General features: G+C 33.1%; 1 protein-coding gene and 1 non-coding gene across 2 annotated transcripts; both read left to right on the top strand.

Moving 5' to 3' along the window:
• Nucleotides 1-407,610: 407,610 nt before the first annotated feature.
• On the top strand, nucleotides 407,611-1,121,789 carry PCDH15 (protocadherin related 15). The gene is made up of 37 exons (XM_033131356.1): nucleotides 407,611-407,843; nucleotides 530,004-530,122; nucleotides 629,212-629,226; nucleotides 629,748-629,813; nucleotides 718,605-718,765; nucleotides 728,061-728,216; nucleotides 745,556-745,675; nucleotides 755,954-756,064; nucleotides 765,913-766,083; nucleotides 817,693-817,801; nucleotides 829,704-829,816; nucleotides 846,580-846,786; nucleotides 849,518-849,538; nucleotides 853,208-853,342; nucleotides 854,506-854,655; nucleotides 870,391-870,584; nucleotides 882,288-882,420; nucleotides 914,180-914,259; nucleotides 923,937-924,030; nucleotides 935,020-935,148; nucleotides 963,645-963,950; nucleotides 966,496-966,720; nucleotides 977,579-977,695; nucleotides 996,751-996,891; nucleotides 998,603-998,715; nucleotides 1,017,245-1,017,354; nucleotides 1,019,334-1,019,474; nucleotides 1,044,364-1,044,491; nucleotides 1,071,914-1,072,129; nucleotides 1,078,901-1,078,989; nucleotides 1,095,342-1,095,518; nucleotides 1,099,136-1,099,354; nucleotides 1,101,527-1,101,535; nucleotides 1,102,410-1,102,580; nucleotides 1,104,947-1,104,952; nucleotides 1,119,852-1,119,954; nucleotides 1,120,980-1,121,789. Exons 2-37 carry the CDS (start codon nucleotides 530,032-530,034, stop codon nucleotides 1,121,787-1,121,789), a joined length of 5,337 nt encoding a protein of 1,778 aa, XP_032987247.1. The 5' UTR covers nucleotides 407,611-407,843; nucleotides 530,004-530,031.
• LOC117036498 (U6 spliceosomal RNA) lies at nucleotides 1,103,053-1,103,159 on the top strand. Its single transcript, XR_004425393.1, has one exon. It is a non-coding gene; the product is annotated as a U6 spliceosomal RNA (small nuclear RNA).
• Nucleotides 1,121,790-1,153,433: the final 31,644 nt, after the last annotated feature.

The raw sequence follows: 1,153,433 nt of genomic DNA, 5'->3' as shown, positions 1-1,153,433 counted from the left end.
TTATTCAATGAATAAAATACATAGAAGAATGGAATTCCACTAAACAGAAAAAGTACTCTGAGGAATTTTTTAGGCCTACAGAGATTTACATTTTTGAAAACAAATCATTTTAAAAAGAAGTGCTAAATTTTATGGGTTAGAATCTTAGGCAATTTAGTTTCTTCTCTTTTATTAAGATAAGATCCTATTTTCCTGTAATAAAAGGAATTGTGCCCAATTGGAAAAAATGGTGAGGTGTACATATTTCTTACATTGTTTTATGTTCTCTTGCCTTTGAGGTTAAATTCATAAAATCTTCTCTAAACCCAAGGTCTATAAGTTTAGTACCTATGCTTTCTTCTATGCAATTTAGTGTTTTCAGGTCTTACGTTTAGGTGGGGTTTTGTTTTGTTTTGTTCTGTTTCTTTTTCTAGCACTTGAATGAACCTGAGCTCATTTTTACTATCAGATGTATTGGAATAATATGTTTAGATTTGCTATCGTTGATTAAGATTGCTTTAGAAGAAACACACCATTTTGTTAAGACTTTTGGTTGGAAACATGTATTTAGTTTGTATATGTGTGTGTCTATTCGCAATCTGAAGCTAGAGTAGCTGCATTTGCCTTTTAACATCATTGATTTTCTTACAGTGTCATTGTTTCTTTAATAGTTGAAGAAACATTACGTAAGTTTAGTATTTATGCTTTCTTCTATACAATTTATCATTTCAGGTCTTATGTTTAAGTGTTTGATCAATTTTGACTTAATGTCCGTATATGGTGACAGACAGCAGTCTAGTTTCATTCTTTTACATGTGCCTTTCCAGTTTTCCCAGCACCATTTATCAAAGAGGCTTTCTTTTCTCCATTGTATGTTTTGGCTGTTTTGTTGAAAATTATCTGCCCATGTATATGTGGGTTTATTTCTGGTTTCTCAATTTTGTTCCATTGGTCTGTGTGTCTGTTTTTCTGCCAATACCATGTTGTTTTGATTATTGTCACTTTGCAGTATAAGTTGAACTCAGGAAGTGTGATACATCTGGCCTTGTTCTTTTTTCTCAGGATTGCTTTGCTATGTCTGTTTTGATTCTATATATATCTGATAATTTTTATTCTATTGCTTTTAAAAATGCTGTTGGGCTTTTGATGGGGATTGCATTATATTTGTATACTGCTTTGGGTAATATGGGCATTTTAGCTATGTTGATTTTTCCAATCCATTAACGTGGAATACCTTTCCATTTCTTTGCATCTTCAATTTCTTTTAAAAATGTTTTGTAGTGTTCTATGTATATAGCCTTTCAAATCCTTTGTTAAGGTTATTCCTAGATATTTTGTTCTTTTTGTTCCAATTGCAAAGGGAATTTTTAAAAAATTTCTTATTCTAAAACTTTATTGTTAGTATGTATATAGGAATGCAATGGTTTTTGGTAACTTGTTTTTGTATCCTGCAATTTTACTGAATTTGTGTGTGTGTGTGTGTGTGTTTTTTGCTTCCAATAGTTGTTTGATAGAGTCTTTAGGGTTTTCTATATAAAGGATCATGTCCTCTGCAAAAATTGACAGTTTGACTTCTTTATTCCCAATTTGGATGCTTTTTCTTTCTTTCTTACCTGATTGCACTGGCCAGGACTTCCAACACTGTTGAATAATAGTGGTGACAGGGGGAATCCTTGTCTTGTTCCTTATCTCAGAGGAAATGTTTTCAGTTTTTCACATTAAGTATGATATTAGCTAAGGGATTATCATATATGCCTTTGTTATGTTGACATACTTTCCTTCTATACTCATTTTATTAAGTGTTTAAATCATAAAATGATGTTTCATCTTGTCAAATGCTTTTTCTGCATCTATTGATATGATCATATGCCTTTTATCCTTTATTTTGTTTAATTGGTATACAACATTGATCAGTTTGTTTATGTTAAGCCATCCTTATGCTCCTGGAATGAGCACCACTTGATTGTTATGTGTAATCTTTTTGATATATTGTTCTATTTGATTTGCTAGTACTTTGTTTAGGATTTCGCATTTATGTTTACCAGAGATGTTCATCTATAGTTTACTTTTATTGTGTTATCCTTACCAGGCTTTGGTATCAGGGTAATGTTGTCCTCATAAAATGTTTGAGAAATTATTGCCTCTTCTTCAGTTTTTGGAAGAGTATGAAGCAGACAAGTATGTAGTCATCTTTGAATGTTTGGTAGAATTCACTAAAGAAGCCATCTAGTCCTGGAATTTTGCTTTTAGGGAGGTTTTGGATGATTGTCTCAATTTCCTTGCTGTCGATTGGTCTATTTAGATGTTTCAGTTCTTTGTGATTCAGTCTTGGAAGATTATGTGTTTCCAAGAATTTGTCCATTTCTTCCAGGTTATTGAATTTGGTGGCATATAGTCTTTTTTTGTATTCTTCTAAGATCTTTTGTATTTCTGTGCTATCCGTTGTAACTTCGCATTTTTAATTTCTGATTTTGTTCATTTTTACCATTCCTTTCTTTTCCTTAGTGAGTATAGACAGGGGGGTTGTCAATTTTATTAATCTTTTCACAGAATAAGCTCTTTGTTGCATTATTTTTTTCTATTACATTTTTGTTCTGTATTTTTTTCAATTCAGCTCTAATTTTTATTATTTCCTTCTTTTTGCTAAATTTGGGCATTTGCTTCATTTGTTCTTTTTCTAGTTCTTTAAGATGTAATCTAAAGTTGTTTATTTGGGACATTTCTTGTTTCTTGAGATAGCCCTATAATGATATAAACTTCCTTTTTATTATTGTTTTGGCTGGATGGCAAAAGTTTTGATATGTTGTATTTATATTTTCATTCTCATTAGTTTCTATGTATCTTTTGATCTTTTTTATTTCGTCTCTGATCCAAACTTTCTTTAGTAGTATGTTGTTTAATCTCCACATATTTGTTGGTTTTCCTTCTTTCTGTTTGCAGTTGATCTCTAACTCCAAAGTATTGTGTTTCGAGAATATGCTTGGTATGATTTCAAACTTTTTTCAATTTGTTGAGGCCATTTTTGTGTCCCACTATAAGGTCTATCCGTGAGAATCTTCCATTTGCACTATTGAAGAATGTATAATAGTCTGTTCTGGGCAGAAATGTTCTGTAAATGTCTATGATGTCAATGTGGTGTAATGTGTCATTTAAATCTGATATTTCTTTATTGATTTTTCTATGTAGATCATCTATCCATAGCTGCCAATGTAGTATTTAGATCCCCTATGATAATTAAAATTTTTAATCAGCTTCTCCCTTTAGTTCTGTTAGTAGTTGCTTTATACATTTTGGTGCTTTCTAATTGAGAGCTTATACCAGGGGTGCGAAAACAATGTATATAAGTGGAACTTTGGTCAACGTTGGTCAAGTAGTAGTTTGCCATAATCAGAAGTTTCTGGACAATGATGGTAACCACTTTCAGCACCTCTTGTAATTGCAGAAGTCAAAGGTGACTTGTATTCATCTTTTGTAAAAAAATGTTTCACATATACAGTAGTCCTTTTTCCTCAGCACACATCTTTTTGCATCCCCCTTTGCAAATTCAGATCTTCGTTTCCACCCCCTTTATGTTTTTGTCGTTACAAGTTATCCTTATTTATGCTGTGAGCTCATTTCTGAGTTGTAGTAGCTATTGTCTTCATATATATCTTTTAACCTTTATGTTAATTTTTAGTGTATAGTGCCCTATTCTGATTAAGTGTTGCAATTTACTGCTTCTGTCTGTCTGTTAGTAATCTTACTCATAGTTTTATATACTTTTGTCTCTTTGTTTCAGGTAGAATAAACCCCTTCTCTATTTCTCGTTATGCAGGCCATGTGGCAAAAAATTCTCTCAGGTTCTGTACGTCTCAAAATGTCTTTATTTCTTCTTGTATCTAAGGGTTAAATTTGGTGGATATATTATTCTTGGCTGGTAATTTCTCTCTTTTGATAGTCTGCTTGATTCCAATTTCTCCTAGCTTACAGTGTTTCTGCTGAAAATCTCATGATAATCTACTGGGCGTTCCTTTGTAGGTTACTATCCTCTTTTCCCTGGCTGCCTTGAGAATTCTTTCTTTGTTATTAATTTTTAATATATTCTGCTTTGGATAAGGCCTTTAAGGATTGAGATAATTAGGTGTTCTCTTTGTCTCTTGGATTTGAGGATTCAGTGCTTTCCAAAGATTTGGGAAGTTCTCAATGATTATTTGTTTGAATAGGCTCTCTGTTGCATTCTCAATCTCTTATTCTTCTGCTATACCATTTATTCTTACATTAATCTTTCTGATGGAGTCAGATAGTTCATTCATTTCTTTTTATTCTGAAGTCTGTCTCTTCTTCAATTTGTGTCATTTCCAGAAATTTTGTGGGCCATTAAATAATGATACAGGATCTTTATAAAAATACATGTAATTACATTCCATTTATGTAAAAGAAATCTCATGTTAACATATTGTTTGAAATTGTTAAAGAGGATGTTTTTATGTGTCATTTGGACTCTAAAACAAGATTTAAAAAAGGTAGATAAGCAGAGGTTTAATTTTGAAAGTATCAAACTGAAGTCAGTTGCTTATCAAGTGTAGAATATACAAACCTAATTATCATTTTACTATATACTATATAATTTGTAGTGTATATAAACCTAATTATCATTTTACTATATACTGGAACTTCTATGGATTTCAGAATTGTGGTAATATGAATTCAAGAAAGCTCTAAGGAAGGTAATAATATCTATAGTATTAGCTATACAAAGAAAAATGCAATTCCTTGAAAAAATACACATTTCAAATCAAGGGTTACCAATACATATTTCAGAGTGCGAGAGTGCTTTTCAGAACAAAGGAGAACTAGATTTATTTAATGATTTTTTTATATAGACTAATAGTATTTTAAAGTTATTACATTGAAAACCCTTCAACATTTTAATGGAACTGCTGTTACCACTACTACAAAGATAAACATTCGATTTAATTAAAAAAAAATATTTCATAAGTGGAATGACTTTAAAATAATGCAAGTAGTATGAAAAAAGAAAATAAAACAACAACAGCAAAAACCCTGAAAGTTCAGAATCCAAAGAAATAATATTTTATTCTGAGGAGGTTGGAATTTTTTTCTTTTTTGTCTTTCTTTTTAGTAATTTTAGGCATATGATTCTCTACCCAAATTTCTTTTCTCTCAATATCTGTATACTTGAAGGACAATATTTAGTTTATAGGGATGTATAGTTGATAGTGACACAACAGAGGATTTTTTGCTTTTTATATAAATTTCCCAAAGTTGTGACACATAATTATGGGGATATTTTGTTGATTTGTTTGTTTTTGTTGAGTATAATATTATATTAAATTGAGTGCACTGTGTTTTTATGTTTGTTTGAGTTGTGAGACTGTGCATTGGAGAAGTAATTTTCTAATACTTATCTTTTGATTAAGAGACAAAAATATTGAAGAGATAAGTAATGAAAATCTGAATTACTAGCTTTGGAAATACACTTTATTCACATCTTGGTTTGCATAATTCTATATGATTTATGGCTAAATAACAAGAAACAAAAATATCTGTATACATAGATTTCTCCTGACCCAAACATGGTACTGTCTTTGCATCAACTATCATAGAAACAGAGGTAGATTTGAAAAGCTTTCTAAACAGTTATTTGATTTACAGTATATAGACTGAGAAGCTGCAATCTGTTTAGTTGAAAATAGATATTGGGCCATGTAATTATCTTGAGACAAATATACAAATGAAGAATAAAATGATATTCAGATTATTGAATCATTCCATCATAATGTGTACTTTGCATTTAAAAATAAGAAATACAAAAATTCAAAATTCCTTCTACTTCTGACAATAGTATCCACTTAAAACATCACTATAATTGAAATATGCAAAATTAAGTAGGTATTGGTGAAGAAAACTGAAATTTGAATTGATTTCATTATTTTAAATATTAATTTATGTTAGAATTTTACTAATGTTTATAGGAATTATTTAAATAATTTAAGAAAGAATTAAACCAAGACAGTTTGTCATAATGTTGAAACATTATACTTTCTATGTGTTTGCATATTATTTTTTTAATTCTAAAAAAATATTAAAAAATGCAATTGAATGTATTGGTTATATTTACATCTGATGAAAAGTCACATATAAAGATAGAAAGATTGGAAAGTTGCTCATAGATTATCACAAGCTTAAATTTATCTTTATAGCACCATTTACTGTCAAGATTTTATTCAAATTTGTTATTCAATTTTTATTCAATAAACCTTGTGCATGAAGGATCTTTTGAAAAGATGCTTTTATCTCATTAGCATGGAGATTTGGATGAAATGCTCATTTTTAATAAATGCATTTACTTTGATCTAGCACAAATTAACAACCAATGCTCCAAAAATGAATTGATGGCAAGATGTTCTTTGGAATTGTAAACTGGGTTCCTGAAACGTTTTGGAAGTTGAATTATCATCTAGTAAATAAGCAAAGATAAACAAACAAACAGAAACCCACAAATTAACAGTATTAGAGAAATATGCCATAAAAATGCTAATATTAAAGAACATATTGGATTCCGCCTTCTTTTTTCAACTTGAAGTACTTTCAACTTTGATTTTGGAAACTTTTTTTAATAATCTTTTTATTTTTCAATTACAGTTTGACAGCGTAAGTAATATGGTTAATAATATTGTAGTTAGGAAACATGTTCTTTTATAATTTGTGTTCAGTAATATAATGCTTATTTATCCTAATTATTAGAGTTATGTCCTAACTAGAATAATTTAGTTATTTCTAAAACCAATCCTAACTAGTAGAGAGGTCAATTGCATTTTAAGTGAATAAAATCGTTTTGTAATATTTTTATTAGGCAAAATTCAAATAGTAAAAAATGACCAATTTTAAAATGTACCATTAATAAGTTTACATAAATTTATGTGCCCATGTTGCCCATGTTACCATAACAGCAATAAGACAGAATATTTTCATCATCTCTTTATCTTCGTCTCTCCTCTTAGCAGTCAGAATCTCTGTTCTGATCTCTCGCACTATAGATTGGCTTTTTTATTGAAATTCATATAAATGGAGCATTAAAATTTGTATTCTTTGTATCTGAATTCTTTCCTTCAACATGGAGTTTTTGAAATTCATCCATGCTTTTGAATATGTCAATAATTCACTATTGCTGAATAATATTTTATGTTATGAACATACGATGATTTGTTTTCTTGTTCACCAGTCAGTAGCCATTTACATTATTTTTATTGTTTGGTTATTATAAATAAAGTTTCTTTATATTTGGAAAGATATTTGGTGCAGATATGTTTTCCTTTCATTTTTATGTTTTATACCTAGGCGTAGAATTGCTTTGTCTTAGAGCACATTTAATTTTATAAGAAACTGAATAACACTTTTCCAAAGTGGTGATAGCATTTTAATTTCCACCAGGAATTCTGAGACTACTTGTTAGTTCACATCCTCCCCCCAGATTTGATATTATTAATATTATAAATTTCAGTCATTTTAATGGTGTGCGGTTGGTGTCTCATTCTGGATTTAATTTTTATTTCCCTTATGATTAATGCCATTGAGCATCTGAGGACTATATATATGTATCTATATCTGAAATGTCTTTCCAAGTATACTGCCCAATTTTAATTGAGTTGTTTGGATTCTTATTATTGACTTATGGAATTTGTTTACATATTCTGGATACAAATTTTCTTTCTGACTTAATTTTCAATTTTTAATGCTGTCTGCTGGGTAGACGAGGTAACTTTCTGGGTTTCCACAGGAAAAAGGTTTCCTGGAACACAGGAATTTCAGTGTTAAACCAGGACAATACTAGGGCAATTGGAATGATTGTTCACCCTAAAAGTCAAATTTGTCATTTTTTTCCTCTATGTTTAGTACTTTGTGTGTTACCTTTCAAAATTCTCTGCCTAATCATAGGTCATGAAGAAATTCTTCTGTTTTCTTTTAGGATCTCAAAACATTTCGTTGTTATGTTTACCTCTGCAAGACATGTTTTTGTCCTGCAGCCTAACCCATATATTTGCACCACCATTAAAAAGACTCCTCTCAGTCCTATTATCACAAAAATATTTAGCCATATATGTCCTCTTTTATTTCATTTAAAATACAGTTTTGTCTTTTTTTATTTCCATTTAAGTTTTACAATTAACATGACATTTTTTAAAAAAAGAAAACCATTTGAAGTATCATTGAGATTACATTGAATATTTAGATCAATTTGGGTAGAATTCCCTAAATATTAAGTTTTTTGATCTATGTACTTGATATATTTCTCTGTTTAAAAAAATTTTTTAAACAGCATTTAGTGTTTTTTAGTGTAGAAGTCTTACATTTGTTTTTACATTTATTCCTAAATATTTTGTGTTTTATTCTTTCCCTAAATGGATTTTTCATTTAATACCGATACTTCATAGATAAATATAACTTCTTTTTTTAAAATTTATTTTACTATGTACTCTATGAGTATTTTAATCTGTAAAAGAAACATTTTGTTTCCTAATTTGGCAGTAAGGCAAACGCTTACAAAATGTAAATGACTTGTCCATTGACACAGGATATGGGTATTATTCATAAATCTATTGACCAATGAGGTTCTCATTATACATTTAAAAATTTTATTTATGCTTATTTGAAGATTCTTGCTCTAGTGCTTTTGTTTATTATTGACTTGGGGTTTTTTGTTTGTTTGTTTGTTTTTGGCCTAAGGACATTAGAAACTATCAAAATGGTGAAACTAATGTGTACAAGTGGAAATAAAATAGTTGCAATGTTTAGTTATAGAGGCATTGTCATTTATCTCTCAAAGAACAATATGTTTTAGCAATTCGTACTGATATAAAATTGTTGATATGAGCATTTCTTGATTCACAAGTTTTACTGAGGTTAGCAGAAAGGATCTGCGTTTTAGAACTCACCTATGAGTGGGAATAAAACTTATTAAAACAGATCTCTTATCGGGGTAGCTCTTCAGAATGCTGTCCATGAGTTCTCTTCTCTCAAAATTGTATCGGTTAGCGTGACCTATAAATGCACTGATATTATGCAGTGTAGATATCATTTAGTTATTTTTGTCCTGAACAGCAAATCAATTTTAAATCCAGAATCATGGGAACTCACTTCTACTGGACTTCAACTTCTGTGAGCTACAATTTTCTCTACTGAAAAATGGAAATATTTTAAACTTTACTAAAATTAGTCAAGATAATGTTTGGAACATGATAAATAGGTTCCTTTCAACGTAGGTTTTAGCTGTTGTTATTATCAAAACTACTCTCTGTGGAAGATCTACATATGCTCTCAAAATTCAGTATAGTAGGACATGATTCCCTACTTTATTTTGAATATTGTACTATCTGATACCAAAGAAAAATGAGAAACACAATCCACAGGTATAAAATGGAATGGTCTGGCAGATAATTTTCAGAAAGGAAAATGTCTGAAGATCATTTATGTTCTTGGCTGAATTGACTTCTATTTCTTCTTTGATTATCCTTGCGTACCCAGCATTTCTCACATCACTGCTAATAGCAAATCAGCAGACTTCCTGACAAGCAAATTTTTTCTTATTAATTGCACTCTCCCAATTGCACTCTCCCAACTCTTCACAGAGCCTTTTGAGGAGTGAATGAAGCATTCAGACTTTAGATATACTGTTTGCTTGCTTGCTTACTTTACAATCTGCTGGACCAATAACAATGATTGTTTATAAAATAAATAATGGATTCCAGAGGCCTTTGCCCCCCCACCTCAAAGGATTAAAATACCTTTTACTCTTGTGTTGGTCTGCTACACACTAATGTTCTGCTCAGTCTCCAGAAATGGAAATCCACCCAACAAGGGCAATTGTCTTGGCGTTAAATGCTTTCCGTCTCCCTTAGCCTATAAACAATGATTTCCGAATGGTTATCATAAAATTTATTATGTTTATTGTTGGGGAAACACTGAGATGTGTGGGGCAGAGAGGCATAGAAACTGGAGTTTTGGTCAGTTTGAACACATTTTACTTAGCGTTAATGAGGCTAATATAAATACCATCAAAAATTTGTTTGTTCACAATCCTGATAGCCCATCATGATGTGTATATCAATGTATGATTGCTCTATCTGAAGTATTATTAGTATGTAAGTATGTATATATGTATAATAAATGAATAATTTGATATAATAGATTATTCTTTAATAATAGAATAGTGAATAATTTATTAAAACTCTATGCCACATGCTTTCACAAAAATTTAAAGATACTATAATATTAAATCCTCCCCCAAAAGGTAGGGACTATTGCTCCTGACACTTGTTTGTTTTCTTTTTTACTTGAGTAAAATGAGACCGTTAGGTAACCAGTGTGCATAGCTAACAGATGGTAGAGTCAGAATTGTTCCTCAAAGTCCACTTTTACCTGCATTCTATTAGAAATTTCTACCTGAGAGACTTGATTCTTATGCATTTGGTGTTGGAACTCTGCATCTGGCATATTGCTTGTCTATATTTTATTTAGTTCTTTCTCTGGAGCTTTGTTGCATTCTTTTATTTGGGAATGTTTCTTTATCTCCGCATTTTGGCTGCCTCCCTATGTTTGTTTCTATGTAGGACTGGTATGCCTCCCAGTCTTATATAGTAGGTGTTCTGTGGGACCCAGTGGCACAGTCTCCCTGGTCACCAGAGCTGGGTACTCCAGGTGTGTCTATTGTTTGTGTTGTGTGTGCCCTCCTGTTGTAGTTGATACATGTTTGCTGTTTGCATGTCAATGGGAGGGATTGACCCGCCCCATGATTGGTTGTTAGGACTGGCTATGACTACAGTGCAGGAGCTGTTGTGCAGGGGTTGACCCTATTGAGCAGGGTTCTCTCTAGAAGGGCTTTGGTGCCTGCCTAGTCTGCCCTTTGTTGTTCTTGGAGATGGCGGGTAGTACTTGATCGCAGTCTGAAGCTGGCCACTGGGCCTCGCCCAGTGCAGACCAAGTTCAGCTGCAATCTGTGTTCTGCTCGGGGCCACCTGACAGAAGCCACAGAGCATCCAGAGTTGGCTGCTGCCCACACTATGTTTGGAGGTACCTCGAGAGGCCAAGCCATCACCAAAGCTGGCTATTTCTAGTGCTGGTCTTAGGACTACTCAGACAGAGGTACAGGACACACAGAAGCCAGATGGTGCTTGTTTGGGTTTTTGTGAACCTTTGAGATATTTTAGGAAAGTCCTCAGCTTGAGCCGCGGCAGACCATTTATATGGAAAAGCTCCTGGAATCAGATTGGGTGTGCCCGACATTTGGGAGGCTTGTGATCTCAGGGAATCTCCAGGGTGGGAAAGACAAAAGGTGATAGCCAGTTTGATGGAGTCTCAGATATGGTGGCCACCTGTGTCTTCATGCAAGGAGGGAAGAGCTGAACAAAGAAACAAGGCTTCTGTCTGCTACTCTATCTATCTGGGAGAAAGCTGCCCCTCCGGTCCCTTAACCTGAAGGTAGACAATACAGGACATCAAGTGTAATATGGCCCTGGAAACTTTTGAGGTGCTGCCCCCTCCCTATGACCCTGGCACCTTTTGAGCTGCTATCCCAGGGCTGGAGATGACAGTGAATGAGTCTATCAGCAAGTAAGTCCATGCATGGGCTGTTCAAGAGGAGTCCCTAGGAGTTCAGTGTACCTCTGTCTCACTCAGCCACAATCTCTGCTAGTTTTCACAACCAGAAGTTATGGTGACTTCTCTCCCCAGCACTGGAACACTGGCTGTGGAGGGGTTGGGAACCCTTGCTCCTCGGGTGGACCTCCATAGCTGAGATATTTCTCCTGATTTTTAATGGTCACTTGTGGGTGCGGGACCAGCTCGTCCCTCGTCTCTGACCCTCCTACCAGCCTTGACGTGGCTTCTTCTGTATGTCGATAGTTGTGGGGCTTAGGTTCAGCTAGACTTCAGGTAATTCTCAATGATGGTTGTTCTATAGATTAGTTGTAATTGATGTGGTCCTGAGAGAAGGTGAGCACAGCATTCACCTACTGTGCCATTTTGACTGGAAATCCAAAGTATTATACTTTTTTACTTATTTTCATCCATTTCTGATAAAATCACCCAGGCATATTTTTGTTCTTGTACACCTGTGCACCTAGTCATATTGTTCCTATTTTTAGATCAAGTGTTTAAATGGCTCTTAGATGAAACTATTATTATTATTATTCATATTATTTTATTTTTTTACTCTATAACACACAAGGAATAAATTATATAACTAATTCTTGCCTTATTTCATTGCCTGTAGCTACACAGACTAATTTTTCATCACTTCATTATCTCCAAATATGTATTTTTATTTCTACAAAAGACTTTAATAAATAATTTAGAATAATTATTGATTGGATTTGTGATCCACTTTTGGATGAACAAGCTTAACCAATACAGTTATTTTCTCACTTCTTTATTCAGCTTCCTCCTTACAAATCTCAGCCCTTACAATAAATAAATAAATAAATAAATAAATAAATAAATAAATACTAATATATTTCTTCTTCATTTGTTGAATAAGTCTTATTCAATTCAGTAAGAGAAATTCAAGCATTTGTGGGGTACAGTGCATTGTTGTGAAAATTGTCAACGCCAAATTTTTTTTAATGTGAAAGTTCACATTTCAAGACATGTTTCATGGTGTTTATATACTTTTTTTTCAGAATTTATATTACAAAATTTATTTTATAAATTTATAACGTAAAATATAATTAAAATATTTCCATTTTATAACATTAAATAGTGATAATGTAGACATTTAGCCAGATTGTTGACTGCTACAGTGCCAAACATTGCAATTATTTATTAGTGCCTTTGTTGCAGATTAAGCTTTTACAATTGTTCTGTAACCTAGTCAATGTTACTGTATTTATTTTAAAAATAAAATAGTTTTCCTCAGAACAGAGCAATCTATTTTGAAAATAACCATATATATCTAGGTACTCTTTAGTTTACAGTTATGACATTTTCCTCTGAATTTTCCCTCTTTTATTTAGTTTGTGTTTGTTAGCCATTCCATGTGATTGTAGGACAATTTTAAAAGATGCTCTTTTTTTTCTATTCTTCCATGATTGTCCAGATACATTTCTAATCAACATAATTTTAAATTTATTTGTATCCCTGCATTTAGTCTGTTTTCTGTTCTCTCCTGCTGAAATAGCAAAATTTCCATGTGTTTTATTTTCACTTTACAGCTTTTCTATGACCTTTTACATAATATTAGAGAATACTCTGTAATTCCTTATTTTCATATTACTTCCTTGAAGTTCCAGAGTATTAAAAACAGATGGATGAGGTCTGACAATTAAGTTCACAAGCACATCCTAGAGAAAGTGCTACATACCTCTTGCTGAATATCATTGTGGTCACCATCGAAGTACTTTCCTTGGGAAGCTATGTACTGACACCTGCTCCTAGTCCACCCTTCAAAGCAATTTTGGAACTCTTTTTCTTGAATGACCATCAGACCTGTTGTCATATTACACTTGATGTCCTGAATGTCATCAAAATGTCTTCCTTTCAATATATTCCTTTATCTCTGGGTAAAGAAAGATGTCATTGGGGGCTGGATCAGGTGACTAGGGAGGGTGTTCCCGTACAGTTATTTGTTTACTGGCTAAAAACTCCTTTACAGACAGTGCCCTGTGAGCTGGTGCATTCTCGTGATGCAAGAGCCATGAATTGGTGAAAATTTCAGGTCATTTTTGTTTAACTTTTTCACACAGCCTTTTCAGTACTTTGAAGTAGTAAACTTGGTTAAGTGTTTGTCCAGTGGGTACAAATTCATAATGAATAATGAATATTCCCTCTCTTATTGAAAAAGTTTACCAACATCGTTGCAACATGTCCGTTAACCTAATTTTCGGACCCCATAATTTACCATAATGACAAAACAAACACATAACAAAGGAAAAAAGTATATCGTTAAATGTACTGCCTTTGAAATAAATAGAATACCGACTTCAATTCTCAGTCTTTTAAGACTAAAGATGTGATCTTGGGAAGTTACTTATTTGTACCCATCCAAAAAAATAAATACAGTAACAATGACTAGGTTACAGAGCAATTGTAAAAGCTAAATAATGTTTAAAAAATATTTAGTGCAATGCCAGATATATAGTAAATATTCATAGGTATTATTATAAAATGCAGTTTGATGGAACTATTTTTTTTTTTGCATGAACGAGTGAATGAATACATGAATAAATGAAATCTAGGTTCCCTTGGCACATCATACCCTTCTTGTAAATAGAATGCTTAATTCTTTATTATCCTTCTGTTTCAGGCTAATTAAATCAGCAAAAACCTGACCAGGGGAATATTTATTAATACAGGCAGACCATTAGGGGGAAACTCCCTAAGAAAAGCCACTATCTAGAAAGACTTACATTTGCCTGATATATTGTAGAAAAGTAGGAAAAAAATAAATAGCATATAGATCACACAGTTTAAAAACAGAGATTAAATCAGACCTATTTTTAAACAGTTGATAAACACCCAATTGGTGGATTTCAACTACTTGTCTTAATTCAACTTCTAGTATTACATACCAACAATTAATTAAGATTATTTGAGCATTTGGATATGTATATATACTAAAATGTTCTGTTAATTAAATATTTCATAGTATTTTCCTTTATTGTTTGATTTCTCATTCTTATCAAACAATATTTAAAGCAGTATGAAAAGAGGAAATTAGAAAACTGAAGAGGAGAACACACAGTATCTGTTGATGCCTCCTAGGTAATCATTATCTGTGAAAAACAAGGCACCTGGAAGGAGTATTATGTAACTGGCAAAAGAAAAACATTCATTAAGTTAAAGGATATGAAGAGATGTATATCAATGTGGCTAGAAAAAATATTTTCATGAGAAAAGACATGAAAACCATTCTCTTTTCTTGAAAGTATTAATGATCTTTAAGCTATGGGCACAGCTTTTGAAATGACTTTCAAATAACCCAGTACCATGAGAGTTAGCAAAGGTTTCTAGTACCAGCCATTAGTCAGCCTAGAGAACGCTGGTACTTTATGGTTCAACAGATAATAATCTAGCACAATGTAAGTTTCTGGACACTGTTTTGATGTTTCAAAACTAGAGTAGACACATTGGAGACGTAATCAATACAGGAAAAAAAAAAAAGCCTTTCTCTTAACAAAGGCAATATATCTTTGAGTTTCATTGTTGCTGTATTGATCCAGGTAGCCACGATCTCTCACCTAGACTCCTGCCCAGTCATCTCTCTAGCATCCCTGTCCATTCCCACTGGTACCCATCATGTTCTGTTCTCCATACAATAGTCAGAGTGATATTGTTTCAAAAAGTAAATCATATCATGTCAGTTACCCTACGCTCAGAGCGCTCCAATGACTTTCTATTACATTTCAATTTATAATCCAATATCCTGACCAGCACTTCAAAGACATGACGTTGACATAATCTGGCCCCTGATATCACTTTCCTTTAAGCCAAATTGGGTTTAATGCTTTTTTGTGAATGACAATAAGGCATATCCTGCCTCGGCAGCTTTGTAGTTGTTGTTTTCTCTAAATAGAATTTTCATTTTCTAGTTATTCTCAAAGTTCCGTTCAGACCTCCACCAAAGATAATCATCTCATATTCACTACCGAGCCTATCTAATATATCTTTCTAAGTCACTTACTATCACCTTATTGTTTTAATTTCTTTAAAGCACCTACCACTATAAAACATTATATGTGTGCTTATTTTCTCATCCATTAGATGCAAGCTGTATGAGGATGGGGATTTGTTTTGGTCCTTACCAAATCCTAGTGTACTGAAAACACTAAGGCCTTGAATGAATGGGAAAAGAAAAAAAAAGGAGAGCTAAGTGTTTTTCAGGCGTGACCAACTGTATCAGCACTCTCCAATATATCTTTCAGTAATGGTGGAAACATTCTATATTTGTGCAGTCTAATACAGTAGCCACGAGAAAAATTAGTCTATTAAGCACTTGGAAGCTGGCTAGTAAAACTGAAGAATGTATTTTTTATTTTCTTTCATTAAATTTGAAAAACTGCATTTCTATGATATTGGACAGCATAGCAAAGGACAACAGCAGAGACAGGGAAATAACTAAGCCTACTAGCATAGCATATTGACCCAAATAGTGTGCAATGAAATATTTTTAAAACACCCATTGACCTTTTTGTACTATTTGAAATAGTGCCCTGGTGTTACTACATTATCAGAAATTTTAATTTCGACTCCAAAGGTCTCATTTTGACTTAGGCTTAAGGTTCAATTTTGTGATATTGGAACTTATGTGCCTATAAGGAATTTTTTTTTAAATTATTGAGAATAAAATGAAAATAAAAAGACATGGAGATAACATTTTTATTTTCAAATTTTCAAAACATTTATTAACAATTAGTTCTGGTGTTGGCCAAGGTTTGGATGGATGGATTTACTTAGACAGTTTAAAATGAAAGACTTTGTCTATTCGATTTCATGTGTACGAATTTACCAATGAAATAATCAGATATAGGTTAAATGTGTTTGGTGTACAAGTATTTCAATGACACTATTACTTATAACAATGCAGAGTGAGGAGATTCTTAACACCTCAGGATAATGGATGTACTAGAAATGTACTACATCTTATTATTGAAGTACATAGGTGGGACTAAACCACTAATTTTGTCCTAAATATAGTATTACATATAATATGATATATTGTATGTATGTATTAATGTGTGTATACGTCATGATTGCTTAAGCCATCAGTAATTACTTTTTATTAATTTATGTTTCAGGAGATTATAATGTCAATAACTGCAATGGCTAAAGTTAATTTTCTCTGTTTTAAGTAAAAACTAACAGTTCATTAGTCCTTGACTAAGTAAGGATCACCTCCTTCATATTGTATAGGTTTTCATTTTCTTAGGTAAATCTCCTTCAGCTTATCTAAAAAATCTTCTACTATATTCTTTTTCATTCTCCTCCTGTGTTCTAATAATTTGTTTACTCTGTCTCTCTAATTTACCAACTTCTCCTTGAGTCTCTGTTCTCTATCACCTGCAACTTCAGCTTAGAGGAAAAATAAACAGCCAAGATGAACCTGTAGCAGTTAAGATGCTCTTGTTTGCAACAAAAAGAACATACTACTAAAACAGACTTATAAAAAAATGCCAATTTACTGATTTCAGAGCTAAAAAATGAAAGCCCAAAGATGGGGATAACTGGGTTTGGTTTAAAGTATACCATGTGGTTCACAAATATATGTTTCTTTTCTTTCTTTTCTTTCTTTTTGTTTTTGTTTTTGTGTTGTTGTTGTTGTTTTGCATTCACGGAAAAGGTTCCAAGATTCAGTCCTTTGAGTTTGATTATGTGCCAAACACTGATCATTCAGGGGGATATTAAGTGTTTACTGACTATGGAACCTACTTAAACTTTGGAGGGAAATGTTGCGATACAGTTCACAGACACCTCAAATTAAAATTGGAGTCAGTTAGAAAGGAGGACAGGAAGGTAGATCCTAGGAAGAAAATCAAAACGGTCAAATACAGATCTGGATTGCTACTCCTATGTTCCTGACCGCTACAGACTCCCCTGCTATAAACGAATCATTCAGACCCAACCAGCTGGCAAAATGAGTGTTTATTTTTCATCTTAATGCTTAGAAACTTAGCATTTCTCGGTCTCAAACCACCAGGTTTGCTCATTTGTCTTTGATACTTTTTCATGTCCATAGCAGTTTAGCTCTTTGTTCCAGGCTATTATTTACCTCTTTCACATAAGTATTTACATGTTTCATTTGTATGGTTTAGAAATGACAAATGAGCTTTGGGTAGCAGTAAGTGTCAGACGACAGCAGGTTATTTGTTATTGTAGTCAAGAGTTGTTAATCTGACATCATAGTTCTTTTCTGCAGGGATTTTTTCTAAAAGGTCTCATTTTATAGTACTCTGCTTACTTATCAGCATTTATTCAGTTTAATCATGGTATACATTCTAATGTCCATTAATATCATCTACAATAGACAGAACAAGCACCCTCATAAACTATTTTTCTATTAATATAACAAAAACAATGTACTAAACTACAATTATTTTGACTTGGATTTATACATAATTTGGAGGAAAAAAAATCTCTAAATTTTGGATGTTTCTCCACCAGACTACTCACCACCAGACTATATAAGAAAATGAGTAAGAAAATAAAATATCTTATAAAGACAACCTAAGCTGTTGTAGAAAACTTTAGTGTCTTCAATATAAGAAAAAAAACCATCGTGTAACAAGTAAAAAGGAGTGTCATTCACACACAATTTACCATTGCAAATAAAATAAGAATTGGAAAAAAATATGATTTTCCACCTGTGAGTTTTGAAGGTAGTGTAAATTATAGGTTGATGTTTTCTACAACGGTATGTCTGATTTATAGAGTGCAGGACTGACAAGGGGGTGTAGAAATTGCCATAGTTCAACTCTGGCTTAGGGCTTTGAAGTGATGTTATATAGTTATTCTAACAGTAAAATGGTTCACCTTTCATTTTATAGAGCATGATGATGGATGGTGCTTTGGGAGCCTTGAAATTATATGTAGCAGCCCCTAGCACTGAGATATACTTCTAGTGTTTAAATAGCAATTCACCATTGGGCACCACAGATGAATATGCTGGGTTTCAGTATGTTTTAATTATTCCACGAGCAGCAAATGGAATTTTCCTGAAAAGATTAACTGACTTCCTTTATCAAAAGTAAACTGAGCTATCAATATATTATCATATTTGTAATATTATAGCATAGAATAGTGGAGAGGTTATTTAAAAACAAGAAATAGGGAGAAATTATATTGCTAGAATTGTGACAAATAATTATATTACATTTAAGTCCTTAGCTGTGTTATCTTCAACACATAACTTTAAATAATTTAATCTCTCTGAAGCTTATTTTCTCTATAATGTGGGTAAAATTACCTGCTTTGTTTCTCATCATGTGTTTGTTGTTAAATACAAATGAGATAATGTGTGCAAAACCTATATATTGATTCTATTCCAATAAACTTTTTGTTGATCCCTTATTAAATTATCTAACTCTTAAATGCTATTTTTTCTATAGGTTTCTATCATTGACCTTCTTCTCTACACTTGTTATTCACCTCTGTGGGTGATTTCATTCACTTCCATTAATATAGATTTCAATACACACTCATGATTTTCCAGCACCAATTTCAATTCAAGCTCCAACACCCATATAGGGAACTATTACCAATGATCTATAGCTGAATTTGATTATGTCCCTTTCAGTTATGCCCCAGTCCTACCTCAGTTCCAAGAGTCAAGTCTACCATCTAAGTAAAAACCACCATCAACATGAGTAAACTGGAAACCTGGGATCTTGTTTAAGATTGTTTAAGAATCTCTCATTTTTATAACCTCCTGAATCCAAGCAACAACTAAATCTTGTCTGTTTTAACTCATCATTCTATCTCATTTGAATCTACATACACAGCCATAATTCAAACCCCTACAGTGTTAACTTCTAACTTGTCTTCCTACTTTTTGATCATCACACAAAAAGTAGATTGCTAGATTTTAAACTTGATCCTACATACCCACAACCCACTTATGTCCTTTAATTTGTCCTCTCACACCTACAACATAGTAAGGTCCTTAAAATAACGCATATACCTTCACAATTTGGCACCACCGTCACCCATCCCCAAATATCAATTTAGTCCCTGAAAATGAGGCAGATATGAGCACACCCCTCAGATCAGCAATATAATTGCCTCAATGACTTTGCACATACTATTTCCTATGTGTAAAACATTTTTCCTTATTCACCTAATTAATTCATTCTTATCTGTAATATCATTTATCATGTATTTTTCTCCTGTGGGAGATCATACATTTATTCTTATATATCTGAAATTCTATGAAAATCTAGTTATATATCTGACCCCCCACTCCCAATTTGTATATATAAGTCTCTTAAGGGCATGGATGGAACATCCTGATGTATGTACAGAAGGACTTTAATTTTAAAATTATATAATTATGGTTTTTTAAAAACATACTAAAGAAATTGGCAATTAAAATGTGGCTCCTTTGTATATTAATGCATTCCAGCATTTAGTGAAAAACAGTTAAATCTGAATGTCTACATACAAAGTTAAACTTTCAAATAATGAATATGATGTAATATACATTTATGCTGTTCATTTGTTTGTTAAAAATAATTGGTTAGTTAATAGCATATATCCTGTTATTTTTATAAATAAAATATATATTAGTGAAAATATTAGTTTTGTATATAAAAATTAAAATCAGAACTGAGGCATTTTATCCTTTAGGTGATTTTCTAATTTTATAGATTTAAAATTTGTTTTATACAGATGCATTATGTTGTTGATTTTGATGATAATGTTTTATTACAATTTATCCTACAAGGCATTAGTGACATGCAGATACATGAAGTTTTATATGACCATTTCATATACCCTGACCATTTCAGGTACATGACCATTTCATATACTTTGAAACATAATAAATGTCTAGTATGAATGAAGAGACTAGTATGAATGATTGACTTTTCATCATAGGTGACCATTTACTTTGTCAACTAAACCAGAATAAATTTTGACTGTGTAGGAAATGTGACATCAATTACACGAGTGCTACAGGTGTAAACCAATATTGTCCCATGTGACTCAGGTTGTACGGTCTTGTGGTCACTCTACCAAAAAAAAGTAATAATATTATATAAAATATAATCTGTATATTATGCATATATCTGTATATGCATATATATGTATATATATATATATAGCATACTGGTAAATACATATTATATATTATACATATTATATAGAATATAATACATATTATATAGAATTAATAATTATACATATTAATATTATACATATTATATAGAATATATATGTGATGATATATAATATGTACATGTATATATAGCTTGGTCTCAGAATCAACTGGTGCCAGTACATTAATGATACACAAAATCTTTACCTCTCTAAATCCCTTACTGGTTTCTTTTATGTTTGTATGGGCTTTATTCTCTTTCACTGGAAAATGGCTTTTTCCACACAGAAAGAAATGTGAAGTCCTACCACTTCCACTTGTTAATATTATATCTATAGAAGAGGGATTTTTCTTTTCCAACAATGGGGTGGAGGAGGGGGGAAGGGGGGGAAAGAATATAAAAAGTCGGTTGATTGGTCTCCTATGGGTGGGGTGACTAGCCTAGTTTAATCAAACTGGACTTGGGGAGAAGGGACAAGGGAAAACACAGAAGACATAAAGTTTGAGACCACCAAAGCAGTTATTTATTTATTTTTAATACTTTTATTATTATTATTATTATTATTATTATTATTATTATTGAGGGCACAGCTCACAGTGGCCCATGCAGGAATTGAACCAGCAATCTTCGTGTTATTAGCACCATGTTCTAACCAATTGAGCTAACTGGCCACCCTAGTTTTTTATTCTTGACCCTGGGTTTGCTTCCTCTGAGCTCATTGCTGCTCTGTGGGGTTACAGGCAACTTTTCATGTCTAAATAATTTTCTGTGTGAAAAGTTAAAGTTTTGTGTTTATCATTTGGCTGTAGTGAAGACATAATTTTCTTCCCAGACGCACTCTGCTCTTCTGACTATTGCATTTTTCACTTTATCCTCTGAGAATTTAATTGTTTTTTTTTTTAATTTTATTTGAGACTCTATATGTTCTTTATTTGCTTAATCTATAATAACACATTTTTTCTTACAGCTTCTGATATTTACTGAGATTCAAACTAGAATCAATTCCAGCCCCAGGGGATATTTGGCAACTTGTGGAGAGATTTTTAGCTGTCACAACTGGTATGAGGGGTGTGGGGGTCGGGTTGTGCTACCCGCAGCTACCAGCATCTAGTTGACAGAGGCCTGTTCCCCACAACCAAAGTTATCTGTGCCCAAATGTCAATAATGCTGAGGTTGAGAAACCCTGTTCTAGATAATATAAAAATCTTTCTAAAATTTTGTTGCACAGATCAACAAAAATGAGCCCCACCCCATAGTTTTTGACTTATACAGTTAAGGTATGTATGGAGGCTCATCTTCATACTATTCTGCTTTTTTAACAAGCTTCTCAGATAATTTGTAATCATACCAAAGTTTTAAAACTATAACTAATATGAGGTACTATCAACTACCCCCTTTCTTAGTATGAGAAATGTTGCATTTGGAGCATAAGACATCTCCTAAAATTGTTTTTTTTTTTTTTTTTAGTTTTTTTTTTTGTTTGTTTTAGAGAAAAAATACTCATTATCTCCTTTGGTAACTGGCCCTGATAACTATAATAACACACTATTTATTTCCTGTTTGATTCTGATCTCTCCAGTCTTTCAGAACTATTATTAATGCTTTGCTCTTGATTTATCTAGAAATGTCTCTTTTAAATTGCTTCATTATTACAAGCAAATTACTATTAATTATCACTTTTCAATGCCAACCTCTGTTCACCATCAGTGTGTGAATTACCCAGGAAAGAGAAAATTGTTCAAAGATTTCAGATACCACATAGTTTTTTTTCTTTTCCGTTGTCATCCCCAGCTAATCTTCTAATCAGTGAACACTTAAGTTTAACAGTAATTTTCTGTTTACTTTAAAGTCACATTTGCCATTTCATTCTCTGGCACTCTTACACACACATACATCACACAGTTTCTCTCTCTCTCTCTCTCTCTCTCTCTCTCTCTCTCTCTCTCTCTCTCTCTCTCTCTTTCTGTCTCTCTCTCTCCAATTTTTAGTAAGACAATAGTACCAGACCCCATACCTCATAAGGAGCAGATCTAATGGGAGATCATTGACTGTAATATCTATCAAGTTGAAAGGAAGACGAAATGGAGTGAGCAGTACTTTGTTTTGGGCCTCTTCTTTGGAATCAGAACAAATATGAAGAGAGCTGCAGATTCTTAGCAGGAAGAGCAACTAATTGTCAGACCTCATAACATTAAAATCCACTATTTGAAGGCTTAGATTGCCTAAATAAAAATTAACTGTATCTCAGTCAGCTATTTAAGGTTTTTATTCATGATAATATTCTTGACAAATGTTGATAATATTATGGCAACATGACTACATATGATTATGTGTATATTGGACCTTAAAGTGTTCAACTACCTGTATATAAATTAGCCTTTACATTTTTAGCACCAAGGATATTATCTTCTCCTTCGAACTCTGTTTAAAATATTTATTTTATACCAAATTAAAATTTTTACAAAATAGTTTAGATTATTTCTAGCATTCAAGTGGAAGATTTTTCAAATACTTTGGGGAAACTAGACATTCAGAACCCCAGGATGAAAATCACTACTCCTTGCAGAAAGGGAAACAGTGAAATATCATGCAGATAGAATAATCATAAAGTTAGAGAACCCTAATTTTGCACATCAGGAAATGGAAAACTGAATACATTTCTCAAAGAGACACATTGACAATTCAACTACTAATAAATGTGCACAGAATGTACCTATTTCCTGGGCCTTGAGCATGCTGTATAATGATCCATAAATATAAATGACAATTTTGGTGAATAAAATTATTATTATTTTTAAATGATGAAAAATTGAAGGAACGCAAAAGTAAAATTATTACAGAATAAATAGGATATGGTACATTTCCTAGTTCACATCGTCTGTTTATTGTCTTCCCCCAACCCTGGAACAGGATTCCAATGGTTTACATTCCTTTATAGTTAAGAATGATTCAGTAAAAAAGCTAGAGGAAAAAAAATGACATTTTCTTTTATGGTTGCCTGTAGTTTCGATTCTTGAAATTTTTTATTATAAAAAATGATTTAACATGTAAAGAAGTAGGGGGGATAGTATAAAGAATCCCAATGAACCTATCCCCAACCTCAGTTTAACAATTATCAGCTCATGGAGAAATTTGTTTTATCTTTATCTACCCCACTATATTATTTCCAAGCATATTCCAGACATCATGTACTATCTTCTGTAATTATTTAAAATACAAGAATTCTTTAAAGAATAAGCATGATTACGTCTTATTAAAAATATTAGCAGTTATTTCTTAATAGCGTTAAATGTCAACTGAACTAACCGGTGTTCAATTTCCCTATTTGCCTCCTGATTTCCATTGATTGGCTTTTTTTTTTTAAAGTCCACACATTTTACTTGGTTTTCTTTCTTTGCCATTTAATGTATACCCTCCTTTTTTCTTGAAAATTTATTTGTAAAACAAACAACTGAATCATTTGTCCTGTAGATTTTTCTGTATTTTGTGTTTTGCTAATTGTACACACACTCCTCTAAATTTCCTTTAAATTAGTGAATTATTCTTCTGATTAAGAGTTCTTGGACTTTGCATGAATCTTTCTTCAGTAGTATTGGTTACTTGAATTGGTTACATACATTCTGAGTTGTCTCTTTAATTTTGATATTAAAATTAACTGTTCAGGTGCTATCCACATGATCTATCCATTATGAAGTTCCTTGTGTTTACATTGTGTTTTTGGCTTTTTTTTCTTTATACATTAAAATTGGTGATATTCTTTTTATTTTTTTCCCTTTTTCTTAATTTATTAGAAAACATTTTTTCGAGATATTATTTCCCCTTAACTATTATGTCAATACATTTTGTACAGGCAAACAGGATATGCCTTATTCTTTGTTATTTTTTTTGTGATCGGTTTCCTGGTATTCTTCATGTGTGAAAATTAAGATATGTTTTTAATATCAGTTAGAAGTCATGGTCTTTATCTGCTTTAACCTATTGCAATTATAGTTGTTAGTGAAGCACAAATTGCCCTATATTTAGTTAACCAGGACTCTTTCAGTTCCCACTTGAATCAAGTAGTTTTCTTTGATTCAGGTAGTTGGCTTTTGATTTGAATATTAAATAGTATCAATTGTCCATTATCTGCCTTACTATGTGAATCTAGAAAATATTAATGAACAGCAAAAGTGTCATATTTTATTTTGAGATAAAGACATATACCTTTACCACTGTTTGCTATCCTTATTGTCAAAACGTTGCTGAGAATAAAACACTCAAGTCTCCCAAATAATCAATAAATATTGTTCTTCACAAATAATTGACAACCTTGTGTAGAAATAGCTTGTCACTTGATGCTATTTATTCTTCCATGTCAAACTTAATAAATTTAACTTCCCTTTATAGTGATTGCGAATGACAGCCAGCTTTGATGTAAAACCTCTTATGACATGAGTGCTCATGATTGTTTATTTTGCAGGTCACCATCACTTTCTTCTTGCATTTCCCTTTCATTATCATGGAATGCTGTGGTAGTCAGGGTATAAATTGCAGTGTTAAGTGTTATTGGATATAGTATTGAGCATGTGTTTTTACCGTCTCTTAAATTCCATTGCCTATCGGTATTGCTTTTCAAACTTTCCAATCAAGAGTTCCAACAGGCTCATTAAAAGGTTACTTTGTTCTTGACAGGGGCCACTCTTTCAGACCTTATGTGAGTAGCAGAAGAGTGGTAGTCCTACTGTCCCTGTCTCTTTCTAGACGGCTACTCTGCTTGTTTCCACAATGAAACCTGCATGACTATGATTTTATATCAAAGGGCATCCTTGTGCACAGAGCTAACCTTTGTGGACTCTCCTCTCCAACCACTTTATGCAAACTCTCAGAAGGGTTCTGAAAGCTCTTTCTTTGCTTTAGGTTTTCAAGAGATGCTCAATGAAAAGGATTTAAGTTCTTGGAATAGATATATATCACTTTCCTTCCTTTAAAAAACTCTAACACTCCCAAACTAAATATTATAGTAAACTCTGAAATGTTAAATATATTAATAATGATTCTGAGAGAATAAAAGTTTTTCTAAAGCACATTTTAAGGTTATGGTTGATGAAATAGTCTCACATATGACACATGCCACCTATTGTACTACTAATTAAAATATTTTAGAAGTATCAACAAAATTACAATTCTGAGTTGCATAACTTTTGGGGGCAAAATATGCACTGTTCAAATGGTGACAACAATTATGTATTGTTTCTGGGAAGGGAAGTTCTAAAAATATCTATGGGGAAAATTAATAGTTGAAAGAGAAATGACTTGTTGGCATCCTTTTCCTCTAGAGAAGAGAGTCTCTTAAGAAATACTAAGTATGATGGAAAAAATGTTAGGAATAATTACACTAAATGACATTGGATGGGGCAATGGAGACGTCATCCTTGAAATTTCCTGAGTCCACATAGCTTTTTGAGAGTCCAAAAATTAACATTTATGGTAGACTAAAGCTGAGAGTATTCACTAAGATGTTATAAAGAGAAAAATAAATTTGTCTCACTTATTTAATTCATAATATGGAATCCTTTGGCATCAGGCATAAAAAGTGAAGCTTGTCTGGTGTTCTTTGACATGAACACTATAATAGTATGATGAGTCACACATGGATAATTTTTATAAAGAGCCTATGTGATTATTCTCAGTGAACAATTGTAAATCTGTCATGTAAAATACATGGAACTGCTTAATTTGTGTTTAAAATAACAGCTATAATTTGCAAATAATGTATTAGGACGTGACAACCCTCTGTATTTATACTCTTTAGTGGAACTGCATGTGAAAAATATAGAAGATGATTAAAAATAATATTTAATGCTTTAGGAAAAGAAAAAAAAATAATCACCACTGTCCCTGAATCTGAAATACCTTATAAAATGTCTCATAATGGTAGTTTCTTTTATTTGTTAAATTGGCTTTATATGTATTTTATGTTTCATCAGTGCCACCTTTTTATAATAATGTCCAATGTGCATCAGACAAATATTGTTTCTCAGGCAAAGAAAGATTATTTTTAGCCCTTTGGTGATCTAAAGAATCTAGAATCTTGTATAAAAGCTTCAAATAACTGAATACTGAAAATATGAAATTATTTATTTTGGACTCAACTATTAAAAAGAAGTCTAATCCCTGAAATAGTTAACATATGAACTTGTAAGGCAACTTAATGTTGTTTTATCAAGAGTTTTAAATTATATTTTAGGATATTTGAGGTATCTCAATTATAATGAAAGAGCAATGTAAATCAGCAAAACAACAGTTTATAATATGGCAATTACATTATAAGGTGTCCACATTGGAGTCTGCATTGTCATAATGAAACAGTTCAATATTTGCTGCAATAATAGGTCTTGGGAAGGTATTAATAAGGTAACCGTGTCTCTGTATGCCTTCTGTATAGAAAAAAAGTGCAACTAATTCTTAGGTGGCCTTGTTGTAGCTAAAATGCTGTATGATTAGTCCATATAAATATGGACAAATTTTTAATTCTGTGTTCCTAAAAACTATATTATGATGTTATTCCAGAGTCTTTATGAATCCTTCCCCTTTTTGAGACCTTTGCTTTCTCTATAGGTTCCATGTCGTTGGGAGATAATAAGGTTGGATAAGCCAGAGAAACATTTCAGGGATAAATCCCAGTCTAATTTAGAAGTCCCTCATCATGATCGATTAACACCTTGAATCGTTCTCAGTATTTTTTCTCAGTATTTTTCTCAGTATTTTTCCAAATAGCTTGTCATTTCTTCACAGAGTTAATGCTCTATGTATAGAAGTGGTTATCATTGCATGACCCCTTTATCCTCTAAAATTATTGAGGACCTGAAAGAGCCTTTGCTTATGTGTCTTATATCTATTGATAATACCCAATTAGAAACAAAAACTGAAAAAAAAAAAAAAGAAAAAACTTTACAAGAATTCACAAATACACGTTTCATTAGATACAATATTAACAATGTTATTATAATATATGGAGCTTCTGGAAAATTCCATGTTACTGTTGTGTCCTGCACGACAAAAGTTGTGGGAAGTGAGAAGGAAGGTGCAGGGTTAAGAAATACAGTAGCCAAGAATAGAGTGCAAGTGGGGCCAAGGGACTCGAGCCCCAGAGAACTGAGCCCCAAATCGGGCCAACACATAGCTTTTATTAACACATGAGGAAGTGTAATGCTTGTTAATCTCAAGATCTGTGAATCTCACACATTATAGTAGGAAACTGATTCAAAACAATCACCCTTGCCTGCGAACAGCTGGAACCGTAAGTCTCAAGATGTATGTACCTCCTCAAGGGACAAAACCTTTATGCATATGAATAGATGGAGGGCTGATATTATCACATCATTGAATCTCTTCCCAAGCAGGATGTGGGAAGGAATGTAGCCACAGAGGCAGAAGCTCTCCTTAGCCCGGGGAAGACAGGGGTCTGTGCGCACCTCTGTGAACCCTGTGAGTTCTCCAGATGGCCTCCATGTTACTGTGCCTGGCTTAGGTAGTTCCTTCCTTGAGGAATCTTACCTGTCATTGACTAATCAGCCATCCTTTGGGGCCAAGCAGGGAGACATAAGGTGTAAGTATAAAGGTGAAGCAAAGTCCATGAAAGGATCCATCTCACAGACTCTCCTTTATTTATGGGCAGGTAAGAGGGGACAGACGGGTAGGCTGCTGCATGGAAACATGATATCAATGAGAAAATGAGAGTGAAAATGGTAAATAGTGTACTAGCATTATATGAAACAAAATTGAACTCTCAGATCTCATGAAAGAGACTTGGGACCCCAGGATCCCAATGCCACATTTTAAGAACTATTCTTTGCCATACTTGTTTTATGTGTCTCTCTTCTGCTCAATGATTTCTCTTTCCATGGAGTGTGTTTTATTTAACTTTATGTTTCTAGAACCCACTAAAATGACATTCGTAGCAAATGCTTGGTCAATAGTTGTTGGATGAATAAGTGTATTATCCATAAATGTATCACAAAATCATTCCACAAATTATGCTTTGGAATCATTATGCATATAGCTACATTGTCTTAATATTTTCCATATATATAAAATATATGTAGTTTTATACTTTGTACACATGGATCTTATAGTTGTACTTAAGTTCAGGTAATTATGGTGATTCCTGATTACCATTGTCTCAACAGGCCCAGCTCCTTGGGGAACACAATTTTCTCAGTAAGCTTCTTACTGGCCTGATTCCACCAGCTTATCACACAGCCATGTTTCCTAAACACTAGTATTTTACCAATACCATGAAGAAAAGAAAAACTCTCCAATAATTTCACCTGTTTCCTCTTCTTCTTTAACCCATGCATATATTGCCTCTTCTCTCTCTGATTTTCTTTAATAAATTCTTAAATGTAACTATTCTCAGACATTATCTTGAAGAACTCAAAAGGAAAACAGTCAATGAGATTTAGACATGCTCTATGCAATCCCATATCACTGATCTCTGATGACAAAATAAATTTGACAGAAATTTAATAAAGGTGGTAAAGTTTCTTCTTAGGAAATATTTACCAGTCATTACTTTGTTTCAAACTTGAGACTGATTGTCAAATAAAACTACAATTGCCATGTGATTTAGTTGATTTTCTTTTTTTAGCAATCTCTAAAATTTATGGAGTAAAATTCTCGAGTTGAGAAAAATTGACACACAAAAACCTGCTTTCGTTCAGTGGATAGAATTAAGTCGAACTTAAAATTAAGATAACACTGCTTGCTACACTAGATAATAGTAAAATTAGTAAATTAATAGTAACATTTTATTTTTTATCTTTTTTCTATTTTAATATGTAGCACATAGATGTAAAAAGTGTGCAAATTCAATATTTGTAATTCAGTGATTTATCACAGAGAGAGCATCTCTCTAACACAATGTTCAGCACACCAGGGACCGCCACAATGGCTGCCTCCCAACGCTCTTTTTTCCATATAAGAAAACACTTTCCTGAATTCTACGGAAATCAATTATCTATTTGTTTTTCCATTTACAAACTAAACATGAATTTCTCAGCTGTACACTTTAGTTATGCCTTTTTGTTTTTTAATTTTCCATATATATAACCATATAGAATATATTCTTTTGTGTCTGCTTTTTCTTTCATAGCCAATTATTTGTAATATTTGTCCTTGTGATTAATTCAATTAAAGAAAATATTTGTATTGCTATATGTCTTTCAATTATATGAATACATCACAATTAATTTATATCCATTCTATATTTGATGAACAGTTGGGTTATTTCAGTTTGCAGTTATTATGAATTATACTCTCATTCCCATTCTTACATACTTTTCTTGTTGTACATGAATACCAAGAACACATTTCTATAGGATATACATACTTCGGAGTAAAATTACTGGGTCATGGACAATGTATACATCCACCTTTCCTGGAAATGATTGACTATTTCTTGAAGCAGTTTAATAATTTAATATATACATAGGCAGCATTTGAGACTTTCAGTGGCTTCATATAATTGTCTTTCTTGGTATTAACAAACCAATTTTAGATCTGTTGTATATGTAGTGTTGTTTAATTATGATTTTAATTTTATTTTGCTAGTTATGCATAAGAGCATTTTTTATATATTTATTGAACATTAAGATATTATAGCTCTGATGTGGTTTTTCAATTAGCTTGCCTGTTTTCTATTATGTATTTCTTATTGATTTTAAGAATCTTAAGTATATTATGGAAACAAGATATTTGCCAGTAGGTGTATTACGGATCTTCATTTTGAACTTTGTTGCTTGGTTTTTAATTTGATTGCGTTTTTTGAAAAATAGGATTCTTCTTCTTATAATGTACTACTTTATGGTTAGTACTTTTTCTTGGACTGTTTAAAATTACTGTCCAGACCTAAAGTCAAATATATATTATCTTAGTGTAATTTCTAAAAGCTGTGTTGCTTTGCACTTCACAATTAGATCTATAATCTATTTGGAATTGATTTATGTGCCTAGTTTTAGATTGGGGTCATTTTACTTTTTACCATATGAATACACAATTGATCTAGCATGCATTAAAAAAAATAAATGAATAAGTTGTTTTCTTCTTTAGTTTCCTTCCATAAGGATTATTAGTTTCCTAAATAGAAAACTGGGTGATGGACAAAGGTCATCTTCTGTTAGAATTGTTCCTATATATTTGATATTTATTATTCTATAGTAATACGTATCTTTTATTTATTTGTTTTAACTATTGTATTTAGTATACAGAACTGCAATTCATGTTTGTACATTGTGACAAAAAATTTGCAAAATTCACTTACTTTTCAGTGGATTATTTTCGAATTTTCATGAGCACCAACAGACCACATAAAACTAGTAATTATCACTTAAAAAAATTTTTTTTTACATTATTTTCCTTTCTTTCTACACAGAGTAGGAGTCCCAATAAATGATGAATAAAAGTAATGAAAACCACGGTTTCCTCATTGCCAGTCTCAAAGGGAAAATATTCACTGTTTCCCTATGATATATAATCAATTGCTATTGGTAATTTTGCAAAAATTAACCTGTGTAAGATTAAGATGTTTTCTTCCATATCTAGTGTGTAAGATTAAAAAAAAATAGTAATAGCTGATGAAATGTATCAAATCTTTTTTTCTAAATCTGTTCACATGATCATATTTTCCATTATTGTTATTATGGTGAAATATCAATTGACATTAAAATACCAGATCAAACTTGCCCTCCTGAGTACATGCAGCATGATTGAGAAATATTATGTATCTATGACTATTTCAGTGGAGCTGATTTGCGACATTTTGTTTATAATTTTTGTATCTGTATTTATGAAAACGATTGGCTTGCAAAAAAACTGATTCTTCATTAGCTTCTCATATCAAGATTACACTGGTCTAAAAAAACTGAAAGTGTTCCCTTTTCGAGTACAGTGAAAACATTGTGTAAGATCCATGTCAGTTTTTCTTTAAGTGTTTGCTATAATTCAACCATGTTAATACATGGGCTTCAAACTATTTTGGGGCAGAAGATTTCTAATTATACATAATATTTATTCAATATTTCTACGGTTATAGGACTACTCAAAAATTCTTATTTTCTCAATTTCAGTATGAAGTTCTAGAAATTTATCTTTTTAATTTAAGATTTCAAATCCATTGGCAAAATTTCCTCATAAATATTTACCTGTAATGTCTATTATGTCTGTAGTGATAGTCTCACTTTCAAACATGATATACATTTTTTTTTCTTTTTTCTTTTCCTTAATTCGTCTGGCCAAAAGCTTATCTTATTTGTCACTTCTACCTTTGATTTTGTTAATTTTCTTTATTTTATGCTTTTATTTTATTTAAAGATGCTCACCTCAAATTTTTTGGAATTTATATATACTATAATTTATAAAATATTTATTTAAATATATGGGGCAATTTTTTGCATCTATTGATATTACATAAATTTCTCGATTTGTTATTGATTAAATTTGTTGGATTTATACTATTTTTTATGAATTTCTGTTTTTACTTGACATATTATATGTTTTTGAATTCATTTAATTTTACTGTTTTAATCTTTCATTTCTCCGCTTTACTAATTGAGAATTGTTGTATTTTAAGACTTTTTTTCATGTTTACCCTATTTATTTTAACAGGTATAGTACCCTTAAATATTCTTAACGTGCAAACATCATAAATTTTAATATACAGAAAAATGTTAGAATGCTAGACATATTATAACTCTCTTTGGTCTTATCTCCTATCATTAACTAGCTAAGTTCTGGCACGTAAATTTAACATTGATAATCTTCAATATATTCAGACTATATTTAACTCAATATATTTAGCAATATCTTTATTATTATTTCTTGCATGTATTCTTTTATGCAGAATCCTATTCCTTTGGTCTAAAATACTTCCTTTAAACTTTCCTTTAGTGTAATTCTGCTAGTAATAAAGTTCTCAGAATATTTTTCTTCTTTGCTTTTCCCTTCCTTCCTTCCTTTCTTCCTTCCTTCCTTCCTTCCTTCCTTCCTTCCTTCCTTCCTTCCTTCCTTCCTTCCTTCCTTCCTTCCTGTTTTGCATTCTGCATTTACTGCTATGAACCATTTTGAGTTAATGTTTATGAATCGTGTAAGGTCTGAGTCTAGATATGATTTTTTTTTACATGTGAATATATAGCTGCTGAAATTAACAAAATAAAAAAAATATTTCAGTAGCTGTTGGAAAAAAAAAATTAGTTTACCATGATTGAATTTTATTGGGCTGTCTAGATCTGTGTAACTGTGTCTTTCAATACTTATGGAATTTATTTTCCATTACCTCTTCATAATTCCTCTTTCTCAATTTATATAGTATATCTTTCTGGATCTCTCTAGGACCATGTTAGATTTTCTCATTTTACTGGCAATGCCTTGAAATTTGTCATATTTTGTATCTTTTGTTCCTTTGTGTTGCATTCTGAATGACATCTAGTATTTAAAATATATATGGAATTAAAATTTGTTACATTTTTATTTCTGTAAGTTTTATTTGTTTAATTGTCAAATGGAATTCCTTTGTAATCTCTTGATTTCTGTTCATGGTAAATAGTATATGCATATATGTTTTAAATATCAACTATTGTTTTAAAATTATATGGTTTATAATTCCCAATATCTGAAATTTCTTAAGGTCTATTTTTTAAATTCTCTCTCTCTCTCTCTCTCTCTCTCTCTCTCTCTCTCTCTCTCACTCTCTCTCTCTCATTCTGGATCTCACTATAATAGCACCTTTGGTCCTTGCATCCTTTGAGACTGTTTACCCTGAACTACTTATTTTTCTTAGAATTTTACTTGTGGAAATACTTTGATGCCAGAATTGAAACTGTACCACTACAGAGAGGGATTGTGCAAGGTGCATGTGCACATAATGACTCATAAGTACTACAAATTAGATTCTCTACTTAAAAATTTTCAGACCACACTGAAAATGAGAAATCCATCTTGAAACCTATGACTGTCAGATACAGTTATAGTTTTCAAAGGCTCTGCATTTTTTCCTCCTTTTAAATGTACCCAACTGGCAGAAGACAGCTTTTTAAAGTTTTTGTTATTCTGTAGTTGCACTAAAATTTATCTAGTTTCAGATTTTGCTTATATTTCTCTTCACCAGAACTCCATGTCTGGAGTCTGAATACTAAAGGATTTACTTCAGCAACTTTGACAGAGACTGGAATTTCAAATATTTCCACTTCTCATTCTCTGTTTTCTATTTTTGGATTTTTATTAACAATCTAGATCTTCTACTTATGCCCTTTCTTTTTCATACCTCTTTTTCATATTTTTCTGCATTGAATTCTGGGTAATTATTTTTCCCAGTTCAATTTCCTTTCTCTTCATTGTTTCTAATCTGCTCTTTGACTTACACATTGAGATTTCAATTTTTATTACTGTTTGCAGATTTCTAAGCATTCTTTTTTGTATCTGATTTTTTGTTTTCACAGTGAGCTATATTTTTATAGTCTTTTATGCATTCTTTTATTTCTTTACTTATTTCAATATATGTAATGTATTATCTCTTTTAGATTATTTTATTATTTCCAGTTACTAGGTTGCTATTTCTTCTGCAGTTTGAACTTATTGATACTACCCCACAGAACACCCCCTCATATGTGTATAAACTGTGAACTTACCTTTCTTCAAGGAGCAAATTTTTTCCTGTCTTAAATGAATGTCTACAATATAAAAATGTTCCAGCAGAGTGGTTTTTATTTTGGTTCATTAGTGCCAATGAAATTCAACTGTCTTTATCCAATTGTTATTTTATGTTCTCAATTTGAAACTCCTATAACTACTCTGTATCTATAAATGCTAAGGTCAGTGCTTCTGATTCTTCACTCATGATGTTATATAGATGACAATTATTTCTTACCATTGTCTAAAGCTAGCGAGTCAGATCCCCACCCTTTTCTTATTTATGAATGATAATCATAATAACCACTAAATTATTATATATTACCTATACCATAGGCACTATGACAGGAAATTTGATGTATATATTTTCACATTTTAAATTAAAAAAATAACATTACGAACAACATACGTTGTCCCTATATAAGAGGAAAGAAAATTGAGACTTAGAATTTGCTCAAAAAATTGCCAAAAATTAGAAAAGGGGATTAATATCCTTTATATCTCACTTCAAAGCATACTCTTAGTCCCTTTATATAATCTGCCTCCATTCCTATAGATCCTACAACAAATATAATACTCAAACTACTAGGGGACTCAAGAAAGGTGGTAGAAAGTTCATGATCAAGTTTTTCAAAGGGTTGTAGTAGGAAGTAATAAGAATTTTGATGAATGTTTTTAACATTTTGCAATTGATATTGATATAAAATGCTCTCTCAGAAAATGTTAGGAATTGTAATCTGGCAATCGAGAAGTTTAATTTGTAAATGTTAAGATTTGTGCCACTTATAGTGTTCTGAAATCATTTCTATGTAATATTACATTTAAAATATTTTATTAAAATTATCAGTCTCTTTCTTAATCATGTCATGCCAAGATGTAAATTTACTCAACAAGTCATCCCAATGGGTTTGACGGTAGATGCTCTAGTTGTATTTAGTTTTGAGGTTTTATTAGTCACTTATTCAGTGATTTAATTTATAGTTGCATATTCATTTCTGTATGTGCTCCACTTTTTAAGTAATTTCAAATATATAGAAAAGGAAAAAGTCTTTGGAGCATATACTATTTACAGAGAACATTTGTAGTTATAACATCTGTGTGTCTTCTGTTGATTAGAATCGTTTGGTATTTCTGTAGAAATATTGCAGAGTTCATTAATACTGAGAAGCATTGAACATGCAAATATAGCCCTTGTACCTTTGCACAAATCAATATAATCACAAGCAACGTTACTGAACAGATATGTAAATATGGGGGCTGTGATTGGGACAGAATGGAAAATAATACCAAGACACAGGAACAACCTATTACAGTTCTGGCTAGGAGATAGAAGGACTAACCTGAGAGAAAGGAGACTGGAGATATAGCACAGATTACACTTCTAATTAGGGATGTAACCTTGACCTATCACTCACCTCTTTGAAATATATTTTTCAATAAGACTTCCTTTTCTATAGAATTTGAATTAATGTCTAATAGCTTTTTAAATAATATCTAATAAGTCTTACCTTTTTTCCTGATTATTTCATTTTATACATTTGTATTTGTAAACATTTTACAAAATCTTGAAATTCTCCAAAAATAGAATAGTTTTATAATATAGACAAAGAAAAGTAACAATCCCTAGTTGTGGCTAGGCTATCTTTAGAAATTCAAGAATAAGTGTTATATTATCAGACATTATTACCTACTATTATTGGAAGAAGTTAAAACATGTATTTGACAAATAACTATTAACATATACATGTTAACAAGATGAATTATGAGTCTAAAAGTTAGACTATTTAGGGTTTATTTCTGTTCTTCTAACAGATGGCATATTATATCTGCTATGGTTATAAATAACCAAAATTATAAGTGTATCAGTTTTATAAATACATATGTCATGAATCACCAGGTATTTCTAATGGAAGTTTCCATGATCCAATTATTTTAATTCAATAATCAACAGTACAGTGATTTTACTCTGAATATCATCATGGAGCAAAATATTTAAATATATATCATATACAACTTCTTTGTTTTCTGTAAATATTTTTAAAGAGACTCCTTGTGGAAACTCAATAAATTTTAGTGTGGATAAATATAACTGAATTACTTAAGATAAAAAAATCTATGAGACTATGACTTTTGCTGTGCTTTGTTTAGTGTTTCAGAAATGTAACTGAGTTTTTAATCTGTTGGTAGTGACTGTCTATACTGAAGTGAAATTTAAATAATTACAGGTATTTGCCATTTTGTCCTTCCTTAGAGAACTTTGGGATATAAACAATGGTTAGTCATCCTGGCAAAGCCAGGAAATGTGGGAAAAGAATAGTTACAAACTCTCTTAACCCAAGAATTAGTGGCCGGGAATTTTCCCTCATTATGATGAGGGCCACAGTTGCAAGAGAACTCTGCCTCCATCTTAATTATCTCCTGTTGCTAATTCCGTGTTTCCCCCAAAATAAGACCTACCCCGAAAATAAGCCCCAGTTGAGATCTCAGCTGGATGAATGCATTTAGTACATTATGACTATATTCCAGAAGAAGATGACATGGCTGTACTTGAATAAATGTAGATTGTTGTACATGAAAAAAAATAAGACACCCCCTGAAAATAAGCCCTAATGGAGCAAAAATTAATACAAGACCCGGTCTTATTTTTGGGGAAACACGGTTGTTATTTTCTTCTTTCCCAAATGATTGATGTTCTGTGTCACACAGTGATCACTGAATTAGGTCTATAGTGAGAAAAATGTATAAAAGGAAAAGTAGCTGTAATATATAACACTCTAGGAAGAGGGGTTTCTCAGGGTGAGTATGGACAATAACTCGCTGTCTATTATAATGTCAAAATATTGATTCCTACATACAACCTGGTGGTTAAGAACAGAGACTTTGAAGACAGAATAAAACTGGGTTCAAATATGTATCTGTCATGAGCTGGTTATACATCACAAAGTTAATAATTCAAATTCAACAGGCCTCGATTTTCTCTACTCTTAACAGAAAGATGATGTTTCTAATTTGTGAAAATGTTGTAAGGATAACAGATGACTATGCGTTACATACTTAGCACAATTCTTGACACAGAGTGTTTAATTACCTGTGTGCAAACCAGATATTTAGGCAAAGGTGAAGGTGGTTTACCAACAGTACAGTTATATTGTGAAAAAATTCCCACAAGCGATTCTCATCTCCTCTCTCCCTGCTCCCCAACACGGTCTGCCTTCCACATCGAAAGTCATTTATCACTACTTAGAACACAAATGGTGTTTTTATGGGCATGTGAATTTTGTTTCAACCAAATCCAATTACATGATATATTTTCAACATAATTGATCCAGCAATTTTATACAGATCCCTTAAGTTTAATTAGCCATTGTAAGTAAATGATTCCACTTCACTTTCCTATATAAACACAACAGTCTCACATATAATGTTTTATAACAAAATGTACAATGTAATAAATCAATATAACCTAAGGAAATATATGAAGAGAAATCCATTTACAACTTAGTCAAAACCATTTGGAAGTTTCTATCTATCTATTAATTCAAAGATAAATTGCTGCACATGCTAGAGAATAATGGGGTCAAATTCAAGACTTAAAAAAAAACAGAACCTTGTATTTTCACTGTTCTGTTTTAAACATCTGTTCCGCCACCCTAAGGGGAAACGTTTTGACAAAATCATCTATTAAGATATCAGTTCTCCACAGTTTTATTTTTAAATAGTTTTCTAAGTAGAGACGGAATTGCACTTTTGGATTGCTAATAAAAAGACCAAGAAGAACCTCATTTTTTGTTAATCCCTCACTTATCAAGCCTGCCAACCCAGAAGTGCAGTAAGAAGGGAAGCTCTGTAGTAGAAGAGGGGCTGTTTCCATGGTATTCATAATTGATGTTATGGTTTGAGGTTAAGTTCTGTGAAGGCAGGAATTTTATCTCTTTTGTTCACTGATATAGCCCCTGCCATTAGTCAGTATTCAATACATATCTGTTGAATTATTTTATGATTTATATGAATAATTTTTAATTGGCCTTGATTTATTGTGGACCCAGATGTACTTCCATCTTTCTAATATTCCACTATTATTTTTATGGCAAAAATAGTGATAATTAATAGTGATAATCTAGTTCCTAGATTTTTGTATAATTTTGTATTAAATACAGCATAGGGGGCCCATGATAAAATTAAAAAAAAATGTCCACTTTATATTCATTAGAACAGTCAGAATCCATTATAAAGAATCGCAATAAAAGCACCGTGGGAAACTCACATTTTGCTTTTTGTTAAAAAATCAATACACATAGTAGGCTCCATCTGTTATACAGTGTATACCATCATGTGGATTGCCATCTATGCAATGAGAAATTGTCTCATTATATATAGACATGTGTCTATATATATGTGTGTCTGCCTGCTCACATTTCTTAAGGTTTTGTGGTCTCTTAGGCAATGCCAACTTTTCCCCCTTTTTTTTAAATAAAACGATTTTGCTTATTTTTATGACTGGTACCCTTTTACATTGGATTTATATGACATTTCTTACCTTTAACTACAACAGGAAAAAAAACTCGGATGCATGAGTTCAATAGCTAGCCAGCCAAGCAAAGTCAATATCTTCCTTTGATTTTATTTTTGATATGGTGAGAATGGGTTTTTATACTAATTGGTTATTTACAATAATCTCCTTTCAGCAGCTTGCCCTGGAGCAACATGAAAATACGGTTAATGCGAAAGTTTACCATAACAGGGATTCCCAGGAAATGACATTTATAATCTTCATGTTGCAACCTCTTTTAGTAGCGTGCTGCCCCCTTGATTCACAGAGTATAAAAATCAGAAACCTTTGCAGCTCTGCAGAGACCTACTTTAGTAGAGCAGAATGATTCATTGATTGTCATCAAATGTGTCCAAGTATATTGAGTATATAAATATTAAAAATAACCCATTCTCAGACATAGGAATGAACATTGTAGAATCATAACTTTTTTGATGTTGGAACAATATTGGCTGACATTTAGTCCACATTTTTCATTTCACAGCTCACAGTGATTTAGCTATTATTTGGTCTAGAGCCTCGATTTTGATATGTGCTGTCAAGCATCCATATGTTAAGGAGAAAGGAGGATCTTAAGTGTAATTGAGAACATACTTCTACTGAGCCTTTCTTTGTGACCCCATAATTTACAAAGCTGACTAATAATTAACCTTCAAAAATCTACTCAGTCTCCCAAATTTTCCAGGAATGTCTATTTCACAAACATTCTAGTAAAGAGATTGTTATCCTTTTCATAAATTTTCAAGAATGATAAACAGACTCATACATTTGGTTAAATGCCTTCAGTAAACATTTGTGGAACACTAATATGTGTCAAGCACTGTGATAGACAGGAAGAATAGAGAAATAAATAAGGTACAATTACTATGCTGAAAGATACTCAACGTTTAGTAGTTACTGCTATGTAGGTAGGAATTTGGCTCTGAACACAGAGCTATAGAACTCCCTTCTTTAAGGACTTCCCTTATTTCCAAGCTGATGGATTCAGACTGAGGAACTCACATTGACAATCTTCTAAGGATTGAAAAATCAATAGAGCTGTCCCATTAGAAAATTTTAGAAGCCAGATAGACTTCAGCATGGACCACTGAATTTTATATTTCTAAGGAACATATATTGTGAAACCTAAAAACTGATTTTTATTCTTTTATTCAACAGTGTCCTAATGGTCTCTTAAAGCCACCTTCTCTGGAAGCCAACTTTTATAACACACCTTAAAATAATACCTTTCAATCCTAATATTGTATTTGAATTTCACAAATCAATAACCCCTAGCTTTATTTATTTTAAATTGTGTAAACTATTGGTCTACCCATTTCAGATTCACTGATTCATTTACAATTTTTCAATATATACTGTGAAAGACAGGTATAATAACGTGTGTGTATATGACTGTACATGTATGTTTTTAATTCCTTTATGTGAAAATAAAAACTAACACATTTTCTTTATTAATAATGTAACTAGTTCAGACTCAAAATTCCTAAATATGAAGTTAACCTGAAAATAGGTTAAAATTAACAATGATTTACAAGAGGAAAATGGTTACAATAGTTTTATTTATTTATTTATTTATTTATTTATTTATTTATTTATTTATTTTAGGTGATCAAATTTATTCCATTTCACTTTCACTATGTGTAATCTGCATTCAAAAATACTAAATGAATGTAACAATTAACAAAAATTTGTTAGGAACCTATTGTGTGCCAGGCAAATGCTGGGAACATAACAATGAATAAGGTACATATTTATGTTTCCTGCTTTTGAGGTAGTAATATGCCGGAGGCGGGGGTTGATTTATAAGAAATAAATAAATGGAATAATTACAGATTGTTAATGTGATAATAAAAACAACAAATAGAGGTTTTTAAAATAAATAATAAGACTGTTAGGTTCTCTTAGACGGTGTGTAAGCTAAACTCTGAAAAGGAAAATAGATGTACCCATGGGAAATAAGAAAATACATTTGAAGGATGGGAAAATATGTTTGAAGCATGGGAAAAAAATGTGAGCAAAAACTTGAGGTAGGAGAGGAACAACGAAAATGAAGTTAATGATAGGAATGGAGAAAGAGCAAGAGTTGAGAATGGGTTGAAGAGGTAGACAATTCAAAGATAAACGAGGACTTTTCTAGCCAAGGTAATAGGTTAAGGCTATCTCGTGTAAGGGAAGCTGTTAGAGGATTTGAAGCCGAAGTGAAACATGGCCCAATGAACCTCTTTGTAACATCACTTTACTATGAAGAGAATAAACTGGAGGAGAAAAAAAAAAAGGAGCAGAGTGATTTGTTGGAACGCTATGTCTATAGTGTGAGTTTTTTACTCTATAGATTTTCTACTACATGCTGAATAATAAACTTTGATTTTTTTTTACTATTGTAATGGTCCCTTGAGCCATATGTTATATCTTTATGTTAGTTTTGTGATTTTTCTGGCTCCTAAAAAATCTGGGGATTAGTACAAGCACTATATCAAGTGAAGTGTCTTTTAACTTTATCGTCATGGATAGACAATATTACATAACCTGAATAAATGAAAATTGAGATTTGCAAGTAAATAGCTGAAAGAGCAACCATTTTAAGTAATGTTTAAATTATGACTACTGGATTTTACCTAGAAAGTTGAAATATGTCTGAGTTGCAGTATTCTTACAATGTTAAAATATATCGGCTATTTTAGTTTCTTTCTTCAAGCTAAGCAGTTTTTGTATTAGATTGTTGTTTATGGTCCCATCTGTATTGCTTGTGACTTACATGCAAGTTGCTGATATAAAAGAGAGTAAATATATTGCTTTCATGTAAACTGACTTCCAAATAAAGCACGGCCACCAGTTCAAAATAAGTTTAACTGATATTTTCATATTTTGCTTTCCTTTGTAACTGTATTATAATCTATATAAATATCTGTAGATGTCTTTAGCAATGTAGCTTTGCTTCATTAAAACTCTCTGAAATGGAGGATTGCTGTTTAATAGAAAATTAGATATAATTATAGCTTAGTCATCTGGAAATAGCTGTTTCCTGCTATCACCAAAGTAAGTAGGAGTAGGTGAATTTTAGTTATGCAAAGGCAGAGAATGCAACAGCTAAGATTAAAGTAGATTTGAAGTATCTAATTTTCCATTTATTTTATATTTTTAACAGATTCTTTTCCTTGCCTCACAGTTTAATGTTCTCATCTCCAAACTGGAGAAAGTTCCCAGATAGCCCATGATTATAGATAAAGCACTTTCCTATTCAGAAAAATGGGTTAACACCAGAGACAGTGCACAATAGCTCTTCTTGGACCACCTTCCCTGCCTAACAGCAGTTAGTCTCCTGCCAATCTTCAATCCAAAAGGCAGAGGTGTGGAAATGGTTTCAGAGTATCATCTGAAGAGAATGGAGTTTAATGTTTAGCACAGTATACCCATCTTTCACACTATTTAATGTGTTCTTTCTATGCCTGAGTCCTATGCTATACAACAGGGCCTGGTAATCGGTCATTTATTATAGGAACACAAATAATAGAACCAAGGGCCCATGAGAGTATCTCACTACTTATTTCTTTATAAATTCAATCACATTAATTAGGTCTCATTATACTCTGCTCAACCTTTTATCTTATTTAGTGAAACTTGTTTGATATATCAAAACATTTTCTATATAGTTCACACTAACACATTAAAATAATCTTAGTGTTTAAATTGTTTCCAATGATTATGTGTTTGTCAAATAGGAATAGATGGCAGTGTGACTCTCAGTATTAATCTCTCTCTCCCTGAGGATGGTACAGTTATTGAATTAAAACATAAAACTTTTATTAAAAAAATCAGTGTTTTGTCCAAGAAAAGCCAATTACAAGGATAATTTGCATTATTTCTATTAGTTTCAAATATTGAATTTGCAATTTTAGTGATTGATTGGGTGGATCTATAAATCACCATTTTAAATTATATAGCATTGCAATTTTAATTTTAACTTTTTTTTGTTTTGTTTTACAAATTCAGCTATTATCAGTAAAATCAATTGCAGGATAAAATTGTTTCCAAATTTAAAAATAAATATTATTTTATTATATCTTATATGGCATTATCGAAACTTAAATTATTAAGTAGAATAATGGATGTGATGTTTTTTGTCCTGGTAATGTGTACATCTGGTATGTTATAGAAGGAGAATAGGGACATAGTTGATAAATTTTATTTCCCTTAAGTTGTCAAGCATTTTAAAATGCACAAAGTATACTTATAAGCAGTATAAAATTGGATTCTTGTAACAATTTCATAGGTATTGTTTCCACCCCTATTTGACAAAATTGATAATTGATGTTTCTGTTGATGCAGTACCTTCCCCTGTGTTGAACAGCAAGAGAAAGAATTTGAAATCAGGTTAACTCATTCCCAGTGAATAGTTTTGGCTGTTTGTACTAGACATGATGATAGGTCCCGAAGAAACAGAAATAAATAACACATGGTCCTTTAACTTCCCCTTCATTGTGTCTCTTTCTCCCACAATGTCAATGGCAACTCTTGCTGTAAGAACCTAGTAACAGGAGGCCTAGCTGACTGCAGGTCTACACAGTGGCATCAGGATAATGCCACACTGACCCTCCCAGCCTCTGCCCCAACAGATGTTCCTGCCTGGAAGGAAGATATTAGTTGGTGGCAAGGGATTCTAAACATTTCTTCTTCTCTGCCTCTGGATGAAATCCCCCTCAAATTCATATGCTTTCTTTTATTAAATTAAATTATGAAGTCAGCTACACCTAATTCAACTGGTTGATCCTGAGCTAGTCATCTAGCCAAAACTTTCAGCACATTCTTTTATTTCCTAGTTGTGATATCGCTCTGCGATTTTCCAAGATGTTACCATTGGTAGAAGCTGAGTAAAAGGGACATGGGATCTCAATTATTTCTTAAAACAGCATGTAAAGTTACAATTATCTCAGAATTAAATGTTTCATTAAAAAATGCCTTAACACCTTAAAAAATCAGTTTGGCTGTAATCACTACTGTTATGTGATATGAAAATGTCTCATAAAATTCCTATAAACAACATTTTTCTAAAGGTGAATTAAATTTAAATGCAATACTGAAGTTCAAATTTTAAAGGATGCCTAGGGAACTCTCTATTTATAATAGTTATTTTGTGTTTTTGTTTAAAGACATTCCGATTTAAATATTAGATACCTTTCCTGTTTTTATTGTTGATTTTTTTTTATTGTTTATTTATGGGAGTGTAGCACTGTCAATGTGACAAGCAGAGAGTTATGTTGCCAGACAGAAAAGATGACACAGGATATTCAGAAATTTTTCTCCTGTGTCTTGGAGTTTTCACTATCCCTACAGGCAGTATTTCTTTGGTGAGCGTATATTGCATAATGTATCTTGCTTGTTATGCATGTCAACATGTCACTCTCTGGTGAAGTCTAAAATTATCTAGACGGCAGTTTAGATGGTGTTTGTATCTGCTGAAAAGAAACACCTCCTCTTGAGCGATGACCTCAAACAAAAATAATAATAATTTAGAGTTGAAAATAGCTTGACTTGGTTGCAGTTTCAGTGGACAACAATAAAATATTTCAGAGGCTAATGAAGATTAAGCTCTGGCTTCCGAGTAGAAGCTTTCTATGGAATAGTGATTATAAAACAGATTTTTTTAAAAGCAGTAGAAAACTTGTATAGTTGTCTAATCAAATTTGCTAGCAATATATGCTTTTGTTTTTATTAGTCTGAAATTGATAGGCCAGGAATGCATTTAGGTATTTCTTCCATAAACAACAAAAAAGTCTAGATTAATAATGTATTTCTGTATCCTTCAAATGACATGCTGTATTCATCTCATTCAGTGTGAACCCAACTTCATATGTAATATACTCAACATAACAAGTGGGTTTCTGGAAGACAATTCTGCTTTGTAAAAAATTTAAAACTCCCTCACCAGGTGCTATCTGGTTCAATTATAATTAAAGACTTGCACTGGCATCAATTAGTCTAGGCACTTAATTGTCATGCCCTGATTGAATTCAGTCCAATTCTGGGTATTAGCATCTGGACAAAGGTTGACCACATGGCTAGAAACTATTTCTCTGAGAATAGTAAAGGAATCTCAAAGAAATTAAAGTGTAAATAGTTTACATTTACTAATTAACAACCAATTATAATCAGATAGAGTATCTGTGAATGCTTGACAACAAGATTCCTCTGATTTCAGGTCCTTCTCTAATTAGTGTTTTTTTATTGATTGCTAACCAGAGGTTCAACTCTTTACTGTATATGAAGAAGGACATCATTTTCTGATGCATCTAATTTACAGAAATAAGGTCATAAAGTGGGGACTGAGTTTTCTCTTACTGGGCAAGAAGAGTAATGTCACAGCATCACTTATCTACGGATGATAAGTAACATCTTTAATTACAAGAGCCATAACACATTGAATTGGCTGTGCTTTAATTTGTCATTTTAATTATCACCGTGGGGGTTGATGGTTTCCATTTTCATTTTGTTTCTATTGCTCCAGAAGGTGAGAAAGTTACCATAGTTCTCAGCTCATCAGGAAGGAGGAGCTATCTTCAGTTGTCAGGAATAAATTATTAAAAGGGGCCCAAACCAGGAGTTACTTAATACTTATTGAAAATAAATGGATTATTTTTATAATCCTCTTTTTAAAAAGTAAAATGCATCACACCAAAAACATATAAAATGAAAACAATGACGTTGACTTGAAAAAGTTCGGTTTATAATTCAAAGAGTTTTAAAGGAACCCATGAGGTGATTTTTTAGGGTGATGAAGTTATTTCAATGTTGATTGTGATTATAGTTCCATGACTGTTTTATCACACTTTTGGAACTGTATGTGAATTTTATAGTACATAAATTAAAAAAAAATAATTGAATAGCATGTCCATATTCACAAAATTCAGCCTATAAATCAATATGTATATGCTTCAAATAATATTCTATCAAGATAGAAAAAGGTCAACTTAAGAAACATTCAAACCTGTAGAGAATTTTAATGAGTTTATTTGAGCCAAACTGTCAATTGCCAGGAAGCAAAATCTCAATGGATTAAGAAAATGCTCTGGAGAATGGCAGTTTTGCAGCTTATTTTATGCATTAGAGTCAAAGGAAGTGACATATGGAGAGTTACATGCAAACCATTGGTGGTAGATTAAGGGGGTGGGAGAAAGCAAAGTGGGGAAACCTCTATGATTGGATAAAAAGTAAAATGGAGAGACACATGCTTCTTTTACTTTGGTGAATACATGATAGTGAATAATTAACATTTACAGCACATAAAAATAGCAGTTGGGGGAAAAGATGCCAGTGAGGGGTTCTGTGCTCTCCTTCTCTGGTGCAGTGAGTTATGCACCAGTTATGCACGCTTCTCTGGTGCAGTGAAGTGTGTGGAAGAAAAAAGGGGTTACTCTAACATTCAAAGGGTATGTTATCTTAGATGTAAAAGACAATAAAATAGACAGGCTTATTTAAGGTAAAGACTCACATTTTTCAAGAAATCTACAGGTTCATGATGTGATGACCCACCTTTAGTTAGGAATTTTTATGTTCAGACCATCCTGTGAGGTCTGAGTAGATAGGAGCTGCCATGCTGGCCTCTTTTGAGCTTGTCAGGTTTAGTATATGGCCTCTTCTTCATCCACGAAAATAAAAGAAAGAATTGAAACATATATTTTACTAATAGTCCTGCAATGTGAGAGAATGTGAACATCTAAAACATGTTTAAGTAAAGTAATTTTCATTACCAGATCCTTTCTTTGTCCCTTTTCTATGAAGAAGGTGAATACATTGGATGTTTTGTAATACAACATTTTTGAGCACATGACCTTGCTATATATTGTAAATAATTCTTATTAATCGCATTGCTGGATCTTCCCAGCAAATTGAAAAAAATTCCTTGGCCCGACTCTGACTTTCATGTGCATGAGTTTCTGAAAACATAAAGGAGGAATCCGTGGTGCTATGTGAAGGTTAATGCTGAAACTGCAGTTTCAACCCAGCTTTCCTTTTGGTGTACTTTTACACTTGAAATAGTTTCAGTGATTGAACACAAGTCAGAAGTAGAATACAAGAAGGAACAGTATAATTGAGACTGGATTTTTGTATATGCATAAAGGACTGGTACATTGGAAATTAGATATGATTTTTTTTCTTGTATTACATATTGACATTAAGCCATTCTCATGTTATCTAATTGAATGTTACTAAAGAAAAGGGTCTAATCTAGTCTTCAGCCTTTTAAGTAGTAGATGATATTAAAAAAAATCATCTTTTAGGCAAAACATTATTTGGAAAGACGTGAAACTTTTAATACTAATCTTTTAATAAAAATAGTTCAGGAAAAGTACCATTTTACCTTTTAACAAAACCAGAAAATCATTCTATATAATACAGAAGAAAAATAATCTTGATGTGTTCTGTCTGCCACTGAAAGCTCTAAGCTATTTTTATTTCAGGAAGTATTCAAACATAGCTTTAACTGGTATAAGATTCATCAACCATGGTCCAGAATACACATCATAGCTGAAAGTTAGCGATTCCTGAGTTCAAGTACTTACATAACTGACTTCAGTATTAAGTCCATAGGCTTATTTGAACTAAAACACATTGCAAAGCAACATCTCAGAGATTTAGTAACAGAGTAATATGAATAGGACGTAATGAACAGAATATAGAGTAATAAAATATCACAATTATATATAAGGCAGATATTACTGACTTCTGAACAATATTGATGAATTATTTTAACTGATTAATCTTTACTTCTCACCAAGAATGTTCACTTTCTGTTCTTTCTTCCTTCGATATTTACTTGGTATAAATAATAAAATTTGTACATATATAAGGGGTACTACATGATGTGAAATGCTTACCAGAATTAAGCTAATCAAAATATCCATTTTCTCTCAGAAATTTTTGCGTGCTGTGTGAACACTTAATATGTATTTTCCTAGCAAATTTCAAGTATACATTACAGTATTATTAACTGTAGTCACCATGTTGTACATTAAATCATCAGAACTTATTCATTTTATAACTGGTAGTTGGTACCCTTTGACCAACCTCTCCCTATTTCCCCCATCCTCTAGCCTCTGGCACCACCATTTCACTTTCTGCTTTTGTGAATTTTGACTTTTTTCGATTCCAGACATCAGTGATATCATACAGTATTTTATTTCTCTGTCTGGCTTATTTCTCTTAGCATAATGTCATCCGGTTCCATCCACGTTATTGAAAATGGCAAGATTTCCTTCTTTTCTATGGCTGAATAATATTTCAATGTGTGTGTATGTGTATTTATACACACACAAGCACCAGATTTTCTTTATTTATTCATCCATCAACAGACACTTGGGTTATGTATGTGTGCATAAGATTTATGCATATCATTTATATAGGTATATAGAGAGATACTTAGATGGATAGAGAGATTTATTAATTGATACAGTCTGTATAGAATTTTAAGAAATCTACAAACTCATATACCATGAATAGATTATTAGGGGTCCATAAGATTCAAAATAAGAAGACGTGGAGTAATGATCGCCTATTTTTGGTAATCTGTCTCCTCCAGATTACTGCCTTTATGCCTTTTCTTTTATTTAATTTTATTTAGTTTTATTCTGGTGGTGATAGATTGATTTACCTTGCTTAGTTGAGATTGTTGTATTGTCAAAACCAAATGACATATTTTCTATGTATAATCCACTTTAACGTGAATATTTTTTTCTTGATTTTAGGTATATTTATGCTTTCAAGCATTATTTTTTCCCCAAACTCTTTTTTTCTTTTTTCTTTCCTTTTGCACATCAGCCTATATGTGCCAGATACTTTGTAATCTGGAATTTAAAAGTGGAAGATATGTATCTGACACACTTTATATTGCGACAAACAGAAGAATATTTCTAAATAGATGAAATATTTTTTGTATTATATTTATTTATTCATCCATCAAATTATAAATTTAAATGCATATTTAATATCTATGATATGCCAGGCACAAATCTAAGAACGTCACCAAGGTAAATTCCTTTAGCTTTAGTAAAACTCTTGAGAGGTATGTACCATTTTCATCTCTATTTTACAGATGGAAATATATGGCACTAAATTTTCTTGCTTCAATACCTCTAACAGTAACTGAAATAGCTGAGTGAAATCAGACAGTCTTATCCTCGTGTCCATGCTCCTAAATAAGATGTTAGACTGTTTTATGAGCATCATTTAAAGACTGATGATAATTTGGTGTAGCTGAAACATGAGAGGACTGGAAAGCAAGACATGTAGTCTCAGAGAAGTTCACATTTCAGTAGTTTTCTTGCATATATAAGAGTTTATCACTTTTTACAATGAATCTTCCCTCTTACATTGTTTTCTTCTGACCTACTCCCCCACCCCCCAAAAAATAGAAGAAGAATCAAGAACAAAATACACACACACACACACACACACACACACGCACAAAATAACTAAGCTAGTTCAAGTAGTTAGGCCATACTGGCATTTGACAGAGTCACAGAGCACCTTCTAGCACAGTGCCCATGTTCACTACCAGCAGCTTCCAGCTCAGGCTCTACCAGTGCCTTTGTTCACTACCAGTGCCTTTGTTATCTGGAGCCAAGTGAGGGAGTGTCTATAGTCCACCTATTTGCCAAAATAACCTCTTTTTTTTTTTTTTTAAAGTAATGGTTAAACAGGAAAGTGTAGCTTTACTGAGAGTAGTTTTCCAAGGACAACATTTTTCAAATCAGTGATTTAGAGTCATTACATCATAGTATTGGTTAGATTACCAATCACTATGGGTTTATTTCAATCTGTTATTAATTTATTCATTCCTTAAGAAAAGTTTAATGTTTAGTGTATATTAGGCATAATACTAGAAGGAGGGTCTATGCAGGTAGATATAACAATCCCATTATAAAATTTTCATATGCATTTTAAATTGGTGGCTTTTTAGCAAAATGATCACAGCCTCATTGAACATTAAACTTGGAACCGACTTTTGAGTATAACCTCCTTCATAGCACAGGATTCTCTTTTATTTCATGCTTTGACAACTCCAAATTGCTGTTCTTTTTTTCTTTTTGCGAATGTTGACATACTCTAATCAAGAGCTTTTATGTATTACTACCATGCATCTGTATTAATGAAGGGCACTTTTGAGATTGAAATATAAAATAAAATAATGCACTATTTTAGGCAAAAAGAATAATGATATGCTAGTTTTAAATCATGGAACTGATTTGAGACTAGAACAGAAAATTGAAGATTTAACAAATGGATCCGAAAATAGCAAGTCTATTAAATCAGCACTTGGTTCATAAAATGCATGGAAAGAACTATGTGATAAAAGTTAAGAAAAGTGTAAGGATGCAGAGAGAACTGTCCTTTATCACGAGCGTTGGAAATGGGATGTCTGACTTCTCAATTTAAAAAAATGATTATGCAAAATATAGGCTGACTGTGAGTGATTGGATGAATTCAATTCAGTGGGAACAAATAAGAAGCTCATTTTGGTCTTAGTCTAGGCCCAGTTTTAAAATAGAACTTTGTAAAGGAGTTTGCTATTTTATCTGCTTTATTCATTGTTGCATTCCTTATGCATAGAGCAGTGCCCACAGAGGCACTATTCAATTAATATTTGTTGAATGAACAAAAACATTATATAAACAAAGAAACTCATAGACCACTGCTACAGATTTAATCTGATGGAGTTTCCCATTATAAAGTTGTATTCTGCATTACAAAGAAATTTTACACACACACACACACACACACACACACACGTGTGTGCGTGTGCACACGCACTAAGGTGTGACAATTAAGTTCGGAAACTTTTTTTATATCAGAAGGATTATTCATTATGAATTTATACCAATTGGACAAACAGTTAACCAAGTTTACTATTTGGAAGTGCTGAAAATGCTGTGTGAAAAAGTTACACGACCTGAACTTTTCACCAATTCATGGCTCTTGCATCACGACAATGCACCAGCTCACATGGCACTCACTGTCTGTGAGGGAGTTTTTAGACAGTAAACAAATAAATGTATTTGGAGACCCTCCCTACTCACCTGCTCTGGCCCCCAATGACTTCTTTCTTTACCCAAAGAAAAAGCAAATATTGAAAGAAAGATATTTTGATGACATTCAGGACATCAAGGGTAATAAAAACAGAGCTCTGATGACCATTCCAGAATAAGAGTTGCAAAATTGCTTTGAAGGGTAGACTAAATGCTGATGTCAGTGTGTAGCTTCCCAAGGAGAGTACTTCGGAGGTGACTATAGTGATATTCAGCAATGAGAAATGTAGCACTTTTTCTAGGATGAGTTCTCAAACTTAATTGTCCAGCCTCGTATATATGGGGGGGGGGTGCCACCAAATATTTTATACAAGTGAACACTTTGGTCAACATTGCTCAAGCAGTAGTTCGACATAATCAGAAGAGTCTGGACACTGATGGTAACCACTTTGAGCACCTCTTATAACTGAAGAAGTCAAACATGACTTGTATTCATCTTTCGTTTTTGGTATATATTGAGTATTACAATTTTAGTACTGTTTTCCTTTCTTAAAATGTGTATGCTTTTTTTGGCTACAAATAAATATATATATATATATATATATATATATATATATATATATACACACACACACACACACACCACACACACAAACACACACACACACATATATATGTAACAGATAATTTAAAATGGTTCTCATATTCAAATATTTACTAAGAAGGCTGAAAATAACGTTTGTATGTCTTTAGTGATTATCTGAAGCAAACTAGAGAGTGTGCTGTTTTGCAAACTGTAATTATTCTGAGTATTGAGTGCAGCAATTTTCTATGGAGAAAGTAACTAGAGCAAAATATTAGCCCACGAATGAACTTTCAAAGAAGCTAATTTTCTTTTATAGTTTAGATATTTTTAATGGGGAAAAAAAGCATCAGTAAATGTTATATGAGAGTTTATTTGGTTATTGTCATGTGAACCTTAAACATTTCATTTTTATAACATTTCAGAATTTATCCTCACAGCTGTTTTGTTTAAGTCTTTGAATAGTGTGTGGAAAAAGAAAATAAATGAAAGAACATCTTTCTTCCCAAGTGTATCTGTACTTAGCTATGAGTTAAATACCAGTGTATAACTTCATATGAAATACCTAGATGGACCAAGCAGCTTTTTTTCAAAACTACTTTAGTCATATATATGATTGATATTTAGTCATATATGATTGATAGCTTGACATTCCAACCTGCCATTCTGGAATGATCACACTGTCTGCTTCTTATTATCCTTTAATTCTGTAGAGAGGGAGTGCTATCCAAAGAGTTGCCAGTTCTCACAATCATTTACTTGTTCATTTAAAATTATTCATTCAACCAATATTTATTGAGTGCTTAAATATCCTACATTCCACTTTAGTGAAGCATGTCAGTGAGAGGAATTTATTCTGAGGAATCAATATTGAATTGAAACAAAAATTTAATCCATGATGTCTATGTAATAGGAAAGAAAAGGAAAAAAACAAACAAACAAACAATAAATGAAAGGACCTGAACATTCTACAGTTCTAACAAAGGGGAATTAACTTAAAAGGTACATTTTAAGTTAAATGTTATCATGCCTTGAAAATGATGTTGTGCCATAATATTCTTTAATATAAAATATGTGTACGATGTCTTCTTAAATTAAAATGCATGCTAAAAATAATTTACAGAGCATAATCATAATAACATTTACATGACATATATGACATACATACATATTTATACCACACACACACACACACACACACACACACCAAAGAATTAACTATTTTATTTCTGGTTGGTGATGTTATGAGAGAATTTATTTCTTAACCTATGTCTGCAGAGAACATATAGCCTGCTATAAAACTGTTCTTAGAATACAAGAAAATTATAGAAAATATCTATTGGAAGCTCAATATATTTAGAGAGATTAAGAAAACTATTGAACTCTAGTTAACATTTAATTTACTCTGTATCACAATTTGAGGGAATCACATTTTCCTTATTTCTTTTTCCAAATCTAGGATCCTCCCGCTGTTTATACCATCTGTTGACCATTTCTTCTTTTTATCTAAAGTCTGATTTCCAATGAATATTTAGAAGAAGCCAAACATTAGCACTGCACAAACCACATAGTATCCATAAAGAATGACACTGAGTCTTTTGATATTCATTTTGAGGATGTTGTAACTGCCTCATGGTAATTGCCTGTCTGGCTTTCCTGGCCAAGTAGCAGTCAAGTTACATTGGACATGAAAAGTAAACTAGAAGTACTGAAGTCCAAAAACTAAAGACAGCTAGGGGATTAAAATGCTGGTCTAGAACAGGAGAGATATCTTAAAATTTTTGCTATGATAAAAGCAGATGGGGTGACAGGTTGGAGTCAATTATTGGTATATACCAGTGGGAAATACAAAATAAATAAATAAATAAATAAAAATAAGTGGGAGACAAGTACAGGGGTCAGTTGTAGAAGCATTTTACGTTAGTGTTTCTGCACAAACTCTACCTATATGACCATAAATCACTCTTTTGAGGAAAACTACAGATTCTGAGTGATGAACTCCCTCATTGAAAAAAAAAATCCCTTTGAGAAAACCGGGGAATGACTTCTTCTCATCATGAACTTCATCTTTATTTCCTGTTGAGAATTTACTCTCTGTGTAGTTGAGAACAAAGCATAAATGAGTACACTCTCAGTCTACAGTTTATAGTGATTTACTGGGGTAGCTGGTTTTTTTAACTGTCCCCTAGGAAGGGTTGAAAGCAATCTCTAAAGACCTTTAACCTCAATAGCATTGCCCTGAGCAGCTCTCTACAGCATACGTGACTCATAAAAGAACCACGTTTTGATTAGAAGACTATAGAGAACATTCTGAATTGTATGAGATCTGTGCAGACTTTTCTGATGACCAGAGCCTTCACTGCAATCTCTCTGGGTTTCAGAAGAGAACTCCATGGAAATGACATAAAAGTAAAAATTTTGGTCAATTCTAAAACATTATGGAATTCAAAATCATTTCTTACCTAAGTCTTAATTTGATTTGCACATTTTGCAGAACAAATATAGTGATAGATATTAAAAATGATTATAATGATATTTTTGTCACATATTAAGTTTACAAGGTATACTTCTATGAGTTTTGTTTTTATTTTTTATTTTTCCCCACTTAGTTTCCATAACAGCTCCTTTAGTAGATGTCCTTTTTCTTATTCTGTTTGACAGGCCATTAGCTGAAAACTGTAGAAGATGAAAAACCCTGTCAAATTATATAACTGAAAAGTGTTAAAAGCAGGATGAGAATTGATTATTTTGATTCATAAATTTATTCAAGAAAGTTTATTGAGCATCTAAGATGAACAAATTTCTGTGCTAAGTATTCAATTGTGACTAGGAAAAATAAAGCAAACATGCAGACAAGGGTGAAGTCGTTGTATCAGTGATGTTTGGAGTATGAGCATGGATGAGATTTCCTGTGAAAAGTCAGAGTAACAAAAGACCAGGAACACGCTTTCATGTAGTACAAAGAATAGGATGAACTTGCCAAGGGAAATGAATATTAATAGCTAACAACACAGGAAGGGAAAAAGGGATTGTATGTCTGAGAAGGTAAGAAGTTTCTTCCAAAAGTGTGTTGTCAGAAGTGCAGCACCAAGGAGTTGGTAAGTGGAAAACAAACAAAAACAAAACGAACAACAACAAAAAAAAACTGTTAAATTTAGTTGCATGGAGGTCATTAGAGAGTGTGGGAAACATGTTTTTATGGAATTATGGGGGAGTGAATACAATGGAACAAGTGAAAGACAAGAAAGGAGAGACAGGTGATATATATTAAATTCTTCCCTTCTGATGCTATTATTCCACACTCCCATGACTCTCACTAAACATGGCCTCTGAATTTATGAATCACTTCTTAGGATAAAAATGGAAAGTATGTTGGAGATATTTGAGAAAATAAAGATGTTAGAGAAAATAATATCTGCTGTGTGTTTTGTAGTCCCATAACATTATACCGGCTCAGATATTTCTATATTACATTGTTAATATGCTACAGTATTAGGGTCTTTTGCCCACCTCAGTATCTCATTTAACATCTGGCTGCAGCCTATTATGGATATGTTAACTTTTAAAAATCCATTATGCACTTCAAAATTAGTTCCGTAATTGTATTATCACTATGGAAGAACTGGCTACATTTCAGCATAAAATATAAATGCATCTGACTTTTCTCATTAATATTTGATGGTACATGGTTTAATATTGAATTGAAGCAGAACCCTGAGGTGATCATGAAAAGGGCAATTTATAAATGTGAATTTAACCAGGGAATGACAAAATAAATCTTTGTTTTAGTTTTAGGTGAATGTGGCTTATTAGACTCTATCTTCTTATACGGCATACTGAATTAAAAGTAGAATATCTTCATTACTGTGATGAAGAAATAATTGACATCTCCTTGTGATATTCAACAGATGTGGCTCATGATGAATCAACAATATCTTATCTTTTTGGCAGGCTCACCAGCCTCTGCTTATTATCAATACAGTTGAGGGATGCTGACATTTTGTTTGAGTCCTCATTTCTCTGAAAAGGGATTGATTAGCTTTATCCACATCATGAAATCTCAACATTGTCTAATAGTCTACTTCTGTTAGTTCAGTTCACTTTGCTTGACATTCATAGCAAACAATGTAATATCTGAGGTCTTTGCTCTGGAAAAATAAATTCTTAGCAATAAAATACCTTGTTTATTTCATGTGAAACCATAACATGCTGCTGTATATTTATTGTGGTTGACTTTTAGAAACAGAACTTCAAAAGCACCCAACATCTAATAATGCCTTCTCTCCCTAACTAAACTGTGAGTTTATTATAGAAATCCAAAGCTATGGTTTTAAATAGAAAGAACAGTATCTGCATGCCATTTTGTTTTGATAAACTTAAAAGGCCTTGAGAATTATGGCCTTGTTACTCATGGGTTCTGTCCTGATTCCCTTCCCATGTCTGTCAATCCTCAAATTAGTAGAAATGAGCCTCATCTAATTGATACTTTACAAATTGATTGTTTTTTTTTTTCTTTTAAATCCACTTTGTATTATGGAAAAAACAAGACTTGTTACATAATTTCTTGGACCCAGTACAAAATGACAATTGGGGAGCTCTATATCAACAATTCTGAAAACTTTCAAGGTGGCAATAGCACAGCATTAAACCCAGCATGGAGCCATTGTAAGTGGGGGTCCTGTGTAACTGCACAGGTTGCCAAAGAAGTCAGCCTGATAATAAGACATTTAAACAGTCCTGAGAAAACTAAGCCATGATCTCAAAGTCTATTCCAAAGGAAATCTAATGCAAAATGTCTCAGGACCCATAGTCCTCTCCAAAAGAAGTCAACTGTCCTTATCCTTGCTATAACTGCTATACTTTTCTGAACTTAAATATCTATATAATTTCCTGCAAATTTACTATGTACATTTTTTTCCAACAGCTCACTTTGGCATTGCATATCAAATGATCCATGGGCCATCTGCTAATGAAACTGCCCTTATTTTCAGAGAATTATTTTGTAGGTCTTTTTGAAGTAAAACTCCCTTTGTATTGTTTCATGCTCCTTAGTTTTAAAAATCAAGTAAAGTTTTCACAGTTATGAACTGAAGGGCCCTCACTCCTTTTAGTCATTGAAACCTAGATTTGCCCAAACTATCTTCCATGAGTATTTCACCCAGACCCATGGCCCAAATCAAGTAGATGTTGGAAATTTAACACTGAAAACTAAAATGAAGTTAGAGCATAAAATTGAAGTGTTAAATGGAGTATAAAATTGAAGCAGCCTGTTTTCGAGCGTGGGCTTGCCTCAGGCTCTATATGCTATCAGGAGAGCTCAGACTCTGGATACTTCTCAGGTTGACAGGAATTGCAGAGTCCCGTCTGAGATATTTTAAGGTGAAAAATAGAGAAGGCAAGAATTAGAAACCCTCAAAACATCCAAGCCCTCTGATTCAATAGTATTTTTAATTTGCCTTGTCAATTTGTTAATAAACATTCTTTAAAAGTTTACAAATATATGTCAAATGAGAAATAGTCAAATTAGAAAATGTCTTTGATTCAAATTATCTTAATTGATATTTAACTCTTTACTGAAGGTAATCCTGTGGTTGATATGGGTGGAAATGATCATTGTCTGAACACATCAGTGTCATTCAAAATATAGATATAAAAATCAGATCTGAAAGACGGTAAAATAAATAGAGTAATTATTGATTAGCACTGCAAAAACATGTAATTTATATATATGTATGCACACACACACATATACACACACACACACACATAAACTTTCTAACTACCTTTTAAGATTCTTTCTGTTTTTATTTTTATTTTTTAGTTTGCATGTTTTTAATTTTCATGAAGTGATATCTGTCCATCCCTAATTACAACAACAAAAGAATATAGTCTGTTCCATTCCAGTGAAGTTGCAAAGCTATATGTAGAAATAGATAAATATGCTTGTTAAGTACAATCTCAACAACATATTAACTGATCTGTTTATATCCATTGACGACATTGGTATATATTTTATGGTGTATCCTTTTCTGTTTACTGAAAAAAATAAATAAAGATATTTTCTAAATGTTCAGTTAATGCTCTAAAAATCATATTCAGAACACAATCACTTCCAAGCTTAACTAGTCGTAATAGCTGTAATAATGAATAGCAGTCACAAACAATCCTGAGATATTGGCAAAAAAAGATCAGAAGAGACATATTTTGAAATGATGTTTTCTCTATTTAAAAAATGATAATTTGTCCTCTAATGAACATTTCATGAGGTGGAGTCTCATCACCGAGTAAACTTTGAGACCATGACATTCTTCCTAATTACTCTGTTAATGGTAGTGGCATAATGGAGATGGTGCTTATAAGGCACAAGCAAAGTCAGGAGATAGTCTGGTTTTTTTTTTTTGAGTGAAAATAGGGTGAAAAAAGAAGTCATCTTTGAAATACCTTCTGGCAAGCTCCACATTACAACACATCTTGAAAAATTATAAAAAACTAATCATTAGCTGTTTTTAACAGTCTGTCATTGTACTAGCTTTTTATTCATCCAACAAAGCTGGCTGAATTATCACAGTAGTGTACAGGTTCTTTCTTTCATTTCTGTACAGGTGATTTCACAGGATCCCCTCTGTGAGGTATTTCATAATGAATAGATATCCAGAAAGAAAGAAATATGTATAAGTTTTTACTATATATAGGTGTGCCTAGTACCTAAGATGCCTAACTTCCTGAAATGAAGAGTGCAGAGATCTACATTTCAGACGAGTCCCTCTGTTTTCAAAAAATAACATTACAAGGCTATTTCTAAAAGGAGTATTTCTAAAGCTTTTAGTATGTTATACCAACTTATCATAACCTACTTGAATAAAAACCGACTGGGCTGCAAAGAAATATATATTGGGATTTTGGGATTTCTTGCTTACTTTTTTGCTGAAATCAAGACAATATATGTGATAAAAACTGGGAAAAAAATCAAGTAAATATATGTGGAAAAAATGTAGATAAGGGAGGGTATGGCAGATTAGATACTTGAATGACTCCAAACGGGGGGCGGGGCAAAGAAATCTGGATAAGATACTTTAAAAAATATATTATCTTTTAAACAAACCTATGGGCTAACATACAATGAAGGAACATGCGGATCATCCAGATAAGGTGTAATCAGGAGTACTTCAGCAGGGGAGCTCTAAAGTCAACTTCTTAGTGAAGGATTATTCCAAACCCTCAGATCTTGAACGTCTGTTTTGAGGGCACTGGGGGTATGGTAAGTAAGAATTTCACCGAGGGCCTTCTCAATCTGGGTAGTTAATAAGGGTCACATGAATAAAATTGGGGAACCAAAGAGCTATAAGATTTGAAGGGTAAAAAAAAAAAAAGCACCATTTTCTATAGAATTCGGGAAATGCAATGCTCATCTTGACAATGGCGTTTAATGGAAAAAAATAAAACAAAAATGTACCCTGAAAATTCAGAATCACAAGGCATTCCAGAAGCAGACTCGCAGTCATAATACTCTGTGATCTTAAAAAATTCCAAGTATGCATATAATTTCACACATATGCTAGTTGATGATGCCCTCATTTGTCTGATAGAAACAAATTAAAATTATCTCCGGATAAATTCAATTTTAAACCAAAATTAAAATTTCCACAGATAATGGAAACTCAGCAATTTATAGTGAAACTACAAAATTAACAAGAAAATAAATCACTGAGTGAAATAGTAGATACATAACAAAAGATCCACAGGTTTAATACATTATAAAATGTAGGCACAAAACATAATAAAACAAAATAACAATAACATCTTTCTAAATATGAATCAGAAGCTAGTAAAAATTAGAACAAGATAGTATAGTGATAAAGCAGATTAAAAAACAGCTTCTTAAAATTACAAAAATAACTAAAACAGAAAATTTAGGGGACACATTAAACAGCAAAGTAAGCATATTTAAAGAATAGCACATAGAGCCAGAGACTGGTAAAAATGTGTTTTCTTTAATATTTATCATTATGCTTCATCATTTATGGAAAATATAAAATATCTTTATATAAAAATTATGGAAGAGATACCAAAAACGTCATTATGTCCAAAGAGAGTTTCTGTAGAATCAGTGAAAATGGGGAAGAGATAATGTAAAAATATCAAATAATTTTCCCTGAATAGTTGAAAAGTTGAAAGATGTATTTAGATATGCTGAACAAATCATGCAGATTTATAAAATTTATATAACAATTCTGAATTTGTTTTGAATATAATAAATTGATAATGTAGCTTCAAAAATATAAAGCAAAAATTTACAAATCAAGAATTTGTATGAGATTTTATTACACATGTCTTTCCAAAAGCTGTCAAGTGATCTTGAGACATTTAAGGCATCTGCCCATTTGCTTTCCTCTAACGCTGGACTCAACTGATTTCCAAAGATTGACCTCATACTAACTTCACATTCTGACTACATCAGGTTACATTAAATTTTTTTAAAAGTACATTAAAAATTTAGTTAAGAATATTCCTCCAAATAATGCATGGTTAGAAACTCATAAGGCAAAATAGGATATATTTAAACCAAAAGTAACAAAATACCCAATATAAAATGTTATTACTTTGAGGTAGAACCAAAAGCTATTTCGTAATCTTAAAAGCTCTGACCAGGAATGAAAACAAAATCTGAAAATTAATAAGCTAAACATCTAATTTTAAAATGTAAAAAATAGAATAACTCCAAAAATATGAATGTATAAATAATAACTATAACATAAATTAATGAAATAGAAACTAAAGTTACAATAACAATGATTATTAAAGACATCAAAGGTGCTCGTGGCAAGTGATTAAAAATCAGAAACATCCAGAAATGTGAATAGTACCAAAGAGAGAATGCACAAATAAATTATAATGGAAATGAAAATGAGAATATAACCAAAGATCCAAAAAATTTAAACAGATGAGTGATGTGATTATTATTAAAATTATTATATCATTATATTAGAAAACATAGATTCCTAGAAAAATCCTAACTAGAAAAGTAAAAAAACACTCATATTCTTCTGTAACAACTAAGGGCAGTAGTAAAATCAAGTCCTCCTAAAGAACTATAACAGTACTAGAAAACTTTTCAGACACACACACACACACACACACACACACACACACACACGAAGTTGGGCAATTAAGTTTGCAAACTCATGCTAGAAAGAGTGTTATATACCTCATTGCTGCATATCACTACAGTCACCTTCCAAGTATTCCCCTTGGGAAATGATGTACTGATACTGGTGCCTAGTCCACCCTTCAGAGCAATTTTGGAACTCTTTTTCTGGAATGGCCATCAGAGCTGTCCTCATATTACCCTTGGTGTACTTACTGAATGTCATCATAATGTCTTCCTTTCAATATTTCCTTTACCTTCGGGTAAAGAAAGAAGTCACTGGGGGCCATATCAGGTGGGTAGGGAGGGAGGGTGTTCCAATACTGTTATTTGTTTACTGGCTAAAAACTCCCTCACAGACAGTGCCATGTGAGCTGGTGCGTTGGCATTATGCATGAGCCATGAATTGTTGGTGAAAAGTTCAGGTCGTCTAACTTTTTCACGCAGCCTTTTCAGCACTTCCAAATAGTAAACTTGGTTAACTGTTTGTCCAGTTGGTATAAGACCATAATAAAGAATTTCTCTGATATTAAAAAAAAGGATAGCACCATCATTGCCACAAGTTCGTGAAGTTAATTGTCAGTCCTCGTGTATACTTAGATTATTTCAGGGGTCTTTTAAATCACCATTTACAAGGAAACCTATTTCAGATGTGTTAGAGAAGTTGAAATTTCAACCCCTGTCATGGGTAGTCACAAATGCAAGTTGTGGATCAATAGACACACCAAATGGAATAAGTGTTCTTAGAAGTTGTCAGGCAAAAAGAGGAAGCTCTTAGATAATTCGTTCCAAATAACTCAGAAGATACTGTCTGAATACACACATGTACACATACACACAGACATACACTTATACATTGTGTATTAACTTTATTTACATGGATATCTGTGTTTGTATGTGTGGGTGTGTTAACTTTATAGATAATTAATTCATTATTAAGCCTAGATTCCTATACTTTCCAAATCCATGCATCAAGTGAAATGTGAATTGTGTAAAATATATATAGTAGGTGATTATGCTTATTTAGTAATATTTCATTTTTATTCTTTCTTTTCTCTATACACGAGAACACACTTTTCAGAATAGTAAATTAACTTCTCTACATCTCTCCATAAATGAAAATTGGGTGACTGAAATACAAGGAACGTGTTAATAGGGAGCCTACTTTTGCATAGTGAATCCATTTTAAAATAATTAAAAAATAATTTGTCTTGTTACACACACACACACACACACACACACACACACACACACACACACACACCCCCTCCTATTGGTTTGTGGATTTCATTGTAATTCTACCATTCATCCAGACTCACACCTTTACAGCTGGATTGACAATAGATTCTTAATTACTTTCTATATTAAGACACTTGTGAAATCAAATAGAACCAATATTAATAATAAATGTCCACTGCCAGACCACGGTCTAGGTCAGGGGCTTGTTATTTATTCATTTTTCTTTTTAGCAGTATCGCACGATTTTGTAATAAAAATGGAAACTTTTTTTTCGAATGATGTTTTTCTGGATTTGAATCTTTGATCAACTACTTATTAGCTATGTAAACATAAATACAATTATTGATTAATTTTAGCATACTTTCCTAATTGGAAAATTAGAGTCATAGAAACTACCTAACTCTATATTGAAATGAACTTATATAACATAGGCCGTATGCAAAATACCTGGAACTTCACATTTTTCATTCAATATTGAAAAGTAGTATCACCAATCACAGTGCAATATTCTGTGTAGGCCTTCAAAGATGAATAAACAAGGTTTTTGCATTCATTGTTCTCAGTTTCATAGTCTAGCAAGGTAGACAGATCATTTTAATAGAGTTTCATTAAGTACCATAGTAAAGATATGTTTGGAGCATTTTAGATGTTGGAAAAATAATAACTGAACTCAACCTTACACAATACAGTGTGTTAGCCAGAATGTGGTTAGCAGGAATTGTGAGTAGGAAAGTCCATCTAAGTAAAGAGGTGGGAGAATTATAAAACTTCCTTTTTCTCTTAATGTACGTGTCCACAAAAACTCAACCTGCCTTTCGATTCATATTTTGAATTATTGTTTGACAATAATGCATGAATAAAAACCTTCTACGTATGATTTATACAATGAGTGAACATAAAAGGCAGATAAAAAATTTAATGTGTCCATTTCAACGTAACCATACTCATCAAAAATTATCCCCGAGTGGTTTTGTTTTCACTCCATTCTTCTTTTCACTGACAGATTGAGAGATTTTAATAAATATTTAATTAGTCTTCTAACTGGCATGGGCTTCAGGATAATTATTAATTTCTCTACTATTGTATGCTACTGTTATAGTTGGAATGATTCAGAAGAAGCACATAGGCTTATTCACTTCCCCAATCTCATGACTTTTTGTTCTCTGCTTACAGATAGTGGATATCATTACCCCATAATAGGGCTAGGTGCAATCCTGTTAATGGTACCTTGTATAAGATTTCATGAATTATGTAGAGTAGAATCAATTCCATATGCCATCCTTTTCAAAACAGCTCTTGTGCAAATAATAGGTTTTTATTGGTTTCCTCTTAGAATTTTTTTTTTTTTTAATTACAAGGTAGTTTGTATTTTCAAAATTAGTGAATGAAAAGTTGCATCTCTTGTGGAAGAGATGTTTCATCAGATTCAGAGAGATTAGTTTTGGGAATCTGCATGGAGGCAATATGGTTTGAGTTTTAGATAAACCCTGACAACTGAAGAAGTTAGAGACCAGGAGCCAAAATACAGACATATTTCTATAGTGTGTGGGAACGGAAGAAAAGTGCTTATGTTGGTGACTACAGAGGATAATCACTGCTACAACCTGTATGATCCTGAGACTACAAATGACCCATTTTCTTCCAGTTGTCCCCATTTTGCTTGAAAGTGCCTGGAGCTATAAAATGCAAATTGTGTTGTTCATTAGTCTTCCTTTGAATTAAATGTGATAGTACCTGACAGTAAAATGGCAAAAATATTCTAAAACACCTTAGTAGTGTTTATGCTTGTCCATTATTCATAGTCCTAGCCTCTTTACAGCACAAGAACACATTCCTCTCCTTATAAAGGAAAAGCAACCTTCTAAATGCCTGTACCCTATTTCAATCATCAGAGAATAATCTTTGTTTATGTATGTATGTGTATATATATATATATATATATATATATATATATATATATATATGACACCTAAAAATTTTATCGGGTAAATTATTTTAAAATATGTTATTTAGTATGTATTTTTACTACCTACATTTTTTCTTCCCACACTGGAACAAAAAATACGAGATCCTGCTGACTAGTCACTATGAAAAATGCTTGCTGCAGTAATGAGTCTTGGTCTATTTCCAGACCAAGTTAGAATCTGCGAATCCTAAGTCAAATGTATATTAGATTCCATGTCAGTGACTTATAAATTGGGAATCTTAAGGTCATCGCTAAAAAAACTTACAGTTACCTTTTTAATTTATGTACTTTATGTATTTTACAAAAGCAGTACACAAATTCATTTTCACTGTAAAATGTTCAAGAAATATGGAAAAAGATATACAGTAAAAGTTGAACATCCTTTTTCTCACCAGTCCCTTGCATACTCATTTCTTTGGAAGTAACCATTATTAACAACCTGAGCTTAACGGTTTTCCTCTCCATTTTTCAAAATTAAATGGCGTGTTTATGTAAGGGTTTTCTGTGAGGATACATGTTTTTAAATTAACAATAAGTCATGATGATTTTCTAAGTAACAACTGGAAGGTCAACTCATTTTTTTAAATCACTGTAATATGATTCTGTGGTATTGATATGCTGTAGTTGATTTATTGAAAAATATATTCCCTTGATTATGAAATAATGTTTCGATAAATATCCTTATATATGCTCCAAAATTGTTGCTGCAACATGGAAATGTTTGCTATATTTTTTATCTTGATACATAGTCCAAATTCTTTTAAGAAAAAATACAAGAAAGGCCTTATAGAAGGTGTATTCCCGTGTCCTAGGGTATCAGGGGAGGCTCTATTTCACTGCCCCTCCTCAGTAAATGAGATTTCATGTACCCAAGAATTCTTACCATCATTACACGAAGCAATATAATAATGTGATTGTAAGTATATGTTATTAAGTAAATAAAATCATAATATTACCTCTTGTTACAATATCAATTTATTGAAAACTCTTTGGAGATGATGAATATGAATCCATATTATATGAAGCTGTGTTATTAATTTTTAAAAATTATTTTGGAAATTGACTGTACATGTCTGAGTATGTATACATATGGGGTTGGTCAGAGTGAGGAATCAAACATTATGGGGTTTGAATTAAGGTTTACCACCTGTTAGAACTTGAGCAAATATTTCATTCTCTTTAAACTTATGAATAAAATAATAGTAAGAAGACTGACAACACCAAATCTGTTGAGAATGTGCAGCTACAGGAACTCCCATTTGTTGCTGGTGGAAACACACAGTGGTACAGTCTCTTTGGAAGATAGTTTGAGGGTTCCTTACAAAACTAAATATACTTTTACCATGCAATGCAATAGTCACAATTGCGCTTATTATTTACTCAAAAGAGTTGAAAACTATGATCATACAAGGACCTGCACATGGATGTTTATGACAACTTTATTCATACTTGCCAAAACTTGGAAGCAACCAAGATGGATTTCAGTAGATAAATAAATTAATAAACCATCGTAAATCCAGACAATGGCCTATTTTTCATCCTTAAAATGATATGAGCTATCAAGCCATGAAAAGACATGGAGGTAAATGCATATTAATAACTGAAAGAAGATAATCTGAAAAGGCTACATATTATATGACTTCAAATATATGGCATTCTGTAAAAGGCAAAAGTATGGAGACAATAAAAACATCAGTGGTTGCCAGAGATTAGGGAGGAGAGAAGAATGAATAGACATAGCACAGAGGATTTTTAGGGCTGTGAAAATAGTCTGTATGATACTGTAATGGTAAATACATATCATTATACATTTGTCCAAACCTATAGAGTGTACAACACCGACAGTGAACTGTTGTAAACTATGGACTTTGAGTAATAACTATATTATTGTTACTAATTGTTGTTGTAGGTTTAGTTATAATAAATGTACCAGGCTGTTGGAAGGATGTTGATAATGGGGGAAGCTATGCATCTATGGAAGCAGGGGATGAGCGGGCAATCTCTGTACCTTCTACTCACTTTTGCTGTGCACTTAACACTGCTTTAAAAGGTAGTGTATTCGGAAAAAAAGCCAACCAACCACTAACAACAAAAAACTTACAATAGTACATACTTCAAAGGGTATCTGTGAGAATACAAGGAATTAAATTAGTACTAATAAATTAATGCAAATAGCACAACTTCTGTTTTTCTATTATTACTTTTGTGATATTTAATTTACACTTTTAGGTGAAAGTATAAAGTGCTTTTAATGCATGACAATATACTGGCTAATCATATAGTTATTCAGTTCATCCATAAACAATTTTAAATAAATGTGAAGGATCAAAATTTACATCTGCTTAAAACAATTTTTTAAAAAGAAGAGTAGCATGCGGCTATGGATGGCTATATTTCAACTGCATCTTGAAGTCCAACCTATTTGTAATTATCTACCCATGTAGTCACATGTCTCAAACTCTGTCTCCTATACTTTAAAAATAAACAAAAAATTATGTTCACCTTTTAACTTGCCTTAAATATTGCAATTCTAGTCCCTGGATTTACGTAATATTGCTTTAGTTGTATTTACCTAAATAAGGCAGGAAATCATAAGCAATTTGCAAATTACGTTGTTTGACTTACCTGGAATAGGAAAACATCTATATGAATAAACACTCACAGTGACCTTATTAGAAATTATTTTAACCCCAGACAACACCCCTTTCTACCTTATTTGCAAAACATCTCCACGTTTCCTAATATAAATTTTGCATAATGTGAAAAGAGAGGATTGATTAAAAAGATAAGTTTATTTCTATGATATCATAGCTGAGAAAAAAAGATGACTATTATTATTTTGACAAGTATACACGTCTGTTAAATACCAGAACTAATTAAAATCTTAATTCAATTGAGACACCAATTAACACAATACGATTAACTGAAATTACAGTGTTATTCATTAAGTTAAATACTTCTACTAGGTACAAGGGGAAATAATAAATTCACATAATGTATGCTGTTGATTTCATTTGATATCATCTGTAAAGGAGCCTATTACTGTGATGAATTTAATTATATTGACTGATAGATAATTGTCTTAAATCTGTCCAAATAAAAAACAAAACAAAACAAAAACCCTTTCATTCTAGAACGTATTTCTCTTATCCTTAATCCATCCATCTATTCATTTGCTCTTCAAACAATTGGGTACCAGACCATCGCTTTGAGAATGTTACTTGCATTATGTCATTTGATTCTCATTTTCCCTTGTCTTATAAGTACTGTTTGCTCCAGTTCACAGAGAGGAAACCTGTCTAAGTCCACATACATGACTGGGAAGTGAGAGAGGCTTCATTTCAATCCCAGTCTCTGATTCCAAATCCTAGGGAATGTCATTTGCTTCCTATGTATCTGTCTTCACTTTGCAGCTGTCTGGCAAATGCCTTCTGAAATTGGATGGAAGATTTAGGAGTAATAGATTAATTCATTCAAAAACCTTTGAGTGTTCACAGCAAACAAAATACAGATATAGTTGCTAGTGTTAGGGTAGTGTATACAACTAAAATCCTGCCTTTAATGCAAATAACTTTCTAGATTAATAAAAATATACCTTTTAAATGCTTTGTTGTCCTTCACCTGCTTGGCCAAGCCAAAGAGAGCTCCACAGTTAGATTTTTGAGAATAGATGTAGTGTTTTTCCACTGTCTGACACAATGATTATTTGCTTAATGAATCTGTATATGTACTAGATGTGTAGCTATATAATATAGTTCTTAAAAGGGCAATAATAGATGTCATATTTCGTAGGCTTAGATCCTGGAAAAACTATTACTAGCTTTTTTTCCCCAAGTTATGTATGAGTCAGTCTGACATTTGAAAATAGTGTAGACTATTGTCAACATACAGGTTTGAATAATACGTAAATGAAGCAGCACATTGAAAGTATTTAGAGGAGTTCGTGGGGCAGACTAAGTTCTTAGATGATGTAAGAATTTAGGAACCTGGTCACCTGGGAGTCACAGGCAGCTATAGTACGATACAGAGAACATTAGACTTTGAATCAGAAATGAGCCTCTGTCAATTACGTATTGTATGACTTTGGTCATGGCTTTCAACTTTTCCAAACCTAGATTTTTTTATAGTGATAAAATTATGAAAATCGTTGTTGTATTCTTCAGGAAATTTTTATTGTGAGGAATAAGTGCAAAGTGAATCATTAAGTCATGTATTCATTCGAGAACTATTTATTATATAGCAAATATGATAAGTGATGGTTACTATCTGGCATGCTGGGAATATAATAATGAATAAAAAAGACAGTCATGTGCTTACGGTATTTATAGTGGAAAGTTATTTAGTTTTTATGAATGTTTCATTGAGTTTGGTTTTGATGCATCAGGTCTGGGTAAGATGAAATACTTAAGGAGTGACTTGTGCAGCCAGAGAGTAGCATAAGGTAATTCATATTTAGCTGTATCAGAGTGGGAATTAATTTCTTTCCTAGTATCTTAACCAAAGTATGGAGATTTCTCCTTTCTATATTGGGAACCTAAGGAATTGTTTACTTTTAAAATTTGAATTTTTACATAAACCTTGTTTGTCATCGTCATATTGCTGTCATTAAATGTCAGACCACTTTAAATTGTTTCAATGACACATCTAATGATTCATCTTCAAAGGATATATAATTTCCCAACAGTGAAATTAAATTTTTAAAGGAGGCTATGCAGAAACCAGAGCAGTCTGTATTCTGTATTTGGTTTTGACTTTCTGTCGATCAAATATTCTTTTGTTGCTAATGCAACAAAAAGTGACCTTTAATCAGTAACTTCAAGCAAACTACAGAGAAATCTAGCAAGTGGTGAGATAAGACATGCATGCTTTTTGGATACCAGTCTAGAATTTATTTTTTTTACACAAATTTATAATCCATCTCAGATTTGATCTTTTAAGAACAGAGGTTTCTAAACTTGTTAAATTTTTGAAATTATAAATAGCCATTCAGGAAACATCTAGGAATAATCCCCATCATCCCATCTTCTCCAAATTTAGCTAAGTATCTGTCGATGTGTTTGTACAATCTGATGAAAATGCTACCACTTTAATAGTGGCTTCCTGCAGATGCAATGAACAAATGTATACTAAAGCATAGATGTAACATGGTAGTTCTAGGAGTAGCAGCTATCTAGCTGGGACATCAAATATTTTCAGGCCTTTTAAAACCCCACAAACTGTGCAAGGATGGTCACACATGCCAAATGTGCTCAGACTTCTTATGCCCATGCATCCTTATTTCCACAACTTCACTCTTTAGTAGAATGTGCTTATGGGGAAAGGTTACCTTAGAAGAGGAGAATTACTATAAAAGATTGAATGAAGACATTCTGAGGCATACCAATTGCATTTCATGTGTCATAACCATGAGTTTGGCAAGTGCTTATTGAGGAGTATGTTGATTTATGTCACGGGCTGCCTCATTGGTGTTTAATTAAAGACTGAAGAATATTGATGAGTTGCTTAGAAGGAAAAGCATAGCCAGGTATACAATTTTACTGTTCTTTTTCTTGTTTCTGAAACATCTAAAGATTTCATCTTTAGTCATAGTGTTCGTGAACCGTCAAGTTATCTGAGAGGCATCCCTATTCAAAAGGAGAGAAGCTAACAAGCCCAAAGGATTTTAACACACATCTGTTCATTAGACAAGACAGTACACAGATAAGTTTCCAATGTGGATTTCAGCCCCAAATTCCTAGAGAGATCAAAGCAGAGGCATTTGTCTTTCCATATTTCACATTACATTTTGAGACTAGAAACCCAAAAATACTTAAAAAGATTGTGCTTATCTGTCCTTTCTGTTAATATTTTAGAAGTCCTACAGGTAGGATAGACCTGAGTTAACTTGTTAAATGTAAATATGGCACATGTCATTTGTATTTAAACAACTTTAACACACTGCAATATTACGTAGAGATTTGCCTTCCAAATGGGTACGGAAAATATTTTAATGAGGTCAGCTACAAGTAAAAAGTAATCTTTTTCTAAGAGATGGTATAAATTGGCTTAATGCATTAAACTCCATGGAAACATTGATTTTCAAAAAAGGAAAAGTGAAATTTTATGTGTCTGACCAATTTACTAATGTGTTAAAGTTCTGTTTTGTTTTACTCAAGAATTTTTTCAATTTTATTTCTCCTCCAAACTAATAAGAAAATAATTTCTATGTTCCATAATCAATCTCTGCTTATGAGAGTCACTATCTGTCTCCCCTTTCTAGGCCTTCTCTTCTTCCCTATTTGTTCCATTCTCTATGGCCTTTGCATAGTTAATGAGAAAATTGAAATACTCAGATTGGAACTACTTTATTTTACCACCATGGAAACCAGGAATCCCCTAATACTATATTATCAGTATCCTCTGGCTTCTCTTCAGATGAAGTAGAGGAACAATCCTCGTTCTTACCTCTAAAGGTAGCCACTAATCCATTTGTTTACTGAATCCCATCGTATCCCATTGAAATATTTTCACCTGCCAAGATTTCTTAGTTTTCTAGCACCTCCAATATTCACTCTCTACTGATTTATTTGCATTGACCTAAAAATAAGTTATACTATTAATCATCTTTTAAAATTTATTACACCCCTCTCTAGCTCTAATGCTTTCCCTTTCCTCTTCCTATCAAGTTTAAAAAAAATGTGTGCTTGCTTTCTCCATGTTCTGGGACTTCTTCCTTAATTTACTCCAACCAGTCTTCCACCATCTGACTGATATTTGGGTTGCATAAGTCCCTGATCTTGAAAGATCAATTGATTGCTTCTCACTCATCATCTTACACAACTGGCTGGCCATATTTAAACATAGGTGATCACTTCTTGTTCCTTGAAATACATTCTTTACTTAGCTTCTGATACACCTATGCAATTTCCTTTTTTTTCTTTCTCTTTCTTCTTTTCTTTCTTTCTTTCTTTCTTTCTTTCTTTCTTTCTTTCTTTCTTTCTTTCTTTCTTTCTTTCTTTCTTTCTTTCCTTCTCTCTCTCTCTCTCTCTCTCTCTCTCTCTCTCTCTCTCTCTCTCTCTCTCTCTCTCTGTTCTATAAATGGCTGCTGTATTTCTGCTAAAGTGACAGTGACACAGATAAGGAAAAGAGCTGAGGGGCTGGGCACTGGTGGGAAAGGGGTAGACCATGCAAATTGGCAATGTGACCTAAAAAGATCCATGTACCAGTAGCCGCTTCCCTTCTTAGCAGGTGAACCCTTGGGCCAGTGTGTGGGCAGAGAACAGATTTTGTCCTTCAGAAAGGCGATTAAAACAGGTACAAGCTCTAGGTGAAGGGCAGTGATAAGGGGCAGAAGTGCCCAGGGATGTCTTGGTTAAAATCTGGGTGTGAGGGCATGTGTGAGAAGGTAGAGTGGAAATGCAGGGCTGGAGATGTGTGGACACAGGTCTGAGGGATCCTTCCAGCTTACACCAAGCTGCCCCCTCCCCAAAGCCCTTTTGGGGTGGGAGCACCTTCCCCCCCAAGACCCTTAGTCTGGCCTCATTTGGGGAATCCTGCTCTGGGGTATATGGTACAAGTAAGAGGGAGGATTTCAAGTGATGGAGGAGATAATTGGCTCTAGGACACTCATGGGAGAACAGCTCTGGGTGAAACAGGGACACTGAACTCTCTGCTCAAGTCCCCAGTCCCCAAGGGGGAACAACAGGATGAGGTGCTGGGGTTGGGGTTGAGAGGTCTCTACTAGAGACCCCTTACCTGACCTGACGTCCCTATGTTCCCACCCTCACCTGAGGGACAGTTCCTTGGTCAGCAAGGACGGAACCCCCAGCTCTCTGCCCCCTATCCTCCTGCCTCCTGCCTTCAGGCATAGGTCAACGCCTCACTGCCCCTTGACCGTTGCCCTGGCCCTGCTTACAAAGATTCCTCACTGGGTACTAAGAAAGTAGATCCATTTGAAAAGCTACCCACCAGCCAAGCTAATAAGGATCAACATGGCAAAACCCCTTTCCACTGCACCCAGGTCTCCCCAAAAGGGATGGGACAACTTCCCGGGAGATCGAGGTTGTCCTGTTATGTATTTTCTGCCATAGTTGTGGGGTCCCCAGGAAGTGGGGCAGGCCCACCCGATGTCTCAGAAGCTGAAACCATGTCCTGAGGACCCCAGTTATCTTTTCTTTTCCCCTTCTGAGACCCAGGATTCAGCACTTAAACTTTCTCTTTTCTATTCATAATGTCTTGCTATGATTGATAGATAGATAGATAGATAGATAGATAGATAGATAGATAGATAGATAGATGTAGATATATACCTATATCTCTCTATATATATTATTGTCCTATTCATTAAGCAGCTTCTACATGTTCATTACCTCTGTGTTCACATTTCTGATGTGACACGCCTCCTGGGCGTCCGATCATATGCTGAACTTCTTGACTGATATATGCTGTTTGATATTCAATAGTTGTATCAAACTTAGTTTGGATCATTCTGCTAGCTTGCCCCTTCCTACCCAGCCCGAGCCTCACACTCCAAGTCATTCCAACTGAAGCTGATAGCAACATCATTTACCCGATTGTTTATATCACAAACCAAGGACTTAGAAATAATCTGTAATTCTTTCATTTATATCAATGTCCACATTCTGTTTTTCTACGAGTTCCATATTGGTTTGTCTTCCTGAAGATATCCTGAATATAGCCAGTGTTCTTTTTTTCTCTTATAAACCATAGAAGTTTAATCAAGAGGCATTGTATGCTGTTGTGCTGATTGTATAGCAGTCTTTTTTTGTGTGTGAGAAAAAAATCACAGCATGGCATATATATGTGTGTGTGTGTGTGTGTGTGTGTGTGTGTATATATATATATAAAACATCTTCTTTATGTGTTCATCTACCAAGGACACCTAGGTAGCTTCCATATCTTGACTATTGTAAATAATGCAAAAATGACATAAGCATTCATATATATTTTTGAATTAGTGTTTTTGTTTTCTTCTGGTAAATACCCAGAAGAAATTGCTGGGTTGTATGGTAGATCTAGTTTTAGTTTCCTGAGGAAACTCCACACTGTTTTCCATAGTGGCTGCGGCAATTCGCAGTCCCACCAACAGTGCACAGTCCTGCATTTCTTTGCCTGCACACATCTCAAAAATCAAATATTCCAAAATTGAATATTGAGAATCATATAAGAATCTCTATACTCTTCCATCCTTTATTTGCCATCAGGTTTTTGCAGTAGTTCCTTTACATGAAAACTCAGCTATTTTCTTTATATTAATGTTCATCTAGTTCTAGTTCTCCATAAGCTCATTCCTAGATCATTTAAGAACAAGTTAATCTCCTGTCAATAATCTGTTTCTTCCTCAACCATGTTTAGAAATAAATCTAATTTTCTAAAATACTGTAATTATCATATCCCTATTTTTCTTAATGACCTGTAACAATTCCAACTGCAAACAGATTAAATCCAAGCCAGTCTATCCTCAAGTTATTCCAAAATCCAATGTATTTTACCTATCCAAACTTAACACTTAATTTTCTGCAATATATTGCTGGCAACATGATGATTTGGGATGCTTCAGGTTATCTACTGGAACTTTTCTAGTCGTTTTTCATGACATGACATGTGGAGTAGGCTAAACTGTTTGTAAACAGCCTTGAATTTGAAATTTTAATTATTCACAGTTTTCTTGATTTAGCAAGGTTAAGATTTAGAAATATCATGTTCATTTTTTTAAAAAAAATATTATTTGTTTAATAATTGTTTTATTTTTCAATTACAGTTGAATCCAGTATTCTATTTGTTTCAGGTGTACAACATAGTGATTAAACATTTATGTATAACTTATGAAGTAGTCACCCCAATAAATCTAGTACCCATCTGACACCATGCGTAGTTATTACAATATTATTGAATATATTCCTTATGCTATGCTATACTCAGCATCCCCATGACTATTCTATAAGGATCAGTTTGTACTTCTTAATCCCTCCCCCTTTTTCACGCCCCCACAACCCACCTTCCAGCTGGCAGCCATCAAAATGTTCTCTGTATCTACCAGTTTGTTTCTGTTTTGTTTGTTTATTTTGTTCCACATATACTCATAAGTGAAATCATATGGCATTTACCTTTCTCTGCACCAGTGCTAGAGCTCAAAGTGAGTGAGTCCATCAGAGAGTAAGTCCCTGTGTGTGGGCCTTTTAAGAGGAACCCCTGGGACTCTAGCAACCTTCTATCTCCCTCAGCCACAATCTCCACTGGTTTTCACAGTCAAAAGTTATGAGGACTTCTCTTCCTGGCACTGGAACTCTAGGTTGGGGAGCCTGGTGTGGGCCTGCGATCCCTCGCTCACCCTGGTGGCTACCGGAGCTGAGACATCCCTCCCAATTTTTAAATGCCACATCATGTTCATTTTTGAGGCTCAGTCTGACTAATATTCAATTTCCACAGACTTCCAAAAGCTTTTCCCATTTATGAAAAGTGACAAAACTCGGTTGTTTTTATCATATATTATGGCATTATAATTATTTCTTCATATTGCTTCATTTTCTGTAGGTAAGATTAAGTTTCTCAAAAGAATTGTAAGTCCCTTGAGAAAAGAGATCTTGTTTTATACTTCGCTTTTATGCTTAGTGTTAACCAACTAGCAGAGGATTATAAACCTCTGTTTAATTGAACTGAATCTTCCTTGCTTTAAATGTGTTATTCACCATTCTACTGACAAATAGCTTGCTACTAGACCAGACACCGTGTCCTTATTATAAATGTTTTCAAATGGAGCGGTGGATCCAGGCTTCCAGATGCTGCTTTAATTGGAGCCCTGAACTCTCTGAACCATAGTCCCTAGAAAATAGCATCTTCCAAAATCCTCACTTAAAAGAGACTTTCATTTATAAATGTTACCACATATAAAATCAACTGAAAAAGTTGAACCATCTTTGAAAAACCCAGCCTATAATACACTACATTTTCATCCATTAGTATGAGAAATTACTACTGGTCTTAGACCTACCTATAAATAAGTAGATTTTTAAAGCTTGCTTTCAGTTAACAAAAGATTATTATGTATTGAATTTATGCATTTATATATGTCATAATTTTTTAAATGGAATAATAGCATTTTCTTGCATGCTACCAGTAACAAGCCTGTTGTTTTCCAAGGAGAGCCACGTAGTAATAAATGCTTAGATATTAAAAGTTTTTAAAAGATAAAGACAGGTAAAATAAATTCAGTTACTAATTAGCATTTTGTATAATTTTCTGTCCAAAGCTGCTAATTTTGTTTCAAACTTAATTTTCTTAGTTGATCACTGCCATAGCATGTTTTTATGTTTGACTACATTGAAATGTGCAGTTTGCTTGACTTCAAATACATAGTATACTGTTTGAACAATTATGTACTTAATTCACTGAACCAAATGGTTACATTTTTGCACATTTGACTAATGGAGCCACACACTTTATTGATCAATCAGCACATTTTAGTGGTTCAGTTTTATGTGCATTGCTGAATGAACCATATACTTTATAAGAATAGCTTTATATGTTTCTGTAATTTAGCTGCAAACTCTCGTAGCCAAAAGAAATACCTTATTCTCGTCCACTTAAAATGCACAACGCCTTGTTTTTATCTCATACTTTACTGGTAGTTACATTCTCAATAAATTTTAATAATTCCTGTATTTGCTTAAAAGATGTTAAGCTATAGTAACAATTAGTAATTCAATGAAAATGAAATTATAGGTATAAAATTTCAAGACTTAGGCAGTGAAATTTTACAAGCTATAAAGTTCAAAATATATAGCTAAGAGATGTGATGAGATGAGATAGGTGTTATCCAGTTTAACTGCCTATAAACATATATATATATATATATATATATATATATATATATATATATATATATAATATTAATACTAAATAGTTAATTTGTTTGAATCAGAATTAAATTCATATTCTCTCTCTCTGTCCTCTATACCTTGTCATTTCTTCACCCCCTCTTTTTCTGTCTCTGTTTCTCCCCTCAATTTAATTGGTTACAATCCATTTAGACATTTTCTTGAGCCTGTGAGCTTACAAATAATTGAAACTTCATGATAGTTGAAAATTAAACAGCTATCATGGTCTCTAATATTTGTACTTCAATCTTACCTTATTAAATGAAATATCGTTATAACTCTTCCACCCTTTCTATTTTAAATAATCATGATTTCAGAAAAATCTGTTTGTGTTTTAGTAAGTTTCTTTCTGATTTCGCTGAATGTTGAGACTTTATACTTATTGAAAATTATGATTGTAGTAGTAGGTCTCCTGACTTTATTGTATAGAAAATTTTGATTTCTCACTAGATTCATTTTAACCAGTTTTAACAACACACTTTATATATTTATTTAATGACTGAATTGTGATAGTCTACTAATTCATATAGTTTTATATGTGTATATCAGAATTATATATACATACATATATATACAGTTAATTTGGTTGAATCACAGATATATATATATATATATATATATTTCTTTGACTTTAAATTATTTTTCTTTTTTGGTGACTTTTACTTTTTCTAAGGATATACTGAAAAATTTCTTTCAGACTTAATGCTAATTTATCACATATTCTTACTACTTTATTTTCTTTGACCCTTTGTTGTCCTATCTTTCCAGTGGTATTTTAGATCTCTTCATGCTACTTTTGATAACAAATTCATATCACTTTTCTGAACTATTTTATTATATTTAAATTGCTTTTATCTATAAGAAAATTAATTTATTTATTGGATTACTAATGAAAGATAAAAGGTTATAGAAGTATGTAAGTCCTACTATTAGTTCAAATATTTTGTAAGTTTGGAAAATTAATGTAAATAATAATAAATATATTAAAAGAAAGAAAGAAGTAGGTGAATATTACTCTCTTTTACCAACCTAGTTTTATTTCAAATGTAGGAATACATCTAGGCCAAAGAGGTGCTGCAGGTGTTGATTTATTGAACTGAAGCACGTTTGGATATGCTAATGTTTTTTACTTGCACTTCTTTGTGTGTAGGGGTATAATATGCTTGCCCAACACAGTATATACCTATCAGGATCTAAATGTGTTGGGAATTTAACTGGTAACTCTCAATAACAGTTGCAGGGATCACAGGAGAGGAAATGCTACAAAGGATTTACACTTTCTTTGTGGAACAAATATCGTTTGGACAAGTTCAGTAACATATAGTGAAAAAAAAATATGACCAAAGTATGACCAAAAAATATGAATAATTATTTTAAAATCTAGTGACCTATGAATGATACTTGTTATTACTATTCAAAAATGTTGTTTTAAGAACTTCCCCATCCACTTTTTGTTGTTCTTCTCAATGTATATAAGCAGAACTGTATTAGGTTTTATTCTGAATGAAAGCTGTAAGAACCAGTAGCAGATTTTCTTCTGCTTTGGCCAATAAATATTGGAAGATAGACCCTGCATTCAACTGTAATTAATTCTTAGTTACCTTAATTTTCCAAGTAAAACAGGATTTGTAAATCTTCTTTAGAGTTATCTTAATTAATTTATCTTTGTATTTTCCATAACTGTTCCAAATTTATATTAGTACCTCCTATTAAATTATTTTGAGGATCTTAAGTTCCAAAACGTTACATGTATGTTTCTAGAAGGAGACAATTGAAGAAAGTTTATGTTAAATGCCTGTTTTCTTCTCCTAGAGAACAAAACTAAAGCAATGATAACTTCTACTTTTATGTTTTGCACATCATGTTACACTCTAAAGAGTGATAGATTTTTATTTATTTTTTTTGATGGCCTGCTTTGTGCATTAAACTCATGCAAAACTACTTGGATTTTCATCTCTTGCATGAGTGACTTATCAAAACTGGTTAAATTTGAAAGAGTGCAGCATTTCAAAGAAGGAGGAACCTGCGGAGTAGAAGACACAAAGAAAATTCGTATCACTTATTTAAGAAAACAATAATAGGGCCAAAAATAACGTCAACATTAGGAAGGACTTTGTTCCAAAACAGAGGTTTAGTTTACTTTAATAACTTCCAAAGTAATTGTATTTCTTTTAGACTTTTTCATTGAAATGGAGGTCTGTGGTCACATTTCTGCACATCCTAGATTATTTAAAATCATTTTCTCATTAGAAATTAATGGATTCCTTGGTTCCCTTATTCTGATATATTATAATACATTTCTTAGGGCAGTTAATTGCAAGGGATGATCAAGATTGTTATTTTAAAACATTGATCTCAGTAGTTGGCAAGAATATCAGGAGGCTAAAAGACAGAAAAATCAGGTGGATAATAGTGAACTTCATTTTTCTTCTCACTGTTGCGCAAAGAATAATCCAGAGAACTTGAAAAACTGCTTATTTTTTGTTTTTCTCCTAGAGATGCAGATTCCATAAGCCTGAGGTGGGATTTAGAAACCTACAGTTTTAGTCAGTGTCTCAATAGTGTGTAGAACACATTTTGAGAAACATCGGTCTAGTGAGGAATGAGAATCTTCTTTTTACTATTTTTAGAGGTCCATGCAATTTAATATGCGAGCTTATTTTTCTTAATGCTGAAGAAACTCTACAAAAAAAAAGGAGAAATCAATCAAAGAATGAGCTTAAATGAAAGGGATCATGGCAAGCAAGAAAGAGAAAAATTTGTGGGAGGTAAAGATGGCAGTTTGACTAGGGAGTGGAAGGGAACATTCTACTTCATATTATTCTGTGTCTATGATATTCTGCATGACATCACATTGTGGTCCCCAACAATGTGGTTCCAAAATCTCTAAGGAGAACTAAGGAGATGTTATCAGAATATTCACATTTTGTAGACATTTAATTGAAATTTATGATATTTTTCAAATAAAATGTAATAGGAAATGTATTTTAAGGTCCACACAAACATCCAAGATTATACAGGTTTTAAAGCAACATGTCTAACCTAAATGGAAATTATTTTAGTGAGTAAAATGACAGGCTTAGTGAGAAGGAACATTAACATGTAGCATTCAGGGAGACAGTAAAATATGGGTGATTTCTTTTGAATAAAAGAATAATTCTAGAAAGGTACTTCAAGCTCAATGTTCAGTGGTTTGAGTGAGAGCTGTTTTGAATTTAGAAATAAATGACATACTCAGAACTCACTTTAGATAGAACCGGTGTTTGAGGGAGCCTCTTAAAGCCAGAATGTTGATTATTATTGTCAGTTAATTATCCGTTGTAACATTCATTGAATCCTGGCACTGTGCCAGTCACAGAACAAAATATGGCTTTAAAAGCACCGGTTCTTACTGAGTGGATGTGTAGTTTTCATTTTGGAATAGAGTAAGGGCTTATGTCAGAAGCTGCATCTGCAAGAAACATCCTAGGAAAAGTGAAAAAAAAAATAAAAATAAAAATAAATTGAACAATATAACCTCTTTAACATCAAATACGGTGGATAATCATTAAATGCAGCTTTTCGAAAAGTCTGGTATTGTTATTCACGTATTTTTTTTTCCTAAGTAGCAAATCAGGACCACAATTTCCCCATGGTATTTTCCTCATAATTTGAATTCAACAGAGTCTCCTTTTGCCATTTACATATCCCCGCCTGCATTCAATATTTATGCAATATTGAATTAAATAAAGTCCTGAAGTTCTGCTCTTGTTCATTTGTTGTGTGTTTGGGGGAAGCGGTGCAGAGTTCAATAGAATATGAAAATACACTATATTATACTCATGATGAACATAGCTGCTAACTGATCGACTATCCTGGGAAATAAACTTCCCTTTCAGGCAGTGTTTCCTTGTTTTCTTTTACCAACTTTTAGTTGTTTTATTTTCTACCGTGAATGCAAATTGTTTTGAAAAAAGATCTGTAAGCATTCTTTTGTAAGCACTCTATTCCGTTTCCCCAGAAAATATTTTGTCGAAGTTGTTCATACTTCTCCAACCTAGTTCCAAATTAACTTGTCCCTGATCTCCTCATTATTAGTTTTTAACTCCTTTAATCTATCAAAAGTTTAGAATACACCATTACATCACTTACCATGTATAATTTTACCTCCTTTATGTCATTTTACCAGTCCTTAAACACTCAGAATGTGGATACTTCCCTGTTTCATATATGACCATAGTTCTGATCTTGTTTCTTTCCAAAAGACTGACCAGTACCTTTGCCTAATTATTTCTTTTCAAAGGATCTTTTCAATGTCTGGAGCTACTATATATGAATTCTGGACTCTTCCACTCAAAAATGCTTCTTCAATTCTCCACGACCAAGAATTTTTGCCTTCTAGAATAATTTCCTCTAAACTTTTCAATTAAAAAATAATAATCTCAGAATTGTCATGACCTTGATATGAAATAATACTGCTTAGAGTTTAAAAGCTTGGACCAGAAGTTAGAGAGACCTGGGTCCTAAGCTCAGCCATTTATGGCTATGTGACCTGGCAAAACTACCTAATTTCTCTGAGCTCCAGTTATATAATAACTGTGCCGACCTAATAGGATTACATTCAATATTTTTATAGAACATATAGCACAATACCTGACAAATCCTCTCGATCCATTGCCTCAATAAATTGTAAAAGTTCACATAAGTAACATGTGTCATTGGAGGAACTATCTCCTGTCATTGTGTAACTAAGAAGATCTATATCCCTGAGAAAAAAATGAAAGCAATGTTCAATCTCTTTGCTCATCTTATTACTCCTTAACAATACCAGTTAAGGTTTATTTTTTACTATGCATTTTATATATGTTGTCTACTATGTAAATGTATTTCATATTTATTTTCTACATTGCATAGTATATACATAAATATATTTTAACTGACTATTTTAATGTACAAGACACCCTTACTGTTCTTAAATTTGGCATTTGCGCTTTCCACTATTCATAAGCAACCCAGGAAAACCATTCTATTTCATATATATATAATTTTTAAGAAAAGTATTCTGAGAAACTCAAAACATATTTTAAAAAGATAAACAGATGGTATTATTAAAAACATTTTAGTTTTATATTTTCATTTGTTTATTATTTTATCAATTTGTGTCTCTGTTTATTTTCATAGTAATTAGGCTTATGTTGAAAGATGATGTTAGAATTCCTGTTTCTCACTTGTGACTCCCTGATTCTAATGCATTATGTGTAAGATTTTGTGCAGACATGATCATTTAGTGAGACATTGAGCCTGGCCAACTGCCCAGCAAAACCGTCTTCGTCACACATCTGTACTTGAGGTAGTATGCATGTTTATGAGGCAATGATGTGCTGCTGTGATATAATTTAATTAGGAATTCATAAAGGGCAAAGGGACTTATGTCTTATCAATGTCAGATGGATACTTCTAATTTAGAGAGATGTAGGAAACATTTGGCATTGCTTCACATGGAAGTGCAAATGAATCTTTCACAGTCTGCTAAGTCAGTTTTATATTTGTTCTTGCAGAGACCTCATTTTATTTTTGTTTATGTAGAGATGATTTAAATAGGAATAAGCCACAACAGAATAACTGACCTCTGTATTTATACTAACCAATTTTATTTGATTTTTTTTAGAAGTGTTAAGTATGTTTAAATATTTTCTATTCTGTCATACCTATACACTACAGTATGTCCCATTAAGCTTTGGATTAACTCCATTGAAATGTTAAGAAAGAATCATTTATTATGTGTTTCAGTTTGAGTGTAAGGAAGCCTTACTGAAAAAACACACGGAATTCATTGCTGGGTTTCTAAGCAAGAGTAGTAGATGTAAATCACTTGCATAAACATCTAAGAATTGAGAGTATACTTTTTATTCTCTCAGACACCTATAGATGTAACTGCTGTGGATATATTAAAAACTGAAAGACACTTGTCATATGTGTCCTATGACATTATGCATGCCATGTATGTGTTCCAAGGTCTGAGTTTTTACAACTAGAAAATGGTGATATTTATGTTATAGCTAGAACCCTTTTTCTGGAAACTATGACTTTTTGAGGATGTCAGAAGACCTGAAATAAACAAAGGGAATGCAAGTCACTTTGAAACTTTTAGTATTCCTAGAATTCCTAGAGTTGAAATTCTATAGCAAAGAGCCAACTTGGGTATGTATCAGTGCAGTTCCTGTGACTACTGTCTTGGTTCGGATTGCTATAACAAATAACCATAGACTGAGTGGCATAAACCACAGACATTTGCTTTTTGTAGTTCTTTCTGGAGGCTGAAAGTCTGCGATCAGGGTGCCAGCATACTTGGGTTCTTGGTGAAGGTCCCTTTTCTGGTTTGCAGATGACTATCTTATTGCATCCTCTCATGGTGGGGGGAGAGAAAGTGGAGAGAGACAGCACAAGATCACATGTCTGTCTTATAAGGTCACTAATCTTATTCATGAGGGCTCCACCCTCATGACTTACTTACCTCCATATCAAATGCCTCTTAATACCATCACATATGGATTTCAACATATAAATACTGGGAGGACACACACATTTAGTGCATAATATCTGTTGATCTCAAAAACAAAATTTCCCCCATGCCCAGCAGAAGGAGATGGACATCTTTTTTAGATATCTACATTCTCTAATTAATGACTATTATTCCAGATGTTTTCTCACCATGGGGGACTTTCTGCAGCTAACATTGTCTCACTTTGGGTGGCCTCATGGCACTTAAGTTTTACACATAAGCGGACTCTGTGATTTCCTGCAATGACTACAAAAATCTATGTGCAGGTAGAATTGAGGGATTCACTGAGGTTTCTTAAACAACTAGTTAAACTAACAGAAGAATCAAAAGAAAAAGTATACTGCATACTTGGTGTTGACAACTATCTACCTTAAAAAAATCTAGCAGAAATGGGGGATGAAATAGAATTTTAAAGCAGTCTTTAAAAACCTTTTACTATAATTTTTTAAATTAAGCCTCTTAAACTTTAGTACATCCTAACAGATAGTATTTGATATGTGCCTACCCAACTAATAAATACAAAGTGAGCGTTTCTCAAATTATTTAAATGAGAGGAAAAACAAACATACACTATGTACTTACATACTGTACTAATTTTGGAAAATGTCTTTTCTCTTTTGGAAATCAAAATTCTGATTTAATAAACTCAATAATAACTAACAATAACTAATATAATAATAATAACTAATCTAAGTTGGAAAGCAAAGCAGTAGCAACTTATAGTCACATAAGGTGTTTGTATCCAATTTAAATAGTAGATATAAACTGATGGCTGGAATTGATTCATTCTCAAAAGTCTTTGCAACTACATGGTGGGAAGTGAAATGTGCAGAAAGAAACATGATCGTTTTGAGCTGAGCTCTGCTTGGGCTACCCACAAAAATTGGCGCATTAAAGTTAAGTAATGCCAAACATTGAACAATGCAAAGAAATAATACGCTCCCCAAATCAGGTTGATTAAAGTTCCATATACTCACTTTGCCACCTCACTATTTATTTGTACTCACAGATTATATTTTATTGTTATAAACTTTCATATACACCATTTTGCTACCTTTAGATGATTGGCAAAACAATACCCTTTTGTTTGCTCCATAAACTTAGATGGAGAATATGGAATGGAAGGGGTCACTGTGGATGCAGCATCGTACCCTGAGATTGGCCAGATAACCTGGATGGAGCTCCGGCCTGCTCTTCACTTGCCCAGGAAATGTCAACAAATGCACTCACCAGTTCCTTGGTTGTTCCCTTAGCAACCAGGGAGCTCTAGAAGTTCCCAAACCTTCTCTATGCTGTCTCTCTCATTTCTTGTTGTGTAAACTATTCAGTTGGCCCTCATTTGTCTCTCAGGAGGAACTGCTGTTAAGATAGGTACATAGTCGATGTGTTCTTGGGAGAGGGCGAGCTCATCATCCACGTGTGTCATTATCTTGGACTTGCCTTTGAGATGCACTATTTCTTTTTAAGTTAAATTTATCAGGATAATAGTAAATCATAAAATTACATAGGCTTCAAGTGTACAATTCTAATGCATCTTCTGTATATTGCATTGTGTGTTCACCACCCAAAATCAAAAAAGGGGTTCAAATATATGGTGATGGAAGGAGATTTGAATTTCAGTGCACTATGATTTTGAATTAACAACTATTAGGGGAAGCTGGGTAATAGATTTTGTTGGAGCAATCTGCACTAATTTTTATAATTTTTTGTGGGTCAATAATTATTTTAAAACAAAGAAGTAAAAATACACTAATAAAAGTAAAAAGTGTTAAAAAATCTAGAGCACTTTAACATTCTCAAAAAGATCTATAGAAAATAATGTAAAAATATTTTGCAGAACAGTAAAAGTCTGCATGCCATCATATGTCTTTCAAAATTACTTATTTTAGATCTATTGTACTGACTAATATGTCACTTTGAATTATTTAAGCTTGAGGATGGATCAGTGGTATCAAAAATGTCACATTTTTAGGTATTTCATAATGTCAAGATGTTGCAAGATGGCCAAATGCTGCAAAATAGTCATTTGAATTTATCTACTAACACATATATATGGTCTAACTTAACTGTTTTTGTTTTGTTTTGTTTTTAAATGGGTAATGATTTTGGTGTTTGTGGTGGAGGGTGCACAGTTGTTGAATACATAAAAATAAGGTGATGAAATTCCAAAAATTATTTGAAAGCAGAAATAAGTGTATATAAATGTCACACTACATCATATACTAAGTAGAAATTGGTAATAGTGATTGAGTTAAGAAACACTGAAGAAGTTAAATATAAATGGAAATAAAAATGAATTCTTCCCTACTCAAAGTAATCTAAAAGTGTAATTTTCACTTAATAAATGAGACTTTATGTTCCTGTTAAAGAGTGTCATGGGCTGATTCAAGATCAGTAGTTTCAATATTAAATTATACTTTTTATTTCAGAAAATTACTTAATTTTCTGAACTAATCTAACATTTAATTTTCTCAATATTGGATATGGTACTTTAGTAAATATCAATGCATCATGACTTGTAACGTGGATGACATACAACTTATTTGTGAGTGAAATCTTATTTCAGTACAAAAATCAAGTTTATCATATTTTATTATTTATCAATTTTACATAATGAGGGTTACATATTTAATTTTTAATCATAGAAAAACTTGAATTTTTATGATCTCTTATGTATTCAAAGTGGCGTCATACCATATAGCTAGGTTATTAAGCATTTTAATTGAAAAAAGGAATTCACATTTCTAATTTAATGCTGTGTCTCTTGATTATCAATGGGATGTTAAATAGTTTAGCGTTTTATTATGTTTCATTATTGTTAAAGTTCCAATGTATTAATAATATCTCTTAAATATATACCGAGTACAGTCTGCAAAGGTCTTTGTACTTTTATTGTTTGAAATAAGTATTTTACTTAAAATGTTAAGGCATAATTGGTCTCCTTATCCAATCTAGTCCCCCTTAGGATTTTCTAACAGTGATAGTTCATGTTTGATGTTTAGGTAGGCAGTCATATTTCTGAATACAGATAATTATACACTATCAAATTTTTGAATGATATGTTTGAGTTGAGGGGGTAATCATAGTACTGAACAAAGATGATAATCTATTGATATCTCTCCAGGTAGGATGAACGATCTTGGCCGAGTTGGTTAACCTCTCTAAAACAGATTTCACACTTGTGAAATGAAAAACTCTAAGGTCTCAAATTCTAGAACTTCCTGTGTTCTTTGCAAATAAGATTAATTAGAAAACGAGATGTATAAAGAGCTGTACCAATGCATTTTACAGCTGCTCTCATCATTAAGTTTATTTAGAGATTTTACTACCTAGTAGTCAATGTTTTCAACTTTCCTAATATAAAAAAAAAAGTTATCTGAGGAAAATATTTTAATTGCTATATTCTGCATATGTGCAAGTAATACACATTATAAGTTTGTACTTTCTGAAAACAATTTAGTTTTGTATGTTACTAGTATACCATTTGTATAAAACACTACTAGCATATTCAGAACATTACATTTAAGCTCCAATTCTTCAAAATACTACTAAAAATGTAGTCCAGATACATGTTTATATGACTTTGGAATATAATTATTATATTAGTTTTACTATTACTGACTTCTGCAAAAATTTATTAAATCATTCAAGTAATTTTCCTAATAGCTAATACTATTATTTATCACAATCACAATATATATTTTAAAACCAGTAATAATGTGTTATGGCTTACCAATTCTATAAACAGAATGTTCTTAATGTTGTACAATTGTAGATAACATTTTCAGTCAAAACTGTTTTCTCATCAAAGTTAAGTATATATAATAGGAAAATGTCACTTTTTGAATGTTCAGTATTATTTCAAAATATGAAATTAATGTTGCATTTACATGTAAAATGGCACATCAATTGTGGAAGAATTTGATTTCTTTTTATGGTATTTCTTTCGCTTAAGAATATGGATATTTCTATTAATGTTTAATAAGGCGCAAATTGCTCAGTACTTGAAAATTGGTTTTTCCCATTAAAAACCCACTTTCTGTTGCTCACTTCATTAACTGAGCAATTAGAAATTAAGCTACTTGCATTATAATGGTGAAGAGTGTAAGCAGATGAATTGTCAGAAAGGTGCCTTGTTCTACTTAGTTTACCCTGAACCATACTCCAAGGAGTACTTTGATAACCATTCTAAGGTTCCTTCCATTTGTCTGAATAATTTTTAAAAGACATTTTCCAGAAAAATCAATCCTAGAAAGTGCTTATTTAATTAGAATAGTACTAATGGCTACGATATATTGAGCACCTAATATGTAGCAGGGCATCTGCTAGAAAATTCATTTTAAATTCTCATAGTTAAACTTACAGCAATAATGCATGACATTGAATATGATAACACTCTTCCAAATTGAGAGAGAGAGAGAGAGGGGGAGAGAGAGAGAGAAAGAGAGAGAGAGAAGACCGGAGAAAAGGAAAACACAGGAAAGGAAGGGAAGGGAAGGGAAAAGAAGGGAAGGGAAGGGGAAGGGGAAGGCGAAGGGGAAGGGAAGGGAAAGGAACTAAAAGCCAAGCCAAAAAAACAGAGGAAAACATAGAAGGTGGGAATGAAGTCCACTGACCTCCCAAGCAAGCCTCTTTTCTCTTTATTACCCTTGGTTGCCAGCAGGTTTAGAATAAAAATAATCTATACTTTAGATTTTAAACTTACCTCTAGTCAGAAGGCAGAATGACCTTCTTTTCATTACATAGTTAAAATATTTAATAACAAAATATGTTTTTACTGTGATAGTAAATCGTAGAGCAGGTATTACTTGTGTCTTAACAGAAAGAGATTCTTGCTGTTCAGTATGGTCCCTAAGTGAACTTGAAGACTGGCCAATGTGATCAAAGCCTTGGACCTATTAGGAAGGAAGAGAACACTTCTTACAGTGCAATAAAATATTATTAATTTTGGGTTTTTGTATTAGATCTTACAGGTAAAACATGTATGGGCTTTTTGGGTCGTAACCTACTTTGGGTGCTTCCCAACCGTAATCTGAAACCGGGATCCATACGTGGAGGGTAAAGAGAGACAGAAGAAAAACACAGACCATTCCAGATTGTTAGGTGGCAGGTTTAATGAGGAAGGGAGCTTCCTCATAAGGCTTGTCTTGGGCAGTCGCAAGATGAATAGTTTTCTGCACACAGCCTCCAGAATCTTAAAAGTTTATACAGAGGCTGTAACTGGGTTCAGTCACATATACAGGAAGCCTTAACTGGGTTTAATCATGTACCCAGTCCAGACAGTCTCATCACTACATTCTTATCTCAAGGATGTGTCCTTGGGCAGCTTCTTGCACGGGAAATCAGGTGGAGTGCACATCCTACTAAGCACAGGGGAAGGAGTAGGGAACCTACAATTGCCAGGGTCCAGCTTAAGGATCAAACCTGTAGTCACTTCTTCTTGATGACCTTTCCCAACAGGGCATTAGGAAAATTAACCAAATAAAAGACTAATTAAGAGACAAACCATCGCTTGGTAAAGTGCAAAGGTAGCTTGTGCGATAATTCTGTTTTGCCTAAAGTTGGCAAATCAAAGATGAATTTATCACTGGTAACTATTACGAAGTTGGAAAAAATGTGAGGCAAAGAGAAACTAAAAGGAAGGCCTTAGACATGTTTGAGTCCAGCTGGTACCATATATTTCTGGGCTTTATAATGATCTTAATGTCCTTTCTGAAAGCATGAAGTGGCAAGAGAAGCATGGATCTTGTGATTGTACTAACCAGGGATGCCATTACAGGATTTAAATTTTTTTGTGTAAATTTTGGCAAAATTATGGAATCTTACTAGACTTCCATTTCTCTGCTGTTTTACAAACAAAAACATATGCCTTAAACACTTATTGTGATAATAAAAATTATATATGCAATTGTATATATATATATCACATTATATATAATATTTATTTTATATGTATATGAAACTTTTGACACATAATATATATGAAGTATATGCTAATTATTATTGTTTTCTTATTATTACCAACGCTATAATAACAAAGTTAAACAATATGGACTCACAATTAACATGAAAACATGATCTTAACAAATATTTTAATAGAATTTTTTTCTTAAAATATATATTTTATCAGAAATGTCAATAATCAGCAAATCTGTATTCAATATTTGTTGTATTTATTTATTAAAATATTTTAATTGTCATTGTAAACTTAAATCTGAAATATGGAAACATTTGCTTATATGAAAATTGCTTTTAAGTAAAGTATTGGAAGCAATGAACAATACAGTGTTGCTATAATTTCTGTTTTATGTAAAAAATAGTTTGAAAATCTCAGCTGGTAGTAAGTTCTAGACTGTATTATCCTGTGGCCTTTAGTTTATTTAATATGTATCTGACTCTCAGTAGAGCTCCTTCATTCAACTTGTAACAGATTTGAGGTGTGTGTGTGTGTGTGTGTGCGTGTGTGTGTGTGTGTGTGTAGATTGTGGGGACGTGTATTAAGGACTGCATATAAATAATCATTAATAAAGCCATCTCCACCTGCCCATCCCTTCCCTAATAGAGCCATTAACCCAACCTACAAGAAATATACAATGATTGAGACTGAGTTTTTGTATTTACTAGTTAAATTTTAGTGTTGGCTTCTACTGTACTCTTTCATCCTTTTGCTTCACATTTTGGGTGAGGTCTCATTGTGGATAGCAAGATACATTGTCTTATTTATTATGTTAGGGCAGCAAAGCACTATCATTCTGACATAATGTTGTTTTCTTTGAGAAAACAAGGGAAATAATCCTGATAACTTTTTCATTTCCACCCTAATTCCATACATCCGGTTAATTGTAGGATATAAGCATGAAGTATAGTAGCTTGTTAAGACCCATGCACTCTCTCTCCTGACTTTGATTTCATTATTTGTATATCTGGGGGGCAAGGTAGGGGGTAAGAAGAATACCCAGGAGGTAGAAAATAATTGAAATTTCTCTTAGAGGCTGCCAAACGCAGTCTATTTGTAATTTTTTTTAAATTACATATTACATTATTCTGTATAAAATATAAAATAATCTACAAGAATAAAATTTTATTTTACAAATTGTTTTTCTTTCATACATGCACCCTAATATATTTTCACTTTTCAAGTATGGTAATCAACACAATATTTTTTCTAGTTTTAAAAATTTGTTTAAATAGTAAGTGATACAATTACTCCCAATAATATCTGAGGCCTTACACTGAAAAAAAAATAAGATCTGCCTCATTAAATTTCACATACCTCAGGTTCATTAAAACACAGACTATAATGTAGATATAGTTTATTAAAATATGAATAGCATTACATACCTTAGTCTAAATTGTTTCAAATTGTATGATTATATTTATGACAAATAAAGTTGACAATATGTTCCTCAGCCAACCTAGCAAAAACTTGACAGAATTACCTTTATATTATCCAAGCACTTGAAATATAGTCATTCTTTCTGTTAACTATTTTAGGAATTATATTCTTCCTATATGTGTTCTCTAAGGGGAAAAAAAATGCAAAGTAAGCAACTCGAGAATTTAATAATAAATTAATTTTATTATGTAATTTAAGATTAATTTTCCTTTTAAATACATCACACATATAATTGTATCTTTTTCACTATCTTCCTCAAAATCTTCATTTTCCCCTGCACTATTTCAATAGTCTCAAATTTTATACCCTACCACTTTATTATTAATTCATCCAAGAGAATTATCCATGTGAAATCAAACATGGTCATGCATTTTATTGTTTAAACATTTACAATAATTTACATTTCTTAATGGACATTAATTCCGAGCAACCGCCACTGTTTCCTCGTTCCATTGGAACAAAATCCCAGTTTTGTTTTAGAGAATCATATACGTTTTGTACAGACTTGCAGGAAAAATAAGCAAAAGTGTCTCCTCAAAGGATTAGCTTAGTGAGCTTAGCTAATTAATTAGTTCATTCAAAACAACTTTTAGGTCTTTGAATAATGAACTGAATAGAACAAAGATTTAAGAAAATTAAAGTTCTTTTATTTTTCAGTGTCAGAAATAATAAGTCTTGTTGAAGGTATGTGGGACCTAGATCCTGAAAACTATATTGTTTTTCTTTCCTTTGATCAAGTTCTTTAGGTTTCTTATCAATTTTAGGAAATTCGCAATATCTTTGCAAAAAATTAGTCTTCTGGTTGAAATCTCCAGATTCATATTTATTGCTTGTCATCAATGAAGCCTATTTAAGACACTATCACATATGGACTAAAAATCCAAGTTTCTTAGAAGAACAATGCTATTATCTGAATGTGTGTGTGTGTGTGTGTGTGTGTGTGTGTGTATTAAATTTATTGATTTCACTAAAAATACACACACACACACACACACACATTCATTCCTACTCCCAGTCTATATATCACCAATATTGAACTATCTGTAATTCTTTAAGTAAATTACATTGTTTATCTTTGCATATACTTCTTTTTGAGGTTGTTACAAATCCACCAGTACTAAAAAAAGGCAATGATCTTTTCAGTCTCTAAAATTTCTACTAGGACATGTAAGGCTTTTCAATGTGTGACCGTAATCAATCATTCCAGTCTCAGATTCTGCCCCTTCATAATATATGTTGAATTATTCTCCAAATGTACTGTTTACTTTTTTAAGTTTTCATAATATTTCCAATTTCAGTCCCTCTTCCTACCACATATACCAGAAGCCAACAAATCTTACACAAGCATTTCCATTTATCTGTAAAGATTTAGCTGAGACATAACATCAGGCTGAGACACTCTCCTATTCTTCCAGATGGAAGTCATTCCATTCTCTCTCTGTAGGATCTACACATATCTGCCTGTTGTTTATTTTTATAATTCTCTTTTTTTATACCCTGCAGTCCATGAAAGCACTTCTATCCTTGTATTTTCCTTACACTCAATGAATTGTCTAGCATAGTATGAGTGTTCATACATTTTTGATATATTTCAATCATGGATGAATATGTGATATATGAGTTAATATGTAATCATACATATTCCAATAGTAATGTGTTTATTGGCTTTCTTCAAGTCAGAAATGTTGCTTCACGTGTTCACAAAGTATCTTTTTACAGTTTGCATTTACTAAATATATATTATTATTGATTTTATTAAATTCACAAAATATATATTACTTAATTATGTTCAAATCTTTTTATAAATCACTAACAGTTCTTTGACTAAGAGTATCATAAACCATCCTGAGTGCTGAGGTGTTGGTGTTTAAAATAGTGTGTGTTTGTGTGTGCATGTGTATGTAGATGCTAAATATAATTTGCATAGAATATGCAATCACAGATGATATTAAAGTTAGTAGTTAATTAGAAATTAATATAAATTTGCTACTTTATTCCAAATTCATCACAATTTTAATCTGTATTCCTTTTGAAGGAGAAACAGTTTAGAACAAATCTAAAAGGTTATTCATATTACTTTGTCATTTATATATAACAATGTTAAATAAACATGAGATTTTATTTAGATCTACTGTGCTGTGGGCATAGGCACTATATTATAGGTACTTTTCATAAAATACTTCTTTTGCCCCTGCTGTACTTTATGAAATAGCCCTCCATAGAATACTTCTCTGACAGAGTGAAGTTCAGCAGGTTACGAATATATACCACATTTTAAAAATTATAGCACTGAATTCTGAGGAATAACAAGTGCTCCCAAATGTATACAGTTAGAAATTTGTCAAGCTGGGACCCAAACTCAGTCAGATCTGCTAAAATTCTTAATTACTATTTTATTCATCTGGCTATTACTCCAAAGGAAATTGCTCATTTATATGTAAGAGTATCATTTTCTAATAATTCAACAACATTTTTGTTTTTGATATTATGTAGCTGGTTTATATAATATTTGAAAGAAAAATTGAAACCAAATGAAATCAAATTTTGGCATATTGCCTTATTTTTTCCATATTTGCCTCATCACTTACTTAGCACTTTGGATACAAGTGTACATACTATTGATAATAAAATAATAAAAAACATAATTTTTCCAAATGCCTATGTTAATTTTCTATTGCAAAGAAACATCAATAGCTAAAAGAAAATACTTTCAATACAGTGTGTGACTTAAGTTATCTTCAAATAAAGTTTTAAAAATAAAAGATGTACACACTGAGTAAATACATAATTTATTTCATATTTTGCTTTTAGTATATTTAATTTTAAATATGTCTCCTCCTTAACATGTTAAGTAGTAGACATTACTTTGTGAAGCCTATTTTAGGCTTTTCCACAACAGATTATAAGCCTCTATTTTAGTGAAGTTTTGAATACTATATTATATTTTCTTTTAGAAGATACATATCATTCATAATTTGATGTTTGGGAAAATTTTGTTAGGTATGTTTTTTTCAGGTAATACTTTACATTTGATTATCTTTTGCTCTGTAGTCACATGCCTACCACATACTATATATGTATTTTTAAATATGTTGGAGGTAATTCTATATCATATGGATTTTGTAGAAAAATTTAAGGGACTTTTAATTTTATATACTTTACCTCATCATTTCAACTCTAAAGAGAATAAAAAAGATGATAAACTTACCACTGGAGGGAAAATATATTTTTCAACTGCCCTTTAGTATTTTCCTTTCGTTATGAATTATTTTTATCCACTTTTAGAACATTATAATGTAATTCATATTTAATGTTTCCAAGATTTGCTAATCATTAAAACTTACAAGAAATATTACATTAAGATGCTGTGGTGGAAGTAAATGATAAGTACTATTATTTTGCAAAATTTTAAATAGTGACAGAATAGCAGAAATGAAGCCATGAGATCATAGGGCATTAAATGCTAGTAGTAATGAAATTCACTAATTATAAGATTTGATTTACCATAATTTTTAAAATAACAAATATGAGCTGTGCTTAGTATAGCACCTGATTTCTCAAAAGTACAATGACTAGGATAAATTGCCTTATCAGCCTCCCTCAATATCACCGGTATGAAAAAACATGAAATTGAAAAATCAGATCGAAAAACACATAGACGTTTGCTTACTTCTAGGTAGATAAACAGCAAAAAAGACAATCACATTTAACACTCAATTGCAAAACAATTGCTGTATTGTAAAGAGAGAGGAACATTTTAGATTAGCTTTCCTTTTTTTTTTAATCAAAGTAATACACTTACATAGTTTTCAAAGTTGAATAGTCCTTGTAAAGCTTATAATGGGAAAACAAAACAAAGCAAAACAAAAAACAGTATGCCACACAGTTTGATTCTCAATGCAAAATATTCCTTTTATTTATATTGTCATCCTTCTAAATGATATCCTTCTACAACTATTTCTAATTTTAAAGAATAACATATGAGTAAAAATCTTACTCCGGGTAATGTCTGAGAAGTTTCTTCCTATGTTTTCTTCTAGGTATTTTATGGTTTCAGACCTTACATTTAAGTCTTTAAGCCATTTTGAATTTATTTTTGTATATGGTGTAAGGAGGTGGTCCAACTTCATTTTTTTGCATGTGTCTGTCCAGGTTTCCCAGCACCATTTATTGAATAGACTGTCATTACTCCATCGTACATTCTTGCTTCCATTGTCGTAGATTAAATGGCCATATAGGCGTGGATTTATTTCTGGACTCTCTATTCTGTTCCATTGATCTATGTGTCTGTTTTTATGCCAGTACCATGCTGTTTTGATTACTGTAGCCTTGTAGTATAATCTGAAGTCAGGTATTGTTATACCTCCCACTTTGTTCTTATTTCTCAAGATTGCCTTTGCTATTCGGGGTCTTTTATGGTCCCATATAAATTTTAGGATTATATGTTCTATTTCTGTGAAAAACGACGTTGGCAGTTTGATAGGAATTGCATTGAATATGTATATTGCCTTAGGCAGTATGGACATTTTAACTATATTAATTCTTCCTATCCATGAACATGATATGTGTTTCCATCTATTTATATCTTCCTTCATTCCTTTCATCAGTGTCTTATAATTTTCTGAGTATAGATCTTTTACTTCTTTGGTTAAATTTATTCCCAGGTATTTTATAGTCTTTGGAGCGATTGTAAATGGGATTGTTTTTTTAATTTCTCCTTCTGATGTTTTATTATTGGTATATACAAATGCAACTGATTTCTCAATATTAATTTTGTATCCTGCCACTTTACTAAATTCATCTATCAGCTCTAATAGCTTCTTGGTGGAGTCTTTAGGGTTCTCTATATATAGTATCATATCATCTGCATACAATGATAACTTTACTTCCTCCTTACCAATCTGGATGCCTTTTATTTCTTTTTCTTGTCTGATTGCTGTGGCAAGAACTTCCAGAACTATGTTGAATAGAAGCGGAGATAATGGGCATCCTTGCCTTGTTCCTGATCTTAGGGGGAATGGTTTTAGCTTTTCCCCATTGAGTATGATGTTAGCTGTGGGTTTGTCATATATGGCCTTTATTATGTTGAGATAAGATCCCTCTATTCCCACTTTCTTAAGGGTTTTTATCATAAATGGCTGTTGGATTTTATCAAATGCTTTTTCTGCATCTATTGATATGATCATGTGATTTTTATTTTTCATTTTGTTAATGTGGTGTATCACATTAATAGATTTGCGGATGTTGAACCACCCCTGCATACCAGGAATGAATCCCACTTGATCGTGGTGAATGATCTTTTTAATGTATTGCTGAATTCTGTTTGCTAATATTTTGTTGAGGATTTTTGCATCTATGTTCATTAAAGATATCGGCCTGTAGTTTTCTTTTTTTGTGGTGTCTTTGTCTAATTTTGGGATCAGGGTGATAGTGGCTTCGTAAAAAGTGTTTGGGAGTCTTCCCTCCTTCTGGATTTTTTGGAAGAGCTTGAGGAGAATTGGTGATAATTCTTTTTTGAACGCTTTGTAAAATTCACCTGTAAAGCCATCTGGTCCAGGGCTTTTGTTTGTTGGGAGACTGTTGATTACTGATTCAATTTCCGTGGTGGTAATCAGTCTATTCAGGTTTTCTGTTTCTTCTTGAGTTAGCCTTGGAAGGTTGTACGCCTCTAGAAAATTGTCCATTTCTTCCAAATTGTCAAATTTGTTGGCATATAGTTGCTCATAGTAACTTCTTAAAACTCTTTGTATTTCTGCAGTGTCCGTTGTCACTTCTCCTCTTTCGTTTCTGATTTTATTAATTTGGGTCCTCTCTCTCTTTTTTTTAATGAGTCTGGCTAATGGTTTGTCGATTTTGTTTATCTTCTCTAAGAACCAACTCTTGGATTCATTGATCTTTTGTATTGTTTTTCTGGTTTCTATTTCATTTAATTCTGCTCTGATCTTTATTATCTCCTACACCCTCGCGCGAGGGAACTAAGAGAAAGAATAAACATGTGGGATTATATCAAACTAAAAAGTTTTTTCACAGCAAAGGAAACCATCAATAAAACAAGAAGGGATCCTACTGAATGGGAAAAGATATTTGCCAGTGATATATCTGATAAGGGATTAATATCACAAATCTATGGAAAACTTACTCAACCCAACTCCAAAAAAACAAACGATCCAATTAAAAAATGGGCAGAGGACTTGAAGAGACATTTTTCTGAAAAGGACATACAGATGGCAAACAGACATATGAAGAAATGCTCAACCTCGCTAACCATCAGAGAAATGCAAATAAAAACCACAATGAGATACCACCTCACCCCAGTCAGAATGGCTATCATCAATAAATCAACAAACAACAAGTGCTGGCGCGGATGTGGAGAAAAGGGAACGCTTGTGCACTGTTGGTGGGATTGCAGACTGGTGCAGCCGCTATGGAAAACAGTATGGAGGTATCTCAAAATTCTGAAAATGGAACTACCTTATGATCCAGTAATTCCACTCCTAGGTATCTATCCGGAGAAATCCAGAACTTCAATTCAAAAATCTCTATGCACTCCTATGTTTATTGCAGCACTATACACAATAGCTAAGACATGGAAACAACCAAAATGCCCATCGGTAGATGACTGGATTAAGAAACTGTGGTACATTTATACAATGGAGTATTATGCAGCCATAAGGAAGAAAGAAATCTTACCATTTGCAACAACATGGATGGATCTAGAGAACATTATGTTAAGTGAAATAAGTCAGACAGAGAAAGATAAGTTCCATATGATCTCACTTATTTGCGGATTCTAAAGAAAAGAATAAGTGAATGAACTAATCAGAAACTGTTTGGGAGACAATGAGGAAAAACTGAGGGTTGCTAGATGGGCGGGGGGAGTGGGGGGTGGGGGGGAAGGTGAGGGGATTGGAGGGCAGTCGGTGACCACAGGATGGCCACGGGGTTTGAAAATTAATCTGGGGAACGTAATTTGGTGGTTACCAGAGCGTAAGGGGGTTGGGGGGTGGGGGATGAGGGTGAGGGGGATCAAATGTACGGTGATGGAAGGGGAGCTGACTCTGGGTGGTGAACACACAGTGTGATTTATGGATGATGTGATTCAGAATTGCACAACTGAAATCTATGTAATTCTAACAATTGTCACCCCAATAAATAAAAAAGAATAAAAAAAAAAAAAAAAAAAAGAATAACATATGAAGTATGCACTTTTAGAATAGGGTGCTTATAAAGCTTGAAAAGTGGGCAGATACACATAACAAATTATAGTATTGATTTTACATTATATCCCATGATGTGTACAGTACTACACATGATATGTTTAATGTGTTGCCCCCACACTCAGTATTTTCAGTTTTTGTCTTCCATTAGTCACACATATTTCAATGGGTTGTGAAAAATTGGAATGAATAGAGTGCATGAAGCAGCATTTTCATCAATCCCTGCATGTATTGCCTCAGATGAATTGTGACTGTGATTGATTTTACTAAAGAAATCTGCACATTTAGCAAGCCTAAGGATAAGTAATTGGTGGGAGAAGGGACTGACAAAATGTAAAATAAAAAATATCTATATTTTATGTCTACAGATAAAAGTGGAAGGTGGCGTTTTTTACACCACCTGTCTTCCTTAGAGACACATTCCTTTCTTTTTCCCATCCTTTGAATATAGCAATATCAGGTCTTATTAGTGGTCAGTATTTACATGATTACAGTTCTATTAATATTGTTGATAGCTGAGCAAAGAAGTGTCTCATGAATCCATTTCCTGTCTTATCCAGATTCTTATTTTTTTCTGCCAATAAAAACTACATTTGTTTATGATTTTTCTTACCTTTTAAGAGTCCTTTCATGATTTAAGCCTCATATGTTTATTAAAATTCTGTAACATTTCTCAAAATAGTAACCCATATTAGAAAGCGTTCTTTCTGGCACCATCCATCCTTCTGGCTGACTGCCCTCTAAGCCTGAGGCCAAGCAGTTATCCTGGGAATTCTTTCATTATTATCTTAGAATCCTTATGCCTCTTTACAGTATTGGATTAGCTCTTTCTTATATCTTATGTCTTGCTCTTAATTGATTTATGTCCTCTTTTTGGTGTAGTAGATCTTCAAATAGTTTCCTGAAAAAGAACACTTGATAATGTATTTCCTGAATCTTAAGAGTATATATAAATGGACGTTTTTTATAGTTGGCTAAGCATGTAAATCTAGACACGAACACTCACCAGCTGGCACCAGTTCAGCATCCACACTCTGAAAAGCACTGTGCTAAAGGCCCTGTTTTGTAATTATGAATGGCTAATAAACTTTAATAGCTATAATAATAATTGGGCATTGCCCTCCACCCACAAAAAATTAGTGGTCCCAGAATTTAAAACATGCATATATTTATGCATTTGCTTCTGCTTTACAGTGGTTTTATTGAGAAGTCTGACAACATTTTTGACTCCTGACCTTTTTTAACTTTTCTGGAATTTTTACGTTCTTTTCTATGTTGTTTTGAAATTGTTGTTTGAAATCACAGTTTGATTTTCTTTGTTTTGTTTACTTGTTATTTTCATTTATTCAGGTCAGATTTTTAATGTGAAAACTCAGGTCTTTGGACATTTAGAAATGTTTGTAATATTTTTCATTAATTTCCTCCCCTCTATTTCCCAATTCTATTTACTACTCATGTAATTTATAGTAGCTGGTTGGTGGGTTTTCCTGGTCAGTTCCTCCACTGTCTCATTTTTTTCCCCTTTGCTTTGCATATTTCTGTCTTTTGGTCTACTTTATGGGAAACTTCCCATCTCTATATTGCAAAATTTCAAATTGTTTTTAATATTTGTTGTCAATTATTATCAATTACTTATTATTAATGCTATTTTATTATAACGTGCTCTCCCTTATTCTCTGAACATACTTTTTTTCTCAATGTGTCTTGTTCTGGTTAATTATCCTATTATTATCCCTTTGAAGAAAATTATTATAGAATTTTAAAAGTTTGGTTTCCTTGCTTCATCACTGTTTTCTTTGAGATCAAGCTTCTGTTCATTTGATTGGCCTTATATGTTAGCTGTTTTTCTCAAGTATCTAATATTTATTGGTTACCAGTTCATATTTAAGTGCCAGCTAATAAAAAACTGGTTAGAAACTGCATGAGTTTGTTCAAACCTTATTAACTAGGCATCATCATAGGCTGGTTTGATGAGGAATCCCATCTTGCATTGAGGGAACTTGCAAGTCTCCATACTTATAGTTTTATTTTCTTTAATATCTGGTCTTAAAGATAAAATTTTTTAATATCTGGTATTAAAGATAAAATTCAAAATCAGCTTTCTGGATGTCAGTGAGGAAGGGAACCTGAGAGTTCTCACCTTTTAATTTGTGCTTTTAATAAATAAATAGGACACCTCACTCACTCTTATTCTCCATTAGGGTCAGAGAATCGCTGATTCGACATTGCAGAGAGTAAACTCTCTGCCTTTTCCTGGTTAGTTGGGTGGTGAGGAGAATTTCCTAAGCGGGAGATCAGAGAGAACATCAGGGAACCAACTGCTTTTTACTCATACTTCACAAGTCAATTAATCCTTATGCTTTCATCCCTCCCTCACTTGTGACACACACACACACACACACACACACACACACACACACACACACACCCCTCTTCAAAGGCATCTGGTATCTAAATTTATGAAGACGTTTTTAAGGGATATTGCTGTGCAAATTGGTTTTCTCTTATTTTGGCTTCCCCTACAACAGCCAGATTTTTTTTTTTTTTTTCCTTTTCTTTTCTGCTAAACTGTTAACCACTTAGCCATCCATTTCTGATCACACAAAACGAAGTTGACATCCCTCATCTGTTCTAATTTGACTTTCCTCTAAAGGGGGTTTTGATTTCATCCCTTTACTACAATGTTAAGAAAGAACTGGGGGAGGGAGTACATTTAAAAACTAAATTTACATAAATATTCTTTGATGGTATAAGTTATCGCAGTGATTAATCTAGGAAATAATTAAGGAAACTGTTGTTTTTGTTTATTTGTTTTGTTTGTTTTTTATCCATTTATCAGTTAGGGACATTAGATGTTGTTCATTCCTTTCACTGATATATATTTATTTCACCATGTGCCCTTCCCTGGTTCAATGTTAACTGCATATTGTAAAACAGTGAACATTACAAAGAAAAGTCTCTTCTTCTGAATTTACGTTCCAATAGGGGATACAAACACTAAGTAAAGAAAATAAGAAACAAGATGGTTTCAATTAAGGATAAGTGTTAAGAAGAACTCTAAATAAGATAATGTGGTAGTGACCAAGGGATGGCTGTAGTGGGTGTATCACTGGAAAGACATCTTGTTCCTGATGAGGATAAGATTACGGTAAGGTCCCAGTCACAGGAAGGTGCTGGGTAAATGCACAGCAAAAGAGTCCAGAAGTGAGAATGGGCGTGGAGTTTTGGAGAGAGAAAATGAAGTAGTGTAGTGGTTCAAAGTAGTATGAGATGTGGTGTGAGTTGGAGGAAAGGAGCCAAATCATATAAACCTTATAAACCACCACATGGAGTTTGGATTATTATTCTACATTCAGTTGGAAGACTGGGCAAGAAAATGACATATTCACCCAGCCCATATTGGGTGAGCTCCTGCTGTGGGTGAGGTGGTGCTCTAAATACTTGTAAGGGAGCCTATACCTCAAGAAGCATTCCATGCCTCTGCTGTGCTCATCGTGCTTCTGCTATTGACTGTCAGGTCAGCAAGGGGTAATTGGTCTAGAGCAGCCTCAGCTGAAATGGCTGGTATCTGCACCTTACAAAGAGCAAGATGGCCTGTGTTTTCTCACGTGGTGACTGACTGAACAAGATTCTAAGAGAGCAAGCAGAAGCACATGAGGAGTGTAAGGGCATAGGTTCAGAACTGGTACAACCTCCATTTTGCCACTGTCTGCTCGCCCTGATTCAAGCAGAGAGGGGAATAGATGTTACCTCTTTGTGCAAAGCCTCATTGCAAAATTATGGATACAGGAAGGAGTAAAAGATTCAGACCACATCCATTCATCTGTATTTATTACTTTATTTTGTTTATTTGCTTTTTTTCCCCTTTATTGTATAGGATGTGTGCTCCAAGGATACATGAGGCAACTGATGGGTGTTAAATTTTCAATTTTCAGAGAAACTCTAACCAAGGTTAATGAATTCTGATTGTAAGAAATCAGCCCACCTGTATTTGGCAAGGTTTCCTGTTTTTTAAAGACCAAAGTTTAAAGTTTAGTGGATCTATTTCCACAATAAATTATACTTCTCATAATGGCTTCGTAGTAATGTTTTATGTAGCAGACCTTGTTGGTGATAACTTAGTTGCGTAAATGATGGAACAGAGTTCACCTTTTGCTAGTTCAAAGATGTTTCTAAATCTTTAGTCATAAAATTAAGAAGAGGTCCTCTATATGTCAAGTTGCCAAGTGAATTGATGTCAACCTTTTAGCCCAGTTTCCAGGAAAAAAGCAAAAAAAGGTTATGTTTCTGACAACTCTTTCTATGGAGTCATAACCATGGGCCATTCTAAATAAGATAGATATTTGAATGTTTGCAATGTTAGGCAAGTAGAAAAACAGGAGAAAATTCACCAAAGGAAAATCTTGACAGTATCCGTGTTATCAACAGGCATAAAAAAGCTGCTGTGATGATAAAACTAAGTTTATTGCAGTTAAATAAAGTTTTAGATGAATGTGTTGTAACTTCTTTTTTTTATTTTTTAAAGATTTTATTGGAGAAGGGGACTTTATTGGGGAACAGTGTGTACTTCCAGAACTTTTTTCCAAGTCAAGTTGTTGTCCTTTCAATCTTAGTTGTGGAGGGTGCTGTTCAACTTCAAGTTGTTGTCCTTTCAGTCTTAGTTGTGGAGGGTGCAGCTCAGCTCCAGGTCCAATTGCCGTTGCTAGTTGCAGGGGGCGCAGCCCATCATCCTTTGCGGGAGTCAAACTGGCAACCTTGTGGTTGAGACGTTTCACTCCAACCAACTGAGCCATTCGGGAGCTCAGTGGCAGCTCAGCTCAAGGTGCTGTGTTCAATTTTAGTTGCAGGGGGCGCTGCCCACCATCCCTTGCGGGGCTCGAGAAATCGAGCTGGCAACCTTGTGCTTGAGAGCCCACTGGTCCATGTGGGAATAGAACCAGCAGCCTTCGGAGTTAGGAGCGTGGAGCTCTAACCACCTGAGCCACCGGGCCAGCCCCTGTTGTAACTCTTTGTACAGAGTATTTGTGACCTTTTAATAATAGCTTCTTGTCATAGAAATGTGAATCTACATTGTCCAAAATAGTAACCATTAGCCAATGCAGCTATTTTAATAAATGAATTAAATTAAAATAATATTAATACCTTAGTCACGTTGAGCACAGTTTAAGTGTTATTGATTCTCCTACATTCCTTCAGTAAATATATGTTCAGTTCAATTCCAATACAAATATCAATGTGTATTTTTGTATATGTTTACTTGAATGTATTTTGATTATGGGATACACCGTGTAACCAATGCCCAAAACTACATATCACACATGTGCATTACTGCATAAAGTTCCTTCATACCAGTGGTGTGCTGTAGTCAGCTGGTACTGGCTTATCAGAATCAATTGTTAACATTTCAAGAATTTGGCAAGCATGTTGTTAAACAGGGCTATGGTTAAAATTAAATTACATAAACTTATTAAAAAGCTATATATTTTTAAGGGGAATAGTCTAAACATTGATTCCTAATTATTTTCCTACAGTTTATCATTATCTATGTTATTTAGGTAATTTACATCTGTTGCATTTTGATGGAGGCAGGACATACAATGTTCCACCGTGAATCTCTTTTCAGTTGATTATCATCCCATTGATTGCTTCATATTAGTGTTGAAGCTGATGAGGTTTCAGCCTAATGAATATATTTTACACAAAGGTGGAGTAGTATACAGTAGATCACATACCAGATATAATGACAATAAACGACTGGGAAGAGTTAGCATCTCTATTTGTCTAATTATGGTTGGATTGCAATCATAAGTTACTAACAGATAGGAGAGTTCAGCCAAAGCAATCGGTTGTCTCTATAAAACTTACCATAAAGATTATTGTAGATTTCATCACATCAAACTATCACTATTCATTTTTATATCAGTAAACTTTATAATAAACTTACATACATACACATGTATGCATATTTTGAAAGTTAAGTATTTACCAGCACACCACTCCTATGTCTCTTCCTGTATTCCCAACCCTAGAGAAAACCACATTCTGAACATTCTGAATTCTGTCATTATAGGTGAATTTGTCTGTTCTCGGACATAACAACATGTGGTGTGTGTATGTTTGTGTGTGTCTGGCTATTTGCCTGTCAATGCCTGTGTCTAGTGTCTCACTCAACATTTTAAAAATCCATTCATGTTGTTGTATTTGCCATTTCTTTCTTACCATGGTTGAGAAATATTGTATCATGAATGTACGTGTATCTTCTGTTGATGGCATTTGGATGGTTTCCAGTTTTCACCTATTACAAATGAGGTTGCTGCTATGAACATTTTGTACATACAAGATGAGATTTCTTTATAATTGATAAATAATTCTAAATTTTACCTAGAAAAGTAAAAGCCAGTAATGAATGTATTAAAAAGAAAACAAACTGAAGGGAAAATGTTCTCCTATTAAGATATAAAAGTGTATGCCTAACTGAAGACCAATGGCAAACTGTCAAATATATATATATATATATATATATATATATATATATATATATATATGAGCTTTTTTTATCCACAGGGAAAATTATCTAATTCATTAGATAATGTTAGGACTACTGGCTGTTTTTTTTTAAAATTAGAGGATGAAGTAAGATGCCTATCTCATGTATTAAAATAAATTCAATAAATCAAAAATGTTTGTTTTGTTTTTTTTTTAAAACAGAGAGAGATAGAGGCTTACACATTGGAATTAACAGAAGAAAATGTTTAATGATATTGTTATTACCTCTTTTGGTCCAGATCAGGGGGTGTTTCTTGGTACGGCTCTGTAGGAAACTGTAAAATGGGCACACATATCTTGTTTGGCATAATTGCTATAAGTCACCAGTAGGGTGATCAATAATCTTGAGAGATAAATTTCACAAGGCACAGGACTTTCAGTGTTAAACAGCTAAGGAAAGAGACAGAAAAAATCATCTGGGATTTTATTTCTGACACATAATGTGGCAGAGGAATGAACTGGCTGTATTCATGTGGTCTATAGTAGTAGCATTTAATCTTCTAAAGATATTGGGGAGTTTAAAAATAGAACATTGATTGCGGAATCAGAATAGGTGCCTTGTAAACATAGATCTAGAATTATAGGATAACGTGTGTGTGTGTGTGTGTGTGTGTGTGTGTGTGTGTGATAGAGAGACAGAGAGAGAGAGAGACAGAGAGAGAGAGAGAGACAGAGAGAGAGACATCAGGATTGCTAGGGCCAAAATTCTTAGAGATCTTTGGAATGTCATTCTAAAGATTAGCTCTTCAGCTCCTTGTTTTTTCTCACTATGTATTCATGAAAGACTGATATTCTTTTAACTGGAGGCATTTGCTTACTAATGTTAGTCTTTTAAAAGAAATACAGTTTTCTCAAAATTGTGTTGTATATTTTTCTTAAAATTTTTGTAATACACCTACTAACTTACCCCAATTTGAAAATAAATATACGTACTCGTGTGTGTGTGATTTAAATTTAAATATGTATGAAATTTTACCTTATTATGTGAGTTTCTGACATTTTAAAATAATATATTAACCGAAAGTTTTGAAAAAGGAAATACCCTGAGGCTATCAATATGTAATACACATAAGAAAATGCAGTATCATGAACTTTAGATACATATACCCAGCGTTAAATTAAAAAAAGTAGCTATCATTAATGTTGTACTGATTTAATGCTGCAGCAAATTATTAGCAATAGTGTGATTATATAAGTTCTCTTGCAACCAACCTACAACTATTTTGAGCAGCAAAGAAAGAACTATAAGTAATTTTGATAGAAAAATAAGTGTATGTTAAAACTTCCCCTAGCAAACCAGGATATATAGTCACATTAGAAATAGAGAGGAAGATATTCTTTACGGTCTGTTAATCATGAGAAAACTTTGTTTGAGAATATTGGGTATATCTAGTGCGTAAAACATATACGGGTTAATCTGTATATGGGGTTAAACATATACGGGGTTAATCTGAGGTGACTTCTCCTGAACTGGGTTTTGGTCCAAGCTCTTTCAATATTTTTATCAGAATGAGGGAGCAATCATAAGGATTATGAAAACAAAGTCACATGATGGATTATAAAGGGATATACTGGCTGGAATCTGTATTGAATGATATTAAATTTCTGAGATATAAATGGAGGTAATAAAAACATATAGATTCAGCTGTCATTTACATAGGAAAAATACAAAATGACTTACACAAAAAATGGAGGTGTCCCATCATTGAAAATTCCAAGGATAGATCAGGATATCCATGAATGTCACAAAGATTCATCTCTTGGTTCTCTCTCTTTTGAGTTTGTTCTGCAAGGCTCAGCAAGGTGCTCAAAATTTTCCAAACCTTGCACCTCTCAAGAAAAAAAAAATGCATTTCAACAAAGGCTTGATTTTGCCAGATATATTTTAAGTTGCTTTGATTGGATTGCCTATTATGACCTCTGAGTGAATGAGGTATCTGACTGAAATAAATCTAGGTTGGGTGTTCCACACAGCTATTGCTTGCAAATGAGCTTATGTACAATATTTAGACCTAAATTTGGAGAGAATCGAGTCAATGGCCAAAAATATTCATATGCACTGCCCTTAGCTTCTCTCCTCTCCTCTCGATTTCTACTCCTTTTTCTCATTCATATCACCAATCTCTATATTATTTTTCACTTTCTTCCCATTATTCTGTTAACTCTCTAGTATGGTATTTCATAAAATTTACTCCATAAGAAACGTGGTATAGACAATAGGAGTGTCCTCTGGAGTTCATCAAGATTGTATTGGAAATACAAATATTTTACTAGCTATGTGACCAGGAATAATAAGTTTCATCTCTCTTTGCCTCCATTTCTTTTTCTGCCTCCATTCTGCAGAATGGAAACACTCATAACTATTTTGCAAAGTTATTGTGAAGACAATAAATAAATATAAGGATGGAAGCTTGTTGTTCTAAATGAACAAATGACTAAGCTGGCAGGAGGGCTATTCCAAAAGAGGGAGCAATGCTCTTTTTTACAGGGTTTTAAAAAACCATGGATCCATCAATCATGGAAGAAAGCATTTTTTAAAAATCTGTACATTTTGCACTTGTGACGTACTTCCAAATAAGACCCAGATGTTAAAAAAAAAATCCCAAAACATAAATCTTCTTTTTAATTTAATCAGAAATCTTGATTAAAATGTAAACACCTCATTTGATTAGTTAAGTATTTGTATACAATAAAGGAAATAGTGTTTGAAGTAGTTACTAGTACTCTTTTCTGTTAATTTACAAAATTCTCAAGTAATCTACTTTGGAAAATAATATTTTATTTCTATTGCTTATTAGCTAATGAAACTTTATAAAATTTTCCAATTACGATTCAGCATTATCCAAAAAACAATGTACCTCCATCAATCCTAGCTTTTTTGGAATTTATTTAAAAAGTGCATGAATAGGGAGCAGGTCGGATAATTGGGCTGACCTCTACTTCAAATGCATTGCTTGTTAAAAAAAATAATTAAAGCTTTCATTTTAAAGCATTTAACTGTGACCATTAAAACAACGCATAAACTCTGACCATGATAATGTGAACATTTTTAGAGGATTGTGAATTGAAAGGAACAAACAATATGCATACAGCAACAGTAGTTTTTGCAATAACACTTAACAACTTTTTTTGCAATTTTTCATTAAAATTGAAATGTATTTTGTAAAGATGTTTTCTTTATATGGTGACATGATATCAGTGGGTAAGAGAAAAAGTAATCATTAGAAAATTGCCTTGCAAATTCCTCAAATTGGCCAAATGTGTTGCTTTAGCAGCAATTGAGTGTCAGATTTGTCACCCTGATTTGTCTCTGTTACCAATTTGGGTCCAGCTGAATATTAATCTTCTCTATTGATCAACCCAATCTGCCCCCTTAAATGAGAGGAATGTATCAAGAAAAAAGAGAATTTGGATCTGAAAAATCTACGTGTCTTGATTGCTTAGGGAAAATCTCTTGTCTTTCATGTTCTACTGGTACTTTTAATTTCGATTCTAAATCTTTAATTCATAGAATAATTTGTAACTTTACGTGCATTTCTATGTGGAAGACAATTTTCCAAATAAAACTTTATAAGTATAGCATGTTCTCAAATAATGTCATTTTGTTCAACATTGTCTTGTTATAACATTGATGCCAAAAAAATATGTATTGATTTCTAGCTGGGGCCACTGTCTGTGTGGAGTTTGTACATTCTCCCCATGTCTGTGTGGGTTTTCTCCAGGTTCTCAGGTTTCTTCTCACATTCCAAAGATGTGCATGTGAGGTGACCTGGTGTGTCCACATTCTGAGTCCCAGTCTGAATGGGTGTGGTTGTGTATGTGTGCGCGCCCTGAGATGGAAGACGTCCTGTTCAGGGTGACCTGTGGCCCACCTGCCACCTAGAACTGGAATAAATGTGTTGGAAAATAATCATCTTACTTGTTTTTAGTCATATTTATTACATGTATGATTAGCTCACATTTATCCAATGTTTTATATTAGAAGTGTGTTGGGTCTTTATTAGAAGTTTGGTGATGTTTTTGTGTCCAGAAATAATGCCTTTGGAACTTAACTCGTGTTTATATCAATTAGCCTATGATAAAATTCGTTTCGTTATTTCACACAAAGTCATAGTTTCTAAAAATCTACTGACAATGTTAAGTAAGAACTCATTGTATACCCAAATTTATAGCATTGGCATGGCAAAGTGCAAAGATTTATCTAAGTCCTCTGTTTTTCCTATGTTCCTGAACGTTTCATAATGATGTCTGAGAAATATATGACTACTAGGTCATTTTGCCTCCAACTTGTACTATGATGGAGAATAAGGGCATATATGCAAAATATAAAGGAAGATAGCACAGAGTTATGTGACATACCCCTAGAGCCTTTAGACTTAAAGGGCATTTGATGTTTTTTCATGTAAGCAAAGTTTAGCGACAACTACCATTGCTAAATTCATCCTGCCGAAACAGTCTCTTTCTGTAAATTCTAGAAAGCACAGAAACGGTAAAATGAGCATCTTTTGTCTGCATCCAGTTTGGTGTTATGACATGTGACTTTTAAGACATAGAAAGAATTATGTAAGGCCAGAGTAGAAACTCGATGTATAATGTAAACTAACATTTGAGTACCTCTTATATGCCAAAAATTTTTAGATGTGCCGACTTATTATTAGGTTGGTACAAACCCAATTGCTGTTTAAAAGGTTAAAAATAAGGGCAAAAACAGCAATTACATTTGCACCAACCTAATACTTAGTATTTTATAATCCAGATAATAGACATTATTCTTTTTTTACATATAAGAAAAAGAAGCACAGGGTAATTCAGTCATTTGCCCTAGACAATACAGGTAATAAGTAGCAATACAGGTAATTTGTAACTGGACCTAAGGCTAGTTAATGCCAGTCTGTGCTCTTAACAGCTCTATTTAACACCTTCCCTGTTTCCAAAAAACCGATGTCAAGCACCACCTGATACTGCTTCATGTTGAATTATATGACATCAGAAAGTTATTTCACAATCCTGACTGACTCTGAGACAAAGAAAAACAACCAGAACTATAACACAAAAAGGGAGTACTGCCAGTCACAGGTAGCTGAAAGGAATTTGAGAGAGAAAATGAGAACACATGCTCACATATAACCTAATGTTTAAAAAAAATGCTACCTGGATTAGGTACTAATGACAATTATCTTACCATGGAACTCTTAGCTAAGAGGTGTTCTGTAGCAGTTGATTAATAGACATATAACATCTATCAGTTTGCATAATGAGGCAAAACGTATGTGACACTTAATTTCATTTTCTCCTCTACTTATTATAGTCTTAAATTTTGTCCATGTAATCTGTGCCATGTCTATTAAGTACAAATTGCTTAGTACAAAACTAAATTAACAAGGAAGAAGGTGAACAATGTGCTCAAAATAAGTAATTTAAGACTTCTGTCTCGCTTTGTTAATGTTAAGGTTACCACATTTGTATGTGTGTTCACGTGCAGAGAACTGCCCAATGTACATCGTGTGCATGATCACCCACTAGTGGTAATTACAACCAGCCTAAGTAAACATGAAATTATCATTTGAATTCAGTTAAGGATAAACAATTGGGTACCAACAAGGTATTTGTAGTTCTGCCTTTCTTCAACTTTCAAAGTAAACACATTAAAATTTTCAAATTCTTAACATTATTTTCCCGTTTCATAATATATTGTTGTATTTATCTGGCTTAGGTACTCTGAACTAATGAGCCTAAGATCGTGTATTTGAGCCCTTTGAGGGATAATTATCTTTAATATATTTTATAATTTCAGACGGAATTTACACAGGAATACACAGCATATATGTTGGTTACCCAGAAAAACAAGAATAAAACTTGTAAAATAAACTAAGTAAATTTGTGATACCTCCTAAAAAAACTGTCTCAAGTACAAGCTTTCTTAAGGGTAGCCAGAAGCAACACCATTGCACAGCAAAACAGTGACACACTATAAATTCAGGAATAAAAATGTCTTGCTTAGAATAAAGACAAAATTTAAAGACTCTGCATCATGTCATGTAAGACTACCTCTCCAGGTGTCACAAACCTCTCAGCATCCTCTTTCCACATTCCCCGAGCCTTACCTACATGTTTGGTTCCTGGAATACCACAAGGCCTTTTCCTATGTAATTTAATCATTATTGAACACTTTTCTCACTAGATCCCTTTCTTTTTATTCTTTTTGATTTATGTTACTTGTTTATATCTCAGTTCAAATGTTACCTCTTTAAGGAAGCCTAATCGGAGCCCCATGTTAGAACAAATCCTGGTCTTATACATTTGTTTATTACTATTTTTTATCTCTATATCACTTGTCACTAGTTGTAATTTCAAATTTAGTTCATTATTTGACTTTGCTTTCTCAACTGGATTTGCTTTCCCAACTCCCTGACATAAGAGAGTGTGTCTGTTTTTTCCTTCTTTGTATCCACAATACCTAATAGAGTGCATGATACATAGGAGGTAGTTGATAAATATTGTTAAATAACTAAATAATAGACTCTCACAAATTCATTTTGCCAGATTTCATTTAGCACCTACTACATAATCATGGAAGGCATCCTACAGGAATATAAGAATAGGGGATCTGAATAAGAGTAAACATGTAAAAAGCAGGGGAAAAAAGTGAGTACATGATTTATTAAAGGAATATTAGAGGTTATAATGACTAACGTATTCTATATATATGGGAGAATATTGGGAAAAGACATTCTGAGACTCTGGAATCGGGAATCATCTAGAAAAATCTTAAATAAATATGAACAAGTAGAAAGTTGAGACAGAGCGTAATTGAAATTACTGAGTTTCAAGTTGTGGGAGAGGGAGAGTAATGAGAGATGGGAAGCAGGTTGTGCTATGAGAAGAAAAAGAACTGAGTGAGAAACCTTTAAATGTGAAGATGACACTTTATAAGACCATACCTGTGAAGATAACATAGTGGTAGTCAAAGGGTAACAAAGGATGAGGACGGGATTTTTTTTAAGCAGAAGAGATTTGTGCACATATATTCCATGTACATTTATTTAATGCTTAGCAAATGTTCTTCCATTTATATTTATGAACATAAATTGAAATATTTATCCATACACAATTTTGTCAAAATAATCTACTTCATATAATTAATATATATTTCTTTTTTTAAATATATATTTCTTCATCTCTGCCGAAAGTATAAAGCGAAGGTATACAATAAAAACTATGAAATCTTCTAGCATCATTCTGCCCTGCATTACAATATATCTCATGATTTAACATTCATATATCTGTATATATTAGTTTTGACACTTTTCCTTCAAAGAAACAGGAAAGCATCTTCCTTCTAATTACAATTTTCTGTGTAGGAAAATTGCGCATCTATATTTTAAAGTGGTGCCCTTAGGGACCTACCTATTGGAAAGAGAAATTGCCAGTCAATCACTCGATCAACCAATCAATCAAAAATCACTCTTTAGTCAATTCTCAGAACTACTTGAGCCATAGCTTTGTAGGTTTGGCTGATTGAATAATGAAGCCAAGTCTTAGCTTGCAACTCTGTAGTGGTTACTCAGACCTGAGCTAATTGTTGACACAAATATGCTTCAGGCTTCTGAGATGAAGGGGAGACTTAGGGAACAACCAAAAATAAATAAATAAATAAATAAATAAATAAATAAATAAATAAATAAATAAATAAATAAAACAAAACACGTAACTAAATTGTATGCTTCTCAATATGGGGTATAAACTCCATAATGATAGTGTCTATATATGTCTTGTTTACTGCTGTATCAACAGTGACTAAACTGTTTCAGCAGTAGTAGGTGCTAAATAATTATTTGATGAATAATAACGATTTCCACAGATGTGTTTAATCTGAACTCCTGATGGCAAAGAGGCTCTGGGGGCTGACATGATGACTGTTATTTGTTCCTTGGGTTAGGGGAGTGTGAGAGGAAACTTTAGACATATTTGGATATATAGAGAGATCAGATATACAGAGGGTGCCAAAAAATTGTATACACATTTTAAGAAAGGAAAATTCTGTATTAAAATTGTACTATTCAATATATACCAACAATGAAAGATGAATGTAAGTCACATTTCATTTTTGCAAATTCAAGAGGTGCTCAAAGTGTTTGCCATCAGTGTGCAGACACTTCTGATTATGGCAAACTACTGCTTGAGCAACATTGACCAAAGTGTCAACTTGTATAGATTTTTTTGGCATCCCTGGTGTGGAGAGCTGAACCTGAGTAACTCTGTCATGAAAGTCAATCATGTAATATATACATTCTATATTCATGACTTTTGTTTTGTTTTGTTTTTAGAAGTCCAAGAATAGTAGATCTAACTCTATTTTAGCTTACTCTTCTATTTTCCAAAGTTTCAATAGTGTTCACTTAGGAAGTATATTAGTCAGGGTTTTCTGGCGAATCAGAATGAGAAAGAGAGGGGTGGGGGGAAAGAGAGAGAGAGAGAGAGAGAGAGAGAGAGGAGGGGAGGGCAGAGTAGGGGAGGGGAGGGGAGGGGAGAAGAGAGGAGAGGAGAGGAGAGGAGAGAAGAGAAGAGAAAGAAAGGAAAGGAAGAGAGACAGTTCGTGCTCTATTATAGGGACTGGTTCATGTGAGTACAGAGGCTAAGAAGTCCCATGATTTGTAATGTGTAAACTGGAGAACCAGGAAAAGCCAGTATTATAATTTAGTCTGAGTCTGACAGACTGAAAACTGGGTGAGCCAATGGTGTTAAGTTCCAGAGTCCAAAGGCCCAAGAACCAGGAGCTCTAATGTCCTAGGGCAGAAGAAGATCGGTCCGAGAGTGAATAGAATGAGGGCAAATTCACCCTTTGTCTGCCTTTTTGTTCTGTTGAATCCTTCAATGGATTGGATGATACAGACAGATACTGGGGAGGGCAGTTTGCTTTACTTAGTTCAATTCAAATGTTAATATCTTCCAGGAACATTTTCAGACATACTCAAAAAGAATGTTTACCAGCTATCTGGGAATCCTTAATTCAGCTAAATAACTATCACAGGCAGTTCTTGGTTATAAATCTAATGACTCAGAAGATTAAAGACATCAATTTTTAAAATAATTTATTATGTGAATAATAGTGGATTAGTTAATATGAGATATTATAAGAATTATTTAGAAGTAGGTATTACCAATTTTAATAGCAAGAGATTCTTTTTCAAAATTTGTCTAAGGTTGTGGTCTTGGCTTAAATGCACTTATATTAATTACAGTATCATTTGATATTAAATAGCAAGAAAAAAAATAAAGAGTGCACATAGAAGCTGACTATGGACCAAAAACCCTTTGCATTTTAGTGCAGAGTCTGCAGCAAAAGTGAAGTGAAGTAACTAACCGAAAGAAGGTAAGAGAGACCTACTGGCCCAGGCCTCTCTGATTAAAATTCAGCCTTCCAGATGATGGGATTTGACCTCAGAATCTGTCAAGTGCACCACACAAGACTTCAGGGAAAGAGACTTGAAAAAATAAAAACAGGTATCATTTATCACTCTATTAAGGCAAAGCTGGTTCACAACATATGAAGTGAACATACAATTTTTTAAGTTATCTAAATCTGGGTGGATTTTTTTTTTAACTTGTGGGAGGTTAAAATCTGAAGGGAAAAAAAACAGTCTAGCCACTTTAATCTGTGACATCAATATTTAGTTTTTTGTTTTGTTTTTTGGTTATGAGGTTTTCTTCAAGTGTAAGAGAGTCATATCATGTGCCATGCCAAAATTAGGAAGGTAAATCACTAATATATATACAATATTCTTACCCTATGTGTGCGTGTGTGTGTTTGTGTATATGTGTGTAAGAAATAAAAGAAAGAATGCTGTACATTATTGGTGATTATAGGAACTAACTGAACTTTGAAAGCAAGAGTATACCTTATTGACCTGGAAAAGAAGTTTACAATTTTACTTAAACTTTTGTTCTGCATTCATTATTAGATTGCGATATACACACACACACACACACACACACACACACACACACACACACACACATATATATATATGCATATATATGTATGTATAAATATGTCAATAGAAAATTCACTAATTTTATATTTTAAAACATGTATGTAAGTATGTATGTGTACGCGTTTGTGTGTTTGTGTGTGTGCGTGTGTGTAAAACCTGTTAGTTTCTCAATGAGAATGCGTAATCAATCATATATCTACATATGTGGCTATAATTGCCTCTAAGAACCCTAACTCCTTGTAGACCTCTGCTTTCTAGAGACCAGAAGATCTCGACTTACAAAGGAGTGTCTTATAATTGTTTTTACTGGAGTTCCAAGTACTCTAGGTTTATATTCTTTCAGAAATTTGTTATACTTTATTAATTAAGCTTTGAAAAATAGCATTTCACATAATAAAAATTTATTATATGACTTTTTTACAATAAGCAAAGTTTTTAAGGTAATTAAAAAATATTTTCAGTATCTCAGCTATTCGTTATAATTTACTAAATAAGTTTGAAAAATAGTTCACAATGTTATAATAAGATTTTTTATTGTAAATAAAGTTTTTGAGCTAATTTTTTTTCTTTTTAATATCTCTTCATACCCTGTATTGATTTTTGAAATTTTACTCTTTTACATTGATTTTGAATGGTTTTCTTTCTTGGAAATAATATCTCAGATTGTTGGACTTGTCTGTTCTTTCAACAAACTTCTCTATCCAGAGAGAGGGCAAACAATGATTTACAAAACAATAAAAACTATTTTGTAAAGGCCATCTGTTGGTGGTGTAATTACAAAAAATATTGAAAGGATTTAATCCAAAAATAGTTACTTGCAAAGAGGAATAGAATAATGCGAGTGGACAATTTTAAGTTTGAGTTCGCTAATTTGTTTACTGTTCAGCTCTCGGACATTTAACAATTGCTTAATTTTTCTAAACCTCAGTTTTCTTATGTGTAAAGTTTGTATTATTTATATCATAGTACCTACCTCAGAGAGATATATTGTAAAAGTTAAAGAAGATGATTCATGCTTAACATAATGACCACAGTCTGAGGTATCAATAAACATTTTCTATTACCGTGCTATTAAAAGATATACAGTGATCCTATATGGTAAATTTGGGGTTCTATAAAAGATGTATACTTCTGAGTCAGTTTAACCTCTGAAGTTAGGATCTCTTCAGTTTTTGTACATCTGTACTTTCTAAGCCAGTGACTGGGACTTGTAGAACTTGAACGGGTTCCCTCTTCATGGTAATCCTAACTTAATAGGACTTTATACTGACAAAGTGTAAATAGAATGAATATCATTGGTAGTCTTGTTCAAAAATAACAATTTGAAGATATCAACAATACATTTATAAGTGTTAAAAGGATAAAGCATTTCTAAACTATCAAACATTTTTCTGAGGTTTAAGGAAGAACTTTCACATTTAAATATATTGCATTTTATCACAGAACTCACTTTTAGAGAGACACAGCAAAAAACAGAGGACTTTAAACATGAGAAACATTCAGTAGAACCCAATTTGCCACAATTGAGAACATTTTTTGCTTTGTTTTAAATTACATGTAGATCTTATCTGTATCTCAAGCTATATTCTACAATGAACATTGGGTTTCTTTCCAAATTTTTTGAAATATCCAAACTACTTAGTCTTTTTGAGGAAATATTTATTTCTATTTGATTAGGAAGCTATTGAAAAATAACTACTTTTGCACCATCATTGTCCCTAACTGTCTTATCCATAGTTGTTTTTACCAGAGAGTGATTCTGGGATGACAGAAAAGTCTACAGATATCTGAGCAGAGAACACTTGATTTTTAACTTTTCTAACTGCAATTCCTTAGGTTGGTTCCTTATAACTTAGATTTCACCATTGGTAAGTCAAATATCTTCTTTTTGCTTTATTTTCCTCATCTTTAAAATATGGATAATAATAGGTCTTACCATATAGCATTTTTGTAAGAATTGTAACTAAAAATATATGTATATATTAATCATATATTCATGTGATTAATACCTTTACTCTTGGCACATCAGAAGAGCTCAGTAAATTATAGTGCTGTTTAATAATAACAACACTAAATGATATCCAGGAATTAGCTACCACCCTAAGGTTGAGGAAACAAATGGAAGTGGTAGGAATTGTAATTTGGAAGCTTAGAAAAGAAGCTCTGCAGAGCTGATATTCATCCCTTTGAAGGAGGGAGCCACTGAGTTTTCTCAGTTTCCAGAAGGCACCCTGAAGACCTAGAACCCAGATGGAGGCAATAAGTGAGCCTAAATGTGGTTGTGGCATTCCACTTCCAGCATATTACACACACACACACACACACACACACACACACTCACACACAAAGTATTATTATAAAAAGTGTTAGAAACATAAAGACGATAGTTTGGTTACTGGCACACTCTATATTAGCCTTAGGCCTGTAATAGAAAATAATGCTCATCTTTGATGTTATTCCCATGCGATATTTAGTGATTCTTGTTGAGATAAATAGTGAAATTGTATCTGTACTTGACAAGAAAAAGGTTTTAAAATTTAGCAGTATCTGCCATGGGTGATGGAAAGGAGTGAAGCATGTCCTTTATTTGCTGCCCCTGCTCTTACATCCAAAATTCCTAGCAAAAGCATGTCCCTGTGGCTGATATTTTGCTTACTCTATCCTGGGGTTGTTAATGATGGATCTGAGTGACAGTAGATATTGGTAGTTTCCAATGGCTACTTATATTCTCATCGTATGGGGTTGTTGGGAGGATTCAGTGAGTTAATGTATGTAGAGGAATTGATCTAGGCTGTACACAATCATTTTTCAAAAATTGTAAGTGTTAAAAAAAAAAAAAGTGACAGCATTCCTTGGCAATAGGGGCTTCCAGCAAGTGTGTCTACTGAGAGCTTTCATCCCTTCCAATATTCCCTATCCTCAAGAGAGCAGATGGCTCAGTTATATTCAGCATTACCTTTATGAATGAATTCACTTCACACTGATGGTTGAAATTTCTGATGACACCTGTAATACCATAAAACCGTTCAAGGAAATTACTAAATGCAGTTGATCTCAGAATTTTCTGTCAGGATGGTGGGATGGGGCACAAAACTTTTAACACATTGAAGGGGCAACACAAAAAATCTGTCATGTGGTTTAGGGATGCTGAAAAACACACAAACCTATTATCATTGCATAAAAAAGATAAAGCATTTCTCCCACCACAAAAGTTGAAAAGTCACAACTAAGAAATAAGGAGAGATCTTTTAAGTCAGTATGTTTAGCTTTGTGAGTAACGCATTTCATAATCATCATTTTCCCTATGTTTCCACCTGTCACTAGTATCTCATCAATGAGCATCAATAGTGTGTGGACCAGCAATAGGCCAACAGCTATGTCAGAGCCAATGTTCTTGTTATTTTTCTGCCAAAACGCAGACAACATATTTGAATCTTCCATGAATGTTCCTGGAACACCTTGAATTCCACATTTTTCTCTAGTCTACAAGAAAGTCTGGGGAAGCAGTGAATGAGAATAATGATGTACCTTAAGGCTGCGACATTTTTAAAATAATAAAGCATTAGCAAATATTTTTTGCTACATTACTCGAGGTATTTGGTTTTGTTAATTAAATTAATTAATCAATTAATTAGTTAATTTCATGTGCCAGTAACAGAAACACAACTCAAGCTGGGTCCCATGACTAAAACAGTTAGCAGTAAGGTTGGCATCATTCTGGTGTGTGATGGTTAGTTTTATGTGCCCATTTGACTAGGACACAGGGTGCCCAGATGTTTGGTCAAACATTATTCTGGTTGTTTCTGTGAGGATGTTTTTGGATGAGTTTAATATTGAAATCAATAGGCCGAATAAAGCAGATTGCATTCCGTAATGTGGTAGGCTTCATTCAGTCAGCTAAAGGCCTGAATAGAATAAAAAGGCTGAGCCGGAGGGAATTTCTCCCAACTGACTGCTCTAGAGCTGGCATTTTGTTTTGTTTTATTCTGTTTAATTATGTTCTTTCCTTGCCTTTAGACTCACTGAAATGTGGTCTCCTTCTGGGTCTTAAGCCTGCTGGCCTTTGGACTGGGGCAACACTCTTGACTGTCCTGGTTCTCAGGCCTCCGACTCAGATGGAACTACACAGTTAGTTTTCCTGGGTTACCAGTTACAGATCTTGGGACTTGTCAGCCTCCCATCCCTTATAATCCCTCTATCTCCTTCTCCTTCTCCCTCTCCCTCTCCCTTTATATCGTTCTGATTATCTGGAAAACATTGATGAATTAATAAATAAATGCTAACTTCATTTTTAGGGATTAGGGCAATCATTATCATGTTATGTGGTAAAAATGGCTTTTTATAGTTCTAGGGTTACTTTCTACCAGTACAGCAATCTTGCAGGAAGACTAGCACTTTCCTGAAATCTTGTATTCTAACATGATCTCTGAGAAGTAGTTATTTCTTTTACTTAACTAATTGGATTACTTGGTAAAAGAGCAGATGGGCATTCTAGAGTAAGGACTGAAAACATCTGGTGACAAAAGGATTGCAGTTACAAAAAGAAATATAAACAATTGGATTAGAGATTTACTTGAGTAGGGATGATATTTTTTTTTTTTCATTTTCTTCTCGAAGGTCACCATGACACATTATTGTTACTACACTTGATCTTAGCCAAAAGGCTGAAAAGTGAATGCACTATTGTTTATTAATATTTTTTAAAGTTATGGTAGTTATTCCTGTCCATGCTTTACCATTGTCAGCACAAAAACATATTCATAATTTAATAAATCCATAATCAATTAGACTGATAAGGGTGTTTTATTGGTAAGACCTGGCTAATTCAAATCAAAAGCTTTTTAAAATATATATAAACACTATTATTCTTAGCCTGTAAATGTATAATGGCCTATGGACTCACTAAGGGATTGCCTTTAATTAAGTATTTTTTACCTCAATACTTTTAACAGTAGGTAATTCAATTGCATTTAACCTTGAATTTTATAACTCGAGGTTGAGTATACACTGACTTTGTGTCATTATGATTGTTACATGCTGTATCTGTGGTTATATACAGGAGGCTGTTACAATGCAAAGAGAATTTATGAGGATATAAATTAACTTGAAAGCATCAAACATAAAGAAGGCAGAAATGATCTGAAAGCTATTTGAAAGAAAAAAATGAATGATTTTAAAAACAAAATACAGAGGGGCAAGTTCTGTATGGACCTTTTAAAAGATAGGAGAATGATTCAAACCTCATGAAAAAGCCAAATTAAAAAACACAATTAATTACATTTTAGCATGTTAACAGTGAGGTAAACAAATGTATGTTACCTACTCAGATAACAAGCTATATCACTGGGATGAAGGAAAATGGGATAGACCTTATAAGAGGTCTGTAAGTATGAAATATCAAAATCAAATACCAACCAAATCAGAGGTGAGGAAAATAAAGAGCATAGAAAAGTCACCATCAAACTTCAGAATGAGATTTAAAAGGTACTGTCATCAAAACCAGGAAAGGAGATTCACTGATGATTGGGCACAACGTCAAGTCTACAGGTAATTTAAGGACCTAAATACAATTTGTTTAAATTTTTTTATATCAATGACATGCTGTAACTCTTAATTGAGGAAGAGCTAATGTCTATGCAGTTGAGCTAGCATGCACACTGCATATTTTCAAAGACCATGACTGATGAAGAAAGTGAGATCGAAAATGCAATTTCAAATATTATTTCAAAATGTAAGCTCAGACCTATTATTCTATAATAAAATAATGAAAAAGCAAATATCATCGCCTGTGAAAGCAATGAGTATTTCTAGATTGCATGTTCTGATACAGAAATCTATTGGGTAATTTTTATTTGTGATAACTTATTTACTATTACTAAGTTTTGCTTAAATCCACTATGGATGTTATTTCTACATTAATAATGTAAACTAAAAAAAAAAAATGTTTTTTTCTCTTCCTCTATGTCTTGTACTTGTGATTTCATTACTGCTAGACAAAGCAGAGTGAGTTACTGAAACCCAGTTAGTTCAGAGGTAGCATGAGTTGCTAGAACTTTTTTAACATATGTTGAATTGGATGCAGGTGTGTGAGGAAGGTTAGTCAAATGCTTTGAGGAAGCAAAAATGTAGAAACAGTTGAGTTTTTCCATTTCTAAATTCCAGCAGCACTCCTCATCCATATGATATATTATTTTGTTACTCATCATGTTTGGATTATATTGTTAGTTATTTTCCATGTGTATGTGTTTTATTTCTCCATCACAGTACTAGCCTACTTGAGAACAAGGACTGTCATTTACATCTCGCTTTGAAAGTAAGCATAGTGATTATTGAGAGCCTGGATTTTGAAGCAAGATGTCCTGGGTTCTTATATCATGACTCCATCACTTTCTAAATTTGCAATTTGAGGGATGTTTTATTCTGCCAATCCCTCAGTTTCTTTATCTGTATAAAATGATAATAATAGGTCATCTTCCATAGCTTTATTTTCAATAGTTTATTACATGAATATTATTTACTACCATACGTAGCATATTGTTGGTTTAAGAGAAAAGAATAATGAAGGGAAAAAGACCAATTATTGAAACCAATGGGCTATTGTAATGTAATTATTTATTAAAGAACAAAGAAGAAAGGCAATGAATCATTACAGGGGCAATAAAATATCATAGCTAAGATCACGTCTCTGCAAACATAAGAACTTGGCCAAGATGCCAACATTTTAACTCCTCTAAACTTTATGTTCTTCATCTGTAAAATGGTTAGAATAATACACTGGGTTAATAAATTTGTTATGGTGTATAAATGTGTGTGTGTGTGTGTGTGTGTGTGTGTTGCTTAGCACAATGCCTGGAACATTGTAAACATATCATGCTGTAACATATTAGCTAAGGTTAAAATTATTTAGTTAATGATTTTTCACCACTGGGATTATTGATTTATGGTTTTGTCATCATTTAGAGGATGCAGTCGTTGACCTAGGTGTGTGTCAAGTGCAACGCTACTTTCAATGTGTTCATGTTAGCCTCAAAGATTACACAATAGATTAAAAGGTAAAATTATGAAAATAAGCTGTGTAAATTTCCTTGTATACAGCTAGTTAATGGTGATTTCATGAGCATGTAAGACAGATCTCTCAAGTACTGAGTGCATAAGTAAGTTATAAAACTCATATAAGTGGATAAACATCATTCTTCATAGATAAAACACATACTTTACCCTATGGGAATTTAATATTTTTCAAACATGAATTTAAATTTAAATCACACTATTTCCATTTATTTTTTCCTTCTGTGAAAAACAAATAAATAAGAATGCTGACATTGTTAACCTGAATATAGGGGATAAAGTAAGTCTCATTATATGCATGCATTATGCAATACAGTTAGTTCAAGTAAATGTAAAACTTATTTTTATTCATAAAAACCATATCTATTAACGTTCTTCTTTAATTTTCACTCAATTGTGTATACGTTTTGTAAATAAGTATAACTAGACATATTAATTTTGGCAGAGATTCTAAAAAGTATTTATGATACAGAAACTGGCTTTAAATCTAAATACAATGAAAGTAAATGAGCATAATGTATTATAGTTTCATGAGAAACTATGTAATAAACTACTTTTCTAGAGAAAAGTAGTTTCTCTAGATTCTGTATTCTGCTTTTTTCTATTGGTGCTTACTGTAAGGGAATATTGATTATCTCCAACATCGATACAAGGCACTCCAGAATTTCTGACCTAGCTCTGTGAGGGAAAGAGGTTTCTGCATGACATGTTAAAATTGCACACTATGTTATACAAAGTGCAGAATGCTCAGGTTGAGGGCAATTTTCCTCCCACAAAGTAGCAATTTATTTTTTAAATATATCCAAATATACCAAGGCAAAATTTACCTTTTTGAAAGTATATTGGAGTTATAAAACGAATGTAGTTGTTGAGAGGATGGATAATGAAATCAATCTATGCAAGCTTATTTTACACTCATTTTCTTGTCTGTATTATAATTCACATAATACAATTATATATATGTATACATATATATGTATATGTATATATATATGTATATGTATATAATACATTTCATATGCATATATGTGCATATACGTATATAACATATGTGTGTATACATATGCGAGGGGTGCCAAAAAATGTACACATTTTAAGAGATGTTATCTGTATATTATTAATACTCTTCAAAATTAAATTGAATTACAGTAGCAATGTGTAGTGTGACATTTGCTCAAAAGATTGAGTTAATCAAACAAATGCTAGTGTCATTCATTGTATTGAAATTTTAATATTTTTTTGTTCCTTTCTTAAAATATGTATACATTTTTTGGCACCATCTATATATAGAGAGAGAAAGAGAGGTTCTCTCATTTATGAAATACAGAATTGATTTTCTTTACTTTTTTATCAAGAAAAATGGCTAGTGAGAAAAAGCAGGCTATACCTTTATATGCAGATCAGGAAATTGCCAATATCAAGATTAATTACGTGCTATAGTGTGATTCCTTTGGGTTCATCTTTGAAACTACCTCATTTCAATATTAGAAACATTTGAAAGAAAACTTTATCAAAGTTGGGAAAGATATAAAGAAAGAAGTGACCCCTGAAATAGCACATGCTACTTGTGAAACATTCTGAGTTGGCTTTCTAGGCATTTAATATCCATTGAAAGAAAAGAAACACCCTTTTGTACCTAAGTGAGTATATATACGATGTATTTTTTTTTTCTTCTAGCCCACTGTAAGTCCATTTTTTCCCCCTGCTTAACATCAAAATCTCTTTCCCTTATAAATAGTAACATAACATAGGCTAGCTAATAAAATGCACTATATGTAACTCCCCAGTGGTTTTGGTTATCAGAGAGACAAAAGAAGGAGAGTTCAAAAATCTGGTACTATTTGAAGGAATTGGTCTTTAAACCTATGTATGCTAAATGGGGTGAGCTAGCCAATGAAGTAAAATGTTTGCTCCGTTTGAAGTAAAATGTAAGCATTTCTTTCTTATCACTCAGATATTGAAATGAATGTCCATATGCCATGACAATTAAGAAAAGTCCCTTTATCTTATTAAGATATTATTTCTTTACACATGACAATTGAGTAAACATTTCTTTGAAAGAAGAACATAATTTAAAATGAAGTCTATTCTATTCTTCTTAACTGTTTTTCTCAGTATCCCAAAATATTTGGGATGTGCAGTGGATTACTGTCTTGTACAAACACAGTATCATGCTGTGAGGGCCAGGAACAGAAAAAAAAAAGAAAAAAGGCTATATGTGTCCCATGAAAATTCTTGAGGAAAGTTGTGTTGAGAGGTGTGGATGTTTACCTGTGGCTTGAGAGCACTTTTCTTACACTTGGTGGGATTTCAAGACAGTATAAGAAATGAGCCTTCATAAAAGTACCATATTAAGGGATTATGTGACAATAATTAGCCACTTGATTTCATCTTTACTGTTGCAAACATTCTGTAATGGTATGATCATTCCCATTTTTGAAGGGATTAAACTAAGCCTAAAAGAGATCAAATTACCTGGGTAAACCATACCTCTAGTAAATGGGAGAGCAGAGCTTTGCATCTAGATCTAATGCCAAATTAGATGCTCCATTAGTCACATCATTTAGTTTCCTAATACTACATTCTTGTGATAATAGAGTATATATGTCATGTAAAATGATTGGGGAATGTTGGACAAAGTAAAAGAAAAAAAACATGTTTTAAGATACTTGGAACCTTACATTCATTAGAAATAGCAAAAAAAAAAAAAATCAGGGAGATGAGTGATATCAAAGAGAGTAATATACGTATCTATGTATGTATGTGTAATATATGCATCTATACCTGTACCAGGAAAAGTGCTGATAGAAAGTAGGTAAAAAGTGAGACAGCATGCAAAATTGCTTTTACCTAGAACTAATAGGATATGTCACACACAAAAAAAATTTAGTCTTAAGCTATAATGAAATGTAATGTTCAGTAGTGAATGAAAAATCATTGTCGCTAATCTCTGAGATGTTCAATAAGATTAGATCACAACAACAAAAATATATCAATATCTCTGTTAGGTTCACCTGTTCATTACTATATATCTGACTCAAAATGTGCAATTATATTATTCAATTAGGGAAAAGAAAACACTCTGTTTTTTTTTTTTTTCCTGTAGGAAGAATATAATCCAAGACATCTGTCAAAACAGGTTTATCAAATGATATATCAAATGCAACAGATTGCATGTGATTTGCATTTCTATTAGTGTCAAAAATAATGAGAGCATTTAGTTTGATTTTGTAAATTGATTAACTGTCAAGAGCAATGCCTATTATCTACTATATCAAATTTTATACATTAGGCATTAAAAATGTTTCAATCGTCTTATCAATCTAATCCATATATGATAAATTATTTTTCCCTGAAATTTTCTGATCTTTGCCCCATTGGCCCTCTCCAGACTAGGAAGGACACCGTCTCTTAGTCACTCGGTTTTCTGCGGGAGCAGAGGATACACTGGGCCCCTGTGGTCAGTGGAACCTTCAGTGTTTTACCTTCAGCAGAAAATGAACATAGCTCAGGGAGCCGTGTCATTCCAAGATGTGACTGTGGAGTTCACCCAAAAGGAGTGGCGGAACCTGGGCCCTGCTCAGAGGGCCCTCTAAAGAGATGTGATGCTGGAGAACTACAGCCCCCTGGTCTCCGTGGGGCAGTGCATTAACAAATCCCAGTGATCTTCAAGTTGGAGCAAGAGGAGCAGCCCTGGTCCTTAGTGGAAGAATTCCTAAAACAGAAGTACCCAGGACATTACAAAGTTGGTGTCCACATTGCGGGGAACCAGGAAAAACAAGAGAAACCTCCGTAGCAGGTAATATTTAGTAACAACAAAACATGGAGTAAAGAAGGGCAAAAAGTTATAGGAAAAGCACTTCATTATGGAAATAACTCCAGAATTTTCAGGAAAAAAATGCCCTGTAAATGTGACTCATGTAGAATGAATTTGCTACTTATTTCTGAATTGTTAGTGGTAGAAACTGTTCGAGAAAGAAGGCTGATTACGTGAATGTATATGAAAAGTGTAGCTTGATATTAAACATGAGACAACTCATAGTGGAGAGCGATCTTGCAAATATAATAAAAATATGAACGCGGTCAGTCATAAGGAATATCATCAGAAATGTCAAACTGCAGAGCAGCTTTTGAATGTAATGAACTTGGAAAACTTTTACGTAATGAGACTGTTGTCCGTGTACCAGCTCAGAGTTGTGTAACAGGCGAAGAATCCTGTCACGATGATGAAATTAGGAAAACTGATACAGCAACTGTATTTAACCCAATGAGAGCTGGCACAAAAGAGAAATGTTTTGATGTTAATGAATGTGGGAGATCCTGTGACAAAACCACCATTGTGGAATTCAATAAAGTTTGCAGAGCTATGATAAACTATGAATGTAATGAAAGTGGAAATACCTTCAACAAGAATGCACCCTGCACTCCACCTCAGCAAATTGTCACAAGGCAGGGTGATTTGGAAAGGAGTAAATATGAAGAAAACTTGAGCCAGAGCTCAGCCCATCTAGTACATCATAAGATACAAACTGGAGATAAGTTCTGTATTTATAATGGATGTGCAAATGCCTTCTACCAGGAATTTGACCTTACAACACATCAGAGAACTCAAACAGAAGAGAAATTCTACCATTGTGGTAAATATGAGGAATACTTGTATTGAAACTCACTTCTCAGTGTACATTAAGGATAGTGACACAGGAGAGAAGTCATTTGAAAGTAATGAGCGCAGCACATCCTTTTATGAGGAAGCACACTGATTTCAGCATCAGAGGACCTCCTCAGGGGAGCAAATGCACGAAGGTGAGGAAAGCAGGAACTCCATTTGTTCAAATTCACACACTATTCATCATCCTGCTACTCATATTGGGATCAGTCTCTGTGAATGTAATGAGTGTAGAAAAACTTCCTGTTGGACGTTAAACCTCAGTGAACATCTGATAGTTCACACAAAGAAGAAATCTTATGATAACAATGGATGTGGGAAATCTTGCAAGAAACCTGTCCTTTTGGTACACCGGAGAACACACACAGAGATGAAACACTCTCACAGTAATAAATATGGGAAATCATTCTCCAAGATGGCACAGTTCAAAGAGCATCAGAGAAACCCTATTTATGTAATGAATGTGGGAAAACTTTCTCCCAAAGGATACACCTGTGTGTACTTCAGAGAATTCACATAGCGGGGAAACCTATGGATTTCATGAATGTGGTAAAACATTTGCTCAAAATGCAGGCCTTAAAATACATCAGAGAATTCACACAGGGAAAAACCCCTATGAATGTAATGAATGTGGGAAAACTTTTGCCCCAAATTCAGGCCTTAGAATATATCAGAAAATTCACACAAGGGAGAAACCTTACAGATGTCATGAATATGGGAAAACTGTTGCTTTTGATTCAACCTTCAGGGTACACCAGAGAATTCACAGAGGGGAGAAACCCTATGAATGAATGAATGTAGGAAAACTTTTGTCCAAAAGGTAGCTCTTATTAGAGTACACCACATCAGAATGCACAGCAGAGAGAAAATCTTTGCATGGAACAAATGTGGGATGTCCCAAAGGAACTCATACGACACAATGGAGAAGTTCACGGCACACAGACTGGCAAATTTTTTCCTTTAACTATTTTTTTTTTTTGTGCTAAGCACATAGCTTGTCTAAATTTCCCAGTCCAGGTGTGTCTGTTCATGGAATATGATGCCATTGCATTTAAGTTTGGCCTTAAAAAGTCACCTTATTTTGTTCCTGTCTGTGTTATACTGGAATGGAAAAATTTCCACGGTCGACTTGTGTGCAGTGTATTGAACATAGAACACAAGGTTAAAGAAGCTAGAGTCTGAATAATGGAGTGAAAGAGAATTCCCCAATAACAGATCTTTACCAGTTTTTTGTTTGTTTGTTTGTTTAAGCAAGAATTCAGTTTGTACTCTGTTGAACTCTTACAGATTTGTGCCTTTTGGTTAAATGAAAATGGTTTAGGCAACTCTCTCTTAGAGGAGGATGAAATGCTACAAATGTAATAAAATGTCAGAAGACCTATCAGAATTCAATTCATTGTACATCAGAGACTGCACATGAAGAAGAGGACTTCTGTCAAACGTCCTGAATAATCAGACGACTTCATTAAAAATCAGAAATCTCTGGGAAAAACACAAAAGCCTTTGCCACCAAGTGAACTTTATTAATCATGAAATAAGATTAGCCTAAAATCTTGTATTTTGATAATTGTAATTTTTGAACATGTACTGAGTTTGCATCAGATTGGTTTTTCTCCTGAGAAAATGTATCATTTTCAAAATTGACAATAAATTCTTCACCTAGAACTGATGTACCGAAACTTGTGATTTATATGTAATATTAAATTTATAGAAAATACAGAGGAAAATATTTACCTATGCACAAACACTGTGGAATGTGAAGTTTTAAAGATGGACGAATAACATGAACTCTGTGGAGAACACCAATGAATGTTTGTGACTAGTGTCTGGAAAAAAAAAATTCTGATCTTTATATAGTCAGGTATTTCCTACCATCAAACTAAATTGTATCATCTTTTATTGGTGTACAGATGATATCCTAAGCATCTATACATGACACATAGTTAACATAACAATAGGTCAGTTACAAAATTATTAAAATTATTCTTACTCTTACTAGGTCAAGTTCATTTTTGCCTAAATATAACTGGAAATTAATTGCTAACGGTTTTAGGTGACACTTAGGTTTGATCTATATCTTTTGTCTCTTGTACTTACCATATGACAGGTACTGTAAAACTGCTTTACATAATGTTTATTGAACCCTAACTTACATACAATAAAATTATTACCTTTTCTCAACAATTTGTTTCATTGTACACGTGCATACCCTAGATAAATTCTATTGTATGCATAAATCCCTATAAACACTATGCAGATCAAGATATTAAAGCTTCTATGACCCCAGAAGTTTTCTTTGTAACTTCAATGCTAAGGTCCCACCACGAAGTTTAACACTATTCTGACTACTATCAACATAGATTAGTCTTGTCTGGTCTTAAATTTCATACAAATGGAATCACGCACTGCATGCTATCTTGTAACTGGCTTCTTTTGCACAACATAAAGGCTATGAGACCCATTCATATTTTTTATATTAGAAGTTTCTTCACTTCATTAATGTTTGGATAGACACAGTTTGTTTCCCATGTTCCTATTGATAAATATTTGAATAGTTTCCAGTTTTTCATATGACGAATTAAGCTGCAATGAATATTATTCTGATGGTCATATGCACTGTTTTCTCTCATGTACCTATACACTGTTGATTGAGATTGTTGGATCATGGGATATGCACATATTTAGCTTTAGTAGATACTGACTGCCAAACTTTTCAAAATGGTTGAACCAAGTGCTAATTACAGCCATCAGTGAATGCATAGGAATTTAATTGATCCACATGCTTATCAACAGTAATTAGTTCCAGTTTACAAACATTATTTTGATTGTTTCAGTAAAAAAGTTTCAATCCTTAAAATTAAGGATTGAAGTAGTCAATCCTCAATTTTCAAATAAACTGAAGCTCTGAGATATGAAGAGAACTAATAAGATGTAGAGCTAGATTTGACTGTGGGTTTATGTAAAACAAAGCTTTTAAACACTAATCTATAGAGCTTCTACTTACCTCAAAGCAAAATCAAGTTCTGGAGAGTAGAAATAGAATCACTACAGTCCCATGGAATACACTATAAAATAGTTGTACTAATTGACCTCTCTTTAGTCACAAACACACAAAGCTATTTCTTTATAGCAAAAAAGAAAAATAAAACAAAAAATGCTTATGCTTGTGGTATTTATTTAGTAAGTATGTAAGAAAGGGCGGAGATTTTGTTGGCTAAATTGCTAAGCAGTGCATTTAAAAAAATTGCATGCATGCAATTTTTAAATAATAAAATTTCCAACTTTAAATTCCAAGAGTCCAAGAATAGATTAAAAATTCCTCTTATCATGTCTTAAATTGAAAAAAAAAATAAATTCAAGGACTACATTACTCAATCTTGACAAAGAAGTAGTAAATTTGGAAAAATGCATACAATTTCTTTTTACAATTACGTGTTTCTTTTACAATTAACTGGCTGATTTGGCCAAAATCTGTAATCTCTCATGAGATGTACAGAATTAGTGTGTCCTGTGGCCCTTCCGTGCTCATTATGTATTCGTTCACTTCCAGCAGTAGAGATTTTCATAAAAACAAAATTATTTTTGTAGATAATTCTTTGATGATCAATTTACTATTGGTAAATAATAAAATGTGGTCAGTCATAAAGTGCATACTCAAATTTAAGCTATAACCAGGAAAAGCAGATGAAGGGATAATGGAATTCTGACCATGCTCATAAAGCTACCCACCTACTGACATGGTATGACCAATCATGTCGAAAGCAATAGTCCCTCCAACTGCTTGTTCTGTTTGTGGTATCAGATCAAGAGCTACACCATTATAATCTCTTGATAGGAGAGACATAGCTTCTATGCAGCAATACTGTAACAGTTTTCGTTGATATAAATAATCATTTCTCTCTTTAAGATTTTTCTTCTTTTTAAATTGTTGATTATGATGAAAGGTCCATTGTATATTCCATTACTGTTTCTAAGATATTGGCCAACTTAAAAGTCTTTCTGGAAGCAAATGGTTGACTGTGTTTTGATGCAATAATACAAGAGCAATAGAGATACTGAAATAATGACAAATTAAGATGATTTTAATATAAAAAAGGGAGCATAGAGCAAAGTCTTCTGAATCTTTTAAGAAAGGGGAAATATCAGTATTAAAGGACTTTAACTTTGTTAAAAACAGATACAACAAAGTTTTGGAAATTGTCTCAGGTTAACTAATATAACTGGGGAAAGGATTATTTTAGATTAACTGCAAAATGGAAAAATGTTTATAGCACATTAACAAAAATAGTTCTTTAACTCCAGTAGAGATGCAGTAAAGGTCTTTTAAATGACAAAATGTGTTTAAAATGAATATACTTATGTTATTTTCTATGTCTTTACTAAAATACATTTGACACTCTTAAACTGTTACTTTGGTATTTGATGCCATAGATAGAAAATGATGATTAAAATCAAATACATTAAATACAGTATTTAAGATATGATAACTTTATAACTGTTAATGTTTTCTGCATTAATTTGCTACAGTGATTTTCAATTTTCTTTTTCACAAAAGGGAGTAATAGAATCTGTGAGGAAAGTTTAATTCTAAGGGGAGGAAACATCATCTCTAACCTGAACACGTGTACCAAAAAGTACACGCTATGGGTTTTCCCTTTTCAGAAAAATTACCATATAGTAGTTCAGTCTACAATTTAGGACTTATCCTTGACTGTTTTCTTTCCCTCATACACCAAGCCATCAGCATACGTGGCCGGCTTTACCTTCAAATCATGTTCCCAATGTCATCAATTTCCGGCTCCTCCAAGGCTACCTACCACCCTAGGCTTAGCCACTAACTCCTATTGGACTATTGCCATAGATTTTCCTTCTTCCTCTCTCACCCACCAGCACGAAATGTTCACCATATCTCTCACAGTAATCCTTATAAGATGTAAATCATATTATGTGTCTCTTCAGATCCGAAATCCTAATGGCTTTCATTCTAGAGTTTCCATTGTTTTCTCTGGAAATGGCCAGAAAGTAAATATTTCAGGATTTGTGGTCTACAAACGGTCTCTGCTGCATATTCTTTTTGTTTGTTTCTCATGTTTTATTAACAAACATTTAAAATGTAAAAAAAAAAAAAAAAAAAAAAAGAAAATTAGTAGCTAATAAGCCATGCAAAGCAGTCTGTGGGTGCGCTTTGGCCTAAACCTGTAGTTTGCACACCCCAAAATCTAAGTCTGAAAATTGATCCAATGTCCCTACGCAATCTAGTAACTGCTCTGTCATCATCATCTTTGCGGTTTCCCGTCATCCTTGTCCCCAAGCTACATCACCCTCTCACTTTTTCTTGATCAAACAAAACTTACACTTCAGTAAAGCTTTTGCACTTGATGCTGGCTGTACTATTTTACTTCCAGATATTCACATGACTGACACTTTCACTTCTTTCAAGTTTGTACAGATATAACTCCTAAGAATGGTCTACCTTATGTACTCTCTCTTAAACAACACCTTGAGTTCTTATCTAATAACTTGCCCTGATCTATTTTTCTTTAAACCTCTTATTTGAAGTAAACTTTTTAATATAAATTATTTAGTGAAATTTAACACATATACAGAAAATTATGCACATTAGAAGTATGTATATAGATAGATAAAATGTAACAAAATTAGCAAAGCTCTGTAACCAACACCTGGATCAGGAAACAAAATTTCATAAGCACCCCATAATCTCCATGCCTCTTCTAGTCACTACTTTCTACAAAGCAATCATATTCCTGACCTCTAACCTCCAAATTAATTTGACTTGTTTTTGAACATTATATGCATGGAATTATACAGTATGCATTCTTTTGCTTCTAGCTTTTTTCAATCCGTATTTTAAAACTTATTCGCATTTCTGTGTATAGTTAAAGGTTGTTTATTCATTGTTTTATGCTACTTCATTGTATGAATGAATAGATTGCATGTATATTATACTTTATCCATTTCATAGATGAATATTTAGGTCATTTCAGTTTTCAGTTATTTCAAATAGGGCTTCAATGAACTTTTGTATATTTCTTAGTGAACTTATAGGGGCATTTCTTATATTCCCATTCTTATATAGGAACACACCAAGGAATACAAGAACGGGGTCTAGGGCACACAAATATTCAGCTTTATTGGATACTGCCAGATCGCCTCCAAAGCTGCTATAACAACTTATTCTCACCAGCAGTGTGTGGGTTACTCCACATCTTTAACAATACTTGGAGTTAATCTATTGTTTTCATTTTAGCCAGACTGGTGGGTGTTTAGAAGTACTACATTTTGGTTTGCCTTTGTAATGTCCTGATGACTAATGAAGTGAAATACGAGTATCTTTTCACATAATTATTAGCCATTTGTGTATCCTCTTTGTTAAGCATTTATTCTTATTATTTATCTGCTTGATCTGTCAGCTTCTGAGAGAAGTATATTAAAATCTCACACTAAATTTGTGAGTCTGTCCATTTATTGCGGTGATTCTGTCAGTTTGGCTTTATATATTTTGAGGTTTTGTTTTAGATTCATATTTGTTTTGAGTTGTATCTTTTTGCTAAATTATTCCTTTGTGACTGTCCTCATTAACATTTTCAAAACTTTAAATTCTATTTTGCTTGATAGTAGTATTGCTTTTCCAGCTTTTTAAATTTTTATTTTGTTTTGCTTGTTTTTAATGGTGGTAATAAATACGTAACATAAAATTTATCATCTTCACCAATTATACGTTCAGCAGTGTAAAGTATATTTACATTGTTGTGCAACAAAATCTCCCGAAATTTTTCATCTTGCAAAACTTAAACTCCACATCCATTGAACAACTACGCCCCATTTCCCCTGCCCCCCGTTTTTGTTTTGTTAGTATTTGCTTTGTATTAATTTTTAAATTAAATGTATTGGGGTAACATTGATTAATAACATTATGTAAGGTTCAGGTATACAGTTTCATAGTACATCATCTGCATATTCCATTGCATGCTCACCACCCAGAGTCTAGTCTTCTTCCATCACCATGTATTTGATCACTTTCAGACTTTTCATTTTCCCTGCACTCGCCTTCCTCTCTGGTAATCTGTGTCTATGGCTTTGTTTTGCTTGTTCATTTATTGCTATCTGTTTTATATCCCACATATGAGTGAAATCATATGGCTCTTTTTCATTTCCCTCTGACTTAATATCTTAGTATGATACTCTCAAGATCCATCCACGTTGTTGAAAATGACAATATTCCACATTTCTAATGGCTGAATAGTATCCCATTATGTATATATACCACATCTTCTTTATCCAATCATCCATCGAAGGACACGTTGGTTGTTTCCATATCTTGACTATTGTGAATGATGTTGCAATGAACACAGGGGTACATATATCTTTACAAATAATGTTTTCAAAATTTGGGTGTGGATAACCAGAAGAAGGATTGCTGGGACATATGGTAATTCTATTCTGTTTTTTTGAGAAACCTCCATATTGTTTTCCATAGTGGCTCTACCAATTTACATTCTTATCAGCAGTGTGTGAGGGATCCTTTTTGTCCACAACTTCTCCAACATTTGCTATTTCTTGTTTTCTTGATAATAGATGTTCTAATAGGTGTGAGGTGGTATTTTACTGTGGTTTTGAATTGCAACCCTGTTACAACTAGTGAAGTTGAACATTTTTTCATATATTTGTTGACCATTTGTCCATCTTCTTTGGAAAAGTATCTGTTCAGGTCCTCTGCTCATTCTTTAATCGGATTGTTTGTCTTTTTTGTTGTTGGGTTGTATGAGTTCTTTATATATTTTGGATATCAGCCCCTTATCAGAGATATTGTTTGCAAATATCTTCTCCCATTCTGTTGGTTGACTTTTTGCCTTATTGATGGTATCTTTCACTGTGCAGACACTTCTTAGTTTACTATAATCCCATTCATTTATTTTTGTTTTTGATTCCCTTGTCTTTGGGGTCATGTTAAGAAAAGAAAAAAACACTCTAAAATCAAGGTCCGTAAGTTTACTATCTATGTTTTCTTTTATGTATTTTATTGTTTCTGGTCTTATATTTAAGTGTTTAACCCATTTTCAGTTAACTTTTGTTTATGGTGTCAGATTCATTCTAGTTTCATTCTGCATGTGGCTTTCCAATTTTCCCAACACCATTTATTGAAGAGGCTTTCCTTTCTCCATTGAATGTTTCCAGCTCCATTGTCAAAAATTAGTTGCTCATATATGTGTGTGTTTATTTCTGGACGCTCAATTATATTGCATTGCTCTGTGTGTCTGTTTTTCTGCCAATACCATACATATTGTTTTGATTATTGTAGCTTTAATACAATCCCCATCAAAATCCCAATCACATTTTTTACAGAAATAGAACAAAAAAGTCCTCAAATTTGTATAGAACCACAAAAAAAAACCCAAATAGTAAAAACAATCCTGAGGGAAGAAAAAAGCTGGAAGTATCACATTTCCTGTCTTCAAAGCTCTTAGTGACATATTATATACTTATTAATTTATCTCCTATTTGTCTGTCTCAGCTCACTACATTATAAATCTTTTGTGTGTAGTCTATGATTATCATGTGCATTATGTTCAAAAAGAGAAAGTGACATAATATGTTCTCAATAAATATTTGTCAAATATAGGAAAGCATTAATTTATTAATCTATTAATTAGTTTGATGCTAAAGGTGATATTATAATTTTAATGCTGAGATGATTTAATGACTCTATACCAAAATGTAGGCTTGCTTAATTTAAATATGACAAACTAAGTTCTAATGGTGAAGTACTATGATGCCAGCAATTTAATTATCAATTATTCAGGAAAAAAATGGTATATATCTGTATATACACATAGAGAGAGAATATTTAATGAAGTTTGAAGTACTGGTAATTCTTGGTAAAAATTTATGGGGATTCATGGTATGAGTCTTCTGTGGCTTTAATTTTTTTTCAAAATGATAAGTTCAGGAAAGTGTGAACTGACCTCTGTGGAGACAGAGTAAATTTTTGGTGGTGTTTAATCAGGTAGCTGCCTATTTTGCTGTTCAACAAATTGAGTAAGTTAAAGTGAACCCATAATATTTTGTCTACACTAAGGTACTTCTGAGAGTGAAATATAGAAAAATGATTATTTATCAGTATTTATCTTATTTATTTTATTATAATGTTAAATTTATGAAATATACTTTAAGAATTTTTGAACAATAAAACTCTATCTAAAAAATAAACATTTATCCACATTTGTGAAGCAAACGAAATAAAAAATAATCTATCTTTATATTACTTATCTAAATTTAAAAAATAACAAGAAATATTCTTGGTGCATTTTCACATACTTTAATTTATCCTTCAGCTCCATATCTCTATAAAATCATGTTTATGGTATTTTTCTAAAGAACATTTTTTTCAACATTGTTGCCTAATTTTAATTACCAAAATAGCCTTCAATATTCTCTTATCTTGTATTTCATAATTAACAAATATAAAATTGTTGATGTCTTTGATGACTCTTCTCTGTAGACTATTAATTTGTAATTGAGAAAACCCTTTCTCTACAAGTCTATGGTAGCCTCAAATTTCACTAACTGGAAAATGATCTCAACACTATTTTTTATCTTGAAATGTGTCAATATTTACATCCAAATAATTTAACAGACACTGTTAAATTTTCCATTATGTAGAGGATTCCCTATGAAAATATTTTTATGTAACAAAATTCAATGACTGTTACTTCGATGTGTGAGTTTGAATGATTTGCTAAACTTAGATATTGGAGAAATCATAATTTTCTATTCAGGTGCAGAAAATATTTTATCCAATTCAAAATTGGAGCTCTATCACAAAATTCTTTCCATAAGATATTTTAAATAGCATTTCTAGAATTTCAAAATAAAATGTTACTCATTGTTTCATCTTCCATTTTTTAACTTTTTTAATCCCCCCATACTTTCGTAAGTCCCGATTTATATATCTTTTCCTCCTTGCAGTCTTAATCTTAGAAAATACTATTCATTAGAAGCTCCAAAAGTTGATTTATTTGGTCTCGTACTCATTGAATTGTTTTAATAAAGAATGTAAGGGTTTTTTTTAAACAAAATATAACCAAATTTTAGAAAACTAATTTATAGAAAGATACAATATTATTTTAAGACACCTAAGCTGTTTTACATAGTAATTTGTCAAAGGCTTATATATTTCTAACATCTGATTAACAAAGAACACGAAAAGGCAATATGCATACTGCCAAGACATTTGTCTCAAAAATACGTAGTTCAATATCTCTGTGTATATACACAAATATTTTAGGTTTAGACAATAGTTTCTAGGTGCATTTCTATTTTATTGATTTTAATTTAGTTAATCATTGTTTTTACCATGACATAAAAAAAATCATATTATCACCATCATAACAAATTATTTTACTTTACATACTGAATTATTTAACTGACTTTCTATTTAAATTAATAGTAATGTTAGATTTTTTTTGAAATTCAACTGAAGAAACTTGTAAAATGTTTACTTAGATTTATGAATTTCATGAAAATAATTCATTATTGAAATTAATTTGACTCATTTTCTGTTTGATAAATGTTATAAAAGTGGCAATATTTGACAATTTTGAAATTATTATCTATTAATGGAATCGATAAGTATGGTTTAATTTTTTGTGTGCATGTGCCAGAAACCTTGGAATCAAAAAGGTCAAACTTAATTTTGAAGAGCCATTTGATATGAATACAATATCATTCTTTATGAATATTTAGTAAATATATCTTATGAAGCTGCATGTGTTAAATCTTTGTTTTAGGGAGCAGTCTTATTGATATAACTACTCACTTCTGTAATTGGTATTATTGCTTCTTTAGCAATTTTACCTCTTTCTTCATCTTTCCATGTGGCCAGTGTTAAATAAGTAAGTGCCGACAAACATTGTAACATCAACTTTCTTGAGAAATTCAAATTCATTTCTTACTTTTTCATTATACTTGCACTTTTGGGGGTTTGGGCTGTGCATTGCTGCACGTTTATGGCTAAAATTTAAATAAGCACTGAAATACTAAATCAATAAATGAACAGTCTTTGCGGATTTACACAAAACAATAAATGACAAGTCCTGTGTAGTAGAAGCCTCAGACTATGTTCTCTGCTCTATGGAAGGACTGCTGAGCCTGTATTTCCTATATTTATTTCACATCCACCCAAACTATAATTCTCTCATTTTCCCACAAACCCTAGCAATTGTGCCTTGTGGTTTCATGTATCTCACAGACCATGGCAAAGCCCATTCCCCAACTAGCTCCCCAAGTGGGGAGATGTGGATAACAGATTGGAGTACTTCCACTACTTCCCTTTTACCACTGGAGGTCTGTATGTGCTATCTGTGAAATACTGGTTTGAGTTACCTTGCTCTGGAAAAAATGAGGAAAAAAAGAGATGTGTCTTTCAGTTTACTTAACCATCTGTGAAAGTGAGAATACCATTCTTCATCCATTTGTGTTTTCACAGTTGGAATTAAGAGTGGGGATCTACCAATATAATCCTGACTTTTGATTATTAATATGTAACTACTAATTGTAATAGTGTTGAAAATGAGAAACCTCGGACAATAGTGAAACAAAAGTTATGCAAGGAAAATAGGGGCGAACTAAGACTGTCCAGGACAAACCAAATGCATGGTCTAAAGCCATATCTTAAGATCTATCTGAAAGGAGCATGAAGACATTGCAGCCCTTCCCAAACACCAGCTGGCCTGCTGAAGGGTCAGCTCTGAAAGGGCCACACTTGCAGGCAAGTAGAGATGCATTTTCTTTAAAAAGGATGAATTGCTTCTTTTGTTGGGCTTCATCTGGGAGCTGGAAGCCCAGGAGAGCTGACCCAGTTTGCTCCAGATCTCCTTTGCTTCTAGCAGTTCTATTTCAGCTGAGGAGACCTACAAGGTTAAGAAGAAGGAACAAGCCCAAAATCTCAGCCAGTAAAGGGCAGAACCTGGCCTTGCTCACCCACCGTGCCCCAGCTGCCCACATTTCTGGGCAGCAGGTGAACTATGGATTCTACACTGCTCTCCAACCCCTGTTAAGGGGGCCATATCAAATGCTGCCTTGTCCTATCTACAGGGAAATGTGCTGGAGAGTGAGGATGGACCCACTCCCCCAAACTGTTTCCACTACCCCAGAGTCTGCCCTTGGCTCCTGGCATCAGGGCCAAAGGAAAATGCACCACAAGTGTACTTAGTTTCTCAAATCTGATGAAAACCCAGTGGTTATATATTTGGAAAGACAACCTCAAACTTGGCTTCAAAGGCTTCTCCGAGGGGAGGCCAGCTGTCAGCTGCCTGCTCCTTCTTGGGTCCAAGAGGTCCTGGAACCCTGAACTTGGGCTGTGGAGTCATCACCTTCATGCCAGCTGGGTTGCAGGAAGAGTCAAGCTGAGACAGAACAGGTCCTTGCAACCTAGGTTGGGGCATGGCCTAGTTCTGGGGACTCAACTGTCCACTCTTCTGGGCTTTACTTGTCAGCTGGCAGCGCTGGGTCTTGCTGGTACGAGTTGCTCTCAGGAACTTCTGGATGGAATTCTGGAGGTTTCCTCTTGATTTTTTTTTTTTTTTTTTTTTTTTTTTTTTTTGCGACTGTGCGAGTGTATCTATATCGTGTGAGAAGATAATACTCTGGGATAGCCGGGGTCTCTGGACTTCCTGGGTAAGGCTTTGGGTGACTTCCTCAGGGATAACGCCTCTTCCTTGGACCTGTTCCCGGCCCCTTACTCAGGCTGGGTAGTCGGAGCAGCCAGACCCCTGAGAGGTCCAGGTCGTGCTGATGGCAGTCACGGTGATTGTGTGGTTAGGGTGGTCTTATTGCACCCACTTTGTCTTGGCCGTCGCTAGCCTGTGCAGTTCTCCGGCCTCCTTCTGTACTTCCTCTCTCAGCCAGCGGCTTCCGTTGTTCTTAGTGGCGCTATTCCTAGAGCATATGATGCTCTTGAGCTTCTGGGGATTGATCTTCTCCAGGGCTCTCATCTTCCGCTCCCCGCTCAGCTTGTGGAAGCCAGCCAGGTACTCGCACTGCTTCTCCTTGTCCTAGCTGAGTATGAGCTGCGCCATCGGTTTTGCCATCTCGCTTCTTCTTGCGGTCTCCTGCAGGTGGCGTGGCTCTGGTGGCCTCATACACTTAATTCCCCACTAGCCTTTTCAACCTTCTAGCGTGCCTTGAAGCTGTGCTCCAGCTCACTTTGCTTTTAAAGTAACAAAAGGTTAAATGCTCTTTAGCCTCTTTCTTGCTATCTTGTCTGCTTTGTCAGTCTTGCTGAATGATTTCCTAACTGGAGGGAACCCAGATCATTGCTACAAATAAACGTTAAATCATGTCTTTCCTCCTAATGGAACCCCAGTTTTTCTCCTGCCTTGTCTCTACAGACTTTCTAATGCTGTGTATTAAAATAGTAGATGTAGTATTAGTAATGATATAATTTAACATTTGCTTAGAGATGATTATTTATTAAGCACTGCTGTAGGTGATTTATATACACCCATTTGTTTAATTCTACAACAGCATGAGGTAGGAAGTGCTTGATGATCCGTTTGTGGATGAGGAAAGTGAAAACAGAGAGGTTATATAACCAGTCCAAGTTTACAGCTATTCAGTGACAGAGCCAAGATTTATTCCATGTTGTCTGACTATAGAATTTGTATTATTAGCTACTATGAGATGCTGTGTGCATGTGCCAGCATATGTGTTTATGAATGTGTGTGTGTGTGTGTGTGTATTACGGTGTGTGTCTTAATGGTAGATACAGAGGGGTAGGACATAAGGGTAAATTTAAACACTGAAATAAGATTTAATTTCTTGTATTTATTTGTATTTGCTTGTTAATGATATAATTTGTTTTGCTTTGTTTCCACATATCTAAAAATAAAACATCTCATATGGCAGGGTTACAAACTTTGCAATATACCTCCTACATATGAAATGAGTATCCTCATGCTAGAAAAGCATTTTAACTTCATAATGCCAAAGATCTCTATCTTTTGCCAGATTTTGCTATACATTACATAAGACCCACTTCATCATTTCAAAACTTTGGCCCTTCCCTCAACCACCAAAGAACTCTGAAGGAACGACTGTCCTTCCAAAGAAAGTGAGATCATCGTTGATTTAAATCTAGTGAGGGGTGGAAGTGGGGTAGTATATTTTTAATAATCTTGCATTGTAAAAAATTATTATGATGTCTAATTTTGTGAATGTGATAGACTACTACTTAAATACCTGTTTAATAAAATATTTTCTTTTATAAGAAAATAGAGACTTAAAAACAATATTCAGCTTTAAAAATTATAAATTTATTTTGAACTACATTTTATATGACCTCTCCTTATATAGTTCAACATGAAATATAATGTGGAAATAATTATAATGTGTTGTATGCAATTATATACAAAATAACACAAGTTTGGATTGGTATTGGGGTCCTCAAATTTTAGTCTTCCAGAAATAGTTCTTATTTTTTTTTAGTGTTTGTACACGCAGATAGTTATTGTCAAAAAAAAAAAAAAAGTCTTTAAAAGCTAATTGTTGAAAATAGATTAATTTTCAAGTTCCTGTAAAGAAAGACTCGTATGTAGACAGATGCAGTCTGTTATAATTGTGGTTCAAGATGCCAATTTTATCTTACTATAACTTAGACCCACAATGCAGTATCACCAAAAATAGAAGAGGCTCCATCAGTTAGTATGTTTTAATAAGAGAGTACAAATTAAATACACAAGTTTAAGTGGAACTTAGAAAATTGCTTTGGAAAACTCACTTGTTTAATAATCACAAGCTAAAGAATCTGGTAAACCCAATAAGTATTAGTATGTTAAATACTACAAAATTAATATAAAATACCCTTTAGAAACTAAAGATATTAGAATAGAAAATTGTCTTTTTAATATAATATCTATTACTATTTTTGTTTTCTCTCCTTTTATTGTAAATACATTTCACAAACTTTGTTTTATCAGGTTTCTCTATTTCAAAAACTACAGCTGCAATGAAACTATGATGTCAAAAATCTCAAATGCTTCTTGAAGTCATTCTTTCAATCCGATTTTAAACATTCAGAATTAAAAGCAAAGCAAATGATTATTTAAATGTGCTCACCAAAACAATGAATCATAGAATTTCAGACTTCTTATTTTTTTGAATACTAGGGCTTTAACTTTTCTTATTCTTGCTGCCTGAAATGATCTTTCCCTCAAACTTTTATCCTCTTCACATATGTTAGGCCTCAACTTAAATATCACCTTGCCATACCACTTTGCCTTGCTATACTATCTGAAATAAGTCCCAATTCCCAACCTGAATCTCTATTTTAGACCCTGGCAGAATCTCTTAAATGCCAATTTCCTGCAAAATACTTGTTTTCCATCTCTTTTTTTTTCTCTTTGAGTGTGTTTCTCCCCCACTAGAATGTAAGTACTCTAGATTAGTTACAGAATAATATGTCATTAACAACCAAGCAACTAAAAGTTCCCAATTAACTAACATAAACCTGGAACAGAATCATTGCCATACTAAGTTTCAACTGAAAATAATTATTTTTTTTAAATGTACCTGGAAAGGGTAGAGAGGGACATCTATGAATACTATAAGACAGAGGAAGAAAAACTTGCATAATTTGTCCATTAGTTTATGATGTAATTAGCCTTATGTATCTACAGGAATGTTTTTCTGTTTTAGGGAAATTGACCCTGGGAGTGAAATGTGAGTTGTAAATATTTTATGCAGTTATTTTCATGATATTTTGCCAGGAAGACATTTTACAAACATTCACACAAGTTTACAATCTATTATTTTATGCTTTCTGTCTTTATTTTTGTCATATTAGAAAGCATCTTCACATCTAATTTATGACAGATTAGTCTTCAATGAGATATTGTATTATTAATTTCTGTGGTTGCAGAACTGAAAACAATGCCTGGTTCAAAGCCAGGACTTAGTAGGTCGGCCGGCTGTCTCAGGTGGTCAGAGCACAAGCTCTTAATAACAGGGTTGCTGGTTCGATTCCCACATGAGCCAGTGAGGTGCACCCTCCACAACTAGGTTGAAGGACAATGACTTGACTTGGAGTTGATGGGTCCTGGAAAAAACACAGTTACAATAAAAATAATAATAAAAAAAATGCCAGTACTTGATATATTACTGTTAGATGGATGAAAAAGTGAATAAATGAGTAAATGAATGCAATGGCCTCTCAACTATTCTCCCCTTTTATAATGAATCTATCTTTTTTACTAATAACTTAATTTTCCTGATGTATATACTGATTAATCTTTTATGAGAAGCAATCAACCTAAAACCTTAGATCTCAAAGGTATAGAATCCAGGCTCTGTGTGCATTGTAGATAGGCCTTTTATGATCTGTCCTCTAATCTTTCCATAACCTATACAATTGTTGCTGAACCACATTATTTAAAAAATTATCCAGTAGGTCTCATATTTTCCTAGCTTTGGTATTTATTAATTCTGATTTTTCTCTTTCTTTAATTGTATTTCTTTTGTGAATCTTACCATTTGCCAAAGTCCTATGAAACCTATTGAGTCTGTTGAGTCCATCTCATTACTTCTTCCTAACTACTTCCCACTCTGAATCTCTTGAGAGAGACACAGTGTTACGGTGATTTATCACGTTCTGCCTTAAATTATACTTATTTGCAGGCAAGAGCCTATTGATCTCCTAGATTGGTAAACTCTCCCAAAATAGGGATTTGTGTATATTATTCTTTGTATTTTTCACACACTTTAGCTCAGTTTTAGATTTTGGAAGGATTTGTGACTGGCAGTATGTCATTAATATCGGTAGCACTTTTCACATCTAAATCCCAAACTAAAATGTACCTTCTAATAATAAAAATAAGTGACTGTCAATTTTAAAGTAGATTTTTGTTATGATATACTCAAGAATAGTTACACGATAATATTCCATTAGCAAAGTTTGAGAATACAATTCTACTTTTGTAACAAAGATCAAACTATTTGTCTATAAAATTGGATGTTGTGGTTTGTCTGATGGGTTTGCAAACTGTATTGCAATGTGTGAAGTAAAACTTTGAATATAATAATTCATATTTGGACCCATCAGCATTTAGATCAAAATAATTGCACATGGATTAAACAATTAGGTGTGAATTTTCTAGTATAAAAAGATAAGTAGAAATGAACATCCAATTTCTGTACTAAAGAGTAAGTTTTCAGTTTAAAAGAAGAGAAATAAACGCAAAGGAAAAAGAAGAGGTTTTTAGTGATAATCATTTAGCATCTATGTTAAATGTTGTAAAATGAAGGTATAGGGGAGGCGGATTTTTGCCTCTACCCTTTTAGGTTTTTTCAGCTGGGACTGAGAACTAAACTGGAAAAAACAGATTAACAGGAGAAAAGCAAGCACATTTATATAAATTTTACATAACACAGTAGCACTCATAAAGGAAATGAAGGCCCAAAGAAATGGAAAAACCTACATGCTCTTATTATAGGTTGAACAAAGATAGGCAAGTATAGAAAAATAATGAAACTATGTGGGGAGGGCAAAGGGAGATACCGATTATTGTGACAGGGTCACTTGTATAAAATTCTCTTGGTCTCTTCTTGCTCTTCATGTTTTTTTCCTTCTGGTACATCCTTTACATGGGAATTTCATCTCCTGCTTTTAAGAAAAAGAAGAAAGTTTAGAGTGTTTTCCATATATTTGCCATTTTTATAAATGCCTTTAGCTCAAAATAATCCTTATTACAAAGTGGCATTTTCTGAGGTGGCATATCCTGCCACCCTTCAAAGGTGTACAACAAACTTAGAAAGTAAATTTACAAAAATAGAAGCAATATAATAAAGGTGATATATTAAAAAGTTATAAAATACAGTAGGTCCACAATTACTGTCATTTTGGTCAAGTTTGTTTCGTTATAACATTGATGAGGAACAAAAATAATCAAGTGGGACCAGAACCACCGTCTATGTGGAGTTTGCACATTCTCCCCATGTCTGTGTGGGTTTCCTCTGGGGACTCCAGGTTCCCCGCAACATCCCAAAGTTGTTCAAGTTAGGTGAACTGGGGTGACTGTATTGTTCTAGTCTGAGAGAGAGAGAGAGAGAGAGAGAGAGAGAGAGAGAGAGAGAGAGAGAGAGAGAGAGAGAGAGAGAGAGAGTGCACGCCCTGTGATGGAAGGGTGTCCTGTCCAGGGTGGGTTCACGGCCTTGTGAGCTGAGCTATGAGGAGAGGCTCTGGTCTCTGGTGATCCTGAACTGGAATAAGCTGGTTGGAAAATCATAATCTTACTTGTCTGTGTCCATCTTTCTTAAATGTATGTATAGCTCACATTTATTTCAATGTTTAATATTAGAAGTGATTGGGGTCTTTATTTAGAAGTTTGGTGGTGTTTTTGTGACAAAGATGCCATAGGAAATTAAGCCTTGTTTACATCGATTAGACTGTGGTAAAATTGGTTTTGTTATGCATTTTACGTAAGGTAAGAGTTTCCAAGAACCTATCCAAGAACATTTAGTGAGCACTTTTCTATAAATAGAAGCAATGAATAGATTAACAAAATTGACAATTTTTAGAACAAGCTCATTAAAACCTTCAACTGCATATGTATTTAAAAAATCCAAATTAAAAAAACACAAAAAAACCCATATGCGCTTTGCTGAAGATAAACTGAGGCATATTAGTCATTTTGAGAATTTATTCTAGCATTTATTGATTTAAACTTGGCAGTGCCAAAAAAAGGAATGGTTAGGAGAGTTCCAACATGAGGAGCTCAGGGAGGGACTTAGAAAAAGCATACAACAAAGTAAGGGCATTATTGATTGGCTATAGCTGAAAGCCTAGTTGGCTGTGATTGGTTGTCCTTAGCATTTGATTTTGTAAACTTGAGGTATTTAAGGCTTAGATTTGGGATGGTTTACATAGACCATTGTTAGGACATTAGAGCCACAACAGTCAAATGGCTTTTTGGTATAATTCACTTAATGATTTTCACCAGTGAATTTAACTCTGATTTTTTAAGACTAGCTAAATCGGGAAAAGTTGAAGAATAATAGATGGCATGTAATTTTTTACAATTTTTTAAGAAAGGTATTTATTTACACAGTCTCCTTCACCCATATCCCTTTCATACACGTAGACACACACACTCAAGCATAGCAATCTTTCTAACACAGAAGCAAACTCAATTCCTAGTTTGTCACTTTCCCCTTACAACTTTAAATAGTTGACTAAGGTCTTACTGGGGTTTAAATGCAGAGATTTAATGGGCCGTTGGAGGTACAGAGAAACATTAAAAAAAATGTAGCCAGGAATTCTGCATTGTATTTTATTGCCAGTTACAAAGCATAATTGGTTATCTACAGAATTCATACATTTCCCCAGCATTCATCAAATACAGTTATATAGCTATTTGTATGAGATCCTATGACCTGGAATCTGAATAATAGTAAGCAGCCACTGGTCTTTGCAATATGATTAGGCTGACTGTTGCTTACATTTGCATAAGACAAATCTTTTTTGTAGATCTCTATATTTAAAAGGCTTTTAGAACTTGTGAAGCTGTTTCCAGCTGACCCGAAAACAATACCTTTTTCTGATAAAAGCTTTCTCAAGCAAAGACTATCTAAAAGAAGTGTATCTTTTAACAGTAACTATATTTAAATCTTTCCTTTGGTTTAATATACATAGGCTCCATGTCTCCTTTTTTCACCTTTGGATTTTATTTTTTGTTACATTTTGATCATACCGTAAATATTCTATAAAACAATTTTTAAAATGATGTGTTCTATGTGCACTCTCTCAGCAGGAAAAATTAATGAGGATATGCACACTCTTGAGCAATGCTGAAAATAATTTCATGGAGTTACTGTAGCATGGTGAGAATTAGAAGGCCTTTTAGATTTCAAACTGGTGTTATAATGGTTTATAAATCCAAATGCTCTGAAGTGGCCATTCATTGAACATCTTGTTATGCAAAATAGTCACTAAGCTTTCTCCAAAGTCACATATTTATCACTTTGGTCACAAACAACATCCTGATCATGTAACAGCCTTTTTTAGGGTTTTATGCCTATCTTTTAAATGTCATTTTTTTCCCCCCAAAAATCAAGATCATTCCTTCATTTTAACATTTTCATGCTCTCATCTTGAAAGAAAAAATTGCCATATTTTGATTACCTGAGTACTTAGGTTCAAGAAATGACACTGATAAATAATTATAGTGACTTAGAATTCATTTTCGTAAAAAAGGATTATTTTTTGTCAAAGTTCACTGTTATTGTTATATACTGGTATTTTTTCAGAAATGTAAATTTATTCTTCAGGTTGACAGTATTTTATATTTCTATGGCACTGAGATAAATCTATTTCCTAAGAGCTTATGTGAAACAAGAATGCAATATAATTCATATTTTGAAAATCTCTAGATTTTTAAGAAAGTAAGTAGTCACACAGTCTATTCTAAGGCACCAGGGAAGTATTTATGTTTTTATCTCTAAAAGATTGAAGTGTAATATTCAAAGTAGTTCTAAATTTAAATGGCTTTTATCTCATGGATTCAAGAAGGCCTGTTCTATTACTGAGAATTTGTTATTTTATCTTTCTTTTTTTTTTCCTTTTTGGTTAAATCTACTGAAAATGTGACAATCATGACACATAGATCACTGCTATTCAGCCATTTCACCTCCTGATCCCAACATTTTTCCCAGATGAGTAATCAAATTCCTTATACACATGAAAATCCACTACCAAATGACAGCTATTCATTCTTTAGTGGAAACCAGTGTCTACTTCAGATTTAAAATTGCCTGGTCTGCAAGACATTTGAGAAATCATCAAGTTCAAGGCATCAACTTTATTAATTAGTGAATTAGAGTGTTGTTAGGCACAGAATTTTGTGAAATGCCAAATAGCAAAATGGCTGACACCCTTCCTTGTTTTTTTTCGTTTTTGGTCTTTTCTTTTATCTTTCTCCCTCCCTCTCCTCTCCTGTCCTCCCCTTCCTTTTTTTTTTTTTTTTTTTTTTTTTTTGTTTGTTTGTTTGTTTGTTTTAACTCTAGGCTCCTCCATTGTATCCCTCTGCCTTCTATCATGGCTTAAAGTGAATATTTTATGAAGTTAAAGGACGGTAGGAAAAAATGAAACAAATGAACAAAAAGCAGCATCAGTTAATAGGAATTTGAGAATACATCCTGAACATAGAAAGGTTGGAAGGAAAATATTGGATGGAGAAACAGGAAATTTTAAATATGAGGTCTCATAGTGTATGCAAAGCATCGTTGTCTTGGCCTAAGCTAGTGATAGAATGGAATTGTCATTTACAGAGAATAGGAGAAGCTGTTAAGAAGGGATTTGGAGGAAGCTTGACATTGGCCATGTTAATTTTTAAATGAGCATAGGCATTCAAGTGAAAAAAAAACAAAAAACAGAGTCTAGAGTTATTTAAGCTGACGATGATAATTTTGGTGACATTTAATTCCATAAGACTAGATGTAAAACACCTAAAAAAAAAAAAAATCAATGTATGTAGGAAGGGTAAGAGATTTAAGGTCAGCTCCCTGAGGTTACCAACATTTCGAGTTAGAGAAAAAAGGAACCAGTAAAGAAGCAGACAGAATTATAGGAGGGAAATTCAAAAGCTCAGTGTCTTGGAATCCAAACAATAAAATATACAAAGAAAGAAAAATCAACTATGCTTTTCACTAGTGTACCTTGTACAGATGTCTGTCACTGGAAATTTCATGCTTTTATTTCTTAGGGTGCACTGCATTTTTTCTTTTGTATCTTCAGTAACGAAGGGTGGTAGGTGGTGGTGTTGGTAGTATTATCTTCCCTCTAGCTCTTACCTCACTCCTCCTTCTAAAAATCATTCACACTAGACATAAATTAAAGTTCTCCTGTCACATTGTAAAACATCAAATCATCTTCTACTTCTTCCCTCAGTGCCTTTTGATATGTGTCAATCCTGTCTTCTTTCTTTCTTCCCTCCCTCCCCTCCTTTCTTTCTTTCATTCCATTCATCAGTAAACTTGAATTAAACAGCTATATGATCTGACTTTTGTACAATTTCATGTCAACCAATGGTTGATAACATTAGTTAAGAAGAGAAGTACATGTGTTACTTAAATCATTATCTTTTCCTTAAAAACTTTTAGTATTCAGTTAATTAATCTTTTCTATTATTCACAGATAGTTGAGGTTTTTTTTTTTTTTTAATAAAGACTTACCTCTGTCAATTGGCAGTCAGTTATACACATGCATACACACACTCTTATTCAACAAGACTGCATAATTTCATATTTTTACCTATTTACAGCTCTCTTGCGTTTACATTAGCTTCAAAATTCAAAGAATTGCAGATGACATTTTCAGAGACTAAAATGCCTTTTTTTTGAAACCTGCCAATTTTTGATGTAATAAATCTCAAACATCTTCATTATTCAGGTATTATTAGTGGTGTGGTTTCTCAATTAGATTACACTGCAAATCTGGCTATGGTTGTACATTTAGTGACACAGTTAAAGGGCTGAAATGCAGTTAAACAATATGAGTATATCTTATTAATTAAATAGTATTTTACTATGCAGAAGTCAATCATGTTTAAGATTTTATAAAGGAAACACTCGTTTTCTTAGTGATTGGCACTAGTTTGAGTTCCTCTCATAACACATCTCCATAGTGCTATGTGGAGTTGTGTGCTATAATTAAGTAGAACCTTTGCTTATATATTCGGTCTAGGTAATGTTGGGGCAGTCCAGAGCAGTTAGAAAATCTTGGGATTATTCTTGATGCTGCACAGAACTCTTAAGGGGGTACTGTTGAAGTATCAATGTAGAAAAATAGTTTTTAAACATTTTAATATTCAAAATAAATAAAACACCTCAGGAGTTGTTACTCACTCCTGATGTCACATTTATCCTACCTCTCAATTTTTGATAATGTATTGACTATTTATGGAAATCTTACACTGAAGACATAAGCTCTATTTTTATAACTCCCCAAATCCGGGACTGGTGATATGTGTTTAAAACGTAAAATTTTAAGTAATTATTTGGTCTTTGGAACTAGAATGATAAAGTGTATGCACAATCACATGACATTAAGTTCTTTGTCCATAATTATAATTTACATATACTGAAATTATACAAACTTCTGGTCCATTCATCTTCGGGCTCCTCATTCTGAAAGCATTAAAAACTTTAAGTGTTACTTTGCAAATCTTCTAAAATGTGTGCTATATTGTATACCATATCTAATTACTGTAGAAATCATTGTGAGTACCCCAGTGTATTATTACCAAATAGACTGGAAGTACCATACAAAATGGTTTTTGTAGGATGGGGGCTAATTGCGGGTTGTGCACTATTCAGAAATATAGAGAACTCCCAGGGAAAATCTAGCTCTTTCTGTCTGTGGAGCTATACTCTGGACCCATGTATAGTTAAGAAGTCCCTGGAATAATTGTCTTCTTATTACAGTCATTTGAGTAAATCAATGAGAAACTCAATTTTGTTTGGCTTATGTAATATCCTTTTTTTGTAGTGTTATTATGATAGTGTGCTAAGAAATATTTTCAAAATGTGTTCTATGGAGCCTTAGAGTGAGGCAAAAATGTCCCTGATGCTACCAAGGGGCCAGAGTGGGCTTGGCAGCAGGTGGTATAAATTTTGAAGATTTTATCAAACCCCGTTGATAATTTGACTCAAAAGTTTCCACTGATATGTTTCATATAATAATCTTAAACTTACATTTTATTGTGAAAAAAATAGATGAATATGTGGCTTGTTATTTTTAAATTTTGAAAACTGTCCTATTCCTTGTTTTTCTTAAAGTTACATATTTTCTTACCCCAAAGGGATATACAAATTCATTTTTACGCATTTCTTAATTTTTATTTTGTTTAAAAATATGTATACATTCATGTAAGCACACTATTTTAAAATTTACAATTATGTTCTAGATTTTTATAATTATCTCTTTTATCATGATGTTACTTACTTGCTATTTAATATAGATCATTTTAGAAGTTCTATTTTAATGTACCATTTTTGCATTTTATCTCCATTTATTCAGTAGTTTACAAGCAAGTTAGATTGTGAGAAACAAGTTATTTATACTTTTTTATAAATTAAGTACTTCTTTCATATATTCATATACTCTTCAGAGCCTCAAGTGAAGACGTTAAGGTTTTTGAAAAAAATTATAACTATTTCCACCTATTTCTGTACCTATTTCCTGATATGTATATACTCTGTGCTGTACTAACTATACAACTAAGAGCTATGAATAATTAAATTCTTCAACTTTGAGGAGGCTTAACCTAGTAGGAATAATATCAGTGCCTAAAATGCGTTAAGATTTTACATTACATTATCATAATATTATCCATTTCTCCTTTGAAAAAGCATAGGTGCAAAATTTGTGATTCTAACGAAATAAGGGTATGGTATAATATTCTGAGCACTAAAATTGCAGTAGACTCCAAAGTAACCTTCAAGCTATATAGCTGTTCTTAATAGTCTTGGGTCTATTGACCATATTATAAAACACCATATTTTTAAAGTGTCATTGATGGAAAATTAATAGTGCACTTCCTTGTTAGGGCTGTGGTCCAATGGTATAAAAAATTGTAGGTGGAAGCAATATTTTGTTTCCTAAGTAAAGTATGTAAGCTGGAGCTATGATAATATACATTCTGAGAGTTAAGTTTTAAATCAGAAATAGGCTGCTTCCACAAATTAAATTTATGATTGCAAGATTTACTTTTCAGAATTTATCTCAAGTGTAAGTATAATTTGTGAGATAATGAATTGTTCTTATATTCTGTACTTTAATAGTCTTCTTTTGATGTGGCATTGATCAATAACTCTATCCTACAGGAAAATGGAAACATCTTTCACTAGAAGCAGTTGAAGTTGCCAGCCCTGGTGATTGACAAGGGACAAGACACAAGGGTGAGTAGTGGTTACATTTTTCTTAGAATCATATACGTTATATAATAATTTTCCTTCTCCTTTGAGGAAGAACAATACATTGCGTCTGTATTTCATCTGTATTTTACATTCAGTTTATTAACTACATATGAAGTTTAACTTCCAGGCATTACTCAAACTTCTTTAAGCAGATATCTATCTATCTATCTATCTATCTATCTATCTATCTATCTATCTATCTATCTATCTATCTATCTATCTATATGGTTCATCTAAGCCAGAAATAAAATAAATAGTTAATCACAGAGTTTATAAAAGTTTCTTCCCAGAGAAGTGAAATGCCAGTATTTTCTCCTTCAATACATTTAAAACAAGGAAACCTTCTACCCAATTTAGATTTATTATTCTTCATTGATTATCTCATTCTCTTGGAGAACATTCTGGCAGTAAAGTAGTGGACACATTGCATCCATCACTGTGTGTCAAAGGGCCATCAGGTCGATGGCTCTTTTTGAACTTTGCTGTTTCAGAAAACGATGGCTGAGTATTATAGGCAGAAGTTTGACATTTTCAGGATGAAAATCAATTTTCTTTTATGTGTTTCTGAAGTGTGGCTTGTGCTTTGATTGTAGAAGGAATGGTTTTGTAGTAAGAAAAGAGGAATTAAAATTTGGCTAACAATAGCTTCAATGAAAGCAAAGAGAAATATATTTTAGTGCTCTAATAATATTTTAAAGCCATGGAAAAATCAGATACAGAAACTTATGGAAATGGGCATAGAAATAATTTCTTCCACATCGAGATAGCAATTAGTGAATTTTTTATGTAAAGAGCTGTTAAAAGTGGAACATGATATCTAAGGAAAAAAATGCTTTTACATAAATATGTAGTTGCAATTTGCAATTTATGAAAATAATATAGTGTGCATACATATGCTTGCTTCCTTTTGAAATTCCTCTCACTTCCAGCTGAATGTAGGCTCTAAAAAGAAAAAGAAACTGTCTTTTGTCAACCATCATATTTATAACATTTATCATAATGCTATGGCATACTAGCCACTCCATAAATATTTGCTGCCTCAATATTTTAAAATATTAAAAATCACAATATTTTCATAACGTTATATTTTTATAATGTAGCTATAAATGTGATATTAAAAAGTCTTGTAGGCAATTTGTAGAATTTTGAAAATAAGGAGTTGAGATAGTTTTCTCTTGTAGTAATTACGAATTAAATTTTAAAAAATCTATTCACGTTTTAGAAGTGCTATAGGTGTTATTTTATATACATAAAATGTGTCTGTGTTAAGAATATTTAAATACATATAAATTCTTATATTTCCAACATGGCTTTATTCTGCATATATGCATATTTAAATTCCTATGGAACAGTATATTTCAGATAATACATTTTTCAAGCAAAGGGCCATGTAGATATTTTTTAAAATCATAATTTCATTATGTTGATGTTTGTATAGAAGCATCAAAATTTTAATAGAAAAAGATTAATTTTTATGCCCAAAAGTTTCTTTCTATTTATAGTTCAAAATAAATTTCAGTGAGTTTTATCTCTCAGATCATTCAAAGAAAATGGAGTGTAAATATCTTAGTGAAGAATTATTAACATGTTATTATGTTGATTCACAAGTTTGCATATGTGCATATGTATGTATGGGTGGGTAGGTAGATAGATGATAGATAGATAGAGAGAGAGAGAGAGAGATATCGTGTTTCCCCGAAAATAAGACCTAGCCGGACATTCAATTGTACTATATCTTTTGGAGCATAGATTAATATAAGACCCGGTCTTATTTTACTATAAGACTGGGTCTATAATATAATATAATATAATATACTGGGTCTAATATTAATTTTTGCTCCAAAAGACACATTAGAGCTGATTGTCTGGCTAGGTCTTATTTTCAGGGAAACACGGTGCTTACTAATAAAAATGAGGATATTATAACTCTATTCCACTAGATGTAAAAGAATATCCTCAAACAAATATAAGACATATTTTAGTTTCCCCTTTTTGAGATTTTAGGAAAATTATTTTTTTGTATGTGTATCCTGACCTTAGTTTAAAGAAAATCTGTTTTTTCCCTTGGGCAATTGGTGCACTGTTAACATTGTTATGTAATGAATCAGTGAGAACACATCAAATTGAAAAGTTGAAAAGGACATTAGTTTTTGCAGAAAGTTTTCAATATATGTTTCAACTATCTAAGTTTTCTGAGTATTACCTTCCCTGTGCTTAGATATCATTACTTAAGTTTTTTTATCCTAAAGCATTTGGTATATCTTATTTAACTACTGCAAATCATTTTGCATAATTATACTCTAAAATAAATACATCTGCCAGGTAAATTATTCAAAGCAACATTTATATTTTCAGGTATTATTAATAGTTTTCTCATTTGCACTAACAAGACAAGGAAACAAAACACTGACAAAAAGAATAGTTTAGAAACCATCAATGAAGGAACTCTACGTAGAGGTCAAGTAATACCACTGCCAAACTGTAGGGTAAAGTTCCCAGAGTATCCTAATGTATTCAGACTGTACTTGTCAGAAGATTTTTGCTCACTTAAAAGCTTAAGTAGGGTAGTATCAAACAGAGAGACTGATATTCAAACTCGGGTTTGACTCCAAAAACAGAATAGGTTTTACTACACTGTGATGTCTCTCCTTTGATAAAAGAAATGTGTCTGATCTCAGATAAGAGTAAATGAGTTTCATAATTTATAAATCTGAGGTTGTAGTTCTTTATATATTGAATTTACCTTTGTGAAATAAACTTGGTCTGTTCGGGGTATACATATGTCAACTTAACTAAAATTGTTTTTGTATCTAGTGATGTATTAAATGAATAGAATATCTAAATAATTTTTGCACACTTCTAAGACTCTGGAAAAATAATACATTTTGATTTAGCATCTTTTTACATCACCAATATGTTTACTCTATTTGAAGAAACATAATCTGTTTAAAAGGGTGTAAATGAGGCCAACTGTATTTTCTATGGGAAGTATTGAGTTTGAAGAAAGCAACTTAAAAAAATATAGAAAATAGTTTCTGCATCTAACAGCATTTATAATTGTGTAATCAATCACATTAATGTAGCTAAAGCCCTGTATACCCGCTTCTATTTAGATTAGATAAAATACTTTTAAATCCAGATCATAGATTCGCTCCTCAGTACCTTTGTGGCTGTTTAGCTGTTAATTATCCACTTCAGTTGGTTAATTACCACCTAACTCATTTATGTTACAAGGTAAACTAACTTTTACCTCAAGGAAGCTTAAGTGGTTCTTTTATCATGGGCCAGGGAAGTTTGCTAAGTGGCTTAATTGTATCAGAGAAAAATCACTAGACTGGTAAGTGTATTCACAGAATTAAACATTATCTGATGAGGGCGATACTTTAAAGGAAAAATTGCAATTCAGTTTAACATAGTTTTTTTCTTGCACTTTTCTAAAACACTATTTGCCAAACTGGTAATTCTCAGATTACTGAGACTGAGATATAATCCATTAAAAAATAATAAAAAAAAATATTGTACTCAAAAACATTTCGGGAATTCAGGGAAATTACGTGACAATTAGTAATACATAATAGGAGTACATGTAAAATACAATAGAAATCTCAGGCTCAGAGAAGTTCTGCCTTAAAGAAAACTGTTACATTTTGTTTCTCTAATTTATTTAGCTATTGAATTATCACTGCATTTTATGTTTCTGACAACTAGATTTTGTAAAATTTTTCTATAAGGGGCCGAATAATAAATATTTCAGGACTTATGAGCTATATGGTCTTTGAGATAACTACTCAAATCTGGCCTTTGTAGTGTAAAAGTTATCTTATATAAACAAACGAGTGTGGCTATGTTCCAATAAAACTTTGCCAAAACGTCCAATGGCCTGGATTTGGCCTGGGTGCAGTAGTGTGTCAGTCCCCACTAATAATATGCAGAAATGCTTTGGAAATCTTTACTCTTGAGATCCCTCTTTATTCATAAAGCCCAATTTCTCTAAAAGTTAAGTTTCAAGGAAATAAGTCATCCCCTTCCCTGCCCATCGTTTGTAATAAGTATGTAGCAGTAAGGAAGGGCAGGATGAAGGGAATCACCTTTTACAGAGAAGTCAACTCTGTTGACCTTGGTACTTGTGGCTGTCACGCCAATATCAGAAGTATCTGTGCTAGGTACTGTATGGCTAAGGAAATGAATCACCATCCTCTTCCTTGCCCTCAGTGAGCCTTATGGTGTATGGGAACTGATGGTGATCATTTTGCAGAGGGCAGGGAATGGAATTAGTGCACAAAAGAATACCATAAAACGTGTGACATTAATATCACATGAACAGTAAAATCGTTCCCAAGGAGGTTAAAAGGAAAAAAAAAAAAGACTTTCAATAAAGGTATCAGGCAAGACTTCATATAAGAGATATTGCTGATAAGCTTGAAAATGTTATACCTAGGCTTCAACAGGCAGTGTTACAGAAGAGAAGATAATGAGATAGCATTGTTGCTAGATGGAAAAGCATGAATAAGTGGAAGGCAGTGGCAATAGGGAAAACATGTTCCTTTTGCAGCAAATAGCCAAAGTGGCAGGAACATACAGGGTAAGACTGAAAAGTAAGCCTATATCAATAAGGTACTTAATCCAATAGAAATTCCCCATCTCTGAGTATCCTTAGTCTTTAGCATGGTAGAGACAAATTTATTCTTTGATTAAGGGGCACTCTTTTGCCCTCTAGAAAGAGTGATGCATACTTATATTGTCTGATGATCTATTTATAGTGTCTGTTCTAAGTTGTGACATTAAGTATACTTAACATGCAGTAAGTAGTTTTGAGAGTTTCAGGGACCATAAAAAGTATTATCTGGATAATTCAAGGTTGAATGAATAAAAGTAATAGTGAAAACTACAAAAGACTCTCCACCCTTTTACCCAAAACAAATCCAGTTTGGTAGTCGCTAGCATGTTTTCAACAGTGCAGACATGTCAGAGATGCCATCTCTGATTGTCTTTAAAAAAAAAAAAAGAAAAACAAGTTTATCAGGGTGACATTGGTTAGTAAAATTATATAGGTTTCAAGTGTGCAATTCTATAATACATCATCTGTATATTGCATTGTGTGCTCACCACTCAAAGTCAAATCTTCGTCTGTCCCCTTTTAGCATTTATTTGACCCCTTTTAGCATTTCAACTTCCCCTTCGCCTTCCTTATCCTCTGGTAACCACTAAACTATTGTCTGTGTCTATGAGTTTTGTTGTTTGTTATTTTCAGTTTTATATCCCACATATACCTGTTAGAATGGCTATTATCAATGAGTAAGAGACAAGTAATAGCAAGAGTTAGAAAGGTTGTGGAGAAAAAAGCAACCCTCATACACTGTTGGTGGGAATGCAAATTGATACAGCCACTATGGAAAATAATATGGAGGTTCCTCGAAAAATTAACAATAGAATTACCATACGACCTGTCAATCCCTTTTCTGGGTATCTACCCAAAAATTCTGAAAATATTTAGCCCTTTGTTCACTCAAGCATTATTCACGGTGGCCAAGACATGGAAATTACTCAAGTGTCCTTCAATAGATGATTAGATAAAGAAGATGTGGTACATATATATACAGTGGAATATTACTCAGCCGTAAGAAAAAATGAGATACTGCCATTTGTGACAACATGGATGGATCTTGAGATTTTCATGCTAAGTGAAATAAGTCAGACAGAAAAACCCAAGAATCATCTCTGATGGTCTAAGCCCTTCATTTGCGGTGGTAGGTTTGGTGCTGCTTTTGCAGCCAGTGTCCCCAGATTTAAAGCAAGAAGGGAAAGGCTGCATTGAATGTGGTAACTCTTTAATGGAGAGAAGCCACATTTTCCAGATGTACCAACCAGATTTTTCCACTTATATTTTGTGGCCAAGAAATGGATTAAATGACCACGGCTTGCTGCAAGGGAAAGGGGAAAACAGATATTTGACTTTCTTCCCTTTCATGTAGGAAATTAAAGGATGTAAGGGGATTCAGAGTAGCTTTAAAGATGTGCACAGATAGCTATAAAAATTTTTAAGTGCTTTATAAGAATTTTCAAAAGATGATTTTAGCCAACTTGCATCTTATATTTACTTCTAAGATTAATAACTACAATAAGATACATTTATTGAGAGGGAAAAGAAAAACAAACATCTTTTGAAATAGGTTAAATAAAGTTATATCAGATCCAAGCGATGCAACTAAAACAAACTGAGATGTGCATAATCAAAGTTCATTTGAAATTATATTAACATCTTTTTAGATGTAATACTTATTGTTGGTTTATGAGTGCCGCATTATACTATGGAACTGGTATAAAACTTTTGGGGATTTTCAGTGAACACATCTGAAATATAACCCCGAGTCTACCAATTACTAGCTATTTGGCTGTACTAAAGTCATTTAGCCACACAGGACATCAGCCTCCCTTTCATCATTTCTAAAATGAGGATAGTGATAATTGCCCTTCACACTGTGTAGGTTTGTTGTAAGACCGAAATGAGGTGATGCTTTTAAAATGGCTCTGACAGCAAAACCCTCTAAGTCCTCTCTCACTGTCTCTCTCACTCTCTCTCTCTCTACCTCCCGCCCACCCTCCCTCCCCTTTTTTCTTCCTTCCCTTGCATATATTTTCACACATAAACCTGCAACCCCCCAAATCTTCGGATTATAAATGCCATCATAGAGACATATTCAGTGTCTTTCTGATAGTTTCTGTCACACCATTTGTTTGTTTTTTCTGCTTAGACCAAATGGAATCACACTATTAGGTGCTGCTTCTTTAATGATTACATCTGTTTTTCACTTCAAAAGCTTTTCTGTCTGACCCCAGACATTGAAAGCCTGTCACATGTAATCAGCTGTTATTCTGTTTGTTTGAACATTGAGTTTATATATAAAAATTAAAGAAACTGGTTTTAGGGGTTTTTCTGTCTTGGGATATATTTAATGGCTTGAATGACTTTTAAGTCACTAAGAAGGAGGAAGGTTTCCCCTTACAAGGGAAATGAGGAATTGTGAATCTTTGAAATGTGTAAAGTCAATAATATTTATTTCCTTTCCCAACTAACCCTACCTGTCTTACATCTGCTTACACATATAACATCAGTGAATTCCCAAAGAATTAGTATTTACATATCAAATTAGAAATCCAAACCTAGCATTCATCACCACTAATTGTATAAAATGATTTGAAAATTATTGAGTGTCCACTCTACAAAAAAAGAAAATAAAAAAATACATACATACATATTTATACATAATTTAAAACGTAAGTACTTTGGAAGAAGTAGAGAATAACAAATTTATCAAAATTTGCATATTTATTTGTAATGTTATTAATGATTTTATATATATATATACACACACACACACACACACACACCCCTGTTTATAAGCGCTTTCACATATGTGTTTAGACTTTTTCTAGTGAAAGTAACAGAATACAACTCAAATTAGCATAAACAAAAAGTAACTTTATTGACTTATGAATCTGAAAGTCTAGAATTACTCTTTAGGCTTCAAAAAGGGACTGATGAAAGAGCTTAGTGACAGTTACACCTATCAATTTTGATTTCATTGTTGATGACTTCAGGTTGAGACAGGCTTCCCTCATGATCTCAGTCTAACCTATCCACTTTTGATGTCGTATATGCTTCCAAATTCATATCCATAGCATTCCCAATGAAGTCACTAATGCCCCTCTGTTAGGCCAGCTTTGTCACATGCTTACCTCTAATCCTACCCATCACTGTGGCAGTGCTTATCAATTTAGATTGGGCTATAAACTCCACCTCTAGAATAAGGTCAGCATACTCAGATCATGGAGATTGAAACTCTTGAAAACTGAAGGATGCCAGAGTGACAACAAGTAAAGTGTACTCTATTTCCATAAGAAGAGAATCAATTTTAAGTGTGCAAATAGGTATATTTAATATCTGGATTCTAAGTCCTGATATAAAGAATAATGACAGGTATTATCCCATGAGCGTAGGAAACAATTTTGTTGTCAGGAACTACAGGTTGAACTACATACAATTGCCACTTGAAGGAGTAAAAATGGTAAAAACAAACAAACAACGAAGGAACAAAAAACACAAACCAGTGACTTTATGTGGTTTAGCCACATGGAAAGCAGCTTTAATGGAAAACTGACCACGATTGTTTCAGCAATTACAAAGATCATAATCATCAGTACATATGTCTTCCAATGTTTAGTTAATTTAATATATCTTTGCAGCAATAAATCTCATAAATTTTTCTAGAAGTCTGTATTTTCTTAATGTATTCCCAAGATTGTAGCAGTAGTGGAACTTCTTAAAGTTAGATATTCATTGGATATTTTATCGGAATATTTGAGGCTCAAGGCGGACCTTAACTTTAATTATCTTTAGATATAATTCCAAGATAAAAATGATTTGCTTGTGTTCATAGCCTGGAGTTGGATCCCTGATTATCTATTTGTATACGCATGAAATGGACCCCTTTATTTCTGGGGAAGCTTTTGCTCTCTTCATGGGTTTTCTGGGTTGGTTTGTTTTGGGTATTTATGCACGAGTTGTCCCTGGTCCCTGCACTCCTCCACGTGAATCATTGTGGATGGGACCTTAGTGAAAATACCTCTATTTCGATTTTTGTTAGAAATCAATACTATCTGATCTTAACTGAAAAATACATATCAAAACTTGGTTTTAAAAAACATTACTTAAAGCATTTTGCTTCTTCATTTCTATAGACATACTAAGCGCACTGTGGTATCAGCCTTCAGGGAATTGGTGGGAATTAATGCCATCTGTGAAATAGCTCTATGTTGAGTTCTTTAAGGAAAAAGCTCTATTAGTAATCCATGTCTCTGTTTCTTCCAAAGGGAGGTTTGTGAAAGTATTCATTACAACACAACCTCTGAGAACTTTGTTGAGAAATATTTCCTCTGTCCCCTGCATGAGGCTTAAAATAGGTTTTGTTTGTTTTGATCAATTTTTCTTTTTATTATTAAATATATATACCTGAAAATGATTGCCTTTTGTTTCTTTGTTTGTTTTTGTTTGTTTTTTTTTTGTTTGTTTTTTTCATTGGTTATCACTAAGCTCAGAGACAAATCTGTGGTCACTCTCTTAGAACGACACATGAGAACTTTAGTGCTCATTTAATTTCACCCATCCTTCTCCCCCTTTCCTAAATCTTTGGTCAAAATAATACTTTTCTTAATAATTTAAAGAGAGTTAATATAAACATGAAAAGTAATAATCGGAAAGAAAGCAAAAATATATAGAAAAGTAAATGGGGACAACACGTATCGTTATAAACCACTAAAATAATCACTATTAAATTTTAGCCACATATGCTATAATGTCTCATTTATTTTATCATTTATATATTAAATCATGTCTATGTAAGCCTCCTAAAGTCCTCTTTGGAAAAACATGGCACCTATACTTCTATATCTATCTACATCTCTATGTTGACATAGCACATAGTATCTCTCTACACTTAACTGCCTGGAACGTTCTTGTCCCCCATGGTGGTTCTAAGGAATTAGAATGGTTGGGTTACAACAAGCTCCATTTGACCCCTAAGCATGTCAAAAAGTGAAGTCCCTCACTGTGCAATCTGAGAACCACTCCTTGAAGGATACTAGTGGGTCCAGAGAGTAAAGCAGCTGTCACAAGTAGCTCACACCGATTTACTTACATTGACTGGAGAAGACTTGGTCAGAGTAGAAAGAACATGCCAGTGATAAACAGAAGTCCTTAAACGTGAATGCTGCAATTTCTATAATTATATGGATGAAAGATCTCTCCTTTCTATAGTTCCTCTTATGATTCTATTCAATTATCCATTAAGTACCTTCCTCAGAGTGGTCTGCAGTAATTTCTAAGGAATTCCTGAATGCTCTTTACTTCCTGAAGGAGGGAGATAATGTGATATTCTAGACATCATCTTTGTAGCCGGTGGCTGGACCTTTGCCTAAGTGACGACCTTAATACTAGTTTTGTTACTTTGAATCAGGCACTAATTCAAATTTTACAAAAAATGATATATTCTTTTTTTTATTATTTTAAATTAAAACTTCATTTTTTGGTGTGATCTTGTTTTTATTAGTTTTTTTTAAAAAGCGTATACCCAAAGTACCATTGATCTTCTTACACATTTTATTTTGTATTCACCTCATGATACTTCATTCATATGCATGTATACATATTTATGTAAATGTAGACCTTTTATACGTACATACAAACACACCTGTAATTTCACAAATACAAATTTTAAAAATTGATTTCTTTTGACTAATACTATAATTGTTTATACTCTAATATGAACTGCTCCTCTATCTTATCTATCTATCTATCTATCTATCTATCTATCTATCTATCTATCTATCTATCTATCTATCATCTATATCAAAAATGCTTCTGGATAACTTGAAACATTGAAGTTTGAAAAGTTATCATAGTTATTACAAATAACTAGTACATGCTAAATCAAAGAAAAATGATCAGGTCTTTGTTTCTCATAGGTGGGGTGTATTTTTTTTAAGTGACTTCTAACACCCTGAAAAATAAAATTCATACATTTTACATACTTAAGTGCTATAACATTTTTCTTTCTGTAACACGTCATTTTAACTCCTAGTGGTCTCAAAATTTTCTGAACATATATAAAAATAATATACTTCAAACTTAGGCCAGATATTAGGCTATATTAGAGGAAAATTAATATAGCAGTGACCCATATAATGAGCTTTTTTACATCGTAATTTCTCACTATATATGTACAAACTGAGTTATAGATTTAGTCATTTTTAGAACGTAAATCAATTTAAGAATGTTTAAATGTGTTTCTCTCCATAATGATTTGACAAATTCTGGTTTAAGTCCATAGTTACAGTTTTTTGGATGACTTTGAGCAGAAACTGACTCCTTATTTTCAATATGGGTACATCTTGTCTGAAGCAACACTTAAGCTATAAAATGGTAAAGCCAGAGATGTTGAACTTGGATGTTCATGTTCTTGAACCTCAAGAACCTCAAAAACCAATGTCCATGTTGTTTTTACTACTTGAAAGTGATCATGAGAAAGACAAATAAGAAAGAAGTATTCTTGATGTAATTAAACCTATTAAGATAATAAGCAGGTAAAGGGTGAGATAGCACAAGGCTATCATTCGTTACTAACACAGAGGTGCCTTTGAGAATTCAAAAAAGACCCTCTTCTGAGAAGACAAAGTAGTCTCCTGCATTCAAATAATGATTACAAAAATTCAGTAACTGTGCATAAAGCAATTTAGAGAGGCAAGCCCTTACTCCAGACTGATGCAGTCCATGCCAAGATGTACAGATTTATGAAGGAAAGAGCAGACTGGATTTTATCCTCCCCCTTGGGTAATCTTACTGGGCATTGGTGGTCAGGGTACAATCTGTATAGCCTTAGGTGCTCAATCTTGATCTCTTTATTGGGACTACTTTTGTTTTCATTGATAGAGACATTTCAGCTATGTGAGCCATGTATGTGGGTAATTAGATAAAGCAGATCAGGCAGATGACATAACTTAAATATATTTGTCTTGTCAAAGTAAAGAATTAAAAATTGTAATTTATTATTTTGGATTTTAACCCTCATTTTTATTTTTTAAATATCACTTGTATGCGTTTTGATTATCTTTATGTGCTTCTCTAGGCATAAGATTAAATATTCCATGGAAATAAAGAAATCGTGGTGGGAGAGAACTGACTGCATAACCCCAACCCTAAACAATTGATGGAATTTATATAAGTGTTGCATGCGTAGATGTGTATGTGTATACAGAAAAATGCACGTACACGCTGCACACAAACACACATATATAATCAAAAAGGCCCTGCACACTTTTTTATTTTATGATAGAGTCCTTGAATTTAAGTTAAAATTTTGTGGTTATTTTTCTCCATTCAAGTGCTAACTGCTTTCTTTGGGAAAATGTGAATTGTTCGTTAAAATAATATAATTAAGACATTTAACTCTTCTTATTTCTTTGAACTTTCTCTGGCATAGTTCAAATTCTCACTACTCTCATTGGAATTGTTTTTAATAGTCCCCTAAAGATATTTTAGCTTTTAGGTTGTCCTCTGTATACGACCAGTGAGTGTTAGGAAACAGGGAAGGTGGCCTTGGGTGTTAATATCACTCATTTTCAAATCTTGGTTCTAACTTTCATGAGCTTTATGAGCTCTAGCCTTTGCTATACTCTCCAATTTATCTGTTGTCATTCCCTCTTTTCATTGTTGTAAATTACACACCCTATGAAATTAATTGAAGGGTTGTAGATTTATAGTCCTTTATTTACAGTTTTAAAATTAAAACTGTAATTCATAGGGTGGTAAAACCTATTCTGACTTGTTGTGAGGCTCATTTTGACTCTTTTTACCCACTTAACCTAGATATTCGTTTCCCTATAGAAATATTAATGTATTTTATTATGAGATGCAGGTTCAGACCCCAATGAGATGTTGTGCAATCTTCTGTATATGGAATAAATTACTTTTTTAAAACATCTGCATTTTGGCATCCACCTGTTAGCAAGGTTTTCAGAAAAGGGATGTGCATTTATAATTGCAACAATATCTGATACAACCAAACCTGTGTAGACTTGTCCGTTGTTGGAATGGTTCTATCAGTACCACACCCTCTATGTTCTCCTTTCTTCCCTATCCAACTAGCAAAATCTCATATAGCCCTCAAAATCCATCTCAGTCGTTACTTTTTCCCTCTACATCTCTCATACTTGTTGGTATGGAAACACATCCTTTAACCTTGCCATCAGGTATTTTGCTTGTCTATTTACATGTGTCATTCCTACTAACTCCTAAAATCTTTGAAAATTAGAATTGTGGCTTTTTCATATTTATATCATCAGTTCTTATCATTTTCTCAATAAACAATAAGAACTTACTAAATATTAGTTAACATCTGTTGAATAATACATTGTGGGAAATAATGTTAGTCGGCAAGAATAAGTGTTTTATCTTTTCCCCAAAATATATGAAACAAGGCTCTGTAGGGTCAATATTAAATTTTTACTTCTGGTTAACCAGAAAAAAATTAAAAGCAGAAGTTATTATCTTGTTGAACACCTGACAATATATTTTTCCTGTTTATTAACTGCTATCTTACCCATCCAAGTGGAAAAAGTTAATGATTATTATTCACAACTGAGTATATTTTTATATCACCAAAATTTATTATAATAATAATATGAACAAGAGGCTAAATTTTTATTACTTTCTTATTTAAAGGTCTCTAACAGGATACTTTAATCTTACCTCTCTACCTCCACACGTTTGTAATTTTGAGAATACTTATGCACTCAAAGTTTTTGAAGAAAATTTTGCATTTTACAAATTGCATTTTCTGTCACTCGAAGGGAAAAAAATCTATCTTCCTTAACTATTTAAATGTAAATTTTTAATATAATCAAAGTGGACGTTTTCTAGATTTGATATATAATAGAAATTACTCTCTATCATATAAGGCACTGAGAGTAAAAAAGCTCTGGCAAACTTGACATTTGTTTCTTTTCCTGAGTTTTCCATTTAAAAAATGATATGGTAGAATGTTATGGAAGGCACGGTGTCATATGTAGGTTTGCTTAAAAGACAGATGTTTGGCTTTATTCATGAGCACTATCCTACTATTAACCGTTAGATGTTCAATTTATCTACTTCAGAAGCATGAAGAGGTAGATTGACTGCAAATGTGAAATTGGGATTCTGAAGAATCTCAGTTACCATTCAAACATGCATTGCATTTGATTTTCTTATTTTAATATTTAACAGCTTCAAAATATAACTAAGAGCTCTTGGCTTTTCATTCCTGCTGTGTAAAGCATTAACGATAGTGCATTCACCGCTTGTATTTTCTTTCTGAGCAACTTAGTAAAACTTGAATACCAGTGATAGTTAACATTTTAAAAAGATATTTTCATTTATATTTCTATTTGTCTGCCATCAAGGAGTCACCCTATTTAAGTGAAATATCATTTTTACATTTTATACTATCTTTTCAATATTGTGTTATGTAAGGTTCTGGTTAACAGCCTATATAATTTACTCCCTCCAGTTGTGATAATATGTCCAATATATATAGCTTTATTATTTGCATTTATTTGAATCAATTGCTTGTGGCATATTTTTGTACAAATACATTGTAGCTATAAAATAAAGAGAATGTATCTCTTTGGGAGCACATCTATATCTATTAATACTAGAATTTAAATTACTAAATTTTCAGGTACTGTTTATCTTGACTTTCAAATGATCATTGATATTTTTGTCATTTAAATTATTATAACTAGTTAAATGCACTGAAATATGTATGAGCAATATTACCTATTTTTAATCGCCCCATTTTATATTCGTACCTATTATTTCTTAAGTCTGAGATAATTAAGATCAATAGCTAAAATGAAACCTGCATTCCTACCAGGAGATAACAAAACTCATATAGAGGCAGTGGTAACAGACAAGTTTCCCTAAGTTTTATTCTTATTTAGTTTCTAAAATGTAATCAGTATTTATCGTAAAATTCGGTCATTAGTTGCAGTTGATCTTTTTCAAGAATTCTTGCTGAGAACCCATTGTATATATCTTAGTAAAGATTTATTGAAATAGGCTGTTTTCTAAAGATTATTTCATGGTTTGTATATATGATATGAGCTTTGAAGACGTATTTAAAGAAAATAATGGCTGAAGAGAAATTTTAAAAGGGGTTACTGTTTTTCTACCCTTCAGACAATTGACTGATATGGATTTTCCAGTCAAATGCATTTTCCATAAGAAACTTTATATGCTACACAATTTAAGGGCTGTGATTTACTTTTAATTGTAGATCTGAGAGGTTCAATTTTAATACTAATCTTAACCAGCTGCTTTGAAATTACGGTGTTGATCCTACCAAGAAAGTCAACTATTCCCTGGATTTGTAAATTGAAATGTTCTCCATTAATTTAAATGAGTTAATATGTTGATGTATATCTCCTGAGTAGTGGATGTATCCTGTGAGATTTCATTCACCATGTCTGAAAAAATGTTAATACTTTTGTCAATGTGCTTTAATCTTTATTTGATTTATATATCTTGTTATTTGGGTTCACTTGTGACTTACTATCTTCTGGGTCAGTTCATAAAAATATTCTTCTTACATTTTGACATAATCTCAATTTGTTCTTGGATAGATATTAACGCCTCACCTCGAATGAAGTATTTTGTCATTCTTTTCCTAAAATGTAGTAAATTATTTTGTTTGGAAGAAGGTTGAAGCAGAATAAACTGGGATAATAGGTAGCATTTTAGGTAATATTTGAAGAGTAGGAGTGGGAAAGCCCATCATTATCTGTAAGAAACAGAATCTTTTTTTTCTGTAAACAACTCTAATTGTTTATCATTTTAGCTATTGACTCATTTGTGCTTAGTGTTTACAAATGTGTGTTTTTTTTAAAGGCATTGTTATAATCCTGATGGTTCAAAAATATATCTAGTATGTAAATAAGAAGTAACATGTTTATGACCTAGTGTTTTATTCATTCATAATTACCTGTTGGAACTAGGGAAATGTTGAAAATAATTTTATTGATGTAACTCACACTTATATTTATAGATGATATTTAATTATACGTAAAATACTACCTGTTCAAAACTTTATCATGTGAAAAACAATTCGAACACCATTTTTAGATTTACGATATAGCAATATGTTGTTTACTCACTTGGGGAAACGTTCAAGGTAAAAATTGAAAGAAAAGTGTAAATAGATTAAAAAGCCAACCATTAACAAGAGCATCATGTAATTTCTAGTCCTATATTTTTCTTTTTAAATTTAATGTATATTTTGCATACAGTGAAATGCTTAGGTCATGCATATACAGTTCGATCAATTTTGATAATTGCATCACTCATATGACTCTTCCCAGTGCAAGATATAGACATTACCATGTAAGTACTCTCTTCTTGCCAAGTAACAACTGTTGTGATTTTTTTTTCATATTATATAAGTTTTGTCTGTACTAGGATGGCATATAAATGGAAACATACAGTCTCTATTCATTTGGGTCTGAATTATTTCTCTTAATGTATTTTTGATGTTCATTCACCTTGCTGAATGTATCCATTACCCCTTCCTTTCTATGTTATTTCCAGTGTATCAATATAGTACCACAATTTGTATATGCATGCTCATGTTGATGGACATTCTGGTTTTTCCAGCTTGAGACTATTACAAATATTGATGATGAACATTCATGAACATAAATGTGATGAACATAAATCTTTAGATGGTCAATTTTTTTTTCCATTTCTTTTGAGTTGTTATGTCATAACGACTCATAAGGTACGAGTATGTTTAAATTTATGAAAATCGTCATACAGATTTCCAAAGTGGTTGTACCATTTTACATTCCTCTCAGGAGTGTATGAGAATTCAGACTGCTACTTATTTTTGCCAGCAAATTGATTATGTCAGTCTTTTTAATTGTAGCCATTCTAATGGCTATGTAATATAATCACATTGTGGTTTTAATTTTCATTTCCCTGAAGACTAAAAATGTTGACCACTTTTTTATGTGATTATTGATCGTTAACGTATTTTCCTTTGTGAAGTACTTGTTAATGACAAGCCCATTTTAAATTATTTTCTTTTTTATTATTGTTTGGAATGAGTTGGGTATATAGTCCAAATACAAATCTTTTGTCAGGTATATGTGCTATGAATATTTTCTCCCAGTATGTCTTAAACCTGCACATTTTAAAATTTGCTTCTTGCATAACTGCCTTCTCTCTTGTACCTGCAAATTTTAGCACCCTCAAAAGTACCCTGGAACCCCAATTTCTGCCTCCTCTACTTACCTAGCCCCTCCCTCATGCTTTATTTTAAAACCCTTTCCTCATGCTCCAGTTTGGAAAGTATCCCAGGCAGAAAGTTATGGTTATTATGTGGCTCATCTCATTTTCTCTCTCTCTCTCTCTCTCTCTCTCTCTCTCTCTCTCTCTCTCTCTCTCTCTCTCTTTTTGAGTGTTCACAATATGTGCTATTGATGTTTCTTGTCTAACAGTGGAAGGTAGTCATTTGATTTTTTTCATGTATTATAGTTATTTATGGCAGACAGGTTAGTCTGCATGAATTTCCCCCTAATGACTAAAAGCAGAAATTCCCTTTTGTTTTTATACTGGTTTATTCAAGATTGATTTCAAAAGTAATTGCATGAAGTAATGAATTGAGTCAATATTTTTAGAGTTGTATTTGCTTAAAAATAAGCCAGTTATTCAAGTACAGATTCATTAAATATTGATGTTTCAGAACGACTTTATATATTAATACTTGAGAGTTTATTAGAGTTATCGTGAAAATTATTTTAGGCATCAACAGATCACAGTAAAAAAATTAACATGGTGTAGAATTTAGAAACTTGTACTGTGAATAAAAATAGGAGCATTTCAACTCGTCTTTTATCTTGTTCAATTTGTATGACAGAAATGTGCTAATAATCCTATAAGAGAAATTCAGTCTATTTATGGATTATCGGGTAGAATGATTTACAGATATATTTTAAACATATACTTTATGAGTCTGAGAAAAATGTCATGATTTTAAACCATTCCATCTTTTACTGGAGTTAACTGATATCATAATTGGAATGCTTGATATTTAAAGAGTTACTTTATTCAGATATATCATAGAATAGAACATGAATTCTATGTTGTACAGTTAGAGCTGGTATTTGAATTATCTGTACAGAATAAATTTTATTAGTATAAATTATTTTAAGTAATGTGTTCTATAGATAATAAAGTGAACACAGGAGTTAAATATAAGTATGTGATTCTTTAATACTAATTTATGGTATAATTATATTTAAACAGGCTGCCTTCTTGTCTTGAAAACATGGAATACAAATAATTTTTATGATAACAAAGTCGATGTTTTTTTAAGAGATTAGATTTTTGTTTTTCTTTCTGGACTTGTTTTTCTCCAAGTAGCTTAGAAGAGTGAGTTTGAATCCCTACTTAAAATGATGCCCGTATCATCTTGTAATTATAAGAAGTAACAATACATATGTACACTTGCTCCTTTGGGATACTTTTTTATTTGTAGTTTTTTGAGACAGTGATACATTGCTTAGAATATTTATGCATCTTATGTTATAATCACAATATAAAATTAAGCAAAAATATGGCTTTATTTTAATAATAGCTGGTACTGATTCTTTTGTTTAATATTAACTATACAAAAATCATAGTAAACGTTTGAGTATAATGTAACCTTTTTTGATACTTTTTGTGGTTTTAATTTACATTTCTCTATCCTCTCTGTGTCTGTTAGCCTTCATGTATCTTCTTTAGTGACATACCTATTAAAATATTTCGATAGTTGATAAACTCTGAAGATGTTAATGGGTTACTTAACACAAGTCTTCTTGTACTTTAAGTCTTATTACAGATTGCCATTGTGTTACAGAATGTTGCAACAGAAATAAGAACAGGTGCTAAATGTAGAAGTTTTATGTTCTTTTTTTTCCCTCAAGTAATAAGACACCTAAGTGCAGGCGGCCACTACACCCCGGACTCCTTCTTCCTTTTCACTCTGCCGTTATTAGTGTGTAGCTTTCTTCCTCAGACTCTCAGGGTTGCTTCTGCACCACAGAGTATCACATGCGAATTCTCGATAGGAAGAAATCAGAAAGCAAAAGGCAGAATCTTGTTGCCAGCTGAGCCCATGTCTTTTAGTCAAAACAGTGATGTTCAAGGGGACTTCTGCTTAGAATCATTGACCAGATGAGTCTTTTGACTAAAGTAGTTGCAAGTAAGCCTAGGTTGGCTGTGCTGTTAACCAAGTGAATGGATGCCATGAAAAGAAGCAGGCTTACCTTATAAGTACAAATAGTGTAATGGCTAATGGTTAGAATATAGTGATGTCTGGCACAGAGAGCCAGGAAAGAAGTGAACTTTGATGTGAATCCTTGCTATGTCAGTTGATTACACAGAGAAAAGATGAGATCTTTTATTTAGCTTGCTAAGGGCAGTGGAAAAGGTATTCCTGTTTACAGTTTTATGAGTTGTAACTCTATATTTCTATTTCATCTTTGGACGGTGTGTTTTTGTTTAGTCTATATCTTTCCATTTTGCTGTCTGATGATAGGGTGACTTATAGTCAGATAATTTGTAAGAATGTGTACTTAACTGGGTTTTTATTTAAAACCAATAGATTTCTTATAAAACTCAGGTATAAACATCAGTGATTAAGGTCATAAAAAAGGAAAACTATATTTTCTGTCCCCATTTAGAAAATTGTTAGTATCTTGTTTAAGACAAATTTATAATATTCTAGATTTATATGTATATTGACAATTTTATTTAATCAGATTACTAATATAATTGTCTAACTGCTGTAAACAACTCTAAGAAACAGGATACCATGTGTTTCCAAGACACAAAACAGTTTGATTTCCCCCTCAGCAAAGATATAATTTTTTTATATTTATAAATTTGAGAGACTGTAATCCCAATTATTAGGTCCTCAAATAGGTCTATCACAGTTATAGAATACACTATGAGAACTAGCATACGATTTCATAATGATCATGCTCCTGGAACACCATGAAATGGATACACAATTTTATCTGTAATATATTTTTTAATCCCATTTTCTCATAGAAATGTGTGAACTGCTTTATTAATGAATCTCCAACAAACAGCTTTATTCAAAATCCCTGAGTAAAGTTCTTTGTGAAATTACCCTCATACCTCAGGGATAGCTCTCCCTTTCCTCCTGTGTCTATATTTGCTCATTTAAATATTCAGCGAGACCTGGTTCTCCTCTGAGCAATTGGCAGCCCTCATTGAGGGCTCTGAGGATTGGAGAAAGAGGGACTGAATTGTTCAAATCTCAATATGTTTTACTCTGCCAGGAGAGGAAAGAGCTAGGAGGGGCCATGTGTTAACATGTCTTAACCTGTTATAATTTGTCAAGGTCAATTTTCATAGATTTCCCCTATGAGATACCCATTCTTCTTATATGCCATTTTAAAATAGGATCTCTCTACTTATAATCCAAGTACACTTCTTTCTTTTTTTCTTCTTTTATTAACAATAATTCAATTTTTCTCATGTGCCTCTAGATATACTTCCAGAGAAGAAATATTGAGTCTTGTTTTGTTCTCTTGTAAAATGTGAAGTAGTATAATGAATTCCTGAATTAAAAATCACTTCAGCAGTATATTTAATATGAATTGTGGCAGATGAAAGTGTGAGACAAGTAACTACTTATATATCCCTCTTTGTCAAAATTAAAGCATATGGGAATGTCAACAATCTTCCAAAATTTGGATCTTGTTATATTTATAGTGGGGCCTGCAAAACGGCAATGACTGATTAATCATTGATTATAGCAATTATTCTTATGGTATTTACTACACAATCTTAACCTAAAAACCTAGTGTGACTCTGGCCCTGTTTTCCAAGTATACTGAGTCAAGGAGAGGAGTGATATCTGCATCTCTTCATCAATCTTGTCTTTTTCCCACCACCACTCCCCCAAGTTCTTTCCCTTTATCTGTTAAGAATCTCATTAGGTAGCCCTACAGATTAATATATTTATCTTTACCTTAAAATTTGCCCTAATTAGGCTTCCTACCAGTGAGATTTAAGAGTAGCAAAAATTGTCAATAACATTTTCCAATTTTTGACTTCATACCACTCCCTTTCAAATAAGGTTGTGATGCTTTTAACACTCAAGAATTTGTTATATGATTTCCCTTAATAGAATGTAGACCATAGTAGATTTGTTTTCTTTTTTTCTCAGCCACAATTCAAAAGTAGAATTTGCCACATAAAATTTCGGTCATTACCCAAGTTTTAATATATCCATTCTTAGGTGTGAGTCAGTCCAACACAGAAAAAAGAAAAAAAAAAAATCCAATGTCTTGGCTTTGACAATCTTTCTTATATGTAGCAACATTTCCAGGTGTGTGTGTGTGTGTGTGTGTGTGTGTGTGTGTGTGTATTCCTACTTCTAAGATAGAACTCTGTGCAATTTCTCTAGCTTCTAGTGAAAATTTGTGTCAGCAAAACAAAAATATGTTTGACTTTAAGTCATCAAGAAGGGCTAAGTTCCCAGGGGCACTGGTTTCAATTTGTGGAATTTGACAAAATTTTGAATTAATTCCAATATATCTGAGCCAGGGTGTCCTCACCTACCCACCAGATAGGATTTTAAATTCATAACAGATAGGGTTTGACTCACAGGTGAAAACAAATATCTAGCTGAAAATTTTAGTGGTCTATTGAGCAGGCTAAATCAAGTTTCTGAACTCAGAAAAAAGCCAACTGATTACTATTATCTATTTGAAACATACAGACCTCACAAATGCAGTCTCTTCAGAAACAAAATGTTAATATCAACATGATCCTTTGCCAACTCATTTTTACTCCAAAATACCATAATCAATTATCAGTCATTTTGAAAATGAACTTTCAATAACAAGTAAGATGATAATGGTGTTTGAAAACATAGATGCATGAGTCATAGTACAGTTGAGTGTATCAAAAAATTTAGTAACCGCAAACTAAATCATGTTATTCAGCAGCCCAAGATAATTCAAGTTCTTTTTAAAATATTTGTCAAATACTATGTAAGTAGAACTTCATCCTTAAGAATGTCTTTAAATCATTATTTTTCTCTTCTACCAAATATATGTATATCCTGCATTTTCTCCTTTACTCTGCATTTCTTCTTTCTCAATTACACTTTCTTCAGTCTCACACTCATATCTCTTGTCCTTCTCCCACACTCACTAAAGATTTGGCATAACAATGAAGCAAAAGAAGACAAGGTTCTGCTCAGAGGGTTGACAGAGTAAGAGACTTGACCATGCCAAGCCTAAGTGTTTTTGGTGGGCCAGCTAAGAAAAATGTCTAGAAACACTCACATGTTAATAATATAAAATTATCTTTTTCTTTTCAGGATATAATTATGTATTGACCCATAATTATGAAACTACCTTTAACTCTACAAATACATAAGTATCACTATATGCACACAATCTATGTATCTATAAAAGTATAAATCTTTACAGTTACATTATTGATACTTAAAATAGCTGTAAAAGATAATATATGTGCATATATTTAACTTATATGTGCATATATATTCATCTGTACTGCTGTGTGTGTGTGTGTGTGTGTGTGTGTGTGTTTCTGTGTGTGTGAGAGAGAGAGAGAGAGAGATTGAGAGAGAGACGTGCCATTGAGTAGGCTCTGACTTTTGGAGAACCCATGAATGAGTGATGTCCACAATGTCCTGTCCTGAACAGCCCTGCTCAGCTCCTGTAGGCTCATGCTTATGGCTTCTTCCATGGAGTCAGTCCATCCCATACTCAGTCTTCCTCTTTCACTCCTACCTTCTATTTTTACCAGCATTATTGTCTTTTCCAAAGAACCCTGCCGTCTCATGACATGCCTGTAGCATGACAGTTTCAGTTTTGTCATTTTGCCTCCAGTGATCTTTCAGGCTTAATTTGTTCTAGGACACACTTGCTCGTTTTTCTGGTGGTCCAAAGTATCTGTAGCGCTCTCCTCTAACACTATATTTCAAATGAATCCACTTTTAAACTATAAGCCTTCTTCACTGTCTAGTTTTCACATCCATACACAGTAATGGAGAAAACGAGGGTGTGTATGATCTTAGCCTTCTTGGTCTCTAATGCTATGTTTTTGCTGTTGGTGATTATTCCTAATTATTCTATTGCTTCCCTTTTGACTCTCAGCCTTCTCTTGATTTCTTGGCTGCCATCTCCATTTGAATTGATGACTGAATAAAGGTAAGCAAAATCTTTAACAATTTTAGTATCTTCATTGTCTGTGTTAAAGTTGTGCATGCCTTTTATACTTTTTGTCTTCTTGATTTTTGACTTCCTGATTTTCAAATACAGTCCTGCTTTGCACTTCCCTGTTTCACTTTCATCAGAAATTGTTTCAAATCATTGCTACTTTCTGTTAGTGAGATGGTGTCATCTGCCTATCTTAAGTTATTGATACTTCTTCCATCAGTTTTCACTCCTTCTTCTGAGTCTAACCCAGGTTTTGTATATGTTCTGCAACAGATTAAACAAATGGGGGAGGGGGGGTAAATGCACCCTTTTATGACACCTTTGCCTTTTGCATAACATTCTGTCTCTCTGTCTGCAATACAGGTTGCACATCGGGACAGTCAAGTGCTGACATACACCCATTTTTGTTGTGTTTTTTTTTTTTTTTTTTTTTGAGAGCAAACTGTTGTTTTTCACAATTCCTTCAGTCAAAGGCTTTACTATAATCTATAAACCATAGACTAACCTTCTTCTGAAATTCTTTGGAGCACTCCAGTATCCAACAAGTGTTTGCAGTTAGATCTCAAGTACCTTTTCCTTTTCTGAATCTTGCTTGCACATCTGTCATTCCTTGCTCCACGTAAGGTAAAAGCTTTTGTTACATCACCCTGAGTATCACTTTACTTGGGCGGAAAATTAGAACAAAGGCCCTATAATTATCGCACTCCTTGACTTCTCCATTCTTGAAAATTGTTATGCATATTGAACATTTCCCATCTGTAGGCCATTGTCTTGTTTTCCATATTTGTTGACATCTTCTTGTTAGGATTTTGACAGATTCAGTCTCCGTGGCTTGAAATAATTCTATCGGTATCCCACCTATCTCTGTGGTTTATTTCTTCCCAGTACTTTCTGGACAACTTTTACTTCATTTTTTAAAAGACACAGGTTCTTCCTCATGGGACTCTTCTTCAAAGTTATCTGTCATTCCCTTGTCTCTTCTGTAGAGATTTTTAGTATACAGTTTCCACATTCCCTTTATTTTGATCAGATAATGTGCTTCCTTGTTGGTCGCTCACCATTCCTCGACTAGGTTTGAATTTCTCTTTCATTTCTTGAATCTTTTGGTAAAGATCTTTTTTGTTGTTCTTTTCTATCTCTTTACATTGACTATTGCAACATTGTAATAGTTCTCCTTATCTCTGTGGGATACTCATTGAAAAACTGCTTTCAGGATTCTAACCCTGCTTTTTTCATCTTTGGTTTTTACCTGTCACCTGTCTTTAACAAGTTTTAGTGTTTCTTTTGTCATCCATCTCAATTTTACTTTCCTTTTGACTTCCAGCATTATCTTTTCACATCCTTCCATAATAATATTTTTAATTTCAGCCAACAGATGTTCTGGTTTTCAATCAATTAAGTTTAACAGTCCACATCTATTTTATATGTGGAATGTAAATCCATCAGGATTGATATTTATGTTATATTTTGGCACTATGGTTCTTTTTGCACTCTTTTTCAGCCTTGCACTAATGTTTGATATCACCAGTCCAAGGACAGTAATCAGATCTAGTCCTAGTCTTGTTTTAGCAGAGACAATATAGCTTCTCTGTCTCCTGCTTCCAATGACATAGTCTATTTGATTTCCATATTGACCATCTGTTGATACCCATATATACAGTCATCCGTTCGGTTGTTTTAAACATGTAGTTGTTAGGCACAAATTGTTGGCTTCACAGAAATCTGTAAACTGAGCTCTTGTTTCATTAATTACCATAGTCCAAATTTTCTGATTACATTCAATTCTGCTTTATTTTCTACTTTTGTGTTTCAATCACCTATAATTATCAGCGTGTTTGTTTTGGTGTCTGATCAGTTTCTTCTTGGATACTGCACAAAAGCTTTCACTTTCATCTTCTTCAGCCTCTGTAGTTGTAGCATAGACTTGAATGATAGTTATGCTAATAGCTTTTCCTAGAAATCTGATTGATACTATTCAGTCTGACCTTTCATTATACCCCCTAACTGTCTGTGCTATTTATTAACTCAGTATTATGCCCACTCCATTTCTTCTCTCTTTTCCAGAGTAGAACACTTTGTAGTTACCTCACTGGAAATGGCTGCTTCCAGTCCATTTTTCTCGCTCACACCAACCACTGAAATGTTTAGATGTTTCATTGCTTGCTTTCCAATTTCCAGTACCTGGGTTCATGCTTCTTTCATTCCATGTTCTGACTGTAGATATTGTGTGCATCATACTTATATTTCACCATTGTGCACATCAGCCACTAGACACCCTTCCTTCTTTGGTCTGTTTGTGTCATTAACAACAATGGTGTTCATCCTTATTCCCGACCTGGAAGTCTCATCTATCTCATATTCTATTTTGGACTAACTCATCATAGGGTTTTCAAGGTAAAATGAAAGTGAAAAAAGAAGGAGAAGGAGAATAAAGAACAAAAGAGAAAGGAGCAGTGGTTTATACATTACCTTCAGCTGCTCAGTGTGCGGGTCTAAACCACGTTTGTTTTACTCTGGTGTCACAACCACAAAACCACACAAAGTGTGATCACCCCTGCAGGAGTTATCCATGTACTTATCTATTTATAGCTGCATAAGGATCTTATCAGTAATAATTATGGTGGCAGAAAATAGTCTCTGTAGTTTATAAAGTCTACAACAAAATGTTAGTTTTATTTATTTTGAAGCTTATCTAAATTATTAACGTTATCCATTCCTATTGAAGATTCTGGGTCATTTGTAGATTCAATAGTTTTTGTTCCCCACATTTCTATAATAAGATAGTACCACAGTTAGAAGAATGGAAAGTAGGTGGGATGGGGGATGAATCAGTCAGGAGGCTCCGCACAAAGATAAAGAGACAAAGATAAAAATCGATTTACTGGTGGTTTCTTTTCACATGCATTACTTTGGGCTACAGTCACAAGGAGTGTTTCCAAACAGTGATCTCATTCTCATAACTCTATCAAGTACATTCTGCCATTTCTCATGTATCGCATGGAGTTTTAGGTTTATGGGCAAAGAATAAGGCCTCTGAATAAAATAAAAGTTCTAATGTGGTCTTCTTGAATAAGTGCTTCCTTCTGTGATGCTATTACGACTGAATTTGTTATACACAAAAGACATATCCTTAAAAAGTATTAGGGATGTAAAGAAACCATAGACCTTTTGCTGTGAAGAGCAGATTCCTCTTCTAAATTAAATACAACTCTTTTAATGAGGTTAGCTTTGCTCACAGGCATTCCCTTTCTTTCAATTTACATAACCATTTATGTTTTCCTTTTAATGTTGAATGATTTACAAAAAAAATAATCTAGTGGATTAACAGTTAAAATTCAATTATATCAATGGTTATTTTATTAATCTATATTAAAATATAGAAATCTCCATTAAAATATAGAAAGCATTTTACTGTCTCCTACTGGAACAACTTTTTATTATTTTCTGGTAAATGGCAGTGACATTCAGCATTGTTACTTGAAATTATTTTAATGGATATTAGAAAACTCTCAAAATGAAATACATTTTCTGCTTAAGCCAAAACTGGGTTCAGCATAAATCACTATGTAAGACAGAAACCTCCTAAGTTACTTAAGATTCTTTAGGAAACAAAACAAAAAAACATAAACAGGCTACTTCTTAAGGTAGAAAATGTCTACAATTATTGCTTTTTATAACAGTTTAATCCTGGTTTGTTTCTTTTTGTTTATGTGTTTTATTTCTCGTTTTTTGGGTTTTGTTTTACTTTGTGGTTTTTCGTTTTGCTTCGTTTTCATTTGGCATCTTTCTTCAAGGAGTTCTAATGGCACTCAGCTGTTCATAAACATCATATCTTTAGCATTAGATAAATAGTTATAAACATGAGAACACTAAAAAATTCCTTAGTAGTGTAGCCCCTATGTTTTGACAACATTATTTACTTAGTGTAAACCCTGTTTTTTGGATTTGACTTGTTTCTCAGAATAGGAAAAATTAAGAGTACTTTTGTATATGTGTTTCAATAAATATTCCAATTAGAGTATATTATAAAGAAATTCAGAATCCAGAATATGAAGCAAAATCTTTACATAGTAGTTCTGTAAGGCTGTCTTTCGTGCTATTAAAGTCTTCAACCTTAAAAAAGAAGGGAATCCTGCCATTTGCAACAATACTGATGGGCCGTGAGGGCATTGTGCTTAGGGAAATAAGTCAGACAGAGAAAGGCAAATATTGTATCTTTTAATTTATATGTGGCATCTAAAAAAATACAAACTCATAGAAACAGAAACCAGATTTGTGGTTGCCAGAGGTGAGGGATGAGGGACAGGCAAAATGGGTGAAGGTGTTCAAAAGGCACAACTTCCAGTTATAAAATAAATGAGTTTTGGGACTGTAATGCACAACATGATAACTATAGTAAATGATGCTATATTGTATACATGAAATTTGCTGAGAAAGTAGACCTTAAATGTTCTCATAATAAGGAAAAAAAAGAATGTCACTATGTGAGGTTATGGATGTTGACTAATATTATGTAATACATACATATATTATGTAATACATACATATATTATGTAATACATACATATATTAAATCAGTATATGGTACACCTTAAACCTATACAATGTAATATGTTAATGATATATCAGTAAAACTAGGAAAATAAGACTTCTTCTGAGAAAGATATGCAAGTCTCTTGGCCATCTTTCGTAAATCATATCTTCCCTTCTTTATTCTTCTAGGATCTTGTATTTATATATCCCTTTATTGTTGTGGCCTTTGAACCTACTTACCCCTTTATTCTGAAACTGCCGTGACCATATTCTCATTGAGATCAAGGCTTGCAAAATCCTCCATAATTTGGAATCTTGAATTATTGAGAGTGGAGGAGAAAAATCTTTGTCTTGTTAATATTGATTGTTTTTGTGGAGCAATTCCTTTGTATGTTTGTATTAGGAGATCCCATTATCCCCATCAGTGAAATGAGGAAGGGCATGAATGGATGACTGGTCCCTAAAACCTATCTATTGGAGAATCATAAAGAGAAATGGAAGGCGGGAATGAGAGAATGAGGGAAGGTGGAAAATCAGAGGGAGGGGGACGAGGGTAGAAGGAGAGTAAGGGAATAGACAGATAGATTGATACGATGTCGGACAATTAAGTTCGTGAACTCGTCCTAGAAAAAGTGCTACATACTTCATCGCTGAATATCACTATGGTCACCTTTGACATACTCCCTTTGGGAAGCTGTGCACCGACACCAGCCCCTAGTCCAGCTTCAAAGCAATTTTGGAACTTTTTTTCTGGAATGGTCATCAGAGCTGTCATCATATTACACTTGATGTCCTGAATGTCATCGAAATGTCTTCCTTTCAATATTTCCTGTATCTTAAGGTAAAGAAAGAAGTGATTGGAGACCAGATGAGGTGAATAGGGAGGGTGTTCCAATACAGTCATTTGTTTACTGGCTAAAAACTCCCTCATAGACAGTGTTGTATGAGCTGGTGCTTTGTGACGTAAGAGCCATGAATTGTTGAAGAAAAGTTCAGGTCATCTAACTTTTTCATGCAGCTTTTTCAGCATTTCCAGATAGTAAACCAGGTTAACTGTTTGTCCAGTTGGTACAAATGCAGAATGAATAATCCCTCTGATATCAAAAAAGGTTAGCAACACTGTTGCAACAAGTTTGTGAACTTAATTGTCAGCTGTATGTTAGGCAGTAAATACTATGAAAAGAAAGATGTAAAGCAGGATATATGGGATCTGGAGTGGGTAGAGCATAGTGATGGATGTGAATCATTTCTTTGAGTGATAAAGTAATTCTTAGGCAAAGACTTGAAGGAATGGAAAGAGTATGCTGCATGGGTATCTGGAGGAAAAGTTTCCAGGAAGGGTGAACAGCCAATTCAAAGTCAATGAGTTTGGAACGTGAATTGTGTTTTAGAGGAGTATCAAGAAGGCCCTGCAGCTGGAGCAGTGTAAGTGCCTGGGATAGCAGTAGCCAAAAAAAGGAAAGGAATGGAAGAAAGCATCATGTAGGGACTTATAGGCCATTGCACGGAATTTATCTTTTGGCTTAATGAAATGTGGATGTATTTATTACAGAGTATATAGCAGAGGGGTGATATAATCTTATGTTAGTTTGAGAGAAATATTTTAATTGCTATGTTGTTAATATACTGAAGGGGAACAAGGGCAGAAGAAGGGAAATCTGATGAGTGGTTATGATAAAATCCAGCTGAGCCGTGATGGTGGTTGGATAGGAGGTCAGCATTTGAGGAGCTAAGACTTGGTAAGATTCCAGAAATTTTGAAGATAGAGCCAACATGCTGTATCAGGATTTCTTGATGTATGAGATATGGTATATAGGCAGGGAAAGTGTCAAGAAAAGCTTTAAGGTTTTGCCTTGAATAACTGGTGGATTAAAGTTGCCAAAAACCTAAGATGGCTGAGGCAGAAGGTGGAACATGTTTGGGGGAAGAATATCTATATTTCAGTTTTTTTACAGTATTAAGTTTTAGTTACCTACTGAATATCTATTAGACATTAAAGTGGATATGGCTAAAAGGTAGTTGAATATATAGGTCTAGAGTTTGGGAAAGAGGTTAAGGCTGGGGATATAAATTTGCAGAGATACAGTTTTTAAAGGTGTAAGATGGGTGAGCTGTGAATTCAGATACCAGTACAGAATAGAAGAGAAACTCTTCAATAGGGAGATAAAACACCAGAAAAGAAGGCTGGGAAGGAGTGGTTAGATAAGTAGGGGAAAACAAAGAAAACATAGTGATTTGAAGTCCTAATAAAAAAGAGGTTTCATAGAGGAAGGAGTGGTCAACTGTGTCAGAAATCACTGATTCTTTAAGTACTCTGAGGACTGAAAATTTACCATTGAATTTGGCAACATGAAAGTAATTGAAGACATTGACAAGAACAGTGACCTTGATGATGACATTACAACCTTTCTAACTGTTATTGATAATTAAAATTGAACTCAGGGTCTTAGGGTACTTTTCAAAGGCCATAGTACTAGTAAGTGATTGAGCATCAATCTAATCCAGATATATGTTTTTTCAAAGCCCATGCTTTTCTCATATACCAAATTATCTCCTAAAAGTGGCAGAGTATTTTACGTTTTCTTTTTCCCCAAAATGTTTTTTATGATATATTATATTACTTGTCAACATTTGGCTTAAAGCCAAACAACTAATAAAACAATGAAATCAGCAAGGACTTATTAAGAAGTCTAAAAGAGTCTTTTATTCTCTCCCTGGACAGCAGTGACTCTCCTGGCCTTACTCTGTAAAGAAAATGCTTACAGTCTTAATCTAATTAAATTATGTAAATTGAATATAACTAGAGGATTTCAGACCATTATTTATCAGTAGAATTCAACATACCTACCTCCTTCAGTGTAACTAGGAAATTATTTGCATGGGTATATTTTCATATATATCGGTTTGCTATCAATCTTCTCATAAAATATTTTAAAAATCAATATTTCCATTTTTCCTTCTGTTTAATTTTGTGATCCCTTTGTAATTTCAGTAACAATTTTTTAAAAATATTGACTTTTCTTTATTTTTTTCAAACTGGGTAGAAATTTATAAGGATGAAATTATGGATACTAATGCTTTAGATTTCCAAGTACTTGTAAGAGGGTGGTTTGTAGGATACTGCCTGAGTGTTCTGTTAACATTGATCCATACGCGGCATGTGATTTGTTTTTCTTTTAAAGTTTGAAATGCTACTACTCACTTATATAACACAATGATAAAAATTTCTTTTTTACAGAAATTAGAATGAGATTTTCTTCTGATGGTACTTTACCTTCTCACTTATAGTCAACAAGTGATATAGTGTTCATTTCTCCCAATTTTTCTAAACTTGTACAGCAACAAATCAGTTTTCTGCTTATGCAATATAATAGCGCCCCCTTCAGAAGTTTTGGAAAAAATAAGGGTAAAAATTCAGTCAGACATATGATCAAGCAATTTTGCTCCTTGGAATTTTTCCGAATGAGTTGAAAACGATATCCATATAAAAACTTGCAATTAGATGTTTATAGCTGCTTTATTCGTAGTTCTCTAAATTTAGAATCAACCAAGATATCCTTCAATCGGTGAATGGACAAATAAACTGTGGTACATCCATAAAATGTAATATCTGTTAGTGCTAAAAACAAATGTTATCAAACCATGAGAAGACATGCAGAAACCTTATATGCATGTTATTAAGTACAGAAAGCCAATGTGAAAAGGCTGTAGTATGAATCCAACTATATAACATTCTGGAAAAGGCAAAACTATAGCGACAGTAAAAAGATCAGTGGTTACAAGGGGTTAGGGAGGAGGGGGGCCTAAAAAGGAAGAGCACTGAGTGTATTCAGGGCAGTGAGACTATCCCGTGTGATACTATAAGAGTGGCTACATGCCGTTATGCATTTGTCCAAACCATACGATGTACTATGTCAAGAGTGAATCCTAATGTAAACTAGAGACTTTGGGTAATTAAAAAAAAAAAAGTTAACAAAGAAGGTTATTGTGTTGTAAATTAACTTTCTCAAAATTGTCTTTAAAAATCAAAATATGAAATTTCTTTGCAGAATTGATATCACTCAGGCTGGCCATTTCAAACCTTTATAAAGCGTCACTGGCCACAATCTCGGCTCAACCACCTGAATACCCGCCTCAAAAATTGTTTCTGATGTTGAATTTTTTTCTTTCATGTATAAGCGTCTTTGAACCCAAAAAGATTTAGAATTAAGGGTAGAAAATTTAGATAATGAATGTATATGATTAACATATTTATTTTTAGAAGTCTCCGTATTTTGTGTATTTATGTTGTCATGTTTCAGAGAATTTGGTTTATTAGAATTACAGATCAACCTTGTAACTACAATTTAGAATAAGTAAGGGAATAATTAATGTAGACATGAGTTTAGGTTGGAATCTTAGTTTTTATTGTGTTCAAATAATAAAGAAAACTTAAGAGGAACTATTTTTAAGAGGCTAATTTATCAGATTTATAAGAATCATTTAAGAAGCTGACAAAATTCATCAAAATTCTTTTAAGTAAAATTAAATATATTAAATTTATCAATGCAGTGCAGAATGTATTCTGTTATAAATTTGAAACTGGGACCAAACATTAACCAAAAGTCCCTTAGAGATAAATTCACTAGGTCCATAATCAGAATTATAAGATTTACAGGTTGAAAGTAGCAGATTAAATAAGTAGTTTTTTGAATGTAGAACCTTAAATAATAGAATATTTATTTAAAATTAATTTTAAAGTGACCTCTGGATGTTTGCTGCTCATAAATTCACCTGGAAAACATAAAAAAAAAAAATACATGCTGAAAATTCTTTTGATCATGATAATTATTAGTATACTGGCTTTCTAATGCTCTGTAAAAAATTAGCTTTATTTGAGCAGCTTAAGGTAATACCCATTATTTATTATCTCACAGTTTTCATGGGTTACTTAGTAGCTAGGTCCTTTGCTCAGGATTTTACAAGGCAGCAGTCAAGGTTCAGGGCAGGGCTGGGGTCTCATCTGCGGCTCTGGTCCTCTTCCAAATTCACATGGGAGTTGATAGAATTCATTTCCTTGAAGCTGTAGAACCACAGTGGCTTGTTTCTTCAAGACCATCAGGAGAAAGCATCTCTAACATTTAGACCCTTTTTAACAGGGTTCATCTGATTCCGTTAAACCCATCCAGGATAATCTCCCTCTTAATTAATTCAAAGTCACTTGATTAAGGGCATTAGTTATAATTGTGAAAAGCCTTTCACTTTTGTCATATACTGTAACCTAATCACAGAAGTGACACCCCACCATATTCTCAGGTCACACACACACTTCAGTGAAGGGGACTATGCAGAGTATGTGTACAGGGTACAGGGGGGCGAGAATGTTGGGGACCATCTTAGAATTCTGCCTGCCGCAGTTAATAACAGTATCTTCTTTCTTTTTTAAATGTAGACCCCACAGGGCATCACTTCTGCCACTCTCATTTCTTCCTCACCCTCACCTGTCTTCCTCATATCACATCCATTATACTCACAAAGTATGATTGATACTGTGTCCCCACCATTTCTTGATTACATTCCTTCTTCTCTAGTACCACTGCTTCCACTTTGATTCATTTACGGTCTTATCTCTTGCTGGCCTGTCATAGCTGTCAACAACCTGATTCACTTGCCTCTTGTCTTATGCCCTCAATCCCTTCTTCATCCTGTGGTCAGAGGAATTTTTCTTAAGTGCACATCTGATCACCTTGTTTCTTGACTTACAATCCATGGCCCGATAGATACCTTTCAGCCTTTCTACTTGCATGTCCTTCTCAATCTAGCTCCTGCCTTGTCTTTAACTTCACTCGTCTTCAATCTCTCCTGTGTTCCCTACTCCCCATACATTTATTGTGTCCCTATCATTCCAAACTGTTGTAACTCCCCAAATGGGTCAAACAACTTCTCACCTCACTATTTATTTCCACGACTCTCTTTACCTTGTATTTCTGTTCCCATATGTCCATTTGGTAGACGCTAAAGTTCTTGGCATAAGATTCAACTTCTCTCTGAAGACTTCACTACTTTCTACTGATAAGATTCACCAATCTCCTTTCGTGCTTCATTCCCTCATACCTTGTATAGATATTACAATCTTGTAACTCTTTACTGCACACATACAAATCTGCCTTTCCATCTTTCTCTTAGAGCTCAAGACATTTGAAAATATAAACAGTGTCTTATTTATTGTGATGGCCACAGTAACTGGTACAGTGTTATGCAGATGATAGATAATTTATGTTTTTAGATAAAGGAAGGAAGCAAGAAGTCAATGAATGCTTCAAGTTTCAGAATTTTAGTTTTCTTAATGGAGATGACATCTATTATTCAGGTCTAAGGTAAGGACTAGGGTTGTCATAAAGTCTGTTTTGTTGCCGCTAGCGCTCAGGGAAAATAAGAGTGGCAAGAAAACTGACTCCAACAGTATGTAGTGAATCTTTAGAATTATATGGCATGGTTTGGCTGGTAAAGTGGCAGACCTGTAATAGTGCAAACAATAGCCTTCTTTATGATAACAAAATGCAGCTGTGGGAGCCATGAACCTGTCTCACAGATCTCCTAATGTGGGGAACTTAATTGTCTGAGGGCCTCAGATGCTACTCTAAAATCCATCATTGTGTGTGCTCCAATGCCACACCTCTCACAGGTTTGTCCCCACTAATTGTTGAGTGCACCATTTCTAGGAGTCACAGGATTGCTTTGTCAGCTCATTTTGGTTCAGTGATTCCCAGATGGTTTTACCAAACCTTCCTTAGATTTCAGGGCAGTCTAGGACACTTCAACCCAACCTTCCTCCCCGTCTCCTTCACTCAGGATTAGATTTGCTTTATGGTCTGACGGCTCTCCCAGCCGTTTCCGGATGCTTTCTGATTTCCTTTCATGGAGGCATTTCTCCTCATAAAATCCCTACTTGGCATATTTAATCCCAACTTGGCATCTCCTTAGAGGAGCCAGCCAGACCAACAAAGTAGTATATTATAAGGACATTTTCGTTGTCTATGAGTTAATGCTTAGCAATGACAGATAATGCCATTCTGGCTTAACTAAGGTAAAAAGAAAGGAAAGAAGCTTTTGTTCTTACTTTGCACAGAGCTTTAAAAAGAGGGAGTACTGGAGAAGAACATGATAGTGATCATGCAACATTGAGAAAGTTTTAGGCAGGAGAAATGCAGGACAATGTAGGTACTGGCTGCTTTTGCCCACTCAGAGAATTCTCTTAGGGAGCTCATATCTACTCCTATTTAAGTAAGCTTGTGTTACCCAACCATCACCATCACCAATACGCGCGCGCACGCGCATACACACACACACACACACACACACACACAAAGTCAGTTAAGCTTTCTTTGTAATGTTCCTCTCCCTCCAAGAATCAGTCTATTTTTTTTTTTTTACTTTTTTTGACTAGTGTGAACCATACAGAAGGGCCTGTTGATGAGTACAATGATATCTATGAAAAGATTAATGTATTAAAATGTGTTTTTCATTACTCCTTTGAATGCTTAGGTATGGTTTATTGTGTGTGTGTGTGTGTGTGAGACTTCACACATATATAGTTTTACATACATATGCGCAATATTATGTATTATATATTTAGTAATATATAAGTTTTATTTGACTTTTTTGGATGTTGACTATTACAAGAATGATCCATTTGAGGACTTTTACTTCTAAAATATCTGTAACCACATACTAATTATAAAGTTAATCAATTAAATGAAATCTATTTGAAAATTGTTTTTCAATTTTTTGTTTTAATATACTGTTACTAACTGTTACCTAACTTTAAGGTTTTTAAAGCTCAATGCTATAACAAACATAGGGGACTCATCGCATTATCAGATTTTCATTGACCTGTAAAGGTGTATCTGTCAAAATTATCTTACCAAGTTCTAGAAGCCCTTCAGGATCTGACTCTTGGATATCAATTATGGTAATTTTAATTGTGAGCATACATACAATGTTACATGTAACAATGTTGTTTGAAGTATAAGGTGTGAATTAACTACTTTAATCCTCACAATAACCCGAAGATTTAGGTACTTTTATTATGTCTGCCTTGGATATACAGATGTGAAGTCACAGAGAGGTGAAGTTGTCTTCCCAGCACTATGCTGCTGCAAGCTGACAAAGCTGGGCTTTCACGCCAGGCCAACTATCTTCAGAAGTTATGTTCTTAATACTAAGAAATACTGTTTCACATGACTTATTCTCTTACCTTCTACCACTCTCAACAACTGTACCCACAATGGCTTCCTTGCTCTTTCTTAAATATTTCTAACAATGTTTGTGTTGGGGACTTTGACTTAGCTATTCCTTAGGTCTTGACTGCTGCTCCCCATATGAGAACATAACAGACTTATTAGTATCCTTCCAGCATTCTCCTTAAATTGTATGTGTCTTTGCCTACCTAAAATAACACACATCCCTGTGCACTTCAGCCATGTTCATGCTTTACCTTCGCCATACTACTTGTTTTTTCTGTATAACACTGGCTGCAGTGGTGCTCAACCTTTAGTTGTATCAGACTCCCCTGAGCAACTCATGAAAAGGACAAAATTATCTAGGTTCAACCTCAAAGATGCCAAATTAATTAATTTAAGAAGGGGACTGAGCAAATGGAATATTTTAAATAGTCACCAGTGAGTCCAATGTACAACCAGGAATGCCCCTCACATTTATTGTACATCATATGACATTGTATATTTATTTGTATATTGTCTATCCCCCCAACCAGTATATAAACCTTTTAGGTATACAGAATCATTGTTTTACTCACTTTTATATTACCATTTCCATGGATCCAAGCGGGGTACAAGAATTTCTGTTTAATGAATGAATAAATATTTATTGGATAAATGAACTTGGTATGCAAGAAAATCAACCAGAGCACTATTAACATAAGTTTTTCTCAAAAATGTTAGATGTGACAATATTTCAAATGAACATCCTAACTTGGGGAAGGAGATGAAATACTTTATGGTGATTTAGCAGCAGGGGGACATTTAAATAAGCTCATATAGGAAAAATAAAATAGGCAACGATTAGTCTCAGAAGAGGAAAGAATTGACTGTGTAGATTTGTGGTCTTTTGTTGGTCAATTTAGATTTTTTCAGGACAGCTGAAAGGACAATTTATAAGCTCAAGTCATGTGCAGGAGGGGTTGGGGAAGAGCTGAAGTGTGGAGGTCACCATGAAAAATTCTCAGTCCTTCATTATCTCTCACAGTCCCTTTTCTTGATCTTTGGGGAAACTGAGTCTCATTATGTGACCCCCCATCTTGATTTGTTCAGTTCTCTAGATCACTACCTCTCAGGTTTGTTAAGAGACAATTTTTTATGGGTCTCTCTTGCTTCTGTACATCTTACAAGTGAGGCATTGAATGCATTTGTTCTAGACCATCTTTTCAGGGATGTTTGTATAGCAGATAGCAAAGCAAGATATAGTGTTTCCTTTTAGAGCAAAGAGCAAGTATGCTAACTGTCCATTTATAAAAGATTAGGTTTCCCTGACTCAGGTTTCCTGTCTTGCAATGACACTATTGATTGTGCAAGCATCCATCGGATCCCACCTGCCTTGATCCCATGGGACTTGGAGCAAGAGGAACTGACTCAAATGGGCTGATTGACAGACTACCGCTACTGATTTGAATAATAAACGGTCCTTTCTTCTTTACCCAGGAGTTGTCTCCTCTGCCATCATTTCTGACACCGTGAATGGTAAACTTGTAGCTTGTCAAGTAGGGTAACGTCTCATATCCTTCAACGTTCTGGAAAGTATTGCTTGCAGTCTCAGACTCTTTAGTGATGACTCCCATCACAGCTTCCCATGAATTTTGCCTTTGTAACAGAATTTAAATCATTTATCAGACCAGTGACTGCACATATATATTTAAAATTCTATAGAAAGCACAGAATTTAAAGATCAGAGTGAGGCAAGGAAAATTCTTGAAAAGGTGTATGATAATCATGAGGTTTCCCTCTTTGGGCAGAGGAAGAAAAACAGCAGCTTAAGATGTTGTAGTGATAGGTAGAAATGCATGTAAGTGAAAAGAAGTATGTCATAGGAGGCCTTTCTCAATGCATAAAAATGGTAAATGTTTTCAGTCAACAGTAAGATTTAACCCACATGAGGGACCTTGAGGTTAAGTAGAGGGACTAAGAAGTAAATACAGTCTCAGTTAGCTCTAGTTGCTGCTATGGCTGCTGTCACTGCTAGCAAACAAATCGGGTGGACTGTTATTTCAGGATCAAGTGAAAGACTTAGACCCATAAGCACTGAGTTGGTGATGTTCACTGTACCACTGACCTAGAATCCGCCAAGCTTGTTCCAATCTTCAATATACAAATAGAAAGAAAGGTGTATGGTAGCTCAGGAGTTCAAGTATATGGAGTGGGGTGAGGGTTGAAGGGGAGATATTTAAGTTTTAAAAGACAATCTTAGTGCATCTGACAATGGCAAGATATGAGTACGGCAGCTGTAGTGAGATCATAAAAGGTGGCACCCAGTTCGGAAAAGTTAGGAATCCAGTGTCTACAATGTCCTATGGGACAAAGAATTCAGTGAAGTCGTTCGATGGCCATTGGCTTCGAAAATTCATGAATAGTCTCCAATCTTTGAGGAGAAAGGGACTTTCCATTTCATGTGTTATCATGGTCTGGAAAATGCACTTGGACCTGATGAAATCGACATTTACCTTTAAAGATTCTGTATCCCTTGTATCTTAATGGTGTCATCAAATAGAATTAAGTCTGCAAACTTCTAAATCTGGGAAGTATAATGGAGAGTGCTGTAGTGTAAGCCCTGAAAGTTGGATTGCTTTCTTTCTTTCTTTCTTTCTTTCTTTCTTTCTTTCTTTCTTTCTTTCTTTCTTTCTTTCTTTCTTTCTTTCTTTCTTTCTTTCTTTCTTTCTTTCTTTCTTTCTTTCTTTCTTTCCTTCTTTCTTTCTTTCTTTCTTCCTTTCCTTCCTTCCTTCCTTCCTTCCTTCCTTCCTTCCTTCCTTCCTTCCTTCCTTCCTTCCTTCCTTCTCTCTCTCTCTCTCTCTCTCTCTCTCTCTCTCTCTCTCTTTCTTTTCTTTCTTTCTCTTTTAAATGCAAGCGCCTCATTTAAGCTTTGATTGCCAATGCATACACTTCAAAGATGGCTATCTCTTATATACATTTTGCCAGTCATTATACTAAATTAGGAGCCAGACTATGCCAGCCCACCACTTCTCCCCCCACCCCCAATTATCCTTTGTTTTAAAGATCTTCATTGATTTTGAAAACTGATCATTTGGGCTGCTTGGTTTTCCTCTTCCCATGCTTTAAATTTTCACTCTTTTGTTTTAAATTCACCAGTGAAGACTGAACCCACGAAACCCTAAGGTCCCATCCTTGACCCCAATAAAACATAATCCCAGGCCCAAGCTTGCTCTAACCGACCCCCTTCACCTGTACAGCCTCACTGTGTAATTTTCAGACTCTGTAAGTAATAAACCTTTTTTTTCTTTTTTTTCAAAGTTACCTGATGGTTATTGCTGAGGGCATCTTGTAATCATAATAACATCCACGAGGGCTGATCCAGCCACAACATTGTTTCTTGAAAGGCTGAGACCAGCACAAAACAATCATCCACACAGTATATAAGATTGGATTCTTAAACAAATTGAATATTTCTAAGGTTATGGGTAAATAACTGCAAGAACTAAGGGGACATTTCTGTAATATCTTAGGAACATAACTGTCCAATTGATTTTCTGAACTGAATACAAATAAGTACTGTAGTTTATATGCAAGGAGATATAGAGCATACAGATCTGCCACTGAAGAAGGCAGCTGTCTCTGGTACTGAAGATAGGGTGACATTAGGGTAGGAGAAATGAGTAACAACGGTCTTTTCAATGTCTTTAATCTGGTAGAAATGCCTACAATATGGCAGCACTGAGTTTATCTTTTTGATGAGTAGAACGGGTGTTTCAGTCAACAGGGGATAATAAATCCATTTTGAAAACATGCAGATGTGGTGGCCATGATCCTTTAAGAGACTTATTTTTTTCTAGTATTTTGTGATAGTTATAGTAAGGACGTACCCGGAGCAATTGGTTTAGTCTCCAGTATGTATCCATATCTCAAATATATTTGGCCCAGAGTCAATAAGGAACACATTTAAGGTCTAAAATGTTAATAGGGGAAGCATCAGGTAGTGGTTAATTCCTCTGTGCCATCAGAATCTAATAGACCAGAGAGTCTCTTCTTAGAGTTCTAGCAAAAGGACGTTTTGGCTACATTTAATGGTAGCATCCCATTTATAAGGTAGATCTTGCCTCAGTTTATTCCCTGGAGTAGAATAACCAAACTGAAGAGCAAGTGATTAGTAGAGCATCAAAGAAACAGAAAATAGCAAAGACAAAGCATAGTCAGAGTGGTATTTTAAATGTCTACCGCTTATTGTAGTTTCTTTCTTTTTTTTTTTTTTTTTTTTTTTTTTTTTTTTTTTTTTTTTTTTTTTTTTTTGCTATTAATACTAGAAAGGAGGAAGGAATGGTGGTAGAAATGTATTAGGGTTTATGGTAGAAAGTGTAACCTGTTTTCAACTAGAAATGAACCATTTGTTTTTGCAATTGCATGACAATGTCTCCCTTTTGTGCTTAGGGCAATTATAGGAAAACTACAGTGGATAGGTTTACTCAGAGGGGTGCCATGATTTATATAAAGTTTGTCTTTTGTGTTTTAGATTATATTTTTTCTAACTGAAGCAAGACAATTGTTCTTTAAAAGTTCCTCTTATTTCCAGTATCAATAGTTATTTTTGTCTAGACATGTTGTTATTCTTTGTCTGGGACTTATCTATTTGCTTAAACAAAAGGACTGCTAATTTGGTCTACAATTTTTCTTATTTCTAAGTCAAAGTATCTTCCATGTTCTCAGCAAGGTCTTGTAATTCAGAGTTAACAGTCTGCTATCCTATCTTCTATTTTCCAAGTAAATCTGTCGCTTTTAATATTTAAGACAATTAATAAAAAAGGAAAATAGAATAATTGTAGTACATTTGCCCATGTCGAGACCTGAGTGTATTTGGAAGATGCTGGTTAAGCAGTCTCTGAAACTGGGGACAGAGCATTTTTTTCCTGTTTTTAGGATTGGATTCTTGGCCAATCAGTCTTGAAGTAAAGTCTTCAGGGATAGCTGCTAAAACATTTTGTCCTACTTTGTATTCTTCCATTATGCTTATCTGTTCTTTGCCAAAGTTTTAAGTTAATAAGACCATCAGGTTGTTCACCATCTACTTATGTTACAAAACTTTAGGAGGGGATTTAGTCTAGTAAGAAGGATGTGTTTAGGAAGGGATGGAAGGAGAAAAGGAAAAAGGGTCCTATGAAGGTGCAAGAGGAGAGTAGAGTAGGAAAAAAGAGGAAATCATAGTAGAGAATAGGAGGAAAATAAATCCAGAGTTTTATCAGGCAAATAAAGAGAAAAATTAGTTTTGTTGTTTTTTTTGTTTTTGTTTTTTGTTATTTTCCCCATATTGAGGCAAAAGTGATGATGTTTAGAATACAAGGGCTTCACGAGGGCACCTTGTTTTTTCCTAAAAAGTATTCGTCAGTGGAAAAAAAAAAGTGCAACTCAATTAAGAAAGAACCCCCAAACATATCATGTGAATTGAGATTTGGGTCATCCTTCCAGGTAAAGAAAACTTAGCCCAGATACGGGTCCAGTTTAAGAGGAACAGGAAATATGTGGTAGAGTAGGGAAATTATGATTGCCAATTTTAGCCCTGTAAGAAAGAAGCTGGAGAAGCAGAAATTTAGCAATTATTTATCATTAATTATGGTGACAATTTTTCCATTTCCTTCCTCTATTCTATTAAAAAATATGTATGATGTTTTAGCTTTAGTTTTTAGGGGTGGAAATGAGGTATGACCAAATCAACAACTATGATGACATGGTAGCTGATGGATTTTGTTTATCTACTTTGTTGGGGGACACAGGCTTTTCATGCAAATGACAAGAACAATGGTTAACAATAATGACTTTTGTTTGCTCCTCCAGATTAACTCTTGAAACCTTTCCACCCTGCTCAGGAGGCTAATATGGAATGGTTAAAACAACAGGTTCCTTCGTGCTCTGACTTTTACTTGTTTTGGAAAATGGGAAGACATTGCAGGTGATTCGAGGAAGGAAGTAGATCAGGCTGGATATTTTTTAATTGAGTAACTAACTCCCTGGGGAAATGTGTGTCACCATAGGCTGGTCTGTGTCCCTCAAGCTAATGTACTAACTCTTCCATATATTCCATTTGTTTTGGGATTCCAGTTACTATTACTTTTAACAACTTCAGGTACTGTAATGGCGATTGGGATACTCTATTAATTCTTATATATTTGTATGCCTTACCTAATATATATTTTAAAAAAATCATCCCATTTAAAAACACATTTTAAAAATTATACTAATCTGAGTTTTCCATCTGTTTGCTGTGGAGAAATTGCCATTGCAGATAACTGGTCTAGCTATACCTAGAGTTAGTTCCATTAGTCTCACTTCTAGAGTCTGCAGGTTATTTGATCCAATAATTCCCTTACTTATGTAATGCATTTTAAATAGGCTTTTGTGTTACATGCAACTCTGGAGGTACTTCTAATGCAGAAATCTTTTTGGAGTTCAGTCTCTATTGTGCTGTATTACCTTTGACCTGTGAAATCTCCGTTAGCCTTAGTTTATTCATCTGTAGATTGATGCAATTAAAATAAATCCTATTCAAGGATATGTAGTGTTTTATCAATGATTTACCGTGGTAGGCATTTCAGAGAAGATATTGTGGACTGAAAATTTATCTTAAGTTTTTCGCCTGTTATCTCCAATGCTACTTGAGGTCTAGCTACTTAGTTGTTATATTTAATACATTTTCACCCTAAATGTTAGAAGGCGTTTGGCTGCTGTCAGAAAAAAAGGTAATGTTTTGATAAAAATGACCTATGCCTATTGCAAGTTCAGGCAAATTAGGGACAGGTCAATGTTGAAAGTAAAAATGATCTGTCAAAAACCCTACTATAGGTCAAAATACTAGTAAGTGGCATGAGTTTAGCTCTACTGTATTAAAACAAAAACAAAAACAAACAAAAAACAACAAAAAACATTAACAAGAATGCCGCGGATGTTTTTTACATAATGCAAAATAATAAATTAGTTCACTTTATAAATCTTTATAGAGTCTTCACTTTGTATATCATTAGTCTATCCTTCTATAACCTGTGAATAGCTGACATATCCACCCTTCCTTAGTAGGCTCCAGAATATCAAGTAATCTATGACCAGCAGAGATGCCATAAACTTGTGCCTTTATTGAAATTACTCTTTTGAGAAAAGGACAGATTATAAAGTAGAAAATATATGTGCACGTGCACGCGCACGCGCGCACACACACACACACATACGCACACACACACACACACACATACAGGAGATCTGCAATTAAGTTCGCGAACTCATCCTAGAAAAAATGCTACATACTACATTGCTGAATACCACTATAGTCACCTTCAAAGTACTCCCCTTGGGAAGCTAATCACCAATACCAGTACCTAGTCCACACTTCAAAGCAATTTTGGAACTCTTTTTCTGGAATGGCCATCAGAGCTGTCACTGTATTACCCTTGATATCTTGAATGTCATCAAAATGTCTTCCTTTCAATATTTCCTTTATGTTCAGGTAAAAAAAGAAGTGTTTGGGTGCCAGATGTGGTGAGTAGGGAGGGTGTTCCAGTACAGTTATTTGTTTGCTGGCTAAAAACTCCCTCATAGACAGTGTTGTGTGAGCTGGTACACTGTCGTGATGCAAGAGCCATGAATTGTTGGCAAAAAATTCAGGTGTTTTCGTCTTTTTCATGTAGCCTTTTCAGCACTGCCAAATATTAAACTTGATTAACTGTTTGTCCAGTTGGTACAAATTCATAATGAATAATCCTTTTGATATCAAAAAAGGTTAGTAACATTGTTGCAACACGTTCTCCAACTTAATTGTCAGATGTCGTGTGTATGTGTGCGTGTGTGTGTATTTGCCATTTCAAAATATAAAACATTTTAATGATATAACTATTTTAATAGCTGTGTATCATTTGCACATTGGATTCATCTTTGGAAATGGCAGCTAACAATAATCCCCAGTTATGATTATATTAGTATCATCTGTGATTAAAGAAAAACCACCAGGATCATTTATTTAGGAAGTATACCCCTCACCTCTCTTAATCTAGATACTGTTATGGTTATCTAGATACAAATTAGATTACAGTTTGTATGGTATGGTTATCTAGATTACAAATTAACTGCATGTTCTACACTCTGCAGTCTGCTTCAGGCTCCATGGCTTCTTCTTCTTCCCCAGGTCTTCTCTGTTGTTGCCAAAGGGAAATCTACATTTAGGGATGTCAACTATATATAACTAGAAGTTCAGAAGTGTTAATCTGTTGAATGAAATTATGACCAATGGGGATCAGGAGCTGATGGATAACGGTACCTCCCTTAATTTCCCCAGAAAGAAGGTTCTGAGAAATTTCATATGAATTTCATCCCAGAATCAGCCATGTAGCTAATCTTAGTCTAGTTCCTCTGTGCTCTGGTCTTGCCTATTTTACAGTGTTCCCCAACTTCTAATCTCAGGAAATGGGAGCTAGGGTATTCGCTTTTTTACTTTTCAGAGGTTATACTCTGCCTTAATTCTTTTCCTAATAATCTTCTCCATTTTGGGAAAAAAGCTACTTTAACATCAGAATTTCTTGTTACAGCCTTATTCAGGAAAATGGACTTCATAAAGCCTATATTTGCATACCTGAAGGAGACTCCATAAGGCTTTTTTGTTGTTGTTGTTTTTTTTCCAGAGTTAGGAAACACCGGGGAAATCTAATGCAAGGTGATTTTTGTCTTCCTACTTAGAGCTGCATTCAGCTGAACACTTACCCTATCAGATGAGACAAAAAAATCAAAATTGACCTCTACAGAACAACCTTATGGCACCCTGCTTTGGTGTTGTATGACTTCTTCATCTGTTGATGCTCAAACTGTTTTAGTTTGTTTTTCTCTATTTGTTAGGTTCTACTGCCTAACAGAGCCTTTACAAATTACCTCCTTTATCTCCCTTAAGGCCTTTTCTGGTGTCAGATACTGATGTTGGTTCCAGACTGATTCTTAAATCTGAATGTTGGGAGAGACTGTTATGTTTCCCTCAGGACATACAAAGTTCAAATGAGGACACCGCCAGAATGCAATTGGATGAACCATTCATTCATCCCAGGAAATGATAGGACTTTGCTGTTTTGGAGCTAAAATGGTACCTCTAGGCCACAGTAATTGGTCTATGACCTGTAGGACCCTTCTTTTTCTTTGGCCTATAGGGCATAACATTGGGGATTTCTGTTGACAAATAGAGGCTAATAGCTCATTGCCTGTCAAAAAAATACCCACACTATAGTTAAAGGTTTGTAGAACTTAGCTCCAGGTTCTAGTGTATATAATATAAGGCTGGATTCTCTGCAGATTCACCAGAATAGCAATAATAATTCTATATTAAATGCAGGAACCCTGCATTTCCTTTTTCCCATGATTCTATTTTGACAGGTAGTCTGAGCTTTTATACTATATGATATTCTAACAACAGAATTACTACAGCATGTGTTTGGCCTGTGACATCTCTCTTTGTCCAACAGACAATTCTTTTTCATTATCAACCTGACTGTTTCATTCATCTCCATCCTTTCCCTGAACTGTGGATTCTGTATGGTGTACTGATAGAATAGTACAAGCATAAGGATAAATTTTGGGATTAGAAAAGACAGGTAATTTGGGATTTAAAAATAGCATTTAAATGTGGTTGAACCAAATAAGCAAACAATTAAATAAGTAAATAACATGCCATATTTATCATAAAGACCTTAATATATTTTAGCTACTCAATCCAGGATGATTACAGAGTTATTTTATTTTTTTGTTAAATATAATAATAATTGATAAGCCACTTATTTATTCACAGTTATATTTTTATTCACCTCATTATATCTTGGCTCATTAACAATCCTTTGGCTAATTTATTCACCTAGCTCACTGTCTAGTAAATATATGCCTTACATAAAATTGAATTATTTTAATAGGAAATATAGACACTATAAATTCCTTACATTGATTGGCATATTAATTTTTAAAATACTGAAATTTAAATTTTAGACATACTTTATATAGTTTGATTTTCCTTTTTTTGTTAAAAAATACAATGTACAGTGCTAAAATATATTTTTAGAAGAAAAAAATATCACACCTAACTGCGTGCTCAGTATAGCAAAGGTCCTACTCCATGTCCCTATTGATATGCATATTGTACTTAGTTAGCTGCAACTATACCATATTTACCCACTTGTCTTCTGCTTTTTTATTCCCTATTTTATATTGTATTTTGTATTTGCTACATAGTCTTCATAATTGCCCATTTAAGCAGAATATTATGATAGTTCTTAGAAAGTTTATAAATCCATATCACTAACTATATTTAAATATCATCTTTTGAATGTGAGAAATGCTATAATGAGAGTTTACATGCTTATTGCCTTTCAATACCTTAGATAATTTACCTAGAAGTGTATTCCATTTACTGAACAAGTTGACTAGGAAGAGCATAATCAGAAAGCAAATTTAATTTTTTCACATCACTATGAAACATTTGCTTTTCTCTACCCCTATGGATTTAAAAATCCATAGTTTTTCTGTGCTTACACTAATATAAAAATTTATCATGCATAATCTAATAAAGTGTCTTGATAAGCCTATTATTAATGTTTCAATCCCTCTTTCAACTCAGGTCTTTTACTGTCATCTAATCTACTATCATCAGAAGTGTGACACTTGTACTCTTACAGCAAACAACATTGGAACTTAGGCCTGTATTTAATCAGCAATCAAGATCATCTCCAGGCCTTTAAATTCATACTAACACAAAGGATACGATTAATGGCCAGTGGCCTGTAAAAACGTAGTACTTTTTGGATCCACTATTCAGAGGTCACCATGAAATATATCTGATAAGGGATATCTCTCTAGGGAGCCGGTGTGATTGACTCGAAATCTACTGTAAAGGCTGAGAGTTGTGCTCTCTAAGTTTTAAAGGAATCAGTCTATTTTAAGGATTTGGGATTACTCTATGTGCTTTTACCTCCTGCTCTTTAGCAAGTGTAATAACATTTTCTGTTTTCCCTTCATCATTTCATATTGAATTTGTTAGGGTCAGTTAAATTGATTAGTTAATTATGATGAGCTAAATCCACACTCATATGACCAAAATAAATTGACAAAGAAATCCTAGTCCCCGGGATAGATTTGATGGCAAGATAAGATTCTGGAATATTTTCTTTCTGTGGAGATCATTAGTATATTTCTGTTGTATTTTGGACAGTTGTATTATAGTTGAACAGTCTTTTTAAAAATTACATGGGATGTGTGTTCTTGTGTGTCTCATTTCCCCTTTTTGTATAATTTCTTGTGTCTGTGGTTTCCCTGTAGTTTAGTTTTGTCTGACAACAAAAGCCCTTACTCTGTCCTAGTTTTTATGTGTGGACATATTAATCAAGGCTAGCTCTGACTTGTATTATTTACCGATATATGTGGTGTAATACTCCCACCCTGGCTGATTTCAAGTTACTATGATAAAATTTTAATAACCAGTTTTCAAAATTCCTAAAAAATTTACCAGTTAGTTTTGTGAATCAGCACTCACCCAGGGCTCCTAGGATTTCCTCTGTATATCCTTCTGGGACTGTTCATTTAATACAAATCACCCTCTTATAGATTGATTTTATTTCAAGGAGAAAATGATAAACTGCTTTACATTATCCAATATTACATTTCCTATTACATATGTATGAGGTTGGTGCAAAAGTAATTGTGGTTTAAAAGGTTAAAAATAATTGCAAAAACCACAATTAATTTTGCACCAACTTAATAGATAAACACACAACAGAAGGAACTCCTTATTCTTTTTAGTAAAGCCATATTAGATAAACAATTAGTAGTCAATGGGCATTTTGTCATGACCTTTGAAAAATAAAAATGTCTGCTGTTTAAAACTTAAGTTTTCCCAAACAGCCAGGTGGACTGAAGAGAATCCATCTACCCTGTGTATGGAAAACAGCAGATTGATACTAATGCTAAACACTAAATAGCAGGGCCTTTAAAAATATCCTGAATCAAAAGCAAATGTGGATATTGTACCCATGATACAAAACATTTTAATTATCGTTACTGTTTACAATAAGAGAAAATATATGCCTGGCTTGTGAAATAAAAAGTCTAGAAATAAGTGAACAAAAAAAAAAAAAAGAGAAGTCAATAGCTAATATATTCATACTTGAGACAGAGATAACTAAAGTAAATATCCAATGAAATTTTCTTTTAACTTTTAAAAGTAAAAAATTAAAAATAATAAAAAACCTCAATGTTAGCATAAAAACAACATTGAAAACTATTATTGACTTGATAATGCAAACTAAGAAAAATATGTCGATTTAAGTATGCTTTTAAAATACTATGTAGTTATAAAAATTCAATCTACAATGAAGATGAACATCATATGATTTCATGCTCTACAAAATTACATTAAAACTATTAAAGAAGTAAAAAATAAAATAAAAAAACACAAAAGGATTTTAAGAGACTCTTCATAATAGTAAATTGAATATATGAAAATAAATAGATATATGCCATTTTATATTATATACTAAAAGTAAATATTATTTGATATTGATAAGTCTAGCAATATAAATAACTACATAAATCGTTCAAAGAAAAATACAGATCTTCCCTGAAGATGGTGAAAATGCATTCATTAAACATTGAAAATCATTCTGTATGTCCTGATCAGTGGAATATAGTGTAAAAACTAATGGAAAAACTCTAAAAAGTATATTGCTCTTTATAGTTACAGTACATTGTATTTTTTAACAAAATGAAAGCTAGGAATCAAATCTTATCTTTATAAATAAGAGCTAAAGTTTAATTTCCAGAATTTAAAAGATTTCTAAGGTAGTGGTAAATATAACAATTCATAATTACATAGTCTTATATTAGTTTTGGGGGCTAAGACTGAGAATAACTGTGACCTGTTGCCTTTTTTCTGTGGCTGTAGTAAAGTGAAATTCACTGAATATGGATGATGAATTTCAATGGATGAAAGAGGTGAAGCACATTTTTAATCCCAATATTTCAGTCATAAATAAATAAAGAAAATAAACTATGTGGAAGTGATGATTAGAAAAAGTTTCAAAGATCTCAGGCTGAAGAAACTTTCAATTTTTAGGAGAAAGATAAATAATTCACAGAAGGGAAGGAGGTAGCTTCTTTTTTATGAGTTGACATTGAATTACGATTTCCTTGTTTCACCTCCCTTATTCCAGATCTTGATTTCCTAGGTACTACTTTTACAGTAGGGGTGATCCTTTAAAGTTGTGGATCCAAGAGTATGGTAATAATTTAATAAAAAAGCAATAGGAAGGAATCATTTCTGAATAAATACATATAACTTGATGTTTAAATGTTCCTAAAATGTGTATTTAACATGTTAAGGAAACTTCCATTTATTTACATTAACTTTTTTGGAAAGTTACATCTAAATGTAACATGAAAAGTAACATCTAAAAATGTTAAAGTACTCTAAAACTCATGATTAGCAAGTGGCCTAAATCCTTTGCATGAAACTTTATCATTTGAAAATATGTTGAAAAACGAATATAATAGATGCTAGTAAGATGAAAGTTTTTAAAGTACAGTGTCAGTTCATCATTTTCTAAATACTCTTAATAAGTAAATGCTCTTAGTAAGTACATATTAGTATACTTGTATGCTGAATTACTTTCAGCAAATGGTACTGAATCTGTGAACCTTGCCTGTTGTAATTCATTAGGACAGTAAACATTGCTCAAGGTCTTGTAAATTGAAGAATGTGAATTTTAGCTGGTAAATCATTGCAGAATATGTGAAGAAAATGATTAATTGTTTTTGCTATTTGGTTTATATTTCACTTAGGATATGCTCCTGAAGGGATTTGTGTATATTTACTGCTATGAGTAACTGAGGAAAGTTGATAGTGAGAAACATAATAATAATCATCTGTTTCTTTCAGCAGTTAAGTTTATTTGCCTTGTTTTTCTCTGGCTTCCCGCTTTATTTTATGGCTTAGAAAAGCAACTTTGCTCATGGACAAAAAGTTTCACAATAAGCAACCAAATTTATATATGTTGTGGACATGGTTCTCTTATAAAATAATGTTACGAGGGACTATAACTAAAAAGTATTCTAATTTTTACCTATTGTCATGTAATGAAGAGAGTGCCCTAATATATCCTTCAAAAATTGATTCCTATTGTGATTAAAACATTTTGCATCTGATGACTAATACTTTGTAGTAATAATTCATGAGGCATATGTTAGGGTCAAAATTATTCATTGCTTTCCTATAACCCCATCTGTTTAGTTCATATTTTTTAAGTAATTGTATTTTAGTAGCAGCTGCTTGTGATATACAAGCCCGATTTCTCCAGTCTACATTGTGTTTACGCAAATTCCTACAGTTGTCCAGAATAAACATTTCCCATTTGTGTGTGTTTTGGACAACCATGTATTTGGAATATGAGGAATCCATATGCAGATTTACTTAAGAGTTAGTCAATGCCCATGAATTGCAAGATTTTTGCACAAGGGAAGACAGTCTAAAATAGCTGTTAAGAATTTTGAGGTTGAACCCTGGTTCTGCCACTTAACATCAGCATATGGCCTTCAGCAAATTACTTAAACTCTAATTGTTTCAATTTCTTCATCTGAAAATGAGGATTATACCATGTTTCCCTGAAAATAAGACCTAGCCGGACCATCCGCTCTAATGCGTATTTTGGAGCAAAAATTAATATAAGACCCGGTATTATATTATATTATATCATAATATTACATTATGCTGGGTCTTATATTAAGATAAGACCAGGTCATATTAATTTTTGCTCCAAAAGACACATTAGAGCTAGGTCCGGTTAGGTCTTATTTTCTGGGAAACACGGTAAGACTATATTCCTCAGAAGGTTTTTGTGAGATTTCAAGTAGTTATTTAAGCCATTCTTAGTACGCTATGAATGTGCTATGCATATTTGTTAAAAATTATACATAGTATCAGTATAACCCATATATAAAAATCATGTAATGACTTTTTTCCCTTCTAGTTCTTCCTCTGTAAAATCTTCTGTCATGAATGACCAGACAATACTTCCATTCTTTTCTGGGCATTTCCTTTTCTTCTTTCATCATTTTATTCTGCTTCTATGAGTGATATTGAATATTCTAATCATATCTAGGGTGCTGCAAGTGCACTTATTACTGAGAACTTCATTTCCCTGTAAATAACCAATGTCAGTTTCAGAAGTACAGAGCATCCTTATCTCAACTACAAAGTGTTCAACAACAGCTATTTTCTATTCAGGATAATAATCAGCAGAAAGATTTCACATGTCACTCTTCAGCATCCTGCTATATCTCATTTCTGCTTTTGTGACTCCATTTTTTTCTAAAAAGTGGAATCTTAAATGTTCTCTGGGTTTCACATTATAGGAAAGCAACTTTCTGACAGCGTGCTATAAGAAATATGTCTTTTGTTAGTTATCTATCCTTTAATATATGGGATATTATCTTCTCTCACTATAATGCTTCCACTGGAAGGGACTGACCGCTCAGAGGCTGCAACATCACTTGATCTTAGCATAAGCTTTGATTTATAGTTTACTGGTTCAGTGTTGAATATTGTGCCCGGAGTTGAAGGACCCAATTTTATATTGTAGCTCCCCTGAATGCCAGTTATATAATTTTGGGCAGATTGTTCACCTTTTAGTCTTGAGTTTCTCATCAGGCATAATGATTTAAAAACCACTCAACTTATAGTGTTTTTATTTTAATTAAATTGTATGTAATACTTAGTGTAATGGTAGTATACAGAAAAAATAAATAATTTATCCTATTATGTTAGAATTAAAATATATATGGTTTAGTAATATGCACATCTTATTTCTAGACTGTGCATATAGACTAATTTAGTGGTTCATTTTATTATTTAGAATAGTGAGCACATTATAAAACTTTACATACTGGTTGACTTGTTTTTCTAAGAAACAATTATAATGAAAAGTTTACTCTTCCTTTATATCAGATCAACTAATGGCTCAGTTTTTAGGACAACATTGTTGAAATGTGTGTTATTTTGTGACTGAATACTAGCAGTTTCACCATTCTGTATTCGCTTGGGCAATATGGGCTGTAGTTTGAAGCATTCATTGTATTTCCATGCATAAAAAAAACAGATATTGAAAGTTTACTAATTTCTATCATATATATTTTTAAAAAGTGCCAGACAGAAAAAGGCTAAAGACTAAAAATAAATAAATTTTAAAGCTATACTTGTTGAATATAACAACTATACAGCCAAACAGCTAAACTACGTAAAATCAATGAGTGGAATTCAGAAAGATTGATTTTAGTTAAGAAAATAACATTGGACTCTAAGGGATGTTCGGAATCCACTGTTTTTTTTTTCCCCTTCGGATGGAGGTTTCCTGTGACTAGCAGTATTCAGGCAGGAGAAAAATTTTTTATCAGGTTAATATGAATTGAACCTAGTTGTTTTATAAAATCAAATCCAAGATTTATTTTTTTTTAATCAAAGAGTTGCATGACTTTAGTACTGGGGAGATTCCGAGTGGTAAAAGATTTCCATTGAAACTATAAACATTGAGGTACATTATATATACATAGAGGATGCCAAAAAAATGTATACACATTTTTAGAAAGGAAAACTGTATGAAAATTGTAATACTCAATATATACCGATAACAAAAGATGAATACAAGTCACACTTGACTTCTGCAATTATAAGAGGTGCTCAAAGTAGTTGCCATCATCATCCAGACACTTTTGATTTCAGCAAACTACTGTTTGAGCAATGTTGACCAAAGTGTCCACTTGTATTCATTTTTTTGGCACCCCCGGTATATGTCAATATATATATATATATATATATATATATATGCATATATATATATATATATACACACACACACACACACACACACATATATATATATGCCATTGTTATAAAACGTTAGTGTTAACTGTAATAGAAAACACTGTTTTCCTCTTGCCAATACTAATTTTATTTTTTCGTGTTTTCTGGTATCTTCACACATGCTTTTCACTTGATTATTAAGCAAAATTTAAAACAAAATAAATGTATTCATGATTGTAATTTGCCATGCATTATACTGTTGCTAGAATTACCAGAATAAATACTGGATGCCCATATTTTTTTAGAATAATGTCTCCAGTATCGATAAAGATTTGTATTTGCTAAATCTGGCAGTCTTGACTGTAATGTATACCATACACTAATTCCTTTGTATTTGATGATGGTTGAATATTTTATATTATATATTTGCATAATGAATAAAATACATTTTTATTCAGCAAGATTTTCTTTGGTACCAGTTTATTCTCATTGTGTTATCTACCTGTAAGTTTGCATTTACTAATAGCATCTCTTAAGCAAAGAATGCTTTTATTATAAAAATAATTTATTATTTTAAATTTGTATTTATCTATATGAAGACATGCATATTATCAGTGAGTAACATCTGCATTGGAGAAGAGAATGCTTTTTCCAGTACTTATCTAAGTGTGTGTGAGTGTGTATGTGTGTGTGTGTTTTGTTGTTTAATATGTGACTTGACTTAATTATGTTTATTTATTTATTCATTCACTTTATTATAACATATTTTCTAAACTTAAATAGACTGTGGACTCTGAGTTTACAGCCAAATGAGCATATTTCCTAAAATCAATACTTGGTTTAGATTTTTTTACTGGTGCATTCGAATGTGTGTTCTATATTTGATTTCTTTTGTTTTCTTCTCAAGTCATTTAAGCTTGTCTTGAATCACCATTTTCTTCCATGGAAAAGGCATTTATTTCAAAATGTTGATACTGCCTTCTTAATGTTTATTTTCTTACTACTACTACTACTACTGCTAATACTAGTACTCATAAGCCTCTCTAAACATGGCATAGGTATTTTTCATTTACTATTAGGTTACAATTCAGATTTGCTCTTTAAGATATACCCGATATTAATATATTATAATGCCTTAAAGAATAGCAGGTTTCCTTCCAGTCCCTGTAAAAGCTAAATGAGTTCTCACTTATTCTAAAAAAAAAAAAAAAAAAAAAAAAGTTAATCTATAGGGTTTCTATAGAACCCTGAGGAGACAAAAGTTTACTATCCCTAGTTATAGAGATGTGCTCTTTTTGATTGTCAGAGGCACTGGTGTTATGTGTGAGGGGCATATTTATATTGAGGGAAGACTGGTTTGATTTTTTTTTTGGTCTGCGTAATGTCTTTTGGAGCTAATATCAGTGCATGGAATTAAGACAAAATTATTCTATACTGGTGATATACATTCAAATTTTAGTATCTGTGATTTTCCAGAGGTAATATACAAAATAAATGTTTTTTTACCTATACTCTGATGAGTCGTATTAAATATAATCCTCTGAAAAATGATGGGTGGTAGAATGACACAAAAGTGTTTTCACATTTTAATATAAAATTACAACCTAACAAACTAAAATCTTGTCACTGACTTGTGGGCTCTGGCATGCACTGACAGCGACCCCTAGTGGTGATATAGTCTCTCCAATGTGTATTTATCTTGTTCCTGAGCTTTTTTTTTTTTTTTTTTTTGGATGGGGTTAAGGATTTGAATCACAATAGAGTAATAACAGAATTACGTGATTAAATTAGAAGACAAAACAATAATTTTAAGAATTAGATTTTATTTTTCTAAGCATCCCTAGTAATCATGTTGTGAAGTAATTGTCAAAAGTCCTGAATGAGTGAATTAGTCTGCATAGTAAATTCAACTATAGCATAATTGTTCTTTATATTTAAATTATAGTTACCTTTCATAGAAATAGGGGAATAAAAAAAATCAGTATTTGAAGCTGTAATTTTAAATGAAGTTATATTTGTTTTAGTAATTATATCCTCTGTAGTTTAACTCAAAAGATATGCACCACTAACTGCCTAACCTACTTAAGTCATTACCCATGGGGATGAATTCACTTTAGTTTTCTACTCTAGCATTAGCATTTTAAAGGATGCATTACAAAACTTTTGGTATGGTAGGAAATGGTGTCAAATATTATTTACAAAACAGAGGATGAAAAACTAGGCATAGTTTTCTTTTTCCCCATTCTGCTTTTCACTTTAATAAAACTCAGATTGTTTCTTTAGAATTATATATAACAAATGAGGTTTTTCAATATTCAGTGCAACTAACAATCATATAAATAAAACATAGGATTAATAGCTGTTTTTTTTCCTCCTTAAGTATTTTGAGGGTCATTATGTTTTGAATAATGTTATTACAAAATCTTGACCTGCTATGACTAATTTTGAAGGAGTATTGTCATAGTATTTTATTTTTTAAGACTATCGATTGCATTTACGAGTTATGAGACCATAGTGGAAAGAATTAATACCATACATTATAATGAAATATTATGTCTGAAAATCTCAGAGATTGCTCCATGGAGAGCACGTCCAGGGGATGGTAATAGGCATTTCCACTATAAAATAGTACTGTCATAAAAATAAGGGGAATATTAGATTTGAAATGGATAAAAGGGCTTTTTCTACTATAGGTGCCTTAGCACCTTTAATATTCTAATGTCTGACTCTCTGAGAAAGTGATATACGTAGGATCAGTGTTTTCCAAATTCATCCAATACAGAATTTTTGCATGCAGTATATGTGGAAAATGCTGACCTCTGTGTTTCTTCAAATTCTCTGAATGTTTTCTTCTCTATGATTTCCACATGGTGCTTTTGTTGATATACATGTACTGAAGTGTGTGAGGTCAAATAGCTGAATGTGGTAATGGAATAGGGCAGTCTTTTTTCTTCCCCCAAGCCCATGAAATGGGAGGATCAATGTGAATAGTTCTCATCTCCTGCAGCTTATTGGAAGGACATCTGTATTACTTTAATGTGCCCCTTAAAGCTGCTCCCTATAGTCACAACAATTTTACTCTGGTGTTAAATACAGATTTAGCTCCAGGGCAAAATCTATGGGAGTGTGTGATCCTAGCCCTTTTCTCTGCTAGATCCTGAACATGCTTGAGAATAAGACATCATCTTTTTTGTTAAATGGCACCCAAAATATATGACTTTATTATTGGAAAACTTCTCCCTAAACCTCTACCCTCTACTGAAATGAATATTGCCGTTTTGGTTTTATTTATTTTTAAGATGTATATCCCATAATCCAGTAACTGGTATACAGTTTAAAAGTTTGATGTTTTTCTATGGCAACTATTGAAAGTTTCATCTTCCTGTAACATTTGTTTTTCATATTTAAAATATTTTACAAATTAACCCAAAATAATGATTCAGAATATTGAAGATCTCAGCATAATTTCCTTCACAAATTATTTTTTTAAATATTCAAAGATTGTTCATGCTGCTAACAGCAGTTAAATATATCCATATGATTTTACCCTGTAATAAATTATTGAATGTGGGATTTATTCCCCTTCCCTCATTGATGTAAGTTTATTAAAAGCTAGAACAGTTATTTCCTAAGTTGTATTGTGAAAAACGTAATGTTTCTTATTTTTGGATAACCATCAACACTAACATTAACTTTCTGAATATATACTATATTTTCAAGGAACTCATCCCTTGAAAAGGCCGGGGCATTCCTCCTTGATGAGCTAAAGGCATTGCCATGGAAGTATATAGCAGAGCTGAGCTTGTAGTTCTGCAGATTCTGCGGTAAAATAACTGTGTTTTCCAAATGTTTTCTAAAAATATTCAATGAGGAAAGTTGAGTGTTAATTGTTTTCAATTGGAATGATATAAATTATTTGGATTATATGTAAGGAGTAGGGTTTGTTTATTTACACGAAAATCCTCCATCCAGAGGAAAAAAAAACACAGACACAATTCTAGAATTACAGGGTTAGTTTCAGACTTCAAATTGTAGGTGTGCTTGCTTTTTTTTTTAATTGGAACTTTTGCTAGATACTCGGAAACATCACTAGGGTAACATTATTTCAGGCAGATATGAAAAAATATATATATTTCTCCCTTTTCATTTTATTTTTTATGGTAATTAGTGTCATTTAACTTATTGTTAATAATATAAAGTGACAGAAGAGTTGACTTTAAGTCTTTTAGGACTTCATCTGTTCCTCTTTTATCAGTTATTCTTTAAACTAGGTCCAGGTTTTTACTTAATTGATTCTAGTTGCAAAATAATATGCTTTAATCCTTGAACCTTAAAATCTTACGAAATAAAGAGATTCTTTGCCTTTGTGAAGAACTCAACTAGTGGGCATCATAAAAAGACTTGTCGAAAATGGAAATTTCAGTCAAATAGCCTTATGCAAGGTTTTAACTTTTTCTCTCATACTTCCCCAGGAGAAACATCTAATCAGGATTCAATCTTTTTTTTTTTTTTTTTAACTGAAGCTTTCTTAATTCCCCTAAAATATATATTTCTCCAAAACACAAACTAAACAAATGCTTTAAGATTTGCATACACATTAAAAAATACTTGTTTTAGGGTTCTGATAACATAAGATTCAAACTGATATACATATTAATGAGTTGACATCTAAATGGAAAGTGATTCCCTTTGGGGACTTGGACATAAAAATTATTAGAGTTATTTTGTTCAATATACTATTCATTTATGCATGTTTCTTTGAGTTATGTGGGTTGTCATTATATATTTAACACTCTAAATAGACTCATATCACTTTAAACATACAATGGATATGTAAATATACATAGTTATAGATGTATGTATGTATACTTATACATATGTGTATATAAATTCCGATTTTATATTAATCTTTTGTATCTGTCTTCATGAATATCTCAGTATCTATACAAAAATATTGCAAATGTATGATTCTTTAGCAATTTTATCAATTACTGCCAAATCATTTAATATATTTGTGCAACAATAATGAAATGTGTCATTACAGTGAGCTGAAATAGCTCATATACATATATGTTTATATGTATATAGCTACATATAAATCTTTCATTTCCTAAATTTAACCTAATTCACTCATGTACTTTATTAGATTTTCAGAATTAGACATGGCATGTGGAATTACTCCTTGAGTTTATGTATTTTTTTGTGCGACTATAAAGTATTTCTGGACTGATAGACTCTGTGTTTTGATTTCTAGGGCTTCACTTATCCTATTGTGATCTACTTACATTTCCAGCTCAATCATCAATATCTTCCAGTCCTGCCATTGCAGAACTGAAAATTCATTCTGTCTTTTCCCTTTGAGAGGCATTACCACCTGCTTTCATCTCCCCAATAACTGCTTATCGTTACAGATTCTAACTGCTCTCTGCTTTAGTCGTGTCAACAATAATTTAAACAAGCCTACACCCTGCAGGATAAAATGTCATTCCCTTGCTTACACAACTTCCTGCTAGTGATCTCCAAACTCTGCATAAACAATTCCTTTCTATCTCTCTCTTCTGTTGCATCTCACTAAAAATAGACCCTGACAACTTGGTATATCTCATATTAATTTATCTGACTCATCAGTAAAACATTGGACATTGTCTACTTCTCTTCCTTTATTTGTGCATATATTCATTCATTCTTTCAAGTTATCCTTAAAGCTATAGATCAGCAATTCCTTTCCAAAGACCTGATTAATTGTCATCTATGGATTCAGGACGTCAAAACAGGATGTGATATCACATGTGAACAAATTCCTGACTAAATATTCTACTATTTTATGAATGAGAATATTAAAACTCAGAGAAGAGAAATAATGGCAGTCATCTATCATCTCATACGTATCATCTGAAACACTTTGCATTATTTAAATAAGTAATCTTGATGGGCTTAGCACTTACGTAATTTACTCATGTATATTATGTGGGACCCCAAGCAATATTTTGAGCACTTGAAAAATTAACTTCCTTTTTGGTTGGCAAACTCTTTAATTTTATAAATGATCTATAACTAGCTAGAACAGTACCAAGAACACTTTTATTTCTGAACCACTTGAGAAGCTGCCACACAATGTTACTTTACTCTAGGATATTTTGTAAGGTATTTCCTCTAAAAAAGTACATTTTTATACATAACCACCCAAAAAACACTAACATCAGACAAAGAATATTGATACATTACAACCATCTCAACATCAAACTTTTGTTTATATTTATTTATCTTAATTAAATTAAATATGACCTATTCCTTTCACAGAGTCCTATTTAAGTCCAGGACCTTTCAGTTGGCTCTAAATAGTTCTTGTTTTTTGAATTCTCATAGTATTTTTTCTCTTGGCTTCAGCCTTTGAGAGCTGACTGCCTCAACCCAGTGGATTTAATGCTGGTGTAGTTTCACTCAGTGGCAACTATGTCCATAGAAAGCGATATAATAGTGAATCTTATGTCAAAATGTGCAGAATTAGAGGTAAGAAGGGGAAGGGAACCTAAATTAATGAATGGTGCTACCTTTAGATTATGGAGAATTATCTTATTTACCTATAACTTTTTTATTCCTGATCATAGTCCTATGCAAGCAACAAAACCTAATATATTCTCATATATGCTTGTTAGTTCGTATATATTTTACAGATATTTAGAGAACAAATTTTTACAGTCATCTTAATCCAAAATGGGTTAAAATTACACTTCAAAATATGATTACAATGAACTAAGCAGAGAGGAATAATTATTCATTAGAGAGTTTTAGCCCTGAATTTGTCCTACACAAGTTAATTAATTCAGAACTTTTATGATCTTTAGTAATGCTTGGGGAAAATATCTTCCGGCTTCAATAAGAAAATAAAGAGAAAGATAACCTATTAAATATATCACCCCAAACTATAAATTTGATGGATTATATAGTTATATAATTTAAGAATATTTGAGTATTAATAGACAAGGCTAACAAATAGATTTCTTGAAAGATAATATAATAATATTTATTAATATGTATTCATATATATGCAATCATTGATATCTATATATATATGCCATTGTATAGAATATCTTTAGTCATATAAATAATTATACATATAAAGATTGAAGTAATCTGATTTTAATTAATATGTTTAATGTAATTTTAATCAGATTATCAACTAACTGAATTTGAGGTATGTATACATAGGAAAATGATAGACTTTTCACCTAAAACTGCTTCCAAATTCGCTGTGACTGATTTTCCTTCCACATAATTTGATGCTATCTATGGGAGATCTCATTGATTTCCGATAATTTTCAACTGTAAGAACAGTTTCACTTTTGGAAACTAAAACTGTCTTTCAGGTATTCAAAAAATCTATTCCAGTCTAATTGGACAATTCAATCTTCCTTTCATTTATTAATTTTCTTTTTCGTCCACTTCAGCTCTCATGGCCCATAGAGAATTCCAGAAATTTGATCCTGATCTCTTCTTTGTGTGTGTGTGTGTGTGTGTGTGTGTGTGTGTGTGTGTGTGTGTAATCATTACTATTTTGTTTTTGAACCTATATGGTTATGGCCAGGGGGATGGGATGCAGGGTAGAGGGATGCAGTGCTGCTATAATCTGGTTGTTGGTGCCATTTTTATGGTACGTATCCATATGCTGACAATTTCATGAAACACAATTAAGTGTTATTTGAATATTCCCCAAGAACACTGACTCTTCATTTTTTTCTAGATTTTTCACTGGCCAACTGATTTTTGTGATAGCTTCCTCCTCTTCAACTCTTGCATGATTTTCCACTTAAAAACAGTCCCTTGACTCCTACGAATTACACTTAGGGAGAGACCCCTAACAAAATTTTTCATATCTGCCTACATTTTGTGGTGTCCAAAATACCAAAGGAAACATCCTCAAACCTTCACAGGCTGAAATGCATCATTTTCCTGGCTGTTTCTACCCTTTCAAGACAGGGTAGGCTACTTCAGACACCTTCCCTACCTTTAGCTTTCTCCACATGAGAAGCATCAACAGATGTCCATGTCTATGTTAGTCACAAACTTATACGACGATAGTTTTGATTGTCCTAAGATTGTATCCTTAGCTTTGCAGTCCACTGATAATACTAAATGAACATTGTGGGTCAATGAGTTACCTTGGAATGTGAAGACCATTTCCTTCTCTTATAGACACAACCAGTGTTGAAGGTAGAATAATAACTCCCAAAGATATCTATGTCCTAATTCCCGGAAATGTTGAAAAAGTTACATCATATGGTCAATGGAACTCTGCAGGTGTGACTAAGGATGAAGATAATGAGATGAGAATTTATCCTGGATTATCTGGTCTGCCCTCTTGAGTTCTTAAAAGTAGAGAACCTATCCTGGCTGCCATCACAGATAAGATGACAAAAGAAGAGGGGCAGTAAATGTCAAGTATAGAATGGACTTGATCTGTCCTTGCTGACTTTAAAGATAGAGGAAAGGGGCCATGAGCCAAGGAATGTGGATGGCCTATAGAACATGGAAACAGTAAGCAAAGTCTTCCCCACAGCCTGCAAAAAGAAAGACAGCCTTTTGAACACTTTGATTGTAGCCCAGTGAGAACTATGCCAGACTTCTAATCTACAGAATTGTAATATAAAAAAGTTGTTGTTTGTTTGTTTTAAGCTGATTGGTTAATAGTAATTTATTATGGCAACAATAGAAAACTAATAGACCCAGTTTCTCTGAGGGGTTTTATTGGATGGAACTGTCTTTTCACTTGATCAGAATGACATGGTTGTTTCTGGAGTGGTTTCTTATTTTTTAATATGTCATATATACATATATATATATATATGTTATATATACATATATATATATATTAGAACCTCTCTGGACAGTTGACTCTTGAACAACTTGGGTTTGAACTGAGCAGGTCCACTTATAGGATTGTATTTTCAGTCAACAGTTCAGAAACTGCATATGTGGAGGGCCAACTTAACTTAAACCTGGATTTTTGACTGTGTGGCCACCTGTACCGCAACCCCATGTTATTTGAGGGTTAACTGTACTTATTATCAATTTTCCTCAGATTTGCGGCTTTATTTCAAATGCTAATACAACAGGAAATATTCCATTTAATAGCTTGATTAGATTTGTGCGCGCACACACACACACACACAAACACACACACACCCCTCTCTAGTTTTTATAGATTATACATTCTTATCCACCAATGTTTAAAATATTTATCACAAAGAAAGTGTTAAAAAACTAAATATAAATTTATAAAATGTTAGCAAACAAGAACATATAATCTATAGATATTAAATGAAAGTTACTTTTGAGAATAAAGGAAAATCAAGAAAATAGCAGAATGTTTATAAAATGTAATACAGAAAACACTGCATATCTAATTTATATACAGTGCAACTCTAATTAGAAACACATCTCTAATTTTATAAGAATAATTCAATAAAATATATTACCTTGTATTCACATAAAGAACTTAGAAAATAAAACAATCTCATGAGAACTGAGAAAAATAGTAAAAAATAATTTTTTAAAAAAGAAATCAATTAGTTAAAGGGGTAAACACAGAACTGATTAATCCAAGAATTGATTGTTTGATTAAAAATTAAAATGGCACACCTCTAATCTGATCAAAGAAGGGATATTAAAGGACAGATAAGAGAGAAAAACTCTTAAGGAGAAATTTTCTAAAAAAAAAAAAAAAAATTAAAAAAATACTGTGTCCTGTATGTTATTTCATTTAAAACATAATAAATAATGAAATGGTAATTTTCTGATAAGTAAATTGCCTATAAATAAAACTAAAAAGCTTTTTTGACACATACAAATGAAAACTGATAGATCACGAAAGATACTGTTTTTGGATAAGATTAATATGTATGAAGTGATCTCTCTCCCTGCCAAGTCAATAATAACAGGAATGAAACAACAATCACAATAGGATTGTTTTTAACCTCAATTTGATCAAATTATTTTTAGTTAACCTCAAATAATGTATGCTTGAGAGTAGCCCAGAGAATTTTAAAGATTGAGAATGAGAAGAAAGAACTGAAGAATTAACAGAGAACAAAATATAGACTGTACAGAAACTGTTCTAAATGTCTTGACTGAGTTTTAATTTTTATTAGCAGCAGTCTAAGAATTTACTATTTTTGTTATTTCACTTATGAGTATATAACACATACGTGTATAAGTAGTAGAACTCTTCAAAGTGCTGAGCACAGAGGTATGGGTAAGAAAAGAAGGCCTCTGCTCTGTTGGGTTTTCAAGCACAGTAGTGAAACAAAAATAATTTAAAATGTGAACATAGAAACAACAATGCATCAACAAAATAACCTGAAGTGGTCTTTTGAAGACGGTAAAAACACGGCGAGAGATATGATAGAGAGTGACTGGAAAGCACTAGATTCACCTTAGCATTGAGTCATACAAGATGAATGTTCTGAGGAGGTAACATTTGAGCTGAAACCCAAATAATATGTTGTCAGCCTTACCACGATTGGGGAGAGGAGTGGATGTTTAAGCTCTCTGGTCAGAAGAAAAGAAAAAAAAATGAGCTTGACAATTTCAGGAGAAATTCAGGCCAGTGTTGCTGGAAGTTAATGAATGGGAAGTGGAGTGGGATGGTAAGAGATAAGGCCAGAGTGATAGGCAGGGAATTTTAGGGCTTTGAATTTAGTTAAATGCAGTAAGAAACCAGGGGAATGATATGATCTGACTTACATTTAAAAATTATGATTCTTGTTTGCTTGCTATCTCACATTTATATCTATAGATATATCCAGTTGACAAGCTTCCTATGGATAGCCCTTCCAATTAGCTTGCTGAATGTTTTCACTTTTCATCCAGATGTTTTGCCCTTGGCATGCAGGAAGAGGGCTGATGATAAAGGAAAACACATATCCTTGAGATATAGTTAAAATTTTCTGTCTATTGTAAGAACAATTTGGAAGCATGTTAAAAATGTATCCAAAAATAAGCACAGTGCTTGAGAAGGCTCAAATTAGAATAATTTATCACCTTTGTTATTTTCACTGACAGTAAAATGTGTTTGTTTACATTTGTTTCACAGATATAAATTGGTGCTTTTTAAATTATCATAAAGCTTTGTTGATGAAGGAAATCAAAAGTAAATGAAAACTTATTACTACGTTTTACGTGATTTGCCTTTGACACCCCAGGTCTTTTAGATCATAGTACCTTTGGAGAAAAACATGCTCCTAACAGCTTTTGTTTTATTTTAATATTACTAGGATTTCACTCAGTGGTAAAGGCTATATTTTTAGTAAACACACTCAGTGCTTAAGAAACTAAGCACTTATTAAAGAAATAACACTGAACTTAATTTTTTCCCCTCAAATGTGTGATAGAGATTACAGTCTCCAGCTTTGTGTTTGTATGAGCACATGGATGATTTTCAGTGTGCATGTGAGTACTTGCAACTATGTTATTTATGTGTCACTATCATGGCTGAAAAGTGGAGGAAGACTATACACTTGCCTGCAGGATGTTAGTAATCTGTTAATTCTGTAAAAAGAAAGAAAAATCAGCCCATCAAGTCCTTTTGAAGAGTAAACACAATCACCTAAACAAGTTTTATTTTAAATAACTCCTAGATGATTATTGTGTGTGTGTCATGTCCTAGACAGAGTCAAAAAGAATCTGAGATGGAATCCTTGCTTTCAGGACTCTTTCTATAATAATATTCCTACAGTATATATTTATGGTGCCTAATGATTTCTGAAAGTGCTTCTCCACTTGAATCTCACTTTAAAAACATGATAAAATAGGAACGATTACCTGTACATGGCACGACACCATATTGTATCACTCGATTCTGTATTACATCATTTAAAAATGCATGACATTTATAATATTTAATATCTTGACTTGATCCCAGCAAAACATGAAATATTCAAGCTAGCATCCTTTTGTGAAAAATAATCATATTTTTTATCAGTTGTTTATCTTCTAATATCTTTGTAGCCCCAGAAACATGATTCTTTCTATTTGAGTGTCAGATTATGAAGTATGTGTAAATGTGGAAATAATTTGGACAGTTTTATAGGAAGCTTGACTTGTAATGCTATAAAATGAAATAAACAGGTTGATTTGAACACTTTTAATATGATTTATAATGTTTACACACATCTGTTCATTCTCCTTTTCAGTAAATCTTCCAATTAAATTTAGTACTGCAAGAAATATGCCCTCTTCAAAAGAAACACACAAACACACACACACATATATTCAAAAAACAAAAAAAAAGTAATTCTCCTCATTTCCGTTCTTTGATGCCTTGTAGCTAGTCGCAGGAAACAATGGCACAATAAGATTCTATTGTGCAGTGGTCTCAGTGTTGTTATGAAATTCTATTCTCACTGTTAACATGACATATATTGTTCCATAATTCAATATATTCTGAAACAATACATATTGTTTCAGAATTGGAATATGAGAGAAAAGTACAGAAGAATTAGGGATGACCATATACACTATGGCACCACTTAGAATAATGTGTTCATCTGGCTAGGAGAAAAAAATCTATTGATAAACACACCTAGATCTCCTGAGTGACAGAAAGTATTATTCAGAAAATTATTAGGGCTGCCTAATGATATACTTTTTCACTTAATACAAATATATAACTACATGGTAAATCATAATAACTAAATATATAATTAATACTAATTAAAATAAATAATATTAAAATATATAATAAATAATAATTAAAATAATGACTTTGTAATCACACAGCCAAGATTTAAATTAGCAATTTACCAAGTGTGCCCTTGGCATTTGAAATTAACACTCTGAACCTCACCTATTAGAAACTTGATATGGGGCTCATAATTATGGGGTTCAGGATATTTTGTAGTTCATTGAGTTGTTTTGAGGATAAATGAGATGGTGCTCGTAAATCTCATTACAGTGTCCACACATATCTATTGTTATTTTTATTTAAGAAGCAAAATAAGCTATTAAATATTCTAGTCCATTAGAAAGCTCTTTGTCTGCAAAATCTTGTTTTTGAAAGCAATTGTTGGCCCATAATTTTCTTATTTTTCACTTCCCTTTCATTTTTCTTATCAGATTTATTTAGACTCATTTTATTGCTATTTACGTCCAAATATATGTGAAATTCAGTGTGTGAACTATCCATAGATATTTTCTAGATTTTCATACTTTACATTGTATATTTTTTATTATGAAATAACTAATACGTAAATAGCAGTTGGCTGTTTTACAGTTTCAGCTTATTTGACTTTGAAAAAAGCATGAATTGTGTTTTGTTTTGCATTTCAATTTACAAAGATATAAAAACTAGATATAAAACTTAGGTATAAAAACTTAGATATAAAAACTAAGGCATTGCCCTTGGTTCTGCAAATAATATTGGGCAATAATAAGGGTAGGCCTTCGGATTTCAAATCCATGGCCTTTGTAATGTTATAAACGCAGTCAGTATTGGAAAAATGCTATTTGAGTAATGATGTCAATAAATATTTGCATGAACCTTGAATAGAGTAATGATTCATACATGCTGACACTCATGTTACCTATCCCTGCACAGATCAATTAACTGAGACTGTGTAATTCAGTAATAGTTGAGGAAATTGAAAAGGACATTTCTAAAAAGTTTGACATCTCTAGTAACCAGAAGAAACTATTAGTGCTTCACTTTATGGATATTCTATTATTTTTTGTCATTACATTAAACTCTGTGGTGATATAATATGCAGTAGAGCTGAAGAATGGAAATATGGAAGAAAGAAAGAAATTGTTCTAATTTCCTCAATTATCTTTAATTTTATTACATGCAACTGGATTCAAAAACATTTGCTTTACAGAATAAAATTTGAGCAATAGTTACATGATGAATATTATTTTTCTATTCTTTTATCTTCCTTTGTTAGAGACCTAATTTCAAAACACAGCTGCTTTAAATTTGCATGCAATACTATTAATATAATGGTGTCAACAAAAAACATTAAATACTAGGTGCTTACTGCATGTCCAGCCACATTTAGTATGTGTTAATGTGCAAATAGCTAAGCATTTTACATGCATTATCCTCTTAATCATCATTATAATCTTCTTAGATATAGATTAGTATCAGTATTAGTATAATTATAAGCACAGAAAATTTGAGACCTATAAACAGGTTTTCCAGCATTCTCAAAGCCCTCCCAGAGACATACCCTAAGACGAGGCCTTCTATGTAATTTTGAATATTTAGATTTTAACGGATTAATCTCTTGTACTTGTGACCCCTTCCTTCCTCATATCAGATATCTCATTTATCACAAAATTGGTGCTAAGTAGGCAAATATAGTGGATTAAAATTCAAATAATAACACACTATGATTCATTCTTTTGTCATGTAGTAATTTAGCACCTATTATAGTCTATGCATAAAATTAGTTCAGTGGCAGATACAAAAATGAAATGTATAAATATAGTCTTTGAGAAACTTTTAGTATTTAGTACTTTAATATAGTATTAAAGGAGAAAAATATGTACATTAAAATGACAACACAAAATTTATAATAGTAAGTTTATTCACAATTATGTAAGTAGAACCAAGATTTTTAAAGTACTGTGGCCTCTTATCATTGGTCACCTGCCTCCAGCCACACCTCTTAGAATTCCCCACACCATTAACTCTTAAAATCCTTTTAACTTTGAGTAAATCCCTTGTTGACTTTATTCCTATAATCCAGTGACCACTTTGCAGCTGTTGCCATTAGAAGCAATAATTGAGTCCAGCTCTAGGACATGGTGATTTCATTGGGCAAGATTTAAATTCCCGCTGGAAACTCTCCTATCTGTAGGTGTATGGGGATGAGGACCAGATTTAGTACCTGATTCATATCCCCTAACTCAAATGTTCTCATAGACTGGCTATTCTAGGAGTTAAACATTTATCACACAATTAATCTTATATATAACTAGAAGGAAAATCATAAAATTGTTGTGAGACTAAGGATGTTGTGCAGTTAAATCCATCCACTATGGGGCAAAAAAGACCATTATTCTCATATTTCCCAAACTGAATGCGAGCTTCCCACAGGAGACCTTTCTGGAAAACACATGTAAAATAATATATAGAAGACAATCTCTCCATTTTGGCTTTCCAAAGTGACATAATTAGTAAGAATATGATTGAAATACATACACATACACACACACACTAAGAGGCTAAACAAATGTGTATTACATGTGTATGTGTACTAATTTGAGTTTGGAATATGTTTATATAGGATACATTGGAAAAAAACGGTGGGAGTGATAAGAGAATGGTTAAAGTTTAAAATTGACTAAAAAGAATAAAATAGGATAAAAGAAAATTATTGTTAAAGAAACAAATTGCAACCACATACATTTGAATAGACATATAGCTATTTCTATATACCAATGCAGTTATCTGTGTGTAGATATACAGATATCTGGCATCATTCCTAATGATTTTTATAAATATTAGCACATTTGAATTAATAAAATGTTATTAAACACTATAGAACACAAAAGACATAAATTAAAGATATAGTTAATATAAAGGTCATGTGAGACCCAAGTCAATAAAAACATAACATTTAAAACTTGATAATGTGATAATTCAAAGTTAAAGGACAAGAATCTGTAGACAATGAGTTACAATCATGTATAATTTTTTTTTTTTTTTTTTAAGATTTTATTGGGGAAGGGCAACAGGGCTTTATTGGGTAATGGTGTGTACTTCCAGGACTTTTTCCAGGTCAAGTTGCTGTCCTTTCAATCTTGGTTGTGGAAGGCACAGCCCAGCTCCAGGCCCAGTTGCCATTGTTAGTTGCAGGGGGTGCAGCCCACTGTCCCTTGCAGGAGTCGAACCAGCAACCTTGTGGTTGAGAGGACTTGCTCCAACCCAGTGAGCTATCTAGGAGCTCAGTGACCCACCATCCCTTGCAGGAGTCGAGGAATCGAATTATGCATAAATGTTAAAAAAAAAAAAACGAAAGATCATTTAAAAGTAAAATAATAAAATTAAAATAACTGCATAATATTTGAATTAAAATAAGATAAGGGAAGGTAAATATAATCAAGGCAATACAATTTTAGTTCTTTTGGCTTGAGTCTCTCCAGTGAAAGGATTGGAAACCAAAGGGATAAGTGGAATAAATTAGGCTAGTGAGGTAGGACAAAGCTTTATTTTAAATTATGCCCTGGAGCCAAGAGGAAAGAAGAAAGGGAATCTAGCTCTTGAAGGACAGGGAGTGCTCTAGAAGAGAAAGAGCTGGCCTTCAGGCCTGAGAACCTCTTTACCTTCCTCTCCATATTTTAGTCTTCAATTTTCCCACAGCTCCCTTTAAGGAGCTCAGATTATCTCTTGGGTGAAAATCAATTCCTGACAAAACATAAGAAAATTTTCTCAGTTCATTAGTAACTTAAAGTTCATTAGTAACTTAAGTTCATTAGTAACTTAAAACATGTGAATAAAAATAATGATAAAATTCATTTGCTCCCAAGTAGCATTATAAGAATAAAAATACCACTATTTTGGTTCTTAACAATTTTATGAAATACCAGAATATAGAAATAATTGCAATCATTAAAGAAAAGAGACAGCTCAAAGATTTAAGATTGAAAGCTAAAGCTCAAAGATTAAAGACCAAATGGCAAATAATAAGAATTGAAGAAAAATGATCTGGGACCTTGGTTGCCACCAGAATGTCTACAATGTAGATCTGTCTGATGATAACACAGGGCAAAGAACAATGTGAAATCTATTATTCTTTTGCTAATTTCCTTCATACCCATTGTTATTCATCCATTCAAAACTATATTAACTGAGCCTTACTTAACTGAACAAGTGCAGGTGTATTTATGTGTTGAACAATATAAGGAAACAGATGATAAACATGTTCTTGTATAAAGCTGATCATTTCACATAGTGTTAAAAGAAACGATAAAGAAAATAAAACAGAATCTTGTCGGGTGGGCACAGAAGGTAAATTTAGATTGTGTTGTCAGGAAAAGTTTCTACGAAGAACACTTATTTAAACTATTATGTGATGATTAAGAGTAAGTAATGGGAATTTGGGGAGGTGGTTCATGGGAAGATGTTAGAAGAAGTGCAAAGGCTTAGAATCTGGTCTGAGGAATGGAAAGGCCTGTCCGGCTGGATTATAATGATTACACTGGATTTTAATAAACTAAGAGGAGTTTATAAACTCATAGTTTAATAAATTATGAGTTGAGATCAGCTAAGTGAAAAGGAATTAGTACTCATAAGGTTTTGAAAACTTTATGAAAACATATACCAGCCTATATTTTATTTCTGACCATGAAAGAAATAGACTACCACAGTGTATTCTATCAATTTGCATACTTGGTATTTGCCAGTGCCAAGCTGATGACTATGTAGAAAGTGCAGTGCAGTTTTCTTTCCAAACAGCAAGGGTCTGTTTTTGGTAAGCCTGCTTTATGGTCCAGAACATAATAACCAGTGATTGGTCCTTCTCCAAGTACACATTAACAGGGCACCTGACTTCCTGCCTTTACACACATCTTCAATTAACTGAGCACTAGAGTGTTCATCACCCACTAGAATCTTCATTTTCCCCCTCACTGCTCATAGTGTTTTTCTCCCCTCTTCTCCAAAGACCAGAAAGATAAAAATATGACTCTAGGTAAATCAACACACAAAGAACTTCTGAATAGGAACAGTGGTTCTCCTTTTACTTGAAATTGTTGAACACCTTTATCATAATACATAGTTAACTTGTGCTGGTTACCAGCTCTGGGTGCTGAGCAATATGCATATGTTTTCTCATTTAGCCCTCATCAACTCTGCGAGGTGCTTGTACTAGTAGCACCTGGACTTTGCACAGTAAGAAACTCAGGCTAAGAGTGATTAAAATCCTGTCAGTTCATCAAACAGCTAACAAAAGTCGGACCCAAAATTCAAATGCAAATAATAGAAAGCCAGTGGAATAGAGTCTATTGCTTGTTGTGTGAGAACTCAGCATGATTTTCAATATTTGTAATGTAGTTTCTGTTAATACACCTGCATACAATTGTAGCAGTTCTCTTTTTTAACAAAAACATATTTGTCCCTCATCTTATGTTAATGTTGAAGTCAAATGCTTTTCATAAATACTTTGAACAAGACAGTGATTTCTCCTGTCAGAGGGTTTATTTGAATCCTACTCATGCCCTGTCTTGATCTCGCTCTACTTCTGTCAGTGCTGGGTTAGCGTGTTTTTATACAAGAGGAATTGAAAATGAAATGCAATGAAATTGAGACTTGCAAACCTTGTAGACCTTCCGAGCAGTGCTTTGTACTAAGATTTCTATCAGATGAGTTTCAATAGTAGTGTCTAATTAGGCTGGCAGTGAAGTGTAAGCTCTTGAATAAAAAATCATGTTCAAGATATATATATATATATATATATATATATATATATATATATATACACACATATATATACATATATATACACATATATATGTGTATATATATATATATATATATATATATATATATATATATATATTATTTTGTCCTGTAGATTATGTAGCTCAGAAGCCTTTGGTATTTGTCAGCCATTTATAATAGGGTGATAATGCCCTTTGATGAGTTTTGTTTTAATGCTAGGTTCTCATCTTGTATCATTACAGATGAGGTTCCTTGTATCTCTCACCAGCTTGGTAGTTTACATTTAAAGAATGTCAAAATTTATATAGAGACCCCTCCTAAAGTATTCAACTTATATCTTTGCTACTGCATATCAAATTTCATCATTTATCAGCTGAGGCTAGTCTGTGAATACTATGTTCTTTCTATTAAGGCAAATGCTCCTATAGTCACTCGTGATTTTTGACATTAGAAAAGTTGTACTGTTTTTCTGCAACTCGTGAAATTACTGTAATTAAACAGGCTAAATATTATTTGTGTGAACTGCTAAGGACTTACTTCATCTTGGATATGTTGTTTGAAGTTTTATCACTATATTTCTTAAGCCCAATTTATTATTTTGATAAAATCACTGTTCATTTTGACAGTAACTTTTTTCTCGAGTGTTTTTTTTCCGTATACTGCAGAGTATGATCACATTTATTTTTCCATGTGATCTCCCCTATCCATATAAATCTCTGAAGCAGCCTGACTATTTCCCGAAGTCCATAAAGATAACAGGAAATCAAATGAGCACTAGAGCCTAAAGATGCTGGGTGTATGTTCATATGCATAAAACTCTCATTGTTAACAAATGGGCACAGCCAAGTATAAGAAATAACCAAATAGATTTCAGGACAAGCCTGAGTGAGCTTTGTCAGTAGCTGACTTTGGGCAAATCATTTAACATTTCCATGACACACATTTCCTTCTGTTAGAACAAGGAGTTGGGGTCAGTAATTGTTACAGCTTCTGTGTGCTCTGAAATTCTATGATTTTATTTCTAGTCGAAGTCAGACAATAACCCTAAACTTTTGAAAATGGAAGTAGTAGAAACTAGTTAGATCTGGAGAGGGAAACTCAGTACCTAGAACTCAGGATTAGGAGAGATTAACTTTTAATTAAATAGTCTTTTAATGGGCCATGTGTTTACGTATTTATCTTTATGCTTTTATAGTTTTAGAGGCTCTCTTTTGGAACAATGATTTATGATTTTCATTATTCTCACGTTTTTTCTTAAATATGAAAGAAGTGTCCGGACATTCAAAGGGCTAGTGATAATGACCGCCTGTTGAATTTATGGTACCTTTCTTCAATTAATGTGTGAAATATTTGTATTTCTACAATTACCCTGTATATAAAATACTGATTAATCATGACTTGTAAAATTAAGATTTAGCCATTGGTTTGTTACCACTTTTCAACATGGTAACATAATAAATATATTGTTTACTAATTAAAAGCTTGTTCACACTCATGTTTCTGATATCAGGGAAAATAAGCTTCATATTATATTTCTCTGATAATTGAAATTATGCTGGACTTTCAATGTGATTGTAAACTCAAAAAGTGAAGAAAAAAGTAGGTTTAGAATAGATTCCATTAAGAAATTAGAAGGGGAAGTTTTTTTTGAAGTAAAGGGAAATTATATGGAAAAAATTGTGACCTAAAGTTCTAAAGTTTATTTTTTTCCATCTAATTCTCCATTAACATTTCCTTAATCATTTCTCCCAGTGAATCCCTGCATCTCTCAAAACTTTGATGCTAATCACTCTTCCCCATTTATTCCCAAAGGATAGTGTATATGTGACCAATATTACATTTTCTAAGTGCATTTTATTTAGTTGTTTAATTGCCCTATTTCCCACCTGAATGTGAGTTTTCTAAAAGTAGGAATGATTCTCATTTGCATAAAAACATCTGAAATACAATAAATAATACGTGGATTTAAGATGTACTCTGATATAGTTAAGATTGTAATCTAATGTGGTTAATTTAGACTGATCAAACTGTTTACGTTTAAGTAACAGTTGTAAAACATTCACAAAATTTTATTAAGAATCAATGCAATGGATTTTTTTTTGCTATACTTGTGATACGACAACCCATAGATAACTTGAATAATGCTAAATAATCCAATTCATTTGGACTTAATGTCAATTTTATTTTTACTGTACATTAATGAATGTTTGATGCACTTGTAAGAAAGCAACATTTTTAAAGTATTTCAAATTTACTAACAACGGAGTAGCTTTTTAAAGTTCAAAGACAATGGAGCTTGACTCTTTTGATAAATATTTGTCACATAACATTTTGTTCCTTCATGTAATTTACTAAACCATTACTAATTAATCATGAATATTCAACTGAAGCACGAGACTCTCTGGAAGGTAAAGGAGGGAGAAAACAATGCTGCAAGCTGTCGTGTTTTTACTAACAGAGTAACATTGAATATAGATGGGATTATAATCTTAAAAGAGCCAGTTCTCTTTGCTTTCAAGCTCGTTACTGTAAATTAATAATGTATTGAGATGTAATCTATATTACCCTAGTCATATAAGACATCAGGAAATCATAGTGATGTGGTGATTTCGGACGGTGATGAGGCCGTGTGATAAAACTGTAAGAACGAGACGACTTTCTGCACCGCTTCCTCATATTATCCTCACTTCTATCACTTTTTCAATTAAATTTCAACAAAAATGTCAAATCCAAAGTGGTTTCAAATTTCTCATCTGCCTTTTGTAAAATGATTCAGTTTGTGTGCTGTGGGAGCCACTTATTACAATATGTTGCTGAGTCTGCAACTCCAGTGCAGTCAGCAGTCTGGAAATTTTCTCAGATCTAGACCATTTAATGTAAATTATTTTCTGTCTTTTCATAACTTTATTTTTTAAGTGCTTGCCAAAATTACCATTGACTTCCTTCTTTAGATTAGGCCTTACGTGAGTTCTTACAAAATATATAATAAAGTTGAAATTTCTATTACCCGGAGTTTTAGAGGCTGGTTAAAGTGGATTTTTATTACTCTTTTGTTCTCTATTTAAACCAATAGTACATACCACTCCGATAACTCCAAAAGGTTTTGTGAATTTTTGGAGAGATTTCTTTTATTATTCATATGTCTGAGCAGCTTTGAAGGTTCTGTTTTTGGGCCGCTAGACACAGAATTCCTCACAAGCAGCTGACTCCTTCAAAGGAGAGAAGACTGCTTCATTTAAACCCTTTTACGGCAAAAATGAAAATGATCACCTATATGAGCACCATAAAAGTCTATCATTTAATTTGCAGTAGCTACAATGAGCAAATCCTACTCTGTGCTTTGTAATATGAAACAGAAGCTGGTAGAATTTGTGGACAAAGGTTCCACACAAGTAGTACTTTACAGATATTAAATATAACATTTAATGAAACAACATAAAAGTCCCCTGTCTGGGAAAGTTGCTTGCATATTTTGATGACTCTTTCTGGAGTGCAATATTACACAATAATCTTCTATATCTCTATCTTTATTTCAAGAACACGGAGAAAGATTTAATTTTATGGTAAATGACAGGGTGCTTTAGGCTGATAGAAAGGAATTGAAGCCAGTGTTTCCCTGAATATTTCCTCACTTTCAACTGAAGTTAATGGAGGTTACTTTTCTGCAGACTGAAAGCGCTTTATCATCAGCTGTTCTTTATACTGATGTGCATTAATTTTGTCATTCATTCATTTATATGTGCCATGTTAGCACAGTTTTCTCCTCCCAAGGAGTTTATTTGAATAAAATAAAAGGATATGTCATAATTGACTACCCACAAGGAGATTGTGAATCTGATAGACTTCTTCTTAAAGAATTATAGGCTATCCTCCTTACATTTATATGGCCTTGTTATAGTACTTAGGACACGAAATTACTTATTTGATTTATTTTTTTGGATGAGATGAACATTGGCAGAAAGGAAGCATAGATTTCTCAACAACATGACACTTATTTCTTAGAAAATATTTATTCACTGGAATAAATAAATCAAGGACAAAATAAATGGTAAAATATACATTGAGTTACTGAAGTTCTATAAGACACGATGCTGTAAAGCAAATGTAAAGATTAGTGGAGCATCAGCCATGCCATTGAAATACAGCCAAAAAGGGGAAGGGACTAAACTAACTATGCAAATGATCATTTTATCACAGAGTTTTATTAGGTGGCTTTAGAGTTGAGTGGCATTGTAAAAATTTCCAAAAATATTTTATAAAAATTAGTCACTAAGATGTGTTTACAGTATGAGTATTATTTGTAAGTGAAAATGGTACAGGTGACCCTGTTAAGATAATAAAATACATATTGTTTTGTGAATTTTTCTAAAACAGTTCAGCAGACTGACACTGATAAGAGGGAAGGAGGAGCAATAGCTACTCAATGTTACCATTGGAGGATGAGTCCAATGAAGGCAGGCACTATGATTGTCTTGCTCACTATATTTCTAGACCACTGAATTTCTAGACCACAGGTCTTGCTCACTATATTTCTAGACCTGGCACATGATGGGCCCTTAAGGGATATTTGTTTAATGATGAAATGGATAAAATGTTGGCAAATTTATAATAGCAATTCATATAATTGGAAGGATCTAAGTATACAATAATGTATATTAAAAACAGTGAGCGTTGAAGAGTGTATAATTATGTTCCAAATTATATAATGCAGTTATAGGGAAAGAGATCTTTGAATGCAGGTCTTATGGGAATCAAACCATTTAGAATGGCTTAGAGTTTAGAAAGAATGGAGGTATGCATTTCTGTGAATTGACATTATATGAAAAAAATAATTTTGATGTAGTAGGTTTTTGATGTAAATTGCTAGACTAAAACAAGCTAATGCATTTTGTGAAATACTGGAAAATAAGTGGAGTTACACTTTGGAAGACCTTGGATGTGTGTGTGTGTGTGTGTGTGTGTGTGTGTGTGTGTAACAAAGGAGATATTCAACTAAAGAAAAGAAAAATAACAAGTTAAAATATGAACTTATTTCAGACTAGAAAAGTTAAAGAGTATTTAGGTAAAACTTAAAGACATCGAAAAGGAACAAGTTAAAGACATCAGAAAGGAACAATACAGTGTTTCTAGAAACTCTGTGCAACAGTCATGGTATTCCCACAGTTACTCTGAGGAGATTATCAAATGCTTCTGGACATTATCACCTTCTTTTGGGGACAAGATAGTCTTTCATGTCTCCATCCCTACACAACGTATTGCAGTCCCACACTGTTCAGGGAGACTGATAAGTATTATAGCTAATGCATACGTAGTATGTTGTCTACAGGAATTAGTTATTGGAGGGTCTATACTTGAAGTCTCTTTCACTCTTATCTCTGGTCTTCACATAATGAATTCATTCTTACCCTTCATTATTTGATCTACCTTATCTCAGTATTTTTGTAACTTATTATAATGCCACCTTTTACTACCTGTCTATAAAATGATAAAATATGGTTTCCTGAAAGTTTTCTTTTTCTGAATTTGAACATAAACAAAAGTGCAAAATTGCATTACAAAATTAATGCAATTTGGTTATATTCTCAGACAAAAAGATAAGTCTTTAGACAAAGACTTGTTTAATGGAAACAGCAAGATCAAATGAACAACAATAAAAATACATATTGGTATTATGTTTCGAATAGATTTGTCTGCTGCCATTCTAAACATGTATGATTTGGAACATTAAGAAAACATTAAAAAAAATTCAGGACATTTCACAAAATTGGATTAATATCAGAAAGTATGATATTTCTATTTTTTCCTTTTGATTTTAGAAGTAGGGAGTTCAGCAATTTTAGTTCCATTGAGAGTCAGAACCATTTAGATTAACTATTGTATTTTTCTAAGTGATTCACATGTTTGTTCTGGATACAAAACTACATGGAAACATTATTTAAAGAAAAAGTAGATGTTTTATTTTTGTTACTAAAAATTTTGGCACTGTTCTTGATAGGTATTTAGTAATATTACAAAATAGATTGACAGTGACTGCTTACATTACTTACCTTTCTGTTAGGTTCAAGATGGTGAGCACATACAAATAAGATATGTTAAAAAGAAATACCTTTAATCATATTGGTTTCCATAGAATGATAGACTTGGGGTTAGAGTTAAATAGTAGTATAACAAAACATTCTCAAATATATTATACAATTTTTAATGTCCAATACAAATATTTAAATATAGGTTTAATACAATTAAAATGATATTTATCCAGTAATTAATACAATCAGGTTATCTGCTACCATTTTTTCCATATATGTTAGTTTGAATTCCTTATTTCAAATTCATTATAAAAAGAACATGGTCATTACTTCACAACGTCGATCTAGACATTTCTCTATGAAGATACAAATAGAGTAGAAGTAGAAATGGGGAGAAAACTTTTCATATAAAACGGATGATATAGACAATTATATTTATTTTTCCTTTAGTTTACAAAACATGAAATTAAAATGAAACTATATGCTTAACTTTTGAAATATTTTGCTTTACTTACGGTATTGTCTAAATGAGTTCTTTTAATCCTTAGGAACAATGCTGGTCTTAAAGATTATGTTTATGTGAGTGCACATGTATGTTTAAACCATAATTTTCAAATGTATGTAGTATGGTTGACTCCTTTTGTATGGACAAAAAGAAAACTAAGAAAAATGCCATTCTAATTTATCTTATCATTCTTTCTTTCCTCCTAATCTTTTTTTTTTTTTTTAATTTATTTCGTCCAGCTGCCTCCTAAGTCACTGCACTATAAAGTCTCACTCCCCCTTATACATTTAAACATGAAAGAAGGAAGGACCTTGGGCTTGCATTTCCAATTCAACCTCATTAGAACCACCAAGAAAGTGTAGCAACCGCTTTCATTCTTGTGGATTCCCACATGTTTTCTTTATGTATGGACACAACTTGGCTTTTTATAATATTCTTCAGTGATGTGCTAGTTTTATATTGCTGCCATGACAAATCTACCAATTTTAGTGGCTTTAAAGGGCACACATTTATTTATAGTGCCTGTAAATCAGGCACTTAGTGTGGGTCTTACCGGGATAAAAAAGCAAGGGAAGACTGTGTTTCTTTCCATATTCTTGTTCATTCTGCTATTGGCAGTACCATGAGTTGCTAGGACTAAGGTCTTCTGTTTCCTTGATGGCTGTCAGCTTGGGGTCAGTCTTTGCTCACAGAGACCTCTCCTGCTCCTTGCACACTGACCCCCTACCTCTCACAACCCACAGTGAAGCAATAAATCATTCCCCTGCTGGCATCTGTGACTCATTCTTCTTGCTTTCTTTCACTTTTAAGGATTCACAATTAGATCTGGCCCAACTTGGATAATCCACAATAATCTCCCCATCTCAAAATTCTTAATTTAATCCCATCTACAAAATACTTTACCATGTAGTATATTCACAGCTTCTGGGGATTAGGGCATGGATGTTATTGAGGTGCCATTATTTTGGCTACCATAGGTTATATGTTCTATTCTTCAAAACTGTGAAGAGATTGTTCCCATGTTTCATATTATTGAATATTGCTGTAGAGATATTTGAGAACAGCCTGATTTTTTTGTACCCTTGGAAGATTTGTTCTTTCACTCAGAATTCTTGTAGAATTCTATCTTTATATTTGAATTTACAAATCTGCTCATATCTTAGCTGTATTATATAAAGTTCTGTCTATCCATTGACCTAACTTTTGGACATTACACAAAATTTTCCAATATTTAAGAAAAAATGTTTTGTATTTTATATTTGAATATGTTTTGCATTTCATTTGTTGTATTTTCTAATTTCAGAACACCATTATTTTTATTTTGTCTTGTCCTCATATTTTACCTTCTAACTCTTTCTATCTCTGCATATTGCTTATACATTTAATTCAATTACAAATATGCTTTCTTTAGTTGCATAGTTTATATTTCTATCATGACCATTTTATTCCTAATTTATTATTTCTTTATGGTGCTGTTTTGATCAAAGTAAACCCTTTTCTCTGTATGCAGTTCTGTTGCTCTGTCTTCTCTTCTTTAAGCTTTAATTTTGGTGAATTCATTTTTTTGTTAAAATCTATAGTACAAAGTATTTAAAGTAATTCTTTTAATTTTTGAATTATGTCTTCTTCAAGTTTTAAATGAGTATCCATTTTTATGAGTACTACTTCTTTGCATTTTTTAAGTTTTAACTATATTTGCATGATACCTTTTATTTTGTTGTTGTGTATGTTAAATTTGGTTAATTCTGTCTACTTTCTACTAAAATAGCACAAGTGGATTCCCCATTACTTCTTTTTTACCATGAGATATTCATAATTTAATGGTTGGGTTTTATGTAAATGGGACACTTGCTGGGATGAGTATGACCTATACACAGAGCCCTTTTCTTTCTTTCTTTCTTTTTTTTCTTCAGTAATTCAGTTTCAAAGTCACTTTGTTATAGTTCAAGATTTGGTTTAGTTTACCAAACCATTGAAAAGCATACTCACTCATTGAAACTTGTTCTGTGTTGTACAGTTTCTCCTTGTTTTTTACTAGTTTCTCCACAGTCGCCACCATTACTTTCTCTTCAATCTCTCTCAGACTCTCTTAATCAGAAAAAGGAAAAGCCTATGGTATTTCATTACTATGTCGTCTCTTTAAATTTGGGAGTCTTAACAAGTGTTTCTCAGAGTTTGGCTAAAACGCAGATTCTGAGAGGTGGGCAAAGGCAAAACCATTGCTAAAAAATATCAGCATCTTCTGATCTTTTCTATTTGCATAAGTTTTAAAAAGGAAATTCTTAGGACCTGTTTCACTCTTTCATCTTTACCTGCAGATCAGTAATCCTTAGAGAGTCATCTAAAGATCCTGGTCTTTTCCTACCTTTTGAAACTATTTTGTGCTCACGTGTATTCATGTCTCCTTTGCTGTAACCTCTTCTTCAGGAGCACAGATTATCATCAAATAAGCTAAGTTTTTCTCCATCAATATCTCTCATCCTTTCCCTCATCCTTTATTATCTCTACTCCCCACCCCTATTCTGGGAGAGCTTTTACAAGTTTGTTCCAATTTAATTTAATCTAATTCAATTTTCTATTCTGTAATTATTTTTGGACAAGGAGCTGATGATGTAAGTTATGATTTTGCCTTTTTTGTTCCCTTATTTCATTTGTTCATCCATTTCTCTCTTCACTTTTTTTTTACTCTCAGCCAGCTCCCTTTTTCCCTTTGTCTGTTTTCTTATTTTAAATATTCATTTGTTTATAAGCGTTATGGCACTTTTTTTTCAAATGGGAGAAAATATAAAGCAAATTAGGTTTAAAATGCATTTTAATAAATATGTATTACAGTATATAATATATAAAATAATATTAATAAATAAATAATTTAAAATAATCTATAATATTTATGTAATTGTAATATTTATTCCCAGATTCTCTTCTTTTTTAGAATTATTTATATGTGAGTTTCTTGTTTACACATCTTGTCTTGAAAAAAAGAGCTGTCTATCCATTTAAATATTTTCCTAAAGGTAGTGTTAGAAATTTCTTTTTAAGTAACCTCACTATCATCTCTGCTGGTCCCTCTTCAGCTTCAGATTCTGCTTCAGTTGCCAGATGGGATTGTTCCTAGACTTTAATTGGTGACAATCTGCTTCTTAAGAGAGAAACTCTGTTTTGCTCAGGGGGAAACCCTGCTCCCTTGCTGGGTTTGGAATAGCCACATAATTTAAGGCTCCTACTACCAGTTACTTTCAATGCTGGTAATTCAAAGTAGAGAAGGACGTTTTAAATGACGTGCTCTAAATATGTCTCATCACTTGTACTTTCTAAAAGCCCTAGTTCAACATCAATCACAGAATCTTAGCAGGGTGCCTTTTCAGAAAAGTTTATATTTATTCTGAGACATTGCAATGCTATCTCAGTTGGGAAAGGTGTCTTTACACAGAAAATACTCTGCCTTCATTTAATTCCATTCCAGCTGTATGACATTTTACATGACATAGTTATAAGTTTTGGGATGTGGATGATGTCCTTTTCTTTGTTTCCGTGATTATGTAGATATGCCCTTATTTTCATATCCCCGTGGTGATTTCAACTGGCCTCTGAAAAAGCACCTCTCCTCAAATTATTTTAGCTGAAAGTCACAACTATTTATTTTTGTTGGATCTAATTTTAAGAAAGTTAAATAGGAGGTCAATTTTTATTTGACAAAAGAAAATGCACAAACCTAGAATTATTTTTTTAATCAAATATATAGTTTTATATTTTTTTAATTTTTATTAAGTTTATTGAGGTGACATTGGTTAGTAAAATTATATAGGTTTCAAGAGTACATTTCTATAATGCATCATCTATATATTGCATTGTGTGTTCACCACCCAGAGTCAGTTCTCCCGTCACCATACATTTAATCCTTGAAAGAGAGGCTTCTCTCTGGAAATTCATCTGTAATTAACAAGTATAAAAAAGAAAACAAAAGAAAAGATTATTATTATAAATTAGTAGGTTTATAATGTCAAATTTAATTTTATGCCCATTGAAAATAATTTTTTAACCTCTAGCCTATTAGAGACTAAAAATGACTTTTTAGTCTCTAGTGACTTTTTAAAAATCTGTTCAATAGATAATTTTAAGCTTTTTCTTTGGGTCAGGTAAATTTCCACAAAATGGTCAAGACTACAAGTTCCCGTATATCAATGTATGTTCTAATTGAGGAGGCTAGCTAATAATCAAATAGTGGTAAGTGCTATTATACATGAAGCATAATGGAGCCTTGTAGTAACATTTGGTCCATACCATAAGGTTTTGGAAGTGTGAAAAGCTGAAGAACTGAGCCATGAACAGGTGATCACCCAGGTTCTTGGTGGTCTCACACAAATATGAGCACCGACCTCATGACGATATTGACAGAATCAAATCTGCATCATTGAAACTGTTCACAGATAGAATAAATAGAAAGCCAATAATTGGGTCGATATATACTTGACAGTAATTCTGTATTGAATTCAAAGTGACCCTGCATCACTTCATGATGAAAAAGACTAAGAATCGATGGGAAATCCAAGATTACTCATTAAATTCAAGAAAAGTCAAGTCTGTACAATTTGAATGAGTTTCAGTGTTTGTATTCTGTAACAAATCATGAATCAAATGTCTCTGTGGATATTTGGAGGCAGGACCCAATATTAAGGACTTTTGGTGTGGACCAAATGTCTCCATGGATGTTTTGGACAGGACCTATTGTCCACTAATTAAATGCAATAGTGGATAAGAAGAAGGCAATACTTTACATATGAACCAAGAAGCCCTGTGTAAGAAAATTATATTTAAACTAATATCTTAATTATAAGAGACATAGAAGAGAGAGATGAGATAGACATAGAGATAGAGACAGAGATAGATAGAGATAGAGAGAGAGACATGAAAAAGCCTAATATGGATGGGAGGGAAGGGTTGTAGGGAATTCTGAATTTGAGGAGTTAGAGAAAGAGTCACATATACTACCTAATTTTAGCACTGAGCCTTTAAAATAAAGAAGAAATAGAAATAAAAATAATAAACAAGCCTATATACTGGTTAAGGTGTATCAAGAGGACCTGGCACAAATTGCCTTTTCTCCTCATTTCTTCCCATTCTTGATTTAAGATCAGAGGATTTTCACATTTGTAGAATTCTTTTCTTTAGGTAGATGTGATTTTCTGCAGATGAGATTTCAGTAATCCCCACTCCTAGCATGGACATACAGGGATTGTGTTGATTCCCTTCTAAAATTTCTACCTTGGAAAATTACAGATTTCACCACCAAAAGCAGACAGATGTGCCACTCATGAATGGGGTTCATGTTTTAGAGTCTTCCTCCTACAGCTGTTCCTTAGAATAGGAATTCTTTGACAATCCATATACTACCAGTGTCTTATGTCAGAAAAGGAAAATTCTGGCTTATTGAGTGTTTTTCACTCAAGTTTCACTTACCGAGAGTGGCACAACACCATTTGGTTAGCATGAACAAGTTAGTAATTCTTGACTCTTCTTTACAGTACAAAGTATTCTCTGATCGACCTATATTCAAAACATTAGATTCTAAATCAAAACAGTAACTATGATTTTATTTCTCTTATGAAGATTATATAATTCCAACAAATCTACTGAATCATATAAAAAATATCTACAGAAAAAATCAGCTTTGGAAAACCAGGAATCTTTTTTATGTAATTATTGATCAAACTCAAAAAATGGCCTATAGGTATGTAGGTAATAAGCATATAGGTATGTATTTGTAGTTTGGGTTTTTTTTTTGTTTTTTGTTTTTTTGCTATTTCGAAAAAAGTAAATACGTTTGTGTACATATGTGGTGTGTGTGTGTGTGTGTGTGTGTGTGTGTGTGTGTGTGTATGTGTAATAACTAGCTCAGGGGCCATAGATAATCAGCTAGTAAATTCAAATTAAATATTAGTTTATGTGACAAGTGAAATGCTAAATATATTTTATTTGGATTATTTTTGCGTTGTTGTGTAGTCCCATTATAATTAGTTTATAATTTATTTCTGTGTTTTATTTATTTTTAATTTAGGCAAATTAAATAATAGGGGAACAAACTTCTGAAAATTATGTTTTTGGAAAATCAAAATTATGATATATTTGGTTTCAAGATACTCACTAAGATAAGTATAAGGTTCTTAAGTTTAAGATAACAGAAAAGTAGCTTTTCTGTTTATTTTCTGTTTATCTGTTCTATTTAGATTGTCATGCTAAATAACAATCAGGTATTGAGCTAAAAAGTTTAACTGTAAAAGACATGGTCGGGGCAAACATTATAATTCATAAGAGTTAGGAATAAAGGTGGAAACCCCGGAAGTCTTCCAGACATTTCACATGAGTCAAAACTTTAGTAGCTGTCTTTTAATTTCAGATTCATAGTCTCAAAAACCCATTTATAAAGACATTTTTCTATGGTTTTCAAGGACATTTGAGATTAATTTAAAAAATTAAGACATAATTAACAATTCACCAACTTACATGAAGTGACAAAAATCAGGTCTCTGTTTTTCTTCTTGCTACTTGGAAGGGACAATTATTTTTAATCAGTTTGAATTTCACCTTCCAATTCCATGGGGATAACATTGTTTTCTGGTTCTATGAAGGTTTCTCTAGCAGTGAAAGGTGAATGTCAATTCTTCACGTTTCTGACAATGAGACATCTGATCCATAAGATACAGAATTAGGTTGGTGCATATTTAATTAAAAGACAACTTGCTCCTACTTTATTTCCTGTGTAGACTAACACAGATAAACACAGACAATTAAGCTCCTTTTAAATCTTACATGCAATATAATTTTTTTACAATGCACTTAAAATAATAGACAATAAAGTTTCATTTAAAGTCATAAACAATGCTTTCGTTGTTTGATTTTATTGTTTGCAGTTTACAGCTCTAAACATATTAATGGAGAAGCATTTGGAAAGTTAGAATTAACCATTAACACAGAATCATCAGATTTGTATAGAACCACAAAAGACCCTGAATAGCCAAAGCAATCCTAAGATAAAAGAACAATGCTGGAGGTATCACACTCCCTGACTTCAGCTTGTACTACAGGGCAACAATAATCAAAACAGTATGATATTGGCAGAAAAGTATCCATACAGACCAATGGAATAGAATCGAGAACCCAGAAATAAACCCACATAAATATGGACAGATAATTTTTGACAAAAAATCCAAAAACATACAATGGAGAAAATGCAGCCTCTTAAATTAAGGGTGCTGGGAGAATTGGAAAGCCACATGCAAAAGAACGAAACTAGACTGCTATCTGTCACCATGTACCAAAATTAATTCAAAATGGATCAAAAACCTAAACATAAGACCTGAAACAATAAACTGCATAGAAGAAAATATAAGTACTATACTTATAGACCTTGGGTTCGAAGAAGATTTTTATGAATTTGACTGCAAAGGCAAGGGAAGTAAAAGCTAAAATAAATGAATGGGACTATATCAAACTAAAATCTTCTGCACAGCAAAAGAAACCATCAACAAAACAAAAAGGCAACCAACCAAATGGGAGAAGTTTTTGCAAACAACGCCTCTGATAAGGGATTAATATCCAAAATATATAAGGAACGCATACAACTCAACAACAAAAAAACAAACAGTCCAAGTAAAAAATGGGCAGAGGACCCGAATAGACATTTCTCCAAAGAGGACATACAAATGGCCAATAGATATATGAAACTATGCTCAACATCGCTAATCATCAGAGAATTGCAAATAAAAATCGCACAATGAGCTATCACCTCACACCAGTTAGAATGGCTATCATCAACAAGACAAATAGTAACAAGTATTGGAGAGGCTGTGGAGAAAAAGGAACCCTCATACACTGTTGGTGGGAATGCAGATTGGTGCATCCTCTATGGAAGGCAGTGTGGAGGTTTCTCAAAAAATAAAATAAAATAAAAATAGAATTACCATATGACCCAGAAATCCCTCTGTTGGATATCTACCCAAAAAATCTGAAAATATTTATCCATAAAGATATATGTGCTTCAATGTTCATTGCAGCTTTATTTACAGTGGACAAGACATGGAAACAACCAAAGTGTCCTTTGATAGATGATTGGATAAAGAAGTTGTTGTTTATATACACAATGGAATGCTATTCTGCCATAAGAACAGATGAAATAGTGCCATTTGCGACAACAGGGATGGTTCTGAGATTATAATGCTAAGAGAAATTAGAAAAAGTCGAGAACCATATGATTTCACTGATATGTGGTATATAAAACTGAAAACAACAAAAGAAAAAGAAAAAACAAATGAAACAAAATTCATAGACACAGACAATAGTTTAGTGATTATCAGAGGGTAAGGGGGTGGGGGGCTGTAGGTGAGGGTAAAGGGGATCAAATATATGGTGATGGAAAGAGAACTGACTGAGTAATGAACACACAATGTGATACATAGATGATTACAGAATTGTATATCTAAATTTATGTAACTTTGCTAGCAATTGTCACCCCTATAAACTTTAGTTAAATGAACAAACAAACAAACAAAAGCAAGAATTAACCATTGATTAATAGATCTTCTGAGGACAAATCTTCTTTATGGCTGCACCCAGAACAGATCAAGGGGTTTTTAGTTCTTTTCAGAGTACAAGGCTTGAAAGAAATGGTAGCAGATATAGACTGCCACAAATCTTCCATAGTCTGGTACAGGATGAAAGGAAGACTGGACCACAAACTCAGAGCTCAGGTATTCTATCTAGTACCTGGAAGTGGGTGTATATATATATATATATATATATATATATATATATATATATATATATATAAATAATAGTTGACATTTAATATTATTTTATAGTAGTTTCAGGTGTACAGTGCAGTGGTTAGGCATTTATATAATTTATGAAGTGATCCCCCCGATATTACACCATACATAATTTTTACAACATTTTGAATATATTCTGCATACTGTATTTCACATGCCTGTGATTATTTTGTGACTATCAATCTGTGCTTCCTAATCCCTTCACCTTTCTCACCCATCCCTCCAACCACCCTCCCATCTAGAAACCATCAATTTGCTCTCTGTATCTATGAGTTTATTTCTGTTTTGTTTGTTCTGTACTTTATATTCCACATGTAAGTGAGATCATCAGTCTTTCTCAGTCTAACTTATTTATTTTAACATAATATTCTCCAGCCTGTTTCCCCAAAAATTAGACCTAGCTGGACAATGAGCTCTAATCTGTTTTTTTGAACATCAATTAATATAAGACCTGGTATTATATTATATTATATTATATTATGTTATGTTATATTATATTGTATTATATTATATTATTATATTATATTAAAGACCCATTCTTATAGTATAAAAGACTAGGTCTTATATTATTTTTTGCTCCAAAAGATGCAAGGTCTTATTTTTGGGGAAGCATGGTAGTTCCATCCATGTTGTTGCAAATGTTAAGATTTCATTCTTTTTTTACTGCTGAGTAATACTCCATTGTATAAATGTACCACAATTTCTTTATCCAATCACCTATAGGGTCATTTAATCTATGACAAAGGAAGCACAAATTTACACTGGGGTAAAGACAGTCTGTTCAATAAATGGTACTGGGAAAACTAGACAGTTAAATGCAAAAAAATGAAACTGGACCACTTTCTTATGCCACATATAAGAATAAACTCAAAATGGATTAAAGACTTAAATGTAAGACTCAAAACCATAAAGCTCCTGAAAGAAATTATAGGCAGTAATCTCTCAGATATTACTCTTAGTAATGTTTTTATTGATATAGCTCCTTGCTCAATGGAAATGATAGAAAAAACAAATGGGACTACAACAACAACAACAACAACAAAATTCACAGCAAATGATACTATCAGCAAAATAATAAGACATCCTACTGAATGGGAGAAGATGTCATCTAATAAGGGGTTAATATCCAAAATTTATATACTTAGAAACAAAACAAAACTCATACAACTCAATGGTAAAAAAACAAACAATTCAATTAAAAAAAATAGGCAGAAGACCTGAATAGACTTATCTCCAAAAAGGACATACAGAAGCCAACAGATATATGAAAAGATGCTCAAGGTCACTAATCATCAGAGAAATGCAAATAAAACCCACAATGAGATACCACCCACTCCTGTCAGAATGGCTATCATCCTTAGAACTTATTTTCATTGTGTTTCGTTCTAGAAATACAATGTAAATATGCCATTTTATTGACTCACGTTGATTTTACAGTCTCCTCAACTTGTAAACATTGACACAGGAATTGATATATTCAGTCTGTTTCTCCAGTGTCTACATGAGTTTATGCCTAAAGATAAATGTCTTCATAGTGGTTGGTATATAATGGGTAGTCAATAAACATTTGCTGGATAAACAGTAGATTAAGGACAAAAGAAAAATATATCCCAAAGTAATCTAAGGAGATGACTATATATTTCTCAAATTCTTAAATGGGCTACGGTATCTTCAGTTGATCATTTTAACACTGTCTGTGGCAGGAGATGTACTGCCTCCCTATTTTATGAAAAAGTGTTCACAATTTTCTGTTAGAAATGCTTTCTCACTCAGGAAAACTAATCTATCTTCTCCCCCCACCCCAACACACACAGCAAAACAAAAATATCATTTTAATGCATTACAGTCCTTCTTTGTTGGTCACTGGTAGATCTCTTCCTTCCAAGAAACGTAGTTTAAGAAAAAATTGTCTATTTTTTTTCTCTGGACACCACCTTTCCTAGATTAGACCCGAACTCCTATGGCCACCATTTTAATGCCAGTGTAAGGCTCATACGTAACAAATTTGAAAGATTTAGACTATTGATGAGGTCTTTGAAACGACCAATTTCTGTACCAAACAATTCAGAAGCCCTCCCTGCTTCCATTTATATGAGATAATGTATTCTCTATATTTTGCACTAATTTTGTCAGTGATTCTCTTACATTTCACCTGGAGTATTCTAGCTAATGTAATGTGTATTAAGTCCAGTTTATTTAGATCTTGAGTTTATATATGGGGTTGTAAAATGTATATTATGTATTTTTGGAAAAGTCCTTAAACATTTTTTTCTTAGTAATGAAGATTATGATACTTGTTCCTATTCAGAATTCAGAGTTTAAGTAAAATACAAATTAAAATAGTAATAATAATAATAGTAATAATAATAATAATAATAATAATACACAAGTATAAACAATTCTTAAATCTTCATTAATTTGTTTAAGGTACAGGACCTCCACTGAGTAAGGTCTTAGGTGCCAACTTTGAGTCATTTTTGCAGTTGAAAAAGAATCTGCCTTTCTTTAAAGGTATGATGCAAGTTAGCATTTCCTCTAATTCTCACTGACCTTATTGTAAATTGTATTTGATTAGTGCATTTTTGCATTATTTTTGAAGTTTAAATTTATGATGTACCTCATGTTTTAATATTCATTTTCCATACAAATGTATGTAATTTTGTGTTTTCCAACTTCTGCGCACTACAATTCTAATCCATCCATATGATTTTATCCCATTACTTCTAATGGAGTTACTCCATTCTTTTGAAAAAAAGAGTGGAACTTTTTTTTTTTTTAATTGTCATCTTTGGCAATTTGTGACTTATTTCAAGTATTTATGTAAAAATAAATTCCTAATATGATGGTTTATTTCAAAATATAATTTTGAGAACAGTGGTATGTTTCTTTCTTAGTTGATGGATCTTTTCTTAAGATTTCCTTTTATTCAGATATATATATATATATATATATATATATATATATATATATATATATATATATATATAAATGTCTTTTCTCATTTCATTCTGAGCTCAAAGTTCAGCTTGTTACTCTTAAGTCATGTCATAACTCAATTTGCTATGCACTATATTATTCGGGTGTCCTTTCTGGGTCGTTTTAATCTTTGAAAAGTTTTGAATTCTAGGGTTATTCCTTAAGATATCCTTCAACACAGTGGTTTAATAATAGAAATATCTCAAGAGAGAAACTGAAACAGGTGACTTGAGGAACGCAAAGTCCTGCCCTCTGTATCATCCCTCAGATCTCTGCTACCTGCTCTGTGGTTCTTCGCATTAAGTACAGCGTCGCAAAATAAAAAGAGACACGTGTTGGCACCCTTCCGCCAATTTGCACCAGCTGCTTACATATTTGGTTTATGTTTTTGGAAGGAGATTTAATTCCTATGTGGCCAGAACATTGCAAAATCTTAACCAGCTTGTCAGTCTAACTTCTGTAGAACAAAATATTTTAAACTTACAGTCTCAATCATCTTAAAAGAATAATTTAACAAAAGAGAATAAAATTATACTTTGGATGTGGACTTTTATTCACATGTGAAATCCTGTGTGTAGCTAGTTCCTCATTTTCCTGTTCTAGCATTAACAAAAATCAGTTTTCTTTAGTGTTAATCATTATGGGTTATCTGTTCTTTCTCAGAGCTATGTTCCTTTAGACCTCTCAGGGGCTATCGTTGCTACAGCTGTTGTTCTTTGGCTAGTACCTGGTCTTTCCTCAACACATAACCTTAACCATCATTGTCCCCAAATAGGTAGCTCACACAAAGAGAGGGAAAAGCTGGCACAACACTTAACTGAATTATAAATACACAAAAAGAATGGGCAATAAGAGGAAAAGGCAATTACCATTTATGATTAAATAATGCTATATTAGGTTACTTTCTAGGTCATTAGATTTTGTTCCCTTAATATGTTTTGACTAAGTTTTCCCCATATCTCTAGTTTTTTTCTTTATTGTTTTATATGTATTCACTCCAGTTCAGCAGCTCAGCACAGAAATATTCTATTTGAGTCTAGTATACATATGAAAGAGTTATTCAAATATGCTTGCCTTCAGAATACTGTGCACCACTTATTAAAACCTGGTTCCCAGCACCACCCTAGATTTGCTGAAGCAAAACTTCCAGTGGCTAGGACAGTACATACATATATGTATGAAATTATGCTATATATATGTAAACATGTAGACACATGTAGAGACATATATATATATATTATATATATATGAAACATGTAGACACACACATATATATATATGAAATTATGCTATATATATGTAAACATGTAGACACTATTGTAATAATTGAAATACATACAGCAATACCTCAATATCCTAATCCTGTGGCTCTTTGTTCTAGGGACAGGGATAAGGACGTGAATCTATTAATAGTTGGAATTTTTATTGGGAGAACACTAGTGGAGAATAAGAATGTTGAACCCAAAACATTTATTCTTAATTTCACTTTCAATTACAGAAAATACAGGGTGGTTTAGAGGAAGTTACTCAAACCCTCCATCTCAGTCCCTTATCATTACAATTCAGTTTTTATAATACCATCCTAATTACTTTTCAAGTTCTTGTGAAGCTTAAAAAATACTTGATTAAAACTTTAAAACTGGTAAGTGCTACATTTCACTATCACCACATGGAAAAGTACAAGTGTTTCAAAAGAGAATTTAAACTTATATTTTATAATCTAGTCAAATGTGTTATATGAAAGTTGTGGTGGAAATAGAGTCAGCTATAACTAGAAGGAGAGTAGCATAGGATGTTCTTTGAAAGTTTTATGTAGTACATGATACTAGATAAAAAGGCAAAGGTGATATTCCAGAAGATCTTAAACATGAATATGGTTGTACTCCATATATCCTCAGTTCCTCTTATGTTCAGATGAGCAACACTGTAAGATGAACAGCAGGGAGTGATCTTTACTGATTACAATTTTAAGAAATCAAATGGGAGTCACGACCTTGGTTAGCCTATATGTTTCATACTTTTTTGCTTTTATATTTTAAAACATAGCAGTTTTTATGAAGTCACAATAGGTAGTTAAACTTCCAAATGCTCAATATTTGTCTTTGCTATGAGTATAAATGCTTTATTTTTCAGGCAGCATGTTTGTGTATTCGAGTGCACTTTGTTCATTTGTTTTTAGTTTCAGAAATGTAGTTGAATTCAGATATTACCTGTCTGAGGCATTCATTTTTTTCTCTCTCTTTAGTTTTCTGCATCTTTTACTATCTTGAGTATCTATCTAGTGAAATATACTACGTTTGGAATCACAAAATCTTGTGATACAATTTGGTTCCACTATTTTTAGGATAATATCTTGAGCAATTAAACTCTTTAAGTTGGCTTCCTCATCTATAAAATGAGGAAAATAATAGTACTACCTCCTAAGATTAGCCTGGGTATTAAATGAGAGAATAAATGGGAACAATTAGCTAAAGACATGTCACCAAGTAAGTGATCAATAAATGAGATCAATTACTTTTGTAAATATTGGCATTTGTGTGTAGATTTAAAGTAAAATCTGGTACAGACTAAGTTTGTAACAGAGGGGGAGTGTGTAGCTGATATTTATCATTGGGAGATGTCAGACTTCGTGCTTTTTTTTATCCCTAATACTTAAAAAAATGTTGAACACAAATACATATATTGAATAATTATTTGTTGAAAGAATCAATAAATTGAAAATATAGGCAAAATATTACCCTACCTCAGCTTCTTGGATGAAAAAGGTATTATGGTAAAGGACAAATTAAATTTATTTATGCAAGAATTATTAAAAAAACAACAAGTGTACATCCTAGTGATAGTTTAAAAATACTTTCAGAAAATAGAGTCCTATCACTTTATATAACCATGACCTATGAGTGTCGAATACCTATAATATCCTGGAAGAGAAATCATGAGACTCTACTATGTAACCTTCCTTAACACATCTCTTTTCCACATACCTTAACTCATCTCATCTCCTTTCCATATTTCAATTATGCACATTACATATGTTTCCTACCTCTAATAAGCCATTAATAACAATCCAACCCCATCTTCTCTGCATATTTCAAGAATTTCTATCTGTCTAAGTTGGTGACGACATGACAAATTTCTCCGCATTCCACCCTTGTCCTGATACATATTTACTTATGCTCTCTGTCTCTGAAAATGAAGTAGTTCCTTTCTTTAAATCAAGACACAGTGACTCTGTTCTTAATCTCATTTGCTGTCTTCTGGAATCCTGTTCTATCAATTCTCTCATATTTCTGTCTTTGAATTTTAATATTCTCATTACCAATTTATTCTTTCTGTAACCATAAAAAAGTGCATACTCCTATCTTATACTGAAAAAATAGAGAAAAATAATATCCCTCACACTTTTTATCTCCAAAGTTATTGTATTACCTCTATTTTTTCCATGATTCAAAAACTATTAAATATTTTCTTGCTATGTTTGTTTCACTACTACACTTAATCTTTAACCCATTGTATTTATTATAACTTACTATTCAGGATCCTCAATCTCTCCCTCTCACACTCTCCAAATGCAGGTGGTTCTCAGTAAATGTCTTTGATCTACACCTGTTTTGTAATATGCTCCCTCTTATAGACTACAATAACTTTAATTATCATTCTGATATCCATACTTTCTAAAACAAAATGCACAATAGTAAGCTGACATTCCTTTCCTTTCAATCCTATCTTCTTCCACTTCCTTAAGTTCAAGTTTCATATTGTGAAATCTACTGCCTGGGTATTCTTTTAGCACCTGAAATGGAAAATTGGTAGGCTCTCTGTCTTTTCACAAAAAATATGTCCCAGATGTTAACTCCCTTTCCTTAAAGCTTTCAGGAATCAAATATTCCCTCTTTCTCTCTTTAAAGCCACCAATAACCAAGTTTTAAAATTGTCATCACCTACTATTTGTCACCAATTTCTAAGGCTGTTTTTCTAGGTTTATATTGTGTGGGCTATTATTTTACCCAGTTTTCCTACTATATTTCTATATTCATATTTTTGTAGTTGGGTCCCAAACGAGTTGAAAAGTTGCTGTGTGAAGTTGTAGTTAACCTAGCTAAGTCAGTTTCCCTATCTGAAAACCAGTGATAAAGCACTAATTCTTAAGGAATTTTAAGTAATATATAACAATATGTAATACTAAACTGTGTATATCTATCTCAGCTAATGTGTGAGTGTGTCTGTACACACACATGTATCTGTAGTACATTTAAGCATTTCATAAATACTGTTACCTGATGTTATTATCATAGAATAATTATCAATCAATTTCATAATCCTGCAGTCTTATTTGTAATTCTGTGGGCTTCATCTTCCGACAGTAAAAAGTTAATTTTCTCCTCTACTTGTTGAAAACTTTGAAATAGAATACATTGTGCCATAGAACAATTTGGAAGCTTGTTAGTCTACAATTTCAAGTCCTCTATAATTTTATTTTCATCAATTGCAAGCTTATCCTCTACTTTTATTTTTTTCCCTCAAACTAAATTAATGATTACCCTCTAAATTGTGCTATGGTATTTGACATCCAAGGAAATTTGTTGCCCCAAATATGTCTTAGATGTAGAAATTGACTCAAAGTCTAAAAAAACTACCTGTTGAAATGCAAAAGAACACCGGGCTCTGAATTGGGTACAGGAAGAGCTTTGGAATTTGAGAAGCTCTCCACATTCCCCCACAGAGGTGGCAACCTGTGACACAGGCAAACTGTTCACAGAGGAGAAGCCCACATTTCAGGAAATCTCCCCATTATGTGAGAAGCCAGAATAGTGCAGAGAAAATATAACACTACAGTGTGAGAGAGATTAAAAGGTTGCAGTTGGAGAGAAAATAAAACATTCTTCCAACACATACTGGAAAACAAAAGAAAGACTGCTTTGTATCAACCTGTTGCAGAACCCCCTCCTATAGATGTATAGGAAGAGAAATAATAAATCATTAATTGCTATTAATAACCAAGGTAACAAGACAGCTCAGGAAGAAAATGAAAAGTCTCCATAAAATGAACTTAAAAACATGGAAATATGTGACTTAAATGACAGAGAATTCAAGATTGCAGTTCTTAGAAAAACTCAACGAGATACAAGAAAACACAGCCAGACAGTTTAATGAGCTCGAAAACACATCAAAGAACAAAACGAACATTTTCCCAAAGAGATTGAAATTCTAAAAAGAACCAAAGAGAATTTCTGGAGATTAAGACTCAATAAAACAAATAAATAATGAAATAGCCAGCTTAGGTAATACAATTGACCAGATGGAGGAAAGAATAAATGACATTGAAGATAGAAATCTGGAAATGACACGGATGGAAGAAGAAAAATACTTTAGACTTAAAAGAAATGAAAGAATTCTATAAGAACTTTCTGACTCCCTCAGAAAGAGCAATATAAGAATAATGGGCATACCAGAAGGAGGAAAAGAGAGAAGGGAACAGAGAGTATATTCGATTAAATAGTTGAGAAGAACTTCCCAAACTTGTGGAAAGAACGGATCCTCAAATTCAAGAAGCAAATAGAACACTTAATCACCTCAACCCCAACAGGCCTTCTCCAAGGCACATTGTATTGAAGTCGTTAAAAATTAACAACAATGAAAGAATCCTCAAAGCAGCCAGGGAAAAGAAGACGGTGACCTACAAAGGAAAGCCCATTAGATTATCTTCAGATTTTTAAGCAGAAACTATAAAAATAAGGAGGGAGTAGAAGCAAATATTCAAACTATTGAAAGAGATAAATTATGAGCCAAGAATAATATATCAAGCAAAGATATCCTTTAGATATGAAGGGGTAATAAAGACCTTTCCAGACATACAGAAGCTAAGGGAATTTTCTAACATGCAATGAACATTGCAAGAAATACTGAAGGAGATTATTCAACCAGCATAAATAGAGATAATTTGTTTCAACCAAAACATGAAAGGGGGGAGAGCAAAGGCCTGAACTGGAATTATGGAAATGGAGAAAGTAAGCATGCTGAAGAAAATGGAATACTCTAAATATGAAACTTTCTTTTACATAAAGTTAATGATAACCACTCAAAAAAAATTCAGAACTGAAATATATAATAGAATAAAAGAAGAAACAGAAGGAAAAAATCATAGAATACCACCACACAGAAATAATAAACAACAACAAAAAGGAAAAGAAACAATGGAAACACAGTCTTACCAGAAAACCAAAGATAGAATGATAGGAAATCTTTCCATATCAATAATCACCCTAAATGTAAATGAACTGAACTCTCCAATAAAAAGGCACAGAGTAGCAGATTGATCAAAAAACTAAACCCAACCATATGCTGCCTCCAACACACACATCTCCACTACAAGGACAAACATAGACTCAAAGTGAAAGGGTGGAAATTGACACTCCAAGTAAATGGTATTCAGGAAAAATCAGGTGTAGCCTTTCTGATATCAGATGAAACAGACTTCAGGATCAGAAAGGTAACAAGAGACAAAGATGGACATTTCATAATGATAAAGGGGGCTATACAACAAGAAGACATAACAGTCATCGATATTTATGCCCCCAATTAGGGAGCACCGAAATATACCAAGCAACTACTAACAGAACTAAAGGGAGAAATTGACCAAAACGCAATTATAATATGAGACCTAAATACATCTTTGACAGTTATGAATAGATCATCCAAACAGAAAATAAATAATGAACTAGCAGCCCTAAATGACACATTAGATGACATGGACATAATTGACATTTATAGAACAATTCATCCTAGAACATCAGACTATACATTCTTTTCTAGTGTACATGGAACATTCTCAAGGATAGACCATATATTGGGACATAAAACTAGCCTCAGCAAATTTAAGAAGATTGAAATAATACCAAGCACATTGTCTGATTACAAGGCTTTGAAATTGGATGTCAAGTGCAAAAAGAAAGCAGAAAAAAAAAACCACGAAGATATGGAGATTAAACAACATACATTTAGAGAATCACTAGGTCAAAGAAGAGATAAGAGGAGAGATCGAAAGATACATAGAACCAAATGAGAAAGAAAATACATCCTACCAAAACTTTTGGGATGCAGCAAAAGCAGTTTTAAGAGGGAAAGTTATATCATTACATGCCTATCTCAAAGACAAGAAAAATCCCAGATAAATAACCTCACATTACACTTTAAAGAACTAGAAAAAGAAGAAGTGAAACCCAAAGTAAGCAAAAGAAAGGAAATAATAAAAATCTCAGCAGAACTAAATGAAATAGAGAACAAAAAATACAATAGAAAAAATGTGACAAAGAGCTGGTTCTTTGAAAAGATTAATAAAATTGACAAACCTTTGGCTAGATTCAGTAAGATAGAAAGAGAAAAGACTAATAAACAGAATCAAAAATGAAAGAGGGGAAGTTATCATGGATTCCACATAAATACAAACGACCATCACAGAATATTATGAACGACTACATGCCACAAAACTAGAAGAAATGGACAAGTTCTTAGAAACATAGAGCCTTCCTAGGCTGAATCACAAAGAACTGGAAAATCTAAATAGACCAATCACCAGTAAGGAAATTGAATCAGTCATCCAAAACCTTCCCCAAAGCAAAAGTCCGGGACCAGATGGCTTCACTAGTGAATTCTACCAAACCTTCAAAGAGGATCTAATACCTGTCCTACTCAAACTCTTCCAAAAAATTGAAAAAGAGACAATACTCCCTAGCTCATTTTATGAGGCCAACATTACCCTGATACCAAATCCTGGTAAGGATACCACAAAAAAGAAAACTACAGACCAATATTTCTGATGCAAAAATCCTAAACAAAATTCTAGCAAATCGAATACAACAATGCATTTAAAAGATTATTCATCACGACCAAGTGGGGTTCATCCCAGGGGCACAAGGATGGTTCAACATACACAAATCCATAAATGATACATCCCATAAACAAAATAAAGGACAAAAATCATAATATTATATCAATTGATGCAGAAAAAGCGTTTGACAAGATAAAACATCCATTTATGATTAAAACACTTAATAAAATAGGTATAGAAGGAAAATACTTAACATAGTAATGGCCATATATGGTAAACCCTTAGCTAATATTATAATTGACAGTGAAAAACTAAAGCCCTTTGCTCTACATTCAGGAAAAAGACAGGTCTGTGCCCTATCACCTCTGCTTTTCAACATAGTGTTGGAAGTCCTTGCCAGAGCAATCAGGCAAGAGAAAAATAAAAGTCATCCAAATAGGGAATGAAGAAGTTGAATTGCCACTCTTTGTAGATGACATGCTGCTATATATAGAAAACCCTAAAGACTCTACCAAAAAGCTATTAGAAACAATAAATGAATACAGGAAAGCTGCCGACTACAAAATCAACATACAAAAGTCCATTGCATTCCTATGTACTAACAATGAAATCTTAGAAAAAGAAATTAAAAAACAAATAATAATTCCTTTTGCAGTTGCAACAAAAAGAATACAAAAAAAATAAATGCAAAAGAAAGGAAGGAAGGAAAGAAAGAAAGAAAGAAAAAGAAAGAGAGAGAGAGAGAGAAAGAGAGAGAGAGAGAGAGAGGAAAAGAAAGAAAGAAAGAAAGGAAGGAAGCAAGGAAGGAAGGAAGGAAGGAAGGAAGGAAGGAAGGAAGGAAGGAAGGAAGGAAGAAAGGAAAGAGAGAAAGAAGCTAGGTGTAATTCTTATTGATCCTGAATTCCCATTACACTTGATTTATACCTTTATTGTGTGAATCATTCTGTGTTACATTGTAAAACATTTATTTAGGATATATTAAACATTAAAAACATGAATTTTAAATTCTAATCACATTCTATTGGATAAACTATTATATTCATGAAACCCTTTAATAAAAACATGTCACAATAGGATGCTATTAAATTTTAATATGACATTTGATAAAATATATGTCCTGTAATTCTTCTAAAAATGTGTAAATAAGTTAGACTAAGCTATAATTAACTTACACATTTTGTTTCATAGTCAATATTTATTCCCTTAGGAATTATGTTTGATACTGAAATAAGAACCTTAAAGTTCTACGAGTAGCTTAATACAATAATTTCAAGAATAATACAAGTTGATTTTCTAATATAAATTTGAAGGAGGGTTCTAAATATACGAGTTGAAATTTATAATGAAAAAAGAAGGTAGTTTTAAATGGTCCTTGAGCTGTTTAAAGAACTAAATTATATACATATATATGTTTTTCAGATTTTAAAAGTAGCATGGTCTGTGTAGAAATTTTGGAAAATAGGAGGGAACACAAAGATATAGTAAAAATCACCAGAAATCATAAGAGCCATATAAAACTACAGTGTCATTTGGGTTTATGTCACTGTCCATATCTTTTATCTTTGTCTCTCCATCTTCCCATCTCTCTGTCTTTCTCTGTTGCTGGCACTTATCGAAATACACAGACACAGACATGGAACAATGGAACTACTGAAATTGGGGTATCACTATGGCATATAATATAAAAAGTGGCATGTCAAGAGAATTTGGAGATACATGGAAGGAGGCTTGTATGCCTTCTAAGGAGTTTAGTTTTATTCCATGGACACTGGAGATTTTAAATGATACATTTTGATTCTGCTGTCAAATAAGTGTATTAAAAGTCCCATTTTGATTTTTGGAAAGGAAAAAAAAAAGATTTTGCCACAGCCTGGAGAATGAATTAAAGAGGAACAGCTGGACTACTGGCAGGCAGCCAACTCAAAAGATTTTTTTCACTACAATCTTGAATAGAAATAATGAAAGTCCAGAGCAAAGTAGAGTCAGTAGCAGTGGGGATAGCAGGAGAGATACACATTTGTGAATTTATGAAGTTAGACCTGACGGGATTAGGTACTAATCAGATGTGATCTTTAAGGAATATTAGGGAGTGAGGATAATTACCAAATTACTAGATCAGTTCATCAAATAGATAGTAATGACATTTCTTGTATTAGGGTAGAGAAAGGAAGTAAGAGGAAGATGGGTTCATTTCTAAGCCTATGAGATATACTATAAGTGAAAATATCCAATGCACTTTTGAATAGATGGGCCTACAGCTTATGCCTGAATTATACAAAAAGATCACACACACACATACACACAAACACACCCACACACACAATATGTGGGACTACGTTCATGAATACAACTAACCAGAGAATATTTCATTCCTTGATTCCTTGTAAAAGTTACTAAATAATTCGCTTTCTAAAAGACAGGAAACAAATAGATCTTTCATTTCAAATAATGATATCTAAATAGTACAAGTACTTTTGATTTTAGCACTTGATTGTGAGTATATCCAAGGGGAGGGGAGTACATAATAGTTTACTTAGTTTTTTTTTTTTTTTTTAATCCTAGATGTTTACTTTACAGGTTTCTTTTAAGAATGTATTTCAAGAATATATGTTTATTTTGTTGTCATTATGAAATTTATTTACCCTTTTTATGTAAAAATGTGGTACTTATCACACAAGTGTTTTGTGTTTAAAATAATATTAAAATGACTTTAAAATGGCCTTAAATTCCAATTGGAATTTTATGCATGATGTTTTCGTTAGATTTGAATACTAGTTTCCTTTCACAAAATTAGTGTTATATACTTAATCTGTTTGAAGTTGGTTAAAATTATAACCGTTATTCACAATCAGTGTTCACTTTAAGTCACAAAATCTATTGTTAAAAGTGTGGATAATTTTTTCTAAGTTTTGAAAAATACTAAAGTTCACATTTTAGTAGCTTAACAAATAAATTAATAAATCTTAAGAAGACCCTTTTTCTTGGGTTAATGATTTAAAAATATGCCCTAAATTGACTTGATTTAGACTAATTTATTGTACTATAAGAACAATTAAACATTCATTTAATATTTCTAAATGTACTTCTCTTCACAAGGGATAGTAAGTTTTTAAAAGTGTCATTGATGTTCACTATACTTAGGAAAATATGCAGATTTACATAGCTTATTGCATTTTCACAAATTGAACATGCTCACAGACCCAACACACATCAGTAAATAAAACATTTATATTATTACTTTTTAAAAAATTGCATACTTAAATTCTATATGTATTTTTTTAAATTGTATCGTATTTTACCAGTATTTTTAAAGACAAGAACACTTCTTTCCGGAGTAATTAAAGAAAGTTCTACTGAGAAAACCTTGGAAAAAGATCAAATTCTGAAAGATGGTGTTGGAGAGAAGTATACCAAATGCATCTTGTATTTAATCATGGTTTGCTTCTCTTAATCTCTTCTTATCTTCACTTTACATTTTGAACTTATCAATCTTATTCAGTGACTTCATGATGGAAAATAATGAAGAATAATGTTAGAAAGATAGGGAGGCAAGCAATTTTGTGAGGTTGTAAGTGTCCCTAAAGAGATTGTAAAATGTCTGGCATTCATTTGAGAAGCACCACTTTAAGGTTCCGAGGAGAAAAACAATCTATAAAGATAATTCAGGAAGATGAATTTTGTGGAATAGTATAAGATAGATTAAGCAGAATAAAGGAGATTCACTATAAAGAATGGCCAATTAAAAAGCTTTTGCAATTTTCTAAGTATAAAATTTAAAAATGTAAGCAGCAGAGGATCAAAAAAACTCTTCTGGTCTTAAATCTGTTCTTCCCTTTCTCTTCCTGCTTTTCTCTCCTATAACACCAATCTTCTTTGAAATCTAACCAGTGTTTCAAAGCTCACCTCAAAAATCACAACCTATCTTCCAGTTGAAATCAAGTCTTCTTTCTTTTGTATTCTCACTACTTAATATGTTCGTTTCATTTTAGCACTTACTGTACTATTTATTTCAACTAATCTTTATTACAACCCGAGATCCCCTCATCAGCTGTTTGAAGACAGGATTTATTTGTTATCTTTGTTCTCCTAGGCCATTTGCATGGAGTATTTTGCGTGATAACAGTTCAACAAAAGTGCTTGAATTAAAAGTTTATTCAAATTATTTAATTAAATACTGTAATATAAGGTAGAATGGGATAAGATTATGGAAGAAAGAAAGAAGGAAGGAAGGAAGGAAGGAAGGAAGGAAGGAAGGAAGGAAGGAAGGAAGGAAGGAAGGAAGGAAGGAAGGAAGGAAGGAAAGAATTAAGTGCCTGACTGGATTAAGGTACAAATGAAAGTTGGATATTCTTGGTGCCATGTGGTCATGTAAGGTAGTATATACTAATGAACAAGACTGTGACATATTAAACTACCATTTTATTTTACTTTCAATTCTTTAAAATTTGTTCATTAGAATATGACATTTAATATGCTTAAATTACACTGACAGACTCATTATTTTTCTTGAAGTCATCAAGTAATAACTTTCTTGTGTTCTTTTTAGTCATGAACATGATTTCATTTGAAAATAAGAATGTCCAGTACTGTCATATCTTTAAATTAACAAATATAATTTAACAGTAAATCTCCGTCCTTCTGCCTCCCCCACTACCAAATTATAATCTATCTCATCCAGGGATTTGGAGAGGTTTAGTCCTCATTCTTGTCTTTCTTTCTTGCTTCCCTCTAAAATGATCGAAAATTCATCTCTTTTGGGAATGGATGAAGGGAGAGAGAAGGGAAAAATAGATCAAGAACGTTTCCTTGCTGAAAGCTTTAAGCTCTCTAGGTCTCAAGAAGGTTTGTATTAATTATTTCTCTTGTGGGCATTTTTGTGAATTATTTAGAGATTCTCATCACGAAGACTTGAATGGCTGTAACTCTCATGATGCGAGTGTTGCATTCCTATCCCATGGCTGGATTTTCACGCTCATGTTTTTGTTTATTAGTGATTTGTCTCACACAGACACTCATTGTTGCAATCTTTTATCTACTCTGAAGGTTTCGTTTGGAAATATTTATTTAAAATATACTGAATCTGGCTTTCTATTTTGAAAGGTCCAATTGTGATTCATGGGGTGTAGGCAATTGTCTCTTCACCTCCCAAAGTATAACACTTACCTGCCTCTGCCAAAAAAGCAATTAGTTAGCCAGTTTCTCAACTGATTTCAGACTTCCACACAGGAATCAAATGCCTTCTGAAAATATTCCCAACAAAGTCCAAGACTCATATTTATATTAGGCTTGAATTAGAAGGCAGTAACACACTACCCTCTTTTTGAGGCGAAGCATGACTTTCTCTAAGGAAATCGTCCAAAAATCTACATCACTTTCTTGTGACCCTTTTATATATCTTGATTTGGCTGAGGGTCCAAGAATAGTAGATGAGGTTCTCTGACTTCTCTTCTAGTCATGCATTTGATATTCATCTTACAGTTGTTTTTGTTCTTAATGTCTATTTTATTAACATTGCATTACTCTTTATTAACACAAGAATTACTCTACTTCAACTTTGTATTACAGATAATTTCAGTTTAAGAGTATAAGACTGGATTAATTTATTGAAGTGAGGAGATGTGCTAAGAATTATGAAGAGTCTGAGGTGTCCCTACTTTCAGTCTAACAACTTGGTCAACCACAGTTCCAGTCACTCGATTCCTGGATCAGAGACTAAGGGCAGTTTATCACTCTCTGTAGTAATAGTAACAACTTCAGAACTTTTGTATCAGTCCCCCAAAATCCAATTTGCAAAGAGTGAGTGAACTGAAGAGGGCTAAATGACACTTGCTCGCATAGTAGGTCATATTAGAGGGAAAGGACACCGAGTTAAAGGGAACGAAATCTTTTATAACTGGCAGTAGGCAAGCCTGTCCTTTGCTCCAGGGGGAGATGCTATCATGACTTCCCTAGAAAGTAAGCACGTGCCTGTTGTCACAGAGCTATTTGTTGTGCAAACCAACCTGAAAAAATCATGAGGGGAAAAGGGAAGTCAGTGCCTTATTTATAAGTCATAAAAACTGCAAGAGAGCCATGGAGAATTATCTTCTAAAAGGTAAAGATGGTTTGTAACAAAAATATGACTATCATGTTTGTGTTATATTTGAAGTGGTAGTTAAATATCTAGATGTAAATTCTGTGTAAACAATTTGACATTTTGGGATTAGAGTTTATTGCATTAACTTATTCATATAATTTAACTTCAGTGGAAATAATTTATTAGTCTATAATAAGAGGGACTTGGACTTAGGTCATATATAACTTTAAAATGATATGAGTCTGTGTTACTGACGGGTAATATCATTTTATAATAAAAGGAAAGTTTGGAGCATTTCTTTGAAGATGATAAAGACTTACGGAATATATATAATTTTTAATTAAGAGAATAAAATTGCTCTGGGGATTTTTGAATTGATAACATTGTAGGTTTTGTTATGATACTTGATAACTGGTGTTTTCTGTTGAGTAAGAAAACTATATTAAATTATGTCATCTTTTGTTGTTCTAAAATACACTTAGTGTATTTTGTATATCTAAGTGTTTCCAATGTTAAGTCTATATTTTTTCACTGAGATAAAATAAGTTGGGAATTCCACAATGTCTAGCATCACTGTCTAAAAAAAATATCCTGAGTTTTCTTTAAAACAAACAAACAAAAAAAATTAAAATAAATATATATATATATATATATATATATATATATATATTTTAAATATATATATTTACATCTAAATATATATATATATTTTAAATATATATATATGTATATATATGTATATATATATACATATATATATATATACTTATAATTTCTAATTGCTATTTTGAAAAAAGTACTTAACTTCCAAGTCTAAACTCTTTAGAGATAACAATTGTTTTATTTCTTTAACTATTGCCTTGGAATCATACTACCTTGCTTTCCCCCCATCTCATCCTTATCCAGGCACATTTATTTCCTTGTCTGTGAACTATTGCAATAGTTCCCTAACTGTTCATCACGGATAAGCTTTTTCACATAGATTTTTTTCAGCTTGCAGTACACTGCCAAAGCAATCATAAAATACCCCTGGCCCTCAAATTTTAATGGCTTAATGGATCAATGAAAACTTTTAATTTTTCCATTTCTCTATGAAGTGCTCTATGTCATCAACTTCCCTTCACATCTGTCATTCCTGGGGTGTTTCGGAAACTCGCCACTTACTATTTTATCCCTTGCTATTCAAAATGAATTTTGTTTTGCCTCAGGTTTACTTCATGATAAGTTACCAGTTTCCCAGTTTCTACTCTGTACTGCTATTTTGGGAGTGCAGACATAAATACTACACTGACATTTCCTTTGATGTTCGTATTTTTATTTTGTATACCTTATTTTGGCTATTGAGAGTTATATTTGAATACTGAATGTCAAAATAAATAAATAAAGTGTAAAAAAAAAAGAGTTATGTTAGAGATAACAATAAATACCAGCTAGTTCAAAGTGAAGAGTGTCAGCTGACCACTGATGTAAAATTAAAGGTTGCTGGTTGCTATACCATTTTCTTCATCCTCTATCAAACCATTGAACTACTGGCCAATAGACCACTGAGTTGTTATTCACCTCAGATAGGCCTTCAGGGTACACTATTCTGCTATAACTTCATTCTTAATGATTTCTGTATATTTTTAGACTCTTGCCTAGTTCCAAGTTACTGAATAATTACTTATTGATTATTGAAACATATTATTAGACAACTTCTCTTCGCCACAATAGAGAATGATCTACTATTGGACATGCCTATTCAATAATGCATATGATTTCCATATACATTTAAATATCCATATATTACGCTGTCAGCAACAATATGTGTTTTTTATAGCAGAAAAGTTCCAATTATTATGCTAATTCTCTTCTCTTCTGCAGTCTCAAGAGAATATTGAATTTTAGTACATCCATAACACGTAGGGAAAAAATGTTAAATGTACATAGATGCGAGGATTCTTGTATTTTTTTTTCCAAATTGCATTTTATACACATACTACAGTCCAATTAGTGTCATCATCTAAGTTAAACTGTGTTAGGAGGGTTAGAGGGAAAATGGAGCTATGGGAAGGACTAGAATGAGGCATAATTGATTTAGGATGAGAATATAGGTTCCCCTTTGTGTGGAAGGTGTTCTGTTTACCCTTTGCTCTGTGGCTGACTTATAGGAACTACATGAGTTCTCTTGCCTTATGGAATTCAATTGAGTCAGCCAGTAGTGAACACCGGAAGTCTTGAGGGAAGGAAGAAAGTGAAGTTGAGATGTCTATTTCCCTTTGTCCCCTTGGTCGTGGACACAGGCACATGCCTATGCCTCCTTTGCTTAAATGTACCTAATAACTTTTTACAACTAGTTTTCTCTCTGTGAGTCCTTTTAGCTATTCGATCTTCTTATCCTTTAGTGTCTAGGGCCATGTCTTAATTTGGTTTCTCCCACAAAAATCTGAGTTAAGAACTTGGGTATAAATTGTTTAATCAGGAGTTATCCTCAAATCATCAGGACAAGACAGGAGGAAAAGCCAGTAAAATGTTATGTTATTGAGCTTGCTAAAACCTTGAGCAATTGGGGCTTAAGCCCTCTGGAGACCCCATGAAGGACTGTGTAGAATGTTCCTCAGGATTCTGAAGGATGGAGAGCTTGGATACTTATACTTGAATTCCTACCCCACGTCCATTTCTCCTGCAGTGTTAACTCCTTCCCGGCGTTTTCTACCCATGTAGGCTCCCTGTGGCTTCACAAAAAAAGCTTGAAGCACAAAATAATAATGGCTGGCAATGTGTACAAAGCTGTCTACTATACCGGGTTGAAATCAGAGGTGGGCTTAGGAGATGTAAAATAAGGCATCAAGTGTTTCTGCTGCAGGGTGATAAGAACCGGGCCACTGGTACTAGCTTCATGGCACAGTGCCTTCACCTGCGGTTTCCTTATTCTCTGCCTGCAGCTTTTTAAATTATCCTTCTGAAACTTTTCTCAAATTACCCAGTTTGAGTACACCACCTGTTTCCTGCCAGAACCTGAAAAATACTTCCTTTGTAAGTAATGGTTGGTTGGCCATATGACATAATGTTGACAAATATGGACATTTGGTTCTATCTTTCCTCGCCTTTGCCCAGAGTTCCTAAGTATATAAAAAAACACTCAGTACTCAAGCCCACCTCCTCAATACACTACTTAGAGAAGGGGGTTGATTATATTTAATTAAAGTGTGTCTGTGTTTGCCAGGTTTTGCGTCTGTAAAATGGATAAATAATATAAATGTGTCTATTGGAGCACTGAGTAGAGTAAGCCCTGTTGTAGGAGAAAGACAGAAGGTATATTCTCCACGAAGGCCACTGGCCAAGAAAGAATAGATTGTCAATATCAAGTTGAGAAAATTTATCTCTGACAATGTACAACTGAGGACACGGAGACATAATAGTTTTAAGTATTTCTTACCATATAAAATTTTATATAGTATGGTCAATTATAAAAATATTTCTAAAGTTATATAGTTATTAAATATAATAAAGTATCTTACTTCTTTGGTAAGATATCTGGTAAGAATGTTGTGAAGAAACATTTTTTCATTATAATGGGCATGAGGATTCCTTTTGTTATTGAATGAAGTACAAGGACAGGGCTACAAATTTTGTAGTATAGTTTGTGGCAAAGAAAATATAACATATCAATGATGAATTCTTTATTGTTCTGATAGTTTCATTATTGTCATTACAGAAAAGTGTTGCTGACTAACAGTAATTGATTAAAGAACATATATTTATTTGGTTTAGTTTATAAGCATACTTTATGTATTTTGCAAATAAGAACAAAACTTATCATTTATAATATGATGATTTTTCCCCATAGAGTTGGAGTGAGAAGCCCATAGCCAATAACTGTGAATATTGTAAGGATGGGGATATAATTTCCAAAGTTATGTCTGTGTTTGCCATACAAAATAAGTTTAAGTGTTTCACCTTACTTATTGTTTTCTGTATTATAGACAAGTGTTTGTTTTTTGTTTAAGCAAGTTGTAGCACAAGTGCTTGCTAAAGTTATATTTCATAATAGGATCAAATATTACCTCAAGCTGCTTTACCCCCTTTGGAAAGACTAGAATTATTCAATCCACTTAAAAAAATAAATTTGACGTGTTGCATTTTGTAAATTTAAAATGTGCAGTGTTTCATTGACACATTTGTATATTGTAATATGGTTGCCATTGAAGCAATATGTATCACATTGCATCATTATACGTTTATGTCCATTATTCTGTGGTTACATCTCTATGGCTTATTTAATACCCATTACAAGTTTTTCAATCAACTTTTAACACACAGACTTTCTCATTTATGCAAAAATGGTAGATACATTTTAATGGGTGAGATCCAATTCCTTTCTACTTTTGTATTTTTTTCTACTTTTGTATTTTTGCCTTAAGCAATTTTGCGTTATAAACTGTTCGGTTTATTTCCATATCATAATATCTTAATGAGTACTACACTCTGAAAGAAAATTAAGAGGTGAGATCAAATTCATGGAGGATAGAAAATCAATGATATTAACGTGGTCAAAATTTTAGTAGTATGGTGGATAAGTCTAACACTTTTCTGTGTTGAAATATTGTATTCTTTCATTCAACCTTTCATTTCTTCACATATTTATTGATTCAAAATGGTTGAGCACCTACTTTGAGCCAATCACTCTGATATTTGCTATTTGCCACAGATACAGAATTCAGCAAACATCATGAATCTCACCTCATGGATCTTTCAACTGAGTGAGGAATACTAATGTTACTCAAGTAATCACTATTTACATATTAATAATTCCTTTAAATTTAAAATGTGAGTATATACGGAAGCATACCACAAGGAGAGTTGACATGGGATCAGTTATCTATGGGATCATTGAGCTGAGGTCAGGTGAGCACTATTGTGGTTGACTGAAAAAGGGAGTAGGGACAAAATTCTGAAAATATTCTGAGTTAAGGGAAACATTTATGCAAATGCCCTGATAAGAGAAGAACAATGGTACCAGTGGTGGGAACACAGAGTTTGATAGAAAAAGAGGTCCAAAACATCTGGCGTGATAACCAGGTACTGATTTTTGTAGAAATTTAAGATTCTGATAAGAATCATGTTCTTTATCTTATGAAATATAGGCATGGCAAATCCAAATTTGCATTTAAAAAATTTGGTACTATGTGCAGAACTGCTTGGAGGGGCCGATAGATTAGGAACATTTTGTCTATTAGGGTGCAGTTTTATTGTCTGTGTGAAAAGTCACATTCTGAAGGATAGAGAATACATGGATGGATTTGTAACATATAGTTTGGAAGTCAAATCAAAGGAACCCAGTGATTAATTGGAAAGAGAAGAGGAAGTCGTCAAATGTGACTCCTAGAATTTCATCTTGGGGAAAATAAATCCATAGTGGGCCTATATATCAAGTTAGGGAACACTTGAAGATGATTAAATTTTGGGATGAGGATAAATTATGTGTTTAATTTAGGATATATTTAGTTTGATGAAATTTTGACATATGCAAAAGATGTTTAGTAGGAAGTTAATTACATTGGTCCTTAATTTAAATGTCTGGACTAGATCCATATATTGAAAAGATAACCGTGTAAATATTACCATTGTGTATGCATTTTTCTGTGGAGGAGGTCTTGCACTGTTTCTTGTGATAAGTCATCATTTAATGGATGATAGCATGTCTTAGTCTTCAAAAGAGTCATAAATTTGAATGATGAAAAAAACAAACATGATATAATGGATGCAAAGACAAGTGTTTTAGAGAAGAATAGGTGTTTGTCTTTGACAAACATTGAATAAAGCTCAAGATGATAATATTTTAAAATGTCATTGAGTTTAGAAATACTGAGATCATTCATGACATTGGCGAGAAATGTCTCTATTGAGTGTAATAGTCTACCAACTACATTGGAACTGAGAAAATGAAATCACTAAATAGAAACACATTTTTAAAAAAATATTTGGTCTACAGAGAAAAGAGTTATGTTAATAGATACTTGGGTAGCTAAACTAATTTTAACAATACCTAATAAAACAAGTCTTTATCATTTAAAAATGGAAGTATAGTTTTTAAAATTCGGTTACAACCAATTTCCCTAATTTTGATTGTTTTTATCAAAAATTATGTATATTGCGATCTCATATTTTCAAAATATGTGTGACTGAGTTATTAAAACATGCTCCGTAAGTTGTTTTAACTCACAGCTTTTTCAGCCATATGCATGACTTACAGATATGAGTAATGTTTAAGGGCTAGCTAGGCTAGTTCACAAAGAACAAAAATCAAGATGAACATTTTTTTAGTTAAAAGAGTGACTGGTGCAATACAAAGTAACTTTCATAAAAATTAAGATTATACAAGGACGATGGGGGCCTGCTTAAAAACCAGTCTCTAAAATATATTTTTTGCCACGGGAGACATGGTTCTTCAAGAGGCAATTTGTCAACTGGCTGTTTCTGTCGTCAGTAATGGACCAAAAGGTTTAGTATTGTTTGGATGTTCTGGAAGAGTCCAACATTGACTTCTCACCTTAGTTTTGAGTGCCACATCGGGTTTTTTTGTGTTTTTCATACGTGATGGCTAATACTTTAATCATGACATTCCTTTGCGTTAATCTGTAATATGATTCTCCATTCTACACTAAGTATTATTTTCTTGATCTCTATCACGTTTCATTCTATTTCAAATTATATTCTAACCTCCCTATCTTCCCTTCTTGAAGTCACGGTCAGTCTCTACTAATATAACTCTAATTCTTTTCCATTACTTTCCAAGTATTATGTTTGTTTTGTTTAATTTAAACTTTGCAAGAATAGGGAGGATACCCTGTAATTAATTCTTGTTTTAAGGAATTCTTCAGTGTGAAAGCATGCTTTATTTAAAGTATTTAGAAACTTAAGGCAAACAACTTTGAATTCTCTTTACGTAAATCGGTATCAGGGATTGAGGGTTCCAACATGATCACAGTTAGAAGAACTCTCAGTTTTTTATATGTCAAGAAACATAATTCATAGCTATAATTATTAACTGATCTCCATGTTGAAGTATATTCAGCATTAGAAAATTCTTCCATATTTGAATTTCATCATTTCTTAAACAGTTTGGTTTTAAGATTGTAAACTATCTCAAGTTCAGAATTAGAACCATTGGTCACTTATACAATGCCTTTTCATGTCTTATCTCTAAGTTCCATTATTTCTAGCAATTTCTCCTCTATTTTTCGTATTCCTAATAAATTCAACATTTTTTTTCAGTATGTTTGGTCTTGCGTCTTTTTCTGTCTCCTAAATCCTCTTATAGTTCCCTAAATTAATGTGTATGCATGTTGTGTGTGTGTTCATTTGTAAAAAACAAAACCAAAATAACAAAAAAACAAAACTGGGGTGGCCGGTTAGCTCAGTTGGTTAGAGCGCAGTACTCTTAACAACAAGTTTGCTGGTTCGATCCCCACATGGGCCACTGTGAGGTGCATCCTCCACAACTAGATTGAAACAACTGCTTGACTTGGAGCTGATGGGTCCTGGAAAAACACACTAAAAATAAAATAAAAGTTAAAAAAAAAACACAAAAATAACAAAACAAAACAAAAAAAAAACTATTGAGGTATTTATTTGTGTTTCCTATCTTGTTGTATTTTCCTCCTTTGTTGCTTCAAGGGAAGAATATCTTTAGGATTGACAGCATTAATTTCACATTCCTTGCTTTGGTTTCTTTTGAAGGCTGAGTATTTTGTAGGGGTTTGCTATGAAAGAGGAAGACATCAAGGCAAGCCCTGTAGGGAACATCCTGAAAAATAGGAAGAGTCCCAAAGTCTATAGAGGAGAGGAAGGTCTGATGTTTTGAGATGGATGGTGACATTGGCATCTTTTGTGAGCTCCACAAAGTTGAAGGCACCTAGGGCTGCGGTCAACAGAAATAGCTGCAAAATATCTGGGGAGCTAATAACCTAGACACTGGGTTTCCACACTTGACAAATACACATACAGTGTATATAACAAAGAACCTAGTATAGACCCCAAAGGGTCATGTGCAACTTGGACTGTGGGTAAACCAGTGGGAACCACTGAGAATCTAGCTTTAGGAAACTCTATGAATCTATTACACTGCTCAATAATGACAGGTTGAATTTTCCACCAGGCAAGTAAAACAGAGGAGAGGGAGTCACATTTAATTTCATTAAACAAAAAACAAAATGTGAAGTTTTAGCTCCTGGACTTAAAATTTTCAAAGTTTTGATAATGTATTATTGGCGAGATAATTGAGTCCTCTTCCCCTCCCTGGCTTGCCATGCATTAGCAAGATTATCCTGTTTCTATTCTGTGTTAGGTCTTCACACATGCTGTCTCCTCAGTCTAAGTGATGTAGCAGATTCCTTGTTATTCAAGTCTGACTCAGTTAACACACTGCCTCCTCAGGGAGACTGTGACTGAAAGCCAAATTTCTATTATGCCTCCCACCCAGAGTCACTCTTTTATCTGTATAACATTTACTCTAAATGAAATTATCTTGGTAATTTATTGATGTGCTTCTATATTGTTTAAATCACCAACTAAAAAGTAATTCCCATGAGTCCAGGGGCTTTGCTGGTCTTTCCTATTCATGTAAGCCAGTCACATAATTAGGCCTCTTGATGACTATTTCTTAAATGAATGAAAAGTAGCCTTCTACTCTATTTGCATACTGGCAGATTTCATGGGTGTATTAATTTATAATTTCACTCTTTATATATATATATATATATATATATATATATATATATATATATATTTATATTTATTTATTTAAATAAAAAAAATTAAATTTTGTGTAAGATTTTTAGCTCCGTAGTACATCATGGGTTTCCGTAATCACTGAGTGGTTCATTCCCTCACGTTATCACTATTGTAAGGTTTAGAATAAGCACAGTCTTTTTATTTTTTTCTCATATTGTTTATATAAAATATGTCAGGATACTTACACTCTATATTTTCATCGCTGTTAATGCAGACTTAGTGAAGGACTGAGTAACACAAAATAGTAGAAGATTTATCAGGATTTTAAAAGAGACATGGAGAAGTTTGGTATAATTGTCCAAGGCAGGGTGTTATTTAAGAGTTAATGAACTAGAGGTATGTATTTATGAGAAAAAGATGCAATTAGGCAAATTATTGATTTACCCATTAGAAGACAATTAATCACTTTTGTTGTAAACAAAATAAGAAACACTGCATTGTTAATGAAGAATTTTGTTTCTTCTTTAATTTTAGACTGCAAGGTTAAACTAGATATTTTTTTCCTCCTGTTTAGTGATACTATAGATATTTTTCTTAGTCTCGAAACCAGTGATACATACATACAAGGATCCTATAAATACTGTGAAGAATGGTGCAATATAAAATAACTATTATTACAAAATACAGATTATACACCAGATAATAATGATTATTAATTTTGTTTATCACCCCCATAAATGAAAGATAACATGGCTACTGTGAAATTTCTCTAATTTCACAATTGTTGAGAGTTAAACATTTCATAAACCTCAACTTTTACTGGTGGATAGGTTTTACTACGTTCCCCACTCTTCTAGGGTAGAAAAAAAGCAGAAAAAGGATCTCGTCTTGTAAAGTATTACAACTGTTAACTTTTTTGCCTACACCCTAATGTAGCAATAATTTTTTTCATTGCCAACCAGTATACACATAGGGGTGTGTACACACACACACACACACACACACACACACACACAGAGAGAGAGAGAGAGAGAGAGAGAGAGAGAGAGAGAGAGGTTTGTGAAACTTAAAATTTCAAAAAACAGTATTTGTCTTTACCACATGAGAGATATATTTTGTTAAAGTCTATTTCATATTTAAAAGTGCTAGGGGATGACTTCAAATTTATAAAATCCTGTCCTAGATTTTAGGGGTGTTTGTTGCACATGTGACCCTGTGTGGTTTATATGGTACTGAGTTGTATTAAGTTCTCTTGACGTTGGAAGGCCGTTGTCATTTTTCTTTAAGAGGGAGAGACTTGCATGAAGGAACTTGCATTCTTCACGGATGCTTTTTCTGTTGTTAGTATGAATCATGAGATAATTTTTACCAAGATCAAGGAAAGGGTTTCAGTAAACATTATAACTGATGACATTTAATAATTTCAGTATTCATTAATTCCAACTAACTACACTTTTTCAGAAATTACTTGACTCATCACAAGCACAATGACAAAATGAAAGGTAATTCCTCAGTTTTAATAGTTGGGGAGGGTTAATTGAAGGCCTGCAGGCCTTTGTTGCCACTGGCTTACTTGTTATTACGGGTATCATGCTATAAGTCATGTATCACATGGCACTGTACAGTGACTTGGGTTTGGAATAGTTACTCTTCCACAATACAGTTACTGCAGCTAGCAGGGCTGACTCATAATAATTAAATCATGTCATCTTATCAAGACCAAGATAGATCTTTCTATAGACCATAATTGGAGAACAGAGGAGTACATTGGATTAAGCAAAAGTCCATTCTATCCAGAATTATTTCATCAGTAATATACAGTTGAAGAGAAGAGAGAACCAATATATCACTGTGACAGGAAATAATCTAATTGATCTGAAGATCCTGCCCTCAAGTCCGACCTCTGTGGTAGTTCTGTTACCCATCCTCTTTCTGACTTGTGTCCATAGAGTTAAACAACAAAAGGAGACTGCAGGTATTGTTTTTAAGACATGTATGCACATGGTGATTCTGAATATATCAGTGGAATGCCCATGCCTCAATTATCTGGTTCCTCAGGTAGAATACTGTCCGACATAGTCTTATTTGCAACCTTAGTCTTTTAGAAGTTTATAATTATTTAAAACCAGCAGGCTTTTAGACTTTTGAATTTATGGCACATATTCCGTCAGGTAATTAGTGTTTTGCTAATATTAAGAAATCTTGAAAAGTCGTCACAACTTTAAATACCAGCACTTATGGAAATGGGGTACTATTATTTTAGAGTCTGTAAAAGTGTTCTAAAATGTCTTTTGTATTTTTTTTTTAAAATATATTTTTGAAACATGATCCAATCTCATATATATAATCCAGATTTATATATGATATATAATTTTATCTACTTAGTTCCATTTATGTTTAAACAGCCCCCACATTTATATTTTTATGCCATTTACCTTTTAAGAGAAAATCCAATTCATATTTAGGCCATCCAACTTTTCAGATATGTGTGATTTCTTTCCTGCAGTATTTTTCAACTTGTTCCTTTAGACTCAGTGTCAGTAAACTATGACTTGTGTGCTAGATTAGACCTGTGACTTGTTTTTGTATAGCATTTTAACAAAGAATGAGTTTTATATTTTCAAGGTTATTTTAAAAATAAGCGAACAAACAAATAAATAAGACAAGATTTACAATATAAATTGTTTGTGACCCAAAAGCCTAAAATATTTATTATCTGCCCTTTAAGTCAGAACTTTGCGGGCCCCTGTTTATACTATTAAATTCATATATAACATTTTGATAAGATTAATCTATCAGGTTAATGGGTATTGCATATTACATTACCTCAGAAATAAAAAATGTCCCAATATAAAATATGCCTTTTTTGAGAATTTGATTGAAATGATAACAGCCAGGTAACTCCTTTCTAAAAATATGTTTCCCCTTTACAATTAGTATATAATGCAGGGGTTACCTTGCATAGGAACTTAGGAGGTATCTTATTTCCTTTCTATTTTTCACAAATTAAGTATCCACTGATTACGCTTGCCTAAATCAAGTATTCCATTAGGGGATTCCAAATGTGATTTTCCAATTCTGTTATTTGGCCGGCTTTTGCTATATGGCACACTTCTGTAGTAAGAAATGTTCCTTGTTTTCTCCTAAAGAGGAATGGTGGTAAATGGTTTCATTTTGGACTTAACATTACTTTTCAGAAGAAGGAGTTGATGTCATAGTTTCCACTGATGGTTAATGATGCCTTTCACCCCCAGTACTAACACTCACTTTGACTCGTAATCCAGTGAGCGCTCACTCGACCTTTTTATCTGTGAGTACACCTTGCTTTTCCTAAATATGTCCAAAATAAAACATGTCTAAGCATTAAACAATTAAAGACTTATCTTCTTTGAATTAAGCAGCCTTTCGATGGTTGATTTGGTTGGTTTAAAATTATGTCTAGGGAAGTTAAAATTCATATGTTTTTCTCCAATAAATCACCTACAGTAAAAATGGAGATTAATAATCCTTCTTTGATTCTTCTTTTCAAAATAGTCTTTGCAGAATCTTTTTACCAAAGTGAAAATTGGAATTTGATCTCAATTTGAGGTACTATAAACAATTTTATAAAATTGAAGAGGTCACTTAATGTCTATAAATTTAGTGGGTAAAGCATTAAGTTAAAATAGAGGTTGGTAAACAATTCTGGTTGAGGAAGATAATGAAATATGAAAAGAGTGAAGTAGTTCTACTTTAGTTACCAATATTTCTTTCTTGAATGATTAATCCAACCATATTTTAAAGTTGTGGTAAAAGCTGTACCTTTCACTTCTGATTGAATTGTAATCTCTTGACTTATCACATATGATATGACTTTTAAAATGCTATTATGATTATTCTGTAGAAAAAATTGAGAATTAAACTGGCATTAGTGACACTGTGTGTTAATAATGTATGAATCAAGAGAAGAATTGAGGATAGAGAGAAAAAGAAAACAGAAAAAAATTGGAAGCCAGAGTAGCGAATTAAAATGCATTTGGAATAACTGGGTAAGTGACAAAGAGTAAATCCATGAACTAATTACAGAGAAGTCCCTCAGAAATCTAATTGAGTTTAGTGATCAATCAACAAGGGAGGTGTATCTTAGTTGATGCTAAATGTATCTCAGAACGGATACCTTAACAAACACAAATTTGAGGATTCAGAGACTAGAACTTTTATCTTCTGCTAAAATAATTCAAATTTATCTTATGCTGGATTAAAATAATTGACTAATTTTGGAATAGGTGATAATCTACTTGGAAGAAAATGCCTAAAAATATGATTCCTCTTGAATAAGAGAATGGTGGTCAGATAATAATGGATAATTTGGAGTGTCAGATAGAAATACGGTGCTATCAAGAAACTCCATTATTATTGATAAAGCCAAAAAGTGGTTTCAACATTATCTTCCTCATTGTCCTGTTATGAAATATAGTATTCCAATATTTCTGTGATTCTAAATGGATTTATAATGTGGAAACACTGATATGTTCATTGAATGGGACAACAGATATAAACACCCTCCTGATATAAAAATATTGCCTCATTTTGTTATAAAAAGCTGGACTTTTCCTCATACTCCAACTTCAAAGCTTTTGTCCCAAGTGTATAGGGATAATACAAATTATGACTGACACGATTTAGCTAGCAATGTGTCAGACCTTTGTGGGCCAAATGATCCCTCCTAAACCATGGGATTTGTGTTATATAGTAGATAAAAAAAACACTAAAATCTTTACAAAGAGTTTACCTTATCCACAATTTAAAATACTCCTAAACCCCTTTTCCAGTATACCATACCATAAAACCCACTATAACTACCTACACCCTGTATCTTCAGATGTATGATATAAAGAAAGCCCCAACCTTGAGTTTTTCTTAGTTCTCAGAAAAAAGAATGGAGCTAGAATACAATTGACAGAATTACTATTTCATTTCTAAATGATTAGTTTATACTGCAATCTATTGAAATGCCTGCCATCCCCTATAGTCTATGGAAATTTAATCCAAAAAGAGAGGTGAGAAAGGCATTAGAAAAGGTATACAAATAGCAAAAACTTGTATAATGGTTATAGCTTAGATTTTTTTTTCTCCTTAAAAAAATGCATACCAAGTAAATGGCTACTATACACATACTTGTAGTGATAATGGCTACCTCCTTCAAGAAAACTACATGTGTGCTTGTAAGTTTGTGTGAAATATGTATAGATATTGGTTTATATGTATATTTTACACACGTAACTGTACACATGCACATGCATTTCATACATACTCTTAGTTTATTTTAGGACTGTCTGATAAATAAACTAATACTTAAATGCCAGTTTTAATAATCCTTGGGTTCATATAAATTATATTTCTGATTTTTCACAATCTTAAAATAGGGAAATGAATAAATTTGTAAGAACTCATTGAGATATCCACTAATTTTAATGTATTTATAAACTATGAAAGATATTTACTTTATATTCTACATATAATTTTCTCTAATATTTTTATATTATGGGAAAAAATCAGTATTTCCTTTGAAGGATTGTTTATATTTGGCAACTGCTCTGTAGATGCTAGGATGTTATTTTTGACATTTGAAGTTAATGCCCCATATTCACAGTTTAAAAACCTGTACCTGCGTTAATGGATTTGCCTTTGTAAAAATGAAATGAGTTGTGCATATTTTCCCATTAATTACGAATGACAGTGGGTCAGGTGGAGCCAAGTTGAGGTAATAAAACATCTTACGAATAAAAAAGATATATATATATTTTAAAGCTACATGTTCTTAAATTTGAAAAGACTCAATGTCTGAAGATTCTCTTTGGGATTTGGCATCATATGTCTGAAATTTTGCTTTATAAATTTGCCTCTTTCAAGTGAACATGAATTTAAATAACAGCGAAATTATGTACAAGAGGCCAGTTAGATTTCAGACACAAACTTGTTGGGGAAAATGTTATTTTCAGAATAACTATAGATAAGAGACTTTTCTTACATGTATAAGTTCTGAATTTTTAATTTTGTTGGATGGTTGATATTTTTGTAACATTAAAGTAAAATTTATTTTATACAATAATGAAACTCATTATTTATTTTAACGTAGATTCTCTCAGTTTTGTAACTAATTTCTCTCTTTACTGGACCTTTCCCAGCTACATTCAGACAGCATCTCATATCTGGCATTTTAAGAAGCTCCAGCTTTTCTTTTTTCCTTCACAGCAAAACTCTTCAAATGTGTTGTATGCATTGCCTATAACCATGTTCTTACCTTTAGTTAATCCTTCAGCCACTCAGATCTGGTGTCAGTGCCACTATTCCAGTTGTGTCCATATTGTTAAATACAAGAGACACTTCTCTGACTTCATAATGGAACTCACAGCAGAATTTGACAGAATTGATCACATTTTTTTTCTTTAAACACGGTCCTATAATGACTCCCACAACACCATGTATTCCTGGGTTTTGTTCTCTGCTGCTGATAAAAATGAATCTTCTGCACTACCTTAAATACTGGAATTTATCAAGGTTCTATCCTAGACTGTGTTATCTTTTCCTTTGTATTGCCTTATTATTCTAGTGTTCCCTTGTTCTTTTTCAGACATAGACATTCACGCACATATAGCTAACTATCTCTATCAATTTATTAATCAACTGTTTAATTTCCAATTCTTAGAAGATAAATGCTTCCCATCATACATTTATTTTTTTTATGTAGTTTTCATACTTTCTATACAGTGGAGGCCATTTTCCATGATACTCTTCTGGTTCTTAGATTGTGGACAGAATCTTTTCGTAGTAGTTTTGCATTTGCCTCAGCAAGGCACAGCGGGAATTCCAGGGCAGGTTTTGTATATTTTTCTCAGTTGGGGGTTCTTAGATTTATACTTTTTTCCCTTGAGTGAAACAGGCGTGGGATTTCTCTCTAGAGATGCACTCCTTTACATAATTCCCTCATACTTTCCTGAGCTAGTAGGCAAAGTGTTTCAAGACTCTACTTTACAATGGACATAGACAGGTAGCCATTCATGACTTCTGTCTTACTAGAGAACATTCAGTTCCAGCTCGCATGTAAGGCTGTTAAAAGGCATCAGTTTTACTTTCAGCTCTACCGATAAACAAGTCCTGGAATTTTAGGCAAGCCTCCTCTATTGTATCTAACACCTCTGAGCTATCCTTAATAGATATGTTGGGAAGGTCAACGTATATTTTTTCCAGCTACTCTTTTTTTTAAATGAAAAATGCCTGAGACATGTATCGTTGTGATGAAAAACACACAACAGGAAACAGAAAACCCATCTTTGGATCTACTATCTTTTAATTATGTCTATGACCTTGTGTGTATGAAAATAATAATTGTTTGCAAAGTCTTCAATTTCAATTTTTATATTGGTTTACTTTTTATGATCCATTAAACTAAAATATTGGGTGACATATATTAATCAATATGCCTGGCTTTTTTCTTTTTGCAATGACCTCCAATTCTAAGGTGGAGAGAAGAACCTCTCCTCATACTATTACATCTATCTATTTGATGGGTGGAGTTATATATTTATATGAATCCAGTTATCATTGTTACATTAAATTAATGTTGTTGAAAACAAATTACACCCATTTGTTGATACTGTTTTATTTTGCAATAAATTAGCACTTTTAGAAAGAGAACTAATAATAGTATTGATTATACACCACATTTACAAATAATCATCCATGCTAAGCATCCATTTAATACAGTGTCTTTTCAAAGATAAATGAAAGTAAATGGGGGCTTCAAAGCAGGAAATAGAAACTTATGAAGAATGTTGTAAAGTTTTATTTCACAATTGATTATTGCTAGGAATTGGAAGTTGTTTTTTGTTTGTTTGTTTGTTTTTTTCTTTTTAAAATTTTTTTCAGAAAGCTTTGGATCGCCATAATAGTTTAGAACAGGCAACTGGTACTACCTAATGTTCTTTCTTAAATTACCGCAAATGAAATGAAACAATATCACTATCTCTAAGGGATTTTTCTTTGTTTGCATTTAACATTTTGATTTAATCATTTGCCATTCACCTGACTGGAGAACAATCCAGTATAACAGTAAAAGGATGAAGAGAGATTTGTATTTTGCCAGGAACCTTGAAAAACCGACTAAAATACTATCAGATTGGAACATTACCATCTTGTTTATCATCTCAAAATGTCTAATTAGCAATGTTGGTTTATATAAATATATATGATATATTACCTAATTTTTAAAACATCTTTGCACAAATAACACTGGGTGGATATTATAATACAAGGAAGTGGAAAAATCAGTAACTAATTTTGATTATATTAATTTATTTCCCTTTTATATTTTCAAAGTTGAAATGTTAAATATACAGATAAATAAACTTAATTCCTACTTTGTGGTCTATATGTCAAGTATCTTACTAATTAGTAGGTGAACTATAAAATAATTTAGGGGACATTTTCTAAATCCAGATATATATTTTAACACCCCATACACACTATTCTTTGAAATGTGATGTCATTTAAAAAGTATTTCCAACTGGAATCTGTTTAGGAAATGCTGATATAAATTAAGTTACATAGACATATATGTTGCATAATTTATTAGAGACTTTAATAAGCTAATTTTATAATAAATCTCCAATAAAAATGGATAGGTTAAATATTTTTCTTTCTCTTATTTTAAATTAAACTAATACATGGTTCTCCTAAAAACTTTCTATTGGTCTTTGTTGTTTTTAATTCATATAGGCCAGTTTATGTAAAAGGACCAAACATTTTATAACCTTTTATTCATAGTCTATTAAGACTCTCAGAAACTCTATATGATCATGTATAGATCTCCAATGAAGTGTGTGTGAATCACATCTTCTTAATTATATCTTGTGGAAAGCTTAGTTAACTTCTTTAACTCGCCTACTTTGTATTGACAACAGACATAAATATATTTGTCTATTGGGATATTAGTGAGTATTCAGTTATATCATTTATGTAATATAAATAGAACAAAACTTGGCTCATAGTAAGTTATTTTCATGGAATCTTGAATTTTAATAGCACAAATGATCCCTTTGCCACATCAACCCTTTACTATGTGATTTTTACATTGTCAAACTTGGATTTTTATTTAATCCCATCTCTTTGAATATCTGCATTTCCAAAGGACTTCTTGATACCTACCAATTTATGTTGCCAGCGTTCATCTTGGAAAATATGCATAGGTTCTTCTCTTACTTGATCTCTTTCTCATTTTTCTCCAAATCTACCATGCACCTGGTTCTATCCTGATTCCAAACACCACTACAAGTTGATATACAGGGATTATTTTGAATAACTACCTTCTCCATACTTAAATAGTATTTATTCACATAGAGATCAAATGTTTATGTGTATGTGCACCCATGCATGTTATTTTCAAATAAGCAAATTTCCACATACAACACTAACTGCTTCTTAAACTTCTTTTTGAATTGGAAAAATAAAAAGTAAAATCACAGAAACATGCAATCATGGATTATATTCTCAAAGATGGAAGGTAGGATAGTCATAAATAATTTAGTAAGATGAAGGAAGTCACAACCTAATGCGTAATGTGTAAGCAGTCTGATTTAACATACAAAAATTGAGAGGCTGAGAATTTGGAGGCAATAGGCACTGCAGAATAGAAAGACAGATAAAGGATAGAAAACAAGGCACTGACTTAATATTTGGAATAGTCAGTTTGAACTCTGCTACACCCTATACACATGCAAACAGTGAGAAAAAACCAAACATCTCAAGTGACAGATTTTCTTCCTGAAGTCATCAAACCTAATATCTCAGTCAGAACTATTGTCACATGGTTTGGGGTTTCAAATGATATAATCTGCCTGACTCTGGAGACTCAAAGATGAGAAATGGATTTAAAGTGGCTTCAGTCTGCAATCAGGGTTCTAGAAGTACAAAACAAACAGAACTGGGAAGAGACAAAATGTGAAGAAAATAATGATGAGGCTTTGTAAATTTGTAAAGAAATATTAATATTCAAGAGGCATAAAATAACCTTGGACGTAAGCATAAATATTCCTTACGTAGAAAACTTAGTAATCTAGAAAAACAAATAAAATAACTCAAAGTAACAAAACAGATTTTTTTTCTACTATTGGATGATAGACTGACAGTAAACATCTCAATAGTCTTGGTAGAAGTCAAAAGACAATGGTTAACAAAAATGCGAAAAATGGTAAAATTAACAAAAATGACAATTAACTTAGAGATTTATACATAAATATTCAAGTAATGATGAAGCAAACTCAATGCTATTTTGATTTAAAAAACAAAAAACATTCAAAGGAAGGAAGAAGACAGAAGCTTTAAAAATAGATCTTGGATGTAGACAAACAGCAATGTTAGTTTCAGGAATAACATCTGTACACCAAGTTTCCAAGCACAGAATCATATATACCCACCTTTGCAGCAAAAACACAAAATACACTCTAGTGGGACTGACTGAATTTGCTTGCTTACTGTGGACAATCACTCTGACAGGAGAACTGCATGGACTGATTAGCTGAATGTCATCTATCATTTTATCCCATAACTAGAGGTAGTCCTGCCTTTCCCTACACTCATAGATAGTAAACAGAAATCAGCATTCTGCGGAAAAAGCCAAATGGGAAGTGATACGGAGGACACAAAAAGTGTAAACCTCACGCTCACAACTTGTTTCCTCTCAAGTATTAAATATTTCCATACTTTAAATCCTTTCATATATATTTTTTAATTAAATTTTATTGGGGTGACAATTCTTACTGTGTTTCTCTGAAAATAAGACTGGGTCTTATATTAATTTTTGCTCCAGAAGACACATTAGGGCTTATGTTAAGGGATGTTATCCTGAAAAATTATGCTAAGGCTTATTTTCTGGTTGGGTCTTATTTTCTGGGAAACATGGTAGTAAAGTTACATCAGTTTCAAGTGTACAAGTCTATAATACATCATCTATATATCACATTGTGTGTTCACCACCCAGTCAGTTCTCCTTCTATCACCATATATTTGATCTGTTTTCCCTCATCTTTCCATATTTTAATGCTTCCATAACTTGATTTTTATATGTCATAAAAACTTCCAAATTACACATAAGTGGGAGAAGTGAAATAATGAAAAAATAGTCTGTCAAAAATAATTTAACAGTAAGAATTACTACATAGGCAATATAAAGTTAGCAATATTATGAAGTCCAGGTCATTCTTATACAGATTCTGAGAACTGAAAAGTGATCTCTGAAACACACAAACAAACATACAACCCCCCCCACACACACACTATTTTCACTAATTTTCTATCAGATTCTACATTTCTGGGAGGGTGGTGAAATTTTTGAGAATATTCAAATTAGTTACTGTCTTTACATGTATACATATATGTATATATATATTGAATTGAATATATATATAAATATATATATATGTAAGAGGTGTGAAATATTTCTAGGAAATTATAGTTTGTTGCTTCTCGGGATGATAAATGTTAATTTTAATCTAACATCTATATATGTGATGAAAATTACTTTATGTATTATGCAGGTACATCCAAGTGATCCAAGAAGATGTTATAAAGTAGTGGTTCTAAGCAAAACTCTGGAGTTCAACTGCTTAAGATAGAAACCCTATTTCACCAGTTCTTATCTACGTGACTTTATCAATTTTCTTCCCTCCCTTTATGCATGGTATGAGAGTCTAGGGAGGTGAAGAGATGTGTACTCGTAATTTTTCACAATTTATAGCCAAACTGGTCCTTGAAGATGATTTGATCTCACCAAAATAAGTATCACCTACCTATCTGGAATCACTCAAGATTGTCAACAACAACCAACATTTACAGCACACTCCCCGCCCCATTAAACTGCAGATATTTAATAGAATTTAATGAGATTAACAATAAATTCAGACTTTTACTGATATGGGTTCAGGTATCTAGACTGAATTTATCAAGAGTGACTCCAGATTACTGTTGATACTCAATGCCTGGTTATTCTAAAAACACTTGATTTGTATTCAAGACAAATGCTTTGCTAAATTCTATTCCTTCTTGGCCTTATTTATTATAAAATTACGAGATTCAATATGTACAGTGCTCATTCTTTAATAGCTATTTAATATTAAGATCTTTTCAAATTTTCTTCTTTGTAACAAAATTATTTTTTAATCTTTGCATTATTTCAACCTCGACATAGCACTGAACCATCATATTGTTCAGAAAATGTTCAGAAATAATAAGATCAATTTAAGAACTGCCTGCTTATACTTTTATCCTTGATTAAGTATGCTAAGGTGAAAAGTACCTAAAGCAACAGTTGAAATAACAGTAGCCCAAAATTTTAAGATTTGATGTATAAATCAAGCATTAATATTTATAACACTTAAATTAGTTTTAGCACTATTTAAATGGGTTCTTTATTGGTCACTTTTTTTTTTTAATGTATGCCTAGTCAGGAGGGCTTAATTCATAGCTCAGTAGTTGAGAACATGAGTTATGAAATCAGACTGGCTGTTCTAACTTGGCTGTACAACATAGTACCTGTGTGATTTGGGGCCAAATTACTCAAGCTGTTGGAGGCTTTGTTTCTGTATCTGTAAATGGGGATAATAAAATCTAGCTTTAGGGATTTGTAAAGATTGAGCTAGTGCCAATGTTCAGCACAGAATTATTAATACATGTTAGGCATTATCATTATTTTGCTTAAATTTTGGGAGGAAAAATAAACAGTAAAATTGAGTTGACCAGCTAAATCCACTAGATGAGCAAAGAAACTATTCCTGATTATTAAATGACTGCTGCATGCAAAATTCATGCATATAATCAAAGGTATTACTGAATAATTTTAAGAAAATAGTTTTTAAAGGAATTTTATTAGAGCCCTAATTCTTCATTCTTACTTCTGTATTTTTAGACTTTCCTTCTCACATGTGTTGATCATTATTTTTTTAGGATCTTACCAAATCACTAGGAAATTTCATATATATGTTTTCTTAAGTGGCAGCCTGAATCCAATAATCATCAGAATATAATTCGTAAATTGTGTTTCTCACTTCCGGTACATATTTTCTTTGGTTCCTACCTATGCACATAATATTCATTCTTCAAAGTTTGTCTCAAATGATAAACTGTTTCAATGCTTTACGTGATCCACAGACTTGATATAGATAGCCTTTGTCTCTTTCTGAAGTTGTCCGGCTTTGGAGTTATGTTACTTATAAGCTCAGCTTAATTATAATTATATATATATATATATATATATAATTATAAATATATATATACAGTTTATATAATTATATATATACAGTTTATATAATTATATATATATAATTTATACAATTATATATATATAGTTTATATAATTATAAACTATATATATATATAGTTTATTCATTCCACACTGTTTCCTAAGTGCCCTAACCCTATGATTGTATCTATAATCCCTCTGGTGTTTGAATCATGATGTTGAACATATGAGAAGCACAATATTGTTCAAGATTATTATGATTTTGCAGCTCTTTGTTGAAACGTACTCTCCTCTTTGTTTTTGGAACAGCATTGAGGTAAGGAGAACATCATCTGTGAATCAGAAAGGCTAGGCAAAACAAATAAATATGTAAACAAGCAAGCAAACAAATTCCAGAACATGGTGGCTAATTACAACGTTATTTCTCACAAGTCTCTGGGAAAATGGAGAGTTATAATATTATTGATATAAATATTTCTTGCAGTTAAACTATGTTTCCAAAAGAGAGCCTCTTTTCATGGTTCAATATCTTACTGATTAATTCCCTTGGTATTCTGGCTTGCTATAGAATAAGCCTTACCTCTTAGAAACATTAGCCAGTACTGGTTTAGCAGTTACTGACTAGTGTGTCACAAATAATATCAGCAGTTTTCAGGATATAAAAATAGCCAAATTCCTAGAGGTAACTTGGAAATATCTCTTTATAGAGGTTAACTAGGTAAAGGACTTTATTCATCAGAATTTGCCAGAGTGTGGTAGTGGGCAAGGCGAGTGAGGGTAGAGGGATATATTCACTATAGTGTAGGTGAGTTTAGTGGCAAGGAGAAAAGAATTTTATCTCACGAACATCATGTCCAGAAAGAGACAACATTGATGGTAGTGGGTGGGAGGAGGAAATTGGAGATTTTTGCTCATATTATGAGTGAAAAGAATTGGTAAGAGGAAATGTATCTAAGGAGGATTTCAAGGTTTTGTTTGGTACCATTGTGTAAATCTCCTTTATGTTTTCCAATGAGGAGACCTATACTATAGACACATTTTTCTTCAAGTCTTCTGGAGTCCAATTCAAATTGTATTAAATATTTATTTTTGAAAATCCTTTTAAAAAAAAACAACATTAAATTTATTGGGGTGACATTCATTAACAAGTTTATATAAGTTTCAAGTGCACAAGTGTATAATATGTCATCTGTATATTGCATTGTATCTTCACCACCCAAAGTCAAGTCTCTTTTCGTCACCAGACAGCATATGTTTGAACTCTTTAAACCTCTTCTATCTCCCTCCATACCCCCTTTACCCTCTGGTAACCACTATATTGTTGTCTGTGCCTATGAGTTGTTTGTTTGTTTTTTTGTTTGTTTGTTCCTTTTTTGCTTTCTGTTTTATATCCCATATGAGTGAAATCATATAGTTCTTGTTTTTATTTTTCCACCTGACTTATTTAGCTTATTATAATACTCTCAGGATCCATCTATGTTGTTGCAAAAGGCCGTATATCATCCTTTCTTATGGCTGAATAGTATTCTATTATAATGGAATACTATTCAGCTGAAAAGATGAAATACGGCCTTTTGCAAATATATACATACATACATATATATATATATATATATATGTATGTATGTATGTATGTATGTATGTATATGTGTGTGTGTGTGTGTGTGTATTTTTTTTTAATTTTCATGGATAAAAATATGTTTTAAGATGAACCAACTAGATTTCGGTGATAATAAGAGATACATGTTTCAGTTCATATTTGAAGAGAGCTTCCTTTATTTCTATGAGCAACTGGGTAGATTTTCATTTATCTGAATATACTACTTCCCTACTCTGAAAAAGCAAACTCAAGGACTTTATGCCATTCCATAGAAGAAGTTTAATATGCATACATTATATAAATTAGAATAATGCTGCTAAAATAAAAAAAAATAATTTAAGATGTATTTAAATAAATTCTGTAGAAATGGCTATCAGAAACAAAAAGAGAGAATTGCACATAAGTCTTCAGACTGTAAAAAATGTATTGAGACTAACTTGTGAGTTTATTTATATATACATATGTATATATATATATATTATATATACATATGTGTATATATATATATATTATATACATATGTATATATATATATATATGTATTATATATATATATATAATGTGAAAATCATAGTAAAAATGGTAGGTGGATAGTTAACTTTACATATATTTAGAGCAAAATGTACCACCAAATATGTTACTAAACAGAGCAGACTGAAGGAGAGAGGAAAATACAGAGAAAAAAATAAGGTTTTTGTTTGTTTGTTTAGGGGAAATTACTTGATGTAAACTCAATAGTGTGAGACATGGAGCAGAATAAGGAATGTTCTGACTGGTCTTTTTTTTTTTTTTTCTTTTAAAGAAAAAAGAGCATAGATTCTTTATCTTCATTTGCTGAATTGCAAGTACATCAAATGAAATTAGATGTAAATATATGCAGATGTTACACTTAGAGCATGCTAATTGGCTTTTGAGCACATAAATGTCCTTTTGAAATGGAGTGCCTGTTGGTATTAAGGTTTTAGATCTATAATGGGTGGTCACCAGATAACTGCCCATTTAGAGGCTAAGGAGGTCAATTGCAGATGTTCACAAACATTAAATAGAGTACAAAATATTGTCGCTATTATTGAAGATGTATTCATTTAACTACACTTCATCCCTTGAACTTTGTATTTCTGCAACTTTGTATATCATTAACCAAAACTCATTTTATGCAGCAATTACATTATAAAGTCCTTTTTTAAAAATCTGTGTTATAACATATAGCTCTTTTTTGTCCTAGTCTTTCTCTGGAGCCATAAAAACAAGCCCAGCCACTTTCCCAAGAGAGCTATTCAAAGTTTGAAGTCAGTTATATACGTCAATAATTTCTTCCACAAGACTTGGTCTCCATTTCAAGTATCAATTTCTCATGTAGTGTTGTTCTCACAGTAAAATGTCATTCCTGGATGTTCCTTTTATCTTTTAAACATGTAGTGTCCTGCTTAAGAGTAGTAACTTTGCAGTTAAATTGCTGTGCTGCTTATTAGTGTGTGACTTTGGGCTGTCATTTTATCTCTATGTACCTGCTTCTTCATTTGTAAAATGGGGATAATAATAATATCTCTTAAAGTTGTTGTGAAGATTAAATAGGTTAATTTTCCTATAGCTCTCATGCAAGTGTTAGTCATTATTGTTATTAGTATAAAATTATTATAATAGTCATCCTCATTCTACATACTCATTTAACATGCAAGATTTTTATCTGTTATCATACATAGTCAACTCATTGACTATTATTAAAATCTCATCTTTAATTTTCATTTCCACTTCACAGGCACAATTGCTAATCTCTTATTCCTTTATGCACTTTATTTAGCTGAATGTGGAGTCTTATATTGGTCTATTTTATATTTACTTTTATTAATTTCACCCTACTGTATCACCCTAGAAAATTTGGTTGGATCTTGACTTTATCGTGTAATGCATTTATGTTTTTTTTTAATATTTTATCATGATACTTATACATATATGTTTAATATGCTTTCTAAGCTTTAATTCAGGTCACAGGTAACAAAATTCGAGAAGAACTAGGGTAAGAAGATATATTGAGTACATGCTGTGACAGGCTTCTCTGAGGTTTGAAATTGTATGTATTATAAATACTTTTAGATATTGTCCTTTGGAAAATTATTGATCTAAATGACTTTACATTAGCCAACATGTGCTGTGTAGTTATCATGATTCTGCAATAATTTATCAGATAGCATTATGATCAATACACCATTATGAATATCATATACATAAGGGAACATTTTACTCTTATTATCTTACTATCTCTTAACCCTATTTAAGAAATAAATGTGTTCAGTTTATAGTAATTTATTCTTAGTACAGCTGTGCAAGTTCTGCGTGAATATTATTCTAGACAGTCACTTAATATCCCTTAAACAAGCAGTTCCAGAATCAATATTGGAATTGATTTTAAGACTAGATCTGATCTTTTGGCTTCTTTCTTTGAAAGTAATAATATTTGCCATTTCCAGCCTTCTAGCACTTTTATCAAATATCAATATTAGTGATTTAGTGAAACCCAGAGAAACTTATCTCAGAATTTTGATAAGCTGAATACTGGGCGAGGAGACTGCTCAACTCAGAGTAACCAGGTATTTTCATACACTTTAGGACTCCCATGGTGAGTTAGGGATGGAAAGAATGGTTCTGGAGATACACAATTCTCATGTCTCACTTTAACTTAAGGACAATGTGATTAGGGAAAAAAAAAAAAGAAAACTTTGATTCTAAATCCTGTAACTGGCAATGTAACCAATTTTAGTGATTCATGAAACACCACTATACTGATTTCCAAGTTATACAAATCCAATGTAATCCATGATGTAGTCTTATTCTTTTTTCTATACACTTTACTTTTATCTACTCTGCACAGTGGTATCCCAGCCACAGTAAAATTTAAATTCACTTCTCCTACATATACCATATACCATGTCTCACATAGAGACTTTTCCACCCTGTTCCTTGCTCCTCTTTTTTTTAAGAAAAATTTTCTTCCTCTTCCTCTCCTGCATTTACCTGACTAACTTCCAGTTATCTTTAATGTGTACCCCTTAAGTCATTTCCTCTAGGAAGCCATCTCTTACACCCGCACTTCCCATCCTTCAATCCACCTCGTTTCTATTAGGTGGCATTGCTATGTGCTCCCACGGGTCTCTGTATGACTTATTTGAAAAACTTATTACAAACTATTTCAACAGCTAGTTCACATATCTATAACTATACTGGATCCTAACTACAGTAAGAAAAAAAATGATTATGATGTATTTAAGTGCTTTTTATGTACACAGATACATATATTTACTTATATGTAACATATTTATATGTTTATACATATATATATATATATATTTCTATCTGTGTATGTATATGTGTGTACTTTTCTTAACATCTCTATGAAGAAAATAATACAAACAGCAGATGTAAGTAACTTGTACAAGATCATACAGGTATGAATGAATGGACTGAAAATTTCATGCAAGAGGTACCTAATAAATAAATTAATATCTTTAAAGATCTAAAATGAAGAGCAGTTTCAAAATGATCAAGATATGAAATAACATTGCTCCTTTTGCATCAGTTTTTCTGAACAAGAAGCAAATAGATCCAATGATAACCTACTAGAGACTTTCCTCACGTTCACACTAAACACTCATTGTTATATACCCACAGGAAAACCATCAGCATGTTCTGGGTGTTCAAAATATCTGTTGATGGCATTAGTCATTTTCAGGAGGTATGCCGAAGAAGAGCTTGTACTTATGGAGATGTGGGCTTTGCTTGCCTTGTGAGGTTGACCTGAGGTTTCACTTAGCCATTCTATGCTATGGCACTGTGTACTTCTATTTGTTTTATGTAATTTTATCAACTATAAAACCTATAAAAGCAAGAATTAGGATTCACCTAAAAACCAAAAAATATGCTGAAATGATCTCTTAAACTTATATTTACTTTCCATATCATTAAGAGTTCAACATTAACTGTAGTATTTCTAGGACACTATTGCATGATAAGGGTAAAAGTATATTAGAGGGTATGTCCTTGATGGCTGCTCGGAATTCTGAAATTACTCAACATTTTACAATTCTTAAAGACTTTGACATAAATATATGCTTATATCACTGAGTGAGTTCAAAAGAAGCATTTCATTATGAATAGAAGGCCAGGGAATTTCAACCTTGTAAAAGAAACAAGGTGCATACGAAAATTATTTATGTCTTGTTTGACTGTAAAACCTTTTTTCAAGTTACACACACACACACACACACGCACACAATCTGACAATAAGGTTCGGAAACTCATCCTAGAAAAAGTGCTACATACCTCATTGCTGAATATCACTCAGTCACCTTCAAAGTACTCCCCTTGGGAAGCTGTGCACTGATGCCAGTGCCTAGTCCACCCTTCAAAGCAGTTCTGGAATGGCCATCACAGCTGTCATCATATTACTCTTGATGTCCGGAGTGCTATTGAAATGTCTTCCTTTTAATATTCCCTTTATCTTCAGGTAAAGAAAGAAGTCATTAGAGGGCAGATCAGGTGAGTAAGGGAAGGTGTTCCAGTACAGTGATTTGTTTACTGGCCAAAAACTCCCTCACAGACAGTGCCATATGAGCTTGTGCATTGTCATGATGCAAGAGCCACAAATTGTTGGTGGAAAGTTCAGGTCGTTTTCATCTAACTTTTTGATGCAGTCTTTTCAGCACTTCCAAATAGTAAATTTGGTTAACTGTTTGTCCAGTTCATACAAATTCATAATGAATGATACCTCTGATATCAAAAAAGGTTAGCAAACACATTGTTGTAACCAGTTCAGGAATTTAATTGTCAGACCTTTCGTGTGTGTGTGTGTGTGTGTGTGTGTGTTTGTGTGTACCTGTTTGGGCTATTGATTCCTCAAAAAAGTGTTTTTTTCTCTCTTCAAGATCTAACTTGATGATCTAAAGCTAGTCACTCCCTTAGATAATGTGACTATCATGGTGTCAGTATGGTTTACACTTCCTTCACATGAAACAAGGCACATGTTTTATTTAAATTAGCCCTAATTCTGTCACTTCAGCAGTCCACTTGTGTAAGCAATGGTGAAGCTTGGTTATTTTCCCTTTTTTCTACACTTACACTGAGCAATTCTGAAACTACTGTCAGTAGACATGATTAGAGCATGCTGAAATAGGAGCATAAACTAAGGCTTTCAAAGCCTTCAAAAGCTAACCATACAAAATAGTAGCAATTTATTAGAGTGTAACTTATACCACAAGCATAGATGCAAATTAAAACACCTTTGGGTTACAAATGTGAATAGTTTCATATAACCTAGAAAAAATAATATTCAATTTCTTACATCAGTAAAGGATTGGAGAGAAATTTTAAGGAGTGAAAACTAATTTTCCATATCAGGAAATATGACCCAGATTAAACCTAGCTATAAATAAATATATACATATATACATGTGTGTGTGTGTGTATATATATATATATATATATATATATATACTGTGTGTGTATATATATATATACATGTGTGTATATATATATATATATACACACACATACATACATATATACATATACATATGTACAGAATATGCAACAGCCTTTTTTATAGCAACTCAGTCTCTAAATGTGTATTTCTGTATAAAGAATTGCTCACCATCTATACACCTTGACAAATCTGCTGTTTTCCTTTTTCTGCATTCCTTTCTAATTCTTATTCATGTGCAGACTTATTTTGATATAGCATCATAAATTAATTTTCATGTTCTGTATATTTTTTTCCTTAATTTATTTATCATAATCTTTTCCCATGCAGCTAGCTACAAAGCATTCCCAATTATAATGTTGATACTGGAATACTTGTATCATAATTTATATCATTTTGAATTTATCACTGTTATTAAATATTAAATATTAAAGGTGGTACTATCTCATCTTTTTCTCTTAAAATAATCCTAATGTCTGTATATAGGTGGAAAAGTGTGAGTATATTATAATCTATATCAAACAATTTTAAAAGGGCTTCATAAATAGCAATATGGTGATTTAGGATGTCACAGGTCATGAAAGTTTGTAATTGGGTGTAGTTTGAATTACCGTCCATGTATAACTTAAAATAACTTCATTAGATTTTCCCACAACTGAAGCCCAATGGGCAGCAGATTTCAGAGTTTTTCTAACAGTTTGAAACTAAGGAAGTTGCACAGAAGACCTATAAATTTCTCCCTCTTGATTATGTTTGTACCTGGCATTAGCGCCATCAATAAATTAGCAATGCCTGAAGTGGGGGTCAGAGTATAATAGATGATTGATAGTTTCACAACAGAAGCAAATGTAGGCATGAAGAGCTTTAATATTTTCTAATTACTCTAAATTAGAGAACTTAATGACAAGTTATATTTAGAAATGTATATTAAGCTAAAAAGTTAAGTTTGTCTATGTGCATGGGCATATTTTGTTCTTAGCTATAACCATTTTTACATTGTCCAGCAGTTATTTATTTAGTGCTATTAATGGGTAAGCACAGTTGTAGATTATGGGATATACAGGTAAACTAAGCAAAGTTCTTGCCCATCTAAAGTTAGTATAGACATCCTAATGTATGAAGTAAGACTAAGAGTTTCTGTACATTGTCAAAATACCTTTACTGTCCACAAGTTGTTATTAGCTCATTATTTCACTGAAGTTTCATAGGAAGAAATGAAATATTTTTACATTGTACTCTCTCCAGAAAAACAATAACAATCTGTTTGAAAAATTAAAACATCTCTGGGGGGGTTTCTTCTTCAAGCCAGTGGAGTATAATAGATATAAGAAACAACTAATGAATGGAATGAAATATGTAATACAACACTTTTTATAAATCAGGTATCAGGAGGACAGTGATTTCTGTGAGAGGGGAAACAGATTAGGTAAGCACTGTGATTGCCTTGAGTTACAGTCTGGAGAAATTTTCCTGTCTATTCTGTTCAGGGATAACCCAGGAGATGCCTGGCCATCTCACTGCACTTAAGGAAACAGAAGTAGGTGACTATAAAAGCTAAGGAAGCTAGAGCATTCATAGGACAGAGTACTGGAGAAAAAAGAACTTCCCAAGAAACAGCTCCTGAGATTTTAAGAGTCCTCTCCAAGTCTTCAGTTGAATATTGATTGGCACAAACACTTAAGGAAATGACCTGAGGCTGTGTAGAGAATCTGAAAAGAATAGAAAGAAGAATATTCCTCAGAGCTTACAGGGGGCCAAAAATAATTCATGTTCTAACTAACCAAAGTGGAAAACTGTTAATTTCCAGAGTGGGGGGAAAAAAAAAAACACAAAACTTACAAACAAAGAAAAACTCTACATTGGTTAGAGTCCTCATAAGAATACTATCTTAATAGTAGGGGACTTTCAGGCCTAGGCTGAACACTGCCCTGGACAAAGCTAACCAATCAAAAAAGCCACGTCAGAAAAAAATCACACAAGTTCCAAGTGATGTGCCTGCTTCCTAGAAAAATGATCAAGATTATTGAGGAGAATACAAAACCATCCATGATGCAGTGAGGTAAAATTCATAATGTCTGTCATTCAGTGAGGTGTTACTGTGTATTCAAAGAAACAAGGAATTGTGAGTCATAACAAAAAAATAAATGAAACAGACCTGGATTATAAATACAATAAAAGTAGTAGGCAAGGGCACTAAAGTCTTATTATAACTTTGGAGCTGATGAATGTATTCATTATCTTGATTGTGGTGATAGTTTCATGGCTTCATTCATATGTCAACTCTATTCGATGGTACACTTAAAGTATGTGCAATCTGATGTATGTCAATTGTTTCAGTGAAGCTACAAAAAGTAAAAAGTAAACAAACAACAAAAGTTCTGCTCTATGTATTTTTTCTAGCCTGCTATATTATGTCTTTACCCAACAGAGCCTAGAACAAATTTTCTTTAATTTTCATGGTAATCCAGCTGTACTCAGCCTGTAATCCCAATTCAACAAAGCAAAAGTCCAGTTACTTGATCACTGCTGACCACATTCCTTTAGAACATCATTTAATGATTAGTGATTTCAATATCTATTATACATATGTATGTTGTAAATAAAATAATTATATGTTCTAGAATACGTTGTAGAATATATTATATGCGGTCAGACAATTAAGTCAGCAAACTCATCCTAGAAAAAGTGCTACATAGCTCATTGCTGAATATTGCTATGGTCACCTTCAAAGGACTCCCGTTGGGAAGCTATACACCAACGCCAGGACCTAGTTCACCCTTCAAAGCAATTTTGGAACTCTTTCTGGAATGGCTATCAGAGCTGTCATCATATTACCCTACATGTACTGAATGTCATCAAAATGTCTTTCTTTCGATATTTCCTTTATATTCGGGTAAAGGAAGAAGTCATTGGGGGCCAGAAGGGAAGATGTTCCAATACAGTTTTTTGTTTACTGGCTAAAAGCTCACTCACAGACAGTACCCCATGAGCTGGTGCATGCAAGAGCCATGAATTATTGGTGATAAGTTCAGGTCATCTAACTCCTTCATGCAGCCTTTTGAGCACTTCCAAATAGTAAACTTGGTTAACGGTTTGTCTAGTTGGTAGAAATTCATAATGAATAATCCCTATAATATCAAAAAAGGTTAGCAACTCCGTTGCAACAATTCGTGAACTTAATTGTCGGACCTCATATACATGCAATGTATATATAGCATATACACATACTATAATATCTGAATGTATATGTGTGTGTGTGTGTGCATGCGTTGTGTTTATATCCACTCAAAGTCACAGACCTAATATGTTGTGATGGTACAATTTTGACATTGTTTTTCATGAGTAAGTTACTTGAAGAGTTAAGCTATATGAAATCATGTTCGTTAGGAAACTGTAGATTCCTAGGAAAAGCTGTTTTTAATTAGGATTAGCCCACTGAGGAAAATTTGTGAATTGAAATGTGGTTTTGTTATCGAGAAACATTCATGTGGCCTTTGAAAAGACAAAGCAAACCAATGCACAAGCATGTGTAAATGAAGCAAATTTTCACAAAACTGTATTGTGTGAGATGCATACTGATAATTTCTATCTTGCTGTATAATACTTTGGTCAAAAATACAGCATATATATATATATATATATATATAATTAAAGTTTATTGGTTTGACAATTGTTAGTAAAGTTACATAGATTTCAGGTGTATCAAAAATACAGTATATTGATCCTTGTCCGCCAATGAGTCATGACCTACAGTGAATACAATTAGATTTATTTATGCATATTTCATATGTATACTTTAGCTAATATTCTCTTGTGCCAGGCCTCTAGCACAAATTGATCTTATCAAATATAGTTGAAATGTTACTTCAAATATTCGTAATCTGCAAATTAATAACACCTTTCGTATGTGTTTGCAAAAACTACAGATGTTATAACACATTGTCTCAGAGTTGGGTGTTTTTTCTAACTACTGGGAATAAATTGTCATTCATTAGTGCCTTCTTGTGGCCTCAGAGGTTGTTAAAACTTTTCTCACCTCCTGATTAAGGGGAATGGATTTAAAGGCTTTATTGCATTCCAGAACTTGACCTCACCAGAAAAATAACGTAATTGTAAGCCCCTGAGGAAATGGCCTCTTACTTTCCAGAGTTCTCTTGCAAACCCTATCAATAATATGATTAGCATGATCTTGTCTTCCAAACGCTTCAAAGCATTTCAATGGACTGCATATTTGCAGTATGATAGATTGGAGAGGGAGCAGGCCCTTTTCATTTTGGGATCTTCATGAGTAAGCAATGAGGCCACATCCTTTTTAAAATGTTTGGAACATGTAGTTTAATAATAAAAACATGTAATCAGCGGGACCACTGAAAAACTTGTTATATTTTTTTTGACCAACATCATTCCATTCTGCAAAATTTGCATGAACTGTTCTTATAGCAGCAAATTGGAAAACATATAAAAGTGATTTAAAGTCGTTAATACTTTCTAAGCATTTGGGAGGCTTGGGGTCAAAGATATACCGGCATTTTAAAATCTTTGCCTGTTTTTCTGTGCTTCTATCATTTACAGCTAGCATTGCTGGCACTATATTTTACAAAGATATTAATGAAGGATTAGATCCAAAAATGTGCAGTGCAGAAAGATAAACTCATCTGTATAGAAATGTTTCAAGGGTATTAAATTGAAGAGGGACATTCTAGCATCACAATTATGTTAATACCCTTCAGAGAGGTGGCTTTAATTGATAGCCAATGGCTTTTTCAATAGAGTGATGCTTAATATTTACTTTTACTTTGTTTATTCTGCTGCATGTTAAACAGAGCATAAAGTCTTCAGTCAAATGCCTTGCATGAAATTTTTGGAAAAAAACAATGAATATTGGTGAATTTCCACAAAGAGTTGGAATAGAAGAAAAGGAAGAAAATATTGTAGGAATTAAAATGTTAGTGAGATCTAGAAACTCAGAGCCAAGTGGCCAATAAAATGTAATATTGGAATCATATGTGGGACTTTTTTGGGGATGTGGACTAACTGGGTCAACCCTATCTATTTCAGTTGAAAGGGCCCAGGAAAGACTATTTTATATCTGGATTAGTATATATGAATTTCACTAATGACTTATACATTGGTACCCATATATGGCTTGCCAAAATAGCAAATCCCAAATGAGAAAATGAATATCAATCAAAATCTATCATCACTTTTCATGAGGCAGAGTAACATCCTACTTCTCTAGATAGTACAAACATTTTGGATGAAAAACAGTCCTTACTCCTTTCCTGCTCAGTGTCAGGATGGTTATGCTAATATCCCATCCCTTTTTGTCCCTGGAACTTTCCAGGAAGAATTGCCTCTAAAACCTAGAGCCATTGTAAATGACACGGGAATTATGGTGGCAGCTCAGTAAAGAAGAATCCCAAAAATTTCATGGATGAAAAAAATGTTCTTAAAACACCTATTTTAAAATTATAGAGTCTTCAGACATTGTTTTGATTCCAAACAAGCCAAGACCTCCACTGAAAATCACTAGTTAGATTTGTGGGTTTCTGGAAGCCATAGTTTGGCATACAGTTCAGAGAATCTATTTCATAAATCAGATTTATGCAAGGTAGTATTTAACAGTCTCCCATTCCTAGATTCGTGACATAAAATTAGAGTTGTCATCTTGGAGTAAAAACCTATATTCAGAAGTATTTGATCTGGAATTTAATATTCAAAGGCTTGATCCCCCTCAGATGTTCAAGTGTGTATTTTTCATGGACAAAGATCAATTTGTCTTTTTTCCCTGTAACTTGGCAAAAATTATTACGTTCTTTGTTATTGTTTTTTCATTGTTGGTTTGTTTTAAGCACAAGCATAAAATCAGAATCAGGCTTTTTAAAATTCTAGGTGACTAGCCTGAAATGTGTGTGCTTGCAAGATGCTCTGTGAACTGTTATTCTAGAATGCACCAGCCCGCAGATATATAACTTTGTAGATATATTACTACCTTGGAAAATAGGCTTCATATACCTATTTTAATGTTTATGATAAGTGAATTTACTATAAATCAGCAAAGTTTCAAAAACATTCAGTCATGTATTTTGACTGTAGGTACATGGTTTAATTGTATACTTATTTTTCGGAAGCCATTCTCCCATTGCCAATAACAACTTCCTAATAGTGTGTTGCCAAAAGACATTTCTTTGTATTATTTAATTTACTTACGGAAAAATAAAGGGCTGGGTATTACTTAGCTTCCTTGAGTATATACATATCGACTCAAACCAGAACCACAAATTACAACGTAACTCAAGAAAATAGCATGGGTTGCAAGTTAAACACTATCAATTTTGCTTGTTTGCCTTCTGAGGAGATTATTGGCACCATTATGAAATAGTGTTTACCTCAGTGTCATGCAGGGGACTCTGCTCGCTGCACCATTTGTCGTGCAGGGCGGCCTGCAGGGTCTCTGCTCCCACTTCCCACATAACAATGCAGGATATGGTGAGGCCAAAAAGGAACACCCACGGAGCCATAGGTAGGGGAGTCACACCACTATACTCTCACTGGCAGCATCCGCCTCTCTGCAATCCGCTCTTGCTAGCTCAGCCACCATCTCCTTGCTAGCCCCCATTTTTCTGCTAGCGTAGTCACGGCAGTTATATTAGTGCCCGATGGCTCACTGGTTACAGCTGACGGCCAACTAGCCACAGCTGATGGCCATTTGATCACAGTCGATGGCCATTCACTACCTGAGCCAGCACCTTTCTATGTGAGGCCGAGAGCCTGGAAACTGCTTTTTGGGGCTCTGTCGCCACACTCAGTGAGGGAAATTTATATATCCATATGCCTAAAGAACCACTGAGTAAATTATCTTAAGTGCATTATTTCACAGATGTCAGAATTCTTCATATATTTCCTTATTAGTTTGTTAGAATATACCAGCGAGTTACATTTGCCTGGTATCTTTATTCCTACATCATAGATAATTGGACTAAGGCACAGATTAAATTATTGAGCAACATTGGCCTAGCTAGTCACTGACAGAAATGATATTAGAGTTTAATGATGTTCAAGTGACTGGTCAAATATATAAAAACAGAATGTTGAGTCATTGATATTTATGTAATTAACTGCATATAAGAATAGAGTGCTTTCCAGAGGAAGTGGAATTAAAGAAGAGCAAAGGACATAAATGAGGCACAAGTGAAATTTGGGTCAAAAGAAGTAAACAGCCAATTTTCAAAGACAAGACTGTTACCCATGACAACACCAGGATTTTTGTATGCAGTCTCCAAGTATATCATGGCCTCGCGTCTTGGTCTGACCGAATACGTAGGAGCATGAAAATCAACAAATTGGTATATAAGGATGAGAATAAACAAATCTTTTTTTTTTCTTTAGTCTCTTTCATTCTAAAGTAGTTTCTTCAGTTTGTTTTTCCATGACACTTTCACAAGATAACCAGATGGTTTCTCTTGTAGGATATTTTTGATTTGTCTAATTATTTCCTCATGGTACCTTTTTTTAATATATATTTTTTTATTGGGGAAGGGGAACAGGACTTTATTGGGGAACAGTGTGTACTTCCAGGACTTGTTTCCAAGTCAAGTTGTTGTCCTTTCAGTCTTAGTTGTGGAGGGTGCAGCTCAGCTCCAGGTCCAGTTGCCGTTGCTAGTTGCAGGGGGTGCAGCCCACTATCCCTTGCGGGAGTCGAACCGGCAACCTTGTGGTTGAGAGCCCACTGGCCCATGTGGGAATCGAACCGGCAGCCTTCGGAGTTAGGAGCCTGGAGCTCTAACCGCCTGAGCCGCGGGGCCGGCCCCTCCTCATGGTACCTTTTACCCTGTTCCTTTATTCCTTGTATTTCCTATACATTGGAAGTTAGGTGTACAGATTCATATTAAATATTTTTGACAAGTCAACTTCACAGATCATAGTATTAATTCATAGTTCATTTCACTAATGGACACCTAATATCATGTTGTCCCACAGTCAGTAATGACAAATTTCATTACTTGCATAAGAGAGTATTATGAAATGTGCCCATTTTAAATTTGTTTTTCTCTAGATATTAGCAAGTAGCCTGTGCTGTTTTACCCTGTCATCTTCTAATTGTCTGGTTAGAAAACTTAATAAATGTAATATCCATTAGTGATTTTTGTTTGTTTGAATTGATTACTTGATTAGTGGTTACAAAATACTGATTATTTTTCTATCATTCTAAGTGTATTAGTTGGCATTCTGTTGAGACATATCTTCTATCATTAACTAGGGCTAAAGCACAGTTTTTCCTAAAAACGGATAGTAAATTATTATTTATTTTCCATTAATTATCCATTTTTCTGTTAAATGGTTAGAATAATAGTCATCCCCAGTGATGGAAAATCTCTTGAGCATTCTTCTCCTCGTCCTCCTCTACCTTTTTTCTCCCCCTCCCCTCATGTTTTTATGTTATCACTATGAACTCCAGGGTATGCATTTATTGAGTGCTTTATACTTATTTACAGTAGGTTTTTTTTTTTTTCCATTCAATTCTTCATTGATTAAAATGTGTTTTTTAGTGGACTCCTTAGGAGGACTTATATGTCTCATATTACTCTTTATTTATAACATGTTTTATTTATTTTCTATATCCCGGAGGAGATATGTCAAGTATGAACTACTCTGGGTCAGTTTTACCCAGAACACAGCGCACCATTTTAATGTGCACATTCAGAACATCTCTTATGTCATGAAAATTTCCTGAAATTTCAATTTTAGTTTTGGTTCCCTTTGAGGGATTTTTTTTTTTTTTTTTTTTTTTTTTTTTGGTCTTTTTCTCTGAATCATTTTATCTCATTCTTTGCTTCATTTTCACGGTCTTGCTGCATTTCTTTCTTTCTTTCTTTTTTTTTTTTGTACACCCAGTTGTATTATTTTTTGTAACTTTATAGTTTTGTCATAATTTCTGAGTTGATTTCTTTCCTTCATTGTCCTCAAAGTTTGTTTAGTTCCCACTTGTAATTTTTCTATTATTTATTTATTTCTGTTTTTAATATTCAAATGTTTGATTCATAAATGTAAATTCCTTTTTAATTATATTAGTTCATGAAGGTGAATTGTGTGACAACAGTTTTCTTCTGTTTGGTTTCTTTGTTCTTAGCTGCTTTTTGTCTGATAAAAGTTTAATTTTTGTATCCTAATTTGTTCTTAAGGTAACTATGTATGTTTTTATTTTACCAGGTTATGTTTCTGTTTGATTTTTCCTAGAATTCCACGAGACACCCTCATATATTTATTATGCATTTCTCCTTTTTTTGCTTATAAAAGTGGCTCCTTTTGCTTATTAAGGTGGCTCCTGATAGTTGGATACACAGGAGACTTGATTAATTCAAATACATTCTCTCATTTTGATGCTTGTGTTTTTTGGCCTTTCGCTTCTTGCTATGGAGAGAATCTCTCTGCCACTAGTATTCCACTTGACCTCTTTGAGATAGCTGCAATATTCCTTTCCTACTCCTGTGTTTTGATGATGTCCTCCTTGAGACTTCAGTATTGCAACTGCTAATCCTTTTTGAGGTTTTCTTCCCTGTTTATTTCCCCCTGAAATGCTACTTAGCCACTTCTTCACTGCTCTAAAACTGCTCTGTTGTAGCAGAGGAAAAACCCTTTTATCCTACTAAACGCATTTCTTTAAATTAGTCTCTTTCATATTGAACTCAAGGAAGAGTTCAAGCTTTGTGCTCTCCAAATCTCAGATACATTGACTGTTGTATGAATACCACTCTTTCCATTTCTGCTTGCAGTTTTCTCAGAGGAATTCCACTAACCTTCAGTGCCACCCTCTTTTAATTACTGATTCTCTTTCTGCCCAATCCTTCTTCTCCCTCTCAGTTCATCTACTCTGTGTATACAAGGCATATGCTTTACTTTGAAGTTTCCATTGAATTTTTGTATGTCTGTGAAATGGAGAACACAGGTGTCATTATGTCCATTTGATAGTTGAAGGAACTGAACGTTATAAAGGTAAATGACTTATTAATGATCACTTGTTCTGGGTTCAGAGTGTAACCAAATTTGCATCTTATGATTCTCACTGTGGGACTTTTTCTACTCTACTAACCTGTTTCATCTAATTAGTGACAGTATAGTGCAGGGGTTCAGCATTGGATCAGGTTCAGACCTAGGCGCACTTCTTGGCTCTACCATTCTCTAGTTGACCTTGAGCATATTTACATACATATTGATGTCTCAGTTTTCTCATCTGTGATAGTATTATAATATTTCCTAATGTACATTTTTAATTGAAATAATTATTAGTGGAACCATGAAAAATTCCTGAAATTCAACTGTTTTTATCCTAAGTAATACGATGCATGTGTTGTGTAATAAATATTCAATATGTATTAGATATTATTATCATCAAATGGTCTCAGGTCATTGCTGAATAAGAATATGCTAATGCTAACAACTTTTCAGAAGATATCTGTCTCTTAGATAAAGAAACAGGGCAAAGTGTTATGAAATAACGATAGTCTTTACGTACTTCATTAGTACTTCAATAGTCTTTACTACTTCAATAGTCTTAAACGTACTTCATTTGTTGCTCTTTATCTAAGATACTATCTATTTGGGGAAGTTGAATTCTCTAGCTTTTATCTTTACAATGTAAAATGACCTTGTGATAATTATGAATACCCCTAGTGCTTTTAAAGTTATTTCATTTTATGTCTTTAAATGCATTTTGAGTTGTTATGAGTTTGTAAATTTGAAAGTCAATGCTATCTGTTGGATTATTTATTAATGTAGAAGAATCTCCCACTTGTAGAGACAAATCCTTAGTATATAAAACCCATTGCTTGCCATATAATATTATCCCATGATTGTGAGTTGATTTCAACGAACAGGTATGAAATAGACAAGCACTGGTCCAAGACACCATTTCTAATAAGTATTAAACAATTTTTAATATAATTTACATTTAATATGAGGCATAACAACCTATATCGGAGACCAGGTCAGCAAACCTTTCCTTTAAAAGGTTGAATAGTTAATGTTTTAGGTTTTATGGGGCATACTGTCTCTGTCATGACATTTTTAGAGCAAAAACAAACATTGGCTATATTTCAAAGAATGATTATGACTGGTTTTTCAAAAACAGACAGCCAGCTAAATTTGTCCTGTAGGCCATTATATGTAGACCCATGAGAGAGAAGAAAGGTTACATCTCTTTAGACGAGAGCTGATAAAGATGTCAGCAATAAACCTGTGTGTACTGTGACACTAAGGAGGGGCAAAAGTGTGGAGTAGGCAGATACTTGCTGATGCATTAGGTCGGAAGAGCACTAAATACATAGCAGGTATTTGTAAAGGGCTTCCGATGTCAGTGGAAACACCTACATAGTTTGGGTGATGAAGTGGGGTGAAGATAAAAGAGCATATGCATGGCTGGAGCTTTTTAGAAATCAGAATGAACTTGGCTATTTAAGACATTTGATTTTTTATTTAACTAGAGTATGTTACTAACATTCTCAAGGTAATAAATTAATGTGCTGCTGGAAGCATCCTATATACATAACTTTTGTAATGCTGCAGGATTAGTTTCAAGATTCGTGTGTAAGAACGATTTAAGATTGTAAGTGACCTATGAAATTATAGGTGTAAAAATCACTTTAATTTGTAAGTGACCTATACAATTATATTTTGGTTGTTTACCTACAAAGTTACATGCTACATAAAAAGGAGAAACTTAAGTTGATTTTATGGATATAAATGTATGTTCTATAAACAGTTTGAGATACTTTTTTTCTCTTTTCCACATAACAGCTACATTTGGAATGAAGTACTATGTAAGTGAATATGGGACTAGCCCACCTTGTTTATTGATATTGTTTTACCTATTTTTCTTTACTAGAATGATGTGAACATCAATTTAAAGGTTTTAAAATTGTACGTAAACATACAGTTTCTCTACTGTTTGGAGAAATGATTGCTAAAACTAAATTTTTTTTGATATCTGAGATAATAATTGTTTGAAAATTACAGTGCAGCAATTTGCTGCACTGCATGCTGGAAAAGGAAAACACAAAAGAAGAAAATAGCTTTTCTCTTTTTATTTAAATTGTGGAACAATAGCATTCTTTGATATTTTACTTATACCTCTGTCTTTCAGCCTTCAAGCTTCTCAGTAATTTGTTAAGTATTATTATAGTTGATTCGAACAGCTATAGCTGCAGAGTTTGATTTGGTTCCTGTTGCCAGGAAAGTTTCTGAAACTAAATGCAGATAATTCTTCATTGAACAATAAAGGGAGGACTGAATGACATTAATAGTTTATAAAAAATAAAACTGAAGGAATGATATTAATAGTTTATAACATTTAAAAATGATCTCAAACCGCAGCATCAATCATGCATCACAAAGTATGAAGCTCCATGAGTATGTATATGTATACGAAACGTAGTCATAAGACACATATATACCTTGTTTAATGTATGATCTCCTAAATTAGTATTCTTTGTTTTGTTCTAAAGATTATATCAAGACACAAAATTATTTTAGGACTCACCAACCTTACCAACTTTCTCCTTTATAAGCCAAAATAATTTAAATGAAATGAGATTATCTTTGAAACAAATAACCAAATGTCTTCACTAAATTATAAGGTTATAACATCCCAAAAGGACTAGAAGTGATATACTTATTTTTATGTTAGAAAATAGAAATAGAAGAGGAAATTTATTTAGAATAACCTGGAGAACTCCACAGGTACAGCATGGGTCTGGAAACTGTATTTTAAGAAATGCTGCTTTATTGAGTTTCCACTCAGCGCTCGCTGTAAAGGTAGGGTGTGAGGATACAGAGGGAAAGATAAGGTCCTACCATAAAAAGGTTAACAGGGTAACTAACTATAGTAGGACTGTGAAGAAGACAAACTGTTTAAGAACAGTATAACAAAGACTAAGAGAAAGTGACATGTAGAATAATGCTGATGGGCATTCAGTCGAGATAAGGTGGAGTGGAATGACCTATAAGAAGGCATATAATTTTATTAACCAATGTCACCCCACTAAACTTAATAAAAATAGAACTATAAAATTACAGAAGAAAAACAAATGAAAAAGAGAAATAAACATGAAGATGGCAATAATAAACCCCAGAGAAGGTTATATGAAAAGGGAAATCAATATCCATATTTGTTACAATATATTTTCTAAAATCTCAAGTTTTTAACCAAAAAAACTTATAAAATATGCAAAGAAATAATAAAGTTTGATGAAACACAGGTTAAAAGAAAAAAAAAAAAAACGTAAGCACAGAAACTGCTTTGAGAAGGCCCAGGTATTAGATTTAGCAGATAAAAATCTTCAAAGTGTTTATTATAAATATGTTCTAAGGATGAAAAATACTCAGGAAAAGGATAGAAAAATATCAACACAATTAAGATCCTTTTTTTGGTTTTTCGTTTTTTTTTTTTTTTTTTTTTTTAAATAATGAAAATTGACTAGACTTTAGCTAGACTTACCAAGAAAAAAAGAGGAAAGATTAAAAAATATAAAAGTACAAATAAAAAAGTAACATTACAGCTGATACCACAGAAATACAGAGGATTGTAAGAGATAGCTATGAGCAATTATCTGACAAGAAATTGGGTAACCTAGAATGAATAAATAACCTCCTTGAAACATACAACCTATCATGGATGAGTCATGAAGAAATAAAAACTTAATCTCCCAAAACAGATTATTTCACTGATTAATTTTAGTAAACATTTAAAAATAATTAATTCCAATCCTTTCAAACTTTTCCAAAATATTAAGAGGAAAGAATACTACCAAAACTGTGTTAGGCAACAAGTATTACACTGATACCAAGGCTGGATAAACACACTACAAGAAAAAATAAAAAAAATACAAGCCAGTATCCCTGACGAATATAGATGCAAAATTTCTCAACAAAATGCAACCAAACCAAATCAAATTATACATTAAAAGATCAAATGGAAGTTTTGTCTGGGATGTAAGGATGGTTTAACCTACACAAATCAATAAATGTAATAACCCACATTAATAAAATGAAAGATAAAAATCAAGAGACCAGTCAATAGAGAAAGAAAAATCAGTTAATAAAATTCAACACATTTCAATATGAAACTTAACAAATTGTATATAAAAGGAACATGCCTCAACATAATAAAGGCCATATATGTCAAGTCCACAAATAACACTATGCTCAAAGGTGAAAGGTTGAAAGATTTTTCTCTAAGATCACAAGACCAGATGCTCAATCTCACCACTCTCTTTCAGTATGTTACTGGAAGTCCTAGCTAAAGCAGTCGGGGAATAAAAAAATAAATAAATAAATCAAAATTGGAGGCAAAGAGGTAAAATTGTCTCTACAGATAAAAGGATTTTATATGCAGAAAATCCTAAATCATTCACCAAAAAAATGATAGAACTAATAAACAGACTCAGTACTAAGTGGAAGGATACAAATTCAACATGGATATATCAGTTGTGTTTCTATACACTAACATTTATTATCCATTTATATCTTTAAGTAATATAATTGCTAGTTTTGCCTGTTTCAACTTTTTATAAACTTATATATAACATCTGACAATTAAGTTCACAAACTTGTCACAACAATGTTGGTAAACTTTTTTGGTATCAGAGGGATTATTCATTATGAATTTTACCAACTGGACAAAGAATTAACCAAGTTTACTATTTGGAAGTGCTCAAAAGGCTGCGTGGAAAAGTTAGACGAAAATGACCTGAACTTTTTGCCAACAATTCATTGTTCTTTTTTTTTAAATTAATTTTATTGGGGACTATTGGGGAACAGTGTGTTTCTCCAGGGCCCATCAGCTCCAAGTCATTGTCCTTCAATCTAGTTGTGTAGGGCGCAGCTCAGCTCCAAGTCCAGCTGCCCTTTTCAATCTTTAGTTGCAGGGGGCGCAGCCCACCATCCTGTGTGGGAATTGAACTGGCAATCTCGTTGTTGAGAGCTCACGCTCTAAACAACTGAGCCATCTGGCCGCCCCAACAATTCATGGCTCTTGCATCACTACAATACACCAGCTCACAGGGCAGTGTCTGTGAGGGAGTTTTTAGCCAGCAAACAAATAACTGTTTTGGGACACTCTCCCTACTCACCTCATCTGTCCCCCAATCGCTTCTTTCTTTACCCAGAGATAAAGGAAATATTGAAAGGAAGACATTTTGATGACATTTAGGACATCAAGGGTAATACAATATCAGCTCTGATGGCCATTTCAGAAAATCTAGTTCCAAAATTGCTTTGAAGTGTGGACTAAGCACTGGTGTGTGTGCATTACTTCTCAAGGGGAGTAGTTCGAAGGTGACCACAGTGATATTCAGTGATGAGGTATGTAGCACTTTTTCTAGGATGAGTTCATGAACTTAATTGGCAGACCTCGTATAATATAGTGATAAAATGAATGGATATGCAAGATACAAAATGAATAAATATTGAAAACATGCTAGGTGAAAAAAGCTAATCATACAAGACCACAAATTGTATGAGTCCATTTATTGAAAGGCATATGTATAGAACAAAAAGTAGATTTGTGATTGCTAGAACTTGAGGAGCTGAGGGGGAGTAAGGAGTGACTGCTAAAGGTTACAGAATGTCTTTTTGGAATGAAGAATATGTTTAAAAATTGATTGCAGAAATGGATACAAACATCTTTGAATATACTAAAAAACATTGAATTGTGCACTGTTAATTGGGGAATTGGATGGTATGTGAGTTTTATGTCAATAAACCTGTTAAAATGTATTGGGAACATAAAAAGGATGTTTTCATCTCTTTGGGGATATGTTTCACAGCTGTGGAATTTAAGGATAACTTAATTTAACTTAATAACTTCAATTCTAATTAATAGTGTGAGCAAAATGCAGAGGTGATAATGAACAAGAATTATGTGATAAATAAGTGTGTAGTCCTGAAGGTGGAATGCAGGGGTCATGAAGGGAAATAGTGAAATATAATGGATGTCAATATGTGTGTAGAATTTGGATTGTAAAATTGCCACGGTAAAAGACTTCATGTTTTATTTTTTTGTGTGTGTAATTTGGAGCAAACAAAAAGTTCCTGAGGGGAGATAAATAGTAGTAGTAGAGGTGGGCTCTGTAGTGATTTTTAGGCTCCAACTCAATTTTAATAATGCTAATGCATTGGAAGGGTGTATTTTAAGCAACACAAATCCATTATACAATGTGGCCTTAATGTCGAGCAACATGGGTAAATATATCTAGTGAATGTTTTGTAACAGATTTGGTTGCTGTGTTGTCCCTTGACACCAGCACATAGTTTAGTGTATTCTCAAAAGTTTCATTGAACATAATGTATTAATGCAGAATTTTTGTCTATGCGTAAACATCTGCGATGCGTTGCTTAAGATGATTTTTGTCTCTGATTTTACTGAATGTACTCTGATGTTATCATATCCCAGAAAAATTAATGAGGAGCGTTCAAACATAATATTTTCTACATTTCTAGACTTTATAACCACCCTGTTGATACCTTGTTTCCCTGAAAGTAAGACCTAGCCGGACAATCAGCTCTAATGCATCTTTTGGAGCAAAAGTTAATATAAACCGGGTATTATATTATATTATATTAAATGATATTATATTATATTACATAAATTATATTATATATATTATATTGTATTGTATTGTATTGTGTTGTATTATATTATTATATTATAAGACCCAGTCTTATGTTATAATAAAATAAGACCAGGTCACATATTAATTTTTGCTCCAAAAGACACATTCAATCTGATTGTCCGGTTAGGTATTATTTTCAGGGAAACACCGTAACATATTACTATTATTATATGTCTTCATATATCCACACCACTATTTTATGATTCTCTCTCATGCCATGTATTTTTAAAATTATTTTTAAATTTGGAGATATGTTTAGGTGATTATGGATATTAAATCAGTGTCCTTATAACAGACATACAAGGAAATAATAAGGAACAGATAATGGAATAGAAAATATCTCACACATTGTTAAATACTGTCAATACCAAACAACATTTATTTACCAATGACAAATTGATTACCTAAAAATCTGATTTGCAGTTTACATATAAAATGTTATTTTAGGATGTCAATTATCATTATGTCCTGCTACAATTATATTTTGATTGTCTTTCTTGATCTTAACTGTGTTCATGGTGCATTGGAATAAGAATGCAAATAAATGGAGCTTTTAATTTATATTTATAAGGAGTGATATCGACCTAACCTTGGTACTTTGTGAACACAGGAACAAGGGCTAAAGCAATCGTCTATCGATAAGGATTTAATTTTACTTTACCCAGCTTTCAGAGTTATCACAGAGACAATTTAAAAAGTAAGAGTGAAACGATATAATAGTAGTTGTTCACCAGTGAAGCTTACACATAGAATCCATAATTAAAATATCCAATTAATATTGCTCACCTACAGTACATGACTTTAAAAGAGACCAGCTTTGTAAGGGATTTTATCAAGATTTTCTTAGCGGGAAGAGGAAGAGGGTACTAATTAAGGGAAGCAAACAGATTTGCTCAGCCTTAAACTCGCAATTGGCTTGATGAAGATTTCCTGTATCAGAAGCATGTTCAAGGATAGAACAGCAGGGTACCTTTTCTTCCCTTTTACTTCTCTGCCCCTGTGTGCATGTGTCAGGTGGTGGGAGGTGAATCTGAATCTTTCTAATCTACACCTCATGAACAATCAAGTTTTTCTATTTTATACCCACATACCTGCTGCTTTTAGCAGTTGGTGGAGAAAAGAAGAAGAGGTCAGTGTTTAAGCAACTTAAAACACTTCTTTACGTAAAAATTGCCACTGCCATCATATGCATCAAAACTTCAATCCACAACTACGTGTAATTACACATGTTTTTGTGGGTAATTAATTATATACAGTTTAAGTTGAATGTGAAGGCAGAGTGGTCTTTAAGATGGTGGTGTGTTCCTTGTCCCCAAACTCGGACTGATTCCTGATTTGTTCTTCACTGAATGATTGCAGACAATGTCCTAAGCTTCTTTCAACTACGGAAAGCAAATGGGACGTGATACATGATATACATTTTAAATTACAAAGCACTATACATATTTATTGGTTATTATACTTGCAAAAATGCAAAAAGCTGTATAATCATAGAAAATGGGGATTATCTTGACAGGTTTATCTTTAGTTCTGTCTTTCTCAATGTCAATGCTCTAAAAATTTATGGCGGATAACAGTGATTCCCACCCACTTACAAACTGTGGGCACATAGGAATGATACTATTTGTAAAGCCTGTTAAAGTAAATTGGCAAGGTTGTTTACAGTCACCTTGACCATCAGCACTGGGGAATTGAATGGATCAATAATTTACCACAACCAGAATCTATCTCTGGCCCACTAGTGTGGGGTAGAAAGTTCTCCCTGTGTATAAGAATATCCTAGGTATTTTGATTTCAAAGGTTTGGTGTAGGTCCCCGAAATCTGCACTTCTAAGTGTTACTCCATGGGTTTTATCACCACACTCAAAGGGATGCATGTGCTGACTTAATTATTGCTACTCAGTTAACTAACAATAGAGTTCTTTTTAGAGCCTGATTGAGAAAATAGTTCCAGACTACTCAAAGTTGAGAAAAGTAATTTGCCAATATCAAGTTAAGAGTAGCATGGCAAAATGAATAGCAATTTAAGATCAGAAGACCTGATGTACTTCCCAATTGTAAAAATTACTATGACCCTAGCAAAATCAATTCACCAATCACCTGTTTTTGCAGTAGTTTTTTTGGGAATAATTAAAATCCCTCAAAGGGTCTTGGTGAAGATCAAGAGAGAGAGGATATTTGGGCAAGTGCATTATAAGCCACTCAATGTTTTACAATTGTCAGAACTTTTATTGTTATTGTTATTATTATTATTATTATTATTATTATTATTATTAACAATGCTATTCCATTTGCTTTGGCACGTAGAGGTTGATTTCTTACTTGAATTTTGATGATTATCTTAAAAGTAACTGCAAAGTCACAAAATGGTTCATTTAAAATAAATGACTTGTGTCTTTTCAAAAGAATATCTTTCAGAAAACATTTACAAAATGACAAACAGAAATCTATCAAAAAGTTTGAAGTCAGAGGGTAATGTAGCTCATCGTCACTTCATAGTACTTTTCAAAGGCTCATAAATGTGATTTTGAAATAATTTTATGTATCTAAAATTAACATTTAATTGTGACTTAGTAAAATAGGCCTATAGCTTGAAAATAAAATACTACAGAAAAACGGAATGCAATCCTGAAGGAAGTTGAGTAAAAGTATAATCTCTCAATTTTGCCAGTAGTAATAGAATTCATAATTTGGGAAGGAATACATAATGCAAGTTATTCATAAGGGACATAAATTGTCCAAACCTTCCATTACTCAATTAAGAAATCCATATACAATTAATTACATCTCTCTTATTAAAAGCTGTGTCTTATTAGAAAGTTTGTTCATTCAATCAAACAACAAATATTAATTGAATTTCTACTCTTTATCAGGTATTTGTCAGAACTTAGAATGTAAAGAGAAACTCAGGCTAGGACATCAGAAAGCCTGCTGTATTGATAGAAGATTAATGTAAGAATATTGAAATGTAAATATAATGTAATATAAATCATATGAGAATTGCAAGGCTTAATTTAAAGTCTCTATAAGAATGAGAGAATACTAGATACAGAGTCCATAAGAAAACTTCTGAACCGAATAAGGGAGTTCAAGTAGGCTTACCAAATTTTGGACTCAGAAATTCCAGTAAAAGGAAGACCAAGAGTGGACAAAGGGTGGAGCAAGCCAGATATTAGAAACAAATGAGTGAAGTAGGCTAGAGATTAGAAAATAGAGGTGTTGGAAACTGTAGTGAACTGAAGAGTGGATTCCCCACACAATTCCAAGTGATCATTGCCATGTGAGCTTGTGAACTCACTAACATCATGCAGTCTAATATTTTCACAAAAAGCCAGATATTCAGTCTTTTGTGTGAAATTTTAATGTAAAATTTCACACCAAATCAAATTATTTTGTCAACAAATTTTAAAAGACCACACAACACATTAATAACGACTAAATTTGCCCCAATGAGCCACGATACTCATTCTCTACTATTGTCAGGAACTGTGAAAAATCAAAAAAGGTATAACATAGTTTGGAATATAAGATCCATCAGGATTTCTAAAATGATTATGTAGCTATGAAGACTCATGTCTACACTAAAATATGCCTCCAACTTCAGGAAATCCCAACTATGTATATAAGAAAAAATACATTACGGTATATATTTGGGATACAGAACTGAGAGACAAGAATCAAAGTTAAGTGAAAGAATATGACATTTGGATAATTTTCTACATGAATTAGGGATATAGAAAGAGGCATTCCTTGTAACATGAGTCTCAACACAGGGTTTAAATTACACATAGACCTATTAAATAAGGGGCACAGTAGAAGAGGAAAAGTCACAGATTGATTCATGAGAAGAATGAGACTTCAGTGGCAGGCAGTATATTTTAAGGCCTTTATATTGTTGTTTCTGGTGATATGATAGCCATTAGTCAATTGACTGTGGGCTACATTATGTATACTTGGGAGTGGGGAAACACCAGAGAGAAATGTGAATATGTCTTCAATCTCAAGTTATGTCCAAGCTGTTCTGCAAGTATGCATTGAGTACTTTTTGTGTATCAAAACAATAAAAACACAGAAAGAGAGAATATGAAATAGAAACTTGAGCTGTAGTTTGACCAAAGCAAAAACAGAGGTACATGTGAATTACTCTGTAAGACTTAGGGAGATTTTATATTTGGGCGTTCATAGAAAGTGCCTTCAAGTGTGGCTTAAAGTTGTTCTTAAAGACGAGCTAAAGGTAAATCAGGCACAAAAGGTGGGTAGAATCATTCCAGACTCCCAGAGTTTACTCCAAAATGGAGCAAACTTTTTATTTATAGAGAAATAATCAGGGAAAATGGATTTATAGAAGGGAAGATTCACAATTGAAATATGTTTGAAAAGGTTGCTGTTAAGGAGAAAATATATCACTCTGTATACGTACACATAAAATGAAAGTATATTTATTTATTTTGCCTTTCACAAAAAGGAGAGAATATTGGGCTATAAGAGAATAGTGTATCATATCATTAGAAACAAATGCTTAATGCTAGGATTAGTACAATGACCACATTAATAACAGAATGCAACACTCTCTACAAAACAAACAAACAAAAAATAGATAGTGAAGTTTAAACATCTCATTTGTTAAAGAAAGAATTGGTCCTGCTACTCTAACTTATTTGACAAATTTAACCTTCTATAATTTTATAGAGCCCGCCCTCCCCCAAGGAGAATAACTCTCCATCGTAAGATATCCTTAAATGGAACCTTAAGAAACCTGTGATTTGGACTATCCTCCTTTGTTCCATAACTGTTCCTGTTTCTCTTACCGGACATCCCCTGAAGGGTTATGACATATCTGATTTGCCGTTTCATTTCAGATGATGGAATGCCACTATTCTCCACTCATAGCTGGGTCAGAGGATTGAAGAGTTGAAGCATGATCAGTAGAAGTATATTGTGATACTTCCTCTAAATAAAGGCCTTAATAAGCTACAAAAGCTATAAAACAAACAAACAAAACACACACACACACACACACACACACACACACACACACACACACACACTTGAATTTGTGGCCTTTAGCATAAATAATGAACGGACCAGAAACTTAAAATTGTGGTATTTATTATTGATATCTTCTACCAACACATAGGAGTAAAACTGTATCACATTAAAAAAAAAAATTTTTGAAACCACTTGAACATGTCTCAGCTCACCAATCTGTCAATAAAACAAAGGTTTAGTCACATTTAAAGAGAGCCCTCCCCTTCCATGATATCCTACAGGAACCCTGCATTTAGATCATGCAAAATTTTGGGAAACCACCTCTAGTGTTAAGTTCTTCATCATATCAGGTTCTGGTACTTCTTGTGCTTTAAAATCAAGCTTGGACACATTGAGAATTCAAGTTACCGAGTATAGTGCTAGCCTTCTTGCAAGCTATCTTACTTTAGTTACGTTCTCTATGTGTGCTTCACTTAATAGTGCAAACTATAGGGAGAGTACATACAGTCCCCAGTTTAGGATGGCTAACTTTATGATGGAGCTAAAGCAAAACTGTACTTCAAATTTTGAACATTTAAATTTTCCTGGGCTAGGGAAATGTGGTATGATACTCTTGGCTGTGGCAGCGAGTTGATTTTGCCCAACTCTAGGCCAATATAAATGTTCCGAGCACATTTAAGGAAGGCTAGCCTAAGCTCTGGGTAGGTTAGGTATAACATAAATTTTCAACTTACAATATTTTCAACTTACGATGGGTATATATCAAGATGTTATTCTACCTTAAATCGAGGATCGTCTGTAATCCTGGCACTGTAAAAAAGTGTATTTGGTTTTAAATTATGATATACTCTATTTGCATGGAGTTTGTTTTACTCTTCATTTGGTTGTTGGTAGGAGGAAGGAGTCCCTTAATGAAGTCATCTAGGAATAAGAAGATGCCTTTGCCATTTTGTTCTTAGTAGAAATGTTTGTCTACTTGTTCAGACTTCAGCTATGTGTTTTTTTTTGTTTGTTTGTTTGATTGATTTTTTTAGAGTTCAGCTGTTTCTTTCCTTTCTATTTGTAAATTTTATTGGGGAATATTAGGGAACAGTGTGTTTCTCCAGGGCCGATCAACTTCACATTGCTGTCCTTCTATCCAGTTATGGGGCTCAGCTCCAAGTGCAATCGCTGTTTTGAATCTTTGATTGCGGGGGGCACAGCCCACCATCCCATGTGGGACTTGAACCAGCGACCTTGTTGTTGAGAGCTCGTACTCTAACCACCCGGCCGCCCCAGACTTCAGCTATGTTTTTTGCACAACAAATTCTTGCACTTTCAGGAATGCAGACGCTCCTCTGTATCTCATCTTCATAACTTTCTGACAAAAATATTATCAATACTTGCTAAATCCTCTAAATTGATATATTCTATTTCTACTAAACAATGAAGCTATTTCCTGCCATGCATATACAACTTCTTGGTTAGACCTTACATAGGTCCTAGCCAAATGCATGTTATATACTTATTTGTTAACCTAAGCATTAACTTTGCCCAGTATAATAGGCTTCGTTTTGGATAAGTTGTATTTGTCACTCTTCCATCTGCCATGTGAATCTTCTAAATTGTCTCCTGATGAAAAGAAGCTCACTCTATACTTATCCTTTCTCTACTTTTCTGGTTATTCCTGTCACACACAGTCATCTTCCTATTGGGGCTCCCTTATGTGGTCACAACCTTTTTTTTTGCCAGAATGCTAGCCATCTACCAGTCCCATCACTTGAGAAAAATCCCAAGAATCACCCCCTTCCCAGTTTCTTGAAATAGCATAAATCAGGGGTCATGGCACTCGCTATTCAACTCAAATGACAAGTGTTCATTTTCTTTGCCCTGGCAAAAACCAGTTTGATCCCTGTCAATGGACTTAAAAAATCAATAACATATTTGGAGGAGCTATGACATATAAATGACATGTAAGATGATCTCAGATGTTAAGATACATAACAATGGCTTCTGTTCCTCAGAAGGAAGATGATGGGAAAATGTACGATTTGTTCTTCCCTCATAAATCAGTGCCACAGCTTCAAAAAATGACATATTCATTTTCAGCTTTCTTTTTTTTAATAAATCACCCTATTAAACTTGTTATTCACTTAAGGCAAATGATAGATTTTGTAAGTATGAATGTTTATATAGATATCAGCTGTAGAAAGTTATTACACTCTATCCATATTTGAACTAGAAGTCGACTTTTGTTATGGTCACCGAATATGTATTAAAGAGGAAACTCATAGAGGCACAATTGTTTAGTGATTGTACAAGTTCACTTTTGAGTAGAGAATATATATTTTTAGATAAACTTACCGAAAATTTGGAAATCTCAAAGTATTGAATAAATACAAATTCTAGCACCTTGAATAATGATTTAGTGTTTCAGGATGGGCTAGAAATATTGATAATGTAGATAATTTCAGCTTAAAGAGGAAATTTTCCTGTTGGTTTTTGAAGAAACTTGTCTTTGATATATACATGATTTTTAAAACTTGTTCAAATTACACATTTTCTTTATAAAATTTTCTACCAGTGCTTATACTTTACGTAGACGCTAGAATATAACAAGATTGTTAGACTTCACTGGATCACTATTTCACACAGGCCTGCATTTTTGAAAATGAAATCTCAGATGAACTGCAGCAATATCACCTACCAACATCCCAGTAAAGATGCATTTTTTCCAGAGTCCTCTACTTCACACTATGAAACCTCATTTTATGTATAATCTATGATTTAGTTAATGAATGCGTGATTTTTGCACTTTCCTCAGAAGGAAAGCTTTAAAGTTTGCCTAAGATCCACATCTGTGGAAGCTCTGTTCAATCTCATGGACTCTTTGATACCATACAATTCTAAACGTTTTTTTCTTACATGTGTTTACCTCATTAATATCTGAAATAGAGGTTGTATAAGTACCCTACAGCTTCGGAAGGCAGACAATTCTATTGTAGAGCATGTCTTATTTTTTTTTCTTCCTTACAGCTCTAATATACTGTATAATATCTAATTTTCTCCTGTAGTGTGACACAAAGTAGATCTTTTTGATGATATCCTCGATATTTGGAAAGACCTGTCATGGATTTTCACATTATTCTCTCTACCAACCTATGTATTCATAATGCTTTAATCATCAGTCATATTAGCAAATCAAAAAAAACTAAAAACTATCTAGTCTTATATGTAACTAGTCTCAGAGAACATAAATGGTGATTCACAAATATTTATAAACCTAGGTAGTAAAATAGTTGAGTTTGGAAAACAGGTCATAATCTTCAAGAACAGTTTTAACATCAAAAATATTAACTACAGTGTTGTAGTTTAATTTTTTGTAATTGCTTATATTGTTGGATGTCTCAAAGGTGCCTTTGAATTGGCCTATCACTGTGGAACGGATTCAAATTTGAACATGTTTTTTATGTAAATCAAATATTATACTCAATATTTTAGAGGGCTTCTTATATAGATGGAATGTTCCAGATCTTTTGAATATGCTCTTCACTGTGCTTAGTGGAAGAGAGATGATAAAAGTGCTTTAGAGAGTTGACATTGACCATGTGCTGTTTAATAAATTTTATTTTCACTGCCTAATTTATGGCTGTTGTGAACAGCATGAGGCTCCCACCTCCTCAATTTTCTCCATTAATTTCTGGTAATTGAATATAAAGCTATTACAAACAATGGGGATACACATCTTCTGTTTCCCATAACTTGCAATTCTACCCCAGAGCGATGTGATTATAGAGTTGTCTTATTGAGACAGTCTGTTTAAGGATGATGAAATGCATAGGATAATTATAAGAAGGATTCATTAGACAAAATTAAGGCAGGGTCTATAATAAATCTCATCCCTTGTACAGCATTTGCCTTTCTAGACTAATTATATGGATCTTTAACTGCCATAACTTTTTTTCCAAATGCTTAATTAGATAATAGGATTTTCTAGTGATGGTTACAACTAAGATCATTCTTAATCGTAAACTGATAAACCCTCTGTAGATTAGGGAGAAAATAAAAAATAGGATGGATGTGTTTTGTCAACATTTCTACTCAGCTGGTCTACATTCTTTATTGAGGTCCTTCCTTCCTTCCTTCCTTCCTTCCTTCCTTCCTTCCTTCCTTCCTTCCTTCCTTCCTTCCTTCCTTCCTTCTTCCCTCTCGTCCTCTCTCTCACACATGCACATAGACACATCACAGGGCCCAACCAAAGTGAAACTCACCAAAATAAAACTCACAACACATAGCAGAGTTCAATTTCAAATGTTGCCTAATGTCAGGAAGTTAAGAGCTCAATTTATTCAAATAATGGGAAGGGGATAGTGTGCAGACAGGTAGGATAGATGCTAGATAGAATTAGATTTTTAAGTTTACACACATAGAAATTCAGCCCAACTCCATTCTTTATGTATTAGAAAACCATCTAAAAGCTTTAATTTCCTCAAAGGGGACACATTTTGTTTTTACGATAACTGTGAGTAAGCATTTTTCTGTATCTTGAAACTTATTGAATTGAGTATGTTGGCTTTGGTAAGCAGCAATTATCTTTTTATTGATAACATGTGTACAGAAAAGTCCCTGTATAAAACTATATAACTCAACTTTAAAAAAAATAACACATTAATGCAATAGTTTAAAAATCAAAATTAACATAAAATGTAGACAATGAGCAAAATATAGAAACTTCAAAGAAAGACAGAACCATATTACTTATTTGTTTTTTTTTTTTTTTGTGTCAGGCTCCAATCTTGACATGACATATTTTGTTCTTTTCTTTTTATAAGCCTACTAGATTTTAATTCTTATCTTTCCTCGTTAGTTATTGGGATATAAGTGACATACAACATTGTGTAAATTTAAGATGTACATCATAATAACTCAACTTTTATATCATTGATAGTATTTTTAAATAACACAACATTTCTGCTACAGTGTTTAAACACATTAGGATAGAACCCCTTAAAATTTTGGTACTGTGCAATGGCACTCACTATATTGTGAAAAAAAACAGGAAATAAAACGGTCCTGGATAAAAATAGAAAGAAATTTGCAAATCTCTCATTCAATTGATTGTCTGTTTGTCTGTTTGTTTTGCTGACAGTTTCTTCTGCTGTGTAGAAGCTTTTTAGGATGATACAGTCCCATTCATGCATTTTTGCTTTTACTTCCCTTGCCTTTGAGGTCAAATTCATAAAATGTTCTCTGAACCAAGGTCTATAAGTTTAGTACCTATGCTTTCTTCTATGTAATACATTGTTTCAAGTCTTATATTTAGGTTTTTGATCCATTATAAGTTAATTTTGGTATATGGTGACAAGTAACAGCCTAGTTTCATTCTTTTGCACACAGCTTTCCAATTTTCCCTGCATATTTATTGAAGAGGCTTTCTTTTCTCCATTATTTGCTTTTGGCCCCTTTGTTGAAAATGATCTGCCCACATATATGTTGGTTTATTTCTTGGTTCTCAATTCTATTCCATTGGTCTGTGTGTCTATTTTGCAAACAACACCTCCAATAAAGAGCTAATATCCAAAATATATAAACAAATCATACAACTTAAAAACAAAATAACAAACAATCACATTTAAAAATGGGTAAAGGACCTGAACAGACACTTCTCTCAAGAAGACATACAATGGGGTGGCTGGTTATCTCAGCTGGTTAGAGCATGTTGCTACTAACACCAAGGTTGCCAGTTTGATCCCCGCATGGGCCACTTTGAACTGCTACCTCCTTAAAAATAAAAAAAAATAAATAAAAATAATATTTTCTTGGAGAGCGCCAACTCCACAGAAGCAAGTATTCTCAGGGGCAATTAACAATAATAATAGTAACAACCAAAATGACATTGAGGGATTATGTGAACCAAAAGACAGAGACCAATAGATAGGTAATAAAAACCCAGGTGAAATTTGAAAAAAAGATTGAATTCAATGTCGGAAGTCTTTATTTTATTTTTATTTTTATTAATTTCAGGTGTACCAAAAAACGTAATGATTAGACATTTACACCTCTCACAAAGTGATAACCCCACCAAGTCTACTACTCCTCTGACATCGTATATAACTGTTACAATACCATTGACTATATTCCCTATGCTGTACTTTATATCTGTGATTATACAGTGGTACCTCGGTTTTCAAACGTAATCCACGAGTTTGGAAACGTTTGAAAACAGCCGACAGTTAGGCCTCAGGATTTTTCACTCAGTGGAAGCTGTGTGACATGTTCGACTTCTGAGTCGTGTTCGAAAACCAAAGCATTTACTTCCGGGTTTACTGCGTTCATAAACCAAAATGTTCGTCAACAGAGACTTTCGAAAATGGAGGTACTACTATTTACATATATACATATATATATATATATATATATATATATATATATATTTAATTATACTTGACATTCAATGTTATTTTATATTAGTGTATAACACAGTAGTTAGGCATTTATATAGTCCGTGAATTGATCCACCCCCCCGTAAGTCCAGTACCCATCTGGCAACCTACATAATCTTTAGAACATCATTGACTATATTTCTCATACTGTATTTCACAACCCTGTGACTTATTATGATTACCAATTTGTACTTCCTAATCTCTTCACCTTTCTCACCCATCCCTCAACTCTCTTCCCATCTAGCAACTATCAGTTTGTTCTCTGTATCTCTGAGTCTTTTTCGGTTTTGTTTGCTTCTTTATTCTGTTCTTTAGATTCCACATATAAGTGAAATCATATGGTATTTGTCTTTCTCAGTCTGACTTAATTCACTTTAATTTCTTTCTTTTTTTTTTTTTTTGCCAATAATACTCCACTGTAAAATTTACCACAATTTTTTTATTACGTGGTCTATTGATGGGCATTTTGGTTGTTTCCACGAATTCTTTATCACATGGCAATATATTGTAGAAGTAACTGTCAAAAGTGGAAATGCTGAAAAGTGTTTGGAGGGGGAGATTAGTGTGTGGGGAGGAAGGGTTGCTTTCTTATTCATGTTCTTCTCAGTATATTTTGGAATAAAAGCAAAGGAAGAAAGACATGTATAACTATATATAGTGAAAATCTGAGATTTTCAGAATTATTCTTTTGGAAACATACTTAGAATATGTTTGGAATATATTTAGCATCTTATATAATAATTATTCTAATCAAATTTGGCTTTTTGCTTGTTAATTATACCCTATTTTCCATAGAGAAAAATATGAGTTGAGTTGTAAGTAAGTAGCCATTGATATACCAATGCACACTCACGGAAAGGACACATTGCTTCTCTTTTCTCTATGACTTTGCCAGGAAGAAAGAATGCTGAGTGGTGGTGTACCTACAAAAAACAGAACATGAAAGTCCCCATGCATGGTCCTCCTTGGATTCATTAGTTTTGTGGCCTGTATAGTACAAGTGTACTCACATTTATTGGATACTTGCTATTTTCCAGATGATGTGCCAGGTTCTGGGGAGACAGTGATCATTAGGGCATGTTCTCTGTACCTTAAGATCTAAGAATCTTATGATCTAAGAATCTTAAGTATTTCTGTAACGTACTACCTGCTTTCCTGGCAGTGTAAGCTACAGTCTATGCTGCTTCAGAGATAGAGAGATTAATGGTGTCATTTTAAACATTTTTCAGGAAAAAAATGAATTATTTCTAATCATACGATGTAGGGGAATGTTCTTATGACTGAAGAAAAACACGTCTGATAATATTCTATGTAAAATCATCAATTATTATATACTTACAGTCTCGTAATATATCAGAGTATACCTTTATACATCAATGCCCCCTTTCTACTGTATTTCTGAAAAAAAATATTTAGACTTTAATTCTCCTTCAGGTTATTTTCCAAGCATATTGACAATGGGATAATGGAGGAAGACTATCTTTAAGAATTAGGTAAGGGCCTAGTACTGTGCTAAGTATTTTACATACATTATTGTTTGAAATTTTCACATAAATCTAGGTCTTAGTTCTGAAATTGAAAAAGGAAAAAACACACACAAAATAACGCTTGAAATCGTTTACCTCTGTCTTGCATACATGTATGCATTTCTATAAGTATGCATTTACTTATTTAACTAAAGCTTGATAAAATTACTAGCTATTTTGGAATGGAAGTGAAGTTTAATTGTTGCAATTGAAATTAAAGTGGAAAGGAAACTAAAATGATAAAATCAATGTCTACCCCCTCTAGTCAGGGTTGTGTTTTAAATAGCACTTCCAGAGCTTAGACACGTAGGTCCTCCACTTTTGATAATCTTGGTGCAGACTTTCAAGGATGTGGGTCATATTCTAGCACTATTTAATTACAAATAGTCCATTAGATTATCTTTGCTACGTGGGAAATTCCTGAACCACCAGCTTTTGAGTTCACTCCCCTTTGGGAATATCAGATTTAGTCCTTTGGCAGTTTAAGGGTGGTAGGAAATTTACTTTGACCTTGGGGTGAATGAAAGGATTTTGCCTCTTATTCTTTTGTCTTTGTTTGAGACTTCCCTCTGTGTAAACCTTCCAATTGTGCGCTGTTACCACATGTAAGACTGAATAGGATTAACCAAATCAGCTTAATCTGAGCATATTTAGAAAGTAAATCTGTTAATCTGTTGCATTAAACATGGCTTATTATATTCAAAATTAAATATTTACCAGGAACAAATTCTGTATTCATGATACACATGCAACATAGTTTTGACAGAACATCTTTGAATGAGCCGGAGATCTTTACTCCTGTTCTTTCCCATGAGGGAGAATTAAGCCTCATATTCATGTTAGAGAGACAACTCTATCCAGCTTTCTAAGGATTATAGCAATACTCTTTCATGACCTAGTTTCCTTGAAAAGCCTAGCCTTCTCAGACTTACTGTAACAGCCTTAAGACCTGGCGTTTCTTATGTTTGCAAGTAATGTGACATTGAACCATTGCAAAGCTTCAGAAAAGATCCAAAAATCCAATAATAAACATGTTGCATTAGAAATGAAGGATGATTTGGAAGAATTTATAAATGTATAATTTTTTTGCTTTGACAGCTTCGGAAAAATGCACTGGCTGTATTCCTGTCATAATTTCTCAACTGAATTAATTTGATAAGCTAGGATTCCATTCATTTTGGTGAAAGAATTACAACATTACTTGCATGTGTTTATGATGGTAAAATAATGGCCAAAATAATTTAAGGGATTAAAGGGTCCAACTTTTGACAGTAACTTTTTGTTTAATCCTTGTTTGAGGGAAAGAAAAGAGAGATGCTTTTAATATTGTTTTTCTATTTTACTGTGTCAAAAACTTTATAACATGACACTGTACAATAGAGAAAAAGAAAAGAAACCTGGATTTTGAGGCCAAATCTTGATTCTGCTCTTTGTTTAACTGTGGGAACTTGAACAACTTCTCTGACCATTTATTTACTTAAATGATTTTGAAAGGGTGATAACAATTTCTGTTTCTTAGTGTAGTTGTGGGGCAAAAACTAAAATAGGTAATGACTAAGTGTCTAGTATGCAACAGATGGTCAATAAGCAAAAGCTATTTTAGAAAAATAAATTTACTTCTCCCATATTTTGTCAAATCCTTTTAGTATAGTTTTCTTTATACCTACCCTCCTGCCTTGTCTCCTTACTTTTTCTCTTGCCCTTCTCATGAGCCACAATACTCAAAATACCACTTAGAAATTTATCAGAGCTAACAAAGTGAGATGTGGCTATAGTGATGTAATGAAATTGGAGGACTGCCAGAAAATAATTTAATTGTTCTTTATTCATTTGCCTAATTGGTAGTTTATTTTTACGTTTTCCTTATTTTAAGGGATCTAAGTGGCATGGTCCACTTTGATGGGAGGTTAACACAAAGAACCCATATTTTTATGACTTATCCATTATGTTGTTATATAGATATATTATTGTAAATACTGCTTAATAGAGGCTATAGTTAGAATAGTTATGAAACTGTTTTACCACCTTATTATGTAGATTTTATTCCAACCCAAGATTTAAATATGTATATATATATATATATATATTTAAATAAATACATATAGATTTAATTTAATCTTTCTCTCTATCTCTCTCTCTCTATATATATATATATATAAATAAATATATGTATGTTTAAACCTGAACCAAGTTAAGAGGGGACATATTTAGAATATACATAAAAATAATTTATTTTTGTATTTTTTTTTTTTTTTTTACAAAATCATTTTTTTGATGGTCTGCTACAATCAAAGATACAAGTTTTAATTAACTATCCCTTCTCTGGTTATATTTAGATAGAACATAAATTCTATTGGATTCATTATCTAAAGTACAGACTAATATAAATAAACCAGAATCAATTACTTAAGAGTTTCTTTCCAATTTAAGATTTGAACGTGGGATTTAAAATTTAAACATAACACTAAGAAAATAACATTAAATAAACTTCCACTGCAGATAATCTAATAAGTTTGCAAAGCTCAAGTTAAAAAGAAGGAAAAAAGCCTCAAAGGGCAATTGTTTCTAGTTTTGCTTTGCTTCTGTGTTTCTTAATTTCAAAGTATAAAAGTACATCTTTAATATATATCACGCACAATAAAAAATGATAAACTGAGGCATCGATATCTTCTTGAAAGAAATAGAATGGCAATATAATTAACAAGCAGAACATATGTTTCAAAAAAGCAATTATTATTTTTGACATAATAGTAGTATTGCAAGGGCTTAATAGTTGCTTCAAAGTAGCTGCCAGATAACTTGTGATGACTAGATATTGAAAAATCTGACATTTAATGGTGGAATGAAACCTCTACGATTATGTTCTCACAAAATAGTAAAACATATTTATGTGTGTATGTGTGTGTGTGTGTGTGTTAATTGCTAAAACATGAGTAATACTGTTATAATCCATAGTGTTGAATAAAGCATATTATTGGCATGTACAAAGTCTGACAATTAACTCTACGAACTTGTTGCAACGATGTTGCTAACCCTTTTTGATATCACAGGGATTATTTATTATGAATTTGTATCAACTGAACAAATAGTTAACCAAGTTTACTATTTGGAAGTGCTGAAAAGGCTGCGTGAAAAAGTTAGACGACCTGAATTTTTGCCAGCAATTCATGGTTCTTATATCACGACAAAGCATCAGCTCACACAACACCATCTGTGAGGGAGTTTTTAGCCAGTAAACAAATAACAGTATTGGAACACCCTCCCTCCCTACCCACCTGATATGGCCCCCAGTGACTTCTTTCTTTACCCAAAGATAAAGGAAATATTGAAAGGAAGACATTTTGATGACATTCAGGACATCAAGGGTAATACGACAACAGCTCTGATGGCCACTCTAGAAAGAGTTCCAAAATTGCTTTGAATGGTGGACTAGGCACAGGTGTGAGTGCATAGCTTCCCAAGGGGAGTACTTCAAAGGTGACCATAGTGATATTCAGCAATGAGGTATGTACCACTTTTTCTAGGATGAGTTTGTGAACATAATTGTCAGATCTCAGTGTGTTATCATTATATGATGAAATTTCCTGTCTAACAAACACCAAAATCTAGATTTGAAAGCTTTGCTAGAGATATTTCATAGAGTTGATGCTGGTTGATCAGGCTCTACAATAAAAAAGTTGCCAAATGATTCAAGAAAACTTCAACCTTGATGTACTCTCTTTCTTCTCTTTTAATATCTACTTGATGGTTGTAATTACAAGGCCGAGAACACAAATGATATCTTAGTGGATGCCAAAATCTAGCCCTGCATCTTTTAACAATTAATTCCTAAAGGAACCAGAATGTTACATGGTGACTGATGCCATTCTAATTGTCATTACAAGTTAAAGGGAATTGCCTTTAAGGCATTTAGCTTGGTTATTTTTGAAGCTAAATGTTTTGTGAGAGGAATTTCCTACATTAAGACTGAGACATGAACTGAGCCAATTTAAGTTAACTTCTATTTCATGTTCCTATAGCCATTAACCTGACACCTAGAGCAACTTAGTGTTGCCATTCTATCCTTTTCCATATGTGTCTTTTTTATTAAATTGAATGGGGATGTAAGTTGGTGATGTGTTTGTGTTTTTTTTTTTTTTAAATGAAGTGACATAAATGCTTTTAATGGCATAGGCAATCCTGAGGAAGTCTACGGAATAAGAAATACCAAGATGTTTTTCTGTGCAAAAAAAATAAAGCAAAGTTAATTTTGTCCTTTTGAAATTCAAGCATGTTTATTTACTTTTTTACTTATTTAAATAGTACCTTAACTAAAAGCTAACAGACTTTATCATTGACTTTAGATAATATAGACAAAAGTTCTCTTAAGAGTGTGCGCAAACCTCCCCCGGTCTACCCTATTCAATATCCTAAACTGTTGCTACCCTACTGACTCACAACTCCCTTTCCCTACCCTGACCATTTTTCACCCTTAAAACTTATCAACTCCTACATTAAATATATTTTATTTGTTTTATGCTTCTTGTGTATTATTTATTTTCTGTCTATTGCTATATTGTAGTTGCAAGAGTACTATATTAAAAAAAAAAGTCGACTGATATATTCCAGGTGCCTAGAAAAATGCCAGTTACACAAGCTACAGAGTGATTGATAACAAGGCAAAGAGGGTCAAGTATATTGTGATGGAAGGAGAACTGATTCTGGTGGTGAACAAACCATGCAGTATATAGATGATGTATTATGGAACCATACACTTGAAACCTATTTAATTTTACTAACCAGTGTCACCCCAATAAATTTAAAAAAATTCAAAACAATGAACAAGTAAAATATTTAAACAATTAGCAGCAACAACACAGCAAATCTTTAAAAAAACTGAAATTTGTCTATTTTCTAATAGAATACATATTTGAAAAAATATGTTACTCATTTAATAAAAAGTTACAAAAAGAATATAAATAGATACTAATCTGTCTTCAGTCATGAACTAAAACAATTCCCATGATAGGTGTTAAAACTTTTAAACCTGTTTTGCTTACTCTTAGTTGTAGAAGAATAACAAAGATAGCTCCCTTGAATCACAGATGCACTTTTTTGTATCCTTGTGATAAATAATAAAATTAGAAAATATTAAGCTAAAAAATTAAAGATTTTTAAAACATCTTAAGGGGAAACAATTTTATTGTCAGATCTTTGTATCGTCTTAACATTACGACATGACTTAGATTCACTTTATATTCATCTGATTTCCACAGGTAAATATTCTAAGTCCAGCAAGTGAATTATTTATAGGAACTTCAAACAGTTCAAATTCTTTTTATGTATATATATATTTTTAATGTATTTCATTTATGTTGGATTCTAATTCTAGTCTTGTTACAAATGTACTACATGACCTTAAAGAGACAACTGCCTTTCAAGGCATCATTTTATACCCCCAAAAATGTGAGGTTCAATTTCCATGGTCTCTGAGTTTCCTTCTGCTTCTAAGATTGTGTGCCTGTGTCTTCCACTTCTGTAATTATGTCTCTTCTTATTTCACTATATGTGATTTTGTTTCTCTGTTAAAACAATTAATATTAAGATTAATCCAAGTATATCTGTATCCAGTTTTAATGTACCATTTCTACATTTTAGAAAAGTAAAGTTGTTATATTAAAGGAATGATTAGTTTTAGATGTAGAATCTTACACTAAATATTATCTATGTATGAAATATATAGTATATACTGTGTGTTTTACTATACTGTATTCTAAGGATATTTTTATAAAATCTATATTTGCAAATACATATTTTTATATATTAAAGATATAACATGTTTCCCTTGAAACTATAATTTAAAAAGGAAAATGCTCTCATATTTATCAGGAGCTTGTCATGTTTTAAATACTGAATTAGGTATTTACTTCCACCACCTCATTTACTGAAAAAGGTAGGAGTTGCCAAAACAAACAAAAAACAACAACAAAAAAAAAACCTGACAAATTTAAAGGCAATATGTTGTTTATATGATCTTGTATTAAGTAACATATGTTTTCTCAAAGCTAACACAATGAATTTTACTTTTTACAAAATGTGGAATATAATGCTAAAGAAATTACTGTTTTAATTATTTTGCCCAAAACTTTATTTCAATCTACTCCAAAAGACGCAAATTATTTCAATGTGAAAAAGTACTATTGCAGTTTTAATAAATAAACATTGAGTTTTCATATAGAAAGAACATTTATATGTGAAGTGTTTTATTCCTCAGGTGTAACCATTGTATATGTATTTAGCATATATATTTAAGTATATTTAATTGCTCAGTTTAGTTCAAACATCTTGTTTATCAAACCTAAACCACAATGTTCCTTATCTGTTACCTCCATATTTCTTGTGAAATTTGAATAAGCGACTTCCAAAATTATTCAATATCTGGACCTAAAAACACCTGAAAGTTTTGTTACTACAAAATTTAATCAGAAATAACACTTTTTAATGGTATAGATACACGTTATATTTGTTCTTTGTAATAGCATGTAAATCAATTAAAAAGTATATCAGTAACAGATGTTATAAGGACATATTTGGAAGTTAACAATAGTTTTCCCTAATTAATAGTTGTTGCTCAGATTCAAATTTGAAAATGCATTTACTCATCTGTTGTTTCTATTTATAGGCATTTGCATTGTCATGTTTCTGAATACTATACTTAAGACCTACAAATAAGGTATAGTATGTTTTATTTATATTGAAGTTTATATTAAAGGCCTCATGTCGATAGTTTAGTAAGTAGGAGTTGTATCTCATAAATAAAATCATAAGCAAATTGTTGGTTTTGGGATCCAAGTTACAAGTATCATCTATATGTTGGCAATCCCTTTGTGACTATTCTTTTGTTTTATTGAAAATCCACTCATATGGACATAGTTTTTCTGCCATCCAACAAAGACTTTCTTGTTAAATATCAAAAGGCAACTGAGATGTAGCAACTGATTCATTGAAAGGAACTCATGTAGAAACAGTTGTTCAAATCCAACAGCCACAAAGACAAAACCATGGGGAAACTTGAATTTATCAATGTCAGGAAAAACATAAAATCTAAAATCTGAGTGTGGAGTGCTGTTAAAAGACTGAAAGATTTCATTAAAACAACAACAACACATAGCACTTTATTCTTAATATATAATGATTTATTTGAGTCACTAAAAAGTGACTGATGCTAAATTGAATTTATGTATTTTCTAAGACTATGAGTTAATGGTGGAAATATTGTTTATCCCTTGATATATTCTGGGGGAAATTTTTTTATTGAACAACAAAAGCATTTTGATATGCAAATACATTCATTGCAGCTCTGTTTCTCTCTGAAGAGACTCTTGTGAGTGTACTTTTGCCTGAGTGCTTCTTAAAAGGGAGGATGGAGGAAGGAAGGGCAGAGATGTTGAAATTTCAAAAGTAAATGCCAATCCTCTAGGCCCTGTCTTTTAGGAATGTTGAATGAGAGGACACAATATTTTTTGAAAGGTCCAATTGCAGTGACATGGAGTTCAAATTACAAATAAAACTTGAATATAAAACTTCAAAGTGGTGAGGTACATTTTGCTAGGAAAACTAATTACTCCTTAGTGTAAAAAATAAATCAAGGAACAACTATTGAGGTTCATTACTTTAGTCATATTTTCATTCTTAGATTTCACTAGAATGTTCATAAAATTCAACAGCTGAGTACAAGAATTTGGAATCTTTGAACCTTGTATTTCTCAGCTGTTTTTCCTCTAGTTTTGGGAAGAGGCAGAATTACATGTGAATGTGTTATGAATATAGCTCTATATACATATTTCTAATTGAATACAGAACAGTAAACTTCAAAGCTAAATGACAAATAACTGATTTGCATTTATATTTAACTGTTTTTGTTTCTTTAAAATACCCTTTGATATCCTTAGATAGTTTTAATTAATTTATTACTGTGGGTAATATAAATTTTAAAATTACAGTAGAGTAATTGTGGCTAAAAAATACCTAGACATATTCAGCTTGTCTTTCCCAGTGAAATTATACCTAAAAACAGTAAGAATTAATTATCCATTCAATCCTTGATGTAATTAATGATGTAAGTAGAAAAGCACCTTGCAGTAAAACAATCCCAAATTAACCAAAAGATTTTCCACAAGAAATGTCTTGCCTTCTTTAGGAATTCTATTAGTTGGTATAATATAGTTAAACTGTTTAAGGGATTGTATTAGTCTATAACAATGAAGTGCACCAGGAATGAAAAGTGTCAAAACCCTCTTCTCTGAGATGTTCAGAGAACAGTACTTGCAAAAGTACAGTAGTGGTAAAAGAAGCTACTCACATAGAGAACTCATCTCCTGTCTTTGAGGTACTTGAGTGTGCAATGAAGGCTCATGCAGATGGCTCAAGAACTGCTGTGACTTTAAAAGTCTATCTGTGTGTTTAAACCAATGTTCCCACTGCCATATCCCACTGGCAGTGGGGCAGAAATAATCTGTAGGAGTATAATCACCTAGTCAGTAAATCTAGGATTTCTTATAGGTGGGCTGTTTTGTTATTGAATTTTAGGAGAAGTAAGGGGAATTAAGAATATCCACAACCCAAATAATCAGCGTGTATGATTGCTCTATGCTTATCAGGATAAAAATAAAGATACAGTGTGTGTGCTTGTTTTTACTGTGCATTCTATGAAGCTGTCTTTGTATGTCTATTTTTGTGTATGTCCCATATTTAAAAAGATAAAGGCAATGCACATCATGTTTTCTTATCTGAATTTTTATTCTAGATTCTGCTGTTAAAATGAATATGTATGGATAGGCACATAGCAAGAGAACTTCTGAAAGTGATGGAGATAAGAAAATACTTAGTATTCTGAGAAGCAGATAAATGAAAAGGAAATCTATGGTTACATTGAGTATTCAGTTCTTTAATCAGTGCTCGTACTTACAGCAGGCTTACAGAGCTTTTTAGAATATTTGACATTCACTACTTCTTACATTCAAGCCCAAAGGACACAAACCAAGCAGGAGATGACTGCTTTGACTAATTGCATCTATCTCATTTTTATAATGCTTCATTATAAACAGCCTACCTTCATTTAGTTGTCACATGTTTTATTTCTTTATGGACCTTTGTTTTTAGTTGGCCATTGGAATAGTGAATTTTTAATACTTAAATAAAACATATCATTGTCTCATGCTAATTATAACTTGCAAGATGTACTAGATATTTGAACTTTAGAATGTTAGGACTTTGAAGCCTGATTTTCTGGTCAGTCTGAATTACCTTCTAATTCTGTGTCTCCTTTTTCCTTTGTTATATCTTCCGCCTCTAGCCCACATTACGTTTGCTTGTTTTGGCTTATCTTGTGTGTAAAGTGACTTCTATATTCCACTATACCCACATTGCCCATCATTTAAGGTCTTGTTAATTATGACTCCTACTAATTCTTTCCTAAACATTATAGCCTTGCTAACCCAAAGTAATTTTACCCTTATCATGAATACTCTATAAATAACCGCACATTAGAAATATTGTTTCATCTAATAGCACTGAGTAATACATAGCTTTATTAATGTACATTATTATATGTTGACTTTGTATTGCATTAATGTTGTCTCTTTAGTTAGATGGCAAGTTTCTGGTGGGATTGGTCGTGTTTCATAAGATGAGATAGACGATACAAAAATGCTATGGAATTAAAAAAAAATGCTTTGGAATCCAAATAATAAAAATGGCCATATCATATACATATGCTTTATGAAAGTAGTTGTTAAGAAATTAATTGATAATTTATTAAAAGGATTTGTTATGAGAGGCAAAGAGGTTCTTAAAACTGTTGATTTTGCAATGATCAGGCATGCAACACTACAGTGATGAAGAGACGTGTTTGACATATCCCAACCAAATAAGGTATCTAGAATTTTTAAACTGGTTTTCTTCTACACATAGTTACATTTTAAGCATCTGTCAAGAACCAGGTTAAATCTGAGTGCTTGTTTAAAGTTGTATCCATATTCAGAAATATCCATATTTTGACTGGTATAAATGTTATGGGTTTTCTCATACTACAAAAGATCTACAGATTAATTCTTTGTTAGAGCTTAACAAAATGTCTGGCAATTAGTAAATGCTTATTAAATGGTCTATCTAATTAATAGCAATCACAGAAACACTAACTGTTAAAATTCTCATTTTAATACATTCCAGTACACATATTCTAATTATTTTTATTTTTTTATTATTATATTTTTTCGTCTTCATGTGCATTATTTAGAAAGGATACCTTGTTCTTTTATTGTCTGCATCTTTGTATCTCTCAAAATGTTAGTCTTCTATGAGCGTCTCACACATATGCTAGAATAGAATACATAAACAACATATTTGATGGAATAATTTTAAGCTGTGACAGTTTCCATTCTGGGTTTTGTAGATGTTTGTATAATACTTATATTTTCCAGTATTTAATGATGTAGACAGTTTAGTAGCCAATCTCATTCCTATGTCTTTGACTGTTTTTTCCTTTCAAGTTTCTGTCATTCTTTGTCACTAACATTTGAAAATTCCAGGAGGATGTGTCTCATATAATATGCATTAAGTTGTCTGGAAACTCACTTTTTAAAATGTGATCTTCAAATAAGGAAACATTTCTTTCACAATGTATTTTTTCCATGATCTTTCTCTCCTGCTCCCTTTTACTTTCTTCAATTTGTAGATTGAAATCTTTCCCTGATCAATTTTCCATCTCACTATTTTTTTCTTTATTTCTTTATTTGTTTTTAACCTTTTCTGTGAATTTTGGGGGGAAATTTAGTGTACTGTCTTCCACTTATACAGATGATTCTATCCCTTCTTCCAACTACTCTTCTTTGCTTTTGTTGCAATTTTTAATTAGACAACCTTGTTTTCCTTGTCATAGTATTCTTTATGAGTTCACATTATCCTTGTAACTAGAACAGGTGATTTTATTGACAAAATCAAACCTTGGCTCTTCCACGAAAATGGAATTTCTCTGTAGACTGTAACTAATCTGACCTATATCTCAAGCCTCCATATTTATCTTAGGTAGAGTGGATAAATAAATAAACTGATCAAAATTTAATCAAACCAACTATGCAGTCTCTCTTAGATAAAAAATCACTCTGTTTAGAAAAAGTATCTGTGTATGTGTGTGTGTGGTGGTATGTGGGACAAGAAGTATGAAGTATAGTGTAACTGAGAAGATCTCATGATATTAAAACACAACTGTGGCTTTACACATTTTGTTTTCTAGCCTTTGATATGACATTTCTATCTCCATGGGTCTTTGCATCTGAAGTTTGAGACTCTGCATGATTTGTGGTCTTCATTAGTGCTCAGTAGGGATCTATACCTTGTTCTGTGATGATGTCTTACTCTGAGTTGCATTGGTTGTGATGAGTGATGAATGAGGCACACTCTACATCTGCAAGGCCACCTTTTCTTGCTGCAAATATCCATCCTTCTAGATTCTCGGGTAAGGTAATGTTTATGACACTGATAGAATCTAAAATTTAGAGCTTCCCTGTCCTTGACAACAGTAAACTTTAACGGAGCTTCCAGAGTCCACAAGGGTATGTGAGGGCAAGTGGATATACTCTACCCTTGATGTTACCCTTTCTTATATAACAGATCTTCCATCTCTGAGTTTGTTTTTGTCGTTCGTCTGTCATCTTAATTTTTCCTCTCACAAATACCATAGAATAGAAAGAGGTAGCCCAAACTTTCATGTTCCATCTCATTGCTATCAGTCAGATGGGAGATCAGTAGATCTGAATTCTATAGATTCGGTTGTTTTTATGCTAATTTGAGTGTGAAGACCATTATTCTCTCCCAGTACAATGACTGACATAACTAGGAAGGCTACTGACTTACTCTATCAAACTAATTTGTATGTTGGAAGATAAAATTTTCCTTGTTCCTCTTCTCAGCATTCCCTCTAAAATATATCTCAAATTTTCTCAGATATAATGATATTCTGGGTAGATAAGAGGTGATGGTCTAGTACCTAGAAGACATGTGAGAAGCTCATAAGGAATTTTCAACTGACTTTTGAATTTTGTCAAGTGTTAATAGCTTATTTTTCAATTACCTCCTCTATGTTCTGGAGTGAATTTGGACATAGGTCAAAAAGACACATTTCCAATGTGAGATGTACCTTCTGATAGTATTTTTCCTAATACACTCCCTTTTTTGTTTGTTGACTTGTTTATTCTTTTATCATGAGGACATATTTTCATGTATTTTATTTATAATTAATAAGAGTAGAAGTATATTTCAATTAAGATTGGATTTGTTGCAGCTGTAATCTTCCAGAGAGAGAGAGAGAGAGAGGAAGATAATTTTAGATTAGGTAAGTTTTAAGAAAGTCTATCTGGAGTTGTTGGAAGCAATGAAGGTAAAACTACAATTAGTTTAGATGATCACCTGTTATAGGCCAACCACTGTGCATTCTGTAAAGTTCTGGGCAATTATGAATATTTTTGTTGGATAAAGACAAATGGTATCTGAAGTAGTTTGCCACTTCCCATTCACTTCATGGTCTCTTGAGGTATTCTAGTCTTCTATCTTTAACTTCATAATGATCTGTGATTGGCAGCCATGTAACATGAGAGAAATGTTCTTTCAATAAGCCATATAGTACATAGGGCCTCAGAACCTTCCTTTAATAGTTCCCCATCCTTGTAATAACCAGCAGAAATTCCATGTGATGTCTGTTAAGTGAATATTGCCATCAGTGAATTTAAGCACTCATGTATAGTTTTAGTCTTCATTGAAATTTATATATTATTTGCATGTTTTTGTTTTGTGTTACTTGCCAAATTAGATATTAATCTCAGTAAGGGAGCTCACAGTTTTAAAATATTTTTGGAATCCTATGGCCTTAATCATGCTTCTTAAATAAGTATATTTAAAGACATATCAGCTTTCCTCTTTTGAGCTCTATTTATGTAAAGCCATTATATCTTTTACCAGATACGCTTCATGATGGGCAACGTTATTTTTATTTTGAAATTCTTTACTAAGGATTCATAATCACATTGAGTGTATGTCATCTGAGTTTATCAAACTGACCTTTCCATTTCAATGACTAGAGACTGCCTTGAGCTGTGTTTGTGCAGTATCTGAGTATAAGGCACATTTTTCTGAGTATGTGCATCCCCGCAGCCCAAGCAGTATAACCAAGGGCAATCTTTCTAAACTGGGTTTTTATTTTTGTAGTTTAATCAGTTGTTAAATAAATGAGGGGTTAAAATCGATGTGACCTTGGCTCAATAGTTATTATTATCATTTTAATCCTATGGATGCTGTGAAGCTTGGCTATGAAATGCTTTGTCTTCCCAAATATAAATGGTATTTTGACACTTTAGGGGTTTTCCCCTCACAATAAATAAAGTTGATTTTTTTATACATTTTCTCTTTTAAAATTTGTAAGAATTATTGATTGAATATATTTAATACATTAAAACCTTACCTATACATTCTCTTTTATCTGCCCCTGAAGCTTATCGGGATTATTGCCTGTGACCTACATCATTACAGATAATGTACCACAGAAATTTGAGACTCCTTGAGGATCCCAAGTTGTTCTATTATAGGACAAGGTGAATCTCCTGTGTATGAATTTATCAGGCTCCTCCCTCATTTATAGGAAAAGAGTTAGAGTGTCTCTGTTTTGTCCTAATTTGGTACACCCAGAGCATGGCTGATATCTGTAAATAGCTATTCAAGACACTTTGCAATTCAGATATGTCTTACCTTTATTTTTATGTGAATTATATCTTTATGTGTGCATATTTTAGGCAATGTTGGATTTTCAATGTCCAACATGTTAGTTGATATTGAAACATCTAATATGTAAGCACTTTCATATAGATTATATTATTCAATTCTACTAACAATCCATAAAAGAGACATTATTCCCTTTTTCCCCACTTCTCTACATGTGAGGAAAGTAGACAGAATTATGCATGATTAGCAGAACTGACATTGAACAAAGCTCTGTCTTACATCAAGGACTGTTTCTCACCTATTGTACTTTGCTGATGATTATTACTAATAGTAAAAATATGCTAGTTCTTAGATTTTGAATCATCAGTTTTTCAATGAGCTGGATCACTGATACATATTACACTTAACTTGGTTTGTCTTTGTGATGTAGATATATCGATATGTATTGCTTATTGGAGACATCATTTATATGACATTGTGTCAAGTGTACCACATTGGACATTTAATAAAATAGGACATATTCTAATGATATTCTCACAATACAATTAGAAGCGTTCAAGTCAAGCCAGAATCTGGAAGAAGTTATTTATACTTCTTAAATCTAATAAATACATCTGACATGCATTCAGAATATACAAAGAACTCTCGAAACTCAATAAGAAAACAACCCAATAAAATAAAAGCAAAATCTTTGAACAAACACTGCACCCAAGTGATATATAACCCAAAAGATATATGAATGAATAAGAATATGAAGTGATACTCAACATCATTAATGAAATGTAAATTAAAACCACAGTGCGGTTCAATTACTTATTAGAAATTCTAAAATTTATAAAATGGCAAACTGTTTTTGGTAATCAGCTTGTCAGTTTTTAAAAAATGTTAACCATACACTCAACATACGACTCTGCTTTTCCATTCTTGATTGTTTACTGGAAAGGAATAAAACCACATGTTCATGCAAAAATTATATGAATGTTCACCGGAGTTTTATTTGCAGTAGCACTGAACTAGAAACAACCCAAATGCCCATCGATAGATGATCATATAAACAAATTCTATATTGATGCAATGGATATTCAACAAGAAAAGGGAATGAAATATTGATATATCCAAATAATATGTGTAAATCTTGAAATAATTATGCAGAGTGAATGAAGCCAGACAAAAATAGTCCATGCTGTATGTTCTCATTGATAGAAATACTAGAAATCACAAACTAATCTGCAGTGACAGAAAAAGAGATCAGTGATTGGGAATGGAGAATGCATAGAGGAGCAGGAGGACGGAGTGGTTACCCAGGGGCATGAGGAAATTTCTGGAGGTGATGGATGTGTTCCTTATCTTGGTTGTGATATAGTTTCATGGTGTTTACATATGTTAAATTTGTTAAACTATACACTCTATCTGTGAAATTCATTTGCATGTCATGTCAATTAAAACTCCACAAAGCTATTTAAGAAGTATTCATCGAGGACAGTGTTTAAACAATCAGAGACTTGAACAAACATTTAAAAATGGAATCCTAGAATACCAAATATTGATTGTAGGGTAACAGAATATTATTTTTACTTGAAGATTTTTTTTTAAATATACAAGTTGAAGCAAAAGTTATTTATTTTCCATTGTTGAGTGGAAATAAGTTATAATTTGTCTGGAGTATGACAGTTTCATTTTATTTTCCTATGTTTCACTGAAGAAAAAAAACAAGACTGAAATCAAAAGAGGAAAAGGTCAACTCTTTAATCTTATATATGGCATCCATCACTTTTAAATAGTGTTGCATGATAAGAACTCTAAATATTCAAATGAAACTTCTATTAATTTCCCTAAAATAAATGTCTTTTTAGTCATGCTTAGTATTTAGATTGCATTGCATAATTTATTCCCATTTTATTTAAAATTATACTGCATTACTCTTTGGTCTATAATTTTTTCTCCCCAAAATGTTATCATTTTATAAAATTTAGGATGTTGTACATGAATAATTATATGATTTCAGTACATTTTTGAATCTTTGAAAATTCCTACAGCAAGCACTTTATTTTTATTTTATTTTATTAATTTTTATTAAATTTACTTGAATGACACTGTTTAGACAAATGATAGAGGTTTCAAGGACACAATTCTATAATATATCACTTATTTATGGCCTTGTATATTCATCCCACAGAGTCAGTTTCTCTTCCATCAGCATATATTTGGCTCCCTTTCCCCTCTTCTACCACTCTTTTCTGCCCCTTAGCATCTAGTAACCGCTAAACTATTGCCTGTGTCTATGAGTTTTTATTTGTTTGTTTGTCTTGTTTGTTTGTTGCTTTCAGTTTTATATCCTGCGTATGAGAGAAGTCATGTGGTTCTTAACTTTTTCTGTCTGACTTATTTTGCCTAGGATTATAATCTCAAGATCCATCCATGTTGTCACAAATGGCAGTATTTCATCTTTTCTTATGGCTGAGTAATATATATATATATATATATATATATATATATATATATATATATATGTCATGTCTTCTTCTCCAATAAACTATTGAAGGACACTTTGGTTATCTTCAAGTCTTGGCCATCAGGACTAATGCAGCAATGAACATAGTGGTACATATATCTTTATGGATAAACATTTTAAGATTTTGGGGTAGATACCCAGAAAAGGGATTGCTGGGTCATATGGTAATTCCACTGTGAATTTTTTGAGGGATCTCCACACTGTTTTTCACAGTGGCTGTACCAATTTACCTACCCACTAGCAGTGTATGAGGATTTCTTTTACTACAAAACCTCTCCAACGCTTGTTATTACTTGTCTTGTTGATAATAGTCATTCTAATAAGTGTGAGGTAGTATCTCATTGTGGTTTTGAATTGCATTTCCCTAATAGCTATTGGAGTTGAGCATTTTAAAAATATATTAGTTGACTGTTTGTTTGCCTTCTTGGAAAATGTTTGTTCAGGTCCTTTGCCCATTTTTTAAATGGATTGTTTTGTTGTTGTTGTTGTTGTTGTTGGGTTGTATGATTTCTTTATATATTTTGAATATTAGCCCCTTATTAAAGGTGTTGTTTGCAAAGATCTTCTCCCATTCGGTTGGTTGCCCCTTTGTTTTGTTTCTTTTGTTGGTTTCTTTTGTTGGGCAGATGCTTTGTACTTTGATTTAGTCCTATTCATCTATTTTTGCTTTTACTTCCTTTGCCTTTGAGGTCAAATCCATAAAATGTGCTCTGAAACCAAGGTGCATAAGTTTAGTACCTATGCTTCCTTCTATGTGTTTTATTGTCTCAGATCTTATGTTTTGTCTTTGATCCACTTTGAGTTAATTTTGGTGTATCTTGATGGATAGTTGTCTAGTTCCATTTTTTTGCACATGGCTCTCCAATTTTCCTAACACCATTTATTAAACAGACTTTCTTTTATCCATTGTATGTTTTGGGCTTTTTTGTCAAAAAATATTTGCCCATATATCTGTGAGTTCATTTCTGGGTTATCAATTCTGTTCTATTGGTCTGCGTGTCTGTCTTTTTGCCAACACCAAACTGTTTCGAGTATTGTCTCAATAAACGATACAGTTAAGTTGCAGGATGCAAAATTAATGTACAAAAGTCCATTGAGTTCCTCTATACTAAGAATGAAATTTCAGAAAACCATATTAAAAAAAGAAAAAAAATATATATATATATGTTTGCTATTAAACACAAAGAATAAAATACCTAGTAATAAACTTAACACAATATGTGAAGGGCTCATACAATGAAAACTATAAGACATTATTAAAATAAATTGAAGGGGATACACAGAAATGGAAAGATATCACATGATCATGGATTGGAAGAATCAATATAGTTAAAATATCCATATTACCCAAAGCAACATAAAGATTCAATGTGATCCCCATCAAAATCCCAACATCATTAAAAAAAAAAATAGAACAACAACAAAAAAAATCATCAGATTTGTATGCAATCACAAAAGTTCTTGGATAGCTAAAACAATCCTAAGAAAACAGAATAAGACTGGAGGTATCACACTCCTTGGCTTCTGTTTTCTTTATATTCTGTTAAAATAGTTTTGACAGAAGAATGATCAGACTACATTGTAAATGGACTTGCATATAAATCAATTAATTAGGGTGACAGAGAGATATAGTTAGTTAGAATTTCAACTTATAAATTTAAACACTGACTCTGGGTGGTGAAAACACAATGTGATATATAGATGATGTATTACAGAATTTTACACCTGAAAACCTACATAACAGTTGTTACCCCAATCAACTTTTAATTAAAAAAATTAAACACTATATCAAGTTTATTTATGTAAATCTACCGCGTTTCACTCAAAATAAGACCTAGCCGGACAATCAGCTCTAAAGCACCTTTTGGAGCAACAATTAATATAAGACCCAGTCTTATTTTACTATAAGACCAGAATAATATAATATAATATAATATAATATAATATAATATAATATAATATAATATAATATAATATAATATAATATATATCGGGTCTTAAATAAATTTTTGCTCCAATAGATGTATTAGAGCTGATTGTCTAGCTAGGTCTTATTTTCTGGGAAACGCTATATACAATAAGATCGGTAGACCTATAGTTTTTAAAAATTGTATCTCTTCACCATAGAAATGTTCATATGGCTTCATTAATAATTGCAAATACCTGTTGACGTGTTGTGTTCCCCAAAGATCCCAAGCGGAGTAGAACAGATACAGAGATTTCTGGATTCATCAGTTTTAAATATTTTGGCAGAACTGGATTCAGTCCAAAACTACAAATGTAGTGGTGTTCTAATTGGCTGTCTGGCTATTTCTAGTTGTGGGATACCTCTCAGTCCGATAGAAATACGTAGACGGTGCATTTGCCTGAGTTCTGCCCACCCTACTTCTTTGTGTAGGCCCTCTTGGGATTTTGTTAGCAGTTTGACATTTCATACTAATAAGTTCAATACAGAGCAAACTTTTAAAATATTCTCACTAAAGAGATTTATAAATGAATTAGCATTTTATAATTTCAAATGCATAAATTAAATTTATATGTTTGTATACATACTAACTTATAATTTAAGATAGATATACAATTATTCATTGCTTTAGGAATGTGGACAGAAATAGCAAAATCCCATTTATTTTCCTGAAAGATGTGTTTCTCCACCGTAAGTAGAATATAGAGGAAGGAAAATTGAGAAATATAATAGTTCGATCATTCATGAGGTAAGATACTGAAAGCAATGACTGTAAAATATCTAATAATTATTAGATATATTTCCTGGTGCAGAACTCTAAAAAAAGGATAGTGATCTTTCTCTTAAGTCAGGTATTAGGCAGTTAATAAGAAAAGCCAAATATTTTCATTTTAAAAGCTTAGAAATCAATAAGGAAATGTTTTCCTGGATGATGGAAAACTATCCTCATTATAAAAGTAAAAAAATAAAGAAGGAATATTCCCCATTATTAACTATAAATGGATTGTCATATTTATGTAGATCTTTTAATATACTAGCATTGATGTTTCACTTAACTTACAGAGTAATGACCTGTCTGTATATTTGAGGTATATAAAACCAATGCTAAAGAATATATCTAATTGAACTGTTTATTCTGAAAATAACTTCTTATTAAATCAAACAACCAGTGACAAGACAGAGAGCCAGAGAGACAGAAAGAGATATTGGCTGATTATAGGGGTGTGTGTGTTCTTTGTTTGAGTATGTTTAGGTGAAGTTAGTCAACTCTCCCAAATACTATACTGTAGAAAATTTATGAGTGTGACATTTCTTATTTACTATTTATAAGGTAAGCATAACCAGATGCTCTAGACTCACCAGTCAGGGGTGTAAAACATCCTCATTTATCTTTAACTCTTGAACTATCATGTTCTTAAGATATTGTTCTTTTTTTAATGTAGTCTCCACGGGGGTGCTTTCCAGGGATTTTCTTACAGGATCATACTGTCATGATTCAGAATACATGAAAAGTAAGAAGCAAAACCTATTACCAAAAAAACAAACAACAGAACAAAAACACAAAACGAACAAATACAACCTCTATCCGTCTTACAATTAGCCAAATATGAGCATATTTATTGTCTAAAAGAGTATGTAATTATTTTAAATTATATTACTTTTATACTAATTATTATTTTACTGTATTGTTTATACCTTTATAAAGTACCTAGGAAGGTCTTTTTTATTACTACCCAACTTCTTTTACTTGTACCCCCTCACTACTGGGTTCTATTTTTATCCCTCTAATCTCTTTGTGATCAAGCTAGCAAAAATTCATGTATTCTAAATCATCACTTTATTCCCAATGGAGTAGTTACAAAATAAGCAAGTCTTTTTTTGTGCTGCATCCATAGCTCTTTATAGCATGATTTTGATGTGGCAGTATTACACTGTGGTAAAAATTAAAAGTTTTCCAAATAGCCTCTATTATCCCTATCAAAACTCCAGTGATCTCAGTGCTTCCTGAGAGTCAAGCACTCAAATTCAGGTATGTTTTCCCTCCCCTTTCTTGAGGCGACTGCAAGTATGATATTCTGTTTACTATGTTTCCCCAAAAATAAGACCGGGTCTTATATTTAGGTTTGCTCCAAAAGACACATTAGGGCTTCTGTTCAGGGGATGTCATCCTGAAAAATCACGCTATGGCTTATTTTCCAGTTAGGTCTTATTTTTAGGGAAACACAGTAGCAACTAACAGAAATAGAACCGTTCCTGGTCTAGTGCTGTTATTCTGCTGTTAGCCTAGGAATCAATGTTTTTTTCTTCATCGAATCTATTTAAGTATTTAATTTTCTAGTTCCTTCATTCATTTATTGTGTCAGCTGCTAGCAATACAGCTGTGGGTAAAGTAAAATCTATGCTCTTAAGGTGCTGACATTTTGGGAGCCAAGAGAATAAATCAAGCAATAAATCTCAATAAATGTCAGTGTGTGTGTGTTTTGTGTGTGTGTGTGTGTGTGTGTGTGTGTGTGTATGAATGTTTGAAATTATCAGGGCTATTAAGGCAGATAAACAGAGTAAATAGAGACCTGGTGTGGCATATTGTATAAAATTGGATACAATTAATGCTTTATTTTAAAATAAATATGTAATTGAATCAAGACTTTAAAATAAACATGTAATAACTTTGAAATGGAAAATGGTAACAAAAAACAAAACAGAAAAAATACTATTTATTGATGTGTAAATAATTAGATTTACCTTGAGTTATAAGTGCACCAGGATCATATTTATTTTAAATTCATATTGCACTGATAAATTATTACTTTTAAGACATTTCAAATAATAAATAATTTGGCTAATCACTTCACTGCATCTCTTTGTGGTACCACACACTTGCTTTAAAGCCTGTTTCTGTCTTCAAACTCTTTGAAACATGGAACTTTTAAAATTTGCCCCATCACTGATTCGATGCAATGGAAAGAATTTATTCTCTTGAGATTCTGGTATTGAGGGATTGGATATGTCTAAGAACTATTTGATAAGAGACATAAATTTGCACACACACAGACATCCATATTTTTATCTTTTTTAAATTAAATTGATTGGGGTGACATTGGTTAATAAAATTATATAGGTTTCAAGTGTACAATTCTATAATACATCATCTATATATTGCATTGTGTGTTCACCATCCATTTCATTATCCAGCTCATCATGGCTTTCGTTTTTCATTCTTTTTGTTATAAATAAAGTTGTAAAAATCAATGATAATTCATTGGTTTTGCTTTTCCTCCTCAAACCTTTACTCTAAGCTAGAATATGGATGAGGGTGTTTATTTGACTGAATGTGTCCCTTTACATTCAGTGTCAGTAGCCCAGCCCCTTTTTTAAAAATTTAATTTGTCACTTACTCCCTGATGCCAGGCACCTGGATTTATCTCCCAGATAAATACCTTAATATTCTAACATAGGAGATATCATAGGTAGAAGAATGCTACTCATTAAAAAATAACAGAAATTCTGTAAGAATATAATTACCATAAGACCCAGCAATCCCATTTCTGGGTATCTACCCCCCAAATCAGAAAACATTTATTTGTAAAGATATATGTACTCCTATGTTTACTTCGACATTATTCATGATGGCCAAGACATGGAAACAAGTGTCCTTCTATAGATGATTGGATAAAGATGTGTATGGTATATGCAATAGAATATTACTTAGTCATAAGAAAAGATGAAATACTGGTATTTGTGACAACGTGGATGAATCTTGAGATTAGTATGCTAAGCAAAATAAATGGAACAGAAAAAGTCGAGAACTATATTAATTCATTCATATGCGGGATATAAATCTGAAAACAACAAATGAATAAGACAAACAAACTAGCAAAAACTCATAGACAAAGACAAGAGTTTAGTGGTTACCAGAGGATAAGGGGGAGAGGGAGATTGTAAAAGATGATACAGGGGGTCAAATATATGGTGCTGGAAGGAGAACTGACTCTGGGTGGTGAACACTGCAACATATAGATGATGTGTTATATAATTGTACACTTAAAACCTATATAATTTTATTAACCCATGTGACCCTAATGCATTTAATGAAAACTTAAACAAAATAGGTTAAATGGACACACATCATGCCATCCAGTGTTTCTACAGTTGGGTAAATAGACGTGTGTGTCTTACAAAGACCTGTATGAGGGTTCATGGCAGTCTTCCTTGGAATAGTCCTGTCTTAGTACATCCGGGCTGCTATAACAAAATGCCATAAACTGGGGGTTTACACACAACAGATAGTTACTTCTCACACTCTGGAGGTGGAAAGTCCATCCGAGTTCAAGGAATTGGCAGATTTGGAAGCCCCACTTCTGGTTCAGAACCAACATCTTCTCTCTGTGTCCTAACATGGTGGAAGCTGCTAGGGAGTCCTATAGCGTCCCTTTTATAAGGACACTAATCCCATTCACAAGGGGTTAGGTTTTAATATGTAAATTTGGAGGGGACACATTCAGACCACAGCAAGCCCCAAACTGAAAAATACCCCAGTGACCTCACCAGTGAATAGACAACCAATGGACACCCATACCATGGAGTATAAGAGTGTACACTGTGTAAATCCACTTATGTATAATTCTGTTGATGTAAATCAACATGTAGTGGCAGAGGGCAGATCAGTGATTACCTGGGGTAGGGGGAGTGGCGAGGGAGGGATGACTCCTTTTGAGCAGTTATTATTTTCGCTATCTTTACTGTGGTGATGGCTTCACAGGCATGTACACATGATGAACTTGCAATGGGTACTGTTTATTGCATGTTGATCATACCTCACTAAAGCTGTTGGAGAATGTAAATGCTCAGAAATAATAACCCCACAAAATTGAAACAATTGTATACTTAAAAAAAAAAGAACAGAAAAGAGGTTTTCAGGACATCTTTCTACTGTTTTTTTAATCATTCTTAGAACCCCAAATTTCACACTGTGATCATAGTAAAAAATCTTATTTGAGTGTGTAATCATATCCTTTTGAGACGCACAAGATAATAAATCTCATAATACTGCCTCATTTTTAATCCAAATAATGTTTAACTAGATTATCCATTGTAATTTTTTAAATTATTAATAAAATAATTTATTTCCAGATAGCAAATTAAGCTGAAGCATAAAATAATTTTCCACTGATTAGGGCCCCTTCTTACATATTTTCAACTCACAGAGTCATTGTGCTTAAAGTAAAACCATACTGATAATTTACTTGTTCTGTGTTCCTTTTAGAATCCACAAATATGAAAAATTGGCAATAACTTTATTGACTCATTACTGAAGAAAGTCATGGCTATGAAAAATAATTTGAAAATTATAAATTTCTAATTATATGTAACATTGTATTTCAAAACCATTTATTTACCAGATTGAGAATTTGTATGGCATAATGATATTCGATAACATATAAAAATCTATATTTTATACATTATTCTTTTCCTTTACCTGAAGGTAATTTTATATAGGTATATATCTGGTGAGATGTATAAATATATAGGTGAATGCTACTTATGTAGCTATATTTTCATCAAGATACATCGTGTCATCCAAGTATAAAAATCTGATGGGGGACATTCTTCATCGCTTCCATATTGCCTAGATAAAAACCTCCAAATTTAACTAAATTAGAATCCAGGATACTTACACTAAAATCTACAATATATCTCATCTATCTATCTATCTATCTATCTATCTATCTATCTATCTATCATCTATCTATCTATCTAATCCATTTATATAATTCACACACACATATATATATATATTTCATATATATATGGTGTCAAAAAGGTATATGCATTTTAAGAAAAGAAAATAACTGTTAATATTATAATAGTATATACTGATAACAAAAGATGGATACAAGTCACATTTGACATCTGCAATTACAAGAGGTGCTCAAAGTAGTTACCATCAGCATCCAGACACATCTGATTACGGAGAACTACTGCTTGAGCAACATTGACCGAAGTGTCTGCTTGTGTACATTTTTTCGGCACCTTCGAGAGAGATATATATATATATAAATATATATAATATATAAATATATATAAAATATATTTATATATATAAAATAATATATATAATTTATATATATATTATATATATTTTTCATCCTATTAATGGATCTACTGGAGATTTATTCTAACATTCATTTTCCTTAGAGTAGCAGTGAAATGGAAGTTCTGACTGATTTTTTTATTTATAAATAATTTTTTGAAACACATTTATTCTTTTTATTCCAAAGCTTTTCATCAAATGAAACTTAAGTACTCTTTAAGCATTAGAGTTCAGTTTTGGAATACAAGGCAGAATAAATTCAAGAGGGTAACTATTAGCTTCAGTCACCCTGAATGATTGTTTAACAGAAAAAATAATATTGGGTTCAGATAGAAAAAAAACACTCCCTCTGTGGCTTTAAACTCCAACTTGGAAAGTCAGAATATATCAGAGGAAGTTCTCCTGGCAGCATAATTTGCAGCTGGTTTTCTATGGGTTCCCTTGCATCTCATTGAACTGGATTACAAATAAAATCAATTTGACATGAACTTTATTCACTCTGAGGACAGCAGTGCTCCCGAGTGCATATTTCAATTAAATACTTTAATTGACCACTCATGGTTATGGTGACAATACATCCTACTACTTCATTTTCAGTTCTGTTGTCTTCTTATGGAACTAACTGCCAAGACTGCTACAAGAGATCTTTGAGTTGCTATAGTTTAATTAGCTATATTAATGATCATATAATCAAATAATGATTATATCATTATTCTGACTAGAATTGTCTTTTGTGGACTTTGCTTTACATTTTGACTTTAAAACAATAAAATAGAAAACAGTATAGTCACTGAACAACAGATTCTTTAGCCCATGTTACATTCACTTTTTTCATAAAAGAAAATATTACTAAAATAAAGGTATTTGAGATATAATTACAGATACTATATAATTGAAAAGGATATGATTCTTAATACTAGATTGCTTATATGAAAGTCTAGTCATTTGGTGGGTAGGTGGTGATGAAATGTTCTTTTATTCACTGCCCTCTTGAGGAATTAAAAAAAATTTAATTAAGTTTTGCAACTTTTTTTTCTTAATATATATACATAAGGATATTTTTTGATTTTTTGCCAGCTCTTTAAAAGATCTGTATGAATGTAACTTTGGGGAATTAGATATTTTCTTAGTTTATGAGAGTATGGGGAAAATTCAACATTTAAAACATGGTTCCTATGATATTACTTTTCAAGATAAAAATGAGAAAGTATAACAAGTTATATGAAGCAAATTTTAATTATTTTAGCTGAAAAGATAAAAATAATTGTACAACATATCTAATATCTATTTATAACAGTAAGAAAAGCGTTATTTTTAAAAGTCCATTCCTTATATCTGTTGTTAATTGTGTCCCAGGCAACGACAGTTGTGGGAAGCAGGATGGGCGGAGCAGGGTTAAGAAATGCAGTAGCCAAGAACAGAGTGAAGCGGGGCCAAGGGACTCCAGCCTCAAGGGCTGAGTCCCAGTGGGGTCAACGCATAGCTTTTATTAGTTAGGTGAGGAAGTAAAGGAGATAAAGCTTGTCAATCTCAAGATCTGTGTGTCCCACACATTATAATAGAAAACTGATTCAAGCCAATCACCCTTGCCTGCAGGCAGTGGAACCATAAGTCTCAGGAGGTATGTACTTCCCCAAGAGACCAAACCTTTATGCATATGAATAGATGGAGAGCACATCACTGAGACACTTCCCCTCAGGTTTTGGGAAGGAATGCAGCCACAGAGGCAGAGGCTCTCCTTAGCTGGGGAAAGGTGGGGGAGGGGCTGTGCCCACCTCTATTGACCCCACGAGTTCCCCAGATGGTCCCCATGTGGCTGTGTCTGGCTTGCGTTGCCTCCTGCCATGGGGAATCTTACCTGTCATTGACTAGCCAACCATCTCTTTGGGGCCAAACAGGGAGACATAAGGTGTAAGCACATAAGTGAAGCAATGTCCCTGAAAGGATCCATCTCACAGACTCTCCTTTCTTTAGGGCAGGTATGAGGAGACAGATGGGTAGGCTGCTGTGTGGCAACAGCTAATAATGACTTTTCAATTCTTTTTAATGCTAAAATAAAACTGTCTTACAGATTTGGTATCAAATAATGCAGATTCAGTCATTCAACAAGTGACCACTGCTAGAGGCCAGGCTCTGTTCTAACCTCTGAGGATATATTCATAAAGAAAACACAAAAAAAACACTTGCCCTCATGGCACTTAAATTTAAGCAATACTGATATTTTCAAATTTGCATTACTAATATATTACATCTGATTTAAAAAATTTACCTGGGAATATTCCTTTCTGTTACTTCAACACAGATTTGAGAAAACATGCAACAGTAAAAATGATACATTATTTAAAAACAACAAAACAACAACAACAACAAACTTTGGCTTTAAGACAGGTATGTGAAAAAGCACCACCAATCGATGGACTTAGATTTTACATTGTTCTGATAACTCAAGCTAATCTTTAAAAATAGAGGTTCACCCTAATTCGTTTCTGTTATTGGTTACTAGTCTAGTTATACTGGCTTTTGAGGTGGAAATTCTCATCTCTAAATATCCTGGTATAAATTTTGGTGCCTCATTCAGTGAACTAACAGTGAAATCTTTGTATCAGGAATCAAATTTGGAATTTAAGAGATAAGAAGAATTAAAAAAAAAAAAAGATTTTTTTTGCTACACTGTGGTTGAAGGGGCTAAATGCTATCTCTATACCTTAATATGTGTGAAGCTGTCAAATTATTGTATTAATAAAAAAAGCTCTTTAAACTATTAACTCAGTAACTCAATACCCATATCTGTGAACTCAAATAGGAAGTGAATTAAATATTGCTTCTGAAAAACTATAGAGACACCATATTTATAAACCTTTAGGCACAGAATAGGCCAAACCACTTTCTTACATCCATTCTTCCAGAGAGCAGTACAGGTCTGTTTGTCTCTCCTCTTTAATTCCTAGTGACCCTGCTGAGTTATTCCTCAAAGGGCCCCTGTTAGGAAGCTGCTGAGCCCACATAGCAACCAAATTGTGTTCTCTTTACCCTGGAGAAAACCAAAAAGTATAAAGACATTTAAAATCATCAAGATCACAGAGATCTTCCTTTCTCATTTTTAAAATGTTTCCTTAAAAGTCGGAAAACTTGCAAGAGGAAGTCAATGCTGTATTTAAGTTCAATTCTGCCTATGTATTTTCCTCTAAACTCTCAGTGGAACTTTTATTGCACATTTGAAATATTCTTGGTGAGAACCTAGAGGGTTATTCTTCTTTTCATTTAGGTATTATGCCTTTAAATTATATACAGAAAAATGTAATTTGTACAGCATCAACAGCAAGTCAGCCATGTGTTACATAGATGTGTTTTTTTAATGCCTGTATTTTTCCCCATTAAAGACTAAGTTTTCTTTCACATGTCATTTACATTTAACAAAAGTATACCTAAATCGAATATGCATCTCTCTAATTCTTATATGGAAATGTATAATTTAACATTTTTTCTCCCTGATTTAGGGCCATCATTACAAAATTGTATTACTGTATCCCATTTTAATCTGTGAAATACGAGATGATAAGCCAGTCTATTTAAGGTAGCCATGTAAATAGTACTTTGAGTTTCTTCACAACGCAAATTCTATTTTAGCTGTTGTTGGTTGATGTAATGAGAGGTGTGGTATGTGAGATATTTAATATGGAATCCCGGTGTAAAAATACTGAATCAGTATTTGGGACTTATCCTAAACAGACATAGATCTTCATATGTAGAAGTTTAAGAAAGGGTAAACCACTTGATATATGGGGAGGAAGTAGAACTTTAGCTGAATCTCTAATTTTTGTTGTTGTTGTTGTTTGGTTGTTTCTTTTATTTCTAATGAGATCTGGAGCCAATTTTGAAAATGTTAACTATTAAGAAATCAAGGTGGTTATAAGAAATCATGGTAGTTATATTAATCTGAACACTTGCCTCAAAGAGCTACTTAACTCTATATTTGAAATAAATGTATCAATATAAATTAATGGTTTTGTACAAATATAGGTTCGTTATGTTGGTCATATATAATACATTAGACTTCATTTATTCATAAATTATATTTTATAAGTTAAATATTAATATAATTAATTTAATTAAATATTTTACATTAAAAAAGAAACCAATGCTCAGCTGGATTTCTTTTCCAACATCAACTTATATAAATCATGTCTTCCTTTGTACTCCAATAGAACTTTTTTATTATACTTTACTTCACTAAATATTGTACAATGATTTTTTTATCTTTGTGTTTTATTGAACAACATGTTTTTAAGAACCAGGTAACTCTTTGTTTGAATGCAGTCTTTAGCATGTTCTAAGTATGTGTCATTGAATAAGCCAGTTAAATTTGGTGAACTTCAGTTCTTTCAGGTATTAGATAGAGTGTAGTAATATCTACCAGGATTTTTTGTTGAAAAGTTTTTGATACAGTTTCAGTAAAAAACAAAGAACATACACGTATCTTGAAAAATGAGGAGTTATTACTAATATATCTGATGAATATTCCCATTATATCTGAATATAAACTAAACATACAAACACGCTTGTGGTCTACCCTTTAATTTGCACCCAAATATACATGAATTTCTTTAAAGTAAGTCCATTTGAATCCAAAGTTCTTAATCAGAGACCCATTTATTGTCATTGTCAAATATTAACATGATGTTATAAACTGTTTGCTCTTCTTCATCATCACCTGTCATTTTTATCCTAGGATGTAGTTTTATAATAAAACTATTGATTCAGAGTAAAATAATAGAAACACATCTTGAGCACTGACTATGTGAGAGGTTCAATAACTATAAATATATTTTCTATCTGTAGCTAACATCTTTATGATATAGGTGTTATTAATATTTTCATACACATTTTAGAAAAGAGAAATCTAACAATCAGAGTTTGAGTAATTTGCACAAAGTCGTAACTGTGATTTTAAAGACTTGAGAGTTTTTTCATCCCCCGCAAAGTGGAAGCAATGGATGGAGCTTTTCTCAGACAAATGTCAAGTCATGCAGGTTCTGACTCCCTCATTGTTGAATGTTTTATACTTGTAAATAGCAACGGGCTCCAATATTATGTATAAGTGATAGGGAACTATGTGTAGATGGTAACACTTTGTAAACCATTTTGCCCCTATAACTGCTTGATTATAAACTCTTTGAGGTAAAGATTCAACATTTTGTTTTATTGTTTTAGCTCTCACAGAACAATACTTCTCAATATATTTTGGTTCCTGTATTTTTTCCATTTTAATTATTTTCATTTTTCAGTTACAGTTGTTCTACACTATTATAATTTCAGGTATACAACATAGTGATTAAACTTTTATGTAACTTACAAAGTGATCACCCTAGTAAGTCTAGCACCTGTCTGAACCATACATAGTTATATAATTCTTAAAAAAAGTTAGTATAATTCATAGGACTCTATTAACAAAGGTTGCCTTTGAGAAGGAAATGATGATGGAACAAAGGATATGAATAAATTTGTCTTTTGACAAAACTATTGATGTCCTCTCCAATACATCCCTGCCAATGTCTGTGTTTGAATTAAAATGCATATATTTCATGCACATTGGTTTATATATGCATATACGCTCTTATCTTTATTAAGAAGTAATACATTAGTTGTCTCTCTGAAATTTTCAATGTTTAATAGTGCAGGAAAATGTGTTATTAAAAATTTCAATCATACATTGACCTCCGGGATATAATTCATCAGGCAGAAGTTTTTTAGCAGCAGCTAAATTGGTTAAAAATAACATGCATCATAACTATGGGCCAGTATCATAGAGCTTATATTTTTAATTTGTTTTATGGAAGTTAGATAATTGTAATATTAACCTGTAGGTAACTATTTTCATTAGGTGCTGAATTTGAAAATATGTAGACTGTAAATCAGCTTTATCAATTAGCTATTTGCAAATCTGACTTCAATATCAAATTGAGAAAATAACCAGAAATTTCTGAGTGTCTTTTAATAAACAATGAGTTTTCTTATAGGTGTAGTTTTATTAGGAGACTAAAACATAAATCATATGATAAATTATTTCAAACTTTAAGCCTCAATTGATAAATGACTGAGATTGTAAATAAGTAAATCAATACTTTGGAAATCTAGTGTGGTCATTATTTCTACTGCACAATAATTTTGTCTTCTAGGGTACTTTGATTTACATTCTAAATCTTAAACAAAATTTTAGGTAACATTTTTCCCCCCATAATATTTGTTCATCTAGTCATTGTAGTTAAAGAGTAATGAGCATAGAGCAGTTATAATTCAGTCATTAGCCCAAGTTTCCAAACATGTTTATTGTCTGATTATTTGGCTCATATGTACAGTTTCACTCGATTAACAATTGTTTTGTTACTGAACTAGCTTATATAGGGAAATGATAAGAAGGCTTTCTTTACATTTTTATTACAAAACTATCACCTTAAGGTAATTTGTAGGGAATATATAAGATTATGTTTTTTTAGAAGCTACTTAATCTAAATACGTTTTGTCCTTTAATTTATCAAAATGCATTTCACAAGTTAATCTTAGTTTAGGTGGATTTCATCAATTGGTTATCACCATTAAAAGTTTATAAACTCTCATGACCTTGTTAGATGATAATATATAAATATACAATGCTGTTAGATGTTGCTAAATATCAAAATATTAAAAATAAGCAGATTTATATTTTTAAAAGTAGAACTTTAAAAATTTTGTTTCAATTTATATCAGAATTTGCAGAATTTATAATACCTAAAAGGTCAAATTTATGATTTTTTGAGACATAGTGGTCCAGAAAATTGGTTTAACGTCTGGAATCCCTCATTTCCAGAAATTGCTTTAATTTTTCTTTAATGCTATGTTTCCCCGAAAATAAGACCTAGCCGGATAATCAGCTCTAATGCGTCTTTTGGAGCAAAAATTAATATAACACCTGGTATTATATTATATTATATTATATTATATTATATTATATTATATTATATTATATTATAAGATCCGGTCTTATAGTAAAATACGACCGGGTCTTTTACTAATTTTTGCTCCAAAAGACGCAGTAGAGCTGATTGTCCGACTAGGTCTTATTTTTGGGGAAACACGGTGTTTGGTAGCTTTTAGAATTTGTAGAGTGCCCCTAAAACATTTCCAACATGAAAGGTTTATCCTTAGAGACCTTGGTTTGGTGCCTCAACACCAGCAGCTTCACTTGGATATGAAAGGATACCAAAGTGCTTCAAAATGAAATGTCAAAGGTTCAATTTTATAGACTGTACATTTTGGTATATCTGGCCTATCAGAGACTGATGACTTGCTCGTGTGATTGTTTTCTAATTTCAATAGTTACAAGCTACCTCATGACTCCAAGAAATAGCCTACGGGTAACACAATCTCATAATCTAATTATACGTACCATGATGCAAAGCTATTGATTGATGAGGGAATCACAGTTTTGACCACTTTCATCATAAGGTTAAGATGGGGACTGTTTAATACACTTCAGGAGGCTCTTTTTTTAGTACTGCTTGAAATATCAGATGTTGAGTCAAAGTATCACTATCACTTAATCAAAGGAAATAAGCTAGAGCAAATGAATAGTTATATTAAAATTTAAACTTTCATTATCCCAAAATACTCCGTATAAATATCTATAAACATCCCCCCATATTACTTATTCACTAATGTGTTTATGACTCATATATCAATTAGATATAGATTGACTTAAAGTACATAGAGTAGATATAAATTTTCTTTGAAAATTTTACTTGTAACCTCTGCTTTCAGAATGTTTCTAAGTCTCCATGAAGATCGAGTTTTTCTAAGATAAAGTGAGTCTCTTTTTCTTCTAACTAGAAGAAACTAATGAAAACATCAGGCAATTGCTTTCTCACCATATATGACAAACATTTATAATTTCTCCCCCTTCTTCTTATTTATTAAAACGTGTAAATATATGCTTGTTCTGGGTGAAAGGTAGAATTATGTGATGATAACAACTTCTAAAATAAATAAAAGAGTGAAAATTTATGTTATCCCTTCTTAAACATCACCACTTATTTTGATTATATTTCATTAGATTGAATAGATTGGGGGGACTCTAATAGTTCTTTCTGATACACAGCCATGCACACAATTTGATTACTCCAATTTGTTGGAGCAAAATCAATTATTTTCTTACCCAGTACAGCTTTAAATTGTTACTCTCAGAGTAGTTTATTTATCACTAGCTTATTTTCTATTCAGATCCCCTCTTGGAAAGATAAATGTGTATTTCAAGGATGTACATCAAGATGTGTACATAAAGGATGTATGTGTATTTGAGTAGAGGACTCTGGGGTAGCTTTTTAGTCATGATAGACTTAATGGTTTACTCTTTCTGGGGATGAAAATATGTAGTTAAAATTAGGAACCTAAAATAACTTATAAATCTGGGTCTCCGTTATTAATAGAAAGTAATATTTATTCATTTTAATAAGAATAGCTTATCCTAAGCAGAAGCATATTCAGTTTCTAAACCTAAACATAGAAAGGGACTTTAAAAATATATCTTCCCATTTGTTAACTTTATTCTGTGAGGACTATGTCTCAGGTAGACTAGATTTCTGTTGAAGTTTTTGTTTTTGTTTTATTTCAAATGCTGTTGTTCTTCTTGATATGTTAAGCTAATTATATGTGGGTTATAATGTTTTATTTCTCTTAGAATTCTTCTGAAGTAGACAGGTTTTTTTTCTAATCTTTTGTTTCTGAAATTTGTATTAATAATGCACAAGAATTACTAATCTCATTGTCTTCAGTCTCATGCTTATACACATATTCTGTGAAGAATCCTGAGGTTATATGATTTCTAGAGACCACGTGTTCAGAATCAGAGGAGATTTGTTCTTTCTTTTTTTATTTTTTTATATTGTTAATTACTCTGCTGTGCCAGGCACCATTTCCTGGGAAATATTAATAATGATACAGAAAATTAATCCCACAACATGCCTTTAAAATTGTTAAGATCCTGGGCTTGTGGGATGCTCTTTATTTTTTTATTTATATTTTTACTTTCAGGTGTACAAAACAATGTAATGTATAGACATTTATAACCCTCACAAAGAGATGACACCCCTCCCCCAATCTACTACCCCTCTGATATCATCTATAGCTGTTACAATTCCATTGACTCAATTCCCTATGTTGTACTCCACATCCTGTGACCACATATATATACATATATATATAATTATAGATGACATTCAATATTATTCAGCTTCAACTTCAGGTGTGGAGCGCAGCGGTCAGGCATTTACACCGTCTGTGAAATGGTCTTCCTAATAATACAAGTGCCCAGCTGACACCCTACAAAATCTTTACAACATTATTGATTATATTCCTCAAACTGTCTTTTATATCCCTGTGGCAATATTGTGACTACTAATTTATACTTTCTAATCCCTTTACCTTCTTCCCCATCCCTACCCCCCTACCATCTAGCAGCCATCCGTTTTTTTCTCTACAGAGATAGAGAGAAGTTTTGTTATTGTCAGAGACCTTGGTCATATAGCCTATGATAAATATATTCAGTTAAAGCAGTAGTTCTGGATCCTGACTGCACATTACAATTAATTTAGGAATCCCTATGCCCTGGGACTGAACCAGAAATTCTGACTTAATAGGCCTGAGGTGTGGGTATTTTAAAGCTCCACACACAATTCTAATGTGCAGCAATGGTAAAGAGCTACCCTTCACATAAGGTTGCCGTAGTTATTGCGGATCCTGACTGCCATGGAGCTACAAGTAAAACTCAGAGCTCAGAGGTTTATTTAAAATATACATATATATATATATATATATATATATATATATATATATATATATATATATATATGCTTTTTAGCAATGTAATCATGTAGATAGCAGCCTGAGGACTTTTTTTTTTTTTTTTTTTTGTACATCTAGTGAAGCTGAATAGGGGGATAAGAACGAAAGATAGCTATGTGAGATATTTTTATGTGGAATATTTATCTACGAACTTAAAACTTAAATAGGCGATTTTAGATGGTAATACCTTCAGATATATTTCAAAAATATGTCTAAAGCAAAATTGGTATGCTCTAGTATAACCGATCTATAATAAATCACTGTTTTATACAGGCAAGTCTTTCTCAAATTGTAACTTTTAGAACTCTTCCAACAATACCACACAGGGGACCTGCTGAAATCTCAAATTTCTGGGTCTTGACTCTGACCTGATCAATCATGATCTCTTGGGGAAGGTAGCTGGGCGTTCCAGGTGATTACCTGACACACATAGCTTAAGAAGCACTGATGTCAGCTCAAGCTCTGATGGCCACTGAAGGGCTCTTCCTGCTCCTTATAACATCTGTGGGTAATGCTGGCCTGTAGAATCTAATTTTATGTAGCTTTTCTTTTCTGTTCAACAAAGTATTGATTCTCAACCACCTGCCAGTTTATGGGCAGATGTGCAGTCATGAGAATACTCAAGTGTTGTGAATTCAATGGTGGTGCTAGCTGTTCTGTGAGAGAGAACAAAGACATTTATGGGTTATCTCTTACATCCTAAGTGCCATGTCACTGAGTGTGCTTCTAATGTTTAGACTCACTTTTCTGATGTCATTGGATTTGGATAAATATATATAGGTAGCAGTTCCAGACCTCTTCGAGTATGCCAGGGAATGTCGCATATGCTTTATGTGCATTATCATATTTTCATGCTACAGATTAAGGCATGAAGTTTATTTCCATTTTACACATAAGGAAAGGGAGATTTGAAGAAGATTAATAACTTGTCCAAAGCCACAGTACTTAGTGGTAGACCTGAGAGAAGCCCATCTGTTTGATTCGGACGATGAACCCCTATTATTTAGGTAAACTGTATACTCTTCAGTATACAATCACTCATGAACTTGTATGAATGTCCTAAGTCTGCTGCAAGAAATTAGGTAGCTTTAAACTACAGACATCTATTCTGTCAGAGATCTGAAGGCTAGATATTTGAAATTAAGGTGTTGATGAGGACGTGTTCTTTCTGAAGCCTCTAGGAGAAGATCATTCTTTGCTTCTACTAGACTTTGGTGATTTGCTAGCAATCTTTGTTATTCCTTGGTTTGCAGCTGCAAACTTCAGTCTTTGCCTTCTTTGTCACATGGCATTTTCCCTTTGTTTCTATCTGTGTCAAATTTTCCATGTTATATTAAGAACACTAGTCATTGGAATAGGTAGGCCCCACCCTAATCCAGCATGACCACATTTTTCACTTGGTTACATCTACAAAGAACCTATTTCCAAATGAAATTACAGTCATACTTTCTAGGTAGAATGATTTTTTTTTTTTTTTTTTTTTTTTTTAGTGGCAGAAGAAGGGCAGAAGGGACACTATTCAACCCTGTAGAACATTTGTCAATGCCTTATGGAAACTCTGAAGCCATCTGACACCACATTTTAAAACTATCATGATGAATGGCCTTACATTTCTCATAGTCACCCTTGGCTCCTATTTCACAATTCCATTGAAATCTTAGCCTTTTTTTTTTTTTTTCATGCCATGGCTTCTGTGATTTCTGTTCATTTCAAGGGGAAGGGAGTGTGGCATACTCATTGTGTATTAGAATATGTCTCAATTCTGTTATGTTATATAGATCTACCAAGACAAAGTGGTTCTGTATGGCAGACTTTCACTAACAGTTCTGATTAATAGTATAGACAAGAACTTAACATTGATTGCTCTGTAGCTATTTCCAAAGTTTATGTTCAAGTGTTTTCCCCTGAGCTGTGCTACCTCTATGATGTACTGATAGTGATAAAAATATGGGAAATAATTTTGTTGAGTAAGAAGTTTGGAGGAAAGGATGGCCTAATGGAAGAAAAGATCTATTTTATAACCTTGGATGGAGACTAGAGAGATGATGAGGTGAAGTAAGGAGGGGGAAGGAAATCAAAATGGTTTTAAATTGGTCTAGAATGTAAAATGGGATCTGATGAAGAAGCTAGAGTTTTTTACATCCTAAGGTGAAAAGAAATGGAAAGGTTATATCTTATCTGTAGGACCAGGGGACAGAGGGAGGGGAAGGGAATTCAAGGAAGATGGAATTAAGTCATTTCTCAAACAATGTTATTTATCCAAGAAAAAAGTAGTCTAGGTACTTTAGAGAAAAATGGTGTCTGTGAATATTCCTCAACAATGAAGGCCTGTATATGACCTGCAGTGGTGCCAGGTAGACAGCTATATTGGAAAATGATAGAATAACATACATCAATAAGTTGGGAATAGTAAGCCTTGGGGAACACAGAGGAAGATGACCAACTGCAATGTACAGAATACTCTTGAGCTAGAGGACAAGTGTATCGCTCTGACCAGTAATACAGCTATTAGCATGCAAACCATAGAAAAAACTAGCTTGGTTTTGTACCTTAACTCTTCCGCAGTCTTGTATGTTTGGTCAGGAATGAGTAGGAAGAGAGAATTAATTATATTAAAATATCTGGTATATTATTATCAGTAACTATTATGTTTATGCTGTTAGCTATGGGGCATTTTAGAGTTAGCTATGTGCTATTTAGAGTTCACATGTCTTTAAAAATAAAGGGTTTAAAGTTAAATTCTAACCACCCTTGCCAAACTGTTTAGATCATTGTCAAGAAATGAGCGTGTCTATTAGATAACATTAGATAAGATGAGCGTGAAATATAGGACAACAAAATGTGAAATGCCTGGAATTTGGGATACATCTACTGCAATAATTTGCACATCCAATAATCATTTGCCAAATGTTTGAAAGTAATCCAAGTTAAGCAATCACCAATAGAACAGCAAACAGGAGGGCCGCTAGTGATAGTGTTTTGAAAGATGACAGTTTAAATTCTCCAGAGATGGAATTCCAGTGCACAACTCTGTATTATGCAAGCTCTGAGAAATGCTGCAGAAAACACATTGTTTATTTTCATTGCCATATTGCCATCAAAATTGGCTGACCCATATTTTCCCCGCTCAGTAATACCAAGGAATTAATGGTGGGTAGCTGCAATTGTTGCTTGATGCTACATCATATCTCACAATTTACTTTTGATAGAAAGAATGTCTGAACTCTAAAGGTATCACAATTACTGAAATAAGTGTTTATTTTTCTCTTTCCATGAACAGAAAGCAAAACAACATTGTGTTCATTTCATGTCAAACAAGAAATATTCCTAAGAGACCTTTTTCTTGTTCAGTGCAAACTCTAATAAAATTTGAAAGCAAAGAAAGGTTTTCTCTCCATAAATGTTTGGCAGTAAGTATATATCTGCTACAGATGCCAAGTTATTAATTTCATACCACCAATCTACTTACTGCCTTTCCTTTTTTGTATTTCTTTCTTTACTTAGAGATTTAAGTGATGTAACATAATTTTTCTGTCTTACAAGAAAAAAGAAAAAAAGTGCATTAATACATCTGGGGTTTTATTTGATATTCTTCTAGAATTAGTGGGGAAAAAAAGGAAAGAAAATAAGTTATAAATTAAAATTATGGATTAAAAAAATTGAAACTAATGAGATGTTTTCATCTTAGAATGAATTTATTCTGAACGTATTACAATAGCATTAATAATTAGAAAAGATTTTCCCTCTATAGTGTTGAGTTCATCCTTTGGCTGATAAAAAACATACAGCTTTTCTAAAGAATTGTATTCAAACATGACAAAGTCCAGACAAAAAACACACATCTTGTTTTTTTCACTGACTCTCTCAGGAAAGAAAAAAAATATTTTTCAGATGACTACAGTAGACTTCTCACTAATCATTCTCCAAAAATGGATCATAACCCACTTTTGAACCAATTGTCTGAAATGGGTTGGAGTTATGATATTTACTTAAATTAATCTACTGGGGCAGTAATGGACATTAGGAAGTTGAACACAATGTCATCTATAATAATGCTTTTTTGAATTAATGTTCTAATTAAATGGGAGAACAAAAACATTCAAACCTATGCCTGAAACATCATCAAGGCTCAATGCATGGTTGGTATTTTTAAAAGTGCTGTGTGATTCTCAAAACTTATATCCAGTTGAGTGCCAAATTCTGTTTTATTGACTCACATTTTGGAGAGAAGTTTCTTACTTATCAGAATCTTTATAAACATCTTAATCTTATCTAGTGTGTACTACTTTAGCTTTCTTTTCACTGTCTCTATGATAGCCCCCTGTGTGACCTTTGACTCTTGGTATTTACACAATGTTTTATTACCTCTTCTTGGATGTAGGCTGGACTTATTGAATTGATTCTAATGAACAGAATACTCCAAAAGTGATGGGATATCCCTCCTGCGATTAGTTTATAAAAGGACTATGGCATCTGTCTTGGGCTTGTTCTCTCCCTCTCTCTCTCATCTCTCTCTTGCTCTTTCTGAAATTGCTTACTCTGGGAGAAGCCAGCTGACATGTTGTAAGGCAGCACAGTGGAGAAGCACAGATGGCTAGAGAATAAGACCAATGATACAAATTCAGAAGTATCCCTGCCACCATCACAACAGTCAAACCTTCAGATTAGACTGCAACTGTAGTCAACGCTTGACTGCAACCTCCTCAAAAACCTTAATATAAATTTACACGGCTAACAATTCCTTACCCATAAAGAGTATGATATAATAAAAAGTCGTCATTAGCCACTCAATTTTAGGGTAATTTATTACACAGCAATAAACAATGAATACATCTGTGCTTTATGTACAATGTCCCTGTATTTTGCTGTAGTATCTCCATATGTTAACCTATTTCATTCATTTCTGCTTATGAAAGTCTTCAAGTTGAATAGCACATTATATTTTCTTTTAGTAATTTTATATATGACATTTCATATACAAAAACTATCTTTCTATTAGGAACAAAAATGATTTAGGCTTGCTCTGTTGTCCTTGGTCTACCTTCTCCTAATTTCCACTTGACACTCTGTGGTCCCCTATACATTCTCCTATTGCAAGATCACTAATTTATGGTCTAGTAGGTATTTTCCTGATGTGTTTACCCCTTATGTGGAAAAACTGCTAGGTGTATGAACAAATCATGGATAAACCATTACTTTCTATTTCGAAATAGCCTCAAATATATTGTTGAACGTATAAAACTTTTATTTGTTAAACTTTGTGGGAGCTCTCCATCTCTGAAAATTCTTCTCTGGATTTGTACCAATCTACATGGCATGATGGATTTTAAGAGACTTCATTAAGGAGAGTTTTAAATATGATAGCTGACGTAAGTGATTAAGTCCAATGAGGCAACAATTCACACATAACTGTTACATTTTTGACATCATTTAAGTTATTACAGTTAAGGAACTATCATTCAGAATTTGGTTATATCCTGCATATAACCTCCCTAAACAACTTCATAACTTTCCTTTTGATTCAGGGTTCGACTAGAGGTTCTGTGTCAATTCTAACCCTAACTCTGACATAGACCATCAAAATAATGAAGCTTCACATATACAGCTTTAAATCTCCATCTTCTTCTCCGAAAGTATTTGTACCTCCAAAGGTTCGATTCCTTCTGTGTATAAACTGCAGTTATTGTCTTTCTAGCTCAGATTTTCTGATTAATGAAAATGTATGGCTTATTTCTATATCTTGTATAAAAACATTCAATGAAATATTATACTTTTATAAAAATAAATCTTAAAAATCAGGACCCTCTTTCAATGCCAGCTATTTGATCATTTATAGGAAAATGATATCATCATAATTAATGAGAGAAATATCATTTTAACTTTGATAATCTATAAAAGATTAAAACAGGATAAAAATCATGAAATATATGGCTTAAACAGGTTTCATGAACAATAATAATAAGAATATGGAAATTAGAAAATAAAAAATAAGTGAAATACTTTAAGTATTTCTATTATAATATGTGAATGTCTGTATAATTACTATAACTGGTAAAAGTTTATTTATGCCGTTTTCAAAAATGGTTGCCTATAATTAAAATGGCATAAAAATTATTCACACCTCCTCATCTAAAATAAAATATATTTCTCCCTCTAAATCTCCTCTCCTCAAGTAATTTGAGCATGGAAATTTCTATTGTTGCACATTATATGCTATTTTCATTATATGTTCTTCTGCCAACGCATGCTATAAACTTTCAATTATTTTAAATCTTGCAGTGTCATCTGTTCGAGACAAAAAAAAGAACAAACTGAGTCAAACATTTTCTAGAAACAGTTGTGAATGCTGATCCCAATACTTGCATTTTCACTGAATTTGATTGCAATTATCTGTACTAATTGTTTAAATCTCATTTTCTCACAAAAATGAAGGCATTATATAAAGAGATATTACTAGTGCATAGTTTTATACATTTTCTACCTCTAAAGATTCTTAAAGGTTGTTACATATTTAGTTCTTGGGCAAATTGACTCCCTAAGCTAGTTGACATTCATATAACTTAATGTCATTACAGCCAGTCCTATGGGGATTACTTCTAAAGTTAACTAAAACGGTATTAAACTAGAAGCTCCATGTAATGTACTAAAGAGTCACACTAAAATTTTATTTCCTGAAAGGAGTAACTACAAAGACTATTTAAATCTGCATTTGCTTGAGTTTCACAAACCTGTTACTCTAGAAAACCAGAAGATAAAAGCTATAAGAAAGGATGAATTTCAGATTCTTCAAGAAAAGTAAAATTAAAATTGTATTTATTCCATTTATTATTTTCTATATTTAGGAGAAAGGATACAAATAATTCTCAATAGATAATTATCAAATAAATGAATCAAGTATATTGACCAAATTTGATTAAAATGTTAGATATGTAGAATAGAGTGTTTTATTCTATATAAAGATTTCATTAATTAGAGGATTCCATACATGGGTTTAATGAACCAATTCTGCATGGAGAAGACTAGGAAGAATTGCCGTAATAATCATTAATGTGATAAAAATACCCAGACAAATTATTTACTCATAAGGTTAATGTAAAGACATAATGTTCTGAGTCTGCAAATAACATATTAGGCAAAATATCAATATATTGACAAAATAATCAATATATTAGTCAACATTGATAAAATCTGTTTCAAATCTTCAGTGGTGAAAATGGTAAATATATAACTAGATAACTTTATCCAAAACTAGTGAAGAAATAAATTAGTTCTGCCTTGTCCTGATCAGATTTTAGCAAGAGTCGTGTTATGTCTGAGGTGCCATAATTTATAAAACGTGTCCATTGTTGGGAATACATGCTAAAGAGTGTGACTAGTATAGAAAAAGGCTAGACAATCACATTAGTTGGAACTTAATATGCTAAGACCTTTACATAAAGAGGAGAAATATGAATAACATTGCCGATTTATATTACTATATGAACAGACATTTTCTGGTCTTGTGAATTTAAACAAATTACTGTTTCTGAGATTTCGTATTACTTTACCTTACCTTTCTTTGTAAAATGACATCTTCCTCACAAGCACACAAGGGACACCGTTGTCTTCCAATAAATGTTACATACTTATATTTGACTGAAATATCAAAGTACCTTATTGCAAACTAGAAAAGATAGAGGAGGGAAGATGAGCTGCAATGGAGTACTACATAATTTGACACATCGTTTTACACTTAAGTACGTGTAAAAAATGATGAATTTTAACCAAAATGTTTTAGGGGAAAACAAAACAAAGCTTAAAGGAAGGAGTTGAAAAATGTTTTTGGAAAGAAAATGGAAGTCTTGGAAAGAATTCAAACTCTGTTTCTAGGAACAAGTAAACAGAGAAAATGGGAAGGAGAAATAAGATATAAAAAGAGTGTTGAGAAGGACAACTATAAAAGGATTATGCTCATTGTAACTGAAATGCGCTGTTACTAGTTAGCTTTGGGATTTATGAATATTAATTTGGAGGAAAGTAAGATATAGAAATTAGTTATTAAGGTATCTTTATAAACAGAAGCACCTTCATATTTCTTTCCATGTAAGAAGAAAGAGAAGACGAGGGAGACCCATAAAGAGAAAATATGGTGTTATGAATTCAGTTGAGACATAGCTAGAAGTAGATAATAAAAAGAGGGCTTTACCCTAAGGAACAATGATACACTCCTAACCTGTGGTCATGCTGACTAAACTACCATATTAGTATCACATAATACATAAAGCTACATGTATATATCTCTTTTAAAACTAAGAGGGAAATCTTAAAGGAGGAATTATCCCATTATGGTCCTCTCATTTTCTTTTCTTATTCAGTGTATAGGAAATTATCCAGCAGTTATTGTTTTCAAGTAAGCTCTTCTATTTTGAAATTAAAATATGTGGAATCATATCATGCCACACACCACAAAAGGTGGCATCCATTACAAATTATATATTTAAACACACATTTATCTACATGTACATAATTATTTTATAAAAAGTGCTAAAATAACTAAACTAGGTATAATACAATTATTACGTAGCCACAGAGATTTGTATAGCTTTAAAAGAATAATAATATGAAGAGTACATACACATCTAGGAGTTAGAATTAACTTGTCTTCAGAGTCCCGTGCTGATATTCAGAAATATAAGGGCTCCGATCAGAAACGTAATCCTATAGAACTTCACAAAGTAAGCTGTAAAAATAGACTGCAGCTTAGAAAAATTATTCCTATTTGTTGGGCATCACCATTGCCAGCTGCCCAAACCCAGACCTGAAAACTAGGGTACTTAAAGAACGAAGAGAAAATGGGTTTAAAATGGTTTCGTGACAGCTATAAGAATAAGAAAAGCAAGTATATTCTAAGAGTGGAAGAATTATTTGTACAGTAGAACTTTGAAATATATTTAAATCAAATCAAATAATCAACATTTTGTGAGGAATCACTAGACTTAAGATTTAAGGATTTTAGATTATAACTCTGATTCAGCTTTTAATAATAAAGATCTACTGCAAATCCTTTAAGGTGTCATAATTTTTTATTCTCTGTGAAATAAACCCAGGGTTTGGGTTAGCTTATATCTATGATTTTTCCCCCAAGTTAATAGTTTAATAGTATATTATTCTACAAACTGTTTTTATGACTCCTTTATTATCTAGCAAATATCAAATGCTTATTTGACAGATGCTAATGTCATAGGTATGCAATAAGGAACTCATTGTCGCTAAAGCCACAGTTCAGAGACAATGAGTGGGTGACAATCACTGCATAGAAAATGCACACTTCAGATCTGCAGGTTAGCTCTGATATCCCTCTCCCAGTGAAGTCCTCAGAGGATTATGTCAGCACTTTCCTTCCGATTCAAGAATGAGAAGGGTACATTCAGCACTCAGGAAAAAAACATGTTAAGAGAAGATGTCATTTAAACCCATTAGGACAAATCCTAGGATCTGCCACAGAAGAGCTTATCATTGGATTTCTTGTGAGGTTGATTATTACATGATGGAGACATCTAGGGGTTGTGACACATCACAAAGGTCCAAAAGCACCACTTTCAGACACAGCAGCATTTGTGCAAGTATGCATAGCGTTGACAGATGAGCATTTGATAAAGGCTTAGAGTTAGAAATCAGAATTCTGCAATCAAAATCATATGGTTTTGTTAGGGATAAAAATGAAGAAAAAGAAGGGGTGGGTGGCCAAGAGTCAATGCATAGAGATCAGTAAGGATCATGACATAAACTGTCAGGAAAATTATATTGTCAGATCTTAATTGCACAAGCTTTGTTTTGTTTTGTTTTAATGCATTTCCAGGGAAAACAATGTGTGCTGTAAATAAAGCCTCTGGTTCCTACAGGGTTGAAGATTAAGGAAGCTAAGAGCTAAGGGCAAAATATTCTATAATTGCCACTTACACATTTATTATTATTATTATTATTATTATTATTATTATTATTATTATTAATCATCAGTATTTTTGCAACCCAAACAGCAAGAGCTTTTTTTTTTTATTAAAGTTTATTGGGGTGACACTAGTTAGTAAAGTTACATAGGTTTCAAGTGTAAAATTCTGTAATATATTGTCTATATTTTTGGTATCATTTGAAGCTATGTGAAACCCATTTGGGTCTGTATTTGGGGATATTTTCTATCTGTTTTACAGTGATGAAGTCTTTTGATTAGGTCCTTAAGCGAATTATCTTGCGTGCTAATCATTAGGTGTTGCCCTATTCTGCTTCCTAAATTAGAGGTAAGATGATTTGTCCCTTTTCCACTGAAAGTGTTGATGTCCGAAGACCTCGCTGCCCCCATTCTTCATATAACAAAGTCCCCAAGTCATTGTATATGAATCTCAATTACCCCATATTGAAAAGAAACGAGAGGATTTCCAGGTGATACTGTTTCAAATTATGAAGCCGTTTATTTGCCTAGAAAGATACAAGTCTCATAGGGGAGCCCTTTCGACCTCCGCCCCCCCCCACAAAAATAGTTATTAATTAATTTTGATGTATCTACAACCAGGATAACTAGGATTCACATATTCTGTTTTCAGGAGCCACGTTTGAATTCAGATATTGAGAATATGTACAAGGATATAACCTATCCCAAGCTATGTAATAAACAAAGTGGAAAATACCAAAAGGCCTTGGTTACATTTTCATATTAATGCATGGACCTTTCTCCATTAAGCATATTTCTCAGAAGGAAAGATTTATTTTTAGAACAAAGTTTTAAATTCTTGTTTATGTCTCTTACTGCAATAGTCACAAGCCTAAGGGTTTACAATAAATTTCTTTTTCAGATAGTTCCATTTGTGATATTTTATTTGAATTAGTCTCAGAGTAATTTAAGTATTCTATGGACTGGAAACTTGGTAGAGTCCATTATGCTTCAGCATTTTTAAAAAAATATTTTGGTAGAAGGTAAAGATGACACAGGGGGTTTAGAAGAGAACACTGTGGTATCATACAGGTCCACAATCTCTTTTCTTAAATATTTGCTGCCCAAACTCAGATTTCACAAAAAGTTATAAAGGAAATATGCATATCCAATATCAATATATTATCTGATACCCCTGGTGAGGTCTAGGCAAATATTCCATCATCAAGCACATTTATATTTTCCCAATGAATGTGTCTACTTAGTTCAGGTTTTGTTGCCAAATGCATTTAAACCAATCTTCCAATCTCGGTGAAAAATAAAATAAAGACAACATCTGATTTTTCAGAACCTTTTTGATTTCAGGAATGCATCTAAGGTATTGTTACAGAAACATCTTCTGATTTTTATTTATCTGTGTCTATACTAAATTATCTAAAACTCATAAAACTAAGAAAAAAACTAAAAAAAACTAAAAAAAACAAAAACAAACAAACAAAAAAACACTTATTCTGAATATTTTATCACAGTGTTTTTTCCAATATATTTTACAGGAGTTATAATAGAAAGCTCAGGTGTCATTTTCTCTGGAAAGTTTTCCTGTAACCTTAATGTGTTTCCTGGGCTAATTTCACCTCCTCCTTGTTCTCATGTCCTCTTTCTGATGCACTTTCCATTTTCTATCATAGCAGTTTCTTTCTTTGTTTTCTTTTCTTCTTGTTTTTTTGTTTTGTTTTGTTTTGTTTTGTTTTTTCAGTAGCAGTTTCTTTATGGTTGTGTCTCTCAAGGCTGTGTGGTCCTGAAGGGTCACAGTCCAGAGAGGGGATGAGCCATCACAATGTCAATCAGTTGATAGAAGTTTCCTTATGAGAACTATTCTGCACGAGCAGAACCATTAGGAACAATTTACTTCATACAAATGTTATGCTGTTTTTTTCATATCTGTGACCTCACTAGAAAGCAAAAATAGTTCTCTTTGTGTTTTGTGAATGCTGACCTACAGTGCTTATTTTTCTATATCTGCTAATATAATAGAGACTTGGTAAAGAGTAACACATATTACTGCCTGGACTGATAGCAATGTGTGTATTCTATGTAAACCCTTTTTGCAGGATTTAGCTCAGTAAGAGGGTAGGCCAGTTTACAAAAAGACCAAAGTATTGGTTTTCAAAGAAAATGTGTTACTTTAAAATATTAATTTTGATTACCACAATTTATGTTAAATATGTACAATACTCAGAAATGTCTATTTTGTGCTCTAATAAAAATTCAGAAAATCATAAGGGAATATGTTGTTTACAATGATTATTGTTAAATTATCTCTAAAAGCACTTTCTATAATCCCATCGTTACGCTATTTTCAATTATCCCAAGGATTATTTTGCCAATCTCTCAAACAGCATATCAGCCTTAATTTGTCATTTATGATAACTAGTAGTCCAATTTAGTACAATATGCTTCTTGTCATTGTCTAATTTGTCTTGTCTATTTATTGGTATTTTCAGCTTTTAATCCTACTTGATTTTTGATCCTTTTATAAGATCATATTTATGAATGATATATAAGTTAAGTTATTAATCACAGTTTATTATGTAATACTCTAGATTTCCTCACTTCTTATTTTCTGATCATCTTACCCTTTCATGCCAGAACTTTCTTCAGTCAGCTACCAAGGCAATATATTCCAATTGCTCCTTGTTAAAAATTGTTATTTTAGCATTTCATCTGACGAAGCGTTGTGTCAGTCACTTCTGCTATTTTTCTGATTTTTTTCACTGTATTTATTTATTTTGACATTCAGTATTATTTTATATTAATTTCAGGTGTACAATATAGTGGTTAGACATTGATATAGTTTAAGAAGTAATTCCCCCGACTAGTCTAGTACCCACCTAGCACTATATGTAGTTATTACCATATTATTGATTATATTCTTTATGCTTTACTTTACATCCCCATGACTATTTTGTAACTACCAATTTGTACTTCATAACCCCTTCACCTTTTTGGCCCTGTCCCCAGACCCTATCCCGTCTATCACCCTAACACATCTAGTACCCATCTGATAGCATACATAGTTACTACAATATTATTGACTACATTCCTTATGCTGTACCCTACATCCCCATGACTACTTTGGAACAACCATTTGTACTTCTTAATCCCATCGCATTTTTCACTCATCCCCAACCCCTCTCCCCTGGCAACCATCAAAATGTCCTCGGTATCTATGTGTCTGTTTCTGTTTTGTTTGTTTACTTTGTTCTTTAGATTCCACATATTTGAAATCACATTACATCTGTCTTTCTCTGTCTGTCATAATCCACTCAGCACAATACCCTCCAGATCCATCCATGCCACTGCAAATGGCAAGGACCCATCCCCTTCCATGGCCAAGCAACATTCCATTGTATATATATACCACTCCTCTTTATCCATTCATCCATTGACAGACACCCAGGCTGCCTCCACATCTTGGCCATTGTAAACAATACTACAATGAAGGAGCTGCTTTGAATGTGTGCATGTAGACTTTTTTTCAGAGAAAGCCTGGGAGCTGACTGTTTCTGTCAGCCCCTTCTGTGCTGAGACCTAGAGAGATAGCCAGTTAAGAACTGTTTCTTTGTTTGGTACTCTCTTGTGTGGCTGTGAGCACGAGTCCCACTGGCCACCAAAGCCAGGCAATCATGGGTGCATTTACTGAGTGGTAGCTAAGTCCAGGTGCCAGATATGTGTACAAGCTTCTTCCTTGGAGATCCTGGTAATTTGAAGTCAGAGACAGGAAAAATACGGAGATCGTATCTCCTAGCAGGATTGCCATTTGTCCATAGATGAGTGTTAAATTAGAAACCTGATCCTCAGGCTGCAGGTTTTAAGGTGAGTAAATTGGGCTCTTTCAGGAAAGGATGGGGGATGGGCATTTCTGTCTTCTCCCTCTGAGCTAAGCCCTGGGCAGGTAGGATAGTGGGTCCTTGATGGCCAGCCAAACTGTTTCTTTGTTTTCCATAGTTTTGTGGGTCTCCTGGATGCAAGCCCTGTTGGCTTTAAGAACTGGATGTTTAGGCCGTGGAAGTCTTAAATGTTGGGGGTACTATAGGGAGAAGGTGGGGATTGTGAGTTCCCTCCCAAGTGTATATTGCTACCCCTTTTGATATGGGTATTTTATTTACTCATCCACAAGGTGTATAAGAATCACTTAGCTAGTTCCTGGATTTCTTTCAGAGGAAATTGTTCCGCATATAGTTGTAGGTTCAGTGTGTCCAAGGGAAGAGGTGAGTTCAAGAACTTCCTGAGTCCTCGTCTTGGACTGGAATCTGTCTCTTCACTTTTATATTTATAACAAACATATCAGATCTGGGATGTCAATCATATGCAGAAATTTTGGTTGCAATACATTATGAAATATTCTCAAATATTAAATATATTCATAAGAAGACTAAACCACTTCATGATTTATGTTGTTCCACAAATAGAATATTCATGTATGTGCTGCTAGGAAGACAAAATAAAATATTGTCGACAATAAGTTGATAGTTATTATTAAAAATTGTTAAAATGACATTATGGTACATGAATTACTTTATAGTTTTAAGCACTTAAAAGATATTTTGGAAACTTGGTAAACTTTACAAATTTATGTAATTTATTATCTGCAAATTTTTAGCTAATTGGCCTAGGATCTCTAGGAACATTATTTATTCTTAGTATTTGATACCTCTCCTAATACTACCATTTATTTCACTCTAACACAGACCATATCTTGGTGTGCCCCCCAAAGTAGTCATGGAATCATTTAGTAATTATCATATAAAATGGTAATATCTTAGATAAAAACACAGCTCAGCACAACCATATTATAAATATTTGATAAATATTAAAGATACAAAGATACATGAATCAAGGTTCCTATTTCTGAGGAACCTGTAGTCAGGTATATTTCTACCGCAGTCTAATATGATTTCAGATGTGTATTACTTTAAATGAAAATCTATACACCCCTGATCAAAGCAGTAATTAGAAAATCATCTTTGCATTTAGTATTATATGGTTGGCCAATGAATCAAAAGATCCAGCAGAAAATGTGTTCATATATATATATATATATATATATATATATATATATATATGTATGGCCAAAAACAAGTATACACATTTTAAGAAATGAAAAACCTGTATTAAAATTGTAATAAAATATACTGATAACAAAAGATGAATACATGTCATGTGTATACATTTTTTGGTACCCTCGGGGTGTGTGTGTGTGTGTGTGTGTGTGTGTGTGTGTGTGTGTGTTTGTTTTTAAATAGCCAAGTGGAGAAACTGCAGTACAACCTGGAGATATAAGTGACAACTTAGGGTAGGTGCATTGTGCTTTACTAAAGGCCTAAATTAAAGCTTTGTATTCAGTTACAGAAGGAACAGAAAGTAACAGGCAAGCGACTTGAAGAGAGGATGGGGAAGATACAAAGGAAATCGATGAGATAATTAAGCCATTATTTCATACAAAGACTTGACTCAAACATTTCAGATCCCCGAGTTCAAAAGTAAGCATGAGAATACATAGAAAGGTCTTTGTGAGGATTTAACCACTTGCTAAAGACCAAGATGTGCAGATATTCTGCAAGTACAGTTTTTCTCATTAAAAATATGAAGGTAAAATTTGCTAAGCTTAACTACACATTTCACTGAGTATCATATTGAAAACAATGAAAAGCAATCCTTAAAGTACATATTAAAAAGCAAAGGAAAACTATGTAATTTAGCAAAAAAAATTACCCAACATAATTTGGCTTTTTAAAAAATGTTTTATAGATAACTGCAAATTAGGATATGTAGGAAAGTAAAAAAAGTTGATGCTGTCTCATCAATGTCATATGGATCATTAAATGGTTTTACCTAGCATTTTCTCACTGGAATGTACTTTTCTCAGTTTTCTTCAGTCTTCACTTGACTAAATCTTAGAATTGCTTTAGGACTCAGCTTAAATATTACAGTTTTAGCAAGATCTCCTTTAACTTCCCTGTCAAAATCAGTATGATGTCTCAGTTTTTGTTTTTTGTTTTTTTTAATTAAAGTTTATTGGGGTGACAATTATTAGTAAAGTTTCATAGGTTTCAGGTGTACAATTCTGTAATACAGCATCTATATATCACATTGTGTTCACCACCCAGATTCAGTTCTCATTCCATCACCATATATTGAATCCCTTTTACCCTCATCTACCACCCTCCTCCCCCCTTACCCTCTGGTAACCACTAAACTATTTTCTGTGTCTTAGTTTTTGTTTCTTCATTTGTTTGTCTTATTCCTTTGTTGTTTTCAGTTTCATATACCATGCATGGTTCTTGACTTTTTCTGTCTGACTTATTTCACTTTACATAATAATCTCAATTATACACTTTTTTCTTTCCTTTTTCTTTATTTCTGAAAAGATAGTCAGGTTGATCAGGGCTCACCTAACAGACTTCTCAACTAAAACAGTTAGTGTATGGCAAGTAAGAATTTTGGCTTAATAATTGGATGCAAGTGAAAGGGGTTGATTTCGTTAGCAGTGATAATAATATCTTCACAGCCCTTCTTTCCTCTTACCTTGCAATGCTTATTTTAAAAAAAAAAGGAAATAAAGAAAGTTATGCTGTTAAAAACCAAATGATAAGCAAAAGCAAATTTTTTCGTATTTTGAAGAGGAAGTTGAATTTGGCATGATGATCTGCTATCAGATTGCTGGAAATTACTTTGTTGATAATTTTTGTTTTTTTCTCTTTCTTCAGTGACCCTCCTCCTAAAACTCCTTCTAAAATGTAGAAAAATGATGTCCTAATATAAGAGAGATGCACAGTTTTTTTCAAGTTGGAACAAAAAAGCTCTTTCTTTCACTGTTATTTTGTTCATCAAAGATTTAGCACATCCTGAGGAATCTGCAATTGAAGAGGCCACAAACACATGTGTTTTAAATAGTTGACCTTGCACACTTTTTTATTTGATTATCATCCATTCCTTTCATTAGAGTAATGAAAGAGAAATTGTTAATAACACTTCTAATCTGGATTTATAAATATATTAAAGCTTTATGTTACAATATGTCAGGTTGAAGTGGTCACATTAGTGAGGTGGTTAATAGTAAGAACATCAACAGTGAAGTCAGAGAAAAGAGCATTTTCAGCCATTATTGTATTTTCTGTACTGTTAACACTTAATATGCAGTAAAAACAAATAATTAGCATAAGAATACAAAACTGTATGGAATTTTTTTTTTATAAAATAAGTTATGTGCTTGTTTTTTTATATAAATATTACACAGTCACTATCTTCCGAAAGCATTTCATGCAAGATTTCTGCAGTCTTGGAAAATTCCTGTGTTTCAAGTTTCTTAGCTGATACTTGTGTACTGGAAGTGGTTAAAATATAATATTGAGGAAGTTAATTATTTCAGGTCAGTTTCCAGTCATTTGGACTTTCAAAAAGATTGTGTATTGAAGACAGTAACATATCCTCTTTACTCTTACACTCCATGCTGCTTGACTCATTTTTTCATTGCACCACTTTTACCTTTCGAATTACACTTTGGTGTGTCCACCTGGATATAAACTCCAGCAGAGATCTGCTCTCTTACCTTGCATTCTGGATATCCACAGTAGAATTCCTTTGAGACTTCATTAAGAATGTTAACATAATATGTAATAAATGTTCTCAAAAGGCCTTGACTCTTTAACCTTTTACAAAGATTTTTATTAAAAATATAGTTAGTATACAATATTATATTTGTTTCAGGTATACACAATAGTTATGCAACATTTATGTATCCAAAGAAGTGATCTCCATGATAAGGCTAGCAATTATCTGACACCATACTATGCTTTCAAAATATTATTGACTATATTCCCAATGCTATACATTACATCCCATGATTTATTTGTTTTATACCTGAAAATTTGGACCACTTACTGACCTTTCCTCCTCCCCTTCCACTTTTCAATTTTTCAGTTACTCTTGGCGTTCAATATTATTCTGTGTTAATTTCAGATGTATAGCATATGATTAGACATTTATATAATTGAAAAAATGATCCTCCTGACTAGTTTAGTCCTCACCTGGCACTATACATAGTTAGTACCATGTTATTCACTGTATTCCCTGTGCTTTATCGTATCCCCGTAATTATTTTGTAACTACCAATGTGTACTTCTTAATCCCTTCACCTTTTTCATCCTGTCCCCTAAACCCCTCCCAACTATCATCCCGATAAATCTAGTACCCATTTGACACCATACCTAGTTATTACAAGATTATTGACTATATTCCTTATGCTCTACCCTACATCCCCATGACTACTTTGTAACAACCAATTTGTACTTCTTAATCCCGTTCCATTTTTCACCAACCACCCTAACCACATTCCCCTGGCAACCGTCAAAATGTTCTCTGCATCTATGAGTCTGTTTTTGGTTTTGTTTGTCTGTTTGTATTGTTCTTTAGATCCCACATATAAGCAAAATCACATTGCATCTGTCTTTCTCTGTCTGACATACTGTACTCAGTACAATACTTCATCCTTGCCACTGCAGATGGCAAGAATCCCCTCCCATCCATGGCTGAGCAATATGCCATTGTATATGTAGTACTACCTCCTCTGTATCCATTCCTCCATCAACAGACCTCCAGGCTGCCTCCACATCTTTGGCATTGTAAACAATGCTGCAATGAAAATATGGATGCACAAGTCCCCTTGAAGTAGTGTTTTGGGTTTCTTTTGATAAATACTAGGAAGTGGGATAACTTGGTTCTTCTTTGTCTCTTGTTATAGCCTTTGTTTTAAAGTCTTTTTGTCTGGTATAAGTATCACTAAGGGTTTTTTAATTTAGTTTTTAGTTTTTTTTATTTTTTTATTTTTCATTTCCATTTTCACTAAATAACTTTTCCCATCCCTTTATTTAAAGTTTGTGTGTGTCTTTCACTCTGAAATGAGTCTCTTGTAGGCAACATATGTAAGGGTTTTATTTTCTTAATCATTCAGCCACTCTATGTTTTCAATTGGAGCATTTAATACACTTACATTGAAAGCAATTGTTGATAGATATAAGTTATTGCCATTTTATCATTCATATTTTTAATTTTTTTTTTCCATCTTAAAAGAACTTCCTCTAACATTCCTTGTAATACTGGTTTGGTTGTGATGAACTCCTTTAGCTTTTTCTTTTCTGGGAAGCTCTTTATCTGTTCTTCAATTTTAAGTGATAGTTTTGCTGGGTGGAGTGGTCTTGGTTGTAGGTCCTTGTTTTTATTCACTTTGAATATTTTGTGCCAATCTTTTCTGACCTGCAAAGTTTCTGTTGAGAAATTATCTGACAGTCTTATGGGATCTCCCTTGTATGCAACTAACTGCTTTTATTTTGCTGCTTTTAAGATTCTCTCTTCATCTTTAACCTTTGACATTTTAATTATGATGTGTCTCAGTGTGGTCCTGTTTTATTTCATCTTGCTTCAGATTCTGTGCCCTTCCTGGGCTTGCATGTCTATTTTCTTCAACAGGCTAGGGTAGTTTTCAATTATTATTTCTTCAAATGGATTCTCTATCCCTTGCTTTCTCTCTCCTCCTTCTGGTACTCTTATAATGTGAATGTTGGTGCACTGATGTTCTGCCTGAAGTCTCTTAAACTATCCTAGGTGTTTTAGAGGTTTTTTTTTTTTTTTCTTTGTTGCTGTTCTGATTGGGTGTTTTCTGCTACCTTTTCTTCCAAATCGTTGATTTGATTCTCTGCTTCATCTAGTCTGCTGGTGATTCCTTCTAGTGCATACTTCACTCTGACTAGTTCTTTTTAGATTGTTTCCATGTCTTTTTTTATGCTTCCCATCTCCTTGTAGAAGTTCTTACTAACTTCCTTGAGCATCCTTATAATCACTGTTTTGAATTCTGTACGTGGTAAGTTGCTTGCCTCCATTTTGGTTAGTCCTTTTTTTTTGAGTTTTCTCCTGTTCTTTACTGTGGGGCATATTTCTTTATTTCCTCATTTTGGCTGCCCCTCTCTGTTAGTTTCTATGTATTGGATTAAAGCAAAAGTAATTTCAGTTTAAAGGGTTAAAAATATTTGCAAAAACTGCAATTATTTTCACACCAACATAATATTAGGTAGGGCTGCTGTGTCTCCCAGTCTTGCTGAGTGGCCATAAGTAGTAGGGGACTTGTGGGGCCCAATGGCACAGTCTCCCTGGTCACCTGAGTTGGGAGTGTCACTTATGTGGGTTGTGTGTGACCTCCTGTCACGCAGGGCGGCCTGCAGGGTCTCAGCTCCCCACATAAGAATGCAGGACATGGTGAGGCCAAAAAGGAACACCCACGGAGCCATAAGTAGGGGAGTCATACCACTATATTCTCACTGGCGGCTGGGTTGGAGAAACAGGAAACAGGAGCAACACAATTCTCAACCCTCACTGCGCCGCTTGCAGGCTCAGCCACCATCTTCTTGCTAGCCCCCATTTTCTGCTAGCGTAGCCACGGCAGTTATATTAGTGCCCAATGGCTCACTGGTTACAGCTGACGGCCAACTAGCCACAGCTGATGGCCATTTGATCACAGTCGATGGCCATTTACTACCTGAGCCAGTACCTTTCTATGTGAGGCCGAGAGCCTGGAAACTGCTTTTTGGGGCTTTGTCCCCACACCTTCTTTTAGAGTTGAGTCCTGAGTGCTATCATGTCAATGGGCGGTATGGACTCTCAGGCTGACTGACTGTGGAGTTTGGCCACATACACAGGTTATGGGCTGCTATGTGGGAGGTTTACCCCAAGGACTGGGATTCTCCCCAGTGGCCTCTGGTGCCTGTTGAGATTGCTCTTTGGATATGCTGCTTGTGGGACTAATTGAGTGGTGCTCTGCTGTGATCTGAAGTCATCCTCCAAGTATATTGTTCCTAGGGCCTCTTGAGAGGGGCTTTGGTGGAGGCCCACGTTAGCTACTGCCTGTGACTTGCTGGGTAGTACCTGGTAAGAACTACAAAACAATCCATAGTTGGCCGCTGTCTTTGCTGTACCTGGTGGCACGTTGGAGATGCCATGTTATGAACCGAGGATGGCTGGAACCACTACCAGGTCTGGGGTAGCTCCACAGAAAGCCAGAACACTCAGAGGCCTGCTGCCACCTGCCAGATCCTGTAAGATTTAGCCACTGATAAAGCCTCCTGTGGTACTTAAGTTGTCTGAGGCTGGTTCTCAGTGAGTCAGCAGGCTGTAGCAGCAGAGCTCACTAGACCAATCAGATTCAGATTTGGCCTGTGGGGGCGGGGTTGACACAAGAAAGATGGCAACTGCCTGAAGGCTGCAGGGAAGAAAGGCCCCACATAGAGAAAATGAGGACTGTTCCTCCACCCCTCGCATCAAAGTTATGCAACGTAGTTTCTCCGCAAATGTCTGTGAAGCTCCCAGAGTCACCATCCCTCCGCCAGAACCCAGGGTAAGTGCCTGTGTGGGTCCTTTTAAAGAATGTCTCCGTTTCTCTCAGCGTTCTGTCCCACCTGGATGGTCTGAATCCCACTATTTTCACAACCAGAAGTTGTGGGGACTCCTCTTTCCGGCACCAGTACTCCGGGCTGTGGGGCCTGGTGTGGAGGGCTGGGGTCCCTTGCTCCTCTGTGAGTAACCTCTGTGGCTGAGCTACCTCTCCTGCTTTTCAACAGTCACACCATTTCGCATTTCTGCCCCTCCTACAAGTCTCAACATGACTACTTCTTTATATCGTTAGTGATAAAACTTCTGTTCAGCTAGACTTTAGATGGTTCTCCAGGTTGACTGTTCTGTAATTTAGTTGTAATTTTGATGTGTTCCCAAGATGAGGCGAGCACAGCATTTATCTACTCTGCCACCTTGGATCTCTATTCTCTAACTTCTTACATGCAGAATTTTGACCACATTATTCAGTAAGCGGTTAGTATCCATAGCACTTTTGGTTTAATTTCAAAGAGGTAAACTTATGAGTGGGTTAAAATGTATAAAATGCTCCATTTCCTAATTTTACTCAGCCTTGATTGAAGTGAGCAAATGCTAGGGAGTGGATCTCCATTTGGATTTCATTACTCTCTCACCCTTTCAGCCAGAATCTTGTGTGGTGCCTACACCTGTGTTACCTTGCCAAGGAATCCTTGGTTTCCTCACAGGTATTTTGTGGCACTTTGGAAATAATGACTCCATTTTGTTTTTGCTACTTTCTTGCTGTAATGAGTTAAACATCATTGAAAAGTATAAAGTGAACAAAATATACATCCCAAGCTGCAATTAAACACATCGACTTTTTTTTTTTCTTTTCTAAGAACCTCAAAGAATTCTTTTAAAAAACCTTTTGTTTGGTGTGACTTTAAATGAAAATATATATCTTTTCCAAACAAGCTTTTAATGAAAAATAATACAAAGAAGCTGAAAAATGTAAAAGAGAACAGTAATAATTTGAAGCCTACTCTTAATCCTTCTCTTTGAGGATCAAACTAAAATAATTGCTCTGACACGTTTAAATTCAGCTGTTTTTTTTTATAATTTATTTTATTTTTAATTTATTGGGGTGACAATTGTTAGTATAATTACATAGATTTCAGGTGTGCAATTCTGTATCACATCATCCATAAGTCATACTGTGTGTTCACCACCCAGAGTCAGCTCCCCTTCCATCACCATACATTTGATCCCCCTCACCCTCATCCCCCCCCAACCCCCTTACGCTCTGGTAACCACCAAATTACGTTCCCCAGATTAATTTTCAAACCCCGTGGCCATCCTGTGGTCACCGACTGCCCTCCAATCCCCTCACCCTCCCTCCCACCCCCCACCCCTCCCGCCCATCTAGCAACCCTCAGTTTTTCCTCATTGTCTCCCAAACTGTTTCTGATTAGTTCATTCACTTATTCTTTTCTTTAGAATCCGCAAATAAGTGAGATCATATGGTACTTATCTTTCTCTGTCTGACTTATTTCACTTAACATAATGTTCTCTAGATCCATCCATGTTGTTGCAAATGGTAAGATTTCTTTCTTCTTTATGGCTGCACTCCTATGTTTATTGCAGCACTATACACAATAGCTAAGACATGGAAACAACCAAAATGCCCATCGGTAGATGACTGGATTAAGAAACTGTGGTACATTTATACAATGGAGTATTATGCAGCCATAAAGAAGAAAGAAATCTTACAGCCATAAATTCAGCTGTTTTTAAAAATAATTATTTTACACAATTTTCTGGAACACATCAAGTATGTAAAATAATAGTCATCAGGTTCAGAGTAGACATTTATTTAAAAAGTTCCCACAAAGTTTGTAAGTTTATTGAGTGTTTTAATAAACACTGATGCAATAAGATTGAACTTTATTTGTAAACTTCATATCAGTGATGGCTGGATGTGGATATATATTCCTACAGAAATTATAGATATCCTCAAGAAAAGCATAAGGAAACTTTTCTCTAGCCATAGATGCTTCCAGAGGGAGAGTCAGAGAAAGCAAATGTGTATAGGCAGTACAAAGGCACGTTTGAATTCCTGTAAAATAATTTCTGTAAAATAGTAATACATAAATGGCACAGGTCCAGTTCACAAAAGATGACGTTCTTGAGTTCCATTATCTCCCCAAACTGTATCTTCACATCTTGACTTCAACACAAACATTTTGTTCTCTCTCTCTCTCTCTCTCTCTCTCTCTCTCTCTCATTGCCCTCTCTCTTTCTACATACATGCATATGTACATACATACACACATGTTTTATAAGTAAAGATTTCTGCTAGTATTGTTGTAGCTTTCTAAGTCATCTAAATAATACAATACCTCTTCTCTATTCTAAGTTCATTATATGTGTATGCCAGATGGAACTGGCTCTTTAGGATATCATGATTCGTTATGCTATCAGCTCTTAGTGATGCATGGTCGAATATATTCTCATTTTTATTTGTTTTAAAATGTGTCTTACTTATCTCAGTGTAATATCACTGAAATATGTATGAAAGGTTGCACCAGACATACTCCATATTGTATTATGAAAAGTGTACTTAATTCTTACTAAAATTATTTTCTTGTACTCATAAACAGTAATAAGATACATTAATTTTGTTTTTCTTATCTTCACTTTGCCTATATTTTTAAATTGGGGACTCATAATCCTGTTCCCCATGTGTTTGTGATATACCAGGGACTATTTTTGAAACTTTAATAATTTCTTTAGAAATTTTACTAAATTTATTGAAACAAACTTGTTTAATAAGCTTTATCATTTCAACAAACCCCAAAATATTATAATAAAATTCACTGTATGTTACAGAAATGCTAAAATCTAAGGATTGAATAAAAGTAAGGTAATGCATATATAGAAAAGCTTAGGAACCATTAGGGTATGAAGTCAGAAAGCAACACCTTCCATTTGAAGTTTATCTCTTGGGACATAAAAATAACATTAAGCCAATAAACGAGGAAGTGAGGCTGAAGTGTAGTTTCTCAGACATCTATCAATCATAATTAAGTGGTTTTCTTATTATGAATGCGTTCCTTGGCATTCAACTCCAGCTCTAGCATGTCTGGAGGAAATGTTGATATTCTGACCCAGAGATCTGGCAGCATTAGACTTGCCTGATTATTAAGCTTACACACTATATAATAGGATGCACCTTTGCTTGGCTCAAATCTGTCTCTCCTGAAGCACAATGCAATTATTTTCTTTGCCAGTTTTACAATTGGCAAGGCTCGGTTCAGTTCTCCTGGAAGTTCATGAAGCCAAATGATGCAAAAACAGGGAAAGGAATGCTTTATTTAGAATTTTTAAAGGGCTCTCTGGATATTGCGGAGGAGATAGTCTCCAGTTTAACTTTCAAAAACTATTTGAAATATATGTTAGATTTCCCTGACTTTATAAGGATTGTAAAAACTGTGATCTTTCAGCAGCACTATCTCTGCTCCTCTTTCCAATCCTCAAGTTTCATTACACTTACATGTCATGGCACCTTTTTTTCCTCTGCCGATAGGGTCTGCCTTCCTCTTTCTTTGGCAATATCAAACTTTATTTACTCTGGAATTTCTGGATGACAACTGCATGCTGTAAAATATTTAAAATAGATTGCATCCTCTGTTTTCATTCTTTGCTATGAAAAGTAAGTGTTTAACTTATCCAAAAGATGCCTCAGACTGTTTCAAAGAGAGTTGTTTAGATACCATTATATAAAATATAAAGTTAATTTTACTTTGTATATACAAACATAGATGAGCAATGCTTTGATATAGGTATAGAAATTGTGTCAGGGATTATAGGTAGGCTCATAACTGTGAAGCCCACATAAATATTAAGACCAGTTTGACTTTGTATATTTATGGCTCTTCAAATTGTTCTTAGTCTATACTTACCTCACAAATCTAAAAATAAATATTTTAGTTAATTCCATAATATATATTTTAAAACTAGAAGCATAGGTAAGTCCTTGTAGGATTTAATGACAAATTATCTCCTGAGGTTGGAACCTTAATGCATTCACAAAAATTAATTGCTATAAGAAATGGGCATAATGAGCAGGTCACAAATTATTAAGCATGAGCTACTAGAACCAGAAAAAAAGTATTGTTTAGAAGGGCATCTATAGAAAAGATATCTTGTAGAAGGAGAGGATGTTAATACGTTTTAAGAATAAGCCTGGATAGAGAGAAACTGTAAAATTATATGGGCACGGATTGTGTCAATTAAATTATTCTTGTTCTCTCTCTCTCTCTCTCTCTCTCTCTCTCTCTCTCTCTCTCTCTCTCTCTCTCTCTCTCTATCTCATATTTCTGTGTGTGTGTGTGTGTGTGTGTGTCTCTCTCTCTCTCTCTGTCTCCTTGTCTCTCGGTTTCTCTCTGTCTCTCTCATACACACATACCAGGACACAGACACCTAATTCCCCTTTCCCTTTTCTGCTGCCTTACATATTGAAGTTACCAAGAACGTTTATGAATTTTTTAACAAAGAGACTAAGTCCAAGTTCCTTAGCATAATTAAAGCTCTTTACTCGTGCCATGATTTATTCCCTTAATTCTGACCTTCTTCTCCCTGTGGTAAAAATTATGTATGTTCATTAAAATGAGGTCAAGCAATTCAGAACTAATATACTGTTATATCAAAATAAACATTGCTTATAATTATCAGTCTAACCATTTCTATAGGCATAGATGCAGGTAGAAAAAGAGATAGCTAAAAAAATTAGTTGGTTAACTAGAATAACAAATGTGTTTAGGGCAATTAACTATGATATGTATGCTATTTTAATTGAAATATTAATATTAACTTTAATTCTGGTTTAATTTAAGAAAATATAAAAAATAAACGGAAATTGAAGCCATCGATGAACTTCAGATAATAATTTTTAAAGATTAATTTAGAATTAACAAGAAGATTTCGAAAATATTACTAAGTTAAAGCCACTAGGTTTTAAACTACATTTTAATACTGTGTTTCCCTGAAAATAAGACCTAGCCAGACAATCAGCTCTAATGCATCTTTTGGAGCAAAAATTAATTAATATTAGACCCAGTCTTATATATATTATGTTAGCTAAGACCTGTTCTTATATTATAGTTAAATAAGACTGGGTCTTATATTAATTTTTGCTCCAAAAGACGCATTAGAGCTGATTGTCCAGCTAGGTCTTATTTTCGGGGAAACATGATATTACGTAGTATATAGATTCAGTCCTTGATATGAAAACATGAAAAGATAGACAATTATCATCTCCCAATTATATGAATCACTTTATTTAAAAACAATTAACAGTCTGCAATAATTGCATTCAGCTTTTCAATTATATTCTCAGTTTTTATTGTTCTTTAACAGTGTTCAATTCTTGCTTCTTGTCCTTTAAACACAGTTCTTCCAACACTACCTGGATTTATACTTTTTTAATTTGTTCAGTCTTTGGGTGTGTGTGTGTGTGTGTAAAAACCTCATGGTAATTGTGCTATCTAGTTATTTTTCACATTTAAGAATGCTTTCATTCTTTGTTTCATGATTTATATATATATATATATATATATATATACATATATAAATATACACATATATTTATATATACATATATTTATATATGTGTGTGTCTATATATATGTATACACACACACACACACACAAATATATATACGTAAATAGTATCTTGGCTGGTTATATCTTTAGGGCACACTTTCTTTCCTTTACAAATTTGTAGACATTACCTACTAACTTCTATCTTTGATTGCCATTTTGGAAAACTTTCAAGCTGGTTAAATTTCTCTCTCTCTCTCTCTCTCTCTCTCTCTCTCTCTCTCTCTCTCTTTTTTCCTTTTTTTAAAGGGCATTTGATTTTGGGGACTAAGAAAATAAAAATATTCTTTATTCATGATTTTCAACATCTTAATGTGGATATGTTGTTATACTGGTCATTTATAGCCACATTTTTTAGAGTATAATTTGGTCTTTCAAACCTTATATTCTACTTTTTATTCTTTTCACAGAAATTCCCCTGAAATATTTTCTACAGAAAGATGTATCCATTTTAAGAGTTTTCAACCTCAGTAATAATAATTATTCTTATATTGGCCTATCATTTCCCTATATCTATTATTTTGTCTGTAATTGTTTGATGTTTTTGATATTTTTCTTTTTTTAATTAAAGTTTATTGAGGTAACAATGATTAGTAAAGTTACATAGATTTCAGGTGTACGATTCTGTAACACATCAAATATATATCACATTGTCTGTACATCACCCAGAGCTAAGCGATATAAGTAAGACTGAAAAAGCAGAGAACCATATGATTTCACTGATATATGGTATATAAACCAAAAACAAAAAAAGAACACGACAAACAAATGAGAAACAAAAACTCATAGACACAGATGTTTTGGATTTTACTTTCACTTTGATTATCTAAACTTTTCCTCTGCCATTAATTTCATTTTCAAACTCTGTTCTTTAACTCTCACTTGTTAATCCTCTCTCCACATAAACACTAACTTTCTTCTTTCCAAATCCAAAGATATTGATGATGAATTTTAGAAATTTTTGAATTTCCCGGAATTATTTCTGAGAAGTGGAAATGGAATTATGAGATTCTTGTGCCCCAATAAAATCTTTAGTTTCTCACATCAATAGACTCCTCTGTTGGAAGAGTATCACATTAGTTTGCAATCTTTACGGGCTGTCCTTTATTTATGTATGTATGTATGTATGTATGTATTTATTTATTTATTTATTCATTCATTCATTCATTCATTCATTCATTCATTCCAGGTTTTGGTTTGTTTCATTGTTTGTATTTTTGTACTGCATTTTATTATTTTATAAGTGAAAGTTTATTTCACCATATATGGGGAAGATTTTTATGACACACCTACATTCAAACATCTTTACTCAGAATTTCCTTCCAGGTAATTTAAAAATTTACATGTGATTTTTATATATAATTCTGTAATAATGTCTTCATTTGAGCTTCGTATGAATGCTGAACTGCTCTGATTCCTTTATAATCATTTCTGCTTCCTAGTACGTGGGAGCTATGTGTGCATAGGAGGTGTACATGTTGGTGAAGATGGGTGTGTTGCTGGGCTTGTGTGTATTAGTATTTGGGGATGTATATGTATGGGAGCAGTATCTATGCTTGTGAAGGGATTTGTATATTGGTATGGGGGCTATGTGTGCATATGCATACATGGGTATACATATATGGAAATCTGTGTGTGTGTGTGTGTGTGTGAGAGAGAGAGAGAGAGAGAGAGAGAGAGAGAGAGAGAGAGAGAGAGAGAGAGAGAGAGAGAGAGATCTGTGGTGTGAATGGAAGCTTCTGATATTGACAAACCAATAGATAATTGAGACATAAATTTCATGTCAAAAATGTTGAATTTCTAGGTTTGGAGATAAATGTGGATACTTTTAACAGAGCTACTAGTATTAACTCTAAAGATAATTAATTATAATCATGAGGCTATCCTTCTATCCCCTTTGCAGTGTGGGTCTACTGACAGTGTTCTTTGAAATTTTTAATTGTGCTATTATCTTGGTTCATAGACTAATATTACAATATTAGATATAATATAGCATAGTATTATAATTTAGTTGCCGACTGAGCTGCCATCCTTTTTGCTCCTTAGGCTGTAATAGCATTGAACTTCACCAAGATAGTTACTTACTCCCAGTTGTATTTTAACATTTTTCAGTAAGAAACTACTGGACATGAAAGATGCATCTTATTAATCTTTAACTATCACTTCATATGCTGAATGAATATAGGTCCTGGGAGAAGAGACAGACAGACAGACAGACAGACAGATAGATAGATACATAGATAGATACATAGATTCATAGATCGATCGATAGATAGGTAGATACTGATATTGACTTGACATGATTGTGGGAGCTGGCCAGTACCAAAATTGTAGGCAGTTCAACAGGTTGGAAATTCAGGTGAAAGTTGATGTTGTCATCTTGTGTCTGAAAACTGCATTGCAGGACAGCAGGTTAGAAACTCAGGCAGGATTTCTCTTTTGTATTGTTGAGGCAGAATCTATTCTACAGGAAACCTCAGTCTGTGTTCACATGATTGTATATGGCCACTTACATTGTGGAAGGTAATGTGCTTTGCTCAAAGTATACTGATTATAAATGTTAATGACATCTAAAAAATGCTTTCACAGCAAAATCTGGGTTAATGTCTAACCAAACAATGGGGCAGTATTGCCTAGCCAAATTGACACACGAAATGAACAGTAATACTTTGTGATATCCATGTCTTAATGATGCAGTCTTGAGACCCATCTCTTCTGAGACTCAGTTTCCTACCAATAACATGTAGCTAATGACACATGTATCACAGCATATAGTATATCTAATACATAATATATACTATGCATATGTGTATACATAGTATATACATATATATATATATATATATATATATATATATATATATATATATATATAGTTTCTACATACAATATATATGTAGTATATACAGAGGGTGCCAAAAATATGTATACATATTTTTAAAAAAGAAAAAAAACATTAAAAGTACGCTGATGGTAACCACTTTGAACACCTCTTGCAATTGCAGAAGTCAAATGTGACTTGTACTCATCTTTTGTTATTGGTGTATATTGAGTACTACAATTTTAATACAGTGTTTTCCTTTCTTAAAATGTGTATACATTTTCTTGACACCCTCTGTATAAGTTTGTTTCTTATTCCCTTTTTCTTGCATGAATATAGAACTGCAACTCATTAGCTGTGTAATCCTAGTAATTTCTTCCTTAGTCTTCAGTTTTCTCACCTGTCAAATATAACGTTTTGGAGTAGAAGTCCTTGAGTTCTGTCAGAGCTGTAATATTTGATCAGCCTATGGGGTCACTACTTCAGTGGCATTTGTTTATCTCATCATTCATAGAACTCCTAACTGATCTCTATGTTTATCTGTTGACAGAAGGAATGTTGCCATCATATGATGCTAATGATTAGGCAAAAGGAGGTTCTCGTTGTTCTCTTAGTGGTAATAGTTTCAAGCCTGACCATTCACATTGTCTTGTCTGCTTTCCCTGGTGATGCAAATCAGATATTTGTGGGGAATTAGGTCAGTACTCAGGGAACACATTTTATTTATTTATTAATTTTTTTGGGTGCAAATGCACTGGCCAGGATGACGACTGGGTGACATATTAGCCCTTCAGGATGGGATGTATCTGAACATGAGAATATATGAATAAAACAAAAGTAATCTAAATCTTTCAAAACAGGGCTATACTTCAAATGCATTTGTTTACTACTTCTAGTGTTTTCAGTTTACTGGTTAAAGCATATCCACATAATATCTCTATATTTATGCATCTAAATAAAATTGTCATTTAAAATAGACATGTTACCAAAAAATGTCAACCTGTGTTTAATTTACATATTCCATTTTTCTGTTTGTTTGTTTGTTGGTTGGTTGTTTTTTTGGTGCTCACATTTAATTTAGGTCTGACTAGACTACTGCGACTGATTCAGATGGGCAGTGTTAGAATATTTTTGCCAAAGTTTCTCCGGGAGTTGCATAGCCTGTTCCAAATCAGTCTCTTTATATTAACAGCCAACAGGGACATCAGCTGTGCAAATAGGTTTTTCATGAGCCCACTTTGGCATCCAGTTAGAGGATGGAAACCTAAAAGAAGAGTTAAATATGTAGATGCTTCAATAGCACTGAAAAAAATCTGTAAACAAGCTTGCATTTCCTGAATGAAGAGTATTTCTGTCCTAAGGAAAATACATCCAAATGAACATACAAATATTCACGTTATCACTTTGTGCATTCGATAACTGTTTCTTGCTTTCTGTTTTTTTTTTTTCCCCAAGCCAATATAAGTGAATTTATCTGTCTTAGATATGAAGTTCTGTAGAAAAGTTCTTATACTATGTATTTTCTTTGTTAATGGGGTGGACTGAAGTACTATACCCAGTTGACCAATTAATTAAATAAGTGTTTTATGATGATGAGACCCTTGAGTTCTTCCAACTGAAGAGCATTTAATTACATTTGTTTCAAATGTTATTTGTGCCCAGAAGTGAAAACATATCCATTGACAGGTGAAGTTCAAGATCATTTCCTTCTTATGTGATTTAATTTTTAGTTGTCGTGCTATGTTCACAGAATACCAGTTTCTTAACCAACGATTCTGTTTCTAAAGCTACAGTATACAGTTCATACAAGCATTGAACATTTGAGTTGTGAGTAAATCCAGTCTCCACTCAGAACAAATTGTAAATGTACTCCCACAAGTTAGAAGACATAATATTGTGAAAACTGGTAAAATGGCAAATAAAAAATATGATTACTTAAAAATCATCTCATGTTATTCCTCATTGAAATTAGTAGAATGTTGGTGTTTCTTTTGAAACATAGGTGATATTTGAACTGCATAACTTGTATCAAATGTTGAAAATATTTTTTGCTTTTATTCCATAACCTGTTATTTTATATTCCCATAAATCTCACAAAAATAGAATCCTAAGAGCATATATATATATATATATATATATATATATATATATATATTATAGCTCAGGAATGAAAAAACAAAACAAAAACATTACAGTTATCTTTTATCCCAAGTCTCTCTTTTCCGGAATTCAAATAGAAGTACTTCTGTGAGTGATTATGTTTATTAGAATTTATTAAATTAAATACTGGCTAGATATGCATAGTGATAGCCTATTTCTTCAAAGAATAAATTAACTTTCCCTAAGGACAATCATCCTTTCTGCTGAAGAACACACATTACTTCGTATCTATGCATAATTGTATTTATTTTGTTGGTAGCTGCTGCATTACTCAGCCCTAGCTTACTCATTTTGTGAGGTACAGAAGTTGAGGAAAAGCAGACAGTTTATATGCTGGATTTGCCCCCTTTATTAGAGAATATTTGTGCATGTGTGTGTGTGTGTGTTAATATGTATGGGAGAGCTTGCTGTTTACTTTGAATAATTTTTCCTTATTTAAAAGCATTATTTTAATTTAGAAGCAGAATAGATTTCAGTGTTTCAAAGTTGAGATAACAGAATTGGATGACCTGAACGAAACTGATAAAACTGTCTTCCTCCAAGCCTCTATCTATGAGACCCTATAGATTCTGAAGTAAAGGAACAAAGACATGTTTGCTCATAAATGGGGAGATTTCTCCACTTTCAGGAGGCAGACTGATAGATGTACTCCATCTTTTGATGGAAGAGTGCACAACCAAAAGGAAAAGAAAAAAAAAAAAAGAAAGGCTGGGAGCTTTAGAAACAATGGTCGTATAATTTAGGATCAAGCTGGATACTTTTGAGAAGAAAGGGATGGCTTTATTAAAAAACAGAAATAAACCATGACTGACAATCGGTCCATATTGTCTTATTTGATTTAGACAACTAGGAGACTCATGGAAATTTGAAAGCCTGATGATGAGATGCACAGATGCCACTCTGTGTCATGGAGTAACTACTCAATACATACCTTTTGAGTTGAGCAGAGATTTAATTTTAGTTTACTAAATTTAATTCCTGCTTCCACCGCTCACTAGATGTTCAAGTTTAGGCAAGTTATTCAACATCTTTTCTCTTTAATCTTCTCACTGAGTAATGGGGATAAGGATAGTAACTATCTCCTGATATCATGGGGTAATTTCATAAGATTTTATATGTAAAGCACTAAGAACAGTGTGAAGCATCAATTATTTAATCAACAATAGTTACATCTACCAGAATACTTTTTTTTTTGGCCGCATTATTATTGGTTATAGTTCTGCAATAAGAGCTTTAGAATGAGAATCTAGGCTCCAAACTGACCTCATCAAAAGTCTCTGTGTTTTCACTTTTATCATTATTACTATTCCACTATTATTCACAGGATTTTTGTCTTTAGTACAAAAAAGCCAAGTAACTCTTTTAAAACCTTCCTGTGCCTCACCATCATACCTGAAGTAAAATCTGAGTCTTCACCTACAAGGCCTGTGTACAAAAAGTAGGCCTGAATATCCAATTTCCCATTCCTCTTTCCATTGTTCAGCTCTGCACAATACCCTTTCTTCTTTCAGTTTTTTTTTTTTTTTTTAAACATGCTGCATTCACAGACCTTTAGGGACTTTTCACTTGATGTTCTCTCAGACAGGGACTCTTCATCATATTCCCAAACTAGTCTCTACGATCGGGTCTCTGAAGTCATCCCCTTCTGAGAAAAGACTTCCCTGACCCCTTTCTGACCACTCTCTGTTCTTTTACCCTGCTTTATTTTCCTTTGTAGCATGTGCCACATTATCCAATATTATGTGTCTGTGTATATTCTCTCTCCACCATGAGAATGTAAATTAGTTTTCCAAATGAACTATTCGATTTTCCAAATAAGCTAGAAAAAGCAGTTTTTGGTGTTTTTTTATTTTTTTGGGGGGGCCAGTATAACAGTCGTATGATAGCTTTTTCATCACATGCAGCAAAGCTGTTTGAACCCTCATCCCAAATCACCCATATTGAAAATCTGCTTTCTTGCACATTGTTGAGCATAATGTACAGCGAATTTGGAACATGGTAGATGCAATAAATATTTGTTGTCTTTTCCAGCTAAATGAAAACGGCCATTAGTTCTATAATCATTTTAAAGGTTTCAATAAGCCCAACAGGCATTTTAATAAGTTGCAGTTGTTGTCTGCCAGGTTTTCCATATTGAAATCAGGACTCTGCTCCCAATGGAGAAAAAAGGAATGAAATGTAGTTGATTTAAATGACTATGTACTGAAAATTGTTTTTCCTTTCACTGTCTATCTTGCAGATTTCAGGGAGAAAGTGTAATTAAAATTAAAAAGTACAATATTTCAAATTTAGCAAATGAAGACGCTTTGAAGATCAATACACGGGAGGCTAATAAAAATATTTTAAATGGATCATCTTCTAGTTACTGGTTCAAATATTGCCCAGTTTTGGATTATTGGATATTACCATCTGTTGTTCGTTTCACAGTTTGTGGAAAAGGAAGCATTGACTCCAGTATTTCTTGAGCAAACATTTGAAAACCATTATAAATATTTGTATTCTGGTGAGCAGACTCAAGGGAGACCGTGGCACTTTCATACAGAGTAGCTGTTCTTTCTGAGAGCATTTGAGACATGTCAATGACATTGCTGATGCAGACATCACTCTCCTGTTAGAGAAACCACTGTGATTGAGAGGTGAACTGACTATCTGGCCATCTGCTACCATAAGACATTTCCTGGCATCCATTCCCTACAACACATGTATTCCCATATGTGCACTTGGAACCCAGTTCCTGGCATGCTTAGAAGTCCAGCTAGAGTCTTTTTTTGTGCGTTTACAGTAGGGAAATCAAATAGCTTTCCTTTCAAGAGACAAATCCTGGTGACTCCTTGTGTTTGTTAGAGTGTTATGGTCCAAAATCTTGAGTTTGCATCCCAATTCAGTAGAAAAGAATTTTAGCATTAATTAGTTACACCTTCTAGGAGGGAAGAGTGGTCATATACTTTATATTTGTTTTCACTGTGCAGATTATCCTATTTTTTATGATTTACCAAATGAGGAAAATGAAGACATTTTAATGCCTCCCTCTTTTATTTTTGCTGTGGAATTTTTTAAAGATGTGTATTGACATACTTAAAATCCTGTAGGCTGTTTTTAAGATACAATTGAATATTATGACTCATTGTTTACTTGAAGTTTTTACCCTAACATAGCAATTTTGTTTTAAATGTAAACTAAATTTGGTTTTACAAAGCCTTTTCTTTTTACCATGTTTCATATGTATATGCCCTATGATTTAGCACACATTGCTTTTAGGTGGACTAATCTCATTTCAAATAGTTTTTCCATTGTCTTGCCATTTTATATCCTCCTCATACATCTACCATTTTAAAAATCTGAATATAATTACCTATTATGTGATTAACCACATTTTTATTAAGCTTTCTTAATGTTAGGAAGAATTTCCACAAAACAGTGTGGTTTGATTGAAAGTTCTTAGATAATAGACCTACAGATTGAATGATTAGATTATTCAGACAACAAACATTAATTGAGTATCTAATAAGGACATTAGGTCCTTTGCTAGGTTCTCCAGATACCACATAAGGGGTAAAGATTTCAAATGATAATGTAGAGTATACAGAAAGAATCACTCACTGTATCTGAAGGCATCAGGCAATGTTTTACTGGAGAGAGATTATCATGGCATATCAGTTTTATTTCAAAGTTGTGAGTACTCATTGAAAAATTTGAAACTGATGCCATGAAGGACTTACATGTTCCAGAAATCACTCAAGACTAGAGGCTATGGCAATGAGCTCTATAATTGGCAATGAGCGAATATATTATGGAGAATATGGTACCTCCTGGTATTTTATAGGTTCAGTGCACTATGTACCATGTCTATAATATCATTGACTGATTCTATATTCTAGCACACACACACAAAAAAAAACATTAAATGATATTTGCTGATTAGTCAAAATGGTTGGGGTTAGGATTTACCAGACACCAAGAACATTTAAATTGAATAGATAGGACATTTTTTAATTTAAAAAAAAACCAGAACATTTTTATGTTTAGAGAAGGAAAAAGTGGGTATATTATTTCCACCCATATATTCTCTCCCTGTGTATTTTCTCTGAAACTTTGGGTTAAAGGAAGATCTATTGTTTGTTTATTTCTTATGGAGACAAATAAGAGTGTATCTGGGCTGCAGGGGCAAGCTCAGTCATACGCACAATGTCCAGTAAGTACGGCAGACAACATCCACTACCTTCTAGCCTTCTGTATCTTCTTTTTCCCATGTTTTCCTATTATAAGAACTGTCAGTTGACATACATGGTAGGAAATAGTGGAGGCATTCACAGACTTGTACTTTAGACCAGAGATTACAGTAATGGGTGGAGAGTGCTTTCTGATGCACTTGTGAGGCCATGTTGTTCTTACTCTTTCTTCAACGTAACAGGTAGGAAAAAACCCCAATTAACCATAGCAGGTACTTAGCTGCCTGCCATCATTTCCACAGTTGTTGCCTTTGTTTTTTTTTCTTCTGTGATGGACCTTGAAAAATGACAGTAGCTTGTGTCAAACAAGGACTTTTACTTCTGGCTCGTTATATCAATTACAATTTAACAATCTCCAGAATAGTGTATTTTAATACATATCTCCATATATACATGTTCAAATCCTGCAGCAGCACTTAGGAATCCATGAACGAGTGACAAATGTATACAGGGAGTGAGAGAACTGAAAAAAAGGAAGTAAAATCTTTTGAGTTTTATGACACCAGTCCTGTGGAAACTCTTCCACAGTCATTTAGACAGAAGATGTAAGACTTTCCTTGGAAACCTGGGAATAATAAAGAGACAGTACTAATATACTTTGATAGCAGGAATATGGCAGGGTTTGATGGTATGCTGGAAAAGTTATAGATTTATAAGCATTGACAGTAAGTTATTTTGTCTTTTCTGATGTAACCCTGGGCATGCAGGGAAGAAAAATTATGTAGACTGTTCAAAGAAAAGTCTACACGAATCTAAATCAAGTATTATTTCTTGGATTATATGAAGCTTTTCAAGAACAAGTATTTTTAATCTTTTTTTTTTTTCTGAGTCAAACAATTCTGTTAGGTTTTGCTAATTTTAAAATTATGTTCAGAAGTATGCTTCTGCTACATAAAATACAGTTTGGTACAAGTATGGTAATGGAAGGGGAGCTGACTCTGGGTGGTGAACACACAATGTGATTTATGGATGATGTGATGCAGAATTGCACACCTGAAATCTGTGTAGTTTTACTGACAATTGTCACCCCAATAAATTAAAAATAAATTTAAAAAAAAAAAAAAAAGATTTGTTATCAAGTGGCTCATTTTTCACTGACAAAGATAGATTATTATTAAACAACAGGATAGGATAGCCATTAGGAGTTCTGGTGTTAAGATCAGAGAAATCTAGATTCGATGTCTGATATTTTCCTACCTATGATTACCTATGAATATACATATATATAGTACTTACCTCTTGGGCTTGTTGTAGGAAATATGTGTGAAACAACCAGTAAGTGCTTAGAACAGTGCTGGAATGTTACCAATGTTATTAACTTTTACTATTCCTAACCACTTTGAATTTAGTATTTTCTCAGCTATAAAATAAGCATAACAGTATTGTCTCTTTAGAGGTAAGTTTAACATGAAGTTATTCAAGTTGACGTTTCCAAACATCTTACCTTCATTCAGTACTATGCCAAACCATAGTACACTATGGGTGTATGTGTGTACATGCATGCGTGTGTGTGTGTGTGTGTGTGTGTGCATTCTTTTTTTGCCCAAAATATTGTGTTAAAATTATTTATCTTATTATTTGCCTTGCTTACTGAGCTATTGGAGGCTCTAAAATTTTGTGCTCAAGGCAAGTGCCTCACTCAGTTCACCTATTTCTAGCCCTAATCTCACAGAACTTTCCAAGGACTGTAGTAAAGCGGTTGATGAATGTCAATAAGGCAAAGAATATATAACATTAGTCAAAGTACTAATTGAAAAAAAATCTACTTGCCCTAAAAGCTTACAGTTCCTACAAAATAAGAACTTAATAGAGAATTTTCCAAATTTGACAGTACACAACATTTATAGTGGTAAAGTTAAGGAAATTTCTAAGCTATCAATAGGGACAATGACAACCAAAAATATCGTAATATCTAGAAGAATGAATTATCTTCCAATTATCACTAGAGATATTAATAGTACAAAATTGCTGTCCTATTAAGAAGTGATCAAAGATGATGAAGCCAAAACATGGAAAAGAAAAACTATTATAACATATATGCTCATTTATTTTAAAAAAGAAGATTCTGAATATTGTGATGGTAGTGGTATAGGCAAACTATTAAAACATGTAATTAGGTATAATTTGTTTTTTCATATCAAATAAACTTTCAATTTTTAAAAGCCTAGTGTAATTTATTTTAATTAATTAATTTTATTTTTATTTAAAAATTACAGTTGACATTTATTATATTAGTTTCAGGTGTACTACATAGTAATCAGGCATTTATAAAACTTATGAAGTGATTCCCCTGATAAGTCTAGTACCCACCTGGCACTATATATAGTTATTTCAGTATTATTGACTATATTGCCTATGCTGTACTTAGCATCCCCGTGACTATTTTGTAACTGCTAATTCGTGCTTGCTCCCTTCACCTTTTTCACCTGGCTCCTCAGCCTGCCTCCCATCTGTTCACTTTTGCTCTTAATTTCACATTTGTAAATTTTTACTGAGAGTCAGAAAATTATATACGTTTTAAGACTTACAAAAATAGAACTGATGCTGTACTTACTGCATTGAGGTTCTAATGTATATAGGTCAGTGTTTGACATAGGTTGTGCTCAAAACAACACATTTTGATATTCAGCAGGAAAATTGATGCTTACTCTAGACTTCTATTGTTCTAGACTTAGTCTAGAACTCTATTGTTTTATGTACATAAATATAGAACTTGAAAATACTGACATGATTTTATCAATTCCAGTGGTATGCCCCTATGCCCATGAAATAGGCTCATCTGTCTCTTTGTTGGAAAGCATAAGATAATTACATTGTATTTAGTTGTCAATATTTTTCTGGAATTAAGATTGGCTAGGTAGAAGTACAAAGAAATGATAACGGTTTCATGGGAGGGGTAGATATTTGTCAAAAGTGTTTTATGTTACATATACCATTTTCCATGAAAGTATTTAGCTATTTATTTTAAAATGTCTAAGAAACATTGAGCAGCATGCTTTTAAAAGCTCTTTCGGGATCATAAAGTACTTACATTTTTCTCTTTTTTTGAACACATTTTACGATATGTAAAATTATATATCTCATTCACTGGGGAAGGCCTGAATTGATGACATAGGGCTTTAACTACAAATGTGGATTTTTCTATCTATTGGAACACAGGAATAAAATGATCCGCCCTTAATTTCAGGTTCAAGACATTTTTGTTTCCTAAACTACATATATTCTGTGGCACTTACAGCAACAACAAAAATAGAGCAACAGGATATTTAAGTAATATTTGGTATAAAATACATAGTTTCTTTTAAAAGCTGTATAATTAAAAGATACCTTATAAAGCCAACAAAGCATAATATTAATATCTGTTTATTGTCTTGAAAACTTTTTAAAAATGATTCAACCAAGGAGGGCCAATTTTAATCAACATTATTTCTTTCAACTTTAAGAAACTTAAAAAGAAAAAAAAAAGAGTCAAAGAAAAGGATGAAAGAATGTCACATTTCTGAATCAAAAAAAAAAATACACAAAACTGAGTGAGAACATTGGGGAGAACTGGTAGCAGAAGGAACATCAGTGAACTCTAAGGAACAAAACTGTTCTTCATGATGATATGTGAATCATTTCACATCGAGTGTGGTGATTGGAAAACCTAAGTTCAGAATAGCCAAAATGATGAGTTTCAAAACATTGATGCATATTTAGGTCAATGTCTGCATGGGATTTATCATACGTCTCATTGCATCAGATGGGTCTATTAAGTTTCTCTTACTCTGCTAACATTATTTTCCTTGTCATTCTTGGCATTATTTCTCTGGGGAAGATGGCAAAACTTTTCATACATTTAGCACAATCATAGACCTTAATGATGATTTCTTAGCCATCATTAAATTGTTTTCACAAACTTAATTTGGCCGCAGCTGGTACTACCTCACAAGGTGAGAAGACATTCTTTTGCTTTAGAAAGGCATAGAGTAAGGGGAATAGAAAAAGAATTCTAGAGAAATGTGTAGTATTTCCTTTTCTGTGAAGAAAAAGAGTAATTGATCTTAGTCACATGGCATATGTTTGACATTTAAATGTATTGAATTTATCTGTTCCCAAAAGCACAGTCAAGTCACACAATAAAGGGAGGTGATGCCCGTCTTGGGCTAATACCTTGGTATTGTTTTCTTACGATATATAGTCTCCTTTTTATCTATGCCTCTCGTTCCATGTTGTAGGATGATACACTAAGGGTAAAAGTTAAAGGAAAACATTACTGAAACTAAGAAATGTAAAACAAAACAAACACACAAAAAAAAACAACAAAAAAGTATATAAAACACCTTAATGAACAATATTATTACTAAACCTTAAGTAAATAATCTTCCAAATCATGGACATTGTAACATCAAGTAGTCTTTCAAAACAAGAGAAAAATATAAAAGCTTTGATTTATTTCAAGTCAACTATCACTTGTAAGAATTAAAAATTTTATCAGTTTTTAAAATTTAAACTAATAGGATTGTGTTACACAAAAATGTTCATGGCCAAAATCTTTTTTTAAAGAAAAAATTTCTTAGGCCATTGCTAGCAAGGAAAAAACCAGGTCCTGAGGCATGCCATAATATTACCATACCCAACATTTGAGTCTGTCTGCCTGTACACATTGGCTGAAAGAAATGCACTAGCAGGAGTTTGCAGTATAGAAAGAAGGTTTATTAGAGAACTGGCCAATCAGAAGTGCATGCGAGATCATGCTCTAAAGACCCAAGTCCCCAGTGACATGTAGGTTGCAGATTTTTAGGGCAAAATCACAAGACATTGTGTGTTAGAGGTTCCGGGTCATTTTGGGAACTGATTGGTCAGAGGTGAGGTAAGAGTAATAAATCACTTCTTCAGGTGTGAGCACAACTCTGATGTCTGCTCTGGTGTCCCTTTGGATTCGTGGAAAGTATCTGAGTGTATTGTTCCACCTTAGGGCTCAGGAACTGAAACACATCTTTGGTCAAGATGTTATCTTAGTCCATCAGAGGTTCAGACAGGTGAACATTAGTCAGGTTCTGCAACTGTCTTCTGCTAGCTCGGGGATTGCTGATTATCCAGGGTGAAAATAGGCCATTGAGGGGATGTAGAGAGAGAGAAATAGGATTTCTAGAGCTAGGATTCAAAGATAAATTAATCAAAGTCATAAGGACTCTGGGATTCAGTCTGAATCACCAGCAACAGCACCAGGTGGAACAGACAAACGTGTCCATTGTCCTCAAGTTGACAGGCTCTTATATGGAAACAGTTTAGAGAAGAAAGGTGTAAGTCATTTTGAAACAGTTTACACTGTCTATAGATACATGAGATGGAAGAAATTGAAGCAGGGCTAGTTCTGGGGGGACAGGTGCAGAGTCCCTAAGGAAGAAACCCACTCCCATGGATTGGTTGTGGGCAACAGATGACGTAGAAAGTTTATGTGTAAGCAAGAAGTGGAGGCTCCTGGGTGTGGTGGTACCTGGGTATTTTTTTAGATAATCACAGAAATAGTAATCTGGAAGTTAACTTAAAGTTCCAACATACATTCAAGAATGCACGTGGTCTTTTGCTGGTTTTGCCCTGCAGTTAACTGATTAACCTCTTCTGACTCTTTTTTCTACACTCTGGCCTGCTGTAATTTAATTTAGGACATCTCAGACTTTTCTCATTGCAAATGGAATATGAACAAGTATTATGAGTTAACGACCCAAATTATGAACAAGGGAGATTAGGTACTCTAATTGAATTTTTTTGCATATAAGATTTTGAGAGTTGTTATTTCCTTATTGTATTAGTTATCATGAATTTTTAGAATGTAATATGAAGGACCCTGCATGTCCTTAATGAAATGGATGTGATCAAACCATTAAGCAAGTATTTCTTTTCTTTTTCTTTCATTTTTTTTTTTTTTTTTTTTTTTTTTTTTTTTTTTTTTTTTGTGACTGCGAGTATTTAGTTGTGTCCCTAGATGCTGTTCTGAATTTATATTCTCAGAAAAATTAGCGTTCAAGTTACTCTGGTTGTATTGACAAATCACCCCAGAAATGCAATGACTTAAAGGAAAAAAAAAAGAAAAAAGAAATGTATTGTATATTATGGTTTCTTTGAGTAAAGCAATTTGGGAAGTTCTCAGCTAGCAGTTCTGGTACAAGGTGTCCAATACAGTTTTAGTCAGATGGTAGATGGAGCTAAAATATGGGGAGAATGCAGCAACTGAGAGATATCCAGGCATATCTTTCTCTTTAAGTAATCTCACAGACCCTTCATATAGTCTTTCTTGGTGGCCTAACTTGTGCTTTCTAACAGCATGGCGGTAGTCACACTGTTTGCATAGCAGTTCAAGATTCTAAGTGAGGATCTCAAGAGAACTGGATGGAACCTGTATAGCCTTTTATCACCTAGTTTCAGAATTCACATGGTAACAAACTAGCATAGAATCAAGGGGAAGGATCATACACTCCATCTCTTAATAAGAAGAGTGCCAACGAAATATTATAAGAGGAACATGTGTGATGAGAGATCCTGATATGGCTATATCTGGAAAGCACAATTTACCATCATTGATAATCACTACATAATTTTACTGAACAGACCCTGATAATTAATTATTCAATGTGGTCCTTTTCCTAAATGAATAAAAGCACTTCCCTTAAATCCATACTTCATTCTAAATGGTGACTTGTCACATTAACATTTAAAGCTAGATATCAATCAATGTGTTTGATGGATAGATAGATTAAACAAAAATAATCTAGAGTGCATGGCTAGATGCATGAATAAAAATGAAGAGAAAAAATAATTGTGGCATGTGAATTACAGATTTTGATATCCAAATTTTGGAGTAGCAACGATGTCCTAAGTTGTATGCTAGGAACTAGGAGACTACAAATAAGAATAAAACATTGTCCCTTCCTTAAGATAGTTTATCATCTTCTGAGGTATTTAGGCACTCATTATAATTCAAGAGAAAATGAAATGTTTGCTTTTAATATATGTATGTATATAAGGTGAATTATAATATTAGTAATAAATACATATAAGGCTACTAAAATGAAAAGAACTTCCGGGTGTTAGTGTCATTGTGTGAGGGTTTTAACATTCTTAGTGACGTTAGCATTTAGAGTATGGAAATGGGATAATGAACATACTTTAGAAGAATCATTTGTGTTAATGATATATTTGGGTGTCGTAGTAACCTCACAGTCATAGTGCATAATTCATTGTAAGACAGATTTAATGCAAATGGATTGATTGGAATTATCACGAGTTTCTCATCTTGGTACTATTTCACTTATAATTTTACCAGTAGAATTATCTCAGTGGTAAAGATCCAAGGCCACAATGTTGTAGTGATGTGCTGGGCCAAAGGATTTATCTTTCCCTTTTTGACAAATGAATACTGATTTTTGGATTACTTTAACATTGAGGCAATTCATAGAGATGATTTAAGAATATGAGTTTTAGAGACAGACAGATTGATTATCTTTCTATTTTAGTGGCTGTGTGATCCAAGGTACTTCACTTGGCATCATTAAGTCTCAATTTCCTCATTCTTAGAATGGAAATGATAATATTTACTTTAAAAGATTCATTGTAATTGCCCTATGAAAGTAGCTCTGCTATTATTATTATATATTCTAAAACTATTTTTCAAATGTAGTATACTAAGAATACTTTCACACAGAATGGTTTTATTACATTATATTCTCAGATTGATTTTTCTGGAAATTTATTTTAATATATTCCATACACTTTATGTTAAGACTTTACTATGAGTTATTTGAATAGGAAATCATATTTTAATGGCGTAGATCACAACTAAGCCAAGTCCTGTTCAAAGACTGGCATGAATGATAGCTAAGGTTTGCGTCACTTGCACTTCAGTTAAGTACAGAGGAACCGATAAGTTAATTCATAGAACACTCAGAAGGTTACACTGACATTGATTAAGATAAATGTAAGTATATGAACTACCCTTGGGTAGCACTGCAGACCATGAAGTATGAGTAGGGAACTGTGAGGTTACTGTAGCTCAGAATTGCCAAGCTACTGCATTTTATACCAACAGATAGTAAAGCCATGTAGGGGCAGGGCACCATTACTGAAGAATCCACCCTGTAACCAAACAAAGAATAGTTCTAGGCCTTTATTATATATTTCAAATCCATTTTTCTATTGTAGTGTTGGTTTTACAGCAGATCTGCTTAAGTCTACCCAATGGGGAAGTATTCAGATTTACTTGCCTTTTCATATATTTTATTTTATTCATTTAAGACTAATAAAAATCATTCCTTTGGCTTTTGTTTATTCTCTCAGGAATGACCAAATGGATTGTGGTGTTGAAAACACATTTTTTTTCTTTATTGTTTTGCCTGCAAATCAAAGGGCAGAAAAATACCTTAGTTTCTCATTTCCCTTTGGAAAACATTATGTCCATAAGCATAGTTGGTGTTTTGACACAGTGATTTATGTTAGCCTTCTGTTGCTATAAAATAGTTGTTTGCTATATAACTAATGAAGGTTTTTGAAATACTTCTAATATAATAATTGTGTTTTTCTTCGTTACTCAGCATATTGTAGAACCTCAAATGATCCACTAGGTTTTAGGTATATACATTACTAGTTCTGTGTATATTGCATATGTGTCGTGACATATGAAACAGACGGATCTGAGTTCAAATACTAGTTCTTGTATGCATTTGCATAATTCTATATAAGTATATATTAAGCATCTTCCATAAGTCAGGCTTTTTCTTAGGTACGAAGAATATAAGGCTGAGGAATGCATAGTCTCTAGCCTCCAGTTCATGGAGAATACAAATAAAAATTTACTATGCAATGATATATGTTAGATAAAGATTATATTGGTTCTTTTGGTGCACAGGAGTGGCATTTGACTTAGAATAGGTGGTAAAGAAACTGTTACAATGTTAACTGTAGCTGACATGTAGAAGATTCAAAGGAGTAAACAAAATTGCCATTGTCTAGGAGTTGTTATGAAGGTCATAGGAGAACAAGTGCCCAAGGCAGATGAGGAAGGAAGTAGAAAGACTCAGAAGTTAGAACGTGTTTAATGGGGGAACTGCGATAGTGAAATATAGTTGATGTATAGAATCTGAAGGGAACAACGGGAAGAACTTTTTCTGCTAAAGACAAAGTGGTGGCCAGATCAGGAAAGAACACTTTTGCGATTAAAAGGACTTTGCCATTTCTTAGCTGCAAGGCATTGCAAGATCATTTAACCTCTCTAAACTCACTCAGTTTTATCTTCTTTTAAAATGGAAATAATAATGACTACTGCTATGAACTATCTGTGTCCCACTAAAGTGCATATGTAGATATCCTAATCCCCAATATGATAGTACTTGGAAGTGGGGCTTTGAGAGGTAATTAGATTTACATGAGGTCATGAAAGTAGAGCCCCCATGTGGGATTGGTACCCTTATAAGTAGATGAAGAGACCAGATCTCTCTCTCTGTCTCTCTGTCTCTCTGTCTCTCTGTCTCTCTCTCTCTCTCTCTCTGTCTCTCTCTCTCTTTCTCTCTCTCTCTCTTTCTCTCTTTCTCTTCCATCATGTAAATCTACAGCAATAAGATAGCCATCTGTAAACCAGGAAGAGGGGCCTTCACCAAAAACCTGACCGTTCTAAGACCCTGATCTCAGACTTCCAGTTTCCAGAACGATGAGCAATAATGGATTGTTATTTGAGCCAGTCAGTCTATGATATTTTTGTTATAGCAGTCCAAATGACAGCTGCATTGAAAGATTATTGTGAAAATTAAGAATCAGGTACAAATATTTTTTCACAAGTCTTTCTTTACACATTACATACACATGTTTAATCTCTTTATGTATTGACGTTCCCATACTTCCTCAACATCAAGTGAAACAGTTATTTAAAGCTAAATTCAAATAAGCAGATATTGTCAGCTTCCTGCTCTGTGTTAATAAATAACAAAATGCAAAATGCTATGGAGGTACATGAATTAGGTTATAACAGAAGCTAGTTTAATTGTTCAAGAGCTTGCAATATTAAAGGGAGATTTCAGGAACACAGAAGAATTAGCTAAGCAAAACGTGTGTGTAGGGTGTGGGCTGGGGATAAAAATAATTTCTTCCCAGCAGAAATAATCGAATGTGAGCCGGACACGAGAGTAGAGTGACCATACCATGCTTTATTAATTAAATAGTGCTCAGAGTCACTCATGTGTAGATAGTCAAGAGGGGAGTGAAATGAAAAATATCTGGAAGAGAAAAATAAGGCCAAGTTTTCAGTGATTTCAGAGACAATTAATGGAGTCTAAATGGGCTGGGACTTAATCAGAGATGTTTTTCTGATGTCACCTTGTGATATGCAGAATAGATTGAAGGGAGGCCAGAATGAAAATGGAGAGTTAAGAGACTCTTGTTCTAGTCTTGAAGAGCAATGCTTATGGTTCAGAGGGAATGAAAAAGAAAGAATATATTTGAGATATGTTTAGAAGTTATAATTAATAACATTGGTGTGTGTTTGATTGGACTTGAGATGAGTGAGTATTGGGAATCTAGAGTGGCTCCCAGATTTTCAGCTTATTAAGCAAATGAATGGGAATATCTTTCATGGAACAGGAGAACACGGGACCACATGAACACTGTACGGGAGAGCGAAGATGTTGGAGGAATTTCAATTTTTTTTGTTTTGTTTTGAGTTTTTGGCATACACAAATGGAGACGTCTAATAAGCAGATGGTATATGGGAATGGAGTTCTGCTCTAGAGGTGAAAACATGGGAGTCATCTGCTTCACTGGCAAATGCATTTATTGGAGTGGACAAAAGCCTATGAGAGATGAGGTTTAGCACATTGAGAAGAGTGTGTAGGCTAGGGTCTAAGTGTTTCCAAAATTTAGAAACAAGGGGCATTAAAGGAACAGCCACAGGAACAGCAGAAAACCATGAGAGTATGGTTTCCCGCAGTTTAAGAGAATAGGTTCTAGCATGAGAAATTATCAGAGGTTCTGATAAGTATTGAAAGGGCAAGGAAAGAAAAAAAAAAAACTGAAGATAAAGCTATCTATGAGAACCGAATCCACATTAATGTTTTTGAGCAGTAAGTGGGAGGAGGTGAGGACACCCTTTTTGAAAAGAGTTTGATATTGAAGGAGAGGATAAAGAGAATGATAGCTGGAAGCAACCAATCATTTTATTTTATTATTATTATTATTATTAACTCTCTCTCGGTTCATTTTTGAGCTGGTATTAGGAAAAAAAATGAACATCTAAGAGAAAAACTTTAGTCTTCTTGATGGGGTATAATTTTTGCTATTTGGGCCTGTGGTATGAACCTATTATAAATGATGTTCTCATAATAATTTCTCATTTCATCTTACTGCCTTGATGAATTGAGAATTATGAAGATGCACTTAATCTTTGGGGGGCTTACAGTTAAGCTCCCTTAGCAATTTGAAGTTTATCAAAGTATGTTTATAAATGTTAGAATTGCAAGTGAAATTTAAAAAAAATGAAAATATGCCCTGTACTGAAGAGAGCATGGTTTTTAAAACTACCATTTTGAGAACAAGTGGTTGCATTAATCTTTCAACTCATATGACTATCAAGTTTAGTTGCTTGTTACTGAAATAACTCTGTGTACCAATAAATTTTAAAAATGTTAATAATGTACTTATCACTGAGTTATTGCTGAATACACTGTTTCATAAAAATTGGCCATCTAGCAAATGTTAGAACTGTACAGTTAAAGGAACTCAGAATCAGAATGTTACATGAAATCAATTAAACCAAATACTCCATCAATGTTTGGACCCCTGGGCAAACTATATGTTTTCTACTCCCCCCAGAAATGTTGCTCAGGTAAAAATATTTCATTTAATTATGTGAAAAGGCAGTTAAAAACAAATGCATAAAGATAATGTTCAGATTTGTTTGCATTGCCAACATTCTGTTGCACTTATTCTCGCTCTCTGTCTTTCTCTATATATATTTTTAAAATTTTCAATTGCAGTTGACATTCAGTATTATTTTATATTAGTTTCCGGTGTATAGCATAGTGGTTAGACATTTATATCATTTACAAAATGATGCCCCCATAAGTCTAGTGTCCACTTGGCACCATGTATAGTTATTACAATATCATTGATTATATCCCCTATGCTGTACTTTACATCCTGGTGACTATTTTGTAATTACTAATTTGTACTTTTTAATCCCTTCACCTTTCTCACCAGATGTGCAACAACCAGGACTCCCCTCTGGCAACCATCTGGTTGTTCTCTGTACCTAGGAGTTTTCTTCTGTTTTGTTTCTTTATTTTGTTCTTTAGATTTCATATAACAATGAAATAATACGGTGTGTGTGTTTCTCTGACTTATTTCACTTAGCATAATACCCTCTAGGTCCATCCGTGTTGTCTCAAAAGGTAAGATTTCATTATTTTTTATGGCCAAGTAACATTCCATTGTATATATGTACTGACTCTTCATTATTCAAAAATCTATTGATAGGTACTTTGGTTGCTTTCAAATCTCGGCTATTGTAAATAATGCTGCAGTGAACATAGGTGTGCATGTATCTTTTTGAATTAGTTTTATGCATAAATACCCAGCAGTGGAATTGCTGGGTTATAAGGTAGTTCTATTTTTAATTTTTTGTGGAACCACTATCCTTTTTCCACAGTGGTTGCAAAATGTATTTTTTTGTTGTTTTTTTATACTCTATTTTGTTTATTTCCTCTCTGATCTGTATTTCCTTCTTTCTACTCACTTTGGAGTTTGTTATTCTTTTTCTAGTTCCTTTAGGTGTGAGGTTAGATTGTTTATTTGAGATTATTCTTGTTACTTGAGGTAGGCCTGCATTGCTATTAATTTCCCTCTTAGGGCTTCTTTCACTGTGTCCCATAGATTTCTGGGTCATTGTGATTTCATTTTCATTTGTATCAAGGTATCACTGATTTCTTCCTTGATCTTATTGTTAACCCACTCATTATTTATTAGCATGTTATTTAGCCTCCATATGTTTGTGTGTTTTTCTTTTTTTTTTTCCTTGTAATTGATTTCTAGTTTCATACTATTATGGAAAGAGAAAATGCTTGCTATGATTTTAATCTTCTTAAATTTATTGAGACTTGTTCTGTGGCCTAACATGTGGTCTGTCTTGGAAAATGTTCCATGTGCAATTGAAAATAATGTGTACTATGCTGCTTTTGGGGGGAAATGCTCTAAAAATATCAATTAAATCCATACGGTATAATGTGTCATTTATGACCACTGTTTCCTTGTTGCTTTTCTGTCTAGAAGATCTATCCATTGATATCCATGGGGTGTTAAAGGTCCTTACTATTTCTGTATTATTGTTGATCTCTTCCTTTATATCTGTCAATATTTGTTTTATATATGTATGTTCTCCTATGTTGAGTGCATAAATGTTTATAAGGGTTATATCCTCTTGTTGGATTTATTCCTTTATCATTATGAATTGTCCTTTTTTGTCTCTTATTATACCATATGTTTTAAAGTCTAATTTGTCTGATATAAGTATTGCTACTTCAGCTTTATTTTCATTTCCATTTGCATGAAATATCTCTTATCATCCCTTTATTTTCAATCTATGTGTCTTTCTATCTGAAGTGTGTCTCTTGTAGACATCATATGTAAGGGTCTTGCTTTTTAAAATATTCAGCTACCCTATGCCTTTTTCTTGGAGCAATTAACTATCTATATTTAAAATGATTCTTGATAGGTATGTAGTTATTGTCATTTTATTATTCATATTTGTTCCTTTTTCTTAACATTTATGTTGGATATTCCCAATGCATGTTAGAAAATCACTAAAAATGTAGATCAACTATGAGAAAAATTTTATGGAAAAATAGTCTTCAAACTTCCAACTATAGATACATAATGGAGTATTCCTGCTTATGTATTACTACAGATAATTTTTGCTCTTCTATTTCTTCTTGATATATTCTAAAAAGCTATAGTCTTATTAAGAATGGTCAGACTATTTTTTATATTACCCTTAGACTTGAAAGAATTGTTAAGATGGAAGATTATCCACAGCTTAGTTTAACGGGATCTGTTTTTTCACTAATTGGCTGGTATTTTCAAAGAACATATCTGATTCAGGATTCAATTAGGTTGCAAATTCAAATTCTAGTTTTAGTATTACAGTTCTATTATTTGATTATATCTTGTAAAAGTGTAAAAAAATAGCTCTCATCAATATTCTCATATTCAGGTTCCGCATTACTATTGGTAAATAGAACATTCTCATTGCCATTCTAGAGAGTGACCCTTGATTATTATTATTATTATTTTTTGTTGTTTGATTTGTTTTAGGGTGAAATCTAAAGTAGAAAGTGTTAAGGTCAATTCAAGATAATTGGGTACCAGCAAAGTTAATGAAAGTAAATGATTTTGTGATATATTTTAACATATGAATCATATAATATAAATGTGTTTGTTCCTTCAGAAGGGGTTTATTTGAATATATATTAATTAACCTCTTCTAATAATGACAAATGCTAATGAAATATTTGTTTAAGAAATGTATGAGTTGGAAGTCTGCACAATGTTATACCTAAAAAGGTGCATAATGCCCATGTGTGGTAGATGAACAGCCAAACCACAAAGAACAATGATGCTGGAGGAACACAGTCCTTAATGGAAGTCTCTGATCATGTATTAGAGACATCTCACACCTGGCATAAGGTAAATTCTACATTATGTACCAGGCCATAATAAGTGTACTTATTTTTGGGTATGTGAGGGGCAAGATTAACAATAATGCTTCTGAGAAGAAGAATGAGAATCTGAGACTTATTATGCCTCAATATTGTACTTAGTTCTTCTTACAGGAGGTGTTGAGGGTGATAAAGAAGAGAATCTGAAACTGTGTCCATTAGTGACTTAAAACAAACAAACAAACAAACAACAACAACAACAACAACAAATATATATATATTAAATTTGGGTGGCATTGGTTAGTAAAATTATATAGGTTTGTATAGGTTTGAAGTGTACATTTTTGTAATACATTATCTATATTTTGCATTGTGTGTTCACCACCAAGGGTTGGTTCTCCTTCTGTATATATTTGACCCCCTTTTCCCTCTTCTACCACCCCACCTTGCCCTCTGCTAACCACTAAACTGTTGTCTGTGTCTATCAGTTTTTGTTTGACTTGTTCGTTTGTTGCTTTGGTTTTATATACCACATATAAGTGAAGTCACATGGTTCTCAAAGTCTGCTGTCTGACTTATTTCGCTTTGCAGGATAATCTCAAGATCCATGCATGTTGTTACAAATGACAGTATTTCATCTTTTCTTATGGCTGGATAATATTACATTGTGTGTGTGAGTGTGTGTATGTTTGTGTGTGTGTGTGTATTCCATTGTGTGTGTATACATATGTGTGTGTATACACACATATACATATATACATATATATATATATATATATATATATATATGTATGTATACACACACACAATGGAATATTATATACACACATATATGTCACATCTTCTTTATCCAATCATCTGTTGAAGGACATTTTATTTGTTTCCATGTCTTGGCCACCATAAATAATGCTGCCATGAACGCAGGGGTACATATATCTTTGCAATAACTATTTTCAGATTTTTGGGTACATACACAGAAGAGGGATTGCTGGGTTCTATGTTACATCTCCTTAATTTTTTGAGAAACCTCCATACCATTTTCCATAGTGGTCGTACTGATTTATATTTCCACCAGCAGTGTATGAGGGTTCCTTTTTCTACACAGCCTCTCCAACACTTATTATTATTTATCTTGTTGATGATAACCATTCTAACAGGTGTGCAGTGTTATCTCATTGTGGTTTTATTTGCATTTCCCTAATAGCTAGTGAAGTTGAGCATTTTTTCATATATCTGTTGGTCGTTTGTATATCTTCTTGGGAGAAGTGTTTGTTCAGGTACTCTGCCCATTTTTTAATTGGGTTGTAATTTGTTTGTTGTTGAGTTGTATGAGTTCTTAATATATTTTGTATATTAGCCCCTTATTGGAAGTATTGCTGGCAAATATCTTCTCCCATTCAGTTGATTACCTCTTTGTGTTGTTGTTGGTGTCTTTTGCTGTGTAGAAAGTTTTTACTTTGATATAGTCCCATTTATAATTTTTTTGCTTTTACTTCCCTTGTCTTTGAGGTCAAATTCATAAGCTCTTCTCTGAATTGAAGGTTCATAGGTTTAGCACCTATGCTTTCTTCTATATAGTTTATTGTTTCAGATCTTATGTTTAGGTCTTTGATCCAATTTGAGTTGATTTGGGTATATCATGATGGCAGTCTAGATTCATTCTTTTGCATGTGGCTTTCCCGTTCTCCTAGCATCATTTATTGAAGAATCGGTCTTTTCTCCAGTGTATGTTTTTCACTCCTTTGTAGAAAATTATTTGCCCCTATATGTGTGGGTTTATTTCTGGGTTCTCAATTCTACTCTATTGGTCTGTGCATCTGTTTTTCTGCCAATACCATGCTATTTTGATTATTTTCATTTTGTAGTTTAAATTGAAGTCAGGGAGTGTTCATAGATTTTTGAAAGTTGCCTAGAGTTTCCTGAGTGCTCATTTTTGGGGAGAATATTTTGGGACTATTTAAAAGCAAACATTGAGAAAATATTCAGTATGTATTACTTTTCAATACAAAGTATATTAAATGCTTGATCAGATTGAAACTGAGGGAGATATCTGCTCCAAATATCAATTATTTTCCCCAAACTGTATTCCAACTCTTAAAACCACTAATGGTTAGAGTTAACACATTCTAACCACAGAAGTAGCTAATTAAAAAAACTGTTCCAACTTGTTCTAACCATTCAAAGACAAAATTCTGGCGTCAGCAAACTTACAATATCATGCACTTCCTTGTCCATCATATGCCCTTCTTTGCTTTTCGTCTTTTTATGATCCAGACTCATTTTGAGGAATGTGTGTTCTATTATATGTTTTGTTCATATCAGTTTTATTTACTACTGTGTTGCCAACCCCTACAACTTTCCCTGGCCCATTGATAGCACTCAGTATTGAGTGATTATTTGTACAGCACAGTTTCTTCAGATAAGAGTGTTTCTGGATGAAGAGGATGAAGAGAGTTTTGAAAATGAAATGATAATACTGTGTATTTATAGTGTACTAATCATATTTCTATATAGGAAACTGGATTCTCACTATAGTTTTATTGAAATATGTTTGCTCAGTTTATAATTTCTTATTGGGTATGCTGGCATTTAACATAGTAATGCTAAGTATTGCAGCACTTACATATTTTCATTGTTTGCCGTGATATTTCTTGTCTCTGTCCCGGGAACTAATATTCATTGATTCTCTCAGGATTACATGAGAATTGCGGAAAGAATTAGTGATATTAATATACTGAATTTTATGTATTCTTTATGTATTTTTGCCTATACATTTATAACTAAATATAGAAAGATGTTACTAACAAAAATTGTTGATAATATTGCTTGATTAATATTTCAGCAATTTCTGACAATTCTAGAATCTAACAGCTTGCCAAACATGCTAGAGCAAGAGACTCTGTAGTTAAATAACTTACACATAATATTGACACCTTAACAATGTGCAGAGTATTCCCCACTGTAACCTTTACTCACTTACTATGGCCACAGTAACATGAGTTTTTATCATCTATTGTAGAAAGAAAAATATTGTTTCTCAGGCTGTCAGTATATACATATATACATATATATATGTATATATGCAATCTGTTTGTTTCACTATCACTCAATTTTTTGTTAGATCTGAAGCAACATAAAAATGAACATGAGTATAGTTACAGTTATATGTATCTTAGAAGGTATCCCTGGTTCTATATTTTTACATGTTTCCACTAACTGCAGAATTACCCTGTCATATCACATGTCTCTGGAGTGGAACTTGACCTTGTTCCAAAATTATGTGACATGGTACTCTGTTGCTATGGGAATTATGGAGCTCTTTTAGATGAAGCTATAAAGCAGTTATAAATTCCTTCACTCCAGCAGATTATGGATTTGAAGGAAGAATACATATTTTGGAGAGATCTGAATAATTGCCAAGAAATAAATCAACTGTTCATAATCCCTTAAGATCTTTGTGCTAGTGTGGCTCTTACAGGTGGCAGACAAAGCTAGAAGATCAGACTGCCTGGGTTTTAGACTTGTTTCATACAGTCCAAGTGAACAGAATGCCTCCATCCCTTCCACTTATTAGCTAATTTCAATGTGCTCTGCCATGGTAAAAAGCGAACTGTGCTTGGAAGTAACTCAGACTCTGTGTTTCCTCTATCTGTGGAGTTTTGTTTGGGAAAACCTGGCAGATGGGCTCTTTGCTTTGAAAGGATGGTGGTTTTTCTGTCATCACACTTGTCTATGACTGCTTTTGGAAAAGAAGCAAGAGGCAGAAAAGGACAGAAAGACCGGATAAATTTGTTTATAAACTTGGGGAACATGTTTGTCTTGACAAATTCTGCTGTTTGAAATATGCTAACATACTGTTGAGTCAAAAAAAAAAAAACTGGTATAAATAAAAAAGTCAATTACTTTAAGTCTCAGTTATGGTATGTTTTAGTGATTTGTCTTATCTCATCTAAAATATTTATATAAATGCATCTAATGTTGGGTCTGCTATAGAAAGTACCATCAAATATTTGGGATTCCTCAAGGATTATAAAAGGTGTGTAAAATTATAATTTTAGAATTATAATAACGGAGACCACTTTAAAGTCAGCAAAATATTATGCTGAGGATTTCTTCATAAGTCCCCAGTGTAGCAGTGATGGAGGTTATTCGTAAATCTCTTTTCCCCCATCACCTAAAGTCTAATGATGAAAGCTTTAAATTACCAAAATAATTTAATTGTCACTTATTAAATAGATGTGTGTGTGTTTATTTGTGCATTTATATATAGAAACAAAAATGTATATGTATGTATACATATATGTAAATATATATTGCTGGCAAAAAAAAAAAATGTTCTATAGCTACCTCAAATCCTGACAATTAAGGGGTGTCCAAATCAAAAATAAAGTTGTACAATGTGACATCATGACAAAGATTTATTAGTGTAAATACAGGTGACTCCTCAGCCTCTAGGTTCCTGATTGAGGTTTTATTGTGAGGTTATACCCAACAGCTTTGAATTGCAACTCAAAGTGACCACTGACAATAAGAAGATTTGAATGGCTGATGCCAGGCAACTTGGTGAGACACTATTTATAATGAGCAAAGGCATTTTGATAATACTGCAGAAGCTTTTGTTCCCTAAATAATTAATGTGGGGGGAAGCCTTCTCTACTTCTCTTTACTTTGAAGTTCCTATTGACTCAAGGACTCACTCCTCATTCTGGAAGGATGGACAGAATCCTCTTATATCTTACTTTCTCAATAATATACGATTTAGTATCAGTCTGTTTAACTTTAATCAGATACTCTGAATTGCTTCCTAACAGCAGACTGTGCTCTAAGGCCTATAAGAATTATTTTATATAATTAGCATATACATTTTCCAAATATAGTAAATGGTGTAAGGAGCATTTTAAGTCTTTTCTCAACAAGAAAAGTAGCTTTGCATTGTAATATAATATAAACCTACTGTTTGTAGCTACAATATAAATGTACTGTTAAAAAAGTCAAGATTCCAAAAAAATTAAATACAGAAAATAAAATTTCTCTCTTTGACCAGCTATTTGCTTTTTATTGTTCATTAAGTACCAGTGCACAGATGAACTGGCATGAATACAAAAGTTTACGGTAATCTTCACAGCTGTATGAAAGATGTAGCTGATTCTTGGCATACAGCTAGAACATTATGTGTTTCTATTTCATTTCTGTGTAAAATGTATAAAATTCCCATTTGTGAACCATTCTCACAGGATACAAATACAATTTTGTGAAATTTTACAATAACACACAAAATATACATATTGTACGAACAAACAAAATTACATGAATTAACATATTCAAATGTGTATGTATGGAAGGAAATGAGAAATGAGAATAACAGGTGCTTTAAAGGAATTTAAGAAGTAAAAAGTCATTAAAAGAGACAATGGTCGAAAATTTACCATAGTCTTTCTGCAATGATAATCACTGACTTTATATTCACCATGATATTGCCAGTATATGTATATGCTGGAATATAGTTTTTAAGGGCATGAATGCTATTTTCTTCAACTTTAAAAAAATTGGCAATTTATTTTATTTTATTTTGCTCCGTTTTTATAGATTTCATGATTAGTACTTTAAAGGCTGCACAGCGATCCTTAAAGTTACATAATATGATTTTCATATCTATCCACTTCTCCATTGTTGATTGACTTTATATTTAATGATTCATTGTTAACTGCATACATGACACTTTTTCATTTTGTAAGATAGATGAAATCTTAATCTTCTATGTTTAAATGTTTGAAAATATAAAGATAGATTCAATATTTAAAATCTTTCTGAAGCACCTAATATATTCAATTTCTCCTCTAATAAAGAAAACAAATCCTAATTTCAAATATGTGTGATTGCTATGTTTCAAAGCACCTGTCCTTCTTGTCAGACTTTGTGCTATGCAGTTTACCTGCCTTACCTCATATGACAGACCATGCTATTCTAGGCAGGATATCTAGCTGATTTATGCATCATGCAATTTAGATAAAGGCATCTTTGGGTAAATGTGAACTATAGATGGCACAGCATTGCCTTTGTGGGAAGGAAAAGGTGTGTCCTCCTCTGCATAGACACAGCCCAAGCCAGAACACAAGGGCTCATCTCCTGAGCTCACTGGACTTCAGCCCCAACTGTCTCCTCCCCAGGTACCTTCACCCATGACCTTGGTTAAAGGTGGGAAATGGGAGCTCAGGAAGTTAAATGTCTCAAAGCAGTATTCAAACCCAAGTCCCTTTAACTTTTAAAGCTCCTCTCTTTCCCATTCTCACGAAAGCTAGTCATCCCTATATAATAATATAGCACTTCTTAAATGCTTTAATACAAACAATGTATGCCAGACAGCCTACAAAACAATACCTTATATGCACATTCTATTTAATCTTAAAATACTAATTCTGTCAGCATGTTACTTATGAGGAAATTGAAGTTTAGAAATGAAGCGACTTGATGAAGGTCAACTGGCTGGTAAATTTCAGAATGGAGTTTCCAATTCTCATGGTCAGCTCCAAAACACAAGTGCTTAAAAATGGCATTGTGTGGGAGCCCTGGGAAATGCATGAGCCGGAGCTATGATTGGGGGTCTCGTGCAACAGTGAAGGGACCTAGGCTTAACTTCAGGTGTATACTCCTAGGCCTACTCCAGGTCTTTTGGTTCAGAGTCGTTCCAGGAATCTCCATTTTAACAATCACTCTATAACCCTTAGGCAAATAAAAACTTAGAACACATAACTTGTCATAGGATATCCTTGCCTGAAATTCAATAGTGACTTTCTGATAAAAACAAAACCAAAACAAAACAAAAAAACAAACAAACAAAGAAAACAACTAAATTTTAAAGCACGGCATTACAAAGTTTTGCTTTATCTGGAACTTTTTTAGATATGTTTGTTCTCGCAATGTCTACCTGTAACCTAATCATACCAAGATTTTTGTTAAAAATGCCAATAGTAATACCTAAAATTTCTGAAATAAATGTTATATTCCATTTACTGTTACAAGTATTTGCAAAGTATATCAAATATAAGTATCTGAATAAGCTCATGGTGTAGATGTGATTATTGTGTTAATATCCAGATTAAAAATCAGAGTCTCAGAGAGGTTAAGGAATCAGTTCAAGGTCATGCAACCATTAGATCTCAGGCACTTGCATGCCGGCCCCAACACTCTTGCATATGATGCTGATATGTCTCCCAAATTATAGACATAGTCACAGAAGCGTGAATAAGCATAATGTGCTTAGAGAATAGCAAGCTCTTTAGTAACATAATCAAACAGCTTTGTCAATTTTCTGTGATTTTTTTGCTCAGTATAAATGAGAAGCTTGACTGAGACTTAAATAAGTCAGGTTATTTGCCAGGTTACTAGCTAGCTAGAAGAGGCAGAGTCAGAAACCAATTCCAAGTTCAATTCCTCAGTCTTAACAGCTTCTGGGCTATCTTATGTATGTTCTTAACACAGCATGGCGCCACTCATCCACTTTGCTGGAATCCCCCTTGTGAATAAATCCCATAATTCCATTTGTATCCCAATCCTAAAGTTAATCCTAAAACACAGTTAAACTATGAGGATGTATTTATCTGAAGTAGATATATTTTATTTCTTTCTTTTCTCTCTTTTTTTTTTTTTGAATTCTTCTAGTAGTGATAGGTCCTTAATCCTAATACCGATTCTTGTTTCCATTTATATCTCTCTCATTCATTCTTAAATTTCAGACTTTCTTGTTCTCTAATTTGAGAGCTCTGTCTGGTCTTTTTATCCTGGATTGTTGTTTCTAGTCCTTTAAAATCTACCTCCTACATTCTCTATCCAGCACTTTCAAATATTGTTAAGAAAAATAGAGGTCTATTCTTTACTTTGGAAGGAGTATTTTATAGCATTTAAAATAATTTATTTCAAGGGCACATTAGGCAGGTGCAGTATTGGAGTTTTAGATATGTACTTTGTCAACAGAATAATTCAATTCATTAAATATGTGCTTTATATGTGAGACTCTTAGCTAGAGGCAGTAAAGCATACAAAGATAAGTAAGCTCTGGACTCATAGAACTTAAATTATTAGGGGTACTAAGATATACTCAAAAATCTGTAAGGGTTCACTTGATAGTAATGAATGACTAAGCTCCCTTAGACCAATTTTTGCCATCCGAGAAGTTATGCAAATTACAATCAGAATAGAATAACACATATTTCTACAAATATATTCAAATTAGAAATTACCTAAAAGTCAAAACATATTTTATATAAATTATATTTATACAAATATAATGAAACATCATTAATAATTATATTTAAATCTGGATATATTGACAAAATAAATTTCACTGGTATATTTTAAAAGAAAAAAGGGTAAAATGTAATATTTACAATGGGATTTAATTTGGCTTTAAAATGTATGTGTGAGAGAGAAGGAAAGAGAGAGAGAGAGCCACACAGAGAGACAGATATTTAGAGAAGTCTAGAGAATTATACACCATATTTTTAACAGAAATTATCTCAGTGTAGTAGGTTTTTCAGTGATCTTTTTGCTTATTATGTTTTAAAATCGGTTCCCTAAAATTCACCTATATTCATCCTGTAATTATGTAATTTTTGTTTCTTATTAAATATATTTTTCTCAAAATATAAATATGGTGATATAAAATAAAAAGTCAGCTTTTGTCATCCATAGCATTCAATTGATAATGATTTAGTTCATCAGAGGCGGTAAGGCAGAGATAAGACTTTTTGTGTTCTAGCTATCTTTCTAATGTGTCATAAAAGTTATAATTGAACATCACCAGAAATGAGATTGACTTTGTCATTAATAAAAACTACATTTAATAATTTGTATTGTTACTGGAACAATCTTCAGAATACCAGCTGATTTACTTAACCAACAATATCAGCGTGTGGGTTGTTCCACATATGTGATGTTACGATGAAGTGAAAAAGTCTTCCCAAATACAATGTACACAACTTTGTTTCATCATTTATTGTTAAAGTCATCTTCACTGAAACATCAGTTTTTAAAATTTGAAGACATCAATTCCCACAGCTGTACAATGTGTCTGTCTCTTAGAAGTCCTCACCACTGTCCCCCCCAATCTTCTGTGCTCTGAAGGTAGCCAATTGTTCAGTTTCTTTGAGTCAGATATAAAATAAGAGCAACCACATTCTGCCGAAGTGCTCTAGTGCTTCACCTGTGATTTATCTGCGATTAACTGACATACATTTTACTACTTGACATTTATGACACATTTGGCTGACCTCAGGTTATTTCCACATTCTGCAGAATTTTCTCCTTTCCCCTCAAAAACTGAACTTGCAAGATAGGTGATTTTTGTATTAAGTGAGATGTTACTTTCTGTGAATATATGTGTGTAAATATGGTGACACTCTAGAGACATTCTGTGCTATATATATATATATTTTTTTTTTCTTGAAGGGGTGAGTGTATCATAATGATACATATTCCACCTTGTCCATGAAAAAAACAACAACAAAAAATATGTACCATAGGCATTTTGTCTGTGTATTCTTCATGTTGTCATTTCTAACCAACCTCAGGGTATTTGCTCTGTCACAAGTACTATAATATATTCTGAAATTGCTTTCTTTCTTTTTTTTTTTTTTTTTTTTTTTAGATTCTTTCTTCTCAGAGGCTCAGAGGAATGTGTGGGCAAAATTTGATATGGACTTGAATAAATTCTGGGTATGGTTGATTCTTTAAGAAATGGATACCTGGTTTAGACATCAGAATACCTTTTTTGAACAGTTTACATGTCCATTTTCAGAACTTTGTTGTGAAGGGCTCATATATCACCATATTTTTAAAAATACTCTAACTTTTCTTTTAGCATGTTTCTCCATAACACCCTTATATGAGTCATATGTGCTTATAAAACCCCCAAAAGTCTATTTTTAGTTCTTATAAAACGTATGAAGTTTCCTTACGCCCAAAAGATGTGGGGGTATGGAAAGCTTGATATAACAGTAAATTTGGGGGATGGAGAGAGAGAGAGAGAGAGAGAGAGAGAGAGAGAGAGAGAGAGAGAGAGAGAGAGAGAGAGAGAGAATAATGCAAGGAGCTTAAGAAATTATTTTGATTGTCAATAATATTGTCATTGAATGTAAGCTGATAAACTTCTTAATCCCGATGATATAAAAACGTAAAAACAACCCCACAAGAGAGAACAGAGAATCACCAGACAGGATGACAGGACACGGTACCAATAAAGCAGCCAACACCAATGATCATGGGACATCAATTCGTCTTTTGGGCTGTAGCACCTACAGCTAATTGGTGCAAAGAGCTCACCAGTCACTGTGGTTTAGCACACTCAGCTCTACCCTGTATGTGCTGTGAGAAGCAGGGCAGCTAATTGCTGTGGCTTCAGTGCCAGTGAATCCACATGCTGCGCTAATAGTGACAGATAGAGGGCAGACGGATTCCTGCTAGCAGCTTAGACTTAGTTGCTTGTGATAACTAAGGCAGTTGACATACATCTCAGCACGGGGAGAAAGATGCATGCCTTCTGGGTTAATATGTTGTGGTGATTTTTCTTTTCCTCTATAACATTTTCTTGATGATGCAAAACTGGATAATAATGCCTCACAGAATCAAGAAGTGTAACGTGTGAACGAATCGTCTTGGACCTAGATTATGAGCACTGGTTGTTTTGAAAGGGATGTGCAGGAGGCAGCCTTGGCAAGAAAACTTGCTGCACAATCTTACATGGGCTAATGATGAAACTTTAAATCGGCAAGTAAGTTCTTTCCCCCCCTTCCTTTTCTTAATCTTTCCAATTTTTGGCAGCAGTGAAGTACAGAGAAAGTTAAGACTTTGTTTCAGTACAATGGGTCTCTCATGATATCACTTTCTGTCATGCTTGTTCAAAGATTAGAGTAGTAACAATGTACAAGTAATTATCTTCTGGATGAATGAACCCAACTCCTTATCCTCTCAGTTTTCCTGATTACTATGTGGTATTGTAATTTTGTTGACACATGAATATAATATTTAGAAATACATGCACTTATGAATTATAACAATGGGTGATTTGTCAATTTAAAAAAATGTTAATTTTCAACCACTTTCTTTGCTATTGTCTCTCTGACAAAAGATAGAAAAAATGGCATGAATATTAGCATGCTATGTTTGGGTTTTGTGTGTGCAAATATGCGTATGCAATGTTTTGTTTTGTGTGTGGTAGTTGCTGGAGGTTATAGTTAGTGGGTAAGTTAAGGTGGTTAACTCTGCCTGGCAACTGACTGCATTGCATTTCGTATTTTGTTATAATATAGAGGATCCTGATGTTTTCACTACAGATGTTTTAGTGTATTAGAATACTTGCTCCTTTACAAAAGTACCCCAGTATATTAAGAATTCAAATTAGGGTGGACTTTTTATCCTTACAATACAAAATTAATACTACATAATACTAAGAGCTTTCCCACTTTCTGGTGTGACCTTTACTTTAAACATATACTTTGGTAGCTATAGGGAAAGAGGACCCTGAGTTCCAGGCCTGGTCTGCTAGTACTCTAATGTGTATCTCTCATCTGCACAGATGGTCATCGATTTGGTGGAGTTGTAGCATGTACGCAAACAGCCATTGTTAACGAGAGTATAATATGACCGCCTCATGTAAGGTTAACTCCGAGTCCGTACTCATTTCCTTTCACAAATAGAGCTAATTGTCAAATGTAGTAACCAAATACTTAAGGGTTAGAGTTATTATGTTGCTTCACCTCAGAGAAGCAAATAATTGTAAAAGAGCTATAATTTAAGCAGAGAATGCTTCCTATAGTTTTCACAGTATGTTTGACATTTTTTGTATATGTTCATGTGAACATAGTTTTTACTACAACTTGGCTCTTCTATAAGTTTCTTTACTTTTTTTGTTGTTGCTGTCGTGGTTAAGTGTGAGTCACTGCATTTATCTGTACATGTGAGTCTTCAAATTTCAGCAACTTGATCTCCTTGACTGTGGACTCGTTCCCCTATGAAATAAAAGGGCAATTTAATGTACACCCAGTTACACTGAGGTGGGACAGCCTCACCTCTCAGCTGTTGCAAAGATGGACTGAGCAGGGGATGTGAATCTTCTCACTTTACCTCAAAAATGACCCCTAAACATTAACCATTAATGGACCTGAATAGATCAGAGTATCTGCTATCTTGCTGTTAGCTACTTGTTTGGAATATTATGGGATAAAATCTTGAGTATTTTTTTTAAAGAGGTTTAAATTAACCTTTTCATTTTCTAAGAGATTTTTTTAAAAATGATATATCCATTAATGATATTATTAGATGAGCTTAGTAAGTATCTGAACTATATTAAAAAAAATAGTCTAAAAATGCTAATAATTCTAAGAAGGAAAAAACTCAGAGTTCAAGTTAAATGTCCATTACAAACTTTCTTAGTCTTCCCACATTTAAATTTTGCATAGTATGCATTTTGTCTTTTTATCGTCCAACTTGAAAGGCAGGCAGGGAGACATAAACTGAAGCCGTTTGCAAAAATGCCCCAGTATTGTGCTACACATGCTAAGTTTTAAGTTAAATGTGAAAGGTGATTTCTATTTTCTTGTCAAAGAAAATAACTATTTGTCTTTGATCACAAAATGTGCGTCAAGCAACGGTATGTTGAACAATTAATCATGCCTTTCTGTAATCACTTGATCATGAGGGCTTTTTCCTCCTGCATAAATAATGAGCCTTTCCAATAACAGTAAAAGTAAAACCAAATAATCATCATCATCATCATCATCATCCTCATCATCTTCTTCTCAATGTGAATGCTGTTTAAGGGGGGATGGACATGCTCCCCCCTTACTGTTAATGTGCAGGTATAGTTTTAGACAATAAGAACTCGTGTTTCTATTTATATGGTGTAAAGTAATACCAAACTTCTCTCATAAACTAGCTGTTATCTCAACTTTTTCCTAGCACAGAAACCCCCTGTATTTATATTTTATTGTAGCATTAAAATGGGCAGCATATATGGTTTTTAGTTGTACTGAGGATTCTAACCTATGAATAAATTCAAGTTTGCAGAAATAATCATCTCGATAAAGAAATTGCTTCTAACTCAAGTTTTATTGTCTAAAAGTTTACTTTTGCTTGGGACTCTATGTTAAGAGTATGTTTGGTAACATCACTTTTTTTTTTTTTTCCCCACTGTTTTTTGTTGTTTGTTTTGGGGTTTTTTTAAAGACATCTCTTACTATCGACAGCGCTGGTGTCCTTGAACTAGTTTGTTATTCTGGATCTCTCACATGCACACATGTGGAAGGCTATATGCAATTATAATATTTAAAAAATAGTTTTACTAAACAGGGGTGACTTTTTAAAATGTTTTTTGTTACTCCCAACTAAAACTTTGTTTGGGTATAGATATGTCTTCTTTTGTAATGGGATTTTTGTTATTAATACATAATATAGCAGACTGTAGTTTCAAAATTAATGATGACATATGGGGCTTAATATATTAGTTTTATGCTCAAATATCACTGGGTTCAAGAAGGAACTATGGGAATTAATTAGTGTTCATAGTAAATTTCCAGTGAAAAAAAGAGCTACTGTGAGTAATTTATGGCAAGATTATGTTCTCTTGGTAGAGTCTCTACAAATTTCAAAGGTTCAAGCACTCAGAAACTGAATTTATTTGTAACTTCCTTTTAAATTGAATACTGGAGCCATTTTGATTAAAAAAGTGACAGAACCAGAGGATATATACAAAAATGCCAAATACAACCATTACTTCCTTGCACATATGAATGATGAGGGGTGAGGAGGTAATTTAGAATGTGAGTAGGAATAGTGTGGCTTGGAAGCAAAATCACCACTGTAATGTATGAACTAAAGTGCCTGATTTACAGGACTGTGAAGATGGGTGTGACTTGGTATCAGCCTGTAAATACGTCACACGCTAATGAGCAAGACACACACACACACACACACACACACACACACACACACACACTTTATTCATTGAAGAAAGGAGCATAGAAACTTCAGATTCTGGTACAAAGACAACAATTATTTTCCTTGGAAACTTTGGCACATTCCCTAAACATTTTTGTCTCAGTGTCCACATCTATAAAACTCAGCCTATCAGAGTTTTTATAAGGATATGCCAAGAAAAAGAATAAAAAGCCTGTGAATTGTTGAATAAGCTAAAGTACAATTAATCAATATAATTTTCTAGCAATTACTTATCAAGATGCTCGTGTGTGTGTGTGTGTGTGTGTGTGTCTTTGTGTGTGTGCAAATTATAACAGCAACAAGACAATTTCCCATCTAAAGAGTAAAAGTTTATACCTGAGCACTGTGATGGACAAATTTCCTTTTATCTCACAAGATGTTTAAAGGTTGCACTCAACCTTAAATATCAAATCATGGCTATTGAAGGTATAAATGTAAGAGGCAAAAGCAGTCATTACTTCAAGAAACTAAAGAATATCAAGCATTTCTTTCCATTGTCCTGGTAAATGGGGAAAAAATATCAAAGCTTGTTTATTGTGCCCCTTGATGGATAAGAAATTGACAGGAGGTGTAACTGTTTTATGGCTTTTAGAGTGCAAGCATTCTCAGGCAATGGCAGATGTGTAGTTCCTATTACTTTGAAAAGTCATTCATTCTAGTGTCTAGTGAAAGGGCGGATTTCAGGCAGAATTAAACACTGTTTCCTGAGTGGAGGAAGACAGCGGTGTGTGCGATGAAGTGCATCATTCAAATGGGAGCTAAGCTAATGAATGCTCTCCCTGTTGTTTTCATGGAGGTGTCAGAATGAGCCTTTTCTGATTCTGCATCACTGAATCTTTATGGAAATGCAAATTGTTTGTCCAAGGACAGTGACTTTTCTTTTTGCTTTATCATTTAAGGGACTGATTTCTTCAACTTTGCAGGACACCACTGGAATCCAGAGAAGGTTCATTAAAACTGGATGAACAGTTGTTATTGCTTTAGAACCTTAAGACACTGTCTGAGAGACTGAGGCACAAAGAAGTCAGAGAGAGATACTCACAGAGATATACAGTCAAAGAGAGACTCAGAGAATGCCATATGAGAAACAGAGAGGCTCATAGAAAGAAATATAAAAAATTTAAGGACACACACAGAGTAAAATATAAGCAAAAAAAAAAAAAATTAGGGCATAAAGAGTCGGAGATACACAGTGAAAAAAGAAGACAGAGAGAGGTGGAGAGAGAGACAGACAGAAAAGGAGCCCTGAAGAAAAAAAGTTAAATGAACAGAGAGGTGGACAGAAAAAAAGCTAGCAAAAAGATAAATGCTGTTGTTTGTTTATTTGCTTGTTTGTTTGTTTGTTTTTAAAGGGGAAAAAGATAGGGAACAGGGAATAAAGACAACAGACTGAAGACAGAGACAAAAAGAGTGATTAAGACAGATGACAAATCAGACATAGAAAGAGAGAAACAGGTTGAAAGAGAAGATAGCTTGTGTGATCCAGAGATGGAGCGATGGAAAAATGAGAGAGAGAGAGAGAGAGAGACAGAGAGAGAGAGAGAGGAAAGATGGGAGGAGAACAGACGGCATTTAGCTTTAATTCTGCTCCAGTTCTTAACTAGTGAAGAACTTGTTATCTAACCTCTCAGTCCTAGTTTCTGTCTGTAAAGGGTTAATTAACAAAGGATTGATTCACATGTATGAAACACCTTAGCATAGGACCTGGAACCAAGAACTGTCTCAGTAAATGGAGACTGCTATCTGTCATCATCATCATCATCACTTAGGTGGAATTCCTCAGTAGAGGTTTTGGAGTCAGAGCTTAAGTCAAATTCTCGCTCGCCTCACCCCTTATTCTACTTTGAATATAATAAATAATTTAACATTGATAAACTATCGTTGCTTCAGATATTATTATGAAAACTCAGATATCATTTTCTACCTAACAGTCATGTTCTATGAATTAAATATGAAAGAGTATATTTCATTTGGGGCTTTGAACAGCGTATTTTAGTAGTTCCACTACTTGCTCAGTGTCCAGGATTTATGGAGTACTCAATAAATATTTAATCAGTGAATGCATATTTGTTTTGAATATTAGTTCCCGTAGAGTAAGGAAAAACTGAAATGATGTTTAGGTGTTCTATTATGAAACACTGCAGTAGAATAGTTTCCTCTTGTCTGCTTTCCAGAGGATGGTAGTATTGATTGGCAGAATGGCTAGAGAGGTGGTCTTCCCGCTATCCATCCTACTTTCTTAAGAACAATTAAAATAAGAGCTGTGACAAAGAACATTTTTTGTCTTGTCTTGGTGGTGACTTTTGGTCATTTTAATATATTTATTTAGTTAATACAGGGACTATTTGTGGAAGAGAGAGTTGGTTGGGATTTGGAAAGAGTGAATGTTTGGAATAAGAGTGAAGATGGACTAAGGACAAAGAGAAGTAGACTATTAAGTTAGAAAAAGGCATAAAACTGAGAAGTGAGAAAGAGGATTTTGCAAAAGTGAGATAAACATGTGCTTGCTTTTCTGAATTGCAAGCAGAGATGGCATAAAGCAGCATAAAAAAGAATGTGTATGGTGTATAAGTGAAAATTGCATTATGAAAGCAGTAAAGTTACTCCTATCTATAAGGTAGATTATGAGAAAATAAAACAGTTTGCCAAAATATAATTGAAGTGTTCAAAATTTCCATATCAATTTTATGTGTTTTTTTTTTATTTGAACTTTTTCTTATTTCTTGAATTTTGGAATACTGAGCTCTCTTCATTAAATATGTTCCTTATATATGGCTATATTTAGACGAAAGCAGTCTAAAAATGTATGCAAGAGTTTAATTTGAATACTTTTTCTCTGCTTCCTTTGACATGTTGCTAAATTTGTTTGGTAAATTAATGAAAAAAGAATAAATATTGAACATCTACTGTTTGCCAGGAACTATTCACTGTACTTCTAAAACTGTCATCCACTTAACTTCTGCAAGGTAGGTGATGCAGAACAGACTCCCCCTCCCTAGTTAATTTTATTTTTGAATATCTCTGCATGAGTCTCTTCATCTAATAGGTGTTGACAGTCTGTTAAACAACCTTTCTATCTGATGTTATAAACATGATGTTATAAACATGCTCTGGTTTTGAACATTAGCTATTGCTACATTGGTGTGCTAATATATTTTACAGAAAATGACAGCAAATATTTTAGACACCTTTACAAGATTTATTGAGAAAGTTGCACTCAGATATACTGAGCTTTGGATAGCATACATTATATGAATTCTTAGTTTGTATTCATATATTAATGTTAAGAATAGAATGAAATTCAACAAGGCTTCAGATAATAAGCCTTCACATTATTGTAGTTGCAAATAATTTTTTCAAATGATGGTAACTTCACTGGAAGATATTGTGTGAATGAGAACATGCTAAAGCAAAAAAATGCCCAGTATTTATGGGGAATAATATATATTTAGTAAACAGTTGTCATTTGATGTAGATTACTTTCTCTCCTCACTTTTTCATACACTCACAGGCAGACGCACACGTACATGCACACACACACACACACACACACACACATGCAACCCTATTAGAGATCATTTTTATTAATCAAAGCAGTAGATGGGATGGTTAAAAAAATAAAATTGTGCATATCATTGAATATATACTAGTTCCTGCTTCTCTAGTTAAGTCCCTATATGCAACATTGTTCAACTCTTTTTTGGAGGTTATTTGTTTTTTTATTCATATCTGTATTTCTAAATAATATGCTGATGATGCTATCACAATTTATTAATTTAAAATGTTATTTAAATTTATTAATTTAAAGTATTATTTCCAATTAAAGTACTTAAACCCTTGGCTGCTTTTATCGTCACCACATTTTTTTTTATCCTATCCAAAATTCCAAATACAGCAATATATCATAAATCCTAGTAAGTTTAATATGCTGATACTATATCAACAGTAGGGTGTGATTTTTATTTTCCATTATTTCTTTTTCCATCAATACATGGATTTTTGGTGCTTACTTTACCAAATATCTTTCTTTAATTTTTCAGCAAGACGTTTCACAGATCATGCTAGTACTTGAATTGTCCCAAGTCCTCGGAAACATTGGTCTCTCAGTTCCATTGTTTTCCCAAGATGGCAACCCTCCTTTCAGTAACATTGGAACACAGACCTATACTGCCTCATTGGCTCATATATATATATATATATATATATATATATATATATATATATATATGGCTCATATTTATATATATAAAAAGATTTATTATAGAGAATTATTTATACAGAATTTATTATACAGAATTAGCTCATGCAGTGATGGAGGCTGAGATTCCCAAGATCTACAGGTGGCAAGCTATAGACCCAGGACATGTGATGGTGGAAGTTTCATTTCCAGTCTGAGTCCAAAGGCAGGAATACAGTGTAACCACATCAGCAGAGAAAGCCCTTACACATTTTTTTTTTTGTACTATCCAGGCCTTTATTGAATTGGATGAGGGTCTTTCAAATTTGGGAAATCAATCTATTAATATTTTACTGGTCTACAAATTCAAATGTTAATCTCTTCTAGAAACAGCCTCAAAGATATGCTCAGAATAACTTTTGACCAAATATCTGGGCACCCCATGGTCCAGTCAGGTTGACACAGAAAATTAACCATCACAACTATCTTGGTAGGGAAATGGTTTGGTGATGGAAAATCATCTTCCTACTTGAACTTACTACAGACATGGGAAATTCTTTTTTATGAACATATAGGTATCTATGTCACTAATGACAAAGTACTAAAACACTCTTTGGCAGTCCTCTGTTTATGTGCAGGGCTTGTCACGGGAGTGCTTCACTGTGATGTGTTCAGGCAAAGAGGTAGCCTTATGTTTGATGACCCAAAGTCTGGGGGCTCTGTGACAGTGTCTTCAGAAAACACTCTAGTATCTAAGCTATCAGGCAGAAGAAGGTTTAAGGGAAGATTTTTCAGCACTTGGGGAGGGATCATGATAATTAAACCAATACTCTCGTTTAAGGTATCTCAACTAACGTCACTACCTTCCCCTGCTTCTCATGCTATGTAATTCCATTTGCTAAGCTTCTCATATGACGTGCAGTTGATAGGCTGTTTTACATTTTTACTGTCTCCCGATTTTGTCATTTGCTATGTAATTTTCTGTAATTAGCTAAATAAGTTACTCGTCTTCCAGTTTCAAACTTCAACAAATTTGGTGAAATCACACATTTTCTTTTGCTGTTTCTTTGTTCTTGTGGTTTAATATTTCCTTTAATTCAAATACTGATCTGAGTGTGTGGAGGATAACTGCTAAGTACTTTTGATCAATCTACATCTTAACATCACAAATTTGCATTTCAAAATTAAGTTAAGAAAAAGTGATTTTTTTGGAGTGGCAGATTTTTAAAGAGTTGCATTTATACATGGACTAGAAACTAAGATGTCCGTTGACTATCTTCTAGATGACAAGATATCAGAAATATATCAATTGCTCTCCACAAGGTGGTGATTATAATCATTGTTCCTTCGGAAAAATTAGGTTTCTCACTTATTAGGTGTATGCTAGTTCCTTGTCTGTGAATTATGTTTGCAGCTATTAAGTCACCTCAAGCCTTTAGCTTGTGTTTAAAGCACACACACATACCATCACCACCAGCAGCGGCCAGGCTTACTATCACACTTATTTCTGCTGCAGTGCAATTTAATGTTCAACATGGATGTTGAAGACATCACAGGAGGAAGGAATAAGCTGTTACATAGCTCATCAGGAAATTCTCCCTCCTGCAGCTTTTCAGCAATTTGCAGGGTAGGAATTTAACAAGGAACAAAATAGAAACAAGATTTTTGGATAAAGTATAGCATTCACACAAAGAATATGTCTTAGTGCATTTCATTTTGCTTTGTTTTTTTTGATCGTATCAAAGAGATTCTTATAAATGTTATAAAATATCTTGGTTGTCAAATCTATTTTAAGTCATGAATTTTTTGAAGCCATCCACTATGTTAGAAGTGCTTATTTATCCATGTAGGATACATCAGTTACGATTCCTAAGACATCCAATGTTGCCTCCTATCCTTTTAAGTTAGTATTTTTCTTATACGGAAAGTGATATTCTTGCTTGGGAGTCTCATATAGGAATGACCAGGTTTCCAGGGATCCTTGATTCTATAAAGAATTAGATTCATAAGTTTGAACAGAGCTTCAAATTAAATGACCCAGTAAGTGAATTATTAAAGCAGTTTCACTGTTTCCATTGCAATCTGGTCTCCCACTCCACCACTTACGTGATATGCCTAATACCGATATTACCACCAACCTCCTCCCTGCTAAATTCAATGGAAGATTTCAGTCCTTGTCTTATTTTCATCCATTTGCATTATTCAATATTGCTGACTACTCCTTGATCATTGAACCTCTCTCTTCTCTTAATTTTCATGGTAAAAATTATCTTTTGTCTTATTGTTTAAAAAAACAAACAAACTTATTTTTCAAGACACATTTCAGGTTCATTTTTAGGCAGATCTTCCTCTATGTTTTACATGATAATATACTCAGTTATACTTCCTTGTTTTTCTTCTCTTCCCTTATTTCATATTACTTCTGATTTATTTCACCCACTGTTAAATTAACTAAGTTCTGTCTGCAGATGGCAGTTAAAATTGTATCTCTAACATCAACAAACTTCATTGCAAAACTCAGACCTGCAAAACCAACTGTCTTGGAACTTCCATTTTCCAAGGGTATTTCAAATTAATTTTGTGCAACTGAGTTCATGATCTCTTTATCCCTGCTTCCCAACCTCTCTTTCTTTCCTGTATTCTTATTTCAGTGACTAATGATATCAGATTGCAAAAAGCTCAAAACCTGTATACAACTTTCTATTTCTCTCTCACCCTTTCTGCTCATATCTCATCAAATGCCACAGTTTTTGTCAGTTCTGCCACCTTAATAGCTTGAGACTCAGACAATCTCCCTATCCTTTTCTTCAGTTCTTCATCATTTCTTACATAACACTCAACTCACCTGTTTTCCCTTTCTTCACTTCCTGTGCCTCTGTTTCCTTCTCCTGCCTCCATGTTTCCTAGACAATGCTGCCAATCTCGTCATGTCACTATCTTTCTAAAACATTCCATTGTTTTCTCATTTTATTTATTCATGTTCTCCCTTGGATCCTCTCTCTTTGCCTAATCAAGTTTATTCAAAAGAAAAAGAAAAAAAAAGTGGCAATGTATTTGTTCTTTGTAATTGAAAACCCAAGATGTAGATATGGATTGTTACAAGGATTTAAGGCTCCAGTATTACTCTGGGATACATCTCTTCATTTGCTTTCTTTGCTAGTTGAACCTTTTCTTAAAATCCATATGTTGGCTATAGGGAGCTTTCAACTCATACCATGCCAGCACCTAGTACAAGAACAAATAATAAAGTTCAAATTCTGATAATTCAACCAAAAATCTTTATGTTGGGTTGGCTTTGTTCTGATCATCTGAGTTGTTTCTTCTGCCCTATGAGGGGTGGAAATGAAAAATATAGATACAGGTTCATTCTAAGTTATATGCTATATTCTTGGTTCCTGGAGGAGTGTCAGTTTTAGGAAGTATAGACATAGTGTGGCTTGATTTGCAAAAGAGAATATTTTTATGTAACTGAAGTTGTAAACATTTTAACATCCTCTTACACTGAACCAAATTACTTAGTCTTTTGACAATAATGTTAACTATCACACAATGATGTGTGAATCCTTAGACATTTTCCCTAAAAGAGTCATGTGTAAAGATTCAAAAATGTACATTTCAAGTGAAGGACTGTACCATGCATCATATATACTTCTCTGTATAACAGTCACAGATAGAATACATTAAGGAGTATAATATAGTTTGTCATCTTTGATCATTCAGATTCTTGGGGAATGTATTTTTTTCTCCTTCCATTCTATGTGGATTATTTTCAAAACCTTTTAAACTTAGGTGTATAATTTATAAACTGTGTTTAACAAGTATCTGTCATCAATTCTTTAGAAACTTTTTCTCATTTTTTAAAATGCACAGTTTAATTAAACAATAAACATCAAGTGATTCACTTGTAAAAGGAGATTAAGTATTACTTTTTACATCATATTTGACATTCTATCTGAAGGTAAGATCGATCTTGAAATGTAGATAGTTTAAGGACACCAGTTTTTGATGTTACTCTTCTAGGCTAGACAAGCAAATTTACAACAAATACTCCCATGATATTCCATAGAAATATAATACATATTTAACCTTGGAAGGAGTTAGCAAACATAATTGCAATGGGTACAAACTCTAAAAGCACAATTGTAGGGGTAAAATAATGTGAGGGCCTGCCATTTCATCTTTGATTTTATTTTACTGTTTTAAAATAATAAAAATTGCTACAACATAATGAGGGAAAGAAAACTCTAAAGTCACATAAAGAATAAGTGATAAGAAACTATGGTTTGTCATTTCATTATATTGACAAAGTTCACGAATCTAATTCATCATATACAAAAAGACATCCTCTTAATTAGAAATTCTGCCATTATACTTATATTTTTCATGACCTGTTTAGTAACAACAATTATTTATTAAAATAATAAATTAGATTTGTTTTTCAAGGCAGCTGTTTCTTAGGACTCATTTATACTTCATATCTTTGATTTCTATAAACAGAGTACTACCTACATTTGAAATCTGACTTGTGTGAATTCTCACAAATTATCATTGAGAATATTTCGTCTATGTTTCATCGGTCATTTGAAAGTCTTGCGTTAAGGAAAATATTTTTCTAGGCACTTACTTTAATTGGTGACATATAGTGAAGCAATCTCATAATCTCACCAAGTGCCTATTCTTGGTGATTATACATATCATGCATGATTCATTCAAAAGTTACATTAAAGAGTTTAACTGTGGATCTCTGGAATGATGTGATCCTCTTAAAATATCTCCTAACACTGATATACTGACGAGAGCATCAAAGTCATGTTCTTATCTAGTTGCCAGTTTTGCTTCATACATTTTAAACTCACAGAATAATGACTGATGGTGATGATGAAATTTTCACTTCCTGTAATCCCAGAAATCAGTCATTTTCTTTTATGTTAATGTACTGCAGAAGTGAAAGAGCATTTTATGTCATAAGTGTGGCCACTTAATACATTTGTTAAATGAATATGTGAATAAATGTATAATCCACAGTAAACACTTTGCTCTACATTTATGGGAACTCACAAACAAAATAAGATAAAATAAAATCTTTTACAATAATGCATTTTTTACATACACACATACATTTTAATATTTATTTTTCACTTCAATTAAAGTTCAATATACTATTTTTTGGTGTTCAGTATACTAATGTATGGACAATATTTACTGATATTAGTAATATATCCTTTTTTGGTTTTAGTGAATCAAAACTGTATATAAATAGAAATTTCAGAAGTTCTATATACATCATTGGAAAAGTTTAGGATGTTTACTATTTTTACATCTTTAGTAGAGATGTTATATAAATGTAAGCATCTAAGGTAACGTGGCCTTTACTGTATTTTAAAAAGGGTCCTCATTAAAAAGATGTTACATACATATATATATAATTAACTACATATATAAATTATATATAATTACATATAATACACATTAATTAAATTTATAATTACATAATTGAATAATATATAATTATATAATATTATGTAATATATATTATATAATTAATGTATATGTATTAAATAATTATATATATATCATATATATCAGAAGAGAAAAAATATATATGGTTAACATCACGATATATATATTTTTTCTGTGCCTTGCAAGAATTCTACTATATATATCTTAGAATTGATATGTATATATATATTTTTTTTTTCCTCTGTGACTTGCAAGGATTCTAATTGAATAGTATGATCTTAACCTACAAATACATTGACAATACATTTAAATGAGAAGAATAGTATCTGTTTTTCCTTATTTACTCCTTTACCTAAGGCAAGTTCACCGAAGGCCATATCAGACTTGACTGGTGAAAATTCTCACAGGAAAAAAATATATTTTCTGTGTAGACCATATTAATGATTATTTTGTATATAGGAGAAAAATAACTCTGAATAATATAAATTTCTATGCAAATTAAGGCATTTATATTTATTTGTCAATTATCATTTTAGAATTTTATTTGCATTTTTGATGAACTTTGATACTTATTTCTATTTTAAATTCTTATTATAAAGATAAAAATAATCCCAACTATTAGATGGAATTTTGTTTTTGAATTTTTGTCTTTGTAGTATCCCTTTTATATCTTTATTAAATTTATTGGGGTGACATTGGATAGTAAAATTATGTAGGTTTCAAGTGTACAATTCTATACTATATCTATATATTGCATTATGTGTTCACCACCCAGAGTCAGTTTTCTTTCATTCACCATATATTTGACCCACATTACCCTCGTCTACCACCCCAACCCTCTGGTAATCACTAAACTGTTGTCTATATCTATGGAATTTTGTTTGTTTGTCTTGTACCCTTGTTGTTTTCAGTTTTATATGGCACATCTGAGTGAAGTCATATGGTTCTCGACTATTTCTGTCTGGTTTATTTCACTTCATGTGATAATCTCAAGATCCATCCATGTTGTCACAAATGGCACTCTTCTATCTTTTCTTATGGCCAAGTCATATTCCATTGTATATATGTACCACATCTTCTTCATCCAATCATCTATTGAAGGGCACTTTGGTTGTTTCCATGTCTTGGCAACTGTGACTACAGATACAATGAACATAGGGATACATATATCTTTATGGATAAATGTTTTCAGATTTTAGGGTAGATACCCAGAAGAGGGATTGCTAAATCGTATGGTAATTCTATTCTTAATTTTTTGAGGAACCTCCATACTGTTTTTCATAGTTGCTGTACTAATTTACATTTCCACCCGCTGTGTGTGTGAGGGTTCCTTTTTTTCCACAACCTCTCCAACACTTGTTATTAAATATCTTGTTGTTAATAGCCATTTTAACAAGTGTGAGGTGATACCTCATTGTGGCTTTGATTTGCATTTCCCTAATAACTAATGAAGTTGGACATCTTTTTATATATTTGTGGGCTGTTTATATATCTTCTTGGGAGAAGCGTCTGTTTAGGTCCTTAGCCCATTTTTTGTTTCTTTGTTTTCTGGTTGTTGAGTTGTATGAGTTCTTATATATTTTGGATATTAGCCCCTTATCAGAGGTGTTGTTTGCAAATGTCTTCTCTTTTAGGATTTTTTTTTTGCATTTTGATTATTATATTATCATTTGTATGTGAATATATTAAAGAGAAAAATATAAACAAACCTTGACATAAATATGATCCTACATTGATTTGTTTACTCTGAATGGTGTACAGAGTAATACAATGTTTACAAGTAATAGTTTCAGTTACAATTCTTTTTATATATATTTTACCATTATACTATCATTTTCCTGTTTCTGCATATTAATGTAGTTAGATAGATACACACCAAATAGTTGGTTCTTTGTATTTTCAGAATTACTGACTTGACATGGTAAGTAATTGATTGCTTTGTAAAACAATGTAGATACAGAAGTGGTGTGAATAATCAGATATTAACAATGAGTGCATGATTCGGGTATCAGTCACATATAACTAAAATAATGCTGTGTGACAAATGACCTCAAAACCTCAGTGGCATGAAACAATATGCAGTCATTGCTCATGCATGACAGCTTTGTTGATTTGACTGGACTGACTCCCATCTGAGAGCTGACTGTCCTTTGGCCGATCTACACTGGCCTTGACTGAGAATACTGGCTTTTCTTCACATGTCTCATTCTCTAGGCCATCATGGCATGTTGCCTTATTAATGAAAAAGGAACAGAAGATGGGCAAGCTCAAATACTGGAGTGCTTTTCAAGCTTTTCATCCGTTGAAGTATGTTACATGGCTGAACTCAGAGTCAGAGTGGGAGGACACTGCAAAGTTACATGGCAAAAGGAGAGGACATGGAATGGTGAAGAATAAGTATAGGGGTCATTACACACACACACACACACACACACACACACACACACACACACACACACACACACACACACACACGGAAGCGGGGAATTCAAATGGTGATTCATTCCTGGAAGTCAGATGACTAGTATGTCTGAGAAATCTCTCTGGAATGGAAGGGCCACAATAACTGCCTAGGAATAGAGGTCAGGGTATTGTTCTCAAGGAGAGCTGGAAAGCCCTGTATGCTCACTAGATAGTACATTAGGAATTAGGGGCAGAGTGACATTCTAGTACCAGAGTAGGCCACGAGGAATGGCTGAAATAGATGGGGATTCCCAGAAACCACTCATACTGCTTTTGCCATGAGATGCAATTTCAGCCAGGAAAATTGGAGAAAACATAAGCACCTCATCAATTATGACTCTGCCATAGATTCTAGAACGGAAGGAGAAATTGATTTCAAAATTTGGGGAGATGAGGGAGCTAAGGCTGTTGCTTTTTGTTGGTGGTGGTTTAAATCTAGAATAATGAGGAATCACATTGGACCCTTTTCCTGACTCACAAAAGAAATTGGAAGTGGGGCCGCCTAATAGATGTTTAATTTACAGGTTAGCATGTAGGCTTCCTTCAGGGTTTTGTCCCCACTCAGTTTTCAGTTATTCCTAGGTCCCTAGTCATATAGGAAAATGTCTGATGTCTCCACTTGTGATTGAGATGGAGAAATACAAATGAAGGTGGAGATTTGAGCATAGGATGTCTTTCTAAGATTTACGTCCCTGAAGAGACAGATGGAGGCACTCCTCAGCCCTGATGCCAGGATTTAAGATTTATCCAGAGAATAATGTACTTTTTTTCCCTTACATTAATGTTAGTTTCCAGAGGGCTAGAATCGATGGACAGGAAAGATGAGCAGCCATTTACATTTATGTTTATACGCAAGCTGATTACACAGAGGAATTGTGAGATTCTGCCTTGAGGGTAAGAATGGTAGGGAACCAGTACTCACTTAGGGACATTTATTCAGACCATCAGGGGACCCAGTTACACTTATCACAGTGTGCATGGAGTAACCCTGTCAGCTGTTTCTTAAATAGTCTCTCAGGAAGTATAGACATTATGGTATCTGGGAGCTTTAATTAAGGGGCTAGGAAATGAAAGTAGGGAACGGGGAGATGCTTGGGGGAGAAAACAAAACACTTTTTATTCAAACATTACTTTTGAGATATGGAGCCAGATAGAAAAATAAGGAGGGAGAGATTGAGTCAGGTTCACATGGATCAGAAAAAATTAAATATTATTTTTCTGAGCACCAATGATTCTAGAAAAAACAGTTATTTTCCAAGGGGAATAAAGTGAGAAACACATTTTTATGCAACAGAACTAGCTTTATGCCGTCTTTGCTTCTTTTTGTTTTTTTTTTTTTCTCTCACTTTGCCTTCCTTTGACCTGGTGTTTAGGCCACATTTGGATAGTTGAAGATTTGGTCTGTTTTGAAATGCAGACATGTTTCTCTTTTTGGTCAGAGTTACTTCAAGTCTTAAAGAAGTATTGATGGTTTAACTGACAGATGGGAAGACATTCATGAGTTCAGCCTGGGGCCAAGGGGACCTGGGTGAAGTCAGAAGCAAAAAAATTAAAATAATATCTCATATAAAATAATTTAATCACTGATATTCAGCTTCTAATTAATCAGGGCCAAAATCTTATATATTCATATGGATCTAAGGAAACTAAAAGCTATAATATGCTCTAATATATGTTTATACATATTTATACACATAAATATCTACTGCTTTTTGCCTACTGTCCATTTTCTCCTTCTGGTGATAGCACACCAGTTTTTCTTTGGAGACACCCCTCTTCCCCCGTTAGTTCTAAATTCATGCGGTTTGATTTGTGATAGCCCACCTAACTGCCCCATGAGTGGACACAGGAACAGACAGTATGAATCTGAAGCATAGTGATTGGTCAACACAAGAAATGTGTCCTAATCAAGACTAAATAGAGCCAATATATATCATAGCAGGGAATTTTGCTGTAACTCTCAGGAGAATGTCACTCTATTTCTGCTATACTATGTGCACACATATACCTGCATATACCATGTTTTTAAAAATAATGAGTGTATTCTCTGTGCATAGTTATTTATTTTAAAATGTGCCAGAGCAGAGTTAAATTTGTTGGTTATACACAGTGCAACTAAGGTTAATACATACGTTAAACTTACTTGTTTCTTTGCATAACGCCAAGAAGAACATGAGTCTGAGTTTGTAAAGTAGGGACCAGTTTTACTACAGGTCTCCTGAGGCAGACTGTATCCTTAGGGATGACTCAGTGCAGTTCTAAAAAAGAAGCACTAAGAGTTATTATTGTGGAATCCAACATGGGAGACTTTAGGAAAATACTGGAATTGAGAGAATGGGATCTTTGTCCCTCAGAGAAAACTGGAGATATTTCTAGGGAACTGAGCAACTGAAGTATCTTCCTAGAGATAGGCCAGCATCAACTTATTAGACAATAGTGCTATCTCTGCTTGGTGTGGGAGTTAGACTAATTCTCCTTTGGACTACCTGAGCCTTCAGGAGATTGAGAGAAGCTCAGGAGGAAGGGAAAGACAAGTGAGGGATACTAGACCTCTGTGCAACTAATGTTGGTGAATTCTTCTGTAACTAATTGGAATTGAAGATCGAACATGATGTAGTACTTTTTTTATTTTACTTTGACATATATATATATATTAATTGAGCAATGCTTTTTGCTACCCGATGGAAAAATAATGGTGTCTGTTTAGTGCTTGCATAGGCACTATTAGCCTAATTATAAAGATATAGAACTGAGGCTCACAGAGTTTAAGAAAGTAAAACACACTGATGATAAACTTTGGAGTCAGGATTAGAACTCAGGATAATCTGACTATAAAGTCCATGCTTTTTCACAGTATCATGATATTAAACCTAAAATGCATATGGAATCCTCAGAATTTACCATTCCTCTGATTGTGTTATCATACTATTGAATGAATATAAATAGTTTTTTCCATAGCAGGTGACTAAATCATCTATCCTATATGTGATACTTCCAGTTGCTAGTCAATTCTGTTCTATAGATTTGTTCCAGAACCTCACTGATTAAAGATCACATTTTGTTTGTTTAAAGCCCCCTTTCTCTGAGACTTACAAGATTATTTGAATTATTTGCTAGTATGTTTTTCCTGTACTATGACAAATCTAAATCATTTGAAGTTGTACAACATGTCTTTGTAAGGTTTCTCTTGTCTCAATGTAAATGCATATCACCAGCTGTTGAGACAATTGGAGAAGGAATCTTGTGTTTGAAACATTTTTTCATAAGGGTAATATTCCTTCTAAGCACTATCTTCCTTCCAGAAGAAAGAATGTGTTTAGGGCAAGCAGATGGTAAAGATGTTTAGTGAACTACCATATTTAAATCGAGTGGTAAGTATAAAACTTTGGAGAACTGATATTTAATAGTTCAAATATTGAAAAATAATGAAGTTTATTTTGAATGAAAAACTAACTGATATTTTTGTTTAAAAATGTGTTTTTCTTGTATGTTCAATAATTCCTAGTATATTTATTCCTAGAATTATATATAATTCCTAGAAACATATGTCAGCATGATCACTCCTTAAGAAATACTTCATTTCAATGAATAACTTCATTAGTTGTAAAACATAGCCTCATTTTAATAACATTATATAGAAACATAAACTTACATTAAATATACATGTACTTTGATAATAAGTACATTATCACAAAAGCATTGAAGTATGAAAAGGACACATTAAAGAAATATGGCAATATTCTTCCTATAGTTAACTGGTATTTACATAGATGAGTTAATTTTTATGAGTGATGTGCATATAATGTACACTATGTTCGCCATTTCCCGTGTAGCCTAGATCCCAAATGTCTTATGTTGTAAAACTACTGATGACACTTATTTAAAAAAGAAGTTCAGTTAGAATTGAGACAGAAAATAGGATCTGAGGTGACTTTATTTTTTTTTACTGGTAATAAAATGACAATTTGACTATGTTTTTATTAAATTTATTGGAATGACATTGGGTTGTAAACTTATATAGGTTTCAAGTGTACAATTATGTAATACATCATCTATATATTGCTTTTTACCACCCAGAGTCAGTTCTCCTTTTATCACTATATATTTGACCCCCTTGACTCTCTTCTGCCATCACCCTTCCCCATTCCCCTATGGTAACCACTGAAACATTGCCTGTGTTGATCAGTTTTTGCTCCTTTGTCTTGTTCTTTTGTTGTGTTTTCAGTTTTATATCCCACATATGAATGAAATCATATGGTTCTCAACTTTCTCTCTTTGACTTATTTCACTTAGCATGATAATCTCAAGATCCTTCCATGTTGTCACAAATGGCACCATTTCATCTTTGCTTATGGCTGAGTAATATTCCATTGTATATATGTACCACATATCTTTATCCAGTCATCTATCAATATACAGATTTAATGAGGTGATTTCCATATTGCAGCTCTCATTATTCTTTACCACAGTTAATGCATGTCAAATTCTTTTTTCTATTTTCATATTTTGGGGACATTATGGCAATGATATTTTCTAAAATGCTTTCCATTTTGCTGCAGCATTTTACATTTCTTCTCTGGTTTTGACCTTTGTTGCTAATCAAATGTTTATATATTTCAGTGATTGATCAGGTACCAAATATCTCCAAAATAGTTGGTGCTCATTTGTTAAAAGATTATATATATTCCAGAATTTTCTTTATTTTCTTTTACAAGTGCCTTATCAACTAATGAATACAAAGGAGGTCATGTTTTTATCTAACATTATTGAGACATAATTGACATACAACATTGTGCAAGTTTAAGGTGCAAAATTTGTTGATTTGATACAATTATATATTGCAAAATGATTGCCACCGTAGAATTAGCTAATACCTCCATCCCATCACATAATTAACGTTTCTTTTTTTGTGGTGAAACATATAAGATCTATGCTCTTAACAACTTTCAAGTATACAATACATTCTTATTAAAAACGTTTGTTATTATATACATTGATTCCCCAGAATCTGTTCATCTTAGAAGTGGAATTTTGTACCCTTTGACCAATATCTATTTCCCACCTTCCCTCAACCCTCACCATGGGTAACCACCACTCTGCTCTCTGTTTATCTGAGCTAGGCTTTTTTAGATTCCCCATATAAGTGAGATCATACAGTATTTGTCTTTCTCTGTCTGACTCACCTCATTTAGCATAATGCCCTCAAGGTCCATTAGTGTTTTTGCAAATGACAAGGTTTCCTACTTCTCATGACTTAATAATATCCGTGTGTGTGTGTGTGTGTGTGTGTTGTTTAATCACATTTTCTTTATTCATTCATATTTTGATGCACATGAAGAGACAATATTCGCAATGGCCAATGTCTAGAAAAGAGGTCACATTTTTATTCCCATCTCAAATCCTCATGTCTCAAGCCCTTCTCCTTGACTGGAAGCTTGATAGTGTTTTTCAAGGTTTCCTCCCTCAAAAAGTTTCCAAGAATTTCTGATATTTAAAAAAAAAAAAAAAAAAACTCGCCTTTTTCATATTATGTTGATTATACAATGCCATATCACACAGTTTATTAGCAAAGATTATAAAGAATACCCTCATCCTCAAGGGAGATATTTCTGGTTTCATGTCTCCTCTTGAGACCAGACACTTCCAGTTCTCAAAGCCTACAGCTTTTGCAGGTGACAGTTAACCCACACTCAGCTAATAGTGAGATGTCACATGTCTCAGAGATCTCCATATTTACGTTAGAGATCAGATTGATAGTTTTCATTGCATACAAACTATAACAACTGACTTACATTTTTGTGTTAAGCATGTTGTCTTTGTGGTAAGGGCTTTCTGGCTAATCTTGCTCAAAAGTTATCATGTATTTCCCTAGATCTACTTTGTAGCACCTTGAACTATGGGCTTTATTACTTATCTTACATGGATGACAGTGAGTATTTGAGAATTACTTTGGGGAATACTTTGGAAACTTATTACTGAAATCAAGCAAAATGCAGTAGATGACTAAACAATTTTGTACTTTTGCACTGCCGTGTGTAAGAATAAGTGCAGATCCTTCTCATACTCTTGGTATGCTCTGTTAATGATGATTTCCTGTTGCACTAAAGACACCAACATCATCCAGTTTAGTCATAAGAGACACTTATCTGAGGATATCAGTCCACCGAACTGATGAGAAGGCTTGTGGATGAGGCTAGTATATGAAAATGCTGCAGTAAAGCCTCAAGGGGCTAAGTAATGAAAACAAATTGACAGTATTGATAGAGCACCACTGATTGAATGAAGTCCATTCATTTTTTTTATTCTTGTGCTATTGCACTCACAATGCAGATTATTGTGATAAGAATAGGATTCACGTATGCTCTGCTAATTCTCAGAAGTATTCACGTTTTTACTAGGTGGTGTCAGGCATCTTGATTATCTTCCAGCCAGAGCATATAGTGCAGAGTGAGGGTGCAATTATCAACAGAACATGGAAGAAAGAAATGCTGGGGTAAAAAAAAGGAAAAAGAGGTGTGCTTCTGTTTATGATTGAAACCTGAACTTGGTTGTCTCCAATTCTGGCAGAGTTGATATAATGAAGTGTGTAGCTTTATCCTTGATGTGTAGTTCTGCTCACAAGGCTAGGATACTTATGTCATCACAGTAAATTTTGGCTCTAGGATGTAGTTTTCCATCCCCCAAATCTGGTCTTGGGGAGCAACGATAAGGTCTATTTTGTTTTTACAGTCCTGCTATTTAAAAGAGTGTTAGAATTATCTCTCTGTTCTGAATTAGAAGTTGTAAATATGTAAATTAAGAGAAGAAATCTTTCCATACAGCTGGGGCATCTAACACCCTTAAAACCAATATATACACTGAAGGAAAGTGGAGAATGAAACACGTTCACCTCTAAGCACCAATACCAGTACTGCCAACGTGCCCTTTAAATGTAGCTTTTCACTCTCATGTCTCAGCTTAATGTGAATCAAATATTACAGCCTGTGACCTCTCTATAAATTGAGCCAATTATGACTGTATGTTCAGTCTGCAATTATCAAGTGCTTTTACACCTTTTTCAGTAATTAATATGAGATTCAATCTGACTAGGGTTTGCAGGTGAGAATTCCTGCCCGTTCTCAGGAATTTTTTTCGCTTTCCCATTCCCAAACCCTGAGAAAAGTTGGTCAGAAAATTGGGATAATCGGCTCCTTGAACCCAGTAATACCCACAATGGGAAATAAACATACTACTCACAATGTGTCTCTTAGACATTTTTCCTATTTATCGTTAGGGTTTCCGGATGGGAATTCCTGCCTGTTCTTGGGAATTTTTTTCACTTTTCCGTTCCCAAATCTAGAGAAAAACTGGTCAGGAAATTGGGAAAATCGGCTCCTTGAACCCAGGTGGTTTGTAGTATCGGCAGTCACATTGTGGAAACGATTTATCGTGGAGAACAGAAAACAGTTCACATCTCGTGATTTGGGAACAGGAAAGCAAAAAAAAAAAATTGCTGAGAACAGAGAGGAATTCCTGCCTGGAAACCCTAGATCTGACCAATCAAGAGTAGAAAAATATTTAGGAGAATTTATTTTAAAATTATATATAGCAAAAGCTGAAACAATTAGTAATTCTAGATATGTCCTAATTTTAAGGATTATTTATTATTCCAAATTAGGATAAAAACATCAACCAGAAACAAAAGCATAAATGAAATGAACCTGAATCCTGTCCTTACAACCTTTATAAAAGGTAGTAAGAACATTAGCTGCTTATAAACTTTGAGGGTTTATTTTTTTATTTATGTATTTATTTATTTATATTTTTTATTCTATACTGCTTCCGTATAGCAGAATTTATTTATTTATTCATTCATTCATTCATTCATTCATTCATTTATTTATTTCCCGTTCATTTTTTTGAGTTTTTTAAATTAGAATTTATTGGGGTGACAATGGTTAGTAAAATTGCATAGGTTTGAAGTGTTCAATTTTGTAATATATCATCTATATATCACATTGTATGCTCACCACCCAGAGTCAGTTCTTCTTCCATCACCATATATTTGACCCCATTTTCTCACGTCTTTGATGATACTTATCTGGAAGAAATGATAGCTGCTAAAACTCCATGAAACTATCAATGAGTTTTGTGACTGACATTTAGTAGAACTACAATATCCTCAAAATACTTGGCTAATGTAGAATAAATACGGAGTCTGTGGAAAACACCTGTCTCTCTACACTAGAAATGCATGCTAGTAAAAACAAGTAAATTCATCAGTAAATCACCGGAAGATCAAATACCCATGTTGAATTTACAAATTAAAATGCTGACATTGGTGTTAGCAGTATTTTCATTTCCTTTACCTATAGTCACTAGACCCTGGAAAGTCTGTTGAAGGGAACTAACGTCTTGCATGTGGTAATTGATGTTTCTATTGACTTTTTCCTTGTTTCACAAATATCTTGGTTAGTATCTTCTCATCTGGTCTGCACACAGTATGCACACGATTAAAAATTCTGTTTAGAGTTTTCATTCTTTTGCTAGCTCAATTCTACTGATCTTTTCTTTTATTTCTATCAGGACTGATTGTGATCAAGAAAAGATATAAAACCCCATGCTATTCAGCTGACATACTTTGGAAAATTTTTAGGGGCCTTCATTTCTAGCTTTTCCATAAATTACGTATGTTTTCTGTTGGCAAATATAAATATTTTAATTGTCTCGTTTCTTCCTTTTCTATTATTCTTCAAATAAGTACAAAAGAGAGTTACATAAATTATTTAAAATTAGAAACTCTGAATGAAAATTTATATGAAAATGAGCAATAATAGAGGAAAAAGAGAACCTTGAAACTGTAACAGCACAAGTATACCAAATTGGATGGGTTATTACACTGAAGCAACGCAAGGCTAGTATAAATACACAATACCGTCTTCTTCTTCTTTTTTTTTTTTTATTACAGCTTATTGGGGTGGCAATTGTTAGTAAAGTTACATAGGTTTCAAGTGTACAATTCTGTAATACATCATCTACATGTCATTTTATCTTCTGTATGTGTGCTTTATTGTGAGAAGAGCTCCCCATATCCTTGAAATTCTCCTCAACCCGGATGAGGTGATCCTCTTGTAGGCATTCCCGGCTCTTGCTCCTTGAGATTCTTCTTCACCTGTCTTAATGGTTACCGCCAAGATTGCTCTTTTGTCTTTTTTTCAATTTAAATATATTGGACATATAACATTGTTTAAATTTAAGGTGTACAATGTGTTGATTTAATACATGTATATATTGCATTGTGATTTATAATATGGTGATTGTCATTGTAGCATTAGCTAGCTCCTTTATCACTTTACATAATTATAATTTCTTTTTTGTTGGGGGAACTATTAAGATCTAGTCTCTTAGCAAGTTTGATGTTTATAGTATGGTATTGAGATTGTTGTCTACGCGTATAGTCACTATACTGTGCATTGGATCTCCAGAACTTACTTATCTGTTAGTTGTAAGTTTGTACGCTTAAACATCTCTCCTATTCACCAACCCTCAGCCACTGGTAATCAACATTGTACTCTATGATTTTACAAGTTTGGCTTTTAAGACTCCACATATAAGTGATACCATACAGCATTTGTCTTTCTCAGTCTGACTTATCTCACTTGGCCTAATACCCTCAAGGTCCATCCACATTGTTGCAAATGACAAGACTTCCTACTTCCCATGGCTAAATAATACTACATTGTTATATATATATACATATATATATATATATATATATATATATATATATGTATATATATATATATATATGTATATGTGTATGTATATTTATATGTATATTTTCTTTATCCATTCCTCTGTTGATGGACACTTAGGTATTTAATAGGCACGTAGATCAATTAAACAGAAGATACCATGAAACTCCTAAAAGAAAACAATAGCTCCTTAATATTGGTCTTGGCAGTATTTTTTTGGATATAGTATCGAAAGTTCAAACAACGAAAGCATAAATCAACTACTGTTGATTTATGGACTACACCAAACTTAAAAGCTTCTGAGCAGCAATAGAAATAATCAAGAAGAGTACTCTTTCATTCCCCGAAACTATAAGCAGTGTTAATAGCTGACAGCTCTCAACTCATTCCCAGTTCAGAAACTGTCTTCAGTTGGGAGCTACTGTGACCAAGATCACACTCACACCATGCTGAGCAGACAGTATCCAGTGACTGGTCTGGTGGTTGTGTTGAGTGATGTAGAAAGTGTTATATAAAGATCCGTAACAATTGCATCAAGGTGAGACTACTCATAGGTGTAATAATTATCTTAAAGTGCATCTAGTTATCTTAAAGTCTTTCCAGAGCAACCCACCTAAGTCACCTTAGGTATCTTCCAAGATACCATGAATGGTATCTTCCAAGACAAACACATCAAGCAGAAACTGATATTTTAATAAAGTTTGACCGAAAAGATTGAGAAGAATGTATATCATACTCCACACTACATAAACTTAATTTTTTTCTCTTACAATGTATTTCTTCTCCCCAGTACTTATTTTTTCTCCCTACAGACTTCCCTTGACATTTGTGTCTCTCACACTGCCTCTATTCTCCTTCTGTTGTTGTCTCATGCTCCTCACCATAATATTGGTAGCCTCACCTACCGCTACCTGCAAGGGACATCTGAAACAAACAACAAAACTTAATTAATCAAGCCTAACACCTAACAAAACAAAACCTTCTTTCAGGGGAAATTTCTGCTTGGAGGAATGTTTGCTTTTTTATTTTATTTTATTTATTTTTGCTTTGTTTTGTTTTTGTTTTTGTTTTTTTGCATTCCCTTCAGTCTGTACCAAAACCTGAAGCTTTCCATAAGGTATCCACTCATGAATTGTCTCTACCGGTCTTATTTTAATATAATATAAGACCGGGTCTTATATAATATAATATAATGTAATATAAGACTGGGTCTTATATTAATTTTTGCTCCAAAAGACACATTAGAGCTGATGGTCCTGCTAGGTCTTATGTTTGGGGAAACACGGTATTTAATTAGAGGTGAGGCTGAAGTTTAAAGCCTGTAGGCATAAGCTTTTATTGACTTTATTTTTTTATTTTTTTGATAGCGTGGTTGCAGTCTTGTCCAACAGTAGGTAAATGAACTTTGCTTCTAGATCCCAGATAACTTAAGGTGGGACTGGTCAAGTTTATCAAGTAGTTTAATGAATCATCCCCTTAAATTAAAATGTTAGTTGATGAAGTAACTTCATTGTGTTGAGATCCTATGGATGGAAATTACAGTAAAACTTCTGTATATAAAATCCTTAATATTGTTCAGGAGAAAAATATAATAATATTAGTAAGTCAAATTATTTCTAGGATTACTCTTCTCCCCTAGACTTTGTCAACTATTTGTTACAACGTTTTTCAGGCATTTCTCTCCCTTGAATTCTCAGCATGTTAAATGACATATTTTTTGAATAGACAGTAACAACATCTCTATATTTCCCACATAATTAGATTATACTTTTGTCCTGCTAAGTTGCATTCAGGGTTAATAATGCATTGGTATGACACAGTCCGAATGCCTTAGAGGGAATATTACAAAGCTGATGCTTATGTTAAGGAACTCTCAAAGAAATAAAAGCACTTTTTTTCTGCTTTATTTAAATAGATTATCTCCAAAGAAGGAGGGTGTTTAATAAGAAATAAAACTAATATGAACAAGAAAGGAGTAAATGTCAGATACTAAAAGTAGCAATCCCCTAATAATGACTTACCTCAGATTTCAAGAGCTGTGGTTTCTAATATTTACCCACTCATTAAACATTGTGCTAAGTTTTGACATTTGGATTTTGTCTACTAGTGGAACTTAAGTGAAAATAATGGTCTCTGAGGCTTAATAGGTAATACTGTCTGTAATAAGTAACCATTGGTGATTTTTAGTATACAGGGTTTGCTAAACATAGGTTTCATTTAACATTAATTTATATGTGTGTTCATATAAATATGCCTCTGCAGCGATTTATTTTTGGAGAAATGTACATTTAAAATTTGTGATGCTTGTTTCTCCTTGCTTTAGTTTCACAGTATAATAGATTTATATAACATCATTCATTCTAGATTTCAATGTCAGTTTATAGTAAACCCTGATGAGTTTTACTGCCTTTAATGATTTTGACAGTAATGTATTTGTGAGAATATTAAGAATGATAGTTCATCTAGATATGACTTTTATGAAATGTTAAGCATCAGGTGTTAAGCAACAGATTGTTGGGGTAAGAACTGAGTCTTACACAGTTACAAAGCTGACTGGGTAAGAAATCAGCTTGTTATTGTAGAATGCTTCTAGTTTTTGTTGTTGTTTATTTGTTTTCTCGCACATGTTATTTTTTCAGCATTAAATGTTATTTCCTTGGTATTTGTAAAAGTTATAAAGAGAAAAAAAACAGCTGGAAATAATCAATAAGGAACTTTGAAAAAATAGTGCTTCTACTCAGAGGTGAGAAGGACAATTATTGACCTATCAGTAATGATCTAGTGTGTGTGTGTGTGTGTGTGTGTGTGTGTGTGTGTGTGTAGTTATGAATCAAGAAGTGCTGGAAGCAACATGTCTCCATGTGGCAATGTGATAATGACCTCTGCCACCTCCAATGCACGTACAGTTAAAATATTTAACTAAATCTCTCATAATATGACACCAAAAATGATTGGGGTTTGAGATTGCTACAGATGTGAGTGATTGGTGACAAAATTTAGTGAGGTACTAGCAGCTAAATGTCATAGATGCTACCTCTACTTACTTTGTGAAGATGGAAAGTTAAGATCTTTTATTTACATTTTTGGACGACACACATGTGCTGATGAGCACAGTTCTAATTTATAAGGAAAAACCTGCCGATGAGGAGAATTGAACATTTGCGTACATTTGTATTTCACATGTAATGCATGGATCACTTAGATGTAATTTCTCCCTCTAAGACAGTACTTCTCAGCTATAACTGTATTATACATTCTGAATGTAGTAGCAATATAAGGAGTATTTTAATTATTTATTTCAGGTCGTAAATATTTAATTATTGGAAAATATGCTTGAACATGGACATTATAAAGAGTAAACTGTGCTTGAGAATGTGCATTTAATTTCTCTTCCTAAAGAAAATTGTTTAAGTTTTGAATGTAGCTGAAAGGCCCATAAATTAAAAGTAACTACTTAAATTTACATAATGTGTAGCTATAAAAACATGTTGGATGTTTCATTGATTTCAGGTGCTTAAACTTCTACTTTTTTCCGATATTTCTCAAATTTCGCTTCAAAATGGAAGAGGAAGACACACTGTCTGAGTACATTCATGAGAGGCATTGCCTGCTGGATATTTTATACTTAATGACTTACATTCATCGGGCATTTTGTAGTAACACAAAATTTTGCCAAATATTTAATATGCAGAATTCAAACTCTCTCTCTTTTGCACTGTGGTGAGATAGGGAAGATTTTTAGACATTATTTTGCCTAAATTTACATTACAGATACTTTTTGCTTATTCATTTATATTCAAATGTTGAAACAGAGCAGTCTACGTGTATAAGTATATAGAAGGTGTATTTGGTAAACCTTTTAGGATAGATATGTGAATTTAAATCAAACCTCAACCTCTCTTCTGTATCCTGAGGTTAAATATCAGTATAACAAATATTTATAATTAAGTGTTTGTAATTCATATTTATCAAAATAAATATTTATTTGCTTGATGTTATTTCACATTGGCCATTTCGTCAAGCTCTAAATGCTTCTGAATTTGTAGAATTATTGTTAGCATATCAAGTTTTTCATAATGTATAAACTGATGCAATCCTATTGGCAAAATTTATTTATTACCTAAGTGATAATTTATTTATTTATTTATTTATTTATTATTATTTATTTATTTTTTAAATTTATTGGGGTGACAATTGTTAGTAAAATTACATAGATTTCAGGTGTACAATTCTGTATCACATCATCTATAAATTACATTGTGTGTTCACCACCCAGAGTCAGTTCTCCTTCCATCACCATATATTTGATCCCCCTCACCCTAATCTCCCACCCCCCAACCCCCTTACCCTCTGGTAACCACTAAATTACGTTCCCCAGATTAATTTTCAAAACCCCGTGGCCATCTTGTGGTTACTGATTGTTTTATAATCCCCTCACCTTCCCCCTTACCCCCACCCCCCCGCCCATCTAGCAACCCTCAGTTTTTCCTCTTTGTCTCCAAAACTGTTTCTGATTAGTTCATACACTTATTCTTTTCTTTAGATTCCGCATATAAGTGAGATCATATGGTACTTACCTTTCTCTGTCTGACTTATTTCACTTAACATAATGTTCTCTAGGTCCATCCATGTTGTTGCAAATGGTAAGATTTCTTTCTTCTTTATGGCTGCGTAATACTCCATTGTATAAATGTACCACAGTTTCTTAATCCAGTCATCTACCGATGGGCATTTCAGTTGTTTCCATGTCTTAGCTATTGTGTATAGTGCTGCAATAAACACAGGAGTGCATAAAGATTTTTGAATTGGAGTTTTGGATTTTTTCGGATAGATACCTAGGAGTGGAATTACTGGATCATAGGGTAGTTCCATTTTCAGATTTTTGAGATACCTCCATACTGTTTTCCATAGTGGCTGCACCAATCTGCAATCCCACCAACAGTGCACAAGCGTTCCCTTTTCTCCACATCTGCCCCAGCACTAAGTGATAATTTAATCACTCAATCCTGATTAGTTTAGACCATTAGCTTTTAAAGTGATTTATTTTTCTTATAATAATCTTGAAGAAATAATTTGGGGAAATATTTTAGGTTATCAAATGATTAAATTAATGGTATTGGATCATATGCTGACATAAAATAAGAGTTAAATATGTTTTCTCCAAATTGATCACTTTGACAACATGGTCTTATAAAAATCTCCAACAAATTTGACAAGATTAAATCTATCTAAAATAGGACTTTCTTTTCCTCCCTTCTGCTACTGTTTGCCAACATCTCTCATAACACAGACACATGGACATTTAACTTCAAATGGAGTTAACAAGTATGGGGGAGATCAAAGAAATAGTCTGGCAGAAGTAGGCAGAACCATGGTGGTTAAATCATTTCTAGGCAACTGAATTCAAAGAACCATCTGGGCCATGATGGGTGTATCAACAGTGTGTGAACCTACCACGGCAAAGGGCAAGGAGGCATGGATGGCATTTTGGAATGTCAACTACACATTCCAATATGGACACATCAATATTTAGGGCTTCTCCTGCCCTAAATACTTTCCCATAAACCAACTGGCTATCTTAAAAGCAGAGTGTGTGTGTGTGTGTGTGTGTGTATATATATATATATATATATATATATATATATATATATATATATATATATATATATATATATTCTAATATATATTCATATATATGAATCTAGAACGATAACACACATTGAAAAGAAAGGTTAAGCGATTAAATTTCAGGAAGTACAAAATGAGGCCAGCTTTGGGAGTCTATATAAGAGGAATTAATGAGGATATGTTTTAGGTAACTGCTATTGTGATTAATTATTTCCATTTAATTTTGTTTCTTGTGGTAAACTCTTGCAGTAAAATCCAATTGGTTTACTTGTGTCCAAAGTCAAGCTCTAGGCCAGGGAGAATGGCTAGATCACCTTGACTTATAGAAGTACCAAGGTTGCATACAATAGGATATTTTCAAAACCATGGTGCCCTTAACCAAAGGAGGAGAAGAGTATGCCTGGCAAGCACAGACAGTAAATCCACAGCTCACACAATGCGTTTCAGACACCAGTGAACCAAAATGAACACTCGAACATAAGCCAAATGTATTTTTCTAAAAGGGTGAGTCTGTTAGTGTCAGCCTTTAGATTCTACTAGTAGAGTTTAATATCATTCATGAGGAGGTAGCTGGGAGGACGCCTTCACTGCTTGTTAATGAGGCTAATGAGATTTGATTTTTTTACTCTAAAATGAAGTGAGCTCTGTATCTAATTTGATCACTTATAACCTTCCTAGCAAAATCAAATAGAATAATGGAGTGAAGGATGACTATAATATATCGTGGTATCAAGATCATAACTGTTAACAGAATCAATCAATCCATTAAGAAAGACTTCTTTCATCTAAACAGTCACATATGTCCTAATCAGGCTGTCTATGCGTCAGATCAGCCCTGTTCAAGAGGAGTTTTCTCATGATAGGATGTTTATATCTGCATTGTCAGGTACAATAGCTGTTAGCCACATATGGCTACTGAGCTCTTCAATTGTGTTTGATATGACTGTACATATTTGTAGTTACAAAATAGTCATGAGGAAAAATTCATTTTTAACTATTTTTAATGTTAACTAATTTAAATTGCTGCATATGTATAGTGACTACAATATTGGACAGCAGAGATTCTGTTCATCTGACAACCAAACCAAAAGTAGAGATCCAAACAAAAAATTATATTTGCTTAGGAATTCAAGAAGTGTGTTGCCAGAATAAGAGAAAGATTATATCTATCAGTGTTCAGAGTTGCAAACAATAGATTTCACACTAACAAATTATATAGGAAAATATATTATTGAGGGAAACAAATGCCACATCTAGCCTGCTGGCTCTTGGGCACTTGATTCTAGAAACTGTCACAACTACTTCCCAAAGGGAGCTGCCTGTGCTATCTTCTTCTCCAGAACAGATTCTATATAGAACCTGCCTTCTTATGTCCTTCTGTATTGAAGTCTCCTGTGAATATGCCACATTCGTGGATCCCAGCTTGCATGCATGCTAGTAAACTAGCCATAAGGCAATCTAGGTAATTGCATGTCTGTGTTGTCTCTGGATATACAGGCTCATAAGGTGAGTATGCAATGATGCTAGTTTCCCCCAAATCACTAACGTTTGCAAAATAAGAAGAGCAAAACTTTATCATAGCATCAGTCACCATATACTGAGAAACATTCCTGCAGTTGTTGCCTCTTTTAAAGTACAGAAAATTAATTATACATGCTTGGTAAAAAAGAACAAAAAAGGAGTGGGCGGTGAAATATGTACATTGCAAATATGCCTGATATCCTATTCAAAAAATGTACGCCCTGCAGTGACTGGCGATATGAACCCACTACTGTCTTTATCTGTGCCTGTTTACTGTAGCTCTCAATGTGAAGTATCTTGCAAATTTGATGATGACTATTATCAAATTAGATATTCATTATTCCACTTGGCTCCTATACAGGAGTTAAATTCAGAAATCTGATTTCTTATAAACAAAAATATCATGTCTCTTAAAATAATTCAGTTGATTGAGACAAATGATGAATTTTTCAGTTCTATTGGCTCAGATGATCCAGATAAACTGGGGAATTAAAATTAATAAATATTTCCACATCAAGTCTTGAAGTTTTCATGTTTTCCCACCTAGAGTCCTCACCTTGATATAGCCAACTATCTAAGTTTCAAATTTAAACTTCTCTGGAGTTCTGTAGTTTTAAGATGAAATCCTAGTCCTGGTGTTTAACTTTCTTTTCCTATTGGCTGCAGGAGATGACTTCTTCTTATATGCTACAAGGAGACTATCACACATAGTTTTTAGTCTTTAATGGTTGATTATTCATCCTCAGCCTTGTGACTGATAATCACAATCATCACTGAGTTTCTCAAAGCACTAGTTGCCCCCAGCAAGAACCATCCACTTTTCTTATAATCACTCTTCTCACATAATTCCAAACACATGATACAGTCCACCTCCTAGGGCAATTCTTTCCACTAGTTTACTACCACCACTGAAAATTGTACAATCATGTGCTACCTTGTTCCATGGATTCTCTGTAATCCACCACACCCTGGTGATGGGGTCCTTATTGCCTGTTAGGTAGCAAGTATCACAGCTCCAGAATCTCATCTCCATGTCAATTTTCTCTGGTCATCTGTGGTACTAACAATTGTTACTTGGATTCCCCATAAAGCAGACTCTGAAATGAAACTTATCTCTGATGTGGATTAGGAAGTGCTTCCAAGACCAATATTTGTTGGTCTCTATATATCTAACAATCTTATTTGTTTTTGTTTTGTTGTCTTTTCTCCTCATGTGCCTGGTGTGTTTGTGTGTGTGTGTGTGTGTGTGTTTATCATAATAATTGTGAAACTGTTGCAGAAAGAATTTGAGGCTTGGGAAGATGATATTTTTCTCAAGAAAGAATTTATGTTTGCTTCTTTCCAGGACAATGAGGACACTAACAATCCTGGATCACAATCCAATTTCTAGAACTGACAGAATTAACAGCTGAAATGCAAACAGTGTGCAGAACTTTATACCTCCACTTCACTCTACTATGTGGGTTAAAACTCACATTCCCAGCTGAGTTCATCAGTCCCCTTTTATCAGGCTATAGGCTGTGATTTTCTTTTCTCCCTCGATCCACAAGAATGGTGAATATCTCACCTTGCCCTCTCAACTTCTCAGTGATCCCCTGTTGAATTACTAACTGTTCTCAGAACTGAAGCATACCCAAATGCTCAGCTCACCTCCCCGGATTGCTATCCTATCTATTGGCCCCAAATCCTGGCCTTATAATTCTTCACTATTTTGTTAACTCTATGATGCCTTTACGCAGATTGTTTTTAATGTTTTTTTCCATCTTTCTTGATAATTCTCATAAGAAGGTTTATGCAAATTATTTAGTCCACCATTAACAGAGGTCCGTGTTGGTATCTTTCAAAGTATAGTTACATTGAAACTTACCTTACAGTCACTAATCTTAAAGACATTGTAGCTGAAAATATGTTGTATTTATTACCATAAAGCTTATAATGCCACAAAATAGATATGAAAAAATGCAAATTCCAAATATAATAATCTAGCTATGCACACTACAACTTGTCCTGGAACATTTCTTGCACTTATGTTTAGTCGTCATCAAACCATAAATAACAATATATTATGTAAAACACATATCTAACATATATGAAAGGTAACTATGATATAGCTATAGTTTGTTTTAAAAAATTAAATTGCATTTGGGTAGTTGAAGGAGATTTTGAAGAAGTTCAAAGCAAATAATAAAAAGAGATAGTAGGGAATTTTGACTCTAATGTAATGTTTTTCTCTGTAATAATGTAACATGCTTTTTCTCTCTGGATTAAGCTAAAGAGTACTGTTCCTGTGAAACAAATACAGAAAATATTATCAGTGATATTTATACCTTTCTTTGGTGCATAAAGAAAGAAAAAGTGTTTTGCCGACTTAAGGACAAGGTTTTGCTTTCAATTAGTCTCTCTTATGTAACTCCCTAAATACCGCCATTAAGAAAAGGAATTTAAGATGCAAATCAAAGAAAGTTGCATTTTGCTTGTATGTCACAAGGAAGAAATAGTCAATGAAAGTGTAACCTTTGACGGAGAATAAGGTGAGGAAGGAGACATGAAAGGTGTTCCTTTAACTTCTGTGGTTTTGCTGATTCTTGTTTTTTGCAGTTCCAGAGAGGCTGAATAATGCGGATGTTAGAAAGATGCAAAGATTTAGAAAACAATATTATAAAAGTTTCATAGCATGATGGAGAAGAGGAATCTCCATATTTATCCATTAGTTCTGCTTAAAAAGCATATCCTGTTTGTGAGTCTTTTTCTCTGTTCCACCTAGAAACCCATTGCTTTTTTTTTATTTAAGTAGGATTTTATAGAATGAACTCCCTCAGTTGAACAATAACAAATATTGATTGGCCATATATATATATATATATACACACACACATATATATATTGGCCATATATATATATAGCCTATATATATATATATATATAGCCAATATATATATGTGTGTGTGTGTATATATATATATATATATATATATATATATATATATATATAGCCAATATGTATATATGAACCCACTATATATATATATATATATATATATATATATATATATTCAACAGACAAGTAAAATAAAACAAACTTAGGGTCAGACTACTTGGTTTTAATTCGAAACTCAAATATCATGCATGACTCAAAAGCAGGCAACCAATTCAGTAACAGAAGTCATTCTATCTTCACTACACCCATCACCACCATCATCATTGTTTTCATTTGCTAGGTACTGATTTTGGTGTAAACATTAATATGACATGGCTCCTTTCATCAAATGGGGAAAGGGAAGATAGCCAGTGTTTGAGACATTGAAGGCAGTGATCGATGCATTCATTGTCTGATCACTGTGAGAGGCTAAATGAGGATATTCAGTGCTCTTGATGGAAGGGAATTCTAGGAGAAGATATGATATTTTCAAAAGTGCACGTTTGTGCAGGAAACTTACAGAGGTTTAGAATTGTACTAGTGTATATCAGTTCCAGAGCGGCATGTCACGTATTTGGTTTTCTGACAAGGGCAAGGTCGGGGAAGGTTGGATATGCAATGAAAGGCACTTGAGTTTTCTGCCATAGGTGATTGTGAGGCACTTGAGGATTTTGAAGGAATGGTTTATCTTCGTCAAAGCCTGGAACTGAAGTAAAATTGTATATTTATCTAAGAGTCAGATTCCAAGTATTTGGGATATAGAGTGTTCTTCACTCATCCATTATCCTTCAGTTTTTCAAAGTGGTCCTTCAGTCTCACCCACTTCTTAATTATTTCATAAAGGTGCTCACTTTCTCTGGGGTCCTCAGAATATAAACACACAGAATATGACCTTAGCCTAAGCTCCATTCCTAAAGATGTTTTATTTTGTTTCAATGTTGGCAAGTATTGTTTTCTCACATAGATTGTAATTTCTCTGAAGGTTACAGCTTTCTTTAAATTAATTAATAGAAAAACAGAGCTAGGTGAGGCCTTTCGACTCTTACATCTCTGTTCATTCATTTCACAGCAAACTGGGGACCAGAGGGATTAAATGACTTATCAAAATGTACACAAGCAGCTTATGGCATAGCAAGCAGAGAATGGCTTCCTGTAAATTCCCTAGACTGTGTACTTGGTACTCTGTCCGTGCCTCCATGTTGTTACGCACCTAATATTTGCACATCACTGCACACATATTTAGAGTCACATAATGTCAAGGCTACATACTGTCAACATGATTTATGACTGTTGCTATTGACCATGATCACCTTGCTGAAGTTGTGTTTATCGGATTTTCCCACTGTAAAGTCACCCTTTTTTACCTTTTTCCATACTGTACACTTTGATAAGAAGTCACTAAACACAGTGCACACTTGAAAATTGAGGATTTACGTATACTCTCCTTCCTTTAGCATGGCGTATCTACATAATTATTTGGAATTCTTCTTAATGAGAAATTTGTTTCTTCTCCCCCATTTATTAATTCATTCAATCATTTATTTATATTAGTATAAACTCATATGAATCATGTATTTATATTAGGATGAACTGATATAAACAAGTATATTGATATTGACTTTATACTTTGGATTACCATGTAATATTACTAGTAGGTTTTTGTTTTATTATTAGAGTTAAGGTGTCTTCAATAGTCCTTTTTACTATTTATAGTATTTTTTCAATTTTCTAAATTTTTATTCAGTATTTTAAAATATTTTAGCATTTTAATGAATTTTGAGGCAATTGATTACACATTTTTCAAAAGAATAAAATGATGTCTGCAGATGAGAGAACATGAAGAAATTATCAAGTGTCCTGCTTAACTGAAAATGCTATTAAATCTTTGTTGTTAAAATACAGTATTTATCATCGCAAAAGTTAGTACATGTAATTGCATGTTGAATAGGAAATTTATATTAAAAGCAAAGTAAGTGTGTAATAAATAGATTTTAAATGTATTTCATAACCTTAAAATTAATTGATTTGTATCATTTTAATAGGTATTATTGATCCTAAAAATAGTCATTAAATACTCAGTATCGTCCCTGCCCTTAAAGAGCTCATAAATATAGATAGATGTAAAACAACTTTTTTATGATGTGATAAATGGTATAATAGAAAGATATTTAAAATCCCAGCTTATAATGTTTAAACATCTTTAATTTCAGTACAGAGTACATATTAACAAAATTAAATCTTAGAAATTTTTGATAATTATTTTAATCAAAGCAAAAGAGATTTGTCATTTATGCTGTTTTTATTTTTTTATCCTAACTACTACATAGCTTGTTTTAGGTACTTGATAATTGTTGAATAATGAATGGATGGGTGAGTTTTCATTCAATTACATGCCTTATTTCAGATACTGTTAAAAATTGTAGGTCAAATATGAAAGGAAATTGGTCAAAGAACACACTAAATGCTTATGTAATAGTTTTATGAATTTTTTAAACCTAGTTTACTTGGTTCAGTTTTGCTATTTTAAAACATATTCCCCAAAACCACTTAATTAAATATTTATTGATTAATCTTTTAAACTCACACACACAAGATAATTTAATCTCTGTAGTTCTCATTAAAATAAAAATTTACAAGGGGATATCATATTTTGTCATAATTTTTAACTGTAATTGCAACTGTGTATATAAATGATAACATAAAGGGTAAGTCAAGAGAACAAGGAGATGTAAACGGATTTATAGTTTGTCTGGTAACACAGATCAGCTAACAGCTGAGTAAAGAAAGCTCCTATTTCACAAAGTTGACTATTTTAGATAATAAAGCATGATGATTTATTAAATGAATATGGTTTTAAACCTTAACAAATCTTTTTATATTTGCAACCAAAATAATACAAAGTACAATATTTTATAAAGATTGTTTTGCATGTATATTTCACAAGAGTGCATATCTACTATTTTAAACAATGTATATAAGGTAATGCATTTCACTATGCCCAATTCAAGCAGGATTCCATCATTTTAGGGATAAAATAGAGGATTTCTCGGTATTCATACTTTATGAAGCATCATGACCGTACACACATATGTTTATATACTTTGTGAAATCGCCTTTTAAAATAGCAATGTGATGTCATCCCAATTACTTGCAGACATGACATTAAGGATTTTTTCCCTGTTTGATTATGGGATTAATTTCAATTTGAAGTTTGAGTAAGATGTTTGAAATCTCAATAATATGAGTGGGCACCTGGTTTCTATTGACTGTTTAAAAATCTTTGGTGTTGGGTTGAGATTATTCTCCTGAAGTCCAAAATAATTACCAGTTTTAATATTAAATGAAAAAAGTTTCCCTGCTTAGTACAAATATTAATCTAAGTTCCCTCTCTCGCATGGCTAATACAGAACTACACTAGGCACTGGAATAGATATCCAGAACTGAGGGTGGGTACTCCAAAAATGAAACTTAACTTGGAGCACCCAGACATGCCAGATTCACACTGTAAGTTCTAATAATGCAGGTACAATAATGTTGCTGTTATTAGTAATAGATATTGTTGTAAATTAATGGCAGGAGTTAATATGTACTATGAACTTACTCTGTACTGGATACTTACTTTTATTGAGTTTTTTTTTTTTAAGAATTTTTAAGGCAATATGACAATAGGTACCTCATGCTCATTATCTCAACTCCAAACAATCCTTATAAATATGATGTATTACCCCAAACAATGATGGATTTGAAAAATCGAATTTTGTTTTGGCCTGCATAACCGACCTTGAATCTGCTCATCTTTCTGAAATCTAAAATGGGCGAGATTTATGGATTAAAATAAATTAATGCTAATTCGCTCAATAAATACTAGCAGCTATTATTATTATTATTATTATTGAAGTTTTTATTAATTTATAGATGAGACAACTCATGCTCAGAGAGGACAAGCAACTTGCCTAAAGCTGCATAACTATTAAATGTCAGGGTTGAGATTTAAACATCCATCTTATCTAGATTCAAAGTCAAATCTAGAGAACCCAACTGCAAAAACCAAGCTTAAGATGAGAATGTCATAAATAGGAGTTTTAGTCAAGTGTATGAATCACTTAAGGAACTTAATTGTATGGGATCATATAATTAAAAAAAGTTAAAAAAAAAAAAAAGGATTGTATTTTGTGTTTAGTACACTTTGTTTTGAGATCTGAAGCTTGTCCATGTGGGTATATTAGATTGATTTAAAAGTTCAGAATGAAAATAGATGTTAAAAAACAGATGATGAATTATAGAGAGGTACACGTAAAGTCTATGTAATTTTACTAACCAATGTCACCCCAATAAGTTTAATAAATAAATTTTAAAAACCCTCCTTTTCTTTACATGTGTTAACTTGCATACTATTTAATAGCTAAGAACACTCTCTTCCCGACAGAGGTTTTGAAATGATGAATATTTTGGTGGTTTGCCTCCAGTGGTACAAAAACCAGTCTTGCAACACAGGAATTGTTGGCTTTTCATAAAAATTATTAAGAATTGACACATCTTTAATCAAATTTTCAGACCTAGACTGCCATATCTATTCTTATTGACCTTATTTTCCAATAATTCCCCAACGCTAACATCTCTGCGTGCTGAAGGATAGTCATTACATTTCCACTCTTAAAGGAGTATATTTTATATGGCACATAAATAAATCCAATCCACTCTTATTTGCTTAAAAACACACTAACCAATTTTTAAACATATTATCAGAACTGTACAAACATACACATGTCCTCATGAAATAAGTGAATATAATTCTCCTTTTAGTTTTATCATGATGTGATTTAGGCTCTTGAATAAAATGATTTCTGAGATGTAAGTTTCACTAAATTGCCTGTAAGATTCTGTTAAAATCAGTATTCTTTGAATTCAAAATTTCATACAATGATATTATGTAATATATACGTTAGTGTTTTCATTTTCTTTTAATTTGTATAAATTCTTCTTGGATCTGAAATGATATTTTAAAAGTACAGTTAATAGGATTTAGGAGTGGGTTGTATATAATGTTCAATTTCTTAAATCAATGTAGCAAAGAAATGTTCAACTATTTTCAATTTGACTTGCCACAAAACATTTATAAGGTCTACCAGAGGAAAGGTGATGTTTGAGGTTTTGGAACTCTCAGATGCAATGCATGATTTTTCTAATTCACATGAAATCTTGTTAATTTATAAAAAACAACATATTATCTCTGCATTCAACTGCAACAAAAAATAAGTGCTAAGGAGAGTGGCATTTGTAAAGAATTTCTAAACAAATGCATCCTTATTTTATTGAGTAAAATGGTGTTGCCTTTAAGTAAAGTAGAAAAGATGACAAAAGTATTTAGTTTGAAGGAGATGATGAGGGATGGGTTTTGGACATTATGTTTGATAGCTCTATTGAACATCCCCGTGGAAGTGAGGAGTAGACTATGAGTATGGAATTCTGAGGAGAGTTCAGATTGGAAATGTAATGTTGATAATCTTTATATTATGAATGGAATTACAAGTCACTAGATGATATTATAGACAGAGAGAGTGAATATAGATAGAGAAAAGAGTAAATTGAAGCACTCAACCCTTAAGACTCCAATGTTAGAGGTCAGAGACAAGAGGAAGATTCAACAAAGTAAGCTAAGAAGTTAGGTAGAAGGACATTCTGAAGTGTATTGAGAGTGCAAAGATGCAATGAGGATATCTTTTCAATAAGGAGAGAATAAGCAAATGTATAAAATTGCTGCTAATAATTCAAGTAAGATGAGCACGAAGAATTGACCATTGGATTTAGTAATCTGATCATGGAAAGTGTCGTTTCAGTTGTGTGATAGAGACAAGAGACTAATTAAAATGGGTTCAAGTGTGAATGAGCGTCAAGAAATGTAAATGAGAGTATAGAGAGCTCTTGAAAAACAATATTATATATTGTAGATATTGCTATAAATAAATCCTATGAGGTTTTCATAAGAATAAAGATATGAGACTATGTGCCAATGAGTATGATAGAACAGAAAGTGGATATGATTGGAATGATAGCTGGAGCAATATTCTTGAACAGATGAAATCAGAGTAAAGTGTAAGATTATCTAGGATAACTACATATAGACATAATAAAAGACCAGAAAGTCCTCAATTATGTTTTGCCAATTTTTATCCACTAAATTTAACAGCACAAGTGTTTTGATTTATCTTAGTCTTCATAATTTGAGTAAGTCCAGCTGTTTGTTTTTCTTCATAAAATATTTTAATTTGGATTTTTCCCTCAAAAAAAGAGTAAAATATTTTCTTTAAGTTCTGAGTCAGTCTATTTATAATGTATGAAAAATCTTTTTATCACTCTGACATTCATTTGTATGAAGGCAGGTGTTTTACTCTTCTTAGTTTGCATTAATCATATTGACTTGGGTAATATAAATTTATACTTAGCTTTTATGCTTGACAAGGTACTAACACTATAAACGATTTATAAATTACCTAGCAATAAATTTTAAAAGGTAGTTAAGCCTTGAAATAATTTAAAACAGAGTCAGGTATTAAGAGAATTCAATTCAAATATAATATTTAACTCTTTAGAGTAAAAGTGTAAAATATTTCACAGAATGTAAGGCCCTCAAAATGAAACTACCTTATTTCACTACATTGAGATATCTAGATAGATAGATAGATAGATAGATAGATAGATAGATAGATAGACAGACAGATAGACAGACAGATTATTACCCCAACCCCACCACTTCTTTTTTCTCTTCTCTATCTCTCTTTCTTTTCACCTGTTCTCTCTTGCACATTTTTTTCTGGCAATGGAATCTTTAACATACTACTAATTTTGTTCTCCTATTTTTATTGATATAATTTTTCTCGTATTCCAGGTGCATTATATGATTTTTTTTTTCAACTAGGATATACACGAGGTATACAGAATATATTTCACACAAAGGCACTGCACATACCATTGCAGAGAAGAGGTGGAGTCTCGTATTACTGTTTAGACAATGATTCTCGTATTACCGCTCAGAGTACTTAACAAAGTTATGAATCCTAAGAATGATCAGAATTTCCTTGCCATGTGAAGCATGGAAGATTGTGTGAACAAAGCTTCTCCTGTCTTCTATGAAATTGTGTTTCTATTGGCCAAGTCCTCTCTGTTCCATTACACTCTGGGGGATTATACCATTATGTTGTGAAGGAAAGACTGTGCTTTGAAGTCAGCATGACTTTGGACAACTTACTTAACATATTTGTAAATTCCAATTTGTCTTCTATAAAATAAGGATAATACTACCTTTCTCAGAGGTTTTCACACTGATTACACTGGCTAATCTGTATAAATATTTGCACAGAGAATGACACATTGTAGAATGTCATCAGGTTAGACACTACTCTAATACAAGTGATTTTCAATCTTTTAAATTTTGTTCACTTATTTGATAAAGGCATTGAACACTTACTGTGTGCAAATGCCATTCTGAGTAGTGGGACCACCAGAGTTAAAAAAATAAATATATAAAGGTAAAATTTCTGGTCTCATGGAGTTTATATTCCACTTTTTCTCTTCATGTAATTTTGAGTTTGCCCTTCTGTTGTATTGGTGATTGTTGTCTCCAATCCTTTACTTTTTTGTCTTTTAAATTATTTTTTGCTAAACGGGTTTGACAGTGGTTCATAGAAGTCATTACCTCCCTGGGGGTGTGTGATAAATTCTAAAGCGAGATAGATGAGAAAAGCTCCCCTCACTCATCTCTCCTGAAACAGATCACATGGATTTTCCTTTGCCTTATTCTCCACTCCAGTTTGTTTTCATCATTTTGAATTGCGCTCAGGACAAGGAAATGTTGGTAAAAATTCTGTCTATTCCTCAAGTTGATTGAAAAATTCCTTTTTTTTTTTTTAACTTTTAAAAATTGGGCCTCAGAGGTCACATTTGCATGTTAATAGACAACCAGACAGTTTCCCAAGGAAGTAGGTACTCTGTTTCCTGAAACTTTGACAAAGGCCAAACAGTCTGTATTAACATTTTAACTTAAACACCACCCATCCTGATAATTAACCCCAAGAGCTCTTTTCTGCCGTTAGCAATATAAGTACAAGCACGTTGAGAAAGGGAGGATTTCATGATATTAGATTCTGCTATTATTGAGCTTTGAAACTTCCTAACATCTGTGTTTTCAGTACCTCATGAAATGTGAGCTACAAAATATGAATCATATTCTGGCTTTGTACACAGATATGGCATAGGGATCTCAGTGGTTGCCACCTGTTGTAGTATACAGAAATATCACAGAGGTTTGCTGGCAAAGACCTCGTTTTTTTTTTTGTTTTTTTTTTTTTTCCCTCCACTATTATTTTTTGTTTTTATCTGTACCAACCACCTGGCACTCTCCCGCTTTCACAAAAAGCCAGGGGTGGGCCTTTCCTCAAAATGAGCCTCCCTATTCCCTGAGAGACAGATGAAATAATGTCCTCTCACAGATGGTCTGCGGTGTATACTTTAGTTGAATATCTAATCATGACAAGTAGTCAAGGATGAACTACAAGTTGCTAAACTCAACTTAAATTGTGACACAAATGTAGGCTCTAAAAGCATAGTGCTAAAAAGATTATTTCAAGATGCCAACAGCGTTTGCAGCTATCCTCCATTTAAAATATGTGTTTGGCAGTTGCATTTCAGTTCATTGCAATGTGTCTAAACAGCTCAAATGTGTGAATCTGATTGAAAAATATTCCTGTCCCATGATAAACAAACAAACAAACAAACAAAGAACACACACATATTAGTTTGTGTGGTTGTACTTTGCTTAATACTAGTTACAATGGTTAATACTTTCATAATTGCTTAGTATCGAAGAAATAATTTAACTATTAAGGTGTTTTAATAGAATATATATTTAATTAAAAAAATATATATATATTTTAGATAAGACAAACATAAACTTATACCTAAGATCCCAGCAGCATTCTGTTTGAATTGGGAGATTCAAGAAAGTTTTTATTTGTTTTTGTTGACTGAACAATCCATCGGCTATGCTATAATTAGAAATATCGACTTCTGCATATGTGACGTAAGGGAGGAAAACGTTTTTTGTGACGTTCTTAGGGTCCCTGGCTGGGTCTGAAAATTAAACTGACAAAGACAGAGTAATAGGAGAAAAACATACAAATATGTTTAATGTATGTTTTACATAATATGAGAGTCTTCATGGGAAATGAAGACCCAGAGAAATAAACTTGGCTTTTTTTATGTTAAGTTTGATTTTGAGTGGACAGTCGTGAAGAAATATGATAGAGTTCAAAGACTATGAGGTAAATATAGTTAACTGTGAGAAGCTGAGAAACACCTGTTTGTCAAGAGTCTTCTTGGTATACCATTGTCCTCAGAGATAAGGACTCAGGGAGTACAGAGAGGGTACCTCTCCTATGTGGCTTGTATGACCTGTTTCAGGAGAAACGGGTGAGGGAATGACAGAGTTACTTTCTGCTTTTGCTGTTTTCTCAAACTCCTTCAGCTTAAAATATGCAATATGCCATATTTTGGGGCTGTGTTCTAAATCCCATCAATGAGAACATTGTAGTATCTTCATTGTCATCAGATATTACTCAAGAGATTTTGACCTTTTTTCTTCCAAGGACTACCTTACTTGTAAACATATTCAACCCAGCCTAGACCAAATTCTTGTGTTGTCTTTGTCTTTTTTTATTTTTTTGAAAAGTGCAACATATTCTGTTTATATTTTCAGCAGTAACTTTTTTGAAGTTATTTACATGTAAATACTTTTTAAACACGAATTTTAACTCTAATTAGCATTCCAGCAAGTTAAAAATAATGACCTATAAAAATTCCACTCTAATATTCTTTCTAATAAGCATGATTATATATGCTTCTGACATTATGCTATATCTCAGAAGTAAGTAAAATGTGATTTAAAGCAAACTTAATTGTTTATCAGGGTCCTCACTTTATTAGTAAGAAGATTGGTCTCCTACTCACATTCAAAGCCTGCTGTCAGTGGTGTGAACACTATGTTTCGACTAATATTAGGATATACATATTTTTTTTTTACCTCTACCTGGCCTTCTATCTTCAACTTTTGCCACCGCCTATTCCCTGGCATTCCTCAATTGCTTATGAAAAATGTTTGAGTTCTCTAGGAAAGATTTCTCTGTAATACTTGCATTTTTATTACAGAAATTGGTTTTGACTGACTGCAATCCTTTTGTTCATTATTTTGTTAAAACAATGCTTGCTTTACTTTGGTGGATTACCTCTCACCTATCCTTAGCCCATTGGTTTTAAAACCTTACTCTGAGTACAAGTTGGGTATTTCCTAGTTCTTTCTATTCCCTGATAATTATGACTAGGTTATGTGTCATTAATATAACCCAAGCTTGGCAAAAATAGAGTAAATCTTAAGATTTTTATCAGAGATACCTGGAAATAAATTATTTTTTGGTAAGGCCATAGGAAGACCAAAAGGGGTGTAGTGCGTGAGAGTTTGTGATGACCATCTTTGCTACCATTCATGGGAAAGCCAACCTGGAAACGAAGTCATCATGGAGGAAGCCAGAGAAATAGAGACATGTGTTTAATGACACCGAGGCTCTAAAACTTGCTTTTCTTCCTTTGAACAACCAATTACTTGAAATACCAGTTGTTTGAGTCAATAGTTCACTGTATTTTATGAACTATTTTGGCATTGGAATTCTACCGGCAAAAAAAGCATGCTTAATATTCTCTTAGTATTCATAAATTTGAAATCAGATAGTTCCCTGCCTTTCCCCACCACTTCCATTTTGTCTGGGAAAAAGAACTTCTATTAACAAAGAGATAATAGATACATGAGAATTATGCTTATCAATTTTACCCAACTTCACATTTTTCTGCCATCGAAACTCAACATTTAATTCTAAACATCTTAAATTGCTTATGATGTTCACAGTCCTCATAAATAAACAGAAAGGATGGATCATTGAATTCAGTAACTTCAAAGACAGAAAATGATTAAGAGTGCCAACATCATCAAATACTTCTATTATAAACACAGGCTCATGCAGCAGTTTGTGAATTGCATGGATACTTCCACATTTACACTCATATCTGAGTAGGTTTAAATAAGATATTTAGTAGCCACTTCTGCTCTTCTCATTATGGAAAGTATTAACACATTAGCTGAGGCATGTGATGGTTTGAGTGGAAGGACATGTCCCTTACTTCAGCGAGGTTGATTGAAAAAAGTATATTTATATATGTCGGTAGAATTATCCAGAAACTTATACCATCTGTTCTAAAACTGTTTATCAAAGCAATGGTGAATAGCACTTCAAAGAACAAGCAAGGCAAACTCACAGAGAAATGTGGTCAGTTATTTACTTTGGTAATTTGTGAAGTATGTTCTGGAGAACAGATCAATGCATTGTTCCCTTGATAAATAACATATTAGCGCTTCCCACTTTAAAAATTATGATCAAGATTTTCAAAATGTTATGAGTATATACACATGAACATTCCAAAAAGTATATGCAGGAAAACTTTACCAAAATGTTTGGAGTATTGTTTTAGTAAATTTAAGTTATGCCCTGAAAGCCAAGTATCTATTGGTCATGCTAACTACTGAAGTTAGTGGGAACTTGCTACCCTTCCTTGCCTCGCACATGTGAGGAGGTCATGAAATAAAGGTTATTTCCTTGTAAAGCATGAGCAGAGGAGAAGGCATTTATCCATTCCTCTGACCCAAGGCTGTGTTTGCTCGGGGAACAGTAGTGAATGGATAATTCTGGGATGCAGCTATATATGGGCACCCATAACCTAAACAATTGCAACCCAAAAATGAGGTAAGTGAAGGACAGATAAAAGACCCTAAGCATAACTCTATTTCCTGGAGAAAACTTTAGGATTTTTCCAAATGTTGGGGAAAAGTTTATGTCTTGGTAGTTTTTATTATTGCTAAATCTTAGATAGTTTGTTGTCTATAAGTTAATTCATGGAGATTTAAAAAAATACACTGCTAAGAGACACATGATGTCCTAATTCTGTGTCCAGGCATGGCTTTGATATTTTCTCAATCTTGACATTATCATGCTAAGCAAAATAAATAAAACAGAAAAATCTGAGAACCATATGATTTTACTACTATGTGGGATATAAAACTGAGAGCAACAAACGAACAAGACAAACAAGCAAAAACTCATAGACACAGACAACAGTTTAGTGGTTACCTGAGAGTAAAGGGGAGCAGAGGAGGTAGAAGAGAGTAAAGGGGGTCAAATATATGGTGATCGAAGGAGAACTGACTCTGATTGGTGAACATACAGTGAAGATATAGATGATGCTTTACAAAATTGTACACTTGAAACCAATATAATCTTATTAAGCAATGTCACTCTAATAAACTTAATTTAAAAAAGACAGAGAGAGAATGAGGTCATATATGGTTGAAGAATTTAACTGCATACAGGCAAATTGTTTCTATACTAAGAGAGAAAACAGAAATATCAAAAGAAAGTAAAGAAATGGAAATATATTCAGGATTTATATATTTTATCAAAGGCCTAAATCTTTATTTGCTAATGTATTGTTTTTATGAAACTAATTTATATTAATTCCTATTAAACTGTTTATTCATATTTTGAAAATTTTGTTCTTTATTGCTTAATTGACAGCAAATTTTGAAACTTACATTTTGCATGCTGAACAAAAGAAAATTCAGGTATTTTCCCGGTAGTGGTTGAGTGAATTTGAACACTTCTAGCAATGATTTGTTTTGAATATCACACATCATAGACTTCTTATAAAGAAAATGATGGTAATATCTTTGAAATGCCTTCTTAAAATCAAATTTATTGTATCAAGGGATTTTTTTTTTTCTGTTTGTATATAAGGGTGCTGCTAAGAAATAATGTAGATGGAGGGAGAATGAAGTGTTAGGAACAGAAGTAAAAGTAAAATGATAGTCAGTGAAAGAGATGCCTAAGGGTACATGCCATGGAGATAAGAGGAGAGTCAGTGGGATACCAAAATATGAGAGGCCAGAAGAAGCCTGACCTAGAGGAGGCAAGAGTAAAAGAAAAATTCAGGCACAAGTAAGGAAACTTGGAAGGATGAATTCATGCAGAGAAATAATATAACTAGGAGTACTTCTGCTGAAGAGAAGATTTAAAGAATGTAATGTGATATTTACATTAAAAATTATATAAAATATATTACTTTACTAAAAAGAGTTTAAAACTCAAGCCAAAAGTTCAATAGTTAGATTTTTATTTGAATTTCATTTGTAATAATATCATCCTGAATCATTTCAGTCTGAATCATTTGAATATTCTCATTGATCTGGTTCTCCTTTCTTTATATAAAGTAGAAAAGCACCCAAAATATATGTATAAAATAGAATTTTACGTTAATATTTGAAGATCCTCAAAATTGAGTGATTTGGTATAGTTACACGAAAAGAAATTTTAAAATGAGGGATTATTATTTACATTTAATGGGCTATATACTTCTTTGTAGTTTAAATTTTTCAGTTTCATTTATATCAAAAGCATATTCATGTTTCATTTTTCATAAATGTTTTCTCATCAAGATTCTATTCAACAAATACTTGCTGAGCTCCTTAGGTTGTAGGAGAAATAAAACCAGGTCAAATCAGCTTAAGCAATAAAAAATGTTACAGGGAATTCTTCAGGCTTGGCTATATCCAGAGATGCAGATTCCTCCTTTTATGTCTGTTTTTGTGTGTCCCATGATGTTGGGTTTTTATTTTCAGTCAGGATTTGTACACCCAGATATATATTAAGGCTACTGATAGCCCAATATTGAAACTCTTTTTTTGTTTGTTTGTTTTTACAATTGGTAAGGGAAGGAGGCTTTCTCTCTCCTGGCATGTATAAATAAAACTACCGGGAATAATCAGTTAGTCCTATTTAGCCCCTAGGTTGTCATTGGTGGTGGAAATGGCACTCTAACTACTATAAGAAGAGCAAAGGAAGTGGTTCTCTAAAAAAAAAGTCTATTAAAAAATAAAATAAAATAAAATAAGTCATCCTAGACAGAGAGAAAAACAACAGGGGTTAAATACATCTCGATTCTTGACAGCCTAACATCCTCATGCATGTTTCTCAACATACTCATGCATGTTTCTCAACATACTCATGCATGTTTCTCATGCATACTCAATGCATGTTTGCAATTTCAAATTGCACCACATCTAACATATGAAAACTGTCTTAACTACAACTGAAATTATTCCTGCCCAGAAGGAGAGCATTCAAAGCTGTGTTTATACTTTTTGTTTATCTCTTTGGCTATCATGTTTATTGAGATTCATGTTATTTTTGTTAAATGAGACTTTCTTAATAAAGCCAATACTTATCAAAGCATTCTGTATCTTGAAACAAAATAAAAGGAAGTCTAAATACTAAATACATTCAAACACACCTACCTCCTATTTATGAATTTTATTTTTTATTAACATAAATTACACAATGCCGTTATAAAAGAATAACTCAGAGGCAATTAGTTAAAGTGCTTAATGTTGACTTATATATACCCAGGAAAATTGACTCTGAATTCTTTTTCCCTGACCAAAGGCATAACTAGGACTTATAAAGACAAAGTCCAAAAATGTTTCAAAAAAAGAAGATTTTTTCTTTTTTTTTTTTTTTTTTAACAAATCATTGGTTTGTCAGCTGAGTTGCACTGGATCTCTATATAAGCCCTTTACTGTTTCACCAAGTCCACTGAATAGTGGCTTGTTTATTTATCTTTCTAAGGTCTGTGTGAACCCATCTATTTCATTAGCCTGTAATGTTTTAGGGTTTTTTTTTGTTTTTTTTTTAGAAACCATGTTCATATGTGGCTTCTTTTAAATTTACTTGTTCTCAGCTTGTTCTCCAGTTTGAAATGTCAAACTGAAGCAAAGAGCCAAGGAAATATGGAATCCAGGACTGCAATCACAAACTTTCTCTTTATTTATGTATTCAAAAAATGGCTGTTGCTTGTCTCTTATTATTTCTTTGACACTATGAAAGGAATGGTACTAATAAGTAATTAGGTAGCTTTTGTTCTTGCATGCATGGAGCTTACAAAACAAGATACGAGCAAGAAACATTTATTTAGCATTCACTATGTTCTATGCACTGTACTAAATACTTTTTCCATTTGTTAATATGAATCTTATCAATAATAATCCAATGAGCAAAGCACTACTATATCCTGATGATCCAACAGATATTATTAGTTCATTCTTATTAATCATATGTTATATAGCTAACTTAACTGGTTAAAATGAAAAAAAATACACAGTCCAATCTTTACATGTGGGGCTATGTTTAGGTTGATTCGTATTTCGTGCATATGTTTTATATGGTGTCAATGAGACCTCTGGTTCCTTACCTCATTATATCTTAAAACCATATATCTTCCTCTTCCCTGCTGTTTTCCATTCATATTTCTTTTTCTAAAACATGACTGGGATTTTAAGTAATTTTATTGACCAATTATTATCCTTTGTACTAAGGTATGACTAAGAAATGGATATGACTGGAGCTGGTGCCTTAAGCATTTAAAGAATAGTGTATATAAACTCAAGTAAATTTATGCAGTACTTTAGGTGGAATGAACTTGATTTATTTCACTCTCTAGAGAAATCCATATAATATTAAGCTGTGTTAAAAAAAAAAAGTATAAATCATTTCCTATACTTGGTACCTCATGAAAAAATCAAATCAACATTGACAATGCTTTCTAAGTAAAGAGAAACTACAAGCATGAGCAGACATGACAATTTTGCATTAATCTACTTAAAATATTTAAACATCTTTAACTTGAATCTGGGAACAATATACACACGTGAATTAGCTGTGTAATTTTTTTCCTGGGATATTTATAGTAGTCCTATTATTGTGTGAACCACGATATACTGTAAATGGCTATACAAACCATTTTTGAAAGAGCTGAAATATACATATGGAATGCTGTCTTTGCGCTGGAATCTAACTTAATCAAACTGCTAAATGTAATTTCTTAAAAGTGATAAAGTGATGATAGTTAAATGATATATATCAGGTAAAAAAATTCTTATTTAGAATTTCTTTCTAGGGAACTATTTCTGTATTACCAAGAAAAGTTAATATAAATTTCATCTTAATTGAAACACAGTTGATCTTTGACCAATGGGGGATTTAAATGTGCCATCACTCATGCAGTCGAAAATCCATGTGTAACTTTTGGCTCTTCAGAAATGTAACTACTAATAGCTTACTGCTGACTCGAAGCCTTATTGATAATATAAATAGTTAGACTAACCCATATTTTGTATGATATATATATATATATATATATATATATATATATTATATTCTGTATCCTTATAATAAAGTAAGAGAAAATAAAATGTTAAGAAAGTCATAAGGAAGAAAAAATACCTTTACGGTATTAATGGAAAAAAAAAATCTTCCCATATTGGACCCGTGTAATTGAAACTCATGTTGTTCAAGGGTTGACTGTAATTCGATGTGTATCATATTAATGGGGTATATTGCTTTTAGTCTACCAAGACGTAATAATGATTTCCTTTTGGTTTAATATTGAGCATCTTTGGAACAAATTATATTTAGTTTGATTCAATACTTCATATTTTTAATATAAATTGCAAGCCATGTAAAGAAATAGTACATCCAATATTTGCCAAACAGTATTTCTGAAGAACAGCAATAATCCATCATTGGCTCAATATCGATTGCAGTATCTCAATCCTCTAGCATATCACTCTAAAACTAGAGTTTTATAAAGAGTTTGCAATTTTCTGGTGATTTTAATCTAAAGAATCTAATCTAAAGATTCTATCTTAAAGAAGTTTGATGACCAGTCTTGGTCAAAATCACTAATGAATTAGTCTGTCACTTTGTTTGGCAGTAAAGATCCAGGTAATAAACTCCAAGTAAAACCGGGATTTAGGGAAGTGAGCCAGCACTCTGTAGTAACCAGGTCACTTTTCTCTGCTCAGGGAGAAGCTATCAAAGGAGAGACGACTTTAGCCTTTTCTTAGTATGAAGTGTATTAGTATATTGCGTCTTTATTTTCAGAGAGCTTTTACAAATGTTACACTATTTCATCCTTAAAATAGCACAGTGGGAAGTAAAGACAAATATTCTTAGATTGTAGTTTTAAAAAATGAACACAGAGATTAAGTGACTTGTTAAGATAAAATAAGCAGTTAGGGTGAAAATGTAATTCATTTTAAAATCCACATGCACCTTTTATTAATCCGTATCAACTAACATCCTCTGGTGCTAACTAAATGTTTCTGTATAAAGGGTTCCTTATGTTTAACATAGGTGGATGGAATATTTATATATAGCTAACTCCTCACTTAGCTGTCTCTCTACTAAGTTGTAACTATTATCTCGTCAGTATATGAATGCTGAATTCAAATCTAGTCTTTGAAAGAAAATTATGTTATCAGTATGTTTATGTGATGTATCCTTAAAGATTCCTTTTTTTCTCTCTATTAAGGTGTCTGTTGCTAATGTATTTTAACCCAAATGGTGGATTTATTGTTGTACGAATCACTGACTTTCACCCTGTTTTACATGTTCAGACTATACACCATGCTTAACATTTTTCAACTGTGTGTACCATTGATTACAAGGGATGATAGGTGGAAGAGTTTGAATGAAATGTAAATCCCTCATGACTGCTGATAAACAAGCAGGACACCAATGATTTCTCATCAGTTGGCTATAACATTTTCATTGCTTACAAATCCTAGAGATAGGTTGGCATCATTTTTTGGAGCATACATAGAAGACATCAGCCAGTTCAATGTATTCATTCAAGGATTTATATACTCCATAAAGACTGTAAAGCAAAAAGGATTTGTATAACACATCAGAAATATTGCTTTATTCTTCAAAGTGTTTAAAATAGCATTAGATTTATGCAACTTCTGCAATGATTGTTAGTATTTATACATATTCCTGGTAATACAGGCATAACTGCAAAGCAAAGTAAAAATACTAGAAACGTTCTTTAAAAAGTTCCATTTTTCTGGATAAAATATTTTAAATAATAGTTTCATAATAAAACATACCTTTTGTAAGCATTTTATTAATTATAGATTTTGAAAGAAGATCATGAGACTTATTGGTACTAGTTATTGTTTTTGAAAAACATATGATATACTTCTTAAAATAGTGAGAAAGACTGACTGCTAGGCAAAAAGTTTTATAACTAAATGTTATCACTTTTTAAAAGCTTTTGCTAATATTGTAGGAGATGATAAAGGTAGTCAACAGTTCTGAATATTTTCTGTTACTGAGAATTAGCATCTTTCATCTTTTAGGTTGGGAAAAGAAACGTGTGCATTATAACTAAATCTACTTTCTTGATATAATATGGAGAGCTCTAGAAAGGAATTCAAGAGACTGATGTTGATTTTGGACTTTGAAACTTCTAGCTATCAAATTGGCTAAATCATTTAACTCTTTGTCCTAGTTTTCTCTTGGACATAGGGAAGTACTAGACTGGTTTTTAAGGTTCTTACGAGGTGTAATGTATTACATTGCAAATTTTGAAAGTCTTTCTTTGTGCTAGATACCTTTGAGTATTTGAAAATATCAGGGTATTATTTTCAGTTATATGTTTACAAGTGTCTTTTTTGTGCATACTTTATAAGCAATTTTAAAAGCATGCCAGTTTGAGCAACAGAAAGATATATTGAAACAATCATGAATTCTGGCTTCCTATCAAGTACTTAAACATAGCAAGGACATTTTTAACCATCTAGAGCCTCAGTTTTAATTCTTCACCATAGTAAGGATAATAATTCTTATCTGGCAAGGCTGTAAAGAATACATGAGCTACTGTGTATAGTGGTTATACATTGGAATACTTTCTACTAATCATGAATGATGCATTCTAAACCATCTATCTAATGTAAATATATTTTAATATTATTCATAGCCATAATCTTCAAAAGTACTTAATGTAGTATTTAATAGAGATTGTATACTCCTAAATGTTAACTTTCTTGCTATTTCTCGTGTGTGTGTGTGTGTATATATATATATATGACATATATATATATATATATATATATATATATATGTGTGTGTTAAGGTTTATTGGGGTGACAATTGTTAGTAAAGTTAAATAGATTTCAGGTGTACAATTCTGTAATATATCATCTATATATCACATTGTGTGTTCACCACCCAGAGTCTCTTCTCTTTCCAGCACCCTCATATGCTATTTCTCTTTAATGGGCTTTTAACTCATATTTGTTTATTATAAAGATATGCATGTTTTAATCACTGTTGTCATTGCATGTAAAGTTGATATTTGTTAGGCAAATATAAACTAGATATAACCACCATTAGTAGAATTGAGAAATTATTAAACTTTTGTTGCTGCTAATGATGTTCCATTTGGGAAGAACATTTTGTGTTTTAAATATCAGTGAATTTTCTGCTAGCTAATCTCAAATAATGTTTTGTTATGTAAATTAAAAAAATGTAGATATCATTGGGTGTGAAACAAATATAAGACTGTAATATTATTTTTACCAATTTCCCTTATGAATTTGCCTTGTATTCTGAATATAATAGTTTTCAATATGTGTCGCGTCCAGCACGACAGGAGCTTTGGGAAGCGAGAAAGGCGGCACAGGGCTAAGAAAAGACAGTAGAATAGGGTGAAGAATGGGTGAATGAAGAATAGGGTGCAAGCAGAGCCAAGGGTCTCAAGCCTCAAGGACTGATCCCCGAATTGGGCCAATGCATAGCTTTTATTGGCTAACTTCTAAACAGGTAAAAGATTGTTAATCTCAAAATCTGTGTGTTAGTAGCCTGCTGGCTGCCTTTCCGAAAGTTGCCATTGTGCTCCAGTTTGTACTTTGCCTTCACACACCCACATCTCCAGGGAATCCATTGAAGGGGAGGGGCCGATATAATTCCATCGGGTCTCAGTTTGCTGAGACTTCCCCTCAGAGGAGCTTTTCCGATATCTCTCCATCGGGCCTCAGTTTGCTGAGGCACTCCCTTGTGGAATCCTGGGAAGAGTGCGAGGAAACAATTTGGCAGCTGTAAGGCAGCAAATATGCATTAAGTACAGAAGAATATGTTTATTACTGATTTAAAATAACAGAAAGACAGTGATTCATAACAAAGAATGTTTAAACTGTCTCCAAAAATTGTCAAAGAAATTGAAATTAAAATAAAAAAATAAATTATTAAACAAAACTAAACAACAAAAATAGAAAACTTGAGGATAGACTTTACACCACATAGAAATAAATTATTTATGATTTTATTATTCATAGTAGAATTTGACTTTTTATACTCTCATCACAAAATCTTTGCCCTAATTAACCTCTATTCATTGGAAAAACTGTTTCCTTCTGTTGGATGACTACATTGTCTAAAGAGGAAGAACTATAACTATGGTAATTAGTTATTTACCCTTTCCTTAATTTTTGTTGATCCATATATAAGCTAAGATTTCACATGAAGAATATGAGCTATCCTTCTCAAAATTATCAATGGAATAAAAGAGTTCCTAAAAAGTGAAAATAAATAATAGTAAAAAGAGATGTAATGGAATAGACTTGAGAGAGCAATGGGTGGAGAAATTAATTTTCCCGACCATATTTTAAATTACCTTGAAATAAAGAAAGATAGAAAAATGAGGAAGGAAGAAAGAAAGGAATGAAGAAGGGAGGAAGGGACGGAAGAAAGAGAGAGAAGACATTGTATCTATTAAGGTGCTATGAACCTTGATAATAAAGTAATAACAGTTATGTTTATTACTCATTGATAAAATGAAGGTTGATAGACACAAAGGGAAAGATCAATAGTAATACAGTTGTAGTAGGGGACTTGAACACCCATTGACATCGATGGACAGATCTTCTACGCCGAAAAACAACAAGGAAACACTGGGCTTAAATGACATATTAGCCTGGATGGATTTATTGAAAATTTTAGAGCATTTCACCCCAAAGCAGCAGAATGTACATTCTTGTCAAGTACACATAGAACATTTTCCAGGATAGACCGCATGTCAGGCCACAAAACAAGTCTCAATAAATTTAAGAAGTTTGAAATCATATCAAGCATCTTTTTTTTTAATTTAACCATAGTAGTATGAAACTAGAAATCAATTACAAAGAAAAAAATAAAAAAAAAATAACTGACAAATATAAAACACATGGAGATTAAATAAATGCTACTAAATAATGGATGGGTTAACAATTAGATGAAGAAATCAAAAGTTACCTTGAGATAAATGCAAATGTAAACACAAGGACCCAAAACTATGGGACACAGAGAAAGGAGTCCTAAGAGGGAAATTCTTAGTAACACAGGTTTACCTCAAGAAACAAGAAACAATCTCAAATAAATAATCGAAACTTACATCTAAAGGAACTAGGAAAAGAAGAATAAAGCCCAAAGTGAGTAGAAGGAAATAAAAAAATCCGAGTGAAAATAAATGAAATAGCGTCTTAAAAAAAAACAATACAAAAGATGAATGAAGCCAAGAGATGATTCTTTGAAAAGTAAAACAAAAGTTATAAACTTTACACCAGACTCATCAAGAAAAAAGAAGGAGGATTCAAATAAATAAAATCAGAAATGAAAGAGGAAAAGTGACTACTGGCACCACAGAAATACAAAGGATTATAAGAAAATACTATAAACAATTTTATGGCAACAGATTTGACAATCTTGAAAAAATGGATAAATTCCTAGAAACATGGGATCTTCCCAGACTGAATCAAGAAGAAACCAAACATCTGAACAGACTGATTACTAGTAACAAAATTGAATCAGTAATCAAAAGAGAAACTCCCAATAAACAAAAGTCCTGGACTGCATGGCCTCACTGGTGAATGTTACCAAACATTCAAAGATAAATTGACTCCTATACTTCTCAAACTATTCCAAAAACTTCAAGAGGAAGGAAGGCTCCCAAGTTCATTTTATAAGGCCACCAATACCCTGCTTACAAAACCAGACAAAGACATTACAAAAAAAAAATATATATATATATATATATATATATATATATATATATATATATATAGATAGATAGATAGATATAGATAGATATAGATATATATGTATGTATATGTATATACATATATATACATACATATACATATATACTATTGTATATGTATACATAGTATATGTGTGTGTGTGTGTGTGTGTGTGTGTGTGTATATATATACATACACCAATATCCCTGATGAACATAGATACAAAAATCCTCAATAAAATATCAACAAACCAAATTCAGCATACACCACGATAAAGTAAGATTTATTTCTGCATGCAAGGTTGGATCACTATTCACAAATCAATTAACATGGTGAATTATATAAACAAAATGAAGGAAAAAATTATAAATCATATCAGTAGATGTAGAAAAAGTATTTGACAAAGTCCAGCATCTATTTATGATAAAAACTCTCAGCGAAGTGGGAATACCTCAATATAGAAAGACAAGTGCCTTCGATAAAGGGCTAATATCAAAAATATACAAGGAACACATGCAACTCAACAAAAAAAAAAAAAAAAAAAAAAAAAACAACCCATTTGAAAATTGGACAGAGGACCAGAAGAGACATTTCTCCAAAGAGGATTTACAAATGACAAATAGACATATAAAAAATGCTCAACATCACTAATCATCAGAGAAATGAAAATAAATACCACAATGAGATATCACCTCACCCCAGATAGAATGGCTATCATCAACAAGACAAATAGTAACAAGTGTTGGAGAGGCTGTGGAGAAAAAGGAACCCTCATACACTGTTGGTGGGAATGCAGACTGGTGCAGCCGCTGTGGAAGGCAGTGTGGAAGTTCCTCAAAAAATTACGAATAGAATTACCATATGTCCCAGCAATCCCTCTCCTGGGTATCTACCAAAAAAATCTGAAAACATTTATACATAACGACAAGTGTGCTCCAATGTTCATTGCAGCTTTATTTACGGTAACCAAGACATGGAAACAACCAAAATGCCCTTCGATAGATGAATGGATAAAGAAGTTGTGGTGTATATACACAATGGAATACTATTCAGCGGCAAGAAAAGATGAAATAGGACCATTTGTGACAACATGGATGGATCTTGAGATTATGCTAAGCGAAATAAGCCAGACAGAAAAAGCAGAGAACCATATGATTTCACTGATATGTAGTATACAAACACAAAACAACAAAAGAACAAGACAAACAAATGAAAAACAAAAACTCATAGACACAGACAATAGTTTAGTGGTTACCAGAGGGTATGGGGGAAGGGGGATGGTAGATGAGGGTAAAGGGGATCAAATATATGGTGATAGATGGAGAACTGACTCTGGATGGTGAACACACAATGAGATTTATAGATGATGTAATACAGAATTGTACACTTGAAATCTATGTAACTTTACTAACAATTGTCACCCCAATAAACTTTAATAAAAAAAATAATAACATATCAAAGACCATATATGACAAGCTGACATAGGCAGTTAATGCTCTGATGTTGCTCTTAGTAATACTATATATATATATATATATATATATATATATATTATGTATATATATGTGTGTGTGTGTGTGTGTGTGTTATACATAGTTTATTTTGTTTTTTTGTGTTTTTTTTCTGATATATATCCTCGGTCAAGGGAAACAAAAGAGAAGAAAATAAATAAATGGGACTACATCAAACATAAAATTTTTTGCACAGCGAAGCATATTGTCAAGACAATGAAAAAACAACCTGCTGAATAGGAGAGGATGTTTGCTAATGTTACATCTGATAAGCAGTCAATATCTGAAATTTATAAAGAACTCATACAACTTAGCATTAAAATGAAACAAACTATCTGATTAAAAAATGGGTAGAGAACCTGAATAGACATTTCTCCAAAGAGAACATACAGATGGCCAATAGGCATATGAAAGGATGCTCAGAGTCACTAATAATCAGAGAAATACAAATTAAAACTACAATGGGATATCACCTCCCACCTGTCAGATCATCAGTAAATCCACAAACAAGTGTTGGCGAGGATGTGGAGAAAACAGAACCCTTGTACATACTTGATGGAATTGCAAATTTGTGCAGCCAGTATGGAAAACAGTATGGATGTTCCTTAAACAATTAAAGATAGAATTAACTTATGACCCAGTAACTCCACTAGGTATTTAACTGCTAGGTATTTATCTGGATAAGTCAAAAACACTAATTCAAAAAGATGTATGCACCCCTATTTTTATTGCAGCATATTTATGGTAGCCAAGATATATGGAAATAAGCAAAATACCCATCAATACATGATTGGATAAAGAAGAGATGATACATATATACAAGGTGATACATATATACATTTATTGCTCTGCCAATAAAAAGGAATGAAATCTTACCAGTTGTGGTAACATGGATAGACCTAGAAGGTGTTATGCTAAGTGAAATAGCACAGACAGAGAAAGACAAATGCCATATGATTTCACTTATATGTGGAATCTAAAATAAAACAAAATAAATGAAGTAACAAATCACAAGAAAAGTCATAGATACAGAGAAGAAACTGATGGTTGGTAGATAGGAGGGTTTGGGAGGGGTGGTGAGAAAGGTGAAGGGATGAAGAAGTACAAATTAGTAGTTACACAATAATCCCTGGCATGTAAAGTACAATGTAGGGAATGTAGTCAATTAATGTAATAACTACGTATGTTGCCAGGTAGGTTCTAGACTTATTGGGGGATCACTTCATAAATTATAAAAAATATAATTTATATATTGCTATACACCTGAAACTGATATAAAATACTATTGAATGTCAACTATAATTGAGAAAAAAATGTATTACTAATCAGAGCAGTAACATTCCCCCTCCGGACGCACACACACAAACACACACAAACAGATATTCATGCACAAAACAGACTTGCACAAAACTCTGTTTAATATATGAAAAAACCGAGATCAGAGAAGTTGAATATAGATATTCAAAGTCACTAATCTAGCTAGTGGTAAAACCAGTTTCAAACTCAGAGTCCATGATTTTATCTGTACAGTACAGAGTAGGTAGTAATTGTTTACTCAAGAAAAAGAAAACCAACACAATCACCTACGTTTTCAAACTTCAAACTCTGCTACTACACATTCAATTATGTCCATTGCATCGACCTTTTTGACCTTGGTTTATAGGGGCAATTCATTTGATTAATAAGCAAAACTGTTTCAAAAGAAGTAACTGGCTGATTAGATACTCTGTTTATATCTATGAAGAATGTCTAGATCCAATTTGAATAGTTTCCAAGAAAGTATAGCCATTAAAATGAGTAAGTGGATCTCTGGATTTTAGAAAAGGAACCTGAGATGCTATAATATTAAAATATTTCAAATATGAATTATCTTCTTGTAATCAGGCCAAAGAATAGTTAGAGTTCTGGATTCTTCTAATATGCTCCTTAGTGTTAATGGGGTGAACTTTAATTATCATTTAGGGTCCAGGAAACAGTTTATTTCAAACCAACTACTTTATAATGTATGTCTTCTTAGTTCACTAAGAGGAACACTTTCTTACTGAAACTGTAATAGTTTCTGCCAATTGTCATTATTAAATATATGTCTGTATTGCCACCAAAGTATTATATGTTGTTTGAATGTCTTTTTAAAAAAGTTGTTCCCTGGATGGGCGGGGGGAGTGGGGGGTGGGGGGGAAGGTGAGGGGATTGGAGGGCAGTCGGTGACCACAGGATGGCCATGGGGTTTGAAAATTAATCTGGGGAACGTAATTTGGTGGTTACCAGAGCGCAAGGGGGTTGGGGGGTGGGGGATGAGGGTGAGGGGGATCAAATGTACGGTGATGGAAGAGGAGCTGACTCTGGGTGGTGAACACACAGTGTGATTTATGGATGATGTGATTCAGAATTGCACAACTGAAATCTATGTAATTCTACTAACAATTGTCACCCCAATAAATAAAAAAAAAAAAAAAAAAAAAAAAAAGTTGTTCCCTGAATAGTTACTGAAGCCCCTTTGTATGTGTGAAAAATCTTTGGTCTGGGACTTAGAAGGTTGTTATTTTATTGGCACATTTTACTAGTCCTTACTTCCTGGAGCACAATTGTGTTTATTATGTTAACTTTGTGATATCTTTCAGACATGAGCATTTGCTGAGCCCTTTTTTACTTTTTTAGAAAATAATAGGTATAATATAGTACCCTTAAGGTAAAATTTTTAATAAACAAACAGAGAGAGAGAGAGAGAGAGAGAGAGAGAGAGAGAGAGAGAGAGAGAGAGAGAGAAGGATGGTTCAATGTACAAGCAAACTCATTGCCAGGGTCATGTGGCCAATGCATCTTATCTGTCTAACCAGGAATAACGGTGCATTAAAAGGAATGGGGACAGTGTTTAAAAGCTAAATGCTCTATCTTGCAAATCGTTTCCAACCCTTTTCTGAAAAATTGCAAACACAGATGATAGTATTTGTAGGGGACTCTATGGAAAATGTCTGTGCCTGTTTATGTCAGAGGTATCTGCTGCAGTGTTTTGGCAACCTTAGGCCTTATGGAGGCCTATTTAAAATGACTTCAAGGTCCACATTTGACCCATTCTTAGCATACTTTAGAACAGGGGTGTCCAAACTTTTTTCAATGTTTTTTGCCAAAAGCCATATGCGGTAAAATACACAAACGGCCGGGCCAGTCATTCGAGGTGAAGTACGTATTGCCTCACCTGGTTTATTTAAGTAAACTAAATATAGTTTTGGAATTTGCTGAGGGCCAAGTAAAAATGGATTGCGGGCCGCAGTTGGCCCGCGGGCCACAGTTGGGACACCCCTGCCTTAGAATCAAAGAAAGAAATCCTGTAATGCATTCTGTTTTATCTTTATTACACCTTGTCTTGGGGGTTTTGTTGTTGTTGTTGTTTTTAATTCTGTTTGCCTTTCATCTAAGGACCTAATATACTCTGGCAACACAAGTCCTCTGGACAGTGATCCCTATAAGGTTTCATTGGAAAATTTTCTTACAATAAATATTTGTTAAATACCACTTGATGCATGTTATGCAACATACTGAGGAGACCAAGGTGATGGGGAAAAAAGAGCAAGGAGCCTGCTCTTATTAAAGGTCGCATTCTGGGTGTAGGAGGGGTGAGGACCAGACAATAAGCCAATAACAAACCTAAACTAACCCTTAGGAAAAGCGTTATGTAGGAGGGCCATGTGGTTGTGGGAGGCGTTTTGCCATTCTTTTTCATGAAAAGAGTGGTGCATTCTATATTTTTCTTTTAATCAGATAAACGTAATATTCTCAAACTGTCCTATTATTCCAGAGCAATTTGTCGGGATCAAAAGATGGTAGGCAACTCAATTATTTCAAAAATAGAATGCAACCAATGCATGATTTTATCTTTAAAAATGACATCGGCTCCTTGGCAGAACATGGTGACTCATATGATTTTAGATTCAATGTAAATTCCTCATTCTCTTACTGGTTGGGTTTGGAAATTATATGACTAGAACATTACCACATGCCATTTCCTTTTCACTGAAAATGGGTTCTTTTGTGGCATAGTGAATTGTTTGAAGATTTTCTGAAAATGCATCTCAAGGCTGGAACAATTAAATTAACTGAAATCTTCTTATTTCATTCTAAAATCTAGCATTATAGTTCACCATCTGGAACATTTCCCTCTATTTAGAGCTAAGAATCCCCATAAACAGAAGTCGAAATCGAGAAGTTTAATGGATTCTTCCAAAAAACACAATAAACTGATTACTTAGTTCACTCACTTAGTCATTCTGTAAGTCTTTGGGTGACTAAAATGTATTTAAACTTCAGGAAACTTTGTGTTGGGAAATATGGAGAAAAAGTTAGCATCACAAGCCTGAGACAACTATCCACAGGTTTGCAAAGTTGACCCCTGGATGGTGTTTGGGAACTTGGATTTCTTGAGAATTCCCATCATACCTAACTGATAAGCATGACTCACGGTACAGAAATAGTTTGTATTAATTACATGAATTTGACTGAATGCTTGCTTCCCTTCTCAGAATCTGGGATTTTTGTACACGCTAGGCTGTGAGCATTGAGTCTCTAATGAGATCCTCTGATGGAATAAATTTCACACCTGTTGTTACAACTCATTGCTGGAGAAATTACTTGCATTTGTAAGAATCCAATGGAAAAGGATTCTTGGAAACTTGTACCTGGTTTCCTGTGGACTTTGCCCATGCATCTATTCCCTTTGCTGATTTTGCTTTGCATCCTTTCACTGCAGTAAATATAGCTATAGATATGCCTGTATGTTGAGTTATTTGAGTTCTCCTAGTGAATCGTCGAAACTGACAGTAGTCTTGGGAAACCCTAACACTGGAAAGATAAAAATATGTGTATTCTGGTTGTATTCTCTAAGATGATAATCTTATTTGTACATGAGATTTAGAAGCAAAACCTCAGTGGGTTCTCAGTAAAGAGCAATTTTGCCCAAAAGGGGACATTTAGCAGTATCTAGAGAAATTTTTATTTTTCACAACTTAGGGAGGGGAAGTCACCCAGTGGGCAGAGAGAGGTCAGGGCAGCTGGTGAACATTCTACAATGCATAGGACATCCCCCACTACAAAGAATTATGTGGTCAAATATGTCAATAGTTCTGTGCTTGAGAAACTCCATATAAGAGTGCAAGATAAAAGATGTAGTGAATGAGTACAAAGGCAAGATGTACCAAGGGAGAATAATTTAATCTGAATTGAAATTGCTACCAAACCTAAAACTTCTTAGAATGCTTATGAAATTCCTGGAGACTTAAATATCCATATATCTCTGAATACGTGTATATCTATGTAGTCCTCAGCATTTAATGTATAGATTGTTTGAAATACAGAATATTGCTTTCAATGGGAGCAGCATGAAAATACCTCTCTTGTAAAATGTGTACAACTGCACTACACACTTTAAATGTATAGTAGTTAAATGTTACCCATGTATTGTATTGTTGCCACTAGGAAATGTATTTGGAACACAGAGTTTCAGGTACCTATTATCTCTGCTGCAATTCTGACAGTGGTTCTGCAAACCATACTCCTTGTTTTAACAAGAATTGTACAATAAAAAGATTACCTTACATGACTCCCAAGTATCTCTAAAACAAATTCTTACCTTCTGTAGAAATAATAATATAAATGATAATGACAGGACTTTGGGTTTAAAAATAAATAAATGAACGAGAACATTTAAACTTCAACTGTGCCCACAAGAAGGCTATTCTTAGGCTATCAGTACATGGGTTTAGTGTGTAGAAAATGAGATAAGGCTTTGGGTGCTTCTAGTTCAATATGAAGTTGGTCTTCAATTTAAAGCTGGGTAGGTGGATGACAGGTAGATCCTAAGAAAATAGGAGGGAATAAGAATGCTTAGAATCAGCCATGTTTATTCCCAAATAATTATACACACACGTACACACACACACAGACACACACACACACAAACACACACACACACACTCATACACACACACATATACCAGGGGTGCCAAAAAAAGTATATGCATTTTAAGAGATGTTAACACTTTGATCAATGTTGCTCAAGCAGTAGTTCGCCATAACCAGAAGTGTCTGAATGCTGATGGTAACCATTTTGAGCACCTCTTGTACTTGTAGAAGTCAAATGTGACTTGTATTTGTTATCGGTTGTGTATTGAGTATTAAAATTTTAATGCAGTTTTTTCCTTTCTTAAAATGTGTGTATATTTTTGACACCCTCTGTGTGTGTGTGTGTGTGTGTGTGCAGAAAGAGGATAAATCAGAGATTCACTGTAGTGTGTGTGTTGTATCTGTCTCTGTGTGTGTCTGTGTGTCTCCTGGGCAATGAAATTGTACCAGATTAACTTTAGGATCCATGTAGCTCATGGGAGAGCAATATTATGTAAGTGTGGATTTTTGATGGTACTTCAGGTGAATTAAGCATTTTTTGGATTCAGGCAGATATGGAGTCAAATTCCAGTGATTCTCCTTATTGATTGTGTGACTTGAGATACATTATTTAACTTGATGAAATTTTCATCATTCATTGAATCTTCTTAATTTGTCAAATCGTGATGTGATTATGAGGGTAAGTATGTAAGCTTGATGAGGCACTCAAAATAAGAGTTTAAGTACATACTTAGCTATTGTTCTTATGACTTTTTTCCTCCCAAATGATAGACTGGAAGGAAGGGAAGTATGGACTACACTGACCACTTCCTGGCAGGTTGACACAGATCATTTATCTTTGCGGATAAGATAAGGGGGAGGTGAACACATGAGATACAATGAGGTAAAGGTAACGGAAGCTGACAGAGACTGTAAACACCCCAATCACTCCTGGAGGTATGTTCCTCACTTAGAATAAATGATATCTTGAAACAGTCAAAAGTAGATGAGACACTTACTTCCAGAATCACTGATTGTAGTGATTAACAGCAGCACAGTTCTCTCCACGTCTAAAAATTAAGAACACCATGAAATATTTCTAGAATTAAGTATTCTTTTATGTGCTATATATAGGGAACTATTTTATGCTTTCTTGAAGAGTTGAAAGGCCAATCAATATCCAAAAGTGTTAAAGACACTGAAACTTGGCAGTTGGGGCATATTTTGAAAATGTTAAAAAGTTATAGTGACATATTAGTGAAGATTTTAAAGAGGAGGATTTAATGAATTTGGATGTATTTATCTCACTGTGCAAAGAAGAGACTGTTCTGACTACTATTCAAATCAGTTATATTCCTATTACCAAAAAAAAAAAAAAATGCCCTGCTAACCTACCACAACTATAAGAAAATATCCCATAAAAATATCTTATTTTCTATAATTCCTGGCTTACTCTACAATATTGTAACAGATGATTAAGCTTCCGAGGCACTGAGAAACTGCTAAAGAAATGTGCTGAACAATATTTGAAACCACTTGAGCTTCCCCTGCAGATTGGTTTTGCATTCTGCTTTCATATGTCAGTTTCTAAATCAGCAAGTTCTGCTCAATACTCCTGTAACATAGTATAGTCCTGTATTAACTAATAAAAAAAAAGTTTCTAAACCTGCTTAGAACATAGAAGTCTATGTGAAGTCATAGCACTATGTAGAATCAAGCCAGAAACCCAACTACCTGTGTTACGAATTGATTTCAAATTCAATGCCACACTTGGTATGTTGTGAAAGCAATACATTTCACCCAGCAAAAATCAATGAAGAAATGCTTGCTTAAAGATACAACTCATTTACCATTATAAGAGATGTTACATATCTGTCGATTCTTTTTGTCCAATTTGTGGAGTACTTCTGATTACACCACTTTATTTCCTTTTTATGTGTTTTTTCACTGTATGTATGAAAGAATTTGGTTTTCAATTCACCTTTCTTTGAATAGTGTTTCCTATGGATAAAGGCAATCAGCAATCTAAGTTTCAGCGGAGCTCCAATCACATGTAATTTATAAAATCTTAGAAGAACACCAGTAGATACTACTAAGTAGTAATCAACTTAGCTTTGGAAGGACAATTTAATTTTTTAGTATCTTCCACAATCATGAGACTGGCGAGTTCATTTAAATCATTGAGGTATGATTGCTTTTGAAATATTTTGTGTTCTTTCCCTTCTTATGAAATGCTTATAAACAAAATGGGGGGAAAAAGAGTTTATATTCAAAAATTAACTTAAGTTCATGTCATGTTAGAAATTTTACTAACAAAATTTAGTTAGTGATCAAATTATAATACAAACTTAAGAATAGGGGTTTTGCACTTTGTGGGAAACATTTATGGAAGAAACATTTTGTAAGCAAAGACAAAATGTATTTTTTACAAATATATTGGGGTAACATTGGTTAATAACATTATGCAAGTTTCAGGTGTACAACTTTATAATATATCATCTACATATTAATTGTGTGCACTCTACCCAGTCTGCTCGCTTCTGTCACCATATATTTGACCCCCTTTACCCTCTTATCCTCCTCCTGCATCCCTTTCCCTCTGGTAACCACCATACTGTTATCTATGCCTATAAGTTTGTTTGTTTTGTTTGTTCTCTACTTTCTGTTTTATATCCCACCTATGAATAATCACATTGTTCTCGTCCTTTTACATCTAACTTATTTCTCTTAACATGATACTCTCCAGATCCATCCATGTTGTCACAAATTGTAGTATTTAATATTTCGTATGGCTCAGTAGTATCTCATTGCATATATGTACACCTTCTTTAACCGATCATCTATCAAATGACACTTGCATTGTTTCCATGTCTTGGCTATTGTGAATAATGAATGCTGCAATGAACATAGGGGTTCATATATATTTACAAATAAGTGTTTTTAATTTTTTGCAGGTAGATACCCAAAAGAGGGATTGCTGGGTCATATAGTAGTTCTTTTCTTAAGTTTGTTTGTTTTGTTTTGTGTTTTTGTATAGGAACTTTCATATTGTTTTCCATGGAGGCTGTACCAATTTACCTTTCCATCAGCAGTATATGAGGGTGCCTTTTTCTCCACATCCTTTCCAACACTTGTTATTTGTTGCTTTATTGATAACAGCCATTCTAAGCGATATGAGGTGGTGTCTCAGTGTGGTTTACATTTCCCTCATAGCTAGTAAAGTTGAGCATCTTTTCGTGTATCAGTTGTCCATCTGGATGTATTCTTGGGAAAAGTGTTCAGGTCCTTTACCCATTTTTTTAATTGCATTTTGTTGTTGTTGTTGTTGTTGTTGTTGTTGTTGACTTTTATGAACTCTTTATGTATTTTGGTAATGAGCCTCTTATCAGAGGTACTGTTTGGAAATATATTCTCCCTTTCTGTTGGTTGCCTTTTTGTTTTGTTGATGGCTTCTGTTGCTGTGCAGAAGCTTTTTATTAGGTTGGTGTAAAAGTAATTGCGTTTTAAAAGGTTAAAAATAATTGCAAAAGACACAATTACTTTTGCACCAACCTAATAGTTTAATGTTGTCTCATTCTTTCTTTATTTTTTATTTCCCTTGCCTGTAGTATCAAGTTCACAAAAACTCCTATGAGACCAAGGTCCATTAGTCTAGTACATGTTTTCTTCTATGTGTTTTATTATTTCAAGAGTTATATTCAAGTCTTTAATTTATTTTGAGGTAATTGTTCTTTATGGTAAAAGACAAAATGTTTTTACTGAAGTACGGGATTTTCAGTTTCTGTTCACTCAATGAAGAACAGCTGTCTGTTCACCTGGATTGGTGCTTATACCTGCTACAAAGTTGTTAAACAGAACTTTATTTATTGTAAGATAGTAGTGGAGTAATAATTACTGCCAGGGAAGGGGACACATTTTTTGGAATCCTCTCAATTTTCTTAAAATATAAATTTTGACTTTCAGTCTTTTAATAATTTTAAAACTACCTCTCATAACTTCTTTGTTTTCTGTGTCTTTCTTAACTTCACACTCTATAGGTTTTGCAACATTCTAGTTTTCTATTGGAATGTTTAATATTTTAAAAGGAAAATATACTTTATGATATTCCACTGCTATTATCAAATAATATGTTGAGCTTTATTAATGGTAACTGCATCTTGTTTCTGCATCTATGGTTTTTTCCTCAAAAACTGTATTCTCTCTGTGTGTCTGTGAAGTTTTGTGCATTAGTTATGCATTTATGTTTTACAGATTATCCCAAATCTTAGTTACTAAAACAACAAACATTTATTATCTCACAGTTCTGGAGGTCAGAAATCCAGGCAATGCTTAGCTGGATCTTCTGAGTCTGAATATCTCACAAAGATACAATCAAGGTCTCCATGGAACTATAGTCATTGTAAGGCTCAACCAGGTAGTGAGTGGATTTGCTTCCAGTGTCACTCAAGTGGCTGTTGGCAGGATTCAGTTCTTCCATGGCTGTTGGACTGAGTGTGCCAGTTCCTTACTGGCTATCGGCCAGAGGCCATAGGTTTCCCTCACTATTTTATCATATGGGGCTTTTATATAATGCAGCTCACAACATGCAAGTTGGCTTTAACAGACTGAGCAAGAAAGAGTACAAGAAAGAGTGAGAAAGAAAACAAAAAGTTACAGTCTTTTGTTTTCCTGTCTTGAAAGTAATTAACCTCAAGCATGACTAATCTCCAGGGCAGGGAACAGGGCATGAGTATCGGGAGGAGGGGATCATGGGGAACCATTAAGAAACTGCCTGTTACCCTTTGTGTGCCTGTGTGTGTGTGTGTGTGTGTGTGTGTGTGTGTGTGTTGTGAAAATTAAATTTCTTCTCTTAAAACAATTTGATTTTACTTTCTTTGATTTTCTTTATACACCAAACACTTCATAACCCAACACATGACAATAAAGGTGAATTTTAGCATATACCATGGCACCCTTAATATTTAGGAGCACAGCATAGCATATGTTATGTGAAGGATACCACTTTTGCCTGTAAATTATATTGGGAATGATATATTCATTTCCTGCTCTTTTTAATTTTTTTCTCTCATGAGGTAGTGATTTATAATGACTAAAGTATACTTAGAAACCAAATTAAGAACTGTACTTTAGGGTATTAGTATAAGCTTATTAAAGTATGACTAAGTGGTCCTGCGTGCATTTTTATAATCTCCAAATGATTTCCCCCCAATTTTGTCATCTTTTTTTTTATTTCCACAAACCAAATGTGAAGGTTGAAATAGGCACTATTAGACAAAATTCAAATCAATAGTAACATGCCACTTTGAAGGAGTCATATAGTAACATTTAGGAGAAAGCGTTGACTTACAAGACAAGCCCTAAATGAACTTTGAAGTTCTTCAAAAATATTTCACCTTCTCCTCATGTATCCATCACATATGTCTCAGAATTTAATAGTATGAAATTCCATTTTCCTCAGATGCCTGAATGAAAGTCTGACCTCAGTCTTACTTGATTATATGTAAGAATTTAATCATTTACCAGGTGCCACAAGATTTCCAGGGACATGTATCTGTTCAGATCTTTCCTGATTTTCACTTGCTCCTTCCACTTACTGTTTCCAGATCAGAACTTGTAACCACTTTTCTGCAGCTTACTCACTTTCGGCGTTCTTCATACTGATGTAGGTCTTCTCTAAACTCTGAGCTGGGGGCATCTATGCATCGTTTCCGCAAACACAGAGAAAGGCAAGTTTTTTAAATTTTAACAAAATTATGCTGAAGATTTTACAATAATGATGAAAATTTCAACACAAAGACATTTAAAATTCAGTATATGACTGTTTTCAAAGAACATCAATCTGTAATGTATATCATCATCCACTACGTATAATACATTACCTGTGAAAGAGGTAGACTTGTTACCTAATTTTTGGCTTCCACCTTAACACAGGAGCTAGTCTACCATTCCACTGTGGAAGTACCCAAAAGCATATCTCTCTGATATAGAAATCAGACCTTCAATACAAAGTCTTTGAGGAACACTATGTCTGGTCTTCGCCCTGGTAGAAGGCCTGCCTCCACACCCTTAATATTCTTACCCAGAATATGTCACTCTTAATATAGAAATCTATGGTTGAAATCACATCTTCAGGAGAAAAACCAGTGTTCCAGGACCATGGATGGATAGCCTGTCTCTTTGTCCTTTGCCATGGCAAGGTCTTCAAGATTCAATGATCAGTATTTTAGAATATTTTCCAAGTTTAGCTTCTTCAGTCTTTTTATGCAGGAACTCTCACTAGTTTATCATCGAATGAGTGGTAACAACTAGGCTAGTACACATTTAATTGTCTTTATGTTCTTTATTCCCAATTTCCTTACCTTCTGAAAAGAATGCACACACACACACACACACACACACACACACACACACACGCACACTCCAAGGACAGGCAGTATCAAACATGCATTGAATATTCTGGATTCAGAATTTAGAAAATCTCATGCATAGACAACTTCTCTCATGATCACACAGAGAAAAGTATTAATAATGAAGGAAGAATGGTAAAATGTTAGTTGTTTTCTATAAAAATCTGATAAGAAAGCATTATTAAATGGGATACTCTTAAAATAAATTTTGACATATATCCTACTACTTATAGTCAGATTGATTCAGATCAAAGTTATGAAAAATAAGTAGGATAGTCATAAAGAAAAATAATTAAATGGCATAGTCTTGAAATAAGTGGTGACATATATCCTACTACATATATTCAGATGTCAGTCTGAATATCTGATCAAAGTTATGATGAAAGGGAAAGATTCATCTAGCATCCATCACCTTGAACCAATCTCATCATTTGTGGTGGGTAGAATAATAGGCCCCCAAAGATGTTAATGTCTTAATCCCCAAAATCTGTGAATATGTTATGGTACATGGCAAGTGGGAATTAAGGATCCTAACCAGATGACCTTCAGATGGGGAGATTATCCTGAATTATCACAGCGAGCACAATGTAAACACAAAGGTCCTTTAAAGTAGAGAGACAGAAGAAGAGGTCAGTGTCAGAGTTGCACAGACGAAAAAAGACCTAACTGACCATTATTTGTTTTCAAGATAAAAGGGAGTCAAAAGCCAACGATGGTGGCCGGTCTTGAGAAGATAGAAAATTAAAAAAGCAGATTCTCCCCCGTACCTTCAGAAGGAACACAGCTTTGAAAACATTTTGATTTTATCTTAGCAAGACATATTTTTCACTTCTTGCCTCTATAACTAAAAGATAATAAATATGTAGTGGTTTAAAACCACGAGTTTTGTAGTGACTTGTTACAGCATCAATAGAAAACTAAGACATCATTTTTCATATTTCTCTGACACCCATGATTATACCTCTTCCTCTTTCAGTATATGTCTCCTCTTTCAGTATCTATGTGACCTTGACCATGTGACCTTTTCTTTTAATTGGGGACATTGATAATCTCATGCCATTGTGAAAAATACATGACATAACATTTGAAAATAATATTTTTTCAAATAATGAATACAAAAACTGTATTGTTTGGTTTAGTTATCTTTTGTCTCTTTTTATTGCATTACTTAGAGCCAAATGTCACCTGTCTATGATAGTGACATTTAACTCTGGATCTCTGAAGAATATGATGTGGACATCTAGTATTTTGAGAACTTTTTAGCCACTCTGATGGTCACAACATAAGAAAACCTAAATTAAAACATAGGGAATCATTACCATCATTTTAGCCTGGTTATTAATTTTACAGACATTATTGTCAGATGTATCTTTTAGAAATTATTTACTTCCATATCCCTATTTACCTTCTTACCCATAATAGATTACCCATTATAATCTATTCTAACACATGACCAAGTGATCCTTTCAAAAGGCTATGTCAAACCACATAGGATCTCTGCTCAAAATTCTCAATGACTCTCCATCTTATTCGGAATAAAAAGCCAAATTCCTTAAATGTCCTATGTGTGCTACATGATCTGACCTCCTCTTCACTCTCTGGCATTATCCCCATAACGATCTCCATTTCTGTCACTTGGCTCAAGTCAGAGTTCTTTGTCATTTTCCTGGAAACTGTGTCATCTGCTACCTTCTTAAGACACTTGCATGTTCTCTCTGCCTAGGATGCTTCTCACCCGTTTGGCTGGATCCCTGCATCTTTTCAGTGAGGCCTACCCTGGACACCCTATTTAATTCTGTAACCCATCTCTCTGGCCTCCTGATACACCTTCTCTTATTTTTTTCTGTAACTGATCACCTTCTAACATACTGCACAATTGTTTATTGTGCTGTGTGACTCCTCACACTAGAATTTAAGCTCCAATAGAGCAAGATGTAAGTCTATTTTGTTTATTACTGTGTCTTGTTTGTTCATTACTGTATCTTGTTAGCAACAAGAAGTTGCCCAGCACACAATTTGTGCCTAATAATATTTATTAAATTAGTGTTTAGTTACTTCTTTGTCATAGATTCATGATTTTAAACAAATTCATTTCAATATTTGGAAAAAAAATAGATACCATCAAATTCATTTATTTTACTTCACAGATGGAATAAATGAGGCCCATTGAGATGAGGCCCTATTTTTTTTCTTTTTTTTTTTTTACCAAAAGTAGAATAATAACGCTTGCCTGACTTTGTTAACTATTTAACAAAGCTGAGTACAAGTCATTTACATAACCGAGTACTTAAAGTAGTAGTAGCATCCTAAAACTCCTTCCAATCTTAAACATTTAGAAGTGACTAACATATTGTGTTCATTGTATTTTATTTTACTCTTAAATGGAATTGTTCACTTCTAATGTGACATTCACTCTTATCTTTCCATTACGCTTTCTTAACACTGTTAAGTGTTTAGTAAGTATTTTAATAACTGTGAGTTATTAGAGTACAGTGAGTGTTTCAAGATGGATTTCAGCTTTACAATTACAGCTTCGTAATACATATATACTAAATCAGACATTTCTTATGTTCCACCTGAGATCTTTTCAGCCACATGTCCCTAAGGCAGATGGCCATTGGAGAACAGTTTTGGCTAGTCTCCATCCAATTTCCCAGGTGAGGCACCCGATGGGCTCGCTTCATGTCCTTGCTGTGCTTCTTTCACCTCCCCTTGCAGTGCTTCAGTGTTATCACTGAGGTATGTAGTGCTTTGGGACCCTCTTGGCACTCATATGTATGCAGCTCAGTTGCCCAGAGAGTTACTGCTACATTGGAAAGAGATTTGATCAGTTAGCCATCCGTCACCCATGACACCAGCAGAGACCAGCTTAGTAAGGAGGCTCTGCTTCCTTCCCTGCCTCATTCCCCTTTTCCCTCACTCCTGAATCTCTGCGGTTGTGCTCCTGGCAAAATTGTGGGACACAGACTTTTACCTAAGGCTCTGCTTTCTGAGAAAAGCTGAGATACTGCCTTTGAGGACTTTGAAACTAGTAAGAGAAGGTATATTCAGACATAGGTAACTGCTACAAAGTACCATGTGACATATCTCACTAAACACATATAAAGGACTATGCAAGTTCAGACTAAAGAGAGTTCTTTTTTTGACTAAGACGTAGAAGGGGTTTCTTTTGTTACACTGGTGAACTTCATTGGTATTATATGATGAGCTGGTTTTTGCTAGAAAGAGTGAGATGAGGACAACAAAATATATAGTGCTGGTAATGGTCAGTAGCATGTCCAATATTTGAGCATGGTTGGTTAAGACTGATTATATTAACAAATAGAGGTGTGTGTGTGTGTGTGTGTGTGTGTGTGTGTGTGTGTGTGTGAAATAAGTTAAAATCATCTTCCAATCTATGTAGACAATAATTCTAATTGATATTAATCACTTGAAACTCATGTTGATAAAGTTACAAACCTGACTCTGAAATGTGAAATGTATCCCCTACCAAATTAGGAATTACAGTGCTTATCAAGAACACAAGTGACTGTACTTTAGAGACATAATGCGATGATACAATTTCATATGTTTATGTGCTACAGAGATAGATTTAATCCCCAGTAGGCAAATGTTCAGGATTCTATAGGGTCAATATACCATTAAAATAGAGTGACTAGAGGAAAGTCAATATCCTGACGTACACAAAGCATGGTTCTGAATTTCCTGTTTATTTCAGTTACAATACTCAGTTGTATATTCAATGCTTCAAACAATTTTTTTTTTTATTTTAATGAGCAAATTTAAAAGCGACTATGTCAGGTGGGCCCTGTAATGAACTCCAATCAAATCGGACTGATTGGCAACTTCATATCTTTTAATGCCTGACAAACCTAAATCAAGAAGTGATTTTAATGAACCTGAGGTCTGATGAATGAATCACTCTACTTGGAGGTGTGAGTAGATTTCCTTAAATAAATATGCTTGGAAAGACTACAAGTGTTTTCTTAAGAGATGGCTACATTAATATATTGAGTCTCATTTATGGTTTACATTTGTGTTTTTTGGGGTTTTTTTTTGTTTGTTTGTTTTTGTTTTTGTTTTTTGTGGATCAGTGCAACTTCAGATTATTTTTTAAATTTATGTTTTGTCTCATTAATCTACTTATACATTATTTAACAAAGTGAATATGTTATGTTCTAATTTAAATGAAGATTACCTCACAGGCTTTCTAAAAATTTGTCTTGATTTTAATGTTAGAATCCAAGTTGGAAGAATGAACAATTTGTGGGTCCAAATTGGTACATATACCAAGTTCATACATTTTCTCAAAATCGGACCAGGGATTTTTTTTTTTTTTTTTAATACATGTCCTGCAATTTGCCCCATCTTAACCTCCTTCTTGCCAAAGTCTCTTCACTGAGTGTTGTGATGAAACAAACAAACAAAAAACAGTGTTGGATGAGAAAGTGCTAATTTTATAGGCTGATTGTTATGTGGTCATGCACAAGCACCATTTCACATTATACTTTTAGGAACAAGATGAAAATGATAGTTCATTGTTAATTTATTTTACTTATCCAAAATTTTTACTGTATCTGCGCTGCTCCCACTTTACCCAGTATACACACTTCATACTCCTGCAATTTAAATCAATCAACATATTTAAATAATTTATTTATTGGGTTGTTAGTGATTTCACCTCTATCAGCTATGTAGGAGAGAGTATTGCTGACATGTTTTATTAAACAGGTACTTCTACGTCTGTTAAATAAAACCATGTAAATAATGTCATAGCATGAAGATTAGAAGATACTGTTTGAAGAAAATGTTTTTTGGTTTTTGTTTTTTGTTTTTCCTTTATATCCTGAAATCAGGTGATACAGGCACCTAATAAAGGTTCAATCTGTGGGTGGCTTTCATGGGTTTGGTTCAATGTTAGTTGCTTTTATTCGTGTTATCGCATATAATCTATAACTCAATGTTATATTACATGATAATATCACCATTTTACAGATTATGTTATTGAATATCAGGAAGCTAAATTCAGTGACTTGCTCAAGACTTGCTCAAGACTATCTCAAGGCTAACTAGTTAATAAGTGACTCATTTAAAACCTAAGTCCATCAAAAAAACCTCATCTCTTTTCTCCACAATTGATGGGAAGAAAATATAACTTTCCTCATGTGTTTGTTTTAAAAGTAGTATTTGTCAACACACGTGTGGCTGTAAATAGTACTATTTTTTTAAAAAAAACTTTTAATTATTTTTTTAAATGTGATTTAATTCTATTTGATTTTCTCCTGGAATTTCCCCAAAAATCAATATAAGGGAATTGAAAGCTACAGAGAATAATCAATCATTTATCCATATGAAATAGATAATACACACAATGTTATTAAAAGTACTAAAACAATAAAATAGTAGGTTGAACTTAATTGGTCAAAAGCAAAGCTTCATATATAATCATGGTATTGAAGTTATTTTTTTCTTGTAGATTTTCCTATACACAAAACTTACATAAATTTTAATGCAAAAATCCATACAAAGTGATAGTATAATAAAGTAGCTAACTATACACCAGACACTTTTAAAAGTCAGGTGTATCAAGATATCGTTGATATGTAATAAAAATTATCTTTTTTAGATGTATAGTTTGATTAGTTCTTTTAACGTGTATTTTCAACTTTTATACAGTGAAATTAACAATTTTGGCTGTAGAGTATTATGAGACTTGACAAACACACAGAGTTTTGTCCTCACAACCCTGATAAAGATACTGAAATAGTTTCACTACACCAAAGAAACTCTTCCATGCAGCTGTTTTGTTTGCTTGTTTATTTATTTTTTTTACTTTTTTTTTTTTTTGCAGAACTCTCTTTTCTTATAGTTTTCCCTTTTCCTGAATGTCATAAAAGTGTGGAATCATGTTATGCAGCCTTTTGAGTCTGACTTACTTTGCTTAGGATGATGCATTTGTTATTCATCCATATGTATAGTGTGAGTATCTATAGTTGGTTCCTTTTCCTTGGCGAATTGTATGCTTTATTGTATAGATTACTGTAGTTCATGTATCTGCTTACTAGTTGAAGGACACTGTGATTATTTCTAGGTTTTCCCCTTATGAATAGGGCACTGTAGCCATTGCATACTGAATTCTGAATGAACATAAGTTTTTATTATTTTGGTCAAATATCCACAAGTAGGGATGCGAGGTCATTTGATAATTAAATAATTACCTTATAAAAGACAGTGAAACTCTTTTCCAAAGATGTCTTATCATTTTGCATTTCCACAAGCAATGCATAAGCATCAGTTTCTCCACATCCTCACTAGCACTCAGTGGTATCAAGTTTTTCATTGTTGTTCATTTTTTTTTTTTTAATTTTAGCTTTTTTAATAGATGTGTAATGGTATCACAGTATGGTTTAAATTTATATTTCCATAATGACTATTGTTGTTGTACACCTTCTTATTTGATTGCCATCTATCTTTATTCCTTGGTGAAATGTCTGTTCAAGACATTGCCCACATTAATTTTTTTCTGACTGAGCTGTGATAGTTCTTTACCTATTCTGGATGTGAGTACTTTGTCAGATCAGTAGTTGGCAACTATTTTCTTCCAATCTATGACTTGTCTTCTCACTTTTAAAATATTTTCTTTTGTATAGAAAATTTTAAATTTATTTATAAAGTGTATTTTATCTTTTTTTTCTATTGATATTATACCTATAAAATCATTGCCCATTTCTAGGTAACAGGCTTTCTTTCACGGTTTTTTCCCTAAATGTTTTATTTTTTTACATTTTATATTTAGGTCTAGAATTCATTAAAAATTAAATTTTGTATAAATGAGAAGTATAGGTCAAGGCTCATTTTTCACATATGGATGCTCACTTTTTCTGGCACCATTTATTGAAAATGAGTTATTTCTTCTATTAAATTCCCTTAAGGAATCTTCAAAAAATATATATGTATATATATATATATATATATATATATATATATATATATATATATATATTTGTGACAGTCATTTCTGTGCTATATTTTCTTTTTCTTCAAGTTTTGTATCACTCCATTTGCCAACAAAATACTGTCATGATTATTATAATTTTATAATAAGTCTTAAAATCAAATATTGTGAGGCCTTGACATACATTTAAAAAAATTGGGTATTTTAATTATTTTTTCTTTTCTAGAGCTTTAATATGGAATATGTAAAATGTATAGATCAATTTGGGAAGAGTTCATATCTTAATACTTATAAGCCTTCCAGTACACAAACACAGTATCTATCTATTTATCTATCCATCTATCTACCTATCTATCCCCGTTTTTTAGGCCTGCGTGTGTGTGTGTGTGTACGTGTGTTATTTTTTTGTTAAGCATATAGATCATGCACCTATTGTGCTTTATTTAAATCGAAATAATTCATTTTTGTTGCAATTGCCTGTATGATTTTATAATTTTTGATTTGTAGATGTTTATAGAAAGTATGTAGAAATACAGTTGAGTTCTATATATTGTTCTGGGGTCCTGTGACTTGCTATCATTATTGTTCTAGGGACTTTTTTAAATTGTATATATTTTTGTAAAGTCCATGTTATTTTCTACATAAACAATTATATATTTTTTGAATAGAGTTTTATTTTTTTAAATTTTTAATCTGGAAGTATTTTATTGATTTCTTTTATTTTATTTGTTAGGACTTCCAATAGTATGTTAAATAGTAGTGGTGAGAAAAGACATCCTTTCTTTTTCAATCTTTCCTCATTATGATATTAGCCCTAGGTTTTTATAAATGTCCTTTACCAGGTTAAAGAAGTGTCTTAGTTTGCTAAAAGTTTTCATTGAAAATGAATGTTGAACTTTGTCAAATGCTCTTCTCTAGATATATTGATTGTTCTTATCATTCTAATAATATCAAGAATCATGTAGCCTGAATTTTTTATGTTAATACAAGCTCAATTTACTGGAATTAAGTCCATTTGGCTATATTATGCTTTGACTATGTTTCTGGTCTCAACTGGTTAATATTTTATTAAGAAATTTTGCATTTGTCTTCATGAGTGATATTAATTTGATGTTTTCATTTCTCATAAAGTCGCCATCTGACTTTGGTATCAGGACACCACTGACTATAAAATCAAGTGGTAGGTGTTCCTTCCTCTTCTATTTTCTGGAAGAGGTTGTATAGAATTGCTATCATTTCTTTTTTAAATGTTTGGTTGAATTCCCCAGTGAATCCATCCAGACTAAAATTTTATTTGTTGAAAAGTGTTTTTTTTTTTTTTTTTAACTCTAACTTCTTGACTAAATGTAGGACATATCTTAAGTTACCTTTTTTTTTGTTTGTTTTTCCCTGAGTGAATTGCGAATTGTCAGTTCTGAGCCTTTCAGGGAATTGGCATATTTCATATTTTGTTGAATTTATAAATGTAGAGTTTTTTTAGAATTTCCTTATTATACTATTAATAATTGTTGGTTCTCTAATGATATCCTCTCTTCCACCGTGATATTCATAGTTTAAGCCTCTTTTTCTCTTTCTCTTTTGGCAGTCTGGCTGGAGGTTAATCATTTTTATTTATTTGGCATGCCACAGATCATTTATGTAGATATCAGCTGATAGAAATTTGAACTTAAGTTTGTCTGCTTCTCAATCCAAGCTCACTGTAGTTTACTGTGCTGTTTGATTACTTTAAATATAAATTTTGCTACCCTTGCTCTCTCCTCACTCTCCTTCTCTAACATTCTCTCTTCTCTCTTACTTCTCTATCACTTTCTCTCTATAGTGATTCACTCTCTATTCAAACACACACATGTGTGTGCACACATACCTAATAATATCAAAACTATAATGAGATTAATTTTCAGGCAGGGCTTGTAGAATCATGCTTAACTTCATGATTATTTTTTAATTTATTTTTTACAATTTTTAGTCATTATTTTGATTGAGATAGAGTTAACATCCATGCAATTTGCTCATTTATAGTACAAATCAGTGATTTTTAGTACAGTCACATATGTCAGTATTTTATAAAATATCATATGTTTATTCATTTTGAATAAGTACTTATCTATAATAATACTCATTTTGTTGGGGGATTAAACTATATTGTTCTGTGTAATTTGCTTTCTTATTAAATATTTCTGAGCTTACAGTCATTTCTTTGAAAAATATGTAAAATAATTTTAATACTGCCATTCACCACCAAACCTAAAGAAAGAAGAAAAACAGAGTTAAAATGTAGATATACCAGGAAGTTCTTTGTAGCCTGATCTTGGGCCGGTCCTTATTAAAAAGGGAGGGTTACACCGGAGGTTTGTGGTATCATACTTGCTACATGAATTCAAACAAATTCCGATTTAAATCTCCCTTAGTTCTCATTCTGGCCTGTGACAACCGAATCAGTGCATATCAGAAGTATCTGTCACCAGAAGTGCAGTCTGACAGGCAACTCCCCAGAATTCTAGTCCTGATCTGGTGTGCCCCTCTTTACTGTCAACTATTAGTATGCTCAGGCACTCACATGGATGCTGTTATGCTGTTAATCCATCTTTCTCAGTTTTAGCTTCAGGCTGCCCTTTGGCACTGCCAAAAAAAAAAAAGAGAGAGAGAAGAAAAACAAGAAAGAAGAGAAAAGAAGGAGCTTTAAAAATACAGGATTTTCAAGTTCCTAATAATTTTTTAGCTAACTTAGTAAGACATACAAGCTGTAGACTATTTCTTTATGAACACTGCAGATGCCTTGTCTTCTTAATTAATTTTCTCCTTATATTAGAAAATGAGCTGCTAACTTGTAATGTCTATTAGCTTAATCATGAAAACATTGCAGTTTTAACTTAAAAAAAAGTCTTATCCCCAAATACTGAATATAAAAGAATGCACTATAAAAGATGTAAACTTTTTTTTTGGATTGGAGTGTATTTGTTTGCATCACTAGCCTATATGTTACAAAAATGTAACATTAAGTCAGTAGACAATATGAAGACAAACGGTGATATGTGTGACCTAGAAAGTTATTGTTTGGGAATAATAGGAGCATTCCTATTAAGGTTAAAGAGTTGTCAAAGGACAGCCGTTTTCATTAAACCTCTTAGACATGGGCTTGAAGAATTTAACTTTCCAAATCCCGTGGCCAGCTAATGGAGGCCAGTCATTATGAAATTAAATGTTGTCTTTAATGAATTTCTTAAGTTATTTAAGAAGCCCACAAGTTTGTTTGATTATGTGCTTTGGAAAAAGCTACTCAGCAAAATCCATCTTTTCAAAAGTTAAAGTTCCTATTCTGGAATTAGATTATAATGCTATTAAATTCAGTGCTTAAAGGTTTTAAGAAACAATTTTGTTTAGTCTTACTGAGGATAAAGTTTGAGTTTCTTACAGGACGTATGTGTACAATGTACACACAAATGAACCTGTACGTAGCACATTGGACACAAATGCAATCTGAATATGTGCTGTAGGTTCTATTATTTTATGTAACTACTGGTCTCTCTACTCATCTGTAAACCACTGAAAAAGGCTGCTTTTTCTGTGTTTGTGACCGAAGGAGCCATTTACAGAAAGGTGATGTTTGCGATAGACAGTTCACTTCACAGGATACCTGACACCTTTCTCAAAAAAAGATCTCCTTCTTAGATTACAGAGCTGTGTCCCACTTTAGTCTGTCTGACATTGTTCTTTCTAAGTAATGTATAGCTGTGAAGTTGTGAAAGAAAATATAACCGAAGAAGAAAAGGGGTGCTAAGTGGTCATTGTTTCTGATGAAGCCAAAAGATCGAAACTCAGATAGATTAAATAACTTCAGCCCATTTGTCCACTTCACAGGCTCTGTTCTGTTCACCACACTATATGCTTCACTGGCAAGTTTCAGACATGGAATTAAATGTGTTGCGTGTTTCTTCTGGGAAACCAAAATACAAAATATTATTCCAAAATTCATCAAGTCAAATTGCAGTGGCTTAGGGAAAGGGTTTAGTCTTTTTGGTAAACTTAATGTGTTTTGCTCCTTTGAGTATAGGAACAGCAATTTGTTTGGCAAATTCTTTTTAATTAATTTATCGATCTAAATAAATAATATGCATATAGAATAGAATACAATCATAGGTACCTGTATATGGCCAAATAAATTCAAATGTTCTTAGAGCTTTATCAAGAAATATTTAAGTGTTTCATAATAAAGTGTTTTAGGCATATTTGTACTTTGTACAGATGCTGATTATATTCATGAGTATAAAGATATACTCGTTCTAAAATCTTCAATGGTCTGTAGAATTCTGAATAATCAATCAAGATTGTTTTTAAACTGTCACTTCTTTAATTTTAAGATCACAACAAAGCACCCAGAGAGAATTAGCATGTCTTAGCGATTTGAGCAATACTTACTTTGCTGGTATACAAAACGGAATAAAGTCTTTTATCCAGTACCAGTCTCGCTTACCTAAATATGCTGGTCTTGTGCTTCTGTCCATAGTGTTAGGATGCAGAATGACATGTGTGACTAGTTTTAACATTTGTGTTGATTTTTTTTTATGTGGATTATTACATGCAAACGACTTTAAATCATTTCCTTTGTTATTTTGAAACTTTATCCAGTTACAAAATGGCTATGTCTATGTGCATATGCCAAGTTGAATAAATTCTATAAAACAAAATTTAAACAAGCAACTTTTCTAAATTTACACCAGTGCATTGAGGGGATATTCAATTGTATCTGCTTTGCTGCTGGTGATTTATGTAATTCACTATCTAGGGACATAAAGAGATTTTTTTAAATTTTGAGCTAGGAACTGAAAGCTGTCTTTGTAGGTCTCATCCATGTCACCTTCTTTTATCATACATCTATTATATGTATATTTTAAGCATAGAACACTGAAATCTCTTGTACTACATAGTGAAGTTCAAAGTTCATCTAAACTATCCATCTACTTTATGATTATTATAATAAGTAAAATTAAGAATGTGAATCTTGATACACTGTAACTCATAAGATGATTAATCCCTTGTAGTTATTTTCAGTTTAGACCTATATTAATACCCAGCCTGATTTGTTATTTATCTCTATTTCCACCATAGAGCATCCAAGTCTAGTTCAGAATATTATTCACCACAGCTATGGGAATGCTAAATTACTGCTCTTTCAGTTTTGGAACGCCAAAGCCACAGTGAAATTTCTCCCAGCCATAGAAAAGGCTCTATGCCATCAATCCTGTTCTCCCTTATTTGCACTGATGTACTTTTTCTCCTCTGCTATAAGTATGAGATATTTTGGGGGATATTGTTTATAAGACTTAAACTTTTTCAAAACACCCTGCTTATCACAAGGCTTCTTTAAGTGCAACTTTTCCCCATCATTGTTACTTTGATTAGTGTTGTATTTTTTCATGTCTCTTCCATTGCTTAAATTTGGAGCACAGATCTTTCCTTTTAGCCTAAATTCCCAACAAAAATATATCTCTTTTTTCCATTCGCCTATTTGGCATTTTCTGGAATATACAGACACAATGTATTTTCTTTTCTTTTCCAAGACCTATGTATCAAATTGAAGACTAGTAGAAAAACATATCACATGTTGTCATAATACATTCTGAAGGAAAAAAAAAACTATTATTGCATTTAAATTTAAATTTAGGAGTGCCTCAGAAAATCCAATTACCCTGAAAGTATATAAAAAGAAAATATCTGTAGATATTTCAAAATTCAACTATGTTTAACATATTCTTTCATAATCAACGGCCAAAAGATAGAACCAATTAAAAATCATTCACATCTAAACACCATTAATAATGAAATATCTGGAAATTAAACTGTGAGAAATGACTATAGAAACAGAGGTCATTGTATAGGAAAAAAATTGCACTTTATTACAAATTTGTTTGTTTCTAATTCTTGAAGGTTAAATTTTTAAAAATTGTATAAACTCTTACCAAATAGGTAAAGACAATAGAACTAAGGTTCAAAAAATTATAACATATTTGGATTTCAAATTAAGTTTAGACTACATAAGTAATAAATGTTTGATTTTTACCACGCTTATTTTCAGGAGATGTCTAACATTTCTGACATTCTTAAACAAAAAAAAATGCTTATTAGAATTAATGGATGTTTTAGAGGTTTTCTTTTTTTTCTTTTTTTTTTTTTTAGTGTAATGCTGGATTATATAATAAACTCTAAGTTCTGTTCTTTGTTCTTTGTTTCATTTCAAATTCAAATTCAAAATCTTTGGTTCTTTAGTTTTCATCTATGTAATAGCAGAGAAGCTTTGATTCATTTTGTTTTCCTTATTGTAATGTCCTAAGAATGGATGTCCATGGCTTGTGGAATGCCATGTGAGTTGAAGAAATTAATGGTGACATTTTATTCTATTTCAATAATAATGCAGGTAAATGAGGTCAAATACATGGTGATGGAAGGAGAACTGACTCGGGGTGGTGAATACATAATGTCATATGTAGATGATGTATTACGGAATTATACACTTGAAACGTGTAATTTTACTAACCATTGTCACCCCAATACATTTTAATAAAAAATAAAATAAACTTACTTTCACTTTAAACTCTCTCTCTCTCTCTCTCTCTCTCTCTCTCTCTCTCTCTCTCTCTCTCTATATATATATATATATATATATATATATATATATATATATATGTATATAATGAAATTCACTAGTTTCCAAATGTTAAATGTGCAAGTTTGTCAGATTATATGTCTGAAAGGGACTGGCACTAGACCTAGTCACACTATCATTATTGGAAAGAAATAGTATCAGGGCCTCCTTAATGCTGTTTAAATATGTTGCAATGAATCGCATTATCAAAGGAAAGGCATTTTCTGTAGAGTAATGAATAGATTAATTAACGGAGCTGAACTCATTTTGACTATTTGTTCAGATCCAGTTGTGAATAATTTGAGTTGTGGCAACAGGCAACAGGCAGCCTCTTACCTGCTTAGGAAACACGATAATCAGGCAGGTCAAGGAAGTGAACTTTAAAAGAATCCTAATGTACTACTAAATACAGTATTTGATAACTGTCAAACTCTGGAATGTAGTTCTTCATAACAGGTGATCTAACAGCCTGGTTTTCCCAAAGCAGTCCCAGTTTATGCCTGCTATGCCATTATTAAAAGCACCCCCTTTACTCTCAAAAGTATTCTAGTTTGGAACATAAATTAAACAGCCATCCTACTGCTAATCACAAAATTTGTAATGGAAGTAATTAGGTGATAAATTAAGAATTAAGAAAAGGTAACTAAGTAAAGAAGTAAGAGAAATAAGATTTTTTTTTTTTATTATTTTGCTTTGTGTATTATTTTTCCTGCTCACGTAAATGAGAGTTTCATTTAATTCTTGAGTAACTATCTCTTGCATCACCAATTAAAGACACATGTCTGTTCTACCTCTTCCATTTTATGGTAATAAGTAATGGCAGGGTGGGAGCAGGAGCTGGATGTGAAGTATAATTCAATCTCTGTTTTGACACAAACAGGCTGTACTCTAGTCTGCGGCCATTAGGAAGTCTGCTATGTTCTACAGCAGCCCGTAGATAATGAACAAGCTAATAATAGTAAAACGTGTTTCTGTTCCACAGCTCTGAGTGGGGGTCATAGTGTCTTTAGAGAGGAGTGTTTCACTCAGAAATTAAACCAACAGTGAGAATCAAATCATCAATGTTATTAAATGACATTAAACTAAGCATGGTTAATTTTGAAACTAGCAGTATCCATCACTAGTTTTTTCCAGTGCTATTTATTGATTTTTTTTTCACTGTGTGTAACCCTTAGAGGTAGTTCTTGTCACTAGATAACTGATGTTTCATTTACTGGTTTTATAAAGAATCATCTCATGATCCTCCTCTGAATTCGGACTGACAGCATCGATTGGAACTAGTGGAATCTGAGAAAGAAGGATTACTCAGGCTTTTGCTTGTTGGAATTATGTCACTGTTATTGTGCATTGCAATTTTGTGCAAGATATAATATACAAGTAGGGAATGTTAGTAATTGCTAAGATTTCTTGGGTACGTTCTTGTGCCAGACATATCACTAAGGGCTCGCTGTCACTTAATCCTCACAAAACAATAGAAGGTATATACTGTTATTTTTGTCACAATTATTACTATTACTAACATTTTAGAGAAAATAAAACTGAGGCTTAAAAAGATTATGCAATGTGTCTTTTGAAGGGAAACAATATTTATGTACTAATATATAATGATATATATAGTAGGTTTACTTCCCATTCTCTTCAATCCATCCAAGAATAAGTGCAAAATATTGTAACCAAGCATAACATTCTCACTTACCAAAAATGCATACATACATACATACATACACAGGCTGCTTCTAAAGCATACGATTAAATTTCACACATTATAAGAAACTATTTGCAAAGATCGTGTTTCATCGGCTGAACAACTGATTTCTAATTATAGAGAAGAGTAAGGTCCATATAACGCACTGTTTGCCATTCTTTTTCTTCAAAATGAAAAGTCATCTTGAAAATTTAAAGCAAAAACCTCACAATCGTGTCTCCATAGTCAATCTAGAAATATTCTTCAAGAAAATCAGGGCATATCACGACATGACGCCTGGCTCAAGAGGTGGAAATTTAAAACTCTGGGGAAATGGTAAAAACAAGTGTTTTGTTCCTATTTTTCCAGTAATCTTTAGCGTTATTACAGCTCCTTATTTGAGAGAAGTTATGAAATTCCATTCAAGTACTCCAAGAATGAATGTTACTTCACACACACACACACACACACACACACACACACACACACACACTTTATTCTGGCATCTATGGGAGTGATACGAGCTAGCTTAAGTTAAGGGTATATGATTAGGAGGAAAATATTGTAAGTAGTCCAGTTTAGATCCTACTCGGAATCCACTACTTCAAGATTAGCAAAATTAGAACTGAGAGACAAATTGGATACTCAGGAAATCCTGATCATAGGAAAAGAAAAAAAAAAAGAGAGAAATTAATGCCAGCAAATTAATTGCAGCAAAATTCATAGGGTTGACAGAATATCAGAAAGTAGAAAGAATAAGAATTAGCAGCAAGTGGATTAATAGCAGGAAAGAAAATTCATTTTACATCTGAAAAAACCCTCAAAATATTTTAGATCTGTATTTTTTTAAGTGTAGATGCCACCTATTAATTAAATAGAAAAAAAAGACGTTCTATCACCATTATTTTATTATACTAATAAAATTAATTAGGCAGACAGCCATTCTTCAGAAATATCACCAAACTACTTTATGGTAATAAAGTAGCTACCCATAACTACTTACATTTCTATAGTTACATCTTAATTTTTACTCTGACTTCACATGTTTTAATTTTTTTTTGCAGAAAAAGTTAATTCTCACAGTTTTGTTTAATCCTCTCTGGAGTTGTTTTTTCCAGGTGTGGGCATACGATAAATGGTTCTTTTTGATGTATGCAAAACTTCTATCTCAAGAAGCTCCCTTGTCCAAGGAAATTTCACTCCAAGAATGAATGGTACTCATATACTTTATTCTAGTCAATTATATAAATGTGTGGGCGTGGGGAACTAGAAATTTTGTTTAAACACAAGCCACAAGGTCAGCGATCTTTTTTCCCTGTATTTATACACTCATTGTAAGCTCTTTTCAGTATCAAAACTGAATGGTTTCTGCACTTTGTATACAATTACACATGTGATATTTATGCCATCTGGTAAGTTACACATATCATCTCAATGAAAACTACTCAACTCTGTAGGAGTCAGCATACTTGCTATATTTCAACCTGGGCTTGTCTGAAAATTGAATAGTCAATATAAGCCATGTCTCTTTGCCTTATGTACTGCACCCCTGACATCCATTTTCTGCCTTGTTTTCATTATCTACAACATGAAACTGGCCTCATGACCCTTGGACGCATCATGCCGATGGCTCCATCACGATCGTCCAACACATCTTTTGTATTATGGTCCTGGCCTTTGTCTCAGACCTTATTCTCTAGCACTTTCCAACTTGATGTTTATGTTCCAATAATATGGAATTGTTTATAGTTCTTCAAACCCATCTATGTCTTTTACAATCACCTACATTTGCTCAAGACTTTCCCTTTGCTTAAAACATGATAGTCCCTAACATTTACTTATATAACTCATTACCCTCATTTAAGGTTTATGTGAGATATTGTCTACCTAAGTGACATTCTTGATCTAGTGGACTGGGCTAAGTGCCACTGCTCTGAGTTTATATAGTGTCATCTCTTTTCCTTTCTCAAAATTATCTATGTGTTTCATTATGGCTTTAGATTGCACAGTCCTTGATGGTAGAGCAAATGTGTTTTTCATCTTTGTAAGCTCACTACTAAGCATTGTGTCTGGCAGACTACAATGTATATTTGTTAAAATGAAAGAGCCACAGTTTTTAATGAAATCAGAACGAGAATTTTGTCTTAAACCAGGTTAGGAACTAACAAAATAATCTTGCATTATTTTAAAATAAAGACATGCATGCAGGAATAAGATAGGCTAGATTGTCCATTGATCATAAATCCACATCCTGCTCTTTCTTTACTACTTTAACACAATTCATTCACTCATTCAGTCATTCATTCATTCAGGTCTCCATCTGTTACTTTAGTAACTTCTGAGCATGGGGTCTTGGTCTCTGTAGTTGTTTCAAATTGTAACCAGTTTCTATACCAGCAACTCACTTCCAAAAGGAACTGTACCAGAATATGATATATTTAGACCCCTTTCTTCCTGAAACCCACATGACATGGGAGAGAATAGTGGGCTCTTAGAACTAAGATATTGCTGCCTGATGCACTTTTCACTTCTTCTATGGGAGACTGCTCTCACTGAGTTTGCTTACAACCAACTTCATCAACTGCCCTATCTAACAAGTTCTCTGCTCCTGCTTTGGGGCTGAACAGGCTTGTCTGCCACTTCAGATAGCTCTTAGGTCAATAGCTTAGGTAGATAGCTCAAGGTCCAAATTCATTCATCATCTATAGAGATCAGCAATTAGCAACGCACTAAGTACAGGGTCAGTGTTCCATGTCTCTTATAAACCTGTTGAAACCCTTTTAGAATTGCAGTAGAGAAGCAGATATGTGTAACCTCATGTGGTTTGGGTCTATCTTGCTAGCAAGGTTGCTTCCTTTTTTCTAAGGTTCAATATATATCTTTTGATTTTCTTTTTCCTGAGAGGCCTCCAATACTGGCATACTTTCCAGGGATCGTGGGTGAAAACAAGAATTAGGAAATATGGTAATAATTCCAAAATTTTGTATTATCTTTTCCCTTCCATCTAAGCCATTTCCCTCAACTGTGAATATCCTATATTTTTTCATGATATTGATGCGATCTAAATTCTAATAACAGCTCTCATTAAACTAACATTTAACCTTTATATAGAGAGATCTTACCTTTTTCAATTAGACTAATAGTTCCTTGAGGGAAGGGACTAAGTTTGATATTATTACAAAGCAACTAATGGCAATTTTGAATAAATACATATTTTCTAGCTTGTTTCTTTAAAAAGATAAACTCATATTGTTCAGTATGGCCAAAATCTGAGACTGGTTTATTAGATTATTATATGTGTTTCTTTCTAATAGCCAATATTATACCTCAATAATCTCAAATATATTTTGGGACTAACTTTGGAAATTGATGTGACTACAAATCATTAGCTTTGCATTTTGTATACATTGAATATATTTTTATCCCTATTCTCTTTTTCCATTATCAGCAAGTGGGATGACTTGAATGTTTTCATAATTGAGTATGAATAAGGCACCTTAAAATTCAGCAGTATTATATTTTAAAATCATTATTTGGACACTTAATCTCATAACTTTGTGTAGAAAAAGTAGCTATTATTCTGTTAAAGCTCCAAAACCAGAAAATGTTTGGTTAAAAAAACCCAAAAAACAAAACAAACAAAAACTCCAAACAGTGTTTTTTTAAAAATGCTTTCTTTTTTTTTTAAATGCCTCTGGAGGTAAAATTCTTTAATAGGCTTCTACCCTAAATTCATGTAGTCCTCTACATATCACTTTAAAAACAGATTAAGAAATTGTTCATATTAGATATTATATATATATATATATATATATATATATATATATATATATATATGTTAAAACTACAAGCATCAAAACTTTCTGTCTGGTAAATTCATTGTTATAGGTATTGATGAAACATTGCTACTTAGAATGAATTTGTTTGAACAATTAATGGAATTTTATTTTCAAAAAGATTTTTGTATTTTAACCAAAATTCAGTGTAAATCTCTATTAGTCATTACTCTTTTACTTATTACTAACTCTCAGAGAGATCAAGCAATTATCCTCAAAATTAGTACCCCTAAGTAATATAACTTATTAAAATATTACACATTTAAAATATTACACATTTATTATAAGTCTTAAACTAGTTGTCATTTCTTCATCTTAATCTATCTATACTCCGGCTTTAAACTCTCTGTCAGCCATGACTAATTTTTTTTTTCCTCTAATAAACCATATTTTCCCATGCCACTGGGCTTTATGGAAGTTTCCATTTGCATGGAAACTCTGTTATGCTATACAATCACTTTTTACTTCAGCAACTACCTTCCTCATATTCTGTATAAGTTCAGGTGGTTTGTGGACTTCATAAGGATTCTGGAAGATACCATAAATGTGCATCCTCACAAACTTAGGTAAAGAATGATGTATTATATTGGAAATAAAAGCACTAGCCGTGATGAAAAGGTAGATAAATTATTGTAAGTTAAAATTAAAAATGTTCATGAAAATATATAATTAAGATAGTGAGGAAGCAATTCATGAGTTAAAATGATATGTTTTTAACACATATAACCAAAAAATATCTAGTATGAAGAATCCAATAAATCATTAAGAAAATTATAGATAACCCCAGAGAAAAATGATCAAGAAACGTCAACTAAAACCTCGCAAGGAGGTTATCCCAAAAAGCAGTAAACTTACGGAAAGGAGTCCAACTTTCTGAGGAAAAAGCAAATTAAAACTGGAACAGGTAGAACTACACAGCTATGGAAAAAGCTAAATTTGAAAGAAAAGTAACACAGAGTAGTTGCAAGGATGTGAATCATTCAGTATTGTCAGACTGCTTGTAGTATAAATGTGTGAAATTACTTTAAAAATTGGTTTGATATTATCTTTTAAATTGATGCATATACTGTAACCTCAAAGTTTCCTTCCTAGGAAGATAGTCATCAGAATTGAACCAAAATATCAGCACGCTCTTAGCAGCATTATTCAAATAGCCCCAAATTGGAACAACTCAAATGGCCATCAACAATAGAATAAATGAATAAATTGTGGTTAGTGAATAATATATAGCCCCAGATTATGATACAACTAAATCAATGTTTTACATCCTCCTCCATGAATACTGATTGATTCTGCTAACAAATGTTGAACACCATTAACCAGACACACACACAAAAGACTGTTTTATACTACTTCCATGACATTGAAAAAAAGACAGAAATATTTTATGCGATAAGAAGCTGAAAAAGAGAGATGGTATGGCAGCTATTTTTGGTGGACTAATACTATTTTTCTTTAACTACATGGTGTTTTCATGGGTATGTCCATGCTGTGTTAAATACTGATCTAATTTGTACATTTTTGTAAAGTATGCTGTATTTTGAGTCCTCCAGAGAAACAGCACCAAAAGGAGAGAGAGATAGAGATGAAGCTAAAGATAGAGTTGTGTATAAAATGAGATGTATCATAAGAATTGGCTCACATGGTTAGGGAGTCCAAGAAATCCCATGATCTTATGTCTGCAAGCTGGAAAACCAGGAAAGCTGATGATGTAATGTGAGTCCAAAGGCCTAAGAATTGTGAGGCCAGTGGGTAAGTCTAAGTCTGAGTCCAAAGGCTCCAGGACCAGGAGTACCAATGTGCCAGAGAACGAGAAGGTGGATGTTCGACTTCAATCAGAAAGAGAAAATTTACCATTCTTCCACCTTTTCCTCTATTGAGGAACTGAAAGGATTGGATATGGCCACCTGCACTGGCTGCCTCAGATTACTTTGTCTACTGATTTAAATGCTAAGCTCTTCCAAAGACACCCTCACTGACAGACTTAGAAAAAACAAATGTTTTGCAAGCTATCTGGGAATCTCTTAGGCCAGCCAAGTTAACATAAAATTAGCCAGCACATATACTATACTTAAAATATATAATATTTAAATGGTTTAAAATATTTTAGGGTGCAGTGAAATCAATATTATCATAGGAAGTTAATGTGAATTTAAGTTGGTAAGAATGTTTATGAAGGGAAACTTTTAATATCTATAGTGAATATAGAAATATTATTAATAAACTCTACTTCTAAGAATTTGTCTAAAGGAAATGTTCATTGTTACACTGATATTTATAACTAAGAATGTACATCGTAGTATTTATTTCATATAAGTAGTCGTTCCTATCTTAAAAAATAATACCATTATTCCCCTGGAATTTCAAGCCCTAAACCTATGAAGAATTCTTTTATCTCCCTCTCTCCATTAATCCATATCCAATTCAATACCAGTGCTATTCATATATATCTTGTATCTATCACTACTTCAGTCTCTCATCATCAACAGAATTTTCTGTTTCCACTCAACACTTTTTTTTTTTTGGGGGGTCCTGATGTTTATGGCAACATTGTTTACAACAGCTAGACATTATGTTTAACTATGTTTGTTCAAACTGCTTATTCTAAGATTAGAAAATATTTGATACATAAAAATAATCTTACATAAATTATAATGCATAACACGAATACCCATGAACCCAACTAAAGGACTAGAAAGGTGACACAATTTTTTATAAGAAACTATGTCTCTTCCCTAATCCCATCATACTCAAGAGGTATTCACTATTGAGTTTTCCTTAAAAAAAAAAAAATCCATCTTTCTATCCATCTATCTCTCATCTTAAAACGTGTCAAAATAGTCATGGGGATATAAAGTATGACATAGAGAATATAGTCAATAATATTGGAATAACTGTACAACACTTCTTAATATCCATTCTGCAAAAGGATTGTCTTTAAAAAGATGCATTCCCTTACATCATTCCCTGCACACACTCCTTTGAGCAAAAGAAGGGAGCTACAGTACAAAGTAACTCTCTAGACACTCTCAATCATGACGTCCTTATTTCTGTTACAGAAATTTTACTATTCGGATTTTTATTTGTTTTCCGGTTTGATTTATATCTTTGCAATAGAACATAGGCTATGAGAAGAGAGTGATCCCAGTGCCATAAAACAGAAGAAAACAGTGATAGTGAGTTTAGAACAAATCTGAATGTCCAAACATAGTGTATTTAAAGTATTGGATAAAGTAATATGTAGCTATTAAAAACCATATTGAAGATGAAAGATTTCTTCAGACAGAAAACGATTCAATGTCTTGTTTTCCTCTCTAAACAGATGGAATTTTAACTATTTAGGCTTTTACTGAATATCAGTTGGAAGAATATATTTAGCAGTAAAAATATAAAAATCATTACAGCACAGCTGAATCTTTTTGTGGATAAAATTATTTCATTTTATTTATTTTTTCAGTTACAGTGAGAGTCAATATTATGCTATATTAGTTTCAAGTGTACAGCACAGTGGTTAGACATTTATATAATTAATGCAGTGATTCCCTCCGATTAGTCTAGTACCCACCTGACACTATGCATAGTTATTGCAACATGACTGCCTATATTCCCTATGCTGTACTCCTGACTCTTTTCATCCTGGTGACTCTTTTGTAACTACCAATTTATACTTAATCCCTTCACCTTTTTCACCCAGCTCCCCAACCCCCCACCCCTTGGTAACCAGCAGTTTGCCTCTGCTTCTATGAGTCTGTTTCTGTTTTGTTTCTTTGTTTGTTCTTTGGTTTCCACATATAAGTGAGATCGTATGATATTTGTCTTTCTCAGTCTGACTTATTTCACTTAGCATAATACCCTCTAGGTCCACGCATGTTGTAACAAACGGTAAGATTTTTTGGTATGGCCGAGTAATATTCCATGGGGTGTGTGTGTGTGTGTGTGTGTGTGTGTGTGTGTGTGTGTGTGTGTGTGTGTGTGTGTGTACCACCACTTCTTTATTCCATCTGTTATTGATGGGCACTTGGGTTGCTTCCCTATCTTGGCTATTGTGAATAGTGCCACAGTGAACATAGAGGTGCATATATCTTTTCAAGTTAGTGTTTCGGATTTTTTCAGATAAATACCCAGAAGTGGAATTGCTGGGTCATAAGGTAGTTCAATTTTTAGTTTTTTGAGGAACCTCCATGCTGTTTTCCATAGTGGCTGCACCGATTTACAATCCCACTCACAGGGCATGAAGGTTCCCTTCTTTTTGCATCCTTGCCAACACTTGTTGTTTATCGATTTATTGATGATAGCCATCCTGACAGGCGTGAGGTGATATCTCACTGTGATTTTAATTTGCATTTCTCTGGTAATTAGTGATGTTGCGTATCATTTCAGATGGTATTGGACATGTGTATGTCCTCTTTGGAGAAATGTCTATTCAGGTTTTCTGCCCATTTTTTTTTTTTTTTTAATCAGATTGTTTGTTTGTTTTTGGTGTTAAGTTGTATGAGTTCTTTAAAAATTTTGAATATTAACCCTTTATCAGATATATCACTTCTTCCATTCACTAGACTGTCTTTCGGTTTTGTTGATGCTTTCCTTTGCTCACACCAGTGCTTTTTATATATTCATGTTGTTCATTTGTTTTCAACTATATAATACCTAACTCACCAGTAAAATAACTTTTTAAAATGTTAAAATGACAAATAAATTAGAAAATATTTACCTCCGTTAAGATGTTAAATTGTATAACACTAAATATATCATTAGAATACATTTTTAAAAGTAGATATAAATTTCCCCTAGCATCATTCAGTATAAGGAATGCTAGATAAAAGTATAGTATGATGAGAATTCTATCGTGCTGTTTTTATTTCTAATGCTATTACTCTCCCATCCATTTCCTTCCACCCCTACAGTTGCTTTGCTGTTGGCTACATATTAGAATATGCAGATAACTACTGAACTCTATTTTCAAAGATGGGATGACCCTGGAAATTTACCATTGTCATCATTATACAGTAAAAATCATTTACTCACACACGGAAACATGTAGAAATTGTTTTCTTCGTAACTCTTGTTACTACTCGTTATATTTATTTAAAATACAGCCTTAATAATGAAATTTGCATGGCTTCCAATTCATAGCACTTGAAAAGTTTATTCCAAAATATAGCAATTTTTTTCTTCTGTGACATATGAACTGATAATACGATGACGATATATGATTCTAGTTTTTCTTTTACTTGTAAAGTATATTTCAAAATCATCCAATAATATTATAAAACCCTTACCATTTAAATGTGGCAGCATAATTGGTAAAGATTTTGAAATGTATGAATATATTATATAGTCTGAAGTATAATTTTTAACCCTTTTGCAAAATGCTGTTAGGACTTCAAATTAGGTCTTTGTTCTGAGAGACAAATTTTGGGCAAGCTTCTGCTCTTCTTAACCCATTTGAGGAGGAGGGTATTACCTGTGTGAGCATACTTCCTTGAATAAGATTGACTCTCTTTTACATGGGAAAGATGAAACAATATTTCTTTTGTTCTTTAGTCAAGGAGCCCACAGGACGGAATAGAAAAATTACCGTAATTACGAAAGGTAGATTCAATAAGAAACTTTTACACAATGACACTAGTAACAGTTAAGAAAAATGACTGTTCCCTATATGCAGAATAAATGGAAGCTCAAATTGTTGTGGAAGAAATAATAATAGAAGGTATGCGGTGAATGTTGGCTATCATGTGCCAGACAACATGCAATCACTGAATTTGCTGTAGTTAATTAGGGTAGCTATTATTACCTTTATTTTACAAGTGTTAAAATTGAGAATAAAGAATTAAGGAGGTTAGGTAATTGACCAAATGTGTTTTAAATGACATAGAGGAGATTTAACCCAGATTCTGACAGGTATCAGAGCTCAGGATATTTGAAATACCCTATCGATAACAAATATCCCATCTCTCTTCCCTTCCCCTGGAAGATACGGCAATTCATAACTTCTATTTATGGTCAGCAACACATTCCCTTAAAATCCTCCTAAACACAGAATCTATATAACACTAACCTGCTGACTAGATTTAACACAAATGACAAAACCTAAGGAAACGTCAAAACGCTCCAAACTCCTCTAATTTTGTTTTTTGGTGGCTCCATTTCACTGTATCTATGAGAGATCTTTTAACTGTTTCAAGAATCTCATTTATATATTACTTTATCCCAGCCCTTTAAATATTCCCTCCCTCCCTAGATTCCAGACCTGTTAAATTTTCTTCTAGCCCATAAAAAGCAATATATCTGGGTGGAATTTCTAGCCAAATGAATGCCAACTCTATTTCCTCACAATTCTTTTTTTGAATGACTTTCCCTTTCGCTAGGTGGCTGTGACTAGGTTGAATGAAAAGATAATTGTTTCACATAAACATAGACTTGTTTTTCCTCTTGATTGCTTCATCACTTATAAGCATCACCCATCCTATATTAAGGCTTTCTCTTCAGATAAGTATTGATTTAGAAGTCTCTCTGCCAATGATAGAAAGTAGAAGTGCAGAGTTCCACTCAATAGAGAACTTAGCATGTAACCTACATTGTATCTAATTGTTTTACAGATTAAGACATAGCCAATAAATGGAAGAGGGTTTTTTATGTAAGAATGTCTTCCTTCCCTTCGCATTTTCCTCCCTTCTTTTCTTCCTTCCTTCCTTCCTTCCTTCCTTCCTTCCTTCCTTCCTTCCTTCCTTCCTTCCTTCCTTCCTTCCTTCCTTCCTTCTTTCCTTCCTTTTTTGCTATATCTTGAGATATAACTTATAAGTTGAATATTATTTTGTCCCAATCACTGTTGACGTTGGACATGTTTAATTTTACACCCTGTAGCTATTATTTGCCAAATGTCCTTATAAGTGCATCAGGACATTTATTTGACTGTTTCCATACCTTCTTATAAACAGAATAAACACTTCCAAAATTGAGCACACTATTTTCATTTCTATTCAGATCACTTTTAGTTGCAGTCTCAAAGCATATCATAATTAAATCAACACAAAGGTTATTGAGAGCATATGTACTAAAATATTTATGTGTATAATTTCATTTTATCCTTGAACTGTCACAGTTGTCCCCAATTTTATATCTGAAATTAGGATGTAAACTTCCCATACTTACGAGATATCTGAAAATAGGAGAGCTTATGTTACTCACAATGCAAAATCCTGGCAGGAAGCTCAGACCTAGGGGAAAATTCATGCTCTTAAACATGATTCTTGGATTAAGATAACTCTACTGTTTTTTTTTCTTTTTTTGTGTGTTTTTCTTGCCTCTTTTATTCAATCTCTGATAACCATTGAAATGTCACTCCATTAATGATATAATATGATTGGCAGTTATTTCAGTGTGAAAAATGCCCCACTAATTATCTTAGCATAAACTCCTGTTCTGGTAGACACATCTCCTCTTCCATCTAAGACTCTCTAATCTGGTCAATTTGAGATCTCAAATATGTACAGTCTTTCTCTATTGGAAAATAATTCTTTAGTGGAAGGTAAATGATATAAAAACATAGACTTCACTGAAAGTTAAGTTATTGGAATAGCAATAAACTTTTAAAACCTGTTTTCCTTTAGAAACCGCATTAGATAGTTATATAGATAGACCAACACAGCTCTGAGGTTTTCACTAGTCTTTTAATCTGATCTAGCGAGAAAATATGTCTATGTGTTTCTACTCAAAAGAATAAGAACCTCAGATCTCAGAAAATGCTATCAATTTTTGGAGATGACTAATTCCTTTTAAAAATAAAATTAACTAATATACAGTGTTGTTACACAGTGGTGATGTTTTAGAATTTGAATGGCACACTTCATAGCAAGAGTGCATTTGCTTATACAAGGTGTAACTAATTATAAGAGAAGAAACTGAAAAAGAACCTCAATTTTCAAGATAATAATTCTCTCCAGTGGAAAAAAGAAATATAAGGAGAACTGTTATAGGAAGAATGGTTCCCATTTACTAGAGTATGTATTCTGTGCCTGTGTTCAGGTTAAGCATGTGGTATCATTATCTTATTTAATCTTTACTTCCCCATTTTCATTTTATTGATGCTGCATCTGAGATTGGAATTCTTACGTAATTGATGAGCTTATTATTTTGAGTTCTTCATCTGAGATGTTTGGAATTATTCCATTTTAGGTTTAAGAGTATCTTAGGCATACGGCTTACTTTAGAAATTATGGAATTTATATTTCTAGTTCTTATGTGACTGAAATCATAAGCACTAGCCATTTTTTTTTGTATGTGGGCTGTTATCTATGCATGAACTGGATCAGGAAAGGCTAAATCTGAGAACAAGAAGAATGTTTAACCCAATTAGATTTCATCTACAAAGCATCTGACTTGAGGGGATAAACGAAACATAAATGCCTGAAAATTATTTTGATTTCTAGAGTTTAAGCAGTAAGAGATAATTTGAATCTCTGAATTTTAATAGGATTCAAATCCTGCTTGGGGTAAAAAAAAGATACTAGTTTAAGAGTTAAAAAGCTGTGATGAATTGAATAACATAGATTGAATTTATCACTGCATTTTACCTCATATGCATTTGACTATGTTAGGCGCACAACAGATAGCAGATATGATCTTGCCTTTGATGTGCTCTTCATCTGTATGTTTGTATGTCTGTATGCATATATGTATTAGTACACTTAGCTCTATAAGGGGGTGCACGGATAAGAATGAGAAATACATCTCTTTATGAGTGGCATGTCTTGTGACCTTGATCTAACTCAAAAAAGTAGTTCACAATTTCAGTTCAATGTATGCAGATAAATAGATTCAATAAAGCTAAAAGACACTATGAACCATGGTGTCAAATTATATATTGTTATTTCTTTCACAGTAGCAAATAATTTGGGAACAAGTGAAAATTATTGGAGACATTTTAAATTATCAGTTTTGAGATACTGTTATAATAAATATTACCTTGAATTTGATATGAATTACAGAATATACACCTACTTTGGTGTATTCTCTGCCCCCTCCAAAAAGAAAAAAAAAGAAAGAATGAGTATAAAGTCAGTAAAGCTAAATTTCCGAATGATTTAAACTCCATAAGTAAAAAACCTACAAAGGGCATAGGATGTTCTCTCAAAAGCTGTCAAACGATTTCTCTAAGTCTCATGTATGCATTACAAGCAGGGTGTAAAAAGAAGTTTCTTACTCAGAAATCCAATTTCTTTGAATAATGATGTTCTTATCTGCAGTGTCTGTAAAATCAAAAAAAAAAAAAAAAAATTAAGTGGTAGTGTAGTTGAGAAATTTTGCATTGTCATTAGTTGCCATTTCAATGTTCTCACTTTCATACCCAGAAGAATCTTTCCCAGCTACTGCAGCCAAAACCTTTCATAGTTAATAAATTGATGCAAAAAAGCCATTCTTAACTCAAAATTTGTTAGTCATGGGGTTCGTAACAGTTTAATCTGAAGCTGTGGTTTTGAAGCAGAATTATAGGAATACGGTGGGTTCCCAGCTAAGGGATTTTAAGGTTGACGAGTTACATCAGGATAATTTCATGGCTATGGACTGTACCAACTACATTTAAAAAATCACACAGCAAGGATATGTATAGTATGTTACATAGTATTAACTATGTTTAGTGAGCAAGATTAAATACGAATAAAATAAAACTTAAAGAGTGGGAAGTAGTATTTTCAGAGACACATTTACAAATATAGAATGTGAAGTAACTGCTTTTTCAACAAAAATGCAATCTATTCATGGGTTTTACATCTGAAATTTCTGTTAACTATATTTTGTTAATAAAAATGAATTATAAAAAGACTTCCCTCTTCTTCTGCTATGTCTTATTATGAATCTGCTGTACACAGTCATGATTCGATTTGTTCTTTGATTCCCACCATACCATACAGCGTCTCTTTTGGGACCATTTGAAACCATCAGAGTAGACCCCACCCCACCTCCTTAGCGGAATTCCTCTGTCTAATGGCCAGAAACTTGAGGGAAAAACCTGGCATTTTTCTCACAGAACTTCATCCCCCTAAACCTATTATTAGAGTCTATAAAAAGTAATATCTCATATACCGATTTCAGTACTTTCTCTTCTAGGGAAATGGAGGTAATAAGCAGAGCTTCAACCATGGTAGGTGATTTTAAAAGTTAGGGAATGATGTTAACAGACCCAAAGAACTATAGCTGTCCTTTTATTATTAATGGTTTAGAGACTTCTCGTAGCTTAAAATACACAATTTCTAATACTCTAGGTTAGTATCTGATCCCACCATTATCTCCCCATGCTGTTCTCCACTGCTCCAGCTAGGTGGGCACACACACACACACACACCTTTCAGTACCAGGACAAAACAAAGTTGTTTCACGACTGCTTTTGACCATGCTTTCACTTTAGCTGTGTATTATCTACTGCAAAGTAACCCAAACATAGAAGACTAAGGAACAAACACAAATTCTCTCAAACACACCATGTGTAAGACTTCTAGGAGTAGCCTAACTAGCTGAATCTGGCTCTGCAGTCAAGCTGTTGATTGTGTCACCAGGGTACCATCTGATTCCACGCTCACTCAAATGACTTTTGGCAGGCCTCTGAAAATCTGCTTACAGGCTCCCTCACTAGTTTATGCTAGGCTCCAACTCTTGCCTTGTGGGCCTTTTCACAAGGGTGCCTCATAATTTGGCAGCTGGCTTGGAGCATAGTTTAAAAAAATGAATTCAGTATTTTGAGATATTCCATATGCTACAATGTGACCTCAACCTTCTCTTACAACCTGCTTACACCCAAACATGCTAAAGTCCATTGAAACATGTACCATTTCTTGATCATACTGTGGTATTCATGCCTCCATGTTTTCCATGACCACAACATGTGCCAGGGATGTTCTTGTCTACCTGAAGACCTCTCACTCATCCTTCAAGAATAGGCTACAATACCTCCTATTCTGTCAAATCTCTACCTGTTGCCCTAGCCCTTCCACATTTTTAAAAATTTTCCCTAATACACACAGGACTTGGGACGTATTTTTGTTTGTTTGTTTGTTTGTTTGTTTTGCTTTTTTTGTATTAACATATACTCCATTATATTATTATTTACCTGTTTTTTTTGTTTGTTTTTGTTTTTTTCCTCCATAGAGGTGAAGAAGAGCTCAAAAGCAAGATTACATCTTCTCCTGTCTGCTTTGTGCCTAAATAGTCATTCAACTAGAATTTGATAATTGCTGTTTTGGGATAGACATTATAACTTAATGCCGTTATTTAATTAATGGATGAATGATGATAAAAATGTCAGCAATATCCTGGATATGATACATTTATCTCCCCAATACTCTCTTCATTCTCTAATTAGTAACTTATGTAAAATACTTTCCATGTCTGATAAGTTAATAAGGGGTTAGGAGCAAAATGTACATTTTGATCTGGAAATTTTCTGCTAATGTATAAAAACACTCATGAGTTAATGATAAATTATTGGTTTAAAGATCAACACTTTGTATGAACACTTTACATAATACTTAAACTTTTTGCTTCTGGAAGATTTATAAACACCACATCCAAAAAATAATGCTTTGTATTTGAATGTTTTAATTAATATAATATAATATTTTCTATGTATACTTGTGGAATGGCTTATATTACCATCATTTAGCTCAAATATTTTAAAATGAGCTACTTTATACCAATATGAATTGATCATTTATATAGACAAAGGAATATAAATACTAATATTAGCAGGAATTATTTTATTCAGATTTTGGTAATTTTGATTACACAATTGTATGAAAAAGCTAAATATATTTATAAGAGAAGAAAAATATTTTGGGAATGTTATTGAGAAAGCAAGAACTCAATATAGTAGATATAAAAATATTGAATTACTCTTTGAGCACTGGAATTGTTAAGCAGCCTAAGATCCCTTTATGAAGTCATCTAACTTTTTTTGGAATATGAACTTTATTGTGATTTTATAAATGCTATTACTGTAAGTATTGACTGAACTGATCCAGATTTTCTCATTCACAATGGCCAAGTATAAACGCAAACCTTGGTTATTTTTCCTGTGGAGATACCACTTGCAATTACTATGCCAAATTTTCCTCATGATTTTTTCTTATTGAAAAGGTAATTGCTTTTCATAGTTGATTTAGAAATGTTGTTTTTAGCATTTAACTTCTGTACAATTCTTGAGTTGTAATAGAAATTTTAATAAGGGTTGGCTTATCTTTGAATCATCACTAACTAGCAACTCTAATTCCACATGCCTACATTTTCAGAACTAAGATGGAAAGAGAAAAACAATGTAAGCATGCTTATCTAATTGAATTCTGACATATTGAATAAGGTTTCATACTGTGTTTCCCCGAAAATAAGACCTAGCCCGACAATCAGCTCTAATGTGTCTTTTCAAGAAAAAATTAACATAAGACACTGTCTTATTTTACTATAATGTAAGACTGGGTCTTTAATATAATATAATATAATGTAATATAATACCCAGTCTTATATTAATTTTCGCTCCAAAAGACGTGTTAGAGCTGATTGTCCAGCTAGGTAAATAGGGTAGTAGAGAATTTAATCTATCTACCTATCATCTCTCTATCTATGTATTTTTCAAAAGTCTATACTCTTCAGACAGTACAGTAGCATGCATCATTAATGTTTGGATCTATTAAAATTTGGATTCTGAAAAGTAAAGTTTATGTTTTAATTCTACTTATGTGAGAATGATGAAAATGTAGTAAATGTTTTATTCAGTGTGTGGCCACAGTAAACTGCCATTTGTTAATGACTATGTTTTAGCATCACGGTGGTCCTCTTGGTTTAAAGCCATGTTTCCCCCAAAATAAGACTAAGTCTTATATTAATTTTTGCTCCAAAAGACGCATTAGGACTGATGTTCAGGTGATGTCATCCTGAAAAACCATGCTAGGGCTTATTTTCCGGTTAGGTTTTATTTTCGGGGAAACATGATATGATTAGCCCGACTCTAAAGAAGTAAAATTGAGGCTTAGATGAGTAAGTAATTTAGCCAGCCTACCAAACTAATGAATGCAGTTGTGAAGCTCAAACATAAGTTACATAATTTCAAATTCTATCCTTTTCTTTCTACTCCTTCCACATTTATCCTCAATTATTAAAATATGTCTTCATTGAACTGATAATTTTATTTTTCAACATAATTGAAACATCAGAAATAGATTTAAAATTAGTCATTTTTAATATGACAAAGATTTATTTTCGCTAAACAAAGTAGTTGAAAGTAACTAAGTAAAGGTTTTATATTAGTATTTCCTTAAAAAAAAAATCTAAAGCAAAATTCATTTCATTATAATTTTCAATAATTCCCCCAAAAACCTGCCAAAGTATTAAAGAGCTTTAAATTTTTTATTTCTAGAAAAAAATCCGTATATTTATAATAGTCCAATTAATAGATGACAATTTAATTTTATAAAACATATCATTATTAAAACTATTAAAATTATTAAAATATTAAAATTATTAAAAAATTACCTTGGACTTGGATTTCCATACAAGATTTAGAAAAAAAGGGATGTTAACTTTAAATATGTATAAATATATATATATATATATATATCTATATATCTACACACACACACATATAATGTATATGTATACATAAACATACATAAATATATGTGTATGTATACACATTCACAAACATATATATGCATATATGTGTGTATATATGCATATATATGTATATATATGTTTAAGTGTGTGTATATAAACATTTAAATTACTTTATTGTATATTACATATAGTGTAACATGTATATGGAAGATATGCGTGTGTTTACACATGTATTTATGCACACACACACACACACACACACATGCACCGTAGCTTATTTGGAAATGGAATGAAGTGGATGAGACCAAGATATACCTTACAGGTAGAAACCAAATAACTTCATGATAGATTAACATGGGGAAAATATGACTGTAGGAAGATAGAGAGACAGAGGACCAAAGAGTGAGACATAAGTACATTTTCCAGCATGATGAGAAATGCAGTCAAGTTGTGGATAACAGAAATTTTAGTTAGCTTTTCCTGTCAACATTGTCGTTCATGTTGAACAATTTAACATATTTTCAATATTAAAAAATATATTAATTTAAGTATAAAAATATGATAAGGGAATTATTGAATTATTGTACTTCTGACATAGATGTGTTGTTTCTATTTCTATGTTTAAATGTATATTGACACTATTTTCATACATTTATTCTCTGAGGGAATGCACCATGAAAAATATTTGATTTGGGGATATGGTTTAAATTGTTGTTGTTGTTAGATTTCTATAAAGAAAATGCAAACTTTGAAGATTTGATTAAATATCCAGGAGGTATTGACCTCAATGGTTTCTTTACCGCCTGAGTATTTCCTAAGTATAGAAAATGAAACTTGTGACTTTACTTCAATTCTATTTTAATAAGTTTGACATGTTCAAAAGTACTTTTTTATTATATATCCTAATGTGTACAGATCAAGAGAAAAAAAGCTTCTTTTATTATCGTGGTGGGATAGATGTTAAATGGCTTTTGTTCAGAGAATATGCGTATATATTATAGTGTAAAAAGATTTTTGCTTTAACTGATCTATGCCTAGCTTTTGTAGTAGTTTTAACTTGTGCCGTTAAGAGAGAAATGCAAATATTTTTTTTTTTAATTTCAATTAGAATATGTCATATATGTGTTTATACAAAATAAAAATTAAAATGCATCTTTACATATAGTTTTTCCAATGGGAAATAAAACTGTTGTTAGATTTTCCTGCAAGAAAATATAAAATTTTGCAGATTCAATACAAACTTCCAGGTTTTATGAAACGAAATGATTTCCTTATGTTCTTAACAATATGTGTTTGAAAATATTTCTATCTTAGCATATAAATGTTATTTTAAAAATAGATACAGAGAATATTCCATACAGAATTTTATCTATGTATCTATCTATCTATCCCTTATTGGTGTACATACTTTCTCTCTCTCTCTCTCCCTCTCTCTCTCTCTATGTGTATATATATATATATATATATATATATATATATATATATATATATATATATATATAGACAGACGGATAGATAGATATCTCACATATGCTCTGCTTTGTTGTTGTTGTTGTTTAATTTAAGTATATTGGGGTGACAATTATTAGCAAAGCCACATAGATTCCAAGTGCACAATTCGGCAACACATCATCTGTACACCATTCTATGTGTTCCCCACCCCATCAAGGCAAGCCCTCCCCCCATCACCATATATTTTATCTCTTTTACCCTCATCTACCACTTCCCTCCACTCTCGCCCTCTGGCAACTAGTAAAGTATTGGCTATGTCTGTGAGTTTTTGTTTCTTCATTTGTTTGCCTTGTTCTTTTGTTGTATTCAGTTTTATATACCTCATATCAGTGAAATCAATTGGTTCTTGACATTCTGATTGTTTCCAGTGTCTTGGTATTGCAACAGATACCTCATACCTTAACAAAGTTATTTGAAGACATGTGTGACTGTATCTGTAGACTTTTTAAAATACAGAATTGTTATTTAATGTAACATGCATTTTAATATTTGGTAGATATTGCCTATTATTTTCAGTAGAAGTTGTATCACTTATATTCATATTAGCAATGTATGCGAGAGTCCCTGTTTCCCCACACTTTTTCCAACATTAATTACCAAATTTTAACTTTGTCATTCTCATACATGCAAGGTGGTATCTTGAGGGTTTTGTTAGGTGTTTTTCTTGTTAATGTTATATTAGTCTGTGTGTATATGTGTGTGTATCTAGATAGATGATAAGTAGGCAGATAGATAGATAGATAGATAGATAGATAGATAGATAGATAGATAGATAGATAGAGAGACAGACAGACAGACAGACAGACAGACAGATAGATACCATTTCTCCGAAAATAAGATCTAGCTGGACAATCAGCTCTAATGCATCTTTTGGAGCCAAAATTAATGTAAGACCCGGTCTTATTATATTATAGTATAAGAACGGCTCTATTATAATATAATATAATGTAATAAGACCAGGTCTCATATTAATTTTTGCTCCAAAAGGTGCATTAGAGTTGATTGTTGGGTTAGGTTTTATTTTCAGGGAACCATGGCAGATGAAATGTATAAATGATATAACATGAAATAGTGAAATTTATAAGTGGTATGATAAATGAAATTTATAAATGAGTACATATATAATATGTACTATATATCATCTATATAGTGTATAGTGTGTGCATATATGTGTAAATCAAAATGACTTAAAACAACAAAACTTTATCTTTAACAAATGCTAAGTTGCCTCTGTTTTCTGTAGCTCGGGTCTCCATACTTCATATTGTGACTCGGGAAACCAGACTGGATTTTACCCTAAGGAATGATATAAGGATTATTCCGTGACTCCCATCCATGGAAAGGAAGGGAATAGATAGTTGAACTGAGACTTTTTATTTTCTCTGTCCCTAAACAACACATATTACTTCTTCTCTTCGTCCCAAATGTTTTATTTGATCCTGAGACATATCAGAAGCAGATGATCTCATTTTCCAACAAGAAACAGTGAAATATTTATTAGTGAACATTGATATATTCTACCATCTTGAATTTATCTTACTCAGAAAATGCACTTGAGTTTATCTTCATAGCAGACCCATAGGGATATAAAATCCAGATTGTAGAGTTCCTTTTATTCCTTAAAACATTAAAAGTTCTCACCTGTTTATATTTTACTAAGTAAAGATACTTCCTACCTATTTGAAATTCTGTTATTTTTGACGGATTCCAAATGGTCTCCATGATAGAATGTTTCTTGATAAATTGATAGAAAATCATAAGAATTGTCTTTTTTATGAATATTGAAAGTAAATAGCATTAACTATCCCTTTAAGCCATGCTTCAAAATATTGGATGAGATATAAGTAGTCTTTTGGCAGCTTGTCATCTTTCTTTACCTCTTGAAAGCTGCTGACAAGCTTCGACATTTCCTGGTGTGTCACTTAATCACAGTCTTTGAGTTATTTAGATTTTTTAATGATGCTTCAAACTAAGCTTCATAGAGGGCAAATCTGAGTTTTAGTATGTGTATAACTTTTTCAAAACTATATTTTTTAATAAAAATTCACACCATTTAATTTCTTTTCAGGATGAGCTCATATAATGTCTTCATTCTCCTTTACTGATCTCATTCCTGCATTGCTAAGAAACTTTCAATGCATGGTCTAGATATTTATATTATCATACTTGTCATATAAAAGCCAAATTGTTGTCTTATTTTTTTTATTTTACATTTTCCAACTTAAGCTAGATGCAAGCTCAAATTTAATAATAGGACCGTTTTCTTTAATTCCTAGTGACAGGAAAATAATATATTTATTATAATGCAAAAACAATGAGTACATTATCTCATTGTTTCTCATTGTATAACAGAAAATAGCATCTTAAGTCCCATTAGATATGGAATCTTACATTAATACCATAATATAATATTTCTCTTTTGTAAAAAAAAAATCAAGATTATTAAATATAGTGAATCGGTAATATATTCATTTCAAACACTGTATTAGATTCCTAGGACTGCCGTAAACAGATGACCTGGATCTTAGAGGCTGCAAACAACAGAAATGCATTGTTTCACAGTCCAGAAGTCAGTGATCTACAAAGGTGTTGTCAAGGCTGTGCTCCCTCTGAAGCCTCTTTGGAAAATTTTTCTTTCCTCTTTTAGCTTCTGGTGATTCCAGGCCTTACTTGATTTATACCGTAGCAGCACCACTCTGATCTCTGCCTCAGTCTTCACATGGCATTTTCTGTGTCTTTGTCTGTATGTTCTCCTCTTCTGTTTCTTATTAGAACACAAACCATTGGATTTACACACCACCCACTTATTCCAGGATGATATCATCTGACAATCTACAACTTAATTTTTACATCTGCAAGAACTTTTCTCCAAAAAAGATCATGTTTCCATTTTCCAATGGTTAGGATTTGAACATATCTTTTGGAGGGTCCCTATTCAACTCAATACAGTTTTTTATTTGTTTTTTTTTAAACTGTGGATCAAGTTAAAGAACCAATGATGTAGAAGAAAAACATGTTGGCTAAAATATGACAGTGATTAAAATTTAAACATGGCATTATGCTTGTATTATAGTTTCTGATTTTGTAAATATCTACCCTTATAGTTTCACCCATCCAAATATTATCTACCTTTATAAGGCTCATCTGAGATATAATTTCCCTAGAAATACTAATTCTCTTCCAGATATGAGTGATCAGCTTCTTATTAACTTGAAAAATCCATCTTTTTTTTTGTTTGTCTTCCAAGACTGAAAACTTTCTATCTTGTGCTATAATGTAATCAATACCTCTTCCTACACTATTTTGTAATTATCACTAGCATTTTACAAAGGAAAAACTGGGGCTTTGAAAGGCTCTAAAACTTTCCCAAGGTGATGCAGCTTGTAACTGGCCAAGTCAACATTACAACTTAGGAATTCAATTTAAAATAAATGAAATGTAAAAGTCAACAAAATAAATTAGTTGCATTTTGCCTGCGTTCCAATAGCTAAATGGGCCTAGGGAAAAGAAAAGAAAAGAAAGGGAAGGGAAGGGAAGGGGACGGAAGGGAAGGGAAGGGAAGGGAGAGGAAGGGAAGGGAAGAGAAGGGAAGGAAAAGGAAGGGAAGGGAAACAAAATAATAAATCCCAAGTGTCCTGAATTCCCTGTGCTGTAACTATATTACATTTTCCCAATTAATTCATGCTGTTATTTTCCAAATGAGTATTTCATACATTCTCCTTTTTCTCACATCTCCAACACACCTTGTCATCCCCAGACTTCCGCATAGCCTGTGCCTTGTCTCTGAAAGAATGAATGAAGTGCACTGTACACTGGAGCTCATTCCCTTTTACCAAGCTAAGGACCACTCTCTTACAATTACGCCCACTCTCCCTGTTCCACTGTGTCTGCACTGAGCTCTCCCATGGTTTCTCCTATGAGTAATTTCCTGTCTGCATGAACAAACATGTACTCACACACCCAATTCTTCGATTAACCACTGTCTTCATAGCCCCACATTTTCCTCCTCACTTGCACAGAAAAAAAAAAAAAATCTAAACACTATTTCTTGAAAATCTCTAGGAAGGCATCTGTTTCCATTGCATCGCTGAACCAGTTCTTTTCAGGACTCTTGTTTTTGCCAAATACACAATGGTCAATTCTCATCCTTGTTTTCCTTCATCTTTTAGAAGCACTTGGCACATTCACATCCTCTCCTTTTTGGAACTCTTCCTTCACTTGGATTCAGGGTCTTCCTCCTGTTCCTTCTCTCTAGATCCATTTTAATTTTCTGGCAAAACAATGTTTGCAAATCCCATTTCTTCTCCCAGTATATTCACTCCATAGATAGTATCAGTTCCATGATTATTCCATGACTGCCAACTTTGTATCTCCCCTGATTTCCAAATGCACTGATAGCAATCTGTGGGACATCTTTACTTGGTGGTCTAACAGAAATTTCAAATTTTAATATTCCAAGCCAAATTCTTGATTTGTACTCCAAATCTATTTCTCCCCCATCATAACACATCGCAATAAGTGGCACCTCCTCTTTCCTAGTCTTCCGAGCCTCCTATTTCTCTCATCCACTACTAATCCCTTCTCATTAACTTGGCTGTAGTTAAAGGGAACTGTTGGTTGTCCCTCAACCATGTTGACCTATTCCCAACTCAGAGTCTTTGAAACTGGTATTTCTGCTTTCCAGTGATAGCGTTCTCTAAAATACCCCTTGCTTTATGCAGATCTCAGTTCAAACGTCGTTTTATCAAAGAGGTTTTTCCCTGAAAATACTAAATAACTAGCAACCCTCTCTCTGCTCCAACCCTCCTTTATCTCCCCTCCCATCTATCTTCAAGTATTAACACTACCTCCTTTATATTTGTATGTTTTGTCTTTTCTCACAAAAATACAAGCTTTGTAAACTTGTTAAACAATATTTTTCAAACAAAGAGAAGAGAGTTTAAAAAGAGGCAAATATGTCTGACCATTGTATTTTTAATAATATAACGAGAAATGCATCTCATCATGAGATGTCAAGTATACATTTCAGGTTTGTTTTCATACGTTGTAGAATTCCACTGTAGATAGGAAGAAAAATAACCTCAAGCCTGACCCTGAAAAATACCCTGAAGAATGTCTCTCTAGACACACTGCTGAGTTATTGATCTTTATTTCTGTTTGGTTAGGGTTTCACTTTATTTTTCATTCATGCCCAACCACTATATTTGCCACACTAAACAGGAGAAATGGATTAACCCATCAATGTTATCCTGGGGGGAAACCAGAACTTGCTTTCATAAATGAGAAAAATCTGTTAAAAAAAAAAATGAGTATATTTAATCAAAGTTCAATAACATGTTTTGGTTAGATGTATTTTATCTTACATATGAGTATTTTATCTTTAACATACGAGTATATATACTAATATATCATGTACACAAATAAACACACATAGAAATACCTTAGGAAAATGTTCTTAATCAATCAAATATGTGATACCCCCAAGAATTAAAATTATACCCTAAATTTAGAAGTACACAAATTAGTGGAAAATTATTGTCTATTTCATTGTCTTTTAAAGAACTAAGTAACACTAATATTTTCTAAATAACCAACAGAGATTTATTTGAATTTACAATAGTGTTTTACTTCTATACAGAAGTTTAAATAAAACTTTCCTTATCAGACTATGTTCATTTTCTGACTAGTTTTATGTGTGTTCTATAAACAAATTACTATTGTCAGAATCTCACTTCCTCTGTAATCACAGTTTCTTAAGAAAGCTCCATTCAGAATGAGATTACAAGAAAATTATAGACATCAGCCAGCCACATTTAAGGTTTTAATATGACTGTTGGAATAACTTTCACTCTGCATGTGTTATTTGGCTGCTGGAAGGTAACGAATGATACAGTTTTAGTTCTAATTAAAAGTATTACAATTAGTCTACTTCTCATGTGTTTTCACAAGAAGTGATTTTTAAAAGGCTAATCTTTGTACACAATCTTTCCCACTTTAATTAACATGCCTTGTAAACAGATTATGTTTTGCTAGTGCTTTTGTTTACTTAAAGCCTATTTGGTAAGTATCATGAAATATAAATTATTTGTTTTTCTCTTTAATACAGTAATATCCAGGAAAATTTCTTAGATTGTATTAACAAATTCCACTATATCATATATTTTATAATCTATGCTTTGAAATTCACATTGATGACAATAGTGGTATGCAAATGTTTCTAGAATTCCAACAATATAATTAGGGCTTTATTGTTCAATTTTATATCAGTATTACTTCCTGTCATATTTATATTTTATTTTACTTTTAAAAGTTATATTTTCTCCAAATATAATACTATGTATGCCTTCTCCTTCCCTCTTATGGTCACATACAAAATAACCTTCAAGGTAACAGACTGAAACTCATTTAGGCAGGCTTAACTTTAATCCAATTTAACTGAAACTTAGAAACAAGTTTTACAATTGCAATCTTTTTTTTTCTTTTTTTTTTTTTTTTTTTTTTTAGTGAGGGAGCAAATTGCATAAACTTAAAATCAAACACAGGCTCTATGTTTGCTAAAAGGCCAATATTGTTGATGCTCACAAAAAGATAACTAGCAAACAGAAAAACCCGGTTTAAAATATTGTCTCGAACCATCCTTAACCCCTAAAAATAATAGAAAAATCATAGGTCAATGTCATCAATATGAGTTTAACCTGGAATTTTGTATGGTCTTTAAAATTGTTAACATGATTATAAACTTTAGGACATAAATTAATACTTGAGGGAAGAATAAAATTGCCCCGACAATGACTATGTCCTAATGCATACTTACTTCGGTAAGGTAGATATGCATCAAAGATAACTTTTGTGAACACACACACACACACACACACACACACACACACACACTGTTTTACTTTTGAAAGTAACTACATGGCATTTCTGAAAATTATATTTGAGAAAATACAGACAATAGCAGTGCTGAAGTTTCTACCAGGAGACTCTGGGTATCCAGCATACCATCTTTATAGATATTGCATATATTAACTGAGACAGATTTTTCCAAGCACGAAGACACTCTAAACTGTTATCATTTTCCAATAATGTGACTGTGTAAAGAGGTTTGGTGGGGCACAATGATAGTACTATGGTCCTGAATACAGAGAGAGACCTCTGATTATGTTACTGGCAGTTCATGACTTGCAGTCTTCAAATTGTACCTGGAGCTGCACAGCAAAAGCAGTTGTTGTTTTTTGGGGTTTTTTGTTTGTTTGTTTTTTTTGCCAGCACTATGTGTTAAGAGTAGCTTAATTAAAACAATTTAATTATTTCATAGTTCACATCAAAATTGAGATACATTGTTTTATCGAAAATATCAAGACTAAAAAATGGGTTTGTATTTCCACAAAGAAGCTAATATCTGTTTAAATTCAGCGAAGTCTCCAGCTCCCCATTTTCTGTGTGTAAGCTTCACTTATTCACAGTATCTTCCTGAAAATCATAGTCTTATGCATTTGTGATCTCTTCTTTAAACAACTGTGGCTATTTATACTTAACACTTTCAACCTAATACACACACACACACACACACACACACACACACACACACACATCTTCTCTCTCGAATTTCTGTTTTCTATAACTTAACACTCATTTTCATCCCTCCACAATCGTATCTCATTGTTTTTTTAATCTTCATACAACCTTTGTATACAAGCTTTTAGCAAAATACACTTTTGAAATGCATGACAGATTGGTGGATATGGACAGAAGGATGGAATGCATTTTTTCTTCAGTTCTCCCTCTCTCTATACCCCTATGATTATTAAATTGCAACTTCAAAATCATCCATAAAATTTGATTTCTTCTTTGCCCATGGGCATTATATTAATAAGTTTCTAATCTTAAGACTTCTACTTCCTTTCATCCACAAAAGATCCCTGATTCTGATTTATTCATCTATATCTGAAACTGGAAAGTGTGTGTGGGGGGATTCTAGCCATTAATTTGCATGAAAGTCAAATACACTTTAATGATATTTTTTCCTAAGAGAACTATCCTGCTGAATCATGTAAAATCAGAGATTTTTCAAAGTTTAAAAGTACACTACATTCTTTATGAGTAGTAATTAAAAACTTGGACATTTGAACTTTAGCAAAAACTCTGAAGGGAAAACTATTTCTTTAAAAAGTGACTATTACTTAATTAGACAAGAATGCTAATTAAATAGAATAAAGCTATAATTTATATTTCCATACATGATTTGTTCAAGCCTCTGTTTTTGCTTTCCAAAAATTATTCTTAAAGAAGGTACTTATTTCTCACGTTGCATTGATTTTACCATTTCAACAAAAAATATTAAAATAGTATTATGTGGCTTAAGTTCATTTCCTTTTAGTGATTTTTCTATGAAGACCCACATTAAAAATAGATATTATACGTTACAGAGGGCTCTACTAATATTGTACATAAACACTTGTGTCTGAGGGAAAATTTGCTTATTTTGTTACTCATAAAGCATAAGCTGTAGGAAAAAGAAAAAAAAATATTTGAATTATATTTGCTCCTCAAACATAAAAAAAAACAAACAATAATTGCACTGTGTTACCATTCACAGATTGTTTTGGAACACATTTTCCAGTTATAACACTGGCTGCTCTTTATAAGGAATGCTCTAAGACCAGCTAAGGTTGCTTTTGTTTTCTTTATATGTCCTGAAAACATTAATCGACTCTGCTAGATGTATTTTGTTAACCTAAAATTAAGAGGCCAAAGTGAGAGGCAACAGGAATTTATTTGAGATAAAAATAATAGCTATTCTGGAAACATTGATTCGGACAGAAACCCAAATAGTGTTCCTATTAGGGGGTGAAAGCAATGGGTTTTTTATGAGGAAGGGAAGGGGAATACTTACATGAATAGAAGAAAGGAACTTCTCTATTGGTGTTAATAACTCAAGAAAGGAATTTCTATGAGTGCAAATAAGCTAAGTTATTTGTTAGCTATACTTTGTGGTGCTAATTCTAAAGAATGTGTTTAATTTTCAATCTGGTAGTCAGCATGCCTGCTTTCCTGTTAGCTTTGCGAAAAGAGTTTGGAATACAATGTTCGTTTGGCCTAATTCAAAAGTTATTTTGACCATTTTAAACACTCCAAAAGCGTGAGAGTAAGATGTATAAGGCAATTCCTCTGGAATTGCAGCTCCAACTACATTTTTAAGTGAATTTATTTACATTATTTTTCACAATTTAAACAGAGGCTACAACAAATAATTACAGCATTTAGTAGCACTTAGTCTGCCTGTTGTTCATCTTTTTGTCTTCAAATTCATTCTACATATTTCTACTAAGTTAGTCGACATGCCGTATTCTTTGAGCATCTTCTTTTTTAAACATGTCAACAGGTCACTATTAATATTAAAAGGAAAAAAAAAACTTGTTAGCAGTCTTGTATGATTTGATTTATATATATACTTCCAAATTTGTCATCCAGTAGTCCACTATCTAGACTCTATCTCTAGATATATTTTTTTTTTTAAATCCCCTTTCCTCTACTTATTAACCTTATTTCTTACACGTAAATGATGTCCCTCCTTCCCCATGTGGATCTTTTTCATACTTTAATACTCTATGGAAGTTTTATTATATACATAAGATAGTTTTTTTGACACTCTAGTTGTTAATGACACTCCCATGTACTCGTATAGTCCTGTTGAAGAACCATTTTTATTCCTTTCATATACTGCACACTATTGTTCATTATGTTTTGACTTGTGACTATTTTGTTCTCCAACCAAGTAATTCTTAAGGAGTCGTGAATTTTTTTTTTTTTTTTTTCCGTATTCTATCCCGGTGCCTTATTGACCATTAAAGAATTTAGAATGTATTGATTGGATGAAAATGCAATATTATTCCCTGTTTACAAACTTTTTTCATAGCCATGATTTAATTTGCATTCATTGTTTTTAATACGTATTATAGTTCAATATCCAGAACTTTACATTCTCAGTGTTCTGCTGTGACTTGTAAACATCCCAATATTCAAGACATTTTAAATCTTATATTCTTTTCAGCTTTTTCATCCACATGTAAATTAGATATATTTTGATGTAAAATTGTATTATGATTATTCTTCTAGTCTCTAAAGAGATTGCTGTTTATCAGAACTTCTGTATGATCAAATAAAGCTCAGCATTGCATTAAAATATGATCTCTTTAGGAAAGATCATAATGACCTTGGGGGATTTGTACCATAAATGATGGGCTTACATATATCTTACATAATCAGTTATATTTCTGAGTCAGATTATTCATCTTCACACTTTTGTCAGTTGAGAAGATTGAGAACTTCCTTAATCATATAAGATAAAGGGTAAAAGATTGAAATAATTGCATCAAAACAAAGCTTAGATATATTTCTAAAAAAAAATACTCCCTTATCTGTATGGCTTTCACTATTAAACTATTACTTGAATTACTGTTTTTTGAGATGATATTTCTTCAAATATCTCAGACTATAAATTTCACTTATAATTTCTTAGTGTAATAATAAAAACACAAAGTTAATTTGAATGGGATGATACACCATTTGTTTATCAGAATTAGTAAAATATGTTGAGTGGATTTAATAACAGATATATGCAAAGAAATGAAATCAGACCATTCTTATACAAAAATCAAGTCAAAATGGGTTAAAGCCTTAAATGTAAGACATGAAACTATGACTCTCCTAGAAGAAAATATAGACAGTAAACTCTTTTACATGGGCCTTACAATATTTTTTGGCTAAGTCTTTTCAACAAGAGTGGCAAAAGTAAACAAATGGGACTACGTCAAGCTTAAAAGCCTTTGTACAGCAAAGGAAACTATTATCGAAATGAAAGGTAACCTACTAACTAGAAGATACTTGCAAATGATATATCAATAAGGGTATAATATCCAAAATATATAGAGAACTCATATAACTGAACATCTAGAAAACAATCGGATGGAAAATGGGCAGAAGACCTGAATAAACATTTATTTAAAGAAGGCACACCAATGGCTTACAGACACAAGAAACAATGGTCAAAACCACTAATTATCAAGGAAATGCAAATCTAAACCACAATGAGATATCACCTCATGCCTGTCACAATGCTTATCATCAAAAGACAACAAATAATAAGTGTTTTTGAGGATATGGAGAAAAAGAAACCCTCATACACTGTTTGTGGGATTGCAAATCAGTGTAAACATTATGGTAACCAGTATGGAGGCTCCTCAGAAAATTTAAAATAAAACTACCATATGACCCAGCAATTCCACTTCTGGTCATTTATCCATAGAAATCGTAAATGCTATTTCAAAAAGACATATGCATCCCTATGTTCATTAGCATTAGGGAATGTATTTGTGCTTTATACTTTTACTTATAACTGTAAATTGGTTTATGCTATCATTATAATTGTTATTATGGTATTAATATAAATACAATTAAAGTATGTATTACTCTAAAAGGACTGGCGGTTAAAGGAAATTTATTAAAATATATAATTATATCATTCCTGTTAGTTTTTGTTTGTTTGTTTGTTTGTTTGTTTTAAACAAACTTTTTATAAGAACGTAACTCAAGACCCAAGGAAAAAATAGAATAAGGTAGTTAGAATTGAGTATTCTTGACATTTTATTCTTTACTCTTCTATTCTTACAACTTGAGGAAAACAATGTTTGTACATAATACTTTCTATCTATCTATCATCTATCTATCTATCATCTATCTATCATCTATCTATCTATCTATCATCTATCTATCTATCTATCTATCTATCTATCTATCTATCTATCTATCTATATCTATCATCTATATATCCCTTCTCTTTTTTTTTCTCCCACTGCTGTAGTCTCTGCATCTTATAAAGTGCCTGACCAGGATCAGCACTCAGTAAAGACTTGGCAGTAAATTTTAAAACTGAATAGCCTTTATTCTATTCATGTTGTTATCTTTCATCATTCAAGTTTTCATCTGTCAATACGGCAGAATAAAGTAGGTTTTATTCTCCTAATTTTAAACGGAGTCTCACAAGTTTTTACTAGTTTTCCATTCATGTGGCAGCAAAGTGGCATTACTAGGCATGCACCATGAGTCCTCATATTCTAAAGGGAGATTTTTCATTATAATATGTCCAAAAAGTCACTGACATTTTCACACTTTCAACTTCAGTCTCTCTTGGCGGACTTAATACTTTGACTTTTGTTAATAGATTTTCTCTAAGAGAAGAAGAATTTATTCAATTCATTTGTGTTTCTTGGGAGGTTTAAACTTCATCAAACAAGATTAGTCATATCTGTTTTCTCTGCGGGAGAATGACGTTTCATAGAACTCTCCTTCAAGCTTCCTTTTAAAATCACATATGCACTTTCCTGAGCTTTAAAACTCAGTTGTAAATTTACTTGTTTATATTTTTAAGTTTAACACCCTACAGATAAAATAATGCTTGCGCTTTTGTCATTTTACAGTGCTCGCTCCTTTCAAATTGACCATTTTCCTGTTGTTTTTCTAAGAAATGACGGGAAATATATTTAGACGATAGTTTAGAAAACATAGATTTAACAGAAACCCATTATATTTGAAGTTACATTTTAATACTCCCCGAACTTGGAATGATTTTACAAAAGCACTTTGAATTGTTATATTAAGCAAAAATATGAAATATGGTGCTTGCTCGGTAGTAAAGTCATTATGAGAAAACTGAATTGATTTACTTCTGCAGTAGAAGCAGTCTCTGACATACACCAAATATATAATAATTTTATTGAGTAAATGCATGTATAAACACTGAAACAAACATCCAGTATGTTAGCAATAATGCACATAGGTTTGAAATCCATCCTCTTTTTAAAATTATGAGTTATTCATTTTATTAAACTAAATAGTATGGCTAGATTATTATAACATATGATGTACACCAGTTGACTACGCTGAATACTGGTGTTTTCTAATAGGATACAATCCTTAAATGTAAATTGAATCTGAATCAGCTAATTATGTTTGTCAGTACTTTGTTTTTTTGGTGAGGAGTATTACCCCAAAAGAAAACCAGCGTTCCCTCTCTTTTTTATGTAAAGTTTTTGATTAAAATATCATTTAAGAAAGAATAGACTTCTACAGACATGTTAGGGTAGTAATTGAATTTTCCAAAGGTCCACCAAAGTTTGTAGAAGAAGAATGTCTAAACTTGTATTCTCCTTATGTGTGTCATGTGGTTTCAGGAAATGTATTGTGAGTTATACCAGTCTCATTTAATGTCCACAACTGTTGAATATATTATTTAAAATGTTTAAAACAGAAATGCATCACATTGTCTATAAACAATTGAAGTGATGGCAAGATTAGCTCTTATGGATTTCATTCTTCATCAGTATTGAAATTATTTTCATCAACTTTATTTGATTCCACCACATGTATGTATAGATATAGAATGTGCTCTTACATATGTATATGATATATATATATGTGTGTGTGTGTATATGTATGTGTATATATATGTATATATGTATATGTGTGTATATATGTATATATACATATGTATATGCGTATGTATGTATACATATGTGTATATATGTATATGTACATATGTATATGTGTATATGTACATATACATATATATATAGTCTTTAGTTCTCCTGTTGTTATCTTTTATCGTTCAAGTTTTCATCTGTCAATACATATACATATGGATATTTATATAAACTACAAGATTTGGGGTTTTATCTCCTGCAAGAACTCCTCCTGCAATTCTAGAGATTGTAAAACTGTTAATGAAAAGAGTTTGTTTCTAAAGTGTTGGATCTGTTCCAACTTATTTGATGACACAAGTGCCACTGTCAGCTGCTTGGCACAATCAGTGTATTATAAATATTGTCCTTACTCTTTTGATTGGAGAAGCATAGCCTCTTTCCAGGACATTTCTTCTTATTATATCTTTATTTAGAACCAGGATTTCCTTATTAAGTCAATACATGCTCTATGTTTTGGGGTATCAGTTCCACATGGTGAGTCATAACTTTCTTTCAGGTTGCTGTAAATATTGAGCCCATTGAAATGATTAAAATTGCTTTGAAAATAATGCAAATGTAAATTGAATAGTAAAAATATTAGATAGAGAAGTTATTATCTTTCTCATTATTAAAAAATAAACAAGTGCAGCACATTCTTCCAAATAGTCTTGTTATGACAGGTGGTAAGAACTATATCTATTTTAAATTTTATTGTGATATTTTCAAAAGTAAAAAATATGATTTTCTAACAAAAAATGGACAGGATCACAGATCAAGAGGTTCTGTTTGTGGAGACATAATAATAGCAGTCGCTTTAATGATTTTAAACTTATGACCCATCAGGTTGTTTTCACCTTGAAGGCTGTTAAATGAAACCAAATGGTTTGAGTCTGAAGCAAAAGAAATTAGCGTATTTGTGAAAGCATAATATTAAAAACTAGTAAGAGGGAAGTCAAATTGGTTGATTAAGGACCCACAAAGGAACACAGTCTCTTCTTTTGTCATTTAGTCAGATCATTTTTCTTTTAAGTTTTTTTCTAATAAATATCCTTTAAGTGTTTTCTCTGTCTCTGTCTCTCTCTGTCTGTCTGTCTCTCTCTCTCTCTAAATCCTCTTTTCTCTTAATACTGCCACATTAAAAAAAAACAAACAAAAAAAGGAATGAAGCCATTATTTGCATAAATCTTAGGAGAGCTATGCTCCAGGTTTGGGAGAGAGATACATTCAATTTCCTTTAGCATAGAGGGAGCAACAGAACAGGCTGTTCTCTGTCTCCATATCCCCTGAAACCTTCTGAGTCATGTGTTCCCTTGGAAATTTTACAGTCCTTTACTATAATGAACTGAACAGAGGTTTCAGAGTTGCACAGAAGTGTCAGAACTTCCCTACATCTTCAGCCACTCAACAGTGTATAGTCTTCAGCCAGGGAGTGTGACTTTTCCTCCACAGAATGGAATAATAATACCTACCTTAGAGGGTATGATGAAGATAGATTGAAAATATAAAAGTTTAAAAACTTTGAAGAGCCTTTAGATGATGAATCAATAATAGTCACATTAAGCTTTATGGAGTGCTCACTTGGAGACACTCTTCTAAGCATGTATTTGTAATCATTCACTTGTTTAATCCTCAAAACAAATTTATGAGGCAGGTACGATTTCATCTCCATGTTAATGACAAGGAAAGTGAAACAGATGCTTTTTGATGTGCTCAGTCATATAGTTGGTAAGCTGAAGGACCTGAATTTAAAAAGAAGCCACACTCTAATCCACTGCTTCTTACTACTACTTGCGTTGCTCAGTTTTATTTTTTTCTGCAAGTAAGCATGGGTTACTATTGTTTTTTTGTTTTTGTTTTTGTTTTTTTATCAAATGATTAGCTCTTCTTTGGGCTGTCTATGGCTAGAAGTTATAAAAGCAGAGCCTGAATCCTTTACTAGTAAGGGAAAAAAAAAGCATAAGGACCAGGTAAAAAGAAGGCTTTTTTTTTTTTTTTTTTTTTTTTTAGATAAACACAAGGATAGATTACATTTTTAAGTGCATGTGATCTAATGGAGTGATCTTTGAAATTTAAGGACTGGGCATCCTATGAGGAAGACAATTTTGAGCTTGCACTTTCATAATTTAAAAATAAATTATATATGTGTGTGTGTGTGTGTGTGTGCGCGCGCGCTAATGTGCAATAAACTTTATAAAACACACAAAAATAAAACTGAGAGATGGATGAAATGAAAAGCATGTAAAATCAAATTAAAATATTTCCTTTGTACATTCTATAGAACCTTCTCAATAGCTAGTCTGGGAGAGAGAATCCTGGGCAGGTGTGGTAAACTGAAGGACAGCTCAGAGAACAATGTGGCCTGCCAGAAGCATCTAGTCTATAAAGGGGATAAGGACAGTCATCTAAACACTGGGCAATCTCACATGGAAATTTGGATTTCTTCCATCTTCTGGAAAATCAGAAGATCTGGCAACAACTGGTTTGCATTCCCACATTACAACCATTGATAAAAGCTGAACACCAGCTGGTTGGTCTCTTTAGACAAACCATGCACTCTACAGTTTTTCACAGCCTTTACCATCCTAATTTCCCTTTGTGCTAATTCACTCTTTTCTTTTGTCTTCTTGTCCTCTGTAGGCATTTTACTTTGGAACTTCTGAATTAGAGAAATAGAGTCCCTATTTCCCTGTTCTACCATGATCTATAATCGGGGTCATTTTGAACAATTTTGTGTGAATAAATTCTTCAATTTACAAAGAAACTGAGCATACCATTCTTATAATAACTTTCTGGTATGCTCACTGACAACTAATATCTCATTCAATTTCCTTATTTACTGGGAGGTTGCAAAAAGAAAGGAATTAAAATGGAATTCATCCAAATGCTTCAAAAGACAGATGTGGTAAAAAAAATTTATGGTTTTGCTCAGTCTTACTTGGCATAGTTAAGTCAATCTCTTATCGTTATACTAAAAGGAATTAACATTTTAATAATGGGTTTTATACTTAATTGTGTAAAACAAGTGTCCAATGAAATTTTCATGTAGGATTCTAAAAACTGGTTTACCATCTTAAATGGTTGTGAGACAAAACAAACTATAATTGAGCTATGCTGTAGACAAGATCAATTTAGTAACAAACTGATTCACATTTGATTCACTCACAGTGTCTCAATTTTAAAGAGTGTGGTTCTGATATTATCAGTACGATTAATTCTAAACTTGCTTGCAAAGTAAGTAACAGAGATGTCTTTCCTTAGAGATTACTTATCTGTGAATTCATATGGGTAAAGAGTTCCAGTGCATTAACAAGTATGTTACTTTGTTAATAGATAGTGTGACACAGGTAATTAACTATGAAGTCATTAAGGCTTTTCTGTGATGTGACAGTTGTGTTTACCTATAACAGATTAATGAACTTGTCAAATGTTTCTTTCTCCCTCTTATTATTTCAGATCAACCTAGAGTGGAACTTGGTAGAAGATGTTACAACAGTTTTATCTCTGGAAATGGTTAGCTTCAGGGATTATCCTTGGCTCTCTCTTCCCAATCTGCTTTGGCCAATATGAGGATGGTAAGTCTGCTTTTAGTCTTATTTTTATAGTTAGCTAAAATTTCTGTTACTAAATGGAAAATGAAACACACCACAGAAATTAATAATCATAATTAGTAGTTCACTTTGAAAGGTTAGTAGCTCTGTGCAGTAATTTACCTTAATTAAAATCCTACAAAAGTAGCATCTGATGCACTTTGTTTCTTAATAAGTATTGCAATATGATAGAAAATCCAATGCAAAGCCTCTATTTGAACACTTACTTACTCATCTCACTAAGTAAATGCTTAATGGCTATTAAATAACAAAAAAAAAACATTAAATTCTATTTACTAACCCTTGAACAAACACAAACAAATGGTGTCAGAAGATCCCTGAAGGGGTCAAAAATAGATTCCATAAGCGGTTTTAGTGTTAGCACTTCAATTTTTATTGCATTATTTCACCACCACCACCACCCCCACCTTATTTGGAAAAAGTGAAAACTATAAGACTTGGCAAAAAACTTTGTACGTCGTTTTCTAATAGTAAATCAGTCCCTTTAGAAAGATGTATTACTCATTAAGTTCCTTAGAGACTAGTTATCATGTTGTGTCTGCACTGTCCCAAATGTGTCTGTCTTAGATCAGTCCTACTCCTCTCCCTCCACCTTTTGCTCCTCCTCCTCCTCCTCTTTCTTCTTCTTTTTACTTTTATTGTTCTTACTGGACATTTGTTCAGCATTCATGGTACACAGACAAGTAACCATCTCCTCACGTTTATTTCCCTGTTATCTAGTGGCATCAAAGAGTATGAGTTTTGTTTATGCTTTGCTTGGCTAATTTGAATGATCTGAAGATAAATTAATCAATCTTACTTTATCTCAAACAGTGTTCCAATTGTGTCCATATTAAGATATTTTCAGTCCATCATAGTCAGGAAAATATGCCTATTTGGGGCTTTGCAGAATACTTCACAACAGCAACTATCATAAAGTCAACAGCCTAATCCCCTGAAAAATTCTGCTAATTAGCCCGGCGTTTACTTCAAGTGCATCTGAATTTAATGTTCTTGTCATTACCATTTATACAGACTGTGACTCTGCAGTCTAACAACAAATTTTAAAGTGTGGTAATAAAGTAAATGACGTAACTGCTACTTTGGTAAAAAACAAACAAATAAATAAAAATCAATGAAACTTAAAAGAATAAAGCTTTATATTAAAATAACGCATTTTAAATTGTGCCCCAGGAATAGATGACAAATCTGTGTGGTGATTTTTTTTTTTAATGTGTATTAAATTTATTGGGGTTACATTGGTTTGTAAAGTTACATAGGTTTCAAGTGTACAATTCTCTAATACATCGCCTATATATTGCATTGTGGGTTCACCACCCAGAGTCAGTTCTCCTGCCAGCATTATATATTTGTCCACCTTTCCCTCTTTTACAATCACCCTCCCCTCTTACCCTCTGGTAACCACTAAACTGTTGTCTGTGTTTATGGTTTTTTTGTTCCCTTGTTTGTTTGTTTTGTTCGTTTGTTGCTTTCAATTTTATATCCTGCATATGAGTGAAGTCACCTGGTTCTCAACTTTTTCTGTCTGGTTTATTTTGCTTAGCATGATAATTTCAAGATATATCCATGTTGTCGCAAATGGCAGTATTTCATCTTTTCTTATGGCCAAGTGATAGTTCGTATACCACATGTCATAAGGCATTTTTAAATTTATATGTCGTGTTCACATGGAGCGAGCAAGGAAGGATTCAATGTTATTGCTAACATTTGCTATTCACAAATCCTGCACTTTTTAGCAATACAATTTAGACTATGGGAGGAAATCACTCCTGTTTGAACCTGTAATGCTATGGACTGGTTTCCTTAACAATTACATCACAGCTCTTTGTCTTTTAAGTGTGCGTGTATAACCTCCAGTATAAGATAATGGGGTCACTGTTAGCCATTGCATAATCTGTTTTCTGAAGCAGAGTAGAACTTCACTACTGCCAAGTGTAGTTTACAGTAAGGCTGCCCCTTAAAGTCCTGCACTCATGGATGACTTTGTTTATAGCAATAACTAGAAAGACTTCTCATTTCTCTCCTGGAGGTAAATGATTCAGGACTTATAAAGTTTGAAGGGATAGAAACTGGAGCAGAGAAACATACATTTTGTATAATCTTTTATAGAGATTTCTTAAATTTATGTGCTTTTCAGTATTCCTTCCATTCTAGCATCTTCCAGGATGTCACCAGAGGCAATAATAATTCTATCCCCTTAGGTCTCTCTCCCATGTCTTTACTTCTCTCTGGCCTCCCTCAGTTAAGGACTCTGACATCACTTTTATTTTATTGTTCATGAAAATGGTTTTCATAGTTACCATTTTTTAATCCATATAAAATTGTGAGCCCATAGTATATAGGCGTGAAATTAGGAATAGGCAAAGCATGGCTAACACACAAAATGATACTTAACTGGAATATGTGATAGGAATGTCTTGAAAAATTGTTTTGGCCAAACGCTTGGGGATGCAGGTTACGTGGTGAGATTGAAGGAAGACAATAGTGATAATCAAAATCATGGTAGAAACATGCAAGAAAAAGTAAAAATGAAAACACGTTTGCCATAGATAATGCACTGGTGGGATTAGCTCATTTTAATAATTGACAATTGATTTACATACATGGAGCTTCAGATAGAAATACGTGAAAGAGAAAAGTTTAAACTACCCTAAGACTAACAGTCTAGGTGTTTCCTTAGCTAAGTTTTAAATCGTTTTATATTTTTCATTCAAATTACAAGTATTAGTTTTTAGATTCAGTGATAACATTTGCAGATAACCTATTCCATAACGGACGTTTCATTTGTTTGATGACAACATAGCTAAGCAAACATTAAAAAGTGAGATTGATGGTGTTATATTAATTTTAAAAAGTTATAATTTAGCTGACAGAAAATTAGAAAACCTAATAAATTTGTAGTTGACGGTCTCCCCTTACACACGAGAGAGAGCGTTAAGATGGATATCTTAGCTGTAGTTTATGCATTACCAATCCCGGCAATTTTGCTTGCATGCGAGGGGATCCCTAATTGAGTATGGAGAGGCTGGGATGGAGGTTGGGACAAAGGCAAGCAAAGGACGCAGGGCCATCTTCTAAATGGTATGTCGTGTGGGATAAAAGGTATAAAATATGTATTTTGATTTAATACATAATACTATTTACAATGAGATAAATACAAAGTTGTATACAACGTTTATGTTTTTGTTTATTTTTGTTTTGATTTTGAGCTTATATGTGAATGATGAAAGGGAGGGAGAGAGAAGAAAAAGGGGAAATCATATATGGGCCATGGGTATGTTTTATTATTTCCTTTGCATTTTCAAATTATCTGTATTGAATAGACATAATCTATTATCATTACCTTAATCAGATAAGAAAATTATTTGTTTAAAAATATACATACCATATACTACCATCTAGCTAGGGACATTATTAATAAAGTACTTGCTATGAAAAATATATATATACTATTTTAATAATTTGACTTAAGTTTGAATGAAAGTGTTAGAGGAGTTTTAAAAAGGTGTGTGTGCCAATGAGTATGTGTGTGTGTGTGTGTGTGTGTGTGTGTGTGTGTGTGTGTCTGTGTCTGAGAGAGAGAGAGAGAGAGAGAGAGAGAGAGAGAGAGAGAGAGAGAGAGAGAGAGAGAAAGTGTGCACAGACCATAAAAGCCAACATGAGTTTATTAAGGAAAAAGTTCTCCCTGGCTGCTCAAGTGTTTAGCTTGGAAGCCAAAAACCTTCTGTCCTGCCCTTGAGCATTTACATAAATTAGCATGTATCTGTGATGGGACTGGACCCCTTATACAGTGCACAACCAGAACAGCTATATGAAGGGACCCTGTTTTTAACCTCAGAAGGTTACAACACTTCGTAAGTCTCAGTTCCATTATAAATACTAATAACTCTTTGAAACTCAATTTTATACAGTTTAGCACAGCATCTGACATATAAGGTCAATGTTCACTAAAAAAAATACCTTTATTGCTACTGTTACTCTCCCTACTTATAAATAATTTTACTTCTCTTTTATAAATTTAGATTTTGCTTCACAAATGAGTATTTTGTGCTCTTGTGCAGTATGTGTATATTACTTCTTTATATCTCTCCAAATTTACCAAATACCTTGAAGACTTAACTTTGTTAAATTACATTTTATTCTTAAAAGTTTTAATTATTTTATCCTTGGAAAGCTTCCTGATTCCCATTAAACATTAAGTGAACTTTAAGGACATTTTCATGATTGTTATTACATAATCCTCGGAAGGTCAGTGATGTCAATCAATTAAGGATGTAACCAAGTTCTAAGATCTGATGCTAAAACGTTCTAAGTTGTGACACCAAAAGCTGAAAACTTTATTTTTATCAATGCATCCAGAAGTCATGAAGTAGAAGGCTACTGGATTATAAAAAAAATAGAAGAGAATAGCATACAAATTGCAATGCAGATAATAAAGTGATAAGGAAAACATAACTACCCAATGAGCTGAAACACTTGTGTTTCTGAGCAAGATGTTTCTCCCTTTTAGATGTCTTAATAAGAGATGATTAAACAAACTTAATAGCTTTGCAAGAAGAATTTAATGATCTTAATGATTCATGTTACCAGGCTATTTATTATAGGCTATCGCATAGGACACTGTTATAGCATGCACACTATATATGCAGGCACTATATATGCATGCACATACACAGAGACATATAGACATAGGAGTACACACACAGACCCACACATAGTACATAGATGATACTTCTGCCTCATGGACTATATACTCTATTTGTGGGTCACTCACTCTCTCCCCCAGATCATGCTGGCTATCTTTTAAAATTTTCTCATTTTTTTAATTTGTTATTTCTAAGTTTAATTCAGTCATCTTCTTGTTAATATTATCTTTCTCTGAACATATTTCAGTACAATAGTTGTTTTGAGCCTATTTCAGTTATAATTAAACATGATTATTAGAGGCTATAAGTAATTTTCGTTGAGCATGGTTGTCTCTGAAACTTTTTAATTCCTCATTTAAATATGTCATTTAAATATGACTTCTTAAGGCAGCATACATAGAGAGAAATAGAGCAAATATGCATGTACATAGACAGAGACATATAGACATACGAGTACACACACAGACCCACACATAGTACATAGATAATACATATTTTAGACAAAATAAAACCATGGATAGCATATATTATTATTCAAAACTTTTATCAAAATATATTGTAGACATTGTTCTTCGTCTACCTCTTTCGTTTATCCACCTCATAGAGTATATTCTTATTCTAAGAGGTTACATTCAAGTGTTAACAATAACTTTGTTGTTTCCCTTAGAGGCTGACTTAAAATCCTGAATGTTTGTATTTTTTAAGCTGTGTAAACTATTAGATTTATATACATCATGTAGACTACACTATTATGTGACATTTAGAATGGGATGAAAAGCAAGAACATTGTTACTGTCAATATTTACTGCAGAAAGACTTTCCTAAACTAAATTTCATCTTTAGATGAAAGCTTGAATGTATCCTCTTTCTTAGGTTGTTACCACACTTGCTTTTCTTGTGGATTCTTGTACCCCCAAAATGGACTTTGTTCCAGAGCAAAAGTTTGAAAGCATGCCTTTTTGTTTCAGCAACAATTTCCCATTAAGCAAGTTCACAAATAGAAACTCTGTGACTTCTGTAAGCTCTGACCTTGTGCCTAATAGGATTACTTCAGTAGAATTTGTATACTGTACTAATAGGCTCACTTAAAATCCATCTTATATCCTGGAAGGCCAGAGAGCTAAAGAGCAAGAGAAAAATAAACTCCGACAAACAGAACACTGATTATTGTACTTAGAAGATTCTCTCTCTTCTAACACACACACACACACACACACACACACACACACACACACACACACATTATTTCCAAGGTAACTCAGAATAGCAAAGATATGATACTTTAGATATTCCCATTTGTTCTGTTAAGACAGGAAAAAGACATCAAAGGTCTAATTCAGTATCTAAGCAATGCAGATAATATTAATGGTAACTGATAAGTTGGATGCTTCCCTTTATGGTTCTAACAACCTGAAAAATTCGAACCCATTGAAAAATAAATCTCTCACATACTGTGTGAAAAGGCAGAATCAATTTTAACTGTTCTTAATAGAAATTGAAATTGAGCAAAATGTGATTGTAATCTTGCTTGGTTCTGAGTCATTAGAGACTCATATAACTCATTATAGGGTCGCTTTAGTTAGGTAGTTGGGCCCTTTTCTGTCAAATCTCTATACCTTTTACCACCAATTCTTCACCAATTTCCTTAAGCTCTGCAATTTCATTTTTCTCACAACTCCACTAAAACTGCACTCTCTAAGGGCATCCAATGACTACTTTCTTGGGCAAATCCTATAATTTTCTAGCATTTCAGCAAACAGCATTATTGATCTACCTCCCTACAACTTTCTTTTTCTCAGAGCTCTTAGTACTTTTTCTGATTATCTACGTATTGGACTTTATCTACCTTTTCCTATTCAGTGAGTTCAAAAATGTCCCACTTTTGTTTATATTTCCATAAGAAGCCATATTCTATAATAAACAAATTTGGATATTTTCTGATGACTAAATCTTCTCCTTGGTCATTTTCCATTCCCTCTAACTTTCCTTACACAGTGCATTCACCTAACTACATATCTATTGCATATATAGTTACTTTTTCTCTAGTCCACATTTTTAATTATCTGTAGAACAGTTATTTAGTTAATATTTTATTGAATAGCAACTCTGGGAAAAATAATAGGAAAACAAAACTGAGGCAATCCCTTCATTTGAGTATAATAATGAGAGAGATAGTCAATACAATGTGATCTATATAGTAATAGATTTATGTATAGTGTATGTGTTTTGGGAAACACAAATGGAAAATCCACAGCAGAATATGGGGTAAGATAGTCAGAAAATGTTTACAGGATGAATTTTGATTTTCCAAGTTAAGAAACTTAAGAAGTATATGGAAATTTCAGAAAAACTGAAGAATGTTGAATTGGTATTCTGATTTAAGATGTATACAGATATCTCTGGGCAGCACTGAGGTTTGCAAATGCTATTTTATGATCTCATCCAGGGAATAGTAGATTTTAAAGTATCCAAAGGTAACAAAACAACATGTATTGATTGTGATCACCATCTATCCAAAGCTCATTTATAAGTTTGTCTCCTTCCTGGATGCTAACAGCAATCAAATCTTTCTGTACCTCCATCTCTCTGTCCCTCTTTGTGTCACACCACAAGACGGTGTTGTTTGTTTGCTTGTATTACTCAGTTTTTGCAATTGATTGTATTTAATGCCTTCTTATATATTATTATGATGATTTTGCACACATTTTATATACATCATTCCGACATGTTCAATCATTTTCTTGAAATCAGGAATCAGTATTTATTTTATGCGTTTACAGCATTTCTTTATAATAAACATTCACACTTGTTTATAATTGATTAACTAAGCCCTTCATGTAGATCATTTTATATTTAATTTTCCCAAGGTCTCCATGAAGCACTTGTGGTTATAATAATAACATACCATTTCACATGCTACTTCACTACTATTATAGCTGTTTATAGATCAGGAAATTATAGAAGCACAAAGAGGTTAAGTTGCTTTTCCAGTATAATATTAATCCCATTATTAAATGGCAACATTCTACCCTCATCTCAGCTCCACATTCAATAACCACATGCTGTGCTATAATTACACTATGACATCAAAACCTTAACCTTTCCTTCCAGGTTTTACTCAAACTCTACTTATATTCTTTGATATTAACTTATTCATTATTCTTCAATGTTGTTACTAATGACATTAAATCAAAATTAAATAAGAAGAGGTTCCTCAAAGCATATAAACTTCCAGTTATAAGATGACTAATTTCTGGGGATCTAATGTACAATATGGTTAATATAGATAGTTAGTAACACTATATTGTGCACTTGAAATTTGCTAAGAGAGTGGATCTAAAGTGTTCTCACCACACCACACAACCCCCAAAGAAAAAGTTAACTATATGAGGCATTGGATTTGTTAATTAGTTGGATCGTGGCAATCATTTCACAAAGCATAATTCTCAAGCCATCATGCTGTAAACCTTAAATTTATGCCAGTTTTGCCAATTATACCTCAGTTAATCTGAAACAAAAAAATGTCCATCTTTCCCTCTATGTTATTATGTTATGTATTGTTTGTTTATAAGGTTAGGTTTTAAATTTCTGGAGATAGAGACTGTCTCATTTACTTTTGTTTCCCTCAGCACCAAGCAGAATGACCCAATTATTGGTTGTTGGAATAAGCAGGCATTGAATAACAACATTAAAAAAAGAAAAGAAAAAAGATTGAGAGATGAATCTTTTTAACAATTTAGGAATAAGCTGGTGAGCTTGTGTATAGTAGTGGGTGTTCAAACAACAATTCAAAAATATATTTAGTGAGAATTTAATTTATATGACAGTGTTCAACATAGACATAAGGACAAAAGAAATCAATAAATACCTGTGGTGCAGAAATATTACACACAGCATACTTTATGCATCCTTTTGGGAAAATATAATTGTTATATTTATATAAATTATTTTATCTAACTGCATATTTTAAAAAATATTCATTAGTATTTATCCCATGATAGTGTGTCATTTAGAAATGTCTTTGTAGAAAACTCATGCTGAATCCATTCTTTCTCCCTGTGTCATTCCTGTGTTTGTCTTTCTGATTATCAGCAGCTGCTTTGGGCATTTGTTCATAATGTTGGCAGATCAGACTGCAGCAGTTATTCCTGAGATTAGTAGCCCAGTTCATGCTACTGTTTTAGGATCCTGTACTGCACGCAGGGATGCTTAATTAGAATGCTCAGTGACAACTGTTCCGCTACTCTGAGTTTATTAAGTGTCTTTATTCAACACTTGGAATACTGATGAGAGCTGTTCAGGCTTGGACTTAGATGGTGTGGAAAAAGCACAATATGAACTCTATCATAAATATTTTACATGGTTATGACCAGGTCTTGGCCACATTTCACCACAGTTGGTCTAATATCCAGAATATCCCCATAAAGGAAAAAGACAGCATTGTAAAAGAATATCAATAATGCATTATGGTCATTGTTTTATTTCACTCATTCATTCACATATAGCAAGCGCACGTAACATCTACTATGTGCATATCAATTTTCTAATAATAATAGCTAACATTATTGAGTGATTTCTATGTTCCAAACACCTTACACATACTATACATCCTCCTCTTCTTACACTGCATATTTATATATATATATATAATACACATTTTAAATATATATACATATATATAATATCGGTGTATATATAGGTATAATATATATTTATACACACACACACACACACACACACACACACACACACGCACGCATATACAGACGGTGCCAAAAGCATATATTCACATTTTAAGAAAAGAGAAAATTGTATTAAAATTGTAATACTCAGGGGTGGCCAGTTAGCTCAGTTGGTTAAAGCGTTGTGCTGATAACACCATGGTTGTTGGTTCGATCCCCACATGGGCCACTGTGAGCTGTGCCCTCCATAAATAAATAAATAAATAAATAAATAAATAAATAAATAAATAAATAAATTGTGGTACTCAATATATACTGATAACAAAAGATGAATACAAGTCACATTTGACTTCTGCAATTACAGGAGGTGCTCAAAGTGGTTACCATCAACATAATTTTAATAAGTTGTTTTCCTTTCTTAAAATGCATATACATATTTTTGGCACCCCTGATATATATATATATATATAGATATAGATATAGATATAGATATAGATATAGATATAGATATAGATAGATAGATAGATATTAACATTTCAGTTACATAAGCTTACGTATTTTTATGCAAATATTTTTTTGAGTGGCTACTAGGTGCCAAGCCCTGTTCTAGGTGTTGTAGATATAGCAAACAACAAAACAGACAATAATCCTCATCTTTGTGGAGTTTGCTTTATATTGAGGGGAGACATAAAATAATCCAAATCAATGAGAAAATTATGTAGTTTCTTAGTATGTGCAAGGTGTCCAAAAATAAAAAGCAGGTAAAAGGAGCAGAAATACTTAGGGCAATATAATTATGAAGTACCGTGTGGGTAGGATTTGCTAAGTAAGAAACTATCCTTTGAGCAATGTTTTGGAGAGGGTGAAGGAGAAATCCATGTGGATTCATAGGGATGAGCTTTAAAGATATACTGAACAATGAATGAACAGGCCTTGTTCAGTGTATCTGAAGGACACAGTCACAAGCAAATGTTGAAATGTTGAGCTGAGAAAGAGATGAGAAAGAGATAAGATTAGGGAGGTAATGGGGAAATTTGATTTTGTAAGGCCTTGCAGACAACTGTAAGGACATTGTCTTTTTTTTTTTTTTTTTGTAATTTGGAAAGCTATGTGTTTCAAGCAGAGGAGTGAAATGATTGCAATCAAGTTTTAACAAAAGTGCTTTGGCCTTTGTGTTGAAGATCAGCAGTCAAGATCAGGGTGACCAGTGAGAAATTTATTAACAATATTCCAGGCAGAAAATAAAGATAACTTAGACTAGGTTCTCATGACAGTGGTGGTAAACATGGTTGACTGTGGATGTATTTGGAAATTATAGACAGTGAGGTTTGCTGAAGTGTTAGATATAGAGAAGACAAAAAGATAGGATTTAAGGTTTGATGTCAATATATTTGGTTTAACTCTCAGAGGAGGTTGACCAACCTCATCAAAAGAATACATGTAGGTAGAACTGATCCATAAAAACACTAACCATTAATGTATAGGAAAATGAGGAAGAGGAAGAATCAAATAGGGTATTGATATATAGAGACAGTTGAGAGAAAAACTAGGAGAGAATGGTTTACTTGAAACCAAATGAAGAAGGTATTTCAAGGAGAAAGTGGTCAGCTGTGTCAAGTTTGATCAATTATGGCAAAGTTTGAAAACCAAATATCAAATTAGCAACATGGTGTTCATTTTGACCTTGACAGGATTAGTTGTTGTGGAATGTCAAGGGTGAAAGTTTTGAATGATTGCAAGAGAGAGAGATAGGAAGAAGAAGAAATGCATTTTAATGATACAAGATACAAAAAAATGTTCTCTCTCTCTCTCTCTCTCTCTCTCTCTCTCTCTCTCTCTCTCTCTCTCTCTCTGTCTCTGTAGCAGGGCAGTGATGAAGTAGCAGGGCAGTGATAATGGGAAGCAGAAGTAAATAAAATTCAAAAATTCAGACCCCACTTCAAGTCCTAGTGATGTAAGGATGTGATAAAACCACCACCCCTAGAGGATACAGAAAAGTAGCATCTTCTGGGAATAGTCAGATTTCTAGTAGAGTAAGAGGAAATAAATATTCAGCAACATACATATTTTCCTATTTAATCTATTTAACCTCTGCGAAAATCCCATGAGATAAGCTTGATTATTATCCCTGTTTTCCAGATGAGGAAACTAAAATTTTAAAGAAAACAAGCTATCTTGCTTAATGTCACACAGCTCTTGCATCTATGAGCTATGATCCTAGATCAAGACGCCTGGCTGAAGCTGCCACATTCTCAACCACTTGTATCGTATATCCTTAGTACAGAGGTCTGCAGGACTAAAGGGAATACAGCAATATGAACCCTGATTCATGGAACCTTAGGAGAATAGAGAAGTTATGATCAATTCTTGGTATATATCCATTTATTCAATGTATATTCATTAGCATCTACAGTATGCTAGGGTTTTTGCTAAGTTCTAGGGATGCAAATATAAATAAGGTGCATTTGTTATCTCATGGATGTTACTGCTTAGTTCATATGAAATATCAGTGAAAGGGAGAAAAAGACATTAGAAATATAAATCAATATACTATAGATTGTGAGAGCCTGCATTTAAAAGGGTGGCACCTATGTTGCCTGCCTAGAAGTGTTTTGAAGTCTGTATCAGTTATAGTTGGTCATAGAAAGACTTTTAAGAGAAGATAAGTTTGAATTACTTGGAAAATAAATGAGGAGCTACATTAGATTCAAAGATGATATATATAATTCGTATGTGCAAGTCAAAGCAAAAGGAAACATAAGAGGATTAATAGATGATAAAGCATTAATAGTATGTCAATATGAAAGATTATCGATGACGTAGTAATTGAAGCATGAATTTCAGAATCAGATAGACCTTTTTCAAAGGCTGGAAAAATCAATGTATAATTTTTGATGAGTTCTGTAATCTCTCTAAGACTTAGACCTCCATTTGTTTGATAAAGATATTAGCAACTTTGATTAGATTGCTGTTAGGATTAACAGATGTTAAGCATGCAAGTTGCTTAGCATGCTTTGTACATACAGGAACTTATAAAGGCATGTTTTTGACATATTATAATAGTTATTACTATTTTAAAATTGAAGTAAGGTTGACTTTATGTTTCTTCATTGTTAATTTTTTTTTTAGTTTTCCTTTTTCCGAAAACATTTACACTAACACGCACACACGCAATCAAACACTATATATTAAATTGACCACTCCTTTCTTAGAACAATCACTATAACTTCTACATACTTCTTTCTGTGTACTATAATTCTTGGTATGATATTCTGTCCATCTAGCCTGTGAATTTCTTAGCAGCATTTAATTAAGGTATTCGGCATAGCATAGAAATTCAGTAACCACTGGCATCTGCTCCTCTTCCATTCTCTTTCCCTCCCTCCCTCCCTCCCTCCCTCCTCCCTCCTTCTTCTTCTCTCTCTCTCTCTCTCACTCTCTCTCTCTCTTTTCTCTCTCTCTCTCTCTCTCTCTCTCTCTCTCTCTCTCTCTCTCAGACTTACTCAATTCTTGTTATCTCTCTGCCTCCCTTTAGCTAATTTAAATTCCAGAAAGCACGATGAACATTTTTCTCACTCCAGTCACATCTAATAGCTGGGACTACTGTAAAAAGATAATCTTAACCAGACTTTTTAACCTCCCTTGTTACAAAAAGGAATTAGGGTAGCATTTTAGAGAAAAGAAAAACAAAAAATCTAGGGTGCATTCTTCTATAAAAATTCCCAGAGTGCACACACCCGTATGTCAATACCTCCAAAGCTTCCTGCTACTAGTAGATGAAGAGCATTTTAAAGGAGATAACATCCAATTTTCTTCCCCATGATCATGTAGCTTGAAAATATTTTCCATTTATCCTCTAAATTTCTAAGATGTAAATTCAAACTAGGAACTTTGTCAAATAGCATTTATTAAATATTAATTCCCCACGAGTTCATTTGAATAAAGTTCATTTGAATAAAGGGAGATATAGTCCCAGAAAAAGAAAACTAGAAGCAATATTGTCCAGGGAGCTGCTGACATGGGTCTGGACCAGTTCATACATGTGTATTTGTCACTGAGGGCTCACTGGATCCATTAAATCTGAGAACAGCAGCCCTTTCTCCTACCACTTTATATGTGATCTTTGAGAGCAGGTTCCCAAAAGAGGGACATTTGATGACAATCGTAATGTGTTTCTGTTTATTGAATAATATTAGCTGTTTCATTCCATAGCATAAACACAAAGTACACATAGAAGCTAATTTATATAGTAAAAAACAAGAAAATCAGCTTTTATTTACTGAAAATTCTTTAAGTTTTCTGAGTACAGTTTTCCTGCTAATGTTAAAAGATGCATTATGCAAATATACTTGTAAAGAAACGGTGTAATCCTAAATTTTACTAACTTTATCCCATCAATAGAGGAGAATAACGGACATGACAGCTGACCAGTGATGGAATTGCTAGTGAGAACAATTAGAAATTTACCGGAAAGCACTTTGAAAACAGAAGAGTTTCAACAATGTCCTCTAAGAGAGAGGAGTGTCTAGTAGTATTTCTTATTGACCTTGGACAGATTATTTTGATATGAAATGCTACAATTTAATATTGCTGACATGTTTGCTAGAGTAAAAAATATTGGATGCGTTTTAAAAAGATCAATGATTTAGAATACAAAAAACATATTTAGTAAGCTTTGAAACTAACTGAATTTCATTCACAATTCTATGCTTATGTGATTCCTACTGTATCTAGGTTTCAAATGGATATTTTTTTGGGGGGGGATCTGTACCATGCTACCAAATACATTGCTCTGAGAACAAATATCTGTATTAAAAAATAAAATGTGACACACTTTATTTAAAGATACATAGGAATAAGTGAATTTAAAAAGTATGTACAAAGGCAAAATAATACTTTTAGAGAATCTCAAAATGGACACTTCCCATAATGCTATATACATGCCAAGTTTGGCAACACATGTATTTTAATATGTTAGAAAATTAAACTAACCAATTGATTCTATTTCTGGATTCATTATATACAACTAAAAAAAAAATATCTATGTCCTTCCTGGCAATTCTGCACTGTTTTTCTTAAGTAATTTGATGAATATCCTTTCAGATTTGAGGTTCGAAAATCAGAAATCAGGTTTAATATAAGGAGTTATTTGAAGAGATAATTCTAAAATAAATAAAAGAACTTATGTCCGAATATGTTTATCAAAATGTATCACCAACCTTTTTCCTTCATATTGGAAGGTTACAACAGACACTTACAGGGAATAAACTTGGGTCAAAGTAAAAAATGATACTTTTTATATTACAAACTATGGAAATTGAAAGTAATTTTAAATTTTGTGGTGGCTACATTTGTAACATTTGAATATATAATTTATTCATAAACATATGTATGCAAACTTTTGAGAAGAAATTGAAGGAAAATAATCCTGCATTATTTCCTACACCATTTGTAATGCAATATGAAAACACCAAACACAGCTAATAATTATAGAAGATTAGGGTAATACTCACCTGAGAGTTTTTATCCTTCTCAAAGGACATGGAAAATAAAAGGGCAGTAGGCTTTTTATTATAGGGTATGATACACGTATAAAGACTGGAAGCTAGGCCCTATCCTAATCCCATTAGCCATCTCATTTCTCCTTTTTCTTCATTGTTCTTGTCTGGGTGAATTTTTGTCTAAGAACTTGAGGATTTTAATTATCACTATATGCCTTAATATATAGATATAGATATAGATGATATATATACTATGTATACTGTAGATACATTACCACTGTGGGAAAATTCCTGGTGGGAGGCATTTAATCCCCCATACTCCAAACTTAAATTTTGAAAAAATAATCTAAATTATAAGTTTATCATTTGGTAGACCATGTCTCACTTCCTTAACATATACATGAGATTACCATCAAAATTTAAGGGTAAAATGCATAGAGTTTCTTCCTGAAATTGGTACCCAATCCAGTCTCATAAATGTATGTCCAAAACATAAGGTCATAAGAAGATAAACAAAATATACTATTTTTATTATTTATTATTATTATTATTATTATTATTATTATTATTATTATTATTATTTTATGAGAGATACTGAGTCATCAGAATTTAAGTGCTCTTTTATGTGGTGCAAGTTACAAAATTTGACAGAGTGGTGGATTGACATAGTCTCCGTATTTCAATAAAGAGCATTTCATGACTTCAGCATTTTAAGCATTTTAGTAAATAAAGTACAGTATTGCTTTGCTCCTTGAGGAGTTTAAAATTTTGGCAGCACTGAGAGACAATATCTTGATATGGACATCAGTGATGTACAGTCCTTCCTGACAATAGTAGGACTGAGGTGCTCAATAAGTATGGTATCGGAGGATCTTCAAGTGACTTTCAGAGTACAGGATCAATATGTGAGACCACTTATGAAAGATTATTTTATCAAAGGGATAGCTCAGAAATGGTAGGGCTAGTATTTGAGGGGACATACACTTCAGCTATTCCTCAAAAGGCATACATTAATTTAAACGAATATTTTAATAAGAGACTTTTGTAATAAACCAATCAGTCAAGTAGACGTGGGTATTGTCTACATATAAGGTCCTCATGTACTTCAGACACTTTAAAAAGTGAATATACTGTGTGCTGTCCATAGTGCTGAACAGAATCAGCTAACGAGGCCCTGAAACTTGATTGTTTCAATACCATACTTATTGAGCTCATGTGAGACATTAGATAATTCATTATGGCTCTTAAGATAAACATATTAATAGCTCCCCAAAGAGTCCTGCATCCTAATTCCCAGAACCTATGAATATATTACATTAAATGGCAAAGGACAGTTACGATTTCAGATAAAATAAACATAGCTAATCAGCTGACTTTAAAATAACGAGATTGTCCCGAGTTACACAGATGGCCCAATATAATCACTAAGGTCCCTAAAAGTGTAAATCTAAAGTAGATTAATTCAGAGTCAGAGGTAAAAGTGACTGTGAAAGAAGTGATGTGTTATGAGAAGAACTCATTTAACTGCAACTGACTTTGAGGAAAGACCATGAGCCAAGGAAAGTGGGTAGCTTCTAGAAGTTAGAAAAGACAAGAAAACTGATTCTCCCTTAGGTCCTAGGAAAAGAACACATCCCAGTCCACGCCTTGATTTTAGGCCATTGGAACTTGTATCTTACAGAATGATAAGAAAATAAATTTGTGTTGTTTTAAGCCACATAGCCTGTGGTAATTTGTTATGATAGCCATAGAAAACTAACACATCCCTTGAAGATTTCACGGCATAGTTAGAGACAGAGGCAAGAAAATTCATAAAGCTGTCAAAATAGCATTCAGAGAATGTTATGGAAACAAAACATATGTAACTAAATCATTCTGGAGTTAGCCCCACTATTTTTTTTTTTTTTAAGGAATGATTCTAAATTGATTTCTGAATAGAAATAGGATAGGCAGAGGTAGAAATATGGGATAGAAGGCAGAAAAAGTATAGCTCAAACAAAGGAAATAACATATGCTATGACGTAAAGTTTTGAAAGGTTTTTATATACTTGGAAGAATAACAGCTCACTGAAATCCTCTTAACTTATATTTTGTCATCAGTATGTCATGATACAGCTATGGTTTCCCCTTATATGATTTTGAGTAAAACAACCAAAAACTTCGACCTGCTCTCTAGTATTAGAAAACACTAGCTCTATATTTTCAGGGGACTTTAGTTTCACATTATTAAGTAATATAACTAAAGGCTTTAAAATAATGCAGTGTATAGATGGGCCTCTTTGTATCTTTCTATTATTCCAGTTATTGACTCTAAAAAGTTAAATAGTAATGCTCAGCTGTGACCTGGCAACCTTACTTAGGTCCCTCTATCAGTTTTTCTTTTTTCCTCTTCTTTCTGTTCTTTTTATTGTTCTTGTTTGTTTGTTTGTTTTATGTTTCAGACACCTAAACTAAAACCTTAAAGCACACTGTATTTTTGTTTTTTTTTCTTGTTTTTTTTTTAACCACATGTGTCTTCTTCAAAGTACTTTGTTTAAGATAGCTTCATGGTTTTTCAACATCATTCATGAGTTATAAATTTCAGATCCACAGGAAAAATGTGATATCCAAATTAAATGCAATTTAGTTATACTCTGTGCACAAAAGAGACTTGAGACTACTGTCCCTTCAAAAGGTCTGCTTACAAGGTTGACTCTTATCCGGTATCTGGTTGAGAGGCAAGAGGATGAGAGACTAAAAAAGTACAGATACATAGTAATTGGTAATATTGTAGGTTTTGGGTTAAGGAACTTGGCAATGTTCATTGCATTCTATAAATGAGTAACTTAAGAAAACATCACTCGTTTGCTAATGATGATATGATATAATAGATGTTTAATAATGTTGTCTAATAATGTTCCTTTAAGGTTCAATTAAAATGTTAAAAATGGGGGGGAGAAAGCTTTGGAAACGGATTAGTATTTGATTCTTAGAATTACTGGATTAATGACTTCATGTCAATTAACCTTACTTCATCTCTTTACTTTCCATTTTTCTTATTTCACAATAAGAAATGACACTAAATGTGTTTTTTAGTGTCACTAAAAATGACATTAGAAATGTTTTTTGAGAGGAGAGAGGTTAGTCATTAGATTTGTTACCAAATACTTCAGGTACCCCTTACAGGTACAATATAGAATTGCAGTTATGTACAGGTTTTATTTTTGTCATTGTTTTGTTGGTTTTTGTTTGTTTGTTTTTTGTTGTTGTCTGTTGTTGTTTTTTTTTGTGTGTGTGTATGTGTATGTATGTGTGTGTTTTATGTGATGTACAATCATGATATTCATAATTAAAAGTGAAGCTATGCAGGTCACCCCTGTACACTTTAAAAGCTAGTGTATAATTCACATTTCCTTCCCTCTGCTGAGTGTATCATTATTCTCTTCTGTCAACCTACTTTCCTGAGCGAGAATGATAGAAGAACCATTTGCGCATGGAGAATGGACAATAATATACATATACTTTTTGTTTTAAGCTTCTTTTATATTTTCAGTTGTTACCACAGCACATCTTTTTCTATTTTAACTAATACAACTTTTATTAAATGAGATCTACTAATACAGAGTACCCAGCGCCATGCTTCACATGTTATATGTGATTAAAAAGTACTATTAATTATATTATTATGAATTCCACTTATATAACAGAACTCTGACAGAATACCACATAGAATGAGTAAATGTTGGTTAGTGAAAGATTAGAAAATGTTCCACTAACTGGAGGTGTACATGTATCAAAACGATAAATTGAGAGGCATTAAATACAAATCCTGTCACAATATTTTTCCTGGATCAGTTTCTTGCTATTTGAATTATTAAAACAAAGTTTAGTTAAATGAATATGTGTTTTACATGAAATTTGTAGTAATTGTTTTCATTCCAGCTTTGCTTTGGTTATGAATCAGGAAAGCAATTTATAATTTAATTTATAATACAAAAATCACTTGTATACATTTCAAAAACAAGAACTGAACAGTATATTGCTTGGGCATATGTGTGCATGTGATTGTTTTTGGTGAATAATTACATCTGGCCATAAAAGTTCAGTGGTGCATTCATGGCTAAAAATCTCTATTTTTTCTAAAGAGGACACATACATTTACGAATGCAGTAGTTAAAAACAAACAAACAAAATCTCTATTTCGGGCTTGTTATCCAAAGTAGTGACACCAGATATTATGTGGTGTTTTAGGAGTGTAAAAAATGGACTGTGGTTTTATAATTGTAAATAAGCCTAATCATGTGTCTTTTCTATTTCACTGAGTTTCAAATGTTTGTTTTAATATATACACAGCTGAAAGAGTTGGAAGAAGCATATATGCACAGGCATCTTTCAACTGTCTTAATTATAAAAGTTAAAATCAAACACATACATTTTCTTTGCCTATTGTTTATTTTGCTTACCATTTTCCTTACTGACTTATACACTAAGTACATAGTCACCTCTTAGATTAACAAATAAATAATTTTTCATATTCCAAATGTGAATGTATATTTTTGGATGAAATGTAATAAATCCAGGGACTTACATAATCTTCGAGAATTTAAATAAGTAAAATATTCTTTATTTTCCATAGCTATAACAAAATGGAACTGCTATTGATATACTGAAGAAACATTTTAACACTGTGATCATTTTTTTATTTGCTATATTGACAGATCATGTAAATAACATTCCTAAGTGTAGAAAGCAGTGTCAAGATCTCATAAATTCACTTATAAAAATCCATCTCTTAAAATGCAATGTTTTCATCTCGATAAGAATAAAGGTTGCTCCTGATACAATTATATGAGAGTGAAGAATCCTCGTGAATTAAACTTAGTCAATTGTCTGTGGACATAAGCCATATGGAAAGTATTTGTGAAGGTGTGAGATGGCTCTCAGAGCCAGAGAGAGAATGCATGGCTGGTGTGTGGGTGTCTTGGAGTATCAGGGATGCATGGAGTCATGGATAGTTCTGGCTGACTCATTTGTAAATTTTCATAAAATATCTCTATGGGCCTAAACTCCTTTTATGATTTAGGTTCAGCTTTTCTGTCTGATCTACATGGTTATTATCAAGAGAGCCACAGTGAATGCATTCATTAGTCTTAGATTAAAGACATAATTGATTTACAGATACTTCTTACTTTCTGAAAACTTGGACATCACAGAGATTCCCATTTCCCCTCAATGAGTCAGTATTTTAGTGGGGAATGATAATTTATATTGTTTCATTTCATTGTTTTGCCTTTTGCATCTGTCCTTCATAAACTCTTCTTTTTTTCCTGGGTCAAGGAGTTCTCGACTAAGATGCTCTATGTGCTCTCAGTCTCTTCAGATGGCTTACCCAATATACTACCCTGAGCTAGAGAAATAATGTGATAACCAACTAACCTTCTTTAATCTTTGTCATCACTGTTTCATACTGTTTACAAAACAAATTCACCAAACTTCAAGATTTTATGTATATATGTATATGTCTTTACTGAATGATTAAAGCAACATCTGAAAAGAACTAGAATTTTCCAGGGAAAATAGTTCAAGGGCTATCTAGATAGTCATATCCATTGCATCTCACAAAATAATATACCTGAAAACCAAGGCATCAGGAGAAAATATTCAGTAGCTGCCCCTTCACTTCTTACCTGACTTTATCATCTTTAGGTTTATGCTTTCTCTCTTCTTCTAAATAATCATCATCTTTATCATCATCATCTCATCATCATCATCATCGAATTCCTTTCACAGGAAGTTATCTTATTTACAAGGACCTTTTCCATCTCCATATACCAACATAGTATTTTACAAATACAATTTGGAGTCAAAACTCAGGCTTTAGTCTAGTAGCCAGATATTCTCATTAGGTTATAATTTATTTGTGCAAGTGAGAATATACTTTTCATTTCCTTTCCTTTTTAATATTCCCATTAGTGAGAGTACAGGCTAGCCAATACCTACCCCAGTTGATGTATAAAGTATATACACATTTTCCAAAAAACTGTATTAATATCTTTCCTTGAAACTTAATGTCCAAATCCATTCGAGGCAGGATCCAGGTGTGATTTTAGGGTATATGACATGTTTTTCGATTGGAAATTTCAGGTAAATGATTAATAAAACTGTGTTTTCTATCCTTGGGGCAAGCACAGATTCTTTTTTTGGTGTTAATTTTTATTAAATTTATTAGGATGGCATTGGTTAGTAAAATAATATTGGTTTCCAGAATGCAATTCTATAGTACATCATCTATATATTGCATTGTGTGTTCACCACCCAGAGTCAGTTCTCTTTCTATTACCATATATTTGATACTTTTTACTCACTTCTACCACCCTCTGTGCCCCCTTCCCCTCTGATAACCACTAAACTGTTGTCTGTGTGTGAGTTTTTGTTTGTTTAAAATATAAACATTTTAATTTTCTTTGGGTCTTTAAAAAGATTTTTGAACATATGTCTACATTTTTCTTTTTGTAATCACTATACAGAGTCTGCCAAATTAATTTCAAGTGATTTAATTTCAAAATATACTACTTTGTATAGTGAATGTATAGACCATCAATAGTTTCCAAATTTCCCCATGTTTTTGACAGCAGATATTACAGCAGGTAGCTAATGGGGCCCACTGTGCAACTATGAATCAACTATACCAGCAATAAATGCTCTTACCTATAATTGTTTATGAAAATTTCAATGGTTTAAAAGCAAGATATCTTAGCTTCATCCTGATTAAGAAAATGGATTTTTAATGTGGTTCACATTTTAACTAATGAGGGTCAACTCATGCAGTTTAGTGTTCTAGAGAATAGAGGCTTGATTTTAAGAGACCAAAATAGGCAATTATTTATTTCTAACTAAAGAAATGGATAAGTTGACATTTTATCCCACTGATGTAAAACAAAATTAATAATGAGGATATTACATACTATTATCTAAGACTGTGTTACACATCAAATTAGAGTATAAGTGAGGAGAAAAATGAAATTATTAGTTTACTTTTAACCTTCTTCTTTGGGGTAGAGATGAGAAATGAATAATGGGAGAAGTGAACAAATAAATAACGGGAGAATTCAAGTCAAATAAATTTATACATATGCAAAAAGGAAATATGTGTGAATCTTCAAAAAGAATTTCTACTTACTATTTTCTTTTTATCACTTAAATATGTGTACCTTAATTAAACCCTGCTTTGAAGGGTTGGTGTGGCCAGTGCTTGATTATTGAGATGAGAAGTGTTCAATTCCCATTGTCCATAGCTCATACATAACACTGTCATAGACGGGGGGAAAATGGCAGTAATTGTATAACAGCCAGTAAAAAAAAAACTAGCAAAAATAGATGTAATTTTAGGTTCTTCACAGCTTGAATGTCCCCAATACCATCATGAGTGCACCTTTTGTAATTATTTTAGGATGTTACAATTGAGCTGGATTGAAATCTGTTCAAGTAATTATTAATTATGTAAGTTTTCTTTGATTGAAGATACATGTAAATAATTGATAAAGTAATGTGGTGCACTACACTTTTAGTTGTTTTCTTAGAACAGGTAATATGATAGCATTTATCCATAGCATGGATAAATAGTTTCAACTTCTTTAAGTCAAAATAAATTATGGAATATGATAAAAAATGGAAGAAGTACAATGAAAATTGAAGGGATGCAAACAAAATTGATAGGTTGTCCATTGAAAGTCTTTGTGATTTGAGTGGACTTATCTTTGTTAATGTAAAATTATTCTATCCTATTTTTGATCATTTGAAATTGTTCATCCTATAGATATTAAATGTAATTTCAAAAATTAAATAATCATTATTACTTCTATACTACCTTATCTCTTCACTTTCCACCTAATTGCTCAAGGTAAAATTTGAGATGCAACCTGGATTTCCTTTCTTCATCATCTTTCATATATTTATAACCATTCTATGTATCAGTTCTATTGATTCTACATGTTAGATATATATTGTGTCAGTTCCTTCCTCTATATCCCTTGCTATTTCATTAGTTAAGTCTCTCATGTTGTATCATTTTGACAACCACAGTGTCTTCCTAGGTGGTCTCACCGCCTCATGAACTTGGGTCTTTTTTCTGAGAGAACTCTTTCTGAAAAATAAACACACACACACACACACACACACACACACACACACACAGACACACACACACACACCAGTACTTTTAAAATGATCAAATCTTTTAGTCTGGCCTAAAAGTGTTCTATTATTCACCCTGCCTTCTTATTCAAACTCGCCTACTAAACTTTTACCCAATTACAAACATGCCAAACAACTTAAGAGCTGCTCAAACAGAACATGTGTTTTGTACCTTGGCATCTTTCATAAAGTTTGTCCAATATCTCACCTGAAAAACTTCTGCTCATTCTTGAAGAACCAACGCAGGCATCTTTCCCAGAATCTTCTTCCTTTCATCTTCATCCCCTGTAGAGTTATTCACTCTCTGCCAAATGTGCCTTGTATGCGTTGCACACAGCATAATACTTATCACACTGAATTCATCACTCATCTGTTTCCCCAACTAGACTACCAAACCTTGAAGGTAAGAAATGGGTCATACTTATCTTTATATATGAATATTTTGTGTGAAGTTCTCTGCAACCTGGTACGTTGCTTTTAAGAACCACTTTGAGTATGGGCTGGGCTGTTTGCCCTCTATTGAAGACCACTTCCATCACTTTCAGCCCACTTCTCCATGGTTGCAACCATGAAATTGCTTGCTTTTTGTACCTGTCCTTTACAGGAGACCTTTCAACTTGGATGCAGTTCTTCGTACTGGTATGCTATTTTAGAAATGGCTATTTAGACCTTCCCATTGTCTTGAGACCTTTCAGTGTTCATCCTTGCCAATACGGCAAAGTATATTTACTTTTACACCTAGATAAAATTCAACCCAAGTCTCATCACATTGCTAAGTGGATAAATTGCACATCCGCAATGTTCTAAATCAGTTAATAGTTAGATGAAAATGTATGTTTATAAATATCTTAATTCCTAAATATGTTCTTAAATTCTGGAAACAATGTTATTTTTCACCACTCAAAAAATCCTTCTATTCCAATACATGAATGAGAAGTGTAGATCATTTATATTCTGAGATTATATTGTTGCTCATTCCTTTGAGAGAAAAGTGCACAGATATCAAATCTCTAGTTATATTTTTTAGACATGCTTTATGACAGTTCAAACATTGAGTACAGATAACAAACAATAATAGTTAATCAAAGTTGATTTTAGTTGCCTGAAGCTTTATCTGTGAAGAATATGGTATAGCAAACGTTCTCATAAAAATGTGTTGATAATATGCTACTGAAATACAATAATAAAACAAAAAAATAAGTTTTCCTCCTTACTTTATCTTTTTTTTTAACCTTTTATGTTGGTTGATTTCTTTGCCAGGTTTTGACAGTTTCTTTTTCCTATAGATGACAGCTGAGTTTTATAAAATTCTGAGATACTTAGTTATAAAACGGAAAGTCAAATAATTTTATAAATAGATGCGTGGATATGACAGTTGATAATTTTAGTCTATAATTTACAATTTATTTATTGTTCCTGAGAAATAATTAATTTAAAAGCTGCTGTCTTCCAAAATAGTTACTTGCCACCTACTTAGCGCTTCTACTCAAAGTCAGGTTAGAGAGTTATTAATGTTTACAAGTAAAATTGAATAAATATAATAAAATATAAACAAGGTTAGTTCCATAAAAGAAAAAAAGACACACATGTAATTGACATATCTATATAATTTTTCAAATGTAGGAAAAGCAACAGAAAATGAGAATAAAATTGTTATTTTCTACAAATAAACAAACACTTCATAAGATCCATTTTATTGTCTACAACATAAACACTTAATAAGGTCAATTTCTGAAAGCAAGACTTATCTTCTACATTCTGCCAGACACTGTACTCAATGAAATACAATGGTAATAGGACTTATGGATAATCAAAGATGACAATTTTCCAGTTTCTTTCTTTTTTTGACTAGACTCTTTATATCTATTTAATTTAATCCTAATTAAAACCATGTAAGTACCGGAGGCTAAACTGTCCAAGGTTATTACCGTGTTTCCCTGAAAATAAGACCCAGCCAGACAATCAGCTCTAATGCATCTTTTGGAGAAAAATTAATATAAGACCTGGTCTTACATTGTATTATATTATATAAGACCCAGTCTTATATTATTATAAAATAAGACCCGGTATTATATTATATTATATTATATTATATTATATTATATTATATTATATTATATTATATTATATTATATTATATTATAATGTTATATAAGACCCGGTCTTATATTATAGTAAAATAAGACTGGGTCTTATATTAACTTTTCCTCCAAAAGACGCATTAGAGCTGATTGTCCAGCTAGATCTTATTTTCGGGTAAACACGGTAAATGAAACAGCCAAAATACAAGTACAGGTACATCTTATTGCCAAGACCCTGGTATTCCACTGCACACACAGCAAACAGCTCTCTTTTTGCTTACAAATGGGTTCCACTCACCTGCCTGCTTTTCTTCCTCCTTTCCTCCCTTTTTCTATCTCTTTCTGTATTTTAATCCTTTCTACTGTTATTTTCTTTCATAATTCTTGGCAATAAAACAAACATACAAAAATAAATAGATTCATGTTCACTTAGAACCTTATTTCTAAGGTGTATTTTTTAACCACATCGATTAAATAAAGCAACTGCTAGAAGATTTAAAATTTCAATTTCAATTCTAAGTTATCTCCTTCTATATCCATTCAATTATAATTTGGAATGCATTTGAGTTTTACAAGTAAATTTTACTATCAACTATGTAATATTTATTTAAATCTTTAATTATCAATTTCTAAAGATCACTTTTTCACTAAAATAAGGATATTTTTTTAGCTTACAATAAACTCCTCATTTTTCAGGTTCTCCTCTGCATTTATAAACATATTGTACATTATTTAATTAAAGGGGCATACCTTTCCCTGTGATTATTCAGTGTTATTTGTATTCCTGATAACATATCAATTTAAACTAAATGTACCATTTTTCTAAGACTATAAAATACAGTTAAAATTAAAAGTACAAATAATTCAATAAAGTTTGCATAAGATAATGTGTATTACCTGAGGCATGATGGAAACATGCAGAGCTTCTGCCACCAACACACCTGAAAATTCAAAGGCCTATGGACAAGCTGAGACTTGAGTTTTACTCCACTAGTTAGTGTCACTTGCTTAGATGGGTAGAGATGGAAGCTGCAATTTAAGATAAGTCAACACAAAGCGGATACTAGTCTATGTAGACTAGAGTAATAGAAAGTCAGGAAAGTAAATTCAATTGAACTGAACTGTGAATAATTAAGCTGGTAAGATTGGACTTAATTCTAAGGCACTGGGGATAAAATAGGCGTTCAATCGAAGAACTAACCTGAAAGGAAATGTGATATGTAAAGAAAGTGTATCTGATAGTAGTCAACAAGATGCATCAGGTCTTGTGAGACTGAAAATAAGGAAACTGCTTTGAAAGAAACCATGATAAAAGGGGAGGTTACAGGAGACACTGGTGGAATAGAAATAGAAAGGAAGAGACATGCAAGAAGTATAGAGGAAATGGCCACTGAATTCACTCATGGATTTTCAATGAGAAAAGAAAAACAAGATACACGGATTATACTGAAATATGACAGTAGGATTTGGAATAACGAAAAAAAGCATTTAAAAGTGGTTTTGCAGAATAGGTTAAAAACATTAGGATATATGACAATGAACTAGCCAGAATACCCCATTAGTCAAGAGATGTGGAAAATTAAAGTCTTGTCACTTATTATTGTATTTTCCAAAGCCAAGGACATCAACTAGTTATCTCTAACACTCAGTTTCCCTGGAGCTACAGTGCCTCTTTTGTGAAATAGGAAAATATAGGGACATCTGATACCTAATTGTACACACTCGCTACCCCCTCCCACCCCCACACACACACACTATCTCTAGTAGAAACAAACAATGGCCCTGACCCTCAAACAACTCCTTGAAAATTTAAATAGTAATCTACCTCTTTTTATTTGTTTGTTTTAATTTTTATTAAGTTTTTTGGGGTGATATTGGTTAGTAAAATTATATAGGTTTCACTATAACATCACTATATATTGCATTGTGTGTTACCCACACATAGTCAATTCTCTTTCCGTTACCATATATTTGACCCCATTTATCTTCTTCTACCACCTCCCGCCCTCCGGTATCCACTAAAGTGTTGTTTGTGTCTATAAGGTTTTTTGTTTGTTTGTTTTGTTCATTTGTTGCATTCAGTTTTATGCCCCATGCATGAATAAAATCATATGGTTCTCGATTTTTTCCTATGTGTTTTATTTCGCTTAGCAATATAATCTCAAGATCCATCTATATTGTCGCAAAAGGCACTGTTTCATCTTTTCTTATGGCAGAGTAATATTCCATGGTATATATGTACCACATCTTCTTTATCCAATCATCTATTGAAGGACACTTAGATTGTTTCCATGTCTTGGCCATTGTGACTTATGCTACAATGAACATATATCTTTATGGATAAATGTTTCTAAAATTTTGGGATAGATACCCAGAAGAGGGATTGCTGGATTCTATGGTAATTCTGTTCTTCAGTTTTGAGGAACTTCCATACTGTTTTCCATAGTGCCTCTGTCAATTTACCTTCCCACCAGCAGCATCTGAGGGTTCCTTTTTCTCCACATCCTCTCCAACACTTGTTACTTGTATTGTTGATAGTAGCCTTTATAACAGGTGTGAGGTGGAATCTTATTGTGGTTTTGATTTGCATTTCCCTAATAGCTAATGAAGTTGAGCATTTTCGTATATCGGTTGGCTGTTCGTGTATCTTCTTGGGAGAAGTGTCTGTTCAGGTCCTCTGCACATTTTTAATTAGATTGTTTGCTTTTTTCTTGTTGAGTTGTATGAATTCTTTATATATTTTAGATATTAGTCCCTTATTTGAGGTGTCATTTGCAAATATCTTATGCCGTTTGGTTGGTGGCCTCTTTGTTTTCTTGATAGTTTCTTTTGCTTTGCAGAAGCTTTTTAGTTTGATACACTCTCATTTATTTACTTATTTATTTTTATTTTAATTCCCTGGCTTTTGAGGTTAAATTCATAAAATCCTCTGTAAACCCAAGATCCATAAGTTCGTACCTATGCTGTCTTCTATGCAATTTATTGTATCAGGTATTATATTTAGATCTTTGATCCATTTATAGTTAATTTTTGTATATGGTTACAGATAACTGCCCAGTTTCATTCTTTTGTATGTGGCTTTCCAATTTTTCCAGCACCGTTTATTATTGAAGAGGCTTTCTTTTCTACACTGAATTTTTTGGCTCCTTAATTGAAAATTATTCCCCATATATATGTGGTTTTATTTCTGGGTTCTCAATTCTATCCCATTGGTCTGTGTGTCTGTTTTTCTGCCAATACCATGATGTTTCGATTATTGCTGTTTTGTAGTATAAATTGAAGTCAGTGAGTTTGATGCCTCTGACCTTATTCTTTTTTGTTAGGATTGCTTTGGCTATTTCGGGTCTTTTGTGATTGCATACAAATCTGATGGTTTTTTGTTGTATTTTAAAAATGCCTTTGGGATTTTAATGGGGATTGCATTATATCTGTATATTGGTTTGGGTAATGATTCCGTAATATTCTCCATTTTCTTCTGTACTTCCCTTATAGCTTTCGACACTGTCGACCAACCCATCCCTTTCTCTAATGTCACTTTTCCTTGTTGCACACATATTAGTCATCTTCTTTTCTTTCCTTTCCTGTGGAACATTATTTCCCTTCTCTCCCTCGCCCATTTTAGCATTCATTAAGTTTTCTATGTGACTTCATTTATTGAATTAGTATTCTTTCTTATAAAGTAGATTATCTAAGCAGGGATGAGATTACACAGAGAAAACTGGGATTTGAGAAGAAAATATAAGGAGTTTGAAAGTAAAATTAATGCTGAAAGACTGTACTTTTCAAAAGGAAAAGACATATTTTTTTTCTTTTTCAATTAATAATGGGAAAAATGGATAAGGACTAAGTTTTTACAGGGAGAGTAAAGAATATGTTGATTATTTTCTATTTTCTGAGTAAGGTAGGTGGGAATATCTGCTTAAGATATCTGATGAGAGAATTCAGAACAATGGCCTTTACAAACTTCAAATTTTGTGAAGTCTTATTCAACTTACTGTTTGCATGTATCATCTTGATATTCTCACTCAAAGTTAACTTTTCTTACAAAACAATTTTGGAGAGCTATACAGAGATCAACATATTTAATATACACCAGGGGATATATTTTATTAAATAATAGTCATTATTACTTCCAGCACAAGGTTGTAAAAGTCACTAATTGGTAGATGTTCATTTACTTGAAATAAAAGAATCCTAACATTAACCCATTTTAAGATGAATATTGTTTTGTTATGCAAATAATCATAACCAAATTTAGCTTTATGAGTGAATGAGATTTATCGCTACAGGTTTCATTTACAATGAACTCAACTGTATCATTTAAAATTAATAATAATTTTCTCTACCTACACAGTAAACCTTACGGAATAGACTATACTCAAATCTCTATTTCAGTGTCCTCCAAAGAAGGGATGTATTTTCTTTCTGTTGAATTTTCAGTGGTTCGATATTTTTATTTTTACTTGTTCAAAACATTAGTACTAGATCTTTTATTTTATTGTACTTCTAGGAAGGCATGGTAGAGTGTTTTATGAACAGGTTTTCAGTAGTGGGGACTAATAGAAGCATCATATGGGTAATATTTCCCTTAGAATGGCAATGGCATTAGTACAGCCTGCCTCTTTTTCATTTGTAAACAGAATTCTATTCATAATGCACACAACCCTACAGAGTATATAGAACACACACTTAATGATATAACTTTATAAGACAGCTATTCTGTTATGATTGTTTTAATTATATACTAATAAGACCAATTTCTCCTTCAGTTTCACAGTTTCATCTATCATGAAACGTAGTTTTCAGTTTTCCCAAGAAAGCAGATTTAAATGTGCTGATACAGTCTTCTTACTGAACATTTCCTGGAATACTCAGTATTCTTGACTTTCACAGAGAAGTGAAAAGAATCAATTTTAGAAACCAAATCCTATAATTTGTTTTAACTGACCATTTTCCCCAAAAGCTTTATTTGGGCTCAGTTTAATTTATAAGATTAGAGGTATCAGAATCTTTTTATCTCTCTAATTCTCACCTAATAGAATGAATCCATTGTATAAGATTTGCCCTACATAATGTGTGATTGTAATGTAATAAGATGGATATTTTGTCAAACTGTGCTTAGATAACTTTGCACAGTTTATATTTATATCATAGGTTCACAGCATGATTTTCTTCACAGTATATCCAAGTGTACATATATCCAAAATAATTTTCTAGAGCAGGAGTTAGCAAACGTTTTCTGTAAAGACCATAGAGTAAATAATTGAGGTTCTATGGTCCAGATGGTCTCTATTGCAACGACTCCACACTGCTATTGTAGCATGGAAAACATCTGCGATATGTAAAGACATGTACAAATCTGTGTAGATTGAAATTTTAATTTTAGACAGTTTTAACATGTCAAGAATATTACTTCCTTTGATTTATTTTCCCAACTATTTAAAAATGTAAAAAAAATTCTCCTGTGGACCATGCAAAATTCAGGTAGTGGGCTACAGTTTGCCTCTTCCTGCCCCAGATGATATAATCAGCAAACCTACTCTCGGAAATCCAGCCACAGTTTTAGGATACAAATTTCAGTTGTAGAAAAATACAAATATGAAATAGAAGAATATTGTAAACTTGATCCACACAGCAATGGCACTAGAATTTCCATGAAGGAAAGTCTTAAGTGAGGCAGTCTAGAAAATTAAAGATGGTAATCTATTTAGGAATGGAGTAGAGTAGCAATGGGGACAACTACATAATTATTTTGAAGCCACTTTTGCAAAGTAAGTGTATCTTATTTACTTAGATCCTATATTTTTTTAGGGTGTCTTTGGTGGGGGCCAATCCTTCTGCCCATCATACATCCTCTCCACCATTCTCTATTCCCAGTACTTACTTAAACATGATCACTCTATTACAAGATTACAGCAGAAAGCGAACCTAAGGGGAAAGATATGTGTTTCATTTCATTATGTGTTTCATGTCATCGCTTTCATTATGTTTAGTAATTGTGTTCCACTCCTCAACTTTTAAGACATATCAATGCCAGTATGTACCATTTCTGTTTCTCTTTTATTTTTTCTCTTGCCCCACATAGTTCATATATATATATATGAGAGTTGAAGACTTCTTATTTTAAATCTCTACAGCTCTCTAAATTTGGAAAAGGCAGGACACATCTTAGTATACTCATTAGTTTCTCCAGGAGTAGACTTCATTTTTAATTGTTCTTAAGCATTTTTTTTCAATTGAATTAAACCTGTAAGATGAAGTGTTATTTTTTTCCAGTCCCTTAACTATTAATATTGAAGATCAGTACTTGGCTTTCTTTTCTCTATGCAAAAGGATATACTTCATCAAAAATAGCAGTAATAACAGCACCAAAAATCAACTTTAAAAATTCCATATTAAATATTTCCCTACTTTCATATCCTCCTGGAGTGCCCTTTTATCTACAATATGTTTCTCATATAAAATAACATGCTACTGATATCTCCATATCAAGCCAATTCTGTGTATCTTCATGTACAATTGGTTTTTAATGAGATTATTTTGACACAAAAGATCTAAGTCTTTTATTTTTTTTCATTTTGTTAAGGCACATACTTTTATAATATTTCAGCATAATCACATATTCTAATTATAGAAATAGATAACATGTAGCAACTCATGATTTCACCTAGTCCACATCTGTGTACATACACACACACACATGCTGACATGGATAATATATGTTATTAGAATATATGAGTATATATTTATTTACATACAGGACTTGCTAATGAAATTATACTAATGATAATCATGATCATAATGATACACAGGTTGAATTCTTATTCTGTGCCAGAGATTATGTTAATCACTCTACTTGCAATTTCTAATTTTGTGCTCACAACAATCTTGTTGATGAAACATGACTTCACAGTAATTGTTTCATTGCTATTAAGAGTAAGTTTACCTAATACATTTCCCTGGTTCCGCCTCATGATGTTATGACCTAGCATCCATGAGGCTAGCCATCCATGAATATTTGCCTGTGGGAAATGTACCAAATGAGGAAAGAGCTGAACTCAATAGGGCTATTGTTATAGCCTACTTATAACTTTAGGAAGGATACGTATGTTCATTGCTCCAGCTAAACAGATACTTATGCCGGTATTTTGATAAATACATTTAAACCTCAAATCCTTATGCATATTTTAATAGATATGGTTTGCCTGTAGCAAAGCTAAAGATATCAAAATGTTTCTTTTCATATCATTCTAAAGTGGGAGGGGTTTAGAACACATTTAACCTGGAAATAATTCAAGTAGATGTACTTCTTAATTTTTCAACACCTCCTTAAAACTAAAATTTAGCATTCATCATGGATACTTATTTGGATCATCTATAACCCTTCTAGCTTCTCATCCTCTTCTTTCTCCTCCAACTCTTACTTTTCTCCTTTTTCTCTTACTTTTTCTTTGTTATGAATAGTAATGGCAAGTTATACTGTATACTGCATTACTTACCACTGACATAGGTTTATAATCTCTCATTTGTTCAATTAGACAAAGTCCAGGTACCAGGTCACAAAGCTTTAGCTATATGGACAAGTGATGTAGTAATTGTTCACATATATAGTAAAGTGCATATTTTGTTTGTCTTATGTTAATATGATTTATTTCTGAGTAAGATTGTTTCTAAAACACAAATTTATTCTTACTCAAAGAAAATTATATATATAAATTAGGTAATTAAGAAATTGCTAAATATATCATCTTGAGGATCTAAATTTTCATCTATGAATTGCTCGGTGTCTCCCATACCACTATAAATAATCTTTGTAATGCTCTTTTACCATTCATAACTTTTATCAAATATTCGTTTGCAAAGATCCAATAAATTTTTATTTGCAATAATTATGCATTGCTTATGAACCAGATTTCCTTTTTATGCTGAATTTAAATAAGCTATATATCTATTAATGTCATGTTTCAAAGAAATTACATACTTTCAAATTACCAATTTTATTAGTAAAAATGGATATCTGAAAAGCATTAAAAAAATAAGACCGAAGACTTTAATGCAATGAAATGCAGACTTCATGCATCTGAACACACATTAAGGTCAGCTAGTTAAACTTTTTATAAAGATAGATTTCTTGGATCCCAGTCCCTGGATGTTTCAGTAAGTCTACATGGGGCTCAAAATCTTTAATTAAACAAGTGTCCTTGGTGGCCAGTCAATGGATTAGTGTTTGTGATGCTGTAAATCCAGTGGTGTAATTCCAAACATTTGCTTTGTTAATTAAAGTCAATTAAATCACTATTTAAGAATCCAGATATCTGTGTCCAATCAAAAATATGCAATTCTGTAAGTCTGGAATGGTGTCCAAGAATGCATTTTAACAAATAACATCGGGAGATTCCAGTACTGGGAATCCATTGGCATACTCTGAAAATTGAGCTTATCTATCAGGACACATTTGGACAGACTGTATTCAAATAGTCCAAAACAGATTGAAATTTAATGCCTCCCCAAGAAGGAGCTCCTATAAATTTACTCATTTAAATGTTTCTCATCTATCTAGGAATATTTTCTTTATTACTGACCTCATTATGCACAAAAAATTTAAGGAGTATTACTCAAGTATTCTTTCTATCCTTTCAAACTTCCTATAGTTTCCACACAGCTCTCCTTCACACTTCTCTTTTGCATTATAATCCCTTTAAATCAGAACCCAATACTGAAAACCTGAAAGTTGGTTCCACTCATAGACATAGCTTTAGGATTTTTTTTTTTTTATCTTCTCAGTGTTTGTGTTTAAACTGAACCAACCATTAAAGCCTTTGCACATACAAAAACATTCTAGATTTATTCTAGATTTACTTCCACTTTTAAAAAATAGGAGATAATTTTGTAATTCTGAGCTTACATTTGTATATGGCAATAATTTCTGAGTAGAAGCCACTGCTTTAAACAGAGTGCACTATACCTAGTTTACCAGTATCTCCATCACTCCTTGTAATTTCTCCGACAGTGAAACCAAATATCCGTGGCCATTTTTCACTGAGAATATTTATTATTATTATTATTGAGGAACTTCTGTTACACTCATGTTTCAATTAAAAAAAATTGTTGACTATAAAATAGGACAGAAAGTCTTCATATTTCAAGATAAAGGAGGGAGATAATTTTTAATGAGAGATAATTTTTAATGAAACTAACAATATTGTTTTGTTTATTTTATAAACCTGAAATGCTTTACACATTTTGTTATTTATAGGCATCAGATTTTGCAGTTCCTGATTTATATGCTGTCTCTCTGACTAGAAAGAAATTTTGTGATTTTTTATGTAGATTAAGATTGTGTCTTATTTATTTCTGTGACCTAAGCACCATATTATCTGTGAAATACCTGGCTTAGAATTGGTGGACATATGTGATTTATTGATTAATGTCATTGCTTTTTTAACTTTGAATCAACATTATAGATTGCATAGATCCAACTACTTTATTATTTTCATGGCCATATTTCTCAATCTATGGCACATATACTTAATTATGTTTTGAATGTTCTACTCCTTCTAGTCCTTGCCCCATTTCATAATCACCACATATTTCTCTTTAATTAAAGAAATGCAAATTTAAAAATAAATAAATCTGTTGAACATACTTCCGAATGGAATAGTGTGTCAAATTACAGAAGAGTTATCTAATTTCCTACATAGTAGAGCGTATGTCTGCCAATTAAAATCACCCACCTCTCATTTCCTACTTTATGTAATCAATTTGTATTACTTTATCACTTACCTTGTGTACTTGATAATAAACACACTTTTATTCTCACTTCATTCATGTTATCTCATCACTCACCTAATGCATGTTTATTTTTATAGGTAGTAGTCACCTTTCAGCATGCTTTTATACATACTTTTGGCAAGCATGGTGAACACTTTGGAAACATTGTGTGAATGGATAAATACATGTTTAACACTCAATAAAAAATAAATTAATTAAAGCTCAAGCCCAAGTAAGTGAGCAGCGGCCAAAACAACTACCATTTGCTGTGTATTTATTATACATTAAGAATTAGACTAAGAAATTTCTGCATGGTATCTAATGTGATCCTCATCACAGCTATTTGACATGATTATTTCTCCTTCACGCAGGAGAAAATACAGATTCAAGCTAGAGGTAGGACTGTTACAGTCCAGAATGGCAAACTCTTTGATCCCAACCTTTGCCCTGCCCATACTATTCTGTAGTGGGATTTGGCTTCCTGGTGGCAATTTCTGTGGAAAAGCATGGAGGACATCAGGAAGGCACAAAGAGAAGTTTGAGGAATGAAAAGATCAGCCTGACAAGATACTCATTTGTAATGACACAGCCACTCCATCAGTGGTTATTTTGTTTAAAGCTTTAATATTTAGGTCAGATAGTACAAGTAAAATTGTAATGTAAAATCTTTGCTTTGTGGTTATTTTGATCATTAAATTTATTCAAGTTTCTACTGAATGAATTTTCCAAAAGAATAAAGTTCTGACATTCAAAAGCACTAAAATTTAAGCCATTAAAATTTCTTTAAAGAGCAATATTGCCTTAATAAAAACCCCTTGGAGATGAATAAAACTTCCAAAAAACATTTCCAACAGCTTTCACATCTATTTTTTAAATTCTTGGAAGAAACAAAATGGCATAGATTTGCTACTGGCAGAAAGTTGTGAAATGCTTGAATAATCCAGCAGATGGTAAAACTCAAAATCTCTTTTGATCTCACAGACCCTCTAGGCTAGAGATGGCTCAATATTTCTGTTGTTACATTTGAGATATTTTAAGAATCTTTTCTGTTATGCTAATAAATAGTTATAATAATATCCATATAGTTGTAACATGTATATATATAGTATATATGCATATGTATGTATGTATGTATGTATGTGTGTATGTGTGTGTTGCTATATACTGCTTAGTAATTCCTTTGCAATTTTTTTCAAATTATTTTTATCCACTTTGTATTATATATCATTCAAGTAGGTACCTATTAAGAAACATTTTGTCGTCTTTATTATGAAAAATAAATAACCTGATAACTCTTGGTTGAAAAACCATATAATCTTAAAGTTAGAAGTTGTCTTGGTTTCCTTATCTTCCCTCATTGCAGAACTAATCTAAGCAATACTCATGGAAAGTCACCCAAGATTGAGGAACTCACAAACACACTTATAACTCTGATTTATTGAAGGTTTTTTGTTTGTTTGTTTGTTTGCTTTTTCCTGGACATTTCCCAGTAATTAATTAATCAATCAAGCCATTTTCTTCCTCTGTTGTTTTTCTTTTGTTTTGTTTTGTTTTTTTTTTGTTGTTTTACTTGTTTGCACTGTCCACATATTTTAAACCTTGCCATTAGGTTGTAGTAACATTTCTTCTTTTTGAACTGAATGGGCTTTGCAAACACAGTAATGCCATACTTGCCTAAAAGAAGCAATACAGACAATACGCATATTTTTTCTAGCCCTAAATCTGTGTTTTTGACTAACCATCTATATTTCCTTACTTTTTCCAAATACTATAACTGTTACAAACTGAAATGTAAAATTATATTGTGCCTGTTACATTTTTAAAGTAATTAAGTGGGGAAAAAAAGCTTTTTGTCTGACAGTGTTTTTTTTTTTTTAATGCACCTGAGAAATGTAAAAAGATAAAACAATATTTAAATGGGTTCATTTGATTTTTTAAACTATCTGCTGCCATTTTAAAGGAAACACCTAAAAGGAAATAAATAGCTAACATAGAAATCTAATCATTCTACATAGAACAAATATTCTAATTTAAGAATAAATAAATAAATATGTCTTCCCCATTGACTTATTTAATTCATTTGTATGGCCAACATTATTCTAGATATTATGGATAGAGCAATGTCTCAAATAAAATTTCTTGCTCTCTTGGCTTACAAAAAGCTGGAATTATGTTTTATTATTGTACACTGTGTTTGTCCATTTGTGCTATTGCCTTTGAGGGCCAGAAAATCAATGTTAAATAAAAATATATATAAAAAAAATAAGTATCAAGATGGACTTTGCAAAGTCTAAATAATAACAATAAGAGAGTTGCCATAATATAATGTATTTAAATAGACTTTTAAAAATTTATTGGGGTGACAACGGTTAGTAAAATTACATAGGTTTCAAGTGTACAATTCTGTATTACATCATCTATATATCGCATTGTGTGTTCACCACCCAGAGTCAGTTCTCTTTCCATCACCATATATTTGATCCCTTTTACCCTCATCTCCCACCCCTTGCCCTCCTTACCCTCTGGTAACCACTAAACTATTGTCTTTGTCTATGAGTTCTTGTTTCTTTATTTGCTTGTCTTGTTCCTTTGTTGCTTTCAGTTTTATATCCCACATTTCAGTGAAATTATGATTCTCAACTTTTTCTCTGTGCCTTATTTCGCTTAGCATAATAATCTCAACATCCATCCATTTTGTCCCAAATGGCACTATTTCATCTTTTCTTATGGCAGAGTAGTATTCCCTTGTGACTGTATATACCACATCTTCTTTATCCAATTGTCTATCGAAAGACGCTTTGGTTGTTTCCATGTCTTAGCCCCCGTAAATAAAGCTGCAATGACCAATAGACATATGAATATATGCTCAACCTCACTAATGCTCAGAGAAATGCAAATAAAAACCGTAACAAGCTATCACCTCACACTGGTTAGAATAGCTATCATCAGCAAGACAAATAATAACTGTTGGAGAGGCTGTGGAGAAAAAGGAACCCTCATACACTGTTGGTGGGAATGCAGACTGGTGCAGCCGCTATGGAAGGCAGTGTGCAGGTTCCTCAAAAAATTACAAATAGAATTACTATATGACCCAGCAATCCCTCTCCTGGGTATATACCCCCAAAATCTGAAAACTTTATCTATAAAGATATGTGTGTTCCGATGTTTATTGCAGCTTTAAATAGACTTTTATGCTGTGTAAATTAAAATTTTATATTCCATATCAGTACAACTTTTACCCAACTCTTAGGTCACACAAAATGTAATATTAAACTATATTTCCACAACCACTTTTATTTACCTCATAGAAGTAAGTCAAAGGAGAAATTTCCATCTTGTAGTTCAGAACATAAAAAGAACCACAGCCTACATATTTTGCTGTTGGTTTTCTAATTTTTTAAATTACGGTTTTCTCTAAAGATTGCTGTCTTTACTTTCAGGGGAATATTTATAAGAACATATCATTGATTTTTCTAACCAAACGTAATAAAAAATTATTCTAGGTAAAACATATTTAGTCATTTTATTTTAACAAAGAATACGTAGAAGTTTAACATGCAAAGTAGTTTTCTGTTGGTAATATAATTTTGTATTAGTGAAGAGCTGAGTTTAAGTACTTCATTTTTTATGCCAGTTTCTGTAATACCAATTTATTTTAGTAAGTATAATTTTATAGAGCTTTAGATATATGTTCTTTATTTAATTATGCAAAATACCCTCACCTGATTTTTTGTTAAACTATGGATTTATGATATTATTTTATTTGTTCATTTTCTTTTATTTTTTGCCTCTTCCACTTTTGGGATTATGTAAGTTTACATCTCTGTATACAAAGTGATTTGCTCTGTTCACATTTTTCCAAAATCACCAGAGCCAAAGGGTTTTAAGAATGGTATACCTTAAGAAAATATTTTTATAAAAGGAGATGGAATGCTTTTTTATTGATTTTATTTTTTTGTTTGTTTTTGTGGTTGTTCACTTTATACCTTTTGACAAGGAGAATACCTTCGAAGAAGGACTACTAAGAAGTGGAGTTGTCAACCTTAGAATTGCTCCTTTTATCATATTTCTTCTTGTTCTCCTCCTAGTGTAAAAAAAAAATGTTTTAAGTACAAAAGGAGTAGGAATACAGCTAAATTAAAAAGACTGATGACAAATACAGGAAGCTAAGAAACTGAATTACTAGGTTATTGACAAATTTACCTTGTGTGTAAAGCCTGGACTGCCCCTTAAGTGCTTGGATTAAATGCAGAGTAATTGAAGTTTGGTTTGGCCTCACTCTTACTTTTTTCTCACTGTCTTTTCAGACACTCAGCTGACTCCTATATTCTGTGTTATCACTGTGCAAAAGAACTAGACCCTTCAAATTCTGTCCTTATTAACATATTTTTTTCCTTACTGGCTAGTGTGCCGTATCTCAGCTCAGAGAGTCTGCTATTGATATAATTATCTGGGCAAAAAAAATTCTCCAGAGGTATGGATAAGCTTAAATGTCTAACAAGAATTTTTCTTTTAAGTAGGATTTTTAAAGTATTTCTTAACAGAATTCTGAAGGTATTCACTTATGCTTTTGAGGATAAGTGCTTCTGTATCCTTTGTCCCTATTTTAGTTATTATCATGCCATGCCTTTTACCTAAATTACCTAGAAGTTGAAAAGAGAAAAAGAAAAACATCAACATTTCTGATACATATCTGATACATATCATCACTCCTTCATTAATGTTTGCAGAAGGACCCTGTAGTATCTAAGGATACATGACCAAGGGGTAAAATGGAAGTTGGGACAGAGAATTATAGGCATTCACAGTGGGAATCACAGATACTCAAAATCAAATTTTCACCTCTTGAATTAAAAGAAAAAAATGCTATATTGCATCTGTTTTCTTTTGACTTTTGTACACTATCCTTTACTATAGTCACCTATATCTTACATCTGTGGACATTTAACCCATTTGTATATTTTAATAAAATAATATTTCCTAAAATCTGCAAAAGTCATTTATACCAGCACAAATAACTATGTGATTTATATAATAAATGGACCCACGTCATTCCAATTTGGAGAAATGGTGTTATTTAAAACAACAAACAGCCATGACATAAAACAGAAAGAAAATTAAAACAAAACAAAACATAAACAAATATCATGTGTTTTATATGTTATTTTCAAATTACTACCAGCAGTATGCATTGTCCTAAGATATACATTTTTCATCTCTTTGGCATTCATTGGCTGCTTCCTTAACGCATTTTCTTTAATTCAATTCATCTTCAGAAAGACTTTCCCAGGCCCCAAACCTAACTGCCTCTCGTTCTTCTGATATATTTATTATTTCTTACTACACTTATTATTACAAAAGCCCAAAACAACAGATACAACAAAGCATAACTCCACTCAGAGATGAAAATCATGGAAAGATTAAGCTAGCTGAGCCAGAATATTTTACAGAGACAGGTAGAGGAGAGCTTGGGCATGCTCTTGGATAAAGAGACTGAAACATGAGGGTAGGACAAATATGCAGTTAGAAATACACATTTTGGAATCACAAATCTGGCTTTGAATCACACTCTGCAAAATACTAGCTATGTTACCGTGGAGAGGTTAGTTAAAGACTTTCAACTCAAAGTTTTTGAAATTGTAAAATGGCAAAAATGTTCTATTTCATAGGATTGGTGTACAGATCGAAAGAGATAATGTGAGTAAAAGGTTTAGACAGTGCCTTGTACGAAATAGTCAGTATAAGCAACTATTTTTTGAGATGCCAAGTGTTTTAAAAGCAAGTTCAAGTGTTAAAACAATAGGACAAATACAAAAACCAGTAGTTTTTAAAGTATAAGAGCTAATACATAGAATTTCTGAAGAGCTTATTTGAAAGAATTAGACTCTATCTTATTGAACGTAGTCACTTCAGCTCTAAAGCTATGTGACCAGGCTATATGTATATTATCTAAAAACAGGAGTAGTGACAATAATGGTTATGGTGATTTAAAAAATGGTGAAATAAGATAAATATAATGGTTTAAAGTTATTACTTGTATGTAATAAAAGTAAATAAAAATAAAATAATTTTCTGTAGTAATTTTACCCATGACACACCTCCGTATTACTAATGGGACTTTCAATGAATACAAATAGAAATAAAGTTTTTTAAACAACATTTAGAGAAATTATTTTAATGACATAAGTATATGAAAAAAATGAATTACATAAGAAGTGTTAGACTACTATTTAGCTACCTAATATATTGTAAATATTTTTGCCTTTATACACATATTCTCTAGGGAGCAGATACAGTTATTTTCTATAGATATTCAGTGTTCTTCAAAGTGTCTTCCTTATGAAAATGTTAAATTAATTGAATGAGCACAGGAGGGGGAGAAGGTTAAGAAAACACCCCGCTTTATACCAGCACAAATAACTGTGTGATTTATATAATAAACACAACCACAGCAGCAGTATATTTTCTGGATGTTAATAGCCTGAAATTCCTTTTAGTGGCAGCATTAATCAGTCAAGGATGGGTTATTTTATGGTCTTTAATGGCCTTCTTGATAGATGGAGATTTTGTTTACAGATTATTCTTCATTGAACTGCCATACATTGCAGGCTATGATTCTTAGGAGATGTTCTCAAAATAAAAATTGTGCTACTGAGAAATCTGTTCAGAGCAAATTAAATTAGATAGCTGCATTCTTTATGAAGCATAGGTAATAGAGCAGTATGCTAAAATGCCTTTTCCTGAGACATTATTGTGGAATGTCATAAACATACATTTTTTTCCCTAAGAAATATTCCTTTCCTGTGTATAAGTTTATGAGCCTACTTGTTGCTACAGAGTGATTTATGTAGAGTACATAACATTTGAAATTTACTTTATGATGTTTGACTGTTATAATGAATATCTACCTTCAGGTCAGACATTACCAACAACTTTCATTATTTAAAAATAACAAAAGAGAGTACTCATTTATATTTTCCAAATGTTTTAGTAATGTTGAATATACTGGGAGTGCAGTGGTGAGAACTTTAATAATTGTCGCAGTTAATGTTTTGCTTCACAAAGAATAATGTTTATTGTACCTTTGAGGGTCACATTATTCACGATTGTAATACATGGTGCTCATTCATCTTGTTTCTAACATTTTGCTCAAATATGTCTTATAAATTGAGTATAGAGTCTAAAAGTTTGGGTATGATTATATTACCTCAGAGTACATTTTCATTTTCCAAACATTGACTTTTAAAGTCTCTGCCTAGGGATTTAATGTGTTGAGTTTATTTTGGTTTGTTTGTATGTTTGTTTGTTTTTAATGGGAAGCAATAACTCAAAACAAATGGTTGTGTTTGACTGAACTACACTAAATAAGTCATCTCTTCATTTAAGTCAAGATGGGAGTTGGATTTTTAAGAAAATAAGGTTTTTCTCACATATCTCTGTTTCTTTCTCATTCTTCTCTTAGGGATTCTGTTGTACTGCTGGTTCCTAAAAGACTTTGATATGACTTTGTGTTCAGTTTTGACCATCCTTTCAATGATCTGTCTGTAATCCCTGCCCTGTGCTTTCTGAACAGGAAGGAGTCTAACCTGACTTCTCTGCTTCCTCGATTCCTGATCCCTACTTTTCCTTCTACTTAGGCCCTTGATTGCTGATTCTGTTTGAGGGCATTGCTGATTGTCCTCTCTCAGGTCTAAAGTCTGGCCTTTCCCCATAATCTTAATCCCGACGCATTGCTTGCATGTCTAAGACAGCACATGTGTACAAAAGCTTTTCTTCACTTTCCTTCTGTCTCTCTGATAGCAAGAGAGACACTTACTAGAGAAGTATCTTCATCCAATTTGTGAGTGTCGTGCAAAAGAGTTGAAATTATTCTTATGTATCTCAAAATTGAAGATGATTCTTGTCCTCTGTAAAATGTTTCTGGTAGTTGTTTTTAGAGTTCTTAGTTTTATTTTCCTCTATCTTCCCATCCATGTCAGGCATTCTCTAGAAGCAGTCTCCACCTGTCAGAAATTACAATCATCACGCAAATAATCATCTCCTATAGATAAGCTAGGGTATATCAAGAATAAACCCCAATGAAACATAAACTGTGAAATGAAACAAATACTTTTCTTTCTATGCTTTTGTGTGTTAGATTTTAACTTCTATATCGACATCCTGACTATCATTTTTGATATGTATTCATCATCCCTTCAGTTTGACGACAAAAGAAAATATTTATGCATGATATTTTTGCACTATATTCTCCCTATTTTGTTCACAAATGTAAAACGCTGCCATGGAGATTGATTCTTCTAGGATAGGCTTAGGTTCAGGTCATAAGTCTCTTGTTTGAACATTCATGGTCATTGTACATTCTGTGGAGCATCTGCTCTTAGATTTAAATTGGCGCCTGATGAGACTGGGTTGTATTGAGTATAGTTGGGACTGACTGACATTATTGTGGAATGTCTTAAACATACATATTTTTTCCCCTAAGACATATCCCTTTGCTTTTGTATAAGTTTATGAGCCTACTTGTTGCTTTAGAGTGATTTATGTAGAATACATAACATTTGAAATTTACTTTATGATGTTTGACTATTATAATGAATATCTGCCTTCAGGTCAGACATATTGATATTACTTTTTAGAAGGATAAAATGGCAGGTTAAAAATGTCCCTTACCAGGGAATGACAGCTGAAGTATTTGTTCCTTCACATTTTTCAGGGCACAATATTAACTTTCACAGCATTTTAAAATAATTCCAATTTCTGAAATACATAATATAGAAAGTTCTAAGTTCCGCTTTTATGTTTTGTCATTTTTTTTTTTGTTTTTATACATCAGCTTTTGGCATATGTGATTGGTAAAATTCATTTTAAAAATATCCCCTAGGTACATTAGTTATCTATTGCTGCTGTAGTAAATTACCACACATTTAGTGGCTTAAAACTATACCAATGTGTTATCTTATGATTCTGTCAGTTATTTTGACACAGGTTTCAGGGGACTAACATCAAGATGTTAGCAAGGCTGTCTTTCTTCCTGGAAGCTTTAGGGGAGAATCTGTTTTCTTGGCTTTTTCAGCTTCTAGAGGCTTCCCATACTCCTTGACTCCAGGTCCCCTTCTTCCATCCCCTATTTTCAAAACCAGCAAGGTTAGATTTCTCTGATTATTCTTCTGTATTTTTTTACTATACTTTAATAAAGGATGAGTTTTAAAATATTCAGCTCCCTAAAGAAACTTGGGATTTCTGCCTCTCTTAGTTGGGAAATGGTTATTTATAGGAAATAGCTATATTGGGAGTACCAAAATCAAGAACTGGAAAACCTCATAGGATCGATGTCCCAATTAAGGCAGTTTAGCTCACAGTTGGGGTGGATTCTGGGTGGCTTATTTAAACTAAACCTTAAGGGTAGTCAACTTCTTTGAGTTACCTGAAGTTTCTAAGTGACTTAGGGCACTTATATATCTAGAGTTTCTAAAAATTGACTTTCTTGAACCAGGTCTTAAAGTGTATTTGCATATTGTTCTTGGAGTATTTTTAGGTATACAGTTTGGAATATCTTATATTTCAATACCATACAAAACATATTTGTGAATTAGAATTTCATGTAATGGAAGGAAACTGTCCATTTGGTCAATATATTTTTATATAGTTCCTGCACCTGACATTTCCTTTTTTAAATCTTCGTAAATAGAATAAGTATTTACTATACTTATTTATCTTATATCTAAAATGAAGATCTTATACTTTAAAATAACATAGAAATAAACATTTATGTGTTATAATGTTTTCATTTTCCCAACTAAGTCCCTCTGTTTAGCTCCACCTATCCCAAAATGCAGGGACTAGATTTCACAGTGCTGTCCTGGAGTCCAGTTTTTATAAGGATACAAATTTTTTTCTTAAAAAATGTCTTGAAAGCTTTATAGATGTAAATAGGTCTTGCTATGTCTTTTGGAGAGATTTCTGTTGTGGCTTTAGTGGTGGCTGTTTTAATCTGATGCCTCTAGACAGAAAGCTTTTTAATGGGTCTTTTGATAGCACCTTTCCAAAGATACATTTATTCCCTTCTAAGGTGACTTACATGCAACAACCTAGGGATACTCTTGTCTTTTAGAGTTTATCTTACTTACTTGTGAATTTTATTAACTCTCATTTTCAAAGAATAAAAAATAATAAATGGGAGAGTATACTTAAAAACCAAATTACAGCAGTAGAGGCAACTCCCAAACTATTTAAGTCTCGAAATAAAGAAAGAATATATGCTCTATAAAGGCAGGGATTTTTTCCCCCTCTCACAATTTTATCCATAATGGTTAGAATAGTAGTCACTCAATAAATGTATATTCAATGAATGAATAAATGTACAAACTAGATTGAATTATTCCTGAAAATGTGTTTACCTCTAGGTTTTTCGGAATCCATGAATCTTAATGATTTCATAAAGACAGTTTATTTAACAGTCATCTCCAGGAGATGTTTTTGTACTCATTCTCCTCAGTTAGACATCAAAAAGTTAAAATTATACAGACAGATGAGTCCATTTGAGAACAAGAACTTGGGGATTGAAAAAGGCCAGTGCACTTCTCATATTTCGCAATGTATCTTCAATTATTAAAACTATTTTTTAATCATCTGAGGCCCAAACAAAGATGGGAAACCTCTCTTCAGTTTCCTTGAAATAGTTCAGAAATTACTCTTTAGTAGCTCTGTTTGTGAAGAAGTAGTTTAACATAAAGTTAAACATAAAGTTAAACATAAAGTTAAACATAAAGTTAAAAATTTTACATCTGTTTTTCAAATATGTTGTTTTCTGCATCATGATCAATGTTTTATAAATGTCACTTTCCCTTATTCTGTTCTATTTTAATTCTTCATGATTTATCTATAGGAAAAAAGAGTAAAATATATCTCTATATCATGTATGAGTGAGATCTTGGGTGATTGCACCTTGGCGTTATTTAAAAATAATAATAATAATAATAATAATAATAATAATAATAATAATAATAGAGCAGCAAATAAAACTTTAAGTGCATTTTACTTCATAAATATTGCTTAGCAATTTTAGACTACCAAAACACGTTTGTGTAACAGCATGAATATGATTGTGTAGCAGCGTGACTATGATTGTGTAACAACAGGACAAAAGTCCATGGGCACCTCTACTGAAATGGGTTAGAGTAGGCATTTATGAACATTTTTCACCGTCCTATATTTTTCCAGGAGAAGAACAATCTTATAGTCATATTTGTCATGGTTATATTATAAGTGCAGTCAGCCTGTTTCGTAAAATGTAATGTATCAGCAGCAGGACTATCCTTAGGAGTAGGCAGAGGCAACATGAGATGTGGGAGCATGGGTGCAGCCTCCAGCTTCTGATATTTCTTCCTTTGGCATGCTGTTTATCGTTCAACATTAACATTTTATTTCTTAAGGTCTCATGGTTTCCTCAGGGTTTCCTGATAAAATGCAAATTTTATTAAACCTTGTAACTGAATTTTTTAATTGAAATAACTTTATCATTCATCCATTCCTTCCATCATTCATCCATTCATTCATATTTGAAAGGTGATGATCTGCTAGTGAGTGGTGAATTTGTTTCATATATCAAGTCTCACTTGAGAAACCTCTGTTGTGAAAGCTTGCACAGGTACCACATTCAAATCTCAATCCTTTATTAATCAATCATTTCTTGTACTATTCATAATGAGTTAAGTTTATATTTGAGTTTTTCTGCTATTCACAATGCATTAAATTATTTTGTTACTTTTTTTATCCTCCAGTAGAATTCAAGCTCTTCAAGGGTTGTGCTAGTGTCCATCTAGGCCCATCTAGTATCCAACCTGTGCAGTGCCTAGCATCTATTGTTAATTTTTAAATGTTTGTTGATTGACTGAATAAATGTATGAATAATAAATAGATGAGTCATAGGGTATCTGCTTTAAAGGCATTCGTTTTAGGGACAGACATATGGCATAAACATATATAACTATTATATAACAGGAAGTTTGTTCCACAAGGAAGAGCTCAGAGGAAAGCATTCTTGACTACTTCCAACCCATGAAATGGTTAGGAGTCAGTTATCCTCCAGTCTTATAATTATGATGAATATAACTTTCATAAGTACAATATCAAATGTAAAATGTGGCTCACTGAGATGGGGGAAAAAAACAAAAACTAGAATTTAATTTTATATGAATATGTTTATTTGTTGGGATTTGAGTTCGTTGGCTACTTATTTGGAAAACTTGTACTTATACAGTTCCAAAACTAAAAACAGTTAAAATTTGAAATCATTATAAGGACTTTTTTATCTTTGATTAGGATCTTTTCTTTTTTTAATAAAGTTTATTGGAGTGACAATTGTTAGTAAAGTTACATACATTTCAGTTGTACAATTCTGTATTACATCATCTATAAATCCCATTGTGTGTTCACCACCCAGAGTCAGTTCTCCTTCCATCACAATATATTTGATCCCCTTTACACTCATCTACTAACCCCTTCTCCCCTTATCCTCTGGTAACCACTAAACTATTCTCTATGTCTATGAGTTTTTGTTTCTCATTTGTTTGTCTTGTTCTTTTGTTGTTTTTGGTTTATATACCACATATCAGTGAAATCATATGGTTCTCTGCTTTTTCTGTCTGACTTATTTCGCTTAGCATTATAATCTCAAGATCTATCCATGTTCTCACAAATGGTCCTATTTCATCTTTTCTTACCACCAAATAATATTCCACTGTGTATCTATGCCACAACTTCTTTATCCATTCATCTATCAAAGGACATTTTGGTTGTTTCCATGTCTTGGCCACCGTAAACACAGCTGCAATGGACATTGGAGCCCACTTGTCTTTGTGGATAAATGTTTTCAGATTTTTTGGGTAGATACCCAGGAGAGGGATTGCTGGGTCAAATGGTAATTCTATTCGTAATTTTTTGAGGAACCTCCACACTGCCTTCCATAGTGGCTTCACCAGTCTGCATCCCCACCAACAGTGTATGAGGGTTCCTTTTTCTCCACAGCCTCTCCAACACTTGTTATTATTTGTCTTATTGATGATAGCCATTCTAACTGGTGTGAGGTGATATCTTATTGTGGTTATCATTTGCATTTCTCTGATGATTAGTGACGTTGAGCATTTTTGCATATGTCTATGTGCCATTTGTATGTCCTCTTTGGAGAAATGTCTCTTCAGGTCCTCTGCCCATTTTTCAATTGAGTTGTTTCTTTCTTTTTGTTGAGTTGCATGAGTTCCTTGTACATTTTGGATATTAGCCCCTTATCAGAGGCACTGTTTGCAAAAATCTTCTCCCATTCCGTTGGTTGCCTCTTTATTTTGTCGATGGTTTCTTTTTCTGTACAGAAGCTTTTAAGTTTCATATAATCCCATTCATTTATTTCAGCTTTTACTACTTGCCTTTGGGGTCAAATTCATAAAATGCTCTTTGAACCCAAGGTCCATAAGTTTAGTATGTATGTTTTCTTCTATGCAGTTTATTTTTCAAGTCTTATGCTTAAGTCTTTGATCCATTTTGAATTAATTTTGGTACATGGTGACATAGAAGTCCAGTTGCATTCTTTTGCACGTGACATGACATTCCAATTCTGCTAGCACCATTTATTGAAGAGGCTGTCTTTTCTCCATTGTATGTGTTTTGCTTCTTTGTCAAAAATTATCTGTCCATATTTATGTGGTTTCATTTCTGGGTTCTCAGTTCTATTCCATTGGTCTGTGTGTCTGTTTTTCTGCCAATACCATGCTGTTTTGATTATTGTAGCCCTGTAGTACAAGCTAAAGTCAGGGAGTGTGATACTTCCAGCATTGTTCTTTTTTCTTAAGGTTGTTTTGGCTATTCGGGGTCTTTTGTGATTCCAAACAAATCTGATGATTTTTCGTTCTATTTCTTTAAAAAGTGACATTGGGATTTTGATGGTGATTGCATTAAATCTGTATATTGCTTTGGCTAATATGGCCATTTTAACTATGTTGGTTCTTCCAATCCATGAGCACGGAATGTCTTTCCATTTCTTTGTGTCTTTTTCAATTTCTTTTAAAAATGTCTGACAGTTTTCAGCATATAGGTCCTTCACATCCTTGGTTAAGTTTATTCCTAGGTATTTTATTCTTTTTGCTGCAATTGCAAAAGGAATTGCTTTTTGTATTTCTTTTTCTGAGATTTCATTGTTAGTATATAGAAATGCAATGGACTTTTGTACATTGATTTTGTAGCCAGCAACTTTACTGTATTCGTTGATTGTTTCTAATCACTTTTTGGTAGAGTCTTTAGGGTTTTCTATATATAGCATCATGTCATCTGCAAAGAGTAATAATTTAACTTCTTCATTCCCGATGTGGATGCCTTTTCTTTCTTTCTCTTTCCTGATTGCTCTGGCAAGGACTTCCAACACTATGTTGAAAAGCAGAGGTGATAGGGGACAGCCTTGTCATGTTCCTGAACCTAGAGCAAAGGGCTTCAGTTTTTCACCGTTAATTATGAGATTAGCTGAGGGCTTGTCATATATGGCCTTTATTATGTTAAGGTATTTTCCTTCTATACCTATTTTATTGTTTTAATCATAAATGGATGTTGCATCTTGTCAAATGCTTTTTCTGCATCAATTGATATAATCATATGCTTTCTGTCCTTTATTTTGTTTATGTGATGTATCACATTGATGGATTTGCGGATGTTGAACCATCCTTGTGCCCCGGGGATGAACACCACTTGGTCGTGATGAATGAATCCTTTTAATGCATTGCTGTATTCGATTTGCTAGAATTTTGTTTAGGATTTTTGCATCTGTATTCATTAGAGATATTGGTCTGTAGTTTTCTTTTTTTGTGTTGTCCTTACCAGGTTTTGGTATCAGGGTAATGTTGGCCTCATAAAATGAGTTAGGGAGTACTGTCTCTTCTCCAATTTTTTGGAAGAGTTTGAGTGGGATTTGTATTAGGCCCTCTTTGAATGTTTGCTATAATTCACTAGTGAAGCCATCTGGTCCAAGACTTTTGCTTTTGGGACTGTTTTGGATGACTGATTCAATTTCCTTACTGGTCATCGGTCTATTCAGATTTTCCAGTTCTTCATGAGTCAGCATAGAAAGGCTATATGTTTCTAAGAACTTGTCCGTTTCTCCTAGATTATTGAATTTTGTGGTGTATAGTCCTTCATAGTATTTTTGGAATGTGCTTTGTATTTCTGTGGCATCTGTGATCAAATCCCCTCTTTCATTTCTGATTTTGTTTATTAGTTTCTTTTTCTATCTTAGTGAGTCTAGCCAAGGTTTTGTCAATTTTATCAATGGTTTCAAAGAACCAGTTCTTTACCACATTATTTTTTTTCTATTGTCTTTTTGTTCTCCATTTCATTTAGTTCTGCTCTGATTTTTATTATTTTCTTTCTTCTGCTGACCTTGGGTTTCATTTGTTCTTCTTTTTCTAGTTCTTTAAGATGTAATGTGAGGTTATTTATTTGGGACTTTTCTTGTTTCTTGAGATAGGACTGTAATGGTATAAATTTCCCTCTTAGAACTGCTTTTGCTGCATCCCAAAAATTTTGGTAGGATACATTTTCATTCTCATTTGTTTCTATTTATCTTTTGATCTCTCCTCTAATTTCTTCTTTGACCCGGTTGTTCTTTAAAAGTATGTTGTTTAATCTCCATCTATTTGTGGTTTTTCCTGCATTCTTTTTGCAGTTGATATTCAATTTCAAATCCATGTGATCAGAGAATATGCTTGGTATGATTTCAATCTTCTTAAATTTGCTGAGGTTAGTTTTATGTCCCAATATATGGTCTATCCTTGAGAATGTTACACGTACACTAGAAAAAATTGTATAGTCTGGTGTTTTAGGATGAAGTGCTCTATAAATGTCAATTATGTCCATTTCATCTAATGTGTCATTTGGGGCTGCTATTTCATTATTTATGTTCTGTTTGGATGATCTATCCATAGTTGTCAGTGATGTATTTAGGTCCCCTAGTATAATCATGTTTTGGTCAATTTCTCCCTTTAGTTCTGTTAGTAGTAGCTTGGTATATTTTGCTGCTCCCAGATTGGGGGCATAAATATTGATGACTGTTATGTCTTCTTGTTGTATAGTCCCCTTTACCATTATGAAATGTCCTTATTTGTCTCTTATTAGCTTTTTCACCCTGAAGTCTGTTGCATCTGATATCAGTATAGCTATACCTGATTTTCTCTGGATACCATTTGTTTGGAGTGCCAATTTCCACCCTTTCACTTTGAGTCTGTGTTTGTCCTTGTAGCTGAGATGCATCTCCTGGAGACAGCATATGGTTAGGTTTAGTTTTTTGATCCAATCTGCTACTCTGTGCCTTTTTATTGGTGAGTTCAGTCCACTTACATTTAGGGTGATTATTGATATGTGAGGATTTCCTATCATTCTATCTTTAATTTTCTGGTAAGACTGTATCTCCATTGTTTCTTTGCCTTTTTGTCGTTGTCCATTATTTCTGTGTGGTCATATTCTTTTATGTTTCCCTCTGTTTTTTCTTTCATTACAGTATATATTTCAGTTTAGGATTTTTTTTTTTTTGAATGGTTACCTTTAAGTTTATGTAAAAGAAAGTTTGATATTTAGAGTATTCCATTTTCTTCAGCATGCCTACTTTCTCCATTCCCATACACCGGTTCAGGCCTTTACTCTCCCCCTTTTTATGTTTTGGTAGCCACAAATTGTCCCTGTTGATGATGGTCGAATAACCTCCTTTAGTATTCCTTGTAGTGCAGGTTGTGTATTAGAAAATTCCTTCAGCTTCTGTATGTCTGTAAAGGTCTTTTTCCTGCTTCATATCTAAAGGATATCTTTTCTGGGAATATTATTCTTGGCTCATAATTTCTCTTTTTCAATAGTTTGAATATTTTGTTCCACTCCCTTCTGGCTTGCAGAGTTTCTGCTGAGAAATCTAATGATAATCTAATGGGTTTTCCATTGTAGGTTACCACCTTCTTTTCTCTGGCTGCCTTGAGCATTCTTTCTTTTTTGTTGGTTTTTGACAGCTTCAATACAATGTGCCTTGGAGAAGGCCTGTTGAGGTTGAGGTAATTAGGTGTTCTATTTGCTTCTTGGATTTGAGGATCCAGTTCTTTCCACAAGTTTGGGAAGTCCTCATTGACTATTTGTTTGAATATACTCTCTGTTCCCTTCTCTCTTTCTTCTCCTTCTGGTATGCCCCTTATTCTTATATTGCTCTTTCTGATGGAGTCAGAAAGTTCTTGTAGAGTTCTTTCATTTATATTAAGTCTGAAGTCTCTTTCTTCTTCCATCTGTGTCATTTCCAGATTTCTATCTTCAATGTCAATGATTCTTCCCTCCATCTGGTCAGCTCCAGTACCTAAGAGCTGGCTATTTCATTCTTAATAACTTCTATTGAGTTCTTAATCTCCAGAAATTCTATGTGGTCTTTTTTAAAATTTTAATCTCTTTGGTAAAATGTTCATGTTGTTTTTTGATTATGTTTCTGAGTTCATTAAACTTCCTTTCTGTGTTTCTTTGCATCTCGTTGAGTTTTTGCAGAACTGCAATCTTGAATACTCTGTCATTTAAGTCATGTATTTCCATATCTTTAAGTTCATTTTCTGGAGACTTTTCCCTTTCTTTCTGAGCTGTCTTGTTGCCTTGGTTATTCATGGCAATTAATGATTTGTTATTTCTCTTCCTGGACATCTACAGGTGTGGGTTCTGCAACAGGTTGATAGGAAGAGGTCTTTCTTTTGTTTTCCAGTATGTCTTGGTAGAATGTTTTATTTTCTCTCCAACTGTAGCCTTTTTTTCTCTCTCTCACTGTAGTGTTATGTTTTCTATGCACTATTCCAGCTTCTCACACAATGGGGGGGATTCCCTGGAAGGCGTGCTTCTCCTCTGTTAACAGTTTGCTTGGGTCATTGGGCACTGCATCCCTGTGGGGATGCGGAGAGCTTTTGAAGTACCAAAGTTATTCCTGCACCAGATTTAAAGCCTGTATGTTTCAGCCATTCTGTTTACTTCTGCAGGGATCCGCCCAGATAGGAGGGGACAGGGGCGGGGTAAGTTGTGAGAATTGGCCCTGAGCAATGGCAGCAACCACCCCCAGAGCCAGTCCTGCTTCCACAGCTCCCTCCCCTTTGCCAGAACTAGTTGGGCTGTGAATCAGTGTCTGTGGTCCACATTTCTCAGAACAGCAAATATTCTGTTCTTTTTATCTGACACTGCTACTGTTCCACTTCTAGCACCGGGCAGGTGGGGGCGGGGCGAGCTCTGGGAGGGCAGTGAGGGGGTGGCTAGTCTCCATGCCTAAGGCTTCCATTCTCTGTAGCAGTGAGGGCTTAAACCACCATTTTCAGCCTTCTTCACTCAGTCTTTGTTCTGAGAGCTCTGCCGTGAGCATTGGGTTCATCCGTGTTATATGCTGTCCTCTGAGCCCTGTGGACCATAAACGGAGCCCTAGCAGCCAAAGTTCTTCCCTCTCCTGCAGCTGCGGTAGTTCCGGGATGCAGCGAGCTGGGAGCACTGAGCTAGGTCTGAGTCCTGTGCCAGCGCGGCTCCATCTCCTCACTTCTTCCTTCCCTCCTCCCCTGCTCGCACAATTTGCCCACAGGTAAATTTTGCCCACTACTGAATTTAGGTGAATTCAGTAGTGAGACTCTTCGTCTGGCCTGTATGCTGTGCAGGGAGTCGTTTGTGGAGTTATAGTTTTCCTATTTGTTGTAAATTCCAGGGGAGATTTCCAGAGGCTCACCTCATGCTGCCATTCTGATGGTGTCTCTGATTAGTATCTTTGGTCAACAGAAATTAAATCACATTGTTCAATAGTTTCCAAAATAGGGATGGGATTTACTACACAAATGGATTTATTATGGTCATTCAAGTTTTGATGCCAATTTAAGTTCTAATTTAAGAATTAAGGAATCTGATGCCAACTGATAATTTGGAAGAACAAAGTAACTTTTTGGTTTGAACACACAGTGTTTACTATTATTATTTTTAACCATGCTTGTTATTTCTTAAACCTCAGGCGACCGCCTTTTCATTAAAAATGTCTGCTAACATAATTTATTTTTGCATTTTCTGTTAAGGTTAAAAGTTTTGGGAAAGTTACTTTAAATTAAAATACAGCTTGTTAAATCCAATTTTCCAAATATCAAAATGTTATAAAAAGCAGTTTCATTATCAATCAAAGGTTTGATACTCACATTTATAGAAATGATTGATGGCACCATATTAATCAAAGCAAAGGCTGATTTATATGCCGGAAACCAGTGGCTCTCAATCTTCAGGAAGCATAAAAACTGCTGTACTGATTTTTCAAGAAACACGTGGTCATGTGTTCAGGAATTCAGAATACACTTTAGAAAGTATAAGGAGTATATGAGTCAAAATTTTTGAAAGTCTCCACCAATAATTCTTATATGCACTAAGGTTGAAATACATTGTGATCAATTATAAAAGTTTTCAAAGTATCTATAAATCAGGCAAGGTAACGCATTATTTCATGTTATACAATTTTAGTTAATAATAATTTAATTTGGTGTAATTAACTTAATTATAACATGCTCTTTGGAATAAAACTCATCAGTGTTGTGGGTAAACTGCTAGAAGATTCTTGGAAATTAAATTGTTCTTGAGGCCAGAAGCCAAAGAATCCTTTCACTGAAAGGAGCTCTTCTGAGTAAGGATCAGGGCCTGGAGGAGAGAGATGTATGCAAAGACAGTATCAGGATGCATGTGGCCTGAGTAATCTCATCTATTTATTCATTTGTGTAATGGCTGTAACCAGTAATTTGATTATCATTAGAAACCATGAAAGGAATGGCTGGTCTTGAACTTCATTTCTATAATTTGAGAATTCTTGGTATTCATGGAATAATGATATGTAATAGATGAATCCTGACATTATTTTCTTTTTTGCATTATCTTCAACATAGCATTTTATGATCAGAGAGTATCTCAAGGCACTTTTTGAGCCCTGGGTTTCTAACAAGAGAATTGTTGACATGGCTTCCACATTAATCTTAGAATCATTGAAATGCTTAGAGCAGGGTGAACAAAGGAGTAAGAGTCAAAAAAAAATTCCTTTTTTTTTTTTTCCAGATCTTCTAGGTCTCCTTTCTTTGCCCCTTTCTACCTTGGCTGCATCTCAGTCTTCTAGGTTTCCAGGCATTAGTCCAGACATTTTTCTTCATCCTTGTATCAAAATTTCCAGGAGGAAGGTAATTAATTCTACTTAACTGGCAACTCTTCAAGGCAGGGCTGTCAATATAATTTTTGCCAATTGACTGACATAGAGTGGCTATCCAATAATGTTACTTGAAATAATGCATGAACTCTTTACACTTTAGAAAGTGTAAATTCTGTGAGTGTGCTAATTTTTTTTTATGTGCATACCTTAGTTCAAAGGGCTATAATTCAGGCCTTTGATTGGAGTGTATGAAGTGGGGAAGGAAAAAAGTCTAAGACATGGTAATCACACTGATCATTAATGGAACTAAACTGATTATGGAAACATTCTAATACGTTACCACACCAAAATTTCCGGGAGTGATGTGTACTGTAAAGTGTTGATCAGTTTCTGAAATTTTCTCAAAATCTACTTGAAACCTCCCAAGACATCTTCTAACACTGACTGAATGAGTCCGATTGAATTCCCTGTATTTTAAAAGACATAGGAAAAGCACAATATAACATGCAGATAACTTTGTAATTCTCTGATAACTTCATGACATTAACAGAATTTTCCCAAACAAATGCAGGATAGAATATAGTCCAAAAAGGCCTCACCCTGATACTTGGCAATGTATGGTTTTATTATTTTTCTTTTCATTTCCAACAAGTTTTCTTTAAATGATCAATTATTATTTTGTAGGCCATGATATCACTTTTGAAGGAAGATGCCACCAGTGCAGTGTTTTCATCCTAGCTAAATATTTGTTTCTTCAAATTCTGCCCCCAGTTCTGATCCTTAACCAAAGGAAGAAAATAAATATCCAATGCTGATTTATATAGGGAGTGGGCCATTTTGTGCCTAAATCATATATTTTAGTAGTTCTAATTCATGAGGAGATAATAGAAAGACTTATCTTAACAAAAAAATTATTGTGTCATATAATATGACATATACATATACATTGTAGTCTTGGCTATTGTGTATAGTGCTGCAATAAACATAGGAGTGCATAAAGTTTTTTGAATTAGAGTTTTGGATTTCTCTGGATAGATACCTAGGAGTAGAATTGCCTGGATCATGAAGTAGTTCCATTTTCAGATTTTTGAGATACCTCCATACTGTTTTCCATAGTGGCTGCACCAATCTGCAATCCCACCAATAGTGCACAAGGGTTCCCTTTTCTCCACATCCACACCAGCACTTGTTGTTTGTTGATTTATTGATGATAGCCATTTTGACTGGGGTAAGGTGGTATCTCATTGTGGTTTTTATTTGTATCTCTCTAATGATTAGTGAGTTTGAGCATTTTTTCATATGTCTGTTTGCCATCTATATGTCCTTTTTAGAAAAATGTCTCTTCATGTCCTCTCCCTATTTTTTAATTGGGTTTGTTTTTTTTGGAGTTGAGTTGAGTTTTTTTTATAAATTTGTGATATTAACCCCTTATCAGATATATCATTGGCAATATCTTTTCCCATTCAGTAGGGTCCATTTTTGTGTTATTGATGGTTTCCTTTGCTGTGAAAAAACATTTTAGTTTGATGTAATCCCACATGTTTATTTTTTCTCTTACTTCCCTCGTAAGAGGGGATATATCAGTAAAAATCTTACTCTGGGTAATGTCTGTGAAGTTTCTTCCTATATTTTCTTCTAGGAATTTTATGGTTTCGGATCTTACATTTAAGTCTTTAAGCAATTTTGAATTTATTTTTGTATCTGGTGTAAGCAGGTAGTCCAGCTTCGTTTTTTTTTTGCATGTGTCTGTCCAGGTTTCCCAGCACCATTTATTGAATAGACTGTCTTTACCCCACTGTACATTCTTGCTTCCATTGTCGTAGATTAAATGGCCATATAGGCATGGATTTATTTCTGGACTCTCTGTTGTATTCCATTGATCTATGTGTCTGTTTTTATACCAGTACCATGCTGTTTTGATTACTGTAGCCTTTTAGTATAATTTGATGTCAGGTATTGTTATACCTCCCACTTTGTTCTTAATTCTCAAGATTGCTGAGGCTATCCAGGGTCTTTTATGGTCCCATATAAATTTTAGGATTATATGTTCTATTTCTGTGAAAAAGGCCGTTGGTAGTTTGATAGGAATTGCATTGAATGTGTATTTTGCCTTAGGCAGTATGGACATTTTAACTATATTAATTCTTCCTATCCATGAAGATGGTATGTGTTTCCATCTATTTGTATCTTCTTTCATTTCTTTCTTCAGTGTCTTATAATTTTCTGAGTACAGATCTTTTACTTCTTTGGTTAAATTTATTCCCAGGTATTTTATAGTCTTTGAAGCAATTGTAAATGGGATTTTTTTTTTAATTTCTCCTTCTGATGTTTTATTATTGCTATATACAAATGCAACTGATTTCTGAATATGAATTTTGTATTCAGCTACTTTACTAAATTCATCAATCAGCTCTAATAGTTTCTTGGTGGAGTCATTAGGGTTCTCTATGTATAGTATCATGTCATCTGCATATAATGACAATTTTACTTCCTCCTTACCGATTTGGATGCCTTTTATTTCTTTTTCTTGTCTGATTCCTGTGGCTAGAACTTTCAGCACTATGTTGAATAGAAGTGGAGAAAGTGGCAACCTTGCCTTGTTCCTGATCTTAAGGGGAATGGTTTTAGCTTTTTCCCATTGAGTATGATGTTAGCTGTGGGTTTATCATATGTGACCTTTATTATGTTGAGATACGATCCCTTTATTCCCACTTTCTTAAGGGTTTTTATCATAAATGGCTGTTGGATTTATCAAATGCTTTTTCTGCATCTATTGATATGATTTTTAAATCATTTTTGAGAGAGATAAACAAAATTGACAAACCTTTAGCTCGACTAAGAAAAAAAGGAGAAGTCTTAAATAAATAAAATAAGAAATGAAAGAGGAAACGTTACAATTGATAATACAGAAATACCAATAATGAATTATACTCTAACAAATAGTGACCTAGAAGAAGTGGATAAGTTCCTAGAAACGTATGATCTAACAGAATTGAAGCATTAAGAAATAGAAAATCCAAACAAATTTAGAAGATTGAATCACTGATCAAAAACCTCTTAACAAAGGAAAGTCCAGGATGAGATGGTTTCAATGATAATTTCAACCAAACATTTAAAGAATTAATACCAATTCTTCTCAAAACTCTTCCAAGAAATAGAAGACAAAGGGATACTTCCAGACTCATTTTAGAAGGCAGACATTACTTTTTTTTTTTTTTCCTGACACCCAAACCATGTGTTCCTCCTTTAGCATTACCTTGATGTCAAAGCCAGACAAGGATATTATAACAAAAGAAAATTACAGGGCAATATGCTGATGCAAAAATCCTCAACAAAATATTAGTAAATTGAATTCAGTAGGATATTAAAAGAATCATAGGCCATCATCAAGTGGAATTTATTCCTGGGATGCAAGAATGTTTCAACATACATGCAAATGAAAAAATGTGATGCACCATATTCAGAAAATGAAGAACAAAAACCATATTATTATTTCAATAGATGCAGAAAAAGCAATTGACAGAATTCAACATCCTTTCATGATCAAAACTCTCAACAAATTGGGTACAGATGGAATATACTTCAACATAATAAGGAAATATATGACACACCCACAGCTAACATCTAACTTAATGGTGAAAAGCTGGAAGCTTTTCTTCTATGACCTGAACAAGATAACATGCTCTCTCTTACCACTTTTATTCAACATAGTACTGGAAGTTCTAACGAGAGCAATTAGTCAAGAAAAATACACAAAATGCATTCAAATCAAAAAGGAAGAAGTAAAATTGTTGCCATTTGTAAATGACATGATATTATATATAGAAAACCCTAAAATCTCCCCCCAAAAAAGGATCTAATCAACATATTCAGTAAAGTTTCTGAATACAAATCAAAGTATAGAAAGCTGTTGCATTTGTATAAACTAACACTGAACTATAAGAAAAGAGAAATTAAGAAAGCAATCCCATTTACAATAGCATCAAAAAGAATAAAATACTTAGGGATAATTTAGGTAAGGAGGTGAAACATCTATACAGTAAAAACTATTAAAGAGGAATGAAAGAAACTGAAGAAGATAAAAATAAATGGAAAGATATTCTGTGTTTATGGATTGGAATAATTAATATTGTTAAAATATCCACACTACCCAAAGCAATATACAAATTCAATATAAGCCCTATAAAAATTCCAATGACATTTTTCAAAGACAGAAAAATAATCTTAAAATTTGTATTGAACCACAAAAATCACAGATAGCCAAAGCAATCTTGAGAAAGAAAAACAAATCTGCAGGAATTACTCTCCTAATTTCATACTTTGTTAGAAAGTTATAGTAATCAAAACAATATAATATTGGCATAAAATAGACACAGTAATCAATGGAATAGAATAGAGATCTCAGATATAAACCCATGCATTTATTAATTGATTAATTGATTAGATTAAATGATGATGATTAAATGATTACTTGCATTTAATATTAATCTTATCCTTAAGAGAAAGGGAGTCTGTCATTTGCAACAGCATGTACAAAACTAGAGGGCAGTATGCTAACTGAAATAAGCCAGAGAAAGATAAATATTTTGTGGTATCACTTATATGTGGAATTTTAATAAATAATAATAAAAAAGTCAGACTAATGAAAACAGAGGTTAAGAATAGAATGGTGTTTGCCAGGTGCTGGGAGGCAAGGGAGGTGGGGAGAGGTTAGTAAAAGCATTCAAACTTACAGGTATAAATGAATAAGGTCTGAGGGCCTAAAGTAAAACAGAGTGACAAACATAGTTAATTGTATTATATATTTGAAATTTACTAAAAGAGTAGAACTTAAGTGTCCATGTGAAAAAAATTTAAAAAGTGAATATTTGAGGTGATGGCTGTATTAAGAAACTAGATGATGGGAATCTTTCACAATAGATGCATAGATGGAATCATCACCTTGTAAACTTTAAACATATGATAACTTTAATTGTCAATTATACCTCAATAAATTTGACAAATAGAAAATATAGTCAAAATATATTTATGCAATTTGAAATTAGCCAGGACAGTTAACTGATTCTGTTGCTTCTGCAGAAACTCTCTTGTGACTTTGATGACCATGGGCAAAACTGTGTAGTTACCCACTAGGAAGTCTCATTAAAATCAATGTTGTATAGAATTAAAGGTGGTACGGAAATGTGTATCATTGTTCCAGGGCCAGCCTTCTGTTAAAATTAGATAGTCTTATGTGGAAGCATTTGGGAATTACTTTTGAGCTCTTGAAAGCAAGCAACTGACATGTTTCTTATTGCATATATGGTCTTTTGTTCAGCTTTCAATTTTTTTCATTTCTTCAATTTCTTTTTTTTTTTTTTTTCCTACTCAGGGATTATCAATAGACCTAAAGACAGTTGAGAGTAAGCACAATACAGCAAAGCATTTAAGGTGAACCTTTAAAAGATTAGGGGAAACAGAAGCATATAGATATTATCCCGATATACATGGAAAAGGTTTTACTTTCCAAGATACATCGTTTAATACCATTATCACTCATGTGCAATATAATTCTTTCATTACTTGTATTTTAAAATACTGGCTAAATATTTTGTCCACATATTTTTGGCTATAGCATTTTTTCGAAAAAACAAAGGAACAAGACAAACAAAGAAACAAAAACTCGTAGACACACACAATATTTTAGTGGTTACCAGAAAGTAATATATGGTGATGGAAGGAGAACTGATTCTGGGGGGTGAACACAAAATGTGATATATAGATGATATATTACAGAATTCTACACCTGAAACCTACGCAACTTTACTAGGCGTTGTCACCACAATGAACTAAATAACTAAATGTATATATATATATATATATATATATATATATATATATATATATATGTATATATGTATATATATATATATAAATTGGTAATCAAATATTTTATTAAAAAAAGAAAACCTCGATTAATATTTTGGAATTAGTTTTAATGAGAGTTGATCTAGGATATGAAATCAGACAATGATTTAACAAGACAGAATAAAAAATAAAACAGGACAATTAGGATAGTTTAATAAAGGAGTCATTTACCTATTTTTATAGCTAAGGATAGAGTTTTGGGACCACTACAAAGTATGACCTTGTCAGTACCTGAGGCTACTGTTAGGAGGGCAGTGTTTCTATCCTGTAATCCAAGAATAATCCAGACAGGGTAGGGTAAAGTGTAGTTACCAAAATCTGTAGTCAGAGAAAGCTGTAAAGATAAGGTCCGCTAATTGGTGCTATGTCCTAGATACTGACCCGTACAATAATGAAGTCTGTGTAATTCTTTACCGTGTTTTTACATGCCTTTTCAATTTAGAGACATTCACTATAAGGTAGAGTTAAACTGTTTTTGAGGAAATGGCTCAAAAACTCAAAATTAACCTTCAGGGAAAATATACTAATGTAAATTATGTACTTTGTTAAATATAGAAAAGATTAATACCAAATATTGCATATTTACAAGCACATAATTATGTTATCTAACCTTATTTTCTGAATTTGTGTGTGTGTGTGTGTGTGTGTGTGTGTGTATGTGGTGAGTGTGTGTTTGAAGGAAGAGGAGAGTGAGAAAAAAAGAAAAAATACCTTATTGTAGACTCAGCCTTAGTACTCACTTTAAACATTTTTTATTACAAATAATGGGGAAAAATTCAATAAAAATAAGAAAGAGACAGGGCATATTCTTCTTTTACCAAACTACAATTTCTTGTATTTGGAATATGCGGGGCAGTACTTCTTTTGGAAGGAGATTTGGCAAGATTATGGGTCAGAGTCCTCATTTATCCACTTTCCCTAAAATTGAGGAAAGCCCATATATATATATATACATATACATATATATATACTTATACACATATATATACATACATATATACATATATATATACATATATATTTGTATGTGAATATATATATACTTATACACATATCTACATATATAATACATACACCCATGTTTATGTATGTATGATACTATGTATATGTATATAAACATATATATGGCCAAGAAAAACATGAAGTTGTAATTATAATCTTTGATTTGCAGATGAAGAATAAAATGAAGAATTCAAACTTGAAAAAGTATGTGATTTTCTCAAGGAAACAAAATTAATACCAAGGTTGAGTTTTCACTTGCCCCTCTACTTTTGCTGGGTCTAATCCCATATATAGGAAACATGGGAATTGAAATATATAATTCAATATTTCTCTCTTTTTACTTATCTGTTTATTTGCTTGAACTCATCGTTCCTTCATTGTGACATGTTAGAATGTTTGCCACAGGCCAGCACTTAAAACTCATTAATTTATTTAGGTAGTAAAGGAACTAGACTCATTGTAATAATACTTGAATCAGCAGTATAATGGATTCCATTTGGAAGTGCCTACTATGATTGTTGTAATTACTGTCTTTCCCAAAAAATAAGACCTTGCTGGACAATCAGCTCTAATGCATCTTTTGGAGCAAAAATTAATATGACCCATTCTTATATTAAATTATGTTATATAAGACCCAGTCTTATAGTAAACTAAGACCTGATATTATATTATGTTATGTTATGTTATGTTATGTTATGTTATGTTACTTTGTGTTATATTATACTGTATTATATATTATATTATATTATATTACATTATATTATATTATTAAGACCTGGTTTTATATTATAGTAAATTAAGACCGGGTCTTATATTAAGTTTTCCTCCAAAACGCATTAGAGCTGATTGTCCGGCTAGGTCTTATTTTCGGGGAAACACGGTATAATCAAAATCCATTTAATGTGCTTCCCTAGGCAGAGTGCTTGACATTCAGGAGTCTATCTGGACTCATATTTAAAGAGAACTTGACAAGATTATTATGTATTTTCACAGGAAATGACCTTTCTTTTAAATTCTCCTCTTTTTGCTTCCCTTTCAAGTTGTTTTTCATTTGGAAATTTCTAAAAGTGGCAAATTGAATCCTTTCATCTACACTTCAGAGATTAGGATTAATGCTACTCTTGTTTCAAGAAAGTGAACTATGAGATAGAGTGAGCTCTGTGTGATCCTCTTAGTCTTTGATGTGTGTAATAGTGTTACTAATTATAACTAATGCCTGGTAGTATGTAAGTGCCAAAAAAAGCACAAGTTTTGACCTGACTTTTTAACTCCTTTATCCTAATATATAACAGTATTCAATAAATAATTGCCAATAAGTGAATAAATGTATTACTCCTTCCTAGATGACAGACACGACATTTCGTCATTTAATTCTTATAATAAACTTGGGTGGCATTATCATGCCCCATTATTATGGTCATTATTATTATTATGAACAAACAGAGGTTTCAGGAGTGGAAGTAACTTGCCCTGTTCCCTAAATAAGGTTCAGAAACTATTTAAGATTAGCTGTGTATTATTCCAAAGGCTTTGTCCTTGATTTCTTAACCACTGTTCTTCAACTTACACCCTCTGTTTTCCTGTCTGCTGAGAAGTCATTCCTTCATTTATTCTGGACGTTTTCAGACCTTTTTGTTACTTAAAATTGGTACGTGCGTCCAGAGCCTAAGAATTTCCATCTTAGCTAATATAACAGCAACTTTTGAGGCCAGACCTAATAAAATGGGAAAAATGTGAAGCATGTATTTAGTAAAACTGTATCTTCTCATTTGGTACCAAGCTTACCCCATCCCCTTGCACCTGGTTATTCATGAATCCCACTTAATTTCTCAAGCTCTGAAAATCATATTTTGTAGAGCTTCCACTATTTCCCATTTCAGCTTTTTTTTTTTTTTAGCTCACTGTAGCTCAAAACGTTACTGAGAAGTTAAACTAGTGCTAACGTGTTAGTATGTTGCCTTTCCAGGTGTTATAATTGTATTTTAATGACGGTATTGTGAAGGTAACATATTAATCCTTTGCATTGCTTTTAATGATGAGATTCATTAGACACTGAGATATTTAACAGAAAAACCACTGTTTTTACTATAATCATGCTTTCCCCCAGGAAACCGTTTCTCAGCAGCTCTTTTAAATTGTGGTTACTTTCTCATACCCAGTGCCTCACAGAGCCAGGTGGTAGAACTGGTATCCTTCTACTCTACCCACTTGCTAAAACCCTTGCTATTTTAAGCCCCATACCCCCCTATCCATTGCTGTTGCCTGAATCTACCAATTTCCCTGTAGTCCCTCCTCATTCAAAGTTCTAGCTCAAAGGTTGTTCTCTCTACCTCACATTCTCCCATAATCCTAGTGCCATTACTATCTACATAGATTATCTGAGGCATTGGGCTCTCAATTCCTTGATCTTATTCCAATGGCCTTCATTTTGCCTTGGGAAACCAGAATCCAAGGTCAAAGCTTAGAACTCTTGTTGGATTGGCAAAGAGATTCTATTGTTTATGAAAGATTAGCCTGACTGGAATCTTATTTTCATCTAGTAATCTGAGTTACTACTCTTGAACTCTAGAGTAGTTCTAACCAGTGTTAGAACTGGTTAGAACCTGAATGTTAGAAGGAGCATCTCTGACTCCAGGTGCTTATTGAGGTCACCAACTGTAAGAAATCTTATAGGAAGATTTTTGTGTATCTTAATGTCTTGTTCAAGAAACTTGGAAAGAATCTTGTTGTGTGAGACAAATTATTCCATGGCACAAATTTCGTTTCCTTTTTTAACATTTTTTATTTCAGTGTTGCCAACATATTAGGAGTTCCCAGGGAGTATAAATTATTCCAATCAGACCTATTGCCCAAGCCTTTGGCTTCTAACTTGGTCTGGGAATTCCCCCAAATCCAAATTTTGGCTAGAATAGTTATTATATTTCCTTTTGTAAAAACTCCATTAGAAACATATTTTGGCATAATTATCTGCCCGGATTCCAACTTCCCCAATATCTGCTTAGTGGAATGGAACACTTAAAGTAAATTAACTAAACTAATAACCTTTCTTGTGTGTTATTGATATCAATGTCTTAGTAAAATAAATAACTCTGTTCTTTTAAAAATATGTAAGAAATGTTGATTCTGGGAGTTTTATACCACATGCTAAAATTCCATATTTTCTGCAAACTTCATAATTGTTCCAATATGGAAAGCAATTTAAAATTGACAAGAACAATCTTTTTTTTACAGATTGTTCTTTGAAACCTAGATTTCAAATCTGAGTCCCACATGGAGAAAAATAGTTATGATCCTAAAATATAAAATTACAACAGGCAAATTAAAAAAAAGAAAAAGATTCATGTAGATTACTAAGATCTTAACTTTCACTGATGGTTGAGTTCTGTAGTTAAGTATAATAATAAGTTTAAAAACATTTTTATATTTGCTTTTATAGATCTCTTTAATTAAAATAGAAAATAGTACCAAAAAAGGATATATATTTAACATCAACTTAACACACTGAGCAAATTATAAAATCCCATTTATGTGAAGTTCTACAACAGGTAATAGAATCCATAGTGAAATAAACCATACTGGAGTTTTGCCTTGTGGGTAGAGTGTGGTATTGACTGGGAAGGAGCATGAGTGAATCTTCAGGGAAAATGGATGTGTTCTGTATCTTCCTCGTGGAATGAATTCCTCAGGTATACACATTTGTCAAAACTGTTGAACAGTAATACTTAAGATCAATGTACATTTAAAGTATAATTAATATATCATAATAAAAATAAGTAAAGAAAATGTACACTTAGTTGAAGAGCATGTTTGACCGATTTTTTTAGAGCTACGAAGTCCACGATTTGAATGAACGAATAAATATGTAATATGTCAAATAGTGATAAGTAGTATTAAATTTATAAAGAAGAGTGTAAGACCTGAGAGAATGGATGGTGGGCTATTTTACTCAGGGTGGCAAAATGGGCTTTCCTGAGAAAGTGACATTTGAGTAGAGACGGAAAGTAAATGACACCCTCAGGCATGCAGGCAGCTGGAAGAAAAGCATTTTAGGCAAATGGAAATGCAAAGGCCAGATTAAGATGGGAAAATGTTTATCATATTTAAATTATCGGCAAAACAGCTGAAGCCAAGGGAGTGAGAGAAAAAAAAAAAAAGAGCTCAGATTTGAAAATACGTTTTTAAATGTAACGAAATATTTTATGAACTAAAGTGTACAAATTAGTCATCTCTCATACATAATTTAGCTTTCTAAGTGGGCACAAAACTCTATGTCTTATAAGTGTGCTTATGTGTTCAAATAAGTATATGTACCTGAGATTATTTTTAATAATAAAATCATGCAAAGTAGTTTCAGCAGATTCTGGAAACCATGCAGAGTGAATGCTTCTTTCTGTTGGAGGAAATAGCACAGTAGGCATTCCTTCCATGATACAACTACAACTTATTCACCTTCTGCTGGTTGTCCTTTGACATCTTAATAATATTACTCATATGTCTTGACACATTTTGGCTTCTTTATCATTGCCAAATATACATTATGGGTAAAGTATAAAAATCTTTTTGAAATAATTAGAAAATTCTGCAAAGAGTAAAATGACATTTTTGACAAAATAATTTTTGATTAGAGAGTCCTTAAACTATTAAAATAGATACAAAAAGTTATTCTACTTCCTTGTAGGAGTTTTTATCCTAGCCACTTGAAAAGATAAGTCATCATTTGATTTTATAACACAATAAAAATATGACTACTTCACAATGATTTGTAAGAATTAAAAACAATGATAGACAATGTAAAATGAGAAATTACACAATACAATTTAATTGCATTTCTTTTTCAAATATGTTCTTTTTGTTAAAAATAATTATACCACAAATTGCATAGCTTTTATCTAATCTTCACAAACCATTTTATTTTTGCACAATATGTACTGTCAATATTTCTGATGAATGAACCTATTGAGGTATAATTTACATAAAATAACATGCAAGAAATTCAGTTTTCAATTTCGTGAGTTTTGACTATTGTATACACCTGTATAAATACTATCCCAAACAAAGAATAATCATTGTGCCTCTTCCCAGCCAATTTTCTCTTTCACCATATTGTCATCATCATCGTCATCATTCTATCATTCAAAAATCTCCTATACAGCCATATTGATACTGAGTTTCTGTTTCAACATTTTTTCAACCAATAGACATGGTTCTGCCATTAGAGAAAGACTGGCTATAGCTGCTCTCTAGAGACTGGCTGATAGTTCTTTCCAGGCTTCAGTGAATGGAAGCACAGAGAGGAAGAAGTCAAGAGCCAGAGGCTGATCCACAAATCTAGAAATACAATTTTTGTCTGTATCCCTGGACATGATTGGGCTCAGGGGAAAGGGTCACAGTAGTCAAACCCATTCCAGACTGATACATGTGACAACGAGCCAGTTTATTGATTTCAACAAGAAATATAACTGACATGCGGCTGGATTCTTTGAATCTATTAGGTAACACATTTTCTCCCTATAGGAGTACAGAAATGGCGAGCCAAATTTCAACTAAAAAACTGCAACTGGAATCAGATTAAGTGAAATTAGTCTAATGCTCATAATGGTTTGGGTTCGTCAAATTTTGGTAGCCCAATGCATCCACATTCCTTACAGGAAAAGATATCTCAAGTTTTTGTTGTTGTTTCTGAAAGCATCATTGCTCTTGACAGTGCTGAAGAGAGAATGCCATTATTTTTTTCTCTTCAATTTTTGTAGTATTATTTAAGTATATGCCATTTCTTCTTAATACAGAATATCCACATTTAAGTATATTCATGATTGACATTTGCAATAATATAGAAATAAACAATGACTTTAGAGGTTTTCTTTGTACTTGATTCTATGCTCAGGACTTGCCATTGTTTTAACTTAATCTTTATGATAACCCAAAGAGATAGAAATACATTGTAATTTTATTGATGAAATAACTAATGCAATATTTGCCCATCTTGCCCTAAAATGTGCTGAATATTCAGTTTTGTAGGTTATATTGGCATCTGAATTTCTTGCTAAAAAAATTAATAAATTATTGACCACCAAATTTCACATTTTGAATCACAACTTCAATATATAAATGAAACTGGTAAATGTAAGTGATAAATTGAATTATGACTTTTAAAAATATATGTATTAAAAGATAAAAAAATGCTGTCATTTTCGTCACAGCAATTTACTTAAAATAGTCTCTATCTGTTACACTGATGGTAAACCTGGAACAAGCTTTCAAAAGCCTGGCATCTGTTATTTTTAACATGGCCCAATTTTAATATAATTAAGTTTGTGTAAAGATTAGGCCACCTTTACCCTAATTCCTAATTTAGCCATATGTCTGAAACCTCTCAAGGTGATACAACACTCCACTTTGCCTTAAATTGGATATCCTAGTTCTTTCAGATGTAAATGTGTAATTCAATTTAATATCTGTTACTGATCTTTTCTGATATATAATCATTTGGAATGAATAGATTAAGCAATTAGCAAGCTCCATGATTTTGGTGATATTTTTGGTGAATTAAATAGTATGTGGGAAAAAATAATAAATCTAAAAATTTTTGTGAGTTAGTGTTCTGTTGTGGGTCACTCAGCATTAATTAATTAATTTGGAATTAAGCAACAGAACTATCATCCTCCCTACCATTTACTCTCTGTCTTCTTGAGAACAAGCCAATTAGCCTCTCTTGGGTCTTTTCCTTTATTTTGCTTTGCTTTTATTATTTTTTTTCCCTGTAAAGTAACCAGCTGAATATTTGTTTTCTCTCAACACTAAGCATAGGAACAAGATCTGTTGCACATTTAATTGCTCAGGGCGATGGTTGCCTTTTTAAAAATATTTTGCTTTGGTATGGCTGTGTTGCTTTTATTGCAACACACAGTGAGAACAGCAGGTGGATCCTATAGCTGACACATTATCAAATCCCAAGCTGGAACCACAGTTTGACAGATACTCTCCCTTGCTGGAACAAGTTGATTCTGGTTTTTCAAAGGTATTGCTAATTGAGTACATTCCACTGATGCAATGGCACCTACCTGCAATTACAGAGGGGGGAGAATTTCCCACCCTCTGGAGAATTTTTGTCTGAGACACTGTCCTCACTGTTCAATTAATCTGTTACTCTTTTGCCAGCTGAGCAGATCACTTGGACTCTAGTAGGCAGTCTGGTCTCTCATTGGCCTAAGTATTTTCTTTGGCTGAAAAACTAACACTGTGATTTGCATTTGGAGCTGTTGTCAGTGAAACTTGGCAAACCCAGGTGTAATGTGATTACACATTTAAATCTATAATTTTGTTCAATTGCAAATATAAACCTACCAGAATAAATGTGCTGCAAAAACAGAAGTACCCCAGGTCAGACTGCAGGTCTGTGGCTCTATGTTCACAGTAGACCCAAACTTAAGCTGGTGACATTAGCAGTAACTGGGTTTATTTCAAAACGTGGGAAATATATGTATTTAAAAAATGTTGTTAAAGAAACGTAGTAATGATAAAACAGAATCATAATGGCAACCAAAATGTAAATTGCTTTAAAATCCATCTTGGTAGCACTTTTTTGTATTTTATATCATTTGTCAATTTTGCTAAACACCTTCAAGCTCAAAAGTGAGTTTCTTAGCCCACTGAGACCTAATTCATTAATATTTTCTCTCTGATCCAGGAGTAAATAAATAAAAATTTTCTGTATTGCATCTTAAAAAGCTGGATGCAACAAACTTTAGGGTTCCAGGTATTGCTTTTCTGCAGTTCATATAGACAGTTTATATAGACCAGTGAGTGTGATATTGACCTTTATGAACTGAAAAATACCCTGCGTTTTTTTGGACTTTAAATTATTTTTTTAGTCTCTGTCTCTGTCTCTGTCTCTGTCTCTCTCTCTCCCTCCCTCTCCCTCTCCCTCTCCCTCTTTCATACATATGTGCACCTAGAGACATACAAGTATGCAGTAGCTAGATGATATATATTTTAGATACATTAAGATAGTTACATATACACATACCTATATGTATTATGTGCACTGTGTATATATCTTTATATTCATTGTTTTTAGATAAACTTTTCTAGATATCTGGGATGTATGAGATAGTCTGCACTATCACTTAACCTGGCATACAAAAAGAGACATTTTGTAAAAGAAGTCATTGACTTTATTATGCATAATATTGCATTTTTTTCTCATTTCTTGACATACAATATTAATTCCTAGACTTCATTCTAAAGAACATCATTGAATCCTTAAAATTTCTACTAGATTCAATGAGATGATACAATACTTACTGGTGCAATACATTACAATGAGATAGTTTTTTACCATGAGATAGTTGTTTTTGTTTTACTTTTTTTTCTTTCTATCTATGAATTAATGTGTTTTTATTGGGGAAATGGATCACTGACCAAAGGTTAACAAATACTTGATAACAAATACTAAGTGATTTACTGATGTATTTAATTTTACTGCATAAAATGAATAGTGACTTTTTCAATTTAAATTAAGAGTGTTTTAAAAGATGATAAAATCTAAGAATTGAGATGATATCAATTTTGAAAAGACTTCTTCCACACATTCCTTTTTCCAAAATTATCACCATAATTACTACTCATTGATGCATATATCTGGGAATAGAAAACAAACACTACTGTTAGATTTCCATGAATCTGTTTCAATTTGACCAGTTACTGAAAAAAGCCAGAAGTCCCCTATAACTAGAATATTTTCTACCAGATGTTTTAGTTCTGTTGATAAAGGTTACATATCTTGTTTTTTCAAAGCCTTACTTGCTTTTGTCCCTTGCTCATTATTAATTGCATTTCTACAATTAACATTTGATACTATATAAGTGTTTTTGAGTTGCAAGCCCTCACTTAGAAAAATCACAGCCTTCTCTTTCTAAAGGATACCATTAAAATTTCATTTATATATTATGAAAATAAACTTCCTTGTGATTTGATGTTATGACTGTCCTCACCAAGTATTCTATGGATTATTTCTATATTGATACATGGTGAGCAGCTAAAATAAGCATGTTGGGATTTTAGTTAAGATTTTTAAGCATCTTTATTTATTTATTCATTTATTATTTATTTATTTTATTTCTTTCGTGAAAAACTTGGCTTGTAGGTTTATTTTCATAGGTCATTTACTTTTATCTTCTTGCTATTGACTATGTCTTTAGGTTCATTTACCACACTTACATTGTCAGGATTTCTAAACCAGTAAAGGAGAAAATGATTTCAACAGTAGCTTATTCAAAATCTTTGTGCACAAGTTAATGGGTTTAGTGATTTTCCAATATATTTACTAGTTGGCAGCAACACATAGGCAAGCCCTTCATTGTCTTTTGTGGAAGCACATGTGAATCAGTTTTTACAAATACAGCATCCTTTGCTTATTTGAGTGATAAAAGAAAGAGGGGTGATTTTTATTGGTATCCTAACAAGTAAAGTTTTAAATTAAGTACACAAGGTATATTCTTTCTAGCAAGTGAAAAATTAGAGCAAGTTTTCTTTATAGCATAAGAGTCAAAACTATAAAGTAAGTGGATGTTTTCATTTAAATTGTTGTGAAAATACAGGTGACAACACATATGATTTATGAAAAATTAAATATGTACATCTTGTTGGGAGGACAATTTGGAAGATTTTAACAAAATTTTATACTTGTATATTACTTGATACATAAGTATATGTCAAAGATCCCAATTCTAGGAATCTTTATTATAGAAATGCTTGGATACGATCACAAATTATTACACCTAAAAGATAATCTGGAGCATTGTTTTACTGAATAATTGCAAACAACCTAAATATCCACTAATAGAAAATATTTCAATACTTGGCAATGATTTTTATAGAATTAGCTTCATTTCCATGAACTTTACAAAGTATCACCCCAAAAAAACTGTCCAGAACACTCACTTTTAGAAATCCCTTTCTAAGCCAAGAAATAAAAACAACATTAATCATGCTTAAAAATTTGGAGAGAAAATTATTATGGTAATTTAAGTGTTTCCTGATGTAGAATAATCCTTAGGTTATCATGTGCAAAACATGCTTTCTGAGCAGGCATTAAGACTATTTGCTGAGAAACTAGCACAGAACTTCAGAGAAGGTCACTTCTACAACAGGATTACATGATGAAACAGCCCAAATCCAAAAAGCCCAAGGCTACCAATTTCTAGTTCAAATGCAGCACTGCACTCCTTAAAATGTAACAAATTGGGTCACATAAGTGAATTTCTTCTTTCAATAGACATGATTTAAATAATGACATGCATGCAGTATTTTATAGATTGACAAAGCTGGGCTTATGGATTTAATTTAAATTGTCTTAACAACATGGGATTAAAATAAACAGCTGTTTTTTTTTGTTGTTTTTTTTTACTATAAGACAATCAGGAAGTTGAGTAAGTTTATTGCATCAGGGACATAATTTTAATGTAAGCCAATCATCTCTAAATTCAGAAACTAATTCTGTCTAAAAAACAAGCATGTTTTTCTTCTTTTTCAAGAAGAGGTCATCATTAAAATATGCACATATAAAATGGTATTTCTCATCAGTGGTCTTGGAGGACATTCATTGTTGAACCAAACCCACATTTGTTTACAGTCACTGAGGGCTTTTGGTGGGGGAAAAAACAAATCAATCTTACATTTTATTCCTGAAAGGGATTCAGGAAATATGACCTTGATGATTTATCTTCAGAGTAATAATCAGACCACACACACAAACACATACTTCATGCCTTGTACTTGGTATTTTAAGAGCTATGACTTATTCTAGCTAAAGGTGCGTAATTGAAATTTGTAAAATATTTTGAAAAACTGACCTCTGCAGGTGGTTTCATTTATGCAGAGGATGTTGATCCACCTGAGTTCCCAGATGTATTAATGTCAATAACAAGATTAATGGCTGCTACAAAGGGAATATCTATACACAGCTTTAAATATATTATCATTTGGCTTTGCAGGAGCATTACAAAGTAATAAAGACCATCATTGAGCATGTAGGATGTGTCAGGTTCTGTGCTAAGCTCTGTCTTTGTTATATGTTTTAATTATCAAACGTAATTTGCCTAGTAGATATTAAAAATTAAAAGAAACAAAGAAATTGACTAAATAAGCAGGTCAAAACAGAAAACTTTATGGAAAATGACACATGAAAAAAATAACCAGAAAAGAAAATGAAAGTTTGAGGTAAGTCTTTGGAAAAATATATAGAAGAAATAAAAACTATAACTTTAGTGAATAAAATAGATTGTTTTTCTCACATTTTCCACAATAGTAAATGATGGAAACATATCAAAACGAGTAATAAAAGTAACATAAATAATACTAACAGCTATCTGTGTTTACTCTGAGGCAGATACTGTGTGCAGAAAATCTAAATGTATTGCAAATTACTGCAGTAGGCAAAAACACTACGTTGACAAGAGTTTAGCAATGTCTCACAAAAGGTAAGTCAGAAGTGAGGTACTCATAGGCCTTGAGCATAGGGCTAACGTGCTTTAAGGTGGGTCAGTTCAGGCAGGGAGCTAACCGATTAGACTAAGTTCATGATACAGTCCTTGAAATGAAGGCTTTGGTAAGTAAACAGTTGTTTGATAGCTAAGTGATTACCTTAGTAACATAAAAGATATCAGAAAGATATCTAGCGGTAAGAGGAAAGTATTTCCCCCCTAAAATGTCTCATGTTCCATCCTGAGAGGCTGACATTATTTCTGGGACTGCTCTGTTTTGAAGCATAACCTCCTCAATATTATGAAATTCTCAGATAATGAGTTCTGTGGCCTCACTGACATTGTCCAGTGCCCCGGACAATTTCTGAATCTTAGCATAGTTTAAAGACAGAAGAAAACTATTGCGAATTATGCATACTTTTTGAGAATTATCTCATACTTTTTGTATGAGATTCTACCTTTACAATATCCACTTCCTTAAGAAGATCATTTAAACTGTTGGTTGCTTTTAGTTGAGGTTTCTGCATTATTCCCATAGCTTTCTAAAATCGTGGACTATTCCAAAGGTATACCTGTATAGTCTCTTAATACTTGCTAATTCACAAGTTCAGGTTAGTATGATAAGTTCTGCCTCCTGGCGTTATCTTATCCCTGATATAATTCAGGCAAAGTCAGTTTTTGGATGAACATAGACTCTCATGGAATTTCCCCTTCTTAACAGAGAATAGAGTAATAGGATTTTTCATTATTGCAGTGGTGGCTAGAAAAGGGAAATATTTGTAAAAGTTTATAGGAGGTAAGCCTGAATGCTGGGAAATGTACATTTCTTTGGGGAAAAAAAATATCGCACAGCAAGAGGTATCAAGTCAGTAAAACACTATTAGCATGGTTGCTGACATTGTTGCTCATAGACAAGGTGAATAGGCTTTTGCCACTAAGTCTAAAAAAGAAGGTTGTAGTAAAGGATCAGTCTTTAAATATTCTGATAAAATTAAGTCACAACACCAATGGATTACCCAGATTACCCATGTACAAATTGATAACAGGATTTAGCCAAACAGCTAATTTTAAATGATGTACAATACACTCGAATTCATGAATGCACACACACACACACACACACACACACACACACACACACACACACTGATTATATTAGAAATCCAGGGAAGAGACTTAGTAGTAAGGAGAGAAAAAGTTAAGGAGAGAACAGGTGTGGCCATTGCAGAAATGGTGGGAACCTATTATGTGCAATAGCCTATAAGATCCAAAAAAACTCTTTATTTATATATTTTTTCTTAATCCTAAGAAAGTTTTAAATAGTTTGAAATATCTTAAGACTGGTGTATGTATTCCCCTGGGACAAATTATTTCCTAGACAGTACATTTCCTTTGGACAAAATTGTAATTTTTGTTTGAAAACTTTATATGTTTCCTGAGCTACTAAATAGTAGTAGTTGGAGTCAGTCTCAAAGCTTATACCATTGTTAAAATGTAGCAAAAGTTTACCCGCATATTGGATAAGGGTAGATTTACAGAGAAATTCAAGATCCTTCAGATTCTGATTGAGAATTTGTGAAAAGTAGGAGCGTGCTCTTGGGGAAAAATTCTCCAGGTATATTGATTTTTCCAGAAGATTAACAAGTATTTCCTATCTTAATCTAAAAGGGACAATAAGGAAAACAGAACATGGATTTAGAATGAGAAAATATATAATCTCAGATGGCATGGAAATAAAAATAATATAGGGAATTGTTGATCATAGAGAAATATAATGAATATTTCATTCATGGTCCCAAGGTCCTAAACAAATGTGTACCTCAGTCCACTTGATTTTTTGATTGGGAGAAAAGGATTGTTGCAAGGACTGGTCCAAAATGTATGTTTAATTTTGTCTATTAGATGTTTAGGTGTTGGCTTGTGTCCTCCTTTTGCTTTTGTTTTTTGGGGGGCAAATGTAGATACAGCAAATGGATCAATTGGAATGTGATGGGTTCTTCTTCAATTATTCTTCCGATATCAGTAGTTTCTTTCTTTTTCTCTCCCGAAAATAGTTGAAATTTCCTGGAGAAATTCAACTCGGGCTTGATTTAGACACAAGGCTACTGGTAAGCCATTGTCTAAATTATGTATGATATGATTATGAATAGTTGATCATCATGGATCTCAAGAGAAATGTTATCTGGAGATTATTTAAGTTGATAACTACATTCCCATAGTACATTCCTATCTATTAAATGAGTAGGTGTATTGTCATGAAGGAGGAAATTATATTAAAATTCTGAGCGTAAAAGGTATAGACTGACACACTGGGAGGGTCTGTGAATTATTGCAGATTCCCATCTCCTAAGTACTTCATTCATTCTGGGAGAGATTGTATGGCTGGAACAGGGTTTGTGGATTTTATTGCTGAATCAATCGAAAACTTTCAATACTGTTAATATTTAGATAAATTTGTCCTATGACTTTAAGGATAAAACGGGAAATCAGGCATATAAATACCCCTCAAATCAGCATCAACTTCTCTGATCACATTTTTTGTTTGTTTGTTTATTTTCCTTTATTTTTATTGTACAGACCCCCCCTCCTCCCTTTTTTTTTTCCAATGCCATCTCTGCCTACAGAATCTACCAATGTCTTTGTTCAGGAGGCTTTCTCCTCTGGTGATTGATGAATTGGGTGGAAATATCTAGTTGTTTTATTTGTAAGGCTATTCATTTTTTTCTAAATCAATTGCCTCTTTTGTTCCAAGTGTTTTTCAAAATGTTCAGTGAGGAATTGGAGTTCTGTCAGTGGCACTATTTCCAATTCCATTTTTTCTTGTGTATTACATACTCTAATTTTGGTTTAGGTCTCTTCACAAAAAGTAAGGAGAGAGTACATATAACTCACATCTCTTTTAAGACCTACTTCTATTTCCTAAAGATGTTAAAGAGCCTTTTCTTAAAATTTCCAGTGGACTCATCCTTCTTTTTTAGGACTGAATGAAAGTTCAATCTATTTTTGCAAGAAAGACTTTGGGGTAGACTCCAAAATATTTTCTGCACTATGTATAGAATTCCTATATACTTCTGGTTTTCTAGAAAATTTAGTGTTTTTCATTTACCTTCAAATTATCCTGATTGTACTTTTTTTTTTCATTCCACAATTTTAACATCTAATTTTCTTACTAACATATGAAGAATTTGCATAGATCTGGCAGCCTTAGACTGTATGTTAGAACTATTCTAAAATGCTCTTTAAATTTCTGTTATTCTCATCTAGACTTTGGAAAGTCTTTCACGATGATTCTTAGTTCAGACTGAGATGAAGGGTAAAAATAAACTGGCAAGGGCTTGCCCATTTCTGAAGGGGATTTAACTTTAAGAGGCAGTCAATATTTATGAATTTAAGACTAGCCAGAAAGTAAAGGAAACAAGCAAGAAAAAAATGGTGTAAAGGCAGAGGGTGATGAGGAACACAGACTAAAGAAAGATAACGAGTAGGGAAAAGGGCATTGCGTTCAAGTTGTGATAAGAATTTTATCTCCTTTCTATTCTAAGACACTTCTCAAATTAACAATTATGGGGACAGAGACCCAGAGAGCAGCTTCCAGGTTCTCCTCCTCACGTGGAAAGGTGCTGGCTCAGGTAGTAAATGTCCATCAACTGTGATTGGATGGCCATTAGCTGTGGCTAGTTGGCCGTCAGCTGTTACCAGTGAGCTATTGGTCACTAATATAACTGCCATGGCTAGGCTAGCAGAAAAGGGGGGCTAGCAAGAAGATGGTGGCTGGCAAGCGCAGATTGCAGTTAGGACAGCGGGTTGCAGACAGTGCGGTTCCTGCTTCCTGTGTCTCCAACCCAGCCGCCAGAGAGAATATAGTGGCATGACTCTCGTATCTATGGCTTCGTGGGTGTTCCTTTGTGGCCTCACCGTATCCTGTGTTCTTATGTGGGGAGCGGGACCAGAGACTTTGCATGCCGCCCTGCATGACACAATATTGTTCATATCAAAAGTTTGCAGAATGGCCCATGCAATTTTAAATTGTCCTTGGTAAAATTATGACTCTTGAAAAATAATCACATGAATTTGATTTATAATATAAATATAATAATATAAATACACGTAAGAAACAAGGTCCAACCTACAGAAGGCAAAAATTTGGATGCCAAATGAGACATTAGCCATGGGAATCTGGTACTTTGATTTGCATATGGGGAGATACAACTTCACATATTTTATACATGGCTTAGAGGACAAGAGATGCTATCTAGGCCTTCTCTCATCTGAACTGTGACATGCTACAATGTCTTCTCTTTTTGGCCTGCCTTGTGTGTGTAGGATCTCTGGTGAGGCACTCAGTTCTCACAGTTACATAGGCCATTAGGCATAGTCTACTTCAAGTTTATAATTCTCCCTCAAAATATTTCAGGTTTCTATATACTCACAAGACCTTCCTTTTCTGTGAGTGAGATTCTAAAGGGTTAGATTCCTTGGTCCCTTTTATGCATTTAACATTGTCATGCCGGTCGGCCTGTGGAGTCTCAGCTCCCTCTCCCCACATAAGAACACAGGACATGGTGAGGCCAAAAAAGGAACACCCACGGAGCCATAGATAGGGGAGTCATACCACTATATTCTCGCTGGTGGCTGGGTTGGAGATACAGGAAGCAGGAGCCACACTGTTCGCAACCCTCACTGCGCCGCTTGTAGGCTCAGCCACCATCTTCTTGCTAGCCCCCATATTCTGCTAGCGTAGCCACGACATTTATCTTAGTGGCCAATGGCTCACTGGTTACAGCTGACAGCCAACTAGTCCCAGCTGATGGCCATCCAATCACAGTTGATGGCCATTTACTACCTGAGCCAGCACCTTTCCACATGAGGCCAATGGCCTGGAAACTGCACTCCTGGCTCTGTCCCCACAAACATAGTATAGGGATAGTATGTCAGTCTATCCCTAAAGCTTTTAAATTTCTTCAGATTCTCCCATCCCCAAGCAAAACTAATAGCTTCTTTACGCTATATATGTCATGAATTTTGTTTATACTATACTCCATATGAGTATTCTACGAGTAGACAACTTTCTGTATTCTATGACATTTGGTACATTGAATTTTATGAGCTTTTTCTTCCTTAAGACAATTTTTCAAATTTTCCTTTTTCCCCCCAATTATTTTAAAAGTAAAAACTGAGCAGTGATTTTTTTTTCTTTTTTTCCTCAGCTGAAGTAATATATATCTATCCCTTAATGGCTTAATAGCTTGAGAAGCTCAGGGGAAAATAATAATAATAAATATTTTCAATAAAAAATGCAGAGGTAGCCTGTTAGCTCAGTTGGTTAGAGTGTAGTGCTATTAACACCAAGTTTGCGTGTTCGATCCTTGCATGGGCCACTGTGAGCTGCACCCTCCTTAAAAACAAAAATTAAAAATGCATTGGTCAATGTTTCAAAATTGCTTTTACACTTTAGTTTTGTGGCTCTCTTTCACTATTTTACTTTGTCTCTAAATGTTAGGGGATCAATGATTCTGTGTTCCTTTGTATTTGAAATTTTCTCTCAGCTTTTGTTTGTTATAATTTCTGTTTGTTTAATTAAAACAGTCTGTCCCTACTACTGCAGAAAAAGTGGTTTGTTGAATGCTGGAAAACACTGTTTGTTTCCTAAGAGTTAATACTTGCGTGGTGGAAATAACCTACCTTTCCAAATCAGAGCTTTAGTGTCTGGATGAAAATACTAATATTCCCTGATACTTTCAACATCCTGGGAGTAAGGATGGAGTATTATCTGTTCTTGGAGTATTATCTGTTCTTGATGCTCTTCCTAATTAATAATCCTTATATGTGATCATGAATTCTCTCTAATTCTTCCTGTAGGTTGATTCAAAACTTGGGGCATACACATGGTTAATTACCTGAAGTCATTATGTTCTGTAATTTCTTCTAGTTTTATTTCTACACAAAACTATTTTTATCAGCCTTCCATCTTTAGGAGTTACTCAAAACTATGGTTTCCTGGTGACATTTTGTCATTTTTCAAATGGTGCAAAAGATTTATTCATTTTGAAATACTTTTTTTCCCAATAAAATTAGGGATAGGAGAAAGAAAATGTACCCATTTTACAATCTTAATCCATTACTCAAATTATTTTATTTTGATGTCTTAAAACACAAATTTGAAACTTTCTCAACTATTTAATATTGACTACTTATAACCAACCCCAGGGTAATATTTTACTTTTTGTCTTGTCACTTTGTTGCTTTCAGTTTTATATCTCAATTGTCAGTGAAGTCACATAGGTCTCAATGGTTTCTGTCTGATTTATTTCACTTTGCATAATAATCTCAAGTTCCATCCAGGTCGTCACAAATGGCAGTATTTCATCTTTTCTTTTGGCAGAGTAGTATTCCATAGTGTATATATACCACATCTTTATCCAATCATCTATCAAAGGACACTTTGGTTGTTTCCATGTCTTGGCCACTGTAAATAAAGCTGTATGAACATCAGGGCACATATATCTTTATGGGTAAATGCTTTCATGGTTTTTTGGTAGATACTCAGAAGAGGGATTGCTGGGTCATATGGTAATTTTATTCTTAATTTTTTGAGGAACCTCCACACTGCCTTCCATAGCGGCTGCACCAGTCTGCATTCCCGCCAACAGTGTATGAGGATTCCTTTTTCTCCACAGCCTCTCCAACACTTGTTATTATTTGTCTTGTTGATGATAGCCATTCTAACTGGGGTGAGGTGATATCTCATTGTGGTTTTTATTTGCATTTCTCTGATGATTAGTGATGTTGAGCATCTTTTCATATATCTGTTGACCATTTGTATGTCCTCTTTGGAGAAACGTCTCTTCAGGTCCTCTGCCCATTTTTTGATTTGGGTTGTTTGTGGTGTTGTCGTTGAGTTGTATGAATTATTTATATATTTTGGATATTAGCCCCTCATCAGAGGTAGTTTTTTGCAAATATGTCTTCCCATTGATTTGGTTTCCTCTATATTTTGTCAATGGTTTCTTTTGTTGTGTAGAAGCTTTTTAGTATGATATAGTCCCATTCATTTATTTTTGCTTTTATTTCCCCTGCATTTAAGGGAAACGTATAAAATTCTCTTTGAACCCAAGATCCATAAGTTTAGTACTGTGTTTTCCTTATGCAGTTTATTATTTCAGGTCTTATGTTCAGGTCTTTCTTTCATTTTGAGTTAATTTTGGTACATGGTGACAGATAGCAGTCTAGTTTCATTCTTTTGCACATGGCTTTCCAATTCTCCCAGAACCATTTTTTTGAAAAGGCTTTTTTTCTCCATTGTATGTTTTTGGCTCATGTGTCAAAAATTATCTGTCCATATTTATGTGGGTTTTTTTCTGGGTTCTGAATTCTATTCCATTGGTCTGTGTGTCTGTTTTTCTGCCAATGCCATGTTGCTTTGATTATTGCTGCTCCGTAGTACAAGCTGAAGTCAGGGAGTGTGATACCTCCAGCAGTAAGATTTTCAAATCTTGTCAGATTACACAAGATGTCCTCAGATAGATACTATTTCCTAGCAGCAAAAATAAAATTAACATTTGTTAACTCAATGAAAGCAAATCAAAGGTTAGACTCAATATGAATAGGTATACTCCACCATGATACATATGTAGTTGTTGCCATTTTATTATCCATATCTCTATCTATCTATCTATCTATCTATCTATCTATCTATCTATCTATCTATTTCTGTCTTAAACAAAGTCCTCTAAGATTCTTGTAATACTGGTTTGGTGGTGATGGACTCCTTTAGCTTTTTCTTGTCGGGGAAGCTCTTTATCTGTCCTTTGATTCAAAATGATAGCTTTGTTGAGTAGAAAAATCTTGGTTTTAGAGCATTGTATTTCATCACTTTGAATATTTTGTCCAAATCACTTCCGGCCTGCAAAATTTCTGTTGAGAAATCAGCTGAGAGTCTTATGACAGCTCACTTGTAGTTAACTAACTATTTTTGTCTTGCTGCTTTAAGATTTTTTCTTTTTCTCTAAGCTTTGTCTTTTTAAATATTATATGTCTTGGTGTGAGCCCCTTTAGATTCATCTTGTTTGGGACTCTTCATTTCCTGGGCTTGTATATCTATTTCCTTCACCAGGTTCGGGAAGTTTTTAGTTATTATTTCTTCAAATAGGTTTTTAATGCCTTGTTCTTTCACTTTTCCTTCTGATACCCCTATGATATGAATATTCGTATGCTTAATGTTGTCTCAGAGGCCCCTTAATTTATCCACATTTTGTTGGATTCTTTCTTCTTCTTCTTCCTCTCTCCTCCGCTTCCTCCTCCTCCTCCTTCTTCCTCTTCTTCTTCATTTTGCTGTTCTGATTGTTTTATGCTACCTTATCTTCTAAATAACTGATTTGATCCTCTGCTGCATTTAATCTATTGATTTCCTTTAGTATATTCTTTATTTCAGTTATTGTAGTTTTCATTTCTGACTGGTTATTTTTATTTATGTTTCCTATTTCCAATTTTAAGTTTACTATATCTTTGTTGAAATTCTCTCTGAGATCTTTGAGAATCCTTATAACCAGTGTTTGGAATTCTGCATCTGGTAGATTGTATGTCTCTATTTTATCTGGTTATTTTTCAGAGATTGGTTCTGTTCATTCATTTTAGAAATGTTTCTTTGTTTCTCCATTTTGACTGCTTCCCTGTGTTTGTTTCTATGTGTTAGGTAGGGCTGCTATGTCTCCCGGTTTTAATAGAGTGGCCTTATATAGTAGGTGTCCTATGAGGCCCAGTGGCACAGTCTCCCTGGTCACCAGGGCCAGGTCCTCCAGGTGTGTCCCTTGTGGGATTCCTTTGTGCCCTCTTGTTGTAGCTGAGCTGTGGTTGCTGTTTTCATGTCAATGAAAGGGATTGCACCTTTGGCTGTTTGGATGTGAGGACTGGCTATGACTGCAGTGGAGGAGCTGTTGTGCAGGGCTGACCCTATAGAACAGGACTCTGGTGCCTGACCAGTCTGCCCTTTGTGTGTGTCCTCTTTGGAGGCAATTGGATGATGACCTGGCTTGGTCCGAAGATGACCATTGGGTGTGATAACCCTGGGGCCTCACCGCAGGCCAAGCTTAGCCAAAGCCTGTGCCTTGTCCAGGGTCACCTGGCATGAGCCACAAAGCAATTTACAGATGGCCATGACTAGCATTGTGCTTGGAGGTAACTTGAGAGGCCTAGCAATGAATTGAAGACTGCCGTCACTAGTGCTGGGCTTAGGGCTGCTCACCCAGAGGCACATGACATGCCAAAGCCAGATCTCGCTGTTTTGGGAGTTGTGAACCTTTGAGAGAGTTTAGAAAAGTCTGCAGCATGAACCAAGGCAGGAAGTTTGTGTGGAAAAGCCATTGGAGATGCCTTGGGTGTGCCTGCAAGTTCAGTGGGCCAGGATCTCAGAATCACCAGTGTGGGGTGAACAAATGGTGTCAGCCAGGTTGATGGAGACTCAGATATGGGAGTTACCTGTGTCTGCATGTGGGAGATGCAGGTGAGAGGACGGCTCAACAAAGAAACAATGGCTTCTGCTAGCTCTTCTGTCTGGGAGAAAGCTGCCCCTCCAACCCTTGTACTGATTCCAGACACTGCATTTCCTCTTTGTGTATCCCTGCCCTTATTTGAGTGTGTGCCCTAGCGCTGGACCTCAAAGTGAGTGAGTCTGTCAGTGAGTAAGTCTCCATGTGCAGGCCCTTTAAAAGGTGTGCCTGTGACTGGAGCACCTTCTGTCTCACTCAGCCGCAATCTCCACGGGTTTTCACAACCAGAAAATATGGGGACTTCTCTCCCTGACACTGAAACCCAAAGCAGGGAAGGGGCTAGGACCCCTCACTTCTTCATGGGAGACCTTTGCAGTTGAGATATCCCTCCAGTATTTAATGGTTTCACTCAAGTGTGTGACCAACTTCTTCTGTATCTCTGCACCTCCGAGAAATCTTGAGGTAGCTTCATCCTTGTGTCTTTAGTTGTAGGTCTTTGGTTCAGCTAGACTTCAGATGATTCTCAATGATGGTTGTTCTGTAGTTTAGTTGAAATTTTGATGTGGTTGTGAGAGTAGGTAAGCAAAGCATATACGTATTATGCCATCTTGACCAGAAATACCCAAGAGGCTGTGTTCTTAATTACTCTGTTTTATTGCCTCCGATATATTAGTAAATCTATTTAAATTTTGAAGACAGTAGAGAACTGAAAATGTCTTTAAAGGGTATCATGTAAGAGAGAGCATAAACGTATATGTCAGATAGAGGCTTGCCTTCTCACTGCTATTTTCAATTGATATGACTGTTGAAATGTTGCTTCATGTGTATAAACTGATTTGTCTGGAACTATAAGATGAGGATAAGAGTGTTTACTTTCTGGAATTTTGAAAGGTTTCATAATGGAGCTAATACATGAAAAATAGCCAAAATGCAATCCTATAGAGGATAGAGGAGAGAATATTCTAGAAAGAAAGAGATCAATCAAATACCCAGAATTTTATATAAACCAAAATCTTCAGTAGAAACATTTCTAATTGAGTAAAATACTCACATGGGAAACATGAAAGTGTAGTACTTGGTGTCAAAGTAGACCACTTACATGAGTATTGAAATGATTTAGTGAAAGGTCTAATTGATGTGGCTGAAAGGGACAGTCCAAATAATATTTTCATCACTTCTTTTCTTAAAATTATATATATAATTTTAATATGTGTGTGTGTGTGTGTGTGTGTGTGTATCATGCTGTATAGGATTTAACAAGAATTTACAGATATTACAATAAATGAGTTTCTAATTTCTACCTGTGGGCTGTAGGTAAGTTCAAATTTTTTTGGAAATACAGCAGGTCCTTCAATAAAATCTTTTTGTTCAACGTTGTTTAGTCCTATGTTGTTTGTTAGTACCTTGTTGAAGTGAGGTAGAAACTTGACTCTTGTTTGTATTATTTAGCTTATGGTAAAATCGGTTTTCTTATATGTTATTTTGCTTGAAGTCACAGGAACAATTGACAATGTTAATTGAGGAGTCTACAAAATATATTTGTACTATATTCTTGTAGGAAAGCATACTGTTTTTAAGATGGTTATAAATGAAGACAGCTGAAAGATATTTTTAACAATAGGGATTTTCTTTTTAATATCATTTAAACAAGCACAGTAATGAAAATGATAGCCTGATATGCTTGAAAGTTAATCATTGTATGCATATTTTTCAAAGCAAAAACAAAGATATATGGTATTCAGGATAAAAAATTGAATTTGGGTGACAATTTTTAAATATCTAGGTATTTACACTTATGATGTACCAAAATCATTTTCAAAGCATCTTCCTAATTAGAGGATAATTGTAACTAAATAACAGTTGTTTTTTTTCTAAAAAGTTTTGAAATATAGTTCTACAAGCATGTAGAGGAAATGTTTATATTTGAAGTGAAGGAAGTCTGAAAAATCAATAAACTAAGCATTCACCTGAAATAATATACACATATGTATGTGTGTAATTAAAAGAGAATATTACCAAAGAAGAGAGGAAGAAATAATAAAAACCACAAAATAGCAAATAACAGCAAAATAACATATCAAAATAGCAAAATAACAGAATCAGCAAAGTTAAAGGTTATTTGTTTGATCAATTTATCACAAAAATGAGCAAGGAAAAAAAATAGCAATAGAGGATAAGCCAAATAAACAACAGTAAGAATAAAATATATTAAGAAAATATACGAGGTGTGATCAAAATATACAGAGAATGTTTAAGTTAAATATACATATATGTGTGTGTGTGTGTGTGTATATATATATATATATATATATATATATATTACAGTAGAAGACACGTTACCATTAATCCCTCTCACAGTATCCCCCTCACTTCGAATACACCTGTGCCATCATTCTCGCCACTTTCTGAAGCAGTTGTAGAAGAACATGAAATACTATGTTACAACAGTAAAAATGAGAAAAATTGAATATCCAAGCATTATGGAGGCTGAGGAGAAAGGGGATCTCCGAAATTGTGAGTAATAGTGAAAACGGTACAGCAATTTAGAAAAACGATTTGAAATCAGTAAATTTTAACATGCACCTTACTATGGCCCAGCACTTCTGTTCCTAACAATGCAAGGTCTGACAATTACTTTCGTGGACTTGTCACAACAATTTTGCTAACCTTTTTTTGGATATCAGAGGGATTATTCATTATGAATTTGTACCAACTGGACAAACAGTTAACCAACTTGACTATTTGGAAGTGCTGAAAAGGTTGCATGAAAAAGTTAGATGAAAACGACCTGAACTTTTTGTTAACAATTCATGGCTCTCGCATCATGACAGTGCACCAGCACTCACTGTCTGTGAGGGAGTTTTTAGCCATGAGCAGATACTGTATTGGACCCTCCCTACTCACCTGATCTAGCCCCCAATAACTTTTTTCTTTACCCGAAGATAAAGGAAATATTGAAAGGAGGACATTTTGATGACATTCAGGACATCAAGGGTAATACGATGACAGCTCTGATGGCGATTCCAGAAAAAGAGTTCCAAAACTGCTTGAAGGGTGAACTAGGTGCTGGTGTCAGTGCATAGTTTCCCAAGGGGTGTTCTTCAAAGATGACCATAGTGATATTCAGCAATGAGGTTTGTAGCACTTTTTCTAGGATGAGTTTATGAACTTAACTGGCAGACCTTGTAACTAAGAAGAAAATAAAATTTAAATAAATAAAATCATAAGTGAGAAAGGACATATTACAGCTGACAACACAGAAACACAGAAATACAAAGGATCGTGACATTACGGTTATATACAATTATACACCAACACATTGGATAACCTAGAATAAATGAATCAATTTCTAGAAACATGTAGCCTACTAAGACAGAATATGGAAAAAAATAAAAAAATGAACATAACAATAATCAGTAAGAAGATTGAATCAGTAACGAAAGTTTCTTAATAAAGGTAAGTCCAGGATCAAGTGTTTCCACTGATGAATTCTATGAAACACTTAAAGAATACCAATCCTTCTCAAGTTCTTCAAAGAAATAGAAAAAGAGGTAACACTCCCAAACTCATTTTATGAGACCATTATTATTCTGTTACCAAAGACAGATAAGGACACTACAAGAAAACAAAACTGCATACCAACATCCTTTATGAACACACAGGCCAACAGTCTCAAGAAAATAATATCTAATTGAAATCAACAAAATGATGAAAGGATCATATACCATGATGAATGGAATTTATTCTTGGGATGCAGGATGGTATGACATATGCACATCAATGAATGTGATACACCACTTTAATAGACTGAAAAATGAAAATGATATGATCATCTCAAAAGATGCAGAAGAAACATTTGACAAAATCCAACATCCTTTCATGATAAAAACTCTCAACACTTTGGGTGCGGAAGGAATGTATCTTAACATAATAAAGACCATGTACAACAAATAGACAGCTAACATCATTCTTAATGGTAGAAAGCTGAAAGCTTTTCTTCCAAGACTTGGAACAAGACAAGGGTGCCCTGTCTCACCATTCCCATTCAACATGTTACCAGAAGTCCTTAAGAGAAAAATCAGACAAGAAAGGAAATAAGAAATATTAAAATCAGAAAGGTGAAAGAAAAAAAAGTCTCTGTTTCCAGATGATTATTTATATATGATCTTAAGAACTCCATCAAAAACTTTTAGAACTAATAAACTTAGTAAGTTTGCAGAATACAAAATCAAGATGCAGAAAACAGTTGTGATTCTATACACCAACAATGAACTATCTACAACAATATCATTTACAATACAATCACAAATTATAAAATACTTTGGAATATACTTAACCAAGGAGGTTAAAGAGTTGTACACCGAAAACTGTAAGATACTGATGAAAGAAATTAAGGAAAACTCAAATAAATGGAAAGATATCCTGTGTTCATGGATGAGAAAATTGTCCATACTACCCCAAACCATCTATAGATTTAATGCAATCTCTATAAAAATTCCAGTAGCATTTTTCACTGAAATAGGAAAAAATAATCCTAAAATTTGATCAGAACCACAAAAAACCTATATAGACAAAGTAATCCTGGCGGAGGAGGGGAAATAAAGCTGGAGGTATCACACTTTCTGATTTTAACCTTTATTACAATGCTATAGTAATAAAAATGGTATGGAACTGGCATAAAAACAGACACATAGATCAGTAGTACAGAATACAGAGCCCAGAAATAAAACCTCAGAACTTGTATTTAAAGAAGGAGAACTGACTCAATGACATTTCTAAAGAAGGAGAAAACACAATGGGATTTATAGATGATGTAATACAGAATTGTACACCTGAAATCTATGTAATTTTACTAACAATTGTCACCCCAATAAATTTAATAAAAAAATAAATAAAGAGAGCCAACAGGGTCAAATATATGGTGATAGAAGGAGAACTGATTCTGGGTGGTGAACACGCAATGTGATATATAGATGATTTATTACACAATTGTACACTTGAAATCTATGTAATTTTACTAACCATTGTCACCCAATAAATTTTAATTAAAATAAAAGAAAGAAAGAAAAGAGACCTAGGAAAATATAATGGGGAAAGGATAGTCTTTTCAATAAATGGTTCTGGGAAAATGATATTCACATATAAAAAGAATGAAATTAAAGCCCTATGTCACACAACTCATAAAATTAACATTGAATGGATTAAAGACTTAAAGACCAGAAATGGTAAAACTATTTAGAAGAAAATATAGAGGAAAAGCTTCTTGAAGTTGATTTTGACAAAATTTGTTTGTATATGACACCAATAATGCAAGAGACAAAAGAAAAAATAAACTAGTAGGACTACATCAAACTAAAAAGCTTCTTCATGGCAAAAGAAACAATCAGCAAAATAAAAAGTCAATGTATCGAATGGGAGAAAATGAAAAGTCAACCTATCGAATGGAAGAAAATATTTGCTAATCGTCTTTCTGACAAGGGATTAATATCCAATATATATAAGAAACTCATATAATTCAACATCCAAAGAACAATCACTTAAAAAAAATGGCCGAGGACTTTAATAGATATTTTTCCGAAGAAGACCTACAGTTTCCCAACAGGTACATAAAAGGAGGCTCAACCCTCACTAATTGTCTGGGAAATGCAGATCAATACTGCAATGAGATACCGCCTGATAACGTTAGGATTACTATTACCAAAAGATAAGATATAAATGTTGGTTAGAATGTAGAGAAAGGGAATTCCCCTTGTAAACTCTTGGTGACGATGTAAGTTGGTGCAGCCACTATAATAACAGTATGCAGGTTCCTCAAAAAATTAAAAATTATACTACCCTATGATTTAACCATCCCATTTGGGGGTATATATTTAAAGGAACTTAAATTATTCACATCAAAGTGATATTCACATCCCATGTTCATTGAAGCATTATTCACAGTAGCCAAAGCATGGAAACAAATGTCCTTCGACAGATTAGTGAATAAAGAAAATGTGGTATATATGTACGTACCATGGAATATTATTTAGCCTTAAAAGGAAGGAAATCCTGCCTTTTGCAATAATATAATGGACATTGAGGGCATTATGTGAAGTGAAATATGTCATCAGAGTAAGGCAAATACTGTATGTTCTCACTTACATGTGGAATCTAAAAAAGCTGAACTCATAGAAACAGAATAGAATGGAGGTTGCCAGGAACTGAGGGGTGGGGAAAATGGAGAGATATTGGTCAAAGGGTACAGTAATATCAATCACTTCTTAGGATTTAATGTACAGCATGGTGACTACAATTAACAATAATACTATATTATATATTTGAGTTGTTAGGAGAGTAGATCCAAATCTTATCACTACAGAAAATGAAATTACGTGAAAGTATGGTGTTTACAACCTTATTGTGGTAATCATTTCACAATATCTATCTGTATCAAATAATCGCATTATATACTTTGAACCTACATATATTATATGTCAAAAATATCTCAATAAAGCTGGAAGAAAAAAAACAGATATAATGTTTACATGGATATGGTCTTTAATATTATATGTGTAATATATGTTTTAATATTAAATGCTTAATTGGGGGGAGTAATTTAATCCACAGAGTTTTCTTTTTTACTGACAGTTTAGGTACTTGTGATTGGTTTGTGACAAAGGGTTTTATTTAAATAGGCAAAGTAGGCTAAAAATAAAGATTTATTAAGAATATTTCTGAAGAATGCAATTTTAAAAAGTAGGGTTGATGCTTCAGCTTTTATTGTTAAATTTGTTGAGTATCTTAGTAAGAGTCATGATTGAGAATTTTCTCCAAGCTTCCTCATTAAGAATAATTATAAAATGAAATAACAAATTGGCTTTCAAAAATGGTATAAATGTAAACTCTTTAATTGCTTTTCCAAACTGTTCCTTGAATACTGTGTTTTCCTCATTGAGACAAAGCTTTTTCCTGTCGTTTCTCCTTTATGTTTTAATATAAAACAGAAAGTGGAATTGGATAATATGGTAAAGCAAGTTAACCAACATAAAGAGCCTTTTAGGAAGATCTTAAAATAACAGAAAGCAAGATATTGCAAAGAGCTTTTATAAGGAGTACACAATTGACTTTATATTAGATTATAAAAACAGAGTTTTGCTTTTATTTTAGTTGTAAGCAGTCCCCTGGTAATTTTAAAACTGTGATCCTTTGCATGATTTAGTTATCCCTATATATTTTTAGCAATCTATGACTACATAATTAAATATACTGTTACTATTCCAATACGTTAAATGCACATCAAAAATGCTAACATATCCTAAGCCTGTTTTGATCTACTAATAGCATATGGCTTTGTTTTGAATGTTGAAAAATTTTAGAAACATTTACTTAAATTGTTAAACATACGTAACAGCCATTGCTTGTAAAATGAAGAGATATACAAATTCTGTATTTGATTAGCTCATTTGGTTAGAATAGAATTTACCAAAAAATAACTTATAAAACACTTTTATATGTCAGGTTACTGTTTCATTAAACAACTTCTACTAATACAAATAATGCAACTGAACTGCAGAGACTTTATAGAACTTGCAAAGATCCTAAAAGCTAGCTAGCAATTGGTAAAATGTGGCTCCTATTGAACCTAGACAGTCTGTCTCCCAAGGCCATTCCCATAACAACATGGTTGCTTCTTATTCTGATGTCAGTGATGACATTACACCTTGAACCAAGAATTATCCCATCCATCTCAAATTCTTTAAATGTAGTCATGGTCACTTGCTGGAAGATTAGACAAGTAAGGAAAAGCTGTCATTCTCAATGGAAGGAAAACCAAAACATTCTAACTGATGCAGTATGGATTATATATAAGAAAATGACATTAAGGTATATAGACTAACATATTTGGCAATGCATTTAAATGAAATAATCAAATAATGGCATATAGTAACATTCCTGGTGAACAAATATAAAATTAAAAATATTTACAAAAGAACAAGACAAATGAGAAACAAAAACTCATAGACACAGACAATAGTTTAGTGGTTACCAGAGGGTAAGGGAGTTGGGGGGTGGGAGACGAGGGTTAGGGGGATCAAATATATGGTGATGGAAGGAGAACTGCCTCTGGGTGGTGAACACACAATGGGATTTATAGATGATGTAATACAGAATTGTACACCTGAAATCTATGTAATTTTACTAACAATTGTCACCCCAATAAATTAAAAAAAAAAATTTACAGACCTGATCAGACTTCTACTGACAATTTGTTTCCTGTCATGTCTTCTCTGTATAGCCCCTGGCTTATCTTTCTTTTGATTGTTTAGATCCATTAACTTCTTATGAATAAGAATGGTTTTCTTTCTCTCACCAAATGCAATGCATGTACAAGTCTACAGCTATAGATAGATCGATTAGAATAAAATGAAGTAAATAGTAACTTTTTAAAAAGTAGAAAATGTTGAGAAGAACAGAGGTTTAAAAAAAAATGTTACAAAGTAGTCATTGGGATGTAGGGTATAAGGTAAGGAATAGAGTCAATAATATTGAAATATTGTCAATAATAATGTTAAATTTCATTGTGTCAGAAGTGTACTAGATCTATTGGGGTCATGGGTGGGAGGGGATTAGGGGTTAGAGTGAAAAAGGTGAATGGAATAAGAAGTACAAATTAGTAGTTACAAATTAGTCATGGGGGTGTAAAGTACAGCATAAGGAATATAGTCAATAATATGGTGATAACTGTGTATAATGCTAAGTGGGTACTAGACTACTCAGGGAGATGACTTCACAAATTATATACATGTCTAACTGCTATGCCGAAAACCTGAAACAAATATGAAATAATATTGAATGTCAACTGTAATTGAAAAAAATTTTAAAAAATAGTAGAAAAGGTGAAGGGGAATAAAAGGTCCCAGTTCCCAGGTGTAAAATAAATATGTCATGGGGGTGTAATGTGCAGCATGGGGAATGTAGTCAATAATATTGTGATAGCATTTTATGCTGTCAGATGGTTGCTGGACTTATGGTGATCACTTCTTTAGATATATAGATGTTGAATAACTATGGTGTACACCGGAAACTAATATAATATTGTATGTTAGCTATATTTTTATTGAAAATATTTTTTAAATCTGTACCTGTTGCTTGATCTTTCTGCTTGATTATTTGGATACCAGTGAATTTCAAGACTACAGTGGGACCAGTGCATGACTGTGAGCGACCCATTGTTTTTTAAACCTGGGGTTCAAGGACTCTGTTAGCCTATAATAAATTCAATCCAGGATAGTGTCTCTAAATTGATATCTGGAATACGAATTCCAATATATTTCTCCCATACAGGCAGTCAGTAGTGACATTTCATGTGATTGGTTTTATTCTTAATGAGAATGCACTTCACAATCACATACATAAATCAGATCAACCTTCTTTGTATATTTAGGGAAATCCAATATATTCTCTACTATCTTTTGATCGGAGGAAAAACATAGTAATGTCTGTCCAAATATATTCATCCTGAAAATAATGACGCTATAAAAATTAAAGGTGTAACTATTCTGCCAGTACATTTTGCCAAGCACTACTCTAAGAATTATCACATATTTTATTTCATTTACTCTTGTTGTATTAAATATATTAATTATATTTACTACCATCCCTATTTATGTAAACTAAGGTATAAGAAATTAATAATCTGTCCAATATTACACAACTATTAAAAGCCAAATTTAGGATTTGTAATTAGGTTTTCTGAGTCCAAAGCACATGTTCTTAATTTCTATACTCTACTGGAAATCAATCCCTTTAATATCTTAAAACACTCTCCAGTGACTCATACTAAGGACTTACTGGTTTCTTTTATTCATTTGTCATAAAGGAGGACATTCCCTAGTTCAACAAATATATTGAGTGATGATAATATGTCAAATACTCTGGTTCATTTTTACAAAATTTCGCTAATATTAACAGGGAGCTGGTTAGGAAATGGCTAAGTAAAAATTTGAATGTGATACAAAAGGGTTTGTGATCTTTGAGATCATGTAATTTTTGGTATCTGAGTTTTATTTAAGGTTAAATTTGATACAATCATGAAAGAGCTTGCCATTCATAAGATATTGGAGTAATCTTGCTCCAAAGTAGCTCTTCAATCCAGGCAATTGATGATCATAGTGTAGAATTCTAATAGAAACTATTGATAATTGGAAGCAATTGAAAAATTTCTCCTTCCTCCTCTTTTCATTACTCCACTTTATTATTGTTAGGTTTCCATGAGCTTTTCTAACTAATCCAAGGAATCCCAATTTTCTACAAAATTGTCTACCCCTTTCTGTTTTTGGGGTAGCTTTTCACTATTGGAGAGGAGAAGTAATTTTCCCTCCACACTTCTAGGTTCTTGGCTGAGACCACATGTACAAAAAGACATATCCACAGGAGAAAAAAAAAACACAATTCAATTATGTACAAAGACATGAGACTCAGAGGCAACCAGGCAGTTGAGCCTTATCTACCATCCTGGGCTATGGAAAAGGATGGTGGCTTGGAGATTCAAAGAGGAGGAAGACAATTTATAGGAAGAGAAGAGGAAATGTTTGGTAAAGAAATGGTGTGCCCTGTCCCACAGACAAGTCTCTCAGATAGAAAAGTTATCTCTGGTGATAGCTCTCTTTCTGGTACAGGTTTCCTTTCTAAATTATATTAGGCTGTAAAAGGGGAGGTAAAAAGTTTTCCCTAAGTCTACCGGTTCTAGATTGCCTTCAGCTCTGCTTGCCAAAGTGTCATATTATGAGGTGGCACATTCTGCTATCCTTCACACTTCTGCTGAGGTATCTTCGATGACCCTATCTTTAGACAACTAATCTGTTTCCCATTCTTTCCCTATTACTTGTATATGAATGACATTTGAAGGTTCAGAAAGAAAAAAAGGAAATTTACCTTTCAGAGGTTTGTTTTTGTTTTTTTGTTTTTTTTTATTGTTGAAAATTTGTTTGAGGCTATTTATTATTTTTTTTAAATAATAATTTTACTAAAATCATTCAACAACATGTACTATTTAAAAATATTTTAAAGTCACTTTTAAAAGTAAAGAAATTCAGCTCCTTTATGAATGAACCTGCAGGCAGCAGCGAGGGCAGGACTATTGTGTGTTACTCCGCATATGATATGGACCCTGGAGTCAAGCTCTAGACTGGGACACTAAACTCTATTTATTCTTGAATTCAATGAATAGTTGCTGAGGATCAACGTGACAGCATTTTGTCCACTGAGAACATAACTCTGAGGAATAGAAACAAGATGTGGGTTATCACTGAGATTTCGTCAGTGAGGAACCATACATTTATACATTTATACTAGGACACATGAGAGTGTATAGACTTATGAGACTTATGAGAGTGTATCAGGAAACCTGGGGATCAGAAATGGTCTCTTTGAGAAAGTGAAGCATAAGCTAAAATCTAAAGGATATGTAAGTGAATGCTGGGTGGAGTGTAAAGATTAGAAACAACAAATAACACAGCATGGAAAGGACCTGTTGTGTCTCTGGATGGAGCATAGAGTGATTAAAAGAAAGAAAAAAAGTATTTTTTCTAGGATGCTGAGGGCAAGTAAGAGCATGGCATTAGATAAGACTGGAGAGGAAGGAGAAGGCCATATTATTCAGGACCTCGTAGGCCATATATTTTGGTTTGCATTCTAAAACCATCCTATGCAGAGGGGTGTAGGCCATAAAAAATACTTTTAACCTAAAAGCAATGTCAAAATATTAAAAGGTAAACATGTTTTTAATTGTAAAAATCACTGAGGTTAATATAGAAAATTAAATTAAAAAGTGGAGCAAGATTGCCTCTAGGGAGAACAGTTAGGGAAACCTATTTGATTGACTTTGTGGAGTGACACGGGAGCTTGAAAGCAGTATGGTGTGCATGAGGAGTTCTCTCATAGGAATTAAATTCATGGTTTATTGATGGATTCAACATAGGAAAGTGAGGGAGATGGGCAAGCTCAAAGGTGACCTCCTGGTTTCTGGTTTATGCAACCTGATGCAAATTTGTGCCATTTATGGAACTAATACATGGTGGAAGAGGGCATGTATTGGGTGCTGGTAGCAACTAGAATTCAACTTTGTAGTGTTACATTTAAGGTACCTTTGAAATTGCAAGTGCATGTATTGTCTGGGCAGGAGATGGGATATGTAAGTCACTGACATATTAATGTCAATTAATATGTTAATATAGGGGGAGAAGTGAATAGATTTGAAATTTTATTGAAAACACATTGGCCTTAAAAGGAAAATTTGGGATAGGCTCAGGTGGGAATATGGTTTTCCTGGCTGTTCAGTCTTCCAAATAAGTAATGAGAATATTTGGACAATTCTGGATCACTACCTTTGCATGAACCGTCTGAAACATGCTCTTAAACTAAAGCTACCATAAGGACAATGTATCACAAGTTTAATACCTTTCATTACATATCTTTTTTTATGTTTAATATCAACATTTAATTTATTTCCACAAAATGCAGAGTTTACATTGAGAAGAAATTTCACTATGTTTGAATGTTAGCTTAAAAATAACACAAATCAAATATCCTTTGTATTAAGAAAATAACTCCAAGATGGAGGGGGTACTTTTTGCCTCAGCCAGTAAATTCTTCTTCTCCTTCTTCTTCTTTTCCTTCTTCTTCTTCTCCTTCTCCTTCTCCTTCTCCTTCTCCTTCTCCTTCTCTTTCTTCTTCTTCCTCTTCCTCTTCCTCTTCCTCTTCTTCTTCCCCTTCTTCTTCCCTTTCCCCTTCCCCTTCCCCTCCTCCTCCTCCTCCTCCTTCTATTGGTTTCAGGTGTGCGAAACGATTTAATAGACATTTTGCTAATACTCCTTTTAACTATGACCTCTTGCGTGTGATTATTTAAAAATATATGGCTTAATTTTAGCTTGATGACAAATTTGCAGAAATAATTCACATTGAACAGTCAGGCATTTGTATCCATATCTTGCACTTTATGGTAAATTGGTTATGGGAATCAGGTAGGGACCTGAAAAGCTAGAAATTGGAGTCATGAAAAACAGTAGATTTATGATTTAACCAAAACAGTCAAGGATGAAATTAAACAGATTAAGGAAGTCAATTTCCATGGTGCAGGTGTCATAAGCTAACCTGTCTTTCCCTGGCAGATTATCCATAGACGACAGAGAACAGGCACACTCAGCCCCAAATTGTTTTTCAGTCTCCACTTTGATCTCCATTTGGATAGTTTGCATACATAATAGTTCCTGGCTATTCTATCTAAAATTACTTATTTTTAAAGACAATTCTGAATATACTTGCTATGAAAACGTATCTTTGTTCATTTCAGAACTAATTATACTTTCATGAATGCATCATTTCAATCAAACACTTTGGGTGTTGTGAACAATGTTATTAATAGGTTTTTTTTTTTATCAGACTAATCTTTCTTTATTAGTGTTTTGAGTGTGTAAAAATATTTTAATTATCTTTGGTTTGATCCAGAATAAATAAAGTGTCTGTCAAACATGAAAATGTCTTATTGGGAGTGGGGGGCAGGATTTAGAATCTGTTGGAAGAATAAAGCTTAGTGGAAGTCATCTAAAGGGGTCTAACTGGGAGGAAACATAACTGAGCCTTGACTTGACTCCTGGGCTGTTTCTGCAAGTGAGTACATAATGAGAACAGACTCTGAGCAGCTCTCATGAGGGATGTTCAATGAGAGCTGGTAGCGAGGTAGACCGTAGTTCAGAACAAATTTAACAAACATTTTAGGACTAACTCTTGCCAGATTCTGAGATTACTAGGTAAGATAAATGTGACACAGACTTGGTCTGAAGGACTTGTGAAAAAGACACACTATTTTGCAATGGAATACAGTGTGTACTGCAGGAATACAAAGAAGACACATTTAATCTAGACTAACAAAAAGGAAGATTTTTTTTCTAGAACAGGTGATGCCTTGCCGGGTTCTTGAGAGATAAATAAAAATTAACTAAGGGAATAAGAGGAAAAAGGGCATTTCAGCAGATGGCACAGCAAACATAAATTTGGTTTGTTATGGCTAGAGAATAAACTGTGAGAATGGAAAAGGTGACAGAGTTAGTCAGGGCTAGGGTATGGGGAATTGTACTTAGCATAGCTGTATAGAGAAAGTCTTTGCATAAATTTAATAGTAGCTAACCCGTGAAAAGTTTAAATATTTATATCCAATTTCCTCTTTCTTTCCTTTGCCTCTATCCTGCCTGCCCTCAAAAGTTATTGATTAAGTAGCTATACCTCTATCAATACTCACACACAAATACACAACACATTTTGTCTGCTCTCTGCAGTGATGATGGTCTTAACCAAGGCACTGATCATATATGTAAGGGCTGGGAGGTAGTCTTGGAAAGTAACTTGTCTCTGAAATACAAATTGAGGAGATGTTTGGTAATTCATAATTTACCAAAGAATTACCAGTTCTTTTAAGAACTGGTCATATTTCCTTTCTTCTCTGCTTGCAAATCACCTCTGCCTTCTTGTTATTCCATTTCCACTTCCCATGTGTATTGTCTCTTTATTTTCTTTTAATCATTTGCGTTGTTAGTGAATTTATTAAAGAATTGATTCCACATATACTACATGGTACTATACCAGTGTGGTTGTTTGTATTGATGTTCTATGTTTCCCACCTGAGATTCTTGAAAAAAAGCTGTTGATTTTGATTCTCACGTTCAGTACATAGTAATTCACCTACAAATTCGACTGAATATTTTTTGAGTACCTGAAGGTATAAGAAACTAGCTAAATAAAATATCATTTTGAAAACATGAGAGAAATGATACATTCTGACTGGGGGTATGGGTGAGTTTTCATGGTATAAGTGAAATCTAGTTCCACCAAGAGAAGCAGGGATTTTCCAGGCAGAAGTAGAGGCAAAAACAAATCTAGATAACAAAACTTCCCTAAAAATACAAGGTATATTCCAGCAAGAGTAAGAGGTCCGATGTGACTGGAGAGCATGGTGTTTAATTCTAAGCGGAGAATGTTGAGACCATAACATCCTTTGATGTGTAACCCTAAACCATTTAGGTTTAAAAAACTTTGGTGAAATACACACGTATTTTTCGTGTGAGAAGTGCCATTATTTTACCCTTGATTTGGATGCATGAAAGTGATTCTCGTGGAATGAGTAGATGAATGCAGGATGAGAACATAGCTGAGTGATTAGTGAATAAACCATTGTAAACAGTAGGGGTGACAAATAGCAGCTGCACTATATGGGGAGGTAGGAAGGACCGGAAGGAATGTTATGAGTAGGAGATATTTTAGATCTAAAAATGTTGTTGTGGCTTGAAACTCCTTGAACACTGACAAGGACACAGAGAAAAATTGCAGATCTCTGTGATTTTAAGCTTCAGATGAGAGAGCACATACCTTGCAATATAGAATAGTACTTGCCAGAGGCCTCCCCATGCCCATGTGCATAATAAATAGAATTTTCATAAATAAATAAATAATAAACCTTGATATCATCTCTGAAATAACACACATACTTGGATGGCTTTAAACAAATTCAATTTATGCTGCAGTCTTAAGAGTGCACCATGTCCATTTAACTGCATTACACGGCCCTATCAGGTTCACCAAGTACCTCATAGGAGAATGCTTTATGTATCAGAAGTGTACAATTGACATTTTGCAAGCAAAGCCTTCACATTTTAATTATCATGGATATCATAACTCATGATACTATTTATATGTTCATTAGCATGATATTCTTGGCAGGGTATTAGCAGTGTTTGAAATAACGAATTAGTCATCAGTCCTGATCGACAGGCACTATTTTTAAGGTTTGTTCAACATAGAGATAAAGGACTGTTCATAAGTAATTTGTATTTACCTTGCCATAGAAAACATATAAATGTACTTTGTATTATTTTCAAGTGGTATATATTAGCGAGTTAATGTGGTGATATTATATTAGAATTGCAAAGTTTGTTATAAGGCTTTTATAACAAATGATTATTACAAATAATTTGGTGCTATATCTGTTACTGTATAATTCTATTTATATCTGTAAATCCTCACTAAATATATACCTATATTCTTCCTTTCTTTCTTCCATTTTTCTGATCTGCTTCCTTTGATGACTCTATACTTTTGACTCCAGACTGGCAATATGAGGGTAAGATGACAAAAATAAAAATTTCAAACAACCTCATGAGCATTGCTTGTCTGTCTGCTTCATTCTCTTTAGAACATTGTTAAAATTTTATTCACTGTTCTTTAATTAGACTCTTTATCACAATTAAAGTCCAATTATGTTTGTTTCTGTTGTGAAGTTTTAATTACAACTTATCCTTGTTAATCATTCCTTTATGTTATTTCTTTGGATTAAATTACCATCCTGTTATTTCTGTCCTGAAGAAATTACGCTCTCCAGCAGTCTCTGCTGGTGTTTTCTAAGTAAGACTTGAATAGTTTCATGGTCTACAAAGTGACTGTGTTATGATGTCGTAAGGCATCTATGAAATTTTTATGAATTTTGTTAAATGAAAAAAATGTTTAAAGTAATGATGCATATTAATTTGAATGTAGGATTTTTCTTTTTAAGCATGGATATACATCTCAAGGAATATGATCTCATGATACTGTGAGTGTCCCTGAGGCTGTGACTTCTTACCTTTGGTTGTCTTCTCTCTTTAGATTGCAAACTAGCTAGGGGAGGACCACCAGCTACCATAGTTGCTATTGATGAAGAGAGTCGGAATGGTGAGTGACCTTTATGTTTTACAAATGATTTATCTAAGAAGGATTTCTTCTAATTTCAATGCTAGATTTGTTATGTGTGGAAGTATTGAATGAAAGCTTCAACTCAAATTTCAAACACATCCTCTTTAATTTCTTTCCTGTATGGTTTTAAATATTGCCATTCCCTGGAAATGCTTTACTTGGATTACATTATGAGAAACCCATGACTAGAAATATTTAAATTTGATTGTGAAGGAGTCATTTGATTCAGGATCAGTCCAAGAACACATCCAGATTCCGGCAGGGATTTTGTCTTTGTCACTAGGTAGAGTTAACTATTATGCTTACAATCACCTAGTCATAACTGAAATACATTATATCCCTCCAAAAGAAGTGGACCACAAGGTAAGCCTTGCACTGCTAACTTAAGTTGGCTGGAATTTGGTAAGGACTTACAATCCATAGCCTATTAGACTTAGCTATTTAGAAATTAATAGGAAAACTAAAGTGCTTAGGAACAAAAAAACTGATGAAAAGTCTAGAGCAGAGGAAGAAGTGTGAATTTTCACTTAGATTGTCTGCCATAATTAATAACAAATACCTAATTTGTATTAAGTTCTTCAACAAGATAATTTTCCTTAACAAAACAATGAAATAAATATAATTAGCACATTTTTTGCAACACTCTTTATCCTCTCTAATCTTAATATACAAATAAATATTCTCCACCTTTATTAGGTAGCAGTGAAATGATAGTCTCTTTATTGTTGTTTTGTTTTTCTTTTTTTTTTATTAGTTTCAGGTGTACAAAAGAATGTAAGAGCTAAACATTTATATCCCTCACAAAATAATAACCCCTTCCCCCAGTCTACTACCCTTCTGATATCGGATATAGCTGTTACAATTCCACTGACTCTATTCCTTATGCTGCACTCCTCATCCTGTGACTGTGTAAATATATAAAATTATACTTTTCTAATTCAAACTATCCTAAGCATGATAATGTGCTCTGTGGCTCATTTTGTCAACTAATTCTGTAATGGACTTTCCATTGTTCTTGTTTGATTTGTACTGTCTGTGTATTGTAAGCATAGTGTTTTCCAGATTTATATTTAAGAAAAAAAACAAAAGAATTTGTTAATTATAAAAGGATGTGTTTTTTTTTACTAGAATTCAACCTACACGTATTTTGAAAATTTCTGTACCATACACAATACCTGCATTGTTCACTTCATCATGGATATATTGTACTACATTAGAAACATTCCTTTTACTCCTTTGAAGAGTTGGCATAAATTTTTTTTTTGGGGGGCTCTCCTTTGGAATAATTTTTGCCATTTTGCTGGCCTCTGTTTAAAAATTAATTAATTAATTAATTAATTAATTAAGTGTCTATATTAAATTTTAGCAACTTTTTTTAAAAAATCACAAAAATTTGAATTTTTAAAAAATTATTCTTAAATAGTCAATCCTTATTGAGCATGAAAGCATATGAAGTTAACAATGCTTATGACCATGTATTTAAATAAATGGGAAATAAACCCTATATGTATCTGCTTGAAAGGAAACATATATAAAAACATTATACCAGAAATATTTTCTGACTCACATTTAGAATCACAGTTTGTTTATTGTTAACCATCTTTTTCTGTGAATACATCTGTATTTTCTAAGTGTTCTACAATGAAAACAGTTGGCCTTCCTAACCAGAGACTAAAAAAATAAAAATTAAAAAATAAGACAGAGACCAATCTATATTTTATTTTCTTATTGTTCACTAATTCCCTTGAATATATACGCCAAACTGAACTAATACATTAGTTTAACTAAATTATTTTGTTTTAATGTGTGATTCTATCCAGAGCTTATTCTGCCAATCAGATAATTACAGCCGTGGTTATGATGATATTTTATCTCTTATGTTGATTCAATCCCTCTTTTCAAAGGAGCTCAGGAACTCTATTTAGATGTTGCCATAGCAGTGCTGTATGGTGGCCTGCTGTGAAAGCTCAATATGTGTCTTTTAGAAAAATGTGACATGCTATAGTGCAGTGATGTTGGACTGTTTAATTGGCATATTTTGTAGAAACTACCAACTACTAAGAATGCTACGAAAGTTATTTGAGTATCATCACAAGGAGTATAAATAACCAATCCAGAGACAAATGTTTTACTAAATGTTTTACATTAAATTCTAAGAATATGGTGATCAAATGAACCTATGCCAGATATTATAATGTAGTGTGTAATCATCCTTGTCTTGAAAGTCTGAAAGAAACAATCCGTGAAAATGTTTTTCATAGTTTTTTCAGGCAATGTAAGAAAGTGCTCAATAAGACAGTTAATTCTAGTCCCTGCTCTTAAACTCTCTTAATTCCTCTTTTATTGTGGCTTTTACTTGGTAATAATTAAACACTGAGGTATAACATTCTACTAGTAAAATATACACTCATTTTTAAAGGTTCCAGGGCTACTTAAATGTGAGGCATAGCAAATCCTTTATTAAGCCAAATTAGTAAGTGTATTGTGTGTCAACTTACCTTTTGGCTTGCTTTATTGATGTGTAGTGCTAAACTATCTCTATTGCTAAATATATTCTCTACTAAAGCATAGAGATTAAATAACTCAGGTTTTTTAATTGACACTTAATTTTCTTATATAAGTCACTGAGGTACATTTATAGAATATCCATTTTTGTCATATGCATCTACACCTTTCTAGATTTTTATACTCTGTCAGATGGAAATATTTCCTTTTTTGAATACGTATACTAAATGTACTTCAACATATGTACATTTGAAATAATTAAAAATTTAACAGATAGAGATCCATAAATGTCTTTATCATATTGGATCCTGTTAAATTCTCTCCCTCTTTGGTCATTTTCCTCAGCAGCATATTCATAACAGATTCATTATATCACTTTTAGTCTCAACCCAGTTCATTTTCATCACAACAACCAGAAAACAGGTTATGTTGTAAGAACACAAAGTTAACACATAAAGAGACACATACATGTTGTTTCCTGAAAACAATCAGAAATCTCTCAAGCTTATATGTAGAGAATGTTTAGTGTGTAATTATATTTAGAGGTGAGAAGGTATACAGAGAAACACACTTAGAACATATTGTCTTGTTTAATAAAATGAGAATATGTAAAAATTCTTTCTAGAAAACATATACATGCAAAAACCCTCGTATGGATGCTTATGGCAACTTTATTCACAATTGCCCCAAATTGGAAGCAAACAAGATGTCCTTCAATAAGTAAATGGATAAATAAATTGTGGTACATCCAGATAAATTCAGTACAAAAAGAAATGAGCTATCAATCAATGTAAAGACATGGAGGTACCCGAAATGCCTAATTACTAAGTGAGAGAAGCTAATCTGAAAAGGCTACAAGCTGCTATGTACTGTATAATTACACTATATGACACTCGGGCAAAAGCAAAACTATGGAGAAAATGAAAAGATTACTAGTTGCTAGAGGTAGGTTGGGGAAAGATGAATAGATAGCACAGAAGACTTTTAGGGAAGTAAAAATATTTTGTGTTTTAGTGATTGATCTATGTCATTATACATTTTATCAAACCTATAGAATGTATAACACCAAGAGTGAAATCTCAGGTAAACTATAGACTTGGAGTGATTATGATGTGTCAATGTAGGGTCATCCTTGGTTAAAAGAAAAATAAATAGATAAATAAATAAATAAATAAATAAATAAATAAATAAATAAATAAAGTGCCATTCTTGTGAGTGATGTCGATAATGGGAGAGGCTATACCTGTGTAGGGACAGGGATATATGAGAAATCTTTGTATTTTTCTCTCATTTTTGTTGTTAACCTAATACTGCTCTAAAAAAAGTGAAATCTTAAAATAGTGTTTCTGGCAATATATGTTCTACATTCACTGGACTCTGAATTCCTTATGGTATTGAGTCCTTACTGGAAGGAGAAAGGCCAGGAACAGATACACTGGAACTATTTAAAGCCTGCCTCTCAGTGCCAACCAAATCAGCATTCTGGCTGCTTTCCAACAACTATGGAATGACATTCAAACAGGCTTCAGAACAACTGGTTCAGACTGATTTTCAGAAACTGCATAAATACATAGGCAGTTCTGAGTCAATGGGACAAGACAATATTTTTTTTATTTTAAGATTTTTATTGGGGAAAGGGAACAGGACTTTTATTGGGGAACAGTGTGTACTTCCAGAACTTTTTTTCACGTCAAATTGTTGTCCTTTCAGTCTTAGTTGTGGAGGGTGCAGCTCAGCTCCAGGTTCAATTGTCGTTGCTAGTTGCAGGGGGCGCAGCCCACCATCACTTGCGGGACTGGAGGAATTGAACTGGCAACCTTGTGGTTGAGAGCCCGCGCTCCAGCCAACTGAGCCATCCGGGAGGCAGCTCAGCTCAAGGTGCCATGTTCAATCTTAGTTACAGGGGGTGGAGCCCACCATCCCTTGCTGGTCTTGAGGAATTGAACTAGCAATCTTGTGGTTGAGAGCCCACTGGCCCATGTGGGAATCGAACTGGCAGCCTTCGGAGTTAGGAGCATGGAGCTCCAACCGCCTGAGCCACCGGGCTGGCCCAATATATTTTTTTAAAATCATGGTTTGAACATAACACTATGATTATACAAAAATAGACAGATTCAGAGGCAAAAGGGTATCACTATGTATGTGAGAGGTTAGAAGGCCTATCCTAAGCATCCTTTATGGGTTTAAAGTTAAAAAGCTATTGTGAGCTTTTTAGCAAAATTGATCAATGAAAGATGATGTTGATGGTCTTCACAGTAGTTTGAAAACCGCCATCAACAAAGGGTGTCACAGCTGATTCAATGAAAATGTTTCCCCATCCTTATCAGGGTGGTTTCCAAAGACAGTGTGAACTGAGAGGAGTGTTACAGATTCTTACAGGCTTCCAGGGAGGTAGAGGAGGTTGTGGGAAGGAATAATGAATTCACTTGGTCACTCTTTCCCCGGAATTTCTATGGTCCAAGCATGTAGCTAGCGGAGGGAGAGAACGTTTCTATAGGTTTGTCTTCATTTGAAACACTTATTGAGGGGAATTTAGAAATTGCTTTCTAGCATCCTTTCCCTTTTAATGTCAAAAATCAAGAGGCTTGGCAGAGTAGAAGATTAAATTTTTATGTTGATGTTTTTCCTTCTTTATAGTTGCCAGTTACATATCTCTTAGATTCACAGTAAAGAGCTGACTTTAGGCCATATTTCTTTCAGTGTGTCTAAACTAGAACACCAGTTTAAGATGTTCCTGATTCAATTCATTCTCTCTCTCTCTCTCTCTCTCTCTCTCTCTCTCTCTCTCTCTCTCTCTCTCTCCTCTCTCTCTCTCTCTCAGTTCTATAATAAGTATTCTGGTTATTTCAAATAAGGCACCTAACAAAGTGTGGCCTGCATAATTTATATTAGATAATAAGCTTAGATAATAAGCTTTTGAAAAAATGTATAAAAACTTACTCATGAAAATAAAAGGGAGAGAGGGATCTAGTATATATGTCTTACCGGGAAGGATCGTTCTGTGTTTGGTTTTAAAAAATTTTTGTAGGCACTTTTCTCTCACCTCTATTCTGTGTTATTGTCTTATTGTTAAGTTAAATAGTGTCTGTCTCTTTCTTTGATGGTTTTCATCAACAAATCTCAGAATAATTCTACATCTTAAATATGGAAAAATTAAAAGGCAAATTTAAGACAAAAGAAAATATGGTTATATGAAGTAGAGTACACTTACAGAACACAGCAACTCTAACAATAATAGAAGTTTTATAAACATTAAGAAAAAATAATATATGACTGTACAAGCTTATAAAATATTAAAATAAAACTAATACATTGTATGGGGTTATATAAAATCATCATAGTTAACATAAAGCAAATGACCGTTAGCTCAATGTGGCAGTTTTGTTTATCTAAATGAATTAGAGATTTGTTTCCCTTTTGTTCTATAACTATAACCTCCTAACTTGATTCTTAACTGCCAAAATAGTAACTCTTATAAGACATGAGTAGACTTCTGGCTATACTGCTTACTGATATATTGCAGAGTATTAAAATGATGAGTCCAAATTCCTCTGTCATTCTGTTGTTTACTTTTCCCAGTCATCTTTAAGTAATTCTTAGTTATTTTCAGTGAAAGGTGTAGACATTGATGAGGACTAGAATTTTTCTACAAATTATAGAAGAGTAAAATGAAAGTATCCAAAATACTTTTGCCAGTGTTAGACCTAAGTTGGTGTAAAAAAAAAAAAAAATCCATCTCTCATATATTTTAGTCCTCTAATTATTGTGATTGTAAGACAACTGTTGTTGTAGAAAACAATTTGGCTCTGCTCATTACTGCTGAAGCTGTATATGCAATGATGCATTCTGCTTCTTTTTGTTTATGCCAGAGAATCATTTTCTAAAAGGTCAGCAAAACTTCAGAGTATGTAACTCTGAAATGATAAGTAAATCGAAAAGTTTCTAAGCATTAATGAAATAGGTTTCTTATCTCCTCAAGTTATCTAGAATTTTATTGATATTTACTCATATATTTCATTTATGATCTTCCTTTTCTCATTTGTTTACTAAATAGCATCCAATATACAATGGGATTGCTGGAGCTAATGGAATGATCATAAAACAAAGGACAGGAGAAGTTCACAAAGCAGACAGAAGACAAAAAGGCCAGCAAGCTAGGACATTTTACACAAGGAAAGCAGCTCTATAAAAGTTAGTGACCCCTCATTTACTGTTTAAATTTCAGAATGTTGATGTTATTAATGATAATGAAAAGATTCAATCATGCAAAATAACTCCTGGTTTCAGAGGAAATGAAAATCACATTTAAGAAAAAACATTCTGTTCTAATCGTACTTTTCCTGTGTTTAAATTCTTTATTTCAATCTCATGTCTAATTGGAATAAATCTGAATTATATAGAGTTAAATTTCATCACACACACACACACACACACACACACACACACACTTAATCCCAAATGATACTGTTATAATGAACCTTTTTTTTCTATAGAGAGAGTATCTAAATCATTAGTTACAAAGGCAAATGACTGAAGCTAATATTGATTTCATGTGCATAGACTGTTGGAACATGGGCAATGGGTCTGAGTGGGCAGTAAGAATGGGCTTTTGTAGTAGGAGAAGGGAAAGCCTATCGGGTTCTATCTACTTGTAACCATGTAGAAAAGAAGGTCTTCCTTTTTTTTTTTTCCAGAATAATAGGAAATTCTGTATATTAGAGATGTCATTTTAGTTTAATTTTTTTTTTTTTTGGTTTTTTAAACTAAACAAGACACATTTATGTGTCGCATATGGCTCATAGACCACCAGTATTTTGACTTCTAATTTAGGCAACACAGATGATAGAAGTAAATTAGAATGATGAAAAAGACCAAGATTCTTTTACATGAGGAATGGAGCCTCCATAGAGAGACACAGTTTTTGAAAGGGAATGTGGGATCTTGATTTAGAGGTTTTTGTTTGTTTGTTTATTTTTTGTTTTGTTCTTGTTTTTCATATCCAACATACTGTTTATACTTAGGCTGTGTAATTTTGGAATTTATTGGGGAGTGAGTCCCTGATGGAAATTAGTTAGGAACTTTTGGATAGAAGAAGCACCAAAGTTCAATTCACTGGTTTTAGAATAAAGTTCCTTGGGTTTTTCTCTTTCTAGAAACTTCCTAAGCAATGTCTCCATCGTTCTTCCTCAAACATGCTCTCTTGAGGCTTTAGATTTCCACCATTCTCTTGGTTCATCCCCCCAACCAAGGACTCGAGTTCCCAAATTTCCTTTTAGCACGAACAGTTTTATCACTTCTATTCCTCATGAGCAAATATAGGCTGCTAGATTATTGATCTTTCTTGCTGAGGCAATAGGGCTCAGGGAGTTTTTCTCTATCAGGAGTAGTAACCTGAAATGGTTCACTTCTCCTACTTTTGAATAATCAGCAGTGTAAAGGTTTTTAGCAATCACTGGATCAAAACAGCAATCCCCAGATGATTTGAAACTTTTTTGAGCTTAAAATACCTCCAACAGCAGTTTTCCAAACAAACATTCAAATACACATATTTATAATGGGAATTGCTAATGTAATTCATTTAAATATGCATATAAGTATGCTATGTGGATTAATCAATATGAAAGTACTTCATCTATAGCTATTTCCTAAAACTGTGAAGTATGCACTAAGGCTAGCATTTATTTATATTCATAGTAGATGGTGCAATTTAAGCAAAGAGTACGCGATTATTTCATAGAACAAATAAAAGTGAATCTCTTAATTGAACTCAATAATAAATGACTGGTGGAATTGTCACAGCTATACATCATTAAAATCCACTTAGCTTGGTTAAAATACAAATGAGTTTATTAAACAGAATGTGGAGACAAGATGATATGTCAAAAAGCTTTCTTGTTAATCTACCTAAACTACTTGCCACTATTGACCAGAGAACAGGTTGTTTTAGTATTAGTACTTGTTTCTGTTTTCTAGAGTCTACATTTTGCCAGACAAGACTTTTAGTTCCCAAATCTTAAAAGCTGGCTGGTTATTACTGAAACCTCCTTAACTGAGGACACCTAGGCTCTTTCAATTATAAAAGCATCAAACAATCTTCTTTTACATACTCTTGCTTTCGCTTATATTTTTCTCCTTGTTTGCTTTTGAAAATGTATAAATCTACAAAACAGTGATTTGAATACTCAGACACGTGTACTGAGAGGGTTGCATATTAATGTGGTTTTGAGTAGGAAAGAAATAGCTACTAGTCAAGGTTTACTAGAAAAATTATCCTTCCGTTTCTGTTTTCTACTTGACAACAAAATGGCTGCCATAGAAGGTAAATAAAGGAGACCACCTGATTACAATGATCTCTTCCCCTATTACAAACCATCACTAACACATGCCCACATAATTGTTGTTCCTGTTATTTCAGTCACTCAATTATTTAATCATTACTTAATCATTTTAGTAATTTATTCATGATAAACTTACTGACACTTTACATTGTGTGAGGCCCTATTCTAAACATTGAGGATGCATCAGGAAAGAAAACAGGCAAACCATCCCCACCTGGAGCAAGAGATAGGCCCCCACCTCTAAGGAGAAAGTGAGAAAGCGGAGTAGTGATGAACAAGTTGAGAGGCAGTCTCAATATGTCAAGCAGAGGAATGTTTTTCTAAGGAGACCACATTTGAACAGAGCCCTGTACAAAATTTAATCTTAAGATGTAAGCCATGCATTTAGCCAGAAAATGTACATTACAGACAGAAGAAAAAAAGAAATTCAAAGGCTTCAAGGACGTATATTGCCGGTAAGTTTAAGATATGGCAAAAAGTTGGTGGGAGCAAATGAGTGATGACAAATATGTTTGAAGGAGTAAAGAAGATGGATGTTGGTTGAATATATGTAGATTAGTCAGAAAAGTTTTTTGTTTGTTTGTTTATTACTGATGTGCTAACAAATCAGTTGATAGTGATTTTATCTAGCAACCTATAATTTACTGAGGATAATTCTTCCCGTTTTTCACTCAATATACTGGTTTGCATAATTCAGAATTTGAATAGACGACTATGTGTGTATGTATGTTTGTTTATAATGTCAGATAGTTTTATCATTTGGAAAATATATGATCCACTAAAAAACAGAAAATCAGAAACTACATTAACCCACGCAATTTGGCTTAGTGATATTACTGCCTCATTTAATGCATAATAGAGAATTACTGCAATCATTCCAAGGGTCAATGTGAATGATTGTTTCCAATCATAAATTAATACTGAGTGTCTGAAAGTTTGATAGTATGGTGCCATCAAAATTATAATCAGTGGTCTTTTTGTAATACTACATTGTCTTCAAAACATGATTAATAAAAATGGAAGCTTCGATACTAATGGATTTACATTTCAGAAAAAAATCCTTGAAAACATATTCACTTTACTTGATAACCTGGTCTTGTTTATATAAGTGTTGTGAAAGTGTTGATTGATATGATTGGTTTTATCTTAATGCATTAGGACAGAAAGGGTGTGAGCGTTATTACTGAGGAATTAGTATCTTATCAGTAAGCTCTATGTTCATTTACTATCCTTAAAAGTTTATTTTGGTATATGGGACACTTATAGACAACAGTCAGTCTAAAACATATAAGTGAATTAAAAATAAAGTGAAGAATTTAAATGCTGCCCTTGAGACATTACCACTTAAATCTTAGAAGCAGTTTAAAATTTCTTTGTAGTGAATAAGCTTTATGGAACCCTATAATATGCAACATTGTTCTTTCTGTGTGTACTACTAATGACCAGTTAAAACCTCTGCTTAGATTTTCATCCTGTGAGGAGTAGCAAATATGAAAGTAAATGTTTCATTTGTATTATTTGGGCATGTTTTTGACGCCTTGAATCTTGATGTGTCTCAAATGATGTTCCACAATGAATATATTCTTGTGAATTAATACCATTTATTTCTGGTAAATCTTTGAGTCCCAGAAGAGAAGTAATTTTTTCAGTTTCATTTCAGCCTGTTTCAAAATGCTGACTAAGTCTCCCACAATATCATTTTTCTCTATATCTTTTCATCCTTCACCATATTCTCATTGCTTCTTTTTCAAATTATATCTGATGTTGAGGAGACTAAATACCAGCAATTTGAAGTTGAATAAGAGATAATTATTGTCTTCTCACATAATCCTAATTAAGCTTGCTAGCCTTATGTATTTCTCTGATTGGAAATCCCTGTATTGCATATATTGTTTTTATCATTGTAGTCAAGTGAAACATTGATAAGAAATTGTGTAAACATTCTTATGACTACATTATCTATTTTTTAAGAAGGCTTCTGAGATCATATTTTGGGCTTCAGTTTATCAAATCTTTCTGACTAAATTAATATTTTTGAGGTAGCAAGTTGTATTTTAAGTATCAATGTGAATTTAGTATTATCCTGAATGGTATGTCTGTCATTAGTTTAACATAAATTTAATTTTTAAATAATTGACTATTAGTTACAATTAAGGCTCTAGGAAGATGTACCTTTTTCATTCTGAGACACAGACATTCAGAGATGGCATGAATACTCCCCGTATATGTGAGATAAATGTCTTCTGTGAGTCTTGGTGCATGAGTAAGGCATGAATTGTATTTAAATTAGTATTGGTTGAGAAACAAGGAAAATCCCCTTGTAACTTGTGAACTCTGTAACAAGTTTAACTCTGTAACTTGTTTAATTTCTGTAAATATACAGAAACATGCACTTTGCCTGTAAATATAAACCCATGCTTTAGGGGAATGACAGGAAGGCAAATATATATTAGTCTATACAGACCTGAAGGACTTTGAGAGATTTTAGGAAATTCTGCAGTGTGCACCAAGACAGGCCATTTGTATGAAAAGCCACTGGAAGTGGCTTGGGTAGGCCCAAAAGTTGTGTGGGGTAGAGCCTCAGAGAATCACCAGTGTGAGCCAAACTAATGGTGTTAGCCAGGTAGATGGGGACTCAGATATGGCAACAGCCTGCACCTGCATGCTAGGATGGAGGAGAGCTCAGCGAAGACACAATGGCTTCCACCAGCTCTTCTGTCTGGGAGAAAGCTGCTAATCCAGCCCTTGCACTGAAGCAGGCAACTCAGTTCTTTCCTGTCTGTCCCTGGCACCTTTCAAGCTGCTGCAGCAGCACTGGAGCTCAGAGGGCATGAGTCCGTCAGTGAGTAAATCTGTGGTCAAGCCCTTTAAGAGGAGGGCCCAGGGCTCCAACTGCCCTCATCTCAGCCACAGTCTCCACTGGTTTTCACAGCCAGTGGTAATGGGGACTTCTGTCCCTTGCTGAAACTCTGGGCTGGGGAGCCTGGTGTGTGACTGGGACCCTTTGTTCCTCCAGGGGGACCTCTACAGCTGAGATATCCCTCTTAATTTCTAATGGTCACACGCAGGTGTGGTGCCAGCCTGTTCCATGTCTGTGCCTTTTCTACCAGTCTTTAGGTGTCTTCTTTTGTATGTCCTTAGTTGTTGGACTTTGTTTCAGCTATAGTTCAAGCTATTCTCAATGATGGTTGTTCTGTAGTTGAGTTGTAATTTTGATGTGGTATGAGATGAGGCAAGCACAGAGTTACCCTACTTTGCCACCTTGAGTGGGAAAAATAAAAAAAATCTACTGGGATGCTGTTTTGATCCAGGGGATAAATAATAAAAATTTGGACTGCATTCATTGCAATAGGAATGGAGAGAGGGAGACAGGCATGCCAGATCTTTAAGTGTTAAAATACATCGTGTTTCCCCAAAAATAATATCTAGCAGGAAAATCAGCTCTAATGTGTCTTTTGGAGCAAAAATCATTATAAGACCCAGTCTTATTTTACTATAATATAAGACAGGGTCTAATATAACATAATATAATATAAACATAATATAATATAATATGATGTGATGTGATGTGATGCAATGTGATGTAGTATGATGTAATATGATATAATATGATATAATATAATATAGTAAGACCCGGTCTTCTATTATTTTTTGCTCCAAAAGATGCATTAAATGAGTGATTGTCATCTAGGTCTTATTTTGCGGAAACACTGTATGATCAAAAAAGTGTTTTTACCTCTTGTTGCCTCACATTCTATATGATTCCTCTTCAGTTCACTCTTGCCATAAATAGAAGAAGGTTAATTTTCAACGTCAAATATTACACAATCCATAGTTTTTTCAGCCTGATTATTCGAAAGAGTACATGCTATACATAGCTAGGAACATTCTTGTTTGTCTTCAGAGAGACGTTTCAGAGATCTCTTAGTTTAATTTCACTTCAGTACAGCTTCATGAGGCAAGCATATATCTTCCAAGCACTAGCTTGAGGTTTTATTTATTTATTTATTTATTTATTAAAATTATCTGTACTCTGTTTCTATCCTGGTCTGAAATATCTCACTTACCTTCCTTTCGCCACCATGATCCCAGTGCAGTATCTGCCCTAATTTCCCTTACTTCACAAGCAGCAACTGTCTCCTGCTCCTGAATTGCTGTAGCATTAACTATGTTTTCTTCCCTTTGTCTTCTGCCTCTCATTTATTTGCCTGAGATTTACTTTTAATCTACTACACAGATACAGGTTCAGAACCATCAACGTCTCCTAAGAGTGCCATCTATATCCCTTGCATAACTGTTGCCAAAATAAAATTAACCACAAGCACCTACACAAACAAATGACATTTTATAGTAAGCTTAGAAAAAGTGATTTTATACACACACACACACACACACACACAAACCCACACACACAAAGACACACACACACGCACACACACGCGCACACACACACACACACACATATAATAAGAGACAAAAGCATAAACCCATCCCATGAAGGAGAGAGAATCACCACTAACAACTAATGCTTATTTTACATTTATTGTGATCTAAGCATTGTTATATAAACTGAAAACAGTAAAATGCATGATTTGAAGAGATTTACAGTCACATTGATCAGACTGAATGTGTATGTATTAAAAAGATAAATAAAATTTAAGAAACAGTGGGAAAAACACTAGACATACAGAAAGGAAAATCGTATTCAAGCCCAATTCAACAGCTTACTATAACTTTCAAGACAACATCTAGCCTCACATTCATTATTTATTAAATTGAGACAACAATACCTATTTTTATGAGTTACTCCGAGGCTAAATAGAAAATGAAGTCATGTATTTTTTCAACAAGTACATGTTAAATGAGAGAATCTATCTCAGACATGATATTAAGGAGTAGAGACACAGTGTAGAACAAAAACACCCAGCTTCCCAGTTTCTCAGAGCTTACATTTCAGTGGGCAAGATGAGGAAAATGATGCATAAATAAATGTTTGGTGAAAGACAAAAGTGAGACAAGTGCTAAGATGCTAAGAAAAGAGCTTGGCCTGTTTAAGGAACATAGAGAAGGCCAGTGTGGCTGGAATGCTGTGTGATACAAATGAAAAATATAGGAAGAAAAGCTGGAAAGGTAAGCAGGGGACAGTTAATAACAGTTGATGTTGCCTAAATTTTCTTTTTACCAGGCAATATATTAAGTACTTTTTATATGGATATTATTATTAGAATAACCTTATAATGTAGAGACTACTATTATCCTCATTTTACAAGTTAGGAAATGGTATCTTGCTCTAGACTACATATCTGGTGGAACCAGGATTTGAATTTAAATGATCTGATTCCTAACTTGATTATGTTTACCAGAGTGAGGGATAGTTCATTAAAAATCAATGTGAATAAGACAGAGGAGGAGAGGTGGCAAAGAAGAAAGGGGAGCAGGAGCTCTAGACAAAGGAGGGGAAGAAAAGAGCTCAAATATTACATTAAGAAAACTGAGGGTTGCTAGATGGACGGGAGGGGTGGGGGGTGGGGGGGAGGGGGAGGGGATTGGAGGGCAGTCGGTGACCACAGGATGGCCACGGGTTTGAAAATTAATCTGGGGAACGTAATTTGGTGGTTACCAGAGGGTAAGGGGGTTGGGGGGTGGGGGATGAGGGTGAGGGGGATCAAATGTACGGTGATGGAAGGGGAGCTGACTCTGGGTGGTGAACACACAGTGTGATTTATGGATGATGTGATACAGAATTGCACACCTGAAATCTATGTAATTTTACTAACAATTGTCACCCCAGTAAATTTAAAAAATAAAATTAAAAAAAAGAAGAAAAAAAGAAAACCAACCAATCTAGCATGTATTATATACTTCAATTAGTACAAAATTATATATGGATATATACAAGCATGCATACAGAAACTGGAAAATATAAATATTTGCTTACTTTGAGATGACCATAACATATTTTTAAAAAATAAATCATATACTAGTATGTATAGAATCGTTTTGTTTTAGTTAAAAAAATTGAAAAACACAAATCATATATAGGTTTGTGCTTACGTACTCTCTCTATATATGGAGAAATATACATATCAAGTTTAATAACATTGGATATCTCTAGAGAAGAAGTTTGAAAACACCATATTAAGAAAAAAATTAGAAGTAGAAAAATAAAAGAGTGAAGGAAGAACGTAAAGTATGAGTGACCTTTCTTTTCATCTGTTATTGGGTATGTTTGTCAAATACATGGTGCATCAAAAAATAGAAAGAAGCACAGGATTTTTGGCATTAGAATGGAGTGAGACTCTTCAAAGTTGTGGAATAAACACTGTGGAAAGTAATTATCACTTTAGATGTAATAATGTGGCATTCACCGTATTAGTTGTGGATTGTTAACAAAACACTATTGGTTTGCACACTGTTGCAGGCAAATTAGGGAGATATTTTTAATCTGGTTTGAAAATCATTTCTTTTGTAATTTCCCACTATTCTCAAGTCTTTTTCACCCCTAAACCCTTGGATAGCCAATGCACAATTCTTCCATTATAAGCATCCTTGCTTTTGTTTTCTCCTGTATTGTACCATATAGAAGCTTCTCTGGGGCGATTTATCCTAGAGCTCTGTCCTCTCCTAAATGACAGACAATGATTTTTGGGTTAATTGTTTAATTGTTCCTTGCTAATGTGCTTTATTGCTAATGCAGACACAGCTCTAGTTAAATAAAATAATACTTTATTTAAATTTCTACTTTTAAGATAAATCATTTCTGATTTGCTCAGAAAATAAATACAGTGGTGGGAATCAGTGCTGGGATCAGAGTGATGAAGTTATGGATAAAATGAGAATAGACATTAGTTGATCATTTTGAACCTGGGTAATGGAAAAATTGAGCATGTTACAGTATTTGGAGCTTGGTATGTTTGAAAAATTTCCTTAAAGAAACTTAAAAGAGCAAGCAAGAGACCTAAGTATTGAGAGACTGAGATAAACCCTGTAGTTATAAACATTTGTACTTGAAATGCAAGTCAGATCCTGCAATTAATTCTTGAGTTCTGGGGCATTACTTCATTACTTGTCTTTGGGAAAAGTGCCAGCTTTGGAGCATCTAAGTAAAATATTCTCTCCTGATTTTATGTGTTCACAAACTCATTTGTTTGGTAAAGCTAGAAAATGAGTAAACTGGCAGTGTCTTTCATATGAAACCTTCAGTAAATGTGATCCGTCTTTCAACTTTTACCACTCATTGAATTCTTTGCTGGTGATTTGTGAAAATACTTCAGACATTCTGATTCAGCAGGTCTAGGGTCATGTCTGATTTTGAAATTCCACAGATGATTCTGAGATGCATCAAAATTTAAAAACTCTTGCTTTGACATCTTCAACATATATTTGAAGCTACATGGTGACTTGTAAAGTTCTCACGAGGAATTAGAATGTAAAGACGCACACATATAGAGATACCATGTATTAATAATTAAATATTAACAGTCAGTTTTGTCCTCTGGCTATTGACAACTCAATGTTTCTTCATAATTAAATGTAAATGTTATTAAACATGTCAGAGTAGCTGAGATATAATTTTATTGTTCCCTGTTTGAATTTTCTTTTTATGATAAGATTTATAATGTATTTAATTCTTATTACATGTCAGTTATTGAACTAAACCTTTTACATAGGTTACCTAGGAAGTCATTTTCCTCAATTGATACATAAGGAAAAGTGGAGCTAGTAGAATTGACGATTGTTGAGAGAATGCCCAAGTTCACATTCTATTGGGGGGGCACAGGGGGTACAGAAGGATAGCAGCCTGATTCCAGCCGATTTCAACTCTTGATCTCCCTGCTCTAAACTTTTCATCCTCTTCAAGAGTCAAATGAAAAAATAAAATCTATCAGTTAGTTCTGTGTTCTTTCTATCGAATTTCTAGCATTCTTCTTTTCTGTTCTTTCCATTGAGATCCTAAAACTATCCTTATTTGTTGAAAGTCAAATTTCTAGCCTATTGTTTATAACAGAATTTTTAGGGAAGCATGAAAAGAAAGTAAAACTTACCTGTCGCAGATAGGACAACGTGAAGTAGCTGTGGTACATTTATTAGAAGTAAACATATCAGAATGGCCTCAAAATAAAATATCCTATTAGAATATAACATATAACTGTTCCTAAGAATTTGTAATAATGTTTTCCTGAAGTTAACCATAAACAATAAGGGTATTAATAAATCTCCAGAGTGCATAGTCTCTGGAATATATATATACTTCTGTGTGTGTATTATACATATCTCTCAATTGTGTGTGTGTGCACATGTGTATACATGTATGTATAATGTATACATTTCAGAGGTTATATCCTTTATTTGATATCTTCTGTAACTCTCACAATAGTGTTAAACTGTGTAAGAAATGTGGAACACATCAAACAAGTACAATTATTTTTAGCATCAGTTATTGTATAGAATGAAAGAACAAACATTTGTGATTTTTCCTGTGGCCATTTGAGACATAAAAAAGATAATGTCAGGTATAAAATACACCCTGAAAATTATATTTTTTGAATTTTAAGACCTCATCTTTGGAAGACAACATAAAAGTGTTATTAGAGATTTATTCACTTGATTAAGATAGGAGCATCAGTACCTGAAAACAATGAAAGGTTGAGCTTGATTACCTATTATTGATCAAGGAACAATACAATATGTTAAATTAACATAGAAAATAAGAATCAATATTAAGATATTTTTGCTCTTACAAAGGTTAAAGAATAATGCAGAGGATGACAAATTCAGCACAATGCATATAAAGTTATTCTGGTGAACTATAGAATCTCTGCTACTTGAGTAGATGATATGGAAGTTAAAACAAACAAACAAACAAACAAAAAACTCTTCTTATTTCTTGTTAAGATCAGATTGAATAGTCCAAGATTAATTTATTATTTTTATAGAAAAAAGCAAGATATCTACTTTTGCATTGTTGGTATCTGGCAGTAAAAGATTCACAAACTTCTTTAATATTATTGATCTTAATGTAGCAACCACGGACACTGACCCACTTTTGGCAAAATTTTAACAAATTTCTCTGCCTTTTCCCCCAGATTCATTATTTGCAGAAATTATAATCTAAGATAATTAAGTTCTCATTCCAGAAATTTGCAATGTTCTATATTACTTTAGATTTGATCATTTATGATTTTAATTCACATTCTGAATACATCAGATACTTTAGGATAAAACCACTCTCTTTTACTCTTAAACAAAAGCACATTTTCTTTGCATGCAGTTTTCCTTGTCTGCCAATAAATACTGATCCTAATATATTTTGAATCGCCTATATTAACATGACTTTTGATAACTTCTGCATTACAGAGTGAAATGTGATTTAAGTCAGTCTGAAACACCAACAAATCTAATGAGCAGTAATAATATCATGTCCTATAGTCATGAAGATTCTTTTTACAACTTCTTAAAAAGGCAAAAATGAAGACATTTGCAAACATGACCCAAAGACAAAGCTACTCGAACATATAAAAATAACGATCAAAGGAATATGTTTTAAAACAATGTGTGATAACCATATTTCAGTATTTCTCATTAGTTAAAACCAATCCAAGTATACAAATATACTCAACTTGATTTAATATTAGTTCAAAATTATATTCTATTAATAAAAAAATGTCAGAAATCTGATCTAATTGAACACACACTTTTATATTTTTATAATTCTATGTGGGAGTAATTTTACATTAACTTATTAATAAAACAATGTGAAAAGATTAGAGATTTCATAATAATTAATGTTTTAGAGATAAAAAGTTTTAAATGAAATTTATAGACTATTATGCTGCACTCTTTTAAAATCAGGGAAAATACTTGCTTTAAAACCCAAATTTTCAAATAGTCTGCTTTCGCCAAATCACTTCGATTATGTGATTGGTTTAGTTTAGAAAATGTTCATTTTCACTAAGAAAAGTTTCTTGTGTATATCTACAATTTTTTTGTTGTTGTTTTGCAAAGAAGTCTAGGACATTGAATTATTAGAAATTCAGTTTCTTTATTATTTGGATTCAATCTACAAAATCATATTACGTATTCTTCTAGTACCGCTAGCAACTTTTGACCATGATTTTAAGAAAAGATGGCGACTTTGATTAATATATGGATCTTTTTACAAACTTGACTAGTCAAATAACTTTAAAAATAATTGATATACATAATTTCCTTTGTAATTACTTTGACTAAAAGGCACCACTTCATGTGTACTTAAATAGCTAATAAAGCTAATAAAGTAAAAGTTGTTGCAGTGATTTTTAAGACCTTTGAAATGCCCTGACTTGTAATATAAACTAGTTTAGCATATCACTTGTCTTCCTGGAACATAAAATCCCAAAATAATAATAACTTAGATAAGGATGGCAGTTTGCTTCCTATAAAGGAAATATGGATATAGGGGAAAAGCAGCTAATATTGTGCCTCTCTGACGTCCTTATTAACTCAGGCTCCTCCCAATTTCCTATTCGTCCATCGCTAAGCTCCAGCCCTCATCCTCCTGGTCTACAATGGTTCTTTTTTTTTATTTTTTTCCAATTAAATTTGCTGCGGTGGCATTGGTTAGTGAACGTATATAGGTCTCAGGTATACATTTCTATAACACATTATCTATATATTACATTGTGAGTTCACTACCTGAAATGTTCTCTTGAGCTGGAGTCACTAGAGTCAAAGTCCAGAGAAGAGAATAGCGAAAACAGGAAAAACAGCGAAGCTCTGTGCCTCTAAAAACACTTTCAGAAAGTTTTACACAACACTATACTTACATCAAAGTACTTAAAACTAAGTCCTGAAGTCACAAATAGCTTGAGAGGAGAGTAAAGGGTTTTATGGTTTTTTTCAGGCTTACTACTAAAAAATTATGATTTTTACAGCTAAAGAAAAAGGGGAAAATGGATATTTGGTGGTAACTGGTAACCTCTACCATATGAAATTATCTAAGTTAAGTCTAATTTTAACACCACAAATTGAAATCAATTACTTAATTATGCATTTTATATTTGAACGACAAATTAGAAATGTTATCCAAAAGGACAAATTTTCTTAAATATTTTAAGAATTTAAAATAGCAAATATTCATAGAATCCACATATTACAACTGTAGTACGATTTCCTTCGATATTTATATATACAGTTCTAAATCGGTTCAGTGTAAAAAAATGCACACTCCTTAATGAAAACGCTTTTGTGCCATGTTCAGTGTTTTCAATGACCTCGTTAGAACATGTTTTCAGTTGCCTTCTCAAGTTAATGAAGTTCCTAATGACCAGCAAGTTCCAGATCAGGATGCTGACTGGATTGTACTCTGACACTGATGGGACTCACTGAGCCCCACTTATTATTTCTGTGTCAAGTGGCTTCACAGTCTGTATTGCCTAGATTCAAATTACTACATACCTGATTGCTCTGAACACCTATGAAAGATGAAAGTCAGCAAACTCCACCAATGGTAACACCTCACTGACTAGACTTTATAATTCTCTTCCATTAACCATTAAAGATCTCTTTCTCTCATGGCTTTGTCTTTGTTTCAACCTCTAATGCCATTATGCTACATGAGATCTTTAAAGGAATACCTCAAGCTCTTGGTTGCCAGGGCATACATATGTCAAGAATATACTTTTGACAAATTTATGTGTAAAAAGTTTTGTTTCAGAACTGAATGTGAATTGCACACACTCGTATGGAAGCTCCCTACTGAGAACTGAACTTTTGAGAAGTAAATGGTTAAAAAACTCATGGTCTGTACAAAGGTGAAAAAGCAACTCCATCTGTACCGTTTACTTCAGGCTAAATTTCTACGGCGAGGTTATTCTCATGAATATATCACAGTGGAAGTCTACCAACTGGCTAATAAATAGTTTTATGAAAAATAAAACCAATAGTCTTATTGTTTTTATTTTTCAAGAATTAGAAAGGTCCTTCTAGAAAGAGACAAATGTAAAATGTCATAAGCAGTATGTGATTATATGTACTTTTTTTCCCTAAATATTCCATATAATTAAATTCAATCACGTCTTTCTCAATATCCAACTTCGGTCTTGAGAATGCTGCTAATAACAGGAAATGAGGTTCAATTGCTAGACTCGCACATAACATATTTTGAAACCTTTTCTAGGAGCTCATTTTCAGTGAATGGAGTCCTTTCATTTCCGAAGGTAACAGAGAAAATGAAAGATTCTGGCATACAGAAAGTTAGAATAATTATATTACTCAAAAATTCTGACTATCATGAGCATTTTTGGCAGTTATTACTTTTGTTTGATTCCAAAAATAGCTGTTTTGAATGAAATTTATGAAAGAAAAAAGAAAAGTTTTCCTGTGTTGTGAAATTTCACAATCCCATCCCACTTTCAGCCACATCTGCTTACTGTGACAATTAGGAGTCTTTTCACAGAGAATCGTCTCAATTTCACTACGGCCTTGATTTGTCTAAGATGTTTGGCCTGAGAGATTACTATTTATACGTTCTTATTTACTATCATCAAATACTCTTTGAGTAGCCACATAAAAAGGTGCAGTTCTTGACGGGATGTTTGTAAAAGCTTTATGGACATGTTCATTGTGGACGAAGGTAACACAATCAATTAAGACTTATTAGAACTTAGAGACTTGACGTAGAGGTATATAGTTTTTCTATTTCTTTTAATTGTTTTTTCTAATTCCCTACATTGCCAAATTTCTAGTTATGAGTCTGTTATACTTATATTGATTTTAAATTCATTCGCAAACTAAAAGAAATTCTCTCCTCTCTAATGAACTGGAATTTATTTTATTTCATGTCTCTTATCTCAATTTATTAATGTGATTTGTATCTGATTTACGGCCACTGTTCCTTCTGCTCAGTGCTTTCCTGATTGCTTCTACATGCATAATTCTGATTTGAGATATACTGGTATTTTGAAAATTCTTCCAATTCCTGTGAACAGTATGAAAAAAAAAAAGTGTATTTGTAGAGGCTGCATCTGGGGCCTACACCCAGGCAAGTGAAAGCACTCTTGAGTATGGGGAATTCCATTAGGAATGCGCTAAAGGCTGAAAAGCACTATTAGGTGTTTGAGTGAGTCCCATGAGAGCATGAGAAGGAAAAGCAATCTCCTTGCTTCATGTTCGAAAAAGAACACTTCAGTGCCTCTCTACACGGGTACTGTCAAACAGCCAATTTGCAAAAATGCTACTTATGCTCTGTTCACCTGTTAGAGATCTCTCTCTCTCAAAAACAAATTCTTAGCAATTTTCTATGACATTCAAATGGCTGGTATCACTTGTTGGTTTCCATTGCAACAGAAAAATTGCAATTTGGACTATATAAGCTACTTTTCCTCCTTAAAGGAACAAAGACATATTTCTGAAGATTATGGAGAACATTAAAAAACAAACAAACAAAAAAACAGGTTTAAGAGAAATCATCTAAATGTAGCAATGAATGCCAGTTCTATCTGTCAAAACAGATTCATAATATTTATTTGATAGGGTAGATGTTAGAATTAAACTGGAAATGTTTCCGGAGTACCTGGAATAAAAGCAAACCTAAAATAATAAGCAGTTTATTCCCTTACCCACATTTTTTTGAGTTAGAAAGATACCTTTCAAAAGAAAAATAGGAATGAAAAAAGGAAAAACTGGAGTGAAGTATTTATATCTATTTGTTTTTTTGTTTGCTTTTTTTGTCTGTATCAGCCTCCCTTCAGTTCTATCATCTTCTGGTAGACATTACTATTTGCTTGTTGAGCACTTTTCTTCACCACCACAGTGTGACTCAAACCCAGTGCCATCTTGGAATTTAATTAAGAAACGAAGTCACAAATGGATGGAAGGGATTAGGAGCTGACACAACCTCGTGGAAGCTTCTAAAAAAGAAAATCCATAAATGCCTGAAAATGGGAAGACTCAACTAAAATTTAATATTAAGTTCTCTCTTCAGAAAAAATATTGCTAGAAATCCCACCTATTCTTTGTAACTTGTTCTTTATGAATAACAGGATCTCTAGGCATTTGGAGCTACTTTCATTGCAGTTCTAAATTCATTTAATGCCAGCAGATCCTGTGGATAACACCATCTTCCTTCCTATATCTCTATATTCCTGTTGACTATTTCTCAGAGTCAACAATCATGTATTATAATTCTCATATCAGTTTCTTTCCATTAAGACTCTCTCTCACAGGTAGGAATCTGGAAATTACACCTAAAAGGATTGTTTCTTATTGGATTCTCTTTGTGATATTTGATTGCTGTCTTTTATTCATCTGTCTCCCTTTACACCTTGAATCCTACGTGTGTTTCTCATAGCAGGTAAATATATAGCTGCTTATCATTTTTTTTTTTTTTTGATTCCTGCATCTGCCTAGCAATTTTTTACTCTGCTGTGCAGTCCCTCTTTACCAGCAGGTATCCAAGCTTTATTTTCTGGTCCACGTCCTATATTTCTGATTTTGTGCCACAAATGTTTACAGAACCAGGAAAGTGCATGTGAAGTTCTATCACAAACACTGTTCCACATCAATCCAGACCTTCTGCTTGCAGATAATCATTATTACATACCCCGATGAACTCACCATTCTGTTTCTGTTTTATCAAGAAATGGAAGGCCATGCCCTAAAGTTTTTACATGGGAGGCATGTCAGAAATCAATGTAATTTTGTGGAAGAAGCACTGTCTCGGTCTCCTACACACTAACTATGTAATCTCAGTTAAGTTATTTAATCTCCCTGAACTATTGTTTTCTTATTTGAATCATAAGTAACAATTCAGCTTCCTTGCTATAACCTCATAACAAACTGTGATGTTTAACAAATTTTGGTCCCCAAATTTTTGGGGTTGCATATTCTGCTACCTTTATTACCTTCAGCTCAGTGCCTCACCATTTTATTCCTCTTCCTCTATCATATATACTTGTCTCTAATGTCTGTGTGCTGGGGGTTACATGGACGGGGAAATCTGACATCAGTTGACTATGAGTTAGGAAAGACAATTTGGTGTCTTAATTTCTTTGCAAGTGTTTGAGTTAATCCTGTTTCTTCTTCTTCTTCTTTTTTCTTTTATTTTTAATCCTAACCTTACTCACACTGCCTGCTGAAGTACTTAGTACATACTGTTCTTGTGACCTTTCTAAGAAATTTAAGTGCACTTAGTGTTGCTTCTGGTTGACTCTACCCAAGTAGTTGCTTTGGTTTCAGTTCTTGCAGCTTGGCTAAATCATTTAAACACTAGTTTTGGTCTCCCAATCCTCCTTAATTTTGTTAACATCTCTTAATCTCTAATGTCTCTTTCCAAGTCCCTTAGTTCTTATGAGTTAGATCTTTTTATTCCTTTAGGTAAGGAATCTGGAAGGAGTTCTAATAAATTCACATTGATATCTCATGTCATCTGGAATTTTTGGGAGATAATCTTTTAAGTATTGTGCATCTGAATAGATCATAAATTGCATTCTGTGATTTCAATATAGTATGTGTATTTGATACTTGTATTTTCATAGCCTTCATCCATATTTCATTTGTTTATTAGATATTGATTACATAACAGCACATGCTTACTGAAAATGTTTTATTGCTTTAGTGATTCGGTAGAAAGTGTTTTGCTTCAGTTTATGTATTAAAATTATTTTATTATGTATTTGTACTTAATTATCAGAAAATAATTATGTTATACATCTGTTTTAAATTATTTTTGTTACATGAGCAAGAAAAATTGTTATGAAAGGTAGACTTCGAGCACAGTGTACGTACTTATATCAAACTGAAATTATCTTGGTGCTCCAGAATATATGCAAAATCTAAACACTAGTTATTGGAATTGTGTAATGTTGAATGTTTTCCATAGTGGGTGGTTTGTATTCTTATTATAATTTTGGAGTCATAGTGAATATTAAATGTCATGCATTACTACAAGGATGCCAGGACGGTGCATCTGATAAAATACATTCTCTGCCAATATATTCTTTTTTTTTTAACATTGTTTTGATTAGTTTCAGGTTCACAAAACAATGCAATAATTAGACATTTATCATTTATATCCCTCACATAGTGACAACCCCTCTACCCCCATCCACTACCCCTCTGACATCGCACACAGCCATTACATTTCAACAGTCTCTATTCCTAATGCTGTACTCCACGTTGTATATGTATGTATATGTGTGTGTGTGTGTGTGTGTGTGTATATATATATATATATATATATATATATATATATATATATATACATTTAACTGTAGATGACATTCATTAATCAGCTTCAGGTGTACAGTGCAGTGATCAGGCATCTACATCTTCCCTGAGGTGGTCTCCCTAACGAGACAAGTGTCCATCGGATACCCTGCAAAATCTTTAAAACATTATTGATTACATTCCCCAAATTGACTTTCGTATCCCCGTGGCCATCTTGTGGTTACCAACTGTGCTTTCTAATCCCCTCACCTTCCCCCTTATCCCCATTCCCCCTCCCATCTAGCAACCCTCAGTTTTCCCTCCGTATCTCTCAGACTGTTTCTGATTAGTTCATTCATTTATTCTTTTCTTTAGATTCCACATATAAGTGAGATAATATGTATTTGTCTTTCTCTGTCTGACTTATTTCACTTAACATAATGTGTTCTAGGTCCATGCATATTGTTGCAAATGGTAAGATTTCCTTCTTCTTTATGGCTGTGTAATACTCCATTGTATAAATGTACCACAGTTTCTTAATCCAGTCGTCTACTGAGGGGCATTTTGGTTGTTTCTATGTCTTGGCTATTGTGTATAGTGCTGCAACAAAGAGAGGGTGCATAAATTTTTTTGAATTAGAGTTTTGGATTTCTCCAGATAGATAACTCGGTGTGGATTTACTGGGTCATAAGGTAGTTCCATTTTCAGATTTTTGAGATACCTCCATACTGTTTTCCATAGTGGCTGCACCAATCAGCAATTCCACCAACAGTACACAAGGGTTCCCTTTTCTCCACATCCGCGCCAGCACCTGTGGTTTGTTGATTAATTGATTATAGCCATTTTTACTGGGGTGAGGTGGTATCTCATTGTGGTTTTTATTTGCATTTTTCTAATGATTAGTGAAGTTGAGCATTTTTTCACATGTCTGTTTGCCATCTGTATGTCCTTTTTAGGAAAATGTCTCTTCATGTTCTCTGCCCATTTTTAAATTGGTTGTTTGTCTTTCTTGGAATTGAATTGAGTAAGTTTTTTATAAATTTGGGATATTAACCCCTTATCGGATGTATCATTAGCAAATATCTTCTCCCATTCAGTAGGACCCCTTTTTGTTTTATTTATGGTTTCCTTTGCTGTGAAAAAATATTTTAGATGGTTGTAGTCCCACATGTTTAATTTTTGTCTTACTTCCCTTGCCCAGAGGGATATGTCAGTAAAAATCTTACTCCAGGTAATGTCTGTGAAGTTTCTTCTTATATTTTCTTCTAGGAATTTTATGTTTTCAGATTTTACATTTAAGTCTTTAATCCATTTTGAATTTATTCTTTTATATGGTGTAAGGAGGTGGTCCAGCTTCATTTTTTTTAATGTGTCTGTCCAGGTTTCCCAGCACCATTTATTGCATAGGCTGTCTTTACCCCACCGTAGACTCTTGCTTCCATTGTCGTAGATTAAATGACCATATAGGCAAGAATTTATTTCTGGGCTCTCTATTCTGTTCCATTGATCTATGTGTCTGATTTTATGCCAGTACCATACTGTTTTGATTACTGTAGCCTTGTAGTATAATTTGATGTCAGTATCGTTATACCTCCCACTTTGTTCTTATTTCTCAAGATTACCATGGTTATCTGAGGTCTTTTATGGTTCCATATAAATTTTAGGATTACATGTTCTATTTCTATGAAAAATGTTCTTGGTAGTTTGATAGGAATTGCATTGAATCTGTATATTGCTTTATCTTCCTATCATTAATAAGCTTGGGAAAATAGCCTCTTTTTTATTGGACATTTTGCTAATTTTCAGGGTGATCATAATTTAATTGGAGTATTAATCTTTATCTGTTGAACTTGCATTCATAAGTCTAGAATATAACATCTGTTCATATGATGTACTTGACATTGCACTTCCCCTGATTTTTCAACATCATTTTGTTATTAAAGACAGTATTCTACTTTGAAGGAGATTTCCTAATAACTTTACAAAATGAATAGTTAGATTTGCAACCAAAATTCCAAATGTTTTTAAATAATATTTTTATTTTACAAGTATTAGAAGTACATTTGGTTGCTACATTTTTATTTTTCAAAAAAAAAACAAAAAAAAAAAAAAACACCTCCAATATGGATAACGTATTGCCAAAAATAGGTGTATTCCCAGTTAGCTATACTCTGAAAAATTGCTGCTTTGCTTAGGAAGACTTTGTTACTGCAATGCAGTGGTGATCTTTGTGATACTAGAAAAGATTTGTAGTCTGTTCATAAATAAAATGTTTATTTTTTTATTTTCTGTATTAACATTTACCTCTTTATTACATTTAAATTCTAATTGATGGTACTTGTATATATGTCATATAGACTAACTCACTTTAGGCACCGAAATCTCAGAACTTTATGGAAGTGCCTTTATTCATTTACCAAACATCTATGAAAATAAAAACTATTGAAAAATAAAAGCTGGGCGGCCAGATGGCTCAGTTGATTGGAGCGTGAGCTCTGAACCATAGGGTTGGTGATTCGGTTCCCACATGGGCCAGTGGGCTGTGCCCCCACAACTGGATTGGGGGCAACGAGCTACCGCTGGGCTTCCAGAGGGCAGCCGGATTGCTCAGTTGGTTGGAGCGTGTGCTCTTAACAATAAGGATGCCAGGCCAATTCCCGCATAGGATGGTGGGTTGTTCCCCCTACAACTAAAGATTGGGAATGGGGACTGGACTTGGAGCTGAGCAGCGCCCCCCAGGGCTAGATTGAACGACAACAACTTAGAGCTGATGGGCCCTGGAGAAACACACTGTTTCCCAATAATTTTTTTTTAATTGAAAAATTAAGAAATAAAAGAAAAAGAGAAATTGAAGACAAATAGGATAATTTAGTTTTTATAGCTCCTTAAAATAATATTTATAAGATTTGTTTACTGTGGAAAAATCAGGAAATACAAAGTAAAATCACATGCCGCCCCAGCATACTGAAACTTCCAATATTAATATATGAATGTTTATCTTTCCAGACAAAACAATCATTCACCATATTGGTAGTTAAAATTAGAGTAAGCTCTAGATTAGTGAGCACTCATTAAAAAGTAGCTTTTACTGCAAGTTGCCATTTTGGTACAAAAAATACACAAAATCATAATATTGTAAATGTTTATAATTACTAGTATTAGTTTCATTTTTTAAATATAGTTTTAATGATTTTGTTAATTATAATTTTGTTATACTTCTATATGAATAACATTTCTTTATATGAAAAATATGGTTAGCTCAGGCACATCACTGTTATTGATTGTTGATTTTCACATAATGAAATGAAGCAATTCCCAGTAGAGCCAGATAAAATTAAAGTGCAATGAATACGTATTAGAGAACAATATACTTATATTTTATATATATAAGAATTTTTGTGCAACAAAAGATTTCTTCAAAAAATATTTAAGCCCATCTTATCTTGGCTCAAGCATAAGCTACATGACTATTTGATTTGTATAAAAGGAAATCGAGTTTTGAATGAGTAGATAATAATCTTTAAAGTTTCTTTAAATTTAGAAGTCTTGTGATACAAACATCTAAGTTTAATATCAAATTATGGAGTCATAGATTATTGGAGTTGAAAGAACATAGGTATTTATTTGCAAGGGGCGTTGGTCTCCAAATATAGACACTGTAGGGATCTCATGATTCCATCCAATTTTTACACTGTCAATAGAAAAAGTTTAAAATCATCATCCACTATTTGCTAGTAATTACTAGAAATACATGTTTTCTCATGCTTAGCAAATACATTTGATATTTCTCTGAGAAAAGAACACGTATCTTCACAATGTAAGTTACTGTATTTTAATTTTATTTTTTACTGTATCATGTTGCTAGTTACTTATCCCAGAAAACTTTAGGATAGGCCTCTGTGCCTAATGATACATTGATATTCCATTCCTTAGCCCTGTGCTCCTCTCTCTAGGTATGATAATAAGGATTGGACATAACCAAAATATATCTTTTCAGTGTGCATCCATTTGAGTTTTTGGCTCTGGTAAGATTGACATTTGGCAAGTGTGATGCAGTTTATCTTTGGATAACACCTCTTTCATGTCTTTGTATATTTGGAGGAACATCTGTTTGGATTTTGAGAGGAAAATAATCCTTTTATTTAGGTTCAGGATCTTTGATTTAGGTAAGATCGCAAGTCCTCTATTGTACTAGTGAGCCAAAGTCCCACAAACTCACAAGGTTACGTTTGTTTTTGTTCAAGTCAGTTGTTGCCATAGAACCTCTTTGGCACTGGTAGGTTATTATACCTCCATTGAGCTTTTAGGTGTACACAAGCCTCTTGACTACTTGGTATCTCCAAGTGATCCAGTAATTTCTTCCTACTTGATTCACTAACATAGATTCCAAAAAAATCTCAATGCCACCAATGAGGATTTATGGAATTGATTTAAATGTTACATTATTCATAATGATCAACATCTGCTATTATAGTTTGCTAATGGCTGGTCAAGATGGCATCCTATGTTTCAGCCCAGCTGAGATCCTGAGAGAATATAATGAGCGATCTAGTCAACACCATATTGAGAAGAGTAATCAGCAGAGACCAGCCGATACACATAATCCTAAGGGGGGAAAAAAAAATCATTGTTTTAACTCCCTAAAAACAAACAAAGCAAAATAAAACAAAAAAAGGTGGTATCCTGTTACATGATCACTATTCTATCAACTAGCTAGCAAAGCTACTGTGCTTTATTTACAACAGTATATGGACTTACTTGTTTTGCTCTTTGAGTTGATTTTAACAGGGACTTTTATTCTGACCACTAATAAATACTATGCAGTTATATTCTGAATCAAAGGATTTTGTGCATACTGTTTAGTCTACTATAACAGCAATACCATAGACTGGGTGGGCAGAGTGAGTCCAGGTGTGGTTCACTTTCTGGCTTATAGATAGCCACCTTCTCAGAGTATCTTCACATGGCCAAGAAAGAGACCATTTGTTTGTGTCTCTTTTTATAAAGGCACTAAATCAAGCCCTTATAAAAGGCATACAATGAGGACCCTACCCTCATATCTTAATTATCTCCCAAGACACCACCTCCAAATATGATTATATTGGGGATTAGGGCTTCAATAAATGAATTTGGGGGGAACACACACATTTAGTGGGTAGCATCTACTTAAACCAAATTACTGAATACAGAGACTTGAGAAAGTTTTTATGGAGACAGGTACTGATTCTGCAAATTATGGCTGAGGTAGTGAATTGTGGATAGGAAATATAATATGATGTCATTTATGCCTACAATTGTAAGAAAATGCTTACTATGTGTTTATGTAATTTAAGAGGTTTTGTTTTATATCATTTTTGTTGTTCAAATTCTTCTTTCAACTGGGGAGAGGTGAGGTCTTTTCAGAGAAGTTGGAAATTTCAGTGACAGAATTGCAAAGTTACGTGTCAAAAGGCATGAGTAGTGGAATGGTGGATAGATAGATAATTTTACCAAAAATACATGGTGTAGATCTATTTTCTTTTTTAACTTTCTTGTTATCTTCTGTGGGAGAGGGGGTTCCTTTTACTGTTTTTATGTAAAAACATAAGGATTATTATTATAGAGAGAATTCCTTCTGAATTATAGAATCCAAAACAAACTCAGGTACTTAGTGGATTGCATAGTATATCACATATAAATTAGGTGATTAGTATATCACTAAAGATGTACATTGAATTATTTATTCAATAAATTATACATACACATTTAATTTTCAACCACAAATATAGGGCATTTGACTTAGGTTGTTCACAAAACCAGGCCAGCAACACCACTAAGGCATGCATAATATAAGGAAGCTCCTCTTTGAATAGCTTTAGGGTAGAATTAAATTGGGTTCATACAAACAAGTAAATTCACTAAATTAAAATGGATTGTTAAAAATTTCACACTTTAAAGAGACATTTTACAGGCCCATTGTGATGTAGAAGTCATTTTTCTTCGATTGAAATTTTAATAAGAAATCCAATTAGTATACAATTTATTTCCAAAATTTAATATCAAATCAAGATTAAAATGTTGCTTTCTATCCATTTATGTTCTTGCCACAATCTGCGCCCCCCCACTCCTGTTTTTTCCTAGTATTTATTCAGGTAGAGCATATTTTGCTAATTTTGTGAGACTGAATTCCAGTATGCCACACGTGGTAACTCTGAATTTATATTGCATCTGTTATTTTTATTTTGCCTCTAGACTTGACTGTGATTTCAAGCAACACAATATGTTACCTTTTAATTTTATAATATGCCATTTGCACAGCTTTTCCTTTTTTTTTTTTGCAACAGCTATATTAATGGAACTGCTAGAATAAGTATGTTGAAGGCAAGTGAAAAAGGAAAAAATGATGCTACCAATGAGGATTTGATTCTTCAGTTATTTTAAAATTGCTTTTTAGCTTTGCTCTTAGAAAGAGATGAAATGATGGAGAGTGTGTAGTGAAACACCACTTATACTAATGACTAATATAGTCTCCTGAAATTAAGCAAATGCTCATTTTTATTTTAAATATGAGTTGTGTCACTTCTCATTGCAGCTGAAATTATTTTTTGTATAGATTTGGCTTAAAAGAATGAGATATATCTCTGCATTTCAAACTTGGAAATATGTATTTTTTACATTTTTCTTTTCTTGAAAAAATGAAATATAAATATTACAGACTGGATTTTGGTGCTACTAGGTATTATTACATCTTTGAGTTATTTAACTTCAGGTGTTTAACTAGCTTCCTGGTTTCCAAGTTTAGTTCCTTACGGCATGTTTTGATAATTTTCTCTCTGCAGACTTATACTATACAATGTTTTGTTTTAATCTTTGAAAAATTTTCAAATCTACAAATGCCTACCAATCAGATTTTCTCATAAGAATGACACAAGCAGTGACTTTACTATAAGCAAAGAAGCTGGGTATTTTTCTTGGTCAGTATAGCTCTGGGTGAGTGGTAAATAAATGGTTAGTAAAAAAAAGGTTAATAATTTTAGGTTTTTGTAAAATCCTGAAAATATCATTAGGGAAACTAGATATTTGGACTTTCTGAACTTCACCACCTCAAAGATCCTTTACAGAAATAAAAATACAGAAATCTGTGAAAATGAACTTTGATATCCGAAATCAGTCTGGGATTTTAAGGAAGATATGATTGCATAACAGTAGGTGGTGTCTGCCAAGTGAGAATTTTTTGTATATTGTTTTCTGTATTTTTTTCGTTCAGTAATAGTTCTTTATAAGCATCTCATAGACAATAGGCCCTATGCTATCCTCTATGAGCAAAGCACATAGTCATCAAATATGGTGGATTCTATTAACCTGTGTTCTTTTCTATGGCACCCTAGGCTACCCTCTATGAGCAAAGCATACAGTCATTGTTCTAAAAGACCTTATGTTTAATGATGGACACAGTTGCGTAGAGAGGCATTTATAATACATTGTGATGAATGCCATCGCAGGAACAGTGATGATACAAATAAAAGGAACACCTAATAGGGGCAACCAACCCAGAATTGAGGGATCCAAGAGGGCTTTCTGAAAGAAGTAATTTCTCAGCTGAGAACTGCAGGTCTCAGCTAGGAGTTTGCCAAAGAGGAGAAATGTGCATGAGGGAGGAGAAAAGGGAGAATGTTTTCAGAAAACTGAAACAGTAACTGCTTTGAGAAAAATGCAGATTATTCAGTGGACTGTAATGTAGTATTTAAGTCATAAAACTGAGAAATAAGACTAGATTGATAAGTTAGAATTGAACCGTGAATGGTAGTGTGAGTGTAACCATGCAAAGCGGTTATTTAGCAGAGGTGTAGCTTGATTCTATTTGTGGATCTGAAGGCTCACTCAGCATGGCACTAAGGAGGGCAGGTTAAATGAGATAGACTAGAGGAAAGGAAACAAGCCAAAGCGTATTGAAGAAACAAAGGCAAGAGAGACAGTGTATGAAATATGTTATTGACAGTTTGGGGATGGAAAGAAGTATACAAACTCAATATATATGTAGGTATTGTTGATAAATTGAAGATGAGAGAGAAGAGTTATGACGGGGCCAATATTACAGGTTCAGGACGAGGATGACCCTCTACTGTAATTCATTCATAAATCACCACAGACCAATAGACAAGTACAATGACCTCAGCAAGAACCTGGATTTCAGAAAAATACTGGTGACTGCACCAAGGAAAAAAATGTTGCCCTCCTGATCCCTTAGATCTGTTGGTTTTAGAATAAAAACATAAGAGAACTAGGGACACAGTCAAATATGGTGGATTCTATTAACCTGCGTTCTTTTCTATGGCAGCTGCATGAGGCAGCATGAGGGACCTACAGGTTTGTGTAATGTAGAGTTAGACTGCCTAGTTTGAAGTGTATTTCTGCTTCTTATTATCGTAGACCAGGTACCTCCTCACGGTGTTATGAAAATAACATATAACACATTAGAATTGAAAGTGTTAAAGCATTTAGCACAGGTACTGGAAGTACCCTAGACATTTTATCATTGTCTGTTTATATACTGCGTTAAGGCCTGGCCTTGAGAGAATTCGTCGACAGTTTACATGCAGATGGATCAATGTAAGTTTATTATCACTTTAATTCCCATAACATTCCCTGACAATAACAAAAAATATATTCTTTACCGGTACCTATGTGCACAAATTTCACAGACATCAGTTGTTTATTAGAAGTTTCTTCTCAAAGCAATGCAAAAATGATAATAAATTACAGTGAATTTTGTTTTTTTGTAATTGGCTTACATTTTGCTTATCTGAGTAAATATAAATAAAAAAGATACATCTTAGAAAAAATATTGTATAATTGTTATGATATTTAAATATATCTGTATGTCCAGCAAAATAAAATACAAACAAATTAAGATTTATTATCTACTATGTGCCATACACCGTGCTAGTTGTTTTACACGTATTTATGTAGAGATCTAGCAGGCACGAATTGTTATCAGAATTTTAAAGATAAATATATTGGGGTTCAAAGATATTAAAAAAAAGTGTCGAATCATTTAGTCTTAAAGTAATTATGAAATTAGGAGAAGGTAAACTTAAATAACCAGTCCTGCCTTCAGGTAAAAATTAGGTTCTAATTAAAAAAAAGGGTGAATATTGTAGTAATTTAATTTTTATAATTTCCAAACACTATAGTAATCATTGGCATTAATTGTTATTGAAATATTAAATAAGTAGAATCAATGGTTCAGAGCTAACTTAATTGCTGCAATGCAGCATAAATCTGCAGGATGAAACTTAATGACATTTATACCAAATATTTGAAAAATAAACTATGATAAAACATCACGGTCCTTGTCATAAGTACCCCAATCCAAAATATAACCAATCTATATTTTTAAAAACATTGAAGTGGAATAATTTCTAGGTCATTAAAGCTGTGAAAACACACCAATATAAGCTTAATTTTATATTGCTTTCCGTGTAAGAATTTGGTTGGGCATAGCTTTAAAAAGAAATTAAACTTCATTTTTAGACTTTAAAAAAAAATGTTTGATGAAGAAACTGGGGACACTCTATCAAAATCAGTGTCAACTGTTCTGCAATTTATTTAATGAAGTAAGCCAGAGTTTTGGTTATCTGTCATTTGCAGCTTGAAAGGTGTTTATACTTTTTCACTTTTTGTTATTGTTGTTAATAAATGATATATTTCCTGAGTAAGGAAGACATAGCTGTAGATAATATTTGGTTTATTAGCTAACTCAATCTTGGACTGTTCCTCCTTGCTTGTCATTAGACCTTTATCTGTTCATCAGCATCCTGTCCTGTGAACCTGTTATGTATGCAACCCTGCCCTTGGGGAACATTATGTTAGTTGGTTTGATTTAAAAAGCTTAGTGATCATATAAATAGCTAAGCTAAATACTTTCATACAGATGACCTCATGACCTGGGGAAAGCTTACTCTAGCATAGGATTTGTGAGGAAGGAAAACTATTTTTTTTTCTCTTAACCGTTTACGTACTTCTGGCTGGAACAATAATCAAATTAACATGAGGCCGATTTACGGGAAAAAATGACCAAATTTATTATGTGTGTATATATGGGGCTTCCATAAGAATATGAGACCAGAGGACAGATCAGCAGTTAAGACTTAAATGCCATCTTGGTCTAAGGGGAAGGGTGAGACTTAAAAATGCAAGTCACATGGAGAAGGAAAAACAAATGTTCAGTAAATATATGTTTGCTGGGTCATTTTTAGCAATGGGACACAGAGAAGACTTTCATCTAACAGGCCTTGCTAGGTTCCATCTGACTTAGATAACTGTAGTTATCTATGATAACAGATCCCTTCCTGGAGCAAGTGCTTTCTCTTAATTGTTTTAGGCAGATAGGTGTAGGATCAAAGGTTTTTCTTGAGTGTTTTGTTTCTTGAAAATAAGCATCTTAAAATAATCAATATCCCAAAAGTCATATTTTGGGGTGGCAAACTCTGCCCCACCCCCTCAGATTCAACATGAGAAATCCCAGATATCATTCTGACCCTGAATTTCCAACCTGGTTGACATTGGGAAAATTACTTAATCTTTTTGCATCCCCTTTTTACATATCTGTGAAACAAAGATTGATTTGAAGCTATTTTTTTCTACGCTTCTAAGAATCTAGGTTTTGATCTCTCTGAAGTTTTTATTTTTATGCCTAACATTTATTCTGTTTGAAAAATCAGGATGACATTGCAAGTGATATGTTCAGCAGATGTCTTTTGTGCATATTTAATAAGCAATACACACAATATATGTGTTATTATTAAATTTCTTGCAATGTGAACATAAAAATGAAAGTTTCATTTATTTGTATTTGGTCTTATGGTAAATTTTCTTTGGCAAGAAACTTTCTTTAGGTTTCAGTTGTTTGAAAGGCTTATATACTTACTTTAATGTATTGTCTTGCTAGCTTGCAGATTATTATGACTAGTTATTTGATCAACTTTACAATTATGTTTATAAATAATTTTAAAATGACTGAATACGTAATATCTTGAAAAATCTAATAGAATTTGAGATAATTATACTCATGTGTACAGAAAAATGATCAATTAGAATTCTATCTTTACAAATTTCCTGTACATTGAGACACATTTTTATATGCTCCAAGGTTTATAAATGCATCTCTTGTTTATTTGAAGATGATCAAACAATGCACTAATGAAACATATTTAAAGATACCCTTTCAGGTGTTGTTATATTATTTTCTATAGTATCTTGATAATCCACTGTCTTCTAATGAACTGAAGAACAGCATACTATTTGAATAATGAATATGTAGGGAAATAATTAAAGCTCCTATTTTGCCAAGCACATCAGTGAGTACTTAAATGATAACAATACAATAGAAGTAAAACTTGCATCCAAGTAATATTATTCTCAGGAGAGAGACAGAGAGAGAGAGAATCCAATCTCATCTCAAAGGGAATGACCATTACAGTTTTTCGCTATCCAACTCTTTCTTCATTGGTTAATCTAATGTTTCTAAGTCCTTAAAAAGTTTTAGAAACATCTTTCTTCTCAAGGGTAAAAAATTGTGTGTTTTATTTGGCAATATTTTTCTTGATATGGTTCCATATAGCCTCTTAAAAATTAGTTTTTGCTTACTATGGTTTACTTTCTTATAACCCCTCTTAAAATTATATATTTTTATCATATATCTGGCCAATTTTTAATCAGGATTGTAGAATCTCTTGAAATACATTTCAGATTGGTAAACAACAGTTCACATTTTAATAAATGTTAAATAGTATTTTAATAATCTATAAGATGGATATAAGGTTACACTTTTGTTACACCCTTTTTCATATAAATTCAAGTTTATTGGGGTGAAAATTGTTAGTAAAGCCACATAGATTTTAGGTGTACGTTATACATAATACATTGTCTATATCTCACATTGAGTTTTTACCACCCAAAGTCAGTTCTCTTTCTATCACCGTATATTAGACCCCGTTTACCCTTACTCTTTTAGAGCCCCCCCTTTACCCTCTGATAATCCCTAAACTATTGTCTATGTCTATGAGTTTTTGGTCCTTCATTTGTTTGTCTTGTTTTTTGTTACTTTCAGGTTTATATACCACATATCAGTGAAATCATATGGTTCTCTACTTTTTCTATATGACTTATTTCGCTTAGCATTATAATCTCAAGATCCATCCATGTTGTCACAAATGATACTATTTCATCTTTTCTTACTGCTGAATAGTATTCTACTGTGTATATATACTACACTTCTTTATCCATTCATCTATCAAAGGACATTTTGGTTGTTTCCCTGTCTTGGCCACCGTAAATAAAGCTGCAGTGAATTTTGGAGCACACGTCTTTATGGAAAAGTGTTTTCAGATTTTTTGGGGTAGATACCCAGGAGAGGGACTGCTGGGTCATATAATAATTGTATTCATAATTTTTTGAGGAACCTCCACACTGCCTCCTATAGCGGCTGCACCAATTTGCGTTCCCACCAACAGTGTATGAGGGTTCCTTTTTCTCCACAGCCTCTCCAACACTTATTACTATTTGTCTTATTGATGGTAGCTATTCTGACTGGGAGAGGTGATATCTCATTGTGGTTTTTATTTGCATTTCTCTGATGATTAGTGCTGTTGAGCATTTTTTTTTAATATGTCTATTTGCCATTTGTATGTCCTCTTTGGAGAAATGTCTCTTCAGGTCGTCTGCCCATTTTTCAATTGGGTTTTTTGTTTTTTTGTTGTTGAATTGCATGAGTTCCTTGTATACTTTGGATATTAACCCTTTATCGGAGGCACAGTTTGCAAAAATCTTCTCCCATTCAGTTGGTTGCCTCTTTATTTTGTCAATGGTTTCTTTTGCTGTGCAGAAGCTTTTAAGTTTCATATAGTCCCATTCATTTATTATAGCTTTTACTTCCCTTACCTTTGGAGTCAAATTCATAAAATGCTCCTTGAACCCAACGTCCATATGTTTAGTACCTATGTTTTCTTCTATGCAGTTTATTGTCAGGTCTTATCATTAAGGCTTTGATCCATTTTGAATTAATTTTGGTACATGGTGACAGATAGCAGTCCAGTTTCATTCTTTTGCATGTGGCAATCCAGTTCTGCCAGCACCATTTATTGAAGAGGCTGTGTTTTCTCTATTGCATGTTTTTTGCTTCTTTGTCAAAAATTATCTGTCCATATTTATGTGGTTTTATTTCTGGGTTTTCAATTCTATTGCAATGGAATTTTGTACGTTGCTTTTGTAGCCGACAACTTTACTGTATTCATTGATTGTTTCTAATAGCTTTTTGGTGGAGTCTTTAGGGTTTTCTATATATTGCATCATGTCATCTGCAAAGAATGACAATTTAACTTCTTCATTCCCAATTTGGATGCCTTTATTTCTTTCTCTTGCCTGATTGCTCTGGTGAGACTTCCAACACTATGTTGAAAAGCAGAGATGATAGGGGACAGCCCTGTTGTGTTCCTGAACGTAGAGCAAAGGGCTTCAGTTTTTCACTGTTAATTATATTAGCTGAGCAGTTGTCATATTACGGTATTTTCCTTCTATACCTATTATATTAAGAGTTTTAATCATAAATGGGTGTTGTATCTTGTCAAACACTTTTTCTGCATCAATAGATGTAATCATATGATTTCTGTCCTTTATTTTGTTTATATGATGTATCACATTGCTGGATTTGTGTATGTTGAAACATCCTTATGCCCCTGGGATGAACCCCACTTGGTCATGATGAGTAATCTTTTTAATGCATTGTTGCATTCAATTTGCTAGAATTTTGTTTAGGATTTTTGCATCTGTATTCATCAGAGATATTGGTCTGTAGTTTTCTTTTTTTGTGTTATCCTTACCGGGTTTTGGTATCAGTGTAATGTTGGCCTCGTTAAATGAGTTAGGGAGAATTGTCTCTTCTTCAGCTTTTTGGAAGACTTTGAGTAGGACAGATATTAGATCCTCTTTGAAGGTTTGGTAGAATTCACTAGTGAAGCCATCTGGTCCAGGACTTTTGCTTTTGGGAAGGTTTTGGATGACTGATTCAATTGCGTTACTGGTGATTGGTCTGTTTAGATTTTCCAGTTCTTCGTGGTTCAGCCTAGAAAGGCTATATGTTTCTAAGAACTTGTCCATTTCTTCTAGGTTATTGAATTTTGTGGCATATAGTCCTTCATAGTATTTTTGGATGATCCTTTGTATTTCTATGGCATCCATGATAACTTCCCATTTCATTTCTGGTTTTGTTTATTAGTGTCTTTTCTCTTTCTATCTTAGTGAGTCTAGCCAAAGGTTTGTCAATTTTATTAATCTTTTCAAAGAACCAGTGCTTTGTCACATTATTTTTTTCTATTGTCTTTTGTTCTCTATTTCATTTAGTTCTGCTCTGATTTTTATTATTTCCTTTCTTCTGCTGACCTTGGGTTTCATTTGTTCTTCATTTGTTCTTCTTTTTCTAGCTCTTTAAGGCATAATGTGAGGTAATTTATCTTGAATTTTTCTTGTTTCTTGAGATAGGCCTGTAATTATATAAATTTCCCTCTTAAAACTGCTTTTGCTGCATCCAAAAAAAATTGGTAGGATGCAGTTTCATTCTCATTTGTTTCTATGTATCTTTTGATCTCTTCTCTTATTTCTTCTTTGGCCCAATCATTCTTTAAAAGTATGTTGTTTAATCTCCACATATTCGTGGTTTTTCCTGCTTTCTTTTTGCACTTGGTATCCAATTTCAAATCCATGTGATCAGAGAATATGTTTGGTATGATTTCAATCTTTTTTAATTAGCTGAAGCTAGTTTTATGTCCCAATATATTGTCTATCCCTGAGAATGTTCCATGTACACTAGAAAAAAATGTGTAGTATGATGTTCTAGGATGAAGTGCTCTATAAATGTCAATTATGTCCATTTCATCTAATGTGTCATTTAGGGCTGCTATTTCATTATTTATGTTCTGTTTGGATCATCTATCCATAGCTGTCAGTGATTTATTTAGGTCCCCTACTATAACTGTGTTTTGGTCAATTTATCCCTTTAGTTCTGTGAGTAGTTGCTTGGTATATTTCAGTGCTCCCTGATTTGGGATATAAATGTTGATGAGTGTTATGTCTTCTTGTTGTATAGTCCCCTTTACCATTATGAAATGTCCATCTTTGTCTTTTGTTACCTTTTTTATCCTTTATTCATGTGATATCAATATGGCTACACCTGATTTTCTCTGGATACCATTTGCTTGGAGTGTCAATTTCCAACCTTTCACTTTGAGTCTCTGTTTGTCCTTGTAGCTGAGATATGTTTCTTGAAGGCAGCATATGGTTGAGTTTAATTTTTTTATCCAATCTGCCACTCTTTGCCTTTTTATTAGTGAGTTCAGTCCATTTACATTTAGGGTGATTAGTAATATGTGAGGGTTTCCTATCATTCTATCTTTGGTTTTCTGGTAAGACTGTGTCTCCATTGTTTCTTTGCCTTTTTGTTGTTGTGTTTTATTTCTGTGTGGTGGTGTTCTATGATTTCCTCCCTCTGTTTCTTCTTTTATCACATTATATATTTCAGTTCTAGATTTTTCCTTTTTTTTTTCTTTTTTTAGTGGTTACCATTTAATTTATGTAAAAGAAAGTTTCCTATTTAGAGTATTCCATTTTCTTCAGCATACTTGCTTTCTCATTCCCATATTTCTCCATTGCCATATTCTGGTTCAGGACTTTACTCTACCTCCTTTAATGTTTTGTTGTCACAAATTTTACCTATTTATGCTGATCAAATAGCCTGTCCTTTAGTATTTCTTGCAGTGCAGGTTGTGTGTTAGAAAATTCCCTCAGCTTCTGTATGTCTGGAAAGGTTTTTATTCTTCCTTCATATCTAAAGGATATCTTTTCTGGATGTATTATTCATGGCTCGTAATTTCTCTCTTTTAATAGTTTGAATATTTGATTCCACTCCCTCCTGGCTTGTAGAGTTTCTGCTGAAAAATCTGATGATAATCTAATGGGATTTCCTTTGTATGTTTCTATCTTCTTTTCTCTGGCTGCCTTGAGGATTCTTTCTTTGTTGTTAATCTTTGACAGTTTCAATACAATGGGCCTTGGAGAAGGCCTGTTGGGGTTGAGGTTATTAGGTGTTCTATTTGCTTCTTGAATTCGAGTATCCAGTTCTTTCCACAAGTTTGGGAAGTTCTTATCAACTCTTTGTTTGAATATACTCTCTGTTCCCTTCTCTCTTTCTTCTCCTTCTGGTATGCCCATTATTCTTATATTGCTCTTTCTGGTGGAGTCAAAAAGTTCTTGTACAGTTCTTTCATTTTTTTTCAGCCTCATGTCTCTTTCTTCTTCCATCCATGTCATTTCCTGATTTCTATCTTCGATGTCACTGATTCTTTCATCCATCTCGTCAACTGTACTACGTAAGCTGGCTATTTCAGTCTTCATTTCTTTTATTGAGTTCTTAATCTCCAAAAATTCTATTTGGTTCCTTTTTAATATTTCAATCTCCTTGGGAAAATGTTCGTTTTGTTCTTTGATTGTGTTTCTGAGTTCATTAAACTGCCTGTCTGTGTTTTCTTGCATGTTGTTGAGTTTTTTAAGAACCGCAGTCTTGAATTATCTGTCACTTAAGTCACATATTTCCATGTCTTTAAGTTCATTTTCTGGAGTCTTTTTGTTTTCTTCCTGAGCTGTCTTGTTATGTTGGTTATTCATGGCAATTAATGATTTATTATTTCTATTCCTAGACATCTACAGGAGTGGGTTCTGCAACAGGTTGATAGAAAGTGGTCTTTCTTTTGTTTTCCAGTAGGTGTTGGTAGAATGCTTTATTTTCTCTCCGACTGCAGCCTTTTATTCTCTCTCACACTGTAGTGTCATATTTTCTCTGCACTATTCCAGCTTCTCACACAATGGAGGGATTCCATGGAAGGAGGGCTTCTCCTCTGTGAACAGTTCACCTGAGTCATAGGGTGCTGCCTCCATGGGGGAATGTGGAGAGCTTCTGAAATTCAAAACCTCTTCTTGCACCAGATTCAGAGCCTGTGTGTTTCAGCAACTCTGTTTACTCCTGCAGGGATCCACCCAGATAGGCGGGGACTGGGACGGGATGGGTTATGAGAGGTGGCCCAGAGCAATGGCAACAATCACCACCACAGCCCATCCTGCTTCCACAGATCACTCCCTTTGCCGGAACTAGATGGGCTCTGAGTCCATGTCTGTGGACCACAGTTCTCAGAACTGCAAATATTCTGTTCTTTTGGTCTGACACTGCTACTCTTCCACTTCTAGCACTGGACAGGTGGGGACAGGGCAAGGTCTGGGAGGGTAAGGAGGGGGTGGCTAGGCTTAGTGCCTAAGGCTTCTGTTCTCTGCTTGGCAGTGAGGGATTAAACCACGATTTTCAGCCTTCTTCCCTCAGTCTTTGCTCTGAGGTCCCTGCCGTGAGCATTGAGTTCAGCCGTGTTGATGTCCCCTCAGCCCTATGGGACATAAGTGGAGCCCTAGCAGTCCAAGTTCTTCCCTGTTTTGCAGCTGCGATAGTTCTGGAATGTAGCGAGCTCAGAGCACTGACATAGGTCTGTGTTCTGTGCCCTCGTGGCCCTGTCTCCACACTTGTCCCTTCCATCCTCCCCCGCCCCACAATTTGCCCCCCTTAGGTTGTTTCAGTAGTGTGCCTCTTAGTCTTTCCTGTCTGCTGTGCAGGGAGTCATTTGTGGAGTTATAGTTGCTCAATTTGTTGTAAATTCCGAGGAGATTTCAAGAGGCTCACCTCATGCCACCATTTTTATGATGTCATCTAGACCTTTTTTATGTCCTACTAAATTGCTTAACATTTTCCCCTCCATCTTTATATTTGGAAAGTGACCGGCATAACTTCACTGACAATGCTGAAAAATCATTTGTGGTGTCATAAATGAAATTATCCTACAAGAGCCATATTTTGTTTTCTATCTCATGGCTACTATTCAACAAGCAATTGCATAATTACTTTTTTGGGGAAAACAAGTGTTTAAAAAGGTATTACACTAATTTATAAAGAAATAGTTTGCAATGTTTATCAACATCTTAATTTTAACATTTTAACTTTTTAATTTATTAAATTAAGTATTTTAAATTTCTGATTTTAGGAAATACTGGGTTACCCTGGGTTCATTGTTTCAAGGATTAATTATAGATATGGCCCTCTACTTATCTCATACATCACTTTGTTTGTTTGTCTGTTTGTTTATTTTGTCATTCATATGTAGGAAACCATATTCTATAGCAAACAAATCTGATTCTGAAACTATAAATTTTAAAATGCCAGCTTCTGTTCCCATCAGTAAGTCAGCCTATTATGTGCCAAGAGTATAAAATGTTCTATTGAATAATTTCAGAAAAGTAAAGTATACATGAATAGATGCTCACATAGACGGGAAAGTGTAATAGAGCATCATGTGAGTAATTGCTAAATAACTGTATAGACAACAATTTCTATAGTAATTAAATGAAAGAGATACTGATTCAGACACTGAGAGCTTGGTAAGTGTTTTCAGGTGAAATGGAAAATATGATTAGTGAGTATAAAGTAAGGGAAGAATATTGCAGAGAAAAGTAACAATGTGATTGGTGTCCACAAATAAACAGGCAAGCAAAGATAAAAGGGCGAAACTAGAACTCATGCTATTAATCAGGGTATAATAGTCTATAAACCCTGTATGGTAACCTCAATTCCGAAAACCTATATTTACATCCTTCTCTCTCACTTGTTTATTGAAAACATCTTTTTCAACTGTTGACACTCTTTATCTTCCTGGCAAACATTAGCTTGTCTTTCCGCCCCCGCCCCAGTGGAATTAGATCACCTTTTTATAAGATAGCTAGCTAGCTAGATAGATAGATAGATAGATAGGTAGAGAGAGAGATACATAGATACTCAACCTTGGAAATAACATTGTCTTTTATCATCCAAATGGGGCACTGTTTAAGAGGCCTGTTCAAAGATTTTTGATCTATATATGTATCAAAATTTGACTTTACCATTTTACTCTTTGATAAGAGCCCAGAAACTGTGAGCGTGTGTGCTTCCTCATACTGCTGTCCAGTAGAGACAAAAACCCCAGCATTTATGGTTTTACTGCCTGTAAAATATTACAACTTTGTATTTGGCACAGGAATCTTATTCAAATATGTTTTACCTCAAAATGCATAAAAGTGCCCACTTCTTCTAATGCTCTTAAAATTAGATAACCAGATTTACCATCTTATAAGTTCCATTATTAATAAATTAGCAAATGGTTTACACATTCATTTTATATTTATAGAAGCATCTTGTTTTGGGAACTCTTTGAAAACTTAATTTGGTACTATTTGACATTAAAATTTTCCCTCTGTGGGAGTCATTCTCAACCTTCCCCTGATGGCACCCTTGTTTCATATTATTAAAATATGTAATGCTTGTGGTAGAGAGATTACATTTCAAACACATTAAAGCACAAATAAGATAGACCTAGGATGTGCCCAGCTTTGGAGAGCCTCAATGACACCCATTCTGTTAGCCGATCCTAGTGACCCAGGGTTAAGCAGGGGTGGCTGTGCGGGGGGACCCCTAGGCTAGCATAAAGTCCTTCCCTCTTAAGGCACCATGACTGCCTGTCCACAATCTTCTCCCACACTTTCTCTGGCTTTCCCTACATCCAAACACACATTGCCTAGATATGTCAAGTGTTTTCCTATTTTCAAACTTCTGGTCATACATAGTATTTTCTCTCTGAAATGTACTTTGCCCCTGAATCTGTTCATTCAATACCTGCATTTATTTTTCAAGACAATGTTCAGATATCACTTCATATATAAAGCCTTCTTTCCCTAGCTTTCCAAGTGCTCTGTCGGAGATTTGCCATTAAAAATAAATAAATGAATAAATAAATACATAAATAAATAATCTACAAACATTTAATGAGATCCTCTATGTGTGGGCATTGTGGGAGGCTCTGGAAATTAAAAGTCAAATAAAACACAATCCCTGCCCTTGAAGATCTTACATATGGAAAATCTTAGTTCCTGGTGGGTGTTTTTATTCCTCTCTTAATGATATGTATTTTTATTTCAAAGCTTATATTTATCTGGCTTTCCACTAGATGATAGTGAGTTCTGCCTAGCAAAGATTTGCCGTATTGTTAGAAAATAGTTTCTAGACACGTAGAGCAAGGATTCCAATGACAAATGGTGCAACTTGTGTCTCTCTGACCAGCTAACTGAGTGACCTTGGTTAAATTACTCAGCCTCACTAGGTCTCAGTTTTCTCATTGATAAATAGTGACTATTCTTTTCTTCTGCCATTATTGTTGTAGTTGGTACAAAATTATTATTATTAATTGTTGGGTTCAGATTGTAAATAACATTTACTCTTACATGTTTTTAAATTCACCTATACCAAATTGAATTCATTACAATATATAAAATGAATATGAGTAAGATAAAAGCAACATTTAAGACATTTCTACATTAATATTTACTGATCTGTTTGTCTTCAATTTATAACTTCATCTATAAAGAATTTTTTTTTTTAACTTTGAATATATCTTACATGTAAGTTTCTTTAATGGGTAATCAGAGTTAGTCATGAGCCTCTTCACCTCTCAAAATTCGAATATGGTCAGATTGACCTTCTAATGAATTTGTTTTTCTTTAATATCCGATGCGTGTGGAAACTGCTGTTAAACTAGTTGGAATGTTGTTTTATGTTTAATATAAGATTTTAAATGCTATAAAAAATGTTTTGGTGCTTTATTAAAAATCAGCACAAGAAAAAATAAGCATGAGAAAAACTTGTGTCAACCCAAACAGGTAAGATTTAACAAGTTTTTCAAAAAGGAGCTGAAGTACGTGAGTAAGAAGTTTGTGAAAGACTTGTGTCCAGATGAAAGAGAACTGATATTACCAATGCAAAATAAACACACACCTAAACTATATCCAGTGTGCAGTTTGGGTTTGGATAAAATAGTACCTCATAAAAGATATATGTTTTCTTCCAGATATTGGAATATAAATGTTAAATACAGTAGTTTAGCTCATTCAAAAAAAAACAACTTCACACAAAGTCCTAAGTCTTTCCAACATTGCCAAGAATTATTACATATTCGAAGACAATTTCTCAGATTCTAAAAGTTAACTACTGCTTAAATTTCTTTTAAGAGACTATGAGAAATAGAGAGCATAATAACATAAAGGATACCCAATGAAGTTTATTTTTTTCTTTGCATTAACAAATATCTCATCTCATATAACATGCTTATATATTAAGCAAATTTCTATGTAATAGAAATAGGTATCTTATACTGAGTTTCTATCACGTGCCAGTTGGTATTCTAAGAGTTCTGCATGTGCTCTATTATTTAATTCTTACAAAGCCCCACCAGAGAGCTTTTATGTTACCATTGGTTTCATTTTACAGATGAGGGTACTTACATGATGCACACAGTTGAAACTTATTCCAGGTCTCCATCAGTATTCAGGATTTGTGCACAGTTAATCCAATTCTGGAAGTCACCTCCTATGTGACATGTAAAGGGTTGTTGTTAATGTGTACATATATATTTGTATTAAGTTGGCACAGAAGTAATTGCAGTTTAAACGGTTAAAAACAATTGCAAAAAACGCAATTACTTTTGCACCAACCTAATAATACCTCAGATAGCTTTAATATTCTAGGCATAGAGTCACAAACCCAAGACATGATCTAATCTCAAGGTGATAGTTCTTGGCAGTTAAGCCACATGGGGAAAAACTCACATTATTGCGATTAGCTGCAGATCTAAGGAAAAAAAAAATATATATATATATATACACACATATATATGTATATATATACACATACACATATATATATGTATACATATATATATACACATATATATAGTTTTGCTAATCCAAAAACCCTGCAAAAGGTTAAGAAAAATAGATGTAGTCTGCTATATATGAAACACAAGCTATTGCACATAAATTCTTTTGAAGCTAATTATGTTGCACCTAGTGCTTAAATAACCCAAATATGTACTGATTCTTTGTAGAAAAATAATTGCCAGGAGATACTGTCAGGTATTACATATTATTTATTTATTTACTCTTTAGGCAGAGTGTTTATGAGCACAGTGAAAAATAATTCTTCAGTATTGCTTCTGAAATATGTAGCTGAGCATAAATGCCAGTGACTATTATTTTGTCACTCTTAGATTCTGAAAGTTTACTACTACTAATTAAGTAGCATTTCTATGTTATAACAATGTCCAATGAATTAATGCATTATAAAACAGAATCATTTAGGCACCTTATATCTGTTTATGAGGCACATAATTGATTCAAAATACATTCCTTCTATGATTTAACTTTACTCTTACTCATAGAAATATATTTTCCAGTGAAAGTTGAAAATTAATTTTGATTAGAAGTGAGCATAAAACTATTCAGTACCCTCCCCCCCTTGGATTTCTCAAGTGTACTTCAAACTCATTTGTTTACAATTCATACCATTCTTCAACATCTCCACCCACCCACCTACCCACAAAAAAGAGATTGTCCTCCATTTTCTTTATCTCATTAATGTCATGACCATCTACCTAGTTCCTCAAGCTAAACAGATGAAAGTCATTTCTAATGCCTTCCATTCCCTCATCTCCCACATTAAATGCATTAAAACATCTTCATTATTATACCTACGTCATGACTCTGAATGTGTCTTTCTCTTCAGCCTCAACCAGGATTCAAGCACCATGTTTTAACCAAGAGGAGAGCAAGCATTGGCAGCTGGTATTTAGTAAAAGTTTTTTACACAAACTAGTGGAAAATCTAGTCAGGAAATAATAAAGAATAAGTATTATATCGTGGTCATTTTGTTTGGCCTTATTAATTGGGATTAAACTGGAATACAACTTCCTACTAATGAAGGTAGATATATAGAAGAAATATGAAGTAAGTTGGTTGCAGGAAAGAATTTTAGGAAAAGCCAAAGAAAGAAAATATGGTTAGATAAAATCATCCTAGAAGTTAAATTCTAGACACCCACTGCATGGATTTTAAGATTTGGGTGAAGGAAAAGTATAGGGAAGTAATTGAGAACATTATCCTACAAAAGTAAGAAGTTACAGATGTCAGGTAACATTTAATAATTTAATTTTACACGGAAAAAATATCAGATATTCATTATAGAATGTGATTATAAGAAAAAAACAGAATGGAGAGAAGCATCAGATTTACTCAACATTAAAAATTATGGTGCATTGGATTGTGAATGAGATGTTTTGATGGCAAAATTAATGACGATATTTTTCTGAAAATAATGTAACCTAGTATATCATCCATCACTATCTCTTATATTCTCTTTAAGGTCCTGAGTTATATACTAGTTTCAAGCTTATAAATAGAACCTACGGTTTACCCCCAATTACTGGGAATTCAGGTTTATGTTGGTTATATCAGGCTCATGATTAAATTTCCTACTTTAACCTAAGCAAAATTTTACTCCTACCTCTTCCTACAAAGAGAAATCTGCTTATATTGATTTTCGCATAGTTTAGCACATGAATAAAATGTGAGAGCAAACATAAGATAAAAGGTGGGAAAATTGTCCCTTGGACTCTCATAGCATGTATGAAGTGAAAAAAATGAAGAAAATCAAAAACAAAGCACTTGACAAATGAAAGGTTGAGATCCTTGACTCAGCAAAGACAAAATCCTCATGTGATATAAAAAGATGGAACCCAGCCCACAGAATAGACAATTGACAGTTGGGAAAAGAAAAAAAATTAAAATATCTCCGTGGAAACAGCAGTAAAGGATTCTTTCCTTGACCTAAGGAGAAAGAAAACTATATACCTTCTGGCAGATTAATATGAATTTCTGTGGCCATCTGAAGACATATAATGCAATATGAAAAAGAATCCTTCCTGCATGTCGCTAAACATCGAAAACTCTGCTGATGAAAAAAATATGCCAAGACCTAAACTCGATGCCTAAGTTTAGAAAAGGAAAGAGAATGGTTCTATTAGATGTCAGCCACAATGCTTAAATCAAGGCCCTCATCACTGGCACAACAGTGAGCCCAACAGTCATCTTAAATAAACAAAGATCAACAGATGTTTAAGGAAAGAATGGGTACTTGACTTAGATAAATGGCCTGACACTTAACAATAGGACAAGCTCTGTGCCTAGTTTAGAGTATCTTTTGTCTTAGACAGAGGAAATGTCAGTCAGGTGTTTCCCAGAGTGGAAATTGTATACAATTAAATATTCAGATTTCAGGAAAAATTTTGCAGTGTGATACCAGTTATAGAACAAAATCCTTCTGTCTGAAGGAATATAAAATAGAAATGCCTAGAAAACGGTCTATTAAGAAATATATTAAATCATTCCTACTTTTTTTTTGGTTGCTGATAACAGAGCAGGGCTCATCTGTGTATATGTATAAAGAGAGGAAAGCAGATTGGAGGCTGGGACGCCTTCTGGCTCATGGCTTTCATATCTTGGTCTATGTGGATAGTGTTTTCTGGGATTACACAATGCATCATCTGCCTTTTTGTCGGTGGGGTGGCTATTGGTTAAGAGGTGAAGGCAGATTTTTTCATTATGCCTTCTATAACTTGATTTACAAAAAAATACAAGAATTCATTCAGGTATATCTTTTATGAGTTACAAAGGTATTGAGTGAAAGAATGACCAGATAAAAGTTTCCCTACTTCCTGCTTGTTCCAGAAGGTTAATAATTTATCTAGACAGGTTGAATTAGTTGTGAGAAAAAAAAAGTAAGTATTTCCTTTTCAGAATGCTATTATTTTTGGGAGGGTGACACTTGAAGATTTTGGATAGGTTGAGTGAGAAGGCTTTTAACATGTGTCTGACACAAGCCACTTGAATCTGGAGAGCTGGGTGGCATACAGTAGCGCTGTAACAGAGCTTAGAGCTCTTGTAGAAGAAAATCCCAAACTGGGGACAGAAGAGTATGGTGAGCTGATGGAGATCAGACCAGCCACAATAGTTAGAACTCTCAATAAACACTTGAACAACAATAAATGAGACGTTAATCCAGAGGATTATTGGAATAGAAGTGAAGGATTCACTACCCAGCCATAGCCCCATAACAAAATCAACAGATTTTGATATGAAAATCAGAAGCAGCAGAGATTGCAGCCTCTTAGGGAAAGAGCTCTATGATAAAACAGAAGGAAGTTTAATTATTCCTGAGTTTTCTATTTATAAGGGCTAGTTTATCTTCCTCTGTGGATCTCAGCTTCCTCTTCCATGAAAGGGGTTTTTAAATTAAAAACAAATACTATTAATAATGGTTATTTCATGTAGGGTTTTTGCCATGTTGTTAATACACATGTGTAGGTTACATGAATAATGTATATAAATGCCCAATACATTTCCTGGTATATAGATGTTCATTAAATGATAGCTCTCTGTTTGCGCCACCATCAAATCTGGAAAAAAGTCTAATTTCTTAAGGGACTTCAGAGGATGAATATAGAGTCATCTTAGAGGTAGGAGTATGTATCAGGCAGGCAAGCTCTATGTATTTCAAGTTAAAGAAAAGTATTTTATATAGGGATTCAGAGACCTAACTAATGAATTGAAGGATTATGTGGGTGAAAAAAGGACCAAAAAAGGCTATTTTCATGAAAGCTGAATATAATTATAGGGAAGTTACTACTGATGATTTCAGGTACCTGTCAAACCTCTCAACAGGAGCTCACTAGAAAAATACTCTTAACTTTCTCTCTATACCTTAGCACATCTCACATTAGAATTTTTATTTGCTTACTGGTGATCAAATCATTAGCATAATATTTAGCAAATAAGATCATTAGCATAATCTTACCGGAATCTGTTGCCAAAGATCATAGAAAATAGTCACCTGGTTTCTTCCTTATAATTCACGGGATACTTTAGCCTTTGGAAGAAATGCATTGATAACAAGCAACCTGGTGCCAGCAAACTGGGACGGATGTCTTTTTCTTAGTGTTTGCCACATTAACAGTTAAGTAATTATGTAATTCTTTGCTTAATGTCCTAATTTCTCACTAGATATTTTAACTCCGTGAGGACAGAGACTAGGCTTGTGTTTGTCATTACTGTTTAGGCCTCCCACATTTTAGTTAATTAAAGGACAAAAAACAAGATTTTGTTTTTTCTAAAATGAATGCTGCAGAGAACAACTCCATTTTGAAGGAAGACAACCATAATTTACATAATTATGCAGAAATACCCTATCCCAAAATTGATTTTTTTGCCATTCATTTCCATAAATAGTCTAAAATATTATTAAATAAAAAAATAGAATACTATCCCTCCAAAAGTGAGTTGTAGCTTCTATCTATCATATAACCAAGACTTTCTCAGACGTTAAATGCATTATTTCCCCTTCAAATTTTAAAAATCCTAAGTCCAGTATAGACAATGTTCAAGAACACAAAACCTGGACTTGCCCCTCAGCCCAGCTGTTGACTTCCACACCCCACCAAATATCACACCCAGAAATTTCTGCTAGAAGAATAATTTACTGAAGTACATGGCCATGAAGTGGGATTGAGCCTTGAGGCAGGCCTGCAGGAAAATATAATACCCCATTCCAGGGAAAGCCCTCTTTCTTGTTATTTTAGATATTTTGTTGTATCCTGAGATATTGTCATTTTAATAAATTTCCAATGGTAGTTTAACCTCTCCCACGCATTTGTGATAGAATACACTATTAATTCCCTTGATGATGAAAGCAGAGGGAGAGGAATATGTTTCTTTCTCTTGAATCCTCTGCTGTGCTTTCTTTTAAGGTTTAGTCACTGTCTACCTCACTTTTATCTCTTTAATCAATAGATCAACTTCTGCTTCTGTGTCTCTAGGTCTCTCATCTGTCGATTACTGTTGCTTATTGTTTCTTATTGCCATAATAATGTCTGCAGTTATTTTACCTCACTGAAACATATTCTGGAAACTCAATAAACATATGTTTAGTAAACAGGTATGCTCAAACTTACAAAATCTGATTTAGCAAATATTTATTAATCTCAGCGTTTTTGTTATTGTTGTTTTTTGTTTGTTTGTTTTTACAGAATTTATCTCACTGAATTCTGTGGCAGAATTCTGCGTGTTAATAGCTTAAAGGCGTTACAGCTAGTGAATTGTATTGCTAAATGATTATTTGATATTTCAAAATGTTTCAAATAAAATGTAAACACATTTCCTGAGTTGCATGCTTAATTTAATAGCCGTAGCTATTAGAGCTAGAATGTTTCTTGGTAGCAAGTACTTCCGCACATAATGAAATAGAGGTTAAAAAAAGGGAGTAAGATACTTCTGGCTACATGGAGAATAGATGTTACAATTGAAAATTTGGCAATAATCTTGTGATCCTGGTCCATGAATTTCTTTTCCTTAATATAAAATTTATTTAATCATTTTCTGATGTAGAATACTGTTATGACTAGTTATTTTTTCAAAGTGTCATATTTTATTGTTTGTTTAATAAACTGATAAAAATATGAACCAAAATAATAGTGATCATAAATATTGATGAAAATTGAATTTTTAAAAATGGGTATGCTACATAAAGGAAATTTAGGGACAAATAATATGTTTAAACAATAGTATTTTAAATTAAATATTCAATGCCATTTTAAAAATTTGATTCTCTAAATTGAAGGATGTGAATGAAATTTGATACCATGTTAGCTAAATAGATGCTAAAGAAATATATCTAGAATTATCTAAAATTTCCTAAATCATTGATCATGTCAAAAGGAGAATAATTTTCATAGCAACTGAAGTGTTAAAGGTTAAGTGACTTAGTATTCAGTTTACTCAGGAAATAGCATAATAAACTGTAAGGAGATTTTCCTAAAGCTGTTAATCTTTAAGCACAGAAAAACTTGACCCAGTTTTTTAATAATATTTTATCTCCTGTCTGAAACCACCTGCAAATAGCTTATTTGCATGAGGATAAAACACAAGGGCCTTCATCTTCCTTTTGCTTATTACTGGGATAACAAACCTCTGTTCATGAAGTACAGCATCGTTTTTGTTGTAAATGAAGAAGCAGCCAGCTCTCTGCCACATCTGGCTGCTCATCTATAAGCTATGAATAAACAGTAGATGTTCAATTGCCAGCATCTATTATTTTTTAAAAATGGGAGTTTTCCCACACCCCCCAGTCACATTTTCCTTTACTATACGTACATTTTATCTTTCAGAACAACCAAGACTTTGAAAAGAGATCAGGTTTTATAGTGCAAGGGGGAAAGCTTTATTAGATAACCTAAAGAAGAGCAAATCTTTTTGTAGCTCATATACTAAATATTTTCCCAATGTTCACTTACCTATAAAAGTTAAAAAGGTTACTATAGGAACAATATTTTCACAGTATTAAATTCAGCATTTGCATTGAAAAGTGCCTTCTACTCCTTTTTAGAAACTTACCATAAATGACTAATTTTATGAAGCATCTAGTATCAACCTAAGTGAAATCTTAGTGACTTTCTCCTGAGCTAAGAGGATGAGGACAATTTAAATACAACAGCAAAAGAGTATGGCAGCTGAAAATTATATTTAATTGAAAAATAAAGACTAACTACAAAATCTATAAAATTAAAAGCCCGACATTAGCAATTTGTCCCATAGCTTCCAAATGAACTTCACCCTCCTTATCTTAAACTTTTAAAATATTTGTCTGTAATTAGTGTTATTAGTCACAGATGTATGTAAATATCTTTCAGTGTGGCTACATCAAAATTCACTAAAGCAGGGATTAGCAAACTTTTTTAATGAAAACAATAACAAGGCCTTATTAAAATACATCACCAGATTGGATGTCGCCATAAAATATAAAGACACTATTTGTTCTCACAGTCTGTTTGCTTTTATCAATAGTGTCATAGTAAAATTGCCTTTTTTTCTTAACAGCCACCTCAAACTGTTGACACCCATTGTACTTGTAACAATAAAACATACGTAATCTTGTCCCCCATCTTCTGCTTATATGAGTTCTTCCCATGTCATTCTTAAACTTTTTCAAGTTGTTCAGGTCTCTATTTCAGACTGAGATTATGTTGAAATTTTGTATATATTTATGATCTTGTTTATCACTCCTAGCGAAGTATCATCTGAAAATCTATATTAAATCTTTTTTTTTTTATAATTGATCTATTTTCTCTATCTATAACATGTAATTTTCATAGGAGATATATAGGATATTTTCTCATGTCTCAGACTTTTGTTTATCACAATAAATGAGGGATACTCCGAGATTCTAAAAATGAACAAGTATTTGCAGATTTAATATATATTGGTGCAAAAGTAATTGTTGTTTAAATAGTTGAAAATAATTGCAAAAACCACAATTACTTTTGCACCAACCTAAAAGAAATGAGCCAGATGAATGTAACTCCTAAATCTTCATTTACCTCAATCAGCTATGCTTTTATGTAAAGAGAAGACTAGACATTCAAAGATGACTCAGACAGTAATTTAATTGTTTGCCTAAGTGAGAGTGCTTTCAATCATTTCCTACTTTTTGGGGAGAATTATGTTTTCTTTCCATCCTCTGGTTGAGTAGGAAGAGAGTTCAAAGACATTGGAATGAGTTCAAGAGGAGAGGAGAATGGGCTATCACTCTTTTGTTGAATTGCAGATGCTTTGAGATTCCCTGTGGTGCAATGGGACTATATATGATGAGATAGTTTTAGAAAAGTTTGATCAGTCCTTAAGAGTTTGAGTATGATGCCAAACATGGCCAGATGAGTCCTACCCTGTTTCCCTGAAAATAAGGCCTAGTCGGAAAATCAGCTCTAATGCGTCTTTGGAGCAAAAATTAATATAAGATCCAGTCTTATTATATTATATTTATTATATTTTGTTATATCATATCATCATATTAAAGACCCAGTCTTATAGTAAAATAAGACTGGGTCTGATATTCATTTTTGCTCCAAAAGAAGCATTAGAGCTGATTGTCCGGCTAGATCTTATTTTTGGGGAAACACAGTAGTACCTGCCTCTTGCTTTCAAAATTCTGAAGGCTAAACGTCTATTGAGGCATTTGGAATGGCACGGTAGAACAGAAAAAAAATTAACAGATTACACTTCCACATTTTGGATGAGTGACTATCTTCTAGGCCAAATAAATGCCATAGAAGATGTAAGAGACATCTTATATTCACCTTATATTTATTGGCAAACTGTTGGAATAAATCAGTGGGAGAACAAATCATTCAAATGAGGGAATATATAGGGACCGAGTTCCAAAGAACTCACAGACAGAACTGGCATTTGGTGCCTGCCTCTCAAGAGAAACAAAGGTCATATTATTTAAAAAGCTTCCATCACTCTTCTTTGAATTCTTCTTGTTATAGTATCTCTGTTCTTCCTGCTGTAGTCCTGAGAGGGCTGTGAACAACAAAAGGAGGAGACTTGGATGAAAAGGAAAAGTGGGAGAACGGACCACAGCACTTCCTGTTGCTTATCAGTTCTGAGTTAGGGGTTGAGGAATAGGGAGGGAAACATGTTTTGATTTAGCTGTAAGATTGTAGTTTTGATTTATATTCAACTAGACCTTTTAAAACCTGAAAATAAGTCAACTTTACCAAAAATTAAATTTGTTTGTATAAATTAAAATGTTCTTGAAAATTGCTAGAAATCTATAGATTGGAGGGAGTTATTGTTGAGTAGTGAGGGAAAGAGATCCTGATGAGCATGTCTGGAGGCAATGATGGGAGGAAAAACAAAGCAAAACAAAACAAAATGTATTTCTTCTGTTACACCAATTATTTGACTGACTGATAAACCTGCTACTATCTAAGAACTATGAAAAACCTTAGCCAGTACCCATTTACTTCTTTAGTCATGTTTCCTTCTGTCACCTATGCCTATTGATGACATTATTTAAAAGTTAGTTATATCTTATTTCTCGTACAGTATAGATGATGTCTTTATTTTTTTTTCCTTTGCCTTTTGCTTCCCCCCTGTAGGTATGGAAAACAGAAAAAAGTACATCTTTAGTTTCCTTCCTATTGATGGTAAACAAGTAAGATCTATATGCACATAATACCTACCTTCTGTGGAAGGTCCTAAGATAGTTAAAAGCCAAACAGGAGGGCATACCCTCGACCACGGATTTGGATGTGGCTTTTATTTAATTTGTCTCTGCAGGCTAAAACCTCTCCATTTTTCTCAAATATACTGTTAATTTCAAGATCGGGATGCTATATCTGTGTCACATCTGTGCACCTATGTGTATGCACATGCATTTGTATTTTGTTGTTGTTATAGTTTTTATGGTTTGTAGCACTAAATTGTGCTTTAAGAGATAAGCTCTCCAAAAAGATAGGTCCACAATCTAGTTCTTCTATTGAATTAAGGAAATAAACAGAGAACCTGTTGATTGTTGTTTCTAAATTGATTATAGGGAAGACACAATAATTTAAAAAATAAAATAAAATGTGCTATTATTGTAGATGTGAATATATGTGGCTTACAAGGAGATCCAAATTATGTAAGTAAAGGGGATGCCTTAATTCTTTGTAGCTTTATTTATTTTTGTTCCCTCTGTTGCCTCTTCATCAACTATCTCAGGAATTGCCCTGAAAGGATAATGAAATAGATAAACAGAAGTGCAGGGAAACATGGGGTTCCTAAAGTAGAAGACTAATTGGCTGATAAATGAAAACTAACACTAAAGAGTGAGAGTTGAGGTTGTTTGGAGAAGCAAGAGAGAAAACAAGTCAGAGAAGGACTTTTTTACTTTTCTTCTCTTCCTCTTCTTCCTCCCTTCTTTTTTGCAGTAAGATAAAATAAAAACATTTCCCCAAAAATGAAGATAATAAAGGCATACATTTTCTGATGCTCATTGTATGTTCCCTGAGTTTGCTAAAGAAAAAAAAAAAAAAAGGAAAATCTATAAAATCTTATTCTGTATTCTATCCCCTTACACTGACGTTGAAATATTTCACTTTTTCTTGTGTTTCTTTATCGATTAAATGAGAAGTTATTGTTCCTTACCAGACTGTCAAAGTTCTAAAAAACATTTAATTGACATATATATGAAGGATTTTGCACATTTAAATTTGTTATACCAATGTAAAGCAATCTCCCCTTCACATTTTACTTATACCACAACCTCACTCTGTCAAGTCCCTTCTTTCATGAACTTTATTTCAGACCCATTTTAGTATGTCCTTTGAGGAAAAAGCAATATAGTTGACATGTATAGAAACTTGAGCAAAGCAGCAAGTTATAACTAAAGGCATGCTGAAGCAGAACACTTGAAAAATCAAACTCAGAAGAAAAAAAACAGAAATAACTTTACGTATGAATTTCTGCAACAACCCATTACCAAAATAATAATAATAATAATAATAATAATAATAATAATAATAATAATAATTGTAGTAGCTAATTTACTTCACATTTGGGGACATACATCATATTTTCTGTTTCTGTACAGGGTTAAATGTTCTCCATTTTTCCTTATGGACTATTTTATAAAACAAGTAGCCAGTTTTGACTGTCATTGGTCTGTTAGCTACTTCTGTGTAACTGACACACAAAACCAAGAGTTACCCCTCACCACTAAAAACAGTTGGAAATCAGCTTTGGTACGAAAACATATTTCCAGATGGTAAATAAGTGATTAATCACTTTTGAACAGGGGAATATTTTCCATGTACTAATCAATATGTTAGTTTGTGGGCTACTTTTATAATGAAGTGGGAAACTTACTTTTGAGATACACTAGGTTGGGATAATTATTAAGGAGTCCATTGTGATAAAAGGTCTCTTTTACTATATTTCTAATAGATAATTCTTGATTTTTTTCTTAAGAGACTTATATTAAAAATATAGATTTAATGGAGATTCCTAATCATGTTAAAGATATAGAATTATTAAAATTATAGGAGCAATCACATGTAATCTAGTAAAATATATTTACCAATCTATTCTTCTATATTTCTAAGAACTGGAGAACATATCAGAACCAAAGTCAGATTAGTATTCTATTGCTTTGTTCAAGGGAGATGACTAGAAAAAACATGGCATAGAAAACAAAAGAAAAATCTAAGATTAAGAAATAAATTATATTGTGTATAAAAAGCATCTTGATGATTTTGACAATTGGTTTTTCCCACACATTATCTTCTAATAGGCACTATTTAGGCACTTATTTTTTTCTATTTGCATACCCTCCTTGACACCACAAAACTCAAAATATTCTCATTGCTCAAATTCAGGAAGAATTGCAAAGATCAGTTTTTCAGATAATATTAGAACATTGATTATGAAGCCCAACTAAAAAATAAATAAATAAATAAATAAACAAATAAATAAATGAATGAATATATAATTAAAATAGACTTGATAAATAGATTTCAATCCGTTAGTCTACTGTTACTGATAGAGGCTTATTTAAATCTCTATATTAAAAAGGATTCTGGTGCCCTATCAATTCTCAGGCTGTCTTGGGCAAGAGAAGGGAAAGAGATGCCACATATCTATACATGCTAGGAATAGTTAACCAGAATATGTTAAGTACATACTTGAAATTGTCTTTGTTTAGCTTCTTTGGTTCTCTATGTCTCAATTTACTCATCTGAAAATAGGGTGAATAAAAGATCACTTTGAGTATAAAAGGAGTTAATATATGTAAGGTTGCTTAGAGAAGTGTCAGTATGTAGTAAGTAGCCAGAAAATGTCACCTGGTGATAGTAGTAGTGTCCTCTTCTCATTTTTGGACAATAAAGCCTACATCTATCTAAGGATGATATTATAAATAGGAATCTATCTTTACATTAGTTTTGATTACTCAATCTCTCTTAGCTCATGAGGACTTCTAACCACTAGTGCCAAATTAGGAATGAGTTTAATCTGGCACATAATTAATAAGTGTAATACACTCTAAGACATGTTATAGTTTGGATTGAAGGCCATATACAGATGTCAAATGAGGTACTCAAAATAAAGGGAAAATGTTACATATTTAGCAAATAATGTATTTTACTTAATATCTAAAACATTACTTAGAGTACTTTTTCTCCTTTGTCTGCATGTAGAAACCGTGTGTGATGTTGAGATAGCTAACAATAAACAAAGTTGCCAGTGATAGTGCCAAATTTAGAGTTTATTGTCTCCCTTCCTTCCTTCCTTCTTACCTTCTTTCCTTCCTTCCTTCCTTCTTTCCTTCCTTCCTTTCTTTTTTTCTTTTCAATGTCAGGCATTTTGAATTTTTTTTTTTTTTTTTTGTACAAGGCAAAAACCAGAAAGCTTGTTTTAAGGACCAGTGTGGCATATTCTGAAGGCAAACAGCTAAATGTATTCAGGTGATTGGATTAGGGCATTGCACGTTAAAGCGATGGTTCAAGTCTGTAGCGTTTACCCCTCCATCTGGGCTGAGAGCTAATATGTGCCTCTGCAACATAACTTACAGATGATTTTGTTCATCATCTTGGCTGAATGTTCTTGGTTTGATGTTTAATGATTTGTGCCGTCTTCTTGTTTAGCAATTCCTATGTTTGTTTTTTTTTTTTTTTTGGATGCTTCTCAATTCTGCAGAATATGTGGAGCAATGTTTACTCACTATCCCAGTGAAAGAGAAGCACTCTTAGTTCAAATGAAGATTATACATTTTTCTGATTCTAGTAAAGAACATACATTTTTATAGGACCAATAAAATTCCTTTTCAGGGCTTCCCTCCTCAATTCGGAACCCACGTTATCTACCCCAGAGGGAGAGGAGAGGCCTCATTCAAATCTCTCATGTATTAAATCAGGACTATGAGTTTTGACATAATTGTTCTCTGGTCCACTTCAATAACAATTCTCTGTGGATCAAGTGACAACCTGAGTCTCCTAGTACAAATTGGGTCAGGGGTAGTTGCAACAAAAAACAAAGGTGTGAATTTTGATTATTATCTTAAATTATTAGACTACAATACTTGTTTTTTTCCACAAGTGATAAGATTTTGATCTTAAGTTTGTAATATTTAGTCATTAAAGACATATTTGCTAAGTACAACAAATGGTATCTGGATCTTAATAATTACACAATAAATACATTTTCTTTAATGTTTGGGATCAATATGTATGAGATCTTTCCCTTTTTTGTCATACCATATTTGGTGTGTAGGTTAAGGAAAGTCAGAATCAGCATAAAAAAGTGGAAAACATACGTAAAAATCAGTTAAATGAACTACCTTGTGTATTTGAAATTTTAATGACTCCTTTAATAATTTACAGAGCTATAATGGTGCATGGAGTAAAATTTCTCAAATCATTTCTTTTTGGTATGTATGCCTTAACTTATTAATATTTCAGAGAATCATGCTGTTAAATTCTAGGTTTTTCTATAGGTTCCCCTTTTTCTTATATTTTTATTTTGTTCATTATCAAAATGTTTTATTTGACTAGTAAACCAAACATACCATATATAGAGGTCACTGACTTGTCTTTATAAGCCAAAGGTAACTTCACTTTCTTCAATTAAATTCGCAAAAAAAAAAAAAAAAAAAAAAAGTAACCTTGATTAAATCAGGATCTGTGTTCTTTCCTAGTTTACATTGCAGTTCATTTTTTATAACTGTCTTCCTTTTCCATTGTTGCACCTAATTTTAATATTCTCTCTCTACTTTGCATCTATTTGCAGCTTTTAGTTTGCCTCTGGTAAGTGAACTGGGGAGAATCATGTTATTTAGGGTTCATGAGACCCAAAGTAGAAGTCTAAAATAAAGAATCCTTTAGGATTTGGTAGATATTTGCTGGACACCTACTTTAGTCTTTGATAGTTGTCCTTTGTAGCTTACAATATAGTACAGATGACATTATGGCTAATCATGATGCTGAGTAGTTCTAGAGATGCTATGAGATCCAGTCTAATCTAGAACATGTGGTAAAACTTCCTTAAAGAAGGAACATTTTAGCTGAGACAAAATAAAAAACTAAATAAATAAAAATTAGCTAGAAGGAGAACAGTGGGGAAAGAAAATTCCAGGCAGATGGAATCATGGTTAAATGCTTTGTGATGTATCCAAACAACAAGAGGAAAAACAAAACAAAACAAAACAAAAAATTTTAGAAGGTTGGTATGGCTGGGACAGAAGGCCAGAAAATGTATGGCATGAGATGGAGCCAGTGAAGTAGAAAATAAATAAGTTATATTACTTGCTCAAGAATTTATAGTCCATGATAAAGATTTTATACTTAATCCCCAAATTGTTGAGAAGTCTTAAGAGTTTTAAAAAGAGGAAACAGGGTGTATATATTTTAAAAAGCAGAGGGACAGAAAATAAGTCCATGTGTTGTTTCTCCCTGAACCCTTTTTTAGATCTTATGCTCCTGTTGCAGATATTTTTAATTGTTCACATTGATTTTGTCCTACGAAAAACACATATGTTCTCAAGACTCCTATACATAGCACCCCAAGCAATACAAATTCATTGCAGTGATTAACAAGAAGAAATATGTTTACTATCTTTGACCTAAAGTAATAAAATAGGCAAGGAAATGTGACATAATTTTTGTATAAAAAGATTCTTTTTCTTTATTGTTAACTCCAGACCTTTGTTCTAGAGGGTAAATGTATCATAATACTAATTTTGGACAAATAAGATGGTTTGATACACATGTTAGGGGTAGAAGTGTATGTACAACCAAATCCAGCATTGTTTTTAATAGTCTAATTCTTACTCTATTTTTATGAATGATGTTGCTTTTGCTTTTCCTTTTATTGTTATGATGGTCATGTGGAAAACATTCTATTTTAAATTTCGTAATTGGTTACTATGTTTAATTAAATTAAAGTATCTGAAAGTAGATACGTTTTGATATTGAAAAATAAAATAATTGCCTTAAAATAGGAGAAGGGAATTCAAAGTCAACCTCCTCAGAGCCCAACAGATAACACAGAAAACAATAGTAACTGTGGTGAAGTGGAGGCTGCATACTCACCATGAAGATATTCTAATTCAATTATAAAATTAATAATTGACTTCCCAGGTAGCCAGACTTTAATTGAGACAAGTATGGATTGGTTTATAACGCTTGAGAAAAAAGACCATCAGAGACTTAGTGCCATTACCAGTTTGGAAATCTTCTAGTGTAAAACATAGTTAAAGCAGTCATAAGAAGAAAAGATATCTTACATGTCATTTTCTCACAAGTGATCGAAAATTATTTAAATTTGCCTTAGTAAAACAAGGTTCAACTGAGAGGATAAAATAATTTCTTGGATTCCTAGGAAATGGAAAATCATTAGATAGGTGCTTGTTTTCTCTATTTCTGGGATTACATGGTTTCTAGTCTCTATTCATCTGTTCTACCATCCTTTCTGAGACAGGACACCCGTGCAAGCCTCAAAGTATTTATTCCCCTTAACTTAAGTTGACTCATGCCTTTGGGTTGACATTGTGCCATTTTTGATCCAATGCTACTAAACCTCCTAGTTTAGATGAGTACAATTAGCACTGTAAAATATCCAGTCCTCTAAACTAAGTTCTTGGGAAAAAAATCTGATCCATTTGTTTTTTCTTGAACCAGGGTTCCATTCCTACTTTACTGATCTGTAACCACAAAGCACGGGCATGTGACACATTAGGACCTACCTGCTTTAAACTCTGCTTTATCACAAGGTCAGATAAAGACATATAAAACTATGTGATCAAAAGATTATGACGTCCATTCATTATGTAACTAAAAACCAATGCATTTTGAAAGTACAAAATATAGACTTGCTGAAGATAAATTGTGAATTCTAGTTTATAGAGTTCTGGATAAGACCATGAAAGCTGAACTTTTCTAATTATCTGTATGTATGTGTACATTTAGTACCCTAAATGCTGAATCACATTTGCAGCCATCCCAAATGTAATACGGCACACATTGAATATTTTTTCAGGTCTAATCTCTTTCTATCTCACAACCTTCATTAACATCCCTAAAACCAGGTCATCCCTCTTCTAACAAACAAAGGGAATGGATTTGTTTCATTCCGCAAAGGTAAAGTGGGAATAACTTCTTTGGGCACTGAAGATAAATATATAAACTGATGAAGCATCCCCCCTGCCCCCCAATCTGGTCTGATTGCTTTAGACTGAGGTTTCAATTAGCTCAGACTACTCATGGCTGCTTCACTAGAGCCAGAGTTGTTATGAATGTTCCATCCCCTTCCTCCCTCCCTGCTATTCAGGCCCTCTTTTTATCTCTTCCCCAAACCTAATAATCCCCATTTTATAGATGAGGAAATTGGTATGCAGAAGAAGTAACTTATTGACAATCACATAGTTAATGAGTGATAGACCCGGGATTCACAGACAGGGGCACTCTGGCTCCAGAACCCCACTCTTAACCACTATGGAAATGGGAGTCGAATTCTGCTTATTTTTTCTCTTCTCCCCAAGCTTTTATAACTTTAAGAAGAGGATCTTTGCAAACCTCAAGCTACAGAAGAATTTGTAATTATGTGAGCTTCTTAGAAAATAAGAGTTTTGTGCAATGTGTTGTATTCCATTATAGATATACTAAGCTTTATTGAAAATGTTAAGATTTATGTTTTCTAATTAAAGGATAACTGGTTAATTCTTCATTCTCAAGCCTGAATTAATTCAGATTTATGAATAATACTATTAAAATATATACTGGAGTGCCAAAAGCATGTATACAAGTGGACACTTGGGTCAATGTTGCTCAAGCAGTAGTTCACCATAATCACAGGTGTCTGGACACTGATGGTAACCACTGTGAGCACCTCTTGTAATTGCAGAAGTCAAACATGACTTGTATTCATCTTTTGTTACCGGTATATTTTGACTATTACAATTTTAATAGTTTTTTTTTCCCTTTCTTAAAATGTCGTGCATTTTTTGGCACCCTCTGTATATAGCCTCTAACTCAAATTATTAAAGTTTAAATTTCAGAACTGAAAAATTTAGGTAGATGTGTTTCTAGATATTTTACACTAATAATTTAATATACTATTTATTTTGTCTTTCGTTAAAATGTTTGGTTAATATAGTCATTTTATAATATCCATATGTAAAAATTAAATAGTAAATGGCAAATGCAAATCAATTTATTTTATATAGTTTAGTATTTTAATGTGCATTTATGCCTAAGTGATATTAAGCTATTTCTTTTGTTTATATTTTTTAGATATAAACTCCAGTGAGTATCCAAATATTGATTTCATGTTATACTATTGAAAAACTATAGCCAGATACTATTTCTAAATATTTTTTTTACATTTTCCTCTAAGTTTTAAATCTTTTCATCATGTTAGCTTTTTTTGTAATAATCTCATATTTTTAAATGAAAAAAGAAAAGATCCCTTTATATATGACATTAGTTTTGAAAGCTTTAATAATTACTACAGATATAATATTTAACAATCAACAACACAATTATTTAGTGAGGTGACACATAAAATTAAATAACAGGAAATGGCAGAAAAGTCCTTGGTACAGTAATAATGCAGCATGAGAAGCAATGTGCTTTACCTTTTTATGTGGTGTTCCATGTCAAGAGTTGATGCACTCAAATGCCTATTAGATTGCAGTTCTACCTATGATCACATTTATGTGGTTCTATATTGGCAGGTCCCCTGATGTATACTTTTGTCCCACTGGTGGTACATAAACACAGTTCATTAAAAAAAAAAAAGTTTATAATATTAAGAAAGAAATAAAAACACACACAGGTTTTTCACTTAGGCTGAACGTTTTAGCAAATCCAGTCAACTCTTCATAGCATGTCCTTCTTTCTCTATCCGCTACTAGCACTAGAGTCCATTGTTTCGTTCTTTTAAATGTACAATAATATTCTTTTTCTCTCTGTTTCAATTTCTGCTCTTGTATGTTCTGTTTTCCATAGAACAGAGAGCTCTTAAGAATATAAGTGAAACCATTCTGCTCCTCTGCTTAAAACAATCTCATGTTATCGGTTCACTTAGGATATCACCCAAACTCCCTATGGCGACCTGCCTCATTAACCACATTCAGGTAACATCACGGAAACTCTACTCCCTCCACATTCACTTTTCTCCAGCAAAATGGCCTCTTTTATTGTTCCTCAAACATCTTGGGCTCATTCTTGCCTTAGGACATGCACACTAGCTCTTTCTTTTTCCAGAAACATCCTTTCTCCAAATATTCTGGCTAACTCCCCTTAAGGTTTCAGCTTAAATGAAATCTCCTTGGCATCTCTCATGAAGCACAATAGAAGCTCCTTTGGGTTAGACTTCAGGGAAACTTATGAAAACCTTTTTATTTTTATTTTTTAGCAACGTATTTTTCAAAATAAAATGTGATGGACAACATATTAAGTAATTAAAATATGAAAGGAACAGTATACATGTCTTAATTCCACACCTTTCCTGCAATTATTTTCTGTGTATCTATCACCCGTTGTTTGCTAGAAGCTTGTCAGGGTTTCCATGTAAGTGACATAACATATTGACTTTATTTGTTCTGGTCATAGCTTATTCGATACCTTTTAGTTTATAACTCAGAGTGGTTGACTTGCATCTCTTGTTCTGTTAGGATTCTGGAGAAATAGCTGCAGGGTCAGATACTTCCTACCTCCTAAGCCTACCTCTGCTCTCTCCTTCTCCAGAGCCACAGGAGGGCTTTTCAACATTTGTTCTACCTCCAATTCCTTATTCTCTTCCAAGGCTAGTGATAAAAATCTGCTCTCCTGCTCTGCCATCTGCTTTTACTATTTGTTTCTTTATTCATCTCCCAATTGCCACTTTTACTGATTATCCCCATCAGGATAAAGCTGTTTTTAGTAAAACTAGGCTTAAGGGAAATTGACGGTTGGGGAGAAATAACTGTACAATGTTGATAGTGTTCATCTGAAGGCAAATCTAATGTATTAGAGGAGAGAAACACATCACTAAATAGAATATCTTGAGTCAGGAATTCAGCGAGTTTTGGGGAAAAACTTTACGATACAGAACAGGAATTTCCATTTAAATGCTTAAACCCCAGGTGCCTATTAGAAATTAATACACAAAAGCTTTGACCTCATAGAGCTGAATGCTGAATAGTCAGTGCAATATACGCCCTCCGTTGCCATTAGCTGAAGTAGGAGGAGAGGGAGTAAAAGAGAATAAGATGCATGATCTAGTCAAAGTAATCAGGGTAAGCCGAGGATATGACCATGACAGACGCGGTATTGGTCTCTGATGAGTCACATCAATTCAACGAAGCTTTTTGTGTGACTACTGTGTCACAGGCATTTTCTTTCATAGTGGGGTCCCGAAAGTGAGTAAGACACAGTTCTTGTAATCAAGGAACTTACCTTCAAGTCTTATATGAAAAAGTGTTGGTAGTTACCCGACAATATATTAATCATTATGATGGTAACAGCCAACACTTAGGAAGTTCCGGATATAGTGCCAAGAGATGCACCTGTTTGTATGATCTTATGGTTTTCAGTGTTTAAAACTGGGCATCATGGATAGAAAGGTTACATAACCTTCTCAGGATCACATTGCTCGTGAAAAGGAAGGTTGAGATTCTAACCCAGCAGTCTGCTTGTAAATCGTAAGGACTTAAGCAATATTCTCTCAATTATGCCCTGTAGTTATAGTGGTCTTTTATTTTATTTTTAAAAAGTCAATTAGACTATATTGGCATTTATAATTCTTTCAAGTTTGATTTTTGTGACTAAAAAAATATTCTGCATATATTAATATATTGGAAATTGGTGTTTAAAATCTGCCAGAGAGAGAGAGAGAGAGAGAGAGAGAGAGAGAGAGAGAGAGAAAGAGAGAGAGCGGGGAGTCTTGTACACAAATTCAGAAGTGTAGTGGGACCTATACATAATTGAAATACAAGCGTGTCTATGGTTAAATATTCTATTATCGACATCCCCCTTATGGCTTGCATAGAATGGATCAACCCAGATCATGTATTTAATGATAGGGCCAAGAACTTTTCCTCTGAATAACTTTCAAAATTCCCCATAGTGTATGCATACACACACATACACACACACACACACACACACACACACACACTCTATATATCATCTCTTTACAAGTTCTACCAGTTATGTTGTAGAGCAGTGCTACTCCAGCGATTCCTATAATTGAAGCCTGCAGTCAAATGTTGAGCAGCAAATCAGAGCCCTGTTTCAACAGTGCCCACCCAGACAGACTCATTATCTCCTCTCTTTTGCTCACAGTGAGGCTGCTGTTTTTGAAAGTGACTGTTGTTGCCTTTGCATTTCTAATAAAAATCCTCCCTAAAATTTACATTTTAGCCTAACTTGCAGGAGCCTACGTTCAGGGTTTGAAAGTAAAGGCAATCATGTTATTATTGTATCTTCAGGAGGCCTCCTGTTTCCATTTTCCTTAGAAATTTTGTATATTGAGAGTTTTGTCAAAAAGTAAACGAGACTCTTTGGAAATAGATAAAAACAGAACTCTGAGTAATTTATTCCAAAAGACAGGTGTTTCTGTGCAATTATCTACATAAATGCTAGCATTTCAAAAGCTTTTATAATATCTACAAGAATTATTAAATCCATCGTTTTCTGTTAGAATATTCCCAGCTAAGTAATTTCTTTGAACACATGATTGCCTTTGAACTCTAACTCCCAGAGCTTCACAGCCAAGCAAAGGCTAAAAGAAATAAATGAAAAGCCATGGCCAAATTCAAAGCCATGATCATTCTGCATCCTGACTTGTTTTGTTAAGAAAGGTAAATCAGAGAGCTATGATGTACTTTTAAGCCATCAAAAAGGAAAAACAAGCCCAATTTCCCCCTTTACGTTTTTTTATATGTAAGCAAGAACTAAAAATGCAGGCAGAAAACTCTTTTTCAAACTCATTGCTTTCCAGATTCTCAGCGGCAGTAAAGTTTATGCCTTATTGTTAACCCTGAACTGTCCTCCTGATTACTTTAATAGCTGACATTTTGTGTAAATTCTATTTTCATAGATTCCTTATGCAGGAGGATTATAGCTGTGGGATTTCCACAGGTGTAGACAAAACTGACTATGAGATGGGGAGATAGTTTCATGAAGACTAGAAAAAATGAGTACATATTGTAAGTGGTTGTAGCAATAAAAAACATTATAATATTTTTTGAGTACGAGGTTAGTAATATGTAGAGCAGTGACCAGTTACTCCTGGAAATTAAATTTTTTGTCAAGATCTCTGGCTCTGTTGCATATCATGCATTCCTGGGAAGAATCTTCTACCTCCGGTTACTCATCTTCAAAAGAATATATTGGTCTGTGATCGTGGTTACAAAAAACCTGAATCGACTCTAGGTTCTGTGAGCAGAAGGGATTTATTAAGTGGTGTAAATAGCTCACATTTTATTGAAAGGGCAGAAGGAGTTGTCTGTTTTGACCTTTCAGGAACACATTGCAAAACGACAGCATAACTGGATTGCCATAGGAAATTCTGATTTTGCTATGACCAGAAGAGTGCAGTTAGAGAGCTGCTGCCACAACTGCCAACTCCAGAAACACATATTTTGGCTATGATCCAACCTGAAAAAACAGATGCATAACGCCTGCTTTTCACCATGCAATTTATTCTGAGTGATGTCTTACGTAAAAAGCTTCTTGTCAGAATGACCTAGTTCATACACAGAATCCTGGCTGCAGTCAAATCTTTAAGTATAGTTTTTAGCTTCCCAGCTTTTGCATTTCAGGAACATGCACAAAGAAGGTAGTTGAAATATATGTTGTATGAGTTTATCCATACCATCAGCCACATCTGTCACAGGCTACTATGTTGTCTTTTGTCTCATACATGGTGATATAAGTAGAGTTGAAGTAACATGTCACAGTGTGTAGAAAGTCATGGATTTGGGTTTGCACCAAATGATGTCAGTGCATATTTTACAGAAATGGGGTATGCATCCTTATTAATTATAATGAGATTATGTATTTACCACTATATATTCAGACATTATGTGATTCCCACGTCTTTGATAGTACTTTTAAGAGGAAATTGTATATTGTGTAAAAACATTTTTATCTTGCAAACATCATGAAAACCTATATATAATATATCTCCATACCTAGAGAAAAAAAGCATAGATGAGTTATTTTTAATCATAGCTACTTATGTTCCTTAATATAGTGAAGGAACCTATTCAGTTATCCTTTAGAAAGGGATGTTATGCTTTCTTGGCTCTTTGGTTTCTCTCTTCTTTACCAAAAGAAATTGGGAGATAATTTAAGGTTCAGGAAAGAAAACAAAAAATCTTGGATCACTTGTTTCCGTAACTGACACAAGTAGATAATTATAGTCTCATTTATCTTAAAGAAAATAAATCATCTATATAAGTCTTTTTTAATGGAGTGGAAAGATAGAAGGATCCAGGATTCTATCAAAATTGTTTCACAGATACTTTTCACTTTAGTAGTCTTAAAATTTCAAATATATACAATGTAAATTAAATACCATAATGAAGCCACATTTACCCATCACCTGGCTTCAAGAGTGATCAACACTGCAGTTTTCTTCAACTATATCTTCGCCTGTTCTCCACCTTCCATGTGATTATTATTTTTACCGCTATTTGAGGTTAAATTTACTACATTGAAATGCACAAACATTAACTGTACAATTTTGAAAAATTGTTTTCCTTTAAATGATTGGTAGTTTTGGCTTTTATGCTTAAGCCCTGGTTCTTCCTAAATTATATTTTGTGCTTGATAAATGGTTGGGTTGAGTTTGAATTCAGTTTATCCTATGGATACCCAGTTGTTTCAGCACCTTTTGCTGAAAAGATTTTTCCCTTGCTCTACTGAATTCTTTAGGAGTGTCGGTCAAAAGCCAACTGTGGCTTTATTTCTTGACTCTATTCCAGGAATTGCCAAACTATGACTTATGGCCTGTTTTTGTATGACCAACAGACTATAATGGCTGATTCACATTTAAAGTTTAGCCAAAAACAAAACAAACAAACAAAAAAAACAAAAAAACAGCAGCAACCTACATCTCATTATGTGAGCAACAAAACCTGTAATATAATATCTGCCTCTTTACAAAGTTGCACAATCCTCTATTCTACCAATTTATCTAGCTAATCCTTTGCCAATCTCTCTTTATTTCTGTAGCTTTATGGTATATATTAAAGGCAGGTAGTATAAGACCTACAGATTTAATCTTCCTTTTCAAGATTTATTTTTGTATATTCTAAGTCATAGGTCTAGTCTATAAATTTCTGTGTCAGTTTACAAGTTTCTATAAAAATATTGCTGAGTTTACAATACAAATTGTATTGAATCTAAAAATAAATTGATTACATTGTCATCTAAACAATATTGAATTTTCCAAACCATGAACATGGCATATTCTCCGTATTTATGTAGATTTTCTCTATTTCATCAACATTGTATAGTTTTCAGTATTGAAGTTCTAGCCATTTTTTTTTGTCAAATGTGTTCCTAAGTATTGTGTCTTCTGGTGCCATTGTAAACAAAATTTGTATGCTTTAATTTTTTTTTTCCTACTTAAAACTTTTTCTCCATCTTATACTTTTGAATAGTTGCCTTGTGTCTTGAAACCATTGTAAAATTACTTATAAGTTCTAAAAGTTAATTTGATGATTCTTTAAGAGTTTTTTTTTAAATTTTTATAATTCTGTCTTTTGATAACTTTATCAACATTTGATAAGTTCTTAATTTTAATGCAGTGCAATTTATCTTTCTTTTCCTTGGATTAGTGCCTTTTTAAACATTTTTCTGTTCCGGAAACTCTTACCTCCCAAAATCTTGAAAATATTCCCCTAATTTATCATCTTGAAGTGTTATTGTTTTATCTTTTACCTATTTCTGTAATCTAACTGACTGGGTTTTGTGCTTTTATGAGGTAGCAGTCAAATTTCATTTATTTTAAGTATGTATTCAATTGACTCAGCATCATGAATCATTTATGAGTGAGTCTCTCTCTGGACTCTGTTTTGTTGCAGTTGACTATTTGTCAATCACTGTACTGATAACACGCTGACTTGATTACTGTAGCTTTAGAATACATACTTATATTAGTATTACAGTCCTCCAATGTAATATGTTTTCTTGAAGCTTCAAGCTCTTAAATTTCTATTTTTATACAAATTTTAGAATGAATTCTTAAATTTCTTCAGAACTGCTGGGATATGTATTTGGTGCTACATGAAATATAATATATTGATTAATTTCAGGAGATTTTAGCATCTTTAAAATACTGAGTTTTCTAATCCATTATTATGACATATGCCTCCATTTTTAATTTGTTTATTTTTTGTCCTTCATGTTTTGTTTGTTTATTTATTTATTTATTTATTTTTTGTTTAGAGGTGTTAAACATATTCTTTTATTTATTAGTAGATAGTTGGTGTCTTTTGATTCTCTTATGGACAGTATCATTTTTAGCATTTTATTTTTCTCTTTGTTGATGAAATAAAGAGTTATTTTTTATGAGGCTACTTGTATTTATGTGTTTTACAATGCAGTGTTTATAATTCTTGTTGAAACACTTAAACCATGGTTAACCTACAATGTCTTTTCCTGCATATACAACAACTTCCTTGTATTTCCTGCCACACATCTCTCATTTCCCCCCACAGTTCATAACAATGTATTCTTGTAAGGTGATGTTTAAGACGTCATTATTCTGTAATTCTATAACACTGACACAGAAAAACTTTCAAGGGAAGTGACCATTTAGAGTTAAACTTACTTTTATACGAAGTAAGGCAATAGCATGGAATAGAGGTGAAAGTAACCTATAAAAGCTAGGAAACATCTCTGAGAATTAAAGACACTTTAATATTGTTCTATTTTTTACAAATGTGACTGAATTTATTTAACTTCTTAATTATTGGTTATTTCAGGTATACATGTCATTCTTATTCAGTGCCAAATTCTTATTCAGTACAGTTCCCTGTGAATAGCCATTACATTCACTAAAAACTGTATGAAAAATATATGATCTCTATGAAAATAAGTAAAGGGATTCATTTCACTTTAATTTGTGTGGGAGCATTCTCTCTCTCTCTCTCTCTCTCTCTCTCTCTCTCTCTCTCTGGTTTGTTTTGGTTATATATATATATATATATATATATATATATATATATAATGGCAACTACCTGGAAGACATATGGACTAAGAGACAATTTTGTTTGTTTTCATCTAGTCTTTGTAATGAGAATGAGAATTTGATAAAAAATAAATCATATTTGTTTCATTTTCATTGTGCAAGAATAACAAATTATGTTAGACTCCTACTAAAGTCTTATTGAGGGAACTGGAAGAGTGCATATTACTCAGAATGTCAATTACAAATGCATATTTATAGTCTAATTGTATATTGACTGAAAATTTGATTTACCCAAGGATTACTTGTATTACTATCTTTTATGATACATATGACATAATAGAAATATAAACATCTTATCACTAACAATTGATGGGGAATTTCTAGTGAAATAATTGGGGCTAGCACAATGAAAAACAAAACAAAACAAAAATAGCCTAAAGGGCTTTATTATTTGTTTGCTACTAGAAGAGGGCTACGTTGTTGTCCACCTTCATAATTTTTATCTTAAAGCTACTTGGTGGGTAAAAAAAAAAAAAAAACACGAAAAAAAAAAACATGCATTGTCAAATTAGGGTCCATACCCCCTATTGAAGGATCCTTCCATCTCTTCCTCCCTTCCTCCCTCCCTCCCTTCCTGCTTCCCTCATTCCCTCTTTCCCTTCCTCCCTTCTTTGTTTCTTCCCATAGAATATGCATTAAGCTATTCTGTACAAGTGTTATACTAAGTGATATGAGATGTACAAAAAACATGTTTTAGAACAGTTCTGACCATCAAAATTGGGCACTCTAGAAATACAAATGACACTTGCATTAATAACTACAGGTTTTTATATAATAACAACATTAAGAATTGTGTTGATTATTTATGTCTTCAAAGAAGAGAGGGAGCTTTTTGTTTTAAAAATATGAAGTAAAGCTTGATGAAGAAAAGGACACTTTGCGGATCACAAATGATGAAAAAAATGTTGTTATAAGGTCTTAAAATAAGAAAATGAACAATACGTTTTAAAAACAGCATGAAGATCTTTCAGTTTTACTGTAAAAGTTTATGAACGGAAACTTAAGTGAGAGAAGTAAAGCTTAAAAATTAAGTTGATGTTTGGTGATCTGAGTGATACGTTATGAGAAGTTTGTTTAGGGTTCTTTATGTGCCAGTATTCTCATTCTCTCTCTCTCTCTCTCTCTCTCTCTCTCTCTCTCTCTCTCTCTCTCTCTCTCTCTCTCTCTCTCTCTCTCTCTCTCTCTCTCCCCCCTCCCCCTCTCTTCCCTCTCTCTCTCCTCCCTCCCCATATGTGTTTATCTGTGTGTGTTTGTGTCTCTGCCTCACTCCCCATATGTGTTTCTGTGTGTGTTTGTCTCTGTGTGTATGTGAGTTTGTATATATGTCAGCTGTGACATGCGTATCCTCATATGTGGTATACTTAACACATTTGATATTCAGGTATAGATTTAAGGCAGAGATAGAAGGCATTTAGAACTGTTGACATTGGAGTTTCTCATTATTGGATTTGAAGGTAAGGCAGAAGAATTTTAAAAATGGAATGGGGTGTAATAAAAGCCACGGGGTCCAGAGTTCTAGTGATGAACTCTGAGATTACCATGATGACAATGAGTTTCATCCCTTCTTCCAATGTTAAGAGAAGACAAATGAGAAAAATATGTAGAATTTAAGAGTAGTAGAAGAGTAATTGTCATTGAATATCCCCAAAGCAAATGAAGAGAAACATTTACCACGTACAATTAGTTCTCAACATCTGTTTCATGGCCTTCTAGTCATTTGCTGTATTGGAGTTAGTATTCAAGCAAAATAGGCTTAGCCTAAGGGGAAGTAACATAAGTTATGTGTAATGGGAATAGTGTTGAGTAACATCTTTTATTTATTCTTTCCTGAATCCCATCCTGTAAATGAAATGACAATTGTGGCTTAGTATGTACTTCTCTCATTCATCTTATTGATTTTTTGCTCATCTAACTTCTTGTGGACATAGCATATAAATGCAATTTCAAATAAAATAGCTGAATATACTTACAAATAGCCTCTAGCTTAATGTACATTCAAAATAGTATTTTGTAATTATTTTGTAAATATTTAAATATTTCCTTGGAAGTATATAAACGCGAGTTTGACTAAATTCCACTGAGAGTCCGGCGAAAGGATAAAGTATCCCGTGGAATAACCTAATCCCAAGAACGAACATCACGGACTATACAGTCTGAAACGCTGTTAGGAGCTCCTCTCTCATCTTCACTACTTAATAATCTTAGGTCTGTACTATCTCACACAATTATGCCCAAGCTTTGTTCTCTTTTCCCTAAAGCCAGTGGCTTCAAAAGCAGGAACCTGAGCTTTAATTTTAAAATGCAGCCACATGGAAAGGAACTGACCTTTCTTTCTGTGACCCGAGTTCATAATTCTAAAACACAGCTCTCTGATTGCTATTGCTGGGCCAGATGCCCAGATGATTCCATGAATATTAGATTAAAGTTGTATATTATGGCTGGTCTAGGACGACTGTAAAGACATGAGAGCGTAGCCTTACTCATTGTTAAATTTATCCTATTGTTACATATTCCATATACATATACATTATATAATGTATATGTGTATATTTCTAATAATGCATGTGAGTATGTGCACATGTCCATTTTTCTAAAAACTTAAAGATGAGTTTTCCCCCCATATTTGACTGTCTCTTTCTTATACACACACACATACACACCCTTAGAAAGGCCTTTTGACTTACATAAGCAAGAATTTCTCTTCAGTCTGAATCCAGGAGTAAAATTTTGGGGTCACAGAGAGAGAAGATAAGTTTTAGTAACTATTTTTTAGTGTAAATGGAGCTCAAAGTTGGAGGACATTTTTAAAAGAGGCCTCTGGACATATATAAGGTACATCTCACTATACTAAGTCATAATTTTGAGAGCAAGTGAAAATATAACATTACTTTGACACAACAGTATTTGAGAAGCTCTCTTAATTGCTTTGTACTTACTATAATTTCTGGAAGAGGCTAATTACAGATCTGATGCCATAGTCACAAGAAGAGCAATAAAACAAGAAGAAACAAAGCACATATCTGATTATATTCATGTATTTATATCATATTTCTTCTCAATAATTTTTAAATGTATAAAGTGTCATATAATAGCATACATGAAAACTGAGGTGAAAGAAGAAAATAAAGATGGGGATAAAATAGGGTAATACTTGAGGCCAAAAAGAATGCATGTTATGATGATATATTCATCCATTAATGATAAAATGTGCTTAAGTCTAAGCTTTCCAATAGCCAGGAAAAAAAGAGAAATATTTCCAGCCACAAATTTCAAAATGTCTGTAAGTTTTAAATAAATCCTTTGTTTAAGAGAACTAAATTCCATATGGATCACACTGGAATTAATTCAGGAGACAAAACAAACAAACAAACAAAACAAACAAACAAAGCTGCTGGAGGGAGTGGGAAAGTGTAAGTATGTTGCATGTTAGGACATTAAACAGAGTGGTTACAGGAGGCTCCATTGAGAAAAGAAGAGAGAGAGAGGAAGTTCCCAAAGAATATTCCCTTGTGTTACATCTGTACGACAAGAACACTGGGAAGTGAGAAGGGCAGCACAAGGTTAAGAAAGACAGTAGCCAAGAGTAGAGTGCAAGTGGGGCCAAGGGACTCAAGCCTCAAGGACTGAGCCCCTAATCGGGCCAACACATGGCTTTTATTAGTCATCATATAAGGAAGTAAAGTTTGATTTTTCCATGGTCCACGAGTCATGTGCCTGACTGGCGTTCTTGCTGTGGGTCCCCATCGTGCTCCAACACATACTGTGCCTTCACACACACGCATATCCCCAGGGGATGGAATCACTGTACTGAAACCATCAGATAAGAGAGCCTGACCAATATTATTCCATCTGTTCCCAGCTTTCCGGGACACTCCCTCAAGGAAGCTTTACCGACATTATTCCATCGGTTCTCAGCTTTCTGAGACACTTCCTTGTGATATCATGGGGAAGGCACCGGGAACAGACGGTTTGGCAGCTGTAAGGCAACACCCTTGGCTCCTTCCTACAGGATCTCCCTAACCTGGCTGCCTTCCTATCTACATGTAGCTCCTACATTTTCCTTTTGGATTCCATTTTTTTTTTGTGTGTGTGTGTGTGTGTGACCATTTCCTTCTGGAGCCCTTGTTTTTTTCAGTGTATGGCATTACCCCTTGTAGTTTCCCTATACCCATACACCTCTGTGGTGCATTCATTTGCTAAATTTACATTAGATTAGTCAAATGTGAGGGTGTCATCTTCTTCCTGCCAGTGTACCAACAATACAATAATTGGTACTTGAATTGTTCCTAAGGAAAAAGAGTCATTGTGATATATCTTAGATACTTAAAGTGGGATATGCAGTCAAGCAACATCAGCAACAAGAAGAAATATATATATATATATCCTAAGTGAAATAAGTCAGACAGAAAAAGTTGAGAACCATATGATATCACCGATATGTGGGATATAAAATTGAAAGAAACAAAGGAACAAGATAAATAAAGAAAGAAACAAAAACTCATAGACGTAGACAATAGTTTAATGGTTACCAGAGGGTAAGGAGGGAAGGGGAGGTAGATGAGGGTAAAGGGGATCAAATACATGGTGACGGAAGGAGAACTGAGCTGGGCGGTAAACATAAAATGTGATATGTAGATGATATATTGCAAAATTGTACACTTGAAACCTATGTAACTTTACTAACCATTGTCATCCCAATAGACTTTAATAATGAAAAGTAAAGCTACGGAAATACAGAAGAAATGTGGAATATGGTGTCCCACACTGGGAAATGGAATATCAGATTCAGTTCCAAGTCAGAGCACCACTTTTCTGCGACACTGTGTGCTTATGTATTTAAGGAAATGTGCTGGATGACATTCTGCTTAACATGATTTTTCTTTCAAAATATTACTTAAAAATTTAAAAAAGAGAATATATCTACAATAAATACTAAATATATCTACTAAATCAGAATTTGTATTTTTAACAAAATCTCTGGAAGATTCATATGCATATTAAAGTTGAGAAACATTAGGTTAGAGAAGGAGTTGAAAAGCTCAAAATGATGGAGAAGTGAAATGGATTTATTTTTATGTGTAACCTGATCAGCCACCCTTCATCCATAGCCTTCAAGGATTCCCTGAGGACATGCACTGAATGAAGCAAGTTTAACAAATGTCGTAGTAAAGGGAGTATCCAGCTTCCTGAAAGAGTTGGCTGTGAAGGATACTGTAATAGAATGTGGCTTACTGATTGCAATAGGAATAAAGAAATGACTCTATCTCTAAAATGACCATAGTGATATGGATCAGTAATACATAAGTTCAACAGGGGGGGTCTCACTAAGGCTTCCCTGGCTCCCTCTGTTACTAAATGCTCAACTTGGCAGCAACAGAGGCCAAATTTGAGTAATACCAGGCCAAATTTGAATCATGCCACTAATATGGTATGATTCCCTAGAGGAACCAGCTGGCTGTCCAGTGGCACAGACTCTCTCTTGTCATGGAAAAGACAATGCATTGTACAATATGGATACTACATTGCCTTCCTGCAGAGCTTCTTCATGAATCACAATCCACATGTGCAGAGGGTTTCTTTTCCATTACCTTTCCTATTTTATGATGGGATGCAACTTTATTTCCAACTGGGGGATTTATTTTAAGGTAAATGAGCATAGCAAGAGCTCACAGACTAATTTAATGATGTTACCACCATGTTCCATCACCCAGAATCAGCTAGCTTGGGATGGTGGGATATGCTGCTGAATTCTCAGATTTGGGCTAGCTAGGAGATGATATTCTGTGAGATTGCATTGTTCTCGCACAGTAGGTGGCATATGCTGTAAGTTAGAGGTATATGTAGTTTTGTTTCCTGCTCTGAGACCTTGAACTGAGTGGAATTTGAGTTTCTATGTCCAGAGTATGAATGTTTTCATTAGGAAACGTAAGTCATGGTACACATGAATTGGAAGCTCTGATTATCCCCTGGCCGTTTGAGAACTTCTCCTGCTTTCGAACTTCTCATCAGAGCAAGTACTTTCTGTATTGCCTGGGGATAACTGACCTTGATGCCCTCGGGCAAAAACAATAAGGACAAATGAGGCAAGAGGACCACAAAGAATCCCAGGAGGTTTACCGAGATGCCCCTTAGTTCTCCCTTGCCCCAACGTGTTAGGCAATGGAAAGTTGTTGCAAGCAATTCCTTGACATGACTACCAAGGATACAGATCATACACAAATGGATGTTTATGGTAATCTACAAGGCAAAAAACAAACAAACAAACAAACAAACAAAAGACACAATATACAAATTAAAAAACCATTCAACTGAATTTGCTTACAGAAGGTAAAGACAAGGTGGAATGAGTGGTGGAAGAAGGCAGCTGTGATTAATGACTTAGGTCTCCTGAGCAGTTTCTGAATGAGGACTGTAGCAGTTATATTTTTACGTTACGTTAACCCGTCCTTGTCCCTTTTTTATATTACCTTATATAAAGAACATTAATAGTGACTGTCTTTTATAATTATATGGTGGTTGATGGGATTTCTTATTTCCTCTTTCAGAAAACTCATGTTTTCTCCTCCAGATTCACTCTCCATTTGTCTCTGCTTGCTCTATGCTCCAGTGTAGCAGAAGCAAGCCTACTCAAAGTGTGTATAGAAGGCCTGTGCTGGCCCATGAACTGTTTCTCACTGGAGACATTGTGAATAAACTATTAGAAACTTTTGGAGTAATTTGCTGTGGTAACTAAGGGGACTCATACTACTGAACAAAGGACACTGTCAGGTGCTCGTGGGCTAGTCTTGTGACTATGCTATAATATGCTACAATATGTAATAGGATGAGGTTAATTTTAAAACCGTAATTTAAAACAATTGAAATTCAGAGAAAATGCAAACATTTAGTTTTATGACGAATTTTATAATCTTTGCAGTATATATAAATCTTTCTTAACTAATACTTTAACATTAGGGAAGCAAATTTGGGAAGCAAAATTTATTATTTGTTTTTAACCTCAATAAATTGATGATGAACATAATTTATTGGACATTTTTTATTATGAAAAAAAACACTCTTCTTAATATGACTACAATAGTTAATCAAATGATGGTGATGAGTATGATCCTGAAGAAATGAAGACTAAAACAGTCCATATTAGTTTTACTGAGAAGTATGAACCCACATATATCTCAATATAAGTTTTATATATACAACAGAGTAGGAATTAGAAAACCTATGTAGTTTACTGAGCTGAGGTGTAACTAAAAAAGCTGATTCAGGGGTATAGAATAACTCTTTGATAACTTAATAATATAATTCTGGGTAAACATTGCATTTATGTATATTTAAAAGCACAAGCCATCAATCGTCAACTTTGTTTCTTTAAAGTTATCCTATTCATGGAAAATTGAACATGAAAAAAAAAAAAAAAACAACGTCTGAAAGCTCTCGGAATTAGTTTATGAAAGTTTTGCAAACCACAGGAAAATTCAAATCCTTATCTACCCATTTCAACTTTAATCCTATATCAGTCAGTGTCCCTCCAGCACAGTCAGATTAAGAATTTCTCAAATGACCCACCCACACTAATTCAAACTTGTGGCCCCACTATGCTCCTTCTCTACCTTTTGTCTAGTGTGTTGATCTTTTCCCTCTACCAGATCTATTTTCCTTCTAATCACATATCTTTTGTTTATACTGATCTCTGTATCCAGCATGATTTTTCGATCTTCTTTGAATGCTTAGAAATTTGACCAGCTTTCAAAATGTTTTCTTCTTATTATTTTTATTAAGTTTATTGGGGTGACATTGGTTAGTAAAATTATATAGGTTTCAAGTGCATAATTCTATAATACATCATCTCCATATTGCATTGTGTGTTCACCACCAAAATCAATTCTTAGAAAATATATTTCATTAGTAGTTACAAAGCATATTAAATTAGATTTGCTTAGCTGGATCAGCTTCTCATATGATGAGCCTATCTTCCTACATCTGTTGTACTATTTTTTGAGGTTTATGTTATCTAATACAATGTTGAAGAAAATATTATAAGAAAGTACGATAGAGTACTATATTCTATAGTACTATACTATACTCTTTTTTAGAAAATGTTCAACATTTGAGTGCATTTGTGTCTCTATTAATCAAACTGAAGCTTATTTACTTTTCTATTACAGAGACATTGTGACAGAATTTGCTGTCTTAATACATATCTGCTTTTATGAAAAAAAAGCAAAGTCTGATTTGTCGCATAATATGAAAAACATTTCCTCCAATTAACTGATTGCTTCCAGGGAAAAATTACCTATTGAAATAAAACATTTTTCTTTAATGTCTTTCTAATTGACATTTAGTATAGTCATAGGGTCCTCATATTTTATTCTTTACTACTATTTCTCATTAAATAACCTTGCCTTATTGTTTATGGCATTGGTTTCTTTGAACGATTTTAAGGTGAGAAAAAAGACTTTCGAGTCATGACCCCTTAGAATTCTCCCTGACGTACTGAAAAACCATGTTGTTATTGTACAAATCGGTCTATGGAATAAAATATTTGCAATACTTATTGCAAATTAAATTTAAAGTTAGACAGGATAGAAGACTATAATATGGCCTATCTTGCTATCTATAATAGAAATTCCATTTGAATCAACCAGAAACTAAGAAAATATAGAAAATAACTGAAGTTGTTGGAAGATGATGTTCATTGTTTTGTTACTGCCATTAATTTTGCTCCTATTATTATTATTATTATTATTTTATTTTATTTTATTTTATTTTATTTACTACCTCCTCTCTTTTACATAACTCTTTCTGTGGTCCTTAATTAAATGAGGTAAATTTGCTTATTTATTCTTTAACATGTGGAGTGTCTGTGCATGGAACATTGCTTGAGTTTTAAGTACAATTTTTTAAGTACTTTAAAAATCATATTTTACTATAAATTCAACTTATAAGTTGTATTATTCCTGTAGTAACTATAGGATACTAGTTTTAAAAAAGAGAAAATACCTTTATTTGTTTTTCTATAAATGTTTTGTTAATTCATAAGTTTAACAAACTTAATTCCTCTACGTTGTTAACTCTGTGCAATCTTTAATAATTGAACTCCTGTAAAATTTCAAATTACACTTACATTTTGATATAAATTCTTCAAACATCTAAAAAGGTAGACAAACATACCCAACAGTCTTCTTTTCCATATGGTTAAGTAACTTTCAATCTAATCAATCATGCTATAACTGTTGAATTGAATTCTTCAAACATTGAGATACTGATTAAAAGTTTAGTGTGATATATTTTATTTTAAATCACATCTCTAACAATGGTAGAAACTTCCTAAGTTGAAATTTCACTGAAGAAAACAAATTTACACTCTCAAGTAAAGTTTTGTGACCATTATATTGATAGAGATTTGATTTATTGTTAGAGTTGAAGAACACTGTAGGATTCAAGGTTTCTCATTGATTCTAATGGAGCCACAGGTTAAGAAGTTGAGCCTTTTCAAGAAGTTCTTAGCTTTCATCTTTTTAAATCACTCAATCCCTCATACACATCTTCAATGATTTTTCCTTCTCTAATTTCAATGAATGAGATTTTTGGTAAACAGCAAGTGCCTGAGTAGATATAATCTTTTTAATGGTAGGGAGATATGGGGGATCTGACTCATTTTTTGACTGCCTTTCTATAGTCATTATGATTAAAAAAATAAATGGTATGGTCTGTCTCTTTATTTCAACTGCAGCATATGATGGTCTGAAAATAATAAAATAATAAAATCTTGCAGTATGCTGAGATTATGAGCCTTTGTCATTTTCATATGCTTGTGAATTGGATACATTGCAATTCACTTAGAGTCTATATTTTGTCATTTAGTCCAGCGGAAACAGTGAACAAATGTTAATATGAGTTTTAAGGTCAATAATAACATGACTCCCCTTGCTTGCTATCGTGTTCACTTTTATTTTTGCCAGGAAGAAATGGCCTTTTGCTTTATGAACCTTTCTGAGTGATAACTTTGGTTAAACTGTCGCCTGCCACCCCACCCTGCTATGTTTTCTGTTTTGCCTGTGTTTTTTTCTGTTTGCTTTTAGGTATGTTCTGTGCTTATTTTATCTCAGTTATTAAAAAGTGATATTATATTTTAAAATATTGTGTATACTGTTTCCAATTTCATGAAATTAGAATGAATAATTCCTTTACATACTTCAGTCTATATAAACTCCCAGTGGCAGTGGTATGAAAAGTATTATTGATTATGTAACTATGTGCCATTTCTTGCATACATGACTGTATTTATTTTTCATAATAATGTATATTACTGATTATAAGAATGTAGGAAACTTGCCTAAGATCGCAGAGCTAGTAGTGGGGCCGAGATTTTGACGAGGTAAGACAATTAAGTTCGTGAACTTTCCACCATGTAAGGGCATGGTGGAAAGTTTGCGAACATAATTGCCCAACCTTCATCGATTATTTGCCTATAGAGATATAGTAGTTATCTATTGCTGCATAACAATATTAAAACAAAGTGTTGTACAACAACCCACATTTATTATTTCACAGTTTCTTTGGGTTAAGAGTCCAGGTATAGCATCACAAGACTGTAAGGATTTGTCAGGGATACAGTCTCATCTGGGACATGATTAGGGAAGCATCGGCTTCCAAGCTCACTCAGATTGTTGGCAAAATTCCATTCCTTGTGGTTGTAGGACTGAAATCTTTTATGTCTGGCTGTCAGCCGAGTCCCCCCACAGCTCCTGAAAGCCACCATGGTTCCTTGCCATGCAGCCTTTCAACATGACTAAATGTTTTGCCGCAGAGAGCAAATAAAAAGAGCCTCAACAAGATAAGTCATTAGAATCTTATGTAATGTAGAATCTTATGTAATGTCTTATGCAATGTACCATATAATGTACATGTATATGTAACTTCCCATCACTGTTGTAATATTCTTTTTGTTAGAATCAAGTCACAGATCCCACCCACACTCAAAGAAAGGGAATCACATAAAACCAGGAGGCAGGCTTTATGGGAGATACCTTAAGGGTCTGTCTACCATGGAGGTTTTCAACAGTCTCTCTAAGCTCAGGTTACATCCCATGTGTTCAGGATTCTTATCTCTGCCACAGATTCTACTGCCACAGTAGAAAGAAGGTACCATGATTATTCTGAGGGATTCTAGGTTAGTGTGTTTAGTTCACCAACTGATACTCCCAATTGGACCTGAAGTTTTATTGGACTATCCTTAATGTCAACTATTTTTTGAGTAGTAAGCTATAAGGTCAGAGACTATATCTATATCTATCATGTATAATCTCGGAAAATCCCTAACATTCAAACACAACCCGATCAAAATTTGTATTTTCTTTATGAAGTTGGTAGACACACGTACAATTTCTTGTATGAGTTTACCAGTTAGTTACTAGATACCATACAAATAAATATATGCTTAGCTGAGATGGGCAGTTAATATAACTGTAAGCCAAGATGTGTGGAAAATCAAAGTAGAAAGACTACTTCCAGTAAAGTCCTGCAGTGTATTGATTAAGAAGATTTGAGCATGAGGAGAGTTGTGTTTAGTCTGTGAATTTTGGAATTTAAATTTTACTCAATAACAACTATATAATGGCCACATTTACTTTTTAACCTCACTGAAAAACTACGTATTAGCTACATTTTTTTTTTTATGTTTTTAATCAAATACCAAACATTTGGGAACTTTGTTTATGGTTTCATGTACATGGAGTAACATGCAAGAGAAAGCAATGGATACTTCCGGCTATATGATGTAGCTGAACATTTACCCAATTGGCTTAAACCAGGGAAAGAATGTTTCAAGAAGTTTTATGCAATATTGGTTATAGACATTTGAATAAGTAGCTATTTTATAGAAATGAATAGTAGTTTCTGTGCACGGAGTGATTTTCTTTATCTTTATATTTGGAATGAATCCAAAAAGTCAACCACTCTGTCTCCCTGTAGAACTCTTTGAGGTTCATTGAGTTAGGTTAATTAGAAAGGCAATGGATGCCCTTACCACTGCCACCTCCACAGAATTTTTAGAAAGTAAATCCTTGATGTTATAACTGCCTATTTAGAGAAGCAAGTAACTTGCAGGAAAACATTAAATATCAAATTATTATTTATGCCATATATATATTTAGCTCCTATAATGTACATACATATATATGTATCCTTGTGTGTGAGTGTATGTGTGAGCACGTGTGTTTGTGTGTGTGTGTGTGTGTGTGTGTGTGTGTGTGTGTGTGTGTTTATAGGTCCTAATGGAACTGAGCATATGCTGGTGATCAATACAAAAAAGTTCAATCTGAAGATTATTACTGGTATGAATTTGATGAAAAAGGCCTTTTTCTTACCATCAAATATAATTTGATTTTCTATGAGAAATATCAAAATTGTCTGATGTTAGGAAGTAGAAAGAGTGGGTTTCACTCCCTAGTGATAGCAGGCTTCGATGGATTGCCATCAATTGGAATGCAGTGAAGGAAAACCTGGCCGTTTGACATAAAGGACTCTGTTTATAATTTTATCTAGAGCAAGCATTCTCTCACTACTTTCGAACCTCCTAGAATGATTCCTTTTGGATTAAAATCTTTTAAGTCCATATAAATTTTTTCAGATATCTTGCCATACCTATGCATTAACCAAACATGAAAATGCTAGCTTTGTGATATGAACAGTAGACTTGATTTGTAAAAATTCTGGGACATAAAGTTAAGTCATTTTGCTTTTGCTTCAAATGTTTTCCCTTCCAAAAACTAAGTTAATAACATCAACAACAAAAATTGCAATTCACATTTTTCAATTCCTTATTTTAAACCAGGGATTGCAATCAGTACTTCACATGTGTTTATCTCATTTAGTCATCAGAGCAACCTAGCAGACTCTTTTTTTATGCAAATTACTTCATACACATTGGAAGTAGGAGAATGAAGTAGGTATAAAGAGGACACTGTATGGATTCATAAGTTTTTTTCCAGTATATTTGCTTTGAAATATTCTGCATAAACTCTTTACATAATTAAAAAGAAAGACTTCACTATGTGAGAAGGTCTTAAGAAAAAAGCTGAAAAATCTCCTGCAGCACTTTATTTAGTATAAATGGAGTCTAATTTATTGGCTACAACTGATAATATGTTAATCTGGAAAAGCCGTTGGTACAGATGAAGCAGCTGCAAAGTTATTTTTCTGAATTAAAATAATAGATTAATGAAGAAAGCTAAATGCTACCTCAAATTTTCAATTTTGCTAAAAAGGTCTCTATTTAGAAGCAAATAACTCTCAATATCTATTTCTTGAAAGAGGAAGCACAAATTCCAATATTTTACGATGTAAAAGATTGGCTGACTATGACACTTGGTGAAAATATCATTGAATATTTAACTTTGCTAGAATCTTTTATTATGATTGTTGTTGTTTTAGTATTCATTAGTGCTCTGGATATAAGAATACAAGTTTTTTTCAGATATGTACACAGGGTGTTGTAGTAGAAACCCAACTCTGTTGTGGTACCAATTTTGTAGAAGGAGGAAATTAAAGGTGAGTGGAATTATCTTTCCACTTTCTCATAGCTGTTAAATGATGGATCCAGAATAAGATTCTAAGCCTGTCGATTTCAGGACCAGATCTTTCAACTTCTATGGTATGGATATCAAACTGTGTTTAATTCCTTTTTCCTGATTGCCACCATTTTTTATGACAAAAGTAAATTTTTGTGTAAGAGGAATCCCATACTGTGCACCACCTATTCTACAAGTCAGGTCTCTTCAGGGTTAACACTTGTTGATGAATTGATCCCTTTATTTTAATAAAATATATCTTTTCACTTCTAATAATATTCCTGGTTCTGGTAACTCTGATAATAACAGAGCAACCAAGGTTTCTTATTAGTGCTGTATAGTATATGTTATCCTTTTATTTTTAATATTTCTGTGTCTTTATAGTTAAAATCTAAAGAGTCAGGGATAGGAATGGATTTTAAACATCACATGGGAGACGTTACAAAGGCTTAAATGGAGAAAGGGGAAGTTGCCAAAAAATAAATAAATAAATAAAAAGAGGAGGCAAAGGGCCTACACTCTCCAATTGTGACCAGAGATTCTGTTGGGCAACTACATACCAGTATTGTCTCAGAACCCCAGCCTCCCTGATCTGGAAATCCTTGGACCTGTGGGAAGATACAGTCCTGATTGATGGGTTGGAAATAGAGGAAGAGCTCATGGCTCAAAGCTAGCCTCAGCTTGGGTATCACCTATTCTTCTGGGAGGAGGATAGAGGTCACAGCTGTCCAGGCAAACCAGAGTGAACACTTATGTTCCTTTTGTTTTGTTTTTTTGAAAAATATTGCTCCCTCCATCATGTCTCTCTTAGCTGTGCTGTTCTCTCTATCTCTTTCCTCCAAAGTTTTGGTGTAAAGTAACATGGTATATGAAAATGTTGAGAGATCGTTGGCAATATGAATTGAAAAGTTTAGATATTATAAAATATAAAAAATATTCTAGTGAAATAAAATATAAAAATATTCTTTTTCATCACACTAGTGCTGGAAACCCTTTTTTTTTTTGAGTTTTCATCATTGAAGAATACAGGGGTGAGGAGAGAGCAAGAAAAAAGCATTTAGATCTCTTCTATAAAACCATATATATATATATATATATATATATATATATATACACACACACACACACACACACACCCATATCTGTATATATATGTATATATATGTCCATACACATATACATATATATGTCCATAAACACACACAGACACACACACACATATATACACATGCAGATGCAGTGCTTCGTTTTCAGTGATTTAATAATTGTTAAAATAACTATGACAATTTTCTCTACTTATAATTAATCTGCATTATAAAGGAGAGCTCACTACTCCTTCCCTTCATGTGCCTGCATGGTGTATATGTATATTATAGAAAGTTCTTCTGTTATTGTTGTTATGCACCATTAAATCAAGGCACACACATTAATGTCAGTTGACGTAGCCATTATGCATTTCTTTTTATTTTTCTTGATCAGAAATTAGAATCCCATTTAACTTATTAATTACATATTGAAATACAGACCAAATGATTTTCAAAGGTTAATTGTGTGAAGTGTTTGTTAATGAAGGTGTACTTGGGCCTTACACATATTCGTAGGTCAGAAAATGCCATCATTATCAGATCTGTACTTTGGATGTATTATCTGTAGGTTATCTCTTTGACATTTCAGTTAAAAAAAAAGATATGATAGGTTTCACTTAATATTCACATATATGCATACTAATATGTGAAAAAGTAGAATAAAAAATCTGCCATTTTAAAAGGTATGTGAGAATATGCATGTTTAAACATTATTGAAATTTATTGTTGCAAAAGACAAATGGTTCCTTTAAACATTCCCTAGGGAGAATTGCTCATTAGCAATAATATGTTAAAGAAATAGTATAGATGATGATGATGATGATGATGATGATGATGATGAATTTGGTGGAAAAATCTTCCTAAGAGACCCCCCCTTTTATTTGTAGTTATCCAATGATATAATATTTAGGCCATTTTATGCCTTAAGGAAGTGCAGCAAATATGTTTTGCATGATTATTTTTCAAGCTAGGTTCATTTTTATGGATTATCTATATATTCTTATGTGTTTTCCTAAGGCAATGAGTTCTCTAGATATATGCCATATATTCTAATGCCTGCAGGAGGATATAATTTTTATTTTCATAGCCACATCTCTTCTATATGCTGTAAGTTTAGTAAAATGGATCAGCTGAAAATGATGCCCCTTAGGTATATTGCATTTTGTTTTGTTTGGCAAAGGGACCGTTGCTCTATGCGGGGGGGAAAAAGAAAAGAAAAAAAAAAAGATCTGAATTGCATCTGAATTGGGGTATAAAATGCATGGAATCTTTAACAGAGTAGGAAAGATTACGGATGTACTTTCTTTCAATTCTTATTCAACAAGTGTCTACAATTTAGTCCACTGGAAAAATAAGAAAGCAAGCATCAAAATGTTACATTATAATAGTTTGCAGTTCTAGTGAGTGTCCCAGACATGTCTTAAAGAAGAACAGCTTCTATTGTATGTCTGCACATTAGTTTTGTCTTTCACATTAAGATTTATGTTTTATGTGTTTGCTCTAAGATAAAAGAAAAAAAGAAGCAGTTCTCACCATGGGAGATTCTGCTACTTCTTTATCTCTTTTTTTCTCTTATTTTTGGGATATCTCTTTTCATATCTGAATTGAAGTATCAGCCTCTGTTATTACAGGACTTTCCTTTTGTTCAAGATAAAATTCAGTGATAACTCCTGTGAGAAGAGATGGACAGCGAGGGGAACAGATTCATTTTGTTAAAGAGAAACTAGAAATAGATGATGAAAGTCACCAAGTGTTTGGATCTCTGCCTCTCAGCTTCATCTCCCCAGATTATGATTTAGAAATAGCATAATGAAGTTATGTTTTGCTTTTTTTTTAAAACAGAACATCTTTTTCTATCATGCCAGATACAAAGTTGAATATTTTCTGCTTTAAAACAGATTTGTAAGTCAACCAGGGTTTAAAGCGTACGATCTTTGTTAAAGAATTTATGCAAGTGGAATATGTTTTCAAATAACTTTCTTTGGTTTGCAGGTACGATTCTGGTGGATAACTTGCTGATCAAAGGGACTGCTGGAGGACCAAACCCCACCATAGAACTCACTTTAAAAGACAATGTGGATTACTGGGTGATGTTGGATCCTGTTAAACAAATGCTATTCCTGAACAGCACCGGCAGAGTTCTGGATAGAGATGTTAGTGATTTTCTTTTTTTGTTTCTGTGTTACAATTTTATTCTCATTTAAATATCAGCATGTGTTTGTTATTATGATATAAAATTTTCTTTGTGTAATGTGAGTTCATTGTCTGTGTTAATCAACAAAAACTTTGTGTTTTTTTTTTAATTCCTTGAAAAACGAGTAAGAAAGAAAGGGACCATCTGCCTCTGAGATAACTATAGTATCTATCTTCTAACATCTTGGAAGCTTGTCAGATTTCTGTACAAGGAGAGAATAGAGTACTCATAATAAAAGAATGGTAACCATGGAAAAGTAGGATAAGAAGTGTGATGATCCATGGTGAGGTGTGAACCTGTAATTAGGTGTTGACTTGAGGACAGAGAGTTTGGTGGGAAATACTACTGGGTGGCTGCTCTTACAAGCAGGACGCATTGGTTGAGGGAAGCATTTGTGCTGATGTGCTTATAGAACTGTAAAAAAGCAAAAGGTGAGTTTCCTGTCAATGTCCCAGTCCAGTCATTCCTGTCAACTTGTTCTCAGGCAGCATGACCTAAATATTTATATTTATAAAGAACAGCTAAATTACCGAATTTGTTGAATGTCCCATTTATAAACAAGTTTATAGACTTGAGTAGATTTATTTTAATATAACTTTATTCTCATTTATTTGCAATTTAGTCTTCAGTGTAGAATTGAGTGTGTGTGTGGCGGGGCAGGGTGTTTAGTAACTAGTAGTAATTGTACAGGACCTTGGAAAAACTCAAGGAGGACATCTAAACATGCCCACTCCCAAATTTCCAATTTATGAAATCCACATATCAGATACTCAGTTTAGTGAACCTGAATCCCTACTACCTCACTCAAGATTTATGATCCACTTTACAATATGCTGTAGAGTGCATGGTCCCTAATCTATTCCACATTTGAAATTCAGAGTCTTTAAGAGCTTTGTTGTGAGGTGGACAGTATATTAGACTCCCCCACCAGGACAGGCTGTCTTTGTACACTACGGGAGGCCCTTAATACAGCTGACAGGGCAGGGATGGCAGATGTAAAATGTGGGTAGCAGTGAAGAATAGGAATGAGACTGTTGGTTCAATTTAGAGAAAAAAAAACAGTCATCCTTGATGCAGTCCCATCCCCACCACTGCCACCCACTCACTATGTCCTTTGATCACAGCAATATTCTTTATACCCACCAGTTTACAGTTTTCAGTGGCTGGCTAAAATGCTGTAAAATGGAATAAAGACAGATGCTATCTTTGAATTTATCTTGTCTTACCTTCATTTATCTTATCATAAATCTTATTTTTATGAAAGCTACTTGGATAGTGGCATAAATTGTCAAAAGATCACTCCTTTCCCCTTCCCCGGCTGTGTTACTCACAAGCATCCTTTACTGGCTCTAATTAGGGACATCCATATCCACGTCATGAATTTTATAATGTAACATGTTAGGAGAACTATAGAATATTTATCTATTTCAGACCATTTCATTTTATATTTTGATTCCTTTTTTAAATCATCTTATAGCTGATTATAATAATTTACTGGTTTACTAGTAAATTACTTTCTTTTTGGAACCTATTTTTTTTCTCTATTTGATATCAAAAGCACAAGTTATAGGTCTGAATTATGAGTACACAGAAAGGATACCTTTCAGTATAAGTAAATGGTATTCCATTTATCTAGCCTACAACAATGTTAAATTTTACTTTCGTACCAAAAATAATCTTTCCGTGATAAATATCTGTTTTCTTAGTATTATCATTTTTTTTTTAAATTTCTAATGAGGGCAGCATTTGTTGGACATTGGCTATGCTGAAAACGCATTATGGGGATACGCTTTAAATTGATTTGACCTGAAAATAATACCTGCGAAAATGTGCACAGGTATCATTTAAAGAACTGTCCAGCCTTGTTCTTTAATGTACTAATGAAAAATAATTCCCTCTCCATTTAAAAATGTTCTTTTGAATTAGTATTGCTATGGTCAAGTTAAACTTGCAAAGATAGATTGCAAATTAAAGTGTCAGCAGACACCTAACTGAAATTAGCTAAAGATGGCAAAGTCTTGGTCATCTAAAAAATATGAAATGTTAAATGAATATTGCAGAAGAAAGTAAAAAAGAAAAATGCTCATATTATTTGTAAGGTATTTACCATTTGGCAAATAAACTTGTTGAAACAATAGCAAGACGTTGAATAGATGATGCTCTAACCCTTAGTTATATGAGCATTTAAGCGTGTGTAGTTAAATCACGTCATGACAAAAATTTAGTGTTGCTATCTTACACAAGTACTCTCACTTGGTGGTGGGAATTAAAATGGACACAAGGTTTCAGCTTTCTGTGAGTAGGGGCATTTTGCAGCTTTTTTTTTCCCCAAATAAAACTTGTGATCATAGAGGAAGGAGTCAACTGATAAATAGTAGTGTGTTATGCCTTCATCTACTTTCCTGGAATCATTAATTGAGAAAGACTGAGGAGGAAGATGCATTTAGTTCAGAGCAAAAAAATAATGATGTTAAGAATGTGTTTAATCTAGAAAATTGAAGTGTGAAGTTAAAGGAATGTGCAATTTTATGTTGCAAAATTAAGATGGAGCCATCATTGAAAGAAAACTGGGAAAGAAGAGAAGAAAAGGCAGATGGAAATAGCAAATGTGAGATCAAGGCAAAATTAACTAGGTACAGTACATATTTTAACATATTATTTAAAGTTTGCTGAGTATAGATGCTTTACAGAATCATTGACTGGTAGAGCTAAAAGGAACCTTAAAATTTTACTAATTTATATATATGTGTGTATGTATGTGCATATATATATATATATATATATATATATATATATATATATACATACATATATTTTTTTCATAATCTATTGTGCAGTAGATTTAGAGAGAGCCAGTCTTTAAAATTTAGCACTTGTCTATGATGAAATGAGAAATATAAAGTGATAGTGTGATTTCCTTTTCTCCAAAGCTAAGTGTATTAATTTTATTCTGACATCATGTCTTTTTGCATTTTAAGATATTAAAATACTCTTAGCTTATGTGGTCATGCAGATCATAGGTGGCTGTTGCTTTTTAAATGTAATTTCTTATAAAAATAAAAGGTATCTACTCTTCCCATGTTTTTGTTTTATTTTATAATTGTTACTGTTACATATTTTACTGGTCTACTGCTCTAGCGTACTCCATGTTTAGATGAAGAAAGTTTAATCTAGAAACTATAAATGAAGTTCACACAGCTAATCAGCAAGAACGCCAGATTGGCAAATATTTGTTTTTTGATATCAGGGACTTCTTCTTGAATAATGTATGAATTGAATTTAAGCAAGAAGTGTAAGTGTAAAAAAAGTAAAAAGAGTTATGTAGAAGAAGTACATACAGAAGTAGTAAGTACTTACATACAGAAGTAGTGTAAGAAGAAGTAGTAAGTACTGTAAGAAGAATAAGAAGAGTAAAATAGTGTAGAATGTAGATCTGCTAGCTGGTAATGAAGGCCATTGAGAGAAAGAAAAACCATAAAAAGGGGGGGCGGAAGGCAACCTGTTGTATAGAGACTGCTAAATCTTTATATCAGGAATAAATTATGAAACATTTATTTGGAGGCTCACTCCATGGCTATTCTCCAGTATTAACTTTCTAAGAGTCAAGGAAATAATGATAATGGGCTGACATATACTTTTGGACTCATGGATTTGTCAGTAAGTCTTCAAATTTGGGAGATGGAGCACTCAGTCAGGATTTTGATCAAATCTGTGGAATCATTTTTCAGGAAAAAAAGTTTATTTGCACATGAATAAATTACTTGCCATCAATTTCAAGAGTTTCACTAAGTACCAAGATTACATAGACCCTAGTTTACAAATATTTCCTTTGGTAAATAATATTAGAGTAACTTGCTGGAGTCTTAGTAATTTATTTAGACATTAGATACCTGCCATATTTTCCATAATAGAAAGTAACCTTTATGTGACTTGGAACATATAAATGTTGATTTTACCTCTTATTTCAGTGAAGTTCATTATGTCCTATATACCTTTGAATTTTTGTCTTATTTTTTAAATTATTTTTTGAATTCTTGTGAATTACTCTTTCTGCTTCCACAGTGCTGTGAAGTATAGACCATTGCTGCTAGAAAAGCAGTGTGGTAAATCAGTGCTTTTAACCCAAATCTAATTACTACTGGAAATCATTATTTCATTTAATTGAAAAATAATATAAGCTATGGTGAACATATCAGGAAAAAAAAAGTCAATGGGTGGAGAATATTCAAAATACCAGTATCATAGATATGAAAAATAATTTTATTTTAGCAAGATTGTAAATTTACCTGGGCAGAGAACATTACTTGGTTTTTGACCACATAGTCTCTAATATCTACCTTTCTTTGTGCATGTGCTCTATTTTTCTCCCTGCTGGTTAGATTCCTTTGAACATATAATTTTGCTTCCTTGTTTCTTTGGTTTGTTCTTAGCTTTGGCTCTTATTAATGTTCACTCCACTCTAGCTCCCTATAAGCTATCAATGCAATGCCTGCTATTAGCCTGACTATAGTCACTGTGTTTTTTGTTTTTGTTTTTGTTTTTTTCCTAATTAGTGAGAGAGAACATCTAAATACGCACTGACAAAATCAGTGATAGCTAAGAAAATGGGGGTGAGGTCACGTGATCGATCCGTGTTCAGTTATGCCTGCCTTTTGGCTTTCTGCCCAGGCCAATATCTATTTAACCACTAAATTTCATACTTTTATCTCCACATGACACCTTGGATGTGTATCCATCAGCATAACCCCACTATGAGCCCTCTTATTTCTCACTTGTACTTTGGGACAAATTCCTAATAGTTCTCTTTACTGTATTTCATGATTCAAACTGTTCCAGATTCAGTGCCCTGAAACAGAGTTCTGAACTTGTCAGTTGATGACTTTTCATTGAAAACTGGCTTATCTGGCTCTTGAGTTTTCCTAGATTCAAGCTGCAACCTGTCTCATTTCCTTTTACTTAGAAACATGGAGACTCTAATCTGCAAAAACTAATTGTTGTTCCCTAAATACAATCCTTTTTTATTATTATTATTCCTTCTTTGATACTCTTTGGAGCCAACCCTTTGAAATTACCTTTATTCTTTACCTTCTGTTGAATGTTATTTATTATCTAGTCATCTTAAATTCTACCCTGTACACAAAATATTTCCTAATGGTAACACCAGTATGTAATTTTTGTGCTCTAAGTTTCAAAGCCTTCAAACTTTTTTTGACTTGCATTACAGTGATTTCTGTTCATCTCATGTCAGTTTTATATGACTTGCTTAGAGCACAATGACCACATCATATTAATACCAACCCAAATTGAACTTTGCATATAATAAATACAATTAACTAAAATGGATATCCTTACTAACTGTGAAAAATCTACAAATCTATCTAAATATTACATATACCTAATTATATTTTAAATATGTACTTTCTTCTTCAGGCAAGTTCTGTAAATACACCATTTATTATGTAAGTTTAATTTGTGAAGGACATTCATAACTCTGACCAGCCAAATTTCCTTTATATTTGTTTCATTATTTAAAATCACTTCTGCAGCACGCTGTATATTATTTCCTTTCACTGTCTTCCAGGTTATTTGTGAAATAATGAAGGTTTTTCATTTTGTTAAGGTAGTACCAAGTACATAGAAATAAAAATCATGGGGAAATCCTTTCCTTCCTGTGAGGACTAAATACATTTTGCCTTTGCTTTATGAAAAATAAAATCAATTCTTATACAGGTTTGCTAAATATGTATTCCCTCCTAAATCATTTAGCCCTTCAAATAGCATCATTTCTAGAAAAACTCAATTTCCCTTACATTGAAGTTGTGTGCTACAATCAGTACTGTAACAGCAGTAAATTCACTACAAGAACTTCACTTCGCTTGTTGAATCCTAAGTGATTTTTCTGAAAAACTCATAACACAATTTTCTATTTTTGTCTTTTTTCCATTACAAAATTCATACATATTTGTTGAAAAACTGTCTTCCCTTACTTTCTACTCTCAGCCCTATTTTTCAAAGATAACCTTTATCAACTGTTGGTATGTATCATTCCTGCACTTTATGCATATCAAAACCTATATGCACATGTACACTAACATACAAATATGCAAATATATATTCAGAGTGTTATGTTAAATATTCAGTTTTAAATTGGGAGCATAGTTTGCATGTCTAGGAATGTATGAATTATGATTGTTTTAAATAATTACCCCCAAACAATTTATACACAGTTTATTTTTTCTTCTCTGTTTCATAAATGAAGCAATTTAAGGGAATTAGAGAAGATAAAATTTCCATGACACATTTTTGACCCCAGTGATGAAAGATAAACCAAAATTTCCCTAACACATTCCTAAGCATTTTGGAGTTCTTAAATTCTCACTAGTTGACTTAGTAGAACTGTACTTGATATATTCATGACCTTCTTCTAGAGCAGAATAGAATCTATTCCAATAAGAGATTACAATGTGTTTTATATATTAGCCACAGGGAATTCTTGCCTTCAACATGATCCATTATGGTTGGAATTTATAGCAAGCTAAGTTCTATCCATAGTACTAACAGTTGTATAGGGAGCTAAAGTTGAGAGTGACAAGAGTTCCAGAGGACCTGGTTATATCTAATTTATGGGCACTTAGCAGGACAAGTGAGCTCAGTGCATCATGCATTTGATCCTCTACTTGGAAAGATTGTGACCTTCCTGTCCTAGTGCTACCACTCAATATAGAATTAGAAGTTGAGATGAAATGGTTTTATAGGTCTCTCTTGTAATATTTAGAAGACAAATAACCTTAGAAGACATGATTCACCTGATTGTCTTCCAGAAGGTGTGCCAAGGGCTAATAGTACAAGCATTTATTCTGTTTTTTACTTTACAATTGAAATATGCAGGATTTTCCTTAAATATCTATTAAAGCGAACACTTTAAAACCGGTAATAAAGATGGAGGTCAATTAACTCAAATTCATTCTGGAATACTTCTAAGACCTAGTCTTATTAAGTGAACGTTTAGCCTCAAGCTTGCACAATTATGGGACTTGCTTTATAAGATAGTCCATTCTCTTATGTACAGATTTGGATTAACACAAAACCTGTACTTATATTGAAAACATATGCTTTGAAATACTGTGTATTCACTTTTCTTATGTTTGATCTCTGGACTACAATGAGTAAACTAAAAGATCAGTAGATCTTTTCACAACAACCAATCAGATGTCTAGCAAATCTTGTGTTTTTAAGCTTAAACATCCTCAAATTTTATCACATATTTCAAGGTGTTCAGATTTCATATCTTATTTGTTCAGAAAATGGGGCTTATTAAATCCACTTATTTGCCCATCTGATATTATTAATGAATATGAAGTCTGTATTATTTTTCCAGCAGCTCATTTGCAGTGTTGGCATGTAAACTCATCTTTCACTCATCAAAATTTCACAATTGTATTTTCACATTAATATTTGTAGCCATTTATTATATTTGGGTAATTAAGTGTTTTCTCAAATAAAGTGATTGAAATTAAGTTATTCTGACTTATTAAAATGATTTGAACCTTTTCTTTTGTCATGAAATGTTATATATCTTTATCAGCCTTGTGACATTCAAGGATTTTATGCACATGGCTTTAATGCCTTCATTTATGTCAGTGAATAAAAGTGGAATTGGGTAGATAGGAGAACACAGAGCTAGCTATATGGCATATCTCTGGAGACTTTCCTCCACGTGTTAATGTTGCTTCACATTTTTTTTTTCTGGGCACAATTATTCAGCCAGATACAAATCAATTCAACTACCTTTGTATTTATTGGCCATATAAATATCTTGAGATTAAACAATGTTTGCTTCTGTTTAGACATAGTCTCTACAATATTCTTCTCACTTAGAAATGTGGCCTATCCTAGTTTCTAGTAAGCATTGCTGTATCTTTAAATTGGTTTTAATCCAAATATTTAATAATTTAGTATCCAGGATTATAAACTTGTATTTTATAGATTATATGTTTTTCACTTTTTTTGGAAATGTAGTTTTTATAAATAAATAAATAAATAAATAAATAAATAAATAAATAAATAAATAAATAAATTATATCCATTATGTGTTAATAAGTGCCTAGCACAGAGCCTTCTTATACTTACAATGATTTGATCATAGGAGTGTTTATTATTTTCTCCATTTGTAGAAGAAAGCCACCTAAGTACAAAGAGATTTGGCGTCTAGATCATGTAGTTAGTAGTTATGGAACTCATTCTGGAAGCCAAGCAGTTTCACTCGAGTAGTACACAATCATCTGTTCTAGACACAGTGCTGGTTATTGGGTAGAGAGATTCAGTCATGACTGAAAGAATACCCCAGTTTTTGTAGTGCTTCTAGTCTAGTGAAGAGAGACAAACTAACACAAATATATAAAATATGTAATATGATGGATGAGAAGTGCAATAAAGAAAATTAAATAGCAAAGGGAGAAATTGAAAGGAGAGAGCAGGCAGGAGTCATGATATTTTAGATGGAGTGGTAAGATCGAGTCATTCTGATAAAATTATATATTTAGAGGGAAAATTTTATAAGCTTGAAAAATAATTTTAAAATAACCAAAATACATTTTGCAGTGTTAAACACTCTGACTCTAGAGTCAAAGAGATGCAGGTGTGCATCCCAACTCTGCAAGCCCCTAATCATGGGACCTGAGTAAATAAATATTCCTCTTTGATGAGCTTTTCTCCTTCAACAGATTTATCATAAAAAATAATTACACAATATAGCACATATTGATGTACAGATGCTTTTTGAAGTATCATTTATAATGACAAAAATTAACAACATAAAAGCATCTCATTATAACTTTTACTTAGATAAATTACACTACACACTTATAATGGAGTGGGTACTGTCAAATCACATAATGTAGTTTCATAGCAGTATACACTAAATTGTTATAGTGAATCTATATTTACAAACATGGGATGATATTCACTCTGTGTCAGTGTCTGTGTGTGTGTGTGCGCATGTGTGTGTGTGATGGGTGTTAAATTTTTTCATTAACACATTGTTTTTATAAGTTGCGGGCTCATATCATTGCTTCTTTAAACTTGTCTTCCCTTGTCCTTAAAATAGTACAAGATGGATCAATTTTTGTAGATGATTGTCATTTTAAAAATGAACAAGCATAGAGCATTTTATTAAACAAATGTGTGCTTTGAAAGTAATAAGAAGCTTCGGTTTCAATTATTAGCTTTTTAAAGATTCAATTTCTGCATTGCAGCCACCCATGAACATACATTCCATCGTGGTAAAAGTCCAGTGTGTCAACAAAAAAGTGGGCACTGTTATCTACCATGAAGTTCGAATCTTGGTGAGAGACAGAAATGACAACTCCCCCACGTTCAAGCACGAAAGCTACTATGCAACCGTTAATGAGGTCAGTTTCTATGTACTCGCTCTCTGTGTCCTTTTTATTCGTATATGGAATTAACTGTATACTATATATGTTTTAAAATGAGTCCTGAATGATAATATGCTTAACTGGTTAGAAATACCATGAAAACATTTTAAGCAATAGAGCTTTAGAAGAAATAAGGCCTGGGTGACCTCTGATAGGATTTTAGTAATTCACTTTGCTACAGGAAAATTTTGATTTCTTTATAATAATGAACAAAATATTGATATTCATGATCATCTGGGACAGTTTAATGCCTTAATCCGCATACATTCTTACTAAGGCTCAACATTTATTTATTCTCATTGTAAGGTAATGAACGGTTTTTTGTATGTTTGTTTTAATATCTGAAGTGGTAGCAGTAATTAAATACTGAAAGAAAATATTTAAGATTCTATCAAAGTTAGTTCCTCAATTTTAAAATAACATTTTGTCATATTCATAATATTTAAATATAAATCATTACTTCTTTTAAGAAAATGCTGATCAAATTATAAAAATTATTTTAAAAATAATAGTATTGCTTTTATTACAACATGCTTTTTTAAGTTGTTGATTTGCTTGGAGTCAAAACCTATGAGTCAAGAACCCCTTTGATGCTATTTTTGGAAACACTGTTTATTATAAATGTTTTGTTATTCCATTAAGTTAGAAAACATTCCTGAAGTACCTCTAATGTCACCTATTACGTGTACTTTGAACAAAAAAAAGGAACCACATTTTAGCAGTTCTTCTTTACCTCCAAGATTTTTTTTTAATCTTAAAAAATGCATAACTATTTTGTGGGAGGAAAACAGTGTAATTTGTGTATTAAACACAGCATTGGGCTTTTAACACCTACCAGCTTTTTGAAACCTTTAAAAACAAAGAAATATATATATATATATATATATATATATATATATATATATATGTACATATATATATATATACACATGCACACACACACACACACACATATATACACATGGACAAAAAAGTATACAAAGTTTAAGATAGAAAAAAACTGTATTGAAATTGTAATACAATGAATGACGCTAGCATTCATTTTATTAAATCTATCTTTTGAGTGAACGTTATATCACATATTGCTTCTGTAGTATAATTCAATTCAACTTTGAAAAGTAATACATAGATAACATCTCTTAAAATGTGTACATTTTTTTGGCACCTCCGGTATATGTATATGTATGTTATTTATCTCAACATTCTTCTATTCATTAAAAAAATTGAAGAAATGGTGTTTCTCATAATCTGAGACTTTATAGTACTTAAAGAAAAGAAAAAACAACAACATAATCTCCTGTTGTAAGTTTAACCACACAAGTCAGTCTTCAGTCAGCGCTTAACCTTTTTGAGCTACCTTTATTTAACAAGTTTCTGAGGCAACAAACGTGCTAATTAATGTAATTAATCAGGTTACATGGTTAACTATTTTAGCATCTTATTTTGGCATCTGAAATATACTCTATGAAAGACGTTTTCCTTTGTTTGAGTACTAACTTCTTTTGGGCATAAACTGATAGTCAGATGAATTACCTTAGGCAACAGATCTAATTGTAAAATCCATCCTTTTACCATATTTAACTGTACCTGGATCCATGTCTTTAATTTTTTGTAAAAAAATTTATAATGTTCAATTTGAATTTCAAAGGATCCTAGGTGATTTGACTATTTCCACTCATCCCATGCAATGCTTTTCGTTCATTGTTGAGAAATAACCTTTTCAAATACTATTTTAATCACATCGCTCTCGTATTAAAAAGTTGTATAATTTCTCATTATTGTAAGGAAAAAGGTCATCGATTTCCTTCGACTGAACTTCAAGATCTTCCATAATCTGACCTTTTGTCAATGTATTCTTAACTTCAAATTCTCTCTGATAATGCTTCACTTGGTTCAGAATAATTTCCTCATGTCTCAGAAGTATTTCCATTTCTTGGGCTTTGCTCACACTCTTCATTTCACTTAGAATGGACTCTTCCCTACCTTGCAAGTCTCCAAGTTTTATTCATTTTTTTTTAAGTTTAAATCAAGACCTACTTCCATTTCCTATTTCTAAAGTCACCCTCTACTATTCATATCCATTAATCTTCCATTTCTCCAAACTCATACAACACTTAGATAAATATCAGTTAGAGTGATAAAATTTACAGAAAGGTTAAATATTTTATCTTAAACATTATCTGGAGAGGCCCAAGTTTCTTTACAAACATCTCCATATATTGTTTTTATCCCAATTCATTTCCCTATAGCCAACTGAAGCAATCCTGTCCCACTGGTATTATGGTCATATCTTCTATGGTTTGATTATATAATGTGTAATTAATCATAATATTTCTCCCCTTTGATTATGCTCATATTCTTTCATGTCTGTTTTCTTGAAAACAATCAGAAGTTTATTTAAAACTCAAAACATGTTGGTGCAAAAGTAATTGCAGTTTTTGCAATTATTTTTAACCCTTTAAACCGCAATTATGTTTGCACCAACCTAATAACAACAAAAGTTAGCTATTTTTCTCATCCTACATTTATTTGAGCAGTTCTTCCATAGTAGTACTTCTCTTAGTTTAATTGGTTAGAATGGATATATGTAGAGAGAAAATACATTGCAAGTATATATAAATATAGGGGTGTGTGTGTGTGTATGTGTGTGTGTGTGTGTGTGTGTGTGTGTACTGCAACTACAACGCTGCCTGTAAAATAAAATTAAGTGAAAAAGATTTTACTCTATGCAAGACTGCTATGCAAGGCATGTTCTCTATGTTTACTCTATGCAAGGCATGTTCTGTGCTATTTCTCCTTTTAGTAGAAGACATGCAGTTAATGCAGAAATATCTAGATTTTATTTTAATCATTCAGGGTTTTATAGATTATTGGTGTCAAAATATTTTACACTTCATTAAAATTCAAAACAGGTGTAAAGTCATTATCTCAGATTTATAAAAGAAATTAAAGTCCTGATTAGTCACTCTCCTTATTCACTATGAGAAAGCTGAGACCTAGAGCAGTAGTATGAATTGGCTATGCTGTAATTAAACTGGTCTCAAAGTTGGGAATAAAACCCCAGCCCTGCTTTAATCATGTCTTCACTGCTGATTAATAGACACCCTCTTACGCTAACCAACAGCTATGTCAGTAATTAAAAAAATTGGGGTTTATACTTAATGATATGATATCATAATATTATAACCACAATAAGTAATTTTATAAATGCATTAAATGTCAGTCTCTTACACTCTTTGTAAACATGTTCTTTATTGGTGTGTAAAGAATTTTAGTGCCTATATCTAAATGCTGAGCAGAGATTATGCCAAGGTTTATAATCCCTTGTTTGTGAGCAAGACAAGGGCATCACAGGTATTTTTCTCTCTCTGAATAATTGGAGACTCTCAGCTGATTTCAGACAGTTGTATCATTAACTAATTAGTCTTATTGGTTTGAAATCTAATTGTTGCTGGTCATTCTTAAGCATTTTTTGGAAGATAAATATTTTTTCTGGCAGTGATATCTTTAATACCACAGGCATACCATCCCCCCAAATTTTCCTTTTGACATAATAAAAAGTAAACAAGGGCAAATCAAGGTAGACATAATGTTTTCTTGGCTTTGAAGAATTAATCTCAAAATAATATAGAGATTATATTTGCCCTGGCCTTTAATGATCTTTTCACAGATGGGGCAATTATTGTCAATTTTAATTTGTTCTCTTTATCACCTTAAATATTGCCTTAAATATACATTGCTGATATGACATGTGACACACTGGAGATAATTTGTTGGCACTTTCAGGAAGAATGGTTCCTTGCATTCATTTCTCTTGACAGGAAGATGGTTTATAATCCTTAAGAAAGAAAAACAGAAGGAAGAAGAGAGGAAGGGAAGAGAGAAATAAAGGAAAAGTTAGATTCAGGGTGAAAGAAAAAACCTAAATTTTGAGTTTTTTTAAGCCTATAATGTACAGTTTTTATAGCTTTGCATTTTCTTTTATTTTGTTTTGAATATGTGATTACTGCAACATGTTTTATAATTCTTAGAGTACAAATAGTACACAATTTCATTGTATTATGTAGGATGTGCTTTATTAGAGTGATACTTTCTATCATTTTTCTCAACTAAGACTAATTGTTATCTATTTAATTATTACTTTCAGCTTTAGAAGGAAAAGGCTTATTTCAGATGTTGCCTATGTTTTCTAGAAAATTGTCAGTTTTCATATTTCACTCTATGTTGTTTATATTAATTATGCTTTATTATTTTATAGTTCCATTGTATTTAGTTAATTAGATTATATAGTTAGGCTCAAATGTTAATAACAGAAGCATATACAGGTTTTTGAAAATTATAATAAAATGTATTATCTTAATTTATTTTCTTACCATATTTATTTTGATGATTTAATTTTATAGTCATTCATTAAAGAGTTATTTTAATTATTTAGTTTTCTATGGTTTCTTAAATAATTGGTTTAAGCAATTACAATAAATATTTGGTTTACTATTATTCTATATCAATAAATAGTTTAGGGATAAGGATTTTAGTTTTAATAAATATAAAAATTCATATCATCTTTGTTTCAAATATTACTTTTTAAAAGATAAAAAGTTATATGTATAATAAAATTGCCTTATGCTGGGACAACAGAGGGTGACACAGAGTTTTACAACTATCGGTAATTTTTTAAAAATATTTGATTTCTGAAATTTTCATAATGAGATGCTATTTTACCAATAGAATATACAAATTCCTAAGGATAGTACTTTAATACAAATTACTTTGTTAAAGTGGAGATCTTAAATTAAGTTTAAATTATCTGCTTTTTTGCTCCTAATCAGTATTAAATAGTGGTATGTCAGCATTTGGAGATTTGTATTTTTAGGTAAACTGTGGTCCACAAGTCAAATCTGGCCTGCTACTGCCTGATTTTTGTATAGCCTATGAAATTTATTTTTTCCTTTTTTTTTAATTGAAGTTTATTGGGGTGAAAATTGTTAGTGAATTTACATAGGTTTCAGATGTACAATTCTGTAATACATCATCTATATATCACATTGTGTGTTCACCACCCAGAGTCAGTTCTCCTTCCATCACCATATATTTGACCCTCTTTTCCCTCTTCTATCAATCCCCACTTCCCCCTTACCCTCTGGTAACCCCTGAACTGTTGTCTGTGTCTATGAGTTTTTGTATCTCCATTTGTTTGTCTTGTCCCTTTGTTGCTTTCAGTTTTATGTCCCACATATCAGTGACGTCATATGGTTCTCAACTTTTTCTGTCTGACTTACATTTTTTAACAACTGGTAAACTAAAAAATGAAACATTATTATTAACTTAAATCTGTATTTTATTCAGATTTTCACTTAGCTTTTACCTGATTAGTTCCTTAGTATTTCCTTGATTTTGATGACCTTAATAATCCATAATGAAGCAACGTATAGATTACTTGTCAGTTTGGCTTTACCTGATATTTCCTCGCAATTATAGATTTTGCATAGGGATACCACAAGAGTGATACCATGTTCTTTCTGTACATAACAAAAGAGACACAGAATGTCAATGTGTCTCATTCCCAGTAATGCTAGCTTTAATAACTGTAATAAGATAGTGTCAGTTAGATTTTTCTATTTTATTTCCTAGTTATTTTGTGCTTAACAATAAGTAACTAAAACTATTTTGTAAGTAATGACTCTAAGACTTTAAAGATCCTGTTTCTCATCAAATCTTCACCCACATTTTTATTAGAGATTTATGAGACATTGATTTGTTGAAAAATCGTTGACAAAATGCACATTATTGTGGTTGGATATATTTTCTTCTCTTTGCCCCTTGAGCATTTATTGTTTTGTTTTTGTTTTTGTTTTTTGGCATTATGCAATGCACTAGCAATAAAGTGTTGAATACTAATGTAAAGGTTAGCATATTAAAATCATGGTGAATATGGAAATTTATGAAATTATTTGCTTGCTGAGAACTTGCCTGTTTTCAATTGCAGTGATTATACACTATGAGTTTTCTAAAATGCAGGCACTAGCTCAGTTGAATGTCTTTGTATATCTGTAAAATATCTCAAAAACATTTTTTCTTAGGGCCAGACATAATTTATCAGTGATGGAATATATCATCCAAATTGCATCATTTCAGATTATCTGTGTCTCTTGGGTTCTGTTTTGTTCCAAGTTGTATATATTTCCTCTTTCATTTCCTGTTTTCTCAAAAGCTTTTTAATAGCAAATTATGGAATTTCTGAAATAATGTATTTCACAGTGCCTGAGCATTAACATTTTGGAGTCAAACAATCTGTTTTGCAGTCCTTATCAACCAAGTATTAGGATTATAAGATCAGGCAGAAGCTCTCTTATCCTATGATTCCTTAACTATCAAATAAGTATCATAACAAATAATTATGTCACAAAGTTTTATTAAGGATTAAAAGTCATAATGCTTTTAAAGTATTTAGTGCATGTTCTGGCCATCTTTATTTTGCAAATAAACTCTGCCTTGGAAATACGTTTTGGAAATACTGACATATTTAAAAACCAAGGGCCTCTTCACAAATTAAATGCAAAACATAAATTGGTAAACTGGCAGTAATTAATGGGACATCATTGGGAATTTTAGCTTTTTTTTCCACAATGGTGAAATGACATTATCTCTGAATCTATCCAATTTAAGCTTTCACTTTCCTGATCAAATTCTTTTAGTTTTGTGCTATTCTTTTCCATTTTATCTTGACTGTATCATCTCCTTCCATTCAATACATGCATTTTGAACATCTGTTTTTAGCATAGTCACTCTGGGAGATCTAAGCACAGATGGTCTCCATGATGGAGCATAACAATGAGACTCCATGTATACTTAAGTATTTTAATAAATATTTTACATATGTTTGCATTGCAGTTTCTACACATAACAGGTGATTTTTTAATACGAGTTAAGATAGATAGATAGATAGATAGATAGATAGATAGATAGATAGATAGATAGATAGATATAGTTGTTTGTTTGGTTTGGTTTGTTTTGAAACATAGTCCACGGTATTGGAAACTTGATAAATATCTCCAGCTATTCAAGGAATAAAAATCACTGAATCTTCAGAGCCATTCCCATTCACAGAATTTCTTTGAATAGACTACTAACATTTAGTCTACAGCACACAAAAGCTTCTGAAGAAAGATATGAGACTAAATCCTAGTTTATTTTCTTGTCTCTGTTTTCCTCCTCCAAAAGCTGAAACATTTTAGAATCCACTTTTTTTGTTTTGTTTTGTTTTGTTTTTTTGTTTTTTTTGCACATTCTTTCTGTCAAGCAGTAAACAGATAAGGGAGATAGAAAGAGAAGGAGATAAGGCAAGGAAAGAAGCACATTAACATATTTTTTTTCTACTTTAAGCATGTAAATGGGAATCAATCTTTCAGCTGTTTGAAAGATTCAAGTACTCAACTATCCAATAACTTTCAAATGTAATAAACTCTTATACATGTATATTCAACTTAAGATTAATTGTTCTTTAGTTTTTAAAGATGAGAAGAGCTACTTACTATGACTCACTATAATAAAAATCCTTTCTCTTATTTTAAAGATACTTATCTATCTGGATTTGCCTTTCATAATTTCTTCAGAGAAAGTGATTTTCAATATTAATTATATAGCTTCCATGATGAAAAATGGAGTGAAGATTTTAATTACATGTGCAAAAGCTATTTATGTTAAAGGGAACATGAAAAAATGTAATTCCTTTATTTTTTCTCTTTGATTTTAATAAATTACTGCAAGATAATATACACCGAGTGTAAATTTAAAATGTGTACTATTTGCTATCAATTCTAGAAAGTTTTAAGACAAATTTCAAATAGACATTTGATTTGGATAAATGCTTAAATAAAACAAATGTTATATTAACAAGGTAGTATAAAACCAATATCATGGTCACAGAAGCAATGGTTTGGGCAACAATAGGTTCTCAATAAATAATTATAGAATCAGAGATAATGTAATTTCATTATTGTGTGAAAAAGCTCAAGTTTTCGTCAATTACTGTTTATAAATTTGTAACTCCATTTTATTTTTGGAGACCCCCCTTGTTTTTCAAATACACTATTTCTAAAGTGTATTTCCAAGGTAGGGATGCCTTTCAAGAGAGATTCATAAAGTTATTTTATCTGTGTAAGAGATTAAAGGCTGAATCATAGCCAAAGGATGAATGGCTTCTATGTTAGAAAGATTATTATTATGGAAAGTGATCTTCAGACCATACAGTGTTGAGAAGACCCTAAAAATAAGTGGAGGGACAAGAAGAAGAGAGTAACTAATCATTTTAAAATAAGCTGGCTTTTCAGGACAACATAAATTAGAGTTCAGGAATTTGCAATATCTTGCGTAAATGACTACAGAAGCCCTGTGAGTAATCGTCAAAGGATCACAGAGTGTGATCAAAGTACCAAAACACTGTATGGATTCCGTCATATTTAAATCAACAGTTGTTCCACAGAGTGCTACATGGTATGCATACAGACATTAATGAGTGATAACATGGGAATCTGATCCTTACCTTTGCAAAATCAAATACTGATTTTTATTTGTTCACTGAAGGGAACCTGGATCAGGGATGTGTTTTCCAATTCTTCTGAGACACTGATAGATAGGTAGTTATGTAGATAGATGATAGGTAGTTAGACAGATGATAGATGGATACACAGATACTTAGATTGATACAGGGATATAGCAAGGGAGATTTATTATAAGCCATTGGCATATATGATTATGGAGGCTGAGGGATCCTAAGAGCTACATTGGTGAACCTGGAGACTCAGGCTTGATGGTGGTATAGTTCCAGTCCAAGACCAAAGTCTAAGAACTAGGACAATGGGTTGTATAAGTTCCAGCCTGAGTTCAAGTGTGAAGGCAAAAAAAGACAGATACCCTAGCTTAAAGACAGTCAAGCAGAGAGAGTGAATTCATCCTTATTCAGCCTTTTTAGTCTTCTCAGGACTTCAATGGATTAGATGAGCCCCCCACACACACATTTGGGAAGGCAATCTGCTTTACTCAGTCTCCTGATTCAAATGCTAATCTCACTGGAAACACCCTCACAGACACACTCAGAATAACATTTAGCCAATATTTGGGCACCACCACTGCGCAGTCAAGTTGACACATAAAATTAACCATCACAAAGGATATGGATTCATGCTACACAAATGTGAAAGAAAGTCTTAAAATGGAGATCTTGTTGTTAATTAAATGTCTTTCACTGCAGTTACACTAGCAGTGGTAATTTGTACAGCATACCACCTTCTGTTGGGTGTTTTTCTCTTAAAAGACTAATTGTCTAGTGTGAAGTGACTGTCTAGTACACAGTAAATCCAATAAAGCTACTGGTGATTGAAAATAAACATGTACTAATTTAATATAGACTGCTATGTATTCTTGTTCCACTAAAGAAAATGTTTCTGCTTTGAAAATGTCTATTAGTAGAAATAGAGCACCACTACCATCTGTCATTAAATCACTATTAGATGAAAATTATCATGTGGGAAATTCTAGTTCAGTTTATCTACTGTCCGTGACATAAGCAAAGTCTCATCAATTGTATTTTAAATCATCCCTAGGGTGGCTTTTTCATGGAAAGGTTTTCAAAAAATGGGTAATATCATCCTTCTGTAACAATTTTTCCCACTTGCAATGGTATTATTTATTTGTACTTATTATAAAAATATATTTTGTTCTAGACACTAGTTTGTTTAATTTTAAAAGCTATTAAACTCTATCAGAAGGCATTGGCTTGAAATATATGTGAAAAACTATTTAATATATTCAGAAATTATATAACTTAGCATCTTATTTCTACCAAGATGTTTGTTTTCATATAAGTGTATTACATTACACTCCAGGAAATACTCAACAAATGTAAATGCCAGGACATTATTGTTACCTGTCAATACAAGGGTACTGATGCCAGTGGCATTATCCAATCACTAAATATATGTACTTATATTTCACACAATATTATGATTTGTGGAATGCTTTCCAACATTCATCCTTCTCAATATTTTCTTCAAAGGGGACAACAACCACTTCTTAACTGAATAGAAAGTCCATCTACATTGATGTCAGTATCATGGTAGTTAGTATAAGACATCCTTCCTTGAAGTCCTGCCTTTTAACAAATAAAAATCAGCGTCTATCCGTGAACAAAGTGTCTACGGGAATTGTGGGATCCAGGGTATGCGAAGTGACCTGGAAGTAATCCCACCTACCTGTGCATGGGGTAATAATCAGGCCAACCTCTGTTTGGCCTGTGGAACCAGGAGAAGCCAGAAAACTGGCCCTAGCATGTCTTGAAAGCATTCTGGGCAAATCTGAGGAATGCTGGCTTGGACAGATACCCATGAAAGAGAGACTTGGTAAAAGTCCAGCCTTGCCAAGGAAAGATTCTAGCACTCTAGTGCAACAAAATAAAACACAAGTTTGGAGTTTGGATGCATGAAAGAAAGTAAGAGGGACTTTGCCAGTGTTGGTCCTTCAGCCACGTGGTGCCTGAACTAGCTAGTGGGACCTCTCCTGCAGGCGAAAGGGAAAGCGGTGCGTGAGTGCCCTGCTACGGCAGCTGGTTTGGACGCTGCTGAGGCGTCTCCACGTCAGCACCCAGATTGAGGCAGGACCTCCATAACTCAGGGGAAGGAGGAGACTGGGAAAGAGATAAGAATATAAAAGGGCATAAAAAGGATGAGGTTCCTATTGACTCTGTTCAGGACTTAAGCAGGAAGCCAGTCCATTTGGCACTTGGAGAACCTCATGCAAGGATCCCCCTAACTGACCTGTGGGCACCCCAACACCTCAAGTGCTAAACCCACACTCTTCCCCACTCTGTGGCCTACTCCTTGTGTGCACTCCCCAGTGGGGTGGTGAGAGACAGCCCTGGTAAACACAGGATATGCTCAGAAAATCAGGCCAAGGACTATGAGCAAGGGAGAAACCAAAAACGTGACTATAGCGCCACCTTCTGGTTCCCAACAGTCAACCTGGTGAGTTAATACCAATCAGAAAAGATATACAAACCCAAGAATTCAGCCGTACGAGGTAGCAAAAAACGTGGTGTGTGTATTTATAGTACAAGGTAGGAGAAAATCCCAGATGTAAGCAGGACTAACAAAAAAAAATCTCAAACACAATGACAATTAGGAAAGATCTAAGGCGTCTGCTACTACAAGATGAGAAAGCAGCAATGCAAAACTCCAAGGGACCTGAAGAATCAAGGAGATATGTCATCACCAAAATGTAACAATCCTGCAGTAATAAAACTCAAAACACGAAAATTTGTGATTACCTGATAAAGAATTCAAAATAACTCTTTCAAGGAAACTAAATGAGCTCCAGAAAACACAGACATATAATTCAATAAAACCAGGAAAAGAATATATGAACAAAACGAGAAATTTAACAAAGAAATAGAAATCGTTAAATAGAAACAAACTATCGGGGGTGGCTGGTTAGGTTAGTTGATTAGAGCGTGGTGCTGATAACACCAAGGTTGCTGGTTCGATCCCTTCATGGGCTACTGAAGAAACAAATTCTGGAGCTGAATAATTCAAGGAATAAAATGAAAACTTCAATAGAAAATATTATAGCAGAATAGACCAGCCATATTAAATAAGGTGTCTTTAAAGAGAAACACACATAAAACAGGTTACATATTGATCGGTTGGTTAAAATGTAACCAGAGGCTTGCAAAAACCTAACCCTGTTTTCCTCCTAACAATGCAATAACGTGGTTCAGTGTTCATTAATTTAGTGTTTGTGGTGACTTTGTAGAACACAACTAGCACAGATAATGTGAATCAACTGGATTTGTATGAAACCGTGAATACAATGCTTCTGTGGGGAAATACTCCAAGAGTAGCAAGGATAAATGTTCTCTTTTTGGAGCATCCTTCATAATTTTTAGGTTGGCTTAAGCAGCTATGGCTCACAAGATAGCGGGACAGTTAAGTGAGACCTCCTCACCGTTTATGTTCACGGTCTAATTTCTTTTATATATCTTCTTGAAATATTGAAATGTCTTTCTTTGAATTTCTTTAACTTTTACATTTGCATTTATCCATGCATTTGCTGTGTTTCCCAATAGATGTGCAAAATCATTTGAGGGGAAAAAAAAATCCATGAACTAAATAACTAAGTGATACACTCAGGTAGCTACCCAAGCTGCTAATCATTCCCTGCGTAGAACGCTCTTCAGAAGACCAAATTTATAATTCTAAGATTTGTTAAATGTTAAAGGGCACAGAATATGGCCATCTGCATGGCACATGTGCACTGAAAACTGAATAATAATGTATAGGGCAACATATTATAATAAACTATCAGATTGTCATGTTAAAATTTTCAACTCCTTTGTAATATTCAAAAATTCACAAAAACATGAATGTACCACGTCTCCTGTAATGAGAATAAGTAATAATGATGTGTGTTTATTATGTTTATTATATATGTAATATGTGTAGATATAGATATGTACATATTTCTGTTGCATATATATGCATATATATATGAAATTAATAAAATAGGATTCTGAAATCTATTATTTTTTAGACTCATTTTGTATATTCCAACTCTATTTTGCTTGTATGCGTCTAGGATAGGCTATTCATTAGAGCCCTTTCAGTCTTGCCAGACTTTTCATATTAGCACAAAATGCCTTATCTTCTTTTTTTCTTAGCTCTTTCTACTATATTAGTTTCAAATATCCTGAACCTTAACCCATATCTGAATAGGTCCACCATCTGATGGGTAGATCATGGATATAATGTATGTAGCCTAATTATTGATCCAGTCTATTGTTGCATTTTACATGCGGATGTCTGTGTATACATGTTTGCTCATCCTAGTAGTGAAATGAATAGGGAAAATTTGTGCCAAATTGTTTGGCCTAAATGTACAACTATCAAAGGGAGCTAAACTCACTAGTCTACATAAATGCTGAACTGATAACTTGGCATACTACCTGAGTCTTTTGTTGTCAAGAATCAAATAACCACATTTCCAATATTGGGTGGAAAGTCTTGAATCTAATTTTTATGGTAATGGTGAACAGAGACAGCACCATGAATGAAATAGGATGCTGCAATCTACTGTTTTACTAATGCTTTCAATTTAATTCTCAAGGACCTAAATTCTCCTTTAAAAAAGAGTTTAAAATTCTTTTTAGCGATTATTTTTAACCTTTATATGATACAATTATAGGAATGATGAGCTTTACTTTTGATTTCACAGCTTGGCGATTGTTTCTCTTTTATTTTCCATTCAAAGACATGAACTGATAGAATTTATTGTAGAATTATTTCTACCAGTAATTTCAAGAAATAAGTATATATAGGAACGTAAGTTGTATTGGGGACAATTATGTATGTCACCCCTAAATATGTTCACATCCTAAAATGAAAATAATTTAATTACTTTTTTCTCATTAACATTACCTGCTGTATCCTTAAATTGGAAACATAAACAAATGCGTAGTAAGTCCTTTTACATGTAGTCTAATTACAATGTTAGTTGGATTTTGTCACCAAATATATTTTTTAAGGCAACCTAAGAAATATAATGTAGAGTTCATTTTAAACGACCAATATTAAAAATTATACCTATTTATAAACATGATTTTTAAATGGTAAAAGAGACCTGTCAGTGATGAAAAAGCAAAACATTAATTGATGGGGCAGCCGGTTAGCTCAGTTGGTTGGAGCATGGTGCTCTTAACAAGGTCGCCGGTTGGATCCCCACGTGGGCAACCGTGAGCTGTGCCCTCCACAACTAGATTGAAACAACTGCTTGACTTGGAACTGATGGCTCCTGGAAAAACACACTTAAAAATAAATTAAAAAGTTTAAAAAATTATATTAAAAAATTGATGATGATATACGAGGGCACCATAACACATTTTTTTTTTTTACCTTTTATGAGTATCAAAAACATTTGGACACCTGGAGAAAAACATAGGTGTTTTTCATAATTAGGGTTTTTGAATTTGCAAGTATGTCTTTAGGTTTGTAAGGATTGCGTTGTTAGAAGTAAAATCCTTCAAACCATGCATTCCAATAAAATACTGTTAAGTATTATTTATTTCTAGAAACTTATTGTATAGGACTGTGAAAATTTGAAAAGGTTGAGACTTAGAGAATATCATGCTCTATTTTTTCTCCTTGATAGTCCTTTTCTTATTATAATTGCCATTTTTTTACTTATACCAAATCATCAAAGTGGTTTTATTTACATCTTGGCTTCTGAGACTCAAGTGCCTGAGTAGTTCTTTTTTATTCTACTTATAAAGAGAATACTTCAAACTTTTAGACAAATTATGTTATTAAACTAGCATGAAGACACTGTCAATCTGTCTTTACATAATAATAAAAAAATCTAAAAGAAAATAATGCTGTTGTATAGTAAAAATGCAGTTGAATGTTAGACAAATTGTCATAGTATCAGTTGAAAGGGTGAAATATTTTATTCTGTTTGTTTTTCTTTTAAATAACTTTGATAAGCAATCACAGATTTAAGTCTCAAAGATTCATAATGTATAGGTGACATACTGCTTATTTTGTTGAAACCTTTCCTTTAACTGAAAAAGTTATTAAAAGGGGAAAAATGGTTTTAGTAATGGTGAGTTGATACAAAAAAAGTAAATCAATGTTGTAACAAATAGTCCTTTTAGCGACATATTGAAAGGGCTGGCAGAACTGATAAAATAGGGAAAGTTGTTTGCAGTACTCTTTACAATCTTTTGTTGTAAAACTCTTGTTTTCTTGGCTTCCAGCCCACTCACTTATTGATCTCAGTATCTTCAATATTCTGGTAGTAGGTACATGATCTGAACTCTCCCTGGATCTCCTATTCCTTCCACACAATACCAAACTTTATTGCCCTTGCCTATAGTACTTCAAGATCTTGCTCTATAATGAATCTAGTCCAGGAGTATACACTGCCTCAGTGAGTATAGAAGACATGGGCACACTGTTTTCAAAATTTTCAGACAACCTACTGTTCAAGGACATTTTTTTTCCCTTTTGATTTGTTTTGATTTTTTTAGTTGAACCCCATGGCAGTTTTTTTTTAGCAACAAAGATTTTGATGAAATATTTTAAGTTTGTTTTATTAGCTATCTGGGAATAAATCATTGTCATTCAATTTTAAAATTTCATAATTTAAAAATCAAATCATAGCTACATAAGAATGGTGAGACCTTTATAAGGGAGAACAATGTCTTTTGGGACAGAGATTGTATTAAAACTATATAAATGTTGGCTTGGAAGCAGTTTACTCAACTAACATTTGCACTGAACCCATCCACTAAAGGTCTCTCAGTGCTGTATGTGCTATTTAAGCCATCTCCTCTCACTTCATTCTCATTTCTCTTTGACCGCAGAAAGTCAAAGTTTGCCTTTTAAAGCTGCCTGCAGCGAGGGTTATAAATACCCGCTGAATGAAATAGGATGCTGAAATCTACTACTGTTATACTTTGTACTTTAGGTATATTTTTTTCTTTTCTTCTTAAATTGTATTAAATTTATTGGGGTGACATTGGTTAACAGTATTATGTAGGTTTCAAGTGTTTAATTGTATAATACATCATCTATATATTGCATTGTGTGTTCACCACACAAAGTCAAATTTCTTTCTGTCCCCACAGATTTGACCCTCTTGACCCTTTTCTATCTCCCCCTAATCCCTCCACCCCTTCCCAGTTGGTAACCACTAGACTGCTGTCTGTGTCTATGAGTTTTTGTTTGTTTGTTTGTCTTGCCTGTTCATTTGTTGTTTTCAGCTCTATATTCCTCATGAGTGAAATCATATGGTCCTTGACTTTTTCTGTCTTACTGAAAGAAGTTGGTATATTTCTTTTATCATAATTACCTTTTTTTTCTAAATCAGAGGTTGCAAACTACTGCAGTTGCTGTGACAATGGATATATTTTGTTGGCCTATTCAATTCATAGTTTAATTCTCTAAAATCTGTTGCAAACCTTAGAAAAAAGAGACTTCTTATAAAATTAGAATATTACACAACCTAGTAACTTTGGCTTCACATTTCATTATGGCAAGAATTTGCTGGGGTTGAGTAGCAGCTGCCACTTTAGAGAGGGCACATGCTCCCCAATTGCTACCATTCTCATCAGGTTTCTTTCACTTATTTATTATACATTACCTGATGGATCTCTGTAGACATTTGGGTTTTTAGCTGCTGAAAATAGAAGTAAATGAGACAACTCCTCTTTATTTCTAGTATATTTCTCCATGAAGGGATCCCACTTAAAAACTATCAAAACATGCTTCAGAACAAAATTGAAAAGTCTCTGCACTGTGGAGGCACAGAGCTTATACCTATTGACAAAATATCATTTATTCATCTTGCCAATGCAATGGTTAAGGATGTAAAGTATAAAATGTAAGCACAGCAAAAAGGGCACCATGTTCTTATATGGGGTCGGGAAATGTTAAGTCAGAGATGATTTAGGATAATGTAATACCTAATTAAGTTGAAATGTAAATAATTAGTAGGATTCCACCTAAAGTTTCAGGACTGGAGACTCTAATATAGGAATACATTGTGCAAAGAGCTACAGTTAAGAAAAAATAATCGTGATTGTCTGGTGGAGATCAATAAGAGATAAAGCTAAATACCAAATCATGGTCTTAGAGGCCACATTAACTTTTATTGTTGTTTGATTCCGAATGGAAATATATGACCATGTTGCCAACTCCTGTCACATGATGGCTTTCTTCTTAACCAATATTACAAGCACTAAAGAAACTCTCAGCTTTCTCTCTACTCTGATAGATACGGTATCCGTTTTCTTCAACTCTCTTCCTTAATTTTGCCAATTACATGCAATTACTAGCCTGGATTTCATCAATCTGTCTGCATTTTTCTTTTTATTTTAAAGTAAAGTAACTCACTTCCTCATACAATTTAAATTCTAGCTTGTAGATATATTAATGCCTCATGGTTTTTGAAGGAGGAACAAAAAAATGCATTTTCTCCATAGGGGCTAAGATGCCAGTGGTCATAAATTGGTAGAAATGTGCTTCACTCTGAATCAGGGCCTTCTATTTCTTTAACCCAAAGCAAGGACCATGATGTTGGAAATTTCAGACTTTATAAGAACTCCTGTGAAAGGTTTGCAAATTTTCTTTTGAAAATTTGGTCTGTGGTTGTGGGCAGGCAGCTGCCTACTCTATTCTTTTGTGTAATAAAGGACTGGTTTTGGGGCTGTAACAATTCTGGTCTGCCACCGATTAAATGAAAATCAACAGTTTTTCTTTTCTTTTTAGCTCACTCCAGTTGGCACCACGATATTTACAGGATTTGCAGGAGACAATGGAGCTACAGACATAGACGATGGCCCAAATGGACAGATAGAATATGCTATTCAATATAATCCAGAAGATCCGGTATGTAAATACCTGCTAGCAATGTGACTTCTCTATGAGGAATAGAATTCATGTTTACTTCAGCTGATACTTATTGTGTTAGTCTACTACTCAGCCCCTGAACCACAGTTAGTAATCATAATATAATTACGCATTACCTCAAAATTGCATTCTTTTAAATATGTATGCTGTACTTCCAAAAGCTAATTTTTGGTAGAATTTATAGATAAGTTTATAAGATGTATTTTAAAAATAATATACAAGTTTTACTAAATTTTCGCTATGTTTGTGGACTTCTAAACATTCTAAGTAATTCACTGGACATGATATAACCGATGTGATGTATATGCTTTACGGAACCCACATATTAACAGAAATATTCACTGAGCATTGTTCTAATTCAATGAGGCAAAATGATAAGACATCTTGAGAGCAGTTAAGTGAAGGTATCTTTACAGAGAGAATCCATCTGTAGCCGTCATGAAAACTTAGCGTAAACCTCAGTACCAGTTTCTTCATTTGTAAGATTTATGACAAAGACCTGATGCCCCCGTGCAAACTTTACTAATTCTGCTTATATTAACAGAGACATAATATTCTCCTATTCATTTATTAATTTCAAAACAAAATGTATGTACTACAGACATATTTAATGTGAAAATGTGGCCACCTCTGGCTTTTGCAATCACAATTATAATTTCTTTCAAAGTAATCTCACACTGTATGGTAAAAAGTGTAGATTAATTTGTTCTACTTAAAAATCTGTGCTTTCTTTCTTTCTTTCTGTCTGTCTTTCTTTCTTTCTGTCTGTCTTTCTTTCTTTCTTTTTATCTGATGGGGTACGTTGTTCATTAACAGAAATCACAAATTAGTGACATGGATTTCATTCAACTCCCAGACATTTTGTTTGGCCACAAATTATTTTAAATATTTTTTGGAGCGAATATCCAAAAATCATGATATTTCACATTCAAATCTTGGTTTCTCTTCTCTCTTAAGAAACAGAAATCTGACATCACTGGTTCTAATTTCCAATAAGACAAGTGTCAGCCGGAGTTGAACTGTAGCTTCCAAATAGGAATGAATTTCTACCACTCAGATAATACATGTATATCCACTTATACACCCAATTGCTTTTTTCATTTACAAAATCTGCTTTATCATTATGGAAATTTGCAAAAGTTATTCCTCCCAAACGGTAATAGGAAGTATTTTCAATTAATTCACTCCATCACTTTAAACACTAGCATACAGTGTTTCTGACTAGGAAAATTTGAATCATGTTTCTCCAATATATAATGTGTCATTTTTCTCTGGCTGTTTTCAAGATTTTCTTTTAATCTTGAATGTTTGGCAATTTAACTGTGGCAGGCCAAGGTGTAATTTTCTTTGTGATTATCATTTTTGGGAGCAGGTAGCTGAACTTCTTTAATTTCTGAATTTGTCTTTTTACCCTTTAAGACTCTTTCTTCTCTGAGTCTTATTACAGGCATGTTAGGCATTTAACTATTGTTTCACAGGTACAGGCTCTGTTCAGATATTTTCAACATATTTTACTTTAATCACTAGTCTGCAACTGTATATTTTCTGTTGATATGTATTCAAGGTTACCCTGTGCTCTGCTATCTCCATTCTGTTGCTAAAGCTATCCAATGTTATTTTTTGTTGTTGTTTGTTTGTTTGTTTTGTTTTGTTTTGTTTTATTTAATTTCAGATAGTATAATCTTTAGGACTAAATTTTCCATATTTTTATAGTTTGTATTTCTTTGTTGACATTTTCTATCTTTTCACTTACAGTGAGAAAATTACTTTTATATCTCTTATTGCAGGCAGAGTTATGAATAGCTGCTTCAAAATCTATTTGTGCTGTTCTAACATGGCCTTCCTTGATTTTCTTTCCTCTTGAAAAGAGATCACATTTATGGTTCATTATACATGAAGTTATTTTTGACTCCGATACTGGGTGTTCTAAATGTTGTATTGTGGAAAGACTCTTGTTCTTTTATATTACTCCAAGGATATTCTTTTGTTGTTGATTTTAACAGAGAACTTGGTTGGACTCATATGGAAAACGCTTTTGGGAGCAGCTCAAATCTCAATTAAGTATATATTTTTTTCTTAGGTGATCTGCTTGTAGTCTGCCCCACGCAGGTGTGGTTTCAAGATCACTACAGATCTGAACATAGTTTATAAGTAGACTTTTGTTTTCTTCCTTCTGCTTTCTCCTTTCCAATACACCCACACACCCCCACTTTCTTTCAGCTTTACTTTTCCCAAAATCTATCCCCTGATACTTCAGGCAAAAAAGACATCAGGCTTTTTATCAGCATTTTAACTACCCCTTAAAGTGCTAAATTGAACCTTCCCTAAGGCTAACTACCATAAAACCAGAAACACAAATCCTCTCTTCTTTCAAGAGTCTAATCTCACCCAGAATACCCCTGCTTTGGTTCTCTCTCCAGGGATGTCAGGTATTTTTTGTTTGTTTATTTTTCATATTTTGTCCAGAGTTTATAGGTGTTATTGATGGAAAAACTGAGTTCAAATTGGAGTTAATCAGCCATATAGAAGCAGACAGTTCCCAGTAAGTTCCTTTCTTCAATATACAGAGGGTGACAAAAAAATGTATACACATTTTAAGAAAGCAAAAAGTGTATTAAAATTGTAATACTCAACATATACTAATAACAAAAGATGAATGCAAGTCACATTTGACTTCTGCAATTACAAGAGGTGCTCAAAGTGGTTACCATCAGTGTAATTTTAATGTAGTCTTTTACCTTTCTTAAAATGTGTATACATTTTTTGGCACCCTCTGTATTTTTAGAAAACTAGTACTCTTACCTATTTTTGCTTCTGAGCCAACAACAGAAGCAATGATAGAAGCATTTCAAAATTTCAAAAACAAAAACATAATAAACATTCATTTCATATATGACTGTGGATCTGCAGTGATACTCTGTCAGCTAGTTTGCTACTGGTACTAGTTTGTAAACAGGACACTGACATTCCAAATCTATTTCAGGCTGTTTTCTCTATAAGAAAGGGAACCTTGGAGAAAGTATTGAAAAGGGAGAGGAACCAGAGTTGTCGATTCAGCTCACTATTTTAAAAAAGAGGATAATTATTTTTCCAATATAAGAACATATGTGAGGATACCCTCAAAGATATTCCTAAATATCAGAGAAGTTTTATATATATAATAAATATAATATATACATGCATATAAAATTCATATATATGCATGTATATATTATATATAGATGTATATATAATCACTTAAAATTACTAAGTTGAAGTCTCAGAAAATATAGTAATTATCAATTACCATTACTATATGTCACCACTAATCCTTGAGTTAAGTCTTAGGGAATAGCAAAATGTATCCGTTGTCTATTGCTGCATACAAACTATCATAAGCATAGAAGCTTAAAACAACACACACTTATTTTCTCATAGTTTGTGGGCCCTAAGAGTCTGGAAACAATTTAGCTCTGCCTAGGCTCTCACTAAATTTGCAATCTAGATGTTGAACAGATTAGTTCTCGGATGGAAGCTTGAGTAGAGAACTCCCTAGCAAGTAAACTCAGATTGCTGTCAGAATTCATTTCTTTATGGCTGTAGGGCAGAGGGCCTTGGTTGTTACTATCTGTTGGCTGGAGGTTGCTCTCAACTCTTACAGAGCATCCTTAGTTCCTTAGCTGCTTACTTCATCAAACTTGCAGGGAGAGAATCCAGTTCTAGTCTGTTTGCATAATGTAATGAGTCTTATGTAACATAATGCAATCACAAGAGTAGAGGTTTATCACCTATGCCATATGCTATTGGTTAGAAGAAAGTCTGAGGTCCTGACCAGTCAGGGGAAGGGACTACCAAAAGGTAAACTTGCTTATCAGGAAGTGCGGATAGAGAAGGTGTCCTTAAGAATATGTCTGTCATACCTACTATAATATTCAGCATGACTGTCATCATTTTTGAATATCATATCAATAGATTTAATTAAAAAATATATTTGAGTCTTTTTTTAAAACATATTTACTCAAGAGAGAAGGAAGGTTCTATCCTGGTCTCAACAGAGGGTAAAATGAGATGGTCATTTGAATTATTATGAATGTTTTTACCCTACCTGTATTTTCCTTATGATATGGATGGACAATTATACTAGGAGATGTGGAAAGAGAAAAAGTCAGCATTTTGCTATCTCAAATCATAGCATTTCAATTATAGCCAAATGTTGCAAACTTTTCACCAAAACAAAGCATTTTTATTTCATCTAGGAAAAAAATAAGAATAGTTCAAATTGAGCTTTTTTTTGCCATTCTTTTTATTGCATTTTATCTACAAAAAGGAAAGAATAAGTCTGGGGATAAAGACCTCCTATACTAATTGACCAACTTTAAGGCAAAGACATTTGTGCTGTTTGCAAAAATTTCTGATTCTTCCTGTCTTCGGAGACATACCAACATTATACTATTTTTTTTTCCTTGAAGGAAATTACATTCTCTGTATAATGAAATGTAAGCTCAAAAAACCAAGTACAATTCACCATTTCCCCTCCCACTGCTGCAGTGATTGGAGAAAAAAAGCATGTTGAGGTGAAACATCAATTAGCCTGAGGCCCTGAGGACAACATCAGCAGAGCCTACTTGCTAAGATGTTAGTGCAGATATGTAGAGTGAGTAAGAAATGAAACGTTCTTAGGTTAAGGGTTAAGCCATTAATTTGGGGATTTTGTTCCTGCATCATAACCTATCCTTTCTTGACTGATATATTCAGACAAAAATAATTTAGTAAATGCTTCAATATTAATGTCTTCTAGACAGGGAACTAGAGGATTGTGAACTACGATCATCACAGTTATTGTGAAGCACGATTTTTTGTGCCTTCATGGTAATGCAAACGCCATCCATAATACAAGGAACTAATTAAATTGCTTAAAAATAAACAAGAAGAAAAACTCTTTAAAATGGGTCAGAATTTGTCATCACATGTTCTGCAGCAATTTTCATTTTGAGGAGTTTATCTTACAAAATCGCAGTTATAATAGGTATCATCCTGATATTTTAAATCCTATTGTTAAGTCAGATTAATAAAACTATTCATAATAGATGAGCTTGTCACTTTTAGTATCTAACTTTTTTAATGTCAGACTGAAGTGATGTCTATTCACCATTTTAAAAGGTTTGGCCTAACATGGTAAGGAGGAAACTGATGACCTATCCCTTATAGCAGTTTCCAGTGGACAAAGGGAGCAGCACAGCGTCTCTATTAACTACCACTGCCACTTAGAAAACCACTGAGGATGTTGAAGCAGCATGTGTGGAGAGCTTCTTTCTTGGAAATACTAGAACAGTGTTTCAGTGTGTGGTGACATCTTTTGTCATTTCCTCCTAAGTAGATTGTCCTTCTTTTGTAATATGCTGGACTCCTTATAGCTTTGAGAAAATTGAGAAAAAATGAGCCATAATTTATTCTGTGATGTGTAAGTATGTAATGCAATTTAATTTCCCGAGTCAGGAAGTTAAAACCACATTTTTGTGGATTTGTTTAAATACAAAACGTTTTTTAACAAATCATCATCATGAAATAGTTGTGTATATAAGTCACAGTCCTAATTAAAATTGTCTGGGCTAAGCAAAAATGGTATTCCTTACTTTTAAATAGGTTACTAAGAACCTATCCTCATACTTTAATAATGTTTTAACAGGTTGCATTATATCATGGCAATCTAATGATTCGATAAAGCCATATTATTATTATTATTATTACACAACAAACATTCTTGTTTAGGTCATTGTCTATAGTCCTTCTTTGTGTAGAACTTTGAACCCAGATCTTTTTCTCCACGTCTAAAATTTTCACTTTATAACATACATGCCTCTGAAGCCAACCAGAAACTTCTAAACACAATTTCCTAGGGAATTGGTTAGAACAAGGGAATTGGTTAATACAATTAACTGCATTGCAATCTTTAATGTATTCTTAGATAGGCATATATATATATATATATATATATATGTATATATATATATATATATACACACACACATATATATGTCTATTTGTATATATATACAAATATATATATATATTTGTTTGTATGTATGTAGAGTTAAGTTTGTATGAAACAGAGAAACAATGATCAGAGTGTTGATATTCTAGTAGGAGCAAATTAATGTCCTGCTCAAATCCCAGTCACTTTTGCGTAGACAGGGCCTCATAATCTTGCTTAATCCTCCATTTTCCCTTCAAGTAATTAGATTAGGGAAGTCATTCAACCAAGGGCAACCAACCTATACATGGATCAGCAGCTAATAGTGTGGTGGCCTGATTTAATCAGTGACAAGCTTAGAACTGAATAGAGACTAATTAGGACACAGAGTCGGTGCTGTTGCCTGGAACTAAAAGGTAAAGTCACAGTAACATTCGGGGTGAACAAATGGGGCAGCCTGAAAAGCCTGGGGAAAGAGAAAGAGAGAGAGAGAGAGAGAGAGAGAGAGAGAGAGAGAGAGAGAGAGATTCCAAGAAACAATTATAAGAAATATTTTGCAGCCTCTGAGAGAGAAAATTTCCCTGTTAACTAAATTCCCACCAACCCGTACCGACACAGTTATAGGTCCAGTGAGGCATATTTGTACCTTGGCTCTGTTCTTAGATCACTAGCACCCAACATCAAGTCAGTTGGTTAACCTAATACATCTAGCTCTAAAATAAATAAATAAATAAATAAATAAATAAATAAATAAGTAAATAAATAAATAAATATCTTTAAAAACATATTAGAAGCTTTTTGTTGAGTTGACGTTATAAGTAAATTCCAAAACTCTTAATATGCTTAACTTGGTCCTCTCCATTTCGTAGTCCAGTGTTTCACAAAGTATAACCTGCTTTGTGTTAGAATCATCTCTCATCTTAGAATCATCTGAGAGTTTTATTAGGAAATGTAATCTTCTGAGAATTTTTTTTGAATTTTTGGAAGGTGGTGGGAGTTTGTAATCTAAATAATACATTTATGTGATCTTTATATACTCTAAATTTTGAGAATTATCATCACATTCCATTATGGCCTTATCATATAATATTAAACAATAACAACAAAACAACAACAAAACTTTATTTTTTGCTATTTTTTTCCTCCTTAGGTTAAGCTCCAGAAATATTAGAACAGGACGTTTACCTCAAGTTGATCAAATCCAGTATTATACTTACTAGAAGAAAAATAAAGAATACCTTTGAGATATTTCCACACGTGCTTCTAAATCTTCTTATGATTATTATTCCACCGTTATTGAGATAGAAGGGACACTTGATAAATACTTACTTAATTTAAAAATATTAGTTAATTTTAATACAAAGGCATTCTATATCTAATAATACCTAAACAATACTGATTATAAAGAAGATATTCTCAATATGTTTCTTGCAACACAAGTGTTTTATGAAACACCTAGCAAAATGAAAATCTCAAATATCTATAAAAGATAAACTTAGCTAATAAGTTCAACTATAAAGAGCTCTAAGAACAATGCAATTCCTAATTATTGTACTGTTTATAACAATTCTACAAATGTCCACTGAAAATTGTCAACTAAAACAAGATCACAAACATCCATTAAGTTGCTTTGCTAGAGACATAAAGATAAGTATCTCCGAATTATAGACTGAGATTCTTGAGAAATCTGTGAGGGGAAAAAGAAAATACATAAATAGCAAGGGTTTAGAAAAAATAATGTAATAGCAGATGAAAAACTTAATTCTAAGTTGGACGATGAAGGATTCACTGAGTAGGACTTGCAAGATTTACTAAGAGAAATGAGGGATAGGATGTTTAGGCAGGAGATAATAAAAATAAATAAATGTATGAAAAGTCATGGTGTATGTGGAAAAGACAGGACTACAAGATGACATATAAATAAGAGATAATAATGTATCAAAGTGCTTGTAGATGCAAATAATAGAAAACTAAATTGAAAATGGCTTAGCTGACAAGGTCATTTATTATCTCTCATAATAATTTGATCAGAGTTGCGGAATTTGTTCAGCAACTCAGAGACAACAAGATCTTGGCTCTTTCCATTTCTTTGCTCTGTTATCCTCAGCATATTATTTGCTTATAGATTAACACTATCAATAGTCCCCAAATGACCATTGAAGCTCCAGATTTTATATCCTTACAGCAGCATCTATAAGCAGCATCTATAAGAAAATAGAACATTGTTTTTCCTTCTCTCTCTCTCTCTCCTATTAAGAAAAATTATTCATGTTACCTAGAATTAGATCTCATGTACATTTCCAAAACAATCACTGCTAAAAGAGTAGAATTACCATGATTGGGTTAGATTAGTCAATAGTTATTCGGTTAGGGGCATAGCATCCCCTAAAGCACAAATACACAAATACACCAGTTATTTGAACTTATTTAGAGTTCTGAGTCCAGGGATGAAGTGTCTGATTGGTAAGCAATTCAAAGTATCTTCCATATATATGCGAGAAATTTACGTATGTCTCTACAGTTGAGTCTCTAAATATTTAACAACGCTATAACACATTGAATTGTGTTTTACAGTGTAAATGTTGATTGCTATCTAAATTTTCCTTATAATTATCTTAGATATTTATATCAAACCATTTTAGACTCCCCTGGCATAATCAAGAGTCCCACTCAAAGACATAAACAATGTTCAAATGGGCAAAACTTTAGGGAAAATATCAATTGCTTGTTTTTAACTGTAAATGTTCTTCATGGTATGTTTTCTATATGTAAAATTACTTTTTAAATGACTGTATCCAAGAAGATTCGCAAAGCCAATTACATTAGCATTGATTATTGATATATATATATATATATATGGAATATATATATATATGGAATATATATATATATATATATATATATATATATATATATATATCACTATGTACTTTGTGTGTGTGCATGTGTATCACAAAGATAGAGTGATCAGGAAGGGAGGGAGAGAAAGAGGAAGAGGGAGAGATCACAACTCTTCATGATATTCAAGGTTAATTTGCCCACATGTTCCTGAATGAGCTTGAGATGGGAAATTTGTGTTAGCCTTGAGTTAGCTGTTCTCTTATTAAGTCTTAGATCCTAAGTGACTCCCCTTGTGTTGGCTGAGGGTGTACACACACACACACACACACACACACACGCACACACACACACACTCAGAGTTCCCTCTTTTCTTTCTTTTTTCTTCCTTCCTTCCTTCCTTCCTTCCTTCCTTCCTTCCTTCCTTCCTTCCTTCCTTCCTTCCTTCTTTCTTTCTTTCTTTTTTCTTTCTTCCCTTCTCCTTCTCCTTTTCTCCTCCTTCTGCTCCTCTTTCGTCCTCCTCCACTCCACTTCTTCCCGCATCTCCTTCTCCTCCTCCTGTAACAACCTAATATAGATCCAAGCTAAGTATTTCTTCTGGTGCCTTCAAGCACATGCACAATCAGAACTAATAAAACAACCAACCGAACAAAAAGTTTCAGTTCTGGAAGTAAAAATTATTTGTTGTGGTATTGAGAGTATTTTATCAGTCTTCAAAATGGCACTAAGATACAAGAGTGATATAAGATATGTTTAAGGATAAGAGACTGATCTTATAAATTATATTCTCTTGAATTGTGAATACACTGTCTTACACTGAGGGCTGCTTATACAGAGTAATAGTCTGGAAGGCACAGTACAGGGTGCTTTTATGACTTGCATGTTACCGGGAAGACACTCAGTTACTAAGGGGGTTGGAGATTAAACTAATGAGCATGAGTTCTGAAGCCTGAAACAAAAATGATAATAATAACCTATAACTTAAATTATTTTTCACAAAAATACAGTGTTTCAAGTTAATAGTTGTATTTAATTTTTGAAAATGCTGAGAATACAGAATGGGCACCAATGTTGGAAAGAAGTATTATGTAGAAATTACAAATTGGAGTGTTCAAATCCTTTAGTGATAAAACAAATGGTGAAAAGATAATATAACAGGGAAGATTTTCAGATACCTGGACATTAATTTAGAAGTATCCCACGGCTGTTGATGTGTAACCTGATAATATACAAAAAACTATCACAGGAAATAAGTTTCCTAGTTATCATTATTAAAGGACTCCAATGAAACCACTGATCAATATGAAAGTCTTTAGAAGAATGTTAAATCTGAAGCATATACTCACATTCTATTTTCAGATGATCAGCATGCTATTTTTAACTTTCAAGGGGACAAAACTGCTGTATTGAATTGTCTAATTCATCTTATATTCAAATGATCTCAAATCTGTATCTTTACCTATTTGCAGACATCCAACGACACCTTTGAAATACCCCTCATGTTGACTGGAGACGTAGTGTTAAGGAAGAGGCTCAACTATGAAGTTAAGACTCAATACTTTGTCATCATCCAAGCTAATGTGAGTATTTAATTTCTCTTACTTTCCTCCCGTGAACTTAGGAAATAAAGGACTCAACCAAAATGTATATAAGTGTTCTTAGAGAACTTAGTGTATTTTGCAGCTGCAAAAGGGTAGCCCTGCCCTCAGTGTAGTGTATGTATTTTATTCTTCTACATAGGGACTGGAATAAAGTGGGAGGATTGTTTCCACACACTGTAAACTTCACTCTCTGAAACAGTAGTACCCACTCTTCAATAACTTACTGCTAGCTCATCCTGAAGTATTTCTCAAAGCATGATCCACAAAACAACTGCAGCAGAATCACTTTGGGAACACAATAAAAATGCAGATTCCTGAACTCAACTTCCGACCCTCTGAATAAAAATTTCACAGGGTAGAAGTCGAATACCTGCATTTTTTTTATTAGCTCCCCAGGGGATTGCAAAATACACTAAATGTATAGAACTGCTGAATCGGTAATCTTTACCCTGATGGCTGTACTTACTGAACAGTCGTTCATTAAATATTAGCTGCTATGACCATAACCATGATATGTCGACCGTAGTAACAGAAAACCTGAAAAACAGTTGCTTACGGGTACATAACCTTGACATTTATTATTATTATTATTATTATTATTATTTTAATAAAATGTCTAGATTGATATGGCTCAAGTGATGGTTTGACAGTTCAAATATATCACCAAGGATTTGGTTTCCTTGTATCCTTAAACTCTGCCCTTCCTTTGAAATTTGGTTATTTTTCCAAAGCCTTATCTGCCATGTGCTAGTGAATACCGTAGTCATTAGCAACACAACTGTATTTCAAGTTCGAGCATAAGCAGGTGGAAAGGGTGGTAAAGCTAGAACTCTTTTTATGTTTGTTTATTCTGTCTCCAATTATCTGAGAGGAAACTTTCCCTGTGTCTTTTCCTACCCAACTTCCACTTACAGAATTAGATTGCATAAGTCATCATAGCAGAAAGGAAAGTTGAGGAAGTTTGTATATGGTAAAGGGGCATGAGATAATAATCTCTGGATGACAGCAAGTGTGGTTCCTCTCCTGGGGCTGGGCGATGGATGATCTGAAAAAAAAAAAAAATGTTGGTAAGGGGAAGAAGGGGACAAACATTTTTAGGAAAAACAAACAAACAATAAAAGTAACAGGGCAGGCCACAGGTAGCTTCTAACATTGAAAAGTCCCATAACTAGTGGCAGGGCCATGTTCTGTAAAGGTAGTTAGGCTCTGAAGCCAGTTGTGTCTTTGATGACTCCTATGCATTATAATCTTACTCATGTAGCAAAATAGAGAGCCAGAAGGGAGTGTGGCCAAAGGAAAGTATCCTCCATCAGCTGTTCTGAACAAGTTTATAAGGGACCACCCTTATCTGCAGTTTCCCTTTGTGCCATTTCAGTTATGCTTGGTCAATCACAGTCTGAAAATATTAAATGGAAAATTCCAAAAATAAACAATTCAGTAAACAATTCATAAATTTTAAATTTCATGCCTTTCTGAGTAGTGTGATGAAATCTTGTGCTGACATGCTTCTTCCTGCACAGGAAGTGAATCATCCCTTTATCCAGTGTAACCATAGTGTCTATTCTACCTGCCTGTTTGTTACCGTGTTTCCCCAAAAATAAGACCTAGCCGGGCAATCAGCTCTAATGTGTCTTTTGGAGCAAAAGTTAATATAAAACCCAGTCTTATTTTACTATAATATAAAACCGGGTCTTATAATATAATAATATAATGTAACATAATATAATATAATGCTGGGTCTTATATTCATTTTTGCTCCAAAAGTCACATTAGAGCGGATTGTTCAGCTAGGTCTTATTTTCGGGGAAACAGGGTAGTCATTTAGTAGCCTAATTGTTGCAGCATTGAAGTGCTTATGTTCACGTAAACCTTTTTTACATAATAATGGCCCCAAAGTCATCCAAATAATTTTTATTACAGTATATTGTTAAAATTATTCTATTTGATCATTAGTTACTATTGCTGATCTCTCTCTGTGCTTAATTTATAAATTAAACTTTGTCATTGATATGTATATAGAGGGAATAAAACATAGTATATATAGAGTTTGGAATTATCCATGGTTTTAGGCATACACTGGGATTCTTGGAATGTATCCCACAGATAAGGGGTGTCAAGAAACAAAATTCAACCAAGTAAATTTGAAGATCTAATTGGTTTTATTAAGCAATGCATAAATCTGGCAGCATCCATCCAACAAGTAGGTTGCTAGGAGGGATTGTATAAAATGGAAGGATTTTATAGGAAAAAGGGTGGAGTAGAAGACCTATTAACAATAGAAAATAAATAATTTTAGGTTAGGACATCCCCATTTTTGAGGGGGAAGAGAAAGCCTAGGGTTTTATCATGAAAATCGCCTCTTCTTCCTTTGGGGAATGAAGATGTCATGTGCTAGATTACCTTACTACCAGTGCTGGACCAGAAAATTCCAAACTGATTGGTTAAGGTTACATTCCTGGGGAAGGTCAAAATTGCAGTTAAGTCAGGTATTAAATCCAGGTTCGGTATCATGGCTTTTAGCACAAGTGACACCCTTTGGTGTCTGTGGTTTTCTTTTTAACAGAGGGAATTGTTATATATGCAACAATATATAAATGTTTTCTTCTTTCTTTTTTTTTTTTAACTTTCTTAGAGATGTTTCACCAGAAAGGGGATATATATGTGTATATGTATATGCGTGTGGGTAGATATTGATAGAAATCTATTTCTTGAAGCCAAATTTCTTGACTTTCATTCTAAATTCATAAGGTTTCTGTTTTGTTTTATTTTCAGTTCAGTGTGGGCTGTCTTGGTATCCAGTGAAAGAGACTAGAGAAAATTGGATATAGGAAAAAGGAAAATCTATGAAATGGGGACTCTTAGAACTCCTCAAAAACACTGAAATATTTTTTTAAAAAATATTTGCTATTAAGTGCGAATGCAAACATAAGATACACTTTTCTGTGTCTGACTCAGAATCTCTACTAAAATTTCCAAAAAAAAAAGTCAGATTGCTATGGCATGTATCTAAAAGCTAATTTTTATTGTGCTATTTAAAATGAGCTAATTTCTTTTTTAAAGAAATTCAAGCTAACAGAAATCTAAACTGTTCTCTAATTTTAAATATTTATAAAGACATCTGGAGCAATTTATATGCAATTTGCTAGACTAACTAGGGTTAGAGTGATCAGTTTTTAGCATGTCAGGGATAAAATTGTGAAACAGAAGGATATACATGAATCATTGAAAGGGATGAATGGAATGGGCAAGACGTTGAAAGATTTGTATTTATCTGTAAAAATGACTTTTATATAAATTTGAATCATACAGTACAAAATGTGAAAGTTAAATATAGGAGAGCATATTATTCAGTGTTCATAAAAGTTTTCAGAATTACAGTCTTTTAAAAGTTGTAAAATATACTGAAATTAGGATGTATAACAAATATTTATCTATGCTTAAGTTATATTTGATTTTGGTTTTTGGCATGGAATTGATAGCTACCCTCATGATCTCATGAGAGGCAGTGAGTGAAGTACAGTCAAAAGCCTGAACTCGAGAACCACATGGCCTGGATTAAATAATATCCCAGTTCGGCCATTTAGTAGTTGTCTGACTTTGGGTATGCTCTGTCTGTCAGTTTCCTAACTAGTAAAATGGGGATATTAATGACACATAACATAGAGGGTCCTTGTGAGAATTACCAAGTTAGCAAACAAAAATGTACTTAGACTAATGCTTAGAATATACTCTGATATCATTACAGTATTGCATGAACTACTTAAGTACCAGTACTTTATTGTTTAAAAATGGATAATTAAAAATGGAATTACTATGAGAAAAGTTATGTGTGTGTGTGTATATATATATATATATATACACACATATATGTAGTATATATATATATATATATATGTAGTATATATTCATGTACTGTAACCTTAGTAGTTAATGCCATATTTTTTCTAAAATGTTATAATATATCACGTTCCCACAAATTATAAAGAAGAATGCCCATTGTGTCTACATTTTAGATATATAATTCATTAATATTTAAGACAGTGGGTTATTGGAGCTGGAACACTGTCTCATATTTGCTTGAATATCAATGTAGGTATCTCTTCCCAATTCTTTGTTCAGTGACCTCACATTTTTGTCTTTGGTGGGAGTATTTACATAATAGAAAGTGATAAATGCTACAAATCAGGGCTTCTTGTCTCAAAGAGCTGGTTGTCAAAACATTTGCTGCTTTGTATATATCAATATCTATATAATTTAATATTTATGTTTATGTAGGATAATGATATCAAATATCCAAAATATCTTTCTAATTATTCTTTTATATTATTCTTTTATTGTTTATTAACAGTATATAAACCAAAGTACAAGGTGAACCATGTACATCAATAACCTACATATTCTCTTAATGTTATAAAGAGAGTTGAAATATAAGCAAGCAATTTTAACTTTAAAGTCGATGTTATCTAAGAGGCTACAGGTCTGATGATAATTACTGAACATTTCTCAGCTTTGGCCTGGCTTTGCTTATAGTACAGATATTTGATTGATTTGCAAAAGGAATCATTAAAATTTTCAAATTTCATGGGAGTTTTTTTTAATCTGTGTGAAAATGTTATGATTCTTAAATAAGTTGGAAGAGTTTTGGTTGACCCACATTAGAAAATGTATCACTTGTTTTCTTGATAATATTTGCAACATTGTTACCCACAAATACCCAATGAGGGAATGATCAATTGTAGAGAAAAGAAGAAAACAATCTCAGAAAGGAAGTTCAGAGAAGTAATAATCAACAGGGATTACATTTGTTGAAATTTCCAATACATTCTGTTACCACAAACTAATTTTGATGTTTTCCTAAGTCACAAAAGAATAAAACTCATCTCTATAGATTTTCTTCAAAGCCAACTTTCTTTTGTACCACTCTTATGCTGAGAAGAAATACTAAGGGCCCTTCAGTACTCAAGAGCCCTTAAATAATGATCAGAAAGGAAAAGTTTACATTTCATTTAGAATCATAGCAAGAATAATTTCTGAATTACCCTGTTTCCCCAAAAAATAAGACCTAGCTGGACAATCAACTCTAATGCATCTTTTGGAACAAAAATTAATATAAGACCTTGTCTTATATTATATTATGTTATATAAGACCCGGTCTTATAGTAAAAATATGAAAAATCTAGAGAAGAGATTTAGCTGTCTTTTATAACAAGATATTTTATTATAGTTTCTAAAAATATAAAATTTATATTTTATTGTTAACTCTGTCTTTTCTCTTAATGACTATGCATATTCAAAAAAGTGTGTAAACTGTAAGGGAAGAAACCTTTTATCTTATTTCTTCTAGTTTTTTTGTTGTTGTTTGTTTGTTTGTTTTTGTCTGACCTAATGATTAAATTGACATAAGACACAGTAACAGGAGGAAAACAATTTAATTTTATATGTCCAGGAGCCCCATAAAAAATATGAAACTCAAAGAAGTAACCAAAGCAGGCATCTTTTATAGCTTTAGACAAGGAAACAGTAAATTTGTGAAGAATCGGCCAAAAAAAAAAAAAAAAAAAAGGTGGGGGCGATTTGAGCATTAGATAGTAAATTAGTGAAGAAGTAACAAAGTTTGTTTACAGCCTTCTTGGCCCTAAATTTCCTGTTTCTGGCAATAAAGATGCCTTCTACCTATCCAGGTATAGGTAAAGTACTTTTCATCTGGGAGATATAATTCCTGCTTTCAGAACAAAGGAAAGTCAGAGTGTCCTTCTTGCATGGCTGTTTCTCAAGTAACGTTAATTCAAAATCATCAATATGCCAAAGTGGCATATGTTGGGGTGGCGTCTTCTGGTCTCCTTCAAAACGTTGCAATTATATGGGTTTGGATATAGAAATCACTTTCTATATTTTTAGATTCAACCTACGTAAACAACTTTTCAGAAATAAACCCAACCAACCTGTCTACTTCCTACTGATAAATGGAATACGTGCTGATATTACACCCACTGTTTCTAGCTTTGACAGTTTCTTGGGCATATTCTGGAGAATGACACTGAAATGGGAGGATTGTGGTCAATTATTTAGCAAACATTTATAAAATGTTCAAGTAATGAAGATATGGAAGCATATGGGGAACTAAAATATGATACTATCCTGTCTACTAGTATGCATAAATTTAAGGAAAAAATAGGTAAATGTTTCAAACTAAAAAACTTTCAAAAAACAACAACAACAAAAACAAAAAGAATATGCTTCTAAAGTGGTTTAGACCAAGGCAATCTTGTTGCTGCTGTTTACTTTTTTGAATATAGAAATTTAACCAAATCAAGTTGCTAGGATAACTTTTAAATTTCCAATCAGTGATATTCCATCTATCACTGATGAACAGAAGCAAGACAGAAATCTCTGAGGTCTTCGGTAACTTAGTTAAGGTCAAAAGACTCAGGGCAACTCTAATTATGTTGAAATATATATTTTTTTCTTTATCTACTGCAAATACCTGATAAGGTAATGAACGAGTCTTTAATGTATGTATCTATGAGTGACTTTGGTAGGTACTTCTAGCCATTTTATTAAATTAAACACTACTTGAATACCGAGTATGTAAATGTTGAATGTCTCTTTATTCCAGCTCCTATGACATTACCTCAAAAATAAATCAGAATATCGGCATGTCTCGCACTCATTTTAAAATTGGTTTACATAGAATTCCATACTCCACACAATCAGCATTTAATTTAATATACTTCTAAATATAGAGGAAGTATGATTGAATTAGAAACTAACATTTGTCTCTAGTTTGATCAAAGAATAGTGGGCAGTGAAACTATTTTACAGCAAGAAATCCTTTCAATTGAGAGGAGAGGATTGAAGTCATACTTATCATCTGACAGTTAGAGGTGTTTTATTGCCTTTACATTGTCACACTTGAAATATTTGCAGTTTTCTAACAATGGCTTCATTAAAAAAGTGGATTATGACAATGAGTTATCTCTGAGCTACTTATAAAAGTATTATAATTTTCTTTGAAGTTGTAATAGTCACATCCTCTTTAAAAAAACAAAAAAAAATTCTTCCTTGCAAAGTATTGACGAAAAATTCTACTTATGTAGTAAATGATTCATTCAAAAGCAATGGGTTTCTTTGATATGCCAGACATTGTGTTATAGTAGGATTCTGAAGAGTTGTACATTTTGTTGCCATCATGTGTGGCCAGATCGGAGGCTTTCAATAAAGATGCTAAGGTTTCAGGGACCAGGTCAATATCACTTCTCTGTGAGGCATTAACAGAATGCTCCAGTTAGGTTGGATCACCCACTGTTGAATATTCCTTATGGCTTTCTTCATTCTATATTGAAGATGTGTCTAGGCTTTTAAATTCTTGCATGTCGGTTTTTATTCTGGATTATTCTATATATCACCTACAATTTCTTTCACAGCTGTATTCACAACTGTTATGGATGCTAATTAAAGATTTCATGTAATTAAAAGTTTAATGTTAGTAATTATGTAAATGATATATGTGAAATAATAGTGCACGTTGAGAAAACAAATTAAACAAACTTGGATAACTTTATAGAGATACATTTTCCTCATCAGTCATATTTCCTAAATGAATAAAATATTTCATTTTTTAAATGTTTACAATGTATTATTTTTGAAAGGGAAGAAAAAGAGAAATGAGGAAGGAAAATGAGAGAGAAGAAGGAAGGAATTTTTTGATAATTTTTAATGTGTTTTGTATTTTCATATAGCAATTAAGGAAAATGTAAACTTAATGAAATCACATAAATATTTATGTAAATAATTGTTTTATTTATACTACTCTTGATTTCTAGTGTCATTTCTTTTATCCAGAATAGCCTTTAGCAGTAATATTTTACTAGAGAGAGCAAAATGGTTTGTTTGTTTCTTTCTTTCTTTCTTTCTCTCAGTTGCCAAGAAATTCACTTTAGACGTATTTTTTAAGATGGATTTGGTTTGAACTGGGAGAAGAGAATCATGGATTACCAAAACAACAGCAACAAAATCAAAACAGCAGATAGGAGAGAAGCTCTGAAAACCAAATAGAAATTACCCTTTTGTAAAAAGTTGTAAAAGCAACTTATATTTATAAGGGAAAATCTCCATTTTCAAGGGTGTCTCCTTCTCTATATCTGGAATAGAAGGATGACAAAATCTGTAGAAGCTCATCAGTGCAGAAAGCAGGGACTTAAATTTAAATAACAACCATGCCCTCATTTACTGGGTTTTGCCTGAAAACCTGGCTCTTCCTCTCCCAATATCTTTTTCTTTTGTCTTTAGCTGGAGAAGGTATTTCAGGTGGTGGCTTGGGTCATTTCAAAGAGGTACCCTGTTTTCCTGGGTACTTCCCATGTGTACAGGAGGTGTACATGTTATTAAATTTCTAGTTTTTTTTGTTTGTTTTGTTTTGTTTTGTTTTTTCCTACTGTTAATCTGCCTTTTAATATTGGGGAGTCTCAGCCAAGATAGGTAGATAGGTAGAGGAACAATTATTTGTCCTTCCCCCTGCAATAGGTTCTCTGGTTTTTTGTTTTTTGTTTTTCCCATTTAATATTTCACATTTTATAGAGCAACACTTTGTAAGTGATGTGTTTTCCTAGTATGAGATAAAAGCCAACATTATGTATGTCGGTAAATATACACCCTCTGTTATACACTTGTATCCAGTTTATGGGATAGTGACGATGACCCCAAAGCGCAGAAGATAGTGAGAGATTTGTTTCTGACAGACTGAATGGAAAATAGGATTAGAAAACACTCCACTTTATCTATTACAGTGACTTGGTGGTGGCACATAAGGTGTAAGACTGAGTGGCATGAAAGTATAGAGACATTTCTTCTGGGATATTAAAATAGTTTTGGCACATCCAAGATCGCATAAAATGTTACTTATTTGATATTTTTTTCTTAAATTTAGATTGAGTCAGTTTTAACAAAATATATCCTGAGTAATTATAATAGGAAAACATGTGAGACATACAAAAACATTTCTCTAATAAGAGTACGACAGATCTGGTGGGTGTTCTACTCTTCCCTTCCCTTTATTTCCCCCTTCATTTTAAACAAAATTTATCTAATAAGCCTAAATCGCTTTAAGCATCATTAAAAGAAAAAAAAAAAAAGCTGGGTTGGAGTGGGGATGAAGGAATCAAGGACTATCTGTGTTTGCTAATTGGCCTTTTCAGAGGAAATGTGAACTTTCTTGAATATTCATGATGGGAGCTAGTTTCACAATTTGGAGCAAGCTTCATATAGGAGTTAGGCTCCTATCCTCCTACAGCAACTGGGAAACAGGGGCTCTATCTTCCTTGATGATTACATTTCAAAGGGATGATTCCCAGGTCCTTGAGAAAAAGTCCTTGGTTATAAAACTGGCAAAAGTTTGAGCTGGAATAGACATGGGGATGCATATATTTTTTTGAATTAATGTTTTCATTTTCTTTGGTTTAATATCCAGAAGTGAAACTTCCATAATAATGTCATAATAACTATACTATGACAGATAGTTATTACACTTATCATGGAGATTGTAAGGTATCCAAATATAGAACCATTATGTGGTACACTGAAACTATCATAATATAATATTGTATATCAGCTATACTTTAATTTAAAAAAAAATGAGCTGGGAGAAGATGTCATCTCAAAAAGGCAGAAAAAGTTTCTTCATTTGCAAATTTTCTACAGTAGATGCTCTAAGAAAAGAGAAATCAGGTGATTATAGTGAGGAAGGAACCAGTGTAGAGTTTAGTCAAACTGAGGGGAACATTAAGTTCATCTTGTTTTTTTGTTTTGTTTTGTTTTCTCCTCCCTCACAGGATCGTGCACAAAATCTAAATGAACGGCGAACCACAACTACCACCCTCACAGTAGATGTTCTGGATGGAGATGACTTGGGTCCAATGTTTCTTCCTTGTGTCCTTGTACCAAACACTCGTGATTGTCGTCCAATCACCTATAAAGCTGCCATACCTGAGTTGCATACTCCGGTAAATATATTCTCATCTTTTCCCCTTCACTTACACCTCTTTAACCCCAATGAATTCTGTTCAAGTATTTTGCAGCTATATTAGGTGAGACTATCAAACTTCACTATATGGTTTTTGAAAAATACTTATATCCAAGCTCAATTTTATACACTTTGGGTAAAATTTTGGTCACAATATATAATTATATTATTGACAATAGAAAGTATGTCACAAAACCACATCCTGTTTTACACTGATGATTTAATTGTTTTTTTACCATGGATCATCAGAGTCCAGTTCCCAATAAATTTCAGGAAATTCTGAGAAATCACTTCAGCATTTCCTTAAATTCACATGTAAAGATACAGTCCTAAGTCAGAAGACACACAGGTCAGCAAGATATTCTTTAGCCTCTTACAATTCTGAAATATCATTGGACATTATGCTTGGTTGTTTGGGGGTGGGAGCTAATGAATGCAAATATTTATCCCTTAAAGGTATATTTTAAAGACGCTAAAAGGTAAGTGATGAATACATAGTTTCTACATTTGATTCAGCATCTGATTTTTAAAATTTTAATGAAGCTGTAAATTGCTATGAACTTGGAATTCACACCTTGGATCTCCCTGAACAATAAATACTTGTGCCTAAGAATACAAATTATAAGGCAAATAGATATCCTGCTTAGGCTAAAATATTAATTTCTTGTTTAGAAATAAAATAAATATATATAAATTCTCTTTTAGAGAAGTCAAATTTCTAGTAGTCAACTGTTTGATTAATGGCTTTGTTCCTCTGGAAAGCATTTCAGTTTCTGGTTTAGTAACATGGCTCGTGGTGTCAGAATTTGTTGGAAGGTATTTACTTTTGTTCTCAAAAATGTGAGAATTGTGGTTTTGGGGATCCTCTCTGGTTTGAGATTTTTAAATAATAAAACAGAAATTCCTTCTACTAAGTTTAAATTACGTTGCATTCTATTTGCTTCAGAGTTTTTATCTAATGTTTTATCTGTAGGCTTTATAGCTTTACTCACTGTAGATCTTAAATGTTTGAGAATCACTTTTATGTCCACTGATATAAAAGGTTGCTGTCTAGTTAGCTTATATGAACAAAAAATGATGGAGAAAAATAATAAATGGCATGTGCATTAAGTAAAGAAAATAATACAAATCTTCAGCTAAATGGAGTAATTTTGTAGGCAAAAAAGCGAATGTGGAACTTCTCTGGACAAATAGTTGTTGATTTCCTAAAGTTATGTGTCATGATATTATGTTGATTCCCAGTAAGAAGACAATCAGTGATGGTTAATACTATTTTTTCTTTTGAAAGTCTTAGTTGAAATCATGAGAAAAAGCTAATATTTTTAGTATTAATTTATTTTTCTGAGTTGATTTGTGCAGCTGGTGTACCAGTGAGATTCCAAGTTAAGGGGCATAGTGATAAAATAGTAACTAAAATCAATGAATCAGCCTGATGCCCGTTTAACAGTACTTGGTATATTGAGAGAAATAAAGGAAAACAGAGGTTGCTACTTGAGAAGTAGCATAGATTGACTTTATAAAGGATCTTTGAGCATTCCTTCCTCTCTCTTCCAGATTACAGACTAAGCACCTTTCTCATTGCTGTGTAGTTTCATGCTAGAGATGAGGCCATGCTCCAAATTTGGGGTAAAAATATAAGCGGTAATAATAAATAATGGTTATATTGAATGTTCAGTTTGTCATGAATTTTACTAAACTCTACAAAAATACTACCTGAAATCTGTTTGGATAGTTACCATTATTATGGCCATTTTACAGAGGAAATTTCTGAGGTTGGAGTTTACGTAACTTTCCGTAGCCTTGCAACTAACAAGTAAAAAACATTTTCTTTTAAAATCATGTATCTTGAATTAAATGTGATGCTATAAATTCCAGAGTGATGAAGCTTTATGATTCATCATACTTTTGATTGACCAGTTCATTAACATTCTGTGAATTAAAGAGGATTTTAGTATTACATATATAAATTATTATGGCTAATGTTTATTCAACAAACGGTATACTTTTATTGCCATGCAGGAAAAAAAAAATGTTTACTTGCATAATTAGGCACTTTTCTGATTATCTGGTACTGCGTAACAAACCACCAACATTTAATGTTTCAAACTACAATTTTTGAATTTGCTCATGAAATTGCAGTTTTGGCAGGCTTGAGGGAACAGGTCATCTCTGTTCCCCGCAGCATGGACTAGAGTACCTTGACTGAGGACTGGACACCACTCTCAGAGTGGCTAACTTAGCAAGTGGGTGCTGGCTGTTTGCTCAAGCTCAGCCAGGCCTGTATGCCATAGGCTTCATTTCTACTCCATGTGAAACTCTCATAGGCTGTCTGTGTTTCCTGTGTCACAGCAAGGCACTTGGTTCTAAGAACAAGCTTCCCAAGAGAATTCGGCAGAATTTGTGAACCAGCCTTACAATGGGCAGTGTTAACGTCTGTTGTAATCAAACCTCTGCCAGATAAAAGGAGTAGAAATACATATGTCCCCTGATGGGACGAGTATCCAAGTTACACTGTAAGAAGAATATATGGGGGAGGAAATTTTATTGTAACAATCTTCGGAAAATAAAATCAAGTTATAGTACTGGCATCAGGTTTCTATATGCTCTTTTACATGTCATCTTGGATCCCCTCTGGATTCTTAGGTTTTAAAAACTGGAGCTAATTTTTTTTTATTAGTTTCAGGTGTACAAAACAATGTACTAGACATTTTGCCCTTCACAAAGTGATAAACCCCCTACCTCAATCTGTTGCCCCTCTGATATCATGTGTATCTGTTAGAATTCCATTAACTCTATTCCCTGTGCTGTACTCCATATCCCATGACTATATATATATATATATATATATATATATATATATATATATATATATATATATATATATATAAAATCATAGTTAACATAGAAAACTGGAGCTAATTTTTGATTTTCACATTCAAATTGCTGTGTTTATGTCTTTCTTTTTTGTTGTTGTTTTTGTTTTTGTTTTTGTGTATTTTCTTCTCTTTCCCTTTATACATTTTGCTAAAATTTCTGGAAATTCCAATAAGTAAGATCTTGCTATTCAGGGTGAGAGAACTAACCATTTATGTCAGCTAAAGAGGACATGATGACATTAATTACATACTTACTTATCCTTTCCTGAACTAATGTTTCAAATTTTGAAGCTTTGACACCTGCTCACCTTCTGATGTGAAATTTTCCACCAATTACCTCAGTGGTATTTTTGACTTGAGAAATAAATTTTAGTTTCACTACAATGCATGCAAACTTTATCAGCTCAGAAAAGCTTTAAAAGGTTGGCTAGTACAATGTTTAACTCATGAAACAGTATATAATAAAAATACAAATCTAAAATTTATTGAAATGCAAATAGTCTTGTGTTCAGAGATAAACTTATTTAATAAAGGTATTATATGCTTTTTCTACTACAGAAAATTATCTTTAGAAAAATTAATGTCTTATGGCAGAGACAGGTAACCCAGGGCCTGGTTGGGGGCTTGTCCAAGAAGGCTTCCAACAGAAGATATGTTGCAAGGTGCTCTAATTAGTCTAGTATTCTGGCTTTATATGTGCTATGTTCAGGAAGGGAAGTGGGGTCAATGAGAGGAGAGAAAACCCTGACTTCTTTTAGAAGAGAAAATTATGCAGGGAAGAATTCTAGCTTCTCTCCTTATTGTCAAGCTGGGGAACAGGAATGGAACATGCCCAGATTGGCCTTTCTGGGCCTTCTATATTTTGGAACCAGCCTGTCCATAGACACTCGCCAGCACTACCCCGATTCTCTGCTAGAGTGTATGGTAAGGATGGGCAGGTCTTCTGCAGCTGGGCCAGCCCGTTGACACTGGTTGTTGTGTGGGTATGTCTTCTTCAGACGTCAGCATTAAAGCCTTTTGCCTGCATATCTGAAGCCATGTTCTTTCAGTAATAAAGGTGGCACTTTGCCCTTCGACTGCCTCTTGTGTCCTACATCTCAATTGAAAGAAGACTCTGAATAATTGGTCCCTTCCAAAACAAATAAATATATTACTAGACAAAACTGTAGGTTACAAAATTGTGTTTTTTTCATATTGTGCTTAGGAAAATAAATAAGATAAAATACACCAACAACAAAAAAAGGAAGAAAAAGTAATGTCTTCCCAAACACCAACATTAGTATTCTATTGGGTATATAAATATATAAATCTGATGTCTCGGGGGTACTAGCTCAATTTGTAGTCCTGTGCTACTTATTATTTATTTATCGGTTTGTAAGTATCTATTGGACCCTAATGGATGTTGTACTCTATGCTAATTGAGGAGACTTGACAACTGGGTTGAGAGAAAAATCCTTTCAATGTATTGTTTATATTTATTCTCACTTCCTGACTCTCTTAAAGTTGTTATTATGCCTATGCAGTTGACTTTTTCTAGTATTGTGGGATAATTCTGTAGAATTTGGAGAGGATACCACTCATGGCTCTATTTTTTGCTTGAAGCACAAAGACTAGTAAATCCTTACACATCTTTTTTCTTTTTTTCAAAATTGAAAAGGTGTATATTGTTTGTTTGGTTGCTTGCTTGGTTGGTCACTTGGCTATTTTAGTTGTTGCTGTTGAGTAATTTGTCCTTGGATAGGAGCTCCATAATATTAATATAATAATACTGGCATATTACCTATGTGTTTACTGTATATAGCTTACTTTTTTATTATGTCATGCAGTTTTCAGTATTTCAGCATTAGTTGTTTACCAGCAGCCATAGTTCTTTAGTACCTATAATACACATTCTAATGAGTTTCTCCCCAGCCCTATTTAAACCACGAATACCTCCAGTGTAATCTTTTCAAAAAGAACTCTAGTTTTCATGTAACTGTCAAAGATAGCTCCTCTGCTTTATTTACGGGGCTCTTGTCTTCCAGGAAGCATTCTCAGTTATTACAAGAGTGGTGATGATTTGCAGAGATGTACAACATAATTTTCTCTTGGTTCATACTCATTAAATGTGTTACATTTGGGAATTCCCTCCTCTCTTGTCTTTTATTAAAATACTCGTTCTTTTCCTCCCCTTGACCCTGGGTTTCTCCTCTTCAATTTTATGACATTTTTTTTAAAACTGAATTTCTCTGCTTGAACTCTTTGTTTGTTTGTTTGTTTGTTTGTTTGTTTGTTGTGTATTATTAAATCTTAGGGATTTTTCAGACTTCTATCCATTGCAGCTTTTTTCTTCATTATAGTTTGCATTAACATTCATCAAACCTACATCAGTGAGTTTTATTTCTCTCCAAAGAGGCATCATGTGGATGTTGTAGATGTGTTTTTAGGGTATTTTTAACTGTTTCCCACAGACTCCTCATTATCTTGTCTAATGCTTTCTAATTCATCCATGCCTATTGTCAGGCTTCCTTCTGTTTCTTTTGAGGTCATTTGGACCTAGACTTCACTGACCACCTATCTTAAACTTAGTCAGTCTCCAAAGATAATTTCTGTACTGCCTATAAAATTTTACTCAAATATGTTTGATGACTATTTACACTGCTAAAATATCCATTTAAAGATATACTCTCAACCATGGACCCCCAGTCTAGGTTCTCTGTCCTTTAACCATCATCTCAATGAAGGCAGTTATTTATTTTTTAAATACAACTCTGATCTTTCACTGTTTAAAATAAAAAGCCTGCAGTATTTCCCATCGTATACCAAATAAGTTTCAAAGCTTTTACCATATCATTCAAAATGAATTTATATATGACCACCTTACAGTCTCAGTTCTTCTAACTTGCATGATGGAACTTGCTTTGGAACACAGAGTTTTGCACATAGGTACCTGAACTTCTCTGATGATTACCCTCCCTTCTTTCCATTTTTTTCCACGTATTAAGATTATATTTGTAATTCAAGATTCATCTCAGTTAATTTGAGTTAATAGGTCCTCAAAATTAAGTGTTTCTCTGTATCCCCATGTAGTCCTTCTCTAAGCACTGAACTATGATGGTGCTATAGTTGTTTACTTACTTCTCTTTCCCTGGACTATGAATTCTTTTATTCACTTTTGTCACTATATCCAAATAAGTGACCCATTTACTTCAGATAGTAAATCTTCAATATATGTTGAATTGAATTAAATCATTAATTAAAATTTCAAGAAATAACATATTATGTGCTGAGATGCTGGAAATAAATATGAATAACTATGGATCCTGATTTCTCACTCACAATAAAGTGTATTTCTCACAAAGGTACATATACAAAGAATGTATCTATATATATTATTTATTATATATGATAAATATATTATTTATTAATATATTAATATATTATTTATCATATATAATAAATAGTCATACTTATATTGTTTATTTTATTATTTATATACAGTAAATGTGCTTATTATATATTATCCAGACATTAATCATCTATCTGTATATATTATTTTTATACACTTTCAGTGTTTTCAAATAAGACTAGAATGGCAAGCACTACCATATTTAGTCATTGTCTACTCGAGGATAATCTTGAAATAAAAGTCTAATAAGTAGTCGAGATGAAGAAAGCATATTTCCTAGTTGCCATAGAGAGTCCCAGTTTATAAATCTTGTCCCCACACGTTGTTCATAATGCCTTATTTTGCTTTCCATAATGTTCCAGATATTAAATTATATCCTTCCTCAATCTTTAAGCCAGTTATTTTCAAAATGTGTCCTGTGAAGCTCATTTTGGGCCAGCAAAGTGATGGATGAAGAAAGAAACAATTGGTAACTCTCAGATTTCCCATAACTTTTTAATGAGAAGAGTGATTTTCAAAGTTGGTTGAAAGGAAAAAAATGATAAATAATACAACTAGAGTCGACATATGGCATTATTTGCCATTTTCTCTCTCACCAACAGTCATACCCAATGCTACTAGCAGTAAATGATCAAAGTAATTTCAGATTCAAGTTGGGGAAATTATAACTAAACACCAAACAAACACAAAGTATAATTCAGCAAATATTGTCTAGAGTGTGAAATTGTATTACAGTAATTTTGAAAATGGTGTGTGACGTTATATTATAGTAAAGGGATCATTTGTTCTTTGTATTTCTGGTTAAAATTTTTGTTGAATAGGCTCAGTTATATCAAATTTCCATCTATAGACAGTGTAAAGGTATTTTCAATTTTTTGTAGAACTATTGAAGGATGAAAAACAATAAGAGGAATTGAGTTTATCGACATCAGTTAAAGGAACAAAGTCACTATTGTGCTCACTAATAAGAAGGAAGTCTAACTTTTTTTGTTGAAGAGTGTTTCAAAATATTATTTTAAATTAACTTTGGAGATGTGTTTTTCTATGAAACACACATTAAGAGAAAAGAAACACTTCTTTCAACTTGGACTTGGTATCGAACTTTACATAAACATTTCTTTTGGAACTCTCTGATAGCTTACCAAATTGTGTAGAAAATTTCAAAGTTGTTTACTATCACAATATAGTAATTTGTAATTTACTAATAATTTGTAATATAGGCTAATTTGTAAGAACTCCAAGTTGAAATCTGTTTGATGTTGTAAATGTTGCTTACTGTCTTTAAACTTCATTTTGAGTTTGTCATCTGTAAAATGGGAATAAAAATATCTGATATATAGAATTTTCATGAGCACTATTAAAAACGATTCATGTAGACACTTAAGTTGTTTCTAGGAAATACTAAAGGCTTAGCAATATTAGCTATTGCTGCTATTATTATTATTATTATTATTATTATTATTATTATTATTATTGCCACTGTAATTTTTTCATCTGGCTGAGTGTTTACTCAGAGACTCATGGGATGAAAAAGTTAATTTAAATTAGTTATTGAATATCTATCTCTTTTTAATTGAAATCCCAGCTTTAAAAACTCAGTTTTATATGTTGATGCAGTCTGATTTATTTTCATTGTGTTAGTCCTAATTAATTCAGTATGACTGGTTCATTAAATGAGTGCAATACCTTTACAGAGAAAAACAGGACAGGGTGTTTTTTCATTTGTTTTTTTGTTTGTTTGTTGTTGTTTGTTTGTTTGTTTTCTTTTTTAATAAACAGATTTGGCACAGTCACTGCTTATGCTGAATTAATTATGCAGTATATTATTGCTTTGGGTAGAGGCAGCAGCTGATGCAAAATGCCACAAGGTAATACTGTGAGCCAAAAATATATCAATGAATCAAATTTTAAATGTCCACCAGGGAAGCAAACATCCTACTCTCATTCTTCCTTTTTTTTATGAATACAAAAACAATGAATTTCAATAAAGTTTCCAAATTGTCCCACAGAACCTCCAGTTCTCCAGAGGTGCCTCTGGGGCTTCTACTGCAGATAAAGACAGGATTTCCACTTCCAATAACATTTAAAATTCTGCGTTTGTCCCACTTGCTAATTTAGAAAGTTTTTCATTATTTAATTAAAATAAATATTGGCTGCTAATTGTAAATTATACAGAAAATATATATATATTTTTTTAAATTAAACACATTAAAAATTGAAAACCCTGAATCCTCAAAGCAGGATCTCTGGGATTAACCATTATTAATTAGATGCTTCTCTTTTCAAATATCTGGAGAGTGCTTAAGACAATTGCAGTGTGTTTTGTTTGTTTTTTTTCTTTCAAACAAACAAATGAGTTTGGCCTACATAAAAGTGAAGTATTAGATATTCACTAGGCTAATGGTGATTTGTTTAAAGGAGTTATGAACTGGAGATTAGAGAACTATATGTTGTGTGTGAAGGGACAGTATCATGTCATCTGAATGTGACGATGGGGATCAGATGTACTTCTTTGGCCCTCTACTCAAATACGTATTTGAGGGAGAGAATATCTAACTGACCTAGAGTGAATCATATCTCACTCTTTGACTAGAGGGGATAGAGAGCCTGTGTGATGGTTAATTTTACATGTCAACCGGGCTAGTCCATGGTACCCAGATATTTGATTAAATACATCTAGATGTTGCTATGAGGTGTTTTAAAATAGCTGCATAGCATGTCTTTGTATAAATGTACTAATATTTATCTGCTTTATACTTGGGGATTCTATGTAAAGTATTACTTAAAAAAATAGTGCTTCTATGTTAAAAAATAAGATATATGTGTATATATATATATATAATTTATTTTGCTGTAAGAAATATATTTTCATTTGATGTTTTCTTGTTAGCAAGACCAATTTTATGTCACATATTCATTTGTTTAGTTCTCCTTCATTAAAATGAATACTGAAGGACATGATAATGTATTTTAAGAGTTTAAATTATGTTGAGGCTTGTGTGTGGCCAAAAGATTAAGATAAAATGGGTAGTTCAAATCAGTGAGATCACCACGGAAATAATTAAGTAAATAATACTGGGAAAAGTGATAAATACAGTTTGTAAGATTATTTACATAGAGCTTCATTCTTTGGAAGCCATAATATGCAGAGTTGGCTTTTTGGTAAAGCTTTTTCTAAAAGCATATCATTTCTCTACTATGACAGCACTAAACCAATTTGATTTGTAGAAAGCCTAATAGTACCCCTTCTGATTTGCACTTTGTTTACTAACATCATCTACAAAGATACTCAGAGAAGGGAAATAACTAGACCATGGGCCAAGCAACGGATATATTTACTTCCCAAATGATAATAGTTCATGATGCCTTCCAGACCTTTAAGCAAATCTTCTATAAGCCACTGTCACCTCCTGTCCTTGCTTCCAGTTTTGCTTCTTACAACCCATTCTTCACATAGCAGACAGAGTAATTTTTTAAAAGCATAAATCATTTCAAGTTACTTTCTTGCTTAAAGTACTCTATTATTTGTTGTTATGGTGAGAATAAAATCCCAAGAGCAGAATATGGCTTACAGGGACACATGTGATTTAACTCCTGTCTCCGTGCTGCGCTACTGCCAGGACTTTTATCTTGTACCTTGGGACTTCTGAGTTTCTTCTCATGTCCAGCTTTTGCTCTTCACTCTGTTGTAAAACACTCCTGTCAGACTTTGCAATGGTTGGCACATTCTCATCAGTCAAATCCTGGTTTCCGCAAAACTATCACATCCTCAGAGACTTTTCCTGACAACCCTTCTTAAAGTCGATTTTCTTTTAAAAAAACAACAACAAAGTCATACAGATTAATACAAGGGTTTTATTTGTTTTCAATTGCTTTAGAAAGACAAATAAAATTTATAATAGCTCTGTTATATTTTCAGTGAGTTTTCTGTAAGCTTACAGCTGTTTCGTGCCAGTGTTGATAACTGAAGGTGAGACGATGTAAGTTAGTAAATAATGCACAAGATAGCTGTTTTCATTTTAGTGAAATTGAAAAAAAAGAAACTTCTATGTCTATATAATCAAAGAATAATTATTCTAGGTACTATAAACATTTATACTGATAATGTCAAAGAGTTGTAATAAATACTCAAAGAACTCTAAATCCCCAATCAGTAAAATCTTGGCAGGCAATTTATCTGAAGACATACAGAATGAAGAGAACACTCATTCCTAAAAAAATTATTTTAACTTGACATTTTTACATAAGAGAAAAATGAGGAAATGTAGAATGATTTAAGTATGTGTCTGCAAAGACGCGTCTGTTTAATATTATTTGAGGGTCATACAAAATAATTTGCATTTATCATCATGGCGTTCATGCACTGGATTCAAGAGTTATTTTAAACATTACTTCCTACTCAAAATACTTATTTCTCAGTCTGGTTGCTTTAATATGGATTGTCAGAAATAAGGAACTTCTTGGAATATACACTTAGGTTATAAATATTTTCTGTGTTCAAAAGCAATTTTATACCACAGAGTGTTTAAAGATAATGTATACCAGATTGATGACTCACATTAGGACCTTATAAATTATCTTTTGTTGTATACATTGAAAAGTATCTTACTTACAAATGATGTGTGGTATGACTTTCAGTTGTATTCCTCTAGATTTTGAGTTCTAATTATTTTCACTATAAAATACATTTCCACATGTTGAAATCTGTAGAGGAATTTAGGCACACATACATATTGGAAACAAAAGAGAGCATCTAGTTTCAAAATAATTGTGCTTCAAACATTGGATTGTAATTAGTTACTTGAAACATATCGTAGTTTTGTTTTTGTTTTTCTTTTCTTTTTTCTAAAAACAACATTATTAATGATAATTAGGGAAACTTTCTAGAAAACAAACTTACTTGTTTGCAGTTTTTTGTTTTGTTTTGTTTTTTTCTTGATTTGTAGAAATATAGAGACATTTTTCTTTGGGACAAGGAATCACATATAGAGATTCAGAGTGGGATGACACCAGTGAATTGACCTTTGCAGCAGTTCTCTGAGTAATAATTGATCTTATACTATACTGCACAACCTGTTGGATGGTGGGAGCAGCTCTGAGCCAAGGATTGTACCATTTGTTAAAGCAGTTTCCCTCTGACGACTTGATACTAACGATGAGAACTACACATAGAAGCTAACATTAATTTGTTATTCTATATATATTTTATTTTTTATTACCCAGAAAAAATGGAACTAAATTTAACAGGAGGAAATAAAGTGTACCTTGCTTTTTAATTTAATTTTAAAAGTGAAATGAAAGCGTTTGAAATAAAGTCATAAAATTCTCCTAAAGGGTTGCTTGGGGTTACAGGAAGAACAAATTAGTTGAATGCCTACTATGTGTCAGGTAGGTTTATTATATAAACTACCTAGTCACTACAAAGGAATCATTAGAACTCAGAATCTAGAGTGACACAACAGAAGGGTGTATCTCAGATGCTTTATATACTCGTATGCTACATCTTCTCTGTATATGAACAACATTTAATGGCGAAGGATCTAGTATAAGTTATTGACCTGACATTTATTCTCTTGAAATAACATGACCGATACCACATTTGTAGGAAGTGGATGAATAGGGATTAGGGCTCATGTATTTAAACCAGTAAATATCACCTTGAAATACATTGCAGAGAATTCTTTGTGAATTCAGCCTGCTAGTTGTCATTATCTGAGCAGTTACAGATATCCCTGTTGCCAAGACAAGCATTATGTTGCATTGATTTTGAAGAAAATTCAAAAATTTTGGTTTGATATATTGTTCCTAAGAGTGATACTATTTCGTTGAAGCACTGCAAAAAGACCCAAAAACTGCCATGCGGCTGTTGTAATGGCCACTGCAGCATTTCCGTGTTGGTTTGAAAGGGTATGTAAGGAAAAATGAGGAAAGATCAGAAAAGAAATTCCAGTAAAACTAATTCAGCCTTTTTAGATATAGTGGATACTGTGAAGCATCAACTGTGTGCACCCCTTCAGGATTGAAACACTTAATTCTCCCTTCCCACCACCTCCTTTTCCAGGTGCTAAGAGTATTGGTGGCTAATGAAAATCACTGAGTCCCTGTAGAGGAATTACTCTTTGTTTAATGAGAGCTACTTCACCCAACCCATGCCCAGCCCTGCGAGCACCCATGTCCTATGGCTTTTTAATGGGACTAGGGAAAATGTACAAAAGTCCAGTCATTTGTCCGTAATGTGTGAACAATCTTGAAGTTAGATCTTTTGAGATATCCTCTGATGTTTTTGTATCTGCCTGAACTGTGTTGTTTTACAACTCTTACCTATGCCTAATCCTACTTCCTATGTACCTTTACAAGTTTATTCTCCTATATGTACATCTGTTTAAGTGATGTTACCCAGGAAACAGTGCAAAGACAGTGGACCATATTTATGTTAATCCCTAAAGAAATACTTTGTACAGTTAGTTTATTTTGTACAAAAGAATGATGGAACACATATTCTGGATGCAATCGATTAGCATTTTAACTGGATCAGAAGGCTCATGCAATGAGATTGTTAATATGCACTCTCAACTGCCATGTTTTTGGATGAGAACTGGCTGGGAATTTAAGGCTTCAATCCTAAGTAATTTTGGTTCAATGTCCAGGATGAGGCCTAAGAATTTGTACTTAATTTTAATGCAGGAATTTTAAAATATACAAAAACAGAAGAGTACCATGAACTCCCACAAACTCATTATTTAATTATCAATTTATGAGCATTCTTGATTCAACTATCTCTCCTCATCCTTCTCTCGCCCATTATTTGAAGAATACTTCAGATATCACATCACTTTATCTGCATATGTTTCATGTGTATCTTGAAATAAGTGGTACCACAATGCCCTTATGACAAGTAAAATAAGTTAAAGTTAGAAATTTGTTCTTCTTTCTTTTTTTTTAGTTTCAGGTGCACAAGACAAAGTAATACTTAGACGTTTATCATTTCTATCCCTCACACTGTGTGAACCCCCCTCCCCCCATCCACTATCTCTCTGACATCGCACCGAGCCATCTCATTTCCACTGTCTCCACTCCCAATGCCTCTTGTAAGTGTATACATACATATATATATATATATATATATATATATATATATATATATATATATATAATATTTGTTCTTTTAATGTTTCCAAATAATTCTAGTGATCTGGACCTTCTGAGACACAATGAACTAATTAAAGATTTGGTGTGTAATTCTTGGATGACTTGTGCAAATTTTGTGTGTTTGTGTGTGTGTGTGTGTGTGTGTGTGTGTTTACTCTTGCTTTCAAGTGAACATCTTTGAATTATATCAATCATGTACTTAGTTATGTCTTAAAATGATAAATTATACAGGCTGACTTCTGGTAATTATACCTTTGACTTAGTGAATTTGTATTTTTTACCATCTTGATGAGTTCTGCTTTAATAAATTTCTTATAGATAAAGTCCTTTTGAGGCAGAATAACAATCTTCAAACTTTACCAGAAAAGTTTAGGATAGATCAGTTGGTCAGTTCCAACTCTTTCATTTGTTATTAGAGTTTCTGTCAATATCCTTATACTCTAGCACTATTGCACTATCTTTCAACTTGTATTGGTTTGAGACAATTGGTTATTTGTTTTTATCTCTGTCTCTCATGATTATTATGAACTATTTAAAAATGCTTGTCATGAACAATAGTTCAATCCCAGTTCTCCCCATTATGTGGGGAAGTATCTATGGAGATGGACGCAAAGGACAATTTTAAATCTTAAGCATTTTACTTTGTTATTTTTTTCTGTAATTTGTAATCTTAAGATCTCCATGCTCTAGTGAGACTTGACCTCTCAGCTACCTTGTAACTGCATTAAACTCATTTTCATAAAATGGCAAGTCCTGTAGTTTCTACACAGCCTTACAGGTGGCTGACGATTTATATCGTAAGTACAATTACATTACTCATGAGAGGGACTGGAAATTCAGGTTAGTTACTTACTAAGAATTATAAAAGGAGGATGGATGAGTAAAAAGTGAGAAACTAAAGGGGAAATAGGAATAAGAAAAACTCCTTCCCCTGTTCCTCCTCAGACAAACTGAGGATACAGCAGAGTTCAGCTTTACTGAAATATCATCAGACAGTGATAGAGTGAAGTTGCAGCCTTCCAAAATACTGCATGAATATCATCTTAGTTTTTTTATTCCATCAACCGCTGTTGGGGGCCCTTCACACAGGTTCAACTGGTAAAAACTACTTTCTCTCTTTTGCTACATTTTTCTCTTAGTGAAGTCTGCTTCAACTACTTTAACCAATGGATTCATCCTCTCATTGTCTTTCAACTTATGTAGCATAATCTTTTTCACAATATGATGTGGAAATCTTTTCCACATTCTTCCCCTCCAAAAGCATTGACCCTTGGTTACCCACAAAAATTATGAACTTAAGCATGATACAACTTGATAAAATCTCTAAATTCTTTCAATACTTTTATCTATAATGTAGGCATTTGAATTTGTCTTTGGTAAAGAGTCATTCAGATTTGCACCCTCATTTTTAGCAGGGTCCAAAAAAATCCAGAATTCTCTGTAAGTATAATACAAATATGTATTTCCACCAGAAAATTCATAATTTTTCCCACCATAATTTTCCAGGGATTTTCCAACTTTAGCATACATTGGCATCACTTAGAGAGCTTATGGAACATTGATTATAAGGCCTACCCATAAAGTTTCTAAATCAGTAGAACTGAATCAGAAGCCTGAGATTTGCAGGTTTCTAGGTAATGCAGAGGCCAACCTGAGAACCACTGGTCTAGTCATAAATGACTAGTTAGGTAATTTACACCACTGATACAAGAGTTTCACTGAAGTCTGAACTGAAAACTTTTCAGTAGTAAATGTTAAAGAGCACTAAGCCAGCACACAAAGTCAAATGTTATAGTTGGCTCCAGAAATAACTGTTATTTAAGACTTTGGTTCTAACATTTTTATATAACTGAATTATATTCTCTTTTAACTGACATGGGCAGATGTTATTGTTTTTATTACTTTGACAAAGGATAGTTTGATGAGTTACTAGACATTTTAATTCTTTAATACGTGCAGTATTACTTTAAATTAGGAGTCTGATAGTTACATGCAATTACGTAATAGTTACATTGCATTGGCATGGGCAAGAGGTATAGTTTAATTATAGAGTAACTTTCTTCCGGATTTATTAATCTTTTTTATAGATGGTAGTACTAAAACTATCCTTCCTGATGTAGAGTTATCTTGCACCTGTTATAGCTAAATATGATTTTAAAACACTACACAGTGGAATATTATAAAATAAATTGTAAAACAAAAGGTCAACTTCTCCTAGAGGCAGATTCTGTTCTCATCGTGCACCCTGAATACATTTAGTTATGACATATGTTGTTATTGACCGCCTGAAATTCATCCATAGAGAGTATTCCAAAGATAATTTCACTTTAAATAACGTTTTAGATTTTCAAGAGAGGATATTAATAGAACCAACGCTTATGTTTTCATTAAATTAAGTTTTGTCAAAAATGAAGAGCATAAATTAAGTTTGGGGAAAAAACAGAATCATTTTCCTTATTCATGACCTTTTCCTATTTTGCTTTCATACATTTTTAGTTAGGATTCCAGGTGATAGTTTTTGGAATTATTATTTGCTTGTTTTTCACACTGTGGGAAATATGAAAGTTGATGTTAGAACCAGTTTCTTTTAAAAAAATTACAAATTAGTTACTAATACAAGAAATTTAACCTCATTCCCCAAATGAGGAGCAATATATTAAGTAGACTGAGAACTTGTCTATCTAATTAAAGATAAGCCTGTGTTCCTTTACATAATTAACTTCAAGTTATGGGAAACTTTGACATATTGGCCAAAAAAAAAAAAGTAGCATGAGGTATCTATTAACCTATAAATATATATGTGAAATAATTTTAAATTAAAATTTACTGGGGTGACAATGATTAGTAAAATTAAATAGGTTTCCAGTGTACAACTCTGTAATACATCATCTATATATCACATTGTGTGTGCCCCACCCAGAGTCAGTCCTCCTTCCATCACCATACATTTGACCCTGTTACCCTCCTCTACCCTCGGGTAACCACTAAACTATCGTCTGAGTTTTTGTTTCTTTGTCTTGTTCCTTTGTTGCTTTCAGTTTTATATTCCATATACCAGTGAAATCATTTGGTTCTCAGCTTTTTCTGTGTGACTTATTTCACTTAGCATAATAATCTCAAGATACATCCATTTTGTCAAAAATGACATTATTTTATCTTTTCTTATGGCACAGTAGTATTCCCTTCTATTTATATACCACATCGTCATTATCCAATTATCTATCGAAGGACACTTTGGTTGTTTCCATGTCTTGGCTACCGTAAATAAAGCTGCAATGAACTTTGTAGTACATGTATCTTTATGGATAAATGTGTTTTTTTTTTGTTTTTTTTTTTTTTTTTTTTTTTTTTTTTTTTCAGATTTTTAGGGTATATACCCAGGAGAGGGATTGCTGTGTCATATGGTAACTCTATTCTTAATTTTTTTAGGGACCTCCACACTGCCTTCCATAGCAACTGCACCAGTCTGCATTCCCACCAACAGTGTATAAGGGTTCCTTTTTCTCCACAACCTCTCCAACACTTGTTATTATTTGTCTTATTGATGATAACCATTCTAACTGGGGTGAGCTGATATCTCATTGTGGTTTTTACGCCTGTGATAAAGGGCTAACATACAAAATATATAAGGAACTCATACAACTCAACAACTAATAAAACAATCCAATTAAAAAATGGGCAGAGGACCTGAACAGACATTTTTCCAAAGAGGACATACAGATGACCAATTGACATATGAAAAAAACAATACGTTTTTAAAGTTAAAAAATTAACCACCCTTGTTTTAAGCAAAGGCTTTATTATTTATTATTTGTTTATTCATTTATTCATGCATTTGTATGTATTTTAATATGTATGTATTTTAATATTTATGTATCAATATGTATGCATTTTAATATTTTACTTCAGTTTTGGGGCTGTATTAAAATTCAGTTAGACAAGCATTGTGGTTTTATAGGCAAAGATTTTAGTATACCTACCATGATTACTTTCATGTTTGTTATATCTATGTGAAAATTAAGAAACAGGACAATTACTTAATTTAAGAGGCTAATATACAAGACTCTTCAGGAGGATCATTTGCAAATACAGACAATGACAATCCCTTAAGGAGGATAAGGGAATGATCAACAGAGCTGAATACTTTATAAAATACAAATATATGCAAAATTGAAAAGGAATGTAAAAAAAGAATAAAGAACTCATCTATTTGAAGAAAATACATGGCCACTGCAAGTAAAATTTTAAAACAAAGACAGTGGGCCAATAGCAAAGGAACAATAAGTGGAATGGATGAAGGTGTTATCATAGAGCATTCATTCCAATATTTAGCAGTAAAAGAAAGAAGAATTAAAATCAAGGGTCAAGAGTTGAGACCATGTGTCAAAAATCAGGGATTGATGAAAACAGGAGAGATAGCTTAGAGAAGAATATGTGGAGAAGAGTCTTGAAATTATATATTAAGATAGAGATGTCTGGTTGTGGTTAGAGGTATAGCTTAGAAAAGGTCTTTTGTTCCACGGAACTGCTGTAGAAGTGAAGAAAAACTATAGATGTTGCTAATTAATTTTCGACAAAAATACATCATTCACATAGACATCGTGATTCATTCCAAAAATGCAAATGTATTAAGAAGGAAATCAAGTTGAAGGATATACTAAATCCGGTGACCATGTAGGTGACCTTGATTTTATTATTTTGAATTAACTGGCTGTAATCTGCATAGTTACTTACAGTAAGTAAAAGAAAGGGGAATGGGAACTTTGAACACATTTTCATCATAAATGTGTAATAGGTGCTGTGATGGCTTAATGACAACAGTGATCTTGCATTAATAACATTTGAATGAAATATGTCTTTCATCCATGTCAAACAAGATTTGGTGAGGTAATAATTTCCAAAACACCACAGAAAGCATAATATCCTGCTTTTTTTTTTTTTAAATCTCCCCCCTTCTCTGATAAATCAGATGTCTGCCATAGGTGGTCACCGGGTAACTGCCTGAAATAAATGTCACTATAAATAAGTGAAGCATAAAAAGGTTAAAATTATAAAGATGTGGGTTCCAGGTAATTAATTTTTATATATCTAAGACTGCTCTAAGAAAGGCAGCAATAATTAAAAGAAACTACTGCTAATTGTAATGGGAAAGTGAGTGAGGTTTGAAAAGGCAATCACGATCATATCCTTTTTAAGAAATGCATTATATCCAGAAATATTTATGAGTAATGAGAGCTATCTTCTACAATATTGGGGCAGCAAATGTGTTGAATGTTGATTTAAAATAGTAAAACAGTTTTCTTGATATCTAAAACTGATATCATTCAATACCCTTCTCCACTGTGAGCTCTTTCAGAAGTAGAACCATTTTGTTTTGAAGTTGTGTGTTTCCTAAGTTATTTAAGTATTAATATAGCACAACACTACATTTTGAGCTTTATTGGGAGACATAAAAGGTAATTTTAAATTAAATAAATAAATAAAATAAATAATTTTAAATAAATAATTTTAAATAAATAAAAAGTTTTGAAGTTATAATTAAAAAGGTATATTCTATAACCTTTATAAAACGTATTTAGGAGTTGGAATCATTTTAATATCAATATACTTAATTTCATCATGTAAACAAGGAATGACTTTATGAACAGAACATGCTGCTATATTGTGGAATTTAAGTTGAAGTCATGAGAGTTTGCCTGAATAAAAAGCTGCTCAACTTAACATGCCCAGCTATTTTAATATTAATTTTTATCATTTATACTTATATTTATATTATTGAATTAATATTTAATATTTATATTGTACATCCATTGTATTATGTTAATTTTGTTTATTTGCCATCTCCTAATACTTGTTAGCAGAGATGATAGGAACGTACTTAACAGATGGGCTCAAAGGCAAGTTGTGTCTTACTGTGTATATAGGATATAAATGTATAATTCTAGAGATACGTATAACAAGTGAATGCAAAAAAAACTATGAATGAGGTAGGTTGAAATGAGTATCTAAGAATAGTTTAGTACACATTTTTCAAAATAGGAAAGAGATTTCTGGAGCATTCTGAGCAAATGGAATTACATGAGAAAAGGTAATAGATGGAAATTTATCCATTCTAAAATGTATATACAGTCAGTATATTGCCAGCCTCCTCAGGCCATATATAAACGGAATTACTTTGACATTCATGCCTAAAATACAGTGCTATAGTTGACAAAAACAATCTCAATTCCCTTTCATCCTAGCATCTCTTCCTTTTATCTCACTATCTCTTCAGATGTCCCCAGGATAATGATGTCTCAACTGTGTATCTTAGTTAAGTCAGGTTACTCCATCTTACTTTTTTCTCCTGCACTTTAAGGACCATGGTCTCTTGGTCTGCTAATTTGCCATGTTGGTAGTGAAGTATGAGGGAAGAAGAGTTATTACCCCTTTTTACTGTATTTTCCCAAAAATAAGACTTAGCTAGACCATCAGCTCTAATGTGTCTTTTGGAGCAAAAATTAAAATAAGACCCAGTATTATATTATATTATATTATATTATATTATATCATATTATATTATAATTATATTACATTACATTACAATGTATTACATTATATTATTTTATATTATATTATTATGTTAGAGACCCGGTCTTATGTTATAGTAAAATAAGACCAGGTCTTATATTAATTTTTGTTCCAAAAGATGCATTAGAGCTGATGGTCCAGCTAGGTCTTATTTTCAGGAAACACAGTATATCCTGAACTTGGAGGAGACTCTTTTAATATTCACCACAATACAAGTCTATCGGTGCTAAAATTTTTATAAGATGTTATTAAATGTTCATTAATAATGAAAGAGCATTACAACAAATGAAAGAAATGTACAATACTAGGGACTTTGGCAGGATTCACTGACTAGACCATTGTTAAAAATTATCTTTAGAGATCAAACCAATTCCTACAGATCCAGGATGTGTTTCCTTGATTTGTTGTTTCTTGTACCCTTGTGTTGATGTCTGTGCATTTGATGGAGCCATCGTCTTCCAGACTTCCATTTGATGGAGCTGGAGCAACCATCTTCCTGTTTGGGTAGAGAAATGCTTTCATCTGCAAGTGGTTGTGAGAACACTTGTGCATGGGTTGTGACAGTTCAAGCTCCAGTGAAGGCCCAACAGCATAGTCTCCATGCAGTTCTATTAGTTGAGGTCTGACTCAGCAAATATATGCAGGGATCTTTAATGACAAAGGCTGTGGGTGTCTACATCAGCTGGGAGGGCTTCTGTGGTCTACGGTGGTGAAGGCTGCTGGTGACCACCTGATCTCTTTTCCTACCATGGAGTATGTCATGGCAGAAGGGATCCCTTTGGCTTCAGATCTAGCATACAGGCATCCTTACAGTTGTGGTGGAACTGGTTCTGATGCGTGGTGCTTGTAGTGCAAGCACAGAACCAGGGACTGGAACTCGGGCACTTGCAGAGTCACAGCAGCCCTGGGATTCAGGATGTCGGTTGGTCCATAGCAGTGATAAGTGCAGCACCTGAGTCTTGGGCGCACAGAAAGCAAGCATAGAGATGGAGATGTGTGCATGGTTGCTCATGGAGTGACAGTGGCTTCAGGATCCAAGGTGCCGGTTACCACAAAGCCAGCGTTTTGAACATGGGCATGTATGGAGATATAGGTGTGTGCCGGTGGCCACAAAGCCAGGGTTTTGAGCATGGATATGTATGGAGTGACAGCAGCTCTGGGCTCAAGGATGCTGGGTACCCTGTAGCGGTTTTGTCTGTGGTGCCTGATACACAGGCACATTCAGAGTGATCACAGAGCCAGGGTCTGAAGCATGAGTGTGCACAGAGGGGCCTTGGGGTTGACATCTGAGATTCAGGTACAAAGGGTCTGGGGTATGTGCAAGCCAGTCGGGGCTGGCAACACTGATCCCAGGGCAGCACAACCATAGCTCTTTCTGAGTGAAGTGCAGTAGCATTCATTTCCCAGGGGTCTCCGGTGGCAGCGATGGCTGAAGGTTGCCTCAGGGGCAAAAGCTGTTGGTGTCCTCTGTAGGGCAGGCTGTTTACGTGTTCTCTGACAAACACTGGGATTCTCCTCTGGGAAAGCTGCTGGGAGGCCAAGCCCTCTCGTGGGGGCTTTTGAGGTCCTTAGCAGCAAAAGCCACCAGGGTCCCCCACAGAGCAGGCCACTGGGGACTGAGATGGCACCCACCACAAGGCTATCACTGATACCCCTCACTCTTTTTTTGTTTCTTGTCATCTCTGATGTTTCATTCATGCCAGTCTCCCAGCAATCCTTCCTGTGGGGTCATTCTTCATTTTTCACTCCACTGTGTTGCTATAGGATCTTAATTGGATTATGGAATCCTCCCAGGGCTATTTTCATTCATGGATGGCTGAGTAATGGATGTTTTTCTATCCGGGAGTTGAAGCCTGTTATCTCCTACTACATCCTCTTGCCAGTGTCACTATGTGCTTTTTAAATTAAGAGAAAACCTATTTTGGTTGCTTTTCAATGTTAGGGGTTTAGGAATACTGAAGAAAATAATAGAATACTATATGGGTGGTCACAATAGGCTTCACTGAGAATGTAGCTTTCAAGTCAAGATTAGAGAAAGAAGATAAAGGATGTTCCAGAGGAAATAGCCAGTGTTAAAGTTCTGAGTTTGAAGTATAGCTGATGTGTTCTAAAATTGCAAGTAATTAAACTCGAGACTTCTTGCTTAAATTGTGGTGTATGTTTATCTATCAAACTATCCAGGGCTATTCTTTTGGAAGGGTAGATATTGACTATTTATTTATTAATTCATTGTGTTGGTGATGTGTAAATTAATTTCTTTTTTTTATAACTTCCTGAGTCATTTTTTTCTTTTTTTTTGTAAAATGTCTTTTATTGATATATTCAAAAGTAGGTACAGTATTCTCATGTCTGTGTTTTTTAAAATCTCTGCTATACCTATAGTCATGGCCCTGTTTTTATTCATCATTTTATGTCCTGCTGTCTCGCTCCTTTTTCTCTTTTCTTAATAATTAGAAGCTTGTTGACTTAATTGTATGTTTAGAGAATCACCAAGTTTTTACTGCTCTATTTAATTTATTTTCTTTCACTGTTTCTGCTCCTACATTATTATTTGCACTAAATTTCTGTGTTTATATTTCCTGTATAATTTGCAGCTTTTGCTGTATTTGCAACTTTTGCTCTTTTGCTATGTTCAATCGTTTTTTGTTGTTGTTTTGTTTTGTTTTTTTTCAGCTTTAGCTGTATTCAGTAGGTTTTTCCTTTTTTTTAATGTGGCATTTTCACTGTTGTTTAGTTCTAAGTATGCCATGATTTCCATTGTAATTTTTCTTTTTTTTGAATGTTGAAACTTGTTTTTTTAATGAAATTTATTGGGGTGACATTATTTAGTAAAATTACATAGGTTTCAAGTGTACAATTCTGTAATACATCATCTATCTACTGTGTTTCCCTGAAAATAAGACCTAGCCGGACAATCAGCTCTAATAAGTCTTTTGGAGCAAATATTAATATAAGACTCAGTCTTATATTATATTACATTACATTACACTATATCATATAAGACCCAGTCTTATAGTATAACATAAGGCCGGGTCTTATATTAATTTTTGCTCCAAAAGACACATTAGAGCTGATTGTCCGGCTAGTTCTTATTTTCAGGGAAACATGGTATGATATTGTGTGTTCACCACCCAGAGTCAGTTCTCCTTCCATCTGCATATATTTCACTCCCTTTACCATCTTCTACCAACTCCTCTCCCTCCTTACCCTCTGGTAGACACTAAATTTTTGCCTGTGTCTATGAGTTTTTGTTTGTTTGTCTGTCTTGTTCATATGCTCCTTTCAGTTTCATACCCCACATATGAGAGAAATCATATGTGTCTGACTCATTTCGCTTGGCATGATAATCTCAAGATTCATCCATGTTTTTGAAAATGGAAGTATTTCATCTTTTCTTATGGCTTATTAATATTCCATTGTACATATCTACACATCTTTATCCAGTCATCTATTGAAGTATACTTTATTTGTTTCCATCTCTTGGCTACCATGAATAATGCATTTATTTTTATGGATAAATGTTTCAATTTTACAATAACAGCTTATCCATTGATTTTACTTAGGACTACGTCAAATTAGTGTATCTGATAGAAATAATTTTAATTTCATATCAATTACCAGAATATTAATTTAAACAACAAATAGCTGCATATATACAGTTATGAAAGGCTATTTTTCCACTGTTGTTGAAACAGTGAGAGCCCTGAATGATTTGATAGCTATATAATTAATCAAATAATAGGTTACCTAATTGGATCTGAGTGAGCTATAAATAGAAAGTATATCTGTGGATAACAGCAAACAAAATCCAAATTATACTTTCAGTGTCCCTGCAGGCCTTAAATGCTATGAAAACCAGCAGGCATGACTTTAAATGGTGATTTACATTTCTTTTTTGCTACTGATTAGGAAAAAATAATATGGGAACTATCTTTATGGTATTTTAGTAAAGAATTCTTAACACACAAAAAAGAAAAAAAGACTGGTACACTCTGACTTTAATGATAATATTAGATTATGTGGTGGGCAATTGCCAGAACAATGGATTTTATTGCTATCGGTCTCTAGATAGAATAGCCCTAGAATATTCTAACATTCTAAGAAAAAAACATGTGTGTGTGTGTGTGTGTATACACACATATATATATAACATGACCTATTATTAATATCATATTATATAAATATAAGTATATATAAATACTTATTTTCATGATTTCCGTTCTAATTCAATTCTCTAAATATAAAAATTATGTGTAGTTGAACTCCTACGTGATGTAAGAGCAAATAGTGAGTAGGAGAATCCTTACATTTTATTCATTTCTATTTTATACAGTTCTGTTATGGTTAACTGAGTAAAGAAAAGGAACTGCTAAATAACGCTTGCTAAGTCCTGTGCTTGGCTAAAAATACAATTTGGTACCCATGGAAATAACATACAATGCTCTTGCAGTGGGGAGAATGGAATATGATTGATAATTGATACTTATATATAAGAACATCACATGTTAATGTGAATGAAATATAACCAATTTAAAATTTTTTAGTAAGTAAAAAGGTAGATCTTAACTGCAGTTGTAAGAGAGGGTAAAATGAAAACGAGTTGTCTATTCTCAGTTCCTGACTTTTTGGAAAAAAAATTGATCTAGGAATTTATGGATATTTTCAACTTTTGTTTCTGTCTATAATACTGTAGACATTTTATATATATATATATATGGTAGTTAAGAACCAAATATGAATGCCAGCCAATTCATATACTTATTGATTGTGATTATACAGGATCATTTGTTAACTTTTACGGATTGCTGGAAAATAATTTGTATTCAACTTAACTATTCACGTGCATTGAAAAGATTGCAGACAATGAAATAAAATGCTAGGTGAGGACTTTTTCTTATTCAGAGGAAATGTTAGAAGAAAGAAAAAATATATAGACAGAAGTTGGAAATAAAAGGCATGCTTTCAGTTTACCTGTTAACTGAAAGAAGACATATGCTATTCATATACTGAAGCCCTAATCCCCAATGTAATATTTGGAGATGGAGCCTTTGGGAGCTAATTTGGTTTAGATGAAGTTACCAGGATGGGACTCCAGTGATGGGATCAGTGTCTTTTTAAGAATAAAAAGAAAGATCAGATCTCAATCTCTCTGCCATGTAATAACACAGTGAAAAGGCAGCCATCTACAAGCCAGGAAAGGGGTCATATCCAAGAACCAGATTTGCCGTTACCTTGATGTTGGACTTTAGAGCTTCCAGAACTGAGAAATAAATACCATATCTGCTGTTTAAACCACCAGAGCTCAATGTGACAAAATGCAAATCTTTGAAGTAGGGGTTTCGCCTGAGAACTCTATTTAGGTACATTACAAAAGAAGACTCATCCATTTCTGGATGCACTGGTGATTTTTTGTCTACAGCACTCATTAACATCTGACCTATTATATGTTCTCTGTTTGTTTATGACTTTACTCATAAACATTTTTAAATTATCTTTTATTAGTCCAGGACCTATTTTGTTTCCTGTTATAGCCCAAATACCTAAAAGAGTTTCTGACACTAAGTTGTCACCAGGTAATTATTTATTGAGTTGATGATTATTAAAGGGAAAGAAGACAACAAGACAAATTCTTTACAATGTTTTTAAGTTTTCTGACAAAGTAATAGAATGTATTATATTATTATTATTATGCACTACGTAATTTAGAATCATTGTAGGAAATCAAATTTTTAAAATTCTTTTTATACTACAGCTAGAGATCCTTTAAAATCAAACAATAATGAAGATATTCTGACTGAAGTTTTGTGAGGCAAACAGTGCCTTTGTAGCTTTACCCATCCCACACTGATCTCCATCCTCTTCCAAAGAATTCCTAGTGCTACTTAGAAAATAACTGACACAATTCAAGAAGTGTTTTGCTTGTTTGTTTATTTGTGTGTTTTCATACATCAAGAACAATGACTGTCAAAATTTCAAATTTGTTCATTCGTTCATTCGACAATAACCAGACACCTACTATGTTTTGGACAATGTAATGGTTGCTGTGGTAGATACAATAATAGAGGTAAAGCTTCCCCCCACAGACCTGTGGAATAACTATCTAATAAGAAATATAAGACCAAAGTCAAATGGCTATCCAATGAGCCAGTTTATTTTATTACCACATAGTACAATGTGTTGAAGGTATTCAAAGACAAAATGAACATTTCTAAAACAAAATGTGCAGTAATTCATATCAAATGACATCTTTTTAAATTATAGGCATAATCATGGGCATAATCATAATAATAATGATTATTTATATATTCATTACAAGTAGCATTTAAAATTTCTATAGAATATTTTGAATTTTTAAAATAGGTATGGGCCCTTGTCAATATGATCAAGTGGTTCTCCAGAAATAGTTGATTGTAGGTTTCTTATATCTAAAAAAGAGAAATCTAACATTGATGGGTAACACCATAGTTAAGAGGAAAGAAATGTAAAGGAATTGCAGTACACTGCTTTTGTGAAGGAAACATAAAATGTCAAAGAGAAAATTTTGTGTTTCTTTAATCACAACCATCAGACTCTAACACGAGGAACTTTCAATCGAATCCCTCACTTTTGCCCGAATTGCCTGTAAAATTATACCTGCATACCAAGTGAAAAATCATATTTCATAATGTGTTTCATTTGGCATTCAGCAGAGTTATTCTGGTGGAGACATTTCTGTAAAGGTTGTCAGATATAGAAAAAACAATTTAATAAGCATCCTGATCAGATTCCTATGCAATTCTTTTCATTCTTTATTTTTTTTATTTTTTATTTCAATGCCAAGAATATCATTGCTAGAATAAAGTGTGTCATTTCCTCTTTACTCTGATTCATTAAACTGTACTCATTGTTGTTTACAAAGTTGTTTCGGTACACCTCACTAACTATCAATTTGTGGAAAAGGCCGGTTGCTTTTGTTCAGTAGAAAACACATGCTCTTTAGTAATATTGGTTCTTAAAAACACATATTGGCTTGTTCAGTTTCTCATTTTTCTTGATTTGTTCACCTTCACTGAAAGCTGAACATATGCTGCCTAACCGCAACTTGAACTAATTGAATATGTTTCTTATATATACTCCAAATTAAATTTTCAGTTGCCTACTTTACTATGGTTATGCTATTGAGAGACGTGGCTATACTTTCTAATATAGGAAATATCACTGAGAGAGCCTCAGTTTTAGTGCAGGATATGTTCTAAAGATCTTTGGAAACAATGTTTCAGATACTAGATTATATGCAAGGCAGATAGGAGATGTGTCAAAATAGACTTCCTGCTATGTTTCCTAAGAATGAATATACCATGTTTCCCTGAAAATAAGACCTAGCCGGACCATCTGATCCAATGCATCTTTTGGAGCAAACATTAATAGAAGACACGGTTTTATTTTAATATAATGTAAGACCGGGTATAATATAGTATAACATAACATAACATAACATAACATAACATAACATAACATAACATAACATAACATAACATAACATAACATAACATAACATAACATAACATAACATAACATAACATAACATAACATAACATAACATAACATAACACTGGGTCTTATATTAATGTTTGTTCCAAAAGACACTTTACAGCTGATGGTCCGGCTAGATATTATTTTTGGGGAAACACGTTTTATCTATATCTATATCTACATCTAACTATCTATATACATGACATATATATATATATATATATATATATATATATATATATATATGTCATAATGCTGACAAACTCATAATCAATTTTAACTTATAAAGTTAATCTTACATATTGTAATCTTTTATTCATTGCATTTTAATGTATAAATTAATCCTTCAATGTTTGTTTAAAAGCTTATTGTGATTTTATTTTACTTATAAATATCATTGCTGTCATTATGTAAGTAATGATTCTTTTAAATTCATCACAGTTCATGGTTCCTGTTTTTCCCACAATCGTTTTTGCTTCTGGTATTAATTTAGCAGCCATGCTTCTGAAACAATCACAGAAAATCTGTCTTAATCCTTAGAATTTTTAGAAAAACATTTTTATTTTAGTCTAGATTAAGGTCATATGTACATTTCATACAGAAATAATCATCGTTTTCATTTATTTGATCTCTTTTTCTAGAAAGGCCTGAGACTTATATATGGCTAAGTTTATCGTTGATTGGCCCAGGATTTCTGAAAGTAGTACAAGAATGGAACACAGAATGAGTTCCTAGGACTCAGATGAATCTATACCCTACAGCTTCCTTCAGGATTCAGGAAACACCTAGAGATGAATTAATCTATAGCAATTTCTCCTTCCTTTCACTTTGGCTTATTTAAATGGTACACCACATTAATGGAAAGTCATAGTAATTATGATTAAAAATTGCTGAAATTTACATAGGGATTATTCCACGCTACTCTCCCTGTACTCTCTTCCTACCTCTTATCATCTCTTCTCTGTTTCCCTCTCACTTGGCGTGATCTGATTACTGCTTTCCTGATCCAGCGTAATTGGAATTGGTTACATTCACTTCACCCTTAACTTGGATTAGACTCTCCTGTACCATTTATGATAATGTCTTCTCATCTCTCTATGCTGCCACCACAAACAAGATGCATCCTGGTTTAGAACCCATTCAGGGCCTTCATGATGCAGCTCTAGCTAAACCTCAGGTGACTTCTGACAGGGGCAAGTAGAAGACTTCAGGACATTGGCAAGAGGACCGGTGTTGAAAGTGATTTTCTTTCCAAGGTTGTGGCTTATTTAGTCAAGGCCTAATAAATGACTGCAATTTGTTATTTTTTTAAAGTGAAACTTTTAGCACTCATGCAGCATTCATTTTGGAGAGCATTACTTTTAATGTAATTGTAGGTCACTGTCTCCTCAAATGCAGAAGTTCTATAATTTTTCAATTAGCTTTTCTGTAATGCACCTTTTATAAGATTGAAAGTGTGTAAAAGTTTTAAAGGATACATAGTAAAAAGAAAAGTGCCATTTTAATTCTCATATTAGAGAGTACACATTTTTTTATTACAAGTAGAACTAAGAAACACAAATGCTAAATGGAAAACAAATATTTTTTTTAATGTTTTATATCAGGATTTTTGTACTGTGAGCTATAGCATTTAAAATAGGGTTTCATAATAGTATTTGCTAGATGAGATTTTTTGAAGAAATATTGATATTATGTTACTGTTTTTGAAAAATATTTCCCCTTTTAATTTTGGGACTTTAGTCATAATGTTTACAATTACTTTATTTATTTTTATCAAATTATTTTATTTTTATTAGAAAAAATAAATTGCAGAAACAAGTGTTTAAAAAATAAATTTAAGGAAATATTTGTGTTGTTTGCTTTATAGACAAAGGTTGCTTTTATATAGAGAGCTCAGGACTTAGCTCCATTGTATTTTTGGCTCTGGCTCTAAACTAGTATTATAATGTAATTCAGCTTTCCTTTTATATTTATATCTATATTTATATTTGTCTTTATATTTAAGGTTAGTCTGGGATTTTTCCTGAATTGAAACTATCACTCAATCCATTTTTGTAGAAGAAATAGTAAATGTTTAGGTTCAGAGTATCTATTCTACATGGCTTATTACTATTGTAATATTCACTGTGCTCCTCCTTATGTTTATGATTTCATAGTGAATTCCACTCTATAGCAAAAATAATATGTCTTCTCTTCCTTGGCTATCCATATTTTCCTATTCTGTCAGCAAAACATATAAATTCTATTTTCAAACAAGAGCGAGACATCAATCTAATTCACTCTTTGACCTTCAGCTTCCCCTTGGCTATACAGGATTTGCTGTATCTAAGCAACCTTATTTCCAGTTTTTTATCACTGGCAGAAATGGCTCTGGAACATTGGGTATAAATCTGAGCACAGAAGGATGTCCCAAAAAGGAAAAGTATCACTGAGAGACTGAATTTACCAATTTACCAGTATCATTTAAATGTGAGACATCTGAGATCATTTTTAATCTCAGGGCTCTTTTAATAAAAACGGATGCCATCTCACAGGTCCATTCTGGGCCAGGCTTCATACACAAACTATGCATACAGAAGCTGTCCCTCAACACTTTTGATTGATTTTCTGCACATATAAGTGTGCATACATTGGTTTCTTCCATGTGATGTCAGTTTGGCAAGTATGATGCTTGAAAAAAATAATGCTTCTGTTACATGATTAATTTTAAATCAGAAGCTAAATATATTTGTATGATATCTCAATCTAGCTCCATTGATTTACTGGAATATACTGAAAGCATATGCATAGACCCTCCACTTATAAACATACCAACCCACAGATTTTCTTATTTTAGGAAATAAATCAATGATGCATTTAGCAAGCTAAATACCAACAAATATCATCCATGTTGTACCAGTAGCAGATTTTTTTTGTTTTAGCTCCTCAGTTGGCCTACTTTTTCCTACTGAAGAGTAATTCTACATTTCTGAAAAATAAACAAAAAAGGTTAGTATTTTTTTACAAGTTCTATCTTCCTTAGGGTGCCTTATCTCACTGCTGGATTTATGCATTTGGTGTCATTTAATTTGTAAAAAAAAAAAAAAAAAAAAAAAAAAAAAACTCAACAAACCAAAAAGATAATTCTGTTTACATTACACTGCTTCTATAAGGCTCAAATGAAATAAAATACATGTTAGACTATAAAACTTTGGAAGCATGAATTAGTATTTGCATTATTCACGTTTACAGTTATTACCCAATCCTCTGACCTGTGAATAGTTTAGTAGAGGGTCAGCACCAAACAGGATGCACTGTTTTTTAATTATCTATATCATATATTAATTAATCATGTGTTATGACTATATTTTTAATTAAATTTTATTGGGGTGACAATTGTTAGTTAAGTTACATAGATTTCAGGTGTACAATTCTGTAATACATACCCTATATATCACATTGTGTGATCAACACCCAGAGTCAGTTCTCTTTCCATCACTATATATTGGATCCCAAAGGGGATCCCCTTTTCCCTCATCTACCACCCTCCTCCCCCCGACCCTCTGGTAATCACTAAACTATTGTCTGTGTCTATAAGTTTTTGTTTTTCATTTTTCGGTCTTGTTCATTTGTTGTTTATAGTTTTATATACCACATATCAGTGAAATCATATGGTTCTCGACTTTTTCTGTCTGACTTATTTCTCTCAGCATAATAACCTCAAGATCCATCCATGTTGTTGCAAATGCTACTATTTCACCTTTTCTTATGGCAGAATAGTATTCCATTGTGTATATATACCACAATTTCTTTATCCAATCATCTGTTGAAGGACACTTTGGTGTTTCCATGTCTTGGCCACCGTAAATAAAGCTGCAATGAACATTGGAACACATATATCTTTACGGATAAATGTTTTCATATTTTTGGGGTAGATAGCCAAGAGAGGGATTGCTGGGTCATATGATAATTCTATTCTTAATTTTTTGAGGAACCTCCACACTGCCTTCCATAACGGCTGCACCAGTCTGCATTCCCACCAACAGTGTATGAGGGATCCTTTTTCTCCACAGCCTCTCCAACACTTATTATTATTTCTCTTGTTGATGATAGCCATTCTATCTGGTGTGAGGTGATATCTCATTGTGGTTTTTATTTGCATTTCTCTGATGATTAGTGATGTTGAACATTTTTTTCTATGTCCATTTGGCCATTTGTATGTCTTCTTTGGAGAAATGTCTATTCAGGTCCTCTGCCCATTTTTTAATTGGATTGTTTGTTTGTTTTTGTTGTTGTTGAGTTGTATGAGTTCCTTGTATATTTTGGATATTGGCCCCTTATCAGAGGCACTGTGTGCAAAAATCTTCTCCCTTTCAGTTGGTTGCCTCTTTATTTAGGCGGTGGTTTCTTTTACTGTGCAGAAGCTTTTTAATTTGATGTAGTCCCGTTCATTTATTTTTGATTTTACTCTCCTTCTTTGAATCCAAGGTTCATGAGTTTAGTACCTATGTTTTCTTCTATGCAGTTTATTGTTTCAGGTCTTTGATCCATTTTGCGTTAATTTTGGTACACAGTGACAGACAGCAGTCTAGTTTCACTCTTTCGCTCATGGCTTTCCAGTTCTCCCAGAACCATTTTTTGAAGAGGCTGTCTTTTCTCCATTGTATGATTTTGGCTTCTCTATAAAAAATTATCTGTTCATATTTATGTGTTTTTATTTCTGGGTTCTCAATTCTATTCCATTGGTCTGTGTGTCTGTTTTTCTGCCAATACCATACTGTTGTGATTATTGTTGATCTGTAGTACAAGTTGAAGTCAGGGAGTGTGATACCTCCAGCATTATTTTTTCTTAGGATTGCTTTGGCTGTTAGGGGTCTTTTGTGGTTCCATACAAATCTGATGATTTTTTGTTCTATGTCTTTAAAAAATGCCATTGGGATTTTGATGGGGATTGCATTAAATCTGCATGTTGCTTTTGGTAATATGGCCATTTTAACTATGTTGATTCTTCCAAATCCATGAACATGGAATGTCTTTCCATTTATTTGTGTCTTCTTCAATTTCTTTTAAAAATGTCTTATAGTTTTCAGTATGTAAGTCTTTCACATCCTTAGTTAAGTTTATTCCTAGGTATTTGATTCTTTTTGTTGCAATTGCAAAATGAATTGTTTTATTTTTTATTTCTTTTTCTGAGATTTCATTGTAAGTATATAGGAATGCAATGGACTATTGTACATTGAGTTTGTAGCTGGCAACTTTACTGTATTTGTTTATTGCTTCCAATAAATTTTGTTGGATTATGATTATATTTTAAGCTCTTTGACAAGGGGAATCTTGTTGTTGTTGTTATTCTTTTTTAATCACCCAAAAAAGAATCAATCCATCAATAATAGATACATACTTATCTCTATCTATTAGAATGTGAGAGAGAGGGACAGAAAGAGTGAAAGAGAAAGAGAGAGAGAGAGAGAGAGAGAGAGAGAGAGAGAGAGAGAGAGAGAGAGAGAAACAGAATGAGAGTGCAAGAGAAAGAGAAACTTTTATTGCAGAACAATTGCACAATTTGGGGAAAACAATCAATATGGACATCGTGATTATATATCTTTAGGAAATTTACTTGTATATTTTAATTTAGAGGGATAGAAAATTAAAGTTTCAATAAATAAGATAATTTCAGTACCTCATGCATATTATAGAGAACATGTCATATAGTGAATGATATGAATGAATTATTATTTTTTTTTTTAGGTAGAGTAGTGAGGGAAGGCTTCTTTGAGGGAGGGTCTTTGCGTTGACAACTGAGTTATGAGATGGAAAGCTAAAGAAATAGCAAATGCAAAGCCCTGGAAATGGAAATGTTTGGCATATTTTAATAAAAAATATAAAAATTGTGTGGAAAATTTCTATTAACTTACAGCTTCAGTAATGTTTTAGCCTCACTGCTCTCTGTTTTAGTCTGAGTGTTCTCCTTTCTTGTAATTTGGTGGATGACTGAGTGGTAGTAATTCTCATGGTTTATATGCAATACTTTGATTAAGTATATCTGTCAGGGTTCAGTGAGAGAAACGGAGCACATACCATGTAGTTAAATGGAAGGGATTTAATACAGGGAGCTAGTTACAAATGGATTGGAAGTGAAACAGAGTATAAGGAAGCAACTCAGAAATGAGCAACAGCAGGAAGCCTCTAATATAAATCATTATCCCTCTTGTTTAATCACAAATCCACAGCTATCTGTTGAATATCTTTTCATGCTTATATACTGAAGAAGACACAAAAAGGAACACGGCATAGTACTTGTTCTCAAGGACCTCAGTGTCTAGGATAAGAAATGAAAGAATTACAGGTGATTGTAAATAGGCAATACTGTTCTATCAGCATTCAGAGGAAGAAAAGATCAATTCCAATTAGAGGTTCAGGAAAAATCTCAACAAGGAGGTACCGTTTGAGCACATCATTTAACTATTTTAATATTGGGAGATGAACAAAGGAGTAGACTTGGGGAATGTAGATGGTTTACACTGAATGGTAAATGTTTTACTTTAGTTTGGCTAGAGAAGTATATGAATGGAAGTAGTGAGAATATGGATAGAAAGATAGTAAGTTGTAGCCAAATCTTGGAGACCCTTTGAATCCCAATTTTCAGAAAATAGACTTCAGAAATTGGGCCATGGGTTGGCAAACTACGGCCTGTAGGCCAAGTCTGGACTGACACCTTATTTTCTTAAGCCCATGAGAAAAGAACACTTTTTACAGATGAACATTTGCAATCTATTTGATGATAGAGAACACGAACTTTGAACTCAAGTTAAGTGAAATCTCATCTTCCCCACAAAAAGAATTCCGTCCACCTCATTAGTAGATCTATATTACAAAAAAAAGACTATTATTATTACTTTTTGAATTTTGTATATAGATTTATATGTATATATATATATATATTCGTATATTTAATTTTTTCTTAACTAAGAGAAAGAAAACCATAGATGCTAGAGGGCAGGGAATGAGAAACACGGTAATGGGAGGTGCAGTCAGATAGGTAAGTAAGGACTAGAAACAGTCACCCTATCTACCTAACTCTAGAAAGTCAAAGAATTTTAAAAAGCACAGGTTGTAAAGTCAGATTCTAACTCAAGCTATACCACTCTTAGTGATATACCACTATACCACTTCGGCAGGTTTTATAACAAAGGTATTGTGAAAATTAAACATATAGAGCCAGGCACAAGAAGAATATCAATAAATATTATTCTACTTCCCATCTTTTCACTTTCTTTTAACAAATAGCTGTGGATTAATTGATTGGGACAACGTATCTCAAATATTTTCTAAGTAAAACTGAACATCCTAGTCTCCTGCACTTAAAAAACTTATTTATGAACATTACAAAATAGTTCAAATTCCTTTTTCATTTGAAACTTCACTTCTCTCCATATTTAATTACAAGCCTACTCATTGCTGTATTTGTTCACCAGCTAACTGAACTCAGTTGAAATATAGCATATACATTCAGTTAAGTTGTGGGTCTGCGGATGTTTTCTGGTACCTGTCTACTAGCTTGAGTACTTTACTTCCAAATGGCCATTTGTGGTATAAACTTAGCAATAGGATACTGAAAATGGGCTCACCAATTATTCAAATTTTGATATTTGAATATATTTCATCCCAAGAATACAATCATGGTTTCCAACAGTAAGAATAAAAAGAATACCTAAAGAAGTCTTAAGTGGTAAGAGTTGGCTGGTGCAATGTAAATTCAAATGTAATATAAATAGTTGTTCAGTAAGGTCATTAAAGAAGTAACATGTGCATGCTACTTCTTGTGAGATGTTGCCCATCATCTCTGTCTTTTTTAAGACTGTGGAGAAAGAAATAAAGGCGAGGAAGTGGGAAAGATCATTAGAAAGGCTTAGAATGGTTTACATAACACTGTATTGTATATAAAATTTTCCTGAAGTGTTTTTCTAAAACTCAGATTATTTAGTACTATCAGCATGTATTATGATTACGTTCACTTTCTGAGGCCAGGCACAAGAGCTGTGATGTTTTTAAACATATACTTCTAATGTAAGTGTAATGTAATGTAATAGCCAATATAGTGGGAAATCAATGCATCCTATGTGGAAGACAAACTTACTACCAAGAATAGGAGAGGGAAAAAAAAAAAAAAAAAAAAAAACTAAAAAATGTTACATTGAACTTTTGGAGAAAAATGGAAAAGTATAGCAGATGCTTCCAAGAGACCCTGTGGGCACATATAAAGAATGCTATTTGATAAAGATTTATGAAGCATCTGTCAGTGTCCCGCAGGCACCAGCATCCAGAATTATCCACGACTCCCATGTTGTGGTTGAAGGTACGTAGTAGCCTCTATTTCAAGGAGAAAATAGAGGTCTGAACACAAGCCTGAGTCATATTTCTTTCAAGCATGAAAACTAAGTGTTTCAGTTTGTGCTTCTACAAAATGAGCCAACTCCTACAGGGCCTTTCCGTTTTCTGAGGGATTTAAATGTCGCTAATGGTTTAGTTTGGGGAAATTTTCTATCCTGTTATGTGACTCAGAAGCTAGCTGTGGCAGTTGAGTAAGAGTGCATAGGAAATCACGTTATAGGCTGTTATTATATGTTCTCTGCCAAGTGTTTTATACTGTTCAGTGAGGCAGATACAATCCCACTAAGACTGTCTGTCAAAAAATGAGCCTTTATTTTTGCTCACCTTATATTTTTAGGAAATTTAGGTAATGCAAACTCTATAAAGCATTAAAAGCTTGTTGCACTAGTATCCTCCTGTTCATTTATTTCCATTTTAGTGTTTTATACTGTTTCTATCTGTCAAGAGGAGGCTTGCATAATCTTTACAAATTTCCCCCCTTGCTGATTAAGTCATGCAGAATGACCTTGGGGTGAGACAGTAGGTCTTGGTAACAAGAAGATACTTATTTTTCTTCACCCAACTTTCAATAACAAGAAACAGACCAAAAGTTTAAAGTATTTCATGTTCCAAATCAACATCCAGTAGGGAAAGTTTAGTCTTTTCAATGACTGGGATAGAATATATATATATATATATACACACACACACACACACACACACACACACACACATATATATAATATATAATATATTATATATATTTATATAATTATATAATATATTATATATAATGTATAATATTATATATATATAATGATACCATTCATCTAAATTATTTATATTCTCCATTTTATTAATTTCAAGAATTTTTCTACAGAGAAAAATGGGAGTGGAGGTATAATTACTGCTATAATTACTGCAATTTTTCCCAAAGCTGATGCAGAAATGGATTTTATGTTTAAGAATTTCAATTTATCAGATTAAATATAACTGGGAAATTCCACTGGCTTTTTTTTTCTCTAGCTAGTTTTAAATGTCAATATGGTCTATTAAATTAAAAACACAGTATTTGGTATCTAAAATCTAAGTTAAAAAACAATAAATGAATCATTTTCAAACACGTCATGAAAAGAAATATATATATATTATTGAATTTGTACCATAATTTAATGTATAAATTAAAATTTTTAATATCAGTATAGTAAGATGTCACAATTATTATTATTTTTAATGAAAGTTTATTGGGTGACCATTGTTGCAAAGTTAAATAAATTTTAAGTGTAAAATTCTGTAATACATCATCTATATATCACATTGTTTGTTCACCACCCAGAATCAGTTCTCTTTCCATCACCATATATTTGATTCCCTTTACCCTCATCTACCATCCTCCTTCCCCCTTACACTCTGGTAACCACTAAACTATTGTCTGTGTCTATGAGTTTTGTTTCTTCATTTGTTTTTTCTTGTTCTTTTGTTGTTTTCAGTTTTATATACCACATATCAGTGAAATCATATGGTTCTCTACTTTTTCTGTCTGACTTATTTCGCTCAGCATTATAATCTCAAGATCTATCCATGTTGTTGCGAATGGCACTATTTCATCTTTTCTTATGGCAGAGTAGAATTACCATATGACCCAGCAATCCCTCTCTTATGTATTTACCCAAAAATCTGAAAACATTTATCTGTAAAGATATGTGCTCTGATATTCATTGCAGCTTTATTTACGGTGGCCACGACATAGAAACAACCAAAGTGTCCTTCTATAGATGATTAGATAAAAAAGTTGTGATATATATATGCACAATGGAATACTATTGTGCTCTAAGAAAAAAAATTATTTTAACAGTCCTAAAAGTTAAATTTTGTATATGAAATCAAGCTACAAACCACTAATGTTTCTTTTTCACTGGTTCAGATACAAGAACCAGGACACAAGGTACAAGACAACAAAAACAAATTAATATTTTTGTTTTTAATTAACAAAATATTTTAGTGATGCTCTTGACAAGTCCTCATTTGGCATTAGATTGTAGAAAGGAATATATAGGGCTCAAATATCTAAACAATGCTATAAATTATTACCCTTAATAATAATTGTTCTATACAAACCATATCCATCTTCTTAGAAGCATCTGATCATTAAATTATTTTTGATTGAAGTTTGAGTTTCCATTGTATCTCCAAATTCACAATAATATTATTAACAGTAGAATTTAAAACAACAAGGGAAACCAATACAGAATTCAAATGCTGCTATATTACATGGTTCATATTTGTGGCAAAATTCAGAAATGATTGTATAACTGACACTGTAAAAATGTCATTATACATGAACTGCATAATGAAAGATGCTTGAAATACTTTTGATATTTCAGGCAAATCAAATTAAACTATCAAACTACAAGAGGAAAAAAAATGTCATGATATAGCAAAAGACTGTATTTTGTGGAACAATTATTGTATGGTGTATACTCTACATTATATAGAACTATAAGTCTATGGTCCACTGCTGTTACAGATTTCTCAAAATTCTCAGTGTTCATGAACCATCTACAATTTGCCAGGCAATACACTTAATGAAAGAGAATATTGTTATTATTACTATTTGCAATAGTGTTTGAATATGCTGACAGTAAAGACTACTTTATGTTCATCTGATATTACATAACATATCAAAGAGATGAGGAAAAATGCTATCACTTCAATATTCTCATATAGAATAAAGGTCTAATCAATATGTGAAAATTAATATAAAAACACTGAATGAATTCCACTCATGTTTCCATATTTCTTTTTTTTTTAATTTCCAGCTCTAAATTATGAACTTTTTTTTTCAGTAAACCCAACTCCCAGTAAAATTTATCACCAGTAACTTTTTTCTTAAATTTTTTCTCTTCCTTTGGATTTTCCTGTCAGCTCTATCATGCTGTAATTAGTTTAGTCCTAAATAAAAGAAGTGTTAGATAAAATGATGTGAATAAGATAGACACTTTGAGGGAAAGACTTCTCCTCTAACTTTTCCAGGTAGAAGGATAATTCCTCATTCCTCTTCATCCTCACCACTTTATTCTTTAACTTGCATTAGACTGTTGCTCAGAACTCTCACATTCTTAATGTATCATAGTGTGTCCTAGAACAGAGCAGTCTAGAGGAAAGCATTCTGTCACCAGAGCTTAAAGACCAAGGTCTGAAACTGTGCTCCAAATCTCATTAGTTAGTTACATGAATGCTTAATCTTTCTGAAATTCAGCATTCTAAGTTTATAATAGTAACGTTAATTTATATCAATCAATATCAAATCAATTTAATCACAGAGCTTTTCTCAACTTAAAAAAAAAAGGATGTTTTTACAGTCCCTTGCAATGAGAGACCAAGGTTAATATTCAATAAATGTTGACTGTTAAATATCTAATTATTCTATTTATGTATAAATTTATTTCTGATAAGACTATAAGTACATTGAAGAGAAAGACCATTACTATTTATTTCATTGTTAATGGCTTTCTTTGTGTCATACACATTGTAAATATTCAAACATTGTTTACTCAATAAGAAACCAAGATTTTGGCTGTTGAATGACATCTGGCTATTGAATAAGCTCTGGTGGCAGCATGCTTTCCTTTAGACTGTGCTGCTGTAGGATACACTATGATCACTAAGAATGTGAGAGTTCTGAGCAATAGTCTAATGCAAATTAAAGAATAAAGCCTTGAGGATGAAGAGCAATGAACCATTATCCTTAGCTGGATAAATTAGAGGAGAAGTCTTTCCCTCAAAGTGTCAATCTTATTCACAGATGAAAACATGTTTCTAACACTTCTTTTATCTTGCCATTTTCTTGTTCATAAGCCTAGAATAGAAAGGTCTGATTTGAAATGGCAGATAGCTTGTAGGTACCTATTTACCTTTATCCATGGCCTTACTGAAATACTTGTGGGGATACAAAAAACAAACAAACAAACAAACAACAACCAAAAAAACAACAATGAGAAGTTGCATCCACATTGAAAACAAGGAATAGGAATCTAAGTCAGATTTTTGCCAGGACTAGTATAAGATCACTGCAGTATTGAAAGAGAGAGTGGAAAAAGTACAGTCAAGGATAAAGATAGATTTTTAGGTCCCCACCACAGAAAAATGGGAACTTAATAATCACAAAGGCATCAGTCAGCCACCTAATAACACGTGGCCAAATAAAAATATAATCAATTTGTGTTGATAAAGAAACTAGGTAAAGTGAGCAAGTGCAATTACAGTGTTCAAACATACTTGAATCCCATGAAAAACCCTACAGTATTCAAGGAAAACATTTTATATTCGGGATAAAAAGAAAAAAAAATACATATTTATAAAAAGTTATTATACAAAACAAGTTACTTACTTTAAAAATGTTGAAGTTCAGTAAAAACTCAATAAGGAAGGACGTGAAACGTGAGAGTAAAGGTGAAATGAAGGTACTGATAGAGAAGAAAACTGGAATAATAAAATTAAAGAGATTAAATATAGAAAATATAGAACTGAAGAATGCAATATTGTTAATTGTTAATAATTGTTAATAATTATTGTTAATAATTGATACTTATTTAGAACTTGCTAGAAGGATTTCAATAGTTTTTTACAAGCATTTCTTCCGTTAATTACCAATCTCTTAGTAAAGAAGGTAATATACCTCTTTATTTTATGGATCAGCAAAGGGTAAAGCTCACTGAAGCTAGTAACTTAAAGACAGGACTCAGGCTGCGTCTTCCCACTTAACAAAATAGTACTCTTACCATATCACAGTTCTCCCTTACATGTTTTAGAATTCTTTCAGATTATAGAGAAATTGAAAAAGGGAATAAAACAATAATGATCAGATGGCCAAATAAAAATATAATCGATTTGTGTTGATAAAGAAACTAGGTAAAGTGAGCAAGTGCAATAACAAAGATACAGTAGAAACAAAGAAAGAAAAAAAAAAACCTTAGGGATTTATAAAGCACCTATGTTTGATAACTGAAATTATTCAAAGCATGAAACACAGTAAAGAGACTAATATTAAAAAAAAAATCCAGATATGTTACATTTATTTAAAAATAAAAGCAAATTTCTGCAAGACAGATACAGAGAAAATACAAAGAAACCCAATATTAGGTAGAACCCAGATTTCTGCTCCATGGAAATAAAAGCTAGCAAACCATGGAGGAAAGTTTACAATTAGAGGAAACATTTGTGAATAAAAAAACAAAACTTGAGTCAAATTTTCATTCATTTATGAAACAATTAATATTCTTATATATGCAGGGACTCAGTTTCTTACTAAACAAAATATTCAAGGACATATGTCAGTGGACTGTTGAGTAAAAATAAAGAACGTTAAAATAATTAAATCACAGTTTAAATATTTAGACATGAACATTGAAACCAATAAAACAAAATAAAATCTAAATACAATTGAATAAAACTTTAATTTATATATCTCTATCTATACCAATATCTGTCTTTATATTTGGAACTGAATTCAGGAATGTAAAATAATTCTTAAAGAAAATGTAGTATAAAAATAGTTATGTTTTCTATTCTCAACTTTTATTAACTAAGGCAGCAGTTTTGTGCGGTACGTGCGTGCGTGTGTGTGTGTGTGTGTGTGTGTGTGCATTTTGGAAATTGGAAGGATAGAAGTGTGACGAATCGGAGACATTAACAAATGCAATTAGATGGTATTTTCTTGTTTGTCATTCCATCATCTTTATCTCCACCAATTTTTGTGGCAAGTTTTCTATAAATCCAGAATATTTGGAACCTAATTCCTTATTTTAAGTCATTGCATGTCTTTCCAACATCTAGTTTTCACACACACACACACACACACACACACACACACTCACTCACACTCACACTCCTAAACTTCATAGGTCTTAGCAGAGGAAATTTGAATTTCTATTTTAAATCACTGTAGACATGGGAAAATTAAGATTTTATAGACAATATAATAGAATATAATAGAAATATAAGATCTTTAGGTTTTCAAAGGATATTAAATTTTATATACATGTACATTTAAGACAGAGAACAAGAGGGAAAGCAAACAGAGTTTTTATAACTAGTTTTAGTTTTGTTAAAAAAATAAAAAGAAGATTAAAGTTCAGCAACAGGTTGGAGAATATTAGATTGAAGCATTAAATTTTAAATGTTGAAATCATAATACCTGAAAGTAAATATAATTCAGCATTTATGTAACTTTCAAGTGGTGAAAGACTATCCAAGCAGGTATCAAAAAGAGAAAAGGGGATTTATTTGAGTACATAAAAATTCCAAGTTCCTAGAAGTCAAAAACAAGCAACATTAAAAAGAAAACAACAAATTGAAAATATTTGTAAGACTAATGACAAAGTGTTCATTTCTGTGCTATGCACTTACGCCATGGAAATAAAATTATAAAATATAAAAATTAGAAAATAAAATAGTAAAGTAAATGAACAGAAGAAACACAGATAAATATATCAAATAAATTATGCTAACAACCAAAGAAATACAAAATTAAACCTTATACTTGTTGAGCGATAGTCTAGAAATATATCACCTATCATACTGACAACTGTGTGTTATTGTAAAATACTTGCACACTACTGAGGAAGAAACAAATTACTATGATATTTCTGGAAAGCCATCTGGCAATTTGTACAAAAGAGTTCAAGATGTCCTCATTCATTGATCCAGAAATTCCACATCCAGAAATCTAACCTATGACTATAATTAAGAGCACAACAAAATAATAAATACATATTATATTTTGCCAAGATGATATAGGCAACTTAAATGTACAACTATAGAGCCTAACTTATAATATTAGTGGAATTTGCAGATTATTGTAAATTGTGTTTTTAAAGCATATGTATTGGCTTAGAACACTGGTTATGATATAATGTGAGGTAAAAATAATCAACGAAATGTATGTATGCAAAGTGGTGAAATTTCACATGTGTAAGTATAATATGTAGATATTTGATAGGTAGATGATAAATACTGTCAGATAATACCTTAAAATATTAGTAATGGTTATCCCTGAGTTGTAGGATTTTAAATACTTTTCTTTGCATTTTCTATACTAACAATATACTCTAGGATTATTTTTTATCAGAAAAACTAAAATTAGTACTTTTGTTATTTACCTATAGAAGTTTTCCATTGCCAACTATATAAGAATTAAACTACACAGTTTTTGAGGCACGTTGATGATGTTCTTCAAAATATCCGTGGATTCTATCATCCATCTATCTATCTATCTATGTATCTATTTATGTATCTATCTATGTATCTATGTATCTATCTATCTATCTATCTATCTATCTATCTATCTATCTATCTATCTATCTATCATCTATCTACCTATTTATCTATCATCAATTTTTTAACAGCCTCTATCAGATACAAGCATATCCTTTATCTCTACCTGTCTCACCGTGGATGTATGAATTAAAATTTGCTTTATTTAAATTGCACATGCTTGGATATCTCTGATTCTTGTTATTTTGAATGACTCACTCGTAATACTTGAAGATGTGTTTTCTATCAGAACTCTTGCAATATTTATTGATAGATGTCTTTATAATAAATATTTCTAGATTATCTTGTATACATGTACTTTGAGTCCTCATCTCAATGACTGTGATCTCAATAGTTCCAGAACTCTCATCAAATTTATTTTATGCAATTTGAACAATGATAGAGTTTTTGCACACAAGTTCTTAATAACGTATATAAATTATCTGAATACTAATAAATTAATGAGTTGTGACAAAATTTCTATAAACAAAAGAGTAGGGAATGAGTTTATAAATTAGATATAAAACTGCAATGTGTCTGTATCTATAGAAAAGAATTTAACTGAAGTAAATAAGGTAAAATGAAATGTTCATTTTAAGTGAATATCCAACTCCCTGATACACTCTCTTAAAATTATGTTTAGGTATAATCATTAAATAATTTTCTTTGCAGGTTTTACGTCTGAATCTTGGTTTATAATTAAATAGTAATGACAGATAGTCCCTTCCCTGCACTTCATACTCTCAAACATTTGATTAATTATGCAGTTCTAAATAAAACCTTCAAAATTCATGACAGTGTCCTGTTTTCAGGAAATCGAGCAAGATTTGGTATCAAATAAGATTCCAGCTTGAAATGCAAAAATTTCCATCTCTCTCTCTGCTTATAACTTGGAGTTAATTTTAAAACCAATGTTACACAATAAAAATAATTAATTTTCATAACACTAACTATAATAATTTTCCTGTATTAAGCACGTCACTTACTGTCTTATTTATATACATTGTTGTATGAGCTTCTTACCAATTATGGAATATAGATATTATTAACGTCACTTTGCAAATCAGGATTCAGGCTCTGAGGGATTACATAGTTTAATGGAAAGTTGCGTTGCTGCTTACACCGTATTTCCCCGAAAATAAGACTGGGTCTTGTATTAATTTTTGCTCCAAGAGACGTATTTAGGCATATTTTCATGGGATGTCTTATTTTTTTTCATGTACAACAATCTACATTTATTTAAATACAGTCGTGTCATCTTCTGGAACATCGTCATAATGTCCTAAATGTGTCCGTCTGGGTGACGATCGTAACAGGCTTATTTTCAGGGTGGGTCTTATATTCGGGGAAACATGGTAAGTAAGTTTGAAATGCTTTGACATAAGATACACGAGTTGACCGCTCAGTCTACTGGAATGTTTATCATACTAGTTAAAAGACCATTTCTGTGAAACACTTTTGAGCCCATATCTGTGTATTTTGATCTAATCTTATGGCTACATTATTTTTTCCTTTAGTTGTATATAGTAATTTATGAGAACATAGATTTCAGAATTACAAAAAAAGTACTTATAAAAGACTAGTGTGTATATCTGAATGGCCTAAAGGAGCCCAGAGTAAAGCTATGGTCTATGAGGCTCAAGAATACTCTAAATAATCATAAATTGAGAAGATGTTTATTCAACAGTTTTTGAATGCCCAGTGCACCACATTGGTTTCTAGTGCTGCAGATCCAGAAGCAAATAGACTTCATGCCTGCTCTCAAGTAAGTTACAGGCAAGGAAATTTTTTATTTAACTAAAAAATGCAGTTAATAAGAGTGTTTGATAAATTTTTATATGGATGAGCACAATATTCTCTGGATAGAGAATATTCACAAGGAAGAGAACATTTTAGAATACCTGACACTTTTTTTCAGACAATCTGATATTTTTGCCACTTGAAAAAAGGCAAAACAAATCAAAGAAAAAAGCAGAAATGGTGGTGCAAGTATATACGTGTCTTGTTGTGGGTATGTGGGGACATGTTTGATTTGTTCTTCCTTTTTCTGTCAATTAACATATAGAAACACACAAGAATATAGCTAAACATTTTCAAAAGCTGCTGGGAAAATAGTACCTTTGCTACATAATATGAGATGAGAATAACAATGTTCACCGAATTTTTTTTCATGTAGTCTGAATCTTATTTTTTTATTAAAGGAAGTGTTTAACATATTTAAAGTACAAATTGGATATTAAGTGTTTTTTTTAATGATATTGAAACATACTTAATGCATATTGGAATTTCTTTACTAATGGATGGCATGAGCCATGCTTCCCACAGTCAGTAGAAACTACTGTGTTTGATCCTTTATTTTAGTGCGAATCTAATCATTATGGTAGTAGAAGTAATAGTGAACTACAAAATAGTAAAATATTAACCAAAGCTTTGTATCTATGAGGGGAAAAAAAAAGGACATTGAAGAAGAAAAGTGCCTAAGTGTAAAGGACACAAAAAATAAAGACAGCAATTTAATAATAAATAAATAATAAATTCAATAATTTAGATATTTAATTATATAGTTTGCTAAAATTTCAAATCACTTAATTATCAGTGCTAAGATATATTTATAGTTGATGATGAATATTTTACTTTTTAATATAATTATTCTCTGTAAATCTGCATGATTATTATTGGATTAAAATAGAGACCACTAATCTCAGCAATGATGAGTCTATTATTATATTAATAGAAGGGTGGACATTTGAAAGAGTCAAAATTAAGAATGATAATAATTGAAGATAATATCCAAGTTTGGCTTCTATGCCAGAGACATGTGTTTCCATAGGCTCAACCCACCTTTCCAGGGTTCTCACTGAATATATTCTTCTTGGGTTTTCCACTATACCAAGGCAAAGCTTTCTATAGAAAACTCTTGAAGACTGCTATCATGTCTTCATTTAATTTAAAATACTTTACCAAGTTCAGTGTAATACTGTGTGTATGTTACTCATGTGAAGACATCACTCAAATGCTGAGTTGAAGAACGTTTAAAATTTAAACAGTGCTTCAGTTTTCTGTATCTCAACCACGACTTTACTGATCAAATCTACTAAATGTCAAATATGGGTTTTTCCTTTTCAGATTTACTGCCTCATTGATTTATATGATGCATTATCAATATTAGTTCCCATTTGTGAAATGAAAATTTTTAAAGATAACAGAATTGCCTAAAGTTATTTTAAAGACAGTCTAGCCATGCATAAAACAGATTTAAGAACCAAGTGAATTGTGTGCCCTTTTATTTTAAGGGATGATAGCTTAGGCTGCATGCTGTAGTTCTATGGGCCATGACTCCTTTTTCTGACGCTAGCTGAAATTGTGAAAGTATCTTACCTCTGAAATCTTTTTTTTAACATACCTTTTATGCAAGGTAATAGTTTAAACCCCTAAAAGAATAAAGAACTGGGACTTCCTTAAAAGGTTGTAGAAGGAATAACCACCCTTGCTCACCTCAAAACTCTAATTGTCTACTGTTATCTTCTCAGAAGAATTCAACACTTGAGCATGAAAACATTTGTCTTAGATAAATTCAAAAGAAAACACCCCTTTCCAAAACACTGATGAACATGAAGCATGTATCCCTATGGAATAATCCTGGGTTTTATACTCAGAGAATCCCACAGTCCTTATTTCTCCAGGAGACAATATATTTTGCTATTATTTAATACTTTCTGTGATTATCTTCATAATATGAATCTCTTTGTATGGACCTAATTCATTTTAAGGATAAGGTACCATTACTAAATATATCAGGGAATTTAACGCTGATGGTTCAAACAGCAATGAAATGCAACTCTGCATCCTATGCACGTTTAATGTACATTTGCTTGAGTAGAATTCGGGAGACATGACTCCTTCTCCAATATAAAGGAGACTACCAAGAAAGCAGATTTGCTTTAGAGGCAAAGTACCAAAGAACATTACAGGACTGTGTGTGTGTGTGTGTGTGTGTGTGTGTGTGTGTGTGTGTGTGAGCGTGTGTGTTTTAATGTCTCCTGGAATTCAACTTGATTAACAATATATGTTGAAAACTATCAGATGCTAGGCTGTGGGTTATAAACACAATTAAGATAATTATCTGTTCACAAACCAGTAAAGCTTTATGTAAAGAGGTAATTATTGCAATTATACCATGATGGAGGAACAGTTTGTCTTTTCCTTAAGATACACAAGGATATCTGAGCCATGCGTGAATTTCTTATTTCTTCAGCATGTACTTCCTCCAGTAATCCAAACAGGAAAAAGTTAAAAGTTAAGAGAAATGAGGGGGGCAGAAGAGGATTAAGGAGCAGTAATTGCTATCCAATAGAAGAGAATCTGTTCTTCAAAAGAAATGCATCTCTGAACTGTTGGCCTTTTCACAAGAACTGTGGACATTGTTCTGACAATAACCACCATTGGCCTATTTTCTTAGTAGTAGGTACAGCAAAGTCTACTTGAGAATAGTGATCTCTTACCAGATTGGATATTTCAACAGAATACAAATTGACAAAAGTGTACTAAATACATACTACTTACCAAACCTTGTAATTGATTACATGTTCTTTCTATACAATTCTTGTTTATTCGAAGGAATGGTTTTGCTCTGGGTTTTTCTTCATTACGTGTATACCCCTTCAAAGCCTGGTTGTATCTACTATAGAGATTTTGGTGGAAAAGTTCAATGAAATGATACATGTAATTTATGTTGTTTCTTCTAATTCATACATATTTAATTTTTTCACTCAGATAAATGCTATTAGGTTGGTACAAAATTGATTTCAGTTTAAAAGGTTAAAAAAATTGCAAAAACTGCAATTACTTTTGCACCAACCTAATACTTATGTCTATGAAAAATGTATTAAATGTTTAACAGTATCTTCCTAAACAAAACACAGCATCCTTTAATGTTATGTACAATCATGCACCACTTAACAATGGAAAAATATGTCATTAGGTAGGTTCGTCGTTGTGCAAGCATCATAGAGTGAATTTACACAAACCTAGATTGTATAGCCTAATTGTGTAATTATATGTGCCATATTTTTTATATGATCGGCAGCACAGTATGTTTGTTTACACCAGCATCTCCATAAACACATGAGTAGTTGTAGTGTAAGCTCTCAAAGTTGGCTCTTCTTTTTGTAATGCAAGTGCCTGACTTGAGCTTTGGTTGCCCAAGCCTCCACTTCAAAGCTGGATATCTCTCAAATTAACACATTAGCAGTCACAGGACTAGACAAAGAGTCAGGACATGTTCCCCATTAAGGATCTTTTGTTTTAAAGATCTTGGTTGATTTCAAAAACTGACCATTTGGGCTACTTGCTTTTTGTTTGTTTGCTTTGTTTTTGTTTTTTCCTCTTCCTGTGCTTTGAATCCCTCCTCTTATGTTTCTAATTCACAAATAAAGAACTAGCCTCTCATCCCAATAAAAGCAGAACGCCAGACCCTTGCACATGGGTTCTCTCTCTCTCTCTCTCTCTCTCTCTCTCTCTCTCTCTCTCTCTCTCTTTCTCTCTCTCTCTGTCTCTCTCTCTCTCTCTCTCCCTCTCCCTTTGACCTTGCTATGTGACCCTTGGCATGTCATGTATGTTCCACAACTTGTAGGTAATCAACTCTTTTTTTCTTTAGTTTCCTAATCATTATCGCTAAAGGGTGTCTTGTAATTGTAATAAAGGCCCAAGGGTCAGTCCAGTGGTAACATCGATTTTTTTCAGGGGCTATATCTATGGGAAGCTCCATGGCATTTCTAGCCCATAACATTACTGTTAGTAGAATGAGAAGGCACAAAACAGTAATGCTTTGCACTATGACATTTTGTCAACTACATCACTAGGCCACAGGGATTTTTCAGGCCCACTGCAATCTTATGGGACCGCTGTGTTACATGCAATCTGTTGTTGACTGAAACAGCATTATGTAATGTGTGACTCTACTACTAATGTTAAAAAAATTTAAGATTCAAAGATCAGAATCTAGTTGGGAGGTAATCTTAGAAATCATATTTGAGAATTCATTCTTTTCACCTTTAAACTAGGTTTTCTGAAAAACTCATAAATGGTAGCATAAGGAAAAAAAAACACTTTCTTAAAATTAGTTACTACCGTGTTTCCCCGAAAATAAGACCGGTTCCTATATTAATTTTTGCTCCAAAAGATGCGTTATGGCAGAAAAATCATTCTAGGGTTTATTTTCCGGTTAGGTCTTATTTTTAGGGAAACACAGCGGTATTATAGGACAAGACGCAAGTTCAGTCCTAATAAGTTTTTAAGACAACTACACTTCTCCCGATTTTCCATAAACTTATTGAAGCTTTTACCAATAGTTGTTGTTGTTTTTTTAAGTTATCCCCACTAGTTCTATTTATTTGTTTGTTTGTTTGTTTATAATATTAAAAATAGTACAGAGTATGATACTTATGTAGTCAAACAGGATTGAATGAATTTAAATAAATATCTTTAGTCCCACTTACTTTCACTTCTAGACCCACCCTCCTGAGATATTTACAGTTTTCTATTTTCTCTTTTTAATTTTTCTGATGATTACCAACATAATTCGAAAAAGCGCCCTTGGTTCTTTTTATTTCTTCATTTCTCATCATGTGATGTATGAAAGATGATCAATTTAATTAGCACTTCTCCCTCCTTTTTGTTTTTGTTTGTTGTGTTATTTTTAGTTTTTAATGCTTATATAATTTTAAATAATATGATTAAAATTCCATTGTTCATTGCAACACCTTCAGATAGTAGAGAAAGATGATTTAAAACTACATGACTAATTCTCAAAGCTAACAGTGCCCCTCTTACTCTCCATTTCACTCTTCTCTACCTCTCACCTCTTTTTCTCTCTCTCCCTATCCCTATTCTCAAAACTACTATACATTGGTCACAGAGCAGTACCACAGAAGTAAGCAGTGAAGGCAGCTAGCAGGGATGCCCTATGTATTGTGATCTGCTCACATTTAGCCCTCAAACAGAAGAGCTCAGATTCAATATTTTAAAATTCTACGTAAGTAATTAAGTTACTTCAAAAAGCTGAAGTCTATTTAGGAAAGCTTGGTATATTTCCCTGACTATGGAAGATTGGATGGGATTGCAGGAAATCCTGAGATTTACAAATTACTCTTAAGGTCTGAGTATAGCCATGCTTTTGGAAAAGCGACCACAGATTTCATGAATTGAACCAGTCAGCTGTAAGCTGACTTTGGCTGATACAATCAGATTCCTTTGAGAAATGACTAAGAGCCAATCAACCCTTAACTCCTAGATTCAAACATATGTACTTTGGAGAGCCTCAGATTTGTTCAATTTACAGAGAAATAGAGGTATTACATGGGTGTCAACTGACTTTGGGGAAGGTTCATGTGTGCTTGGGATGGGGATAAAGAGGTGGGAAGGGTAAAGAGGTGGGAAGGGTAGGGAGAGAGAGAGAGAGAGAGAGAGAGAGAGAGAGAGAGAGAGAGAGAGAGAGAGAGAGAGAGAGAGAGAGAGTGGGGCTGTAGAGAAGGAGAAGAGTGAAACGGAGAGGAAGAGGGGCAGAACAGGTAGTGGGGGAAAGAGTTTAGGAAGAGTGTTGTATTGTGTGAGAAGAACAGTAGTCATCTGAATTTAATGGAGTGAGTTTGATATTGATTTAAATTTCCATGGCTCCAAATTCACATTTAAAGAAGTGAATAGAACATTAGCAAGTTATCCCTGCCTAAAGCTCTTTATTTTTAGGATAATATTGATAGTGTTTAGAGAGCCTGTTAGAGACTATGAGCTCAACAAAGCCACTGCAATGCATGTGCGCTCCAAAGTATGGGTCAATTATTATCTTTAATTATTCCAACTTCAGTAACTTGATGTAACTTAGTCATAGACTTATAGTTAATATATTAGTTTGGTGCAAAAGTAATTGCCATATTTGCAATTATTTTTAACCCTTTAAACCGCAATTACTTTTGCATCAAAACCTAGTATATACACAGGACAATTAAGTTTGCGGACTTTCCACCGTATAATTGCACATTGGAAACTTGGTGAATTTAATTGTCCGACCTTTTTGTATATATATCACAATAATAATAAACGTAATAACATCATCTAGTCAAACTTAAACATTGTAAATAATGGTACTATCATTACTCTTTTTTTAAAGCATGCCAGCATTACATATTGCTTTTCTTTTAGAAGAAATTTCTGTATAAAGTCCTATGCATGTCATTACTATGTCTGTTTGTTTTGACTTGGAGGACAACATACTCCCTCTTCAGATTTAAAATTGCTACCCTAAGGTGTTATATAAACCTAAGTTTAACTGCTGCCTCAGTTGTTAACTAGCTTCCCAAACTGTACTGAGTATCGATTCTTCCTAAAGTTCTAGTAATGAAGATGAACTAAACTCTCTGAATTTTTTTTTTTCCAGGAAGAACTGAACCCCATCATTGTTACCCCACCGATTGAAGCTGTTGATCAGGACCGGAATATTCAGCCACCGTCAGATAGGCCAGGCATCCTCTATTCCATCCTTGTTGGTTTGTATCTGCTAATATTTTACTTTCTGTTATCATTCTGAAATAATATTTTAAACAATTGTCTTACATCAGAGTAAATGGCTTTAAGAACAAAGATTTTTTTTGAAATAATTGTTATTTTTAAGTATAAATGAATTTAAAAATATATTTTTCTCAGATTTACTTTCAGTAGAATGTGTAAAACAACAAATAGAAAAACTTCTATTGAAGAAGCAAAACAACTTTAATAAATAGGAGATTAATCTATGTATTAGTAGTTTTTTTCTCATCATGTTATAAAGAATTCTCTAAGAAAAAATTGAAAACTCAGTAGAAAAACTTATACTGTTTGCTCTACTAGTACTTTATCATTGGTGAATACAATTACATGATTCTGAAAATATATGACTTAATTAAATAAGGGCATTTGGAGCCATATGGGAGAAAGAGAAAGATCATAATTAGCCCAAGGGCACGTAATACATTATACCCTTGGCTAATTTTTCCTTCAAAAATTTCACAGAAGCTGTCTTAATCCATCTTTGTGCATATACTGCTAATTGCACCCAAAGCAAAATTGATGAGAATTTGATTATGCTACCCAAATTGCTCCCCCGCCCTCAAATTGCTTTTGCTAAAATATGGATGTTGCTGCTTTGTATGGTTTTTAGTCTCTAGAGAGACAGATGCATGTGAGACAGACCGTATATCTCTTAATGGTGTTGTTTTTGAAGTGTGCTTGAAAAATAACTATTCAATGGAATTCTACATTACCTTCAACCCCTTCCTATTCCCATGCTTCCAGCCTATGTGTACACACACATATATAATAACACAATAACCTATAGACATTAGACAGATTCAAAATATGATACTATAGCATACTTAGAGATACTATCTGTAAAGAAAATTCAAGTAATTCAGTTTCAAGCCTTTGGTCTACAGAACTACACACGTATCATCAACCAGTTGCTGATATTAGACTATTAATTTTTAAAAAAGCTCTATGAACCTAAGCACAAGTCTCTTTTAAATCTATAGTTACCTTCATATAGATAAAAGGATATAGGCATTTTTCATTTAATTAACTGAAGGCTTGTTGATATGTCAATCACTGCTAGATACTGTAGATACAAACATGAGAGATAAATGTTCTACATTAGGGAGGGAAGGAGTCCATAGCTAGAAACATGTCAACAAGTAAATCAAAACACATAGCCCTAAACACTATAAATAAAGTATGAGCCACATATCATGAGGGCCCTCAGGAGGAGAGTGCTTGGATTTCTAAGAGAGGTGCTTAGGAAAAAATTTTTTATTTTAGCAGAAAGATGTATTTCCAGGTAGAAAATGGGAGACAAATGATCCAGACAGATGATGCAGCATGTGCAAAGTCCCATGAATGAAATTTAAAGATAGTCTTGTGGAGGCATGCTATTAGAGTGGGCTGGTATCCACTGACATTCATAAATTTCTTTCACTTTTAAAAGTTACATTTATTCTTTCTTTCGATAAACGAATGACCACTCTATGTAGAAAGAAGGCAGATTCCTCACTTTGTAGAGCTGGTTTTCTGGCAGCAGAGACAGGTGATAAACAATATAATAAACAAATAAATAAATGCATGTATTACAAAAGATCAGTAGTGGTAAAGCAATGGGGAAAAATAGCCTGCATGAGTGGTAATGGAAATACAGAAGAGATGTTGCAATATAAGTTGCAGTATTAAATATGATGATCAGGATATGCCTTATTGAAAAGATGAGGTTTGAGCAAAGTTTTACAGATGTTGAAGGAGTTAGCCATGTTGATATCTGAGGTAAGATTTTCTGGGCAGAGATAAAAGCTGGATCTTGCCACGTGGGTTTGAATAACATCAAGGAAGCTGGTAGCACTGGAAAGGAGTGAGGAGGAAGTAGAAAGAGGGCTTGAGAAATAAGAGGGGACCAGTAAATATAGCCGTGTATCCTATTAATCTACTTGGTTTTTTTACTGTAAGTAAAATGAAGATTGCTTACAGGAATTAGAGCATAAAAATGACATAACGGCATGAAATTTCATCAGGCTCTAACTTGAGGGTGGTAGGTAGTCCTAAAGAATAGACATAACCTCTAAGAATAACAATGCTTTCACAGCTATGTTAAACAAAATTATATCCTTTCATAGTATTTACATTTCTAGAAGGCAGGGCATTGTAAGGGTTGAGAACATAGCTTCTGGATTTGTACAATCCATGTTCAAATCCTGACTGTAACACTTGCCAGTTATATAATGTTCAGCAAGGTATTAACCTCTCTGCCTCAGATTGCTCCTCTTTAAAATGGGTTTGATCAGAATCGATCTTTCTATAAAAGCATTTTGAGGATTAAATCTAACAGATTGTACTAGTGTCCAGAAAAATAGTTAATGCTCCAATAATGTCAGTTGATGTTATAATTACCATAAAACTAAAGCATGTTTCCTAAGTCATACAATACTGGTAAGAATAGAAGTGTGTACGCGCGCGCGCGCACACACACACACACACACAGCTTATAATTGTGTCCCTTTCCACATTCTTCCCTTTCAAACACTATGTAATCTTGCACAGAGTCTGTTAGGATCTTTTCCTCATACCTTTCTATTCTCCAGAATTTTGATTTTAATTTTAAATAAATTCCACCAAACTAAAATTTTTTTTGTATTTCTTTTCCTTTTTGGATTTTTTGGGTTTTTTTTCTCTTTTACCAGGAACTTATTACTAGCTAATAAGGTGGAGTATTGTGAATTATTAATATTATTATCCTTTAGGCATCAGAGAATTTTGATTTTATGGCACACATTATTGGGAGATGTTTCTTCCTTTGTACAGGTCATATTTACTGAATATCTATATTGTTTATATTTTTATGGCTTTCCCTCAAACTTGTTCCAGAAAACTATTCATTTCCAAACTCCTTTTCCTTTCCCTCATAAGAATAATATAGTGCAGAATGACAAACTATGAAAACTGGAATTTGCAAAAATAGATTTCCCTAAAAATGAGAACATACACTGAATTCAAAGATGAATATGTTATCTATAGTAATATAAAATAAATAATCTATAGAGATTGATAGAGTATATATTAGTAAAGGTATAAGCTGAAATGCTTTTACAAAGAGACTCAAAAACACAGGATATAAATCAAATACACTAGAAACTATTTATTTCTCAAGGAACACCCCAGATTCTATGGGCCTTTATGGAAAAGATTTACTATACTCAACAGTTGATTTGCTCTGTTGCTCCAGTCATATCACAGCCAGTGGGAAAATCAGTAAAGTCCAGAGCAAGTAACTCTGTGGAAATGGACCAAAATTTTTCAATATATGAAAACAATGGAAGTTGGAGAAAGTTAAGGGAAGTTGTAGAGATAATGGGTAGTATTTTAGTGATCTGTTGCTATACAATAAACCACTCAAAAGCAAAAGATTAGTGACCTAAAATGGCTACAATTTATTATTTCTCACGTTCCTGTGGGTTTATTGAGATAGAATGAGCAGTTCTGCTTTATTTACATGGTGTAGTTACGGTTACTCAAATGTTTGTATTTAGCTGGAAAGTAGCCAAGGATAGACATCCAAGATGGTCACGTGCCCCTTCTTTCCATCTGGCCTAGCCTCATTCAGTAGTCTTCTCAACAGCCTTAACTGTTGGCTTCTAAAAGCGTAAAACTGAAAGCTACCAGTCTTAAAACTTGGTTTTGAAACTGGAACAGCATCATTTTTTCTATCAACTATTGGTCAAAGCAAGCACAAGTCTATCTCAGATTCAAGGAGCGGGAAAATAGACTGCTTCTTAATGGAAAGCAAAAATCTGTAGCCATTTCTGATCTATTTCAGGTAATTTGTGGATATATTACCTTAAGATAGTTACATTTTCGATGAAAAAAAACATTTTGATCCCTCATCCCATGACTTAAAAATAAGTTTGAGTAAACCCTCTAATACTTAAAAATTATACATGCTTTATTATTATTAAATTTTTTAATGCCCAGTAATTGCATAGAGCACTGATTATTATTTCTTGGATACAAATCCACATTTCAAATAATTCTATTGTTTTAAATTTTTCAGTATGACTTTATTTTAGGTCTGCTTGAATCTTCATGATTCGACCTAGTAACATGACTTATTAAGCCCTTGTACTAGGAGGTCGAGAGGTAATTGTCCTGACCCTTTCTTGGTGTTCACTTTTGTGTGCATCATTAGTATTATCTTTAATCTCAGGTTGATCTGAAGAAATATTTCCCATCTATTTACTCCTTTTTTTGTGTGAATATCCATGTGGGGAAATATGAATACTGCAAAACACAGGTCAATTTAACTGGCTAGATATAAAGCAAAACCCACTGCAATGTGCTGAGAGCAAACAAACAGGGGAGTTTGTGTGTGTCAACCCTTCCACACTGTATAATTGCCACACTCCCACAAGATTCCTTGCCCATGTCTCTACAAAAATGCCAGTAGCAGCCAAGTGTCAGTCTGAATATTAATTATTTATTAAGCTTATTTTTTGTATTATTTTTGGATAAAATAAATATACAAGTAAAGTTTTAATGGGGTGATGGTTACATGGATCTATACAATTGCTCAAAAACATTGAAGTTTATCTGTACATTTTATTGTATGTAAATTGCACCACTAAATAATATAATAAATAGAAATTTGATGTTATTTTCCTGTATCCCACTTTGGGGATGACTGCAGTAAACAATAGGTAAAATTGTGTCTAGATAATGAGAGATTAAAATGGAACTTTAGAAATTTACTTCAGTGATTATAAGTGAATGGCCTGTCAGAAGATTTAGGAGGTTATCACAGTGGTACAGATATGAAAGGACGAAGCTCTGAATAAGAGAGTGGGACTATACAAAAGAAACACAGGAGCGAATAACAATGATATAGACAAGGAAAAATCATGTGGACAAGGTATAAAGAGTTGTTTGAGAGGCATTTAAGGATTTGAACCAGCCTATTCAGAAAAATGATGATAAATTTAGCAAAAATTTGGTTCTGATATTTGTGCTTGTTTTTATGTTTAAATTACAGATATGAACATTTCATCTTTCTTAAGTGGTTGTTCTTAAACTTTAGATGATATGAGAATCACCTGAGATTATCCAAAGTGTATGTTCCTGACCTTCCTTTTCAGAAATTCTGATTCAGAACATCTGGGATTAGTTTCTTGGTCTCTCTGATGCATGTAGACAAAAAACTACGGTACTGCCATAATAGTGCATGAGAAAAACAACCCAGGCAAATCTTTGTACAATTTTCCTAAGTTGAGAAATTGGCTACTATTGATATAGTAATTTTTTGAGACAATTAAAAGATAATTTGAGTTCTTTTTGTTTTTTATTTTTTGTTTTGGTTTTTTTCTAGAAGGGGGATTACAGGCTTGTTGGCAACATTTTCAATAACAAAATGGAGTTTATTGTTTATCAGAAATAGTTTGAATAGACGTTTGCAAAGGGACTGAATGGATTTAGACCTGAGGCAGTATGGTAGATGTGGAATTGGGACAAAGGGAGTATACTGTTTTCAGATATAATTATCAAAGATGCTCACAAAAAATGGAATAGCTTAAAGAAAAAAAATGATAAAACTAATGGGAGAGCATAACAAGAAATTAGAGGTAATATCTATCATATAGATTTTAACATAGGGATAATTTGTTACAAAAAGAAATGTGTTTTTAAAGCATAGATGAAAACATGGTTAAGATTATTGACAAAATTTTAGTTATATAAAAGGGGTAGCAGAATTGACTACTAGGGGCGTGAATTTGTAATACTTTTAACCCCAAAATCAAAATCAAGACAAAAACTAGATGGAAAAAACCCAGAGCTTTGGGGGTATTTTGGAACAAGCAACATTTTTAGATGAATTATGTGTAGTTTCATTAAATGGAATAAACATCAAATTTTTAAATGAGAATGTAAGTAAATCTCTAGGGTCCTTAAACTTAGACATCTGCTTCTGTTCTTTAACATTTTATGTTTCAGTAATAACCTGTCTTTTGCAAGGTACTCAGCATTCAAAGGTCACGTGAAGGTTTTCATTGACAAACAACTGAAGATAAGTTATATATTATACTTGCTTTTGTTCTATCAAAGGAAATTATTGGTGTATTCATCAGTAACATTTGACTGAAACAGAACATAAATTCCTATTTGTCCACAATGTCAAAAGTTGGGGAATAGCCATAAATTTACATACTTTTGTGGCAATCCATTTCTCTGACAAGAATCCAGTTTTCAACACTGAGAACAATAGAATTAGGATACCACATAATGACTCATTTATGGTACAATACATCCATAAACATCTTAAAATAACAACACCGACAATATGATTATTATAGGCAGTTTAATTTATTTTGTAATTTCTTTTGTTGTTAGGCTATATTACACTAAGTTACTATCTTTTAAAGTTATATGGACAGTTGTTTTCTGTTTGTGTTTATGTCACAAACTGAATAAACATTTAGATTGATTGTTTTATTTTACCTTTTTTTATTTTTTGAGATGTCTTCAAATTTAATGTTTATAATAATATATAGTATTTATGTGGCTCCAGAATAAAAGACAGTGATATAGTTAATTAAATCTAGCTTCTATGCCTATCCCCTCTCTCTCACATATAACTATTTTTTTAATGTTATAGTTTATTGTTACATATTCACATACATATGTATTGATATATACATATATAATATATATTCCCTTTCATTTATATATGTATATTCATGTTCTTAAAAGTTAGCATACTATATGCACTTTTCTCCAAATTGCTGTCTCACTTAGCGTATTTGAAGACAGGGCTATAGTAATAGGTAAAGATATTCACTATTCATTTTTATATTTTAATTGTATCCACTTGAGTGCATATCACCATTTATTAAGCCAGACCACTATTTATGTATATTAGGTGATTATGCATTTTGTATTATTATTATTATGTAAAAAAAATTCTTAGAAGTGGAATTTCTGGGTCAAAAATAAATACTAATAATGATATTTCCAATTTTTATTGTAGTAAGGTACACATAAATATAATTCACCATATTAACCATTTTTAAGTGTACAGTTCAGTGGTATTAATTACATTCATAATGTTCTGCCCAGCACCCTTTTAACCTTATAAAACTAAAACTCTATACTCATTAAACATGAGTATTTTCTCTTTATTTGCTCCTTCCCTGCAACTACTGATAATCATCATCCTACATTCTGTCTCTATGATTTTGACTACTCTAAGTACCTCATGCAAGTGGAATCATGTAGAATTTGTCTTTTTATGACTGACTTAACTCAGCATAGTATTATCAAGTTTTATCCATATTGTTGCATATGTCAGCCTTTCACATTCAATCCATTGGTGTGAGGATCTAAAATCAGTTTCTTGTAGATAGCATATAGTTGGTTCACTTTGTTTATCCATTTTCCAATCTTTCTCTTTGATTGGAGAGTTTAATTCATTTACATTTAAAGTAGTTACTGATAAGGAGAGACTATTTCTCATATAGCTTTTTGTTTTCCATGTCTTATAGCTTTTTTATTCCTCATTTTTCTGAATTACTGTTTTCTGATTTTTATTGATTTTTTTGTAGTGAAGTGTTCATATTCCTTTTTTATTTCCTTTTGTGTATTCTATAACTATTTCTGTTATCTTCACTTTGGGGATTATATTTAACATTCTAAATTTATAGCACTTTAACTTGAATTTATACCAGCTTAACCTCAATAATATACAAACAATCTTAGCTCACAGATCAAACCTTACCCTTTTCAGTTGTTGATGTCACAAAATTACATGTTTATACATTGTGTGCCTGAAAATATACACTAATATTTTTTTAAATGCATTAGCGTCTTAAGTTATGTAGAAAACAAAGTGCAGATAGAAACCATTGTTACTATAATACTAACTTTTATTATTGCCCATGTATTTACCTTTACTGAGATTTGTATTTCTTCATACAGTGTCAAGTTCCTTTCATTTCAACCTACAGGATTCCCTTAAACATTTCTTTCAGGGAGGGACTTAGTGATAATAAACTCCCTCAGCTTTTGTTTATCTGGGAATGTCTTAATTTCTTTGAAACTCTTAAAGGACAGTTTTGCCACGTATAGGATTACTTTTAACAGTTTTTGTTTGTTTTACCTGTTTCCCCGAAAGTAAGACCTAGCTGGACAATCAGCTTTAATGGGTCTTTTGGAGCAAAAATAAGACACGGTCTTATTTTGCTATAATATAAGACGCGGTCTTTAATATAATATAATATAATATAATATAATATAATATAATATAATATAATATAATATAATATAATATAATTAATAATATAATATAATAACAGGTCTTATATTAATTTTTGCTCCAATAGACGCATTAGAGCTGATTGTCTGGCTAGGTCTTATTTTCGGGGAATCACCGTAGTACTTTGATGTATTTTGACCCACTCTCTTTGAGCCTTTGAAGTTTCTGATAAGAAACATGCTGATAATCTTACTTAGAATCTTTTGCATGTAATGAGTCACTTCTCTCTAGCTGCTTTCGAGATTCTCATTTGTCTTTGTCTTTTGAGTTTGATTATATGTCTTGGTGTGAGTCTCTTTGAATTCATCTTACACAGATTTCATTGAGTTTATCAGATGTGTATATTTATGTCTTTCATCAAACTTGGGAATTTCTTAGCCACTATTTTTTCAAATATTCTCTCAGCCCCTTTCTCTCTCTTCTCCTTCTGGGACTCCAATAATGTGTATGTTGGTTGGCTTGATAGTGTCCCATATGTCCATCAGTCACTGTTTATTTTTGTTCAATCTTTTTTTTTTCTTTCTTACTATTGCTCAGACTCAATAATGCCATTGCTCTATCTTCGAGTTCATTGATTCTTTCTTTTCCCTGTTCAACTCTGCCTTTGAACCACTGTGGTAAATATTACATTTCAATTCTTATACTTTCAGCTCCAGAATTTATTTATCATTTATTTTTAGGTTTTCTATCTATTTATTGATATTTCCATTTTGTTCATGCATAATTTTATTGACTTCTTCTATGTCTTCCTTTAGTTATTTGAGCATCTTTAAGACAGTTGTTTTGAAGTCTTTGTCTGAGAGGTGTTTTACTGGGATAATTTCTGTTGATTTTTTTTTTTTCTTTGTATGGGAATACTTTCCGGTTTATTTGTATACCTTGTGTTTTCTTTGTTGTTGTGCTTATCTTTAGTATTGAAAACTGTACATTTGAATCTAATAACATGGTAACTCTGAAAATGATATTCCCCCACTTCATCAGGTATTGCTGTCTAATGTTTTGGTTTGTTTGTCTGTTTGTTTATTTATTTAATTTTTATTATTGTAAACCTAAAAAAAAGTTTACTGGTGTAAACTTCAAGTCCCCTCAATAATTTTCTGAGACTATACCTTTCCCTGGGTATGTACAGTGACTTCCTGATCTACCACCTTTCCCATATACAGTTACTTTTGAATGTTACCATCTTTAATTTCTAGCTTCCAAAGGGGGGAAAAAGAGAAAAATAAAGTGTCAAAGAAAGGATGCTGGCTCTTTAAGTACCTTGGAATTCACTTTAGCCTGAAGGGTTGACTCACTTTTGCCTGAAGGGTTGAGGTGGGGGCGGTGGGGGAGCTTGCCACAATAGGAGGAGTTAGCACAATAACAGCTGCCTGCACTCTATGAACAGAATCAGCAAGCACTCATCCGAGTACAGATCTCTGATGTTTGGAAGGCAGGATCTTTTCTGCCAGGGACTGGCTCCCACAGGCAGTTTGCAAGCTGCTTCAGGAACAAGTGAACAATTTCCTTGTCAAGGCGCTGAGGGGTGGGGGATGGGCAACTTCTATTGTGCTAAAAGCTGTAATTGACATAAATTAATCACAATTTACTGTCCAACCCTTGCCGTAGAAGATACAAGACTTCAGTAAACTCCAGAGTTCAAAAACAGTTATATGGGACAGAATCCACTGTTGTAATTGTTGTCTAAGCAAAGCAATAGGTTCCTGGTTTCTCCTACACTTCCCAAAATCCCCCAATACTAATGTAATTTTGGTAGACTATGATAAATTCTCCCTCAGAGGTTTTGTAACACTCTTTTAATAACACCAGAAGTGTCCGAAAGTGCATGTTTTCTAATAGACTCACAAATAGAATGTGGTATCCACCTTGACCACTGCTAATCCAAAAGTAAGAAATGGAATTTCAGTGTGGTTTCGATTTTAATTTTTCATTTTCATGTGTAAAGGTGAACATCTTGGTATATGGTCAAGTGTAATTTGCCTTTCTCTTTCTGTGAATGACCTGTTCATTCTGTAGCCCAGACTCTTTTTAATTTTTTTTAATGTATTGTTGATATTTTTATTTTCTAATTTTTAAATCTGTATATGTTATAGATATACATATCTCTGATGTAAATTGCAACTATTTCCCCTAGTTTGTCACTTGTGGTTTTACTTTGTTTATTGTGTCCTGCCATGTAATTTTGTAATGTCATCAAATTTGTCTCTTTTTTCACTTACTGCTTCTTGATTTTGAGTCATAGCTAGGAAAGCTATGTTCATTCTCACATTAGAGTAGAATCTATCTGCGTTTTCATCTATTACTAGCACTCATACTGTTTCATTGTTTATTGTGCATGAATAGCTTCTCTATTTGGGGTTTACTCTAGTATATGTATGAAGAATGGATGCAACTGTATCATTTTCTATATGGCTCTCCTACTAAGTAAATGCTCCTATTCAAAAATCCATTTCCTCCTACTGTTTTGAGATAACTCCTTTATCATATGCTAAATTTTCATGTGTGATTTTGACTATTTCTGGATTGTCAAGTCTGTTTTACTGGTGTAATTTTTGTCTCCCCCTCCCTTAACATAATACCCAGGAGAATTTTTCTTTTTGTCTCACAGTTGAAACAAAGTAGTAGTACCAATAAACTCATTTTTAGATATGTTTGGCTTCTAGCAAACTAGATTTTAAGGCATGTTTTGTGTCACATCGTCTCTTTGACCTCGGACAAGTTAGTTCATATCTCAAAGCTCTCAAATCCTCCTCTGTGAAATGGGAATGATTTGCAGAGTTTTTGATGTTTACTTAAATAAAATATTTAGCACAGAGTAGGCTTCAATAATTGGAAGCTATGTGATTTTATTCTTGTGGTTTTTGTTTAGTCAAATGCATAGACTATACAGTTACAGTATTTGACATTTATTTTTCTTCACTTCGGGAAAATGTCACAGTATACAAAGGAAGATGACAACTGAAGGAAATTTCTGCAAGAAGAAATGTTTTCAACTCTCTAAAATTTAAGAAATATCCTCTCTAGATATTATAAGTATCATCAAAATATTTTATGTAATATTTTTAAATATTTTCATTTAATATAGTTGATATAGTTTGATATTTATCTTAATAAAAAACATTTGCTTGGCTGGAACAGAATATGCTCATTTTAATTTCCAAGCATCTTGATATTTGGTACAAATTACTAGTCATTGTTTATTACAAGATATGTTGAAAGACCATGCAGGCTATAACTGAGATTTATGCACCATTAAAATACAATTTTAGAATTCAAAATTTGATCTGCCTACATTTAATAGCTTTTTTCATGTGATGAAGTTACAAATAATTTAAGAGCTGTTAATAAAAGTTATTTGGAAAACTATCTAAACATGACATATTTTCCATCCTTTTACTTATAAACTAATTAATTATACACTACATTTGCATCTGCTTTCCCTACACTGCCTAATTTTGAACTTAATTTACTAATGAAATTGTGAATTTGTTTCACAGTTAATGAAGGGAAATAGATATAGCAGATACACATATTACTTATTGTTCTCAATTATGTACTGAAATCTTAATGCGTTTCAGGGACTCCTGAGGATTACCCAAGATTCTTCCATATGCACCCTAGGACTGCAGAACTCAGTCTCCTGGAGCCAGTAAACAGAGACTTTTACCAGAAATTTGATTTGGTTATTAAGGTAAATTACACTAATTTCTTATTTCCTTGTGTTTATAAACTGATCAAGAAACCTGTAGAGGCACCTCTAGACATTTTAATATTATAAAAATTAAAAATAATTTGGATAGCAATTAGCCAATTTTTCATTAAAAATGTCAAGTGCAGCAGTTTTAATACATAGTTGGTTTTCTTTAAAATAAGCTTTTATATTACAATGTGATTCAAATAGTGAATATATTTGTATATAATAAATGCCCTGGTCTAATATATCTAATTCTGCATTCTATACTTTATTATATATTCTAACATTTAATTTCATTTTTACTAAAAGGAATTAATTTTTATCTAATGCATATATTTAAATGTGCATGGATTTGTATATTTTTATTTTAATAATGTATTATTTTTTAAGTATTGTTGCTCTTTCTAACAAAAAGAAAAAAAGATCTCACTTGACCAGAAATTCTTTTATTATATGTCTGTCTCTTTTTTTTTTAATTTTGAAACACAATCCTAAACTGGAAAAATTTACAAAGCTAGAGGAATCCATTTAGCATTATACTTTTGGTTTAATGATACCTAATTTTTTAATAATGAAATCAGTTCAAAGATGCTGTGGAAACCTACATAATCTGTCAATTAATTTTGAAAGACTTCATTTGAGAAGTTAAGATTTGAGCTGGGCAGCAAAAGAAGAGTAGGAATTTTTGAAGTAGATATGGGGGCTGGGAAAAGGGCATTCTGAGTAAAAGAATGGACATAAGAAAAGACACAGAAAGTCTGGTGAGTGTTATATAACTTTTTCATATCTACACATACAAAAATAAGCTATAGAAATGTAGCCTTATGGATTTATTTATTTTTTTTATTTAAATATAGTAAAGGAAAAGGAAGTAAGGTAAGGAAGCTTACTGAGCATGTACATTGTACAAAAAGTGTTTTGTGTATATTTTTCATTGAATTATAGCCTTAACTTTAATAGTATGCTAATTGGTACAAAGGTGGAAACTAAAGCTCAGAGTAAGTGATTGGCTCAGAGTTACATCACTAATAAACAATAGAATTCAGGTGTAAATTTAAATTTACATAAGCTAAAGTCATACTTTTTTCATATCACCAAGATGCAGTTGCTTAAAAATGGTTGTCTGGCTTGCTATCTCTCAGTGCAACTTCAAACAATAATATGGAGACACACATTTAATTTTACCTCAAATCAGGACATATTTTTGTTAGCTCCTATTATATTATACATACCAGATCCTGTGTTTATTTATTGGTCCTTAGTCTCTAAATAATTTGAGGGTAAAGAGTTACATAAGCTGATAAATCAAATATACCACATCAACTGCTAATAGAAAGACACATGGCAAATGCTGATGAAGCACAAAGTAGACACATTTAAATTAATCTGGGGACTCAGGGAAGATTTTCTGGATATTACCTCAAGCTAGCTTTTCTTGTACTAAAAGAGTTTGGCCAATGAATAAAAGTGGAAAATATGTTTGAACATAAGGAAGAGCAGACGTAAAGGCTTGGAGGCATTACATAAGAGGCTACAAGCAGTTAACAGGGAAATGAGGTATAGAGCCAGACCACAGGCAGAGCCTTAAGTGCGATTGCAATTTCCTTGGATTTCATTCAGTAGGTGATTTGGGAGTCATTTGACAAAGAAAAACTTCTGTTACCATTTGTATATAATGGGCATGCATGAGATTCATCTTCTTGCATTGACCTCGTTTCTTTTAATCATTGGATTATATAAAACTCAAAATGTGTATCCATTGTCTACTGTCGATTTACCTGGAGCCATGTGGTGCTTCCCTCTGTGGGCAGTAAGAAACTTGACAAAGGCCTATTTCTAAACTGCCTCATTTGAAATATGAAATCCATTGTTTTCCTTTATTATCAAAGTCAGTTGTCCTAGTGTACCCAGTTACAGTGAAACTCAGTCTGTCAATTATAAAAATAAAAATCAATTAGAATAGGCTGTAGATTTTTTATTTTTAATAACACTTCATATTATTAATGGAAGTTTTTACAGACATTATTAGATTAAAATTACTGTGTTTTGCGTGCAGTCAAGAGGATAATAACCAAAGATATCAATCTGTAAGAATAATAATGTGCCACCTGCTTGAATAATAGCTGAATATTGTGGCTTTGTGTAGGGTTCCATTGAAATGCTACAATCTGACAGTTTTCTTCTGTAGTAAGTCTTTCACCTTCCATACGTTTTATTATTTTAATAATGCTTCATTTTTCATTGGCCATGAAAGTTCTTTATTGGACTTGATCCCAATTTCTGTATCCAAAGCTAAGGAAAAATAAAATAAAATGAAGTATTTTCTCCTAGACTTTGAAGAAGAATTCTGCTTTAAAAGCTACATGCACTTTTAACCGCTGGCAAGTGTCATGATTTAGAGATTTATCATCTTCATTTCATGTATTTCTGCCCGTGATTTATTCAGTAAACTGACAAATAAAAATGTAAAGGTGAAACTAGAAAGACAAAATGGAGTAATTCACCCACTTTAGAGTACAAAAGGTTTAAAACATGTCAATTAAAAGAGGAAAGAATTTTCCATATCAATGCACTATTCCAAATTTTAAAAAATTGTAATCACTTAATCATACTTTAAAATGAAATGCACATTTGAAATAAGACTCTTACATTTGGTTTGCCTAGTACAGTTCATATTTATGCCTCTTGTCCTTGTGTAATTATTCATAATTCCTCTTTCACTCTCAAAAATGACCCAGTTTGGATGAAAAGTTGTGATCACAATGGTCATAAAGCAGAAAACAACTATGAAACAGAAATATGAAATGACAGTTTAGATTCTAGATGATAGTGAATCAGTTCATGCATGGAGTGGCTATAACAAAGCCCAGAAAATTCACCTTCATTATTGTAAGTCAGTATATTTTTTTTAATTTCATTAATTGATATATTTATACTCTGGATATCTATTACAAAGATTAAATGGATAAATTCATAACAGTTCATTCTCTCTGTTGCTAAAATATAATTGTGTTTCGTTTTCACCTATTTTTTTTTTTTTGATCAACAACTAATAGCAAGGGTCACAGTGATATCACAGACATTACTGTATCATGGGCTCTCTGATATTGTTACCCAGTAGCCTCCTCATATTGTCTAGCAGGCTAACCTTTAACTTCTTTTCTTCCACATGATGGGCATATTAAACCTAAGCTGTTATCAGTCACCCTGCACACTTTCTATTTCAGCCATACTAGGCCACTTGCAGGGCCCTAAATTCACCATGTCTTTTCTAGCCTTGAGACATTCATAGATAGTGTACCCTCTTCCTGAATCCTTCCTTCCTTCCTTCCTTCCTCCCTCCTTCCCTCCCTCCCTCCCTCCCCGCTTTCTTCCTTTCTTTCTTTTATTATATTAGCTTCAAGGGTACAAAACAACATGATTAGACATTTACACCCCTCACAAAGTGATACCCCGATCCCCACCACCAAGTCTACTCCTCCCTTTCTTCATCAACAGTCTAATTCACATTGTTGCTTTGTTTATGCTTCGAATGCTAAAATAATACTTTCTCTGGAAAGGCATGGAAACTTGTTGGAAGCCCCTCCTTGCATCTGCTTGTCTCCCTAGTGGCTCTGCTTACTCTGTATTGAATGTGCCTGTTACTTTTCTCCTGACCTTTACGTGAGGACAGATTGTAATATATTTCTTTACCTGGTGGCCCCAGCCCCTATCCCTATGCATGTAATGTGCATAGAAGGTACTCAATAAATATTTGTTTGTAATTGTTTTCTCCCTGGCATAGAAATCTTTTAAGGCTGCCGGATTTGGGTACTTACATCTTCACAGTGTTTTAAAAATACACATTTGAAAGTATATGTATTTTATACAATTTTATCTGTGCCTCTGTCCAGAATAAAGATCTGATGAACTTCTCAAATAAATTCAATTCTTGAAAAAAGTTCAAGACATATGTTAAGGCACAGTGTAAAGCCATTTATGAGTGGATTTTAATAAAAATCTCTTTTTTTTCTAAAGAAAATGTATATTTTTGACCCAGAAAATTAGCCACAGAATTGAAACTGGTGAGCTTAAATATTAGTGCTGAGGTGCCATTTCTTCTGGCAAGTTACTTTGGTTTAGAAATTTTTTAAAAAATAAATTTATTGGGGTGGCGGTGGTTAGTAAAATTACATAGGTTTCAAGTGTACAATTCTATCATTGTGTGCTCATCACCCAGAGTCAGTTCTCTTCTATCACCATATATTTGACCCTCTTTACACTCTTCTACCATCTCCCTCTCCCCCTTACACTCTGGTAACCACTAAACTGCTGTCTGTGTCTATGAGTTCTTGTTTCTTTCTTTGTTTGTCTTGTTCCTTTGTTGTTTTCAGTTTTATATCCCACATATGAGTGAAGTCATATGATTCTCAACTTTTTCTGTCTGACTTATTTCTCTTAGTGTAATAATTTCAAGGTCCATCCATGTAGTTGCAAATGGCAGTATTTCATCTTTTCTTATGGCAGAGTAGTATTCCTTTATGTATATGTACCACATCTTCTTTATGCAATCATCTATTGAAGGACACTTTTGTTGTTTCCATGTGTTGGCCACCATAAATAATGCTGCAATGAGCATCGCAGTACATATATCTTTACGGATGAATGTTTTCAGATTTTTGGGGGTATATACCCAGGAGAAGTTTCGCTGGGTCTTATGGTAATCCTATTCTTAATTTTTTGAGGAACCTCCACACTGCCTTCCATAGCAACTGTACCAATTTACATTCCCACCAACAGTGTATGTCGGTTCCTTTTTCTCCGTATCCTCTCCAATACTTTTTATTATTTGTCTTGTTGACAATAGCTACTCAAACAGGTTGAGGTGATATATCATTGTGGTTTTGATTTTTGTTTCCCTAATAGCTAGTGAAGTTGAACATATTTCCATATATCTGTTGGCCATTTGTATGTCTTCTTGAAAGAACTTTCTTTTCTTGTTCTCTGCTCATTTTTTAATTGGATTGTTTGTCTTTTTGTGTTGAGTTGTGTGAGTTCCTTATATATTTTGGATACTAGCCCTTTATCAGAGGCGTTGTTAGCAAATATCTTCTCCCATTCAGTTGATTGCATCTTTATTTTGTTGATGGTTTCTTTTGCTGTGTGGGCGCTTTTTAGTTTATATAGTCCCATTCATTTATTTTATCTTTTACTTCCCGTGCCTTTGAGGTCAAATTCATACAATCCTCTTTTAACTCAAAGTCTGTAAGTTTAGTACCTGCTCTTTCTTCTATTCACTTTATATTTTCAAGTCTTATGCTTTAGAAATTTGAAAGTCAAAGAACAGCAGCATCCGAGAAAGACTGAGAACTAAGAGAACAGCTACTACAACCGTTGGCCATACGTGTGAATCTCTAATGCCACAACACTACCAAATATTTAGCTTCTATTTGAATAATGATCTCATTTATACTGTAACTCACAGGGAACCAAAGTAAAACTCAGATTCTTTGTTTTTAAGGCATATGACATTTGCTAGTTTTCAATTTGTCAGATCCTTTCTGGGTGCCTATTAGGTGTCTGTCATTTTGCTTGGAGTTGAGAAGACAGAAATGTATGAAAGTTCTACCTCAAGGAAATTACAAGTATGGAAATTATGCTTTCAGACTTATAATATTTTTCTTCATGAATTCTACATCTATATTTGCAAGTACTAGCTACATACCTACACCTAGTATTGTACAATTGTGTCAGAATAAGAATGTAGTGAAATATACTCATGCACATCCTTTAAAAACCTTAGGCATTCTTTCTTTCAGTTAATACTATTACAATCAGCCATTCACCCAATCTTGGAGCTCCCAGTTCCTGTTAGGTATCTGCTCCCATATATCCCCATCCAGTTACTTTTCAAGTCCAATCCAGATAACTCTGGAATTTCTCTTGAATGTCTCCCCAACTCTCCATACTCATTGCAGTTCTCTAGTTCTCATCCTCATGGCCCATCATTTCACACATATCTCTCAAATCTTAGCATCTTTTCCTTGCATCCTTCCTATCTCTCTACATTACCAATAGAGTATTGCTAAAACAACAACAAAATAATTTATGGTGGCCCATATGGCCATGAAGCCATTTGAAAATTTGCCTCCTACATGAATTTCTGACAGAGAACTTTGTCAGTTTGAAATATCACGTGTCAGGGGCAGATAGAAAGAAAAACAAGTCACAGATCATCAGCCATCTCTTCTAAAATGAAAAGGACAGCATCACCTATGAAAATGAAAGAACTATCAACATCTATTAACTCTGTTAAGGAGATTGTGAAGTGTAAGTTCTATTTATTTATTTATTCATTTATTCATTAATTTATTTATTTTTGCTGTAGTATGAGTATTGACTATTCAGTGAGAGAGAGGGAGGGAGGGAGGGAGGGAGGAAGGGGGGGAGGGGAGGGAAGGGAAGGGAAGGGAAGGGAAGGAAGGAAGGAAGGAAGGAAGGAAGGAAGGAAGGAAGGAAGAAAGAAAGAAAGAAAGAAAGAAAGAAAGAAAGAAAGAAAGAAAGAAAGAAAGAAAGAAAGAAAGAAAGAAAGAAAGAAAGAAAGAAAGAAAGAAAGAAAGAAAGAAAGAAAAGAAAGGTGTGGACACTTCCTTTGGGAAAAATTGAATACGAGCCTTTAGTGAGCCAGTGTTAGGAGAGAAAAAAATAAAAGAGCTGATGTCTAGCCACAGAAAGCAAGACAAATACTATGGATGACATACTTTCATAATTCTTCAAATATTCTACACATGTACTCTTCTCCCTATTCTTATGAATTCCAGATGAAAGAATGAAACACATGTGTACCCCACATCTTAATTCAGCAGGTCAATAAAAAATAAGTTCCCTTCCTCTGCCACAATAGCAAGATCTCTAAGGTGAGGAAGTTTGGTCCATTAAGAGAGAAAATCCTTTATACATTTTAGAGAACATCATCACCCAGAAATTTCAGGCCTTAGTTCTTATTAGTAATAAAATAGCAATGCCTTCATGGATTTCTGAATGAATAGCACTTTCAGAAATGCATTGATATATTTGATACATTTGCTGAATGTTCATATTTTATTTTAATTTTATATTCCATTTTTTTAAAAAAAGTTTGTTAGATTGCCACATAAAACATTATTTTTGTTTCCTTAAAAAGAGCACTGTATCCTTTTATTTCATCCCGATTGTCCACATTTCTAAATATTCTAAGTACTAGGTTGAATTAATTGACTATTATGCCAACCATGGAAATAAATAAAAGGAATGAACGTTCGGTGTTCTCTTGCCTCATGCTGTTATTCATCCAGCTGGGTTAGTCAGAACAGAAATAGAATACAGCCGATGAATATGGTGACTGTCCAAATGTGCAAGCTGACAAAAGACACACAGAGGTGATATTTTACTTGGCCTCTTTCTTTCCTCACAAGGTGACCTGCAACTGCTTGGAAGAAGAAAAGCAGTTTATCAATTTTCATCTGAGTGCCTTGTTTTTGGCAAGACCCTCTTGTCTGCAAAGGTCATTGTAAGAGTGCAACAAGATTTCCAGATACGATAAAAATGTTCAAATGAAAGCTGCTTTCTGAGTAGGCCTGGCAATATCTTCCCACTACACACCCCTTCACATAAATAAACGACTTATCCCTACGTGATTGTTCCCAAGTCATCTTTCTTCATAAGCTTCTTTGGTTGTTGCATAGAAAACTAAAACTAAAAGGGCATATCTAAAAACTTGGAAGCTAAATAGGGCAAATTACCATTATTTTTCTCAAAGGCAGGCTCATGTGAGAGAAACATTGATTCTCACTCCCTCCCAGGCTCTGAAAATAGCCCATTTAAAGATCTACTTTTGACTGCGGTGAGGTGGTATCTCATTGTGCTTTTTATTTGCATTTCTCTGATGGTTAGTGATGTTGAGCATTTTTTCATATGTCTGTTTGCCATCTGTATGTCCTTTTTAGAAAAATGTCTCTTCATGTCCTCTGCCCATTTTTTAATTGGGTTGTTTGTTTTTTTGGAGTTGAGTTGAGTGAATTTTTTATAAATTTGTGATATTAACCCCTTATTGGGTATATCATTGGCAAATATCTTTTCCCATTCAGTACGATCCCTTTTTGTTTTATTGATGGTTTTCTTTGCTGTGAAAAAACTTTTTAGTTTGATGTAATCCCACATGTTTATTTTTTCTCTTACTTCCCTTGCCCGAGGGGATATATCGGTAAAAATCTTACTCCGGGTAATAAAAACTTTCTTCCTATATTTTCTCCTAGGAATTTTATGATTTCAGGTCTTACATTTAAGTCTTTAATCCATTTTGAACTTATATTTGTATATGATGTAAGGAGATGGTCCAACTTCATTTTTTTGCATGTGTCTGCCCAATTTTCCTAACACCATTTATTGAATAGGCTATGTGTGATGTCACAGGTATAGTGGATGGGGGGAGGGGGCTTGACACCGTGTGAGGGATATAAACGATAAATGTCTAACTATTACATTGTTCTGTGCACTGTAAACTAACAAAAAAACCAATAAAAAACAAACAACAATAACAACAACAACAACAACAACAAAAACCGAAAGGAAAGAGCTACTTTTTTGGATATTGATGATTTTTTTGAAATTAAAACATGATAGGATGGACTATTCCAGCCGACAAATGCACATAAAGCACTTTAGTGGGGTTTTCTCTTAGTTGTGAGAAAACTCTATGGGAATGGGATTAGAACCCAGCATAGGCCTTTGATGGGTAGGAAGGCAAAACACAGTGTGAAATAAGAGGAATAAACATGATCAGCAGAGTTCCAGAATAAAGTTACTACTTCGTTATTAATTTCGTCTCTGGCTGGCCTTGCCATTTATAGCCACGATGATTCCCATGTTCAAAACATCAGCCAAATAGTCTGACTAGAGTAACTAATAGTCTAATAGTCTAACTATCTATAACTAGAGAGAGTTTTCTGAACCTGTGGTCTTCCCAGAATGATTGAGTTTTTCTTCTTTAAATCATTCCAAATTTCTTTAGTCATGCTAGTGCCAGTTCATGTCTCAAACTGTAAGCAAAGAAAAATATTTGTATTACTGGAAGGTATGCAGCAACTTTGAGGATTCATGTTTACATTATAATCAATTATAAACAGAATGTACATATGCTTATTTCAAGTGGAAATCAAATATGCTTTACTTTATTAAAAATATTCCTTAGATGGAAAATGTGTCATTATTTTGTTGTCATATCATACACCCTGTTTGGGAGTGTGTTATCTGTATTCTGTCTAGTGAAAATATCTTTTGTGTCAAACAGAAAAAGTATTTCTTTCTAACTAAGAATGTATTTTTTTTGCTGTGTTTATTACATTACAAACAATTCAGTAGTATGATATATAAAACAATTAATTGTATTTGTGTGATAAATTATTGTACAGTTTTGTAAGTTCTTACATATTTTTAGTAACTGTCATAAATAGGCTTGTTGTCAAACTATGCATTTAAAAAACATTAGAGTGCTAAAGTTTAAATAAAGTTCCTATAGGTTTTAAGGAAATATAATTGTATAAAAAGGGTCAAGAAGCAATGAACACACTTATTTTTAATTATTAATTAGTATATTCACATGATTTTTGACCCAGAGAACACAGAATTCCCAACAGCCATCTCTCCCTAAGACATTTCTAAAGAAAAATGTGTCATAGAAAATGCCAGTTGTCTGAGCTTTGACCCTGAGCCCTTGTAGGGCTTTAGTGAACTGAGCAAGATCCTGCCAAGAACGCCTTTACATAAGTGAGGTTCCTCACTTTCATTTCCAACCTTCAAGTCTAATTGAAATTTGGAAGTTTGCTTAAAAGTGAGAAACAGCAACAATTACTTGCATAAAAGGCTAGAACAGAGTTTGCCTAAGTTGCTCAACATAGGCTAATTTTAGTGTAACAACCAGCCTGTACGAGGAAAGCCAAAATGCCAGATCCAGTTGATTCCCAAAGGACTACTGATTGGACATATCAAGATGATGTGATGTCCTTGTGCTTGAAAAGCAGATTTCAGTGTTCCACCCACTAGATCAAGATGCCTATGTGTTTGTAGGGCACTAAAGTGAAAGTAAGACCGATGCGATAAGTGTGTGTGAAGTGAGGGAGAGTATTTTAAGGGGGATTAATCGCAATGTGTCTTTTACTGTAATATATATTGTTTTTAATTTAAACATTCACCACATTCTTTGATCACACCTCATATCTTCCAAATTGCTGACTCAATCTTCTGCTACATCTATTCTGTTGATTCTCTCTAATGTATTCTTCATTTCAGTTATCATATTCTTTATTTCTGACTAGTTCTTCTTTTATGTTTTGTTTTCATTTTTGTTTTTCCTGTCTCTTTGTTGAAGATGTAATTCAGATAATTGAGCTTCCTTGTCACCAGTGTTTTGAACTCTGCACCTGGTAAATTGCTTGTCTTCAATTTATTTATTTATTTTTCTGGAGTTCTTTTCTTTCATTTGGGACAGCCTTGTCTTCTCATTTTGGCTGTCTCCTTCTTTGTTTCTGTGTATTGGGTAGAGCTGTTTTGTCTCCAGGTCTTGGAAGAGGGGCCTTAGGTACTAGATGTCCTTTATGGCCCAGTGGTACAGTCCCCCTGGTTATCAGAGCCGGGTGCTCCAGGTGTGTCCCTAGGGTGGGTTCTGTGTGCCTTTTTGTTGTAGTTAAGCGTTGGTTGCTGGTGGCCTGTCAATGGGAAGGATTGACCCTCCTTCCCAAGGCTGATTGGTTGTGAGGACTGTCCATGAATACAGTAGAGGAGGTGTTGTGCAGGGGCTGACCCTACAGAGCAAGATTCATTTTAGCAGGGGTCTGGTCCCTATTATTTCTTTCCTTTGGGTGTGTCATTTGTGAAAGTTATTGGGTCATGCATGCTCTAGTGTGATCTGAAGCTGGTCTCCAGATGTGTTGGTTCTGGGATCTGTTCAGAGGGGCTCTGGTGCAGGCCAAGTCCAGCCGCTGGCTATGCCCTGCCCAGGGGCACTTGTGAGCTACAAAGTCATCTGAAAATGGTTGTATTTGTACTTGGCATGGAGGTAACTGGGATAGGCTAAGCTGCAAACTGAGGCCGGCTGCAAGTGCTGGGTTTGAGGCTACTTAGCAAGTCTGACAGTTCACAATGAGGCCAAATGCTGCTTATTTGGATTTTTTGAACCTTTAAGAGATTATAGCAAAGCCCACAGCATGAGCCAAGATAGGCTGTTTACATGGAAAAGGCACTGGAAGCAGCTTGGGTGGGCCCACAAGTTGGGTCAGACAGCGTATCAGGGAATCTCTCCCTAGCACTTGAACCCTGAGCTGGAGAGTCTGGTATGGGGCTGGGAACCCTCACATCTCAGGGAGGTCCCTCTGCAGCCAAGATATTCCTCTAAATTTTTAGCCACCACATGTAGGATTGGGACCAACCTGTTCTGCATCTCCTCCTCTCCTTCTAGTCTCTATGTGGCTGCTTCTGTATATCCTTAGTTATTGAACTCTGTTCAGCTAGACTTCAGGTGATTCACAGTGATGGTTATTCTGTGGTTTGGTTGTTATTTTGATGTGGTCATGGGAGGAGGCGAGCAGAGCATTTACCTGTTCCACCATCTTAGCTGAAACCATTACTTTTGTTTCTAAAATGTTAAATAATTGGATTAAAATATCATGTTTTCATCCAAATCTTAGGAGCTTTATGCCCTTCCGCCTCCTTTTTTTTTTGTCCCTGTATATTTGTTATTTGTTTTTACTGTGGCTAACTTAGGAAGTACATATTCCGCAACCATACATTTTCCTTGTGTAAAAATACTCAGTAAAGATGTATTGCTTTTGTACAAAGAAATTTTTTGAATTTTATAAACATTTCCTTTCAAATGAAAGTCTAAGTAATTCACAGTTGAATTTCAAGACAAACATATCTAAATACCTAGCTCTTTGAAAGTTATAAACTAAAGACATTGCGAATGCTAATAAATTAATCAGTTGGTTGAAAGCATAGCTAGATATATTGTAACAATCTAAAGATTAGGAAAATTGTTAAATGAATGTAATTTTTAATCCAAAAGAGAGAATGGAAGTATAAATTTAGCCATCCAGAAAAATTTTCCAAAGCAAACACTGATCATTGTCTACTTGAGAGTTAAATTTAGAATTGGAAATAAAGGAATAAAGGGATCTCCATGAAACCTGGGTAGCTGGGTAAACCTGCCAGTGTTTCAGAATCAGCCTCCATGAAGGTTAAGTAAGCAGCCTGTATTTAGCTAGGAGAGAGAACCTTGAGAAATTTCATCCTTTGTGTATTGAAGGCTTCATTGAAAAGCAGGAAATCAAGGGGTATGGTGTCCAGGAAATGGACAAATCTTATTGAGTGAGAAGAGTGATATGATAAAAGAAGTAAGAGATCAGAGTCATATGGCCTGAGACAAAATGGAAATTATTGAAGGGTTTTTATGAGAGAAATGAAATGATCTGTCTATTATTGAACAAAAACACTGGTGGAAATTAGGAAACAGGCTATTGGCAAGAGTAGAAGCTTACAGATAAATTAAAATGATCCAGGTGAAAATAATAGTAGGTGGGATCAAGGTGGTAATAGTGGAAGAGATGAGAAGTGGTTAGAACCTGCATATATTTTAAAGTAATACTCAAGACAATGTCATTATAGATTAGATGTGAGGTGTGAAAAGAAGCAAGTAGTGCAGGTGACTCCAAAATTCTTGAGCAACTGAGAGAATGGAGCTTCTCTTAGGTGAAAAAGACTGTTTGTGGAGAAGGGTTTTGTTGGGGGACGAGAATTTCAATTTTGCAGAGGTTATATTTTAAATGTTTATTACATACCCAAACAGAGTTGTTATGCACAGAGTTGGATATTGATTCTGGAATTCACAGGAGGAATCTGAAATTTTTAAGACCATAAGATTAGATAAAATCAGCTAGAAAGTGACTATGATGAAGAGAAGTCAACTAAGACCTGACTCCTGGGCCACTCCAATTTTGAGAAGTTGGGGATAAAAGCAGAAGCCAGCAAATGAGAATGGGAAGAAATGAATAGTAATTTCAGAAGAAAACCAAGAGAAAGTGTTGTCATGAAATGCTAGTGAATAATGTTTTTGTTTTTCCACACTAATCATCAGAAAAATGCAAATAAAAACCACAATTAGATATCACCTCACACCAGTTAGAATGGCTATCACCAACAAGACAAATAATAATAAGTGAATAATATTTTAAGTGTTGAAGTCAGGTCAAGAAAGATAAGGACTGAAAGTAAATGTGTACTGCTTTTAGCAATGTAGAAGTCAGTGTTGATTTTGAAAAGAACAGCTATATTTGAGTGGTGGGGGCAAAAGCCTGACTGAAGTGGGCTTAGCAAAAAATGTTTGGAGATGAAAAAAGGAGAGCACTATAGATGCACAATAAATAATTCCTGACTTTCCAGGAAGAACATTATTTCTTTCCTTTTTTCCTAGAACCTATTTGTCTTTATTATTCTTTCCCCACCTAAATTATTGTATCTACTTGATAGATTTGACATTGGAGATTATGGAATTTGTTAAGTGGCTTGCCTTGAGACAGCAGGAAAAATGTTATTCTATATTCTCAGTCCTGTGGCGCAAGGAGCTAAGAGATTATTAATATTTGGTGGTTTTAATATTGAAAATGGAGTTGATTGTCTCTTCAATGTTTTGCCCTCCAAAGTAACCAAATCATGTTTTGTTTCTTTGGTTGGTTGTTTTTGCTTCTTTAACTTGAGTTTTATTTTAGTCTCATTAGTGAAAATGGAGCTTATGCCAAGATATTCTGCCAACAAAACCTGGATTTTAAATATAATGTTTAACTGGTTACTATAGATTTTATAGATATAAATAGCATTATATTATATAATTAATTTTTTTAATGCCACCTTGTTTCACTTGACCTACTTTGTTTGTACCTACTCACTAGTGATTACAGTAGAACAGACTTAGTGATTAAGTCTGTTTTTTGAGAATTCCTATTTATATTATATAAAAAAAGAGTATGTGGTAGAAGATTTGATACATGAGACCACTGAAGAACAAAGTATAATAATATTAATTTGTTTTTAGTTCCATATTTTACCTCTAATTCAATCTGGAATATCAACATTATTAATATTCTTTCCTGCTACTAATCCGTCTTATCATCTTACATTTGGATATTCATTTGTGTTCTCTAAATTAGAGAAACAAGTGGAGAATTTCCATGTATAGCCTCCCATAAATCAGGAGACCTGAGTCTGGGACCCATTGTATTACATACAGTGTGGCTTTGAACATAAAACTCACCTTTTTGCTTCCTCATCAATACAAAAGAGTATTTTTCACGTTTACAGGTCAAAATAGTATTGGGGTTAAGAATGTGGACTTTGGAGACAGATATCTGGTTAGCACCTCTGAAACACCTCAAATAGGACAAACTATGTAGTAGCAAACCAAAAATATCAGTCACATTAACAACAAACTTGAAGTAACAGACAGAAGTTTTACAGGTTATTTTTAAAGATATGGGGAATTAGATTGTTTTCATAGGTCTAATTTGACTTTTATTTCTCTTTTTCATTGGATCACTTGTTTTCATGATGCAAATAATACATGATTTTCCTGGCTTCACAGCAAGCAGTAAAAATCAACAACATATGAGCTGAATGTAAAATATAAGCGTCTTTCATTGTTATAGAACTTTGCTTCTTGTTTTTCCCTCAACATCCATAAATTGTGTTTGTGTATGCTTTATGCTTATTGGGTGAAGGGGACAAATAATAAATTTTGTGACTTTTCATAGCATTATTAGTATGTATAGGATGTGACATAATGGCTTTTGGAATAATTAGATATAAAATAAAGGGATATGAAAAAGTACTGTACAGAATGACCTGCGTGTATGAACTGTTCCTGCTTTAATTAGATCAAGGTCATTGGGTCAGAACCCCATATGGACCAATTAATTTTATCCAGTGTAAAAGTGATGTTTTCTAGTCATAGATTGTACCACTTGTTCTGGTCAGCTGTGTCCTACTATATGTCACAGAGGGAAACTCCTAGAAGAATACCCATGGCTCAGCACAAATTAATCACAACCACTGGATACAGAAAGAGCTCATCCATACTGATGGTGTAAGGAGCACATACCGTTATATGTGAAGAATTGTACATAATTCCAGGAAAGGATACACATTATTTCAGTACTGTTGTCCTTAGTGCATAGCAGGGTGTCATAAACATTTTGTGCCATAGACCACTTTGGCAATTTGCTCCCAAGTGAAAATTTAAATCAAAAATAAATTACATAACCTTATAAATGGAAATCTAATATATTGAAATGGAGTTATCAAAATACTAAAACAAATTATTTTTTTAACTAATGCTTTATATAATATTGTTTCACAATGGGTTTATTAATTATCATCATTTAAAATTAATAAATTGCTTAAATTATATTTCAAAATATCTTTAATATTAATAATAATATGAAGTGATAATATATCATGATTTTTCTTGGTGCAGTCACCAGTACTTACAAACATCACTGTGATTTGTTACCTATCCTTTTAATTGATGAAAATGTTAAATTACAATTAGAAGAAAGTGCAAAATTATCTTCTAGAGGCCGAAGTTCTTGCCTCTGGATTCAATAGAGACATCTGTCCGAACTACTGGTAAACTTTCATGGCCAAAATGTCACTATTTCATACAAGAAAACACTCCAGGATTTAATATAAAGTATTTAAAATTTACACTGAGTTGATTTAAAAAATCAACTATTGCAACAATGGGGAAAACGTCTCAATAAAAATTTATGACATAATTTGAATCTATTTCAATAAATGTATATACTATTGAATTGTAAGTGATTTCTCCTCAAATTTGGAGATTTTCTGGAAGTCACTTGTGATGAAATCTTCTCTTAAATGAAACTTTTGGATTGCTATATAGTATGGTAAAAACAAAACAAACAAACAAAAAGACAAACAAAAAAAAAACAAGGATTGGAGTTTCCCATTCACAAAATAACCATATGAAGATTTCCTAAGATAATGTATTGGAAATATAAATTTACATCATTTATTAAAAAACGGAACAAGAGAAAAATAAGAAAACAATTATATTCCTAGTACATAAGTATTAATTTTACTTGACTAACATTTATTGTTAAATATATTTGAAATTCTATAGGTACTAAAATATTTCATTGAAATTATTTCATGATCATTATACTTTGTTTCTTATATGATGCTTTTGAGGACTGTCCAAATGTAGCATTAATCTATTAATTTTACATAGAATTATGAATTATTTGGGTATTTAATTATTAGTGTGGAATGAAGAGATATGGATGAGACAAAAATAAGTATAATACTCTATTGGAGTTATGAATCTTTTTCTCTGCCTTTGTTTAAATATCTTATCATCAATTTACTCAACTATCTTCACTTCTCAATTTTCTAATTGTATTTAAGCATAGTTATCTCTTATAACAATATATAGTGGGAGCTACATAATTTATTGCAGTGATTATTATTATTATTATTTTTAAAATATACACTGGGTTTGAGGATTTCCATTTCCTCATTTATGTTTTCTAAATCCCTCTGGCTTTAAAGCTTTTTTTTTTTGTATTTTTTCTGCAATGATACCATTTCAAAAGAGATTCCCTACATATGGTATGAAAAGTGATACTCCAAAGAGATTGCATAATAATATTTTTTAACTTTTTAAAATTCTTTTCTAGGCTGAACAGGACAATGGTCATCCTCTTCCAGCTTTTGCCAGCCTACATATTGAAATTCTGGATGTAAACAATCAGAGCCCATATTTCACAATGCCCAGTTATCAAGGCTATATCCTGGAATCTGCCCCAGTGGGATCAACTATTTCTGACAGTGTAAATTTGACCAGTCCTCTAAGAATTGTGGTTCTGGACAAGGATGTAGAAGATGTAAGTTAAATATAAATGTTGTTCTTGTTGTGTTAACACATCTCTTCTTATGTCAACAGGAAATATTACAAAGGCATGGTTTACATGAGCTATAGAATAGAGGAAAAGTCCATATAAATGAGATTCTTAGTGCAGTAATCTAATTCCATACCAAGTATATTTTTTAAAAAGTATCTTTGAATTCAACAACTGTTCTTTTTCAGTTTACAGATATTCAGTATAAGAAAATGAATGTTTCACTTACAGTTAGCTAAATTACCAGGACACTCTTATTTATTAATATGGACCAAAAACAGTTTATATAATTGTTGATAGGAAAAAATAATGACATTAAACAATTAGTATACAAAATCACTATGGCAGCCCTGGAATGGGATTTGGGGAACTTTTCTGATAGTATGATCTTAGAGAAAAAACATGTAGGGGCAGCTGACCCACTTACACTTCTGCCAGTGGCTACAGTGATGAGAACACTCCTCCTCTCTACACAACATTGTCTTCTGTTTTTCTGTGCTGACACTAGAGTGGGAAATGGTCCCGACTGGGCAGATCAGAGTATTTTACATCCTTAGTGACAGTGACTATTATGAATAGTAGACAAGAAAATCTATACCAGGCCAGTCAGAGTCCTCCCAGAAAATGAAAGGAAACAGAATTGGAGCTGGAACACTTTGGAATCATGCAGTAAAGAAGTGGAAATGAATCTGAAGCCATTGTAGCCAAGTTTACTGACATAATGAAGAAAACCTATTATCAGTGGGAGAGGATCAGTCTGATAGACACGCAGAGGAGTCCTGTTGGGTTCCTGTTTAGGTTATGAGGTCCCCGAAGCTATACTAATCCTATATTTTTCTTTGATTCTGTGACTCACTACATTTCCCCACATATCTTTTTTTACTTTTTTTTTATTTTAACATACTTTAAGTTTGATTTCTGTCACTTGCAACTTACAGTCTTGACTCAGCAGTTTATCCCTCTTCAATAGCATTGTTCAATAGATTTTTTTTTATGATAATAAAAATGTTCTGTAGCTATGCTACCCTACATGGCAGCATATGTGGCACTTGGAATGTAACTTGACTGAAAACATAATTTTAGCATTTTGTTTAATTTTAATTAGTTTAAATTTTAATAGTCACATGTCACTAATTAGACAGCATAGCTCTATAATGTCTGTAAAATCTCATTACATGGAGAGTTATTATCAGTTTAGTAAATGAAGAGGGCACTTTCAGAGTTTTTTTTCCCTGGAAAAATTTTGTTAAACTTGCGTTGTAAGGGACTTTGTAAAGGGCAGTGGGACTCAGAAGGTATTGCTGAGATAAGGTAAGAAGCATTGCTGGGTCTAAAACCTTTAAGAAACCCTACCTAGAATTCTATTCTTGGAGACTTAATGCCAATTAAATGCTTCAAGCTGTTTCTCAGAGGTGGGGCAGCATGTTGTGGTCCTTAGGAGTTTGTGCTTTGCAGTTACCCAGCCCTGGATTTGACTCATGGTTGCACCATACAATAGCTGTGTAATACTGTGAGATTCATATTCACCAGCCTCCTCCTTCTATTCAATCAGCTGTGGCCCAAAAGGAATATGGTTGCAATCACCACTGCCTTGGCCTGCTCCTTTAGTTGGGGCTGGTGGGGATGGACATTACTAGGTTTATAGATCAAAACTAGCAAAATACAATTCCAAGGCCCTTTTCATTCACAGGCAAGAATTTTACTATATGGTAAATTCTTGCTGAATTTGAGTCAGAATTAGTGAAATTATTCAGAATAGAGGTAAAGGATTTAAGAATATAGACAGAGACATGTCACCGCGTGTTGGTCTCAGCGACAGAAATGGAGAGTAAACATCAGGCTTACTGATGCTTAATCAGAAGTTGTCACTGCAGAAATCGGTTCTCCTGAGTTTCTTCAAGAACAGCCATGCCAAAAGGCAAATGCAAAGAGGAGGTCAGACTTGATGTTAGTAGTCCAAAAATTAAGTGGCATTTCTTCCTTTAAAGCTGTGGAAAATAAGGCAATATTTTAAGAAATAGTGGTGGGGATTGGTGAGTTCTGGTGTTATTAGCAGTGTAGATTTTAAGTCGGAAAGACTCTTCAAGGGTCCTTCTGATAAAAAAAGTAAACAAAATTATTTTGACTAATGTTCTTTTTTTACAAATAAACAGATATGAACATATACATATATAACATATATGTCAATCACATTTATATATTTTCAACAACTTTTACCTTGTAGCTTCAAAATAGTCTGGTATATAATTAGAGAAGGTAATGCACAAGATTTTTAAGAGTCATGCCTGAGACCTCCAGAATTTCAGTAGCAGAACCACTAAAAGTCAATTATTAAATACTGGTTATAAAACAATAACAGGGAATAATAATCAACAATGGTTGCACATTGGTTTGTAGAAAGGCATTGATTCATTTACAATTCCATGTCAGTTCAAATCCCTGTATGGAGTATTACTGGTTCAACATAAAGGTATCTTTGAAATTTAATACAATACAATCTTAAAAATGTAATGTACTTATATGCTTTATAAATATTATTATGCTTTCATATATATGCTATGACATGTCAGAATAGTAAGAAAAAATATACCTTGTAAAATATTATTTTGTTGTTTTTGGTTGTTTGTTGGTTTTACTAGTGTACACTTGTACGCCGTATCTATGATTGTGGTCATTTATATTTACATTATTTTTTCCATGTTTAATTTGTACATAGGTTCCACCTGATGGAATTCCTGTAAGTACTAGATGTTGACTTTGTGTTTGTTCTTTTGTTAATTGCTGTAGTTCAATTTCTTTTACTTTTTCTTTTCCACTGAAACAAGTAGGCATTTACTCATTATTACCTATAAAGATGTCTATAACTATAATTATAACAATAACTATATATATATGAATGATTCAAACATGTTTACATTATAGTAGAACAAAATTATGTAGAACTCAAATTGCATGTAACTTAAAGATTATTTAATTACTAATGTTTTTTTTTAGTCCAAGACAAACATTAATAATCCATCACTGCATTCATTATAAAAGTGTCTAAGGTTGAAGTACCCTTTTAAACAGGTTACTTCAGACAATTACTGTCAATTCATTCAGATTGGCAGATGAGATTAATTTTTTGTAATTTCCGTGTTATGCTATATGATTCGTATGTATGCTCATAAGTATGTATGTGTGTGTATATATATATATATATATATACATTTCTGTGTTGTATGTGCACACATATGAGGATGCATATAATCCTGTGTGTGTGTGACATCATAGTTTGATTCCCATTGGAAACGAAAAATTGATTTCAAATGTGATATTTGAACGTATTTAAAATGTCATGTTTAAACACATTTCTTCTGTGTGATGGAAGTTTAAAATTTTACATTCATACATTTGTCAACCTTTACATTTGTATATATGTTTATTTTATCATTCATTTGTTTTTCTGTGCTGTGAGTGAATATTAGAGTTTATATTACCCTCCCAGAAAATAATCCAGAAATCAATGAAATAATATTTCATACTTTTGGTATATACTGAATGTATACTGTAGAGTAAAATAATGTTACTTACGTCAATGGGAAAAAATAATATTTGTTAACGATCCCTCTATGTACATATTGATATAGTAAACTGATATTTATTTTAAATAAATTTATAGATACAAAGACAACATAAAATTTATTGTCCCTATCAGAACATTAAGCCAGAGCATTATCTGTCCATTTATAATCATAATATACCACACCTGAAACGTGTTATGTCTACAGATAAATATAAAATTTTAAATTTGAGTAAATTAGCTGAACATTTCCCAATCTGCCTTCTTAAATGTTAGCACTTAAAGAAATGCAGAGATATTTACCAATAGCATCTTTGTATGCTATATATAAATATTAAAATGATACTATTTTTAAAAATCATAAATTTCAAAAGCTATACTTTAATCAGAGATTAACTGTGCAGAACAGATTAGAATATACTTAATATGCCATGTACAATGCTAGGTTTAAGTATTACACTATCTTCTTTACATGAAACAAATGAAGTACAGTTCTGGGAAAAGCTATTGCAGTCTCTAGCTAGTTATTATAAAAGGACTCAAGAAGCAGAGACAATTAAATTATCAAAAGTCTTTTATGTTTCTGGTTATCAAATATGAGAGACTCTGTTTATGGAGTCCTGGTGTTTATGTCATTTTCAGATGGGAAGCATTTCAAAAAGAAAATCTATGGCTTTCACAAATTGGCAAAATGAATGGTGTGGTTTATGACACAACCATGTAAGACTATAGTCATGTATACAATCAGTCATGTATACAACTGGTTCACAATTCAACACTCATTGCAGTATTGCATTGTCAGAGTAACTGACATAAAAAAAAAAATGGTTACACCATGTGGTGTGGGAATGAAAATATCTATCTCATTTACTAACGGAATCTACAGTTGAATGGAACAAAATAAGTTGAGAGAGAGTTAGTTTTAAAGCAGGCAAGGAATAACTGAAGGATTTTCATAAAGGGAAAGAAGTGAATATTTGGTAAGCAAGTTACATAGCCAAACTTTTTCAAATTGGATTACTGTTAGTGTAAAGGTATGAGTAAAGGAAGCTGTGTTCATTAGCATCATTATAGGTACACACAGAGAATTTAAAAAAAGAAAAAAGAAAAAAAACTGTATTTGAAAACCTAGTGATTAGGTAAAATCAATGATAAACACTAAAAAATGGCATTGATACTTATTTAGTTTTTATTAATTGAAACTGCATGCTAATTTACATTTTTGATCATTTAAAATGATTTAGTTTTATCACAACTGACTCTGAAGTATAACAAAATAAAAAGAATCCTCAAAATGTGGTTAAAAATATGTTTAGTTGTAAATATTTTGAACTTAATTTTAAAAATAAATAATTTAACTTTTTATCAACTAACATGTTTGATTAATCAAAATACCCAGCTTTGTAACTATGCTGAACAATTTGAGAAATGATACTGAAATAAAAACAACTGAAGTGCCTATTGGAAAATATCAGTATAAATCTTCTTGACTTTCTACATCTCTTAACAACTTTTATTATTTTATATTGACTAGACACATAAAAATTTTATCTATAATACTAATTTTTGTTGTTTCAGGATAAATATAGCACCCTGATCTTATATCAAAATCATGGACATAGAAGCTACCATGATATTATATCTAAATAATACCTCATAAGGAAATATTATAAACATACAACTTGTATCAGGTTCAAATGAAACTATTCACTTCAAAGTTATTTGAAATAAGCTCATATTGAAACTTTAGATGTATAAATTATAATGCGGATAAAATTATGCCTAGTTTTTAAATGTAGTTGTGTGCATTCCAATTTCTCATTTTCATAGAAATTTTTAGGATGTTAGTTCTGTTTTTTGGGGTTTTTTTTGCAAATTAGCATGTGTTTAACAAATTCCAGTCTCTCTACTCTGCCCTCAGCCCTTGATACCAAACTCAGAAAATCAAGCTATGATATTAAATCACATTCACATCATACTATACAAAGTATTTTAAAAGTTGCCATAATCTATAAAACACCTTAGCTTTCTGTATATCCTTTCTGCTATTTTTTTCCATAACCTTGCTCATAAGCCCACTCTTTCACAACATTCCCTTTTATTTGTTCCACCTGCTTTCCTATTCCACTATGCAGACACCAATTCAAGCTTCCCCACGTTATGTCCCTGTTCTTTCTCTGCACTGCACAGATTCATGCTTTGTCTTTCAGAGATGGCAGTAAGATTATGAAGGGTTTCCACTGCTCAGTAATTATCTCTCTTTTGAACTTTTGCCATCACTTCCTCATTATGTGTATATAATTTTTGTCTAGACTCTTTTATAAGACATGATATTTATAGGTAATGAATTATACATAACTAATTTTATTTTTATTTTACACTGAACACAGTAACAAGATAGTAATATGCATATGTGCAGTTTATTACTACAAATGAAGTAATTGTAAAATCCTACAGCTAAAATTCTTGGCTCCAATTTCATTTTTTTGCATTTATTTCTTATTTGTTGAGCCCAATGAAGTTTTGAAAAATATTGATATTAAATAACCAATAAAAGCAAAGTCAATCAGATTGTTATCTATTCCATCCTTCTTATTATTTTTCCTGTTATTCACATTAATTATACTAGTATTTATTTCAGTATTTTGTTTTCCACACAGTGAGTAATTGCTTGTAGCTTAATAATGAGTAAATATTTAGTGAAATATTTATTTTGTTTAGAAAAACCATAATCTAGTTATGTACATTTTTGTAATAAATTTGAAAAAATAATTTTTAGGCAGTGAACTAATAGCTGCATTATTTAGTCTATGTTTTAAATAATGGCCTTTTTTTTTTTCAAAGACAAAAGATCCAGAGCTTTACCTTTACCTGAATGATTATGCATCAGTCTTCACTGTCACACCGACGGGTATCACTCGCTATCTCACCTTACTTCAACCTGTGGACAGGGAAGAGCAACAAACTTACATTTTTACGGTAAAGAGACTTTATATGTATATATGTGTCTATAACAGAAACAGATATCTGTGTAAACCTAAAAAGTTTAATGATTTGGGAGGAGACATTCAATATTTTCAATGTAATACCATTAAAAAAAATCAATAATAATAAATTATTCACATGACTATCTCCTTTTTCTTTTCATAAGTTTGTGTAGCTGTGTTATCGTTCTTTCCAGCAGAAGAAATTTAATTTTCAAGATGATAACCAAAAAAAAAAAATGGGGATTTCATTTTTCACCATATACTCATGATTGACTTCCATTGAGATATTATGCAACAGAATCTACAAAGTAAACCATTATTTTATTTTCTAAACTTGATTTTATTATATTTCATTGTTATTACATTTTTAATTTTGTCATAGGGTTAGGCCAGTGGTTCTCAATGGGGGATGATCCCTGTGCTTCCCTCCCCACCTTATCTCCCCGCTTCTCCTGGGAACAGTTAAAAATGTCTGGAGACATTGTTGGTGGTCACTACTGTGAGGGTGTGCTATTGGAGTTTGATGGATAGACATCAAGGTTGCTGCTTGACATCTTATAATAATCTTATAATACACAGGATAGCCCCCCATCTAAAGAATTATTTGTCTCAGAATGTCAGTAGTACTGAGATGGAGAAATCTTAGGTTAATGAAGAACTCAAAAGGAAGATTATTAAAGATGTGAATCCAAATTTTTGATCTTCAGAGATAGGAGGGAAAAAAAGCTGATAGAAACTTACTGATCATAGCATTTACATAGTTCTTTCTGGTGAAACCTGCATAGGGGAAGACCTTAAACCAGAGCTTCCAAGAAAACCTAAAGTGACAGTTAAAACTGATACAGAGTGGACTTTAAAAAACATTCAGAATAAAGAAGTTGTGTTGTAGCACTGAGTTTTTGTTAGTCTTTCTTAAAATGTTAATGGGGTAATTAAGATATTACTATTAACTAATGCCAATTAGTCCTTTAAAACTTTTGTGAATTTCTAGAAAAAAAAACATTACATATCTAGAGCACCTACTTTCTTGACAGATACAGGTGTGTTGGCTATAAAAGCAACTGCTGCTAAGAAAATTCCTAAAATGTAAGAGTCATTCTGTACTGTTTATGTTTGCGTGAGTTCTCTATTAAATATGTTTTTCTACCCTCAAAGATTACGGCCTTTGATGGTGTGCAAGAAAGCGAGCCAGTTTTTGTCAATATTCGGATAATGGATGCAAATGATAACACTCCAACCTTCCCTGAAGTGTCCTATGATGTCTTCGTTTATACAGATATGAGCCCTGGAGACAGTGTCATACAGGTAACTTACCTATGTAATAAGAGGACACACTCCAAACAGCTCTGGTTAAGATACTGCTTAAAAAAGGAAAATGCAGTTCAGACTTATTGTAGGGCATACTTTAGCTTAAAAAGTTTTAAATTTATGTTTGCTCTTCAAATAAAAGTATATTAATATGTATTTTAAGGTAAAATAAGCCCGATATTAAATGTAAACATATTCATTTGGCCTGCTTATACATGATTATTAAAATTTAGTATACTGAATATATTTAAGTAATTAATTAAATGAGTGTATTTAATATACTAAAATACAGAGGATTTGAAAGAGTTGCCCAGCATCATGGCGCCAGCTCTGCCAGAGCCCACACCCAGGTCAGGACACAACCCTTTCGTCTTGGCCCCCAGCACTTTCTGTCTTCAAAACTGTTTGCTTCTATACCCTGAGAGAGAGCACAGGGCCCATCCATGTGGCACCTAGCCCCATGCCCGGGCACATGGCCTGCCAGTGAAGTACCAAGCTTCACTTATGGGGTGTGGGGTAATATCTCATTGTAGTTTTGATTTGCATTTCCCTAATAGCTAGTGAAATTGAACATTTTTTAATATATCTGTTGCCATTTGTATGTCTTTTTGGGAGAAGTGTCTGTTCAGGTCCTCTGCCCACTTTTTAATTGAATTGTTTGTCTTTTTGTTGTTGCATTGTATGAGTTTCTTATAAGGAATATACTTAAGTCTTCATGTCATGGTACTTGTTTTTTCTCTCCAACTTCATCTTTGACACTGTATTCCTATATGTATGCTTCAGTCCTACTGAACTATCTCTAGAAGTATCTCTTTCTCATTTTCTCATGTTATCTCATTTACCTTTATCTCTTTCCCTTCTATTTATGGCTTGATTACTTGTTTTTATCCTCTAGATTATTTTTCTTTTAAGGAAGCCTTTCTTCATAGTATCAGTAGCTAGTTCTTAGTAATTCTTACTCAATAGTTAACGTTCTTGCAATCCACCAAAAAGATAATAGTTTGTGTCCAAGATATTGTGATACAGTTGTGTTTCCTCATCTATGTGAGATGTGTGGAAAGAAATACATAATAATATGCCTCATGGCTTTTGTATACTGTTTTCTGTTAATCAAGAATGCTCTTCTTACCCCAGATTTTGCAAGGCTAACTCTCTTTCATCATGCAGGACCCAGTTCAAAATGTCACCTCTTAAGAGAGAACTTCCCTAAAAGCTTAGTTTCAATAGCCTCCAGCACACACACATACACACACAAACACACACACACTCACACATTCATTCTCATCACCTTACCCTCTCGCATCATGTTATAGGACTATTACCATCTGAATTATTTTTTTTCTTTCACGCACCCTAAATTGAATACTCCAAGACATCAATGGCTGTGTGTCTTATTTTCCAGGACGTGCCAGCCATGTTAGTCCTGCAGAAAATATTTATTTGAAGGATGAATTATTACAAAATTTGCAGGATACAATTGTTAATATAAATTAGAAATGGTTCAGTAATATCCATATTGCATAAAGAAATGCTTTCTCGAACGATATAGAAAGGGTGACATTATAGCTGAAGCACCAACAGTTCACCTTAAAGTGTACCTCATGTGTAAATATCCTCTGCTGCGTATGTGGTAGTGAGAAAGCTTTCAAACAGCCACAATACATTTCATTCATATCTTGGTTATGACATTTGTTATATTGTTAAAATCCATCTTTTTACCCATTTGCCTTGAGAGTAAATATGTAATTAGTTTATTTCTGTATCCACGACATCTGCATCCATAGTGTCTGGCATACAGTAAAGACTTAATATAGTAAATGCTTTCTAAATGTTTAGTTAAGTATAAAAGAAAGGAAGACTTACAGACAAGTAGGAATAAGTGAATGGGAAGGTGGAAATGCACTGACCTTTATAGTAGTCCCCATTTATCTGTGGTTTAGCTTTCTGCAGTTTTAGTTACCTATAGTGAACCACAGTCTGGAAATATGAAATAGAAAATTCTCTATATAAATAATTCATAAATTTTAAATTGCACGCTGTTTGAATATCCAGATGAAATCTTGCACCATCTCACTCTGCCCTGCCCAGGATGTGAACTATCGTTTTGTTCAGCATATTCACACTCTGGACAGTACCCACTTGTTAGTTACTTAGTAGTCATCTGAGTTATCAGACCAACTGTCATGTCACAGTGCTTATGTTAAACACTTATTTTATAATGGCCCCAATGCACAAGAGTAATGATGCTGGCATTCAGACATGCCAAAGAGAAGCCATAAAGTACTTCTTTTAAGCAAAAAGGTGAAAGTTCTTGAATTAATAAAGAAAAAAAAAGTTATGCTGAGGTTGTTATGATCTATGGTAAGAACAAATCTGTGAAATTGTGAAGTAGGAAAAATAAATCTGGGCTAGTTTTGCTGTTTAGCCTCTACAGCAAAATTATGGACACAGTTTGTGACAAATATTTAGTTAGAATGGAAAAAGCATAAAATTTGTGCATGGAAGACATGACAAGAAGACAGTTTTTTTTTTTTTTTATTAACAGCAACATGTTGTGTCAGAAAACATTGAGCCTATATAAAGACTCCAGCAAGAGATTCCTTGAAATGAGTGACACAAAGCTATTTACTGCAAGTAAGGGAGGGTTGTACAGATTCAGGAATAGTTTTGAATGGAAAAATACAAAAAAAAAAAAAATTACTGGAGATGAAGAAGCTGCTGCCACATTTCCGGCAGAGTCGAAGAAGTTGTTTTTGTTTTTGTTGTTGTTGTTTATCCTTTACTGTACTTTATTTTTTTTATTAGTTTCAGGTGTACAAAGCAATGTAATAGACATTTACGCCCCTCACAAAGTGATAACTCATCCCTCAAACTATTACCCCTCTTACATCTTATATAGCTGTTACAGTACCATCGACTATCTTCCCTATGTTGTACTCCACATCCCGTGGCTATGTATACTTATATGTTTTGTTATAGTTGACATTCAATATTATGCTACTTCAGCTTCAAGTGTATAGCGTAGTGGTCAGACATCTGCACAGTCTATGACGTGATCCCTCTGTTGCTTAGGGTTCCATACTATCTGAAGTTTTGGTCGTCTACTGGGAGGTCTTATAACATACACCTCACAGATAAGTGTGGACTACTGTATTTCTAGTCAATTGATGAATTCAGAGAACTACATTTATCTTTACTGTGGCACTCACTCATAGGGAACAAAATTATATAGTTCACACAGATAAAGAAATGACAGTTATTGTCATGTTCTTAGTCTTAATTTAATTAGAATTGATTCTCATCTCTATAATTGGAAATAAAGGTAAGTTTATATAGATAAACAGCCAGCAGAGAATGGGGTAATATAAATAAGAAAATGGTAGCGATTATGTGGTAGGACCGCATCTCAAAAAATGTTTGCTTTACGGGATCTAAAGCTTATCTTTGGCATTTGCAGGCTACGAAACTTAATTTCCCTTTTGTATCTCTTTATAAAACAGATCTCGTCTTGCTTTTAAAGAGTCTCATGTTATGTATTGCCCTGAACTATGCAGATTATGAAGATGGGGTGTCGTTTGTGTCCATATGCCTCTGATTTAAAAAAAATACTAAATGCCAAGAAATGAAGCTTTATCATTAGTCCTTTTAATATTATTTCTGGTATGCAGTAGAAGAGTGGTATGGCTATAAAACATCCACCAAGGACCTTGAAATAACAGAATGCAGATTTCTCACTGAGAGACAAACTTTAAACTATAATGATGCAGAACTACTCGTATGATCTGCAAATGCCTTTTAAGGGTCATAAACTAGGTTCTTAGGCTCTACCCACCCATAACCCCACATCGATTCTACCTTTCCCCATTAACCCAACAGAATACCAATCAGATTCCTTTTTGGTTAGTAGCCTGATGTCAAAAAGAGTGAAAGTATTACAAACAAAGGTGACAATGAGACCTCTTCCACAAGGAGAGTCTTGGATACCAGATTTTAAGTATTGTAATCAGATCGTTTTCAATCTTCATTTTCAGTATAGCCATGAGACTATCTTGGCCTGATGTAAGTGCCTACTTAATTATTTGAGTCCACTATCTTCTTATATGAGGTAATTCTCCTTGCCTACAAGAAGTTGATAACTTGGTCGTAAAGATGTAACTAACTAGATCCTTGTTAAAAGTTCTCAGTTATAAATTGGTCTTCTGACTTTATCTCTATCTCTTATGCTCGGTTATTATAAACAGAAACAGAGTGTTTCTGATGTCTATGGTTCATGAACCACACTTAGGGGGACACTGCCATAAAAGAGCATCAGCATCTTTTATAACTGGAAATTAAGTATAATTAGATTATTAGCACATCTTGTGTTTAGGGGGACATTACTAGCATGCGTGAGAATTATTTCTTTTTCCAGCGCATGAAATACCATTTTGTAGGCCACCAGTGAAACCTACAGGTTGACACTAATGGATATCATGCTCTATCGTCTTAAGGTCTCATTTCACACACAGCTAGTTTTCATGAGAAAACAATTGTTCTATACTATAAGATACAGGTTTTGATATACAATTTTAATATTTTAAAGATGTAGATTTTAATAACCGTAGTTAACTATCCAATCCATGCTCTATAGATGCTATTTCCAAATTTCTGCAATTCTCTTAAATCAATGGCTCTTAATCTTAATTCAATATCATAGTTCTACCTGAGGAACTTCTATAAATATGGGTGCTGGGATTCCACCTTGAGATATTTTTATTAAAATATCTGGCCACTCATAGCAGAGTCACTTGGAGAAATTGTATTTAGTAAAACAAAGCAGCTCTAATAAACAGCCAATTTGGAGAAAAAATGACTTAAACATTTACAATATTTTTTGTACCTATGAAAATTGTAATTCTTAATTCATAAAGAGGGAGTCCTAGATGGAGCTGAGTCCTTTGCTTCTCTTCCCATCTCTTTCCATTTTCCTCATTCTTCAATTCTTATTCTCTTTGATCAGGCTTCGTATTTCTTTTCAATGCTTAAAAGTCTACAATTTCCTCTCACCTTCACCTGTGCTCCGGTAATTATTCCCTTCCTTCCTTCTTTCCTTCCTTCCTTCCTTCCTTCTTCCCGTTCTTTTTTACTACAATAATCTCTTCCTCTCTACTGATTCTTTCTCTTTAGCCTGTAAACATTCTTAAAGCTTTCCACGTCCTGACTTAAACATCTTCCCAGATAAAGTGCCATGTTGCTAGTCCACTTTGATATTCCACTCTGATGTATTCAGGATCTTGGACTGATTGATAAATTTAGGGAATAGATTAGTTGTTATTGAATAATTATTTTATTACATTAATATACAGTTTAATAATCTGTGTTTTACTCATACCATTCAAATCATATAAAATCATAAATCTAATTAGATCTATGTCTCATTGTCAAGTACAAAAGCATTTCTCAATCCCTAATCTATGTAAAACTGAACTTTACCCTTTTATGGAAAACTTCTCTGGTTTTCATCTTATCTCTGTGGTAGCTTTGTTGCTGTCTCCTTGTTGAATTTTCACTCTTTAAATATTAACATTTTCCAAAAGTCAATATATAATTCTCCTTTACTTCATCTATTCCCAAATTTTCAATCATCACTTCTATATATACTCATGTCTCCCGATATTAAATGCCCTGTGATGACCTGAACACAAGGTGACATTACAGGTGTCTGCTGGGTATGGCAATGTGGATTTTGAAAGGCACTTCAATCTATATATATTCCAAGATAAATTAATCCATTCATTATCTTTCATCTAATACAGAAACACAGATACAGACACACGCAGGAACTCAAACAAGCATATTCTGTTTTCCAGGAGGCCAGCATATTATAAAGGGCCCAATTAATCTTCGGTTCCACAGACTTCAGGAGAGCAACCTCAGATTTATGTTTCCTATTTTTCTCTTTCACCTGCACACATCCACCTGATTGTCCAGTTTCTGAAACTGCTATTTCAAAATGTATCTGTCTGTCATCATTTCCTTTCCCATGCCTATGTACTGCTATAAATTATTCTACTACAGGAGACTCTGATTACCATATTTCTGCATATTCCCCACCACACTGCTGCTAATGATTATTCTGAAACATGAGTTAGAACAGGTCACCATCCTTCGTGAAAACCTGCCAAAGGAAGTGTCCAATCTCCACACGTGTAGTCCAGAATGTCTATGCACTCCATCTGTGTAGTCCATCTTCGTAATACTTCAGATATTTGTCTCATCTCCTGCTACATACCTCCATGTAACTGACTTTGAAATTATATAGAGGGTTTTGTTTTATTTTAGCATGGAATACCCTCCCCATTCTATGACCCATTGACATCTTTCTCAGGTTTTAAGGTTTGATCCAAAGTACCCTTTTTGTCTTCTTTAACATACAGTTCAAGTGTTACTTTCTTAACAAAGCCATCATTTTCCTAGCAAGTCAAAATCAGTGGCTCTTTCCACCATACTCCCACATACCCAGCTGGCAACTCTATCTCCTATGCATTGTACTGTACCTTGCATTAAGGTTAGTAAACAAATATGTCCACTAACCTTATCTATCCACCTAACTGAAATATAAATCCCTTTCGGACAGGAACTCAGTGATCTCTATACCACCAGTGGTCAGCCCAACGACTTCCACACAGTAATGATTCACCAAATACTCATCGAACTTACTCCCTCAATTAATGCACTCTCAGCCAGTTTAGAAAAAGTCTCATTGCAGGAATGCCTTCTGCTTGGCTTAAGAGTTCTCTCTGCCATACACAAAATGTTACCTCCCATAACCTTTTCTCAGAATGCTCTCTAAATTCACGGCCTCAACCAGGCTACACTTACACTGCTCTAGATAATGGAAAAACACTTTTCATTGAAAATATTCCTGATACATTTCTCTTGGTAATGCTATGTAGTGGGCCATTAAATATTAGAGCTACAGATTACTTTGAAAATAGTTCTTATTCATGCCCCATTTTATAAAGAAGTTGAGTTACTACATTGATGTATATTTGGTTCAAATTCACAAAGTTGATAAGTGGCAGAGTTGATGTCGAATCCAACTTAAAGACAATAGAATCGGGGACCAGCCTATCTAGTTGTGTCCACTTTGGTCACTTTGTGCACTATGTGACTTAGTCTTTTAAAAATTAGAAAACACGTTAATCTTTAAAATGGTTAAAATAGCAGTACCCGCCCTTACAAGTATGTTGTGAGTATTAAAATGGTTATAAAAAATACTACCACATGTGTACTTACAAATAAGTCTGGTGTAAATGTTATCTAGCTATTATTATTGAACCAGTTTCATGAGTTATATAAAGCATTTATGATTACAAATATTCTTTACTGCCTTTTCTGTGTATATTTGGATGTGTTATGTATATTCTTTAGTACTCTGTAGAGGACACATAAATATTACATATAAATTACATATTAAAATCATTTTTAAATAATTTTCAGCATTATAAACAAAATTAGGATATGCCTATATAGTATTTTATTGCTTTTTGACTATTTTATATCAAATAATCATATTGTTTTCTGTGATAAGTATGAGTGTGTTTGTGATAGCATGACTACATTTTGAGCATTATATTAATATAAGTTCTTGGTGTGGTTTATTATTTCAGCAAATAACAAATCAAGAGCAGATAAGCAAACTTTACAAAAATGTAAACATAGTTTTACGTTTGTACTTAATTTTATTTCTGATATTTGAACATATTAATTTTACTAAAGACCAATTTATTACCTAAACTAATTTGCACTAGAATCAAAACATAAACAAAATAATGATTTTTAATTCATATAGGTTACTCATGTTGCAGACTTTAATTGAATTTGAAGTTTTATTACATCATCCACATTTTGTCCAAATGTATGATATTCCCCACCTACAAAAATAGCAACACTTTCCATTTAATTGCCCAACCTGGAAACCGGTTATTTCTGACACATTCCCATTTACTCTCACCTCCCAGTCTGTCACCAAGTCCTGCCAATTTTGCCTCATATACTTACTGTATAAATCTACTCAATTATCTTCCCACTGCCACTATCCCAGTAAATCTTCAATTTGTACTGGGACCACTGCAGTGCTTTTACTTGGAGAAATGTAATGACCTTCTTTGGGCTTTATTTACATTTCCTCTCTCCCTCTTCTCCATTTAGCAACCCAAGATAATTTAAAATTTGAAAGCAAATCACTAATTCCAATTCTTGATCCCTTCAATGATTTTCCACAGATAGAAGAATAAAGTCACAAACCTGTATGACCAGTCTCCCGATTACTCTCCAATTTCATTATTTACCATTCACTTTCTCTTTGTAATGATCATTATAATGCTACCACTCTGACTAGATAACTCCTATTCATATGCTTTTCATCATTTAGATCTCAATTCAAATGCCAGTTCCTCAAAGAAGCCTTACATGACTCCCTTGATAAATGCTCCCTTTATTATCCCAGAGCACAGGATGTTTCTTCATGGTGCAATCGAAATTTCTAATTATAATTTTTAACTATCTGTTTCTCCTATTAGATTGTGAGCTCTAATGGAGTAAAGACTTTGTCAGTTGCTCTCCTTAGTTTCTTCCTTTTTTCACTACTATTGTATACTTAACATCTTGTATAGCACCTGATACATAGTAGACCCTTAATAAATTTTTGTTTAATGAACAAATTGATAAAATAACTAATGGATATAGGTTAAGGAAATGTTACATAATTTCTGTATGAATGTGGGGAAATTATCTATATACCAAGTTAATATATTTTTAAAAATTAATCAGCAAAGCTGCAGATATAATGGTATAAGAACATAGAACATTAGAACATAGAACATTTATCCTTAGAACACAGAACATTCGACCTTGATTATCTGGAAGAATCTTTCCCATGAAAGCTCTTGAAAGGATAAATAATCTGACTGAAAACATATCATGGGAAATTAATTATAGATGCTTTTAGAGAGGCGAAGTTGAATAATTGACACATTTATTGGAAAGTCATTTATTGTGTCAAGTGTTAAAATTGCCAGGCACTGTGCCAAATCATAGGGATTAAAGGAACGACTAACATGTATTTCTGACCCTAAGTAACTACTGGTGCAATAGAGAAGAAAAGCATATTATATTTTAGCTTTATCACACATGACAAATATGACTCATATATCAAATTACACATTATGAGTTTTCAACATCTTTTTGAGCTTTCCCATTTGATAAACTTAGAGAAAGTATTAATGATATCAATATAGTGATCACAAACATCTGCATTTTCATTTTGTATAGGAAATAAAATAATTTTCACATTTAGATTTTACATTATTTTTCAATCACCATCTGTCTTTTCTGATATATTTAGAAGAACAGTTGTCGAAGAAAATGTATTTGTAAATGTAATTAAATTAATTTATTTTATGTTCGGTCTGCATATTTTTGGGTTTTCACAATGAAAGCTGTCTATGGTCCAGTTTCAATAGTTAATGCCTCAGTGCTTGCATTTTTTATGAAACCTTTGTTTAATTGTATGTTATTGTTTTTAAAATCATGCAAGTTGTGCATTCATAATGTTGACAATATTCTTTTTAGATATAATATTTCTAGATATTGTTGGTTTACTAGATAATTGACTTGAAATTTGATATTACTCTAGAAGAGATACAAATGTGCAATAAATTTTGTAAATTTTTTTCCTTCACTATATATCACCAAACTAATTTAGGTTTTATTTTCAGCTATTGTTTCAAAAAACAGATATCTTTTCCTCTCAACACCTACTTGTACATAATTATGTCACAATGTCAAAGAATAGTCATCTGGACAAAACAATACTCAGATATTGAGATGTTTCAAAGACAGGGTAGGAAAAAAAATCTAAATAGAGCAGTAGGTATTTCTTGGAAGCCTAGTAAACTTGTTTGCTCAGTTTGGCAAAGTAAACAAACAAACAGAAATGCTGTTGGACAAGTTCAGATATGTTACAAACACACGTTATATGTGTATTTTCTTGGACAAATTATTTAATGTGTATAGATTTTGATTTGGTTGGTGCTTTAAGCAGATGCTCTGAAAAACAGAATGAATGAGATATAATCATAACCTCTTATGATATATTTTGTAAAGGATAGTTGTTCTGCACAATGAAATAATCAGAAAATATCTTCACCATCATTAAATTGCTAAATTAGGTGGAGCATTCTAAAATATTATGAGAGTATCAAGAAGTGAGTGGGGGAGAATATCTGTTAGGGCTTGAATAGTTGGGAAGGCTTCATTGTTGATTAGAACTTCATGAACCTCTATGACTACTTAGTACTCAGACAGGCAAGTGAAGAAGATATGATGGTATTGGATGGAATGACGTGACCACAGGCATGTTAATTTCATGCAGTCCTAAGGATACCAATTTGATTGACATTTGAGGGGAGGGACTGAATGGTAAAAAAAAAAAATGTTTATTCTTTTCTTTTACTAAGTCAAATACACATTCACTTATTCTTCCAGCTTCCTTGTCATTACAGGCTTTTCTCTACTTTTGGAATTTTTTTTGTTCCTTTTTATTCTTTTCAAATAGCACTTCTATTAAAGATATGTTTCTTTCCTGTCTCCTTTTCTAGACCACAAGCTGTTTGACAGTAATTATTCTGTCTATACTTTCTGCACTCTGCATTTTTCAGACACCAGTGTCTGAATTATGTATCAGTTTATGCATCAATTAATTAAAGAAGAAATATCCTGCATAGCAGAGTCATTTAGATTTGGCATTGTATACAAGATAAGATTTCTTGAAAAAGTATTTAAGACCGGATCTTTAAATTAACAGGTTAAAGCCTGTGATCTGGGAATTGATGGAAGCCAACTTTGAGGAAATCTTGATTTGAGGTAATGAGGGTAGAAGTTGAGCATGAGAGAACGCAACACCATTAAAGCAATTAAGGTTCCCGTTTCCACTCTCCGAGTCTGAATAATGAAATTCAATGAACCTTTACAAAAGGATGGGGAAGTTGCCACAGAAAAGAAACAAGCCCTCCACATTCTCAAGCAATATAAAGAAACAATTTAGAAAGTCTTGCTGTTAATGTTCTATTTGGATTTTTATCAGGAAGTTGAATGCATACATAAGAGATACATCTCCAGTAAAAATCCTTTAATGGCCCATAAAAAAAAAATAATGATTATGGTTAACGGTGATAATAGGAGGAGTCCTGGATTATACACCTGAAAAATAAATTTGCCAATCACCTATGCTACTAAAATGGCTGCCATCTTAGATTATTCTAGGATATGCTGAACAGAAGAGGGGTAACTAGTACTCAAGTATGCTTTTTAGCTTCAAAGCATCACAGGTTAACATTAAAGCTCCAGAGAGCATAAATCTGGAGATGACTAAATGATGCATTTCTCAATATGCCTGACCAGCAGGAGCAGACTTGGGTTCAGCCTGAAAGCCAATCTGGAAAGACTCAATAGGCCTCTCGTAACACTAAATTTATTTAGCTTTAAGTAACAATACCGGACAGGCAACTAGATAACTTTTACGGCAGTAATGTAGTGGAAGTCTTGTGCCCTGTAGACGTAGCTTCTTAAAGTCTTCTAAATCATCTGCACTCAGGGTGTATTATTTCTTTGTTACATATTTCTGAGGCACTTTCTTAAAAGTTTTGTTATAGCAATCTCTATCATATCTAGTGCATAAAAGTGAGCTTACTAAAACACTGGTAATGATCAGAATATATTTCATCCAGTAAAGAGCTGGAATTCCCTCTACAAATACATTAACAACCATCCCTTTTCCTAAGTTGTCTGATAGTTCTTTAATATTTGAAAGGTTATTTCATTCCTTCATCTTCTTACTTATACATTTGTATAAGTGTTGATAGAGACGTTCAACTTTGTATGTAAATTTTCCAAATATAAATTAAATTCTTCCTTTGGCAAATCTGTCTCCACAGTTATTACGTAGCTTGTTTTAGGTTGCTTTCCCAAATAATCTCTCTATCCAGGAGATCAATATCTGCTTAACTTTCATTTTCATTTAACTGTATGTGAGTCAGAAATTCTTTATTGTATCATAGAGATGAGACAAAGAAATTAAATGTTTAGTACAAGACACTTTAATTAATATTGTCATGTTATTTTCTCAACTTCCCCAACAATTGTCTTGTTTTGAGCCTCATTCTTAGTGCGACCCAATACAGACAAGAAGATCAGCATAAACATCAGATTGTTATTTTACCAGTCTAGCCATAGAAAACACTAGAGCCACTCTTTTCCAGTAGTTTTAGCAGTCATCCTCACTCTAGAAACTTAGGTAACTGCCTATTTTAGAATCAAACAATGTCCAGGCCTGAATCTCACTCCCATCTCCGTAGGTAAATGCCAGTACCACCCAAACATAGAGTGTAAAGGGGATGAATCACTCCCCAAAGGAAAATGAGGGACTCATTAAAACCAAGGACCCAGGATGCCCAGGAGGTAAAAAAGCCAAATGGTCAACACACTTATTCATGATCAATTTTGTTTCTAGTTAAAACATACTTATTAATATGAAAATACTATGTTCACATTTTCTTTTACAGTTTAGGTATGATGATTATTTCTGTATCAATTATGACTTTTATTCTACCCCACTTCCTTTTTGAGACTCCAACTTGATATTTTTTGTTCAGTTTATGATCTGATATTCTTTACATCTGTCCTTTTATGTAAAGCCATACTTTGGCTTCTCTATGTAAATCAACATTTCCTTCAATCCCTTTTTATTTAGGAGTCAGAATTCTCCTCTAAATTAGGAATGGGCTTCATATACCATCATCCATCACCTAGATGACTGATCATAGTCATTGAGTTGCTATTGAATTAAAACTTTACCATAGTTTAGTTTCAGAGTCTTTCATGAGAGTTATTACCATTTTATGCATATTCAGAGTCAGAGTCTCAGATCCCTTTTTTTAAATTTTGAACCACCAATGATTATTAGGTTGGTGCAAAATACAGTTTTTGCAATTATTTTTAAACTTTTAACCTTGAAATTATTTATACACCAACCTAATACTTCAAAATATTTTTTGTTTGCATATGTGGGGCTCAATTATGTTGATTCATAATCCACTATTTTATTTTTAAGTAGTAAAAGACTGAAAAAATAGGGTAAAGTTATTTAAGTAACCTAAACAAAAATTTATTTTTGCCTTATTTGTTAAACTTCTACTTCTGTGTTTCCCCAAAAATAAGACCTAGCCAGACCATCAACTGTAATGCGTCTTTTAAAGCAAAAATTAACATACGACCCTGTCTTATTTTACTATAATATAACACCGGGTCTTATAATATAACATAATATAATATAATATAGTGTAATGTAATGTGATGCACTACAGTATAGTATAATATAATATAATATAATATAATATAATATAATATAATATAATATGACTGGGTCTTACATTAATTTTTTCTTCAAAAGACACATTAGAGCTGATGGTCGGCTAGGTCTTATATTCGGGAAAACACAGTTGCTAAAGGTTTCTGCAGCACTAGTTGTGGTCCCTGAATCTATTAGCTTTTCTGTGGTTGGATGGCTCTGCAATTTTAGGTGTGTTTCTATCACCTGTGCTTTACAGTGCTATTTGGTATTTACGGCACCTCCCAGATGGGTGCCTTCTTCGATTTAATTATAATCCAGTTTATTCTTCCTTCCAACCTCATTTATGAAAATGTTAAATAAGACCAGCCAAAATACCTACATCCCTGAAGCACGCACCTCAACACTTCTTAACTTGATACAGTGCCATTTATCATTAAATTCCTTTATCCAATGTAAGCCCCTGAAAGAATGTTAATATTGAGTGCAATTTGCACTAAATTTTAATTAAGATTCCCTGAGACATTGAGTTAAGTAATTTACTATAATCAAAATTGATATTTCCTCTGCTACCCCCATCTTCTAATTTTATCCACACACGAAAGAGAATGAATTTGTCTGGCATGAATAGTTCCCCATAAATATGCAACGTTCATTTTAACTGTTTTTGCAAGTAGTTTCCCTCCCTTTTGCCTTTCTGATTATGTCTGTCATTCTCACAGAAATCCCAGAATCATTCCATGAAATGCCTTTCTTTCTGGCAACCGCATCTGTCCACCTGCAAATACCTAGTCTTAGACTTAGCTGAATGCCAGTTTCTCAGATTTCCTTTTTTCCTCTCATTTGTTTTTCTTGTCCCTGCTATTTCTATGCATATTATCACTCTAAAGTCAGTGGATAATAAAAATAGAAATAGCATATGCACAGCACATCCACTTAAGCATGATGACGTGTGTAAAGCACTCTGTTTACATTTCATGGGGACAGCAAAGATGAAGTTCTGAATGGACCCATTCATTAACACTGGTTTTCTGAAATTGAATTCAAGTTTCAAGGTAAATAGCACATTCACATTTTATCTAGGGAGGTCCACCAGAGTGGCCAGTAGTCACCCACAGGCGTGAACAATAAAGAACTACAACTTTATAGAAGTGAAATTCAGGGATGAGAAATACCTAAGAAAATGTCAGTAAATAAGATAAAATTTCTACAGTTTATTTACTACAATCATGTGGGTTTTTGGGGGGTTTTTTGTTTGTTTGTTTTTAATTCAACAGAAAACTTTTTATTATGTTTCTCTTAAGGTATAAACTTAGGCCACCTTTATTTTCCCCATCCATCACTTTTGATATGATGAAAAAAGACAATTCTGTGAATGTTTGTGAAATGCATGTTACAAGATTTCCCACTAGAATTCATTTCCCTATCTCAAGTAAACATATTTATCAGGAAGTCAAGGATCCCTATTTAATAAATCATTACTGCCTTAATTTTGCTATATGAAATTAATAATGGTCATTCTCTTTTCACACATAATGACTCAAATGTAGTCTTTAACTAATTAGGTACCATTTGCTTCAAAATAATTATAAACGTGCAAATTAGCTTTATAGTTGCTTATGTAGTATTATTTCAGAGACTCTGAATTGAATTCCTTTCTTCAAAAACAGAAATTTCTTGGACTCAATATTCTAGTTTTCTGATTAGATAGTCTACAATTGAAGATGCATTTGTTTGATTTTGAAAAGTTAATATTCTAGGCCATATCAGTTCTTTATAAGTCAGTGTGAACAAGATCATAAGAATCTTTCCTAAAGCCAATGTAAATAAAAAGGAGGTGAGAACAAGAGAATCTGAGAGACAGGGAAGAAAACATTAATCAGTAAAAAAATGAGAGCAAAAGGATGGATGGTAGTAATAAAGACAAACTTCACTTATTTTATTTTTTCCAGGCCTCAGTCTGCAGTGATATGTGCTTATGTGTGAAGAATAGGAAGTAAGATAGAAAAAAAAAATTGAATTTCCTATGGGGATATTCAATTTACTTTAGAGCTTCTCCCCCCACCCCATATTAAATTAAACATAGTCTTCAAGATCCAAAAACTTTTTTTTTTTATCATTCTCAGAAGAAAAGAAAAAAAAAAATCCTTCCTGCTGCGATTGCTTCAGTATCATAACAGAACACAGTAGCCTCAATTCATGAAAACAATAGTATATATGCCAAGAAAACTTCCTTTACTTATTTTTTGTATTTGAAAGCAAGCTGCTTGTGTTGGGGAAAAACTGACACAATAGTGAAAAGTTAGGTCCCAGAGGATTTATGCTGTGATTTTCAATTTCAGCTCACTGCATTCGACGCAGACGAAGGGTCAAATGGGGAGATCTCATATGAAATCCTGATTGGGGATAAGGGAGACTTCATCATCAATAAAACGACAGGACTTATCACCATCGCTCCAGGGGTGGAATTGATAGTCGGGCGGACCTACGCGCTCACGGTCCAAGCAGCGGATAATGCGCCTCCTGCAGAGAGAAGGTAATTTATATTAGAACCAAAGCAGTCTTTTCATCGTTCCTATTTAACACCATAATTAAATTTAAGGAGCGCAGCAAGCATTCTTTTATCCTATAAACATCTAAATTAGATCAGAAAATCAGAGAGACCGGATTCTCAGTAACTGCATATTCTAATTTCCTTAAATTGTGGGAAAATGACAGTAAAGACAAGATTAAACCACAAAATAATTAACTAACTATGATTTCACTGAAGGATGCAGGTCTCTGTTTTGGGGTGGGGTGAGGTGGAGGGAGACTGGGAAATATCAGAGGCATGTATCTAATTTATAACTGAAAAGCAGGGTTGATGATGGTGAGAGGTCACAAACACAGCAATAACATGTAATGTCTCAGGGTTTTGAAGCTACTTCTCAGTGTCTGAGTAATTATCCAAATCTATCTATGTATCTATGTATCTATGTATCTATGTATCTATGTATCTATCTAGCTAGCTAGCTACCTACCTACCTACCTATCTACACACACACACACACACACACACACACACACACACACGCTATGTATGTATTCAAATGGAGAGAGAGAGAGAAGGTAAAAAGAAAGAGATTTTCACTATTACAACAGCATTTATCTAGTCCCCCAACTGAGATACCCCTTTTATTAATTTCAGGCTCATTTCCAGATTTTCAGTATGCATTTCAAGAAAATATGAATAAATATCGATACATTCCTGCACCTCGCTGCCCCCCCTTCACAAAATATCCTGGTGATATCTTTCTATATGAATACTGGATCATTCTCTCAAAACTTTTTACAGCTATATAACATTCCTTCATACGTATGTAATATTGTTTAAGAAATTCACTGCTGATGGAATTTTAAATTTCAGTCTCTTTTTACTGAAAATGGAGAAATAAATAACATTGTACGTGCATCATTTTCAATGTGTAGGTTCCCAGAATTGAGACCAAAGGGTATATGCAGTTTTACATTTTAGAGATAACTGCCAAATTGCATTCTATGGGGTTTAAAACAATTTAAAGTTCCAACTGCCAAGTTAGGAATGATTAATTCTGCACAGTCTCCCTAGCTGTGTGTCAAAATGCACATTTGGATATTTGCCAACCTGATAGGTAAAAAATAGCATCTATTTTTTATCCATTTGTTTAATCAGTGAGTTTGAGTATAATTGTTTCAGAGCAAATTTTATTACTTTTTCTGTAAAATCTGTGTTCACGATCTTTACCCAGATTTCCATTGATATTTTAAGCCCAGTTTACAATTATTCTGTTTTCTACTAGTGATTTTGTGTATTTCTGTTATATGTTTAAATGTTTTTTGCACTTGAGTATCACCCTAGAACAGTAGGAGATATTGACCCAGCAAAATTTTCACCACACAACATATTGCATAGGTCATCTTTTTCACACTAATTTGAGATGTGACATTCATTGTATCATACATTTTCTTACGTATTTAATTTTGATTCTACACTTTCTCTTGTATTCCATTAGTTCACATATCTTTTCATGAGCTATCATCACACAATTTTAGTAGTTAAGGTTTTAAACTATGTTTTATGGTATAGTAATGCTATCTTACCTCAATGCTGTTTTTTTTTGTTTGTTTGTTTTTGTTTTCTCCTAGAAAACTCTCCTGGTTACTCTTTCTATTATTTATTTTTCATTTGACTCTCTATATAAGGTAGTTCAGTGTTTTGTTTTTTAAACTACATTTTTATTAGGAACACATCAAATTTATAAATTCATTACTTAGCGTTAAATTGTGTACCTTTGATGTTGATGTCGTGTCCAAGAATTTTCTGTCTCTATTTGTCCATGCTTTACTTTATATTCTTTAGTAGTTTTTTTTGGTTGTTGTTTTTTCTTTATATGAGTCCTATTATTTTGTTGTTGTTGTTGTTCGGTTTCTGTATCTTTTGTTGTTATTGTAAATAGAGTTATTTTTCCTGATTCTTCTCTCTGGTTAATATTTATATATGAAAGCTATTTATCTCTTTATATTGATTTTAACCTTTCTTATTTAATTCTCTTTTGTTTTTGCAGTGCCCAATTTATTCTATATCATCCAAGAATGTATTTTATAAATAGTGATAATTTTATATTACTTTACAATTTTTTATGCTTTTAATTACATTTGTTAGTTCTTTCAATAAAAATGCTTGCCTTGTTTTTAACTCAGGTGGGAATGCCTACCATGTTTCCCCATTATATCAGATCACCACTTAAAAAAAAAAAAAAGGTATTTTATTATGTTAAGAAAGTACTTATTCCTGACTTTTGAAAATAAGAATGGTGGTTTAGTCAAGTCAAATAAATATCTTTGAGAAATTTTTATGAAGATGTTATACTCTTGTTATAATACCTCATAAAAGAAATAATTAAAAAACCACAAAGAAATACAAGAAATAATTAACAAGTATGAATGAGTTGTAAACATCTTTAAAACCAATGCATAAATCCAAATTTGGTTCTCTGAAAAAAAAAAAGGAAACATAATTAAATGGATAAACCACCAGCAAATCTAATCAAAAAGGAAGAAATTACTATTTTATATAATAAATTCTAAGATGAAAATAATACAGAAACAGAATAAAATAAAAGAATCATAAAATACAACTTTCCTTTAATATATGTACAATTTTACTACATGAATGGGATAATTTTTTTAAAAGATAAAATTTACCAAAAATTCCAAACATTAAGAAATATTAAGATAACAATGGATAGAATAAATAGATAAAATGCTCATACAGTTACTGCCCAAAACTACACAAGGGCCAGGGAATTCAAGAGAAGAACTGTAAAAATAATTATTAATAGTGTATCATTTCTTTATTTTTTACCCTCTCCCAGAGTGGAGAAACGGGCAGTGTTTCCTCTGCAGCTCATCTACATGAGTTTTTTTTTTTTTTTCTCTACACCCACTTCTTATCATCAATCATGGAGATTTGGCAGGTGGATCCCTAGTTTCTCATTGGTATTTCTAGACTATTCTTTCACCTTCTGCTTAATACTCTCCCTTTTTAATCTTTTTTTTTTCATTTAACTTTTTTTTTATTAGTTTCAGGTGCACAAAACAATGTAATAGTTGGACATTTATCATTTCTATCCCTCACACAGTGACAACCCCCCTCCCCCCATACACTACCCCTCTGACATCGCACACAGCCATTACATTTCCACTGTCTCTATTCCTAATGCTGTACTCCGCTTCTTGTAACTATATATGTATATAAAATTGTAGTTGACATTCATTATTGTTCAGCTTCAGCTTCAGGTGTACACTGAACTAATAAGAAACAGTCTCAGAGACATAAAGGAAAAACTGAGGGTTGCTAGATGGGAAGAGGGGTGGAGATAAGGGGGAAGGTGAGGGGATTAGAAAGCACCAGTTGGTAACCAAAAGATTGCCATGGGGATACCAAAGTCAATCTGGGGAATGTAATCAATAATGTTGTAAAGATTTTGTAGGATATCCGATGGACACTTGTCTCGTTAGGGAGACTACCTTAGGGATGATGTAGATGCCTGATCGCTTTTTAATCTTATAAGAATGTACTATCCATTATTCCCCCTTGTGATCGTCACCTTCAGAGGACAGGTTTCTCTTCCATTATCTCCTCTTATCTGGTCTTCTGCTCAGTACTACTTCTTTTAGTCAACTAGAGTTATCAAACTACTCTCTGCTCTGTCTTTGAGACTGGAAGCTACCTTTAAACCTTTGAACTGGACTTTCAGCTCCTCTCAGCCTTTATAGGCTCCTCTCTCAGATATCCCCCTGGCTTCATTTCCTCCAGGTCATTACTCAATCACCATTTTTCTCTGTGAAGACTTTTCTGACAGACTGTTTACAATTACCAACAGCTTCTCAATACTTTTATAACACTTTCTTGGCATTATTTTTACCTACTGCACATATCATCAGGCAGTATGCTATTATGTATTTTCATAAAGATTATGAAGTTTATTGTCTGCCTTGCCCCGTCTTCCCCCAACCCCCTCAGAGTGCTAGTTATCTAGGACTTGAATCATTGTGGTTTGGTAGTCTCATGTCCAGAAGCCAAAACAATCCCTGGAATGCCCTTAGGTTCTTAACAAACATCTTTTTTCCCTCCCTAGGTTCTTAACAAATATCTTTTTTTTTTTTTTAAATAACAAAGTAAAATAAGGAACAGTATGATATAAAACTCAAATATCTTCTTAAAGTTCCCAAAATGAGGAGGCAGATTTGAAATTGTTCTGCCTTCCCTCATAGTATAAATTAATTCTGTCTAATTTTGTCTCCTAATAAGTCGGAGAAATAGTGTCGATGCCAGTAAGATTTTCTATTCAGTCCAACAAACCATTTATTATATAACTGCCATTTACAATGTCCTGGGATTGCAAAGATAAACATAGTATCATCATATGCAAGCCTAATAAATAAATAAATGCATACATACATACATACATGCATGCATACATGCATACAGTGGAGTGTACAAAGTAGCAATATAAATAATTAATTTCAGTTTAGCATGATCAATTTGAGAATGAGGTAAATTCTCAGCTTTCCGGGGCATTGGTGAGGACACTTGTCATAATGAGGGAGTGCTTAGAAGGCCTCCTAAACAAGATGAGTTTAGGAGAATTACTAGATGTTAATCAGGTGAAAAGAAAGCACATCACATTATTTACACAGCCTGAGTGGTCTGAAATCACTTGATGCTTATGGATAATTACAAGTCAGTCAGTGTTACCAGTGCATAAACTGTGATTAACAGCGGGGCAAGAGAGTGAAGGACCATATCACAGAGAATCTGCTTTGTTAAGAAGTTTGGATTTATCTAGTAAAGGGAAACAATTTTTGGGAGAGCTTTAAATTAGAAAGTCATGTGAAATGATTTCAGTTTCAGGAAAATCACTGATGTCCCTATAGAAGACAGAGGTGGGGACAACAAAACTGTAGGCAGAGAAATTAGGTAGGAGAGCCCCACTAGAGGAGTCCACGGAAAATCTTGCTGATGGCTGGAACTGGGCATTTTAGGAAGAATGGGGAGATGGAATTGTCAAACACAAAATAAAACAAAAATCTCCCGTGTCTGTAACTAAGATGACTGAGTGATGGTGATGTCAAGATGACGCTCATGATTTGGGTGAAGGGGATGGTTTCTGTTTTGGACTGATGGTTGGACTTGGCCATAGTTTATATACAAATAAAAACTTAAAAAATCAGATGTATAGGACTACATGTGAGAAAATGGTTAAGAGTGTTTCTTGTGAAGAAACGTACAGAATACTTTTATAGAGAGAGTAGTTACAGAATCTAAAATAAGAGTCAAAGTTTAAATGAATTTTAGTAATAAATTGATTCATGTGGAGGTATTCTGAAGAGGAATCAAAGATGATGGATGCATTTAATTACCATACACTAAGGCCAGACACCTTGCAAGCTAATTTATATCCATGATTTCTGATCTTAACAACATTGACTCTTGCTTAACTGTATTTGTTTTTGTAGGCCAAAAATCTGTGTCTGAAAGAGAATAATTAATGTAGCTATGTGCTCCTTTGCCCACCCTCTCATCTACTCAGTACACAAGTAGTAGAACCATGACTTGAACTCAGGACAGTTGGATTCAAAAACCTTCTCCTCCACTCTATTTCATATCCATAACCTTTTGGAGTAATTATTCTGGAGAAAAAAAAAAAAACTACAATTACTCAATACAAATAATGCTAATTATAAGAATAAAGGCACCTGTTTTTATTATTTAAACTTTCGTTATAGCCTTTTAATAGTCATTAATTTATTTTATGTTTTTATATTGAAAATATTGCTGGGCTAAATAGATTTGGTCTATTATATGTGCTTATATATTATGATCAATGTGTTTTAACCACAGTATTTTTTTAATGAATGAGATTTTATAAGCCACTTCTTATTCAGTTCCTATATGTAAGTCTTATCAATGATTTGTCTAAATAACTCATTGTCTGCAATAATCAGTACAATACAGTTGACTCTTGAACAAAGCTGGAGCTAGGGGTGCTGCCCTCCTGCCAGTGGGAAATCCATATATAAGTACAGTTAGCTCTTCTCTTATGTGGATTCCTAACCATGGAGTTGATGCTGGAACAACAAAGGCATGAAGAGTATGGGTTGATCAAACTGTGGTCAATTGAAGAAAAATAAAAATCTGCATATAAGTGGACCCACTCAGTTTAAGCCTGTGTTATATCAGTGTCAGCTGTAATACGTTTTTACTTGAGCAAAATTGTATTCCACTCTGGGAAACAAAGTGTCATCTTCAGAATCTGAAGATGCATGTCTTTTTCAGTGACACTAGGCATTTAGTTGACCTAACCTCAGTATTCTCTTTATAGACAATGATTTGGGCACTAAAAAATCACCTTATGATGTTTAGTCAAACATCAAGTGGGACCTACAGAGAATGAAATCTGTGTACCTCCAACTCTACCTGCTTCGACAATGTCAAGTTCCCTATAGGATAATGACATTGGCTGTGTCCTGGAGGAAAATTAATCCTTCAAATTGAGTTGATCAATGAACTGCAGATGAAGGCTTTACTTTCAGTATTTCCTATGGAAGGAAGATTATGAACAAAAATATATATAAATTGACCCAGTCAGCAACAGTGACATGTAAACCTAATTAAATAAGAACATTAAAACAAATGACAATTACATGTCTTATTTTTAGATTGACTACTTAAATTCATAAACTTAAATAATATTAACACTCAAAATAAGATCCTTATAAATTAAATTTATGTATGTGTTATTCTAATTGGGTAAACTGGCTAAATATTCAGAGAGTCAGAAGAGCAGTAGTCTGTAGTGTTTTTGCTTGGGGTTTTTTATTTAAGCTTTTGAAAAGCATAAGAGGACAAATAAAAACTATTTTTTTAAAATAATAATATATTAAGAAATAGTACTTTCCTCTATTGGTATATGTAGGTTTCCTTATGCTTAGTTAATTGAATTAAATTAAGTACATATGTATTTAATCTTAATATGAATAAAGTACTACTATTAAGTATTTCTGAAGACATGGAGAATATAAGACCTTCCCTTCAAAATATTTTAATAACATAAAATTATTATATTAGGTTGGTGCAAAAGTAATTGCGATTTTTGCAATTATTTTTAACCTTTTAAACTACAATTAGTTTTGTACCAACCTAATAAAATGATTGATGCATGGCATGTTTGATTCCAGATCTTTTTCACTAAATCTAAGGCTGTATTTAATTAACAGTAGATTAAACCATTCATTTGCAAATAAAATTATTTTCCATTGCAAATATATATTCTTTAAATTAACTTCACATGATATATTTAACTTTAGTAAAAAAACAAAAAAAAATGATGGTGGTATTCACTTCAGCAAAAATTTGCTGAGTTCCCACAATACCTAGTCCTTTGGTGAGGCACTAGAAATAGAAGGCAAGATGAGATCTCTGCCCTCAAAGCATTCATTTGGAGGCACAGGTAAATCTGAACATGCAATAGTAGGGAATTACAAATGCAGGATAATTTGGATAGGAATGATAATGGTATATCCAAGCAGAGAACAGTAAAAGCAAAGACACAGAGACATGACAAAGCATGGAGTGTTGGGGGAACTATCACTTGGCACGTGTGAGCATATCATTACCCTTCTTCAAATTTATCAACCAATCTCCATTGCTGTCAAGGTAAAATTCAAATCAGTAAGTATAGTGTATGAGTTACTAAATGATCTGGTCCTTGCCCATCTCTCTAGTCTTAACTCCGACCATTGCCCTATTTACCTCCTTTTATTTAGTCATATAAAACTTGCAGTTTACTTGTTTATTGTTCTGTGTATTTACACATACGTTTTTCCCCTGTCTGTAATGTCCTGTGGTTTTTACACCTAAGTGCATCTTGTATCTTAAAACTCAAAACTCTGTTCTTATAACTTCCCCTGAGAAGTTTCTTTGACCTCCTATGTTGGTTTTAAATCTGAAATATGTGCTTCCTATGGATTCTAGTATGTACTTCTGAAACAGTAAAATCGAATCTGTGAACACTGAATTGAAAATATAACTTTTCTAGCACAATAGTGGTAGGAGACAAAGCAAAAAAGAAGGTAATTTCTCTATCTTAAGTCTACTAGAGAAAGCAATATAAACACTCATAACCTTTATCTTAGAAACAAGGTAGAAATGTAAATTTACAACTAAACACCTTGTAGCATATGTTGACACATATAGGAGAACATTACAGTGTAACTTGTACATTCCTCTAAATGCCAGGGACAGTATCTCATTATATACTACTGATACTATTGTCACATCAGGAAAACAAAAAATGACATTTTATGTTTTTAAATTGTACCATTTACAAAGTTTAAGAATTTGAATTCTGTTTTCCCAACCTCTTCTTTACTGATATTTTATTTGGTCTTATGAAGCAAGTGCTGTGTATACAGTTTCATTCATGATGTAAATAATTATCTTGAGCCCAAGAGATGAAATAATTTATGATTTCCTGCAAGGTAGCATCCTTCATTACAAACTGACGATGCTTTATACTCACACACATAAACACATACATCAGATGGGTAAAAATTCTCCAATTTTTGTCCCAAATTTTTTCTTGTGGAATGGGGGGAGAAAGGGCAGGCAGATTTTGAATTCAGAAGCCTTGCCTTTAGTTTATTGGCTGTTGCTAATTAACTTTATAACCTTGATTCAATCATTGTTTCCCTCATTTTCTAATCCTCTTTTGTAAAATGAAAGAGTTAAATTAGATGGGTTCTAGAATCTTTTAAAAATCATAAGATTATCTGAGAAAATACATTACCTTTCTCATTCTACTTTGACCATAATTATCAAACGAGAAACAGAAAAGCTTTAGGATTTTTATTTTTAGAAATGTAAGTTTATCTGCATTACACTGGCTATATTATAAAAATAAAATTGGGTTATGTAGAAGCTCAGTTTTATGCATTTAACACTAGCTATAAAATGTAAATATAAAATGTTCACATAAAATATTATCTATTGACTATCCTGTTTTTTTATGGCTTAACTGATGCTGTTTAGTTACTACTAGTTATTGGAGCATTATTGATATCATTTCATTGTTAATACTATTGGTATTTGATTTTAGGAAAGCTAATTCTGACTCTATACTGACATCAGGGAGAAAAAAAGGAAATAACATTTTAAAAGGCAATAACCCCCAAAAGGTTGGTGCTTATTTAAACACATTGTAGGGAAGTGCCAGAATGTTGAAGATGAAAAATGCAGGACCTTGAAACATGATCTTTCTTGAGTAACACTAATATCTAAGTCCAAGTAGCAAACATATTAGCAATTCTAGCATTTGAATTATTGTGGAAAGGAGGAGAGGAAGCAAAGAAGTAAAAGGGGATGAAGGAGATGATTATGTTGAACCACAGCTCTTTGTCTTCTGCTTTGGGGATCTAAGGTCCTTTCTGTTTGGTATTTTAAAGTTTTCTTCTCTGCTGCAAATATGCATGTCTTATCTGAGTTAGAGGTCTTCATTGCAGAATTGTGAATGTTTACAGTATATCCCTCTGAGGGGAAAAATAGTCAAAGAGGGGAGGAATTAAGGAAATACATGCAGCATAGTGAATTTAGTGTGAAAGATTCTTTCACAAGTGCAAAGAGACTGATATTCCAGTAAAGAGTCTTATGAAGTACTCCAGACCAGGAAGCTGAAACTTTAAAGACTATCAAAAGCAAAAAGGGCCTAACTTTTTGAAAGTAACTTTTGAATTTGGAGTACAGGTGTCTTCTAGGTTTAAAACAAAACAACAACAACAACAACAACAACAAACAAACAAACAAAAAACCCCGTTAATCAACGAGGGGATCTCTTACCTCCAGGGTTATTAAGGGGAGCTTTAGGTTAGTTTGTAGAGAAATATCTTGGGCTACTAACTTAAAAAGCAGGTGAGTATACAAGTTATAGCTTCTATGGCAGTAGTCTTCAAAATTGAGTGTGTGTAATTAGAGCCTTGTATATCTATGGAAAATAGAGATTCGTATGTTCCACACCAAAAGATTCTCATTCAATGTCCAAACCCTAAGACCATTACACTCCATCCTGGGGAAGAGAGAGGGTATACCATGCCTTACAGGTATTATCAATAATAACTGATAAACATGTTTTTTATGTGTGTGTGCATGTACATATATAAACATGCACATACAAGTGTGCAAACGTGTGTGTGTGTGTGTATATATATATAGTCTTATTTAAGCCTTATGCTAACCTTATGAATTATTATTCTCATTTTAAAAGCTCACTTGTTAAAAAAATATGTATTTTGAAAAGAAAAGAAATTAGACTTTGATTAACTTTATTATCAAATTTTAATAATAAAGTGATATAAAATCAGAGACAAGAACTAATACAGTTATTTTAACTCAATGTTAAAATCTAAGAGATGTTAATTTAAAATATTACTTTGGAACAATATTGTGATAAACATGTATACATTTTTTTAAAGTCACTGCATCTTTTCAGAAGGGCTTCATATGCTATAGATATCTAGTCTATTGAGGACATGTTTACACAAAATTTGGATCTAGGTATATTATAAGACAATAAGCTAAAAAAAAACTTTATCTTAAATACCATTCAAAAATTAGACTATTTTAGTATAATGAGCTCAGAAAAATGTTTTTGGTGACTATGTCTCTTAATTGAAGCATTTAATAAAAAGTGCTTTGAGCTATTTTAAGAAAATTCTAGCCCCCAAATAGAAATGATAACAAATGTGTTTTGAATGAAAAGTCATGATTTTGTTAAAATAAAGTTAAAGCATACATCTTAGGCAGTGGTATTTTGCTTCAAGATAGAAGACTAACTTTGTAAATTGCCAGGTCTCATGAACATATTTTAGCCATTGTTTCTTTTGTACAAACCTTGGACATCATGCTTCTTTAGCTTTTGTTGTGTAAAGAAATTTCAGTGTTGAGAGATATAAAGGGTTGATTTATATCTCAATTGAAATATTTTTGTTCTTATAATAATAGACTATCCTTCAAAAAATTTCCTATCAATGTAAGGTTTTATTAAATATAATTATTAGCTTGTCATAGTATACTCTTTAAAGATTTAAAACACATTGAATTTTGTTACACAACTATTTGTTACAACTATTTTACACAACAGTAACTTTAAGAATTCTGACCCTTGATATGCATTTACATTAAGCCATTGATGTCAGCAGCAGAATGAATAAAACAGAGCCTATATTTTTGTTCTCTGTGTTATTTTAATCAATACTTTCTTTGCTAGTTTAATAGAAAGAGAGCCCCAAGGACAGCTCATATTACCAGATATTTACAGAATGATTTTGGCATTAGAGAGATATTAAAAAATAAAGTCAGAAGTCAAGGCAAGTTAATTTATTAGCTTCATTCGGAACTATTTATTTTTAAGTCACACTATTAATGTAATGAGGAATAATCAGTCCCTAAGGCATTTCCTTTCCATTTATTAAGATACTTTCGTAGAAACATTGTATTTTAGTGATTGCTTATTTTTTCATGTCCTTTTATTCTGAAATATTTATTTTCTATAAAAATTCAAAATGTCCTCTCCTGTAAACCCAACAGCAGGATACTGAATGCAGTCTGTCATCAAATGTGATATAGATTTTTACCCATCTTGTTCTGTTCTGTTCTCTGCAGGCACTCCATCTGCACTGTGTACATTGAAGTGCTTCCTCCAAATAATCAAAGCCCTCCCCGCTTCCCACAGATGATGTACAATCTTGAAGTCAGTGAAGCCATGAGAGTTGGTGCTGTTTTATTAAATCTACAGGTATGCTCCTTACTGTGTGTGTGTGTGTGTGTGTGTGTGTGTGTGTGTGTGAAGTTCTATAGACACAATCTTGAAGACTAAAGGGTTTTTGTGTGTGCATGAGGGGAAGAACTCACACATCTGCTTACACTCTAGTGAATGAAAATTCCATCTGGAAAGGAAAGCAGAGGTAATATGGATGGAGGGTTTCCACAGCTAATTTAGTCTATTGATTGCCACAATTGAAGAATTTATGTTAGCTGGCAGGGATTAGCTGCAATCATTACAAGAGAGAATGCAGGGAGCAGACACATGCACTTGAATATTTTGTACTTTGCATCCAAAGAGTCTGCAGCTGACTATTATTTTCTGTCTTGGATTCTTCTGCCCTAGCAGGATTTATTTTTGCCGCAATGTTGTGTAGAGAAAATAACTTTAGGTTCACAGGCTGATGGTAAGCATTCTAACTCTGAAGCACACAACTTCATTCTGTGGCCATTGGCAAATCTTGTAATTGCTGTGCCTTGGTGTATTCGTTTAGATGTAGGGGGTAGGTTTGGCTGATATTTTCATTTGCAGCTTCAGATTCATGGGCATATGAGTTACCGGCACGACAGTAGCTTAGTTTTCATTATTTATATATTCCTGACTTAAAGCATATTTGGCCAGGGAAGGCTGTATCCTCAATTGAATCAACAACTTCAAGTTGATAACTGTCACTCGCTGTAAAAATCGTAAGGACTATACCATGAAATATTATTTTACCAATGCATGTTCAGAAGATAGAGAATTGATCTTACTCTGGTGTTAGATAGGAACGACAAGAATTTCTGATATGAGAACTCAGGAAGCTGGCTGTGAAGCTTAGGAGAGATTTTAATAGAATGGCTTAGGAAAATCCCTGCATCAATCTTTACTATCAAGTGATGTCACATAAGGCACAACTACATCGTGTTCAAATCCCGTTTGAGTATCCTCTCACTCAAACCATGATGATGTAAAAGTGAAGATAAAATGTTTGTACTGGAAAAGATGTAAAAATAATGAAACACAGTAACCTCACTGTCCAGATGTGGAAAGTGAACTCCATAGAAAATAAATGAGGCCTAAGATCAGTTGATTGAATCCGCATTATTTCCAAAACAAGACACATTCCATCATATCCCACCTATTATCTGAGGCTGTAAAAAATTTGGTTGGCATTACCCGCTATGTCTCTGTGCCTCTGCTCCAGTATCTATTTTGTCTTTTCTCTAAGGAATTCAAAAGAATTTGCTTTTGTTCATTTACTATTAAACATATGGGAACAAAATTACATGAAAGTAGACATATTAGCAATAAGGAAATCTGGGGGGATTTTACAGACAAAATGAAAGAAAGAAAAAAACACTACAGTTTCTTTAGAAGGGAGAAAACAGCAAGTTAAATCATTAAAATGATAAAATGTGTAAAAAACCAAATATTAAGACAAGTACATTTAATGGGATAATAAAATTATTTTATTTACAATTATGGGGATTTATTTATTTAAACGAGGAGAAAAGAAAAACAAAGATTTGTAAAAATCAGACCAAGAAATTTTAAATGTTTTACACTTAAATGTTCCTCAAAAATGTGTCTTTATATAATTTAACTTTTTATGAGGTAATCCTTAATTTTACTTGTAAGATGATTCGGGTTTTTTTTTCCCCCATACATCCCAGAGAGATCTTGGGATCATATTATAGGAGAATAATTTTACCTGAGAGTTAACGATGAAAAGGGCTTGGCCTTTTTCCTGTATAAAAATTCCCCAGTACAGATGTTGCGGAAAAGCGGCAAGGACCGAGAGACTCAAGCCGCCCGCAGAGATCAGGGAGAACACAGCTTTATTACACCGGCAGGCTCAGCGGGATTGTTCCCAAAGACTGAGCACTTTCTGGGTCCGGTGCTTTGTTTTATAGGGTTAGGCCTCTGGGTTCGGGGGGATTCGCGCTATTGAGACGCTAGGGATTGGTTAAATCTGGCCGGGATGCCGGGGAGGTCTGTCCCTAACAGCTGTGATCGCTCAACATTGTTTTGAGGGGAAGGCCTGTAACTGTGGTGCCCCCCCACCCCCCCAGACTGCTCCTATAAGGTATTGGAGGAGGAGGGAGATGGAGCTCCCAGCAGTGCCCGCAGGAAAAAACGTCCCAACACAGAAGCTGAGAAAAATACTTAAAATAGCATTTCTATTCACTCTTTGTGCTTCTGATAGAAGCAAAAGAAAGGGTGCCGACTGCAGTGGAAGTCTCTATTAGAAAGGACTAGGGTTATGCCATTAAGGCGTTTTTTTCATGGGTCACCAGCTATCCACTTTTGCTTATGATCAACTGAGATTGAATTTAAACCGGTGACCTAAAACTGGAAAAGCTTCCATTAAATTACTCTTCCAAAGACTTGTAATAACTGAATGCATTAGAGGTACTTCTAGCTGCATCCTCGTCTTTTTCACACACAGCACTACCCACTGCTGACTCACTGGCTCAATTTAGAAAGACAGAATTTGTGGGGAAATATATTTTCTGAAGATAACAGCCGACTGACTTCAAAATAATCGGTTTTGACTGATCAAAGTGGTTTCTTTTCAGACAACAACCCTATTTTAGTATATGTGCTGCCGAAGCGAGCACCAGACAACAATCCTTGTGTCTCCCTTTTCCTTCCTCTTTTAAGTTTGTCTGTTTGTTTTTTCGTTCCATCTAAAAGTTGTTACAGAAGTGTAATTTTCCTCAGTGTATTAAGGCTGCTTTGCCTGGCTGCTGTGTTGAGGATGTTCAGCAGAGGAAAATGGTGCCCAACTCTCCTTTTTCAAATGCCTTATGCTGAATTGTGTTAGAAACGGATGTTTGGTTTTGTTTTTTTCCCAAGTTGGTCAGATTTTGCGCTAGAGCATAATTCTGTATCATTCTGACCTGCCAGTGAAACCTGTTAGAACGGTGTGCTGGAGCCAGATTGTGCACTGGAATCAAGAGAGCCAGTTGTGTGCATCTGTCCTGAGCTCCATGTTCATCATGTCATATTCTTAGCTTCACATCGGCCATAGTGGGTGTATTCATGTCACTGAAATTGGCAAGTGCAACAAATTATTATCCCCCACTCCAGAGCTGGTTAGTAAACTTTTACCAGAACTGAATATGTAGCCAATTTCCTCAAAGATTTAACTCATTACAATGAGTTACCTTCAATCAACAGCTCCTTCCATCTTTGCCCCTCTGAAATGTTGATCTACTTTCATCACTCTAAAGATGAGCCAATGCTACAAAATGGCACTATGCATTTTACTCAGCTATGTCTCAGCTTTCTGTTGTCCTCACAAGAACATGATTGTCTTTCAAATTACACTCATAAATGGCTCACGTTCCCACTGATGTTTGGCCCATCCCTATCACCATTAGCATAATCCTCCTTTCTCATACATTAAGGCTTGTATCATCACCAATCCTCATCCCCATATAATAATATGATCCAACACTTAAGTGGCACTTAATAAGTCAGGCACTGGTAAAGCTCTTTACTTACTGTATCAGTAAGGATAGCTAGGTGACACATAGCGGAATTCAAAATTTCAATGAGCTATAGCTAAAAGGTTTATTTCTCGCTCACACTGTATGTCCGTTGTGGATCAGTTCCACCTCTGTTCTTCATTTCACTCCACGTCAGAATGATGGAGCAGCCTCTGTCTGGGACAATGTTGTGCTTCTGACACACTGAAAAGTGAGGTACAAGAAACCATAAACTGGCTCTCTAAGTTTCTTCCAGAAGTAACATGTGACCATTCTGTCCTATTTCACATTTTAGCAAAAAACGAACAAACAGTGCTTGGTAGTCCAGGGTTTTTCTCAGTCCAAGACTAAGAGAAGAAAAGCCAAAATGCTCGCAAATAGGGGAGATTGACATCCAGTTCTCAATTGAATGGCTGCTTACACTTGAGTCAGGACAACTACAACAGGGAAATGAGCATTGGAAAGAGTGTCATGGTAGACTAGGCAGTCAGCCTGAGGGTGTGAACTGCTCCCTTGAAGACTTTGTCCAATGTTGCAGGTAACATGGATCCAGCTTGGGTAATAGAGCTCAGAGTTGAGGCTTCTAAGTGTAAACAAAAATTAAGAGGACTGCATTACGTAGAGAAGAGAAGCATGCCCATCAGATATATGTACTAGGCATATATCTAAGGATTCGGTAGAAGGCATATCAGAATTTCACAAGGTATCACCAATTCCTAGGATTGGTGCTTGAGATCAAGCCCTTTAACAATGGAGTTTGTTGGTGCCAGTCTTCTTGCATACTAATCCTGGCTTAACACTGATACAGGCAATTATTATTATTGTTTTTCTGTTTAGTTTGTCCATTTATTCTATTTGTTAAATTCCACATATAAGTGAGATCACATGATATTTGTCTTTCTCTGTCTGACTTATTTCACTTAGCATAATGTTCTCTAGATCCATCCATATTGTTACAAATGGTAAAATTTCATTCTTCTTTAGGACCAAGTAATACTCCATTGTATAAATGTTTATTTTAAGAAATATAATTTCCCGTCTCCATCCTCTCTATTCCAGCATCACAGGGGAAATGAAAGGAAGAAAGATAAATATGAGTGAGAAGACCATACTCACCTCACTCTAAGTCCTAAAAACAAAATTAGTTTTAAAATAGAGAGGAGTGTATCACACTAATAAATATGAGAGAGTTTTATGAAATAAGAGTCATAGATTTAACACCAGGGGTGCCAAAAAAATGTATTCAACGGGACACTTTGGTCAATGTTGCTCAAGCAGAAGTTCGCTGTAGTCAGAAGTATCTGGACACTGATGGTAACCACTGTGAGCACCTCTTGTAATTGCACAAGTCAAACGTGACTTGTATTCATCTTTTATTATTGGTATATATTGAGTATTATGATTTTAATAGTTTTTTCCTTTTTTAAAATGTGTATACATTTTTTGGCACCCTTTGTGTATGTGTGTGTGGATAGATAGATGGATGGATGGATAGATAGATAGATAGATAGATAGATAGATAGATAGATAGATAGATAGATAGATAGATTTAACTCTGCAGGTATGCAATATACCCATAGATTTAAATATATAGATTTATTAATACATTGATGAAGTCAGCTAAGCACCACACCAGAAATGGTGGTGACCAACAATACAGCCTGGTAGCAGTGTGAAAGTAATAAAACCATTTATTTTATGCTCCAGGATTTAAGACTCTATTCAAACTGGCTATAGGGTAATGCAGGTCTGAACTTTTGAACTTATAATAAAATCAGAGAGTAAGAATATATTTAGGAAATTTCATAGAGCTACAGATCTGTATTGTTTGGAATTTAAAACCATCAACGCTGGCCCTGCCTAATTCCATTCTGAGATTCTTAATCGTGATACTTTTCTGCATTAGATAAAGTGCATCATTTTCAAGTCCTTGACATTGTTTCTAAGATGGCTGATTCAAGGTTGAACACTTAGATTCTTTCACTCTACTACAGATAGTCAAAATATCCAGCTATTAGAAGTAAACTTCTGTCTAACTGTAAAAAACAAATCTTAGTTATGAACAAGTTTTTAATCAAATGACCTGTGCCACTATTGCTGGTAATATGCCAAAGGAAACTTCAACCATGCTTTATAAAGTAGATAACAAACACATAAATGGGAACAGAATAAAGGTATGGCCCTCCTTGCCCAGACTGTTCCTTTGGGGGGATCCAAGATTGGAATTTGGGGGAAAACAAGTACAGACAATTGTTCCTTGATTTAAAATGTCTTTCTCCTTGCTCTCTATTTTATTGACACTTGGACATATTTCTGAAAATGAGTAGTAATGAAAACAATAATTTATTTGAAGTAATGTCAGTGTTGATGTTTTTAACAAGAATGGATATACTATTATAGCACAGGTTGATAAACTATAGCCATGAGCAAAGTGGTCTCTTTGTATGACTAATGAAGAATAGTTTTCACATTTTTAAATGGTTGTGCAACAAATAAAAATGAAATAAACAAATAATAATATTAAGATACCATAAGTAGCACCACACAGCCTAAATGTTTACTGATTATATATATATATATGTATATGTATATATATATATACATATATATATATATATATATATATATATATTATAATATATAATACTCCTGCAGCATGAGTACCATTCAAAAACAAGCCAATAAAGATTTTATAGGGTATTTGATGGACACTTGTCTTATTAGGGAGATCACTTCATGGATGGTGTAGGTGTCTGACCACTGCAGTATACACCTGAAGCTGAAGCTGAATAACAATGAATGTCAACTATAATTTAATATATATATAAGTCACAGGATGTAGAGTACAGTATATGGAATACAGTCAGTGGAACTGTAACAGCTATATACGATGTCAGAGGGATAGTTGATTGGGAGCGGGCTATCACTTTGTGAGGGGTATAAATGTCTATTACATTGTTTTGTATACCTGAAATTAGTAATTAAAAAAAAACCCTACCAAATTCCCCTTATATTTAAATAATGTATGGTCCCTCTAAAAGAGAAAGATGTAAAACGTATTTACGCCCCTAAGTTTTATCATTAGTTTAAGTATATTCAATTCAATTACAGGATCCTTTATTTAAACTGTGTCAAATGCTCTGTTATCAGAGGTGCATCTTACATGAGCTAGCTAAAAATAGAATCAAGATTAGTTATCACAGTATCTTGTGTGTATGTAAATATTTGGGTCAGTAGTTATTTGTCAATAAATATTTGTTAAATAAAATAATGTGGATTAATTTATCCTCTGGTATATACCAGAAAGCAGAATTTTAAGAACTTGAGAAGCAGGAGGGAGATTGTTGTCTTTGGGGTATAGGGAAGCAGTGATTAAAAGAGATAACGTGGAAGTCGCAGAGTTCAGTGGCTGAAATGAAAAGTGCTTAACTTATGGTAGATATTGTTATTCCTATTCTCCATGAAGAACATTACTGTTCTTGTTTTTCTGATAATTCATACTAACATTTGGGATCTTAAAAGTAAACAGAAGTATTAGGCATTTAGAATAAAGAGTAGGAAAACAGAATGTCAAAGAATATGGAAGAATGGATACATTTCAAAGAAATTTACATATCTCTCATAATAAGTGACCTTGAACATCTTTTCACATGTCTATTGGCCACTTATGTGTCCTCTTTGAAGAAATGCCTATTTAGGACCTCTGCCTATTTTTTTTTAATTGGAGTGTTTGTGCGAGCCCGTGTGTGTAGGTGTGTGTGTTGAGTTTTATGAGTTCATTATAAATTTTAGATATCATTCGCAAATATCTTCTCCCATTCAGTAGGATGTCTTTTTGTTTTGTTAATGGTTACTTTGCTATGAAAAAACTTTTCGGTTTGATGTAGTCCCATTTACCCATTTTATGATTTTACTAGCTCTTGTATTGCGCATGAATGATCACTTGCAATTTAGAGACTCTAGTGACACTTTGGAAGCTCAAGAGGTATGTGGCTAAGAAATCAATATTAACAATAATAGCATCAGCATCTAATACTAAATGAATACTAATATAAACAAGAATGACACTAAGTACTTTGAAGCTTCCTTCTCTTTTATACTGTCAACCAAGCAGAGACGTAACTTTTCTAATGTCAAATAGAACCCTGTTGCAGAGTGGGAATTCTAAATCAAGCCATATGACCCTAGAGTCTGTGTGCTAACCATTGTTCCATTCTAGCATTCTTCCAGACTGAGGTGTCCTCAGTGCCCCCAGCTTTGCTCAAACTTGCAAACAGTTCCTTCAATAGCAGAGTAGCTCTGCCCACAAAACTACTCATTCTTTTCTTTCTAAGATCTGCTTGATCAGCCTTGAGTTTATTTTCTTGTGATTGCTTCTTGATACTTCACAAAAGTGAAGAAAAAATATTGTACAGATAATGACCATTGACAGTGGGAAAACTTAATCTAGCCACTGCTTTAAACTTCTGATTCCACCTATCAATGAACTGATTGGTTCTGGCAATATGAACCTCTTTTCTTTTCCTTTAAACTGCAGTAGCAGGTAAAGCAGCTCAGACAAGGACAGCAAGAGAAAAGAGAAAATGGTGAGAAGCGGAACAAAAAGTTGAACATTACCACTTCTTACCTGAGGGGGAAAAAACAAAAACCAAAAAACATGCATTCTCCTAATGAACTACTTAAGTATATCAGAGGGTGCTTTGGTCAACCTGCAACATGCATTTTCTTTTCTTCTTTATCCATTGTTCTCAAAAAGCTGTAAAATTTAAACTATATGCTTCAAAAAAAAATTTTTTTAATCCTGAGTAAAAATGCCTGTTGCCTTGATCTCACTACAGAATTAATCCATTTCCAGAACAGTTTGAATGAAATACCAGCCATCATATAGCCTGCCTTTCTGCATTACAGATCTTGTCGTAGGTACTCGTTTGTTTTTCTGACATATTTCAAATATTTAAAAAGGCTTGGAAGCTATTTTCTTTCTTTCTTTCTTTCTTTCTTTCTTTCTTTCTTTCTTGATGAATAAAGTTCAATATATATATAGTGTATCGGGGGGTGTCAAAAAAATGTATACAAGTGGACACTTTGGTCAACATTGCTCAAGCAATAGTTTGCCATAATCAAAAGTGCCTGAACGCTGATGGTAACCACTTTGAGTACCTCTTGTAATTGCAGAAGTCAAACATGACTTGTATTCATCTTTTGTTATTGGTATATATTGAGTATTACAATTTCAATACAGGTTTTTTTTCCTTTCTTAAAATGTGTATACATTTTATTATATATAGAGGGAATCAAAAATATGTATACACATTTTAAGAAAGGAAAAAATTGTATTAAAATTGTAATACTAATATATACCAATAACAAATGATGAATAGTAGTCACATTTGATTTCTGCAATTACAAAAGGTGCATATATATATACATATATATACATATATATATGTATATATATATATATAAAATTTACCCCTGATGATGATCACAGGATTTTATGATTTATGAAAGGGTCACAGCTTGTGCAGGTACAGTGTACATGAATCATAGAACCTGTGCCATATAATTTGCAGTGTCATTTATAGTACAGGGATCACTTTGGATGTATTACTTGGAGTTTGGCCCTTCTGCCACTAAAGAAGCTTTTCTTTGAGCATTCAGATTCTTTAGTGTGTTACTGCATAGATTAACAATGCAGATTGTACTAAAAGATAATTTTCCCTTTAATTTTATATGACTTACCGTATTTAGTAGGTTATTACCGTGATTTTGATAAGTGTAAGAAATGAAAGTCATTCATTTTTCTCTTCACTTTCAGTTCATGTAGTTGAAAACATATTTTCTCATCTTGCACTAGATTTCAGGTGGCTCTTTCATCATTCCCATTATCTCAAAACAATAGTATCACAGTGAGTGTACATAAGAAAGTTGAAATACATTGAACACTGGTATTGGTTTTCTGGTTCCAAAATATAATTTGTATTTTGTCTGAAGGATAGATAGATATATCTAGATAGATATGTCTAGATAGATAGATATATAGAGAAAGAGAGATACATATAGAGATATTTGAGAGAAAGTGAGAGAGGGAGGGAGAGAGAGGGAGAGAGAGAGAGAGAGAGAGAGAGAGAGAGAGAGAGAGAGAGAGAGAGGTTTTACAATGCCAAGCGTCTGCTTATTGCAAAAATTAAATCAGTATTGTAGTATAAATTTTTCCTCCTTTAAAGCAGATGTCCTCTTATGTATGTTTCCAAATAAAAATGTTTTGTACCCTTGACACTAATGGATGCGTATTACATAGGGATGTTTTTTCATGTCTAGGGATGTAGTGCTGTCAAAAGCGAGGAGAATGTATTTTTCTGTATTTTATATTCATATATGTATTTTCCTCTTCCCAAAGAATAACATAGCCCCATGTATTTTTCCAATGCGCTCATATGCTTATGTCAGAGAAGCGTGAGGGAGATTAGGGAAAGGAGAACCCTAAGTCTCAGACATTTAAATAGGCTATCTCCTAAGACATTTTTTCTTTGATCTTTCCTTCCCTAAGAAGGAAATAAACATGATTTTAAAAATGTTAGATTTTACCCCAGAAGAGTTGCAGGCTATGACTTAAATGCCTGTTTTTAATGGAGTTAGACTTCACTTCTATCTCTGATTTACGTACTCTTTAACATGAAGTAGGGCATATAGGAAATGGGTGAAAATGATCTTATTTTTCACTCAGAAAGGATTGGTAGCATAGAAAACTTGATATGGTGCAAGAAATAAAGCCATATTCTCAAGTTATTTTAAATAATTAAGGACCTAAAATAAGTTAAGAAGATGAAATAGTCTCTTCTGATATCACTGAGCATAAAGCAGAAGTGGTTTGGCTGGTTGGACAGGTGGACACAGATAATGATTTGTGGTTGTGTTTATCCTAGAGGCAGAAATTAACTGGCAAGACAATAGCTTTATTATGGCACCTCTCCTGCTGTATGTGTTCATCAAACACTTGGATGAAATCTTTTACAGCCTTTCATCCCCTCATCTACCAACCTTTTTACTCCTGTATTCATGTTTTGTTTTTAATTCTGTGATTAAAAGTTAACATCCCTTGTTCCTATGTAAACCACTTCCTCCACTTGCATAGTAGATCAATGCTTTTCAAGTCTTTGTAATGTAGCATGCTCTTAAAGGAATTACTGGAAAAATGAAATATAAATAACAAGCAAGCCCCCACCTTTTTTTTTTTTTTTTTTTTTTACTATTAGATTCAACAGATATAACCTCACCCTGTCGAATCACCTTAAAAATTTCTAAACTACTCAATTTTACTCTAGAGAAAGTTACTCTAAATTTCTTATATCATCATGATTGGTAACCACTTTGAAGAATGACACTGCTCCATGGACCACACTGAGTAGCACTCAGGACTGCTGCATACTTTGCAAGGCCCAGTGCAACTTTTAAGCTTGGGTCCTTTGTACCAATCCTGATGGCACCCTACTGGATCCTGTCAACTCTGTACTACTCACACACATTGCTCCAGAATCTCCATTTTACCTTTCTGCATCATGAACTTTCTTGTTCTATCTGTTCATTGCCATCAGCATGAAAATCAGCTGTGATATCTCTCAATTAAAATACAAAGCCACAACAACAAAACTTGCCCTTGATTCCATAAACCACCCTAGCTACTTACCCATTTCTGTGATTCTCTTCATCGTGGAAACTACTCAGATAAATGTTGTCCATACTTTCCTGGAAAACGTCTCGGTCATTTTTTCTCCCATTCTCTCTTGACCTCATTACCAGGATTTCAGTCACATCAATCTATGCATATGGCTCTTTTTGTGATCCCAGTGCCCATTTCTTTGCCAAGTCCATTCCTGATTTTACTCTGTCTGTCAGTAAGATGTGATAGAATTGATAATTCCTTCCTTAATTAAAAACTCATTTAGTTGACCTCCAGAATACCACATTCTCCTGAGATGTTTTTCCCTATCCTCTCTGGCTGTTCTATCTCAGTCTATTTTGATGGTCCCTCTTCGTTCCCCTGACTCTTAAAAGTAGAAATGTCCAAAGGCTTAAGCTTCTAATCTTATTCTCCTATTTGCGTTCACTCCTAAGATTATTTCATGTGGTTTAATGGGTTCAAATTGTTATATGCTCACGACTTCTAATTAGTATCTTCAGTTTAGCTCACTGCCCTAAAACTCTAGACCCATGTCCAACTATAAGGTCAATATTTACTTTTTGGATATTAAGTAATCATCTGTATTATGCTGAGTTCCAGAGAACCAACTTTGGAATAAAAATTTAGGTGCAGGGTGTTTATTAGGGAGTGTTTTTGGAATCAACTTTTGTGGAAAGGAGAAGAAGGAAGCAGTATTAGGTTTAGGGAGAAACTGAGCTTCAGTGCATTCCCAATAAAGTCTTCAGCTGACCTCCTGGAAAACGCTAGGGCTGAGGCAGCCTTTTAGAGTGGGAAGGTTGGTAGAAGAAGGTAGGCCATTTATATACCTGGATTGATAAGTCTGATGAATATTGCCTCAGAAAGCAGTTCGAACTTGGCAAGGTAGCTCTCTTTAGATGAGGCTAAAGGACAGAAAGCTAAAGCCTCTCAGCAGGTAACATTTCCAACATATAGGGGAATAATTTATTTGTTCTGTGAAGGGGGATTTGGGAGGCATATCATAATATTATCACAGCATCCTGAAATTAATGTATCCTATACTCAAAACGCTGGTCCTTACTTTCTTCCCCCCTCCCCCCAAAACAAACAAACAAACAAACAAAAAAAAAAACAAAAAACAAAACACTGGTCCTTCTTCATTTTTCCATATTCAGTACATTATGACCTGAATTATTCCAATTCTCAGCCCAAGAAGCTTCAAGCTCTGACCTTTCTCTTTCTTCATAGCCCCTTCTCTTATTTGTTGACAACAAATCTGGTTGGTCCCAAAACATCTCCAGAATTTTACTATTTCTTACAGCTCCCACTGATCCTAGCCACCATCAACTTCTGCCTAGATTATTGCAATGGATTTCTACTGGATTTTACTCTCACCCCTCCACAGTCTATTACTCACACAACAGAGTAATCATTTTAAAAATTACGTCAGATAACTTCACCTCTTTGTGAAAATCCTCCAATGGCTTCCCAAAACACTCAGAAAAAAAGCAGATGTCCTTCTGATACCCAACTGACCACATCTCATACTTCTCATCCTCTCAGTGATTCTGTTCCAGTGCACTGGACACTCTCTTTGCTCACTGAGCAATTCCTGTCCAGGGCCATTTCAATTGCTATTTCTACTACCTAAAATGTTCCTTTCTCAACAATCATATGACCTACATCTTCCCTTCCAGTAGCTTTCTGCTTGCTTTTCCTCTTAGAAAAATGGCCTTACATCACCACCTTATGGAAGAAAGGAAGCAAGGAAGGAAGGAAGGAAGGAAGGAAGGAAGGAAGGAAGGAAGGAAGGAAGGAAGGAAGGAAAGAAAAATAAATACATTGTCTCACTGTGTTCCATATTCACTTTATCCTGTTTGGTTTCACCCTTTGTGCACTCTTGCTTATTCATTTACTGTGTGTTTTCTTACTCATTGCTATTCCATATATTATATTAGGTCCACGATGACAGCCTCTGTGTTTTATTCACTGTTGTATCCTCGGTAACAAGAACAATACCTGGATTATAACATATAATCAATAAAGATCTGTTGAATGTTAAAAAAGGCTAGAACTAGAGTTTCAAAGAGTGTCATCAGTCTCTGGCATTTTCCCCCTCTTCCTACTGATTAGCTCTGTAGAGAATTTGCTGTCATACAGCCTCTGTAATTAGAACATAGAGATGATAAAGCCATCTTGTTCTTGATTAAATCTGAAATGAGGACATGGGTTCATGCAGCCTCAAGATGAGGTAAAAAAGAATGAATGGATAAAGAGTTTTTTAAAAGAATAGACACTCAAGTGATGAAATGTCATAAATAGCCCCAAGATATTCCAACAAAATTTAAAAACACTTCTTAAAAAACGTTTTGCATGTTTCCCCGAAAATAAGACCTAGCCAGGCAATCAGCCCTAATGTGTTTTTTGAACAAAAATTAATATGAGATCTAGTCTTATATTATATTATATAAGACACACTCTTATAGTATAGTAAAATAAGACCAGTTCTTATATTAATTTTTGTTCCAAAAGACACATTGGAACTGATTGTCCATCTAGGTCTTATTTTCAGAGAAACAGGGTATTTAGAAGTGGAAGGACACATTTCAATAAGACTAATTTTAGTATTTAGTATATACCAAGGGCGCCAAAAAAATGTACACAAGTGAACACTTTGGTCAACATTTCTCAAGCAGTAGTTCGCCATAATCAGAAGTGTCTGGATGCTGATGGTAACCATTTTGAGCACCTCTTGTAATTGCAGAAGTCAAATGTGACTTGTAGTCATCTTTTGTTATTGCTATATATTATTACAATTTTAATAATTTTTTCCTTTCTTAAAATGTGTATACATTTTTTGGCACCCTGTGTGTGTGTGTGTGTGTGTGTGTGTGTGTGTATGTGTATATATTTTCTGTTCTAATAATTGCAAGCCTTTACAAATGATTCATTGCTATGCTTTTCTAAACTGCTATGTGGGGTTGGGGGAGGAATACAGTAGTGCAAAATTACCCTTCCCAAGATTTTACGTTTGCTGAAACTGAGAAACCCTGGTTTAGAGGAATATCGTCACCAGGTACAATAAGGTAGAATATGAGATCTTTATATTTAGTGGGATTTTATGCACAACCACTTGGCCTTGTATGAGTAAAAAAGCTGTATTTAGGAGATCTGGGCAAGAGATAATACAAAATGACCTATATTCCCTATTTATTGTTGTTTCAAATCTTTACTCTTCTTATTTCTATCATGTCTCTTCTTACAGCCCTGGCAGATTCTTTCTAGTTTTCTAGGTGATAGTCAACTGATATTTCTCAGTTTATTTTAATCAAATATGTGGAAATGGTAGAGACCTACTTTTATCAAACTCCTTGTTATTAAAGATCTTGAAACAAAAATTTATAACTATAGTAGAAAATGAAGATTTTCATTTACTTCATGCCAGAATACTGTTTTATGATCGAAAGAAAAGTTTATAATTCCTAAACTTGCTTGATAAAGAGTTTTTGCTGTTTCTTGTTTTTCTTTTTTCTTATTAATTGTCCAGAATTAAACCATTCTGCTCCTCCTAAACGTTAAGTAAATAAGGAGTAATTTGAAAACTGTCTTTGAATGTGGAATACTTTTTTGGGCAATTATTTGATAACTACTGATATTTTAATAGCATTAACCATTATTACCTTTAGTAACTTGGCAATAAATGATTCTCTGTGCTGTTTTTAAATAAACCTCAGCATTTAGTGCATGCTTTGAAGTTGTTTTCTGCTTTACATACTGGCAGCTATTGTTTAAAGATTAAGTATGCAAATGCCATTATTTCCCTGACATTTTGATAAATAGAAAGAAATAGAAACAGTGTTACTGAAGTATACTCAACAAACAGCTAAATAGGCATTTGTTGTCTAGGGAAAACAACAGGCAACCCAATTGATGTTGATTATGGTGATTCTACACTTAACTACCAGGAATTGGTTGATTTAGAGCTAAGAAAACAATTTATTTTAGATTTTAAAAGTAAACAAAGAATATTTGCATTAGAATAATTAAGAAAACTGAAGAGTGAAAAGTCTCTTGTTACAGTTTTGAATACTTATTGTTATACATGGTCTCACTAAATCCCACAACAGTTTTTAAAAGAACATAAAGGAATCACATTTCTGTGATTTCTCCACTCAAAGACCTTCCTCACTCACACAAAAGAAAAAAAAAAATTTTGTTTTAAGCTGCAGATTAAGAAAACATAATGTTTGAGAAATGGAGGCAGAATTATCTAGCAATGAAAGTTAACTTAGCTTTGCAAAATAGTTATTCCCTACCACCTGTGCCAAAATAAAAGCTGTTCATTTTGATTTTGATAAACATATAGAAAGAGCAGCAAAACATGATTGCCATGGTAGTTCCCCTAATTTAATCAGCCTGTAGTGAGTGATTTTGAATCAGAAGTGGACTTTGTGAGACAAAAAGAAAACTTCAAAGATTTATGCCAGGAACAGCAAGAAAAGACCCAGATATTTGTACATTTTCCCTTGTTTATTTTTATTTTTTAACTTTTTAATTTTTTTATTAAAAATATAGCTAACATGCAATATTATGTTAGTTTCAGGGGTACACCATAATTATCTAATATTTATATTCCTAAAAATGTGATCGCCATGATAAGTCCAGCAACCGTCTGACACCATACCACGCTATCACAATGTCATGGATTATATTCCCCATGCTGTACATTACATCCCCATGACTTGTTTTATACTTGGAAATTTGAACCTTTTATTCCCCATCACATCTCCCCTTTTTTTAATTTTTCAATTGCAGTTGAAATTCAATATTGTTTTATATTAATTTCAGTAGTATTGCATAGTGGTTAGACATTTATATAATTTAAGAAGTGATTCCCTGACTAGTCTAGTATTTACCTGGCACCATTCATAGTTATTACTATATTATTGACTATATTCCCTATGTTTTACTTTACATCCCCATGACTATTTTGTAGCAGGTTGGTGCAAAAGTAACTGTGGTTTAAAAGGTTAAAAATAATTGCAAAAAACACAGTTACTTTTACACCAACCTAATAACCACCCATTTGTACATCTTAATGCCTTTACCTTTTTCACCTTGACCCCAATCCCCTCCCATCTATCACCCAACAAAACTAGTGACTATCTGACACCATACACATTTATTACAATATTGTTGACTATATTCCTTATGCAAATTTAAGGCCCTTTATTTTTTAAATATTTGTTAACAGTTATGATTTTTTTTAGTGGAAGGGGGTCCACAGTGCTCTGCCCTCTACCATTCCAGAAGTGTCTCTATTTTCTGATCCATTCGTGCTCATATTGAATGCAAATTTGTCAACTGAAAAAATAAAAAACTACTAAGAGAATAGTCTTGACAAGTTGCGCCTGTTTACTGGCTTAGAATAATGCATATTGGATATTGCTTATTATTGATTATGTGTTTCAGTGAATTTGTCCTTTTGAGCTTCAAGTTTTGGTGAATGATTTTTTTGTTTTTTCTTTATGACCCTCCCCTACCCCAGCCCATCCCTGCCTCTCCAGGATTGACTTACTAATTAACCAATGTGAAACTTTCTGATAAGGGTTTCAGACTTGACAGGTGATTTTGATTTCCATCTATGAAGATGTGAAGTGGATATAGAAAAAAAGCAGTTCTAACATATCCACACATTTTTATAGATAAAAGTTTTTATAAGAAAAACTAAGAAAATTTAATCTTCAAGTGGTTAGAGGGAAATCTTATATTTTACCTCTTTATTGATATGGTAACATGTCATCTGTTGTACATCCTTGAGTCTTCCACAAAAGTAAGTTATGTTGTTGACTGAAGGATAGACTTTTTAAAAGAAACCACTGTACAGACATTTTTCTAAATTGTATTGTTATTATTTTTCTTTCTTAATATCTACATTACTAGTATTTATTAAGTATATACTATGCACTAAGCTGCATCCTAGATATGGATTATTTTATCATCATGAATTACATGCCATTTTATTTCAATATTATATGTGGATTTACGGAGACATAAGTAGTTATAGTGACTGGCCAAAAAAATTATATAGTTAACAAGTGACAGTCAGATTTTATCCCTATTTTTTTTTAACTCCAAAGCCTAAGATCTTAGTTACTAACTTAAATTCCTTAAACAATACTTTCTATTTGAATAGAATTCTACAGTTTTATAAATATCTTTTGCCTCATCTGATTCTATATCCATTATATATAATATACATTTCAAGTATCATTTACCCATTGTACAGTTGAGAATATAGGTCAAGTGACACACCCCAATTCAGGTAGTTAAAAGTGAGATCATTAGGATTAGGCCTTCAGTCTTATGATTATTAGCTCCGTGTTATTTTTACAACTGTATACTTAAAGTCTATTGAACATTATTGAACACTTTCTCAGTGTTTATGTCATAAACAATAGGAATTTTCTCAAAGGTAGGGACTATATTGCATAAGTTATATCATTCCTGGTGCCCACCATTAAATATTTTGTTTATAATGATTGCTTAATACCATTTTTTTAGCTTATTGAACTCAAGATACTTGAGTAGTACATTAGATTCCATATGCATATCAATAGTACTGTGATCTGTGAGACTTATGGAAAATCGGCCTCTGATCCCTGTATTTATTGTATCATACCTTTTTTTTTCTCCCACGGTCTATTTTTTTGTTTTTTCCAGGACTAGAAAAATAGAATACAAGGTCTTTGTATTTGCTGGCATCTACCTACTTTCTGATTAGTTAGCCAGTGTCCTCTGGTTTACCAACAGGAAAAAAAAAGGAGTGTGAGTAGCCCTTTGGCAACTGAGTAGGGCCCTTGGCTTATGAGACATCCCAACTGCTCATGTTGGAGCAATATCAACTCTGAAATGGAATAGTAATATCAGGGGATGACTAGTTCATGGAATAATACGTGAGCCTTCACTTATGTATGATTAACAATACCAGCACCCCAAAATATGCTGTTTTCTTCTTAGTCATTAATGATGCCTTAGTAACATAAATACATCACAGTTAATTTCAGTTAACATCAACAAAAAATACGTCAACAATAAGAGTTCTTATGCATATAGTCAATGAACAACACGTAAAAAAAAAAAGACCAAAAACAAAAAACAATAAAATCCATTGTTTATGGTAATGAACATATCCAAAATCTTTCGTTGAATCAAAATATCTTTTTCCCAAGTGAGCTTCTTTTTTCAAGGATACAGTTTATCATTCTATATATAGAAACTTACTAAAAACAATAAAAGAAACTCTAGGAACTGAAGCTCACAGGTATATCCTATTTTTTTAAGGTAGATTTTTTTTTTTTTTGTCTTTTCCTCTCAACACTCTCACACCCTTATCTATATACTTATTTTTTTCCCAGTTTTTCTAAGGCAATTAACTCCATTATTTTGAAAATTGTTTTGTTTTTTATTTATTTATTTGAATTGACATTCAATATTATTTCAGTTTCAGGTGTGAATTGTAGTTGTTAGACATTTATATAATTTATGAAGTGATTCTCCCAATAAATCTGCTTCTCAACTGGAGTTATATAGTTATAATATTGTTGACTATATTCTCTGTGCTGTAATTTATATCCTGTAGCTATTTTACAAATTCCTATTTGTATTTCTTAATTTCTTCTCCTTTTTCCCAGAGCCCTCTAACTTCCCTCCCGTCTGGTAACCATCAGTTTGTCCTCTGTAGCTATCAGATTGTTTCTGTTCTGTTTTTTTTTTTCTTCTTCTTCTTCTTTAAATTCCACATTTCAGTGAAATCATATGGTATTTCTCTCTCTTTCTGACATATTTCACTTAACATAGTACCCCCTAGTTCTATCCATATTGTTGCAAACGGTAAGATTTCATGATTTTGTTTTTTATGACTGAGCAATATTTCATTGTATATACATACCACATCGTCTTTATCCAATCGTCTATTGATGGACTCTTAAATTGCTTCCATAACTTGCTTCTGTAAATAGCGCTTAGTAAACATAGGGGTGCATATGTTTTAAATTAGTGTTTTGGATTTCTTTGGATAAATTCCCAGAAGTAGAATTGCTGTATCATAAGACAGTTCTTTCTTTAATTGTTTTGAGGAACCTCAAAACCATTTTCCACAGTGGTTGCAACAATTTTCAATCCCACCAAAAGTGCACAAGAGTTCCCTTTTCTTCATATCCTTCCCAACACTTGTTATTTTATTCATTGATTGATTGATTGATGATAGCCATTTTGAAATGTGTGAGGTGATATCTCATTGAGGTTTTATTTTACATTTCTCCGATAAGTGATGATGAGCATATTTTCATATGTCTACTGGCCATCTGTATGTCCTCTTTGAAGAAATGTCTATTTAGGTCCTCTGCCTATGTTTTTTTTTTTTTTTTTTTTTTTTTTAATTATTGGTTTGTTTGTTTGTTTTTCTGCGATTGAGTTGTATAAGTTCATTATAAATTTTGGATATTAACCCCTTATCAGATGTATCATTGGTAAATATCTTCTCCCAGTCAGTAGGATGTCATTTTTGTTTTGTTGATAGTTCTTTTGCTCTGAAAAAAACTTTTTAGTATGATGTAGTCCCATTTGGGTTTTTTTGTGTGTTTTTTTCCTTTTATTTCCCTTTCCCAAGGAGTTGTATAAGTAAAAATATTACTACAGATAATGTCTGAGAGTTTATTTCCTATTTTGTTCTAGGAGTTTTATGGTTTGGGAGGGTCTTACATTTAAATCTTTAATCCATTTTGAGTATATTTTTGTATATGGAATAAGAAGGTGATCCACTTTCATTTTTTTTTGCATGTTATCTGTCCAGTTTTTCCAACACCATTTATTAAATACAATGTTTTTACCCCATTGCATATTCTTCCCTACTTTGTCTTAGATTAAATGACCATATAGATGTGGGTTTTTTCTTGGCTCTGTATTCCTTTCCATTGATCTCTGTTTCTGTTTTAATTCCAGTACCATGCTCTTTGGGTTACTATGGTCTTGTAGTTTAATTTGATATCAGGTAACATGATACCTCCAACTTTGTTCATCTTTCTCAAGATTGTGGTGACTATTTGGGGTCTTTTATGGTTCCATATAAATTTTAAGATTATTTGTTCTAGTTCTGTGAAAAATGTGATTGGTATTTTGATAAGGATTGCATTGAATCTATAGATTGCTTTAGGTAGTAGGAGCATCTTAACAATGTTAATTCTCCTATCCATGAGCATGATATATGCTTCATTTGTTTTTACCTTCTTCAATTTCTTCAGTGTCTTATAGATTTCTGAGTGCAGGTCTTTTTTATTCTTGGTTAAATTTATTACCGGGTTTTTTTTGTTTTGTTTTTCATTTTCTTTTTCTTTTTTGATGCAATTATAAATGGGATCATTTTCTTAATTTCTCTTTCTGATAGTTTGTTATTGCTGTATGAAAATGCAACCAATTTTTAAATATTAATTTTGTACCCTGCTACTTTACTAAATTCATCTATCAGTTCTAATAACTTTTAGTGGAATCTTTGGGATTCTCTCCATATATTATGTCATTTGCAAATAATGATAGTTTTATTCTTTTCTAATCTGGATGTCTTTTATCTATTTTTCTTCTCTGATTGCTGTGGCTACAACTTCCAGAACTATGTTGAATAAAAGTGGTGAAAGTGGACATCCTTGTCTTGGTTCTGATCTTAAGGAGAATGCTTTTAGCTTTTCCCCATTGAGTATGTTATTAGCTGTGGATTTGTCATATTTGCCTTTATTATGTTGACATATATTTCTTCTGTTCCCATTTTTTTGAGAGTCATTATCATAAATGGAAACTGGATTCTCTCAAACACTTTTTCTGCAGCTATTAATATGACCATATGATTTTTATTTTTCATTTTGTTAACGTGATGTATCACATTAATTGATTTGCAGATATTGAACCAACCTTGCATCCCAGGAATGAATCCCACTCAATCATTGTATATGATCATTTTAATGCATTGCTGAATTTGATTTGCTAATATTTTGTTGAGAATTTTTGCACTTATGTTCACTAAGGATATTGGCCTATAGTTTTCTTTTCTGGTAATGTCCTTGTCTGGTTTTGGAATCAGGATAATGGTGGCCTCATAAAATGAGCTTGGGAACCTTTTCTCCTCTTGATTTATTTTGAAATAGTTTGAGAAGAATAGTTAATTATTTTTTAAATGTTTGGTAAAAATCACCTGTGAGATCATCCAGTCCAGGACTTTTCTTTCTTGGGAACTTCTTGATTACTAATTTAAATTCATTAGTTCTAATTGGTTGGTTCATATTTTCTGTTTCTTCTTGATTCAGCTATATAAAATTGTATGCTTCTAGGAATTTATCAGTTTCTTCCAGATTATCCAATTTGTCAGCGTATAGTTGCTCATAGTATTTTCTTAAAATCTTTACTATTTCAGAGGTGTCTGTTGTCACTTCTTTGTCATTCTGATTTTATTTATTGGGGTCCTCTCTTTTTTTTTTCTTAATGAGTCTGTTTAAAGGTTTGTAATGTTGTTTATCTTTTCAAAAAAACAGCTCTTGATTGGACCATTTGTACTTTTGCCTCTATTTTGTTTATTTCCACTCTGATCTTTGCTATTTTCTTTCTTGTCCACACTTTGGGTTATGTTTGCTATTCTTTTTCCAGTTCCTTTAGGTATAAAGTTTGACTGTTTATTTGAGATTTTTCTGGTTTCTTGAGGTAAGCCTGCATTGCTATGAATTTCCATCTCAGGACTGCTTTAACTGTGTCCCATAGACTTTGGGTCATTGTGTTTTCATGTTCATTTGTCTCAAGTTGTGTTTTGATTTTTTTCCTTGATCTCATTGTTGACCCATTCATTATTTAGTAGCACATTATTTAGCCTCCAAATGTTTGTATGTTTTTCAGTTTTGTGTGTCTTTATTTGTTTGTTTGTTTGTTTTTGCTTTTCTCCTTGTAATTGATTTCTAGCTCCATACCATTGTGGTCAAAGAAAACACTTGATATGATTTCAGTTATCTTAAATTAATTGTGACTTGTTTTGTGGCCTAACATATGGTCTAACTTGGAAAATGTTCCATGTGCTCTTGAAAAGAATGTATATTCTGCTAATTTGGGGTGAAATACTCTAAAAAATATCAATTAAATCCATCTGGTCAGTGTGTCATTTAAGGTTGCTGTTTCCTTGTTGATTTTCTGTCCGGAAGATTTGTCCATTGGTGTCAATGGGGTGTTAAAGTCCCCTACTCTTACTGTATTATTGTTGATCTCTCCTTATATATCTGTCAATATTTGCTTTATATACTTAGGTGTTCTAATTTTGGCTACATTAGTGTTTACTAGAGTTATATCTTATTTGGATTAATGCCTGTATCATTATGTAATGTCCCTCTCTGTCTCTTATTATAGGATTTGTTTTAAAGTCTATTTCTCTGATATTGCTCCCCAGCTTTTTTTTTTTTTTTTCATTTGCATGTGGTATCTTTTTCCATCCCTTTACAGTCAGCCTGTGTTCGTTTTGATCAGAAGTCAGAAGTGGGTCTCTTAGTGGGTCTCCTATATACAGCATATGTATGGGTTTTGTTTTCTTATCCATTCAGCTCCCCCTATGACTTTTTATTGGATCATTTAATCCATTTACATTTAAAGTGATTGTTGATAGATACGTAGTGCCACTTTATTATTCATACTTATGTTGTTGTTGTTTTTTCCTTTCTTCTTAAAGAAGTTCCTTTAACAGTTCTTATAATACTGGCTTGGTGGTGATAAATTCCTTTGCATTTGTCTAGGAAGCTTGTTATTGTTTCATTTTGAAATAACAGTATTTCTGGGTACAGTTTTGGTTGTAAGTCCTTGCTTTACATCACTTTGAATATTTTGCTCCACTCCCTCTGGCCTGCAAAGTTTCCGTTGAGAAATCAGCTGACTGTGTTTTAGGAGCTCCCTTGTAAGTAACTAATATGTATCTCCTACTGTTTTTAGGATTCTCTCCTTCCATAATTACAATTTTAGGATTCTCTCCTTCAATAATTACAATTTTAATTATGATGCATCTTGGTGTGGACCTCTTTGGGTTCATCCTGTTTGGGGCACTCTGTACGTCCTGTACTTGTATGTCTATTTCATTCACCATGTTAGGGAACTATTCAGTCATTATTTCTTCAAATAGGTTCTTGAATTCATCCCGTGCTGTCTCTTTTCTTTTGCTGGTTTTTTTGTGATGCAAATGGTGTTATGGTATATGTTGTCTGAGAAGTACTTTAATCTATATTTTTCAATCTTTTTAAAAAATTTTTCTCATTTTGATTTGGTGTTTTTTGCTACTTTGTCTTCCAAATTGCTGTCAATCTCTGCTTCATCTAATCTGATGTTGATTCCTTCTAGTGTATTTTTTATTTCAGTTCTTGTATTCTTTATTTCTCACTGGTTCTTTCTTTTATGATTTCTGCGCCCTTTTTTATGCTTACTGTTATTTTGTTGAACTTCGTTGATTCACAAGAAGTGCAAATGCAGGCCCAAACTGTAAACACTAAGGCATATCAATAACAAAATAGACAACAGATCTGCCTTCATAGAGTTTACATTCTAGTAGGAGAAGCAGAAAACTAATAGAACACATAAGTGAGTTACACAGAATTTTAGGTGATAGATGCTATTTGGAAAAAAATACTAGAGGGAAAATGGAGAGGGAGTACATGGGAGATAACCATTTGATCAGTGATGATTTCACTGAGGTGACATCAGGAAAAAGATGAAGAAAGTGAAGGTATGAGTCTTGTGAATATCTGGGGAAGAGTCTTTCAGGTACAAGTATAAAAGCCCTGAAGTTCAGGCCTACCTACTGTGTTTAAGGAAAAGCAAAGATACTAGTGGGACTGGAGTAAAGTAAGATAGGAGGAAAATCATAGACATGAACTAATCCAGTAAGGAGGTGTTGAGATAACTTCTCTGAGTGAAATTAGGGACTAATAATTGGAGGAATTTGAGTAGAGCAGTGACATGAATAAACTTAAAAAAAACAATTAAAGGATCATTATGGATACTCTGTTGAGAATAGTTTGTGGTGTATGCATGTAAGAAATAAATGAAATTAGTTAGGGTGTTATTTTAGTAGTCAAGATTAGGTCTGGAGTTTTATTTCTGGAAATGGTGAGAAGTGGTTTCAATCCCGTTATGTTTTGTAGGTGGAAACTATAGGATTTTTTTATGATTGGACAGGGAGAGAAGATAGAAGTCAAGAATGGCTACTAAGATATATCCTGAGCAACTAGAAAGATTGCATTTCATTAACCAGAGTGAAAAGAATGTTGGAGGAAGAGTGAATCAATTTTATACATATTAAATTTGAAACGTCTTCTGACATCAAACTAAAGTGTTGCTTAGATAGTTGGGTATGAATTGCGGAAGAAGTATAAACTGAAAATATACATTTGAAATCTTGAACACTTAAGTACTGTTAAAACTTTGATATTGGTGAGGTTCTTAAGGGAGTTAGTGTAGAAGACAATTGAAGACTGCTTTTAAGATCCTGAAGAGATGAGGAAGAACAGTACTGGAAACCCAGGGAAACATTTGTCCTGAAAGCTAAGGGAAAAAAGTGTATCAAGAAAAAGGGAGAGATCAATTATGTCTAGTGCTGCTGACAAGTCAAGTTAAAAATGTGCAAAGGGAAAAAAGAAAAAGAAACATACAAAACCAAGGGTGGTGAACCAATCAGTGATTTTACCAAAATAGAATTTACTGGTGGTATTGAAAAGAGCAGTTTCAGTGCAATAATTGTGGGAGGGTTTAAAATATGATTGAAGTGGTTTTAAGAGAGAATGAGAACAATTAGAAGAAACAGAATGCAAAATTATTTCCCAAAATTTTGTCCTAAATCGGAGTTTATACAGTATCTTATCAGTAATAGGAGAAAAGATAGAATGTGTGGTATGTATATGAAATCTCAGAAGCTTTTGGAAAATTGCTTCAATTTTTAAGTGAAATAGTAATCAGGATCACCAGCTGAGAATAAAGATGGGGTAAGATGAGAAGGAGACCTGAAGAGGAAGTGTTAAGTAATTGTATATTAAAGAGGGAGAGTAAAAGAAGTAGGAAAATGAAGTATAATAGATGGACAAGGTTAAAAGTCATTCTACATTAGCTGCATTTCCAAGTTTCAGATATACCGGGGGTGCAAAAAAAAAAAAAAACATATACAAGTTGATACTTTGGTTAACATTGCTCAAGCAGTAGTTTCCTGTAATCAGAAGTGTCTGGACACTGATGGTAACCACTTTGACCACCTCTTGTAATTACAGAATTCAAACATGACTTGTATTTCTCTTTTGTTATCGGTATATATTGAGTATTACAAATTTAACACAGATTTCCTTTCTTAAAATATGTATACATTTTGTTTGGAATCCTCTGTGTTTATATATTATTTATCATGATATTTTTTATATATTTTAGAAAATTGAATGAACTGACATTTTTACATAAACTTATTTCAAAAAGAAAATCTTATATCAGAATCATAAATGACAAAACACTCCTTGACATAATAAGTATGCATTAATTCATATTGAAATATATTTAGAAATATTAATATTTTATTAAAGGACAAGCAGTTTAACACCAAGAGTACACACAAACATTTTTAGAAACACTGACATACTAAACTGAAAATTTCAGTTCTTGCTTTCAGTAGTTTAATAACATAAATCAGAACTTGTTTGCCTAAGTGAGACAAGAAAAGATCATCTAAATCCATTGATTTTTATATACTTTAGAATCCCTAAGGGCTTGTACTTTGTCTTAATGTCCTGTGAAATGTGTAGAATCATTCTGTGTGCACAGTGTACTCTACCAGATAGTATTTGACAGTTGTGTTCATCTTTAACATGAACAAAATATTAGTTTAGAGAAGATTTGTTTCTTTTTTCAACATTTCTATTTCCCTGTATCTAAGTACATTGATTAATATTTTTGTGTCACTATTGGTGCTTCTGAAAAAAAAATGGCGGCTTAAATTTTGATACAGTGACTAATCTGGTTGAGCAAACTAAAAAGAGATCTTCAAAGATATTTTTTGTCCTGAAAGCAAATATTAAAGGAGAGATTAGCTTTAGTCTCATCTATCATGATGTTAAACTTGTATCAGCAAACAAGTGACTAAATTCCATTATGCAGTAGTTTTCCAAAGTGAGCTTCACTCAATCATTTAACCTGAAGAATATGGTGAATGTGTGAATATATATGTGTGTGTGTGTGTGTGTGTGTGTGTGTGTGTATACATATACACACACACACACACACACACACACACACACATATATATATATATATATATATATATATCTACCTCAAAATATCCCCTCTTGTTTTGAAAACCTTATCCCATCCTTCTTGCCACTTTCTGAAGCAGTTCTGAAGTCTTCTTTTGTGACTATCTTTAATTGCTCTGTCATGACTGCCTCAATTTCCTGAATCAACTCAAAACATTTACCTTTCATGGTCAATTTGACTTTGGGGAAGAGCCAGAAGTCACACGGTGCCAGATCTTATGAATAAGGTGGATGAGGACACACCCATAATGTTTTACTTGACAGAAATTGCCATACCAGAAGTGATGTGTGACATGGAGCCTTTCCATTGTGAACACAAAATATGGTGAATGCTGCCGCCGAGTGCCATCCAACAGAAAGGCAGGGATCTTCAATACAGGAAGCAGCGCGCTGAACCTTAGTAACAGTGTGTGACAATTTTCAACATGTTCAGTGCAAGTCAGCTGGTGTGAGCTACGGTTGAGAGATTGTTTTAAAGTATGTTGTAAATTATCCTCCATCATGACAATGTTGTGTGTCACACATTGTTTCTGGTATATGGCAATTTCTGTCAAAAACATTGCGGTGTGTCCCCATCCACCTTATTCACCGGATCTGGCACCGTGCGACTTCTGGCTCTTCCTCAATGTCAAAATGATTCAGGACATCGAGGCAGCCACAACACAGCAACTAAAGACACTCACAAAAAAGGACTTCAAGAACTGCTTCAGAAAGTGGCAAAAATGATGGAATAAGTGTATATGAAATGAGGGGGAATATTTTGAAGGGGATTAATGACAATGTATCTTTTACCATAATAAATATTTTTCTATTTAAACATTCACCATATTGTTTGATCACACCTCATATTTAACCTCAGGTTGTTTACCTGAGGCCAAATAAAACAGGAGCTAGTCTTCTGTCTACTACTGTTCCTCAACTCACTAGTTGCTTTTCCAACTCATGGCCTTTTCACTTGTGATGCCTTCTGCCTAGAATGCCCTTTCCCACGTGACTTGCTGTGTCACCTTTTAAGAACTTTTGCCAAATTTTCTCATTTTCCTGATAGCTTTCCTGACAACCTATATATAAACAAACTCTTTTACCCTGTGCTCCCTATGTGTCCCTCCTGAATTATTTTATTTTTTAGTAGCACTTATTTGGATCTGAAAACTATGTATTTCAATTTTTTTTATCAGAGTCCCCCTACTATAATGCAAATTGCACAAAGGAAGATTTTTTCCCTCTGCGGTGTTCACTTTTGAAGTCCCAGTGCTTAGCACAGTGCAGATATTCAAAAAATGTTTGTTGTATTAATCAGCAAATACTACACTACTATTATTATTACTACTACTACTACTACTATTATTATTATTATTAGTGGTAGTAGTAGTAGTAGTAGTATTTTCCTTTTATAGTTAAGTATCTTGCCTGGGAATAGATGATAGAGCCAGGGCTGGAACACAGGTGGCTGGCTCCAAAGAGTACCCAGTTAGATCTATGGTAAGCCCAGGGAAAATGAGTGCTATCATACTTCTCTCAGACCTAGAATAAAGGACTCAGATTTGACTTGACAAAAAACAAAAAAAAAAAAACAAAAAAAAAAAACGTAGGAAATATTTTTGTACTAAGGATGAGTAATCTTATGTGTCACATGATGAAAAATACTAAAAAAAAATTACACTCTGCTTTTTAAAGACAAAACAGTTACTATTGTCTCTAGATTAAAAAAAAATGTATCTTCCAATTAGGTATATTTTAAAGACCTCTAATTAGAATCATGTCAGAAAAAGTAATATAATTGAATTATTTTGCATTTTCCTTTTACCTATCAGGTTATGATGAGGCTTAAATGAGAAAAGACATGCAAATATAGTTTCTGACATGTAGTAAGGAGTCAATAAACTGTAACTTAAAGATTCACTCTTTGATATCATATATAAACTTCTGCTCATCATTTATATATATATAAATTTAATGATTTTAGAAACATATTTTAGGGCACATATATGCACATGATCAAATATTAATACTCCAAGAATCATTGCTTCTGCTGATTTCTCTGTTTTATTTTAATGTGTTAGTTCTCCCTTTAGATATTGCAAATAGAGATACATGGTATTTCTACTTGAGTTAACACTTGTAATAAATAGATTTAAGAACTCTAATCCAGATAGCACCAACCCCCTTTTTATTTGACTGAGAAATTATAATCCTCTCTAATTACTATATCATTTGCCACAGATTCTGAAACAAAAACAAAGAATTGGCTAAGAGGATAAAAAGAAGTAAACAATCAAATAAGGAAATCTTGGGTCTTCAACGTTTCCAATATGGGCATAACCTCACATAAGAATGAAGTAGTCAAATTATTTTATCTCACAATGCTTAAAAGCCTGAAGTATTTTAATAGTCAAATAAAACAGGAAAAATATTTCAAGATGCTTCAGGCATTGAAAGTAATTAATTTGGCTAAAAAAAAAATGAGAGTCCTCTAGGAATTCCTCTCTGTTATTATTGTCGTAGCATAACAAAATTCACAGTGATCTAATCCACATGAAAATAATGTTAAATATTAGAGTAGATCTGACACATTGCAAGAAAAGTTCAACATTACTGTGTACTTAAAATTATTTATACAAAGCAAGATTGCTTCAGAATCTATTTTTTTCTGACATTTATGAAAACAAAGGACAAATTATCTGTCAATAAACAACAACAACAACAACCACATAGCAAAAAACAAACAAAAAGAAATGAAAATATCTGTAATAATATGACAGGTTACAATAATTGAAAAAAGAAAACAAAAATAGTTTAATGTGAGCTTTTTAGTGATAAAATACAGTCTCCTTACAGTATACTTATGTGTTTCTTCAAAATTTAACTGAGTATTGTGCTCGCTTCGGCAGCACATATACAAAATTTAACTGAGTATCGTTATCTGAATTCTATTCTATCTTCTTTACTAATACTTTTCTGGCAAGTTAAAAAAAAAAAGCAAAGCGTCTACTATTAATCCCATTGAGCGCAATTTTTTAAAAAATACTTTGTTTCTTACTCTCTTCTTTTGACTTTCATTATAATTAACTTAATGAAATTAAAATTTTAGATTTAGATTTAAATGGAATGTTTCAAAGATATTACCATTGGTAGTTTATTATTTCATTGTATTTTACTATTTAATTCCATTTGTGGTGTGTGTGTGTGTAATAATGCAATAGTCTTACCCAAAAGAAATGAAACCCTGGCTCGGAAGAAACAGTTATTTTGTCTTCTTAATCAGAAATTGACTGCAGTGAGGGTACAAGGGAGAAAGCAAATCCACTAGTTAGATATCTTTTGCCATAATCCATGAGGAAGATGGTGGTAGGGAAGGACTTCAGATACAGCCAGATATCGCAAATATTTTAAAGATATCCAATGAGATTTGCTGATGGGTTTCAGTAGGGAGTAAGAATGATCAGCTAAGGTCAAGATACGAGGTCTGAGCAACTAGGAAGATGTAGCTGCTGCTATTTACTGAGATAAGCAAGGTGTTGAAAGCAGCAGGTTATTGTTTCTTGATGAGGGGAGGGGTGAGAAAGAGATCAGGATTTGGGAGTTTTAACATTTTAAATTGGGGATGCTTATAAGTCATCTGATTTGTGATTCAAGTAAGCAACGGAATATGTCTGAAATTCAGAAAAAGGGCTAGGTGAGAAATATTAGTATGAGAGTCTGCAGCATATAAATAGTATTTGAAATTCTACAATTGGATGTAGTGACTAAGTAAGTGAAGTCCAAGGACAAAACTCTGGGGGTGATTCAGTGTAAATATGTTTTATAGATGAGGATAAATCAGCAAAGGAAAATGAGAAGTAGCTGATAAGGTAGAATTAAAAGCTGATGGATATGATATTATGGAATCCACATGAAGGAAGTGTTTCATGGAGAAGACACATTTGTGAGACACAGATTAAATAATCCTGCAAAGCTTCTCCCACAGAACATGGCACTTTGTAAATATTATCTGTTATTATTCTGTTGTCCCTGAACTCTGGGGTTTATGTATTCCAAGAGAGGCTTCTGGCCATCCACCAATTGTGGTAGCTGCTAGAACTCAGTCTATGATCGGGGTTGTGTAATGCATGTGAAAGCCATCTCATCTACCAGGAAAAAATGCCTCTCTGCTGGTCTGGACATGGGATTTCACACTCAGGCTCTTATTGCCAGGACAGTTATTGTTATTAAAAGGACCAGACACAATTACCCCGATACCAACTCAAGGTCAATACCTATCAGTCAGAGAGGTTGCTAACTTTGCCAGGCCAGTAACCTATAAGTAAAAATTCCTCTAGCCATTTCTCAGACATTTCCTCTCTCCCTAGGATATACTTAGAGAGATCCCTCTCACATCTCTTTTGTATCATCCGCATTTCTTTCTTCACCTGTATCTTCCATAATTAGATGTAAGGGCTCATTGGAAAAGGGAATTATTAGATGCTTTACAAGATAAAATTCAAGCATCCAGTGCCACAAAATAGAGTGTGTGTCTTTATTTTGGGTAAGAAAAACACAGAACTCAAAGTCAGAAGCTACAGGTTTTATCTTCTCTGACTTGAGTGAAGGAGGCGGGGGAAAGTATAATATTTATTGGAAACTTACAATGTGCCAGATGTTAGTCTTTCTGCCTCAACATAGACTATGTTAATTAAACCTCCCATTATCTATTAAATTTTGTATTGTTATAGACTTCATTCTATAAAGGAAGACATTGAGAAATAATTACACAATTGATAAGTGGAGCCTGGATTTAAATTCAGGCTCTCTAGATCCAGATTCAGGATTCTTAACCATAATGCTTTCCTGACTTGGTATATTCACAATACAGCAGAAAAAGAAAAAAGAAATATTATACTGTAAATATTTATGTAGAGTTTAACACACTTGTTTAAATTATAGAGACAGACTCATGCAAAATTAGATGCATAAACCTTAGGGAAGTCATTATTGTATTTCCCCATCAGGTAAGATTATGTTCAGAAGATATTATTCTTATTCATTGTTACTACTGACATAAAATGACAAAAAAATTGGGGGATCAGATATGATAGCTTTTGTTTTACATTGTGCTATTTGTTCACTTTTAACCTTAATGCTACAAGAGTATTATGGATATTCTGTGCTTTTTTTTTTTTTTAAGTTTCCATATTCCACAATGTACTGAATCGGAGCCATATCAATTACTTGTTAAGTGAATTATGTTTTCTCTCTTGAAGGCAACTGATCGAGAGGGAGACCCAATAACATATGCCATTGAGAAAGGAGATCCTCAGCGAGTTTTTAATCTTTCTGAAACGTAAGTTAAAAATGATTGCTCTTTTTTTTTTCTTTTTAAACGTTAAACAATGTACTGGTAGCAAAAGAACAGACTTCTAACCAGAGGCTTTCAGCTGTTTGTAGTTTAATTTTAATTTTTTTTTTAATTAATGTTAATGAGAAAAGGGGGACAGGTAATTCTTAATCCAGAAATTTTACCCAGATGACTATTTATTTATTTTTAATATTTTTACTAGGTAAAATCCACTGAAGTGGAAACATTTCATTTGCAGGTATAACCTGGGATTAATTAGAACCCTTTAAAATTGTCAGCTACTCATAATAACAAGGACATTTTTACAAAGAGTAACTTGGGTGAACTAAATCGTTCACTCAAAGGGAATTTTGTAAGACAAAGTGTAATTAATAAACATTTAAAGTACCACCAAAGGCCATCATTCAATTTTTGGGTAATATAGGCATATTCTAAAAAAGTTAACACAACAATATTGAATGTCCATGCTAAGCCTCTTTGTTGTCTGTTTAAATGTCATTCACCTCACCTCTCTAAACATATCAGAGATAATATTAATCATAGCTATAGAGAAAACTGGGAGCAGGCATTAAGAAGGAATTGATGTTTGCAGCGAGATCATATGCTTCTTTCTGCAATAGCAAATAACTGTTCTGCTGTCACATGTGGCTGGTCGTTAAAGAGTTGTACTTGTTCCCTCTCTGATGTTTTCTGTGTTTTCATGAGTGGTTTTTCTCCCTGAAAGAATGGAAACCTGAACATAGCCCATAATTATGAGATGAAAAAAAATGGCAAATGATCTAGGCTCTGCTTCAGTCTCAGAAACATGTGGTACATGATGCCAAATCAAGGTAACCTTGTGTGGTCACTTGGCCTTGAGAGGGAACAGCTGCAATTTCACATCAAATCAGTTGTTACAACTGTGAGTTAGTATGCCTAAAAACAGGATTTCACAAATTTTTAGATTTCACAGATGAATAAACTTCTGTTTAAAAAATGGAAAAACTTAACTATTTTGAATTTCCCCCCATAGATAAATACAAAGCATAAATTAGCTATAATTCACAATCATCATTAAAGAAAGGAAAGTTTTAAAAAGAGACAATTTAATAGGAATCAACACTGTGTGATACTCATATAAGCAAAGATGGATAGTTCACTATGATAAACTTAAGAGTTCAGAAATAACTCCTAACATTTATGGCCAATTGATTTCCAAAAAAGAGAGCCAAGACAATCCAATCAGGAAACAGGAATCTTTTCAACAAATGAAGCTGGGACAGCAGCAAAAGAATGAAGTTAAATCTTTATCTCATACTATTTGCAAAAATTAACTCAAAGTGGATAGACCTAAATATAGTATAACTCTTAGAATAAAATACAAAAGTAAATATTTTTTATTTTGATTAGACGATGCTTTCAAAGATATGATGTAAAAAGCACAAGTGATTAATTAGAAGACTGATAAGTTGAATTTCATCAAAACTTGGGGAAAAAATGCTTTGAAAGACACCATCAAGAAAGTGAAGGACAACCCACAGACTGAGAGAAAATACAGAGGGTGCCAAAAAATGTATACACATTTTAAGAAAGGGAAAAACAATTAAAATTGTAATACTCAATATATACTGATGACAAAAGATGACTACAAATCACATTTGACTTCCGCAATTACAAGAGATGCTCAAAGTCGTTACCATCAGCATCCAGACACTTCTGATTACAGCGAACTACTGCTTGAGCAACATTGACCAAAATGTCCACTTGTATACATTTTGAAAATAACGCTGGTATTTTCAAATAATGTGTTTCATAAGGGACATACGGGTATATCAAGAATATGCAAAAAAAAACCCAAAAAACTATCACAACTCAAAAATAAACAAAAATAATCAAAATAAAAATAGACAAGAATTTGAATACACATTTCTCCAATGAAGATATACAAATGGCCAATAAACAGATAGAAATATGCTCATAGTCATTAGTCATTAGGGAAATGCAAATGTAAATCATGAGATACCACTTCATATGCATTTAGAAAGGCTATAATGAAAAAGAAAGGAAATATCAATTATGAGTGAGGATGTTGAGATATCAGAATCCTCATGTATTTTTTCTGGGAATATAAAATGTTAATTCTGGAAAAAAAATTGTAATTTCCTCTAAATGTTAAACATAGAGTCACCACATAACTCAGCAAATCTACTCATATATACTCAAGAGAAATGAAAACATACATCTACATAAAAAGTTGCACAAAAATGTTCATATGGAATTATTTACAATATCCAAATGTGGAAACAACTCAAATATCCAATCTACAGATGAATGGGTTAATAAAATGCATATCCACGCAATGGAATATTATTCATCAATAAAGGAAAATGAAATACTGAAGCATGTTGCAGCATGATGAACCTTAAAATTACTGTGCTAAGTGAAAAAAGTCATTCACAAAAGAGCACATATGGTATGATTTCCTTTGTATGAAATGTCCAGAATGGGCAAATCTATACAGACCAAAAGTAGACTAGTGTTTGCCTGAGTCTGGGGGTGGGCGAGAAAGGGAAGTGACTGCTAATGGATACAGTGCTGAAAACGTTCTAAAATTCATTCTGGTTATGGTGGAACAGCTCTTCAAATATACTAAAGTGTATTGAATTGTACACCTTAAATGGGTGAATTTGATGACATATGAATTATATGTTAAAAAAAACTGTTATACACACACACACACACACACACACACTCTCACAGTCACACACACACACACACCTGGTATGCTTTCACTTGCCCTAGTAAGCAGGAAACACAGGTCTTACTCTCGCTGTTAAGAATTTCTATTTCTGTGTTTATCTGTTCTTCCCTTGACGCTGAAGGTTTTTACAGCTGCTTGTTGTGAAATCTGATGACACCAATTTTACAAAATAAATTCTCCACTTGTGCTGCTACCCTAGCAACCATTTCTCTACTACTTCTTCATCTCTACTTTTGAAACCAGAGACAACCTAATGGGATCGCAGAAGTTCTTTAAGGTCTGAAAGATGTCAATGCAGCCTCCTCTGTCTAAATTGACCACAGTGTGTTTATTTGCTTGCTTGTTTGTTTGTTTACTTATTTGATTTTTTTTTTCAGTTAAAATTAACCACAGTTCTTAATACTATAGTTTTTAGGTCATTTCAGACAGCCATCTCTTTAAATGCAAATTGTTTCCAGAACAGTGTGGGGCAGTGGAGAATTTCCCCTTACTTCTCTTCATTCTTCTGGCTGGCCTAAGAATTGAATTGACATGAGATAGATTAACAGGATTAAATAACCAAATTTATTTCTGTATGTACCTGTAGAGAGTCCATAGAATATGGGGCCTGCAAGCAAATTAGATTGAGGTTTAAATGCTATTTTGAACTAAGTAGAAAATGGGGGATAGTGGTCTGGGATTTCAAAGGGGCTAAGATAATTCACATAGAGATAGAAAAGGAAATGTTAAGTAAAACAAATGTTTGCTGGGCCTTCTTTAATAATGAAACACAAGGAAGACTTTGATCAAATGGGCTTTGAAAAGTTCCTCCCTGTCTATCACACCTAGTTTCATATTAAACCATAGTTTTATCTATGGTAATAGCTCCCTTTCTGGAAGAGGTCCTCTATCTAGATTTTTTTAGGCAGTTAAGGGAAAGTTTCTTCCTGAGCCATTTGTTTCTTAAAAATAAACAGCTTGAAATAATTGATATCCCAAAGAAGCATATTTTGGGGTGGCAAACATTGCTCTCCTTCGACAGCGAGAATAGGGCAGATGCCTGCAAGAATTGCATGGTATCTTTTGGTGACCATTGCTGATTTAGGGTCCAGTGCACTGAGCCCATTTCTTTCTATCCTCTGGTCATTTAATTTCGGCCTCCTCATTACTGTTGATCCCACTGATATTTATAGGCTAGCCTAGATCATTAGCAATATAGTTCAACACATTTGAAATAGGGAAAAATTGAAATTTCAGTCCCTCCCCTCTTTGAAACTTTTGGGGTATTCGTGCACATTTGCACCACCACTTCTATATAAGAATTTTAATAATCCAGGTACTCTTTCAGAAAACAATAGGAAAGAAATTGTGTTCTGCCTTATCAGACACTTCAGTTCATGAAAATTGTGTTATTGGCTGCATTGTCTTTCTTAAAGCAAATTTTTAAAATGTATATCATTGTTCATTTTAAATATTATTTTGTTATGATGTCAATTTTAGCAATAATCTTCATTACAATACCATTACTTTACTTTTTTTCATTGAAATAAAAATATGCCAAAACATGTTCGTAATTCTTTAAAAAATATTAGTAGTGATGAATCATTTTAATGTGTTGAATTGTTATATACATTTTAATGAATAGAATAGTCATATAGCTAAACAGAAACTCACTCTTTAAAGAACAAGACCTTGTTCCTTAAAAATCATAACCATTTGTTATGAAAATCATTTAATATCATGTATTACATGGCCAGATCTCTGTGGTTCTGCATCATTTTAATTTTTATAGTGTCTGTGTTGATAGTTGCATATGATTCAGCAAATACATATCCAGTAGATATTCACATATAACTAAACATTTAAACAAGATGTAAATAAGCATTCTTTATAAGAATAATGGCCAAATATTTAAGTAATTTATTTCAATAAGTTGATGAATTCTTATAGATTGTCATCATTGGAGCATAGAGTATGTGATGTAACATAAAGGCTAAGTGCTAAACAAAAGAACCTCAATGAGTTATTTCTGCCCCTTGTTAGAATTTATTTGAAATGTGTTTTATCTTCACTGGCACTTTTTTTTCTTTCTACGTGACTAAATTTATTTTGACATTAAATTCAAAGCTTGATTATGTTTTTCCATCAGTTCAGACTTTATGGTTACATTGGAGATTAAATTACATATAAGGAAGATTCTACATATTTTCTTTTTTGTCAACACTGCTTTCAAAATATATACTCAAATCAAACTACTCACATCCTTCACTCTACCAGCTTAGTTTCTGCTACCATCATTTTTTCCCTCTAAAATGCTACTTATACCTAACTGCTTCTACTGGTCTGTGTTTGTTAATTTTTAATTACTGTTTAACATGGAATGCCACATCAAACTTGAAGCAAATCACACATTTTGAGGTATACTCTAACATCTCTGTCATTTTAAGACCTGAAACATGATGCCCAAAAGCAACATGATAAATCTGTGAAAGATTCAGACCCTTGTAAGTGTAAATGATGTTAAATCACACTAGTAGAAAGTAGTGAAAACGTTTAAAGGAAGCATTGAATATAAATCATGAAACCTGTGAGGTCATCTCTCTCAGTCCATAGGTGTGGATGCTGCGGTGTTTCTTAATAAACAATGCAATTTTCAAAAATGGTTACTTATAGAAGCAGGTTTTAAATGATAGCAGGTTGGTTTTTGGAAGTAGATACCCTCTACTACTGTTTATTTGCATTGTTTAAACAGTATTTGAACACCATTTTTGTGGTTAGGCAATCTAACTCATTGTCTAAAAGGACTCGATTTCGTCTATCAGAATGCATTTTAGGAATATAGCCTTCAAGTATGGTAACAAAATCCTGTTCAATATCATTAAAATAATTGAGTTGAAATTCACATAGCATAAAATTAACCATTTGCAGTTAACAATTTGATGGCATTTGGTAGACACAATGTTGTGCAATTACCCGTTCCATCTACTTACAAAGTATGTTCATTCCAAAAGGAAACCCTAACCCTAACCCTAACCAGTTGCACCTGCTTACCCTTTTCTCGCTTAACCAAAAAAGCGAGTTCTATTTCTATGGAATTATCTATTCTGGATATTTCATGTAAAAGGAATGACACAGTTTGTGACGTTTTGTATCTGCCTTTTTTCACTTAGCCCAATGATTTGACATTCACCTATGTTGAAGCATGCATCAGTACATAATCCCTTTTTATAGCTGCATAATATTCCATCATAAATATATAAAACAATTGTTTTATCCATTCATAAATCAATGGACATTTAGACTATTTTTCTATGTTTTGGCTATAATGAATACTGTTACTATCATCATATATGTGTATGTATTTAAGTATCTATTTTACATTCTTTTGATTATATACCCAAATTGGAATTGCTGGGTCATATTGTAATTCTGTTTACTTTTTGAGGAACTGCCAAGCAGTTTTCCACAGTGACTGAACATTTCACAATCCCACCAGCAACATACAAGGGTTCCAATTCTTTCACATCTTCATCAACACATTATTTTCCAATCTGTTTCATTTTGTTAATTGTGGCCATCCTTGTGGGTGTGAAGTGGAATTTCACTGCAGTTTTGATTTATATTTCCCTGATGACTAGTAGTGTTGAATATCTCTTCATGTGCTTGTTTGCCATTTTTAAACTTCTTTGGGGAAATATCTATTCAAGTCCTTTGCCTATTTTTTAATTGGGTTATTTGTCTTTTTTGTTGTTGAGTTGTAAGAGTTCCTTGTATATTTTGGGAACCAGACTCTTATTGAATATATAGTTTGCAGATATCTTCTCCCGTCTTGTAGGTTCATTTTTTGTTTGTTTTTCACCTGTATTGATAATAGCCTTTGATGCACAAAACTTGTAATTTTTATAAAGTCCAATATATCTATTTTTTTCTCTTTGCTGCTCATTCTTTTGATGTCATATTTAAACATCCATTGTCAAATTCAAGATTATTAATATTTATCCCTATGTTTTCATCTAAAAGTTTTATAATTTTAGTACTTATATTTAAATTGTTGTTTCATTTTGATTTAATTTTCATATATGGTATAAATAGTCCAATTTCATTCTTTTGCAATTGTAGATCTCCAATTGTCCCAGGGCCATTTGTTGAAGAGACTATCATTTCCCTATTGAATGATCTTGGCATCTTTGTTGAAAATCAGTCGGCCACAGATGTATGGGTTTATTTCTGCACGCTCAATTTTATTCCATTCCCCAGGATACATGGGCATTTTTGAATGCCCTAATTGTCCAAGGAACTCTCTATGCAGCTGTTCCTCCCAGGCTTTTGGAGCTCCATTGCATGCCTCAACTGTAATCTTTTACCTCAGGTGGCTGTAGGTTGTTCCCTGCCTTACAATGTTTTCCAGGAATACCCACTGTTTTTCTGCCTTGAGTGAGTTCTGAATTAGGCAAAAGATGGATAAACCTGTGTATTATTCCTTCAAAAAGCCTCCTGACTAGTTGCAAAAGACAATTATTTAGGAATAAGGATAGCTCTGTTCCCTCCAGAAACAGGGACCAGAGTGTCACACTGGGAGTGTTGACTACCATCTTCAAGACCACCCCAAGCTAGCGGGGAGGGGGGAGGAAGCATGGGCAAGTAAAAATGACAGAAGGATTTTCTACCATTTTTAGGTGCTTTTATCTTGATTCTGCATTTATTTGGTTGCTGTCAGCCTTTGACTCTTCTCCAGATTTCTCTCAAAGTTGATTTTGATCCTTCCTGCTTCATTTTTCAATGTTTTTTTTTGTAGAGAAATCATCTCTTGAAACTGTCTACTTCACCATTTTTACTGATATCATTCCTGGGCAATATATTTTCAATCATGTAAATTTAAGTAGCACTATTATTGATGTTTTATCAAAAGTGATTCTTACGTATTTTTAATATATGAACTTACAGGATTGACTGCGTTCCAAACTGTAGCCCAATGTGTCTTGTTCTATAATAGCCATCTGGCTGGTAGTAAGACTCCTCCTCAAATTTCATGAAAGGATGCTGTGTACATCCATAAATCAGTCTTTCACCTGTGAATACCAAAAGACACTCTGTATTCTTTCTTTCTATCTTTACCTCCCAAATATCCTGTTCAACTGCCTACTACATTGGGCCACAAGCACATGTTATCTCAAGCAATAGACTATGTCCATAATAATCACCAGACCATGAAAAATTAGCTGTTTATGTATAATATGGCTCTAAATGGAAATACTATTAATATATACATTTCTAGTGATTTTTCTAATTCAATGTACAAGGAAGAATATAAAGTATTGAACCTTAAACTAAGGGGAAAATGGAAAACAATAGCTCAAAGTTTTCTTTATTTCTTTTTATTTTTTTGTACTATGGCTAGATTTTCAGATTTCCTTTTTCTTAAGTTACTCGTGAATAAGTCTCAGAGTCAATAAATGTCTTACTTTTCTCTTTGAATGTCATTTTAAAATGAGATTATCTGAACCATCTGTTATGCGGGAAGTTGATCCAGACCTGATTGTTATGAACTACTCTGGGAATTGGTTTTCAATTATTTTGACAAAACATTTAAAAATGTACACAAAGCAAAGTCAGTTTTTCATAGCCATGCCATATGTATAAAATATGTATTAAGTCCATATCACTGACAACAACAAAATAAAACTCAGTAAGACTCTGAAATTGATTCACTGGCGTTGACTCTCTCTACTCAACTTTTTGTGATGTCAGTTGCTTAAATTCCACTATAACACTAAAAGTACTTGCATTAAAATGAAAGCCTTTTATTAATCAGTAATAAATTATCTTTTTATTCTTAAATATTTATTAAATATTTTAATGTTTTATTATATTAATATAGTCTCCCCTTCACAGTGGATGCTTATTAGGCTGTAATTAAAATGTCATGTACAATGTCAGATTGTAATATCAAAGATATAAATGTAGAACTCATCTTAGATACCATTAAAGGTGACCAACTGTTACAAAACAAATTACATTGGAGAGTACAGACTTAACTATTTGGAAGCATTTATTGTGATAGTGAATAGGTAAGCAGTAATATTAAAAAAGCATTTTCCCAAAGGGTGTTCATCTTCTAGTATACATAATAAATTAAATTGAGAAACACCAAAATTTCAAAAGAAGAGTAAAATTGCTGGTGTATGGACAAAACAGTTTGTTTTTATTAATTATAAAATGAAAGAGCAAATGGTCATAAAATTATGTTTTGTTAAAAAATGAAAATATGTAGTTTGATTCCTCTTTTGAAAGCAATTACAATGTATTTAAATATTGTTCTATAGAGAATAAAAATAAATACTATAATAAATACTATAATAAAATAAATACTATATCTGTAAAATTTTTAATATCCCACTGAATAATTTCTAATTACAATGAGCCTCAATTATTTGGAAATTAGAAAAGAAGAAAAAATAAAATGTAATTACTAGAATTTGTCAAAGACGGAATTTAGATGTTTGCATTTCCACAATGGACACATATGAGGCAATGGATAGGAATGATGATATAGATTAATTATCAGAAACCATTCCTTGACTCTAAGGATAATGAAAGTACTATAATGGAGTTGTTTACCTTGGAAATAATTACAAACAAGACAATTGATATCTTTCTTCCTGGAATGAATTAAGTAGTTTTATTCTTTTCTTGAAGGATAGAGAATTAACTCAGTTATCTCATTCGATTTGGCATTTTTAAAAAATTATGGCCAAGAAGCTCAGCAGCCTTAAAAGCCTTTTTACAACTTTCATCATGAATCCTAGAATCATACATCTTACATAGTCAAGCTATGTTTGCTGGAGGGGAAAAACATATCAAACATAGTTTAGGATAGTAGGAAGACTCTGTGCGACCTAATTTACTTTTGTCTCATTTGTTTGTTTGTTTTCTCTGTCACTAGTACTGGGATTCTAACCTTAGGGAAAGCACTGGACAGGGAAAGCACCGATCGCTACATTCTGATTGTCACTGCAACTGATGGCAGGCCAGATGGGGTGAGTACTCTCTCTGGGAAAGGATGATAAAAATAGTATCGAAGAAAAACAAACACGAAAACCTCAGAGAACCTTGTAGTTTTACACTCTAAAACAATATAGTGCAATCGCGAATTCATGAATTAATCTAATTAATCTCTGTTTCACCTGGAGTAACTACTTATAATTACTTAGAGCAGTACTCTTTCTCCAGTGGGCTTTTTAAATTGATGAACCTATACTTTGAATCTGTTATGATATTACAACTTTTGACTTATCTGAATAGATAAGTGCGATTGGCATTCTTATCCAATTTATGGGGAAAATGGAATCTAACTTTGTCTGGGAAATATTCCATTGTGCCCATCTTCAGCTCAGCCCTCTGGGAGTTTTACTATGTTTGAAACTGTGTCCTTTCATGTCACTTTTTTTTTTTTTTTTGGTGGGGGGGCATGTGTCAGACGGGAATTGTTGAATAAGTATTTTGAAGCACTTGGGAAAACAAGTTGATTGATTCCACTGGTTACTTGTAAGCAGCACTCAGAATCCTAACTCATCCTTGATGACTGAAATGATTTAAGTGGGTGCATAAATCTACAGAAGATACATTTTATTTCCTGTGAAACTAAAATTTAGCTTTAATATATAAATTGTTGATTCATTCTGGAATATTTTAAAATCATGAGACATTATTCTTCAAACAAGCCCACCCACAACCATCATCATTCTTATATGTAAGCATTGTAACATTTCAATTTTCGACAACTCTTCTTTAGACTGTGTTTTCACCATTTTTATGCCACAGCTTGTTTTTTCTTCTATAATCAAGTATTTATGGGCCAACAAAGCACTGTTCTCTAGAAATCATTTCCAAATCAGTATAGGTATGTAGGCAAGACTCACCCAATTCAAATAGTAACCTATCTCCAGTGTACTTGAGATTACCTCTTTGATCTATGCGATAGATTGGATGAGGGCATATAATGTTCTCCTCACACTTATTTGAGAAGGATGGTGAGAAAATTTTACCATAATTAAAAATATCAAATTTATACATGGGCAGTTTTATCATCTTAATTAAAAGTTAGAAACATAAATAGGGACAATTACTTAAATGTGGTCATTACAATCTGCCCAGAATAAGCTCTTTGCCATTTTTCAAACATTACATAAATAGTTATATGTACAAAATAAAATATGCAGAACAGTTTTAAAAAATAGTGAGGTCAATAGAAGGCACTTAGTATTAGATCAGTGAAGGAAAATAAAATCTAAGATTAATTTTTATATGTGCAATGTCTTTGATTAAGGTACTGTGCCTTTGCTAAGTATATGTGAAGAAGTCAGTGAGAATCTCAAGAAGAAAATAATTGAAGAACTTGACTTATGATGAAAGTTTAATGGGTGACTTGGCTAGGAAATAACTACGGGAGAAAATTCTCAGAAGGAGGAGGAATTATTCAGCATAGAGTAAGGGGTGTATAATTAGAGCGAAGTAAAATTAATAAGGAACATTTAGGTCAACCATTAGGATAGGAAAAAATAAATAATACATAGCTTTGAGATATGTCACATTATAAATAAAAAATGAATGTCGGTAATATTAGCTAGGACCTTTTAAGCCTGGCCTTAAAAATAAAATTTCTTAGACAAGAGAACAAATGGAAAAGTAATAGTATGTTAAAATATCTGACATAGTTTCAATCTACTAATTTTGGTTTTGTCCATATCAAAAACTGAAAATAAGTTCTGGGTTAAAATGAGTAGTTTAGTTCCCTCTAGAGCATTTTTTTTTCTTATTTGCATGTGTATTTTAATTCACCTCATTTAGCATTTCTATGTTCCAATTTTGTTTTCATTCTTATGATCAGTAAGGTCTCACTCAGCTTTAAAATGCTGATCCTTTTTAGTGAATTTGTTTTACTTTCAAAAGTCTATCATGAAAGTGGCAGTAGATAAAGAAACATTTAGATTTCAAACAAAAGCTTCTTCAGTTACTTTTACCATTTATATAATTTTACTGATGGACATATATGTGGGCACATACAGTGGGTTCCTAAAAAAGAAACTGATTACAAAATAATATTCTTATATTTGATAGCACATTTATTATCTAAACATTTGGGCAAGTTTTTTTTTTCTTTCAAAGTTATAGTAAAATTAACTTTTTAACTTTAAAAATCATGGGTCTCAGGAAAGATATTTAATGAGCACAGACCCCAGTTGGATGGACTTTTCTTAAATCAGAATGATTACCAGCAATATGTGTGAAACAAATTGCAAAGATATAATTTGAAAATTTCATAAAGGAAAACCCCCTCTCCTACACCAAAAATAGGGGTTGGGGAAGAAGAGAACTAATATTGTATTGGTGATGGCTAATTTTTTGTAGAAAATATTCAGGGAATTTCATCTGGCATTTTTAACATTTTTTTCATTTCTAAATTTATTTTGTTGAAAAACAAAATAGTTGAAAAACAATTATACATGTAAGTTAAATATCTCATATAATGCATTATTATAAATATTTAGATTTTTTATTTATGATTGCAGATAAAAGCATGTTTTCTAGATTTTAATAATTATATTTATTTGCAGTTACTTGAAAATTTATGAAGTTGCAAATTCCTTAAGAAAGCTGTTACTATTCTTTATTCCAATATTTTCACATTTTATCTGAAACAGTCTTTGATTGAAAAGTTTAGGTATAAGTTAGATTTTCGAATCAGTCAAATTTTACCTCATTTGCTTAATAATATATAGGATCTCTCCCATATGCATTTCTTTTCGAAGCAATATACATTCCACTTCTCTCTTTAGAAGCTTCCTTGTACATTATTTATGGTACTTCTAAGCTAAACTAAGTCCAACCAATATGAGCTTAAAAGGAAAGTTATTGGAAAATCTGAGCAAACTTTATTATATTAATGGATATAATTTGAATAACAATGTCACAGATGAAAAAGTTTTTCTTGACCCTCCTAAGACCCCTGGCTGGATTTGAAAATGAAACTGGCAGAGTCAGATAACAGGAGAAAGCATACATATTTATTTAATACAAGTTTTACATGACGAATTGTCTCTCATAAGGAAATGAAGACCCTAAGAAATGGTGAAACCTACATTTTTTTTACAGTATTTTGAACAAAGAGAAGCAATTGTGGGAAAGTGACTAAACTAAATGGGGAGGGTAAAGGATATTAAGATTACTTTAGTAAGGTCAGCTTGCATAGAATTCTCTTGATCTCAGTTTCTCGCTCTTGATCAGAATGTTACTTTCCTTCTGGTATGAGGGCAGGGGACAACTTTCAGATAGGAATTTCACCTTTTGCTCTTCAGAGAAAAAAGAAGGTCACAGTATTTTTCCCGTATATGCAGTTTTTCAAATGCCTTCAGTTCAAAATAGTCAATATGCCAAAGTGGCATATTTTAGGGTGACGTGCTCTGACCTCCTTCAAGAATCGATGGCAGCATTGGCCTTAGGAACATGGCTATAAGTAACAAGAAACCCAAACAACAGTAGCTTAAGCAAAGCATCTTTATGTGTCTCAAATAAACCGAAATCTAGAGGTGGATAGGAAAGGGTTTGTGCAAGGGCTAAGCAATACCATCAGGGATGCCTGCTGTCTATTTCTTGCTCAGCGATTATAGTGCATTTACTTTTATCTTCATTCTTTTTTCCTAATGGTTTCCAGACCATTGCATCTGTTCTTATATTGAGAGCAGATGCGACTCTAGGCATCTGCTTTCTATTCTTGAAGAGCAAAGGGTAAAGGTGAATGCCAGAGTTCACCTTCTGTTCTCCAGAGAACCAAAGATTTTTTCAGAAACCTCACCTAGCATATTTTCTCTTACACATCTTGTTATCCATAAGTAGCCACACCAAGCTGAAAGATAACTAGTAAGTAGGTTTTGTGGATCGTGGTTTTGTCAGTCAACCAATAGCACAGCAAAAATATATAAATATGCAAATATAGTGAAAATATAATGTGCAAACAGTAATCAGAATTTTGTGGGTGTTTTTAAACACTTTTATCAACTATCTTCAATTGGCAAGTGTTTATATTCAAAATATGCAGTGGTCCTGTAGTGTGGGTATTTCTGACCAAATTTCACATGTGCAGTGATATTGTTTTCTTCATTAAAAGATAGGATAGATAACTTGATTGTACCATGATTTTTGCTTTTTGTAAAATATTCTTGAATTACTAGCTTGATTCACTCGATGATGGCTTTTACACTTGTAATGCTTCACAATTGCAGATTGGCGGGAAGCTTAGCAATTTTGCTTTAGCCTTGAAATATTATTCCCTAAATGTCTTTTAAACATGACTCTATAAATATACAATTAGAATCTAGGAGTTGAACATGTAATCAAAATTTAGAAAATATTAGCAAAAGACAAAACATTTATGCAGGCAGAATTGTATGTGAAAATCAAATAATTTTGAATTTCAATATAGTTGGTTTGATAACATTTTAGAACACAACACAGATGGTTACATACATACTTTTTCTGCTCTGCCATTTATAGTGTGCCACATATACTATATTTTTTCTTGGTTTTTTTTTTGAAAAAAGAAAAACAAACAAACAAACGTGAAGATTTATTTACTTTTATAAAAAGACATGACCATGCCATTTTAAAAGATAATGAGCTACTTATTCATTCTCTTTGAAAAACACAGATTTATATTTTTTGATTAGGAATAAAATGTTCATATTTTAGTGTTTTCTGAAATAAATCTAGAAATGTGATGTTTTAATTGTGAGGTAATATTTAATATTTTACTGTTTTCTAGCATGTTAATATTACATATAATAGAATATATATACATATATATATGATAAAATATACTCTCCTCACACACACTCAAATGTGTACAGAATAAAAACCTTTATTTTTTTATATCTAATCTAATTTTCTTCATGATTCTCACTCTGCTACCTAGGCAGTAATGAGTGTCTAGATTGCAGTGCAGTAAGAGAGGAGGTTGGTTTGGTTCACACTTAACTCTGTTAAAATAATATTTCAGCCTCTTCTATTTTTAGTCTTTTCAAGGTTAATACTTACTCACTAATTAAGCTTCCCATAGTGTTCTTCCTATCTTTTCTGCTCTCATCTTAAAATTTTTGTGTAAATTTAGGATGTGTTTATCAGTCCTTGATGCTGGGAGGAAGGCAACCAGCGCATACCTATGCTCTCCAACTCTGCTGGACTGTTTTGTGTGTTGTGTCTGTTTTCATCTCTAGACTGTTGACTTCTGAATTTCGTCTGGTTCCTTAATTACCTTTTGAGTTTGGTGGTGTCCATTACTGCCGAGTATTAATGTATAATTAACTTTGGCCATTGGGGTCATTTGCCCTCACCTAAGGCGTTGCTCACATAGAGATCTCTAGAACCTCAATGTCTTTGGGAATTTTAAGATTCTTGAGCTACACACATGAAAAGCAAGCTTCTCTCTTTGGCCACCTCTCTCTGCCATTGTTACATATTCAGTGCCATATTCTATTAGATGTGATCCCCACGGAAATTCTCTAGAGGCTCACATACTCCATAAGTCTCTGCTATAATTTCACCCAAAGTTCTCTTCATTTCTCAATACCTATCACCACTTTCCTCAAAATGGTTCTACAATGTCTCTCTCTTGAAATGTGACTCAAAGTGGTGATGGTGGTGGTGGTTGTGGTGGGGGTGAATGGGGGACCTTTTCATCCCACCTTCTAGTCTTGTCTGTGCCTCCCTTTCTTCTTCCCATAATCTAAAATAGAAAGAACATCCCTTTTTTTTGCCTTTCTGGAAGACACTCTACATCTTACACTTTTTTTTTTCCCTCAGAAGAGAAGAGTGCCTCCCAGGTCAGCCTTACTGGGAGACAAGGGAATCCTATCTATGTCATGCAAGAAACTCTATGACCTGAGTCAGTCTAGCTTGGCTCTTGATGTTATAGCTAAGGATGATTTATAGCTAACAGTAAAAATGCTTTAGATTAATGTTGCCTAAAGAATATGCCTATTACAGAATATATGTATTTTCCTTTTCCTATTGGCCAAAAACAAAAATGATCAAATCTGAAACTACATATCTTCATTGTCCCATACTCCAAACTCCCCATTTTTATTGAAAGGAATTTTAAATGTACTAATAAACATTAATTTGAACATTACCTGTTTATAGAAAATGTTAGATCATATATACTGGAGATGCCAAAAAATAACAAAAAAGCTATACACATGACTTATATTTATCTTTTGTTATCAGATCAGTATATATTTTAATAGTTATCAGATCAGTACAATTTTAATAGTTTTTTCCTGTCTTAAAATATGTATACATTTTTTGGTATCATACACACACACACACACACACACACACATGCACACACACATACACACACACACAAACACACAGGCACACACAAACACATGTATCTGGATACATTGCCACATTGACAAAAAAGATGGCTACATCATTTCCATTCTCTATTTCTCAGTTGCATGTCATATACATACATTTTTCTGTTTGTCAGTTTATGAGTATGTATATTCATTTAGACCCATATTAATTGAAAATCAGCATAATTTTTCTTCCACAACAAGAAAATGAATCTATTTTGAATATCCTATGTATCTTCTAGTTAAACTAGGTTTTCAATAATTTAAGAAATTAGCATGATAGGTTCAACAAAGTATATAATATAAAATAAAAGAAGACTACAAAAAACTTTTAGCTCAAGTATGTTCTCAAGTATTAAAAAAAATATTTTTGTAGGTAAATGTATATCCATTTTTTTTGACTGTGACGTTGCAACTGACATTTTTTATACTATCCCAAATCAAAGATTCTATATTAATGTACTTATTTTAGAGGCATACCAGTGTATATAACTAAATGTGTAGTGAAATTGCCTGCTGTAACAGACATTTCTACTTGCATTGTTGAAAATGAAATATGTATTGTTAGAATTTATCCATGATTTAAAACTAAATAAGATCTATGACATATTATAATTAAAGTAATGATCGTAATAGTGATAATTTATATTTAGTACTAAAATGCTATTTTTTTTTAGGGAATACAATTTTAACTTGATAAAACTTTTGAGAAAATAAGCAATAAGACGAGTTCTCTAGATAGGAAACATGTAGCTTTTCCTTTGTTAGGTTTGTTAGTTTGATAGTTCATCTTTTTTACTTAATTGTCATACTATAAATTGATTTTTAAAATCAATTGTGAAAATGTGCTAATATACTGTTTTGTTAATCTACTTTAATTAAAATGATCTGAGTACATTTCCTAGTATTTAAACTTAATCGAGAATCTCTTCTTGATACCATCTTACCCTGAAAATAAAACCCAGCTGGACAATCAGTTCTAATGCATCTTTTGGAGCAAAAATTATTTTAAAAAATATAAGACCAGATCTTATCTTAATCAGATGCATTAGAGCTGATTGTCCGACTAGATCTTATTATCGGGGAAACACAGTAAAAGACTAAAACATCCCATACGGCAACATCCATATTATTTGGATGGTGAACATACAATGCAATATGCAGATGATGTATTATAGAATTGAAAATTTGAAACCTATATAATTGTATTAACCAATGTCACCCCAATAAATTTAATAAAACAGATTAAAAATTTTAAAAAAAATTATTTTTGCCATCTTTCTGAATCAATCCAAATAAATACATGATGTGCCATACAAGTAAATAATCTGTAACTATTTCAATAGATTTAAAAGAATAGAGTCAATAGGTCTAATATGTAGCCCAGAAATTTCCTTTTTTTTAATTTATTAAAATGTTTGGGGTGACACTGGTTAGTAAAATTACATACATTTCAAGTGTACATTTCTATAATATATCATCTATATATTGCATGATGTGTTTACCACCCAGAGTCAGTTCTCCTTCCATCACCATATATTTGACCCCCTTTACCCTCTTCTACCTCACCCCCGCTTACCCTCTTGTAACCACTAAACTATTGTCTGTATCTATGAGTTTTGGTTCCCTTGTTTGTCTTGTTAATTTGTTTCTTTAAGTTTTATATCCCACATATGAGTGAAGTCATGTTTCCCAATTTTTTCTGTCTAACTTATTTCGCTTAGCATGATAATCTCAACATCCATCCATACCATGTTTTCCCAAAAATAAGACCTAGCCGGACAATCAGCTCTAATGCGTCTTTTGAAGCAAAAATTATGAAAAAAAGTATAAGACTGGGTCTTATATTAATTTTTGCTCCAAAAGACACATTAGAGCTGGCTGTCTGGTTAGGTCTTATTTTCGGGGAAACACGGTATTGTCACAAATGGCAGTATTTCATCTTATGGCAGAGTGATATTCCATTGTGTATATGTACCACATTTTCTTTATCATCTATCGAAGAACACTTTGGTTTTCTCCATGTCTTGGCTACCATGAGTAGTGCTGCAGTGAGCATAGGGGTACATTTGCATTTTTAATGATTAACCAAGTGATTTGGATGCAAATGGTCTTCAGTCAACTTTTGAAGAAATATATAAGCTGTGTGGGTGTTTATTACTTTACATTTAGACCAGAAACATAAATATTCCACCTAGAATTCACTAGGATAGAATGGGAATTTTAAAGAATAGGGTGAACACCAATAAAGTTAATTGACAGGGAAATACAGAGAGGCTAACATAGAGAAGGTCAAGCAGCTTGAAGGAAAGTGAGTAAACTCTAATGTGGCAACTCTTAGATGTTGGTGCTCGAGGCTGTCAATTTTAATATCTTGTCTATCCTCGGGCAAGTTGAGAACTACTGCTGCTATAACAATACATCTTTTTACTGGTTTTAATTAACACAACTATTGAAGAAATAACATTTGTTAAACTATATTTTATTATAAAAGCAATGTAGCCTTCTTGGAGAAATTTTGGAAAATATATGAATGTTAAAAGGAAAAAATAAAACTATCTGTATTTCATCTAATCAGATAACATTTGAATTTATATATTTCAGCATACATGTATCTATACACGTTTATGTGCATGCATATTTTAAATTAAATGATTTCATGGAGATATGCGTAAAGAAGAGTTCACAATCCATAAGCATGCAGCTTAATGAATTTTCACATTGTGAACACACCTGTATAATCAGTACTCAGAACAAGAAACAGAAATGAATTAGACCTCAGAAGCCCAGCCTTATGAACACAACAGTCCCTACTGCACCTTCTATACAAAATTTACCCCTATCTGGACTTCTGTCACACTGGAGAGATTTTCCCTAACATTAGAATGTACCTACTTGGAATCATATATTATGTACTATGTTGTAAGAAACTTACAGCATGTACTTACACCAATCTTATGTTCGTGAAATTCACCCATGTGATGACTTTTAACAGTAGTGTGTTCATTCTCAGTAGTACATATTATTATCCCATTGTATGTATAAAGCACGACCTATATAACAATATACTATTGATGGTCATTTAGATTGTTTCCAGGTATTGAGTATACAACACTGTTTTCATCGTCTTTGACATATCTTTAAATAAAATTTCATTGGGCTTTTAAATATAGGAATACATACAAATCATTCTGAATAGCTATTTGAATTTTCACAAATAAATAAGCCATTATCAATACCCAAGAATTTCCTGCTACATATGAGAATATTTAAATGACTGCTGAACATTGTATATGAAAAAAAGAGTCTTACAATATTATTTTTGTTATATATTTTGTTATATTTATCAAAAGAGGATTGACTTTTGCTTCTGTTAAAATAGGAGCAGAATATTTTACTTCAATTAGAGTTTAAATGTTGGATTTTAATCTAAGTAAGGACCAGTCTAGACCTCATACACCAATAGTCAACAGAGTGTAGAACTTCATTGATCCCCACAGAATGGATGGGAAATTTACCAGGCCCTCTTCTTCTTGGTAGGCTGGGAAGTCCAGTTTTTGACTTCTCAGCCCCATGATTGCTGCAAAATCACTTCACATTAACTCCCTCTTAGTGATGAACTTTTTAGACTTTCACTCCCATCACTTACAAATTAGGTCAACTATGCTTCTCTTTCTTTTTTTTTTAAACCAAATATGGGGTAATTCTCTTGTGCAGTTTCATCTGATTTTCCTCCTACGTTGTATTTATGTGTTATTAAATATTTAATATAACCTAATGGATATTTCATTTTCCAGCCTAAGGTCCTTTCTTTCTCTGATTTTGGCCTCAGCCTTCTGTGATCTGCCCCACATTGTGACAGAGCTGGGTGGAGGGCATATGCTGTACTCGTGCTTTCATGAGAGAGAGCAGTTTCCAGCTTGGTCGCATATGAACATGTTCTTTGTGCAAAAGTCAATGACCTACATACTATTCTCTGTTTGCAGCAAGACAGGGGTTTACCTTTTAATAAGGTAGCACTTACTACTGGTAGGTTAACTCACCATTTCCTTAGGCTGTATAATCATAAGGTAATCATTTAATTAGTGGTGTATGTGGTCCTCAAATTCTTGGGTTAAATATGAACCTAGAAAATTACCAATGCAATGTTTTCTAGTACAATTTGCTTACCTAAAAAACCCACTTGATATACAGTGCAATTTTATAATGTACTAGTTTTATTTTTAAACAGTGAAAAACTATAAATTGTAAAAACTACAGAAATGTTACGTTTCAGAGAAAAAAAGGGTGCATGTTTGTATAAACAAAAGATCGCCACCCATAACATGTGACCAAGTTAATGTAAAATCACTTCTAAAAGTAAGCCTTCAGGAAATACTTGACATTTTCAGGAAGATGTTTGCCCTTTATGTCATCATTTGCTTTTTACATCTGTTTTTTGAGGTGTTTGAAAATTGCAACTTTCCTCTTCTTTTTCTTTTTGCTTTCTTTTTTGTAAAAGTAAGGAAAGTGGATAGTAACGAGATGTTTTTTCAGATAGACAAATGCCACAATGAACAATTAACTGACATCAAAGTAAAAATAACTCCTTTAATCTTTTTTTTTTCCTTTAAGACCTCCACCGCCACAGTAAATGTGGTGGTGTCAGATGTCAATGACAATGCTCCAATGTTTGATCCCTATCTGCCGAGAAATGTGTCTGTGGTGGAAGAAGAAGCCAATGCTTTTGTCTGTCAAGTAACGGTAAGTGGAATATGTGTTAAATGATGGAGCCTCAGAATTATTGGAAGCAATCAGCGAGAACACTTGGGTATAGGGCTAGTGTATAATAAAGTGCATTCATTCTCAATCACTGTGCTGTGTAGTCTTCGAGGTTTTTTTTAAAATCATAATGTCCATTTAGATTCAACTTATTAAGCTTGTTGATTTACATTTTATGTCCATTGTGTACTCTAATCATTTATTCATTTGTGGGTATTCTTTTCTCATTTAATATACAGATGGTGCCAAATATATATATATATATATATATATATATATATATATATATACACATATTAAGTAAGGAACAACTGTATTAAAAGTATAATACTCAATATATACTGATAACAATAGATGAATACAAGTCATGTGTACTCATATACATATTTTGGCACTCCTGGTATATTTTTATTTTCCAGAATAATAATAAAGTATTTTTAAAGAAATACATTATTAGCTATACGATTAAGCCTAAATTTGGAAATGCATACCTCAAAATACAAATGTTTAGATGTAGATTCATTTGGTATATAAACATCTTTTTTATTTTGTTTTATTTTTTTCCTTCGTTATATAGTTTATTTATTTATTTTATTAGTTTCAGGTGTACAAAACAATGTAATAATTAGACATTTACACCCCCTCACAAAGTGATAACCCCTCTCCCCAATCTACTATCCCTCTGACATCGTATATAGCTGTTACAATTCCACTGAGTTTATTCCCTATGCTGTACTCCACATCCTTTGACTATAGATATAGTAAATTATAGTTGACATACATTATTATTCAGCTTCAGTTTCACGTGTACACTGCAATAAACATTAGGATCTACTATGTATCTTACTTAAATTTCACACACAATCTTTGCCCAGCATACTCAACACTCGTTTCTAGATATGTTCTCCTGATTCTTAACTGGACATACAAGCTAGCTTCTATAATTCTTTTGATGAAAAGAAAAAAAATACCACCCTCTCTTTCTTTTTTTAAGCAGAGACAGTAGTTCCTCAGTTGGTCCATGCTTAGTCTTGAACGTAGTTAACAGTCTAGTAACCAAAATATGAGGACAAATTTTGAGGAAGATCTAAATATTTTGAAGTATCTTAGATGAAGCATCTATGTGATTTCCAGGCAAGGAAGACTTCTCCTCTAGCAAGGGATGAGCCACCTAGGTGTCTTGAGTCCTGGTTTCAGGATCCTACTTCTTTCCTGTTAGAATCTTGCGTTTTGAATAGGAGGTTTGCTGGTGCTTTGAAGTAAGCCTTCTCTACAAGTCAGCTACTTTTACATTCAAAGCATCTGGTTTCCAGTCCAATCTTCTCTCTGGCTGTAAAAAGAGAGGGTTTTAAACGCTGTCTTTTTTTTTAGCTTCAGGTATACAGAACAATGTAATAGACATTTATCATTTCTATTCCTCACACAGTGATAACCCCCCTCCCCCCATCCACTACCCCTCTGACATCGCACACAGCCATTACATTTCCACTGTCTCTATTCCTAATGCTGTACTCCACTTCTTGTAAAAAAAAAATATATATATATACACATATATATATATATATATATATATATATATATAAACACACATATGTATATATATGTGTGTGTGTGTGTGTGTGTGTGTACCAAACTGTAGTTGATTCATTATTGTTCAGCTTCAGAGTACGCAGCCATAAAGAAGAATGACATCTTACCATTTGCAACAATATGGATGGACCTAGAAAACATTATGCTAAATTAAATGCTGTCTTAGAGACCTTCTGACTTTCACACCATACCTTGACATTTGGATTGGCTAGTTTGAGCCCCTGGGCTTTTTTGTTTGTTTGTTTGTTTGTTTTGTTTTGTTTTTCCCCTTAGAGTTTGGATAATACTTATAACAAACACCAACTCCACAGTCATTATCATGATCATTATCACTGTCTCTCTCAAATCCTGGAGAGAATGCATCAGGCATACATCCTCTTTTGCCTTTATGTAATTCCAATTCATGACAAGAGTCTTGGTAATTGTGCTGTTACAACATGCCAGGGGGTCTTGATGTCATGTGGCCAGCAAGACATTCAACTCCACAACCCCACCAAATACCTGCGGTATCAAAAGTTTAACTGTAGATTCTACAAGAAAAAAACCTGGATACAAAGATTCAGGTATAAATAGTTTTTTGAGAAGTTCAAGCAATACTAAAGGGAAGTAGGAAGCGATGCAGAAAAGAGATGGCAACCAATAAAAGGATTTCTACTAACCATCTCATTAGGAGGACTGGAGCTTAATCCCAAGGGCAACTTCTGGGAAATGGAGCAAAACACATTTTCCAGAACTGTTGATCCTAATAAGTAATGGATCTTACAAATTCATAAAATATATACTGAGAGTTCTTGATAACCCTTGATGTGGAGGGGGGCACATTTTTATCACTTCCTGCCTTCCGTGCAAGTAAGCAGCCAGCTCTCTGCAATTCTGATATAAGAGCATTCATTCAGAGTGCAGAAGCTAATAGATAGGAAGGTAACCATGCATCCTCTGAGGGAAATGAATGAGGCATTGACAGCTTCTGTAACACCAAGCAAACAAGGTGATAAAATCTATAAGAGGGGCGTGCGCAGAAAATATAGAAAGGAGGCAATACTGAATTTGAGTAAGAAGAGTGAATACTGGTGAGAAAGAAATTGGGAGGGGTTGTAAACTGTCTAGGGAAAGGTAATTGCATGAATTAAAGCATAGACAAATGAAAGCATATGACATGTCCTAATTACAGTAAATAAGATGTGCCATATCATAAACATTACTCTGTATGTTGTAGAAGGAGATGGCGGAATCCCTGTAGGCTCTGAAGTGTGACATTATATAAGTTTTATTTTATAAAAATTACTCCTGAGTAGATTATAATGGGATATTCTAAATCCAGAAAGCTGAGTAAGTAGGCAATTATAATAGCCAGACATATGAGGCTTGAACTAATATAGTAGTCTAATCATAATGATAATTAAATTACATTACAGTTGTCACTCTAGGATGCCACATAGATGAAAACTGGAAAATTCATTTAGTTATGTTTATCAACTACTCAGGTAAAATAAACAGGTATTGAAATCATGTAGGAAAATTGTATTTCCAATTTCTCTTAATTTACTGAGCATTGGAGAGATAAAACCCATATGGAATATCCAGTTATTAGCACATAAGTAGACATTAACATGGTGATTAAGTTTTATTTAATCTTAATTTTCTTTTAACTTATTTTTGCCACTTTTCCTAGTGGTACTTTGTCTTTGAAGGAATTATAGCATCCAGTTTAATTTTTCTTATCCTCTTAAGTTTGATAAGACATGGTCACTTTAGTTTATGTCAACATTAAAAATTGAAATATAGACCTTAGACTCATACTTTGGTAAAGTAGAAATTGTCCTGGTCTTTAGGCAATTATGTTTTCTTAAAACCTGAAATGTGTTTGAAAGTACCAAGAAAGAGAAAATCATCTAAGGCAGGTGCATCCAACTGAGTCTGCACAGTGCCAGAGAAATTGTAGTGTTCACAGAATGGAATGTTGATACATCAAAATGGTCTCCTGTTGCTGCCTAATGATAATGATATAATACATTAATTTCACTGAATGACTCATGCTATGCTTATAAAATTTAATTTTAATTATCACCAAAACTATTAAGATACACTTAATATCAAATTATGTATGGTCAGTTAGTTTACTGAATTTGAGTTATCAACTTTGAATTTTTCTTCTAATGATGTTTTAGTATGAATGATCCAATACTTGGATTCAAATACTAAATGACTTTTTTTTATTTATTAAGGTAATGTTATAGTATCAAACTTTATTAGATAAGGAATACGTATGAAGCAATATTTATAAATTATACAGAACAAAATAGTTTTATCAGCATATTAAAAAATAAATTACAAGCTGGTAATGTTTTAACATAGAACTTACTGTACATAGGTATAGCGTACAACACTTAAATTTGAGAATTCTCTCCATATTCTCAAAGCACTTGCTATAGCAGTATAGCTGGGGAGAAAAAAATATATGCAGAATAAAACCCAGCACACAGTAAAAATGGACTCTGTGTCAATGTCAAGTGTCAAATTTGTATACCAATTATTTACTAAAACGAATGAGAAATACCACAGAGGATTAAGTTTGCTATGTCAGCGTTCATGGGAAAATGAATCAATCTGCAGAAGTTTGACAAATTAGTGAGTTTATAAACTGAAATAAAGAAAGGGAATAAAGATACCAGACAGATGTGATACAAGACATAGTCTGACAATATCGGAATGTTTGTTTAGAAGAGTTCTGGAAAATTGATTAATAGCATGTTGAGGTCATATGGGGAAGGCCAGGAAGGCCTAATGAAATAGCTGCTGATACAAACACTTTACCTGTGAGTGCAATATTTTGTTTGTGCCCTTCACAATATTTCACAGGAGATAGAATCTAGAGAGTCTGTAAGCATAGTTCTGACTCTGAACCACAAGCATACCAGTAGTTCACCTTTATAGAGTGGTCTCAGATATAACAGGCCTTATACCAGCTGCTACAGAAATTTGCATTGATCCCTGGGTCCCTGGGAATGCAGATCCCCAGCAGAAAGTGAGAAAGATAGAGAGACAGAGGGAGAAGATACTATGCAATAGAGAAGATATTTTTAAATTTATGTTATATATGTATGTGTGTATGTATGTATGCATGTATTAATTTACTTATTGTTAAATAAGGTAAATAGTTGTGGGTAAAGCTGAGCACATCATTGGGATTATGTCATTTTAAAAAAGTTTGGTAAATTGTTTGGCGTGTCTCCCAAATCCTATTTATTCCTAAAACTGAAGGACCTGCGGGGAATAATTCATCCTAATGTATAAGAGTCAGGCAAGTAAGCTTAGTGCCATTATGAATCCTGGGTTTTCAGAAATGGGGAATTATGACACTTACTTCAATATAAAGTGTATCATTTTCATTTGTTTCTCATCAAATGTCTGATGAATTCAATCTTGAGCCTGTGTTGGGGAGTGAGATATAAAGGAAGATATATTTCAGTAAACAGTGTCTCAGACACAGGGTCATAAAGAGGACTTCTCTAACATAATTAGCATAAAGGAGAATTGAGGCAGTGTTCTCACTTTGGTACACTTGTCACAGTACGTGCTTCAATGCATCGCTCTGAGTGTATATTTTGGGTTAGTGGAAGTTTAGGGGAGAGCAGTGGAGGGAAGAAAGCTTGGAGCTCATACCAGAGGTTTCTACCCTTCGTGGTAGCATCTTGAGTAGTTTCTTAAGGGATTGAATTCTCCTCCATCTTCATCTCTGTCTTCAGAGTAACCCTGGATATGAATGCCTGCACTGATGCTTCAGAGAAGGCATGCTTGGAAACAGCATGGCATGTTAAGTTTAAACAATATAAAGTGAGCTACTTCTCAGCAAACTTCCCATTGATACCCTGTAGAAATTCTACTCTGAACTGACTTTTTTTTTTAGCTCTAAGTAACAAAAATAGAGCCCTGAGTCAACAAAATGTTTGTCCAGTTCTAAAACAAAAGAGGCTGAATTTCTTTAACCTGAAACACAAATGTATTCCCAGTGTGATAGCTGCATACTAAATCTCAGCTACAGTTGATGAAGTGGTAGTGATTTAGTTTGAAACCCTTAAAGCAATTTTAAAATCATTAGTGAACTGCAGTGTTTACAAGGGTAGGGGTAATACCATTTAAAAAATTGGTATTTCCTTCAACTAGATAATTTAATATTAAGCAAAATAAATCTGACCCTCAGTGGTCTGTGTCTGATTAATTAATGTTGTCATCTCTCTGTATGGGGTTCTACAAATTAAATGAAGATAGGAAGTTTTATGGTGTCTTATTATTTTTTTTCATTGCTCAGCATGACATTCAACATTGCCTAAAACTATAATACAATGTTTCCCAGAAAATAAGACCTAGCTGGACAATCAGCTCTAATGTGTTTTTTGGAGAAAAATTAATATAAGACCCGGTCTTGTTTTACTATAATATAGGATAAGGTCTTATATAATACACTATAGTATCATATAATATGATATAATATAATATAGTACCCGATCTTATATTAATTTTTACTCCAAAAAACACATTAGAGCTGGTGGTCTGGCTAGGTCTTATTTTTGGGGAAACAAGGTACTTCTTTTTTATGTGGGTCACGAATGGGGAATTTTATGGGTTCTCTTTTTAAGTCAAACTATATAATGCAAACACTGTACTGGTTAGAGTAAACAAACAAACAAACAAACAAAAGTCCACCCAATTTGAAAAATTCATTTTAATGCTGCTACCCAAAAATATTTATAATGGAGATTTATCTATTGCTTGTGAATATTTTTGAAACTTGATGATCTTTCAAATATTTAGTTAGCAGTTCATAAATGGATTAGAAAATTTTATGCATGTATTTTTGCAATAGTTACTTGGGACCTACCCTGCTGGCAGATTTTAGTCTTACTATCTGCTGTTATTTAAAAAAATGCATTTCCTTGTGCATGCATTTGTGTGCGTATAAATATTCATAGTTGCATAATCCCAGATGTGCAATGAATGACATCCATCCCAAACTTCATGGTCACCAATGCCTACTTCATCACTAAATGTTACTTTACTCTGAGTAAATTCACTGCTGCATTCAAAATGGATCTCTTCTTCCTTCTGAGACCCTAGTACCTGCTTGTGCCTAGTGTTCATGTTTAAGAATGCCTGATTCTTCTGTCTTCCCTTTATCTGTTTGCTCCTTAAACTTATATATATATATATATATATATATATGTATATGTATTACATATATATACTTACATATATATATATATATATGTAAGTATTATTCCTTTTTTATAGCTTTACTGAGGTATAATTGGTATACAAAAAATACACACAATTAACATATCCTATTTGGTGAGTTTGAGTTTGGACATATGTATACACTTGTATTAACATCACCACAATCTATGTAATAAACATATCCAAAATCTCCGAAACAAACTTTGAATTTCGGAAGTACCTTCTCAGTTGTTCTTCTGATTATATACATTCCTTTCAGGAAATTCCACTCACATTTAAAGCCCACTGTTTTAATTTCACTTGGATGCTGATTCTTCCCATAGCTATATATCTCCAGCCCCTCTGCTCATTCAAGTTAGAGCCTCAAATAGGTAATCTGTAAAACAAACCCACTTGTATATCCTATAGGCACCTCAAACTCAACATATTTAATATTGAATCCCTTTTTCACCTTCAGCAGAACGGGCTCCTTCTCCTGATTTGTGCATTTGGTTGATCACGCCCCGAGACAAGTGCTGAGGAGCCGTCTCAGTCTCCTCTTTCTCCCTCACTGTCCATATCCAGTCAATCACCAAGCTTGATAATATTGCATTTCAAGTTATTCTCAGAGCTCTCCTCTCTCCAAACAACCACAGTCAGACTCTCATTATTTCTCACCTGACCTATGGTTAATAGCCCCTCAATTGGTTATCCTTACACTAGTCTTGACCGCTCATAATTGTCCTAGGTGCAACTGCTGGAATGATGTCTCTAAGAAGCATAGCTCAATGATAGGAGATATTCCACAATGCAAGAAGCAAGGCACACTGCCCACCACTAGTTTTACAATTTTACCTCCAGTGATAACAACCTGCTTGTAATTACCAATAGATGTTCTCAGAACCCTTCCATGTCTCTTTGCCTCTGCTCATGCCCCCTGCCTTGATTGCTTCTTTCTGTTTTTTTATTTAGATAATGCATCCTTGATAATTCTAGTCGTACATAATCTCTTCCACAAAACCTTTTCTGAACGTTTCTGTGTGTTAAGTGTTCCCTACTAATGGCCCTGTATTATACTGTGCACAACTTTTTGATAGTACTTACTAAAATACATTTATTTAATCCAAATTTCTTGAAATCAGAGACTGTCATATTGATCTTAGAAACCTCACTCCCCAGTCCAATATTTAACCCTTAGAAGATGCTAAATTAAATTAGACCTAATGAATTAAAATTATCAAAATGTAAATTTTTACACCAAATTCATAAATGTTGTAGAAAGAAAAGAGATATAATAAAGGTCAACATCTAAACATACATATTTACACATAACCACAAGTAAATAAGTTTTCTTGATAAACAGAGGAAAAGTTTTGATATTGGGTATCTATCTACTTACAGAATTTTATCATGTAGTACAGTACACATAGAGTTATTTAAAAAGCAGTGTTAATGCAAAGAATAATTGAAGGTAATGTAGGTACAGGGCAAAAATATTTACGACCTGGGAGACAAGGAAATACTAATGAAGGATATTCCCAGGTATAAGATTACATGGAGGAAAACTATAACAGACATGCTACCAGCCTATTCGGTTATGCATTTATGATTGTATTTTCCATTTATCCATTTAAAATACATACTTCATTTAAATTATTTATATGCTGTGTGTGTGTGTGTCTGTCTGTGTGTGTGTGTGTGTGTGTGTGGTTCTGAACAATTTCTGCTTTGTAGGACTTTTCTCTTGAAACATGGAGGAGGCACAAGTTGAAGAAGATTTGGGAGGGTAGGGGTAAAGAAAACAAAGGGAAAATAGAAATAATAGAAAAATAGAAAAACCCAATGATTTTCTTGTCCTTTCAAATAAGGATTGTGTTTTTTAATTTCCAAAAAAAGAAATATGCACCTAGCTTCCCCTTCTGAAATTCTGCATTATTTGACCATACCTTCCTCTAATTAATTGGACATGTATTTCAGGTAGAAATATTCATACCTAGAAAACTTTACATTCAAATCATGGTCTCACTAAATATCCCAAGTAGTCTTGGTGTTGAAGAAACTAAAAATCAATATTAATGCATTGAAATAATAACATCATTCACAGGAAGAACTTAATAAATTAACACAGCTCAACGGAGTTTCTTCAGTTACATAAATTGAGTTGACTTTTCCAAGCAAGTTTGCTTTTATTTTTCTCTTTGATTGCCACTCAGTTATAAATCACAAATCCCATGAGCTCCAGAATAATTTACAGTCGCATAAAATGTACAGAATTAATGTGGAGCATTTGGTATTTCCAATTTTTATTTTTAAAAGATGCTATAGACAATAATATTTAGAGAACATATTTTAGAACAATAGCATCTTATCTTTCATGATTTTATTTTCTTCCTGTATTCGGCTTACTGTCAGCTTTTGAAATAAGAGTGGGTGAGAAGAATATCTGGGACATTGTTAGAATTTATTGAAAATAAACAGATGGCAATGAATGAGTGCTAAATGCATTTTTGAGAGATTATCTAGATTCCACATAGATCTGTGGACATTTAGCCATGGTTATAAGTGTAATTTTAAAAAATAAAATAAACAATATTAGCATTATTAATTAACATACATTGATTATTTGCTACATGCCAAATAGTGTTCCAAGTGTTCTATGTGTATCAGCCCACTCAATTCCCACAAAATCTGATGTGGTAGAAACAAATATTTGTATACCTGAAGACTCTAAGAGGTGAGTTCTTTACCAAAACTGTGTAACTGCCAAGTGGCAGTATGAATTGTATAGAGCTGTGAAATACTAAAGGACTTATATTTAGAATTGGAGGCAGCCTAATACTCTGGAGACGAGCCCTGACCTCAGCATTAGACAGTCTGAGATTCAAATTTAGCTGTGTCTTCTCGCAACAATATGACTTTGGGCAAATTATCTAATCTACCTGAAACTCAGTTTTCTCATCTACAAAATGGAGAAAATATGTCTGGTTTATAAACCACCCTAAGGCCTAAAGGAGAGAAATTGTAATCGCCCAAGCATAATAAGAACTCTAACGCCTACTGTGATTGTGATAGTATTGGCAGCAGCAGTGACATTTTTGTACACTTGAATTTGAGACTGAAATTGAGGTTTCTTTTAATCTTGATTCAGCCATCTCTGTTATGAACCATAGCCTTGTATTATGTATCTATTTCAAAATATTGTATTTTATGCTTTCATAAAAACGGCTGAACATGTTGCACGAATTACCAATTAGTTGTAGAAGCTTGCTGCTTACATCCAAATCTTAATATGTTGACATGTTCAGCCTTTATGAAGCCGGCCGTTATAACTGGACAGATGAACAAACTTTCTGTGGATTTTTAACAATTGTATGTAGAATTTAAAATTCAAATTTTAAATGCAACTGTTAGTCGAATGGTCATGTTTTCCATCATCTCTCTAAACCTCGTAGTGTACCCTGACAGGCCATGCGTTTATAATGTATCTACTTACCCAAAATCCATTAGAACAAGGGAGATGAGACTGTTTTGGTTTACTTAAAATGCAGTAGTATTCTTTTGAGACAAATGAAAATGAACTTTCCTTTATATATAAGACTAATGTTCATTATCTTATTAAATGAACAAAGCTTATAATTATTTTTAATGTTTATATCAGTTTTTGATGAAATTAATTTTAAGAAATTAATTGTTAAGTAATCTGAACAGATTGCCATGAAAAGTAATATTTAAGGCCTGTACAGTATAGTATATACTTTCCGTAGTACGTTATCATGTAGTTTAGCATATATCACTCTAATAAACAGAGAGAGCAAGAGAACAAAACGAGGGGGAGGAAAGTTGGTGTGGTAGAAAAAACAAAAGTTTTATAGTGAAACAAATCTAGATTGGAGTTTTAGTTCTGCTATTTACTAGTTCTACAAATTGGTCAATTTATTTAGGTTCTTATTACATCAGCTTTCTCATCAGTAAAATTAAAGTGATCATAATAACGTCCTTACAGTTTTGATGTGGTGATTATGAAAGATAATGTACATAAAAGCAGTTTGTAAATTAGAGGGCACTCAACACATATCAGTTAATATGTATATATTCACACATATACATAATTATGTCTAATTGGCATGTAGCACTTTATTTGCTTCTGTACTCAACATCCAACTTCATTCAGAGAATACATTTAACAAAGACTTGATATAATTCTTAGCATTTCATTCCTGTTTTTTTTTTTAATCAGTAATTATGACATCTTTAAGAGTAATTAAGTAGCTAGTATGAGGGAGCATATCTTATGCTTCCGTATCTCTTGCACCAAGCACAGTATCTGACAAATATTACATGTTTAATAATGTAATATTTACATTCATATATGCTGGCAAAATGAATGATCACAGTAACAGTTCTGATATTAAGAATAAAAAAACAATGTAACAACTTTAACTCCCATCAATTAGGTTAAGGGTTGCCTTCTAAAAATTTGTACATTAATTGTAAACAATGATTTGTTGTACCTGTTTATAGAGCATTTTAAGACCTAAATTATTTTCCCATTTTACTGGCATGACATCTCAGAATAAATAAGTGGTAACTGTAACACAGCTAATAAGTAAACAAACTAGGAATAAAGTAAAATGTATTTTTCAGGCCAAAGTTAATATTCTTTTAACTGCACTGTGCTAAGATAAAAATCTACACAAAAATGTCAGACTCAGAATATTGTTTTTCAACCAACACAGAGACATTTACAAGTGTTTCTGATTGTAGACCAAATAATATCTTGCTTTGCCTCCCTTTCAAGACTTAGATAAAGGAGGAAATAGTAGCTTTTTGTCAATATGTTTTTCTACCTAACATAAATTGTATCAATGTATTTTCTACTTTAGTTGGATGGTTATGATCATTTTTATCTTTCAGTAATCATTCCTTGAATGAATATTTGTAAAGTGTCTATTACGTGTGGAGCACTGGATTCATAATGTTGTAACAAACAGAAGTATTTCTGTTCTCATGAACCTCACCCACTAGTGAAGTGTCAGACATTAAATAAACACACCATTAGATACAAAAGTAAAAAGTATCATGAGCACTGTGAGGGAAAATTAGGGAACACTCTGAGCATGTATAACAAGAATCCTCCTATATACTGAGAGGCCTGGGAGAATCCCCTGTGAGGAATTGCTGTGTAAACTGAGAACTGAAGATAGGGCTCTGAACTGAGAACTGGGATAGGGCTCTTAATTTCCATTATTAAAATAAGTCAACTATTTCAGAATGAATAAGTATGTTACTGTGAAGACTACTCCAGTAGAACATGTAAGGGGGTAGGGGATGGTCGAAGAAGTTAAAGGGGGTCAAACATATGGTGAAGGAAGAAGAGCTGACTCTGAGTGGTGAACACACAATGTGATACGTAGATGATATATTGTAGAATTGTATACCTGAAACCTATGTAGTTTTACTAACCATTGTCACCCCAATACATTTTAATTTAAAAAAAAAAAAGGTAGAAAATGCAAAGGCTAAAAGAGAAAAAAAAAAGTTTACCATGACAATAAATAACTAAATAAATAACTCACTGAGGAATGAGTGCAGCAATGGAGATAATATATGTTGACCTTTTTATTCCTCCTAGATTGAGATGTGAAGGAACTATATAGCAAGACATAGCAGGAAGGGATTATTGTTTTTTTATTTATTCTTCTTTTTATTTTTAGTAGTGATAATTACTTCATCAAGTTTGAAGGCTGATGGAAATAGATTAAGTTAAAAGGGATGTGAAAGATGTTGGAAAGAGAAGAAACATAGTCCAAAGAACATAGCCCCTGGAGATATACGAGGGAATAGAATCCATTGAGGGAGATTCTCCTCAATTTCCGTAATAAGAGAATGGAGAAGACTGGGATATATGTTGAATGATTTATAGATTTATTTTGAAATGATTACCTCCATATCTCAAAATAATCAGTGAAAATCATAGCTCTGGGTACCTTGCATATTGTATTCCCCAGATTTCATGCTATGACTTCTATTGGCTTTACTGAAGTATTTTCTCCCCACTGCTATCACTTCAGACTAGCTTGCAGCAGAGTAAAGAATAATGTGAGGGGAACCAGTAAAATTGTCTGTAACCTAGGTTTTTATCTTTTTAATTGAATACATGCAAACTCTGAGTTGCTATGTAATAATCATCTTCAAAGTGTGGATTTTTGTGATAGGGCTCTTAATTTCCATAATTAAAATAAGTAAACTGTTTCAGAATGAATTCTAAATTGTTTTCTTGTCATCTTACAGTTTTTCTCTGGTCTCCAATCTAGCATGCAGTTAGAATAATTTATAATGCTGCACCAATTTGAACAGCCCCCTTCTCTAAACAAAGATCACATACAGATGGCATATTGTTGCCCTAAATTTAAATCCAAGTTCTTTTATTTTATTTGATAGCTGTAGGAACCTGTACACATTTCTTAGGTTTTCTGCAATGTTCTAATCTAAAATGTGGACAATGATAACTGTCTTGCTGTATGTTTGTAAGAACTAAAAGATGTAAAGTTCACCCTAGTTAGGACTTTTGCTCTTACATGAGAATTACATTGAAAAAGAAAATATGAGCCACGTCTCCGGATATAGGTGCAGAAACTTGGCATTATTGCTTTGGGTCAAAACAATCAAACACTAGATGGTTGTAAATTTGAGGCTATAGTGTAGCTCTATGGCTGATTATTTTATTTGAAAACAATGAACAATCGATATTATAATGATTCTAGGTATGCATATGTGTATGTATGTGTGTGATTCATTATATTCTGTTTAAAAAGTTTATAATCTAATGAAAGGATAATGCAGAGATAGGCTTGTATTGGAGACTGAGAGGTACCACCCAGATTCCCCTTCAAGGAACGATATACTGTTCTAGCTTCTGGGAGTGATGTAGGCAGACATCCTTCAACTGTTAGCTGGATTATCACAGCTGCAGAAAACTGCTTTGCCCAAGGTCACACTCTTTTCAGTGCAACCCACATTCTGACTGATGCGCTAGTGTAAAGGCCTGGTGATTTTGGTCCAACTCACAATAACAACAACATGCAATCTAACTCCAGACTCCTTCCAGCGTTGACCAAGGTTGTTGTTGGCCCTATACAGTAGTTAGCTTTCTCTCAACCCAATCCTGCTTTCTTCCTCTGCTTCCCACATGCTTTGATCCCAAAGGTACACCCCAATAAGCCCTATGCAATTTATTTCTATCTCATCGTCTGTCATATAGGGAAATCAACTTGCAAACAAAGACTCTTATATAGTGCAGTGTTTTTCCTCAAGTCTTACAAGAATCAAAGATTGGAGCGTTTTTTTGTGTGTGTGTTTTTTTTTTTAATTTTTTTTCCATCTAGGTTCAGTCTATAAAGTAAATAAATAAAAATAGGCAACATCTCTTGTTTTTCTCACTAATTTATGATATTTCAGAAGGATTAGTTCATTGGGATTATGAAACCCAGTACTGGAGATATTCCCTATGGGTATCATAATTCGCTGCAACCCGATGCGGATGTATGGTGAATACATGCTTTTTTACTGTCTCATTCCTCCTATTGGAACGTTTGTATGAGGAGCCCCTCGGAGCCTACAGTCTTCTCTAATGGCTTTTTGACTCCTCAGCATCGTACTCATCCTGCTCTGCACAGACAGATTTCTGTCAAAAGCTCTTCGTCTTTATAAAAGTGGTGAGAGTAATTCTTTCTCCGGGCAAACCGAATCAAAGTAGTTCAAGCTTGACATGTTGGATGGTAGCTTCAGTCTCCATTTAGATTCTTCAGACTTTAAGTTGGAAATAAGTCAGTAACTGTCTTCTTTATTATCTGCAAAGATAGACGGTAGATAGATTATGGAGTTTCGGTTTATCAGAGTAATGTAATTAACGTACTCCATTTTAACTTGCAATCTTTTTCTTCTAATTTTTTGCATGCCAAACTCCAGTTCTTTCATCACTTACTTACAATGACTACATTATTTCTAACCATCAACATTAATTCCATAGAATAAATCCCATTATGCTCAAGGAAAATATCTGCTTGTCCAATTGATAAAATGTTCTTCTTATCGGGAATATGTTAAATTAAAAGAATGTATGTCCAAAAGAACTTTTCCTCCACTTTTTTAAACCTCCAGTTTGGTTTATTTTCTCTAATTTAACAACAACAAAAATTAAGAGTTGATAAAATATCTGAGTCTTTTATAAAATCTGTAACTTTTAAACATCTGTGTATGTTTCTAACATTAAGGTGAGCAGCAGTACCATTTTACACCAACAGTAAAGGAACCAGGCAGCAGCTTCCACCATGCGTGTTGCATAGTAACTATTCTAAGGTAGTTACCAACTGTTTATATAGTCAGTGGCACATAGGGATGTACTCTGAAAGCATCATGGAAGGAAGACAGTTGGAAAAGGAAGAGTACAGCAGAATTTGAATCCGAAGTTTCTGATTTAAAAGGCAGTTCTACATTTTGTACATAGTAACTCTTTCCTCTGCACATAAATGCAGCCCTGGGAAGTAAATAAAGAAAGATAAGTTATTCCAATTAATTCTATTCTCCTAATTTAAATGAATAAGTTAGACAAGAGAGTTGACAGTATAATCTTCAGTTACTTTTGTGTGGTGTTGACAGAGAAATGAATGTAAAACATACATTTCTCAACCAATTTGGTGACATTACAGATTAGAGGAATGTCATATAACTAAAAGTTGTTAGACTTTGGCCCCACTCAAGGAATGACACTTGATAAAATAAACCCATGGGAATAGAATCTACATTCTGCTCTATTCTAATGACATCATCAGGGTAGGTAATATAAGAATATGACAATTTATATAAAATGGAGAAAGCTCTTTACACTTATGGTTGTTATTTGGAAAGCAATGTGTATTTATGTCCAGGAAAAGGCATTATTCATAGTATTTGGGAATTAGGAGATATTTTCCTCTTGTTAAGTGACTAGCTTATTGACCAAAGGCATTTTTTTGCATTAGATATGCAGCTGATAATCTGATATTTGAATATTCTCCAGAAAATGTAATTATGGAGAATTTCATGGAGAATCCAAACTGGCTGTCACATTTTTCCATCTTCACTTATGATTTTCTTCTAGCACTAATACAAGCAAATCATTTATAAGAGAACTTGATATAACAACAAAATACTGTGACAGATAGAAGGACAATAATGCTTAATACATAGATTATTCTTGGTTCTTTAGCTAAATCTATAGGAATCTTTATATTCAATTCAAAAGAACACCACATAAAAATAAAATTAAAACTTGGGATTGGTAGTGAAGATCATAAACACATCTGATAAGCAAAATAGTACATCTTCAATACGCATAGAGGAAACTATTTAAGATACATTTAAAAATAAAGAGAACAAGACTATGTGTCAGAACTTGACAGACAAAGTAAGCACAAACAAAAAAGAAATGCCTAAGCTAAGCAGATTATTGCATAAAATGCAATTCATGGTGATGGTATTTTTCTCTTCATTACTTAAAAAATGATGATGATTGACTACAACTTCAGAGATGCCTTACAAGAGTTACCCAACATAATAATGTGAGCAAATATTTTAGGAAATAATGCCATTGTAATCAGTAATTGAAGGAATAGTGCTTGTAACGGAAGAAATCATGTTGTCATTAAATGTTTATTTATGGTACATTAGGAAGTTACAGAGGCCTTTCTTTTGACTAAAGCATTCATTTTCAGCAGGGGCATATCACTCCTAAAATGGAAGAAAATTGTTCTTGAGAGGCAAAAAATCTTACTTTTTATGCATAAAACACACAAAAAAGTATATGCACAAGTAGATATACAATATATCTAGGGTAATACAATTTCATGAAGAACAATTAGGAAGAAAACTTATCTATAAGATCTCTTTATGGGGGCTATAATAAAAAAAAACACATTTGACTAATACTGAAATATATTGTTGAAAAATAAATCTACTGTATTTAATTCTATAAAGCATAGAAGATGTGTGCGTAACATTTATCTTCAAATTGCATTAGAAATAGATTACTTTAATGCATTCTAGATGATGTACAATGAAATAGAAGAAAACAATGGAATAATAACATAAAGGCAAAATTCAGGAATAAACAACTGTCAGTATGATAGTTCACTTAATTTTCATCTAAAAAGGAAAATGTTTCACTGCAAATACTAAATGGCATTCTTAAGCTCTTTATCTGATTGTATGGTTAGGGTAGGAATGATATGTAAATGCATAATGGAAATAGCTTCAGATGAAGTTTTTGCAGAAAATATTTACTGAGTATCTACAACTTGTCAATGCAAAGAATAGTCATGATACAGATATTAACAAGCTAGTCTGCTCTTGAGAAGCTCTTAATTTCATGAGGGCTATAAAAAAAATGTAATAAGGCCTTTGCTAAAGTAATGTGCAATGAGTTTCAGAAGCAAAAGGATGAGGCTTTTCGCTTACTCGAAGGTCTTTGAGACTGGTGACATATGGGCTGAAGAACAATCAGGTTGGGAAGCTGGGGGATGATTTCATGACAGAATAAAGCAGGCACGAGACAGCAGTTGTTAGTTTGGCAAAATGCACTTAGAATTAGAGCCTACAACATGTTTGTCTGTAGAAAAAAGATGAGACTGAAGATGTTGGAGAAGTAAAAGTAAGAAGTGAACAAACAAAATATAATTCCAATATATGACTTTCCACCATTACACAACATGTCATAATACACACAAAACCCACAGTGAAGAATTATCAAATGCAAAGTAATAGAGGAAAAATATGAAAGATCGTGGAATGAATCCGCCCAGATTTTTCTAACCCCTTCCAGAACTATAAAGAATATTTGAGAAAGGGTAATGATAACCTCACCATATAAAGACATTAATGAACATAAAGCATTATTCTGTTTATTTGTTGTATGAATATGAACCTAACAACAACTCTTTTCCCAAAGTATCAAAGTCCTAATTTCTGATTATTTTCCATCATTATATGATGAATGGATATGTCAAAAAAAATTAGTACAGGGCTACATGGCTTCTTCCTATCACTTAATATTTGATCACCTGGAGTTAATTTATATTGTATTATTAAGAGAACTCTAGGCTATGTTGTAACCGTTTAAACTGGCTTTCTTAATTTGACACTCTCACTGCATTTAAATTAAGTATCTCCAAACTCTAGAAAGATAGTTTATTTACATTTTGTTGTTGTCTATTTTTATAAATTATCTTCCTTACTTCCATCCCTGCCTGAACTTCCCATAATTGTACCTTCTTTTGCCAAGCAAGTCACAGATTATTTTCCCTAGTGGTGCCTCCATTGTATAATAACTGGATGAGCTATAACTTTTAGGCCTAATGTTTAATTGCACAACATACATAAATAACAATTAAAATGGTATGTGCTAATGGTATGAGAGATCAGAGGTTAGATGGAAAAAAGAGGAATCCCAGAAAGAAAATGTGTAAAATTAGAGATAGGTTATTAAGGGTTAGATAGGATTTAAAAAACAAACAAAAAAATAATAATAAAATAAAAAATAAAACAAACAAACAAAAAAAACAGAAGACTATCAGGGAAGAGGAGAAAGAACATGGTGCATTTATTTCGAGGACAATGAGCGTAGCAGATTGTATTATTGTTTCCAATTTTTTGCTATCCCACGTTGTAAAAAGGTGCTGCTTATCCCACCTCATGACATCAACCTTGATCATGTAAGATTTGTCTCGACCAATGAAGTTGGTGGGTAGGTGGTATGTTCCACTTCTAAGCAGGCTGTTCCAATAGAGGTTGCTTCCTCAGCCTCCTTCGTGGAGTAAAGATGATGCAGAGGAGAGCTTCAGGGAATCCGCAATGGATGCTGAGTGGGCAAGAAGTAAACATCAATGATGGTAAACCACTGAGATATTGGAGTTGTTTGAAAGCTGACTGATACAGTAAACAAACTATTTTGACTAAAATGTAGAGTTTGTGTTCAAGAGTTTGTGGTGGAGGATAGCGCATAAAGATAGATTAGAATATGATCATGTAGAGCCATGAATGTCGGGATAAAGTGTAATTTATTATGTAACTTGAACATTTTGTTGAATCTACTAACAGCCAAAGCAACCAAACGTTCAAATAAGGCACCTACTGCTTGATGAAAGAAAGTCTGTAATTGAATATTTATTTGGCAAATATTCATTGTACAGTTATGAAGAATCTGCATTACAAAGTCAGCTATGAGCAATGCATGTTTCTTGTCCTCAAATTATGAGGACATGTGAACTATAATGTAAGACACAAGCTGGTAAGCAGGCAATTAATTATGTTAAGTTCTAGAGCTCAATAAATACAGAATAATGGAGTCTTGGTAGAAGGACAAGTATTGTAACTTGAGAGAGCTGGGAAGGCATCCCACAGAAATATCTAACCTCTTAAGTACAGTTTACGTGAGGTTTGCTCAACAGTAGGGAAAAGAATTTAAGAACACAAAAACGACATAGCTTTGGAGAAAAAATATGGGCAGCTGTCAAACCTTTATTTGTGGAAAAACACTATTCACTGAATTCTCTGGGTAGAATTTATCTCTTTAGATCTGGAAAGACGGGTTCCAACAGTTGTGACAGGTAAGGAAATGTTCAATTTCCAGTTTAAACACGATGTGAATAATTCTTCTATACCCTTTTCATCTCTCGCTATAATGACTTTAAGAGCCTCACTATAATCAGGTCATGACCACTCACCCACTGACATGCACATTTATTTTCCAATCCATGATGAAATTACTTTAAAATGCAACTGGAAGTTATCTCTTCTGTTCTACTTTCAAATGGAATAATTTTTGATTTTTCAAATATGCAACTGTTGTTTATCGAGGCCACACATAGCAAACATTTCAATATGGCAATATTCATAAAATCATCAGATACACTTTTCCATAGAAATTCCTCTATCATGTGTCTAATACTACCTGAATATATGTAAGAATACCTTAAATTGTCAAGATTGTTTCTCGTAATAATGAAAGTGCTCTTTCCTGGCTGTTATCATCAGTTCATGTAAGTTTTTCTTATGTTTTTATTTGTAACACAGAAAATACTGTGTGGACTGGTTTGATAATTTGTCACAAATTATTTAATTAATACAGAAACCAAAATTCTCAGAAAATCTTGACAACAACAAAATTAATAGAACCTAATAGAACACTATACCAGTTTAAACATGATCCTAAGGAAAATAAAATATATAAATAAGCCAAATAGAATTAGGTCGATTTGCTCTAACAAAAAATATTCTTTAATAATTTTAGGATGGAATGAAGCTTTCTAAACAGTTTCTAAGTAGATATTAAAAACCTTACTTACAATAAACATAGTTTTTATTAATTATTTAATATGACCCAGGCATTCTGTGTGTGTTCACACCTCACGAGGGATAGTGAAATAAATACTCATTACATCATGATTTTACAGACGAAAGGTGGAAGCTTAGTGTTGTTATTGACTCATCCAAGGTAATAGAGTTAGTATGGGAAAGATCTGGGCTGCTAACCTAGAGCTTAAACCCTTAAGAAATCACGAGTTTATATATAGATTGTCTAGATTCCTAAGGATTGTATATTTGAGACTTCCAATATTTGATGAAAAATGATCAGGCAGGTTATGTTTTTAATCCTTTGAGCTCAAGTACACACATTACCTTCTAGCCAGTAAGTCTATTTGCCATTGTTCAGTAATGAATTATGAGGCATGTGTGTAGAGAGAAGAAAACTTTACCAGCATCTTGAGTCACTAAATTGCTTCTCTCATTTTACACGAATAATCACAGCCTTTAAAAGTAGCTCAGCGTCTTTAAAGAACTATGCAACTATTTTCTATCTTTTTGAAGTTGACAGATTAAAAAAAAGTATTTCCATTAGTAATGTTGTTAAGAATGCACTGCCCAACTTCTCCCTCTGACCTCTTTGTTTAACAACTTTTATGGTTCCCACTTCACGGTGAGAAAAGGGTGCACAGATTCTCAAATTGCTGTAAAGAACAAGAGAAAAGTCGAACTAAGTCCCCTTTCAGCTTCACACTGGGATAATTAGGTGCTGCATGGTAGTTCACACCTTTCTAATAGCTGTATTTTCTTTTTGTTCTCAGTGTTTTGCATGTACTTGATTTTGTGAGAATAAACAGAGATGATTTTATATCTAATAATTAATCTGAATGGTTGAGTATAAAAATTACTTTAAATTGGAATTAGTCATTGAATAAATGCACAAGTAATCTACCAACAGGTTTCTCAAGAGAAGGGGTGCAGATATCAGGCGCCCCTTTGAGGTTTTTTCCCAATATATTCTATCCATACAGGCAACTTTTAGATCTCTATAGAATTTGCAGCACCCCGTAATGGGCTTCCACTTTTATTGATGGGAAAGTGTGTGTAGTAGAACACTGAAAAAAATGAGGGGAGAAAAAAAGATGAATTTAATGTGTAAGAAACATATTCGCCTGCCTCCTTTTCAAGTGATACACTATAACATGATGCTCAACGAGTATTCAGTACGTTTCTGGTCAATAAATGCCCGTGACCATGATCTAATTTATTTCTTAAGTAATTATCTGGTTGTGTTTAATGTACTCCAAATTTGGCTTTAATGATTAAGGTTTTCTAGAAGGTTTTTTGTTTGTTTTGTTTTTGTTTTTAGCAAATATTAACATTTTTGTCCAGTGAGGTCTTTATTGGACAACAGACTGTCAGCCAATTTCTCAGCAATATTCATTCACAAATAAGCAGCCACAAATCAGGCCCCATAGTAAGGTGTATATTACAAAATGTGTTCACCATGGACAGATGATTATAGAGTTGCAGCTATTACTGTTTATTGCTTTGATGTAGCACAAAGGAAGAAGAGATGTGTGATTATTCTTATTAACAATCCTAATTAACTTCGAATTGATTCTAGGAAGATAAATGGTTTCATTATAGCATCGCATATTGAGCTCCTTGGCTAGATATTAAATATCATTGCAAACTTCTTGACAGTACTACTGATAATTTCGAATTTTATGTTTGGTTATCTTGCCTAACAGCTACATACTCATCTATAATAGTAAAGAAATGAAACTATTTTGCTTAGTCAGTCCATGTCACTTAACTTACATGACCTTATTTATGCTTCTTAATTAATTAAGAGATAGAAAAGGAAGGAAACAGCCCTGCATTTTACAAACATTTTGGTTCCTTCGTCTCTATTAGATATGCATCTGAGTTACCTTAATATTTTTAGAATATTTTCCTACAGAATATCAGTCTATTATTCCATGAGCATCAAATACACTTCCATTCATGGAAACTAAGCATTCACTGATTTACGTTGTGATAATAGGATCTAAATATTTCTGTACTTGACTTTGAACATATTATTTGCATTTTATATTTAAGCTTTCTTAAACACAATTATGAAACACTGCTGATGAGGATTCTCCATCTAACATTTATTTCCAGCCCAGCTTTTGAATCTGTGTTTGGCTATTTCCTCTCAACAAATCATCCCATTGTAAAATAAAGACAGCTGTGTATTTTAAAAATTCAATATCTGAAGAGTTATGAGACATGTCTTATTCTAAAATGAGTTAGGTTGTGGGAAAATGGTGTAAACTAAAAGTAATACAAGGAATTTTTTATCAAGTATAAAATTCTGATTCATAAAGTGATCTCTAAATGCTAGAAATTTTCCTAGAAGAGGTGGAATTAGCACTGGGATTTGAAGAAGAGCTGAATGATTAGAATTTCAGAGGTGAATAGGAACATCATAGCAAGGCTTGAAAAAATTGTCAAAAAATGTATGCTAAGTCCTAGGGAAATGTAGCAATCTGATTAGACTTGAGCAGAAAGATGATACAAGGGAGTGAAATGCATGAGATGCTGAAAATGTAAGTTAGAATTAAATCTAGCTGCATAGAAGTTTGAACTCCTTTCTATAGTTTGATCAACATGTTGAAAGGAGGCTGTATTTCCATTATTCAGAATTTCTAAAGCTGGTGAATACACTATCTCCCTTGAAAATTTCAACTTGTTCATTCAAATATTAATGAAACTTGAGATGTTCTGAAAGTAATGAAACATTTTAAGTTTTCTTTATTTCTATTTTCCCAGCTTTATTTATTTGAGCACAACCTCCCCTTCTCTCTCTACCTGCCCTCCCTTGCCTCCCTTGTAAAACACACTAGCATTGTAAGGGACAGTAATCATTATTCCATAAAAGTAGCTTGAGAAAAACTCACACCTATAGTTAGTTTATGAAAGCCATGACTAAAACCCAATATTTAATTTTCCATATCCTTTTCCATCAATTTAAGTCATTAAAAAAAATCTAATCTAAAATAATAATAATAATAATAATAATAATAATAATAATAATCTATTTATAGAGAACAAACTGATGGTTACTGGACTTGGGGGTAGAGGTTGGGTAAAAAAGTTCAAGCTATTAAGAAGTACAAATTGGTAGTTACAAAATAGTCACAGGGATATAAAGTAAAGCATAGGAAATATAGTCAATAATATTGAAATAATTATGTATAGTGCCAGGTGAGTACTAAAGTTATCAGGGGATCCCTTCATAAATTATATAAAATGTCTAATCACTGTGCTATAAAATAAATTATTTAAACTAATATAAAATACTCTTGAATGTCAACTATAGTTGAAAAAAATCTTGTATTGACCCTGTTAATTGCATATATTTTTCTGATCATCATTTCTTAATCATTTGTTATTTTTATATAGACCCTTTTAAGAACCCCAATATGGTTGAAAATTGGCACCATTGGTTCTATGAACTTAAGATAGTCATTTTGAAGTGATGTGTCACGGGAAACAAAAAGCACAAAGTGAAAATATTGTTTGAAAAAAGTTATGGGAAGACTTTTTGTAAGGCGGCTTTGATCCTGACATTGTTCAGTGAATTATAGTAGCATTTAATGAACTATAATGTATGTCACTCAAGGTATTAGTAAATATTCAGCCAAACACACGGCGACATAAAGGGTTTATGATTAAATATATTTGGAAACTGTGGTATAAACACCCCTGGGGTTTGAGGATATGAGTAACTAACATCCTATGCCTTGCCCAGATTTCAAAACCAATTCGGAGACTGTCATAGGATTCTGGCAGATGGGTAAAACTGATATTAAAAGACTTCTCAGTATGGAAGCCAGATGGCTTGGATAATGCGGCATCCCACAATTTAACTCACTTACGCAGCTCTTCCCCTATAGGTAGGACTGGAATTGTTGGTCTCACCCATAGGTTATTTACCTAAACAAGCACAAGCAACATCATTTTTATAAACAGTCAGATCTAAAAGGAGTGAGTTTACCGAATTCCTCCTACCAAATTCACCACTTATGAGTGAGTGAGGACTCAGAGAAAAGGCTAACATGCCCTTCCTCTTGGCAAGATGAAGGATGGGGGAGGAAGTCTCCATTCAACAATCCTAAATAAAGAGGGTTTTTAAACATAGCATCTCTCTGAGTTAATGTACATTGGAAAGTTCCCAAGAGAAAATATGATTAATGTTGCAGTTTGGGAAATACCAACGTGATGTAAGCACAACAGGTGGTTCATTCTGAAATTGAAGTTTATTTTTATGTCTCAGTCTTTTGTTAGATCAAGTATCCTAACAAACCTCTAGCCCAGCAGATTACAAACATGGGTTGTTATAATTAAATGTGATGTCTTTCCCAAGTCATTTATTACCAATTAGTTTAGGTACTACATTTACATTGCTCTAATATTAATTATTAGGTTATATCTATAATAATGCTCATTCACTTAAATTTTTATATATTTTATAGAGTGGAACAGATAAGTGGCATTGCAACTGGATTACAGAAAATTATTCAGTAGCTCTAGTTTATTTTAATCATATTATAATTAGTGATCTGTGCTATGTGCAAATTTCATCTCTGACGTGTATAATGGTAGGAAAAGAGATTGAAAATTGCTATTCTACTTCACACCTTTTATTTTATAGTTGGGCTATTTGAGAAATAGAATAAACGACACACCAAAGTTAATGACATCAAAAAACATATTTACTAGAAACTAATCCGCACTTCTATAATGTAGCAATCTCTTTTTACATGTTAAGGTCATTCCCCATCTTAACCTACATAATCCCTCTTTGTCATTCTACAAAATATTAAAAGTTCAAAGATATTTCCTTGTTATACCCTTTTTCTGATCATGACAAAAGACTACTATGTACCTTTAAAAGATGATATTTTCAGCATAGACCAGGAATTAGTAGCTTCACTGAGATGATAAGAGTCCCAGGTGCAATTCTAAAAATTCCAGTGTTCGTTTTGAGATTCTTAATCAAAATCACATGGAATGGTAAAGCAAGAAATATAAATCAAAATAAAACAAAACAATAGATATATAATGGATACAGTAATTTCAAGAATTCTGTAGCCAGTATATAGCAGTATTAATACATTAAGTTATATGCTAATATATATAGTTAATTAATGTATATAAGTGTTTAATGCATGCCTACTATGTGCCAGACACAATACTAGAAACGGTGCATGCAGTGGAAAAAAACAAAACAAAACAGTCCAACTGTGTGCTTGTGGCTTACATTGTAAAAAAGGAGACCAGTGTTAAACAAGTAATTACACTGATAACTATATAATTAAAAGTATTAAAAGTGGTATAAATGACGGGTATAGGAATCTATTGTCATGTATAACAGGAGGTTCTAATTTATATTTCAGCAGTTAGAGAAAACTGCTTTGACGAACTGATGTTAAATTGACACTTGAAAGATGAGTGGGTATTAGCCTGGTGAGTAATAGCAGAAGACCCTTAGGCAGAGTTTTTGGGAAAAGATTGGAGGTTGGAGAGATTTGCAATATTCTGGAACATAGTGAAATCAACATTTAATGTGGAACTTCTCAGCTATGTTAAAGGTTTAAAAATTGCCCAAAGCTATGGAAATCATTAAAAGATGTTAAGGAGAGGACTGGTATCATTACTTTCTCTTTTATAAAAGATCTCTGAAAAGAAAAAAAAAATGCAAGAAAATAAGTAAGAAGTAATTCAGTGATCTAAGCCACAGTTGATGGTGGCTTAGACCAATTTGTTTAGGATTGAGATAATTTATACAGGTGGAAGCATATAATGGATTGATAGGGATTTTTCTGTAAATGCCATTACTCTGGACCTTGTTATTTAATGTGTCACGTATCTCAGAGCCTATAAATGAACTTCATACACAGTATGAGATGAGAAAAAAGAAGAAGGAGAGAGGGACTTGACCCACTATTTTCGGCTTCGAAGATGGAGGGAATGTGCCATGAGCCAAGGAATATAGGTGACCTGTAGAAGTTGGGAATGGTCTTCATGACGGGGGGAGGGTAGAGAGAGGGGAATATCAGTCTTACAACCTCAAGGAACTGAATTATGTCAACAACTTGAAGGAGCCTCCAGAAAGAAGCATAGCCCTACCTGTCCCTTGATTTTAGCCTGGTGGTACCTGTGTTGAACTGACTTACAGAGCTATAAAATAAGGGAAACTTGTGTAAGCTGCTGAATTTGTGGTAATTAGTTATGGCAGCAATAGAAAACTAATGCAGATATGTATGATGCATCTTATTGGAGATATCATTTAAGCAGCTGGACATATATAGGACAATACATACACAACACCTCCTCACACATGCACGCACACACACACACACACACCACCACCACCACCACCTTAGTTAAATGAAATCATTATATCATAATAAACCTACCATTATATGGCTGAATAAAAACATAAATTGAGCAAGAATCACTTAAATTACTGATTGTATAACTGATTGATTTTGTGATCTTAAGAATTCCCACAGACAGAAACATATCAGTGAAATTTTCAAGAGTGTTGGTGTTATGAAATAAGACCTATTTATATGTTACTGGATTATATTTTCCTAGTTACTTAAGCAGCAACTTTAGACAAAAAGATGAAGTTTTGTGTTTTGTTGTCGTTGCTGTTGTTGTTGTTGTTGTTGTTGTTGTTGTTAGAGGAGTATTGTCATTTGGTTTTTCCACTAAGATGACCAGCTGTACTAATTTGCCAATAATCTACATGGCAAATTCTATACAAAATGTAAAAGTAGAAGAAAATATGTATGTCTGTGGAAACTTTTTAACTAGTTTATAGTATGTCTTTTCTCTTCAGACATTCCTGGAATTCTTCTTCCATCTTTTCTCAAGTTTAAGCTTTAAGAGATATTAACCTTCTAGGGACATTTGGTTTTGATGAATCAAAGGAACAAATGCTGCTAAAATGTCTGGCATTTATTAAATACAAAAGGAACATAGTTCCTTTCGCATCTTGGACTTTATAATTTCAAATGAGATTTAAGCATTCAGCACCCAACCCACATGCTTCACCAGGATTTATAAATTAAAAAAAAATATATACATACACACACACACACACACACACACACACACACACCTGTATATGTATTGTTAAGATACATTATGTTGCATCCCAGGCTTTGTAGATATTAAGTGATTATTGTGTCCCTGGATCATAATGCAGCCAAGTGTCTTATTTTCCTTTCTTTCCTTAGCCAGTTTGATGCATAATTATATAACATTTTATAGTTTCTAAGATTCCTTCTAGTTTTTCTGAAGAAAAATAACATAGAACTATTTAACACAAAAGGCACAATATTTGATAGTAAGAGGTCATAATTTATATCACAATTAACTAACTTTTGGATAAGAGTAATTGTCATAACACTCCATTAGAAGATTTTTCACTCGAAATTTAGACATTTGATGCAAAGTGATATTACATGACTTAAAAATTTTAGTTAACCATTCACAATCATCACTTGGAGATTGTATTGTAATATTAAATAAAAGCCCTTTGTAGGTGCTTGACAGTTACTATACTCTCACTCCCATTTGAGTTATAGAACAGATTTAGTTTAAAATCTCACTTCCATGCATTCATTATTCCACCATTCATTAGTTTTATATGTGAGGCATTGCACTAGAACTGGAGCACCGAGATATTTGTTTCTTGTGTAATGCTAAATAAGATAATTAAATTCCATAAGCCACAGTCTTGTCATTTGTAAAATGCGACCAATTATATTTATTCATAAGAACATTGTGATGATTAAATTTATATATATGTGTGTGTGTGTGTGTGTGTGTGTGTGTGTGAGTGTGTGTTTGAATTAAAAAAAGAAATGTAGAATATTAAGTTGTCACTTGGTAAGTTATGTTTAATTATAAACTAAATGTTGTTTTTTTAGAATTCACAATCTCTTAAAGAAATGATAATACGGGAAAATTCAGTGTTTTTGTAATGAGAGTTTTTGTGATAATATAATATTGTTGCTAATGATATTATCAATTTATAAATTATTCTCATTTTGAATGAGGAATATTAACTGATAGTATATTTATTTCCACGTTCTAGACTTTTGCATTACATTGTCTTTTTTAATTTCTTCCCCAGTGAAAAAAGAATATTCAGTTAGAAGTATGCTGGGACTTATTAGCTATTCTCTTCTGGCAGAGCAACATAAAATATAATGTGAAAAAAGCATAACAAGACACACTATGTGAATTTCTTTGTTTTCAATTTCCTTTAGGCAACTGACCCTGATGCTGGAATAAATGGCCAAGTGTACTACAGCTTGGGTAACTTCAATAATCTTTTCCGCATCACATCCAATGGGAGCATTTACACAAAAGTGAAGCTTAACAGGGAAGTTCGGGACTACTATGAACTTGTCGTTGTGGCAACTGATGGAGCGGTACACCCTCGTCATTCAACTCTAACTTTGGCCATCAGGGTTTTGGATATTGATGATAACAGTCCTGTGTTCACCAATTCAACATATACTGTTGTCGTTGAAGAGAATCTGCCACCTGGGACCACTTTCCTTCGAGTAGAGGTATGTGGAAGAAGCATTAATTTCATGAATTCCACATTATGAGATTAGCCATTAGGGGTGCCCGATTTGTCAAATCAAAAAGTCATACACACAGTTAAATTTTAATTTCAGATAAATAATGAGTGTATTTTAATATAGGTATCACTAAAATATTGCATATTATATTTTATTTAACAACCCTACTTTTAGGGATATACCAAAAATTAAGGGGACAAAAGGCACATTTGTAAGAAATTAAACACTTCTTAATAGATTTTTTAATTTAAAAAATATGCTATATATCTATTGTAACCATGGGTAATGCAATAATCTGTAAAGAAAAAGTCAGTAATCTCCCATTTTGTGCCTCAAAAGTACTCATTATTTTTTTTGTTTATTCTGTCACATTTATCTTTGTGTTCATACAAGTATCAAAATATTTGTATGTATGTAAATATACCTGTATTCACATGTGTGCATATATGCGTATATGTATTTATGAATACACACATATATATGTATAGTTTTCCTATAATTTACAGAAATAGACTATTGCTGTACCTGTTATTATTATTATTATTATTTTTACTTCCAATACACAAATGACATCCTTCCACTACTGACATATAACGAACTCTCCTTTTTTAATAGTGTCTCCAAGCTTCCTTTTTTTTTATTTTTCAACTGTGATATTACCAGAAACTCTGGACATTCTTATTCAGGAAGTTATTAGTTGGCCCAGAAATATGCATTTTAAGCAACCACCTCTTTAATTCTGGCACAAGTGGTAAAAAAAAAAAAAACCCACTTGTTTGGGGGGAAAAAAAAACAAAAACAAACCTAGTCCTTCCTTGACCTGCAATCCACAACTTGAATTTTGTTAGCATGGATTGTAAGAACTTGTATTTCTTCCATAATCAACTCAACAAATGTTTAGACCATAAACATTAATAAATCTCCAAAAAAGCAGATGATCACCAGTGAGAGGGCCATTATTTCTTCATTGATTCTTCGATTCATCTCTTTCATTCATTCATCCATTCATTCATTCAACAAACGTATTGTCAGTGTTTTTTGTATTTCATCTCCTCTGCTAGAATTTGGGGATTCAAATATGAACAAGACATATTTTCTGCTTTCCTGGAATTTTCATTCTGGTATAGCAAACAGACAAGTAAGCTGGTAATTTAAATAGAGGTCCCCAATGTAAGGGGACCTCAGAGATCACAGAGAGAGCCTAATCATTAGAACAAAGAGAATATTTCCTAGAGAAAGTTGCTTTCTATGTTGTGAACCAAGGAGTAAGTAAGAGTTATTTAAACACAGAGCACGAAAGCTTCAAGGGAGTGGAAAGAGCCTGTTCAAAATCCTGGAGAAGTGGAGAGAGTTAGGGGCTAAAACACTGGAAAATGTGTGGGTCCCCCATATTAAAGAGATTGAAGTTGATCTAAAATGGATTAGAAAACAAAAGGATGTTAGGCAAGAAAATGACAATAAAATCTATGCTTTAGGATTATCTTTCCAATTGTGATGTTGATAACTGATTAAAAGGAGCCAAGACTAAAAGATCATATAGGTCTTTGCATTGCTGCATGTGCATTCTAACAAACTCTCATCTTCCCTATTCGTATTTGTTCCGTTCCATTTCCTGGACCACAGTGCTTTTGTCAGTCTCTACTACTGAATGAAATAGTCATCCTATAAGACTTGCATAAAAACCTGTCCTTTCATCTAAAAGATATATCATTCCCAATTCTGAACACCTTTTGGCTGACATCTCTCTCTCTCTCTCTCTCTCTCTCTCTCTCTCTCTCTCTCTCTCTCTCTCTCTCTCTCTCTGTCTCTTTTTCCCCTTCTAGTTTGGTATCTGTGTTTATTTCTTTGAGACAGAAACCTGGAGGGCAGAAGTTGCAGCTTGATTAATCTTGTATATTTTTATAACACCTCACACATAATAACTACTCAATAAATATTAGTTAAATAAGAAGAGTTATAATAGAGAAATGTCTATAAGTGGGAACTCTACAAATAGGAGATCTACAAAGGATCCTTGTGAGATGAATTTATTATTTATGTTTTCTTAATTTTCTTGTAGTGCTTTAATAATCTATTGTGTTTATGGAAATTACTCAATAACATTTGTTTGTATTTAAAATATTATTTTTGAAGGTTTTACAATCACCAGGGAATAATCAAAATAATTTTTATGACAATATTTATTTCTTTACTGTGGTATGATTCTTTTAATTAGTGATTTTTTTCAGGTAAAATAAATTTAGTAATGAGATCAACAAAGATGAAATCTGTCTTGGTCTCTTTCTCTCTCTCTGCCTCTCTCCCTCTCTTCTTCTTTCCCTCTCTCCCTCTCCCTCTCTCTCTCTCTCCTCCTCCTCCTCCCTCTCTCTGGTATAATATTTATCAAAAGTGCTTTTCTCTGTAATGTGTCTTTTGCTCATCATTAAATTTATGCTGTCTTAAGCACTGACATATGACTTCCATCAGGCCTGCCTTTCTCTAGTTTGGTAATGCCGCAGATGTAACTGTTCTTCTGCTTAACTTGTTACAGGCCACAGATGCTGACCTTGGAGCAAATGTGTCATATCGGATAAGAAGCCCAGAAGTGAAGCACCTTTTTGCACTTCATCCATTTACTGGAGTACTTTCCCTTTTAAGGAGTTTGGACTATGAGTCATTTCCAGACCAGGAAGCAACTATCACTTTTCTAGTGGAGGCCTTTGATATTTATGGCACAATGCCACCTGGTATCGCGACAGTCACAGTGATAGTAAAGGTAAGGAATAACGATGAGTTCTGGTTGCCTACTTGCACTCTCTACATGTAGCTTCTGGTTTTTATACTATAACTATAATATTTAGGGTGACAATTCATAATAATACAGTGTACCAGACCCAGAACATAGGTTTTTGAATGTGAAATATTTATGAAGACTTGAGAAATAGTTATACTGTTTAACTAAAAAAGATAAATGTGAAGGAAACACTAAAATTTAATTCGAACACTGGCTGCCAGAGCCTGCCGTTAGCTCTGGGATTTCAACCAAATTGTAATTTCTCCAGACTACAGTTTAGTCGAAATTCCACAGCACAAAGGGCGGTAACTCCATCCAAACCCTTCGATTAAAAAATAAAATAAAAAGAATAAAATGACTCTGAAAGACTAAGTGTGCTAAGGCCCCAGAACTAAGAAGTTGAGTTTAGTTTGGAACCCAAGATTCTGGAATGAAATAAGCTTTGGAATTATATGAAATTGGGGTTAAGTTCTGGCTCACCCATTTTCAAGTTCTATAACCTTGGAGACTTTTTTGACCTCTCTACATGTGTTATTCATCATAATAACCTGTGGCAAATGAGTTCCTGAAAGAACATGGTTTCTTCAACGTTTGGGTTTCCAGTTATTTTTAAGGTGCACTTTTAAAAGAAAACATGAGAAAAAAAAATTCATCAGTTCTCAAATATTAGTGTAGATAAAGTTCACCGGAGCTGCATACTAAACTTTCAAATTTCTCTGCTTATTTCCAAAGGAGCACCTTTCCTCTGTGGAAAGCATCAAATGCATGTCTGTCTACAGTTCATTTCTGCCTAGAATAAGAGAAAGTTAGGTTCTGGAGATGACTCCAATTCTTTAAAGGTGCTCTCAGTAGAGGACTCAATGTACACAAGGTTATAAGATACACAAGGTCATAGTCAAATTTTCTGTAATGCTTAATTTATAGGGCACTGCAATGTATACGTGATAAAAGAAGAAATCATCACTTTTCTTGAGTTTTTGTTTGATGGGTAACTAATAATTATGCTATTATTTTTGTTAGACAACAAAATATCAGTATGAAAACATAGAAGATTGTTAAAGATTAAAAATATATAATTAGCATATCTGTATTTATCATGTAGGTAAATGCTTTAATACTCTTAACTGTAAAATCTTTGGGTCTGTTTTTTGCTGTTGTTGTTTTGTTTTTTGTTTTGTTTTGTTTTAATTTTTGTTTTTTTTTAAAGATAACCCTACAATCAGAGTTGGACACAGGGATTGGTTCACTACATTTTGTTTACGCTTGACTGAGGTTTATCTGCCAGTACACACATGATGCCATTTCTTCCCTAGAGTCCTACTGTCTCCTCTAAACTGCTCTGGGAAGGGTAACATAAGTCCCTTCCGGTCTCAGATGCATTAAAGCTATCCGGAGAGTTTTATTAGGGTCTGCATTCCTTCTTTCTCAGGAGTCCACAATGACTCTGTACCTACTCTTTCCATTTTGTGTCTCTCTATTCTAAGAAATGTACCTATTTCTAGTGAGACTGGTAATAATTGTGTCTATTTCAGGGATTTAAAATTCTATTACGCATTAAGTTCTGTTTGGGAATAGGAATTTGAACTATCAAAATCTTTTCTTGAGTCACCTGCTTTTCTGTCTGTATCTCTCTTTCCTAAAGCAATGATTTTAAATGTCTAGTAACCTGTGGAAGGATCAAGGGACACCACAAAATTACCGAGGGCCCGAGGGGCTTCAATTCATTTTTGAAATACTATTTTGCCATACTATTGTAGTATGACATTTACAAATGTAGAAATCTGTTTACAGAAACATTTTGGGAACATGGTAATATTAGTGGCTATGAAGATGGCATGATAGGCAAAGAGATGAAAAGACTACAATGAGACTGATCTAAGTGAACTAACTCTAGCAAATGACTTCCAGACCAGGTGAAAAATTTAGGCCATCTTACCTTGGTCTTCCCTTGCCTACCCCATGTGATTTGTTGGAATTGAACAGTAAAATAATTTAAAAAAAAATGGTCCATTCATTGACTGTTTTGGACAATAAGGAAAGAAATGGTTGGCCACCAATGACCTTTCCTCTATGCTTTCCAAATTCAAAGATGGATACTCAAATGGTATAGCCTTATCTCTCAGAATGGATGTGTTTGATAATAGAAAGTTATAAACCCTCATAGACTCTGACTTGGCTGGCCTGGACTTTTTTTGATAGAAGTTATTAGAGTCAAATTGAGGTCAAACATATCATCCAAAGAATCAAGATGTGCACTACATAAGCCTCATTTTTTTGTGTAGGACTCGAGTCTCTTAAAAATGCATTCCTTGTTCCCTCCACCCCCTTTATTTTAATATGGGGTGCCACTCAAGACTTCTACATCAGCATGTGGGATGGAGTTGCTCATTGATGGGTTCGTTTCTTCTTCAGAAATAAGAGAGCGTTGATCTAATTTTGTTGTCTCAGTTGATTTATCTTTTTAGAAAAGTCAAACCATTTTATTAGTCAAGTGTTCCTGACCTATATGAAGGTATTTCTGATTTATTGCAAAGTTAAAACAAAACTTAATATTTAATCCTAGATATTTTCTTTTTTTTATTAGTTTCATGTATACAAAGCCATGTAATAGTTAGACATTTATTCCCCTCACAAAGTGATAGGCCACCACAATTCACTACCCCTCTGACATAGTATATAGCTGTTACAATATCAATATCACATTTTTTTTCAAGTGATATAAGCATAATAAAATTTGTAGAATAGTTCCGCTAATACAGGCCAACACTTGATTTTTTTTTTCTCTTAGCTCAGGTTAAGAATATCACAAAGAGAACTTTAAAATTCTCTTGTATACTATTGAAGCCCTTAAAAATATCACACTTGTTTGTTTTGAAAAGGAAATGGAATACAATTCTCATTTCTCCACATATGTAGATCTTTCCTAAGCTTGCAAATTTTCTGCTATCGGTCTGTTTACTTGCAGTACTGACAAGCTGTTTTGCTGATAACATAATTGCATTATATTTGTTAAGAGATATTTCTACTAAAACAGTCACCACAGGAAAAGATCTTGAAGATCTCTCTTTGAAAAGAAGAAAAAATATAATTTCTTTTGTAAAGAAGAAAAAATGATTTATCAGTTGCAAACTCATTTAAAATTAGAGTAAGAATGGGAAAATTAAAGCAAATTTTGGAAAGAAAAGTATTTTCACAGTAGAAAGAAAATAGAATTTTCTGACAGACACCTTCAAACAGCTTTCTTAGTGTCAAATTTTAAGACTCTAAAACAAAACCAATGATGATCATACAAATGATATGTGTTTTTGTTGCAAAGTTGTTTTGTAGAACATTGATAAAGCAAGACTTTTTTATTGTACAGTAATTGAATATCTATTATTGAATCTGTGATAATAAATTTGATGATACAGATAAATCTCTGGAAAATAAAAAATAAATGTATAAACAGTTTAAAATGTAAAATTTTGGGAAAAATCTGCCCTTACAAACTGAGTTGTAATATATAATATAATAGATACACAGAAAGAAAAGGTCTGTTTTCTATAGCTAGCCAAAAGCTGAATACAAGCCAGAAAAGTTGAAATGTGTTAACAGATATATAATATTGTGCAGCATTAAAAAGAAGTGTAAAGGATTTATCCAAGATAAAAAGATGACAAGTCATTTTGCTTATGGTAATTTCAGATAGTAAGGCTGCACAGCGGTAAGAAAAAGAGTGAGAGAGACACGTCTGTGAAGGAAGGAGACGGACTCACCCCAGGTTGTGTTTGCCTGTCTTTGAGGGTCAGGATGTGGGAGTAGGCAGAAATAGGTGGAAAGATCAGAAGTGAAAGGACAAGGTTGGTGGGGAATACGAAGAGTCTTAGAAGATGGAACTAGCATTGTCATCTTTCGGAAGGGTGTCCTTCTTCAGGAAGAAACGAAATATTCTCACCCATAGAATGTGTACTAGCTTTTCTAGATAGAAACTCAATATCCAGTGTGAAGATGGCATTTGCCAAACCATAGAAATGTGGTGGGTGGGGATGTGCCACCAATGCTCTATGGTGACAGTATTTGTAGAGTCCTGGGTTTGATTTGGTCAGAGAAGCCATTGTTTGACCAGGTGCTAGTCCAGGATTCAAACAAATAAGAAATTCTGGACATTTGAAGATTTGAAGCATATTTCCTCCAGCTTGTAAGAGTATGGTCTAAAATATTGATCATTATTTTTTACAACTTGCTGATTTTTCCCTTGGAATTGATTGACCTGGGGAAAAAAAACAGAAAGAAAAACAAAGACAAAAAAAAAAAAATTAACCAAACCTCGTTTTGAACTCTGGTCTTCAAATTCTACTCTGTGCTGTTATGTTCTTATTATTGTATTTTTCCCCAGTATATTCACCACAAAGTTTAAAGAATGTGCTACATCAGGGAGGGTATGCCACAGGGCTGAGTCAGATAGTTTCTCAAAGTATCTGCATACTCTTATTCTCAGAGATTCTAGCGCAGAATATAGACTTATTCTCCCAGTTGATTAGAGTATCATGGTCTGGAAAATAATTCCAAAAAAATATCAACTCCTTTTCCCCACATTACCATTCCAATACAGGGGAACTAGATGGGAAAGCAATTATGTATTAAATCAGTGGGCTTGTCAATATTGCACAGTATTATCTTCCTCTAATTTAACTATCAATTTGGAAACACTGTTTTATCTGCCAGAGTTTTATAACTAAAATGTAACACATTCCCTATAAACAACTATACTAGAGGAAACAGATAAAAATGTATATGCCCAGAATTAAAAATAGTATTTCCTATCCAGTAATAATTCATATTTTCAAGGGTCAATGGGTCTCTCTCATGGCTCCTCAAGTATCACACAGTGATATTTGGGAGTACCACAAAATTGTCTTGTGTATGTGCTTAAGTTCTTTTACAACTTCAGTGATTGTCACATTTTCCCCTGCTAGCCAAGGTAAATGAGACAAGGCTTGCTACAGCCACAAGTCTCCAAACTGAACTTCCTCCCAGTGCAGACAATAAATGCTAAGCCTTGTCGATACCAGTTACTGCTGGACATTGCCATCATTTCCCAATGCCATCATTGATGTAGTTACTATCTTCACCCTGATAAATTGGTGGTCACATATTCGGGGCACTATTGATATATTGGAATCCTCAATATAGTCTCTGAAAACTTGAATTCACCAAAGTGGTGCAATATTCCAAACAGTATTAGTTTGAACCTTCAATGTCTTCAGGGTCTCTCAGGCTATAATGTATAGAGCACGAGCTCCTCAAGATGGTAATCAGTGTTTCACATATAATGGATTTCAGAGATGAATGGATTTGGGAAAAACTAAGTTCTACAAATGTAAACAGATCTCTATGCCATAGGCCTCCATATAGGGACATTTAATACACTATTGCACATTGTGACTCTTGAGAACATAAAATGTGATTTGCCACATATCCCACAATTGATCATGGGATTCTTTTTGTTTATAAACCTTCTGGTAGGATTGATTTTTCAAAGAATGCAATTTGAAACAAACAAAAACCGTTATTAGGGTTTAGTGAAAATAACTATTTCTAAGGTTAAGTATTGAGCAAGTTGTTTTAAGAGTACAAATACAACTGCTATAATTCTCTTTTTGTCAAACAAACAAAAACAGCTTTATGAATAATTGTAAAATTTACCTTTAGGGAAATAGATTAGCATTATGCAATGTTTAGAAGCTCACCAGCCTAGCAAAATGAAAGTATTGTAACTAGTAGGAAGATTTTTTTTTAATGTAACATATTTTTGGAAAGAGAAATTTTAACAGTTATGAAAATTCTACTCAAACCATCTTATATATAATCATCTGATGACTTTGCCAGTTCTCTTTTTCTCACCTCCAATGTTGGAATGCTATTAGGATCTGATACACTGGACTTAAATCATAGCTCTATCCTTTATTAGCTGCATAACTATGAGCTACTTTATCTCTCTAAGCTTCAGGGTTTTTATATATTTAAAATAGGAATAATAATAAAAATAGCTAACATATTTAAGCCAGTTCATTAAAATGATAACTTTAACACTACTAACATATGCCTGATATACAGTAAAAATTAACTATACACGCACACACACAACTGTTATGCATTTTTGAGAAAAATCTGAAATAGGATGATACTGTGAGAATCTTCTCAGAGATTCTAGCTCAGAATATAGACTTATTCTCCCAAATGACTAGAGTATCATCGTCTGGAAAATAATTCCAAAAAAATATCAACTCCTTTTCCCCACATTACCATTCCCGTACAGGGAAACTAGATGGGAAAGCAATTATGTATTAAATCAGTGGGCTTGTCAATATTGCACAGTATTATCTTCCTCTAATTTAACCATCAATTTGGAAACACTGTTTTATCTGCCAGAGTGCATGAGTGATGGGGCAGTTGATCAGATAACTGAAATGCATCCTGTGTTAAATTTAGTTAATTCAACTCCCTGCTATATACTCTCTTCATATCCTTATATATCCTCCTCTGTAACATGTATCACATTTGACGTTACTTATTTATCTTTCCACACTAAACTGTAACCTCAGTACCAGCAGGCACGATGCCTTTCTTGGTGGTAACCATCCTAGCACCTAAAATGCTGCCTAATTCCTAGAAGGTGCGCCATCAGTATTTGTGATACTGAGTGTACATTTTGTTACTTGTGACAAAGCATAACTTTGACTACCTCTACACCAGGGTACACTACCCCCCAAAAAATCAGCATAGCTCTAAACTCAGAAATAAATAAAACAAAAAGCAAACCTAGGCAACTAAGAAAGGAGTTTGCACTACAGGTTTTGATGTTTTTTCTCCTAAGTTGATATAAGTTTATGATTTGTGTTTAAGAGAGCCTCGTGCAAAACAGAAAAACAAAGATTTGTTTTTCTGGATATGGGGCCTTTTTTGACCCTATGTGCAGAACCAAAAGAAGAGGGCGAGAAGTTCCGAAAAGACAAAAAGACAAATAGAGAAACCATGAGGGAACAAACAGCGGAAGGCTGACAATATGAGAAACAGCAATGGGACAGCACACAGAGGGTGTCTGATAGTGGAAAACAGAACTGGTAATAGGAAGAGGAGAAATCAACTGTGTAGTCTGTCCAGGAAGACAAGGTTATCAGCTCCATAGCCTTCAGGGCTTTGGGAGGGCAGGGCAGCTGAAAAGTTCTGCAGGGCACTGGTGCTAACTCTGGGCGGTCCTACAGTGGTAATGGAGGTCATTCCACCCACTGGCACACAGCATGTGTGTCTCCTCAGAAAGCGTGCCTGAGAGTTTAAAATGAGGGCAGCATTCTCTATAATTTTATCATTTTAAAAAAGATAATCAAGTATAGGCAGTTATTTTTTATCAGGAAAAAATCATTTAGCCAGAACAGTTTTTACTCATTGTTCAAGAAAAAAATATATATTTGTCATCTCTTTCTCTTAACTTTTTATGGAGAGCCTGTCATTAATTTGGAATCTCACCAGCAAATTCCTATTTGTCTAGGTACGCTCATTAAAAACAAACAAACAAATAAATAAATAAATAAATAAATAAATAAATAAATAAATAAATAAATAGATAAAAATTCCTTAAAACTACTGTGTGGTCTTCCAAAGTAGAAATCATTTCCATGGTTAGTTTAGACCCTAATTTAGAAAATGTATAAATGAAACTCATATTTTCTTCCTTGCAGCTAAGTGTACCTTCAGGTGTGGTTTTATTTGCTTGATATGTGGGAACAAATATATGGGTTTTTTTGTTTGTTTGTTTGTTTGTTTTTGAGAAGAGCATGGTGTTCTAGTTGAGAACCATGGCAACATTCAGAATATACTGTAGAAATATGAAAACTAACTTTTGGTTAGACCAACAGATATATAACCACAGAAAGCAAACTTCAATTAAGGGTCTTAAAACTGTTCACCAGAGAACAGAAAAGGAAATGTTTCCTTTTGCCAACACTACCCTCTAGTGGAATGATGGACAGCAGAAAGGGGCTTGCCTTTGGAGAGTGGAGTATATCCTTAATTTGCTGTATAAGAAAGCATTTGCAGGGTTTTCTTTAGACATCCCTGGAGCATAAATACATGGAACTATGGATTATGCTCATTGACATTACATTTCAGTAAATTTTCTCATCTGAAATAATGCATTGTGGGAGAACTATGTACAATTGGCTGCACATCTTATGCACAATAAAACAATAAAAGATTGTAACCCCAATAGATATACTATGTATATGTGTATATATACACACACGCACAAATATGTATGTATATATATACATACATATATATTTACAAGAAGTGGAGTGCAGCATTAGGAATAGGAACACACATATATATAGGAATAGGAATATATATATACATATATATACACACATACATATATACATGTATATATACATATATATGTATATATATTTATAAGAAGCAGAGTGCAGCATTAGGAATAGAGACAGTGGAAATGTAATGGCTGTGTGCGATGTCAGAGGGGTAGTGGGTGGGGGGAGGGGGTCGTCACTGTGTGAGGGATAGAAATGATAAATGTCCAACTATTACATTGTTTTGTATACCTGAAACTAATAAAAAAAAGTTTTAAAAAAAGAAAGAAACATTGCTACAGTAATTGTACTGATTGATTCTTCATCCTGTCAGTGGCAAGAAAACTAAAGTAAAGGATATCAATCCTTTAGTGGTCTTCAATTTTTTACAGTCTTAGGTTTGTGTCTAATTAGTTTGTGAGACCAGATTATAAAACGTCCACTGTATACTCAGTGAAAAGGTGAATCAAGTGAAAACTTTCTCTGCAAAAAAAGGCCGCTCTAGTCAGCACTGTTATTGTCTGTATTGACATTAGTAAAAATTGTGTACCTTTTTTATTTTTTATCTGAAGAATCAAAATGCCTTGTAACATTAAGGTTTTAAATGCCCCCTGGGGAAGAAAATTCATGGGAACATTTTGAATTTTTGTGACTTTGGAATCTTATATACAGAAAAATTGCAAATGCTGGGCTCATTTGTTTCTAACCTTCAGGAGTTACAATTTAGGGGTACAAGAGGATTTCCTCCCTTTTTCATTCCTGGATTCACTCACTAAAATAATTGGCACTCTTGCAAAGAGAAGGCGATAGTGTGCATGCAAATGTTTTATATATTTACCCAGACTCAACATCAATGCCCGACACTGACTTCATTAGAGACAACCAGTGCTTCCTGGGTTCATTTACTTGGTCAGATTCTAAAGCTCATAATTTGCAAAGGACTTTTCTTTTTTTATGGAAGAGGTTGTGAATACTTTTATGTCCAAACAGAGAAAATTTTATACATATATATATATATATATATATATATATATATATATATATATTTTATTTTTCAATTTTGCTTACAGTACAAGACCTATTTTTTATTAAAGTCTGCAGGTTTTTTTTCATATTCAAAATTCAGAAATCAACTCAACTGTGAACACTAAATAAGCTCTATTTGATTGTAATAGATAATTACCCTGTGACCTCTTTGCAAATAAAGGTGTTTATAATCAGTTAGTGTGCTTTCAATTTACATTGTACTGGAAATTGTTGTATCAGATCAAATATCAAAGGCTAAGTCGAATAATTTTCTTATTTCATGTTTAATAGCAAGTGAGAAAAAGATGACCTAGAGCGTAAGATAATTCACAAATTTAACTTTGGGCTCAAAGAGGTTTGACCCAGCTTACCCAAAACAACGCAAAGTGTAATGATTATTTTTAAAATATATAAACTTAAATAATATAAAACAGCCCTGTTAATAACTTTGCATTTGAGGGAAAAAATAATATTGAACTCTGCATAAAAGATAAAATTATGGAGGGAAAAAAAATGGTCTTGCTCTCAAGGGACCAGATTTATCAGTTTGGCTCTGCAAAATGAATAGTTTAATTTAGTCAAAGTATCTAACCTATCTGTGCAATCAGCATCTTTACTGGCCAAATAGCAGGAAAGTGACATGAAGATGGGGCGTCTTTTCCTCGAGTCACCACAGTATTCCCAGTGCCCAGCACTGGGTCATAAAAAATCGGAAGATTGTTATAAATATTTGTTTAGTGAGTGACATTAAATAAATAAAAATGCACTTATGTAACTGAATTCTGAAAATAAGCAAGATGCGTATAAATTACCTGGAAAAAATTCCTTAAGTAATCATCATTGTTTTCCGTCTAGAAGAACATCTACTCCTATCTGTCATTATTATAGGGTGCTGTAGGGAAAACATCCTTTAATCATTTCACTTTTGTAAAAATGTATGATGGAATCAAAGAATACTTCACACATTTCATATAAAATGTTCTAAACATACCATTATGCTAAATATATAAAAATTTGAAGTTACAACAGAAACATTAAATTGCTTTTTTAAAAAGCAACAACAAAACAAACATAAAACACTGAATTCTACACTTGCCTCATAGAATGGCACTTTTTATAAAATTTGTTCTTACAATAATATATCATTCCAGTAGAAGTATCTTTTGAGGAAATGTCAAACATCCCTCCGGTCTTTAAAAGGTGTATTTGGTGGCAGTGGGATGGATGACAGGCTGTTTACTCTAGTAGAATGGCCTTCTATTGATATCGCACATATTAATATTAATATCATATAGGAACTCTAGCATTTTACTCTGAGGTGCCATTCCGAAGTGAGAGTAATGGAACTGAGTGGATCGAAAGCTGACAGGGTTAAATGGGTTCATTGACTTGAAGAGATGGAGCCGGTCAAGTAACTGTGCCTACCCCGGTTTCAACTCGAGCACTAAACTCTTAATTGTATTTTACAGGATATGAATGACTATCCTCCAGTATTTAGTAAACGGATCTACAAAGGGATAGTGGCGCCAGATGCTGCCAAGGGTACACCTATCACAACTGTTTATGCTGAAGACGCAGACCCTCCTGTAAGTAGACGACCTTGACTGATGCTCTGAAGTGCAGTGAGGAAAACCTTTAACATGCATAAATGAATGGCCCGGTTCCCAAGACAGCCCAGGTGGTTTCTGAGCTTCACTCGGTTCACTCTCATACATTTTTTGCACTCGTGCCTGTTGAACTACAGGTGCAGATCATATTTCAAATGATTATTATTGCATTTAGACAATTTGGGGTATGCTTTTCGGGTTACGAGACTTCAAAATGCACTATTTACCAATTCATCTAGTACTAATGATAAATATATAGTCAGAATTGTCTACATTGGGAATCAGTATCATTTGAATTCTTTGTTTAGAAAAGTGTAAGATTACATTAGTCAAGATAGGTTTCATCCTTATGTATTTTTCATTTTATTCATATGTGGCTATTTTGTTATCAAATTCTAAATCAAAATATGGCATAATGATTATATTGAGTGCACGAATCTTGGTAAACTAAAATCTCAATATGTCTTTTAGAACATATTTAATAGATGCTTTTATTATCCACGTGTTTTCCTCTTTTGAGAGCTCCCAAATTGCCTTTCAAGATTTAGGGTTTTCAATTAAAATGTTATAGCAGAAGTAAGGCATTTTTTTCTTAAAGTATTAAAAATAGCATATAGAAGTAATAGTAGCTATATAAAAATCCTTTTTATAAATAACTTGAGTACTTTATAAATCTTAATTATGTATTCTCATAATAGTCAAATAATAAACATTTACATTTTTAACTTGGAGTGAGCTCACACTAGATGTCAGTAGCTGATATAGTCTAGAAAAATGTTTAAAGTATTAAATGAACCATTTTCGAAAAGTAATAAAATGGAAAAATACCTGAAATTTATAGTGATTAAAAAGTTCTGTTTCATATTACTAATATGAATTGTATTTATGTAAGGCTGTTTATTTAGTGGAAGCTGAATGGCAGTCATGACATTTTTTAGCTTCATTTGTGACAAGCCATATAAAGTCTTTTGTGACTAAAGGTCTTGAAAAGTAATAATGTTAACATGAAAGCAATGACCTTTCACTCAGAAGCTCCTTTTCTCCAGTGTTAAAATGTCTTTGAAACATTTATTGCGTCTTGGGAAATGTGATAGACAACATTTCATAGCCTTGAACACACCGATAGAGATGGTGAATGTGAAGTTGGTGGTTTGTCTGCTTTTGAAGTAAACTGTCAGAGATACAAAATACTTTGATGTTAGGAATACACATTCAGTTCTATTCAAGATGTGTTTTGAGCACCAATTCCATATGGTCATTGTACCAACCAGTTTTTGCTCTCCGGAAACGGATTCCAATCTTAGAGGAAAAACAGAACTGCACATCGAAACTATAACACACTATACTAAATGAGTGTAAGCAAACACAGCATCTTAAAATGCTCACATTGCTGAGAAATTTTCATTAATGCAAAATTTAAGATAGTGTAAAGTTTAATAGCATTCATGATGAAAGACTGAAAGTAAGCCTGCTGGTCACCTATGTGAGACAGACCTCAAAGCCTTAGGTTAGTGTGGATGGCAGAATCCTCACTTCACCTTTGACACCTACAACCTTGGTACATGGTTTGACCCTCAGGTCACTCTACCGATGTGAGAGAAGTTGTTTTAGTCTGTTGCCTGGTCTGTAAAGAAACTGCATTATTTAGAGAGAAGCCCCTGTTTTTACACCCTGAAGCTCTTTTATGGAAATTGACCAGGACTAAATTCCATATTTCTTTTAAAGAAGTTCTTAGGTTTCTTCACTCCCAATAGTAGTTTTTAGCATTTAACATCGAATGCTGGCTTTTTAGTAGATGAAAGGTGGATGCTAGGCATTCAGTTGGAATATTGAGCAAGCTTATTTAAGTTGGTGAGCATATATGATATCAGACTCAGTTTTAATCCTCGAAACACTAGCAATCTTTTGGCATAACTAGCATTTAGCATTCAGTTTTCCAATTATTTCTGCAAATTGGGTCCCTTAAATTAGCCTAGTTCCAATTTGGCTGCACCTACACCAATTCAAAATAAAAGTTCAATTCCATAAAAATTTTCTGAAGATAGATTTTCAAAAATATTGTGATTGATTTGTACTTTTATTATTTTATGTTGGTGCCATAAATACAGAATAAGTATTTGTTGAATGAGCTTGCCAAATGTTTTCTACTCTGTTCCTATTATAAAAACTTTATTAAATGGAACAAAATAGTTTCCGTTTCTTACCCTTCAGAGCTGTCAGTTCTAGTACTTGGGTTATAAGTATCTATGGTGATGCTAAATTTATTTAATGATGTCTCTGCTAAACTAGAAAGTAATGTCCTTGAGGGAAGAAATGAAAACTTCCAGTTTGTATCCCCATATCTAACGCTACATGGTACTTAGTAGTCTGTTAGGATTTGTTGAATAATTGAATAAATGAATATGTAAACAGTTACTTCTATGCTATTCAGAATTGATAAATTGTCAGTTCTTCAGATATTTAGTTATTTGTGACCCTGGGAAATTTTTTAATGTCTCTAAGCCTCAGATTAGCCATTCGAGGGCTGTGAAATTTAAATGGGGTGATGCATATATATAATGCTTAGCACAGCGTCTACGCCCTCCAATAGTATGTATTGGTATAATTCATCAATAACAATTTCATTTCCAGAGGTTGGCCACACCCATTTTAAACAAGAAAATAGCAACGACAAAATCTTGTGAAGTATCAGATAGAGAAACTGGGTAAGGTCTTAAAGCTGAGAGAGCATTGTTGCTGAATATAAATTAAGAATTATAAAATGCATGCCGTGCAAAACTAAAGTTCTCTACAGGGAGACAGAAAAATCTTCCAGGATTTTTTTTTTCCCCACTAAATTAAAGCTGTTAGGACTTTTATTCTCTGACTTGCTTTTGTGACAGCACTGGCATTATGTAGTTCACCAGAGATACACATAGCAAATGACTGGGCATTTTGGATATTAAAATTTGCTAAACTTTTTCTTTTGCTCACCAGAGACTTCTCATTCTAAACTGTCATAAAACACAAAACTGCAAGTATTTGTTGCATATTACCATGGGTGCCAAAATAATGTGTATACATTTTAAGTGTTGTTAATACTTGGGTCAACGTTGCTCAAGCAGTAGTTTGCTGTAATCAAAAGGACGCTGATGGTAACCACTTTGAGCACCTCTTGTAATTGCAGAAGTCAAACGTGACTTGTATTCATCTTTTGTTATCAGTATATATTAATACAATTTTTTTTTCTTTCTTAAAATGTGTATACATTTTTTGGCACCCTCTGTATTTAGTCTTTCTGAAGCTACTGGTCAAACCCCATTATTCAAGAGTTCTCTTTGTGGGCAGAGTAAATGCCTGACAGAATAGTGTCTTTTGTGATCACATCAACATGGAAAAATTGGAGTAAATAAATGAAGTTTACATTTTGTTCATTTCCAAGAAAGTATTAGGGACCCATGCAGGATTGCCTTTTCCTGGTCGTACCATTCTTTCTATTTCATGCATTTTAGGAATTTGTAAGATTCTTGTCTGAAGTGAAGCATTAAAGCAGTAATTTGAACATGTTTAATATTAACAATTTTAAAAAACATTTTATTTGCATATAATAATATAAGAACTATTAGACATCAAAGACTTCTTTTTCTAGGCTTTAATGTTGATTTATGAAATACATATGCTCCATAAAAAGGTCTTATAAGTTTCCAATAGTAACTGGCTTAAAAATCAGTGAGTATTCTAACTATACTATTTTTAGAGAATATTTTTATAAAGGGACAATAATTGCAAATGTGAGGTATTGTTTCTCCCTCTGTTGAGATTCTGATAGTTATACTAGCCTTTCAGAGTTTAGAGAAGCTACCCAAGAATTTACTTTTAAAGTGTTCTCACAGGTGGATTTAACACCCTTCTCAATCATTCAAGGGCAGTTTTGTTGATCGCTAGAGATTAAAAAAGATAGTTTTTTTATGATGCATATTTTGTGTTTTATTAAAATGTGATGTCACCAAATAAAGTCACATAATCATAATGATATCAAAATGCTTAACTTTACAAAAAGGTATTTGTTTGCAATCTATTAGCAGAGGACAAAACAGTAGAATGAAAGCAACAATCATTTTTATGTTTTGCTTCTTGTTTTGTGTGCAATAGTTAAAACTATTCAGGGCCAGAGATTTTATAAGATTGTATTTTTATCTCCAGATAATATAGCTGTCCTGTATCATATTTTATTGATATCTCCACAGATCTATTTTTCATCACTCACCACCACCGGCTTGGTCATTATGCTGTATTGATTTAGGTTATTGCTAGCAATGTTGCAGAAACTCTGGATTTAAAGATCAGTGCCTATTAACCATATTTGCTGAATCTGGAGCATGTCAAGGGAATGTACACGGCTCAATGTTTTTTGTTTCTGGGTTGATTTTTTCCTTCACATCAAAGCTGTTACAGACATAATCGAGAACTGTTTTCATAATGCATGTCAGCTTGTGAAAATGGAGCCAATGTAGCCCCAGCCTTAGTCCCTTTGGTCACAGATCCTTAATTAGGAAGTGCACCATAAACCAGTTGGGACTTGATCTATAAAAATGACAATGGGTTATAATTAGATTTGAAAGTGTAAATGAGTACAAAAGGGAAGGTTTTATGAGCAAGTTTATACATGATAAATGTCTAGAAAAGGCTTATCTAAGAGTTTTAAGGATCTGTGTCATTTTCTTTCCTTTTTGTAGCATATAGATTTCTTTCAACAATTATATTATTTACATTACTTGAAATTAATATTATATTTAACTGTTTCCGATGTAAATGTTGCTCTTCCAATTAAGAAACCGCCATGCTTACTGGAGGTAAAGTGATAGATTGCAACATAAATGATGTGCTTTATTTTGAATTTCTGGCCAAAGAAAATGGGAACGGATGCTTTGAAACAGTATCTTGGCTTCTCATGAGCTGGATTCATGCCTTCATACTCTCAAAGCCTGACCATGGTAACTGTTGGTCTTGTTGTTATCTACTTCACAGTTATTCCATTTCCTTGAATGATAGCTATACTTAGGCTGTAGTCTACAAGCAAACATGCACCTGGCACAATATAGACACTTCATAATATTTACTGAATAAATCAATCAATCAAAAAGCATTTATTGTGGACTTCATAAATAAAAATATGACAAGATAGAGACAGAGATAAAGCCATGATAGAGTGTATGAAAGGTGCCAAGAAATGTTATAGTTATTCTGATAACGAAGAAATGAATGTGTCTGTTGTAGTCAGAGCCTGCTATGGACAGGAATTCAACTTTTAAAAATGTAGAGATTTCATTTAAGTCAAGGTAGAAGAAACTGGCAGAGGAAATGTATCCAAATATTGTAGGGTCAAAAACATTTATTTGATGTTCATGAATTTGTGTAATATGATTTGAACTATGTATGATTCAGTAAACATTAACTATTAAAAAAATACATTAGGGCTGTCTTCAGAGACATTTGGGGATAAGACATGTGTAAGATAGGGTTTTATGAAACCCATTTTATTATACAGAAAATGGAAGCTTGTTAATGACTTATAAACAGGGCAATGACAAAATCAAATCTACGTAGTAGAAGAATTAATTCCCTGTGATATGCAGTCCTTCTTGGGTGAGATAATAAATGAAAACCAGGAGATGGGTTAGCAGCTATTGCTTTCCTTTAAGTATGAAAAAGACAAGATGGACAATGGAAATGGTGTAAATGGAAATGCTTAAAAGTCATTGAAATGGAAAAATTAATAGTGATTGGGCAGGAGGTTGAAGATTAGAAACAGAACACACAATCGAGAGTTTCTAGCTGGAGTGATAATGATATTTATGATATTTGTTGATAGAAATAAGGTAGGTAGAAAAGAAAGCTATTTTAAGGAGAAAATGATGAGATTAAATTAGGACCAATTAAATTATAAATGATTTCAAAACATCTAAGTGCAACTATCTACAGAATGATAAAGTTGTCCAATTCTCTCTCCTGGGCATGCAGGCTGAGAGAACTAAGTCAGGACATAGCTGATGAAAGAGTAATACTCACTAGATCTATCCAGGAACCATAATGCCAGGGCTGGCAGGGAACTTTCCTCTTGCCCAGGGTTATAGGTTCATCATAGGAGTATATAACACTTAGTGCTGAAAGGAAATTGATGGAAGATGGCAGTATGAGGCCGAAATTCTCTTGCATATAGATCAGTGTACCATGAAGAAGACCTGAAACAGATATCATGTGGCCACAGCTGCTTTGATCTGATGCCCTGATGATCCAGCTGCATGGAGAGGGCCAGGGATGGATCAGCCAGAAAATATGGGAGTAAAAACATGGGAAAAAAAATTTGGAATAAGAGCCACCTGAATAACAGGTGAAGCTATGAGAGTAAATACATTTTTCAAGGGAGAAAATATATTATAATAGATAAGAGAGAAACTTGGAAATAAATCTTTAGGTTATGGCTTTTCGAGGCTGGGCCAGGAGTGGAGAGTGGAAAGAGCCAGAGAAAGACTCAGAAGACAGAAGAAAAATCTGCTAGCAATGAGGTTCAGATGAAAAAAAAAAAAGAAAGAAAATTTCAATGCAGGAGATAAATTAAATGGTAACGGATTATTATTATTTTTTTTACAGACATAGCAAGAAGAATGCAATCAAGCTAAGTAAAAGACCATAGTTCTATTGATTAGAAACTCATGGGTACCCTTCATGTTAAGTTGGCCTGTCCTGCAGCTCGCTTGCCATTTTAGTTTCCATGTGTCTGAGTTATTTTGGGGTATGATTTTTATGTGTATGTCAATTTTTGTTTGTGATCCTATCAGTTTATTTTTATTACATTTTCTTTGGAAAATGATTTATGTGCATTCTCTGTAAATACTATTTATAACATTATAGTTATATTTCCAGGACATATTTACAACTACTTATACTTATTTCTAGCCTATATATGATTTATGCCATTCCTTTTATATTCTGACTCGTACATTTTTAAGTTCTTCATTTTGTTGCATCTCTTGGTTTACCCATATATGCCTTACAGTTTTTTTAGAATGATATATACCTTATGAGTTCTGATATGAACTCAGGAAATTTTCTTTTGCTTATACATATAACATAAACCTTGACAGACTATTAGAGTCTTGGTTTCAAATTTTTGCCCTTTAAAATTATATACTTGTATATGTGTTTCCAGTATTTGTCAGTATTTATCATTGTAGATTTATGAAGCTATATTAATTTTCTTAATTTTTAGGATTTTTTTCTTTCTGCCTTTTTTGTAAGATTCTCTATTCTTAATATTAAACGTTTTTACTAGTATATACTTAGATATTTTCTTCTCAGTATTAATTGTCTGGTATATGATGCCCTCTTTCTATCCACAACCCTATATAGTTCACCAGCCCAAGAAAGTTTTAAGTGGCTTCAAGAGTAAGGGCTCTAAAGTGAGATTGTCTGGTTTCAACTCCTAAAGTTCTTAGTGACTAGCCTTGTAACCTTGGGCAATTCACTTAGTCAGTCTGTCCCTCAGTTCTTATATTTGTAAAATGCAATTAAAAAAGATAATGTAACTGAAACTTTGTACTCCTTGAACAGCAACTTTCCATTTGCCCCTTCCCCAGAAACCACAATCCTGCGCTTTGCTTCTATGAATTTGATAATTTTAGATACCTCATATAAGGGGAATCATACAGTCTTTTTCCTTTTATGACTGGCTTGTTTCACTTAGCATAATATGAACTCAAGTTTCATCCATATTGTCTCAAACGGCAGAAGTTTATTCTCTTTGTAAGGCTGGAAAATATTCTATTGTATGTATATGTCACATTTGCTTTATCTACTTCTCCACTGACGGACATTTAAGTTATTTCCTCACCCTAGCTGTTGTGAATGTTGCTTCAATGAGCATGGAAGTGGAAATATCTCTTTGAGATCCTGATCTCAATTATTTTGTATATAGTCCTAGAAGTAGGGTTGTTGGATCATATATCAGTTCAATGTTTAATTCTTCTGAGGGACCTTCATACTGTTTTCCATAGTGGCTATACCATTTTACATTCCTACCAACAATTGGAATGAGGGTTAGAATTTCTCCACATCCAAACTACCATTTGCTACCTTTTTTCTTTTTTTTTTTTTTTTTTTTTGATATTAGCCATTTTAACAGGATGAGGCAATGTCTCATTGTGTTTTTGATTGGCAGTTTCCTGATGATTAATGATGTTGAGCATCATTTCATATACCTGTTGGCCATTTGGTATGTCTTCTTTGGAGAAATCTTTATTCAAATTTTTCATCCATTTTTTAGTCAGATTATTATTATTTTTTGGATATTATTCTAGAGATTTGCTCTTCAACATTAAGCCTGTAGTTAACAATACTGTATTGTACACTTAACAATATGTTAAGAGGATAGGTTTCATGTTAAGTGTTCATCCCACAATGGGAAAAAAAATAGTTCTTACTTTGTAGGATTTATGTGAGAATTACATGATATAATTTATGTGGAATGGTTGGTGCCTGCTATATAGTCAGTACTTAATAAATACTATTTATCGTTTGTTTGTTTTCTAAGATCTTTTTCATATGTTGAGTCTCTGATATATGTCCTCTATGTTTATTGTTTGCATACTATTACCTTCTTTTTGTCCTTTTCTTCTGTGTTCTGGGAAAACCTATAAAGGTCAGAGGTCCAGCAAATCAAGAATGCAGGTGTGTGTGTGTGTGTGTGTGTGTGTGTGTGTGTGTGTGTGGTGGCATTCAGGAAAAGTTTAGTGTCAGGATTATCAGTTATATTGGGGACTGCCTATCACATCAGAGATTCCCATATAGGTGTGATCATTATTAAGTATGAAGTATCCTATGAAATACTTTACAGTAGGATTTTATGAACACATAACAACAGGACTGAAATGTCACAACCCAATGCTCAGTAAAACTAGTAAGAAAAAGAAAATAATACCATTACATAAAGTTTAAAAAAAATAAAAGTGCACACAGTAACATCAATTATGTTTTCCTACTCAAATGATGCATAGTAAACAATACCAAAACATCACTAGTTCATTATAACAAAGATTTATATTTGTAATCAAGGGCCTCTGAAGCAGCTGGGTAGGCAGGCTTTGGCTTTAGGCTGGAGGTTAAGCTCATGTCTACTCCACATGCCTCCTCCTTCAGGGACACATGACTAATCAGGCCTGCTCTTCACACAGTGAAGAGTGGGATCAAAAGAGAACTTGCCTAAGCACAGGATCACCTGTAAAACTTCTGGTTGTGTGTCAGAGTCCCTCACATTCCGCTGACCAAAGCAAGTCACATGGCCAAGCCCAAAATCTTTGGGGAGTAGAGGAAAACAGAATGGATATTTATTAAAAATAATGCAACATACCACAGCAATCCAGTTGAAAGATACTCCTTAAATGCATTCAAATGGTTACCTTTGATGGAAAAGGAGGTAGGAGTGAGTGAGGATAAATTAAGATAAGAAATGAGGAGTAAATATGCCTAGCAGAGATCCATCGATGACAACGTTCCATAAATTATGGATTCTATTTAACTCAAATCTCTGCCCCTGTGGTCCAAACAAAATAAAAAGCTCTTAATATTTATTACATGTGTGCATATCCTATATCGGTTAAGGGTACTACATTAAGTATTAAGGATTAAAATGTTCATGTTTCCTGCCTTAGAATTTCAAACATTAAGAGGTAACAATTAATCAGAAATCAATCACATAAATTAAAAAAACAAACTGTGGCAAGGTCTAAGAAATAAATCCTTAAGGTGCTGTAAAACCAGACAAGAGGGAGCCTGATTTTGTCTGTTAAGGCAGGGAAGTTAATGGAAGAAATACTCAGAGCTGAGATCTGAAAGATAAGGAGATGTTTCCAAGGTAAAGTGGAATGGCAGAAGAATTGAGGCCCTCAAGGAGGAGGAAGAAAACTAAGTTTCGAAAACCAAAAGGAGGCAGTTTGTCTGAAGGCTGGAGGGGTAAATGAGTCAGAGCTTATGGAGTACAGTGGCCATGAAGACAGTGTCACTCTGTCTTGTTTCATCCTCAGAAAAATGGGAGGGTTTTAGGCAGAGGGGACTACTGGCGCTAGTTCAGATTCATTGCTATTTTTGGTTTTATGAGTTAGTTATGATGAGGGAAGTTGAATGTGTTCCCTCTGTTATCTTTATACATTTAAAAAAACATATCTAAATGAAGAAATTTTATAGGAATATGTTGTTGTTCAATGTCTTTAGGGGATTGAATTATGTTAGCCTTTGAAAAATGTATTTCCAAAAAGAGTTAGTGGTAAATAATCTTGAAGCAAATATTTCTTAAGATTGTTAATAGTTATGTTAATGTAATGTCTGTGGAAACTGAATTATATGCAGGCAATATATTAAATCAGTTACATATTGCATAAGGAGCTTCTCTATAAGAGAGTTGGCCCACTATGTTTTTGAAATACAATAGGCACTTCAGGTGTTAAAAAGCAGGATTGAGGAGAAAAAGAAAGAAAAGCATCTGATCTCAGCGGTTACATAGAGAGTTGGATCTGCAGTTTTTCCTAGTCTCTTTTAAGGATACCATGGCATTCAGTTAAATCCACTGAAAAGGAAAAAAAAAAAAATGACTAAGTCTTATGAGTGCAAAAAGCAACCAAACCACTTTATAGTACTCCCTGATGCTAATTTATATTTGGGAGCTTTGGTGAATTATGCTGTTACAAAATAAATCAGATTAGTTGCTTTCAAAGATGTCGGGAGAAAGAATTTTGGAAACCACATCAGGAAGAAAAATCTTTGTGTACTTGGAAACAAATTACTTAATGTTTGCAAGTAATGATAATAATAGGTTTAGTATTTCCAGACATAATGTGATTGACATTATTATGAAGAAAATTACATGGATCTGAGTAGGTAATTTCTTGGTAATTATGTATTTAAGAAAAATGACTAAGTCAAGATATCCCCTGATATTAAGAATTTATTATTTTTGGTCCATTATAATCTCATTGAAATTCCATATGTTTGCAAGGTTAGAACATCTTTCATACAGAACTCCAATTAACTGTAATGTAATTAATTACATTCGCACCATCATTAAGTCAAAACATACTGTGTTTAACACTCACTATACAAATGGAAATCAAAAGTAAAATGTACTGAATAGTAAAAAAAAAAAAATTGAAATCTCAAGGTTATATTTTTGTAATAAATTTACATTTATTCTGCTATAATAGTTATACCCACCTTGTTATTGTATAGAAATATGTTACATTTTGGCTTAAAAAAAACAAAAAAACTAACGTAAGCACCATCATGACAGAATATTCTTTGTCTGTCATGTTCCCGTCATCTAGAAAACTTTCCAGGCTCAGAATATTAGTATATCACAATATTACTATATATACTGAATAAATTACTATTCCAGCAGTATTGTCTTGTACTAATATTTACTGAGTTTTACACATATCAGTTTTAGTAGATAAGAGAATGTCACAAAGTTGAAATGATGCGTTTCATATTTTGGAAACCACACAATATTTAAATAAGTCACATACTATCCCAAATTATATCTGGAAAGAAGCTTAATAATACATGAACAAAAATACCAATTAATTCATTTAATAGATGTCATAAATCATGTCCTTCCTGGATGCTATTAGGGTTGGCAAACATCCCCAGAGTCCCTTAAAGCTGTTGACTAATGTCACTAGTGTTGGTGTTTGTATTTAACTAGGAAAACTGATATTGTACACATAATCCTTTAAGTTGCAAAAAGAAGTTACTAAATTTCTTTAAACCTCATTTCCATATAAGAATAATAAGACCACTTCATTGGATTGGTGCTTGCATTTAATGAAGAATGAAAACACTTAGCTAATGTCAGGCCAATGGATTTTAGTTAATATTTCCTCCTCCTCAATCTTGCTTTCGGGGCGGTAGCGAACATGCCTAACTTTGTCTTTGGTTTGGAACAGTGCTTGTATCCTCATCGTTTGTGCACTTTAGGACATCAGTGCATTGGACACATGAAGTAACTTTTGTCATCTATGGCATTATAAAATTTGAGAATAAAGTTTTCATGAAAATGCCATGTTAATAGGGTCTTTGCAATCCCCCCAAATTAATATGTGCATATTTTAATAAACTTCTTACCAAAAATTTTGCAGGATATTTTTTTTAAATAGGCATCTTTATGTCACTTAATAATGTTACATATCTACTTTTATCTCCCAGAGTTTAAAATACAGTGCTCAAAATCTTGACACATATATTAAATTTTAGTTTGTTCATTTAATACTCAAATGATATACCAGTTCCGACCCCAAATATAACACAATTGTTACACTATCTATAAATCAAAATATTTTAAGGCACATCACGTTTTCATATGTAAATGTCTACATGGGTGTAAAGTCCACTTGACTATAAATTTGTAGATCTATACTCTGGTTCTAGCACCTTCATTTAGTACACCCATGCTTCTCCTTTATGGCTTTATCAGAAATGTTAGTAGATAATTGTGTTTATCAGTGTACCTTTTATCTTCCCCATCTGACTAAATATGAGGCCCATAAGTACAGAAGCATTTCTTTTTCACTGTTGCTTATCAACAGAGAGAGATGAATATGAATAGTTATGAGTGGGTATCTATAAACAAATAGATATTGGTGGTTTTTAAATAAAAAATTGCCAACAATTTAACCACATTCTGAGTTAAGTAAATTTTTAGAGGTCCTCTAAACCACATAGACCTTACCTTTGTAGCTACGATTCTTGCAATCACCAAAAACATTTCTCAGAAATTTCAGTATCGTTCAACAAGTTAACCCACTGTGTAACTAAGATTTAATATATTGTGCAGTGTAGTTAGTATAAGAAAATATCATCTATATTTTATTAATATAGATCATGTGAGGATTCATTTATTAGAAAGATCCACAGGATTATGTCATTATTTTAAAGGATGGCTTAGCATCAGAATGTGTTAACAATAATAGGAAGTAACACAGAATATAAGGACAGAAGCTGAGAGTAGGGAAGATATAGGTAGTGTTTTACATTCAGCCAACCCAGGAAAAAAAGGAAGGAAGAGGAGAGGGGGAAAGGAAGGAGGAAGAGGAAAAGAATAAATTTCATGATGATGGATGGTTTCATTTCTCCAATACTGTACTCAGGAATCTTTTTGAAAGAATATTTATTCTCCACCAATCTTCCACGTTTTCAGAACTATGTTTTCATAGGTTCTATTATTATCTCTTTTGTGAAACCTCCTCCCTTAATAAAACTCACTGATGTCATTCTTACGTCCTTTCTGCTCTCAAAAAATGTACCTGTAGTTACTGCAAATAGGAACCTGAGTTGTATACATTTTCAACTATACGGGGAATAATGCACATAACAATCCCCATTATAACTATGTAAATGATGCCGCCAAGAATTGTGCATCCTAGCAGCTCAGGATACACATATGGTAATCATTGATCGTGTTATATTTTAAGCATTCACTTAACAAATTATTGACTTCTTAAATAATAGCAAGCCAAAAAACAAACAAAAAAAAACCACCGGTTCATAGTAGCTCACAGTCAACGAACAGAGATGCAAACCCATAAACAAATGAATACACCACATGAATTCCGATAAAGATACATACTATAAAAAAAAATATTGACTCACAGTGATATGTAGATGGATATGTACAGTGGAGGTGTCATTTGAGACCTGAATGTTAGAAGGAACTAGCCATGCAGGAATGTTTTAGGCAGAGTAAACGACAAATGGGAAAGTGCTGGGGTAAGAGTGAGCTTTTTGTTTTATAAGCCAATATAGTTGAATTATTTTTAATGAAAATCAGGAAAGAGGGGATGTGAGATGAACTCAATCTTTCCCACTCCACTGTGAATTTCTTCATTTTGTACTCTTCAGAATTCAGCAGTTTCCGGTCAGCAAATGTGTTAAATGAATGAACAGATGAATGAATGTATCTCACATAAAATGAGTGTTACCTAGAATTAACCCTGGTACTATAAAATATATGAGCAAGATGGGAATTAGGGAATACATAATTTATAAAATAATCAATTGCAAATATTTTGAAGTTTTTAAATTTCTTTTTTCTTTTTAAATTTCTTTTTCATATGAAATAAATGTCTTATGATTTAGTTCTATAACACTAGTTTTAATTTTTTGTTGTTGTTTTTTAGCCAGTTCAAATACATTTTGTCTAATGGCAAACGAAAAGTCTTTTGGGATTTGTTCAAAATTATCATTAATTTCAATTGTCATATCTGATGTCAAGTCATGGTTTATAGCATCCTTTTAATGATTAAGCTTCCAGTGATATCATGGATCCGTTTTGAACATTTTGTTTAGGGAAATACATTTTTCTAAAAAAGAGTGTATCACTAATTTGAAAATTCAGGAAAAATATCAAAGGATGTTTTGGTGAATGGAAGTTGACATTAAGACAGATTGCTCTACCACCACCTCATTAGTCTTTTAAAATCATGGTTATCTGAAGTAACACTTGCTCCAATAGATGAGGTCGGCTGGATTTATGGAAATAGCTGTCATGATAAATGAAGAGGCTTCAAAAAAGTCATTATGCTATGCTCTCACATATCCTCATTTTTCCATAAGATTTTAAAGAAAAAAACTTGTATATACTCTTCAAAAGACTTCAAAAGGAATAATGATAGGAAACTCCATCTCTGCCCTCACTGCCTGCTAAAAATAGTTTCTCTGCAGATGATTTAATCACTTTCCTATTTAATTAATGTTTATGCCTTGGTTAATTATTCCTGTTTTTTATTTGATCATGCCTCTTCATAGTGGCCAAGTATATGGAGCAAAAATTTTGAAATTGTTTAAGTAGTGTTCTTTTTTTATGTGATATTCGATATATAGTATGAGAATACCTACAAATTTCCCTTAAGTTATGTTGGATCAAAGTCTATTGTACATACTCTCTTTGAAATTTTACATTGCCTCAAATGGCAAAATAAATTTTCTTTCATGAGATTAAAATGTCTGTGCTAAGGAAGAGACATTATAATTTGGCTAGTTGAACTAAAGAATAAATTTATATGGATTACACTAGGTAGATATCTAAAGTCTTTGTTTTCCTTGATGGTGACCTAAACCAATCAGATAATTTGTTTTATTCTTTTGAATCCTAGCATTCTCTCAAGATTTTCCAGTGTTTGATATTTCCAAAAATCTTGAAATATGTTTATATTTTAATATCAGTTGGAGCATCTGGGCATCTTTGACACATGGTTATTTATTCACTAAGTCATGCATTCATTCAAATACTCCACGGGTGCCTATATGGGTCCGGTATCATTCAAGGTGTTTACATTGAGACTCTACTCTTGTTAGCTTTTAGTCTTATGTGGGAGAAAGAAATAAACAGATAGAATATATGTTATGATTTCATGTAGAGTTGCTGAAGAAACATAAATTAGATTGACAATTTAGAGAGTGCCTGGGGAAGAGGAGGGAGGGTATATTTTGTAGCTGAAAATCTGGGAAAGAGTGTGATAACAATAAGGTGAAGACAAGGAGGTAGGAACGAGGACAATGTAGTAAAAGAGAAATGAGCAAAATGAAGTTAGGTAGGCAGAAACCAGATGTTTTCAGGATCTGATAGCTCTCCCCTCCCCCTCCCAGTAAGGAGTTGGATTTAATTGTTGTGTGTGAGGAAAAATAATTGGGAATTTAATCAGAGTTTGTGAGATGGTTTACATTTTTAACACTTTAATAGAATAAAAGTATAATCACTTGTGTCACTTCAAGGATAGAGCGCCCTCCCCATTCTCCCTTATCTGTGGGGATACATTCCAAGACCTCCAGTGGATGCCTAAAAGCACAGAGAGTTACAAACCCTGTATATATATATATATATATATATATATATATATATATATATATATATATATATATATATCTCCTATGTGTTTTTTTCTATAGATACATACATGCCTATGATAAAGTTTAATTTATAAATCAGCCACAGTAAGAGATTAACAATAATAACTAATAATGAAATAGAACAATCACAGCAATATAATATAATAACAGTAATGTGAATGTGGGTCCTGTTTCTCAAAATATCTTATTCTATTGTACCCACACTTCTTGTAATGACATGAGATGGTAAGATGCCTACATGCTGAGATGAAGTGAGGTGAAGGTCACAGGCATTGTGACATAGCATTAGGCTGCAACTGACCTTCTGACATTATGTGAATAGCAGGATCATAAGTTTAGGATGATCCTGGATCATGGAGCCATGACAGTGTCCATCATTGGATGTCAAGAGCAGACACTGTCGATGGTTGGGGATCCTTGATTGTTAAAGATTTTTTTTTTCCAAAAATATTTTGGAAGAATATTGTAATCAGAAGTTGTTATATTTTATTTATTTATTTTTTAACGCATCGAAGTGTTGCTGCAGAGGTTATATTCCTTTAACGATCATACAGGTGACTTTAATGCTGTATTACATCTGAAGATTGTATTCCCTAATTTTTTGAAAAAATAATGGTTACTTGAACACAAGCACTGCAATACCAGACAGTTGATCTGATAACTGATATGGTTACTAAGTGACTAATGGGTAGACAGCATACACAATGGATACACTGAACAAAGGGATGATTAAGGCTCTGGGCAGGACGAAGTTGGATGGCATGAAATTTTATCACACTACACAAAATGGTGTGCAATTTAAAATGTATGAATACTTTATTTCTGGAATTTTCCATTCATATTTCCAGATCTTGGTTGACTGAAGGTAATCATAGCTGCAGAAAGTTGAATTGCAGATAAGGGGTGATACTCTAGGTGGAGGGAGGATATGAGAAGTGAGCTAGACATACATTAGGACATGCTTTTATTGAGGAATTGGCAGGACTTGATGATAATTTGGTTGTGGAGTGGGAGAGAAAGAGAAGGGATCAATGATCACCTCTAGGCTTTGAAAGAGACCAACTTGGTAAAAGGTGGGGCCGTTGACCTACAGTGATAGAGGTACAAGTTTGAGAGAGGAAATCCAGATTCTGGTTTGGGGTATTTTGAGTTGAAAACAGGTCTATGTTGAAAACAAGTCTATAACTCTGTGTAATATTTTGGAGTTTAAATGATGAGAGTTTAGCCAGAAATGTAAACTTTGGAGTTATGAATAAATAGAAGGTATCTAAAGGGATGGGACTAGAAGAGGTTTTAGAGGCTTTGAGTAGAGCTGGAAAAGATTGAAGGGCCTGTGATAGAACCTTGGAATACTCCAGGAGAAGCGGGAACAAGCAAAGCATTTGAAAACAGAGCAGCCAGATAGGAAGAAGGAAAGGCAGAAGAGGTAAATAAAGCAAATGTTCAAGGAGGTAGTGATCAACGGGAATGTGTACTGTATGGACAAAAAAAAATGGAGTTACAGATAATAATTAGGGAATTAGACAAGTCCTGAAGGCTAACATGTGGGTCCTATAGCCAAATGTGATTCAGGAACCAACATGAACAACAAATTACATTCAAGCACAGTAATGAAGAAGATCAACAATATAAAGAACAATGTTCTCAGAACCATTCTTGCATCAAAGTATCACTAAGTCCAACTGAATCAACAGCCTATGGGGGCAGTGTCCTTACTTGTTCATCAGAATGCCAAATAGAGGTGTTCTTCTCTGAAGAGTTTAATTGTGTAATATATTGTCAGGGTTTGAAGTCCAACTAGCTCTACCACATACTGTCTCTGTGCCTCAGTTTTTTTTCACTTGAATCCTGGGACTGGCTTAAACTATGTACAGGCATTCAGCACAGAAAAGATTATAGTGTCCACCCTAATGTCACCTTATATAATTCAAAACATAACCAATCTAAACTCTAATATAAGTGAGGGCATCCAACAAATTTTAACTGTCCTCATTATAGTCTCCTTTTTAAAATTATCAAGTATTAATTTCTTTCTTTAAAAATAATATTTTTGTTTGATATTTCAACTTATCTTGGATTATATCCGGAATACCTCAACATTATTTAAGCTTCAGTAAGCCTCAAGTTCATGAACTAAACAATGGGTGGCAGAATATACATGTCTCATCTTTAGTAAGGTTCTTGCATATAATGAGTATTCAACAGATGTTAGCTATCATTATTTTACTATTATCATTATCATCATCAGTAATGTTATTCTAAAGGATTGTTGTGAGGCTTAATTTATTTATTAAAAAAAATGAGCATGGTAAACAGCACAGAGCAGATGGTGAATATTTTTTATTTCCTTCACTTCCATACCCATCCCTCCACTTTACCACAATCCTCCACACTTTATTACTCTGAGTTTCACAGAGTTCAAATATGTATAATAAAATAAAATAAATTATAATTGTTTCAGAAGATTAAATATTAAGCAGATATGGTGCTTAGGGCAGAAGGTGAGATTTATAAAATCAAAGGGAATTGGAAGAGCAGATGGTCAAGGCAACCGTTAATTTATTCTTTCACATAAATAATTTAAGGTAACACATAGTAAAACTACTTCATATATTCAGATTGAGTTATCCTAAAGAAATAAAGATTTCTTTTTCTCCTTTTAAATATATATATTTAATTAAATTTATTGACGTGATGATGGTTAGTAAAATTGCACAGGTTTCAAGTATACAATTCTATAATACATCATTTATATATCACATTGTGTGCTCACCACCCAGAGTCAGTTCTCCTTCCATAACCATATATTTGACCCCCTTTACCCTCTTCTACCATCTCCCCTCACCCTTACCCTCTGGTAACCACTAAACTGTTATCTGTGTCTACGAGTTTTTGTTTTTTTTATTTGTCTTGTTCCTTTGTTACTTTCAGTTTTATATCCTAAAAATAGAGATTCTGCTACATCCCATACCCAGCGTATGAAAGGTTGAAATATGATTTTTTTACCTCTAAAAGACCATGCATTTTACAAATCAGTTAACATTATCATTATACGTTGTTTTTATTTTGTGATGATTAATTAATATTATAAATTTTCATTTTAGGGATTACCTGCAAGTCGTGTGAGGTATAGAGTAGATGATGTTCAGTCTCCTTATCCTGCCACTATTTTTGATGTAGAAGAAGATTCTGGAACAGTAATAACTAGAGTCAATCTTAATGAAGAACCTACGACAATTTTTAAGGTCAGTGCAGTATTTTCCTAACATTATTTATTTGATGTTTAACTTTTGATTGAGAGTTTGGTTTGACAGATGACCGTACCTCTTTCATTTTTTCTTCTTTTTAATCCTTTAAAATCGCAAACAATATATATTTTGCCGCATGGACACTTAGAAAATACAGTTGAGTAAAAAGCAAAATAATAACTTGATATTTCACATCTTGGAGATAACTTGAATTTACCATTTAAATCTCTTATGATGACATCCTATGCAAATACAAGCATACAAATATATATTTTAAAATAACATGATCATATTATTCATACTGCTTTTTAAACAATAAATTATATATACCAATAAATGCTATTAATGCTATTTTTTAAATTGCTGTTTGATGTTCTATTGTGTAAATGTATTATGCTGGTTTTTCTTGCTTTTTGTGTAACAACTTGTTGTCAGATAATTAGGCTGTTTCCAATTTTTTGTTTTAATAGTCTTTGCTTTCATGAAACTTCTTGCTTCTTGTGCAAATATCATTTGCCACTTGACCGATTTTTTTCCTTAAGAGAAGTACCCACAAGTAGAATTGCTAGAACAAGTTTTACGTACTTGTGATTCATTATACTTGCAAAAATATTGAAATAATACTAGTGGTCCCTGTTATCATGAATAATCTATCTGTTAAATGTTTGAGCATTTCCATTTTCTATAGTTATTTATAAAAAATTTTGTCACTGTGAATGAAGCCTTTGACCCTACATTGGTGAATTTAATTACCTTCATCAGTTACCCTTCTGAATATCAATGAGTACTATGTCTCACGTAATTTTATCACTGTTTGGAATAATTGTCCTCTTTGTAAAATTGTAACCCAAAGGTAAATTGTGGCTCTCAGGATGATCCTTGGTTATGGTTCCATGCTATAGGTTGAATTAGTTTAGATTAGTAACCTGCAGCTTCCAAAATAATATTCCAGAGAAACACATAGTTTTGAAAATATTTAACATTTCTTAAAAGAAACATTAGAATTCTTCTTGACATAAAATAAGTTATCAAGGAAATTATAAATCATAAAAGCTATTTTAGTAATAAATAATATATAGCTATCACATCTTAGGACTAAGTTTGCATTATTTAAACAATTTTTGCTATGTAGTATGAACTGTGTTTTATATGTTGCAATTGTTTTTAAGAGCATGTGTATCAAAATGTTTTAAAGTATGAAGACTTCCAATTTTATCCTCCAGAGTATCACACAGAGTATTTCTGCAGACAATTAATTCACTGGAAAAATTAATTTCCTTTTATAAGCAAGCCACTTAGTTTTTTGCTATAGACGTGACTGAATTTAACACTTTTTAGATACATGTTGCTGCATATAATGACACTTCTTTTCACTGGAGGCACCAGTGGAATTGTGGAAGAGAATAGAGTTTATCATTGGAGAGATGCAGTATAATATCCCTGTTTTACTGATAGTTTTTTATCAGAGAGTTAGTAACTCAATTTCTTTGAATTTTCTCATCTGACAAATGAAAATAATAGCATCTACCTGGCAGGATTATTGTGAAGATTAAATGAAAATATATGCACCATACTCCAATGCATATCTGCTACCCAGTATGCAGTGCGCCCCCTCCTGGAACCAGGCAGTCTGATGATTAAAAACATACATAGTAAAATGAGATTTATTGTTAATAATCTTTAACATGAATTTTTATCACTTTTTAAGTTGGTGGTTATTGCTTTTGATGATGGTGAGCCTGTGATGTCCAGCAGTGCTGTGGTGAAAATCCTTGTCTTACATCCTGGAGAAATCCCACGCTTCACACAAGAGGAATATAGGTATTGATTCCTCTCTGGATTTGTAATTCATAAAGGTTTTTGTTTAGCTTTGGTCTCTAAAAATTGGCGTTATATGAATTTATCAATGAAATGGACTTCTGATTCTAGTTTAACCTTTTCTAAATTAACATAATGTTGTATTTATGTTAAAAGTTAATATAGTGAAAATGACAATTTAGTTTAAAAAATCAGTTTAGTAATGCTTTGATGAATAATGGATCTTTTAAAAATAATTTAAGCAAGCTTTGAAAAGTTCCACATTATGTTTTTGTGCTCAAAATGCAGCTGAATAATGATCTCAATGATGAGAAGTAGACATTAGGTTTCTTCTTATTGTCAGATACTCTATATTATCAAATTTTGACATTTATCTGAAGTAATATTTTACAAATATCACAACTGGATAAAGAAGATACAGTGCATATATTCAATGGACTATTACTTGTCCATAAAAAAGAATAAAATCTTAAAATTTGTGGCAACATGGGCGGACCTAGAGCATATTATGCTAAGTGAAGTAAGTCAGACTGAGAAAAACAAATACCATGTAAACAGAAAAACAAAACAGACACCGACTAATAGATACAGAGGAGAAACTGATGGTTGCCAAACTGATGGGAGGGGATTTGGAGGGCTGGGTGGAAAAGGTGAAGAGATTAATAAATAACAAATTGATAGGTGCAAAATAGTCAAGGGGATATAAACCACAGAATTAGGAATATAGTCAATACTATTGTAATAAATATATGTAGTGACAGGTAGGCACTCGACTCATCAGGGAATCACTTCTTAAGTTATATAAATGTCTAACCACAATTCAGTACACCTGAAACTAATACATATTGAATGCCAACTGTGATTTTTAAGAATTCAATTAAAATGAAAAAATATATTTTAAAAAATCAGTGACAGGAAGAGTATGGGTGTGTTTATGTATGTATATATATATATATATATATATATATATATATATATAATGTGTTATAGCAATAGAGTTAATTTGTACACTGTCTTTGTTAGTTCAGGCTGCCATAACAAAATATCACAGACTGGGAGTTATAAACAGCAGACATTTATTTTCTCAGAGTTCTGGAGACTGGAAGTCTGAGATCAGGGTGCCAGCATGATCAGGTTCTGGTGAGGACTCTCTTCTTGGCTTACAGAAGGCTGCCTTCTGCTTGTAAGGGCACAAGTAGCCAGATAAAGGCTCCACTCTCTGGCCCCATCTAAACCTAATTACCTTCCAAAGGCCCCATCTCCAGATATCAGCCTGTTAAAGGTTAGAGCTTCAACATATGAATTTTAGGGGACACAATTCAGTCCCAAATGTGTGTGTATGGGTGTGGATGTGGTATATGTGTGTCTTTTTAGGAAGTGAAGAATTTATTGAAAAATTAATGAAATTAAAATTACTATATTTCATGATGAATTCATCATTCGATATAAGTGATAGATTTATAATGCTTTCCTGAAAGCATAGAATTTTCTCTCATGATTGTTTCATTTTTTGTCTCCAATTAAAACTTTAATGTACTTTTATTAGTAGTATGTTAGGACCCACAGGAGATAGTTTTCCGACAAACATGTGAAGGAGACTCACTATATGCTGTATTTTTATGACTTACTTATTCTGGATATAGCATTAAAAGACAGCTAGACATTGCATTCCAGAGGTTTTCAACCATGGGTGGAAACAAAAAACTATATGAAAAAATACAATACACTGTAAAAACATAATAATAGATGCTGACAGTACTGAAGAAGCATGTTGGAGATACACTTAACTATGTCTGAACATGATCGACATAGTTTTGAGCTGTATCTTGAAGGAAAGTAGAGTTTAGCCACTCCACAGAAATGAGGAAGGAGGTTCCATACCAAAGACTCAGCATATACACAAGTATAAATAAGGAAAATAGGAGAATGTAGTGAATTCCATTTTTTTTTAGTAATTTAGTCTGTCTAGAGACAAATTGGAAGTTACACGAGGATACTAACTGAGGCTCAAGAAAAATGAAGATTTCATACAATAGACCACTTTATCATATTCTGGAAATTGGATTCCATTACCCTGATAATTTCTAAGAACTACCTATGACTTTTCAGCTATACCAGGGGCTAAGAAACTGAGGGAGAAGGTACTGGTAGGTGATGCATCTGGGACCGTTCACTGCACCCAACCGAGTAGTGTTCTCCTTCCATAAAATGCTATCATAACAATATCTACTAAATAAGCACTAAATTGTGTAATATAAATACCAGAAAGTTCTCCATAACACATATGTAAAACATTGAAATGTAAATACGATTTATTTAAAATGATAAGAATTCTTGGCCAATCTGTTTTAAAGGCCATTTTCTTTATTATATCTATTATTACCAATTTTTCCTCTTTTGTTGACATGGTAACTTATGGACTCCCATTCTGTATGCTATGGAGCATACAGTTTTCTGCTGTTTAAGAACTTCTTTAAATGTATTCATTTTGGTCTTCTCAAGTATTAAGATGAAAGTAAACTCACTTGTGGTATTTCTCACTAGCTTATCTAGCAGATGCTCACAAAAAATTTACTTACTATTTGAGGTGGGTACAAAAATCCCTCACAGTTTCAGACCACTAAAATACCCATCTTTATTCTCAGAAATTCCTCACCCCATGTCTAGTCATTCCTTGGAAGTCCCAAAAGAAGGAAAAAGATGGTATATAACACTTTCCCTTTAAATAAACTCAACAAAGTGTGTCCCTTTTCTTTGGTCTTTCATTTGGAGTTCATTTCCTTATTAATAGAAATATGCCTTCAGACTTCTCCATCACATTGTTCAATCACTTTTCTAGCTAAAACATTGTGGCATTAAGGCACAGGGTATCACTTGTGTAGCTTTCCTTTTTTTTTTTTTTAATTGTCTATTTAATGTCAACTTTTAAAATATTTTTTCAATAAATAATTTACCATTTCTTTCTCTGCATAGAACTACTAACTGCAAATAAATTCTATTAATGAAGTTGTTAACGTAGGGAAGAAATAGCTAGCCTATTTTTTGGTTCTAAATTTAAGAGCAGTCTCATAAGCACATGTGGAAGAATTTTTGGCCTTCCAGCAAATAATGCCTTGTCTACCTAGTTCATTTCTTATTCTGACACATAAAGGCAATCTGATAATCTCCTTGCATCCTAGTTTCTAAAGAAAACCCTACATTGAGAATCAATAGACTTGCCATAAGGGATTCAGTAGTACTTGAGTACTGAACAGGATTGTTTTGTTTTCTATAAGGCACCCAGAAATTTGGATGATAAAAAAACTTATTAAATATCAGTGGAATGTAATACTTTTTTAATAAACAAAAATAGCTGAATTTCAATATTTATGTTGGCTTAAATTTGACTTAAAACATGGAGTAAACTATTAAAACAAAAACAAAACTAAGGCTGATGTTTATCTTCATCAATCATCTCTTTATCATTTATTAAACATTGTACTTTTGTAGGTTTCTAGAGAAGTACACGGCTGAGAGTTTCTGTGTACCTCCTACCGTACTTGCAAATATTTTCCTCTTCCTCTTGGGCATACAGCTAGACTACATTTCCTATCCTCATTTGCTAGATGGAGCCATGTGACTGAATTCTGGCCAATAAAATATAGAGCAATATGGTCTGCATCATTTCCTGGCCTGACTTAACCTTTTCCCCTGTTGGATAAGTGAAGTAGCAAAATAATACCCAGGATACCTTGGGAGCCATATGTTGACAATTGCAGAAATGCAATATAAAAAGAGCTTAGGCAACTGAATCACAGCTTGAAGATTATCTAGTAGGAATGTCCTCAGTAAACTGTTATGTGACCAAGAGATTTCGTGGCTTATCTACCATGCTAGGTAGTACTGTTTCAACTAACATAGTTGGTCAACATTTTATTAGTATGAAACAAATAATCCCACAATATATCAATCATTTTAAAAACTTTTGTTTTTATCATTATCATTTATCATTTTTGTCATTAATATTGCAATATTTCCCAGTTTGTCATTTTTCAAACAATGTTAATGATAACATATTTTTATTCTTACATGGCATTTTCTTTTTATATGTTCAACTATTAGCTTTGGCAAAATACTTACACTGTTCCAATTGCTATGATAATCATCACAGTCTCCTTCCTTAACAGAATGGTTGCTACAAACTTCATATGTCTCCTTCCCTCTCATATATATATATATATATATATATATATATATATATATATATATATATTTATTTATTTATTTTTTTTTTGTATCAGGTGGATTCACGTATCTTCCAGAGATTCCAAACCGCATTATTAATCCCTGATTATCAGGATGATCCCTTGTTTCAGAATTGAAGGATTCAATTATTCCACTTTGCCTTATGCCTAATTTTTCCACTTTGTCATAAGGATTATTGTAAGCTAAAAACAGTTAAAAATAGCAGATGCAAAAAGGGCACTCTAATCTCCCCTTTTCTTCCTGAAAAGAGGAGATAAACATACCCATGTGAAATATGTCCTTACTGGACCAGGGAGGAAAAAAACATTCTTTAATGGGAGTCAAAGCCAAGAGAATTCTATACAAACAGGCCTTGTTAAAATAATATTCACCTCCCTTTGAGCCTCCCTACATAGTTTAGTTACTTCCTGCAACTGCCTCTCTTTGTCAACTTAATATGAAACAATGTAGGTTCTATAATTTCTTTGGGTCTTCATTTCCTCATGAGGTCCCCATGTCACGTAAAATGTACATAAACATGGATGCTTTCTCCTCTTAATCTGTCTTATGTCAGTTTAATACTTAGGTCTAGCCATAAACCCGTAAAGAACCCGTAAAATTTTACCTCCTCTACAAAATTGCTCCTGGTGAAAAAGCTTTTGCTTAATGTGATCATATTTTGGGGCACACAACATTATATGCAAGATTTCTGTTTTTTGTAGGGTGTGGGAGGAGGATGTTCATGGGTTATAAATGGAAAGCAGTCATCCAATATCATTATGCGATCAAGTTTTTTGGTTTTTTTTTTTTATATCTCAGGAATGTCTTCATTTCAATATTGACTATTTTGCATTCCTTAGGAAAGTACAGTTTTCAACAAATGACTAGTTATTAAAGATAGGTTCATTTATTTTAGAATGTATTCATTTATTTAAAAATGTTTAACTGTTATTCTTAACCTGACCCCCTCCCTGGACCCAATTATTTTATCTTATTTCTGGAATGGCCAATCATTAAATCTTTAAATCTCTGAATAAAATGATTAGGTAGGGTAGATTACGCTGCTGTAATAAGAAACCCTTAAATTTCTATTGTTTAAAGAACAAAGAAACACGTATGGTTGGCTCACATGTCAGTCTAAAACGAATGTTTCACATGGCTTTTAGCTCTTCTGCATGCTGTTATCCCATGCAGTAATTCGGGGACCCAGGCCAATTTAGAGCCTTGCATCTTTAGCATTCTGTTTCAAAATGATTTCAATCATTGCCATTTCAGTCCATGGAATGGGAAAAGGGACAGGAGTCCACATCCAGAGATTTTCTTAACCAAGTGAGATGGAAGTTGCAAATTTTATATTACCTCACATTTCATCTTGAAGTCCAGGCAAATGTCCACACTTGGCTATGAAAAGACAGAGGATTGCTGTTTCTTGCTAGGCAGCTATGTCCAAGTTCTACCTCTATTACTGAGGAAAAAAGAAAAATGGGGTTGGTGGAGAATTACACTTCAACTGTGTAATTTTAGAAATGTTATAGATTTTAATTGCGATAGGCATTCTTAAATAAGATTGTTTCTATTGAGAATATACAATATTGGGTACATAGACTAATGGTGTAATAGTACAGAAACATTTCTTTTTCTTAAATATGCATTGGGGAAATCAAATGCATTTTTAAAATAATAAGGTAATTGTTACTTTTTTTTCTTTGAATTCAAAGCAAATCTCAGATGAACATTTTTGGATGTTTTAAGTTATTTCAAATGATTTCAGCTTATCAAGTATCACTATGACGTATTCGAAACTAAACATTTCTGTGAGCGTCAAGCTAAAGTTTGGCTCTTTCATTATAATTCAGTACTTTTTCCATTTTCATAAGAAGCCTAATTGTTTTCATCACAAAAGTAAAACAAATTGAAAAAGAAAACATGGCAGAGTGTAAATTAGAGTTATGAGATAGCTTTGTAAAAACCACCAAAATGATTTGAGAGGTGGCATTTACTGTTTCACAAAACGTTTTCCATTGTACCAGTTCTACCTAGACAGAGAAATAAAATCCATTATTCTTTTTATAAAATTAAAACCATTGAAATGTTGAGCTGCGGATAAATGCTCAGTTGCTAGGATAGAGTAATAGACAGGTCATTATCTTTTTCTAAAATTATAATAAACAGCAGAGTAAATGCTCTAATATTTACTAAAGGATAAACCTTTGGGCTTGCCAGCTAAGTTTTTGATGACAAATAATTAGTAGGTTAGCTGACCAATGTAAAAGTAGAAATACGACAGAAAACCAAGCCGTCACTTAGCATACATAATTGGTATGCCTGTTTTCATATTTAAAATTTTACTTTCTGCTAATGATTCTTTGAAAAGGAAATAATGAAATTTGCAAAGTGATTGAAGGATTTTACAAAGACCACCCTGAATATTAAGTGAAATAATTTAGGTTGTGAAGATTAGAGGAGAATTTTCTGATGTTATTTTTCTTGTTTATAGTTTATAATATTGAGATATTATATACGTGTAGGAAAAATTTTTGATTTCTTTCTCTTCTCATATCTGGTGAAATGAAGTTGTTTCCTGATGGAGTGTCTTCTGGTTATTTTTCAGAGGAGGAGGAATGTCATAATGGGGAAGCAATTTGCCACATACAGACATACGTTTATTTTTATAATGGCCATAATTACAGTAATTCTTAAGAAAAGTATGCACTTGATTCTCCTTGGTCCCTATGGCAGTTGTAATAGTTGAATCAGGCTTGTTTTGTTTATTTCATGTCCTCTTCAAACCAATCTTTACTTCACTTTTTTAATTAGGTTAAATGGAGGATCAAGACATCATCTGCTTCATCTATTTGTCATTAGATGAACATCTACATTTTACAGGAAACAGTTTTTCTTAAAACTTTTGAAAAGTACGTAACTCTTCAGACTGTATACTATTTGCATAATGGTAAACAGCATTTATATTATTTAGAAGCATACACATAATCCAAATTTTCAAAATTGTAACAAATTTTTATTTTAATGCATTATTAGTGTTTTATTTGGTTCTTTCAGTTTCTTTTTTTAACAAACAAGGGAATATCAGTAATTTTAGCTTCTTAGAGTTTGTATGCCCAGATCATTATTTGTTTTTTTCTCTCCTTCCTCTTCTTGAAACAAATTTCTAAAAGAGTTAATTGTGTTCTCTTTCTCCTTTGTTGTTGAAACACCCCTCCCTTCTTCCAATAATATCCATGTGGCTTCAACTTTATTTTTTTGCAATAAGTAAATTCAAGTATTAGCCCCCTTCACATAAATAAACATAAATGTCAAGTTATTGTCATTCAGGCAATTAAGAGATTTCTCTATATTCATATACAAGCTCATATCTTAATTTAAACCATTTTCCTCAATTTAGTTTCATTAGTAGAGAAAAAATAAGTTAATATTATTCACAAAAATTTTGTTCTCAAAGTTATATCATATAATGGATGAAATAGACCATAGAAAGCATTTAGTCAGCATAATAATTAAATACTTGATTTCTCTAATATTCTTGCCACAAAGTTGATTAGGTTCTTTCATAAAAACTTAACAGTTGTGAGGAATTTGCTCCTTAATCTTTGCATAGTTGTGAAAGTTGGAAAGTCAGTTCTTATGCTGAAATTATTATTATTATATCTGTTATTTTTAATTATTTTCTAGTCATTTTGCTCTGAGTCTTCACCAATTTTAGCATTACTCCCTGTTTTAAGTAGTATGATTGTATAGGGTAGGAAAAATAATTTTCACTGTACCCTTCTGAGTTCTTAGCTGAGACCCCTATAATAAAAAACAGATTAAAAAAAAAACACACAGGTTTATTAGCTTGTAATATACATATATAATCCAGGGAAAATGAGTAACTCAAAGAGTTGGCTTTAAAACTCAGGATTAAAATCCATCTTAATAGGGGAAGGGGAGAGGGATGTAAGCCTTTTAGAGAAAGGAAATTCTTTCTAGGAAAGATACATGGGCTCTTAGGGGAATAGATGGGAGATATGATAGTTCGTGGTAAAGTTTGTCTGAGCATGGTGTCCACTGCTAGTCTCCTCTTCTGTGATACGAGTCAAACTTTGCTGGTTCATGCAACTCCTAGGGAGAGGATCTATGACAATTGAGTTCCTTTTGGAGGATCTGTCTTTGGATACATAAGGGGAGTTCAGAGAAGACCTCTCCCTTAATTTGCCAGTTTTAAGTGCCCACCAATCAAAATAATCAATATATTAAAGTGGCATATTTCGGGTTGGCATGTCCTAAACTCATACAGTTGTATTTTGGGTTAGCAAAATTCAATTGAAAACTGAGTTAAACTCATTTTGGCTACCCTTCAATTGAAACTGAGCTAAACTCTTTGGTTAAGACAAATGTGATAAAGAATGCTTTTCTCTCAATTATTAGAAGGTATTTTGACAAGAATTGGGCTTATTGGGAAACAGAACTCTGCATACCTTGTAGTTTCTGCCATTAATATGGAACAAAAGAGTGGCAGTTACCATGTAGTTGCTGACCTGAGAGAAATATTAATTGCAGTTCCTCATATTACTTTAACCGATCTTACAACACATGGTACTCTCCTATATTGTTATAATATTTAAATAATGGTTTACTGTAACCCTCAAGGTGTTCTTTTTTCTGTCTTGTTTCCACATAAATTAGTATGTATTAGATCTATTCAATTTATTCATATTCATTTTAATATATCAATATGTATCAATACCTTTTGTAGTATATATTAAAGTTATATATATATATATATATACATAAAATTGTCCATCACTATATTCCCTAGAATTCTTTTTGTAAATGTTTATGAATACTTTGAATTTAATTTATATATTTCAAAATACGAATACTACTTTTTTTCTTTTTTTTTTAATTAAAGTTTAATGGGTAACAATTGTTAGTAAAGGTACATAGATTTCAGGTATACAATTCTGTAATACATCATCTGTATATCACATTGTGTGTTCACCAGCCAGAGTCAATTCTCTTTCCATCACCATGTATTTGATCCCCTTTACTATTAACACTACTTTTTAACTTTAGTCCCCTATATGTCCTGTGTTAGTTCAGGTCTATCTTCTAACAATTAGACATCAAGATGAAATTGAACAAGCATCTATTTTATTAGGTGATAGATATACTTGTGTGAGATAAATGAGGAAGAAGCAGGGAAAGGCTAAGAGAACCTTCAAAGATCATACCTGTGTCTCCCAGGAAGGGACCTGCCTTAGCATCTCTGCCTTTCAAATTCATTATCTGTAAGCAGCCCTAGGAAACATGACCTTTATATAAACACAGGAGTAGTCTTCAAAGCACAGCCACTGGGATTTGGTCAATGTGCTTCTTACGGTGGGAGATCTGGGAGGCACACTCTCATTGCCAGCACATGTCCATATCTGATGAGTAGTTTTCAGTCAGTTATCTACCTGGATCTTTTGGAAAACAGTTACACTGTCATGGGCAGAAAATATATTCGTATATCTTTCATTTAATCCAGACAGAAATATCAAAATTCTAATAGTAATTCAAATACATAATATTACTTTAGAATAAAGTGACTCTTGTAGTTTGAGCTACCTCAGAAGAATGACATTTACCCTTCATCTCAGGATGATGGACTAAGACTTAGATACACCGGGATTCACTTGTCATGAGTTTTAGAGGTAAATATCATGGAAAGGTCAACACGTCTGGAATAGATCATGGAGTCTAAATGTTAGTATTGATTTTGAATGGGAAATGCAGTATCTAACACAATTTACAAAAAATTTTATTAAAGACAATTGTTTACTACTTTGCCAAACAAATATGCTAGAGATATAGACATACCTGTTGCATTTAATTAAAATGTAAATGTATCAAAATTGGTTATTAAACTTTGAATGACTTAATACCACATTCATATTCATTTTTTAAGAATTCATATATTTTAAAATGTTTTCTCCATAAAAAATAGAAATTCAAAATGTATTCTCCTATTTGAATTATTTATTTTTTCAGTTACAGTTGACATTTAATATTATTTTATATTAGTTTCAAGTATGCTGCATATTTGTTAGACATTTATATATCTTAACGCAGTGATACCTCTGATTAGTCTAGAATCCACCTAATCCATAGGTAGTTGTTACATTATTGATACATTCTCTATGCTATACTTTACACTTCCATTACTATTTTGTATCTACCAATTTGTATTTCTTAATCCTTTCACCTTTTTCACCCAGCTCCCCAAACCCCCTACCCTCTGGCAACCATCAGTTTGTTCTGTATCTATGAGTCTGTTTGTTTTGTTTGTTCATTTATGTTTTTTTTTTTTAGATTCTACATGTAAGTGAGATCATATGGTATTTGTCTTTCTCTGACTTATTTCACTTAGCATAATACCCTCTAGGTCCATCCATGTTGTCAAAAATAGTAAAATTTCATTCTTTTTTATGGCCTAGTAATATTCTATTGTATATATGTACCACAATATCTTTATCCAATAGTCTATTGACAGACAATTGGGTTGCTTCCGTATTTGTACATATAGAAAAAAGAGGGGGCAAATGTCCCTAAGATATCTTTATTAACCTCTAGAACAAGTTGATATTTTTCTAACTTTTATAAAAATATGTGAGTCATTTTCAATTTTCAGTATTATTCAAATTTAATATATCAAATCCAAACAAGAATGTTATACATACAAGTATCTTGAAAATGTTTTTAAAAATTCAAATCCCCTGAATAAAGAAAATAACCTCATCAGTTTCTCTGTTAAAGTAAAAAAGAATGATACTTTGCTAACTACTGTGAATTAGTATTGTAACAAATAATGATACAAAGGTTTTATACAAATATGTTTTTCAAGTGGCTTTATATTAAAGAATAAAAATAGAGTTTATTTTATAAATAACTATAAAGAAGTAATAGTCCACCTCGTGATATTCAAAACAGAAAAAAAAGAATAATTTAAAAATCACAAATCTATTTTTATATACTATGAAAAATGAAAAAGTTATAATAACATTAAATAAAATTTTAAATGAGCGGTTCTAATTAATATATCATTATTCAAGATAATTAAAATTACCCTGCATTGAAAAACATTGCCATAATTCTTATATAAACCTCACAAGCTTGGATTTTGTGATTTTGAAAAAAGGTTTTTAATTATTTGAGTGAAAGCTATTGGTCTTGATTTCAAAGAATGAAAAAAGCTATCTGTAAATTATTAGTATAATATAAGATAAACCCACATGCAGAGAACATCACTTGTTTGCTAGTGTTGTTTTTTTTCTATTTTAATTTAGATCCATTGTCCAATATGAGAGATGCCTTTATTTGAAGATAATTTTTCCTGTCTTTCTAGGGCACTACTAAAATCTTGCCTTAAAGATAATAGATTTTGCCTTTTTATTGAAAGAATGACCTTTTGCAAATGATGTTCCAGGGTCTGACCCCATGGATCTATTAAATCAGAATCTTTAAGCATAATCCAAAAAAATCTGAAAAATTTAAGAAGTTTTTCAGCTAATCCTTATGGTTTTAAAGTTTGAGAATTGATGACTAAGATTAGATAAATGCTATTAATAGAACAATAAATGAAACAACAACAAAAAAAAACACATATACATCCTACGCTACAGATTTAGCTTTCATATTGTTTTCTGAATGTGAGAAACTATTTATGACTCAGGGCTTCAGTTTTCTTGTCTTCAAGATAAAGACACTTCATCGATCTAAAAGGAAGCAAAACTCTTAACAAAGTAAGCACATTTTGGAAAAGATGCGAAAAGCAGTGTCTAACAATTTGGCTCTTTATTAAATTTCTTATCTACAATCCATCCTAAGATTCTAGGAAAGCTTTTTTTTTCCTCTCCTGATCCATATCATTTTTAAACTGCTTTTCTCGGTTAAATATGTCAAATTAGATCATCCTGATGAAATTACTCCAAGGTTACAAATAATAGGAGTTCCAGTGGGTGATTTTGTTTTTTTTCTTCTTCCTGTTTTCATTACATTCCTTCATGACAGCTATAAAAATAATCTCTTAATTGGTACTGATTTGCAAATATATTGAATTTAAACATATCAAAATAAATTAAGTTTGTTTCTCAATAGAAAGAAAGCAATAGAGCCAGATTGAATCCCAGTGTAATTTTATAGCATCTATTTATAAACACTTTTATATCCTAAACTGCATGACATTTAAAATAATTAGAGCTTTATGCAACACATATAACATTTACTTTTATTGTTACTTCATGAACCCAACAATAAAAGTAGATTTTAAATTGTAGAATGATTGTTTCATCTATATTTATACTGTAAAAACTCAATCTAACATTTGAACCCTGCAAATTCTGTTATTTTAGTATAGTCACTGTTCAGATTACAAAGATTTTAAAAATATTTAATTGAGAGAGATTCATTGTAGTCTATATTTTCAAAAAAAGAATCAATTTGAAACGTTAAGCAGATATCCATGAATTAGTTTATACACCCATAGAAAATTATGTTGTACTTTGCATATAAATTTTGTAGTTGTTAACTTTTCTGGGCCGTACTTTATCTGCACAGATTTACTTCCAAGCAAGCAATTTGGATTCATTTTGATCAAATTTCTTCTTACTGAAATACTATATAATTTAAACTGTATTGCATTCTGGAAAAGGAAAAGTATACAGACAGTATAAAGATCACTGATGGCAGATTCAGGGGGAGGGAAGGATGAATAGGTGAAGAATGGGAGATTTTTTTTGGTTCTGAGACTACATTGTAAGATACTATCATGGTGGATACATGACATAATACATGTGTCCAAACCCATAACACTATACCACACAAAGAATGAAGCCTCACGTCGACTGCAGACTTTAGTTAATAATGTATTGATACTGGTCCGTCAATTGTAACAGACAAACCAAACTAATGCAAGAAATTAATAATTGGGGAAACTGGGGGTGGAGGTGTATATGGAATTCTATATTTTCTGTTCAATTTTTCTGTAAACCTAAAACTACTCTAAAAAACAAAGTTTATTAATTTTTAAAAGCATAGAGCTGTTTTACATGTAAAATTTATGGGAGGTGACAGTGCAAATAGTAAGATTACGAATTAGTAAAATTTAAATGTGATGTAAAATTTAAATGTGATATTTATCATAACCGAGGTGTTTTAAACTGAATTATTATTTAGTCTCTGTTTAAGTATTTGTTTAGGTGATTTTTGAAATTTTAGTCAAAATTGTGGAATTTGTTTAAAATGGCCAGTAAAGCCCAAAGTGTTGCCCTTGGCTAGGGAAATAGGGGCTAGTGCTGCCATCAGGAACATGTCAGGAACATGGGCATCAAACCGAACTCAGATGAACTCTTGTGAAAGAGCGTCTGGTGAAGGCCCTTCCTGAAGACATTTTTAGATTATGAAAACATCTGTCTCTCCAATGTTCAAGGTCCATATCTGTTAAAGATATAACCATGTCCTTTAGCATGTTCTTAGCAGTCCTTTCCTGGACAATGGGAATCTAGTTGATCTCTTGACTATTGGGCTTCATCAGGAAGGCTGTATAATTCCACTACTGAGCCCTATCTGTTTCAAGTGCCTCTTTTATTGTAAACATGCTTTTTTTCCTCAATTATATCAGCAGTAAATCTAGCTTTGGAAAGTAGAATTGTTGAATTTCAAATAGTCAACAACTATATGTTTTGAAGTAGGTGTTAAAAAGTTCATTGGAAGAAAGTTAATGAGGATTGTTTATTTTAAAATAGATGAATTATGACTATATGAATTAATAGCAAGAGAAACATTTGGGTTTTGTTTGTTTTTGTTTGTTTTAAAAAATCCTATAGAGAAATCCTTCATTTGGCCATAAGTCTTTGCTTCTGAAACTAATCAATAGATTTTGATTGTACTCAACAGAAAGAAAAGAGAGAATGATAAATCACATTATACCAGAGTCAGAATTATACCAGAGTCAGAATAGTAGAAATGGAAGATACTTTCAGATAATTTACTCTAAGATTCGTAAACTGTCGGCCATAGATCCAGCACGTAGATCAAACCAAGTCAGATGATATTTTAAAAAATAAATTTGCATTGCTTGTCATAATGTAAATGTTTATAGAATTCACATGAAATTTTGAATTTACTTTCCACTTTAAAATCGCAGTGGACTTGCATTATTACGTCACCCTTATTAAACAGAGCACGCAGTGTCAACTTCTTTACTTGCACCCCTTCCCCTATTAATTTGTTTTCAGCTAATTTTATTCAATTTTCTTAGCTTTCTATCCTCTCTGTCTTCTGATTTAATCGCTCTTAATTTACACCAACTGCTTCATTTTGTATTCAAATGATATGTGACTCAAAAGAAAATATGTAATGTCCCAATCATGTAAACTGGTACTTATCAGGATATAAAACAAAAATAAACTGGGTCCTGCCTGGCAATAAATAGAAAAGAATTAATTTTTTGTAATTGAATGTTCATTATCAGGGAGGTTCATTTAATTCTAGCTTAGAGAAAATTGCATTTTCATGGTATGTTTTGATTCTGGTAGAAGAAGTGTGTTGGAACAATTAAGACAAAGGTTAATGAGGAGATATTTTGTCTAGAAGTAAATCTGTTTTGAACATTTACTTATAAATAGAAGTTTAAATGCATTTAGTTGTATTGGATTTATATTCTTTCTTAAATTACGCCAGTTAATTCACACAGTATTAAGTATTTTCATCCAGATTATGCAAAAATACATGTAAAATTATTTTTAAAGTTTGTAATAAAAGATGGCATTTTTCTAATGTTAAAGCTGAAGGAACATTAGCTGTAGACTTTATATTTCTGTAATTTATAAAGATCAATAAACTAATTATGGAAAGTACAAAATTTAGCTCTTATCTCAGGTAGTAACAAAATAGACAAGTAAACGATTTAAGCAATGTCTAATTCCACGAAAATAAATTCAGTTTATGCAAATTATTTCAGAATATGACTAATATATGTTTTCTTGTATCAAACTTAAGTTATATATAATTTGTTGCTCTTAATATTCAAACCACATGTATTCGTTGCTTATCACAGTATAACAATATTAACTCAAACTTAATGAATTAAAACACATATGACGTCTGACAATTAAGTTCATGAACTAGTTGCAACAGTGCTGCTAACCTTTTTTGATATCAAAGGGATTATTCATTATGAGTTTGTACAAACTGGACAAACAGTTAACCAAGTTTACTATTTGGAAGTGCTGAAAAGGCTGTGTGAAAATGTTAGACAAAAACGACCTGAACTTTTTGCCAATTCATGGCTCTTGCATCACGACAATGCACCCGCTCACACAACACTGTCTGTGAGGGAGTTTTTACCCAGCACACAAATAACTGTATTAAAACACCTGATCTGCACCCTTATGGCTTCCTTTTTTAACCTAAGATAAAGGAAATATTGTAAAGAAAGACATTTTGATGACATTCAGGATATCAAGGGTAATACGACAACTCTGATGGCCATTCCACAAAAAAGTGTTCCAAAATTGCTTTGAAGGGTGGACTAGGTACTGGAGTCATTGCATAGCTTCCCAAGGGGAGTGCTTTAAGGTGACCTTAGTGATATTCAGCAATGAGTTATGTAGTACTTTTTCTAGGATGTGTTCGCGAACTTAATTGTCAAATCATCTTGACGTTTCTGTAAGTCAGGAATTAGTCACCTGTGTTCTCTGTTTCATAGTCTCACACAGGTTTGAATCAAGATGTTGGCCAGTGCTCAGATCTCACCTGAGGCTTGATTAGAGAAGGGTCAACTTCCAAGCTTGTGTGGTTGCTGATAGGAGTCAGGTACTTGTGGGATGTTGGACTGAGGCCCTCAGTTCCTCTCTGAGTATTGGTTAGATATCACCTTCAGTATTTTGTCACATGGACAATTCCATATGTCCACTTACTTTATTAAATTCAGTTGAGTTGATCAAGTCCACTGGCCAGGATGAAGTTACAAATTATAATCTTATGTTACATCATCACTGAGGTGACATCCCATCTACTTTGCCAATTTCTGTTGGTTAGAAACAAGTCACTCTCTGGCCCTCATGCAAGAGGACAAGGATACTCAAGGGTTAGGAATACCAGCAGGGGGAGATTATTGAGGTCCTTTTAAGAGACTATTGTGTTTCCATAGTTCCCCACTTTGAACCCATTTCGGGTTTTTATTTCACAATCACCGTGGTCAAGCACTAAGCAGTGTGACAAACAGCAAATTTTCTTAATACCTGTTTATAATCTAAAATATCATTCAATAATAGTTCTATTGATAATCAAAGCAGTCCATCAAAACCAACTTTAGCGTCACTTTTGTAAGTGCCATCCTTTTTGTGCTATACTACTATCATTTTTTGTTCAAAGTTACCAAAGGTATACTTTTTTCACTGCACTGATGCTATGACAATGACAAAACAAATTGCTTATAAAATATAATAATGCTATCTCAGACATATCTTATTTAAGAAGTGTCTACCTAGGCACATGTATCCTTTTCTAATCTAAACATATTTTTAATAAATTAATTGGGACTCTTTGATTGGAAGTGATAGAAATCTTAAATAAAGGATAAATAAAAGAGAATTTGTTTTTCTGTAAAAGAAATGATGAGTTTAACTAGCTTTAAATATAGCAGCATTTAGAATATTAGCCAAAGTTTAGAGGATCGATCTTCAACCCTAAGTTATTTCATTCGTATTCATATCATTATCAACAAGAACCTACTTATAGGGTACAGATATTAAAATTCTAGCCAAAAATAATAATAAGTAAACACATGTTTTTCCTAATAGTTAACAGTAAATTTTCTGGAAATGATTTTCATTGGCTTTGCATGAAATATTTACCACACATGAACACTGAGTGACGAGGATAAAGTGTCCTCATTGGCCAGATATAGGTAATGTGTCTATATATCCTCAGAACTGGGTCAGCCCTCTCCAAACCAATTAGATTGAGAATGGAGGTAGTATGATTATCCAAAGTAATATCTAGATACTGTTAACAAAAGAAGGCAGAAACGATGTAGGAGAGTAAAATAAAGAAAGAAATGTTATTGGCCATGCAATGAATATGTGAACCACCATTAGGTGATGGGGTTTCCATAAGATAGATCACTTCACATTTGGGTAACTTAGTCAATCAAGTATATGTACTGTAGCCTCAAAGAAATAGTAGTTTGGAAAAGATATTTATGAAGAGTTGTATATAATTGATTTTTCTGATTATATTTGTGTCTCAGAATTTTTTATTAAAAGACTTCAGTGAGGGCACGATATAATTACACTGTGTAATCTAGATTAGAAGAACTGAGAAAATGGAGATAAAAATGAAGGATAGTATTACAAGAGTAAATATTGAAAGAAAAAGACCATGCAAAACAAATGATAATAGGATTTATCATATCAGATTGAGAAAATAAGCTAAAGCTTATTAGAAATAAGATGAGTTAGGTTGTCTAGACTACAGAATGACTCAGAGATATTGTTAAAAGTTTGTATTCTATAATTTTCTAAATCTATTGGAGCTGAATATTATAAATACCTGTGAATTGTAAAAGTGAGATTATTTGCAATAATTTATGAAAATAAATTTATAATAGCCTAGTTAGTTACCAATATTATATAATGAAATTGAGATTTTGAGATTGAAATAATATATTGAAAATATATTTTTGAAATTAAGTAAATATAGTAGTGGGTACATAATACAGTTGACTACAGTTAAGCAAGATCAGTGAATTTAAAATAAATGTTAATTGTGTGATGCCATTCAAATACTTTTAGTACAGTTAGCTTTACAGTAAAGCATGACTAAGAACTAGAAAGAAACATTTGGAATCATTTGCTTAAATATGATAACATCAACAACACAATAGTACCATTTTACTTTAGCAAGTTGAGGTAGCAAATTGTATCCATCTATTGCTTTTGGTGCAGAAGGTGCTATAGAGATAAGTGAAAGTAAGTGTGTAAGTTATTTGGCAGATAACAAAGTAGTAGAGTAGTGCGTTCCATCTTTAATTAAAAACAACTCAGATGACAAGATATTCTTAAAAGAGTATTTGCATGATTTTGAACATAGTTTTTTTTTTTAGGGCCAGAGTCTTAATATAGTACTTCCTTAAAAACTTCAGAAAATAACATCATTCAAATAAACTCACACACACATAAACTAACATTCTATTACTAAATTCAAAACTCCATCATGGCAAAATGGACAATAAAAAAAAAATCAATCATTTTCTCTAAACCTGCAGACCTCCTCCAGTAAGTGAACTTGCAACCAGAGGGACTACAGTTGGTGTAATTTCCGCTGCGGCTGTCAATCAGAGTATTGTGTACTCCATTGTTTCAGGAAATGAAGAGGGTGAGTAGATGTTTATTTATTTAGTCTCTGTTTTTACCATAAACCAATCAACTTGGATTTGGAATTAATTTCAGATTGAATTATTGCTTGCTCTATATTTCTAATACAAATGTGTCCAACTTAAATGTAATCGGTAACTATGTGCTGAATCTGACTAAAAATCCAGTTATAGTAACAAAAGTGATCCCCCCTTCACAGGAAATACTAAATATCCAGTTCTGGAACCCTTTACCTCCTCCTCAGGCAGGGATATTTTAATGACGCTTCTTCAAAATCAGTGCATCCTACTGTCAGATTTTAGGCATAATTGTTGCCATACAGGAGTGTCTTCACACTGTTTTGTACCATCCATGACTTGTACTCCATGCCATACATTAGCTAATCCTGAAGAAATTTTAGAATCATAGATAATTGTGAGTTCCCAAAAAACCACATCCATGTAAAAGCTATTTATATTGTATATTTCCTCAAACAGTGAAATCAGACATGTAATTAACAATTGTAAGTAAATAAATGATTCAAGTTTGTCTACCCATCACAATTGACTGACAATGGAATGGTCTGTGAGCCTCCTGGAATAAGTCCATAGCTCAGTATTTCTCACCCATTCTTTGTTTCATCTTTTATCTGCAACTTAATTGTCCTCTATATTTCACTTTTGATAAGCTAATGGCCTGGCACGACGTGGATAGTCAAAAAAAAGTTAATATGATATATTTAATAAATACATGAATATCGAATATGTAATAAATGAATAAATGTTAATTCTGTTAAAGCAGTTTTCAAGGAAATTATAAAGGCCTTTTCCCAGTATTTCAATAACCAACCATCACGAGAATTGCCGCCCCTGAAGCAAGTACTAAGCATCATACTTTTCTCATTGCTTTCTTCTTTGTTTATACTGTGCTGCTGTGACTGCTCCCTAAGTATTAATAAACTTCCTTTTTATTTAGAGTTCCAATGTCAGACTGAAGTAGTGAATTCCTCAATCTGTTCTGATATTCTTTCTGTGATTCTATCAGCTCTCTTCCTTGAAGATAGCGGAATGGCTCTACTTACTACCTTCTTTCCCCCACAATGACTTTTTTTTTTTTACAATGAATTCATTTATTAATTTATTCAACAAATATTTGTTAATTTATTTAACAAACGTTTAGTGGAACATTTATTATGAACTAAGTACTCTTCCTTGAGGGATAGAGCAGTGAGTAAAATAGATGGATCCTTGCCCTCACAGAATTTAACCATACAATGTGAGGAGACAGACAATAAAAATTATTAAATTGATATATATGTAGTACTTAAGGAGTAATAAACGTTGTGGAGAAAACTAAAGATAGGAAAAGATGTCAAGAGTGCAAGCGATAGGATATTATAAAATATGCCAATGTGCACTGCTCTTCACTTAAATATATATGAGCAAATTTATTTAAAAAATGGACATCCGGGTAAAATATTTTAAGCTATTTAGAATCATATTTTCTAAATAACCGCTATATTAAATTCCCTGATTTTCCCTAATGCACTCTTTGTAAAACACTAAATCGAGAAGATAAATTTTTTTAATCTATTAAATCTTATTAATCTAATAATATCATAAAATACTTGGTTAAACACAATTATATGGGTTTTTTAAAAACAGAATTTCTGAAAACATTTAGTATGTTAGAGGACTGTGTTCATCTGTGGTGAAGGCAATAGTATGCAAATGTGATTGACCACAGAAACATTAATGTCCAGGAGAATCTCAAAACACCTAGAATTTTAAGGAATGAACTTAGGGTAACACTGATGTTGCTAATTTCTGGAACATAGTTTCCAAAGAATTAAAATATGGTTTCCAAAAGCTAGCTTCTTAGCACTTGTATGCTTTGCTCGTATTATAAATAGGTGTTTTTGAAATCACAATGCCTTTTAAAGAGAATTATTGTTCCTTGTAATATAAAGAAAATGACCAAAAAATTATATTTTAATTCTAGATCATTTTGGTATTAATAACATCACGGGTGTTATTTATGTGAACGCCCCTCTGGATTATGAAACAAAGACAAGCTATGTACTCCGAGTCCAAGCTGATTCCCTGGAAGTGGTCCTCGCCAACCTCCGAGTTCCTTCGAAAAGTAAGTTATATTATTTAATGGTTTTTCTTAGGTTGGTGCAAAAGTAATTGCGGTTTAAAAGGTTAAAAAGAATTGGAAAAACCACAATTACTTTTGCACTAATCTAATAAATAAATGTATGGCGTTTCTACTCATTGTCAAATGAAATACATATGTCTAAAAGTTCTCAGTGAAGAATGTAGGAAGATCAGACTCGAAGATGTTTGGCCATTTATTTTAATTTCCGGTATAGGACAATGCCAAGATGATTTCATATGCCTAAAATGTCAAGACAATAAACACTAGGTATTTGCAAACTTTGTGTGTAATATTGTAGAATATCGTCATTATTTAAGTATGTTAGATAATCAACCTTATTTCATCCCACTGTGAGGTTCTGGCTAATGCTCTGGAATGTGGGATGGTAATGGGTGCATGACCACTAGATAACCCCTGCATTGTGTGCTTTCTGGTATTCATATGCTTGTATTTTCTTAGAATAGAGGAAAACACATCTTAAAATTAGTGACTAACATTTACCATAATGTATGTGTCGCATTATATTTAATTCACACCCCTTTCTAAGAAATGATAATGATCTTCACTTTACAAAGACACAGTAAGAAAAAGTTTAGTGAGTTTTCCTAAAAATGACACTTGTCAGTATATGAAAATTTGGAGATTTAGGCTCACATCTTTTGACTCCAAAATCTTTCTTCAGCATTTCAGTATGACATAATTTAACCATACAGAGAAGCAAATAAAAGCCAATTTGTGAAGGAGGCCAGCACAAATTCTGAGAGCTATTACCAATAAAAGGATAAATGCTATTTTTTTCCATTCATTGAGGTAATACTTCTTTGCACTTAAGCAACCCATCTCTTTTTAAATAATCACACCGACTTTTTTAGAATTTAGGATATCCATGAAAACCAAATTTAATATAACCTTTGGTAGAATAGCAGCTGCTCACAAAGAGTGTGAAGTGGGAGACAGGCTCTGAAACATTTGCCTTTCATTGTGGGGCCATTCCTCAACATTTGTCACAGCACTCCATCAATTAGCATTTTTAGAAGGGGAAAGATGAAAAAAGAAGAGAACATGAGATCCAGGGCAAGGGTACACATATGTATAAATGCTAGTGGACCAGAAAAGAGAGTAAGAGTAGGAGTAAAAGTCAGAAGATGTGTTATATGAAGGTCAGACAATTAAGTTCATGAACTTTCTACCATGTAACTATCTCAGTTCAGCAATTGATGATAAAAAATAAATCACTCCTTTTGTTTTATTTCAAATCTCACTGATCTAGCATTAAAGCCTACACAGGTACAATCAAATTATTCAAAAAAATCAGATTACATAGTGTGTCTTTGGAATTAAAGGAATTAAGATGTCTTTAATGATTATGCATCACTTGCATAATTAAATTCTTTAAAAACAGCAGACCAGTTCTTTGAGTTTTTAAAATCTTTAAACTGCAGGCCATTATTATTATTATTATTATTATTATTATTATTATTATTATTATATTTTTATATAAAATATAATGGATGATTCAAATTGTAAATATAATTGACAAACCAGGAGTCAAAAGGGTAAGATAGCTATAAATTACATTATGTAAACTACCTTATTGCAAATAAAACTAATTGTGAAAGTTAATTGAAAACTGTATTTGCCATCTTTCTTTTAAACAAACGAGCAGTTAGATTTAAAAGAAAATTTTAGTGAATTTTCTAAGTTGTGTTTTCTAATTTGCTAAGTTGTGGAACTTAGCAATTATCAAGAAATAGCTCTGGTTTCTAGGAATAGAGATATAGTATTTAGTTCTTATATATAAATATAATACAACTAGCTCTCATTACTATCATCTAAATGTAAGTCTGGGGCTAATAATAGTTCACCTAATGCACACATGTATGCTGTTTGTGTCCCATTATGCATGTAGAGGTAAGGCCGAATAGCAAATCCATGAATTATCCTCTCAGAAATGCATGAAGCCTAAAAGCTAAATGTTAGTGTGTTTAATGCCTGATTCTTGAATGTGTTACTAATCTTTGCCTCTTGAATGTAAATGCAGACTTCTGTATTTCTGATACAATTTCATTTATTAATGACTGTTAATGGCCTATAACCAATCCCTAGTCCATTAGCTATGTAAATGAGATCATTATGTTAATTAATTTTAATTAATTAATTGTTTACAAGTACATCCCTTCTTCAGAATTAGCTGACCTATGGTTTTCAGCTCTACCAAATATCACATGAAAAAAGATAATAAACAGAATAAATTGAATTCATTAAAGAAGTATTTTATTGTGATTTCTTTACCAAGAAGTTATTAACAAAGTCATTTTCAAAAAAAGTTTTACAACAATGCTGTAACTGATTTAATATTTAAATTCAAATTAATAATTAAAATAGAAAACATTTATAGCTTATTTCCAAAATGATACCAGCCCTATTTAAAACTTTTTAATTTTTAAGTATTAAACATTTTAAACATAAATAGAATTACAGAGACTGTTATAATGAACCTCTATGTATCACATACCCAGTGTCAACATTATTGAGTCCTAGGAAATCACTCATCAATACTCCCAATTACTCCCTCAGTTCATTATTCCAAAGGAGGACAAAAACATGATACTTTACCTGTAAATATTTCAATATGTATTTCTTAAAAATAGGGATTCAAAACTTAATCACAAAACATTTATTATTTCCTCCAAATTTACCAAAAATCCTTCACTATCAAGAAATATCCTGTCAATATTTGTATTAAAATTTTATTCATATCAGAATCCAAATAAGGTCCATTGCAATTGGTCGATCGCTCTTTTAAGTCTCTTTTAATCTATACCCTTCACTAGTGCCACTACTTTTTATTCACCTTTATTTGTTCAAGAAACCAGATTTCTGAAGCCTGGATTTTGATGACTGTAGTATTTTCAATGGTTCATTTCATATTTTTCTCTATCTCCTCTTTTTCCTATAAATTGGTAGTTAGATCTGGAGTCCTGATTAGATCCAGGTTATGTATGTATGTATGTATGTATGTCTGTATATATTGTTTTAGAAATAAACCATAGGTGATGATGCAACAGTCCTCCCTTATCCTCGGGGATACTTTCCAAGATCCCCAGTAGTTGCATGCAACCTCAGATAGTACTTAGTCCTATATGTACTGTTTTTTTCCTATACGTGAAAAAATTATTATATAATACAGTTTAATTTATAACTTTGGCAAGTAACAGATTAACAGGAATAGCTAATAATAAAATAGAACAATTATAACAATATGCTGTAATAAAAGTTATGTGAATATGGTCACTCTGTTCAGGGGATCTCTTGCTAACGTCTTCCTATAGCCTCAGCGCTTTCTGCTGCTGTAACACATTGCCGTTAATTGGGACAAGTTTTCTGCTCATGTCTTCTGCCCACCCATTTAATGTCTTTCTCATCTTAACTAAGTCACGCACTTAGTTAAGTACTTGTCACGCACTATGGACATAACTTGCAGGTGCAACAACTGTAGCACAGATATCTTTTTCCTTTTTCACAAGTTCGTGGATAAAAGATTTGTTCTAACCATAGATTTTAGCAACCTCAGCATAAGATTTGTTTTCTTTCATTATGAAATGGAGAACTCTTACCTTTTCACTTAAGGGAAGCACTTTATGGCTTCTCTTTGGCATATGCAAACTGCCAGCATCACTACTCTTTCACTTTGGGGCTATTATTAAGTAAAATAAGGGTTATTTGAAAACAAACTCTGTGATACTTGGACACTTAATCTGATAAACCACAGGGCTACTAAGTGACTAATAGGCGGGAGCATACAATTAGTTTGCTACATATAAAAGCCTTGACACACACACACACACACACACACACACACACACACATATTTTTCTGAACATAAATAGTTTACTCCATTTTCTTCTTTAATGGAACATTACTGTCAAAAGATTTAACCACAAACCAGTTTTCTTTTCAAATGGGTGTTGCTCTTATTTAAAATTTCCAAAGAATTTACTCTTTTTCTTTGGAGTCCAATAATTTATTTAATACAGCTCCATGTTGGCTATTCTGAGCCATTTTCTGCATATATAGTATATGATATATCCATTCAAGTACTAGTTCAGGAACATTTTCTTTAAATCTAGGTTTTAGTATTTTTCCTGTTTTCTTACTTTGTTTTTAATCTTAGGAGACTCTTATTATATAAGTGATGAATCCACTTCTCTTATCTTTTATATCACTTTCTGTCTAATCTCTTTAATATCTTTATTCACGTCATTTAGATTTTTAATTTTTTTCACTTGAGTTTTATTCTAATTCTGATGTGCTTTTTTTCCCCCATAGTTTCTCTTTTTTCATAAATTAGTTAGCTTGTTCCAAAATACTATGGTAGAATTCTCATATTAAATAAATAAATAAATAAATAAATAAATAAATAAATAAATAAATAAATGACTTCATTTTTAGAGCCATTATTTTTTCTTGCTATTCTCTTTTTATTTTGTGACTTTGACCATGATCCTTTTCTATCATTCATGTGTAAATGAAATTAGTATTTTCATGGAATGATTTCATTTTATAGTTTTGCTTTAGGGTACAGCTTGTAATACATTGCATTTTCTTGTCTTTTCTAGTTCCAAACAGAAGGTCTATGGCAAATAATGCTAATGACTATTTACTCATGATTAATTGACTTACATACTCTTAAAAAATGAAGGTGGGCTGGGATACCTTTTCTAATTCACAGCTCTTGAATACCCAAATAGTGTTCAACAATTTCACAGTAGTAATATTTAAGTTGGAACTTTCCTGCCTACCTTACCAATCTTTCCTCCTCAATCTCCAACAGCAGATGGCAGCAGCCTGAGTGTCAAAAAAAAAAAAAAAAAAAAAAAAAAAAGCTGCTTCTAGTAAACTGGTGAGAGGTGATTACTAGAGAAAAAGGAAGTCTTCTACAACCTCTTTGAGGAATGCAGATTTTCCAGGAACACATCTTAGCTGCGAAGGGAGAATAAGTTTACCATGAAATTAAACTTGAAGTATTGGTTAATATATGGAACTAGAGAATCTTTTATTCTGAAAACTTAATATGATCATACTATTTTCTATTAACTAGAGCCGTTTTTTAAGAAGTCATGGGATTTCTTGTGCTTTCGTCAATAGCAGAAAAAAAGACTATCTCAAATCAGCAGAATAAAAGGTATAGTAGGAAAGAAAAACATAAGACTTACAATTATATTACATATATCCATTTTAAACATACTAATATTTCAATGTGTCTGGATAGAAGAATGTAGTCAAGACATTTATAATGAATTTAAGCTACATGAAGGCAGGATTTTTTGTCTGTGTTTATTGTTATGTCCCAATAGCCTAAAATGCATAGCACATAAATATACTCAATAAATATCTGTCCAGTGAATGAGTGAGTCTGGAAAATTAAGGCAGGTTATAAGGGATTTGAATATCAGGCTAACAGTATGCAAATATGCAGTGTATATACCACCTATACTCCCTATACACTATGCAAACATGCAGTATATACATTTAACCTATACTCCCTATACAATAGCAGACTTTTCATTGTCATAATTTAGGCAATCATTACAACAGATGGAGCCAGTAAATTGTTTTAATCATGGGAATGTTTTTAGAGGCTCTCTCTCAGTACTTGATGTTACAGGGACTTTGAAAAGCTTTGGAAGATTTCTCTCCCTCCAATACAGCTCAAAAGTCAATGTTGATTTATCAGTCCTTCTTCACCACAAATGCTCTCTGGTCCTCCAGATTCCCAGTTTTTATTTATCTTTTGCTGGTCCCATTCTTTCAGGAATCCATATATACATATATATATATAGTGGGTTTTTTTTGGCTCCCATTGATTTTGATCAAATAATTATCTTCATTCTCTAAATTAAAAACAAATATGAATGTGTTAATGTTTTTAATATGTTATTTCAAAATTATGAATTTTCTGTTGTTCGTATGAGCTCTGTCTCTACAGACCAACTCAATCTCTCCTGGATTTAGGACAGAATTGGTCTCCAAAAGTCTTCAAAGCACCTGTGTTCAGGAGAACTTCCACAGAAACTTCTCTCAATATTACTGCCAAAAAAAAATAATAATCCACATTCTTATATTTTATGTAGAACAAGAGCAATATGAATCTTTATAGCTCAGTTTGATTTATGGAATGCTACAATTGAAGTACAATTTTTCATTTATGGCAAAATGATAATTACCATTAAACGTGGAAGAAAAAACCCACTGCTTTCTATAAATATGTCATTGTGTTTTGATTCAATAACTAGCTTTTCAATCAGGAATAAATGATAGGACAATTAAGATAAACCCTAAACTGGTGATAAGACAAGTCAAATGCTATTGATTTCATTTTATAGTTTTGCTTTAGGGTACAGCTTGTAATACATTGCATTTTCTTGTCTTTTCTAGTTCCAAACAGAAGGTCTATGGCAAATAATGCTAATGACTATTTACTCATGATTAATTGACTTACAAAAGCATTCTTCATATAACTTGGGTAACAACACTGCAGTATGTGGAATGTTATTTTTTCAGTCCTAAAATCCCAGGAATGTTCCAGTCCTTATAATTGTACTATAAATATATGGCCACAGTTTTAGAAACTCTATTCAGACTTTATTACTTTAAAACTTAGAGACTGCTTTGTGAAAACTGATATCATAATGTCCTTTATGATATTTTTGTCTCAAACATTCTAAACATCTTATATAAATACACAGTTGAAAAATAAATTTTTAATAAAATGGAAATCTATCTGTCCAAGATAACAATTCAGTTGTGAAAATACCTTTGCTTGGAAATGTAATTTTTAAATGGTTACAAAATTTTATCAATCTGTTTCTGAAACCAAATATATTGAGGCAGTGTTCTCGAATTGACCCCAAAATTGATTTGCTGAATAGGTGACAATGATGTGTGATCAGCCTTTCTGAATTAGAGTATAGATTCTGATACATATTTCTTCATATGTAATCTGAAGGAAAATCATGTTACATGGGGAAAACATTTTATATTGCTTCCATGTACAGTGAAAAATAAAATATCAAAGAGTCAAGGACTGCATAAAATGGTTCTGCTTAACTTATACCTAAGAAGATACATATATTTTCTTAACTTATACCTAAGAAGATAGGTATATATATCAAGAATATATATATATGTATATATATGCATGTATATATGTGTATGTATGTATATATATATGTGTATGTATGTATATATGTGTGTATATATATACATATATATGTATATGTATGTATATATGTATATATATATATCTTCATTTTAGGAACTTCTGTTTAATTAATATAGTTAATAATTTAATTGTTATTAGATGTTTTAGTGTAAATTTAAATTGGGATTCAAAATAGAGGTCTTTCACTGATTCACAAACATTTTGCAACTTTATATTCTGTTTCTGAGACCAGCAATCATTTGATTAATAATGAAGCCTCAGGAATATGCAAGATAAACTCTATTCCTTTAGCTTCAGAAACTCCCATTTCGATAGAGATAAACTATGCCTTATTAAATATACATAAAATGATGCACAGAGGAACTGAAGCTTGTTAAATCATATACATGATAGAAATATCAACATTTCTAGAAATGGAAAACTAAAGCCACTCTTTGGATAACATAGGCATACAATTCTGTTTTCAGTTTTAGCTTTTTCACAACTATTTGAAGTTCTGGTACAGAGTATAAGTGCTTGCAGATTTTTTTTTTTTTATTTTAAGCAGAGAAATAGCAATACAAAAATTAGCTCAGCCCGTAGGATAGCTTAGAAAGAGAAAGAATGAATGTTAAAAGAATAGTCTAGGCCTGACCTAGTATTGCACTAATATCTTAGGGATAAGATAAACTAAATTTATCTTAGAGATTAACAGAAGTTATATGTTAGATAGAAGCTAGATAGATTGATCAGTAGATAGATGATAGATAGATAGATAGATAGATAGATAGATAGATAGATAGATAGATGATAGATACATAGACATCAACATGGATAAAAATATTTATTTGAAAGGATTGACTCATGTTATTACAGAGACTAAGCAGTCCCATGACCATGATCCGCTATATAGAGGCTGGAGGCCCAAGAATACCATTCTTCCATCTTTTACTACTATTTAAGCCCTCGACAAATTGGATGATGCCTAAACACATTGGTGAAGGTAACTTTCTTTACTCAGTCTACTGATTTACATCCCAAATACCCTCATAGATCCACTCAGAAATAATCTCATACCAGCTCTCTAGGCTTCCCTTAGTTCAGTGAAGTTGAGACATAAACTCAATTATCACAACCAGTGAGATCAGGAAAATATAGGACATATATAAAAGAAAAGTTGATAGGACTCAAGGACTGGTGATGAAGAGAAATAAATAAAACAAGGATAAGTTTATACTTTTGATCGTGGGTAACATAAATTAAATCAAGAAAATAGTTGAAAACAAAAAACTTAACGATTGAAAGGTGTTTAAGATTGGTAATACAGATTTTGGAAGAAATTATATAGAATGATTACTTATGCCAAGGGATTGTTATGCAAAGGGTCACTAGATATCATGTAAAATGAGATTTAATTAGGGAAATCAAGTAGAAAGCCATCAAAGAAAAAAAGCATCTTTCTAGTTTCCGTAACTCAATGTGTGCAAACCTCACCACAGCATAAAAGGAACTAAAAGCAACGGATTTAAAATAGTACTACTCTCCATATTCAAAGGGAATTTGGAAGTTAGGCAAAAAATATATATATATATATATATATATATATATATATATATATATATATATATATATATATATATATACACTGATATGCAGCAATGGGAGCTTCCTGGTCAAGGAAACATATGCTAAAGCAGGGGAGCTGATGAAGCTAAGTGGCTTGTATCAGGAAGAGGCAATTTAGATCCATTGAGCTAGCTTGGATCCAATTACCTATTTACTTCTTTATCTGTCAAAAGAGAATGAGCCTCCAGGGCCACCTGGCCCTGTCTTTCTAAGAGACCCAGCAAGAGTAAAAAGCAAAAAATTGTGTTTGGAGAAACCTTCGTTTAGTGAATGAGAGAAAGAAACAGCACTGAAGAGCCCATGGAAAGGAGGAGTGAACTGTGTGTAATGAATGGCTTGTTAGTTAACCAAAGGAGAGGAGAGGAGTTTCAAGAGAGAGAGAAGATGGTGGAAACATCAAATGTTACTGATGGTCAAAAAAATTTTCTCTATAGGAAATAAGTCCAATGACAGTTGTGTCACACAGTAACACATGAAATAAATGTCATATAAATAAAGATGACTTGTATATGAAAGACAACAGGTAAATTATAGTAGGTAAAGGAAAGGATTTCTTGGTTTTATCTACACAATAGACAATTGTGTTAAAATTATAATTTGATGTATTCTTAAAATTATAATTTGATGTATTCTTAAATATTCCTTTATTTTTTAATTGTTATATTTTTATGAGGCATGGATTTTAGTTTAACTTACATATTATATGAATACAAAGACACAAATTGAGAATTTTGTTTCAGAAATAAGAAACAAATTTAGTTTGTCATTCATTTTAATTATTATTCAAAACACAAGTCTAGTAGTCAATTCTTCTTCCAAAGCTAATTCATTTTTTATCCCCAGGAACTTTTATAAGTGCAATTAATCTATCTTGTTCCTGTTTTTCTTCCTCTTGGTATTGTGAACCTAATTAATCTCCTATGTAATATCTTGAAAATAATTGCAGACAAACAATTTAAAGAAAATCATTATTTTAAATGCTGTCACTTTCCATTTTCAACGTCTATTGCCGTTTATTTGTATACAGCATATACTTTCTATCGAGATTCCTTGACAGAGATTTCTATGTTTTATTAAAATTCACAAAGCAGTTAGATACTCTAGTCAGCCCACATCTCAGTTTAATTAATGAGAATTTCCCATTAGGTGATATTCCATAAATGCTAAGATATACATAAGATTAAATGACAAGAGGTAAAGGAAAATTTTATTAAGAAAAAAATGTTAGAACTCAGATGATTTACCACTGACACAGCTCAAATTCAAGATTACCTTAGAATAGCGGAGAAAACACAGATAACTAAAAATGTAACCTAATAAATTGTTTAAGATCCCTGACCTTGATATCTTACAGGCCAGGGTTCCAGACACATCTTTGATCTTTACTAACCTCCCTGAGCTCTAGAATCTTCAAAATTATACCAGTGTAAATATTCTTACACCTCTTAAGGCGTTTGAGAATTCTGAGCAAAATGATATCTGCAAATTATTTAAATTACTAGAACAACACCCAATTTAAAAGCTATAATTATTATTGCTATTTTTTATTATATTTACTAGCTGTGAAATGTTTGAGTGACATTTAAAAATATAGCAATCACATACTAAAAATGCTTTATCTATTCCTCTAAATTATTGTATATAGGATTCCACATGTCTCTCTCTAAGTATTTTGCCTAACCAATGGTTGTAGCTTGGAACGTGTTACTAAAGCAGTCATACTATCTTGCAGAGTCTTTAAATTTAAGTACTCTGATCTGGATTGACAATCAGACAATGTATGAACAAAAACACAGACCTTTTCTCCTCAAATAATGGTCAAAATCATGTAATCATCTATGTTGAAAAGGGGAAAATAGGCAAAACATAACACTTGATTAAGTTTTGTAACACTCAAAGGAAAATTTGCATTTTATAATGTCTTTGGTACCTTGGAAGGGAAAAATGCAAACTCTTTCTGTAGGTTGGGAGATATGGTCCCTATCCTCTGATACGCACTAAATTGATCATTTCCAACTGTACTTAGAATGGTTATTTGGTTGGCAGTATACTAAAAAAAACAACTTACTAGAGGAATTTTTGATGGTTAGCACAAAGGAAAAGCTGAATAGGATCTAAGGAAGAGCAAAACAAGCAAACAAACAAACAAACAAACAAACATACAAGATAAGCTTTAGCCATCTTAGTCAGAAACTCAAAACACTGCTTTTTTGGGCAGTGCCATCAAGACTGCTGGGATCATATACCTAAAACAACTGGCAATCAGCACAAGGGTCAAGTGTCTGAGAGGGAGAATCTGATTAGCCTGGGTTAAGACATACAGGTGGCCAAGGGTGGAGTACAGGTTCCTGTGATTGACCGTTTCACTAAGAGCACATGGAATATGGAGGCATAGTAACCCAAGGGGGAAGAAACAGTTCTGTAGTTCTGTGTCCAAAATAAGGGAGAGAGGGATGTTTGGCAGACAAATCAAAAATATTCTACTTTACCTTTTTAAAATCAATTTAGAACCCAAATGTAGTTGACCGAAATGTTCAGGTGGGCAGTGTAGAGACAGGTGTAGAGAGTGGCATATTACTTGGCAGTTATAGTGCTAGATTTCACTTTCTATAGTAATAAAAATTTTATTTCCATTTTTACTGTGACTGAAGCATGAAAATTTAAATAGCTGATTTTACTTGAACTTTGAAAGCTTACAAATTTATGTTGCTTCAACATTTTATTTTTTTCTCTCAGAAGTTTTGGGAAGATTAAAGATAATGCCTGAATTTAATGAAAATTACAACAACTGTGAACCTTATGTGACAATAATTAATTAAATATTATCTAAGGACTAAATTTAACATGTTCATTACACTAAGTAGTTGTAGTTAAATTCACCTTGTATTGCTTCTAATATTTCTGCAAAAATCTAATTATTAAATGTGTTGTGTACCAGCTGACTAATGAATAAAGAAATATGTACATATAAAGAGTAATTAAATTGTGTATACAGGATTACTTCTCTGTAGTCATTGCTTCTTGGTTAAATCTTCACAAGTAAATCATATATGCCTAGGGAAATATCTTCTTACCGACAAACAAGCAAACAAATAAGCAAATTCTTTTAATTTAGGGGGAAAAGCTAGTATGCTTAACTACCTAGCAAAGGCTGGGGGTTGTTGATGCAGAAAATGTAAAGATTCACATGGTGTCTCCCCAGGCTCTTTAGATGCAGGAGATGGCATTTTGGAAAAGGCATAGAAAGGAACCAAAATGTTTTGTTTTGTATATTATGCTTTATGACTTCTGTTTCCGCTTCTAAATAGTAATTTACTTACCTCTTCTCATATTACTGAAAATCTAGTTTGTTTTATAAGTGGCAGCTGAAAGCAGCAGTTCTTAATGAGATCCTTGGAGCCCAGCACTGCTCTAAAATGAAAAATCTTTGCTCATATTTTTACTAGTCCTTTTTATGGAGCTATGATCCATAATTTTCAAAAAATGTTCAGAGCTATATTTATACCAAAAGAGGATGGATCGATTCAGGTACCAAGTCATACCCTGTAGATTATGTCTTTTTTTTAATTTTCCTCTTTCTAAAGGATTTATTATAATGATCAAAAAAAATTGCTAATCTTCTAACATACACTATCCAGGAAAAACACACTCCTCCTGTATGTTTCTCCTTTACTTTCACACTACGACCACACTTAACAATACTTCTGACATCTGATGTATGGCTTTGCCATTCACCAAGCAATTCTCTGCAACACCAGTTGTGTGTCCTACAATTCCATTGAATTCTGATACTAACTGGAGTTAGCGCAGACCCCACAGGTTAAGGCTCAGTTCCCCAAGACTGCCTCCCACTTCAGATGCCGATTGAAAATATTAAGTCCTCAGGGTACCCACAGCAATTTGCCTGACTTGCCTATAAGTCAGAGGTTCCCATGACCCCCCCTTATTGGATTCAGCCAATTGCTAGAACAGCGCATAAAACTCAGAGAAAGATGTACTTCTGTTTAACAATTCATTATATGCAATAAAGGATATGATAAAGAATATGTATGAAGAAATACATAGGGCAAGACCAGAAAGGGTCCCAGTCCAGCAGTTTCTGTCCCTGTGGAGTTCAGATGAACCATCCTCCTGGTAGGAAGATACATTCACCAATCTGGAAGCTCTCCTAACTTCTTATTGTAGGGGACTTAATGGAGGCTTCATCACATAGACATGATCGGTTATTAACTCCATTTACAACTATTTTCCCTCTCTGGAGAATGGGGTGTAAAGATGAAATTTTCAAGCTTCTAATCATGACTTGTTCTTTCTGGTGACCAGCATTCATCCTGACGCACACTGAGTCACCTCATTAAACAAAAGATGCTCTTATCACTCAGAAAATTCCCAGGGATTTAGAAGCTCAGCATCTGATGCTTCTATCACTCAAGAAATTGCAAAGGTCTTAGGAGCTATGCATTAGGAACCAGGGTCACAGACTAAATGGTAGAACAAAATGTTATCCTAGCACTTGTATTTACAAGGGGTTTTTGGAGCTCTGTGTCAGGAAGCAGGGGCAGATACATATCATTATATATATATAACTTGTATACACACTATACACATGACTTGCATTCATTTTTGTTATCAGTATACGACTATATTGAGTATTACAATATTGATACAATTTTCTCCTTTCTTAAAATGTGTATACTTTTTTTTGGCACCCCCAGTGTGTGTGTGTGTGTATTTATTTGTTTGCATATACTGATCCAAAACTATACATATATGGCATACATAAGTATTCTACTATATGCTTTTACATAGTTTATGCACTATGCAAATATTTTGAAATAGCATGCATGTCAAAACACTTTTCAATTTTTATGGACAACTCTAATGCTTTAATTTTTATGGTAATGATAATCACATAACTGTTTATTATAACACTTAATTACCAAAATGATCCTATTGTTTTCAACAGGTTATAGGTGAGAAAGTAGGCTTTTGTCCTTGTTCAGAGTCAGTCAAAAAGTACTGAAGTATGTAGAAAAAGGATTTCTCCTTTTGAATTCATGGTGTTTCTTTGCCTCGAGCTCTCATGAAGTAGGAATGAAGGATATTTTCAGGGAGGGATATATAGAAACACTTCCACTGAGCAGTTTTAATTTTGAAGTAGACCATTAGGAAATGGTCTTTCAACCATTTTCCTGATGCAGCTGAGAAGTAGGCTTGCTTTCCCTGGCCCCATTTTAACATTCTATATTCTCATATTCAAGAGCGTTTATAAAAATGTGGAAAGCCTTAGAAATTCCCTAGTGAAATAATAGTTCTTCTTGTGGTTTTAGACATGGAGTATAGCTAAATACATAATGCTTAAATAAAAAGCAAATTTTACACAAGTTGACACAACTGTCCCCCAGAAATCACAAACTTTAGAGAGGCTTAAAGATTATGTTGGATTTTAAAATTTCCTCAAACTGAAGAAAGGCCATAAAGTGAAATGGTTAAGGATATACATGGTCAGAGTTGTGGGTCTGAATCTTCTTCTTCTTTCTAAGTGTGTAGTATTAGACATTGTTGAATCTCTCTAAGCCCCCTTTATCTTCATCAGTAAAATGTAGATAATAACAGTGTTATTATGGGGATAAGTTAATATACTGCTTTAAAAGCATTTAGCTCAGAAACTTCTCAATTATTAAGTAATTAGTATTATCACTGTAATAATCTGCTCGATCTGCCATAGCAAAATACCATAGACTTGGTAGTTTAAACTACAGGAATATATTTTCTCACAGTTCGATAGGCTAGAAATCCAAGATCAAGGTGATATAGGATTGGTTTCTAGTGAGGCCTCTCTGCCTGGATGGCCGATGGCTGCCTTCTCACCCTGTCTTCACAGGGGTGAAGGAGGAAAGACCAGAAGAGACAGCAACAGAGACAGAGGCAGAGAGACAGAGAGTGCTAAATCTCTGGTGTCACTTCTCATGAGTACACTAATCCTTCTGGACCAGGGCTTCGCCTTTATGACCTCAGTTAACCTTAATTACTTTAAGTCTCAAGAAAAAAGAACATAATACTTCTTTTTTTTTTTTTGTTTCACTCCTTTAATCTTTATTTCCTTTTTTTATTCTCTCTCTATATTCATATATTGAACAGATACTTATTTAGCAAAGCATATTTAATGTACTAGATACGACATTACTATCTTTATATATTTATCTTTTTTCTCTCCCATTCTCATTTTTATTCTTCATTTTTTCTCTTACTTTTACTTTCTGATGTCAGTTGTTGCTCTCTTTTCCTCACTCATTCTACCTCTATGTTCTTATAAATCTTCAATATTTAGGCATGCTACTACGTATACTGAAAACCGATGATAAGGAAACCAAAACATATACATCTATATATTCTTTTGTTTTTAATTTAATTTTTTCTTTACTTTTAAAATTTTATTTGTTTATTTGTTTAGTGTGTGTGTGGGGGGGGTGGGTATATGTTTAGAGGCAAGCATGACAATTCAAGACTGCCTATGTGATATGAGTCACTACCAATAATGTACTTTTTCAAGAGCTTAGTAAATTGACTATTCAAAACACAATCTTTTTTGTTGTTGTTGGCTTATTTTTTTGTTGTTTTTACCAAATTTATATATTTTACCCAATTTATTAATAATTTCTTCCATTTAAATAAAACAGCTTTCGGCTTAAAAATATACTGTTTTTAATTATATGTTAAAAATATAGCTTATTTAATTATGTATTCCAATATAATTATTTTTTTCTTAGCTACACTTCTGCATTTTAAGATAAAATGATTCTTATTAGGCTTGTAATGTCGGCAGAATTTTTACATGAAATACTCTATAGTGTGTGTCTGTTTTTCTCCAAGCACTGTTGACTTTTTTAAATGAGTTTTCTGTAAATGTGTAGTCTTGCCATGTAAACATAAGTATGGATATTCAATAAGGCACTATTACTACGTTTTCCAATAGTGTTTCATTACTATTTCTTCTATTTGCAGTAAAAATATACATATTTTCTACTACCTTATTTAATAGTCCCTATGTGTTAATAATACCCCATATAAAAACAATTTCCTTTTATCAATTAATGCAAGAAAAATGTTTTTTCTTAATTCCATGGCATTAGTATTCTTCCTCCTTCTGATAATGATGATGATGACGACGATAATGCTGCTAACACTTTTCCTACCTTGAGAGTCAGTGAGCTCTGTTTCATATTTGAAATAGTGAAGCCACCATGCATTTATTGCTTTACATGCAATTTAATGTAATTAAATGGTTGGTTAGTTATATATGAAAACTAGGTTATTGATGAGAAACTTTAGCTTAAAATGTATAAGTAACCTGTGTAAGGTCACATTTCATACATGGGGAATTACTGGTATTTGACTTGGGCTCTGGCTCAACAGTTTGTGCTTAAATTTTTTATTGCCCAGTTTACAATTATAGCAGTTTTGTTGGTCCTTATGGTCCCATATTGGCTGCTTTGTGGAGAGAGTTGGAGTTTCATAGACACAAATGAATTAAAATAGTGTCTGTTTATTCTGAATGGAAACAGATGGAGCTAAAAGTCATAATTATTCCCTTGCAACAGCCTCTATCTGCATTAGTTTGTCTCACAGAACTAGCACAAAATACTAGCAATACCATTGAAAAGGAACAATATTGCATTCTCAGCTTCTATTTTCATGGTTACTATTTATACAGAAATTTATTTCATTAAATTATCACATGTACATTACAATGAGTTGTAATTTGTCTGCTTTATTTTAAATAAAAATGTCTTCCCATAATTTTAATAGGGTCACATTTAATAATTCCTTTAATTATCAGAAGACCATTATAGCCACTCTGAAGATATGCATATTTAAATAAAAGCAATAGTTACAAAAAAAATTCTTATTGGGAGAAAATATGAACACAAAGCCAAACATTAATTAATATTTAGAATATTACTCTTCTGATTATCCCATCACTCTAATAGTAAAATTGTCAATGTCATTTTCTTCACTAAAGAACTTAGCTGAAAATCAGGTATGTAATATAGTAATCTGAGTGTCAATTTTTGAAGTCAGTAGTTATGCATAGTTAGTTCCCTAATTCAGTTTTTACCCTTTCAACAAATACGTACACAAAATATATGTTTTAGATGCACGCAATTAAATTTATGCAAAGGCTAATTAAATCAATGTCAAAACTAAATGAAAAAACTATTCAAATGAACCTCAAAAGATTCCATCTCTCTTGCTGCCTAACTACTGAAAATCAATAGTGTATATGAATATAACTAAGTAGAGTTCTTGCAGAGCAAAAACCAAGAAATAATAAGCAGGGATTTTTGTCATTCTAACATATATAATAATGTATTTCTTAAAGCATGTAAATATGTCACATTCATGCTAATTCTATCTAATGAACACATTGCAACATATTTCTTCCATACTTTTCATTTAAATCCTCTTTTTAATTGAATAACTACGAACCCAGTAGTAAGATTGTGCTTATCTCCAATGATCCTTTTGTTCCTAAACATTATCTACAGAATTAGTCATTTATCTCACATATAAACTAGGGCAGAGGAACACAGAAGAACTTAACAATAGTGCATACCAAGAATCTTCACGTTAATTCCAAACAGTCCATAGAATATGAAATGGTCTCAGATTCAGTATTTTTCTAATATTAATTTTCTTTTTGGTAAAAATTTGTTGTCTTTAAGAGAGATAGTCTTGAACTGAACAACAATGTGCTTTTGTTTGCCACTATGGTTTTCAAGGGCTTCAAATATCTAATTTAATTTATGAGTATAAAACAGATTGATTCATTTTATTTAAGTGGAGACCACTTAAATAATTGGGGGAGTGCTAATAATTCAACATTTATAAACACTTACCATGAGGAAATTACAGTACTTCTGAAAAATGAATCTGCCAGCAAAGCATACACAAAAATAGTATTAAAGGGAAAACAGCATAAAAAGATGTGTGCGTGTTTGTATGTGTATGTATTTTAATGAGGAACTGACTTCAACTCTTGACACCAGCAAAGTAACAAACATGAGTTTTGTATTTCAAGCATTTTGAAAGTTCTCTGCATTTGACTTATTGGAGAATATATAAACCTTTTGTCCTTATTATGATCCGAATTCAAAAAATTGATTTAATATGTTAGACCATGAAGGGTATATAATAAGAAAAACAGTCTTTGTGTTCAAGGTATTATAATCTAGTCTAGTGTGTTTTCTACTCAGACAAACCCTGGTATCCCTAAATATTCCTAAGTATGGCAGTAAAGAAATCTTTATGCTAATAATTAAAGATCTGGTTGGAGTTTAGAGCATCAGATGGAGGGAATGTCAGGAACAGAGGCCAGCAGTGACAGGAGTGGAGGTAAACAAGAAAGGACTCAAGTCAAAATTGTGATGACCAATAATATGATCAAGTAATTTCAGCCCATTTTAATTGAGTCCCACATTAAAGGCCTGTGCATGCAGATGGACTCAGGAGAGGGTATTATATATTTACAGTCTTTCCATTTAACTTAACTCCTCTTCTCTCTCTCTCTCTCTCTCTCTCTCTCTCTCTCTCTCTCTCTCTCTCTCTACCTGCCCCACCTCCACCCCCTGCAATGTATGCAATAGGCTTGTCATGTGGATTGAAGAAACAAATTCATCTTGAGTTTAAGAGAAAACTAACAGCACAGAATTATTAAAAGTAAGACAAAGAAACTGCATGTGGTCTTGAAAAACATAGAATCAAGTTAAAGCTAACGGAATTTTGAACATCTTACTCTTCTGAACTCCTCTCACCTTGTTTAGGTTATCTAAAATAGAACAGAAGGGCCCTTCAGTAGAAGGATTATCTTCTGACTGGTTCTTCCTTTTCTGAGCTTTACTACTTAGCAGTTCTGTTTTCTCTTTCTTTAAACTAATAAATCCCAAGAAGGTATTTTGCATGCACTCACCTGAGAGTTCACTCGTGGGACTTCTGGCTCACTGGAGCCAACATACTACTCAAAGAGAAGGTTCTCTCACAAAATTGGAGAAAAAGAATGTCAGCGAAGGAAGGAAAATGAGACACCTTGCCCCAAAGTGCCTAGAAAGATCAGAATGTCTTTTAACCAAAACATTTGCCAAATAAATTTTTCCTGCAGCTTTTAATTCTCTTCATTCCTCTGTGGTTTCCCTTTCAGTGTTTGCGTTATCTCACCCAAACAGAAGGAAGACTGCAGGAAGATATCAGGACATCAGTCTCTCATGTTGTCCCTCTCACAATATTCTCTTATATATTTTTTAAACATCACATTTTCTTTGCCCCTCTGAATCTTTCAGTTTTGTTATGTGCTTCATAACTACCTTAAATAAAGGCTATAATACTGACCACCACCCCCATAAAAAAAAAAAGGAATCTTCAAATACTCAAGGAGATTTTTTTTTAAAAAAGGAGATTCTCTTAAGATTTTAAATCAAAGTTTCTGCCTTTGAAATAATTAAAACCCAAATTTAGTGAAAGATTGTGATACAGTTCTTAGTCCTTACACACACTTAGTGAAAGTCATGCATATTGTTGTTAATGCATCAGAAAATCTAAGTGAATGCTATTCTAGTGATTATACTATAGGAGTATATAGCATGTTTTTTTGACTGGCTAAGATATATTTTACATTTTTTATTAGACACATCCCAATATATCCCCAACATTTTTCAGGTAAAATTGACAAATAAAATTGTATCTATTTAAGATATACACTATAGTGATTTGACATATATACACTGTCAAATGATTACCACAATCAAGTTAGTTATCAACCCATTAACTCACAGTTACCATTTGTGTGTGTGTCTGTGTGTGTGTGTGTGTGTGTGTGTGTGTGTGTAGCTGATTTCATGTATACAATGCAGAATTATTAACTATATTGGTAACTGTGGTATACATTAGATTCTCAGAACTTAATCATCTTATAATTAAAATTTGTACCTTTCACCAACATCTCCCCATTTTCCACATTCCCAGGCCGTGGCAATCATTTCTGTTTCTACAAGTTCTCCTTTTTAATATTCCACATATAAGTGAGATTATACAGTACTTGTTTTTCTGCATCTTGCTTACTTCTCTTAGCACAGTCCCCTCCAGTTTCATCCATTGTTCCCCTGCCTTTCCTTTTCTACCTTACGTACTGTATTTTTAAGATATTCTTTTGTTTGTGACCAAATCTAACACCTGACAACTAGAGGACATTTCTTAAAGTGGGTAAAGGTAAATTCAAGGCAAATAAAAGGGCGTTCTTTTTCACACAGTGAACTATAAACTTATAAAATTTATTACCCTAAGGGCTGAAATCATCAACAGCAAAGGGAAATATTAAAATATACTAATCAATTAATATATTTATCATTTTACTTATTCAACATGCTATAGAGCAAGCTATCAAGTATGTCATATTCTAATTGAGTCAGATAATAAAGATTCACCTAAAGTAATTTCAGACAGTGGTAAGGGCTGTGCAGAAAATAAAAATACTAATGGAATTAAAATGACTACTGTTAGGTAGGTGTCAGTGAAGGCACCCTTGAGATGGTGATGACGGTAAAGTACATAGACTCCTTACGAATAATTACAGAAAATCAAGGTGTTTATGATTGTAATCTTTAAGCTGTTGCTAGCAAATAAATCTAAAACTTCTTTTTACTCTTGTTAAGGTACACAAATTTGCCATTGTCCTAATCAGGTAGAAGCAACAGTAAGCACATGCAACTGTGTGGGTTGTGTCATCAAGTAATGGGTTCGCATCTCAGCCACTACCATGTACTAGAGGGAATATGGGCCAAGTTACTTAATCTCTCTGTATTTCATTTAACTCTACTGTTAAAAGTACAAATAACAATAATTATAATAGTTTCATCTCGTGGAATTGGAATATTTTGCACAAATTGGAACAATATCTGCCACATACTGTTCACTAATTGTTAGCTACCAATATTGAAAGTTAGGTAAACATAGAAAGAAGATATCAAGAAGTTGGCTGTTTTAAAATTCTTTAACTTTTAAAGAGAAATAAGGAACTATTTAAATAAGAAAATATATATATATATATATATATATATATATATATATATATATATATATATATATATATATATATAGATGATCTTGAATTTGGACAAAGGCATGATTAAAATGAAAACATTTTTAAATAGTTCATATAGATGTGAAAAAAGCATTACTTACGCTAATAACTGCACTGTGGTGCTGCTTTTGTTTTCTAATTTCAGTAAAATTGTGATTGCACAAAACTCAAACTTATAAAATGCAACAAGCACATATTGAATATTATAAAGTTATTTGGTATTAAAATAGACCAGGATGAGGCGTATATGGAACTCAATAGCATAATATACTGAGTATATGTAAAATATTTATAGTATTTTCTTTCCATTCCTTTTTCTGACAGATGAATAAGAAATCACACAATTCAGCGGCACAGATTCATGATTCAATTCCAATGACATTTAATTACACAAATTAAATATTTAGGCAAACATTTAAAAAGTCAAGAGGAAAAACTAACATATAATCCAGGTTGAATAGAAGTTATATACACAGGTAACCCCGGTATAACACGGCACTTCTATAACAACGTTTTGCTCTAACACGGTTCGAGAATTGGGGAAAACTCTCGTACAACATGGCATCCTAGAACATGGTTTCACTCTAACACGGTTTGATAATTAGACAAATCCCCGAACAATAGGCAGCATAATAAGAGCTTTTAAGAGGAAAAGATATCTCAATTGAAATTTTTCATTCGAGCATGGATGTCGTATCAGATTTGACTGCAGACTTTTACAATTTATTAGAATTTTAAATCCATTTTGTTTGTGGAGTATTAAGTTCAGAATATGAAGATATCTTATCAAAAAGAAAATGCCCTTGGTTAATGGTGCTTAGTAGTATTGATGAAGAAAACATTTATTAATAGATATTAATATGTTATATTTTTGGTGAAAATTGCTTTAATAAAGATATTTCTCTTAATTATAAAAATGTAATAGTATGTTGTTGTTGTTTTTAATTTTTGAAGCTAACCCCCTTTTTTGTACTAGTTCTTTCATGTACACGGATTCGCATAAAACAGCATTTTTAGGAACCTAACAAACTTGTTATAGGAGGGTTACCTATATATATACTGGGGATGCCAAAAAAACGTATACACATTTTAAGAGACATTAACACTTTGGTCAACGTTGCTCAAGCAGTAATTCGCCATAATCAGAAGTGTCTCGACGCTGATGGTAACCACTTTGAGCTCCTCTTGTAATTGCAGAAGTCAAATGTGACTTGTATTCATATTGTATTATTGGCATATATTGAATATTACAATTTTAATACACGTTTTTCCTTTCTTAAAATGTGTATACATTCTTGGCACCCTCTGTGTGTGTGTGTGTGTGTGTATGTGTGTGTGTGTGTGTGTGTGTGTGTATAATTATGTATATAAAGTTAAAGATGCCCAAAACTGGCAGATGAAAATTTAAAAGAAAGAATCTAGAAAGATATTTAAGTATGTACTATGATTATCTTTCCATAATTGTACTTGCTCTCATATTATAACTTATGGCATGGAAATACTATCAAAATTTTTATTCCATGCTTTCTTTAAAGCATTAAATTGCATATGGTTAAATTTTGTATCAGTCTCATAACAAATATCAACTTCAGCACAACTGATATGGAAGCCTATTATTTTATAATTATGTTTTTTGTGAGATGAGTATATTATAAAAGAAAATGCTGAAAAATTTTAGTTCAGTTGTTAAAATTGGATAACATTATTTATATGAAATTTACAATCATTGAATATCAATAGTGTAAATAGATATTTATTTAGATGTGTTTATACATGTTAATTACAGATTTTTTAATAACTGCTAAATCGATACACTAAATAATTACTTTACTGTCGTGTCTCTGGAGTTTATAAAATGCATAAAATATTTTAATATGGCATATAACTATTACTTTAAATTAAAATACTGACTCATTCATTAGTTTTTCCAATACTTAAGGAAATAATAGCTTTTTAAAAGATTTACTAAAGCACAAATTGTTCCTAATGACATAATACATTTATGCCTGGGCCTAACCTTCTGTCATAATTTTCTGAAGTGCCAGGAGAAAAGTAGACAAGCTTCAAAGCATAATTCTATTCCTTTTCAGTGAGTTGAAATTAACCTTTACTTTTTCAAGTGTTGCAAATAGGGATTATTAATGTGGTCATTAATTAAAAAACATTAAAAAAAATTGGAAAGGTGATATAGTTTAGGATTACTTTTCATTAAAAATATTAAACATAAAAAATATTAAAAACATGTTAAATGTAGAGCGGTTAGCACTTTTAATCCCAGAAATTAAAATGGTGTGTTACTAAGATAAAAATGGGTTTCATGTTGGATGAACTCTGATTGTTGGTGACTCACCAGAGTGCAATTTGGAGCCCTGGCACTGTAAGATAGAGAAGCATAATTTGCCATTAGCCCTCTTCTCTGTAGACCTAGCCCATTTTTCCCATTGATTCTAGCTCTTCCAGTTCAGGAGTGGTGTGAAAGTGACAATAAAGACGGGAACTAAATGAATAGCAGCAAGATAGGTATAAAACCTTGAAGCTAACTCTCTTGTCTGTCTGCTCTTTTCCAGGGCAAGCAAAAGGCAGCCTGTTTCTAATTCGTATTAACACAGTGCAGGTTACTCATTCATTTATTTAATCAGCACAGATATATTGTACACCCATGATGTACCCACTGTGCAAGTAGGTTGGTGTTAATGAATTATATAGGGTTATGATAAAGTAACACAGTTAGTGTGTCCCTGATAGTTTGTAGATCAATTGTCATATGTTTGATCCTAACTGAAATGCCTGAGAGAAGTTCACTTAAGTAATGCATCAGAATACTTATGTAATTTGAGTCTACTTTCTGCAAAATGATTAACCACTTCCCATTTTATCTGGTTTGTAAATTATTTTTATACATCGGATTATTTGTAAAGAGTCATTTTTGGACTAGTGACAGGTGCTCCACTTCTTATTAAAGGTGTGATGATTGATGGGGTGAGATGATGAAATATATTCCTTATGATATTTTGAGTATGGTTTAAATGATAAAAACCCAGCATGTATGAATTATATGGCAATCATATCTCCAACCATTGTCTTTTGCAGTGAATGATACATAGCCTTTAATAAGGATAAAACTTGTTTTCCTTTTGTGGAAATAAGTACCTCACTTAACCATTGCTTATTTTTAATCTTAAATAAATATACTAAAATACATTTTAAGCTAAGGGAATACCATTGCGAGTTTTATATTTAAGAATAAAATATACACATGTATTTTAGTTTATGGCAGTTTTTATTACTTCATAAGGTCTTTATATATCTGTGTCACTTTTATGTGTGTAAAGTGTTTGTAAATATGAACAGTTGAGTCATTTCATTAAAATCATTAGAACACAATACTGTATTACCTATTAAATCAAATAAAAATGAATTATCAGGACATTATAATTGAAAGAAATAGCAACAACTTAACACCCTGTTTCCCCGAAAATAAGACCTAGCTGGACAATCAGCTCTAACGCGTCTTTTGGAGCAAAAATTAATATAAGACCCGGTCTTATTTTGCTATAACATAAGACCAGATCTTATATAATGTAATATAATATAATATAATATAATATAATATAATATAATATAATATAATATAATATAATATAATATAAATACTGGGTCTTATATTAATTTTTGCTCCAAAATACACATTAGAGCTGATTGTCCGGCTAGGTCTTATTTTCGGGGAAACACAGCATTATAATTGTCAGTGTCCTCTGGATTTTGTGTTATTAAGTATGCATTTTGGAACAATTTTTTTTTATTTAAGCCATTTCCATGGTTTCAGAAAAAAGAAAGTACAATAAGTATTTACTCCAGTGCATTTTTAAATGAATAACCACCAATATATTTTATTTCTTATCCTCCAGGTAATACAGCAAAAGTGTATATTGAGATTCAGGATGAAAATGATCATCCCCCAGTGTTTCAGAAAAAATTCTACATTGGCGGTGTATCTGAAGATGCAAGAATGTTTACTTCTGTGCTAAGAGTTAAGGTATGAGCAAATTTATTGAGATACAGAACTAAAGTAAAAGTGAAGTGCTTAAATGTTGCAGATAAACAATAACCATGTGGTTTGTATTAGCTGAGTGATTAAACAAAATCTGAAACTTAGAGATATATGATTTTAATTGGCCAAACTAAATGCAGATTAATTATGAGTGAATACTAAGGACATTTTTTAAATTTTGTTTTTAAGACAAAAATAGGAATAAATGATTTATGATGTTTTACACTGAATAAGATATTAAAATGTGTGTTTTCTTCATAGGTTTTTATTCCCTTAAAAGGTTTTATTCAGAGTAACTCCAAAGATTTTCATGCTGGAGTTTCTAGTGGTAAATTATAAAGTTGCCATTTTCTAATAGAAGAAATAATATAATAAATTCTGAAATTATTTTTTCTGCAATAATTTTAAAAATCCTAAATGCTAACTATATGAATGTAAAACACCACTACTAATGTTAGTACTTTACTAAAAGTTCAAAAATTTGGAAATGTCAGAAAAATTTGCTAACTGACTTAGAATTAAATAAAACTAGTCTAAGACCAAAGTTGATAATTTTCCATTTTTTCCTAATTACATGTTATCAACTAAGTTTAAATATTTTTTTTAATGGTTGGCAGTACACAAAGTTGCAATAGTTTTATTACTAATAAATAAATTTATAAATATTACCTTGCATTTGGGAGAAAAGTTTAGAAGCTAGAGCTTTATGCTTTCTCATTTATAGTTATTTTTTGAAATTAATTTAATAAATCAATTTTTTTAAATTGCTACTAACATACACACATAAAACTTAAATTTCCCTGTATAAACCCAGCTATTGATGGCCTATAGTCTCACACGTGAACAACTGCCTTTTTTTCCCTTTTACCAGGAAGACCATGATTACAGTTCTTCTTACATATAGTGTTATAACCTTAAACACCCTAAGAAAGCGCAAAACCAACCAAACAAATAGAGCTTGTGTGTTGTAATTGCAAAATAGCTCTTCCACGATGCCAAATACTAACTCCTGATCTGAATCACAAGTTGTAACTAGAAGTAGTCCATAAATTTAGGTTGATCACATTTGTGTGTGCGTGTGTGTGTTTGTGTGTCTCACATTATGATGATTTGCAAGTAACAATCCTTTAGCATTGATTTTTATCTTATTTAATATTTTGGTTCCATTGATTGACTCATTTCATTCATTTAACCACTAAATATTTTTGAGTACTTCAAGTGTTCATTGTTCTAGAAATGGGACATAGAATAATTCAAAAAGCAATTAAATAAACAAAAAGTTACCATTCTATGATACAAACTAGGGGAAAAAAGCAAATACCATATCAAGGACATTAGTAGCTATTTAATACAAATCCATGTGGTTAAGAGAAACGCTTGTGGAATCCTAAGTAAGGAGCATTCTGATCATTCCAAAGTCTCTGAAGGTAGAGGGAGATTGGAGGTCACTGTGACCGAAAAAGACTGGTTTGAGAGGAGATTGGAAATGTAGTCCAGGACTACCACATGGGATTTATTTTAGAAGTTTTAGAAAGAAAGGTCTTGAATGGTTTTGTCCAGAGGAGTAACATAATCCGATGTGAAAGGATTATTCTGGATGCTAGGCAGGGTTGGGAGTGGTGAGTAACAGTGTTATCAGACAAGAGTAGAGACAGACCCTAATGCCTTGCTTTTCAGGCAAGAAATCCATAGTGGCTTGAATCACGCTAGTAGTCAGGGGAGATGGTGTTAAGGGAGACAAATACAGCCGAAAGGATTTGCTGATTAGTCATATATGGGGAAATTAGAAAAAATTTTAAAAATGACTGGGGGTTTTGTTCTCCCCCAAGTAAGGTAGCGGTAGGAATGAAGAGTTCATCTTTGGAGATTTTACGTTTGTGACACCTTTTCAGTATGCAAACATAGTTCTTAAGCAATGAAGTTGCAAATGCTGATTTAGATTCAGAAAAGAAATCATGTACCAGGATGATATCACCTAGAAAATAGGTATTGATAGAAAAGTCCAAAGACTATCCCCTGGGTACTCTACACTTAGAGATCAGGAAAGGGATCCATCAAAGGATACTGAGAATTCCCTGTCATGAGGTAGCAAGAATACATTCCTCTCTTCAAACTATCAGTGGATTATTCAGTCTAAGGAAAGGGTATTTTCCAGCAAACCAATTTCATGAAATGTGGTATTCCACGTAAGTTGGAAGAGACAGAGATAGAGATAAAGAGATAGAAAGTTTAGCAATGTATCAATGTAAGTATGTGCTGTAATAATTAATTCAGTTAGGAAAGCACACATTACCGTGTGGATTCCAAGGAAGGAGGCATTTCAATTGCCAAAATATATAAATGAAAAATACAAAGGAAAGCTCAGAATCCATGCACCATGTATGAACAAGGTTCAAAAGAGAGGGAGTGATCAACTGTCACAGGCTACTGTGATAGAATGCCCCTGTGGATTTTTACCTGACTACAAATGATGCTGAAAGTATATTGTAATGGAAAAAACAAAAACAAAAACAAAACAAAACAGTAAGCCAAATGTTAAAATATCCCATTAATGAAGGGGATAATTAAAGAGGTCTGTAGATGACAGCAGTAAGAGAATATAGTGGGTGACATAATCTTATGATTGCATTAATTTCAGAGGAATTGGGAGAGGTGGCAAAGGAGATGGAATAATATTCTAGAAGCAGCAATTCAGATACTAAAGATGCTATCTATCCACCCCTAGGCTCTGTACTATGTAAAATATAGGAGCTACTGTTTGAGACAGCTGAAGAAAGCAGTGTCTTGTGTGGGGGGCAGAGGTGTAAGGTGGAGGAATCAGAAAGTAATATCCATAGGGAAGGTTGAATATTTAAGGGATATAGCCAAATGATGGACTGTGAATTCCAGGGAGTCCTGGGGAAGTTTTGGTGGTGGAAATAAAGGTGAGGTGGGAAACTGAGTCATATTAGGATGTGTAAAGATCTACATGGGAAGAATTAACTGGATAGTGAGATATATCTTAGAGTAAATACTTGGATTTCTTGTGATGAGTAAACATGATGGGATTGATTGTTTCTCTAAGACTACTGAGAACTCTGCAGGACATCCCTCCCTTCAAACCTATCAGTGGGTTATTCTGTCTAGGGAAAAGGGTGTTTTCCAGCAAACTAATTTCATGCAAAGTAATATTCTACATAAGTTGGAAGAGACAGAGATAGAGATAAAAAGATAGAAAGTTTAGCAATGTATCCATGTAAGTATATGCTATAATAATTGATTCAATTAAGAAAGCATAAATTGCCAAAGGAAGGAGGCACTTCAACTGATGAAAGAATATAAATGGTTTCCTAAAAGGTGAAGGATTTGTATGGCACTGAAGGGTGGAGAGATTTTCTCAGTGAATCTTAGATGAGGAGGAGTCTAAGCAGAGGAAACACAATGAGAAAAAACCTGGATGAAACAAAGTGCAGAGTGCGTTTGTGGAAGTGAGAAAAGGCAGGTATCTTAGGAGGGGATGGGAGTAATAAATCTTTAAATGGTGAATGTTTTCAATTGCTGCCTTTAGCCTTGAAGCCTGGAATCTTCCCTGTTCCAAATTTAATCAGAGTGAAAGTGAGTTAAATCATTCTTCTCAATTCATACTTAGAACAGCTGAAATCTTATCGGAAACTGCACTGAATCAGGGCCAGCTAAGGTCGGGTGCTTGATGGAAAGATGATTTTAAAAACAGCGGTAGAGCCCAGGATTTTGAAAGAGGCTTTTATACCACATACTATATAATATCGGAGTAATGTAATAATTTATCTGCCACACATGCATGTTGTTTTTTTTTAGTTCATCATGAAATGCATAATGGTAAATTTTAAATTTAAAAAATGGTGTTAAGTATAGGAAGGTGAAGAGAAAACATATTATAGAGTAGATTAAGAAAGATGAGACTGACATATCAATAAATATAACTATACTTGCTAGCTTTGAATATGAATAGTGGGTTAAGGGCATTATTAAAAATAGAGGAAAGACAACATAATGAGAGCATTATTGAAATCAATTATCCAGTGTATGTGATAGTAAAAGAAGTTGTATATATATGCTCTGAAATGGCACATCTGACATGCTTAGAGACTGTCGAAAGTTAATTTTGGAAAATATACATTGTGTTCCTAGTATGTGCTAAAAATACAGAGGAAAAAAAATCAGACCACCCCTCTGCTTTTATAGAACTAACATTCCAGTAAATTAGACATAAACAAATAAATAAAAAAACAAACAAATAAATAAAGGTTTTTATTTATACGAACATGTAGAGATTTAGTCTCTGGCCCAAAAATGTGAATGTTCATGTCTTGTTAAAGTCATTCTTGGATGGTACCAAAAGAACACTAAACAAAATAATTATTTTTGAAATATCCTCTATATTTACTATGCTTTTGTTCTGATACCTCTCTTGCGACTGGATCCAACAAATTGATTTCCATTGGTCGCAATTAGTCATTTCAATTGCAAGAAGAGGGAGAAAATAAAATGGTACTTTTTCTCTTCAGTCTTTAATACAAAAATTAACATCAGTTAAAATTATAGCCCTTAGTATATATCCGAAAGAATTAAAAGCAGGGACTGGAACAAGTATTTGTATATCAATGTTCATAGCATTATTATTCACAATAGCTAAAAGGTGAAAAGAACCCATATGCCCATTCACAGATAATTGGGTGAACAACATGTGTTCAATGCATGCAATGGAATATGATTCAGTCTTTAAAAATTAAATTTGACAAATGCTAGCCCATGGATAAAACTTGAAGATAAGCTAAGTGAAATAAGCCAGACACGGACAAATACTGTACGATTCTACTCACGTGAGATTCCTAGACTAGTCAAATCCACAGAAACAGAAAATAGAATGGTGGTTTCCAGGAGCTATACAGAGGGTGGATTGAGGAGTTATTGTTTAATGGTCACGGAGTTTTAACTTGGAAAGATGAAAAGTTCTCTAGATATGAATGGTGGTGATGGTTGTGGAACAATAATAATGTGCTTAGCATAACATAATTGTACACTTAAAATGGTTAAAGTGGTAAATGTTATGTGATGTACATTTTAGCACAGTAAAAGAAAAATCTCACAGGTTGGGGGGAACATTACCGATGTTGTAGGACATGAAAACTGTTCTTTTCAAAACTATTATTCATCAGTATCCATTCCTCCTAAGTTGATTTGAATGTAATGGTTTGGCAGTGATGCTCACTGTGGGGGCCATACTGCCCCTTCTCAGCCTGCAAGGAAGTACAGGTCAAAATCCCCCAGGAAATCCCTATCTACCCTGCTGTGGGGGAAGGCCATTCATTGAATATTACTAACTGAACTGTCCTTGGCTAATGAAAAATGACTGATAAATTTGGTCACATCTGAATAATAGACTACTATGTACCAGTCTGAATTAAGGTCTCATAAAACACTACTTTTGATTCTCTTTTGCCTACTATGGAACACCCAGGTATATATAAACACTTGTCATTGTTTCAAGAGAGTGGTATCTCTTAGGAGCTCTTATTAACCATAGTTTCCTTCATGACTGCCATGCTATCTGACTTCGTATCGTTTGTACCTTGAACAAAGTAAATACATGTAGGTGGCTCTGGGTTCATTGTCTTCTTGGTTTTGACCTTATAACTGAATTATCTCTGTGCCTATTTTCTGTACTCGAATTCAAATTTCATCTAAGCAGGTGCTATGTTTCCTCACAAACTTAATAACATTGTCGATATTTTGTGCTTAGCATCTCAAATTTATGTTTCTTTCAAATATGATTTATTCATTTATTTTACACATAGCCATGACTTTTAACCTGTTTAATCAAGACTTTTCATGTAATACCTGAATTTTTTTTCTTTTTTTTTAGATGAGTAAAATATTCTTTCAATTACTCCCTTGGGCCTGATTACATTAAGAGTAACATGGCCTATCATTTCCCTAGTAATTTCCCCTCTTGTAAAAATTAAGAGCTTAGATTGATGAAATCTTTATGAATGTTATATATCTATCATATTTTTGCATTATTTAACCCCACTGGAGAAACCAAATGTCAAGATTTTTTTTTTTCTTAACAACTAATATATTTGTTATATGGTCACAGACTATGTTGTATGTTGTAGCTAATAATGTGTTCCTCTTGTTCTGCTGGAGCCTCAAGGTCAAATATTTGATTCACTTTTAGCCAAATGAATGCAATGCACTGATATCATGATAACTTTCTCTCTGGTTTCCACTTTAGTCTCTAACTTTCTCTCTAGTTTCCACTTTAGTCTCTTCCTTCTTTCCCTTTAACTATGTTTATATTATTATATATTATGTATTTTTATAAAGGACCTCATGTCTATGTTGGAATTCTGTTGGCTAGATGCAAATAGATGATTACTAAATATTCTAAGAGTCTATCTATGCATGTTTAAGCCTACATATTCCCTGTGTACAAGCTGACAGCCGTGAAGTATCATCGCCAGTTTCTGATACATAGCATTTGTCTTTATTGTTCTGAAAAAGTACAGAATTATAGTTTTGTTGTCGTTAGATTGAGCAGAAAAGACCAAGTCTATTTTTGTAAGTGCAATGAAGTATTCAGATAAAATAATTCAGTACCTTTAAGTTTTACTTTTGATCTTCCTCTTCTCTATACAAATCAGTCTTTTTATTGTCAAAGAAGGGAGATCTGAAACCATTTCATTCATGTAGTAGTAATTAAATTTACATTTATTGGTTTGTATGTAATTTAATTAAGAATGCCTGTTGCCAGAGCCTGGCAGGGCAGTTGCCACATTTCAGTCTCTTCCTGAAAGTCAAGGGGACATTAACCCCTTGGCAGGGCCCTACATCCCTGTGTGGTACTCGTGACATGAGTGGGGAACAAAGTCCTGACACAGGTTCAGATAGAGTGAGTAACACAGCTTTATTTGGGAACGAATGTCCCTCCAGAGGCCAATGCTCTGGTAAGCACAGAAAGGTTATACAGAATAGAATAGAATTTAATAACGAACCAAGTCCCAGAGTCAATTGAGATGGAGAAGGTCCCTGGTCTGGGAGAGATGACTGGGCCCACAACCAGTTTGAGGCGAGTTGGTCTTACAAGGAAGAACTTTGAAGAGTCCCGGAGTATCCCAGGTTGCCACTGGCAGAGGATTGTCGGATCACCCAGAGGAACGTCCCAGAAGATCATTCTGGAGTGTCTCGCTCAGAGCCTCGCAGAGGGTCTTAGTGGGAGCGCACAGTCAGACCACTCACAGCATTGCTCTGTAGTTCTGCCTTTATCCTCTTTTTCTTGGACTTATTTACTTCTTAGATGATAATCAAAGTTGTTTGCCAGGAGTTGTTTACCTCTTTGGTGATAACCAGAAGTTGTTCTTGTGAGCGTGTCTATTACTCAATTTTGTTATGCTCAGTTTCACACAAAACATGTTTTTCACTTCACTCTTATCAGTCTCACACATGTGCAGCCATATTCCTGGCTTGCGTCCCTACTAGTAAACAACTTGTTTTGCAAACCTCAATCCAACGTATATAATATATTGTATACGCTCTACACAATGCCTTAATTTTTACTACTTAAAATAGAAATGTGACTGTTTTTTTCCAGGCTGTGTGTGTCTGGAGAATGAGGAAAGTTTAGGTCCTCAAAAGTAGATGAAAAGTGACTCACACAACTGGAAATTTTCTCAAAAATAGAAAATTTGAGGACTTTTTATGGGTTTTAAGCCATTGGACATGATACTTAGGAAAAAATAGTTTATTCGGTGAATGGTCACATCATTTTTCCTTTCTTAAATTCCTTGGTGGCTCATATATTTCAGAATCTGATCACACTCTAGTTGGATTAGAAATTTATTTAATACCTGCATGTCTTTCAGATGATTAAATATGTAACCATCCAGGGTATCGATGTGCAATTTATTTTTTGAGTCAAACTTGCACTTTTTGTAGTAGATTTTATATGTTGTAGAGCAGTGATGATTGTGTTTATGCTCCTATATTATGTTACAAGGACTATATCTTCCATCATCTGGGACGGATCTGTCTGGAATATTGACACTTACTTTAAAAACCTCAGGATTCTTCTGAAACTGAGGACTGCTTTGCAAGAAACAATCCCAAAGATATTTCAGGCAAATAAGAATTAGAATGGTGGGGGGAGGTGGCCATTTAGTTCAGTTGGTTAGAGTGTGGTGCTGATAACACGAAGGTCACCAGTTCGATCCCTGCATGGACCACTGTGAGCTGTGTCCTCATAAAAATAATAATAATAATAATAATAATAAAATAAAATGAACTTTTTTAAAACTTTTTATTCATACTTCTCTAAATACATTTTGAACTGCCTATTAATATTGCCAATAAGAAGAATAAAGAGCTAGATTTTTAAAAAATGTACTATGAAGAAAATTTAATTCCAAATAAGTCATAAACATGGGTGACTCTACCTAGTAGATCTAATTAACTTACATTAATATAATCAGCAAGCCTGGAGCAAGATTATGTATATAATGAGAATATAATTTATATTGGTTAGTTCATGAGTCACTGTATATCTGAAAACTTCAAAGAGACCTTTTTTACAAAAGCAGGCACAAAAATGTCTTGCTTCACAAAAATACATTCTAATGAATAAGAATAATAAAACTCTAAAGTAGAGATGCCCATCAAGTAGATCCTCAAACTTGATATGGTACCTACACCAGTTTTTGTAAACGTATAGCTCTTTTGTATCTGTTTCATTTTATTTGTTCCCAGGATTTTTTTTCCTAGATGGTCATGGCCTTTTATGATCCAGTAATATATAAAAAGACAAAGTCAGTGGGACTTATAGTAATTTGAAACACTTTATTACCACCTGAAGCCAGTAGACCCCCAAATATGCTACAATATAAAAAGCAAAGATCTCCAGAGGATATAAAGAACTCTGATGAGAAAAAATAAAATAAATAAATAAATAAAAAGCCCAAGATAAAAAGACAGGGATAAGACTGGAATAGACACTGAATAAGGCTATAAAAATTGACCAAAAATATAAGAAGCATTCAAATTTATTAACGGCTAGGGAATTGCAAAATTAACCACAAGAAACCACTACAGGTTCATCAGAAGGGTTAAAATAAAAAAGACAGATAAAACCAAATTCGAATCAATGGGAGTCCTGAGATATTGCTGATGGGATATAAATCAGTATCACATTTTGGAAAAAAGTTTGACATCTGTTAAGGGTAAACATATGCATGACCCTTTCCTCAGAATTTCTACTCCTAAGTATTTACCCAACAGAAATGTAGTCATAAATTCATAAAATATATGCACAATAAAATCCACTATTTGTAGATATATATACTATTTGGGATGTCAAAAAGCTAAAAAACACCTAAATGTTCATCAACAGTGCATAGGATATATTAACTGTAGTATATTTGTATAATGGAATTCTATATAGCAATGAAAATGAATACGTTATTGCTACATGCAATGACATTATGGATCCTAGAAATATAATATGAGCAAATGATTTTAGAAAAAAATACAAATATCCTAAGTCCATTTATATAAAGTTCAAAAAATAGGCAAAACTAATCCAATCAGAATAGCTGTTAATTTTGGAGAGGGGACTAAAAACTTTCTTTCTTCATCTAGATGCTAGTTACTTTCACAGATATAATTTGAAAAATAAAAATAAAATTTAAAAATGTTTATAAAGCTCTAAATTCATAGAAACAAATGGAAGGTTCTTCAGCTTTCTAGTGATTTTAAAGTGGAGGAGATCATATTTTTCTGTCAGTGTCCTGTTTAGTTAATATTAAGGAATGATCTATGTTTGATGCTTGGTGAAACAATGCCACATACTTTTGTTATGATTTCTAGCAGGAAAGAATGTTCTGGGAAGATAGAGCACTACATTATTGGAGGCAGTGACAGATGACAGTAATCGAGTATGGTAGGTTGGATCTGGAAGATGGGGTTGGTAGAGGGCATGCAAGTTAGGATGAACAAGCCCGCAGGTCTATCAGGTTTCAGAATGGAGAACTGTGAACCAGAGAGATGGGGTTTTCACCTGAAAATTGTGTAATCATGTCCACAGGTCAGAAAAGATTAAGTCTTGCAGGATACATGAGCATAGGCAGAGAGGTCTTTCTGCTGGTTTATGCTTGAGGGCATTCATGAGGAATCTAAACTGGGTAAGTGAATAATCTAAACTGGGTAAGTGATTCATCGAAAGTGCAAGGGAACAAACACACTGACGTCTTAGATGAGCCGGGTGGAAGAAGGATTCAGGCACTCAGCCGAGAGCAGGTGTCACAGGAAAAGAACAATGTGCCTTTCAGACCCAGAAAGTCCTGGCAGTGAGTGCAGTGAGTGCATGCTCACTGGGGATTAAGTACGGTAAATCTGAGCAGGAAAGGCCCAGTGATACTGCGACAACCGCTTTTGAGGGAGAGGGTCTTTGCAGGTTTCCTATTTTGGATGAGAGCTAAAATTAGATTGTGAGATGAGACTAAGACCAAAGGTGCAAAAATAAACAAACAAATAATAAACAAACAAACAAACAAATGGAACACCTGTAGGCAGGAAATGAATGGTAGCTCTTTTTCCTTCTGTCATAACGGAAATTACTAAGGGAAGTAGAGAACTTTTCATTTAAGTCAATATTGATTAAAGGTAATCAAATTGTATGAATATGCTAAATCCCAAGTTTGTGAAAAATAAGGTTAATGAATGAAAGCACGAAGGCTGTAAAAACAAAGTTTTAATATTTAAAGCTATATAGTCGTCTTTTCCAAAACATAATGATGAAGACAAACCTGGATTTTTATCTTTTAGCCACTACTAGACTGGATAACCTTGGACATCTTCTCTTAAATTCTATAAACACCAGGTTTGCAAGTGATGACAATAATATTTAACCAATTTCTTATAAATGAAAAAAATGCATATGAAGCACTGAGCACAGTGCCTGGCTCCCTGAAATCTCTCAATAAATGTTCACAGTCATTGCTAGTTACTTTATCTAAATAGTTTTACCTATAAGATAATAGTAATCTCAGGCTCAAAATGTTCTAATTCAGCAAACACAGTGCACATATGGTATTAAAAATACAATTCTATTGAATGCATAGATATTTTATCATTGCCCTTGAAACCAAATAGAGGAACTATCTTTCTAGAACTCACCTTTAGCATCAATATAGAGTACTAATATTTCTTCTTATCTTAATAATAGAATAAGGAATATTTTAATAAGCTGAAAGTTAATATAAGAACAGTTTCCTCCATTATGTAATGACTAGGCAAATTCTACCTTTGAAACACACTGGGGTGTACTTTTTTCATGAAAATATTACTATCTCATTGAGAAATGATCAATATAACCATTTCAACTTCCGTATTTTAAATGTCATAGTTCTCTTATATCAGCAATGATCATATTGATATTTATAAGACATATTGATATGTTTTAAATAGATGGTATTATCTTAACACTGTGTTATGTGTATTTTGCACATATTTTCTTTGCAAATAATTTTTGATGTTTTGGTATTTCCCTTTCAGGAAGCCAAAACATATTTAAGAGAAAAATAATCTCCACATATCCAGGTGTGAAATTCTGAGAAACAAACCTTAACAGCACAGCCAGAAGAAATTTCAGCCTTCAGATAGTACCAGCATTAATATATCCAGAGAACAATTTTAAAAAGAATATTTTTTAAAAAAGGGTATATTGGGTTTATTATCTTTATTATACTATATAACAGAAGAAACTATAAAATTTAATGAGGTTATTTTCTAGTAATTATGTGTCTGAGAAGTGGAAAAAATCTTGAAGTTCTTTTAAATAACATTAAAAAATAATTAAAAGGTCAGTGAAATTTCTTAAATAGTTTTTTTCAGAAATAATCGTACTAAAGCTATCAATAAAAGTAATCTCGGACTGGAAAAGGCTAGCGATTTAGGAATGTTAAATCCCCCCTTTGTAGATAGATATGGTAAAAAATCCCATTTTTCAAATAAACATAAAAAAGTAATAATAGAAAGTTCTGAACAGAAGAAAATATATCTTTCAAGATTATAAAATGAATTATCTGTTAAAAAGTTGAAAAATGAAGCAGTTCTTTCTTTGACTTTAATGAATCACAGCATGACACATAATCTTTTCTGGCACCTCCTGAGCATTTTAATGTAATGTTATGTTAATAATCATAAATGAAAATTAGGGATAACTAATGAGAAAAGGAAAAGAACACAATGAAAATGTGTAATTTCACTTACATTTATTTGATTATCACTACATGCAATTAAAACATTGAATTCTCTTTCAATCTGTCATTTGATGGAGCAGCACCACTAGGATAAGAATATAAACAACTCTATTCCCTGTCAGCATTGGTGTTCAGCTTTGTCCTAAAAGAGAGATGGAGAGATGAAGCTACTTGCCTTAATTTAATTCCTACTGGACTCTGATAGTATCTATACAGAAGGAGAGAAAAATGAGAAATATTAAATTGCTATTTTAAATGAAATCTATCATTTCAGTACAGGTGTCATCTCTCTGTGAAGCGAGGAGCCTGGAAATAATCTTTATCCCATCACATACTTCTCTCAGTACAAGTAGTTTATTGGAAAAGACTGCATGGGCTTTTGAGTCAAAGATCATAGGGTCTGCTCACCAACGGTGTGGTTCGGGGTCATTTGCCCAATCTTTTGTGGTTCAGGGTTGACATCTACAGAATGGTTTTTATTTTTTCTGTCTACCAGAGTTAAGAAAGGTAAATGGTAACTCTGTTCATAAAGTGCTTAGCCCAATACAAGATACTGGGTATACTCAGATTATCTCTTACGTTTTCTCAGACCTTTCTTGAATATAATCTTATACTTATTACTCTTTCTCAGTGCTGACACTCAACCTGCATTTAATCATTGCAATCAATGTCCATGCCATTCACTGTCTGAAGAACTATTTAGATTCAAGCAGGTTGGCCAAGGGCGATTAGGTGAAAGTGCTATTTTTTTTTGCCAAAATAAACAAACACTAGTAATTTTATTAAATACAAATGTTACCTAATGACTGTCTTTCAAGTATTGGTGATTTGTTTTTTTTAGGGTGTAGTTTTGCAACAATTTATAGATATGTATGTATCCTTTTGAAATTTTATTTTTCAAAATAAAATTTTGATTATTACAGTTTTTTAATCGTACTCTTAGTATTGTGTTTCATTTGAAATAGAAATATACTCTCTTTTGTTTGAAATAAACAAAATTTTTAATGCATAGTTAATAACTGAAAGTAGTAGGTTTTGAAGCCTTGAAGATTATCTAACACTGTATAATCCTAGTTATAGAAAATGTATATATATATGTGTGTGTGTGTGTGTGTGTGTGCTTTGTATATACATTTTAGATATAAAAGGACATCTATAAAGATATTCATAATGACTATAAATGGATATGTTTATTGAGTTTTTAATATTCCTTTGTTAATTTGCATTTTCTGATATTTCTATAATAAGCAAGAAGTAATAAAATACTTTATATATTAGACACATTATTCAAGATTATTGACTAAACCTATTATAGTAATCATTTCACAATATTTGTAAACCAAACCATCATGCTATATGCTTTAAATTTACACAGTAATATAAATTATTTCTCAATAAAACTGGAGAAAAAGACTATTGATTAAGTTTCTACAATTTTTGATCTTTACAAATAACAGAGCAAGAATAATTAGATGGAAATGATTTAGAAATGTTTAAAAGGGAAAACAAAAACATTTTAATAATTTTGCAATTATGTATTCATAAGTTATTATCATCCTGTCCATGCTTCTCAAAAACTAAAAATATACCTAAAAATCAGCAATAGAGAACACTAATATTTTTCCATATCATCTCAAAATGGAATTGTAATGTTGGCCATTCTGCTTTATAGTATATTGTTTTGAGACTAATTCTTTTTAGAATTTTATCCAACAAAATACTATTTCACAGGAATTCTAGTTTCGTGTTACAGCTATTTCTTTGTATTAAACTTGTTAGATGATGCATATAGACATAAAATACATTGTTATAAAATAGAAAAATATAAATATATATGCACACACATATGTATGTGTGTGTATGTGTGTGTGTGTGTATATATATACACACACACACACATACACACACACACATATATATATATATATATATAGAGAGAGAGAGAGAGAGAGAGAGAGAGAGAGAATTCTAAAACACCACCAATGTAAATGAAGAACATTGCAGAGAGCAAATGTTTGTTGAATGTGTTGTTTATATTATAATGTTGCAATTCGTATATATATTCAAAGATACAGATTTTATTGTCCTATGTGCAAATAGTACCATTCCACTCTGTAAATATAGCCTTCTGTACAATTAATGTCACTTTAACAACACTAAAAGCTTTTCTTTTGGTGATCATTAATTTCATTGTAGCATTTATATTCGGTATAGTTTTGAAAGTTTTCAATTTATTTTCCAAAGTAAAAGGTTTATAAATTGACTTATATATTCCTTTGATGTGCACTTTTTTCAATAAAGCTATGATAAAGGTTTTTTTTTGTTTGTTTGTCTTGTAGTAAAGCTTTTTGTGCTTGTTAATCTCATATTAGATAGGCCATAAAACATTTTCAGAAAGACTGCATAGAGAGTTCAACATTCAGATTTAATTTTCAAATGCCCTGCTATCCATTTCCCCTGATTTTCTATTAAACTTAGAAATTGAGGGATAAGTGAGCTTCTTGTACATTATTCATGTTCTAGACCTTTTTGTGATGATAAAAAATGCATTATTTATCTTTTAACATTAATAGTGTACTTTAAAATTGTAAAAATGTGAGGATGTTTAAATGGAAAGATACTCATCTTTTTATGGAGCAAGGTGGTACAAATTCATCTACAAATGAAAAGAAATTCTGAGTTAAATAATCTTATAATGGGAACAAAAATAAGCTTTTAAAAAGTTTCTGTTCAAGGGGATTTAAAAAAAAAACATATTATACATTCTACTTTATATTTACATTTTTATTTTTCAAATAGATTTTACTAGTCAATCTGAAACCCAATAACAAAAAATATAAAAGATGAGAAAATTAAGAATAATAAAATTTAAAATGAAGATGAACCCTGCGTCACAAACCTTGTGGTATTAAATATTTAACAGTTCATCCTAGGTTAAATAATCTGTTTAGTTAAATATATTAAAATAAAATTGCATTCTCTGTTTTAAGTTGTGGGGCCCTGGGTTAAATCCATGGCCATATAATTCTAAAACACTTGTCAATTAAACTGTCTAGTCTCCATTATATGTAACATATAATAGTTATTTGATTTGTATTCTTAAATATCCCAGCAGTTTCTTGTTAAAATATTTCAAAATTATCAGTTTAATCTTTGATAAGCATGTTATTACAGTAACGTAACAAAATTATGTATTGAGATACTTTCACTATGCTATCAGTAAAAAAGTATAGCAATGCATTAAAAAGACATTAATAAATATACTTTCTCAGTGGCAGATTGATTCTTTCAACAAACATTTCCTAGCTACATTTTACATGCAGGCACTGGCCACTTAGGATTAGGAGATACAAAGATGAATTAGAAAATAGTCCTTCTCCCAATGAATTTACAGTCAAGTACAAAAGATAGAAAGTGATAAGCATCTTTAACTGTGCAATACATGATAAGCTAAACGGCTACAAAGTATTCATAGAGAAGAAGGCAACAGTACAATCACAACAATAATTAATCTCAATTGTTTACTTTGTGCCAAGTACTGCATTTTACACCCCAGTGAATATTCCCAGCCACTCTATTCAGCATATCCTATTTTCCTCATTTTACAGATGAGGGACTACACCCTAGAGAGTTAATTGCCCACGTTCATATAGCTAATGAGTAGTAGAATTTACCTCACATCTGTCTCTTCTAAACATTGATTCTGATATTTCTTCTACTCGATTTAAGCCAAACATTATTTTACCACTTACTGGGCATGATACTACAGTAAAAAACAGGATCAGGTAAAAAAATTTGTGTGTGTAATTGAGACATATAAATATTATAATATGCCAAGATAAATGCTATAGTAAAAAAAATATGTAAAATATGCTACTGAAAGCAGATAGGTGGAAGTGGCTCTTCTTAGAGGAGTCAGGACAGCTTCAAAAAGTAGTCATTTAAACTGAGATTGGATTGCTTTAATATATATATATTAAATATATGTTATATATAATATAATATATATAATATAGTATATTATAATATAGTATATATATAAAGTATATAGTATATAGTATATATACTATACTATAAAGTATAAAGTATAAAGTATATAGTATAGTACTATAGTAAAGTATAAAGTATAAAGTATATAGTATATAGTATATATATAGTATATATATAGTATATAATATATATTATATATATATTATATATATATTATATATATGTATATTCCCCCTTTCTGTCTCTCTCTCTCTTTCTCTCTCTCTCTCTCTCTCTCTCTCTCTCTCTCTCTCTCTGTATAATTCACGAATGAACATCATTCAGCCAGCAGACAAGGAACATTTTAAGGTAGAAGAATCCATGTGTACAAAGGATGATAATCATGAAAGAAAGTAGATTGTTCGGGTGGGGGGGAAAAACTAGCTAATGTGTTTAGGGAAATAGAAATAAAGTAAATATAGTTCAAGATTGGAATGGTAAACTGGGATCGCATTGAGAATAATGGACTTGTCTGAACATTCGTCTTCTGGCAAAAGGGAGCTAATGTTTTAAAGCCTTTGCTGGAGTAAAGGAATGAGGCATGAGAGTCTGAAGTTGAACAGCATCAGCTGAGCTGGGAAATACTGTAGCAGTAGGAAGCAGAAGGTTTACTGATGGTCTGGAAGCAGGGAACAAGGGGTGAGATAAAACAATTGAAGAGAATACTGAGATTTGTTTAACTCAGTTCAATCCATAGGTGGTGATGCCCTTCCTCACCAGGGAAAGGGAATACAAAATGAGGAACAAATATAGAAGCCAGAAAACCGATGAGACGGTGGGAGCTGAGAAGAGAAGGGAAAAAAAAATTAGCTTGGATTGACTGAATGTAATATAAGAACAGGGGAATTAAAAATAACTAGTATGTAATTTAATTTGCTTTGAATGCTGAAGGATTTAAAACAACAGAATTATTGCAAAGTATAAATTTCTTAAACATTTTAATAATAAGTAAGCTTCTAGTAAAAACCTATAACATTTTTTGATTAAAAATCAACATTGAAAACTAGCTTCCTCTTTAAATAGAGGTCTCAAATTGTACATGTTTTTCTATTGTTACTATGTCTATTGAATACAGCACAATTTACATATTTTTCACATGAATAAAAATTAGAACAAATAATTTCAAAGTTCATTTCAAAGCGTCATTGAACAATATATGACTAGTGATTATATTAGCAATAATGAGGAAAAGAACAATTAGTTTTTGAGTTAATTTTTATTTTCTAAAATATTTTACATGGAAAGGAAAATAAACTTTAAACTAATATCAGTTATTATATAATGCAAGTCTTTCTTACTTTGAACTCTCATGCTTTCTGTAATACAGAATATTCCAGTGTATAAATTTTTTTTTATTTAAATTTATTGGGGTGACAATTGTTATTAAAATTACATAGATTTCAGGTGTGCAATTCTATATCACATCATCTATAAATTACATTGTGTGTTCACCACCCAGAGTCAGTTCTCCTTCCATCACCGTATATTTGATCCCCCTTACCCTCATCTCCCACCCCCAACCCCTTTACCCTCTGGTAACCGCTAAATTACGTTCCCCAGATTAATTTTCAAACCCCGTGGCCATCCTGTGGTCACCGACTGCCCTTCAATCCCTTCACCCCCCCCCCCCCCGCCCATCAGTGTATAAATTTTAAAAATAATAAAATAAATATTTTGCTTTCTTCATTTAGTTTATTTCCTTAATTTTCAAATAGATATTATCCCCATGATATCTGGAACTACTCTTTAAATTAAGAGTAAACTTAATTAAAAAGACATTAATAAATACTCTTTCTCAGTGGCAGATTGATTCTTTCAACAAATATTTCCTAGCTACATTTTACATGCAGGCACTGGCCACTTAGGATTAGGAGATACAAAGATGAATTAGAAAATAGTTCTTCTCCCAATGAATTTACAGTCAGGTACAAAAGATAGAAAGTGATAAGCATCTTTGTGCAATGCATGATAAGCTAAACGGCTACAAAGTATTCATAGAGAAGAATTCTAATTATTTTTTTTTTAATTTTGGCAAATTCTAACTGTGATAAAATAATAAACCTCTGTAAAGGTCTTTGCTATTCAATTATGTTGCATGTCTCTACATGCCATTATTAAATTATTGTTTTTACATAAAGTTGTATTTTGCTGATTAGAATATTTCTTAATTATATCAGAATTTTACTTAACTATGCAAATACTAAAGGGCATATTGAAATGAGAAATTATTAATATTGTAATGTGATACCTTTTTTGATATTCTTGTGAAAAAATCAAACACTAAACTTTATTATTTAAACTGTTTCTTTCCTCTTTTTTTTGTTTCTGTTTTTGCAAAAGTCTTGAATAGCCTTACAGATAGGTCAATCTACCCAACATTTTCCTTATTTATATTTTATCATATATTGGATATATTGTCTTTAAGGGCATTAAAATGAAAGTTTCTTTGTGTTTCCTAAAAACACAAGAGTCAACTTAAAGTAGTTGAAGTTCTTTTTGCCTTTTGCCAGCACAGCTTGGCCTACTGACATTAGTTAGTGAAAAAATTAGATTTGACTATTTTTACCCCAACATTCTAAAATACTTTTACTATATATTAAGGAAAAGTGAGCCTTTAGTGCTGTTAAACATAAAAATGGGGTTTAATTGAGAAGCTCAAGTTAAAGTTAGCTTATTGGACTTTAATGGGCTTTGGAAGTTCTTAGGACATCATTAATTATTTCACTAATATTTCTGCATCCACAGTATTCATTTATGCAACAGAGGGGAACAGCTATTTAGACTGCTAGAAAATTAATGGTCTCACCTACTCCCCTGTATGATGCAGGCAATTATTTGGTGATTTTCTCTTAATGTTGGGCACCTGTGTGCATTAAAATTTCCACATGAGGTCTTAGAAAAGTGCAAGTGATTTCCTGTGTCTTAGCTTTCATTAAAAATATGTAACTACAGCAAGTATAATTATAATATTCGTTTCTGAGGTTTATTCTTTTAAAACAACCCTAGACATATTTTCCTGATTTTGCTGAGAGAAATTCACAAAAGTCAGTGAATCCAATCTTCCACAGTCAGCTCTTCCAGATAATAGTAACTGTCAGGAACCCAGTATAAGTTTTTGATTATGAAGAAGCTGATGGAATAAGTAAAATGACATTGATTCTTTCAAAAATTTGATTCGTTAGCAGTTTGCATTATGCATCAGTGTTAATTTTTAGGCATAATTTAACCAAGTTTGTTAGATGTTCCTTTATTACTATCTAAAAAGTGATAGAATGGATTTGTAAATTTATTAATTTTTTTCTTTTTATAGAATATCTTTATGAATTTTCTCTTACTTTTAAGCAAAAAGTGCAGGTTATACTCATAATAATTTATTGTTAAAAAATACCCCATGGCTGTTTTGCTTTATTCATGCTTAAGTTAACTAATGATATTTTGGGCTAATAGTTTCCTTTCAAACTCATTCTTCTTGGCCACACAGAATTCATCAGGCCTAACTTCTAATAATTTTTAATTTTTTTTAAATATTAGATCCTCCCCTACTCGCCTTCCTACACTCCCCCGAAAACACACACACACACACCAAAAAAAAAAAAACCCAAAAACAGTAAGCTAAAATTCTACCTTGGAATACATTAGTTATAAATTAAAATATAAACAAATGTTGACTTACATTTTCAATCACTTTCCTACTTTTAGGGATGATATTTTATACAGTAGAGTGCATTCCATTCAGTGTGATTAACCTTGTTTGGTCCCAAGATTGAATTACATTTGTTGTAATTACTGATATAATAGATTTTAACCCCCTATCATTTCATTTTGGTTTTCCTTTGTCCTTTTCTTTCTATATTTATTTTCTGTTTCGAAATATTATTTTGGATGGATTTTCCTAACACCATGTGCTCCTCGTATAATTGAGACATTGTACATTTTATTTTATTAAATAAGGGTTTCCTTAGAAATTTTAACATAACATATACACTAAAAATGTCAATGTCCCCTCCATCCTGATCATTATTTAGAGCCTTAGAACATTTAACTCCAGTTACTCCTTTCCAATTTTATATAGTATGTGGTTGGATATTTTATCTTTTCTTTAATCACACACAATCATAAGATTATTGTGTTATATAGAGTTATTCACACATTTCATGCTTTCTTTGCTTTTCCATTTCTTCCTAAATCTTAGACCCTTCCATCTGGAATCCTATTCCTTTCACTTCAAGTACACAGTTAGAACTTTCCATGAGTGTCTTTTTATGTCAAACTCTTTCAGTGATGGTCTGACAAAGTGTTCATTTCACTCCTGTTTCTGAAAGACATTTTCATTGGGTCCTGAATTCTAAATGCACAGTTATATTCTCTCTTCACTTTGAAAATATAATTTCTCTGGCATCTGCCATGTAATGTTGCTGATAAGAAGTCAATTGTCAGTCTACTACTTCTAAGACTCCCCTTTTGTGTCGGGGACAGGGAGTGTTCTGCAGTTTTTACATGGTGTGGGTTAGTTTATATTTATTCTGTTTGTAGTTTATTGAACTGAAATCTGTGGATAGTTCTCTTTTATAGGTGTTGGAAAATTTTGTTCCATCCTATCTTTTCTGTTTTTGAAACTCTGATTAGATGTTTGCTAACTGTTCTCACTTTAAATTCTATCTTAAAGTTGCTTTTAGATTTTTTCATCTTTGTCACTCTGTGAAGCATTCTGGATCATTTATTTTGCCCTATCATGCAGATGACTTTCTTTCATCAGTTCTGTCTAATTTGTTAACAACTTCATCTCTGAGTTTTTAGTATTAATTACATATTTTTCACTTCTAGAACATACTTTTTATTTATGTTCAAATATTCTCATTTTTCATTCATATTTTTAAGAACTCATTTATTGAAATATATTGCATTATACTCTTTAATATATTATACTCTATAATATATTGCATTATACTCTTTGCTAATTCAAATAACTAAGACCTTTGTGGGTATATTTTTGCTTTGTTTTTTATCTCAACAGACTCTTTTTTATGATAGTTTGTTTCTTGTTCATTTTGAGAATTATTTTATTCTGACTTTTCATCTTTCTTGGAATTTAATTGTTAGATTATTTGAGTCATAGGTTGGAGGTAGCTTTTTTGAAAAAGTTCTTGGTTCCGTGAGGAGTTTAGGCTATTATCAATCAGTAATCACTTTTCTCAAAAGTTTGGTTTTGTTTTTCCTATTATTTAGAGAGTTCAGGACCATTGGATTTACAAATTCAAAATACTATAGTTTCTCCTTGAGTTGAACAAATAGGTGGTGTGTAAATAAAGGATATAAACTCTAATGTGGGATTGGATTTGGTTATGCATTATCAAGGAATTTTTTTCTCTGCTGCTGCGCTCAATATCAAAGGTTAAGACAGACAATTTTCTTTGCAGCTTTGTGGTGTTTGTCGCAATGGTGGCTGGAAAGGAGAAAGGAACTTCTTATTCATCCTCATAATGAGAATTTAGTGTTCTGGGGAGGGAAGCCCTGAGTAGACCTTGGGTCATGCCTCCTATTCTCTGAGCCTCTCAAGACCTCATAAATTAAATTTTAAGTTCACCTAGATCAGAAAAAAAAACAAAAAACAAAAAACAAAAAACCTCTAAGCGAAAGCCACCATCACTCCTAACATTTTTGTATTTTTGCCTTCACTTAAAGGGGTATTTATTATTTTCTACTTCCTTGACAAGTCTAGAAGAATTCTTAAGACATTTTATCTAGTATTTAATTGTTGTTTTCACTGGGATTTTAGTCCTGGTACTTAGTTTGACGTATTCAATGTAGTGGTTTTGGAGTGGGACCTACCCAACTGTACTATCAACTACCTGTATGATTATGAGCAAATTACTAATCTCTCTGTGCCTCCATTTCTTCACCTATAAAATAATAAAATTGGCTCAATAAAAGTATGTCACGCAGTATGTACGTATTTACATAGCACTTAGAAAACTGTAAGAGTTCAATATGTAACCTTGCAACATCAGTGCTAACATCATATAAGTAACTCGAATGGACTGTGATTTAAAGAGAACTGGACTAATAGTTTGATCTGAGACTGAGCCAAAACCTCAGTCATTAACTGTAACATGTGATGGCATGATAGCAGCAGAATTCCATCTGCAGTTACGGGATGATTGTGAAGTAAGAAATTGGAGGCAATGATTATAGAAAAATATTCTGAGGCAATTAAATGTAAAAATAGATATGGAAATTGTGGAGATAGTGTAAGAGGGTATAGAGTAAAAGAAAAGCTAGTTTTGTTTTAATGAGAGAGAGAGAGATAGATACAGTCCTGTAGAGGTGAAAGGTTCAAAGTACAGGGAGATAGAAATGATGAAGCATTAAACGCAGAAGAGCTGGGAAAGATTCAGATGAAGGCATAAGTGAGTACCTTCACTAGAGAGAAGAGTCATTTCGTTCCTCTGAGATTTGAAGAAAGACTGTAAGCGCAGATATAGTTATAGGCTGAGAAGGTGAGAGATTTCACACTGATATCCTCAATTTTTATGTGGAATCACAGCTTCCTCACCACTGGAGGAGATTGAAAATATGTGATATTGGAAGAAAGGGTGAACTTTTAGAGTGCGATAAAGAATACAGAGCAGAAATTTTCCAAATAAAAGTAGGGTTGCACTCAGAGATCATGGGCTTACTGTACCATTAGAACATTAGTCTGCCTGATTATTTCATTTATTTCATTACTCTTCAGTCACCCAGAAGTAGGTTGGTGGTTAAATTGATTCAACAGGAGGAAGTTCTAGGTGTGGAAGGACAAAAAAAATGAGAACAATGTGACTGTCTGTGAAATCTCTGATGGGGAGGAAAGGGGCATAAGCCCTGAAGTAATGAGAGCACATATGCTTTTTGTGGAACTAAAAATTCACTATTATCAAAGAAGACATCTTAATTTAGTAAGAAAGTGATGGGAGGTTGTGGTCAGGAATGTATACACTGAAGTCATGTCTCCAGAGATGGATTGTTTCCTTAGTAGCAGTTATCTCCATACACCGAAAGACTAGAGTGTACTTGTGGAATTGCACTGATGCAGTAAGGCGTCACAGATTGATACAAGTTTTTCATGACCAAGAATTTGAAGTAGTTTATGGGGTGTGTCATCTATGTAAACATTTAAATTCATGCAGAATGAAGTTGAAATAGAAGAGGTAGGCCAACAGCTAGATACCTACAGCCTCATTATAGTCAGCAACAAGGAAGGGTAAAATGTATGCTACATATAAATGTATGGATTTCAGTGGAGGAAGAGTTTGTTCACAACTGATTAAAAAATGACCAGGAAACAATAAGGAGACCTGGAAAAGAAAGGGAAATAACAACAACAAATATATATACATATATATGCGTGTGTGTATATATATATATATATATATATATATATATATACGCATATATATATATACACATACATATGTAGATATATACACATATATGTATATATGTGTATATGTGTGTGTGTATATATATATATATATATTTAAAGAGAGAAAGAGATCAAAGTCTATGCATTTTGAGCTGAATAAGAAAAAAATTGATTGATGTATTATATTAAGAGAGTTACAAACTTATGATAGTATGCCTGAAATAGTAAGAGTGTTCATTGATATTTGGCTTAAATTTGCATATTAATTGGTAAGTGTCATGAAATAGAAAATTTTAATTGTTTTTACTATTATGATAAAAGTTCGATTATTATGTCATCATACTGTACTTGGCTATATAATATATTAAATAGTAACTTTGATCAATATTCTTCTCATTTACTAAAGACACCTAAAACTTTTGAGTGATTAACTGTTTTAACATCTGACATTTGAGTCCACATCTCCAAAACACAATACAAAAAACAAGCAAACAAGTCAAATTAAAATTACTAAAAGTAGGAAACATATCGATACAGTACACCCCTATGCTGAACTCTTTTTTCACATCTTGAACCATATTTAAAATTGTGTTCTTAATTTTGTTGTTAGTATTTTTTGTTACTTGATATGTTTTTTAAATGCATCATATCTTGTAATTGATTTCATAAAAAGAACATCCGATTATTAACTGCATATGATTGTAATGTATATACCCAACATCTGTCAGTCAACATCTGTCATACATAGGTTTTAGTGTTAAATCCATTGGTTGTTGAAAATTGAACAGATTCAACATTAAACTTGAAAACCCTTTAAATTGCTAACTATAGTACCTACTGGAATGTTTATCAATCATTGTTTGACTCACTAGTAGCATTCTACTATACATACTTGAGAGAAAGCAGGGAAATTTGAAAGAATGCTAATGATCCTGGCAACCATCCTCAATGAAATGAGAACATTGATATTTCAAAGGGGATCAAGAAATAGAAATTTCAAAGAAATAAAAATTTTAATGGAGTCATTATTACTAACAACATACTGACAGTTGAGTTTTATATTTTTTGAATAAAAGGTCCAGTAAACATATTTTTTTTAAATCCTAAATCTTACTTTTTCACAATTTACTCCAAATGTACTATGAAAAATCATAAAAAATAACAGATATTCCTAAGTTATAACTATTAATTCTATACCCAAACTTATGCATTATATGATTTTTGTTTCAGGAAAAGTATGTTAAAAGAGCACCTTAATCTGTTAAGGTAAAATATGGCTACTTCATGGTTATCATAATCTAATAAATAACAAAACTCTAAAGTGAAATTACTTGTTCATTGAAATTGTAAGTTAATCAGTAAGAACTGTGCGAAAAAGCTCAATGTACCACGCAATCACAATGACTTTATTGTAACCACTTTCTCTTTTCTAAATGATTATGCTGTGTTACGGGATCTTTTTTAAAATATAAAGGTTTAGAATCTCACAACACAAATTGAATAAAAGAAGTCAGACAGAAAACAGAACATATATTATGATCTCACCCATATAGAGTTTGAAATGAGGCATAACTAATCTATACTGTTAGCGATCAGGATTGTGATTTCCCTGGGTATGACTGTAATGACATGAAGGACATTCTGGTATGCTGGTCATGCTGTGTTTCTTTATGCAGGTACTGGCCTTATGGATACGTATATTTTGCAAAATTTTATGGAGCTGTATACTTAATATTAAAACATTTTTTGTTGCATATTTGTTTTACCTCAATAAATTTGCATTAACAGTAAAAAGTTGATTTCAGGAGAAATGCCTGTTTTAATCATAAGTTAAAGGATAATACTGAACCAAATCTTTGAGTTGGCATTACTCTCAGATTTGTAAAAGAAATGTCTTTGACTCATAGTATGTAAAAGAAATGTCTTTGACTACTTGATTCAAACTCTGATTTTACCTTTAGTTGAGAATGTGCTTTTTTATATCTTATGCTATGCTGTGTTAAATGAATAAAAACTCTAGGGTTCAAAATTTAAAAAGAAAAACTTTAATAACTATTTTTTTCTTTGTCCTTCTTTTTCCCTTTAACTAATAATTTGACCTTATGTTGAAATCTAATGACGGTTCCTCTAATGCCAAAACTGAGCTCTGCCATTATGTAAACCATACAGATCATCTAAAAGATAAGCTAGTAGTTAGAGCTTGTCCTGTTCTAAAGCTGAGAATTTTAATTTCTTAGAAAAGTCAAGAATAGTTTATCTTAAAGTGAAGTATCTGAGATTTTTAGGTTACTTTTTTTAACCATGTTAAGCACATATATGAAATTTGAAACTGGAAAGCCAGGCTCATGCTGCAGGTTAATACACATTTATATTATTTACTATTATTGTCGTTATTATATCCCAAGTTTACCACTTACTATAGCGTTTGGATATTTAAATTTAATTAAAATTAAACCAAATTAAAATTTTAGTTTCTTAGTCACATTAACTTCCTTTCAAATGTTCAGTAGTCATATGTGACTATTGGCTACTATATTGAACAGAACATATTTAGAGCTTTTCCATCATTGTGGAAAGTTCTGTTGGACAGCAATAATATATAATTATAATAATATATTCCTCTGACAAGTTTTATTTTATTAAATAAGATTATTTTTGTAGAATTCTTAGCATTGTAATGGCAAATCACAAATGCTTAATATATTATATTTAATAATAATGCCATTGGTTAACTGAGAATAACCAATGAAAATAATAATAAAAACATTAAAATCACATATCTAGTATAATGAGTAAGATGTATATAGCCTTCTGTAAACTCATTAAGATTCTTCTACAATCATTCCACATCCAAATATGTCACTATGAAAGAATTCTCATATTGGCATTCTGAAAAATTTCCCTGAAGTAGAAGCTATAAAGTCAGCCTAATAATTATGCTCACAGCTTTATTAAAACACACACACACACACACACACACACACACACACACACATACACACACTCTCACATGCACGCTCACAACATATACTAAGCAACTATTTACCTTTTCAAAATTCTAAATGTTAAGAAATCTTAGCATGTAGATCATAAGTACCTACCCCCAGGAACAAATCTGGTTAATCAGAATACAAGATAATGAAAAAGGAAGTTAGATTAGTATTCTAACCCTCCCTAATTATGATATAACTTTAATTAGAATTTCTTTATGCATCTCTGGGTTGCTGGTTAAAAGCTCTGAAATTTGATTTGTCTTATTTTTATTTGAGGTATTTTAATGCCTTATTTTTTTTTCCCCTTTAGGAAATAGGTTAGATAAACAAAAATACAATCACATGCTATGCCTATACACAAGGCAATGGTTAGGTAAACAATCCCATCCTTAAATGAATTTGGATCACAGCCCAAAGATGAACCCATTTGACATGCCAATCAAAACACTTGACTCATGGATTAGATTAGACACTCTATTAGTGTCTATGTCCTTTAATTCACAGTTCAGTAGTTATTATTCTAATGACAACCATTCAAATCTGTGGACACAAAGTCTATAAATTTAACAACAATATCCAGAAAAATAGACTTTTAGGAGGGCGTTCATGTATTGTTATTACACGAGGAACATCAGTCTTGCAAACGTATGTAAGCCTTTTAATAAAGGTGTTTTTCCTGATCATTTATAACCTGTGTTTCTTCCCTCCTAGGCTACTGATAAAGATACTGGCAATTATAGTGCCATGGCATACAGACTCATAATACCACCAATTAAAGATGAAAAAGAAGGATTTGTGGTGGAAACATATACAGGGCTTATCAAAACTGCTATGCTCTTCCATAATATGAGGAGGTTCTACTTCAAGTTTCAAGTCATCGCAACTGACGACTATGGGAAGGGGCTAAGTGGCAAAGCAGATGTACTTGTAAGTAGATAAAACTTCAGATAAGGGGTTACGTGAAATACTAGTCAGGAGTCAGTGTTTTCAACTCATATAAAACTTAAATTTATTTGAAATAGGTTTTCTAAAACATAAATATGATTAATTTCCATCCAGGGGTTGATAGCTATAATTTAAGATATAAAAAATGTAGCTTTATGGTTGTTTATTTTTTTGACATGTGGGAAATAGCATCATACATTTTTATATATGATTGCAACAGCAATGTCATCAGCATTGGATTTGTATTTGGTCTGCAGGCTTCATTTTTAATATAGAGTTGGATGGGGCTACTTAAAATTATAAAATGCTTTACAAAGTTGTGCTGTAGAAATTAAACACTTTTTTTATTACTGTTTAAATTACTTATAGGCCTTGTAATTGAGGAAACAAAAGGAAATGTTTCAAAGCAAGTTTATGTTTCAGTGGATGTTTTTTCCTAGTTTTAGCAAAATCCCCATTGATGACTTTGATGATCCTTGACAGTTATATTAGCTTCAATCAATAACATCACTTTTCCGTTCTGACTTTCTCTTAGTCTGTACACAAGCTCAGTGGTAGGTTATTCCGAAGTGTGGTTTGACATTAACATTTATTAAAAATATTCAACATCAATTCATTTATCCTGTGGAATCTCTATCAATATTTAGGATTTTCTCTGATGAATCTAGTAAAAGTCATAAGATAATTATTATTGGAAATATCTGTCACTTAAAGACAGAATCATATAATTTTTCTTTTGTTCTTAATACCTTATTAAATCTTCATTGTCCAGTTTCCCTCATTTATTTCCCTGGACAAGTTTAACTCACATATATATATATGCAGACATTGGTGATCAAATATTTTTCTTTTTAGATAATTGTGAAGACCAATCACCATGTTTGTGATGGGATAAAGGACAAAACATTCTCATTTATAACAATAGAGCTGCAGAGTATAGACAAAAGCCAATCTAAGCCAAGAAGCTTTTGACAGAAAATACTATGTTTGACATAGATTTTCAATCAAATTATTATCTATACATGTAAATTAATGTTATTTATCTTCCTGTTATTTAAGATATGCACATTATGGTGCTTTAAGGTTGAATAATAAACTAAGTGTATTTAAAATATAAATAACATAAACAAAATATAACTATATAGAGCATATATGTAATATGGACATAAGCAATGTGAAGTTTATGGGATTTTTATTTGCACTCTAGAAACTATTATGTGGAAATTATAAAATATACCTTTAAAGTTGTCCAAAATATATATATAGAAAAATTCAGTTTAAGGAAATCGTAATGTTATATATTTTTAAAACATAATATGTATGTACAAGGAAGCCTTTTCAGCAAAGTACTATTTATAAGACCTGAAATCCTTTAAATGAAGAAAAGGGAAACCTGGAGACAAATAAGACCTTTATGCAGAGAGAACAACATTGTGCCACAACCAAAATGGAAGAGAAATGATAGTAGGTATAAATAACTCATAGATATTTACTCAGTCTGGAAGATTAAGAGAAAGTGACTAAGAGACAGGCCTGAAGGTAGAAGTAGTTGGTCCATATAAAAGCTGTAGGCCTTATTTAAAAGATTGGAACTTTTTTCTAAAAGCAACAGGAAACCATTGAAAAAAATTTTAGTAGGAGTAAGTGAAGATAGGATTTTTAATTTAGATAAACCTTCTTATTTAATGTAAATCTGGCTCTCCCCTGAGGATACTACTACTGCTATCTTCTCAAATAGTGGCTTTTGTGTTCTTTTCTGTGTTTGTTTACTGGTTTTCATACGACCTACTAGCAAAGTAGGATTCTCTTTTCATACTACCTACCATACTAGCAAAGTAGGACTCTCGGCACACCACACTGCTCTTGCTATACCCTCCCTCCTTCCTAAGAATCCAGCCTTGATTCTCATCTGACTCTGTCACTCCCTCACTGCCTCACATTATTACTATGATCTCCCAAACCTTCGGTCAATCCCCAACGTATCTCCGTGAGTTTAGCTCTTGAGTTACTGTTAGTATCTCCAGTAATTCTCCTGTCGTAATTTTTGGAATGTCATTGCATGCAGAGATGAATCTTCCATCATCCTTAGCTCACAATTTCCTTGAACACCTTTCCTCCAATGGCTTTCTCCTCCACCCTATTACAGCCACTTAACAACCAGTTATTTTTGCCATTACCAATTACTACAACTCCTCTATAACCTTCATTTCAAACCTCCCACTTTTATACCACAATACTGAATGTGATCAGCTAACTCCAGTACTTTTTTGCCCTAAACAGGACCTTCGATCCATTTAGACTGCTATTTTTCTATTCCTCTTCCCTCATGTTTTCTCTTTCCTCCTTACCAGCTTTGTGGTACAGTATCAATCAGTATAAGCATTTGATCACATAACAATTCAGCTTCCTTCCCTTCTCGATCTATATCATACTCACTTGGCAAAACCATAATTCCAGTTAATTACAACTTTCTCCTTTCTCCCATGATGAATATGTCTGCGAAAACATACAAAAGTGTATAATAGTCTTACTTTAAATTAATGATAAAGTCCTCCATGAGCTCTTATGTTGTCCAGTGACCACACCATATTCCTAGGCCATTCTAGAAGAACTCATCTCTCACAATCTTCAATATCTTCTCATCCTCACTATTGCCTAATTAATTGGCATCAAATTTCACTGAAAGATAAATTTAAAGCATTTAGAAGGATATTTCTACAACTCCCATCAGTAAATCCACCTACCTTTCAGGATTTACACCAACACTCTTTGCCTTATTTCCTCTTCTTTTAGATGGATTCTCTATGCATTTATCTGAAGCCATTACCTCCACCTGTGCAACAGATCCATTCCCACTCACCAGCTCTAAGATGTTGTTTGAGCAGATCTCCCATTTCTTATATACATTGTCAATAACAATCTCCCTCCTTTATTTGATTATTTCCATAACAATTTTTTGGTCTTTATATCTTCAAAAAAATAATTTTAAAAAACCGCTTCCAATTACCACTCAATTTGTTTCTCTTTCCAGAAATAGTCATTGTTAGAATTGACTCTCATTTCTCAGCATCTAAGCACTCTTAAAACCTCTCTAATTATAATTTCACTCTCAAACACTCATTTAAAACTGCTTATGTCAACATCATCAATTGCTACTTGTTACTAAATGCACTGATAGTTTCAGCCTTCATCTTATTTGAACCATCGGCATTACTTGACTGATCGTTACCTTTACTAGGTTTTCAGACCACCATTCTCTCTTGTTTACCTCTTACCTCACTGTCCGTTCCTTCTCAGTCCCCTTTGCTGGTTCATTTTCTTCTCCTGACCTTGTTGTATTATTGTTTCTTAGGACTCAGACATTAATCCTCAGACTAATTCTAAAACATTTAAATATCTATAGATGATAGAAGAAACCAAAGATTCAGGGATGTAGGATTTGTTTGAAAAAATAAAAATAAACTGTAATACCTTAGTCTCCATTTGACTATTCAAAATTGTGTACATTCTACATAAATCATATGTTAACACTTTAAAAGTTAGATTTTAAATTTTAAAACTGTTAGAAATTAAGTCTGAATCTACTACTTTTGGAGTTAAATACAATATGACTTTCATTATTTTATCAGATTAGAAATATATTAATTTTATATTGCAAAAATACAAAAGTATGTTTTCAAAAATTATTAAGAACAGAAAATAGTTTTGATAAATTGTAAGCTCGATATGTATATATTCGAGAGGATCTTAAATCGTTTTGTTGTTGATTCAGTCAGAATTTAGCCACTAAGCTCATTAACAAATTAAAATATTCCAATAAGTAAGTAATTTATCTTTCTGAGAACACACTGACTGTCCTTAAGAGGCAAATGATAGGGTTACTTATATCTGCTAGGACAAATTTTGCTTCTAAATAGAGTTCCTAGGACATTAATTGATTGAATTCCAAAAGTTTACCTATAAATAAGCTTCCAAAACTCAGAACATATTTATACAAGAGGAAATTCTACTACTCCCTGAACCTACTTATAACTAACATTCCAGTTTTCCATTGTTCTACAATTAGTAAGAATCAAACAGCCATGTATAATAGATCCCATGTATAATAGATCTATGACAAACACTATGACAAATGAGTGTTTGTCATGGTAGACTGTACCAATAAAATTCAACATTTCAGTGGTTTAAAAAACACATTTGATTTTTCTTTCATATGACACAGCAATGAGAGGTTACAAGGTTGGGTGATGTTCTTGACAGCTTTTCTGCAAATGGAGATTCAGGCACTCAATTTCTTCCCAACTTGTGTTTTTGTCCTTCTCTTTGGCTTCTTCAGTAAGATAGACATTGGGAAAGAAAGGCGAGGTTAACACATGGAACAGGTTTATGAATATTTATTTCTTCCTCTACACTAACTTTACATTGGTCAGAACTCAATCACATGGTTCCATCAAACTACAAGGGAGGTTTAGGAATCTACTGTTTTTGAGATAACATTCCATGGTTACCGTTTGTTCCAGCCTGTTTACTTCTGACCAGAATTTTTATTTTTATTTTATTTATTTATTTTTATGTTCCTTGATCCAGTATTGAAAAAAAAGATAAGGAAAAAAAGAGAGGGACAGAAGGAAGGGACAGAAGGAAGGAAGGGAGACAGAAAACAGTTTTACAGTTATCACATACATATTTCTAGAGATTTGTGCCATGTATTTCTACTACTAAAAACATAAATACATCAACAAACAAACAAACAAAACAAAAAATGCTTCTGTGTAACTTCTATCTTTTTTTTTTTTTTTTTTTTTTTACTGAGGACCAATAAGAAAAGACAGTTGCACAAAAGCTGGGATAATCCGTTTTCTAATGAAGTTACATGTTTCTTGTGAAGACAAGATCAAGATTCATCTACATGTATAAGAAAAATTTAAACATTTGGTCCCAGGCACCTATAATGAGTTAGGGATACACGGTTGTAATAGGCATTGTTAACTATTTGCTCATAGGTGGTAGTGAAACAGATGCCTGGCTTATATAGATTGCAAAACATGAATTATGGGGTTTACACGATGATTTGAAAGATTTCTAATTAGTTGTAAATATTTCACATAATATTTTGAATTCCTACTTTTTTTGAAAAACTGAAAGATCCCAGCAAATCTGCACCTATGTACCATATTCACCACATGGTAATATTCACTAGAGAAGAGTTAATAGTTGACCTCTTCAGATGTGTCATTGGCTCACTTCCACTTATCCCTATCATTTCATACTTTGGGCTGCTTCACTCATTTCAGTTACCTGCTTGGTTCATGATAATATTGAATTTGTAACTCCTGATAGGACATCTATAAGCAACTATATGAAGACAACTTATGGGTGGCCGGTTAGCTCAGTTGGTTAGAATGTGGTGCTAATGACACCAAGGTTGCCGGTTTGATCCCCGTATGGGACTAGTGTGAGCTGCACTCTCCTTAAAAAAAAATGGAAGTCAGCTTGGAACCTGTATAAAATATACATACATACATATATACATATGTATGTATATCTATCTATCTATATATGTATATAGATAGATAGATAGATATTATATTTATCTATCTATATATATGTATATAGATAGATAGATATATTAGGTTGGTGCAAAAGTAACTTCTGTTTAAAGGGTTAAAAAATAACTGCAAAAATCGCAATTACTTTTGCACCAACCTAATACTTGTAAATGTGAAATCATCGAACTAAGATAAATGATATTTAGATATATGGTACTAAATATACTTAATCCAGAATATTCAATTCATGGTCCTGGTGTATATGCATTTATACAATTTTAATAGTGTATAATATACATACAGGACAATACATGCTTTGACTTTACATCTTTTATACCTGTATTGGATAATAGTAAAGAGCACATGCTCTGGAGTCAGACAGCCTATGCTAACCTGGTCAAAGTTATTCAGTATCTTTTTCTTTCAGTTTTCCTATTTAAAACTGGAATAATAGCCATAACTACCTGATATGGTAGTTGTTAGAAGTAAATGAGTCAAAGCCTTTAGAGAATTGAAGGGGAAAAAGTAAAAAAAAAATACATTGTAAGCAGGGAATAAATGCTTTAATTTTTTTTTCATTTTTCTAAGTAGGAACAGAAAGAACTCTGTAAATGTTTAAATGAATAGGACAAATTCATAACACAGCTATTAAAATTCATTTTAGCCCCATAGGTAAGTTTGTGTGTGTGTGTGTATATATATATATGTGTATATATATATATATATGTATATATACTTTACCTACACAAACATAAAATTGAATAAAGCAGACATAAAGACTATACATTATGATTTCATGAAGTGAATTATTGTAGTCATATTCCACATTCTTAGTTACAATGAATAACTGATCTCTTAATATTTATAAAACCTAAAGCGTGTGTTTTCCATTTTTTGAGTGTTTTTAAATAACCCAATTAATAAAAAAAAAAAACCTTCTTTCAAGCTTTAGTAAATAACCAAGAAAACAAACAAATAAACACAAAATCTGCAACACTCGAAATCATTAGGGTTCTGTAACTTCTAAGTAAACAACCATCTTTCTCAACATGCCCCAATAGCCAGCGGAGATTGTAAACAAAAATATCATTTATTCCTAAATTTAAAAATGTCTATGCACAGTAGGGAAGAAATAAAATTTATTTTTAATTATAGAAACTTTAATGAACAGAAGCCAAACAAATTATGTTTCTTCTTCTTTCAGGTCTCGGTGGTCAATCAGCTGGATATGCAAGTCATTGTTTCCAACGTGCCCCCCACTCTGGTGGAAAAAAAGATAGAGGATCTCACAGAGTAATGGATTTTTGTTTACATGTATATTTATTTTCACATTGCTATAATTTTTATCACATGAGGTCATATTAATCATTATCATGTTCAGGTTAAACACATATATTTAAAACACTGTCTTAATAATAATTTAGCATTCTCTTTTCCTGAAATAGGTAGCTTTATTTGAAATATGTGTAGATTCTGAGAGTACTTTCAACAAGGAATGAAAATTAGATGTCAGAGATCTTATTATTCGCAATGCTTTGATTGATACATCAGTATAACCTTGAATGCAACATGTAGGCAATAAATCATAACATTAATTATTTGAGTATATATCTTTATTTTGTGGCCCCCAATTATTCAAATAGCTCATTATCTAAGCAACCCAATTAGTCTAGGGAATGCTATTTCTCAAAGTGACGTATCTACATGCTTAAAGCATATTCTTTCAAAAAACAAGATGGTGAATTCTAAATAACATATATTTTTAATTACTCTAAAATATATTCCATGTCCCTCTGCCTTTGAAAAGTTTACACTGAACATGGCTGAACATGTTATTTTAACTCAAAGTTGTGATTATTTATTAAGCTCAGTTCTCTAATATTCTGAATGCTACCAAGGATTATTAAAATGTCTTTACTATTTCACTCTTAACTATCTTAACTTAGCCTGCCATCATTTCATAATTTTTATATTGGTATTTATTTATTATTCTGTGTATCCTATTGAGTTCAAATTGACAGTTATCAATCATCACTGTTAATCTACCTCTGTCTAGCAAAACATCTCTCATTTCTAAGTTGTCAGTAGAAGCTTCAGATAGATAACTAAACTTTCACTAATTATGTGTCGAATAAAATACAACAGTCATTGATTAATGCAGGAGTGATTCTCTTATGATAAAGGCACACATGTTTTATAACAATGATTTTTTGACATTTTATGAAATTTAACCATTGTCATATAAAATGTCCTGCAGGATTATCAATAATGCATGTAAGAACATTGATACATATAAATTATCATATAAAAAAAACATTTATTAATATAAAAATAAAATAAATCAATTCATGCAGTGCCTTGTTTACCTCTGCAAAAGTGGTTTATATAGTGTGTTCACCATGCTTCCCTCACCATATATTTGACCACCTTTACCCTCTTATATCTCTTCCCCTCCCCGCTTATGCTCTGGTAGCCACTCAACTGCTATGTGTCTGTGAGTTTTTGCTTGTTTGTCTTGTTCATTTGTTGCTTTCAGTTTTATATCTTACGTGAGTGAAATCATACCATTCTCAACTTTTTCTGACTTATTTCACTTAGCATGATAATCTCCAAGTCCGTCCATGTTTCCACAAATGGCAGTATGTCATCTTTTCTTGTGGCAGAGTAACATGCCACTGTATATGTGTACCGCATCTTCTTTATCCAATCATCTATCTAAGGACACTTCAGTTGTTTCCATGTCTTGGCCACCATGAATAATTCTGCAATGAATATAGGGAAGGGTACATATATCTTTACAAGTAAATGTTTTCAGGCATTTGGGGTAGATACCCAGGGATTACTGGATCATATGGTAATTCTATTCTTAATTTTTTGAGGAACCTCCATACTATTTCCTAAAATAGTTGTACCAATTTACATTTCCACCAGCAGTGTATGAGGGTTCCTTTTTCTCCACAACTTCCCCAACACTTGTTATTACTTTATTACTTGTCTTGTTGATAATAGCCATTCTAACAGGTATGAGGTGGTATTTCATTGTGGTTTTGATTTACATTTCCCTAATTGCTAACAAAGTTAAACAACTTTTCATGTATTTATTGGCCATTTGTGTATCTCCTTAGGAGAAATGTCTGTTCAGGTCCTCTGAATCATTTTTTAATTGGATTATTTATTATTTGATTGTTGAGTTGTATGAGTTCTTTAAGGAGGGCTCAGCTCACAGTGGCCTATGCAGGGTTCGAACTTGCAACCCTGGTGTTATCAACACCACTCTCTAACCAACTGAGCTAACCACAAATATCTTCTCCCATTCATTTGGTTGCCTCTTTGATTTATTGATGGTTTCTTTTTTGTGCAGAAGCTTTTTAGTTTGATATAGTCCCATTCATTTATTTTTGCTTTTACTTCCCTTGCCTTTGAGGTCAAATTCATAACATCCTCTCTAAGATCAAGGTCCATAAGTTTAGTACCTGTGTTTTCTTCTATGCAATTTATTGTTTCAGATCTTATATTTAGGTCCCGTAACTACTGTAATGTCATCTGTTGGGGTAGGCTTTCTCTGATTACACTATCCAAAAGAGATAACACTCTCTTCAAGCTCTAACTTTTATTCTTCTTTACTTTTTTCCAAAGCTTTACTAATATTTTTATGTATGTCAATTTTCTACTGTAATATAAGCTCCATGAGGCTAGGAAATCTTTTTTCCATTGATATAATTCCAGTTATATAGAAGACAGTCAATGCATTTTACTTAATGAAAAATTTTTACAAGCAAAATCATGATGTCCCTTTCTTTATGATGAGATAAAATTTATGAAAACTGGAAAATTGTAACATAAAGTATAATTTCATATTAATTTATTTGATTTATTCCTCTTAAGTGGATACTCCTCTTAAGTGGATTCCTCTTAAGTGGAATGAAAAAAGTGAAGCAACTTTCAATTCTTGAGAGAAATGTATCACTTCAAAAGGAATTTTTACTTCATATAACATTGGTTTTGAAACAGGAGCTTGCACAAATAATTTAATCTTTCCAGACTCACTTTCACGATTTGATGACAAGAGCTAATAAAACTTATGTCATAAGATTGTGGTAAGAACTAAATGATATCAGCCATCTTGGACAATGGAAATTATAAACATTTAATGATTAATAATTATTATACATAAATGAGATTGGTGACCCAAAATCAGGGAGTAAGCCTGAAAGAGACCGGAGTTTTGCACTTTCTACTCAAAGAACATAGTTTAGTAATGAAGCTGAGATTATGGATTCAGACAGACACGTTTGAATTCTATTATAGCTTTGAATTCTACAAATTGGAATTGATCTATTATAGATATGTGACATCTGAGCAAGATATTTAACACCTCGGGCCACACTTCCTCAACTTGAATATTAGAATAAGGACGTCAATCTTGTGTTGCTTTTGATAGAATTAAATGTAAATTTGCTAGTGCAATAAGCATAGCAGGCATAGGCCTGATTTCTTTCTGTAGATTTCTTAACGTAAAATCTGTTAAGTTAGAATTTTTTTTTAATTTTTATTAACTGTATTGGGGTGACAATGGTTAGTAAAATTATATAGGTTTCGAGTGTAAAATCCTATAATACATCATCTATACGTTGCATTATGTGTTCAGCACAAAAATTTTGGGTCCCTTTCTTAAAAAATAGACTTTGTTTTCCAGAGCAATTTTATATTCTTAACAAATCTGAACAGAAGGCACAGAGAATATCCATATACTCCCTTCTCCAATGGGCTCCTATAGCCTCCTTTACTCTCAACATCTTGACCCAGAGGGGTTCATTTGTTACTATTGAGGAACCTACATTGAGACATCATAATCACCCAAAGTTCATGCTTTACATTAGGGTTTACTCTTGGTGCTGTACATTCTGTGGGTTTGGATTAATGTGTAATGGCATGTATTGATCATCATAGAATCATGCCGAGTAGTTACACCACACTAAAAATTTTCTGTGCTCCAGCTATTCATCTCTCTCTTCCCCACTAACCACTGGTCTTTTTACTATCTTCACAATTTTATCTTTCCCAGAATGGAATTGCCAGGTTTGGAATTGCACAGTATGTAGCCTTTCTGATCTCCTTTTGTAAACTACTCTAGTATATGAAAGTGGTAGCATAAGGACTATTAGACCTGATTCAGCACGATGAAGCCCCAAACACTCACTATTAATGTTTAGATATAAATGATGAAAAACATGTAACTGAGGTAGACAGCAAAGTGTCAATCTGTTAATTAAAAATAAGAATGTGTTGTTCCAGTGACCAGCACATTCATTTCCTGTAGACATTCTCAGATGACAAATCACATCATCAGCAAAGCCATTTTCTGTGTTTCCCATGAGACATCCATGTCCTTTTAAATGGAAAACTTGAATTCCATATGGTCATCACTTTTATTCTTTTTCCTATAAGAAGACCCTTATATGAGACCAGATCATAATCCAAAGTTTCCTTGGTAAGCATGAAACCAGTACAAAGTGGGAAAGTTGATTAAAGAAAAATTTAATGACCTAGTATATCTATTTCACAATGGGGAATGTTTTGCAAAGAGGGTCAGTATCCTTTGATGACTAAGAGCACATGCCTGAAAAACAGGATGCTCATAATAAATGTTAGCTAATATAGTGATGATGATGACTATTCTGCGGTCCCCTGGAATTGTCTCAATGGCTCTATTGATTTTTTTGAAATTATTTTTGTTATGTTATACTTATAGATTAACCAACACCCCTTTATAATGAAACATCCCTTTTTAATTATACATATTAAAATATTCCAGCAAGTTCTATTCCCACTATAGATGGCCTTGCATTTCTATGCTCTGAAATATTTTAGATTGGCCTTAGAATTTATGTCTTCGTTAGTCTTGTGTTTCTGTTACTTACAAATTCTTGAGATTGAGGAGTAGGAGAAATAACTGTGAGGGTAAGGTCAGAGACACCTTACTATAACCAACAAATGATTGGCAATGGCATCACCAGAAGAAGCTAAGAACTATTTTCAGTTTATGTCTTCTTCCTTTCTCCTTTCATTTCACCATGAAGCCCAAATAAATAAAATAAGTTTTTTGATTCTAAATTTAATCCTTGAAATATACAGAAATGACATTTTCAAAAAGTATAAATTAAATAGTTTAGAAATGCTGTGTTACAGTATAAGTTGGAATTGATCATTTAGGCTTCAAAGTTGCTCAAACACTTCTCTTACTTTCTAAATGCAATATGAAAAATAAATAATATTAGGACTTTATTGAAGTAGTTATTGCTTTGGTGTGGAAGAGCCTATCTCCATGAAGTACTTACATAGCATCTGAAATGTGTCTGTGTAACTTATAACTTCTGGTATTAAAGTTTCAAAACATACTTTAGAAATCTAGTCAAGATATATATTTCTAGAATGACACATTTAAGAATTATAAAGACTCTTGGGAAGAGAACTTATGAAACAGTAAATAATAAATACCAGCACTTATATTTTCTTAAATCAGTATCATAAAGAGTTGGTATTGAGGGGAAAGATTAAGCTGATGATCAAATAAATAAACACATTATCTTTGATCATTTTTACCCTCTCTTTGTTTTAGAGTTGGCGGAGTGTAAGGGAACTTCCTGTATAGAGACAGATATTAACATTATATAATAAATTTAAAATAATATTTCTACAACTTTTGATAATAGTCAAATCTTATTGTCTTAGTAAATTATTTATTTTATTATTATTATTAGATTTAAATGTTAACATTAATTTAAATCATAATTTAAATTATGTAATACGTAATAATTTTACGTAATAATTTTAACACATACGTAATAATTTTAACACAAAATATTTTCATAGGTAAACATTTATTTCCAAAAACAGGTAGTTGGTCAGATTTAGCCAGTAGGTTTTAGCTAGCCAACTGCTAATTTAGAACATTATACTCTTTAGATAGAAAACGTTACAATGATGCTTATTTATTAATTCAAATTCCTATAGGAAAACACGTTGGGAAAAATCTCATGTGAAATTCCTAAGTGATATATTAACTTTTTCTCCCTCGGGAAGGCTATTGTTTCTTTTGAATTAAGAGGACTTAGGCTCAAACCCCAGTCCATCAATGACTAGCCAGAGATCTTGGGCTGGTAAATTAAACTCTTTGAATTCAAATTTCACATCTGGAAACTGGTGATTTATTCATGAAATAAAAAGTAGTTCTTGGTTGTAAGCACTGGAGATTCAGCAGTGAACAAAGCAAAGTCCTGTGCCCATGGAGCTTACCTTCTATTAGAGGAAATTGGCAAATAAAGTAATAATAATAAATTAATGTATAATATGACATTAGGTAGCTATAACTACAATAAATACAAATATAAAATTATGGAAGACAAGTACTAGTTCATGTAGAAAGATTGAGAAAAGCCTTTCTAATAAGCTGAAATCTGAGCAGAAACCTGAAAGAAGTGAGGGAAAATGTCATGTGGTTTTGTGTGTGTGTGTGTGTGTGTGTGTGTGTGTGTTTGTGTGTGTGTGTCTGTGTCTGAGTGTGGTATGTGTGTATAAAGAGGAGTGGGGGGTGAGGCTCGAGGAAGTTATATCAGAGAGAGGCAACTGCAGATATGAAAACATACGTTAGGAGCTTGCTTATCATATCAATAATATACATATCAACGTAGGAAGTAAGTTACATAGGCCACTTGGAAGATTTAACACTTTACTCTGCATAAGGTAGAAAGTCCTTATAGCTATATGCCTAATATAGTAACCACTAGTTACATGTGGTTATTGAGTGCTTGAAAAGTGCCAGGTCCAAATAAGAGGTGCTATAAGTATGTATCAAATACACACCGGATTTCAAAGACTTAGTACTAAAAAATAAATAAATAACATGTATATGTTTATATGGATTAAATATTGAAATAATCATTTTGGATGTATTAAATTAAGTAACTATATTAAGGTTAACACCATTTCAGTTTTTAAATGTAGGTCTTAAAAAAGTTATCAACAGAGAATGACTATAAATGATCTAATTTCTATCAGATAATGAAGCACAGTCATTTCAATAATACAACTTTTGAAAATAACATTTTTTGTAATTGGCACATAATAGCTCTAAAATAAATTAAAGCCAATCATAAAAATGAAACACAGACTCAATATAAAATAAAATAGTATTTTTCAATATTCAAGTATAATTCTTAATTCCTCAAGAAAAGATAAATGTGATTTGATTGTATTCCAAGCTTTGGTGATTTATTGTTTTTACAAAAAGGGAATCCATCTGCTGTTTTTCTGAAATAATCAGTTTTGAGATTTGTTTTGGTAAGAAAAGGATATAAACTCTACCCTGTAGGAGGAAATACTTATTTTCAACTCATTGTGTTATAAGAAGTCATAGTTTTTTACAGAATCGATGATCACCCAGAATGCAATTAGACTTTTATAAAATAGTTTTGGTATTGTTACTCATGCACATTGCAGTAGCGTCTTTATGATTAATTCCTTGAAATGTGGAAAAGTGTAGAGATTTAAAAATCCAATAAATGTTTATTGTCGTATGACAGGTTTTTAAATTATTTCCAATATATCAGTATTAAACTAACTACAAGGAACATAGTTACATAAAGGGTGCTCCATGACACTCATTACTGTTGTTCTATTTCTAAGGGTTGCAATGTCTCATTTTGTATAAAATCTTAGTTATTTGAAAGAATGCTATCATGGCACACAGGAATAAGTTATTTACACTAAGGATTAAACTTCTGTGAAAATGGTTCAAATTCACAATAACTAGTGTTTTGTCTCTGGCATTCTCTTTCACATATATTAAGGTATTTATTTTTCTTTTGTATTGCTTGGATTTTCCAAATTCATATACACATAGTATTTTCCTATATGCAGAATTAACCAAGAGTTAATGACTATCAACTAGATTTTACTTTTTCCTAAGATTCTATTGTGTATTGATTCACTAAAGAGTAATATATGCTGATATGTTTGCTTTCAATAGGTTTGTTTGAATCACAGTTGGTTTATAAGATTTCTAAAATGTGTATTGTGTATACATTCCTTTCAAACGTTTTCTTTCTATCATAGTCTTGTATGTTTTATGGTCCAAAATTTTGCCAAATAGAATAGCTTATTATTTTTCATGTCCCAACCTGTGGTATGAGGTAAATATATCATTTCTTTGTGCAGCCACTCAATTCAGATACCTGTTCAGCAAGAACCAATTCCCTTTATTCTCTTAATCGTATTTATGGTCCTTTTCTTAACTTTCTCCAATTTATAAACAATTTATCTCTATTCTGCTGTTATTTTAACATGAGAAATAAATTCAACCACATGTGTATATAAAAAAATTCCATTTGTATCTAGAGAGACACAAATGATATTTTAGATGCTTTCATTTATGCCTCAGTTGTATTGGTGATCTAACTTTAACTATTCTTTTTCTTTAATATTCCAGCTCATTCAAAGAGAATTTAATGCTGTTTACAATGATCCATATGTAAAAGAGGATAAAATACACCAAACATGAGTCAGAAAAATAAAGCAAATGAAATAGAAAGAAATTAAGGAGGGAGAATGAGGCTAGTAATGGAGGTGCTAAAAAAAAAAAGACTTGCATATCACAAAAGTAAAACAGACAACCAAACAACAACAAAACAATCCCAAATTACTTCTGGTGGAAAGGCAGAACTATTTCTTAGTCAAATGCCAAATACTGGGAAAACGTTTTTATTCTGTGGGACATTATAGAAATGATATTGTCTAATGTCATGAAAAAAGTGTTTCATGGTTCCTAAAACATCACTTTGCATATAGTCTGGGTGGAGTCTCTACTGGTCTATACTAACAGAGGAAGTATTTTCAGAATATCACGAAAACCTGTATTGCATATCCCTCCGGCCATCTGCAAAGCTATTAATTTGTTTAGCCAGGCTTTTAAAAAAATATTGACAAATACCAAAGTTGGAGAGTCTTATCTTGTTAGCTAAATATAGTCCAATTTAGTTGAACAAAAGGCTAAGTAGAGTTTACAATCATGAAATCTGAGAAGTTTTTAACTACCACAACAGATATCTAACATCTATGGCACCCTTTATTTGTTGGGTTTGGTGTAATTAATTAGTGTTATCTAATTAACTTCTCAGAAAGATCCTTTGAGGTAGGTTTGATTACTTTCCCCATTGTACAAATGAGTTCCCTGAAACTTTCAGAGGTTGAGATTTTTTTTTCTATAAAGACACAAATAGTAGTGGTGTAGGTTTATTTTGAACCTACATCTATGGGCCAGCAGCAAGCTGGGTTCCTAAACACTTTCTCTGTTAATGTTTAAGGAGATAAATCTAGTTAAAAATTCAACCTATCTTGGGAATGATTTAAGCATACAAGCCCAGAAACTATCATCAAATGATAATTTTAGTTTGTCTCACTCACAGAAAGACGTAGTTGAGAAAATGGCTGCTGTAATAATTTTGTTGTGAAAAAATTGCTATAAAACTATTTCAGCAAAGACTCTACACTTATTTTTTTGTTTGTTTTATAAGGCAATTTCTGGTTGAAAGTAATCGAAGGTACATATATAGGTAATTTGACAAAATGTTGTAAATTAAAATTCAGTGTCATATACGAAAAATAACTTGGATTGAGAATAAATTAGTTAACTGAGCCAATTATATATTAGTATCTTTAGTTTGTGATTTAAAAGGAAAAAAAAAGGTTTTGCATAGAAAAAAATGTTTCAGTTAAATATGCCTTTCAACATTTATCTAAGAAAACTGGTTAAAGTATTTCTGTATAGACATTATCATGTGGTCGCACAGCAAAACATGTTTTATATACATAGATTTATATATAAACATATGTAACAGATAACACATATAACATATAATCATATATAAACATATTTACATATAAATATATACATGCATGTATATTTATATACATGTTAATTGTATTACACATTTCCTTAGAAGTTTAGTTATTAAAACTTTGTTCAAGGATAGCATAGTAACACATCAATAAGTATTATAAATAAGTCACAGATCTTTTAAAATAAGGTATGACAATAAACTTTAAATGAAAATTTAATTTTTGTTTAATGATTATAATTATTATATTAATTTATTTCCATTATATTTGCTAACTAATTAGAAGATCAATGAATGCAGTTCTTTGTTTTGAGAAAGCTTACTCTAATCAAATACTGTTCTGCTATGTATTTGATATTGTTGTACGTATTTTATATTGATATATTACTTCCAAGGATTTAGATTTAGTGCAAATTTAAATGACTGGATTTTTTTTCCATAATACAAATTCTTGTCAAATTCTGTTTAAAGTTGCACAGGCAACTTTAAACAGAATACAAAATATATGATAAATAAAATTTCAAAGAGTCTATAAGACCAACTAGACTAGGACTTAAAAAATTGGACAGATGTTGCTACCATGAGAAAATTAGAAAAATTAGAAAAATTAGAAAAATTAGAAAAATTAGAAAAAAAACTTCGGTAAACTGGACCTTAAATTATGCATAATACTAGTTTTAATGTGCTAGAAATTGACTAGGCAAACTTCAGCAAAGGGAAGTTTCTTGGGAGGTTATTGGGAGCTGACAGTATCAATAAGAGGATGGAAAAACAGGCTGGGGAATAGTCAAGAGCAAGGGCAGCTGCCGAGGCCTGGGAAGCAGGAACCATGGGAATAGGTAGATATGCAGTTTCGATCTGGCGAGGACATTGCACCTCCAGTGTGGGAGTTCCAACCGTTTTAAAATCAAGTGTTTTTGACTCAAGAACCAAATTCCAGAGGGAAAATGAAATGGCCTACTTTGAGTGGCATGCAGTCTTTTACAGCATGAGCTGAGGACAGAACAATTTGAGGGCTTATTCCTCAGAGTATTTTTGGAAAGAAAGCAAAATGCTTTGCAGCCAAAAAGCAACAGAGTCCACTTGTGAAATGGATATATTAATGCCCTTTTAAATCAATGTCTTCTTTTTTTGTATCTTACAAGCATTAAATACAATTTCTGTGGCATAGAGCGCACAGTCCCAAGCATATAACTTTATCCCCAATGGAAATAACTGATCAGAGGAGCACTGTGGTTTGTTTCCATTTCCCAATGTGTAGGTGGTACACAGGACGACATTTCATTTCCAAAATGGAGAGTGAGGACTTGGTTAGCACTGCTTGTTAATTTTTCTCATTTTTAGTTACCCGGGGAAAAAAAATGAGTTTATTTATTTCAGTTTGTTTGAACGGTTTTTAATTATAATTAAGCAGTGCTGACCAGAATTCACACATATTAACTGAGAGAAAAGCAGGTTATACAACTGGAAATGTTGAAACTTCATGGCTGTTTCACTGTGGGAATAGGAAATCAAGGAAAAGAAATATTGAATAATCTTTTGTTTTATGTATAGTTTGCTGAAAATGTTTGCACATCACCAGCTTTGTCTGGTAATACACAGACTCATTTAGTAAGACGAGGAGCATGAGAAACAATTTCCTTTAGCTATCTATTTGTACCATGTGTCAAAAAGAAATCTGGATTTAGAAGAAAAGAAACTTTATTTAAAAGATTATTCGAGAATGCTGGTGGTGAGGAACTAATGCTGTAGGGGGAAAGGGTCTGTTGTATTAGGGAGAACTCTGAGAAGAGAACTGTCAGCACTCAAAGGTTAGACAGAAAAGGGCTTTTCTTTCATAAGGAGGAGTCAACAAGGCTAGAAACAATCTGTGTGGGCAAGTGGGATGCCGGGACTGAGCAGATAATGATTACACTAAGATCAGCCTGTTATGGGAGGGGCTTTTTAGGAGACATTGTGTGCTGTTTCAGGCTAATGTGGGTCAAAGTTCAGGGACTTGGAGGAAGGAAAGAAACTTAACCAATGTTTGCTTAACAAAAGTTATGTTTGATTGATCAATGGAGACAAAACAATTCAGCGAATCACTTATGAAGTCGAATTTGCAGGATCTGTGACTGGCTTTGTCCTAGGTAAACCAAGGGGCCACCAAGAGTTTTTCTGACTCATCTCTAAGCGATAAGGGTCAAGATGTCTCTTTGCATTAAGCAGTGTTCTGGAAAGTAACATGTGGGGGGAACGTCTTCCCTTGTTATTTCCCAGGAGCACAAGGTTTAGGTAAAATTGAACATTGTCAAGTGTAAAAGGGGATAGTGTCTGAATACAAATCTTATATTTCCAGGAATGTAACTAGTCAACATGCTGTTGACTTTGTTTTGTGTCCAGGTAGTATTACTCAACTCTGTTAGAGATACCAAAATATTGTGCGTTTTATGTAAGGTATTAAACCTTTTTTATTTTTTTATATTAGGTGCATTTCCAAATAATTATTCTATAAAGCCAGTGTGAAGGGGAGGGACTATGACTAATAGACTGTGGAAGAAAATCAGTCAGAGCACTGTTCGTATAAGCTTTTATTTGAAAATATCAGGCATGAGAAGTCTCCCAAGACCTCTGGGAAAAGAGGGCAAAATGTTTTATGGGGCTTCAGCAGGAGTGGCTGAATCCACTGAACAAGGACAAGCCTTGTTCTTATTAATTAGCAGCCACTGTTTGAATAGTCTGGGAAATCAAGAGGGGGGCAGATAGAGACCAAAGTCATGTGCAAGAGAGTCTGGAGGAGAAACAACAGTGGGACTAGGACATATGTGGGCCACAGTGGAAAATTCTCAATTCTTCAGGGTCTTTTGCAGAATATTGTATTTAATCAATATGTTTCCATTATTATTATTTTTACATTGGAATGGAATGCATGTTTCTCTACATTATAGACCTAAAGTTTCATCAAAGAGTATTTATAATACCTAGTAATCATGCGTAACCTCCACTCCTTTTGAGATGTTAGACAGCTTCAATACCATATTGTATAATAATGTGGTCATATCACTGCCACCATAACAACTTTTCCTTATGTGCAAACCACAGAACTTCACAAAGAAACCATTCAGATAGTTCAAGGTAACTGAGATGAAGCAGAGAAGGGAATCGGTGCTCCATATTCAATACAAAAGATGATAGAAAGAAGCAACCTGAACTCTGAAAAGACGTTACCTGCTTTTAAGAGCCATCTATGCCTAAATACACACTTCCAGAAAGATAATAAAGATAATAAGAAATTTATAGATCATAAATTTATCTGTAAGCTTTAGTCTTTCCTTTATGTTTTTCTTTAAACAAAGAATGATGTATAAAACTTGGATCACTTTAAATCAGTAACCATAAAAATCACTTATCTAGGTCAACCTTTAATTAATATAAGTATTTGTACAGTTAAACATTGCACTTCTTGGTTTATTTTATAAGATTTATGCCTGCTGTAAATTTAATGAGGCATAATAATAATATATATACTAGAATGATAAGGTTCACATATGGCTAATAATGAAGGGCTATGTTGTGTCTTCTCTTCCTCCAAATTATTGAATAGATTGAGTAATAAGTAAATCCTTCATTTCCTCAAAGTCTTTACTAATCATGTTCCCTGATTCTATTCTTGGCCCTCATTTCAGGTTGTTCTCAGCATAGTGGCAAGGGTGCATCTTTTAAATGTAAGGTAAATCATATTACTTCAATGTTTAAAGTTCAGTAATACATCTTTACTTCACTCTGAAAAAGTCCCCATGTGACCTGCTCCTCCCCCTCCCCCAACCTTTTCTGTTTCAGCCACACACTTCTGCCTCTGGGCTTTTGCACAGGCAGTGAGCAAGCAATTCCCTCTTCCTGGAACACTTACCGAGGATATCCAGATCACTCATTGTCTCCTGATAGTCTGCTCAAATACCACCTTTGCAATGACACTTTTGAAGTGTCATGTTTAACATGAGTAATAATAACTTTTCCTGAACACACGTAACAATTTTATTATTTTATTGTCTGTCTTGCTCAATTAGAATGAAAGTTCTGTGGTGTCAGAAGTCTTTGTTCTGTTCACTGATATATCAGAAGTGTGTGGAACAGTGTCTGGTCCATGGTGTGCATTCAGTAAATATCTGTTGAAAGGAAGAGAGGGAGGAAGAGAGGAAGGAAGAAAGGAAAAGAAGAAAAGAAAATGTTTCTACTTAACACTTCCTGAGTTTTGTTGCTACTTTATTAGACAACCAGAGTCCAATCTAATTTACTACATTTTCAAATTCTGAAAATAGAGATTTATATAAAGATTTTTTTCTTTCTTAAAAAGTTGGGGAAGAGGAAAGAGTGTTAAAGAGAATTTTAAAACTATGACTATATTGTTTTATTTTGCCCATTGTAAGAAATTTAAACAACGTAACATATAAAAAAGAAAGTTTGCGAACTTTTTATAGTAAACTCAAAATCATACCACCTGGACTTAAGCATTATTGACGTCACATAAACATTACAGACATCTCCCTTGACGATCTATATGATACAGATATTACAGATTAGACAAACATCATTGTAGATCTCTCTATATGCACAATATAAATATTAACATGTAATATAATGTAAATATACAATATATACTTATATAAGCTATTATATTTTAGTATATATTTTAATATATTGTTTACAGAACAAGTTTTTTGTTTGTTTTTGTTGTTGTTATTTTTAATTTTAAAGGCTTTAAACAAAAGAAAACATAATAACATAAATCAGTCATGACCTGGTCACATACAAACACTTCAGGCTGGAGAGGTATGTTTGTTCTTGGTGAATTTATATGCAGTAAATTCTCATGATATTTAATTCGAAAATTTATGTATGAGTTGGTTTAACATGAGTAATAATTTAAAGTAAAATACAAACATGAAGGCACTTCACCATTCTTATTAATCTATGTAAGTCAATTCAAGGTATAGCTGTATGTTTTTTTAAAATCTAAAGTAAAAAAAAAAAATCTTCAGGAAGGAAGCAACCATGTACCTCTCTATGTACATTTGAAAGTCAAGGGCTGAAAAATCCATTATCAGTAAATACCATTTATGTGTATATATATATAATGTAATCTATATACATATGTTATATAATGGAGATAAATAGATAAATACCTAAGTTATCTATATACATATGTTATATAATGGAGATAAATAGATAAATGCCTGAGTATACAGATAATAGATGTTGAGTGGAAAGATAGATCTTTACAACATGTGTTCTCATTTTCAAAGAATTAAATTGTTTCATATATATATATGTATATATATGTATATACATATATATATATATACGAAAAAGCTGGAAGGAACTCAAATTTGGACACCTTTCTCTTTATCATAAGAGATAGTTCATCCCCAAATATCTCTAAATGTTTAAGAATAAAATGTAACATGGAAAAGACATTGTTAAATATTTTAAATGACATAATTCATTTTTAGACCTCATTGATTTATTTTCTTTCGTGCTATAATGAAGGAATTAGTACAGGTATATGATTAGTGTAATATATATATATATATATATATATATATATATATATATATATATATATATATATGTCATTCCACACCTAAATTTTAGGTCACATATGATTCTGCAATATTGCACATAAATATAGAAAAAGACTATAGAAATTAACCAGCTCAATTTTGGAATCTGAAGTAAAAGTTATTTTCTGATGTATCAAAGGAATTTAGAATATATTTCCCCTCCCTTCCACACAATGCCTTACTGCATGGACTCCCAAAAGGAGCATTGAATCTAAAGGTAAATTTCAAAATATTTGTCATGTATAGTTATTAAAATTAATTATTTTACATTTATAGGTCTATAAATATTTAAAATATGCATTCTGGTGTTAATCTACAAGGATTAATAATATAAAGTTTTTAATAAGGAAAAAAGACATTAAGGAAAGACATTGCCACTTGTGACAATGTAGGAAACAAATACTTATATGTCAGTAATCGGTACTTTCAATTAAAAGCATGGTATGTAATTGCAAATAAAATGTGTTTTCCAGAAAATTACCTATAGATAAACATTATTTGTCTTTTCTAATGAAAATTACTGATTCTATACCAAATGATTTATCTTTCAGTTGTTTGTATTCTCCTCAACAGTTTCTGAAATTTTCATGCAATATTTTTACCTTAATGTGGTAAATCTGCCATTGCAAAATACCTCTACATTCTCCCATCACTATAACGCTCGAAAGATCTTTATACCCTTAGGAAAACAGGTATCCTAGTCCTGCACCTTGGCATATAACTATGCATTCTGTATCACAGAATCTGATGGGGATGTTATAACATCAGCCATATGAAGTCCAGAGTTCTAAAATCCCATGGTTCCTATAAAGCAGTCAGCTTTATTTGTACAACATATTTGGCATTTCCCATGAGCTATGTAAAGCTCAAATGGTATCATAAATTCAAAAAGTCAAGACATAAATAGGACATGGTCAGTGACCTCTTTTTACTTTATTTAGCTCCAGCATCACTTGGAGTTACACGAAGAAAAACTATAGAGATTTGTTTTTTCAAGGGTGTATATATTCAGTAAACATTAGCAAAAACTAGGCTGTCATCATCTTTCATGTACTAAATGTCATTTCAAGTTGAGGGTGATTCTGCCCAACCCTTCTCCCCCCAAAAAAGCCCATCAGAATGTCATGTGTGTACTTTGTTTGCTTTATAGGATTTTGGATCGGTATGTTCAGGAGCAAATTCCTGGTGCCAAAGTTGTTGTGGAGTCCATTGGTGCTCGCCGGCATGGGGATGCCTTTTCTCTAGAAGACTACAGTAAATGTGACTTGACTGTCTATGCAATTGACCCCCAAACGAACAGAGCCATCGACAGAAATGAGCTTTTTAAGTGAGTACTTTTATTGTCCGTAACAGCTCTCTGGTTACAGTAGACCCAAAAATCATCCTGATGTAAGGCTGTGAGTATAAGTATTTAAAAATTAAAACCCACCAAATTGTGTTGAAAGTGAAGCGTAAGCAAAAATATTCTAAGACACAATACCTAGGGTCCTCACGGCTAGAAGTTTTCAAGTCCAAGCATGGGATAGAGTGACTTCAGAAGACTTGTGTTCCTTTTTGGTATCAGAGGGTCTATATGAGCAAGGAGCATTTTATTGAGACCACCTCACATCAGCTACTACTCTTGCTCCAAGGCTCTGGCTGTTTGAGAGGAAAATAGAGTCCTTCTTAAAGAGGCAGTTTGCCTACCAAGATGTTAGTGGCTTAAATTTTAAGAACAAATGTAATTTTCTTCAAGGGCTTATTAAATCAGCAAAAATTAGTATCTGATTTTTCCCGACTTGGGTTGAGGATAATCACTTCCATCTAAGTCCATATTTAAGTTGCAAACCCTAAAAAATAAAGAAAATACAATTCTTAAATAAAACACTGCTACATTTTTCTCTTTCAAGTTATTCTAGAACAGTTTAAATTTCTTTAATGTTAATTTCTGCTTTACTCTAGTGACACCTAGTGTCCAACAAATTGTTGAAATGTGATTCTTATCTAAATTGAAACACATTTTTAATTGACAAATATATATTGGTATATAATCATACGCATGTATTCTGCATATTTATAAGTGTGTATACATACACACATTTCAAAATCCACAATTTCATATTTTTCTCTGTCTATATATGGTAAACAGCATATAAATAAACATGTATATATAAACGTATACATATATTCATATGTGGGTGCATTTATTTAGTAAATGTCCATTTACCCATTTATTTATTAAACCTATACTTTAAAAAAAAAGTAAGTATTAAATCACTATTTTGTAGTTTTTTTTTTTACACTTTTTTTAAATTAAAATTTATTGGGTGACAATGGTTAGTAAATTACATTGGTTTCAAGTATACAATTCTGCATTACATCATCTTTATATCACATTATGTGTTCACCACCCAGAGTCAGTTCTTCCATCACCATATATTTGACCCCGTTTACCCTCATCTGCTACCTCCCTAGCTAAATCAATCCTAAGAAAAAAGAATAATGCTACAGGTATCACACTCCCTGACTTTAGTTTGCACTATAGAGCAACAATAATCAAAACAGCACGATATTGGCAGAAACACAGACACACAGACCAATGGAATAGAATTGAAAGCCCAGAAGTAAACCCACATAAATATGGACACATAATTTTCAACAAAGGACCCAAAAATATTTTATTTCTAAAATAGAAGCAGTAAATTTTGTTGATGAACAGATTCAAAGTAAATTAAATTTGGAACAAATCATATTATTTTAAAATAAAATGCAATTTTTTTAAAAAAGCACATACATGTTTAGCTTGTAACCATTTCTTATATGTCCAGTCTGTTTAACATTAATATGAGAGATGTAAAAGTTAGAGAAAGCCTGTGTACTCTACAAACTGCATTTAAAATATAGTGGTAAAAGCACACTTATAATTTAAAATAGGATATGACTATCATGCTCTGATAAAGCTTCATTTAACTTCCTAAGTTCAGAAAAAAACCAACAACATAAAATTAGAATATTGAAAATTCAAATAAATGGACAATTAATTATTAGAAACTAAGTAAAATAATTTGGAATCGTACAGAGGAAAGACTAGTTTACCTGATTTGCTTTATTAAGCAAAACAAACATACAAGTGGAAGGAATGTAAACAAAAGATTTTTCCTGCACTTAATGATCTTTCTCTACTTGTGATCTTTCCCAGTTTCTAATAATATATTTCTTGTGACATAATTCTTAATCTATACTTCATTTGGAATTTCTTGCTTTATTTGATAAACAGTTCATTTAAAAATTGCTATAAAAAGTATATTTTTAAAATTGCTATAAAAAGTATATTCAAAATTGCTATAAAAAGTATATTTTTCATCTACAAAAGCATACGTATAAAAAAAAATCCTAATTGCCTTATACTACATATAGTATGGAAAGTTGAGTAAAAAAAGTGTGTTGCTTAAAATGAAAATTGAATTATCTAAGCTATTAGGTTTTTTAAATTGGAAGACTAATAAATTACTCTGTGGAATTCACACCTGATATCAGGCAACTCTATTTTTTCCATATGGAATCTATATGAGCGCTGTGTTAACTAGATTTGAAAGTAGAATAATTGTTCAGAAAATTAGAATAAAAAGTGTCAAAAAGGAATAAAATCAACTGTAAAATGCACAAGTTTGACATCTTTGGTTATCATTTGATTGTAAAATTTGGGGCCATTTTCATTTTTTCTTTCAAATTACTTTGTGTTTCTCACATTTATAACTGAAGTATGGTATTTTATATTAAAACATATTTATAAAATAATCGTTTTATTTTGTAGAAGCTGTATAATTACAAGTATATAAAAATATTAATACCCCTCGCCCCCAAAAAAATTAGACTTGAGTATACCAAAATGTTAGCAGTGGTGGTTTTTGTATTGTGGGCCTGTGAGTAATTTGGCTTTTTGAAATTTTGTGTGTTTTCCAATGTTCTATAATAAGATATTTGACCTTTATAAATATTTTTTTTAATTCAAAAAGAAAAATACCTAAGACATGTGGTTTTATGGTATTAAGGACACAAATGTTGCATTAATATTGTAGAATTTGTAAGTGACTTTTCAAATGTTCCCGAGGAATTTTTTTGGGGGAAAAAAGCCTTTTTATCACAGCATACAATATGTAACAAAATTGTTCAATCTAATAAAATTAAGTAGTAATCTTTCCTTGATTCTGCTCCCCAACACGTAGTTAGAAATTACATTTAGAGGAAGTGTTTGCCAGAACTACCAGATTAAATTTACCACCAACTCTTGACATTTTGATTACAATGATTGACTCCCTGCATTATTTATTTAGTCTTTTCTTTCTAAGCAGAACAAATCACCTTTTAGTCTGTTCACCCTCTGCCCAAAAGCCATTGTTTTAGTTTGGTATTTGAAAATGTTGCTATTTAAGATGGTGTGGTGGAACACAAATACAGACTTTGAGTCTGAAGGCTTGAGTTGGTGTCTCAGATTTGTTTCAACAACTGTATAGATTTGTGGCCTGCCTGTAAATCCATATAATAATGTTCCATTTTACAGGATTAGTCTGAGGACTCAAGAAGATTAAAAGCAGGAATGTAATTTTAAACTATATTATGTAATTTAGAATATTATACTTTATTCCACCTAAATATCATTACATAAATAATCTCAACATAGTAATATTAAGTTCAATGATATTAAAAATGACTTTTCCTAATCATTTTCTGTAATCATGTTAAGTAAGAGTCATTGTTATAAATACTTTTGGTATGTGCATGTAGATGTGTAATTACTCCTCATTATTGCTCTTGCTTTTTAGATATGTTTTCCTTATGTATAATGACTCTTGTCTGAGTTTATGTTCCAATTTAAAAATAATATTAAAATATATTAAAAATATTTTATTTTTAAAAAGACCTTTCTTTGTTAATATTAATTTTACTATTTATCTAACAATAAAGATTTTTGGATGGCAAACTGCTCGATATCAATAAAGACTTTCAGCCATATTATGGGGAAGGAGGACGCATCCTGGAGATACGGACTCCACAGGCAGTGACCAGCATTAAAAAGCGAGGAGAAACTCTTGGCTACACAGAAGGTGCCTTGCTGGCTCTGGCCTTCATCATCATCCTCTGTTGTATTCCTGCCGTTTTGGTGGTTTTGGTCAGCTACAGACAGTGAGTATGCATAGATGCTAAATATGGATAGTTCTTCAAGCAGGTGTTATGGAAAATCCATCTCTGGTAACATGGCTTTGTAGTTGTAAAGTACTGTTGTATCCTTCTTGTACCAAATGACCTTCTTTTAATGGAAAACAATACAAACTTTCAATGCCTTTTTCACAGGTCGCTCATGTTCCTGTTCTCTTAATACATTCTCTTCCAATAGGAATATTAGGTTAGCTCCTGTGTCTTTGTTTATGTTTTTCATCAGGATAAGAGCCTTGGGAGACAAGGTAATAGGTATCCTGGGGAAAAGGCAGCGGAATGTCATGTGCAAATATTCATTTCAGCCAGTTCCAAAGGAGATCCGTAACCTAACTTCATTGTCATGCAGGGCTTTTATCCATAAGGTTAAATTTACCTCTGTGCAGATGATGAGTGTTGGCTAAATCATTTAAAAATTATAGCAGGTCATACGTAAGTTTCCATGTGTTTCTTCCTTCCTGGATAGCCTTCATAGGACCTATATTGTAACATCTAACAGTGTATTTTGGCTGTACAGGCCTTAATTTTTTTCTGGTTCCTGTAGGCAAATGTATCCATGTAAAATACCTATATATTTGTTTTTTATTTAGGTCCTTCAAAGTAGTCATGTAATTATCACTAGTTTAAACATCGATGTTTGAGATAGACTAGTAACCTATTCCCTATTTGACACTAGGTATGGGGAGCCTTTGTGATAGAGGGCTACCCATTGTAAGTATATCCCTATTGACAATGATTGGTGAAAATAGTGGAAAACAGGTTAAGGAGAAAGGTAGCCCTGAGGGTGCCACAAAATGAAAATAAATAACAGACAAGAAACACAAATCATATAAATTGCTTACATAATAAACAATAAGAAATAATGGTAGAACTGCAATTCATCATTTCAAATACCGACAGGGAAAGTCCTTATATATTCTCAAACTGTTGTCTTTGTTCTCTAACACGGAGAATTTTATTTTGAATTAAATAAGGTAAGGTCATTCTGATATGAAAGTTAAAATGTATGTTCTGCGTGAAGATGCTATGGGAATATTTTCCATTATGAAAGCGATGTGAAGTTGCAAATACAATATTTAGATTGATATACTGAAGTGCCATGTATCCTTAACAAGTCAATTTGTCTGCTAAATTCAAAGTCTATGAAAAAAACTTAATACTGGACCATTTGTTTTAAATTATTTAGTTATCAACTCAATATCAATTTTCATGTTAAATGTAATTTGCATTATAGCTACCCTTTTTCATCCAACTACTTCTCTAAAGAGCTTTATTATATACTGCTAGCAATAATATCAGTGAGAAAATTTGTATTTGACACACAATGCAATGATTAAAATCTGGGTGTTATACTCAGTGGTATGAAATTTAACAAAAATTATATATGTTTAATGTTTAAACATTTTATAGATGCATTATTTAATTATTTTCAGTTCAGTAATCAACTCAACACTCTCTGAATTAATTTTACTTACTGTTTTTTACAGATTTACATAATTAATATGAGTTTTGCATGGATCATGTTTCAAAATAAAATTCTATTTTTTAAAAATCTAATATTTGTATCTTCATATTCTGCTTATAAATCAGATTGGAATGGATGGTGCTTCTTTTATATTAAGATGTGTCTTTGAAATCTGCAATGCATGGAAAAACCAAAAAGCAAATATGGAAAAAAATGTCATGAATTCATTGCCCAGAAGTGGCTCCTTTCAGCTTCAAAGTGAAGCCAAGAGGATAATCAGAGCTTGCTGCCTGCCTCCATTCCTTTAACATCCTTTGAGCACAGTAAACCACGAAGCCAATTATAAAGATCAGATCATTTTTAATATATCATTTCTCTATCAAAGTTGAAATTCACAAACCTTGCTTTAATCCGCTTTTTCTTATTTCATTCATTTCTTGGTTCCTGTAATGAATGTTTTGATGGTTTGTATGACTGTGACAGTAATAACAAATTGCTTACCAAATTCACTTTCTGAATTAAAAGACTTAATTTCCCTAGTATGTCATTAAACCTATGTCAGAGTCTATCCAGTAAATTATTCATAACTTAGAGTAAATCACATATTAAAATATTATGAATACAATATTTCTAATGTAGCTTTCTCTTTTTTTCTTACTCAATGCTTTCCCAAACAGGTTTAAAGTGTAAGTATACTTACTAATATTTTGCACATGATTTTATGTTATATGAAAAGAGAAACCCCAGATAATGCTCCTAAAGTAGTCAGCCTACCCAGAACCATATGTTATTTGTCTGCTTTGTATTTGCAGTAGGTGTCTTCTTTTTAGTTCAAATTCGCTTGTGGTTTTGTATATATAGAATTGAGCTGGTTTTACACAATCGGACACAAGTGGAGGAAATGTGAAAAAGGCAATTTGCTCTGATAGCTTCTACCCTTTGAGACCTTGATTTTGAGGAAGGAATTAACAATCAGTGTCCAGGACAGTCAAGAAGAACAGCCTGTTCTAATGCAAGAATCACAGGCATTCCTAGGCCTCCAAAGGAAATAAAAACAAACCGAATCTCCCTCCTAAATACGCCAACTTACCCAGCCTCTGTAATCTAATCCCAAAAATGTTTCAAATCATTTTTAATGAAACCTTTTATTTAAATAGATGAAAGATGGATAATAAAAGAAAATTATGTATCTCCCATATGCCTCACATTATGAAAGAGATCGTAAAAACAATAGCAAGTGTCAATCACGTTTTTATAATTAATTTGTCTTCTTCCGTTAATATTATCATTAACTTTAAATATTAACTTTGCGAATATTTCCAATGAATTCTACCCATCGATCAAGGGGTAAATATTTAAAGAACTACATGGACGGGAGTATTTGTAAATGATCCCCTGTGGGCATGTTTTTGTAATATATCAGTTTGTAAGTTCAAATATGGGTGTAAAAGATTTGTTTGTTAGTTCCTCTGATAACTATACACTATTATTACAAGGTAGCTTATTGATAAGCATATGACTTCTAAAATAGTTTTACAAAACATCCTTATTTTACTAAAGACGCCAAGCTGAGTGCACCAAGACAGCACGGCTCCAAGCCGCAGAGGCGATGATGGCTGCGGCCAAACCAGCAGCACCTGCCGCAGCACCAGTGGCCGCACCCCCGGCACCCCCACCGCCCCCGCCGCCCCCGGGTGCTCATCTCTATGAGGAAGTTGGGGACAGCACAACGTAAGTAGACTTTTCAAGGGTTTTAAGAAGTGGGTTTTGATGGATGCTGTGTGGTGAGTATTCAATGTCAACCTGATGTTGAAAAGCAGTTTGCAGCCTACTTTATTACATTTTTTAAAAAAACAAAATATTGATAAGATGAAAACCTAAGAGAAGTTAAATAGAGAAGTAATAATCAAAAAAAGAACCAAAAAGACATTAAAAAATAAAAAAAAATACAAAATAAAAGAAAAGTAGTATTCAATATGAGGAGACACTTGCAGATGAATAGCTTGAATATTCATTGTATTTTAAATCTTTAAGTCTTTAGAATCATGTAGACATTCTTCTTCCACAATAAAAATAGATTCTGAAAACAACTTTGTTTTTTCTCATAGAAAATGAGAATAAAGCACGATCATAAAATAGTAATTCTTGATTTAGTCTCAAAAGCCAACTCCTGCTTTGTTACATAAACAAAGTGTACGGTCTGGTGCTCGCTTCCGCAGCACATATACTAAAATTGGAACGATACCGAGAAGGTTAGCATGGCTCCTGCCCAAGGATGACATGCAAATTTGTGATGCATTCTATATTAAAAAAAAAAAAAAGTGCATGTATGATCTAAAACCATAGACTTTTCTAATATACTATTTTAGAACATCGTGAATAGAGTAATTGATATTTGCATGAAAATAAAGAATACTAACTTCCCAACCACTTAGAGAATTTTTTTATAATCCTTTCAAGTATAAGGATATTTTAAATATATTCCTTTCAAATATAAGTCTTTCAAAAGACTGTTGTGATAGCTTAATTATTATTCTATACTATTTGTAATCTCCATGCAATATTAAATCATTTTTGAAAGAGACTTAAATTATTTTAAAAGAATACACAACTGTCTCTATAATGATAAACCCTCAAAACCTGATTCTCATTTGGAGATACTGAAGTAGTCTATATATTTTTTTAATTCAAGAGTAATTATTTCTGAACATTAAATGCAAAACATCCAAGGATGTTATAAAATTTAGAATATGACTAAATTGAGTCCAAGAAACATTTATTAACTAGAAATGGGTGGAGTTTAGGGACTAAAACATGTTCTACTGTTAACATATGTGGCAATTACTAGTATGAATAAAGCAAGCCTCAAAAATTATGAAATTTATGTTTTAATGCAAAAAATGGTTTTAAACATATATGTGAATATTATTTGCCATATTAATACTATTGTATGAGGTTATGTTCTGAATAGTTTTAAAATGTTAAAACTGATTTTAATGTCGTATATTTTAATGATAACATTGAATTTAAAACAACTTAATGCTTCTGATTCTATTTCTAAAATAATAATGTAACACAGTAATCATGCCTTAAATATAGTTTTTGTAATTTGTTTCATAAGTTGGAAATGATAATCTCTTTTTTAATTATTGGTGAATGTAGGAATTGAGCCAATATGATTTGATTCTCTTTATTTATGTTAACTATCTCTACCTCATAAAAAAGTTGGAACACTACTTAAGATTTAAGTGTCAAGTTAAGTGTGTTTTATATGAAATTATGAGGGATATATAGTCATTTTTATTTAACAAAGCAGGTATAATATAATATCATCTGGAATCAATATGGTTTCGTGGTGATAATTTTCAAATAGCAACACTGATGGACTATTTTTATTTGAAAAAGTGTGTTAGCCTTAGAGGAATTTGCAATTCTCATATATATTTATTGAAGTATTATAAATTCTACACATTTAATTATCTTTAACAAATTTTTAACTTATTCAAAAATTTTTACAGGGATTCTAACCATAATTTGTTAAAAAATGGATGACGAATTATTATCAAATGTTTTTAAAATAAAATATTAAAGGTCATTTTGAAAACAGCTTCATGAAGTAATTAATAACTTGATATAGATTCAGCAATTACTCTGTAATAGTCATCATAGTATCTGTATATTTACTTTCTTCAAAACAATAGTTACTGCACCTTTATAAATCAGTGTGGAATAATATTTCAGTTAGAACATAGAAACAATTCATAGAATCTCGTTTAAAATTTCTGTTTTAGGATTGAAATCATTCATATTTAATATAGATTAATTTTTGCCTATGTATAGGGAATAGATAGCTAGATACAATTTTATATGATAAAACAACCAAATAAATACTATGTGATTTTATCTAAAACGTTATTACATATTATTCTTATGAATAAATACAAAGAAAATATAAAAACATGCATTTTTGGATATACACATTAAATGCTTGAATCTAGTTCCTTTTAGTGTTTTCATAATCATCTCTCAAATTAACTATAGTTAAAACTTTTTTTTTTCTGTCACATGTTTTCTCTTTCTCACCTGTGGATACATAGGCATAAGTAAGTAAATAATATTATTCTAATACAAGGGCATTAAAAAAAGATGCAGTGGAATAGATTAAGTGCTGTTTTACTCTATAGACAGTAACCGTCTCTCTCTCTTTTTTTTTTTTACTGTGGAGTCATTTACTTTTAAATAGAAAGTTGTATCTTCCACACATCCTTCCCTTTTGATATCTTGAAATCGCATGTTTAAACAAGTGTCCCCCCAGATGGTACCTGTGCCTACCAAGAGGAGTTTCAAAATCCTCATTTTCAATTTGTTAAAAATATTTACATATATCTTTCAATCAAAAGTGATGTGATGCCATTATATAGATGATTGTTTCCAAGAAAAATTCAACCAAAAACAGATCTACACAAAAACAACTGCTATATTATGTCAAGCCCGTTTTTTGGGGTTTTTTTTAATGATTTTTCAAGATTAGAGAAAGTGTTTGCTGTCTCTTTAATCCATATTATCTGCACATTCTGAACGATTCAGGTAGTCTTGATACCTTATGTCTACCTGTGACAATTCTTTCTTGCAGTTTGTATCTTTGCCAAATTACAATAACAACTTCAGCTTTGTGTATCATTTTATTGCCTCACCTGTCATCTTAATTTTTCAATGTTTCGATTTTTTTCAAATTTTCAATGGCTATTTGATTTTTATCCAAAGTATTTTCTTTTTTAATTCATTTCTGCTGTGTGGGTAAATATGAAACAACAAAAATAAATCTGTTACTCTGAGCTTGAGAACAAAGTCTAATGAGAGAATATTCAAAACCACAAGTACTCCAGCCTTTCTGGGGGAAGGATCCTGGTGCTTTCATCAGAGGCACTTATTTGTGCCCTTTGACTTATTCAATTTTACTTTTGATGAACAGTCACTATGACTCATGTATGAGAAAATATTCCAATGATATCAAAACTGTTTTGTTAATGTAAATCTTTTCAGTAAAGTGAATCTTGACTAAAATTTGATCCAGATCATGTTCGAAAGAAATATCAACAGTCCCTCTTTTATTTGTAAAATATATAATGTTTTTTAAATGATTAAGCAAAAATTGAAATAGAAGAAGTAATCTGTCAAGATTCTAGTGTAAATTCAGTTTCTCAATTGTAATGTTGAACTCTGTGAAAGAAATTCTCCCATCAGTGCGTGGGGACTTTTATTCTCTTAATCTGGAGAACAAAAAAAAAAATCCCTTTCTGTATTCTCTTGCAAGCTTTATCTCAGATATGAATGCACTGTTAGCTGCAGGAGAAAATTACTGAGATGAGAGGTAATGGACAGGTATTATTCAGATACAGCTAAAGATCCTCTTTCCTCAAAACTTTCAGCTCTGAGCATCCTCAACCAAGGCAAAGGATATGAAACCATTAGCCAAAATGCTAGTCTGCAATTTTGAGAATTATGATTTACACATGAGAGAACTGTATGTGTGGTCATGGATACTTTGCTGTATCAAAATAGTTGAAACAAAATCAGTGTACAGTTTGACACATTTTAAAAAAAATGAATATTTCTCATGCTACTCACAGCTCTCAAGCTTTTCTGCCCTGCCTTTTTAGGAACAGGGATATGAAAATAACGTTTTGCTTCAGCAGATTAGTGTTATTGGGCATATTATATTTTGAAGTAGTAATGAGTACCATAAAAAACATCTTTCTCAGGAAAGCTATGTCACGACCTGTCTCCTTACATTTCATTATCTTCTTTTCTTTCAAGTCTTTTCCTTCTCTACCATTTCCAACAAAGCAGGGGAAATAAGTCAGTTCCAGAAGACAGGAAACATCAGCACGTTGTGATGCCCTTTTCTTCCAATCCTACTGAGGCTCACAAGCAGGCTTATATAGATGGATCCCTTAAGAACAACCAGCCCGAGTCTGCAAGAAAATTCACATTGGTATCTGATGAAGATGCCTTAAGTACCCATAGTGCCCTTTATAAGGAAAATATAGATCAAAGATCAACAAAATTGGACTTTTCACTGAGAACAGATTCTGTAGGGTCATTTTTACCCAAAACTCAAGCCAAGAAAGACCCTCTGAGGGGCCCAAGAGAAAGCATTCAGAAGATGTGGAATCAGACAATCTGCTTACCTAGGAGACCAATATGGGAACTTCCCAATAGACCAGAAACCATAGAACTGGAGCAATGGCGAAACAATAGGCAGAAAGCTGAAAATGAAATCCCTGGAACCTATCCAAACACAAGAGGTAGCAGGGATATCTTGCTTACATCTAAAGGTACAAGTTTAAGAGAGAAAGAGGAAATAAGGCCAGGTGAATCACCGATTATACAAGGAATGGAACAGTTGAAATCTCTGTCTTCAGACTCTTCATTTTCCTCTCCTTGGTCTCATTCCTCACTCTCTGTTTTGCCAACTGTTTCAAGAACTGTGGAACTCAAATCAGAACCTAATGTTATCGTTTCTCCTGCTGACTGTTCCTTGGAACTTTCTCCTTCAATGCCTTGCATTTTAAATTCTCCACTTTTAAGGAGAGAGACACACACTTGTACGTTGACTGTTGAAACCAAAAGGAACGTTTTCGAAAATCTCCATTCACCAAACATCTCTCCTCTTCCTCCTCCTCCTCCTCCCCCTCCTCCTCCTCTGGTCCTTACTCCTTTTGCTCTTTCCTGTCCTCCTCCCTGTCGTCCTCCTCCTCTTCCTTTTCCTCTGCTTCCACTTTCTGTGTCCTCTTCTCCTCCCTCTACTTCTCCTCTTCCACCTCTTCTTTCTTCACTTCCCTGTCTTCCTCCAACACTCCCTCCTCTTCCTTCTCCAGCACCTCCTTCAATTTCAGTTCCATCCACTATGTGTGTTTGTACACCAGCTGTTAAACACACAGTCAGTGTGACACCACCCAAGGAAATGAAGTCTTCTGTGATACAGCGATCAACACCAACAACAGCATGTCATGCAGATCCTCAAAGAGAGCCAAAAGGAATCCTCAAACATGTGAAAAACTTAGCAGAACTTGAAAAGTCAGTAGCTAACATGTACAGTCAAATAGAAAAAAACTATCCACTAACACACAACCCAAAATTTCAGACTAGTTGCCCTTCAGAGATAACAAATATGGAAATGACATCTGAACAAAATCAGGAGAATCTGCACGATATTGTCGAGGGAATTGAAAAACAATCTCACAGTCAATCTACTTCACTGTAATGTTGCTTTTCCTATTTTAACTGGACAACTCTTTTGTTGGCCGTAATCTTCAAGTGGAGCCAAATTTGAACCTTAAAGAAGATTCTATTATTTTACCTTAAAATCAATGCGATACTGTTTTTTCCCTCATTTTTAATTTAAAATATTATTAACCTCATCATTACTAACTCATATAGATTTATCTTAATTTTCTTAACTACGAAGTAGTTATTTGTCTACATTGATTTAAAAAGTAAGTAATTTCAATCTATTTTTTAATGGGAATATATGGGCATAAAAGTTAGATATACAACTTAAACCAATGTCTTGTTGATCATGTTAATGAAATAACTTTTACTTTTTCATCATAGTTTTATATGAGTGCTCCAGGAAAAAAGGAGACTGTTACAAGTAAGCTATAAAATATCATAGGTGGTTATTTCCTTGAAGACTATGTGTTTGGTAAGAAGAAATATTGCCAATTAAAATGTTATTTATCCTGAAATGTAGGAGATGGCAGAATTATGGTATTACAAAATAAATTCCAGGTTCTAGAAGATGTAGTCATCTATTTTCTTATAAGAACATCTTTTATTCTGGCTTGCTTTCATCTTACTAGTGTGCTTATACATTTGATAAACCTTTTACTTTTTCTCAGTTGCTGTCTTATCTATTGATTTCTCATTGAGCTTTCTTTTTCCTTCTTATAATAAAAATAAATTGAGTCATTGACTTTTGTAAGACATTTAATTGTTCCTATAGATGTTTAAAGTGCTCTTTAATTTTATTTGTCCACATTATTACATCGTCTCATTAATTATAATTTTATCATAAGATTATTTCAAAGAAAATATTTATATCATGTTTCTTTATATTAATAAAGAAATTCTAATCAGTTTCATCAAAAGAAGGTTAAATAAATGTCTACAAAGGTTTATCTAGTATGAATTTAGTTACTATTTCATTGTTGAAAATTACAAATATTTTTCATTAATTTATTAGTAATATAAAATGTGCTGATGTATTAAAATTATGCCCTTATGTATAGAAAAGGGCATTTTAGCTTCATCCCCAATTACTTTTAATTACTACAGAATAATACATCTAAATTTAGACTATAGTGTATAGGGGAAAAAAAACATAAAAAATTTAAATAGGAATTAAGAAGAAATATATCTAAACTATCGCCAGTTTTATATAGGCTTTTACTCTTTGTTTTAGACAGAAAAAAACAGAAATTTATACTTTACGAAAATATTTCTGTAGTTGTAGTATCTTAGTTCTCGTATCTTAGAACTCAACTTGTTAAATTCTTAAAGGCACCAGCTAAGCTAAGTACTATCTTCCTATCTTATTAATGAAAGCTACACTTGACCATCAAGTAATTACTTTGTTTTTCCTATCTAATACATGGAATAAATTTTGTTTCCTGGAAATCTTTACTTTAAATACAAGCATAATCATTTGTTTTACTGTGCACTTTTAATACTTCCGAAGATGTAAATCTGCACAGAGAAAAGCACAATTCCAAAAGATAAGCAAAAATCTTCCTTGGTAATTACCATAGCAACTATATACTATATGTTCAGGGACCAACAATGCATCATTTCAAAGGTTTTGTTCAGCTCTTATATTATGTTACGTTTCTTTAAGAATTTGGTCTGGCATCCCTAATTAACAAAATCATATCAAAAACAATTTGTAAATCTAATGATTTTCATTAGTTCTTCTGCTTCAGATTCTTTTCATCCAAATCAAGAATAATTTCTTTCTTGGGGTTCTTGAATATGATTTTTTTCTCTCTTTTACTGAAAAACTTCAGTTGGAGTTTTTGTTGGCAGCTGGTCATATGCATGAGAACTTGTGCTATTTGGCGGACTCTGACAAGGTATTATTCACAATTGTGTAAGCCTTCAATGTGAGTGTGTGTGTGTTTTAAGCTACCTGGGAAGTGGGAAAGAATTGCCTTGATAATTCCTTAGAATTCCTTAATTAGATCTCTAAATAATGACCAAAGAAATATTATAAGAAATCTAAATAAGTTTCATCTAGGTGACTCTAGCCTTACTAAAATGTTACATTGTCCTTTTCTATAACATTTTCATGATATTCATATGATCTAAAAATTTTATTAGTATTTTACTTTTCAAATGAAGCATCCATACGCATGTTTTATATTTAATCTGGTCTTTTACTGACACGTTATGAGATCGCCAACTTCATCATAAATGTTGATAGAAAATCTTCTACATGAGACTTACTATTCTAATATTCTTTGAGTACACAAGCCAAAATATTTTTCCTCTCCTCAACTCCTAAGCTTCCACAACCTGACAACCACCCTCTAGAAAAAGGGCACCTGTTTTTCTTCTGCATTTATCATGCTCCAATTAATGCATAAAGAATTATTAGATACCTTATTAAAAGACACAAGCAAGTTACCATATATTTTCCTTATTTTAAAAAGTAAGCTATAATACATACAAATGGTAAAAAATGGAATAATTTATACATATTAGATATAAACTACTCAGACACATATATTAATATTATATGACTGGTTTTGTAGGAATCAACAGAGTGACATGTTTATTGGACGTACACAGATCATTACACATATTGTTTCTGTTGTGTACCTCTTCTAAGTCACTTTTTGCCCTTGAGCTAAGACAAACAATAAAAATAACCACATGAAAGCAACAAAAACATTAATAGAAGAGTAGTGTTCATCTATGGATATCTTATTTCTCATATTTATGGAAAATATTGCTAAAGAAAAGAGGCAGTTTAAATATCTTAGAAGATAAAATCTAGTTTTAGTTGGACACACTATATGATGTATGTGACTCAGTTGTTATTATTAAAATCTAAATACGAGTTTTTTCTACTTTCTGTATCTCTGAAAGATACAAATTGAGTAAAAGTTGAAATTACCTAAACTTCTAATGCTCTAGGAGTATTATCATTACCATAACTATTGGTAAAACCATATAAGCACTCTGAAAATCTTACTACAGAACTATTACAAATAATAAATTGCTGATAGGATTAAGTAGCGATTATTGTATTACCAAATCACCAACCATTTCAATCAGCAGTGCCTTAACCACTAAAGCTGTTTTCAGATAAGTAGATTTATCTTGTGAAGGCCTTGTAATTATTTAAAGCAATTTTCTACAGAGATTTTTTGTTGTTGGACTTTAGAAAGTTATGTACATAGCTTCATAATAAACCTTCATGGAAGTTGCTTATTAATTCCATATTGCATGGTCAATAGCACCAGTTTAATACTTTAGGACACTTTTTAATGAAAAATAAATAAAAATATTCATAATTAGTGACAGTCAACATTGAAAAAACTCTATACTTTTTACCCTCTCAAGTACGGTCAAATGTTTCACCAACTTGTGTTCCACGAACTTCATAAAGTTTTATGTAATATTGAAAGTTTGACTATTATATCTTTAAAAACTTTTTCACTTCATGTTTAATAATGTCATAGACACTTCATGTCTAATTAACTCTTAAAAGCTAGTAATATTTTACATTCACTGTTTTTAGAATAAATTGACACAAATAAAAAAAAAATTTCACAAACATTTGGAAGAACATATTCTAGTCATGGATTCTGAACTAATATGTATAAAACACATGTTTTTTTTCATGTATAAAACACATCTTTCCCAAAATGAGTATCTTATGTATATTAAGACATCTAGGAGAGATGATATAGGATACTTTTTATTCCAATTGATCAAAACAAAGTTTGTTACTGTACACGATTATGATAAAATAGATTGTTTATGTTTTGGTGTTCATATGGAATGAGGGTTGGGGTGATAATTGTTTTTAATAATGTGGGCATGAAACCTTGATCCTCCTGTCTTGATACTGCCACAAAATATATTTCTCACTGAGACAATTTTTAGCAAAAATTACTTTCTCAGTTTTTTTCAGATTTTTTTTTTTTTAAACACCCTCACTAAAACTTTTATTTAACCTAAAAACCCAAGACGTTTAATACCGATTTCTTCATTTCTGCCTTGCAGGAGAGGTTATGCATCAGAGGTAAGGGCTTTATGGTGTTATGTTATACCAAGGACTGATTTATATTTTTTTCAAAACTAGGGTACTTTCTTTCATTTTAACAAAACGTATAAGTATGCTATACTATTTCTTTTATATCTGTTACTTCATTGTTTGGGTATTTTAAGTCATTAATGGGTGAAGAAAGACCAACTGCTTGCCTACTCAAGGATAATTTTTTCTTTTTCCTGAATTACTATTGCTTAGTATTGTGATATTCCCATAAATTTATTTTTCTAAGGCTATAAACCTAATTTAGAAACTGTAGGATTACTTGATATTTGTTCTTTTTACCAGTCCAACACTCCATCCTAACACATTAGAGCTTGAGATCTTAAAGAGTTTAAAAAAAAAAAATGACTGGCTTTCCTATTGTGTTAATTTGACTCCCAGTCTACAGAGAAGATACTGGGCATTGTGGCCAAGAGTATTTGACTAGCCACACTGTAAATGGTGCTATCAGTGAAGTCACTGAGAACCTAGTATGTATGGTTTAGCACAAAGCTTTTCAGTCAAGAGACTGAGATAAGCATGTGATCTGATTTGCTAATAGTTTAGAATTATTTAAAAATTAAGATGAATGCCTTTAAGCATAACTGGCTTTCCGGGATAATTATAATAGCTAACAGAATGAATCAGAATGTTTCTAACTTAAACTTCCCACTCTTTTAAATGAATACCTTAAGTAGACTAACTCACTAACCACTGTATCATGGAAAGTCTATCTGTTCATTCAAACAGTTTCTATTGACCATTTCAAACCGTTGGTTCATTGGTGGAAGTATCCCTCAGAATTTCTCTGCCCACTTTCCCACTGCTTACTTTCAGATTCCTGTTGTGTAACTATTTCCCCCCAAAGAGTTGATAACCCAAAATTTGAATTGTGAATCTTCTTTTCATCTGACTAAAGTATAAATTATCATGAAACAGACCAGTAGTGACCATGTTTCCTTTAAATAAGTGTGGGTGAAGTGGGGCAGCAACAGGAAGTGATTCTTGCAAAATCTGAAGAAGGACAATTTCCTTAATAACAAAAGAATTTCTGAAAACATGCTTAATGTTTGAGTACAGGCAATCCACATTTTGGTAAAAATAAAAAATGGGAAGCATGTTTTAAATATGATGACAAGTATATTTATCATTCTATATCATTATTTTGTGTACTCTACCCTTCTTCCTAGTGAACCTGATTACATCTAATGTGATTAGGGAGAAAAAAAGAGGGGCAATTTAAAACAAGGTTGACATCGCTATGAAGATACTTACAGTGCTTATAGAAGCATAATGACTCTGTAATATGAAGCTCAAACCAAGAACATTCTTTATAGGTTTTCATTTATTAAGGTTAACCTTGATGTTAATTAAAACAATGATGAAATTAAAATAAATTAATTCTTTAGAAATTTATGTTCCAACATAAATAGCCAAAATATTATTTAATGCTATTGGTAGCTATCTCATGAATAATGGCAGAGAATCCCAAGGTAACCAGTTTTAAACTGTAATCTTTTTTTCTCTCTTTTCAATCATAATCTACCTTTTCCCTCTGAATTATTTTCTAAATCTTTTTTTTTCTTTTTTTCTATTTTAATTTCCTTTGGCAGCAAGAACAACTGCTGAGGCCTTCTCTCCTTAAACCAGAGGTATCAATTTTCTTTCTCTTTTCAACCTCACTGGGTTTTCACTGTACTTTATGTGACTGTAATGTCCATCTTATATGTAGGCAGAGTGGGTAGCTGCCCTCCTGGCATAATTTGGCGAGAGAGAAAAGGTTGTTTTAAAATAAAATAAATAAACAAGTGAACAAATCACCTTACCACTTCTTACTGGTGGCTGAAATTCTGATTTTTTGGCTTCATCCTCTGAGAATTAGACAGATAAAAACTTTTGTCCTATTAAAAGCAAGCTATCATTCAGTGAAGTAATGCATAAACTTGATCAGTCTCTTATCTAAATGAATCAGAACTGTTCCTGAGATAAGATTTTGATTAGTTTGCAAAGGTTGAAAAAGAATGCTAAAAAAAAAAAAGAAAAAAAATTGCTGACATCTGTGCTGAATAACAAAAGGTAGAAATCGGGTTATGATTAACAGTCTTTAAATTATTTCATGTAATTCAAAATACTGCCTTTGGCCACATGTCTATTTCAAAATGCCTATGACATTTTCTTCTGCAATGAGAAAAAGACAACCACAGCTATATAATAAATTCATATCATTTATACTTGTTATGTTTTAATACTGCAATTTTTTTAAAGTAATGTTATGTAAAAATATTTCCTTTGTCAAATTTCGTATTTTATAAGCTCTGCTTAAAAACATTGTTTCATTTTTTTAACAAAAGAATCTTCACTTATCTAAAAAGAAGCATTTTGTGTTTAAAACTCCCTTCCCAAAATTTGGAGGTTAACTGGCAAGGAATATTCCACTTTTACAAATTTTTCACAAAAATTTCCATGCGATATCTCCATAGACTACTGAATTAGATAACTCAGAGTTAAAATCCAAATGCCAATTACTGGATGCAACATGTTAGTCGAGATATGCACTTTCCTGGGCATCAATTTCATCTTTTATAAAATGTTAGCGATAATGTTTAACATATAAGCTCCCAGCTCAGCTACTGGAACATAGTAGGAAGAAATTGAGTAAATGGTAGTTATTGTTCTTTTTGTTTACATCAGTGTAAGTATTTCTTTTTTGGTTAATAAGACACTAAGTTAATACTATGTGTTCTCTGTGTGAAATTCTCATCTCTCAGCAAAAAATGAATTTTAAAAATAACTTTGTGTTTTATCTGCCTACAAAATCACTTTTTAGTATGCAACTTAGCATGATTTTCCAAACTCAGGACTCACGTATCTAGCACTAAAGGCAACAGGGCCTTTTGTGTGGAGTGTTTCACTGTCTATTCAAGCTGAATCAGGAATGTTAATGGTCACCAGTTCTTTTCTTCCGGCATTTTTGCCTGTTTGCTTGTTTGTTTTTTCTGAAGAGCTGATGGTCCATTCTTCAGTAATGGGTTGCATAAGAATACAAGAGGGACCTTCAGATCATTTCTTTCTACTAGTGTCCATCTCTCCTTTCTAACTTAGACTACACAGTGACTGGTTGCTTCTGTCCTTTTATATGTTTTATTTTTTTAAAGTCATCGGATGCCAGATATATATTGTAGCTAGCAAGAGCTGAGTTTTATTTTCCCTGTAGGAAAAACAAGAAAATTATCTGTAAGGAAAATTATTTGATTCTAACTTTTAAAATCTGAAATCCACTCAGTTGCATTCTTTCCATAAATATTTATTTTCTATCATTGCTGAAAGTTATTAAAACTCAACTTCAAAACCATTTTTAATTGCTGTAAGGACACCTAACTTGAGATCTTCCCTCTTAACAAATTTTAAGTGTATAACACAATGTTTCTGTTAGCTATAAGCACAGTATTGTAGAGCAGATCTCCAGAACTTCTTCATCTTGCCTAATTGAACCTTTATACCTGTTGAACAGAAACTCCCATTTCCTCTTTTCCCCACCATGTGGAACTATCATTCCACTGTCTGCTTCTATGAGTTTGACTATTTAGATACTTCGTATAAGTGGAATCATTCTATTACTGGCTTTTTTCATGTAACATAATATCCCCAAGGTTAATCCATGTTGTTGAATATGGCAGGAATGCCTTCTTTTTTAAGATTACATAATATTCCATTGTATGTATATGCCACATTTTCTGTATTCATTCTTCCATTGATGGGCATTTGGGTTTCAACTTTAAAATCATTTGATGGTCTTTTCTCAGTCTCCATATGTATGATATTAAACATGTATTGGCTAAGCAGTTTAAAAGTATTAGTTCTGAGACCTCTTTGCTTCATTTACATCAGTAAAATTACGTTGGGTTTTAGATGCCACAAAAGCCTAAGCCTACCAATCTGTATATAATATATGTATTCAGTTTGAATAACTTAAATTTAGACTTTAACTTCGTTCTCATTTCTTACTGGTCTTTCCGGACCTCATTTCCTATCCTCCCACCCCCTTCCTATAGTGAACATTTTTTGTTGAAATAAAACCATAGCATAAAAGTGTACAAATCATATTGTATAGCTAGATAATATTTACAGAATGCATATGCCCTGCTAGCTCTACAGAAGTGTCATCTGTATCAATACTCAGATATAATTTCTCATTTCCCTAACCACTCACCTGACTTCTTTATTTTTAAGATAAATATTTTAATGATGTACACACACACACACACACACACACACATTGAATTTCAGCTTTATTGAAGTATAATTGACAAAGAAAACTGTAAGATATTTTGTGTGTATATTATGGTGATGTGATACATCTGTGCATCGTGATACATCTGTACATCCCCTCATATAGTTAATTAACACGTCTATCACCTCACAAATTTACCTTTTATTATGTGTGAGAATATTTTACTTCTATTCTCTTAGCTAATATCAATTATACAATACAATGTTATCAAATATTGTCATCATATTTTACATTAGAAGCTCAAATCTTATTTATCTTGCAGCAAGTTTTTAACCTTTTACCAACCTCTCCCTATTCTCCACACCCCAGCCATTAACAATACTTTTCTACTCTCTGTTTCTTGACTTTTTATTTAAATATTTGTTTAGATTCCACATATAAGTGATACCATGAAATATCTGTCTCTGTCTGACTTATTTCACTTAGCAAAATGCCTTCAATGTTACATCTATGTTGTCATAAATGGCAGTATTTCCTTTTTCTAAATGTAGGCATTCATTGTGGAGTGGGAGCATTATAGCCAATGAGGTTTATCTGACGTTAATTGCTAATTGAAAGCTTTTCACCTGCCTTCTAACACATATTGACGTTTCTATAAATAAAATAATGTTTCATTTGTACCTGACTTCTTTTGCTCATCATTTTCTGTTTGGGAGATTCATTTCTGTTGTTGTGTGGACGTTGTAATGTGTTTACATTATGGTCTTTTGCATTGGTTCCAGTTTGGGGCTGTTATGAATACTGTATCATGGTACATAATTGTACACATTTATGTTGGGTTTATAAACTGAACTATATTGGATTTCTGTGAAATGGGATATGCATATATTTGACTTTGATATTATCGCCAAACATTTGCCAAAGGGTTTCACTAATTTATAATCTTTCCAGAAGTGTCTGAGAGTTACAATGCTCCATGTCTCTGCCAGAACATGGTATCAATGATCTTTTTCTTTCTTTGTAATCTTAGCTATTCTGATGGGTGAACTGAAGTAGCTTTAACATCAAAAGTGGATTCCTTTAGAGTTGATTTACAAAAGCTTTGTAAATTGCAAAGTCAAGGGATAGTACATTAGTAGAGGGACTGCAAACTTAAATGAAGTAATGCAAGTGAATGGAAAAAATTAGATGTAAAAAAATTAAAAAGAGCAGATGGGAGATCCTATTGCAACTATGGATATAGGTGTAAAACAGTGAAGTTGAGTGCATAGTAGTAAGCAGGTGAGAACATGATTGCTGTAAGCAATCTAACTAAATTCATGACGTGAAAATATGAGTCCAGTGTTGCCATCTTTTTATTTTTCAAGAGAAATCAAATCTGGATTTTTTGATAGTATTTTTTTATTAGAATATTGGCATCAAATTCAATTCTTAAAAAATTATCTTTGCCAAACAAAGCACAATTTAGGGTCATACAAGCTATGAATTTTCATACTTTCCTAATGATATATTTGTGCTCTCAGAGAACATTTTTTTCCTGACTGTTTATTATACTTGGATCAGCAGAATTAATTCTTATAAATAATACATGATTTTAGAAATAAGTACCAACCCATTTTCCTGTTGATAAATATGATTTTTCTTCCTTTTTTCTTTATTGAAAAATTGATTTAATTAACAATTCAGTTCGCCCTATATAAATATTAAAATAGAATTTAACAAGGAAATGTAATGGCATTGAATTTAATAGTTACTTGAAACTAGCTTCATATGTATATCTCAGGGGAAAAAAAACACACACATCTTTTTATAAGTGTAGAGTTTGACAAAAATCAGTGTTTCTATAGTTTAGAACTGGAAGCCTTGAAAGGGCTCCGCTCTGACAAATTCCCTTTTTTAAAAAAACAGAATTAAATCCAGAATTATCCGTATGTTTTAAAATGTAAACATTCTTGGGAACTATCTCACATTAATGGAATTTTATTAATGTATAAATGCTTATTATCAGATCTTTCTTAGGAATAAATTTTGATGAACAGAAGTGCTCTGGGGACTAGAAAACTGTTGGAAGGCAGATGAAACAATGCTGAAGATAATGCTATAATTTTCCTCAAGGCTAAAACCTGTTAATAGTATACGTTAAAATAGAATGAAATATTCAGTTTTAAAATTTACCCAAGAACAAGCAATATGCTCAAATGCAATCTTTAACAGATTCACCACTATAAAAAAAATTTACCTTTTTTAACCCCTTCAATTCTAATAACTCAACCTTATTTTGTTTAAAATAGTTACAGCCAGAAAAGAAATATTTGAATATGTATAACTAACAGTTGTAATTGAAATTATTTTAGCAGGAGTATTGTGAGAGTCATCGAATTCTAGGTCTGGAAATCTGTCTGTGATCTGAAATGTGATAAGAATTTGTTTTCAAATGCAATTTCTCTTTTTAAACAATAGGAGTTATCCATGGAGTCTGGAATTGACCCTGGCCAGGAATATGGACAAGATTATTACAGTTATGAGCATGGGTACATCTTCAGATTTTTTTTTATCCAGTATCTTAATATTGTATGAATAATGAGGAATTAGTAAATGATTATTGTTACTAGCATTCGTTTTATAAATGTCATTTCATCAGTTTCATCTTTGAAAATGAGTAATGTATTTAGTTTTAATTTCAGTAGAGTTTTGACCATTTTTCCATATTGAGTTCTGTTTTGATGTTCTATATTGATATTGACTACAACTCTAAGACTGCGGTAAAAATTATTCAAAATTATTCAAATGGGAAATAAAAGTCAAACATATTTGCTCAATTCCTGAATTCACCTTTATTTTTTCATATGAGATGTTTAACCTTTTATCTAACCAGTCAGCCTCAAGATTTTATCCAAGAGAAACTGAGAAGAAAACATGCTTTAGAATTTAGTAATAAGCATTTCAAAATTCACTTCTATACACAAAAGATAACTGCTTTCAATAAATGAATCAGAGACATGTACAGACCAGTACATACCATGTTTAAAGTAGAACTTTACTTATAAACAGAGAGATTTTATATTCTCAATAAGCTATTATACTTTTAGAAAGAACATATTTTGCGCCCTAAAATCTTCAATTAATTAAGGAACAATATGCCTTTCTCTTCATTCTAATCTCCCCAAAACGTAAATCTGAAATAACTTGACTCTCTTTATTGTTATTCCAGGGTACCATTATGGCAAAAATCATTGGTCATCAGGTTATAGTACTTACCTTGTGGTTTTATAACTAATTTATAAGGAGCCTAATAGATGCTATATAAATATGTGTTGATTGAATGATGAAGAAAAAGAAGAACACAGAGAGCAGTCATGGTAGAATCTACACTGACCATATGTAAAAATAAATAGATAAATAAATATATGTATATGTATATATTTAAAGTTGTAAGTTTCTATTACAGGTACGAAATGCCTCAATATGGAAGTCGCCGTCGCTTGTTACCACCTGCTGAAGAATATGGTGAGGTGGTTGCTGAAGCTGAGGAGGGAATTGAGGAGGAAGAGGTAATTCCTATAGGTTTCTTATATAAGGGTAATGTTCCAAGAATAAATTTTAACCCTATTTGAATAGCACAATAAACAATATTGCAAAAATCAGAAATCCTACATACTTAATACATGTTTTCCATAGAAATTTAATAACACGGACCATTTTATTGCCCGGTGTATAGAAGGAAATCAATTTTTATGTAAGTTTAACTTATGTCATTCTATAAAATGTTTAAACACCTGGAATAAATCCATAATACAATTATATTTTCAAAATTCCCAATGTTTATCTTTTCCCATAAAGATAACATTATAATAATATATATAGAAAGTATTTTGCAAAACAATGTTTACATTTGTTTTCAAATTGTGTATCATACTAAAAGTCATAAAAAGTATAGTCTCCATAACTGAAAAGTTATCAGAGGAAAATAAAATATTACCATCAATACGTTTAATGAAATATCATGTTTAAGTTAGCATGAGTCATTTATATGAAATTCTTAATTGTGCTTGAAATAGTTCTTGGAACATTTATCAAAAAAAAAAAATCCCACACACAAAAAAAAATAAATGTCACTATAGATTTACCCTGTTCAAAATTAAGAAAATAGTCAAATTTCACATGATATTCAGATAAACTATCATAATTTCCTCATTATTTAAAATTTTGTTAAAAGAAATACATAAAAAAATATTTAAAGTCTAGGGATGGGACAGGGAAGCGATGACAATTTTTTTTTCTCCTTTGACATAAGATGGAAAATAAATTTTGAATAGGGAAAAAAAAGAGAAAGCATTAGAATTTGGTATTATACAGTACAAGCCAAAATAAAATAATTTACTTTTTTTTGGTTATCTTCTGTCTATATAAAGTTGGGGTAAACAATAGAGAATTGTGTGATTGTTTCTGAAACCAGTTATATAACTTGAATGAAGCTATTACCTCACAGATTCATTCCTGCTTAACTTGTGTGGGACAAGGTCACAACATAACCCTCCCCCAGCTGACACTTCAATTGCATTTTCATGATTTTCAGGAAAAGGCAAAGAAAGTTAGAGAGCCTAGTGAGGAGCAAGAAGTAGTTGTCATTATTGAAAAGCCACCAGCAGCTGAACCTACATACACAACATGGAAGAGGGCCAGGATATTCCCAATGATATTTAAGAAAGTTAGAAGACTAGCTGATAGAAGAGGCATCATTGACCTTGAGGGTGAAGAATGGCAGAGACGCCTTGAGGAAGAAGATAAAGACTATTTGAAACTAACTCTGGAACCAGAGGAAGCTTCAGAAAGCACTGTGGAATCAGAGGAGGAATCATCAAGTGACTACACTGAGTACACTGAAACCGAATCTGAGTTCAGTGAGTCTGAGACGACAGAAGAGTCTGAGTCAGAGACACCTTCTGAGGAGGTGGAAAGTTCTACCCCAGAATCAGAATCAGAATCCACAGAATCAGAAGGAGAAAAGGCAAGGAAAAACATTTTTCTTGCAAGAAGAAGGCCCGTTGTTGAAGAGGAAGTCCAACCTAAAAAAAAGGGACCACGTGAAGAACCAGAAGAACTGAAGGGGGAAGAAGAGCACCCAGAAGGAGAGGAAAGTGAGCTGGCCCCGATGGAAGAATCAACAGACCTTGAAGCTCAAGAAATCACTGAGGAGGGCAGCATAGAATCAGCTTCTGTGGAAAGAGGTGTGGAAAGTGAGGAAGAATCAGAATCAACCAGTACTAGCGAAAGTCAGTCTGGAGGTCCATGGGGCTTTCAGGTGCCAGAACAAGACACAAGCAGGGATGCAAACCAAACGAAGCCTCCAGGAGCAGACTCTGAAGGTTACAACACAGCACTTTAAAAGAGATGACAGTAGGTGGGAGTTTTGCAGTGATGAATGCTCTTGTGTGCAGTGCCTTCTGTGTGTTCTCTAAAGTGACCCTTGAAGGGGAGGAAATTGATCATGATTTTGATCTGATTTGAGATTAGAGACATGCCAGAAAAGTGAATATATATGCTATCCAAATAGATGTATATGTTAGAGTGTATTAGGGTAAAACTGTCTCATCTTTCCTAATTACTAAATCAGAAGACATGCAATCGGTTAATCAATATTTAATATCATTTAGTGGGATTTCTGTTAATGCTGTGTGGCATTATGAATTACAAGGATGCCCTGCCTATTGGAATGGATTATATAAATACTTATAGTGGTTTTCATATCACCTTTAAAAAAATAACTCCTTAGGATAGACTGCAACAAATGAGATCTCTAAAAGTCTACTTTTGCATATATGTACATTTCAACTGGCAAAGGTATTATCAAAAAGATCATGAACATGTTCAATTAAGTTTGTAGCTGGCATTTTCAAATATTAGAGGTTAAATAAAATAAATTAAAGGATTAAATTTACTACCATTTTGTTTCCATCGTGGTTATGAGTTACAGTGAATTTAGAAAATAAAAATAAATTGTAAAAGTTATACAGTTTTTTTCTGGGTAAGTAAACATAGTACAGTTGAAAATAAAAAAGCATGGCTTAATTAGTGCAATGTGTTGGTAGTTCACATACCTGAACACGTAATACTATTTTGAGAGTAACGTCATTTATTTAATCTTTGCTCCCTACCATTTCTAATGTGGATTGGTTAAAGAAAAATAAATTTGTGAAAATGTCCATTGTATTCCAGTTGCTTGCAAAAGGCAAGTTTACAGTAATTAGTGTTCAGTTTTGTGTGTTACCAAATAAATTATGCTGGGTGGGAAAATATTTTCTTTTAAGTTAACATGTATTTTAAAGAAATTACCCAGAAAACCAGGATACTTCAAGGGAATAAATGCATTAAATTATACAAAATATATGGCTAACAATGAAGAATTAATTAGGGATTAGAATAATGTGGGTTTAAAAATTACTTTAAAACATTGGAAATAGATATATAACACTAGTATGAACAGAATATACTATCACTGTGCATTCTTTCCAATTCAGCTTTCCGGAATCGTATAGCAACTGTCAAACAATGGATCAGATCCTTATTTAAATATAAATAATATGTATATTTCTTTTTTTTCATGTAGAGAAGCAATTTGATGTAAAATAATAAATGTACTTTCTGAAATAAACGTCTTCTTCCTAACTCAGCAACACCTTCTTCAGAAGTTAAGCTCTAAAACCAACGAAGCCTTATTGCAAAAGAAACTCATGTTAATAAAGTGTTTCCTTCTCCCTCTTTTGAATTATTTACCTTTGATGGCTTTCTAGCAAAGTTTTTAATCTCACAGGCATTATAATCTTTGCCTTTTTAATTCCTCTGATAATGACTAACTTTTTTTTGTTTTTTAACTTTGACAGTGGGCAAGAAAAAGAATGATCAAATTAGTTGTTGATCATGAATATGCAACTAGCTCAACTGGAGAAGACAGTGCTCCTGAATGTCAGAGAAACCGTCTTCACAATCCTAATATCCATGGTAATGTTAATGGCAATATATATATTGCACAGAATGGTTCTGTGGTGAGAACCCACCGCGCCTGCCTCACTGATAACATAAAAGTTACATCCCCTGTCCGACTGGAGAGGCACTTTAAGAAACTAGACAAGTTGGCAGTGACACATGAGGAGAATGTCCCTCTGAACACATTATCGAAGGGACCATTTTCTACTGAGGAAATGAACACAAGACCAACTCTGGTAACATTTGCCCCTTGCCCATTGGGGACTGACAGTATGTCAGTGAAGCTACTGGGGAACAGGCTGAAAAGCACAGTTGAACAGGAGTCCATGGTTGACTGTAAGAGCATCAAGGAACCTTTGGAATTCCATAGTGACCACACTATGTCAGATGAGGAAGAGCTCTGGATGGGCCCCTGGAACAACCTCCATATACCAATGACAAAACTATGACCAATTTTTTTTTAAAGTTATTTTGATTTTTACTTAAGTTTTTAATAAACTGTGCTTTTTATTGTCACTGAGAAAACAATGTAAGGGATTTATGTCATGCACACAAGCTAAAACTTTGAACAATATGCTTTAAAGTTTAGAAACAGACAGATTTGCACTCACATTTGTTATCAATTAATTGTTCTTCCCAGAAAATCTTTTTGGACAGATTCTCAATTCACCAAATACCATATGTAAACAATTAGCGGTTTTGTTAGATCTTATTTTTTTTCCATTTTAATAAACAGAAATAATTTACTAAGTACTCATTTATATTTTGTTGATTTTAACATGAATTTTTCTTCATCTCTAGCTTCACAGAACTTTTCTGGTACATGTAATTTTACTTTTCATTAAAGAACGGGAAAATTATGTTAGAAGATTTTAGAGGTAATGGGTATTTATGATTACTGTCTATACTGTCCTGATTTTTAAGAAAGATAGAATTACAAAGTGATAGTAAATGTGGGAATCTTCTGAATCACGAGCCTATTTAGAATCATGAACCTATTTTCCTTTTTGTCCAATATAAAGTGTTTCTTTTTTTTAAGTTTTTACATATGTATATGTTGACCTTTTAAGGAACACTTGAAGTCATATATTTTGTACATATCATTTACAGTTTTACCTGGTGTCCCTCCCACCATGCATACACACACTCTACACTCTATCCATGTCAAACAAGCATGCTAGGTAATTTAGTTTAGCTATTTGAAGTTAAAGCATTATCTGGAGCATTAGAGAAAGCTCACCCTCAGCAAAATGTTACTGAGATAGGAAAGGGTCAAATAGGCAATAATGCACCCAGTATCACAGTTTTGGTGAGAAAGATATAGTAAGACCAGAGAAGTCTCACATTAATGTCACTGGACACGAATATTTTATAAGCTAGGTCTAAAGAAATCTGGCAGGATCAAGAATTTATGTAATATGTGAAATACCTATAAAGACTATAAATCCATAGCTTCAAATGTATTATAGTATATCACTTCTCCCAGCTCCAGTTTATTTATAGAATATTTTAATATATATAATGTTTATGTGCATAAAGAATAGAACCAGAAAATGTTTGCTGGGTATTTTTTATCAAAGAATGCATCTTGCATTTTTCCACCATTGAACAAAGCACAGTATTTCTCCATTAACAGAAATGAAAACTATGTATCCTTTAAAAAAAAAATCTCCAAAAATTGCCTTGTTTGTTGCAAACTATACTCTCCAGATGTAAAAAAGGATGAAACAATTTAAGAGAATTCAGAATTCTATTGAATATGACTTTGTATGATATAGTTACAACTCACCTCAAATTTTGCACAGTATTGACCAAGTTTATATTTCCATAACATTCTCTCATGCATGCTTATTATATGGTTGAAAGATTCAATAGTGCACTGTTATTTATTTCCCTGTCACACTTCATATTTTAAAAATAGTTTGTTGCAATGCTATCTCCTTATTTTCAAAGGGAATGAATTGTATGTAACATAAACTTACCAACTTATGAGTAGTAGGTTTTCACTGCAGATTTCAAAAAGTATTTGAGATCAAATACAGTAACATCTCATTTATCTGACCTTACTGAAAATTAATTCATTCTATATAAACCTTGCTAGAAAAAACTATCGGCATTAACTGGGAGCTTGTTAGAAATATAGAATCTTGCCCACATTCTCAGGTCTACTAAACAAAAATCCACGCTCTCACAAGATCCCAAGGTAGTTTATGTGCATATTAAATTTGGATAATAATTATTTATACCATTGAACTCCAGGGTCTACTCCTTGAAGCACCAAAGCAATTGTTTCTAGGATAAAATATTTTGGATAGAAGTTAGATTAAGCATTTTATATTTTCCTAATTGCTGAATCAGAAATCAATAAACATAATTAAATATTTTTCTGATGTTCCAGAGTTATCTCAACTAGTATTCCATGATATTCTGTTGCATATTTACAACTTTATGTATTTTTTTCTCTTTTCTCCAATTTCACATCAGTTAAATGTGATATTTAATTAATTCCGCCATTGTGCCTCTCTCTAAAATTCATCTTCCAGTTTACTTCTAATCTCTTGGTGAGAAAGTTTGTATCTTTGTTTGTTTTTCTTGTTGTTATTGAAAAACCATAAAACCTGAGTTAGGAATCAGGTGTGTGAATTCAAAAATCAAAGCTTTGTGATTCTCAGGAGCTTTTGGGGTCACTATTAGGATCTAAAGACTGTACTAGAAATTGGAATTGGGCAGAAGACTAATGCCCTGATAGATGAGATGTCACTGTATTTTTAAAGTTCAATTTTTACAAATAAATATGCAAAATATTATGAATTACTCAGCAGACATATTTCAGCAATTTCAAGTTGATCATTTCACTAAAAACAATCATAAAGTTAATCTGTCCCTAAGTTAATGGAGATAGTGTAAAGATAAGTAGTAGTGATACAAATGAACCGAAGCAAGTATTTGGTTAGTGTATTTTGAGGTAAAGTATACATGGCAGAAAAAACATTACCAGCTAACTACATAAATCTGGATCAGTTGAATAGTTACTTTGATAAGACTTTCACTATTCTATAAAACTCTGACTCAGGATTAAAATTGAGGAACCCAGGGGAGTTATCCAAGTTTAAACTTAAGAATAGTTCATATAATGGTCTTTCTATGTAAATGTTTATAAAGAAATCGGTGGTTATTTTTCCTACATAGGAATAGCAGTCTTTTGTTCTTAATCACAGCCATCTTTCAATCAGAAGAAACAGCAGATCTTGGCTTATTAAGATAAGAATGAGCTATATGACTGTATGACTATAATATTGTTAAACCTGTTGTTTTCAAGAGAATGTCTCATGGACATCAGGGGTAAGGGCAGATAGAATGAAAAAATAGAGTCAAGATGACAGATGGAAAATTTGTGACTCAATTACCGTCAAATCACAGACTACAATTTCTCTGTCTAGACTTCTCTTTTTCATTCATTACAGACTCTGAGAGTTGTCATAGAATTGTAACTGTAGGCTGGCCAAAAGCATCTTTTTAAATCTGGGGGGGGGGGGAAAGTTTGCCTTGAATTTTATATGTGATATGCCGTTCGTGTTATTAGACCGCATTTTTAACAGGGATGTTAAAACATGTTATTTATCCAGTTGTTCTTCCAAATGGTATAGGATAGCGACTATTAAAATATCGTTCATTGCATTTAGGTATCACAGAAGCAGAAAAAAATGAATATTATTTCTTGAGGGAAGATATTTTCTTTCTTTTAGTTTATGAGCCTTGTTTTTTTCTCTTGTTCTGCTTCACTTTCTGCACTTTATACCATAAGTGGGGGTTATATACCACTTCAGTTAATTAATTAAACAGGCAGAAAGTGCTAATAATCTATTCTCAGGGCAGATGCCCATTGGTGCCTGCAATAACACAGTGATAAGGCTGAGGGATAAGGTCAAAATAATATTGAGGACCTCTATTTTGATGGATAGTTCTTCCCTCTTCTCAAATGATAATATGGATTCCTTTGTTCTATTGTTTCCTCTCACTTTTTTGCATTTGTTCACCTTTATAATAACAACCTTTACTTTTTAGATTGATTTTTGTACTGCAATCTACTTTAAATTTATGGTAAGTTAAGCACATAAATGCAAGACTTGAACATTGTCTGTAGTTTGGAAAATTATCAACACACTCACTGCTTTTCCAATTTCTTTATCCAAACACCTGTTTTTCCTTAACAAATATTATGTTAATGTATGAAGAATATGAATTATAAAATTTAAGTTAAAATGCATTGTTATTCACTACAATTGTTTCAAAATAAATTTCAATTTAAAGAAAATGATTTTTCATTTTGTCAGGTGGAAATAAAAATCAGTAACTATTTTTCCCATTTATATGGTAAGTATTTCAATTTGATAATAAAAGAAGAGCTTTCTCTGCAAACTCTTATATTTGAACAATGTGAAGAAAAGGAGTGTATTTTAAAATTACCTTTCCTTTTTATGCATTTCTGTCATGTACAACCAAGTTTTAAGAAAAGTGAACAATGTGTTTCCTAACATACTGCCCATCCATTTATTTAAAAAAATATTATAATCACGTAAATACTAAGGTGTTCATATGTAATATGTCACTTATACCATAGAAATACTAAATGATATCATACATATATCAAGATGCATAGTCAACATGAAGTTGCATTATGCCTTTTAACATGATTGAGTCTGTTTCCGGATTCATAATTTATGTGCTCATGTCTATCTATTTATCGATCTATCTATCATCTATCGATCCCTCCATTTGTCCATTTATCTAGCTATCTGAAATATGTTCATATTTCCCTGGCTGCATGCAGCTTAACTTAACTTTGTAATTCAGTTGATGATAAAATAATTTCAATTGTCTTTTATCTCAAACAATCAGGATTGGGAAGAATACATTTTCTAAAACAATCAATTTGAATACAGAGAGAATTCTCAGTCCTTTGCTCTTCTGTTCCTCATATCGTAAACAAAATTTTATTTATCCCTGTCTTTCAGTGTCTACATGCTTCCTTGCATAAACAAGAGAAAAATATTGTATTAACCGTGTTTCCCCAAAAATAAGACCTAGCCGGACCATCAGCTCTAATGCATCTTTTGGAGCAACAATTAATATAAGATCCAGTCTTATTTTACTATAATATAATACCGGGTCGTTTATCAATTTTTGCTCTAAAAGACGCATTAGAGCTGATTGTCCAGCTAGGTCTTATTTTCAGGGAAACATGGTATTTGACATACTTATAATGCTTTACGTAAAGAATAAAAGATTAGAAAGTTTTGCATTTTTCTTCACAAATATAATCATATTCTAATATTTTACTGGTTAAATGCCACTGTAAATTTTATTGACTTATTCTACGTGGTAGATATTCTGTTATTAGAAAATTCATTCCCCCCTTCCCATGGTTCTGAAAAAGATATGTTTTTTAAAGAGATAAGAGAAACCCATAAAATGTGTCCCCTCTGATTTGGGCTTCTTTGTATTTTTTTAAAATATCATTGTTAACATCATGCAATGTGTTAATGCCTGGGTGATAGCATGACTCATCAGTGGTTTGTTTCACAGGTATGAATGTGAGAGAATTCTGAGAAAACTCTTATAAAACACGTCCCATTTTAATCTAAATACCTACCCCAAATACACCTTTCCTGCAAGGTAATTACTGAATTAACAATGGTTCTTTTGAATTTATTGTTAAAGTGTGGGTTTTTATCAAAGTCTAGCCTGAAATTAGTTTGGAATGCTTAAGCTTTCTCCTTAATATCAACAATATTATTTACATAAATAAGCATAGTGACAAAAGTTGATTTGGCAGTGTCAATATCTGTGGCTCTATGTCCTTATGCCCTTTACTATCTATTCCCCAGCAGGTTTCTTTACCTTTGCCATTTCCTACAAAGGGTATTGAATCATCTAACCCTATAAAAATATTTGTCATAATACAATGAAAAGAAAGAGTGAAATTTTACCCAGCTTGAATCCAGCTGGCTAGATAAGTAGGTAGATGATAAATACGTGGGTAGATAGATAGATAGATGATAATTCAGTTTCTGTAACTACAAAATGAATTTTGATCTATGAGTCCTACCTCGGGCCATTTTAAGTAGAAACAGAAATAGGCATAATATCATCTTAAAATAGGCAAGCCTTCAAAGTGCAACTGTTCTTTACAGAACCAGCTGTTATTGGGCATCTCCAGTCTGTTATTTATTTATATCCCATTTCAGAACAAAAAGGCCTGTGGTGACTTACAAAGATGCATAGACTGGTGGTGAAATAAGGTTGAAAGAATGAAACCAAGGGAACTAGAGATAAGGGAAGAGTAAATATAGCGCTTAGATTAGCACCCAGATTTATGTGCCCCATGGTTCTATTCATTAGTTATTTAGGCCACAAATTTAGCTCTAATCTATCCCAGCTGTCAGATCAAAAAGGAAGGTAGAATTAGTTATAAGATTTAGAGTGCACATAAAGTTAAAAAACAGTTATTGAAGAGAAGTCAGCTATATTTGTTACTAAGACTTGAGATATTTTTTCCCCCTAAGGGTCTTTATAAAAAAAAAATACACTATATGATATATTGGCTCAGTTGTAGTCACTTAAATTTTATTTCTTTGCTTCTCAATTTTCTCTTGCATAACTCACAAATATCAGCCTTTCCTCTAGGTGATCTCCAAGTGTTTCAGTCACGGACTCTGCCACCCTGTTATCAATGTTTCCTGCAATGACTGCTAGAAGGGTAGATTGCCAGAATATTTTCTACTTTCACTAGCATCCTTCCTTGCCAACAGTTATATTAATCCCAACTTTAATTAAGTCATTAATCAAAGGCTGTGTTGTAAAGGTCTGCAATTTTCACAGCTCTATAGCTGTGCTGTTTGCTGATGATGGCATATGTAAATGCAGACCTATTTCTTTATTTCTTCACAATCTAGATTTTTCCCCATTGAACCTCAAGCGTGAATTTAGGGATCCTTTTTGAAACTGATGAAACCGGTCTTAAAAGGTTTCTCCAAGAAGAGAGACCAAGAGAATACAGAAGGATGCCAGTCAAGCAACGAGATCATTTTGTGCTAAGTCCAGAAATGTAAAGGAATTAAATTACATATTCCAAAAATGACCAATAATTCCATTTCACATTTTAGTAAAATGCAGTGGAGTGGGATGGGGTCAGGAAATGGAAAGGTAAGTCTAAATGTCAGGCTAGAGCTACCATTAAAGAGCCTATTTCCATCTTATCACACAGACACTGAAAAATCACTTTAAAAAAATCTAAACAGAAGAGATCACTTGAAGAAGTTTGGTATATAAGCCGAGAGGCATGATTCATAAGGAAATGGTTATGAGTAATAGAGCAGAAAATTTCACCATGAAAAGCCTGAGTTCAAACTTCAATTGGCCAATGAATACACTAAGGGGCCTTTCTGTTTTAAGCCCGAGGACCACTAACAACGTTGTTACCTCCCTACTCTTCCTTCCCCTATTTAAGTTAACATTGCCTGCTCTTATAATGTGGATCTCTACTCTGTCTAATCTCCCACCATCTTTAGGAGTTATACAGTCTTCCCAGATGCTCTCATTCATTTTCATACCTCAAGATAAAAGTAGCATGAATACACTTTTTAAAAATATTAAATTAATGGACCTTTCATTCATCTATAATTCATGGTTCTCAGTCAGTCCACCTAACCACCGAATAAGGATGAAGCATAGCTTAGATTGGAGCTAGACCACATTGGTCTGAATTCTGGCTCTGATACTACCATGGCTAAATCCTTTATCTGTAAAGTGGGAGCAATGATAGTAGCCATCTTGTGGATTGTTAAGAGGATGCAACGAGCCAATTTTTGTAAAGCTTTCGAGCAACACTGGCAAATAGTAGACATTACTGTGGGGATGGGGTGAGAATTCCCTCCCATTCTACCCCTCTTTTGTTCTTCTAGCTAGATTAGTTATAAAATAATAACACTGGCACAAGACTAGACTAACAGGAGGAAAAAAAAAATAATTTAATAATGTGTACACGGAAGAATCACAATATGATGCACAGATCATAACCTGAGGCTCAAAAGTGATCAAACTGGGCAACTGTTTATACTTTTTGTATAAAGAAACAATAAATTTGTGAGAAATTGACAGGACACAGAAAGTGAGTGATCATTAGAAAGAAGTCTAAGCAGGTTTGGGTATTAGTGAGGAATCTAAACGAAGTTTGGGCTTGGGTAGTAAATTAGTAAAGGCATTACAAGGTTTGTTTATACATGCTTTTTCAACTCTGGATTTTATAACTCTTTTGATCAGGTTGTCTCTCGGTCTTTCAGGAGTGGGAAGGGCACCTATCAGGGAAATTTATTTCCTGCCTTTCAGGGGACAGAGAAGAGTCAGAGAACTCATCCTACTCTTGCTGCTTCTCAGGTGATTTTAGTTCAAAATAATCGATATGGCATTGGGCAGCCTGCGCTTGGCTCTGACACTACATAGTGAAACAAAAGGAAGTGTGGTAAGGGAAAAAAAAAATCACTTCAAGAAGAAAAGGGACAGACATAGGGATAAGTCTCATCTAGTCAGGAAGAGGAACTAGAAAACCTGCTGACTCCATTACCTGAGTGGATTGTGAAAAGATAGTGTAATATATATGCTATGATTTCCCCCATTGTTCTCTCCTCTGTTCCCAAGTCACTGAATGGGGAAGCAAGTTAGAAGACAGGAGTTTTTGGTCTGGGTTCTTGTTTAACAATTGGGGACCTTTTAATCGAGGACTCCATGCCAACGTGAACAAGCTCATCAGAATAAATTCAGTAGGTGTGGTGGGAGACAGAGGCTGGGAGTCCACTCTTAATTCCACATATATGGAAGATATGCAAATGTTCTCACAAGTTCTGAGCAAAGATGTGGAAGGGATGAAAAGGTGAAGGGTGCAAACTTAGTGAGTCTTGAGGTAGGTTAGTAAGGTAGGACTCCCGCATTACAAGAAGGAATGGGGCACAAAACAAAACAAAACAAAACAAACCCAAACAAACAAAACACTACAGAGACTCCCAGGGGATATGTAGAGCCAACAGGTGCTGAGGTGAACCAGAGTCATCAGGGAATCCCCCGATATCTGGACCAAAGAGAGTAGAGGTCATAAATGTATTATCTGAGGACTTCAGCAGCATATGTCAGCAGGCAGAACTGTGACTAGAGGACAAGTAAACCGTCGCCAGCAGCCAACAAGGATACAGAGAGCAGCAATACCTACACTTGCATCTAAGATTCTGTTTCCACATTTTCATGACGAAAGGTGAACAGATCTGCAGTTTATCCCGGTACCATCTTGGACTAAAAGAGGGGAAGAGGAGGTTGCTGAATGTCTGAGCATTTACTAAAAAGCAGACTGTTTAAACCAAAAAATATTGAGATAGTAATTGGAAAGCTTACATCTTTCTTCTGGGCATCTGTGCGGTGGATTTTGAAAAAAAACTAAAATCACCAATAGAAAAGGAAGGATATTTTGTTTTCACATTTGTGCTATAACACTTGAGCTCTAAAATTTCATTCTATCAACAATCTTAATCATTCTATTTGTTTCTGAGGATTAGACTTAAGAATTTTGCAAAGACGAGATTACTGTCTTAAATTTTTCTCATCGTCCTTATACATGTTTAAAGTTTCTAATTTCATTTGATATAGTGACACACTCTAATTTTTAGTTTCCTCCTCCTTTTGTTTACAAAAATTCTGGTTTTCTTCCTTTAGAGATAATACATATTAGAAAGTATACTTGATGATGTAATCAGCATGGAATAAAAACTACCCTAAGACTCAAATACATAATGTGCTTTCTGGGATCTCCAAAATGATGGATTGTTTTTATAGTGGATATTTCCTTTATTCGTTTATTCAAAACTTATTGACTGCTTTTTTGAGCCAGGCACTGCATTTATTATTTGGGATACAAATCTAAATAGAACAAGAACAACCTTCATAGAGAATATAATCTACACCAGTACAAAAACAATATTAAATATTTTGCAGGAAAAGAAGCCAATCAAGTATATTTTACCAGTTCAGAATGGGACCTCCCGCTGGCCTGCCTAATAGGTTTAAGTAATCAATTCAGGTGTACAGAAAGCACTTAAAGCACTTTGTAAACAGGGAAGCAGTATATCGATTGCTTTAAACAAAGACAAATATTAGGTTGGTGCAAAAGTAATTGTGGCTTAAAAGGTTAAAAACAATTGCAAAAACCGCAATTACTTTTGGACCAACCTTTTATTCATTTTCTTTGGGTATTGTTAACATTGATTCTTATGACTGAAAATGTCAACACTAACCTCTCCTGAGATCAACTGTCGTGTAATTCCTAATAAGTGGGGTGACAATATAGTCTGACTGGCCTAGTATAGTCCATGTTTATATTAATTGCTGTTAATAAGTATACGGGGTCTGACAATTAAGTTTGTGAACTTGTTGCAAAGTTGTTGCTAACTTTTTTTGATATCAGAGGGATTATTCATTATGAATTAGTACCAACTGGACAGTTAACCAAGTTTACTATTTAAAAGTGCTGAAAATGCTGCGTGAAAAAGTTAGATGACCTGTACTTTTTGCCAACAATTCATGGGTCTTGCATAATGACAATGCACCAGCTCACATGGCACTGTCTGTGAGGGAGTTTTTAGCCAGTAAACAAATAACTGTATTGGAACACTCTCCCTACTCACCTGATCTGGCCCCCAATGACTTCTTTCTTTACCCAAAGATAAAGGAAATATTGAAAGGAAGACATTTGGATGACATTCAGGACATCAAGGGTAATCTGACAATAGCTCTGATGGCCATTCCAGAATAAGAGTTCCAAATTTTCTTTGAAAGATGGACGAGGTGCTGGCATCGGTACTTAGCTCCCCAAGGGGAGTACGTCAAAGGTGACCATATTAATATTCAGCAACGAGTGTCACAAACCCTCATGAAGTGGCAGAGGGCAAGACCCTGAGGCAGCCACAGTTGTCTATTTGTGATAGTCAACAGCATGGTTTTGAAGGCTGGACAACAGGCAGAACTACAGTGGTCCTATTACCGGGGTCTTAGTTCTTGCCGAGGCAGAGAAGCATCAAAGTTCAGCAAGCTGATTAGTATGCAAGCAGGGTTTATTATTGATAAATTCTCAAGGAAGAGAATGGACCTAGTGAATTGGGAGAGAGGGGCCTAGTGAGGTAGGGCAAAAGGGGATTGGGGGAGAGGGAGAGAGATATAGAGAGAGAGACAGAGAGAAAGGGGGAAGAGAGAAAGGAGGAGAGAGTGAGGGCCAGAGCGAGAGAGAGCCCATGTCCCAAGGATTTAGTTTGCTGGGTGGGGTGAGGGAGGTACTTATTGATTTGGTGGGAAAAGTGGTGTGTGCTCTTCCACCTGAGGGCATGACCTCCTAAGACGGGTGAAGGTCTGTTGACTGAGATTCTTATCTTGCTCCAGACCATCTCTTGTCATCTGTTGTAAACACAGATCTGTGGCTGGAGGCAGGTAATCAAAGCTGGTTATGAGCTTTTTCTGTAGGCACTGTGGGACGCCTCCCACTCCTCCTCCTCATATATTTTCTAACTTCTACCTAACACTTCCCCCCTCAAGCATTAGGAACCCAAATCTTTGGGGACTTTGGGGCCATGACCACTCTGGCTGCTTCCTGCTGTAAAGGGACGTCGAGACTTCTTTGGGTTCCATCTGCTTGCTAACTATTTATTGGAGGATGCGGAGGGAAGTGCCCATCCATCGGCCCCATGATAAGTGTCTGGAGCTTGGGGTCCCAGGGGTCGATAGTCATTCATGATGATCATTTGTAGCTTTATAGCCTCTATTCTGGAAGATATAAATTTAGTAAGTTGATTATCATAATAACACTAGTATGATTAATAATGGGGCTTCAAAGGGAAGAAGTAAAGACATGACCCGTGAATTTGAATCCCAGAAAGAGGCTGAGGTCTTGATCCTGCATGCGGATTCAAGGATGCTCTGAATGTTCTATTGGATGTGTCCTGATTTGTTAACATAAAAGCAACACTGTTCCTTAATATATAGACATGTTACCCAGCTGAGGCTCTAAGGAGTTCTAATGCCCTTCGATTTCGGAGGGCGACTCCAGCTAATGAGTCCAGTTATTGTTGGAGTGTCCAAACGTTTCCACATTTAATGATTCAGCCATTTTCTGTGATAGGCGGTGGTGGGTTAGTATAGGACTATAGGACTTGTCCTTTTTCCTGTCCACTAATACAGGGTTGTTGCAAGGGGAACTGATGGGTTTAAGTAGCCCACGAGAAAGAAAGTTGGAAATGATAAACTGAAGCCCAGCCCTTGCCTCACGCCTTAGAGGGACTGCTTCTTGTGAGGAAACTGTGAGGGATCCTTCAGACTAATGAGGACTGGGGTAGCATTTTTTCGGCCTGTACAGGAATCCCATGTACCAGACTGCTGAGTCATTTTGACTCTCCCATTTGGGGTGAGAGTATTCAGTGATCTTCAGTTTGCATAACTAACATTTGGAGGGTTGGTTTTAGGACAGAATTTTCTCCTATAACTAAACTATTTTGACCTCTAACAATTGGAAAAGATCACTCCCAAGGAGGTCACTCCCAAGGAGGGCATTCAAGGACTACCAGAAAGGAATGAATGAAATAATATCCATCCCAGAGACGGCCCAAAGGAGGAGTGAAGTTCCTAATGGTGGGCTTTCCCACCACACCCAGGACAGTCCAAGTCCAGAGAAGGCAATAAGGACAGAGTAGGTGGCCACAGTATCCAATAAAAAGGTTATTGTCCTAACTGCCACACCCATGAAAGGTGCTGGCTTGGGTAGCAGATGGCCATCAGCTGTAATTAGTTGGCCGCCAGCTGTAACCAGTTAGCCATTAGCCACTAATATAACTGCTGTGGCTACGCTAGGGGGTTGGTTGGGAAAGAAGCAGACAGCAGATTGTGGCTAGCATGTGGCTCCTGCTTCCTGTGTCTCCAGCCCAGCCGCCAGCGAGACTATAGTGGTATGACTACCCTATCTATGGCTCCGTCGGTGTTCCTTTTTGGCCTCACCGTATCCTGCGTTCTTATGCAGGGAGCAGTACTAGAGTCCTGGCATGACACCTGCCTTTCAGCACACATGACACTTACTGTAGTGTCATTTGGAGCAAGCGATGCAGGGCCTGCAGGATGTGACTGAATGTCACGCAAGCACGGCTAAAACTTGGCCGTGCCTAGCCTCTGTCCATTCCTCCTTTTCTTGAACCCTGGCCTCCCTCTCCTGGTTACGGTTGTAAAAGACTGATATGGGCCAAGCGAGTCGCCCCCCCATCCCCCTGAAAATTTTTAAGTTTTCTTTCCTATAGGGATTTTAAGTTTCCCTTTCCTTAAGTTTCCTTTCCCCTGGTTTCTTAGCTCCCTAGTTCCTTATCTTACCTTTCAAATCAGCTTTTCCCTAGCCTGAACCATAGGAAGTCCCCTTCCCCCTACTGCAGGCCATTCCAGGCCCAGATCCTGGACGAGCACCGCCACCTGAATAACAGGATTGACCAAAAGAGAAGACCACAGATTCCAAGAAGCTAAACAGAATTTCTATCACACAGCCACCTTGCATCGATGGCTTTGGGTCCTGTGTCTTGGGCCAACACTTTTAACTCTGTTTAACCAAAATCTATTTTTTCCTTATTTAGGGGCCTTAGGGATACAGATGATACCCCAGTGAGATTACCAGTCCCAACCAAAGAAGCCAACACGGCGTTCCAAGCAAATCTCGGTCTTCCAGGCGGATCTTGAGACCCTCTTCCTCTCATCTGAGATCAGAGAGGGTGAGAGTTCTGTGAATCCCCCAATAAGTAGGGACAGCTCTATGCCCCTACACAGCAGGAAGTAGATACAGAAGAAAAGACCTCCTGTCCCTCAACTTCCCATAGAGATTTTATGGGGATCACGTCTCTCAAGGGGAAAAGAAGGCAGGCAGTTAGAGATAGGCATCGGGTCTCTGCATTCCTGCATAACCCACGGACGTCGATAGCCCAAAAATACTCCCCTCTCCCAAAACTTTCCCTTCTCACTATATTTCTCTACCCCTATGAGGAAACAAATGGGTACAAAATACCCAACTAGATTAAGCCGGCCACTCACACCTGCCCAGTGAAGACCACAACGACCTTCATTTCACCTGGGCCTCATTATACCATCATTATAATATACATATGCCTGGAAGTTCATTAATATGATTATAACAGACTGAATTCTGGGATGGAACGTGCACAGTTTAAAATGATGAGTTAATAGCCTTTGTCAATCACAGGTGTCAATCAAGTGGTCCCACTCCAGGAAAGGAACAGCCCATTCCAGAGAATAAAAGAGATAAAAACTCCAAGTCCTTGCTAGTCAGCACCCTTTGAGCCTCTTGAGCCTTGCCTTTGCTCTGGGCCCGCTCCAAACCCTTTGGAGTGTACTTTTTCTCCTAATAATGCCACCTTGAGTCACTACTTTCTGCTCGGGCCTGCCTCTATCTCTTTGAAGTACTTTTTTTTCTAATAAACTGCTTTTGCACTACTTTACCTCGGTACCTTGTTCAATTCTTTGCTCAAGATGCCAAGAACCTGGACACAGCACTGAGAAGGGACCACTCTCCTCTAACTAGATCACATTGGCTGTGGTCAGCACTTCATCCAAGGAAACCCCAAGTCCCTGGAGCACCTTTTGTAACTTTCTCCTAAAGTCAGAAGCAGATTGGGTTAGAAATTTGTCTTTTAATATTATTTCTCCCTCGTAAGACTCCAGATCTAGGTAAGTATGTTTAACGAGAGCTTCCCTCAGCCTTTCCAAGAAGGTAATAGGAGTTTTATCCGGGCCCTGGATAATGGCAGACACCTTAGAATAATTACTGTCTTTTGACTGCCTGCCTTGAGTCCCACCTTAATACAGAGAAAGAAATGGTTTCTCTCCCACTTTTGGGAATTGCTGTTATAATCCCATTCATGGTCCATGGGTGGGACCACTGTTTCTCCTATACGGTATTTGTTGTCAGACAGGTGTAAATTGTTAGCAAGTTTTCTGGCCTCTTTAATTACCTTTTCCTGTTCAGTGTCTGACAAAGTTTGCCCCAGAACTATCATCACATCTTTCCAGGTCAGTTCATATGCTAAAGAAAGGTGTTGGAAAGCATCTATATATTTGTCCGGATTGTCTGAATAGTTTCCAAGGTCAGCTTCAATTTGTCTGAACTCAACGAGGGAGAAGGGTCAGTGTATTAGTTAGGGCTGAATTATCCTGCCATTTCTATCAGGGGCAAGAGCTTTATTGTCAGAGCTGCTTTCGGGTCAGGAGAAGCAGGGGCCACTGGCTGTGCTGGGAACCCTGGGTACAGAGGTAATGAAGAAGGCAGCAAATGGGCTTTCTCTGCAGTCCCTGAGGCTGCTTCAGTGAGCATTTGGGGATCAGTAAGCGCCTCATTAGTAGGGCTATGTTCACACTTTTTACATAAATCTACGGCCCCTCCAATAGAAAAATACTTATAGATAAAGAATCTCTGGCCATTTTCCAAGACATTTACAAAAGAGGCTGAGTTGTAGAATTGTGTTATAGTTCAGGTCCCATTAAGGCGCCAAACCTCCCCTTCCCCTAGTTGGTATTGAGGCCAAGCTGTGTTAAAAAAAAAATAAAAATAAAAAAAAGTTAATTGGCCTTTTTTTAAATTTTGAGAATCAAATTGCGACCAGTTAGAGAGGATACATCTCAAGGGAGTGCCGGCAGGAATGGACTCTTGATTCCCCATCTAGAAAAGGGAAATTCCGGCTGGCCCGGTGGCTCAGGTGGTTGGAGCCCCATGTGGAGCTCCTAATGCCGAGGTCGTTGGTTCAATTCCCACATGGACCAGTGAGCTGCACCCTCTATAGCTAAGATTGTGTACAATGGCTTTCCCTGGAGCAGGGCTGCTGTGAGCAGCTGGTGGTCGGCATGAGCTGCCGTGTGTTGCCACAGGCTGCTATGTGCCACTGCGGGAGTGGCCAGCAGTCCAGCGTGCGGCCAGTATGAGTGACCAGCAGCCATTGTGAATGGCCGGCCAGCAGCCAGCAAGAGCTGGTGTGAGCAGCTGACTGGTGACTGACTACCTCAGCCAGGGGGAGCCCAGGCTCATAATACCAGCCTGGGCCAGGGAGATGTGTCCTACACAACTAGACTGAGAAAAAACGGCTTGAACCAGAGTGGGCAGGGGAGGCAGAAGCAGGGGAAGTAAAAGAAAAAAAGAAAACAATTAGAGATATTAAAAAAAAAAAAAGAAAAGGGAAATTCGTTGGGGCAAGGCAAGTCACCCCAGGGGATGGGCAGTGGCAAGAGTATCCCACCCACCCCTTTTCTGGATTTCTGGGGGTTGAGAAAGAGTTCTGATAGTCAATTCCTGCATTCTTCTGGAAGTCAAAAACGGCTCTGTCAGGAGTGGGAAATTATAGGATGGGGATGTCCAGGGTACAGTTTTGATTATTTCACCTCATTGAAGTATTCAAGCCCTCATAAAATCAGTAGTCCCTTTGTTCCTTCACCTCTCGTTCTGCTGGGATTAGCATTACCCCTTGTTGGGCAATAGTGTTCAAAAAGAGATGGCCTTAGGGGAGGCAAATTTGAGAGGTAAAAGAAAGAGGTCTGAAAAGGTCTAAGATCTCCACTGAAGGTGGGAAGGCAAGAAAAGCTTGTGGGTGCATACTCACTGCATTCCAAAAAGCTAGAGACAAAGGGTGCAATCTGAGTCACAGCACCAAAAATGTTAATGGGAGTCTCAATTCTCCTTGCTGATGCAGTGAAGCATCAAAGGTCAGCAAGTTGATTAGTGTGCAAGCAGGGTTTATTAGTGATACATTCTCAGGGAAGAGAACAGACCTAGTGCCTAGTGAGGTCTGAGAGAGGGAGAGAGAGAGAGAGAGAGAGAGAGAGAGAGAGAGAGAGAGAGCGAGAGAGCGCGCGCGCCAGAGCGAGAGAGAGCCCATGTCCCGGGGACTTCTAGTTTTCTGGGTGGGGTGAGGGAGTTACATGTTGATTTGACAGGAAAAGTGGTGCATGCTCTTCCACAGGAGGGTGTGACCTCCTAAGATGGGTGGAGGTCTGTTGACTCAAGTCCTTATCTTGCTCCACACCACCTCTTGTCATCTGTTGTAAAAACAGCTAAGTGGCTGGAGGCAGGTAATCAAAGCTAGTTATGAGCTTTTTCTGTAGGCACTGTGGGCCCCTTCTTCCCCCTCCTCTTTCTCTACATTTTCTAACTTCTACCTAACAATCCTCCCTCTGTCAATGGGCCCTCCTCACCCGCTCCCCAAGTCTGTCCAGCAATGTGGGAGAATTAGCCTGAGATGAGCTATCCCTGCTCACTGCTTCTCCCATCTGGAACGTAACAAAACCCTAGGGCTCAGGAGTGGTCATGCCAGAGGGAGATCCAAGGCCAGTCCTTCCACAGTCGTCAAAATTTGTTACTGACCCTTCTGATGTAGAATTTCTGATGTGTGTGTGTCTGCCGAGATCATAGTCTCATGAAACTGAAGAATGGAAACACGAACCAGAGAAGCCAGAGGTTGCAGAAGAGGATAGTTTATTAAGGCGAAGAGTTACAGCTCCCGAGTGGGAGGGGTACCCAAAGCTGGGATGCCCACCCACTACAGCAAAATACTTCTGTTTTTATACTTGAATATCTAAGGAGAAAGCTGACATCTACTGGTGCAGTTTTATCCAATTCTCAGACTTGAGTAGGCTTTTGAGAAGGCTTTTTGAAACAAACCAGCTGCCCTGTGCTAATGATGTTTCCCAGGGCTGCAGCCTTGAAGATATGACTGTCCTTGTCCATTCTACCAGGGAATTCCTGACTGCCTGAAGTCATGCTAACTAACCTGCCTCACTTCTGGGTCAGGGAACCAAACCAAGGTCCTTCTGACCAGTGCCATTCACAATAGAGCAAGACAGAGGTGGGTAAAGCAGAGAAGAAACTTTATTTTTTCATCAAGGAATGGAGAAGGAGGACCTCATGATCTAATGGCATCTTCTCCCCGACTGGGGAAGAGCCTTCGCATTGGTAATCTGTGTCGCAGAGTGATTAAACTCTCCTATGCGTGCGTAGTTATTCTTCTGTTGCATTCTGCCTTGTTGCACACGGTCCATTTTGCACACGACACCCCATTGCCATCTTGATTTTTGCACTAGGCATCTTGGTCTTTGAAGTCGGGAATCTTTTTCAGTTCCTGTAAGCAAGCATAGTTCATGAATAGGTATTGAGAAATGTTAGGGTCTTTTGGATGATAGCCCATGACAAATTAAAGTTTCTTATGTCTAGAGGGCTGCTAGAAAGAAGTAAAATTTCGCCAAAACGTTAATGCTTGTAGGCCAGGGTCATGGGTATCTCAGGGATAACAAAATGATAATACAAGCACCAAAGCCTCCATCACTTTCATCTTTGCATTTGGCAAAATTCAGACATCTAAACACCTTTCTATCTACATAGAAAATCACCAAATGCACAGGGAGTGAATCTGAGGACTGCAGTGGAGACAGTGTACACTAGAGGAGAGAGTTGAAAAAAAGAGACCCCTGGGTCAGGGCATTTGAAAGAGCTGGAAGGTACAGGAAGGATGAGGTGGCACCCACCCAGGAGGTCAAAGGAAACAGAAAGACTTCCCAGCCTCCAGCCATCTTCTTCAGCTAACCAATCCACTGCCTATAATTTCACCCACGCCACCTCTCTGTCCTCCTACTTCTGCAGGCATTCTCCTTGCTAAGCCAAAAGATTATATCTTGGCAGAATAACTTGGCAAATATTTTAGCCCCATGACACAGCAGTTTATATCCCCATTTAGAAAAGAAATAGTGCCTGAATCCAACTCATGGATGGATGGGGATTTCTAGGTCAATTCAGTATATTACTGTGTTTCCTTGAAAGTAAGACCTGAGCTGGCCTGGTGGCTCAGGTGGTTGGAGCGCTGTGCTCCTAACACGGAGGTCACCGGGTAGATTCCCACATGGGCCAGTGAGCTGCGCCCTCTACAGCTAAGATTGTGAACAGCAGCTCTCCCTGAAACTGGGTTGCTGAGAGCTGCCACGGGCAGCGTGAGTGGCTGGCAGCCAGCATGAGCATGTGCTGCCATGGGCTACCTTCGGTGTGCTGCCACGAGTGGCCGGTGGCCAGCATGAGTAGCCAGCATCCAGCGTGAGCGGCTGGCAGCCCGCAAGAGCAACTAGACTGGGAAAAAATAGCTTGAAACGGAGTGAGGTGTGGCGGGGCGGGGAGGGGGGGGGGGGGATGGAGAGGTAGAAGAAAGAGGGGGAAAAAAAAGAAAGAAGTAAGACCTAACCGGAAAATCAGTTCTAATAAGTCCTTTGGAGCAAAAATTAATATAAGACCCAGTATTATATTATATTATATTATATTATATTATATTATACCTGGTCTTATAGTATAGTAAAACAAGATTGGGTCTTATATTAATTTTTGGTCCAAAAGACGCATTAGAGCTGATTGTCCGGCTTGGTCTTATTTTTGGGGAAACACGGTATTGTATAAAAATGTATAACTCGTATTAATGTGTCTCACATGCTCACATGCTATTGTAAATATCTATAACGAGTAGAGAGGATCCTTGTTTGGGGATTACTGATTATAGAATGGAGATCCCTGCCCTATCCTATGTGGTCTCACAATAACAACAGCGAATCCCAGAAGAGAAAAGAAAACAAGAGCTTAACTTAAGATTTGGTGACTGCCTGAGTACTCAGAGATATTTCCTAGGACAGCACAGTCACCAGCCTGATGCAGCAGGTTTTCTCTCTCTCTCTCTCTCTCTCTCTCTCTCTCCAGTGGGGTAGATGAGTGGGGAAGGGGTGGGAAAGGAAGGTGGAGGTTGGGCAGTGGGTAATTGAATGCCTGTGTCTATTTTCCCTGAAATCCCCACTCAGAATTAATGACTAGCAAAGAAAGGGTCCAACAGCCCTTACTAGTTAGGTAAAAATGGTATATTCCACTGATGGTGCCACATACCATCTTGGTTTTATACAAAGTAATGGCAACTGATTCTGTGGGGATACTTTATCCCTCCCTGCCAGCACCACCTGAAACAAAGTTCTTAGCTCAATTAGGCCCTCTACACACAGAGATTTCCCTAAATCTGAGGGTCTACTTCACTAAAATTTGGCGAAGCTGAAACCCAGTTATGTCCACTGGGCTCCTGCAGCTCTTTAAACAGAGTATCAGTGGGGAAGAACTGAAAATGAACATGGTCCCTCAGTTTAGTGGGCAGAAGTTCAGCTCATGTTCATAGCTCTGACCAGTACTCCCCTTACAAGCTTTGTTCTACAGTTACTGCCTCTGAGGCAAGGAGATTATAGGCTGGACTATAAAAGAGAACTCTGTTTGGGACCTCAAACTATGCAAACAAATCATACCTGCTGATCAGATTGTCTGGCTCACTCATGTAGATACCCATAGTATGGCTCCATTTTGTACTGAGATATAATGCTGATATAAAAGCCATTGCTGCATGTCAAACTTGACTCCTGCCAGAAGGTATTCCATTTATCTAACCATAAAGTATGCCAGTGTCTGAGGCACTGACCTTGCCCAATCCTGACTGATTATATCAGATTTTTAACCCTCTCTGGGAGGTATAAATGGGATCTCTCCACTATTGATATTTTTTTTCAGGTTACAGTGCTATTGTTCCAGGCTGATTAATCGACAAAACATTATGGCCCTTGAAAATCATCATGCCATGTTTCTGGGTTTCTGGACCATTTATAGTCTGAAATGTTGGTGTCTTTTTTCACAAAGTCTATCCAATAGTCTAGACCTAATAATCAATGTATTCAGTAGACATTCTGTGCTCCCTACTACCCACAGACATGTAGCATTCTTGAGCATATCGGGATGGCTTACTCAAAAATCAACTCATAAATACTTCTAAAATTGTACCTCCCTTCCCAGTCCACATACCTTGAAAACATTTTGCGCAGTAAATGAGGCTGTTGTCACCAAAACGGTCATGTTCTCTTGGCGGATTTCTGAGTAATGAGCAAAACCAAAGGGATGGAGGCATAAATAAGCCTAATTTAAATTTTGAGATTTTGCCTTGACATTTCTTAGACTTGATTTATTTATTTTTCCTCCTGAAAACAATCCCAGACTAGCCTGATTTTACACTCTCTGTGTGGCAGCATAAAAAAGGAGCCAGAAGGATTCAACTTTAATTTTGATTCAGCCATTTTGAATAAAAATGTCCTTGTTCCTCTTGCACTTGACACTTATGGTTGAACTGTCTGTGTGCAGATAGGGGATGATCAGAGAAAAGGTGAAATGATAGGTACTATAATGGCAACCATGTATTTTGTGGTAGTAGAGGGAGAAAAACATCCCTAGAACCTGGGATTAGACCCTAAGAATTTTAGGGGGCCTGGAAGAGACACCTTTGTCCAAATCAAACTACAGCTGCACCTAGAAATATGACTTGCTTCTGGATTTGTCAATCCTTCCCTTGTGCCATAAAAACAGAAAAATGCACATGGACATAGCTGGCACAAATTTATTCTACTCTTCCTGAAACTATACACACAACTATCAAGTCTGTCACTTCTTGTTGATACTGCCCATGTGTCTTTACCAAACCAATGTGATGGTGGTTTTATAATAAATCCCAAAGTTACTTGTGCCCCTTAGTGTTTCTCTGTGAACAAGTGTGGGCCACAGAATATCTCCATTAGGACTGAGATTTCTTTCAGCTCATCTATTGCTTCCTTAATTATTGTCAGTGACACCACAGATTAGCATGTCAGTCTAAATTCCTTTTCGTAGGACCGAATAGAGAATGACCTGGCCAGAGACTACATCTTGGCTATCTAAAATGAGACCTTCTGGATTCCTGTGGGAACCTAGTTGGCTGAGTACACCTTAGGGGACATAATTGTAGGCAAACTTCAGATTGACCTCATAATGCTGCTTGGGATCCTATTGATGATTGCCTTAATTTTTATGTGACATAGTTGATCCTGGCCTGTGTCAGATTAATTAGAATGGCCAATGGATTGACATATTTTTGTGATTTTCAAGTATCTGGCATAGGGGTAGATTGTTGATAAAAAATATCCAGCAAGGTTCGTGAAAATCCCTCAGAGCTGCTCAGTGCATCGACACCCATGAGAATTGACCTAAGTACAGAGCAGACAAGGCTTTGCATTCCTCCAGCATCCCCTCTAGGGTATTTTTGTAGCAGATTTCAGTGCTTCCAGTAAGAATAGGTCTGGACAGCTATTCATTTACCTATGCATAGCTTTTCCAGCCTAGATGGCAGATTGATAGCAAGTTATAGATGGCAGATTTCTAGCACATTTCACCAGTGTACATCACAGTTTCTTCTCTGACAGTAGGGACCCAAGGTCATGTCTTCTCCAACATTATATGGATCTCAGGTCTGAAGGAAGTGGGTCTTCCATGGGTGCTCTATGTCAGCCCCAGGGGTAGTGTCTATTATGTATTTCATTATAAAACATATCAGCTATTGTATTGTATATTATATCTGCTATTTCTACATTTGTTGGAGTTCTCTTTACTGTTTATTAGCCAATCCTTCCTCATTCTGATCCCTTGTTATTCGTAGTAACAAGGTTAGCATGGCACTACCATCAGTTCTAACTTGATTCTGATATTTTTGCTTATAAAATCTATGTTGTCCAAAGGTGAAAACCGGTTTGCTTTGTGAACTCTGTTGAAAGAGTAATTAATAGTGGATTATTCCTACCAAATGATTTTTTTTTTAATTGGGGAATATTGGGAAACAGTGTGTTTCTCCAGGACCCGTCAGCTCCAAGCGTTGTCCTTCTGTCTAGTTGTAGAAGGTGCAGCTCAGCTTCAATTCCAGTCGCCATTTTCCATCTTCAATTGTAGGGGGCACAGCACACCATCCCATGTGGAAATTAAACAGGCAACCTTGTTGTTCAGAGCTCGCGCGCTAACCAACTGAGCCACCTGGCTGCCCCTCAGGAAGCTCAGCTGCAGTTCATTGTCTTCAATCTAGTTGTGGAGGGCACAGCCCACTGGCCCATGTGGGAATCAAACTGGCAACTCTGCTGTTCAGAACTTGCGCTCTAACAAACTGAGCCATCCGGACACCCCCAGATGATTTTTTTTTTTAATCCCAGTAGTAATCATTTATTTGAAGGCATTTGATAGCTTTATATTTAGGTTTGCAAGAGTTTCAATTTTCTTTCCCACTTGTAATTTCTTGAGTTTAAAAATTTCTAAAATATAACTTACAGTCAAGATGGCAGAGTAGATAAATGCTGTACTTGCCTCCTCCCATGACGACACCAAAATTACAACTAAATTATAGAACAAACATCGAGAACCACCTGAACACTAGCTGAATAGAATTCCTATAACGAAGGATATAAAATAGCCACCTTGAAACTGATAGGAGGGGCCAAACGTGAAACATGCTGGTCCCACACCCACCTGTAGCAGTTAATAACTGGGAGAGAGATCTCAGCTGCAGAGATACCTACTGAGGAGCAAGAGTTCCCAGCCCCACACCAGGCTCCCCAGCTCAAATCTCCAGTGCTGGAAAGAGGAGTCTCCACAACAGCTGGCTGTGAAAATCAGCAGGGACTCGGTTTGGGTAAGATGGAGGGCTTTTGCTAATTCAGGCATCCTCTTAAAGGGACTGTGTACAGACTCACTTGCTCACATCACTCGTCCTAAGCTGCAGAGAAGGGTCAGCAGCTCAAAAAGCTCCAGGGACATATGGGAAAGAACTGAATTGTCTGGCTTCTGTTGGTGAAGCCAGAGGGCAGTGTAAGGGTGAAACTTAAGAAATCAATTACTCAGTAAGCCTATATCTTGATTCACCTCATAGTTTGCTATTCAGCTGGTTTTTTTCTTTTCTTGTTTTCTCCCTCACTGCCCAATTTAATTGCTCTACATTACCAAAGCTACATACATACCTTTTTAAGCTAGCTAACCAGTAGAACACTAACTTGCAAGAAACTGAGTCAGTCCACTGAATGCCAGCAACCAGGCCGCAATTCTGGACTGTGATTCTCTGTCAGATGATATGAATCACCCAGAAGACTGGGTTGGAGATAACTTTCGTAGAACAAACCAAACCCCAGGAGATATTCTCCCAGATGAGTCACATGACTGATTCTCTCTTTCCTTTGTTCTGCTTCTTGTGTACCTGTAAAATCTTCTGAAGATTCTAGAAACAGGGAGGTGGCCATTGGACAGGAGTCCCCCATCCTTCTAGAATGTCAGCATTCTGAATAAACGTGCTTTTCTTTCCACTTTGTCTCTTAATTTTTGACTTTTTCAAGTGGCAGGCAGCTGGACCTTACCATGGTAACAACAGCAGGGACAGCTTCCTCTGGGACCAAAGTGTCAGGAGATACCATTGCTTGCTTGTTGAGCCCTCCCCCAATACAGCCTGCAGGAGGGGTGAACGGGTGGCTCAGCTGGTTGGAGCACAAGCTCTGGGCAACGAGGCTGCCAGTTCGATTCCCACATGGGCCAGCAATCTGTGCCCTCCTCAACTAGAATGAAGTCAATGAGCTACCGCTCAGACCCCGAGTGGCCAGATGACTCGGTTGGAGAGCGGGCAATCAACCACAAGGTTGCTGGTTTGACTCCTCGACTCCCCCAAGGGATGGGGGCTGTTCCCCCCCCGCAACTAAGATTGAACACGGCACCTTGAGCTGAGCTGCCGCTGAGTTCCCAGATGGCTCAGTTGGTTGGAGCGCGTCCTCTCAACCACAAGGTTGCCGGTTCGCCTCCCGCAGGGGATGGTGGGCTGTGCCCCTTGCAACTAACAATGGCAACTGGACCTGGAGCTGAGCTATGCCCTCCACAACTAAGATTGAAAGGACAGCAACTTGACTTGGAAAAGTCCTGGAAGTACACACTGTTCCCCAATAAAGTCCCGTACACCTTCCCCAATAAAATCTTAAAATAAATAAATAAATAAATAAATAAATAAATAAATAAATAAATAAATAAATAAACAAAAGGATCAGGCAGGCACCAAATCTGAGTCTCCATTAAGCTGGCTAACACCACTCTCACCCAACACTGGTGATTCTCTGAGACGCCATTACACATAATTCACAGGTCTGGCCCTAACTTCTTTCAGATTCTAATTTATACAAGTGCAGCCTGGGCCCATGCTGTGGTCTTTTCTGTAATCTCCCCAAAGTCCACAAATCTCAAACAAGCAGTGGCTGAACTTGGTATGCCCTGTACCTCTTGCTAAATCACTAGTGGTAGCAGCCTTGTTTCACATCATAACCACTCTCAGGTGCCTCCAAGCCCAGCACAGGCAGCTACCAACCAGAGATCACTTCGTAGCTCCTTCTAGGTGGCCCTGGACCATGCACAGGCTGCCCCTGACCTCGGCCTGCCTCAGAGCCCCTCCCTAGAGTCCAAGAACCAACATACCTGGTGCTTCAGGCCACATAGAACATCACCCAATTAGCACCACAAGTTACACACCCAGAGTGTGGACTTGGAAGGGACCAAAGCCCCACTAAAGAGAATCCATGCTGTGGGGTCAGGCTTCACACAACAGCTTGTCTGTGTAGTTATGGCCAGTCCTCACAGCAAGTTAGCCTGAGGGTCATTCCCACCCACTGACAAGCTAACAGCAATCATGGCTCAACTGCAACTGGAAAGCACACACAATCCACACAAGGGATAGCCCTGGAGTACGCACCTTAGGTGAACAGGAAGACTCTACAGCCATTGTACTCTACAGAACACCTACTACATAAGGCCACTCTGCCAATACTGGGAAACATGGCATCTCTACCTAATACATAGAAATAAACACAGGGAGGAAATCAAAATGAGGAGACAAAGAAACATGTCCCTAATGAAAGAACAGAACAAAGCTCCAGAAAAAGACTTAAATAAAATGGAGGCAGCAAATTACCAGATGCAGAGTTCAAAATGTTGGTTATAAGGATACTCAGTGAATTTAAAGAAAGACTAGATGAGATCAGTGAAAACTTTCACAAAGAGATAGTAAACATACAAACAAAACAAAACAAAACAAAAAAAAATCCAGAAAACATAAAAAAACCAGTCAGAAATAAATAACTGAAATGAAGACTATGTTAGATGGAATCAACATCAGATGAAATGAAGCAGAGGATCAGATCAGTAATTTGGAAGAAAAGGTAGGAGAAAATTCCCAATCAGAACAGCAAAAAGAAGAAAAGAAAAAAAAATGAGGCTAGTTTAAGGGACCTCTGGGACAACATCAAGCATACAAACATCAGCATCATAGTGGTACCAGAAGGAGAAAAGGGAACAAATGATTGAAAATCTATTTTAAGAAATAAAGACAAAAACTTTCCTAACCAGCAAAGGAAAAAGACATATAAGTCCAAGAATTTCAGAGTCCCAAAAAGATAAATCCAAGAGGCCCACACCAAGACACATCATAATTAAAATAGCAAAGGTTAAAGAAAAAGAGAGAATCTTAAAAGCAACAAGAGAAAGGTAGTTAGTTACTTACAAAGGAACTTCCATAAGACTATCAGCAAGGAACTACAACCAAGATTATTTTACCCAGCAAAGCTATTATTTAGAGTCAAAGGAGCGATAAAGAGCTTCCCAGACAAGAAAAAAACTGAAGTAATTTGTCACCCCCAAACCAGTATTATAAGAAATGTTAGAGGAAATTATTTAAGAAGAAGAATAAAAATTAATTTAAAAATATGTATGAATAAGAAAATATCACAAAGAAAAAAAATTCTCACTGACAACGGCAAACACATAATAAAAGCAATGGATTAACGAACACTAAAGCAAGCACAAAGGTTAAAAGGCAAAAGTAGGAAGATCATGGATAATTACAACGGTAAATTAAGGAATACACACAAACACACACACACGCAAACACAAAAAGAAGCAAAATAATGATGAAAACATAAACACGGAGAGGGTAAGTAAAACAGGTAGTGACGGTGTTTCCCCAAAAATAAGACCTAGCCGGAAAATCAGCTCTAATGTGTCTTTTGGAGCAAAGATTAACGTAAGACCCAGTCTTATTTTACTATAAGACCGGATTTTATAATATAATACAATATAATATAAGACTCAGTCTTATATTAATGTTTGCTCCAAAAGATGCATTAGAGGTAATTGTCCGGCTAGGTCTTATTTTCAGGGAAACACGGGATTTCAGAATGTGTTCAAATTTAAGTGACTATCAACTTAAATTAGACTGCTGTAAATATAACTTGTATATAAGAAGCACATGGTAACCACAAACCAAAAATCTACAGGAGATGTAAAAGAAATTATGACAGGAATCCAAACACATCACTACAAAAAGTCATCAATAAACAAGATAAGAGAGCAAGAGATTAAGAAGGAACAGAGAAGAACTACAAAAACAATCATAAAACAATAAAATGACAATAACTTCATACTTATCAATAGTTACTGTAAATGCAAATGGATTAAATGATCCAATCAAAAGACGAATGAATAAAGTGGTAAATATATACAATGGAACATTAATTGACCATAAAAAAAATGAAATCTTACCATTGTGACAACATGGATGGACCTAGAAGGTATTATGCTAAGAGAAAAAGTCAGACAGAGAAAGACAAATACCGCAGAATTTCACTTACATGTGGTATCTAGACAACAAAATAAACAAAATAGAAACAAACTCATAGATACAAAGAACAAACTGATGGTTGACAGATAGGAGGATGTTGGGGTGCTGGGTGAAAAATGTGAAGGGATTGAGAAGTACATATTGGCAGTTACAAAACAGTCACAAGAATGTAAAGTGCAGCTTAGGAAATATAGTCAATACTATTGTAACAACTATGTATGATGTCAGGTGGGTGCAAAACCTATTAAGGGATAACTTCGTAACTTACGTAAATGTCTAACCACTATGCGGTCCACCTAAAACTTCTATAATATTGAATGCCAACTATAACAGATTTTTTTTTTCTAAAACAGTGGTGTTGTTCTTGATAATCAGAAAAGTGAAACTTAACTATTAAAGATACCATTATAATAAAATTGACCTCACTGTAACAAATTGTAGTTCAGCTTAACAATAAGGTCTAAGTGTATTGGGACTATATATATACACACACATAGATAAATATTTATTTATATGTATTTACATTAAATTAAATGTGGTGAATAGATAGAATCTCCAGACTTTTTTTTTTTTTTTTTGGTCATTGGTCTGAATAAAAATATAAGAAGCCTTGTTGTTTACAATTTTTCTCATTATAATTGAACTTTTCACAAAGTAAAGTTGCTAATGGATACCCTGGGGAGCATTGTTTTGGAAATGAACTCATTTAATATTCTAATTAATGATCTGGAGAGAGAAAATCCTGGCCTTTAATGAAATATCTAGCATGACTAATTTGAAAGGTGCTAAACATACCACAGGGACAGATAAATCATAAAAACTAACAGAAAAAAAAAAAACATAAACAATTGAAATAAATTAATATTTTGCACACACACACAATCAAGGCAGTGTAAATAAAATAACAATAATGTCCCCATATTACCAAAAGGAACAATAAGATTAAGAAAGAAACCATTATGAATAACAGGAGGTGTATTTATCAATGCTGATTTTTTTTGGAGTTCATTTACATGTATGCAACACTAATTAGCATTATTTTTTTAGTTAAAGTCTTGTCTCTTTCCTATAACAAAATAAAAATAATTCTATATTTATTCTTGCGTTGACTTTATTGGTTTATTTAGTGAGCCCTTCGTACTTCTCCCCATCAGCAGTGTCTAAGAATTCTAATTCTCCGTAGCCTCCAAAATTTGATATTATCAAACCTTTAAAGTTTTGATCATCTCTGATAGGAGATGATGATATCTCATGGCTTTAGACTACACTTCCCTGTTTATTAATGAGATTGAGCATTGTTTCATGTCCTCATTGGCAATTTGCATTATTTCATCTATGACTTTCCTGTTTATATACTTTGCACATTTTTATGTTAGGGTTTTTCCTTGTATATTAAAAATAATTTTCGTATGTTGACAATGTTAAATCTTTGTCATGTGTGTTGTAAATACTTATTCCAATAGTGCCCCTTTTGATTTTGCTTATGTATTATCATCAGGAAATTTTAAAGATATAATTGTTAAATATATTTATTTTCCCTTATATTTTTTTGTCTTTGATACAGAAGTTTTCTCTATCCTTAAGCCACACAAATATTGTCCTAAATTTTACTCTAATCTTAACAAATTATATTCATAATACATCTGAAATTAATTAATTAATTTACATATTTATTTATTGCAGACATGTGCCTTAGTTATCTGTAAGAGTGAGAGACACAAAAATAATTTAATGTGGTCTAGTGGAAAGAATATCAACTGTTGTCAAGAGAACATGGTATCGTTCCAGGCTCTGTTTTTTGCTCTATGATCTTGGATGATATGTTTAATTTCTGGGGCCCCTAATTTACTAAAATTATTATTTAAAAACAATAATAATTAGGTTTAGGATTAGGTTATCTCAAATAGAGCTATTCCTAGCTCTATTTGTGTGTGGCAGTGTTCCAGCAATGTATCATGGGAGTCCTATCTATGTAAACAATTTGAATCACTCACATTAGCCTGCTAAGAAGTATTCTATAGATCCAATTTCACGAGCTCCTTCAAAAACAATAAGTAGCTGGACACACGAAAATCTGCCATGGGCATTAGTCCCAGCTTCCTTGGTGACATCTGCTTAGTCTGAAAGAAGGGGAAAATAAAAGGTTAGTGTGTTCCATGAACTCCTGTTGGGGTTGTGGTCTTGGTGGCTTCTAGTTCAGGCTCAAGGTTTCCTGCCAGAAAGCCACTGCTAGTCTTAGATGCCAGAAGGAGACCTGGAAAATTTTGAGGGAAGCACTTCAAGTAAACCCACCATGTATACACTTCTAAAAGCATTTCTAATCTCAAAGTTTTCACCCCTGCAATCCCAGAACGATAGTGTTCATACCAGGAGACGAATGCACATGA

This window comes from Rhinolophus ferrumequinum, chromosome 16 (assembly GCF_004115265.2).
Source record: "Rhinolophus ferrumequinum isolate MPI-CBG mRhiFer1 chromosome 16, mRhiFer1_v1.p, whole genome shotgun sequence".
NCBI classification, from domain to species: domain Eukaryota; kingdom Metazoa; phylum Chordata; class Mammalia; order Chiroptera; family Rhinolophidae; genus Rhinolophus; species Rhinolophus ferrumequinum.
The sequence above is the reverse complement of the archived record's forward strand: the minus strand, read 5'-3'. Positions and strand labels throughout refer to the sequence as shown.

Bases quoted from the DNA above. Each gene is read 5' to 3' on its own strand.
- PCDH15 (XM_033131356.1), top strand. From the start codon at position 530,032: ATGTTACAACAGTTTTATCTCTGGAAATGGTTAGCTTCAGGGATTATC. The intron at 914,260-923,936 runs GTAAGTTAAAAA...CTCTGTCACTAG, and splicing joins GTTTTTAATCTTTCTGAAAC to TACTGGGATTCTAACCTTAG. The intron at 935,149-963,644 runs GTAAGTGGAATA...AATTTCCTTTAG, and splicing joins CTTTTGTCTGTCAAGTAACG to GCAACTGACCCTGATGCTGG.